Consider the following 1153433-nt stretch of genomic DNA (forward strand, 5'->3'; position numbering starts at 1 on the left):
CCATCCTTGCCTTTGCTAAGCGTTCTGTATTCTGTGGTGCTGAGTAAGACAAGAAAGGAGATTCTCTATAACATCTATTCATCCTAAAAGACCGCTTAGCATTTCAAAGGAGTTCTTCAGAGGTACTCATAGCCTGTCTATGTCTTTCAAGTTTTTTTTTAAAACTTCAGTGTTAACCTAACTTATCTTCCCAAACAAAAATGTTTCTAGAAGTATTTTTTGTCTGTTACACACATGATTATCTTCATCCCCTCATTTTGTACTTTTGTTGCTTTCACTGTGTTTTCCTTCCTTCCTTCCTTCCTCCCTCCCTCCCTTCCTCTCTTTCTTTCTTTCTTTCTTGTTTCCTTTCATTTTTTCAGACAGAGTCTCCCTGTGTCACCCTAGGTAGAGTGCCATGGCTTCACAGCTCACAGCAACCTCAAACTTTTGGGTTTAAGCAATTCTCTTGCCTCAGCCTTCCAAGTGGCTGGGGCAACAGGCACCTGCCACAACACCTGGCCTATTTTTTTGTTGTTGCAGTTGTCATTGTTGTTTTAGTAGGCCCAGGCCAAGTTCAAACCCACCAGCCTCAGTGTATGTGGCTGGCACCCTACCCACTGAGCCTTTAAAAATTTAAAAAAAAAAATTTTTTTTTATTGTTTGGGATTCATTAAGGGTACAAAGAATTAGGTTATACTGATTGTATTTGTTAGATAAAGTCCCTCTTATAATTGTGTCCCGCCCCCAAGAGGTGTGTCCTCCCCTCTCCTCACGTGCTCATTCCCCTACCCACCCTTGTATTAGCTCATCTCCTGCTTTCATCTTACAATTGTGTACATTGGATTCTTGCTTCTCCATTCTTGTGATGCTTTACTAAGAAGAATGTGTTGCACCTCCATCCAGGTTAATACAAAAGATGTAAAGTCTCCATCCTTTTTAGTGGCTGAATAGTATTGTATGGTATACATAGACCACAGCTTGTTAATCTATTCCTGGGTTGGTGGGCATTTAGGCTCCTTCCACATTTTGGTGATTGTATAGTCTTATGATAAAAGAATTTTTTTCTTCTGGGTAGATGCATAGTAATGGGATTGCAGGATCCAATGGGAGGTCTAATTTGAGTTCTTTGAGGATTCTTGATACTTCCTTCCAAAATGGTTGTATTAGTTTACAGTCCCACCAGCATTGTAAAAGTGTTCCCTTCTCTCCATACCCATGCCAGCATCTGCAGCTTTGAGACTTTTTGACGTGGGCCATTCTCACTGGGGTTAGGTGACATCTCAGGGTAGTTTTGATTTGCATTTCTCTGATTAGGGACAATGAGCATTTTTTCATATGTTTGTTAGCCATCTGTCTGTCTTCTTTAGAGAAGGTTCTATTCATGTCTCTTGCCCGGTAATATATGGAATTGTTGGGTCTTTTCTGTTGATTAATTTGAGTTCTCTAAAGATCCTAGTTATCAAGTTTTTGTTCGATTCATAATATGAAAACTTTATTCTCTAGCACTGAAGTTTTTTTCTTCTCCATGGTCTGACCTATTTTTAATACTATCTACTGCCTGTTTACATTCCCTGATTGTCTTCTTCATTTCCTTAAGCTCTGCCATATCCTTTCTATATTCTGTGTATCTCTCCTCTAAATTCTGGTTCTGTGTTTTCATTTTCTCACCTATTCCTTTTATTGTATTTATCATCCATATTTTAAGTTCCCTTTCTGTCAAGTCCATTAATTCTTTATAAGTGGAGTCTTCTGCAGTAGTTGCCTCATGGTCCCTTGGAGGAGTTCTAAGGGAACTGTTTTGGTTTTACGTGTTGCCTGAGTTTTTCTGTTGGTCCCTCCTCATGTGTTCTTTTTCCTTGTTCATCTCCTTGCCCTCCTTTTTCCTTCTCACTCCACCTTTATTTCAAACAGAAGTCCTTGCTCTTGATGGCCATATGTTGCAATATGTCTCTGGGATACCAGGTGGCGATGTGGTTTTGGTAAGAGACAGAGCACACAGCCAGCAATTGTCTATGGTCCTTCTTCCCAACTTAGTTGCCTTTGGTGATTGCCTGATTGTTTCCTCAGCTTTCAGACCCTTCCAGGTTGGGATCTTAAAGCTCACAAGAATCCTTCGCAGGCAGGTTTCACAGTGCCCCTGATTCCAGTTCCCATGGGGTGCATGAGTCCCTCAGCCTGTCTCAAGAGTAGAGTTCTGATCCCAGCAGGTGGAATTAAGATGGAGTGCTTTGGGCCTATGCTAAGACCTCTTGATGTACCCACTAAGGCAGCCCCCTGGCTGCCAAGACCTTCTCAGTATGGCTGCCTCACCAGTTACCAAACCTATGGCAAATCCACTCCAACCAGCATTCAAATCTGGCTGCTGCATACTGTTCGAGTATGCCCACTCTTCCAAGCTTTGCCCTCAATGCACAGCTTCCCCCAACAACTATAAACTCCAGAAAGGCTTCCTCCTATCCTGTACCTTTGTGGAGAACCAGCCAATCCAGGCTGGTCTCTATCACTTGCATTATTCATCAGATTTCCATGGATCATACACTGTATCCAGCTCACCACCTCCTTTCTGTGCTCCCTGAGCTTGACTCTGGGTAAAGTCCTCATGCCAGGTATGGTTAGGTTCTCTCTTTTTCCCCACTTGTTCTAGGAGAGCTCAGCTGAGTGGTCCTTATAGTCTGCCACCTTGCTCCACCACCTCACTGTATATTTTTTGAGTGTGATTGACCACAACTTTAAGTAGTATTCCAAGCATAGACACCCATAGTTTGTATGTGGAGTAGGAGTATATTTTTTATTTATTTTAGTTCATCACTATTCCAAGCATAATGTCATACAGTCTTTGGCCTCAGGGACATAGGAGGTGTCCTACTTCTGGCGATGACCAGAAGTATCTCAGAGCCTAATGTCTTCCTTGTGTGTTTGGATAATTTTATTCCCTTTGAAATTCACAGATCACCTTTTCTAGCTCATTTTGGTTCAGGAAATCTTTACTGAGTTTTCTGGACCTGGAGTTTCACTGCTTAGGAAATTTTAATGTCGTGGGTAAAATTTGTGATGCTGTTTATTCTGGATTCTAAATCACAGTTGTGCTTAAATAAGGTAGGTCTGGTTCCAAGTCCTTGGAGGACCCATGGTTTTTATTTATTTCGTCCTGGGTTTCTTATATCTAAATAGAGTCTCTGTCCTGGAACCCGATGAAATTACCTTTCAAAAATTCTGAGTAAATCACATGTACAGATTCAATCTTGTCCATGTGTTATTGTCCCCACAAAGGAACCAAGAAGATACACTAGGGATGATTTCCTAAGCCAGAAATAATGGTGCCTCATGCTCCCCTTCTGGACCTCTGATTTATATATTTACAGAAGTCCATTGCTGTGGTATGAATGCATGTGTCACCCCTAAATTTATAGTTTTAAATCTTAACTCCCAAGGTGATGCTATTAGGAGGGTGGGCCTTTCAGAAGTGGTTAGGAAGCAATTAGAAAGGGATTTGGAAAGTGAGATGGCACCACCTATAAACTGGAAAGCAACCCTTATAGGACACAAAATCTGCCAGCACCTTGATCTTGGACTTTCCAGCTTTCAGAACTGTTAGAAATAACTAATTGTTGTATATAAGCTTCCTAGTCCATGGCATTTTGTTACAGCAGCTCGTACAAACCGAGAACATCTGTGGTCTCACCTTTTATTGTCATTTCCACCAGTTCTCCTGGGATGGAGGTAGGATTTACTGCCTGCTTGTTTGCGTGGTCTTGTACGTGCACGCCTCTCCCCCCTCACCTCCACTCCCTTCCCCTTTCTCTCTTTCTCCTCCCTCCCTCCCTTCCTTCCTTCCTTTACTTTTACTGCTTGCTATAGTCTTTTAGAGAAAAGCACTCCGCCATCTAGCCACATTGGATTTTTGTTTCAGAATATGACCTTTGGATTTAGGATGTACCTCTCACATTTGTTTTGTGTTTCTAACAAGGTGTTTCAAAACTCTAGAGATTTCCTGCAAGTTATTTGCTGTTTTTAAAGACTGCTTTCTTCATTGTCAGGGCTTTCTTGTATCTTTCTGGTGGGAGACACTGGTTGGCTCTCTTCCTCGGTTCACAAAATTTCACTGTCTCAGGACTACTGCTACTCAGAACCTTGCTACTCTATTGCTTTAACTGTTCAGTGAACAGCTCAATATATGTTTGTACCTTATGAGCTCTAAAATGATGTGTTCCTACCTCAAACCTCATCTATACCTGATCTAGATGAGGCATTCTGCTCTAGCTGTTCTCTACCAGGTCATTGAGAGGCCATTGGCTGTGCGTGATGGAAGTTTTCCTTTATTTTTAACTGACCTAATTTGACACTTCTGGGGCTGTTAGCTGGCCCCAGTGAGTCTCCAGACTGTGCTGCTAGGCATGACATTACCCCTGGAGTGCTTCTCTCTCCCTGTCCCTGTGTCCCCTCTCCAGTCCTGCCAACTCTCCATGCTGAATGGAAGAACACACATGTCCTTGACATGCACCACCTGTTCCTCCCTCCAAATGGCACCCCCATTCCACAGAGGTCATTCATTCACTTGAACACTCCCTTGTTCCTTCTTTCAATCATTGGGCCCTGGGGCATCTCAAATGAAAAACATCACTCCCAACAACCCATTGGCCTTTCAGGGTTATTTATTATTGGCTTTCTAACATGGTTCTGCATGTTCTAATTATGAGAACTGAGAAAGTGTGAGCTCTGTTCTCTCCTCTCACTATATTAATGATGCTACTATTTCAATTTTTTTTTTTTTGCACCTCTCATGGCCATCTGCCAACTATTCCTGCTGTGACATCTTCCTTGGTCTGCTCAGACCTAGTTGCCTGGTTTTTCTGCTACCTGAGGCCTATAGCCCTCTATTTTCTATATTTTTTTCTTTAAAAAAACCAAACTTTTAACTTCCACATTTCTTAGACTGTTGCTTTAGGTCTTTCATCTTTCTCTCCTATTTTCTAGCTTCATCTTTTTATTTTACTTCTAAGAAATCTCAACTACTTTACCTTACAGCACCTCTATTGAAATTTTTCTTTTGGGAAACATTTTGGATTTCTAAGGCCCGTTCCTTGTTTTCCTAGCATTCCTTTTGGGTAGGTCCCTGTTCTTGTTTTATGGGCGCAATATCTTGGCACTGCTGTGATGATGTTCATCATTGTTGGCACCATTATTTGGTTTTATCGTACACCCACCCACGGTTTTCTCTGTTTCTTGAGGCCGTTCTTTCTGTTTATCTTAGTTTCTCTTTTTCATGTTAGTGGCCTTCCTGAGATACTTACTTATTCCCAGCTTTATATTCTTATTTGGAATATAATCTTATTTGGTATAATGTAAGTTAGGAGTCAAGGTCTAGCTTCTCTAACACAGGAGTCCTCAAACTACCATTGCCTAAATCAAACAGAAGTTTGCTTCTCCCTCTGACAGGCGGACTGGAGGGGAGTGGTCCCTGTAGTGGGACAGCCGTCCTCTACCAGGTCATTAGTAGGCCAGCAAAAGATGACTGTGGCACTGAGGATTGTGGTGGGGGCGGGGAGCACAGTGGAAGCAGAAGATAGAAAATGTAGTGAGTAAAGATACAACAAGAAGTTCTAATAAAAGACAGAGGGAAAATGAGCAGGACTGGGGGCAACTGAAAGCACAAGGAGGGAAATAATCTGCAAAATCCAGTGGCTTGCTGCCTATAGCTCGAACCCGGAGGTGGCGGGTTTGAATCCAGCCTGGGCCTGCCAAACAACAATGACAACTACAACCAAAAAATAGCCAGGCATTGTGGTGGGTTCCTATAGTCCAAGCTACTGGGGAGACTGAGGCAAGAGAATTGCTTAAGCTCAACAGTTGGAGGTTGCTGTGAGCTGTGATGCCACAGCACTCTATAGAGGGGGACACAGTGAGACTCTGTTTAAAAAAATAAATAAATAATCCTGCAGCTGGCAGCTCCAAGACAGAGTTCCCCAGGCTGGAGTGGAGAGGTACAATCTCTATCTAGAGATGTGGATGTCAGAACGATCTAGAACTTCAGAGCTTGGGTTGAACTCCAGACTGTGTGGACACGGTACATCTCGTCTTAGGCTCAGATTGATTCAGGGAACCTGGAGGCATATGTATGGTTTCCCAAATAACGGGCTTTTTGTTATTATTGCTGGTAGTTGCCTGCCTTGGAATGAATGCATGGAAACAAGAGAGTTTTTTTTTTAAACTAAAGATTTCTTAGACTGAACAGATTAAGGTTGAGAAGGAAATACTTACATGCATTTTAAGGATGTGTAAATTGAATTAGGAGGAACTAAAAAAGAAATGAAACATGAAACTAGAGCAGAGGTATTGAACATTTTTACATGTACTTGATTAAGAACAAAATAGTAATTTCCATATCTGGAAAAGGAGGCAAATATACAATGAAAACTAATTGACTAAGCAGAACACTTTCTGGGACATGGAGTATAAAAGTCACAGGAATGAAAGTGGGGCAGTATACTAGCAAAAACATAAAAAATGCTGAAAATTAGTAGATCAAGTGAGACAATGAAAAGTTTATAAAGAAAATAGAAGAAGACTAAATGTTTTAGTAATAAGATATATAAATAGAAGTGTTTTTTCTTATTAGGTAGACATAGAAATCTGATTTTAAATAATGCCTACAGGGTAGGGACACTTAAAACTATCCATCCATCCTTCTAAATATACATAGACATCACTATGTAGTTTTATTTTAGAGATACAAATTGAATTTAAACTAAGGAAAACTTGAGAGGAAAAATCTGAGTCATTTGTAGCCACAGATTTTGATTTCTTACCATGTTAAGTACTGAGCAAGCATTGGTTCCATTTTAGAGAATTTGTGGAGAGTTTGGGTATTAACAAAAATAATAAGTTCCATATTTAGAAAAATGATAACCCAGAAGTCTTCAGACTAATAAGTATAACCTTCATAACAGGAAAGAAACTGGAAGAAAATAATTGTGAAACTATTTTACAAATATTTTTAAAAGAAAGGGAACAAGTAGGGTGGCTTAGTAAAGGGCAATTCCTGCCAGTCCGCCATAATCTCCTGTGACAGAATGACAAGTTGGCGGGATCGTGAGAGGGGTGACAGAAAGTCGCTGTTCAGACTTTACCATTTCTTCTTGGGAAGCAAGTAAATGAGACAATTTCGGGTAGTGGAGAGGAGTTGAGAAGGGAAAAAAGCAAGGTAATTAGGAGGAAAGTGACGCGTGAAGGCTGATGCCTTTGAAATGGTGAGCAGGGGGTGGCATCTGTGGCTCAAAGGCTCAAAGGAGTAGGGCACTGGCCCCATATACTGGAGGTGGTGGGTTCAAACCCAGCCGTGGCCAAAAACTGCAAGAAAAAAAAAGAAAGAAAACAAATAAATAAATAAATAAATATAAATAAATAAATGGTGAGTGGGAAGCCCTCCTGGCAGCATGCTTGAGCTGGGGCCTAAATATCAACAAGGAAGCAGCCATGTGACAATCCCAAGGATAGGCCCCACAGAAAAGGCTCAGAGTGGGCGACCTTGGCCAGTGTAGTTGAAGTACAATGAACAAAGGGGGCAGATCTGGGATGATGGGGGGAAAGGACAGAGAATGTAGGTCCTTGTTGGGGTTTGATCAGTGCATGGATCTTATTCAAGGGCAAAGAGAGGAGTTGCCGGGTGAACTAGATGGGACAGAGAAAGCAGAGCAGAGGGTGAGGAGTTAGATTAGGGCACTGGCAGCAAGAGTTGGAACAGAGAGGTAGGACTTGACAAAGGGTTAGATGTGGGTAGTGAGGAAAGAGGTTAATCCAAGTAGGATGCCTGGGTTTTTGTCTTGGTAACTAGCTTTGTGAACTGAGATGGGATAGACTTAAGAATGAGAGATTCGAGGAAGAGATTTGGGAGTCAGGAATCCTGTCCAGGAAATGTCATATTTCAGCTGCCTGCTGTCCATCCTCAGGGAGGGGCTGAGTAGATAGATGGATATAATTCTGGAGCTTAGGGAAGAAAGTTGCCTTAGAGACAAACTATTTAGAAGTCACAGCATAGAGATGATATTTGGATGGTCGCATTTGGATTCTCACAATTCCTCTGTGAGGTAGTTATGAACAGCAGCAGGTGAGTGGAAGGCACATGGTCCTCCACGGGTGACCAGGTGTGTCCGTAGAGTCCAAGTCCAGGAAGAAGATCAACAAGGAAGACAGTTTGGATCAGCAGCAGGGGTTCCAGGGCCATGTCTACCCCTCCAGCCTTATCAGATTGAACAAACACAAAACATATTTATGCTAAAAAATTATTCATTGTTTATGTGGAATTCAGATTTAACAGGGTGTCCTGTATTTTACTTCAACACGTAGCGTTTCTCCTCTCTCATCCCGTGTGTCCAATTTTTAGCCTGCTGTGATAGAATTGCTTTACACTTTTTTCCCCCATTAGACGTTGTGAGCTTCTCAAAGGCAAATCTTGTGTGTTACACACGTTCGTGTAACTGTTAGGTTGAAAGACTAGAGTTTCAACAGGGATACACGGAAAGTAACTTCATTCTTTTCTATTGCTGTTCCTTTAAAACCATTTAGGGCCTGGTTTTGACCCGCAGCACACTCCTGTCACTTTTACTTGCAAGATGAGTCTTGGGGCCAGGTGTGGTGGCTCACGCCAGTAACCCCAGCACTTTGGGAGGCCGAGGCAGTTGGATTGAGGCCAGGGGTTGGAGGCCAGACCGGGAAACATAGTGAGATCCCATCTCTACAAAAAATACAAAAAAATTATTTGGGTGGGGTGGGCTGTGCCTGTAGTCCAGCTACTTGGGAGGATGAAGCAGGTGGAGGCCTAGAGCCCAGGAGCTGGCGGTTATAGTGAGCTGTGATGGAACCCCAACCTAGGTGGCAGAGCAAGATCCTGTGTTAAAAAAAAAAAAAGTCTTGTTCCATATTGGAATGTTTAGTCCCATTTCATTACCATGAAGTTAAACTTCATATAAAAAGTTTCTCCCCTCCCAAAGCTTGAGATCATCTGGCTGAGAAGCCCCGCAGTGGGGATATTGACTGTGAGGTCAGCTTTTTTCTCTTCTGGCTGTGTCCCCCTCCTCTGGGGCGGAAGCGGGTGTCTGAGAGTCAGGAGAATGGAGGAGGAATGTTCTAGAGTTACCCACACTGAGAAGATCCTTAAAGGTGGTTCTTTCTTTTATAGTGTTTTTAGGGGTCAGAGGGCCCACCCCTCCCCTCTTCAGCTCCCTACAAGAGGTGATGGCTCCCTCACCTCACCTCTCCCCTTGCCCCCAGCTTACTGGCTTGAGGTGGGGGAGGGCACGGGTATGCACCCTCTTTTTTCCTCTTCTCTCTTCCCCCAAGAGGGGGTGGGTGGGTTCAACATTCCAACTTTCTCTAAAGAAATTGTCTCTTAGTCACTTCAACAACCGCTACCCTAAGCTTCAAAATCAGTTTCTAGAACCTTCTCTGCAAGTCCTATATCAGTGTTTTATAATTTCTCTTTAGAGCATGGAAGTCTTTGCCACTTATTTTGTTGTTTTTGACCTTCTGGTATCTCAGCTGAGACTGAGACAAGAGAGTATCATCTTGCCGTTTGTAACAATGTAGTTTTAGCACCTGGCTACCAGTGCCTAGTACACAGTAGGTGCTCAATAACTGCCATTGTTTTTTGAACAAATTAATCATTAACAATAAGCTACAGTAAGTAAAGGAGGTTGACAACACCCAGTCCAGACAATCCATTAGTGTAGCCCAGGAAATATATTTCCATGGGCTCTGAGATTACACAATTGAAGCCAGATGAGACTTCAGGGAACGCAGAATGTCTGCTAAATCCATGGCTCCCCTAAGCACGATAAAACAATTTTTAAAAATCAGCGATGGACTTTTATGTGATGCTCTGGGCCATCTCGGTTCCAGTGGAGATGTACGCCACCATTTCTCTGCTTCTTGGGTTCATCTCTGAGCTCTCTCCCTCGGTCCTGCCCATGTTCTTTAGCTCCAGGGACCACTGCAGTTCCTGGGCCTGCCCTTCCCCACATCTGAATAGTGTTCCTTCCTACCATTCAGCTTCCAAGTCACTTGGTTAAAGAGCATTCCCTTATGGCTCTCATTGGCCCATCCTCTGGTCCCCACATCCTAGGGACCTGTTACAGCACTTACCTTCCTGTACTGGTCACCCCAGAAGCACCAGGAAGCAGGTATTGTCTTGTTCACTCAAGAAGACAGCAGAGTCAGGCAGGAACAATGCCGCATGAATGAGGGGATTGGAAGCTCTCCTAGGAGGGCTTCAGGGTGGGACCGAAGCGCATCTGCCTTCCGCTCTCATTAGAGTACAACGCGTGTCCAGGAGAAGGCCTAGGAGCGGCCAACCGCATCCTTCATGGCTGAGTTAAGCTCGGTGCACCTGCTACCTGAGGTGTAGGTACAGAACCCGGCCCGTGTCGGAGCACAGAGGCTGATCGATCGTGTCAATGTCCAGGTTTACGGCTCCTTTCTCCCTCTCACTTTCCTTAGTCCTTCCCTTTAGACATTTCACTGTGATCATGACATCCAATGACAAATTAAAAAGCCTAATTCTGTTTATATCATAACACCGTTACCCAATTTGGATGCAACTAAGCACTGTAGAAGTCAGTGTCAGCATTCTCCTGGATTTTATACCCTTCCAAAGCGCCACAGTATCAGGGTGGGGTGTGTGCAACCCACTCCGTCCCCTGTGTCGCCTCTACCCCAGGCATGTGACTCTCCTGTAGTAAAATCAAGCCGAAGCTAGAATATGGGGGGGCCTTATGGTTAAAAAACCCAAACCAATATACTGTATGTAGAAATGTTCAGGGTGGCACCTGTGGCTCAAGGAGTGGGGTGCCAGCCCCATATACCGGAGGTGGCGAGTTCAAAACCTGACCCCGGCCAAAAATTGCAAAAAAAAAAAAAAAAGAAATATTCAATATGTGTGACAGGAACATTTGATTAAAATGGAAGATGAAAATAAAGAAGGCTATTTTAGTAAATTATGTAATTAGTGTTTTGATTTTTTTTCGTAGACTTTTGAGGAATACCTAAAGTATTTCCATTTGGGGATCAAATGACACAAAAGGGTATCTCTTTTCTTACGGGGTGGCAGATGTTCTAAAGACCACTTCTTAACTATAAAATCATAACACATTATGTACATATAGCATACGAAAAGACAGTTATAAGAAAACTGAGGCCAAATCTGTTTGGTTTCTACCTTCCTCTTTTTTTCTTGCCTAATTTTTTCGAGGGTAGCAAAGCAGCTGGCTAAAACCTACATATTCATAGCCTCTCTCACATTTATAAAAATAGGTGACTAAATTCTGGCCAATGAGATAGAAGTGAAAATTATTGGTGAGACTACCAAGAAAACTTCTTTTTTTTTTCTTGTAGTTTTTGACCAGGGCTGGGTTTGAACCCGCCACCTCTGGCATATGAGGCTGGCGCCTACTCCTCTGAGCCACAGGCGCTGCAAGAAAACTTCTTAAATGGTTGGCTAACTCATATATATGAAATACTCCCTTAGACCTCCTGATCCTATGTGGAATTTGGATCTGATGGCTGCTGCTGCAGCAGCCATTCTGTAACAGGCTTCATTCTATGAACTAAATATGATAGAACTGAAAGATTGAAGGAGGAGAGCGTGGAGCCTTGGTATCAGTTTTGGACTGCCTAGTTTTAGACTTAATGTTACATGAGAGAAATAATACCTTCCATTGTTTAACCCTCTGTTTTGTTAGGTCTTTATTATTTATAGCCAAAAAAGAAAAATTTGAAAAGATAGTGGGGTTTTTATGGGAATGTGAACATGTTTGTGTCCTAGCTGAGAACTCACCAAAGAAACTCTTTTTGTATTAATAATGACAATGGAAGCAATAGAAAAATCTGTATTTTAAAAGTTGTTGCACTGAACATACCTTCTGGTTAATTTTATTTTTGATTGTATAAAAATTTAAGTTCTAAATTTTACAGGAGCCACACATAATCACACACACACATGCATGCACCATCTAATGAACGTTCCCATATTTCAAGGCAGCAAGTTACATGCATCATCTCATTAACTGTCCACAGCAACTTTGTGAAGTGCTTGTATTATCCCAGCGGTTCTCAACCTTCCCAATGCCGCAATGTAATTTCATTGTTAAAAAGGGGTTGTGACCCACAGGTTGAGAACCCCTGTATTATCTTCATCTTATACACAGAGAAACAGAGGTCTGGACAGATAAGTAACGTGCCAGTAAGTGGCAAAGAAGGGATTGAAGCTAAGACCTTTTGACTTCACAGTCCATACTTACAACCATTGCCTTGTCCTGATTCTGGAGCAGATAAACATGGGCTTATTTTTAGCCATTTTTCAAGTGGATGGCAGGGCTGATGGAATGTAGGGTGTCTCACATTAAATAAGTATAACCCACCAAGTTGAACCTCTTAGCAAAATTCAGCAGGTAAGGAGAATTTATATTCAGATGGAAGATTTGTAATATCCAGGAATTAGAAATGCCCAGAGCATAGCGATTCAGCTTAGATGGTAAAATGTGGAGCCCCTGACCGCATTTAAACCAGACTGAACATTCCAGATTCTTTGCAATGGATGTGTTTGCTGTCATCCTGATCTCCCTCCCTTCACCACACACACTGCGCTCCCCTGTCCTTCTCGCTGTCCTTCGGACATGTCATGCACGCTCTCATCTCAAAGCCTTTGCGTGTACCAGCCCCTCTGCTAGCACGCTCATGACCTCACTTGCTCCACTGTTGCCCTGTGACTTCGTCAGAGGTGCCCTTCCTGACCATTTGATCCACAAAACACCCCTTCTATTATCCTCTCTTCTCTTACCCTGCTTTATATTTCTTTAATTTTTTTTTTTTTAGAGACAAGGTCTTGCTATATTGCCCAGGCTGGACTCAAACTCCTGGGCTCAAGCAATTTTCCCACCTTAACTTCCCCAATAGCTGAGACTACAGGTGCCGGCCCCTGCACCCAGCTTCTGCTTTATATATCTTGATGGCCCTCAGTGCCCCTGACCTTCATTTTGATTTGCTTCTATCTATCTTTGCTACTAGAACAGGCACCATGAGTGTAACACCTGTGCTTTGTTCATCATGACAGAGTCTAGTACACAGGGGGTGCTCAATAAATGCTCTTTAAATGAATGAACAAAGGAAGAGTGAGTTCAAAGAACATGCTCATGTCCCATGTTATTCTGGGAAAGCCTGGAAGACTTTGGAGAGAGACTGGTCCCATCCTGGCATAGACGCTAAGCACACAAAAGCTTTTGGGATGGGGCAGTGCCTGTGGCTCAGGGAATGGGGTGCCGTCCAAAAACTGCAAAAAACAAAATAAATAAATAAAAGCTTTTGGGATGCTTTTGTGTTGTGAACACATCCTTGCAGTTAAGGAATGAGCTCTATGTAGAGAGAGTGATAGAAAGGAGAAAGGGATATCAAAATGCATTTTTTTTTTTTTATTGAGACAGTCTCACTTGTCACCCTCGGTAGAGTGTTGTAGTATCATAGGTCACAGAAACCTCAAACTCTTGGGCTCAAGTGATTCTCTTGTCTCAGCCTCCGAAGTAGCTGGGATTACAGGCACCCACCACAATGCCCAGCTACTTTTAGAGACTGGGTCTCAGACTTGCTCAGGCTGGCCTTGAACCTGTGAGCTCAGGCAATTCACCCACTTTGGCCTCCCAGAGTGCTAGGATTACAGGCGTGAGCCAAAATGCAATTTTCTTAAAGGGAAAACAAAACTGGAAAGCTATGGACAAAATGGTATGCTAGCAGTCTGTGACCACTGAGGGAAAATATTCTTTTTATTTATTTATTTTTTGTTGAGAGAGAGTTTCATTGTCGCCCTGGGTAGACTGCTATGGCGTCATTTATAGCTCACAGCAACCTTAGTCTCTTGGGCTCAAGAGATGCTGTTGCAGCAACCACCTGAGGACTGTAGGCACAATGCCCTGCTAGTTTTTCTATTTTTGATAGAGACGGGATCTCGCTCTTTCTCAGGCTGGTGTTGAACTCCTGAGCTCAAACGATCCACCCACGTCGGCCTCCCAGAGTGCTAGAATTAGTCACTATGCCCAGCCGAGAGAAAAGATTCTTAATTACTACCTATGAAGAATGAATATAATAAAAAGTAGACACATTATCTCTGTCTCTGGGAGGCTGCTAGTGTATTTGAGGGACACTACCCTTGAACAAGTAACTACAATCCCTGGCAATATAGGACACAGGGCTGTGGTTCACAGGAGGGGTTTGCTAAACAATCTGGGCCCAGACTAATCAAATCCCAGAAATAGCCTCTGAAATAGTCATTGAAGGATGGAGCAGATTTTGATAGAATTTTGTGGCCTTGGGTGGCCAATGAAACAGCAAAGGAAGAGGCATAGTGAATAATGCACATTTTTTATGCGAAGAACAGTAGTTTGGTTGGAATCCAAAACAGAACTACTTGGAAATAAATATTGAAAAGGTAAGTGGAAGGCTGTGTCATGGAGCCTCCATTGCTGGACTGAGGGATGTGGAGGTAACCAGGTGGGCGTCTCAGAGCCGCCCTTCAAAGGCTCCAATTCTTATCTGGCAGGAAACTGACAGGGTGATAATGGCCTAGGAGATTATTCTAGTGGGAGTCGGGGAGATGACTCACCCTGGAATAGGACAAGAAACAGGAGGATTAGTTACGAAATTAGTGAAATAATCCAGGACATAAAAGCAAGAATGTCTTTTTACTCATAAAAAGACACTGATGTTCAACAGGGAAGGTGAGGAGGAATCCAAGGTGGTGATCAGATAGAGCCGAGCTGTAGCCCAGTAGAAACAGGCAAACCGGAAGGAAAATCTGCCTTCAGGACATGTGACAGTCATGACGCCTGTCACTGTGAAACCACTAGGTGATCTGAGTTGGGGATGTCCCTGGGGAACCCGCACCTCCTCCAGGACCCACACCTCCTCTGGTGTCCAGGTAAAATAAGGGTGGCTTGAATATAAGCCCTGTGACACAGGACAGTTGATCTGATCATTGAAACAGCTACTGACTAATGGTGGAGCTCACAGACTCATGGGTATGCCGGACAACGAAGTGATTTATGTCCTTGGTGGGGTGGAGCGAGATGGCCTGAGATTTCATCACACCACTCAGACTGCTGAACCATTGAGAAGTTAAGAATTGTTTATTTCTGGAATTTTCCATTTCATATTTTTGAACTGTGAGTAACTGGAACTGAAAAAGGTCAAGCCATAGATAAGAGGGGGATTGCTGTAATTAGCAAACTTTTGGTCACATAGGTTACCCTCTTTGTGATGTTGGTGCTCCTCTGACTCCAAGAGGTAGAGCGTGTTTTCTCTCGTATATGTAGCTCCGTCCTGACCCTAGAAACCAGAATATGAATCTTAGTTTGGGGCTTCCTAATTTTAAAGGAACCAATTAGGATGGTAATGAATAACCTTCAAGTCTTAACAAGCTAATTTCCCCTAAGAATACAAACTGTGGAGAAAGGCATACGTTGGATTTTATTTTTGAGCACATAGTAATCCCTGTCTCTTTCCAGAACTTGGCATTCCAAGAGCTAACAGGACCGCGTTTGGCCTGAAACCAGGGACAGATCTCCTGGGGCTGCTAGAGCCTTTTATAGTTTGTGTCAGTCTAGACTCTTTTTTTCTGCTTTCCACTCTGGGACAGGGGAAGGGTAGGAGCCTAAAATAGAGATAAAGAGCTCAGGCCAAGAGTCTTCGACCCCCTGCCTCACCACTCAGCAGCTGTGTAATCGGTCAAGTTGCTGTTTGTTTTGTTGTTCATTTGTTTATTTTGTGAGATAGGGTCTTGCTCTGTCATCCAGGCTGGAGTGCAGTGGCACAATCATAACTCATTGCAACCTTGAATTCATGGGCTCAAGTGATCCTCTTACCTCAGCTTCCTGAGTAGCTTGGACCAAAGGCACATGCCACTTTGCCCACCTAATTTTTAAACTTTTTTTTGGTACAGACAAGGTCGTGCTATGTTGTCCAGGCTGATCTTAAACTCCTGGCCTCAAGTAACCTTTCTACCCTGGCCTACCAAAGTGTGCTGAGCTACAGGCATTAACCACCATGCTTGGCCAGATTACTTCTTTAAGCCTTGGTTGCTGTCCAGATGAAAAGAAACCAATGAAAATGAAGTGCCTGAAGCACAGGAAATGCTCAATACACGTCTTCATCACCACCAGCAGCATTTGTAATGCCATTTCTGGCCACCTTGTATTGATGCTGACCCAGAGATTCAGGCCATGCTAGTGGAGGACCAGCTTGCAGTGAGTTCCCCAGGGACTTATTTCTAGGGCAGGTGCACATCAGAATTGTAATATTTTAGAATACATATAATAAAGATGTAAGTAAAACAGAAATTTTCTAAAATCTAAGTTTGTTGAGTTCTAAAATAGGGTCAGAAGAATGTATGAAATGCTCCTTAGGGATTTTGAAGCTGGAAATCTGAGTTGACAAGATATGGGTTAAATCTCAGGATGGCAGGGCCTCTCCAATCCTAATTTTGTAATGGCCCAATGACAAGATCAGAGGCTTTTATGTCAGTGATAAGATCTTTAATTTATGTGATCTTAAGTGAAAGAAGCGGAATGAATTTAAACGGTCACACCGAGTATATTAGCTGACTTTCTGTAGAAACCAGGAGGAAGAGGTTAATTTTTTAAGCTCATGTACATCACTGGGGAGCTTAGTAAGTCAGACTGAAAAATCTTACATTTGTCCTAATTTTTTTTTCTTTGAGGATGTCTCGAGTCCCGTCAAGTGAATAGTGGGCTCTGCTGGCTCATTCTTAATTAGATGACTACAGAGAAACTCAATTAAAAAAAAAGGAAATATATTTTTTCCCTCTCTTGCAGGATCTATAATTAGTTACAAAGGAAAACACTTCCCAAATTTGGACTAAGAACATAGAAATGTCATCCTTTAATCTTTTTTATATTAATAAGTATAGATCTAAAAAGGAGGGTTATCTATTGACTATGAAAATTTCAGTAAAGTAACATTAAAATTACAAATCTTAATAGCAAAAGCAAAATAAACTTTTATATATAGCATGCATTTAGAAAACAAATGTTTTTATAAAAAAAAAACAAAACACATAGATATCAAGTATTGGATGCTAATGAAAATTTTAAATAAAACATATTTTTTTCTGTTTAATGAACTGCGGTTTTGTGCCTGAGAAAATATCTACTTTTTAATTCCTTTTAGTGAAAGTCCACAATAAAGATTAATGATACTGAACATAAACTTTAACCTGTATCCAAATTACACTTCTTGCTTTCAATTTGAATTATATTAAAAATTACATTTAAAATTGAGGTTAGTTCTTATCCTATGATCTCTCCACTGAAAAACAAATGTTCGTACTATGATGGTTCACTAGAAGAAAAAACTAGGGAATAATAACTAAATTGAACTTCTCCAAACAGTTAAATTAAAATATATATATATATATTGTTAAGAAGTTTCCATAGCTTTCAGTGGAGTAGTTTTCTTATAAATTATCTCTAGTTTTAGGGGCGAGGGGAGGATGGGTGGAGGGAGGGTAATTGGTGGGACCACACCTACGGTGCATCTTACAAGGGTACACGTGAAATTTACTAAATGTAGAATATATATGTCTTAACACAATAACTAAGAAAATGCTGTGAAGGCTATGTTAACTAGTTTGATGAAAATATTTCAAATTGTATATAAAACTAGCACTTTGTACCCCATGATTGCATTAATGTACACAGCTATGATTTAATAAAAAAAGAAAAAATTATCTCTAGTTTTATAATTATGAAATCTATCAGAATATCAGAGTACCAAAAATAACATCACACCATACACCTGGCACTCACGTTAAACTACGTGTCCTATTTCCCCCAATTCTCTTTCTAAAAATAAATAAACATTATATATTCTTCTCAAACATGTTTTTATGTATGTTTGTTCTATAAACCTTATGTGTGTTTTAATGTCCACATAAACAGAATGTTTTATAAACATCTTCTGCTCTATTTGCTGTTGAAGACTGTATATAGTGAATAATAATTTAGCATTTAGGCTGAGAGGGGTGGTTCATGCCTGTAATCCTAGCACTGTGGGAGGCCGAGGTGGTGAATGCTTGAGTTCAGAAGTTGGAGACTAGAGCAAGACTTTGAGACCCCATCTCTACTTTAAAAAAAAAAAAAAGGAAAAATTAGCTGGGTATTGTGGTCTGCACCTGTAGTCCCAGCTACTTGAGAGGCTGAGGCAGGAGAATTGCTTGAGTCCAGAAGTTTGAGGTTGCTGTGAACTTGGCTGAGTTTGGTTAAAAAAAAAAAAATAGCATTTAGTATTATTCCACTTAAGTTTGAGAGAATTAAAGAAATAATAAATATAACTCTTGCTAGGAAAGTTTACAGCCTAGTTAAAATGCCAAAATGAAAAACTAGTAAGAGTTTTTTATATTTATTTTTATTTTTTGTAGAGGCAGGGTCTCATTTTATCACCCTTGGTAGAGTGCTGTGGCATCACAGCTCACAGCAACCTCCAGCTCCTGGGTTTAGGCGATTCTCTTGCCTCCGCCTCTGAGTAGCTGGGACTATAGGCGCCCAGCACATGCCCAGCTATTTTTTGTTGCAGTTTGGCTGGGGCTGGGTTTGACTACCCTCTGTATATGGGGCCTGTGCCCTACTCACTCAGCCACAGGTGGCACCCAAGAGTTTTTATATTATATTATTTTACCTACTGTATGGGCTGAATGGAGTAATTAAGAAACCTGTCTGTGCATAGTTCCCTGAATACCACACTTACAAAGGTCAATTTGGCTGGACTTGATGGCTCATGCCTGTATATCTGAACACTCTGGAAGGCCCAGGTGGGTGGATGGCTTGAACTCGGGAGTTCAAGATCAGCCTGAGCAAGAGCCAGATCCCATCTCCCCCACTCTACAAAAACAGAAAAATTAGCCAATGTTGTGGTGCAGCCTGTAGTCCCAACTACTCAGAAGGCAGAGGCAAGAGGATTGCTGAGCCCGGGAGTTTGATGTTGCTGTGAACTAGGCTGAGGACGCCAGGGTACTCTAGCTTGGGTAACAGAATGAGACTGTCTCAAAAATAAACCAAAAAAAGGGTATTTGGTGGGATCTCACTTAATGTACACAATGCAAGGGTACATTTCAAAACAACTAAGAGTATATTATAAATGTCTTACCACAAAAATAAGTGAGGCGATGGTTATGTTAATTAGTTTGATTTAAGCATTCCACATTGCATATCAAATCACCACATTGTACCCCATAAATGTATAGTTATGATTTAATAAAAATTAAGTTAAAAAGAAGACATTTCAAATAAAGATATAGATGTACAAAGAAAAAAGTCAATTCTGTATGTTGTAAATTTGAAAGATCAAATTATTTAACATTAAATCATGAGCCAATTTTGGAATATAGTTAGTTGCTCACTCAGGACTTTTTACCTCATTTTTGTGCTTTCACTGATTAGTCATTTAGATATTCCTAAGAGTAAAAAGTCATATAAATAATACTATTTAAGACTTGGTTAGCCCTCAAGGATGTAAGAATACGTTAAGGCCAGTTGCAGTGGCTCCCCCCTGTAATCCCAGGACTTTGGGAGGCCAAAGCGGAGGATCCTTGAGGCCGGTAGTCAAGACCAGCACGAGCAACATAGTGTGATCCCTGTCTCCAGAAAAAATTTTGCAAGATGAAAGTATTTTTTTTTTAAGAGTAAGTCAATGACTAATACAATTCCATAAAATAGGGCAGAAGATTACTAGTTCCATCACGGAGGGAGAGCATTTATAGGCATGTTGTTTATGGTATTCACTCTCCTGGAAATACAAAAAACCTAGCCCAGTAAATACAAAGTTAAACTTGCTAACATTAAAATGCAAGCTGCAGAGAACTTATCAGCAGATTATAGTGATGGGTTAAATGCTGCAGAATGTAATGAAGGTAAACTGATGGAAATCTTTCCTTTCTGTATCTTTGTAGGATTGACATTTGAAAACTTTACTTTGCATACAATGCTTTTTTTTATATGCTTCTTTTAAGTATCATAAATTAAAGAGCTGTGCATTAGGAGTAAGAGAGAAATGCTTTCTTGTCCAAACCGCCTCAGACTCTGCATTTCTTAGTCCCAGCTGCGTGTTAAGTGGGGCTTGGGGGGCTGTTGTCTGGATTGAGAAAGCGCCCGCTGTTATCTGCGGAGGAAAGCTCGAATTTCTTTCAGAATAATGGGCACCATAGTCTGCGTTTAGATCTATCCAGTGATTCAAACTTACAGATTCTATCCTACACTTCACTGCAATTTCTTGTTGAATTGAGTCTTGCCTTTTTATATAAATCCCGTATCTGTTCGTGTACCACATTGTTCGGCATAGGTGCTCACTATATATTTGTTGAATGAACATGTTCAAGATCCGTGCACCACAACCGTGCACTCTATAAATTGTATGTGAAAAGCATGGTACACCAAAAGTAGACATTGAAGAATTCTCTTGCGGATCGTGAATAGAGGTAATACGAGTTTAAAATACCATGTGTTGTATAGCCTGTACTTGGAGATTAACCAGTCCGTACGTTCGTCTGAAAAATTCTTTCCTGAGATCCGCAGGGCTGTGGAAATCATTGCCGAAGCCCAGTCCTGGAGGAAGAAGCGCAGTGCATAGGTTTAAGGTCACAAGGAGCAAGTGAATGAGCCCGGGGACCCCAGCTGGGCGCGAGCCGCGCGCTCGCTGGGTGCGCTCGGGCCCGATTCCCAGCGCAGCCAGTGAGTGGCGCTGGGCCTCGGGTTTGGCGGCCCGGAGCAGCGGGCTGCGGATCACCTGCAGCAGCGGGGAGCCGGCTAGCTCCTCCCCGCCCGCCCGCCCCCGCTCCCCACCCCCACCGCGGCACTAACCCCGGCTCCGCGGGCTCCCCCGGCTCCGCGCACTCGCTTGGAGAAGCCTGGGCTGAGCGCACCGCCGGCTGCAGGCAGCGAGCGCTGCTGGGCTGCCGGGCCGCCTCCCGCCTCCTCCGAGCCCGGGCCGCCCTCCTCCCGCACAGTGCGGCGCGGGGAGGCCCCGCGCCTGGGCCGCCCCCGCCCGCCCACGTCCCCGCGCCGCCTCCTCAGCTGTGCTGGCGGGGACCGCCTGGCGCTCGGCACCCAGCCGCGCGGCCCCCTCCCGCCCCCGGCTCCCGACAGCAGAAGCAGCGGACAGCTCCAGGGGCCACCGCCGCCGGGCTCCGCGGGGCTCAGGAGCCGGCCCAGGCGAGGAGGCGCGGAGCCATGGCCGATGGGGGCGAGGGCGAGGACGAGATCCAGTTCCTGCGAACTGTAAGCGCCGCGCGTCGCGTGTTCTCCCGGGGGAAGGGGGCGCCAGGGCAGCTACCAGCGGGGTCCGGGCAGAGTGACTGGGGGACACGCGGGCGGGGCGAGGGATGTCCACTGGGGATGCAGGAGGAACCGGCATCACCAAGTGTGTGCAGGGGTGCGTGTTGGGGCGAGGGAAGAGCAGGGAGCGTGTCTGTGCGCGCGTGTGTAAAGCAAGGGGATAGAGCGCCGCGAGCCGGTAGAGGAGCCCGGCTTGGTCCCGGGGCACCGGGGACCGGAGCCTCGGCGCAGCGGGAGCCGAGGGAGGAGGGGACGGCCGGTCTGGCCTGCCCTGTGTCTGGGCTTGGACCTTCCGTGCCACCGGGTGAGGGTGCAGAGCAGGGCAGCCGGTGGGGCGTGCGGGCCGGCGGGGACTCGGGCTGTCGCTGGGAACACTGCCGCCGCGCAGTTTCTCGGGCTTTCGGGCGGAACCCGCGCGCCGTCACGGAGCGGAGACGTGGATTCGCTTACTCCGGGTAGCGTGCGTGGGTCGCAGCTGGCCGGGGCCAGATGGTGCAAGACTGTCCGGAGATTTCCCCCAAGTCTCCTCCGAGGTCCCCGGGGCTGGTGGCGTGGTGGTGCTGTGACCGCTTGCAGAGGGGCACGGGGAGCGAGTGTGTGCGCGCGTGTGCGCGCGCGCGCTGCTGGGGACATCGTGAACGTGTCGTTCTCTAAATGCTCGTTGGTTGAATGCCAAGTGCAGCAAAGTGTGTGTGTGCGCGCGCGCGTGTTTGTGTAAGGGCAGGTGGCTGCCCAGCATTTCCACACTGGTGACAGGCAGGGAAAGGTTGGCTCCACACGAATACACTATTTTCTTCTTAAGTACCTCTTGGCACTGCTCCTTCCTCCCCCTGATTTGTTCAAACACTGCAGATACTTCCCCAGCTGAGGTAATGCACACCTCGAAGCTGGGGCTGGCGAGCCTCTCCACGGAAGAAAATGCCCTAACTTCGTGTTAGGTATAACCTAGTTAGCGTCCTTCCAGCAGCAGCGTTTAAGTGGTTGCTCCTCTGCTTCTGTCCTTCTTACCCAAGGTTGTTCCCCTACAGGATTCCCCAGACTTGCCGAGGACTGCAGCTTCCGCTGTTACTTCTTCCTTCAACCGTGAAAAAGATACCAGTTCCTGAATGTTGAAATATTAACCAGTCAGGAACTTTTAGGTGTGAATATCGTCTTGATGATGCATTTGGAACAAGTGAAAACAGTGTATTTGTACAGAGACATTGTACATGACTGGGTTTTTCCTCCTTTGCTTTAATTTCTTTTCTTTTTCTTGTTTATTTCCTTTTTTGTTTTGCGGGGAGAGAGCAGTCATTTGGGCCTTAACGGAGGCGAGAGAGAGCTTTGGAAAAGATAAAGTCTAGGGTGAGCGCAGATGGTGAATGGTCTAACCTGATTGCTGCCTGCGTGCGCTGTTGAGATACCTGGGCTCTGAAGAGCCTGTTAATACCTACTAACACCTTGCTCATAGGGAATCTTAAACCTGTTAGGAATACAGGTTATTATTTTTTTAGTGGAAAATTTGTCTAAGATTTTTAAAAAATGTAAAGTCACAATAGACTTTTCTCAAAACTCAGGAGTCTTTTATTCGGGTGGATAAAATATTTAGTTGCAGTGTAATTTTCAACTCAATTTTTATCACACTCCACGGGGTTAAAATTAGCCAGGAAATTTCGGTAGGCTTCATGCACTCAAGGGCTTCCTGCAGGCTGAACTGTTAAGCTGAGCTCATGGAGGTGGTGTTATCAGAATGCTTAATAGAGACCCAAGAATGTGCTTACTGATGGAGTTCTGCACATATAAAGTAATGTTTGTTTCATGCCCCTGGACAGCTGCCTGTCAGGGGAGCAACACCTTTGATAAGTGGGTCCTGGGTAGAGATCTGGCAGGCCTAGGCTGGGATTTTTCTTTTAATAAAACATCCATAGGTGGTTGTGCTGCTGCTAAGTGACCTTGAAGAAGGTAGCACAATGGAGTAGGGGTGTATTTTTGGTGTAGCATTAACATTGGAGAGGAAACCATTCCTTTTTCTCAACATTTTGAAATTTCATGTGGAAATTCTCAAATCCTTTATTAGCTTCTCTATTATTTATCCTCTCCATTTTTTCCTCTTAAGCCAATAATGTCGATGGTTCAGAAGTGTTAAATGTTAATAATGGAGAGGATATATTTTCTACATTGCATTTATCTCTTTTATTTTCTGGGGCACTTATTTTTCTGTTGTATGCAGGCTTGTCAACAGGAATTAATTCTTCTTTTTTAGAGAAAATAGCCCAAGGAGTATTAGGAATACTGTACATGTTGATAAAATGGTTGTAAATGAAAGACTTCTTGGTAGTGATAAGTGACGCTGTTGTGCAGAAAAAAAGAAAATAAGACACCATATTTGTGAAGTTGGCCAGAGTTTTGTATGTTCTGATTGGAACATCCTAATAATTATCTTGAGCAGATCATTGTTTATTGATTTATATTCAGCACTCCGGCACATCGAAGCATCTGTCTGTCCTCTGAAAGCCTTTTTTCTTTTCTTTTTCTAGAAGAAATTTGAGATCAATGTTAAGGGAAGTAGAGGTGAAATCTTTAATGGACTGTAGCCATGAGTTATGTCTGCTGCTGTAAATTAATTCTTTACTTGTGAAAGGTTTTTGTCACTGTTGAGCCCTGCACTGGTCCCTCTCTGATCTCTTTTTCATTATGTCATCTGCTAACATTCCTTCCAGATGATTAGGATAATGGATGAACTATTATCTTTTTCAATTCAGTGGCACCCCCATCAGTTGGAAATATGCCCACTCTGATCTGTTTTTCTTTGAAAGAGATTGAGAATATGTTTGTGGAAACTTTGGTTGTGCCAGGACACTCATTTTATGGTAGAAGAATCCTATCCTACAGTAAGCCTTAAGCTCTTTATGGCTTTATTCATTGTTATATCTAAACATATCCGCAATTTGGGATATGTGGTTTACTTTAAAAATTTTATTAATTTACCCATGTAGCAGTGAGTTGTAATTTGATAGTTAGCAACATGGATCTTTTTGGTGACACTCCTCTTTTTCTTTAAGCAATTTTATAGAATCTGATAGAAGATATTCCCCTGACTTTTGTAAACCATGGCATAAAATGACCTTACTGAAAGGTTAATTTTTTTCTGAGTGCTTTGCTTTCTTTCATTTGTGAAAGCACAGCTGAGTTACTTTTGGGGTGTACCATGTTATATGTATAGTTTTGTATTTCCATGTTCAGTCTTTAAACTTAGTCCTGACTGTGAAAATTATTCTGCTAGGAAAGCTTAGAGCTTAGAGCTTTCCTCCGATCTTCCTTTGCAGAGTGAAATAGTCGAGTTCTTCTTAGTACTTACACATCTTGCTCCACAACCACAAAAAGCTTCTTAGAAAGTAGTTAGCAATTAATCATGACAATTATACAGTGTGCAACGCTGTGAAATTGGCTGGGCAGGAGTGGTTAGCTCTGGTTTGTAAAGGTCCATGGTATGACGTCTGGGCTCAGCAGTGCGGAAGTAGGACTAAAAGCCAAACATGAGGTTAATCATCTTCTTCCCAGGAGAGAAAGGCTGCTTTATTCACTCTGCTCAAGTACGTTTTAAGTTATAGCAAACAGGATACGCACTGTTCTCAACTATGGGAATGTCAGAGAACACAGATGAAAAGCCTGTGTGTGCAGTGGAAATTTGCCCCTTTTGCTACTTTGGCAATGAACCCATTAGGAGATTTAGATAGATATGCACCATAGTATTTTCTGAGGGAAATGATGGAACAGGAATGCCTACCCAGGCTTGCATTATGCATTTTAATGTATATGCATTATATAAATAATATAATATGCATATATTATATAAATAATATATAATGCATATAATACATATGCATATATAAATAAATATTTATTTGCACACACACATAGCTTAATTTTTTTTTTACTTTGAAGCTGGTGTGCACGTACTGGCAGGAAGGGTAGGCTCTACAACCCTTAGGGTGCAAATTAATGTGACAGTCAATCTTACCTGTACTTTGGCTTTAGATAAGTATTTTTATCACAGCCGCAAACTCAAGGAGGGATTCCAACAGCGCTGGTGACTATGCCTGTGTAGATAGAGAGAGGAAAAATGATAAAGCACATATTTATCTCCTGAAACTCTGACATTGTGGGAATTTCATTAGTTCAGAAAAACATAGTTGAATGCCTTGCGTATATATGGCACATCTTAGGTGTGAAGGAAGCATTCAAAATAAGTAGGGACTGCAACTAATTGCAAAGAAGAGATTTAGAGGATGGCATGGGACAATTAGAAGGGAAAAACACATGCATAAATTCTAAAACCTTAGAGAGGTAAAACATTACCCAGTCCACCCGTCTCTGATTTTGCAGATAAGGAAACTAAGCTCAGAAAGGCAAAATAACTTGGCCTAGTGCCACACTCCAAGTTAGTGGCGGAGAGTAATGCCGAGTGTATGAAAATCTCTGAAGAGCTGCCGGAATGGGAGTTTAGCAGCACATCATTCTTCACAGAGAAGATTTAAATGCACTTGTCTCATTCTTTTTATACTTACCTTGACCTTCACAGGGTTCTCTGTCCGCACCTGGCTTCTTGTCCTTCCAGCCATGGAAAAGGAGGTTTCTTTTGTCCTTTCTAAATTTACAGTTCTTCGTGTGACTGATCCTGGTCTTGGACCCAGGGTCTCACTCTGTTTCCAGGCTGGAGTGCAGTGGTGTCATCATCATAGCTTACCGAGATCTCAGACTCCCGGGCTCCAGTGATCCTCCTGCCTCAGCCTTCAGCTGGGACTACAGGCTTGCAACATGCCCAGCTCATTTTTTCTATTTTTTTTTTTTTGTATAGATGGAGTCTTGCTCTTGCTTAGGGTGGTCTTGAACTCCTGGGCTCAAGTGATCCTCTCACCTGGGCCTCTGAGAGTACTAGGATTTAAGCATGAGCCACTGTGCATTGATTGATTGATTGATTGATTGATTGTCTGTGTCCTTCTCCGTTATTCCTTCTGGTTTTTCTTGCAGGATACTAATTTCTCCATCTTTCAATTTCTTTGGTTGCCCCTGATACCTTATTTAGCCGTTTGTTCCTCCAAATGTGATCTCTGCCCTGCTGCCTGTCTCTACACTCTCGCTGTAAGAATCTAGCTTCGCTTCCTGAACCACTTTCCTGGAGATGTTACCAGTACCCTCCCCCCGCCCCCTTGGCAAATCTCAATGTGCCTCTCCGTCCCTATTCCCTCAGACCCCTTCTCAAACTCTGTTACCCTGACCCTCCTCTTTGAAAGCTGTTCTGTTTGGCTTTGGAGACCTGGCACATTCTGGGTAACTTTTTTCCATTTCTGATCATGCTTTTTGGGGGTGGTTTCACTCCCTCTACTCCAAGTCAGTGGTGCTCCCAGATGATTCTGTCTTGTTTCCTGTTTTGTCCCTTTGGCCTCATTATCTTATCTATGTCACAAAATCTGGGATCTTTGGAATAAAAGACCTTGAAAAGCCTTGACAATGACTTCATCCAGCTCCAAGAGCCAGGGAGATGAAAGGAACTTTCTCAAAGCCATTTTTTCCTGTATAAGAAACCTACTACACACCTGACAGCCCTGAGTGCTCATGTCCAGCTCCCGGCAGAAGCCTCTGTTCAGACTTCCCCCTGCCTCTCGGACTCTGGACCTGCCAGCCTGAGTTCATGGCCTGTTTGGTTCCTGGAATGACTCTTCTTCCTATTGGCTTTGTTGATTGATAGGTGGCACCCCCATTTCTGGGGTTGTCTTAGAAACACTAGTGTGATCCTAGCTGTCTAAAGACCTTATGGTGGAGTAGGGATTGGGTCTGCAGTACCTAGCTTCATGGACTTAAGATTTCTTTAATTTCTCTTGTAATATAAAGATATTATTACACATCTCAGAGGGATTCTTGAAGATGACATGGTAGAACTTTATGTGAAAACCTGGTACAGTGCCTGGCCCATGGGTGGGGGTGGGGTGCTTAATGTATTCATTTAATTCTGTTTTCTCTCCTGACATCTAAGTTCCCATCCTGTCACATCCAGTTCACCTTCTCTACTTGGCTATTGACCTTTTATAATCTGCCCTCGGTTAGGTTCTCCATCCTACACGGAGCTTTCTTGGGTTCCTCCAACCAATTCTGATTTTATCTGTCTCTGACCATCTCTTGAACTTCCAAGTCTGTTCTATCCCTTGTTTAAGGTCAGCCCCCTAATTCTCTGTGGGATGGTGAGGACCACGTTGGGGTTTTTCATTTTCCATGATGCTTAGGACCGGGGCAGGTTTAAGAGCAATGTTACCACAAGTCAAAGATCATGACAGGAGAAAAGATCACTCCCCTCCCTCCACTTAAAAGTGAAGATCAGTTGAATGTATCCAAATGCAGAAAGAAGGAATCTGTTATGAAGGAAGGAGGCAAAGATAGTGAGGGTGTGAGAATGGAATAGGGATCCTTCTAGAGGCAGAAGGGGAGGAGAATTGGTGGTGAAATTCTGAGATGAGGACAGAGGAGGTGTGTAGGGGGAGGGATGAGGTGACGATTCCTGCATTGGGAAGCCACCGAAGCTCCTGGACCAGTGGGAGAGAACACCCAGTCTCAGGCTTGGGAGGGAAATTAGAGAGAAGGAAGTTGTAGTCACTGAAGCAAGAGCACTAAGAACAGTGAGGGAGTGAATTGAGTCTGCGTGAAAGCAGCTGCCCAGAGAAATACAGTAGAACCTCCGTAGTTGATCACTGCCCTGCACTGACCACCTGCTTATGTTGGCCTATGTAGACCAGACATGCCCCCCATGTACTCAATGGAAGTTCCTTATGTTGACCACATCCGTATGTTGATCAATTTGTTCTAGTTCCTCGGATGGTCAACTTACAGAGGTTCTACTCTACTAGGTTCTAGTTAGAACTTGTGTTTCATGGGATCCACTCCGTATGGTATGGTGAGGCGACTTCAGGGGGCATTTGCTGGAACATCCAGCAGAGCGGTGTAATTCCCTGCTTCCATCTTCATAGTCATGGGACTCGCTGGCATGGTGACCCTGCTAATAGTGGCTGTGTGACTGGGGACTGGAAGGATCCTATCGAGTTCCCCTCAGGAGAGGTTAAAATAAGCAGTTAGTTATCGCTAGTGGACTCTCTGAGCTCATTTCCAATTGTGCTCATAGTCCTGGGGTCAGACAGACTCAAACCATTCAGAAGCATGAGTGTTAACAAAATCTTGCCCTTGGACTTGAAGTAGGTACTTTGAATGATGCTGGGGTCTCTGGCAGTCCTCATCCCTGGTGGACCCTAGGGTCAGTAATCAAACTGCTAGTGATGTTGTATGCACATTTTCTGTACTGTCTGAGCTATAAAGTGCTTACCCGTCTTCCTATTACTACCTTCTCCCTGGGTGGTGAAGCAGCGGCCCAGGTTTCTGTGGTTTCCCTAAATTGTTACAGTTGGCCTCAAAGCATAGGAGGAAGATAGATCTCTTAGTTCCTATGGCCCATTAAAAGTTCTGTGGTGATATTGCTGCAATGAAATGGAAATCCAAGGCCTTCCTCTTCGTAACTTGAAGTGTTCAGAGGACCTGCACATAATCGCCCCGTTCTCTTCACCCAAACAGAGCTCTCACTAGAGGGGGGGACATACAGAGCTGGAGCCATGGACACATGAGGACATTCCACGGGATGGGGCCCAGAAACTTACCATCCACCAACCTATGATTAGTACCTGCCAGTTTACTAGAAGAAAGCCTTAAATCTACCTGGGGAAGCAAGTCAGGTGCAGGGCAAAGTGACAGGAACAGCAGGAAGTGCGATGGGAGCTCAGAGGCTAGCAGGAACGCTGAGAAGGGCTGAGGCAGCAGTGGCCACACTTGTCCACTGGGACACATGGTTCCTACTGTGCTGGGGAGACAGGCTCTTACTTCTCATCTCTGTGGAGGAAAGAACAACTCGATGTGGCCAATTTACTTTTTCTCTTATGGCAAGTACCTTCTTTTCCTTTCAACATTGTGAGAATTTGAAAAGAGTTTTGCACACTTCTTGCCCTTCCGAGGAAATTTTAATTGTCTTATTTCCTTCAGAGTTTAGAATCGGTTTCATAATGTGCATTTGAACCCATGAGTTTCACTCATATTTAGTACATAACTAAAGATATAAAATACAAAAATGTATTTTCAGAGGATCAAGAAAGAAAAAGAAGAAAGGAAAATTGCAGGAAGAATCCATCCCTTAGTCTTGAGTAAATGGATATTGTTAAAATGAATGCTGAGAATCACACTGGGTTTATAGCCATGGAAAATGGTATTCTCTTAATTTCCATAGCAGGTTTCTAGTTATCAAAATAAAAGGAATTATGATTTAAAATTCATTTAGGTTTTGCTGGAATTTATATTTATTTCATATTGAAAGAAATTTTCTTGAGGAAGGTTTAGTCACACATACACGTGCATGAATGAATGAAAAGTTAACCAAACTTTGACTTCACAGTGAGATTTAGTTACATCGGTTCATGAGTAACTGAATTGTTGGTGTCTGTTGCTTCTTCCAATGCATTGGGGTTTTTGTCTGTGTTGATGGGTTTTTTGGGGGGTGAGGGGTGAGGGGTGGGCTACAGGGCTCATGAGTGAGTTGGTTATAAGAGACGCCATTGTAATAGTGTCAAGGCTGGAGACAAACTTTCACCATCTCAGTGTTTGGGGAAAATGGTGTCCACATGTCTTTTCAAGGTTCTTGGAGACATTCTTAGGGCACATTGGAGTAGGCCTAGAAGTTGAGAAAAGTTCCTCAGATCTCAAATACATGTTAGCCTTGAGGAGTAACCATCTCCCTGGTATGAGGCTGGGTCAGAACGGGGCTGTGTTATGTAGTGACCTACCTGCTGTTGTCGGTGACTGTGTGTCTGTAGGGTTCCTTGATACGCACTGTCTAGGATGTCTGCTCTAAGCATCTCATGTACCTTTTCTTATGAAATCCTTGCAAAATCCCTCAGAGGTAGGTACAGAGAAGTCAAGTCAGCAGCCCCAAGTTTTCAGATACAAGTGGTAGAGCTCTGGTCTCAGACCCTGGCAGGCCAACTCTAGAACCTGCCTTGGCCTTGGGGACCGTAGAGGCCCTTTTTGCTGGAGATGAAGGCATTTTAAAACAAGAGGGAAACTTGATGCCCTTCTTCTCCCTTCAGGAAGGTGCTTTATAATAGTGAATGTGAATTCCTATGCTACAGTGCCTCCCAGGACACCTGCCACGTCATAGGCCTGTGTTTAACGTTTGTGGAATTGAATGGAACGGATGACCCAAGATAGTATTTTAGGTAATAAATACAGAACAGGGCAATTATATGCAACGTTTACTGGGTAACCTTGACCCAGGTGTATGAATGGGGCAGCTGCTTTGTTTTGCAGCATTATTCCAGTACGGAGGTGAGACTGTGGAGGGAGAAGAGGACATGTTCCCGTGGAGTCGAGACGCCCAAACACATCAGCTTGGGAACAGTAAGCTTACGCTCCTGTGGGGTTTGTGCTTCACATAAACTCAAGGGTGCAAAGGTGAAGAGGTGATGGACGTGCCTGACATGTGAGGCTCCGATACTTCCCTCTACAAGGTGGAATAAATGGTAGTAAAAGCAGAGTTTGCATTTCATACGGAATGTGAAGACCCCCAGGGAAGGCAGAATCTACCATGCAGAGCAGCATGCCCAAGAGGGGCTGAAGTCTCAGTAACGTTCCACGGTGGTCTCTGAAAGGGCTCCCGTATTCATTTTGAGAAGTTTCTGAAAATTTTGATTCATTTTAAGTTTGGAACAGTTGACATTTATTTAGGGGAGTGGGTTTAGGGATGAAAACAAGAAAGAGCCTTTTTAAAAAGGAACAGTGTTTTCAAGAACTGTCTTTCAGGGGATGTCACAGTGATGAACTTGTGGTGAAGAACATAGTCTTTACCTTCCTTTCTGGGAAGAACGATGTGTTGAAGGATGATTGAGAAACTTGAGAATTGTAGCAGACACACACACACACACACACGCGCGCGCGCACGAGTCAATCCCTCAATTCCCTTTACACAAACGCGCGCGCACAAGTCAATCCCTCAATTCCCTTTACACAAACGCGCGCGCACGAGTCAATCCCTCAATTCCCTTTACCTATCTTACCTTATTTTTCTGGGACATCCCCTCAGGTCCCTTCAGTCCAGGACGCACATCTGTCACAATGTGCGTTCAGGGACAGAGCTCCCAGTTGGGACTTAGGATCAGGTTACACGCCCCGGCTTGTAAGTTTAGCACCACAGCAGGAGAACGTTTCTTCTTGAATCCCAGACACACAAAAAGCTGTGATGCGATGTTTTTGATTGATGACTGTCAGAGAAGCTTAGAGAACTCAGTTTCACTGTCATCCTCTTTGTGACAGTCCAGGGACCTTCATCTCCTAAAGATGGGGTGTCATTATTAAGTGTAAACATCTTGCTCCTGCCACAAAGAGCCGTATCACACGGGGCAGCCTGCCCAGGTGGCCCGACATGAGTCCAACTCCACAAGAGAGGACGTAGAAGTGGGTGGAGGAGAGGAGAGGGCTGTGGTGTGGGCCCTTCCGGCGCCATTGCCGGGTATCTTTGTTTAGCTCACTCTAAAATGTTCATTGACTGCCTACGTGTGCCCCGTAGGGCTGGGACTTACACCTGACCTGGGTCCTCTCCTCAGGAGGTTTATTCTCTACTGGAGGTGGGATGGGAAGTAAGGAAAAAGCAAATGTTCCACCGCAGAGGGGACAAAGCGATCAGATGACTCTCAGGGGAAAGGGTGTTGAGCAGGGAGGGTCTGAGTCCCAGCAGGATGACTTTCCTGGACCTCCTGGAGGAGCCAGCGTTCACTGTCACGCAGCATTCACACTGAAAGGGAAGTGCAAGGATCACGGGCTAACCTCAGGATTGTGAGGCAAGTGAAGGAAAATGGAAGGCTGAGCATTTTGGCTGCCATTATTCAGCTCAGACAAGATACCTGCAATTCATTTGATTCCCGGAATGATCCATTTCGTCTAGAAAGCAGTTAATTAATTGCATTTGTAAGATCAGGAAACTGAGCTGCCCAGAGGTGAAGCAGCAGTAAATGATGCTGCTGGAGAGCCCAGGGTCGTCCAGATGCCATAGCCCTTCTCTCTGCTTCCTTCCGCCTTTCCATCTCTCCATCCGTCCACGGTCAGGAAAAGTCGTGATACACTGAGAACCAGGTGATGAAGAGAACTGTGTGGCCATCCTGCCCCCCATGTTAATCCGTCTAGGTGATCTCTGCCTGTCCTTTGCCTTTGAGCTATTTCAAAGTTCTGTTAAGTTGTAGAAAACTGATAGCCGTGATTCCTGAACCTTCGATTCTTGATTGTAGGAAATGAACATTGTGTCAGGTGGAATGCGGTGTAGACCGGGAATAGTGTGGGATTCAGCAGAACCTCATCTCAGATCCGATGAGGCCGATCCGTTCCCCTGTCCTGTGGTGTCGCCTTTGAACCTGCTGTGAGATCACGCTGGCTCTTTAACTAAGGGAATCAATAAAATCTTTGACATGTGTTCAATTTCTGTTTAAGAGTCATATTTTTACTTTAAAAAGTGATCTGTCACATCACTTACTATGCCTCCCAAAGTAAAAGTGGGTGGGGTTTTGATGAATTTGGGGAAAGAGGGTAGAAAGACGGGGCAGATGGAAAGGGGAATGTGAGTCAGGCAATGTGCCTGCCCCTCTGCCCAGCTCTACATCCAGGAGGCTCCTTCACTGGCCTGGTGCTGGCGACACTGTTTCCTCTCCGTGTAGTCTCAGATGGAGGGCTGGGCACAACTTCCCTCTGTTGCTGCTCCCAAGATGTCCCGTCCACCGTGGGGCCCTGTCACACTCTTGCCCACTCCTTGGCAAGTGACCCCTTCATTAGCTTCTTTTCAATTAAACCCTCAAGAAAGGTTTTTCCTTCCTTGACAGGACCCTGATAGAAATAAGCAGAAAACACATGGGTGCATGTTTGGGACAGAAATGACGTGAGAGTTTGGGCTGGGATAATCCTGGGAGGGTTGGGGAGCCTTGAGGTCAGGATCAGGGACGGGACTGACACTTAATTCCTAAGGTCAGAGGGGAACTTTGAAGTTACTCTTATTTTTTCCCTCTCTAGAGAGGGAAATGGGTCAGAGCTGTCCATTAGGAAGATGAACGTGGCAGCAATTTATAAGATAAATTGGGATATGGAAAGATCAGAACGAGACTGGAAGGAACTCAGAAGCCTATTAAGAGACAGTCAGCATGGAGTTGGTGCAGGGTCATTCGGGCCTGAATTGGGGTGGTAGCCGTGGGAATGCAAAAAAGCGGGGAGGTTTAAGGGATGTTGCGCAGGAGGGTTCATGGGGTCAGTAACTGGTGAGGTGTAAGGAGAGGAAAAAGACACAGATAAGCTTAGGAGGTTTAAAGAAATGGAGTAGTGTTAATTTGGAAATCAGGAGGCAGAGAAAATTTTAGGGGGAGGCCACGAGGTTTGTTTTGGATGTATTTATTTCGAGATATGTGATGGACTGAACTGTGTCCTCCCTAAAAAGATATATCGACGTCTCTATCCTTAGGACTTCAGAATGTGACCTTCTTTGGAAATATGTCTTCACAGAGGTCATCAAGGTAAAGAGGTCTAATGACCATCACGGGAGGCCTCTTCTCCCGTGTGACTGGTGTCCAGATACACCCAGATGGAACGTTAGGAAGAACCCCTGTGATGTCTGGAGACCCCGAAGGCTGCCGGAGGCCAGGGAGGGGGCCCGGGACAGCTTCTCCTTCCCACCCTCGGAAGGAACCAACCCAGCCTGAGCCTTGAGCTCAGATTTCTGGCCTGCTGTGAGACACATTCTGTTGCTTTAAGCCACCCAGTCTGATGAGCCCTAGGAAACAAATTCCAGGTGAAAAGCTTCAAGTGTGGAGGTGGATTGGACACTTCTGATGTGGGATGAGAAGATCTCAGAGACGGAGAAGGGAGAGAACTTAGCAATAAAGGCTGAGAGGGAGGTGATGGAGGACAGCTCCGACGGGCCCGTCAGAGAGGAGGAAGTGGAAGGAGACACCGGACTGCAGGAGACCCAGACGTGAGAGCGTGGCAGTGAGCAGAGGCATATGACGTAGATGATCTTTGCACCCCATGTGCTGAGGAAGAAGAGAGAAGAGGTGGAAGCTTGAGAGGGAAGGAAGAATAAAAGAAAGTTATGGATTCTTTTTTTTTTTTGTCATGGAGAGACCGTAATGTAAAGTTGTAGGAGATGAGGGGTGATTGACGTAGCCAGGTCCTAGGTACAAAATGGGCTAAAGACCCCTTCCCATTCATGCTACCATTATTGGGCGCATGTAATTAATGCGTCCCCTCCTTTAGCAGATGCCTACTCCTTACCCCTTTACATAATCTGAGAGCACACACTGTTTTCATTTGACTTTGGTTTAGCTTTGCATAATTTCATTTTCTGCTGGGGACTTTTTGATAAGTAATTAAAATTAGAGCTCTCTAGAGCTTCATAGGTTCTAAGCTGGGCGTGTTTTGTTTGGTTGTTGCTGGTGCTAGTGATTAAATAATCCAGCTAGTCTTAAAGCAGGCGTATCTCATTAGGACAAGTGTGAGAAGTTCATATTGCTGGTGGCTTTTTTTTTTCATAGCTGATAACTTAAAAGACCCCAGGTCTTATATAGGTAATTATAAATAATTTTTGGCAAAGGATCAACATAGAAATAGAGTGATTTTCTGAAAGCTTGGGTCAGGGGAAAACATTGAAATATCTTAGGAAACAGTAATTCAGCTGATAGAGGCCACTCTTGGCTTTCCTATTATGATGAGTAGCTGGCTAAGAAAATTTCAGTGATTTTTTAGAAAATTAGCAAGTTATATTTTTGGAGTTCCCCCCACATTTTTATGTAATTGGCACTATCTTGCATATATAATTTGTAGCTTGTACAGGACTGTTTAAAAACAGTTCTCAACAATATCTATGTTGCATTTAAGTGTGTAAATTCCACATTTATTTCATACTTAAAGCCAGTGATTTAAAAGTAAAAGCTTTCAACAGATATCTGCACTTAACAGCAAAGCACATATCTTAATCTCTGTAGTGTTCTGAATCAGTGCCTGCAGTTTCTTAAACGGAATCTGCCTTTGAGATGATGATTATTATAGGATCTGCTCGAAACTAGCCAGGCCACATGCTTCCACGCATCGAGAAAATAATTAAGGCAAAAATATGTCACCTTTTGCCCTAACAAATTAAATACAGTCCATCTTTTGCCTACATAATACATGTTATGTACCCTGTTTCCCCGAAAATAAAAGTGTCTTATTTTAAGGTGTGCTCCCAAAGATGTGCTAGGTCTTATTTTCAGGGCACGTCTTATCTTTCCTGTAAGTAGGTCTTATTTTTGGAGGATGTCTTATTTTCGGGGAAACAGGGTATATATGTATATAAGGATATGCCAAATGTCAAAGCTATATATTCTTTAGCTTTTTAAAAACTTCCTTCAGCCAGTAATGTGCTGGGCGAAGTGTTCATCATCCTTCTGCATGGTCTTGCCCAGCGTGCCCAGAGCTGCCTGAGCACCTCGCTGGACATGCAGAGGGCTTCACGGTGTGAAGGTCAAAGTCTCTAGGTGTCACAGTAAAGTTTAGAACCAGCCCGGACTCCAGTGTAGCAATCCAAGCATATCTAGATCTCCCTTCTTAGAAAATGAAATCACTCTTGTGCAAATGTGAAAGAGGATTTGGGGGTTGGAAGGAAGGCAGGGGTTGAACCCAGTGATTTGGAGGCCTCTCTCTCCTCGGGGCTCCACTGTCTTTTCACCTGGGCGGGCTGTTTGTGGAGCCGGTCTGGAGAAGGGGACCTGAGTGGGAGGAGAACACTGCAGTGCAAATTGGCCGTTGGGGAGATAGCTACTCAACTTCTTTATATGAAGCATTAAGGAACTGCCTTATTTACTGCTGGTAAAACATTTCCTAGTTTTGATCCTGCGGGAGACATTTTTCTATAGAACAGAATTTTGAAAATTGCATGTCATTAGCAAGAAACATAGTTCATGTTACAATAAAAATATTGTTCTGCACAGCTAAGGCAGGGCCTGAATGTCAGTAGAGAATGATACGGACGGTTCCACACACCAGTTTCGTGCAGCCACACTGTAGAGATGGAACAGAAAGATCATTTCTTGGGCAAACTGGAGCCGAGAGTTTTGTAAGAGGGGCTGTGTATACGAGTAACTCAGATGACTTATTAGGGCAGAGGAATGGACTTTTAAAACCCCATGTAACCATGATAATGCCATTGCTCTCTAACACAAATAATGAAATCTGACCAAAACAGAACCTGGTAAATAAATCAAGGAGAAGGACTCGCATAGCTTTGCATAAGGGAGAAAAATGAACAATGGCACGTCTTTTCCTTGTTGTTCAGACAGTCAGGGGCAAGAACTTTGAATAATGTAGCAGTACGACTTGTAAGAAGAGCCCCGATACTGTAGATAAATGGAGTCTATTTTTAAGGTTAGATAAATTCAGACTATTTTTATGGGCAGGGAAAAATGATTGCTGAAATGTTTTTGATAAGATCCTTTTTATGCCATAAACTGAAATACTGGGAGCAGAACAATTTTTCACATGAGTGAGGTGGAGAGAAGAAAAGCTGCTATAAGTTGTAGGAGACCGAGGGTATGTTTTTATTTGAGTATTGTATTAATAAGTGAAGCATTTTTTTTTCTTTAAAGAGACAGGGTTTCTCCGGCTTTTTGTGCTATTGTGTTCACGTATTTTATTCTGCATACACATATAGGCATTGAAACTCTATATCAGGGGTTCTCAACCTTCCTAATGCCGCAACCTTTAATACAGTCTAAAGGGGTCGCAACCCACAGGTTGAGAACCTCTGCTCTATATGACATCCTTTTTCTTCTTCTCTTTATTCCTCCTTCCTTCTCTTCCTCTTCTTCTTTTTTTTTCTTTGTTGCAGTTTGGCTGGGGCTGGGTTTGAACCTGCCACCCTCTGTATATGGGGCTGGCATTCTACTCACTGAGCCACAGGCGCCGTCCCTCTTCTTCTTGTTCTGTATCCCAGGCTGGAGTTCAATGGCATGATTGTAGCTTGCTGTAACCAGGAACTCCTGGGCTCAAGCCCTCTGCCTTCCATGTAACTGTGGGAGGACAGGTGTGTGCCACCACGCCCCACTAATAGTTTAAAATATTTTTATAGAGACAAGTCTCACTGTGTTGCCCAGGCTGGACTTGAGCTCCAGGCCTTAAGTGATCTTCCTCCCTGGGCCTCCCAAGGCCAGGCATGAGCCACTGTGCCTGGTAGGTTACTGCTCTTTTAAGAGTCAGTATTCATTGGTTTGCCTGGGTGTTATATGCCGTTTATTCCTTCCTGTGTTGCTGTGCTTACATCTGGGATAATTTTTCTGCTCTGTGAAGAACTTCCTTAGGATTTCTTTTATCATGGGGTTATTGACAGTTTTGTGAGTATTTGTATGAAAACATCTGTATTTTTCCTTATCTGCACGTGGAATTGCCAGTTGGTACTGTAAGTCTTACTGTTTTCATTTAGAGGTGATGTTTTCTTTTTCTTGATCCTGTTTGGGGTTTGCAGAGTATCTTGAAGCTGTGTTTTGATATTCTTCATGCATTTTGGAAAATTACTGGGGCGGCACCTATGGCTCAGTGAGTAGGGTGCTGGCCCCATATGCCGAGGGTGGTGGGTTCAAACTCGGCCCCAACCAAACTGCAACAAAAGATAGCAGGGTGTTGTGGCGGGTGCCTGTGTTCCCAGCTACTCGGGAGGCTGAGGCAAAAGAATTGGCTAAGCCCAAGAGTTGGAGGTTGCTGTGAGCTGTGACAGCACGGCACTCTACCAAGGGCAACAAAATGATGCTCTGTCTCTTAAAAAAAAAAAAGGAAAATTATTGGTCAGTTTATCTTCAAACATTACTTCCGCCTCATTTTTTCTCTTCCTTTGTTTTGGGATTCCAGTTGTATACATTTTGTTCCTGTTCCTGATGTCTCTTTTATGTTCTTTTTAGTATTTTTATTGTTTTTTTTCTTCTAGTACTTCAATCTTGGTATTTCCCACTGACCTTTCTACCGGTTCTACCCTTTTCCTTGGTCTAGTCAGCTTGGATTTCTTAAATTTGCAGTTATTTTTTAATAATAGGATTTGCATTTGATTCTTTTTCCAGATTCAAATTCTCTTGTGATATTCTTCCTCGAGGTTTGTTTCTGTTGCCGTTTTTTTCTCTAGGTTTTCAGATGTTTGGTCTTATTTGCTGCCATGTGAGACATCACTGTCATCAGCCCGCACCCCGGCAACTCTGTTCTCTCTCTCTACATTTTGTCATTTTGAGAATGTTACGTAAATAGAATGGTACAGTCTATGACCTTTGAGATTGCTGTTAACAGCCGTTCCATGCAATTAAGGTACCGTATTCTGTTTAAGCAACCAAGGTGGCAGGACATTTTTCTTGTTTTCAGTTTTCATTATTGTAATTAAAACTGTGATGAATAATCTTATACAGACATTTATGTATCTGGGATAAATCCCTAGGAACCATGTTTTATGGGTTATAAGGTAAGTATATGTTTCATTTTTAAAGAACTGCTGGACTGTTTTCCAGAGCGGCTGCCCTATTTTACATCACTGCCAGCAATGCACTTTCTCCACATCCTTGCCAACATTTGGTATTGCCGCTGTTTTTCAGTTTTAGCTATTTTGCTACGTTTGTAGTGATAGCTAATCAAGGTATTAATTTATATTTCCCTAGTAGTCAGAAATGTTGAACATCTTTTCATAGGCTTATTTGCCATCAGTGTAAATATTTTTAGTCAAATCTCTTAGTTTTTTTGCCCATCTTCTAAATAAATTTTTTTTTTTTTTTACTGTTGTTTTGAAAATTCTTTATCAAAGAATTAGGAGTCCTTTCTCAGATGGGTAGTTTGCAAATGTTTTTCTCCCAGGATGTAGCTTGTCTTTTTTCTCTCTTTTTTTTATTTTTTTTATTTTTTTTTTTTATTAAATCATAACTGTATACAATGATATGATTATGGGGCATCATACACTCACTTCATAAACCATTTGACACATTTTTATCACAGTGGTTAACATAGCCTTTCCGGAGTTATCTCAGTTACTGTGCCAAAACATTTACATTCTACATTTACCAAGTTTCGCAAATACCCCTGTAATATGCACCACAGGTGTGATCCCACCGATTCCCCTCCCTCTACCCACCCCCCCCTTTCCCACTTCCCCCTATTGTTAAGTTGTAGCTGGGTTATAGCTTTCATGTGAGAGTCCCAAATTAGTTTCATAGTAGGGCTGTGTACATTGGGTATTTTTTCTTCCATTCTTGGGATACTTTACTAAGAAGAATATGTTCCAGCTCCATCCATGTAAACATGAAAGAGGTAAAGTCTCCATCTTTCTTTAAGGCTGCATAGCATTCCATGGTATACATATACCACAATTTATTAATCCATTCGTGGATCGATGGGCACTTGGGCTTTTTCCATGACTTAGCTATTATGAATTGGGCTGCAATAAACATTCTGGTACAAATATCTTTGTTATGTTGCGATTTTTGGTCTTCTGGGTATATGCCCAGCAGAGGAATTACAGGATTGAATGGCAGATCTATTTTTAGATCTCTGAGTGTTCTCCATATATCTTTCCAAAAGGAATGTATTAATTTGCATTCCCACCAGCAGTGCAGAAGTGTTCCCTTTTCTCCGCATCCACGCCAACATCTCTGGTCTTGAGATTTTGTGATATAGGCTAGTCTCATTGGAGTTAGATGATATCTCAAAGTAGTTTTGATTTGCATTTCTCTGATGATTAAAGATGATGAGCATTTTTTCATATGTCTGAAGGCCGTGTGCCTGTCTTCTTCAGAGAAGTTTCTCTTCAAATCCCTTGCCCAGCCTGCGATGGGATCCCTTGTTTTTTTCTTGCTGATGCGTTTGAGTTCTCTATGGATTCTGGTTATTAAACCTTTGTCAGAGTTATACCCTGCAAATATCTTCTCCCATTCTGAGGGCTGTCTGCTTGCTCTGCTTACTGTGTTCTTAGCTGTGCAGAAGCTTTTTAGTTTGATCAAGTCCCAGTAGTGTATTTTTGAAGCTGCTTCAATTGCCCGGGGGGTTCTCCTCATGAAATACTCACCCAGACCAATTTCTTCAAGGGTTTTCCCTGCATTCTCCTCTAGTATTTTTATAGTTTCATGTCTTAAGTTTAAATCTTTAATCCAATGAGAGTCTATCTTAGTTAATGGTGAAAGGTGTGGGTCCAATTTCAGTCTTCTGCAGGTTGCCAGCCAGTTCACCCAGCACCATTTGTTAAATAGGGAATCTTTTCCCCACTGAATGTTTTTAATTGGCTTGTCAAAAATCAAATAGCGGTAAGTAGCTGGATTCATCTCTTGGTTCTCTATTCTATTCCAGATATCTACTTCTCTGTTTTTGTGCCAATACCATGCTGTTTTGATCACTATCGATTTGTAGTAAAGTCTGAGGTCTGGTAGTGTGATTCCTCCTGTTTTGTTTTTATTTCTGAGTAATGTCTTGGCTATTCGAGGTTTTTTCTGATTCCATATAAAACGAAGTAATGTTTTTTCAAGATCTTTAAAATATGACAGTGGAGCTTTAATAGGGAGTGCGTTGAAATTATATATTGCTTTGGGTAGTATGGACATTTTAATAATGTTGATTCTTCCTAGCCATGAGCATGGTATGTTTTTCCATTTGTTAACATTTTCAGCTATTTCTTTTCTTAGAGTTTCATAGTTCTCTTTATAGAGATCTTTCACGTCTTTTGTTAGGTAAATTCCCAAATATTTCATCTTCTTTGGCACTACTGTGAATGGGATAGAGTCCTTAACTGCTTTTTCAATTTGACTGTTGTTGGTGTATATAAAGGCTACCGACTTATGAATGTTGATTTTGTAACCTGAGACACTGCTGTATTCCTTTATCACTTCTAGGAGTTTTGTAGTAGAGTCCCTAGTGTTTTCCAGATACACAATCATATCATCTGCGAAGAGCGAGAGTTTGATCTCTTCTGACCCTATATGGATACCCTTGATCGCCTTTTCTTCCCTAATTGCGGTGGCTAAAACTTCCATTACAATGTTGAAAAGCAATGGAGACAATGGGCAGCCTTGTCTGGTTCCTGATCTGAGTGGAAATGATTCCAATTTAACTCCATTCAATATGATATTGGCTGTGGGTTTGCTGTAGATAGCCTCTATCAGTTTAAGAAAAGTCCCTTCTAGACCAATTTTCTTGAGTGTTCTGATCATGAAGGGATGCTGGATATTATCAAAAGCTTTTTCTGCATCAATTGAGAGAATCATATGGTCTTTGTTTTTTAATTTCTTTATGTGCTGAATTACATTTATAGATTTACGTATATTGAACCAGCCTTGACACCCTGGGATAAAACCAACTTGGTCATGATGTATAATTTGTTTGATGTGTTGCTGGATTCTGTTTGTTAGGATCTTGTTGAATATTTTTGCATCTATATTCATTAGTGATATTGGTCTATAATTTTCTTTTCTTGTTGGGTCTTTTCCTGGTTTGGGGATCAGGGTGATGTTTGCTTCATAGAACGTGTTGGGTAGTCTTCCTTCTTTTTCTACATTTTGGAACAGGTTGAGTAATATAGGTACTAATTCCTCTTTAAAGGTTTGGTAGAATTCTGACGTGAAACCATCTGGTCCCGGGCTTTTCTTTTTAGGGAGGTTTTGTATAGTTGATGCTATTTCTGAACTTGATATGGGTCTGTTCAACATTTCCACTTGATTCTGGTTAAGTCTTGGAAGGTGGCGTGCTTCTAAGTATCGGTCTATTTCCTTCAGATTTTCATATTTCTGAGAATAAAGTTTCTTGTAATATTCATTAAGGATTTTTTGGATTTCTGATGAGTCTGTGGTTATTTCGTCTTTGTTGTTTCTGATTGATGATATTAGGGATTTTACTCTTTTTTTCCTGATTAGGTTGGCCAGAGGTTTATCTATTTTATTGACCTTTTCAAAAAACCAGCTTTTTGATTTATTGATCTGTTGTATTATTCTTTTGTTTTCAATTTCATTTAATTCTGCTCTAATTTTGGTTATTTCTTTTCTTCTACTGGGTTTGGGGTTGGAATGTTCTTCCTTTTCCAGTTGCGTGAGATGTCCCATTAAGTTGTTAACTTCCTCTCTTTCCGTTCTCTTGAGGAAGGCTTGCAGTGCTATAAATTTCCCTCTTAGAACTGCCTTTGCAGTGTCCCAGAGGTTCTGATAGTTTGTGTCTTCATTGTCATTTTGTTCCAAAAAATTGGTGATTTCTTTCTTAATCTCATCTCTGACCCAGCTATCATTCAGCATAAGGTTATTTAACTTCCATGTTTTTGTATGGGTATGCAGATTCCTGTTGTTACTCAATTCAAGTTTTATTCCATGATGGTCCGAGAAGATGCATGGAATAATTTCTATTCCTTTAAATTTACTGAGGTTAGACTTGTGACCTAAAATGTGATCAATTTTGGAGTAAGTTCCGTGGGCTGATGAGAAGTATGTGTATTCAGTTTTTTGGGGATGAAATGTTCTGTAGATGTCTGCTAAATCTAAATATTGGATGGTTAGGTTTAAATCTAAGATTTCTTTGCTCAGCTTCTTTCTGGAGGATCGATCCAACACTGCCAAGGGAGTGTTGAAATCTCCAACGATTATGGAGCTGGAGGAAATCAAGTTACTCATGTCTGTTAGAGTTTCTCTTATAAATTGAGGTGCATTCTGGTTCGGTGCATAGATATTAATAATTGAGATCTCGTCATATTGAGTATTACCCTTAACAAATATGAAGTGACCATTCTTGTCCTTCCTTACTTTTGATGGTTTAAAGCCTACTGTATCTGCAAATAAAATTGCAACACCTGCTTTTTTCTGATTACCATTTGCCTGAAATATGGATGACCATCCTTTCACCCTGAGTCTGTATTTGTCTTTTAAGTTGAGATGTGACTCTTGTATGCAACAAATATCTGGCTTGAGTTTTTGTATCCAGTCAGCTAACCTATGCCTCTTTAGAGGACAGTTTAAGCCATTCACATTGATGGAGAGTATTGATAAGTCTGGTGGAATTTTGGGTATCGAGTTTTTCAAAGGTCCAGTGGACGTTTTTAATCCTTTCGCCAGTGTGGAAGTTGGAGTTTGATCCGAAGTTTCTGAGTGAGTTTACTTTTGTGGTATAGGATTGGGTTGGTCATTGTGGAGGATAGGTCTGAGAACATCCTGAAGAGCTGGTTTACTTATGGCAAATTTTTTCAACATATGAATGTCATTGAAGTATTTAATTTCTCCATCATAGATGAAACTCAGTTTAGCTGGATACAAGATCCTGGGTTGAAAGTTTTTTTGCTTTAAGAGATTAAAAGTTGATGACCAGGCTCTTCTTGCTTGAAAAGTTTCAGCAGACAGATCTGCAGTTATTCTAATGTTCTTACCTTTGTACGTTATAGTTTTCTTTCGCTGGGCTGCTTTGAGAATCTTCTCTTTCATGTTAATTTTAGTGAAGCTAATTATGATATGTCTGGGAGATGGCTTATTGGGGTTGAATCGTGTTGGGGTTCTGAAGCTGTCTGCTATCTGAATTTCAGATTCTCTAGGCATGTCTGGAAAATTTTCTTTCATAATTTCATGTAGAAGGGCCTCCGTGCCCTTGGCAGCTACTTCATCGTTCTCCGAAATTCCTATAACCCTTATGTTGTTTTTTTTCAAATTATCTGAGAGTTCTCTGAGTGAGTGATCCGTTTTTGCTCTCCATTTCTCTTCCTCTTTGAGAGATTGGGAGCGTTCGAAGACTTTATCTTCAATGTCAGAAATCCTTTCTTCTGCTTGCTCCATTCTGTTACTGAGGGATTCTACTGTATTTTTCATATCTTTGAGGGCTGTAAGTTCTTGTTTCAGTGTGTCTAAGTCTTTGATGGTTTTGTCTTTAAATTCGTTAAATTCTTGAGACAATTTTTGAATTTCTCCTCGAATTCCTAATTCCATTTTATTAATCTTGTCTGCAAACCAAATTCTGAATTCGACTTCTGACATCTCAGCCAGTTGTTTATGAATGGGATCTTCAATCACATCTGCCGTATCTTTTCTTGGGGGGGTTGATCTATTCTGGTTATTCATGTTACCAGAGTTTTTCCGCTGATTCCGCCCCATGGTTTACTCCCTTTGGTTTTTCCCCTGGGGTTTTATCGAGGGCCCATACAGTGTTGTGGCCTGAGAAACTGGGGCCCTGTCTGGTGTGGTGGAGCAAAGTGGTTCTGTCTTGTTTTCAGCTGGTTTCTGTTCGATCCTATTGCAACTTCTACTCTGGCTTGAGGTCTCAGCTGTGTGGAAAAATCAGCAATTAAGTCACCCCACCTGCCCACCTCTGGCCCCAGTTGGAAAAGGAGAATCAAACCTTCCTACAATCGCACACCCAGGGCACCGCCTGTAAAGTCCTCAGTCTATTAGCCCAGTTCAAAAGGTCCGAATCAACTGTCTCAATCGGCACTTGTCTCGGGTGGAAGGGTTCAAGAGGTCTCTGGGAACTGGATCACAGGGGCCTGGTGACTCCTCTGACACAGCTCACCCCAGTGCAGCGTGGAGTCAGGAGGAGCCACCCAGCAAACAGAGCAGTCTGGGAAGGTTGACGTCTCCTTCCCCACTTTGCCCCTCCGTCAGACCCAGTCACTGGTATCTCTGCAGATGGCTAACTCAGTTGCCTGCAGTGAACAGACACTCCAGGGGTTTCACCTGCCTGAATCGCAAGGAAGTCTGCCAGGCCCCCGCAGACTGCCGCTATCTAGCAGGAGGAGATGGGGCCTGACATCTTTGAGTGTTTGATGCAGGTGATGGGAAGGAGGTGTTCACTCAGGCTTAGCCCCGTCCCTGATGGATGCTGCTAACAGAACAGAACAGAACAGACAACTTTGTGAGGTTCTGTCTCTGTTCCTGTCGTCGCCTACAGAAGACGGGCTGTTTTGAGTTCAAATGTCTTTGCTGCTGGAGAATTGCGTCTGAACACCTCTCTGGGTCGGCCCCGCCCTGGAAGCTTCCCGGGTTTGTGAGCCGTCACTGGTGGCCTCCTCTGGTTGCCCAGGGAGACAGGGGGTGTGGCCTCAGAATATCCAGAAGTGAGCGTTCTGCCGTTAAAGAAAAAACGGCTGTTGATCTACCTCCAGGGAACTGCTGCTCTGGTGTGGGCACTCATGCGACCCTTTTCTCCTCTGTCCCGCGCCCCAGAGTCAGGACTGAGCGGCCGCAGTTTGTGCTGGGTCCACACCCCTTAAGAGATCCCCCAAGAATCAGAACTCTTGGGGGATGGGCCCCCAGACCCCGATTGGGAGTGGGGGGGGAAGCTAGAGTTTCATTCAGTTTTATGCAATACTACGGTCCGGGGAGGGCTCCTGCACTGCACCGCAGGGAAGTGTCGCCAAGGCTTGATTTCCCCTCAGCAGAGTGCCCTCTCCTCGCTCACGTATCCCAGAGTCAGCGATGACCTGACGCAGCTCAGGCACTGTGCACTCCCCTCGAGAAATCACCCAAGGAGCCGAACTCCTGGGGGATAGGCCCTCAGACCCCGAGTGAGAGTAGGGGTTCTCAGCTCTCAGCGGGGAGGCCAGAGTCTTATTCAGTCTTGTGCCCGGGGAGGGCTCCTGCACTGCACCGCAGGGAAGTGTCGCCAAGGCTTGATTTCCCCTCAGCAGAGTGCCCTCTCCTCGCTCACGTATCCCAGAGTCAGCGCTGACCTGACGCAGCTCAGGCACTGTGCACTCCCCTCGAGAAATCACCCAAGGAGCCGAACTCTGGGGGGATAGGCACTCAGACCCCGAGTGAGAGTAGGGGCTCTCAGCTCTCAGCGGGGAGGGCAGAGTCTTATTCAGTCTTGTGCCCGGGGAGGGTTGGTGCACTGCACCGCAGGGAAGTGCCGCGAGGCGTGACTCCCCCTCAGCCCGGTGCCCTCTCCTCACTCGCGCTCCTCAGAGTCAATGCTGACCAGTCGCAACTCGGGGACTGTCCACTCCCCTTGAGAAATCACCCAAGGATCCGAAGTCCTGGGGGACAGGCCTCCAGACCTCAGTGGGCGGGAGGGGAGCGCCGGGGATTCAGGGTTGCCGGCAAAGGATTCCCAAAGTTTTATTCAGCCCTATGTCCGGCAGGAGAACGCCACGGCACCCCAGTAGGGGAGGTAGGTCCAGTTTTTAGAAGGTCTCTCCCGTGGAGTGGAGTGGGAGGGCCTTTAATTTCTGCCCGCTTGTTCAATTGTGGGGCTCATGAGCCAGTCTCATGGGGGAGGGGGACTCCCGTCCGCTTGGTGGTGGATTTTGTACCTTTTGTTTGCGTCCTTGTGATCACAACTTGCCTCAGCGGTGTTGATGTGCGTTCTTCAGCCTTCTCTCTTGGTGAGGCTCAAGTCCACCAGGATACTTACTATTCCTGTCCCTTAACTCTCCTTCTGGACGGGAGCCTTTGTTGAAAGCTGGCTTCAGTCTGCCATCTTGTCTCCTCTTTTTTCTCTCTTAAGAGAATGTTTTGTGTGGATGGTGCCTGGGGCTCAGTGAGTAGGGCGCCGGCTCCATATACTGAAGGTGACATATTCGAACCCAGCCCTGGCCAAACTGCAAAAAAAAAAAAAAGAGAATGTTTTGTGAAACAAAAGTTTTAAATTTTGGTATAGTACAATTTATTGATAATTTCCTTTTATGGGTTGTGCTTCTGATACCATGCCTAAGAACTCTTTGCTAAGCTCTTGGTCTTCAATATTTTCTCCTGCACTTTATTCTCAATGTTTTATAGCTTTATGTTTTCCGTTTCTGATCTAGTTTAATTTTTTTTTTTTAAAAGGCCTTTTTTTTTTTTTTTTTAGAGACAGAGTCTCACTTTATGGCCCTTGGTAGAGTGCCGTGGCCTCACACAGCTCACAGCAACCTCCAGCTCCTGGGCTTAAGCGATTCTCTTGCCTCAGCCTCCCGAGCAGCTGGGACTACAGGCGCCCGCCACAACACCCGGCTATTTTTTTGTTGCAGTTTGGCTGGGGCTGCGCGGCATATGGGGCTGGCGCCCTACTCACTGAGCCACAGGTGCCACCCTTTTTTTTTTTTATTGTTGGGGATTCATTGAGGGTACAATAAGCCAGGTTACACTGATTGCAATTGTTAGGTAAAGTCCCTCTTGCAATCTAGTTTAATTTTTATATAACATGTGAGACTTCGGCGGGGACTTTATGTCTTGCCTGTCAGTCTCCAATTATACCATCAGCATTTGCTGGAAAGACTTTCCATGTACCATTCCTTCATTTGCTTTTGAACTTTTGTAAAAAGTCATTTGGCTGATGTGTGCAGGGCTGTTTCTGGGTTCTCTATGCTATTTCATACATTGGGGTGTCTATCCGCGTAGCCCAGCTGGATGTTCCCTGCTTCCCTGGTTCCCAGTGTCAAGAATCAGTATTGGTTTTGAGTGGAGCTGATGATGAAGTGGTCTCAATTACAAATCAATCACATATGTACACAGTTATGCAGAAGGAAAGTAAAGCCCAGGGAGAGCAGGTTGGTGCATAAAGTCTGAGCACACACTGTCTTCTACTAGGCTCACTAGTGCATCCTGCTTTTCCCTGGTAGGACTGGCTGCCGTTTCCTGCCCTTTGGGGTGATTGACAGGTTGAGATTACACAACCTTCTTATTATGCATGTAGTGAAGAGCCCACAGGGTTGAAATCTGTAATGTTAATCCTATGGGAATGAGCCCCAGGTCAGTTTAAGGTCACTGGGGTTCCTCACCAGGTGTCCCAGGAGAAGTCCCTAGCCACCATTTTGCTTCCTAGCTGCAGATTTGGTTCTCATTGTCCACACTTCCTGGCCCCCTGTTTTCCTTCCACCCGACCTATTTGTCTACCAGCACCACACAGTTTTGAGAATGGTACCTGTATATGTCTTGAAATTGAGTAGAGTGTTCTTTCCCATTTTATTCCTCTTTTTCACAGTTATCTTACAGTTGCCTTTGTCTTTCCATACAAATTTTAAAATATGCTTATCTCAATCTAAAAAAATTCAAGCTGGGTGCAGTGGCTCCCACCTGTAATCCTGGCACTTTGGGAGGCCGAGGCAGGTGGATTGCCAGACCTCAGGGGTTGGCGACCAGCCTGAACAAGAGCAAGACCCTGTCTCTAAAAAAAGTAGCCAGGAGTTGTGGTGGGCAACTGTAGTCCTAGCTACTTGGGAGGCTGAGGCAATAGAATCCTTTGAGCCCAAGAGTTTGAGGTTGCTGTGAGCTGTGATGCTACAGCACTCTATCAAGGGCAACAAAGTTAGACTCTGTCTCAAGAAAAAAATTCACTAGGATCTTGATAAGAATTGCAGTAAACATGTTATGTCAATTTGAGGTGAGTTGGCATCTTTATTATAGTAAGTCATCCAGTCCACAGACAGGGTAGCAGGTGTTTTTGATTTGGCTTCCTGTGCACTGAACTTTCTTCTTAATATCCTGTGCTTTATTCCTGGTATCCTATTTCCTGATTTCCTTTAGATGATTTTTTTTTTTTTTTTGGTGTAGAGACAGAGTCTCACTGTACCGCCCTTGGGTAGAGTGCTGTGGCGTCACATGGCTCACAGCAACCTCCAGCTCTTGGGCTTACGCGATTCTCTTGCCTCAGCCTCCCGAGCAGCTGGGACTACAGGCGCCCGCCATAAGGCCCGGCTATTTTTTTGTTGCAGTTTGGCCGGGGCTGGGTTTGAACCCGCCACCCTCAGTATATGGGGCCAGCGCCCTACTCACTGAGCCACAGGCGCCGCCTAGATGATTTTTTTTTAATTAAATCATAGCTGTGTACATTAATGCGATCATGGGGCACCAAACACTGGTTTTATAGACCGTTTGACACATTTTTAGATGAGTTTTTTTTTTAACCTGCAAACGTATTAATGTCACATCATTTCTCCTTGATAATGACAATGGACCTTCAGTGCATCGTGCTATGTAATAGACTTTGTGGTGTAATTAATGATGCCATAACAGGCAAGTCACTGATAAATTCAACATTGCATGTCTTGATTTACCCAAAACTTTGAATTTTTATTGGCTAAGAACTATACCTATTTTTAGGATTCTTCGCCTTTTCATCGGGTTAATCTCAGTCAATAGGTAGCATTAATACTTGGCTTTCTTTCAAGGGCTGTTTTTCACAGAGAAACCAAGTTACATTAAAGCCACACTGAATGCAGAGACTGGGCAGGTCTCACTTACCCAATAGGAAGAATTCATGCCTGGCAAAAATAATAGTTTTAGGTCATGAATGTTTGGCTTGGTTCAAGAACCGGTGAAATTTCTGTGTTGCACAAAATTGGTGGAAACACTTATTATGTTAGATCAGGTTCTGGGGGCTGCCCTTGCCGCTGTGGCCGCTTGTGTGAACACGTTCCCTGTTTCAGCCTGCATTTGACCTTGTCATTGGTGGGTAGATGGTCTCTATTTTGGGAATTAAAAAAAAATTCTTGTTTGTTCACTTAGTTTCACATGTGACTTCTTTAGGGATTTAATAATTTTAATATCATCTATATCTGGCAAAAATCCTTGACTTTTGCACTAATGGGAATGGGTTTGGGTATGAAAATTTCTCTAAGAAAGTCCTGACTCCAGGGATTGTCAACTGGTGTGCTGATCACAGGTGTGCCATGAACATTTTTAGAGACCATTCATTAAATTATTTTCAAAAGAAGTTCAACGCACAAGTATATTCTTTTTTTGATCAGCATAATTCAAGTGTGCCCTGGAAGTTTAGCTACAGGTTCAAGTGGGCCATGAGAAAATGTTGAAAAACACTGCCCTGCTCTGTCATGACTGAAGCAAATATGTAAATTAATTCTCGTTCACCACAATTCATTTTTACTTTGAGGTTTAAGTGGTTTCACTGCCTTTATTTTCTGGCTTTTGATGTATAAACGAATTTCTATTACTGTTTTTAGATCTCTGTGTCCTATGGCCTTTAAGTGACATTTTCTTCCAAACATGCTCCTAGGTGAGCTACTTGAGAAAAATATGTGCAGTGGAGACATTGTACTGGGGTAAAATCTCCCGTGTTTCTTAACATTTGACATAATTGCAGCAACTCCAGGAGAACCCCCTTTTTTCAGAAAAGAGGTTATCAAAGGAAGAAAAGTCTAATGATGGGGAGAGGAGAATAGTTCATTAGGACATTATGAACTTTTGAGCTGCTAACTTTTAAAAAATAGAATTAAAATCTGCTCTTCATAGGTTATTCTGGAGGAGTGTTGATGAATATATTCTAGGCCCTAGAAAAATCTGTATAGTAAATTATTTTTACTATTATTAAATCATAGCTGTGTACATTAATGCGATCATGGGGCACCATACACTGATTTTATAGACCGTTTGACACCTTTTCATCACACTGGTTAACATAGCCTTCCTGGAATTTTCTTAGTTATTGTGTTAAGACATTTATATTCTACATTTACTAACTTTCACATGTACTCTTGTAAGATGCGCCGCAGGTGTAATCCCACCAATCACCCTCCCTCTGCCCATCCTCCCCCCTCCCTCCCCTCCCTCTCCCTCTTCCCCCTATTCTTAGGTTATAACTGGGTTATAGCTTTCATATGAAAGCCGTAAATTAGTTTCATAGTAGGGCTGAGTACATTGGATACTTTTCTTCCATTTTTGAGATACTTTACTAAGAAGAATAAGTTCTAGCTCCATCCATGTAAACATGTAAAGAGGTTAAGTCTCCATCTTTCTTTAAGGCTGCATAATATTCCATGGTGTACATATACCACAATTTATTAATTCATTCGTGGATTTATGGGCACTTAGGCTTTTTCCATGACTTAGCAATTATGAATTGGGCTGCAATAAACATTCTGGTACAAATATCTTTGTTATGATGTGATTTTTGGTCTTCTGGGTAGATACCTAGTAGAGGAATTACAGGATTGAATGGCAGGTCTATTTTTAGATCCCTAAGTGCTCTCCAAACATCTTTCCAAAAGGGACGTTTTAGTTGCATTCCCACCAGCAGTGTAGAAGTGTGCCCTTTTCTCCACATCCGGGCCAACATCTCTGGTCTTGGGATTTTGTGATATGGGCTAATCTTACTGGAGTTAGCTGATATCTCAAAGTAGTTTTGATGTATTTTGTGATGATAAGAGAAAGTGGGGAAGACTAAGGGTAACCCCTAAAAGGTTTAGCACCACAACTTAAAGGGAGAGGTTTCAAAAGGGCCATTTAAACATGTTTACTGATGCATAAATTGACTTCCTTAGGGATTTAATAATTTTAGTATAAGTGATACATTTCAAAATAGCAAAGCAAGTTGGACATTTATAGCTTGTACAATGGGTACAGAGAGGACTTTCATGCTGGAATTAATAATTAATGCCTGTCATCCAGATGACTAAAAGTAGTTCGTGAAAATCAGGAATGTTTATATAACATTTAACTTAAGAGAGAAATAGTTCCTGAGGAAAATGCTTGATGATTTTTTTAAAAATTTATTTATTTTTTAATTTTATTTGATGATTTTTTTTTAAATCAGTTAATGCTATTGGCTTTCACAATTTTTACAAACCTAAGTGAAATACTGAATTATTAGGACTGAACAATTTCCTTCAATATTTGGGTAATGTCCTTTTTAAATTTTTTTCCTTCTAAACAGTATCAGGCAAGAGTTTGTACTTCTTTTTTCATGATGTTTTATTTACAAAGTTATTTACATCACCTTATTTTGATTAGGCTGTTTCTCAAAAAGTAGGTTTTACTTTCTTGTTTTTCACTTTAATTCTGATTTTCATAGGCATTGCATTTTATTGGGAAGTTTTTCTTTCTTTTTTTTTTTTTTTTATAGTTTTTGGCCGGGGCTGGGTTTGAACCTGCCACCTACGGCATATGGGACCGGCGTCCTACTCCTTGAGCCACAGGCGCCGCCCTATTGGGAAGTTTTTCTTAAAAACGTAATGTGTGAAATGAAATGCAGTTGGGGTGTGCCCTGATGTCAGTAAACACTTTCCTTTATTCTTCTCACTCTCAGTTTTCAGTTGTTCTTTCTTGCTCATCATATTGCCATAAAACTCCCCACGTGGTCTAGTTCAGCTGTTGGGGGATGGTTTGATAGGTGTGGTTTGTTTACTGGTTTACCTTTCCATTTTTTATGTATTTCTCTGATGACTTGAAGCAGAATTGGCGGCATGTTCTGTTCACCCATCAGTCAACAGCAAGTCACCCTCGTGAGTTAGAAGCAGGAGGAGAGAGTCCTGGCCTGCAAGGATATTTATTAAGATTCAGGAGCAGAGAAAGCTGCCTCCCTGATAATGTTAATTTGGAGTGCGATGGATTGATGGCAGAAGGTTGTGCAGCTTTTGAGGCCAGTTGGAGTTGTGCAAATTGCACATTCCAGGGCTCACTATGGATTCACAAGCCGTCAGTGGAAGGGCAGAAAAGATAAAAGAGAGAAAGGTGAGGGAAACACTCCTAGCAAAGGAGCCAAAACCAGGAGACATGAGCTGGGCCGAGAAGCCAGGATTTCTCAGGGGTTTTTATCAATGTGCGCCAACCAGTAAGAGGGGAGTGAATGTCCAAAGGATCCGTAGGAGGCTTTCTGGAGTGTCAGTTTTAGAGCTGCTTTCTGGAAGCAAAAGAATGTACTTGGAGAATTGTATTTAATCTTAAAAAAAAAATGGTAAGGTGTCCCAACCCGCGGGACAGCAACGGGGGACGCAGGAACCATCTAAAGGAGAAAAACAAACAAGGGGCGTGAGAAAGGGAGACAAGACAGTTTTCTGATCAAGTCTCAAACTTTATTGAAAAACCTGTGCCTTATAAGCATTATGGGGAAGGAGGGTGTGTCTTGTTGGGAGGTTCAGAGGAGTTGTTAACTGGGGATTGGCTAGAGTAAGCAAGATGGGGCATAAGGTGATTGGTTGGCTAGTTGCCGGGTAAAGTTACCGGGAAAAGGTGAAACTGTTTTTTACTTAAAGAGGAAGTAAGACCGAGCTGTACCTTATATGGCTTCCGACAGTAAGGGTTTTGACCTTTTCTTTCAGTGTGTGTCAGAGCATTTTAACCTAGAAATATTTAAAAAATACTCACCAGTTAGCCTAACTGGTGCTCCAGAAGATGCAGCATATCTAAGCTCATTTTCCTTATGTCTTGTTTCTGCTCTCACCCCGCTACACTGGCGGCCTAGAGCAGAGGCCCTATGAAGAGCATCTTTATGAAGAAAAGCTAAACCTGAATGTCATTTTAAGGAATTTGGGTTTTGTTCTGTCCTCTTGAGTTGATTAGCGATTTACTAAACATTCCCTGAATGCCCTGAATGCCTGTCTTGTGGTTGGTGTTGAGAATACAAATGGGGCTCGTGCTTTGGGTGGGTCCTTCCTTTGAGCAGGCAGGTCAGATTGTGTCAGGAACATGGGGAGCCCGGCCAGAAGACAGGACCAAGTACCAGGTGATTGCCCTGGTCTGTATTTGCAATTAGCACTGTTTCCAGTCTTGCTGTTCGATATGGTAGCCACTGGCCATGTGTGGCCGTTAACCACTTGAAACGTGGCTCTTGCGAGTTGAGATGTGCTGTCTGGATAAATCACACCAGATTTCCAAGACCCAGCATGGCAAAAAGAATGTAAAATATCTCAATGATTTTTTGATATTGATTACATGTTGAGATGATAATATTTTGAACATACTAGATTATACAAAATATATGGGTTAGCATGAATTTCCCCTTTTTATTTTTACCTTTTTTACATGTGACCGTGAGAAGATGTAAACATTTACGTGTGGCTTTCGTGGTAGTCCATTGGACAGCACTTAGTCGTGCTGGCTGTGGGAAGGGAAAGGACAGGATGGTGCCCTGGCAGGAGACTGATGGAGGCTGCATGACACCACTGAGACGGAGGTTATTTGCATTCACCCAAAGTCACCTGCTTTTGCCTTTTTGCATAAACTGTTTCAAGTGTTCTTCCCTTGCCATAACCTCCCCCAGACCAGACATGTGTATGATGTTATTTCATGATTAGTCACTGGCCATTGGTAGAATGCGCCTTACTGTGCCGGGTCAGCCGGGACATGCATAAATCCAAGGCAGATGGTGGGTTTGGCCTTTTCTTTGCCCTGTGATAGGGTCTGGCCCAGGTGTGGATACCGAGGTTCAGGGGAGACCAGTCTGTCAGAGATGACCCAAGAGCTTTCACATTTATGTGACGGGAACTATTGTTAGATTATTATTATTATTTTTTTTTTTTGTGGTTTTTGGCCTGGGCTGGGTTTGAACCCGCCACCTCCGGCATATGGGACCGGTGCCCTACTCCTTGAGCTACAGGCGCCGCCCTATTGTTAGATTATTAACAGATAGAGGGACATCCCTGTGAAGACATGATTTGTGGGTTAGGATGACGAGCATTGGTTTTGATGATATGTAAGTAGAGAAATTAAATATGCAGTTGGCATTGTGAGGCTAGAAGAGGGGCCAGGGCTGGTCCCACATATTTGGGAGCAATACTCTTAGCGAGAACGAAGTATGAGAATCATGTTCTTTTAGGAGGGCAGAGACCCCAGGATTGAACCCACTCAAGGTTGGGTTCTCTGCTTGGATGTCAGTGCTGGGAATTTAAAAATCTAAGGCTATGTTAATCAGTTCGATGAAAATATTGCAAATTGTGTATAAAACCAGCACATTGTACCCCATGATTGCTAAATTAATGTACAAAGCTATGATTTAATAAAAAAAAGAAAAGAAAAATCTAAGGCTCGAAGCAAAATTTTGGAAAGCCTGTTTCATAATTCTGCTTGCGCAAGATTTTCCACCTTTCTTGCCCCTGTATTTTCCCCCCTACATTGAGAAGAGAAAAAACGTGAGAAGAAAGTTTGTGAGAAAGAATGTTAACAAAGGTTTGAGGCGCAGACTTGGCTGTGACGGAATTTGCTTCGGTTTGAGTCCCCAGGCTTGGGCTCCCCGTCCCCTGGTGTGGACATCTGCCCTTCAGGGAGGGCCAGACAGCATGTGCCAAAGGAACAGCTGAGTCTAGGAGAGGCCCCTGTCTTGCTTTATATGTGGTACACATGTACATGCGTGGACTTACATAAATATGCCCCCGACATACATGTGTGTATATAAATATGTGAAATTGCTCGTGAATTTATGTTCCAGATGCATGTTACACACACGGTACATTACCCTCCCCTACCATCTTTATGTCCCACTCCCGGGGCGAGTCCAGATTGAAAGATAGTTTTATTGGATTCGAATCCAGAAACTCACACTTCCCAGAAGACTTCCCTGGTTTATGCGGGTAGGAGGCAGCTGTCTGAGGTCTCAAACTACAGAGCTTTTACTTCTGAACAGCCTTCAGTTTCTGCGCCCTCCCGCCCCTCGAACTCTCCCTTCCTTCCTTTCACCAGGCAGGACTTGGAGGTGACCCTGGAGAGCAGGTGATATTGGCACCTTCATGAAGGGGAAAGTGGATGGCCCAAGACTACTGAACTTCTCATGGGGGAGAAAGACAGGGGGCCAAAGACTTCTTTAGAGGCGAAGCTTCCAGTCGTGGGGACATGCTGTTTGCAGAGGTCCCTGCCAGGAATGCTGGTTTGCCGTGATCAGGGGCTGATAAGCATTAACTGACTGAACTAGTATCTGACACTACTGAGCAATTACTAAGGGCCAGGTCCCATTGTCAGCGGTTTTCCTGTGTTAACCCACTGACTCCTCCCAAGACCACGGGAGGTATATATTAGTGCTATTATCTCCATTTTAACTGAGGCACAGCTTGTCATTTTGAGGCAGGACTCAAAACCTGTGTCGGACAGAGCCTGTGCGCTGTCACCCTATACTGACATAAAGATGTAGGTCATTAGGCTTGGTGCCTGTAGCTCAGTGGTGAGGGCGCCGGCCACATACACAGGGGCTGGCAGGTTCAAACCCGGTCTGGGCCTGCCAAACAACAATGACAACTACAATAAAAAAATAGCTGGGCACTATGACGAGTGCCTGAAGTCCCAGCTACTTGGGAGGCTGAGGCAAGAGAATCGCTTAAGCCCAAGAGTTGGAGGTTGCTGTGAGCTGTGACACCACGGCACTCTACCGAGGGTGACACAGTGAGACTCTGTCTCAAAACAAACAAACAAACAAAAAAAAACCCAGTAGGTCCTTTGTAGGAAACCATTGATGAACTAAGATGCTAAATATTTCTTGTGGTCCAGATGTAAAGTGTTAAAACTGTTTTTGCCAATGCACCTTTGTGTTGATTTATTGATGCTGCCAAGACATTAGTACCGCCTCACTGTCTTTGTGGAATTAACACCCCTATATTATGCTGCTTCAATGAGGAAAAAAAATTACACACACGTATATATGTTATCTGAAAGAGAGAACTGCTTCTGATAGCCAGCCGCCCCTTCTGCAATCCTATAGTTGCCAAGTTCCGAGTACCAGAAGGTTAGCCTGCCAAGTGCTTGATGGAGCAGATGTGTGTGGGCAGAGAGCTTGGTAGTTACTCTGCGCCTTTCTTCTCTATGGAACAAGTGTTAAATTGGACTCTGCTACTGTTAAGGTTCTTTATTTGAGGAATTTAACAGGGAAAGTTTACAAGTTATGCAGTTTACATGTGAAACACATTTTGAGCCACACCTGCAGCTCAGGGTGATGTTAATAACTCTGTCACCTCTTTGTTATTTTTGTAAAATACTAGAGTAATCACAAAAGCTTGAGTAATGTCTAGTTTTTATGAAATGAAGATTTGGACGTTTTCAACAATTTTCCAGGTGACTTACCTTCTGGAAGCTCCCGCATACTTTCCTTTTTTTGAAAGTTTATAGTGACTTTGGGCCATTCTGAATGATAGCCAGGCCCTGTAGGTGACACGCAGGAGGGCCCACTGTTGCCACGAGTCCTCATCCAGAAGTTTCAGATAGTCATCAATGGTTACCCTTTAACAAATTCATTTATTTTGGAACTGGAGAGTGGGTGGGAGGAAATAAAAACCAAAAAGCTCCCTGGAGGTTTGGTGCATAGTTTGAAGTTAGTAATAAAATTCCTCCTAACCATGTAGAAATTTCCTGTGGGATCTCACTGTATTGCCCAGGCTGGTATTGAACTCCTTGGCCTTAAGCAATTCTCCTATCTCACCCTCCCAAATAGCTAGGACTGCAGGCTCCAGCCACCATGTCTGGCTTTCCATGTGATAAAATTCTTAACTTGGTCAATATGTGCTAATTTCCTGTGTGCTATCTCTGGAAACTAGCAGAGGAGAAGGAAAGACGTGAGAAGGACCGGACGTCTGAAGCCACAGGGCGTACAACAGCTGAGAGTTTGTACTAGTATAGTTATGTGTGTCCATATGTTTAATCAGATTGCTTTCCTAATACTGAGAACCAAGCACATTTGGGGTGAAACGCCCTATTACTTGATATCAGTTGGGGGTGCCATATGAGGAGCCTGGGCTCCTGGGAACTCGAGGTGAGGGGACAGCAGAGGAAGCCAAGCCGTGGGGACAGGGGCAGGAAGATCAGGGAGGCACCTGCTTCTGATGTTTTAACCGAAGGTTTGCTCCGTGCCTGCCGCATTTGTTTGCCTGGGCTGCCATAACAAAGTGCCACAGAATAATTGGCTTAGACAACCGACATTTATTTGCATATAATTCTGGGGACTGACTCCAAGATCAAGGTATGGGCTGGGTTGGTTTCTTCTGAGGCCTCTCCCGTGGCTGCCGATGGCCTTCCTCTCCCTGTATCCTCGCATGGTCTTGCCCATGTGTGCATCTATGTCCTAATCTCCTATTCTGATAAGGATAACGGGCAGATTGGATTAGGGCTCACTCTCACACCATCAGTTTACCTTAATTATAATATATATATATTTGAGATAGTGTCTTGCTGTGTTGCCCAGGCCAGAAGGTAGAGGTGTGATCATGGCTGACTTCAGCCTCACACTCCTGGGCTCAAGCGATCCTCCTGTCTTGGCCTCCAGAGTAACTGGACGATGGGCATGCACTGCTGTGTCCAGGTAATTTTTCTATTTTTGGTAGAGATGGGGTCTTGCTGTGTTGCTCAGGAGATCTTGCACTCTTGACCTCAAATGATTCCTCCTCTTTGGCCTCCCAAAGAACTAGGGTTATAAGTGTGAGCCACCACACCTGGCCTTTAATTACCTCTTTAAGACCCTCTCTCACAATGCAGTCGCATTCTGGGTACTAGGGGTTAGGGCTTCAACATATGAATTTTGGATGGGGGTGAGGGCTTGGGGGTAGGGGCAGTGCACAATTCAGTCTATAACCCTTCCCATCTCACTGGTCAAGAGTTTTGAAGAGTATTTTCTAGGCTACTGGCCTCGAGAAAACAATTCTCAACTTGTACATGTGAAAGATATAGGGGAACCCTTTCACATTGAAGCTGTGATTCCCTGAAGGAGGCTCCGATTTAGGGATTGTTGAATCAACTTTCCCGATTGTTGAATCTCTCTTCTTTCCTTACTAGTTGCTGTTGCTTCCAGATGGCACGTGAACCAGCATCCGGGCCAGGAGAACAGTGTCCTGACTATTCTTCATTCACTGGGCTTGGTTTTTATTGTGGATATTTGTAGCAACTCTTGTCACGTTTTGTTCTGTTTCCAAGTTCAGGTTTAAGACATACTGCTCATTTCAATTTTTTCTTTGCTGTTGCTTCTTTTTCTCCTCCTTCTTGTTTACTTTTTGCTAACCTGGTTACCTACCAGTGATGAATCATCTGACATTTTATAGTCTAGCAAAGTCAGGATAAAAAAGTGTAAATGTTTTTATTTCAATGGAGATGCAAAATGTGAGAAGTGTGATGAATAATGATTCTCTCTTCAAGCACCATTTGTGGAGGTAGATTTATTCCTAATACCAGATGCACCGAGACACATTTTTTCTTCTTTTCAGCCCACAGAGATGTTGATAAGCAGAAAATGGCCTTCACACGTCTTGTTAGGAGCCAGGTGCATGGAAGGTGAACTTACTGGATCTTACCGTGTTCTCAAAGTGGAGATGTGGGCAGAACTGATGTCCCCACGTCCAGGGGCCATCCGGGCTTTTTCTTCCCACGTTCCTCCTTCCACATGGGCTTGGAAGCGTTTTCAAAATGAGTCTTTATAAAAATCTGAGAACGTCTCCATTTAGGTTTATGAATTTTTCATCTCAGAAAGTCATTATTTAGAATGGAAAACACATTCTAGATCACTTTAAAAAGACAGTCTTCACTCTTATTTCTCTGCGGATGCTGGGTTAAGTCAGGTATTTGTGCCACCAACTTGGCATCTTCCGGTACCAGCTGATAACCAGGCCCGGTAATACCTTCGATTTAGAAGTGAAATGATGGCTGCACTTACCCTGTCTGCCTTTCAGAGAATATTGGAAATTAATGTAAATAGATGAGAGAGGAAATAACTGAATTTACTTCTTTCCCAATGCTGCGGTGCTTGGGACTAGCCTTCCGTAAAGGTATGGCTGGCCCACACCCTTGGCGTGCTTGCGTTTGTGGACTGGCAGGCTTGGTGTGTACGCAGGGTGCAGATGATTAGTGATGTCCTGGCCATGACCACCCTCCCTGAATCTCAGTGCCTGCTCAGGAGGGAGGGGAAGCCAGTTTTCTTCCTTTCTGTACTTGCCTTGCGAGACTGCACCACATTTACACTTCCTCCAACCACTGTGTAAATGGGCATTGGATGCCTCTTGGAAGTCAGGCCCTGGGATAAATGCTTTTCACCTATCCCCTCCAACTCCTGTGATATAAAACAAAACAAAATAAGAAACAAAAGCTGCGGGCGCTGGTTATGCATGACTTTTCTGAGGCTGCTTATGCATGATTTCTCACCCTTTTCTGTTTCTGGATTCATTACTTGGCAAAAGATTAAACTAGGCCATTAGCCTGCATTGGTTTTATGTTGTTGAAAATATTTGAGGGTTAAGGTTTTACCCATGAAGTTCATTCTTTCCAGCCTGCTTCTGTGGTAGATAGTGCTTTGCCCCCCACTTGCACATGTTGAGATTAAGCTGTCAGGTGAAGGATACGAGATCCGACTCATAATATCTTGCCTTCAAAAGTGGTTACAGGACAGTGTTCTGAGAGACAGCATTTTATTGAATTTCAGTTGAGTGTCTTCCTAGGACTTACACATCCCAAATAACCCTTTCTTGCCTGAGTTTCCGCTGTAACAGGAAAAGCCTTTTCTAGTAACACACCAGACCTGTATGAGTCCCATGAATTAAATGATCCTTAGATTTTAAAAAGCCCCAAACTCATGGAGAGGCACCCTGTGGCTTTCTGCCCTTTACACCTGCTGACTCTTACCTTTGAAGTATCTCAGAGCTCTCAGGAGCTCTGTGTTAATTACATTCATTTCATCCGCCTCCAACTTAATTCCTTCCCAGCAGAGGGTAACTGTATTCCATCCTTCTCAGATTAGTTTTTCTTAGATGTAAATGAAGAGAGCTAACATCCAGATAGGCATGTTTGAGAATAAGCAAAGCCTTTCCTTCCCATTCCTTTAACTCATATTTGAAAATGTATTTCCAACTCAGATAGGGTGGAAGAAAGAATAGCCATTTATTTCCAGATACTGTTTCATGCCTTTGGAGTACGCGTATTATTATTGGAAATCCTTTTTTGTTCAGCCTGGTACTAGTTCACATGTGTCGCTAAGAGGTAGTGAGTCAGTGAGAAGTGACCAGAAAACCACACAAGTTTTAAGACATCAGCTACTAAGAATGAATTGAACTGAAACGGAGGCTTATCTGTGACTTCACGTTTTATCTTCAACATCCCTCAGGAGTACAGGGAAATCCACACTTACTTTTAGCAAATAGAATTACATGCTGTCTTGTTAAGAAATGGGAAAAATTAAGCAGTCTAAGCTAGTTTAGAAAATTAATTCACATTCTTTTGAGCTAATCCCAGTGTATTCCATCTGATGTTGAAATGCATAATGCAAATGTAAAACTTCAGCTGATACGACTGTGTAATGAATTTTCGAGTAATCTCTGGTATTTCAGAAGGTTGTTATTAGTCACATAGATGGGAGATGAGTTTCTAAGGTTGGTGTGGCAGACACAGTAATGGCCTCTCAATGATGTCTGTGTCCTAATCCCTGGAACCTGGGAATATGTTACCTTAAGTGGCAGATGGAGATGTGAGGATCTTAAGATACGAAGATTATCCTGAATTATATGGTGGGCCCATTGTACTCACAAGGGTCTTTATATGAGGGAAGCAGCATGTTCAGGGTCAGAGGAAATGTGACGATGGAAGCAGAAGTCACGGAGAGAGAGTTGAAGATGCCGTGGTGCTTGAGGACGTCCAGGAACCAACAGAGTTTGCCTCACGGTCTCCAGAAGGAAGACAGCCCTGCAGACCCATTTTAGACTTCTGATGTTGGAAATTATAAGATAGTAAATCTGCCTTTATGTTTGTAGTCATTATAGAAAATAAGTGCAATTGGCTATGGGAAAACCATATTTTTGACGCGCATATTTAGTGCAGTCTGTTTTATTGGTTTCAGGCTTGGTTTACCCTTGGTTATAAATGACCGAATGTCCTCCTGATCTCCAAGTGAAGTATAGTCCAGGATTGGAGTTTTGAGGGTGAAAATTCAATTGCAGAAAACTCATGGAGAGACTTTTTTTACTTGGCCAAATGTTTCAAGGGGAAGTTTCAGTTTTGATAAAGGGCAGTGTGAAAATTAAAGGTTTTCTTTAATTTTCTTCAGGAGCTCCTGCGTCCCAGTTACAATGGACTTGAGAGCATTGCGTTACCAAATTTAGTATTTTATAGTAAGTTAAACCAGTTAAATGAAGATTGTGTACTGGTGTTTAATCTCAGGATTTATTTTTGGGAAAACCTTCACATAACGTTTATAGACAGTAAGAGTTTGGAGAAGCAGCATTGTTATTCTGGAGGAAGTCAACAATATGAGATTGAATTAAATTGTTAACTTTGAAAATACGGCTTGGGAAATACACTGAATAGAAACCGTCTGGAATCAAATACCTGTGTTAACTATGGGGACACTGTGAACATCTAGAAAAACAGTTGGCAGCTATTGTAGTATGAACTTCACCATCAGGCATGTTGTTTCTGGATTCAGACGGAGGGATGGGAACCTTCTCTTGTATAGTGTCCAGTGGGGTTAAGCCCCTCTAGGAGACAGCTCACCCTTAGGAGGGTGCTAGTCTCAAATCCCTGGTGATCTGGACTCAAAAACGTACCCCAGGGACTGTTCTCAGACCTGTTCTTTAAATCCTAAAACCATGGCTAACCCGGAGCTCCTACTTTTCCTTCTTCTGAGTCTTATACTTGTCTGTTAAGTTTTAAGCACTGGCCTGTGCTGCCCCATGTGGTAGCCACTAGACAGAGTGTTGCTAAGCCAAAGGGGCCCTGGAAAGCAGAAAGCACAGCTTTTGATGCCAGGATTCTTGGTTATGGACTATGGAGAGAAGAGCAGAGAGTCAACAGGAGATGCATTAAAAATAGAGGTATGTTTTGATGGCCATATATTCTTTTCTTTCTTTTGTTCTGTTTCTCTCTTAGCTCTTTTTGGTCTTGCTCTGACATATCGTTACAGCTGGAATGACAATTACCTGATCAGAATATACTGGAGCACCTTTATAACAACCGATTTGAGGGGAATGGAGTCTTTGCAGAAAAGAGGCACCATCAGATTTGTTGCGTAACGAGCTGTGGTCTGTCCTTCCTGGGTTAATAATGGGTTGGCGTTAACCTGGTGGGAGTGTGGAGTGTTGGTAAGGTCACATAACAGAATGTAAAAGTGAGTCAGAATATCCTTAGGCAGAATCCAAATGGCCTTTTAATATTTCCTTAGTAAAGAATGTTTGTTTCCTTGAGCAAGAACTTGCACCATCTTCTCAGCCTTTGCACGCCCTCCCTAGCGTCCGCATACGCTGTCCTGACATATGAAACGCCACCCCTTTGAAACCGTATTATTTTAAAATATATGTAAAAATTCTTCAAAGAACACTATATAGATAAAAGTCTTAATCATGATTTCAAAAACCTAGTTCAAATCTTGCTTCCTTCTAAACAATATCTTGGTTGAATCCTGCTGTGGCAAACTTCCCCTCTCCCCTCTGCTTGCAGAACCTTCTTTGCTTTGCTCAGAGCAACAGTGCAGGGGTGTGTTTGGGCGCCCTGTGATGCGCTGTCCACAGAACTCCCTGTGCAGATGGGAGTGTCTTATATTTGCACCATCCCAGACTGTGAGGGATATGTAGCTATTAAGTGCTTGAAATGTGGTTAGCTTCACCAAGGAGCTGAATTTTAATTAACTTAAATATTTATTTATTTATTTATTTATTCAGATGCAGACTCCCATTCTGTCTCCCAGGCTGGTCTTGAGCTTCTGGCCTTCTAGGGATCCTCCCACCTCAGCTTTCCAAGTAGCTGGGAATTCAGGCATGAGCCGCTGAGCCTGGCAATGGAAACAGTCAGCTGAGGCTGATGGTGCCATGTTGGGCAGAGGACAGTCCTGCTCTGTAAGATCACTTGAACAGAGCAGAGAACCAGAGCTGACGACCCGAGGGGAGACCCCCGGAGAGATGTGTAATGTCTTTGGATTGGACATAACCTCAGGAGCTAGTAGTGATGGGGGTGGGGGTGGGGGAAGAGCTAAGAAGAGAGGGAGACTTTCAGAAAAACTTCAGAATGTAAACTAGAGAGCGTGGGCTTCATTCATGACATGGAGCGGCCCGGGCAGTCACCTGGGAGAGAAATGACAGTGTGAGAGATGAAGGCCAGGCTATGTGCGGTGGTTCATGCCTGTAATCCCAGCACCAAGAATTTGAGAACAGCCTGGGCAACATAGACCTTGTCTCAAAAAAAAAAAGAAAAAGAAAAAGACAGCCCAGAGAGACAAGGATGTGAGCAATAGTCCCAGGGGGTTTCCTTAGGTCCGTGTTGACCCAACACTGGCCACAGGTGGTGGGGAGAGAGCAGTTTTGTCCCTGAGGACTTAGGGTTTGTTTCCTGAGGACCATAGGCTCTGGGGAAAGTGCTCCGCCTTGGCTTGGGGATGGAAGAGGAAATAAGGGTGTGTGTGGGGTTAGGAGAGGTGGAGGGACTAGAAGTTGGACCCTAATGAGCAGCCCAGCCTAGGCAATAGTGAGACCCTATCTCTACAAAAAAAGTTAAAAATTAGCCGGGCCTAGTGCACACTCCTGTATGTAGTTCCACTTACTCGGGGGGCTGAGGCAAGAGGATCACTTGAGCCCAGGAGCTGGAGGCTGCAGTGAGCTGTGATGATGCCACTGCATTCCAGCGTGAGCAGCAGAGCAAAAGGAAAGGAAAAAAAAGGAAAGGCAAAAATAAAAGAGCAGCCAGAGCTTTGGCAGGCGTGGGATCCCAGTGGCCAGAGAGAGTTATCGATTCTTTTGTCCAGGGAAGTTAGCAGCGACAGTTGTCCTGTAACTGAGATATAACCCGTGTGTGGCCTGTGTTTCCTGGGGTTCTTCTCAGGCCACCTGGTTCTTCTCAGGCCACCTAGCTGACTGAGCGAGGCAAACCACAGCCGGAGTGGTGCAGCAGCTGGGTGTGGGTAGAGCAGCCACCGGGGAGCAGTAGTCCTGCGTGTTTGGAGGGTGGATTCTCGGGACTTCAAGTGGTGGCAGCAGATGGCGGGGCCGCCCGGAGTATAGGCCAAGGGAGCCTCTCCTTAGAAAGGCCGGGGGGCAGGAGGCAGCCAGTCTGCCCTGCTTCCCTAATTCCTCCATGTCCACCTCTGTACAGATACGCCTTTTCAGATGGGGTGTTCTGAAAAGGGAAATCCACTGAAGGGAGGAAATCAACATACAGCCTAAATGTACTTAGTTTGCTGTATAGAGCAACCCACTGGAAAATTCTTTTGTTATTGCAAATAGTTGCCACCTAATTTATCGGTTCTGTGGGGGCTCAGTTGTACTCTGATCATACTTCTCTCTTTAGGATCTGTAAATGCTGTTTAACTGCGTACCACTGGAGCACTCACTTCCACGACAGAGGCTTTGGTGGCAGAGCTGTGTGGCATTGTTCTGACATAGGCAGTCTGGAAGTTTCTGGGAGACTGTGTTCCCATGCACTTACGGAAAGTATAGCAATTCACTGGGACCATGCCTTAAAGTACCTCTGAATGTGAAAGGATTATTTATCATAATTTTAGCAGACTGCAGCAGGAGTGTAGAAAGCTCTTTCTCACTCAAGGGAATTGCCCGCGAGAGGCAAGTGACAGAGCATCTGCCTGTCCTCCCCAGGCTGTGACTGGAGATCAAGGGGCTACTTAGCGTTCCATCTGTGGGGAACACTTTGCACCTGTGAGGCTTTGGGAACTGCTACCAGCCAGCCGTCTCTGTTTCTGTGGGGTACAGGCAGCTGGGGAGAAGTCATAGCCAAGGAGACCAATCAGAAAACAAGGTGGCAGGAATAGCGTGTGATAAGCTCTCATTTTATGGCTCAGTATTGCTCGGTCAACAGCTCAGGCAAGAGGAATCTGCAGAGAGAGAGAGATACCAGCTGGGAGTAGATGTGTGGTTGACCTTGAAGTCTGGGCCTTCCAGGGAGGGGGGACAGCACAAACCCTGAGACAGCTAGGTCCTACTGGAATAGTTTTCCTTTCACATGCAGAGATCGGAGTCTCCAAATAAATTATTTTGAAGAACTGGATTTATAAACTATCATAAGAAGATGGTAAAGCTCATGGCCCCTGGGATCCTGAAAATTATTTGGTGTTTTCAAAGACTTTCACAGTCCTGGATTTATGGGAAGGAGGACTAAAAACCGTATTTGACAGTCTCTTCCTTCAACAGAAAGGAGCTGATGTTAAGCAGTGCCCTGTTTCAAATACTTTCCACTGAAGAAAGCGTGCCCTTCGGAGTCCAATTGCCAGCCTGGGAAATCTCGCCCTGGGCTTGTTTTGTTTTGGGATTGAATCATGTGGAACTCATTTTTTTTTTTTTTTAGTTTTTGTTATTATACTCAAGATATTCTTTCTTCCTTATTTTTAAATTGTGAATTTTTTTTTTTTGGTTTTCTTTTAAACAGAAATTTATACTTCTCATTTATTGTTCCTGTGAAAGTACTTTCTTTTTTCTTTCTTTCTTTTTTTTTTTTTTTGTAGAGGCAGAATCTCACTCTATCGCCCTCAGTAGAGTGCTGTGACATCACAGCTCACAGTAACCTCCAGCTCTTAGGCCTAGGCCATTCTCTGCCTCAGCCTCCCGAGCAGCTGGGACTACAGGCGCCTACCACAATGCCCGGCTATTTTTTTTTTGTGGCAGTTTGGCTGGGGCTGGGTTTGAACCCGCCACCCTTGGTATATGGGGCCGGCGCCCTACTCACTGAGCCATACCGCCGAAAGTACTTTCTTTATAGCAATATGTGGAGGATAACAAGACTTGAAACTTCAAACGGAGACCGCATTGTTTTGAGTTCTAACTTTCCTGAGGAGCTTTGCCTCTGGCTATGGAATATACATTGGTATCTTGTTTTCCTGACCCAGTAATGGTATCTCCAATAGTGTTGACTTTTATGCTGGTCATTCCACCATCTGTAACCTAATTCAGGAAAACAAAAAAATTCAAAGATACTTAATTATAAAATAAAGGCTGCTCAAGAGTTTACCACTTGAACAAAAGATGAACGTTCCCCAAGAGTACAAACTGAGCTCCCCTGACATAAACCTGTCTTCCGTGACATAGTTGCTGGAGGTCAGTAACTCGTGCCCACTTTAAATCTGCGGAGATATATTCAAGGCCTTTCTCCTAAACTATATTGAATTACAAGTCCCCATTCCCTGAAGGAAGTGGCATGGAAGCCCACATCTTCTGTTGCACTTGTGAGTTTAGTTTATTTTAGTCTTGCCTGTTTGTTCAAAACCTTACTAAAATTGGGCTTGACTAATGGCCTTTTTAAAATTGGGTTGATTTTAGCTTGACTGTGTGTGTGTGTGTGTTTTTTCTTAACCTCTGGCTCATACTCCAACTAGTATGATTCAAGTATTCCAGAGCAGTGAGGGATCCAAACTGTGTCCCGTAGGTAGATAAATAAATAGAGAGTGGAATTCTTTAGAGCTGCCAGACTGACCTTTTCCATCAGCCACTAAACACTCTTAAAAATGGTACAGAGATCTCAGGCCTTGAGTGAAGAGGGGGAAAAACCGAGATATTTCAGTTAAAAGATACAGGAGCCTAGATCTTGTTTGTTCATTCTTGTGTGTTAATTTTTAATAAGGAAGTGAACCCCAGATGACAGAACTGATTTTCTTTTATTAGGTGACTGTTGACATCTCTTCCATTACTTAAATCGGGTTAAATAAAAAAGAATGATGCTCTATAAGTCTGACCTCTGAATCTCTGGTGTGTTTACAAATATTTCTACTTAATACCTATTTCTGTTTCTCTGACATCCTCATGACACCATTTTCCAGCATCAAAGGCAAATATATAATGCAATGAAGGCAACTTTAAATTTGTTTTTGGGGGGGACAGGGAGGATATAGGCTTAAGTAAAGGAATCCATTTCACCTTTTCTGGGAATTTATTTTTTAAGACAAAGTATAATTATATTCCATGCCCATCCCATACCAGTGATATTAGCTGTCCCCATCAGTATCACCCACAGGGATCGGGTGGGGGAAGAAATCAGCCCTTACATCCTGTGATCTCTTGATGACCCACCCCCCTGACCCAAACTCCTCCCACAAGGCCCCACCTCCAATGCTGGGGATCGAATTTCAGCCAGTCCATACACCCTGTCCAAGAGAATGTCCCCAATCCTGCTGGCCTTTGTGCCACAGTAGTTTTCTTGGTGCACATTTGTAGATAAATATGTTAGGTCTTGATTTGAATTTCAAATTGAATTTCCTTTACCATTTTGTTTATGAAAATGTATACCTTAAAATTTTTATGCCTGAAGACAGATATCAAGATTGACTCTGATAATCTCTTTTACTCCCTGCTCATTTCCCATAGGAATGGTAAAAATTTATTTATTCACATGTGAAAATGGTAACTGAGACCTTGAACATGGAGAAAATGTAGAAAGTTACACAGTGCAGGGGCCAGTGATCCAATATTTATTGGTTGATTTGTTGATTTCAATTTCTTCTCCAGCTTTATTGAGGTATAATTGACGTGTTAGTTTGTTTTGCATAGCTGTAAAGGAAATATCAGAGGCTGGGTAGTTTGTAAGGAATATAAGTTCGTTTGGCTCACAGTTCTGCAGACTGTGAGCCTGGTGCCTGGTGCCAGCAGCGTCTGCTTCTAGTGAGGGTTTCAGGGAGCTTCCAGTCAAGGTGGAAGGCAAAGTGGGAGCAGGTGTGACACATGCTGAGCAAGGCATCTAGAGAGGGAGGAGGCGGTGCCAGGCTCTTTGAAATAACTGGCTCTCCTGTGCACTGCCAAAGTGTGAGAATTCAGACATTCTGGCGGGGGGGGGCACCAAAACATTCTCTAGGGATCCGCCCCCATGACTCGAACTCCTCCCCCAGGCCCTGCCTCCAGCATCAGATTTCAACATGAGGTTTGGAGAGGGCAAAAATACCGTATCAATTGAAAAATAAATGTAAATATTCAAAGTGTTCATGTGATATTTTGATATTGTGAAATGATTACCACACTCAAGCTAATTAATATCCATCACCTCACATAGTTACCTTTTTTTTTTTTTGGTATGTGGGTGGTGAGAACACTTAAGATCACCCATCTTAGCAGATTTTGAGTGTACAATCCAATTTTATTAACATGTTATATTATTCACAATAGGCAAGATACGGAAAGAAGCTGAGCAACTAACGATGGCTGAGTGGATAAAGAAAATGTGGTACGCACACAGAATGGAATACTACTCAGCCTTAACAGAGAAGGACGTCTTGTTACTTGTGATGACGTGGATAAACTTGGAGGGCATGATGCTAACTGAAACCAGCCAGGCACAGAAAGACAAATACTGCATGATCTTACTTACATGCAGAATCTGAAAAAAGTCAAAGTCACAGTAGCAGAGAGTAGAATGGTGGTTTGCCAGGGGTTGGGGAGATGTTGTTCGAAGGGTACAAAGTTTCAGTTGTTACAGGAGGAATAAATTCTGGAGATCTAATGATTCTGTTTGGACTGAGAGAAAATAATTTGGCCAGGACCTGAGACAACCTCTCCCCATGGGCCCATCTCAGCCATCTCTGCCCCTGAGTCACAGGGTAGGTGACCCATTGTGGGTAATGGGAGCTGAAAACCACCACACTGCTCCTCTGCACGGCTGTGTGGCCATGTCACCCCTTACCTCCAATGAATTAATGGGCTTAACAATCATCTTTTAACAATGAGAAAGTAGGGAGAACATAAAAAAAAATCCAGGAATGCCAATATGAATATAACTAAAATATTTAGCCCGGTTGGTCTTCAGAAGTGGACATCATCTTGGTGTTGTGGGACTGCAGAGGGCATGCCAGCCTTGGTGGCTTCCTTTACGGCTCTTTGCCAGGCATGCCAGCCTTGGTGGCTTCCTTTACGGCTCTTTGCCATTGGTTGCAAGAAAAATCCTAGGAGAGAACATAAATATATTGAAGATAAAGTAAACATGAAAAATCATATGCTCTACCAGGAAATTAGTATCACATGCCCTAGGGTGGAGCAAAATAAACTTTTTTTGTTCTGAAAAACTACACTTTGAAACAAAAATTTAGCTGGTTATTGTGGAGGGGAAAGGAAGGAAGAGGTGAGTATTGAATTCCGGACACTATTCTAAGTATTTACTCACTTAAATCTTCCCCCAAACAATATCAAGGTGGAGTGGCCCTGGAGCATGCTCTCAAGCTCCACAGAATTCTAGCTCCTGTCAAGGTCAAGGTCAAGGTCAAGGTCACCGTCCCACTCTACTCTACCTGGGCCCTTCCCGCTGCCCTTGCAAACTCAGGTGAGAAATGAGTTATTTTGCATTTTTTTTTAAAAGTCTTCTTTGGGGGTACGCTTGAAGCTTTTTAAAAACACATAATAAAGAATAAGAGAGCTGGAAGATGGTATAAAAATAATAAAAAAGAAAGTGGGGAAGGAAATAGAAGAGTCTTTCCTTTCATCCATACATTATTTGTTGAGTCCTGTGCGCATGGGCCTGGGCCTTCATGGAGTTCCTGATCTGGAATTTATATTTAAATTTTGTGTGTTTTTTTTTTTTTTTTTTTCCTGTGCCTAGGCTGAGTGCAGTGGTGTGCTCACAGCTCACTGCAGTCTTGAACTCCTGGGCTCAGAGAACCTCCCACCTTAGTTTCCCAGGTAGCTGGGACAACAGGCACATGCTGTCATGTCTGGCTAACTTTTTAATTTTTTTTTTGTAGAGACAAGGGTCTTGCTGTGTTGCCCAGACTGGTCTTGAACTCCTAGCCCCAAGCAGTCCTCTCAGCTTGGCCTCTCAAAGCCACTGGGACTACTCTACACTTTGAATTCTGGTGCGCAGACTGAGACTGCGTTTGGTGTCTGATCAGAGCGGCAGTGACTTAGTGCTCAGAGCCAGTGACTTAGTGCTTCGTGTGCTTGGGATTCCTGGGGTTTTCCAGAGTCAGCCATGGATTCTTATCTTTTTGTACCAGTTCCGAGGGGTTTCTCTGAAGTTATCCTGGCCCCAGAGATACTCACTCATGCCACCTTTTCTTCCCTGGTCTCTTTTATTCTATCTGTAGCTGCCCCACAGTCTGTCCTCGGCCCGGTTTGATCCTCCCTGTCCTGCCTGGCTGGTCATGACGTGATTGTGAGGATAGCTTGTCTTTGCTGCCTCGCTTCGTAAGCTGACAGATGCATCTGCTGGGGGCCTTCAGCTGCAGGGCTGTGTCATGGGCCAGTCTTTTGGGGTCTGAAGGCTTCTCTGTCTGGCCTGCCTCCTGCCTCGTGATGGCTCTGCTGTCTGTCTGAGGGACACCCCGCCTTTTTAGCTTATTGGCAGAGCCGGGATGAGTTAGAGGTCCTGGCTCTGCTGTTAAGCAAGTTCAGACACTTGACTCTGGCCATTTTGTTCTCTTAGATTGAGCCTTTGCCTTGGATGCCTCCAGGGAAATTAGCTGCCGCATTTCAGCTGCTGCTTTTTGTAAGTTAAAAAAAAACCTCACAAGCAAAACCTTTTGTTTTTGGTACAGGCACAATAGTACTCAATCTCACCTTCAGTAAGGGGAGCAATCTCCTTAGATCAGCAGATTTTTGTTTTTATGGTGCAGGGAACACTCTTCATCAGTATTGGTTTCTGCTCTTCATCCTGTAAGTTAATCAGCCAATTAAATGATATGTATTGGAGATATACCAGTTTCTAGAGATGGTTGGAAGCAAACCCATGCACATATTTTTGCTTTTGCTCTTGTGAGAGTAAGACCTTCTTCTTCTGCACGTGTTTTGAGTTTGTTTAAAGCACACGCACAACAGAAGAGGTTAATTAATAGTATAAGGCAGAACCTGTTAAGTGCCACATGGGTGGCAGACAGTTTTACAAGCATCACCCAAACCTTTATTGGTACAAAAGCAAAAGCAGGCAACCTCGTTGTTAGGTGAGGAGTTATTGCCCCACAACGCAGGAAAGTCTTTCAAAAAATCATACAGAAATGAATGCACTTTTCATCTCTATTTCCGTTTTGTACTTTCTAAGCCAATCAGCTACTTAATATTTAAGTATTTCTTCATCCTAATCCAAAGTAGGAGAAGAAAAGAGATCATTCCTTTGTTTATGATTTCAATTTTGTTTAAAGTGTATACATAAAAGATGGGTTAAGAAAATAGGGGATATTAAATGGGTACCTGAGGGATAGAGGGTGTTATAGGAATCCTGAGGGCTGCAGTAGTGCGAGAAGGCTTTGCAGTAGATTGGGGCTGAAATGGCCCCTAAAGATGGCCAGAATTTAGGTAGGAAGACGTGAGACAGGACAGACGGGTGGTGGGGAATGCCCAAAGGGAACAGGGTAGATCATTGTACCTGGAGGTGAGGGTTTGTTTAGGGGAGAGGGGAGATCAAAAATGTATCTCTGCCACCACCTGCTACCCTGTGCGCATACACATATAAAATTTACCATCATAACCATTTTTAGTATACAGTTCAGTAGTGCTAAGTTTATTTTTTATTTATTTATTTTTTTTAGAGACAGAGTCTGACTCTGTTGCCCTTGGTAGAGTGCTGTGGCATCACAGCTCACAGCAACCTCCAGTTCTTGGGCTTAGGTGATTCTCTTGCCTCAGCCTCCTGAGTAGCTGGGACTACAGGTGCCTGCCACAACGCCCGGCTATTTTTTGTTGCAATTCTCATTGCTCTTCTCTCTGAGAGCTTCTATGACTCTCCAGGCTGTCACTGGGCCCTGGTCAGTGGCCATTGTTTCAGCTGGCCAGGCTGGGTCAAACCCGCCACCCTTGTTATATGGGGCTGGCGCCTACTCAGTGAGCCACAGGCTGCCCAACAGATCTCCAGAACTTTTTCATCTTGTAAAACTGAAACTCTGTATCCATTAAACAATGGAAACAATTGGTGTTTTTTTTGGAGCACAGAGGTACTTTCTAGGGCAGTAGAACCAGGACCCCAAGCTTGGATATTGTAGGACCTTGTAGCTGGGATTGTGGATGCAGGTGGGAGCTGAGAGGCTCCAAGATAAATGTATCCATTGGAAATTGTGCTTAAAGTTAGTAGACATTATTTTGTAAAAAATGTATTTTGGACATGCAGGGCCTGAACTGTGCCCTATGTTTGGAGACCTCACTGTGGTGTGCAAACCTCCTACAGCAGCAGCTTTCAAGGTCAGTACCTGCTTTCCCTGCTCCCTGCTGCCCAGGGCACCCAGCCTGACCTTAGCACAAATAATCCTACTATGGCCTGGCACTTTGAACCTGGACTAGGCAATGTGAGGAACAGGGGACAGGGTAGAGCTAATGCGGGTATTGGGGCTGTGTCATCCTAACTGCTCGCATTTGTACCTGGGCCGTGGGCATTCTGGCCACCAGCTTCCAGGCTACATTCTCCCATCTTCCTATCAGAACGCTGTGAGTACCTGTCAGTGTTCCTGCTCAGCTGGTTTCTGTTGCTTGCAACCAGGGACTCTGACTGGCTCTTTCGTCTGGTGTCCCTCTGTGGTCACTGTGCCTTCATTAGCATCATCCCACGATGAGGGTCCTGGGGGGATTCTTGGTCTCTTTGGCCATAACCTCACCTTCACTGCAGATGCGTTATTTGGGCGCCTTGTCATTTTCCCCCAAGACGAGTTAGGGGCTTCTCTCTCCAGCCTATCTCCCGCCATGTTGGTTGTTACAGGCCCAGAGGAAGGAGCAATAATCTATCATCCCTGGAAGGTGCTTGACTTTGGCTTGGACTCGTGGGAATTGCCTGGCATTCCCACTGGAGCACCTTTGGTGCTGGGAAGCAAGCATCCCTCAGTAGTGAGCAGATCCAGCAGTCCCTTTCATTGGTGCCCTGGCAGTGAGGTTTCCTCCCTCCAGCACCTCCTCCCGCCCGCCCCAGCTGCCATCTTCCTAAACATCCACTCTGCTCTCAGCCCCTGCTGCCCTCCCATCTACAGGACAAAGCCAGCTCAGCATTTCCCCTGCACCTTCACCTTGTCCTGCTCCTGCCCAGTTGAGTTACCAACCCCATTGCTTAGATGTGCTGTGCCTCTTACAGTGTTGTGGCTTTGTAAGTTCTGTTCCCTTTCTTTCTTTGTCTCACAAATTCTGCTGGTTCATGAGCCATCTCTCCTCTCTGAGAGCTTCTGTGACTCTCCAAGCTGTCACTGGGCCCTGGTTAGTGGCCATCAAAGGGCTACTTTACTGCAAACCTTACTGCAGGTTTGGCTGCATGTTAGCAGGGAAAGAATCACATCTTAATCTACAGGCCAGGCTTTCGGCACAGGGCCTGTGTGTGGCAGGCCCTCAACACGTGTGTGCTATCGTGGGATGGACATTCAAGCAGAGTGATTTGTGCCTGGATGATAATGGCCGTGAAAGGTTCACCACATTTCCTTCTCCCCAGAGGCCTCCTCCAAAGGTCTAGCTCATGCTGGGAATTTGAGGCATTCCTGCAGCCTTTCGGGAGAAATTTCAGTGCAGAAGGGCCTTCTGGACCCTCACAAATAAGGGCTGTTGCTCATAGCTTGTGACTTGTTCCTCTGCCTGACATACGATTCTCAGTTCTGGCAAACACAGTTCGGTGAACCCTGACCTAGCCCAGCTGCCTTCTTCTCCTTGTGTTTGGGGAAGATTCAGTGGGTGTTGGGCACTTGCTGTGTTCCAAGCACTATTCTAGGTGGCTGAGATCCACTGTGAAATAAACATAGCTCATGGGGCTGAGACTCTGGCGGGGTGGACCTGATCAAAAACAAACATTTATTGAATTGCACTGCGTGTTGGCAGGTCCTACGGACTGTGGGTGGGGGGCGAGGATAGAACCGGACAAGGGAGTTGAAGGAGGGAAGGAGTGGTGGTTTTAAATGTAGGAATCAGAGTGGGTTTTCTCTAGGTGGTGGCAGTTGAGACGTGATGGAGGCGTGAGAGTGAGTTCAGGGGCTTCTGTGCTGAGGGAGCAGCCTGTGTGAACACCTCGTGAGGAGCATGCCTGCAGACTCAGTTCAGGACAGAGGGCAGGGAGTCCAGAAGGGCAGCTGGAGGGCTGGCCCTGTGGAGCAGGCCTTGAACTCTACTGATAGGACCAGGCTCTTGCTGTTAGCCCTGGGGAGTCATCTTAGGGCTGTGAGTTGAGGGGTAATTAGTTCTGATTTTCATTTTAAAAGGACGAGTCTGGGCACTGAACTGAGAATAGATGGTGCCAGGTAAGGAGGTGGGCAAGGAGGCCAGTTGCCCTGTGCCTTCTCTGGCTGTGCTGCAGGTAGCACCCAGTTGGCTTGCAAGGCCCTTGATGTATTATGGACACAGAGCCAGCAGGATTTCCTCATGAGGGAAAAGAAGGTGACAAATATCATCCCAAGGTTTCTGGCAGGTAGATGGCGTGTCCATCAATGAAGATGGATCAGACCTGGTGAGAGTGAGGATTAGGAGTTCGATTTTGGAAATGTGGAGGTTTTTGACATCAGGTGGAGACGTTGGGAGGTGGTTAGGATGGGATTCCAGGAGAGGCAGAAACTTGTACGTGAGGAAGAGGATTTGTCAATGTGTTATGTATACACAGAACATACATAGGGTGCATAATGCCTTAGACTGGGTGGCTTGTCAACAACAGACATTTCTTTCTCACAGTTCAGGGGGCTGGGCGGTCCAAGATCAAGGAGCTGGCGGATTTGGCATCTGGGGAGGGCCTGCCTGTGGGTTCCTAGATGGCTATCTTCTAGCTGTGTGGTCACAAGGTTGAAGAGACAGAGGAGATCTCTGAACCCTTTAGAGGGACACTAACCCCATTCATGACCTGATCCCCTCCCAAAGGCCTCACCTTCTCCTGGCATCACACTGGCAGTTAAGATTTCAACCCCCAGTTGGGTTTTTTTTGGTGGAGAGGGTACACCCACATCAGTCTGTAGCACATAGGGAGGTTAATTTGGACTAAGGAATCTAAGATCATATGGAGGAAGTGAAAGTTTCGAGGACTGAAGATGGATGAATCAATGAAAGCCGTGTAAGCATTATTATGTTTAATAAAGTAACAGACCAGCACATCAGATAATAGCATCAAAATATCAATGACAGCATGTTGTGTACATTAACTTAGAAGTTATGGATGCTATGTTAGGAACCCCGCTTGTGATTCCTTGCTCATTGGAACATATTGTAGGATCTCACTTCCTTGCTGTTTTCGTTTTTCTGAGATGCATATATGCTAACCATACTCTGTTTCAGGTAACCAATGTCAACTGCTTCCAAATTCTGGCTCAGAGACCATGACTTCCATTTCCAATATATTGCCCTGGAGTTCACACAGGCTCTGGTGTGGCTGCAGAGGTAGAGGAAATCTGGGTACTTGAGGTGGGTGATGCTGTGGGAAGTCCCCGTCCCCAGTCCCAGTGCTGTGCGGTCTCAGTTCTGCCAAGGCCCCCCTGCAGGGCATGGCACCTCCCTCCTTCCGGGCTTCCCCAGGGCTTTACCCTCCTTAATCTTCCTTTATCGTTCTAGTGGCATTATTGAAAGACCTCTATTCCTTTGCAGGGTCTGCTTTATCTCTGGGTAAAAAGGTTCCAGTCTTGAGCTCAAGGTTTTTCTAATTTTCCCCTGTGGGAGTAATTAGAACTAAACCTCTGACGGTGCTGGAAACCTCTGTGGAAGGTGGTTCATCTCTACTCCAACTTTGCATAATAGAGAACTCTAGACTAGAATATTCTTTGGGGCAGTGTTGCACACATTTTCCTGGTGGTAAGAATCTCTTGGGCTCCTTGCCTGAGCGACAGGTACTGATTTAGACTTACTGACCCAGAACCTCCAGAAGGAGCCTGGACTTGAGGGTGGTTAGACCACATCTGTTGGAGTTATCTGTGGGGGCCTGGTATGTGATACGTCTGTTTCCTGCTCAGTTCTGAATGAGCAGAGAAAAAACAATGACTAGGACAAATGGGAGGTCAAAATGTCCTAATTGAGGCTTGGCTGGAGGATGACGTGTGAAGTCAGTTAGCCCAGGAGGCCTGCTAATTGAATTCCTGGAATGAGGCTCAGGTGCTGACGGAAGCCTCCCTGGGAGCAGGGCCTCTGGGGCAGCTGCAGAACCTCTCAGCCTGCCCTGCGGGAGCTTTTAACTAAAACGGAGAAGGCAGAGCTGAGCTGAGCAGTGTCCTGGGATTCTTCCAAATCTGTTGGTCAGACAAGGTGCTTTGGGAGGAGAGAGGCTGAGAGAAGGCAGGTGGGTGGGGGAATCTCTCCTCCCAGTAATAAGGAGTGAGGAATAGCGCCCCCCTTTATACACCCCAGGCGATGTTGTGCATGATTAGGAAAATCTGGGCAGTAGGTCTTAGGGAGGTCTTACTAGATCTTAGGAAGCCTACGGTATCGTCTCCTTGAGATTCTTACCCATGCTTTGCCTTTTCACGGTCTGTGTCCCCGAGCTAGCTGAGTTGCTGCATTTCAGGGAACTGGCTCCTAAGAATGGCTGTGGGTGTGGTTAGATGAGGATCCAGCTGATTCCCATCTTGGAGGGTGCTGCGCTGTAAGAACAAGGGCAAGTGGATTTGATTCCACCATCGAGGCTTGTGATTCCTGCCTCTCTCTGTGTGTACAAGTGTGTTTCACAGGATAACCAGGGAAGACCTAACCGTAACTGTGCTTATAGATGTATGTATGTATGAAATATATCTGCTTACCTTTTATTTTGAAATCATTATAGATTCTTAGGAGGCTGTAAAGAAATGTACAGGGAAGTCCCATATGCCCCTTTAATTTACATTTTTTTGAAATTGAGAAGTATAATTTTAGGAGATGGAAAGCCTTTTTTTGATGATGAAAAGGGACTTTTAATTTCTCTACAATGCTGCAAGGTTTCTTAAAATTTCATGTTAATACGAGGGTACAGATGTTTAGGTTATATGCCTTTCTTTTTAAGTTGGCAAAGAACATGTGGTTAAATTCAGGCATGGAGTTACTCAGAGAGAAAATTGCCTTGAGAAGGAAGATTTTCTGCATTGATTTTTGCCTGTGATGTTAGCTGTATGTTTTGGAAAATCTAAAAGCAGTATCTGGCTATCTGTGCCTCACGTTCCTGAAACTACCAGCATGTGGGGCTGTTGATTCTGCAGTGGGCCTCTGTGATGGGCCTGGGTCATGGGAGGCACCTGTGGGCTGAGGATGGTGCTTGGGCAGTGTCTCCTCCTGGCAGTGCCTGGCAGCAGGGGTGCAAAACGACTGATTTGAGAAATTAAAAAAAAATATATATGTGCTAGGATAATTAAGGGAAATGGAGAAAGTTAGGGGATTGGCAGCCCAGCTACTCAGGTTTTTCAGGGAAGATAACCTCTGCGAGGGCTTTTTTTTGCTTTAAATGTTGTCTTCAGCAATGTTTTTTTGAGTACGTGACCCGGCTTTGAGCACTGAGAGACTTGCCTAAAATAACAGGTGTCAGAGCTTGGTCACAAGACAGACACGCAGGCCAGTAAGATGTTGTCAGCTGCACCTCTTTATGCTAAGACATTCCAACCCCCCATACCCCCCCGCCCTCTTTTCAGTGGTAGAAATGTTGGATTGTGCTATAGCCTATATTATACTATTTTCCTTGTACAGTGATAGGGCCGATACACAAGACGTCTTGCCTTTCTAACCTTGACTCCCCTAACTTGACTCAAGTTTAGTTCTCAAACTTGAGTGAGCATCAGAGTCTGCTAGAGGGCTTGTTAGGATGCAGCTTGCTGGGCCCTGGCTTCAGAGTTTCTGATGGGTGGGCCTGAGGTGGGGCCTGTGGATGGGCGTTTCTGATTGGTGGGCCTGAGGCGTGCGGGGGTGGGGGGGGGTCGGGGGGGGGTCTGCAGATGGGAGTTTCTGATTGGTGGGCCAGAGGCAGGGCCTGCGGACGGGCGTTTCTGATTGGTGAGCCTGAGGCGGGGCCTGCGGATGGGCGTTTCTGCCGAGTTGAAGGGTGAGGCTGATGCTACCCAGCCAGGAACCAGGCTGTGAGAACTGCTGTTCTAGGCAAAGCCGGCAGATTTGTCTCCGGTAGGCGCACACCTGCCACCTTCCCAGGTAACAGTGTTCCTTTACTGCTACGCTGTGTCTTCCCAGCTTCGTTGCTCCCTCAGGGAGCCAATGCCCTGGACCGGTTGTGGACGAAAACATTCAGTTCCATTAATTCGAGCTGCGCCGTCTGATTCCGCATCAACTAACCTTTGCATATTTCTGGTGTACCAGCCACTGTGCTTCAAGGCGCTCGAACTTATTTAATCTTCACTGCCACCTTGCGAGGTCAATTTTGACGTCCCCTTTTATTGAGACTCAAGAGTTCAATGACATTTATCAATGTCAAACATGATGCTGGGTCTCAAATTCACGGCTCCTGGTGCTGGGCCCACTGTTCTTCCCTCTAGATTGAGAATCCTTCTCAAGAGCATTGTTGGGTCCTATGTGAGGATGCTTGGGGGTTCAACTGAATGAATGAATGAATGTTTGGCAAAATTTTTGACAATGCTATATCAGCCTGCTAGAAAAGAGGACAGATTTTTCTGATAGGGGGATGGTCATACCACCGTGGTGAGTCATTTGTAGATTGCCTCTTCCACCTGTTATATTTTGCTCTTTCTGTCAGATGTAGTAGAGGGTGGAGACGTTTTTGCATTTGTTTCTGAGAGCAAGTGATTGTAATGCATTCCTTCTCCCTTCTGACTTCCCACAATGCCCTTGGTGGGTGGCTGAGAATTGAAAGGTCAAGGGTACCGGGCATTACATGGAGGATGTGGCCGGTGGGGAGATTTGAGGAGACGTGCACATTTGAAGTCCTGAGCATGAAGCGTGCTGGGATGGGAAATGGAAAAGGAAAATATCAGAGGGAACACTCTGCTGTCCTTGGATTGCCTTTAGTTTTTGTTCAGTTTTTTGCCTATACTGTTAGAGTAACAGAAAGCTCTGGAATCTGGAGGGCAGATGAACCTGGCTGGCTCACGTTCTGTTCTGCCTCCAGAGAGCTCTAGTGTAGAAAGGACCATGGGCCGGTTGTAGGATTGGATCTTTCTGAGTCTAGAAAACTGTCAGAGGAATGAAATGCAATTAATAAATTATATGGAGTACTGTGGTGAGCTCCACAAAATCGGGGACCTTGTCTGTTTGGAACCCTCTGGCATCCTGCGCCCCACCCAGCATCGGTCAGACACCCAGTCAGGGGGTGGGTGAGTGGACCCCAGAGGGTGGTTGGAGGAGTAAATGAGATGACATGTGAAAAGAGGCAAGTAAGAAAGTGCCCCTTATGACACTCAATATTTTGCTCCTTCCCCCCTTTTTATCTATTTTTAAAGTTTGATTTGCCTTATAGTTCCCATTTTTGTTTACCTTTTCCATTAAAGAAACTTTTTCCCAGCCTATACCTTAGGCTGGGAGGAGAGCTCCTACCTTATCTCTTTTTGCTAAGCTGCAACATGAAACAAACAAAATTATCTATTGGTTCTCTCCTTTCAGACAAATTTCTGTCTGGAACAGAATAGAGAACCAAGAGATGAATCCAGCTACTTACCGTTATTTAATCTTTGACAAGCCAATTAAAAACATTCAGTGGGGAAAAGATTCCCTATTTAACAAATGGTGCTGGGTGAACTGGCTGGCAACCTGTAGAAGACTGAAACTGGACCCACACCTCTCACCATTAACCAAGATAGACTCTCACTGGATTAAAGATTTAAACCTAAGACATGAAACTATAAAAATACTAGAAGAGAGTGTAGGGAAAACCCTTGAAGAAATTGGGTTGGGCGAGTTTTTTATGAGAAGGACCCCCCGGGCAATTGAAGCAGCTTCAAAAATACACTATTGGGACTTGATCAAACTAAAAAGCTTCTGCACAGCCAAGAACACAGTAAGTAAAGCAAGCAAACAGCCCTCAGAATGGGAGAAGATATTTGCAGGTTATGTCTCCGACAAAGGTTTAATAACCAGAATCCACAGAGAACTCAAACGCATTAGCAAGAAAAAAACAAGGGATCCCATCGCAGGCTGGGCAAGGGACTTGAAGAGAAACTTCTCTGAAGAAGACAGGCGCATGGCCTTCAGACATATGAAAAAATGCTCATCATCTTTAATCATCAGAGAAATGCAAATCAAAACTACTTTGAGATATCATCTAACTCCAGTGAGACTAGCCTATATCACAAAATCCCAAGACCAGAGATGTTGGCGTAGATGTGGAGAAAAGGGAACACTTTTGCACTGCTGGTGGGAATGCAAATTAATACATTCCTTTTGGAAAGAGATATGGAGAACACTTAGAGATCTAAAGATAGATCTGCCATTCAATCCTGTAATCCCCCTACTGGGCATATACCCAGAAGACCAAAAATCACACCATAACAAAGATATCTGTATCAGAATATTTACTGCAGCCCTATTCATAATTGCTAAGTCATGGAAAAAGCCCAAGTGCCCATCGATCCACGAATGGATTAATAAATTGTGGTATATGTACACCATGGAATATTATGCAGCCTTAAAGAAAGATGGAGACTTTACCTCTTTCATGTTCACATGGATGGAGCTGGAACATATTCTTCTTATAAAGTGTCTCAAGAATGGAAGAAAAAGTACCCTATGTACTCACCCTTATTATGAAACTAATGTAGGACCTTCACATGAAAGCTATAACCCAGTTACAACCTAAGAATAGAGAGAAAGGGGAAAGGGAGGGGAGGGAGGAGGGATGGAGGGGGAAGGAGGGAGATTAATGGGATTACACCTGTGGTGCATCTTACAAGGGTATATGTGAATCCTAGTAAATGTGGAATGTAAAGGTCTTAGCAAAATAACTAAGAAAATGCTAAAAAAGCTATGTTAACTAATATGATGAAAATGTGTCAAACGATCTATGAACCAAGTGTATGGTGCCCCACGATCATACTAATGTACACAGCTATAATAAAAATAAAATAAAATAAAAATGACTTAACGTTCTCTTCCTCTGATACAGTGCCCACCTTTCCAGCCCACATATAGTAATAATAATAGTTTTATGTTTGTGGGGATCCACATTTGTTTGATTTATCTCCCCATGAGGCTGTAAGCCTCTAGGAATGGGGATTATGATTCTTCTTGACTTTTAAAATAACAACTGAGTTTCTGGCTCATATTTAGTTTATGTTCCATTGTGTAATTTGCTGTCGGCCTTGTGTTTAGCTGGTTTATCCTTAATCCTGTATCTTGGTTGTTTGCTTTTTTATCCCTAAGTGCCCTACCTTGCAGAGCCTCAGTGTTATACAAATATTTATTAAATAAGTTTCACAGAATCTCACCAGGGGCTCTGTTCACATGTCCCAACAGTATACTCTTCCTTCCCCCTTTCTGCATTCTAGACGTGATTCTGAGGAAGAATGGAGAACAATCCCCTGCTCTGTAGCTACAAATGATTCATTTATTATAAGCTCTGGAAGTGGGCTTTCCCCTTCTATCTCACCATAGGGTATTTTTAGCCTCCCTGTTATAGGACTCTGTCCTGTGGTCCTTTAAGTGTGTGCCTGATCTCTGGAGGTCAGAATCATGTTGTATTCATTTGTGCAACCCACAGCCCCTTGCCCAGTTCGCAGCCTGGAGTGGGCATTTCATAAATGTGTGTGGAGTGGAATAATGGAATTTGGATTGCCATGGGATAGTGTAGAGCATCCACATAGCCACTGTGGGAGAAGAGACAACCAGAATTTTGCAGCAAAGGGGCTCAGAGAGCAGAAGGTGGAATTCAGTAGGTTCAACCTACTGACTAGGAGAGAGATGAATTTCAATCACATTTAAAAAAAAACACTTCAGATTGTATTATTTTAAAAGGTCATATGAGAATACAAGTCTTGTGTTGCTCTGCTAGTTAAATGCTCTTTCATTATTGAAGCGAGGGAAATGAAGAACGCAGTGAGGCTGTCGACTTAGGCAGAACAGGTGGCCTTGGCATGACCCTGCTCCCAGTGTGCACACAACTCGCCTCTTCCCTTTTAGCTGTTTGCCCAAATGGCACATGGTAAACTGGATATTTCTTTATAAAGGGGGCAGATACTTTTATTTCATAAAAATACCGGTGTCACTGGGAAAAATAATGATCCAAGTGATATAAATTTACATCAAATAGTATGGAAGTCATTTGTTTTGCCTTTTGGTTAGATATTTTCATGGGGATTAGAGAGTGGACAAAGGTAAAAAAGTCAGATATTCCCCAGGACAGACCAAACCCGGTCATTATTACTAGGACTGACCCAGATGCTACCAATTCTTTTCCATATTACCTATAAAAACTCTGTTAAATTTAATATATGAAATACCTTTTCTCTAAGATTTTTAGGTATGGCAAATAATTTTAGATAGAAAGGTCTTTGATTAATAAGACATTCTACCACATTTAAAGCTTTCAAAAGTGATGAAATAGAAATGACACCTTCACTTTTAGCAAATGATACTGAATTAGAGAAGTCTATTTTGCAGAATGTCATAGTACAGAGTGAAATGTTTGCATTTGGACACATTATAACTTGGGCATTGTTAGAAACTTGGAAATAGACTTAAAGCTGCTTCTTTTCCATTCACATCATTCTGGGAAGTTCTTCTAGAATTTGTATTCTTGAGGGAAAGCCTAAGGTGGATAGAACATTACTCCCTTGAGAAATGTATGTTTAGGAAAATAATGAGGTAAGGGGCAGTAGCCCAGAGGCCACAATCGGACTGTCTGGCTCCAAATAACAGTCCCACCACCTTTTAACTAGCAGAGTGACTTCAGGCAAGCCACCCAACATTTCTGAGCGTTGGTTGCTTCTTCATCTGTAAAATGGGACTGGGAGTAGTATCTGCTCTGTAGGGTTACTGAGAAGATTGCTTGAGTCCGTATAGGTGAAGACCTATGTCATAAGCAGAATATGATGACTAATCCTGTAATTAACTGTGGACTCCATTGTTGGAGAGAGAATCCAGGAAATTGGGAGGGGCCAGGTAGTTACTACCAAGAATATGACTTGAGGGAGCCTCCCAGACTTTGAGATCCAAATTCAAAGGAGGAGGGCCAGGGAACAGTCAGAAGGGAAGTGAAGTGAGGACATCATTTTCCTCTACCCCAGGTTGTCCTATGAGCTCCGTTGGGAAAGGCAGCAGTTGGATTCTGGAGACCACATCCTCCTTGAGAGTACACCATCCTAGAGAACACGCCTTCTGGGAGACCCCTCCCTCCTTGAGGCCATGCCCCTGGAGACCACACCCTCCCTGAGCCACACCCTCCTAGAGACTGCTCCCTTTTTGTGACCCCACCCTCCTAGAGACCCCACCCTCCTAGAGACCCAGCTTTCCTGGAGACCACACCCCCAGAGACCACACCTTCCAGGAGACAGTGCTTCCTTCCAGGGGTCTTGCCCTCCTGGAAGCCACCCCTTGTTCTGGGGTCGGTTGGCAGCCCCTGCTCGTGAGGGTGGGCTCCTTCTTCCCTGACACCATCCATTCCCCTGGAAGTATGGGTCTTTGACAGGCTTGGAGGAAGATCCCTCTTCCCTCTCCACAAGTCTCATTCCTGGAAACCCTCAGGAACCCCAGCTCAGCTTGACTCCAACACAAAGGAATACCCCAGGGGGTTTGAAAAGAAACTATAGGTGGTGTTTTGTGAAGCCTTTTTTTTTTTAGAACGTGTGATAGAAGTTTTTTCTTGTGAGAAACAGAGTGCTCTCCTTGGAAATGACCTCTATTTGATTTTTGTGGTAATTACTGCTAAAGACAGAGGTTCATTTTCACACAGAAAATGTGAAGACCTCAGCTTTGATTTCAAAAATGAGGCGTGAGGATCTTGTATCTCTGGTGAGAACAATCTTATTGGCCTTAGTGCTTTTATGGGTGTGAAGTGTTACTCTTCAAAAACTGCAACATTAACTGAATAAAATCTGAAACTTTGCTCCAAAGTTTTCATTTTTTAACCAAGTTTACTTACTCTGGATAGGAAGATGGAGCGCAATGTTGATGTTAACACATTGCCCTATTTGGTTTGAGTGCATCTTTGATTCCTTGTGTTTTCTCGTCCCTGGCTGAAGTATGAAAGAATGTGTGGACCCATAGGAAAGAGGAGAACACTATGAGGGGCCTTAATAGAGTCTAAAGGGGATTTTGGGTGACATTATGATATCAAATTTCTAAAGTAGCTTCTGTTTAGGAATTATAATTCTATTCGAGTGAGTTTGCCAGCCTTCTCTGTTGATCTTCACCAATCTCTGCAGGGAAGGGAAAGCGGGTGTCATCCTGTCCTTGTGCAGAAGAAGGGGATCCAGGCTGGAGGACTTGTTCAATCACTTACCCACCTTGCATGGACTTTTGTCACCCAAGGGGAGCAGAGACACATAGGTGGGCGATTTCTTCTTGCCCTTTCATGAGGGACTTACTCTGTGCCAGAAACTGTGTTCAGACATTGGCAAGTCACTGCTGGCCAAGATCCGTTGCCTGCCCTCCAGGAGGTTCTGGTCTCATGGAGGAGGTAGACATAAAAGGAGGCAGATGCTCTAGTTAAGTTAAGGTTCTCCAGGGAAACAGAACCAATATAACATATGTAATACCCTGTTTCCCCGAAAATAAGACAGCGTCTTATTTTAAGGTGTGCTCCCAAAGATGCGCTAGGTCTTATTTTCAGGGGACGTCTTATCTTTCCTGTGAGTAGGTCTTATTTTCGGGGAAACAGGGTATGTAATTTATGATTTGTTATATTTATAAATATTACGAATAATTGGCTTATGTGATTATAGAGGTGGAGAAGTCTCATGATCTATCCTTTTGAAAGCTGGAGACCTAAGAAACCTGGTGGTATAATTCAATTTGAGCATGCAGGCCTGAGGACCAGGGGAGCTGATGGTATCAATCCTAGTCCAAGAGCAGATGTCCCAGCAAGGAAAAGAAAAAGGGACAAATTTCTCCTCCTGCATTTTGTTCTACTGAGACCCACCCACATGATGGAGGGCAGTGTACCGAGTATAACAATCTAGAGCAGTGTTTTTCAACCTTATTTTAATCTCACAGCACATTTGAACTAATAGTTAAACTTCCACAGCACACTTAAAATTGTTGATCCAAAAAAAAAGAGTTAAAAAATATACTTACTGTGCTTTGAACTTCTTTTGAAAATAATTTAATTAATAATCTTTAAAAATTTTCAAGGCACTCTGCCTATAGGGAGACTTTGTCCACCCTTTCTTTGTGTTTCCACGAGGCAGGCTGCCTTCTAGACAACTTATAACATTGCATTCTGCTGAGTGTCTGCTTATCTGTAACTCTGACCCTTTAGAGTGGGAGCTCCTTGAAGCCATGGACTATTTTATCAATTTCTCTGTCTCTTCAGTGCCTCCACATGTAAAGTCTCACTTCAAAATAAATAAGAACATGATTAACAAGAAAAAAAAAATTTCAAGGCACACCTAAAATCCTCTTGCTGCACGCGGGTTGGAAATCACTGATCTAGAGGCTGATTTCATGTGGAAACACCCTCACAGACAGACACACCCAGCAATGTTTAATCTGGGCACCCCAGAACCCAGTCCCGTTGACATGTAGAATTAACTGTTACACTGGTGAGCAAATGGACAGACCAGTGAGGGCTAACCTGGGCGTGTGCGAATTAAGGAAGGCTTGCATCACAGGAAGCTGTGTCTCAAAGGGCAAGTAGAAGTTTCTCAAATAAGGTGGTGAAGAGAAGGAAGAAAGACTAGCAAGTGCGAGAGTGGAGAGAGTAAATTAGGAGAAAATTTTAGAAAACAGTGAAAAGTCTAGGCCAGTTTAGTAAGAACATGTACTGTTTGGGTGTGTTGGGGAGATGGCGAGAGTGGGATTAGGGCTAAATCACAGAAGAGTCTACTGCTATGAGAGGTTCCGACCCAATTCTCTAGGCAGTGGAGGTCAGTGGAGGTTTGTAAACAGGGAGGAAACATCATGGTGTATTAGGAGAATGGTAAATATGGTAGCAGCGTGCAAGGTGGATGAGGTAGGTGGAAACATTCATTTCTTTTCTCTTTGATTCTCTACCTACATTGGGTATTTCTGATTCCTGCCATGAGGGTGAGTAGAGGCCCATGCCCTGGCCTGGGATGTTGGCTGTCCTTAAGGGTCTGTGATTGATTGACTTGTTTTAATCAGTTTTCAACCTTCGTGGTTTTGTAACATGCACATAAATACTTGTAAATACTCTTCCTCGCACTTTGAAAGAACTTAGAGGAATATACACACGTGTAGGTACATTTAACATTGAAATTTATTTATTAATATATATTTTTTGAGAATTAGGTTTTTTCAATCTGAAACTTGATCTGGGAACGACCACCATGGAGCAGGACAGTTCTCCTGCTGACCTGTTAGAAAGTGCTTGTCTACATCTTGGGCGATACTGTAGTCATGATGGCAGCCACAGGCATTTGTTAGATAACGTAAAGCCGCTGCAGTTTGCATCTTGCCTCAGCTGTGTATGCGATTCTGTGTTTGGCTCTGGGGAAAAAAATAAGATTATTTATGCTCGTTACCTTCAAGGTGCAAGACCATTGGCTATTCAGAAACACTCCATCTTTCAATTTGGAGACAAAAAGTAGAATGGGGGGTCAACGGAACCCTGGGGTGGGGAGTTACTGGTTAGTGGGTATGGGGTTTGTTTTGCAAGATGAGACTTCCTGGAGGTGGATAGTGGTGATGGTTGTACAACAGCGTGAATGCACTTAATGCCACTGGCCTAGACACTTAACGTGGCTAAATGGGCATTTTATCACAATTAAAAGTAAAAAAAAAAGTACTCTGTGCATGTATGTGTGCAGGTAACTTTATTATTATTTTTTTAAGCTTTTTTTTTTTTTTTTTGTAGAGACAGAATCTCACTTTATTGCCTTCGGTGGAGTGCCATGGTGTCACAGCTCACAGCAACCTCCAACTCCTGGGCTTAGGCGATTCTCTTGCCTTAGCTTCCCAAGTAGCTGGGACTACAGGTGCCCGCCACAATGCCCGGCTATTTTTTTGTTGTAGTTTGGCTGGGGCTGAGTTTGAACCTGCCACCCTTGGTTTACGGGGCCGGCACCCTACCTACTAAGCAACAGGTGCCATCCGTAACTTCATTATCTTTAAAGTCTGTTTTGAGAACCTTTTCTGTAAGTACTTCAGTAGGTCTTTCTACCTTTTCATCATAGGTGAGGAAACTGAGGCAGAGATTCAGCACACCTGGGTCAAGAGCACATGGCTGTAAAGAGAGAGAAGTTTTCTATCTGTTTTTCTCTTTATTGAAAAAAACTGAAAATGCCAACCAATGCTATATCATCTTTGAGATAAGTTTGGCGTGTATCCTTATGCCTTTATGTATGAATTTGTTTTATTTAAAAATTGGCATCATTTTAATTCAGTGTTTCATGACCCACCTTTTAATTTTTAATTAATAATGTGTTGTGAGCATTTTCTAAGTCATAAACATTTCTCTACTGCATGATCTTGGATGACTGTTTAAGACATTATAATAAAATTTATTGAATCAGTCCTTTAAATGGTGAACATTTGGGAAGTTTCTAAAGTTTCCTAATATAAAGCAAAATGTGATGAATTTCTATTTATTTATTAATTTAGACAGAGTCTCACTTCGTCTCCCTTGGTAGAGTGCCATGGTATCATAGCTCACAGCAACCTCCAACTTGGGTTCAAGTGATCCTCTTGCCTCAGTTTTTCTATTTTTTTTTTTTTTGTAGAGACAGAGTCTCACTTTATGGCCCTCGGTAGAGTGCCATGGCCTCACACAGCTCACAGCAACCTCCAACTCCAGGGCTTAAGCGATTCTCTTGCCTCAGCCTCCCGAGTAGCTGGGACTACAGGCGCCCGCCACAATGCCCGGCTATTAGTTTTTCTATTTTTAATAGAGATGGGGTCTCACTTTTTGCTCAGGCTGGTCTCTAACCTGTGATCTCAGGCATTCCACCTGCCTCAGTCTCCCGGAGTGCTGGGATTACAGGTGTGAGTCACTGTGCCTGGTCTCTGAATTTCCTTTTATATAAATAGTCAACAATAAATCTATATGAGTGGAATGTGTCAGTGGGATTAAATCTTTTAGGAGGATTTTCCTTGTAATTAACAACATTCAAGTAGTTGTGGTTAGATATTTAAAGGAGCCTGAATTTATTAGCCTTTTTTCCTTCTTAGACCTAATTCACATAAAAAAAAAAGTCCTTATGCAAAAAATGGATTTAGACTTAAATCTTACTGGTTGTAAAGACTTTATTTCTAATGTGGGCATTATGGGTTGAATTGTGTCCTCTCAAAATTCACCTTTAGTCCCTCAGGGTGTGCCCTTAATTGGAAATAGGATCTTTGACGAGGTGATTGAGGTAAAACAAGGTCATTTGGTTGGGCCCTAACCAGTAGGACTGGTGTCCTTAAGAGAAGGGGCCGCAGCAGTGAACGCTCAGAGAAAAGGCCACGTTTGGACACAGGGAGAAGATGCCATCTGCACACAGGGAGGGGTCTGCAGGAGCCCGGCCTGCTGACACCGTGGTGTGCTGCGTCCAGCCTCCAGGACTGTGAGATAGGACAGGACATTCCTGTTGTGTCCGTCACCTCGTCTGCGGTGATCTGCAGTTGTGTGTGTGTGCACGCGTGCTTGCATTCATCCTCGTCTCCATGGACCTGTGCCAGCATCCGAATGCTGCGGCTGGTCCTGGCACACTGGGCTCCCAGGTGTCCAGATACAGACGTCCAGGTGCGAAGTCAGATGGGCTTTTCAGGTTCTGTGGGTTCCTCTCTCTTTGGATGGTCAGTTTGTTTGGAAGATCCTCATCCGATGAACAGAGGGAAAGGCTGGTTGGCCTTGTGGCCATGGCATCATCCTGAATTCATGTTTTATGGATTGAAGTCAGAGCCAGAGAAACAGACTGAGCTGAAGTCAGGCCTGGCTGGCATTGCCCTTCATTTCCAGGGAGACCTGGAGGAAGCCGTCCGCCTGGGTGCCTCGGTCTGGCCATGGTGCCACGTCTCTGTCTTGACTTGCAATCACTAGATCTCACCTGTGATCACTTTTCCCGACAGTTTTGGGCTTTTTTCACAACATATATGCTATTAAGTGATACATTAATTACTTCTTGACTTCTTAAATTAAAAGACAGAACATTCACTTTTCTCTCAGAGAGTACTGGCAAATGTGTTTTGACTAAATAATTCACATGCTTGTTCTAAAAAGGAGAGGTAGAATAATACCCTGTTTCCCCGAAAATAAGACATCCTCCGAAAATAAGACCTACTTACAGGAAAAATAAGATGTCCCCTGAAAATAAGACCTAGCGCATCTTTGGGAGCACGCCTTAAAATAAGACACTGTCTTATTTTTGGGGAAACAGGGTAGTTATTTTTACGGTCTGAAGAGGGAGACCACTGTGTTTTGACTCCTTTTCAGTTTTCTTTGTATTGTTCAGCAAATTTATCAACTTCTCTTAGTAGTTTCATCATCTGTCAAATGGCTTAGTAATCATTTTTTCATTATAGATGGTATTGAGAAGATTAATGAGGCAATTTTGATGTGGTTTTTGCCACATTGCCTGACCCATGGTAAATGCCTGGTAAATGTTAGCACCTGGTACTGTATGATTCTGTGTCCCATCAAACTGTACCTTAGGAATTATAGTGGCTGAGAAATGCAGTTTAAAGTCCATCAACTCTTACTAGTTAAGCTCTACTTAAATGTGTATGAAAAATACAGTAAATTTGATGTAGCTGGCTCATCTTCACGCAAAGTTGCTCTGACTCTGAAAAGGGACAGTGCATGGACCGTGATTCATATGGGCATGGAATCTTCTAAGCGATCAACAAATGATGGCTTTAAAATATGCAGAGGCAAAATTGGTTTGAGTCCAGCTTTTCTGCTAAGTAGCTTTGTGACCTTAGGTAAGTCTATGAAGGTCGTCACGCCTCAGCTTCCTCATTGATAAAGTGTCCACAAGAGTAGAACCTACCTGCTCTCTCGGGGTTGCTGGGAGGCTTTCAGGGTGCTTCCCTGAGCTTTGTACAGCATTGTATTGTTGTTTTGTCCAATATAGCTCTCTGAAATATATAATGACAAATGAGGGCTAAGGGCTTTTCAAAATGGAATTCTGAGTAGCTGTGGAACAGTCTGCGCGGTGCACCTGTGTTCCCGCTAGCTGCCAGGTGTCTGGAGACTTGGATGCCACCTCTCCCCCATGTCATTTGCATACCTCCTGAGGCTGTGGGCTGAGTCCAAGAGAATGACCTTCTTAGATAGAGGAGGGCAGCTCTCCAGGGAAGCATAAAGGAGGGACTTCCTTCTTCTGCAAGAAACCACAACTACAGGTTTAAAATGTGTGTGTGTGCACCTATGTGCATAGTGATACCACGGCAGGTGTCCCTGGCTGCTATATAGGAGGCATGTTGCTGACTGGGTACTGTGGTGACAGGGAGGGTAAATATCCCATAGAGGTGAGGCTTATGCAATTTGCAAATTGCAAATAAACTAGCAAACGCCATCTTTTTTAGTTATATTTAGGTCAAGGAGAAAAATGAGCGAGGCTTACTTTGGCTCCTACTGAAACAGGGAAAGGAAAACAAATGTTTTTTGAGTACATCTTCGTCCTGAGCACTGTGGCTGGCATTAAAAGAAAACTCTCATTTGGATAGAAAGGGTGACTATTCGGCTCCTATTTTGTTTCTCTTTTCTTGATTAGGGAGGAGCCTGTTTAGAGTAAAATCATATTTTTAAGAGAATTCTACCCCAGGAGAACTAAGGAAACCGTGAACTCCAAATGAGTTGGTTTCCTGATTCAGACAATTGCTTACTGGGATTTTTCTTGTAAATAGCATCACTATACTGGAAGCATTAGCAGAGTGGTGTAGATATGGGGTGTATAGATTCAGATATGGTGTATTGGGTAAGGTCTCTCTTGGTTTCCTTGTGGAAAGTAAAGAGTGAAATACAGGAAAATGGGTGATGGATGATGGGTCTTTGATGGGAGACCAGAGTTCAAAGGCTCTTTCCTCAGAGTGTTGGCTGGTGGGCTGAGAGTTGAGATCTCTCCCAATGGATGCCCGTCTCACCTCTTTTGGGTTCAGTATTTTTTATCAGAGCCTCGTATGAGGACTTAGATGATAGGCTTATAGCCTTTGTGGAAAATTTAGAGTTAGTTAAATGTTAGTTGCCAGAACATTGGGGTTGCAGTTGGAGGTCAGGGGTGCTGCAGGGAATGATCCAGTGAAGAGGGAGGTAATCCAGAGGCCTGGGCCGCTTGAGCAGCAAAATCTCTCCGCAGAAACTGCTTGAAGATTTGAATTGAGAAATGGGTTCCTCGGTAAGGAAAGACTTACGAGAATTACGGTTTTTCTTTCTTAAAAGAAGAATGCTAAAGGAGAACGTGCATGAAAAGGGTAGCATTTGTAGGCTGAATAAAGAGTTAGCAAATTCTGGAATCTCACTGAAAGATGAAAGAAGTAGTTAGCTAATTCTTTTGGGCATGCTGTCTGATTTTTATTGGATACTCCCAAAGTACTAATTTTTATGGTGGCAGACACATGTAAACTGTTTGTAAACATGCCATCACTTTCTCAAAATTTTTTTGTTATTTATTTTTCTGGAGACAGAATCTCACTGTCAACCTGGGTAGAGTGTCATGGCATCGGTATAGCTCATAGCAACCTCAAACTCTTGGGCTCAAATGATCCTCTGCCTTAGCCAGCTGAGTAGCTGGGACTACAGGCACCACCGCAACGTCTGGCTAGTTTTTCTATTTTTAGTAGACATGAGGTCTCACTCACGCTCAAGTTGGTCTTGAACGCCTGAGCTCAAGGGATCCACCCACCTGCCTTGGACTCCTCCAGTGCTAGATTTATAGCGTGAGCCTCTGCATCTGGCCTGAATTTTTTATTGAAAGTATATTCTCTTTAGAAAAAAAATTTTACTGAAAACCTTTATGTATTTGAGGGCTGTAAAAAAATTTCCATGGACTCTGAGATGAAAAGACATTTGTTTCTTCCTTGAAGTCACCGTGAGTACGTGTATAATGATTGTGTGTACAGTTCTTAAACGCTGTCTTGTAAATTGTGTGTGTATCTTTCAGATTGTGTGTTCCTATCCTCTCTAGTTCAGGGACTTTCAAACTTTCTGAGCTTGAGGCCCACAATGAGAACTCCATTTTGCCTGGTGATCCAGGGCTGCATGTGGCACGCGCGCACACACACACGTGCACACACCTTACATACAGAACTGCAGCGAAGAACTCATGAAATACTTCTCATCCTGGCTCTGATGTTTTCTCATATTTTCTGCTTTATTCTGTTATTTAAAAATACCGATGAGGACCTCCTCCTTTTGATTTTATCATTCACTATGTTGAAAGCACTGGTCTGGCAGAGCCTTAATTCTGAGTGTCTCTTGTAATGCTTTAGAGTTCTCCAAAACATCTTCAGAAATGCTATAGCTGTCCTTTTCTTTCAAGGAGAAACTCTTTTTACATTATCATCTCATATTACATCATTATAAATGATATCACCTGAACTACCTCTAGACAGAAAGGACTTTCTGTGCACAGATGGAGGGCAGAGTTACAGTGAGTGTCTCACAGTCAGGAAACAAGCTGGCATCTGCCCGTTGGTTTATGGACTATTTGCAATGACTAGCCCCAAACCTGTCAGCCATCACACATCCAAAATTAGGAGAAAATACTTCCTTACCGACTCTTAGAGTAGGGGGGAGGTGTAGGGGTCCCCTATTCCTCATTCTCAGCCAGTGCAGGGGGCACGTCTGTGGTCTCCTCACAGCTGAGCAGTCAGTGTCTGCTTTATTACGTTCAGAAGCAGGGAGCTCACTGCATTATTTTTACTGCTGCTGTAACATGATCACACATTTACTGGCTGAAGACAACATCAATTTGTTATCTGACAGTTTTTGAGTTCAGAAGTCTGTCACGTGTCTCATGAGCTAAAATGAAGGTGTTGGCAGGGCTGTGTTCCTTTCTGATTATTCCAGGAGAAAATCTGTTCTCATACCTTCTTCAGTTTCCAGAGGCTTCCAGCATCCTTTGCTCCCATTCTGTTTCTGAAACCAGCAACAGCCATTCGAGTCTTCTCTCACCCCCACATCACTCTCACCACCCATCTTCCGCTTTGTGTCTCTGTGATCTCAAAGCTCCTGTGTCAGATAAGGTGACATTGGCAGGTTCTGGGGATTATGATTCAGGCATTTTGGGGGAGGGTGGTCACTATAGTCACCACAGTTCCCACCTTCTGAGCTAGCCCATCCTACTTTCTGGTGGCTCAAATTTTGGAAAACACACGTGTTGGTTTATGACAATGACCTCTATTCCTGCAACAGGTGACATTTTTAAAGTAAAATCAGGAAATCTGGAGATTTTAAAATTTGAGAAAACCAGCAGTATTGAAGGCTGAGACCGAGAGGAAACTGGTGGAAACTAACCATAGGAAGGAAGGTCTCCCTCTCCTGGGTGTAAAGTTAACATATGCATTTTGCAGAGAGTTTTACTTGATATTTGCCAGAAAGAGGGGAAACATGAGTCTTGAATCAAAAGCCCAGAAGAATCTGTATGGCATTGGGCTGGTTAATGTCTTAGTTGTTTTGTGCTTGGTTATTGGGCTGGTTAATGTCTTAGTTGTTTTGTGCTTGGTTACAGTTGGTTGGGAAGGTATTTTAAGGTGGTTGTGAGTAGGCCCTGGAGGTTCGGTGGACTATGATTGATTATAGGGAATCTTTAGACAGTTCTGATTTTACTAGAGATTCTAATCTGCCGAGTTTGATAGCCTGTCCATGGCTCTTAGCTATAGAAGGGAAATAAGTAAGCAAAGATTGACTTGACAAAAGTTGTTTTGTTAATAAAACAAAACAATAACTTATAGATTCTGTGCCTTCCTGCTTCATCCTTTTAACCCTGAAATTGTGGGCTGGGTGCAGTGGTGCCAGTAGACCCAGCACTTTGGGAGGTTCAGGTGGGAGGATCACTTGAGGCCAGGAGTTTGAGACCAGTTTGGGCAATGTAGCAAGACCCCATCTCTACAAAATATAATAAAAAAATTAGCCATGTGTGGTAATGCTTCCCTGTAGCCCTAGGTCATCTGGAGGACCTCAAGGATGAGCTCTTGAGCCCAGGAGTTCAAAGCTATGGTAAGCTATGATCGTGCCACTGTACCCCAGCCTGGGCAACAGAGCATAAACCTATTTCTTAAAGAAAGAGAGAAAGGAAGCAATAAAAGAAAGAAATTGTCATAGTTGAGTAACCCTTTAATGTACTTTACTATTAATGAGAATGCCTTTGTTTTCGGAGAGATTAAAATTTATTTCTGGATTGAAAACATGTTTTAAGGAATTACATAAAAATATTAGCAATATTGTTTTTATACTAAGTTCAAGTGTGTTTGGAATATCATCTATTAGACTGAATGAAAATATCTGCGTGGACACAGTTTTTCAAATTAAGGTCCTTTGTGAAAAGCAAAATAAACATGTATCAGAACATGACTTTTATTTTTTCCATTGGTGGCTATTTTGCTTTTAATGTAGCACGGGCAAGAAGAGATCTTTGTTGTTCATAGATGAAAATATCCATTTTCAAAATGTACAAAACTGAGTAAATGCTGATAAAAAGTGTGGTGGCCTCTGCGGTGTGCCACTCAGCTGCTGCGAGGGTCATTGGTGACAGTCTTTTGGCTGTGGAGTTCCTGCTGCACCCACGCCAATGACTGAGTGTGGTGGGGTGGGGGCTGCAGCGGGCCCTCCTTCCCTGCATGGGACCCTGGTGCTGGGCAGCTGTCCCTCCCACCCCTCATCCACCTCACCAAGACTTGCCCAGCGATGAAGTTGAAGTTCTCCGTCTCAGCCCTCCTTTCTTCCCTCTTCCTTCTGTGCCCATCAGACCCACACCTGGGTCTGCGGCCTCTCTCTGCCTCCTCCTGTTCCTTCCCCGCTTTCATCCTTCATGCGAGTTTCCCCCAGGAACCTCCTACAGGTCTGATTCTGCCTTGGAGTCAGCTCCTTGGAGGAACCTGAATTGGTACACATCTAAAGAATCATAGAATTAACTTGGAGATCCCAAGGAAGTTGTTCCGTTTTCCTCCTGCCTGTGATAGCAGAAAGGCAGCTGAGATGGAGCGGAGTGAGAAAGGAAATGAGTGGTAGGAGTTGAGATTAGAGAGAAAACTTCTGCTTCAGCTGTTGACGGACCAGGGAGTTTGGACCCATACCCCTGTTGAGGACAACTAACAAACCTGGAAAGGTCTTTAAAAAAATCTTAAAGAGGTTCAGCACTTGTAGCTCAGCGGCTAGGGCGCCAGCCACATACACCGGGGCTGGAGGGTTCGAACCTAGCCGGGGCCTGCCAAACAACAATGACAGCTACAACAACAACAGCAGAAATAGCCGGGTGTTGTGTTGGGTGCCTATAGTCCCAGCTACTTGGGAAGCTGAGGCAAGAGAATCTCTTAAGCCCAAGAGTTTGAGGTTGCTGTGAGCTGTGATGCCACAGCACTGTACTGACACAGTGAGATTGTGTCTGAAAAAAAAAAATCTTCTTAAAGACTTGGGAGAGCATGGCAGTCTGGAGAGCAGAGTCTGGCATTTGGAGCTACGTATTTCTGGGCCTCTGCACTTAGTGTAGAGAAGATTGCTGAGAGACCTAGAAGCAATTTGGACAGATTTAATAGTATAGGTCTCCCTTTCACAGTAGTGAAGATGTGCGTCAAGCTAACAGTCTGCCAGGGGATGAATGGGGGACACACACAGCAGAACACCGTTCAGCCTTAAAAGGGGAGGAAATCCTGTAATGTATTACAGTATGATTGAAGCTGGAGGACATTACGCTACATGAAATAAACCAGGCACTGAAAAACATACCACAGTATCTCACTTACATGTGGAATCCAAAAACATCATACTCACAGAAATGGGGAGTAGAATGGTGATTGCCGGGAGGTGGAGGGGGTTGGAGAAAGGGGCATGTGGGTTAACAAAAGCACAAAGTTCTATTAGACCATGTGAATGAGTTCTTACAGATCTGCTGTACAGCATGGTGATTATAGTTAATGTGTTCTTATAAATTGCTAAGGGGGTAGATTTTTAATATTGTCACCCCTAAAAAAAATAATAAATAGGTGAGGTGGTAGATATGTTAATTTGAGTTAATCATTTCACAATACATACATGCGTCCAGACATAACATTGTATACTGCAAATGTTTATGATTTTTGTCAATTATGCCTTTATAATGTCATGGAAATAAAAAGAATGAGAGTATGAGGACAAATTTGGAATTTGGGGCCCCGGTAAGGAGGTAGCCTCTCTGTTTGGGGCTGGTTTCCTGAAGAACTCTGCCATTAGGATAAGAATGACCAACACACTGGCTGTGACAGGGCCATAAACATCACTAAAGAACATCCAGGTTAAGGTGATCCCAGATTCTGACAAGGCATCCAGCAGAAGCAAATGTTCATTTTTTTCTGGAGAAAGGTAACATCATCATAAACCTCAAATTATTTATCCTAACAAATTTTCAGATGCAGGGACTTACAGAAATTTAAACTAGTCCAGCTTGTCACTGGCAGAACAGTGGAAAGGAAGTCTGAGAAAGTCTTACAGCAGAGGCAGGAACTCAAGGCTGTCTAAGACTTAGGCTGGAAGAAGAGAAATGAAAGACATTCCTGTGTCTACTCTGAGCTTCGCACCAGGTAAAAAGGAATAGCATTGTGCTGCTAGGACAGGGTCCAAAGCCGGAGAAGGATGGCCTCTGCCCAGGTGAGCAGGGCTTGCTGTAAGTGAAGGTGGAGCAGGAAAACCAAGAGAGAAGATGCTTCAGGCCTTACGCTAAGCACAGGTAATGACAGTTCTTCACTAAAGGAATCTAAAGTCTGTGGATCCTTGATAGTAGTGTCCTGTAGTTACAATACTCAAACCCAGTTTAACTATAGGCTAGATTAACTCAACTTCCCACATAAATGGCCTCATAGAAGAGGCATGCACAGTTCTGGTTATAAATATTATTTACTTCCTTTCTTTTAAACAGAATGTTTAGCACTCAGTAAAAAATTATGAGCTAAAGGAAAGAGCCAGTTGTAGAGAGGAGAGAAACAAGACCCATTGTCAAGATGTAAAAGAGTCAATAGAAACAGTCCAAGAGATGGTCCAGATATTGGAACTACTGGATAGGGTCTTAAAAAATAACTGTGATTCTTATGTTAAAGGATTTAATAGAAAAGATGAAAAGCACGAAGTGATGGGGAATCTTTGGAGAGAGGTGGATGCTATAAAGACAAACCAAGTAGGAATTCCAGGAATGACAAACACAGTATCAGAGATGAGGAATTCATTTGGCAGGACGGTAGCCTCCATGATGGCTCTGAATCATCCCTGCTTTGTAGTGTTCATAGCCTTGTGTATTGTCTTCACACCCTGAAGAGGGCTGGCCTGTGTAGCCAGCAGAATATTGTAGGATTACTGTGCAACTTCTGAACCAACATCATAAACTGTATTGTGGCTTTGCCTTGTTCACGGGTACCATGTCCTGAAGGAAGTCATTCACTGTGATGAGGACACTAAGTGATCTGTGGAAGGGCCGGGTGCAGAGGATCTGAGGCCTTCTGCCGACAAGTTCACTACACGAATGCGTCACGCTGGAGGGAGAGCCAACTCTAGATAATCTTTAAGATGATTGAAGCCCTGGATGACAGGTAGAGAGCAACATCAAGACAAATCATAGATCAGAGACAGAGGCTTAGGTGCTCTTGAATTCCTGATCCACAGAAACTGTGAAGTAATAAATGTTTATGGCTGTAAGCCACAAAAATTTCAGAATACTTCAGAGGCAGAATTGGTGAACTTGAAGAGAAGTCTATAAAAGTCGTACAAACCAAAACACAAAGAATGTGGAAAAATATCAAACTCACTAAACAAAATAGCAAATACATGCATTTGGGCTCAGAAGGAAGAGGGAGGGAAAGGGGCAGAATAATTGCCTATTTTTATGAATGGTAAGCATTTTCCAAAATGAATTAAAGACAGCAAATCAGAGAGCTAAGAAAAAGAGAACTGCAAGGAGGGTAATAAGTAAGAATGAGAATCTGGAAGATGTTGGAGTGTTAAGAAGAGAGGAAAAATGAAATACTGGGGGTGGTGTGAGAGTGAACCAGGAAAGGTCAAAGGGTTCCCACTGGTCCCCACGTGTCAGGTATATCTTTACAAAGCTGGTGTTTAGGTGGACTTGGGTTTTTACCAAGGGTGGATTTTTATCAAGCAAGGACGGGGATTGGGGATGCACGTGGGAGTGCTGGTGATGACGCATTGACTCGGGCCAGGTCATGAGGGGAGTGAGGACTCTGGAGGAGAGATGATGGGGTTGGGAGAAGGTGGGCTTGTCTCAGCATCAGAAATCGTAGGGTTCAGGGTCAGGCAAGTCTGAATGTGGGACTTCTGATGATGCAAGTGGGATGTTTGGAAGTGGGATTCTGCAGAGTCAGTTTGGAGAATGACCCTCCATACAAGGGAGGGAGATCTGGTTGAGAAGTAGATCATTGGAAGTGGACAAATTGAGAATTAAATAAGCTTGAAGCACCAACATGATAGTCTTTGAGATTTAGCTCATTGGTCTAGAATGCATTTCCCAGACTAATTTCCGCACCTGAGATTTGATAGGAGTAGGTAGGTAATTTTAGTTTCTGACAAAGACCTTTTGTATACCTCCTGCTAGAAGGAGATAGGGTTCAATTCTTTGTTGGAAGTTGAGAGGTCTAATATTCCTATCCATTTAGAATGTCTTTATTGTAATTAATGCACAAGAAGGAAATACATAGAGCAGCACGTATTCACACACTTTAATATTGTATATTCATTTAGGCATTCCCCCAGTTGTTCAGGAGTGGGAGGGGAGAGCACCTGGTGTAAGTGGAGTCATCCGTTGGTTAGCAAAGGTAAGAAAACCTGCACCCTGTTGGTTGTCCACATTTCTGCAGTTATCAGAGGGGCTTCCTTGGGTTTGAAGTACTGAGCCTACCGGAATAACTTCTGAATGATTCACTCGCTGAGCCAACTGAGCCAGCTCTTGAGATAAAGTAAGGGCATCGGGCTGTTTCTCAGACACCACCTGCAGGAATCCCAGGAAGTTCCTGGCATAGAACACTACTCTGTAACCATCGCTGCTCTCCCTGGCTTGGGCACTCTGAGGCAATCCATCCCTGCCTTTGGTTCCTCCCTTAGAAATAGCAATAACTAGTTTTTTGGTGTTCAGTTATTTTTAAAAAATTTTTTCTGATGCTCTGTTTATATGTAAAGATGTTCAGGGTGAAATAGAATTTAATAGTTTCTTTCAAAGCAAGTGATCAAAGGAACCATCAAAATACTTGACCCTAATATTGACATCATAATAAACACTTAGCTATAGGAAGTGCCGGGGCTGTTGTAAGCACTCTACGTTTATTAACTTCTTTAATTTCCCAAACACTCTGTGATGGTTTTTTATTATCCCTGTTTTACAGATGGGGAAGTTGAGTCATAGAGCAAGTAAGTTGCAGGGCTGTGCTTCAAACCCAGGCACGTGGGTTGCAAATTCTTTGCTGTAATCATTAACGCTATATGTGGCGTCTTACTGTGTTAGGAAAAATTGAACTGGAGCCCAACCATGCTGGGAACTTGAAAGTGGAGGCAGAGACCAGACAATATAAAACTTAGATCCATTTCAGTTAACAAGTAAGCTGTTTGCAGCATATTTAGTATGCGAGTCCTCTGTTGTAGATGACTCATGCTTCCAATGCCTTATGTAAAGTTATTCAGATACATTACATTTATTTTCAGGTATCTTCAGGAAATCTTAGCAACAGCAACCAAGGAGGCTATAGTATCACTTTTCGATTATCTTTGTGATACAATACCACGAAGCAAGTAAAAAAAAAAATCCCTGTAATAGAATTTCAACAGAGGTTTACAAATTCTGCACTCACTTGTCCAGCCTCCCCTGGTGGGTTTTTACTGCGTGTATAGGTCTGTCTTTCATACGGCATGCACTTTCACACCTGGGGTTTATGTGGATACCCCTGTAGAGGCCGAATGTAGTCTTAGGTGTGGGTGAAATGCAGCCAACGGAAAGAGCAGAGCTTCCACCCTGGAGGTGGGGTGTGCAGGTGTGTTGGTCTCTGGCCGCCCCTCCCCTTGGCTATGGGATCCCTAGGGGGTGCCAGGGCTGCCCTGGCCTGAGGGGGGCAGCAGAGACCCCAGTCAGTTCCGTGCTGTTGTGCAAAAGGACAGTTTTGCAAATCTGCACAGGGGGCGGACTCCATGCGTAGATCGACTTACCAATGTAACTCATGTGTCCGTGACAAGTGACTCTCCTATGCCTCTCCTGAACCAGCTTCGTGGTTTGAGTTTTATGCTATTTGATGCAGGAATAAAGTGGAAGCAGTGCTGTGCTGCACACCTAGCGTGGAGTTGTCCTGTAAAGGGAAAGTAATATTGAGTGAGGTTGCCATGATGAAGGTGTTCATGGAAAACTCTTGAATGCAAGGCAGAGTTGGGTAAGGGGCTAACTAACTGTGATTGATTCCTCAGCTCCTTTTTATAATTACCCTATAAAGTGTGATGGGTATGTATGCTGGGCAGAGGGCGTCTGAGAGCTCCAGGTGACACAGAGACAGAGCAAAGAGCCTTTTCCCTGCTGGATTGGGTGGGGGGGGGCCTGGAGATCCCAACCCAGCATGTGGAGAGCACCCTTTGCTCCCAGCGACAGGTCCCGGACAGGCCTTCCCATCTTGCTTGGTGGTGCTTGTGTAGGAGATGTGCAGACATTTTGTTTGCATCTTTCTAGACCAGGCTGTGTGTAGGAGGGAGAAACAGAGGGGAGGGAGAGGGCTCGCCTATTCACATGCACCGCAGTATGAAAGCAAAGTTGTGTTTCTTAGTAGTTCATCAACAGTTATAGGTTGGTGGTTAAAAAAGGGTGCTGAATAGAATATTCCAGATCTCTCTAGGCAGTGACCTCTACCATATTGCAGAATTTTACTTGCAAAAATCACCCAATAACATAATGTTTGCGTGTATTGTAACCATAACTCTCATTTCCCTTTGGAGCAATTCTTGTGGTGGTGGTAGGAGCCTGGAGAGGGGGGAGCATCACTTGTTGACCTCTAGTTCCCCAGATTTAAAATAGTTTACTAGAGAGTTTAAAGTTTACGTACCAATGTAAACTTTAAAGCTTTTAGTAGCAAGCATGAGACATCCTTTCTGCTGCTCATAATTTCTTGGTGTGGAGAGACAACAGATGTGACCTGGAGGGTTGTTCCTGCCTTAGGGTTGATAAGAATGTCAAGGATTTCATGATCTTGCCATCAATGTAATTGTCACTAAATTGACATCCAGTGATATTTATGGAAGAGGAGTCCCTTAGAAGAAGCAATGCTTCTGTTTATCTTTATAAAATAAAATAAGACGTGCATTGTGGCCTCAATTTGAATAAGCATGAAGGATCAAAGGAAGATAATGCAGTTTTTTTTTTTTCATTGTCAGCACTGGATGTATTTTTAAGTAATTCCTTTTGTAAAGCAAAATGTCCCATCTAATTACTAATAAATTTGGATGGGCAAAAATTTGTTTTTAAATGTTTTTCATTGTGAAATATGAAATTCATACAACATCTAGAAACAGTTAAATAACTAAGAAGTGAAACTTGGCTAAGAATGGTGGCTCACGCCTTTAATCCCAGCACTTTTAAGGGGCTGAGGTGGGCAGATTACTTGAGGACAGAAGTTTGAAACTATCCTGGGAAACATAGCAAGACCCCAGCTTTTAAATAAAAAAAAAAAACAATTAGCTTGGTGTGATGGCTTATACTGGTATTTCTAGCTCCCTGGGAGGCTGAGGCAGGAGGATTGCTTGGGCTCAGGAATTCTAGGATGCAGTGAGCTATGATTACACCACTGCACTCTAGCCTGGGCGACAGAGCAAGACATTGTTTCTTAAAAAAACAAAAAAAAGAAGTAGGCGGTGCCTGTGGCTCAAAGGAGTAGGGCGCTGGCCCCATATGCCGAAGGTGGCGGGTTCAAACCCAGCCCCGGCCAAAAACTGCAAAAAAAAAAAAAAAAAGTAGTAGTAAATACTTGTTCAATCACTATCTGAAATAGAACATTATAAGCCTGAGAAGCTCTCAAGTATGCCTGTCCCTTTCCCTGATAGCCGCCCTCCTGACTTGTGATAATCATTCGTTTGCTTTACTTTCTAGTTTTTATCACTTTTGTACTTGACATGTTTTAAAATATATCCCCCAAATGATTTTTCATTATTTTTTTTGTTGTTCATTTAGTTCTGATAGAAATGATCATAATCTGGGAGACAAGAGACTGTTATTATTTCTCTCGCCCAATCTAGTTTTATCATTGAAAGTTTCTGAGCTTATTACAGATGGCCAAACAGAAATGAGAAATTTGATTAGATTAGCAGTTTCATAATTGTTTTTAAAATTCAAACGAAGTTGTTTAGGAAACCCCAATATGAAAAACAAAAGAAATTAGTATTTTCTCAGTTCAGATTTATAAAATTAACTCGTCATGAAGTTAATACATGAGAATACCTTAGTACACGGGCAGTATGCAGTGTGTTAAAATTGGGAATCTGGAAGTCCCCTAATTTGAACGTAGTTCTTCTTTTCAGCCATGTGAATGTTCAATGTCCAGAAGCCAAAAGGGCATGAAAAGATGTTCAACTTTGTGAGTTATTAGGGAAATGCAAATCTAAAGCACAGTGAGATTTACATTCACTAGAGCAACTATAGTAAAAAAAAGACGTGTTGTTGAAGCTGTTGAGAAATTGGACATTATACTGTTGGGAACAATGTAAAGTGGTGCAGCTGCTGTGGAAAACAGCTAGACTTCCTCAAAAGGTTAAATATAGAGTTACCCTGTGACCCAGCAATTCCACTGAGTATATACCCCAAAGAAATGAAAACATATCCACCCCAAAACTTGTTCACGAATGTTCATAGCATTATTCACAATGGCCGAGAAGTGGAAACTACCCAGATGTCCATTTGCTGAGTGGATGAACAAAACATGATGTATCTATACAATGGAGTATTTGGCTATAAACCAGGAATGAAGTGCTGATGTATACTACGGCATGAGACGTCATGCTGAGTGTAAGATGCCGGTCACCAAGGGCCACACGAGTGTTACTCCATTTATGTTCAGCATGGCAAATTGATGAAGGCAGAAAATAGATTAGTGGCTGCCAGGGCTAAGGGGAATGGGATAATGGCCTGGGGTTGGTGGTGCAGGTGGCTGAGGGGTACAGAGTTTCTTTGTGGGGAGATAAAAACATCCTTAATTTGATCGTGGTGATGTTTGCAAAAGTCTGTGAATATATTAAAAACTACTCAATTGTGTTCCTTTAAAAGAGTGGATTATATGGTATGTGGATTAAATTTCAATAAAACTGTTAAGAAAAAGTTGAATGTATAAAAGCAAGGTAATAATCTTGCATGATATATGTGATATATTATATATACATATGTATATATTTTTTGAGGCAGCAGGCATGCTCTGTTGCCCAGGCTAGAGGTCAGTGGCATCATCATAGCTCACAGCAACCTTAGACTGCTGGGCTCAGGTGATCCTCCTCCTGCCTGGATCCTCCCAAGTAGCTGGGACTACAGGCACCCACCACAATGCTCGGCTAATTATTTTCTATTTTTGGTGGAGACAGGCTCTTGCTCTTGTTCAGACTGGTCTTGTACTTCTGAACTCCTGCCTCAGCCTCCCAGAGTGCTAGGATTACAGGCATGAGCCCCAGTGTGCGCAGCCACAGTCTTGCATGATATTAGGCAGAGAGAGGGAGTTAGAGAGGAAGGACCCTGTGCCTGAGAAAAAAATACCCTGATAAAATCTCTGCACAGAATACCTGATATCTCTGCAGCAGGCTCCTTATTCACTTAGTCACTTAGTGACTCCTTAGTCATTTCTTTGGGCATACTTACAGCCTAATGACTGTCTGTGTCTCTGTTATGTCTAGGATTTGCATTTTCAGAGTATTTCTCTTTATATTCTTTATTACTATGTCACAAGAACAAAGTGCACCAATAGGTTCAAGTAATTTCATGAACACCAGTGTGAATACGCGGCAGCGTGGACAGAGTTGAATCGCTGGGCGGTGGGCAGCAGCGCGTGCTGGTGGGGTAGCTCACCCTGTGTGCAGAGATGTAGGCAGGTAACACTCAGCCATGAGTAGGCGATGCCTCAAAAGCTAAACACAGAAAAGCTGATGACTGCCAGACTGGAACACATTTGGATGGACGTGTTTTGATCAGTTTGAAACCTACTAGGAAAAGAAATCAGCCTGAGACAGTCCAAGCCCCGCTTTCTCTTATTTCTTGTGCTCTGGTGCAGGCTAGTTGGCCAGGGGTTTGTATGAAACTAAAGTGCTAGAGTCTCCTATTTATGGACACAAAGGGAAATGCTGTGTTTTGGGTAATATTTAATGTCCTAATGCCCTGGTGGCTCTCAAGGAAAGTCAGACAAGGCTAGAAGCTGAAGCCATGACTTAAGAAAATGACCTCATTTTCCATTTATTTTAGGTATATTTGAGGAAAATATCTGAGTCTGGGCCCCAAGGATGGACGGGAATATGGCAGGATTAAGAAAAACACTCTGTAATCTGGGGTGTATACCACCCAGGAATCCAGGAAAAGGGAGGTCAATAACCAGACTGCTGTGGGCCCTGCCAGGATTGCTGCCACCTGCCCCTGTGATGGGGGCTTTTCCATGGTGGGGCACATGGGAAGGGTGGGAAGGGCACAGAGATTTCCCACCCTGTGGGCTTTGCCCTCGGCGGCTCTGTGAGCTCCAGGTCACATACATAGAGGGGCTCTGATCCCGGAGTGCCCTCGGCTACTCTGTGAGCTCCAGTCACATACACAGAGGGGCTCTGATCCCGGAGTGCCTTCGGCTACTCTGTGAGCTCCAGTCACATACACAGAGGGGCTCTGATCCCGGAGTGCCCTCGGCTACTCTGTGAGCTCCAGTCACATACACAGAGGGGCTCTGATCCTGGAGTGCCCTCGGCTACTCTGTGAGCTCCAGGTCACATATACAGAGGGGCTCTGATCCCGGAGTGCCCTCGGCTACTCTGTGAGCTCCAGTCACACACACAGAATGGCCCTGATCCCGGGGGGCAGCGCATTCCTGCTCAGCGCCAGTTTATTTTAGATCAGCCTCTTGTTTCTCTTGAAGCTAAGCTGGGGGAAAGAATTTAGTGATGTCATCACCCCTGACTTGACTCTAATACAGATGGAAACCAGAGCTGCAGGTAATTTCTGGGGCCTCTGGGTGGCCCTGGCTTCATGCTGGGAGAGACATCCTCAGCTCCCTGCCTGGAAAACTGGCCAGCTCTCCAGCAGATTTAAATCATCCTTCATATTCCTTCTTCCTTTAAAAGATAAGGTTCCTTTAAGAACCCCAAGACTTGATTGCAAGAGGGACTTTACCTAACAAATGCAATCAGTGTAACCTGGCTTATTGTACCCTCAGTGAATCCCTGCCCCCCAAAAGAAGAACCCCCAGTCATTCCTTGGGGATTCTTTCATCATTTGTCCTGTGAGTAACCTTTAAGGAAGGTCCATGACAAGAAATTTACAGATTTGCTGAGGCCCCAGAGTGCCCTGATTTCTCCACTGCATTGCTGTTCTGAGTTGATGGTGCAGAAATGTAAATCAGTGTAAATCATTATGTAAAACATGAATCCAGTCATTCCTTTAAAGTCCTTTAGTGAATTCCCACTGCATTTAGGCTAAAACCCAAGCTTCTTTACATGAGCTAAAGTCCCCGTAGCATCAGGGTCCTGCCTGTGTCTCTGATCTCGGTCCATCTGGCTGGCTCACTGCCTTTTTTATAACTGTCACCCCTTCTCAACATGGAGAGCTTTGCTTTCCCAGTGCAGCCCACGCCGCTCATCAGTGCAGGTTGTCCCTCCAGACCCTGTAGCTCTCTGGCTGCAGCAGCCATGCCTGTGAGCTTATGTCCTTGGCTGCAACCTAAGGCCATGAAAACTGGCCAGGTTGGAGGCGTGAAAGCCCAGATCCTTTCTGAGGCAGAACCTCCACTCTGGAGTGCCCCGCGGGACCAGAGACGTCGGCCTGCCGTGGCCCCTGGCGTTCCTTCCTCCCCATTCCTGCCTTGCTACCTCTTACCAGCCTAGAGGGAGCATGTCCTCACTAAGCCTCTTCTTGGGGTCTGCTCCTTGGGAATCCAGCCTAAGATACATCACCCAATTAATGTACCCCTTCTCCAACCACTGTTGGGGAAAAATAACTAAAACCTAAATCGCTTCCCAGCTCAGGAAACCACTCCACAAAGGTGTAGAGAAAGAAAGGTATTATTAAACTAGCAGGTGGCACACATCATGGGCAATCCATCAAGGGCCTGCCAGGGTGGGGAGAAAAGAAACCTCACCCTTTTACATAGCCGGGCAGACACACCGTTACACACATGTTCTCAAGTAAGAGGATTTGACGGCACCATTTATCACACAAGTTCATCCTAAATTCACCTGATAGTTGGGGGGGCCATCCAGGTTAATTAATAACTATTGTTATGACAGGAGGCAGTTTTGGACCTTGGAGCCGGGTGCCCACTGCTGCTGTCTTCTGTTGGAGTCTGAGAGAGAGAGTCCCTGTCTCCCTTGGATGTTTACATTCCAAGGAGATGGTTCTCAGGTCCTTAATGTACATAATACAATGATACATTTCTATACTATTAAGAATAGAGCATGAATGTTTTTGCCACAACAAATAAGTAAGTGGAGATGGTTATGGTAATCAGTTAGATGCAAGCATTCCACATTGTATATCAAACCAGTACGTTGTACCCCATAAATGCATTAATGCACACAGTTATGATTTAATAAAGAATTAAAAAAAAGGAAAAGACATTTCTGGATCACAGAGTTGACAGAAGCCTTATTTAGCTTTTAAAAGAATTTCCATACATTTCAAAGAGACAAGAAAGAACTTAGAACTTTTCTATAGTAAATGCTCTAAAAGGAAGGAGGCAGATACCTCTTCCCTCATTTTTTTTTTCTTCTTTATCTGTGAGGATTAAGCCTCTTATTTTTAACTTGTATTTGTCCTTACCCTGTGCTTTAGGCCTGACTTCCCTAGAGACTCTATCATACCCCCGTGGTATTTTCTTCGGAGCCAATTGAATGTAATATCTGGTACATACACAATAGTATAGATAGCACATACCTAAGTTGTGAAGTCTGGTAATGAAGTAAATGCCAGGGCACAGGGCACCCAGATTGACAGCCAGACAGTGCAGATCTCTGTTCCACCCACAGAGGTCCCCTAATGTGAATTTGTGTTAAATATTTCCTTGCTTGCACCACACACACACATACTTCCGTAATCAGTAGTACTAAATTAAACCTATAGTTTATCTCTGCTTAGTTTTGAACTTGGAGGAAAAACATTTACTGTAGGGACTTTTGGGATTAGTCTTTTTCAGTTGGGATGGTGCCTGAGATTCCCAAGTTGTTGCCTGTAGCTGTACATGCTCGTTTTTTTACACTCTAATGCTCCTTTATGTAAATATAGAAGCGTTGATCCCTTGTCCTGTCACAGACAGCTGGGCTGTTTCCTGTTCTGTGATACGGGGCATAGTACTTCTGTGAACATTCCTCCTGGGTTTCCTGGCATCATTTGCAAGAGCGTCTCTAAAGTATATCCCAGGAATGGCATTGCTGAGCTCTCTGTTGGCTTTTCCTGATAGCTTGTATGCTTCTGAAAATTCTTGTTCATTGGTTCATTTCCTTGTTCACTGTTTTCTGACCTGTCAGGGCACGCCTTTGTCTCATTGTCAGCACGTGCTGGGACTAGACCTACCGCACACAGGAACACGAATGTGATGGTCTGATTTTCTAAACTCCAGAGGGCACTGACTTTCCATTCTGATGATAGCAGCAAAGAAAAGATGTCAGGGTTCCTAGGAAACTGATAGTCGTTAGCTTGAAAATAGAAGTTTTAAGGGAGAAATGATATGCCTCGTCTGAGTTTTTAAACGTGGGGGTTTCTGACTACCAGAATCTATTATTAGTTAAAGTTGAAAGGGTTTTTCCTTTGCAGCTGCTACCATGTTTGGGTAAACAGAAATCACATTTAAGTCTTCAAAGTGTCAGTAAACAGGGTAATCTCAGGATTAATCAGAATGTTAGAGCAGCATTTTCCAAGAGACAAAATGCTGGGAATATAATAGGTATTGGCTGCAGGCAGATTGAAAATTAACACCATTTGTATAACACATTTGAGATGTGGTGCTGTCTTTGGTACGACGAAAACAAAAAAAAAAAATGGTTGAATTTCTTTGAAAAAGCTATCTCTTCAGAAGAGGTGGGAAGAGTTGATCAGATGGCAGGGTTTAGAAATTTGGGGAGATATCTAAGTATAATGTAAAACCTATTTCTTTGATTTTGATAGTTTTAATCTCACATTTTCACTTAGCCGTGTCTCTAGGCTGGAAGTAAGCTGTCTAACGAACACAGCCCTCTAGGACAGGGGCACTGCCAAAGTTAGTGTGTGGTTTATGTCTCGGGGAAAGTTGTCCTGTGGACTTGGAGAGGAATGTGCGGGGATGTGGTTCCAAGAATCACTGACCCGGCTCCTGGGAACCCATTTCAAATATGCAGATAACTTCAGGGTCAGCATTCCTGGAGTACGCAGCTCCCACGTAAGCATTTGCTACTTCTCATGGCACTTTGCTCTCCTGCCTGTTTTCCTTGACATTTGTGGTGATTTAAACACCTTTATAATTTGTGTATTTTTACCAGTTTCTGTTCATTAGTAAAAATTTCTTCTTGGCTCCACTGAGAGTTGGGCTTTTTTAAAATTGTCATTTTGCCAGTTTTCTTTCACTTGGAGAATGTGTTTGTCTATTTCCAGAGCGCGTTTTAAACATTACCCTAATCTCGTCTAGTAGTTTAGTTTTTTTGAAATTGGAATTACAGATTTATCATCCTATTTAGTCTTTACAAAAAGAGATTATAGTTTGGAGACGCATCTTCTTTGGGAATTTATTTTTCTTAAAACCTAAAACAATTGCTTATTTATAATTAGCTTAGCATCAGACATGATACTTTTTAAAATTTAAATTTGCCTTTGGTTTGTGCCAACTTTAAAGTTTGAGGAGTTGTAGACGCCCAATTTTCTTGTGGGGGGAAGGTCATTAAGGCCCAGATAAAACGCTTTGTTTGAATTCTTGGGGGTCAACCAGATGCTGGCTATTTCACTATCAGTATCTATTGCAAATAAAGACTTGAAATCCCAGGAAACTCTTTTTACCTAAAAATACTGAGTGCCAGGTAAGATCACGGATGCCATGCTGAATTACATATTTATATAAGAAATCATTCTCTTTGATTGAAAGATAAAAAATATTTTAAAAGCATTTTTAGTTTACCCTAATTAAACAATTGGGAACCTTGTTAATCTTGCTAATTTTGATTAATGTCCCTGTTTCTATTACTATATAAGAAGAAAGGGGTCTGCAGCTGTTCTGCGAACACTAACAGATAAAATATTATGAGGGTCTGAAGGGAGGGGAAAGATGCTCAAGTATTATCTGTAGGGTAGGTTTTTTTTTTTTCCCCTTTTTGTCTATGCTTGAGCCCTTCATAAAATCCATCTTCCTTCTGTTCAAACAAGACCATTTTATACCTTCAACTTGAGTTTGGGGGCAATTATGCAATTTTGAGATTTCATTGGGGATCATGTTTTGAAATTTATTATGAGCAGCTTTTCACTGAGAGGTGGCTGCCAACCCCATGGTGAATACGGAACATAAAGTAAACTCCTTGAGAAGAGGGGCCGTTTGTTAGCACACACACTCTGCTTGTAGTATATCTGGCACATAGTCCTTGTGCCTTGAATATTTGTTGCACTGAATTTTTTGGAATCCTGGAGCACTGTGGCTAACTGGGAGTCACAGAGTTTAAACTGGATATAACAAAGATCAAACATGTGGTTAGTTGCTACAAAAGCTTCGTATGTCAATATGTTAATAACGGGATATTGGCCAATTTCAAAATAGCGCTTTATTAAAAAGACTTCCACTCATCCCCCGGGCTTGGCCTTGGCATTCTCAGGGCACCTCATCTAGTTTTATTCAGGCCAGAGCTAATTATAGCTAGGAAGTCATATTGTTGGATCATCTGAAAATTTTACATGATATAGTTATTTCCTAAAACAGGCTCCAGCCCAAGTAGCGTCACACACATTTTAGAGGGGAGATGACCTGGGCTTGCCAATGAGCTTTCGTTAACATGTTCAGGTCTAATGAAAGTCGGATGGTAGGGTAAATAAAATATTCAATAATTGAAAAACCCAGATTCTTTTTCACTTCCCTTTTTCAGGAGATTGAGTTTTGTTCACATCTGTGTGTGTGGTGTTCTTTGTTGGAAAAGAAGTTTGTTGGAAAGGGCAGTATGGAGTAATGGAAAGAATTTGGGTTTTGAAACCATGTGGGCTGGTGTTTGAGTCCTAATAATATCTGTGTGGGTCTTAGACAAGTCAGTCCGGGCCTCTATTCTCTTCTCATAAAAACGGTGATAATTACTGACTTTGTAGGTCTGTCATGAACTTGAGAGATGATGAGTTGTAATGCAAAGTGTCTGGTACACAAGACATACCCAGGGCTAGTACCTGTGCTGTTTTATTGTCATTGGAATGGTAATGCTCTTCCAGATCTGGATAAGACCGCCTTTGCTGGCTCACCCTATAATCCTAACACTCTGGAAGGTGGAGGTGGGAAGGTCAAGACCAGTGTGAGCAAGAGTGGGAAGCTGTCTTTAATAACAATAGAAAAATTAGCCGATGGTGCAGCAGATTCCTGTAGTCCTAGGTACTTGGGAGGCTGAGGCAAGAGGATGGCTTGAACCCAGGAGTTTGAAGTTGCTGTGAGCGAGGCTGACTCCACGGGCCTTTAGCCTGGGCAATACAGTCAGACTCTATCTTAAAAACCAAAAGAAAAAGATTGCCTTTGATCCCATTTTTCAGATTTTGGAAAATCCAGGCCCTTAACCCCAAATATTATGAATTCTTCAGGCTCATACCTTTTTGTGTTCACTTCTATTCCCAAACTCTAGATTCCTCTAGATTAAATTTCCCTTTCGAATGAGCCAATCAAATAGGAGAAATTGTTCAAAGCATTGCTGGAGTGTTCAGAGTTGAAAAATGTCGGTAGTAACTGATATCATAATTGATATATAACTATGGCTAGTTAGCTTACCAGAATGTTTTTGTGAGATTCAGCAGGTAGGTCCCCCAAACATACTTGTAAGCCATGTACCCAAAATAAAATAATGGATTCATTAAATAACATCAACCATAGGTAGCATTCCTCTGAGGGGAAGATCCAAGTAGCAGAATAATTATTGTCAGAGCCCATTGAGAGTGGAATGAGGGCTTTTTAAAGTGTGATGAAGTTCACTCTTTGAAGTGTGATGAAGTTCTACCCCCTTCACCTGTTACAGAGTACCATAATATATTCTATTTAAGTTTTATTTTGACTTCTTTGTTAATTTCATTCGGACTTTGGAGTGATAACTGGTCCTTGACTACCATGTTACTTTGTTTTTGTGTGAAATGAAGGCCAAGCTACTTCAGTGAGATCTTGAAATGACTCCCCCACCCCCGGGCATTTTTATACAAAGAAGATAGACACCAATAATTTCAAGTATGTGAGACATTGCCATGATGATTTACACACACTGGCCCCTGTTCTCTCCAAGAAAGCTCATTAGCGGGGCTTTGTGTTGTGTAAAGTTGTGTAAAGGTTTGGAAGGCTCAATTTTGCAGGGTAAGTGCTGCTGCCCTCACTGTCCGACCATGTCAACAAGAAGCCTCTGCTGAGAACTTAGACTTGGCAGCTCTTGTGCCAAGTTCTCTGTGTCTTCTCACTTATAACGGCGTTTTGAGGTAGGTTCTTTCATTATTTTCCTTTGCTCCTTACTTCCCTGAGGTTTAGAAACGTTACAAAGCTTTGCCAAGGACGTGCAAGTCTAAGTAGCAGAGTTGGACCTGGCACACCTCTCTGACCTCACACTCGTTCTCTTTAGTGTTGCTGTACGCCTCTCCTGCTGTGAGCCTCTGCCTCTGGAACAGGTGCTTCCTGAGATGTAGAAATTAAAAAGCCTGCAAATGGCATTTAGTTACAGGTTGGACCCCCACTTGGCCTTCAGACTATTGATATTATTGATGGGCTGAGGTCACAGGATGGAAGGTTCTTAGGAAACAAGTTTCTGGGTGGGATGGGCCCACTCCTTTGCCATTTTTGTGTCTCCAACCAGAGACTTTTGTAGGATCAGCATTAGGGTTGTAACTTTTTTGTTTGTTTTTAATAGATAGGATAGTCTACACAGCCATGAAAAATACAAATCAAAACCACCCTGAAATGCCACCTACCCCCAGTGAGAATGGCCCAGGTCACAAAACCGAAAGCTCAAATGCTGGTGTGGCTGTGGAGAGAAGGGGACACTTTTGCACTGCTGGTGGGACTGCAAACTAATACAGCCTTTGTGGAAAGAAGTATGGAGAATCCTCAAAGAGCTAAAAGTCGACCTTCCATTTGATCCCTCAGTCCCATCCCTAGGTGTCTACCCAGAAGAAAGAAAATCATTCTGTCACAAGGACATTTGTACTAGATTGTTGCAGCTTGGTTCACAATTACCAAGATGTGGAAGCAAGTGCTCATCAGTCAGGAATGGATTGAGTATGGGTGTATGTACACCAGGGAGCACTATTCAGCCATAAAACGATGGAGACTTTACATCTTTTGTGTTTATCTGAATGGAGTTGAAAGAAAGTCATGAGAATGGAAATCCAGGTATCCAGTATAGTTAATACTAATATGAAACCTCGAAAAACAACTACATACTCACATGGGGGGAAAAAGACAAGGATATTCAGGTAGGGGGTGAGTGGGGAAGATGGAAAAGGGAAGGAAGGAAGGAAAATGGTGAACGCTCCCCTAATGGGCACAATGGAAGGGGGTCCAGCGCACCCTCTGGGTGAAGGGCTCAACTCCAACTTCAACTTTACCTTAGAAACACAAGCAACGTAACCTACTGATTTGTACCCTCAAATAATCTGAAGTTAAAAAAAAAAAAGAGGTAGGAAGTAGGCTAACAGAAATATCGAGCCTATGGTGCATTTCCCAGAGATTCAGTAATAGATTTGGGGGAATTGAAAATGCAAAGGTGAAGCTCTTGAGTGTTTTAGCTGGAGGGTTCTGGAAATCCCCCTGGAGTTCATGTCTGAAGGAATTAAGAGAAAAATCCTACAGATTTTGGCTTTAAAGGCTTTAATTTTGCTTTTGATTGTCAGGGGTCTCCTTAATTCCTGGTTCTCCTGGAAGAAGAGAATGCTAATTTGCTCATGTGAGGTTCAAGTATTTAAATCAGTATTTTTAGTTTTACTTCATAAACCTTTTCCCTTTCAGATCTTGGGGTCATGATGTTGAAAGTGAGATTAAACAAATAAGTAGGAATCACGGGAGAAAGTAGGTTGGACTGATTAATTTTTATCTAGATTAAAAAATTTATGATTAATTTTAGATCTAGGAATAATGTGCTGTTAGGAAAATAGTTTTGGGGGCTATTTAATTTTGCATTAGGGTTGTAACTGTGCCTGAGTTTTAATTTAAGCTTAGGATCAAGAAATTAGTATTCAGATGCAGCTCTGCCTTTGCCAGAACCGTGCAGAGACCAAGCCTTGCTTCCCCTGAAGGGCATTATTACTTTCTTAAAACAAAAACTGGGTATGTGCCTGCTCAGTAATGGATATGTCAGAGCAGAATTATCCAACAGAGGCACCCACCCCAAATTTTTGTGTTTTGACTCTGGAGAAGAGGACTTTTAGTAATGCAGAGGGCACGCCTTAAAATGCCCGTTGAATGGTAAGTTATGCTATTTAGCAGTGACTTAAATTAAATGATGTTTCTTGTTGTAACTGGGCTCTTTTTTTTTTTTTTTTTTTTCTCCCTGAGACAGGGTCTTGCTCTGTTGCTCAGGCTGGAGTACAGTGATGTGATCATAGCCCAGTGCAGCTTCAAACTTTTGGGCCTAATAAATCCTCCTGCCTTAGCGTTCTCAGTAGCTGGGGCTATAGGCATGCGCTACTACATCTGGCTAACTTTTAAATAATTTTTTTGTAGAGATAGGGTCTTGCTAGGCCACTCTTGAACTCCTGGCTTTCTTCTTCTTCTTTTTTTTTTTTTGTAGAGACAGAGTCTCACTTTATGGCCCTCAGTAGAGTGCTATAGCATCACACAGCTCACAGCAACCTCCCAACTCCTGGGCTTAAGCGATCCTCTTGCCTCAGCCTCCCAAGTAGCTGGGACTACAGGCGCCCGCCATAACGCCCGGCTATTTTTTTTTTTGGTTGCAGTTCAGCCGGGGCCGGGTTTGAACCCGCCACCCTCGGTATATGGGGCCGGCACCTTACCGACTGAGCCACAGGCGCCTCCCACTCCTGGCCTTCTGAAGTGTTAAGATTGCAAGTGTGAACCCCCACACCTATGCTTTAGTTCAGATAATGATATGATTATAGAGCTCAGTCAGAAAGAGCTACATTCAAGTTTTCCTACTTGGAATCTGTTTTTCCTCATAAAAACTTCAGTTCTCGCTTCAGCTAGGTAAGGCTGTATGTACTTTAAAAGGTAGATGGTATGTGTGTAGGACTATTCTTGTGTGTAAGGATGCTGTTATTATCATGGCTGCTAATGGAGCAGACAGTACCCTCCTAATCAATGGGTGCCCTTTAGGAGATGGTGGGGGCTGAGAATAGAGTCGAAAGTTGTTAAGCAGGAGAACGTGACATGGCCATTTATCCAACAGATGTTTACCGACGACTTTTATAACCATCATCATGTTGATTGCTGGGTCAGAATTGTGTTTTAAAATGGCGAGTCAGGATTTACGTAGAAAGCTTGGAAATAAGGAGAATACTTGGGATGCTCTTGGCACGGTGGGGTACAATGTAGATATGAACAAAGAGGAAATAGATGCAGGGGACAATTTGGAGCAGGAATGGACAGACAGAACAGGAGTGGTGAAGGGTGAATTGGGGAGCTGTTGGGGGAGGGGAAGGAATGAATCATGAAAGAATTAAAAGTTTCTCTTCTTGGCAGTTGAGTAAATTATGTATTTATTAACAAACACAGTACATATTTTTTTTAAAAGGAGTAAGTTGATAGGGGATTAGAAAAGAGACACTTTCTTCCTAGGAAATCTTTAATTGAAACTTAAATTGTTCTGTGTTATTTTTAAAGTCAAGATGGGCCTTTATTAACTATCATTATCCTGACAGTTCAAATTGGTGATAATATTTCCATGAAGTAATTCTGGCACATTGATGCAATATGTTTGGAATAATGAATGTAATGTTGAGTTGAGCTGGCACGGCACAGTTATATATAGCATGGGGGATGTCTATACCTAGCATTTTTTTTGGTAGCTCTTGAAGGATATAAACCATAACTCAATAAATACTTTTGATTTTCCCAGTAAGTCTGCGCACAACCTGCAAAAAATCATTTTTTTTAGGCCATGGGTAGGAAATGAACATCATAAATTCAGATGGTGCTTGTCTGAGTTCTTTGCATGTATTTTTCATTTGAGTCACCCCAAGCCTACGTTTGTATTGGAAATAAGTCGTTTTCTATTGTAGAAATTCTGTTTCACCACTGGGCAAAGAGTGTTTCTTGATTCTGAAAAAACAGATTGCAATAATTATAGGTCTTTTAAAATGTTCTGGGTTGGTATTCGTTAGTTTCAAAACTTTTTATTCTAAAGGATAGCAGATTTAAAGGGCAGATGACCTTGGGCAGCAGCTTTGTCATGAATTGATAAATGCAATTTAAGAGGAAGATGAGTAAGGATAAAAACAGCAAGTTGGAAGAGGTGCTCTGGGCTGCAGTGCAGTCACAAGATGAAGTTGCTAACCTGTTACTATACCTAGTAATGAAGGGACCCAACACAGGAGTTGTAGATGCGGACTGTGAGTTATTCAGTCTTCTGTGTAACTAAGATTCTGGGCTCTCCTGGAGATTTAGATTTACATTTCTTAACACTCCTGGAGGGACTGGTTTGGGGCTCCATTGTTACTTTATGATGACAGCAATAAGAGATTCTATCCTGGGAATATGGGTGATTCATTGCTGTTCTGAAGAGCCTGGGAGCCAAGTCTGCCATGCAGGCAGCCCGGGATCTGCAGCCAGTCAGTGACAGAGTTGTCCCTGGCAGGACTGACTGCTGGCTAAGGAAAGTCAGCCGCAGTCCCCCTGCAGGGTGTGACTGGTCAGTGAAGCACTCCTACTGAACTGCTTACCTGGCTGTCTAAAAATAATGCAGATTTTCACTGGGGGGTGTTGGTGCACCTGTGAGCTCAGCTACTTGGGAGGCTGTGGTGGGAGGATTCCTTGGGTCCAGGAGTTTGAGACCAGCTTGGGTAACATAGTCAGAACCCCATCTTGGAAAAAATGTGGATTTTGAACTAAAGAATTCAACAATTACATGTACAGATTTGGACCTCATTCCTGTTGCTGGAGAGAAGTTTTGTAGATTGCAGTATATACAAACATACATTGTATAGACTGCATACTATCCTTGCATACGTTTTTTTCTTGCTTTCTTCTTGTTGGTTTTAAGGATGAAACAGGGTTTTTTTTTTTAAAGAGATTTTGTAAGTTCCTCTCTGGAGAACTGCTATTCTTGTCAGTGATAAAGATGAATGCCCTATTACTGAGAAAAAAGGGAGAATTCTTCTTTATGTCTTATTCTTTTCTATTGCTTTTACTAACTCTCTGAAGGCACTGGGGCCAGTTGTATTCCAACCCTCAGGGATTCTTTGAGGACATTTGTCTCTTTGTGGTCTCAAACTCCCCCGCTAAAAGTGGAGAAGTGAAATAAATTAATACATGGAACCAAGAATATGATCGGACAGTGGCATGTTAAAGTAGCAAAAGGGAAGGTTCTAGTTCAGAATTTTATTTAGGGGAAAGAGTAGATGGTTTGACTTGAAACTGAGGATGAATGTTTTCAGTTACGGATTGGAAGGAAGGGTATCAGTTCTCACTAACTAGTACTGATGTTCATGTCCATGTTCTCATGATTTGTTTCCAAATGGTTTTGCAGTGTGCTCATGGCCCACTGTTCAGTGCTCCCCTCTGCAGTTGACGTATCTCATGGGGATAGCTAGGGCTATTGCTGTTCCTTCCTTCCCAGAAGAGAAGCTGACTTTTGGATCTCCAGAAGTTGTTAAAGTTTGCCATCACCATGGTGTTGAGAAAGATAACAGAGGCATAATCTCATTCAGACCTCCCCACTGCTTTCCCCGCTGTTTGCGGCTATGTGTAGCGGCACCTGTCTGAGAGCCGGGAAGTATTTTTCATAGCCCTGAACATGAGCTGTTGACATCGGGTCTTCCTGAACTTGAGCTGTTGACATTGGGTCTTTCCCTGCTTTCCCTCTTTCAGGCTCACACCCGTCTTCTCCAGCTAACTCTTGACCTGCAGGTGTCTGGTTAGACATTCGGGTCTCTCTGTTGGAGACTTGCCCTTGTCCTTCTGTAGTGACTGGGTTCCCGTAACCCTGACCATCCTGTCAAACATTCCTCAAAAGGTGTATGTTCTGTGGGCCCAACACAGGTGCTATTCTCCTCAACATCTGTCATCAGAAAGTTCTGGTGAGAGGATTGCACCACATTGTTTATGCACTTAATGCCACTGAATTTAAATAAATGCTGAGTTTTATGTTTTTTTTTTTTTAATTAGAGTTTATTTATTTTATAGTATGAGAAAATGAGTAATATTTTCATTATGTTTAGGAAGTTTAGGAAATCCCTTAAGATCTCAGAAAAAAGGAGAGAAACTAAGAATGTAAACATATTAAATGAAAAGTGATATAGAGACATTGCCAGCAGCAAAAAAGTTGTATAAAAATAATAATAACCTGATCGATGTAAATTTTGAAGAATATTCATAACAGAAAACAGTGGGCAAAGTTAGGGGTGTCTAAGTTCAATGGAATTAGAAACAATTAACATAATCTTAGACATAAAAAGTTGTAACCATATATGCTTTGTAGCCATGAGACTTCTAGAATAATTTACTTGCAATACATCTGAAATAATAAGCAACTTGAATAAAAAATGACATCAAGGAAAATAAATCAGTAGTATAGTATGTTATTTTCTCCCTTGATATTAAGAGAAGTAGACATTAAAAGAATGGTAACCATAAATGCGTGGTAAAGAAGAAGAAAATCAATGTCTAATGCCATTAGCAGTGAAGGTGTCTTTATCCATGTGTGAAGCCTAGACCTCTAGCATCAGAAATAACCTGGAACATTTGACCCTGATCACCATGTCAAACTCTCTGGAGTTACATTCCAAGGAACCAACTTTTTGCCCAAGGTACTTGCGGACCTTTGTGTGAGTTATGAACGAAAACCCATCAAAGATTAGCAAAGTGGTAGATTTCACACTTCTTTTTTAACTAAGAGCTTCTTTATTTAGCTGAAAATTAGTTTAAATTGTAAACTTCCTAGTGGGAGAATGAGCTAATGTACCACAAAAGGCCCATGAATTTATAATGCTGTGTTTGTGCCTTTTGGACTCTTTTGTGTTACTGTAACTGGAATACCACAGATGGGTAATTTACATGAGAAAAGAAACGTATTTTTTCACAGTTCTAGAGACTAGTCCAATTTCAAGGTGCTTCAGCATCTGGCGAAGGCCTTCCTGCTGCTCCATCCCCTGGAGTAGAAGAGAGAGTGTGAGGCAAGAGATTGAAGTAGAAGCCTCAACCCCTTTTATAATTGGCATTAATCCATCCTGGGGGTGGAGCCTTCATGACCTAACCACCTCCCATCAGGACTCACCTACCAACACTGTTGCAATGGGAATTAAGTTTCCGACATGTGCTTTTGGGGGTCACAGTCAAACCATAGCAGCTGTAATAAACTTTCTAAGATATGCCTCTAGGCCATTTTTATTCAAATTGTTTATATATTCTGAATTAATATATGAACTGGGAAAACCTTAAAAATGCCTTGTTCTCATTTGCATAATTGATAGAAATAAAATATTCTTTTTTTTTAGAGTTTGTTCTTTTGTAATTAATTCATTTCATTGAGCATAAGGTCTTTAAAGTTCATCTTCATTGTGGTCTGTGTCAGAATTTCCTTCCTTTTTTAAAAAAATTTATTTTTTTTATTGTTAAATCATAGCTGTGTACATTTGTGCAATCAAGGGGTACAATGTGCTGGTTTCATATACAATCTGAAATATTCTCATCAAACTGTTTAATGTAGCCTTCATGGAATTTTCTTAGTTATTGGATGTAGACATTTGTATTCTGCATTTAGTAGGTTTCGCCTGTACCCATTCTAAGATGCACTGTAGGTGTGGCCCCACCCATTACCTTCCTCCACCCTAACTTCCCCTCTCCCTTCCCCTTCCTTGGCTCTTTCCTCGTAGTCTTGTGCTATAGTTGGGTTATAGCCTTCATATGAAAGCTATAAATTAGCTTCATAGTAGGGCTGAGTACATTGGATACTTTTTCTTCCATTCCTGAGATACTTTGCTAAGAAAAATATGTTCCAGCTCCATCTATGTAAACATGAAAGAGGTAAAGTCTCCATCTTTCTTTAAGGCTGCATAATATTCTATGGTATACATGTACCACAATTTGCTAGTCCATTCGTGGGTCAGTGGGCACTTGGGCTTCTTCCATGATTTAGCAATTATGAATTGGGCTGCAATAAACATTCTGGTACAGATGTCTTTGTTATATTGTGACTTTTGGTCTTCTGGGTATATACCTAGTAAAGGAATTATAGGATTGAATGGCAGGTCTAATTTTTAGATCTCTAAGTATTCTCCAAACATCCTCCCAAAATGAACGTATTAATGTGCATTCCCACCAGCAGTGTAGAAGTGTGCCCTTTCCTCCACATCCACGCCAACATCTCTGGCTTTGGGATTTTGTTATGTGGGTTACTCTTACTGGGATTAGGTGATATCTCAAAGTAGTTTTGATTTGCATTTCTCTGATGATTAAGGATGATGAGCTTTTTTTCATGTGTCTATAGATTGTGCATCTGTCTTCTTTAGAGAAGTTTCTCTTCAAGTCCTTTGCCCACCCTGAGATGGGATCACTTGTTCTTTTCTTGCTAATACGTTTGAGTTCTCTGTGGATTCTGGTTATTAAACCTTTATTGGAGCTATAACCTGCAAATATTTTCTCCCATTCTGAGGGCTGTCTGCTTGCTTTACTTACTATGTTCTTGGCTGTGCAGAAGCTTTTTAGTTTGATCAGGTCCCAGTAATGTATTTTTGATACTGCTTCAATTGCCTGGGGAGTCCTCCTCATAAAATATTCACCCAGGCCGATTCCTTCAAGAGTTTTCCCTGCACTTTCTTCAAGTATTTTTATAGTTTCATGTCTTAAGTTTAAATCTTTTATCCAGTGAGAGTCTATCTTAGTTAATGGTGAAAGGTGTGGGTCCAGTTTCAGTCTTCTACAGGTTGCCAGCTAGTTCACCCAGCACCATTTGTTAAATAAGGAATTTTTTCCCCACTGACTGTTTTTAATTGTCAGAGATCAAGTAACGGTAAGTAGCTGGATTCATCTCTTGGTTCTCTATTCTGTTCCAGACATCTACTTCTCTGCTTTTGTGCCAGTACCATGCTGTTTTGATCACTATCGATTTATAGTACAGTCTCAGGTCTGGTAGCGTGATTCCTCCTGCTTTGTTTTTATTGCTGAGTAATGTTTTGGCTATTCGAGTTTTTTTCTGATTCCATATAAAAGGAAGTATTATTTTTTCAAGGTCTTTAAAATATGACAATGGAGCTTTGATAGGAATTGCATTAAAATTATATATTGCTTTGGGTAGTATAGACATTTTAATATGATGTTCATTCTTCCCAGCCATGAGCATGGTATGTTTTTCCATTTATTAACATCTTCAGCTATTTCTTTTCTTAAAGTTTCATAGTTCTCTTTATGGAGATCTTTCACATCCTTTGTTAGGTATACTCCCAAATATTTCATCTTCTTTGGCACTACTGTGAAAGGAATAGAGTCCTTCACTGTTTTTTCAGCTTGGCTGTTGTTGGTATATATAAAGGCTATGGATTTATGGGTGTTGATTTTGTAACCTGAGACGCTGCTGCATTCCTTGATCACTTCTAAAAGTTTTATAGTAGAATCCCTAGTGTTTTCCAGGTATATGATCATATCATTTGCGAAGAGTGAAAGTTTGATCTCTTCTGACCCTATATGGATACCCTTTATCGCCTTTTCTTCCCTAATTGCAATGGCTAAAACTTCCATTACAATGTTAAAGAGCAATGGAGACAATGGGCAACTTTGCCTGGTTCCTTATCTAAGTGGAAATGATTTCAATTTAACTCCCTTCAATACGATGTTGGCTGTGGGTTTGCTGTAGATGGCCTTTATGAGTTTAAGAAATGTCCCTTCTATACCAATTTTCTTAAGTGTTCTGATCATGAAGGGATGCTGGATATTATCAAAAGCTTTTTCTGGGTGGCACCTGTGGCTCAAGGAGTAGGGCGCTGGTCCCATATGCCAGAGGTGGCGGGTTCAAACCTAGACCCGGCAAAAAAAAAAAAAAGCTTTTTCTGCATCAATTGAGAGAATCATATGGTCTTTATTTTTTAGTTCGTTTATGTGCTGAATTACATTTATAGATTTATGTATATTGAACCAGCCTTGAGACCCTGGGATAAATCCCACTTGGTCAAGGTGAATAATTTTTTTGATGTGTTGTTGGATTCTGTTTGTTAGGATCTCATTGAATATTTTTGCATCACTGTTCATTAGTGATATTGGTCTATGATTTTCTTTTCCTTTTGGGTCTTTCCCTGGTTTAGGGATCAAGGTGATGTTTACTTCGTAGAATGTGTTGGGTAGTATTCCTTCTTTTTCTATATTTTGGAAGAGGTTTAGTAATATAGGTACTAGTTCTTCTTTAAATGTTTGGTAGAATTCTGACTTAAAGCCATCTGGTCCTGGGCTTTTCTTTTTAGGGAGATTTTGTATAGTTGATGCTATTTCAGAACTTGATATAGGCCTGTTCAACATTTCCACTTCGTTCTGGCTAAGTCTTGGTAGGTGGTGTATTTCCAAGTATTGGTTGATTTCTTTCAGATTTTCATATTTCTGAGAGTAAAGTTTCTTGTAATGTTCGTTAAGGGTTTTTTGAATTTCTGAGGGGTCTGTTGTTATTTCATCTTTACCATTTCTGATTGATGAAATTAGAGATTTTACTCTCTTTTTTCCTGGTTAGGTTGGCCAAAGGTTTATCTATTTTATTGATCTTTTCAAAAAACAAGCTTTTGGATTTATTGATCTGTTGTATAATTTTTTTTGTTTTCAATTTCATTTAATTCTGTTCTGATTTTGGTTACTTCTTTTCTTCTGCTGTGTTTGGGGTTGGAGTGTTCTTCCTTCTCTAGTTGCTTGAGATGTCCCATTATGTTACTAACTTCCTCTCTTTCCATTTTCTTGAGGAAGGCTTGCAGTGCTATAAATTTGCCTGCTAGGACTGCCTTTGCAGTATCCCAGAGGTTCTGATAATTCGTGTCTTCATCGTTGTTTCGTTCCAAAAATTTGGTGATTTCCTTCTTAATCTCATCTATAACCCATCTATCCTTCAGCATAAGGTTGTTTAGCTTCCATGTTTTTGTATGGGTATGCAGATTCCTGTTGTTATTGAGTTCAACTTTTATTCCATGATGGTCTGACAAGATGCAAGGGATAATTCCTAGTTTTTAAAATTTGCTGAGGTTAGATTTGTGGCCCAGGATGTGGTCAATTTTGAAGTATGTTCCATGGGCTGATGAGAAGAATGTGTATTCAGTTTTGTTGGGATGAAAAGTTCTGTAGATGTCTGTTAAGTCCAGGTGTTGAATGGTGAAGTTTAAATCTAAGATTTCTTTGCTTAGCTTCTTTTTGGAGGATCTATCCAGCACTGCTAAAGGGTTGATAAAATCTACAACTACTATGGAAGTGGAGGAAATCAAGTTGCTCATGTCTGTTAAAGTTTCTCTTATAAATTGAGGTGCGTTCTGGTTGGGTGCATAAATATTAATAATTGAAATCTCATCATATTGAGTATTACCTTTAACAAATATGGAGTGTCCATCCTTATCCTTCCTTATTTCAGTTGGTTTAAAGCCTATTGAGACTGCGAATAGGATTGCAAGGCCTGCTTTTTTCTGCTTTCCATTTGCCTGTGGTATAGATGACCATCCCTTCACCTTGAGTCTAAATTTGTCTTTTAATGTAAGATGAGATTCTTGTATGCAGAAGATATCTGGCTCGAGTTTTTGTATCCGGTCAGCCAACCTGTGCCTCTTTAGAGGAGAATTTAAACCATTCACATTAATTGAGAATATTGATAAGCCTTTCGAGACTCCGGTGGACATTTTTAATCCTTTTGCAACTGTGGAAGTTGGAATTTGATCAAAAATTTCTCGGTGGGCTTACTTTTGTGGTGGAAGATTATGCTGGTCTTTATAGAGGATAGGTCTGAGAATATCCTGGAGAGCTGGTTTAGTTATGGCAAATTTCTTCAATATGTGAATGTCGTTAAAGTGTTTAGTTTCTCCATCATAAATGAAACTCAGTTTAGCTGGGTACAGGATCCTGGGTTGAAAGTTATTTTGTTTTAGGAGATTAAAAATCGATGACCATCCTCTTCTAGCTTGAAAGGTTTCAGCAGAGAGATCCGCAGTTACTAATATTCTTCCCCTTGTAGGTGATGGTTTTCTTTCGCCTGGCTGCTTTCAGAATTTTCTCCTTCATATTAACTTTAGTGAAATTGAGTATGATGTGACTGGGAGATGTCTTATTCGGGTTGAGTCATGCTGGAATTCTGAAACTTTCAGCTATCTGAATTTCAAAATCTCTTGGCATGTCTGGAAAGTTCTCATTCCTAATCTCATGGAGATGATACTCTGTGCCTCGTGAAGCCATTTCATCACTTTCAGGGATTCCTATAAGATGAATATTGTTTTTCTTTAAATTATCCCAGAGCTCTCTGAGATAGTGATCTGTTTTTGCCCTCTATTTCTCTTCCTTTCTGAAAGTTTGGGAGTGTTCGAAAGCTTTGTCTTCAGTGTCAGAAATCCTTTCTTTTGCTTGCTCCATTATGTTACCTAGGGATTCTACTGTGTTTCTGAGATCTTTGAGGGCTGCAACTTCTTGTCTCAATGTGTTGAAATCTTTGGTCATTTTGTCTTTGAATTCGTTGAATTCTTGAGACATCTTTTGGGTTACTGCTTGGAATTCTAATTCTATCTCATTTGCTATCCAGATTCTGAATTCGATTTCTGACATCTCAGCTATTTGTTTGTGCATGGGATCTTGTGCTGTGTCTGCCCTATTGTTCCTTGGGGGAGTTGATCCACTCTGATTATTCATATTGCCAGAGTATTTCCTTTGATTTCATCTCATGATTCTTTTTCACCATTGCTTCTGTCGGTCCTCAGTGTTTGGGTGATGTCTCTCTGAGTTGAGACCCAGGGGGATCACTCTATTGTTGCTGGATCTTTGTAGGGAATGACCCTGTGTAGTTCCTCTGGGGCTGTCCCAGACAGGGAGTTCTGATTGTGGAAGCAGCTCTGGAGTTTGACACACCAGGATCCAGCATCAGGGTGGGAGGTGGTGCGCATGGTTCTGGGAGCGCCTGGCACCCAGTGACTTTGGCACAGAGAGCCCAAGGCTCCAGCAGTCTCTGGCCAGGAGAAGGGCTCTGCGCAGAGGCAGGGAGGGCTCTGGAGGGCATGCGGCTACCAAGAGTCCCTGGTCAGATGAGCGGGCCGGTGTGGAGGCAGGGAGGTACAGGAGGGAGGATGCGGGGTTGCGTGGCTCCCGCATCTCCTGATCAGGGCGTGCGGAGGCCCGTCGGGTGTGAGTCGTGGGTCGGGGGTTCCGGGTTGGGGGTTCTGGGGCAGCTCTTAGCGAGGTCCAGGGAGGTGCCGATCATGGTCACAGCACAGCTCTTTTGGAGGGCCGGTGGGTGCAGCCGTTCTTCTGGCATCTTGAGCCACTGGAGCTATGGCCTTTCTGGCTCTGGTGTCCTGTAGCTGTGGCTGTGTGCCTCCAGCCTCTGCCTTTAGGTACCATGCCTTATTACAGGAGTGACCAATAGGACATATTCCTGGCATCATTTTAGGTGATTCCTGAAGTCTCTAACAATCAGTACTTGATAAACATACCATATAAACAGTGGAATCTTTCGATTAATTGATTTAGTATTGAAGAAGAATACTTTATGTTCCCATAAAACAGTTCACTTTGTAAAACAAGTTTATATACGTTATTCATAGTAATTTCAGTAGGATCTGGAACATTCACATTAATGATAAATTTTGGAAACAAAAGATTGTCAGTGTTTAGAGTAAATGCTTTTTGGTGATACTGGTATGGTTCAACAATTTTATTATTGTCTTTAATTATATTTTCTTCCTTATTTCTTTAATATTGCTTCTAAATTCCTTAAGTCTACTGATCAATAATACCAGGTGTTATTCTTTTCTATTAGATTATCTAGATATTTGTCATCCTGAAAGATAATTAGATTTCATTATCTTTATTTTTTGGTCTGATTTTCAAGTCTATATTTATTTTTTGTCTGATTTTCAAGTCCCTGCTTTGGACTTAGAACAAAAGTCTTCTGTTTTTGTTCTTTAAGTGGAAGGGCAGTTACTGCTGTAGCATTGGGTGTCTGAGTTGGTCATCCTCAGTGAGTCATCCTGCTAAATTTCCATTTTACTAACGTCTACTACAGCCTCTCATTGTTCCTTGTCCTTCTTTCTTGTGAAGGTGAGTTTTACAGGCTTAAGGTGATTGGCTTAAACTTGGACTTTTATCTTTCTAATAATAGTGGAGGGAAAAACCAAACAAGCTCAAAAGAACCAAGAAACTACAAACTGATTCTGAAAACTGATAAAAGAAAGAACTGTTCTTTGTAACTTACTTCTAAACCATTATGATGTAGATTTCATTATTAGTTATTTACACATATAGAAATAGAACAAGGTTTTACAAAGGCTTTTCACATTCCTGGATGGTAGACTTAGGATGGGATTTTGTCTAGTTGGAGTTTCTGGCTCAGGGCAATTGTTTTCTTTATAAGCATGTAAAAAATAATAAGATTTAAACTTGATTAAGATAAAACTAAATGATTCATTAAATGGCACAATAAGGAGATTTCTGGTATATTTATAGATTAGGAATTATTTCTTTGAAGGGTGGACTATGCATGCAACTATTATGGGTAAAATATACTTGAGTATTTTGAAAACAACCTGTGACCAGATGTTAATTTAGTTGACAAAATTTTTGAAAAACAAAAGCAAAAGAAGCGTTATGCACAGAAATTTGATGATGAGTTTAAATATAACTGAAGGAAATACTTTATTATATCAGCCAGCAGTTTTTTAAGTTTATTAATCAAAACAATAGCTGTGATTAAAACATTTTGACTCTAGCAGTGCCATCTATTTGAATTGAATTATACTAAGGAATGTATACTTTGTTAGATGACTTTTTCATGTAAATATCCACGTGTCTATTTCAAATTGAGAAATTACAAATGGATCTTTCTCTATGCCTCCTAGAGGTGAATGGTTGTTTTGGAAGACTTTAATTTTTTCCATATGCTTCTCTCTTCACTCATTCGTTGATACATGCAAATATTCTTTTTAAGGAGATTCTTTTTAGGCCTGACGCAGTGGCTCACATCTGTAATCCTAGCACTCTGGGAGGCCGAGGCAGGAGGATTGGTTGAGCTCAGGAATTCAGACACCAGCCTGAGCAAGAACGAGACCCACCTCTACTAAAAATAAATAAAAAAAAAAACAAAACTAGCTGGTGGGAGCCTATAGTCCAAGCTGCTCAGAAAGCTGAGTCAAGAGAATTTCTTGAGCCCAAGACTTTGAGGTTGCCGTGAACCATCATACCATGGCAGTCTACCCAGGGCAACAGAGTGAGACTCTGTCTCAAAAAAGAAAAAAGAAAGGAGATTCTTTTTAAAACGAAATAGAGACAGTAGGTACTGATGCTACAGTGATGAAAAAAGACTTGACACCTATCCTAAACAGGCTCCCATTTGGGTAGAAATATGCAAAACAATAACATGAAGCATAGAAGCTCATAAAACGACTAAGTAGGTGTCAAATAAAAGTCTACTGGTTCCATAACCCGCCCTCTTTCCACTACAGCAAAGGAGGCAAATCTTTGTTCATTTGTGTAACAAACATTTGTTTAACATCTGTTATGTCTTAGGAATAGGTATTTTTTGGTTTGTTTGTTTTTGTGCTGTTCAATATGGAAGGCTCTAGCTACATGTGGGCATTTAAATTTAAATGAATTAACACAAAATAAAAATTCTAAAGCAGGTGCTGGTGACACTAGCCACCTTTCAAATGCTCAGTAGCCACACGTGGCTATAAGGTCTGCATTGGACAGGGTGGACACAGTTCACCACCGTCCCAGAGAGTTGAACTGGACAGCTCTGCTCTAGGTTCTGGGGTTACAGCAACAGGGGGACACAATTTCTTGTCTTTGTGGAGCATACTTCTAGTACCAGAAGACAGGTGAACATCTTTGTTGTGTCCTGTGGTGGTTAAGTGCTAAGGAAAACAGTAACTCAGGGAAGGGGAATTTGGAGTGATGCTAGGGGAGGGGATGCCATTGTAAAGAGTATGGAAAGTACCAGTGATGGGGAACCACTTGACCCTTTCATCTTCACAGGAATGAAAGTCTGGAGGATGTGGGATGTGATCTGGAAGTTCTGGGCTCCTTTTGGAGACTGATTAATAAATAGGGATCTAAGGAATTATAGTTGATAAAGGGAGGGAGGGAGATGATAATATTATGATTGCATTTATAGATGGGAGTTTTTATATTATCTTTTAGGGATATCGACCAAAGCATTCACAGATTAAATGATATGGCCTGGATTTGTTTAGGATAATCCTGGGGTAGAAGCAAGATTGGATGGTAGGTATATGGGAGTAACATTGAACAATTCACTTTGTATATTTGAGATTTTCCATAAAAATGTAGAGAGCCTAATAAAATTAGTCCTGATGGCTTCAGGTGGTGGCAGTGAGGCTGTGAGTTTAGGTGAAGGGGGTCAGATGTCTTGCCAAGAATTCAGGGCTCTCAGGCACTCTCCTGGGAGCTGGCTGTTACCTAATGTGCTAGTTCCAGGCCCCTGGTAGGGACCTTCTGGAATATTCTTCTAGAGAATATTTTCTTTTTGGGAAAAAAGTCCAAGATCACATAGGGATATCTACATGAGGGGAGGAATGGGGACCTTGGCCAACCCATTTGCCATCCCTGAAGTATGCGGTTTCTTCTTCTTTTGTTTTTCTTTTTGAGAAGGTTTTTTTTCTCTATATCCTTGGCTAGAGTGCGGTGGTGTCATCATAGTTCACATGGTCCTCCTGGCTCAGCCTTTGGAGTAGCTGGGACTACGGGAACATGCCACTACACCTGGCTGATTGTTTATATTTTTGTAAAGACAGAGTCTTGCTTTTGCTCAGGCTGCTCTCGAACACCTGAGCTCAAGCAATCCTAATCTCTGCCTTGGTCTCCCAAAGTGCTAAGATCATGGGCTTTGTTTCTTCCATGACAGTTGAAGGATAATGGGTTTCTAACGATGGAAGAGGGAGAGGACCAGGCTCCGCTTGCCTCCTGTTTTCTCCTCCTGCCTCCTGTGGCAGTGCAGCAGCAATGGCATCACCTGAGCAGTGGGGGAGCTGGGAATGTTTTGTTAATCTTCTGCATCATAAAAGTTGGGTGTTTACTGTGTTTGGATTGGTTTGCTGAACTGGGACATTTGTTGTCAAAACCCAAGGGGGTTTTGGTCTATGTTCACTTGTTTATAACACAAAGTTCCAGTTATTGGGACAACAAAGATTGCCGAGGAAGAAAGGAATTTTTAATATGACAGATGTCAGGAGAAGTTGTCTCAAGTCTGTCTCTCTGATTAAGGGAGATCATGGGCTTTCAAAGGAGGGACCATGTGCCTTGGGGCAAGTCATGGTATAATTAACAAGGGGCTACATGGAGGGGAGGTGTCAAGGTTGGGGGCACTTGTGGGGGATGGAGAATGTTGGCATCAAGAAGTCTCCCCAGGGGACTTCAGAATCTTAGCTCTTTTGTCTTACAGAAAATCTATCATTTGTGGGATTGGTACAGGAGTCACTGAAATTTATTTGATGGGGCGCTGGTTACAGTTACCTTTGTAACAGGGGGGTTGGAATAGGTTACCCTGCTTAACTCTTCGTGTGGATCATTTATGAGTCAGGCAGGTATAGGTTTGTATAGCATGTGAATATTGAATAATCATGCTGTCACATAATTTATTCAACAAATCTTATTTGGCCTTCTCTCTGTCAGGAAACCCCTCATGAATAACTTTAGTCTCTATCCTCAAGGTGCTTAAAAATGTCAAGTAGAGATAATTAGGAATGCACTGACCAAAAGCTGCTTTAAATTTAATAGTCATAAATAATTTGGACTTAAATATTTGATAAAATGCAGGGGAGGGGAAAACAGTTTCCTCTGCTCTTCTAGACTGTTTGGCCAGGCTACAGATTAAATTGACATAAGGCAAGTAACAGTAGAATAACCATTTTAATTATGTCTATGTGCATTGGAGTCTCACAAAAATAGGAGACTCAAAGAAAGACCAGATGATTGAGCCTTACATAGCATCCTGAGCTACAGAAAGGAATAGAAACTTGGGGCTTGCGGGTGGGGGTGTTGTGAAGATAAAACCATGGAAGAGTCAGGGGAGGAAATGTGTGATGAATAAAAGGTTTAATCTCTCAAGTGAGGGAAGTTGTCTTGGAGCAGCTTTCTTCATGATCTGGATGCCTTTGCTAAAAAAATTTTTTTTGGATATAGATTTCTCTTTATTAAAAGGGCAGATTTTGAGAGCTACTCCTGTGTCTGCAGTTTCTCAAAATAACCAGCTTGAAATAATCAATATGCCAAAGAAATGTATTTTGAGGTTGCACATTCTGGTCTCCTGCAGTCGTATTTTGGTGTGGCGTGTCCTGGGCACCAAAGTGTGGGTGAATTAAATGGACACTAACCAGTAGTTCCTGACTGTAAGTTGCCAATGCAGTGTTTGGATTGTAAACACACAAACAAATCAATAAATTGTTGTATAGTAGAATATTGATAGGGAATAAAAAGTTGTAGGAAAATGATAAAATAATCATTACTTAACTTTTGACATTATCAAGAAGTCCCACAATGCACTATTATCTGAGTGTTCTAGTGATCTGAGGAATGTATGTGAAAGACCTACCTACCAGAGACAGATAAATTAATGACCTACCTACCAGAGACAGATAAATTATCCAACAGAAGGTAAGAGAAGTAAACTTACAGGACATAATTGCCCCTTTGAAGAAAAACTCATAGCACAACTGCCCTTTGTTTTGTTTTGATTAAACACCTGGGGCTCAAGTCATTGTCTTTAAGCTTAACTTGGTGTCTCTAAGAGTTTGTATTCACAGCCTGGAAGTACCCTAAGCTGATCACAGGGGTGTAATTCTTCAGTCCCTGCCAGACCAGATTTCAAAGAGCTTTGAAAAACAGAGAAAAGAAAAAATAAAAAAACATATGGAGCAGTTTCACATTCTTTTTTACTGTTCGTTGGCTGCAATAACTCTTTTTCTTCTTTTCCCCCAAATCAAAACCCCGCTTTCCATATCCTCTGAGTGCTGACATTTCTTTCTCTCGTGTACTGCCCATCCTACCTTTGGGAAATAAAATAGACTTTCTTTATTTTATTATTATTTTTTAAATACATCATCTCATTTACTTAATTACTGTGTGAAGGTGGCACCTGTAGCTCAGTGGGCAGGGCACCGGCCCCATATACCGAGGGTGGTGGGTTCGAACCCGGCCTCGGCCAACCTGCAACAAAAAATAGCCAGGCGTTGTGGCGGGCACCTGTAGTCCCAGCTGCTGGGGAGGCTGAGGCAGGAGAATCGCTTAAGCCCGGGAGTTGGAGGTTGCTGCGAGCTGTGATGCCATGGCACTCTACTGAGGGCAACAGAGTGAAACTCTGTCTAAAAAAAAAAACAACAAACTTTCTTTCTTTAAAACTATTCTAATCTTTAAGCTAAAATAAACTTACTGCTTACTGTTCTAATTTTTGTGTGAGAAATCTTTCTCAGTCCATGGACAGATTCACACCCAAACAATATAACAGGGATGATTCCTTATTTTTAGTATTTAAATAAATCGTTTCCCCAGTTGCCTTTGTTGCAGAATGACAGTTGCCCCAGCCTTGACTTTTAAGCTAGGTTTTGTGTTTAAGTATGGTATGAAAGTCACTTTGCTTATACCTGTAATGCTAGCATTCTGGGATGCCAAGGCAGGAGGATCATTTGAGCTCAGGAGTTCAAGACCAGCGTGAATAAGAGCTAGACCTACCTCATCCCTACTAAAAATATAAAAATTAGCTGGTCATCATGGCAGGCTCTTGTAGTCCCAGCTACTAGAGAGGCTGAGGCAGGAGGATAACTTGAGCTGAGGAGTTCAGGTTGCTGTGAGCTACGGTGATGGCAGAGCACTGTAGCCTTGGCCACAGAGTGAGACTCTGTTTTAAAAAACAAAAAAGTTACTTTGCTATTTCAAAAACACATAACTTTACGAAGAAAGCTATTAGTGAAATGATGTAAGGTTTTTCTTTTAGTATTAAAAAAGAAGAAAGATGAGAACGAAGAAAGGAACTAACATTTGATGGCTCTCTGTTTTGGGAACACACTATAAACGGTACAGGGGAGAGAAAGTGGTGTCTTTTCCTCACCCTTGGGTTGTGGCTGTCAGCCCTACAACAAAGACATCTGGACAAGAGAGAAGTACAACACATTTATTTAATATAAGTTTTACATGACATGGGAGCCTTCAGAAATGAAAGACCCAAGGACTCGGAAAACTCTGTAGTTGTATGCTTAGTCTGGTGGAAGAAGTGGACGGTCGTAGAGTAACATGATTGGACTAAAGGGGTATGATGTAATGGTAAGCAACTGGGGGGAGCACCTGTTTGCACGATTCTTCTCGGTGTCTCTGTTGGTTAGGATAGCAGTGGGGTATAAAGCACCTTTTTGCACGATTCTTTTCGGTGTCTCTGTTGGTTAGGATGGCAGGGGGCATAAAGCACCTGTTTGCACGATTCTTCTCGGTGTCTCTGTTGGTTACGATAGCAGTGGGGCATAATGAATTGAATCCATTTGCTTTAATAAGCTTTCAGGTAGCACAGGCTAGAATTCAGAACACCTCTTTTATTCACTTACCTAGCAACAGGGAGTTCTGTGCTTAGTGTGTCTCTAGGGCTTTTAAATGAGAAAAAGAGATGGTAAGGCAGACAAGTACTTACCCTGTTACTACTGAGGAACAGCATTCCCTGGGGTAGTGCTATGCCAGCTGGAAAGACAAACTGCAACCCATGTCTCATGGTCCAAACACCTTCTGTATACAGATATACTGTTTTCCCCCGGAATCTATTCTGGATGTTATGAAAGTGTGGCTACCAAATAGTTGTAGACTATCCTAGGGAAAGGGACTTCATCTCTGCCAAAGAAGGTTTTTATTTCTACAGCTGCTGCTTCTGCAGAGATGAGAGTTAGTGTAGAAATGCTCTGTCCACTTTATCCAGTGGTCAATGGGTATTCAATATTAGTTACTATGTACACTGAATAGAGATGGGTTGAATTCATCTGAAACCTCCTATAAGTTCCTCCTTTAGCACTTACTATTGAGTTGAAATACACAACCACCCTGTCCAAGCTCTCTACCAGTTGCTAATTTGGGGAATCTGCAATGACCTCTAAAATCCCCATACATACACATAGTGGTAACTAGTGGCTCCTCCTTCTTTTTTAAAATCTTCCTGAGGACCATGTCATACCATATTCCCATCTTTCCATGACAAGTTACAGATTGCAGAAATCACCCAGGTGTTTTCTGGGCCTAGGATCTGGGCCTCAGGCTCGCCCTGGAGAATTGATACAAACATTGATTGGTTCATCTGTGGGTCTCCTAGCTGTGTTTTTCTTATATGGAATCACCCTATAAGAAAACATCTGCTTAGGTTAAAGTGAAATAGTTCCTTGAAGATTATTCCTTTGATTTCTTTTTATAAGTTGGATTTATTAGGTGTAGAACACAAATGTCTTAATGCAGTAATTGGGTAAATGAGGTGAAAGCTATGTTGATTAGTAGGATGTAGGCACTCCAATTTGTACAAATAATCAACACATCAAATCCCATAATGGCATAAATGTCTTTATGATCTATGTACAAATGACTTAATAAAAAAAAATAAAGACAATACATTCTCAAAAAAAAAAATGCTGTTTACTTCGGGACACTTAATTCTCTAAGTATATTTTAGCGGTGGTTGTAGAATTGGTCTTTCCCCCTAAGAACAAGAGACAAGAGGGGGAGCTTGGAGGACACATCGGTTTTTTGTTAGTTTCTCAGCTCCAGAGTGTCAGTTTCACTGCAAAGATTTTTTTGATCAACAGTCAAGAAGTCTAGAATTAAGACGTCAAACATGACCTTTCAAACATGACCTGTCCGTGTGCACAGAGAAACCCGGAGGAGGTCAGCTCAGGGACCCGGCACGTCTCCGAGTGCCCAGCTGCTGGCCCAGGCTGCTGACAGGTCAAAGTCTGGCTCTGCCTCTTGCAGGATCAGAATAGTAATTTCATTAGTGTCCTGGAGTTAATGAGACTTCTGCCTCAAATTTGCAAAGCTCTTAAAATGCTGAGGAATAACATCAGAATGCTGATTTGCTCACTGACCCAGAGACATGTTACTGTTGGCTGGACTGGACTTCTGCAAGTGGCCGGCCATCCATCGGTCTGGTGAGCCGTGTTGCTATTAGTTTGTTCATCTCACAAGTCAGTAGCAAGGTCTAGGCTCCTTCAGTGTGGTGTGAACAAGGTATCCATTCAAGGTGGGCTGAGAGGGAGCTGGAGCATGAATAGAGACAGGTAACAAATGAATAAGAGGAAAAACTCACAACGCTGAGTGCTGTGCAGGGGCTGAGAGTGGGGAGCTGTGGCAGAGAGCGGCTGATGGCTGAGTTCTGTGGACTGGACAGTGAGGCTTCTGGACACTTTAGCCAAAGGGCACTTGGTGAAAAGACCCCCACTGACTTCCCGCGGTTTTGGGCAGACCCAGGCTTTTTTACTTGTGTTTATAAGTATGATCCAGTTCAGGCCAAAGCTGTGCAAGTTGGTTTTGTGTATCTTTGTTTTCAATTTTGTTTCTGTTGCTTTACATGCTTAACTCTCAAAGGGAAAACTCTCTCCTCTTTTACCCCCCACATTCGCTGGGTCTGGCTCCTGTACATATTGTATGTACCTGTTCTGACGTCTGATACATCTAAAATCATGAAATAATCAGGCCCTGTGGAGGAATATATTTCAGAGAAGTATTAATATTTGCAATGTCAGTGATGGCAGATCTCACGTATTTATTCATTTTATTTTATTTGTTATTCTTGGAATGGGAGAACAGATATAGCAGGTGGGGCGACGAGGTGAAGTGGTGGATGTCCTGGAGATGATTAAAAATCAGTAACACTGGGCCTGAAATGAACCTTATTTCCAGAGCCAATGTCTTACTGACAAATTCATGAGCAAATTCTTGCTGAACTAATAGACTTGAAAATTTTAAAATGGACCCAAATCGCTTTTCTTTTGGCTTGCTTCATTTGAAAGCAAAATCTAGAGACAGATTTGTGAATTAGAAATTTTTGACACTGTTAAAAATTGGGCCTGGGGCTTTCTTTAAAGTGGAAACAGTTATGGTCTGCCTATCCCCAAATGATGCAATGCTGTTTAATACATTTTAAATAATGGTTTTTCATTTATTACTCAGACTTCAAAGTGAAAAAGTATGTGAAGGTGATCTAAATGCCCCGCCCTACTGAGAGTTCGCTTAGGGCCCCACTGGTTGTTCATCAGTTGTGTTTCTAGGGGGCTAATTCCACTGGGCCAAGTTCAGCCTGGTCATTAAACCAGTCATTGAACCAGAACATCTGAGTACTTTGCCAGCTTCCACCAGCTTCTCTGATACTGTTTGTCAGCAGCCTTTTGAAAGTGATATTAAACAGCACCCACAGCAAAACAGATACTTTTCTAAACGAACGTGTATGGGGGCCGAAAGATGAACTGATTAGCATTCTGCTTTCTGATGCATATGAAACGCTTGAACATATGGACGATCGTTTTGAATTTTGCGATTTTTCTAGTCCTAACAGGGAAACTTAAAGTTTTTCAGGGCTGGAGCCTAGATTTTAAAATTGTTTAGATTTTTTTTGTTTAGTGTGAAACTCTGTATCGAGTAAAATTAGCCATCTATTTTAAAATGCATGAATGTAACAGTTCACCATTGAAAAGCAGGTGAAATCTAACATGGATGTTATTCCTGGACATGTCACAGCGTTGAGTCATGTCCTGAGTATTTAAGAAGACAAAACGATTCACTGGAACACCTGAATTCCACGTTGGCCGTGGGGCAGAACAGAGCATCTGCAATTCTAGTTACAAATTGTACTGCAGTGCAGAAGGTCTCATGGAGCTTACAGCATTTGATGCTTTGCATATTGACCTAGAGGTGAGATAATAACGACACCAGCGTGTGCCTGCTGGGTTCTGGGGTTTCGTCTCAGCCGTACAAACCTCTGCACAGAAAAGATTTAACAAGAAAATCAGTAGTCACCGGAGATTATGCGTGGCATTAAATTACACAAGATGAAGTTAAAATGCTTCTATTTGGGTTTGAACAGAAATATGCTAACAAATAATGAAGCGACCAAGAAACTAACAAAACCAACCTCTTCACTGCAGAATGGCAATTAACATTTCACATTCCAGGATCATCCCCAAAAGCTGTACCCAAAGCTCTTTTATTTGATTTTGAAAGCCATGCTTTGTTGAATATTTGATGACACCAACTGCAGATATCTGCAGTGGCGTGCTTGGTGGATCTCTTCTGGCAGCTCCAGGAGTCTGTCCTTTTGGAGATTTCCAAGGGCTGACTTGCATTCTGGGGAAGAGAGGAAAGAAGCACGATAATTACAGTCCAATGAGTAGGCACCGGAATGATACGGAGTGCTCAGAATTTTCTACCTTCCTTTAAAAATTCTGCATACCAGTTAGAGCCGCGGTCCTCCAGTTAAACAGAGCAGAGGTCCAGCTTTCCACAGAGGGCCACGCACTGTCCAGCAGTTGGCTTCAGGGAGGGCTGTTTTGCTGAGTAGTATCTCTGGAGATGGTGAGAATATCCTTTTGTTTGCGGAAACTCGGGCTTGATTCATGTGATAAATCTGACCTTGCTTGTTGGTAGGGCCCTGAGAGAAGCAAAGCAGTGTCCAGAAGGAGTGGGCTCTCACTTAGGGAATTAGTGCAGTTCTCTGATGTCAGTTGGGAGAAGAAAGTTGTTTTTTTCTTTGCAGTTTTTGGCCGGGGCTGGGTTTGAACCTGCCACCTCTGGTATATGGGGCCAGCACCCTACTCCTTTGAGCCACAGGCGCCGTCTTGGAGAAGAAAGTTTTTAAAAAGCACACAGGAGCCGAATAGCAGCAATTCCTCCTTTCCTTGGTTACCCACCTGGCCAAAGGGAAACCGATTTATTGGGATACCGATTTATTGGGATGCCGATCTCAGGAATTCTGGGTGAGGGGAGGTTGGAACTTCTGGCTATCACAGTGTGATTTGGAAATGTCACACATAATTCAGCTGTAATTGGAATTGGTGTGCCTGGCCTGCTGCACACTGGAGTGTGAATGTTAGTCTCATTTTTTGGCAGTATGTCCCTCTCGGATTCCTGGGCATTAATTGTTAAATGTTGTTAGGAGGGCATTAATTGTTAAATGTTGTTAGGAGTCGGGTGGCACCTGTGGCTCAGTGAGAAGGGCGCCGGCCGCATATACCAAAGGTAGCGAGTTCAAACCCAGCCTCGGCCAAACTGCAACCAAAAAATAGCCAGGCATTGTGTGGGCGCCTGTAGTCCCAGCTGCTCCGGAGGCTGAGGCAAGAGAATCGGTAAGCCCAAAAGCTGGAGGTTGCTGTGAGCCGTGTGACGTCATGGCACTCTACCAAGGGCGGTAAAGTGAGACTCTGTCTCTACCAAAAAAAAAAAAAAAAAAAAGTAAAAAAACAATGTTGTTAGGAGTCTGGCAGCACCTGTGGCTTAAAGGAGTAGAGGGCTGGCCCCATATGCCAGAGGTGGCGGGTTCAAACCCAGCCCTGGCCAAAACTGCAAAAAAAAAAAAAGTGTTGTTAGGAGTGAGAAGAAAAGTTTTTTTTTTTTTTTTTCAGACAGAGTCTCACTTTCTTGCCGTTGGTAGAGTACAGTGAAATCACAGCTCATAGCAACTTCCAACTCTTAGGCTCAAGTGATCCTCTTGCCTCAGCCTCCCAAGTAGCTGGGACTCTAGGCACCCCCAAGAACGCCCAGCTATTTTTTAGAGATGGGGTCTCCGCTCTTGCTCAGGCTGATCTCAAACTCATGAGCTCAATCAATTCACCTACCACGGCCTCCCAGAGTGCTGGGATTATAGGCTTGAGCCACTGTGCCTGGCTGGGAATGAAGTTTTAAGAAAAACAAAATGAAGTATGAACTTCATTAAGCTGGAGATTGGTGGGGAAAGGAGAGACTGGTTTCAAAAGTTTATATTCAAGTTTTTAATGCCATATTTTCCTTTGGGTTATTTATTTGATGGCTATAAACTTGATCTTCTGATAAGTCTGCCCATTGAAGGTCGAATTTGTTATTGCTTAAGAGGACTGATTATCAGGTTGTAGATTCCCCAGCCTCTAGGGGAATCTAGGTTTCCTGAGGATGGAGGTGAAAAAAAATGTCTATCTCATAATACTTGGATTATAATTTTGGTGAGAAACATTTTGAGGGGAAAGCACAGAAATTAAACACTTTTAGATTTCACTTTTCTCTGTTCCTAGTAGTTTCATATTCCATTGTGAAGAACAGAGCTCATGGCCATCAGTTATGCCTTGCCTTTTTTTTTTTTTTTTAGTGCTCTATGTTGGTTGTAGATTTAATTTGATGACCAAATGTAGTTTTACCTTTTGATATTTTAGGCATTGATTTAAATCCACCAGGAATATTTCATTCTATCCGAGTCTTTTCTCCCCTGGGCTTCATGCCATTTGAAACAAAATGGTTATTGGTTCTCACTTTCTGTTTTATTCTTCTGAGTCAACCAGAAAGCACAGAGTTGATGAAATGTTTCATTTGGGATATTTTATTCCATGACAGCTGTTTTGATCTTTGGGTCTTCTAAAATCAGAAACTTTAAATATTTTGACTGTGTCACAGTGATTCTCTTTTCTTTTGATAGTGACAGTATGAGATGTCTATGATTACATACAATATTAATTTTTTTTCTTTTTTATTAAATCATAGCTGTGCACATTAATGTAATCATGGGGTACAATGTGCTGGTTCCAGACACAATTTGAAATATTTTCATCAAACTGGTTAACACAGCCTTCGCGGCATTTTCTTAGCTATTCCTGATGTTAGGACATTCGTACTCTGCACCTAGTAAATTTCACTTGTACCCTTGTAAGATGCACTGCAGGTGTGGTCCCACCGTTACTCTCCCTCCACCCATTCCCCCTCCCTCCCTCCCCTCTCCACTTTCCCCTTCTTCTTGGGCTATAATTGGGTTATAGCTTTCATATGAAAGGGATGGGTTATAGCTTTCACAGTAGGGCTGAATACATTGGATACTTTTTCTTCCATTCTTGAGATACTTTGCTAAGAAGAATATGTTCCAGCTCCATCCATGTAAATATGTAAGAGGTAAAGTCTCCATCTTTCTTTAAGGCTGCATAATATTCCATGGTGTACATGTACCATAATTTATTAATCCATTTGTGGGTCGATGGGCACTTAGGCTTCTTCCATGACTTAGCAATTATGAATTGGGCTGTAATAAACATTCTGGTACAAATATCTTTGTTATAATGCAATTTTTTGTCTTCTGTATATATACCTAGTAGAGGAATTGCAGGTCTGTTTTTACATTTCTAAGTGTTCTCCAAACATCTTTCCAAAAGGAATGTATTAGTTTGCATTCCCACCAGCAGTGTAGAAGTGTGCCCTTTACTCCACATCCACGCCAACATCTCTGGTTTTGGGATTTTGTGAGAAACCCTGTCTTTAAAAAAAATTCTCTAAAATGACCTCTTTTTTATTAATGTAGCTATAGCTTCCCCTCACCCCCATTCATTTCTTGAGTGCTTATCCCAGAAAGTCATTTTAGGTTCTTGGGGCTATTGGTGAACAGAATAGATAAAATCCTTTCTCTTTTGAAGCTTACCTAGGAATATGGGGGATTCTGACAACAGGATAATCAAACAGGATAATTGCAGGGAGGATCTTGTTTTTAAGAAAAAATACCATAGTGATGGGAAAGATAGCAACATAGAATTTGGGGGTATGAAGGAGGATATTTTTGGCAGGTTGATCTGATCATTCTTTTCTATGGATGTACCATTTGTATTGAGTTATGTGTGATAAAAATGGGCCAGCCCTGGAAAGGTTTAAGAGCTTTGAAACAGGCAAGTAACAAGTGCCAAGCTCTCAGGCAGCAGGAGGCCTGGCAGAGTGTGCATCTGCAGTGGGAAGGTGGAGGGGAAGAGGGTGAGGTTCAGGATGAGGATTCGAACCATTATGACACTTAGCCGTAGGAACTCCTCAGTCTGAGCCAGGTAGGCTGGGTACTGCTGATGCTACCAGAAGATCAGCTGACTAATTATAAAATGCGAGTAAAGAGTAACAGCTTTGTAGTTGATAAAAGTACATATTTCATTTCACTTTGCCCTCCTAATAAGCATTTGCATCATTAATTTGTTTTAAATGTTTGCAATAAATGTTTGGTAAAGTGACTTGTGAGGACACAAGGGAGATTTAGAAACAAGAGAGGTTTTTATGCTACATATAGAGAAAATCTTGGATGAAAGTGTTGAGGAGGAAGGGAGGTCTGACTTTGGATAGTAAGCAACTGCATTGTGGAGCTGGAGGAAAACACAGCTGATGCTTAATAGTGGTTCTGAGAAACAGAATATGTGTAGGGGTAGGTGTACAAGCAGGTGTAGGTGTAGAAGCTGGTGTAAATGTGTATGTAGGTGTAGGTGTAGAAGCTGGTGTGGGTGTAGAAGCTGGTGTAGATAGAGGTGTAGAATCAGGTGTAAATGTATATGTAGGTGTAGGTGTAGAAGTAGGTGTAGGTAGGTGTAGGTGTTGAAACCAGTGTAGGTGTAGAAGCAGGTGTGGGTATAGAAATAGATGTAGGTGTAGAGACAGGTGAGGTGGAGAAGCAGGTGTGGGTGTAGAAGCCAGTGTCAGTGTAGAAGCAGGTGTGGGTGTAGAAGCCAGTGTCAGTGTAGAAGAAGGTGTGGGTGTAGAAGTGGTGTAGAAGCGGGTGTAGCTGTGGGTATAGGTGTAGATGTGTGGGTGTAGATGAGGTGTGGAAGCAGGTGTAGCTGTGGGTGTAGAAGCAGATGAGGTGTAGCAGCAGGTGTAGCTGTGGGTGTAGAAGCAGGTGTGGGTGTAGAAGCAGGTGAGGTGTAGCAGCAGGTGTAACTGTGGGTGTAGAAGCAGGTGAGGTATAGCAGCAGATGAGGTGTAGCAGCAGGTGTAGCTGTGGGTGTAGAAGCAGGTGTGGGTGTAGAAGCAGATGAGGTGTAGCAGCAGGTGTAGCTGTGGGTGTAGAAGCAGGTGACGTGTAGCAGCAGGTGTAGCTGTGGGTGTAGCAGCAGATGAGGTGTAGCAGCAGGTGTAGCTGTGGGTGTAGAAGCAGGTGTGGGTGTAGAAGCAGGTGAGGTGTAGCAGCAGGTGTAGCTCTAGGTATGTGCCTGACAACATTGACTTTCCCTCTGTGTTGGAGTAGTTCTAGTTTTCGGAGGTCCCAGCAGGGATGTTGGTTATGATGAAGAGGAATGCAAGGCCAGATGGTTAGGGTCTTGAAAGCAGATCCTCCAACTAAGAAAAAAAAGATTTTAAAATACTCTGCTTTAAAATGTCAGTAGTAACGTGAATTTTGGTGTGTAATATAACAACTCCCAAATGATTAATACAGATACTAATATTTTTGGAGGTCGAGGCCATTCTCATTTTAAGCCCAGTTTGCCACACATGTGTAACATACCGAGCCTGTTCTCTTGGTGATCATCTCCAGAGAAAATGTGGGAGTTAATATCTGGATCACAGTGCTGTGATTTATTTTATTTCACTTTCATATACTCATTTCCTACTGTGTGTTAGAAAACGTGGCAGCTCAGTGTCCCAGGTAAACTGCCTGTTGAAATTGTGGCTATTCGCCACTTGTACTATCAAAATATGATCTAGGTACAAACAAAAATCTCCTATTCAAAACCCGAGTTCACTGGGCCTCTCTAACTATGCCTGTGTGGTTAAGAAAAAGACGGTAGGCGTACATCTGCCATTTGCCTCCTTGTTTCAGATTTTTCCATCACACAGAGAGCAGTGATGTGCTTTTGCTTTTCAGATAGGTTGGAGTTTATGAACCATCATGCAAACCTAAGTAGTTGCTTGGCTGGAATGTAAGTGCCTTCATTCATGGGTTTCCCTGCTTTGCTCCCAAGAGCTTTTTAAAGCCCTTTTCTTTCTTGCCCACTATGTGCTTCCTGAATGTCGGCCCTGGTGCCTTAACATCACATGGCTCCTAAGTGGGAAATCAGCTCCGCTATGTCTTTAAAAATATGCAGATCTTTTGAGAAGAGAAAAGAAAATTAATCCCTAGCTTAAATGGTCTCCATTCTCCCCAGTACTATTGGAGCATAATTAAATCATGATTAAATTCTTTTCTATTAGGGAGATCTTATTCCTTTTTAACCAAGTTCTTAATGGTCATAAAAGGTGAATTTAATCTGTGGGCTCTTTCATTAGACTTTGAATTTTGTTTGCTGTTAGGTAGGTAAATCTTATTTTGCTTCCCAGCCTTGGATGCAGACAACTTTCTGTCATTAACCTAGTTTTACATTAGGGGAACATTGTGCAAACTGGTTACTGCCTGTGAGAAGCATTATTTAAGAGGTCAGAGGTGAGGTCTTAGAAAATTAATATCACCTTGCTTGTTCGCAGGCCGTCGAACAGAAGAAACTAAAGAGCACATAATTTAAAAACTGTTGTCTTTCATATTAAATACCTGCTTTAATTATTTTTTTTAAAGAGGAAAGTCAGTGCTCCCATGAGTAGGACAGAGGCAGGTCACAGGCAGGTGACAAAATAGACTATGTCCATTAGGAGGGGTAAAAAGAGATGCAAAAAGCAAGAAAGTACTTTTAGAAATTTACCAAATTTTCTTTTGCTCTAGGAAGATGCTTCTGGCAAAACTAGAGTTTTATTGATTTCTTTTCTTTTTTTTTTAATTTTATTTTATTTATTACATATACATGTGTTCATTAGGTTTCCGTTTTTTTGCCTTCACAAAATTAAAAAGGCTTAAAATTTAATAACAATAAGAATGTTTAAGATAAGGACTAGAAACAAAAACCTCAAAGAAAGAATGAACATAAATACAGTTAGAAAAGTAATCAGACAACTGCTACATCGAAATATTAAGCAATGATAATGATAATGCAAAGAAAGTAGCATTCACGTTGTCAAATAAGAGTATGTCTATTATAGAATGCTTTGACTCTGAGATTCAGTATGGAGTCATCAGTCCACTTCTTTTTATTTATTTTTTTATGTCTTAAAAAATAGAAACTAATATTTATAAATAAAAGTAAAAGATAATTTCAAAAAGCAGATCATGCCAAATCTTACGGACAATAAAAAAGAAGAAATACTTCTTTGATTTATTTTCTTTAAGCTCTCATTGTGAGTAGAATGTTGGAGCATTAGGAATTGTCGAGTTCTGAATGTGACTGGAGGGCTCGGGGGAGGATCCTGAGGTTCTGGCTGGTGGTAGCGTCACAGTGAGGAATGGAGGCCTTCCCCGTTTTTGGAACAGTGGATTATGTTCAGCCATGCTGGAGGCACAGAAGGGCGGGTGGCTTGGTGTCCTGGGTTAGGACAGTGAGGAGGCTGCTGGTGTGAGCTGCTGGCTGAGTGTTGAACTTTAGGGTGATCAGATAGCCCATTCAATCTGCATGGTAATTCTGTTAAGGTTATTGTTGTTATCAATATGGTAAGGCGGTGTGGACTTGAACTTTCAAATCAGGAAAAGAGGCTCAGAAAGATGAATTTGAAACCCAGGTGATAGACATGCTGTAGATACAACTAACTTCTCTGTCACGTAGCAGCTTGGTTCATCCAGACAGGGTTAGAAAGGGCAGCGTCCTGTGTTTGGGCGTCTTCCTTTCTGGCTAGCTACTTCTGCTGGAGTTTGAACGAAAGACAACTGGTCTGAGTCCTGCTGCTACTTACTGGCGGTGTGCCTTGGTTAAACTACTTACCTTTCAAAATCTTAATTTCCTCATTTATAAACTGGAGACAATGATTGAATAGAACCCATTTCCCTGAGCTGTGGAGAGCACTGCAGGAGAAACTCGTAAGGTGTCGGAAAAGGCACCTGTGCCTGTGGTCTGCTCTCTGGTTGTGCGCTAGTGATATTATTACAACTACTGTGAGAAGACACTCTGATCATTCATTTGGGGGAGTAAACATCCACTCTGTACTTAACTAGTTTCACCTTGGCTTATACCGCTTTATATGATCTGGTTTCTTGCTTTACTCTAAGGGGCATCGTTGCCAGTCACGTCCTCCTAAATGAGGCTCTCTTCAAGCTGAACTTAGATTTCAAACGTTAACCTTTTTGCATTTATGACTCTTCCTCTGTCACTGTCACTGACTGCCCTTGACCTCTGGCCTCACTTTTCTTTCTTCCTTTTTCTTTTCTTTTTGATCTGTCACCATGGGTAGAGTGCTATGCCATCATAGCTCACAGCAACCTCAAACTCTTGGGCTCAAGAGATCCTCCTGTCTCAGCCTCCTGAGTAGCTGGGGCTACAGGCATCCACCATGGCACTAGGCTAGCTCTTAGTAGAGACAGGGTCTCGCTCTTGCTCAGGTTGGTCTTGAACTCTGGAAGAACTCCTTCAGCAGTCTACCTGCCTCACTTATAGGCATGAGCCACTGTGCCCGGCCGGCCTTGGCCTCACTTTTCATCTCATTACCTTCTATTTGCAGATGTTTGGCTTGGCCATGACTTGGTCCAGGCAGTGTCCGCTGACCTCAGGGCCCTGTTTGAGTTCAACCTCCTTCTCTGCAGCACCTTCCTGAGGCAACACCCAGTAGAGAGTTGCAACAGCCTGCTTAGTTCTCTGATTTCCCTTATACCTAATGTGAGATTTGCCAATCTCATACTTTTTCTAATGTCCCCACTGTTTTTCAAATAACAGCAGCGCCTAGGGACTTCATTTTCATTTGTGCTAAATATTTAGGGTCACATTCATAATGGGGCTTTTGGGAACCTGCTGTTATAAATAGTCCCAACATTGACACAGGATGGGGGGTAAGTAGTGTTGGTAAAGCATGTTTATTACTGGTGAGGGAAATGTGATCTCTGAGATAGTTCCACATTTAAAAAAACAATTCCCTTATTTATGAAAGCTCATCAATGAAGGTTAAAAAACACCAGTTAACTAAGGTTTACTGTTGGTGCTGTTTTTGAACAAATATTTTTCTCCAGATTTAAAGTGTATTATCGTGAATCAGCCTTTATGATTGCAAAACCTTCCTCTCATTAATAATGTATAACTTCCAAATGAATCATACAATTACGCATTGCACTTGAATGTGCAAATTTTGTAATACTTATAATCTGAAGGCTCATATTTTCCTGTTTATTTAAAAAAAGTGAAGTCTCATTTGCATTCTGTTTTATAGGTGTATTATGGACCTTATAATCTCTGCAAATCACATTCAGTATGGATAGTGCCCCCTTAGGACACCTTAATTATATGCTGTAGGTCTTGAATTCTTTTATGTGTTTTTTAGAAATAATTTCTCCTCCTTATTTTCCTTATGGGGTATCTTAAAATAGCACAAATGGTTGCTCTGGAACTTCATGTTATAGATGCCAGTCTTCTGAAAGTGTTTCCAGATTTCTTTTTTCCTGTTATGACCTTTAGAACATTAATTATTAATTTAGAGTTCTGTAACCCCTGGATGATTTTGTTTCAGTATATGTCTGAGAATATGGACCTACATACTTACTTGCTTGACTGTATACATACATGCTTGCGTGCATATGTGCATTGATGGTAGATTTGAAAAATGGTTGAGTTGCAGTTGTTTTAGTAGAGAACCCCAGGCAGGTCAACGTCTACTGGGATCCAGGTTGACCCTGCCCTTGACTCATCTTCCTTGTTTACAGGGTGTGTTACAGGTCTCTTCCCTGGGCTGACAGGGCAGGTTTTCACTTTCATACCCTGTACCATCAGCACTGAAGATGTTTTACACATGGTAGATGTGATAGGTTGGGAAGTTAATTTAAAAATTTTATTTCCCGTTAACTCCAACAGACAGTGAATGTTATTTATCTTACATTCACGTTGTAGAATTTTCTTAGATACCTTTGTCTAGTTGTAACTGATAGTTATTCCTAATTTACTTTTAAATTCACTATTCTACATAAACACGTATGGTTTTCTTCTTGGGAAAATCAGGAAAATGGCCAAAAGATCAATTTACTGTATTTTATCACTTGGTTGTACTGGACATCCTTTGAAATATGTGAACTCTTGGTTTTAACTTGAAAGTCTTGCTATTAAAAAAATTAATATCATAGGTCTTGTTATAATAATAGATGAACTTTAATAATTCTCTTGGCTTTTCTAGACTCGCAATCAAACTGTCAGTACTTTCTCTACTTTGGCAACTCTGTGCTTTTTAAAAAGTGAAAGTATTTAACACTGCAGGTGTTAACATTTTGCTTGATATCACAGTGAAAATATTGATACTTTAGTAAGCGCTGGTAGCAGATCCTTAATCTTCATTGTAGTGCTGTGTGTCTGGTGAAGTGTTCTCCAGTTTGTATGAAAGCATGGAGTTGAAGATTCAAGAACAGGCAATATTTAAACAAAAAATACTGAAACAAGCCAAATGCTGGGAAGAGACAGGTGTGTCAGATGCTCAATTATGGAGGAGGAAAATCTATCTTGCTATTTACTGAGATTACCAGTGCCTTTGCAAACATACAACTAGATCTTTTTGTAAATAAGAAGAAAGATTTTATTATATGTCCTTGAAAACATGACCTCCTTATCAGCCTTGCAAAGCATGGAACCTGCTATGGTGACCATTGAAGACTATTCTGCTGCCTTCCTGCTGGCAGGATCTTTGTGCAGCTCCTTCTGATCGGATACTGCACTTGTCTAGTTTGGAGTCACAATATTATTTAGGACATGATGTGCCAGAAAATTTAATTTTGAAGTATTTTTGAAAATATTAAACTTCATTTTTTTTTTATTGTTGGGGAATCATCGAGGGTACAGTGAGCTAGGTTACACTGCTTGTGTTCTGGATGAAGTCCCGCTATTAATAGTGTCTCACCCCCCAGAGGTGCGTCACCCCACACCGTGAACCCTCCTCCCCTTCCTCATCACTTTCCTCTCTCCACTACCTCATTCCCCCTTACCTGGCATGTACTGGCATCAATTGTCCTCAAATCAGAATTGAATACACTGGATTCTTGCTTCTCCATTCTTGTGATGCTTTACTAAGAAGAATGTATTTCTTTTTTTTTTTTTTGAGAGTTTAATTTTTTTTTTTTTTTTTTTAAGAGAGACAGAGTCTCCCTTTGTCACCCTTGGTAGAGTGCCCTGGCATCACAGCTCACAGCAACCTCCAGCTCTTGGGCTTAGGTGATTCTCTTGCCTCAGTCTCCCGAGTACCTGGGACTACAGATGCCCTCCACAAGGCCCGGCTACTTTTTTGTCTTGTTGCAGTTTGGTGGCCGGGGCGGGTTCGAAACCGCCACCCTCAGTATATGGGGCCGGCACCCTACTCACTGAGCCACAGGTGCCACCCCAGAAGAACGTATTTCAACTGCATCCAAATTAATACAAAAGATGTAAAGTCTCCATCCTTTTTAGTGGTTGTATAGTATTCCATGGTGTATACATACCACAGCTTGTTAATCCATTCCTGGGTTGGTGGGCATTTAGGTTCACATTTTGGTGTTTATAAATTGAGCTGCAATAAATAGTGTAGTGCAGATGTCCTCATGACATTTTTTTTTTCTTCTTCTGAGTAGTAATGGGATTGCAGGATCAAATGGGAGGTCTAGTTTGAGTTCTTTGAGGGTTCTCCATACTTCCTTCCCCAAAAGGTTTGTATTAGTTTGCAGTCCCTCCAGCAGTGTAAAAGTGTTCACTTCTCTCCACATCTGTGCCAGCATCTGCAGCTTTGAGACTTTGTGATGTGGGCTTTCTCACTGGGTTTGGTGATATCTCAGGGTGGTTTTGATTTGCATTTCTCTGATAAACTTTAACTATTTAAAATAGTGTACAGATAAGTAAACAAAAAAAGCTAATAATAAATTGAACATGTGTGAGCACACTGCGATTTAAGGAGCATTACCAACTTCCCTGTGATCATTTTTCTGATTGTCATTCCTGCTTCCCAATTGATAGTCCCTGTCCTGATTTTTTTCCCCTCATTCTCTTGCTTTCTGATTTTTTAAAAACCCACATATGTGTGTTAAGTTCTTGTTTCTGAACTTTGAAATGATTTCACATATTATATATGCCTTCTGTTGCAACGTGATATTTTTACATAACATTATGTTGCTTCGATTGATCCACATTGATGTTTGTAGTTATAGATCATTTACTTTCACAAGTATATTGTGTTCCATTTTTAAAATATGCAACCATTTATTTATGCAAACTACTGTTGATGGTCATTAGATTGTTTTTCTTTGTTTTTGAGACAGAATATCACTCTGTTGCTCAGGCTAGAGTGCCATGTCCTCAGCCTTGTTCACAGCAACCTTGAACTCCGGCCTTCAAGTGCTCCTCCTGTGTGAGCTCCTGAGCAGCTGGGACTTCAGGTGTGGGCCACAGGACCTGGCTAGTTTTTCTGTTTTTAGTAGGATGGGTGTCTTGCTTTGCTCAGGCTGGTCTCAAACTCCTGAGCTCAAGTAATCCTCCCAACTTGGCTTCCCAGAGTGCTGGGATCACAGGTGTGAGCCATCACCCCTGGCCCCTTAGATTGTTTCTTTTAAAAACATCAGTATGAACAATGTTGTCTATGTCTTCTGACGTTCATGTGCAAGAATGTATCCAGGATTTGTGTCTAGAAGGGAAGTTCCTGGGCTGTAAGATATGGACGTGGTCTGGTTTACAAGATAATACCAAATTGTTTTCCAGAGTTTTTAAAGAAACATGTAAAATTCTTATATATGGAAAAAAATGTATGTTTTTTATGCTAACAAATATGCATCATAAGATAATGCCAAATTGTTTTCCAGTGTATGCTTGTATCAGCTAAGAATTCTGGTTGTTTTCCATAATTAGTATTTTCAGGTTTAATTTCTGCTTTTATGATGGGTATAAAGCAAACTCTTGTGGTTTTCACTTCCGTTTTCCTGATTCCTAGTGAACTTTTCTTTTGGTTCTTGGTTATTTTTCTTTCTTCTTCTGGAAATACTCCTTATTTAACTCTTTTGTGGTCATTTCCCACTTTTTCTTTCTGTATTCTTGATGCCAGTTCTTTGTCAATGATACGTGCCAAAAATATCTGTTTTTCTCCAATTTCTGGATCGTCCTTTCCGCTTTCTGAAGTTCTTTGGTGAACAGGTGTTTTTAATTTTTACAGTAGGCAAAGTTGTCCATTGTTTTTCTTTATAGTTAGGGCTTTTCTCTCATGGGTTTCTTTCTTTCCTCCAAGATCATAGGGGTATTTTTAAATTTTTCTTTTTAAAAACGTCAAGGTTTTGCTTTCAGCCTTTAGGTTTTTAATACACAAAAAACATTCATTTATGTATACTGTATGGTGTGAGGTAGATCTCTAATACTACTTAAAAAAAATATAAACTATTGTCCTTGTAGTATGGTTTGAATAGACTATCTTTGCCTATGACTGCCTTTTTTAATGTGCGTCCTTGAACTTAAAATTGCTTTTTTCTGTGCCAATACCATCCTGCCTGAATTATAATAGCTATCATACTAAATGTGATACATTTTAGGGCAATCCTAGCTCTTCTTCAAGAGCATTCTGATTAGCAAGTTTTATTCCTGCCATATGGCTGGTGCCAGAGAAACAGAATTGGAACTGGGACTTCCACGTTGCTTCTGCTTCTCTTCAGAAATATTTCAGCTCTTTAGAGATGTACTCTCAGAGCCTGCTGGACAAAAATTCATCAAATCTCCTATCGGCTAAGCCACATTGTGTTGAACTCAGTCTTTCTTACTATATTTTTTATAGGCAAGCTTGAAGATCTAGAGAGAAATTCAGAAGCTGGTATTAGATTCTACTTGTGATCCCTCCAGGATACTAGGAATACCTTCCTAAGTCCTTGGGATGGTCCTGCAGAAGCTGAGGGTGGGGGGTTGGGGGGAGGAGAAGGCAGAGAAGAACTCACATTTATTGGCATCTGTGAATACCAACTACTCTACTAAACCCTTTACCTGCTTTATGTTATTTAACTTCCCAGTATCTCTGGAGGGATTCTTCTTGTCCTGTAGCTGAAGGCTGATGTGGGCTACTTAACCCATCTGCCATCTATGTCCATAGAGCACATTCTCCCAGTGTCACACTGGCCGTGCCAGCAACAGTGTTGCTGATGGGACACGGGGACTAGCCTGCCGGGGCTGGGCAGAAGGGATAAGGCGACCCTCCAGGGAGTGGCCACTGGTAACAGCCAGCAGATGATGCCCCAGAGGAAATGTCAGGCACCTGCTTGGCTGTTTCTGAGGAGCCTTGACCGCAGACAGGATTCCCATTATCCTTGTGGAGTTCTGTTCCACACTCGATTCTGCTTGGTTGACCAAGGAAAAGCAAAGAGACGGTCAGCATGCCAAGGGCAGAGCAAGCCCCACGGTGGCATTTCAGGTCTGAAATGCAGCAAATGACAAGGTGTTGACTCTGGGCGTGTGGCAGATGGGCGGCCTGGCTTACAGAGTCATTCCCTTGTCATCCACTTTTGCAGGGCAGCTCAGAGTCCCCAGCAGGGAGGACTGGATGGGAGATAGAGGCCTGGGTAGTGGCCTGACGGGAAATGTTGCGTTTTTATCGTCAGGGCAGGAGACCAGGCTCTCGTGGGGCTGGCTGGTGGCTGGAAGAGGGTGAGCACAGTTCGGAGAGGTTGGCAAGGTGACGCCAAGCTGCCCACCGCAGCTCTCAGCTTTCATTTGTTCTCTCCTCTCAGTCGTGGGCCCTGGCTGCTCCGTGCAGCCTGTGTTTCACATGGTTCCAGTCTTTTGGGCCTTGATTTCTCTCTGGTAATGGACTGTCTGGCACCTTCATTTCTTTCTTTCATTTTTTTGGCTGGGGCTGGGTTTGAACCCTCCATTTCTGGCATATGGGGCCGGTGCCCTACTCCTTTGAGCCACAGGTGCCGCCCAAGCACCTTCATTTCTGATATATAACTTGGCTTTATGTCCCTTGGAAACTTTCTCTACTTTTGATATTTCAGTGAAACTCCTGTTTTTCTATTTTGTTTTCTGGACAGATCAGATAATAATAATAATTAAAAATAATAAACATAAATCTACATACATATGTATTATAATATTAAATATCAATATGTTAATATTATATTAACATCAACATATCCATAATTATTATATAATTAGACTTAAGTATATAATTAAGTATCAATATTAATTTTTATATGTTTGCATATTTATATTAAATATGTTTAATTATATAATTATAATGATATTGTATTTATTATATAATGATGTGACCACAGGGTGGCCACAAAGTTTGTGTACAATTTAAATAATCGTACCTATGTAAATAAAATTATTATAATGTATTGGCTAATAATAATAATAGTAATTGCTAACCCTCATTAGGAAGATTCAGCCTGTGCTCTAGGCATTAATTCATACATTCACATGCCTAATCCTTATGGTAGTCCAGGAGAGAGGTTCCTGTGATTACTCCCATTTGAAGGCACCAAAGGTTAAGTTCTTTAATCAAAGTCAAGCTGCTAGTGAGTGGTGGACCCAGGATTTGAATCCAGGCTGGGAGCTCCAGAGAGGAGCATGGTCCGTACTGTCCATCAGGCACCAACCAGCAGATGTCACAGCTGCCCAGAGGGTGTCATGGGGGGATGTTTGAGATGCTCTATCGAGGCTGGGGACCGCAGGGACTCCTGAAGGTGTAGTTGGCCCTGATGTTCCTCTAGCAGTAAGAGAGTAGTACTAAGGATACAAAATCAGCCAACCTAGCAACCTCAGTGCTGAATGAGTGCAAGGAGGTTCAGTGCGCAAAGGGTTACGAGGCTGGATGACAGAGTTTTGATAGAGTTTAAAGAGAAGGATTAGTGATGACAAGCTTTTTTCAAATCTATAATTCTTGTAACAGCTGATTGTTATGTGGCGGTTAATCCAGAAGGCCTAGAGTGAGGATCTGGCCACCAAAAAGCAGTGACTCACCATGAGCAGAGCCAGTGTGCTAAAATGTACTGCAGTCTGGATGTAGGCTGCTATGGCATGGCACAGCAAACATGGTCTTAAATTTATTTTCACATTACACAACATTTGGTACCTACAAAAGAATCCATATTGTGAGGTTGAAACAGAAAATGGAGCTTCCTGGAGCTTCTTCCTGATCCCATCCCCGTTTCCCCGCCCTCGCCTGCAAGTTGTCCCCAGCTAGCTCCTGCCTGATTCTGCTTCACTTTATTTTTCTTAATATATTTCTAGATTTGCTTGCTCTTGAAATTTTATCAACATGATATCACATACTATATATATTCTTTGGTTATCTGATATTTCTAAGATATGTCCATTCATATCTGTGGCTGTAGATTATTTATTTTCCCAGTGGTCAGTAGGCTATTTCATTGTGTCGACATACACAATGGACAAATATCTAATTTTCCTATTGTTGAAGTTTGGAGCCAGGTGGGCTTATTTGTGGGACCCACCAAGAAGGCCAGAAGACTTGAAAGGTAGGCAAAGGATTACTGGATGGAGAGGGTCTGGCTGCCCGTGACTGTCAGCCAAGATGCAGAGATGGGAATGGGTCTGCCAAACTTTGTCAGAAGACAGCCATTCTGGAGAACAATGAGAGTAGCCTCTCTAAGACTATTCTATTCTTCCACTTCCAAAATTTTATATATGAAAGTTCAAAGTAAATATATGTTAATCTTTATCTTAAGCATAACCCATGACCCAAAATAGACAACAATCAGTGTAATCCATGACCCAAAACAACATTCCAGTTCAAAAGGTAATTTTCTAAAGCAATCCTCCTCAGCTACTCAAGATGGGCATCTTTCCGGTGGGAGCTAAATCTCACAAAACACTAAGAATGGGAGACAGGAGGTGGAGGTCACGTAGGATCCAAACTGACCAGATCGGCTGTGTCACGTCTGCCCCAGCCGGACTGACTCCATCTTACTCTCACTGTCAAGGGGCCAGATGTTTAGGCATTTCAAGCTAGCATAGGAAGCACAGACTTTATTCTAAATCCAGTGAGACACTGTTAAGGAGTTCTTCATAGAGACCTGTTAAAATTGACTTTGTAATGATTTACTTTTTATCTTCCCACTTATCTAAGGAAACAGCCATGAGAACAGGTAATTCCTGTGTAGCATGATAAGTAAAGGCATTCATCGGTCAGACCACAGTCCAATTTAATGTGCACTCACTTTCTTTGCTGGCAGGATCCTGACCTGAGCCATTTTGGATCAAGCATCATATAACCAGTTGTCTGTTGCAGGATTTACAGATTGTAATAAAGTTGTAAGTCACCAGGAATCTTCCTCTTTTTCAAAATATGTCATCCCAACTTCTTAACTATTTTCATGCAGAACCTACTTTGCATTAATTTACTGTATTTATTAGTGGAATCCTAGGGCAAGCCCTTCATTAAGAATTTGGTGAAGTGGCTCAGCGAGTAGGGCGCCAGCCACATACACTGAGGCTAGTGGGTTCGAGCTCGGCTCCGGTCTGCTCAACAACAATGACAATTGCAACAACAACAACAAAAACAGCCGGGTGTTGTGGTGGGCACCTGTAGTCCCAGCTACTTGGGAGGCTGAGGCAAGAGAATTGCTTAAGCCAAAGAGTTTGAGGTTGCTGTGAGCTGTGATGCTACGGGATTCTACCCAGGGCGACATAGTGAGACTCTGTCTCAAAAAAAAAAAAAAAAAAAAAATTTGGTGGAAGGATCTGTGAAGTTTAGCAAAAATTAGAGCCAAAGGACTAGAACCAGGAGAGAGGATTTACCAGGAAATGGACTCAGTGTACAAAGAAGGCAATGATCAGCAGGACCAAATGAAGCCCACGGGTTTGAGAAATGCAGATAGTCCTTGGGATTCAGCAGGTGGGAGGCCATGGGTGACCTATAGGGAAGATGTGGGTGTGGAGGTGCAGAGGACTTAATAAAGGAAAGTGCATTTAAATGTTAATGCGACATATTCAGCTCAGGAGAAAGAGAATTTCCAGGTAGTAAAGGTGAGGAATACGGATGGAAACAAGTTGTGGGTGACTCTTTGAAGGTAAGCTTAGAAAGAAAGTAAAATGTCACAGTGGAGATTTAGCCTAATCGAGAAACAGGGAGATGACGAGGTGACCTTCAAGAATGTTGACACAATGTTGTAGCTCATCCTTTGTTCCACTTAGAGACTCACTTTTGCTAAAATACCAGTGACAAGAGAAGACAGGCCTTTTCTTCTTAAATGAGGGCAGCTGATACTGGTCGATTTTGCACGAACGCTTTGAGTTTATCTGATGAGTGAAGATACAACTTCATATTGCATCCGAATTCTGGGCAAGTCAACATTGAGAGCTCTGAAACTGCAGCTGCTCGAGGGAAGGAAAGTCCAAACACTGTGAGATCTAGCCATTAAATTAATCAGGATTGATGATACAATCCTTTCCCCATAAGATGGGGAGAACCTGTCCTAGTGTTGATTGACGTGTAACCCTTGGTGGGAGTGTGCTGAGCGTCACTGCTGGCAGGTGTACTGGCCTGCCGTGGCAGAGGAGGTGGCTCTGAGTGCCCCTAGCTTACATTCTGAGCAAGACTTGGTGTGGCTGCAAAGGCGGACGTAGGTGGTGGAGGAGCAGAGGACAGGGTAGGTGTGAGGAGGTAGCTACAGAGTGATTCATCTCACTGCTGTTTTGAGAGGACCCATGGTCCTTATCTTTCTCCCAATTAGGAGGCAAGAAGATGCTGACTCAGGTTTCTCTGCCCTACATGATGTAAGTTTTAAGTTTTCTGAAATTATGGGATACAATTCGCAAGAGAAGAACTACTTTCCAGGAGCCATAAATAACCTTTATTAAAGCTTAATTTAATCAACAATTTTTTTTTTTCCAGAGACTTACATAATTTATTTTCTATGAAATAATAGGCACAGTTGCATGACTCCTAATGTCCTTGGCAGGATAAATAGTCTTTGATAAAAGTAATGCTTACGCAGTCTGTTTTTATTTAAAAATTAGATAATGAATATTAGCTATTATTAAAATGCCACTTGGGGTACAAGGGTGACTTACAAATAATCTAGGAAGTCCACAGATTTGTGTTTGTACATTGACACATGATGATATGATATCATATCATATGATAATGCTTATAGTTTTCCAGTGTGCTAAGTTTATTTGTAGTTTTTGATTTGTTTATTTTTTAGTTAAAAATACATAGAACTTCCTGAGGTCTCACTGAAAGTGCTACTAATTTCTTCTTTTGTTATGTTGAAGGACCTTAATCCTTACTGAAGAGGTCTTTACACTAAAAAATACCTGAGCATCCCTATTATACAGGAGTAGCTAACATCACATAATTGCAACACATGGGGTATGACAATTAAGTTTGTGAACTTGCCACCTTATGTTGGATATAGGTGGGGGAGCACTGTATAAACAACTCGGTAAGACTTTGTAACCTTGGTATATGAGTGTTTGTGTTGATGGTGATGGTGTTTGGCTGAGTGATGTTTGCTGCTATTGTGTGTTTTTGTGTGTTGTATGATGACAGCTGTAATGGCCATTCCAGAAAAAGAGTTTCAAAGTCCCTTTGAAGGGTGGACTACATGCTGGCATCAGTGCACAGCTTCCCAAGAGAGTCCTTGGAAGGTGATTGTAGTGCGGTAGGTAGCACTTTTGCTAGGATGGGTTTGGGAACTTAATTTCCTAACCTTGGGTTCAGGTCTTGGCATGTTTTTCAGAACTGACCTTGGTCAGGTTTTGTGCCCCATGACAGAGCTCGCTCCTCCTTCCTCACCATGCTACTTTACCTCACAGAACCTTGCTTCCAGTATCTTCACCCCTGGGGGTCTTTAGGTTGATGCCCCTTGGGTTCAAGAGAAGTGTCTCCGGCTGCTTGTCCGTGCTCTTGTTGTTACTCAGATAACGAGCAGAAGCCTCTGGATGCTTGTCATGTGCAGTGGGGATGTGAGTACATGGCGGGTAAGAGCTCATTCCTCACAACATCCTGTTCTGATTGGTGCATGGCTGTGTACGCTCAGGGTAAAGTGAGTGGCTTTGACTGGCACCATGGAAGTTCCCAGGGCTTGGTGTCTCTGGGACCGTAGACTTTTGGCGGTGCAGACAGCGAGGGAATCTAAAGCAAGTGGAAGCCGAGCAAGCACAGACATTGGCTCTTCTTCTGCGGCGTTGGTGCGCTGCCTGTCGGCCTGCAGCTCGGCGGTGTCTGGACGGCTGTGCCACGCCATCTCCATGTGTGCCTGTTCACAGCACTCCGGCTCCCCTCCTGGCCACAGTTGTATTCACGCAAGTCTATCTCTGGGTCTCACATCTGTGATTTCTTCAGTTTTAGTGCTGGGACTCCAGGCCCTCAAGGGCCTGCAAGGTGGGAGCTGATTTCCCCCTTGAAACTCTAAGCGCCCTTGTGGCTAAATGCCACCATCTGCTTCATGAAAGATGAGAGCTCATCTTCCAGGGCTTTGTTGTTGGGAATTATGAAAATGTTCTTTTTCCCCTCTCTCTTTCTCTTCTGTGTTCCATTCCCAGACGTAATTATTCTTTGTGGCAAAGGCTTTCCACGAGTGCAGGCAATGCATTTAGAACTGTTTTAACACAAGCACGGCGGTTACATTTGCCTCTTTTATAACGCACTTTTGCATATGTAAAAACAAATACGAGGTCCTGTGAGATCCATAGTAGAACAAGCAGCTCAGATTCCACTGTCAGTCTGTTGCAGGGACATCCAGTCAGTGTGACAAACACCCAGAGCCCAGAATTGAAGGGATTTGATTTTTCTGACTTTGAAGGTGCCAGTGATCCCAAGTTTGTGGCCAGATGCTTTGATTTACATTTGTGTTTTTCCAACTTGATTACCAAGATTGAATGATGTGTTTGAGATGATTATTCTGGGCATTCTTCCTAGTTAAATAACAGAAACAGAATGAGATTCATTTGCATGATAGGCCCCTTCACTGTCAGGTACAGGGTGACCTTTCCCTCATGTCCCCAGAAATCGCATCTTCTTGATTTACTGTTAAAAACAGAGAGAAAAGCATTTAAAAAATAATTATTTGCATCTCCCCATGGCTATGAGCATAGTCGAAGCCTGCAGTAAGTTTTCAGCATCTGGATGGAGTTGTGTCAAATGGCTGCAGAGCTAATAGGCTGCGGAGGATGCAGCCAGCGTCGAGTGGCCTCCAGAGAGCCAGGCTTTGCTGGCCTCCAGCCTCCTTCCACTGCGGCATTGTGAGGAGGAGAAGCAGGCCTGAGAGCAGTGCCCGATGCAGGGTCCTGTAGATGGAGGTCTGCTTTCTGCCAGCTCCAAAAGTCAGAGTGAATCAAGGGGAAGGTCAGCATCCCCACCTCCCAAATTCAGATTAGAATTGCAATAAAAAATACAATAGTAAGAATGTCACATAGACTTTTAGATCTTGAAATTGCTCTCAACAAAAAGCAGATGGCAGAGTCATAGTCTTCTGTGGCCCCCGGAGACTTTAGGGATCATTTTAAGCATGCAAAGCCCTCTCCAAATCACATCTTGTAAAACAGGGACTTCTTCTGTCTGAAGTTTTAATTGTATTGTCTTGTGAAAAACCTTCAGTCTCTTTACTGTCTGTCACATTATGCGGACTCCTATGTGATCTCATCTTTTCATACTTCCATTTAACTTATCCTTCTCTGTGTCCAGATCCCTAAAGCACCAGGACTCAGCTGGCAGAATTAGCATTTTCATCGTTCCCAGGCCTGGAGCAGCTAGTTTGAAAAACTGAAATTGATGTGATCTCATTGACTGCTGTTCTTAGTGAAGGAATATAATAATATCTGCCCACAGCAATTCTGCGTGGAAGGCTGGTGAATGAAGATGCTTCAGCTGTAAATCTCTTTCTCTAAAGAGGGTTTTCTAGCATTTATTTATACATTTATGTCAGAAAGGAAGGAGAGGTGTCAGGGGCTCCTTATGGTGGGTAGATATTATAGGCTGTCTGTAATACAAGTGGGACATTGACCTTGTGTGCTTTGATTTGGTTCTTTTTCTAAAATTCAGCCCTGTTATTTTTGGCTAGTCATTTTTTGTTTAATTAAGAAAATGTGGGTCCAGTTTCAGTCTTCTACAAGTTGCCAGCCAATTCACCCAGCACCATTGGTTAAATAGGGAATCTTTCCTTTAATTTATATTTTTCAATGGGCTTATCAAAGATCAAATGATGATAAGTGTCTGGGTTCATCTCTTGGTTCTCAATTTTGTTCCATACATCTACCTCTCTATTTTTGTGTCAGTACCATGCTGTTTTGATCACTATAGATTTATAGTATAGTTGGAAGTCAGGTAGTGTGATTCCTCCTGATTTGTTTTTATTACTGAGTAATGTCTTGGCTATTCGAGATTTTTTTCTGTTTGCATATAAAACAAAGTACTGTTTTTTTCCAGATCTTTAAAGTATGATGGTGGTGCTTTGATAGAGATTGCATTAAATTTGTAAATTGCTTTGGGTAATATGGACATTTTAACAATGTTGATTCTTCCCAGCCTTGAGCATGGTATGTTATGTTTTTCCATTTGTTAATATCTTCAGCTATTTCTTTTCTCAGAGTTTCATGGTGCTGGGAGAATTGGCTGGTGACTTGTAGAAGACTGAAACTGGATCCACACCTTTTACCATTAACAAGAATTGACTCTCACTGGATAAAAGATTTAAACTTAAGACATGAAACTATAAAGATTCTTGGAGAGAGTGCAGGAGAAACATTTGAAGAAATTGGCCTGGGAGAATACTTTATGAGGAGGACCCCCCCATCCTTAAGGGTGGAATTTAACCATGTTAACTGTATTCACATTGTTGTGAAACTGATCTGTAGGACTTTTCCATCTCAAATCTCCAGAACTGTTGAACACTGCCTTCCCCTTCTCCTTCCTCTCCCGCTAGCCCTTGGCAAGCCACCCATCTACTTTTTTGTTTCTGTGATTTTGGTTACCGTGGATACTTTAAAACAAGTGGAATCGTGTGATATTTGCCCTTCTGTGACTGGCTTATTTTGCTTAGCACAAAATGTCCTCCTGGTTCATCCTGGCTGTGGCATGTGGCAGGATTTTCTTCTTTTCTAAGGCTTCCAATATTCTGTCCTGTGTATATACCACATGTTCTTTATCTGTCAGTGGACATTGAGTTGCTTCCACCTCTTGGCTACTGTGAATAATGTGATGGTGAACTTGGTGTGCAAATATCTCTTTGCGATCCTGTATCCTACGTGTATCTTTTGGACATATACCTGTGTTAGGGACTGGATGTATCCACCCCCAAATTTATGTGCTGACATTCAGTTTCTAATATGATGGTATGTGGAGGTGACACCTTTGGGAGGCGATTAGGTCTTGATGGTGGAGGTCTCATGATTGGGATTAGTATCTTTATGAAAGGGACCACAGACAGTGACCTTGGTCTCTTTCTATCAGATGAGAACATAGCTAGAAGGCACCATCTGCAGTCTAGAAAAGGGCCGTCACTAGAGCTTGACTGTTCTAGCACCTCAATCACAGACTTCCACTCTCCAGAAGTGTGAGAAATAAATGTCTGCTGTTTATAAGCCATCTGATCTATGGCCCTTTGTTACAGCAGCAAAGATTGACCAAGGCAGCTTAGAATTGAGATTGTTGGATTGTGTGGAAGTTCTGTTTTTAATTGCTTGGGATTCATTGAGGGTACAAAGGATTAGGTTACACTGATTGCATTTGTTTAAGTCCCTCTTATATTTGAGTCCCACCCCTAAGAAGTGTGCCATAGACCATGTCCCCCAGCCTCCTCCCTCCTCCCCTCTCTCTGCTCCCTCATTCCCCACCTCTCCCTTGTATTAGCTCATCCACTGCCTTCATGTTAGAATTCAGTATACTGGATTCTTGCTTCTCCATTCTTGTGATGCTTTACTACGAAGAATGTGTTCCACCTCCATCCAGGTTAATACAAAAGATGTAAAGTCTCCATTGTTTTTAGAGGCTGAACAGTAGTCCATATACGTATACCACAGCTTGTTAATCCATTCCTGGGTTGGTGGGCATTTAGGCTGCTTCCATATTTTGGCGATTGTAAATTGGCCTGCAATAAACAGTCTAGTGCAAGTGTCTTTATGATAAAAGGATTTTTTTTTTTTTTTAATTCTGGGTAGATGCCTAGTACTGGAATTGCAGGATCAAATGGGAGGTCTAGTTTGAGTTCTTCGAGGATTCTCCATATTTCCTTCCAAAAAGATTGCACTAGTTTGCAGTCCCACCAACAGTGTAAAAGTGTTCCATTCTCTCCACATCCACGCCAGCATCTGCAGCTTTGAGATTTTATGATGTGGGCTGTTCTTACTGGGGTTAGATGGTATCTCAGGGTGGTTTTGATTTGCATTTCTCTGATGATTAGGGACAATGAGCATTTTTTCATATGTTTATTAGACATTCGTCTGTCTTCTATACAGAAGGTTCTATTCATGTCTCTTGCCCATTGATATGTGGGATTGTTTTGTCTTTTTTTGTTGATTAATTTGAGTTCTCTGTGGTTCCTACTTACCAAGCTTTTGTTCGATTCATAGTATGGAAACATCTTTTCCCATTCTGAAGGTTGTCTGTTTGCTGTGGTTGTTGTTTCCTTAGCTGTACAGAAGCTTTTCAGTTAATTAAGTCCCATTTGTTTATTTTTGTTATTGTTAAACTTATCACAGAAGTTTTCTTCATTAAGTCTTTCCGCAGGCAGTTTTTAATTTTTGAGGAAACCCCTATGCCCTATTTCATAATGGCTGCACCATTTTGTATCCCACCAGCAGATGTGAGGCTCTGTGTCCTCTGCGGCCCTGGCCGCACTTATCTTCTGTTCCTTTGACCTTGGCCACCTTCATGGGTGTGAGAAGGGATTTCTGTTGAGATTTCGATTTGCATTTCTCTTACGATTAGAGGTATTGAGCATATTTTCATATAATTATTCACTATTCCTGTATCTTCTTTAGAAAATTGTCTATTCAGTTCCTTTACCCATTTTAAAGTCACGTTATTTGTGTTTCGGTTGTTGAGTTATAGAAGTTTCTTATGCATTTTGGATATTAACTCCTTAGCAGACACAGTTGGCTCTCCAGATCTGGGAAGATGGTTCCTCATCTTTAGATTCAACCAACTGCCGATAGGCAATGTTTGGTAAAAAATAAAAAAGTAAAAAATATAAATTAAAAAATACAGCATAACAACTATATAGTATTTATATTGTATTAGGTATTATAAGTTATCTAGAGATTATTTAAAGTACTTGGGAGGATGTGTGTAGGTTCTATGCAGGTACTATGCTATTTTATAGAAGGAACTTGAGCATCTATGTATTTTGCTATCCATGGGATGGGGAGAATCCTGGAACCAATCCCCTGAGGATACTGAAGGAAGATTGTATATGTTTTATGAATATTTTCCCGCATTACATAAGCTGCTTTTTTACTATGTTGATTGTCTTTTGATTTGAACTGAGTTCTTAAGTTCGATGCAATCCTGTTTGTCAATTTTGTCTTTCAGATCCAGACGATCATTGTCAGATCCAGTGTCTGGAAGCTTTCCCCTATGATTTCTTATAGGAGTTTTATAGTTTTAGGAATTGCATTTAAGTCTTTGATGCATTTTGAATTATTTTTTATTTTATTTTATTTTCTTGCAGTTTTTGGCTGGGGCCGGGTTTGAACCCACCACCTCCGGTACATGGGGCTGGCACCCTACTCCTTTGAGCCACAGGCGCCGCCCTTGAGTTAATTTTTGTATATGCCATAAGAGAAGAGTCCAGCTTTGTTATTTTATATGTGGATATCCAGTTTCCTAAGCACCATTTTGATGAAGAGACTATATTTTCTTCATTGTATATTGTTAGTGCTCTGTCAAAAATCATTTGGCCACATATGCAGGGATTTATTTCTGGGCTCTATTCTGTTCTGTTGACCTGTATATGCCTTATATATAAGGCATCCTGATTAGTGCTGCTTTCTGGTATGTTTTAAAATCTTAGTGAAAGGCCTCCAACTTTGTTCTTTTCCCAGGTTTTTTTTTTTTTTTGGCTGTTTGGGGGGGTCCCTTGAGATTCCATATCAGTGTTATGATTTTTAAGAAATTTCTGCAAAGAGTATCATTGGGATTTCAATAGTGATTACCTTGAGTCTTGCCAGCCTTAGATTTTATTAGGGAAAAAAAAAATAGTTCACCAGTCTTAACAAGAAATGTGAGCTGTTGCCTGTAAAACGTTTTTTTGCTCTAGAGAGGCCTGTGATGCCAAGTGTGTGTTCTGATTAAGGGTAGATTTAAAAAAAACCCCACACAGTCAGAGAGTGCAGTCTGTGGACAAATTGTCTCTTGCTGTATGTAAATGGTGAAAAGTATATTTTAACAATTTTGGATTTGATCTGATGATCGAATTTATTATTTCTATTTTTATTATTCTTGCTGACAAACACCAGTTTTATGTGAAAAACCCTCAATTAACAATTTAAGATATCAAATGACTACTGGAAATTTTTTCCCCCGAGGGTTTTTCCTTGTTGTTGCTGTTGTTACTTGCTGAATAATGTTTGCTACATTTTTGGGTCAGATCTCTCAGGTGAGAATAAGTGGGCTTTGTGTATTTCAGTTCCTAATTAACCAGTGAAGGTTATGGCAATGAAGGAGGCAGATAAGGAGTTTTGGGAAAATGTTCAGTATGAAGCGACTGAGCTTAGAGGAGTCAGGGGATTTGTTGAAGGCCCCGTAGCTTCCAGGGACAGAGCCAAGACTTAATCCCAGGCTTCATGATCCTGTAGACTGTCTATCTCCAGAACAAAATCATTTTAGACAGCCTTTAATAAATTTGGTAATTGGTAATGCCAAATTCTGTGAACTAACTTACATGTAATAAGAGAAGCCATGCTTTCAACTCCTAGACCAGTTAATTAACCTTTGGGCAGTGTCTTTACACAAGAGTCAAAAGATCATGGGGCACGTTAATCATCTTAAAATTCAAGAAAAGGAGGAAGGCACAGAGCATTTGTTTTCAGCTAAGGCGTTTAGAACAGAGACGTGTGACTTAAATATAACTTACAAAGAACCAATTTATTTGATTTTTATTTTACTCCACTTGAATATGCTTCTTCAAGTTGATAACAATAAATACTCATTAATATACATTCCCTGTGACAGTATTATATGTATCATGTATAGTTAAATTATTTGATGTTATTTAGAATTTAATCATAATGACAGAGACACATTGTTCAGTATTCTTTTAAATCTCAAACCCAAGGGGCAAAAATCATTATAGAATTTCTCTGAAAGTTACCTTTCTTTGTCTTTTAATGACAGTGAGACCCCGACTCATGAAAAAAATGGAAAAACCCAGCCGGGCGCCGCGGCGAGCGCCGGTAATCCCAGTGGCTTCTGGAGGCTGAGGCAGCTGGGTGCCCGCAGCCCGAGTCTGAGGTTGCAGTGAGCTACCACGCCCACTGCACTCTGCTCAGGGCATAGGGTGGGACCCTGTCTCAACAACAACAAAAAAAAATCTTGAATGTTTTTGAGTGACTCCTAACTTGTCACAATGAAGATGTTCACTGATTAAAATAATGAATCTGGGAGGATTTCATTGCATTTAAGAAATCAGTACCTTCGCTTCCCTTAGCACTAAGCACCAAGTAATGCTTTTTGGGGAAAAAGCTGTTGTGCATGGCAGATGGATTGGGATCTCATTTTTATGTAAGTCACATGTCTTATTTTCCCCAAATTCTGGAAATGAGCTGCATGTTTTCTTTCCACTGATATCAAAACTGACAAGTCCTTAAAAACAGCAACAAATATAAGTTATAAAACACCAAAAAACAACATCAGAAGCATCAGAACGTTGACCAAGAATGTTTCTTTACATCTTTGTCACAATTTTTTTCTCACTATACTTCTAATAGTGTAATAAAAAACCTCTAATAAAGAGACTGCCTTGTGTTGAGCCAAACTTTCTCTTAACAGCCATTTCATCTTTAACTTTTGTCTTTTCTTCTGAGGTTTGAGGAAGCAGAGCCCTTTTGATGTCTTTGAGTGCTTGCCATTGATTAGAGCACGCGGAAAGGGAGTTAGGCTTGGAAGTGCTTTTGCTCTGAATTATAAATATTTCCTTTGCATAAATGAATTTAATTTCTCCTTTTTTTGACCTTGACGTCGTTGCTGGCAGAGCACAGATAGGATTGTAGAGTTTCTTGGCTCCTACTTTGTTATCCAGGATACCTGCAGGGCTGGCTCGGAAGGACCTGGGTTAGAAATCTAGAGAAGAAAAGAGATCTTTTGTGGCTGTCACAGTTCTGTCAGGGACACAGTCAAGACCATAGATAAATTCATTCTTCCTAAGGCCTTTGGTGAGCACTACTATGTTCTATATGTGAATGAGGCACAGCCGGTCAGGTGCTAGTAGTCGAGTCTTTGAGGTTACTGTGCAGCAGATGGAGGTCTGGGAATATGGAATAGTTATGGGGAGTCCAGGAGGAGAAGGGGCAGTGGTGGCTTCAGTGGTTGGCTGAGACCAGAAGGCATCGACAGGGTCCAGTGCATGTGCTGAGTGAGGGGAGGAATCCCTGTAGCCCAGCCATTGTAGAAAATCAGGTCAAACCCAGCAAGCCCACTCCCTAGACTCCTGGAGTGCCTCAAGGCAGAGTTCCTCGAAACGCCCTACCCATATCCTGGCCAGTACTAAGGCTATGCCTATGAATCCTCGCCCTAAGGATACCCCATAATCCTGACCCCCACTGGAGAAGAGCCCCGGGCGTACTCCAGGCTCACTGCCCCAGCTCTACCGAGAAGGGTAATAAAAGCCTTTGCAGCTGTAGGAGCTGAGTTGACGGACACCTGGTCAGTCTCCGTTCTTCTTTTCCCCTCTGTGCAAGTCTTTCCTTGTCCCTGGACCGGCCTCCTCCCCTTTCTTGTGGACCCTTACCCAGCGCTATGCCAGAACCTCTCACTGAGGTCAAAGAATTAAGGAAATCAATACTGACCACCGATACAGACACTGACCACCAGCGTAGACCCAAGCCTAGAGGGAGGCCTGCATTGGTCTTCTGTACTAAAGTTGGGGAGAAAGAGCAGGGCCCACACAGCTGTTCTGGCTGGAGAGAAGGGAGGCAAAGCATCTTTGCTCCTCCTTGAGCCTGACCAAAAAAAAAAAAAAAAAAAAAGCCACGAGTTTGAAGAGGTTCTAGCCGCTGGTTTCCAAACATCATGTTGTCCATAGTGGAAGCTTTCTTTGGTATCTTAGAAAGGTGGCTGAGGGGGAGTAGGAGGATTACTGGGGTAGAATCCCATTTGATCTGGGAATCCTCTGCTGCCCACTTTCTTTGTAGGCAACGTGGGATCTTCTTGGCAATCATGTAATAAGATGACATTTGCTCAAGTGTCTCATGCAGTGCCTGGCACCTGTTAGGTGATCACTGAATGTTTATCTGTTCTGATCTGTGAATGGATATTTTAAAATTTCTCCAAACCCTTTTAGCTCTTTTAAGTTATTACTCAAGTTGTTAGGTTTATGCATATAAACATGTTGTTGTAAGTTTCTTTCTTTCTTTCTTAATTTATTTATTTTATTAAATCATAGCTGTGTACATTGGTATGATCATGGGGCACCATACACTTGGTTCATAGACTGTTTGACACATTTTCATCACACTAGTTAACATAGCTTTTGTGGCATTGTCTTAGTTATTTTACTAAGACCTTTACATTCCACTTTCACTAGGATTCACATATTCCCTTGTAAGATGCACCACAGGTGTAATCCCATTAATCCCCCTCCCTCTACCTCCCTCCCCCCTCCCTCCCCTCCCTTTCCCCCTTCTCCCTATTCTTAGGTTGTATCTGGGTTATAGCTTTCATGTGAAGGTCCTACATTAGTTTCATAATAAGGGTGAGTACATTGGGTACTTTTTCTTCCATTCTTGAGACACTTTACTAAGAAGAGTATGTTCCAGCTCCATCCATGTAAACATGAAAGAGGTAAAGTTTCCATCTTTTTTTAAGGCTGCATAATATTCCATGGTGTACATATACCACAATTTATTAATCCATTCGTGAATCGATGGGCACGTGGGCTTTTTCCATGACTTAGCAATTATGAATAGGGCTGCAGTAAATATTCTAATACAAATATCTTTGTTATGATGTGATTTTTGGTCTTCTGGGTATATGCCCAGTAGAGGGATTACAGGATTGAATGGCAGCTCTATTTTTAGATCTCTAAGTGTTCTCTATATCTCTCTCCAAAAGGAATGTATTAATTTGCATTCCCACCAGCAGTGCAAAAGTTCCCTTTTCTCCACATCCACGCCAACATCTCTGGTCTTGGGATTTTGTGATGTAGGCTAGTCTCACTGGAGTTAGATATCTCAAAGTAGTTTTGATTTGCATTTCTCTGATGATTAAAGATGATGAGCATTTTTTCATATGTCTGAAGGCTGCGCGCCTGTCTTCTTCAGAGAAGTTTCTCTTCAAGTCCTTTGCCCAGCCTGCGATGGGATCCCTTGTTCTTTTCTTGCTAATGCGTTTTGAGTTCTCTGTGGATTCTGGTTATTAAACCTTTGTTGGAGACATAACCTGCAAATATCTTTTCCCATTCTGAGGGCTGTTTGCTTGCTTTATTTACTGTGTTCTTGCTGTGAAGAAGCTTTTTAGTTTGATCAAGTCCCAATAGTGTATTTATGAAGCAGCTTCAATTGCCCGGGGGGTCCTTCTCATGAAAATCTCGCCCAACCCAATTTCTTCAAGGGTTTTCCCTGCACTCTCTTCTAGTATTTTTATAGTTTCATGTCTTAGGTTTAAATCTTTAATCCAGTGAGAGTCTATCTTGGTTAATGGTGAGAGGTGTGGGTCCAGTTTCAGTCTTCTACAGGTTGTCAGCCAGTTCACCCAGCACCATTTGTTAAATAGAGAATCTTTTCCCCATTGAATGTTTTTAATTGGCTTGTCAAAGATTAAATAACGGTAAGTAGCTGGATTCATCTCTTGGTTCTCTATTCTGTTCCAGACGTCTACTTCTCTGTTTTTGTGCCAGTACCATGCTGTTTTGATCACTATTGATTTGTAGTATAGTCTGAGGTCTGGTAGCGTGATTACTCCTGCTTTGTTTTTATTTTTGAGTAATGTCTTGGCTATTCGAGGTTTTTTCTGATTCCATATAAAATGAAGTATGTTTTTTCAAGATCTTTAAAGTATGACAGTGGAGCTTTAATGGGGATTGCGTTGAAATTATATATTGCTTTGGGTAGTAGGGACATTTTAACAATGTTGATTCTTCCCAACCATGAGCATGGTATATTTTTCCATTTGTTAACATTCTCAGCTATCTCTTTTCTTAGAGTTTCATAGTTCTCTTTATATAGATGTTTCACGTCCTTTGTTAGATAAACTCCCTAGTATTTCATTTTCTTTGGCACTACTGTAAATGGGATAGAGTCCTTAATTGTTTTTTCAACTTGACTATTGTTGGTATATATAAAGGCTACCGATTTATGAATGTTGATTTTGTAACCTGAGACACTGCTGTATTCCTTGATCACTTCTAAGAGTTTTGTAGTAGAGCCCCTAGTATTTTCCAGATATACAATCATATCATCTGCAAAGAGCGAAAGTTTGATCTCTTCTGACCCTATGTGGATACCCTTGATCGCCTTTTCTTCCCTAATTGCGGTGGTTAAAACTTCCATTACAATGTTAAAGAGCAATGGAGACAATGGGCAGCCTTGTCTGGTTCCAGATCTGAGTGGAAATGATTCCAGTTTAACTCCATTCAATATGATATTGGCTGTGGGTTTGCTGTAGATAGCCTCTATCAGTTTAAGAAATGTCCCTTCTATACCAATTTTCTTAAGTGTTCTGATCATGAAGGGATGTTGGATGTTATCAAAAGCTTTTTCTGCATCAATTGAGAAAATCACATGGTCTTTGTTTTTTAATTTGTTTATGTGCTGAATTACATTTATAGATTTACGTATATTGAACCAGTCTTGAGACCCTGGGATAAAACCGACTTGGTCATGATGTATGATTTGTTTGATATGTTGCTGGATTCTGTTTGTTAGAATCTTGTTGAACATTTTTGCATCTATATTCATTAGTGATATTGGTCTATAATTTTCTTTTCTTGTGGGGTCTTTTCCTGCTTTGGGGATCAGGGTGATGTTTGCTTCATAGAACGTGTTGGGTAGTCTTCCTTCTTTTTCTGCCTTTTGGAACAGGTTGAGTATATAGGTACTAATTCCTCTTTAAAGGTTTGGTAGAATTCTGACGTAAAACCATCTGGTCCCAGGCTTTTCTTTTTGGGGAGATTTTTTATGGTTGATGTTATTTCCGAACTTGATAAGGGCCTGTTCAATATTTCCACTTGATTTTGGTTAAGTCTTGGAAGGTGACGTGCTTCCAAGTAAAGGTCAATTTCCTTCAGATTTTCGTATTTCTGAAAATAAAGTTTCTTGTAATATTCATTAAGGATTTTTTGGATTTCTGAGGGGTCTGTTGTTATTTAGTCTTTGTTATTTCTGATTGATGAGATTAGAGATTTTACCCTTTTTTTCCTGATTAGGTTGGCCAACGGTTTATTTTGGTGACCTTTTCAAAAAACCAGCTTTTTGATTTATTGATCTGTTGTATTATTCTTTTGTTTTCAATTTCATTTAATTCTGCTCTGATTTTGGTTATTTCTTTTCTTCTACTGGGTTTGGGGTTGGAGTGTTCTTCCATTTCCAGTCTCTTGAGATGTCCCTTTAAGTTGCTTATTTCCTCTCTTTCCGTTCTCCTGAGGAAGGCTTGCAGTGCTATAAATTTCCCTCTTAGAACTGCCTTTGCGGTGTCCCAGAGGTTCAGATAGTTTGTGTCTTCATTGTCCTTTTGTTCCAGAAATTTGGCAATTTCCTTCTTGATCTCATCTCTGACCCAGCTATCATTCAGCATAAGGTTATTTAACTTCCATGTCTTTGTATGAGTATGCAGATTCCTGTTGTTACTCATCTCAAGTTTTATTCCATGTTGGTCCGAGAAGATGCATGGAATAATTTCTGTTCCTTTAAATGTACTGAGGTTAGACTTGTGACCTAAGATGTGATCGATTTTGGAGTAAGTTCCGTGTGCTGATGAGAAGTGTGTGTATTCAGTTTTGTTGGGATGAAATGTTCTGTAGATGTCTGCTAAATCTAAATGCTGGATGGTTAGATTTAAATCTAGAATTTCTTTACTCAGCTTTTTGTTGGAGGATCAATCCATCACTGCCAAAGGAGTGTTAAAATCTCCGACTATTATAGAGTTGGAGGAAATCAAGTTGCTCATGTCTGTTAGAGTTTCTCTTATAAATTCAGGTGCATTCTGGTTGGGTGCATAGATGTTAATAATTGAAATCTCATCATATTGAGTCTTACCCTTATTAAATATGAAGTGACCATTCTTGTCCTTCCTTACTTTTGTTGGTTTAAAGCCTATTGTATCCGCAAATAAAATTGCAACACCTGCTTTTTTCTGGTTACCATTTGCCTGAAATATGGATGACCATCCTTTCACCCTGAGTCTGTATTTGTGTTTTAAGTTAAGTCATCTAACCTATTAAACTGCCCTCTTTAGAGGGCAGTTTAAGCCATTCACATTAATGGGGAGTATTGATAAGTTCGGTGAAATTTTGGGTATTGAGTTTTTCGAAAGTCCAGTGGGCATTTTTAATCCTTTTGCCATTGTGGAAGTTGGAGTTTGATCAGAAGTTTCTGAGTGAGTTTACTTTTGTAGTAGAGGATTGGTTTGGTTATTATGGAGGATAGATCTGAGAATATCCTGAAGAGCTGGTTTGGTTATCGCAGATTTCTTTAGCATATAAATGTCATTAAAGTATTTAATTTCTCCATCATAAATGAAACTCAGTTTAGCTGGGTACAAGATCCGGGGTTGAAAGTTATTTTGCTTGAGTAGATTAAACGTTGATGACCACCCTCTTCTGGCTTGAAAAGTTTCAGCAGAGAGATCTGCAGTCATTCTAATGTTCTTCCCTTTGAAGGTAATAGTTTTCTTTCGCCTGGCTGCTTTGAGAATTTTCTCCTTCATATTAACTTTAGTGAAGTTAATTATGATATGCCTGGGGGATGTCTTATTGGGGTTGAGTCGTGCTGGGGTTCTGAAGCTATCTGCTATCTGAATTTCAGATTCTCTAGGCATGTCTGGAAAATTCTCTTTCATAATTTCATGCAGAAGGGCCTTTGCGCCCAGTGAGGCCACTTCATCTGTTTCAGGAATTCCTATGAGTCGGATATTTGCCTTCTTCGAGTTATGCCAGAGCTCTCTGAGAGAGTGATCCATTTTTACTCTCCATTTCTCTTCCTCTTTGAGAGTTTGGGAGAGTTCAAAGGCTTTATCTTCGATGTCGGAGATCCTTTCTTCTGCTTGGTCCATTCTGTTGCTAAGGGATTCTACTGTATTTTTCATATCTTTGAGGGCTGCAAATTCTTGCTTCAGTGTGTCTAAGTCTTTGGTGGTTTTGTCTTTAAATTCGTTAAATTCTAGAGACAGCTTTTGAATTTCTCCACGAATTCCTAGTTCCATTTTGTTAATCTTGTTTGCTATCCAAATTCTGAATTCGATTTCTGACATCTCAGCCAGTTGTTTGTGAATGGGATCTTCAATTACATCTGCTGTATCTTTCCTTGGGAGGGTCGATCTATTCTGGTTATTCATGTTACCAGAGTTTTTCTGCTGATTCCGCCCCATGATTGTTTTACTCCCTTTGATTTCTCCCCTGGTGTTTTGTCGAGGACCTGTGCAGTGCTGTGGCCTGAGAAACTGGGGCCCTGTTTGGTGTAGAGGGGCTAAGTGGTTCTGTCTTGTTTTCAGCTGGTTTCTATTTGACCCTATTGAAACAGTTACTCTAGGTTGAAGTCTCAGCTGTGGAGAAATACCAGCAATTAAGTCACCCCACCCACCACAGGCAACAAATGGAAAAGGAAAATCAAACCTTCCTACAACCACACACCCAGGGCACCATCTGGATAGTCCCCAGGTGAGTGGCTCAGTTCAAAAGGTCCAAATCAATTGTCTCAGTCAGCAGCTGCCTCGGGTGGGAGAGTTCAAGAGGTACCTGGGAACTGGATCACAGGGGTCTGGTGACTGCTCTAATATGGCTTGCTCCAGTGCTGTGCAGAGTCAGAAAGAGCCACCCAGTAAATAGATCAGTCTGGGAAGATTGATGCCTCCTTCCCCACCTTGCAGCTCTGTCACACCCAGTCGCTGCTAGCCCCACAGGGCTGTGACCCAGTCAGTTGTGTGCAGTAAGCAGATACTCCAGGGGTTTGCACCTGCCTAAGTCACAGGGTAGTCTGTGTCTGCTCGACTAGGCTGCTATTCTCTGTCTTTATCCAGCAGGGGGTGGTGTGGCCTGTCAACCTCAGGCACTTGATGGAGGCTGGAGGTGTTCAGTCAGTTCCAGCCCCACCTTTAGGTTATGTTACTGGGTGAACGCAACAACCCTGTGGGAGTTTGTTTCTGACCCTGCTAGATTCTTCTGCAGAGGAGAGGCTGATTTGAGTTCCCAGAACCTGTGCCTCAGGCTCTGTCTTTAGTCCTGTGGGTTTGTATTCGCAGCACTATCAGTTGTCGGCTGCAGCCTCTTGGCCTTCTTTGTCTATAAGCTGGTGATCCCCTGAGGGCCAGGTGCGTCTTAGGCTCAGTCAAGCGGTCCTCTGGATCAGCCCCACCTTGGGAGTTTCCCGGCTCTGTGGGTGTGTTTTCTAATCCCCATGTTCCACCCAGGTCAGTGCCGCCTCAGGAAAACCCTTTATTCATGGGGCCTGTGTTTCAGTCCCAGGTCTCTTCCATGGTGGTTGCCATCTGAGAAGATGCTCGGCCTCATCTGGTTGCCCAGGAAGATAGGAGGAGAGGCTATGGGTTATCTGGGGGTGGGCCTTGTTATTGCTGAAGACGGCTGTTGCTCTGCACCTCGGGGCACCACCGCTCCAGTGTAGTTCCCTCTTAGCTGACCATCGTCTTCTTGCTCCTTTGCTACAGAGTCAGCACTGGCCAGCTGCAGTCCAGGTCCTGTCTGCACCTCTTGAGAGTTCACCCAAGAATCTGGACTCCTGGGGGGGCAGGTCTCCAGATCATGGAGTGAGAGTGGAGGGGAGTGTTAGGAGCTCAGAGTTGCAGGTCGTAACACCAAGCTCATTGAGACCAAATGAACAAATAAACAGATACAAAGGTTACCAGGCACACGGGCCCATAGATACAGAGACAGACGGAAACACATAGACATACAGGCAACAGCCACGACAACAGCAATATAAGAACAACTGCAATAAAAATAGTGATAATCATAAAATAATTGAAAGAAAGGAAAAAAATAGAGAGAAAAAAGTGGTGTTATTAGGAATGTTAAATGAGAAGAAAGAAGAAATTAAAATTAGAAGACATAGAAATAAAAAATATATTTATATAAAAAACAATAATAATGAATTATCGAAATCTCCTCTAAGAGGAAAAAACAGACAAAAACAGAACAGACAAACAAAACCACGAAAACCAAAAAAAAAAAAATAATAAAAGCCACCAACTACAAAAATATTCTTGCGTGTAGAAATATACCTATATATATATCTATATGTCTGCTGTAGGGATCAACTTTCGTAGGAATATATTCATACTGCAATATACTTTCTGGACACCAGGTGGCGCTGTGAGTGGTTCCGAGGCTTATACCTGATTTACAGTTTATACTGTTACCATGGTAACCACCTTCCATGGCCGATCGCCATTTTGGAATTTCTGCAAAAGTTTGTCGCCTAAGAATTGTGTAACCTCGGCTGTTCTTTTCCAGACAGCACTTGTGACTGACCTTCCCACTCAGTGCAGGTGTCCATGCTTCTCAAGTCTTTCCACTCTTTCTCCTGCAAACTGGCGACTGCAATCGGCTGTAGGGGGAGTGGTGCTGAGTTCACATGGTTGTTGGCGGGCTTGGGTTTATCTGTTGTAGCTGGCTCCCGGGGCTGAAGCCAAGTTCGCGGCCTCAGCAGCCAAAGCCGGTCCACGGCTTCAGTAGCTTCCTGGCTTTAGCAGCCAAAGCCGGGTCCGCAGCTTCAAGCCGGTCCCGGGATTGGAGCGTTCAGGGGACTTATTTTGGGTTTTATGGTTCAGAGTTTCTCTTTTGGATTGGCGTCCGCCAGTTCGCCGTGCAGCCTAAACCGCCAGCCCCCTCCAACGCCTGGGGGAAAGGTGCCTGCCCTTTTGGGTAGTTCAAAATGTCTGTTTCCTGGGCAGGATCCCTTCCCTTCAATTGTCCAACAGTTTGCCCAGCTCCCCGTGGTTTTGAGTGGCTCTCCTTTCGGATGCCTCCCTCAGTTCAGGAATAATTATTTGTCAATTGGGTTTTGTCAGCATTTACAAGCTGCTGACCTCCGTAGGGGAGGGGCCTGCTGGCTGGCACGGCCGGGCAGGGAAGAATCTCTACAACAGAGTCTGTGATTTTAAATTACCCCTCATATATAGCAATCCGCCAGTTCGCTGGGCGTCTCCAGCTGTCTGTCCACTCCAGTAATCCACACACAGGGAAGGTCCAGACCGCCTTTCCTCTCACCTAGTGGCTTGGGAGAGGTGGGCTACACGTCCGTCCTGTCCGCCATCATGCTCCGCCCCCTGTTGTTGTAAGTTTCCCAGTTTATTGACTTTTTCTATGAAAGTTGATCATGCTCATTGTATATATTTTATAAAATATAAAATATAGAAAATGTAGAAAGATAAATTTCAGTTCTTTAATTTAAAGTGAACATTAATCACCCAACATTATGGCAGTTAGAAACCACCAGTGCTAGAATTTGTTAAGTCGCCTGCATTCTGCTCTGTACACTGATTGGGGGGTGTATTCTATTCTGCCTTTTGCATCAGTGTATTTATAAGTTGGAGGAGTGGGGAGTAATGGTTAAAAGTCCCATATTTGGCTTGGCACCTGTGGCTCAAGTGGCTAAGGCACCAGCCATATACACCTAAGCTGGCGGGTTCAAATCCAGCCTGGGCCCACCAAACAACAATGACAGCTGCAACCAAAAAATAGCTGGGCCTCGTGGCAGGCGCCTGTAGTCCCAGCTACTTGAGAGGTGGAGGCAGGAGAATCGCTTGAGCCCAGGAGCTGGAGGTTGCTGTGAGCTGTGATGCTATGGCAGTCTACCCAGGGTGACAGCTTGAGGCTATGTCTCAAAAAAAATAAAAAAAATTAAAGTACCAGATTTGGTGCCTGATAAGCCATTGCATCCTTTGCATATTGCATAATGTTGGGTTAGCTTATTGACTTTATGGCTGTGTCTTCTGTATGGATCTATGGAGTAAATGAGATAATACCTTACATGCCTGGGCTTAATATACATGTAATATCTGTGGAAGGATCCCTCAACAAATGTCATCTATGCTTATTCTTATTGAATTGCAATTGAATTGAATTAATATCATTGTGGATATTATTGATAAAATACAAACAATTCATTGAGAGAAGTTCTTTATAATTTCATCCTTCAAATATCCAGTTTTCTTAGTACCTCTGATCTGTCAAGCTGTTAAAATTGCTGAGATCAGTAACCCTGAAGAGTGACTGAAAGGCGTCCACGTCCTGACCTTCCAAGGACGTCATAGCCGTGGTTCCACACATTCTTCTCAGTATAGAGTCACAAGAATGGAAAAGCAAGTATCCAGTGTACTCAACACTTAATATGAAGCCGTGGACGATCTAATTCACGCCCACATAGGAGAAAAACTCATTTCAATTCAAGTTGGGGGGAGGGGGGAACAGGAGGAGGTAAAGGGGGGTGCTCCCACTTCATGGGCACAATGTAGGGGTGTTGGGCACACCTTTTGGGTGCAGGACACCCATAAGGAGGGGGTCTACCTAACAAAGTCAAATATTGTGACCCGGTTTGTACCCTCACATTAACCTGAAATTAAAAAAAAAGAAATCATTAATTGCAGGTGTCAGATGAAATGGCAACTTAAAGGACAACTGAATATACTATGATCTGAGAATACTCGGGGAAGCCAGGGTGCCTGGTGCTCTCAGAGCGTTTCCCTCCTCATTACCTTTTCAGATTCTCCGCACAGTTCTAATAACCAAAACTGTCTCTCTCTCTCTTAGAGTTTCCCTCCCATGTCTTCTCCTGCAAGTTTCTAGGTTTTGCTTTTATTGAATCGATCTTAATTTACATGCTAAGGCAGAGACTTTTCCAGATGAAAAGGATTTAACCATTTTTATCACCATGAGGAGAAGGACCAATATGATGAATGGAGTCTATTTCTGAAAGATGCATTTGTGCGGATGTGGTGATGGGAAGAAAGGGAGTTGAGGGAAGGGAAGGCGACCTCATGTTGTAGGAATGAGCGTGGGAAGGAGTGAATGAGGGGCTTGAAGTGCTGAAGGTTGAACTGTAGCTGAGGGAATAGGAACTTAGGGAGTTGGTTTTAAAAAGTAGTGGGATGGGGGGTGCTGTTCGAGGAAAGAGGAATAGATCTGATGAATATGGATACATGTTTGCTAATGAGGCAATGAGAAAGATGGAAAAAGGTGGTGATCAGTTGGGGGAATTAGGTGATAACGTTTCAGAGAAACGTGTTTTAGTCATGCATTTCAGGGTTTTTGACAGGGAGATTTATACAAAGTACGTAGATCAGTCAGTGCTGGCCAAATAGCCTGAAAATGAAACGAGCCACACGTTCTCATCTGTAACAAATACACTTTCATTACTGTTGGACCATTTGGTTTACGTGTTCTGTCTGTGGAAGTGTTCGAGCTGGTTATTCCGTCCTTATACCAATGTTTTACCATCTGAGCTATGCTTCATTTTCATGAAACGTGGTATGCGCTGTTTAATCCTTGCATTTTAAAATTTGATTTTTAATACTCTTTATTAAAGTGTCCAAATGTAGTGTTTTCTTGTTTTTTTGTGTGTGCGGGGTGTGTGTGTGTGTATTTTTCTTTTCATTCCTTATGCTCCTTTGTGTCCCTTTGACATTTATACGTTAAGGGTGGAAAATCTTTTGTTTCCTCGGGCAGTCTTTTACCCTGAGAAGTGTTGAACAATATGAACGAATAGGTTTTCAGTCTGGAGGATTGATTTGCTTATTCCTGGTGATCTGGAATGAACTTGGCTGTTGTTAGGAGAGACTATAGCAGTGGTTTTCAACCTTCCTAACGCCGTGACTTATTTTCATTGTTACAAAGGTGTCGCGACCCACAGGTTGAGATCCGCTGCTCTGTAGTAAGTAGTAAATTATCTTTCCATTGGATCCAACAAGGGTTGGAATCTGAATATCCACACTTTTTTCTTTTTTTTTGTTTTTTTTGGGACAGTCTCACTCAGTTGCTTTTGCTAGAGTGCTGTGGCGTCTTAGCTCATAGCAACCTCAAACTCTTGGGCTCAAGCGATCCTCTTGCCTCAGTCTTCCTGAGTAGCTGGGATTACATGCACCGGCCACAACACCTGGCTACTTTTTTTTTTAAGTAGCGACGGGGGTCTCACTCTTGCTTAGGCAGGTCTTGAACGTGTGACCTCACGGGATCCTCCCACCTCAGCCTCCCATTGTGGTAGGATTACAGTTGCGAGCCACTGCGTGCCTGGCCCAGACTTAATTTTGAAATCCACTATTTTTATGGTCTTGAAATACTTGGAAAGGATTCAGAAAGTCACTACGGCAGACAGATTTGTTTTGGACATTTACATTTCTCCTCTCTCTATTTTTTCCTGGAGAAATGATAACCCCCGTATGATTAAAGAAAGGTTTTCAACAACTTGAAGGATTATAGTTAAACCACCTGGCCCAGGTTTTCATCATTTTCACTAAGAATTTAGCAAACGTATTTAAATGCAGGTCAATGCTGTCAAAGTTACTGCTAGGCTGATCCAGCTGAGATCAACTTGGTAAGTGGCAACTTTGTGGGTCATACTTTGCAGGGTCCTGTGCAGTTTATGGAATGAAAGTTAAAGTGGTTTTTGTCCCTGTGGAAATTTTACTTTCAGGATGAGGTAAGAAATTCATGGATGAAAAATTAATAATCTGGAACAGGATAATTGCCGGGATTATTTCTACTCTGGATGAAAATTAATTTTATGCCTGAAAACATCTGTGATACATGGTAAAACCTGGATTAAAGTTTTCTACTGAAAATTAAATGTGTCAAATCTCCATTTATATTAAATACCAGATTGTGCTAAGCCTGCTTTATTTTGTAAGTTTTTGTTAACGAGCTAGTTTTTGTTTATTGTAATAAATATTTCTGTAGAAGTTGCTGTATGCCTGTACTAAGTTCTTTACAGCTGATAACTCTTTTACCCTGTCATAGGAACTTGGTGAAATAGGTTTGTTATCATTCTTTTAAAGATAAGGCAGCCAGAGAGGTTAAATATTGTAATTACTTAAACTCACCTGGCTAATGTGTGGTAAGACCAGGATTAGAATTTCCGCAGTCTGCCTTCACAGAGCGATGCTGCCTCTTGACTTTCAGTATTTTTCTTTACCGTTTCTTCTCAACTTTGTCTTTTAAGCCCCCCCCCCATTTTTTTTTTTTGCAGTTTCTGGCTGGGGCCGGGTTTGAACCTGCCACCTCCAGTATATGGGGCCAGCGCCCCACTCCTTTGAGCCACATTCATTTAATGAATGAAGTGGAAGTAGATACTGGCCAGAAATAAATGGAAAATTTGCAGATTTTTTGAGATTACTTTTGCTATTCTGGAGCGTATTTTTAATAATTATAAATAAATTGATAACTTTGGATTTAGACCCCTTTTATCGTACCCCCCCCAAATAGCCTAGTACATTTTCAAAAAATAGTGTCATTTTCAGTCCTTATTTCTTTGAATTTGGTTTAAAGGAATCTCAATTTTCCCATTCATTGCCAACGTTATACATCCTATGGATTGTTTCTTTTAGTTTGCCCTTAGTTGATTGTTTAAGGATCTCTCATAGGATGGAACGTAGTAATGGGGCTGGGATATCAATCATTTAGCAATATGGCCCTATCCGTATGCCAGTAATGTAAGAGTAATCTTGTTAGGAGTAAGGTAGGGTTCCTAAATCTTCCCTCCCTCCCTCTTTCCCTTTCCCCTTCCCTTGTCTTTCTCTGCCACTTTCTCTCTCTCTTTCTTCCTCCTCCTTTCCTTTTCTTTCTTTTTTTTTTCTTTTTGGAGACAGGCTGGAGTACACTGGCGGTTCACAGGTACAGCACCGTACCCTTGATACCAGCCTCAAGCGATGCTTTCCTCATGTCCTCCTGAGTAGCTGGGGGACTACAGGTGCTCACCGCTGTACCCAGCCCCCAAATCAGCTATTTCTGTTCTTTCTGCAAGGCCTTCAACATGGTTATTAATGATGCAGGATGACATTTGTGGAAAGATAGTAATTTCATGATAAGAAACATCAGAGCATTATTTTCTTGAATTCTGATTTTAATATAAGTCTCTTTTAGCCAAGAATCAAAACTGGCTAGACCAAAACACGTTCACCTGTGCCTTGGGGCTTACTCGCTACTAACTGAAGGGAAAAATTCAGCCAGACTCCATGCCCGTTTACTTCTGAAGTCTGTTATTATCGTCACTTTGAGGTCCTGGCCCTGCCCTTATTATTGTTCAAGGTCTTGTTTTACTTAAGGAACTTGGTCTTGACAGCTGTCTGTTGCCCGCCGCATCCCCCAGGAGTTCTGGATAGGCACGTTGACTTGTAACATCCGATGAGACGTTCATTTGTCAGTTCCGATGCCAGTAGCTTGGGGAGTCTTGTGTGAAATCTCATTTGTGTTTTTCTGGCCATTAGAGGGAAATTACAAGCAGACCTGAGGGGCGTGTTCTTTTTTTAAAAGCTGGATGCATTAGAAAAGAAGTTAATTGTTAGTCCCTGCATTCAATAATTACAATAGTTTAGGGAAGCCCCTTTCTACAGAACAGGCATTCACATCCTCATCACCTCCCCTGTCACCTTTATTGTCGTCATCACTGAGGTTTCCACAGGAAATCCTCTGGGACGACAGTCTCTCCAGGCTGCTGATGTCTCACTCCTGTGGCTGTGTGATGACCCTAGCCCTGGACTGGTGGGGAAGGTTGATGATAGTTGCATTACAGGCTAACATTATCTGTCAGAGGATGGGTGGAAAGATAGTGTGTGTTCAGGGTTAGTTTGATAAAGGACCATTTCCTTTGGTCTGAGTTATTTCATCATATCTACAGATTAGTCCAATTACCTGTCAGCTGACTGAAAGATAGGCTGTCACATTATGCTTGGATTTTCTCAGAGAGGGCAGCTCTGGGTAAATGTGTGTGCAAAATATAACACATTGTTAGTAGAGAAGTTGGAGAAGTCAGGCTGGGATAGGCAAAATCTTCAATGTAGGGTGCAGAAGATGCTTTGGTTATTATCAATGTTATTATATTAATTTATCGGATAATATTTTTATTCTAACATCATCAAAATTCTATATTCATATAAATGTTGCATGAGCATTTTCCTCCAGGTAGACACGTGTGTCTGATACAGCTGATGGCATGTTTTTGAGTCTTTTAATACTCTGCTCTTCTCTTACTTTTAATTGCAATCCCCTCTCGTACTCACTTCTAATTGCAATCCCCTCTCCTACTTCTTTTTGAGTGTGATAGAAGTTGATCTTGACAGAATAAATTCAGTGATCACTTAGCATAATCTACATTTCCCCAAGCCCATATTCTTTACAACTGATCATGTAGTTTTCTTGAAAAAATATCTTTTTAAATGAAGAAAAAGAAAGAGAGAAAGAGGGAGAGGGAGGGAGGGAGGAAGGGAGGGAGGGAAGGGGAAGGAAAGGGAAGGAAAATAAATACCTTAGTTCTTCTCCAAATGTCTGCCAACATTTCTCCCATCTTGTATTTGAACAAGTGATTTTGTTAAACCTCCATAATCCAGTATTTTACCCTGATCCAAGTGTATTTCCATGCACTATGGATATATGTATATCTAGGCTCTATATGGGATCCCAATTGTGGAAAAACGATGAACTATGTTATGTGATATATTATGTGTATTTCATGTAGTCTATATATTTTGCAAATTATGTGTGAGGTATAATACCTATGCCCACATACACACATTATCCTAAATAAAAAAAAAAAAATCTTTTTATCTGAAAGTTTGTTCCAAACAGTTTTCATCCAGGAATTCTGAAGATGGCCATCTGTATTTTTTGAGTGTTGGTCTTACTGAGAAGTTTCCTCTGGGCTTTGATCTTTTAGCTCCGTGGTGGTGGAGTACAGGGAAGGAAGGAGAGTGTCTAGTGTCAAGGAGGGCAATATTGTGAATGTTAAATGCTTCTAAACAAAATATCCAAAATATCCACAGCAGGAGCAACTGTATCAAGTAACACAAGGACGATGTTTTTAAAAGATATAAGTTTTTCACAGTTATTTCACCTTAACAATTCAACTACTTGGATTTGCATGTGTGTTGAATTATAGTTCATATGTATAAATAATGTAGACAATTGTCATCTGTTAGCTGATACACTTAGCATTGTGTCATACTTCACATTCATACCATAATTAAAATGTTAAATAATAGCATATCAAGCATATCAAGTCCTCTAATTTAAAAACATTGTCCCTTGTGAACTATTTAGGTCTTGTTCATTTTTTGGCTACTGCAAATGATGCACATTCGTTTATTTATTCGGAAAACCCTTATTCTGGCACTCACCAATCCGCTATTGGATACTGTCCTGGGAGTTTGCGTTTTTATCGAAGAAGCAAATGTTTGACCAGGGATAATGAGTTCCATGGGACTAGCTATTACAGAAAAATTAGTTTTTCTGAAATATTTATTAGTTTACCTAACTCCATATAATATCTGTCCTTCCCAGATATTCCTAACATGAGCTATAGGGAAACAAATCTATTTGTTATGTGTGGCCTTTAAAATTCAGGTGTTTCCAAAGTGATGTATTAGAAGGTGGGGCCTTTGAGAGGTGATTAGGTTAGAGGGCTCCTCCCACATTAAAGGGATGAAGGCAGTGGTTCTCAACCTTCCTAATGCTGTGACCCTTTAGTATAGTTCCTCATGTTGTGACCCCCAACCATAAAATCATTTTCATTGCTACTTCATAACTGTCATGTTGCTACTATTTTGTTTTTTTTTTAAACTTCTTCAATTTTTTTTTTTTTATTAAATCATAGCTGTGTACATTAGTATGATCATGGGGCACCATATACTTGGTTCATAGACCGTTTGACACATTTTCATCACACTAGTTAACATAGCCTTCCTGGCATTTTCTTAGTTATTTTGCTAAGACCTTTACATTCCACATTTACTAAGATTCACATATAACCTTGTAAGGTGCACCGCAGGTGTAATCCCACCAATCCCCCTCCCTCCACCTACCTCCCCCCTCCCTCCCCTCCCTTTCCCCCTTCTCCCTATTCTTAGGTTGTAACTGGGTTATAGCTTTCATGTGAAGGTCCTACATTAGTTTCATAATAAGGGTGAGTACATTGGGTACTTTTTCTTTCATTCTTGAGATACTTTGCTAAGAAGAATATGTTCCAGCTCCATCCATGTAAACATGAAAGAGGTAAAGTCTCCATCTTTCTTTAAGGCTGCATAGTATTCCATGGTATACATATACCACAATTTATTAATCCATTCGTGGATCGATGGGCACTTGGGCTTTTTCCATGACTTAGCAATTATGAATAGGGCTGCAATAAACATTCTGGTACAAATAATCTTTGTTATGATGTGATTTTTGGTCTTCTGGGTATATGCCCAGTAGAGGGATTACAGGATTGAATGGCAGATCTATTTTTGCTACTATTATGAATTGTAATGTAAATATCTGATATGCAGGATGGTCTTAGGTGACCCCTGTGAAAGGGTCATTTGAACTCCCAGGGGGTCGTGACCCACAGGTTGAGAACCGCTGAATTAAGGCCTTCAAAAGAGGTTTCATCCAGCATCCTCCTCTCTGGCCTTTCCACCTTCTGACATGTGCTGATGTGGTAAAAAGGCTCAAGATGCCAGCACCTTGATCAGCCTCTGCCATTGTGACGAAGCAGATTTTTGTTCTTTATAAATTATCCGGTCTCAGCTATTTTGGTATAGGAGCACAAAACAGACTAAGATGTCACTAGCTGGATACCTATACGTTAGCACTATTATCCATCATTTCCACCTTTGCACATGATCACCAAACTATGGTATCCTATTAATGTTTTATTGTTTTTCATCTTAGATCAGGTCTTTGAAAATCGTTGAGGAATATTTTGTTTCAGAGAGATTATAAAGCTTCACATTTGCTTCAGGGGAGGCTCATGTGGCTCTCGCCAGTTCTTACTCCCGGGATGAGCTGGTGTTAGGCTGAGGCGTGAGAGTCATGGAGAAAGCTCCTGGGTTAGGGACACGTTTTCTTTGTTGGCACCAGCACGCCGTACGCCTGCATTGTGGAATTATTTTCATCTAAGTGGATTAAGACGTGTGAAGTAGCTAATCATTTCAAAATTGTCTCTGGTAACAGAGATAACAACAGGTGCCACCATTATGGAGTTCGCTGATTCTGGGGTTTACTGACAATAGTGACAAGTTTGAATGTCCGAGACTCAATGCTAATGTGGCTTGCTGAGTGATTTCCTTCTGTGAGAGTGTATGTGTGTGTTTTTCTTGATTGGAACATTCTGTAATCTGTTACATAAAATAAACTGTCAAGATGCATATGTAATGTGATTTCTTTTGAAAAATGCTTAAATAATACAGTGGCTGAACTAGAAGTGCTGAGCAGTATGTGCTTTTTGGGATGCTGTATGTGGCATGTGGTTAGATGAACGTGACTTTGGAAATGTCATGACCTTACGATTTTTGTCTGCTTTGTGGAGGTGTAATTGATACACATTGTATACATTCCGGGTATACAATGTGATGTTTGGACATACCTGTATATTATAAATGATGACCACAATCAAACTAATTAACATATTCGTTACCTTGCAGAGCTGCCATTGGTTTTGTTTGTTTGATTTTGTGAGTGGTGAAACACTTAAGATCTCTTAGCAAATTTGAAGACTTTATTTATTTTTTTTGTCCAGGGCTGGGTTTGAACCCATCACCTTTGGCATATGGGGCCAGTGCCCTATTCCTTTGAGCCACAGGCACGGCCAAATTTGAAGACTTTAGTTTGATATTATTAACTATAGTGACCATGCTGTACATCATTTCTCCAGAGCTTATTCTTTTTATAACTGCAAGTGCAGACCCTGTGACTGACAACTCCCCATCTCCCCTCCCCCAGCCCTGGTAACCACCCTCCTACTCTGCTTCTGTTCTGACTTTTAGGAAGTTTGCCTTTGTAAGATTCCACATATAAGGGGAATGCAGTATTGATCTTTCTGTACCTGGGTTACTTCAGATACAGAATCTTTGCCTAACGTCCTCCAGTTTCAATCATGTTGTTACAAATGGCAGGATTTCCTTCTCTTTTAAGCCGAATAATATTCTGTTGCATATATAGACTGTGTTTTCTTTATCCCTTATCCATCAGCAGATAAATGATATAATAGGTCCTTGGAAGCGACACATAATATATATGTATGTATGTTTTATTTCTGCATCGTAAAGCCTTGTTCTGAGATGGCAGTTTTGCTGTGGTGTGAAGTCAGCTTATATATGTATTTTTCCTTTTGGAAATATGAGTCTGGGTGAATTAAAAATGCCAGCGAGGCATGTGTGCCATGTTTGAAACATATTTAGGATTCTGGAGAAATTGTGCGTCTTTTCCTTGTATCAATTCATAATGGTATTTTTAATGAGAAAAATGACATAGAAAATTCGGAACAAAGAAAACTATATGTACGTAAGAAAATGAAAATTCCTTATGATCCTGCCACCCAGGCAGAAAGTGCTGTCAATATTTAGTGTCCGTTATTTATTCTTCTTTCTGCATGTTTGTCTTCTTTCCTTTTATTTTTAAAAATAAATTTGGAATCCTGTTTTATTTTTTACTTTCCATATCATTAGCATTTACATCAATAAACCCTTCATAAGAATTTTTAACATGTGGACGTATCATATTCCAGTTATAGTAAATTTTCCTTCTGAAAAATTTGGGGTTCTTTATTTTAGGTTCGATAGTCTTTCCTGTGCAACTATCCTCGTAATAAGAGTCTGAACTAACAAAGGTTTATCTGTTTCAGAGCCCCTAAAGCCTCTGCTTGGATCTAGAGGTGAAATTCATAAGCCAAATCCTGGCCAACTTCTGATGGCTCATTTCCCATGCCATGTGGACCTGGCTCTGGAGTAGACCTTGGACTGGGTCAGGTTTTCTCTTGCATCTCTTGTGAAGGTGTGCTTCTGCTTTTCCTGTCTCTGCCCTTGTATTCTGCTGGTCTTACCTTCTAGGGCACCTGGACCCACCAGTCTTGGTTTCCCTTGACAGTTTCCCTCACTGGGTACAGGGGTCTTACGACAGTCTGCAATGCAGCTCTCCTGCCAGCTGGGTGCTATTGGAGGTGGTGTGAGGAGCCTTCTTCCAATATCTGGGAAGCAGTCAGGCTTAGTACTTAACGGAGTCAGCACCGAGGCCAAAATTGGGTATGATTCGTCAGCAGCTGATAATTACTTAATTGATATTTTTAATTTTCATTGCTGCTATACCTTTGCAATTTTTATATGTTGTCATGAATATTTCTGTTGGAAGATGTGGGAGGGCAAATGGAGCTTAGCAAGTTAGTTGTCATTGCAGCAGAGAAGTCTTGCCCAGATTTGTTAAAGAGGATGATCAGGGGCGATGCCTGTGGCTAGTGAGTAGGACGCTGGCCCCATATACCGAGGGTGGCGGGTTCAAAGCTGGCCCTTGCCAAACTACAAAAAAAAGAAAAAAAAAAAAGGATGATCAGGCTAATTTAGTTCTGTGTTTAGTCTCAGCCTGCACCTGGGTGTTGCTGAGCCTGTTGGACAGCGTTACTGTACGAAGACATAGATGGGGGCACGTTTGTGCTTTTCTCCCCTGCTGGGAGAGGGCGGAGAAATGGTAGACCGTATCTGTTCCACAGCATCACACAGTTCGAGGCACACCAAGTACAATACCAGACCGTGGCAAAAATTGAGGAAGCTTGTTCTGGAACATGCCAGCCCTTGGCTTTGACTGTGGCCTACGGTGTTGCGAAGCTTGGTTATGCACTTCACAAGACGTCCTTCTTAGCATGGTAATCATGCTAATCATCCTGAATCATCCTCTGATATTTTTTTCTGTTAGTACTCTTTCAGGTGAGGAAATGAAGCTGCAGATAGACAGGCTTGCTGGAGTTCTTCTAGCCAGTAGTAGACTGGGTGAGAACTGAGTTTTCTGTATATCAAGTCAAGTACGTTTTGTATCGTTGCACCGATTCTGAAACCAAACCATCTACCTTCCACGGTGCAATTTCATTGTCCTGGATTTATTGTTCTGTCCTTCATCATTTATTCATAACAAGTCTCTGAACCATGGTTGCTCCACTTTTAAAACTATAAAAATACTAGAAGAGAGTGCAGGGAAAATCGGCCTGGGCCAGTATTTAATGAGGATGACCCCCCCGGCAATTGAAGCAGCTTCAAAAATACACTATGGGACCTGATCAAACCAAAAAGCTTCTGCACAGCCAAGAACACGGTAAGTAAAGCAAGCAGACAGCCCTCAGAGTGGGAGAAGATATTTGCAAGTTATGTCTCCGACAAAGGTTTAATAACCGGAATCCACAGAGAACTCAAATGTATAAGCAAGAAAAGAATAAGTGATCCCATCGCAGGCTGGACAAGGGACTTGAAGAGAAACTTCTCTGAAGAAGACAGGCGCATGGCCTACAGACATATGAAAAAATGCTCATTATCCTTAATCATCAGAGAAATGCAAATCAAAACTACTTTGAGATATCATCTAACTCCAGTAAGATTAGCCCAGATAATCTTGGGATTATCACAAAATTCCAAGACCAGAGCTGTTGGCGTGGATGTGGAGAAAAGGGAACACTTCTATACTGCTGGTGGGAATGCAAATTAATACATTCCTTTTGGAAAGATTTGGAGAACACTTAGAGATCTAAAAATAGATCTGCCATTCAATCCTATAATTCCTCTACTAGGTATATACCCAGAAGTCCAAAAATCACAACATAACAAAGATATTTGTACCAGAATGTTTATTGCAGCCCAATTCATAATTGCTAAGTCATGGAAAAAGCTCAAGTGACCTTTGTTCCACGAATGGATTAATAAATTGTGGTATATGTACACCAGGGAATATTATGCAGCCTGCAAGAAAGATGGAGACTTTACCTCTTTCATGTTTACATGGGTGGAGCTGGAACATATTCTTCTTAGTAAAGTATCTCAAGAATGGAAGAAAAAGTATCCAATGTACTCAGCCCTACTATGAAACTAATTTATGGCTTTCACATGAAAGCTATAACCCAGTTACCTAAGAATAGGGGGAAGGGAGAAAAGGAAGGGAGGGAGGGAGGAGGATGGGTGGAGGGAGGTTGATTGGTGCGATTACACCTGTGGTGCATCTTACAAGGGTACATGTGAAACTTAGTAAATGTAGAATATAAATGTCTTAACACAATAACTAAGAAAATGCCAGGAAGGCTATGTTAACCAGTGTGATGAAAATGTGTCAAACGGTCTGTCAAACCAGCATATGGTGCCCCATGATCGCATTAATGTACACAGCTATGATTTAATAAAAATAAATAAAAAGAAATATCAACAATGCCACTCTTGATTTACCTAAATGCCGAAGTGCTTTCAATCTGTATAGAATAATTGTGAGGTCTTAGCGACCTTTAATTCACTTCAGATAGCATGCTATATTATTCCTGGGGATGGTGGGTAAGTAGGACACCCACTTGAGGGAAGTATCACCTTTATTGTGGGACATATTCACACTTAGGATAAAATTGATGATTGAAACGCATGAAGTTAATTAGGTGGGGGAAATTAAAATAGATGAAGAAAATACTGAAGTCAGATTTGTACTGAAAAACAGATATTTGCGAAGTTTGTGACAGTACCATCTAAGTCTGTTTGGCAGATGACTCAGCATTATAAATAATTGCAGACATCTGCTTTGTATTCAAGGTTTTGCAGTGTTTTTGTCTGTTTTGTTATTATTTACAAAGAATGTTTTTTGAAAAAACTTCAGAAAATACTAAAAACCATACAGAAGAAAATTAGGTTTACCCTTAGTCCTATCTTCTATGTAAATACCCCCATACTTTTTTTTTTTTTAATATTGATCTTCTTTTATCATTAGTAGCTGTACTGTGAACGGATTTTGTGAACATTAATAAATCTAGTTGCCCAGGAATATTTTTAATGGCTTCACACTATTCTATTATATTCACCCCTCATTTGTGAAGTTATTCCCATTGTTTTTAGCATTATAAATAATGTTATAAGGAATATCCTTATACATGTACCTTTGAGAACTTGTTAGTTTTTTTTCAGATTATTTTTTAAGAAAAATTTCTAGAAATAACATTGCTGGATCAAATGCATATACCTTTGAAAGTCTTTAGAAATGTTTTGATGAAAAAGGTAACGCTAATGTGCATCCCCAGCCATGTAAAGTAAGGCCTACTTCCCGTGTTAACCACTATTGGTTACTCTTGATCTTTTCTGTTTGACATTCCATTTTTCTAGTTTTGTATTTTGTGATGAGGTTGAACTTTTTTCCATGGTTAAGTGCATTCTTTCTTTTGTGAGTTTGATATGTTCTTAATATTGATATTCTTTGCCTGTTTTCCTAACAAGAGCTCCTCTTTTTCTCCTCAATATGTGAGAGCTGTTCATATAAGATTACTTATCCTCAGTGAATCACAGACGATTGCGTTCCCTAGTTTTGTAACTTAACCTTTAACAGGGATTTTGGTGTGTAGCTTTTACATTTTCATATAGTCTTACATGTTTATTTCTTAATATGTTTTATTACAGTATTATATATTTTTGTCTAATTTTAATACTTAAATATTCAATTTATCTGAAATTTATTGTAGCAAAGCATAAGGGAGAGCTTTATTTTTCCCCAAATTGTCAGTTGATTATCCTAATTCATTTATCTCATTGATTTTTTTTTAGCTGTTTTATTTATTAGCATATGGTTCCTATTTCTTTTTTTTTTTTGCAGTTTTTTTTTGGCCAGGGCTGGGTTTGAACCCACCACCTCCAGTATATGGGGCCGGCGCCCTACTCCTTTGAGCCACAGGTGCCACCCTGGTTCCTATTTCTTTAATTACTCTAATTTATATTCCATTTCAATATGTAGTAGGTGTGGCTTCATTTAATGCACTTCCTTTTTGCGGTATTTGGTTTCTCATGAATTTATTCTTCCAGTTGAACTTTAAGAATAAAAATATTCATCAGATGTATTTGTAAAATCAATGTGAGAAATATACTTGGAATTAGACTGTGTTCTCCTAGCACAGGCATCTCGAAGCACATATATATAATCTATGAATTTGAAATAGAAATATTGCAAATACTTATAGTTCTTGAGCGTGAGAAAGAAAATGGCTGAAGGAGTGTGTTCTCACATCAGATGAGTCAACTCGGAGAAGGTGAGGGTCTTTGTGGTTTAAGTTCATTCTGTTCTATGATCAAGAACTGGCGACTTGGCCAGGAGCGATGGCTCATGCCTGTAATCCCAGCACTCTGGGAGGCCGAGGCAGGTGGATCGTCTGAGCTCATGAGTTCGAGATCAGCCTGAGCAAGCACAAGACCCCGTCTCCACTAAAAATGACAAACTGAGGCAAGAGAATAGCCTGAGCTCAAGAGTTTGAGATTTCTGTGAGCTATGATGCCACAGCACTCCATCAAGGACTACAGAGTAATACTGTCTCACAAAAAAAAAACTTAAATACAATAAAAAGAACTGGCAACTTAATTTTGGCACTCTATGTACATTTATTTGGTCCAAGAATTGAGCCTGAAATCCCTGGATAAAGAAAGCAGTCATAAATTTAGTTTTTCTAGAATCATTTAAAAAACTTTCCAGGACGGAAATCAGTAGCATAGCAAGATCCTCATGAGATGCAGTAGTTCCCCCTTATTTTGGAGGGGATGTAGTCCACGCCCCTCACTGGGTGCCTGGAACTGTGGGTAGTGGCCAACCCTAGGCTTACTATGGTTTGGTTTTTTTTGCATTTGCCTGCAGTTGCTACATAGTACTAGAGTTAATCTCCTTCTAAATTTTATGCCCTGATAAATTCTCTGTATCACTGCCCTTATGCTTTGTTTTGGTGTCATTATTAAGTAAAATAAGGGTGACTCGAACACAAGCCCTGCTTTACTGCTACAGTGGACTTGACCACCTGAGAACCGGGATGGATACTAAACGGCTGATGGGGGCTGGGGAGTAGACAGCGTGCACTTGACAAGGGTAGAATTCCCGTCCCAGCCAGACAGGACCAGAGGTGCAAGACTTCACCATGGTGCTTGAAGGCGCTTAGAGTCCCCAAACAAGAGGTGCTGGCTGGGACTCGGAGAGAAAGGAGCTCATCCACACTGTTGGTCGGACTGCCCACCAGTGAGCCTGTATGGGAAAATGTCTGGAGAGACCTCAAAGAACCTACAGCAATCCCACTGCTGGGTGTGCACCCAAAGGAAAAAAGTCATTTTATGAAAAGGACATTTGCATTCGCATGTTCACGGCAGCACAATTCACAATCAGGAGATGGGCAGCAACCCAAGTGCCCACCGGAACACGAATGGGTTAATAAACAGTGGTATGTGCACGCTGGAGAGCACTGCTCAGCCCTGGAGAAATGGCAGTCCACTATCGCTCTGCAGCCTGGATGGAACTGGGGCCATTCCTCTAAGTGAAACATCACGGGAATGGAGAAACAAATGTGTGTACTCAATACAACACTTCAGTGCACACGTGGACGTCAATCTCAATGAAATTCAAGCTGGGGGAGGGGGAGGCAGGAAGGGGTAAATTCACAGCTCTTGGGTCCAGTGCACACTGTCTGGGTGAAGGCCACACTTACGTGTCTAACTCCAACTCGGTCTGCACGAAAGCAAAGCGTGTAAACAAAACATCAGTACCCCCTAACATTCTGAAATTAAAAAAAGAACTTATTGTTCATTTCTGTAACTCTCCAGGCAATATATTCAGGCTGTTGTTGACCACAGGTAACAACGTGGAGCACAGGGGGTCTGCTGTGCTCTGTTCTCCAAGTTAAAGCAACAGGTGAAAACGACAGCTCCCCCTCTTCATCAAGCTTTGAGATCTGATTGATTTCCTAGGTACCCTTAACTCCGTGCTTCAGCAAGAACATCACTCTTCTAACACGGTTTACTAACTAAAATTAAACTAGCATCTCTAGTCTGTTACCATCTCCGCAGGTCTTTAACCTGGTTTAGGTCCCTGTTGGTCAAGTCATTATCCATCCATTTCCCTTAGAAACTCTTCACTACAGTTAGTTGCCTTTTCTAACAGTATTTAACATTTTTAGTTTTCAAATATCCTATAGGTTCTATTTTCATTGCTTGTGTAAAAAACTTAAGTAGAAGTTAAAGGGTTAGAGCAATAGGTAGCATTTCCCATTGGCATTCTTTTTCTTTTAGAATGACCATACTGTTGCCATGTAAATATTTTTTCAGATAAATTAAAAGCTGAATAGGCTTCAGATACAGAAAATAATGTTACATGTTAAATGTGGAAAGTGAAATAGCCAATGCTCAGCTCACCCCTAACCCCATAATAATATTTAATAATATTCGAGTCTACAACTCAGAAGAAGCAGAACGTATTTTAGAGCCTTGCAGAATATTCTAAGCCCCTTAAACACTGGTTAATATCGCTACAACTCACTACTTTGTCGTGTTAACTCTGTTTTCAGAGGCATGATACTTTTTATTTACCCTTGTTCTAGTCTAGAACAAACTTAGACATCTCCTCAGCTACTTGTCCTTGGACTACATGGGTTTCTTTAAAGTGTCTTTATGCTTCCTTTTATTACTTCTTATTTCTTTGTCTGTATTTCTTCTAAGTGGCTGTCTTAGCTCTATAGTAATCATTATGAATGTATTAAAATAATTTTTATTGTGTTCATATACAAATGAAGAGAGAAAGCAGACTGGGTTTTAAAGACTAGCATGTACAGATTCACAGTCTTGTGATATGGGGAAATTACTATATCCTCATCTTTGGGGGTTACACAGCATGATACCCACTTATTCTCAGTTCCCGGGACACCGTAGTGCTTTATGACAACTAACAAGTTTCCCTACAAATTCATGACAAAAACCAAAATAATTTGGAGGATCAATGTTGTTTACTGTAGTCCCATGTTGCCAAGCTTCATATTTTAATGGTTTAATACTTTAGTAGACATACAGACTGCACTTTGCAGACTGTTGAAAGTCTTCCAAGTATTTTCTACTATATTCAAGTGATTGCATGATTGAGGTTCTGTTAGGTCACCAAGTTCAAGGAATTAAAAGCAGGGAACTGTCACAGTGTCATTTCATCCCTGTATTGATTGCACTGTAGTTTGTGCTAGTAAATAAGTCAGTATTTGCAGATTTAGATAAATATAAATTTAAAATATTTAAGGAAAGAATGCATGATAGCATCATCAATAGGAATCCTGTAACTGTATTAGATTGTATATTAGGGCCTTCAGTTTGACTTTCATTTTCTGATTCATAGATGAAGTTTAGGTTCCATATTACATCTGTGTCTTCTCCACCTAGTCCCGACAGGTATATTGAATTCAATGTTTAGCCTTGAATATTGAGTCTGAAAACAAAAGTGTCTCTGATTAAAAAACATCACTAGCTGTTTCAGGAATTTAGGATAAAACAGAAAAGTGAAGATTTTAAAGCTTAAGTTGGATGTTATATTGATTTTATCTTTTAAAAACTATAATGTGCTTAGGTACATTATTTAGTATTGCAATTTGAAGCATTTGCCGCAGGGCCCAGGATAGCAAATACTCCATAGCACAGTGCGATTTCAGTGAATACTTGTGAAAATGAAGGATGCCCCTGAAATCTCTATAGCCCTCCAGGGCTAGGAAGTCCTGTGACTGGACATTATGGTCTTTAGTCTCTAATAGGAAGCAGGATTCTTACAAACCAGGAGCAGGTGCGATGGCAAGAGACTTTCTGGATTCCTCATTCTCCCAAGGAGGCTGCTTTTCTAGGGGAGGTTTCCCGCCACGGGGAACTGGACCGCAGGACACTGGACATCCTGGCAGAGAAGGAGCCTCCCATAGAGAAGTAGGCTTGGTTCCCCTGCCAGTCACAGCTGTGCAGGGGGATGTACTTGGTTTTCCTTTTGGAGCAATCTCTGATGGTCACTGTTTTGCTCTCATTCTCTGATCTGTGCAGTACTTCTGGTGATGTTATTATAAGAGAACCTTTTCTCCTTGGTGCCTTAGGGATTTAGGCTGCAGATAGTTTGTGTGCCTGACTTGTTGATCTGCTTGCCTTTTTGATGTTAGAGTCTAAGAGAGGTTAAAACAAAACAAAACTGTGGATGTACCTAAAGTGGCCATAGGACTATTTGGGAAAGTTTAGTTTTGGATATCAGCTAGGCGTTACCAGGATGCCTTGGCTAGTGGCTGAGTGTCAGTGTGCTGGCTTTGAACCCTGGCAGCACAGCCTACCAGCCGTGTGCACCTGTGTGGGCTTGCTCCTTCTTTGGGCCTTGGTTTCCTCCTCTGTCAGGTATGGATAATAATAGCGCAGAGTTCACAGGATAGCCAAGAATTCAAGTAGTGTGTGGTGTGTAGTAAGCTTAAACTCAGTACATTTTACTGGTAGTGGCAATGAGAATATATGTGCACATGCCAAGGCACAGTAGGAAGTTTTGTTTTGTTTTATCTTTTGAGACAGAATCTCACTCTGTTGCCCTGGGCAGAGTGCTGCGGCATCACAGCTCACAGCAACCTCAATCTCTAGGGCCCAAATGATCCTCTTACCTCAGCCTTCCAAGTAGATGGGACTTCAGGTATGCACTACAGCATCAGCTAGTTTTTCTATTTTTGGTGGAGACGGGGTCTTACTCGAACTCCTGAGCTCAAGCAATCCACCTGCCTTGGCCTCCCAGAGTGCTGGGATTACAGGATGAGGTATTACTAGGTGTGTCCCAGGGACAGCTGTGATAACTGCTGGCTCCCTTGCCCTTGTGCCGAGCAGAAGAGACCTCATGTGTTTCTGTCTGATGCACCCTGAGTCCACACCCAGAGAGCAGCTTGTGTCTGCATACAGAAGCTTTGCTGTATTTGTTTTGCTGAATGAACTTACAGCTATGGTGTTCAGACTGTGAAATAATAGTCAATGGAGACAAGGGGATTAAGAGCAGAATTTAAAATCATTTACCGACTAATAACTTAGTGGCTTATAAAATCTGTACCTTGCTATGCAGGGTGGCTATTCTATTAAGATTTCTGAGCTGTTTAAACCTCAGTTGGATGCGTTTTGGTACACACTCATTTTTCATCTGTGCGCTTCCATTCAGGAAACATCAATAGAATTTAATAATTCCCTGTCACTTCTGGAAAGATAAATAAGATTAAAGGTTATTAAGGGTTATTTTTCATTTTGATGGCAGATAAACATTAAAAGAAATCCTTGCTGTATGAAAATTGTAACTTATTGATTATGATCCCAGGATTAATGTGAAACCACTGAAATATCTCAGTGTGCGTAGATTCTTTTCTAGTGTTATTGTAGATTTAGAAATACTATTAACTGATTAATTATTGAGCACCCACTGTGTACTGTACTGATAATATGACTTTTATTCATTACCTCTGATTTTGACATTAGCTTCTCAGAGTAGTTATTTTACAGTTGAGAAAATATAGGCAAGGTTTTACAATTGACCCAGGATGATAAAGGTTTCAACTTCTTACCTCATTTTCTTTCTAAAATATGCTTTTTATGTAACTTAATGGCTTTTTATATAATTTACTTCTCCTTAAAAGTTTTTTTTTCCAACTTCAGTAAAATCTGGCCTTCTGTAGAAGACCGTTCTTTATGGGAATCTGAATCTTGGAGTCAAATGCTGGTTCATGAGGATTAAATTACGTTATGTACAGGGGAGCTGTCACAAAGCCCACTGTTTTCCCTTCACCCCATCCTCTGGTTTGGGCATGGGCTTCCACTGGATTAGTGGAAGGCATCAATCTGAAATCAAACTGGGGATTCAGAACTGAGCCTGAATATGGCTCAGCACCCATAGCTCAGTGGTTAGGGTGCCGGCCACATACACTGGAGCTGGTGGGTTCGAACCTGGCCTGGGCCTGCCAAACAACAATGACAACTACAACAACAAAATAGCTGGGCATTGCGGTGGGTACCTGTAGTCCCAGCTACTTGGGAGGCTGAGGCAAGAGAATCTCTGAAGCCCAAGAATTTGAGGTTGCTGTGAACTGTGACTCCATGGTACTCTACTGAGGGTGACATAGTGAGACTTTGTCTCAAAAAAAAAAAAAAAAAAAAAAAAAAAGAACTGAGCTCAAATATGGCACTTTCTAACTTGGGTCACTACATCTCTGATCTCCAAATGCCTCATATGAAAGACTGTTTGTTAACCAAAGTCCAGAGGCAGGGCCAGTCCAGTGGCAGCTGACCCAAGGCCTTGATGTTGGTCCACCCATCATCTCAGGGATCCCACCTGTGTGTCTGGAGGAAGAAGAAAGACTGTCTTCTTGTGGTCTTTTCTTAGAAGAGAGGAAAATTTTGTCTAGAACTCTTTTCCCAGGAGACTTATACGTATGTCTCATTAACCAGAGTTTGGTCAAATGCCCGTCCCTGAAATAATTACTAGCAAAGTAAAAATAGCCCTGCAGCTTGGTGTGGGATGGCTCCCTCTACAGCACAGGCTTTGTGGGGGAAAACCTGAGATCCTGTTAGAAAGAAGGGAAGAGGTGTTAATCTGTTGCCTAAAACTTAATTTCCTCGTGGATAAATGGGAGAATTGAACACTCCCCTCACGTGGTTGTCCGAAGTCCAGCCCCTGAGCAGGGCTTACGATGAAGGGCCCAGGGCAGGTGCCACAGTCCTTGCTCTACTTGTACTTAGATAAATTTAAGCCGTGCAGTTTGAAGCAGTGTTGGAGTCACCTGTTTTCATCTACTTGATAGCTCTCTTTTTTGAATGCCTGCCACGTGGTGGGCACTGTGCTAGGACTCAGATTCAGAACATACCGATGTGTGTACGAATGTAAGGGTATTAACAATGTCCGTGTCTGTGCCGTGTATTTGGTTGCATGTTGATTAGTGAACACCTATTTTGCTGGCCAATTTTAGGTGTTCACTTGACTGGATTGAGGGATGCCTAGACGGCTGGTGAGGCGTTGTTCTGGGTGTGTCCGTGACGGTGTTTCCAGAGGACATGGATGTGTGAGTCAGTGGACTCACAGAAGACAACCTGGCATCCATGTGTGTGGCACCATCCAATTGGCTGTGGTGCTGGACAATGGGGCAGAGAAGGGGGGTTCATTCTCTCTGTGTCTGGGGGGCTGGGTAAAGGGGCAGAGAAGGGGGGTTCATTCTCTCTGTGTCCGGGGGGCTGAGTAAAGGGGCAGAGAAGGGGGGTTCATTCTCTCTGTATCCGGGGGGCTGGGTAAAGGGGCAGAGAAGGGGGGTTCATTCTCTCTGTATCCGGGGTACAGAGCAAAGGGACAGAGAAGGGGGTTCATTCTCTCTGTATCCGGGGTACAGGATAAAGGGGCAGAGAAGGGGGGTTCTTTCTCTCTGGTGCATTTTCCCTTTCGGAGTAGGACATGTTCTATTAACCTCCTGCCTTTGGACATCAGACTCCAAGGTCTTCGTTTTTTGGACCCTGGGACTTGCTACCTGTGGCCTTGGGGCCTTCTGGGGGCTCTTGGGCCTGACGTAGGTGATGCACGGTCATCCCAGGTTCCCTGGGTCTGAGGTTCCCTGATGTAGACTGAGTCACACATCCAGCTTCTCTGGTTCTCGGCTTGCACACGGTCTGGAGGGACTTCTCCGCCTCTGTGGTCACGGGAGCCAGTTCCTCCTAATAAATCCCCCTCCACATACCTACTGGTTCTGTATCTCTGGGGAACTTGACTGAACACCTGCTGTGTTCAACGCTGCGCCCTTTATCTTATATCGTTATCTGTGATCCTCACAAGACCTTCTTGGAGTGGGCATTTTACAGTTGAGAAAATGCAAGTATGTATGACCATCACAAAGTGGTGCTTATGGGAAACCACCTCAGAATTCAAAACTACTCTCATTATTTTGAAGGAGTTCAGCAAGCCACAGACTGCTTGTGTCTTTCATGAATAAATGTTGCAGATATATTTGTTTGCCTTAAAAGTGGGTAACCAAAGTATCTCACACATTCATATTTTTAAAAATCCATTATTTTTCTGGAAAATATTAATTTATTAATATTTTGATGAGGAAAAGACTTCCATGGAAATCACTGATTGGATGAAACAGCAAAACAGCTAAACCTCACTCCCTCTTGTTTAAGATATCAAACTGTTTAAAAGTCAGTTGGGGCCTGGTGCGGGGGCTGGCGCCTGTAATGCTGACACTCTGGGAGGCCAAGGTGGGAGGATCGGCTTAAGTGTAAGAGTTCAAGACCAGCGTAAATAAGAGCAAGACATGCCCTTTTAAGAAAAATTAGCCAGATGGGGTGATACTCACTGACAGTATCCCAGATGCTCAGGGGGCTGGGTTCAAGGTTGCAGTGAGCTATGATGACACCATTGCTCTCTCGCCTGGGAAACAGTGAGACCCTGTCTCAAAAACAACAACAATAAAAACAAACAACCCCCCCCAGAGTGACATGAAAAACATCTGGAAATTATTTCAGGACATCTCAGACATTTTGGTGATAACACCTGCATGTTCCCATAAGCCCTATTAGCTGCATGTTCAGAATTAGAGTTAGTAGCTGGGTTCAGACCTATTTCTTTATTTAAAGCGCATATAAAGTACCTATGTGATTTAGTAAGAAAGAAGGTGGTTCTATCCTTTTATCAAGGGCTCACTGAAGGAGTATTTTCCAGGGTGGTTAGCACAGAGCTTCCTTTCCGGGTCAGAGGGGCCGTTAGCCCTTTCAGCCTGACCCTGGGGAAGGTTGTTTTGGCATTTTCCATTTTTGTAAATCATGTCGTAGTCTTTCAGAAGAATGTCTAGTGACTTCCTCTGTTTTTTTTTTTTTTAAACAGAAATATGTAAAATTTAAGGAATAGCTTTCTTGACTGCAGATGGTGTGGCAGGTTGTGCAGGACTTTTGGAAGGAACTGTGGAGAGGAGGAGCCGTGGGAACTCGCACACGTGTTTTTATCCTGCACATACCACACCTTTGGCGTGCTTATTAAAAAAAAGACCTTTATGCTTTTTATGCTTTTAATTTTGTTTTCCATATCAGTACAACAAAAAAGGTGGAGTAGGGAAACAAATTTTGTCCTCTGGCTAACCAGATTACATTTTAATTGAGCCACTGTGCCTACAGCAAAACTACTAACTACAGGAAGAGAGTCAGGTTGTCAGAGATCGAGACTGATTTTTGCCTTTGACTTAGTACTATGGTCCCTCCAAACTTCACGTGTTGCCAATGCGATAGTATTTAGTGGTGGGGTCTTTAAGGCGAATGGGCCATGCAGGCGCCTCTCTCTTGAATAGGGTCAAGGTCCTTACAAAAGAGGCTCCCTGCAGCGGCATGGCGGGATCTCGTGGCTTCTGCCTTCTACATGTCAGGGCAGGTGAGAAGGCCCACACCAGACACCAGCGCCTTGATCTTGGGCTTCCCAGCCCCTAGAACTGTGAGGAAAGAGATGTCTGTTCTTTCCCTTAAGTGGTCCATTACAGCAGTGCAGAACGAACCAAGACACTTCGCATTACTCAGTAACACAAGCACCTGTTCACCTATCACAGCGCCACACAGAGAACTCAAACAGTTAATATGAAGGAGAAACACAGTCTGGGATGGAAAGTGTTGCTGCTACTGAGCTAATTCAGAGACCTATTTCTCCCTCTTTAAAAGCAGAGCCTGTGTCTGCTACCTAGAATGCAGGTATTATCCAAACCTTAAATAAAGGTGGAAACCTTCAAGGAAGAAGACATTTCTTTCCAGTGTACTATCAAAAAAGTGGGAAAATAAAGAATCTATTTATATGCATTTTTTTCAATATGTTAGAAAATATTTTAGAGATATGCAATCTCTTTTAAAAATTCACAGATGAACCACATAGCCTAGATATATTGAAAAAATTATGAAAAAGTAGGTGGCACCAGTGGCTTAAAGGAGTAGGGTGCCGGCCCCATACACTGGAGGTGGTGGATTCAAACCCAGCCTTGGCCAAAAACTGCAACAACAACAACAACAACAAAAAATGATGAAATGTATATCATGAATGCATGAAATGTATGTATCTTGTACTAGTCTATGTGTTAATTGACTGTTTATGTTGACCATTTAAGGCTTCTTGTCACTAGTAGGCTACTAGTTAACTTTTGGGAAAGTCAAAAGTTATATTGGGGTTTTCAACTGCATGGGGGTTCGCACCCCTAACCCTTGTCATTCGGGTCAACTATGTTAGTAATAGCTAATATTTAGGCATGAGCCAGCAAGCCCAGCCTATAATCCCAGCACTCTGGGAGGCCCAGGCAGGTAGATTGTCTGACCTCAGGTGTTCCAGACCACCCTGAGCCAGAGCAAGACCTCGCCTCTAAAAATAGCTGGATGTTGTGTTGGGCACCTACAGTCCCAGCTACTTAGGAGGCTGAGGCAAGAGGATCACTTGAGCCCAAGAGTTTGAGGTTGCTGTGAGCTATGATGCCAGGGTACTCTCTGCCACAAAGTGAGACTCTGTCTTAAAAAAAAAAAAAAGATAAGAAAAGCTAACATTTATTTAGCTTACTATGTCCAGATACTGTCGTATTTATTATTAATATATATTAATAATACTATTATTAATATAATATAATAATAATAATATATATTATTAATATATATTAATAATACTATTAATAATATTAATACTATCATATATTAATACTATTAATACTATTATTTTCTTTACTTTATAGGTAAGGAAACTGAGATCGGGAAGGTTAGAAGATTTTCCCACAGTTCTATAGTTAGCGAGAGCAATCTGAATATTACATTCTGGTTTGATGAGATTTTGTACTCTTAACCACTATGGTGTATTTCCCAGGATTCTGAAACAGTATTTAGAACACTTATTCATTCTCTAGTGCAGAACCATGATGGCTTGGTTTCAGGAATCCTCTCTGGCGAAGTTAGTGTTTTGAACTCTCTGAGCAGGCTGATTTAACAGCATCTATTTTCTTGCCCAGGTTTTGAAGAACTTGGGAAATAAAACTAAGGCAGATGAGAGATTAAAATGTCATGTATCACATTTCTGACTGATAGGGTGACTTGTTCTTGTGGGCAGTGTGCTCCCAAGAGGAAGAGACCTCTGAGCTGACCTGAGGATGCTTGATTGTTTCCAAATGTACCGATTGGCAATGTTAGGCCACTTTGTGGGGGTGGAGGGAATGGGTGGTTAGAGGGAATCCTTCTTAATGGAGACCAGGAGTGAGCTTGGAGGGATCCCCTATAACATTAGCATCATCATTATTATAGCATTATTACAGAATTGATTAAATCTGGAATCCAGTAAAGGTTAGCATTACTGTTAGAATAGGAACGGAGAGGTTGCTTTGATGGTCAGTGATAGTTTGTGGTTCAGTGGGAAAATTGCACATTGGCAGAAATACAGTTCAGTCCTCTCTTAAGTTTGTATTGAAGTTTTGCATATTTTACCTCTCACTGATTTCTGGAATTTAAAAAGTACGTTCTTCTGGACCAAGGTACTTGTGTTTTCTTTCTGTGTCTTCAGAGTGCTTTGGGGGCCCTCAGTTGTCAGTGGCATGGCTCACATATTTTTATTACCAACACGGTGGTTGGTTATTCTGCTTCAGACAGCGTTGTTGTCTTTGAGAACATTACACGATGTGAGTAATGCTTGTTTTTATTTAGGAAAACACCTTAGATCTTAAAGCGATTAAGAGAGCTCAGAAAGCAGTTCTAAATTATAATGTATTAAATTATTCCTGAGAGATAATTTGGTACATCTTCAGGGCCCTGCGTGTTCCTGACTACAGTAGCCCTTGAAGGGAGTGCGTAACACTGGGACGTTCCTGCTGCCAGGTAGACGAGTGGTTAGTGGTGAAATTTGTGATACTTACAAATGATAACGGGGTAGGAGGACAGATTTTAATTTTTAGAGGTGTCATCTAGAATGAGTGAGAGAGGCATATTTGTCACATAATGATTAATAACAATTATGTGTAGAGATGGGAGATGTTGTTCAAAGGGTACAAAGTTTGAGTTAGGATAAGTCCTGGGGATTTGTTATACAGCATGTTGACTGTGGTTGATAATAATATATCTTATCCCTGAAAATTGCTAAGAGAGTAGATCTTAAATGTTCTCACCATACAAAAAGATAAAGATATGCTGATCAGCTCAATTTGATCGTTTCACAGTGTATATATGTGAAACTATCATACTGTACCCGATAAGTATCTACAATTTTAATTTTTCAGTTATGTCTTTATTGGGCCAGGAATGGAAAAATATGTGTAATAATACATTAAAAGAGAAAACTAAAGGGGAAAAGAGAGAGCAAGGTACGTAGTCCCAGCTCATTGGGAGGGTGAGGCATTTAATCACTTAAGGCCAAGAGTTAAGAATCCAGCCTGGGCAGCGTAGCAAGACCCCATCTCAATCGATCAGTCAGTCAGTAAGTAGAAAAACTAAGGATGGGTGTGACTGTGTTTGGATAACCCTCTATTTATAAAAATGAGGGGAGGGGCTTGACCCAGTTTTTTGATGTCTCAAATCAAGTAAGGTACAACAGGTCCTCGAATAACAATTGTTTTGTTCACTGTTGTTTCTTTATAATAATGATGAGAGAAAAGCAATCAATTCCCATGCTGTGCTGTTACTGCCTGGGTGGGGCTCACACATTCTGCTGGGGTCTGGGGGGTGTTCTCCAGCTCCTTCAGTTTCCTCCCACATCGTGAAGCTGTGCTTGTTCAGTTAAGTTGTGTGGCTACCTGGCTGCAGTGAGAGTGAGGGGTGTGTGTGTGAGCGCCCTGCTCTCCATGGCCCAGTGAGAGTGAGCAGGGTGTGTGTGAGTGTCCCCCGTGGAATGGCTCTTCCTGTCCATGGCGCCTCCACTTGGCATCCTGGGCTCTGGGAGAGGCTCCGGCTACCCTTGACCCTGCACTGAAATAGGTCGGTTGGAGAATAAATGAATGAATCAATACAAATGAGTGCAAAATAAAAATTCAAGCCTGTGATAATCGTAGAAATGTGTGGCATTAACTGTTGTGATATGGCATCGCTCATCCAGCTGTCACATTTGGGGTTGTTGGTTTTGCCGCATGGCCCTCCCGACAGTTTTGTCTGCACAAGTGTTTATTTGATTGAACCCACCACTGTGACACTCACTGCTTCACCCAGAATTGGGTAGATAATCATCCTACTTATTTTTATTAATCTTTATGAAATGTATGGATAGCTCACATTTATTTAAATCGTTATTATTAGAAAGGTTTTGCTTTTTTATTTAGAAGTTTGCTGGTGTTTTCCGGCTATAAATATGCTGTAGTAGCTTAACTCTTGTTTATATCAATTAGCCTATGGAAAAATTTGTTTCATTTTACTGGTCATTTCACTTAAAGTTGCAGTTTGCATAACCTGTCGATGGCATTAAGTGAGAACTTACTGTGTATTTGATAAACAGCATAGCATGCTGAGTAAGAATGTGGTCTGTGCTGGCTTGGTGCCTGTAGCTTACTGATTACGGCACCAGCCACATACACCAGGGCTGGTGGCTTTAAACCCAGCGTGGGCCTGCTAAACAACAATGACAACTACAATAATAATAAAAAAAATAGCCAGGGGTTGGGGTGGGCACCTGTAGTCCCAGCTACTTGGGAGGCTGAGGCAAGAGAATCCCTTAAGCCCAAGACTTTGATGTTGCGGTGAGCTGTGGTACCACGGCACTCTACCAAGGGCGACATAGTGAGATTCTGTCTCAAAAAAAAAAAAAAAAAAAATAGGTAGGTGGTCTGTGAAGTTAGACTACCTGGCTTGAGTCTCTGTCTGCAGCTTTCTTCCTGTATGAACTTGAGCAAATTATTTACCCTTTCTGTGCTGCATCTTTCCCATCTGTAAGATGGAAATAATAAACCTTTATTATAGGGAGAAAGAAGTGTCGATAGAAAGGACTCGTCAAAAGTTTACATCAAGTGTTACCAGAGGCACGTTGCCAAATTCTCCTCCTTTTCATGGTTTTTGGAGTCCATTTGCTGTGTACCTTGAGCTAGAAGATTTGGTGACACAAAGGGAATATTTAAAAAGAACAGTGATAACCAACATTTTTAATGCATTTATTGTGACCAAGAACTGTGTCAACCACTTTACAGCACTGCATTGTTAGACGCCGGGAGGTATTGATCATTGTGCAGAGAAGGCTTCAGAGGTGACCTTCCTTTCCCTTGTCCCACCCCTGTGGGTGGCCAGCGGGGAGGCCAGCCCCATTGACAAGCTGTCACGTCCACTGTTGGAGGGGACAGAGGTTTTATACCCTCTGCTTGAGGGTATAAAACTGAGAAAGTACTTAAACACTCACATCTTAACAGATGAAAAATAATAAATATTCTACGTGAGGAGTGCAGTGCTTTGCGGACTTTGGTGCATGCTGGGGATGGTGGGTCAATGTTCGTCCTTTTGTGTCTTTGACTTTCTGTGCTGCAGTGGGACTTGTCTTTTTTTTTAACCTCTTTTTAATTTAATTTAATTTAATTTTTTATTAAATCATAGCTGTGTACATTAATGCCATCATGGGGTACAATGTGCTGGTTTTATATACAGTCTGAATTATTTTCATCAAGCTGGTTGACATAGACTTCCCAGCACTCTCTCAGTTATTGTGTTGAGACATTTATACTGTACATTTAGTAAATTTCGCGTGTACCCTTGTCAGATGTCTTTTCATAGTACTCCGTGAAGGACTTGGAAGAAGGCCTGTGCCCATAGGCTGGTTTCCTGCTGCTCCAGCACAGCTCCTGGTGACTGTGGAGGAAGCTGAAAGGCTGTAAGCGCCAAGCTTTTGTTCCTCCTCACGGTGAATCTCTAGCTCTCCTGGTGCCCAGCAGACTGTGCCTAAAATGGTCACCGGGGCCTAGGTGGGGAGGTGGCATTTTCTGCCAGCTTCTTGAGATTCACGTGTTGAGTGTACTCAATACTAATATGAAGCAGAGGATCTAATACACACCCACACAAGAGAAAGACCATTCAATTCAAGTTAGGGGGAAGGGGAGAGGGGAGGAGGGTGAGAATTGGTGAGCTCCCATGTAATGGGCACAGTGTAAGAGTATGTGGCACACCTCCTGGGTGAGTGACACAATTGCAAAAAGACCTTACCCAGCAAGGGCAGACACTGTAACCTAATCATTTGCGGCCTCATTGTAATCTGAAATAAAAAAAAAATATTCATGTGCTGACAGGTTTGGGTTATATTTTGATGACCAAACACAATGAAATGAACACCAGGGGGCTCTGGACTAAGGTTTTATTGTGTGTCCACTGTACATTCAAGTGCGCAGTACCTCTGTGGGTTCTAAAAGTGAGATCTCCCACTGTCTCTGCGTCCCCTAGACTAGGGCGTGTGATACTCTCGAGGGGACTGAGAGGCTGTTTCCTGGTCAGTGCCGTCAGACCTAAGAATGGCAGCCTAGGAAGGTGATCTTCCTTTTCTATAGAGCGTTGCTATTTCCCTCCAAAATACAATCTAGATGATTTCTTTAGTATCATAGTATTTGTTATTAATTTTAAAGGTGAATAAAATTTGAAATATTATATTGGCTTAAGAAGAATAACTACACTCTGGGAGGCCAAGGTGGGTGCATTGCTTGAGCTCAAAAATTCCAGACTAGCCTGAGCCAGAGCAAGACCCCATCTCTAAAACTAGCTGGGCGATGTGGTGGGCACCTGTCATCCCAGCTACTCAGGAGGCTGAGGAAAGAGAATCGCTTAAGCCCAAGAGTTTGAGGTTGCTGTGAGCTGTGATGCCACAGCACTCTACCAAGGGCAACAAAGTGAGAATTTGTCTCAAAAAAAAAAAGAGAAAGAAAAGAAAAATAGTTAAAATTAATGATGAAAAGCAACTATTTTTTATATGTATTGAGAGAAATACAGCCGTGAAAACATAAAAAGGCCTCAAAAAGCAGCTAGGATAGAGAGAAAAATGTATCTATAATGATAGATTCAATATCTTCAAAAATAAATGTTACTAATATTATCCCTAATGTTATTTGATTTGTTAAAAAGAGAATGTTGTCTTAAATCTCCCCTTTATATTTAAAGCTATAGTAATTTTAGGTTTGTTATCACATCACTGAGTGGAAAATAGCTTTAAAAAAAAGACAAGGGGGGAGAGACAAGATGGCGGACTGAAGCCAGCTTTCCACAGAGGCTCCCGTCCAGAAGGAGAGTTAAGGGACAGGAATTTAGTAAGTATCCTGGTGGATTTGAGCCGCACCAAGAGAGAAGGTTGAAGAACGCACATCAACACCGCTGAGGCAAGCTGTGATCACAAGGACGCAAACAAAAGCAAAACGGCTCACTTCTGGATATTCTGAAGCCACACCCCCTGTCTCCCTGAGTAACCAGAGGAGGCCCCAGTGAGCAAAGGATTTGCCTGACGCTGCTCACAAACCCGGGAAGCTTCCAGGGCAGGGCCGACTCAGAGAGGTAATGGGACACAAACCTCCAGCAGCAAAGACGTTTGAACTCAGAACAGCCCGTCTTCTGTAGGCGATTTTAGCAGAAACAGAGACAGAACCCCGCCAAGTTGTCTGTTCTGTTCTGTTCTGTTAGCAACATCAATCAGGGATGGGGCTAAGCCTGAGTGAACACCTCCCTCCCACCACCTGCATCAAGCACTCAAAGATGTCAGGCCCCATCTCTTCCTGCTAGATAGCGGCAGACTGCAGGGGCCTGGCAGACTTCCTTGCAACTCAGGCAGGTGCAAACCCCTGGAGTATCTGTTCACTACAGGCAACTGGGTTAGCCACTGCAGAGATACCAGTGACTGGGTCTGATGGAGGGGCAAAGTGGGGAAGGAGACATCAAACTTCCCAGACTGATCTATTTGCTAGGTGGCTCCTCCTGACTCCACGCAGCACTGGAGTAAGCCATATCAGAGGAGTCACCAGACCCCTGTGATCCAGTTCCCAGAGACCTCTTGAACTCTCCCACCCGAGACAGGTGCCGATTGAGACAATTGATTTGGACCTTTTGAACTGAACTAATAGACTGAGGACTTTTCAGGTGGTGCCCTGGGTATGCGGTTGTAGAAAGGTTTGATTTCCTTTTCCTTTTCAAATTGGTGCCAGAGGTGGGCAAGTGGGGTGACTTAATTGCTGGTTTTTCCACACAGCTGAGACTTCAAGCCAGAGTAAATGTTACAATAGGATCGAACAGAAACCAACTGAAAACAAGACAGAACCACTTCGCCCCACCACACAAGACAGGGCCCCAGTTTCTCAGGCCACAACACTGTACGGGCCCTTGATAAAGCCCCAGGGGAAAAAATCAAAGGGAGTAAAATAACCATGGGGCGGAATCAGGGGAAAAACTCTGGTAACATGAATAACCAGAATAGATCAACCCCCCCAAGAAAAGATATGGCAGATGTGATTGAAGATCCCATTCATAAACAACTGGCTGAGATGTCAGAAATCGAATTCAGAATTTGGATTGCAGACAAGATTAATAAAATGGAATTAGGAATTCAAGGAGAAATTCAAAAGTTGTCTCAGGAATTTAGCAAATTTAAAGACAAAACCACCAAAGACTTAGACACACTGAAGCAAGAATTTACAGCCCTTAAAGATATGAAAAATACAGTAGAATCCCTCAGCAACAGAATGGAGCAAGCAGAAGAAAGGATTTCTGACATTGAAGATAAAGTCTTCGAACGCTCCCAATATCTCAAAGAGGAAGAGAAATGGAGAGCAAAAATGGATCATTTACTCAGAGAACTCTTGGATAATTGGAAGAAAAGCAATATACGAATAATGGGGATTTCGGAGAATGATGAAGTGGCCTCGAAGGGCACAGAGGCCCTTCTGCATGAAATTATGAAAGAAAATTTTCCAGACATGCCTAGAGAATCTGAAATTCAGAGAGCAGACAGCTTCAGAACCCCAGCACGATTCAACCCCAATAAGTCATCTCCCAGGCATATCATAATTAGCTTCACTAAAGTTGAAAAAGAAGATTCTCTAGGCAGCCCGGCGAAAGAAAACCATTACGTACAAAGGAAAGAATATTAGAATAACTGCAGATCTGTCTGCTGAAACTTTTCAAGCCAGAAGAGGGTGGTCATCGACTTTTAATCTCCTAAAGCAAAATAACTTTCAACCCAGGATCTTGTATCCAGCTAAACTGAGTTTCATTTATGATGGAGAAATTAAATACTTAAATGACATTCATATGTTGAAAAAATTAGCCGTAAGTAAACCAGCTCTTCAGGATATTCTCAGGCCTATCCTCCACAATGACCAACCCAATCCTATACCACGAAAGTAAACTCACTCAGAAACTTCGGATCAAACTCCAACTTCCACACTGGCGAAAGGATTAAAAATGTCCACTGGACCTTTGAAAAACTCGATACCCAAAATTCCACCAGACTTATCAATACCCTCCATTAATGTGAATGGCTTAAACTGTCCTCTAAAGAGGCACAGGTTAGCTGACTGGATACAAAAACTCAAGCCAGATATTTGTTGCATACAAGAGTCACATCTTAACTTAAAAGACAAATACAGACTCAGGGTGAAAGGATGGTCATCCATATTTCAGGCAAATGGTAATCAGAAAAAAGCAGGTGTTGCAATTTTATTTGCAGATACAGTAGGCTTTAAACCATTAAAAGTAAGGAAGGAAAAGAATGGTCACTTCATATTTGTTAAGGGTAATACTCAATATGATGAGATCTCAATTATTAATATCTATGCACCCAACCAGAATGCACCTCAATTTATAAGAGAAACTCTAACAGACATGAGTAACTTGATTTCCTCCAGCTCCATAATCGTTGCAGATTTCAACACTCCTTTGGCAGTGTTGGATCGATCCTCCAGCAAGAAGCTGAGCAAAGAAATCTTAGATTTAAACCTAACCATCCAATATTTAGATTTAGCAGACATCTACAGAACATTTCATCCCAACAAAACTGAGTACACATACTTCTCATCAGCCCGTGGAACTTACTCCAAAATTGATCACATCTTAGGTCACAAGTCTAACCTCAGTAAATTTAAAGGAGTAGAAATTATTCCTTGCATCTTCTCGGACCATCATGGAATAAAACTTGAATTGAGTAACAACAAGAATCTGCATACTCATACAAAAACATGGAAGTTAAATAACCTTATGCTGAATGATAGCTGCGTCAGAGATGAAATTAAGAAAGAAATCGCCAATTTTTTGGAACAAAACAACAATGAATACAAACTATCAGAACCTCTGGGACACTGCAAAGGCAGTTCTAAGAGGGAAATTTATAGCACTGCAAGCCTTCCTCAAGAGAACGGAAAGAGAGGAAGTTAACAACTTAATGGGACATCTCAAGCAACTGGAAAAGGAAGAACATTCCAACCCCAAACCCAGTAGAAGAAAAGAAATAACCAAAATTAGAGCAGAATTAAATGAAATTTAAAACAAAAGAATAATACAACAGATCAATAAATCAAAAAGCTGGTTTTCTGAAAAGGTCAATAAAATACATAAACCTCTGGCCAACCGAATCAGAAAAAAAAGAGTAAAATCTCTAATATCATCAATCAGAAACAACAAAGACGAAATAACAACAGACTCGTCAGAAATCCAAAAAATCCTTAATGAATATTACAAGAAACTTTACTCTCAGAAATACGAAAATGTGAAGGAAATTGACCGTTACTTGGAAGCACGTCACCTTCCAAGACTTAATCAAAATCAAGTGGAAATGTTGAACAGGCCCATATCAAGTTCGGAAATAACATCAACCATACAGAATCTCCCCAAAAAGAAAAGCCCGGGACGAGATGGCTTCACGTCAGAATTCTATCAAACCTTTAAAGAGGAATTAGTACCTATATTATTCAACCTGTTCCAAAAGGTAGAAAAAGAAGGAAGACTACCCAACATGTTCTATGAAGCAAACATCACCCTGATCCCCAAACCAGGAAAAGACCCAACAAGAAAAGAAAATTATAGACCAATATCACTAATGAATATAGATGCAAAAATATTCAACAAGATCCTAACAAACAGAATCCAGCAACACATCAAACAAATTATACATCATGACCAAGTTGGTTTTATCCCAGGGTGTCAAGGCTGGTTCAATATACGTAAATCTATAAATGTAATTCAGCACATAAACAAATTGAAAAACAAAGACCATGTGATTCTCTCAATGGATGCAGAAAAAGCTTTTGATAATATCCAGCATCCCTTCATGATCAGAACACTCAAGAAAATTGGTCTAGAAGGGACTTTTCTTAAACTGATAGAGGCCATCTACAGCAAACCCACAGCCAATATCATATTGAATGGAGTTAAATTGGAATCATTTCCACTCAGATCAGGAACCAGACAAGGCTGCCCATTGTCTCCATTGCTTTTCAACATTGTAATGGAAGTTTTAGCCAACGCAATTAGGGAAGAAAAGGCGATCAAGGGTATCCATATAGGGTCAGAAGAGATCAAACTCTCGCTCTTTGCAGATGATATGATTGTGTATGTGGAAAACACTAGGGACTCTACTACAAAACTCCTAGAAGTGATCAAGGAATACAGCAGTGTCTCAGGTTACAAAATTAACATCCAGAAATCGGTAGCCTTTATATACACCAACAACAGTCAAGTTGAAAAAGCAGTTAAGGACTCTATCCCATTCACAGTAGTGCCAAAGAAGATGAAATATTTGGGAATTTACCTAACAAAAGATGTGAAAGATCTCTATAAAGAGAACTATGAAACTCTAAGAAAAGAAATAGCTGAAAATGTTAACAAATGGAAAAACATACCATGGTCATGGCTGGGAAGAATCAACATTATCAAAATGTCTATACTACCCAAAGCAATATATAATTTCAACGCACTCCCTATTAAAGCTCCACTGTCATATTTTAAAGATCTTGAAAAAACAATACTTTGTTTTATATGGAATCAGAAAAAAACCTCGAATAGCCAAGACATTACTCAGAAATAAAAACAAAACAGGAGTAATCACACTACCAGACCTCAGACTTTACTACAAATTGATAGTGATCAAAACAGCATGGTATTGGCACAACAACAGAGAAGTAGATATCTGGAACAGAATAGAGAACCAAGAGATGAATCCAGCTACTTACCATTATTTGATCTTTGACAAGCCAATTAAAAACATTCAGTGGGGAAAAGATTCCCTATTTAACAAATGGTGCTGGGTGAACTGGCTGGCAACCTGCAGAAGACTGAAATTGGACCCACACCTTTCACCATTAACTAAGATAGACTCTCATTGGATTAAAGATTTAAACTTAAGACATGAAACTATAAAAATACTAGAGGAGAATGCAGGGAAAACCCTTGAAGAAATTGGTCTGGGTGAGTATTTATGAGGAGGACCCCCCCCGGGCAATTGAAGCAGCTTCAAAAATACACTACTGGGACTTGATCAAACTAAAAAGCTTCTGCACAGCCAAGAACACAGTAAGTAAAGTAAGCAAACAGCCCTCAGAATGGGAGAAGATATTTGCAGGATATATCTCCGACAAAGGTTTAATAACCAGAATCCACAGAGAACTCAAACGCATCAGCAAGAAAAAAACAAGGGATCCCATTGCAGGCTGGGCAAGAGATTTGAAGAGAAACTTCTCTGAAGAAGAGAGGCGCACGGCCTTCAGACATATGAAAAAATGCTCATCATCTTTAATCATCGGAGAAATGCAAATCAAAACTACTTTGAGATATCATCTAACTCCAGTGAGACTAGCCTATATCACAAAATCTCAAGACCAGAGATGTTGGCGTGGATGTGGAGAAAAGGGAACACTTCTGCACTGCTGGTGGGAATGCAAATTAATACATTCCTTTTGGAACGATATATGGAGAACACTCAGAGATCTAAATATAGATCTACCATTCAATCCTGTAATTCCTCTACTGGACATATACCCAGAAGACCAAAAATCACAACATAACAAAGATATTTGTACCAGAATGTTTATTGCAGCCCAATTCATAATTGCTAAGTCATGGAAAAAGACCAAGTGCCCATCGATCCACGAATGGATTAATAAATTGTGGTATATGTACACCATGGAATATTATGCAGCCTTAAAGAAAGATGGAGACTTTACCTCTTTCATGTTTACATGGATGGAGCTGGAACATATTCTTCTTAGTAAAGTATCTCGAGAGTGGAAGAAAAAGTACCCAATGTACTCAGCCCTACTATGAAACTAATTTGGGGCTCTCACATGAAAGCTATAACCCAGTTACAACCTAACAATAGGGGGAAGTGGGAAAGGGAGGGGAGGGAGGGGGGTGGTGGGTAGAGGGAGGGGGGTCAGTGGGATCATACCTGTGGTGCATCTTACAGGGGTATTTGCGAAACTTGGTAAATGTAGAATGTAAATGTTTTGGCACAGTAACTGAGATAATGCCAGGAAGGCTATGTTAACCATTGTGATGAAAATGTGTTAAATGGTCTATGAAGGATGCCCCATGATCATATCAATGTATACAGTTATGATTTAATAAAAAAAATTAAAAAAAGACAAATAGAAGCAGCACAGTGAAATCGCTTTAAGTATAAAATTATACTAATTTTGTTTTTAAATTGACTTTTTTTTTTTTAAAAAAGGAATTAGCGTTGTTAATAGAGACAGTTTTTAGTTTGTCTTTTTACCAGATGTAGATTTATTCCTGTACCTGATAGTTGGCTTAATAGGAGTCACTTGTATCCTGGGATAATTTATTTTTAAAATGATGCTCCTTAAATTATGACTACTTATAATTTGGAATATGTTTGCTTTTTCTAGTGCACAAGTTAAATCTCTGGTAATTTTAGAAAGAATATGATCTGAGCATGATAAGTGATGACTATAAAATTTGTATATACAGCTGATTGAATTGTTATTGAAGGTTTGACACTTGCCCGTGAGGTGATTGGGACCTGGTTTGGTTTCACACATTTCAGGGAGATAGGAATCACAGGTAAAGTCATAAATCAGTGCACGGAAGGTGTTTATATTGGTGGAGGTGGGTGGGCTTACAGGTTATAGATGAGTTCAGAGATTCTTTAATTTATAATTACTTAAAAAGATAAAGCTTTGCCTAAAGGCTTGGAATCAGTAGAAGAGGATGTTTTAAGGTTGAGGAGTCAGCTAATCATAGAGCAAGCCACACAAGACTGATTCAAAGTGATCTCTTAAGTACGTGGATGGCCTGCGGGGTGATGTAACCTGTACCCTGTAAGGCCTTACATCTTGTTTGCAATTATCCTAAACTCCTAAATGGACGGGGTATAATAAGACCAGCTAAAGTTCTCTTCTCTGCATGGCTAGGAACTCAGTTTAAAGGGGTTTTTTTTTTTGAGATTCTCTTGGCCAAGAGGGTCAGCAGGAAAGGAGGGATATTAGGATTTTATTTTTAGTTTACATATTACTGATTCCGTATTCTTTTTTTTTTTTTTTGTAGAGACAGAGTCTCACTGTACGGCCCTCGGGTAGAGTGCCGTGGCGTCACATGGTTCACAGCAACCTCTAACTCTTGGGCTTACGTGATTCTCTTGCCTCAGCCTCCCAAGCAGCTGGGACTACAGGCACCCGCCACAACGCCCGGCTATTTTTCTGTTGCAGCTTGGCCGGGGCTGGGTCCGAACCCGCTACCCTCGGCATATGGGGCCGGCGCCCTACTCACTGAGCCACAGGCGCCGCCCGATTCTGTATTCTTTAGCTTGTCTGTAATAAATTAATTTTAGGTAGCAACAACGTTACTCTACATGACAAAGTGTGAATAGAGGTATGACCATTGTAAAATTTATATTTGCTCTTCAAAATCTGTTCTCCTGATTTCTTGGCATACGTCCCTTAAAATCCTTACAAGTTCCACAGGGATATCTTCTTGCATGTGAACGAGCTGACCGATGGCCGGTACCTATAGATGCTTCAGGATGGGGCTGGCCACTGGAAAGACCAAGCCATGATTAGAGGGAGAGGAGTCGGGATGAGGCTAAGTTGATCACCAGGCCAAAATTTTAATCAACCATGCCTGCATAAAGAAGCCTTCATAAAACCCCAAAGGACAGGATTCGGAAGTATCCAGACAGATGAATGTGTGAGATGGGAAGTTTGGGGTACCTGGGAAGGTGGTGGCCACTCCATGCCCCTTTTCCCCGGACCTCGCCCTATGCATCTGTTCATCTGTGTCTGTTGTCAGGTCCTTAATTATAAACCAGTAAACGTGTTTCTTTTAGTTCTGCAAGCTGCTCGAGCAATTTAATCAAAGAGAGAGTCATGGGAACCAACTTGAAGGTGGTTGGTCAGAAGTTCCAAAATCCCAGACTTGCAACCAGTGGGAAAGGAGGGCATTCTTGAGGGACTAAGCCCCCAACCTGGGTGATGTGACGCCATCTCCAGGTAGACAGTGTGTAGCCTCTGAACTCAATTGGAAGACACCCAGCTGGTGTCAGCTGCAGAGCTGGTCCACAGAAGGCTTCTCGGTGGTTGATGGTTGTGGTGTGAGAACAGAGGAAGAACAGTTTGAGTTTTTCTACTTTAAGAAGGAGAGAAAGTTTTCGAGTGCTGGATGATTAGGAAGTTATGCTTGGCTGTACTTCACCACTGTAGGCATTTTTGTTTGTGGCACCCTTCATGGGATGTTTGGGGTAAGCCACACATAAGTGATATTTTTATCAGCTTTGCACAGAAGGATGGGATATAGAAGGGAAAGAGCGTGAAGACTGAAGAAACACCGCCTTGTCTCAGGCAGGGGACATTTGTCAAGAGGAAGTCCCCTGCGATGATTCCTGTGTTCTGATGAATGCTGTGAATTAGTGTTTGGTAAGTATCTGTGTTCCAATTCATTGCAATGGCTAAAAAGTATTTATACTGCAAGAACATTTTACTAAGTTGGAACTTTGGCTATTTTTAGAAGTTTATAGATTGCTTTTCCTTTCTTGAAATACCTTCTTTTGCAAGCTTAACTCCATTAGTTGAACAAAATGTTGTGTTATTTTGGGGAGAGGAGGAGACATTTATGATGTAAATGATCATTTTAGATCGCTGGCTTTTCCTTTTCCTCTTGATCTTATCCAGTGATTTTAGTTATTGATGGACCTTTTTTGAATTTCTGGTTAGTATTTACTGCATTTTTATGCATATTACCTGGCTAGAACTTAACAGCTATCAGTCTTGCTATTCCCAGTTGTAGTCTTATACTTACTTTTAAAAATTTATACATGATTCCTTAGAGTGTTTCTTAGGAGTTATATTATTTTTCATGTGACTTGATTAGATATTTTGTAACCCTAACCTTGAATTTAAATGTAACTCTGTCAACCATGAATGATGTCAGTTGTGTCTGTGTATGTAGACAGACATCTTATCTGCCAGTGAAACAGGACTGGATGGCAGAGGTGTCGGTGACACCTGATGGCCCCCTAGGCCTTTGCTTTAGCCCCTGAGCTGGAAACCTGGATTATGCAGCTCACTGGACAGCTCCGTGCTCTCTCACTTTGATAATTAGTGGCAAAGTACCAAACACTGAAAAACTTTTAGAAGCTTCTATTAGAAGTTCTAGGCAAGCTGTGTGATATTTATAGAAATCACTCTCAGGGTCTCTGAGCCTTTTCAGCTTCCTGGAGGAAGATTCACTCGTAGGAAAGCTCATTGAATACCACTTTCTTTTAGCAAGATACACCTCTAGTGATCTAGAGGTGTATCAACTAGAGGATCTAGCTGATCCTCTAGTTCCCCTAAACCTTAGGACTTCTTCAGCCATCAAATAATCGAAGTCCTACCACTGGGAGCAAAGAGAACAATCTAAAGTTTAATAAAAATTATTCCAATTTTTTCTTAGTTACTACAGGATACACTTGAACTCTGCCTGCTTTTGTTATTTTGTATGCAAAAGATTTGGTATTGATTATGGATATACTTTACAAATTACTGCGTTTGTTGAGAGTGACAATGTTGTGAGTTTAGTCTAGGACTTAGTTTTTGTGGATCTGCAAAATTCTGGGCCTCTTGGCCAGTGCTAGAGACTTACATGTGAAATATTGCATACCCTACCTCAGGGAGCTCCCCAGGAATGCCCTGAGAATGGGTTCTTCTTAACTACTAGAGCTGTTGATATTGGGTTTCTTGAATATCCTTAAGCAAGAATCAAGTCTCCCCCTGCCAATGTGCTTTTTTTCCTAATAGATACAAATTCTTAAATAATAAGGTCATAGACTCCTAAGAACTGGATAGAACCTTGGAAATGAAGATTTGAATCTTCTCTCTTCATGCTCATCCCTCCTCCGTCAACTTTTTGGTTATGTCTAGATGGAATTCATAGCATTTTCCAGAATGTGGTTTTGGGTATTAGTAAATTATGGCATTCAATTCCTTTCCACACAGAACTTATGAAATATGGAGGAGTTTACATCTGAAATATCTGTTCGGGGGGAGTTGGCCTGTCGTTGAATCTCGAGTGTTGAAATACCTTTTTATATCCTCCATATTGGAATGATCTTGGGTTTCTTAACTTAGGGGGATGAATTGAAATATGTAAATTGAAATGCTGCAAGTATGCTTGTAAGTGTGAATTAACTTTCTTTTTGCTATGACTATTAAACAGGTGGCAGAGTCAAGGATAATATTCTGGACACTAGAAAATATTTCTAGATCTTTCTTAGATATGTAGAACTTAAGGTTTCATACTTCCATCATTCTTTAATTCAGCAACATTTTGTGGTTCTTCCAAACATTACCGAAAATGTAGGGATTCAAAGTTGATGTACCTGGCACCTGTCATCAAGAAGTTCACAGTTCTGTGATTTTTATTTTAATGCCCAAGAATCTAGTTGATTTTTAAAGTAACTTATGGGTGCAGTGAAAAATATATCCTCTACTCTTAAAGACAGAGGTGTTTAAAAGCACTGATGTTGTTACCCCCACCACCACCTTTTAGTTTGGGGTCTACTTGGTGACCCTTTGAAGGGTCATGATTCAGAAGCCCAGGCATCCTCTGCCCATTTTTGAGTGATTATTGAAGGATCGAGTTTTACTGTTCCATCTCTTTTTTTGTCACTCTAATTCATAGGTATTGACTTTTCCTCTTTGTATAGTATTTGCAAAAGAGAAGGAACCATTCCAAAGAGCTGTCATTTCACAGGAGGAACTTGGCTGCTTTCAGCTGAGGACCTTCTCCGTGTGGGCAGGTCCCATCTGGGCCCTCCCAGCTCGCCCTCCCTGCTAGATGGCACACAGCTGTTCTTCACTTGGCTTCCAGCCTCTTGAGAGCCTCCTGGAAAGTGAAACGTGTGCTGGTGTTCAGCTGACACCATCTTGTGGCATCCGTGTAAGCGCCCAGGCTGCCGTTACCAGTCAGCTTTAGTCCTGTTTAGTTTTACGGTTTCCATAAACAGCAGGGCAGCTTCTCGAGATGGTTCCTGGATATTAGCCTCGTTGAGTTTGAATTTGTGGCACAGTCCTATTCACCAGCAAGCACAGTTGGGGATGGTGGATTGAACTCTTCTTTGTCTGCTTTGTGTTTCAAACAATTAGCAAAGTTGGTGTTGGGGTATCGCAATTGCAGCATGATTTGGCAACCCCAACAGATGTGACAATAAAGGTAGACAGACTTACATCATCACAGTAAAAGGGGTCTAAGGCCGTGAGGGCTGCCTTTTCTTTATCTCCTATGGAGATGCTATCACCTTATTCTCCAAGGCTAGGAACCTTGTTATTAAAATAGTTTACAGGGCAAAATGTAGGGCATAGATGTGCCTTTGTTTAAGTGGACAAATGCTCGCTTTTTGTGTGTTGTATGTATGTATGTTCAAGGTAACATTTGAAGCAAGCCTTCATGCTTAACACATGCTCAACTTTATTGCGTGATAAGGATTTTCTCAACCTCTAGTCCTCTCGTCATATTCTGAGGGACTGTGTGGCCTCCATGGGCACCTATTTCCCCTTTCTCCCCAGTGGCCTGTCACCCATCAATTTTTCCAAAGCTACAGCAATGACAATACCCAAACACCTCCCTTAAAGATCGGAGAGCGGCCAGGTGCAGTGGCTCACACCTGTCACCCTAGCACTCTGGTAGGCCGAGACAGGTGGATTGCTGGAGCTCACAAGTTCAAGACCAGCTTCAGTAAAAGCAAGACCTGTCTCTGTGAAAAATAGAAAAACTGAGGGAAGAGGGTGCCTTGAACCTGAATTGGAGGCTGCTGTGAACTATACCGCCATGGCACTTGACCCAGGGCAACAGCTTGAGACTCTGTCTCCAAAAAAAAAAAAAAAAAAAAAGATTGGAGAGCAAATTTATTACCCTTGATAGAGGGAGAAAAAGAAAGGGTGCCCCTGCCAAGTTGCAGATACTCGCTGGTTGCTGTAATGACTCCCCTCCCTTCACCTATCACCTCTTGTTGGGTGAGAGCATATCAGTGAATAGTACGGAGCTCGCCTTGCTTTGGGTTAGTTTTACTTGCAGTTTTCTCACTAATTTTTTTTTCCCCTGGGAAAGTGCCAGGGAAGGATAAGAAATTCAGGAAAAATGTACATGGGGATAGGCATATGTTTAAAAAGTTGGAACAGGGGTTGGCGCCTGTGGCTTAAAGGAGTAGGGTGCCGGCCCCATATGCTGGAGATGGCGGGTTCAAACCCAGTCCCGGCCAAAAACTGCAAAAAAAAAAAATTAGAACAAGAACTGAGAAATTGTAACCACCTGAAGTTCTGGAATAAACACTGACTTAATTAAAGCCTTAAGAATTTATAAATGTTTCCTGACATTTTATTTTGTAGATGAGGAAATTTAGTTCCAGAAAAATTAAATGATTTGTCCAAGGTTACAGAGATTGTTATTGGTAGAGAAAGAAAATCTAAATCTGTTTTCAGCATTAGAAAATAAATACAGAAAGGCTGAGCATGGTGGCTCTCACCTGTAATTTTAATACTCTGGGAAGTCAAGGCAGGAAGATCACTTCAGGTCAGGAATTTGAGACCAGGTTGAACAAAAAGCAAGACCCATCTCTACTAAAAATATAAAAATTGCCAGGAGATGGGGTGGACCCAGCTACTGGGGAGGCTGAGGCAGGAGGATCACTTGGGCCCAGGAATCTGAGGTTGCTGTGAGCTGTGATGATGCCAGTACATTCCAGCCACATTTATTGAAACAGAAGAACCTGTTTCAATAAATAAATAAACAAATGAAGGAATGGATAAAAGAACAAATAAATACTGAAGCAAGCAGGCAGCAAATTCTATCCTTTGAGCCACCAGCAAGAGAAAATGAACTTGAATTTAAGCAGTCTAAAATATATACTTAGATAGTAGAAGCGCTTAATGAATGAATTATCTGCAATATAAGATGTTTTTAGTACAGTCTTTCCCCTTAAAGATGGAAGGGGAATGGATGAAGGCTCTGTTGGTGTTCTTGGAGTATGAACTCTGGTGTTCTGTGAAGATCCTGTAGGTCAGAGAGGGAAAGTCTAGATGCCGAGTATGGATAATCCGACCTCTTCCTTGACCCTGGTCTTGTCTGCCTCCTCCACTGTGAAGAACCCTGATGAGGACCCTGGCACCAGCGGCCAGACTGTCGGTACTGAGGTTCTCTTCTATTTCTCTGTGGCTACCAGGTACAGCAGTCCTCAACCTGTGGATCGCGACCCTTTTTAACCGTGAAAATACATTGTGGCATTAGGAGGGTTGAGAACCACTGACCTAGTACATTCAGATAAATAATAGACCTGAAATTTACCTCAGATACGTAATAACTTTATAATTGACCTTTGCAGTTAATGGCCCGACTTTGTTTTGATTTGGGTAATGAAATATTCTCTAACATATTTGCTAGCATTTTGGTAAGTAGATCATTTGTGAAAAAATGGCAATAAAAGGTTCGGAAAAGCCCAATTGGGATACTTTGGAAGCATCCAGGCAAATGATTGTGCCGTACCCGTCAGCCTCAGCCTAGCGCATTCTCCCCAGCCAGGTTGCTCATCCTTCTCTTCCACATAGATGTGTAGGGGATCAGGCTTCAAAGTAGCAGATTTTCTCATAAAATTATGTATCTTTAGATAATATAAGCAAAAAAACATGATGCAAAAGATAGAGTGAACGTTTGCCCATCTACAGATATGGGGTATGTGGGTTTTGTTGTTGTTCCTTTGGAGAGTGTGACGCTGTGCAGGTGGAGGGCCCAGCCTGTGAGGGTCGCCCAGCGGTACCCTTGAACTAGGCACTTCCTTGCCTCTTCTGAGCAGTGGCTGTGCCGTGTAGTAGACGCACCAAGACAGCATCTCGCTTTCTCATCAACCGTTTTCTCTGCAAGATTGCAAGGACTCTCAGGAATAATTAAAATTTAAATATTCCCAGAAGGAAGAGAGGGAGTTTAGAGAAAAGAATATCTCTTCTCCTCTCTCTTAGGATTTTGTCATTATGAAAGATCATTTGGCTTAATCATCAAAGCTGCCATTAGTGCTTCAGCACAAGAGACATACGCTTTCCCCACGGATAGACTGTTGTTTTCACCTTGTTGTTTTTTTACCCAGTATCGTAAAAGTATGTGAATCCCGGATGTTTTCAGATGTTGAGGGGTTCTGCTGATGTGAGGTCACCGGTGTCAAAGCAAACTGGTGCCTCTCTCCCTTTTTTGCTGAGAACGTTCTAAGTATTAGGGATATTTATAGTTCATCTTGTGCAGTTTTTCAACCCCAATTATAAGGGCACAGAATTCTGGAAAGCGCTCTTGACATCCTATAATTTCTCAAAAAGGTGAATCTAAATATAATAATAATTGTGGCCCTTGGTGTATATGGGTCCGACACACCTGCTTCTTTTTATAGACAGGATTTCTCTCTGTCACCTCCGTTGGAGTGCGGAGATGTAATCACAGTTCATTACAGTCTTGAACTTCTGGCCTCAAGCAATCCTCCTGTCTTGGCCTCCCAAAGTGCTAGGATTATAAGCATGAGCCACTGTACCCACCTGAATGCCTTTTTTTTTTTGGAATACTTTTTTCAATTTTTATGATGGAAATTTGCAAACATATACAAAAGTATAGAGAGGATATAATGACTTCTCAAATATCCATCACATAGCTTCAACAATGATCAATTCACAGCCAGTCTTGTTTTTTCTGTGCATTCACATACCCCATCTTGGGTTATTTTGAAGCAAATACCAGTAGAATATCATTTCTTCTGTAAAATTTTCAGCACATTTCTTAAAGATAAGAATTTTTTTAAAGCATAACCAAAGTATCATATCACTCCTAAAAAATCCATGAGTTTGGAAGATACGTTTTTATTTCAAATTACATAAGATTTAGGAGCACAATCAATACATTTCACTGGTGCCATGAAGATGGGTGTGACACTAAAATGGGAGTCCAAACTGTTTCTGATGTAAATGCCTTATAATGCAAAAAAAAAAAAAAAAAAGAAAAGAGAGCCAAGTGTCATATTAAAGCCACCTTGGGCACTTTGTCAGGAGCTGGGGAAGAGTGCCGACATCACATACCCCAAGGAGAAACTCCATAAAATTTCCTCTAAACATCTTTGTCCTTCTTTAAAGTTGTTCTCCGGGAGGCAGGAGAACACCTTCTCTTTTTAAATTCTTCACTTAGTGTTCTGATCCTATAGCAACCTCTTTCCCAAATGCCTTTTCTAAATGACAACAATTTGGCTCTCAGTCCTCTGCATTCTCACATGCAGAAACCAGGCGGGACGGGGAGCTAGGAGCGTGGCCTGGAAGAGGGATGAAAACCGTGGCCATCCGAATCTATGATAGAGGCTGGAGAAACCCAAGCAGACTAAGTGCCGCAATTAACACTAAAAACCACCTATAGTGCAGGGTTGGTTGGGTCTGGTATCTAGTAATACAGAATGTTAAACCTAAAAGGGGAAGAACAGTGTTTTCCTCAGATGTTCAGATGACATGTAAGCAGCAGTTAGAGAACTGCAAACACCAATTTTTTATTTCAAAGTTTATTTTCATAAAAACTCATTGTTACATTGAGTTCTTTGAATTTATTTTTACAATGACCTTTATAGTAAGCAGTTATTTTTTCACTAAAATTTTAAGCAAACGATCAACAGTACAAAAAACACTAAAGTAGTTATGAATGCCTTTTTAATAAAGAAATTTACTGAAGCTATTTTATTAAATTTTATTTATTTTATTCTATTTTACTAAAGTAGAAAAATGAAGGTGATGAGTTCTGAAACTCATGTACTGTTCTCGGTTTTGTAACTGCTTTGGTGTCCTTGGGTACTACACTAAAGCAGGCTCTAGTTTCCTTAGTGGTAAAATGAGAGAGTTCTATTGGATAAGCCTGTAAGTTCCTCTTTGGATCTAAAATTATGATTAACTATTTCTTATTTTCAATTAAAATAAAGCGAAGTGTTTTATTGCCCTCTCCATAAAATCCCAAATCCAAATTATTAAACAGAATGCATTAGATACTATATAGAGGATGTTCATATTAATTGATAAGTTGGGCTAATGGCCTCTAAGATTCCTTATAACGCCAAGATTTCATGTTAAAGATACTTTCCTTACTTAAATTGTATTATCGGTTTCAACAGGTTGGCTGCTTAGGATAGAAAAACATACTGCATCTTGTATGTAAGGGAGCAAATGAAAACAGCAAGGCTGCTTCTAACGTTAGCACCATCTTAAGATGCTGCCACTTTTTATATTTTAAAGAATATTCACAGATATTATCATTTTAGATCAAATGGAAATGGGATGAAGGAGTAGCATATGCTGAGCCTTAATGGTTAGATTCAGGGCTAATGGCATTTTAGGAAGAAGGAAAACCTCTTTAATTAGAAACCTGTGCTGCTATGCACAGCCAGCGATAAAGAGGGAGTCACGTGGATTGTTGTCTGTTGGAGGACAGAGCTTGAGCCTGGTATTCTTGTGTGTAGAACATTGTGTCACACTATGCCAAGGCTCTGGGCTCAGGCTAATTGCATGTCAGCATATCCATGCTGCAATCCATTTGTGAAGACTCCGTAGGTTGAACATGTTGAGATGTGAAAAAAATGTCTTGGAATGAATGAAATACGATATATCCCTAGAGCTGATTTTGGAAGCCGATGGGCAGCTGTTTAGAGTTTGAATGAGTCTTGGTCAGTCCAAGTGCTTCACTTGAAATACAGTTGGTCAGAAGCACAGGCACCCAAAGCACCAGTGGACCAGGGATCATATCACGTTGAAAAGCTTTAGCAGCAAAGGAAGCAGTCACCGAAGGGAAGAGACAGCCAGGGAACTGGAGAAGACATTTGTAAGCTACCCATTTGACAAGGGATTAATCACCAGTCTTTATGAGGAGCTCAACTGACTCAGTAGAAATAAAAAACCAGCGAGCCAATTAAAAAATGGACAAAAGATCTGAGTAGACATTTCTCCAGGCATACAAAGTTCAACAGGGGTATGAAAAAATACTCAACATCATTAATCATCAGAGGAATGCAAATTAAATGTATATGGAGATCTCATGTCACCCTCATTAAGGCGGCTTTTATCCAAAAGATAGGCAATGACGAATGTTGGCAAGGCCGTGGAGAAAGGGGGACCCTTGTACGCTGTTCATGAGAATATGAATTAGTGCAGCCAGTATGGAGAACGGTGGGGAGGCTCCTCAAAAACTTCCATATGACCAAGCAGCCCCACTACTGGGTATACAGTAGAACCTCTGTGGGTTGTTCACTCAAGGGAATGTAGCAAACTGGTCAACAAATGGAGGGGGTCAGCATAAGGCACTAGGCCTGCTGCACTGATACCACGTGTGGTGGGTGTCTGGTCCATGGAGACGAGGTCCCCTTCAGAGGGGGTCAGTGTAGGGAGGGAGTCAACTGCAGAGGTTCTACTGAGTATGCAGAAGAGAGAAAATCACTACATCCAAGAGATCTCTGCAGTCCCATGTTTAATGCAGCACTGTTCACAACAGCCAGGATGGGGAATCATTCTAAGTGCCCATGGCTAGATGAATGGATAAAGAAAATTGGCATTTACACACAATGGAATATTATTCAGTCACAAAAATAATGAAATACTGTCCTTTGCAACAACTTGTTTGGAAATGGAGGACATTATGTTAAATGAAATAAGCCAGGCATAGAAATAGAAATATTGCACGTTGCCACTAATATGGGGGTGGGAGCTAAAAAGTAAAACTGAATGGTGGTTAGCAGAGACTGAGCAGAGGGTGGTGAGGAGGGGCCAGGGAGGGGATGGTAGACGGACGCAACTCAGAGAGTAGAATGGTGGTTAGCAGAGACTGAGCAGAGGGTGGTGAGGAGGGGCCAGGGAGGGGATGGTAGACGGACGCAACTCAGAGAGTAGAATGGTGGTTAGCAGAGACTGAGCAGAGGGTGGTGAGGAGGGGCCAGGGAGGGGATGGTAGACAGACATAAAAATTCTGTTAGAAGGAATTGGCTCTAGTGCTCTGTAGCACAATAGGGTGGCTATAGTAAACCGTAATTTATTGTATATTTCAAAATAACTAAAAGGAGAATTGGAATGTTCTGAACACAAATGATAAATACTCGAGGCAATGGCTACTCCAGTTATTCTGATTTGATCATCACACATTGCTTGTATCAAAGTATCACATGTACCCCATAAATATGTATAACTATCACGTATCCATAATAATAAAAAAAAAGGTCCCTGGGGGAAAATAAATGTGGTTGGTCCCTGGATTTGATTAACTAACTCTAAGAGAAGGATGAGATACAGAGATAAATAGATTCCTATTGGGAGCCCTCAAAAATGGTTGGAAAAATAGATGATAAATGGGCATAATTTTCTTTTTGACTATTTTAAGGATATGAACTCTTGAGAGAAGCAACGGACAAGAGGAAAATGACTATCAACTACTAGGTGTTTTGTGATGAATGAAAAAAAATTTTTCCCCTGGGGGGGTTACTCATGAGGACAGAATCACAACATACAGGTGGGTGGTTGGTGACGTGGTCATGTCTTTCTCTGTTGAGAGCTACATTTTTCTATCATTTAAGTTTTTATTTCATGATGCCCAAACTCTTTATCATCAATTTTTGCCAAGTTTTAGATGACAAGAAACCATATGTGAATCCTCAGAGAGTTTTAAGAACTAGAAAAGACTTTAGAAATCTAATCCATCTTCTTCATGTTCCTAAATAGTAAACTAAGATTCAGGGAAATAACTGCCGTGGACAGAGTCTTACTCCCAAATGGTTGGCAAAGCTGGGGCTAGGACCTCTTATCTTCTGGACCGGGACAATTTTAGGATAAGTAAATACAAGGACAGTAGAAAGCAGAAAGAGGATTTTAAAAAATTCTTCTGAACTTCCAGTCCTGTGGGTGAGTCGATACTTTTGAGCCATAGATACGGCGCTGGTCCCATATGCCGGAGGTGGCAGGTTCAAACCCAGCCCCAGCCAAAAACTGCAAAAAAAAAAAAAAAAAAAAAAGATACTATGTGACCTAGGAGAACATGGAGTGCAGTAATATCAACTCAGAAGAGTTTAACACTCAGGACATACATTTTAGCATGTAGATTTTTTATGTGTTACTGTGAAGTAAGGGATTGAAAAAATGTATAACATGAATATTCTACCAGAGGAGCAGCCTTCGCCTGAGTTCACAGGTGAAAGTGAAATTGCCCATAGAAAATTACCTGCTTTCACTGAAAAGGGTTTAAGTTTGAGATTGTGTGAATTGAAAGTTCTAATGTGGTCAATGCTATATTGATTCACGTGAGTTATTGATGATACCAGCCTTTAGGAGTATTGGAATTCTTCTGGATATATGTACACAAATCCAACTGAAACTGGTTTAAGCCAAAATACAGAAGGGGGTGAAAAGGCCAGGGGTCTCACTTGAAGCACGACTCTTCTAGGGTTTGGAACTATCCATTGCCTCTGGTGCCGCTGTTTCTAGGCCACATTTCCTTTGGTGTTGGCTTCATTTGCAGGCAGGTTTCCCTGTGACATGGCAAGACGGTCACCAGCAGCTCCAGGCCCACATTCTGTGAGCCGTGAGCCAGACAGAGAGAGCTTCTCCCTGGAGCTTCTCCCTCCTCCCCGTTTCATTCCTGCCATTGAGTTGGGTGATCTTTAGGAGGAGACAAGGTATATCAAGATGTCTCATTGGAAGTCCCCCTGGGCTGTCCAAACAATGGCCTTTCCTTCACTTAAATGGCACCAGACATGTGTGTCCATGTACAGGTGATATTTTGAAACTTAGAAAAAAAATTATCTTTTCACTTTTAGGGCTTCTTTGCTTCCACTCTGGTTCACTAGTCCCACTGGAGGCCCCGTTGTCAAAGCCATTTATAGCCAGGCTTTGTGAGTATGTTTGTTTCATGAAGACCCAGGGATTTATTGTTTTATTTTAAAAATAACATTTAAGCTAGTGCAGTGGCTCAGGCCTATAATCTTAGCACTCTGGGAGGCCAAGGTGGGTGGATTGCCTGTGCTCAGGAGTTCAAGACTGAGTTGAGCAAGAGGGAGACCCCATCTCTACTAAAAATAGAAACATCAGCTGTGAGTTGTGGTAGGTGCCTGTAGTCCCAGCTACTTGGGAGGCTGAGGCAGGAGCATCGCTTGAGTCTTAGAGTTGGAGATTGCTGTGACCTTACAGCACTGTACCCAGGGTGACAGAGAGAGACTCTGTCTCAAATAACAAAAACAAAAAAACAACCACATTTAATCACTCACTGTTTTTATGCTTTATCAGCACTTGTGAAGGATAACTTGTATTTGTATCATGGCCAGCCTCTTTTGTAGCTACTGTGGTTCTGTCTGAATGGCTGTCTTTGGAGCTTGGGCAGGGCATAGCCTACCACCCAAATCAATGAGCCTGAGACAGTTTCTCCCCAGGCTTCTACTTGGAAACATGCACCTGTTAATGTAGAAATAAAATTCAGCTTTATTTCCACATTAGTTGGGGTCCAGGAACAGTAAGGATGTAGGGTAGAAAAGTTCATTTCCATGAAAACATATCAAGAGAAGGGGGTCAGCACTGTCAAAGCAAACCTTCCACAAATTTAGACTCAGGTTCGGTATAAATTGAGGAATTTTAAACAGTGTGTCCATGTGGGAGGAAAAGCCCGACAAAGATAATGTGAAAGGAAGGTGTTGATTAAGTAGGAGTTTTAGACTGATTTTGACTTAGGCAATCTCTGTTCTGTGTCTCAACACTTGTCGAACATTTTCTTTAATTCTGGAAGCAGCTTTAGTCTGAAGTCACTTAATGCTCAGAGTGTTTTAATCTATTTTCTTTATTTTTCCTATTATTTTATTACTCAATTTGACCGCATCTCTGCCAGCAGTGTTACCAGATTACCTGGGTTTATTGCAGTCTTGTCTTTTCTTCTCTCTCTCCGCTCCTCCCTCTCTTCCTCCCCTCCCCCTTTCTTCTCTCTCTCTCTTTCTCTCTCCTCCCCTTCTTCCTTCTTCTTTCTCTCTCTCTCCTTTCTTTTTCTTTCTCCCTTTCTTTCTGAGACGGGGTCTTGCTGCATTACTCAGGCAGGCCCTAAATGCTCGACTTCAAGTGCCTCTTTGGCCTCAGCTGTCTGAGTAGCTGGCACTACAGGCGTGCCCCCACGTGTCCAACTTTGGACTATTTCTTTTTTTCAGGAAGTGTATTCTTCACCTTTTTTGGACACCAACCTGTTGTTAGTGAAGCATTTGTATTCTCACATAACACTGGTGACTTCGTACTCTTTTAAAAAGTAATTGAACCTTCTTCTCTATTCATGAGTTTTTGACTTGACTGTGACTTTTGCTTTCTTATTATATTTGATTTGGGTTTTGCTCCAAAATAAGATTTCATATCATGAGTTTTTTTTTTTTTTTTTTTCAGATTGGTATGATTGATACAAATGTTTAGTTAAAGTTGTAGATGAGTCCTTTACCCGGGGTGTTGCTGAACACCTTCACATTATGCACATTAGGTCAGATTCCCACTGATCACCCATGAATTTTACTTTAAAACACTGTTTTGGGGTGGTTTGATTATTCCATATATGATTAGATAAATTAATGATCACTAGTGTAATTTATAAATTCAGCTGCAAAATGGAGAATTTAAAGCATAAGATTGTTAGTAGAAGATGAATGAAAATTTTTGTTTTAATTAAAGTCCTATTTCTTATGGTTCTGTATAATTTTTTGCAAGTAATTATTGTATTAGCTGAAAGATAATCTTTGTGAATTTGATTTTATTTAATACTAGCATTGGTATAAATCTTGCTCACATCTACTTTTTATTTTTTTTTTTGTAGAGACTGAGTCTCACTTTATCACCCTCAGTAGAGTGCTGTGGTGTCACAGCTCACAGCAACCTCCAACTCCTGGGCTTAGGTGATTCTCTTGCCTCAGCCTCCCGAGTAGCTGGGACCACAGGCACCATATCTACTTTTCATTTTAATTTTGAAAGAAAAGGTCTTTCAGTGATTCATGCTTTATCATGAATAGTTGTCTAATTTTCTTTCCTAATTTTTCTATGAGATTGCTCAGAAGAATGGGAAAGAAAAAAGCTCTCAAAACTGTTAAATAGTCCTGGAAACATAAGCACTCGAGCTCATGAAAAACTAATTGTTTTTCAAAATCTGCTTTGCAGTTACAGCCACACTTTTCTTGTCATTTCCTTTTGCTATCAAGTTTTAAATTACACAGACTTGCCTAGGGAGCGTGCCCACTCTCCCTCTCCCATCCATTTATAGTGGAAGGATTCCTGTGAGGGGTAATCTTCAATGAGACAGGTATTTACAGTAACCACAGGGTGAAGGAAATGTTGAAAAATGAGCCCACTCATATGTCAGGGACCTGCAAGATGCTTGTGGGTTGGAAGGCTCATTATGTTCAGCGGCCAAAAAACTTCCTCTTTGTAGAACTGATTAGGAAAAGGGACTCAGATGGCAGGTTAATAGCTGCCCCTTTGCTGGCTCAGTCAGAAGTCTGCCCAAGCCAGGGAAGAACACACAAAAGGGAAATATTTTGCAGAACAAAGACCACTCTGGGGTGTTCAGGTAATACTTGCAGGAGAAAGGTAGGATAGAACCTAGTGGCAGTGAAGGGGAGAGAAAGGTCATCGTTTTGAGAAGGAAACTGGCCACTGGTTCTGAAAGATTAGTCTAGGGTATCATGGGTGGGTTTTAACATTGAAAAGTTATGCTGAAATTGACAAAAGGGAGAGGTTGAGCAAAGATCCAGAGATTGCCGTTTTCGTCTTGATACCTCAGCTATAAATCATGATGCTTAAGATTTTCTAGAATGTGAGTGGAAGTTATATAAAGATGAGGCGTAATTAGGAAAAGTCCATGGATTTCAGAGCAGTATGCGTCTGTCTCTGGCTAAGTCATCTTTTGCTGAGATATCTCTAACATTAACTGCGGAGATATTTCCTTAGTTTTTACTTTTCCTCATCAGTCATCATCCAGAGGTTTCCATGCCAGAAATGCCTTCTTTCTTTATTCATATGAAATTTAGTTTTTTTTTTTTTTCCTATAATAGAGACTTCATGCCTTTTCCTTGTTAGAAAAGGCTGTTCTAATGGCAGTGGGTATTTGCTCCAGGAGACATATGAAGCAATGAAGGAAGGAACCCAGTTTTCATAAAGAGACTTAGAAAAATGGAGCTGTGACTTTAACCCTGAGAAATTTCTGAGAATTCCAGTTGGGATTCTTAAAAGACATATAACTATGGCTAGACATTGAATGTCCTCTTAGACAACGTCTTAGTCTAAAGATTAAACATTTGTTGAATTGAACATCTTTGATTGGACATTGGTATCAGTCAAGTTTAAAGGACTTATTTCCATCTAGATGAAATTTGGATGACAACTTTTGGGAAGGTAGTAATTTTTGGCTTAATAATAGGGTTTTCAGAATACTCATATGAATGACTTTGTACATTTTCCTTTAACCTTTATCTTAATGCCACTTTCTGCCTTTCATAGGTCGTATTAATCCCGGGCAAGGGCCTTGTGGATGATCAGGTTTTACCAATATCTATTTTTCATGCTGCTGAAACTGCTTATGACCTTGTTCCTGTTCTCTGGTGCTAGTTCAAGTTATTAGTTATGTGGGAGTTAATAATAACTAACTACTGTATGGTTAATTCACAGTTTACAAAGGGCTTTCATGTATTTTATTTAATTTTATCTTTATGGTAATTACTTGGTATAGGTGAGGGGTAAGGGTAGCTTTTAATGTTATTTTTTGGGGGGGGTACAATGTGCTGGTTTTATATAAAATTCGAAATATTTTCATCAAACTGGTTAACATAGCCTTCACAGCATTTTCTTAGTTATTGTGTTAAGACATTTATATTCTACACTTAGTAAATTTCACATGTACCCTTGTAAGATGCACTGTAGGTGTGGTCCCACCAATTCCCCTCCCTCCCCTCCCTCTCTCTCTTCCCCATATTTTTAGGCTATAATTGGGTTATAGCTTTCATATGAAAGCTATAAATTAGTTTCATAGTAGGCCTAAGTACATTGGCTACTTTTTCTTCCATTCTTGAGATACTTTGCTGAGAAGAATATGTTCCAGCTCCATCCATGTAAACATGAAAGAGGTAAAGTCTCCATCTTTAGCTTTTAAAGTTTTAACGAATGAGATAATTGAACCGCACTGCAGTGGATTATTGCAAGATTTACTAGATAAAAAAGATAAAGACTTAAAATGTTAACTCATGTGTTTTGACTCCCAGTTCAGAGTTCTTTCCACTCTAGCATCTGCCCCCAAATATCATCAAATCCTAAGAAATTCTGTTAGTGGCATCCTCTTTATTTTTGAGCTTTAGCTAGAATTTTATTGATTTTTAATTTTTTATTTGTAGCTCCTTGCCTGTTCATTCATCAAACGTTTATTCAACATCTGTTATATTCCAGGGATGATGACTATAATGCAGGTGACCTTTGTCCTTGATGAGTTAGTCTGAGGACGGGAGAGCTGTAAGCAGGATAGGCCTGCAGCCACCTGCCCCAAGTTGTTCAGAGTCATTTACGTTTAGCCCTGGGGGCATACATTTTTTTTAGGCAGCTACAACAGCCTTTCCTGATACCCTCAAGTAGTATGGGATGAGTTAACCTGAGTGAAGCTACATTGGATAGCAGACTGTGACTAGCTGTGTAGAAGCTAGTTACATTCAAAAGATGGACACATCACAAAGTCCCAAAGCTGCAGATGCTGGTGTGGATGTGGAGAGAGAGGAACACTTTTACACTGCTGGTGGGACTGCAAAGGAATACAGCTTCTTTGGAAAGAAGTGTAGAGAATCCTTAAAGAACTCTAATTAGATCTTCCATTTGACTCTGCAATCTCACTCCTAGGCATCTATCAGAAGAAAAAAAATTAAATTCTTTTATCACAAGGACATTTGCATTAGATTGTTTATCACAGCTCAATTTATAATCGCCAAAATGTGCAAACAGCCTAAATGCCCATCAAGTCAGAAATGAATCAACAAGCTGTGGTCTATGTCTGCCATGGAATACTGTTCAGCCCCAAAACAAGCTGTGGTCTATGTATGCCATGGATTACTATTCAGCCCCAAAAGTGGTTGTGTATACCTCACTTTAACCTGAAATAAATTTATTGTGGCTCAAAGGAGTAGGGTGCTGGCCCCATATACCGGAGGTGGTGGGTTCAAGCCTGGCCCCAACCAAAAACTGCAAAAAAAAAAAGTAAAAAAAATAAATGAGATCTGGACAGAGGCATGGATGGCACTGACACCGTCACCACGCTGCTGTCTCGCTCACACCCTGATCTGTTTTGCCTCCTGGTTCTGTGTTGCAGACTACGCTGTTACAGTCCGTTCCTCCTGTTCTCTCTGCCTGGTGTCTAAGTGCTTTGAGGAGACACGTTGCCAACATTCTCAGAACGCTTGAGTCGGCACGTCCAGCTGGCTCACACACGACTACTGCGTTTAATCTTCTCGGCCATTCTTCCTTCCTCCCTTCTCTTCTATCGCACCACCTATTTCCGTAGTATTCTTTCTTTTAAAAAAGTTTCTGTTTGCGTACACTCGTGGAGTCCAAGAGCAGTTTTGTTGCATGAAGTTGAAGGCGGGGCTCCACGGTAGTGTTTCACTGAGAAAACAGACGCGGGAGAGAGAGAATTTTCATAACCTACCAGCACTAATTCAGGCAGCCTCCCAGGAACCCCACCTTTGCTCCTCTCTGAGGCCTCCTCCTCTGCTCTGATCCTAGGTGGAGTTGCACCTCTCCCATCACTTGCCTGAGTCACCACCTTTTTCTCCTTATTGGATCTTTTCTGGATTATTCCATCAGTATGTAAGCATGCAATAACATCACCTTGCTATTTCTTAAGCATATCAAGAACACTTTTTCTGGAACCTTCTCCTACATAGCTTATAATTTGCTAATTCTTATTTCATCCAGACAATTGTTTTCTTATCAGAGATCTTCCCTATAAGGCCAATTTAAAACATCAACTCCCAGTGGGGTGCTAGCATTTTAGGAGGCTGAGGCAGGAGGATCGCTTGAGCCCAGGAGTTTGAGATCGCAGAGAACTATGTTTACACCTCTGCACTCCACTCCAGGAGAGAGACTCTGTTTCTCTCCACACACAGAAGTCAGCTGTTGTGAGTCCCATCAATCAATTCTATCCAGCTAATTTGAGTGTGATGCCATCATTCTCAAAGTTAGTGAAACTTTTATTGTATTCTCCAATTAATGGTCCTATAACAGCTGTGTATTCTTCCGACTATTTGCATATATCATCCTGCTCAGCAGTGATGTTTGCTGACGGGGGAAAATGTTCATCCCAAATTTCCCTTTGAAGAAGTATTTTGAAAAAAGATAGCTTTTTGGGAAATACTTGGATTTTTTTTTTTTTTTTTTGCCACATATCATACATAGTTCCTTCCTTTCAAAGAAATATTTAAGCCATTTTGATTTGACACTGTGTCATGCAAAAATGTTGATATAGAAATCTTTCAATAATTCACATTGCTGATTCTGTTCTTCATAAAATTTAACTATTTGTTCTTGAAGAGAGAAAATTATGGCTAACACCTGTCCCTACGATAGCCAAGGCACTTCAGAAAGATAAGGCAAATCTATCCTGAATATGTCATCATTCAACTTTAGCATGTGGGGAAACTGATGGTGCCATGTTGATATGTTTGCGTGAGGATAGTTAACTAGACTCATGGCTGGTTGCAAAGTATCACTTAAAACAGAGATTTTGCTGATGCAAGATGTATTGAAAAGGAATGAGCACATCTGGATCTGTTACTTTTCTTTTGTTAGTGCAATAAGCCCTTTATGTTTTCCTGTAGACTTTCTGTACATATGCTCACTACATTTACCAGATGCAGTCCAACTTCAGGATGTTGATCTTGAAAGCTGTTGAAGACATGCAATCCAGTGTTTGGTCCGTGAGATGCCCAAAGCCAATAACTCTTCATAGCAAAAAAAATCTGTTGTGACCTAAAAAGTATAAAACCTGTGCTGAGTAGTTGTCAGCTGATCCATCCAGAGCAGTTGAATAATCCATACTTTCCTGTTGAAGTGTTGCATGGAGTTGTTCTGTTAAGTTGAAGTCTAATTCGTGCTGCTGATCAGTTATGGTTCTCCTTAAAAGAGGAAGTTGGTTGTACTTTGAAATGTTGTCATGGTCTAAAGCACCCTACACCTTTGACAGTGCATTTCTTTCACAGTTTGTGCATAGCAGAATGGCTTCCCTTTTCCCCCCTTGTACATAACCTACTTTATAAGTTGCTTCAGTGGCATTATTTCAAGGTCTTATTGCTGATTGGAGGAATTGTCTTTGCTTTTGCTTTTCATCTTTTAGTTTCTGCAGTACGACCTTTCATGCTTTTCCCTCTAATTTAAAATGTTTGTGGTTCTTATGGGTGTTAGAATGCTGATGAGCATTGAATTTCTGTGGTGTTGATATTGCAGTATCACAAAGCAAGCAGGTCATCTTTAGCAGAAAGAAGATAATATTGTAATTCCCAATCTTCCTTAAAATGTCATTTTTCTTCCATACGCATTCTCTTGGTCTTCTTTGGGCTGTTGAGAACACAGAATTTACAAATATCAAGCTGTGCAACTATTCACGAATTCCACTTCATACAGAAACACAGTGCACCACTGTTAAAGCTGGCAACAGACTGGCTTACTCACCCCCCCACAAACTCTCCAACCAGCCTCCCGTGATAGTGGCACCAGTCAGGTGGGGATGTCAGAAGTAAATCATGAGCATAGTAGCTGTCAATTTGGCCCTTCTGGCTAACTAATGTTCTAACTGTGCTGGTCAACCAGGGAGGATTATTTCATTGAACCTTATTTTATTCTTTCGTATTTTAAATACATTCATTTGAAAAATAAAATATAAATATAAAAGAAGAACAAAAAAGTAGTAATAAAAATAAAATAATTTGCTCTGTAAAATTTGGATTTAGTCAAAAAGCCACAGTTACGGTCCTGGAAGTCCACAGATTTTCCACCCTTGTGCTATACTACTCCTGTGCCCACACTGATAACAATTCAGGAGCTGTCTCCAAGTGCCACACCCCCTTTCCACCTGCTCTCTCTTAAATCCCCTTTGTCTCCATTTCATCATCTTCAGTAGTCGGCTGAAATGGCACTTGGCCAGGCCACCAAAAAATACTATGTTGACACTAATGGCAATTCTAAGCCACCTTCTCAGGCAACTCGTGAGTGGCACTCTATGTGGTGGTTTCTTTTCTTTTCTTTTTTCCTTTGTGACTTGTCTCACTTGACTCCTGATTTTCCTTCTACCCTACAGATCATTCATTCCTTCTGTGTTGAATTCTTCTCCTTAACTCAATCTCCCATTGTTGGTGTGCACCAGGGTTCAGGTTCACTTTTAGATCTTCCTGTGTGCAGCTATCCATTCATTCCCTTAGCCATCTCAGCTACTATCGTGTCTTCAAACACATTCTTCACACTGGTGACTCTTACATGTTTTTCTTCAGCCATGACATTTTTTCTGAATTTCAGATTCGCACACCCAGCTGCTACTTGATATCTCACTTGAATGAAGGTCGCCACCCGAGCATCCTGAATGGCTTCACCTCCTCCTGCTCACACAACTGCTTCCCCTCCGTGTTCTGCATTTTGGTACACAGTACCATGATTTGCCCAAGTGTTCAGGCTTACACCCTTGGAGTCCTTCCTTCTCCTTTCTCCGTTCCTTATCAGAAAACCTTGTCAGTTCTACTTTTAAATTATATCCAAATTCTGACCTCTTCCCAACACTTCCACAGGTAATGCCCTAAGAGAGGCCGTCGTCATCTTTTGCTTGGGCTACACAATAACCTCTCACACTACTAGCGTGGCAGGAGTTAGCAAGAAAGTAAGAGAACTTAATAGGTTAGCCAGTCGTTAGTTTGGTACTGTGTAGCTAAGTGCAGAACACCGAGGGAAAGGCCGAAATAAATTGGAGGCTGAAATTGCAAATTTATTTTTCACTGATTTTCTTTAGTATTATTATTTTTTATTAAATCATAGCTGTGTACATTATTGTAATCATGGGGGACCGTGAGCTGGTTTTATATACAATTCAAAATATTTTCATCACACTGGTTAACATAGCCTTCCTGGCATTTTCTTAGTTATTGTGTTAAGACATTTACACTCTACACTTAGTAAGTTTCACATGTACCCTTGTAAGATGCACTGCAGGTGTGGTTTTATTTTTCTTTTTATACTCTATTTTTTTGTTTTTTTTTTACTCTTTAAAAATTGTTTTGGGTTCATTGAGGGTACAAAGAATTAGGTGACACTGTTTGCATTTGTTAGGTAAAGTCTCTTTTATAGTATGTCCTGCTCCCAAGAAGTGTGCCACATACCCTGATCCCCATTCCCCTCCTCCCCTCCCCACTCCTTCATTCACTGTGACTTTCAAAAGCAAATCTATGAATTGATAGATAAATATTTTATGTCTATACAGATAGAGTTATGAAACCCTTCTGTCAACATGAAAGTGGGGAGGTACACGCCAGCTCATACCCCAGAGACAAGATTAAAATTATTTCTATGAATAATACTGTGCCGTGCTCCCTGTTTTTGCTGAATACTCATCGGTATTTGTTCTCCTACAGTGACACCATGTATGTTTCCAGATTACTGTTATACGTTTTCACTTAGTCTTGAGTATTTGTCCTTGTGTAATACCCAAAAAGGCAGTGTCCTCAGAAGTCTGACATTGCCTTAGCTTGAAATAATGGGTTTGGATATACAGATTCAGATCTTGAAAATTGCTTCTAAAATTACCTTTCCATCTTTTCTTGTATAATATCGAAATACTTGCAGCTCATGCAACGAGCCAGTCTTTTAGGTATCCTTCCTTGAAATGCAGTATTTTCAGTATCTGTAGTTAAAAGTACGCAGTGGTTTACTTTTCAGGATTTTAATGTGGTTCTATACAGTCTGAGTCTTGTAGGGGTCGTTGGAATTTCTACCTCTTGCTCCCCGTAGTCTCTCATTCTTCAGAGAGGCGGAGGAATGTTCTCAGCATTCTCAAAGACGCACATAACCGCAGCTAATGTACTATGTATACGGTATAGATATATTTACACTGATACATGGATTTCGTCTGCTCTGCTCACATACTCAATATTATTGATCATATGAATAAATGTTTTTAATTCATGTAGAAGGGTAATATCATACACACTGTAGAACAGGCAATGTTGTCTGGTGTACTTGCCAGGATGGACCCTGGAGGACCAGACTGTCTGGCTCTGGTTTTGGCCTCTTAATACTGTGTACTTGAGCTTGACCAGGTGACAAGGAGATATTAAATTACTGAATACTAGGGCGACACCTGTGGCTCAAAGGAGTAGGGTACCGGCCCCATATGCTGGAGGTGGCGGATTCAAACCCAGTCCTGGCCAAAAACTGCAAAAAAAAAAAAAAATTACTAAATACTAAATTAGCAAATTACTCTGCTTGCCCCCATGTTTGATTTTAATACTTTATGTGCTAATAGGAATATTCATTTTCTTTAACAGCCATTTCTTTGGCGAGGTGTGAGAGGCTCAGAATAACTGTCATATTTAACGTGTATATTACGTTGCATTTTAACAGGAGTTTTGTTAAGTGAGGCGGTCTTCAGTGTCAACTGGAAAATTCAGATCCTTCAGTGCCAGGAACGTAGGCATAGATTTTATTCATGCAGTGTTTTAAGTGGAAAGAGAAACAGATCCGTTTTGTTGACGTGTTTGGTGGATGTATTTGTCAATGTTAATCTCCAGCTCTCACGAAACAGACATCGAGTTTCAGTATCTGAACTATGTTCCCAGTCCTGTTAGACCTGACTTTTTTATCTGCATGCCGTCTTTCTTATGATAAAGATCAAATTAAATGCTTAATTTTTATAAGCTGCATCCATTTTTATGTTTAGGTGACATGTATTATTCAAGCCATTTTAGGCATTTCAATTCTCCTTACCATTTTCTTCTGCCAAGTTTTTGTTTTAACATAGATGTTAAAATATTTCAGAAACTTATTTTCAGGGATTTCTAACATAGGAAGAATGAAAATTTCTTTGCCCCACAGTTTCTGAAAATCTTCGCTTTGTGTCTGTCAAGAAGTAGAGTTCGCCGTCTGTAAATCTTAGGTAGTATTTATAAACCAGTTTCAATTTTTTCCCCATATTTTGAGATCACATTTCGTAGAGGAGAGAGTGGATACTAAAATGGATTTTTCATGTGGTCTTAAGGGCACATCAGTCTTGACCTCCCGCAGGTTGTCTGTGGTTGCTGCTGCTGGGTGGATTTCAGGATTCCATCTGCACCCACAGAATGTGTGATATTCTCACTGTGCTGTTTATTATACCAGTGTGTGTGGGGGGTGTGCACACGTGTGTGTATGGTTAGCTTTTCTTTAGTCATTTTATAGCTTTAACATTCAGTGGCCTCGCATGTGGCAGGAGGGTAAGTGGAGGAGAGAGCAGGCAGCCAGTGGGGTTCTGGTTTATTCACTGACAGTCTTTAAAGGCTGATGCCTGGTGATTTTTTTTTTTTTAGCTGGGGCTGGATTTGAACCTGCCACCTCCGGTATATGGGACCGGCGCCCTACTTCTTTGAACCACAGGCGCTGCCTGATGCCTGGTGATTCTAACCAAGCAGACCAGCTTTCCATCAGTGTATTACTGTTCTAAAGCTCCTAAAGCAGAGTCACCACCTTCTTGCCTGCATCCGGGACCTACAGTGCCCTTGACTCCTCCACCTCCCTTGGTTTTCTGCTTCTGTTATTATTCCATTTCCTGGGTTTTAGGGTAACGGGGAAACTTGTGAAGGCGGTAGTAATTGAAGAGGAAGACACTGCTGAATTCTAAGCTAGTAACTTAGTTTTATCAAGTTCATTAATGAATTCCAAAGGATGTCACAGATGCTAATGCGTTCATTCTTCCTACAACAGCCCAGAAGAGTAGGCTTCAGTCTCGTGTTTTTCTGTCTCTAAAATGAAAGGCGAAAAAGGTCACTTTCTCCTATTCTGTTTAATTACCTGCTGATGGTGTATCTATATTCTCTTCTCTCCTCTCCACTGGCTGCAGTCCTCCCTTCAAATGAATTCACTTGGTATTTTCTGTATGTTTGTTTTTATATGGTTTTGGGGTCATTGACACAATTGTAGTCTGCAAACAATCTATAATCTATTCATTTTTAAGAAATTATTTCCTGCAAAAACTAGGAAACCTGCTAGACAAATTCTGAAAGAACTATGACATGGTCATCTATTCCCGTCAGCTGCAGCCACCATCAAAACACGTTTGATAAAAGGAAATCGCAGGGTCACACTTTGCCTTTTCATGCAGTGATTTTGTATCCCTCTAAGAGGTGGAAGGTCCTAGAGGTTAGAAGCATGCATTTTGGAGTTGAGTGGACCTAGATGTACGTCCTGGTCAGCCACGGCCAGCTGTGTATCCATGGGCAATGACTTTTACTCTCTTGGTATGTCTTTTATTTTTCATCTGTCTCGTAATCATAATAGTAGTAATGACACTTCACTCGCAGAACTCTTCATTTCTCATCCATCGACTGTCTATTCTGTGCCACACACAGTTCTGTAAGATGGGTATACATTGATACATGAACTAACAAGGGTATTCCTTGGATAACATCACTGAGATTAGGTGTAGTTCCTGGGACACAAATGCTTACTGATTAGCGGCTACCCCCAGGGAGGAGGTGGTTCTGTTTTTTTGCTCTTCAAGTAGATTGATTGTCTACTACTTTCGGGGAACTAGGGCTGCTGTATGAAGAAAGTCGGCTGGTCCTTCATGCAGTGTTTACACTCGTGGCAGAAGACAGTCAGCAAGGAAACAGTTAAATAAACAGGGTGGTTACAGCATGTGATCCGATCCTTCTACAAAGCAACTGGAGAGAGAAGAGGGGGGCAGCCCGGTGAGGCCAGGAGAGGCCTCCAGAAAGGAACAGAGTAGGTTTTGCAAACATTTGGAGGAGGATGTTTCTGGCAAAGGGGAAGAACAAGCAAAGCCCTTGAGGCAGCAAAGGGTTGTAGGGAGCAGAGTGGAAAGGAAATAGAGGCCGCCCGTGGAAGGACATACTAAGAATGAGTTAATGAATGCGTTCATAAGAATGTCTGGCATTAATTACTATTTGCTTGGCTTGGCCACTTACTGAGATAAGAAACGATGGGGGATAGAAAATTGGTGAAACTAAGGAAATTTGGGCATGTTAAAATAAATTCCAAGGAGAAAATAGAACCGTAAAATGGGGTCATTATTGGTGCTTATTCACAACATAAAGGCTTACCTGTATTTTCTAGTATGTTCCAATTTGTTTCTGTGACATTTAAGGACGACATTCAAGACCTTCTCTGTAGGTGTCTCAATGTTTTATTTTTGCTGAGTCTTAGGTGGTGGGAAGCTAAAACTTCCAGTCACTACAGTTTGTGGAAGAGCAGCAGAGACTCCAGCTCGGTTGACAGCAGTTGAACCGTCCTTAGATGCTAAGGAGTTTACTTAGATTTTATTGGTGTGGTAAATTTGCTCAGTGTTGAAGGATTTCTTGATTTAGTGTTTTAAAGATGGAAAAACAGAGTTCCTTTCTGATAGAAGTGTTTATTTCTACTAAACTAGGAATAGAAAGGCGTTGATGACATGTTTATATATTCAGAGGCACATTATGCTCTCTGCCTTGTGCCTGGCCAGCCGCCACCTGACTGTTGGAAATTAAGCAGGGGGTCTGATATCTGGATCGAGACTGATATTTGGGCATTTCTGTCTGGCTCCTCTTCGGCTGACATTACCCAGGCACAATGTTAATAATGACCTCATGGCCCATAATCTCTTAACATGCCATTTTGTTTATAACTTTTGTGTAAAAGTCATCAGCAGAACAGCAGGTTGCTTCTGCAGCTATGTTATTTTTGAGATAAAAGACACCACTATCACCTTACGTAAAACCACTTGTACAACGCGACTACTGAAGTCTACTAATGAAATACCCTATTGTTTCCTCTGTTTAACAAAAGGCCAGATTTAGGCTCTACAATAAACGTGGAAAAGGCTTGCATCGTTTCTCCCACCGAATTTGCACAAGCAAGGAATTCTCTTTCCTACTTTTGCCTTTTCACAGAACCATAAAATGTGAGTGAGGCTGGGTATGGTGGCTCATGCCTCTAATCCCAGCACTTTGGGAGGGCGATGTGGGAGGCTCACTTGAGGCCAAGAGTTTGAGACCAGTCTGAGCAGCATAATGAGATCCTGTCTCTGTACCAAAATAGAAAAATGAGCTGGGCATGGTCATGTGTACTTATGTCCCAGCTATATAGGAGGATTATTGAAACTCAAGAATTCAAGTCTACAGCGAGCACTCCAGCCTGGGTAACAGAGCCAGACCCCATCTCTAAAAAAATTTAAAAAACCCTGTGAGTGTAGGCCAGGTCCTTGGAAGATATTTGGTTCATCTGCTGGTGGAGAACTGAGGACTAGATAGTCACACGGCCCTTCCAATGGGATCATATACTGCAGATAAGCCTATACCCCTAAGGGGAAGCCTAGAATATTTTCTGTAACATCATAACACTGAGCATATGAATCATTACCTAATAATAGATGTGCATTCTGATTAGTGACCAGACATGACAATAATCTGTGCATCAGTCATTCAGCTCATGCGCGGACAGCAAAGTGCGTAGCTGTGCTACCTCCTTGTCTCCCAGTGGTTAGTGCAGATAATATTTCTCAAAACCGGATAAGTGGAAATTGGCCCACATAGATGAAAGTGCATCAAAGAAACCAAAAGTGATAACCCTGGAGTTGAAATTGCAATTGAACATAAAAGGAATGGTATAAAGATTATCTGGCTATGGAATCTGGGCAGTCTCACCCTTTACAAGACTAGATTCACAGCCAGAAGAAGCTAGTGAAGGTGAGCTTAGTGAATGAGGAAAATGGCTGTGACCAAAACGCGGAAGATGTCCCAGAGGAAATGACACGGGGTGAAAAATTTCACATTAATGGATGTCCCAGAAATATTTCACCACGTGGAAAGTCTGGAGGAGAAAATGCTGGAGGCTGATCCAAACGGAGAAGGGTGACAATTTGCCAAGACACAGAAAAGATGCTCTTACCAAATGAGGATACATCATAACAGGCGGATCATAAATGTTTCACAAAGAAATTAAGTGCTCTCATCTCCAGAGTTTCTAGTGTTCTAAATTATAGTGCATCAAATACATTTTAATTGTTTTGTTCTTTTCATTTTTCTGTACATTTATAAATCATAGAGAATTTTTAACGTTTAGACAAAAATTTTCAAAGGTTATGGAACAATCATAAACAATCATAATTTTCTCCCAAATCATCTAAAGACAGTCATTTTTATGGTCCTGTACTAATGTGGAAAGAGAAACGCCTGTATTTTTGTAATAAGTGAATAAATATAGACTGGGCAAAAGTCTAAAAAATATTTGCTTTTTTTTTTTTTTTTAAATTATCTCATTCTGTTAACTACTTATTCGCTTTAAGGGAAAAAAATAGGCTTGGCACTGTGGCTTATACTTGTAATCCTAGCTTTTTGGGAGGCAAAGGAGGGAGGACAGGAGTTTGAGACTAGCCTGAGCTACTAAAAAATAGAAAAATGAGCCATGTTTGGTGGCATGTGCCTGCAGTCCCAGCTACTTGGGAGGCTGAGAATCACTTAAGCCTGGGAGTTTGAGGTTGCCATGAGCTATCATGATGCCGCTGTACTCTAACTTGGGCAACAAAGTAAGACCCTGTCTCAAAAACAACGACAAAGAATACTAGGTCACATTTGGCCATATGCCAGAGTCAAAAGCAATGATGGGATACACAAGATAAACCTGTAAGGTTTGTCACAAACCTGCCATGGGAATTGGCACTTGATAAATGCAACTTAATCTGGATTTTGATCCCTTTCTCCTTTCACTGCTACCACCTTACCCTGAGTCACCATCTCTCCCCTTGAATGGTTTCAGGAACCCCCCGTAGGTCTGTTTCTTTCTTGCCTCTCTGCGGTCTGTTTTTAGTACATAACCCCATGCTCCCTTTCTCCCTCAGTAAAATCCAAAGATCTTAAGCAGACCTCGGAGTCTTTCATGCTCTGGTTCCATTGCTGGGCTGCAGGGGCTTCCTGCCTATTCCTGTGGGATGCTGAGACCATGCTCTCCTGCCTGAGGCCTTTCTCCAGCCTCCCCGCACCTGGATCGTCCCTCTTCTGCACACAGTCACTTGGCTAATTCCCCTTTCCTCCTCCAAGTCTTTGCTCAAAAGCTACCTGTTTTTGGAACCCCTGACAATTCTGGCAAAAAATATTTGAATCTCCCCCACACCAGCAGCACTTCTGATCTTCTTACCCTGATTTCTGTGGCTTTCCCGTAGACCTTTTTACCTTCTAAGATAATTAATCGTACAAATTCAAAATGTTTTTAAATGGCACACGTCCCTTGCTCGAATGCAAGTTTAATGCCTTTAGAGATCCTTGGTTAGTTAGGCTATTTCGCTCTCAGATTTCCTAGCCTCTATTGCATCCTGAATAAGTATCTGTTAAATGATGAGTGAATAATTGAATGAAGCTGTTGATCTTGTTGTTTGAGAATTATTTTCCATGTTGTACTATTCCAACAGACTTGTTGTAGAAATCGTATCTTATTTACTCATCCCAAAATTCCCTGGAGTACAGTATTCTAGTTTTGGCCTTTCTTCCCGTAAATATTAGATCTGTGTTCTAGAGAGTTTTAAAATCACAGGAAATATACAAGAGAATGCAACAAAAAAGATCTCAATCCAACATTAATTTATTGAGCACTTTCTGTGTGTAGTTATCTAAAATGGGTGGCGAGTGACGGTATGATTGCCTTGTGTTTTAGCTAGGACATTTATTTTCACTGGGCACCTGTTTTTCATGGGATGTAAGCTGACCTGCTAGACTAAATAGCAGCAGGGTAAGGAAAACATGGTAAGCTTTTTGAGTTAAAGCTAATTTTGGAAAAATTGGGGGACTTTCGTCTGGGGGAGAACCAGTCACACAAAGTCCAAAGCTGGTTAAATCTCTCGCAAGACAGGTACATTAAGAGTTGAAGGAAAGTCTTTGGATTTTTTAATGGACCAGCGTTATTAACAGCCGGGCTTGAGTTCTCCACAGTACGATATGATTGATTTGCTTAGATTATGTATGGGGAGAGCATTGTGGTAATAAAAATTTTATTATGTTTATGTGGAAATAGCTTGAAAATACGGGACTGCAGTGCTTTTTTCTAGTGATGCAGTTAGGTTTTACATTGATGCTGTGGATGCTTATGGTACATTAAAATTTGTCACAGCTGTAATGGACAGGATCAGTAATTTTCCTCCAATATTGCCCTATTTCCCGGCTGTGTGAAACCATAAAACCACTTAATGGGATCATGTATTACTAGCTTTAATTGGAAATTAAATAGAATCTTACCTTGGCAAACCTCAGAACAGGCTGCATCCTTCACCACGGCAGCACATGCTCAGGAAGGATCTGAAGGTGGGTTGACCAGCAGTTGTTCATCGAGTTCATTGTAACTGCAGGTTACGATGTTAGATAGTCGGGATACGCTGGTGAGCAAAACGGGTCTTGTCTCTGCTTTCCCATCGCTCCTGATTCCGCGGGAACCCATGCGAAATGGACAGAATTTGGTCTATGTAACTGGAAGGAAGGGATTTCTGTCTGCAAGTAGCTTACTGCTATCATGACTTATAAATTCGGTCCCATAACAATTTGATGTGGAAGTACGATGGGGAGGTACTAAGGAAAATGTTAGGCTCATCCTTTAAGATGTTCATGTTGAAGGAATCATGTATTTTTGTCCGACACTTACATGTTATGATAAAAAAGCAGAAACTTGTTTAAACTCTACCCCACGTGTGGCTGGAATGTGATTCAAGGTCATTTATTGACCCATCCATGCATTCAACAGATACTTCTTGATCCAGTGTTTCCTGTGAGGTGGCGTTCTCGTGGCCTCTGTGATAACCATTAGTAACTACGACAAAGTCCTTTCCTTCTAGAACTTGTGTTCTAGTAGGGGAGGAAGGCTCAGATACTTTTTAAACAAAGCAAATAGCCATCTATTTTAATTCCAGGTAATGATAATGTGTGGGGGAGGGTGGGGGAGAAGGAAGAATAAATGGATTTAGGGTGATAGGAGCTGCTATTTTAAATTAGATGCCCATGGAATTCGTTTCTCCACGTGTGTTTATCTTCACGAGTGTGTGAGCCACAGTCAAGCTGGCTTTGCTCAGAATGACTGAACCAGCTCTCTCTCCCCCTGATGATTTTTCCCTCAGTGTTTTCTCTCTCTGTTATGTCTTCCGCCCCCATCACATTACTCCTGCACCAGTAAGTGGATGTTCCTGGCTGTGATTTTGGGCAACTTCCTCTTTCACCTGCTTTCTTATTACCTTTATCTCTAGTTCCCCGGACTACGTAACATCTCCTGATTCTTTCAAGGTTTTCTATTTTCCTTCTATTGTTCTGAGACTGGCTGGTGTATTGTCCAGCCCTAGGCATTCCTGAATAAATGTCTCGTCTACTTTATTTGTTAAGGCCTGTGTTTGTTTGCGTTGTAACTAATTTTCTCACGTGGCTGATCTTCCATGTAGCTCCAGTGATGTGGGGAAGGCAGGATTCCTTCGATATTGAGAAGAAGATGTCATGTTGAACTTGGTTCTTGAACTGCAGTGTACAAACTGAGCATTTCAATCAAAGGGTAGTGCTAATTTAGCAGTGTTAACTTATTTTAAGTTTTGGGTACGGTTTGTTCTTTTATTTATTTATTCAGCTACCATTGACTAAGGCCATCCAATACCATGTATATCTCACATGGTGCTAGATATGAGGGCTATAATTCTAAGTAATAATAGGCTCAGTTTAATAATTAGACATTATTCTAATAATTACACAAATGACAACCGAAGAAACTAAAGGAAAGGATGTAATGTTAAAGGGGCACAAAGCAGAGGAATTGGTGTACACTTGGTGGGTCATGGAAGGCTCACCTCTGTGAAGTTGCCCGAGTTGAGGTTTCAAGAGGAGGAAAGGGTTTAATAGCATGTGCAAAAGTCCCGTAGGAGGACAGGCATGAAGGAAGATTGGTTGGAGAAAATGTTTATGTGCAGGGCCTTCTAGGGTAAAGGAATTTTTGTTCTTTATCCTTAGCTCAGTGGGAAGCCAGGGAAGGGTTTTAAGTGAGGACAAAGTACAGTCCAGGTTGATGGTGTGAACCCAAGGTGAAGGTCCACTGGAAAGGGGTTTTCAGTGTGGGGAACTATTCATTGGATTTGGAAGATTTCTAAATAAGAGATGCTGGTAGTTTAAACAAAGGTGGGGACCAATTGATGGATTTGAAAAGTCTTGTAGAATTACTAGGACTTGGTGACTGTTAACTGCATGTCACCCTTACTAAAGTGCTGCTGATTAGTTAGCTGTTCCTGAGTTTTCTTCTAAAAGATTTTTTTTATAATTTATTATTTCATCTGGAATTTATATAAAGAAGGATTGGTAAATTAGTTTTTTCAAGTTTGTTTTACAAAATGGGCAATCAGTATAGTTTCATTTATTTTCAGGCACAGCAAGGTACTAATACCTTGTAATCATGCTGGTCATTTATGGTTAATTAACATGTTTTGAAGTTTGTGAGAATGAAATAACAGAACATAAGTGAATCCATTTTGTAGCATTTTGGTAATGGAATGTGATTTCTTCTGAATTGAATCTAAACGTGTTGTCTTAGCGAGGTCCTAAGGCATAAGATGTGGGAACTCAAAACAGTATAGTCCACTGTGAATATTTAAGGGTGCTTTCAGTTTTTTTTCTTTTCTTTCTTTTCTTTTTTTTAAGACAGTCTCATTATGTCACCCTCAGTAGAGTGCTGTGGCCTCACACAGCTCACAGCAACCTCCAGCTCTTGGGCTTAGGCGATTTTCTTGCCTCAGCCACCCGAGTAACTGGGACTACAGGTGCCCACCACAACGTCCGACTATTTCTTTTTTGTTGTTGCAGTTTGGCCGGGGCCAGGTTCGAACCTGTCACCCTTGGTATATGGGGCCGGAGCCCTACCCACTAAACCACAGATGCTGCCCAGTGCTTTTAGTTTTTATGTGCCAAGGTCAGATAGATGATGGTCACTGTGCACCTGTGAACACTCAGACGTGCCCCTGACACACACAGCCAAGGTGAGAGAGCAAGAAATTGGGAATCTGCACCTCAGGGGCTGGGCAGCAAAGACTGAGTCCGGAGAGGCCTTATGACCCCAAAAGACACACATTAAATATATCTTTATTGTTCTGATAGCTGAGCACTGTTATCCCTCTGGATTCCATCCAGGTCAGGCAATGTTAATCTTTATTCTTGGAATAGGAAATAGATTGTGTGTGTGCTCACATGTGCCTGGGTGTGTGCACAACTGTGTCCTCATATACACATCATATATATGTTAACAATACCCAGATTTATTACACATGGGAAACAATAAGGAGAAAATTAAGCTACGTATCTAACCTCTCAAATGCAAAGTCTGCACGCTCTCTCAGACCAAGCTGATACTGGAGAGAAAGTGCTTCGAGACGGATGGTGGGTTTTTTAAAGACAACTTGCAGGTGGTTTGTGAATTGGGGTTTGGTCCATCAAACATTTGGTATATTTTAATTTCTGATGAAAAGGAACCTGTTGCTTAGTGGAAAGTAACATAAAAACAGCTCCTGGGTAATCTGGGAAAATCTTTTATGAGCTTGTTAGGTAGGGAGCTAGCATTTGAAGTGGAACGTGTTGGAGAGTTGTCGGAGGCGTAGCAGGGCTCTCCTGAATGTGGTGTGGCTTCCTTGCTGGTTACACCATCACACAATGATAAGGCATTAGATCCGAGAGGAACCGCCTACGTGTGTTGGTTTTATATCTGTGACAGGGTGGTTTAGTGAGTCATTTAAATTCATTCCTTTTCCTTCTGTAATTGCTGAATTCCATGTATTAATGGCATCTCCATATGAGCTGTTTTAATATTCACTTATTACCGATGGTCTCCAAACTCCTGTGGGACACTCTGTGTATCCTTTTTAAGATCTGTAGCCTTTCTGGGTCCCATTGTTAATCCCAGATCCTCAGAGCATGGTTCTTAAAGTTGACACCTTGTTAAAAAATGCAGAATCAGCCCCACTTAAGACCTACAGAATCAGAATCTGTAAGATCCACGAGTGAAAGGATGCGCTTTAAAGATCGGGAAGCACTTTTTAGATAATATAGTAGGTAAAATCAGCTCAGTCTCTGGAACAGGGGTTCTCAACCTGTGGGTAGCGACTCCTTTGTAACAATGAAAATACATCACGGCATTAGGAAGGTTGAGAACCACTGCTGTAGAAGCAGTGTGGGGCTGAGGCCTTTAGATTCAGATGAATTAAGCTTAATGATCAATTCTTGGAAATACACGTAATAAGCCCTCTGTGAGTATTGGGTGACTCTGCTCCTCATCTGTGTATGTGTGAATAAGCTTCATGTCACAGGGGTAGAGTGAGGATTAGAAAAGCGAGTGTCCAGGATGGGCAGGGACTGTCCTTGTGATAAATGCAGTGTCTTCTTCCCACTGAGTGGCCCTTGCCCCCTGTGCCTGTGGTCAGCCTCCACCCACCTCCCCTCCTATCTCACTGTCTCTGTCTTTCTTTCTCTCATCAATTATTCTCATCCCCAAACTGTCTGTAGTTACAACATTAATGTAATTACTTACTAAATTCTATTTCGATAGCCTCCAGGGGCCAAAAGAGCCGGTCTCACCCAAGAGTGTAGTTTGTGTGTTAGAGTTAGTTCCGTAGGGTATGTGAGATGCAGTGGGGGAAGACCCTGGGGAGGGATTTGGTAAGACATTCAGCACAGAAGCTCAATCCTCAGTTCTTTATTGGAGCACAATGTTACATGTTTAGGATGCAACATTTCTTTGACCTTAAAGAAAAACTATAGAAGTACTTCATGATTTTTTACGCTAGCCAGGTTGAGCATGAATTTATATTCATATATATATATATATACTCACCATATTAAAAAATGCTACTTTTTAAGTAAATGACTGTTTAAATAAAACACTTGAATATTCACTGTAAATCGGTGAGCACCAAAAGGGGCAGTTAGGAGTGTTATGTATTGATGCTGCCGTAGAAGGAAGAGCATTACGAAGGTCTTAAGTACAAATCAGAGGCGTACTTTTATAAATTATGTAACTTATTGTTTAGGTTAGCTACAAAAACTTGTTTTCTGCTTTCGAAGATTTGTCATATTCATGACCTCTGCTCTGTCGTTCTACCTTGGCGAAGGGCTTCTAGGGAATACTTGTGTGTCCTTTTTCATTCTGAGTCTATTAAAAGGGTTGATGAACACATTTGTTTGTTCACTACCCTGTTGTGTGTTCTTCTGTTTCTTTGAGGTTGAAATGTTAAAATGTCAATGGTTAGATATTTTTGAGATATGCCTTGTACAGCCAAAGTGAGATGTTTGTTAAAAACTGGTAACTGTATGGTCTGTTACTGAGTGTCTGTTTAGTGCCTGGTGTATGGTAGTCATCACGTAAGGTGCTTTGTCTGAAGTGCTTCATCATTTTACAGATTCACTACTTTGCCAAATCTCCCATCACCGAGGGCATGGCAGAGCTGGGATGGGAAGCCAGGTCTTACTCATTCTAAAGTCCATGCTGCCTAAGCTGAGTCACCTTGTTTATCATCTTTTCACATATAATCCTGCTTAATTAATTGATTGGAAGCCAGTTGCATTTCAGAGGCTTGAACTAACACATTGTCTATCCATACATTTTTAAGCAACTCAGAATCATTTGAAATATGATCACGCAGCCAGTATGTGGTTGAACTAAGAATGACTTTTATGGTCAGTCTGACCCAGCAGTTCTGTTATTGACCTGTTTTCCTGAGTGAGTTTTGGAATGACATGTGAGTCTACTATTAGAATCTGTTCTATTCTTGATACTTGATGTCCTAGGAATGTGTCAGACAATTTTTTTTGTTAATTCTGATGATTAAAACGGTACGTCAGAGGGTTGATGTGACAATTCTGCGTTTTATTGTTACCCATACAGGTTGGAGATCAGTAATGACCGTGAGAAAACAATTTCCTTCAGTGACTATAGTCCCTCCCTGCTCCCTCACCTAGTTAACATCTTGCAAATAAAAAGTACTTTAGGAATTGATTTTGTAGGGTTTTTTTTTTTTTTTTGGACATAGTTTTTACATTTGACTCAGATTTTTAAATGGCACTAAAATTACGTTCTTTTTGATTGGATTTAGACTGTATAGTCATGTTAAATCTCACTTTGGTCTTTCCTTTTCTTCTCTCCCTTTGCAGGATGATGAAGTGGTTCTGCAGTGCACCGCAACCATCCACAAAGAACAGCAGAAACTATGTTTGGCAGCAGAAGGATTTGGCAACAGACTTTGTTTCTTGGAGTCCACTTCCAATTCCAAGGTAGGATAAAACCTTTCAAGTCTATTCAAATATTAAAGTTTCACGAGTGGCATTGAAGTGATCTATGCGCACTCTACTGTTTTTCGTGGAACACATAATGTATTAACTAAAGGGAGTATAAAAATTGTTTCACTCTTCATTAAGCATTTTTTTTTAATTGAACCTCTACTGGATGCAAAGAACTGGGATGCAGTTGTTCATAAAAACGGACAAAGTTTTTGTTCCGTGAGTAAGTAATATAATTTGTGAATTGATATAAGCTTGAAGAATTTAATGGATTATTAAGTTTGAAAGGGTACCAGTTAGTCTTAGGCTAATTGTATTTTTTATAAGCGAGGCTTTCAATTTTCTGTAACAAAGAAGTCAAAACTCTAGATGTTAGTTCATGTTTAAAATATGTAAACCTAAGTATAGACGTATTTCACACAGATCTGGATTTGACTTTTATGGGTCAAAAATGGGATATGGACTTTTTTCCTTCTAATTGGTATTCTCCTGCATCGATTGTAAAATTGGGGCGAACAGATTGATCGTTGGCAGTAAGTAGTCAGACACTGTGAAATTGTACATGCGCTCCTGGAAGTGATCCCAGAGATATCTTAAGCTATAGAATGTTTTAATCAAAGGCAGAACTTACTTTTCGAGAAGACTGGGTTTCATGCTCCTAGGATATTTATTCAAGTTGATATTTGCCTGGAAGATAATCATTCATAATTTCAGTGTAGATTTTTGTACACCAATGTAAACATTTAAATCTGACAGTATGTTTTGACTAGTTATTTTAAATTTATAATTATAGCTATTTGCCATATATTCTTTCTATGAATATATTTTCATTTTTATTTGTATATTGTAGATTTGAGAATTTGGGTGTTTGTTTTTAGGAACTAGTTACTTTGAGGTAGAGTCACCTGTTATTATTAAAAAATTGGGGAGGAATGAGAAGTTATCAGAAAGAGAATTTTTTTAACGTCTTTGAATCTCCACAAATATACCAATAGAGCTATGAGCGGTAAAACCCCAAACCCACAGATAATGTATCTAAAACAAAGTGACAAGTTATCTCTACATGTGGCATCAGTAAGTGAACAGGAGGAAGTGGAAGAAAGACAGTGTGATTTCTGTGGTCTCTGAAAACGAGTAGTAAGTTCTCACTGGAAAGCGTGGAGGACCAGACTCACCAGAGGAAGAAGGGTGAGTCTGTACATTTCTGGAGCAACCTTGGCCTGTGGACTTCTATAACTAACCAAATAAAGAAAGCTCCTTTGGATCAAAGCCCTGGTCTTCCGCTCTGAGGAATAGAATATGGATTGAGCAGGGATAATGGAGGCAAAGGAGAAAAAAAAGAGTAACCAAAAGTGGGGAAGCCAATAGACCTCATAAAACAAGAGGCCATGAACCCCAGGGGAAAACCACAGAGTGAGGAACTCTAGAGCCAGGAAGCTGTAATAAGCTAAGCCCCCACTTCCCTAAGAGTATAAGAAAAAGCATTTCCATTTTTTATCTGGTTATTTACTGTCCTTTTACTCTCTGTAGACATTACAATTTTATAATACAAATGTAATTACATGTAATTGTTTATAATTTATATAAATACATAAATAAAGTAATTGATATATTTATTTATGCAATTATAGCTTCTTTTGTATATGATTTATATATTTATATATAATTTTATATGTAAAAGAGAGAAAAAGAACCAGAATAATGTCTGTAGGTAATAAAGGCCCATCAGATAAGTAAGCTTATAATTCTTTCAAAGTGAACTAAAAGAAATTAAAAAAAATAAGAGGCACTGTGGAAGAATAGCATAAATTATAAACTTGCAAGGTAAGTGGAGAGATTTGTAAAGATAGCTGAAGAATAATGGGTGAGAATCTTAAATGAAAGAAAAGATCATTCTGGGAACGGAGACTAAACCACAAGTAACAACAGGGCACGGGGAAACAGAAGGTGGAAAAGTGAAAACCTTTAACAATCCACAGCACAGGAAGTATGAGATGAAAAAGACACCAGAGAAGTAGGAGATTGGAAGAAAATCTAATATACTTACAAATGAAGGCCCAAGGAGGGGGGAAAAAAACATAGTGAAAGAAGAAATATTTAAAACTGTAGCTCAAGAAATCTTGCCTGAAACTCCACGTTGAAAAGGTATTTGCTCATACTCAGCGAATCAACTTCTCAGGTAGCCAAGGCAGATATTCTACCCTGTTTCCCCGAAAATAATCTTATTTTAAGGTGTGTTCCCAAAGATGCGCTAGGTCTTATTTTCAGGGCACGTCTTATGTTTCCTGTAAGTAGGTCTTATTTTCAGAGATGTCTTATTTTTGGGGAAACAGGGTAGTAAAGTGATTTAAGTTTAAAAGGAAAAAGTTGAATCTAGGCAAAAAGACCAAGTCACTGTTAAAGGAAAGAGAGTCAGATTGTCACCAGATTTTTTTCTTTTCTTAAACAACTGTGCTTTCTGCCAAAAGAACGTGGGGTAATACATTTAAGAAGATCAAGGAAAGAAAATGTGGATCAAGGATTCTGGCCAAACTGACTTTGGGTATAAGGATCGTAAACTATCGTGAATGTGGAAAAATTTAGAGCTGTTGTTTCTATGAGTCTGTCCTTAGGAACTTATTGGAGAATGAGCTACAGCCGGCCAAATCCCAGTAGAGACTCTGGTACAAGGAATGATGGTGAGCATTCAAAGACACACGTACGAGGAAGTGAGACCACATGATGGTTTAGGGGACAGAGTATCTCATGGGTGGCTCTGTGCTCAGGCAGTGTAGAGGCGGTAGAACTACAAAAAAATGGGAGAAGAAGGGGCAGTTTATAAAAATTATATTCAACTTTTTTATTGCTTTATTGGTATGGTCTGAATGTAAACAATGTAACTTGGGAAAGAAGGGTGAAAAAGGAGGTGTTAGCTATTTGCAGTAGTAGGTAGTCACCAAAAAAAAAAGACGAAGAGACTTAAGGGTATTTTAAAGATATTATTAACGCATCTGAAACTTCCTAAACAAAAGATAAATGTATGTATTTTATGAAAATAGTATCTATGTAATATATATGGTACATGTGTCATACGTCTATTTATAGTCACGTGTTGCTCAATGACGCTTTGGTCAACCATGGGCCTCACGTGTGCTGTCCTATAAAATTATAACGGAGCTGAAAGTTTTTTTTTTTTTTTTTTTTATTGTTGGGGATTCATTGAGGGTACAATAAGCCAGTTACACTGATTGCAATTGTTAGGTAAAGTCCCTCTTGCAATCATGTCTTGCCCCCATAAAGTGTGACACACACTAAGGCCCCACCCTCCTCCCTCCATCCCTCTTTCTGCTTCCCCTCCCCATAAACTTAATTGTCATTAATTGTCCTCATATCAAGATTGAGTACATAGGATTCATGCTTCTCCATTTTTGTGATGCTTTACTAAGAATAATGTCTTCCACTTCCATCCAGGTTAATACGAAGGATGTAAAGTCTCCATTTTTTTTAATGGCTGAATAGTATTCCATGGTATACATATACCACAGCTTGTTAATCCATTCCTGGGTTGGTGGGCATTTAGGCTGTTTCCACATTTTGGCAATGGTAAATTGAGCTGCAATAAACAGTCTAGTACAAGTGTCCTTATGATAAAAGGATTTTTTTCCTTCTGGGTAGATGCCCAGTAATGGGATTGCAGGATCGAATGGGAGGTCTAGGTTGAGTGCTTTGAGGTTTCTCCATACTTCCTTCCAGAAAGGTTGTACCAGTTTGCAGTCCCACTAGCAGTGTAAAAGTGTTCCCTTCTCTCCACATCCACGCCAGCATCTGCAGTTTTGAGATTTTGTGATGTGGGCCATTGTCACTGGGGTTAGATGATATCTCAGGGTTGTTTTGATTTGCATTTCTCTAATATATAGAGATGATGAACATTTTTTCATGTGTTTGTTAGCCATTCGTCTGTCATCTTTAGAGAAAGTTCTATTCATGTCTCTTGCCCATTGATATAAGGGATTATTGGCTTTTTTCATGTGGATTAATTTGAGTTCTCTATAGATCCTGGTTATCAAGCTTTTGTCTGATTGAAAATATGCAAATATCCTTTCCCATTGTGTAGGTTGTCTCTTTGCTTTGGTTATTGTGTCCTTAGCTGTACAGAAGCTTTTCAGTTTAATGAAGTCCCATTTGTTTATTTTTGTTGTTGTTGCAATTGCCATGGCAGTCTTCTTCATGAAGTCTTCCCCCAGGCCAATATCTTCCAGTGTTTTTCCTATGCTTTCTTTGAGGATTTTTATTGTTTCATGCCTTAAATTTAAGTCCTTTATCCATTTTGAATCAATTTTTGTGAGTGGGGAAAGGTGTGGGTCCAGTTTCAGTCTTTTACATGTAGACATCCAGTTCTCCCAACACCATTTATTGAATAGGGAGTCTTTCCCCCAAGGTAAGTTCTTGTTTGGTTTATCAAAGATTAGGTGGTTGTAAGATGTTAGTTTCATTTCTTGGTGTTCAATTCTATTCCAAGTGTCTATGTCTCTGTTTTTGTGCCAGTACCATGCTGTCTTCACCACTATGGCTTTGTAGTACAGACTAAAATCTGGTATGCTGATGCCCCCAGCTTTATTTTTATTACTAAGAACTGCCTTACCTATACGGGGTTTTTTCCGGTTCCATACAAAACGCAGAATCATTTTTTCCAAATCTTGAAAGTACGATGTAGGTACTTTGATAGGAATGGCATTGAATAGGTAGATAGCTTTGGGAAGTATAGACATTTTAACAATGTTGATTCTGCCCAGCCATGAGCATGCTATGTTCTTCCATTTGTTAATATCCTCTGCTATTTCCTTTCTGAGGATTTCATAATTTTCTTTATAGAGGTCCTTCACCTCCTTCGTTAGGTATATTCCTAGGTATTTCATTTTCTTTGAAACTATGGTGAAGGGAGTTGTGTCCTTAATTAGCTTCTCATCTTGACTGTTATTGGTGTATACAAAGGCTACTGACTTGTGGACATTGATTTTATATCCTGAAACATTACTGTATTTTTGGATGACTTCTAGGAGTCTTGTGGTTGAGTCTTTGGGGTTCTCTAAGTATAAGATCATGTCATCAGCAAAGAGGGAGAGTTTGACCTCCTCTGCTCCCATTTGGATTCCCTTTATTTCCTTGTCTTGCCTAATTGTATTGGCTAGAACTTCCAGCACTATGTTGAATAGTAAAGGTGACAGAGGACAACCTTGTCTGGTTCCAGTTCTAAGAGGAAAAGCTTTCAGTTTTACTCCATTCAGTAAAATATTGGCTGTGGGTTTGTCATAGATAGCTTCAATCAGTTTTAGAAATGTGCCACCTATGCCTATACTCTTCAGTGTTCTAATTAGAAAAGGATGCTGGATTTTATCAAATGCTTTTTCTGCATCTATTGAGAGGATCATGTGATCTTTATTTTTGCCTCTGTTAATATGGTGGATAACGTTTATGGACTTGCGTATGTTAAACCAGCCTTGCATCCCTGGGATGAAGCCTACTTGATCATGATGAATGACTTTTTTGATGATAAGCTGTAATCTATTGGCTAGGATTTTGTTGAGAATTTTTCCATCTATATTCATGAGTGAGATTGGTCTGAAATTTTCCTTTTTGTTTGGGTCTTTTCCTGGTTTTGGTATCAGGGTGATGTTTGCTTCGTAGAATGTGTTGGGGAAGATTCCTTCTTCCTCAGTTTTTGGGAATGATTTCTGCAGTACAGGAATAAGCTCTTCCTTGAAGGTTTGATAGAATTCTGGAGTGAAGCCATCTGGACCAGGGCATTTTTTAGTTGGAAGCTTTTTTATTGTTTCTTTGATCTCAGTGCTTGAAATTGGTCTATTCAGTAGGTCTATTTCATCCTGGCTAAGTCTAGGGAGAGGGTGTGATTCCAAATATTGATCTATTTCCTTCACATTGTCAAATTTCTGGGCATAGAGTTTCTGGTAGTATTCAGAGATGATCTCTTGTATCTCTGTGGGATCAGTTGTTATTTCCCCTTTATCGTTTCTGATTGAGGTTATTAGAGATTTTACTTTTCTATTTCTAGTTAGTCTGGCCAATGGTTTATCTATTTTATTTATTTTTTCAAAAAACCAACTCCTTGTTTCATTAATTTTCTGAATGATTCTTTTATTTTCAATTTCATTGATCTCTGATTTGATTTTGGATATTTCTTTTCTTCTACTGAGTTTAGGCTTAGATTGTTCTTCTTTTTCCAATTCCATAAGATCTCTTGTGAGATTGTTGATGTGCTCTCTTTCTGTTTTTCGAATGTAGGCATCTAAAGCGATGAATTTTCCTCTCAAAACTGCTTTTGCAGTATCCCACAGGTTTTGGTAGCTTGTGTCTTCATTGTTGTTATGCTCAAGGAAGTTAATGATTTCCTGTTTTATTTCTTCCTTCACCCATCTGTTATTCAACAGAAGATTGTTTAATTTCCATGCCTTTGGGTGGGGTCGAGCATTTTTGTTAGAGTTGAATTCCACCTTTAGTGCCTTATGGTCTGAAAAGATACAAGGTAAAATTTCAATTCTTTTGATTCTGTTGATATTTGTTTTGTGTCCCAGGATATGATCAATTTTGGAGAATGTTCCATGGGGTGATGAGAAGAATGTATATTCTTTATCTTTGGGGTGGAGTGTTCTATATGCGTCTATCAAGCATAGTTGTTCTAGGGTCTCATTTAAATCTCTTACATCTTTGTTTAATTTCTGTTTAGAGGATCTGTCCAGCTCTGTAAGAGGTGTGTTAAAGTCCCCTGTTATGATGGTATTATCAGATATCATATTGCTCAGACTGAGTAAGGTCTGCTTCAAGAAACTGGGAGCATTTAAATTGGGTGCATAAATATTTAGAATTGAAATGTCTTCTTGTTGTAGTTTTCCCTTGACCAATGTAAAGTGACCATCTTTGTCTTTTTTGACTTTAGTTGCTTTAAATCCACATGTATCTGAAAATAAGATTGCAACTCCTCTTTTCTTCTGAATTCCATTCGCCTGAAAAATTGTCTTCCAACCCTTGACTCGGAGCTTTAATTTGTCTTTTGAAGCCAGGTGTGTTTCTTGCAGACAGCAAATTGATGGCTTGTGTTTTTTAATCCAGTCAACCAATCTATGTCTCTTCAGTGGGGAATTCAAGCCATTAACATTTACTGAGATAATTGATAAGTGTGGTAGTATTCTATTCGTCTTATTTGGTGAGAGTCCATTGGTTAGTTTTATCTTTTGCATCAGTGTGGAGGTTAGGTTCTGTCCTTTGATTTCTGAGTTCTTACTTTGCTGCTGATCCATTGTGGTGGTCAGTGTGCAGAACAGGTTGAAGTATTTCCTGTAGAGCTGGTCTTGTTGTGGCAAATTTCCTCAATGTTTGTATATCCGTAAATGATTTGATTTCTCCGTCAATTTTGAAGCTTAGCTTAGCAGGGTACAGAATTCTGGGCTGAAAATTGTTCTGTTTAAGTAGATTAAAGGTAGATGACCATTGTCTTCTTGCTTGGAAAGTTTCATTAGAGAAGTCTGCGGTCACTCTGATGGATTTGCCCCTGTAGGTCAACTGGCGCTTACTCCTGGCAGCTTGCAGAATCTTTTCTTTTGTCTTGACTTTGGACAGGTTCATCACAATGTGTCTTGGAGAAGCTCGGTTAGAGTTGAGGCGACCCGGGGTCCGATATCCCTCTGAAAGCAGTGTGTCAGACTCTTTGGTGATGTTTGGGAAATTTTCTTTTATAATATTCTCTAGTATGGCTTCCATTCCTCTGGGGCATTCTTCTTCCCCTTCTGGAATTCCTATAACTCGTATATTGGAACGCTTCATAAAGTCCCATAATTCTGACAGTGAACGTTCTGCTTTCTCTCTCTCCTTTTCTGCCTCTTTTACTGTCTGAGTTATCTCAAGAACTTTGTCTTCTACCTCTGAAATTCTTTCTTCTGCATGGTCTAACCTGTTGCTGATACTTTCCATTGTATCTTTAAGTTCCCTAATTGACTGTTTCAGTTCCTTCAGGTCTGCTATATCCTTTTTATATTCTTCATATCGTTCATCTCTTATTTGATTCTGTTTTTGGATTTCCTTTTGGTTATTTTCCACTTTATTAGCAGTTTCCTTCATTGTTTCCATCATTTCTTTCATTGTTTTCAACATGTGTATTCTAAATTCCCTTTCTGTCATTCCTAACATTTCTATACTGGTGGAATCATCTGCAGTAGCTACCTCATGGTCCCTTGGTGGGGTTGTTCTTGACTGGTTCTTCATGTTGCCTGGAGTTTTCTGCTGATTCTTCCTCATGAGTGATTTCTTTTATCTGTTTCCTTGCCCTAATTTTCCTTTCACTTCCTCTTGCTCTTTAAGTTCTTGTGCCTGTGGACTAAGGGTTACAGGACCAGAAGGGTGAGAAGGTTGAAGAGCAAAAAAAAGGGGATGAAAGAAAGGAGGACCGAGTGATAAGAATAAAAGAAAGATAGAGAAAGGAGAGGGGGTGGGTATAAGGAATATTGACAAAAAGAAGAGAGGCACAGAAAGAGGGAGACAGGGCAATATAGGTGTACAGTAGGGTACTTTGACACAACCTTAAAAATCCCCACCTTCTGGGGGTGCCCAGTTGCGTGGTTCCCTTGAGTTCTTTGCTAACCTGATCAGACACAGTACCCCACCTCCGCCAAGTAGAGAGGAAAGACAAAAATGCTATAAATCAAACCAAAAGAAGCGAACAGAAAACTTTACCGGGATAAAATTGGGTGAATAACCAAATTATATCGGTAGAAACACTAGCAAAAATGAAGTTGAAGTTATTAAAAAAGGCAGCAATGGGAAATTATAATTAAACTAGGAAAATTGAGAAAGAAAAAGGGATCTGTGTGGAAAAGGTTGAAATTAAAAAAACAAAAGAACATCAGCAACGTCAAAATAAACAAACAAAAAAAACAACCAAACAAAAAAAAAAAAGAAAAAAATACACAACCAAAACCAAAGCAGTTTGTATATGTTATTGAATATTGTCTGGGCAACACGTGGTCTTCTGGGGTATGAGATGTTAGTCACAGTTCTGATACGACTGGAGGCTGCTGATTTCTCAAACCTCAGCAGGTAGACACCCTAAATCTCTCTTCAGCCTACTTAAAAGGCACTTTGAACTTGTAAACTTGCTGAGCGGAAGCTTTCCCAGCTTTCTCGCTGGAATCGCTGCTGAAGTGGCTATCCACTTACCCAGTGTGCCAAAACGGTCTCACTTTGCCCCTGAGGGTTATGGCTGCAAGGCGGCTCAAACCCCACCCTTAGGCTACTTGGTTGCTGGGTTACCAGCTCCCACCCGTTTCTAGCTCTGCGACCCTGAGGGCGGAGCTTGCCGGGGCAGATCACTGACAATGGATCCGTGTGACCCACCGCCAAACACTATTAGCTCCGTCTGGCTCAGCGGCTCAGACTGGGGCCCTAGACAACGGCCAGAGTTCTCCGCACTCCCGCTCAGGCCTTCCCCAAGGCAGTTCAACTCAGTGCCAAGTCCAAGGACATCAAAACAGTTCACAGGTAAGGCCTTTCTGGTTTGCAGTCTTGCTGCTACTGAACTTACAGTTGTGGGCGGGTTTAGACGGATTGAACACACGCGACCACTTGCCGGTTTTCCACTGTTTTAGTCCTCCTCTTGGGGTCCAGAAGTCTCTCGCTGACTCCCTGTATCTTCATAGGAGTGATGATAGGCAGTTCCCACCAGCCAGAGATGCCTGGAGTCCTATCTCCCCAGACTCACGGTGCCCAGATGCAAGGAAGCTGTTACTCGGCTGCCATCTTGCTCCAGGAGGAGCTGAAAGTTTTATATTACCTGGCGACATGTTGGTGATCCTAACCCTGGGTAGGCCTAGGCTAATGTGTGCTTTCGAGTCTTCGTTTTTAACAATAACAACAAAAATAGAAGCTTATAGAGCAAGATAAGAAGAAAAATTATTTTTGTATAGCTGTAAATGTGTGTCTTAAGCGAAGTTTTATTTAAAAAAGTCAACAACCAAGTTTATAGAATAAAAAAGTCAAAGTAAGCGAAGGTTATTTATTATTGAAGAAATAATATTCTTTGATAAATTTAGTGTAGCCTAAATATAGAGCATTTTTAAACTCTATGGTAGTAAGTAGATATCCTAGGAATTCGCATTTACTCAACACTTACTCATCAACTCACTCCGAGTGAGCTCAATTCATAGTAAGTTTTATGTAGCTGTAACATTTTGAATCTTTCATAGTGTATTTTTAACCATACCTTTGCTATGTTTAATTATGTTTAGATACACACATACTCCCCATTGTATCATAGTTGCCTACAGTATTCAAAAGGAGCATGCCGTACAGGTGTACAGCCCAGGGGCAATGGCTATGTCATACAGCCTAGGTGTGCGGTGGGCTGTACCATTCAGGTTTATGTGAGCGTTCTCGATGATGTTCACACAATGACAAAATCACCTAACAACACATTTCTCAGAAGATATCCTCATTGTGAAGTGATATACGACTATATGTATGATCTGTGGGTGAGCTATACACATATAATATGCATATAAAATGTTTTACATAAAAGGACAAAATTCATTATGGATAAAAATGAAATTACATATCTGTAGTCTTATAATAAAAATATGCTATATTTTAATCTAAGAGAATTGAGGCCTAAACAGATCGATTATTTAAATAATTGAAAGTAGACTTGACTTACCTATTAAAATAATAACTGAAGGTTTTAGGATTGACTAACACAGCCAAATAGGAAACTCTGTTAAATAAAAAGAGGTAAAAATAAAAGGATAGATAAGTATATACCAAGAATTGCAACTGAACATAAAGCAGGTACCTCCGTGTCGTTATTTGACAAGGTGTAATTTAGACTAAAAAAATTTAAGAACAATAAGGAAGCATATTTTATAATGCCAAAGGGCACACTTCTTAATGAGGGTTAAGTAGGTGTATGCCTCCAACAATAGAAACCATTTTATAAAGAAGAAGCCATGGGATTTGCAAGGAAAAACAGAGAAACTCACTAATAATAGATATATAACACACTTCACTCAGGAAAAATAAGTAAAATGCTTATACTTACTGAGATTGACCATATAGAGATATGTCAGAATAAGAACCTCAAAAATAGAGCACACGTTTCTTAAAAGTTCACATATAACATCATGAAATATTGGCCATATTTAAGCCACACACACAAAAAAACACTTAGTAAATTCCAAAGAGTAGCCATAATATAAATATAATTATAAAGGAATAAAATTATAAATTAATTTTTAAAGAGCCAGCCCCTCCATAACAAACAGTCATAAAGCAGAAGACCTTTCCACCTGAAAATTATAAAGTATACTATTGAATAATCTTGGGTAAAAAGAGAAATATAAAGTCAAAGTGAAGAGTTTCTTGCACATCATAGCAATGAATGTATAATGCTTTAGAACATGTGGGATACAGCCAAAGAAATTATCAGAATAACATTTATAGACTTGTATGCATGTATTGTTAAAAGTGGAAAAAAAGTTACTAGGTAAAAAACTCAGAAAAGGATAAAAAAGTGAACAAACGAAATGAGATGGAATTATAAAGATAAAAAGGGAATGGATGAGTTAATTAAAAAAATTTTTTTGTGAAATCTTGGACAAACCACTGATTAATCAAGGAAAAGATGGAGCACAAGTATTCAACTATTAGGAGATATTTACGGGTCAGAGGGAGATAATGCCTCTTCCCCAAATCCAGGAAATTAAACCACTGTGTTCCATTTGCCTATTTGTACACAAATGAATTTAAAAATCTTCATGAAATGGATCATTTTTCAGAAAAAATAAATTTACCTCTGAAAGTCCAAACAGACCAATTGTCACAAAATAAACAATGTGGTGACCGTGTGCTGTGTCACAAGACATGCAATGGGGACAGATAAATTTCTACCAACATGTGCTATTTAGATTATTCTAAACATTACAAAGGAAGAAAAACTCTCAGATTTATTTTACCAAGTGACTATGACGTGAATTCCAAATCTTGAAATATTATTTTGCAAAGAAGATTTATAGATCAATTTCATTTTGATACAGAAATCAGGGAAAAAGTAGTTTCAAAGAAGAAACCAATGTTGCATTAAAACTTGTACCATGACCAGTGAGCTTTATTCTAGGAATCTCAGAGTGACTCAGTACCATCAATTCATTAATATAATTTTTTATATTATTAAAGTTAAGGAGAAAAATCCTGTGAAGTTTTCCATATATAGGGAAAAAGCACTGGATAAATTCAAATTATATGTATGTTTAAAAAATAATAAAATAGGAATTGCTAGATACGCCCTTAACATTACGTTACAAGCACACACATACTTTAGTTGAAAAGTCAGGACCTTCTTTAAGTGAAACACTGGTGGGTAAAGTCAGATTTAAGTTAATGATGGATTCTGATCTGCCTTTGGTTGTCTATGTGTATGTTGGAGGGATGAGGCAATTCATTGCACATAGATTAGTTGAAGATTGGATATGAAGAAGTAAACTATTTCTAGTTGCAGTTGATTTGATTATATATGAAAGAATCCCGAAAGAATCAATGGACAAAGTACTACAAAAACAGGGTTTTGAGAGAAATACATACGGCTTCTGGTTATCAATGTAACAAAATCTTTTTTTTTTTTTTTTGATCACCCTGTCGTCCTCGGTAGAGTGCTGTGGTGTCACAGCTCACAGAAACCTCCAGCTCTTGGGCTTAGGCAATTCTCTTGCCTCAGCCTCCTAAGTAGCTGGGACTACAGGTGCCCACCACAACGCCCGGCTATTTTTTTGTTGCAGTTTGGCTGGGGCCAAGTTCGAACCCACCACCCTTGGTATATGGAGCCGGTGTCCTACACTCTGAGCCACAGGTGCTGCCCCCAAATCACTCTTGTGTATAGACAGACACCAGGTAGAAGTTTATTGGAACATAGACATATGTGAAATTCTACTTGGCACACTCACATGTGCACGGAAGCTCACGCTGTAGTTTAAGTTAGAAAGAGGACCAGTGATAGTCTTAGGCCAATTAGAAAGAGGACCCGTGATAGTCTTAGGCCAATTAGAAAGAGGACCCGTGATAGTCTTAGGCCAATTAGAAAGAGGACCCGTGATAGTCTTAGGCCAATTAGAAAGAGGACCCGTGATAGTCTTAGGCCAATTAGAAAGAGGACCCGTGATAGTCTTAGGCCAATTTGAAAGAGGACCAGTGATAGTCTTAGGCCAGTTAGAAAGAGGACCAGTGATAGTCTTAGGCCGATCATTTGCTGATATAAAGTATTAAATGCTGTTCATCTTTAGTCAGTATTTTTGATACTATTATTAATGTGTTAATTATGTTTATGTCATGTGTGCATTTGCTAATCAGTTAATTTCCTATATGTGTGTTGCCCTGATAAATGTATGAGGCTTGCAGAAGTGCTGTTCCTTTTTTTCTTTGTGTTATTTTTAAAAAGGTCAAATTGGATCAGAAGGGTGATGTGAAGATACTTGTCTAAAATATGGAAGAGAAGATGTATTTAGTCCTAGGAAACTTTGCTCTTAAAATATAAAATATAATTCTATCTTATTTATATTGTTTAAATTAATACTCTTTAAGATTCGATTCACTCTGCGTGAAGTAGACCATTTCAATAACTGAGTATAATTTGTATTCTTAAAGATGGATTTTAGATTTTTGCAGCCCAATTTTGCAGCTAGGCTTACTTTTTCAAAAAACAAACATCTACTTTCTGTGCTAATTGGATTCTACTGTGGATAATGTAGACTCAAGCACTGAACAGTCGGAGTTGGCTTTGCTTTGTAGCTAACCAGCCATTGTAGTGGAAAACTATACTCCTGGGCATAGCGGCACTGTAATAAGAGCCCGTGGAAAACATACTATGGAATTGCTCTTCCTTTCTCCTTCTCTTATAATCACTTTACAATCAGTAAAGTGTTTGATTAAGTGGAATAATTGCCAGTAAGGCTAATGTTCCTTTGATAGTATTTGGATTATTCTAAGGTTTTAACTTGCATTAAACCAAGAAACAATTCATATTTGGTGTTCAGTAGTTCTAATCTGACATATTTAATATACCCACGTATGGGCAGATTTTAGGTCAATGTTACCTGTTTTTTAATAGACATAGAATAACTCAATCAACTCAAATGGACCAGACTGGTTTGAGCTCTCTCTTCAAGGGGAGGTTAGTTTAAACAGTGATCAACAGAAGAGTGGGTTAAACAAAATGCCTCTGCAGTCTGTGAAGAATTGACAGAGTGTGCGTCTGGACAGTTCCACTGGGGACTCATGTATTTTATTTGGCTTTTCATATTCATGACAAGGTGCAGGTTATAATAATAAGGAAAGGTTAATGCTGATCGTTTCATAAGATGATCTATACAAGCTGATTCTTAACTTGTTCAGATAGCCTAAAACTCATGACAATAAACACTTAAAAAAAAAATTCAATATCTAATTTGGTGCCTAATTAAATCCTGAGTTCTACTGGATTACTGTACTAAATGGTATTAAACAGTGGTAGTCTTTAAATGTTTGAGAATTGTAGGAATTTAAAATTGAGGAAAACATTGCCAAACTGAAAACTTTTAGCATCCTTATACAAAGATGAATCTCATGGAACAATGAGGTTCCCCAGGAGCCCAGTCTGAGGACTATTGTTTTATACAGACATGACAATTGAACCAGCAGTTGTGCAGTGCTCCTCCCCAAATAAGGAAGTTCAAATAAAAGGCCATTCTTATTGAATTATCTTGCTGCTGCAAGTATAGTTTTCGGGTATTTTGTTTCTCCCTTCCACTCTTCTCCATCCCCTGGATAGACACTGAAAGAAGACTGTTAAGATTTGTTTCAGCCCAACGTGTCAGTGATTCTCTGTGTCTAAGACGGGTCCATATCCACAGCATGTGAAAACAACATTGTTGGTTTTTATCAGGCTGCCCAAAAGGAAGCCAAGCCTTGTAGACACACTATCAAGAGCTCTTTGGTTTCTTGTAATTGCTATGGCATCACTTTAATTAAAAGTATTTCTTCCCATAATGGAACACAGTAGAGCAATATTTTATCTTCAGTGACTTCTCATTTCAGGATATTATTCACCACCATAAATGATGCATTAAGATATTAATGATGCATAATAGTTGTGATATTCCACTTGAACTGCTCTTCTTATTCAAGTGAGTTTTTGAATAATAAAAATGTCAGTATGAGATAAATGCTAGATGATGTAAGAAAGATCCACTTTAAAACTAAAGTTGAGGAAGCATCTTAAACAATAGACACTTGTTTCTCTGTATGTTCCCCCCTAAACATTAATTGAGATAATAATACATAATTGTTTTTTTTTTTTGAGACATAGTCTCACTATGTCACCCTCAGTAGAGTGTGTGGCATCACAGTTCACAGCAACCTCAAAACTCTTGGGCTTAAGCAATTCTCTTGTCTCAGCCTTCCAACTTCAAACTCTTGGGCTTAAGCAATTCTCTTGCCTCAGCCTTCCAAGTAGTAGTACAGGTGCCCACCACAGTGCCCGGCTATTTTTTTTATTGTCATTGTCATTGTTGTTCAGCAGGCCCTGGCCAGGTTCGAACCCTCCAGCCCCGGTGCATGTGGCCGGCGCCCTAACCACTGAGCTACCGAGGCCGAGCTGATAATACATTATTTTAAGAAAATAAATTAACATTATTGCTTTATTCTTCTCTTTTTATTCATTTTAACTTCCACAGAAATTTGTGCAAAAGGGAGGCAAAAGAAAAATGAATGTGTTTGGAAAGAAAGTAAATGACCAATAATTCTATTTCTCTATATCCTTGCGTTTTAGTTACACAATTATTTCTTTGCCAACATTTTAAGAGGAAAACGAAGTAGATGGTATGTGTGGCAGAAAAGGAACCTTCTAATGTTATGTGACTATCCAGAGTAAGTGGTCACATATTTAAATGGAGTTCTGATAGAACAAAAGAATGAAAATATCTAAGTATATTTCAGCGGGTTATTACATGGGGTCAGAATGGAACTGCTTGTTAAGTTGTAATTTATAAATTTTGTGGAAATAATTCTTGGTATTTTAAACATGCATTTTTGCTGCTATTCAGTTAGGAAAGAGCAGTGTTGCAAAAATGATCAAGTAAAAAGGACCTGATTGAAATTCCCAGAATAGGAAGCATTTAATGGATTACTTGAATAATACAACATCAGTATGTTGCTGTGTGAGCTAAAGACTCGTTCTGGGAAATTTTTAAAGATTTAAAGAATAATTGGAGTCAAAGATGAGCTCCTGATCTGTTATGTTTCTCGTAAGATCTAGAAAGGGAAGTGAAATGAAAGCTTAAAAAAATGCTGAAGTCTAAGACTGAGAAACTGTCTAATAATTATAAAGCAGATGGAACCAGTTTTAAAACTCCTCCCTGGAGTTCACCTTCTGCTGCGTACACAGGTTCACCTTGAATGCTGACAAAAGGTTGGCAGACGTTTTAATCCACCTAACCTGTTTGCTTTAGTGGACCGATGGGGGCTATGCCAACAAGCAGGAATAAACAGCCAACTTCCCTTTCCTCCTTCTGTTCCTCTCTATCCCCTCAGTTCAGACTCCCCCCCAGATGGTGTGGGCATTGGTGATAGGCAGGCAGCTGATGATTGATGGTCCATCCTGGTCTGGAAGCTTTAGTCCTCTGAATAAAATGCTAAATTACAGATGCAAATAGGAACATCCCTGGTAGGACGAGAGGCTAGGGACTGTGACTTTAATTATGCTGTATCTGTTGTAGTGGCAGAGAACAGAACCAAGAGGAGGGGAGAGAGAAGGTGTTAGTTTTGAGGATCTGAGCTGAGTTAAGGTGAATGCCTCTGAAGCACTGAAGCTCGCAGTAGGGTCTTTAACACCACCCTCCTTTCTGGGCCTCAGAGCACGACTTCACCATTAGTGGAAGGAACACACTGGGTCTTTTACACCACCCTCCTTTCTGGGCCTCAGAGCACGACTTCGCCATTAGTGGAAGGAACACACTGCAGCAAATGAAGCTGCAATATAAGGGTTAGCACAGATCTCTTGACAGGGAGACCAAGGGTATGGGCTAGGCCAAAGAAGGGGATCAAATTCCTGGAAAGTTTGCCATGGACCTTAGGAACTTGTTTTCATGGATGAAGCAATTTATGAGGCAGCACAGGTAACCAGGTTTAAGGAAAAGACTCCTCATGCAAGTTCCTACTGTGCTTGTATATGACATTCAGTCAGATAATGGCCAGAGGTTTCTTCTAAGAGCCAGTTCTTAGAAGAAGCTTTGCCGAAACCACCCAGACTGTTCATTGCTGTGAAACTGGAAGACAGAAGTGTGGTGGGGGTGTGGGGTGTAGGGTTTGTCAGCTCTCAGCTCCCTGTCCTGGGGCAGGTTATTGAGAATGACTGAACCTTGGATTTCATGTCTGTAAAGTGGAAAGTGCTGTCTCACAGGATGGGTATGAGAATCAAAAATAAATGTCAAGTGTGTTGCAAGCTCAGCTACCCAGAGCAAATATGCATTTGGTCAGAGGTTATGGTGTGGTCACATGTTTCTAAGCAGTCTGCAGGGATTTCCGGAGCCCTGTGCTGTGCCCTGTCCTATCCCCAGCCTCAGAAGGGACTGGGATGAAGCCGAGATGGGGGCCATCTCATCCTGACAGGATGCAGGAATGTCATTCAAGGGCGTATAATGCCCAGCCAAGATTTTTTTCACTACCCAGAGATCTGGGGTAGTGGAAGAATTTGAGGCCGGAAGATTGCCTGAGCCTTGGTGTTCCAACCTGGGTGGCAAATAAAGCCAGATGGACTATATATATATATATATAAAAAAGGAACCAGATAGTAAATATTTAGGTTTTGTGGGTCACCCGTTTTCTATTCAACTCAGACATTGTGTAAGGAATCAGATAGTAAATATTTAGGTTTTATGGGTCACCCATTTTCTATTCAACTCAGACATTGTAGCGTGAAAGCAGTCACAGTCCTTAAGTAAACAAACGAGCACAGCTGTATTCCAAAAATCCCTGTACTTACGAGCACTGAAATTTACATTTCCTGTTCATGTCTAAAACCTTATTTATTTTTCTTGCAATTTATTTTCAATCATTGAAAAATGTAAGAGCCATTCGTAGTTCATGGGCTGTCCACAACAGGTAGTGGGCCAGATGTGGCCTGTGGCCATAGATCTGTTCCCGATCTCCTGGGTAGTAAGCATTATATTGCTAAAGGAGAAATGCATTGGGAGCAAAAAACAAAAGATACAGTAGAAGAAAAAGTTTTCTGCCTGCAGGTTGGATTACTCGTCCTGTCTTAAAGCTGGGGAAGAGCATGAAGGAAGAAGCATGGTGTTTGGGCCTCCTTGACATATGGTACTTAATAAGTTAAGGAACGTTTTTAAACTTTGAAAGATTGACAGAATAAAGAGATAAAATATGAATATAGGTAAATAGAGTGTGGGATGGAAGGAATCATTTCATAAGGAAGAATAAGAACAAAGGCGTATAGAGAGAAGCATGTGTCAGTGACTGTGAACTCCCCAGGGTTCTGTTGAGAGATGAGAAGGTGCTTTGAATGCCATGAACCAGCACAAGTTTGTTTGAAAGACAAAAGGAGCTGCTGAAGCCTTTGAACAGTGATTGCAATATTTGATGGGCTGCTATTTACCAAAATGTACATTCAGACATGCGTAAACTTCCCTAAAGGTATTATTAAAAGTGTAGTCTGATTTTACTGGAAGATGGTGTGTCTTTAAATAAGCTCTGTTCTCTCTCTTTCTGGAAAATCCTTGCACACTCTTGCCTGGAGGGAGCCTATGAATCTCTTTTTGTAAGGCTTTCCTGCATTTGTGGTGCACCCACCTCCTTTCTGAAAAAGTAATTCATTTCCCTTCCTGCCTGCCTTCCTCTCTCTTTCTCTTTCTCTCTCTCTCTTTCTTGCTTGCTGTCTCTTTGTGTCTTTCTTGCGTTCTCTCTCTGCCCCCTCATTCTGTCTCTCTGTGAAGCAAAATGAATTCCTTCTGCTGTGGTGCCACTTGCTGCTAAGTCACAGGTTGTTTCTATAATTTGGCAATTGTAAATTGAGCTGTGATAATCAGTCTAGTGCAAATGTCCTTATGATAAAAAGATTTTTTTTCTTCTGGGTAGATGCCCAGTAATGGGATTATAGGATCAGATGGTAGGTCTAGCTTGAGTTCTTTGAGGGTTCTCCATACTTCCTTCCAAAAAGGTTGTATTAGTTTGCACACTGATGCTTATAGCAGCTTTGTTCATAGTTGCCAAGATGTGCTTCAGTGGGTGAAGATAAACAAACTGTGGTGCATCCAGTGAAGTATTATTCAGTGCTAAAAAAAAATGAATTGAGTCTGTGAAAAGATATGAAGGAACCTTAAATGCATACTACTGAGTGAAAGAATCCAACCTGAAAAAGGCTATTGACTATGTGACATTCTGGAAAAGGCAGATGGTCAAGAGATCAGAGGTTGCTTGGGCTCTGGGGGGAAGAAGGGCTGGACAGGCAGAGCACAGGGAATTTTCAGAGCAGTGAAACCACTTCGTATGCTACTGCAGTGGTGGATACCTGTCATTACAAATTTGTCAAAACCCTACGAATATCCAACACACAGAGTCAACACTAATGTAAACTGTGGATTTTGTTGATAATGATATCTCCAGTAAGTTCTTAAGTTGTTACCACTTGGGGGAAGGACGTTCCTACTGGGAAGCTGCGCATGTGCAGGGCAGGAAGTGTACAGGAACCTCAGCTATTTGAAGTACAAAGCAACCAACCAATAAGAGATCTCTAAATGTTCATCAGTAAAGAAACTGATAATTAAATCACAGTGCATTCCAAGCAATGTATGCAGTGAAAATATAGCAATAATAATCCCATGAAGATAATATTATGCAGAAATAAAATTACAGATGGACACGTACGTTTATATCCCATTCAAATAGGTAAAATAATTCTGTATAAAATATTAGAGAAAAGTGCACGTTATTGACAAACATTAAATTCAGCAGAATGGTTACGACTTCGGGAGAACAGGCCAAATGAAGTTAGGGCTGGGCCTTAAGATTTAGTTTCAACTGTGTATGTAATGATTTATTTTTTAGCTGAGTGTTGGAACATGGATGTTTATTATAGCATTTTAATGCATTTTGTGTTTCTGAGTACTTCATTAGAAAACAGCAATGGAAAACGATGCTTGATTTGCAGCCAGAATATTTTTAAAATGAGCAGTAAACAGTCAAGTAATTAGTCTGGAAGTTTGATGCTGTGAATAATATTTTTTTGTCTTGTTAGATTTACATCTTCAAGGTTATACCTTAAAAGAGTACAGTAGAAATTGCTTTACTGAAATTTCATTGTAATCAAGGTTTAGTGTTGGGATAAGATAGTCCATTGGTGAAAAGGAATATGGAAATAGGAGCTGAGGATATTTGCACTAGAGACCTAACCGGCCACTATTAGTCATCCTGGGTAAGACTTGCAGTGATTGCTCTGGTCTCTAGTCAATAAAGTTTGCCATCAGTCTTTGTTTTAAGCCTCAATTTGCATAACACCTATGGCCAAAGTTAGAGTACCAGAGTTTTTTTCTTTTATTAAATCATAAACACATAGATCATGTATACATTAATGCATTTATGGGGTACAATGTGCTGATTTCCTATAGAATTAGGAATGCTTACATCACGCTGGTTAATATGGACCTCATCTCTTTTACTTAGTTATTGGGTTAAGGCATTTATACTCTGTACTAATAGATCTGACATGTACCCTTGCATTATGCACCATTGGTGTGATCCCACATTCACCCTCCCTCGATCTGACCTCCCCTCTCCCTCCTTCATCTTGGGCCATAGTTGTGATCTATTCTTCATATGAAAGTGTGAGTAATTGTAAATTGGTTTCATAATAGTACTGAGTACATGAGATATTTTTTTTTCCATTCTTGAGAGACTTTACTAAGAAGGATATGTTCTAGCTCCATCTTTTCTAAGGCTGCATAATATTCCATGGTATACATATACCACCATTTATTAATCCATTCATGGGTCCGTGGGCACTTGGGCTTCTTCCATGACTTGGCTATTATGAATTGAGCTGCAGTGAACAATCTGGCGCAAATATTTTTGTTATAAAGTGGTTTTTGGTCTTTTGGATATACACCTAGTAGAGGAATTGCAGGATCAAATGGCAGGTCTACTTTTAGATCCCTGAGTATTCTCCATATTTCTTTCCAAAAGGGACGTATTACCTTGCACTCCAGAGTACCAGAGTTTTGATGAAAAAAAAAAAAACAACACTTTTTTTTTTTTTTTTTCTCTTTACTCAACACAGTGCAAAACTTCTGGAGGCAGGAAGTAAATACTTATCTACACATTGTGAGTGCTGTCCGGGGTTCAGTACAGAGTACTAACTAATGGAACTCATAGGAAGGTCACCTTCCTCATCCTCAGGCCTGTGGAGTCAAGACCTAGAGAAGGAGTGAGCTTATTTGTTGGGAGGACCTAGAAATTAGTAGACCATGGCTATAGAGAAAGCATTTGTATTAGACTGCAGGTTAGTCCTTCAGAAGGGCATGAAGCTTACATGTGTTTGGGTTATTTTAGGGCATATTCTTTTGGGCAAACACAGAAACAGTAATAGGTTTGCTCTTCATAGGTACTGAGCTTACCTACTATGTGAGATGCACTTTCAAGGTTTAAATCAATTTTCTAAGGGTCATTGAACACATTTGGAAGGACTTTGAATGGAATCACATTTTGAGACATAACTTTCACAATGTTGACTTGTTATATCCATTCAATATGCTACATTTCATTGTTATTTACTGAAGGAGTTGACTGTGTGCATTCAATGTTTGCTATTTTTATTTCTGATGAATAAAAAGTGGTATTGGTTATAAGTTAATAAGCAATAAGTTTTAAAGTTAAAATCATTAAGTTAATAAATTTACTAATGTGATTTGATGCTGTCTCTCCTGATAGATATGAACACAAGAAATGAGGAGGTTTACACTCTAAAAAAATTGAATTTGAACTTGTGTTTACATTTTTTATTGTTCATTTCTGGTTTAGAGATACTTCAGAAATTTTTCATCAATGCTAATAAGAATAGTGCAGTCAAACCTCTGTAAGTTGGCCACCCAGGGGACTGTAACAAACTGGTCAACATACAGAGGTAGTCAACCTAAGGAACCAGGCCTGCTGTACTGATATGTACATGTGGTGCCTGTCCAGTCTGTGAAAATAAGCTTAAGGAAGTGGTCAGTGTAGGGGGGACTATGGAGGTTCTACGGTATTAGTAATTTCCAGACCTAAATAAGAAAAGGCTTTTAGGGATACCATTAACACTTTTTTCTTAGTGGTTCAAATAACATTGGATGAGTGAAAAGGAGTGGATTAAAATATAAAAGTAATTTAGTTGGATGAAATTGTTGATGGTCTATGAATGTCTAAAAGGTGTTATGGGTTGAAAATCAGAAAAAACCCGAGTTTATTAAGGGAGACTCCTAAAGCCATATATGACAGCGTTGGCTTTGGATGGGCAGGCATAGGAGCTGGTAGTGTAGTGTTTGAGTTGAGTTCAATTAATGAAGGACAACTTAACAGAAGCTCTTGAAACATGGAGCCTCCTTTTTTTATTTCAGAGTAATAGGAGGATAGTAATGTTTAGGTTACTGTTGAGGTTTTCATTTCTAAGGTAAATGAAAATACTGTAACCTAAAAATTTCATTTCAAATTGTAGTGGAGCCCTTCATGTGCTGAACACCCTCACATGTCAAAAAACTTTTAGGCCTCTAACATCATAGCAGTTGTGTATTTGGTATCTATTGAGAAAGTAGACAATGACTCAACTGGTGCTAGGAATTCAGAAATACTACTTACATATTTAAATAAAATGTTTTATTAGTCAAATATATTTTAAAAATTATATATACAATCGCAAATATATGTTTATGTGTACACATGCATCCATGCAGACACACACATACATATTACGTATACATACATTTTCAAAATAAAAAGAATAATCAGTACACAGATAATGCTTTCAGAATGTGTGGTGGTATCACTGATTCCTTTTTATAACTTCTGATCTCTTGGTCCACAGCCTGGCAGCCACTGAATTATGTGTTAGGGATTGCAAGAAGAGTTGTTTAACTAGAGAACAAAATTTTTATGAAGGGAGTTAGTGAAATAGTATTAATAAATGTGCTTTTTTTGTGGGGGGAGATTAGGAAATAATCTAAAATACAATGATGTTTTATAAATCGAACTTAATGTATTTGGAATAAAATAGAGTGAGGAAAGCCAGAGGAAAGGAGGGAATGTTATTTCTTGCAATAATATTCAATGCAATGAAAAATCTGATTGGGATTAATACCAAAGGGAAAGGGCCTAGAGAGTTTGGAGATGAAGCCATAGCAGGTGTTGGTGACATATTTCACATTGCTGATAAAGTTCAGTTAATAGTCCTTACACTTGGAGAAAAATACGGTACTTTAAGTAAGTAAAAAAGACATTGAAGTATGAGCTATCTGCAGTTCTATTAGTGAAAATTCAGTAATTTAAAATGTATAATTAATCCATGAGGGATCTATAGGTACTATAAACTTCAAGAATACTTTAAACATTATAACATGATCTTTACTTATTCTTACTGGCTAAAGTTTCTATGAAAAGAAACCAAAATAAATAGTGTCTGAAATAAATAAATTTAATTGAGATCTTGTATATATGATAATTTTTTTATAAAAAGAAAACACATTGCTATAAAATACATAGTTTAGTTTGTGTTTAAAATAAGTTCATTATATTTGCTCATATAATAAGCACTCCATTGAGTGTTTTTCTTTTCTTTCTTTCTTTTTTTTTTTTGAGACATAGTCTTGCTCTACTGGGCCAGAATGCAGTATGTCATAATAGCTCACAGTGACTTCAAGTTCTTTGGGCTCAGGTGATCCTCCTGCCTCACCCTCCTGAGTAGCTGGGACATGCCACCACATCCAGATGATTTTCTTTCTCTAAGAGATGGAGTCTCACTCTTGTTCAAGTTAGTCTCAACTCAAACTCTTGACCTCAAGCAATCTCCCTGCCCTGGCTTCCTGGAGCGCTGGGACTACAGGTGGGAGCCACCCTGGTGGCCTCTATTGAGTGTTGACTGTGTGCTAAGCAATGTCCAGAGTTATGGGGACAGAGTAGTGACTGCAATATAGTCATGGGTATTTCATTCCACTGGACAAAGACATATACAAATAACTTAGCTAACAATCAGCTTAAAATAAGTAGGCTGGTAATAAAATGGAAGGTAGCTCTGTTGGGGTGGATTGTTGTAGAAGCCTCGTGGGTTACTGGATAGCCAAAAGGAGGCAGCCGTTGGATGTTTAGAGGAAGGAGCATTCTATACACATTGAAAGGAGTGCAAACACTGTGGTGAGAATGAGCATGGACTGTTCAGAAGGAGGCTGGGGTGTCTGAGTCCAGCTGGCAAAGAAGATTGGTGAAATGGGATGCAGTCATAGAGGGGCGAGGGCTGATCGTCAGAAGCTTCTCTTTGAAATTTCAGATTCATGTAAGGGTACAAACCATTTGGTTGCAATGTTTGCATTTGTTGGGTAAAGTCCCTGTTGTAGTTGTGCCCCACTCCCAGGAGGTGTGCCATACACAGTTACACTGTGCCCATTAAGTGGGAACACATCGTTCCCTGTTCCCCCCTCCAACCTGAATTAAATTGAGTTTATCTCTTCTATGAGCAGGGATTAGATTGTCTGCTGGCTTCATATTAGTATTGAGTGCATTGGATACCTCCTCTTCCATTCTTGTGATACTTTACTAAACAGAAAGTTCTCTGACTCTGTCCAGGTTAATACAAAAGATGTAAAGTCTCCATCTTCATAGAGCTGAATAGTACATACAGGGTGGTACATACACCACAGTTCATTAACCCATTCCTGGGTCGATGGGCACTTGGGTTGATTCCACATCTTGGCGATTATAAATTGAGCTTGCGATAAACAATCCATTGCAAATGCCCTTAGCTTATCAGAAGCTTTGATAGCTAGAATAAGTTGTTTGGTTTTTATTTTATCTCAGCGAGAAGCTATTTGACGTGGTGCAATATATGACCTGATTTATCCTTTTCAATGATTTTACTGCATGGAGAGGGGATTGGAGAAGACAGGAGATACCAGGGGCTCCAGAAGTAATGGTGGTAAAGGCAGCAGAAGCATGTAACTGGACTTCGTATTGTTGTCAGTTGTGTTTGAGCGGTAAAGGGCAAAGAGGAATCTAAGACTTTGGGATTTGAGTCCATTACTGGGATGAGGATGGTGGAAGGCATAGGGGAAGGAAGACTTACTGATACCGAGTTCTGAGTGTGTTTGGTTTGTGACATCCAAGTGAAGATTCCATCTAAACAGCTTGAGCTTAGCCTGGAGGTCTAAGGAGCGGTCAGGGCTGGAGACAGAGGTATGTCATTGGGCGTTTATGGCATTTAAAACCACAGGCTTGAGTGAGATCATCTGGGGGAATATGTGGTTGCACAAGACGGGGGGGTCAGGTCAGGCATCTCCACCATTTAGAGGCTAATCAGAGGAGAACAATCCAGCAAAGAAGGGACTTTTTTGTTGTTGTTGAGTCTTCTGAAAATGTAAGAGTCTTTCTCAGAATCCTTCTTGTCTAAATAAAGCTAAACAACGGGCTGTCCATTGAATCATGCACAGAGCCATTGGGGGCTAAAATGTAAATCCTGTGTGCAGTTTAGTTTTAAAATTTGCTGCAGTAACAGTTGAAACACACATGATGAACACAAAAAAATCACGCTTTAGGAAATGATTTCACAGATGAATATATTTGGAATGAAACAGAAAGGCAAAGGGAACAAAACAGTTATCAAAAAAATAAATGGTAAAAGTACGTGTGTAATTATAGCTACATTTCCTATGTGGGAGAAGAAGAAAAGATCAAACTAATAGAAGACTCCGTTACAGAACTAGAAATACTTGAGCGGGAGAAGATTGATTTATAAAGAAAAGGAGGGAAAGAATAAAAGAAGATGAAGCTGTGAAGCTGAGCTATGAATTTAAATATTTAGAGGGAGGGGAAATCTGTGTGCTGTGCTACAACAGTGGGAACAGATGGGGCGTAGACTGTCCATGGGGTTTAACCCAGAGTGATGACTTCTATAAAAGTTAAACTTACCATCTGCCATTTGTATAATACCCTACCTTCAGAAAAGAAAGGTCAAGGTGGGTGTCAGACTTAAAGATCTCAATGCACTTCTAAAATTCAGGAATAATGACTGTTTCAAACAATTTAAAAACATTTTTCGTGATTTCACTTCAATTGCAAGTATAATGTGATGGTCTGATTCAGAATATGTTGGAAGCAATATAGCTGCCCTTAAATATGTATTAATAGTAATCTAGGCTTTGGCATTTCTTAGATTTTTAAGAAAAAGTATTCTGGAAATCATATTGAGTTCCACTGTGAAAGCATATTCCTAATATATCAGGTCCTGATGTTTTTTATATACATATTACAGTGATCCTACGGATGAATTAGACTAATTTGGTTTTTTCAGGTGCAAGTTACACTGTTCTCTAAGCCAACCAAATTATTCTTTATGACAGTCATTCATGCATCTCTGGAGCTCGGGGATACGTTCTTGTTCATCCTCTGTCCCGTCCCCTGGATGCAGGCACTGTGCCTGGTACTGGCACAGAAGGTGAAGAAGAAGCAGTTCCTGACCTTAGGAGGGCAGCGCCACCTGCATGGACTGTCCTCCAAGGACAGCCCACAAGGGTGCACAGTCTTCTACAGTTATATTCCAAATTATGGAAACCGTATGTTCATTTGTAAAATTAGATTAATAATGAGGTATATGGCCAGGTTTTTAAAAAACAGACAAAGAATCTGGGTGTGGTGGCTCACGCCTGTAATCCTAGCAACTCTGGGAGGCTGAAGCAGGTGGATTGCTTGAGCTTGGGAGTTCAAGACCAGCCTGAGTAAGAGCAAGACGAGTCTCTACTAAAAATAGAAAAATTAGCCCTGTGCTGTGGTGGATGCCTATAGTCTCAGCTACTCAGGAGAATGAGGCAAGAGAATTACTCGAACTTAACACTTTGAAGTGGCTGTGAGCTATGACACTACGGCACTCTACTGAGGGTCACAGAGTGAAACTCTGTCTCAAAAAAAAGACAAAGAATCACTGATGGAGACTTTACTGATATAATACGTGACCAGAAGACAGAACTTTGTTCTTATTTATAGTCTTCTCAGGGGATCAGAATCCTCAACCTTGGCTTCATTAACTTCATTCTGGTTTGCATGGGCTTCCTTCCATCACCAACAGGAGACCAGCACTGCCGCGGCACTGTAACGAAGAGCGAGGCTCATTTCTTCTATATGAAAGGGAAAATAATTCATTAAATATTTATCATCTCGCTTTTGTATCATATTTGTGCCTCTGTTACATAATTCAACACATAGATAGATATGCTCTGGGGTATTTTTCTTGGTCAGAATTATAAATAGTACATTTGTTTTCATTTCTAAGTCTCCATATGTGGTAAACTCAGAGTTAATCGTAGCTGAAATTCTTAAAATGCCATGGACTTTCTTTTTCCTCCTTTTTATTCTGCTGGTAGAACTAAGAAATATCATTGACCAGCGTGTTTTTACCTTATGTGGGGGGTAAATTTTCTCCTCCCAGATGGTGACTTTCTGCTACAGAGAAAGAGCTGGAGACGAAACTTACCCTATTTTTTTTTTTTTTATTAAATCATTGCTGTGTACATTAGTATGATCATGGGGCACCATACACTTGGTTCATAAATCGTTTGACACATTTTCATCACACTAGTTAACATAGCTTTCGTAGCATTTTCTTAGTTATTTTGCTAAGACCTTTACATTCCACATTTACTAGGATTCACATATTCCCTTGTAAGATGCACCGCAGGTATAATCCCATTAATCCCCCTCCCTCCACCTACCTCCCCCCTCCCTCCCCTCCCTTTCCCCCTTCTCCCTATTCTTAGATTGTAACTGGGTTATAGCTTTCATGTGAAGGTCCTACATTAGTTTCATAATAAGGGTGAGTACATTGGGTACTTTTTCTTCCATTCTTGAGACACTTTACTAAGAAGAATATGTTCCAGCTCCATCCATGTAAACATGAAAGAGGTAAAGTCTCCATCTTTCTTTAAGGCTGCATAATATTCCATGGTGTGCATATACCACAATTTATTAATCCATTCGTGGATCGATGGGCACTTGGGCTTTTTCCATGACTTAGCAATTATGAACTTACCCTATTTGAATACAGAAGAATGAAATTATAAAGTCGAGTCATGTAGTGGGTAAGATTAGGAAAATACAAAGTAATACAATATGATTAGGAGGGTCATTGAACATGAAAATGTTCTGAAAACCCTGAAATTCTCATAGAGAATTCTGTTTTCAATTTTAATTTTAATTTTTACATATACATGTGTTAATTAGGTTTCAATTTTTTTTTTGCCTTCACAAAATTAAAAAGACTTAAAAAAATATAATGATAACAATGTTTAAGATAAGGATTAGAAATAAAAGCCTTGTAAAGAACGGATGAACATAAATACATTCAGAAAAGAAATCAGACAATTGCTACATTGAAATATTAAACAATAATAATAATAATCATGCAAAGAAAGTAACATTCACATTGTCAAATAAGAGTATGTCTATTATAGAATGCTTTGACTCAGATTCAGTATGGAGTCATCAGTTAATTTATTTTTTTTTTATTAAGTATCAAAGTATTACTTAAACATTAATTTTTAACTCAACATGTTAATATGTTTAGGGTATTGTATCCTCATTTATAAGTGATATATGTTTGTAATTTCTCCTTGATAATAATTTATTTTCTCCAACTTCAATATCAAGTGTACCCAGATCAAGTAGAATGATTTGAATGTATTTCTTCTTTTTCTATTGTCTATAAGATTTAGCATGATCTGTTTTTTGAAATTATCTTTTACTTTTATTTATAAATATTAGTTGTCTATTTTTTGATACTCAGAGAGAATTCTTAATACCATAATGAGATTTTTGGCATGCTGGACTTTGGGACCTGAATAGCTTTTCTGAAACATCCAAGGTGAGTTTTTTCACCTTCATTAGCTCAAACTTACAACATAAGAGAGGCTGGCTCTAATATGGGGTCCCTGAGTGGTGAGTTACACTGCTGGCTAATAAAAAATTTTATACTTTGACATGTTCCGCTAAGATTTTATTGTGGATTGTGAATATTTAATGTTCTCCTAGGGGCTTTTAGGAGAATATGTTTTCATGGCACGCGTGGTGAAAACACACCTTGTATTCTGAACCAAACTAATGGGCTTTAATTATGCTGAGGGCTGTGGATTCTGGGGCTGCTGACAAATTCATAACGTGTTTTAAATTGCTGGATGGAAAGTACAGATCAAAGGTTTAGCCTGGACTAGGGTTTGGAAAATAATTTCCTCTGCTAAGATGCCATCTGTCATTTTAATTTCTCAAGTTGAAGAATGTGCTTGAGTCCTCCCTGAGTCTGGTGTGACACTCCTGTCTGGACCAGGGAGCAGACAAAATGCTGAGCTTGACTCTGGGAAACCCACTCTGGAGGTCAGGCTTTGCCTTAGTTTCTGTTTGAATTTGCACAAGTTGCTTGATCTTAAACACTTCATTGGCTTTGGGTATACGTAGGGGAAAGCTATAACATGGGAAAGCTCACTTAGGGTTATTAAGAGAATACAGTGTCCCAAAGGTCGCCCATAAAGTTGCCATATGTAGAGAAGATGGGAAATGGCAGCTAAATGTACCTTTATTAACAAAATATTCATTATAAAATTTTACATTTATTTATAAAAATTCATCACAAAATTTTATAAAGAGGCAGCTGATCGTAGAGAATAATATGCAAAATTTTGTGATTTTGCAAATTACCTTGTCTCCAAAAAATTAATTAGCTAGGTGTGCCTGTAGTCTCAGTTCCTTGGGAGACTGAGGTGGGAGGATCCCTGAGCCCAGAAGTTCACAGTTGCAGTGAGCTGTGATTTCACCATTGCACTCCAGCCTGGGCGACAGAGTGAGACTCTACCCTCCCACCCCCAAAAAGACATATATGGCTTTACACATATGCTGACTTTGCAGTGCCCTGTCAAGTGCCGTGTACTCTTTAAATACTGACAAATTGAATCTATTAATGAATTAATGGACTTTAAAAGTCACAATCTTATAATTAAAATGCTATTGGAGACTGAAGAAACTCTTAGGCCAATCTCTGTACTCACCTGAGATCTTCTATAGTTGAACACACGCTTCTCAGATCAAAGCTCAAGATTTCAAATATTTAGCCTTAGAATAGTTTATTGTGTGTCCATGAGGGTTATAAATATCACTTGTAGCCTGCTAGTATTTAAGGAAGTGAAGATAAAAGGTAGTGATGAGCATATTTGGAACTCAGTGTAACATGAGTGTTAGAAAGAGCATTACTATTCATTGTAGGGCAGAGTCTGTAATCTTTAAGCTCTGTCATTGCAGAGTTTTCCACGTACCATAGTTGATATGTGTTGCGACAGAAACTGAGAAAACTTCCCTGGAAACTGAGCCTCCTGTTACGAGTATAAATTTTCTTCTTTAGGACTTTTCTCCTGTTATTATTAGGCAGCACGGATTTTTTAGCAATGAATTTGATCAGGCATTGGCTGGTCTGATGACAACTTTTGTTGTCTTCCTGATGGTCGAAGACAAAAGTGATCTAATCATGACTTTAGATACTTTGTATTTCAAGATAAATAATGGCATCATCTATTAAGGCCCGTCCATCTAAAGAAAATCTCAGTTGCAGTATAATTTTCTGATTGTTGCTAATATTGTCACCAAATTCTTCAAATTTTTTTTTTTTTTTTTTTTACAGCTAACTCTGGCTCATACCACTCAGACTAGGGATAATTTAATTAGAATGTGAATGTTATAAATATATTATTGCAATGTTTGCTTTCACTTAATTTATGAAATTTAGTGATAGGATATTAACATGTCTTTAAAAATACCAAATCTGAAGTTTTTCTTCCACACTGAATTAAACTGGAAACTTGTATATATTTGACTTCCTTTTACCACAAATTTAATAGCTTAATGTAACTTTTTTAGTATGAGAGGAAATACACCAGTGTGACTTATAGTAATGGTAAGAAAATACAAAAAGATATACTGCTTTAGTTTAAGAACTCCAGGAATTTGTGCGAAAGATTCAATTGTTACAGTAAGAGATTCTAGGAGAGTCATGACAAACCTTTCTGTATTTGCAACGTTTACTCCTAAACTATTCCTTGAACAGGTTAACTATTGGTTAGCAAGTGTCCCTGAATTGTATAGGATATTTCTCTCATTACAGAGTGAGTTAAATATATCCGTCAGAATTTCTTTGCATTTTAAGTATCTCAAGAATGGAAGAAAAAGTATCCAATGTACTCAGCCCTACTGTGAAACCAATTTATAGCTTCCATGTGAAAGCTACAACCCAACTATAGCCCAAGAAGAAGGGGAAAGAGGAGAGGGAGGGGAGGGGAGGGAGGAGAATCGGTGGAGGGAGGGTAATTGGTGGGACCACAACTATGGTGCATCTAACAAGGGTACATGTTAAATTTACTAAGTGTAGAATATAAATGTCTTAACACAATTATCTAAGAAGGTTATTGTTAACAGTGAAGGCTATGTTAACCAGTTTGATGAAAATATTTCAAATTGTATATAAAACCAGCACATTGTACCCCGTGGTTGCATTAATGTAACAGCTATGATTTAATAATTATAAAAAAAAGAATTCATTTGCATTTTATGTTGCTTGTTACAGGTCTAGGAAAGTTGCTAGGCTTAGAGGATTGAATCTAAATTCGTCAGAGAATTGAATCTAAATCTCTCAGACCCTAAAACCAGAATGCCTTCAGTTAAAATCCCAGTTTGTCATTTATGTATTTGTTGATTTTCCATTTTTTCTATTGTAAACAACACTATGGTGAATATTCACATACAATCATCTCTGCGCACTGCTCAATATTTCCTTAGAATAACTTTCTAGAAATGGGATTTCCAAGTTAGAGGCATGTACTTTTTAAGGCTTTTGATATTTACTGCCATATTGCCCTGTGGAATAATTTATATTCCCACGTCCATCTATTTTCCCATTTCCACATCTGCACTGGATGTTAAAATAAGAAAACTCCTGTGAATCTGAAAGGCAAAAGGTCTCTGTTTTGAAAGAATCGTATTCTCTGACTAAGGGTGTGGCTGACCATTTCTCATATTTACTGTGTTTGTCTAAATTCCCTGTTAATATCCTTTGCCTATTTTTCTATTTGAGTTTGGCTCTTTTTGGTGTTTAGGTGCCATTTATATGTGTGCGCACACACGGTTGTATGTATATAAAAATTCCAGTTTTCTTTTTCAGACACTGATTGCTTTTACCCTGTTTCCCCGAAAATAAGACAGTGTCTTATATTACGTTTTGCTCCCAAAGATGCCCTAGGTCTTACTTTCAGGGGATGTCTTATCTTTCCTGTAAGGAATCAGTATTAAAGTTTTCTTTACTGAAATTTAGATAATGTGTTTAGGAAAAGGTATTGATTTTGTTTTTTATATTTCTGCCTTTCGAAAGGTCTTTTATATTCCATAATTATAAAAACATTCTATCAATACTTTCTTCTAGTACTTTCGTAGTTTTCTTATGCTTTGTCGCCCTCGGTAGAGTGCTGTGGCATCACAGCTCACAGCAACCTCCAACTCCTGGGCTTAAGGTGATTCTCTTGCTTCGGCGTCCCGAGTAGCTGGGACGACAGGCACAGGTTGCAGTTTGGCTGGGCTGGGTTTGAACCTGCCACCCTTGGTGCTGCCCATGTTTTTAATCTTTATGGAATCAATTTTCATATAATAAGATAGGAGTTTTGAATTGTAGTTTTTGAATGGATGATATATTTACATTTATGTATCTTGTACAAAATTCAAAAGGGTACAATGGGAGCCTTGCTCCCACCCCTAACTAATGTATCACTTATATTGAAGTTCCAAAGAGTGTATGTGTTAATAATTAAACAATCTCATACATATTTATATGCAAATGGCTTTGTGGGTGTCCTTTTAAATTTCACATTAAAAAAGTTATTTATATTACCTAAAAACTATATAAATTTATGATAGTAAATGTACATTTGTGCCTTTTCCTTATTTTCCTGCCAGTTATATGAATTAATGATTTTTTTTTTTTTTTTTTTTTGCAGTTTTTGGCCTGGGCTGAGTTTGAACCCTCCACCTCTGGCATATGCATATGGGGCTGGCACCCTACTCCTTTGAGCCACAGGCGCAGCCCAATTAATGATAGTTTTTGCATTCATGTTGAGTACAGAGGTTTTCTCCAGGTTTTAATATTTGCTTCAATAATGATTCAAATATATTTGGAGTATATCTGCTTCAGTTATCATACCATTTGAAAACACAAACTTATGAGGCAGATACCAGCAAGTACCTTTTGTCCAAGTACATATTCCTAGTTATCAGATCATTCCATGATTCCAACCACTACAGCTATGTTTTACTTTTTTTGCGTAAATCTTCAATGAGAGCAAAGAGATGTTGAGGGTAAATCTTGACTTAGTAAAGAATGAATTGTGCGGAGGCCCACGATGACCCTATTATAATTCCTTCTCAGCATGAATTGTGTGGAGGCCCACGATGACCCTATTATAATTCCTTCTCAGCAGCCCATGGGCCTGGCTTTTCAGTGGAATGATTTCTGAGTGTGATATGATTGTTTATTAAAGACAGAGTCTCACTCTGTAGCCCTGGGTGGAGTGCAATGGCATGATTATAACTCACAGCAAACTCAAACTCTTGGACTTAAGCTATTCTCTTGCCTCAGTCTTCCAAGTAGCTAGGGCTACAGGCACCCACCACAGTTTTTTTCTATTTTTAGTAGAGACGGGGTCTTGCACTTGCACTCCTGAGCTTCCAGGGATCCATGTGCTTTGGCCTCCCGGAATACTAGTATTACAGCATTACAGTGATCCACTGTGCCCGGCTCATATGGTCCTTCAGTCAGAAGTAGTTACAAGCTGACTACACAGATGATTCAGAAAATGGCATCTCCCTTGCTTTGGTAGGATTCATTCCTTACCTCGGAAGGCAATCTTATTTTGTTTTTAATGCAATCATGGGGTACAATGTGCTGGTTTTATATACCATCTGAAATATTTTCATTAAACTGGTTAACACAGCCTTCACCGCATGGCAGTCTGATTCTGAGGAAGGTGTACCCGACCAAAGGTCTGGAGACCTGGACTTGGCTCTAAAGCTTATTCCATTTTGGGCAAGTCCATTATTATTTTGTATTGCTAATTTTGAAGTGACAATAATGATCCATTTCTTTATCTGTTATAATTGAACATTATATAAAATATGCAAAGTACAATAAAAATGCAGAAAGTGCTACACAAATAAAAATTGCTGTTAAGAGGAAAATCCCCACCAGGTTACTCCGAATCACGTGTGTATGTGTGCAATGTTCCTCTTTCTTGGAGTCGCAGCTTTCCTCAGTGGCGATAATGTGCATGTGTCTCTCTTCTTTCTTAGCTCAGCTCCCCACCTTGGGCTTCACCGAGTCCACTGCTGTCCAGTGTCTCTCCCTCTGGATGGGAGCCTCTGGCGGAAGCTGCCTCCGGTTGGCCATTTTCCTTCCTCCTCCCCACCCCTCTTTGACTCTGTCACATGGCTTTAGTTTTCAGGATGTAGATTGTGTCTGTGGCTTGATAACCCTTCCATTTCCATTCCATCATACCCTCCAACTGTTATTTATTTTGGGTGAGAAAGAGGGTGGTGAATTACTTGTAATTATCCTACAGTTGTAAAAGAGAAAGACATAAATATGAATCATAAATAAAATATGATTTTATCTATTTTGGGTCATATAAAATAATTAGCACATTTTTTTTGATGATTTTTTTGAGTGTGAGACTTCTTGAAGCCATTTCCAGGGTGGAGTCCAGGCTTCCTCCTGGCACGTCTCACAGTGGCAAATGGTTTCTCTCCTTCCACCTTTCCCACTTCTTCCACTGCAAACCATGTGGTCCTTTGATTTTTTTTCATTTTGCATTATGACGTGCATCTCCCCGTTAGCCTTCCCCAGTGTCAGAAGATGACGGTCTCCCCTCTCTCTTGAATTTCTGATCCTCACATTGCTCACAGCTGAGTGATGAGATTTCTCCTGTAAGAAAGGGGTGTCTACATTTTTCCTATACTCTCCTTCTCATCTGATGAGTAAAGGATGTAGCTGTTCACAGCTGCAACTTCTATGAGCCAGAAGAATAATTTCTTACCATTCATAGGTTCTCCTTGTAAATCTGTAACATCCACGGTGCTGATCGGCTCTGTCCATTCTTCCCATAATCCTATGTGTTCTAAAATAAGTATTGGCTCTTTAGAGGACAGTTTAAGCCGTTCACATTAATGGAGAATATTGATAAGTCTGGTAAAATTTTGGATATCGAATTTTTCAAAAGTCCAGAGAACATTTTTAATCCTTTTGCCAGTGTGGAAGTTGGAGTTTGATCAAAAGTTTCTGAGTGAGTTTACTTTTGTGGTAGAGGATTGGGTTGGTCATTATGGAGGATAGGTCTGAGAATATCCTGAAGAGCTGGTTTGATTATGGCACATTTCTTCAACATATGAATGTCATTAAAGTATTTAATTTCTCCATCATAAATGAAACTCAGTTTAGCTGGATACAGGATCCGGGGTTGAAAGTTATTTTGCTTTAGGAGGTTAAAAGTCGATGACCACCCTCTTCTGGCTTGAAAAGTTTCAGCAGGGAGATCTGCAGTCATTCTAATATTCTTCCCTTTGTAAGTAATGGCTTTCTTCTGTCTGGCTGCTTTGAGAATTTTCTCCTTCATATTAACTTTAGTGAAGTTAATTATGATATGCCTGGGGGATGTTTTATTGGGGTTGAGTCATGCTGGGGTTCTGAAGCTGTCTGCAATCTGAATTTCAGAATCTTTAGGCATGTCTGGAAAATTCTCTTCCATAATTTCATGGAGAAGGGCCTCTGTGCCTAGCGAGGCCACTTCATCGGTTTCAGGTATTCCAATGATTCGGATATTGATTTTCTTCGAATTATCCCAGAGCTCTCTGAGAGAATGATCTGTTTTTGCTCTCCATTTCTCTATTTAACAAATGGTGCTGGGTGAACGGGCTGGCAACCTGCAGAAGACTGAAACTTGACCCACACCGTTCACCATTAACTAAGATAGACTCTCACTGGATTAAAGATTTAAACTTAAGACATTAAACTATAAAAATACTAGAAGAGAGTGCAGGGAAAACCCTTGAAGAAAACGGCCTGGGCGAGTATTTTATGAGGAGGACCCCCTGGGGAATTGAAGCAGCTTCAAAAATACACTACTGGGACCTGATCAAACTAAAAAGCTTCTGCACAGCCAAGAACACAGTAAATAAAGCAAGCAGACAGCCCTCTGAATGGGAGAAGATATTTGCAGGTTATGTCTCCAACAAAAGTTTAATAACCAGAATCCACAGAGAACTCAAACGTATAAGCAAGAAAAGAACAAGGGATCCCATTGCAGGCTGGGCAAGGGATTTGAAGAGAAACTTCTCTGAAGAAGACAGGCGCACGGCCTTCAGACATATGAAAAAATGCTCATCATCTTTAATCATCAGAGAAATGCAAATCAAAACTACTTTGAGATATATCATCTAACTCCAGTGAGACTAGCCTATATTACAAAATCCCAAGACCAGTGATGTTGGCGTGGATGTGGAGAAAAGGGAACACTTCTACACTGCTGGTGGGAATGCAAATTAATACATTCCTTTTGGAAAGATGTATGGAGAACACTTAGAGATCTAAAAATAGATCTGCCATTCAATCCTATAATTCCTCTACTTGGCATATACCCAGAAGACCAAAAATCACATCACAACAAAGATATTTGTACCAGAATGTTTATTGCAGCCCTATTCATAATTGCTAAGTCATGGAAAAAGCCCAAGTGCCCATCGATCCACAAATGGATTAATAAATTGTGGTATATGTATACCATGGAATATTATGCAGCCTTAAAGAAAAATGGAGATTTTACCTTTTTCATGTTTATATTGATGGAGCTGGAACATATTCTTCTTAGAAAAGTATCCCAAGAATGGAAGGAAAAGTATGAAATGTACTCAGCCCTACTATGAAACTAATTTATGGCTTTCACATGAAAGCTATAACCCAGTTATAATCTAAGAATAGGGGAAAGGGGGAAAGGGAGGGGAGGGAGGGAGGAGGTAGGCAGAGGGAGGAGGATTGGTGGGATTACACCTGCGGTGCATCTTACAAGGGTATGTGTGAAACTTAGTAAATGTGGAATGTAAATGTCTTAGCACAATAACTAAGAAAATGCCAGGAAGGTTACGTTAACCAGTGTGATGAAAATCTGTCAAACGGTCTATGAAACTAGTGTGTGGTACCCCATGATCACATTAATGTACACAGCTATGATTTAATAAAAATAAATAAATAAAATACGTATTGGTTTTTTGGATTGAACAGGCTGTGTCTTCCTATGACTAGTCATCAACTGTGTTTGAGGACAATGTCCTCAGCGTTGTCACTAACCTCTTGTCATGGAGTGAGAGTCACATTTTCATAGCACATTGATAGGCACATAATCAATATTCCTGAAATTTCTTTTTCCAGATCACTGGGAAAACCTTTCCTAGAATCCATACCTGTTTCTCTTATATGTATTTTTATTATTATTTTTTTTTTTTGTGGTTTTTGGCCGGGGCTGGGTTTGAACCCGTCACCTCTGGCATATGGGACTGGCGCCCTACTCCTTTGAGCCACAGGCGCCACCTGTATTTTCATTTTATGTAATTACTGTACAAGTTGAGGCCTTGTGTAGAACTCAGTTAAAAAAAAAATATGTTGGACATCTTCTGACATCGGAGTGGAACAGGAAAATCATTATGTTAGACGAGGTCACCATGGGATTGGAAAGTGCCACAAACTCTGTCAAGGATGTGCCCAAATCAGAGAAGACTTTAGAAATGATTTTAGCTCCTCTGCTTGCTTCCTCTTGAGGAAATTGGGCCTTTGAAGGTTAAATAACTGAAGTTAGTCTTTTTGCTGGTAGAATGAAGTCTTTGGGTATTCTCAGTCTCAGCACATCATTTCTCTTGTATCCCTTCTGCCCTGAGATGATGACTTATTGTAACACATACATCCTACTTAATTAGTGGAAATGTCATTGTAACCCTTATGGATGCCTAGTAAATACTTTCAGTCACTTGTACCTACGAAAATTAATTGCAATACCTTGAGTCACGTTCAGCTTATTTTCTCTATTATATATCCCCGTTGTAAGATTCCATTTATCTGCTGTACTTCAGCTAATATTCTCTTTTTTGCCTAAAAGCTCTGAAACACTCACATCATTACCAGTTTTTACATGTACCTGTGTCTGAGAGACTCTGCTAGGCATTATGAATGCATTCTTCAGCCATCCTTTACATCATAAGGAAGAATCTAAAGTTCGAGGGTTTAGGTGATTTACTCCAGATCGCACAGCTCAGCAGCAGAGGCCGGATTCTGACCTAGTTCTGACCACGTGGCAAATTGTCTGTAGCATGAACTAAGCATTCGGAGTGAATTCACAGATGTTCTTAAACTGAAAAGGAGCAAAGAATTGCTGATCTAGATTTTCAGAGTGTAATGATCAGAAAGTCACGTGGGGTGAAAGTAGAATTTTTGTAGTAATTCTGCAATTCCTTTCCTTAATATGTTCAGTATGATTTTAGTTAGCTTCCCATGTCTTCATTGACAAAATTGAATTTTGTCATTTGTTTTATTGAATAAGCTTATTTGAATTTTGCTATTTTTTAATACTTGTTACCATTCTGTTAAATTTCATGGCTCCTGATATATTCAGTATATTAGCCCTTAGAATCTATTCCATTCCTAATGATATTTATATAGATCCAGAAAACTGTTGCTCCCAAGCCTAAACCTAGTTTAATACTTTATATTATTATAAGTTATGTTTGGGCTATTAATAGGTACCTTGTACATATTGGCCTTCAGTTAGTTGTCTATCTGCTCAATATTATTATCATTATGTTATAATAATAACCACTAATAATATCTACAGTAGTTGCCCCCAAAGTGTTGCCTTTACCACTTTGGTGGATATAAGGCAATTTAGTGGGGTGTGAGAAAAAAGCATTGTAACATCTTCATACATTATTTTTATCCAAAAACAGTTAAGAAAGAATAAAAAATTTGTTAATATTTACTGCACAGTTTGACTTTTTACCTTGGTCGGGCTCAATAGCATGTGCTTACGCCTCACTGTAATTTGTTGTGTAAGGTATTTCCTTAGGGAGCAGGAGTTTCACAAATAGCCCTTCCTTGAATTTTAGTCTTCAGAACCAAAATGTTAGTTTAGTAAATATCTATTCTGTATTAGTTTATAGGTAAATTGAGTTAACAAATGATCAAGTGCTTAGATCAGTAATAAGCAGAATAGACCATCATTGAGAGTTAGTGTTATCATTATGTGTTACATTATAATTAAATATTCTGTTTTTGTCTAAATTTGCTCAAAGAATAAATAGCTAGTTTTGAGATACTCTGTAGAGATGCAGAGTATTGTGAACTCTACTAGTACAGTAACCACACATGAAAAAGAAGTAAGCAAAGCTGGTATTTCTGTTTTCTAGCACAGACTCCTTGCCAGCTACATTTGAGGTCAAAACCATGACAGTAATTAGGCCTGACATTGAAACTGGCCCAAAACGTTGATGTGTGTCAGGAAGATATATGTAAGTGTATATTATTGTTAATTATGATTCTTATCCTGCGGGTTTTATTGTGCCTTGGGATATAAGCTAATGAGAGTGTGACGTTATCACAGTGAGACATTTAAAAACGAAACATTTAGAACATGAAGTTTGAGTAGGACTTGCTCTGTCTCTGAAAAATATTTAGAAGCCTCTTTTGTGTCCTCCTTAATAGCAGAAGACAAAAATGCCATGGTTCTTCCTCTCAGCGTCATGCAACTTATCGAAATAACACTAGGAAACCATATTACCATACGCTAAAATGCATTCCTGCTCCAGAAAACGTTCTTGGAAGATGCTGCAGTGTATGTGAAAGCAGTATGTTAGGAAACTTATGCAGCACTGGGAGATTGTCGATAGAATTGCATCGATCCTGCTTAAACCATGAGAACCATGATGAGCTGCTTTTTTGTGAGACTCTAAAAGGAGACCTCTTGGGAAAGATATATTGTCAGTAGTGAGCAAATTCTTTGATAAAAGCAAGTATTTGGGGGAAGTGAACATGAATGGTGTTCATGAAGGCAAACAGGGAAATATAACCATTAATGGAGTTGGCTGCTTGACTGGAAATAAGAATCCTTATGTGGAATTTATCATAGGCAAGCCGTTGCAGCAAACAGGTATCCAATGTACTCAATACTAATAAATTTGCAAAATAACCATGTATAGAGGGTAATTTTGCAAATTTTAAGTGTTCCAACCTTGCAGTGCTAATCTTGAGCTTTTCACAGCACACTTCTTCAGAGTTATTTTCAAGGTGAAGATGACATGATTAACAGTGAGAAAATACCTACTTTCTAGGTAACTTTACTGTGCAGAGAATATTTTGAAATGGGTATGTGGATATGTTTTCTCACTATGTGAGTGTTTTTGAACATGGTATAAATGTACCACATATAAAAACCCTTGACATAGGCAGACTTTCCAAACTTGAACTCAGACTTTTCTAATCATCCAAAGAGGCTAAGGGAGATTTGAAATCACTTATTAGAAATGCAAAAATGAAATATTGAGTGATTAGTTTGTAAGAACTTATTGACAGTAAGTTTTCCCTGTTGACAATAGGGAAAATAGATACAACCGGAATTGTAACAAATATTACAATTGGTGGAGTAGAATAAAGAATGAGAATCATTTTCCATTTGTATCTGTGCATGTTTGTGGTGTTTCTGTTTTCAGCCTTGAAAACTGTTAAAACAAAATACTGAGTTAATCTGAACTTGAAGCCAGTCTTTCATATTTTTGAACTACAAAGTTTTCGTCTAAGATAATAAAAATAACGAAGCATATTCAGTCACATAGCATTCACAACTCAAGCAAAACATCTGTCCTGTTAAAATATAATGAAACAAAACTTATATAAAATATTGTTTATTTATATATTTTCTAAATTAAATCATAGCCGTGTACATTAATGCAATTGTGGGGTACAATGTGCTGGTTTTATACACAGTTTGAAATATTTTCATCACACTGGTTAACATAGCCTTCACGGAATTTTCTTAGCTATTGTGTTGAGACGTTTATATTCTACATCTTACCCTTGTAAGATGCACTGTAGGCGTGGTCCCACCAATTACCCTCCCTCCACCCATCTTCCCCCTCCCTATTTATCTTTTTTAATTTTAATTTTAAAATAACATGCATATTAGCATTGAATTACACATATGTGTTAAAATAATTTATTAATATGCTCTTTTTGGTAAATGTATGTTCATAATATTTGCTCTTGGTATATGTGGTAAGCTGAATTACCTCCAGAGATATCCAGGTTATAATCCTGGTAACCTGTGCATGTTGCTTTATATATGACTAAAGGGACTTTACAGATGTGATTAAGGATGTTAAGATGGGGACATTTTCCTGGATGATCTGAATGAGTTTCAAATGTAATCACAGGTGTCTCTGTAAGAGGGAAGCAGAGAAAGAGATTTGACTACCGAAGAGGGGAAAGGGATGTGCTGGCCCAAGAAGAGGCTGGAGGGTGGTGCCGTGAGGGTGGAGGAAGGGGCCACAGCCAAGGGCTAGAAGATGATCCCGCCAAGGAAACAGATTGTCCCTGAGAACCTTCGGAAAAGGCTGACCGTGGTTATACCTCGACTTAGCCCAGTGATACTGATTTCAGACTTCCAGAGTCTGGATTCACAGAGATTTGTTATAGCTTCATTAGGAAAGCAATCCTGGGTGGGCAGGGAAAGGAGTTTGAAAGCCATTAACTCCTCTAGTTTCCAACGTGATGAAACGCTCCTGCTAGAAGTGACTGAAATTAACCACAAGTGCTTTATAGCACCTTGTTATTTATTTAATTTTTCTATTCATTCATTTCCCACATCATAGTGCTAATTTCTATCTGTTTCTGGGCCCAGATCTAGCTTTCCACTTCAAATAAAAATTTCAGAAGTTGTTTGGAAAGACTATCTGAATAACTTATTAGGAAAATCCAATTTAGAAATTTGACTATTCAGCAAAATGGCATTTTGTGTTTCAGTTTGAGTTTACAAAGCCAAAAATACTTTCGCACATGCCAGTTAGGGAAGCCTTGAAAATAAAACTTTACTTAAGAAAGCTCTTCTTTTAAAATATGTTTATAGATAAAGGTTTAAAGTAACATAAAAAGCAGGCTTGGCTATCGAGGGGTCCAGCTGCTCATGTGAACTTGAGGATGCTATGAGAAATACATCGTTAGTTTTATTGAGCATCTATCAATCCACAGAGCTGTTTACATTGATTACAGTTGTATTATAAAGTGAGAAAGGTTGAGCAGTTTAATGATTAAAGATGAGCAGCGACTGTGGCTCAGTGAGTAGGGCGCCGGCCCCATATGCCGAGGGTGGCAGGTTCAAACCCAGCCCCGGCCAAACTGCAACAAAAAAATAGCCGGGTGCTATGGTGGGCACCTGTAGTCCCAGCTACTTGGGAGGCTGAGGCAAGAGAATCACTTAAGCCCAGGAGCTGGAGGTTGCTGTGAGCTGTGTGATGTCACGGCACTCTACCCAGGGCAATAAAGTGAAACTCTGTCTCTACAAAAAAAAAAAAAAAAAAAAAAAAAAACGATGAGAGGGCCCTGCTGAACAGAGAGGAGCCTTTCCTGAAGTTTCTGATACATTGTCTGGCTTACTCTTCACCTGTCTTTATGGCCTGGTGCCAAAGAAATTGAACTTGGTTTCTCCAGGAAATGACATTGGTTTTGTTAAAGATGCATTTCAGTAGGTGCCAGATGCTTACCAGACCATTCATTCTTTAACCTTTATTACCACAGACATAAACTGCAGTATAATGAAATTAATATAAACTGGGATTGGCTCGGAGAAAACAGAAGGATGGTTATTTTAATGGGGGCTTATGTTATTAAATCTCTTTATTAGGACTAACACCAGCATAAACTATTAGATTCTATTATGATACTTTCCAATAAGATTTTAGATGTGTGTGATTTTATCACCAAAAAAATTTACTTCTGTAAAGATTCAATCAACCTTTCAGGTCAGTAGCCTACAGGTGAATGAATTAGCTGGGTACATGTGTATTTTGTTATCTTTGTCCAGTTTCTCCCCATCCAACCTCGTACCTACATGGCCAAGGATAAGGTGTGTTTATTCTGTATTGAAGGATCCTGAAATAATGCAAATAAATTCTCTGCAGATAATTTTGATTTTTTTAATGCTTGACTTTGTGAAGATACTATGGTCTTATTTCAAAATGAGTATATATCAGAATGTTTAGATCATTATAAAAATTATAATTTTTATATTACTTTAACGTGTCTACCTTTGGAAAAAATCACATCTACCTCATTTAAATATTAATATGGTTAAATAATTCAGTTTCAAAATATTTCTTAGGGTTCATTTACGGATTTTTTTCAGCAGTCCATTTGTAATGAGATGATTAGTGTGTCCTGTTACAAAAAAAAAATTATTTTTCTCTAGTGGACTTTGAACATTAAGCACAGGCAACAATGAAGAATGTTTAATAAAATGTATAGCAAGTGGGTACTATGGAGTGTAAGCAAGTCTCAGAAGCTTAAAAATCAGTGTGAGAGGTATCTGGTACGTGTTACATGTCATGCGAAGCAGTTTGAGTCCTCTTGAAATATTTGTGGGTGAGGTAGTGAGTTTAGAATTGAGAGACAGTAGAAATTGGACAAAAGATAAAGATTGGGAAAAGAAATATGTTTCTGAAAAGTAAAGTTACCTAACTTAACTCAGTAGTAGAAGGTATAAGCATGGGCTAGAAAATTAAGTTGGAAACAGAATCTGGATACTAGATAAGGGCCTTGAACTCTAATTTATAAGCTGTGGGATTTTTGAGTAAGTCCTGACAGGTCTGAAGTAACGTTGTGGGAAGTCTAATTGGGTAGTGATGAGTATTAACAGAATGGACTGGAGAAGAAGAGACCGTGGGCCAGAGGGAAACGATAGAGAATATTCTGGCTTGAAAAGTAGGAATGTTGGCAAGTGAAAAAAAATTAAACAATTTTAAAAATTGAATTAAAAAATGAATCTAAAATTTTTTTATAGGAGAGTTTAAAGGTTTTTTGCTTGATTTCTAGTTTCAGTTATGGATATTATAGCTCTTGTTGTTTTTAGGACATTGATGATTTAATTAAAAGTACATATTTAATATATAATAGTATATTAATGACACTTTACATTTCCTGCGTTTTATATGTTATACGAGGTAGTTATGATCCAGAAGGTCAAATCTTTTATATCACTTTCCAAGTAGATTCACCCCCCCATTACTTGTATTAACGCTGTTTTCTTAATCTTCCCTAGTGATATCTTAGTCATCAGATCCAAAGGCTCTGACTCGCTCACCCTCTTTGACCTACATTCTGCTGTCAAGCCCTCAGCAGAATGTGTTACCTGCCTGTTCACATTGGCTTCTCCTGCTGTGTTCTCCAGTTAAGGGCGGCGCCATCTGTGCAGTATTTCTGGTTTAAAACTAAGGATTAATCTCTAGTTTCTGCTTTCCCCTCTGTGTCCAATAAGATGTCAAATCCAATTTTCTCTCCCCTTAACACTCTACCTGAAATTCTATTTCTCACCCTGGTGTTGGTTTTTCTTGGTTTGATTAATCTGGTTTTTAAAACTGTTTATTTATTTACTTCTTCCCTGGGAACATTATTATAAGGGACAAGATCATCTTGTCTCTCTATTCTTTCTGCACCTTGGTCAGGGGTCCTCAAACTACGGCCCACGGGCCTCATGTGGCGGTGTGATTGTGACCCCAGCCCACGGGCCTCATGCGGCGGTGTGATTGTGACCCCAGCCCACGGGCCACATGCGGTGGTGTGATTGTGACCCCAGCCCACGGGCCACATGCGGTGGTGTGATTGTGACCCCAGCCCACGGGCCTCATGCGGCGGTGTGATTGTATTTGTTCCCATTTTGCCTTTTTACTTCAAAATAAGATATGTGCAGTGTGCATAGGAATTTGTTCATAGTCTTTTTTTTTTTAAACTATAGTTGGGCCCTCCAATGGTCTGAGGGACAGGGAACTGGCCCACTGTTTAAAAAGTTTGAGGACCCCTGGATGGACATCGTGGATGGCCAACGGCCTTTAACCAGTTCTCTGGGCCTGAGAGAAGGTGCAGTCACAGTCACACAGGATAGAGTGAGTGGGCTTCCACCTCGGGTTACAGAAGGGGTGACCCCTAAATTTACATCGCGTCTGTGGCTATTAGCAAGACACCTACACACACAGACATACACATACACACAGCCTATGAACGTGCTTCAGAGTAAATGACAGTGAACTGAGGAGTAGTTGTGTGTTTATTTTTGAGCTGAAATCGGTCTTGTCCATTTCCTTTACAGTGTGGAAATTCCTTACCACAGAAGCACTACACGTGGGCATGACAGGTTAAACCACATACTGCTGTTAGCCGATGAGGCTAGTCAAAGCAAAACTAAATGAGCTTCCTTAGAAGTGTTTTATTTAATGTTAAAATCTTGCCAAAGGCCCAACTACAGGGATGTTATTAGTTATGTATTCTTTTTGAGTTTTAGGCAAAAACTTTGACCATTCTGATTGGGCAATGATAAATTAAAAAGTTGAAGCATAGGTGCAGATATTTAATTTCTTGATGAGTTAAAGACAATTTGTATTCTTACTGATGCTATTGTGAATGGCATAGTTTTCCGAATTCTACTTGCAGGATTTTTACTAGTATATAGAAAAAGTTGATTTTTGTATTGATCTGTATCTTACAATCTTGCAACACTCATTTATTAGGACTAGTAGTTTTATTTTTATGTGCATTACACAGGATTTCTAATGTACATAATCATGGTATTTGGGAGTACAGTTGTACTTCTTTTCCAATTTGGATGCTTCTCCTCCCTTCCTCCCACCCACCTCCGTTCCCTTCCTTCCCTTCCCTTCTCCTCCCTCACCCCTTCCCTTCCCTCTCCCTCCCACCCCTTCCCCTTCCCCTTCCCTTCGTTGTTCCCAGGAGTTCCACCAAGACCACTGCCAAATAAGCTGAATTTACAGCAGAGTCCCTTTATTGAAGAGCCTACCAGAGACTGCCTCAGTGTCCCAACATGGGGTTTCTGAGAGCGGCCCCAAGTGCTTAAGGGGTCGGGTTTTTAAGGCCTGGTCTGCATCCCGGTTGGCACACTGGCTGTCCAGGTGCATCCCGGTGGGGCAGAGAGCAAGCAAACATCGTACAGAGCAGAATTTTGCGGTTAGTTAGCCATACGTCATGCATCTTTGTTTTAATATTTTCCCATGCATCTTAGTTCCAGTCCTTTTCCTCCATGTATCTTTGTCTCAGTATTCTCTCCACCTGGGATTTCTAAAGGGTAGTCCGGTTCATTTCCCAGGCCCAGGAGTTAGTCAAGCAAGAAGTTAGTGACTACTTTCCCATCTATCTTGGGAGTGAACCAGACTTAGTCCATTTTGTTGAGGGCTTGCAGCCCAGGAATTTGTCAGGAGTTAACTGGTATTTTTCTACTTTAGCCTAGGCCTGACACCTCCCCTTTCTCTTCCTCTTCCCTTTTGAGACTGGGCATTGCTCTGTTGTCTAGGCTGGAGTGCAGGGGCCGGATTACAGCTCATTGTAACATTGAACTCCTGGGCTCAAGCGGTCTTCTTACCTAAGTCTTCCATGCATACTCTCATGCCTGGCTAAGTTTTGTTTTTATTTTTTGGAGAGAAGAAGTCTTGCTATGCTGTCCAAAATGGTCTCCAATTCCTGGCCTCAAACAATCCTCCTGCCTCTGCTTCTCAATGTTCTGGGACTTTAGGCATGAGCCACCACAGCTGGCCCTTTTCATATTTCTTATAAGACAAATATACTAGAAACAAATTCTGTCTTTGTGTATTTAGAAATGTCTTTATTTTGCCTTCATTTTTTTCTTTTTTTTTTATTAAGTCATTTGTACATAGATCATAAATACATTTAAGACATTGTGGGATTCAATGTGTTGATTATTTGTACAAATTGGAGTGCTTACATCCTACTGATCAGCATAGCTTTCACCTCATTTACCCAGTTACAGCATTAAGACATTTGTGTTCTACACCTGATAGATCCAACTTGTACTTGCAGTGTGCTCCATAGGTGTGGTCCCCCTACTAATCCTCCCTGTATCGATCCACGCCCCGCCCCTCCCCTTCCCTCCCCACCCTTTTCCCTCCCCTTCCCTCCTTCATCCTAGGGTATAATTGTGTTTCATTCTTCACATATCCAGTGTACTCAGTACTACTGTGAAACCAATTTAGAATCACTCACACTTGCCTTAGTTTTTTGAAAGATACTTTAGCTGGCATTAAGATTCTTGGTGGACAATATTTTTTTCTTTCAGTTCTTTGAATATGTATCATCCATTGCCTTCTTTTATTTATTTATTTATATATTTATTTATTTTGTAGAGACAGAGTCTCACTTTACTGCCCTCGGTAGAGTGCCATGACGTCACACAGCTCACAGCAACCTCCAGCTTTTGGGCTTATGCGATTCTGTTGTCTCAGCCTCCCGAGCAGCTGGGACTACAGGTGCCCACCACAACGCCCGGCTATTTTTTGGTTACAGTTTGGCTGAGGTCGGGTTTGAACCCGCCACCCTCGGTACATGGGGCCGGCGCCCTACTCACTGAGCCACAGGCGCCACCCCATTGCCTTCTTTACTCCCTTCGTTCAAATGAAAAGTCAGCCATCACTCATACTGATGTTCCATTTTATGCAATGAGTGTATTTTCCTTCTTGCTGCTTTAAGTGTTTTATTTTTATTTATTTTTATTTTTTAAATTTTTTTGTCTTTGACTCTTAACAGGTTTACGTGTCTAGGTGTGAATCTGTATTTATCCTATAAACATTTTATTGTGCTACTTAGGTGTGTAAACTAATGTTTTTCATTAATTTGGGGGAGTTTATTTATTGAAATACGTTTTCTGACCCTTTCTTTCCTGTTCTGGAGCTACCATTACATATATATTGATGCATTTGATATTTTCCCCCAGATTCTGAAGCCCAATCTTACTTTTTTCCCTGTATAGTTCATATTGAATAATTTCTGTTGATCTATCTCTGATACTTCTCAAATCTGTATATTTAGTATAGTATATTTATCATTTTAGTATTGTACTCAAATAGAGTTTCCACTTGATTTTCTTTTTGTAATTTCTTTATCTTTGTTAATAATTTTTATTTGTTGGTTCATTGTTGTCATACTTTCCTTTAATTGTTTAACCATGTTTTCCTATAGTAGCTGCTTTGAAGTCTTTACTCCAATGCCTTTGTTGAGTTACTCAGAAATAGTTTCTTTTGCCTGTTTTTTTTTTTCCTCTCAATATGGGTTATACTTTTCTGTGTTTTATTTTTGCCAGTGTCTTTTTATTTTTTTTTTGTTAAAACTGGACATTTATTTTATTTTTTTGAGACAGAGTCTCAAGCTGTTGCCCTGGGTAGAGTGCCGTGGCGTCGCAGCTCACAGCAAACTCAAACTTTTTTTGGGCTTAAGCGATTCTCTTGCCTCAGCCTCCCAAGTAGCTGGGACTACAGGCGCTCGTCACAATGCTTGGCTATTTTTTTGGTTGTAGTTGTCATTGTTGTTTGGCAAGCCCAGACGGGATTCAAACCTGCCAGCTCTGGTGTATGTGGCTGGTGCCCTAGCTGCTTGAGCTACAGGTGCCGAGCCATAACTGGACATTTTAGATACCGTAATAGCTCTGAATTCTGATAGTTTCCTACTGAAGGTTGTTGCTGGCTTGTACTTTATTTTTTCTTTGTTTATTAAATTGTCCTGGATAAATCTGTGAAATATGTATGTCTCTCCTTGATGTGTGGCCACTAATGTCATTACTGAATTGTTCTTTTTCCTTTAACTCCTATTTTTTATTTTAAGACTAACTTCCTAGAGGTTACCCTGTTTCTGCATAAGTTGGAGTTCAGGCAGTGCTTGTACAGAGGTTGTACTGAGACCCCTGGAGCGGTAAGACTTTCATCTTCTACCATACGTCTCTGTGTGGATAGCAAAGTGGATAAGAGGTTAAGATGATTTTCAGGTCTGCTGTAGACTTACTTTCTGCTGGGTCCTATGTGTTGTTCCTCTGCAAGTGAAAGTTCAGTCCAGAATGTGATCAGATAGCATATGTGTTAAGCCTCCTTGGCATGCATCCCTTTGATTGGCAATGCAGTGTCCACAGCCTCTGCTCCAAGTCAAATAAGCCTCCTTCGACAAGATGGCGTGGCTCATGGTCCTCACAGCCTCATACATACGTGTCCTGAAGAGCCTGCTTGTTAGCTAAGCTGGGAGGAAGATGAGAGTAGTTCTGGCCTAGAATACCAGAAACTTACTCAAAGTTCAGCATTTTTTGAGCATAAAAGTTTCTCATAATTTTGCATGCCTTTAGTTAATCCTCACAACTCTGAAAGTGTTCATTTTTGTCAATTTTATACGGTGTTTTTTTAAGGCGGTGATTTGCCAACCTCACTCGGTCATATGGGAAGTGCCCATCATTTCTTTAAAGAAAGAAATAATAAATAAATTATTAATAAATCTGTTAATAAATCTTTTTATCTGCCTGAATTGACTCTTGAACATAAAAGAAGTCTCATCATCGCTGTATTTTATCGGGTACCCGGCTTCTAGAATTATCTTCCTAAAATATTTTCTGATTTTCTCGTATTACCTATAAACTCCTTTTGAGCCAAATTAGGTGTTTGGTGAGATGAAGTTTTTGTGTTCTGTTAACTTCTGCTATGGATCTATAGTTCACATGGATCAACAGGACTCTGGTGTATGTCCAGATCACTCAGTGTTAAGGAAGGATCTAGTTTTGATTCCACATAACATTTCTGGGCCTCCTATCCTAAGGTGTGTATCCTGACCTAGTTCTGCAGTCAGACTACAGCATGTGTCAGAAGTTGCCCCTGAAGTCTCTGTACATAAGGAAATGGGAAATTGTACCTAAATGTACTTTTATTTACAAAATATTCATTACAAAATTTTACAAAGAGATGGCCAACATGTACAGGATATTTTGCAAAATTTTGTTTTGCCTATTATGTAAATAAAGGTACAGTTAGCTACAATTTCCCATTTTCTCTACATACAGCATCTTCAGGGGCAACTTTCGGAACACACTGTATACAGAGGGTGCCAAAAAGTGGATACACATTTTAAGAAAGGAAAAAAAAATTGTATTTAATCTGTAATGCTCAGATGTTTGACTTCCGCAATTACAGAAGGAGCTCAATGTGACTCGTATTCATCTTCTGTTATCGGTGTATATTGTTACAATTTTACTACAGTTTTTTCATTTCCTGAAATGTGCATACATTTTTTGGGACCCTCTGTACATAACTCTATCATCAACCAGAAAATATCGTACCTCCCATTGAAGTGGTGACTCACATCTGCAGCCAGCAAGAGAAAGATCCTGCGTCCAGCTATACCCACAACACATCTGTCCCGAGAGGATCACATATTAATGCCTTTTCCCTAGACTTTTGCTCCTGCTAATACATTCCCAGAGGGGCGCATATGAGGTTATGCGCATCTGAAATGCCCCTTAAGCCAAAGTGAGGCCCATTCTGCATGTGTGCTTTTTTTTTTTTTTTTAGAGCAGGCTCACTGTCAATTTAAGTTTGTTTCATTAATCATAAATTATCACAAATGGACAGGACAGTAAAAAGTAGGAAAACACCGGAGGGCCAGGCTGATAAGACCTGAGCGGACACAGTATGGTACGGGTTTTAGGCTAAGCAGATAGGCCTTTTAATAGTTTCTGGCTTAGGGCATGTTATTCACTTTTCTGAATCTCTTGTTACTGATTTTTGATATAGGGATATTAATATTTATTTCACAATGAGAATTAGGATCTAGCATAAAGAGCACCCTTTACAAGTGATTCAGCTGTTATATTTGCATAATTATGTCTTTGTGGATATTTTTTACATCCTTAAAACTACACAGACATTCTATGCTAGTCTGATTTCTAGCAAGAATTCCAAAGTATTGAGCGTCTCAGTTTGATTCTGCTCCTTCGGTTTCTAGTTTCTACTCCCTAACTCTTTAAGTAGTGGGTATCCCCACTTAGAGCCCAGCTTCCCGGAACATCATTCTAACCCAGGCCTAGAAATTATATTATTTCAAGCACAACTTGGGTAAGTAAGTCAAATTATGTAACTGAGTTGATTTCAGCTTGATTTGTTTGGAATGATCCTGATCATTTAGCTCTTGCCATTTCAAATTAATTTAGAGGAAAGGAATCCAGCACATTTTCATGGAGTGAGACTTCTGTGAAGAGTGAGATGGTTGGTGTTGTATGGTTATGCTGAGTAAATCTGCACGGTGTTACATACCTAATTAAACTAAAGATATCACCTTACCACTGAATTAATTAAATTTGGAAGCCATCATTCTTGTTTTCACCTTTTCTTCTCCTTTTGACTTTTTGTGAACAAAAAAACTCAAAATAACCTTTTTGATAAAGAGTGAAACTTTATTCCAAAGTAAGTTTCAGCTGCTTGAACTATAGCAGTGGTATTAAATATTTTCATTGATTTATTTGTTTTTGTGGTTAATTTATTCATATATTTATCCAAACATCTCTAAAACTCTCTGAATTTAATAGTTAAGATGACATAGCTTTCTTTTTTTTTTTTTTTTGAGACAGTCTTACTATGTTGCCCTCAGTAGAGTGCTGTGGTGTCACAGCTCACAGCAATCTCAAACTCTTGGGCTTGAGAGATTTTCTTGCCTCAGCCTCCTACGTAGCTAGCACTACAGATGCCTGCTACAGCACCCAGATATTTTTTTGTTGTAGTTATCATTGTTGTTTAGCAGGCCCAGGCTAGGTTTGAACCCACTAGCCTTGGTGTATGTGGTCAGTGCCCTAACCACTGAGCTATGGGCGTCGAGCCGGACATAGCTTTTTTTAATAGTGGATTTCTCAGCTTAGAGCTCATCTTTCCAAAATACCATTCTGATACACTTATGATTAGGAATTATGTGTTTTAAATGCACCTCAGGTTAGGAAGCCATTACCTAGAGTCTGGAAAGTTGGTATGTGGAGCTTTTATTGCGATTATGACAGATATTTGTTATCATGAATAATAAGACAGACATCATTCTGTCTGAGATGGGTTTGACCTGGCAATGCTTAGAAGCAGGAGATACCATGAGATGAACCATTAGGTTGCTTATGCAACTTTTTTTTTTTTATTAAATCATAGCTGTGTACATCAATATGATCATGGGGCACCATACACTTGGTTCATAGAATATTTGACACATTTTCATCTCATTAGTTGACATAGCCCTCCTGGCATTTTCTTAGTTACTTTGCCAAGACATTGCAACTTTTACGATAACTTCATCTTATCCCGAGGCTCAACTCAAAGCCGCAGAAGTCTCTTCCTTGGTTTCACTTTGAGAATTTTGCTTGATGTATGTGAACAGATTTGACTCGAGGCAGTATTCCTGCTGTGATGGTAGCATGACAGCGTTATTATGGGGGTGGTTCACCAAACTAGTGTACTTACAGTTTTGCATTGGCACATTTGAGTCATTTGAATTTTAAAATAATTGTTCTGATCAGACAGATTGGCTGTTTGCACTTGATGCTAGATTGAAAGGGTGCTGCATTACAAAAGCTGGTGTCAGGGGGCAAAATGAACGCTGAGCAAGCCGAATGGAAGCTCCCGGTTCACCAGGGCTCTCACAGTGAACTGCTAACCTGGTACAGCTGTGGCTCTTCCTGTGACTAAGTACTGCTATTTACTGCTCATTTAAACCACTATTCTATCTTCTCCCACCTGGACCCTACTGTTGTCAAGAATGCCAAGTGAGAAGGCTTGAGTTTTTCTGAAGATTCAAAGGATTTAGGGCTGGGAAACCCTAGTTACATCACCTTCATTTGTGAACATCACCGTCACCTTCTCTTTAAAAAAAAGCTGATCTAAAAGGATTAATTGACATAGGAAAAATCTTTCCTTCTCCAAGGCAATCATGTTAACCTTTGGTGCAAAGTGAGATGAAGGGGAAAAGAATATATACACCAATTTATAGCTTTCTTATGAAGCTATAACCTAATTATAGCCCAAGAAGGAGGGGGAGGGGAGGGGACAGGAGAGAATGGGTAGAGGGAGGGTGATCGGTGGGACCACACCTACAGTCATCTTACAAGGGTACATGGGAAACTTACTAAATGTAGAATATAAATGTCTTAACACAATAACTAAGAAAATGCTGTGAAGGCTATGTTAACCAGTTTGATGAAAACAGTTCAAATTGTATATAAAACCAGCACATTGTACCCCATGATTGCATTAATGTACACAGCTATGATTTAATAAAAAAAAAAAAAAAAAGAACGTGACAAGAAACCTACCCAGAAGTGGAACACCCAAACGTGTGAAGCTCTGGAAATAGCGTTTCCAGACTGGGAACAGGGTGAAATGTTAGGATTGGAGTTTTGAAGAAATACGAAGAGAAAAAAGCGAACTAGTATTTTTTTGCATCTTGTGTGACATTTCTTTTCCACAGTATTTCATACGAGTCTCAATGGGTGATGCCACCATAGTTTTATTGTCACTGGAGACTGTGTAAACATGTTAAAGGGTATTATTCTCCATCTGGTAGGTGAAATTTTGCCTGGCTCATGTCTTCAGTTGGTAAGTTGAAACAACATCTTCTCTTGTGGAGAAGATGGAGTTTGATATCTTTATAATTCAGGGAGAAGTTGACCCTCAACAGTTACAGTGCCTTGTCAAAGGGCGCCCTCACCAGATGGGTGGCTGAGCCCAAACCAACCTGCCTCAACGCCACACCATCTGCTACATTTTCAAGTATTCTGTCTTCACATTTCTTAGTAGAAGAACAGCTTTTCTCTTAATTTATATCTCTGTGATTCTGAGTTCTCCATCTGATTTAGAATTTTCTTAAATTAGGCAGATAAAATTATATCTTATTGGCTTTGTTCCATTGATAATGCATTCATTTTCTTCTTTGAATCTCTTAGAATTAGGAAAGTATTTTTCTACTTCAAAGTCACGGCCTCTCAGCACGACCCCTCCAAGGTCCCTTGACTAGTTTGCCCATCAAATTCCATGTCCCTGGTGTGCTATGATTTATCCCTTTCTCTGTGTTGTCAAGCTATCAAGATTTAATACATCATTAATTTTCAGAATACATTTTGAGATACCTCTGTGTTATCTCAAAGGTCACTTGGAGGACAATTGCAAGGCAGTGCTGAAACTTAAATTAACTTACTTGTTTTTGTATCAGAAAACTAGCATTACCAAAACAATCAACTAGATCTTTAATTAGGGTTCTATTTACCTATAACCTTACACAGTACATACATTTGTTTAATGTTCTAGAAACAGATGGAATCATAGTTTGAAGCTAATTCATCAAACCCAGACCACTCTGTGTAAGTCACTGCAACAGACTTGTAATCCTGGTGGTGGGGAGGAGCAGGGAGCCGACGTTTAGTAACAGAGCTGCGTGGCTGACCACCAGGATTAATCTTGAGCAGGAATACAGCACAGCTAGATGGGGTACTGGCCGTGCTGATGGAGTAAACATTTATTGACTGACAGTGATCTCCAGGATATACTAGTAAATTAAAAAAATTGTAATTTGTACAGAGTAAGTCCATTAACGGGAAGGGCCCATCTTTATTTTTCTATATGAGCACATATATGTGTGTAAATGCATAGAAAAAAATCTGGAAATATACACACCAACAAGCTAAGAGTGATCACTCCTGGAAGGGAGAACAAATATAATTAAAGTTGGGAAGAAATAATTTTCAATTTTTCAGTATTGAAAAATACTGAAAAAAAATTGACTTCTCTATGAGAAAATGTTTTTGTATGTGATTTTATTTGATTTGTATAGATGAAGACTGGAAGATGGATATTTCAGGTTGAGGGAGGAAAAAATAGGAGCAGAGGCATTAGGATGCTAATTAAAATGGTTATTAGGCAAGTTTTACATGGTAATACTGAGAAGGAGGGTTTACTGTGGCTTATATAGTTCTAAATTACTGGTTGCCATTCAGTTAAGGTAAAGGCATGTTGCGCTAGGTTTTGAGTGAGTCAGGCAAATACATCTGTGGAAGGCAAGTGGTTAGACAGAAATATTTTGGTTAACTTAAGTTGGAAACCTAATTGGTTTTACAGATCCTGCTTTGTGGTTATTCCTGAGAATTTTCTCCCTTTAGATTACGTAATGCTTGCCAGGCAGAGGGGAAAAGCGACCAGTTTGTACTTTAAAAAGATGAAAAGGCACAGAGCCATGTCGCCAGCTTTAAGTTTGTTATCTTGACCCAAGTATAAATACCCTAATAAAATTGGTGTTGTCTCCACATATAAAAGCATTATTAACCTCCTGTCTGCTTGCTTTGGGCACTGTTCTGAGTAGCCCCAATAGACATGTAGCCAGACGAAATAAATTTCCCCAATTTAATTTTTCATGATGAGTAAATGTCATATGTAATATGTAAGAGGCAGGCAGGTGACCCTGCGAAGCTGCAGTTTTAGTTTTATGTACACGCAAAGAAATGGCAAGCAAAGTTCTTTCAAGTTGAAGCTCTAAAAAGTAAGTTTCTCAGTAATAAGACTTAAGCAAAAACAAGTTAAGGCAAAGGAAAGGATGATAATTTTCAAATGCTCATGAATTGGCATTTGTACGACGTGTTTATGGAATGTTAAACCTTGTCTGCTATGCCTGATGTTAGGAGTCATTTGATTTGAGGCCGTTCACTAGATCTTTGATTAATGAATGAGACCTTTTATTTTCTGGTGATAATTTATTGAAAATAAAGGCTTGGCATAAATGCTATAGTGGCTATAACTATAAAAACCTCAATGTTATTTGAAGAAATATACATCTCCATTAAGAAATACTTTTAATGGCCATTTATCTTTTTCTTTTTAATTTCAGATTGATATAAGGTTACAAGCCATTAGCTTATGTTGTTTGCATTAGTTAGGTAAATCCAAGTTGTAGTTGAGCCCTTCACCCAGGAGGTATTACATATGCCCCTAAATTGTGCACTAAATCCTGGGCAGCTTAACAGTTCTTCTCTCTTTCCCCCATTTAAATTAAGTTACATTTTCCTCTTACGTGGGTGTGTAGTTGTTCATCTGTTTCAAATTAGTATTGAGTACATTGGATGCTTGTTTTTCCATTCTTGTGACACTTAAGAGGTTGTTCTCCAAAGCCATCCAGGTAAATACAAAAGATGTGAAACTAAACAGACTGCACTACAAAGCTCTGATTTGTATTGTTTCAAATTTCCCTGAAAAGGGCAATCAATGGTTTTTACTGTCTCCAGCCTTTCTGTTACATTGATGCACGGCGGGGGGGAAGTGGGGTGCAGAGAGAGAGAGCACGGCAGGGGAAGTGGGGTGCAGAGAGAGTGCGAGTAAGCACATGATAAAGATGAGTCAGAAGAAAATGGTGAGTCTGTGAGAAGCAAGAATTGCCTTTGAGGACTGCTGGCGTGTTTCTTCCTGCTAACTCCCACAAGCTAGAAAAAATATCTGTAGCAGGCCTGTTGTTCTGTGCAAAACTGAATTTCACTTGACAGGATTAATTTATTTCAAACCTATGTGGTTTTCAAGGATCTTTAAAAAATGTGAGCGATTATAGCAATCCATACTGTAACAATTTCATCAAAGGTAGGCATGAAACAATTTAGATACACCTGTGATGTCAGCTTTCAAATGTTATTGTAAAGGGCCTTTTCTTGACAACACTAGAACATTTTTGATGTTGTGAGCAGGTGCATAATTACAGGTGTGTGTTTCCAAATACTGTTTGTCTAAAGTAGAATCCAAGCAAGAACCAGCGTTAAGAAATGAGTGGTGCTTCATAAATGCCACATATGGAGAGAAATTATAATATGCAAGATGACAGTGGCTCACTTATTTTGAACTCTTGCTATATTCTTGACACTGTGAGAAGCTCTTTGCACACATTATCTCATTTATTTTTCTCAACAACCTTATGAGAAAGGTATAATTATTATTCCATTTTTCAGGGAAGAAAACCAAAGACTAGAAAAGTTAATCACTAGTAAGAAACGAGGCCAGGATTTTTGTTTAGGTGGTCTATTTATAGAATCCATGCTTTATTAGGATATGCTGATTCTAAAGCAATTAGTTAACATTCATCTGATATTGGTTCAACAGTATGCTGGAAATGGTTCTTACCGATTGCTGAGAGTTGATTGTCAAATAGTTTAGAATTTTGTGAGCTGATTTGTAAACGTTGATACTTTGAAATCGGCAGTGATTGGAGTATTTACAGCACAGAAATGGACAAAGGCTACAAATCAAGGCATTTTGTAAAAGTCAGTTCATTAGTTCACCCTTATAAAACAGTATCCTCTCAGCACTATCTCTTTTTCAAAGTGTACCTGACAAGTCTTCACATTTTAAGTGGGTATGAATGAAATAAACATTTGCATGAACAGATTTTTTTTTCAGTAGCATTTGGATTAATCTCAAGAGGCGAAGCTATACTTATTATACTTAGAAGTTAGAAAATTAAATTCAAAACCATGCATTCTTAAATTTCATTCTGGGAGAGAGTCCCTTTCCTATCTTCCAGTCTTTTATCTGAGTAGTTTAGAAAGAAAGCCTTTGGGGCGGCACCTGTGGCTCAGTCGGTAAGGCGTCGGCCCCATATACTGAGGGTGATGGGTTCAAACCCGGCCCCGGCCAAACTGCAACCAAAAAAAAAAATAGCCGGGCGTTGTGGCGGGCGCCTGTAGTCCCAGCTACTTGGGAGGCTGAGGCAAGAGAATCGCTTAAGCCCAGGAGTTGGAGGTTGCTGTGAGCTGTGTGAGGCCACGGCACTCTACCGAGGGCCATAAAGTGAGATTCTGTCTCTTAAAAAAAAAAAAAAAAAAAGAAAGAAAGCCTTTGTGGGGCCATCTGCAGGTGTAATAGCAATTAATTGGGCTCAGCTGTGGCAGGACCCCTTGACTACTGGCTGGGATTGTCTGAGGGGGAATGGAAAGTAATTGATTGGGAAGCACAGACACCCATGATAGTAGAACGGAGGGATCCAAGGAAGGAAAGTTGATTAAAAAACAAAACAAAACAAAACATGGGTGGCAGAAGAGTTTGTGAGGGGTAAGTAAGCTTGTGGCCTGATTCTAGGCTTTGTTTATCCATGAAACAATTTTAATTTTAATTCTGAAACTCTAGGACATAATTTTTGCTTTAAACCATCAATTTAGGCGGATGGTGAAAAGTATTCCATTGGTAGTGGTTCAATTTCATAAATCCTTAAAACAGAATAAATTGTAATTTGAGTGCATTGCATCAGCTTATCAAATTTATGCTCCTAATTTTTTTAATGAATAAATTGCTTACATTATGTGTTTAATGCATTTATAATGTTCTTCAGTTATGAATATCCTCCTCTAAGCATTCCCCCATAACTAGTTGGATTACATAATTGATTCTCCTTATCTCAAGCAAAAGCACACGTAATTGATAACATGGACTTCTCTGTAGCTTGCTGATCAATTCTTACTCCCTACCCTCCTTGGTAGTTATTTCCGAGATTTTCAGAATTAATGGGGCATTGATTAGAGTAGAAGTTTGGGGGAAAGAAAAAATGATGAGAAGGAAAACCGTATATACACAGAAAAGGAGTCAAATGACCATATTCCAAGTTAGAGGCAAAATGAGCCATCCACCTTGAATAACACGAAGTAATTGTTATCTTTGTGGATAAAGAGCAGCCCGTGGAAAGGACTATTTTATACCAATTCAATTTTATATTTACTTAACTATAATATTAATTTGAAGCAAGTATTATTTTTCTTTCTTTTAAATTTTTTCCAGTTTTTGGCTGATGCTGAGTTTGAACTCAACCACCTCCGGCATATGGGACTGGCGTCCTACTCCTTTGAGCCACAGGCACCAGGCCACTTGGTGGGTTAGAAATGAATGCTTGAGAGTCAGAGAAATCTCAGTTTTAATCCTGGCTTAAAAATTTTCCAACTCTGGTGCAGGTCAGCGGGGAAGGAAGCGTGGTGTGGACCCCGCGGCCGCCGCAGAGCCCGGGACCCGCGCTGCCGCTCCTCAGGGGCTCCTAGGGGGGTGCACCCGGCTCCGGGATGGAGGACCCCGCGGCCGCCGCAGAGCCCGGGACCCGCGCTGCCGCTCCTCAGGGGCTCCTAGGGGGGTGCACCCGGCTCCGGGATGGAGGAACCCGCGGTCACCGCAGAGCCCGGGACCCGCGCTGCCGCTCCTCGGGGGCTCCTAGGGGGGCGCACCCGGCTCCGGGATGGAGGAACCCGCGGCTGCCGCAGAGCCCGGGACCCGCGCTGCCGCTCCAGGACGGAGGAGCCTGTGGCTACTGCAGAGCCCGGGACCTGCGCTGCCGCTCCTCGGGGCATCCTGGGGGGGCGCACCCGGCTCCGGGACGGAGGAACCCGCGGTCACCGCAGAGCCCGGGACCCGCGCTGCCGCTCCTCGGGGGCTCCTAGGGGGGCGCACCCGGCTCCGGGATGGAGGAACCCGCGGCTGCCGCAGAGCCCGGGACCCGCGCTGCCACTCCTCGGGGCATCCTGGGGGGGCGCACCCGGCTCCGGGATGGAGGAACCCGCGGCTGCCGCAGAGCCCGGGACCCGCGCTGCCGCTCCAGGACGGAGGAGCCTGTGGCTACTGCAGAGCCCGGGACCTGCGCTGCCGCTCCTCGGGGGCTCCTAGGGGGGCGCACCTGGCTCCGGGATGGAGGACCCCGTGGCCGCCGCAGAGCCCGGGACCTGCGCTGCCACTCCTCGGGGCATCCTGGGGGGGCGCACCCGGCTCCGGGATGGAGGACCCCGTGGCCGCCGCAGAGCCCGGGACCTGCGCTGCCACTCCTCGGGGCATCCTGGGGGGGCGCACCCGGCTCCGGGATGGAGGAACCCGCAGCCACCGCAGAGCCCGGGACCCGCGCTGCCGCTCCTCGGGGGCTCCTAGGGGGGCGCACCCGGCTCCGGGATGGAGGAACCCGCGGCTGCCGCAGAGCCCGGGACCCGCGCTGCCGCTCCAGGACGGAGGAGCCTGTGGCTACTGCAGAGCCCGGGACCTGCGCTGCCGCTCCTCGGGGCATCCTGGGGGGGCGCACCCGGCTCCGGGATGGAGGAACCCGCGGCCACCGCAGAGCCCGGGACCTGTGCGGCTGCCCAGGGCGTCCCGAGGGCTCCTCGAGCCGGCGCCCGGCTCTGGGACCAAGGAGCCCGCTATCGCAGCGGAGTCCGGACCCGCGGCTGCTCAGGGCGTCCCCGGGGGCTCCTGGGGGTGGGGCGCCCGGCCGAGACCCAGGAACCCGGGGCTGCGGAAGGCCCTGCTCCTGCGGTCCTGCTGCCCCTGCTGGCCGCCGGGGTCAGGGTCAAGGCCAGGAGCAGGCCCAGACCCCTGACTGGAGGGCCACCCTGAAGACCATCCCGAGCGGCGTCCACCTGCTTGAACGCGGCGGTGACCTCCTAGGAGGCGACCCCGGCTCTGCCAGTGTAATAAGCCCCGTGATGGATCTAAACCTTCCCCTCGTGGTGGTTACAAACCCACCTGCTGAATGGCTGTGGCTCTCCACTGTTCTGTGTTCATCTTGACCTTGGCGTTCCTTCCAGGACAAAGTGCAGCAACCAACATGACAGATGCTACGAGATCCAGGGCAAAAGTAAAAAAGGCTGTGCCGAGGGTTCCAGCATTGCCTCTCCAAGATCCGCCGAAATGTGCAGAAAACCCCAGGACTAGCTCAGCACGTTCAGGCCGGGAAACGACCCTGGAGGACCATGGAGCTCTTGTTTGTCATTCAGGCTGTAAACCGACCTGGGCAGTCACCCAGCTGCTGCGTGCAAAAGTCGTTATGAAGTTAAAAAACGCATCTTTAAAGAAGATGCTGACAGCTGGTGACAGCTGAGGATGGAAGAACTTAACCTTTGACCAAGAACACATGTTTTTACAGCATAAAACTGTCTTACTTTGTGAACAGATTCTTTTAAGACCTTACGAAAGTTTGTGTTTTGACATTAAATCCTCACCGTAAAATGCACTGGGGGAGGTTGTGAGGAGGCCTACTTGCCTTCTCAGGAATCTCCCTGGGGGTTTTGCCTTACTGTGCCAGATGTCTCGACCAGTGTGTATTAAGGGCAGAATCTTTGCAAAGAAGAATTTTTACTTGATTTTTGCAACCATATTTACCCCCCCCCCCAAATGAGATCAAATACAAAATTCATTATAAGGGCTATTCAACATTATTATTATTATTATTTTGGAGCTATGGGAAATCCTTCACTTAGAAGTATTATTTGTTTACTAGGAAATTTTAAATACATATTTATGCCTGAAAGAAACCGAATTTATGCTTTCTCTATTTTAATTACACGTAATATGTTGTTTCTCTGTAGTCCATTGAGCCTATAAATAAGTCACACTTCTATGAGGACTAGTTATAGGACAGGGTTTCCAAGTCTGTTTCTCTTGTAAGTGTCACCATCAGCTGATTACCTCTCAGGGAGCAAACCCAGGGGGGTTCTAAGCATTATGTAATATGCCTAGAAGGTGATGTGAACAAGATTCAGAAGCATAGCTACTTCCCTTTTATGGACCACTCATAACACAAAAGTCTAAATTGGCGTAAAGGTGGATTTAATGAAACAAATGAAAAGTTATTCAGCAAACACATTAGTGCACTATTTACTGTTATACTTTCGCGTTTATTTCCTAGCCCTTGTTCCTTGTGGTAGATGCTGGGATATTTTTAAAAGACTATAACCTTGTGCTAATTGTGGTCTTAATAAAAGTTGTTCTTGAAAAAAAATTTTTTTTCCCAACTCTGACATTGGAAAAGTAGACTGAATTCTTTATTTTCTTTTTTATACTTTTTTTTTTTATTTTGTGGATTTAGGGGGGTACAAATGGTTTTTTGATACACAGGTGAATTATATAGTGGTGAAGTCAGGGCTTTTAGTGTATATATTACCTGAACAGTATACATTGTACCTGATAAGCAATTTTTCAGCTCCTCCCATTATCCCCCTTCTGAAACTCCACAGTCCATTACACCACCCATCATTTAGCTCCCAGTTCCATCCAGGTTGCTGCAAAAGACATTATTTCATTCTTTTTTATATAGAGTAGTAGTCCATGTTGAGTGTGTGCACATGTGTGTCTACACATATACATATATATAAACATATACCGCATTTTCTTTATCCACTCATGAATTATGGGCACTTAAGTTGATTCCATATCTTTGCAATTGTGAATTGTGCTGTGATAAACATGTAAGTGCTTGTGTCTTTTTGATCCAATGACTTTTCCTCTGGCTAAATATGCAGTAGTGAGATTGCTGTACTGAATGGTAGGTCTACTTTTAGTTTTTGGAGCAATCTCCATGTTATTTTCCAACCAACAGTGTGTAAGTGTTCTCTTTTCACAGCATCTCCAACAATATTTTTTTTTTTTGAATTTTAAAGTATGGACATTCTGATTGTGATAAGGTGGTAACTCATTGTGGCTTTTTCTGATGATTAGAGATATTGAACCTTTTTTCCTATGTCTGTTGGTTATTTGTTTGTCTTCTTTTGAAGAATGTCCATTCATGTCTTTTGCCCACATTTTCATGGCGTTATGTGTTTTTTTCTTGTTGATTAGTTGAGTTCCTTGTCGATTCTAAATATTAGTCATTTGTCATATGTATATCATGTGAACATTTTCTCCCATTTTGTAGGTTGTCTGTTTACACTTTTGATTATTTCTTTTGCTGTGAAGAAACTTTTTAGTTTAAGTCCACTATTTATTTATTTTTGTTTTTCTTGTATTTGCTTTGAGGGTTTCAGTTATAAATTCTTTGCCTAAGCCAATATCCAGAAGAGTTTTCCTAGGTTTGCTTCTAACATATTTATGGTTACTAGTTTTATATTTAATTTTTAATCCATCACGAGGTAATTTTTATGTATGGTGAGAATTAGGGATCCAGTTTAATTTGTCTGCATGTGGCTTTCCAATCTTCCCACCACCATTTGACAATTTGTACCTCCTTCCTCTGTGTGTGTTTTTATCTGCTTTGTTGAAGTTCAGTTGGCTGTAGGTATATGGTTTATTCCTAGGTTCTCTATTCTGTTATTTTATTATTTTTTTTTTTTGTAGAGACAGAGTCTCACTGTACCGCCCTGGGGTAGAGTGCCGTGGCATCACACGACTCACAGCAACCTCTAACTCTTGGGCTTACGCGATTCTCTTGCCTCAGCCTCCCGAGCAGCTGGGACTACAGGCGCGCGCCACAATGCCCGGCTATTTTTCTGTTGCAGTTTGGCTGGGGCTGGGTCCGAACCCGCCACCCTTGGCATATGGGGCCGGCGCCCTACTCACTGAGCCACAGGCGCTGCCCTCTATTCTGTTATGTTGATCTGTGTATCTGCTTGTATACTTACATCATGTTATTTTGATTACTATAACCTTGTAGTGTAATTTGAAGTCAGGTAATATGATGCCTCCAGATTTATTCATTTTGCTTAGGATCGTTTTGACTATTTGGGCTCTTTGTTGCTTCCATTTGAACTGTAGGATTATTTTTTTCTAATTCTGTAAAAAACGATGTCGTTACTTTGGGCATTTTATTAAATAAGTCATTTGGGAAGTATGGACATCTTAACATTTCTGAATGCTCTGGCTAGGGCTTCCAATACTATGTTGAATAGAAGTGGTTGAATTGAGCATCTTTGTCTTATACCAGTTCTTTGGGGGAATGCTTTTAACTTTCCCTCTGTGGGTTTGTCACATACAGCTTTTGTTATTTTGGGGTTTGTTCTTCTGTGTCTAATTTGTTAAGGTTTTTATTTTTTGTCATGATGGCTGCTAATTTTATTGAATGTTTTCCTACTGAGATGATCATATGGTTTTTGCTTTTAATTATGTGGTGAGCCAGACGATTTGTGTATGTTGAACCATCTTTGCATTTCTAGGGTGAAACCCATTTGTTCATGATAAAAAAAAAACTTTTTTTGATGTGATTGAATTCATTTTGGTAGTAGTTTGTCGAAGATTTGACATTTGTGTTCATGGGGAGGATTGGTCTGCAGTTTTCCATTTTTGTTACATCCTTTCCTGGTTGGTATCAGGGTGATACTGTCATTATTAAATGAGCTAGGGAGGATTATTCCTTCTTGATGTTATGGAACAGTTTCAGTAAGATAGTTGCCTTTCTTTCTTTCTTCTTTTTTTTTTTTTTAGGTTTGGTATAATTCAGGTGTGAATCCTCTGGTTCTGGGCGTTAGTTGTTGGGAGTTTTTTTTATTACTGTTTCAGTCTTATTATTATTATTCTGTTCAGGATTTTTTCCTTATTTAAGCTTGGGAGAGGGTGTGTTTCCAAACATCTATCTATTTCCTCCCGATTTTTGAGGTTTTTGTGTGAAAGAGTGTTCGTTGTGGTCTTTGATCGTTTATATTTCTGGGGTATCAGTTGTAACGTCTCCATTTCATTTCTGATTGAGCTTGTTTGAACCTCTGTCTTCTTTTCTTGGTTAATCTAGGTAGTGGTCATAGATTTTGTTTATCTTTTCAGAGAACCAGCTTTCCGTTTCATCGATCCTATGTATTGGTTTTTGGTTTCAATTTTGCTTAGTTCTTTGATCTTTTCCTTGCTAGCACTACTTTTCTTGTATCCCAGAGATTTTGGTAGCTTGTGTAACCATTATGATTCAGTTACTTTTTCATGAACTTTTTATCTTAATTTCTTCATTGGCCCAAGATTGTCCCACAGTACATTGTTTCATTTCCACATACATTGTTTCATTTCCATGTATGCATATATTTTTGCATGTTATCAAACTTTATTCCACTATAATTTGAGAATATACATGATATGATTTTGAGTTTTTAAAATTTGCTGAGACTTGTTTTGTGGTCCCACTTATGGTCTACCTTGGAAAATGTTCAATGTGCCGATGAGAAGGATGTCTGTTCTGCAATTTGGGGGTAGAATTTTCTGTAAATATCTGTTAGGTCTCCCCTCCCTGGCCAGGGCAGGGAGAAGGAGGCAAAGGCCCCGAATAGTGGGCAGCTGGTGCCCTGTTCCCCTTTGTCCTGTGGGGCCCCTCTGAAGTGCTGCACTCTTTTCTTGGCTGGAAGTGGCACATTATGCCTAGGCTCCAGGACACCACAGTTTCCTCAGAACCCACCAGTCCATCAAGGCTGCTACAGTCTGACTGGGTGCTGGGGAGTGCTGGCTGTGGATTCAATGATATCAAGACCCAAGGGCTGAGATTCCCAGGTTGAGGCAGCTTCAAAAACACTGCTTGTGGGTGAAGGGAGGGCAATGGGTGGCACTTTCTACAGGCATAGTAGGCAGAGTACTATTGTGGGTGTCTCCCCTGCTTGTGCTTGAGAGCAGAAGTTGTTATGTCTACAGTGTTGTGTGGCTGGATGAGGGGAGGGTTCTTTCTCCATCACCCTTTCTAGACTTCCTATCTTTCAACTTCCAAACTGGTCTATGCCCAGAGAGGGTGAGAACCCTTCTGGGCACACCATGTGTCTGTAATGCCTGGAGAGTGCCGTCTGCTCACAACTCAGCCCCACAGCAGTCCGTAGCAGGATGGTGGGAATTGTCCTAAGTGCATATAGAAGGGCTTGGACCCCACTGTCTATCCAGAGCCTGAGTTCAGCGTGAGGGTGAGGTGCTGCATGGCTTCCAACTCCCAGCATAGCACCCTGGGCCTGTGATCAGAGAGGTTGGGGCCTTCTCATGCAGGATGTGCTGGCTGGAAGCCATAGGAAATGCAGTTTGCTTGAGACGTGGTCCTATAGCAGCTGCAGGACGGTGGGCACGGTCCAGATGTATGCTGGAAAGCCTGGTTTCCTTGCACCTGTGCAGCCAGGTGTGGTGGGGTGGTGACAGCCTCATCAAGCCCAAACTCATTCTGAGAATGGGGCACTGCCCAGTATCAAATTCTTAAAATGGCACCTTGCATTATGACCTGAAAAGGTGGGTCCTCACGTGGGCAGGCTGCACAGGTGAGGAACTGTGGGAAATATTGTCTGCTCATGGGTCAGTCTCAACAGTAGCCCACAGCAAGGCAGGGGGGACTTTCCCTGGAGCGCATGGCAGTACCTGCTCTTCTTCATCCCTCCTCGGAGCTGTGCAGGCACGCCCTGGCCTTTCAGTCTCAGAATGACGCCTGGCTCAAGCTGCTCTTGGCTTGGATGCGCTGGGGTCTAAGTGAGTTCCCTTTCTGGAACAATGTCTGTGTGCAGTGACCGAGTAGCTCCCTCTAATTAGGCTTGAGACCTGCATGGATTGAGAGGTTCTCTTATAACCAAGACTGTAAAAGCTTGTCTTGCAGAGTGGACAGACTTGGAGATCCTCTGGGGGCGTCTCTTTCGCTTTTGCTGAGCCCAGGAGTTTCTCCTAGCTGTTCGCCAGCCCCTGGCCACAGAAGATGCCCTGAGCCCTCTCCTTATCCACTTTGGCTGCCTCCTGTTGCTTTCCTGGTGGCTCTTAGTGTCTCTCCTGTTCAAAACATGAGGATCTGCTTACTTCTCTTGTTCTTCTCCATGGAGGAGGCACATGCTACCTGTGCCCAGTCAACCAGCTTGATCCAACTTGTCTGTTTTCTTGTTCACCCAGTCTTTTAAAAGTAATAAATTTGTTTATTGAAAAATGTCACTAAAAGAGTAAAAATGCAAGCTGCAGACTGGAAGAATATTTGTAATATTTGCATTAATCATAGGCAGAATTTTTTTTATTGTTGGCACATAGAATTGTGTTACAATGTTTGCATTTGTCAGGTAAAGCCTCTCTCATAACTATGTCCCACCCCTCAGGAGGTGTGCATTGATCCTAACACTACGCCCCGTTAGTGGGAACACCCCCATCCACCTCCCTCCTCCCCACACCCTCATTCCTGTACCTCCCACCTTTAATTGATTTGAGTTTTTTCCTTATGTGGGTGTGTATTAGATCATCTACTGGCTTCATGTTAGAATTGAGTGCATTGGATTCTTGCTTCTCCATTCTTGTGATAATTTACAAAGAAGAATGTGTTCTAAGGTTAATACAAAAAGTGTAATGTCTCCATCTTTTTATGGCTGAATAATATTCCATGGTATACATATATCACAGCTTGTTAATCCATTCCTGGGTTGGTGGGCATTTAGGTTGTTTCCACATTTTGGCGATTGTAAATTGAGCTGCGATAAATGGTCTAGTGCTAGTGTCCTTATGATAAAAGGATTTTTTTTTTCTTCCTGGGTGGATGCCTAGTAATGGGATTGCAGGATCAAATGGGAGATCTAATTTGAGGTCTTTGAGGATTCTCCATACTTCCTTCCAAAAAGGTTTGTATTAGTTTGCAGTCCCACCAGCAGTGTAAAAATGTTCCCTTCTCTCCACATCCACGCCAGCATCTGCAGCTTTGAGACTTTGTGATGTGGGCTGTTCTCACTGGGGTAAGGTGATATCTCAGGGTAGTTTTGATTTGCATTTCTCTGATGATTAGGAACAATGAGCATTTTTAAAAATGTTTGTGAGCCATTCTTCTGTCTTCATCAGAGAAGTTTCAGTTCATATCTCTTGCCCAGTGCACAGTCTTAGTAATAATCCTTGCTGTAGGTGACCATAGGAGTTACAGATAAAGTTCCCAGTGTAATGTACATGAGAGTAAGCATTCAGGTGTTTTTTTTTGTAGAGACAGAGTCTCACTTTATCACCCTCAGTAAAGTGCTGTAGCGTCACAGCTCACAGCAACCTCTAACTCCTGGGCTTAGGCGATTCTCTTGCCTCAGCCTCCCGAGTAGCTGGGACTACAGGTGCCCGCCACAATGCTTGGCTATTTTTTGTTGCAGTTTGACCGGGCCCCACCATCCTCAGTATATGGGGCTGGAGCACTACTCACTGAGCCACAGGTGCCACCCAGCACTCAGTTGTTTTTATCTGTGATTTAAAAAGTGTAATAAATGTGAGCAGTAATGACAGCGTATCTTGATGATTTAGCAGCTCATGCTAGAAAGTTGATAAATATACCCATTTTTATGAAGTAAATCAAAGTCTACTGAGGTAAACTGTGTCTGGGTGCTGGATGATGATACATTACTAATGGGTTTCTCTCTTTCTGTGCAGAATGTCCCCCCAGACCTCTCCATCTGTACCTTTGTGCTGGAACAGTCCCTCTCTGTCCGGGCCCTGCAGGAGATGCTGGCTAACACCATGGAGAAATCGGAAGGGGCAAGTACTCAGTTTGTGTAGACGTGCCGTATTTTCATGAATTTAGCCACTGTCTGAACCATTTCTTTCATAGGTATTGGACTTTGATTTGCTGAAGGATGTCACTGCCTTTTACTGGTGATTTCCTTAGGTTTGTCTTTCCGCTTTATCCCGCAGATCTGTGATGTCTTAAAAACTTTATAAAACTACCCAACCTTCAAATGATCGGTATCACCAAGCCTCATGCATGTGTCTGTGGTTTCAAACAGACCTTTCTCTGAGCATTTGTGTGTCTCCTTACATTTTTAGATCTGTTATGTTACTATTTTCACTAACTGCTTTATGCATGGCTATTTGTCATTAACATTTATTTTATTTTCAAATGCTTATAACCACGTGACTATGTTCTAAGCTTCCTTATGGCAAGTAAAATTTCATGGCACTGTTACGTATTTTAAGTATCAAAATTATGGTGATGTGGATTTAGTCAATTTCAACTTTGCAAACAGCTAATCATTTTCTTCTGAAAATTGAAATTCTTATGCTGTCTTCTAATGCAGATATTTTTCTTTGACAGCCTGTTGTATATTTTAATTATTTTCTGGGAGACTTGCTATGACTGATTTCTGGTCTGTTACCCATTCTTAACCAATTCATTAATGTTTAGAATAAAGCAGGAGGATGTAAGGTCAAATTTTTGTTTTCCGGTGGGTTTCTTTCTTTTTTGTATTATGGTTATTGCATTATATGCTTTAATACACTATAGCATTTCTAGAACTGAAACTGAAAATTTTATTTTTCTGTTATTTGTCTATAGATTCCCATTTTTGTTAATCACTGTCCCAGTCTAGATAAGTCAAGAGATTAAAAAATGATAATACATGAAAAAGTATCCATAGAAATGATGTAACATTATTTTCATCAGTCTTGTAGTTTTTTTAGATTTTAGCGTCATGCAGTTTAGGACTTTAATTGGTTTGTGCATTAATTCTAAATAAATTTAATTTTTAGCAGTATACTATAAACTATAGAGGAGAAACTTCAGTGATTTTTATTTGATGTTATACCAAAAGCTTATTTTACAAAAGTTTCAAATATGTATATTATTTTTTCAAGGTTATTTATTATTAAATCATAGCTGTGTACGTTAATGCAATCATGGGGCAGCATACATTGGTTTTATAGACCATTTGACATATTTTCATCACACTGGTTAACATAGCCTTCCTGGCATTTTCTTAGTTATTGTGTTAAGACATTTATATTCTACATTTACTAAGTTTCACATGTACCCTTGTAAGATGCACCGCAGGTGTAATCCCACCAATCACCCTCCCTCCGCCCCCCTCCTCTTTCCCCTCCCACTACAAGATCATTTTTGATTATATAAAAGTTTAAAATTCCTATATTCAAACATATGAAGTTTCTTTTAAAATTTCTATTCTTTCACACAAAGTGTTTAGGGTAGGCTTAAATTAAGGAAGAGTAAAAAATTCTCAACTCAGCAAATTTAGTTTCCACCTGAAATAACTTCTGATTTTTCAACTTCACTGAGTCATATCAACTTTGAAATGCAAATCTATCTTTACAAAGAAAAGTCTTTTTCTTTTGCATTAGTGTTGAGAAAAGTGTACATTGCTATTTCCCCTTTGTAAATACCATCTTAGAACTGTATTGTCATAAATTTAATTTTTATATTGCTAACCTGCTTTTTAAATTTTTCTTCTTTTTTTTTTTATTGTTAAATCATAGCTTTGTACATGAGTGAAATCACCTGTACCCATTTTAAGATGCACCATAGATGTGGCCCACGAAAACCTCCCACCACCCTTCCCCTTCCTTGGCCCTTTCCCCATAGTCTTGTGCTATAGTTGGGTTATAGTCTTCACGTGAAAGCTATAATTTAGCTTCATAGTAGGGCTGAGTACATTGGATACTTTTTCTTCCATTCCTGAGATACTTTGCTAAGAAGAATATGTTCCAGCTCCATCCATGTAAACATGAAAGAGGTAAAGTCTCCATCTTTCTTTAAGGCTGCATAGTATTCCATGGTATACATGTACTACAATTTGCTAGTCCATTTGTGGGTGGAAGGGCACTTGGGCTTCTTCCATGACTTAGCAATTATGAATGGGGCTGCAATAAACATTCTGGTACAGATGTCTCTGTTATATTGTGACTTTTGGTCTTCTGGGTATAAACCTAGTAAAGGAATTATAGGATTGAATGGCAGGTCTATTTTTAGGTCTCTAAGTATTCTCCAAACATCCTTCCAGAAGGAACGTATTAGTGGGCATTCCCATCAGCAGTGTAGAAGTGTGCCCTTTCCTCCACATCCACGCCAACATTTCTGGTTTTGGGATTTTGTTATGTGGGCTACTCTTACTGGGATTAGGTGATATCTCAGAGTAGTTTTAATTTGCATTTCTCTGATGATTAAGGATGATGAGCTTTTTTTCATCTGTGTTTATAGACTGTGCGTCGGTCTTCTTTAGAGAAGTTTCTCTTCAAGTCCCTTGCCCACCCTGAGATGGGGTCATGTGTTCTTTTCTTGTTAATACGTTTGAGTTCTCTGTGGATTCTTTTTATTAGACCTTTATTGGAGGTATAACCTGCAAATATTTTCTCCCATTCTGAGGGCTGTCTGCTTGCTTTACTTACTATGTTCTTGGCTGTGCAGAAGCTTTTTAGTTTGATCAGGTCCCAGTAGTGTATTTTTGATACTGCTTCAAATTCCTGGGGAGTCTTCCTCATAAAATATTCACCCAGGCCGATTCCTTCAAGAGTTTTCCCTGCCCTTTCTTCAAGTATCTTTATAGTTTCATGTCTTAAGTTTAAATCTTTTATGCAGTGAGAGTCTATCTTAGTTAAGGTGAAAGGTGTGGGTCCAGTTTCAGTCTTCTACAGGTTGCCAGCCAGTTTACCCAGCACCATTTGTTAAATAGGGAATCTTTTCCCCACTGGATGTTTTTAATTGGCTTGTCAAAGATCAAATAACGGTAAGTAGCTGGATCCATCTCTTGGTTCTCTATTCTGTTCCAGACATCTACTTCTCTGCTTTTGTGCCAGTACCATGCTGTTTTGATCACTATGGATTTATAGTACAGTCTCAGGTCTGGTAGCATGATTCCTCCTGCTTTGTTTTTATTGCTCAGTGATGTTTTGGCTATTCGAGGTTTTTTCTGATTCCATATAAAATGAAGTATTATTTTTTCAAGATCTTTAAAGTATGAAAATGGAGCTTTAATAGGAATTGCATTAAAATTATATATTGCTGGGCGGTGCCTGTGGCTCAGTGTGTAGGGCGCTGGCCCCATATGCCGAGGGTGGCGGGTTCAAACCCAGCCCGAGCCAAACTGCAACAAAAAATTAGCTGGGTGCTGTGGCGGGTGCCTGTAGTCCCAGGTGCTCGGGAGGCTGAGGCAAGAGAATCACTTAGGCCCAGGAGCTAGAGGTTGCTGTGAGCTGTGTGAGGCCACAGCACTCTACCGAGGGCCATAACGTGAGACTCTGTCTCTACCAAAAAAAAAAAAAAAATTATTTATTGCTTTGGGCAGTATGGACATTTTAACAATGTTGATTCTTCCCAGCCATGAGCATGGTATGTTTTTCCATCTGTTAACATCTTCGGCTATTTCTTTTCTTAGAGTTTCATAGTTCTCTTTGTAGAGATCTTTCACGTCCTTTGTTAGGTATACTCCCAAATATTTCATCTTCTTTGGCACTACTATGAAAGGAATAGAGTCCTTGACTGTTTGTTCGGCTTGGTTATTGTTGGTATATATAAAGGCTACAGATTTATGGGTGTTGGGTCTATATTCCTTGATCACTTCTAAAAGTTTTGTAGTAGAATCCCTAGTGTTTTCCAGATCATATCATCTGCGAAGAGTGAAAGTTTGATCTCTTCTGACCCTATGTGGATACCCTTGATCACCTTTTCTTCCCTAATTGCAATGGCTAAAACTTCCATTACAATGTTAAAGAGCAATGGAGACAATGGGCAACCTTGCCTGGTTCCTGATCTAAGTGGAAATGATTTCAATTTAACTCCATTCAATATGATATTGGCTGTGGGTTTGCTGTAGATGGCCTCTATTAGTTTAAGAAATGTCCCTTCTATACCAATTTTCTTAAGTGCTCTGATCATGAAGGGATCCTGGATATTATCAAAAGCTTTTTCTGCATCAATTGAAAGAATCATATGGTCTTTATTACTAAGTTTGTTTATGTGTTGAATTACATTTATAGATTTACATATGTTGAACCAGCCTCGAGACCCTGGGATAAATCCATCTTGGTCCTGGTGTATAATTTTTTTGATGTGTTGTTGGATTCTGTTTGTTAGGATCTTATTGAGTATTTTAGCATTGATATTCATTAGTGATATTGGTCTATAATTTTCTTTTCTTGTTGGGTCTTTCCCTGGTTTGGGGATCAAGGTGATGTTTGCTTCGTAGAATGTGCTGGGTAATATTCCTTCTTTTTCTATATGTTGGAAGAGGTTTAGTAGTATAGGTACTATTTCTTCTTTAAATGTTTGGTAGAATTCTGACGTAAAGCCATCTGGTCCTGGGCTTTTCTTTTTAGGGAGATTTTGTATAGTTGATGCTATTTCAGAATGTGATATAGGCCTGTTCAACATTTCCACTTCATTCTGGCTGAGCATTGGTAGGTGGCATGCTTCCAGGTATTGGTCGATTTCTTTCAGATTTTCATATTTGTGAGAGTAGAGTTTCTTATAGTATTCGTTAAGGATTTTTTGAATTTCTGAGGGGTCTGTTGTTATTTCATCATTACCATTTCTGATTGATGAAATTAGAGATTTTTTTCCTGGTTAGGTTGGCCAAAGGTTTATCTATTTTATTGATCCTTTCAAAAAACCAGCTTTTGGATTTATTGATTTGTTGTATAATTCTTTTGTTTTCAATTTCATTTAATTCTGCTCTGATTTTGGTTATTTCTTTTCTTCTGCTGAGTTTGGGGTTGAAGTGTTCTTTTTTCTCCAGTTGCTTGAGATGTTCCATTAAGTTATTGACTTTCTCTCTTTCCATTTTCTTGAGGAAGACTTGCAGTGCTATAAATTTCCCTCTTAGGACTGCCTTTGCAGTATCCCAGAGGTTCTGGTAATTCGTGTCTTGATTGTTGTTTTGTTCCAAAAATATGGTGATTTCCTTCTTAATCTCGTCTATAACCCATCTATTCTTCAGCATAAGGTGGTTTAGCTTCCATGTTTTTGTATGGGTATGCAGGTTCCTGTTGTTATTTAGTTCCACTTTTATTCCATGATGGTCCAAGAAGATGCAAGGAATAAGTTCTATTTTTTTTAAATTTGCTGAGGTTAGATTTGTGGCCTGGGATGTGGTCGATATTGGAGTATGTTCCGTGGGCTGATGAGAAGAATGTGTATTCAGTTTTGTTGGGATGAAATGTTCTGTAGATGTCTGTTAAGTCCAGATGTTGAATGGTTGAGTTTAAATCTAAAATTTCTTTGCTTAGCTTCTTTTTGGAGGATCTATCCAGGACTGCTAGAGGGGTGTTAAAATCTCCAACTACTATGGAAGTGGAGGAAATCGAGTTGCTCATGTCTGTTAGAGTTTCTCTTATAAATTGAGGTGCATTGTGGTTGGGTGCATAAATATTAATAATTGAGATCTCATCATATTGAGTATTACCTTTAACAAATATGAAGTGTCCATCCTTATCCTTAATTATTTTGGATGGTTTAAAGCCTATTGCGTCTGTGAACAGGATTACAATGCCTGCTTTTTTCTGCTTTCCATTTGCCTGGAATATAGATGACCATCCCTTCCCCTTGAGTCTACATCTGTCTTTTAATGTAAGATGCGATTCATGGATGCAGCAGATACCTGGCTTGAGTTTTTTATCCAGTTGGCCAACCTATGCCTCTTTAGAGGACAATTTAAACCATTCACATTAATTGAGAGTATTGATAAGCCTTTCGAGAGACCAGTGGACATTTTTAATCCTTTTGCGACTGTGAAAGTTGGAATTTGATCAAAAATTTTTTGGGTGGGTTTACTTTTGTGGTGGAGAATTATGCTGGTCTTTATGGAGGATAGGTCTAAGAATGTCCTGGAGAGCTGGTTTAGTTGTGGCAAATTTCTTCAACATGTGAATGTTGTTGAAGTATTTAATTTCTCCGTCATAAATGAAGCTCAGTTTAGCTGGGTACAGGGTCCTGGGTTGAAAGTTATTTTGTTTTAGGAGATTAAAAGTCGATGACCATCCTCTTCTAGCTTGAAAGGTTTCAGCAGAGAGATCTGCAGTTATTCTGATATTCTTCCCCTTGTAGGTAATGATTTTCTTTCGTCTGGCAGTTTTTAGAATTTTCTCCTTCATATTAACTTTAGTGAAATTGATTATGATGTGTCTGTGGGATGTCTTATTTTGGTTGAGTCGTGCTGGAGTTCTGAAACTGTCTGCTATCTGAATTTCGGAATCTTTTGGCATGTCTGGAAAGTTCTCCTTCATAATCTCATGGAGAAGAGACTCTGTGCCTTGTCAAGCCACTTCGTCACTTTCGGGGATCCCTATCAGAAGAATAGGTTTTCTTCATATTACCCGAGAGCTCTCTGAGAGAGTGGTCTGTTTTTGCTCTCCATTTCTCTTCTTCTTTGAGGGTTTAGGAGCGTTCGAAAGCTTTGTCTTCAATGTCAGAAATCCTTTCTTCTGCTTGCTCCATTCTGTTACTGAGGGATTCTACTGTGTTTCTCAGATCTGTGAGGGATGCAACTTCTTATTTCAATGTGTCGAAGTCGTTGGTCATTTGGTCTTTGAATCCGTTGAATTCTTGGGATAACTTTTGGAATTCTAATTCGATCTTATTTGCTATCCAGATCCTGAATTCAATTTCTGACATCTCAGCTATTTGTTTGTGCATGGGGTCTTGTGCTGTTTCTGCCCCATTGATCCTTGGGGGAGTTGATCTACTCTGGTTATTCATATTACCAGAGTTTTTCTTTTGATTTCGCCTCATGATTGTTTTTCACCGTCCTGTGTAGTTCCGCTGGGACTGCTCTAGCTAGGGAGTTCTGGTTGTGGAAGCAGGTCCGGTTTGTGACACACTCCGATCCAGCAACAGGGCTGGGGGTGGTACGCACAGTTCTGGGAGTGCCAGGCGCCCAATGTCTTTGGCACAGAGAGCCCAAGGATCCAGCAGTCTCTGGCCAGAAGAAGAGCTCTGCACAGAGGCAGGGAGGGCTCCAAAGGGCACGCAGCTACCAGAGTCCCTGTCCAGATGAACAGGCTAGTGTGAAAGCTGGGAGGACACAGGAGGGAGGACGCAGGGTTGCGTGCCTCCCGCAGTTCCTGGTCAGGGAATGTGGAGGCCTGGTGGGTGCGGATCACTGGTCGGGGTCGCTGCACAGCTCTTATGGAGGTCTGGGCGGCGCCAAGCCCAGGAGTTTGAGGTTGCTATGAGCTGTGACCTCACGGCTCTCTACCTAGGGCCACAGCCCAAGGCTCCAGTGTGACAAAACTGTCTCACTGTACCCCTAAGGATTAAGGCTGTAAGATAGCTCAGTCCCTGCCTTTAGGCTGCTCAGTGAGTAGGTTACTTTGACCCACCCAATCCTTGCTCTGAGACCCTGCGGGCAAGCTTGCCGGGGCAGTTCTTTTGTAATGGCTTCCTGCACCCAGCTCAGTGGCTCAGTCTGGGGCCCCTGACAATGCCCAAAGTTCTCCACACTCCTGCTTGAGCTCTCCCCAAGGCAGTTCAACTGAGGGCCAAGTCCAAGAACACGGAAACAGTTCACAGGTAAGGCCTTTCCAGTTTGCAGTCTCACTGCTGCTTGTACTTACGGTTGTGGGCCTGGTTAGGTTGATCGAACACACGCAACCTCTTGCCAGTTTTCCACTGTTTTTGTCCTCCTCTTGGGGTCCAGAAGTCCCTTGCTGGCTCCCTGTATCCTCAAAGGGATGATTGTAGGCAGATCCCACCGGCCAGAGATGCCTGGAGTCTTGTCTCCCCAGACTCGCTGTTCCCAGTTGCAGGGAAGCTGTTACTCGGCCGCCATCTTTAATCTCTCTCCTGAATTTTTTATTAAATCATAAACACATAGATCATGTATACATTAATGCATTTATGGAGTACAATGTGCTGATTTCATATAGAATTAGGAATGCTTACATCGCACTGGTTCATACATACCTCGTCTTGTTTACTTATTGTGTTAAGACATTTATACTCTATACTAATAGATCCGACAAGTACCCTTTGCATTATGCACCATAGGTGTGATCCCACCGTTCACCCTCCCTCGATCTGACCTCCCCCCTGCCCTCTCATCCACCCTCCTCCCTCTTCATCTTGGACCATAGCTGTGATCTTTTGTTCATATGAAAGTGTAAGTGATTATAAATTGGTTTCATAATAGTACTGAGTACGTGGGATATTTTTTTCTTAACCTGCTTTTTTTCTAAATGTCACAGCTTTGGAAAGATCTTTGTCTCCCTCTAACTGCGAAGTTAGACTAGGCAAATTCTAAAGTTGCTGTGCATACAGGAAGTAATTTGAAACACTGTTTTAGGGTTTATATTTTTAAGATACTTATTAGGTAGACATTCTGGACCCCTTAAATATTTTTATTTAATTGAATTGAGTTTCCAATTATCCTCTTTCTAGAAATTTTCCATCAGAAATAAAGTAATAATTTATACGACATGTGAAACAGTATTTTATAAAGTCAAGCATAGCCACCCTAAGACATTAAGTAGGAAATGTAACTTTAAAAGAATCTGGTACAGGAAAGAAATAAATTTCATGAAGCTGAATCTCACTTTGAGCTACTAGTAACTTTTAGAAGGAAACCACTGTCAAATAGTTCAACAGGGTACTGTATTTTGGAGGAAAAGGAAAGGTTCTCTATTAGACTGGTGAGTAGTTTTGATTATACCTAGGAGTGATATTCAAATTATTTAACAGTTAGTTTGGCTCAGGTACAAGTTAATCAGAGTAGCACCTAGCCATGGTGCTGGGGGAAGGTTCCTGAAGATCTCTGTTACATTTATATATTTGGGGGTGGCCTACATAACTCCAGGGGTATCCTGGAGGATCCCTGGGACAGTTAGGGAGCATTCTGGTGACCTGGAGCAACCAGCGCTTACCAAGAAGGATAGATGTTTTCCACCCGCATGACCATTTTGGTCATAAAGCGTGTGTGCTCACTAAATATGTTCTGAGGATACGTGATCAGTGCTTGTTGCTGACACTTGTAGGAATCAAGTCTTCTGGACTCCAAGTGTCTCCACAGCTGTTTTCTAGTATCTTATAATATCTCCTTTAAACTCATTATGGAACTGTAATGGCACATCCTTTCGTCAAACAAATCGTCACCTCCAGCTTACTAAATCATACTCAGTAGATTTACTTAAATAAAGATCTGCTTTCCCCAGGATGCAGGGTGTCAGGAAGGTAATGCTAGTTTTTGTGAAAGCATTTCTTTCTTCTCTAGTTAACAATGTATCAAAAAGCACAGTGTGTAGACAATTCCCTGCTCTTTCATTGTCAACTTTCTTTACAAAGCCTTGTTCTTTTTAAAAGAATTCTTCCTGAATTCCTTATGTAAATTCCTTCAGTAAATTGAATAATACCGGTGCTAGTTAACGTCCAACATGCTATTGTATGCTCGTAGCAACCCAAGCACACTTGATGATACGGAAAAGTTTTCCATTTAAAAGCATGCCTTTGGGGCGGCGCCTGTGGCTCAGTGAGTAGGGCACCGGCCCCATATGCCAAGGGTGGCGGGTTCAAACCCAGCCCCAGCCAAACTGCAACAAAAAATAGCTGGGCGTTGTGGCAGGCGCCTGTAGTCCCAGCTGCTCGGGAGGCTGAGGCAACAGAATCGCGTAAGCCCAAGAGTTAGAGGTTGCTGTGAGCCGTGTGACGCCACGGCACTCTACCCGAGGGTGGTACAGTGAGACTCTGTCTCTACAAAAAAAAAGAAATAAAAAAAAAAAAAAGCATGCCTTTGGTTTGGTATGGACCATTTTGCTCATTTTCTTGAGTTTATGAGTAAATGCCTGGTTTTCCTAAAGGTGAAGGAAATCTCCAGGAAATCCCCAACATTATTTATGACAAAGTTATGAAAATTATTGATAGCAAAAGGAGAAGAGGTACCTAAGCTGAAACAGGAAAAATATTACCTAATTTTAAGTTTTAGCTCCCCAAAGAGTTTCTTATTGTGACTATTAATAAAATAACTCAGACTTTTGTGGCACCAAAAGCATTCTGAAGGATTTCACATAAAGAGATTTTTTAAAATATCTGTTTAGGCTCAGTGCCTGTAGCTCAAGCAGCTAGGGCACCAGCCATATACACCAGAGCTGGCGGGTTCAAATCCCAGCTCGGGCCTGCCAAACAACAATAATAGCTTCAACCAAAAATGGCCGGGCATTGTGGCGTGCTCCTGTAGTCCCAGCTACTTGGGAGGCTAAGGCGAGAGAATCACTTAAGTGCAATAGTTGGAGGTTGCTGTGAGCTGTGATGTCACAGCACTCTACCCATGGCGACAGCTTGAGGTTCTTTCTCAAATAAGTGAATAAATAATAAAATCTGTTTTATAAAAAATAAATAAGTGGTAGGTAGGAGAGAAATCTGATATCTATATAATTGCATTGAATGTCATTTAGCTTTATTCTTAGTCAAAGCAGGTTGGTAGGAAACGTGCCAATGTGTGTGTTTATTTTAGTAGCTTCTCGCACAACGTTTACTTGAGGATGGGACAATATACAAGTGGCAGAAAGGGGAAAACAGGATTTGGAATAGTGCCCAGGTCCTCGGCCCAGTCGTGTTTGAACTTCGGTGTTTGCACATCGCTGCCCCTGTTCCTCCTTCTGCTCTACCCCTGGTTTTTATGTGTTCACAGATAACTTGTCTACGTCTGAGTCTATTTGGCACACTGCCATGTAGTGTAGGGTTAAAAGCAGGGCCTTTGTTGATTTAGAGCTGTTTGCGAATGCCAGTTCTGCCGTGAATGAGCTCCATGGCTTTGGCTCAGGTAAATCTTGGTCACTGGATTATAATGATTAGTAATTTATGATGTGTGTAGACAATTTAGCAGTGCAAGTGCATGTTCTATAGTGGTGATTATTGTTTTATGTTTATTCTTTTTCTTATCCCTGTATATTGCCTTGGTTGGGCTGTTACTAATTCCCGGCTGCCTTCTGTCTGGCCTTGATGGCTTCCGTCTAGTCCGATTCCCTTTCCCTCCCCTTGTTCTCTCAGCTAGTTCTAGCTCATGAAGTTTGCCAGTTCAGTCATGACACGAATATGTTACAATAGAGAGTCCATAATAGCATTTGGTTATTTCCATGTGTTTTGTGGTTAATAAAGTTTAGTAACTTAAGCAGCCTTATGCTTTTGCCTCTTTATTTTACCTTAGTTAATCTGCAGAACATTTTGTTTTATTTTATTATTATTGTTATTGTTTTATTGTTGAATCATAGCTGTGTACATTAGTGCAATCAAGCGGTACAAATGTGCTGGTTTCATATACAATCTGAAATATTCTCATCAAACTGTTCAACGTAGCCTTCATGGCATTTTCTTAGTTCTTGTATGTCGACATTTGTATTCTGCCTTTAGTAAGTTTCTCCTGTACCCATTCTAAGATGCACTGTGGGTGTGGCCCCACCCATTACCCTCCCTCCACCCTGACCTCCCCCCTCCCTTCCCCTTCCTTGGCCCTTTTCCTCATAGTCTTGTGCTATAGTTGGGTTATAGCCTTCATATGAAAGCTATAATTTAGCTTCATAGTAGGGCTGAGTACATTGGATACTTTTTCTTCCATTCCTGAGATACTTTGCTAAGAAGAATATGTTCCAGCTCCATCCATGTAAACATGAAAGAGGTAAAGTCTCCATCTTTCTTTAAGGCTGCATCATATTCCATGGTATACATGTACCACAATTTGCTAGTCCATTCATGGGTCGAAGGGCACTTGGGCTTCTTCCATGACTTAGCAATTATGAATGGAGCTGCAATAAACATTCTGGTACAGATGTCTTTGTTATATTGTGACTTTTGGTCTTCTGGGTATAAACCTAGTAAAGGAATTATAGGATCGAAAGGCAGGTCTATTTTTAGGTCTCTAAGTATTCTCCAAACATCCTTCCAGAAGGAACGTATTAGTGTGCATTCCCATCAGCAGTGTAGAAGTGTGCCCTTTTCTCCACATCCAAGCCAACATCTCTGGTTTGGGGATTTTGTTATGTGGGCTACTCTTACTGGGGTTAGGTGATATCTCAGAGTAGTTTTGATTTGCATTTCTCTGATGATTAAGGATGAAGAGGTTTTTTCCATGTGTTTGTACATCGTGCGTCTGTATTCTTTAGAGAAGTTTCTCTTCAAGTCCCTTGCCCACCCTGAGATGGGATCACGTGTTCTTTTCTTGCTAATACGTTTGAGTTGTCTGTGGATTCTGGTTATTAAACCTTTATCGGAGGTATAACCTGCAAATATTTTCTCCCATTCTGAGGGCTGTCTGCTTGCTTCACTTACTATGTTCTTGGCTGTGCAGAAGCTTTTTAGTTTGATCAGGTCCCAGTAGTGTATTTTTGATACTGCTTCAATTTCCTGGGGGAGTCTTCCTCATAAAATATTCACCGAGGCTGATTCCTTCCAGAGTTTTCCCTGCCCTTTCTTCAAGTATTTTTATAGTTTCATGTCTTAAGTTCAAATCTTTAATCCAGTGAGAGTCTATCTTAGTTAATGGTGAAAGGTATGGGTCTAGTTTCAATCTTCTACAGGTTGCCTGCCAGTGTACCCAGCACCATTTGTTAAATAGGGAATCTTTTCCCCAGTGAATGTTTTTAATTGGCTTGTCAAAGATCAAATAATGGTAAGTAGCTGGATTCATCTCTTGGTTCTCTATTCTGTTCCAGACATCTACTTCTCTGTTTTTGTTCCAATACCATGCTGTTTTGATCACTATCGATTTGTAGTACAGTCTCAGGTCTGGTAGTGTGATTCCTCCTGTTTTGTTTTTATTTCTGAGTAATGTTTTGGCTATTTGAGTTTTTTTCTGATTCCATATAAAACAAAGTATTATTTTTTCAAGATCTTTAAAATATGACAATGGAGCTTTAATAGGAATTGCATTAAAATTGTATATTGCTTTGGGTAGTATAGACATTTTAACTATGTTGATTCTTCCCAGCCATGAGCAAGGTATGTTTTTCTATTTGTTAACATCTTCAGCTATTTCTTTTCTTAAAGTTTCATAGTTCTCTTTGTAGAGATCTTTCACGTCCTTTGTTAGGTATACTCCCAAATATTTCATCTTCTTTGGCACTACTGTGAAAGGAATAGAGTTCTTGTCTGTTTTTTCGGCTTGGTTATTGTTGGTATATATATAAAGGCTACAGATTTATGGGTGTTGATTTTGTAGCCTGAGACATCGCTGTATTCCTTGGTCACTTCTAGAAGTTTTGTAGTAGAATCCCTAGTGTTTTCCAGATATACGATCATATCATCTGCGAAGAGTGAAAGTTTGATCTCTTCTGACCCTATGTGGATACTCTTGATCGCCTTTTCTTCCCTAATTGCAATGGCTAATACTTCCATTACAATGTTAAAGAGCTATGGAGACAATGGGCAACCTTGTCTGGTACCTGATCTAAGTGGAAAGGATTTCAATTGAACTCCATTCAATATGATATTGGCTGTGGGTTTGCTGTAGATGGCTTCTGTTAGTTTAAGAAATGTCCCTTGTATACCAATTTTCTCAAGTGCTCTGATCATGAAGCGATGCTGGATATTATGAAAAGCTTTTTCTGCATCAATTGAAAAAATCATATGGTCCTTATTTTTTAGTTTGTTTATGTGCTGAATGACATTTATATATTTACGTATATTAAACATATATTGAGCATTATTTTGTTTTAGGAGATTAAAATAGTTGATGTCATTTGAGAACTTGATAGGCCTGTTCAACATTTCCACTTCATTCTGGCTAAGTGTTGGTAGGTGGTGTCCTTCCAGGTATTGGTCGATTTCTTTCAGATTTTTTATATTTCTGACAGTAGAGTTTCTTATAGTATTCATTAATTTTTTTTTGAATTTCTGAGGGGTCTGTTGTTATTTCATCATTGCCATTTCTAATTGATGAAATTAGAGATTTTACTCTTTTTTTTTTCCTGATTAGGTTCGCCAAAGCTTTATCTATTTTATTGATCTTTTCAAAAAACAAACTTTTGGATTTATTGATCTGTTGTATAATTCTTTTTTTCATTTTCATTTAATTCTGCTCTGATTTTGGTTATTTCTTTTCTTCTGCTGCGTTTGGGGTTGGAGTGTTATTTCTTCTCTGGTTGCTTGAGATGTCCCATTAAGTTATTAACTTCCTCTCTTTCCGTTTTCTTGAGGAAGGCTTGCAGTCCTATAAATTTGCCTGTTAGGACTGCTTTTGCAGTATCCCAAAGGTTCTGGTAATTAGTGTCTTGATTGTTGTTTTGTTCCAAAAATTTGTTGATTTCCTTCTTAATCTCATCTATAACCCATCTATCCTTTAGCATAAGGTTGTTTAGCTTCCATGTTTTTGTATGAGTATGCAGGTTCCTGTTGTTATTGAGTTCAACTTTTATTCCATAATGGTCTGAGAAGATGCAAGGAATAATTTCAGTTTTTTGAAATTTGCTGAGGTTAGATTTGTGGCCTAGGATGTGGTCAATTTTGGAGTATGTTCTGTGGGCTGCTGGGAAGAATGTGTATTCAGTTTTTTGGGGATGAAATGTTTTGTAGATGTCTGTTCAGTCCAGATGTTGAATGGGTAAGTTTAGATCTAAAATTTCTTTGCTTAGCTTCTTCTTGGAGGATGTATCCAGCACTGCTAAAGGGGTTTAAAATCTCCAACTACTATGGAACTGGAGGAAATCAAGTTGCTCATGTCTGTTAGAGTTTCTCTTATAAATTGAGGTGTGCTCTGGTTGGGTGCATAAATATTCATAATTGAAATGTCATCATATTGAGTGTTACCTTTAACAAATATGAAGTGTCCATCCTTATCCTTCCTTATTTTGGTTGGTTTAAAGCCTATTGTGTCTGTGAATAGCATTGCAACACCTGCCTTTTTCTGCTTTCCATTTTCCTGGAGTATAGATGACCATCCCTTCACCTTGAGTCTATATTTTTCTTTTAATGTAAAATGCAATTCTTGTAAACAGCAGATATCTGGCTTGAGTTTTTGTATCCAGTCAGCCAGTTTGTGCCTCTTTAGAGGACAATTTAAACCATTCACATTAATTGAGAATATTGATAAGCCTTTTGAGAGTCTGGTGGACATTTTTAATCCTTTGGCACTGTGGAAGTTGGAATTTGATCTAAATTTTCTAGGTGGATTTACTTATATGGTGGAGGATTACGCTGGTCTTTATGGAGGATGGGTCTGAGAATATCCTGGAGAGCTGGTTTAGTTATGGAAAATTTCTTCAACATGTGAATGTCATTAAAGTATTTAATTTTTTCATCATAAATGAAGCTCAGTTTAGCTGGGTTGAAAGTTATTTTGTTTTAGGAGATTAAAAGTCAATGACCATCTTCTTCTAGCTTGAAAGGTTTCAGCAGAGAGATCTGCAGTTATTTTAATATTCTTCCACTTGCAGGTTATTGGGTTATTGTTTTCTTTCATCTGGCTGCTTTCAGAATTTTCTCCTTCATATTAACTTTAGTGAAATTGATTATGATGTGTCTGGGGGATGTCTTATTTGGGTTGAGTCATGCTGGATTTCTGAAACTGTCTGCTGTCTGAATTTTAGAATCTCTTGGCATGTCTGGAAAGTTCTCCTTCATAATCTCATGGAGAAGAGACTCTGTGCCTTTTGAAGCCACTTCGTTGCTTTTGGGGATCCCTATAAGACAAATATTGGTTTTCTTCGAATTATCCCAGAGCTCTCTGAGAGAGTGATCTGTTTTTGCCCTTCATTTCTTTTCCTTCTCTGAGAGTTTGGGAGCGTTCAAAAGCTTTGTCCTCAATGTCAGAAATCCTTTCTTCTGCTTACTCCATTCTGTTACTGAGGGGTTCTGCTGTGTTTCTCAGATCTTTGAGGGCTGCAACTCCTTGTCTCAATGTGTCAAAATCTTTGGTCATTTTGTCTTTGAATTCATTGAATTCTTGAGATATCTTTTGGGTTACTGCTTGGAATTCTAATTCAATTTTATTTGCTATCGAGATTCTTAATTCGATTTCTGACATCTCAGTTATTAGTTTGTGCTTGGGATCTTGTGCTCTGTCTGCCCCATTGATCCTTGGGGGAGTTGATCTACTCCGATTATTCATATTGCCAGAGTTTTTCTGTTGATTTTGCCTCATGATTGTTTTTCACCATTGCCGCTGGCCATCCTCAGAGTTGGGGAGGTGTCTCTCCAAGATTAGAGCCCAGCGGGATCACTCTATTGTTGCTGGATCTTTGTAGGGAGTGACCCTGTGTAGTTCCTCTGTGGCTGCCCCAGCCAGGGAGTTCTGTTTGTGAAAGCAGCTCCGGAGTGTGACACACCCAGATCCAGCAACAGGGTGGGAGATGGTGTGCACGTTTCTTTGTGTGCCCGGTCCACACTGACTTTGGCACAGAGAGCCCAAGGCTCCAGCATTCTCTGGCCAGGAGAAGGGCTCTGTGTAGGGGCAGGGAGGTCTCCGGAGGGCATGCAGCTACCAGAGTCCCTGGCCAAATGAGTGGGCCCGTATGGAGGCAGGGAGGATACAGGAGGGAGGATGCAGGGTTGTGCGGCTCCTGCAGTTCCTGGGCAGGGCATGCAGAGGCCCGGCGGTTACGGGTTGGGGGTCGCAGCGCAGCTCTTATGGCGGTCCGGGTGACATGTAGCCTAGGAGTTTGAGGTTGCTATGGGCTGTGACGCTTTGGCACTCTACCCAGGGCAATAGCCGGAAGCTCCAGTGTGCCAAAACCGGTCTCACTCTGCCCCTGAGGGTTAAGGCTGTAAGGCAGCTCAGTTTCCGCCTTTAGGCTGCTCAGTCACTAGGTTACTAGCTGCTGCCCGATCTTTGGTCTGGGAGACTGAGGGCAGAGCTTCCCGAGGAAGTTCTCTCACAGTGTCTCCCTGTAGACACAGCCGAACACTATTAGCTCTGTCTGGCCCAGCAGCTCAGTCTGGGGCCCTGGACAATGCCCAGAGTTCTCCGAACTCCTGCTCAAGCTCTCCCCAAAGGCAGTTCAACTGAATGCCAAGTCCAAAAACACCGAAATAGTTCACAGGTAACGCCTTTCTGGTTTGCAGTCTCAGTGCTGCTTGTACTTATGGTTGCGGTGGGATTAGGTCGATCAAACACACGTAACCAATTGTCAGTTTTCCACTGTTTTTGTCCTCCTCTTGGGGTGCAGTGGTCCCTTGCTGACTCCCTGTATCCTCAAACGGCTGATTATAGGCAGATCCCACCAGCCAGAGATCCCTGGAGTCTTATCTCAGCAGACTCACCGTGCCCAGTTGCAGGGAAGCTGTTACTCTTCTGCCATCTTGCTCCACCTCTCAAACTGCAGAACATTTTGATGAATGCTTTCCTTCATATAACTTTAATTTTTAATATATAGTGAATTTAAGTATTACATTTTATATGAACACAGATATCAAGCGAGAGGTGACAAAGTACACTTTGATGCTCAATGACAAAGTGAAAAGAGCTTAGGTTTAAAGTCCATGAAATTTATTGAAAATAATTACTTTTTCAAATAGCATTTATAATTAGTTATTTTTATTGAATAGGAATTGCTTTCGTTTCATGCCGTGAGTGCGAAACATGGCTTATATAGTATTCTATTTAAGAAAGTATATTTTAAAAATACAACCTTGACTTTCCCTGTTTTTTGGTTCAGTTGTTGCTGGAAGGTATGTTGGACTGGGTCCCTTTCAACTTCGGCTTCTTGTCTCTTGATTATTGGCCCCTTTGTTGTTAGAGTATTGTAGTTTGGACCAGGAAAAACAAAATAAAATTAACCAGTACTTGCTCCTTACATCCTTCTCATTGATGGGAATATAGATCGAAATTTATAGTTTAATGATTATGATTAATATCATTCATTTATTTCAATTTATGTCCTATATATTCCTCATTGTTATGGGCATTTGTAGGTTAGTATAATGAAAGTTGTGAATAATACTTTTAAAATTTCTGAAATTCAGAATGTAATATGCATATTATAAATATTATAAATAAATTTTATTGATTTGAATATTGAATAAATTTGATTTTAAGCATTTATTTAGATTAACCTACTGTATATAATGTAATGATACAGTTCTGATCTATTAAGAATAGAGTATGAATGTCTGACCACAACAAATAAGTAAGGGAGAAGATGGTTATGTTAATCAGTTAGATGTAAGCATCCACGTTGTATATCAAATCAGCACATTGTACCCCATAAATGCATTCATGTGCACAGTTATGATTTAATAAAGAAAAAAACCCATGATTTTTTTGTCATGTGGGTATGTACCAATACATACACTCACCTATGGTGCATATTGCAAGGGTACATGTCAACTCTGTTAAGAGTAGAGTGTAAATGTCGTAACACAATAATTTGTGAGGTGAAGGCTATGGTAACCAGTTTGATGTAAGCATTCCAAATTGTATATAAAATCAGCACAATGTATCCCATAATGTACACAGCTGTGATTTAATAAAAAAAGAAAAAACAAATAGAAAAAAAAATCATTTATTTAATGCAAGCTTTTTGAACATTTATAAGAAAACTTATAAAGGCTCTGCAGCTAGAAAGAAAATATTGTCACATGTGAGTTTTGTCATCAGTGAGTTTGTGACGACAGGGATAGAAAAACCATTGTAGCACATTTTCATATTTGTTATCACAGAAGTGTATGTATTTATAATGTTAGCACGAAGAAGGAATTAGGTGATTCCTTGAAATTATTTTTGGAATTTTTAAGAATCATTTCCAAAATTAATATTCATATGAAAACTAATATAAAAATCATTTCAATTTTTTTCCAAGGAACACTTGATCTCATTATACTATTTTAAAAAATTCTAGTGGAAAACAATACTGGCCAGAAGACAATGCACATGTCAAATTTCCAGAGACGCTCTTAGAATGACTTTCACGTTTCATTTTACTACAGTAGTTTATTATTTTATGTGATACTGAAGAATGTTTCCTATTTCTAGATTCTATCCTATGTTTTCATTAAGAGTATAAATTACTAAAGAATGTTAAAAGAGTTATGTATCAGTCAGACCAAGATGTGTCCAGTTTTTACAGAACGTGAAGCTGTAGCTTGTGGAATGTTGTTAAAACACTTGTGTCCTTCCTCTTCCAAAATCCTGGTCTCTTTAAGGCATGTACTCTGAGAGAATTCAAAAATTCATCAAGAAGCAACTAAATTTACTTCGAGATGAATTTTGTAAAAATACATTTTTAAACACTGAAGAGCCACTAAAGGGTTTTTTTATAAGTACATTCATCAAACATCAAAGCACCAATTTCAGACAAGTAATTGCATCTCAGATCATTTTATATAAATGCAGGAACAAAAGATGAAGTTGAAGGTCTGTGGTATCCCGCAGAGCTTAAGCACTTAGATTTTAGGGCAAATTCCCAGAATTCAGTTTCTGACAATGTAAGTTATCAAACTTTCTGTGCCTCAGTTCTCTCATTTAAAAAGGGGGGGAAATAAAAGCCTCTCCCTCTTAAAATTGTTGTGAGAGTCAAGTAATTTAATATAAGTATGATGTCATTATTATTAAGATTTCTGTGTTGATAATGCCTGAATAAGCTCCCACCAGATCTGACTCTTTTGGAGAAAACAGCTATAATTAACTCTGAACCAAATATAAAAACAAAACAACCAACCAGCGACCACCACCACAAATCCCCCAGTTTCCTGAAGGTTTTAGCTGTAGTTTCCTATGGCTGTTTGTAATAAGCTATAACCAGTTTTGTGTTGTGGCTTAAAACAACATAAAATTGTTATTTTGCAGTTTTGGAGGTCTCAAGTCTACACTCAGTCTCCCAAGGTGTCCTCAGGGCTGAATTCCTCCCAGGGCCCCCAGGGAAAATCCTTGACTTTCATAGCTGTGTTCTGGCTTGGTCAGCTGTGGTCCATCCACTGTCTGCAAAGCCAGCAGTGTAACTTCCTGTAACACGTTCACAGGTTCTAGGAATCAAGACGCAGACGTCTCCTGGCCACTAGTACTGGACTTAACACATCACAGAAGTACCAAGCTTGAGTAACCTGTTGATAAGATTGAATGAAAGTCCAAGCAATCTAATTGAGTAATGACTAGAAAGTATATTTTGATTTGACAGGAGCCTGATTTTCCCGAAAACCAATCAATATTAATTTCAGTCTGTCTTATTATGTACATACCAATTCATAGATTCAAAACAGTTTGTCTTTAAAAGATTTTATTCACTGAAGATTTTCTGAGTTTTCAGTATTTAATCATAGTTCCAAAAGTAGATCTTAATGTTTCTTTAATGCCCTATTCTTCTGGTATTTTGGAATCCGTGATATCTTTTTTCTTTTTTTGGCCTAGGGCTGGGTTTGAACCCATCACCTTTGGTATATGGGGCCGGCGCCCTACTCCTTTGAGCCACAGGCGCCACCCAGAATCTGTGATATCTTAAAGACTAACTTGTTCAAGCTCCTGGGAAGACAGGCAGGGAATCAAAACCTAAGAGCCTTGATGTTGTGCTCAACCTGATTGTGTTTTAGATTGATGTTTTCTATCCATTCACTTTTTCTTCATTAAAGCACATTGGGGTAGTGTGGAAGAAAAAGGAAGGATTGACGTATCTTATGGTTCATGTGATATGGATTGAATGCTGTACATCATTAAAAATAAGTTTCTTGGGTGGCTGGACTAATGACTGCAAAAAAAAAGAAGTTTCCTTTAATACTTAATATTGTTCATCCATTTTCAAACATGCTCCATTCATCATAAGTCTCAGGTAAAATACAGAATCAAACTCCATTAAAATACAGAATTAGGATGTAAGACAATGATCACGCTTTTAAATACTTTAAGTGTAGCCGATACCTGCCTCTGAACAGACCACAGCCCAAAGACTGGACCAGGTTGCTATTAACAATGGTAGGACCTCCATGATTGTAAGAGGGACTTTACCTAACAATTGCAATCAGTGTAACCTGGCTTATTGTACCCTCAATGAATCCCCAACAATAAAAAAAAAAAAACAATAGTAGGACCTCAGTGAATTGCCTTACATAGATCCTCATTCGTTTATTTATTTTTTTTGGTTAATGTTATCGCTAAAAGTAATTAGTGTCTAAATGCATTCAATATGAAAATATATTTAAATTTCAATATACAGTTCAGTTATAGAATCATTTAGATAAGTGGTTCTTAACCTGTGGGTCACAAGCCATAGGAACTGTATTAAAGGGCCGCAGCATTAGGAAGGTTGCGACCCCTGATTTAGATCTTGTACTCGTATAACAGTCACATAGAAGAGTATAAAATAAAAATACCCTCCTCATAATCCTTCTGTACCCCATCTCCCTACAACCACAATACCACTGCTAAAAGATTAGCCATATATCCACCTAGGAATTTGTGCATAAAAATAATTTTACCTAAATAAAATTATATTGTGAAGCGTGCTATCGTTGTGCATTCTTTAATCATTTGTGGTTAAAAAAAAATAAGGAAGCAGAAAGTCCAAAGGAAGAGAGGATTCAGGTTAAGTCTATTGGGGCTTCGGCTCAGACTTCCGTAGTTCTCTTTCCCTCTTCTCTCCGTGTTTGCTTGGTTCATAGGTTCACACTTCCAGGATTACGGGATGGCTGCGGCAGTTTCATTTTGGATGGTATCCAAATCCATCTTCATCCATGTGCACAATAAGGAGATGACTTTAACATTAAAGGCACTTTGTCCAGAAACTTCCTGGTAGAACTCCCCTCCTGTCCATTGTCACATCCCCGTGGCTAATTCATTTACTGGCAAGAGAAGGTGCGGTCAGCATGACTGGCTTTGGCCATGGAGATGCCAAGGGGAAGGGTAGTGCTAAAAGGAGGGTTCTTGTTTTTATTGGGAGAAAGAGGAGGGTCGTGTGTGTAAAGGAAGGTTGGATAATTTCTAACATCTGGACAGTGCACAGCAGACACAGAGTTACTATCCTGATATCCTTAATCGGTTATAGGTGTGTTTAGGATTCCCCTTGACCCAAACCGGGACTGGCAAGGTGAATCCTTATCTAGGAAAAGAAATCAATATCTGTGCTCGGGTGTCTCCATGGCTGGGAATTAGAAACCCAAGTCATTACTCTCTGCCTGACTGATTCAGGCACTGTTCATTCCACCAAAAATGTATTGAGTTGCTTTTGTGAATTCTGGGGCTGGGGACAGAGGGATGAGTGAGATTATATCCTTGCTCTTGAGCAACTGAACCTAATAGGAAAGAGAGAAGATAAATCATGTGGTGTCTCATGCTTTGGTGGTGAATAGTTCAATGAGAAAGCAGAGGAGAGATTTAATTACTTACTCAACCCCCTGTATATCCTCAAAGCTATAAAATTCTTAATGGATGAATGTGTTTACATGAGGTTGGACAGTTAAGTTCATGAACTCATCCTAGAAAAAGTGCTGCAAAGTTCACTGCTCAGTATCACTACAGTCACCTTCAAGGTACTCTCCCCTTGGGAAGCTCTGTACCCACGCCAGCACCTAGTCCACGCTACAAAGCAATTTTGGAATACTTTTTCCAGAAGGGCCATCAGCCCTGTTATTAGATGGCCAAGCACTTCGACAGTGACTGCAAGGATACTCAGCAATGAGGATGCAGCACTTTTTCCAGGATGAGTCCACGAACTTGTCTGACCTTGTATGGTAGACAATATGGCTCCACTGGCTATTTTCATCTGAAACTGTAATTCCCAAATAGCTAGTATAACTTAATGTATTATTCCAAGAGGCTGTGTTCTGTTTACCTTTCTGTTCAGGAACATCCCCAGTACAGCACAAATGCAGCTTCAGGAATGAGTCTATGCTACCAATAAATCGACAGATTTACTAATGGAGGTGATATTTAGCCTGCATCTTGTTGCCTCTGTACGAAAATATGTACCTGCCCTTCATATGCAAAATTGGTGTAGCGATTCGAAGGTGAATGTAGTTATATGTATTCATGAGCAACAATGATCTATTGCTTACAGGGACATTATAGGGACATTTGTCTTTGGTTAAAGTAAGTATGCTCTATGTGAAGACACTTTTGTTTTGCTGTCTGTTTCTAGAAAGACAACTTTCTACTCAGTAGCTAAGGATCCTGCACATTTCCATGTATTTGAATGACGTGGTTTCCAGAGACTCTAGCATCAAACTCAATAAGGAGGGCAATTTAATCAGTATGTAATTCAATCACAGGGGCACAGTTAGGCACTGTTTTAGATTATGAATCTTGAATGTATAGATTATTTTATTTGATTAGTTTTATTCAATTTGGACATTATCCTCAGACTTTTTCATGTGTTTATAATAGGAAGAAAATATTTTTCATGTGTAAGTATTTGATAGCAAATAGATGAGATGGTAAAATTCTGATTTAATATTTAGAAACTATTCCAAAATTTACCTGTGATTTAAAGATACACAGAACTTACTAAGTCAGATGTCCTCTAATTTTTATTATCTTAAAGTTCTTATTTTATTTTTTTTTTAAATTTCTTAAAGATCTAAATTTGGGGGGGGAAACAAAATTTTAGTCTAGTTTGATGGAATCTTTCTTTCCCCATTCTTTATCAAATAACACTGCCCATTACTCTCCCTCCTCAAAGAAACCCAAACGAACAAACAAACAAAAAATCCCAGCAACACACTTCTTACCTTGTTTGAGCTTTGTTTTCTCCCTCTAACATGCTCATATTTCAGGTCTGTTAGTGACTGCCCGTTGGAGGGTAAATCTCAGCAGAGCATGGCTTCAGACTGTTGCCCTCACTTGCTGTACAACTAGCACCTTTAACAATGCACGTTAAGTGCTGGATATTCAGTAAATATTTGCTGTTTGGAGGGACTGCAAGATAGAATTCATACACCAAAAATTAAGAAGCTGATAAGTGCCAAAAGTTCAGTTTCTACCACTGTAGCAACAGTTTTGAACATATGGTAGAGTTTTTATCCATTATGTCCAGCTCTTTTTGCCCCCTATCTTGCCTCTGTTGTGGGAGAAAAGGAATGTTTTTGGACAAAAACCCATTTCACTGTCTAAAGAGCCCCGGTCTGGATGAGAAATTGGTCATACCTGCTGATGGTGCCTTTGTGAATCAGATACAAATTACAGATCCTCTTCACAGAGCAGAAATGCAGATAATGGGCAGCATACCGAATCCTGCATGTGGTTTCCGATCTGCAGATTTTAAAGGAGCACGTTCAGCTTGTTTAGTGACTGCTGCAGCCACACGTTCTAAGAAGCCAACTTTTTGGCACACAGTCTCAGAGCCGTGGGAGGAAGGCCAAGCCCAGTGGGTTCTACATTACTTGGGGGTTAGAGATGCCAAAGGAATATTGTGATAATTAGGATGGGGTCAGTTTTGAGGGTACATGGGGATTATTATCATATGGCAAGATGATTAACCCTGAGGCCACATGGAGCTGCAAAGTGCTCTTTACTGGAAAAGGAAACCTTGGAACTGTTCTTAGACCATTGACACACCAAGGGCACACAGAACGGGCTTGCTCTAGTGCACTGAACTGGAGTCCTGGAAAAAGTGAGCCTGGTACAAGATCAGAATACATTGAAAGTATCGCATTGTCTGACAAAAGGGAAAAGTACCCCAAATCTCACACAACAAGGAGATTGGGCGGTGCAACGATGGAGATAAATGAAGGGCAAATAATAGCAGAAACCGCAGAAGAAAAAAGTTAAACCGGTAACATTTAATTAATACTTTATAAGCTGGAATTAATTGCATTTGTTCACTTTACTGATGTATGATGAGTAGCTATGGTCTAGGTTACGACCCACAGGAACTATATTAAAGGGGTGCGGCATTAGGAAGGTTGAGAACCACTGGTCTAGGCTCTGTCTGGAGTAAATGGTGAGAGTCTGAGGAGCTAGGGCTGCTTCTTCCAGAATGGGACATCGTGGGAAATACAAGCACTCAATAAATGCTTATTTGGATAAAGGATAAAAACAAGACACCAGGCCTAAGCATAAAACCTGAGATTGTCTTTACGTGCTTATGGCCTATAGATTTTGTTTGGTTTTCTTTCTAATAGTTTCCAGAATAGACGTTATAGAGTGTATAACAATATATAATACTATATTACATGTAAGGCGATTAGTCATGTCATTTATATTCACTCATGAGGTTAGGGTCTAAACCTCCAGGATGGATTTGAACTGTATGATATTAATAACATAGATATTTAGATTTAGTAGATTTGTATGTGATTTCCCCACGAAGGGTTCGTTTAGTTGCTCTGGAAACTCCATTCAGGAATTGGTTAGAAAGAAATATGTGCACCTGGATGGATCCAGCCAGTAATTGAATCACTTTCTGGGTGTTCTGTCAAAGGCTGTCTTGATTATGTCTTCTTGGGTCTTTAACTTGCCCATCAGTGTTGGAAATTGTCCCTTGAGGAGATTGTTCTTAATTTAATCGTTTTCATGTGATCTCTATTCTTAGGAAAAAATTAAAGCTTTGGTCTTTCTCTCTTTCTAGGTTTGCTTAGTTTCCATACTATCCATTCTCCATCCAAACTGGACTCACTCCCCAAATACGCTCCATTTCCTCCAGGGCTATCTTCTTATATTCTTGTATAATATAATATATTCTTATATTCTTGCTAATTCCTCACCCAGAATTCTGAGCCTTTTAATAGTTCACTCTATCCTTTCCTGCACATGTTCACGAGGTACCTTCCTTGAATCCTTTCATGAGCCTCTCAGCCAGAAGTAATATTTTCTTCTTGTTTTTTTTTGCAGTTTTGGCTGGGGCTGGGTTTGAACCTGCCACCCCTGGTATATGGGCTGGCGCCCTACTCCAGAAGTAATATTTTCTACTCATGGAATCCATTATCACTTGGCTTTTAAATCTGCTTAGGTTTATTTCATTTTATATTATTATACATAATTATTGTTTGGTATAATATGTATGTATTAATACATATTGCCTTTATGTTGGAATATTTTTTCAACGTCTGAAAATGTTTTTATTTCATTCATGTTTTTAAAGCAGTTTTAGGTTTATAGGAAATTGTTTGGAAAGTAGAGAGAGTTCCCATAAACCCTCCCTACAACTCTAGCTTCTCCTATTATTAACATCTTGCATCTTGTTTTTTCATGGGTTAATAGCTCATTTCTTTTTAATAATGTTTCATTGTGTGGATGCATCACAATTGGTCCATTCACGTATTGAAGGACCTCTTGGTTGCCTATTACCAAGTTTTGGTGATTAAGAATGAAGCTGCTTTAAACTCTTGTGCAAGTGTCTGTGTAGGCATAAATTTTCAACTCCTTCAGTTAACCAAGAGCGTGAACACATGGTGGATCACATAGTAAGAGACTGTTCAGTTTTGTGAGACACTGTCAAACTATATTAGAAATTGGCCGTACCATGTTGCATTCTAGCCAGCAGCGAGTGAAAGTTCCTGTGTTCTATATTCTCACCAGCATTTGCTGTCATCACTGTTACTGATTTTGGCTATTGTGACGGGTGTATCTGGGTATCTCATTGTTGTTTTAACTTGCAATGTCCTGATGACATATGATAGAGCATCTTTTCATGTGCTTATTTGCCTTCTGTATATCTTTGGTGAGATGTCTCTTCTGATCTGTAGCCTAGTTTTTAATTGGGTTGTTTGTTTCCTCGTTGTTGAGTTTCAGGAGTTTTTTTTTTTTTTGCATTTGGGATAACTATTTTTTTTTTTTTTATTGTTGGGGATTCATCGAGGGTACAATAAGCCAGGTTACACTGATTGCAATTGTTAGGTAAAGTCCCTCTTGCAGTCATGTCTTGCCCCCATAAAGGAGTTCTTTGTATATTCTGTATACTAGTCCTTTATCAAATACTGTATGTGTTTTGAAAAGATTTTCCTTCCAGTGATAGCTTATTTTTTTATTCAGTTAAAAGCATCTTTCAGAGAGAGGTTTTTAATTTTAACAAGGGACGATTTATGTTAGTCTTTTATGGATCACGGCTGTGGTGTTCTATCTAAAAAGTCATTGTGAACCCAAGGTTGCCTAGATTTTCTCCTATGTTATGTTTTAGAGGTTTTATAGTTTTGTCTGCTACATTTAGGTCTAAATTAAATTTGGGGAAGGGTTTAAGGTCTGTATCTAGTTTCACTTTTTATTTTTTATTTTTTGCCTGAAGGTATGCAGACGTTCCAGCACTATTTATTGAAAAGACTGTTCCTCTTTCGTGGTATTGATCTTTTATCAAAGATCAGTTGACTGTGTTTATGGAGGTCTGTTTCTGGGCCCTCTGTGCTCTTGCCCTGATTTCTTTCTCTGTTCTCTAACCAACACCACACTGTCCTGCTTAGTGTTGCTCCACAGTAAGTGGTGAAGTTAGAGTATGTCAGTCCTCGGACTTGGTTTTTCTCCAATATTGTGTTAATTATTCTAGGTCTTTTGCCTTCTTAACTATAATCCATAAACTAGCTTGCTGGGATTTTTATTGGGATTGTATTGAATTGTTAGAATTTTAAAAATATACAAATCCGTTTTCTTCTCTGCATCTCCTGATTTTCCAAAGCAAATACATCTAAAATTTATTGAATACTTTATTTCTATATGGGGTTTATTGTTATTTGTAGTAAATCTGTCTGGAGTTTATTTAAGATTAGCATTGAAGTTGATTTTTTTTTTTAAATCTAAGCAAAAGTTCCAACATTATCTATCCATGACTGGTGATTCCCTTCCTTATATTTATCATCTGACTTTTTATCGTACATTAAATTGATACACATTCCTGGATCTGGTGCTCTGACCTAAATATTCTGAAGTAAAGTCTGTTTGATTTATAACAACAGTTATTTAATCATTATATTTTAGAAATTAGTGATTTTTTTTGTAAAATCACAAATTTTAATATTGAATAAGGCTTGCCTGACCTCACTGATTCTTCCTTCCCTAAATTGTTCATTTATCTCTTGACTATTCTCCCCAGTGAAATTACTAGTGGTATTTAATTTAACTTAGTAATTCTTAGCCTCCATGGAATAGATCTATCCACTTGTTTATTTAGCACCTACCAAGTTGCATTTGTTAATATTTAGTTTTATACAAGAGCTATTTAAACATATTCTGTGCTTAGAGAAAGCAGGTAGGGGTAATTTTGGGTTAGAAATTGCACATGTTTTGGCACTGCCCATAGCTCAGTGGCTAGGGTGCCAGCCACATGCACCAGGGCTGGACAGTTCAAACCCAGCTGGGGCCTTGTAAACAACAATGACAACTACAACAACAAAATAGCTGGGCATTGTGGCGGGAGCCTACAGTCCCAGCTACTTGGGAGGCTGAGGCATGAGAATAGTTTAAGCACAAGAGTCTGAGGTTGCTGTGAGCTGTGATGCCACGGTACTCTTCGAAGGGCAACATACTGACATTCTGTCTCAGAAAAAAAAAAAGAAAGAAAGAAAGAAGAAAAGAAATTGCACGTATCTTGAGGAGTTGAACAAATTCAGAAAGCATTTAAGTAGTATTACAGGAATTATCGCTTCTAGAGTAGGAATAATTTAGGAGGCAATAGATCTTAGTTCTTTATTGCCTAGTGCAAATTTTTAAATAATTTAAACTTATGAATAAAAACTCTAAACCCTTTCTTTGATTTAAATATGTGTGTTAGTGTGTGAGGTTGCTAAGCTTACTGTAGTAAGTCTGCTTCATTGTTTGACAGATCTGAAAAATGGGAGAGTGCTGCTCAATTAATATAAAACCAGAGTAAACTAGGAAATTGAGCTAAAGTGCGAGGTATAATTCAGTGAATTCCTGGATTTTTTTTTTTTTTTAGTTCATTTGCTTAATTAAATTTATGGCAAATTTCTTTCTCAAACTGATGGTAAGAAAAGACTTTGCAATCTCAGGCAGTTAAAGTGCAAATTGCATACAATATTGCAGAATGGAGGAATGTTTTTATTTATAATTTCCTCAACATTAGTGTCATTTGTCCTAATTTAGTACTTGTATTTTCCATTTTAAAATGACTCGATCTGCTTTTGGAAGCATTTAGGTAGATGCCTCAGTTTGAGGTTTTATGGAATCTGATTACACATGCATATTACTTGTAAACATATATCAAAATGAAAAGAAGAGAGAAAGAAACAATTGTTGCTAATTAAGGAAGCTAAAGTTTTAGGAAACAAAGAAAATGAAATAGTACCTTGTACAATACTTATGGTAGTAGGTTCTCAATAAGTATTAGTTTCTTTTCCTTTCCAATTTCAAGGGATAAACTCATTGTTTGTCAAAATTGACCAATCTAAATGCTAATGTTTTAATAAAAGTATATAATGTGGATTTCATTTAATTCTTTGTTAATGGCAGTTTGGCCACATGTGTTAGAAATCGCAATAGGCAGGGCGGCACCTGTGGCTCAAGGAGTAGGGCGCCGGTCCCATATGCCGGAGGTGGCGGGTTCAAACCTAGCCCCAGCCAAAAACCAAAAAAAAAAAACAAAAAACGGGCGGCTCCTGTGGCTCAGTGAGTAGGGCGCCGGCCCCATATGCTGAGGGTGGCAGGTTCAAACCCAGCCCTGGCCAAACTGCAACAAAAAAATAGCCAGGCGTTGTGGTGGGCGCCTGTAGTCCCAGCTGCTCGGGAGGCTGAGGCAAGAGAATCGCGTAAGCCCAAGAGTTAGAGGTTGCTGTGAGCCGTGTGACGCCACGGCACTCTACCCAAGGGCGGTACAGTGAGACTCTGTCTCTACAAAAAAAAAAAAAAAAAAAAGAAAAAAGAAATCGCAATAGGCACCAAGGAATCTATGATACTTTTTTTTTTTTTTTTTACAGTTTTGACCAGGGCTGGGTTTGAACCCGCCACCTCTGGCATATGGGGCCAGTGCCCTACTCCTTTGAGCCACAGGTGCTGCCTGATACATATTGTTCTTGTTGGGAAGAGCACATCTAAGTAAAAAATAATGTTCTGAGTCTTTCATTGATTGGATCAGACCTTGTTTGAAAAATTTAGTGAAAAAATTTAATGAACTGAAAAGTTCCATTTTCAGGTTGAAGTAGACTAATACACTAACTGTAGGAAGAATAAAAACAAATAAAACCCCCCAACTTCCCCCAAACTAGAAAAGATTTAAAAGGATTTAATCAAGAGGATTTAATTAAAAGGTATTAACTCACAGAAGAAATCTGTTTGAGGGAACTGGAAACTTCTTAGTGGTCTAGGACTTAAAGGTACCAAAACCCCAGAAGTGAGAGAAGTGAGTTGAGGTGGCTCTCACATTCTCTACACCAGTTTTCCCTTCAGGCGTTTGCTGAGTATTAATCTGGGAACAGATTAAGGCAGAAAAGACTGAAAAATGAGGTTATCTTAGGCATGCCAAGGTAGTCAGAATTTAAAGATGTAAGATCTTGAAGGGAAAAGAAACGTAGAAATAAGATTTAGACTCCAAAAATGTTTTTCTTCTCAGGGGGAACACTTTTCTCCTTTTAAACTATGTTGGAAAACAACATGAGAAGCTTAGTAGAATGTGGATGAAAATCTCATCAGTGTAATATGTGTCTAAATATTGATTATATGAAACAATACGAATAATGTATTCTGACTCTAATCTGTGCTAAGGAGGCAAAAAATACATATTTCAGTGGTTATTAGTAGAGGACTCAGAATTATTTTAAGCTCTCAGTTGGGACTCCTGGAAATTTTACCCAGTAGCAGAGGGGATAAACTAGAGGTAGAGTAGGTCTTACTAAGTCTGAAATCTCGCCTGCAGTTACTCGGCCCAAACTGGACTGAAGTGATCTGCCCATTATTTAACTGTAAGCTGTAGTAGGTATATCCTTTCTGGAGGAAGAAATGTCATCCAGCTTGTATACAGATTTAATATATAATATAGAGAGCATAGTTTAGAATGTTATTATGCATATGCAGAATCAGAACCAAGAGAATAATATCCTGCCAATAGAAATATACCAGTAAGTGAGGCTGTCGTTGAGATTATTGCAGACCTTAAATTGTAGATTAAACAATGAAAAATACAATGAAAAATTGAATAATGAAAAATACAGTAATAGTAAGAACTCAATAGATGAGTTGAACACCAGCTAAGACATAGTTGAAGAAAAGATTCATGAATTGGAAAACAGATCAGTAGAAAATATTCAGAGAGAAGAACATGGAGAAGAAAAAAAATCATAAGATATACCTTATGTGTAGTAATAACATTTAAAAATATATTTAAATATATAATAAATATATAAATATATTTAAAGATATATTTTAAACATATCTTTATTAAATATATTTAATATAAAATATAAATATATTTTATATACACATATTTTTAATATTTTAATATTAATATATTTAATATTTAATATATTAAATAAATATATTTTTAATGTATTTAGAAATATAATAGTGCATAATTTTCCAAAATGAATGAAACACATTTATTTACAGAGTCAAGGAACACAATCCTATAGAAGATTATGAATTATAAAACTACACTCTGGTGTGTACCGTACTAAGACTACTAAATATCAGAAAAGGAAAAAATCTTAAAAGCAATAGGAGAAGATAAAAAAACAAAAAAGCCATAATCAGACTAAAATCTGATGATGCAACAAAAAAAGTGTGAGCTAGATGACCAAGACATAGTATCTTTAATGTTGTGGAGAAAAATAATCACTAACCCTCTATTCTAACCAGATAAAATATCCTTCAAAAGTGAATGTGAAATAAAGACAGTTCCAGACTAACAAAAAATTGAGATAATTTAGAGATAGGAAACAGAAGTCTCCAGGCAGCAGGGAGATGATTCCAGGCTGAAAATAGAAAATGCAGGAAGGAATGAAGACCAAGAGTCACACGCAGCCAAGTGTAAATGAATGCTGCCTGTTCAGAATAAGTATGTTATTGCCATATGGGGTTTAAAGTACATGTGCAATTAAAATCCATGATGATGATAACACAAAAGATGGAAGAGTATAAAATTTTTAAACATGTTGTCAGGTCCTAACTTTTTTGGAACGTGGTAAAGCCACTAATGTGCATTGTATTATTAAAGGTCATAGATGCATATGTAATCTCTAGGATACCAACTGAAATAATACTAAAGTATAATCTCAACCTTACAGAGGGAAGATGGAATATCAAAGTATTTGGTTAATTTAAAAGAAGCAAGAAAGGAGAGAAATGAAAAAAAAAAAAACATACAGGACTGAAACGTTCTCAGATTAGGTTATCATGATGGGTCACAGCTCTGTAAATATGGTAAAAAAAGATGAACGTTATGAAACGTAAATTATATTTCCATACAGTTATGTAAAAAGACCATGAGATCAATAGAATAAAAATAATGAGATGGTTAATATAAACTCATATTTTAGTAGTGAAGGTAAATGTAAATGGACTAAATACTCCAGTTAAAATTATGTATTGTCAGACTTGATTAAACAACAATAGCAATTGTTGCTGTTTATAAGAAACATACTTTAAAACTATTACAATTAGCAGAATAACCTTCACATTTAAAGCAAAAGAAACTGTAAATTGAATTAATCTACATATTAATACCTGTGATGTTAAAAACTCGAATTAGTGACAATCCATATTTTCTATATAAAAAGACTGTTATAAAAAGGATAAAAATTACATGGCAGCAGAGTTATATATATGGCAAAGCTGAATCACCGGAAAGCTGGCGTAACTTTTAATATCTGAGAAAGAATTTGGGGCAAAAAGTTTTGCTAGACAAAGATTTATATTTAATTATGATGAAAGGGTTAGTTTATAAGAGAGTTGGAATAGAATTAGAATTTCAAATGTACAAAGACAAAAAAATGGCAAAACTATGAAGAGAAATCAACCAAACTTATAGTCAGTTTATAAGACCACATCTCTTGGTAACTGCTACAATAAAATCAAAAAAGGCAAAAAAAATCAATGAGGATGTAGAAATCTTAATAGCAGGATTAGTTCACATACATAAAATCATATATAGAATACTGCAGATGCTGGGGAAGTCCACATTTATTTCAAATGCAAATGGAGATTTACTGAAACTGATTATGGAGCAAATATAAACAAAATTCAAAGATTTGAAATAATTTGAGTGTATTCTTTGATCATCATAGAATTAGCTATAAATCAATAAAAAAATTTATATGTTTATGAAAAAATATTAATTACAGAGGAAAATTATAAAATATTTTAAATTGGATAGGAATAGGGGAAAAAGGACATATCTGAAGCTAAGGATACAGTTTTAACTCTTTATAGGGAAGTTTTTGGCCTTAAATACATAAAGACTAAGCAGTCACTTACCTAAATATCTCAAGAAGATAACAAAAAGAAAATATTAAACTGAAAAATGTAGAAAGAAGACATAGTAAAGAACCGCATTTATAAACTAGAAAGAAACAAATTAGCAAAGCCAACAGTTTTTTAGAAAATACTAATAAAGTCGATAAATCTTTAGCAAAACTGACCTGACCAAGAAGCAAAAGAGAATGTAAAAGTAACAATATTAGGAATGAAAATAGGAAATCCCTGCAGAATCTCCAATTAAAATACAGTAAGAGTATATGGACAATAAATTTTATTGCAATGAATTTGAAATTTCCTAGAAAAATACAATTTACTGATGCTAACATGAAGTGGGAAATACCAGCCTGTCTTTTATCTACTAAAGAAAATGAACTTGTAATTAAAAGCCTTACCATCTTGAAGTCCAGGCCCAGACAGCCTCACTGGTCAATTCTACCAAACATTTAAGGAAACACTAATACCAGTTTCAAACTTTTTCAGAGTACTTCTCAACTGATTTTCTGAGGCTAACATAACCTTAATGTAAACAATGACAAAGATCCTGAAAAAAAAAAAAAAAGAAAAAACCTAAACAGTAATCTCTACCATGGCCATAGATGTAAAAGCCCTCTACAAAATATTAGCAAATAGAATCCTCACCCTGACCCTGACCCTGACCCTAACCCTGACTCTAACCCAAATTGATAGTCTATTGTGACCAAGTTGGGATTCAAAAACCAATTAATATATTTCAGCATATTAAGAGAAGGAAAAATTATATATTTACCTTAGCAGATACCATGAAAACATTTTTTTAAAAATTAAACGTGCATTCATTATGATATTTGTTAGTAACATCAGGAAAGTTACTTAAATTGACAAAAGCTGTCTATAAAATACAAACCTGAAGAAATCTTGAAATCTTCAAGGACAATGTTTAGTAACAGTGATAAAATGGGTACTTTTGGAATTAAAGTAAGAATTTAACAAATCACTGCTCAATATAAATTATTCAATTACACTTTTATATACTAGTAAAAATCAATCATAAAACAAAAATTTATAAATAAGTCCACTTATATTAGTGTAATAAAATATATACCTGTGAGTATTCTAATGGAAAATGTGCAGCTCTTTACACAGAAAATTGGAAAACACTTTGAGAGAATGTTGCGTGACTGGAGACGCGAACGAGCAGCAGCTTTGCTGTAGGTGTAAACTCGCTCCTGTAATTTATTAAGTCAAGAAACAGACTATACACCGTGGGATGGCATATAGTAAAATTCTTTATTCCAAGTTTTAGTTTTATACTCTTCCAGTCACGTACACACCTAATCCATTATCTATTAGTTTCATCATCTTATCTTCCTTTTTACATATCTGTAATTTAACTTGAAAGGAAATATTTATCATTATCAATGCAATCACTTGTGTAGTAAATCTCTTAAACAGTGACTAGGTTTTGAGCAGGTATCTAAAAGGAGATCACAAAGACGAAAGTAGCCACGGGGGAATTGAATATCTTCAAGCATTCACTCAGTTTACTCAGTATGAAGTAATGACTGTGACCTTCCTTCAGGGCAGAGCACCTATAGACCTCTGACAATATGTTGTTAACATATGTCAACCCTCTGGCCCGGATCTCTGAGGAAGGGTGGCATGCCCTTGGATCTCAGGCTTCACGGGGTGTACTGCTTCAGAGAAGAGGCCTAAGAAATTCCTAACTCCAAAAGCCTAACTCTGTGAGTAACCCAGGGGGGGTCCAAGCCTCTTAAGCCTCTGGAAGAAAAGCATGTTATTTTAAACTCACACTGAATTTACTTTGTGTGCTTGATGTAGGATAAGTTTATTTCTAAATATTATCCTACAGAGAAATAAAGATGAGTTAAGAAAAAAAAAGAAATAGACAATGTTCATCTCTCTGGAGTCTCTGATGGTACAAAGATGGCTGTCGATCAGTGCACTCTCAATCAGAATCCCAGCAGGATTTCTTTCTGAGTGTGTGGAAGTTGACAAAGGTGATTCTAAACGGTACGGGAAATGAAGAAGGGCAAAAGGAGCAAGTAGAGTTTTGAAGAAAATAACTAAGTTGGAGTCTTTGGTTACCAGATGCCAAGAATTATTTTAATGTTATAATATATGATAGTTTGGTATTAACACAGAGATAGAAAAATAGGCCAGAATATTAATGGATTTCATACATTACTCACATAACACATTAGCAGGTGACAATGCCGCACATTGGGGAACGGATTGTCTGTTTATAAATGGCACTGGGTACAGTGGGTCACTATATTGGGGGGATATTTTCTCCATCCCCACCATCCTATTCAAAAATCAATACCAGGTGGGTTGTAGCTGTCAGGTGAAAGGTAAAATGATAAGTTTTCTAGAAAATAATGCAGGAATATCTCTTCATGGCAAAAAGCAACACAATCATGAAGTACAAAATTGATAAGTTGTACTACAATTAAGATGGTCCTTGTTCATCAAAGTTGCCATTTGGACACTGAGATAGGGAGCAGATATTTGCAATGTGTATGTATGACAAAGGACCTCACACTTAAAAAATGGGGAGAACTCTGACAGGTATAGAAGAAAAAAAGACAACCTAATAAGTGAAAAATGGGTAAAAGACTTGAGGAAATATTTCATAACAGTGAGTATTCAGATGTGCGAAAGTGTATGAAAAAATGCCTCTCAGGAGGCATCAGAGAAATGCAGGTTGAAACTGCAGTGAGATGCTGCTATACACCTGCCAGAACAGCTATAATTAAAAAGACTAGTTATATCAAGTGTTGGTGAGTATGTAAAGCACGTGAAATGTGCACACTGCTGATCAGAGTGTAAATTTAAACAACCATTTTGCAAACTATTTGGCCCCATCTACTGTAACTAAACATTTACACATCTATGACCTGGTAATTCCACTCTTGGTGGTTATATTATTCACCATAAAGATGTACAAGAATGTTTATCACAAAATCATTTTTAATAGCCCCAAATTGGAGTCAACTCAAACATTCACTAATTTAAATGGATAAATTGCGATATATTTGTACAGTGGGTTATTGTAAGGAGTGAGATTTAGTTAATTACTGCTACACGCACAGCATGGCGAATCTTACCAATTATGTTGACTAAACTTTATACAAAGGAGAACATACTCTTTATCCAGAATCAGAAAAGGTGGGACTAATCAATGGTGATAAAACGATGGTTACTGGGACGATGTGAAGGCAGCCTCTAGGTCATAGGTACTGTGTATTTTTAAATCTATATGCTGATTACGTGGGTTTGTTTACTTAGTAAAATTTTAGCAAGTCATGTTTTCATGACTTACATCTTTCTATCTTATAGTCAATAAAAATATGGCATTTTCAAATCATAATTTCATTTATACAATCTAAGTGACTTCATTATATTTCAAGTTCTGGAACACAGTGTATAAATTTTTCTTTTTTTTTGTCGAGACCGTCTCACTTTATAGCCCTCGGGTAGAGTGCCGTGGCGTCACACGGGTCACAGCAACCTCCAACTCCTGGGCTTCAGCGATTCTCTTGCCTCAGCCTCCCGAGTAGCTGGGACTACAGGCACCCGCCACAACGCCTGGCTATTTTTTGGTTGCAGTTCAGCCGGGGCCGGGTTTGAACCCACCACCCTCGGTATATGGGGCCGACGCCTTACCAACTGAGCCACAGGCACCACCCACAGTGTATAAATTTTTCAAGTCTCTTTCTCCTAATGTTAATAATAAACAGGGTGTATGGTGAAGAATTATTAAGGTAGAGTAGTTTTTTGTTTTTCATTTTATTACTTTAAAAAATGTAACAGTAGGGTAATGGATTGTAGCATGTTTATCCATGGGTTAAATATTTTAATTATTTTTCTTGTATTATACCTTAATATTAAACCTTTAAACTTTTGACAGATGTCTTATTATTGTAGTATAATTACCTATAAAAATGTCTATGCAAAAAAACCAGGCATGATATCCGAATAACCAAAACTCAATAATATATTTGATGTTGTAACAGTCTCTAGGTACTTTTTCTATGTTCTTATCTTTACGTTATCTTGTTAACATGTCCTATTAGGTGGTACTGATCATATGAAGACAGGATATTGAGCCGTTCCAAATTAATTGCAGATTAAAAATCTGAAACAAAAGAGAAAAGGATGGTATATCTTGCATTTGGTATTGAGTAAGAGACACAATTTCAAGGTCTGGTTCCATTGTTCAGTAGCTCTGTTGACATTTTGTTGTTTTTGTTGAAGATTTGTGATACCCTTATATGTCGTTTGTTTTCTTATATGTAATATGCAGACAAGACTATATGTAAACAGTGTAGCTTAAATACTGGCACACAGTAACTACTTAATATGTGACCTATAGATTTAATAATAATAGACTTCTTCATCTTGAAACAGTAAAACAAAGTTAAGCAATATGAAACAAGCAACCAAACCTTTTCTGTGGTTATGGAACACTTCATGTTTTTGTGCCCTACATTTATAATTACAATATGCTTATAAAAATAGAGAGGTCATATGAATTACCCACTTTTCATATGATGATAGAATTAATAACTTTTGTACCAGACTCTTACATCCTCTCTGCTAAATCAAACCGGCATTTAAAAGAGTGTTATTTCTTCTAAGAGAAACTTGTTTTTATTTTAAAAATGAATTTGCCATTTGCCCTTTTTTTGTTAGTATTGTTATAGTGCAGTGCTTAATGTGTTTTCCTAAAGATAATAAAATATTTTTTCTCTAAAGTAATGGAATCACTTCTCTAAAATCTCAAACACTTAGATAAATTATTGGGAAACATGTTCATTTGTCTTATGTTTTATGGATGCGGTAATTGTTTAAGTCCTAAAATTGGTCAACTTCATTACGAATTTTATATTTCTCTCCCTTCATTAGCTCCCTACAAATCATTCTTCTCTTCACTTTTGCAGTTCAAATAAATGATCGGTGTTAACATTAATAAGAGACGTGTCATGAAATCGTTCGGCATTGCTTGTGCGTAATTACAGTTTTGTTGTACCTTAGTCTGTGAACTCTGTGGACCATTTGTCTTGTGTTGTGTGTCAAGCTGATAACTCACCCCAGCACGTGCCATTGCTATGCCTTCCCTTAGGTGTTCGGATGTTCAGTCTGTAACATTATTGCTACTAATTCTTGCTACTTGAGGAATTGCGTTTCTTTACTGTAATATAGATTCCTAAAGAGCTTCTTTTATGGACCCTAAAAAGTCTGAGTCTTAATTATAAGTTCTTTATTCTGGAAAAATCCCACAGTATTTTATCTTTGAATTGATGTGTGTGTGTGTGTGAGAGAGAGAGAATGTTTATGTTTAGAAGTGAATATGATGATGCAATAATATAATGTCTTGATAATTATCAATATCACTAAAATACGGCATGTTGTTTTTCTAATGAATTGGAAAGAGATAATTTCACGTGTTCTGGAATTATTATTCTTAGAAATGAATTTGTATGAGAGTTTGTCCTTTTGAAGGTGGAAAAGTGTGTGATAATTGCACCATACAGGACCTGCTTCTTTAGCTTCCATTTTCCCCAGAATCTAAAGAAATGGGTCCATCACTCCAGTAAGATGAAATGAAAAAGTGAACTTTATGGAATAGGGAAATATCCTGAAAAGTTTACAGTGAAAACAGGTCTTTCCATTCAGTAACATATACTTTCTAAAATAACAATAGTTATTAAAATGCAAAGGAGAGGGGCTAGGCTTTGAAGAGATTTTTCTGAAGGCTAAAAAATTCAGAAAGAAGCCAAAATGTTCTTTACCAGGGCTTCAGAAAATTTGGCCTATCCTTTTAGGTTGACATTTTTGGTATCACTTTATAACATTTTAAAAATAATTATTTTGTAAGTTGCATTTTTTTTGCATATTCCCTTCTGAGCCTACTATATGGCATTGAGCTCCTTAGCTACAGCCCAGGATTTTTACCTGTATATCATTAGCTTCTTACCTGACTATTGAATTTTCTAAAGAAGAAAATTACAAATTAACTTAAATACAGGCAGGGCCTGAAGCAAAACGTTAACTCTTACAGGAAGCACTATAGATGGGAGGTGAGTTAGGGGAACCTACCTTTGAGACAGAGTATGTCGCTCAGTGTTGAAATTTTTATCTGATTAATTTCATAGTAATCTTGGAAAACTGTAAAAGATAGTTTTTGTTGTCTTATGGCTTTTTTGTTTGTCCTGTTTACAATGGAGATACAGTTACTTTTTAAAGAGTCACATACTTTCAATTAATTGGATTGCCATATAACTTCAGAACTATTTGTCAAGACATGCCCTTTTTTTATACTGTGAAATTTTATGAAATGCTAGAAAGGTTGAGGGACGATACATTTTAAGTATCATGAGAAAAATTATAGTTAGATACTATTTCTCTAAATTGGTCTTTTTAGTTAAATATTTTTTATAGTTTGAGGAGAATAGTAATTTCATAATCAGGCGGCCAATTATGTTTGAGAATTAGGTAAATGTTTGCTTTTGAATGTATTATCATTATTTCGTGTCCTTGGTGCAATTGCAGCCTAATGAGTTTTGAAGTTCCAATTACTAAATTAATTGAAATCTTTTGTTTATTTGCTGAGATTAAATGTTACTAATTAAACGTTTGAATACTGTTTCTTATCTTTTAGAAATGGGAGTAGTTATTGGTGCGAGGATTACATTTTAATCGATTTAAATGACAGTAATTGAAACATTGCTAGGTACTTATGTGTTTGTTTGTTATTTATTTTGGCTTTTTCTTTCCACAGCAAGTTGATGTGGAAAAATGGGTATGTGTCTCCATGTGTTTGCAAAGAAATTGTGATCTAAAAGTGCATGTCTGCTCTTGCCTCTAACCTTTTTATTTTGCTTCCTAGTGTGGCTTGTATTGTTAGTATTCAAACTAACTGCTCTGTTGTAATGAACAAGTATTTTCTAGGTTTCTAATTAGAATCTTGTGTATTTGGTGTTGCTTCATCTGTAATAGGGGCATATTAATAGTCTCTAAACCCAGAACCATGTAGTTTTTAAATAACTGGCTTTGTAATTATGACATACTTCAGGAAAACTTTTATTATTAATATTGTGTATCTTTTGCCCCCAAACTTCTCTATCTAACCTCAAAATCCCACTGCATATACTTATATTTTCCCATGTACCATAGAAAAGGCAGTTGGACTTGTTCACATAATCTGAAAAAGTAAAGGTGAATAAGTTCATCATGTAGAAAGACGAGGTTACAGGATTTTGGAGGGTAAGTCTGAAGGCCAACATTGACACAAGTTGTGTAACGTGAACAAGTTAAGTGGCTAACCTTGGTCTAAGTTTGCTCATTGTTAGGGGACAAAGAGAGTGAGGGAAAGCCCCCTTTCAATTTTTAATACTACAAGATTCTAGATGGAAATTAAAGTCTCTCCAAGACTGATAGCCTCACTCCACGTTTTTCCCTCACTCCACTTTTTCCCCCCAAGAGTGTTAAACAGGGAAGCTTTCGTTGTTGAAGTGTTTTGTTTTTATTTCCTCTGTTTTTGTATGATAAAACATTTAAGATTGACTTCTCTGATGGCTTCATTTCATCTTCATGAGTTTTCCTGGTCTTGGGATCCAATTTTCTCAATGCAGTCTTTTGAGAATTTTTCCATCTTTTCAGTAGCTTTTCAGGCCCTTTCTAGAAGTGTCTCCTAAACAACTGTGTGCCCACCTGGCTTTTTGTGACTTTGTTCTTTACTTCCTTTCAGCCCTTGATATACAAGGAATTGTTCTTTAAATTTACCATTTCCAGGATGATGAAACCCATATTGATCGTTGAGAACTACCCCTTTTGTATTATATTCCTGGGAATAATTGAAGTTCATTATCGATCCTTTGTAACTAAATACCTACTATTTTTTCCAACTACTTACTTTTGAAGTTCCCTGCCCTTCTCTGTGCATATAGTTGAAATTCTGATCTAATCTTCACATTTCTCTCGTCTTGGTAAGGGAAGCCTGTTTGTCACCTGTCCCCTAATGTCAGCATCTTAAAACTCACTCCTCTGTTATTTTCCATCTTTATATTCCTCTATTTCCATGGCCATATTTCTGTGCCATCTCCAGGTTGGTGTTTCCGGACCAAACACTCAAAGTGCTTCTAATTCTTTTGGAAACAGAGAACGTGTCAGGAAATGAAGTCCCTTTTCACCATTGTCTAAAAGTGTCCCCTTTCTTCTCTGTGTATTTGGTGATTTTGAATCCACCTCTCTGTGTTACTTTTTTATTTCCACAATAATTTCTTACCTCAAAACTTATTTTTATTAAGTTTATTTATAAATCTTTCCAATAGAGGTTACTTTCTGGTTCTGATAAAATATCCCACATAATTTCTGAGCTGAAAATCATGAGACTTCACTTGGCCAACGATGAACTTTGACATCTTATGCAGGCTCTTGGTGGCCCATGATCCATCTCCTTGTGTATAGGATAAGAATCTGGAATGTTCCTTTCTTATTCTTAAATATTACTATTATTATGGTAATGACGACATATTTGGTGCCAAAATACAAGGGCTGTCCAGAAAGTGTGCAGCCATGTACTATGATAGTACTGATGGCGGCTGGTGCTTTCTGGACGGCCCTCATACATGTTCAGTTAGAAATCTTGGAACGAGAAGATTCTGCTGGTTTGTTTTAGGAACGAGAAGATCCTGCTGGTTTGTTTTAGGACACATGCCCATTATGTATATATGCCTCAGTAAAGTTTAGACTTGAGGTATTTCTTTCTCTGGAGACCTGTACAGTGCAAATCTTATCCTTTGGCCCTCAGAAGTTTGACATTCTACTTTAACAGGTACACCTTGAAGGGCAACAGAAAAGAACTAAACCCCTGTCCTTGTATCCCAGCATCTGCTCTGTGGGGCTTTATTTCCTCTGCCCAGGAGGTTAAATTACAATGGGTCCCATGACCTTTCTTGTTTTCAGAGAGTGAAGCACCCCTGAGTCATTTCAAGTCATACAAATCTCATATCAGTAATGAAAATGCCCAGGCCTGTGTAATCAGTGAACTTGAATTTAATTCAAGTGAACTTGTCTGGGCTGGCTCAGGCCCCTCTGTGCAGCAGCACTGCAGGGAAGGGCATGTGGGAAGCTGCTTCCCAGTTGAGCCTGCTGAGTTCCTCATCCCTGCCTGGGGCCCAGAGCGTCTACCCTCTCGGGTGCTGTGGGAAGGAGGAAGGAAAGGTTGACAGGAAAGATCTTTTATCATAGTGTCATTCCTCAGGCTTGTCAGGTGTAGAAAGCTCATTTTCCTTCTGGGCACTCAGTAAGTGTTTTTTGGGGGACCTCCATCCCCTGAGTTCTCCGACCTGTGGTTCTCTTGCTGCAGCCTCCCGCCCGTCTGTGGTGTGACCCCTTCCACTGTCCTGTGAGCTCTCGGCTGCCTCTGAGACAGTCCCAGTCTGGTGTGGCCCCTCCAGCTTGTTGGCAGGGCAGCCACTCCCTCGTTGCAGCCGTGGGGGTTATAGCCAGCTCTTCAGGCATAGGTGTAGGCAGACCCCACAGTCCCAGCTCCTGGGCAAAGAGGTCTCCCTGAAGCCGTCCTCACTATGTTTCAAGGGAGGGTAAGCTTGGGAGGGAGGGGAGACTCCAGGCCTGCCCACACCTCTCCCCAAGAGACTGCCTCTTTGCTCCCTGTTATTTGCTTCAATAATGACTAAGAACATTTGAAATGATTTTGTATTTTAATGATTACAGTGGCATCAACGTATTTTTTAAAAGGAGGAAGTACTTGTATAAGACATCATCGGGTCTGCAGATGGCCGTGCACAGATGGCAGTTTCACCTGCTCCCCCCGCTGTTGTCCCCACCTTCATCCAGTCCCTCAATCCTAGGCCCCCATGTTGGAAATCAAGGCTCTAGGTTAGTGGGGGGCTGGAGATGAAGTACATGAAAATAATAATTACACTTTAGCCAAGACTCAGAAATGGCATTCGCTTTTAAAATATGAAGAGCAGCATCTCATGACCCAGTGGGTGATGATTAAACCAGTGCAGAGAGATTCAAAAAGGCTCTGATGAGTGGAGAAAGGGAAAGAGAAGAGGAAGAACGGATACAAGGAGGCAGAGGAGAGAAGTGAGGGGGAAAGAAAGAGAAAGATGGGGGCTGGGGAGAGAGAGAGGAAAAAAAAGAGAGCTGGACCTCTGATGAATCCATCCAGAATTGTGTTATCAGAAAATGTATAAAGAAGCCATTTTTATTTCTATGTCTATCAAGTTTTCTTGGCTCCTAACAGCCCTGTTGTTAAATGCTCTCTAGACAAGCACGTGTGATCCATGTTACAACAGGACGCCTAGCTAAGAACAAAACAATGGCAAGCACAGATGGTCCCCAACCTAAGATGCTTTGACTTTGGACTTTCCAACTTTCCAATGTCTGACTTACTATTAAATAGGCTTTATGTTAGATAGTTTTGAGCCATGATGTTGAGTAGGTTTTACATGCATTAAATGCCTTTCAACTGGTATTTTCCACTTCTGGTCGGTTTCAGGAGATAGAACTGGTTGTAAGTGGAGGAGGGCTACATTAGTGTACTCCGCTGTCACGTAACCCAAGCAGGGATGCCAAAGGAGGAGGTGGCAAACCAGCACACTGCCCTTAGACCACCCATCTCAGCCTGTCCAAAGACTGAGTCTGTCTTAGTCATTATTGAAGCAAATTATGCATTTTCACACATTGCTACTATTATGTGAGTGTTTGTGAAATGCTATCAGGTGTTTGAAATGGTTTTAAAAATACATATAGAATATTCTGTTTTCTGCTCCAGGCAATTTTTGTGTGTGTAGGCAGTACTCCGAATATAGGACAAGGCTTTATGTGTCTTCAGGTCACGATTTTCCATATGTCCTCTATAGAGATCAGTTTGTTGGTTTTTGGTTTAGAGAAATTCTTTATCAAGATGAACTTGGAAAAGAAGAACACCCTAGACAGCTGTTCCTCTTCATGCTTTAGACATTCATGAAATTCTGTGCTTTAAAAGCATGTGCCACATCGAGATAAAATGTTAGGACTTATAGCAACTTATAAGAATCATTTATTTTCCTTCTGAAGAAGAACTAGAGAGTACGTAAGAAGGCTGGCTGGACAGTATCCAGCCATTGGTAATGTAATAAATGTCTCTATTTTTCGGAGTACATGGCTGGATACTATCTGGACAGCCCTCACGTGTGCCTAGTGTACATCAAATCCATTATTCTCAAAAGACAAGGCATCCCTTGGCTAGCGCAGTGGCTCACACCTGTAATCCCAGCACGCTGGGAGGCCGAGGCTGGTGGTTTGCTTGAGCTCAGGAGTTTGAGACCAGCCTGAGCAAGAGTGAGACCTTGTCTCTACTAAAAATAGAAAAACTAGTGGGGTGTTGTGATGAGCACCTATAGTACCAGCTCCTCGGAAGACCGAGGGAAAGGGATGGCCTGAACCCAAGAGTTATAGGTTGCTGTGAGCCATCACGGTGCCACGGCACTCTAGCCTGGACACAGAGTGAGATTCTGTCTCCGAAAAAAAAAAAAAAAAAGAGAAAGAGAGAGAGAAGCATCCCTTTTAAATACTGTCTGTATGGAGTTGTTGACAGGTTGAAAGAAACACCAATTGCTACAAATCTGCCTAAAGAAAAAGTAAAGTGAATTCTTTGTAAACATATATTTATGTTCAAATAACTGGATGACAGTGTTAGTCCTTAACATGAGTGATGTGAGAACATTTCTATGAGACGTGTCCTTACGTGTATAGTTACTCTTTCATAGCAGTACAGGAGCCTCTTTTCAGAGGCTTTGTAGTCCTACAATCCACGTCTGTTTCAGCAGCGAAACCCTAAAAAGTGAAGCATTTCCGCAGGATATTTTGATTCAACAAATGATAGTTGAGGCTTTTTCACAAAATGCTTCACTATCAGAATGCTGTTAGATAGTATATGTTGATACCTGCTTGGAACTCAAAACTCTTAATGTTCTATTCCCACTGTCTTCTAGAAATTGCCGGGTGCACCCTTCATTAAGCATAGCTACCTACGAGTCCACGTCATTGGTGGTGTAATAAATTTTCCTCTTCTGCACTAATGAAGTCTGCTAGATAATTCCTCACAAAGGAGAGGTTACCAGTTGGATGAGTATGGAGAATCTTCACATCTTGATATATAGAAAATATGGCAAGAGGCTTCAATTTAATGGAAATTTTATAAGCAGAGTAGAATATTTTCCTTCCTGAATGGAAACTTTATGCTAGAAGGACTTCTGAGCCTAAAATTTACCCTATTCTCCAAGATCGTTGCCTTGGATAATTCTTTTTAATGTCAAACCCCAAATGTTGCTTTGTTGCTGATTCCTTATCTCTAAAATTTTTGAGGAGACATTCCAATAAAAGTTATTTTAAAAGTCCTAAGAGAGGTCATTGGGAGTGTTAATTTTTAGAATTAGTTTATATTTCACTAAACTGAAATAACAATTTAAAAAATCAAAGTTGAAATGAAAAGACATAATTAGGGTATAGGAGCTCTTCTGTGTCACCTGAATTAGTGTTTCTTTCTTTGCACCAATAGCAGATAAAATATAGTTAGGAATTCTCTTGATTTCCAATGTTGGTTAACATTTTTCTGAATGAGGTATTGCTATTTGATTTTTTTTCCTACTCATAATCATTTGCACTTGCTGATAAAACAATCCCAGAGTTATTTCAGATTTACTTTATTAAGTGACTCATGCTTTGGACCAAAGAGTTTTGTTTCCTTTTGTTTCCTTTTGTCATCCATTTGACACCCGGAACCATCTATGTATTAAAACATACCCATAGCAATTTCTTTTCTTGGTTTTCATGTTAATGTAACATCATTATATTTGGAGCTGATTTGACCTCTCCATTCTGAAATAATCTAACACTGAGTTACTTCCACTTGCAAATTTTACCATAAACAACTAAAATTCCCCCTTTGTGTTTTTGTGCAAATTGATCATCATCCAAAAAAGTTTTTCTTAGACAGAAAGCAGGTTGAATCTATGCTTCTACCTGTGCTGGAATTGCCCTTGCTGTCATCCCTTATTCTGTTTTGTTGAATGAAATTTTAGCTCTTGTCTGATGAAATTTGTATGAGTGAAAGAAATCATTAATTTGTTAAAATCATTTTAAGCAAAATATTATATCCTCCGCACCCAAAGAGTCTGTTTCCTTCAGTATTTATCCTTGTTTGTGAGTTTCTTTTTTTCTTTTCACTCATGTCAACGTTTGAAGGGTCTTCGTTGTTGTTCTTTTTCTGTTTGTTACTTTTGATCAGACCTAAGTAGGGTTTACACTGAGATTAAAATGATACATTCATCCTTTTTGTTCTACTGTATTTTGCTTTCTTCTTTGCCCTTCAGTGATCTCTCCTGAATATCTCATGATGGCATAACTTTGGTAATATCTAGCGCTTCCGCGAAATTGAATAAAAGTGATTTGTAAACAAAAGTTATTATCAACAATGCCACGAATATCACAAACGATCACTCACGTTCTTGATTATCTTTTGAAATGACATGCGTCTGTTACATCTCATCTTCTTTCTCATTCTACGGATGGATGTTTTATTATTTGCTGATTTGCAGTATTCCTTCTATTTTATTGTATATAGAGATGACGTTTTTCCCTGGTCTGGCCCTTCCTGTAGTCAGACAAAACTTGAAATCTGAATAGCAGAGCTTGGTAACTCTACTGAGCACCCTTTTTTCTGTCGATTACAATTTTAAAGCAGTTCAACTTTGATGAATGTCAAAATCACCCTGAGAACATTTTTTAAAGAAATATCCCTAAAACCTAGCTCAAAAAAAAAAAAAAAAAACTTCATAAAGAAAGTATCTGTTATAAACTGTGTGCTACAGAAAAATGTTAGATTCTTATGTTTCTCTGAATTAAAGCTGAAAAGTGATTTTGCCTAATTCTTCATGTGGTGACATCTCTGTCGTTAGTGTGATCGGTCAGTTTCAACATGGAAAATGTTTTCTGATATCATTTACCATTAACATGTTATAAAAATGTGACTAAACAGCCTATATTTTCCCGGCCAAAAACGAAAATGTTCTTTACAATTTTCCCTTAAAATTAATCATCTCAAAAGTGAAAAAAAAAAAAAATAGTCTGAATGGAATTTCTCAATGTGAGTATGTTTAGGGAAAAGCTGAAATATTTACAATTATCCATATTAGAAAACTTTCCTTTAAAACTAACGTGTCTATACCTATCTTTTCTCTGTAGCGCTTAGACACGCCTATTGATAACTAAACTCAGCCCTAAGTTTGGAAATACATTTTTTTCTTCTTTTTCATCTGTGTAAGAATAAGAAATCTAAAGAAAAATGAAGGAATACACACATGCAGATATTGCCATTATGATTTAGAGAAGAATAAATGAATGATTGTAACTCATGAAAAGACTGTCATTTAAGAGAAAATGTTTTATGATTTTTCTCTGAAATTCACCTCTCACAATATGTAATGTCTAAGAAACTGCTTCCTGTTACTTTGCATGAAATATGAGCAGCTTATTGCAGCTTATTAATTTAGAATCTCCCTGTTTCTAATCTGCTGTTTTTACTAAAATTCGCTAGGTTGCTGTTTATAACACTGCATTGTTATGCAGAATAGGAAATGAAAGGTTTTTTTTTTTTAATAAAAAGTATTTTCAGAGGTTAGATTTATGGTTATATCTTTTGTTTATGCTTGGGTATGTTGCAAATTAAATCACACATGAAAGCAGCGTGTTTTCACAGAATAAGGAAGAACTAATGTAAAGACATTTTAAGAAAGAGTTTCGCTTGCTACAGCTTTTCTCTAGCATGTAGTTGGAATTCAGTTTTGTTGCAACAGCATAGTGAATGCGTTTTTTATGTTTATTGTTTATATAGCTCCACTTAAAGTAATGGAGTATTTATAAATAAGAGGTATTTTTAAATGTCTTTGAAATGATTTCTGTTTAATATTTTCTCTCTTTTCCTTTATACCCTTACAGAAATTCATGATGAAGGTAAGGCCTTGGTTCATCTGTTCTATTTCTAAAACTCTGTATGTTTTAATTATGGTTTTATGTATCAGGTATATGTTTTTGAGTTCATGCCACTTTTCTTTACATTTTAAAGTTTTTAAAAAATTAAATCAAACATTGAAACTTTTAAATTTAAATAAATAAAATCACATGTTTAGACTTAACAAACAACATTTGATATCTCTGGGAAACATTGTAACGTTAAGTTTAATTAATCAACTCTTGGAATTTTTTCTTATTAAAGTGAATTTTTTCTGTAGCTCTTTATTTGGAACCTTCCCTCTTGGAATTATATTGTCTATTTTGTGTTGAAGCTCTCTTGCATGAAGACAATGGGAGATTCTTATGCTAGGAAATCAGGAGAGGCAGCAAGAAACTAAGTTTCCCAACTCTAGAAGAAGTGAAAGTAATTCAGCCTCTTTTCATTTCTCAACTAACTCAGAAAAACAAAAAGATAAAAGTAAAACACGTGGCCCTATCAGTTTGAAAGAATATGTAGAGGATCAGAAGATCAGAATATAATTATTTTGGGATATACAGCAGAAATTTTGTTTCATTTTTACATACCTACCACATTTCTCCTGTAACATTCATGAAATTTAATTTTTGGTCTTAAAAGCTGAGAAACATCAGAAAATTTATCTGTATACATTAATAAAGGCTTAATTTAGTTTTGAAAGAATGTCATTTCAAATGTATAAACTCTGAGAAGTATGAAATCATGATTTTGGATGGATTTATGAGGAGGTGCAGTGGCTCATGCTTATAATCCCAGCACTTCAGAAAGTCAAGGCAGAAGGCACATTTGAGGCTAAGATTTCTAGAGCAGCCAGGGAAACAAGAGTGAGACACTGTCTGTGCAAAAATTTTTTAAAAAGTTAACCAACCAGGTGGCTGGGCACGGTGGCTCACGCCTTTCATCTTAGCACTCTGGGAGGCTGAGGGGAATGGATTGCCTGAGCTCAGGAGTTGGAGACCAGCTTGAGCCAGAGTGAGATTCCAGCTTTACCAAAAAAAAAAAAAAAAAAAAAAGTCAAGAGAATTGCTTAAGTACAAGGGTTTGAGGTTGCTGTGAGCTATGACTTTACAGCACTCTACTGAGGGCAACAAAGTGAGACTTTGTCTCATAAAAAAGAAAACATTAAGCAGGTGTGGTGACATGCCTGTACTCCCAGCTTCTTAGGAGGCTGAGACTGATGGTTTGAATCCAAGTGTTCAAAGCTGTAGTAAGCTGTGATCATGCAAAGCCAGACCCTGTCTCTTTAAAACAACAACAACAAAAAAAGAAAGAAGTAAAAAAAGAAAACCACTTTGGATGTAGATTGAAAGGTTGCTTTGAAGAAAGGGAAGCTTACTCTTGTCAGTGTATTCAATTACTTAGGTGTATCATTCATTTGTATCTTATGAAACGTTAAACCAGGTACCAGGAGAGCAGCCCAAACTGGACTTATTCACTACACAATAACAGTTTGGCAGTTTGGATGGGATGACAGAAGAAAGCATTTCTTTTTTTTTTTTTTTTTTTTTGAGACAGAGTCTCACTGGATAGAGTGCTATGGTGTCATAGCTCACAGCAACCTCAAATTCTTAGGCTCAAGCAATTCTCTTTCCTCAGCCTCCCATGTAGCTGGGACTATAGGCGCCCGCCACAGCACGTGGATGTTTTTAGAGACAGGGTCTCACTCTTGCTTAGACTGGTCTCGAACTCCTCATCTCCAGCAATCCACTCACCTTGGCCTCCCAGAGTGCTAGGATTACAGGCATGAGCCACTGCTCCCAGCCCAGGAAGCATTTCTTTGAAGCCATCTATCAACAATGACATAGAACATCTTCCAAAATGTCAAATAACTCTACCTCTGAGTTTTCAGTAGAAAATATGATTATATTGTGAAATGAGATCATTAACTGTTAAATTAGATCATGAAACAGGGGTTTGCCTGGGAAAATAAGTATTATAAACAGCAGAAAAACATGAATATTTCCTCTCCCTGTAAATATTAATGAATAGCTAAGGAGATTCAGTTTGAAAAAGTTCAGTTTTTCCTAGCTAAATCTGCATTTCTTGTGTCCATTTTATTAACTTACCCTTACTCCATACAGTGATATTTGCAAATAAAAATGTGGATATGGCATTGGATGGGAATGCCATCCACTTGGGGAAGTGGGAGGAAATATTTACCTGAAACGAATATCTCAAGCCCTTTTGTAAGAGCAGATTCATATAAAAACCAGTGCAGATAGAAAGATCAGTTACAACTAGGTGGTGTGCTTAAATAATGTCATTAGTCTCTGGTTTTTATTTAACTGTCAGGCCGAAGGCTAATGGCTAGTCACATGCCTGCGCTGGGTGATCTGGGAGGATTGGCATTTTAGAGACAGATGGATGCTTTCTTGTTTCAGAAGCCCATTCCTGCTTGTTGGTGTTGGATATTGATGACTTAGTATTGTCCTCGGCCCGATCTGTTCCCTCAGGAGACTTTTGGGGAAGTCACTATCACAAGTTAAGCCATCCAGCGTCACGTAGCTGTCTTGACATTGTTCAGCTGGCTTTGTCAGGCACATTCTGAACTGAAGCCAACATTCTCATGGATTATTACAACCATCTGGGACCCTCTTTTTTTTTATTGTTGGGGATTCATTGAGGGTACAATAAACCAGATTACAGTGATTGCATTTGTTAGGCAAAGACCCTCTTTTTTTTTCTTATTGTTAAATCATAGCTGTGTACACTTGTGCAATTGCCTGTACCCATTCTAAGATGCACCATAGATGTGGCCCCACCCATTACCCTCCCTCCACCAAAACCTCCCCCCTCCCTTCCCCTCCCTTGGCCCTTTCTCCATAGTCTTGTGCTATAGTTGGGTTATAGTCTTCATGTGAAAGCTATAAAGGGGGCAGGACCATTTGAAAAGGTCCTGGTGGTAGGGACCCACAGGGGGACGGGAATGCCAGCCCAGCACCTGTATTGTTGCTGTGTATCTCGTGCTGTTGCAATTTCTGTTCATAAGTCATTCTCAGACGATTTTATTCTTCTCCCTGAAGCAACTGACATTTTTTATTTGCAAATATCACTATTTGTATTTGAAGGTAAAATTAAAAACTTCTCAACGCAGAGATCCAAGCACTAGGAAAGAGGTTCTTTTAACATGGATTTCTTTCTGTTGCCTACGATATTTTAAATTAGGATGCCATTCAGTATTGCTTGAAGTAATAAAGTCCTTTTAACTTCTAAAATCACATATTATCACAGTCAAGGGATATAGAAAAATTCTCCTGTAGAGTCCAGTTTATTTTTTTAAAGTCTCTTGCATAATAAGGGCCTAGAGTTATAACAAATGTCCTATGTTGATTAATACAGCAGTTTTGTACAGAAAAAAATGACTGGGAAAGCAAAACACCTTAAAATATTTAGGTCTTATATAGTTAGTAAATTAATTAGCTTTAATCAATAATAGGTGTACATAAAATGCTAATAAGGAAATACATAGTTGTCTATTAGACAACTATTTTAAATTACACACAAACTTTATGGGCACCCTGTATATTGCAAACGTATACAGTCATCCCTCTATATCCATGAGGGATTGATTCTAGGACTGCTCATGGGAACCAAAGTACATGGATGCTCAAGTCTCTTGTATGAAATAGTGTGGTATTGGCATGCAACCTACACACATCACCTGTATGCTTTAAATTAGTTCTAAATGACTTATGATACCTAACGTAATATAAATGCTATATAAATGTTATCCTCTATTATTTTAAAATTGTACTATTTTAATTATGGCATTGTATTGTTTTCCTGAATATTTTCCATCCTAAGTTGGTTGAAGCCATGGATGCAAAATCTGCAGATATGGAGGGTTCATTGTTTTTTAAAAAGATCCAAAACAGGCGGCACCCGCTTTTGCTCAGTGGTGTATGGCGCCGGCCACATACACATATGGCGCTGGTGAGTTTGAGCCCAGCTCGGGCCTGCTAAACAACAATGACAACTACAACCAAAAAATAACTGAGTGTTGTGGCGGGCACTTGTATTCCCAGCTACTTGGGAGGCTGAGGCAAGAGAATCGCTTAAGCCCAAGAGTTTGAGGTTGCTGTGAGCTATGATGCCACAGCACTCTACCAAGGGCAACATAGTGAGACTCTGTCTCCAAAAAAAATCCAAAACAAATAAACAGCCAAAAAAAATCAAGCCAGTAATTTTCGTGTGTGTATAAACCTCCTTAGTTATAGACAGGTGTGTGTGGATGTGCACATGCACACTTGTATTTCCAGAAAGTATCCAGCCATTGTTAATACTGTTTTTCATATTACGTGGCTAGATATGTACTAATAAAATGTGGAGGGAAAACTTTACTATGAAAGGAGAGATTTTTGCTTAAATTCAGGCCTTGTCTTTCACTTTAAAAATTATTTTGATTGGTTTGATTGTTAAGTGTTATTAGAGTTCAGCTGGATTTTGTAGCTTTGGAACTTGAACCTATTGTGAAAAGGTGAGCTTCTATCACAGTAATTCAGACCAGACAAAGTAAACAAAATTGTTCTTGGCCACAATACATCAAATATAGTATAGAAAACTAAGGACTCTAAAGAGTGCCTCGTTCTGTGAAGAAATATAACTTTTCAAAGTGGGTTTTTCCCTTTTCTCAGCATGTGAAAAGAAGTGATTTTTAAAAAAGTTTTTCTTTCCTTATTTATTTATTTATTTATTTACTTATTTTTTATTGAGACAGAGTCTTACCTTGTCACCCTTGGTACAGTGCCATGGCATCATAGTTCATAGGAACCTTTCTTGGGCTCAAGCAATAAAAAAGTTTTTGGAAAAAGAGTATAATACTTTTGGATATTAAAGACTTTTCTTCTGCACTTAAGATATAGGTCAGTGTCATTACTCTTATCCTTAAGATTTTTAAAGACCTCCTTTTCCTGTAAAAGGAAATATGAGCTGCTTTGCCAGGTACCAGCACCAACAGCTCTATGGGTTCCCTCCCAGTGGTTTCATCGAAGTGTGGGGATGAAGAAAATTCAAGAGACAAAGAGAAAGTTTAAGAGTTTAGCTGGGTCAGGAGGCTTCATGCCTTTCTTCTCTGCGAGGCTTAAAACATGTGCAGCATCTCGCCCCAGGCTATCTCTGTTTTTAGTTCATATGTCATTGTTTGAATCATAAATCTCATGGGGGAAAGGCAAACAGTTTTGATATGGTTCTTGCTGTGCTTACATTTTTCTAACCAAATTATTTCTTTAACTACATTAATTAGATGGATTTACTTTTTACTTTTATTGCTCTAAGGTATTTATGATCTTTAACACAGAGTATGGGAGAGTGAAAAAGAGTCTGCGAGCAGGGCTTTGGAGAAGACCCCAAAGAAGCCACCCACACAAATCACACAAGTGACAGTTAATACTTGAGAAGCTTGTTGCTCAGACAGACAGATGCTTGTGGTCATACCAAGATGACAGAAGAAAAAGATGCTTTATCTCCTTATCTAGATATGTCTGGGGCATATCTTGCCTTCTTTAACAAAGTTGAAGCATTCAGCAATCTAACTTTATGAGAAAGCACTCCCTCTTCACAGAACGAATAGCCCATCTGCCTATACGGGCAAGTCTTGCCTGTTTAGCAACCTCTGAGGAGTCTGTGAGGCTGCAGAATTGCACTGGGGTAGGGGTGAAATTCCAGCAAGTCAATTATGCGGTTTTAAAGGCACCAGGCCTCTAGTAGCACGTTGTGCTGGGTTCAGGATTCTTCTGAATCCACTTCTTTCCTGTTTCTGTTTTCGTTTGCCCATCCTCTGCAATCATTTTCTTAATTCAACTCTTACCTTACTTATAACTAATACTTGTATATTGGTTTCAAGCTAATGAAATCATTATTACTAGCAATGCAAGCACATTAAGATCTGACTCTTCCCTTAAGCGCTCCCACATGCACCTGTACTCCTTGGCACAACATTCTGTACCTTTCATGATCTGTCCTTGATCTGTTTTATAATTCCTGTCAGCTTTCTCTGTACAGCCCAACACTACAATTCCATGGTCCCTTCTTTGTTCTCAAATACTTTACAATTATATCTCATGATGCTTTCATGCGTACTACTCACCAGACCGGAATTGGACTCTCCTGTCCAGTTTTTTTTCAACGAATGTTTATTGAATGCTTACTGGGTCTGATGTTGTGCTCACAGCGGAGTTGAAGTGATAATAGGACAAAGTCATTGTCCTGGAGGAGTTCTTAGTCTGGCCAAGGAGAGAAAGGTTCTTACATGGGAGAGTGAAAAGGCCAACATGCAGGTGCATACTTGGGGCTGTAGGAGGACAGCTTTAAACAGACTTGATGAGGCTTCATAGAGGAGGCAGCCTTTTACCTCAGTTTTAAAACATAGTTTTTAAGGCAGGGAAGACTATAGAGTCAGGGAACATCATGCTCCAAGACAAGGCTGCATGACACTGGGGTGACATACTCAGGGAAGGGAAAGCATGTGGGTTTGTCTGGAGCATAGCGTGATGGGAGATGAGGCTAGAAAGGACTGAGACTAAATGTCTCTGTTCTAATACTTCTCAAAGTGTGGTCCCTGGACCAACAGCATCAGCATCACCTGGGGAATTTTCTTTTTTTATTGTTGGGGATTCATTGAGGGTACAATAAGCCAGTTACACTGATTGCAATTGTTAGGTAAAGTCCCTCTTGCAATCATGTCTTGCCCCCATAAAGTGTGACACCTGGGGAATTTTCTAAATGAAAATTCCTCGTATCTACCGCAGACTCACTGAACCAGAATCTCAGCAGTAAGGCCCAGGAATCTGTGTTGTGACAAGTTCCCCAGGTGATTTATAAACATGCTAAATGGTGATAATTCTTTGCTGCAATCAAGTTTATTCTCTTAAGAACCAGATCATATGGTAACCCCACCGTGGAGGTTTTCTTGAGAGTTTTATTCTGATTTAAGCATTAATTTCCACAGCACTTGTCTGCAGTAGCTCTGACTGTGGGTATACTTTCCTGCTGGACTTCCTGGAGGGCAAGGGAACATTTTATTGACTTAAGTTACTCATTGGTGTTTTTCTTTTCTCTCCCCTCTGTTCCCTTCTCCATGCAGACTGCTCAAGGTGGAGGCCACCGAACGCTCCTCTATGGACACGCCATACTGTTGCGTCATTCCTACAGCGGCATGGTGAGCAGGTGTTCTGATCCCCTCTCCTGCAGTTGGGCTGATGAGTAGGAACACTACTCAGTGGGGAAATGTTGGTACTATCTCAGCAATGTTTTAATGAGGTCGGATGTGATATGTATGTACTCTGTTTAGTTTTCCCATTTAAAAGATGAAGGTTAGCTTAGATGACCTGTAAGGTCCTTCAGGTCTTATATTTACACACTCCTATATTAAATATCTTACTATATTGATAGAGTTGCTATAGGAAGGGAGATGCATAAGTCCAATAGGGATTATTTCTCTTTTGATTTTTTAAATGTTTCATCTATTAGAGAATTAAAGTGTCTTTACTAAAAGTTAAGATTTAAAAATCTACCTGTGAACACCAATGTCAGTTCTGCTCATTAACTTCTTTTCTTTTTGGAGAGAGAGAGAGAGAAATAGTCTGACTCTTCGCTTTGTTTGCATTTGTTGGCCAGGGCTGGGTTTGAACCCCCCACCTCCTGCATGTGGGGCTGGCGCCCTACTCCTTTGAGCCACAGGCGCCGCCCAACTTCTTTTCTTTCTAATGAGGTATTCTGTGTCTCCACTTCAGCTCCTTCTTTTACCCAGTTAAACACTGGACTTGCCTCAGGCATCATTTTCTACCTCCTATATATTTTTTAAAAAAAACCCTCATATATATATATGTTTTTACATGTCTCATAAATACTTTAACATACCTTTCCATATCATATATGCCATTGATCCTTGAACAATGTGGGAGTTAGGGATGCTAACTCCCCACCCAGTCAAAGATCTATGTATAACTTTTAACTTACCCCAAGCTTAGCTGCTAATAGCCTTCTGTTGACTAGAAGTCTTGCTGATTACACAGATTAGTACATATTTTGTAATTTATATGGACCATAAACTGTGTTACAATGCGTTAAACTAGAGAAAATAAAATTTTAAGAAAATCACAGGGACAGAATATGTATTTCTGATCCCTGAGAGGGTCATCATAAAGATCTTCATCCTTGTTGTCTTTATACTTTGTAGACTGAAGGGGGTGGGAGGAGGAGGGGCTGGTCTCACTGTCTCTGGGCAGCACAGACAGAAGAAAATCTGTATAGTTGGACCCAGGTAGTTAAAAACCATTGTGCTTCAGGGTCAACTGTATATAAACTGTGTAAAAATATGGAATAGTTTTCATTCTATTCTTTTAAAAACTTTATTAAATTACAAAAGCAAAACATATTTATTCTAAGATGTGTGGATGTAAAATAATAAAAAATTATTTGACTACACTAATAAGAGCTGTTAGGACCTTAAGAAAAGAAATTTAATTATTCTCGGTTCTTAATTTTTTTAACTAACTGAGATCTTAGTATGCAATCTGATTTAAATCCTGATTTTCAAAATATAAGCATTTTTCATGTTATTTAAACAGTTCATCAACATAATTTCAGTTTGCTATACAATAGTCCAGTATCTGGAAGTATAATTATAATTGTTCATTTTCAAAAGTGTAGGAAGAGAAGGATAAGAAAAGTATAAGCATGATTTTAATCACGATTTAATAATATCACTTCTTGTAGTATATTCTATCACATAAATAGGTCAAATAAGAAAGATTGTGATAATACTGGGTAGAACTAAGTATTGATGATTATTTTCTTCATAATAAAGTATATCAATGTCATAGTTGGGCGTTGTGGCAGGCGCCTGTAGTCCCAGCTACTTGGGAAGCTGAGGCAAGAGAATCGCTTAAGCCCAAGAGTTTGAGGTTGCTGTGAGCCGTGTGACGCCACAACACTCTACTGAGGGTGACATAGTGAGACTTTGTCTCAAAAAAAAAAAAAAAATAATAATAATAATAATAATAAGGAATACCAATGTCACATCAGTAGCCAATATCATAATTGTGCAATATTGAGCCATTCCTGATAAAATAACTAAACTAAAAAATAGATAAACAAATATAAAAATATGTTTGTTCTACTGTTGCTATCTAACATAGTTCTAGGAATTTTGACATGGCAAAATATGAAATAAAGCAGTTTAATAAAGTTGCTGGATACGGGACAAATACGTAAAAATGTATTTGTATAGAAAAACACACAATCAAATTTCATGAATAGAATTCATTTTCCATAGCAATCAAAACACATAAACTGTATGTACTGATTAACATGAGGTTCTGTTTTAAGAAAAGCACCCTCTATTCTTTTTATTTTAATTAAGTCATTTGTACATAAATCATAAATACATTTATGCCCTTATGGGATTCGATGTGTTGATTATTTGTACAAATTGGAGTGCTTACATCCTACTAATCAACATAGCTTTCACCTCATTTACCCAATTACTGCATTAAGACATTTGTGTTCTACACCTGATAGATCCAACTTGTACTTGCAATGTGCTCCATCGGTGTGGTCCCCCTACTAATCCTCCCCCATCAACCCATCTCTTCCCCTCCACTCCCCTCTCCCTTCCCTTCCCTCCTTCATTTTAGGCTATAGTTGTGTTTCATTTTTCATATGCAAGTGTGAGTGATTATAAATTGTTTTCACAGTAGTACTGAGTACATTGGATATGTATTTTTCCATTCCTGAGATACTTTACTAAGAAGAATATTTTCCAGCTCCTGTGGCTCGAAGAAGTAGGGCGCTGGCCCCATATACTGGAGGTGCCAGGTTCAATCCCGGCCCTGGCCCAAAACCACCCTCTATTCTTAATAGATGGGTTAAGAGCTTGAACTTGATTGCTAGATCTGGGCTCAGTCTCACTTTGCCACATGATGAGATACTTTGCTGAGCTTCTTTAAGCTTCTAATTGCATGTGAAAATTTCCTCCGTTCATTCAGTAATGTTATTTGGCATCTGCTGTGTGCTGTGCCGTTTTCGACATGCTGCATGTGGGACTGAGTTGTTGCCCTCATGCAGCTTAATTAACAGTTAGTGGAATAATTACAGTATCTGCCAAAGAGTTGCCGTGAACATTAAAGGGGAAAGCATATGTTAATAGTTGTAGTGCCTAGCATTGTAAATGATTGAGAAATATTACAGAAGACTTTAACAGGAATCACCTTATGTTTTTGCCTGAGAATCTGGGTGTTACAAAAGTTACTGCTTTTTCCCAAATCAAGGTAGACATTTAACGTAGTTTAGATATAAAATCTATAAACCTCAGGAGCCATCATAGGCTGTCTGCACTGGCTAAAAGCAGGTTTGGGGACCCTTGCAGCGTCTTTCCTGTAACCTTGGGAGCCAGTGCTTAGCCAGGAGACTGAATCCGAGTCTCCAGGTCAATTTGATTTCACACCCCCAGGGGGCTGATTCGGTGTTTGCCAGCACATTAGCCCCAATTGGTTTATCTCCTGTGTTTTCACACTCACGGACACCCACTTATCTAGATGGGCCCTATGCTAAAATAAGAAAATTCTGCCCTTGGCATTACTTGTGATTCTGGGCTGGTACTCTTTGCACTGTTCTGCTGTTCCCAGCAGTGCACTTGCTTGGGGGAGGTGTATTTTGAGCACATGTATCTTTGTATTTTCATTCTTACAGCACTGAGGAAAGTTTTTGAAGTTGGGTTGAGGATAAGGGAATTGGCCTGAAAAAATAATTCTAAGCTTTAGGTCCAAAAAAATATATAGTTAGGAAAGCCCAAATGTGGGAAGCGTGTGACTGCCCTGATGCTGTGGTAAGAGTTTGTTAGGGAAATGCACCCATGATCAAACTTGAAGAGGTGACGTGTTGCACACCAAAGTCAATTCTGGATGGACGTTAAGGAGTTAAAAATTTTAAAGTGAGAACAAGACTGGAAGATAAAAGTGATGAGTTTTCCAATTTCTGTTTGGGAGAAAGATCTCTAACTGTCAGATTGCGTTGTACTTTTTCTGATGATCATGAACATCGCATGAAGTGAGAAATGTGCCAACATATCCCTGGTTGCTGGCCTCCTTGTCCTGACAGCACATTTCCTTTAGAACGTTGCTTTTAATTCATGCTGTGCAAATGCTGTTCTGCTGCAGGGGCTGGGCTTTTCACAGAGACATCCAGGGTTTTAAGAACAGACTCAGACAGCATACCAAATAACGTGTTAGAATCAGCCACTGTCGCCCTGGGAAGTGTTCAGTGACGGCTGCTGGTGTGTGTTTTATAGTATCTGTGCTGCCTGTCCACTTCCCGGTCTTCCACGGATAAGCTGGCTTTCGATGTGGGCTTGCAAGAGGACACCACAGGTGAGCCCCTGAGCTGTGACGGAGAAAGCCTCACGGGAATTGGGTTGGAAGAAGTCATGAGATGTAATACCCACGCTGGATGTCCTCATGCATGGAGTCAGGAAAGAAATGCATGACTTTCTAGTGAACGTCTTTAGTAAAAGGAGGAAGTGTCTGTTGTCACCATTGCTCATCCCCACGTAATTAGTTGGGAGCGTAAACGAGGCCTCAAACCTTATTCTTCCTGTGGGTTTGGATGGAGCAACAGCCCTTACGTAACACGATTTGCTGGGCGTTGACCACAGTCACGTGTGCTGATTGGCTTATGAAGTGCTTCTCCATGTATCTTTCATCTTAAAACTATTTTTAAATCTGAAGTATAACATGCTCAGTGTCAACGGTCAAATAAAAAGGCCAAAAGGAAAGTCTCCTTCATTTCTCTGCCCTTGGGACATTGTGTTCTGTATCTGTCCAAATACATTTCCGTAGTTTTGAAACAGAAAATATATAAACGTATATACAGTAGTAGGACCTCTGTAAGTTGTCCATCTAATGGACCATAACAGACTGGCCAGCAGACAGAGGTGGTCAACGTAAGAAACTTGGCCTGCTGTACTGATAAGCACGTGGGGTGCACATCTGGTCTATGAAAATTAGGTCAGCTTAAGGAGGTGGTCAGTATGGACAGTTGGTCAGCTGTGGAGGTTCTCCTGTATTCACACATTTTCCTTTTAGAGAATCATAAAAGGGGAATGCAGGCTTTATTTTTATTCTTAATGCTCAGAGGGACTTTATATACCTCTGCACAGTTGTGCTGTTTTTATTGTAAACGATAAAAATGCATGACTTTTGGATTAAAAAAGTAAACAAAAGACCCAGTATGCCACACCTTCTGGGGGCAAGACATGACTGCAAGAGGGACTTTACCTAACAAATGCAATCAGTGTAACCTGGCTTATTGTACCCTCAATGAATCCCCAACAACAAAAAAAAAGAATGGAAGGAAATAGTTTGACTTTTCTTTGGTCGGGTTTTTTAGGGCTAGAGAATAAGGTGTCCTCTCACCCTCTTCCCTGTTTAAAATACTTTTTATGGAAAATAAATGTAGAGATTATGATCTCTACAATTTTCATGATCAACATATTAATAAAAATAAAGCTATATTTATCAATCTAAATAATTTTTTAATAGGCTGGGCGTGGTGGCTCATGCCTGTAATCCTAGCACTCTGGGAGACCAAGGCAGTAGATTGCCTGAGCTCAGGTGTTCAAGACCAGTCAAAGCAAGAGTGAGATCCCATCTCTACTAAAAGTAGTAAAACTAGCCTGGCATTGTGGCAGGTGCCTGTAGTCCCACCTACTTGGAAGGCTGAAGCAAGAGGATCACTAGACCCCAAGAGTTTGAAGTTGCTGTGAACTGTGATGCCACCGCACTCTACTATGGGCAACAAAATAAGACTGTCTCAAAAAAAAAAAAAAAAAGTGTTGTAGAAAAGTAAGAAAGCTGAGTAAAAGAAAAGCATGATAAATATTCGATGACAGATAGAACTAAAACAATTAGTCTCATTTTTTGACAGCAGTTACATTTAGGTTTTATGAGGGACTATGAACAGATAGAAGAATTGTTTCCTTAAGCTTATGTCTTAGGTAAGGGGACTGAAAAAGGAAGAATAGATACACAGGCCCTGAGGTTTATGCTTGACTTGTCCTAGAAGGAATTCTTTGATTTAACATATCCACAAACCTTTTATAACGGATCCTTCTGTAGTTGGATTGTCCAGGACCTTGCCCTCAGACTAATAGAAACCACCGTATTTGGTTATCATTTTGTCCCTTCTTTGCCTTGTTACAGCATAAAACAAGGCAAAGAAGGGACAAAATGATAAAATTTTAGAGGACAACACTTTGTATCCTTTTTTAAAAGCCAACATCCAAAAAAAGTACTGAGAATTTTTTTCTTAATTTTTTAAGAGATGAGGTTTCCCTCCGTTGCTGAGGCTGGTGTCCTAGGTGTGACCACAGTAGTAAAACTAACTGGTCCTAGGTGTGACCACAGCTTTCTGCAGTAGTGTCCTCTGGTCCTGAAGTGGTTCTTCTGCTTCAGCCGTCCAAGTAGTTGGGACCACAGGTGCACACCACAACGCCTAAGTGTTGAGATTTTTATGGGGACACGGCCTTGCTATGTTGAGCTCCTGACATCAAACAATCCTCCCTCCTTGGCCTCCCAAAGATTACAGCATGAGCCACGGCACCCTGGTCGTATTTTTAAAAACAATTGTTACAATTCAATTGTCACATCACAAAACCCCAAGTCCTTTTGAAAATTAAGTGGCAAAAACCTAGGTATTTTTGCAGAGACCAATGTGAACAGTGTACTAACGTGATTGTATAAAGAATGAAATCAAATCAGTGTGAGTAGTGAATTTAGTTTTATGTGAATATAAATACATATCCTTTTTATGTCTAAGCACTTCTTTATTGGGGAAAATGTTACCTTTCCAAAATGTCATACCCAGTTTCTGTGAGAAGAATTTTTGCCTTTCAGTCTGTCTTCTCCTAAGTTGACAGGGCTTAATTCTTTGGATTTTCATGGTGTAAAAGATAAATTGGTATTAAATTGGATGTTTCGGAAAGTCGTGAAGTCAATTTTGACTAAAAGACACTGTCCTGCGTACCTGTCCCGACTCTGCAGGCGAGGCTTGCTGGTGGACGATACATCCTGCCTCCAAGCAGCGATCAGAAGGAGAGAAAGTGCGTGTCGGAGATGACCTCATCTTAGTTAGCGTGTCCTCGGAAAGGTACTTGGTAAGTGCGGAAAGCAAGATTGTGCACTTGGTGGTCTGATCAATGACAAGTCAAGGACATGGTCTCTTCAAGATTTATATTGCAAATTATCCATGAAAATTGCTTATAAACAAGCCTGCATCTCTATTAGATGACTTATAAATAAGTTCCTTAATAGAAGAAGAATGTGACCTGAGTGGGAATACGGCTTCCCAGGCTGATTCATGCAGGCCTCCCTGTGACCTTGAAACGTGTAGTTCATGGTCTCGTCTGTTAAGTGGAGTGCCTGGTGTCACAAAGCTGTGAGGAGGCCTGCTCACCAGGCACTATCAATTATTTTATTAATAGCCTATAAATGTGATCTAATCAGGAATTCAGACTTCCATGGCCTTTATCTTGTGCCTGATGAAAGGCTTTAATAATGAGGTTGTGAGGATTTTGATAATTATGAAAGCAAATTATTATGTAAGAAACATTTGCCATGTTAAGATGGGAGAGTTAAACAAAAATATTAAAAAAGCAGTTTAGTTCTATCATTGACACTCAGTTATTTCAAAGGGTAATGGAATGGGAGAAGGAAGAAAGACATTTACTTTTAATCATGGAATGTATTTCATTACTTTTGTGGTTGGGCCAATATTTACTTAATTTAACGTATTTAATAAGTTGCAGTTTTGATAAAGAATAACCCTATATAGAAAGTTGGAGATTGAAATCAATAAAGGTATAAAGGATTCCCGGACAAAATATGCTTTGAATTTTAAGGTTCAAATAGTAATTAAACAAATATAAAGTATTCTTAGTAAAGCATCACAAGAATGGAGAAGCATGAATCCAATGTACTCCATTCTAATATGAAGGCAGTAGGTGATCTAAGGTGGGGGCAGGGGAGGGAGGGAGCGGGGAGAGGGGACGCAGGTGGGGGCTGGGGGTACCTTGTACGGCACATGGTTTGGGAGCAGGACACAGTTATAAGAGGGCCTTTACCTAACAAATGCAATTAGTATAACCAAATTCTTTGTACCCTCAATGAATCCCAAGCATTAAAAAAGAAAAAAAAATAAAAATGGTATAAAATGGAAAATTATAAATTATATTTGACTACCCACGTAAAAAATTTCAGGCATTGTAGTGGATGATGATTGAAACAAAAATCAGAAATACAGCATGTGGCAGGTAAGCACATATTGCACTATAGTAAGATTATTAGCATTGCCATGAATCAAGATGGTATTTGTACATAACTGGGTTAGGATTAAGTACATGTTGGTACCCCCTTGTTCTATAAATATAAAACAGGATAAATTTGTCGATGTTGAAGAAAGTCAGTTTTGGAGGCCGGGCGTGGTGGCTCATGCCTGTAATCCCAGCACTCTGAGAGACCAAGGCAGGTCATTGCTTGAGCTGAGGAGTTGGAGACCAGCCTGAGCAAAATCGAGACCTGTCTCTACTAAAAATAGAAAAACTAGCAGGGTGTTGTGGCAGGTGCCTAAGGTTCCAGCCGCTCGGGAGGCTGAGGCAAGAGGATGTCTTGAGCCCAAAAGTTTGAGGTGGCTCTGAGTTATGACTCAAGGTCGCTCTACACACGGTGAGAGAGCTACTGTCTCAAAAAAAAAAAAAAAAAAAAAAAAGTCAGTTTTGGTTCAACAATACATTTAATTCCAGATGGAAAATATGTCCAGGAAGAGTGATTTGTTTGACTTGCTTTGGGAAAAGAGCTAGTGATGAAGATAGTACAATGGTGTAAGGGTGTCTCGTGTAACTGAGAGGAACTACGAGATTCAACTGAGGGCCTGGTGTCAGGCAGCTGGGAGGAGGCGGCTGCATTTTGTTGCTTTTGTCCCTTAACCTATGTAGGTAGAAATAGTCACCATGCAGATTTCCAGGGTAGTACAGTTGGGTAGCTGATAAAATAAACATTTATTAAGCCCTTGCTATGTGTGTGTGCTGTGTGTTATAGTGATGTATTTTGATCTGGAGACGCACATTCTGAATCGCAGTTGCAAACCAAACCAATAGCACTAGAAATAACTGGTGCACACTCTTCAAAATATAAATTCTACACATATGTTATTTGGATCTTGACATGACTGTACATTTTGCTGTTGCTTGTAGCTTGTACTTTCCACTCTGCATCAGTTTGTTTCACAGGATGGCATCATTATGCACCAGAGGAATAGAAAATTCAGACCTCCCAAAGCCCCGCGTTCTCATATCAAGTGTACAGTTAACTCCCCGAGCAAGTCATGTAATTCTCTGAACTTTGGCTTTCTCATTTGTCATATGAGGTTGATGTTAATAATAACATGTAGCGCCAAGGTTATGGCGCGGAAGGGATGAGATAATGAATTTGAATATACTTTGAATTAAAAAACACTACCCAGACAAAAACAACAAGAATAATGATGCTTGAGGTTAACCTTCTATGGAAGGAAATAAATCTCATGATTAATTAAAATTCACAGATAACTTCCAAGCCACCCTGTAGCCAATTATTGAAGTTCTCTTACCTGGTAACCTTCTATGGGAAGTTATCAAAAGGTTCTATATAACCAGGTTGTTAAAAATGTCGCTTTCAACCACAACTTGAACTATACCTAGGAAATGCGAACATTGTAACATAATCATCACATCAACCTGAGATTTAAAAAATTCACTTTTATTTGGTAATGAACTCACCTTTTATTGTTCGTATCTGTAGAACCAATGAGTAGTAGAGACAGCAGGAAAGACCAAGGATCCGTGACACATGGTTTCTGCCCTCAAAGGGGTAGTGGAAAAAACAAACCAAACCCATACAGGGCAGTATGAGAATGCCATGAGGTGGTGAATCGTGCTCCAGTAGGGGTTAGAGATATTGTGGGTTATAGAGACGGTTAGTTACTGCCTCACATTCCCACCACGGTTGATGAGTAGTGGGTATAGAGAGTATTGTGATATGGGTTCAAGGACTTCCATAGTGGACTAGGTAAAAAGAATCTAGATGAAGAAGTAAGGGAGTAAAAGGACTTTGGAATAGACAAAGGCAGCCGGAATAATCTACACATTCAATTCTGAGTGACTACATACGGATTATACTAATATTCATTCATTAGTACCTAGCCTGGCAAGCCTGAGCTTGGGCTTGTAGGTAAGCTTGGGAATCCTGGGTGTCTGCCTTTGCAGTGGGGGTGGTGGGTAGTAAGGATCTTAACTCATAGGAGTGTTCCGGGGATTAACTTTTTGTATCCAACAAGGCTCTTAACTTCTGCAAACAGCACAGAAAGGTCACTTAGTAGTAATTACCATCATTATTTACCTGGGAGAGCTGTGCCTGTGAATAATGGTTGAACAGATATTTAACCAAAAGAAGAGGAACCAATGGAACAAAAAAGAGTGAGGGGAATATTATTGGTGATCTTAAATAAAGATCTATCATTTGAAAGCAAGGTTTGTGTTCTGAGAAGACACTGGTTTGGGTAAAAAACAAATAAAACGTGTGTCTGAAAACAAATTAGATAAAACCAACCACTAAAAATAAACATTTCTAATCATTGACTTTATAGCTCCTCAGTCTTTGGTGTCTGTTGACCAGTGAGCTATTTTTCCTTCATTAACAGTGGTGGTTAATCCAAGGTTAAACCGTCCAGTTGAGCATTGGGTATACTAATAATAGTTTACAGGTACTGGAATGCCAAGTTGTTAAAACAGATTTAAAGGGCTGACCTTCGTCCTGTCCTCTGAGGGATGCTTCGTGTGGTGGCCAATACCTGGTGCCCAGGCTCCATCTGGGACCACTCCCCCATGTCTGCTCTGCGTTAGACTTTGGAGCCCAATTTCCAAGGAATAAAGCATTTTATCTCTCAAAATGGTCATAAACTCCCCATGCCAATAATACTATTTTTCATTTTTACTGTTTTATATTCTAATATATAAGGACATCGTAATCCTCTTTTCAGGATATCCCAAAGGGAAGACGTTTCTTTGCCCATGTATTTCATTTTCATTTAAAGAAGGCTTTAGCAAAGCAGCTTCAGTATCAGAGCAATGCACAATTTAAAAATAGAAAAAACATGGCCAATGAGATATTACTGACTTGAATTCATTTCAAACTAAATGAAGTAAAACACACAAAACTCCTTTTCACGTGTGTGAATTGTTAAATCATTCTGTTATGCACAAACCCTTTCCATCCACGGATCAGACTGTGTGCACTGGACTTGTTGATTTCCAACTCTTGATTAGGTCGCCTAAAGAAACAGATGAAAATTAAAAAATCTCTGGACACATCACCAAACAACTGATTGAGAATAAATTAGGAAAAGCAGAGCCCTTCTGTCTAAAGAGTGATAACAAATGCTAAAAAGAAAGCCATCAGAGGGTTCAAAAAATTTACTGTATTTTTTAACTATTCACCTGTAAGTTTCTGATAAGGAATATTATACAGCGGCATTTTGATTGCATAATAAATTGCTGACTTGCTTCAAGTGGCATAAAAATCATGATAAATGAGTGATCATAAATATTATTGAATGATTTATTATATCTAGCAACTCATTTTTGATTAATTTCCCTTGATCCTTTTTTTCCTTTCTGTGGCTCAGGTGATGGAATCATAGAATGATATTACATTTGGAAAGAGCATCTATTTCTATGCCCCTCATTTATTTTATTTTTTCAGAAGAAAACCCTGCAGCCCGAGGAGTGATATGACATGTTTACTTGTCTTCCCTGTCTCTGGATGATAATTTATTCAGAATGTTGGTTCCCCAGGGATTAGTCTTTGACAATTTAATAAGAGATAAATGAGCAAAGAGTTACATTAGAGAAGGTTGAATTCTGGGATTCTTAAAAGTTTTTATGCCACTGATTCCCCCTGTAGTCTGAAAAAGCTTATTGACTTCATCAAAATAATGTTTTTAAATGCATACAATAAATACATAGGATTACAAAGGGAAGGAAAGGCTTCATCTGTGCATTCCAGGTTAAGATCTTCTGGGAGGTGATCTGTAAGGACCCTTCTATTTCAGAGACTTTGTTCCTCCGTTATTCAATGTCTTGTTACTCAAACCACAGTCCTTACACCTCTGTCTTGTGGACAGCTCCCCCCACCCCCACACACATATTCCTTTTGACTTCAAGTGTACAGTTTTTTTTTGTTCGTTTGTTTTTTGATGAAATCCTCAGATGATTCCTGTGCATTTTAGAGCCCCCCAAATCACTGATGTCAGGATCCGGTAAGACCAGGGAGCAGGTTGGTGTCCAGAGGTGGACGCTACCCTGTCACTGTGTAAATTCCGTTGTGGTTCCATGCTGCAGCCCAAGGCCCTCTTTGCTTTCAATCTCTGCCAGCATCTCTTTGCTGGGTGAGGACAACTCATCATAGTTTCAGTAATTGGAACTGTTGTTGCATTCTGAACCTTTAATACCACCAGCCTGACTTGATGTCATTATTACTCAGATTTCCCTTGGCTGTTTGATCAGAAACATTAAATAGAAGCCCTCAAAGTATATTTTCATTGGAAGAGTGGATCTCATTTAGACGACATCATATGACTGTAATATGATTTTAAAGACATATTTAGAACTTTCTTCCACAGACAAATTTTCATGTTCTTATTTCTCTTATATTTATCATTTATTGTTAGGATTAGATATAATTTGAAGATTGCCTCTTTTAACTGTTCCACCCCTCCATTATTTTTTCACTATAGTAAGTCCTCACTGCCTAAAATAGAAGGTCTGGTGTGGTCTGGCCCAGCTGGTCTGCAGGCCTGTCGCTCACCCTGCCCGTGAGTCCGTGTGCTGCCAGCCCGCTCCCTCAGCGGTGCTCTCTGGGCCTGTGTTACTGCCCCTTTCTGCCCCTTTGTTGCTTTTTCTCTTTCTCATGGATCTTCATTATCAGAATTTTTAAAGAAGGCCAGAAGGCTGAGCCCACGTTTTTTTTTTTTCAATTTTTGGCTGGGGCCGGGGCCAGGTTTGAACCCGCCACCTCCAGTATATGGGGCCAGTGCCCTACTCCTTTGAGCCACAGGCACCGCCCCAAGCCCACTTCTAATGATAGGATGTCTCCCTAAACTTGCTTACAAAAATTGTGATGTGTTTTAATATTTATACTTAATCACATTAACATTATTGGGGCAAACCCCAATTCCAGTGTATGTGTAAACTTGTTTGGAAGATAAGTTTAGAAGTTTGGAAGACAGATACATATGTGTAGTAATAGGTGTGTACGTGTGTACTCTTTTTCACAAAGTCATTGAAATATAGAGTAACTTAAAATGGCTTTTTTTTCTTTTTTTAAGTTTATGCTACTTCGATTTTAAAGTTTTGGTTGGCTTCTCTCCATTCATGTTTATTGAATAAAACCGCTGGATGCTAGGAATATAGTTAAGAACCTCTGTCAGATAGCTTCCAAGAGGGAGAAAGAAAAATAAGCTCCCAAATTATATTGCGTGATTATTATTATGAAGGAAACTATATTTTGCTTATTTGTTGAAGCAGATGGGATTTGATTTATTGGCAAACAACTAAAGTTTAACGTATTGGAGAAGAAATTAACTCAATGAAGGAATCTCAACTGGGAGTGTGTATAAGAATGAAAGACTAAGTTAGGTACAGAAGAGGCACAGAGAACTGGCTCAAAAGTAGCCAATGGAGATTGAGGAGAAGGGTCAGAGCAAATTATTGCTAAATCGGACATATTAACTGGTAAACTGATACATTTTATTTTTTGAAAAAATTATGGACAAGATCTGAAATTGTTTACTATGTGAATTTTGGAAGAAACTTTTTATCCTGCTTTTAGATTGCTCTCAGGGAATATCACTATCGAACAGCTATTCTATCTGACGTTAGGTAACAGTTCCTAAAGGACTCTGTAAAGTGAAGACCCCATAAAAGTGGTCTAATAGGTTTCACCTACTCAATTGCCAAAAAACTGTCAGCATGTGACATATAGAAAACTTAATTATAATTTTATGTACCAACCTTCTGTACTATTTCATCACAGTATAATCTTTAAAACAAAAATAGACTCTTCTCTACAAACGGACTTTTTGGTATAATCTTTTGTGGATTTTCTGATTACTGGCATAAGTTAATAACTCCTAGAATGAAGCTGAAAAATCCCTAAGGTAAAATAGGAATCAATCTTCCTCCCCTCCCCTCCCCTCCCCTCCCCTCCCTCCCTCCCTCCGTTCCTTCCTTCCTTCCTTCCTTTTTGTTCTTTATAAGCATTTCCAAATCCACAATGTTAAGTTTGCTTTGCTAGAAGCACTTACATGTTGAGACCTAGTAGAGCCTGAAGCAACACCTCCTTCTGCCTTTCCCTGCAGCACTTGTCCTACGGCAACGGCAGCTTACACGTGGACGCCGCCTTCCAGCAGACTCTCTGGAGCGTGGCCCCAATCAGCTCAGGAAGTGAAGCAGCCCAAGGTAACAACCCCACTTCCGTTCCAGGGCTTATCCTTGATGCAGAGTGGACAATCATCTTGGGAATTGTGATGATGAGCTGATTGTTACTTAGAGCTTTTATTGGGTCAGGATATTCTGTAAGGCAGATCCACGATGTTTAAGAATCAGGTTTAAGTCACTATTGAGAAGTGAAACTTGTGTTAAGATTTATGTTTCTTATTACTATTAGGCTGTTGTCTGATGTTGCTTATTTGTGCCTGCTTTCTAGGGGTTGTTTCCTCTGATTTTTTTAAAGTTTTTATTTATTTATTTATTTTCTTTCTTTTTTTTTTTTTGTTTCCTCTGATTTTTTTGGTCAGGGAGTGTTGCTCAATCAGGTGAATGTACATATTTCTCATTTTCTGGGGTCGTGTCTGGATCACCCTATTCAGAAGGGTTTTTCAGCATAAGTATCTGGGTATATTCTGGTTGGTCTCACACAGTTCACATCTGATCCAAATCTGATCTTTTACATATTTATATGTTTAATGAAGGATTTTATGAGGTTGAGGTTATATACTGTCATAGGGATACCCTTAACTAGGGGACCCAAGAGCTTGGGACTCCGAGGGGCTGCAGGCACCATCCATCTCTGTGACCTTGGCAAGGTACTTAGGCCTCATAGACTTGGGTTTCTCTGTAGAACTTTGGACCAGTGATCTGCCTGGCTGCCGACACTTGCTCAGTGAAGTCCAAACATGAATGATTCTTTATTCTTTGCAGGGTATCTGATCGGTGGGGATGTCCTCAGGTTGCTACATGGGCACATGGACGAATGTCTCACCGTCCCTTCAGGAGAACATGGTGAAGAGCAGCGGAGGTTGGTACCTCAGTCCAGCCTGTTGACACTTGCTTATTGTCATTTTTTTTTTTTTAAATTAAACAGGTATCTTTTCAGGTCATTAGCATAATATAAGATGGGCCACTGATGCTTTTTCTCATGTTATATTTTTTATTACCTATCAATAGAAAAGCTCAAATTTTTTTTTAAAGTGCATTAAGAAGGATTGAACAAAATAATTGAAGGGGGAGGCGTGAACACATTACATTAAACCACTTAAGACTTCATTAAATATTAATTAGGTTTTGATTACTTTTCTTTCTAGAATGTTTAATCTCAAATTCCGTTTCATTGTCAGAGTTCTCAAATTGTGCAAAATTTCAGGACCCTCTTCTGTCACCTCTCATGTATTAACATAGATAAAACCATTGACCACTTTCCTTATGTTTTATGTGATATACATGAAACATGGTAATTTATCTGGCATTGGGACAGGATTAAAGTCGTCTGGATCCACTGGGAAAAGTACACAAGTATTACGAAACCATAAAAATGTTTAGAAAGATGTAATTGTTGTTGTTTTGCCTCATGAATTAATCAATGAATATAGAAAATGAATGCATAAATAAGAGATTACAGGGATAGAAGGCATTGGATGGTTAGTGGTCATTTCTCATAATAACATGGACACCTAGGTAACTATTATTTAATACATATTATTGTAATTTAATAAAAAGACATAGGGAACATTTAGAAAATTAATGATCATTTAAGTAGCTGTATAACCCAGGAAAAATCCCTCTGAGCCCTGGGCTCTGGATCTGTTACTAGGCAGGTCTGTACTGTGATGCAGAGTAGCAGACACGTGCCAGAAACACTCCCCAAGCTAAAAATGCTGCTCTAATAGTTAGGCAGAGGATGTTGATGGTGTTCCTAGGGTTTATGCAAAACATAAGGGAGATTTTAAGGGTAGTTGGCTCAGGGATCTAGTTTCAAACAGAAGGGTAAACATAAGAGCCAGAGGGATGACAGGATATTCTGAGAACAGCAGTTATTCCAGGGTGGTGAGGAGCAAAATGGAGGAAGTGACAGTAATTTGTTCAGCTTTTGAAGGGTCCTCAGCGTCCTTCTTGCAGGCTGGCTTTTCTGCTGAGGTGGTTTGGAAGGGATGGGGGATGCAAGCGAAATGTGCAGATCTCCGTTAGAAGAATAACTCTGATAGGTAAGAGGCATTTCCATTAGAGGTGGGGAGGGCCTGAGTCAGGGAAACCAATGATTGTAATTCATGTGACAAAAGATGAGACTCTCAATCCAGAAAGTACCATCCGAACGGACAGGAGGACTGGAACCAGAAACATGCAAGGTGAAATTTGAGAGTTTAGGCGCCAACTGGATGTGATCTGTGAGAGAATGCATCCCATCCAGAGCAGTCCGATGCTTCTGGCGGGGCTGGGGTGGGGATGGCTGGTGCTCAGGATGGCAGGAGTTGGTGAGTGCTTGGTATTAAAGATGGAGTTAAACTTCAGGTTCACATGAGTACAGAGCATCTGTGAAGCAAGCAGGAAATTGGGATTTCTGAGTCTTTAACTTTCAAAAAAGCTTGGATTGCTTATAAATTACAAGCGCATGGGGGATAGTCTTTCAAGGAATGGGGACCCATCATGTTCACTCAGATGGAGGGAGAGGAGCTGTGATGAGAGGGATGTGTTTTATCCATTTGGGCATCACTTGAAAAAGGCTGTGAAGCCTTGCAGTAGACTAGCCAGATGGCTGAGAGTGGATTCCTACAGGCTGCTAATACTTAGGATGGAAGCAGAGGATGGAGAGTCAGATGCTAGTTCAGTGGGGAACCAAGGAGTTAGTGACGGAAGCCAAAGGTTTGGGGTGTGCGTGTGTTAAATGCTATGATATAGTCATATGGCATTAGGGGTTGTAGGAGACCAGGCCAGAATCTCTGGGGTTTTCAGTTCCTGATTTGTTAAATGGAAGGCATAGGCCACGTGATTCCAGAGCTCTTTCAGCTCTTCTACAGACGTTGTAGGGATTGGTAATTAAGAGGCTCCAGAACGAGGCAGACCTGGGTGGGGGCTCTGCTCTGCCATTTAGTTGTGTAACTCATTCTGCTGACATAATTTCTTTAAGAATGGGTTTTCCCTTTTGAAAGATGCAGCTTAAATATTATCTCCTATGTCACAAGGCTGGTATAAAGTCTAAATAAGAAAATGCGTGTAAAATACTTGACAGTACTAAGAGATCAATATATTTATTTATTTATTATTATTATTATTATTATTTGGCCACATAGGAGAGAGACGTTTAAGGGACCCCGGGCATGTGGATGACAGTTTGGTAGAGCGTAAACTTTGCAGGAGAAAGGCAAAACTAGATCAAAGAAGATCCTTTAGAGCAGTGGTTCTCAACCTTCCTAATACTGTGGCCCTTTAATACAGTTCCTGTGCGTTGCGACCCACAGGTTGAGAACCACTGCTTTAGAGAGCTGGTTATTATTCTGAGAAAACTAGGGGAAATTTCAAAGATATCTAGATATCATTCTGGACCCACTTCTTTACTATGTGTGTGTTGAAGCCTGCCTCTCCTTTCCAAGTTCTAGTCTCGATTTAATGTTGGTAATTTCTATATCAATTTAACCTCGGTATGTATGCAGATTTCTACATCAGGACCTAACGATGGCAGTAAGAACACATCTGTTTGTATTTTTATAGCCAGTTTACGCAGATGAAATGAGGTTAAACTGGATGTCAGAGCTTTACTTGAGGGAGGTAATGAGTCAGAGATATGAACATTGAGGCTGGGGGTGTTGCTTAAGAGAGAAGGGTTATGTTTGTTTTAATTGTAGTGGGATTAACCAGTTATTTGCATATGATAAAAATAATTTCTTCATTTTGAAGTTCACAGAGCACTTTATTATTTCAAATCTTGTGAGTATCATTGTGTTGAAATTCTTTCAGCCTCCCTCTGTCCTTTCCCTAAGTCACTGCTGGTGCCTTAGGGAGCCAGGGTATGCCAGCACAGCTCAACTTGGGGGCAGACTTTCTTTATTTGGTATAAATCTACATTGGGGTAGAAAGGCGTAATGATGACCCCTGATATTTTTATTTAAACTCATTAAAAAAGAAGTAAAACTTAATTTGATTTTTGGACACCGATTTGAAAGCTGGTGAAAATCCAGGGAAATATGCCAAATTTTCTGTGACCTCATAGTTCTTTGCTGTAATTATGATCTGGCTGTACTCATTAATTATACGTGTGTCTTGTTTTTAAAGTTGAGTGACTGAAGTCAAATCTGCTTTGTTATAAGAAATGGTAGAAATGATTAAGGATATGCCCAGAAGGGACATTTACTTTTGAGTAATTGAGGAATATTTTGGTCATAAATGCTGTGTTCCTAGAAGGATTTGTCCATTACATCAGCAGGTATTGAAAATACATAACTATAACCGTAGCTATTGAAAATTCGGTTTACTGATGGACTCTCTAATTCTGCATAGCAAAAGGGTTATCTTTAACTTCCTATTTACAGACAGGTAAGTTTGTATATGTGGTTACCTACTCATTCTCAAAAAGAATATTGATAAAACTCTTAGATTGAAGAACATACGGGAGAGCTATTTAATTAAGTAAAGCTAAATTGAAAAATGAAGTTTATCAAAGTTAAGTTAAATATACATATTTTATCATACATTTTACTTTCAAGTATTGAATTAGGATATATTCATGAAATATAGCATCACTATTGTGTTAAGTTGCTTGATATTTTTCCAGGAAGACATACAAATCTCAAGTGATTGGTGTACAGCCTAAGGACCAATATAAATAACTAACATATCTGTACTAGCTGTGAGCAGTCAGGTACAAGGCAGAGCTCTCCTGAGGATTAATTGTAGTGTCATAATCTTTTAGTTATTAAGCTCTTCACATGGTGAGATAGATGAGTTAAGGAGATACAGGTTCTGGCAGTTGGCAAGGGATTTTTCAGGTGCATCACTGTGTTTTTGTTGTTGTCTTAAGATAAACTTTCATTCTGGAAGCTTGAAATTTGACTACCAGATTTTATTTCAAGCTTGAATTATTTTACGTGGAGAGTGTCTTTTGGTTTTCGATGTTTGTCTCTGGATTGCACCTCATTCACGTTTATAATTTTATTATCAGGCACTTACTTTACGTACATGCACACTCTTTTTGCACTAAATCTGTGCTATGTGAATTAAGTATGTCACGCTTTTGCATGAATGAATTTTGAAATAGATAAGTTAGAAGAATATCATTTGCGATTTCTGATTTGAAAACCAACATCAAGGGAACATTGTTTGAAAGGCATTATTTGTATGTTAAAAACAGGTTTGCCATATCACAGGAAGTTTTATTCACTCAATAAAAATTTGTGGAAAGGCCATTATATTCTGGGTATCTGGCTTTACTAGTATATATAAAAGATATGAAGTCTCTTTGCTCAAGAGGTTTACGTTCTAGTGGGGGTGTGTGAAATAAAAACATAACCATTTTGGTGGAGCCTGTAGCTCAAGGAGTAGGGTGCTGGTCCATATGCCGGAGGTGGCGGGTTCAAACCCAGCCCTGGCCAAAAACCACAAAAAACAAACAAACAAACAAAAAAAATAACCATTTTATGTATAAATGCACACACGTGCTCATACATGCAGAGATAAAATGCATTAGGTGATGATGGAGAAAAATAAAGCAAGGAAAAGAATGTAGATGTGTGTTCTACATGGCGTGTGTGTGCGTGTGAGGCAGAGAGTAAGGAGGACTAGGTCGAGGGATTGGGGGAAGAAAGGGGTTCTTCTCTCACGTTAGCAGACATTATTCATGGCACGTATTTGTCTTGGTATCTTCAACTACACGGCAATTCAGTCACAGTTTTTGGCAATATCTGGGAAAAAAAAATGAAGAATTTGCTTTCTAGAATGTAACTCAGCAGGCAAAAGCTGTGCTGTGTGTAATATTTTTACCTTTATCCTTTTAATTTTATGCTGATTTAAAAGGCTTTAGTTGTAAATAATTAACACAGCACGAGGTCGATTTGATATAATGAATTAAATGACTCTGTCTGGCTCAGAGAGATGTATGGTTCTATCTGTGTATGTACATATGCCGTTGGGTGACTAAAATCCTCGTGAGGATATTTGTACGCCTTCCATCAGTACCTAGGGGGAAGCTTTTTTCTTTCTTTCTTTTTTTTTGAGACACAGTATCTCACTTGATCACCCGCGGTAGAGTGCTGTAGCGTCATAGCTCACAGCAACCTCCAACTCTTGGGCTCAAGCGATCCTCTTGTCTAAGCCTTTCTAGTAGCTGGGAGTACAGGCAACTGCCACAATACCAGGCTATTTTTAGAGACAGGGTCTCCTTCTGGCTCAGGTTGGTCTAGAACGCCTGAGCCCAAGCAATCCACCTGCCTCAGCCTCCCAGAGTGCTAGGATTAAAGGTATGAGCCCCTGCTCCCGGCCTAGGGGGAAACTTTTTTTTTTCTTTCTCTCCTTTTTATTTTTATTTTATTTTTTTTATTGTTAAATCATAGCTGTGTACATTAGCGCAATCAAGGGGTACAATGTGCGGGTTTCATATACAATCTGAAATATTCTCATCAAACTGTTCAACGTAGCCTTCATGGCATTTTAGTTATTGTATGTAGACATTTGTATTCTGCCTTTAGTAAGTTTCGCCTGTACCCATTCTAAAATGCACTGTAGATGTGGCCCCACCCATTACCCTCCCTCCACTCTAACCTCCCCCCTCCCTTCCCCTTCCTTGGTCCTTTCCTCATAGTCTTGTGCTGTAGTTGGGTTGTAGCCTTCACGTGAAAGCTATAATTTAGCTTCATAGTAGGGCTGAGTACATTGGATACTTTTTCTTCCATTCCTGAGATACTTTGCTAAGAAGAATATGTTCCAGCTCCATCCATGTAAACATGAAAGAGGTAAAGTCTCCATCTTTCTTTAAGGCTGCATAGTATTCCATGGTGTACATGTACCTGCTCTGTTGTGCTCCAAAATAGCGAAGGATGAAGTCACAGCAAAAGGACTTTTATTCCTTCTGTCCTTCTTCATGTTCTATGCGTGTCTGTTCAGCCTGGTCTTGGGAGTAAGGTGAATTTGCTAAGCAGTTTTGATGGAAGAGTCACTGGTTAAGAAGAGCTGTTTTCTACTCTTTGCCTCTTCTCCCTTGGGAGAGATTCACTCTTTCCCCCAAACTTAAGACTCCTTGCCAACTGCAGAAAGCCAGGCGGCTTCTCTTCCCCTGTCATGTTCTAGAAGCCTCACTGGTTACGGGGCCGCTCTCAATGACTAGCCAGTGTCGGATGACTTCACAAGGATATGCTTTTACAGCAAAGAATTAAAAACATTCATAGGAATTCGAGCTGTTGGGTTTCAGTAAACATTTAAAAAACAGGCAATTGAGGCATTTGATTGACTTACAATACGTGAATTGAAAAAGAGACAATTGATTAAACTCAGCATTAAACAAAAACTAAACCTCCCAGTTATTTTCTCAATTAAAATTTAAGCCCATGACTTGTTCATATTTGGTTTATTAAGCTTAATCTCGATGGAAGCAATTATCTCTCAGAAAAAAAGAAAGCATCTTTCTAATTTCCAGATGCATTTGTGGTTATACTGTATCTTGGATGGGCTGAAAAGTAAAAAACAACAGCATGTATTTGGTTGTTTTTTGCTCTCGTCCTAGTTTCAGGACTCTTTCAATGATGACTCAGTGTGTAAGGATATTCTTGTTTTATTTTATTTTATTTTTTTTGTTGTTGTTGCAGTTTGTCCGGGGCCGGGTTCGAACCCACCACCCTTGGTATATGGGGCCTGTGCCCTGCCCACTGAGCCACAGGCGCCGCCATCCACGCTGATTCATTTCCATTTTATACAGTGGTGTCATCTGAAAACATACTTATTTTCCCAAGTTGTGCAATGATTTGAATGGAACTATTGTCACAAACTCAGCTACTGAATAAATAATGCTTCTTGAGATGCTGGTTAGGCACATACTAGGTTTCTGTTACTATGAAGAGAGTCTTGGCAGCTTCTTTAGCACCTGCCTAATGGCTCAGCTGCTCAGCCCCTCAGCCAAATACTCCCAAAGGTACCAGCACCAGAATTTCTACTATGAAGATGAGTAAACTGAAATACTTGTGATTTCACTGTGAAATACCTTATAATCCTGGGTCTGCTTTTCAGTCGCTTTAACTCAATTCCCTTAATGCTTCCAGAGGGATTTGTACAACCCAAGCATTTTTTGGTGTGTTCTGGGTATAAAAAAATGACAATTCATGACTAAGACCTCACAAGCACTGCAACAAAACCAAAAATAGACAAATGGAACTTAATTAAACTAAAAAGTTTCTGCGCAGAAAAATCATCTGAGTGCACAGCTAACTTGCGGAACATGGAGAAAATATTTGAAAACCATACATCAAACAGGGAATGGACACCCAGCATTTACAGGGAACTCAAACAATTCAGCAACAATAAAAATCCAAATCCCATTGAAAAGTGGACAAAAAACATGAGTAGACATTTTTCAAAAGATGACATACAAATAGCCAACAAGCGTATGAAAAAATGTTCAATATCACTAATCATCAGAGAAATGCAAATTAAAACTACAGTGAGATATCATTTTATACCTGTTAGGATGGCTGTTATTAAGGCCAAAAAGTAACAGATGTTAGCAGAGATGCAAAGAAAAGGAATTATTACACACTGTTGGTGAGAGTGTAAACTAGTACAACCTCCGTGGAAGACGATATGGAGATTTCTCAAACAACTGAAAAGTAGCACTACCATTCAGTCCGGCATTCCCACTACTGGGTACTTAACCAGAGGAAAAGAAACGATTAAAAAGATGCCTGCACTCATATGTTTGTCACAGTACTGTGCACAATAGCAAAGATTTAGAATCAACCTGAGGGTCCATCAGTGGATGGCTGGATAACGAAAATGGTGCGTATACAACTCAGCCATAAAAAGGATAAGATTTTTTTTCAGCAAAATGGATGGAACTGGAAGCCATTCAGTCAAACAACTCAGAAACAGAAAATCAAATACGACATGTTCTCGCTGTGGACGTAGAGTGTGGGATAATAAACATTATAGACTCAGAAGGGAGGATGGAAGGGGATGAGGGTGAGAAATTACTTAATAGGTCCAGCATAGCCTCATTATTTGGACGATGGTTACACTAAGAGCTCAGACTTCACGGTAATCCAGCCATGCAACAGAAATGCACTCACACCCCTTAGACTTATGAGAAAAATAAATGAACGAGACCCGTCCTTTAAGAACTCAGGAGCACTGTATGCATGATGATGCGAATGTTAATCCAGGGAGAAGCCATTCATTCACAATGTTTTCAAAACTTAGATGGCAGGAAACATATTTTACCGTTTGAGGGAGGATCAGGTAAAGTAGAAATCTCTGTTGATCAGTGATTTTGAGATGATACTTTTGTCAACCTACAAGAGTTAGCTTTCTTCCTAGTAGTTAATTAGTTCGAACTTGCTGCTCTGTGCCAACCCGAAATGGAAATTGTGGATGAGTAATAGTTGTGTGACCCTAATTCCTTATCAGACGATTCATAGGTGAATTTTTAGTATCTAGGGTCTGAATCAAACTTGGGGAGGACATGCCACTGTGGGGACTGTCTGCCCCCACTCAGATACCAACCACAAGTGAGGTTCTCAGACAACTTGTACTTCTGACCACCTGGCTATAAATTCAGGGGTTCCCACAACCCCCATAGATTTGCTAACACACTAGAATCACTCATGGAACTCATGCTGACAGTTTAAGCGTGAGGGAGTCAAATCAGAGCAGGCAAATGCAGCGATGCCTTGGACGAGGTCTGGGAAGGTCCCAGGTGCAGAGCTGCCCTTTCCCTGTGGAATCTGGATACGTCTTAGCTCTCGGCCCATCAGTGTGTCCAGCATCCAGGATATTCTGTTAAGCTCCAGTGCCCAGAGTTTCTGCATTAGGCTTTTATTATGTAGAAATGATTGATTCCATTGTTTGCTACGTGATTGATCACCATCTCCAGCTTCCCTCTTATCCCCAGAGGCTGACCTGGATCAAACCTCTACCACTTTAATCATGTGTTTGATCTTTCCAGCATAGCTGTCCCCCATGTTGTTGAACTGTTAGGAGCTCACTGTGAAGCACCTCATTAGCATGAACTGAGGTGTGAGTCAAGGGGCTTATGATAAGCCCCTTCTAGTCACTCTGCAATTCCGAAGATACACCGTCTTCCAGGGATGTAGGACAAAGACCAGCTCACTGCTTTAGTATAGATCACAAACACATCAGAAGACAGTACATCAAGAGTGTATCCAAATCAGAGAAAGCCACACAGGTCTTGGACACAGACATCATGGAGTTATCAGCAGTAGAATTTAAAATACTTATGAAGATTATGTTCTAAGAATTAAAAACTTAGAAAGATTTCTCGAGTCCAGGAGTTCAGGGTGGCAGTGAGCTATGATCATTCAAGTAGAATGATTTTGAAGTATTTCTTCTTTTTCTATTGTCTATAATATTTGTCATGATCTGTTTTTCAAAATTATCTTTTATTTATAAATATTATTATCTATTTTTTGATGCTTAAAAAAATAATAAGTTAACGGATGACTCCACACTGAATCTCAGAGTCAAAGCATTCTATAATAGACATACTCTTATTTGACAATGTGAATGTTACTTTCTTTGATTGTTATTATTATTATTATTGCTTAATATTTTGATGTAGCAGTTGTCTGATTCCTTTTCTGAATGTATTTATGTTCGCTCGTTCTTTACGAGGTTTTTGTTTCTAGTCCTTATCTTAAACATTGTTATTGTTATTAAATTTTAAGCCTTTCTAATTTTGTGAAGGCAAAAGAAATGGAAACCTAATAAACAAGTGTATGTAAAAAAAATTAGATGAGAAAACTTAGTAGAGTACTGGAATCAATTAAACGGGATCATACAGACATTGTAAAACTAAAAATTAAAATAACTGGACTTAACTCAATGGATAGATGTAATATCAGTTTAGAAATAGCTGAAAAGAGACTTAGTCAACTGTTATTAGGTCAGAAGAGTAGTCTAGCTGAAACAATTGATGTTTGAAAGATTGGAAAATATAGAAAAGAATAAAAAGTGACATAGAAAATTATGCTCTATCATACATGCATGTAATTGGAGTCTCAAAATAAAAGGACAAGGGAAGGAGGATAATAGTGGACCAAGGAGTGAGGTGGGAAGGGATGGAAGGAGACGAAACTTGCAAGTCCACGAGGCAGATGCAGTATTTAGTACAGTTGTGTGAGAATTCTCACAAATTGGCTGTATTTATTAAGCCACAGATCCAAGAAGAACTACGAGCCCCCAGTAAGACAAAGAAAAAGAAAATCACAGGTAAACACAACACAGAAAAACTGCTGAAAAGTAAACACGTGATAAAACTCTTAAAAATAGACAGGGCAAGACAGGAGGATTACTTGAGGCTAGGAGTTCAAGACCAGCCTGAGCAACATAGCAAGATCCTGTCTGTACAAAAAATTTTAAGAATTAGGTGGGGTGATGCATACTGATAGCCCTAGATACCTTGGGGGGGGGGGGCTGAGACAGGAAGATCACTTGAGTCCAGGAGTTCAGGGTGGCAGTTAGCTATGATCATGCCTCTGTCCTTCCAGCCTGGGTGACAGACTAAGACCATGGCTCCCCAAATAAAAAGCCTGAAAAAGGGATAATTTCTTAGAAACAACAGTGGTAAGATTTACAGTTGTCTTTAGTTGACTTCAACTCAGGAACAATTGGATACATTGCATGTAAGCTTAAAAGTGCTTAAGGAAAATTACTGGCAGCCTAAAATTTTATACCCAGTAAGACAGTGGTACTTTTAGACAGGGAAGACTGAGAGGATTCATTAATACCAAATTGATAGTAAAGAAAATACCAAAGTTGGGCGGCGCCTGTGGCTCAGTGAGTGGGGCACTGGCCCCATATACCGAGGGTGGTGGGTTCAAGTCCAGCCCCGGCCAAACTGCAACAAAAAAATAGCTGGGTGTTGTGGTGGACACCTATAGTCCCAGCTACTTGGAAGGCTTAGGCAAGAGAATCACTTAAGCCCAGGAGTTTGAGGTTGTTGTGAGCTGTGATGCCACAGTACTCTACCGAGAGCAATGAAGTGAGACTCTGTCTCAAAAAAAAAAAAAAAGAAAGAAAATACCAAAGTTTTTCTTTGAGCATGAGAAACTAACTCAGAATAACTTTGGGGATAATAAAGGGGTGGGGGGAAACTGAGCATGGTGAGTATGAGGGCAAATAAAAAAAGATATTGAGGAAATAGTGATGATGATTATGACAGTGGTAATGGCAACAACATCTTGGATTAAAAACTATAGAGAACAATGCATTACATTACTGGCACATGACTCATGAAGAGAGCAAACTGAAGTAAGTGGTCGTTCTTGCAATTCCTGGAAAGTGGTAAAACTAGTGATTAGATTATGTTTTAATAAGTCATGAATATTTTTCTATTATCTGCAATCACTGAAAACATAGTAATGTAATTAAAGGAGAAATATAAAAACATAATTCATGAGAGACCAGGAAATGAAAATAAGGAACTTAGGAATAAGACTGAATTCTGATGGGCTTCCACAATTCCCGGCCCCTGACATACATATCCTGTATAATACCTTCTCTTTTTTGTGTAGGGGGACTGGGAATATGATAAACTTCTCTCCTGTGATTAGCCATCTTATCTGACAAAGCTGAAAGGCTACTGCTAATGTAGTTAAACTCCCCGATCAGTTGACTTTGAGATAATCAAAAGGGAGACTTTCCTGGTTGGTGGACCTGAAGTCATAGATTCAGAGGGTAAGAGATTTTTCTGACAGGTTTGATGGCGTGAGCTGCTGGGTTGTGAAAGGGTCTATGGAGGGGGCCTTGTGGCAAGGATCTGAGGGTGTTCTCTGTTTGCTGAGAGCCTTCTCCAGCTGTATAAGTCATGCAGCTGCAAGGAACCTGATTCTGCCAACTGCTGGTGAGCTTGGGAGAGGGCCCTGACCTCCATATGAGAACCCAGCCTTAACCTTGATTTTGAACTGTGAGATCCTGACAGAGAACTCAGCTATGCCATTCCCAGACTTCCAACCTAGGTAATAGACTATTAACAACTTCTGTGTGACTTCACCTAGGGAATGAGCATATGCAGGAAAGAGAAGGACTTGCCCTGCGTTGAAGAGATGAGGAGTAGCTAGCTAAGGATCCTGACAGGTTATGTAGGAGGAACACTTAGAAAGAGTCACATCCTGGAGCTCAAAGTACAGGAGGATCCACAAAAGGGAAGGCCTGATCAGCTGTGTCAAATGCAGAACTGTCCTCAAATTTACCCACAAATGGACGCCCTTAAAACATGCATCTTCATTATTTTCTTTTCCCTGATAATTTCATCTGTGAATTTTGTCACTTGCTCCCAAGTCTAAAGTTTCTTCCCCATACTCATTCTCCTGAGCTCCTGTCTTAAATGATCAAGTTTTTACCGCATGCCTGTGCGCGGATTTCCTTTGGGACTGCAATTCAAATGTACCAACCTTTAATTCTATCAGAGATGCTTTCCTTCTTTAGTCTGTACTTGGTTATGGATACCAGTCTTCTGTGCTCAAAACTTTGCCTTGATCCTTTTTCATTTTTTTTTTTTTTCAAATTAAATACGACTTGGTCTTCAACTCTTATTGATCTTAACATTGAAAACTTTTTTTCCTATTAGACTCTAGCTAGGAGTCCTACGTGTATTAGTGAGACGCCATTGCGGTTGCCAGTTTTAAGTGTACACTCTTCTGTTTACTGTGCTTTGAGGACTCTGTTACTTTCACATTGACATCCAAACTCCTATCCTTATCTCCTTATCCTTGTGGCTTTTTGTGATTCCCATTCAGAAAAACAGGTGAGAAAACTTTTAACTTCCTCTCTTCATTTCATCCATCTGCCACCCAGAGCTCTTCTTGCCCTTTGAACACAGCAGCAATGCTACTTCAAAGCTCGACCTTTCTACTCTTAGTGCCATTTTTTGGGACATATCCTTGGTCTTTTCTTTGCTGTTGAATTTCTACTCAGCCTCAAGGGTGAGCCCAAATATTATATCCCTCCTGAAATCTTTCAGAGCTTTTCTTGATAATTAACCAACCTTCCTTCCTTCCTTCCTTCCATCCCTCCCTCCTTCCCTCCCTCTATCTCTCCCTCCCTCCCTCCCTCCCTCCCTTCCTCCCTCCCTCCCTCCCTCTGTCTCTCCCTCCCTCCCTCCCTCCCTCTCTCCCTCCTTCCTTCCCTCCCTTCCTTTCTCTTTGTCTCCCTTGCCCTTTCCCTCCCCACTTCATGGTTTCAGGAACCTTGGTGTTTCATATTTCCTTTTCCTAAAATCTCTACTCAAGTGTCTAGAACAGTAATTTCCAACTGGTGTGACATGAGATGAGCTTATGGGTGCCATGAAAAAATTTAAAGATCATTAATTAAATTATTTCCAAAAAACTTTCACAGCACAGTAAGTATATTCTTTTTTTTTTTACTCTTTTTTTTTTGAGCAACATAATTTAAGTGTGCTCCAGAAGTTTAACTATAGGTTCAAGTATGCCATGAGATAAAAAAGGTTGAAAAACATTGCTCTAGAACAGTGGTTCTCAACCTTCCTAATGCCATGAGCCTTTAATACAGTTCCTGTGGGTCATGACCCATAGGTTGAGAACCACTGCTCTAGAATATATATGAATGATAAGCAATTAGTATTTGTTTTTAGCCAAAAAAAAAAAAAAATTGTACTTCTAATTCACTTTTGTTTAGGTGAAAGAATAAATAGTACTTCTTCATATTATTTACTTTTGCCAAATTTTCACATACAAATTTTTATCCCTCCATCATTCTCTCTTCAAGAGAAGCCCCCATACTTGTATGGGTTGGTATTATTTTGTGTCATTCTAGAGAAAGAAAAACATAAAAAAGTCATCTATTTTTTCATCTTTATATATTTTCTCTTACTATATTAAAATTTGTTGAGTCTGGCATTACATAATTGTTTTAATTAAGAGACTTTATTTTAAAGTTTTACATTTACAGAAAAGTGAGCAGAAAGTATAGAGTTTGGATATATTCCTTCACCAGTTGCCTTGTTACTAACGTTTTGTATTAGCGTGGTACACTCGTTACAAGTGATAAACCAGCGCTGACACGTTATTCTTAACTGAAGTTCATAGTTTGCAGTAGGGGGTCCTCTTAATGTTGTAAATTCTGTGAGTTTGGAATAGTAACATGTATCCACAATTGCAGCATCAAACACATTAGTTTCTTAAAAATCCCCTGTTCTTCCATGAGTTCATCCATTCTGTGGGACCTCTCACAACAACAGATCTTTTTACTATTTCCTTAGTTTTGCCTTTCTCAGAATGTCCTGAAGTTGGAATCACAGAGTACATAGTAAGTGCCTTTTCAAACAGGCTCTTTGCACTTAGCAATATGCTTGTAAGTTTTCTCTATGTATTTTATGAGTTAATAACTTCTTTTTTTTTTTTAAGAATATTTTATTATTTATTTATTTATTTATTTTTCTCAGTTTTCGGCCGGGGCTGGGTTTGAACCTGCCATCTCTGGTATATGGGGCCGGTGCCCTACTCCTTTGAGCCACAGGCGGCACCCAACTTATTTCTTTATATCATTGACCAATATCCTACTGTATGGCTGTATCACAGTTTGTTTATCCATTCACATATTGGGGGACACCTGGGTTGATTCCAAATTGCTGTAATTATGAATAAATATGAATATAAATATGAATATTCATATTGAATATTGACAGGCTTTTGTGTGGACCAAAGTTTTTAACTCATTTGGGTAATTACCAAGGAGCACAACATCTAGATCTTTTGGTAAGAATATGTTTAGATTTGTAAGAAACTGCAAACTATCTTCCCAAGTGGCTATACCATTTTATACTTCTACCATCAATGAATGAGCATCCTTGCCAATATTTGGTGTTTCAGTATTATGTTTTGACTATTCTACTACATGAGAGAAGATAAGCTCATTTTAATTTACATTTCTCTGACAGCACCTGACATTGAACATGTTTTCACATGCTCATTTGTTGTCAGAATATCTTTGGTGCAGTATCTGTTTAGCTCTATTGCCCATTTTTAATATTTTTGTTTTTTAATTATTGAATTTTAATAGTTATTTGCATATGTGGTATGCCAGGGCTTTATCAGTTATGCACTTGAAAATATTTTCTCTCTGTCTGTGGCTTGTCTTTTCATTCTCTTAATAATATCTTTAGCAGAGCAGAGGTTTTTATTTATTTATTTATTTATTTATTTATTTTTTTGTAGAGACAGAGTCTCGCTTTATGGCCCTCAGTAGAGTGCCGTGGCATCACACAGCTCACAGCAACCTCCAACTCCTGGGCTTAAGCGATTCTCTTGCCTCAGCCTCCCAAGTAGCTGGGACTACAGGCGCCCGCCACAATGCCTAGCTATTTCTTTTTGGTTGCAGTTCAGCAGGGGCCAGGTTTGAACCCGCCACCCTTGGTATATGGGGCCGGCGCCCCACCAACTGAGCCACAGGTGCCGCCCAGCAGAGCAGAGGTTTTTAATTTTAATGAAGTCCATCTCAAAATTCTTTATTTTATTTTGGCCTTGGCACTTGAAAAGTCATTAGCAAATGCAAGGTCACGTCAACTTTGTCTCATTTTATTTTCTAGTAGTTTCATAATTTTGTGTTACATTTAGGTCTGTGGTCCAGTTTGAGTTAAATTTAGTGGAAGGTATAAGGTATGTTCTAGATTCATTGTTTTACTTGTGAATGTCCAGTTGTTCTAACACTATTTTTTGAAAAGACTATCTCTCTGCTATATTAGGTCTGTGATCCATTTTGAGGTTTTCTTTGAAGGATGTAGGTCTGTGTCTAGCATGTGTGTGTGTTTTGTATGTGATGTCCAATTGCTCTAGCACCATTTGTCGAAAGATGACCTTTTTTTTTAATTGAATTACCTTTGTTCCTTTGTCAGAAATCTGTTGACTATATTTGTGTGGATTTATTTTCTGGGACTTTTATTCTTTTCCATTATTTTAATTGTCCGTTTCTTCATCAGCATCACACTTTCTTGATTACTGTAATTTTATATAGTAATCCTTAAAGTCTGTTAGTGCCCAAGCTTTGAGACATTGTGATATGGGCCATTCTCACTGGGGTTAGGTGCTATCTCAGGGTGGTTATGATTTGCATTTCTTTAATAGTTAGGGACAATGCACATTTTTTCATATATTTGTTAGTCATTCATCTGTCTTCTTTAGAGTAGGTTCTGTTCATGTCTCTTGTCCAGTGGGATTGTTGTGGGATTGTTGCAAGTTCTTTATAAATCCTAGTTATCAAGCTTTTGTCTGATTCATAATAAGCAAATATCTTTTCCCATTCTGATGGTTGTCTATTTGCTTTGGTTGTTGTTTTCTTAGTCTTACAGAAACTTTTCAGTTTAAGAATGTTGTCCTTCTTCGTAAATGTTCGTCTTTCTCCTCACCATAAACTTTACTTAGGACCAGTTTGCTGACATCTACAAAATGACTTGCTGAGAATTTTATTGTGGTTGTCCTGAAATTATGGATCAAGCTGGAAAGAGATGACTTCTCATCAGTATTGAGTCTTCCTATTCATGAGCATGGACCATCTCTCCATTTATTTAGATCTTTGATTTCTTTCATCCGAGTTTTGTTTCTTCCTTACCAGTCTGTCTACTTTTATTTTATTTTTCTTATATTACTGCATAATTTAGAACTTTCAGTACAATCTCAAATAGTTAGAGTAAAAGGAGGCATACTTGCCTTGTTCCTCATCTTAAAGTATTGAGTTTCTCACCTTTAAGTTTGATGGTAGTTTTTACAATGTTCTTTATCAAATTGAAGAAGTTACTCTCTGTTTCTCTTTTTGGAAGTTACTCTCCATTCTTTCTTTCTTTTTTTTTGCAGTTTTTGGCTGGTGCTGGGTTTGAACCCGCCACCTCTGACATCTGGGGCTGGCACCCTACTCCTTTGAGCCACAGGTGCCACCCCATTTTTTCTCTCTTTTCAATTTAATTTTTTTTATTGTTTTGGAGTCACTGAAGGTACAAAGAATTAGGTTTCACTGATTGCATTTGTGAGATAAAGTCCCTCTTATAATTGTGTCCTGCCCCCAAGAGGTGTGCCGTACACCGTGACTCCCCTTCCCCTCCCTCCTCCCTTTTTCCCACTTCCTCATTCCCCTTCCACCTCCCTTGTATTAGTTCATCTACTGCCTTCATATTAGAATTGAGCATATTGCCTTCTTGCTCTTCCATTCTTGTGATACTTTATTAAGAAGAGTGTGTTCCTTCTCCATCCAGGTTAATATAAAAAATGTAAAGTCTCTATCTTTTTTGGAGACTAAATAGTATTCCATGGTATACCTGTACCACAGCTTGTTAATCCACTCCTGGGTTGGTGGGCCTTTTGGCGACTGTACACTGAGCTGTAATAAACAATTTAGTGCACATGTCCTTATGATAAAAGGATTTTTTTCCTTCTGGGTAGATGCTCACTAATGGGATTACAGGATCAAATGGGAGGTCTAGCTTGAGTGCTTTGAGGTTTCTCCATACTTCATTCCAAAAAGGTTGTATTAGTTTGGAGTCCCACTAGCAGTGTAAAAGTGTTCCCTTCTCTCCACATCCACACCAGCATCTGAAGCATTGAGACATTGTGATGTGGGCCATTCTCACTGGGGTTAGGTGCTATCTCAGGGTGGTTATGATTTGCATTTCTCTAATAATTAGGGACAATGCACATTTTTTCATGTATTTGTTAGTCATTCATCTGTCTTCTTTAGAGTAGGTTCTGTTCATGTCTCTTGTCCAGTGGGATTGTTGTGGGATTGTTGCAAGTTCTTTATAAATCCTAGTTATCAAGCTTTTGTCTGATCCATAATATGCAAATATCTTTTCTCATTCTGATGGTTGTCTATTTGCTTCGGTGGTTGTTTTCTTAGTCTTACAGAAGCTTTTCAATTTAATTAAGTCCCATTTTTGTTGTTGCAATTGCCATGGAAGTCGTCTTCATAAAATATTTACCCAGGCTGTCTTCTACACCTATTTGGATGCACTTTATTGCATTCTCTTGCTTGATTGTATTGGCTAGAACTTCCAGCACTATGTTGAATAGTAGTGGTGATAGAGGACAACCTTGTCTTCTTCCAGTTCTGAGTGGAAAAGCTTTTAGTTTTACTTCATTCAGTGAAATATTACCTGTGAGTTGGTCATAGATGGCTTCACTCAGTTTAAGAAATGTGCCACCTATGCTTAAATTCTTAAGTGTTCTAATTACAAAAGGATGCTGAATTTTATCAAATGCCTTTTCTGCATCAATTGAGAGGATAATATGGCCCTTGTTTTTGCTTATGTTTATATGGTGAATTATGTTTATGGACTTGTGTATGTTAAACCAGCCTTGCATCCTGTGATGAACCCTACTTGATCATAATGAATGATTTTTTAAAATTGTAGCTGTAATCTTTTAGCTAGGATGTTATTGAGAATTTTTGCATTCATATTCTTTAGTAAAATTGGTCTGAAGTTCTCCTTTTTAGTTGGGGTCTTTTCCTGGTTTTGGTATCAGGGTGATGTCTGCTTTATAGGACATGTTGGGGGAATATTCCTTCTCAGTTTTGGGGAATAGTTTCTGTAGAATGGCTATAAGTTCTTTGATAGAATTCTGGTGTGAAACCATCTGTGGGACTTTTTTTGTTGTAAGATTTTTTTATTGTTTCTTCCATCTCAGTTCTTGAAATCAGTCTGTTCAAGTGATCTATTTCTTCTTGATTAAGTCCAGGGAGAGGGTGTGATTTCAGGAAGTGATGTATTTCCTCCACATTGTCAAATTTCTGGGCATAGAGTTCCTTGTAGTAGTCAAAGATGATCTCCTGTACTTCTGTGGCATCTGTTGTTATTTCCCCTTTATCATTTCTGATTGAGGGTATTAGAGATATTACTTTTCTATTTCTAGTTAATCTGGTCAAAGGTTTATCAATTTTATTTATTTTTTTAAAAATCCAAAATTTTGTTTTGTCAATTTTCTGAATCATTTTTTTTGTTTTCAGTTTCGTTCATCTGTGATTTAACGTTGGTTATTTCTTATCTTCTGCTATGTTTGGGATTAGATTGTTCTTTTTTTTCCAATTCCATAAAATGGTTCATGAGTTTGTTGATGTGTTCTTTTTTTTTCTAATGTAGGCATCTAATGCAGTAAATTTCCCTCTTAAGAGTGCTTTTGCTGTATCTCACAGATTTTGGTAACTTGTGTCATCATTGTTGTTATGTTGGAGAAATTTTATGAATTCCTCTTTTATCTCTTCCTGAATCCCACTAACAGTCAGCAGAATGTTGTTTAATTTCCAAGCCTTTGTGTGGGGATGAACTTTTGGTTGGAGTTGAATTCCACCTTTATTGGCTTGTTGTGTGAGAAGGGACAAGGTATCATTTATATTTTAATTTTGTTAAGTTTTGATTTGTATCCTAGGATGTTATCTATTTTGGAGTACGTACCATGGGCTAATGAGAAAAATGTATGTCCTTTAGCTTTGGGATGGTGTGTTCTGTATGTCTATTAATCCCATTTGTTCTAGGGTCATGTTTAAGTCCTTTATATCTTTATTTAGTTTCTGTTTAGAGGATCTTTCCATTTGTGTCAGAGGGGTGTTAAATTTCCCAACTATTATGTTGTTATGGGATATCATATTGCTCAGACCCATCAAGGTATGTTTCATAAATCTGGGAGCATTTATATTGGGTGCATATATATTTAAAATTAAAATGTCTTGTTGTTGTATTGTGCCTTTGACCAGTCTAAAGTGTCCATCTTTGTCTTTCTTAACTCTAGTTCCTTTAAATCTGCTTATGTCTGAAAATAAGATTGCAAGCACTCCTTTCTTCTAATTTCCATTTGCTTGAAATACTGTTTTTTATCTTTTAACCCTGAATCTTGATTTGTCCTTCAAGGCTAGGGTGTGTCTCCTGGAGACAGCACATGGATGGCTTGTGCTTTTTTACATAGTCGGCCAGCCTGTGCCTCTTCAGTGGGGAATTCAGTCCATTGACATTTATTGAGAGAATTGATAAGTGTGGTGGAGTTCTACTCATCTTATTTTGTGAAAGTCCATTGTGTAGTTTTATTCTTGAAGTAGTAGTTTTTCTTGAAGCTAAGTTTTGACCTTTATTGTTGGAAGCTAAGTTTTGACCTTTAGCTTCTGGGTGTTTACTTTGCTGGTGGCCCATTGTGGTGGTCAGGGTTGAGAATAGGTCTAAGTATTTCCTATAGAGGTAGTCTTGTGGCAAATTTCCTCAGTGCTTGTATATCTGCAAAAGATTTGATTTGTCTATCAATTTTGAAACTTTGTTTAATAGGATACAGAATTCTGGGCAGAAAATTGTTTTGTTTGAGAACATTGAGTGTAGCTTGGAAGTTTTCAGTTGAAAAGTCTGCTGTCATGCTAATGGCTCTGGCTCTGTAGGTCAGTTGGCGCTTACTCCTGGCTGCTTGCAGAATTTTTTCTTTCATCTTGAGTTTGGACAGGTTCGTTACAATGTGTCTTGGAGAGGGTCTATTTGAATTGAGATGATCTGGGGTTTGATATTTATTTGAAAGGAGTGTGTCGGGATCTTTAGTAAAATTTGGGAAGTTTTCATTTATGATAGTCTCCACTAGGACTTCCATTCCTTTGGGATGGTTTTCTTCCCCTTCAGGAATCTCTATTATTCATAGTTTGAACACTTCATGGAGTCTTGTAGTTCTCTAAATGCCTGTTCTGCTTTCTTCTTCTTCTTTTCTGCCTCTTTAACTACCTGGGTTAACGCGAAAACTTTATCTTCTACCTTTGAGGTTCTTTCTTCTCCATGGTCTAACCTATTTTTGATATTTTCTACTGTACCTTTACATTCCTTGACTGTCTCCTTCATTTCCTTAAGCTCTGCCATATCCTTTCTATATTCTTCATATCTCTCGTCTGACTTTTGGTTTTGTCTTTCCATTTTCTCGTCCATTGCTTTTATTGTCTTTATCATCTATATTTTAAATTCCGTTTCAGTCAAGTCCATTAATTCTTTCTAGGTGGAGTCTTCTATAGTAGTTGCCTTATGGTCTTTGGGGGAGTTCCTCTGTTTTGGTTTTTCATGTTGCCCCAATTTTTCTGTTGGCACCTCCTCATGTGTTCTTTCTTCTTGTTCACCTCCTCGTCCTCCTTCTTTCTACTCACTGCCTTCTTTGCTTCAAATTACCTTATCTGAGAGCTTAGGTATTGGAGTGGCCTCACCAGGTAGCTCTGTGTGTGTGTGTGTTTTTTTTTTTTTTTTTGAGACAGAGAACACAGCCAGCAACATCTGTGGTCCTTATTCCAAACTTAGTTGCCTTCAGTAATCACCTGATTGTTTCCTAAGCATTCAGATCCCACCAGGTTGGGATCTTAAAGCTCACAAGAATCATTCAGGGGAAGGTCTCACAGTGCCCTCTGAATCCAGTTCCTGTGGAGTGCAGGAGTGCCTCAGCCTGTCCCAAGTTCTGGAGTTCTGATCCCAGCAGGCAGAATTAAGATGGTTGTACTTTAGGCCCCTGCTAAGACCTTTTCACGACCTTCCCGCAATGGCAGCTCCCTGTTCGCCTAGACCTTCTCAATTTGACTACCTCACCAAACACCAAACCTATGGCAAATCTACCCCAACTGGCATTCAAATCTGGTTGCTATATACTGTTTGAGCCTTTCCACTCTTCCAAGCTTTCCACTCATTGTACAGCTTCCCCCTACAACTAAAAACTCCAGAAAGGCTTCCTCTCATCCTAGATCTCTGGGGGAGGAAGGGGGATGATCCCAGCTGGCTGCAATCACTTGCCTAATTCATGAGACTTCCACTGCTCAGGATCATATGCTGTATCCAGTTTACCATCTCTTTGCTATGCTACAACTCTGGGTAAGGTCTCCATGCCAAGTGTGACTGGATTCCCTCTTTTTCCCCAGTGATTCTAGGAGAGCTCAGGTGAAAAATCTTTTTCATCTTCCATCATGCTCCATCGCCTCTCTATTCTTAGTTGACTGAAAGTTTTTAGCTGGAACGGATATTGAATTTTGTCAATTGCTTATTCTGCATCTACAAAAATGATTATACATTTTCTTTAACATGTTGATGTGATGGATTATATTGCTGTTTGATGATATTTTAAATTAATTATCTATGTATACAAATGGAGAAGAAGTCATTTTTGGTACCACATTTGTATTCAAGCAATACATTCCCTTCATGAAATAAAAAAAATAGCTATAATTTAATACCTATTAAGACATTTAAAATCTATTCATTTAGGATCATTAAATAACTACTGATTTTCAAAGGAAAAATGAATTCTGAGGTGCATGTGCATTTATTGAAAATTAGGTATAGGGCGGCGCCTCTGGCTCAGTGAGTAGGGTGCTGGCCCCATATACCAAGGGTGGTGGGTTCGAGCCTGGCCCTGGCAAAACTGCAAAAAAAAAAAAATAGCCGGGCATTGTGGTGGGTGCCTGTGGTCCCAGCTACTCGGGAGGCTCAGGAGAATTGCCTAAGCCCAAGAGCTGGAGGTTGCTGTGAGCTGTGACGCCATGGCACTCTACTGAGGGTGATGAAATGAGATCCTATCTCTTAAAAAAAGAAAAGAAAAGAAAATTAGGTTTAGATAAATGATAAAGTCTAGATTATTTCACTTGTCTGCATGGCAGTAACTGCAATACATCAAAATGCTCTCTCTTTGTTATGATTGCTTTCTATGCAAATGTGTAGTGATGGTGCCAATTGGCAAGGGAATCTTTGGAGGCTGATAATCTATTCTTTCATTTTTCATTTGTGTAATAGATTCATTATCAGTATTTGATCTGATTGATTAACTTGCCTTTTATTATTATTGTTTTCTCTTTTGGCGTTCACATATTTGTTATACAATCTAGCCTCTCTCTTGACAAAAATGAAACCAGAATATGTATACATTCAGAACGTAGGGCTCTTGACTAACTTCATTTCATAGCCCCATTACTTTAACATCATAAGGTAAATGTAAAAAAGTTTTGTTGGGACACACCTGTGCTGTATTCTTGGATAATATTTTTGTATTACAACAATAGATGTTGAATAATGTAACAGAGACCATTAGGACTAGAAAGTTTAAAATTTCTACTGTCTCTTTACAGAAAAAGTGAGCCCATTCCTGCTTTAGAACACCATTTCATGGTACCAGAAAGTCAGGGTGGGTGTCAGTATAACAGTACTGGAGACACAAGGATCCCTGTGTCAAGAGCCCAGGGAAGGCTAACAAAGCAGGTGATTTCAGAGGTAGATTTTAAGAGAGATAAGGTAGTTAGGAAAGGAAGTATCCTGTAAATCTCTGTAATGTATACAGTCTTAGAGACTCAGACTTTTTTATAGTGTTTTTTACTATCAAAGCATATCACAATATATTCAAAATAAAATACTTTATACCCTAAAAGAACTAAAGAAATCCTGTCATTTGCAACAACATGCATGAACTTGGAAGACGTTATGTTAAGTGATATAAGCCGGACACAAAAAGACAAACCCCACATGACCTCACTTAGATGTAGAATATAAAAAAGCTGAATTCACAAAAGCGGAGATTAGAATGATGGTTGTAAGTGGTTGGGGAGATGTTGGCCAAAGGGTACAAAATTTCAGTTAGATAGGAGGAACTAGAGCAGGTGAGCTATTGTACAAGGGAATAGATTGTTAAGGGAATAGGTACGTTTTCTCACCACTGAAAAATAATGAGAGATGACACATCTGTTAATTAGCTTGATTTAGTTACGTCATGTGGTACACTGTTAAGTGTATACAGTTTTTACTTGTCAGTAAATAAAGTGTTTTGTAGCAGATGCCAAAAAAGGCCTATTGATTTGTACGTGAATTTTAAGACTGCAGAGATATTCAGAGTCATTTTATTTGATGCATAGAACTGCTAGAAGCAAAAGGAATATGCAGACATGGCTGAAAGGGAATGCTGACATGCAAATGGGTACGTGGGCTCTACTGGATGGAGAGTCCCCAGCTTTGATTAGATATCAGTGATCATGTCATCCCCTACAGGTCAAGAACCACAGCCGCAGGGAAGAATGTGTTGGCATCATGGGGCCGGCAGGCAGGGGAGGTGGAAGGATAAGGACCTGCCTTGTCTTGAAAATACTTTATATTTTCAAGTATAGAAAGAACCTTATAGTGAGAGGCTGAAGCCAGCAGCCAGGTGATTGAACCATCTCTTCAGGCAGTTCTAACTTTAGATGGCTGCAGTCTTAGCCAACATCTTGATTACAACCTTGCAAAAGACCCAAGACAAATCTCAAGCCAGAAGTTCCCAAGCAAACGATTCTGGATTCCTGACCCACCGAAACAGTGTGAAGTAATAATTGTTTATTAAAAAAAAAAATATATATATATATATTTTTTTTTTTAAAGAATGCTGAGATCCTATTGCTACACAGGCCATTGGGCTGCAGAAGGAGATTGCCACTGAGATGACTGATTTATAATAAAAAATGAAATAGCTTTTATTTCCTACTTGTCATCCTGAGTGATTTTATAATTTAGGACTTACAGTTTTGAATACTAACAAGGATATATATTACTGATTTGGTAACAGTTATTTCACGTCAGGCAAATATTATTGAGTCCTTAACTCCCTGTACGAAAGGATTGGATATATCATCACCATCACCGTTGTCATCATCTGCAGCCTCAGAGCTAACATTTGTCACTCAAAGACTTTTCCAAGTGTTCTACATGGGTTATATCCTTCCTTCCTTCCTTACAGTAACCCAGTGAAAATCATGCCCATTTTCTACTCATGCAAGGAAGTGACATCTCCAGAAAGTTAGTAACGATCAAAGTGAGTCATCAGTTTCTTGGTGCCCTGCAAAAAATCAAACTGCTAACTGTGCTACCATCTAGTTAAGATGCCATTTGGCCATGCTCACAGTGAAAGATAGCAGTTTCCGTGCAGGGGTGGAGGCAGCTCTGTATCGTGTCAAATCTTTTATTAGTTATGTGCTTTATGATTCTGCACTAAAGTCCTCTAATTAGAATTGTGCATCCTATAAAATTTTATTATAAATATATGCCAGACTGTCAGGCTGTGAAGAGCTTGTAAGGATTTGTGCTTTATTAATATGCTAATGCTGGTCTTTTCTGGGCCTCAGATTCTGAAGATGAACTATCCTGGCTGTCAGAGGGCCTGCTTTTTACTGAGAAACAAGTGGTTTGACAACTGAGACAAGACCAGAATTGTGTTTTATAGCCAAAAATACAGAAATAGCTAACTACTTTTGTTTTGGTGGACATTATATGTGTAGTTATGAGTGGAGTGGATGAAATATTAGGAAGAATTTATACTTAGAATAACCGTAAAGGGCCTCTCCAGGCAGTTTGATGTGATCAGGTTGAAATATGAGGTTTTTGATGAAATTTACTGTATTGGTGGATAATGTGTTATGTTGATGGCATTTAGATTGTTTCCATATCTTGCTGATTATAAATTGAGCTCGATAAACAATCTAGTGCAAATGTCTTTATGATAAAATGATTTTTTTTTCTTCTGAGTAGATGCCCAGTAGTGGCATTGTGGTGTCAGGTGGGAGGTCTAATTCAATTCTTTGAGGATTCTCGTACTACTTTTTCAAACGCTTTATTGCTTATTGACATGTATAATTTTACAAAAACATTATTTATGCTATTTGTATCTCAGAGATATAAATTTTTTAGTTTTCAAGCGGAATTCTTCTATACCTTTTATGTCATTAATATTAATAGTTGGTTCTTTAGTCACATCTTTTTCATAGAGATGTACGTCTGCCTATCCACATATATATTACAGTTTTATTTGAGACAGGGTCTCACTCTGTTGCCCAAGCTGGAGTACTGTGGCATCATCAGAACTCACTGTCACCTCAGATTCCTGGGCTCAGGGATTCCTCCTGCCTCAGTCTCCCAAGTAGCTGGAACTACAGGTGCACACCACCATGCTTGGCTCATTATTGTTTTTTATTTTTTGTAGAAATGGGGATTTTTTTTATGTTGCCCAGGCTGGTCTCAAACTCCTGGTGTCAAGTGATCCTTCTTCATCAGCCTCCCAATGTGCTAGGATTTCAAGACTGAACCACCATACCTGGCCTGATGTGATAAATTTATAGAGATATGTGGTTTTATAGAAAATGCACATTATTTACACTCCTGCATCTTATTTTTGTTACTTGACAGTGCATCACGGAGTCTCTTCCTCTATTTTCTGTTGGTTTATTTTGTTCTTTATTTTGTCTCTTCTGACAACTCATTAGTTTCTTTATTTTCATGGTTTTTTTTTTTACTCTAATAATTAAGAGCTTGAGGGCTAAATATTTTCAGTTTGCCTGTGAATCACAGATTTGTAATAAAGTGATTTTCCCTTCATCATATTCAAGATAGAGTATGATTTTGATTCTCTCTTTGGTCCATGAATTACTTAGGAGAGTGTCTTAACATTCCAAATGAATATTTTTTTCATTTTTTAGTATTTGTTTCTTAATCTTAGCATTTATGATGAGAAAGCTCTTCAGATGATTAATGTACACAGCCAAGAAAGAAAATCACTGCTGTGGACACTGGCTGTTGACGTATCTAAACTCTTAGGTAATTCTGGGTGATCATTTGTGAGACACTATGGGAAATTTGAACACTGACGAGATATTTTATAATATCCAATCATGTTTTAGAGTTGTACGTGGAGGGGTAACTGAGGTTATAAGTAAGGCAATATCATTTGTTAATCATTGCTATAGCTGTGTGCTGGGCGTGTGGGGGCCTATTTTAATATTCTCTTTTGCATATATTTGAAAATTTCCACAATAAAAATAGAATGAGAAGAAATACCTGAACAGCTACAAGGAAAAGCAGAAGAGAACAGTGTTAGAAAAACTGTCAAGGCAGTAAGAGTTTCCACAGTGTTGACAAAGAATCACTGGATTTGGTAACCTGAAGATCATCTGATGACCTGAGCGGGTCTGGCTCAGCCGAGTGTGGGTCTGGAAGCGGGTTTGGGTGCACCAGGAACTGACAGAAACAACTGTGAGTCAGAAAAGAGAGGAGAACGTGGCCATGCCTGGTATTAGGACGTTTGAGACAGGACAGGTTTGCGTGTACTTAAAAGATGAGACGGAGAGGGAAGTAGTGAACGCTTGGGAAGGAAAATAGGGATGCGCATCAGCTTTGGTTCCCTAGAACAATCTCAAAGGGTTAGCGTGGAGATCAACGTGGATAACATATTCCTAGCATCGTGTACAGCGTATTAACAAATTATTATTGTAAGAGGTTCCGAATTTGGGTGTGTGTGATTATGCATCCAAATAAATTCCTTCAGTGTGACTCTTCCGAATGTTTACATTTTGATGTAAGTTACAGATTTCTGTGTTAAAATATTAAGAATTGGTCTTCGTACGTTTCTTTAAATGTTTTTCAAATCTAAAACAAAATTTAGAATGGCCAATAATTATGTACATGTGTTGAAAATAATAATATATTAAATTTATAACTGAGTACTTTCCCAGACCTAAGTTAGAAGAGTAACTTCAATCTATTTGCTGGGAGGGAACAAAACAGAGTGAGGGAGGGAGAGAGAGACAAGTAAATGAATGAATTTAAAGGGGGAAAGTGACAAGAGAAAATATGTTTAAATCAATTAAATCAGTGTTTGTTCCGGACAAACTTACATTGATCACTGTTATTGTCATTTTGTTATTTTTATTTCCAGCTACATTGTCTCCTGCCAAAAAGTATGAATTTTTTATCCACGTGTTTTCCCGTTTGTTTTTCTCTTAACTTGAAAAATAAGAATCTAAAGAAAGAAATGTGTTAAACTTAAAAGGGCTTTGTTTTGTTTGTTGAAACAGAACTGTTCATTTCGAAGGCGGTGCTATATCCGTTCACGCACGTTCCCTTTGGAGACTAGAGACGCTGAGAGTTGCGTAAGTAGAACTTCTGGACACTGCCTGGCTTTCCAGGTGTACGTGGTAGCTCCTCGCCCTTGACCTCTGTGCCTGTGTCAGCCATGTTGGCGACTCAAGCAAACAAATGAATAAACAGCACACTAGAAAAGGGCTGGAGAGTCTCTCTTCCTCCGACCATTATTTATCTTGCCTTAGCCTAAGAATACCCCGCTGGCAAACCTAAAAAATAAGCAATGATTTTGTACATTCTGCTTTTGTCTTTAGCCTCATTTGTTTTTTGTAACATCGTCTAACCCCAAACCATGCATCTCTTGGCAAAAAGGGTTCCTAGGAGAGTGATGAGCAGTTCAGAGAGAGGACAAGTTCTTCTCATGCATTTCAGATCTGAGAGATTCTGGGTTTAACCTTAATCTAAGGGTACATTTAAGACAGAGGAAACTTGAACCATGGGATGAGAGTCCTGGTAACCACGATGTTTACTTAAAAATAGCTTGATAGCTGAGTATAAATCCAGATTGTAATAAAAGTCACTATGTAAACATTGTAGTAATAAGGATTTTTATTTTATATATGTACACACACATTCAAGGTGCCAAAAATGTATAGCCATTTTAAGAAAGGAAAAAACTGGGTGGCACCTGTGGCTCAAAGGAATAGGGCGCCAGCCCCATATACTGGAGGTGGCAGGTTCAAACTCAGCCCTGGCCCCCCCAAAAGAAACTGTAAAAAAAAAAAAGAAAGAAAGGCAAAAACTATATTACATTTGTGATACTAAAATCCCATGTTTGACTTGTACAATTACAAGAGGTGCTCAACATAATTTGTATTCACCTTTTGTTATCAGTATTATTGAGTATTTATTAAAATACTAATTTTTTTTCCTTTCTTAAAGTGTATCTGTATATTGTTAATATCCTCTGTATTTTTGTTTTTTTCCTGGTGATTTCAAATAGCCATCTGGAGATTGCCTTTTAGTTCCTTTAAATAAATACAATATTGATTACAAAGGTGTCATTTCGAGCTATTTTAAATAGAATCAAAATGTCAGATTTTTTTAAAGAATTGAAAGGTAAGTCCTTTGCCTAAAAACAATAAATTTTCAAAGTATTTGTTTTCTATTGTATTGGGCTTTAAGGAAATTATTTATTTCATATTATTTTACTTTAAAGTAGCTTTTTTATAGACTTTATTTTGAGATTGTTGTCTATCTAATGATGAGTAAAACAGTTTAGTAGTCTAAAGTTGCTTTTGCTCACATGTTACATACTGTAATTTTGAAAAACGTTGTACCTCCTTGAACAATGTAAGGTTGACATGGACATTATTTTGTTTTTAGCTTAAATATATGCATACTTCCAATGTATTTTAAGTAGTGACATGTTAAAATAAAATGGTAACACCAGTCTGTTCAAATTTAGTACCACTTTGATTAATTTAAAATATACTTGACCCGACCATGCACTTATGGTCCCAGCTACTTGGGAGCCTGAGGCAGGAAGATTGCTTGAGCCCAGGAGTTCAAGATCAGCCTGGGACATAACAAGACCCCCATTTTTAAAATAATTAATTAATTAATTAATTAAACAAGTAAAAAATTAAATAAAAATACTTGAACACAGTCTTCTTTAATAGTAAACATTTTATATTATATCGCTCATTGAAAATGTAATTTCTGTTATGACTTGTGTACTTCATACTCCTATGAAACAAAAATATTTATATAAATTAAATTTATATTTTCCGTTTCTTACCTTAGTAAGTCTGTAACTTTAAAAAAATTCTGTAATAATACCATTAATTGGTATAATTAAATTTCTTTAATATAAATATGCTGTTGATCACATCCAACCAAATGTTACAACTTTTGATAAATAGAGTAAAATTTTATTAGAAATGCACCTTAATGAGATGAAAGAAGAGACCAACTTACAAGGCAAAAATGGAAAGATTCATAGCTTTTAAATAGTTTGTAATTATTCAGAGAATTTAGGGAAAGGGATTTTAAGTATACGCCTATGTACACATTTCCTTTACCTTGTGTATTATAAAAATGACTGATTAAAGAAATGACACATATTATGACATATTAACCATATACACAATAATTAGACATAATTTGTCAATATATTAAGTAAGATCAGTTTAGACAGGCTCTGTTGCCTTTATAAAACCGATTCCAAATGTGTTTTCAAAATTTATAGACACAGTTCATGACTATGTGCTTAAAGAAATGAATTCTTTTTTAAGCCAAGGCCTTCAATCTGTCTCAATTTGGCTTTTAAAAAAGAATGAAAGCTTCTTTTCAGAACCTGAAAGGACTTCATTTTTACTGTGAGTAATAAGATCCATGGGCCATCACTACGCAAATTCAGACGGCTCTGCGAACCTCTGCACGCCTTCCCAGAGGCTCTTGATATGTTTCTCCATTGCGGCTTATGTTTGTATTTTTAAATAGAAAGTTAGGAGTTTGTTTTCAATTTGATTATGGATGATGGATCTATAGAAGGATAAGGTTTTATGATCAGCTACAGGGCTAAGGGGACATTAAATTGCCCCCCAGAATCCAGGTGTCCTGGAGGTGAGTACCCCAGCAGAAGGCAAGGCAGGTAGTATTTTTTTTTTTAAACAATTTATCAGATTAAAGAGAATCTGTATTCTCTTCAGAGAGAATACAATATTTTGCTGTATTCTGTGACTTTTGATTAATACCACTTTGCCTTCTTATCTAAAATAGGAAAGTAGGAGGTATATATGTAAAGAATATAATTATTTTAAGGCTTTTTTTTTCAGATTACATTGACCCTTTAAGCTACTTTGGCTTTTTTGTAAATATACAAATTAAACTGCATTCATTAATCATGGCCACATTATTACTAATTTACTAATTTTCTTTGTACTTAGGAAATTATACTAAAAGATCCTGCTTATGTTTGTGATAGAAATATATTACCTAATGCCAATATTTATATTCAATATTTGGGAAGCTCTGTGTTTTTTTTTCACCAGTGAGATCCCAAACTATATATTTGTTATAGTTTGTTTAGCTCAGTCATTATGTATTTTATATTACACACTTTTACAAATAAAATTAATACTGTCAAAACTTTTCCAATATAAGATCATTGTCATAAATGATCTTAATGTAGGAAGTTAAATTTAATGGAAAACACTGTTCTGTATTTTATCCAAATACTTAGTTATAAGACTATGATAAGTGAGATCTATGTTTGTTCTTACAGTAGAAATAATCATTGAAATGAAACATACGTATGTATAGTTCAAATTTCCTTTTTGTACAGTGTTACAAATAAAATTTAAAGATGATGTATCATCAAGAGTTACTCAATACTCCACCACTTCCTTTGAGATTTTTTCAGGTGATATGAGTAATACATAGGAACAGTTTTTTTGATGTGTTAGCATAGGAAAAGGCTTTATATAACTTCATTACTATTATTCATTTCAGTTTTTGCTGCATATTTTTTTTTTGCCTCTTTATGGGCTTGCCCTCTTTTTTGGAGGTGACCAGGGCATATGAGACCAAGCTAATCTGGGTGCCTATGAGATAAAGAAAACAGGCTTAGACTTCACAGTGTTTCTGCCCCAAACTGGCCATATTCAATCCTTTTCTACCAGAATTTCCTTAGTGATTTGAAAGGAGCAGTAGTACACATGAGTGTTATTAAATAGATTTGAGCATAGTATCTAGAATAGCTGCTAGTATTTCTAGTAAAAAAGTTTATGTATATGGTCAAATTTTGGATAATTTTGAAAGTAAAGATTAAGATAATTTATTTTTTTATTGTTAAATCATAGCTGTGTACGTTAATGCAATCAAGGGGTACAATGTGCGGGTTTCATATACAATCTGAAATATTCTCATCAAACTGTTCACCGTAGCCTTCATGGCATTTTCTTAGTTATTGTATGCAGACATTTGTATTTTGCCTTTAGTAAGATGAATAATTTTTTATTTCAAAAGTTTGTATTTTTAAGAGATATCATTATTGGTGAAAATATTTTATTATTGACTTTTTCAAATAACGGAAACAAATATGAAAAGTTAAGTGTGGATATTATGATATTTACAAGCAACGTATTTAATTCTACAAGAGGATACTGAAAAAAAATCTCATTTATTACCAAACTAGAGGTGCTTTCGCATGCTGTTATTGGTGGACAAACTTTTATTTCACTTTTAAGATAACACTGCATTATTATCAGAGTTTATTGGTAAATGGTTATTAATTTAGTTGGAGACTTTTCCAAATTAATTGTCTGCATAAATAAAATGCACAATGAACTTGTTATAATATTCTGTTGTTAATTTCCTCTGCCATTATCTCCAGTCAGAAATCCAGGTTAGGAAAACAACATTGCTCATAGTTGACTGAGATTGCTGGCTTTGAAAAAAAATTCTCAATTTTTAGGATATGAAAGTTTTTAATGAGTGTATATAAAACCAAATTTATTAATTAATAAGATGACTTTGAATTCCTCCATGTATTTCCTTTTGTCAGTTTGATTCACTGCATTTTAATGAACTCATCCATTATCAATATCTCTTAAAAAATTATTTTTTGTTTCATTTTCTGTTATGGCTATGTGAAGCTTCACAATGTATGTTCTTTTTAGACTACTTTTCTTTTATAAAATACCTGGCTGTATTCTTTTCATGATTTTTGTCCTTGAATTTGAATTTGTGTAATAGCAAATTTGCCATCTTTCCCTTTGACACTCACTTGCATCTTAGTTCTTTCCCACTCACTTATTTTTAATTTTTTGAATGATTTGATTATTAGCAACCTACGCTGTCCTCTCTTTGCGGAATACCATGTTAAGGAAAAGTTGTGCATGTGACAACTGTGTTTTTACTCTGCCCCTTAGCAAGGACAGAGTTCCTAAGTGCACAACTTTCTGTTGACAAAGTACCGTGCAAAGCACAGATAGCCTATATCATGATTTTTTTTTTTTTTTTTTTTACCTATCTAAAGCCATTTATTTTAAAATTTTTTTCTTTTTTAAAAAAATTTTTTTGAGACAGTCTCACTCTGTTGCCTAGGCTAGAGTGCCATGGCCTCACCCTGGCTCACAGCAACCTCAAACTTTTGGGCTCAAGTGATTCCCCTGCCTCAGTCTCCTGAGTAGCTGCAAAGCCTCGCTAATTTCTCTATTTTTAATAGAGACAGGGTCTCACTCTTGCTCAGGCTGGTCTTGGTTGAACTCCTGAGCTTATGCGATCCTCCGACCATGGCCTCCCAGAGTGCTAGGACTACAGGCCTGAACTATCACCTGTGCCCCCCTAAAAGTCATTCTTTTTTAAAAAGAGATTTTTTAAAATGATCATAACTTTACTTTTTATCTTTTTTCTGAAACCTTAGTCTATATTTTCTGGTTTTTATGCTTTTTTTTTCTTTTCTTTTTTCCTCTTGACCTTTCATAGAATTTTCATTTTCTTGGTTTTTCTGTTTTTGTTTATTGGCTTTTAATAATATCATTGTTCTACAATATTAATATTTAAAGCATTAGCATAATTTCTTTTGTCAAGTAACTATAGTCTCAATTACATACCTCAGTGTGTGGGTACTGGGTATTGATGTGTGTTTATATGTATCTGGATATATATGAAAGTTCCATTTAATCATACTTAGACATTGGCAAGCATATCACTATTTTTTTAAGTCTGTGCAAATATAACAACTAGTAAATGCTGTAATATCACTTGAAGTCATACTTTCTATATCTGTGACTAGTGATTAGAGGTTGAGTGGAGAATAAGTTTTTAGTTATCTTTGTGTAGAGTCGTGTACCAATGAGAACAGTACAGCATTTGATCTACCCCTGGAGTTAAATTTCACTTCTGCTTACTATCAGCTTTGTGACACGGGATATTGCTTATTCATTTTGAATAACCATTTTGCTGCTTTTGAAATGAAATCGCCATCACCAACATCAGACGATTTTTGATTTCAACAAGTCACTGCATGCCAAGCACCCTTGTTCATTGTCTGCCACGTGTTTTAATGGCTACTTCTCACGTGATTTTGGATCCTGTTTGATCAAGTCCTAAATGTTTTTGTTAGGTGGAGTGGAAGCCACATAAGATGGGGCCAGCCATTCCGACTACGCCACGTCACTACAGGAAAATACCTGAGTCTCATGGAAGACAAAACCCTTCTTCTCATGGACAAAGAGAAAGCTGATGTGAAATCAACCGCATTTACCTTCCGGTCTTCCAAGGTAAGACAGAAATACTAGTTTGGATTTCTCGTAAGTATATCTCCAACACATTTCCTTTGATGGGGATAACTCCTTGGATGTTAGAAACACAAAAAGAGATGAGGGGAGCATATTTTGTATGTATTCCTAAATTCCCAGTTTCTCTCCCATCCCTTCCTGTCCCGAAAAACCAATTTCCTAAACCACTAAAACCTGCCCAGGTGTTTCACTTGACTCATTGTTCTTTGGTTATTTACACACAGCACATCCATTCAGCTCCTGTTTTCTTAGGCATTGGCAGCGTACGGTTTGTACAGACCTTGTGATATTGTTGCTAACAGAATGAGGTGAAAGCATACCCGAATACTTTCTGTCAAAGATACATTTGCATATCTACTCTTGCATGCAGACCTTTCTTCTTAGCCTGAATAATTTTTATGATAATTGTACATATTTTTTTCATAATTGAATGAAGATGTGTGAAACTTGGGCATGATGAAGTAATTGTACTGAACTACTGACCAGCTTCTGTCTTAGAAAGGCAAAACTTTTTGTTCCTGTTACACATGTGTAAGAGGTAAAGGTTTGACTTGATTTGCATTTCTGAGATCAGTACGTACTAATCTGGGGGTAAGCATCTTCAGAGTGTTATTCAGCCTCCCAGATATTGTATATGTCTTAAATATACATGTATACACCATATGTATATTCTTCATATATACCGTAAATGAGCTGTAGTCATAACTTATGGACAAAAATAAGATTAATAATAACAACGTGTTTCACTAGGGGACCTCTGCACTGACTAGCAAAATACATTCAAAAACTAGGCATATATTTATGGAAATGGAAAAAAATTCTATTTTTTAGTGAGTCGATGTGTTGTAGAGAGACACTGTTATCTGGGAACTAGAAAAGAAGAAATGGGGATTTTTTATGCCTGTGTCCATACTCTTGAAATTCTGCTTGTCATATTTTGAGCTCTCTCTAATCATGGTTAGTATTTTTCCAATTATCCCGTTGCTGGATATTATGAGTTAAGAATTTAAAAAATGGCTTCTGGTTACAACAGTGTGTGGCTTTGAAGACTACTCTTGGCCAGGGGTGGTGGCTCACACCTGTCATTCCAGTGCTCATGGATTGCTTGAGCTCAGGAGGTCAATACCAGCCTGAGCAAGAACAAGACTCTGTTTCTATAGAAAACAGGAAAAATTAGTCCGGTATGGTGGTGTGTGCCTGTACTCCCAGCAACTGGGGAGGCTGAGGCAAGAGGATCGCTCGAACCCAGGAGTTTGAGGTTGCTGTGAGGTCTGAGGCCCTGGCACTCACCTAGGGCAACAGAGTAAGATTCTCTCTCTTTCTCTCTCAAAAAAAGAAAAGACTAGTCTTTAGAGCTGGTGACTCAGATTCTCATTTTGTTGGTCAAAAGTAGAGTAGTAACATTTTTTTCTTCCATTTTTAATAATTGCAATAATAATGATAATCCTTCTTAAAGCAAATGAATGCTTCTTGTAACTTAGTCTGTTCAGAATGCGTAGTACTTTCTCTACTATATTTTTTCCTGCTATATTTTAAGTTTTTTAGTTTTTATGTTCTTGATTTGCAGAACTTTGTAAATAACCAGTAACTTTGCAAGGACAGTAGAACTGTAATTTAAATTAAAAATACCTGCTAAGGTTGAGGTGGGTGGATGGCTTGAGCTGACAGGTTTGTAACCAGCCCAAGCAAGAATAACACCCCATCTCTACTAAACATAGAAAAACTAGACAGGTGGCTATTGTCGTGGGCACCTGTAGTCTCAGCTACTTGGGAGGTTGAGGCAAGAGGGTCACTTGAGCCCAAGAGACTGAGGTTGCAGTGAGCTATGATGACACCCTGGAAGTCTACCCAGGGCGACAGAGTCAGACACAGTCTTTAACAGAAAGAAAAGTCTGCTAATTAAAATGTTTAGTGGTGTTTTGTATGAGTTATCTTAGAGAAAAGAATAAATCAGAGTGTTATTCTTTTGTAATGTTTAATGGTTATGGTTTTTTTTTTTTTAAATTATTGAGATCGTCTCACTTTGTCAACCTTAGTAGAGTGCTGTGGCGTCATAGCTCACAGCAACCTCAAACTTTTGGGCTCAAGCAATTCTCTTGCCTGAGAATTGAGGTTGCTGGGACTACAAGCACCCACCACAATGGCCAGCTATTTTTGTTTGTTTGTTTAGCAGGCCCGGGCTGGGTTTGAACCCCCCATCCCCCAGCATGTGGCCTGTGCTCTAGCCACTGAACTATGGGCGCCCCCTGATGGTTATGGTTTTGATGGTTAAAAATACATTCTGAAATAGAAGATGTCTGTGATATTAGAAAAGTAGTTAAAATTTAACTGTAAGGTCTTGGAAAAAGTGCTGGAATTCAGACATCATAATTTGATATCTTTGTTTTATTTAAAATAATTTATAAAGTACAAATGTGTATCCTAGGAAAAATAAATGACACAAAATAAAGCAAATTTATATTCTTGATGAAAAATTAGACTTTTCTAAAGTTAGGTGAAAATACCAACTTTTATCTTGGGTTTGGGGTATGATTTTTTTTTTTTTTTTTTTTTGAGACAGAGTCTCAAGCTGTTGCCCTGGGTAGAGTGCCATGGCGTCACAGCTCAGCAACCTCCAACTCTTGGGTTTACGTGATTCTCTTGCCTCAGCCTCCCAAGCAGCTGGGACCACAGGCTCCCACCACAATGCCCAGCCACCCTTTTTTTTTTTTCTGCAGTTTTTGGCTGGGGCTGGATTTGAACCTGCCACCTCCGGCATATGGGGCTGGCACCCTACTCCTTTGAGCTACAGGCGCCGCCCCCTTTTCTTTCTTTGTTTCTATTTTTTTTTTTGTGTGTGTGTGTGTGTGTGTGTGTGTTGTTGTTGCAGGTGTCATTACTGTCCTAGCTGGCCCAGGCTGGGTTCAAACCCACCAGCTTCAGTGTATGTGGCTGGTGTCCTACCCACTGAGCCACGGGCTCTGCCCTGGGGTATGACTTTTTAAAATGCCAAAATAAAAATGAACTCTCACAAACTCTTGCATTTACATTAGCAGTTCCTTATCTCTGTGTGAGAACTCTTTAAAAGTCTAAGTACATCCTTAAAATTTTATAAATCATCAAGATCATTCTGACCTAAGATTCATTAGTGAGACTGTCTTTAAAATCTCATATTACTACTTGACATAAGAGCCTTTTCCTTGATTGTCACTGGGCTGCCCTTGGCACTAATGTGAATGTCAGTAGCTAATCTCAAATTTAGGATTCGATGGAATAATTGACAATTGCTGACAGCCCTATGTGTCTAAATAAAATAGGAAATAGTTTATAAATATAATCTATGTTGATTCTGTCTTAAGGAAAATATTCTACATAATGAAAGTTGGAATTGGATTAAGTGAAGATTTTCTTAGACATATTCTTTATTTTCTATAGTTTGAAACTTTTAACTATCTCTTTCAAGTATATCGAAATGTCAGTTTCAGTCAGAAGGTAAATCTTGCCATTCATGTATGTATTATAACCCCCACTACCACCGATGAACATTTTTCTAACTTAGGAAGCCACTAAAACAATTTTTTAGGTGATTCCTTCCGTTTTCCCTCCCTCGTACACCAGGAATAGAAATTTTTTGCTATTGAAATGATGGAGTAGCAGCCTCAAATAAACAAATGGCAAAAAATAGAACAGGCCATTTTTAGGATATATTTTACTATATTATTTTATTTGGGTTTTTATTCTCATTTCAGAAAATATTTAAGATCTTTAAAAACATACATTTTTGTACAATGACAATAAGCATAATGACCAACAAGTTATTACGTGCCCCACAATGTGCTAAGCATTTTCTGTGTTATCTCAGGTAACTGGTACAACCCTGGGAAGTTTAGGTACAATTTTTGATTTTTATTATACAGTTGAGGAAACTGAGGCTTAGGTAAGTTATGTGGCAGATCCAGATTTTGAACCTAAGTAGTAGAACTGAAGCCCTCTTTAGTAAACACAAATGCTTTAATAATACTAACAAATTATGTAGATCTGTTGCTCCTCATCATTATCTGACTATTACAGTTGTTCAGTGATGAAGTATCTTTTAAAAATAACTTGTCGTGCTTTTTTCTTATCAAAATAGTTATACAGAGTTATCAGTGGAGATTAATTTTGTACTTGATTGGGATCAAGTTTGAAAGAAGTTTTTGAAGTAACCTTATCTCAAGGGCCATCAATAATATAATAGAAAGTAATGCCAATTATAGTTTTATAGAAAATGTAGAGATCATATAGTTTCTGTGCTGATCTTTTTAATGGAAGTAAGCATGAGAGTGAACCCACTGAAACCTTCTGTGATTACTAACAGGTGTATCGGTCAGGGTTCAGCCAGAGAAGCAGAGCTAGCAGGAGATATGTGTATATATTAAGGGATTTACTACATGGATTTGCTTTGTGAGACTGTAGGGGCTGGAAAAGTAAGTCTGACACCCCTAGTGGTCTGTCACAGATGGTTACGGGCAGCTGGAATTCTTGGGCATGGGCTGAAGCTGTTGTCCACAGGCAGTCAGGGAAGGGATATAGAGAGCAGGATGGAACCCCAGGGGCACTATCTGTTTATAGCTAGCTGTGTGCTCAGGGAAGGCCTAAACCCTTTTAAATGGATCATCTGGTTAAATATGAGCCACTCAGGATAACCTGCCATTTGATTTACTCAGAATTGTCTAATTAGGACCCTTAATTAATCTGCAGGATCCTTTGACCTTTGCCATATACATGTAATACAACCTAATCACAGAAGTGGTAATCCATCATATTGATTTGCCCGGCTCACGTTCAGGAAAGGTATCCAACGTACGAGGTGTGGGGGGCTTCTCCTTAGACTCTGTGACCTTGCTTCACCACTGCTATGAAAGCCCCTCAAAGACCCTTTCCACATGAGAAATTTTTGAATTCCTTCTTTTCACAAACTTGCTCGCCAGAGTATCTCCTCCTGAGATTTCTGAACCCCAGGGATAAAGAGAGCTATCATTTTTTTGTTGAATCTCTACCCTGGAAGAGCTAAGCGGGTCAGTCCCAGTAATTTCTCTTACCCTGTAACATGTTTAGACTTATATTTCATAGTGACCAACTATTATGTGCTACAATGTAGCCCTGTAAAGGAGCAAGTTTTTAAAAATTTCTTTTTAATTTTTCATTTTTTTCTAACTTTCATCATTATTTACCTTAAGGATATCTAACTATTAAAAAATAAATAAAACATTCTCATCTAAGAATAAGGTCTTTTTTCCTACCTATTAGTCAGATGAAAGAATAGTTTTGATAGATTTGATGATTTTAACTAATGCTAGTGGAATCCTTCTGAACTACCTGGTCTATTCATTAAGAAATGCCTGTGGCTCAGTCAGTAGGGTGCCGGCCCCATATGCCGAGGGTGGCGGGTTCGGACCCAGCCCCGGCCAAACTGCAACCAGAAAATAGCCGGGCGTTGTGGCGGGCGCCTGTAGTCCCAGCTACTCGGGAGGCTGAGGCAAGAGAATCGCTTAAGCCCAGGAGTTGGAGGTTGCTGTGAGCTGTGTGAGGCCACGGCACTCTACCAAGGGCCATAAAGTGAGACTCTGTCTCTACAAAAAAAAAAAAGGAATACACCTTCAGGACTTGTTTTAGCTTCCTAATGAGTCTGAATTGATATATCTAACGTATATATGCCACTTGATAAGTCCACAGTCCTTCAGAAATAGCTTTTTATTAAGTCATAGCTGTATACATTAATGCAATCATGGGGTACCATGCCCTGGTTTTATATACAACTGGAAATATTTTCATCATACTCGTTAACATAGCCTTTCTGGCTTTTTCTTAGTTATTGTGTTAAAACATTTATATTCTACATTTAGTAAGTTTCACATGTACCCTCGTCAGAAATAGTTTTGACTTCATAATGAACCAGTTTTCTATATCTGGTGCCAAAATATAACTTAATATTTTTCAGGCCAATTTTTCTAACTTCTGCAACCATTTTGATATACATTTGAAAATTAGATTTTTTTCAAGTATTCATGAATAGGATTATTTGAATGCTCATATAGGGAGTGGTTTGCTAACTCATTTTCTATGGGATATCTGGAAGGATGTATGAGAGAATGAATTTATCTTTAGAAATTCATTCATTTATTCAAAAATTTTCATCAAATACCTGACATTTGCAGGTTCTATTCTGGTCCTAAGGATATGGTGGGTCAGGGTAGAGGAATCCAGCATATTATTCCTGCTCTCCAAAAGCTGAATAATAGTCAAAATTAGTGTAAAGAAGGCAGTAAGGAATAAAATTTCAATTAAGTGCCAACATGGACCTATTAGTGGAAGTACAATGTACTACAAGAATACAAGAGAGAAAATATTTATCCAAAATACCTATGTTAGAGTGCTTTTCATGGCAATCTGATCTTCAGATTGGAAAATTTCTATTGATTTACTTTCTACTTAATTGACTCTTTTTCATACAAATTCAACTGAAACTTAAGCTGATCCAGGTTAGTTTGTATTTCAGTTATTGTTTTTATCTTTTCATTGCATTTTATTTTCATATAATTAACATTTTTGCTCCATCTGTTTATTCATTATGCATATATTTTCCTTTATATCTTTGTACATATTTTATATTTGTAATAGTTGCTTTAAAGTTCTTACCTTTTAAATTGTATTAATAAGATCCAGATTATCTTTATATTGATTTGTATTGCCTATATAGTATATAGCTCACATTTTAAAATTTTTTCTGCATCTACTTAATTTCAACATTATATTGGATATTAGAAGTGGTATGTTGTAAAGACTCTGAATTTTGTCAAGTTTTTTTCTAAAGAGTGACTTTGGTTTTTCATGTTGTTAACCTGGTTGGATTGAAACCCCAGTTTCTCTCTCTTTTGCAGTGAGCAGTGTCTTACGGTTTTTCTCAGTTCTTTCAGCTTCCATCAGCTGTCATATACTATTGTGCCTCTCCCAAGAAGGCATAGTTTAGTGGTCAGCAAGAATTTGGATGAATTATATAAGATTTTATGGATCTCTCTTTATTCCAAGATTTAGCTTATGTTATTTTCTGGCTATTTGTGAGTCCCTACCTCAATCCAGGAAGGCAGAGGCCTTCTCCTGCCACTGTTAAAAGGCAGACCGGATACACAACAATGATGGCTGCAACCAAACAACTCTAGAATTTAATAATAAAAAGAGAAATAACCTAATTTAAAAATACGGAAAGGGATTTGATATATTTTTAAGGAAGATATAAAAATGACCAGTAAGTACATAAAAGGATGCTCAATATCACTAGTTATCAGGAAAATGCAAATCAGAAGCACAGTGCAATACCACTTCAGACTCACCAGGATGGCTATGATAAAAGTGATTGGAAAAGCAAGTGTTGGCAAGCTTGGTCCAATGTGAAGAAATTGGCAACCCCAGTCGTTGCTGATGCGAGTGTATTTTATCACAGTACTGCTTCTGTGGAAAATAGTTTAGTCGTTCCTCAAAAAATTAAACATATATGACCTAGCAATTCCACACCTAGGTATATACCCAAGAGGACTGAACACATATCTTCATGCAAAAAGTTGTGCTATGAAGGTTCATATTACTATTATTCATAGTAGCCAGAAAAGTAGAAATAACCCAATGCCTGTCCACTGATGAAGAGATAAATAAAACATGGCCCATCCATACAATTAAATATTATTCAGCCATAAATAAGAATGGAGTGCTAATGCAGGTTATAACATAGATGAACCTTGAAAACTTGTTCAGTGGAAGAAAACACAAAAAGCCACATGTTATTTGATTCTACTTACGTGAAAGGAATGTTGAAAATAGATAAATTCATAGGGACAGAAACTAGATTCCTGGTTGCCAGGGGCTGGGGAAAAGGAGAATAGGGAGTGACTGCTAATGAGTACAGACAATGGCCGATGAAAATGCTCTGGAATTAGATGGTGGTGATGATCATATAACCTTGTGACTTTACACTAACGAATGAGTTTTATGGCTTGTGAATTATACTTCAATTTAAAAAAATGTTAAGAGTCCACCTAAACATCCATCAGTAGAGAATGTTAAATAAACAATGGTAGATTGTACTATGAAAAAAAAAAAAGGCAGACTGGCAGGGTATACCCAAAATCTAACACTAGCAATTTACAAATCATCCTAGCTGCTATTTGCCCTTTGAGAGAAGACCATTCTTCAATTTCTCCCTGATTTTGATCCCTCTAAAAATGCCTTTAAATAGATTCTGATAAGCATTTTTTTTCCAAATTTTATAATAGTTATCCATGAGAAAATGGTTCAGCTAAACTACTACATCATTTCCCAAAGCAGAGCAAATGAAAAGAATAAAATCTAAAAGATTATGCCAAAATGAAAGGCCACTAATTTAGATGTAGTGCAGCTAATACGGGGTTTTGGTAAGATTATTGCTAACCTAATGTGGACACTTCATTTCTAGTAGTGCAGGCTAATTTTCTGTTAGATGCTTTTCCTAGGTGTTACATTTTCTGCTTATGATAGGCTTCAGCTTAAGTTCTTTCGAAGCATGTGGATTATTTTATCTGAAATACTCCTCAGCCTGAACTATAGAAAATGATATGAAACAAAAGAAGGAAAGAGATTAAAGATGGCGGCCGAGTAACAGCTTCCCTGCAACTGGGAATAGCGAGTCTTGGGAGACAAGACTCCAGGCATCTCTGGCCGGTGGGATCTGCCTATAATTATCCCTTTGAGGATACAGGGAGCCAGCAAGGGACTTCTGGACCCCAAGAGGAGGACAAAAACAGTGGAAAACTGGCAAGTGGTTGCATGTGTTCAATCGACCTAATCACGCCGGCAACTGTAAGTACAAGCAACAGTGAGACTGCAAACCGGAAAGGCCTTACCTGTGAACTGTTTCAGTGTTCTTCGACTGGGCACTCAGTTGAACTGCCTTGGGGAGAGCTTGAGCAGGAGTGTGGAGAACTTTGGGCATTGTCTGAGGCCCCAGACTGAGCCACTGAGCTGGGCGCAGGAAGCCATTGTGAAAGAGCTGCCCCGGCAAGCTCCGCCCTCAGGGTCTCAGAGCAAGGATTGGACAGGTCAAAGTAACCTACTGACTGAGCAGCCTAAAGGCGGGGGCTGAGCTGCCTTACAGCCTTAATCCTTAGGGGCAGAGTGAGACGGTTTTGGCACACTGGAGCCTTGGGCTGTTGCCCTGGGTAGAGTGCCCGTGAGGTCACAGCTCATAGCAACCTCAAACTCCTGGGCTTGGCACCGCCCAGACCTCCATAAGAGCTGTGCAGCGACCCCCGACTGGTGACCCCCACCCACCGGGCCTCCATATTCCCTGACCAGGAACTGCGGGAGCCACGCAACCCTGTGTCCTCCCTCCTGTGTCCTCCCAGCTTCCACACTAGCCCGTTCATCTGGACAGGGACTCTGGTAGCTGCATGCCCTTTGGAGCCCTCCCTGCCTCTGCACAGAGCTCTTCTCCTGGTCAGAGACTGCTGGAGCATTGGGCTCTCTGTGCCAAAGTCACTGGGCGCCTGGCACTCCCAGAACCGTGCATACCACCCCCAGCCCTGTTGCTGGATCCGGGTGTGTCACAAACCGGAGCTGCTTACACAACCAGAACTCCCTAGCTAGAGCAGCCCCAGAGGAACTACACAGGGTCACTCCCTACAAAGATCCAGCAACAATGGAGTGATCCTCCTGGGATCTAATCTTGGAGTGACACCTCCCCAACTCTGAGGACAGCCGGAGGCAATGGTGAAAAACAATCATGAGGTGAAATCAACAGAAAAACTCTGGCAATATGAATAATCAGAGTAGATCAACTCCCCCAAGTATCAATGGGGCAGAAACAGCACAAGACCCCATACCCAAACAAATAGCTGAGACGTCAGAAATTGAATTCAGGATCTTGATAGCAAATAAGATCGAATTAGAATTCCAAAAGTTATCTCAAGAATTCAACGGATTCAAAGACCAAATGACCAAAGAATTCGACACATTGAGACAAGAAGTTGCATCCCTCAAAGATCTGAGAAACACAGTAGAATCCCTCAGTAACAGAATGGAGCAAGCAGAAGAAAGGATTTCTGACATGGAAGACAAAGCTTTCGAACACTCCCAAACCCTCAAACAAGAAGAGAACTGGAGAGCAAAAATAGACCACTCTCTCAGAGAGCTCTCGGATAATTTGAAGAAAACCAATATTCATCTTATAGGGATCCCTGAAAGTGATGAAGTGGCTTCACAAAGCACAGAGTCTCTTCTCCATGAGATTATGAAGGAGAACTTTCCAGACATGCCAAGAGATTCCAAAATTCAGATAGCAGACAGTTTCAGAACTCCAGCACGACTCAAACCAAATAAGACATCCCCCAGAAACATCATAATCAATTTCACTAAAGTTAATATGAAGGAGAAAATTCTGAAAGCTGCCAGACGAATTAAAACCATTACCTACAAGGGGAAGAAGATCAGAATAACTGCAGATCTCTCTGCTGAAACCTTTCAAGCTAGAAGAGGATGGTCATCGACTTTTAATCTGCTAAAACAAAATAACTTTCAATCCAGGATCCTGTAACCAGCTAAACTGAGCTTCATTTATGATGGAGAAATTAAATACTTCAACGACATTCACATGTTGAAGAAATTTGCCACAACTAAACCAGCTCTCCAGGACATTCTTAGACCTATCCTCCATAAAGACCAGCGTAATTCTCCACCACAAAAGTAAACCCACCCAAAAAATTTTTGATCAAATTCCAACTTCCACAGTCTCTAAAGAATTAAAAATGTGCACCGGTCTCTCGAAAGGCTTATCAATACTCTCAATTAATGTGAGTGGTTTAAATTGTCCTCTAAAGAGGCATAGGTTGGCAGACTGGATACAAAAACTCAAGCCAGATATCTGTTGCATCCAAGAATCGCATCTTACATTAAAAAACAGATATAGACTCAAGGTGAAGGGATGGTCATCTATATTCCAGGCAAATGGAAAGCAGAAAAAAGCAGGCATTGCAATCCTGTTCGCAGACGCAATAGGCTTTAAACCAACCAAAATAAAGGATAAGGATGGACACTTCATATTTGTTAAAGGTAATACTCAATATGATCAGATCTCAATTATTAATATTTATGCACCCAACCACAACGCACCTTAATTTTTAAGAGAAACTCTTAACAGACATGAGCAACTCCATTTCCTCCACTTCCATAGTAGTTGGAGATTTTAACACCGCTTTAGCAGTCCTGGATAGATCCTCCAAAAAGAAGCTAAGCAAAGAAATTTTAGATTTAAACTGAACCATTCAACATCTGGACTTAACAGACATCTACAGAACATTTCATCCCCAAAAAACTGAATACACATTCTTCTCATCAGCCCATGGAACATACTCCAAAATCGACCACATCCTAGGCCACAAATCTAACCTCAGCAAATTTCAAAAAATAGAAATTATTCCTTGCATCTTCTCAGACCATCATGGAATAAAAGTTGAACTAAAAAACAACAGGAACCTGTATACCCATACAAAAACATGGAAGCTAAACAACCTTATGCTGAAGGATACATGGGTTATAGACGAGATTAAGGAGGAAATCACCATATTTTTGGAACAAAACAACAATCAAGACATGAATTACCAGAACCTCTGGCATACTGCAAAGGCAGTCCTAAGAGGGAAATTTATAGCACTGCAAGCCTTCCTCAAGAAAACAGAAAGAGAGGAAGTTAATAACTTAATGGGACATCTCAAGCAACTGGAGAAAGAAGAACACTTCAACCCCAAACGCAGCAGAAGAAAAGAAATAACCAAAATCAGAGCAGAATTAAATGAAATTGAAAACAAAAGAATTATACAACAGATCAGTAGATCCAAAAGCTGGTTTTTTGAAAAGATCAATAAAATAGATAAACCTTTGGCCAACCTAACCAGGAAGAAAAGAGTAAAATCTCTAATTTCATCAATCAGAAATGGTAATGATGAAATAACAACAGACCCCTCACAAATTCAAAAAATCCTTAACAAATACTACAAGAAACTCTACTCTCACAAATATGAAAATCTGAAAGAAGTCGACCAGTACCTGGAAGTACACCACCTACGAAAACTTAGCCAGAACGAAGTGGAAATGTTGAACAGGCCTATATCAAATTCTGAAATAGCATCAACTATACAAAATCTCCCTAAAAAGGAAAGCCCAGGACCAGATGGCTTTACGTCAGAATTCTACCAAATATTTAAAGAAGAACTAGTACCTATACTACTTAACCTCTTCCAAAATATAGAAAAAGAAGGAATATTACCCAGCACATTCTATGAAACAAACATCACCTTGATCCCCAAACCAGGGAAAGACCCAACAAGAAAAGAAAATTATAGACCAATATCACTAATGAATATAGATGCTAAAATACTCAATAAGATCCTAACAAACAGAATCCAACAACACATCAAAAAAATTATACACCAGGACCAAGTGGGATTTATCCCAGGGTCTCAAGGCTGGTTCAATATACGTAAATCTATAAATGTAATTCAACACATAAACAAACTTAAAAATAAAGACCATATGATTCTTTCAATTGATGCAGAAAAAGCTTTTGATAATATCCAGCATCCCTTCATGATCAGAGCACTTAAGAAAATTGGTATAGAAGGCACATTTCTTAAACTAATAGAGGCCATCTATAGCAAACCTACAATGAATGTCATATTGAATGGAGTTAAATTGAACTCATTTCCACTTAGATCAGGAACCAGGCAAGGTTGCCCATTGTCTCCATTCCTCTTTAACATTGTAATGGAAGTTTTAGTCATTGCAATTAGGGAAGAAAAGGCGATCAAGGGTATCCACATAGGGTCAGAAGAGATCAAACTTTCACTCTTCACAGATGATATGATGGTATATCTGGAAAACACTAGGGATTCTACTACAAAACTTTTAGAAGTGATCAAGGAATATAGCAATGTCTCAGGCTACAAAATCAATACTTATAAATCTGTAACCTTTATATATACCAACAATAGTTAAGCTGAAAAAACAGTTAAGGACTCTATTCCATTCATAGTAGTGCCAAAGAAGATGAAATATTTGGGAGTTTATCTAACAAAGGACGTGAAAGATTTCTATAAAAAGAACTATGAAACACTAAGAAAAGGAATAGCTGAAGATGTTAACAAATGGAAAAACTTACCATGCTCATGGCTGGGAAGAATCAACATTGTTAAAATGTCCATACTACCCAAAGCAATATGCAATTTTAATGCAATCCCTATTAAAGCTCCACTGTCATACTTTAAAGATCTTGAAAAAATAATACTTCATTTTATATGGAGTCAGAAAAAACCTTGAATAGCCAAGGCATTACTCAGAAATAAAAGCAAAGCAGGAGGAATCACACTACCAGACCTGAGACTGTACTATAAATTGATAGTGATCAAAACAGCATGTTACTGGCACAAAAACAGAGAAGTAGATGTCTGGAACAGAATAGAGAACCAAGAGATGGATCCAGCTACTTACTGTTGTTTGATCTTTGACAAGCCAGTTAAAAACTCTCAGTGGGGAAAAGATTCCCTATTTAACAAATGGTGCTGGGTGAACTGGCTGGCAACCTGTAGAAGATTGAAACTGGACCCACACCTTTCACCATTAACTAAGATAGACTCTCACTGGATAAAAGATTTAAACTTAAGACATGAAACTATAAAAATACTTGAAGAAAGGGCAGGGAAAACTCTTGAAGGAATCGGCCTGAATGAATATTTTATGAGGAGGACTCGCCAGGCAATTGAAGCAGTATCAAAAATATACTACTGGGACCTGATCAAACTAAAAAGCTTCTGCACAGCCAAGAACATAGTAAGTAAAGCAAGCAGACAGCCCTCAGAATGGGAGAAAATATTTTCAGGTTATACCTCCCATAAAGGTCTAATAACCAGAATCCACAGAGAACTCAAACGTATTAAGAAGAAAAGAACACATGACCCCATCTCAGAGTGGGCAAGGGACTTGAAGAAGTCCTCTAAAGAAGACCGACGCACAATCTACAAACACATGAAAAAAAGCTCATCATCCTTAATCATTGGAGAAATGCAAATCAAAACTACTCTGAGATATCACCTAACCCCAGTAAGAGTAGCCCACATAACAAAATCCCCAAACCAGAGATCTTGGCGTGGATGTGGAGGAAAGGGCACACTTCCACACTGCTGGTGGGAATGCCCACTAATACGTTCCTTCTGGAAGGATGTTTGGAGAATACTTAGAGACCTAAAAATAGACCTGCCATTCGATCCTATAATTCCTTTACTAGGTTTATACCCAGAAGACCAAAAGTCACAATATAACAAAGACATCTGTACCAGAATGTTTATTGCAGCCCAATTCATAATTGCTAAGTCATGGAAGAAGCCCAAGTGCCCATCGACCCACGGATGGACTAGCAAATTGTGGTACATGTATACCATGGAATATTATGCAGCCTTAAAGAAAGATGGAGACTTTACCTCTTTCATGTTTACATGGATGGAGCTGGAACATATTCTTCTTAGCAAAGTATCTCAGGAATGGAAGAATAAGTATCCAATGTACTCAGCCCTACTATGAAGCTAAATTATAGCTTTCATGTGAAGACTATAACCCAACTATAGCACAAGACTATGGGGAAAGGGCCAAGGAAGGGGAAGGGAGGGGGGAGGTTTCGGTGGAGGGAGGGTATTGGGTGGGGCCACATCTATGGTGCATCTTAGAATGGGTGGAGGTGATTGCACTAGTGTACACAGCTAAGATTTAAGAATTAAAAAAAAAGAAAAAGAAGGAAAGAACATGAATGGCCTTGGGTCATTTCATTGATAATTCTTTTTTTCTATTGTCACTCTACCAGTTCTTACCTGACTGCAGGGTCACGGTAATTGTGAAAATAGAATCATTGTGAAATTTCACCATTAAATCTTAATGTAGAGAGTGCTGGGAACCACTTCAGTGAAAAGCAAACAAAGCACAACTTAACCTCTACACACAACCCACAAGCCCATAAATAATTAAATGACATACTAATTTCCTTGGATAAAGGAAAAAAAAAAACAGAAAGAATCATAAAGATTCACTCTTTGCTCTATTCTGAAGAGATTATTACATTGTTATATTTCCCCCCAACAATTTAATTTTCCTGTTGACTGGGTTGCTGTAAGTAGATTAGTAGTTTGTCTTGTTTGATAGAATGAAATTACAAATGTTTATTATCTGTTTTATTTCAAATTCTTAGAATGAGATTTCAAGTTATGTGCATAATGATTAAATCAACTTTATTATTGTCTTTTTTTCTTAGATGACTTTGTCTGGTGTTGTCATTTTAGGGTTATTTATTATTAGTACAGTATGCAAATCGCAAGAAAAACCTGTCAAATTTGGGGTTGGGAATTGTTCCTTTAATATAGCAGACATAAATGTTTCACCAGCCTAATCTTCAAAAATATTTGTGCAACTATAACTAATTTCAAATAGAAGTGAAATAAACAAAGTTATGGAAGAAACTTAAAGCAAGAAAAGTAAACCAAGGATGAAAAAAAACATAAAAATAAGAAAGGAGGTGTTTTTAATTTTCTCTCTGTTTTTCTGTAGACTTCGCAGAATTTAAAGATATAGTGAGTTTCTGAAGATCAGATTTAAGCATGGGCGAAAAATTGAAAGGCTACATGTTGGAAGATGAAATGTGAAAATAAAGAGGGACTAGCAAGAAATATTTAGTAGGTCTGAGAGGATCGATTGCTTCTTCCTAATAGAGGAAGCTTTGTATAGTCGCTCTTTAAGAGTGAAAACACACTTTATGGGGGCAAGACATTATTGCAAGAGGGACTTTACCTAACAATTGCAATCAGTGTAACTGGCTTATTGTACCCTCAATGAATCCCCAACAATAAAAAAAAAAGAGTGAAAACTGGGTGGCACCTGTGGCTCAAAGGAGTAGGGCACCAGCCCCGTATGCCGGAGGTGGTGGGTTCAAACCCAGCCCCAGCCAAAAACTGCAAAATAAATAAATAAAAGTGAAAATCCTTATTGTCCAAGTGGGAAATAGCAGTATCAAAAATTGAATTATAGTTGTAATTAGTTTTTAAAAAATTATATCATTATCAGCCTCATTAACATCCTTATCACCATTATCATTTTTGAAATCATCAAAAATTTACTGAAGTGTTTATTTTATACCAGGCACTATTCTGAAAGCTACATACATTATCTCAATTTTTGATTTTTCAGGGAAGTATTTTTATTAGCTTTAGTTTTAGATGAGAAAACGGAAGCTTAAAATTTTTAATTAACTTGTTAAGTTGCAGAGTTTGGAACCAAAACTGAATATTTCTGTTGTGGAAACCTATGCTGTTCTTAACTACCAATAATGACAAAACAAAAACAAAAATAAAACAAAACAAAAAACCTCAAGAAGAATATTAAGCCTAAATTACTGTTTAATGTCTCTGATTTGGAGTTTTTCACTAAACAGTATAAATGTTTATGTTATGGCCAAAATAATTTTTTACTAATGTGAATGATTCAAGAATATGCTATTTGTTTTTTGCAATTTGCTGCTTTGATTTTCAGTGGAGGTTGAACTGTTAGAATATTTGACCACTGTTATTTCAAAGGACTTCAGAGGACTGAATTTTTCAAGAAACAGATTGACAACAAGGCCAAGTTTTATTGCCATACACTTGTATTTTTAAAATGCTTGCTAATCTTTTCCCACCCTTTCTCCATAGGAAAAATTGGATGTAGGGATAAGAAAAGAAGTTGATGGAATGGGAACATCGGAAATAAAATACGGTGACTCAGTGTGCTTCATACAACACGTCGACACGGGCCTGTGGCTCACTTACCAGTCTGTGGATGTGAAGTCCGTAAGAATGGGATCGATACAACGTAAGGTAAGCGTATAGAAAAGTACAATTTATACCAGTCATTTTTTATGAATGAAATACACAAGCACAAATTAAAATGGGTAACTAATTCAGCTACCTGCTGAAGTTCATAATTTTACATACCAAAGGTCAAATCCCACCATGATACACTCTTTGGTTGCATAAAGTGAACTTTGCTGGACATTACATCATAGATGTATGGGATTGTAGGACTGATGTATTTAAACCTTAAATGAAGAAATATACAGTAGTATCTTCAGGACTGTAGCTTATCTGCCTAATTACACTTTGTCCTCCCAGCTACTGACATCCCCTTGCTTACAAGACAAGGATCCCCCTTTTTGGTGGTGATGATATACTTCCTGGCCTGTGCCATTCTCCTATTCTTTTCCTAATTTCTAGGCATTGTCTTCAATTTCCCCAGCATATAACTTATAGTATACTCTTTGTAGCTCCACAAAACAAAACCACATGGCTTTTACATACCTGTGCCTTTGCACGGACTGTGTCTTCTATTTGGAAAACCTTTGAAAACATTTTTGTCTGCCTGACTCCTATAGATCATCCAAGAATTAAATTTAAAAATCATCTTAGAAATTATTCCTTTATTATCAGCTGCTTCCTCCTTTGTATTCTCATAATATTTGTATACAGCTTATTAAATGTTACATATACGCCTGTGCGGTTTTGCTTATGAGGCTGCATCACTCCTCTCTTTCTCTCTCCCTTTCTCCTCTCTCCGTCTCTCTCTACCACCCATAATTTGTGAGCTCTCTGAGGGAGTACGTGGTACTAGAATGTTTATAATTTTACACATGGCGTGCAGCACAGTGCACAGAAATAAATAACGAGATGTATTATTTTTGGAAATGTGAAACCATGAAAGGAAGGCTTTGGCAAGGCAGACATTTTTATTTTCAGTAGATGTATAAATCATAATCTATATGTGTGCTGATGTTAGTGAAGTCTGAGGCATTGATGAGATTTTGCCTGAATGCATCCTGTACTATCTTCCTCAGAGATTTGGATGGAGATCCTCAGAGAATTCTGTAAAACCTCTCCCATCTTTATAATGAGATGATCATTTGCCTTTTAGGTCTTTGATTTCGTCTCATAAATTTAAATGTATTTGTATATATTTGATATTCGTGAAGCAGTCCTTATTTCCTGCAACTCAATTTGGCATTTGAAAACTTGTTTATTATGGAGAATTCAAATGCACGCAAAACAAAATAATAAATAAAATAGTTTAATGGACCCCGTGTCTCTGAGTTCATGTTAAACACTTTCAGTGTTTTCCTATTCTTCTTTCATTTTCATGTCCAACTTCCTGCTGTGTTAAGCTGGATTATTACTGTTACTTATTTTCAAATTTTTGAGGTAAAATGTATGTACATTGACTTATAAACATGTAGCTGAAGAGTGTTGGTAAGTAGATACGCTTATCTCCATGTGGGACATGTCCGTTTCCCTATGACTGGCCCAGGTTTCTTTCCCAGGTTATCCCTGCTCCATTTTGCAGGGGCAGCTGCTCTTGTGATCTTTTCCCACCATAAGTTAGTCTTGCCTGATGTAGAACTTCACATAAATGAAATCATATGTGTCCTCTCCTGTATATGACATCTTTTGTCCATCAAAATATCTATAACCCTTATCTATATTGTTCTATGTTTGGCTCCAAATTGCTGCAGCTGCCTTTTAAGGTTCTTAGAAGCCAACAAGCCAGAAGTTAAACTAAATTCAGTTCTCAGCCTATGGGGGAGGGGCAGAAAGGAAAGAACAAGATAAAGATGTGTAACCGTGACTTACGCTGTTTCCATTCCTAGACTCTGAGCCAGGTCTTTTATTTCTGTATCTGTAGTATCTAGCAGAATGCTAGAACTATGTTAAGTGCTCAGTAGACTTTTCTAAATGAAAGCATGTATTTTCAAGGGTGTGGAGTTCCAGCTGAGTTGGTGAAATCGCCGCTTGCTAGCTTGGTCTCTAAGTGCATTAACATTGCAGAATTATGAGCCATGGTGAGCTGGGTTGGCATTTGCAAAGTGAATAGCTGCTGTACTCAAAATTGTACGAAAAGAGGTGGATTCAGCTTTAAAGCACATTTTAATTTTGATAATGATTTTTTGGCTATAGTTCTTCTACCCTAATTAGCATATTTATTTCTTCATTAGCATATTTATTTCTTTTCTTAGTATTTTATTTAGAAAAAATTTCAAATATGAGAAAAGTTAAAAGGCTAAGATTTAACAACTACTATAGTTAGGGAGATTTGCTTTCCTCCTATCATTTCTAGCTTTTTTTATTTTCTCACTTCCATAAACATCCACAGTGACATTATATTACTATTATGACAGTTCTTTTCCATCATCTCATATCCTGTTCATATTCATATTTTTATTATCCCGACGATGTCTTTTATAGTTCATTAAAATCAGGATGAAAAGTTGATGCAATTACTCATTTTTATACTTTTTCAGTCTTAGCCTCTCTCTCTCTCTGACACCCACCCACCAAGAAGTATTCAGTGTCTTAATCTAGAAAAGATCTTTAACTTATTCTTGCCCTGTGGCATTGAGGCTTATAAAAATCTAGCCCAGTTAAAGAATGCCTCATATTCTGGGTATGTGTGACATTTTTTTTTTTGATTGCACTGGCTCTTCATAATTTCCATGAAACTGAAGTTAGGTCTAGGGCTGTGCTGTCTACATCAGGAGATACTAGCTACATGGGCCTGTCTCCTGTGTGCATGTAGCTAGTGCTAGAGGAAGAACATCTTTAGTTTTAATTCAAATTAAATTTAAAACATACTTGATTAAGTTATTGGAAAATTCTTATGTATATTCAAAACAACTTAGATATATGAATATACTTTTTCAACTATAAATATGAATTCTAAAACCGAGTGTTTTTAGTAAAAATTTAGTGTTTGAATTAAGATATTCTGTAAGTGTAAATACATGCTAGGTTTTTAACATAAAATATGAAAATATAAGAAATGAAATCCTCATTGAAAGTTTTTTTATTTATTATATGATGAAAAATTTTTTTTATTGCCTGGGGCAAGGGCTCAATTACCCTGAAATGTTGATTTATTTACTTCCTTAATAACGTCTTTCTTTTTTTCTTTATTTTTTTTATTAAATCATAGCTGTGTACATTAATGCAATCATGAAATACAATATGCTGGTTTTATATTTGAAATATTTTCATCGAACTGGTTAACATATCCTTCATGGCATTTTCTTAGTTATTGTGTTCAGACATTTATATTCTGCATTTAGTAAGTTTCACCTGTACCCTTCTAAGTTGCACTGTAGGTGTGGTCCCACCATTTACCCTTCCTCCACCCATCCTCCCAAATATTTTTGACATATTAGGTTAAATCAGTTGTATTATTGATGTTAATTTTTAATACTTTTACAATGCAGGTTCTACAGAATTCTAAGGTCTGTATTTTAGAAACACCTTCCCATACCCTCACTTCTGGGCTGTGTCTCCTTCCAATCCAAACCACATTCAAGAATGAACACTACCATTGCTTGTGACAGTGGAGATGAGTTTTGTTGTTGGGCTTTTAATTTTTAATTGAGTGAGAGTAATTTTATTGGATTTTTCATGCTGCACTCTATGTTGTTAAATGTCAGTGTCCACCAGAAAGGTGAAATTTCAAAATAGATTTCACAGGAAGATGAAGGAGAAAATACTGCAAGCAGCTAGGAGTAAGTGCCAACTGACCTGCAAGGGCACAGCCATTAGGATGACAGCACACTTTTCAACTGAAACTTTCCAAGCCAGAAGAGCATGGTCATTCATCTTCAATAACCTTAAACAAAACAATTTTAATCCAGAATTCTGTATCCTGCTAAACTAAGCTGCAAAATTGATGGAGAAATCAAATCTTTCATGGATATACAAGCACTGAGGAAATTAGCTACAACAAGACTTGTGCTACAGGAAATATTTAGACCTATTCTCAACACTGACCATCACATTGGACCACTGGCAAAGTTAATGCCCAGAAGCTAAAGGCCAAAACTTAGCTTCCACAACGGCGCAGAGTAAAACTACCCAACAGATTTTCTCATAACAAGATGAATAAAATTCTACCACACTTACCAATGCTCTCAATAAATGTCAATGAATTGACTACATCACTGAAGAGCCACAGGTTGGCTGAATGGATAAAAAAACACAAGCCATCCAGATGCCGTCTCCAGGAGACACACCTACCCCTGAAATACAAATCTAAACTCAGGGTTAAGAGGGACAGAAAGTATTTCAAACAAATGGAAATCAGAAGAAAGGAGGGGATGCAATCTTATTCTCAAATGCAAGCGGATTCAAAGGGGCCAAAGTTAGGAAAGACAAAAATGGACATTTCATACTGGCTAAAGAAACAATACAACAAGAAGAAATCTCAATTTTAAGTATTTATGCACCAATTTAAATGCTTCCAGATTTATCAAACAGACCTGGAGGGGTCTGAGCAATATGATATCCTATTACACCATAAGAGCTGGGGACCTTAACACCCCTCCAACAGAACTGGACAGATCTTCTAAATGGAAAATAACAAAGAAACAAAGGACTTAAACGTGACCCTAGAACAAATGGGATTAATAGACATGTACAGAACACACCATCCCAAAGCAAAAGAATATACTATTTTCTTGTCAGCCCATGGCACATACTCCAAAATAGATCACATCCTAGGATACAAATCAAACATCAGCAAAATTAAAGGAAGATAAATTTTACCTTGTCTATTCTCAGACCACAATGTTATAAAGGTGGAACTCAACTCCAACAAAAAGGTTCATCCCCACACATAGGCATGGCAATTAAACAACCTTATACTGAATGATAGTTGGGTTCAGAAAAGATAAAAGAGAAAATTGTTAATTTCCTCAAACATAACATCCATGAAGACACAAGTTACCAAAACCTGTGGGATACAGCAAAAGCAGTCCAGACAGGAATATTTATTGCAGTAGATGCCTACATTTAAAAAACAGAAAGTGAGTGCATCAACATACTCGAAAACCATCTTGTGGAATTGGAAAAAGAAGAACAATCTAACCCTAAGCCAAACAGAAGAAAAGAAATGGCCAAAATTAATTACAGATTAATGAAATTGAAAAGAAACAAACAAAAAAAAATTCAGAAAATTAATGAAACAAAATGTTGGCTTTTTGAAAAAATAAATAAAATAGATGAACCTTTGGCCAGACTAATTAGAAACAGAAAAGTAAAGGGTCTAGTAACCTCCATCAGAAATGATAAAGGAGAAATAATAACAGATGCCACAGGTAAGAGATATCACTGAATACTACAAGAAACTTTATACCCAGAAATTTGATAATATGGAGGAAAGGGCTCAATACTTGGAATCATACCCACTTCCTAGAGTTAATCAAGAAGACACAGATCTCCTGAATAAACCAATTTCAAGCACTGAGATCAAAGAAACAATAAAAAATTTCACAACAAAAAATTTCCTGGTCCAGATGGCTTCCCACCAGAATTCTATGAAACCTTCAAGAAGCTTATACCCACTCTACAGAAACTATTCCAAAAAATTGAGAAGGAATCTTCCCCAACACGTTCTATGAAGCAAACATCACCCTGACCCCAAAACCAGGAAAATACCCAACTGAAAAGGAGAACTTCAGACCAGTTTTGCTAATGAATATGGATGCAAAAATTCTCAATAAAATCCTAGCAAAAAGATTATAGCTTATCATTAAAAAAGTCTTACATCACAATCAGCTGGTTTCATCCCAGGGATGAAAGGCTGGTTTAACGTACACAAGTCCATAAACATAATTCACCATATAAACAGAAGCAAAAACAAAGAACATATGGTCCCGCAATAGATGCAGAAAAAGCATTTGATAAAATTCAGCATCCTTTTCTAATTAGGACACTTAAGAATATAGGCATAGGTGGCACATTTCTTAAACTGATTAAAGCCATCTATGACAAACCCACAGCTAGTATTATACTGAATGAAGTAAAACTTGCGCTTTTCTACTCAGAACTGGAACCAGACAAGGTTGTCCTTTATTGCTACTACTATTCAACATAGTGCTGGAAGTTGTAGCCAATACAATCCAGCAAGAGAAGGAAATAAAGGGTATCCAGATGGGAGCAGAGGAGGTCAAACTCTCCCTCCTTGCCAACAATATGATCTTATACTTAGAGAACTCCAAAGACTCAATCCCAAGACTCCTGGAAGTCATCAAACGATACAGTAATGTCTCAGATATAAAATCAATGTCCACAAATCATTCTCCTTTGTATATGCCATTAACAGCCAAGATAAGAAACCAATCAAGGACACAATTTCCTTCATAGTAGCTTCAGAGAAAATGAAATACCTAGGAATATACCTAACAAAAGAGTAAAGGACTTCTATAAAGAAAATTACAAAACCCTAAGAAAAGAAGTAGCAGAAGATATTAATGAATGGAAGAATATACCACGTTCGTGGCTAGGAAGAATCAACATTGTCAAAATGTCTATAATTCCCAAAGCAAGATTCAAAACAATCCCCATTAAAATATCATACTTTCAAGATTTGGAAAAAATAATTCTTTGTTTTGTATGGAACCAGAAAAAACCATGTATAGCTAAGGCAATTCTTAGCAACAAACACAAGGCTGGGGGAATCAGCCTACCAGACTTTAGGCTGTACTACAAGGAAATAGTGATTAAAACAGTATGGTATTGGCACAAAAATAGGGACATAGATATCTGGAACCAAATAGAAAATCATGAGATGAAAAGAATATCTTATAGCCACCTGATCTTTGATAAACCAAACAAGAACATAAACTGGGGGAAAGAATCCCTGTTCACACAAATAATGCTGGGAGAACTGGATATCCACATGTAAAAGGCTGAAACTGGACCCACACCTTTCTCCACTCACTAAAATTGATTCAAGATAGATAAAAGATCTAAATCTAATGCATGGAACAATAAAAGTCCTCAAAGAAAATATGGGGAAAACACTTGAAGGTATTGGCCTGGGGAAAGATTTTATGAAGAAGACTCCAGTGGCAATTGCAACAACAACCAAAATAAACAAATGGGACTTAAACTTAATAGCTTCTGTACAGCTAAGGAGACAACAATAAAGCAAACAGACAACCAATAGAATAGGGAAATATATTTGCCTATTATGAATCAGACAAGAGCTTGATAACTAGGATCTATAGAGAACTCAAATTAAGCAATATAAGAAGAAACAACAATCCCCCATATCACTGGGCAAGAGACATGAATAGAACCTTCTCTAAAGAAGACAGAGGAATGGCTAACAACATGAAAAAATGCTCATCATCACTAATCATCAGAGAAATGCAAATCAAAACCACCCTGAGATATCACCTAACCCAGTGAGGATGGCCCACATCAGAAAATCTCAAAGCTGCAGATGCTGGTGTGGATGTGGAGAGAAGGGAACACTTTTACACTGCTGGTGGGACTGCAATCTACTACAGCCTTTTTGGAAGGATGGATGGAGAATCCTCAAAGAACTCAAACTAGACCTCCCATTTGATCTTGCAATCCCATTTCTGGGCATTTTATCATAAGGACATTTGCACTGGACTGTTTCACGAAAACGTAGAAACAGCCTAAATGCCCAGTGACCCAGGGATGGACTAACAATCTGTGGTGTACGTAAACCATCAAATATTACTCACCCGCTAAAAAAGGTAGAGACTTTACATCTTTTGTATTAACCTGGATGGAAGTGGAACACATTCTTCAAGTAGCCGCGCCTGGCCTTCTTGAATGAATTTTTAAAGCCACATTCTATATCACATACTTTTTCATTACAAGTTTAAATAGTTGGAAATAAAATGCTTTTTGGGGTACTGTAAACACTTGAACAGATTTTATATCCTATCTTTTAACTAGGTTGTATGGAACTAAGTATCAAGTGTCCACTGTTTTCTTGCTTTATTCTGCTGAATTCGTTAAAGCACTGAGTCCTGACAAATTTATCCTCTGACTGTACCTCATCTTAGGCCCCCCTGCTCCATCCTTACAAATCCAATCCAGTGTTTTATCGTCTGTGTGTGCACCGTTCCCAAAGCCCCCTTCTCAGCCTCTCCATCTTCAGCCTCACCTCTTCTGACTCCATTCTGACCTGCATTCAACCCTTCATGGCCGAGCCTTACCTCCTGTAATAATTCCAGGCTCCTTACCATGACAACCCAGGTCATTCCTCTTACCTCTGGCCACCCCATCTTCAGCCTGCTCCAGTAATGTCAGGGTTCCTAATCTTGTTCTGTGATCTTGTTCTTCAACCATGGATTAGAGTCAGAATGGGACTTACGTTCTCTATCACAGACAACCTAAAGCTTGCTTTCCTAGAATAGTTTGACAAGTATGAGTGAAAAACTAAACAGTCTTGCTTACGTTAGTGAAGTAGCGTGAAATCAACTTTACAGGCCATAAAAGAGATAAGCTAATTAATTCGAAGTTGTTCTCCTTCTTAATGTGAATCTTAATATTTTGCTGCAGAAACACAAATGTACTGATTATGGAGTAACAGCCTCTGGGGGTGTTCATTAGACACCATAGGACTTCAAAAAAAAAAAAAAAAGAAATCTGAAGACCTCTGAATTATGAAATGCAGCAGGAACCAAGGATTTTAATCAGCACACTTAGATGTTTTTAAAACTAAGCAAAGTATTGTTTGACCATGTTTTGTTTCTGTTTTCATGCTATTTTACTTTGCTAGTTTCTTACTCAGAGCAGGACTAGTTTCCCGCTATGCTGGGGGAGCCAGTCTCCTCCACATTGTTCTTATCTCTGACCTTTTCTCCACACTTTCCTTCTCAAGTGTCTGGCAGAGCACGCATTTTGTTTTCCTTGGTGGTGGTGTGTTCCTAAGCCATTTCAGTGCCTATGAATTTTATTTTTATTGCTTTTCTTCTTTTTTCTTTTTCTCTTGTATCTCACCCAGGTCCCCTTTTTGTCTCAGCCTGCTGTGTTTCATCTACACTGGTTGTCAGTTCAGCTCAGCCTATTTTCTGAAGCGAATTTTCTTCATGGAAATTATTTTCACATTTAAATAATCTGCTATTTCTACTTTGCTTAGCTTTTAAAAAATAGCAATGATTGCTGAATTTTATTAATTAAAGGAGAGAAAACTTATGTTTTCATGTCCTTTAATTTGTTAATAAAGTTAAGTTATCAGACATCCAATTATTGAAGAATCTTTAAATTCATAGAATACATCCTTTTTCACCATAGGGTATTATTCTTTTGACAATCTACTAGATATAATAAAAACAGTAGAACTTCCATACTTGAACGCCTCCTGACATTGGCCACCTCCTTAAGCTGACCTAATTGTCATAGCCTGGACACTCAGGACATGTTCTCAATGTACAGCAGGTCCGGGTCCTAATCTTGTCCAGTTGGTTACAGTCTCTTGGGTGGTCAACTTACAGAGGTTCTATTGTATTTTTTTTAAATTATTACATGCATATTCATAGGGGAATTCTCTTTATTTACAGATACCAAAATATGAATTTTATGCAGTTATCTTGTATGAATTTTCACATGTCATAAAATATCATTATTTTGGGTTATTTTTCAACTCATTAAAAACGTAAAAGAAACTCGTAGTTCATGGGCTATATAGAAACTGGTGATGACTCACACAGTTTGCCAACCCATAGTCTAGAATAGGCTACTGTTGAAAGTATCTGTTCTTTGAAGGTTTATCAACGCTTGTCTGTGAAACCATCTAGTCTTATGCCTTTTAAATATTGGATCTTAAATTATCTTTCCAATCTTTTCTAAAGCAACTGGTTTAATCACATTTTCTACTTTGTGGGGGGGGGGATTCCTTTTGATTATTTTTAGTTTGCTAGGAATCTATACTATTCCTCTGAAATACCCTATGTTGTTTGTTGTTGTTTGGTTTTTTTTTGTTTGTTTGTTTTCGCAAAAGAGTTGCACACATTATTAAATTATTATAATTTCTAATTATCTGTGTTTTTGCTTCCTCTCTATCTTTAGCCTAGTTTATGAGAGGTTTATTTTGTTCATTGTCTAAAATAATCAAATATTGGGTTGGGTTTATTCATCCTTTTTATTTGGCTTCTGGTTTATTAACTTCTCTTTATCTTCATCAGTTCCACTTTCAACTTGATTTGCTGTTCTTTTATTAGAGTCTTAAAATGAGTATAAGTTCATTTTCATTCATTTTTTCTTTATTAATGAAAGCATTTAAGGCTAGAATATTGCTTTTGAATAGAAACATCTACGTCTTATTGATTTTGGTATAAGAGTTCCACAATGCTTTCTAGGGAGTTTATAGTAATAGTTCCAGTTAATAAATGTAGTTCAGTACGCCTGAGCAGGTGTATTAAATCACTTTGCCATAAATGTTGAATGAAGAAAGCCAGGCTCAAATGGACTCAAATTGTTCTACTTATATGGAGTATTCCCCTGATCTACGTTGCTGAAAGTCTGCAAGAGGGTCAAAGTTGTGAAGGATAGAATAGGAAGGCAGCTCTAAGGGAGATCTTAAGTTGCCTGGAAATCTCTCTTTCCAGATCAAGATGTTGGTTACAGAGAGTGTTTAATTTGTGAAAATCACAGAGCTTTTCATTTAAGACTTTGACACTTCTCTCTCCTAATGTTATACTTTCATAGAAAATTCAAAAGCAAAACTCATAACAAAAGATGCCTTTGAATCATCTTTCAGTATTTATTGATTACCTGGTCTATACTCAGAGCTCCTGTGTTACAGGTGAGCCAGAATGATGTTTTCTTTGCTGTTTGGTACCAAGTTTGCTTAGGCTGGGGATTAGTCATTGAGCCTAGATACATAAAAGGCTCTGCTGTTTGTTTTGCTCAACTCAATACATTATTGAATCATTTTTTAAAAACAATAAATAAATGTATGGAATGTCTAATTTGTACAGGAACCATGCGTATTATTTATCTGAACAAAGCGGGTTCGCTCACCCCTGCACTGTCCTCTGATTCCATTTATGGCTCATGGGCTTCCGTGGGTCTCTCCTTAGCGCCAGTGTGGGAAGGAGATGTTGGAGTAATGGCATTGGTTTTGCTTTCTTACAGGCTATAATGCACCATGAAGGCCACATGGACGATGGCTTAAATTTATCTAGATCTCAGCACGAAGAGTCACGCACAGCTCGAGTCATCCGGAGCACAGTCTTCCTTTTCAATAGATTTATTAGGTACTTTTTCTCTTGTTGTTTTAGTTGGGTGGTATTTCATTTCTTCATTGGGTTTACAAATCCAAAAGAATACACTAGGAAGGGCTAGTCAGATGATTTTATGTCTTTCTTAATTGAAATGAACTTTAAAAAAATGGGGTTTTAGAAATTGGCTGCATGATTGTAATGGATAGCTATGGGTTAAGATTATTTTATAACTAGTCTTCCTGTGCCAGACCTATTTAATTTCCTTTTATGATGAGGGCAATGAAGTCCAGATACTTGGGGGTTTTGATTTGTATTTTTTTAAAAAAGGGATTCTTATAATAACAAAGTTTTTCCACCTAAGAACTGAAATAATTGTATGTCTCAAAACTAAATCAAACTTGTGGACAAACTCTTTCTGATAACATATCAATACTACAGATATACTGACCTTTGATAGATTTCATCTGTCTCTTTAAATTTTTCTAATTTAGTGGAGTGGAGAAAAATTTTTTCCATATTCCTTGATTTTGTGTGTGTGTCTTTTAACCTATTCGTTAATATTTGTAATAGGCTGTTATGAGCTTTTGTTATGTTAGAGATATTAATTTCCAGTTATATGTAAATTGCAAATATTTCCCTTAGTTTATTCGTTTAGAAAATAATTTTAAAGTCATTTTTAGTAGTTGAATAAATAAATCATACTTTGACTTTGTGGCATTAAAGAAAATCTCATTCAAATCCTCAGTATTTGTCTAATTTCTCTGCCTCATCTAAATCCTAAGCCTTGTCAGATAGAGTGAGGCTTAGAGATAAGTGTCAGATATTTATATTTTATTTATTTCTGATAATTACTTTTTGTTACTGTTTGTATTTATTCTTGTATCATTTATATATTTCTTGCAATAAATCAATTTATTATATTTTAATACAATATAAAATAAGTTATGTCAAGAAATTCTACGTAGAAATTATAACTTACAGCCAGGTACAGTGGCTCACACCTGTAATCCTAGCACTTTGAGGGGCTGAGCTGGATAGATTGCTTGAGCTCAGGAGCTCGAGACCAGCTAGAGCAAGAGTGAGACCTTGAAAATAGAAAAACTAGCCAGGGGTTGTGGTGAGAGCCTGTAGTCCCAGCTATTCGGGAGGCTGAGGCAGGAGGATTCCTCAAGCCTAGGAGTTTTGGACTGCTGTGCACAGCACTGCAGCCTGGTCAGAGTAAGACTCTGTCTCAAAAAAAAAAAAAAAAAAAAAAAGAAGAAGAATTATATTAACTCATATTTAACCATAAAAATATTCTCTGATTACCCACTGATTTTTCTGGTGTCCTTGAATTTATTATAATTTATTCTTTTTTGAGCTTCATAAGGTGAATGCTGAAATCATTAATTTGAGAAACTTCTCTTTTGATAAAAGTAGTTAAAGGTAAAATTTCTGTTTTTAGTAGCCCCTCAGACTTTTCGATATGTTGTTTTCCAGTTTCCTTTTTGATGATTTCTTTGGTGGATTATTTCGTTTCTAACTATTTGGGGATTTTCCTGAGATTTCTGTGTTATTTTTAATTTAATGTCATTATGGTCAGAGAGTATACTATGTATGATCGAATGCTTTAAATACTGTGAGACGTGTTTTATGGATCAGAATAGGTTCAATATTGGTCAATGTCCTGTCCATGTGCACTTGAAAAGAAATTGCCTTCTGCTCTTGTTAGGTGGAGTGTTCAAAGCTGTCAGTTTGATCTAGTTGGTTGGTGGTATTGTTTAGGTCTTTAATTTCCATTTTGTTTTTCAGTCTGTTTGTTCTATTAATTGCTGAAAGGTATTAAATATCTGACTATAATTATGGGCTTCCCTGTTTCTCTTTATTGTCTGTCACTTTTTTCCATGTATTTTGAAGCTCTGTTATTAGAAGCATAAATGTTTAAGATTATGTCCTTTGGATGAATTGATTTCTTTATCATTATGAAATTACTTTCTTTGTCTCTGCTATAGAGTTTGCTATGATGTCTACCTTGTATGATGTTAATATAGCCACTGTAGCTTTCTTTACTTTCTTTGGTATTAGCACTGTATGTCCTTTAATCTGTTTGTATACAAGTATCATTTGTGTATCGCCTATAAGTGCATTGCTTACAGGCAACATGTAATTAGATCTTGCTTTTTTATCCAATTAGCTGTTTTTAAATTGTATTTTTAGGCCAGACATGGTGACTCACACCTGAAATTCCAGGACTCTGGGAGGCTGAGGTGTGAGTATCACTTTAGCTCAGGAGCTTGAGACCAGCCTGAGCAAGAGTGAGACCCCGTCTTTACTAAAAATACAAAAATTAACTGGGTGTTGTGGCAGGTGCGTGTAGTCCCAGCTACTCATGAGGGAGGATTGCTTGAACTCAGAAATTTAAGGTTGTTGTTAGCTAGTCTGGTGTCAGGGCACTCTATCCTGGGAGACAGAGCAAGACTCCATCTTAAAATAAGTAAATGAATGAATAAAATTTAAAAAAATTTAAAAAATAGTGTTGTTTATTCCATTTCCATTAATATGATTAAATCTGTCATGTTGCTATTTGTTTCATATCTGTCCCATCTAGTCTTTATTCTCTTCTTTCTTTTTTATCTTCTTTGTGGTTTTTGGCCGGGGCTAGGTTTGAACCTGCCACCTCCGGCATATGGGACCAGAGCTGTACCCCTTTGAGTCATAGGCGCCGCCCTCTTTTATCTTCTTTTGGTTCTTTTCTTAGTGGTTGCTTAATATTTATGGCCTACATTTTAAAATTACGTCAGTCTACCTTCAAATGTTATATCACATTACAACAGCATACGTAAGAACATCACAGTACTGTACTTTCTCCCCCGTCTTTGTATAGTTTTTGTCATACATTTTACTTTTATAGATGTTATTAAACCTAATGCTACATTATCATTTTTACTTAAACAGTCAATTGGTCTTAAAGAGATTTCAATAGCAAAGACGTCCTATATATTTGCACACGTAGTTACCATTTTCAGTTTTTTTTTAGAGACAGAGTCTTACTATGTTGCCCTCCATAGGGTGCTGAGGCGTCACAGCTCACAGCAACCTCCAACTCTTGGGCTTACGCGATTATCTTGCCTCAGCCTCCCAAGTAGCTGGGACTGCAGGCACCTGCCACAACACCCCACTATTTTTCAGTTATAATTGTCATTGTTATTTGGTAGGCCTGGGCTGGGTTCGAACCCTCCAGCTCTGGTGTGTGAGGCTGGTGCCTTAGCCAGTGAGCTACAGGTGCCAAGCCCATGTGCAGTGTTCTTTATTCTTCGGTAAGCATTCATATTTCCTTTGCTGTTGTTTCGTTTGGGGAGTTCAGAAGAATTTCTTATACTGCAAGTCTGCTGAAGATGGACCCTTTTGTACAACTGAAAATGTTTTACATTTTAAATGATTTTTTTGCTGAGTGTGACTTTCTAGATTGGCAGTTTTAATTCTTTGGGTGGTTTGATGTTTCTTTTTACTGATGATTGTATTTTATATGCCTGCAAATTTTTCTTTAGTTGCCAGCCATTGTGAATTTTTTGGATGGTGGGTATTTTTACACGCCCTTAAATAATCTTGATCTTTTTATGGGGATAAAGTTACGGTTACTTGGAAATGATCTGATTCTTTTAGATCTTGCTTTTAGGGTTTTCTGGGTGGGCAGAGCAGGTTTTAGTCTACAGCTAATTGTTCCCCACTGCTGTATACTCCACCCAATGCCCCTTGATTATGCAGTTTCCCAGTCCTGCAAGTGGGGTGGGCACTGTTTCAGGTGGGGGTGTGGGCAGGGCTGCTGTTCCCTCTCATCCTTTCGGGCCCTTCTGTTTCCTGCCTTGAGCAGTTTTCTCATGTGATGTGCTGACCAGTCCTCTGCTGAATAGACCTCTGCAGACCTGCGGGTTCTCTCCAGTGCTGTGTCCTGTGAATGACCTTGGTCTCTCTGGACTCTTTAGCAACATCTCTTCACTGCAGGGAGCCCACCGTGCCGCAGGGGAGCTGCCACCTACTTTGTGGCCTGGAAACTCTCCTAGGCAGTAACCAAATTTAACACTCACCTGATTTGTTTCTCATCTCTCAGGAGTTCTTGTCCTTTTATTTCCTGATGTCATGGTATCAAGTACCTTGAAAGTGATTTTGTTTTTGTTTTCAGAATATTATGGGGGTACAAATGCTTTGGCTGCATGAATTGCTTTTGTACAGTTTGAGTCAAAGTTTAATGTTCCCATCACCTGGGTAGCATGCATTGTGCCCTTGAGGTGTGACATTAACCGTCCTCTCCTGCCCCCCTCACCTACTTGCGTTCCATTGAGTTTTACTACCATCTGTGTACGTGGTGTGGATGGATTAGCTCCACACCACGCTAAACAGCGAGTACGTGTGCTGTTTATCCATTCTTGCTATACTTGACTTAGAAAAATAGTCTCTAGTTCCATCCATGTTGTTACAAAAGCTATTAGTTTAGCATTGTTTTTAACACATACCGTGTTGCATTAATCCATTCATATACTGATGGGCACTTGGGTTGATTGCACATCTTTGTGATTGTGAACTGTGGTGCAGTTCACATTTGAGTGCATTTGCCTTTTTGACAAAAAGACTGATACCCAGTGGTGGGATTGGTGGGTTGACCGGTAGGTCTACTTTTAGTTGTTTGCGGTATCTCCATATGACTTTCCATAGAGGTTGTACTAGTTTGCAATCCCACCAACAGTGTATAAAGTTCCCTTCTCTCTGTATCCACTCCAGCATCTATTATTTGGAGATTTTTAATAAAAGCCATTCTCCCTGGAGTTAGGTGATATTTCACTGTGGTTTTGATTTGCATTTCTCTGATGATTAGACATGCCGAGAATTTTTTCATATGTTTATTGGCTATTAGTCTGTCTTCTTTTGAAGAGCTTCTGTTCATATCTTTTAACTGCTGTTTTATGAGGTTGTTTGATTTTTTTCCTTGCTGATTCGATTGAGTTCTGTTTAGATCCTGATTCTCAGCTCTTTATTGGATGTATGGCATATAGATTTTTCACCAATTCTGTAGGTCATCTGTCACTATTGATTGTTTCCTTAGCTGTGCAGACGCTTTTTAATTCAAACAGGTCCCATTTGTTAATTTTTGTTTTGTTTTTACCCCATGTTCTTTTTTTTTTTCGTTGTTTCAGTAGGGAGGGTAAATCCTATCCTTTTATTTGATCTTGGCCAAATGCAACTCAATTCCAATTGACACACACCATGTTTATTTCCAGGTGAGATGCCTGTTTCTCTTGGCAAATCTAGTCTGTCTTTGCTATTCTGCATTGGTATTTTTTTTCTTTTTCAGATTTCCTCCTTATTACAAACTCATCACAGATTAACCATATTTTCCTGAGTTATCTAGCATCAACTTTTAATAGTGTTTCCTTCCCTGCGATCCCCTGAGATGATGTGGATAAACAAATTGACCTTAATTTTATGTTGGTTTCTTTAACAATTAGTGGCCCAAAGGAGTAGGGCACTGGCCCAATATAGCAGAGATAGCAGGTTCAAACCTGGTCCTGATAAAAAAAAAAAAAAAATTAACATAAATTAATAAATAAAAATTAAATTTTGATTAAGCTTTAATTTTTCCCTCCTCTTTCCTACAATATTTATCCTTTCGTTATGTTATTTAACTCCAATACTCATGTTTACCTACTTGCATGTTTTACATAAATGTGCCTTAGTATTTATCTATTGGAAGCCCTGCGTTTATATTATTCTTCAGTATATTCGGAAACTTTGTAAAGTCTAAAATAGTTTTTGAACATTATAAAGAGCATCTTTTAAGTAAAATATTTTTCTCCTTCTGTCACATTCATGAACGTGCCAAAACTCTTAAACTTTCAATATCTTTATAATATTTGCACTCCTGTTTCAGAGTAAATTACTTTTTACTATTTAGTTTATTAATGCAAATTTATCTACTGCACATTGAGACTCATTTTTAAAAAATCTGTCCTCAAACTTCTTCTTTTTACCTTATGGTGTAAAAGTGAAGATGATTTGGTCATTTGTGATTTTCCGGTGTGTTTTTTTCCTGTAGTGGTGGTAGTGATGGGGTGCGCGTGTGTGCATGTGTGTAGGAAGAGGCGGTATGTGCATGAAAAGGGTCTTATTTTTTTGCCTGTTGGTGGTTCTATCCACCCTGGTGATTCTATCACCTTTGACTTTCTGAATTATTTGTATTCCTCATTTTTTCCTTGATAAATTAAGATGATCAGTGTCTTTGTATTAAATGACAGCTCTTAAATATAGCATAATTAATAATTTTAGAATTTTGGGTAGGATTTATTCTAACAAATAGCTTCTAGAAAGTAAGCAAATGGTTACATTCTATGGCAGATGTGTTTATTTCAAGTTAGTAACTTAAAAATGGACATTTACTGTATTTTTTCTTTAGATTTGAAAATGTAGATATTATACCTGAATCATTTTTCAATTTCATTTGCTTTTATGAGAGTTGAGTTTGAATCTGTTATATGTTCATTTACAATGTAACTAGAGTTCATGGGAAATTTAGAAAATACTTTTCATTCCATATGAATTTTCATTTTAAAGGAGGAGAAATAATTGCCTCTATAAAGTCACTTCTGTTGTTTTTTAGACGTAGAAAAATTAATAGAGATGATGAAATTAGTGAATAGATTGATATAATTGATAAAGAATTTCAGGTAAAAACATCAGAATAGTTACTCAGTTTTGCTCTATATAATTAACCGAAAGTCCATCATTATTAGAAATTTTTATGTGTCAATGATGATGCATTTTAAATAATATTTTGAACACTGTAAAGTTCAAAATTAAGCTAATTCTCTTCAATAGGGTATTTATTTTCTTTTAAATGTAAATTCCAATGTAGTAAGACAATCAACCAGAAACATTTTCTTGGGATAAAATATTGCCGTTTAGATTTGCTGATTCAGAAAGCAGCATTAGAAGTGTAATATTTTAAATGCATTAAAATTTTATCATGACCAATAAGAGTATTAACTATATCAAGTACAGGAGAGATATTCACCAATTCTTTTTATGGCATCTATTGTGTATTTTTTAGATCAACTTTTTATCTTGGAATAATTTTGATTTACAGACTTTATTTATTTATTTATTTAGAGACAAGAGTCTCACTGTATTTCCCCTGGCTAGCATGCCGTAGCATCATAGCTCACAGAAACCTCAAACTCCTGGGCTCAAATGACCTCTTGCCTCAGCCTGCAGAGTAGCTGGGACTACAGGCGCCCACTACCACACCCACCTATTTTTTCTATATTTAGTACAGATGGGGTCTTGCTCTTGCCTAGGCTGGCCTTGAACTCCTGAGCTCAGGCAATTGTCTACCCTGGCCTCCCAGATTTACTGGGATTACAAGTGTGAGCCACTGTGTCCGGCCAGACATCATGTTTTAAAGTTCTTTTCAGACACATTCAAAGCTATTAGTTATAAAGCTTAGAATCTGAGTAAGCTCAGCCTATTAACACATTTACATGACAGTTATATGTTTTTCTTCAAAGGCTAGTAAATACATCATGATGTTATTTCTTAATCTAATTTTTAATGCATTTCTTTCCAGTAAGCACATTTTTATTAATAAGCAAATTTTCCAGATATTTTTACAATATATTTTCCAAATGGTAAGATTTAAATTGAATGGCAAACTAGTGTCCATGATATCCAACTTAAGAATTTCTGTTTGTAAAATAAACAAACAAAAACCAACTTTCCATAATCCATCCAACTTTCCATGGATCTGCGAAGATGGAGGCTTACCCTTGAAGTATACAGTGCTTTTAAATGAAAATCAATCCGTTTCTAAATACTTAGACTACTGGTTTTGCAGATGTTGACCTTTTGGCCTTGGTTTTGCTCTGACTAAGCGACTCTTGATACTGGTTTTATAATATAATTGAACATGACACACTACACAATCTCTGATATGAAGCTCTTCATTACTGCTGCTTGAGGAAAAGGAGGACTCTTTGGTATGACCCTTTTACAGTGCTACAGGGAGAAGGGAGTAACGCTGTGAAATCATCTAGGAATGGGAAAATAATAAAATTGTGGATCACTGACGTAGAGAAATGTTTGCTCTTTATTTTAGGGGCCTTGACGCTCTCAGCAAGAAAGTGAAGCCCTCCACGGTAGACTTGCCCGTAGAGTCTGTGAGTCTCAGTCTGCGGGACCTCATCGGCTACTTCCACCCACCCGACGAGCATCTAGAACACGAAGGCAAGCAGAACCGACTACGAGCCTTGAAGAATCGGCAGAATCTGTTCCAGGAAGAGGTGACTTCCTAAACCCACGCTTCCTGCTGCTCTGTTGCTCTCTGGGGAAAACAGCTTCTTGGAGAGGGGTGGGGTTCTTCACCTATTTGAAATCTTTGCCTTTGGAGGTACAGAGGAGCAGGTGTACTACTGAACAGAGGAAACACAGCTTGCAGGAAGCTGGACATGAGTTCTCTATCCATGAATGTTAGTTTTATTTTTTTATTAATATTAAATCATAGCTGTGTACATTAATATGATCATGGGGCACCATACACTGGTTTTATAAACAGTTTGACACATTTTTATCACACTGGTTAACAATGCCTTCCTGGCATTTTCTTAGTTATTGTGTTAAGACAATTATATTCTACATTTACTAAGTTTCACATGTATCCTTGTAAGATGCACCGCAGGTGTAATCCCACCAATCACTCTCCTTCCTCCCATCCTCCTTCTTCCCTCCCCTCCCACTCCCCCTTCCTCCCCTCCTACTCCCCCTTTCCCCTATTCTTAGGTTATAACTGGGTTATAGCTTTCATGTGAAAGCCATGAATTAGTTTCATAGTAGGGCTGAGTACATTGGATACTTTTTCTTCCATTCTTGAGATACTTTACTAAGAAGAATATGTTCCAGCTCCATCCATGTAAACATGAAAGAGGTAAAGTCTCCATCTTTCTTTAAGGCTGCATAATATTCCATAGTGTACATATACCACAATTTATTAATCCATTCATGGATCTATTGAATGTTAGTTTTAAAGGATGAAGTTCACAGTTCCCTGGCAGGGGATGTCTACTGTCTGCTGTGCTCTCATCCGGGTCATTTGTAAGCAATATAATTTGCTTCATGTTGACTACATCAATACAGAATTGTTATTGAGACTGCAGGCGTTAGAAAGTGTCATGGTTTTCAAATGATTCATCAGGTTCTTGCAGGCTCCTGAGAGGGGGTGCAGCCCAGTCAGGTTCATTGCCCACTGGGGATGAGGAAGCCAGTACAGTGAGACAGCAGAGTTCCAGGAGCCAGGAGACTGGAAGAATTTCTCAAATCTGTCTCCCTGGAAATTTGGGAGAAAGGGTTTTTCAAGATAATTTGGTAGGCAAAGGGCTAGACAGTTGGGTCTGCTGATTGGCTAGGGATGAACTCATAGAATCGGGAAGCAGAAACTGTTGTTGTTTTTTTTTTCTGACTAATATAAGCGTACGTACAAGTAGTCCACATTGCTTGTATTTGTAAGGCAAAGTCTATGTCCCTCAGATAGGAAGTGTACCATATGCCTGCACATTATCCCCACTGCGAAAATACCCACCATCCTCTTGCCCTCTTCCCACTGCTTGGATTCAGTTGAGAGTTTTTCTCTCATATATATGAGCATGTTGTTTTTCATTAATCTACAAGTTTCAAATTAGTATTGATTACACGTGATGCCTATCTTTCTGTGGTGTGATACTTCACTTAGGAGACGGTTCTCCAAATCCATCCATGTTGTAACAAAAGAGACAAAATCTCCATCTTATAGTATTCCGTGGTGTACATATACCACAGTTCATTAATCCATTCATGTGTCAAAGGGCACTTGGGTTGTTCAATTATGAATTGGGCGGCTATATAAGCATTTTGAGTGCATATGTCCGTATGGGAAAATGACTTTTCCTTTTGAGTAGATCTTCAGTAATGGGATTACAGGATCAAACAATAGGTCCACTTTTAATTCTTTGCCGACTCTCCATATTGCTTTTCCATAAAGCCTGTGCTAGTTTGCATTCCCACCCACGGTGCGGGAGTGTTCTCTTCTCTCTGTACCCACACTGGCATCTGTTGTTTTGGGACCTTATGATGTGGGCCATTCTCATAGCGTGGGTTTAGGTGATATCTCAAAGTAGTTTTAATTTGCATTTCTCTGATAATCAGAGAAGATGAGTATTTTTTCATGAGTTTGTTGACCATTTGTCCTCATGAGAAAAGATTCTGTTCCTGTCTTTGCGCAAATTTTAATGGGGTTGTTTGCTCTTTTTTATTGATTGGCTCACGTTCTTTGTAATTCTAATTTTTAGCCCTTTGTCGGGTTTTTGGCATGCAAATATCTTCTCCTATTCTGAAGATTTTCTTTTTGCTTTACTGATTATGTCCTCAGCTGTGCAGAAACTTTCCTACTTGATCAGATCCCATTTATTTATTTTTGGTATTGCTGAAATTGCCTTTGGAGTGTTCTTATACAAATTTCTTTCCCAAGACTCTTGGGTCGCTAAGTGTCTTTCCCACACTTTCTTCCAGATTTTTTATAGTTTTGTGTCTTAGGTTTAAATCCTGTATCTATCATGAGTTAATTTTTGTAAGTGGCAAAAGGTATGGGTCCAGTTTCAGCCTTTCACAATGGGCGAACCAGTTCTTCCTCACCATTTATTAAATAGAGATTCTTTTCCCCAGTGGATACTTAAATTTACTTTATCAAAGATCAGATGGTGATCTGGGACTGGTTTTGTCTCTAGGGTCTCTGTAGCTCTCTGTTTTTTTTCCACAATACCGTGCTGTTTTGATCACTATTGACTTTGTAGTATAATCTAAAGTCTGGTAAAGTGATTCCTCCACATTTGTTCTGATTTCTTAATATTGTGTTGATTATTTGAAGTTTTTTCTGGTTCCATACAAAATGTTGAACTATTTTTTCGAGATTTTCTACATATGATATTGGTATATTAATGGGGATTGCATTGAGTCTGTAGATTATTTTGGATAGTACAGACATTTTAACAATGTTGATTCTTCCCAACCATGAGCCTGGTTTGTCCTTCCCTCTGTGAACATCCTCTCCTAGTTCTTTCCTCAATGTTTCATAATTGTCTTCTTGTGCTGAGCCAGTTCTCAGAACATAAGACCTATAGTGTTGATTCCTTGGGCCCAAGTGGCAGGGTTAGGTGGTCCACCAGAATGCAGGATCTGAAAGATATCTTGGCAACCATCCTTGGCATTTCACAAGGGTGGTGTTACCTATGGGAGGAATGAAGAACTCTGAGAATCTTTGTGACCATGAACTATGTGACTCCTGAGTAGTAAGCAATTCCAAGAAAGCTAGCTGAGGAACAAAGGCTGAAGATATATATACACACATACACACACATATATATATAAAACTATATATCTTAGTTATATATATGTGTATAACTATAGTTATATATATGTTTATATATTATTAGCATAGTTAACACATATATATTAACATATATGTATTATATATATAACATGTATATAAAGACTCTGCCTCTGTTCCCACCCTATGGCCTTTTTTTTTTTTCCCTTTTGTAATATTCTTTTTTTTTCTTTTTTTTTTTATTGTTAAATCATAGCTGTGTACAGTGCTCGCTTCGGCAGCACATATACTAAAATTGGAACGATACAGAGAAGATTAGCATGGCCCCTGCGCAAGGATGACACGCAAATTCGTGAAGCGTTCCATATTTAAAAAAAAAAAAAAAAATCATAGCTGTGTACATTAGTGCAATCGCCTGTACCCATTCTAAGATGCACCATAGATGTGGCCCCACCCATTACCCTCCCCCCCCAAAAACCTCCTCCCTCCCTTCCCCTTCCTTGGCCCTTTCCCCATAGTCTTGTGCTATAGTTGGGTTACAGTCTTCATGTGAAAGCTATAATTTAGCTTCATAGTAGGGCTGAGTACATTGGATACTTTTTCTTCCATTCCTGAGATACTCTGCTAAGAATATGTTCCAGCTCCATCTATGTAAACATGAAAGAGGTAAAGTCTCCATCTTTCTTTAAGGCTGCATAGTATTCCATGGTATACATGTACCACAATTTGCTATCCATTCACGGGTCGATGGGCACTTGGGCTTCTTCCATGACTTAGCAATTATGAATTGGGCTGCAATAAACATTCTGGTACAGATTTCTTTGTTATATTGTGACTTCCTATGGCCTTTTATTTACTGTATAAAGGGTGGTTTCAGAAATGTCTCAAGATGCACAGGGAGCTTTGAGTGGGGATGGAAGCTGCCCTAGAGGAAAGGACAGCCCTAGAGGATGAGCTCCAGGCACCTGCTTGGACACAGCATCTTCCCTTTTTCCATTTGCATGTATTACATTTCCATGTATAATTTTACTTCACCAAGGTCTCTGGTGCTAAAAAAAAAGAAAAGCTCAAGCGTCATAGTTGATAAACAGAGCAAATGAATGTGTCTAAGGTCTGAACGCTAGTGTTAGAACTGGTACCATGTATTCTGGAGTTTCAATGATGGCTATCAGGCAAGCTCAGCAAGGGTTCCTGTTCCTCTTCTGTATGAGGAATAATGAATTTTTCTGAGTTAAAATAACTTTGTTAAAGCATCTAACAAGAAATGTTAGAGGGAATTGCAGAGTCCCATAATCTCTAAATCTATGTTCCTTCCAGCCTGTTTTTTAATATTTCTTCAGAAGCCCTTAAAACTGATATTCATTTTTGAGGACTTTCCTACCGTGTGTACAAAGGAAATGACTTACCTGGCGAGCCTTATGGCACGAAAGGAAATATCAAAATGAAGCTAGAATGACAAGCAACATGGCGTAGTTTATTGAAAGCCTTTCTTTTCATGTAGGTCAAGTTGTTGGACTATTTGCTATATTGCAGTTATTTAATATCTGGAAGAAATAAAAACTAAATATCAGGCTGTAAATATCTAAAATATTACTATAGTTTTTAAAAAAATTTACATATAAAACATTCTGAATAGTGACAAAGAAGTGTTCTTAGGTCTAAAGCACCTTTTAAATTCCCTGTTGGCTGGTGATGTTGGCTCACGCCTGTCATCCTAGCACTTTGGGAGGCTGAAGTGAAAGGACTACTTGAACCCAGGACTTTGAGTGAGACCAAGCTGAGTAATAGCAAGACCTTGTCTCCACAAAAAAAAAAAAAAAAAAAAAAAAGAAAGAAACATTAGTTGAAAGTAGTGGTGGTTCCTATAATCCCAGCTACTTGGGAGGCTGAGGCAGGAGGATCCCTTGAGGCCAGGAGTTGGAGGCTGCAGTGAGCTGTGATGATGCCACTACACTCAAGCCTGAGCAACATAGCAAGACCTTATCTCAACAACAAAAAAAATTCTGTGTGAAGTGAGCTAATTTTATCAGTCAGTGGTTTATAGTTCTTCCTTTTATGTGTTTTGCCTTATTTTCACAACCTGGATCTAGGCAAGTAATGAAAAAAAGCATAATTTCAGATTTCGTCTGCATCTTACAAAGTTCTATAATGAAGGTTTTATTTCTGTAAAAAGTCTTCTAATGAGTTTTCTTTATTTAATTTACTTTATCCTTAATTTAGCAATCATAATGATAATGATGATGCCTCTCTGAGAATAAGGATGTTCTTATGCTCACTCACTATTAGAATACCCTAAGCAGGAAGTACTTTGTATTACTCTTCCCCTCCCGTTTGATAATGACACTGAGAATTTAAAATCCACTTGAACTATTTGAAGAACATTTCATTTCACATGCAAATGTGTTTTTTCCTGTCCTTTGAACAAGCACAATTTCCTTTATGATTAATAGACCTACTTTAAGCCACACTGTTTTTTTTAAATCGACTTAGCAGTTTCGGTCTGTGAGCAGAAGCGAAGTTTCTGACGATGATTTTTCCTTTTCTCAACTTTGCAGGGAATGATCAGCCTTGTGCTGGAGTGCATAGACCGTCTGCACGTCTACAGCAGTGCCGCACACTTTGCCGACGTGGCGGGGCGAGAGGCTGGGGAATCTTGGAAGTCCATTCTCAATTCTCTGTATGAGTTGCTGGGTAAGGAGTATGGTTGGGTTCAAGGCCACTGAGTTGTGTCTATTCAAAAGGATCACATAATAGTTACAGCAGTTGAATAATGTGCTTCCTCAGTAAGGCTTTTAATTTTTGATTTAGTTGGACTAAACCCAGGGATGTTTAGTACTGAAATCTATCTCTGAATGAGAACGGTAGCGAGACCAAAGGCAGCCAGAGCAGTGGTTTGCCTTTGGGTAAAGGAGAGAAAGCCATCCAGGGTCAGTATTTGCAGGTGAGGGACCTCTATGTGGATGGGTATTAAAGATTTCCTTTTTGGTTCTGGACTTATTTACATCCTCTCAAACTTCTCATCAGAGATCTCTTCCAGTCCTCTCTATCCTTTATGAGATCTGCATTGGACAATTTCTCCGTATGCTTGACACTGGTTAAGTGACAGTTATATTAAACAGCTCAACCAGGTTCCTTGCCTGCTGCTCTGAGGAAGCCAGCACACTGCGACAGCAGGGGTTACGAAGGAGGTTTCTTTTTTCTTTATTTTTGTTTTGAGACAGAGTCTCACTCTGTCACCCTGGGTAGAGTGCTATGGCGTCATAGCTCATAGCAACCTCAAACTCATGGGCTCAAGCTATCCTCATGTCTCAGCCTCCTGACCTGCTGGGGCTACAGGTGCCCACCACAATGCTTGGCTAGTTTTTCTATTTTCGTAGAGACGGTCTTGCTTTTGCTAATCTCGAACTCCTGAACGCAGGCAATCAACTCGCCTCGGCCTCCCCGAGTGTTAGGATTATAGGAGTGAGCTACCATGCCAGGTCTGGAGAAGGAGTTTCAAATCTGTGTCTGTGAGAATTTGGGGGAAAGGGTTTTTAAAGACAAATGGGTAAAGGGCTAGGCAGTTGGGTTCATGAGGTTGTGGGGTGGGGGTTCACAGGTCCTTGGTGGGGGTCACAAGATCAGTGAAGTCATTTCCTGCGTGTGGGTTGCTGGTCTGGGTGGATCACTTGGTCCACTGTAATGGGGGGCCTGGAAGATGACTAAAAAACTAGCGGCAGGTTTCACAATAGTGTTTTACCTGTAGGAGCAATGAAGAAAGCTAAGAATCTTCATGACCATCAGCTGTACTGTCCATCACTCCTGGGGATTAAGCAGTTACAGGAAAGCAAGCCAGGGAAAGATGTTTATTGCACACACACACACACACACACACACACACACACACACACACACACACACACACACACACACACGCCTATACCTTTGCAAAGCTCAGACCCTACCACCATTCTCACCTTCCAACCCTTTCTTTACTAGGTGTACAAAGGGCAGTTGCTGTTGCTTTGGTTTACACTGCATTCCTGTGGGCCCTGGGCAAACATAGGTCCTCATTATTTTTGGCCTACGGTAGCTTGTACTAGACAAAAACTGTGAACAGTCTGGGATTTTACCCTATTTGCAAGCTAATCAGTTAGCCTGCAAGTAGGTAAAGAGGTTGTTTATTACTTCATGCACCGGCTGTACTCAGGGTAAGAATATTTCTTCTGTCGTCAAATCCATGACCCCAAGCCTCACAGGACAATGTGAAGGGGGTAGATGACAGTTGGACCTGCAGGTGAGCAAGTTCCAGAAAAGGAGTATGGAGCTTAGAGAGCCTGAGTCAGTTACCCCGGGCAGGGAGCCTGCCTGCTCTTTGAAGCCATCTCCCTCTTCCAAGGTGACTTGCTGCAAACATCCTTGAAAGATTCCCCGAAACAAAGGCTTTCAGCGGCTCTTTGCAAAATGTGCAAAACAAAGAGGCCCATTCTGGCCCTCAACTCTAAAATCTCCGATTCATCCAATAATACACCGTAACTACACATCACCTCCCAGTTTAGAAACTTTGCATACTTCCCGTCAGTCTGGTGAGGCCAGCTCGCCTCACCTGGTGTGGGAGGCCCCAGCTAACCCTTCCAGCTCCAGGTCTTCCCATTTCCCTCCCCCCTTCTCCTTCATCTGCATCACATTTTGTGAACATACACGTTCACACTGCTGTGACATTCTTTTGCTGTCACCTTTTCTGAAATTCCTGTATATCCTTCCAGACCCGGTTCACAGGTCACTGTCATCTGAAGTTACTCTGACATTTCTCACAACTGTTAAGCAGATCCGACTTACTTCCCTGCTGCCGTGGCTCTTGGTGTCTACCTGTCCTGCAGAAGTCACCACATCTCTCATTCAGTTAGATCTGTGACTGATTCTAACGGCAAGAATAGCACTTCCCTGGGTTTTGTATCCCTGTCATTTATCTCAATGTCTGGCCCATAGTAGACACGTAAGAAATATGCATTCATTAAATAAATAAGTTCTGATAGAATAGGGAAATTTACCTACATACAGAAAAGAGAGAATGAAAACTGTGAAAAAAGGAAAGAGATGATATAGTTTTCATGTCGAAAATGAAAGTTAGTGAAACATTTGAAAATCCTTTATAATCTAATTGAACATCATTAAAATTTATGGAGTCATAATTTAGCAAGTGAAACTTCTGCCTATTCAAATCTTTATTTATTTTTTTATTAAATCATAGCTGTGTACATTAATGTGATCATGGGGCACCATACACTGGTTTTATAGACCGTTTGACACATTTTCATCACACTGGTTAACATAGCCTTCCTGGCATTTTCTTAGTTATTGTGTTAAGACATTTACATTCTACATTTACTAAGTTTCACATGTACCCTTGTAAGATGCACCGCAGGTGTAATCCCACCAATCCCCTTCCCTCTGCCCACCTCCCCTCTCCCTCCCGTCCCTTTCCCCCTTCCCCCTATTCTTAGGTTATAACTGGGTTACAGCTTTCATGTGAAAGCCATAAATTAGTTTCATAGTAGGGCTGAGTACATTGGATACTTTTTCTTCCATTCTTGAGATACTTTACTAAGAATATGTTCCAGCTCCATCACGTAAACATGAAAGAGGTAAAGTCTCCATCTTTCTTTAAGGCTGCATAATATTCCATGGTGTACATATACCACAATTTATTAATCCATTTCTGGATCGATGGGCACTTGGGCTTTTTCCATGATTTAGCAATTAATCTTTAATATGGTTTTATTACGTGGGCTCTTAGATATGCTATTAAAATTAAACTCATACAGTTTGATACTTTCAGACTAAGGGGTGATAGGTAGCCACCATTTCTGTGAACAGGATGGGGAACACTGAGGCTTGACAGGAATCTAGATTCATTATTTTACCCATAACAATTGTCAAGATAAGGGTGCTGAGATGCCAAAATTCAGAGAATTGCATTTACGTGGAAGTTACAGCACTGAATTTCCGAATATGGTAGACCCTGCAGTGTGGCAGCGTTTTGTTTTAACACCACCCTGTAACGTCTGTAACTTGGAGTGAGGTGGGGCAAATTCCTTGGAGAGCTCTGTGTTTGAGGGTAGGAAGGTTATGTGCAGAAAGAAAGTAGTTGTAGGTGAATCTAGATAAGATGTGTCGTATGCTTTCCACCCACCTCTCTGCTAGCTGGTCTCTTCTGTGCCTGTGTCTATGAGTAAGAAAGACCAACAGAGGGAATTATAATGATTTTTTATAATCATAGAAAAAGTCTGTTGCAACAGAGTTAATGCTTCAGCTTTAGCCTTCTGAGCTCCTTTTCCCTCAAGCCTACACCCCTTTTTACTCCTCAGAGTTATTTGTGAGATTAAATTTGATTATTTTGGAACCCAATGAAGTAGCATTAATATACTATATAAAATGCTGGGAACTTGGAGGGCATGAGCTCAGTTCCTCATTGTAATTAGTTTTGTGGTTTGGTTTTTTAGTGGAACATGGTTAGGGTTGCTACTTTACTGTGGTTTCCTATTCAAATAGGGAGGGGCCATTGCAAGTGGGAAGTGTTCAGTTAGAAAAAACAGAATACCAAACTCAAGCTGGCTTACACAACTCTGGGAGCAGGTTATTGGCTTGGCTTGAACAACTGGCAGTCTGCTGGTGGGTTTGGCTTGAAGGTTTGATCCTATCTCCAGAAGCAGTTTTTTCATGTCTTCTCTTTGGCTTCTATGGGGTCATCCTCCTCCAAAATTGGCTTCCCTTTATTGTCCCAGATGGCAGCTATCAGCTCCTAGAGCCACATCCATCCTATCTGACATGGAAAAAATGGAAGAGGGCTTCATTAAGAAGTTGTCTCTTGAGAAAGATGGGTTATTTCTTAAAACTTTGCAAACAGGGCGGCGCCTGTGGCTCAGCGGGTAGGGCGCCGGTCCCATATGCCGGAGGTGGCGGGTTCAAACCCAGCCCTGGCCAAATTAAAAAAAAAAAAAACTTTGCAAACAAACCATTCCTCACGTCCCATTCGCCCAATCTGTGTCTGTGGCCTGAACCAGTCCTTCTGGCAAGTGGAGGGGAGTTCTACCAACACTGGCTTTGACCAGTCAAGTGCCCACTCTGGAAACTGGGATCCACCCCGGAACTGCCTGTCTCTCCAAGAGGGAATGAGGCGACCTTCAGGAATCTTCACTAAGACAGTTTACTTATCAGTAGGGTTTTATGAACTGAATTCTAATCAGAAGGCATTTATTCCCTGCCTGGCACCATACTTAAACAGAGTATGCGCTCAGTAACTATTTGTTTGGATTATCTAATATATTACAGTGATCCCCACTGATTTTTCTATACCAGAATAAATTTAGCCATCAATTCATGTTATTAAAAACCAGTGGACCAGTTACTCCTCCTTGATTAGTTTTTTTCTTGAAATGCAAAAGCCTAACTTTTCATCTGTAGGCAGATGTAGCCTTTGAGAAAATGCCCCTCCCCATTCCTGCTGTGCGAGGCAGACAGACTGGTCCCTCTGTGGGCTCCCTAGATCCAGGGTGAAGTGAAGGCAGGCTGTTCCTGAGACTCGATCAGGAACAAGATGAAAGGAGCCTGAGGGTAAGGTCTTCAAGATTACCCCTGTGTGGAGAATCAGCAGGTGGTGGTCCAGCCCTCTAGACTCCTGATGGGCAGTTAGATTAGGAAAGCTTGTTTGTCTGTCCTGCAAACTTATTTTCCCCTCCCCCCTTCTGAGTGGGTTATCAGGCTTTGTTGACAATTTATTACCCTATACCCAGCCTTACTCTGTTTCTTCCTTTCCTTTCCTTTTCTTTCCCTTTCTCTTTCCATTTTTGAGCCAATCTCACTTTGTCACCCTTGGTAGAGTGTCTTGGCCTCACAGCTCATAGAAACCTCAAACTCTTGGGCTCAAGTGATTCTCAATCTCCTGAGTAGCTGGGACTATAGGAACCCACCACAACACCCAGCTATTTTTAGAGACAGGGTCTCATTCTTGCTCCGGCTGTTCTTGAACTTGTGAGCTCAAGCTATCCACCCACCGTGGACTCGCAGAGTGCTAGGATTACAGGCATGAGCCATTGTACCTGGCCAGCCTTATACTTCTACCCAACCTTCCAGGGGCTTGGGATTCTGTTTTTCCTATCTTTGAATTTTGAAACCTTTATATTTTTTCATAAATGCTTTGTCTTAGAGATGAATAAAAGGTTTCTGAGGAGTCAGAGGGCTGCTGCACTGCCTCAGTCTGCTACTTAGCATGTGAGTCAATGTATGCCTCTCCTGGCTACCCAGACTTTATACACTGAGTTGGTGTGAAGTCTCATTATTTACCCAGGGTCGTCTCCCCTGGCCACCTCTAACCCAGGTTGGAGTTTCTAGGGAACCGTGACAACCTGTAAAGTGAAAAAAATAGAAGTGCTTGCTTTTTAGGGTTATTATGCCAATTTCATGAGGTAATGTAAGGCACTTAGAAAAATGCATAGTGTTACCAACATTGTACCAACATTGTTACCAACATTCTCTGTAAAATGACAATAATCATTTCCCTCTAGGGTGTTGGGTGGCTTAAATGCAGTAATGCTTGACAAATGCTTAGCATTATCATAGTATTGTTCTTAGCATTTTTGCCTTTTCTTTTGAATCCTTGTTCTCATCATTTTCCTTGTTAACATAGTTTTTTTTCTTCAACGTCTGCTTTCATACTAGTTTTTCTTTTGACCTTTCAAATATGTGTTAGGAAAGAAACTTTACTTAGACTTGTTGGACATAACAAGGAAAGTTCTGGGTTGGCCAGCAGAAGACACAGGATCTTGATTATTGTAGATATTCACTGGCCTGTTGGTCTCCTCATTAGAAAATGGGGGGACTAAAGTTTTAATTATATTTATCCCCAGACTGAAAGCTTCATATCCCATTATTCTATGCATTCTCTGAGTACAATAGCATGCATCTGGATCCTTAGTGTCTGCCTTATAGCTGAATACTTAAATCTCCATGATATTTGGACCCTGTAAAATTTCTGTTAACTGTAAAATTTCTGGTTAATCTCTTTTCTTCCCCTCCTTCTTACCTCCAATCTTTGCTTCAGTCCTCAGGGAGCTCTCACTCACTCTCTCATTCATTTTCATCAATTCTCTGGTACCTTTTTTATTTTTATTTTTGGCAGGTTTTGCCTGGGGCTGGGTTTGAACCCGCCACCTCCCAGTATATGGGTCTGGCGCCCTACTCCTTTGAGCCACAGGTGCCACCCAACTCTCTGGTACCTTTTTCCTACCTTTCTTAGCCCAGCCTTCAGAGTTTTCCAGCTTGGTAATGGATGGCTCTGCTCTTTGTTTCCCTCTGCTCTAACTCACTCTGTCCCTAGACTCACTATGTTGCATTTTGCTAATCCCTTCCTCCTAGTCAAAACTATACTTCCAGAATGTCTAGAATTACTGTATGTCAAAGAGAATCGGATATATCTTAAGCGTGTGTGTGTCTATGATCTTAATTATTTTAACCCACTTGATTAAGAGAAGGTTGGGTAGAGATATTGACAACATTGTAATCCCCCACAACCACCTCTTAAAGGAAGATAGCAGTAAAATAATTAAATAGATAACTTAAGACCACAACAGTGTTTTCAGGCACATGATTACTTTGTAATGTTTGAACTAATCATTGCATGCAACAAGACAGGTAAATTCTAAATCTGTTTGCCCTTAACATGTCTTGATAAATACATTCTTTTTTTTTTTTTTTTTTTTTTTTGTAGAGACAGAGTCTCACTGTACCGCCCTCGGGTAGAGTGCTGTGGCGTCACACGGCTCACAGCAACCTCTAACTCTTGGGCTTACGCGATTCTCTTGCCTCAGCCTCCCGAGCAGCTGGGACTACAGGCGCCCGCCACAACGCCCGGCTATTTTTTGGTTGCAGTTTGGCCGGGGCTGGGTTTGAACCCGCCACCCTCGGCATATGGGGCTGGCGCCCTACTCACTGAGCCACAGGCGCCGCCCGGTAAATACATTCTTAAATGGTATGTTTACATATTGCTGTTCCTTTCTTTTTCTTTTTTTAATTTTGCTTTTAATTTCAACTGGCTTTCACTCATCTTAGTTTGAAGTTTTATTTTTATTTTTATTTTTTTCTTTTCTCCCTTTACTGATTCTCTTGTCCTTTCCCTCCCAAGCAGCTGGGATTATAGGCACTTGCCACAACACCCAGCTTTTTTTTTTTTTTTTTTTTTTTTATTTTCCCAGTAGAGACAGGGTCTCACTCTGGCTCACTCCGGCTCACGCTGGTCTCAAACTTCTGAGCTCAGGCAATGCACCGGCCTCGGCCTCCCACAGCCCTAGGACTACAGGCATGAGCCACCATGCCTGGCCTGCATATTGCTGTTCTTAAAGAAGGGTTCCTTAATCCTCCACATGGATTTCTTCCAGATATTTCTGAGCATTTGTTTATTTATCTACATGCTTCACCTGGCTTGGTGCCCATAGTACGGTGGTTACGGCGCCAGCCACATACACCGAGGCTGATGGGTTTGAAACCGGCCCAGGCCAGCTAAACAACAATGACAACTTCAACAAAAAAATAGCCAGCACTGTGGCAGCACTGTCCCAGCTACTTGGGAGGCTGAGGAAAGAGAATTGCTTAAGCCCAAGAGTTTGAGGTTGCTGTGTTTTGTGACACCATCGTACTCTACTGAGGGCGACATAGTGAGACTTTGTCTCAAAAAAAAAAAAAAAAATGCTTCACCTCAGGAAAGCTTCCTTTTGTCTGTTTCTCTGAAGCATCTTAATTCCTTCCATGGCCTCCTGGTGGGGTATTCTTGGGGTATCCTTTTCTAACAGAGACTGTCATTTGAGGAGAATGTGGACTTGGAGCCTGATGGATCCGTTTCAGTAGAAACCGTTTTATTCTATTCAGGTTGCAATAACAAAATACTAGAAATTAAGTGGCTTATAAAGACCAGGAATTTATTTCTTACACCTCTGGAGGTTGTCCAAGATCAAGGCTCTGGCAGATTTTATGTCTGGTGAGGGCTCAAGTTATTGATGGGATTTTCTCACTATATCCTCACATGGCAGATGGGGTCTCTTTGTGGTCTCCTTGAAGGGCACTAATTTCTTAAGATCTGCACCCACATGACCTAATTTCCTTCTGGTGCCCCGGCCTTCTAGTGCCATTGCATTGGGGGTTAAGATTTCAACATATGAATCACTGGGAACCCAAGTATTCAGGCCATGACAGAAACTTCATCCATTCACCAAAGATTAATTGATTGCCTGCTATGGGAGATGCCCCCATCTGGACAGCGAAGAACAGTGGTTGCCAGGATGTAGAGGCCTGCTCTCCTGAGCTTGTGGTTGAGTAAGAGAGGGAGACACCATGAGTAGCAAAGCTAGCCACCTTGCGCTGTGGTCACTCACTGCACAGCCTTGACCATCTTGATACAAGATGTCGTTAAATGATGTTAATAAGTAACAAAAGACTAATATAATTGACTATACAAAAATTAAAATTTTATGAGAAATGACATCATTACAAAATTAAAAGCAGGTGGAAGTTTGGTAAAATGTGCAATCTATAAGAAAAGAGAAAGGCCTACTTTCTATAATTCATAAAGTTTGCACAACAGGCCTAGTTTCTGTAATTTATGAGTTTTCATAAATTCATATGGGCTGTTTACAAAATAATAAATAAAATAGTGAAAGATTTTCAATGTGACAAAGAAAAATTAAAACATGAGGGTTATATTTCAGTTATTAGGTTAGTATAAGTCAATAATTTGATAATAACAGTCATTGGGGAAAATGTTAAGTAATTATTCTTGGAATGTAAATCGATGAAATTAAAAAAAATATAGTTATTCCGTGTCAATCATAAAAAACAGACAAAGCTTGGTTTGACAGTATGTATAGTACTTTGATTGTGAATAACCTTTTATTTTCAGAAGTTCTACTTTAATGAATATATTTTAGTGATATATTTGTACAAATGTGGAAAGCATGTCTACCGTGACATTATGAATACCATAAAATTGAAAACAATTTTTGTATCAATAGGGAATTGGTTATATATAGAATACTTAGATAATACTGTATAATCATTAAAAACTAAGATAAATCTATCATTTGGAAAATTATAGTACGGCGATAATTTTACTTCTATGAAATGTATCTATCTCACTGTTCTTCTTTACCCAGCTGTAAAAAAGATTTAGTTTAAATATCATCGACTCCAAATTCGTTAAGCCTCCTTGCATCTCCCAGACAGACAGAAGGTTCTCTCTTAAGGTCATGTGTGAGACAAGCTACTTTCATCTTTGGCTTTTCCTTTTTTTCCCTGCACTGTGTCTGTTTAGCATGGCAAGAAAGGGGAACAGGTGGGAATGGGAATCTATAACAAGTTAGCATTTGACACGGATATATTTAATAGGTGTTTTAGGTGGAAAATGCCAAAAGTAGATTTATGAGCCTGCCATCTGGAATACCCCAGGATCTTAGAGACACCAGTACTCATGGTTTCAAAGGTGTTACTGTGGACATATTCCTGCATCTGTTCTGACATGCACACAATTAATCTGTGGGAAGTTTACAAGCCTGGATGATTTTCTAAAGATGCCTGAGAAATGGATCTTTGGCACATTCCCTCTATGAATACTCATTTTCCCCCTCATATTATATTTATGCATTATTTCTGGAGAGCTACAAAAAAAAATCATACTCACACACACACAGGAGTACCCCCTGAATAGATCTCATTAGTCTTCGTCAATGTTTAGGGAAAGTCACATGAAATTGGAAAACTAAGAAAATTGGCTGGGCATGGAGTCTCATGCCTATAATCCTAGCACTCTGGGAAGCTGAGGTGGATGGATTGCTTGAGCTCAGGAGTTCGAGACCAGCCTGAGCAAGAGTAAGACCCCATCTCTACTAAAAATAGAAAAATTAGCAGGATATCATGGGGGTACCTGTAGTTCCAGTTACTCAGGAGGCTGAAGCAGGAGGATCACTTGAACTCAAGTATTTAAGGTTGCTGTCAGCTCCGATGATGCCACTGTCCTGTTTTCTTGGCAATAGAGTGAAACTCTGTTTCCAAAGAAGAAAATAAAAACATGAGAAAAATTTTGAAATGGCAAAACAATTCTCACCAATTTATTTTTTGACATTTTAGGAAATAATGTATATTATTCTCGCCTGAATGGATTCCAACACCAAAGATCACTATTTTATTTTATCTTCATTTTTATTTTTCATGTTTATTCTGTTTTATTTCTTAACCTATGCAATGGCTTTGCAATATTATCTATGCTTTTTTTAAATAGATTTTCAATACAGGTGGTTTTTGTTTTGTGGCTGAAGCGCATAGTGAAGTTGAGGCTTCTAATATACCTGTTACTTGATGTAATGTACATTATACCAAATAGGTAATTTTTTATCCCTCCTTCCCTCCCCCCTGAGTCAAGTCACTGATGACCACGTGTACCCATTGCTTCAATCCCGTGTCTAAGAGATAGCATGCTCAGAACATTCTCAGTTTTGAAGATTTAAAATATAAAACTAACAAGATAGATTGAGCATAGGAGAAGTGACCAATTTTGGGGTTTTTTTTTTGGCTGTTTGTTTTGGGATAGAATCTCTCACTGTGTCACCCTAGGTAGAGTGTCACAGCTCACAGCAACCTCAAACTCTTGGGCTCAAGTGATTCTCTTGCCTCAGCCTCATGAGTAGCTGGGACTCTAAGCACCCACCTTAACATCTGGCTATTTTTATTTGTTTGTTTGTTTGTTTGTTTTTGAGCAGAGTCTCACTATGTCACCCTGGGTAGAGTGCTGTGACATCACAGCTCACAGCAAGCTCAAACTCTTGGGCTCAAGTGATTATCTTGCCTCCACCTCCCAAGTAGCTGGGACTACAGACACCTGCCACAATGCCCGGCTATTTTTTTGTTGCAGTTGTCATTGTTGTTTAGCAGGCCTGGGTCAGGTTGAAACCTGCCAACCTCAGTGTATGTGGCTGGCACCCTAACCACTGAGCTATGGGTGCTGAACCATAAATTTTAAAAGTAAAGGCATTTTCTTGGACTATCTATACATCTAAATCCATTTGTGATTCTCAGATTCCATGTGTTTTTTGTAAAATGTTGAACCTACAAGTTGAAAGAAACTGAAGCGAGAAGCCCCAGGAGAGGTTATGATACTAATAAGAAAGACCAATGTTGTATGATTCACTCAAACGATGTATCTAAGACAGTTGAATTCACAGAGCCAGAGAGTGAAATGGTCACTGCCAGGGTGTCAGAGGTGGGGAATGGGACGTTACTAATCAAGGGGCATAAAGTTTCATTTAAGGAAGATGAATAAGTTCTTACCATGATGAAATTAAATTGTTGAAAAGTAAAGAATTGCAGAATTGTGCATTTTTCAAAAATGTTTTTTCAGGCATGGTGTACTGGCTCATCCTTGTAATCTTAGCCCTCTTGAAGGCCAAGGCAGGCAGATCACCTGGGCTCTGAGGTTCAAGATCAGCCTGAGCAAGAAGAGCCAGACCCCATCTCCACTAAAAATAGAAAAATTAGCCAGGCCTTGTGGCCATTGCCTGTAGTCTCAGCTACTCAGGAGGTGGAGACAGGAGGATTGCTTAAGCCCAATAAATAGAAAGAAAAAGAAAAGAAGGAGATTGAAAATGTGAAGAATGTCTTTAAGTTTAATTGCACACTCTAACTGGAGGGTCCCCTGTCTTTTGCTGGTAACGTGGAGGCAGAGAGACAGTAGCCTCAAGTGTCACTTCTGTGAACTGCTCCTTGGTGCTTCCAGGTTTTTTTTTTGTAATTTTTGGTCGGGGCTGGGTTTGAACCTGCCACCTCCGGCATATGGGCCCAGCACCCTACTCCGTTGAGCCACAGGCGCCACTCAGTGTTTCCAGATTTTAAACAATGATTTTTCTTGTGGAGACACCATTCCTCCTTTAAATATCATATTATTTTGAAAATTTTGCCCACTGTTACCTTGTACTTATACTATTTCTGAATGATATTTGGGGTGTTCAGAGTAGAATTGTGTGAAATATTTGGTTTGAAAGAACTGAATGATTTTGCAAAATTGAAAATTGAATGTATAAACGAGGTGGAAAGAGATCATCAAAGTTACCTAGGAATTTTATCAAAGATGGGCTTTTTAGTCAAAGAAGTATGAAAAATGCACGTCTACACAAAGTTAGAATAGATCTCTCTCCTGCAGGGTATTTCAGAGTGATTGATGTGTATTGTCAATCTCCAAAGGGGGTGAAGAGGTAGAAAAAAATATTTTCAAACATAGTAGCCCATTGGCCTCTCATCCTTTTTCCAATGTATCTTTAGATCCATGTATCTCTGTATACTCGTTAGAGTTATAATTACTAGATATTTAATAAATCTCCTAGTATGTTGTGATATATTTTTAGGAAAAATTGATGTGCTCTTAACATATTCATTATAGAAATGGGAAAATTGGGCTTGAGAGAGATAGAACAGTTTAATCTCCTGGCTAATTAAAAGCAATGGGTATTAGAGCCCAAGTGAGGAAACTCCTGGGACACCTGTTTTTCCATTACCCTTCATTAGTACCTCCCAGTGTGAAATGTTACTTTCTGAAATGATATTCCTTCTAATGAGGAGTGGTTTTATTAGTTCTCATTAATAAATATTAATTTGTCCTTTAATGGCTCAGTTTTGTATAGGGATGTGTTATGTGCTTGCGTAGGTTTCAGATGCAGCATGAGGATATTTTGTTCTTGATCTAGTATTTTAGGGCTACCCCTAGCTTACCTTCAGGTTTGAGCTGGAAAAATCACAAATGTGAAATCTGCTTCTTCCTTTGCAGCGGCTCTCATTAGAGGAAATCGTAAAAACTGTGCTCAATTCTCGGGTTCCCTCGACTGGTTGATCAGCAGATTGGAAAGACTGGAAGCTTCTTCTGGTAAGTTTCCCAGTTTTCTCCTTAGCGTAATATAGTATTCCTGTTTTCTTGTGTTGCATGTCCTCTAAGACATAAAAACATCCTCAGCCAGCCGTGGGGGCATGTGTCTATAATCCTCATTCTTTGGGAGGCCAAGATGGGAGGATCATTTGAGGCCAGGAGTTTAAAACCAGCCTGGACAACATAGTGAGACCCCATTTTTACAAAACTGAAAAAAGCATTAGCCGGGCGTGGTGACACATGCCTGTAGTCCCAGCTTCATGGGAGGGTAAGGCAGGAGGATTGCTTGAGCCAGGAATTTGAGGCTGTAACACGTCATGCTCACGCCTGTGAATAGCCACTGCTCTGCCGTCTGGGCCACACAGCAAGATTACATGTCTTGTGTCAAATGGTTTATGAAGTGAGTGTATGATGCCCCATAATCATATCATTGTATACACTTATGATTTAATAAAAAAATTAAAAAAAAAAAAAAAAAAAAAAAAGATTACATGTCTTAAAAGAAAATAAATAAAACCCTCTGACTCTGAAGATCAGTGGTGTAATACGTGGCTTCCTTTTAGTAGATTAAACTTTTATTTATTGATAAAATCTTAGGATTTTCATTAGTCATTTTTGAATAACAAACAGTACCCTGTCCATTTATACACATTTTAAAAATATCTAGTCGGAATTCCTGAAAACCCCTGAAGTGGTACAATTCTTACTCTTTTTCAGACTGGTTACTCTTAATGCATTCTACACACAGAAAGATCAGTTTGGAATTCTCATTTTTTCCCTCATGTTCAAAAGATTATTTGGACAGATTTAGTTTTGGAAAACTAAAATTAGTTTTCCAGATCAGATAGTGCAGTATTTTATTTAAAATAGATTTAGCAAATACTTGTCAATGGTCTGTATTGTGATAAGATGGTTATAAGACATGATACAGATGGTTATCCACGTCTCTAGCCAGTGTGCTAGTTTTATTTGGGGGATGTGGAGGAGATGTATTGGTGAATTGCAGGCCCTCCTGGACTCTTCAGCACCACGATCACCTCAGGACACCTAGACAGAGTTTACATTTCCTTCTCTATTTGCTCGTGATTTCACTCTTTGCCCTTTCACAGCATAGATAACGTCTATGTTACTTATCTTTCCTCTCAATCTCTTACACTAATAGTGAACTTCTTGAAGGTAGAGGCATGATTTCATTCATCTTTGCTGGTTCTACCATTCTGTCAGGCATTTAAAGGTATTTATTTAGTATCTGTCGAATGAATGAATGGGGATTTTAATTCACTTAAATAATGCTACTGTGTACACAAAATAATTCCACGACTTTTGAATGCAAAAGACCCACTGGGGGACAGTTTTGTTGGAACTGAATGAATAGAGACAGAAGGGACAGATGGTTGTGGTCAGAGAGGGTCATTTTAAGTCACAGAGCAAAATTTTGGAGTTGAAGATCGGAAGAGGAAAAATTTGAGTTACAGTGAGTTGTAATGCATTGCTAGATGATTGGGGGACAGAAATAAGAGAAAGCAGAGATGGAGATTTCAGTGATCAAAACGGCACCAAAATTGTGACCTGCAGGTATTAAGAGTATGTAATATGAATGTGATGTGATAACTGTGCATTAATTGTGGAATATATTGAAGAATGAAAAAAGTGAATAAGTAGTAAGAGAAAGAAGTGATCAAATAAATGGTAACAAGATAATGGCATAGATGACAAAAATGGATAAATTCTTGGGTCAAAGTGTCCAGAACCATTGGCAAATTGCAGGAGATATAAAAATACATAATGTATATGCTATTCTTATTACCTGCCCCTGTGAGTATCTGGACAGAGAGTGGCCGGGGCAGCCTTCAGCGCAGAATGTTAATACCGGATGACTCAACTGCACAGCAAAATGCTCAAATCAAAAAGGATGGAGCGAAGGAGAGAACAGAGCCAAGCATCCTTACAGCTCAGCCAAGGAGAGGCCAGTGTTGGAGAGTCAGCAGTGCGGCCAGTTACTGGCACAATTCCTTTGATTACAAGTTGTTATTTGCGATTATCTTTTTCCCATCGAGCTGTTTGCTGATTGCAGGCATTTGCTCAGAGATGGCGTAGTGAAAGTCAAGAGTAGGAGGGACCCTTAGCTTTAACTTCAGGGAAAGGAAATTGAGGCATAGAACATTTAAATGACTGATTTGAGATTCTGAAACTCAGAATGTAATGAGAATGTAATCAGCATATAACGTATTATCATTACAGCTAAGACTAAACCCCAGCACCTTAGCATCAGACTTAAAACATGTTCACTTTATCTTGTGGCCTCCTAGTTACTAAGTATCTAAAACGTATTTCACAGAACAATTTCCTCTACTGTAGTTACACTTAAGCATTTAACGAATTACTCTCTCCCCAGAGGAAGTCGGGTATTGCTTTGTTTTTAGAGATAGTAACAATAATGATATGCACCAGTACAGATTTATTTCAGTTGTGTTTTGTTGTTTACCAAGTGTTTACATATGTATTTTTAAAATTTTCTCCCCACAGTAATTCTGAGATTGCTGAACACACACTCACCTCAGCTTCGTAATGTCTCAGCTGTCAATTCAAACTGGGAAAGGTTGAGTGGAAAAGAAGGCAAAAGTGAGGCCTAATTTATCTTCCAGAAATCTAGAACATTCTAGTCTTTACTGCATTGGCAGGTCTCTGGTGCCTTCAGACAGGTGGGAGATATAGGGTGTGGGTGTGGTGTTTCTTGCCCCACATTTTTGGTTGTTTTTATTGAGGGTTGGTCTGTAAAACACCTGGTTTGCCATTGCTGGAAGAATAAAACACCTTGAATTCTTTTTAGAAATGAAACATTGGTTGGGTGACGCCTGTGGCTCATTGGGTAGGGTGCTGGCTCCATATACTGAAGGTGGGGGGGTTCAAACCTGGTCCCAGCCAAACTGCAACAACAAAAAAAATAGCTGGGCGTTGTGGCGGGCGCCTGTGGTCCCAGTTACTCGGGAGACTGAGGCAAGAGAATCGCCTAAGCCCAGGAGTTGGAGGTTGCTGTGAGCTGTGATGCCACAGCACTCCACCCAGGGTGATAAAGTGAGACTCTGTCTCTAAAAAAAAAAAGGAAAGAAAGAAATGAAATATTGGAAATGAAATGAAATGATGATCCAGAGGTGAATCGGTTTATAATATTACCAAAATATTTTAACATATATTGTAGATACTTAAAATAATTGTTTAGATCTATATCTGGAAACATATTTAGGACATCTTATTAACGGAAAATTCATTTGTAGAGTTGTGTGTGATGGAACATATATTTTGTAAAAAAAATTAAAGAGAAAGCACAAAAAGCCGGTGCAGGTAGACAAGCAGCAAGGAAAGAGGGAAAACCTGGGGGGTAGTCGAGGTGTCTCCACACTCAGACTATTCATGTTGTAACCAGAGAGTTGGAATCTGAAAGGAGGGGGGAGCTGTATGTCAAAACCTGTGATATAAATAAACCTGTGATGGAAATAGACACCTGGGAGCAGCTGATTAGGCCCCAAAAGGGAGGATGTCGGAGAGGGAGGAGTCTGATGACCGCTGACACCAATTTTGTTTTCCACTTTTCTGTTTCCACTTTGCTTTTTCGTCACAACTCTCTCTCTTTTTTTTTTTTTTTCTGAGAAAGAGTCTTACTTTGTCATCCCAGGTGATGGTGGCATCAGCATAGCTCACAGCAACCTCAAACTCCTGGGTTGGCTCGATCCTCCTGTGTCAGCCTCCCAAGTAGTTGGTACTACAGGCACCTGCCACAATGCCTGGCTCGGTTTTCTATTTTTAGTAGAGATGAGTTCTCACTCTTGCTCAGGCTGGTCTCAAACTCCTGAGCTCAGTCAAACCACCCACCTTGGCCTCCCAGAGTGCTGGGATCACAGGTGTGAGCCACTGTGCCCGGCCTCGCCATACATCTTGCCACTAAAATTAAACTGAGGGAGATATTGATGATAACAAGAATTACCTCTATATTTAAATGATCAAGACATTTCTTGTACTCAGTTAGAAATATGCTTTTCACAATGTCATGAATCCCATATCCAGTCATTTTTGTTGCCTACAGTGAGAAAGAAAAAAAAAAAAAAAGCTCCTGAATGGGGGAGATGTGTTAGGCAGAGACAGAGTGGAGGCACTCAGGGAGCTGAGGGGAACAGGTGGCTGAGCACGGTCGGCTGTGTCTGTGCACAGCGTGTGGGTGCAGAAGCCACAGGAGGATGTATATAACCTACCTGTTGGGCAAGGGGTTCAAAACAAACATATTTGGTTATCTAATAAGGTAGCAGGTTTTACCTAAAGCTTTTCCATTTCCTTTTTTTTTTTTTTTTGCAGTTTTGGGCTGAGGCTAGGTTTGAACCTACCACCTCTGGCATAAAGGGGCTGGTGCCCTACTCCTTTGAGCCACAGGTACCGCCCCCATTTCAATTTTTTATATGTTTCTGGGACCGCAATAAGTCTAAATCAAAACAGCAAGAATGTAATATTTGTGAGGAAGATTGTATTTATAGGCTAATTCAGCACCTTCAGACTAAATGCCCTTGTCTTCTTTACTTTTAGAAGCTGAAAAGCCAAATTCTTAAAATCTTAGTCTGACTTAGGACTGAGGGTGCCCTGTTGCCTCATTCTGGCCTGTGACACCAGGTGCGCCCCTGGGAGAGCTTTGCCTCCCACACAAAGCCTTTCCTCAGCCCTCTGCCTGGGTTAGAGATGTGGGGAGTCATGGTCAACATCCCTCTGGAAGGATGAAAGAGAAACTGCTCAGGAATAAAGGAGTCGGGAGCTGAAAACGGGAGGTATCTGAGTCACGGATGGGATGGAGCTGATAGTCCATTAACCTGATGCCCTTTCCTAGCTTCATACAGGGTCGTACGGCTTTTCTTTCCTTGTAGCTAAATACCAAGTTTATTAAAGGTCTCTTATGACAGTGTATCCTGCAAGGCCGCTTGCTAAGAATCTAACTGAAATTATTAGAGAAACAGATCTCATTGAATGGGCACTTATGCGCCAGGTAGTATTTTATGTGCTTTATGAATATTCATCTTTTAATCTTCTTAGCAAATGAAGCTTTGTCTAAGGCAGGGGTCCTCAAACTGCGGCCCGCGGGCCACATGAGACAGTGTGATTGTATTTGTTCTCGTTTTGTTTTTTACTTCAAAATAAGATATGTGCAGTGTGCATAGGAATTTGTTCATAATTTTTTTTTTTTTGAAACTGTAGTCTGGCCCTCCAACGGTCTGAGCCTATTTGCCTTTTTCTTAATCTGAAAGAAAATATATTCTGTATTTCAGCATTAATTATGCTATTTAGCTGTAGACTTTTCATAGGCACTCTTAAGTCACATTGAGGAAGTTCTCTTCTCTTAATTTTCTTGGAGTTTTTTAATAAGTAGATGGTAAATGTTGTCCAATGCCTTTTCCTCACATAGCATATTGTTTTCCTCTCTTATTCCATAATATCACGAATTACATTTAATTTTAAAGATTAAATTGCATTTCTAGGATGATATCTACTTGACCATGATATATCCTTTTTATATGTTGCTGATTTCAATTGGCTAGTATTTGCTACAGATTTCTGCATCTTTTTTGATAAGAGAACATGATCTGCATTTTTCTTTCCTCGTTTAATTTCATTTTAGTTTTCTTTCTTTTTAATATCTTTGTCTGATTTTAGGATCAGGATAATATTAGTCTCAAAAAAATAAGTTGGAATTTTCCCTCACCTCAGAGTCTTTGAATAAGTTTGTGGTGGATTTACATTATTTATTCCTTATAGCAGAATTCCTTTAAGCAGAATTCACCACTGAAGCTAGACAGACGTGGATTTTATTTTGCTTTATTTATTTGTTTTGGAGGGTGGGGAGAAAGACTTTAATTACTGAGTCTTATTTTTTGTGTAGTCTCTTCCCTGCACAGTTTTGCAGTGATGAAAGTGGCCTTTCTTCAGGATTCCTGCCAATTCTTTGTCACCTTAGTAAGTGCCAGTGAGTTCAGTCCCCTCTGGGTTTAAGTCAAGCCTTTGAGGGGGCTCCAGAGGCCACATCTTCATGCTCACGTGCATGTCCCTGGAAATAGGATAATTTAAAGCTTCCAGGGTTGTCACAGCTGTTCCTTGCAGCATGTAAGATCATCATTTTTCAAAGGTGAAAAAGCTGTCAGCTGCGGAATAATTGGTCCCAGAATCGCATGTGGCAGGAACTCCTCCTCCTTGACATTTTCTGAGGATAGCACAGTTGAGTTAGAGAGAGCAGAGCTCCCAGGATCTTGTTTGGGATCCACTGACATCAGAGCTATCAGATTTCAGGGACAGCAGCAATTCAGGCGCCACTGGTGACTCTCTCCAGAGTTTGATGGAAGTAGGATAGCAGCCACCTGTGCTTATTCCCCACTTTTTGCTGATTTTATTTCTCCATGTGCATAGCCCTCTAAGGTGGTAGTCCACAAATCCAGGTTACCCTGAGGAATAAAAGAGGAAATCTTGTCTCCAAAAAACACAGAATCCAGTAAGGGCTCATTTGAGAAAACCTGCTTATTAGAAAACCACATCACAAGCAGTGATTCCTGCTTTCCACCTGGCCTCTTTCTAGTCTCCTCTGGGTACTGAGCTTATGTTTCATTGTCACAGACAGACTATGGGCACTCCGGGTTTTAAGCTTTGCTACTGAGAGATGCCTGTTTATTGCTAGTGTCTGATTTGACTGGGTGTTGATCATGCCATTGTGGTCATTAAATATTTTTAGCATCCCCTTTGGTCAAGTAATTGCATTGTGTCACTTGCTTTCAGTCAAGCGTAAGTGTCCTTGACCTATCTGAGGTACGTTATCGTGACTTGAGGCATCTGTCTGGGGCTGAGTCTGTAGATGCTTCTCTGCATTAGTCCACTCTTCTCAAGCCAACTCATCTCTCGACAGTCCTTTCAGTACCTGTACTTTTTGAATGGGAGCATATTTGTTTAAATACGGTAGTCAAAAGAAGGATACCCATCTCTGCCATCCAAATCTTTCATCCTTAGGCAGGATGCACCACAGTCCAGACCCTCCCTTCAGGGTCAATGCCATGCAGCAAACATAGTCTGCGTAAACATTAGCTCAGCTGGTCTGGAGAGAGTTGCCAATGTTAGGTTTGAGGGTGGTGTCAGCCCCATAGGATATGATGTCCTAATTGTGGGCAGTTGAGCTTATCCCAAGTTCCTGGCCCTCTAAAAGTGTTTCCTACCATTTCATCCTGAAGAATAGGGTTCGTTGCTGCCTATAGTGACCCATCAAAAATAGCAGCTCATTTTGTAATCACTCTCCTCTACCTTCTTTTCTACCTTGTTAAGGAAAAGCAGAACGTACAGATTACAGGAATCTAGAGCTGGTTTGGCTAAGTTCCAGTTCCTGCTCCATCTTTTAGAGTTACATGACCTTGAACAAGTCACTTAGCTCCTCTGTGCCTCAGACTTTTCACCTGTAAAGGGGGCTGGTAAGGCTGCCTGCCTCAGCTCTTAGGGACACTAGATGTGTCTTCATCAAATTAATAAATAAAATACTACAATGTGAACCTAGCACATTTTTCTCTTATTAGTGGTTGATAGCTATAAGGTTAGTTTGATCTTACTCAAACCAAGCTTTTCCATGTTAACAGTGCTAGGGTGTGGTGTGGAGAATTTTAGATGGAAAAGCATGGTAATGGCAAACACTTGCGAAGGCCTTCCTTTGTGTTGGTCACTGTTCCAGTCTTTCCAAATACATTCATCATTTAATCTTCACAATAACTTTGTGAAGTTGTGTTAGTTCATTTTGTCTGGCTATGAAGGAAAACCTACAGCTATGTGATTATAAGGAAAAAAGGTGTTCGGCTCATGATTCTAATGTCTAGAAACGTTCAAAATTGGGCATTTGTACCTTCTGAGGGCCTCAGGCTGCTTCCACTCCAGGCAGAAGGCAAAGGGGAGCTGGTTGTGCAGAGATTCCTTGGGGAGAGAGGAAGCAAGTAAGAGAGAGGAGGTGCCAGGCTTCTGTCAACAACCAGCTCTTGTGGGAACCGGTGGAGTGAGAACTCACTTTCCCCAGGGAGGACCTTAATCTGTTCATAAGGGATCCCCCCTCATGACCCAGACACCTCGCACTGGGCCCCACCTCCAACTTTGGGGATCAAATTTCAACATAAGATTCGATATGAACAAACAAACCATACCCACACTACAGCAGAGATGAATATTTTTAGTATTGCCATTTCACTGAGAGGGGCTACGGCACAGTCCAGTTGTTATGGCAAGACCCCCTGAGGCATGTGAGCTGCCAGGGCAGGGCTCAAACTCCAGCCACATTGCCCTAAATTGCGTGTTCTTCCCTTCATGGTAGATGGTGCCTCTCAGGTGGGGTCCGTGGGGGGACCAAGGACTGAACTTGCTCTCTTATTATCCTCTTAACGTGATGAGGGAATAATATAACCCTCTAGTGTACATAGGCAAGCTCGACTGATGGAGATTCATAGAATTTCAGAGTCGAGGTGATTTCCGGAGGCTTCCTAACCCAGCTGGCCCCTCTCCTGGCCTCCCCCTCTGCGTCCCTCTCTTCTTTGCTCTCTTAAGCCACATGGCACAATGCAGGTTTAGTAACTGCCTGATTTAAAATACCGTTCTTCACAACATCCCAGAGTTTTAATGTTGTCTGGTAGTACTTTCTGATACTCTCTGGTTTGAAGCAATTTGCTTAGTTTTCTAAAAGTATATCCACTTGTAAATGCATTTTTAAGTTGTGTAATGCCTTTCCCTACGCATCCCGGTAGATCTCAGGGCTGGGAACTGTCCTGCCTGTCATACTGTACGTATACCAGACCCTGTCATCAGTCTGCCCCCCGCCTCCTCCTCTTCCTCTTCTTCCACACTTGCCAAGTATCCTAACGAGGTTATGCTATGCGCCTTCGTTTCCTTTGTAGTTACTGGAAAAAATGCCCTTGGTTTGTCTTCCTCCTGTGAGTGAACTTTTAAAATTGATATTAAGCTTTAGGCAGATGCTATGATCAGTTTACCTTGCTGCCCCAAACAATGAATTATTTTTGCATTGATGTTAAGTGTCTTTTTCAGGGACTGATAAGTGTTTTTCTGGAGGATCAAGTCTTGAAATGCTCCCATGGAGATGTCTTTAAGCATTTGTTTAAAAGGCTTTAGAGCAAATAATTACATTTGCCAGTGTTCCTACAGATACTGACCTTTCGTAGGTTAATGCATAGATGTTAGATCTTAGAATGTTATAAGGACTACATAGTTTTCCATTGTGTGACCAAGGAAATCTTCAATGAATTGAAGGCCCTGTGCTGAGAATGTCACACATGACACTTCCCTGGATTTTTAAACCTATGTTCTGAGATAGTTTCTGTTATAATTTCCATTTTATAGATGAAGAATCGGAGGCCGAGCAGCCTACAGGTCATGCTGTTAAGGTTGAAGGAAATTGATAGACTTAGGGTTGAACTTGTATGTTCTGTCAGCAGCGTGAGAGCAGTTTTGCTCTTCATCCTGGGGATCTGATATACATGAGAACACCCCATTTGATATACTCAGTGATGAATGAATGAAGAAATGAAACAGACCCCCCCCAACCATGAGGACCAACAGCAAGATAAGAATGTCTTGACATAGTAATGATTTCCTGTCTGGGATTCAGCACTTTATTAGCTTTTGCCCTACGACAATTTATGCAAATAAGTGTTTGTATAGAATAACATTTCTGACATCATTATATGATTGTCGTATCACGAACTGCCTTAGTCGATACTCTCTTTTCTTTTCTGTTCTTTTTTTTTTTTTTAACGGTATTTTATTTTTTTGCAGTTTTTGGCTGGGGCTGAGTTTGAACCCGCTACCTCCGGCATATGGGGCCAGGGCCCTACCCCTTTGAGCCACAGGCGCCACCCCTATTCTCTTTTCTTTTAAGTAGCCTTTAACTTCTCTAGTCTCTCAGTCTTTTATAAACCATGGTTCCCTGCATTGAAGGCAGCAATCCAGAAGGCCTAATGAAGGCTGCAGAGTACGTTACCATTACAGCACGCATTTGGGGTGCCTTATCTCAGCTAATTTACCCCAGGGAACTTTTGACTCATGTTCATCTTTTCTTCCAATGAAACACCCGAGGTCTCTGTATTTTGCTAGCATGATATTCCATCATTCCATGTATGAGTGATACTGCTGATATACCTTTATCTTCACTAACTTCCTTTTTTATTAATATTCTCTTTTTTCCCTACTTTTGCCAGACTGTGTTATATTTTAATCTTAACCTCTGTCACTTTTTCTCTTCTTTGCAGCTTGATGTGAGCTCAGGATTTAATTAGCTTATTTTCTGCTTTAGCCTCAAAACTACTATAAAAATTTTGAAGTATGCAATTGTGTTTTCCCAATTTGGCTTGAGACCACATCTCTTAAGATTGTTATCTTTAAGCCTTTGTGCATTTTAATATTAATACCAACTTACTCCATTTTTCTTTCTCTATTTGGGGGAGATATGGAAACCCTATTAAGCTTTATTTATTTCATGATTTAGTCCCCAGTTAACAGATAGAAAAAAAAATTACATTGCTTCTTTTTTTCTTTATTTTCTTTCTGATTATTTGTCCAAAAAAGTTAAAAAATTAGGTTAGCAGTTTATCTCATACTGAAACTCAATTTCTTTCTTTTTAATATTAAATCATAGCTGTGTACATTAATATGATCATGGGGCACCATACACTGGTTTTATAGACCGTTTGACACATTTTCATCACACTGGTTAACATAGCCTTCCTGGCATTTTCTTAGTTATTATGTTAAGACATTTACATTCTACATTTACTAAGTTTCACATGTACCCTTGTAAGATGCACCGCAGGTGTAATCCCACCAATCACCCTCCCTCTACCCCCCTCTCTCCCTTCCCTTTCCCCTTTCCCCCTATTCTTGGGTTATAACTGGGTTATAGCTTTCTTAATCATCAGAGAAATGCAAATAGAAACTCAATTTCTTGACTTCACATTTCTCCCTATTTTAAATAAAAGTATCCTTTCCTTGCCTATGGTTCCAACTGTGACATGCACAATTCACTGCAAACATTTTAAAAGATATGCTGTAATGAATTATGTTATATGTTGATTCATTGTTCAACCCTTGGTGTCTGTTCCAGGTGGACCCAGCCCCGCCTTGGGTAGGGAGAGGAGACTAAGCTCCCAGTCAGCTCAGATTAGAACTTTCTGCTCTCTCCATTTCTTCATTTTCCCTTGTAGACATGCCCACCCTTGAAAAGAAGATCCCTTGGGGGGAGTGCATGATGCACCACTGATTGGCAGTTTAATTTAAGTTAGTAGAACCTGGCACAGTGGCTCACACCTTTAATCCCAGCACTTTAGGAGGCAGAGACAGGAGGATCACTTGAACCTAGGAGTTTGAGAACAGCCTGAGCAAGAGCAAGACCCCATCTCTATAACAAACTTTTAAAAAGTAGCTGGGCTTAGTAGTAGACAACTGTATTCCTAGATACTTGGGAGGTGGAGGCAAGAGGATTGCTTGAGTCTAAGAGGTGGAGGTTGCAGTGAGATGTGGTTACACCACTGCTCAATAACTGGGCACCACAGCAAGCAAGGCCCAAAGTTAAATAAAACAGCAGAGTTGTGCCTTTACAGAACCCTCTCAAATGCACAGGCCAAGGCACAAAGTAGTGCCTTTGCCCCTAACTCAGATTCTTTCCCACATGGCCTCACCATTGCAGTGTAGCAGCAAAAAACAAACCAAAAACCAAAAATCAAAACAAAACAAAAAACCCCGCCTAAACTCCTTGGATCTTTCGCTAACACGGAACTTGCTGGACCCTGTCATCTGCTATCTCTAATTGCTGCTAACTTACTTGCATGTTTTGCTTATACTGTTAACGCCATGAGAAGGGGCTCCTGTCAATCAGGGGAGCTCTTGCTTTGTTTTAGCATTTTTCGAACCCTATGTCCACTTGGTTAAAATTCCACTGTATTTTTGGCTCGTTTCTTCTGTGTCTGGTATGCAGAGCCTTCTGCACTTCTGCCTATTTGCCCTCCTCTTTTTTTTTCTTTTATTAAATCATAACTGTGTACATTGATGCATTTATGGGATTCAGTGTACTGATCTGATATACAATGTGAAATGCTTACATTGAACTGATTAACACATCCATCCCAATTACACTCTTAATAGCTTTGAAATGTACCATTGCATCATGCACATTAGGTGAGGTCTCCCCAAATACCCTCCCTCCACCTAGTCTCCCCCTGCCCCTCCCCTCTCTCTCCTCTTCCCTTCTACTTTCTGGACTATAGTTAAGTTTTATCATTCATATGAATGTGTAGGTGATTATATATTGATTTCATAGTACTATTGAGTACATTGGATACTTTTTTTCTCCATTCTTGAGATACTTTACTGAGAATATGTTCCAGCTCCAGCCAGGTAAACATAAAAGATGTGACGTCTCCATCTTTTTTATGGCTGCATAGTATTCCATGGTGTACATATACCACAATTTGTTAATCCATTCATGGGTCGATGGGCATTTGGGCTGTTTCCATGTCTTGGCAATAATGATTTGGGCTGCAGTAAACATTCTGGTGCAAATGTCTTTGTTGTAAAATAATTTTCAATCATCTGGGTATATACCTAGTAGAGGAATTGCAGGATTGAATGGGAGGTCTACTTTTAGTTCCTTGAGTGTTCTCCAAACTTCTTTCCCAGAGGTCGTATTATCTTGCAGTCCCACCAGCAGTGCAGAAGCCTTCCCTTCTCTCTGCATCCACACCACCCTCCTCTCTTTGTCTGTGTCTCCTGTCTCTCTCAACAAGGTCTAACAGACTCACTTAATTTCTCTTGGATTCACTGACTTACCTTATTTTATTTGAATAACTAACTTTGATTTCCATCCTGTTGATCTGTAGATTTCTCCCCTGAATTTTCCCCTGATCAGTATTTTCTATTCAGCATTCCTTTATCTTTTACGTCTAATCATTAGTCTCTGCTTAGCAAGAAGAGTATCTGTAATTCTTCCCTGTTGATCTTTATCTCATTTGCCATTAGGTTATTTTGTTGTAACTTTGAAATAATAGCATGGCTGTGATCCAGGGCCTGTTCTAAGTGCCATACATACACATACACATGTATATGATTCTGTTGACTCCATCTGTATACATATTGCTTCTCACAACATTGCCCCTCCCCAGGTACCATTATTATGTCCATTTTACAGATGTGGACATTGGCGTACAGAGAGGTTAAGGAACTTGGGAAAAACTTGCTGAGATTCAACCCTCTGCATATTGGCTTGAGTCCATGCATTTCACCACCACACAGCAGAGTACTAGTGATACCCCTTATGATGGTGTTTCCCCGTTAAGCTTTGTAAGTACCAGGTCTACCAATCAGTCCTTTTGGGAGGATGACAATATGTTGGATACTGCATTCCAAATTTCTTTGAGCTGCTATAGATATTTGGCCTGTGGTTTTGTGTTCTCTGTGTTTTCCTATTCTTTCTTAGCCACTTACTAGTTTATTTTCCTCTGTCATTTAACTTATCATGTCACTTTGTTTAAAATTAATTACCCAAAACTAAAAGACACATCTCCTTATTTCCATTTGCCTTCAATGTAATTTGGGGATATTAATAAGAAGGTTCTGACCAAAGAGCTACAAAGAGTTTCAGTGCCCAGGTACTTGGGAAACCCTCTGGGACTTATAAATTTTCTTTTATTTTGGACGTGGGGGGGACTTACAAATTTTCAAACCACCGGTTGTTGAGAACAGGCCCAGTGGCTCAGAGCCATGCTGTACAGGCACCTGTAACTATCTTATGGTCTAAGTCACCATGTCTCTCCTTGTGACGGTCACTGATCCTGCCATGGGTGCCATCATGCTATTTGACTTGGGCTGAATTCCCAGCGTTTACTTCATGAGGAGGCAGTTGAATTCCCGCTGAACAGCACCTAGGCTGGAGCTTTCCTGTTGGCCTGTTTCTTGCTTGAACTGAAGGGTTTCCATGTCATCATTTTCATATGCAGCTTGTGCTCCTTGCAGAATAATCTGTTGGTCACTGTCATCTCTCCCACCTCAAACAGAGATGGAAGAGAGTTTTACCTTCTGCTAGTGCTGAATCACAGGAGACCTAGGTTCTATTTAAACCCATAGAGTTCTGGGATGATTTTGATTTTGTTTCATTTTTTAAAACAATTATAGCCATAGTAAGAAAGCAATACACTGTGGGGGTCTGGTATAGTCCTTGCCGAGTTTGTTGGTTTTCCTTGTTTTTTCTGTGATGATGACAGGAGTGCCAGAGTCTTGGTTTGCTATGTGTCCAGTCTGGCCCTCCATGCCTGGGTGGCTTCCAGGCTTGGTTCTGTTCACTCCATCTGTCCAACATGAGCTTTTGCCCCGTTGTTACAGGGCAGACTCCCCAGGCTAGGTTGATCCTGGCAGGATCGCACTTAACCCTCCTGCCCTATGTTCGCTGCCAGTTTTTTTTTCCATAGAGACTCTCAACAGATTTTGTTCAACCTTGGAAAGCCAGGTGTGATCTGGGAATAGACGTGGTTAACTTTGATCTCACAGTTTTAGAGGGCAAGTAACAAAAATGTAAAGTTTTTCAGGAAAAAGCATGAGGCCGTGGTACTTTGGTTCCAGAAAACATGTTGCTGAAAATACTATCCATCCCAGCAGCTGGCTGCTACCAACGCCACTAAATTACTCCCATTTTGTTACATCCTCTGAGATTTTTCTTTCTCATGAGAATATTAAAACTTAGAAAGGTTCATCCATAATAAGGAAGTAGCTGAAGTGGTGCCTGCCACCTTGATTCCACATTCTGTGCTCCACCATCACAGAGATTTGCCTAATTCACCGAGCGAAATTTGTTTTCAATGAAATTAAAACACAGGTAAGGAAATGGTAGCAGTGAGAAATATCAAGGCTCTATGTTATGTCCTCGGTCTTCTCTACCTTTAAAAAATAAATCAACTTTTTTAATATGAAAGTGTCCAGATATAAAATACCTCAAAGTAGTTATTCTACATATATTTCACAATAACACATTTTATTGCAAGTGAGTAAACAAATTGTGGATTTATTTTGTTTAAAGTGCAGATGAAGACTAACAGTCATTTGTACATATATACATATATACTCCCTTGTTCATTTGGCAAATGCAGATGGATCTCTGGGGGCCAGTGTGTGCTGGATGACAGGGAGGCCGGGTTAAATCATTCCCTGACCTCAGGGGCTCACTCTGCAATGGGAGATAGGAATGAAAGTAAATAATTTTTTTTTTTATAAAATTTATTTTTATTTATTTATTTTTTTTGGAGACAGAATCTCACTAAGTCACCCTTGGCAGAGTGCTGTGGCATCACAGCTCACAGCAACCTCAAACTCTTGGGCTTAAGTGATTCTCTTGCCTCAGCCTCCCAAGTAGCTGAGACTAGAGGCACCAGCCACAGCGCCCAGCTATTTTCTTGTTGTGGTTGTCATTGTTGTTTTGGCAGGCCCGGGTTCAAATCCCCCAGCCCTGGTGTATGTGGCCGGCACCCTAGCTGCTGAGCTACAGGCACCAAGCCCTTGTTAAATGTTTAAAAAATAATATTCATAGATACTGAATTTTGTCAAATCCCTTTTAGCATGTATGAGATGATCATACCGATTTTTTCCAGTTGGTTCTTAATGATGATAAATCTCATTAGTGGTTTGTGAACATGAGCCATCCTTCCATTTCTAGAATAAATCCCACTTGGTCATAATGTATTATTTTGTTCAATATACTATTGGGATAATAATTTTAATATAATGCCATCAATAGTACAAAAATAAAAAGGATCATTGATTCATTCCAGGGCATTGGTAAAGACTGGCCAGATGAGGTGACTTTCAGCCCTTGCAAGATGCTTGCGATTTTGCGGTCTCAGAACGGGGAAGTGTGTTTAAGCCTGAGAGTAGCATGGGCGAAGATTGAAGGAGGGAAAGTTTCTACAGGTTCCTATAGGGCTTTCCCTGCCTGGTCCACTGCTGATCCCCTTTGCTTAGAACAACACCTGGTAGGAACTCAATAAATATTTATGATCACTATTTAGGTAAAAGTACATATTAGTCATTGTTTGTAAGAGGAAGTAGTGGGAACTGAGTCTATGAAGGGAGGTGGAACTATCTAGGAAGGAACTGATAATACCCTATGCTGAGGGGATGGACTTTGACCTTGGAAAGTCCTGGAAGCCAGTGAAGATCTTAACCAAGGGGGTGGCATCATTCAGTGCGTGCTTTAGAGTAACAGCTGTGTAGAGTACGGAAGACCTCTGGGCAGGGGAGAGAGGCTGGAGGCCAGGAAGTAAGAGGCTAGTCAAAGAAAGTAAGGAATGAAGTTAGATAAATTAGGACACAGGGTTAATGAAATGTAATGACTACCTTTGGGAAAATGAGAACGTAAAAGAGGATTCAGAAATGACCTAAAACTTTTTGCTTGGGTATGTGGATGGGCCAGGAAAGCAATTTTGTATATACAAAAAGGGGTAACGCGTTTCATTTTGGGAAAGTCGAGCTGGGGGCAAGTCTCCTGAAGATAATTGGGAACTGGTATTAGAAATCAACCTGGAATAGTCAACCTAAGCTCTTGTTACGCTTCCTTACTACAGTATAGCATGTGGATTAAGTGCCCATTACCTTGAAAACAACCCTAGTTTGTTGCTATATGATGCTAGGTCCAAATGTAAATTCTGAGTAAATTCTAATTTTGTATTCTGTGTGTGGCAACAGGTGGGTTTTGTTTATGCTATGCCAAATGTACGGAATGAAAATAACTTCATGTAACTTAGGTGAAGTATAAGTTTAGACTTATACAGAATTGTTCTATAGATTGTAAGTTAATTACAATTGTGTACTGTGTATAGGAAAGGCAAGGAATGTTATCCATTTTGCTGTCACTCTAAACCAAGTTATATGAATTAATTAATCATTGAGATTTAGTCACAGAAATAAAGTGGAAATAGACATTTGAGTTATGGCTTTCTATTGTGTTATGGTTTTTTAAAAATAAATTTACTGTAAAAGTTGTACATGCTCATTTCAGAGAATTTTTGAAATATTGGAAGAGAAAGCATATCTACTAATCCAGCAATAACCAGAACTAACATTTCATGCATTAAGTTTCAGTCTTTTTTGGACATATATAAGTTATACAAATAAACATATTTTACATAGTTACAATTAAAATATGTATCCTATTTCGCATCCATTTTTAAAAAGTTATGTATTATATATTTCCATATTATTAAAAGTTTCATTCAAATCACTTCTATAAATTTATTGAAACTTCTAAAATCCAATTGCTTGGCTTTACTAGTTTTTGTGTTTGATTGGGATTTTATTTTTTGGACAGTTTGTAATGCAATCACATCCCTTTCATTCCAATAATACTGTTTTGATCTACCAAGCTTTTACATTTTCTTTGAGAATCTGAAGTAAGCCCTAAGAACTATTGCTTTTTCTAGGTCTTATTCAATGTTTTTAGTATTTAGTGGTCAAATCATTGGGTTTTTTTTGTTTGTTTGTTTTGTGAGACAGAGTTTTACTTTGTCACCCTAGGTAGAGTGCCTGGCATCATAGCTCACCACAACCTCAAACTCTTGGGCTTATGTGATTATCTTGCCTCAGCCTCCTTAGTAGCTGGGAATACAGGCACCTGCCACAATGCCTGGCTATTTTGTTTGTTTGTTTGTTTGTTTAGCAGGCCTGGGCCAGGTTCGAATCCACCAGCCCCCAGAGCATGTGGTGCAGGGCTGGCATTCTAACCACTGAGCTATGGCGTTCAGCCATGGTCAAGTCATCTTTAATCAAGTATTACCATTATAATCTTTACAAAGATTTTGCCCCATTTTTCATCCAAGAATTCAAGGCTTATATCAGTGTAATTTAAATATATACATAATGCAGTTCTTTATTTCTGTTGAAAATGAAAGGTACTTCCAATTTGTTTTCCTTCTAATAATATTCTACTACCAGAAAACATATGTTTGCAATGTATTTTAATAAAATTAAAAACAAAATTTATTTTTGTAAACCAGGGTTGTTCTCAAGTTGCCAGCCATTTAATAAATGCATATTCTAATTTGTTCCAACATAAAAATTATTTTCTTTGACATTTTATTGCCAGAAGTAGTAGAATTAGAGGCAATTTTTTTTTTCAACTAAATGTGTGCTTATTTGTTGGATTTGACCTGATAAGGTTGGGAAAAAAATGTTTTAATGTTCAACTCCAAATTCTGAAAGCCTTCTGTTACACTATGCTAACTATGAGAAAAATCATGGAAGGTTCTTAGACTGCCAATCTTGCATTTTGTGAGATGTTCAAATCTGGTCTTTTTTTTTTTTTTTTTTGATATATTGAGGCTTAGGCATGCTGTGGGGCTTCCTGAGCATTTATTCAACAAGAGAATTTATTGTTGTTGATCTTCTCTTTCTCCGTCTTTTTTCTTAATGTTTAAACTCTATACTAGGGATTGGCAAACATTGTCCGTAAGGCTCATGTCTTAGGACTGCTATAACAAAATATCATAAACTGGATGGTTAATGAACCACGGGAACTTATTTCTCGCAGTTCTAGTGACTAGGAAGCCCTAAGTTAAGGCTCTTGCAGATTTGGGGTCTGGTGAGAGCTGCTTTTTCATAGAAAGCTGATCCTCACATCGCCATAGGGAAGACAAGCCCTCCTGGGGGCTCCTTTATAAAGGCATGAATCCCATTCTTATGGGCTGTGCCCTGCTGAGCTAATCCCCTCCCAAGAGGACCCAGTTCCTAATACCATCACCTTGGGGGGGAGAATTTCAATTTACCAATTTTGGGGAGACACAAACATTCAGACCATAGCAGCCAGATAGTAAATATTGTTGGCTTTGTGGATTCCCAGGTCTTTTATGACCATTCCACTCTGCCTTTTTAGTGTGAAAGTAGCTATAGATAGTATGTAACAAATCTGCAAAAACAGGCAGCCATGTGTTCTATAGTAGTAAATAATGGGGAGGGAAAAAACACTTCAGGGTAACACCTAATCTATTAAGAATACTTTCCCATTTCCATTAGTTTACTTTTTTTGGTTTTTGGCCAGGGTCGGATTTGAACCCACCACCTCTGGTACATGGGGCCAGTGCCCTACTCCTTCAGCCACAGGCACTGCCCTTTTATCACTACATTTTAAATAATAGCAAAGGAAGTATTCACTATCAGTGTACTTACATAACCGTATTCCTTATGTATCACTCTCTTGTATTGTTATTTTCTCTTATCTTCAATTTTTAACTGTTGTGCTGGAACATAATAGATTTTGTACGGCACCAAAAATTAACTCAAGACCCTTTGGGGATGAATCATTAATGAAGAAATTAGCAGTATAGCCCTCCTCTTTTAATGGACTGGGCCTTGGATCAAGTATAAATTGTGAGCTCTATAGAGAATTATTTTTGTCTTCTATTGCGTCAACTTTGAACTTGAAAGTTGACATGTCTGATTCTTTCTGGGGGGTTCCTCTGGGGCCATACCAATACTATTTAACTCTCAGAGGGAGATCATGTTGTCTGTTTGTTGGGGCTAGTGGTTGTGAATGGCCTGCATTCTTGACAAGGCAAGCTTGCTGTGAAAAACTGAGTAAAAATGTACACGTTTCGCTTTTCAAGTTCACCTTAGAAAAAGCTGATAATGAATTGTTTTTTCTTCCTTTTTAAACTTTATCTTTTGTGATAGTGAATACTTAAAAATACCACCATCTTTAATCAGGTTCTGCACGTTGTTTTGCGCTATTTATTTTTGCATTGTACACGTCTCTCATTTTGCAAACTAAGAAATATTGTCTACTATAAGCCTCAAGGAGAATGTAATGATCTCCATCAATTGGGATGCATTGTTGCAGGATTATACGTTCAGTGCCAAGCAGCCTCGTAACTAACCCTAATTTACCTGTCCCTACCCTCCTTGCTCTGTACATTAGGTGACCAGGTATGCCCTCCATTCAAGACTTCCCCCAGGCATGTGCCGCTGCCTCTCATGGAAAGTCTGGAAATGGTCATGGAATGTAGCCTCCAAAGCCCCACCTCGCTGGTGCTCTCTTTTCTATCCCTGACAGGTAGAATTACCTGCTTCCTCAGCCAAACACTGTGTCTTGGTTATTTGCCTTTTGTCTCTCTCAACTGCGATTCTGCCACCTTTGGGTTATCCGTCCCCTCTCCCACACACCCCCGTCACCTATCACAGTGCCTCGTCACAGCCACATCGAACACAAATAATTACATGTGGAGATGAATGAACAACACATGGAGAAAAAGAAAGACACTGGTCATTGTAGAATGATTATATCTTCCCCTTTCTTTGTTTTACCTTTAGGTATTCTTGAAGTTTTACACTGTGTGTTAGTCGAAAGTCCAGAAGCTCTTAATATTATCAAGGAAGGGCATATTAAATCCATTATCTCACTTTTAGACAAGCATGGAAGAAATCACAAGGCAAGTAAACCGTTTTATTTTCATGAATGAATCCTGGAATCATTTAAAATGTATTTTTAAAATAAGACGTCTTTTAAAAGGTGTATCAAATTTTGTATTTTTCATCTCTTAATTACAATCAATTAATACTGTTTAGTATTTATTTGTAGCATAAGTGAGAGCATGACTAGCTCTCAACGTAGGTGTGAAGAAAAGTTGGGATTGGGCTCACACCTGTAATCCTAGCGCTCTGGGAGGCTGAGACAAGTAGAATGCTCGAGCTCAGGAGTTTGAGACTAGCCTGAGCAAATGTGAGACCCCGTCTCTACTAAAACTAGGAAAACTAGCTGGGCATGGTGGTACGTGCCTGTAGTCCCAGCTACCCAGGAGGCTGAGGCAAGAGGATCGCTTAAACCCTGGAGTTTAAGATTGCTGTGAGCTATGATGACGCCATGGCACTCTGCCCAGGGTGTAGAGCGAGACTGTATCAAAAAAAAAAAAAAAAAGAAAGAAAGAATAAAAGTGGAAAATCAGTGGGACACATACTATAATGCTTATACTACTGAGGGAATGGAACTGGAGGGAATGTGTTTGTTTTATGAAAAATGCCCCTGCTGCTTGATTCTGGAACAGGGATTGGCGTCAGCCGACAGTAATTTCTCTTTTCAGGTTCTGGATGTCCTGTGCTCCCTCTGCGTTTGCCATGGGGTGGCAGTGCGCTCTAACCAGCACCTCATCTGTGACAATCTCCTACCAGGAAGAGATCTGTTACTGCAGACCCGTCTTGTGAACCACGTCAGCAGGTGACTGCAGAGAGAGGAGGCCCCCAGACAGGCAGCACAGCGGGAGAGCTCACCTTCTCACCCTGTAGCTACAGCCCCGGGTTGCCAGTTCTCCACTAGGATCGTGCACAAATTCCCTGAGAATCACACAAGTCTTTTCTACCCATCAGAGGGGATGACAGTACATGAACCAAGGAAAATAATGGTCTTTCCGTACACATCTGCTTGGGAGATTTTGTTCCCATTCACATGCAGAAGGCTTAGGACATCCACAGGAGCTGGCTGACAATGATATAGAGATGAGGTTATAGAGAATTACGTTCTGCACCTTCTTAGGAAAGAACTAAAAATGCTATCCTTCAGTATGACTTAGAGTCACTATGTATAATAATGAAACAGAATGTCCAAAATATGATACATCCTACAAATAACTAACACAATTCCACAAATAACTGATAGATCTTCAGTTAGAACCATCTTCCAAGATACCGAACATTTATTACTTGCCACATGCCAACTACTTTTCTAGTGGCTTTACATGTATAGTATACACTCTGTGTTTGTAATTCCCTAGGTTCTACTGTTATCCACATTTTATAGAAAAAACTTGAACTAGAAATAAAACTTGGGTCTAACTCCAGAGACTGACTTTTTAACCACCATGCAACACTGCCTTTCTTATCCCCCCCCCCCACATAAACCCATAAATAAATAATAAGAAACACTGCTTCTAATCCACAAAATTCTGTGTGTGATCATAGTAATTTTGCTGCCCTCTACCTAGCAGCTGTCTGGAGATTTTCATTGCTATATCCTGTTTAAACAGAAATGCAGGGTTTGTTGTATATTTCTGTGTTGTGTTTTTTAAACAACATTGGTGGAAGACTTTGTCCCTGGTTGTTCATAGGATAGACCTGCTGTTAATGAATGGTGTTTCCTGAAGTCTTCACGAATTCCTAGTATTCCCGTAGGGTATACCGTTCCCTGCTGAATGGAATTAAAGACAACTTAATAAAAATGTTTCTGTTCATAGTGAGGCTGATGAACCACAAAACTGATTAGTTACCTTGGTTCCTTCAGAAACAGCATGGTCTGCTTCAGCCTCATACCCCCACGTGACACAAGGCTGGCTGGAGAATTAGTTTTCACTGTGTTTCCGGGGTTGTTTTAATAATTTTGTAGTATTAAGGCAATGTTAGTGGCATCTTAGGAAAGCAGGACTAATGTTCAAAATAGTGAGATGTGAATGAAAACAATGGTTGGTTTGCTGGTTTTTCTCATCTGTTCTTCCTATCTTTTTAAAGCATGAGACCCAATATTTTCCTGGGTGTCAGTGAAGGGTCTGCGCAGTATAAGAAGTGGTATTATGAGCTGATGGTGGACCACACGGAGCCCTTTGTGACAGCTGAAGCAACTCATCTAAGAGTGGGCTGGGCTTCCACCGAAGGGTACTCTCCCTACCCTGGAGGGGGCGAAGAGTGGGGTGGAAACGGCGTTGGAGATGACCTCTTCTCCTACGGATTTGACGGCCTTCATCTCTGGTCAGGTGAGTCCTATCCATTTTCTTTCATCATGTTTTAGAAGAAAATCTTTCCTTCTCAGAGTGCCTTTTTGAAAGCTGTTCATGCTGCTTCTGTGGGGTCCATTTACTATTCAGAAATTTAACATTGAGAATGGTGAGTAAAAGTATTGAGTAAAAAGCAGAATTTCACTGGTGGAAAAGAAAATGCTTATAATTATATTTCCAAGGGACTGTATTGCTTATGAACCATGTTATATATATTTAAACAGTGGAATTCCAGTGCATGAATGGACCTTGAATTACCTGTATGATTCCTACATACTTTAATTGGTATGTGCAATGCTTTAGCTTCCAATGTAAAAAGAAGAGAAAATGAAGCCCAGAATGTAATTGGAAGAAATAGACTAATTTTAACTTCCTAATAGAGAATGTAAGACAGGAATTGGTAATTTGGAAAGGGTAGTAGTAAAGTCCATTCTTAATCAAATGACCCCATCTTTCGGAAGTTTAGAATGGGTCAAAGACGAAGGTGTAGCTTATTTCACCACCTACCAACTCTCAGCTTTGATGATTGAGAATATATGAAAAATGAGTACTTTATAATAAAAATTCTTTTTCTCTGATTCATAAAGAGATATCATTTAGTTGTTTCAATTAAAAAGTGTAGTTCTTGATTATGTATGTTTTTTAGGTGTTAGAATTCATCTGAATTCTGCGGATATATGCTTGTGTTAATAAGACTACATTTAGAATACAGTCCTGTTATGACCTGGACATATTTTCTAATGCATTTAACATATACAAGGTACAGAATGTAAGCTTAAGTTATAAAAACCTAAACTTTTACCTCATATAGATCCCAAGTGATAGTCGATGTGAATGCTTTATAGGCTTAGATAGTTTATGAAATATTTTAATAATTAAATCAAATGAAATCTAAGAGTTTGTGGTAATGAGTTTGTAAATTAAAAGTACTTTATTAACAAGGTCTAACAGGGTGGAGCCTGTGGCTCAGTGGGTTAGGATGCCGGCCCCATATACTGAGGGTGGTGTGTTCAAACCCAGCCCCAGCCAAACTGCAACAAAAAAATAGCCGGCGCCTGTAGTCCCAGCTACTCGGGAGGCTGAGGCAAGAGACTCACCTAAGCCCAAGGATTTGGAGGTTGCTGTGAGCTGTGACACCACAGCACTCTACCGAGGGTTAATAAATGAGAGTCTGTCTCAAAATAAATAAATAAATAAAAACAAGGTCTAACAATTAAGTTTGTAAGCTCGTCCTAGAAAAAAGTGCTACATACCTCATTGCTGAGTATCGTTATGGTTACCTTTGAAGTATTCCCCTGGGGAAGCGATGGACTGACATCAGTGCTTGGTCCAGCCTTCAAAGCCATTTTGGAACCCTGGTTCTGGAATGGTCATCACAGTTGTCATTGTACTATCCTTGATGTCCTGAATGTTACCAAATGTCTTCCTTTCAATATTTCCTTTATCTTTGGGTAAAGAAAAGAGTCATTGGGGTCCAATCAGGTGAGTAGGGATGGAGTTACAATACAGTTATTTGTTTACTGGCTAAAAAGTCCTTCACAGACAGTGATGTGAGAGCTGGCACATTGTTGTGATGCAAGAGCCACGAGTTGTTGGCCAAGATTTTCAGTTATGACTTTTCTGTTTCTCTCTCAGTGTTTACTTGGCCTGCTATGCTTCTCTCCGTCAGAAATGATGTTAATGCACAATTTAACAGAAAACCTTTTAATCCATTTGTATACTGCCATTTTCTTCATGGCATTATCCCCACAATGTCCCTGATTTTGCCTCCAGTCTTGCCAACATTAACAAGAAATTTACAAATGTTTGCTTCTCTAATTCAGGCTCTGATATTCTCTCAACAGAACACAAACACACGTCATGAATGCTGTTCAACAAGACACTTTCACATGTAGACACTAACATAACTGTGAGACACCGATTGATACACCAAGGTTAGGGAACCTTACCAAGTTTTCTGTACAGTGCTATCAACGTAAGCCCATGGTGGCAAGTCCACAAACTTAATTGCCAGACCTCATAGTTGGATCTGTCACACTTATTGAAGTTTTCTTACATTCAGCGTCAGTAGCTCAGTTGTCTAAAAGAGATGAAGCTGTGTTTTGGATATTTCGTCTCCCCCCTAGGGCGTGTATTAATACTTTGAGTCCTTGCGGTGGTGTGTACTGCCTTGTATGCAGGTTCTGGTTATAATCACAGTGCCTGCTCTGCAGTACAATATTCCTATTGACGAACCACAGACAGAGAGCACTAACTTCAGAAGGCCCGTCAAATATGAAATAGGGCAAATATCTATTTTACAGTGCAATTTGGTGATAATCCTTTGGATATTACTATTCTTTCTCTGGCTCCTCTTGTGGCTTTGCAGGAAGTAGGGATACTCCATTGATCACATGAAACTTATTAACTTGTTTTCCCATTACACAGAGCCTAGGGGGAGAAGCGTTACTCGGAATAAGACAATGCCAAGTTGCTTGCAGTTTTTTTAGCCTTAACACATTTCACCATTTTTATGTTTCTATTCAATTTGAAGCTTTTTCTTTCAACCCATTAAAATTAACTAGTGGTTATGGAATTGACTTATGTGCAGTATATCTTTTATAACCAAGTGTCTATTAAACAGAATGATAAGAACAAATCAAATTTTAGTGACTATCTGGATGTGTCACAGAAGGGATGGTAGGTTGTGGAATTTCAGGAGAAAATCATCTTGAAATGTTATCCTTTTTTTTTTTTTAATGGATAAGAAAATATGTGCCACATCATGCCTGCATGTAAAGGTGTATTATCTCAGCCACTGGGGATCTGTGAAATGCTTTGCTTATTTTAGATTCATAGTCAGAAACAAATTATTTGGGCGCAGTACCTGTTGCTCAGTGGTTAGGGCACTGGCCACGTACACCAGGGCTGGTGGGCCTGAACCCGGCCCAGACCTGCTAAATAACAATAACAACAACAACAAGTAGCCAGGTGTTGTGGTGGGCACCTGTTGTCCCAGCTACTTGGGAGGCTGAGCCAAGAGAATCGCTCAAGCCCAAGAGTTTGAGGTTGCTGTGAGCCGTGACACCACAGCACTCTACCGAGGGTGACATAATGAGACTCTGTCTCAAAAAAACAAAAAGAAATTATTTGAAGCTTGACTAATTTCCAAGGTTAAGTTTATTTAGAAAATCTTTTTTTTTTTTTTTATTAAATCAGAGCTGTGTACATTGATATGATCATGGGGCATCATTCACTAGCTTCTTGGGGTCATTCTCCTATTTCTTTTCTTCTTATGGTCGATGCAGAATTTAAAGTGTTCAAATACTGGTGACTTGTAGGCTAGAACATACTCCCTACCACTGAACACATTGTAAGTAGAGAGTAGTAATGTTCCTTAGAACCAAGATTTTCAAATAAGCAAAAGTTTTGAGCTGTGTCTTAAATTTTTCAGTTTAAACTTCACACAGCGTTGCTCCATGTCCTCTCTGAATGAAGAATTGAATTTGGGGCATCCAAGTCCCAAATGCAAAAAGAACGAAAATGTCAAAAATCTTGGTGGTCTTAGAGAATTTAAATATAGAAGTATGGAGGAATGTTCTAGAACAATACCAGAAAGATGGTCCAGATTTCTAATGCAGGGTCTAGAAATCAGATGCTGCTGTCTTCTGTCTGGTGAATACAGAGAAGAGGAGGGTAGTTCTTACATGAACTTGACATAAGTTTACAAACATGTAACCTGAGGGCGGCGCCTGTGGCTCAAAGGAGTAGGGCACTGGCCCCATATACTGGAGGTGGTGGGTTCAAACCCGGCCCTGGCCAAAAACTGCAATAAATAAATAAATAAATACATATAAAAGTAAAATAAAATAATCACCTGAAAACACTACTAAGTGGATTCAGTCCTGTGAGCATCACTGAAGCCATGGACCTCAGGCTGTTCAATCTTGGTCTTTTCTTATCTGTTTGTTTCTGACCCTGCAGAGCAGTTTACCGCGTCGACTGGTAGTCATTAGCATTAGTGTCATACCCCTCAAACTGAGTCATGTATTTGGATTACAGTAAATACTTGTTTAATAACATTTTTATTGCCTATAGATCATGATGCAAACAAGAAAATAGACCTTTTTCTGTGAGTTGCATTGCTTTTATATGATTTCTTAACGAGCTGCTTTTATTATATTCACGGCATTGTAGAAGAACTATTTGACAGTGCGTTTATTACTTGCAGGTTTGAGTATTAGTAAAATAAAGTATCCACATTTTTAAAATAAACATTCTCTTCTACTGGCATCTCAGATATGTTCTTGGTAAAAAAAAAAACCCCTTGGTATACTAGAAATAAAAAGAAATGTTATAAAAATTCAAAGCATGTAACATGGAATCTATTTTTTGTCTTTGGTCAAATTGAGGGGTGTATTTGTGTTTGTGAGCACATGTTTGGGAGAACCTTTCTTTTCTTCCCGTTTGCAATGAGGAACAGATACCCTTGGTACTAATTAGGAAAGGAAATTTTATCTAATCAGGAATAGGCTTAGAGCACAGACTGGCCAGGGCAAGAAATGATATTTATCAGATTTCATTTTCACATCTCCAATTGTACCCTGCTTTACTTAAGAAGCCGACCAAGATCTTGTGTGAAATAAATTTTAAACCAAACCAAACCAATTGGCATATAGTCTTCTGCCAATAAACGATGAACTTCAGGAATAAAGGACCACAGTGTGCTTTCATTATCCTTATCTATTTTTATTTTGTATTTATAAAACAAAGGGGACTTAACTTTTGAAAAAGAAACTGACTTTGCGTTCTGATACGGTACCTGCTATGCCTGAGACCACTGTTACTTGTAAACATTTAATTCAATCATCGACTCTTCGAGAGAACTTACCTTTCTTCATGTTTTTCCCCTAACAGGTTGCATTGCTCGTACTGTGAGCTCGCCCAACCAGCATCTGCTGAGAACTGATGACGTCATCAGTTGCTGTCTAGATCTCAGTGCTCCAAGCATCTCATTCCGAATTAATGGACAACCTGTTCAAGGAATGTTTGAGAATTTCAACATCGATGGCCTCTTCTTTCCAGTTGTTAGTTTCTCAGCAGGAATAAAGTTAGTATGTCTGTTTTTGGTCTTTCTCATTCTCATACTCCACAGAAGACTCCTGATGACCACCATCCAGCCTTTGCTCCCCCTGGGCTCTATCCGCAGGGCATTTTCCCTTCCCTTAAAGGAAGAGGTGAGATTCACCCAAGAGAAGAATCTTGGGAGGCTGAATGCTTTGTCCACAGAGGCTGTTGTTTAGATATGGACAGTCTAGTTCATCTTTGCACGTATTTAACGAGGGGAAATGAATAATATGTTTTAAAAATACAGGTACATGTGAAATTTATTAAATGTAAAATATAAATGTCTTAACACAATAACTAAGAAAATGCCAGGAAGGCTATGTTAACCAGTGTGATGAAAATATGTGAAATTATATATAAAACCAGTGTATGGTGCCCCATGATGGCATTAATATACACAGCTATGATTTAATAAAAAAATAAAAGGATAGAGATACCATTTGTTTTCTCAAAATTATTTTCATTAATTTTCCTTTTTTTAAAAAACAGTTTCCCACCTTTCTCTAAAGCCTCTCATTTCTCCAGAAACAGAATTTTTATTTTTTTGTGGATAAGGTCCAGATGTCTCCTTTTGTGTCCCCTCTGCCTGGTACACTTGTAAATTCTCCACCTGTGATCAACTGAGCCATGACGGTGCCCTTTAGCTCCTTCCTTTTTTGATACTTACAGAGGAAAAAAGAAATTAAAATTATAGTTCATTGGAGTTTTACAAGGAAAACGTCAATAAATGATGGTCTGTTATAAGGGGCCACTCTGTCATCTAAGTATGTATAGACGACATCTAAATATATATGCATATATATTTACAAAATATTTTCTACATGTTCGCTGTAAAATTTGGTAATGAATATTCTGTAAAATTTGGTAATGAATATTTTGTATAATATCCCGTTTCCCTATGTATGGTGACTTTAGGGATGACTTTGGGACACCATGTATATTTTTGCCTAATGAGGGTGACTTTTTAATTTCTAAAGGTCATTCACTTATTCTGGTTTATCTTTTAATCGAAATTCTCCTCCCAGGAATAATTCCTCGTTCCAGAAGCACCATAGTGATGTCAGGACAGAGTGATCATGAAATGTTAACTATTCATGTACCAATTACCTTTTCTGATGGATTTATACCAATTATGTTTCTGTAGATCTCTGGATTGTTTTAAGGCATTTGTTTTTCTTCACGTTATGTGCTTTTTATTTTATTTTATTTGGCTTGTGATTCAAACAAAAATTAGAAAAAGAATTAGAAAGAAAATGAAATTTTTGAATTTATTTTTCTGAGCTAAGAGCCCCCAAGAAATTGGTATCATTTAACTATTTAAAAACATTTTTTTCCAGTGGAACTCAGATTATTTTTAATTAAATGTGTATGATGTATAAAAGATTTTAGTAAGTTGCTTTTTGTTATTGAAATAGATTAACAATAAGAAATAAGATTATCTGCTTTCTTTAGCAAGTGGAAGTGACATCTGAATTCCCTTTAAGGAGTTTCATTAAGAAATTGGGCCCTGAACAGTGACTGTTTTTTTCTCATACCTAGTTCAGCCCTATCATATTAAGCATATAGATGTTTAGATCATGTCTTTTCTTTTATCTGTTGATTACCTGGGCACCTCGGGACATTTAGTGACCACGTATTATGGGCACGTACTTGGCTCCCATTGTAATATGATACACGTACAATTAGTTATTTCCCCAGTAAGTAATTAAGTCTTCTCTGAGACTGAAGATCTAATCAGGTTTCTCTTTTGATCAATATGACACCCTCCTGTTTTAATTATTATAATCAGAGCCTCTTAGATTCTAAAGCGATGATGACATTGTGATGGTATTTAGTAAAAATATGTGGCTTCTGATAAAGTTAATTTTGTATAAATCATTTTTGAACAAAAATGTTTTGTTTGATTAGAAAACCTTAATGTTTTAGGGTACGCTTTCTGCTTGGGGGACGCCATGGAGAATTCAAATTCCTTCCTCCACCTGGATACGCTCCTTGTTACGAAGCTGTGCTGCCAAAAGAAAAGTTGAAAGTGGAACATAGTCGAGAGTACAAGCAAGAGAGGACGTACACACGGGACCTGCTGGGCCCCACGGTTTCCCTGACCCAAGCTGCCTTCACACCCATCCCTGTGGACACCAGCCAGGTATCGAGATCAATTGTCATGGTGACCGTTCTGCTAATCGGTGGTTTCTACACTGGGACTGCAACCCACAGGAGTGCATTTTGTAGTAAGGCAGTTGACATACAGGATTGAAACAAAACTTGTAAAATATTGCTCACCCCACCATGTCCACTTACTTTCTATTCTATTCTATTTTTCTTTCTTTTTTTTTTTTTTTTTGCAGTTTTTGGCCGGGGCTGGGTTTGAACCCACCACCTTCAGCATATGGGGCCAGCGCCCTACTCGTTTGAGCCACAGGTGCCGCCCTGTTCTATTCTATTTTTTAATAGTCATCCCAGCCTAAGAAATTGATTTTATGATGTACTAATGGGTCACAACCTGAAGTTTTAAAACTTTTCAGGGGTGTCTTTAGGTTTGACTAAAATAGTTAACATTGGAGTGAGGCAGGGTGGCCAGCACCTGTAATCCCAGCTACTTGAGGCAGAAAGATCACTTGAGCCCAGGAGTTTAAAACTAGCCTGAGCAACATACTTAATACCTCATTTCTCAAAACATGAAAATGCAAAAATTAGCTGGACCTGCACATGTCTGTAGTTCCAACTTGGGAGGCTTTGGCAGGAAGATTACTTGAGCCCAGAAGTTCAAGTCTGCGTGAGCTATTACTGCATCACGGTGCTCTAGCCTGGGTAACAGAAGGAGGCGCCATCACTTAAAAAAATAGTTAATACATATAGTGTATGAAGTGCATATTATACTTTTTAAAAAATAAGTAATAGTCGTAACAGGTGGAACTTGGTGACAAAATTATACACACAATTTTAAGGTGACAATGTTATGTTGATTTAATATCTGGGCTAATGTACTTCATGTAATATCATCTAGATGGAACATTTACTTATTTTAGAATGTTTATTTTCATGTAGAGTAAACATAGAGCTTTTATTGTCTTCTATCTAGAGGAATATATTATCTGGAAGATAATTAAATTACTTTATCTTACATAGAGATTCAGATCATGAACTGTAGTCAAAATGTCCTGGATCAAATGCCTACTCTGGAACCTTCTGGAAGTTATTCACCTTGTCAATTAAGATGATAAGAGTATTTTTGGTATAGTTTTTTTTCCCCTTTCTTTCTTTTTTTTTTTAATCCTGCTCAACCTCCCGAGTAGCTGCACTACAAGCACCCATTACAACATCTGGCTAATTTTTCTATTTTTAGTAGAAATGGGATCTTGCTTTGTTCAGGCTAGTCTCAAACTCATGCGGCTGGCATAAACACGCACACATCGTTCGTAACTAAAGTTCAGTTTGTGTTGTCACTGATGAAAGGCAACAGGGTCTATATAGGTCTGCCTGAGTTCAGTAGGAGACAGATTGGGAAGCCAGAAGCGGACAAGAGTCTGCAGTGGTAGCATGTGGAGGACTGTCTGAGATCTAGTTTTCTTTTTTCTTTTTTTTTTTTTTTTTTTGTGGTTTTTGGCCGGGGCTGGGTTTGAACCCGGCAACTCCCGCATATGGGACTGGCACCCTACTCCTTGAGCTACAGGCGCCGCCCACTGTCTGAGATCTAAACGGCCACTGCTGTCTCAGGGAAAGGAAGCGGGGCTGGCACCTCCTCCGGGGGCGTTATAGGTATTTGCCAGCTCGGTCCATTGAGGGACTAGCTGTGGGGGTCACACAAAAGTGCTTTATCAAGATGTGAAGAACCAGGGCGGCACCTGTGGCTCCCATGTGCTGGAGACAGTGGGTTCAAACCCAGCCCCGGCCAAAAACTGCAAAAAAAAAAAAAAACATGTAAAGAACCAGCCCCTCAGCTGTTTTTTAAAAATGATTATTTCACTTTCTCTTTTTAATGGAAACACGTAAAGATTTTTTTTTTTTTTTTTCCTTGAGGCTTGTGTTTGGAAACCACTAACAGTAACAGAGTAGAGTTGAGGGAAAACATGAATCATCGCTGCAATCAGACTTTTATAGGCTCAAAGAGCCAGTGAATTATACATTGAACACTGAATTTCCTTCACCCTGGCCATGGATGCTGGCCAGGTTGGTGTAAGAGCTTTGGGGTGATTCCTTATTTTAAATGATGCACACTTTGGTAGTTGTCCCATATCCATTAAACAGCTTTCTTCCTTTTTTTTTCTGAGACAGTCTCACTCTGTCACTCTGGATAGAGTGCTGTGGCATCATAATTCACAGCAACTTCAAACTCGTGGGCCCAGGTGATCCTCTTGCCTCAGCCTCCCAAGTAGCTGGGACTACCGGCGTGTGCCACCTTATCTGGCTCATTAAACATCTTTCTTTGCTGCTGCCAAATACTCCTTTATTTATTTATTTTTTTGTCCATAAACTCACTTGGAAACCTAAATGAAGGTCTCGATGTTTATCTTAAAGAATGTCGTGAAATAAAAAGTTAAGAACCTATTTATATTATTATATTTTAAGGAATTGTTGGACAGTTTTGTTTAGTGAGAATAGTCAGCACTGTTTGTTTCTGATGTATGTTTGTTTTCTTTTTTTAAATTTTAGATCGTGTTACCTCCTCATCTAGAGAGGATAAGAGAAAAACTGGCAGAGAATATCCATGAACTCTGGGTTATGAATAAAATTGAACTTGGCTGGCAGTATGGCCCGGTACATAATTTTGAAATCTATTTTCCAGATTCTGTTCATACATCTTTCTGAAAACGTAACTTTTTCTTCGTTATCCTCCTGTGGGGTGACATAAGTGAATTGGGTTGATCTTTCCCCCCATGTGTTAGTTTTTGGGCAGTTTTGCTTTACTGTGTCATTATAGTAAAGGGGCTGACTGCTGTCACTGGCAGATTCATTGAAAGTCTCCTTGCCTAAACAAGTGCAAGTTACTAGTCTTTGGGTTGAAAGTTACATATTCAAGCCAAGATTAACAGATACAGATATTGGACATTGATTTCTGAGATACTTAAAAAAAAAAAAAAAAAAAAAACCTCTGTAATTGATAGTGAAAAGTGAAAATGAAAAGAAATTGCCCTCACTGATGTTTTCTTTCTCTTAGTCCCAATTGTATGTAACAGCCAGGGACCTGTGGCCAAAAAGTTCATAGTTGATTTCACAGGTAGAAGACAGTCTGAAAAATCATAATTGCACATGTTTCCAAATGATGACTTGTTAAAGATCTTAGTTCACAATAGATTAAAATAAAACACCTAACTTTCTTTGTAACCCAGGTGTGTTATCATAGACTTGTTTTAGCATGATCCTGGCATTAGTGGATCTCCCAAGGCACAGATTGTTGCACTGAGTTCTGAATGAGGAGTATTTAGTGTGTCAATATCAGCAGTAATATATGTCTTTCCTCACTACTCAGTAGTGTTTATGTATTTGTTTAATGCAGTGATTCTCAATCTGTGAGTCGTGACCCACAGGAACTGTATTAAAGGGTTGAGCTGCGTTAGTTGAACTGCATTAGTAAGGTTGAGAACCACTGGTTTAATGCCTTACATTTTCACATACAGATTATTAGGTTAAATCGACATTGCATTTAACAGGGTTATGTGTTATTATTTCAGTTTTACTGGTTAGGAAGTAGCAGACAGTTTCCATAGAGTTGTTAGATGCCTTGGCAGAAGTCACAGAACTAGTTAAGTAGGGCTGGAATACAAGTTTGATAACTTCAAGTTTAGAACTGTTTTTCTTTTTTTTTTTTTTCTGTAAGAGTTGCTGAAGTGTGACCTGAAAATAAGATCCTTTCATTAAGTAAGGAATGATTAGACATTGGTTACATCAGCAACACTCAAGTGGCTAGTTTTGGGTGACCTTCATAGACTCTTAAAAATCAAGGACATCTATAAATGCTGGATAAAATATCGAACCACAATTAAAGTCAAGAAGAGGAGAGATATTATAGATGTGTCCTAGTCAATTGCAAGAGGAATTACATGCAAAATTCCCTAAAAGTTTCAAGACGAGGCTAAAAAGATTTAGAAAAACAGTTCATGGAAAAGAAGCAAAATGAAAAGCAAACAACAAAAAATTCATACAGCGACAGCAAATATTTTGCTGATCCTCCATTGTGATGGTCTCTTACTGCAAGCTCATAAGTTCACCTAAATGATCATGTTTTGCAGAGAAGTCTTAGTTCTGTTCCTTCTTTAAAACGTGAGGAAAATATAAAGTCTCCTTATTATTTATTCTCCCAGTTAAATTTAGTTCAGTTTAATACCATCCACCTTATTCCTGCTATGTGCAAAGTACTCTTTGAGTTTTCAAACGTGGTCGTAGCGATGTGGAGTGCAGAGCTTCGGAACCACCTTACCCACCACTGACTTAGGTCGCCTTTTGCTGGTTCTGAGGTGCATTGAAGCAACATTGAGCTTCCTGTATCTCCAGGGGTGACAGTGAGCCTGTGGTCGGCTTCTGTTGTGCTATCATCTGCACCGTTTCATCTAACGCACAACTGCTGCTTTTACAAAACCTTCCCTAAAACTCCTTTTAGTGAAGCATTTGTAATCTCTGACCTTTCAACCGCTATTATTCTAGGGGAAGGCATGTGCCTTTTACTAGGTTAATATCATAATTTTTTTTAACATTTTAAATAGTGTTTTGAAGTACTTATGTGTGTTTTCCTTTGGAGTAATTTATACTTAGCTACCCTGCATGTTGAATTTATTTATTTAGTTTTTGCCAAGAAGTTACAGTGTATGGGGGATAAATTTCACAGGAGCATCCCGCAAGGGCTGTATGTAATGGAATAACCTCATGCAGAATCATTCTGTCATTTATCTGTCACTTTAAAATTTATTGTATGCCTACTGTTTGCCTGGCTCTGCTTGGTACTGGGGACCCGGCGTTGTGTTTGCCTTTTAGGAATGTCCTGTTTTGTTGAGTAACGGACATGTAAACAATTATGGAGTGCAGAAGAAACATTTAGGTCTCACCCAGGAATCAGGGAAGGCTTCTAATATTTGATTTGAGGCTGAAGGATGAGTTCTGGCAATAAGAGAACAAGACCATAGTCTAGGCGGAGGACCTGGCAAGTGCAAAAATGAGGAGGCAGGAGGAACAGGACATTTGCAGTGACCATTCAGTAGTACAGTATTGTCATAGGGCAAAGAACAGGGTTCTTCCACGGTACAGAGGAATAGAATTGGGAAGGCCATGTAGGCAAGAGGTACATCCCCAAAGACCTTGGGCAGAACATGATTTTATTCATAGGGTCTAAGTTTTGAAAAATGCTTAGGAGGGAGGTGATACTTAGAAGCTCTGCTGTGAGTGGGACAGTGAGAGGGTCAGGGAGAGGGAACAGGTGCCCCAAGTGAGAAGTGCCGAGGCTGTGCCTGGCAGTCGGGATGGAGACTTGTGATTACAGGAGATGTTTCAGAGTTCAAATATGGGTGGTAGTATGAGAGGGAAGGAAATCTCAGCAGGTTTCTCGTTTTAGCTCAGACCCCCAGAGGATGGTGATGCTTGTAGAGAGTAGAAGGGAGGTGGAGATTACATCAAAGGGAAAGACAGTCTCTTAGGACTGAGACACGTTTGTCTTTACTTTTATGCTTAGTATTTAGTGTTAAAGATTTTGAGTTTAGAGTTAAATTTTATAAGTCGATTTCATTTCCAGAATTGTGCATTTAAATATACATGATACCTGCTTCTCTAAAAGTCCTGTTTTATGTGTCATGATCTCCAGAAATAATGGAATAAATAGATTTCTAACTTGGTGAATCCTGAGGACTAGTCTCACTCATGTTTTTGTACTTTCTATCTGGCATTTACAAAACCTCATCATTATTCCAGTAGAGTCACTTGCTCCCTGACAGCCTGTGGCTGTCATCGAGGTACTGCCCGGGAAGTAACGCCTCTGTAATTTAGGCCTCCTAGAAGATAACAAGCCTAATTACTGATGCAAGGATAGAGAACATCTTTCTCATGAATTTATTCCTAAGATCTTGACTTTAATGTGATTGCTGATATACACTTTCAAGGATTAATATGCAAAGCCGCCTATATTATGCTAACTGATTTTGTACAGGTCGTGGAGCAATTTGTAAGAGCAGGTCACTAACGGGGTGAAATGAACAGCCAGAATGCCCTCAAAGAGTCTTCCCATCAGTCAGTCATTAATCAGGGTCTCCAGTCAGTTTAATTCTACACAGAAAATCATTATAAAATAAGTCATCACCATACTCCTTCTTCCTGGAATTAATTTCAATTTCTAGAACATTGTTAAGTACCCACCACGTGACAGACATGTTCTAGGTGCTTCATTCATATCCAAGAATGAAGAGACCCAAATTTTTGCAGGGAGACAGAACAATAACCCAATGTCTATTGTTATTAATAAGGATCTAGTCTGTTAGAAGATGGTAAGTATTATGAAACAAAAAAAAGAAAAGAAAAGGATCGGAAGGTTGGGCAGGTTGCCCGATTAGGCAGGTGGGCAGGGTAAGCCTTCTGGAGAAGGCGAGATGGAAGCAAATGCTGGAGGGGGCTCAGGGAGAGAGCCCGTGGGTATTGGGGTCATATGGGCGTTTCTTCTTGCTGTCCCCCCCTACTTTGCCCCACAATTGAATGCCCATTGCTAGCGTCTGACCCAGGAGACTATTATTTGTCGATTTCCTGTCCTGCTGCAGGTGAGGGATGACAATAAGAGACAACACCCTTGTCTGGTGGAGTTCTCCAAGCTGCCTGAACAGGAACGCAATTACAACTTACAGATGTCGCTCGAGACCTTGAAGTGAGTTTCTTGACCTTTTCTATTTTCCAATCCGCTTTACCTGAAGGAAACCAGATAATGATGTTATTATACTCTAGTTCAGCTGCAAAGATGCTTTAATAGCAGGTAGAACTTAATAATGTGTAGGCAGATTGGATTAGAATTTTTGGGACTTAGACTTTGACCCTGTCTGTTACTTCATGGCGTTTTGCTCTATACCAGTATTTCCCAAGGGTATCAGACGGCTGTTCATAGACACGTGGAATATGTGGGTTCTGGGATTTGATGCAATAGTGGTCCACAGAGTGTAGAATGTAGTTTGAGGATGGGGTACAAATTAGCCCTGGTTTGTGGCAAGATAGGTAAAGATATTATGAGTAAGCGTTTAGAAACTCTTACACAAATTTAAGGGAGCAATTTTATATCTATTAAATGTTACAATTTCTTAAAATGTAAGGTTGTAACTTATATGTCTTAAAAAATTTAATTTCCTCTGACAGTTTTTTTATTAATATTAAATCATAGCTGTGTACATTAATGCGATGATGGGGCACCATACACTGGTTTTATAAACAGTTTGACACATTTTTATCACACTGGTTAACATAGCCTTCCTGGCATTTTCTTAGTTATTGGGTTAAGACAATTATATTCTACATTTACTAAGTTTCACATGTACCCGTGTAAGATGCACTGCAGGTGTAATCCTCTGACAGTTTTATTGTTAATTAGACTATCAGGCTACAATAGAATGGAAATTAAAGAAAATTAGTTCTTCGCCATCAATATTTTGAGAAGGACTGGTCTAAGGGAGTTAAAAGATGCTGAATTAAAGTAGCTAAATAGGGCCAGGTGCAATGGCTCATGCCTGTAATCCTATCACTCTGGGAGGCTGTGGTGAGTAGATTGCTTGAACTCAGGAGTTCAAGACCAGCCTGAGAAAGAGTGAGAGCTCTGTCTCTACTAAAAATAGAAAAACTAGCCGGGCATAGTGACACATTCCTGTACCCTAGCTACTTGAGAGGCTGAGGCAAGAAGATTGCTCAAACCCATGAGTTTGAGGTTACAGTGAGCTACGGTGATGCCACGGGACTCTAATTAGAGTGACAGAGTTAGAGTCTGTCTCAAAAACAAAATAACCACAAATAGTTAACTTACAGGACTTCTAAAATGTTAGTATGGTAAATCTCTAAAATGGGGAGGAGTCTGTTTATGGTGTTTCCTAAACTTACTTAAGCCTAGATCCTTTTTTCAAAGAGTACCTGTGGAGACCATTTATCTAAGCAACATATCTTTTTTTTTAAGAGACGGGGTCTTGCTACTTTGCCCAGGCTGGGGTACAGTGGCTATCCACAGGCACCATCATAGCTCGCTGCAGCCTCAAACTCCTGGGCTCAGGTGATCTTCCTGCTCAGCCTTCTGAGTAGTTGGGACACAGACACATGCTGCTGTCACTGGCCTGAGCAACATATTTTGAGTATTTTTTTAGACCATCTTATAAATGCACTTTGGCTTTTCAGAAACTTTTTGCTAATTGATCTCTTGAATTTGCTACTCAACTTTTGCAGATGGAAGAATGGGTCTAGAATAACATACAGGCAGGAATATAATTTCAAAATTTAATATAGAGAAGCGATATAGAGAAAATATTTTTTGAAAAACCTGTAACTTTTCTTTTGTCTCCTTCTCATTCTTGATGTCCTATAGAATTTGTTCAAAAAGTCACTTATCCTAACATATTTTTATATTAAGTGTGAAATGATACTTTAGTCCTTTTTTTGTTTCAGTTTTGTTAAGAGTTAAGGACTTATTGCCATTGACGTTTTTTTTTGTTTGTTTGTTTTTTTTACCAGAGACCCAGATCATAAATCTTAAACACTGTTTTCGATTCTAGACTCTGGGCTCAGGTACGCAGTCCTGTGTGTCACATTGACGTGTGAGATCACAGTGGACACATATATCATGGTGGTCTCATAAGATCATAATAGAACTGAAAAATTCCTGTTGTCTGGTGGCATCATAGGTGTCATAACATCATAGCACAATGACCTTGCCTATGTTTAGATACGCAAGCACCAGTGTGTTGCATTGACCTGCAATGTTCAGTAACGTGCTGTACAGGTGTGTGACCAAGGAGCAATAGGCCGACCATCTGGGTTTGTGTAAGCACACTCTGTGAGTTTGCATAGCAACAAAATCGCCCAACAAGTTTTCAGAATGTATTCCCAGTTTTAAGGGATATGTGACTGTATTTCTTCAAAGATACAGATGAAATGTCATGGAAATAAATTAGGCATGGTGTGGGTTCGGATTCTGCTAGTGACTTAAAATTGTGTATATGTGAATCAAGTACATTTAGAACTTTCTAAGGGTAAAACGTGACAAGGGTTTCCTGTCATAAGGAACACATAATAAGCTGCCGTGACCTGGGGACTTACATTCAGCGTTGGCATTCTTCTTTTGTGGTTATGACATGAGGTTTGTATGTTTACCTTAGTAATTCATGGCAGCTCATTATCCCCCCCTTTTTTTGTATAACACAACGCTTTATTAAAAGGTCATGGTCTAACATAACTTGTTAATAGTTAAATTTGCAATATGGTCTCTATTGTTTTAGCAATTGACAGCTAAGGCAGCTATTGCAAAGAGAAAATTCTGGAGTATAAAAATCTCCATATTGGTCAGCACCTGTGGCTCAGAGGGTTAGGGCGCTGGCCCCATATATTGGAGGTGGCGGGTTCAAACCTGGCCCCCGGCAAAAAAAAAAAAAAAAAAAAATCCCCATATTTGGATTTAGTACTCTGAGGCTTTGACTGCTATATATAATCCAGTCTCATTCCCAAAAACTGCTGGGAGCTGGTTTGACCATCAGACTGCATGTACTGTGGTGCTGTTCCTTATGGTGAATGCTAATGACCCTTTCCATGAGCTAGTGCTTAACATTTCTTCGTAGATTTTCTTGTACTTAAGCAGTATATATTTATATAGTTTTGTGATTAACCCATTTCTTTTTTTTATTGTTAGGGATTCATTGAGGGTACAATGAATTAGGTTACACTGATTGCAATTGTTAGGTAAAGTCCCTCTTAGAATTGTGTTGTACCCCCAAGAGGTGTGCTGTTCACAATTTCTTTATTTCTTTAACAATCAAATTAGAGGAAAAACACCTCACTTCTCCAAAACTCATGCTATGCCCAATTCCAGTGCTTTAGAGAAAGCACAGCGCTTTTTTTTTCTGTATTTCCTTTATTCACCTATTTAGTTGGTAGGCAAGAGTTAAGTAGGCTCTGGAGCTGGATGGTCTGAGTTCAAGGACTTATTGTTTCAAGGGAATCTTGCGGGAGCAGCTGTACTTTTTTGAACCTTAGATTTTCTTTTCCTTAGTAAATTGAGGATCCTAATGTCTTTACTTCAGAGAATTATTGTGAGGGCTAAAGATAGAATATTCAAGTATCTTAGGTCTAACAGGAGGCATACAGCCTAGGCTTTTTGTCTGTTTGTTTTATAACATGTCATGGGAGGGACTAACAACTTTGTGTAAATTCTGAGTGGTGCCAAATAACATATGGGCAAGAAATCATTCCAGAATATTACTTAATTTGGGATGGGAGATGATTTAATGTGAATGTGAATTTTTGATGCTCTTTCTGTGATTTTTGTGTCACATAAATTGTTTATAATGACAACTTATTTAGGCTGGAACCGTCATCTGTATCGTACAGTTCTGCAAACTTCTGACACTCTCTTGCAGAGAAGCATGACTTGGAAGACCTGCCTACCAGCTGGCCCGGCCTCCACACGTGATCAGTATTACTGACGGCTAAGTTTCTGGCTTAATTTTCAACCCATATACTATTTTCCAAATTCCAGACCTCAATTTATGAATAAATAAGTCATGTTTTGGAAATTAAAGATAGAAGGATTTTTAATGAACCCATAATGTCCTTTCGTAGAATTTATTTCTTTGGAAGTTAACAAAAATATAGGGAGACTGCAAGGATTTTTTTTCCTCCAGGCCAAGTATTTATTTTTAGGAAATGGTGTATTTTTGTACACAGAAGAGTGGGGAGAAATTGTAGGGACAAAGGAACCCAGATGAGAACAAGATGGGAGGGAAATAACACTTAAGCAAAGAGGTGTGGTGTTTGCCTAAAAGAGAAAGTTTTTTTTTGTACCTCCGTTCCTGGGACAATAGTCTTTCTGTTCTCTAAATGTTGGGAATCGATTTATTTAATCCTGGACCTTTCCTTCTCACTGTGCAGGCTCCCTGGAGGCTTAATCACCACACTTCCCAAATATCCATCTCTGCCTCCCCCCACACACATCTGCTCTGAGCGAGGGAAGTGTGCCTTCCACCCCCTCTGGAGAACTTTCCCGGATGCCTCAGAAGCCCAGAGAGCTAAGCCTCACTCAGCTCCCCTGGGAATAGCACCCCCTGCTGTTCATCTACTGGATAGGCCAGGAACCTGGAAATCATTCCTGATGCCTCCTTTTGTTTTATCCCTACATCCAACCCATTCGCGGGGCCTCTGAGTGTACCTCCACTCTGTCCCCTGTCTCTGTTTCCACAGCAGTCAGCCTGGACCAAGCCACCGTCATCTGCTACCACCATCACAGTTAGCAGTCTCCTAATGGTCCTTTCACTGCCCTGTTAATTCTGTACACAGCAGCCAAGTTCACACACACACACACCTGCACCCACACACGCACACACATTCATATGTGGCTTTTACCCTGCACAGTGCAGGGCCGGGATGATTTTGATCCGACGTCTCCTTTTTGACATACCTAACACAGCTCTTCCCCTTTTCCTTACATTCCAGCCCCCACAGTCTCTTCTCTCCTACGGGTTGAATTTTGTACCGTCTCTCTCATCCTATTTCCTTTGAATAAAAAGTTCTTTGCTTGACTCTTACGTTGGACCATCGTTATTCAGCCCTCAGGCCTCCACTTAAAACACTTCCTTGATAAGAATTTCCCCACCTCTTCCTTTCCCTCTTTTCTAACACCTGATGATAGTTGTATAGCTCTCAGCACAATTTGTAATATTACTTTCTAAGGTTATTTAATATTTGCCTTTCCTACTAGACCGTAAGCTCCATGAAGGCAGGAACCATGATTTTTTTTTTAAGACTTAAATTTTTTTAGAGTAGTTTTAGTTTCTCAGCAAAATTGAGAGGAAGGCGCAGAGTCTTCCCATGTTCCCCTAACTCCCTCCACACAAGCTTTCCCCGTTATCAACGTGCCCCACACGAGGTCTATCCATTTGTTACCATGGATAGACCTTCATGGACATATCATCCTCATCCAGACTTCACAGCGCGATTTTTTTCCTTTAATTCACCATCATGTAGCTAGTGTTAACCAATTATCTAGAACATGATGTGTTCTCAGATGACAGCTTGCTTGGATGTTACACACGTACCTCAAGTTCTGTGTTTTATCCCTTCCAGCGTCAGATGTCTTTTAATTTTTGTCTTTAATGCTGTCAAGTGTCCCCAAAGAACACAACCCAGATATCTAAGAGTCCTCCGGACTTCCCTTTCCCTCACCCATGGCTTTCTGATGCTCTTAACCCATCACTTCTTTAATTTTCTGCCATTGCTGGTGTCGTTGTCACCACCGTCCACTCTAATACCGTCACCTCCCAACAGCGCTCTAGTCTAAGCTACCATTGTTTCCCACCTGAAGCTGAAATAGCCTCTCTAGCTCCCCATGTTTCCATTCTGCATGTGTGGCCAGCGTGATCTTTTTCATTTAGGTAACCCCACCGTTCTCCATATTTAAAATCATCTGATGGCTTTTCATGGCTCTTAACTTAAAGACAGTGCCTTCATTTGCCAAAATGTGCCTAAGTGCCTGGCGTCTCCCCTTTCATTCTTGCTGGGGGTCACCCTAGCCTTTGCTCTTCCTGGCTGTTTGTATATTCCCTTCCACCACCTCCATGTGCTCTTGTTGGAAGGCTCCCTCGACTGCCTGCTTCTCATCCTTTAGATCCGAGGTCAGGATCCCTTCCTGCAGACACACCGGCTGAACTCCTCGACTCAGCAAAGCCGCCTTCTCTAGGCGTTCATGTCTATTCCACCCCTCAACCAAGAAATTTCCTAGGTGTGCAGGAATCACCACGTCACGGGGGCAGGCAGCAGGCTTCTCACTTGCTTTTAGTCAGACTTTACATTGAGCCCAGTAAATATTTGTTAAATACATGAATTAATAAATGAATGATAAAGCACAGTCCCTAGCTGGGTTTTACATGCCAAGTGGTTACCTACAGGTGTCCCTGTTAGCTTCCTGGAAGTCTGTTTACTGTGGCTCTGTAGTACCTGCTCTGACGACACATTACTGTTTCCTGCTGCTTTCATCTGGTAATAAATACGTACTGAATGGATGTGCAAAATGACACCAAAACCCCCGCCTGGCCAGTCTTTTCTTGCCTCTCAGCCTCTCTGCCAGCTTCTCAGTTACACTCTGTGCTCAGCTTTCTCTCCCCACCCTTCAGCAGACTTCAGGGTGTTTTTAAGTAAGTTAAGCAATGTTAAATCATCAAATAAAATGATTTTAATAAAGATAACACAGAGACCAAATGCTTTTCATTCAAACAGAGAATTCGCTGTGGCAACAGCATGATGAAATAGACTTTTTAATCATCTATTGCTCCTAGTTTAAAACCTCCTTGGATTACACTTTGTGCTTACAGATAATACTAAAAAGGTGATCTGTGTAAAAAAGCACAGCCAGTACTTGGATTTCATGAAAAGTCAATGTTTTTTATTTTTAGTTATTTATTTTTGAGACAGAAAATAAGGTGGCCCTGGGTAGAGTGCCAGGGAATCATAGCTCACAGCAAAGCGATCCTCCTGCCTCAGCCTCCCAAGTACTGGGCCTACAGGTCCCCATTGTAACACCTGGCTAGCTTTTACTACTTTAAGTAGGGCCAGGGTCTTGCTGTTGCTGAGGCTGGTCTCAGACTTTGGAGCTTAAGCAGTCTACCCGCCTCTGCCTCTCAAAGTGCTAGGATTATAGGCATGAGCCACCACACCTAGCCAAAAGTAAATACTTTTGTGCTTTAAAAGAAATTGTTAAGGAAATAAAGAAGTAGACTACCGATTGGGAGAAAATATCTGTAAATCATATGTTTGTATTTATAAAATTTATAGTACATAGTGCATCACACAAGTCCTGATAAAGAACTTGCCTCCAGAATATGTAAAGAATTCTGACAACACAGTAAAAATGTATACAACCTGACTGAAAAATGGGCAAGACACTTGAATATATGTTTTACCAAAGAAGAAACACAGATGGCTAATAAACCCATTAAAAGACTCTCAACCTCATTAAGAAAACACAGATTAAAACCTTGATGAGATAGTGCTATGCACATTAAAATGGCAGTAATCAAGAAAACAGACCAGTGTTGGCAAAGATGTAGGAAAACTGAAACCCACCTGTATTACTCGTAGTAATGCAAAAGGGTACCATCACTGTGGAAAATAGTTTGGAAGTTTCTTTTTTTTTTTTTTTGTAGAGACAGAGTCTCACTGTACCGCCCTCGGATAGAGTGCCGTGGCGTCACACGGCTCACAGCAACCTCCAACTCCTGGGCTTAAGCGATTCTCCTGCCTCAGCCTCCGGAGTAGCTGGGACTACAGGCGCCCGCCACAACGCCCGGCTATTTTTTTGTTGCAGTTTGGCCGGGGCTGAGGTTTGAACCTGCCACCCTCGGCATATGGGGCCGGTGCCCTACTCACTGAGCCACAGGCGCCGCCCAGTTTGGAAGTTTCTTAAAGGCTAAACATAAATTTACCAGACGACCCTAGCCCTTCTGCTCCTATAGCTACCCCAAAGGAAATAAAAGCAGGAGTCCATGCAGAGTGTTTATAGGAGCATTGCACATAAAGCCAAAACTCTGTAAATTCCAATCAGCTAATGAATGTTTAAATGGAATATAGGATTGGTGTACAGTGAGATATTATTCAGCAATAAAAGGAAATATACTACTGAACACATATCACAACATGGATAAATCTAGAAGATGTTATGCAAATTAAAGGTGCAGACACAAGGGACTCCGTGTTGTATGACTCTACTTAGGAAATGTCCAGAAGAGACACGTTGGTAGAGACAGCAGTCTGGTTTTGGGCTGCTGGGGGTGAAAGCAGGAACCGACTCCAGCAAGCATGAAGGACCCCGTGGTGGAAATGGTCTAACACTGGATTGTGGTGATAGTCACACAACTCTGTGAATTTACTAAAAGTGAAAATGATAATCAATAAGCCTTTAAAAAAATGCACATTTCCCCAACAATAAAAAAAAAAAAAGAAGGGTTTAGGAGTGGGAGGAAGTATTTGTAAAAAAAAAAAAAAAAATGCACATATCTGAGCTGACAGCTTCTGATTATGCCATTCTGCAACGCAGCCCTGAGTGGTTCCTGGTCCATATGCGTAAATGCAATTCCCTCAGTATGGCGTTTGAGGTTCTCCAGACAGATGGAACCAGCCGGATAAGTGTGTGTGTGTGTGTGTAGAGAGAGAGAGAGAGATTTGTTTTAATGACTTGACTCATACTATTATGAGGAGTTGGCCAAATGCAAAATCTTTTTTTTTTTTTTTTGAGACAGAGTCTCACTTTGTTGCCCTTGATAGAGTGCTTTTGGCATTCCTATGATGCCAAAGCACTCTATCAAAAAACTCACAAAAAACTCAAACTCTTGGGGCTCAAGCAATTCTCTTGCCTCAGCCTCCCAAGTAGCTGTAGCTGGGACTACAGGCACCCGCCACAACACCTGGCTATTTTTTTAGAGACAGGGTCTCGCTCTTGCTCGGGCTAGTCTTGAACCTGTGAGCTCAGGCAATCTACCCGCCTCAGCCTCCCAGAGTGCTAGGATTACAGGTGTGAGCCACTGCGCCCAGCCTCAAATGCGAAATCTTGATGGGGTGAGCCAGCAAGCTGGAGATCTGAGGGAGAGTCGCTGACCCCATCCAAATCTGACTGGTGGCAGCATTCCATGTTGCTCAGTGGAAGCCAGTCTTCTTGTTCTGTCCAGACCTTAACTTAATGGACAGTTAGGCACGGCCCACCCACATTATGGAGGGTAGTCTGCTTAACTTAAATGTCACCATTTTAAATGTTGGTATCACCCCAAAACAGCTTCACAGAAACCCATGGACTGATGTTTGGCCAGGTATCTTGGTACTGTGGCCCAACCAGGTTGATAGATAATTAGCCGTCATGCTTTCTAAATAAGAAATATTTACTGAGCATATTCTGCCCCCCAAGCTTGCCTGAGTGTTTCCTTTTACCCCACCCTACAGCTCGTGGGCAGGCCCTGTCCCTGCCACACAAACCCACGTCCTGCCACCTGTTGGTCCACGTGGTCCCCCAGCCTGGACCATGTACTGCCTCATCTCCTTATCTCTGATTTCCACATATCTTTGCCTTTGAAATATTAATTACCCTTCTTGGCATATCTTAAAATAACTTTTCCTAACTTCAAACTTTACTTGATTTTATTATAATTTTTTATCACTGTCTTCTTTCCCTCAGACTGCAAGCACTGTTCAACAGAAAAGTGTACACTAGCACCCTGAAAATCTTCAATGTAAAATTCTGTAAATAGTTTGTAAGTTTTGAATGGCATGCCATTCTGAGTAGCAGGAAGAAATCTCACGCTGTCACCCTCCACCCCATGTGGGACACGAATCCTCCCTTTGTCCAGGGTATCATGCCCTGTGACAGTCTGCACTCTCAGTTTACGTAGGGCAGGCTGGGTTATCCGGCATCACGGTGCCTGTGATCAGAGCACTCTTATTTTTACTTAAACATAGCCACACAGTAAAAGAGTAGTGATGCAGTTTGAACACACCAAAGATAAATGGTAGAGTGAGCTTCCTTTGAGTGAAAAGGTGAAAATTCTCAACTTAACAAAAGGAGAAAAAGATCCTGTGCTAAGGTTGCTCAGATCTGCAGTCAGAACAGGTCTGTCCATGAATCGTGAACAGTGCATTGTTACAATTGTTCTGTTATTAATTATTGTTGTTAATCTCTATTGGCCTAATTTATAAATTAAACTTTATCATAGTTGTGTATATATATTGGAAAAAACACAGAGTACATACAGGGCTTGGTACTATCCTTGGTTTCAGGCATCCACTGCATAAGGGGAGGCTACTTCAAGGTACCTTATAAGTAGAGGAAATTCAACAAATATTTATTGACCTGTGTTCTCTATCAAGTGTGGTATGTTATGTTCACTGTCCATGTGAGTTGAAGTTGTACTTTTCCCGGTAGTTTGCATTGAGAGGAAGATGATAGGCTGAATTAGTAAGTTCTGAGAAAAATCATAATATGGGAGGCAGAAAGTGCTGGCTATCTCTCAGAGCCTTTCAGGATGATATTAACTGGATTTCAATATGTGAGTTGAAGTTGTACTTTTCCCAGTAGTTTGCATTGAGAGGAAGATGATAGGCTGAATTAGTAAGTTCTGAGAAAAATCATAATATGGGAGGCAGAAAGTGCTGGCTATCTCTCAGAGCCTTTCAGGATGATATTAACTGGATTTCAATGGTTCAGGCTTACCTTTGATGTCAGCATGTCACGTGATTTTGTAGCGTCAATGTGGACTCACGTTAACTACATTGATGGAGGACAGCGCTGAAGCACTAATTTGCAGTGTTAATAACTATCTTACACACCAAAATATTCGTTTTGCTGCCCATTTTTATAGATCATATTGGGAAGAAACATTGCAATCGGATTTGTAGTGTGACAATTAAACACTCAAAGGTTTAATTGCCTGAATTTAAGATATACTTTCCCAGCCCTGTACAAATCTCATTGCGCTGAGGCACTGTTATAAATGTCTGTAGCACGAGGCCTGGCACTTGATGGTGTTCAATAGATACTAATCGAAAGGATAAATGAATGAATGGAGGGTAACGGTGTAGCACCTCCTCTCCCCTGGACGTTTGAATAAGTACAGCCTGTGTTCGTTCCTGTGCATCAATCTTCTATTCTTCTACCGCTGACCAACTCTACTTTAACTGGCAAATTCGTTACGTTCATCATTCTGCACCTCCAGTAAATTCTTGGTTGTCAAGAGTCTTGTAATTTGACACACAAGAAATGCACTTTCCAGGGATCATCTTAATTTTGCCGTATTTAAACTAAAATTTAACTTGATAAGTATATCTGTATATAGATGGATAGTTATTCATATGTAATAACTATATCTGGAGATCTATGTGGATAAATATTTATGTGGATAGTTTGTTTATATAGATGAGCTTATACATGTATGTGGCTATGTATCTATTTCTCTATGTATATATATGTGCATATCTCCTCACACATTTTGAAAATATTGTGGAGAGAAGTATAGATGGGTTTTAGATAATTCCCACATCCTTACCAGAACTGACCAGAAATTATATATTCCCCAAAAGATAGGCTGTTACCTCTTACTCATTCCAGACAGAATAAATCACTGACTGCCATGGATACTAAAAGCAAGTTATCTCAAAATGTATATTCCCATTTGTATAAAAGGTAAAAACAGCAACACAGACAAACACGTGCACACACACAGGGTCTACTTTGGTGTGTGCACCTGTCTCGAACAAGGTATATGAAAATCTGAAACGATCGATGGATGTCTTGGGGAAGGGAACAGACAGAGGAAGGGGTTGGGTTACTTTTCATTGTATTCTTTTTTGTGCCATTTCAATTTTCAGTGTCTTTTCCACTTCATAGGTAAATAATTTTAAAGTAAACAAATTTCCCTTTGGCTGTAAAAGCCAAAGACCTCTGCTGCGATTGCAAGGTGCTTTCAAGGTTCTACCCCATTCCCACTGCTATTGTGTCGGGTTATTCTGGACACAGAGAAGGAACGACTGTAGCTTATCTCTGGTTTTGTTTTCTAGAACTTTGCTGGCCTTAGGATGTCATGTGGGTATATCCGACGATCATGCTGAAGAAAAGGTGAAAAAAATGAAACTACCCAAGAAGTAAGTTGAACTTCTCAGTAATTATCAAATAATCCATGCCTGATTCAGTGCATCCACATGACCCTTCATGGACACCCAGACGTCTTGCTTACGCTTAGGTTACAAAATTCAGATTCTAAAATTTAAACTAGTTGAATTATACCCAGGATACATCAAGTCTCTGGTGAGACGGTTGTCATTATCCCATTGCCAAGAGATGAAACCAGCTTCAGAGAATACTTGGGGATGTGTTATAAAAGTGCGCTGTTTCTCCAGTGTGTATGTGAACATGTGTGTCCATCTCTCTAACTGATTATATATAACTTTCAACTCTCTGCCAAAAATTGTTAGTAATTTTATTTGCCTTTATGATGAGAATATATTTGAGGAATAATTATAAAGTCAATGTTATTATCCCCATTTTAGGATGAGAAAACTAAGGCAGACGCAAGCGGCTGTAGTTTGGCCTGCTAGTCTATGATCCTGTTTAAAAGCTCAACTTTCTCACCTGCTCAGGGGCATTAATAACACTTCATAGGGAAGTTTTAGGTAGTAAATGAGTGAGTGTTCAATAAGTGATGACTGTCTCCTGTTGTTACTTTAAACTCAAGAGTTTGAGCCACTTTTCTGAGGCTCATGGTTTGTAAACAGAAGTAGTATATCATGGGAAATAAAAACACAAATGTGGAATGTAAATGTCTTGACAAAGTAACTAGGATGATGCCAGGAGGGCTATGTCAACTAATGAGATGAAAATGTGTCAAATATTCTATGAAACAAGTGTATGATGCCCCATGATCATATTGATGTACACAGCTATGATTTAATAAAAAAAAAAACATTATAGTCACCCCGTAATCTTCCTCAGTGACCCCAGAGATCAAGTTACTCCAAATTACATAAAATCCAAGTAGAAATGTGCACTTACCATGCAGATGCAGATTCAAGCAAGTCTTCTAGTTGAACTGTTTATAAATAATTTTTACTCAATATAATACAAAAATTATATTGTTACCACATGTATTTTTAGGTTCTCTTTTTGTTTGTTTTGTTCTGTTTTGAGACAGAGTCTAACTCTGTTACCCTGCGTAGAGTGCCATGGCATCACAGCTCACAGCAGCCTCCAGCTCTTGGGCTCAAGCCATCCTCTTGCCTCAGCCCCCCGAGTAGCTGCAGGGACTGCAGGGAGCAGCTAGCTTTTCTATTTGTAGTAGAGATGAGGTTTTGCTCTTTCTCAGGCTGGTCTCCCAACTCCTGAGCTCAAGTAGTCCACCCATCTCAGCCTCCCAAAGTGCTAGAATTACAGGCGTGAGCCATGGAGCCCTATTTTTAGATTCTAAAATTTTTCTTTGAAAGTTTAAACAGTTCCAAAGGATATGATTTTATGGAACACTTCACATATTAACATTTTGAAATGACACTTTTTCATCAATGTTTAGTGTATCTAATGAAAGATTCACAATGATCATGTATCTACCATCATCTATTTGAAAACTACATAAAATTATTGTTGATGATAGGGAATTTTATATCATTTCATTTTTCTCTTTGAACTATTTCCAGTCCATTTCCTCCACAGTATTGTATGGTTAAACAATAGAAACATATTTGGCAGTCTTTGGTCATCCTTTCATACTGTATAACTTTATAACTAAGATGTATATCTAAACTGAATTTTTAATTGGTTTTATTTCTGTAATCATAATCATTAGGTATTATAATTTTTCTTCTGAGTTGTCATTATAATTATTTTTAGTGCTCAAAATAATTAGCATGCATTAATTTTTAATAAAAATTTCTGAAAAAATAATATTTTATTGGAAATAGCTCATAATAAGATAGAATGAGCTATTTTTATCCAGTTATATCAAGTAGGTATGTATTGAAAGAAACATATTTCAGGATCAGTTGTATTCTTTTCTCACATTAATAATTTTTGTTATAAAAAAAATTCAGTTCAGTGAACCAAATATCATAGTTATTTATCATGAAAAATCGTTGTAATGATTGACAGCTAAATTGTGTCCTTGTTCAGTTTTTTGAAAGAAAAATATTGGCAACCAACTAACTTGCAGAAGAATTAATCATCTTCTTATTAAAACTATTTGTGCGCTCAGTTTTTTGGAAAGCCTTCCAAAAAGGCATTGGTAAGGCTCTAAGTAAAAACAAAATCAAAAACACCTATCAAACTGATAACTAAACCTGTTACTCTTTCGCTTAGAAGGATAAGAAGGTGGAGAAGTCGATTTCACATTACCTTTGACTGCATAACATGTTTAATAAAGTCTTTTCATCATGTACTGTGTACCACATACGTGTGTGTGAGGTATGTGCATGTTTAGGTGTGTCTCATCAAAACGTTCAAGTACGAGGTTGGGTGCAGCGGCTCAACTGCTTGTAATCCTAGCACTTTGGGAGACCAATTGAGTCAATTGAGGTCAGGAGTTGGAAATCAGCCCGAAGGACATAGTGAGATCCTGTCTCTACAAAAACCAGAAAAATTAGCCAGGGTGTGGTAGCATACACCTGTAGTCCCAGCTCCTGGGAAGGCTGGGACAAAACTTCTTCAGCCAGGAGTTTGATGCTGCAGCTATGATGATGCCACTGCACTCTAGCCCTGGCAACAGACTGAGACCCGAGGCGCCTGTGGCTCAGTGAGTAGGGTGCCAGCCCCATATACCGAGGGTGGCAGGTTCAAACCTGGCCCCGAGGCTGAGGCAAGAGAATCACCTAAGCCCAAGAGCTGGAGGTTGCTGTGAGCTGTGATGCCACAGCACTCTACTAAGGGCGATAAAGTGAGACTCTGTCTCAACAAAAACAACCCCCCCCCCAAATATATATATATATATATATATAAACATATAAATAAATAAATAAGACAATGACCAACAGACCTTGGAGTATAATTTAACTTATTCCATTTATACAATTTTTTTTTTTTTAACCATAAAACCTAACTGGTAAACACAGTTTTCACTATCAAAACAGTCACCTAAAACAGAGTTACTTTTCATCACAACAAAGTCTGTCTTTTTCTGTTGAAACAAATGGGTTAATTCATTGTGACAGTCACCTCAATTCTAATTTCTAAAACGAAGGACGATGGTAGAGCTCAGGATTTACAATAAGGTTGCCTCATTGGGGTATCAATGTCCTCTGTTTTCAGTACTTTCTATTGAAGCTTTTTCTTCCTGTTATTCTCACAATGTAACACAACAATTATTTGAAAGTAGGTAGGTAAGGAAATGGAAAAGCTGCAGCTGTGAAATGAAACTGCACTTGTATTTGCTGACAGTTTATATACCATTCCTAAATTTGCAGTGAGATATCCTTTGATTCTTACTCTGACAGAAATCTTCATAGTAACAGACATTGATATGGATGCTTATCAGCACAAGCTTAAAAATGTAGCACGTTTTTTGTTTGTTTGTTTTTTGAGACAGATTCTGACTTTGTTGCCCTAGGCTAGAGTGGCATGGCTTTGGCCCAGCTCACAGCAACCTCAGACTCCTGGGCTCAAGTGATCCTCTTGCCCCAGCCTCCCAAGTAGCTAGGACAACAGTTATCCAACAAGTCACCAGCCAATTTTTAGTAGAAACGGGGTCTCTTCATTGTTGAATAAAACAAGTTTAATAAATTTGACTACATTGAAAAAAAGCTGTTTGTCAAGAACCTGTAAATGAAAAGAATCACAGAACAATGGAAAATGAGCAAATGAGATGACAGATAATTCACAAAAGAGAAAATCCAATAAACACATGAAAGATGCCCAACCTCCCTAATAATCAAGGAAATGTATATTAAAATCACAATAAGAAACGATCTCACCCCCATCAGGTTGGGGGTGCAATCTGAACGCTATGGAAAGATTGTAAATTTGGATAATTACGTGGGAGACCACTTTAGCCTAATCCTATCTTATAAAGTCGAAGATGATCCAGCTACTTCTTATCCAGGGATAAATCTTAGAGGAACTTCGCACACATGTACAAATCGGAAAAGAATAGGTATTGCAGCATAGATTGTAATAGCAATACATGTCCGCATTTTAAAAATGTGAAAATAATTTTTATAGATTCATGCAATGGGATGTTAAAGAATCCTTAAAATGAATTAACCATAGCTGAATGTATCCACAGGGCAAATCTCAAAAGCATCTTGAATAAAAACTGTAAAGTATGTTACCAAAAATTTGGGGTACGGTGAAGTATCATTTATAGTTGAGAAATTTGAAATATGACTGTACGTATTGTTTATAGGGCCAAATATATGTAGAAACAGTGTAAAAATTATGCCTGGGAATAGTCTACTTCCAATTCAGAGTAATAGTTCTTTCTGGGGAAGAGTAGGGGTTTGGAGCTGAGGGTGGAGCATAGGGAGAACATCACATGTATACATCGTTTTTGATACTTTTGCATAGGTCTGAAATATTCATGAAGATAACAAAGAGGTAGTTGCTAACCGAAACCAGATTTTAATCCACTAAAGAAAAAAAGGGAAAGAGAAGAAAGCAGACTGAATGTAACTAGGCTGTCAGGAGCCCAGTGAAGAGAGGGTACTAGTTTCAAAACAACAATGTCAAAAGAAACATTTTGACAAAGCCAAGGGCAGCAGCCCCTCACCTTTTTGGCACCGGTGACCCGTTTCATGGCAGACACTATTTCCATGCCCCAGGGCTGGGGGAGGATGGTTTCAGGATGATTCAAGTGTATTACATTATTATGCACTGTATTCTATTTCTATGATCATTATGTTGTAATATATAATGAAGTAATTGTAACTCGCCATAACGCAGAACCAGTGGGAGCCCTGGGCTTGTGACCGTGACACTGGCAGGGCGTTGCTTACGTCCAAGTTTACTCTGTAATCCTGTTTTGGTTGCTGTCACTGCAGAAAGCCCTGCTTCACAAAGATTCCATGTTGGAAACGGAAGCAGGTTTTCAGTACTTTGGCAATCTCAGCATATTCTGCCTTGACTTTAATCCGGAAGGTATGGAAATGTGCTGTTGTTTCAAACATACTTTTAAGGCCACTTGTGAATTGTGATCTCAAGCAGTTGGTCCTCTTCTAGAGGACAGAGTTGACTCATCCGGCTTATTCAGGTCTCCATTCCTTCCCCCGTCAGTGGTTTTTTGTGGTTAGAAAACGATGCTCAACCTCTTTTGAAAGCTGAGATGGGGATCATACACCAGCTGGAGAAAGAAGGCCAAAATCCCAGTGTTCATTCCATAAGTCCAGTTTGGCTTTGAATGCAGCCAGTTTATCTGCTGGCTTAATTGCAGTGTGGTTGTCCTGTCCCCTGAAGTGACAGATTGAGCTCGTTGAGCAGGTTGAATGTGTCACACAAGTAAGGAAGTTTTGCCATCAATTCTGTGTCACAGCCATGTGCTGCCAGTGGTGACCGCCAGCTCTGGAGGAGCTCTCACAACTTAGTGATCTGCTTTTAGAAAGCCACCTCACTTCTGTGTACAAGAGAAGACACGTGTGCTCCACGGCTGTCTCCTCAGAGAGCTGCAGGGACAGCCGTGCGTTAAGGGCAGGGACTTTAATGAGGTTGGGGATCACTTTAATCACATCCTACAAAACGCTGGTTAGTTCAGGTGATCTCCTTCAGTGAGCCAGCATTTCTCCATGGGTGACAGTGTGTAGACTCACATTCAAAGGTGACCTCCTTGCCCTGGGTAGCGTGGCAGCCGCCTGTCTGTGTACATACCCACACAAAACAACTAGTTCAGTTTTCCTGGTATGCAGTCATTAAAGTGCACATAACATATCCCCACGTACATCCTCCTGAAAAACATGTCAAACCAAAATAAGCATCGTTGCCTTGTTGTCAACAACAGTAGACTCGTCACCCTGGATGTGCACCTCGTGACTCACTAAGCCAGTCTAATGTCTGTGCTCAATGTCCTCTCTATATTGCATCAATTTGTCCAGTTATGGTGCTGGCTGAGAAAGGAACACGTCCCCCCTTTTGAGTTGCAACCTCTCCTCTATCCCCCCACATAGCATTTATATCTTCTAACATACTATTATATTACATGTTTATTTGGTTTACTACCTAATTCCCCATCAGAATCTTTATCTTTCTATAAAGATATAGATTTTTTTTTCCATATTGCCCAATATTGTATCCTTAGCTCCTAGAACAGTGCTTGGAATCATCTTACCACTGGATGAATATTTTTTGATAAAACTGAACACAAGGTTGACAAGCCTCTTACTCCCAGGGCTGCGTAGGCTGTGGGGCACTCTCCTACTAGGGAGGGAAGGCTCAGTTCTTGATTGTTCTCAGTTGAGTTTGCGGTCACTGACTGGGCTGTCTTCCTTCCTCTCTGCCGGCACTGGTATTCCTGTTTTCTAGACTGATCTTTGGTAATGGGGCATGTACTGGGTGCCCCCCTCATCTCTGTGAGTCACTGTCTCTTCCCCATGCTGCGTCTGTCTTCAGGGAGTACTGAAAACCTGAGAATGCTCTCTCTGGCTGCTTGGGGACTGTCGTCTATTGGAGGAGAGAGAGGAAGGTTTGCTTCAGCTCTGCCTACCTAGACATTGGCTTGTCACCATATTTGTACTGTTCAGGGGGTTAGTGCATGAAATTGTGGGACTGGGCTATTTTCCTGGGTATAATCCAGGAACCAAGATAGCAGGTCCCCTTGGCTCCAGGATCTATCCATCCCCCCACCCCCGCCCTCTGCACTGGGAAGGCACCTGGTGGGAAGCACTTACTTTCCCTGACTCTCCCTCCCGCTTTGCTCTGGAATCTTCAAGCAGGAGACTCAGTTCTTCATCAATTCTTTGTTTCTGTCCCAAAGTGTGACGGCTTTCTTTGTTCTTTGGGTATTCAGAAGCAGAGATTTTAATATCACAAGTCCCTTCTCTAAAGATCTTTGCCTCTGCCTTGAATTTTCAAAGATACTTTAAAACCCCAAAGCCAAAAATAGCATTTTCTCTTTCTTTCCTGAAATGATGTTTTCTCGAGAGGGTGGATACCTGAGGGCCTTGTTACTATAGCTTGAGGAGCAGAGGAAGGTCTGCAAGTAAAAAGGACTTTGGAGTGGAAGGACAGGGCACATCAGTATATTATGTTTACTTAAAAACAAGAAGAAGGCTCAAAGGAGTAGGGTGCCGGCCCCATATACCAGAGGTGGTGGGTTCAAACCCAGCCCCGGCCAAAAAAAAAAAGAATTGTCAAATAGTAAAAAACATATAACCCTTGTTTTTTTATCCTTCTCATTTCTAAATTGAATTTGATTCTTCTTCTATGTTTGTTTTGTGGAGAGTGATTTTTGAATATTCTTTGTCCCATTTTTGCAAGCCCAGTATTCATTTCTGCTTTCAGTAAACTTTGTTCTTAGTATCTCTGGTGTGCAGCCATCTGAGATTTTCCCATTTGTTCCAAGGTACTTCAAGGGCTGATTTGGTTTTGAAAATTACAGCTAACATCCACTGAACTTGGACATAATCTTTCATGTTTACCATGCATTATTCACAACATAAGGATTTCCAAGGTTCATTTACCTTGATTCAGACTAAGCCAGTAAGCCTGAGAGCTGGGGGTGGCTGGAAGCTACGTAATGCCTGCCACTTAGTATTAGTATTAGTGCCATGTTAGTATTCTGCCACGCTTTTGTTGCATCACTTCAACTGGCCCTTTAGTGATATTATGGCGAGTCCTTTTTCAAAGGCTCATTTAGAATATCCATTTAGGAAATAATGTGGGTCAGGTGGGAATGAGGCACAAAACCGAATTGTTACATAACCTGATAGTTCATTAGCGGAACCAAGTTCTGTCAATTCTTTGTTTATATCTTGGTAACTTGATGTACACGGAACTGGCGGTTTGCCAGCTTGTTCCCTTTACTTTTTTGTTTGTTTCCAGAAATCTTTTTTTTTTATTATTATTGTTAAATCATAGCTGTGTACATTAGTGCAATCAATGGGTACAATGTGCTGGTTTTATATACAATCTGAAATATGCTCATCAAACTGTTCAACGTAGCCTTCATGGCATTTTCTTAGTTATTGTATGTCAACATTTGTATTCTGCATTTAGTAGGTTTCACCTGTACCCATTCTAAGATGCACTGTAGGTGTGGCCCCACCCATCACCCTCCCTCCACCCCAACGTCCCCTCTCCCTTCTCCTCCCTTGGCCCTTTCCCCATAGTCTTGTGCTATAGTTGGGTTATAGCCTTCATATGAAAGCTATAAATTAGCTTCATAGTAGGGGTGAGTATATTGGATACTTTTTCTTTCATTCTTGAGATACTTTGCTAAGAAGAATATATTCCAGCTCCATCCATGTAAGCATGAAAGAGGTAAAGTCTCTTTCTTTAAGGCTGCATAATATTCCATGGTATACATGTACCACAATTTGGTAGTCCATTCGTGGGTCGATGGACACTTGGGCTTCTTCCATGACTTAGCAATTATGAATTGGGCTGCAATAAACATTCTGGTACAGATGTCTTTATTATATTGTGATTTTTGGTCTTCTGGGTATATACCTAGTAGAGGAATTATAGGATCGAATGGCAGGTCTATTTTGAGATCTCTAAGTATTTTCCAAACATCCTTCCAAAAGGAACGTATTAGTGTGCATTCCCACCAGCAGTGTAGAAGTGTGCCCTTTTCTCCACATCCTCGCCAACATCTCTGGCTTTGGGATTTTGTTATGTGGGCTACTCTTACTGTGGTTAGGTGATATCTCAAAGTAGTTTTGATTTGCATTTCTCTGATGATTAAGGATGATGAGCTTTTTTTATGTGTCTGTAGATCGTGCATCTGTCTTCTTTAGAGAAGTTTCTCTTCAAGTCCTTTGCCCACCCTGAGATGGGATCACGTGTTCTTTTCTTGCTAATACGTTTGAGTTCTCTGTGGATTCTGGTTATTAAACCTTTGTCATTGATATACCTTGCAAATATCTTCTCCCATTCTGAGGGCTGTTTGTTTGCTTTACTTACTGTGTTCTTGGCTGTGCAGAAGCTTTTTAGTTTGATCAAGTCCCAGTAGTGTATTTTTGAAGCTGCTTCAATTGCCTGGGGGGTTCTCCTCATAAAATACTCGCCCAGACCAATTTCTTCAAGGGTTTTCCCTGCACTCTCCTCTAGTATTTTTATAGTTTCATGTCTTAAGTTTAAATCTTTAATCCAATGAGAGTCTATCTTAGTTAATGGTGAAAAGTGTGGGTCCAGTTTCAATCTTCTACAGGTTGACAGCCAATTTACCCAGCACCATTTGTTAAATAGGGAATCTTTTCCCCACTGAATGTTTTTAATTGGCTTGTCAAAGATCAAATAATGGTAAGTAGCTGGATTCATTTCTTGGTTCTCTATTCTGTTCCAGACATCTAGTTCTCTGTTTTTGTGCCAGTACCATGCTGTTTTGATCATTATCGATTTATAGTACAGTCTCAGGTCTGGTAGCGTGATTCCTCCTGCTGTGTTTTTATTTCTGAGTAATGTTTTGGCTATTCGAGGTTTTTTCTGATTCCACATAAAACGAAGTATTATTTTTTCAAGATCTTTAAAAAATGACAATGGAGCTGTAATAGGAATTGCATTAAAATTATATATTGCTTTGGGTAGTATAGACATTTTAACAATGTTGATTCTTCCCAGCCATGAGCATGTTATGTTTTTCCATTTGTTAACCTTTTCAGCTAGTTCTTTTCTTAAAGTTTCATAGTTCTCTTTGTAGAGATCTTTCACGTCCTTTGTTAGGTATACTCCCAAATATTTCATCTTCTTTGGCACTACTGTGAAGGGAATAGGGTCCTTGACTCTTTTTTTGGCTTGGTTATTGTTGCTATACATAAAGGCTACTGATTTATGGGTGTTGATTTTGTAGCCTGAGACATTGCTGTATTCCTTGATCACTTCTAAAAGTTTTGTAGTAGAATCCCAAGTGTTTTCCAGATACACGATCATATCATCTGTGAAGAGTGAAAGTTTGATCTCTTCTGACCCTACGTGGATACCCTTGATCGCCTTTTCTTCCCTAATTGCAATGGCTAAAACTTCCATTACAATGTTAAAGATCAATGGAGACAGTGGGCAACCTGGCCTGGTTCCTGATCTAAGTGGAAATGATTTCAATTTAATTCCATTCAATACGATATTGGGTGTGGGTTTGATATAGATGGCCTCTATGAGTTTAAGAAATGTCCCTTCTGTACCAGTTTTCTTAAGTGTTCTGATCATGAAGGGAAGCTTTTTCTGCATCAATTGAGAGAATTATATGATCTTTATTTTTTAGTTTGTTTATGTGTTGAATTACATTCATAGATTAACGTATATTGAACCAGCCTTGAGACCCTGGGATAAATCCCACTTGGTCATGGTGTATAATTTTTTTGATGTGTTGTTGGATTCTGTTTGTTAGGATCTTATTGAGTATTTTAGCATCAATATTCATTAGTGATATTGGTCTATAATTTTCCTTTCTTGTTAGATCTTTCCCTGGTTTATGGATCACGGTGATGTTTGCTTCGTAGAATGTGTAGAAAGTATTCCTTCTTTTTCTATATTTTGGAAGAGGTTTAGTAATATAGGTACTAGTTCTTCTTTAAGGGTTTGATAGAATTCTGACGTAAAGCTATCTGGTTATGGGCTTTTCTTTTTAGGGAGATTTTGTATAGTTGATGCTATTTCAGAACCTGATATAGGCCTGTTCAACATTTCCACTTCATTCTGGCTAAGTCTTGATAGGTGGCGTACTTCCAAGTATTGGTCAATTTCCTTCATATTTTCATATTTCTGAGAGTAAAGTTTCTTATAATATTCATTAAGGATTTTTTTTAATTTCTGAGGGGTCTGTTGTTATTTCATCTTTACCATTTCTGATTGATGAAATTAGAGATTTTACTCTTATTTTTCCTGGTTAGGTTGGCTAAAGGTTTATCTATTTTATTGATCTTTTCATAAAACCAACTTTTGGATTTATTGATCTGTTGTATAATTCTTTTATTTTCAATTTCGTTGAATTCTGCTCTGATTTCGGTTATTTCTTTTCTTCTGCTGGGTTTGGGGTTGGAATGTTCTTCCTTCTCCAGTTGCTTGAGATGTCCCTTTAAGTTATTAACTTCCTCTCTTTTCGTTTTCTCAAGGAACGCTTGCAGTGCTATAAATTTCCCTCTTAGGACTGCCTTTGCAGTATCCCGGAGGTTCTGATAATTCTTGTCTTCATTATTGTTTTGTTCCAAAAATTTTGGGGTTTTCCTTCTTAAACTCGTCTATAACCCACCTATCCTTCAGCATAAGGTTATTTAGCTTCCATGTTTTTGTATGGGTATGCAGATTCCTATTGTTATTGAGTTCAACTTTTATTCCATGATTGTCTGAGTAGAAGCAAGGGATAATTTCTATTTTTTGAAATTTGCTGAGGTTAGATTTGTGGCCTAGGATGTGGTCGATTTTGGAGTATGTTCCATGGGCTGATGAGAAGAATGTGTATTCAGTTTCGTTGGGATGAAATGTTCTGTAGATGTCTGTTAAGTTCAGATGTTGAATGGTTAAGTTTAAATCTAAAATTTCTTTGCTTAGCTTCTTTTTGGAGGATCTATCCAGCCCTGCTAAAGGGTTGATAAAATCTCCAACTACTATGGAACTGGAGGAAATCAAGTTGCTCATGTCTGTTAGAGTTTCTCTTATAAATTGAGGTGCATTCTGGTTGAGTGTATAAATATTAATAATTGAAATCTCATCATATTGAGTATTACCTTTAACAAATTTGAAGTGTCCATCCTTATCCTTCCTTATGTTAGTTGGTTTACAGCCTATTGTATCTGCAAATAGGATTGCAACACCTGGTTTTCTCTGCTTTCCATTTGCCTGGAGTATAGATGACCATCCCTTCAGATCCCTTGAGTCTCTATTTGTCTTTTAACGTAAGATGCAATTCTTTTATGCAGCAGATTATCTGGCTTGAGTTTTTGTATCCAGTCAGCCGCCCTGTGCCTCTTTAGAGGACAATTTAAACCATTCACATTAATTGAGAATATTGATAAGCCTTTCGAGAGTCCAGTGGACATTTTTAATCCTTTTGTGAGTGTGGAAGTTGGAATTTGATCAAAAGTTTCTGGGTGGGTTTACTTTTGTGGTGGAGGATTATGCTGGTCTTTATGGAGGATAGGTCTGAGAATATCCTGGAGAGCTGGTTTAGTTATGACAATTTTTTTCAGCATGTGAATGTCATTAAAGTATTTAATTTCTCCATCATAAATGAAACTCAGTTTAGCTGGGTACAGGTTCTTTGGTTGAAAGCTATTTTGTTTTAGGAGATTAACAGTCCATGACCATCCTCTTCTGATTGAAAGGTTTCAGCAGAGAGATCTGCAGTTATTCTAATATTCTACCCCTTGCAGGTTATGGTTTTCTTTCGTCTGGCTGCTTGCAGAATTTTCTCCTTCATGTTAACTTTAGTGAAATTGATTACGATGTGTCTGGGGGATGTTTTATTCGGGGTGAGTCGTGCTGGAGTTCTGAAACTGTCTGCTATCTGAATTTCAGAATCTCTTGGCATGTCTGGAAAGTTCTCTTTCATAATCTCATGAAGAAGAGACTCTGTGCCTTGTGAAGCCACTTTGTCGCTTTCGGGGATTCCTATAAGACGAATATTGGTTTTCTTCGAATTATCCCAGAGCTCTCTGAGAGAGTGATCTGTTTTTGACCTCCATTTCTCTTCCTCTCTGAGAGTTTGGGTGCGTTCGAAAGCTTTGTCATCAATGTCAGAAATGCTGTCTTCTCTTGCTCCATTCTGTTACTGAGAGATTCTACTGTGTTTCTCAGATCTTTGAGGGCTGCAACTTCTTGTCTCAATGCATCAAAATCTTTGGTCATTTGATGTTTGAATTCGGCGAATTCTTGAGACATCTTTTGGGTTACTGCTTGGAATTCTAATTTGATCTTATTTGCTATCCAGATTCTGAATTCGATTCTGACATCTCAGCTATTTGTTTGTGGATGAGATCCTGTGCTGTGTCTGCCCCATTGTTCCTTGGGGGAGTTGATCTACTCTGATTATTCATATTGCCAGAGTTTTTCCTTTGATTTCATCTCATGATTGTTTTTCACCATTGCCTCTTGCCATCCTCAGAGTTGGAGTGGTGTCTCTCCGAGATTAGACCCGGGGGATCACTCTATTGTTGCTGGATCTTTGTGGGGAATGACCCTGTGTAGCTCCTCTGGGTCTACCCCGGCCAGGGAGTTCTGGTTCTGGGAGCAGCTCTGGAGTATGGCACACCCGGATCCAGCCGGGTGGGTTGTACACATGGTTCTGGCAGTGCATGGCGCCCAGTGACTTTGGCACAGAGGGCCCAAGGCTCCAGCAGTCTCTGGCCAGGAGAAGGGCTCAGTGCAGAGGCAGGGACATTTCAAAAGGGCACACGGCTATTAGTGTCCCTTGCCAGATAAGCGGGTGGTGTGGAGACAGCGAGGGTACGGGAGGGAGGATGCCGGGTTGCATGGCTCCTGGAGTTCCTGGTCAGGGCGTGCGGAGGCCCTGCGGGCACGTGTTCTGGGTCGCGGTGCAGCTCCTACGGAGGTTCAGTTGGCCACGGGTCACAGCACTGCCTGTATGGAAGTCCGGGCAGCCGCAGGGCGTGGGTCACGGCATGGGTCACACGGAGGTCCAGGCAGCCATGGGGTGCAGGGATGCTCGCACAAAGATCTGGGCAGCCGTGGGTCGTAGCACAGGTCGTATGGAGGTCTTGGGGGGAGCGTGCGAGGCTGCGCAGCTGCCCATGGAGATCCTGTTTGGAGGAGGCTCTGCACAGCCCTGGAGTATCTTGCTGGGGGTGGGGGGCGTGCTTGGCCTGGTAGACAGGGATGGGGGGCACTGCTGAGGAACCTCCTTCCTCAGTCTCAGGAGGGGTTAGGCTTCTGGTTCATTGGGAAGGGGAGAAGGGTGTACTGGAAGTTCAGAATGGCAGGGAAGATCTTAGTTCGATATTTCTGCCTGCCGCTTCCAGCGCGCCCACAGTCTCCTGCACACTCGTGTGGGAGAAGGATGCGTGGGAGCTCCGCTGCTCCTGGCAGGCCACGGACCCAGAAATCTTTTAAAAAGAAATTTTACTATAAAGAAACTGAAGCGCAGGTAGGTTGAAGTATTTCAGTACTTTCACTGTTGTTGTTTCATTTTGTTGCATTTAGTTTAGTTTTATTTTATTTTATATTTGCCAAAATAAAACTAAGAGCTACAATAGTATTTTGCTATCTTACAAAGTGAGCATGTTATATGAATTTGGTTAATTCCATGTATTTTCCTCATAAGCTAATTCTGCAGGATGACTGATGGGACAGTCACCTTACATATTCAAGAAGGGGAGTAAAAGCTCATACCTACTAAACAACTCAGTTGGAGGAGAGAGAAATATATTGGCTGATTTTAGCAGAATGTTCACAGAAAGTTCAATAACACATAGGATGTCCAGATATTGCCCTTGGAAGCCATCATACATAGGGAAAATGGGAACTTATAGCTAAATGTACGTTTATTTACAAAATTGTCATTACAAAATCTTATAAAATGTTTACAAAATAATCTGTGTGTTGGCCACCTCATTATAAAATTTTGTAATGATTATTTTGTAAATAAATGTACATTCAGTACAATTTCTCGTTTTCCCTATGTATGGCAGCTTAAGAGGCAACTTTTGGGACACCCTTTAGAATGGAATGCATAGATATTTTTGATATGAGCTATAGATATGTATTGTATTCATATAATTAGTAATGATACAACTTCATCCTATTTGGGAGTATTAACATTTTACTGCTCAAGAACTATTTTAGCATTCTTTCCTTTGTTGACTTTAAATTTCTAGAAATCAGTTGAAAATTTTGCTTGAAACTGGTTAGCTTCTAAGGTTCATGTCTGTTACATTTTATTCAAAAAGATTTGTACTTCTTCAACTACGGGAAGATAGTAATTCATATTAGCAGTTGATTGGCCTTTGTGTACTGGATTAAATTATATTAGTAAGATAAAAATGAATATTATTTATCAAAATACATTTATTTACTTTTAAAAAATTGTGTTTTGTTATAATGATTTTATTCTTAGTTTCTTTGCCAAGATGTACTACAATCAGAAAATCGGTTTGTAAGTTATTTTTGATACCTAATTAATTCATATTGGTGAAGCATTAATTATGTCATTAATTCTGTCAAATACAGTCAGTTGAAGTCTGTGAATTTCAGAGATAATTAAATTTATTTTTACTATATAAGACAGTGATTCTCAATCCTTTGGGGGTTGATGACCCTTTCACAGGGGTCGCCTAAATACATCCTGCATATCAGATATTTACATTATGATTCATAACAGTAGTAAAACTACACTTATGAAGTAGCAACAAAAATAATTTTATGGTTGGGGGTCACCACAACATGATGAACTATATTAAAGGGTTGCGGCATTAGGAGGGTGGAGAACCACTGGTACAAGATGATTTGAAGTACAACAGAGGTGGAAAATAAAAGTTCAGATGAAGTAGAACTTAATAACTTTAATGTGGGTGGGATTAGTAACCATTTAAAAGCACCACTTTACGTTCCAAGTCCTTTCTTGGCCAGGGTTGTAAGTAAAGTCAGTTGCATTCAACATCTGAAAATGAGTGTGACCTCATTTGTGCTACTTCAAATTGACAGGTGCAAAAGCTTCTCCTTGCATTTGGATTGGGATCACAGATTAAAGCAATTCTAGAAGAAATCCTATATATAAAGAAGAAAGTTTAGAAAATAAAGAGAAAGAATTATGTCATACACATTGAGTATGTAGAATACTACATGAGTAGAACTTGTGTCTATAATTTTTTATCTGCAAGGGCCTCCTTTCCGCTATCCACCTTTTGAAAACGCCTCCTCGTCCCAGGAGATATTGCTGAGAAGTCTTCCGTAAGAATTGGTTGTAAGGAAACGTCATTCCTCTTTGAGAATGGACGTATCCCTCAATAGACAGCATTGGTTTTAATTGATGATTCAGAGATTAATATTGGAACTTTATCATTGGTGTGTCCTTTGTAACACAGGTGGCTTCAAGGCTACTGGAATGTGAGTCAAGAAGGCTGTGTGTTGCCCTGTGCTGGATGCCTGTGAGCCAGTTGGGGGAAGGGGAAGTAGCCTTGTAGAGGTGGGAGGACAGAAGACTGAGCCCTTCATCATGACTCCTGAGGCTGCGTCCAGAAAACAGTGTGAAACTGGGAAATTACCCTGTGCTAGCTTGGTCACCTGTGGGTGCACTGGAAATGAATTAGAAGTCTTTTCATGAAGAAAATACTTTCCAAATGAGAGGTAGTATGCATGGCTGTGACTGTACTTTATAGATTTGCCTCTTAAATGTTCAGAAGTCTCTAAAGTACAGTGCTTCCGTATGAGTGGCCAAAAAAATCCCATATGGGTTCCTTATTAAGAAAGAAAATCAATCCTTAATTGCCTGTACATACAGAGTTCTTATGGAAATGGAACAAAATTTCATGTCTATACATTTAACTTAGGAATGTTAATTGAATGGCATAAGCCATAATTATTGCAATTAATCTACTCAAAACATTTCTAAAGCTTTTGTCTACTGATTAAATTACTTACAAAATATAGGGATGTTTAAAAATGAAATAGGGCTAATTAAGGTAAAGCCATCTTTTTTTAAACCTTCAAAATTATTTATTGCTATAATACCTTAATTCATTTAGCAAATTTTTACTGAACGCCCACCACGTGGCGGTCACTACTTTGGGTGCTGAGGATTGAACAAAGTGGATAGACTCCCTGCTCTCAAGGAGCTCGCCTTGTAATGATGCCAAATGTAGCCCAGAATGATAGCAAGAAAGATAATTTGTAGTTTTGTTTTAAAGAGCATTTTCTCACATGTTTTGATAATTAATTTTATGATATAACAGTTATCTAGTGAATTGATGCATGTATGTTTTATATATGTGTATGTGTATGTATGTATATAATCTAGGTTAATGTGAGGGAACGAGCAACTAGGTTATGATATTTGCATATGTTAGGTAGAGTCCCTCTTGTAGTTGTGTCCTGCACCCAAAAGGTATGTCAATACCCTTAGTTTGTGTCTACTAAGAGGGAGCATACCAGGGAGGTGCCTGTGGCTCAAAGGATTAGGGGGTCGGCCCCATATGCCGGAGGTGGCAGATTCAAACCCAGCACCGGCCAAAAACTGCAAAAAAAAAAAAAAAAAAAAAAAACACGAGGGAGCACACCAATCTTCCCTCCTCCGCCTCCTTCCTCCTTCACTCCCCCTTGCCCAAACTTGAATTGAGTTGACTTTTTCTCTTATATGGGCATGTGTTAGCTTGTCTGCTGGATTCATATTAGTATTGAGTACATTGGGTAGTGGCTTGTCCATTCTTGTGATACTTTAGTAAAAAGAATGTGTTTCAGCTCCATCTAGGTTAATACAAAAGATGTAAATCTATCTTTTTATGGCTGCATAGTATTCCATGGTATACACATACCACAGCTTGTTAATCCATTCCTGAGTTGATGGGCATTTAGGTTGTTTCCACATATTGGCAATTGTAAATTGAGCTGCAACAAAAAATCTAGTGCAGGTATCCTTGTGGTAAAGTGATTTTTTTTTTTCTTCTGGACAGATGCCTAGTAATGAGATTACAGATTCAAATGGGAGGTCTAATTTAAGATCTTTGAAGATTCTCTATGCTTCTTTCCATAGAGGCTGTATTAGTTTTTAGCCCTACCAACAGTGTCAAAGTGTTCCCCCTCTCTCCACATCCATGCCAGCATCTATAATTTTAGGACTTTGTAATGTGGGCCTTTCTCACCGGGGTTAGGTGATATCTTAGGATGGTTTTGATTTGCATTTCACTGATGATTAGGGATGATGAGCATTTTTTTTATGTTTGTTAGTCATTAATCTGTTCATGTCTCTTGGCCAGTGACAGATGGGATTGTTTGCTCTTTTTTATAGATTAATTTGAGTTCTCTATAAATGCTAGTTATCAAGCCTTTATCAGGTTCGTAACAGGCACATATCTTTTCCTATTCTGAAGGTTGTCTGTTTGTTATGTCTTTAGATGTACAAAAGCTTTTCAGCTTAATTAAGTCCCGTTTATTTTTGTTGTTGTTGTCATTGCCATGGAAGACGTCTTCATAAAATCTTTCCCCAGGCTGACACAGGATTTCTGTTGTTTGATGTGTCTTAGATTTAAATCTGGTATCTATCTTGAGTCAACTTTTGTGAGTGGTGAAAGATGTGGGTCCAGTTTCAGTCTTTTGTATGTGGTTATCCAGTTTTCCCAGGACCATTTATTGAGTAGAGATTCTTTTCCCCCACTGTATGCCTTTGGTTAATTTATCAAAGATGAGATAGCCATAAGAGATTGTTTTCATCTCTTGGTTTTCTATTTGGCTTCATATGTCTATGTCTGTATTTGTATGTTAGTACCATACTGTTTTGATTACTTTAGACTTGTAATGTAACCTAAAGTCTGGTAAAACGATGCCTCCACATTTTTTTTTATTACTAAGTATTACCTTGGCTATACAGGGTTTTTTCCTAGTTCCATACGAAATGAAAAACTATTTCTTTCTATTATTCAAAGTATGATGTTGGTATTTTAATGGGGATTGCATGTAATCCATAGATTGCTTTGGGAAGTATAGACATTTTAACAGTGTTGATTGTTAAACAACCAAAAGCATGGTATGTTCTTCCATTCGTTAATGTCTTCAGCTATTTCTTTTCTTAGAGTTTCATAATTCTCTTTGTAGAGGTCCTTCACCTCTTTTGTGAGGTATATTCCTACATATTTCATCTTTTTTGAAGCTACTGTGAGTGAATTGTGTCTTTGATATGCTTCTCAACTTGTGTGTTAATGGCATATACAAAGGCTACTGATTTGTGGACATTGATTTTATACCCTGAGACATTACTATTTTTCTTGATCACTTCCAGGAGTTTTGTGGTTGAGTCTCTGGGGTTTTCTAAGTGTAAGATCATATCATCAGCAAAGAGTGAGAGTTTGACCTCCTGTGCACCATTTGGATACTCTTTATATCCTTTCCTTGCCTGATCACATTGGGTAGAACTTCAAGAACTATATTGAATAGTAGTGGTGATAGAGAACATCTTTGTCTAGTTCTAGTTTTAAGTGGAAAAGCTTTCAGTTTTATTCTATTCAGCTGTGGGTTTGTCATAGATGACTTCAATCAGTTTAAGAAATGTGCCACCTATGCCTATATTCTTAAGTGATCTTGTTAGAAAAGGATGCTGAATTTTATCAAACAATTTTTATGCATCTATTTAGAGGATCACATAGTCTTTGTTTTGGCTCCTGTTGATGTGATGAATTATGTTTATGGATTTATGTATATTAAACCACACTTGCATCCCTGGGAGGAAGCCTACTTGATCATGATGTATAATTTTTTAAAATATGTAGCTGTATTATATTGGCTAAGATTTTGGTGAGTATTTTTCCACCAATATTTGTTAGAGAAATTGTTCTGTAGTTCTCCTTTTCAGTTGGATCCTTTCCTGGTTTTGGAATCAGGATGATGTTTGCTTCATAAAACATGTTGGGGAAGGTTCCTTCTTTCTCAATGTTTTGGAATAGGTTCTGAAATATAGGTAAAAGCTCTTCTTTGAAAATTTGATAGAATTCTGGTGTGAAGCCATCTGCTCCAGGGCTTTTTGTTGTTGTTTTGGAAAGTTTTGTATTGTTTCTTCAATGTCAGTGCTTAATATTGTTCAAGAGATATAGTCCAAGAGATCTAGTTCTTTCTGGTTAAGTGTAGGGAGATGGTGTCATTCTATGTATTTGTCCATTTCCTCCACATTGTCAAATTTCTGGGCATAGAGTTTCTTGTAGTGGTCAGAGATAATCTCTTGTATGTCTGTAGTATTGTTATTGTCCCTTTTTTGTTTCAGATTGAGGTTACTAGAGATTTTTACTTCTCCGTTTCTAATTCATCTGGCCAAATGTTTATCAATTTTATCTTTTTAAAGAACCAACATTTAGTTTTATTAATTTTCTGAATGATTCTTTTCAATTTTATTTCTTTTTTTATTATTACTAAATCATAGCTGTGTTTATTAATGCGATCATGGAGCACCATACGCTGGTTTTATAAACAGTTTGACGCATTTTCATTACACTGGTTACATAGCCTGCCTGGCATTTTCTTAGTTGTTTGCGTTAAGACATTTATATTCTACATTTACTAAGTTTCAGATCCAGACCCCCCCTTCTTCACACCTGATGACTTGGGAGAGGTGGGCTACACAGCTGTCGTCCGCCATCATGCTCCGCCTCCTCTCAATTTTATTTCTGATTTAATTTTGGTTGTTTCTTCTGCTTGGAATTGAATTGCTCTTCATTTTCATTTCCTTAAGATGATTCATTAAGTTGTTTATGTGCTCTCTTTCTGGTTTTTGGATATAGGTATCTATTGCAATAAATTTCCCTCTTAGGACTGCTTTTGCAGTATCCTACAGGATGTAGTAGCTTTCAGCTTCACGGTTGTTGTGTTGGAGGAATTTAATAATTTCCTCCTTTGGGGCAGCGCCTGTGGCTCAAGGAGTAGGGTCCCATATGCCGGAGGTGGCGGGTTCAAACCCATCCCTGGCCAAAAAAAAAAAAAAAAAAAAAAAAATTTCCTCCTTTATCTCTTTCTTGACCCAATGTCATTCAACATAAAGTTGTTTAATTTCCTGCCTTTGTGTGGGGCTGAAAATTTATGTTTATGTTGAGTTCCACCTTTATTGCCTTATGGTCTGAGAAATACACAGTATAATTTCAGTTACTTTAATTTTGTTGAAATTTCATTTGTGTCCTCGGACATGATCCATTTTGGAGTATGTTCCATGGGCTGAAGAGAATAATATCTATTTCTTTGCTATGGGATGGCCCATTCTGTATATGTCTATTAAGCCCATTTATTCCAAGATTGCTTTGTATCTTTGTTTAGTTCCTGTTTAGAGGATATGTTCAGTTCTTCCAGAGGGTGTTAAAGTCCCTAGATATTATGGTGTTACAGATATCATACTGCTCAAACCATTTGAGGTCTATTTCATGAATCTGGGGTCATTTAAGCTGGGTGCATAAATATTTAGAATTGAAATGTCCTCTTGTTCTGTGTTCCCTTGACCAGTATGAAGTGACCATCTTTATCTTTCTTAACGTTAATTGCTTTAAATACACTGGTATCTGAAAGTAAGATCACTACCCTTTCTTCTGGTTTCCATTCGCCTGAAATATTTTCTGTCCCTTCACCCTGAGTCTTGTTTTGTCCCTTGATGTTAGGTGTGTTGCCTGGGAACAACATATAAATGGTTTACTTTTGGCTAATTTTTTTATCCAGTTAGCCAGCCTGTGCTTCTTCAGTGGGGAAGTCATGCTATTAACATTGTTTGAGAGAATTGATAAGTGTGGTGGTATTCTGTTCATCTTATTTTGTGAAAGTCTGTTGGTTAGTTTTATCCTTTGCATTGTTGTGGAAGCTAGGTATTGTTCTTCAATTTTGGGGTGTTTACTTTGTGGGTGGTCCATTGTGATGGTCAGTGATGGGAATAGGTTTAAATATTTTCTGGAGAGCTGGTCTTGGGGTGAATTTCCTCACTGTTTGCATGTCAGTAAAAGATTTGATGTCTCCATCAACTTTAAAGCTTAGTTTGTGCCAAAATACAGAATTCTGCGTTGAAAATTGTTTTGTTTAAGAAAGTTAATGGTAGCTGACCCTTCTCTTCTGGCTTCAAAATTTCAGCTGAAAAGTCCAATGTCACCCTGAAGGATCTGCCTCTGTAGGTCAATTGGCACTTACTTCTGGCTGCTTGTAGAATTTTCTCATTCATCTTGACTTTATGATGTGTATTGGAGATGATCTATTCATGTTGAGATGACCCAGGGTTCAATATTGCTCTAATAGGAGTATTTCAGAATCTTTAGTAACACATGGGGGATTTTCATTTATGGTATCGTTCAGTAGGGCCTCTATTCCTTTCTGATGTTCTTCTTCTCCTTCAGGGATACCTATAGTTTGAATGCTTCCTAAAGTTCCATAATTCTTTTAGTGAATGTACTGCTTTGTTTCTCTATTCTTTTCTGCTTCTTTACCTGGGTTAGCTCAAGTGCTTTATCCTCAAGTTCTGGGATTCTTTCTTCTCCGTGGTCTAATCTGTTATTGATAGTTTCTATTGCATCTTTAAGTTCCCTGATTGACTCCTTCAATCCCTTAAGCTCTGCCATATCCTTTCTTTATTCTTCATCTCTTTCATCTGTTTTGGGGGTCTGTTTTTCCACTTTCTTACCAATTCCCTTTATTGCCGTTGCCATCCTTATTTTAAATCCCCTTTCTATCATTTCCATTAAATCTCGAGAGGTAGAATCCTCTGTCATGGCTACCTCATATTCTTTTGTGGGGGTTGCTCTGTTCTGGGTTTTAATGTTGACAGAATTTTTCTGCTGCTTCCTCTTCGTGTGTGTTTTCTTCTTGTTCACTTCCTTCCCCTACCTTTTCCTCTCACTGCCTCCTTATGTTTAAATTACCTTGTCTCTGAGCTTAGGTGTTGAAGTGGCCTTTAGTTAAGCATAAGGCCAAAAGGAAGAGAAGAGTAAAGAGTGCAAAGGCAGAAAGGATAGAAAATGATACAGAAAAATAGACAGAAGGAAGTGGATGAAAGTAATGAGTTGAGGAAAGGGAAAGAAGAAAGACAGAGATAGGGAAAGAGAGATAGGAGCAATGGTGATGTTCGGCAGGGTGCTTTGACCCACACTCACAACTGTAGGACTTTGGGGGCCAGGCTGGGTGGGTCCCTTGAGGTCAGGATCTCCTTACTAGCCTGGTAAAAACAAGACTCTATGTCTGCCAAACATAGGGAAAAAGCAGCATATGTCTACGTGGGGACCTACCAATACCATCTTTCAGAAAGCCAAAGCTAGAAGGACACCTTAGACTATGAGCTCATGACCTCCTTGAGCCAGACCAATGCCATGATCCCCCTCCCCAGCCAGACAAATGCTGTGATCTTCCGTCCTAAGAGAAAAGAAAATAATAAACATAGATAAAGAAAATTAAAAGTACAGTTATATAAACTGAAGGGAAAAACAAGGGATGTCTTAGTTGTTGTATGAGAAATGTATGTGGATAGGATGACAAAAATAGAAATGTCTCTACCAAAAGAGAGAAAATTGAGAGAAGTAAAAAAGAGATAAAGAATAAAAGGGGCTGAAAAAACATAACAAAATGGAGGAAGCTTCACTATTGAAGAAGGTAAAACTGAAGAAATAAAAATACACCTAAAGCAAACCAAACAAAACAAGAAAGAACAAGAGTAATAACAAAAGAAGAAAAAAAATAAGGAAAAACATTGGGGAAAAAAGCAAGATAAAAGGAGAAAAATTATATATGTGAGTATGTATGTATACACACACACACACACATTGCAATATGTTGCCTAGACACCAGGTGGTGCCATGGTGTTAGGAAACAGAGAACACACGCTGTTTTGCTATATAATATTGGGGGCTGGAAGCCGCTCTCCAGTTTCAGAGGAAACCCGAATCTGTCCTCTGACCTACTTGCCCCCTATCAGGGCCTAGTCGTCGCTTGGTAAGCATGCAGTCCCCACAGGTTTAGGATCCCAAAGCTTTCACCAGATCTCTCAGGTGGTACATCTTGACCTTTCAAACAGCACCCTCTGATAACAAAGTGAATTTCCTCAGGTGGCGGGGAGCTCAGCTGACCCCACAGATGGCTGCCGAGCTCAGCAGGCCTGGCAATGCTGGCTGTGCACCAGGACCTCCCAGACTGTTTCTCCCCAAAGGCTTTCCCACAATGGCAGCACACCTACAGCTGAGCTGATAGGAGCTTCATCCCACCCAGCTGCTGGACGCTGCTCAAGTTCCTTTGCTTGTCTAAGCCCCTCCAAGGCAGTCCAGGGAGCAGTCCAGTCCAAAAACAAAAACTGCAGAGTAGTCTTTTCCCACCTCCAGTCCTTCCTGGGAAGAGCACCAGCCAGCCTCTGACTGTACCCCAGCACCTGCCCTCGGTGCTGGTCTGCTCTGCTTCAGGCCTCCTTCTTGTTTCCTAGAGACTCTCAGTGCTTCACTGTACCCCTGAAGCAATGTTTCTGGATAGGTTCTCCCAGCCAGAGGTGGCCAAAATCTTCTGACCCCTGTCTCACCGTGAGCAGCTGGCAAAGACCTATCTCTAGTCTGCCACTAGATGGTTGCTCTGTACCACATCATGTATGTTTATATTAATTTTGTAAGTAAAATTAATTCTTTCAAAAACTGTCAAATAGTTCTATCTTCTGGGAACTGTTGTAAGAATAATGCCAGTGAGAAAAATTAATCAGAAACAGATCCTGACCTTAAGGTCGAGTTGATCATTGGGAATACAATAATGACAGAAGAATGAAAGAAAAATATTATGAACAACCTTCCTGCCCATCTCAGTATTAACTAGAACGAAGCAGCTATTTGTGTGTCTGTGTGGAACAGGGCAGTACCCTTGTCCTTATACTACATATGCGCATGTTGAAAATGGAATATTTTCAATTTTATATTTCTTTCCCAAAGATTGAAACTTTTCCCTGTTTTCATACCTTCTTTCTGCAGCTGAGATTATGAAAGTAGGTCTCTGGTAAGAGTTCCTTGAACTCTAGGGAAATAAAATGTAATATATTTTAGATGATTTTATAGCTGAGATTTTCCCTACTTCCTAGACTCCTTCTTACTTAGTGGCTTCCTAAATAATGTACCTGGGAATGACAATAGGGAAATAAATTACATATGCGTTAAAATTACCCTGTAGAATAAGGAACAGATAATATCTGAAAGGATGCACTGATTCAGGAAATAAATATTGCATTGATATCACATTTTTTAAAGTTGAAGAGAAATCAGGACTTAACAGGATGAGAAATGCATCAAATTTTTTAATAGTCAACCAGTATTTTGATTTAGACTGCACAAAAGCCTCAACTGAATGCAACAAGGCAAACAATGATAGGTTTCTTCTCATCTTTGAGGGTTAGATAGGTTGTCTCATTGCTGTTTTATCAGTATAAAAATGGAAACATAAAGATTGTGTGGCTTGTCTTCCTTATCGGTTACTGGCTGAAGTGAATGGGATCCAGGCTTGCTGACTTGTACTTTAGCCACAGTTACCAGTGTAGTTTATGGAACAACTAGAATTAGATGAGGCCATAAAATGACCATGATAGGATTTTTTTTTATTAAATCCTAACGGTATACATTTATGGGGCATACTGTGATGATTTGATATACAATGTGGAATGCTTAAATCAAACTGATTCACATAACCATCACTTGACTTATTTTTTGTGGTATGACATTTATAATTTACTCTTAGTTATTTTGATATGTACCCTTGCCTTGTGCACCTTGGGCAAGATCCCATCAAATGCCCTTCCCCCTCCCTCTACCAGTCTCTTCCCTCCTTTCTGGACTATATTTGTGTTTTATCATTCATATGAATATGTAATTGATTATATATTGGTTTCATAATAATATTGAGTAAATTGGATACCTCCCCCCCCCATTCTTGAGATACTTTATTAAGAGGAATATGTTCCAGCTCCATCCAGGTAAACATAAAAGACAAAGTCTTCATCTTTTTTATGGCTGCATAGTATTCCATAGTGTACATATGCTATAATTTGTTTATCCATTCATAGGTTGATGCATACCAGTGACAAACATTCATCAGAATTTGGGGGCATTTAGGCTTCTTCCACGACTTGGAAATTATGAATTGGGCTGCAGTAAGCATTCTGGTGTAAATATCTTTGTTATGAAATGATTTTTGTTCACCTGGGTAGATACCTAGTAATGGAATTGCAGGATCAAATAGTAGATCAGCTTTAGAGATTTTTATGAAAAGACCCAAAGCTGTACATACTTCTTTGTCTTTGCTTTGTAGTTACCAGCTGACAAGTGGATACAAGCCTGCCCCGATGGACCTGAGCTTTATAAAACTCACTCCATCTCAAGAAGCAATGGTGGACAAATTAGCAGAAAATGCCCACAACGTGTGGGCCCGGGATCGAATCCGACAGGGCTGGACATACGGCATCCAGCAGGTACATGGAAACCCAGCTTCATAACTGTGGCCTGAGACTGACTGAAATGGCAATTTGCATGATTTGTAACAGAAGGGATTCAATAATGACTGTTTTAAAACCTGTATCATGTAGATATCCTAATGAACCTGTGCATTTGCACTAAAGCACCTGTTCAATACTAGACACAAGAACTTAGATGTACTTAGCTCAGGATGTGATCGTGAAAGACACATAGTGGGTCCACAGAGAGTAACTACACTGGTGATTCAGGATTTTTGTGGCATGTCTCTGAGATGGTAGTTTAGAAGAAACTTTTGAAATATAAGAAAATTGGGACAAAATAATAATAAAACTGGTCCATAATTCCTTATCCACAACTCCTGGGGCCAGATGAATTTCAAAATTCAAAAAATTTGGGTAATATGGGAATATATTACATTTTAAAAAACAACCTCAGCAGAGCAGCAAACTTTAAGTGATTATTCACTCAGCGTAACGAAGGCATTATAATACCAAGAGGGGTCAGTAAAGACCTCAGACAACCTTGCATCAGTCAGATCGGGTTTCACCACCCAGTTATTGGTCAGCTAATTTTAATACAAGGTGTTAGTAGGCATTCAGGTATTCAGAGTTCAGGACAAATTTGCCAGAAACGGAGAAGAAAGAAGAGAGAAAATAATATTCCTTCTTTGTTTTATCAAAACTGCTGGCTACCTCCATACCTTTTTTCCCCCTTCCCTTCAGAATGTTCCCTTAGAAAATGTGGGAAAATTCATAGCCCCCCCCAATTCCTTTTTATATTAACATAAATTACAACTTAATTATGCTTCTTGAAATACGGAAATTCTGGCAGACACTGCCACAGAGTCTCAGTGAATGACTGGGAAGAAGTAATTTGCTAAGTGGCGGTACCCTACACAGGATCGCCACCCTCCCATGAAATTTTTGTACTTACTCTAAAACGAGGCGTCCTCTTGCCAGGATGGTTAAGATAGCCTGTTCTCTTTGTCAGCACACTTTAAGTGTGGGCCCTCTTTTATAATAGATAGGTTGTGAGCTGTGTCATCATTTCAGGACCCCTGGTGCTGTCTGGTTTCGCTGGTTGATGGAGTCCACCTAATGCACAGTTTTCAACCTATTTGAGTGACACAGAGTGGCAGTTTGTAACACATGGGGTTTCTTCTGAAGAAAGGAAAGCAGCCTCATGACTCAAAATCACTGAAGAGTGACCAGTACTAATTTGGTTATTCTTAGAACAAAAAAATAAAAAATAAAAACTTGCCAGTGAGCTGCTTTAGGGAATTATTTGTTTTCTAGGTTAGCCCTTTGCCTTGTGACCACAGCAGATGGACTAGAGATCATCAAAAGCTGTCTTTTGTTATTGTTGTCATTTTTTTTTCCATTCTCATAGAAAAGGCCCACTTTGTGGCTCAAAGGAGTAGGGCGCCGGCCCCATATACTGGAGGTGGCGGGTTCAAACCTGGCCCTGGCCAAAAACTGCAAAAAAATAAAAATAATAAATAAATTCATACATTTATTTATTTGATTGAATCTTTTATACTGGTAGCCTTTCAGTAACTTGTAGCCTTGGAAAACAAAGGGAATGTGGAAGGGGTGGGTTTTACCTCACAAGCTTTAAATTGTGATGTATGTGGAGTTGCCGCCTTACTTATTTTTATTAAATCATAGCTGTGGACATTAATGCAATCATGGGGTACAATGTGCTGGTTTTATATACAATTTGGAATATTTTCATCAAACTGGTTAACATAGCCTTCCTGGCATTTTCTTAGTTACTGTGTTAAGACATTTATATTCTACATTTAGTAATTTTCACATGTACCCTTGTAAGATGCACGTAGGTGTGTCCCACCGATTACTAGCCACCTTATTTTTAAAATCCCTTAGTGCTGCTTTGATGTGGGCACACTTATTCATACTTATTTTTTTCCCCGTAGGATGTAAAGAACAGGAGAAACCCTCGCCTAGTTCCCTACACTCTCCTGGATGACCGAACCAAGAAATCGAACAAGGACAGCCTCCGGGAGGCCGTGCGCACGCTGCTGGGGTACGGCTACCACCTGGAAGCACCAGACCAGGACCATGGTATTTTTGGTTTTACTTTGCTCCCTTTTGGTTGCAAAACCATGTTGTTATTCTTTAAAGCCAAATAAATGAGTAAATGGGAGCACCAGATGGAGCCTTCCAGTCTACGTGCATGGTTTAGGCCGGTGGATTTTTTCCCAGAAGGACATATGCGGGATGAGACCCGTCTCCCAGTGGGGGTGGCTCAGTACCCAGTGATCTGCAGGTGCAGGGAGTGAGTTTACCTTCCTGAAGGGTCTGAGTCGAGCACTTGTCTCTCCGAGTATGTCATTGGCCTCTTCCCCACCCCACCAACCTCCCCAAAGAGCTGGTTTTACTTGGTTACGGATATAAACCTCTAATGGCAGCTAGTGTTTTCCAAAATCTCGTCCTCATCATTTATACTCACACATAGGCAGTGTTTAATTAATTGATGTGATATTTTACTTTAAGGAAAGCACTTGAGGCACTCAGGCTCTTAGGCACTACAAAAAATAACATTCTTACTTTTCCTTTTACAAGTGTCAAGACTTTATAGCTTCTTGCTATAGTGAACTAGTAAAGAATTCAGACCACTGTTGAATACAAGTGATGAGAGAGGTTATCCTGAGGGGGAAAGTTTTACTATTTTATTATTCAGGTTGCTCCCTGCCATAGCTTTTCATAGATGTCTTTTAACACCTTGAAGAAATTCCCTTCCATTCCTAGTTTGTTGGGAGTTTTTATCATGAATCAGGTGTTGAATTTTGTCAAGTACTTTTTTTTTTTTTTTTGCCATTTGTTGAAAAGATTATATATTTTTCTCTATTCTGTTGATAGCATGAAAGGCATAGATTTTTCTTTTTTGTTAAGAGACAGTCTCACTTTGTCGCCCTTGGTAGAGTGCTGTGGCATCATAGCTGACAGCAACCTCCAGCTCTTAGGGTTAGGCAATTCTCTTGCCTCAGCCTCCCAAGGAGCTGGGACTACAGGCCCACAACACCTGGCTATTTTTTTGTTGCAGTTTGGCCAGAGCTGGGTTTGAACCCACCACTCTCGGTATATGGGTCTGGCGCCCTACTCACTGAGCCACAGGCGCCGCCCGAAAGGCATTGATTTTCAAATGGAAAATCAAGTTTACCTTTGCTTAGGCCCAATGTATATCCTTTTTTATGTATAGCTGCATTCTATTTCCTAATATTTTGCTTATGTTTTTCACATCTATGTTTATGAGGAATATATTTTAAATTTTAAAAAATAGCCTAATGACACTGTATGGAGAGTCATTAAGGTAGGAGATCACAGAGAAATGTGTGGGGTTGGTTCACATCAACCCTGTGAAAGGCTGTGCTTCATTGATTTCAACAGTGACACCTACAACAACAAGAATGGAGACCCATAAAATTGACAGGAAATACCTAAAAGAAATCTAAATAAAAGAAAAAAGGAAAACTATAAATCTGTGTTAAAGAAAACACATCTGAAAATTAAAGTTTGTAGCAGCCCAATTTACAATTGCAAAGATGCAGAAACAACCTGTGTACACTTCAGTACATGAATGGCTTAATAAATGTGGTATATGGACACCGTGGAATACTATTCAGACCTAAGAAGAGATTCTGTATCTTTTGTTACAACTTGGATAGATCTGAAGGTCACTCCCCTAAGTAAAGTATCACAAGAATGGAAAGACGGACATCACATGTACTTACTACTAACCTGAAGCTTATAGATTAACAACAACATGCTCACTGGAGAGAAAAACTCAGTTGAAGAAGGTCAAAGGGCTCTTCCTAGTGGGAATAGTGTGCGGGTGTCACTTTCTACACCTTAGAACTTGACCTTACAAATGCAAACAGGGTCGCCTGCTCGTCTACACCCTCATCCTCATCAGATATAACAAAAATCAAAGTGAAGAAAATCAAACAACTTCAGTCTTAGCTGACACAATAAAGAGAAAGCAGCTACAATACGAATTGCTTTTTAATTACACTATAGCTGCCAATTAACCAAGAATAGCAGCAGCCCACAGTAGGCAAGGGATTGTATACACTGACTCTCTGTATTACAAAAAGAATTTCTCTCCAGGTTCCAAAGCATTGTCATTATTTAGCATAGAAAACATTTTAATATTTTTGAAAACTCTGTTATAACTTTAAAAAATCTGTTTGGAATTAGTCCCTAGAATAATTCCCACCTAATTCCCACCTAATATATAGTCAGGCCATCCATCACCTGTTAAAAGGCAAAAAAGAAAAGTAATGGAAAAAATTTGTCAGATTTTGATGTCAGGGTAAAGCTGGCCTCACAATACAACTAAAATATTGGTCCGTTCTCTCCCTTTTCTGAAAGAATTTGTATTAATTTTGAATTGCTTTGTAAGTGTTTGATAAGATTTATCACTGTAGCAATCTGGGCTAGGAATTTCATCCTTTAGGAAAGGTATTTGGTTACGAATCACTTTGAGCCATTTAAATTTTCTCTTTATTGTGTCGGTTTGGGTAAATTATGTTTTTCAATAAAGCAATTCACTTAAGTTGCCATATACATCGGGATAGAGTTGTTCTAGTGACCACTGGTTATCTTTTTAATATCCGTGCAATCTACAGGGACATCCCTTTTTGCATTTATAATACTGATAGTTGTTTTCTCTCTTGACCGTCTTCTCAGAGTTTAATTGATTTTATAATTTTTTTTCAAGGAGTTAGTTGATTTCCCCTGCCTCCCCCAACTTGGTTTATCTGAAAAGAATTAATTGATCTGAAATGTACTTTTGGTTAAATTTTTGACATTTATATACTTACCCGTATCTCCCATCATGGATTGTTACATGTTAACTATCATGATTATATGTGACTGTGTTTTCCTTAGGAAACCTTAAGACCAGCTGTTCTCAACCTGTGGGTTGCCACCCCTTTGTAACAATGAAAATACATCCTGCCTATCAGATATTTACATTACCATTCATAACAGTAGCAAAATTATAGTTATGAAGTAGCAACGAAAATAATTTTATGGTTGGGGGTCACCACAACATGAGGAACTATATTAAAGGGTTGTGGCATTAGGAAGGTTGAAAACCCCTGCTTAAGACTATTGAGTGATTGTGGAGAATATCAGTCTTTATTTGTGATGTTAGGAGATCCTGGCTTCATAGCCCCACAAACAAAAAACAATCAATGATAGTTTTATTTTAAAGATGTCACTTAAGAGCATAAACTATATTCAGTTACATTGGATATGTTCACTTAGGGAGAACTTTATTCCAAGGTGTTGCTGGATAAGTAAGATGTTGTTCTGATGACATACAGTATTTTATACTATTTATAACCATTATAGAATTTCATCTCCCTAAAACCCTTCTGGATAATGTGTTGCAATGTTATGGGTACCTACTTTTTTCTGAATTATGTGAATTTTAAGAAGAAAAGGTACTTACATTTATAAAATCTTTTTTTTTTTTTTTTTTTTTTTGAGACAGAGTCTCACTATGTCACCCTTGGTAGAGTGCCATGGCCTCACAGCAACCTCCAACTCTTGGGCTTAAGCGATTCTCTTGCCTCAGCCTCCCAAGTAGCTGGAACTACAGGCGCCCACCACAATGCCTGGCTATTTCTTGTTGTAGTTGTCATTATTGTGTAGCTGGCCCGGGGCCAGGTTCAAACTGGCTACCCTCGGTGTATGTGGCTGGCGCCATAAACATTGTGCTACAGGCACTGAGCCACATTTATAAAACTTTTCTTAGATTTCATTTTACTTCCATACTTGAGATTTTCTTCCTTCCTATTTTATTTTAATATACAGATATTGGACATCTGCTGTGCCTAGTTCTGGAGATTAAAGGATGAACAAGACTTACTTTTTTTCACACCAGTAGCTTTCAGGGTGGCCAGGGAAGAGTCTAAACTGCCCGTTCTAGAGTCTGACGCAGGGTTAAGCCTGCGTGTCACAGCACAGAGGATTTAACTCAGTTTGGTGATGTGAGGGGAAGCTTCACAGAGGAGGCATATTACTATTTTCTATTACTGTGTAACAAATTATCCCCCAGACCTTACTGGCTGAAAACAGCAGACATTTGTTATCTTACAGTGTCTATTCTCAAACTCCATTGAGTTTCTCCATTTGAGAATACTTTACTTAGGTGGTTCTGAAGGTTTCTGTCAAGGTCACCAGGGCTTCAGTGATCTGGGGATTTCCCTAGAGCTGGAGGATTTGTTACTAAGGCAGCTCACTTGCATGACTGTTGGCTAAAGGACTCAGTTCCTCCCTGGCTGTTGGCTCCATAGGTGGATGGGCATAGCCTTGCCACGCAGACCCCTTCCGAGAACTACTTGAATGCCTTTATATGGCAGCCGACTTCCCCCAGCATAAACAATCTACAATGGAGTTCAAGGAGGAAGCTTCAGGGCTTACTACAATTACTTCTGTCTTATTCTATGTGTGTGTGTGTGTGTGTGTGTATATATATATATATAAATAGATAATATAATATATAATTAGAATTATATATAATATATTATATATTAATAATATAATATACATTAATTACATGATATATTATTTATAATTATGTATATATTATAATTATATTAGAATTATGTATTATTTATATTTAAATATACAATATATTTTATAAGTTTTAAACATATAAATATATAATTATATTTCCAATAATATTATAATATAATATTTATTATAATATAGTAATTATAATAAATATAATAATATAACTAATAAAATAATTATAATATTATAATATAATATTGGAAATATAATTATATATTTATATATTTAAAAATTATAAAATATATTGTATATATAATTATATAATATATATTATATTATAATGATATATAATATATGCAATATGTTTGGAAATATATATTATATACTATTATAATATAATTATAATTATAATACATATTATGTATATTATACAAAATAAGACAGGAGTAATTGTAGCAAGCACTGAAGCTTCCTCCTTGAACTCAATCGTATATGATATACATATACGTATATATACAATATAATATATAATTATATATATACACACACACGTGTGTGTGAGCTATGACACTCTACCCAGGGTGACAAAAAAATAAATAAGAGGGAGTCAGAGAGGCTTGGCCTGGACTAGAAGCCTTGAAGAGGGCAGTAAGGATTTGCTGGGTGGAGAACTGGCTGTTGATTTTCCTCTAGTCTCCACACGCGCCATCCTGCCGCCCTCAGGCCCCCAGGTATCTTAGCACACGCCATACGCATTTGAGGATCCCTCCACATGACGCATCTCGCTGTTTTCAGAATATTCTCTTTGAACAGTTTGATTAGGATGTGTCTAGTTTTAAATTCTTTGAGTTCATCCTTCTGGAAGTTTAATGCACTATTTGAGTACGTAAATGGTTATTTTTCATCCCATTTGGAAAGCAGCTGGCCATTATTCCCTCAAACACTGTTTCTCTCTTTTTCTCTCTCTCCTCCCATTCTGTGGCCTTCATCCTGTGTGTGCTGGTCTGGACAGTCACATCTCACAGGCCTCTGAAGTGCTGCTATTTTTTTCCATTCCCTTTTCTATGTTTTTCATGCTTGATAATCTCAATGAATTTACCTTCAAGTTCATTGATTGTTTCCTGAGCTCAAAGTTGTGTTGAGCTCCTTCACTGTTTTTTTAACCTTAGGAACATGTTGAGAGATTTTCACAGCCTGGTATGGACACCTCATTCCTCAGGTTTCCTTTTAAATTTTTTGGCCAGCTGTGGTTTGCCTCAACTATTACTGCTACTTTAAAAAGCTACAGTGTTAAAAAAAGTAAAAAAACTACTTCTGATGATTGATTTTCAACAAATGTCCCTGGGAAAAAGACCAGTGTCCCTGGAAAAAAGACCATAGCTTGTCCCTGTGTGCACAGGGCAGGCTCTCAAGTCAAGTGGGTAAAGATGAGTCTTGCAAATGGGATTTACCAAAGAAGTACCAGAAAGGTAAAATAATGACAGTTATCTGGGAACTGGGCTCTGGAGGAGCTCCAGTCCTGTTCTGCCTGCTCCAGAGTCTTTAGGTGGTTTGTTTGAACTGTGATTAAGGGGCTATTGGTTTTCAATATACTGGGTAACTGGGGGGTGGGATGGGACAGAAGGAAATTAAAACCCCACTAGGTTCGCTGTTCTTACAAACATTTGGACATTGTTATTAACAAATCACCCTTTGCATTGTCTCCAACAGTTAGTTAATTTCCAGAGCCATGAAAAGTTTGATGTGGACATTTTTACCAGTGTTCTCATTGATTTTATGGAGAAGAGGATTTTTGAGGTCTTTCCTCTGCCATTCCTGCTGATGTCATTTAACAATAAAGATTAGAAATTGCTGTTTTATGAGAAGGAACAGAGAGCAGACTACAAACAGATAAAAAGATTGCAGAGAAACATTGATGATCCAGTTGAGGCTGGAGATTATGTCTGTTCACCAGCAACCTCCGCACAGTAGGCGTAGATGTTGAGAATGAAGATGGTGAAGTTGAACAGGAATTGGGGTCAACAGAGCAAGTAGGGGAAAGGGAACTATGACAAGGTTTGGAAAGCTGCGTAAGTGAAGAAGGGAAGAAAGACGGAATTGAATGTTTGAACAGTGACTATTTTTATAGGGAAATGAGAAAATAGGGAGGAAAAAATGATTATCACAAAATGGCATAGTGTCTGAATGTTGAGAATTGAGAGATGGAGCAACTGAATGTTGTTTGACAAGGTTCAATTTTACTGAAGTTGCACGAGCAATGGACAGTGAAAATAGAGTTGTACATTCCACAGTAGAGGCTGAGGTCATTTTATTGTTCATCACTGTGACCTGGAATCCAACAGCATGCCTGCTTCACACATCCCTATCACAGTAGGGATGTGATTGATCTATAGGGAACACATATTAGAAAGATTAATTTTCCAAGGTGAGGAATCAATACAGGGAGAAAATGTCTTCTGAGATTAGATGTTGAAGAGGTCAGAATTTCAACACATAGAGATTAATGTCAGAAAGGACATTCTCATGGGAGGGAAGATACAGCTGATCTGATAAAGCAGAGGAAGAGTTGAGGAATGGTTAATAGTTTAATCAGGGGCGGCGCCTATGGCTCAAAGAGTAGGGCCCTGGCCCCATAGGCTAGAGGTGGTGGGTTCAAACCTGGCCCCCGCCAAACTGCAAAAAATAAAATAAAATAAAATTATTTCTGTTAAAAAAAATAGTTTAATCAGGCGAAAATATAGGGTATAAGTGGGGATAGAACAGTAGTGGATGAAGGTAGAAGGATTAGGAAAAAATATGGAGTATCTTTAAAACTCAGCTAAAGAAATAAGGATAAATTTGTACAAGGAGTACCAGTCCCAGGAAGTTTTAAGGCAAGAGCTTAATGTGTGATCACAGTATACAATAGCAGTGTAACTATGGCAATGGTGGGAAGGGACAGATTAGAGAGGGGAAGTGCTTAGAGATAGAGAGACCAGGGGGAGGCTTTGGGAAAATTGTGTTTTTCTGAACAAGGATGGTGGGAATGGAAAAAGATAATTGTGAGAGATTGTATTGTATATGAAAAAAAAATCAATCTGGTGATCTTTAAGATAAGATTAACTTATAATTGGTTTTCTATTGCTTTTGCTGACATTTTTAAAAGTTAAGAGCATGAAAAGTTTGATAAAATTGAATCAAACTCTGTAATTAATTGGTTTTAATTTATTTTCTGTTTATTGAGCAGAATGCTTACAGATTCCAGGTTTAATGTGAACTCAGTATTGAGCTGTTAATAGTGGAGTATTGTTCTTAATAATATTTTAAAACATTTGAAAATGGAATTTATTCTTTTCATTATAAAGTTTTAGCAAGGTTTGAATTGCTTTATCCAAAATAGTACTAGAAAGTTGAAAGGATGGCTGGTTAATACTAACAATTCTTTAAAGTATTGTATAATTAGACATAAGTTGGTGTTCCCAACCCCTAGGCCACTGACCAGTACTGGGGTTCGTGGCTTGTTAGAGAACCAGGCCACACAGCATCAGCACCTGAGCTCCAGATCGCCTGTCCCCTCCCTTAATCCTCCCTTCGCCTCCCTCCATAGGAAAAAATGTCTTCCACAAAACCTGTCCCTGGTGCCACAAAGGTCAGGGACCAATGACCTAAAGGATTCTAGATATTATAGTTTAGTGCAGATTTTAATACATAATTAGATCTTTACTGCCCTCTAGTGGTATATATCTGTTAAATGTAGCATTTGGAGAGCAGGGCACAGAGCATGCAAAAGGAATTTTTTACAGTTTGCATGGACATATTTTTTAAACTGTGAATCCAGATTTTACATTTTCCATTAGTATTTTAGATACAGAATGCTGAACTGTTGCTTATTTAAATGTTGGTTATAAGCTACCCTTTTAAAGTAATTTAATGGACTATGAGCTATGAATTACGTGGACATTTGGATGAAGATCCACAGAAGTTAAAAAAGAAGGAAAAAACTACATTACTGTGAAGTCCCTTGCATGATTTTGAATATGAACAGCATGTTCATTTCAAGTTCAGGTTGAGTGTTATCCATAAGAATGGTGCAGCATTAGGGTCAGGAAAAAGAACACCAGGACTGAAAAAATCTGTACGTTGTCTGTAGAGTACAGCCTTCCTCTTCATTCCCTGTACTGGTGGAGGGGATTAGTTATATGTCTTCATACCAAGAGGAATTTGGGGGGAGCTTTTTAGGAAAAATTTGTTACATTTTTATATCACATTTATCTTCCAAAATATTTGATTTAAGCTAATATTAAAATTACTTTGCATTCCTTGCGCATACTGTTTATATTTGTGAAGTTCTGACATCAGGACTGTTTTTTATTTAGAAAGTTTAATTTATTTGTGCATACTAAACTGTATGATTTTATTTGCACATATCTGTATAATTAAAAATAAAGACAACTGGCTCGGCGCTCGTAGTACAGTGGTTACGGCACCGGCCACATGGCACTGAGGCTTGTGGGTTTGAACCACCCCCTCTCCCCCAGGCCAGCTAAGCAACAATGACAACTGCAACAAAAAATAGCCAGGTGGTGTGGTGGGTGCTTATAATCCTAGCTACTTGGGAGGCTGAGGCAAGAGAATCACTTAAGCCCAAGAGTTTGAGGTTGCTGTGAGCTATGAGGCCACAGCATTCTACTGAGGGCAACACAGTGAGACTCTGTCTCAAAAAAATTAAAAAAAAAAATAATCATAACTGCATGGGAACTTCTTTCTTTCTTGAAAATAAAATCTCCAAATGTTTTAGTTCACAGTGTGGTATCTCTCAGGTTCACTTAGGAAGGGTTACAACCATGATTTAAGGAAGCTGAGGATCAGTAATTGTTTATTAAGGAAATATTGACTCTGAATGCAAATTTGACTTTTTCTACCTTTTTTTTTTTTTTAATTTGGCCAGGGCTGGGTTTGAATCCGCCAACTCTGGTATATGGGGCTGGTGCCCTACTCCTTGAGCCACGGGTGCCTCCCGACTTTTTCTACTTCATAAAAAATCTTGCAGCATTGAGAACTAGTTGCTTACTCGTAGCAACTACCTGTAAATATAATATCAGAAAATCTTATAGTATTTTTCCCTCAAAAGGTAGTTTACTATTCTGTCTTGCAAAACATGTTTAGTTACTGAGTAATAGACTTGAGAACATTTCCTCTTCACCACAGAGAGGTCTGTCTCTCGTATCCAGAGACTTAAACTAGCTTTGAAAGGCTGACTGGCAGATACAGTTCAACGATATATTCTGTGGTCACCACCGTCCTTACCAACAAGCAGTTATTGATGATTTCGTTAATTAAGCTATAATAGGAAGCCACCTCATGCTACAGCTGAGATCTTCTCACTGCTTTACTTTAACCTACTCTTAAATTGTTACATACAACCCCGCTGTGTGCTCCCCGGACACCTTTAAACTATTTGGATTATTTTTATATTTACAGTTCTAATTTGATCATACCAAGTCAGTGGTTAAGCAGCTATTAAATTTTTATTATGGACAAGGTCATTCCCAAATCTTCAAGTGAAAGAAAGAAGAATTAGTATGAATTGCAGACGAGTGGGGCGGGGCCGGGCATCTGCACACAGCCCACCCCTGCAGCCCCTGATTGTTGTGCAGCTGTTAACAGTGTCTGCTCCTCCCTGCCAGCGGCTGGGGGCAGAGTGGCAAGAACAGGGGCTGAGGCGTTTGGTGGCTCCTGAATTCTGCCTCTTACGAGTTGCATGACTGGTGAAGTCACTCAAGTTTCCTCTTCTGTTTCCTTCAAAGTATCAGTGTAGTGGACCCTGCCCCACCCCAGGGACTCTTCTTTCATGGTCGTCTGGGCCTCAGGTCCCTCCACCTGCGGCTCTGCCTTCCTGGTCTCTCAGTCTGGCCTGCATCTCATTTCCTGTAGATATTTTTCTTCTCCTTTGCTACCCCCTGGCCCTGAGGTTGGACTTTAACCCTTTTATTTTTCTTCCCCCAGATGGAAAAATGGTTACATAATATGGGTGAGTCCCTTGAGCATCCTAGAGGGACGTTTGTCATTGGATACTATTCTCTGCCGTTTATAGCGTTCCCTGTCTCCTGTCTATCTATCATCTGTCATCTAGTGTCCCTCTCTCTATCATCTATCTACACCTATCCATCATCTATTTGTAGCTATCAACTGTCTCTATCTGTCATCTGTTTATCACCTAGCATCTGTCCATGTCTGTCTGTCATCTAACGTGTCTATCTAGTAACAGCTATCTGTCTATCATCCATCTATCAATCGATCTATCTAACATCTGTCTATATCTATCATCTATGTCGATCACATATCATCTATTTATCTTATTTAGCTAGCTAGCTATTATCTATCTAATCTACCTATCTATCCATCCATCCATCCATCCTATCTGTCTGTCTGTCTGTCTATCTGTCTGTCTGTCTATCCATCTATCTATGTATCTATCTGTTCTTTCTATCTATTCCATCTATCTATTCTTTCTATTTATCTATCTATCCATCCATCCATCCATCCATACTATCTATCTATCCATCTATCTCTCTATTCCATCTATCTATCTATCCATCTATCTTTCTATCTATTCCAACTATCTACTATCTTTCTATCTATTCTATCTATGTATCTATCTATCTATTCTGTCTATCCATCCATCCATCCATCCATCCTATCTATCTACCTATCTGTCTTTCTATCAATCTATGTATTCTATCTATCTATCTATCTATCTATCTATCTATCTATCTATCATCCATCCATCCATCCATCCATCCATCCTGTGTGTCTGTCTATCTATCTATCAGTCATTCTCCTTTACCATCTTCTGTCTCCCTCTCCTCTCTCTCTTCCTCTCTTACCCCTAACCACCTGGCTCCTTCCTCCCTTTTCTCTGTCACCCTTAAGTCTACTTATTTTCCATGAAGAGCAGTTTAGAAGTAGAGATCTCTTGTAATATTTATCTTCTCTCCACCTCATCACAACCAAACCACCTCGCTACATGTGGGTTTTCACCTACAGAAAGATAGTTCCCCAGTGAAAAGGGGCTCACGGAGGAAACACCACCAGGCCCGACAGGGTCACTCAGATGTGAACCCTAGTGTGTCTGGCACAAGCCCTGGTGCCGTCCACAGCGCCAGGCTGGCTGGTCAGAGATCAGAAAAGACTTGGTGAAATGTGAAACTAGACACAAAGGTATCATTTCCATTATCACTGCAGGCCGAATTGCAAAACGGAGAGGGATGCTCCCTTCTCTTTCCGTTTCCCCTGCAATGACCACCAGAATCTCTTTAAATCCCACAGCTGCCAGAGCCGAAGTGTGCAGTGGCACCGGAGAGAGGTTCCGAATCTTCCGTGCTGAGAAGACCTATGCGGTGAAGGCAGGACGGTGGTATTTTGAGTTTGAGACGGTCACTGCTGGGGACATGAGGGTTGGCTGGAGCAGGCCGGGTTGTCAGCCGGATCAGGAGCTTGGCTCCGATGAACGTGCCTTTGCTTTCGACGGCTTCAAGGTGAGTGGACCTTGCTGTGTCCCAGGCTCGAGTCCCCTGCTGTTCTTTTTGGTGGTTTAGTAATAACCTGATATTTTCTGCAGCACAAACTCACAAAAATAATTTATAAGAAGCCTTTTGTTCCTGTAGTCTCAAAACCCTCTTCCACATTTATGAATACAGAGCTTCCTTACAGTTATCAAAAAACAAATTATCCTTGTTCATCAGAAGCGGTGAAGATACAAATACACAGGAAGAATGCATATGTTAACAAGGCGATTCTATATAAAGAATTTGTCTGGGGTGGCGCCTGTGCCTCAAAGGAGTAGGGCACCGGCCCCATATACCGGAGGTGGAGGGTTCAAACCTGGCCCTGGCCAAAAACTGCAAAAAAAAAAAAAAAAGAATTTTGAACATTAATAGTACATTCTGCTTCTTAAACTCGGTGGAAACTGATCAGATGTTTATTTTGTTAATATAGTATGTAAATGTTTTAAGGATTACTTTATAGGTATAAAATATTTTATGAAAAGTTATATGCTTATAGTCATAGTAAGATAATAGTTGCTTTTGGTTGATACTATTTTAGATTTTTTTTTATTTTCTTCAGAGGATTTGTATTCTTTTTCATATGAGAGAAAAAGCTATTTTTAATTTTAAAAAGAAAATTAGAATAAATAAGCAGTTGTGAAGAGATTGACATTTGGGGGTTTTATGTTTGTGATATCCTAGCTAGAGTAGCTAGGCTAGAAATTAGGACAAAGAAATTTTTGACACCTTTTCGCAGGTCAGTGTTAGCAAACTTTATTTAAAAGTCTACAAATAAAGTAATAGAGGGTGACTTCTGTAGCTCAGTGAGTAGGGAGCCAGCCCCATATACCAAGGGTGGCAGGTTCAAACCCTGTCCCCGGCCAAACTGCAACAAAAAAATAGCCGGGCGTTGTGGTGGACGCCTGTAGTCCCAGCTACTCGGGAGGCTGAGGCAAGAGAATTGCCTAAGCCCAAAAGCTGTATGTTGCTGTGAGTCGTGACTCCACGGCAGTCTACCGTGGGCGATAAAGCGAGACTCTGTTTCTAATTAAAAAATAAATAAAGTAATAGATAAAAGGCAAATTTAGCTTTATTATCCCTGAAGGTCAGATGTAATGAACAAGAGTAGGAACTTGTCCTTGAGAGTTAAAATAACCTTTACCCCTAATCAGATCATATGCAAGAAAAGATGCTCATTTGGGGCACAGGCATGTGGCCGGTAGGGAGGAAGGAGGTCACCACAGCCAGGTAAGTGGGTTGTGAATTTTATGCCTTTTGATAGTTGGTTAATTTTTTTTAAAAGTACAATGTGTTATATTGAGAAGAATTACCTTTTTTTTTTTTTTTTTTTTTTTGGATTGATGACTATATCTTGTTACATACCAAGTCACAATGACCATGGTGCCTAAGTGACAAGTTCAGAGATTTATCTGGAAAAATAATTATATAACTACAGTGGGACCTTTGTAAATTTACCACCAAAGGGACTATAATACATTGGTCAACATACAGAGGTGGTCAGATTAAGAAACTAGGCCTCCTGTACTGATACAGATGAGTGGTGCTTGTCTGGTGTATGAAATATTAGGTCAGCTTGAGAAAGTGGCCAATATAAGGAGGTTCTACTATAAATTAGTGGAATATAATTACAGATCCAAAAGTCACATTTTAGTAATACTATGTTACAGAAGAACTTATGAGATTTCACATATGTATATCAAAAAAAGGTTGGCATCTATTTCCAACTTTTGGCTTGTTATTTCAGTAGATATCTTAAGAATATTTGGGGGTTAGATCTGAAGCTTTTTAGTTTCAGCATGTAACCAAAATGCTTCTACATTTCTATTTTGTTGAAGTATCAGTGACACTGGTTCCAAGGAACAGAATTTTATTTTAAATAGATGAAAATTAGAATGTCATTTTCAGTGGTAAATTCCCAGCTTGATTCTCTAGCTCATAATCTTTGTATTTGCAGGAGTAGAGGAAAGCAAGTCATATCCTGAGAAATATTTATTGTAGTGAAAAAAATAATTCTAAAAGCATATAGGTTTTCTTTTTGTATCTTTTTGATAGAGGCTCACTTGGACACCTAGGCTGGAGTCTAAAGTGCTATAGCATCATCTTAACTCAATGAAACCTCAAATTCCTGGGCTCAAGCTAAGTCTAAGAGCTATTTAGTAACAGGGTCTCGTTCTTGCTCAGGCTAGCCTTGAATCCTGAACTCAAGGGCTTCTCCTGCCTCATCCTCCCTGAGTGCTAGGAATACAGGCATGAGCCATGGCTACATTTTTCTTTTAATGGAGAGTATGTGGGGATAGACTCAAAATCATGCAATAGCATTTGGGTTCTTCTTCAAGATTCAATAATAACCCATGTTGATATGAGGTGAGAGTTTAAAATTCCCAGACATCTCCATATTGCTTAGGATATCACAGTAGGCTGACGGGTGCCTGCTGGAGTTCACCCTACCACTGCATTAATAGCAGGGGGTGCTGGCTTACTCTATGACTAGAGACTGTCCTCTCTCCGCAGGCCCAGCGGTGGCACCAGGGCAACGAACACTACGGACGCTCTTGGCAGGCAGGCGATGTCGTGGGGTGTATGGTTGACATGAATGAACACACCATGATGTTCACACTGAACGGCGAAATCCTTCTCGATGATTCAGGTTCAGAACTGGCTTTCAAGGACTTTGATGTCGGTGATGGTAAGGGCACTACATTTTGGGTCTTTTTTTTTTTGAGTTTGCTGCACAATGAAGATGTTCATTGTAATGCTTCATAACTGGCACCTTTGTCTGAGGGTGAGGGAGCAGATGAGTTGCAGCTGTAAGTTGTAAGGGTTCCACGTGGCTGATTTGATCAGACATGCCCTGGAAATTGCTTTCGCAGAAACTCTGCCTCTCCAGCGTGGCTAGGATTTCGATAAGGCCAAAGGCGTTATGAGCGTGAATAAGAAAATTAATGACAGGCAAAAGGACAGCTCTTCATAATGGTTAAATTTTTATTGAGAACTTTTCCTGATCAATCAGCTGCTTATAGCCTTTTTCTGTTCATTCGTTTATTCATTTCACAAAAATGGGATGAGAACCCACATAGGTCAAGCGCTGTGCTGGAGATGACGAAGGTGAGTGAAACCCTGGCGTCTTTATGTACAGGTGGCCAGGAAGGCTCACACTAAGATAGTTTCTAAAATAACCAAATGCACGTGGAAACAATGCAGGGAGCATAGCCATGGGATGGGGGGGAGGTGGGCGGGTGGCTGTGCTGGCCTTGGAGCAAGAGTGTACAGAGAAGGTGGATTGTATCGGGGAAGGGAAGAGGCGTTTCATCTTTAGCCCTGCACTTCCAGTCTGGTGGTCAGCAGCCACATGGGGCTGTGTACATTTAAATTAATTTCAATTAAGTAAGGTTAAAAATAGAGTTTCTGGATATAAAATCTCAATTTAAAAATAATGAAGAGGGCTTCAAAAAACAAAACAAAAGTTCTAAAAAAACATAAATGGTTAATTATAGAGCTGATTAATTTTGGTAGACACGACATAGTATGATGCTCTAAATCGGTGATTTTCAACCAGTGTGCTGTGAAAAATTTTAAAGATCATTAATTAAATAATTTTTGAAAGAAGTTTAAAGCATAGTAAGTATATCCTTTCTTGTTGCTCTTTTCGTTTGATCAACGTAATTTAAGTGTGGTGTGAAAGTTTGTGTTGGAAATCTGTGTTTACTGATATCAAAATATTTTCCCGATACATTGTTGTTAGAAAAGTAGTTTAGCCTGTGTAGCACAGACGAATATTTTAAAATGCGTATTTGTTCCTTGGATAAATGTCTGGGTAAATATATGTCACAGAGGTAACAGTGGTTAGCCCTGAATGTTGGACAGAATTATGAGGGATAGATATTTTATTCTTTATGCTTTTATTTATGATATAACTTTAGTTTTAATTTAGAATAATACATTTACATTGCTTTGTGCTAAGAATATTTTCATTGGAAATAACCTAAGTGCACATCAACCCAGGAAGGGATTAATAAACTGTGGTATATGTACACCACGGAATAGTATTCAGCCGTAAGCAAAGATGGAGACTTTACATCTTTTGCATTAACTTGGCTGAAGTTGAAACACATTTTTCTTAGTAAAGTATCACAAGAATGGAAAAACAAGTATTCAGTGCATTCAGTACTAATATGAAGCTAGTGGGCAAAGTAGTATACAACCATGCAAGGGAAAAACTCAGTTCAATTCAGGGTGGGGCGGGGGGGGAGGGAGGAAGGAGAAAGGAGATCGAAGGAAGGCGGGGGATTGGTGTGCTCCCACTTAGTGGGCACAGTGTAAGGGCATATGGCCCAGCTCCTGGGGGCAGAGCATTACTACAACAGGGGCCTTACCTGAGAACTGGAACACTGTAAGCTAATCATGTGTACCCAAATATTAATCTGAAATAAAAAATAAATAAAAATTAAAAAAAAAGAATATTTTCACTTAAACGTTTTCCTTTAAAATGTGAAAAAAAAAAAAAATAGAGTTCCGTAGTAGCTACTATTTCAAATGTTTACTGCCCAGGGATCGCAGATGGTGTCTGTACTCGACATTTCAGATAGAAAACATTTCCATCACCACAGAAAGTTATATTGGATGGTATTGCTCTAAGAGCATAAAAACAAGGCAGTAGTTAATAAAGTATTATGTAATTATCTCATTTTAAAATGATCCTACACATTTTTTTTCCAAAATGGCTTCTGAATTACCTGATATATATGTATATATGCTTATATATGCAAATATATGCACACATAAATCTAAATGTTTGCATATTGTAGTATTAGATTTTACTATGTACCTCAATCGGGATTTTTATATTCCATAAACTTGTCACAGACCCCCCCCCAAACATTAACCAGCTCATTTTTTTGCATTTCATTTTATATTCATCCATTTAGCAAGCTTTTGAGTGGATTTGACCGTTATTTCCCAAACAGAGATTTGCAAAAATAATAGAAAATTTTCATTTCTATAATTTAATGTCTGTTTGAACCCTTGTGTCTCTGGATGGTGATATCAGCACTCTTGTCTCCTGTCCCCTTTCTCTGATTTGTCTTTAAGGTTGTCAAATTATCAGTAGAAAGGCGGGAGGGGGTCTTTTCCTTGGTGTTGTCTGTCTGCACTGGCTACAACTATGGATATGACCTGAAGCATTATTTTTAATTGGTTTCATTTAAAAGTACTTGACTATGGTGCTTCTTTGGAAGTTTAAAGTCATTAAATGGGTGTGTGAGTTCTGTTTGCAGAGTGTGTGTGTTACAGGATATACACAGATCCACAGAATGCTCACCCATACTATTTAGGTAAATAATAGCTGTTAATGTTACAACACTGTTGTGTGGCTCAATCACCACCGCAGTGATGAGATAGATATTGAAGTGAGTCTGAGTGGCACATTTGTGTAAGCAACTTTGTTTTTTAAATTTACACTTCACAGAATTTTTAAAATTTAAACAAACAACTTAAACCTCATATGGATACCTCTATCACAGCATTAATATAAAATTCTGATGAGTTGTCTGAGAATTTTATAGTTCACATTGCTGGGATTTTGTTAGAGATTTGGGGATTTGCTTTATGTAGCAATGATCATTAACTGTTAACTTGGCAAGGGTCAGTCCCAAATCTAAATTTGCTACCATAAAAAGGGCTTCAGAGTTTATCCATCATGCTCTTATGGTTTTCAAAGCTTTTTGGCAGCAGAATATCTCCCCCACACACTAAATTAACTTTATATAACTTCCTTTAAAAAGTTCTTTAATTTAGATTTGCATTTCTCTAATATATAGAGATGATGAACATTTTTTCATGTGTTTGTTAGCCATTCGTCTGTCATCTTTAGAGAAGGTTCTATTCATGTCTCTTGCCCATTGATATATGGGATTGTTGGCTTTTTTCATGTGGATTAATTTGAGTTCTCTATTGATCCTAGTTATCAAGCTTTTGTCTGACTGAAAATATGCAAATATCCTTTCCCATTGTGTAGGTTGTCTCTTTGCTTTGGTTGTTGTCTCCTTGGCTGTACAGAAGCTTTTCAGTTTAATGAAGTCCCATTTGTTTATTTTTGTTGTTGTTGCAATTGCCATGGCAGTCTTCTTCATGAAGTCTTTCCCCAGGCCAATATCTTCCAGTGTTTTTCCCTATGCTTTCTTTGAGGATTTTTATTGTTTCATGCCTTAAATTTAAGTCCTTTATTCATCTTGAATCAATTTTTGTGAGTGGGGAAAGGTGTGGGTCCAGTTTCAGTCTTTTACATGTAGACATCCAGTTCTCCCAACACCATTTATTGAATAGGGAGTCTTTCCCCCAAGATATGTTCTTGTTTGGTTTATAGAAGATTAGGTGGTTGTAAGATGTTAGTTTCAAACAACCCTGAGATATCATCTAACCCTGGTGAGAATGGCCCACATCACAAAATCTCAAAACTGCGGATGCTGGCGTGGATGTGGAGAGAAGGGAACACTTTTACACTGCTGGTGGGACTGCAAACTAGTACAACTTTTCTGGAAGGAAGTATGGAGAAACCTCAAAGCACTCAAGCTAGACCTCCCATTTGATCCTGCAATCCCATTACTGGGCATCTACCCAGAAGGGAAAAAAATCCTTTTATCGTAAGGACACTTGTACTAGACTGTTTATTGCAGCTCAATTTACAATCGCCAAAATGTGGAAACAGCCTAAATGCCCACCAACCCAGGAATGGATTAACAAGCTGTGGTATATGTATACCATGGAATACTATTCAGCCATTAAAAAAAATGGAGACTTTACATCCTTTGTATTAACCTGGATGGACGTGGAAGACATTATTCTTAGTAAAGCATCACAAGAATGGAGAAGCATGAATCCTATGTACTCAATTTTGATATGAGGACAATTAATGACAATTAAGGTTATGGGGGGAAGCAGAAAGAGGGATGGAGAGACGGGGGTGGGGCCTTGGTGTGTGTCACACTTTATGGGGGCAAGACATGATTGCAAGAGGAACTTTACCTAACAATTGCAATCAGTGTAACCTGGCTTATTGTACCCTCAATGAATCCCCAACAATAAAAAAAAAAAAAAAAAGTTCTTTAATTTACCTTTCAGTACTGAGAACTAGCCCTTGAAATATCTGGAACTCAAAGAATCAAGTTTGAAAAACTATTAATTTAGGGCAACAGATATTTTAGCACAGTAATATACTGTGGTTGCTATGTGGTAAAGTACTAAAAAAGTTTTATAAGTGCTGTATTTTCAAATTGTTCTTATACTTGGTCTGTTTTAAGGGCTGTGCTATGTTTAATTTGACATGTTTTGCCATCTTCATAATTCCTTCTTACCGCTACAGAGGCAGTCAGCTCAGACATTTACACACTGGCTATTAAGGCAATCAAAATAATTGCCGTGTCTACATCCCGCCTATTATGGACTGAATTGTGTCCCCCCAGATTCACATGCTAAAACTCTAACTCTCCAAACTATTGTATTTATAGATAGGGTTTTTAAAGATGTAACTTAGATTTAATGAGGTCATAGAGTGGGTGACTCATGTCCTTGTAAGAACAGGAGGAGATACCAGGAATGCCTATGCTCAAGAGAAGGCCACGGGAGGACACCAGGAGGCCCTTTATAGGCCAAGGAGAGGGGCCTCCGGAATCACTGAACCCACTGGCATCTTGGTCCTGTATTTTTAACCTCGTCTAGACTATGAGAAAATAAATTACTATTGTTTGAGCTGCCCTGTCTATGACACTACTGTAATACCATCCCCTCTACCCTTAGAGCCCCTACTAATCTAATACTAGTGTCAAGTTACTGTTATGAGCAGGGCCCTGGGCTGCCACTGGCTTGAAGAACTAATCATATCCTTAGTTTAAAACAAGAACCATTTAAAATCTTGTTGTATGGTTAAAGAATAATCATGTGTGCCTGGGGATCCTCACAGAGTCTGCTGAGGGTATCTGTCTTGTATTATGTAAATGCCTCATTTCACTGGAGCCCTTCCACTTGTCAGCTCTTTTGTAGCTAAAGGTCATCTGGGGCCTTCAGGTTCTACACCCATAACAACAATAAGCAAATCCACACACAATGCTTTTGATTTCATATCTGCCACCTGAAAGGATGGTGAGCAAAACTGAACTCCGGGTCCCCAAGACCTCATGAATGGCTTTCCATAGAAGAACAAAAGGATATATTTAGAATCAAATGAACTGTACGGCTGTAAACAGAAAAGAAAATGAAAAAGAAAAGGGTAACTTTCCGTTATTGATTTTTATCGTTGATGCAATTTGGGGAGAAAAGAATGAAACCAGATTATAGAAGTGCTCATACTTGCCTTGTTCTTTGTGCCCTTGGCTGAAATAGCATAGCATTAGATTATTTGCTGGATGTGTGTGGCTTATCCAGAGGAACAGTTCTCAACACAGTCTGAATTGAGATGAGAGGGTCTGCACTGTCTCAACACCCACCTGCCTAGCTTCATCAGACGCCTGGAATTCCCATCACCAGTGGCACGCAGTGCACCCTTCTGCCTACAGACCTCAGACAGTAACCTGTTACTGGGAATCTCCCTAATTAATTAAAAATCAGCACTTTTTAAATGAATGAAGAAGGCAGGACTTTGAATCCGGCTTCTACGATAAGGAAATCCAAGCAACACAATTCTGAGATAATTCTTTTGTGTGATGTTAGGCTCTTTGTTTTCATTTCCTTAAAATAAAGTACTAATTGCCTCTTTCAGTTCTGAAGATCCCAGAAATCTAAGGCAGATGTTTTGTATTTGTCCCACCCCCTCTCTCTGAATTCTTGATTCAAATCCTGGCATCCATTTTATTTATTTATTTACATAAACTTAAAGAGTGTGAGTGTGTAGTTTTGTTAAAGGACATACTGCTTAGTGGTGAAGTCTGGGCTTTTGGTGTAACCCTTATGCAAATAATATACATTGTCCCCTTAAGTCATTTCTCATTTCTCATCCTGCTTTCAAATTCCCACCCTTCTGAGTCTCCAGTATCTGTTATTCTCCATTCTTCGTCCATCTGTCCACATTATTTTGTTTCCACTTATCAATGAATGCATCTAGCATTTGACTTTCTGAGTTAACTCTTGGCGTCTAGTTCCTCCCATGTTGCTGCAAAACATATTATTTCATTCTTTTTTATGGCTGAATAGTATTCCATTCATCCCTTGATCTACATTTGGGTTGATTCCAAATCTTTGCTATTGTGAATGGCCCTACAATAAACATACGGTGATTTGATACCACGATTTCTCTTCTTTTGAGTAGATATCCAGTAGTTGGTGGACATACATTTGTTATTCCTTTCATAGCTATAGGAGTCTAGACAAATGACATAATATCTTAGTTGTTTCTTCATCTGGAAAAATTGAGTTAATAGTGAATAATACAGGTGAAGGTACATGTGTATTATCTGACATATACTAGTCCACAGCTGTTACCTTTTCTTTTGACTAAAGAAGCATATGATATATACACTCAGCAGTTTTAATATCAGCAGTTTTAATCTGCTTTTTGGCTATTTGGTTTGAGTTATACCCTTGGATTCTTATCTATGTTACAGACTGTTAGAATCTGAAATCATTTGTTCTTAGGAAAAGCTGATATACTTGAGATCTGCTTTATCTTCTTTTTATTGTAGCCCCAACCAGAAATTTCATGCCTATATGTCACCCCCACATCTTTGTAACTGGAAGCTCCTTGGCTGGACTTGCGGGCTCATCTGACACCCCTCTGCTCTAGAGCAGGGAGGCTCATCTACAGAGAAGGTTAAAATTTGCTGAAGCCATCTGTCTTTTGTTGGAAGAAGCAGCTTAGCCATAAGTTTAGCTACTGTTTTAACAGATTGGCAAATAGTTAGGGTGGGTTTGGCTCAGGCCCAGGTAACTGATTGGGCTCATGTGCACTAATTTAAGATCCACTGCCAGGATAAAAATCTTGTTTAGATATCATCAGCCTGTGTAATTTTCAGAGTGTCAATTGAGGTAACTGGAATAGAAGATCAAGAACAGAATGGACAGGAAGGTAGGTCCAAAATTTTATATGTGCTGGGGGTTGTGCATTTTTTTGTGGAAATCTGGTTGTTTTGTGTTGAAATATTGGTGTGTTGGGCGGCGCCTGTGGCTCAGTGAGTAGGGCGCCGGCCCCATATGCCGAGGGTGGCGGGTTCAAACCCAGCCCCGGCCAAACTGCAACAAAAAAATAGCCGGGCGTTGTGGCGGGCGCCTGTAGTCCCAGCTGCTCGGGAGGCTGAGGCAAGAGAATCGTGTAACCCCAGGAGTTGGAGGTTGCTGTGATCTGTGTGACGCCACGGCACTCTACCCGAGGGCGGTACAGTGAGACTCTGTCTCTAAAAAAAAAAAAGAAAAGAAATATTGGTGTGTTCTGCCTACCTCGTACTGATAAAGAATTAAACCCTAGTTATCATGGGTTTTTTTTTATGGAACAATGATTAAGAGTTATATCACTCATTTATGTCCAATTTATGCCTAACATTGAGTCAATCTTGATAGGATTTAGCATTTCCTGACACTATAGTGTGTATATTGGTAACTCTTTATTACACTTTGTCTTAGCCCAAAGGCAGAGAAGCAATGACTATGTATTTACCTGTTGTCTGTATTTTATGTTCTTTTTTATTCTGTTCACAGCTATATCTTCAGTGTGTAGAACAGTGTTAGCACATAGTGGATGTTATTATATACACGCTGTCCATAAAGTTCGTGTGCAGTTCACTGTGTTAAACTATCTTAAGTTGTACATGAACTTCATGTGCACCTGTATTTGACGTCATAAAAACAATTTTCCATTACTAACCCTTTTAACATGCCATAAATGTTGTCCAAAGGCACAAAAACACTTTAAACATGATTTAATTTTTTTAACAATAGTGTATTTTGAGAAAGAGCAGCCCTTCAGAGAAGGGAAGGCGTAACCCCTTGACTTGGAATTGTCAGCTGCTTTTATTTTACCATATTAGTTGTATCTCTGTCTGCGGTTTTATTCTGGTGAACTGCGCGTATTTAATTTTGTCTGTGTATCATAGTTAATCATAGATTATGTATGGATTAATTTTTTCTTGTCCTATTTGCCCCCCATTTTAAAGTGCTGCACGGACGCCCTTCACGCTGTGTGGTGACAATGTAGAACAGAAATTGGTAAAGTTTGACGGTCAAGTCCGGCCTGCCACCTGCTTTTGTAAAAAGAAGTTCCTATATATTTTCTAGGCACACAGCCACACCGATTTGTTTGTGTACTGTCTGTGGCTGCTCTTACACTACTGTTCAGAGTGCGGTAGTTACACAAGAGCCCATGTAGGCTGCACAACCTAAAATATCCACTCGCTGGTCATTTACAGGGATTGCTAAACCCTGGATTAAAGCGGGGGCCTCGGGATCCATAAGTTTTAGGTCTCTTTTTGGCCACTTTGTGACTGTGAAGCAAAGTGATTTAAGCTAAGATTTGTCTGCCTCATGTGGAAAATGAATGGTATTCATGATTCCTACCTCAATAGATGGTTGTGGGAGTTCACTGAGACAAAGCTTCAGGAAATATTAGCTATCTGTTTTATTAATACAATATAATATCTATTTTATTAATACAGAGCCCTGTGTGCTGGGTATTTCACTTACTGTCAGTGTCTTGATTATTCAGGACACTTTGCCTGGTACTGGACCGAGGCTGGCGCTATCCCTGTGTGGTGGCTGAGCAGTACCTGCAGTTTCTCTCTGCTCTGTCTTGTTTTACCCCATTAACCATCCAGTTGTTTCTGCTGTGTATGTGCTAATTTTAAAAAGTAAAAGGTGTCTTCCAGAAATATTTATTATGATAGCAGTTATTAAAACTGTGACTTCAGAAGGCAGAATATGATTTAATTTTTCACTAATTTCTATTTCATTTCAATTAGAATGAGAAAAAATATATGAATTTCTACTTATGAAGATACCTACATAAATATATTTCTTGAAAGGGGACCAAAACAATAAAGCAATACCATCAACCAGTATAATTACTGTAAACGAATGAAAAAAAAAACACATATCATTGTTTATATAAAAGTAATATATTCTTATTGAATATTTGGAAAGTTTCCAAAGGAGTATAATAGAAATGGTTCAGAGTTACAAATATGCCCACTACTCAGGGAGCAAATTGACTTTTAATACATTTCTCTCCCATTTAAAGATCTGAGATGACATGGTACAGATAATTTTTCATTATCCCCTTTTTAAAATGTTGTAAATGTTGCCCAAAGGCATAAAAATATTTTAAACATAACTTAAAAAATTTTAACAGCTTTTTATTTTTAGAAGTAGCAGTCCTTCAGGAAAGCAAAAGAGTAGCACACTAACACCTAAACACCTTTCACCTGAACCATCAGTTATTTTAATTTTGCCATATTAGTTTTACCTCTCTCTACTATTTTATTTTGGTGACTCCTGAAAATGATTTTAATGGCTGTACATATTTATTCTTGTCTGAGTATCATAGTTAACCTCACTCTTATTTTTTTTTTTTTTTTTTGTAGAGACAGAGTCTCACTTTATGGCCTTCAGTAGAGTGCCCTGGCCTCACACAGCTCACAGCAACCTCCAACTCCTGGGCTTAAGCGATTCTCTTGCCTCAGCCTCCCGAGTAGCTGGGACTACAGGCGCCCGCCACAACGCCCGGCTATTTTTTGGTTGCAGTTTGGCCGGGGCCGGGTTTGAACCCGCCACCTTCGGCATATGGGGCCGGCGCCTTACCGACTGAGCCACAGGCGCCGCCCAACCTCACTCTTATTATACAGCTATTATGCACAGATTATTGCTTCTTGTTCCTTCCCCCGATTGTCGATTGAGTTCAGTGAGCATTCGTGCTAAGCAGCTTACATGTAAGATCTCACTTTAATACTATAACCCTGTGGGGTAGGGGTTGCAGAAGGATTAAAGCTTAGAGAATTCAGATAACTTGCTGAAGGTCAAATAGCTAATATGTGGTAGAGCTCAGACTTGAATCCTGGTCTAAGTGAACTTCAAAGTCTGGGTTTTGAATCACATCCTACAACTGCCTATCTGCCATCTCCTTAGATGCTAACTCCTCTGTGAAACCTTCCTGAGTTCCATCTCGGCACCCTTCCTTTGCCCTTAGTGCGCTGTCTGCTTAGACAAGGAGTAGTTTATTTCTGTGTGACTTAGTTACTGGTCTTTCCACCTCATTACACTCTGAGGACATGTGGCTAGGATTTGTGTGTTAGTTACCCTTTATTTCTAGTTTCTGGCACACAATAGCATCTCAAATATTTATCAAGTAAAGAAATGAATGGTTGAAAATTTCTTTTTTTTTTTAAATTTCTTAATATTAACAAATTGCTCTGCCTAAATCTCGTTCTAGTTTAATTTGATTGGCAGGATTTCTGTTACTGAGCTCACCACCTGCCAATTGAGTGTTAGGACTCGGAGTTCATGGTGTTTGGGCCATTTTATCTCCACATCACGCTTATAAATTTCTTTATGAGAAAGAGGTAGGTATGTCCCACTTTAGTAAATGAGAAACTTTTAATGAAACCAATCACTTGTTTTCATAATAATGAAATATGTGTTTCTTGAAGAAAATTTGTTAAATTAAGATAATGAAAAAGATCAAAAAGGGTTAAAAATCTCACTACTCGGGGGCGGCGCCTGTGGCTCAGTCGGTAAGGCGCCAGCCCCATATACCGAGGGTGACGGGTTCAAACCCGGCCCCGGCCAAACTGCAACCAAAAAATAGCCGAGCGTTGTGGCGGGCGCCTATAGTCCCAGCTACTCGGGAGGCTGAGGCAAGAGAATCTCTTAAGCCCAGGAGTTGGAGGTTGCTGTGAGCTGTGTGATGCCACGGCACTTTACCGAGGGCCATAAAGTGAGACTCTGTCTCTACAAAAAAAAAAAAAAAAAAAAAATCTCACTACTCTGAAACTTTTTGATAAAAAAAACCTGTCAGTATTTTCTTATATAAAAATAAGTGGTATGTTATTTCTTTGTTTCTTTAAATAATATTTACTGTGAATATTTTTCTATATATGCATATTAATGAACCTTTGAAAACCAAACTTTCAAAGGCTAATATTCTGTCTCATGAAAATATCAAAATAATATTCTGGAATTGTAAACATAGCTATTTGCAAGCAATTTCACATATAAATCCTTTTATGTGTTACTAATCACTGTTTTAAATGAAAGTATTTCAAATATACAGAAAAGTTCAGGTAATAGTGTAACAAATACCAAAGGGTCCTACCGTGAGAGTATTTACAGGTATCTAGGAACCCCTACAAATGAAGGGATTAGAAGGAACTAGATGTTCACCCTCTGAGTAGATGTTTCTACCGTGGTATCCCCTATTTATGTCAAATGGATATTAGATTCGCCAATTTGTACGAATGCAATTCAAGCTGTGTCAGATCTATTGTATTTATTCAATCCTTTGATGCCTTTGGAGATACTTATTTAAAACAACTTTCCTTGACTACTGTTTCAAGAGCTATCACAGCTGCAGAAACAGCTTTTGTTTGTTTTTGTTTTTTTCTTTTTCTTTTTTGTTGTTAAATCATCGCTGTGTACATTAATGCAATCAGGGGGTACAATGTGCTGGTTTCGTACACAATCTGAAATATTCTCATCAAACTGTTCAGCGTAGCCTTCATGGCATTTTCTTAGTTATTGTATGTAGACATTTGTATTCTGCCTTTAGTAAGTTTCGCCTGTTCCCATTCTAAGATGCACCGTAGGTGTGGCCCCACCCATGACCCTCCCTCCACCCTGACTTCCCCCCCTCCCTTCCCCTTCCTTGGCCCTTTCCTCATAGTCTTGTGCTTTGTTTGTTTTGTTTTTTTGTTTTCTTAGTTTTAACTAGAGACTCGTCCTTCACCCTTCTTGAACACAGCTGGGTGTGTTCTTTCTCCCTGCTTGGTAGCTCTGTTATACAGTCACTCATTTGAATATACATCGATGGATACAAACTGTGTGAAATCGTTATGAATCACTGGATATCATTTTTATTGTCTTATGCTATTTGGGGATTTATATATTGCTTTCACTGCCCCTAATTTCAACAAGAAGTGTAAATCATAATGGTAGAAGTAACTGCAGTTCTTGTGTAAATCATTGGCTTATTCTAAGGTTCCACTGGTGGTTGGAGCTATAAAGTAGATCCTTTAATTTGTAGTCTGTGTTCCAATATGGACTTAGTTTATCGTGCTACTTGAACATTCATGTAAAACATTTTAGAAAGAAATGAATAGAGATGAAAGTAGACACTCCCAAAGAATATTATCTCACCCCCTTGCCAAAAAAAAAAAAAAAAAACAAAAAAACAGAAACTCATTATCTTGACAACTGATTCTAAAGAATTGAGAGGAACAATGAACAAAGTTAGTATAGTTTCTTCTTTTTCTTTTCTTCTATTTTATGCTCTGTCTATATATAGGTTATACTTTTGTGTTTTTATTTTTTAATTTTAAACTCAAATTTATAAACACAATTACACAGTGTTTACCATATGCTAGGTGGTTTTCGACGGCTCAGTACTTTACCGACGATTAATTCATTGAATCCCCATACCAATCCTATGAGGCATGTCCTGTTACCTTCAGTTTGCCAGATGGGGAATCCGAAACACAGAAAGGTTGCTGTTAATCTCGTAGTTTCAGATCAGTATTGAACACACGTGATGCTTGTTTTTCCAATCTTGCAATACTTTACTTAGGAAAATATTCTCCAAAACCATCCAGTTTGTTACAATGAATGGAAAATTCCTATCTTTTTTTAGGTGTGAGTAGTATTCCGTGTTATACATGTACCACAGTTTGTTAATCCATTTATGTGTTGATGGGCACTTGGGTTGTTTCCACATCTTTGCAGTTTTCAACTGAGCAGCCACGAGCTCTTTGCCCTTGCCTACAAGGTCAGTGAAGTTCGCGAATTCATCCTAGAAAAAGTGCTTTGCACTGCTTTGCACTGGCACTGGTTCACAGTTTCCCCAGGGGAGTACACTGACAGTAACTTTAGTGATATTCAGGAATGGGTTATGTAGCACTTTTTCTACAATGAGTTTGTGAACTCGATTGACCCTGTATAACATATATATGTAATTTATATGTAATATTTAAAATTGGTATATTATATAATTTGTGCATATATATATACATATTTCTCTTCATGCTTAGATCTACTTTATCCCAGAGAAAGAGGTAAAATGCTCTTCATTGATCAAAGCAGCTGTCAGTGGGTGGCAAATTTTAAATTTTTTGCCTGCAGTCCTTTTTTCCTTGAGTTATATATGAAGATACCTACACCTCAGACCTTGTCTGTTGTTGGTTCATGCCAAGCTTTTCAACTAGATGGAAGAGCAGGGCAGAGGGGCCGCCGCCTCTCAGCACTCAGTTCTTTCCTGTCTTCCCTGAATGGACGAGGAGCTGGTGCACACCCTGAGCCAGGAGGCTGTGGGACAGAATCTCCTTCTCCCAGGGGACACCCTAGAATCCCTGGAGAATCAGATGCTACTTAGCAGGCCCTCATCTTACAGAGTAAGCCCTAAGACTTATTTAGGTCCCACAACTAGTAAATTAGGACGCCGGTATTAAATCCTGGCCTCTCACCCTGACATTGAATACTTAGTGCTAGTGTCCTCTGTATAACACCATTGTTTTCACTCTGGCCCTCACAGAGAGTCTTAGAGCCGTATGTTTGGAAATTTCATACTAACAGGATCTCATAATAATGGTACCGAAGCTTTTGATATTTTTTTCCCTTCCCAGGATTCATACCTGTATGTAGCCTTGGAGTAGCTCAAGTGGGCAGGATGAACTTCGGAAAGGATGTCAGCACCTTGAAGTATTTCACCATCTGTGGCTTACAAGAGGGCTACGAACCATTTGCTGTTAATACAAACAGGGATATCACCATGTGGCTGAGCAAGAGGCTTCCTCAGTTTCTCCAAGTTCCATCAAACCACGAACATATTGAGGTTTGCTTTTTCTTTAAAAATCAGGCCATTTCCAAGAGCTAAAAGAGGATATCTTTATATATGAGAGTTTCTTAGACAGTTGCTGTAATTTAACTTAAAAAGGTGACACTGATGTGTTACATAGTGGTAGAGTCTAAGCAAAGAATTAACCTCTCATTTTATTAATAGGTACTTTACTAGTAGCTCATTTGACTAAGAATAGTGTCCTTTTTCATATAGCGTCAGGCTGAAACTGAGTGTGTACGGTTGTAACATGAATTTCCCAAACTGTCTTTAGAGTCAGAAGCAGAACGCTATGAATAGGTGTATGTGTCAGTAGTGTCCCTGTTTAAATGTCTCTTACAAAATGATGCCACATTGTGGACCATCTTGGGATTCTGAAAACGAGATGCTCGTTAGTCATCTTCAGAACGAGGACGTCAACAAGTAGAACGTGAACTCTCACTTCTTCCCTTTGCCAGGTGACCAGAATAGACGGCACCATAGACAGCTCCCCGTGCTTGAAGGTCACTCAGAAGTCATTTGGTTCTCAGAACAGCAGCAGCGACATCATGTTTTACCGCCTGAGCATGCCCATTGAGTGTGCAGAGGTCTTCTCCAAGACCGTGGCCGGAGGGCTCCCTGGTGCCGGCCTCTTTGGGCCCAAGAATGATTTGGAGGATTATGACGCGGACTCTGACTTTGAGGTTTTAATGAAGACAGCTCATGGCCATCTGGTGCCTGGTGTTGACAAAGACAAAGAAACCACAAAACCAGAGTTTAATAACCACAAAGATTATGCTCAGGAAAAGCCCTCTCGCCTGAAACAAAGGTTATTACTAGCTATAGTACGATTCTAAACATGTATGCTTATGCAGGGAGGATTACCTTGGAGGGCGAGGGGTGTCCTGGGATTAATTTATTCCTCCTTCTCTTTCCTCATTTTGTACAAAGGCTTCTAGAGGGGAAAATAAAGTAATCCATTGTCATATAATTTTTTATCATAGATATAATTTATCCCAAGTATTTTTTTAAGATGTCAATATTTACATTCTTGGTTGAAATTTAAAGAACATATTCTCTAAATAGAATTGTTACGGTGAAGAAGGCAAGTATCATGTGACCATGATATTTCTATTTATAGGAAAAATATAATCAAGCCATTAATGTCACTATCCTTTATGTTAACCGTACAAACCTGTAAAGAATCTAAGTATATTAAAAGGAAAAACATTATACAATTATTCAGCTAATACAACTAACAACTTGAGTCAACAAATGCTTAGCTGGCAGTACATCCATTTTTCAACCTCAGCCCTCTGTTGACACTTTAATTCAGGTAATTTTTGTTGTGGGACCTGTCCTCATCATTGAAGGACCTTAATCAGCTTCTACCCTCTGGATGCTGGTAGCCACCCTGTCATCTGTAAAAACCAAAGATGCCTCCAGAAAGTCCCAGGTGTACCCACCGGTGGTAGAATTGCCCTGCTTTAAGACCACTCAATTGATTATGTGTTCATACTTGAAGTAGGCAGAACATTTTAGTGCTGCTTATTCTTAGTCCTTTACTGTATTTCAGATTTCTGCTTAAAAGAACAAAGCCAGATTACAGCACAAGCCATTCTGCAAGACTCACGGAAGACGTGCTTGCAGATGATCGAGACGATTACGACTACTTGATGCAGACGTCCACGGTAGGAGGCTGCAGCTGCTGTCACTTCCATTTGTCATATTTTATGCTTTACCTCTCAAATAGTGCACTTCGATTTATCATATTTAACCATAGTATTTTTTGCATAATTATTTGCTTATGTTTTAAGATATATTGAGGACTAAAAACTTGATAAACGTATGTATTCTAATGTGTATTATGCAATAAGAAAGCTATTTTAGAAGCAGCCCCCTTAATGGCACTGATCATCTTGATATTTCTATCCTGTTTTTTGACAAAGTTCTAAATTGCACTTGAGTTTTCCAAGCACATATCATTTCCTTTGCCTTAGTGAATTTCCTAAAGAAGATCATTTATCGTTTTTTGTGAGAGGTTGAGGTTTGCTCTCTGCCATTTAAAATTTTCAAAACTGCTTCTCCTGAAATACCAGATGGAAAAGATAAATAGATGTGTCTATTGTACAGCGTTTCTGTTTTGAATTTGATGTTCAGGTTAGATCTGAACTATTCCAAAGTAATTTATTTTAAGGTGTCAAAATATTATATGTCAGAGATAGAAAAGGCCAAACATACATGCAAAGAGGTGGGTGACAGGTACAAAAACTAGCACAGATTAGTGTACCTGTACAGGCTTGAACTTGAAGTCTGCCTGCTGAGTGAATTGATGATTTTATCACATACTGTATGGAAATGTATGTATGTATGCATACTCACACATCCTGAACACATATGCATATAGGCTCAGGAGTATAAAATACCTTAAATTGTTTTGTGTATTTTTATTTTTCTCTCTTTCTCTTTATTTCTGATTTAATTCAGAATTTCTGTTATAAGACATTTCTTAGTTTCCAATGTCAGGCCTTTTGCCTATAACATTTTAATTCATCCAAATAAGTTTTAAAACAATAAATATGTTATTCGGGTTATTCAAAGTCTCAGACAACAGTTAGCATTGTAAGTCAAGGTTTTGTTTTGTTTTGCTGACCTTTGTATTTGCTGTCTTGACAGTACTATTACTCAGTGAGAATCTTCCCTGGACAAGAACCCGCTAATGTCTGGGTGGGTTGGATTACATCAGATTTCCATCAGTATGATACAGGCTTTGACTTGGACAGAGTTCGTACAGTAACAGTTACTCTGGGAGATGAAAAAGGGAAAGTGCACGAAAGGTTGGTTTTCCTCAATTTTTTATAAAAGTGCCATCAGGAAAAAAAAAAGTAAACCTAGATAATCTTTTTTCTTGGATTTTGTGACCATGATATTTCTATTTATAGGAAAAATATAATCAAGCCATTAATGTCACTATCCTTTTTGTTCCCCGTACAAACCTGTAAAGAATCTAAATATATTAAAAGGAAAAACATTATACAATAAGTTAGTACATCTTTTGGAAGAGTAATCATATATTTATTCAGCTAATACAACTAACAACTTGGGTTAATAAATGCTTAGCCGGCTCGGCGCCTGTAGTTCAGCAGCTAGAGCGCCAGCCACATATAGCAGGGCTGGTGGGTTTGAACCCTACCCAGGCCTTCCAAAACAACAATGACAACTACAACAAAAAAATAGCTGGGTGTTGTGGCTGACTCCCACCTACTTGGGAGGCTGAGGCAGGAGAATTGCTTAAGCCCAGGAGTTTGAGGTTGCTGTGAGCTGTGATGCCACAGCACTCTACCCAGGGCAACATTGTGAGACGCTGTCTCAAACAACAACAACAACAGCAACAACAAAAACTTCTTAGCCTTTCTTTTAGGGATTTGAAATGGGTGAACGTGAGACGTTTAACTTATGATCTGATATGTATCTTGGGAACTAGCCATGTGGTGGGGAGAGAAACGTGAAGACAAGGTGGGCTGGTAGTTTAGACCAGGGGACACACTTGAACTCAGACTGAGGAGCAGTGGGTTCTTTCCTCAGCTTTGCCATTGACTCGCTGTGTGGCTTTGGGTAAGTCAGTTACACTTTCTGTGCCATCCTTTTTCATTTGTAAAACAAACCAAACTCAAACCAAACCTTCAAAAAAGTGAAGAAGGGTATCTTCCTTGCAGAGTGAGACAAGAGAAGATCTGACCATTTGCTTCTACCTTTGTGCCCATGCGTCCTCTCTGATCTGCTGTGACAGGTCTCAGAAAGAGTCCTTTATAACGTTGCTTTCCTTCTCTACCTGCACCATCTCTTTGGCGGCTGGGAAACTCCCTTTCCTGCCCTCAGGCTGTAACATGTGAAATGTAATTGAGTTAGCACTTGAGATGTGGACCTAGCAAAATTCTTGAATGAAAAGCACTTTACATTAGTAGGGGACTCACGACCACGTGTCTCTAGGAATGTTCTCTGGTGCACACTTAATATTTAGAGATGGCAACAATATAAGAAAAGAACTTAATATGGGGATGGGATAAGTGAAAGATGATTTTGTTATAGGAAATAGACAATAGGGAAAGGTTATTGAATCTTATGTTCATAGTGTGAAGAAATGCATCCTACACTTGATTATTCAGAAAGCAACTTTATCCCAGCCTTTGTGTTCTTTTCCTTCTGCTTGCTTGGCTTTGGATTTTTTAATAGTCTTGTTAATATTTTCACTGTGTAGCATCAGAGAAAAGGGATGGAGATGAAGTTCAAATTACTTTGTTATCATCAATGTTTCAGGAAAGATAACTAGATGGGGTTTGTTGTTAATCACTGAATTTGTATATATTCTAGTTAAGTCTTTCTCTCATAACAGATCAACAGGAATTGTCCATAAGGGGACAGAATTTCACCCAAATTTTAAATGTAGTGAATCACTCATGGCTCATGTAGAATTTGCCTAAGGACTTCGATAGTGTTTGGAAACAAATGCTTCTCATTTCAGAATAAGTGGTTTAAAAAAAAAAAAAAGCCTTGAGATGAAAATTTAAAAAATTGGATGAATTTTAAATAGTTAAATTTTTTTGAACCTCAGAAAAAGGTCCAGTTTGGTTTGAGTTTTTGGAGAGGAGGTGCAGGTCAGTCTTACTTGGTCCAAACTTGTTGACCTGTCTCCATTAGGTGTGAAATTTAGAGACGTGTAAGACCTGAAATAGAATGTCCACTGCAGTCAATGGAGTTTTTCTCAGAATCACAGAATTGGGTCCATTGTGCACCTCTCCCATTACAGCATGAGCTTGTTGCTTGCGCAGCATAATTTAGTTAGTTTGCAAGATATACATGCTTTCTTTTTTTATCTGTGGTTGTGCAAAGATTAAAAAAAAATGTTTTTTTTTGAAATTCAGCATCAAACGCAGCAACTGCTATATGGTATGTGCGGGTGAGAACATGAGCCCTGGGCAAGGACGCAATAATAATGGACTGGAGATTGGCTGTGTGGTGGATGCTGCCAGTGGGCTGCTCACATTCATTGCCAATGGCAAGGAACTGAGCACATACTACCAGGTACGTGGTCAGTGATGATGTCATACTTTCTTCCCATTAAAAGAAAACTCATTTTGTGAGATCTAAAAGCAAATTAGACACATGTATGTGTGGTCCTGGTCTGAGAAACAGCCCAACAGGCCCATCCCTGACAAGCCTGCCCCACAGCTGTCTTAACCTTTGCAACCAATCTGGAGGCCCTTCCTGTGGCAAAGTGACCACCACAAACTCCTGCATTCTAAGCCACCATAGCACTTTCAAACATAGCTGACATGGATTATAGCTGAAGAATCTGCACAGATGCTGCACTACTTCATTCAGTCAGATACCAACATATCCTACCCAGCCAACAGCCTTAGGACTTTTCTATGGGAAAAAAATAAATCCCTATGAAAGCTACTCTATAGAATTGAAATAGGTAACTGTTCTACCAGGTGAGCAGATATCAGCAAAGTAAGGAAACATGAATTATCCAAAGGAACACAGTAATTCTCTAGTAATATACCCCAAAGAAAAGGAAATTTACAAAATGCCTAAAAAAGACTTCAAAATAATTATCTGAAAGGAACTCATCAAGATACAAGAGGATATAAATAAATGATTCAACAAAATAAGGAAAATAATTCATAATCTGAATGAGAAAGAGATACCATTGATAAGAACCAAAGAGAAAGCTTGAAACTGAACAAGTGAGGAAAATAAAACATATAATTGAGAGCGCAATAAAACTAGTTCAAGTAGAAGAAAAAATTTCTGAATTTGAAGATAGGTCTTTAGAAATGAACTACTCAGAGGGAATAAAAATGTATGAAAAAGAATAAAGAAAACCTACAGGACTTATGGGAACCATGAGGCAATAGAGAAAGGCATAGAAAACATATTTAATGAAATAATAACTAAAATTTTTCCAAGTCTTGGGGAGAGACATGGATATTCAGATCCAGGAAGCTGAGAGGATCCCAATAGATTCTACCCCAGAAAAGTAGAAGGCAAATTGTAATCAAACTATCAAAAAATCAAGAACAAAGAGAATTTTAAAATCAGAAAGGGAATGGCATCAAGTCACATATACTGGAATCTCCATTAGATTATCAACAGATTTCTCACAGAAACCTTGAAAGACAGGAGAGAATTGGATGCTACTTCCAAACTTTTGAAAGAAAAGACAATTACCTGTCAGCCAAGAACATTATATCAAGCAAAGCTATCCTTCAGAAATGAAAAAGAAATAAAATTACTTCCCAGATAAGCAAAATATGAGTGAATTTATCACTATTAGACCTGACATACAAGGCAGTGCTATAATTAGAAATAAAAGGACAATTACTACTATCATGAAAACATCTGAAATTATAAAAATCAGCAGTAGAAGTAATTTTATAATCAAAGTAAGAATACTGTAGTGCTGCAATAGTGCCATGTAAATCTTTCAACCCCCTACTATGAAGATTAAAAGTCAAAATGGTCAAAATAACTGCAGTTGCATGTATTTGTTAAGGAATATGCAATATATAAAGCAACAAAAATATAAATTGAGGAGTAGGGCAAAAGTCTAGAGTATTTTTATGCAACCAAAGTTCAGATGTTATCCCCTTAAAATAGTCCTTTATAACAACAATGTTGTTAGTCCAATGATGAGCACAAAGAAAGAAATTGCAAAGGACAAACAAATGAGAAAAAAAAGGAATTAAAGCTTAGTACCACAGGAAGCCATCACACCATAAAGGAAGACAATAAGGGAAAAAAGAAATAAAGGATCTATAAGACAACCCGAAAATAATTTTTAAAATGGCAGGAATAATTTCATACTTGTCAATAAGAATCTTGAATGAAAATGGATTAGATTTCCCAATTACAATAGAGTGGCTACATGGATTATAAACAAGATTATAGCCTTCAAGAGACTCACTTTACCTGTAAGGACACATGTAGACTGAAAGCGAAGGGATTAAAAAAAGATACTCCATGCAGCAAGGATGACATGCAAATTCGTGAAGCATTCCATATTTTTGGTTCAAGTCAGATGATAAAGGAATGAAAGCAGCAAAAAAAAAAAAAAAAGACAAAAGATACTCCATGCAAACAGAAACCAAAAGTGAGCAAGAGTAGCTCTACTTATAGCAGATAAAATAGACTTTTAGTCAAAAACTGTAAAAAGAGACAAAGTTATTATGTAAGAATAAAGGGATCAATTCAGTAATATATATGATACAAAATATAGGGAAATAGCAATTATAAGCATATATGCACCCAACATTACAACACCTAAACATATAGAGAAAATATTACTATACACAAAGGGAGAGCTTTCAATACAATAATAGTAGGGGACTTTAACACTGCACTTTCAGCAATGCGTAGATAATCTAGATAAAAATTCAATAAAGAAATAGATTTAATCTGCACTGTAGACCAAACGGACCTAATAGACATGTTCTTCTCAAGTGCACATGGAAAATTCTCTAGGATACATAATATATTAGGTCACAGAATAAATCTTAACAAGTTTAAGATGATAAAGATCATATCAAGGCTCTTCTGTGACTATACCAGTATAAAACTAGAACTTAGTAATGGGAGGAACTGAGGAAACTTTAGAAATACCTAGGAATTTTAACAACATACTTGTGAATAATCAATGAGTTAACAAAGAAAAGAAAAAAAGAGAAATGTTTAAATTTCTTGAGAGAAATGAAAATGAACACACAACATAGCAAAACCTACGATATAGAAAAAAATCAGTTCTAAGAGGGAAGTTTATAATAATAATGCCTATATCAAAAAAGTAGAAATATCTTAAATAAACAACCTAACATTGCACCTCAAGGAACTACAAGTACAAGAACATACTAAACCCAAAATTAGTAGGAGGAAATAAATAACAAACATCAGAGCCAATATATAATAGAGACCAAAAATAATACAAAAGATCAATGAGATGACAATTAGGTTTTTTTTTTTTTTAAGATAAATCAACAAACCTTTAGCTAGACTAAGAAAAAAAGAGATAAAATCAAAGATGAAAAAGGAAACATTACAAGAGATAACACAAGAAATGTGAAGGATCTTGAGAACATATTATGAATAATTATATGCTATCAAATTGGATAACTTAGGAAAAATGGATAAATTTCTGGATATATATACCCTACCAAGATTTGCTTGTGAAGAAGTAGAAAATCTGAACAGATCAATAATAAGTAGTGAAATTGAATTAGTAATAAAAAGTGTCTATCAAAGAAAAGACTACCTGATGACTTCTATTAAATATTGAAAGAGCTAAAATTAATTCTTCTCACTATTCCAGAAAATTGAAGAAGAGGGAATATTTCCAAACTCACCTATGAGGCTAACATTACCCTAATGCCAAAACCAAAAAACAACACAACACAATAGAAAATTACAGGCCAGTATCTCTGATGAAAGTAGATGTAAAAGTCTTCAACAAATTACTAATGAACGAAATTCAATAGCATATGAAAAAAGATCATTCACTGTGATCAACTGGAGTTTATCCCAGGGATGCAAGAATGGTTTAACATATTCAAACCAATAAATGTTGTATATCATATTAACAGAAAGAAGTACAAATACCATATGATTATTTTAATAGATAAAAAAAATCATTTGACATAATTCAACATCTCTTCATGATAAAAATTCTCAACGAAATAGGTATTGAAGGTACATGTCTCAATCCCGTGAGGCCATGTATGACAAACCAATAGCTAGTATCATACTAAATGGGAAAAAGATGAATAGCATGTCCTCATAGATCTGAAACAAGACAAAGATGCCCATGTACACCATTTCTATTCACCATAGAACTAGAAGTCTTAGCCAGTGCAATTGAACAAGAAATAGATATAAAAGGCATTCAAATGTGGGAGATGAAATGATCTTACACAGAGAAAACCTTTAAATGTTCACTACAAACCTGTTATAACTAATAAACGAATTCAGGAAATTTGCTGGATACAAAACATACAAAAATTAAAAGCATTTCTATATACTGGTAGTGAACTCTCTGAAAAAGAAATCAAGAAAATAATTTCATTTGCAATAGCTACAAAACAATAAGATATCTAGGAATAAACTTAACCAAGGAGGTAAAATCTCTACACTTTAAAAACTATAAAACCTTGGTGAAAGAAATTAAAGAGGACACAAGTAAATGGAAAAATACTTCCTGTTCTTGGACTGGAAGAATTAATATTGTTAAAATATCCATACTATGTTATCTACGTCTTCAGTGTAATCCATCCCAAAATACCAAAGAAATTACTCATGGAAATGGAAAAGAAAACCTAAATTTATATAGAACCACAAAAGACCCTGAATAGACAAAAATCAACAAAACACATAAACCAAAAAATAAAAAAAATCTTAAGGCATCATACTACCTGATTTCAAAATATACTGCACAGCTATAACAGCTACATCAGCATGGTATTTTGGCATAAAAACAGATACATGGAATACTGGAACAGGGGAGAGAACGCAGAAACACACACACACTAAATAGCAATTGATATTCAACTGAGGTGCCAAGAACACTCATTCAGGAAGAAAAGTCTCCTCAATAAATGTTGCTGGCAGGACATTTGCGCTAGACTGTTTATCGAGCTCAATTTACAATCACCAAAATGTGGAAACAGCCTAAATGCCCACCAACCTAGGAATGGATTAACAAGCTGTGGTATATGTATACCATGGAATACTATTCAGCCATTAAAAAATGGAGACTTTACGTCTTTTGTATTAACCTGGATGGAAGTGAAACACGTTATTCTTAGTAAAGCATCACAAGAATGGAGAAGCAAGAATCCTATGTACTCAATTCTGATAGGAGGACGATTGATGACCTAATACACTGTGGGGGGCGGGAAAGGGGAGTGTAGGGAGAAAGGAGGGAGGAGACTGGGGGGTCATGGGGTGTGACACACCTCTTGGGGATGGGACACAATTATAAGAAGGACTTTACCTAACAAATGCAATCAGTGTAACCTGGTTCTTTGTATACTCAATGAATCCCCAACAATAAAAATAAATAAATAAATGGTGCAGGGGAAGTTGGTTATCCACATGCACAAGAATGAAGCTAGACCTTTATCTTTCCTCATATATAAAAATTAAGTCAAAATTGTTTAAAGATTTAGAGCTAATACCTGTAAGTATGAAACTACTAGAAGAAAATGTAGGGAAACGTTTCATGACATTTTATTGGGCAAGGATTTTGGGGGTAAGACCTCAAAAGCACAAGCAGAAATTGAACAGAAATAGACAAGTGGGATTACACCAGATTAAAAGCTGGTGGACAGCAAAGGAAACCAACAATAGTGTGAAGAAGCCGTGTACAGAGTGGGAGAAAATATTTTCAAACTGTAACATCTGACAAGGGGTTAATATTCAGAATATAGAAGGAACACAATAGCAATAGAAAAAGGAAAAAAATCTTCAAATAATCTGATTTAAAAATGGGTAAAAGACCTTAGTAGGCATTTCTCAATAGAAAACATACAAATGGGCATATTTTAAAAATGCTCAATATCATTAATCACCAACAAAGTACAAATCAGAACTACCATGAGATGCCATCTCATTTCAATCAGAATGGCAACTATCAAAAAGAAAAAAGATGGCAAGTGTTGATGAGGATCTAGAGAAAAGGGAACCATCACACATGATTGGTGGGAATGTAAATTAAAATAGCCACTAATGGATAACAGTATGGAGGTTCCCTCCAAAAAATATAATTGTCATATGATCCAGCATTTCCAACACTGAGTATTCATCCAAAGGAAATGATAACAGTATTTTTAAGAGATTTCTGCACTTTAAGAAAATGTGGTATAATATATACAATGGAATATCATTCAGCCATAAGGAAGAATGAAATCCTGTTGTTTGTGAAAACGTGGATGAACCTGAAGGATTCTATTGAGTAAAATAAGCCCCAGGCACAGAAGGATTTAATACCACATTTTATCACTCACGTGGAATCTAAAAAAACATGATCTCATAGAAGCAGTGATTGGAACATTGGTGCCAGAGACTGGGCTAGATAGGAGGAGTGGTGGAGTGGAGAGGGGTGGTCAGTGCGTATAGAGAGTTACAGTTAGGAAGCATAAGATCTGCACAGTTGGGGTGGCTGTAGTCAACAATAAGGTATTGTAGATCTCAGAATCCCTGTGGGAGAGAACTTTTTTCTGTTTGTTTCTTTTTTTAATGTATAAAATAATTTTTTTTATTACTAAATCATAGCTGTGTACATCAATGCGATCATGGGGCACCATACACTGGTTTTATAGACCGCTTGACACATTTTCATCACACTGGTTAACATAGCCTTCCTGGCCTTTTCCTAGTTATTGTGTTAAGACATCTATACTCTACATTTACTAAGTTTCTCAAGAATGGAAGAAAAAGTATCCAATGTACTCAGCCCTATATGAAATTAATTTATGGCTTTCATATGAAAGCTGTAACCCAGTTACAATCTAAGAATATGGGGAAGGGGGAGAGAGAGGGGAGGATGGGCCGAGGGAGGGTGATTGATGGGATTACACCTGCAGTGCATCTTACAAGAGAGGACTTTTTCTGTTCCCACCATAAAGGAATGATAAATATTGAAGTGATAAATATGCTAATTACCCATATTTGCTCATTTACATAATGTATTTGTATATCAAAACATATGACATTTTACCCCATAAATATGTACAATTATTATGTCAGCTAAAAAATAGTAAATTAGAAGTTAAAAGAAAATAGAAAGAGAAATAAGTTAATTACTTCTGTTGAATACTGACAGTGCGATAAACCCTACAGAGTAAACAGTGAAATCCTCCAAAAATATTCACATAATAATGAAATATTCTTCATGCTAGAAAGGACTATCTGGTCTCCTTCTGTGAAGTCTTACTTAGTTGTTACAAAGAAAATGAGTGCATTTCTTTTATTGTCTTCTTTCTTTATTAATATTATTAAATTCGTTTGTTTATTTAAGGTGGAGCCAAGTACAAAATTATTTCCTGCAGTTTTTGCACAAGCTACAAGTCCCAATGTTTTCCAGTTTGAGCTGGGAAGAATAAAGGTAACAGAAACTCATTCCTGATATTATATTTGTATTATTTTCCTATCAGAGCATAGCATTGACTTATTCTGAAATTAATTCAGTATTATTGCTGACATGAATTAATTCTTTAAAGAAAAGTTAGCTGTGTTTGAAAAACTCTTTCAGGTCACTAGAGTAACATAACTAATTAGAAAGAGCTAATCTTTGGTCATCCTACACATGTTATTCAACAAAACTAGGCCTATACAGAGCAAAATATGCTAAATTATGCATAGTGCAGGAATCATTAAACTCACAGGTGAGCTAATGCATGTACTTAAATACCTGAAGCCGTGCCACCCAGAATAGTGGGATGTATAGCGTACTCTGGAGACATTAATGGAAGAAACCAAGTTGAACAGTTCAGATCAGGTAAAGTTGAAAGAAGTTATGACACTGATTGCTCACTGTTAAATAGGATCTGTTGGCGGCCTATTTTCAGATGAGGTTCTTCTAGACAGAGGATGAGAAAAAGAAAAAGTATACAATAATGAAAGTGCTGCAGGTTAAATAGTTCACCTTACTTAACAAAGGAGGCTTTCCAGACTATGGCTGGAGATTAATATGGACAAAAGTTGGACCAAGTCAAAGTTGAAAAGCCTTGTGTCCCATGCTAAGAAGTTCACACGTCTTACATAGATGGGGGCGAGCCTGGAAATCTGAAGAAGGGTATTGAGTACCTACTGAAATTTGTAATGAATGAATGAAATTTGAGTGCGTTATGAAATACATAATGAAACAATGAAATTTGTTTTGGAAAAATATGTCAGTATTAATGTGGAAGTGGAAAAGGTTGAAAATAGGCAGTACCAATAGGAGTGTTGACAATTGGGTACTGTCTACATGGGAAATGGTGAGTGCTGTGAAAAGAAGAATAGAAAGTGGTAAATGTGAAATGTTTTCTAGAAGAAATTAATAGAATTTGATAATGATTAGATGAATGGGACTTTTTGATGAATCGGATTCAGGTACTCAAGTAGAGTAAAATCAGTGACTAACTTAAATCTTTTGGTTTGGACAACTTGAGAAAGCAAAGGTAAAAGAGTTTAGTGAAATGCTGGAAAAGAGATTGAATTTAATTTTGCTAATATAAAATTGAATTTCCAGGCATCCATCAGGGTCCACATAAGTAGACACTTTTAACCAGGCTGGCTCGGTGACCTTGAACCTGTTCCTTAAACTGTATGAGCTCAGTTTCTGCCTTTGTAAAATGGAATTCACAGTATCTGTTTTATGGAGTTGATAACAATTAAAAATCTCTGCCCTGTATATAGTATCTGCTCAGTAAATGTATATTCTATGGGTAATATATATGCATAATACATTTATACATAAATGTTATAAATATTATATATTTATCCATAAATAATACATAAATGTATATTTATATAGTATACAATTACATATGCATAATTTATGTGTATATATACACATAAACATACATAATGCATACATATATACACGTATATATACACAAATATGCTAAAAAATGAGAGCCAGGTTGTAGGTTAGGATTTTGGTCATGAAGAAATGAACTGTAATTCGTCTTTGAGAATGGCTGAAATATCCGAGGATACACAGGGAGGGTGAGCAGAGAAGGTGTGGGAGGAGAGATCCTGGTGTCGAGTAAGAAAGAGGAACTTACGGGAAAAGCTTAGGATGAAACTGTCAGGAGTGCAGGGACGTAAAAGAGACATCTTACCAGAATCCAGGTGAAGAGGGAGTGTTCCCAATAGGAGTGGCTAACATCAGATAACAGACACCACAGATAGACCCTGACAGCTTGGATTAAAGGAATCTCTGGCTTTTGTTAATGAGGAGGTTTTTGGCCACCTTGCCAGAAGAATTTCAGCAAAATGCTGGGAGAAGCCAAGATACAATGAATTCAAGCTTGGATGTGAGAGAAAGGAGGCAGCAAGATCAAATGACTATTTTTTTCCTTTCTGTAACATTTGACAAAAAGTGGTAGTTTCTCAGAACCCTGGCTGGTGCAGTCAGCGGTCTGGTGACATTTCCACTTAGGTGGAGAACAGATACCCCAAATGGAATGTGTCCCCACGGGACTTCAGAGCATCACTCTTCCCTACCCCTAAATGTCTTGATCCGCTGTCTTCCCCATGTCAGATAACAGCAAATCCGCTCAAGCAAAAAACTTGAATTTGGAGTCACCCTTGACGTCTCCCCTTCACGTTCCACGCCCCAGGTGCATCCTGTGTGAGATCCTGCACATTCTGAGTTGACACTGCTGCTGCCCCTCACCACGCTGGTCTCTGCCATCCTTTCTCATCTAGTCCTGAGTGGGTTTTCATTAATTCAACTATGCCCATGTGTTCATTGTACAACAATCTGAGTGATTCTCAAAGTCAGTTCAGATCATTCACCTGTTTCCCTGAGAGTAAAAATCAATATCTTATCGTGATCCTTGAGTCCTTGAAAAGTTCTGGCCCCCGTGACCTCTGTGGCTTCCTATCCTCTGACTGGCCCTCCCTTACTGCCCTAAGGCACACTAGCCCCCAGCTCCTCCCCGGACTTGCCAAGCAAACTTCTTCTGAAGCATTTTTGCACTGATGATCTTCTCTGCATGGAAATTTCTTTCCCCCAGTATGCACATGGTTTTTTTCCATTTGGTCTTTCTTTAAATGTGACCTTCTCAATGCATCCAGCCTGACCACCCTATTCATAATTGCTTTCCTGAATTCTGGTTTCCTCATTCTGGTTTTCTGCCCTCCCCTCCCTGCCCCATGACATCTCTTCAAACACACTATTTAATGTACTTACTGATTTTATTTATTTTATGTCTTCAACAAGAAGAATGGAAGCTGGATGAGGCAGGGTTTTGCTTGTTTTGTTTATCAACATTTTCAGTGCCTGAAACTTTTTAGCAAAGCAAACTTTTTTTAGCAAAGGGGAATAGGGAAGCAGTTTGAGGATGAGGCATTCTAGAGAATGGCCAAGATTCTATAGGAGAAGGAGAGATGGAAGGCAATAAAGAAATATGAAATAATGATTTCCATATGGTTCCAGAAGAGGTAGGCAAGAAGACAGCAGTTGTGTTAAAATTATAAATGAATGAATGAGCTTTGAGCAAAGTAGAAAAGAACCTCTCTTTCCCTGAGATCAGCTAGAAAAAATTAAGATTGGCTGAAGATGATATTGGAGGAGAAATAAATTATATTAGTTAATGCCTAAGTAATCCTGTTTTCTTATTTAGTAGTCAGAGTTATCTGTTGAGCTGGGTAGAGGAAGTGGTGACAGGAGGCAGATGATGAAAGGGCTGAGGGGATGTGACTTCTCATTCAGGAAGTTTGGTGCTGAAAGTCCCTAAATGCTAGCCAGGTTTCCCCAAGGGCCCGATCTGGTAGAGAGATGTGAAGAAGGCTTTCTGGTTATGCTCAGCTGCACCTGCGTTCTTGGTATGCCATAGAGTAAATGCAAAAGAGCCCTCCTAAAACCTGTATGTGTGCCCTGAGGTTTTAGGTATTTTTTCTGATAATATTTTTTCTGATTTATCCTTTCAGAAGCTTTTCGGCTCAACTTGTATTATTTCTTGCATTGACTTTGCTTGACTCCTAGCGTGTCTTACTTCCACCGTCCTCTTTCCCGTGCAGAACTCTAGTCATCGCTTTATGAGCCACGAGGGATGTTATAAACCCATTCTCTTTTGCTTCCCTGTCCCCTAGAATGTGATGCCTCTCTCGGCGGGATTATTCAAGAGCGAGCACAAGAACCCAGTGCCACAGTGCCCCCCGCGGCTGCACGTGCAGTTTCTGTCACACGTCCTGTGGAGCAGGATGCCCAACCAGTTTTTGAAGGTAGATGTGTCTCGGATAAGTGAACGCCAAGGCTGGCTGGTGCAGTGCTTGGACCCTCTGCAGTTCATGTCTCTTCATATCCCTGAGGAAAACAGGTCAGCCCCGTGCATCCGTGTACCTTTGACTGACAGGGACGCATGGAATTAGGTGACAGCCCAGGGCTTCCTGGTGGGACCAGGGGAAACAAAATGAAATTTTAAAAGATCTCTTTTCCAGAAAATACTTGTCAGGTGTAAAATAAATAAATAATTAAAAGATCTTGTTTCTTTTGGCCATGGAGTCATTATAATCTATATTCCACATTTAAATCTGTTACTCAATGTATCTGCTTTGTTATTGGAAAAGAAAATTATACTGCAGTTAGAGCATAATGTGCCAGTGTGTGGTTTTTCTGTTCATGCTTGTTTACTTATGATGATACCAGCAAATGAAAATTCAGACAAATACAACTGTAACTTGGTTCACAAGGTGTGGTAATGTATTAAAGATAAAATTGTGAGATAGGAGAGGTGGAGTCATAGGAATCATTGAGCTCAACCCTTCATTTTATACGTGATAAAGAGATAGTAATAAAAGAAAATTATGGGGCAACGCCTGTGCCTCATATACTGGGGGTGGCAAGTTCAAGCCCCACCCTAGCCAAAACTGCAAAGAAAAAAAAGAAAGAAAATTTGAAAACACCAGGTGTCTTGCAAAATAATTTATTTGCTTTCCAGGCAGTAATAGTGATAACAAAGAATGATAAATACTGAAAGGTCACATTGTTTCTGAGTCTCAGCTTTATCATGTGATAGCCAATTAAACCACAGGATTTCATATAAACAGCTTTATTATCAATAAGGAGCTAACTTTCTAAGTTTTGAATCAACATTTCCCTCTTAAAATATGATAAAAAACGTTCAGTCGAGAACTAAGTGAAAACAGAGCATGTAAACCATGTGAAGACAAATTTGTATGTTTTGGTTAAGTCATTAATAGTAAGATAATTACAAGCGCTATGTCCATTTTTACACTTTCAGATATGTTTGGCATTCTCATTTGATTTTAATGCCTTTAACATGGAACCCATCCTTTGGAAAAGTCTGTCAGTTCCTCAAAAAATGGCATGATAATGTTACCAGGGGACATAGCAATCTTACTCCTCATGTACTCTGGGGAGAAATGAAGACAGGTCCTCACAAAAATTACTGCAAGAATGTCCGAAGAACCATTGCTCACAATAGTTTAAAAGTGGAAACCACTCAGATGCCAGTCACTGATGAATAAGTAAATGAAATCTGATACATCCAGACAATATCATTTGGCAATAAAAGAGACAAAGTGCCGAGACAAGCCACAAGGTGAACGGTCCTTGAAAACATTATATTAAATGAAAGAAGAAAATCACAAAAGACTACACATTCAGCATTCCATATACATGGAAATTCCATAACAGACAAATCTTTAGAGACAGAAAATTAAAATCCAGGCCAGTGCAAGACTATCAGTGGTTGGATTAGTGGCTTCTTAGGGCTGGGAGTGGAATGAGGAGTGACTGGAAATGGGTGTGGGGTTTCCTTTTGGGGTGATGAAAGCGTCCTGAGCTTAGTTTAAGGGCGTGGTAGCACAGCTCTACTACTATACAAAAGCCATTGAATAATGCGTATCAACCCTACTAATATACAAAAGTCATTGAATAATACATATCAACCCTAGTAATATACAAAAGTCATTGAATAATACATATCAACCCTAGTAATATACAAAAATCATTGAATAATACATATCAACCCTACTACTATACAAAAGTCATTTGCCTATGAACTCTACTAATATACAAAGGTCATTGAATAATACATAACAAATAAGTACATTGTATAGTTGGAAATTACATCTCAATAAAGATGTTTTAAAACAAAAGAAATTCAATGAAAAAATCTGTCAGGCAAAATTCTTTTAATGCATTAAACATTTATTTACCTATTTTTACATGAAATAATTAGAACGTTATCTTTCATAATCCACTCAAGATGATTAGGTTTTATTTTGATTTTTATGCTTTTTTTTATGAAAAACTTATCAACATTTTTTATCTGATCATTTTTTTTAAAAAAAATATTGAACAACAAAAAGAAACTTAACTTTTGGGAAGAAATTTCTCTTAGAGAGATTAAAGATGGCGGCCGAGTAACAGCTTCACTGCAACTGGGAACAGCGAGTCTGGGGAGACAAGACTCCAGGCATCTCTGGCCGGTGGGATCTGCCTATAATCATCCCTTTGAGGATACAGGGAGCCAGCAAGGGACTTCTGGACCCCAAGAGGAGGACAAGAACAGTGGAAAACTGGCAAGTGGTTGCATGTGTCCGATCGACCTAATCACGCCAGCAACTGTAAGTACAAGCAGCAGTGAGACTGCAAACTGGAAAGGCCTTACCTGTGAACTGGTTCGGTGTTCTTGGACTTGGCACTCAGTTGAACTGCCTTGGGGAGAGCTTGAGCAGGAGTGTGGAGAACTTTGGGCATTGTCTGGGGCCCCAGACTGAGCCACTGAGCTGGGCGCAGGAAGCCATTGTGAAAGAACTGCCCCAGCAAGCTCCGCCCTCAGGGTCTCAGAGCAAGGATTGGGCGGGTCAAAGAAACCTACTGACTGAGCAGCCTAAAGGCAGGGACTGAGCTGCCTTATAGCCTTAATCCTTAGGGGCAGAGTGAGATGGTTTTGGCACACTGGAGCCTTGGGCTGTTGCCCTGGGTAGAGTGCCCGTGACGTCACAGCTCATAGCAACCTCAAACTCCTGGGCTTGGCACCGCCCAGACCTCCATGAGAGCTGTGCATCGACCCCCGACCAGTGACCCACACCCACCGGGCCTCCATATTCTCTGACCAGGAACTGCGGGAGCCACACAACCCTGCATCCTCCCTCCTTTGTCCTCCCAGCTTCCATACTAGCTCATTCATCTGGACAGGGACTCTGGTAGCTGCATGCCCTTTGGAGCCCTCCCTGCCTCTGCGCAGAGCTCTTCTTCCGGCCAGAGACTGCTGGAGCCTTGGGCTCTCTGTGCCAAAGTCACTGGGCGCCTGGCACTCCCAGAACCGTGTGCACCACCCCCATCCTGTTGCTGGATCCGGGTGTGTCACAAACCAGAGATGCTTCCACAACCAGAACTCCCTAGCTAGAGCAGCCCCAGAGGAACTACACAGGGTCACTCCCTACAAAGATCCAGCAACAATAGAGTGATCCTGCTGGGGTCTAATCTTGGAGAGACACCTCCCCAACTCTGAGAACAGCCAGAGGCAACGGTGAAAAACAATCATGAGGTGAAATCAACAGAAAAACTCTGGCAATATGAATAATCGAGTAGATCAACTCCCTCAAGGATCAATGGGGCTGAAACAGCACAAGACCCCATGCACAAAAAAATAGCTGAGATGTCAAAAATTGAATTCAGGATCTGGATAGCAAATAAGATTGAATTAGAATTCCAAAAGTTATCTCAAGAATTCAATGGATTCAAAGACCAAATGACCAAAGATTTTGACACATTGAGACAAGAAATTGCATCCCTCAAAGAGCTGAGAAACACAGTAGAATCCCTCAGTAACAGAATGGAGCAAGCAGAAGAAAGGATTTCTGACATTGAAGACAAAGCTTTCAAACCCTCAAGGAAGAAGAGAAATGGAGAGCAAAAACAGACCACTGTCTCAGAGAGCTCTTGGATAACTTGAAGAAACCCAATATTCATCTTATAGGGATCCCTGAAAGTGATGAAGTGGCTTCACAAGGCACAGAGTCTCTTCTCCATGAGATTATGAAGGAGAACTTTCCAGACATGCCAAGAGATCCCGAAATTCAGATAGCAGACAGTTTCAGAACTCCAGCACGACTCAACCCAAATAAGACATCCCCCAGAAACATCATAATCAATTTCACTAAAGTTAATATGAAGGAGAAAATTCTGAAAGCTGCCAGATGAAAGAAAACCATTACCTACAAGGGGAAGAATATCAGAATAACTGCAGATCTCTCTGCTGAAACCTTTCAAGGTAGAAGAGGATGGTCATTGACTTTTAATCTCCTAAAACAAAATAACTTTCAACCCAGGATCCTGTACCCAGCTAAACTGAGCTTCATTTATGACGGAGAAATTAAATACTTCAACGACATTCACATGTTGAAGAAATTTGCCACAACTAAACCAGCTCTCCAGGACATTCTTAGACCTATCCTCCATAAAGACCAGCGTAATTCTCCACCACAAAAGTAAACCCACACAAAAAATTTTTGATCAAATTCCAACTTCCACAGTCGCAAAAGGATTAAAAATGTCCACCCGTCTCTCAAAAGGCTTATCAATACTCTCAATTAATGTGAATGGTTTAAATTGTCCTCTAAAGAGGCATAGGTTGGAGGACTGGATACAAAAACTCAAGCCAGATATCTGCTGCATCCAAGAATCGCATCTTACATTAAAAGACAGATATAGACTCACGATGAAGGGATTGTCATCTATATTCCAGGCAAATGGAAAGCAGAAAAAAGCAGGCATTGCAATCCTGTTCGCAGACGCAATAGGCTTTAAACCAACCAAAATAATTAGGGATAAGGATGGACACTTCATATTTGTTAAAGGTAATACTCAATATGATGAGATCTCAATTATTAACATTTATGCACCCAACCACAATGCACCTCAATTTATAAGAGAAACTCTAACAGACATGAGCAACTCGATTTCCTCCACTTCTAGTAGTTGGATTTTTAACACCCCTTTCACAGTCCTGGATAGATCCTCCAAAAAGAAGCTAAGCAAAGAAATTTTAGATTTAAACTCAACCATTCAACATCTGGACTTAACGACATCTACAGAACATTTCATCCCCAAAAAACTGAATACACATTCTTCTCATCAGCTCACAGAACATACTCCAAAATCGGCCACATCCTAGGCCACAAATCTAACCTCAGCAAATTTTAAAAAATAGAAATTATTCCTTGCATCTTCTCAGACCATCATGGAATAAAAGTTGAACTCAATAACAACAGGAACCTGCATACCCATACAAAAAAATGGAAGCTAAACAACCTTATGCTGAAGGATACATGGGTTATAGATGAGATTAAGAAGGACATCACCATATTTTTGGAACAAAACAACAATCAAGACACGAATTACCAGAACCTCTGGGATACTGCAAAGGCAGTCCTAAGAGGGAAATTTATAGCACTGCAAGCCTTGCTCAAGAAAACGGAAAGAGAGGAAGTCAATAACTTAATTGAACATCTCAAGCAACTGGAGAAAGAAGAACACTTCAACCCCAAATGCAGCAGAAGAAAAGAAATAACCAAAATCAAGCAGAATTAAATGAAATTGAAAACAAAAGAATTATACAACAGATCAATAAATCCAAAAGCTGTTTTTTTTAAAAGATAAGAAAATAGATAAACCTTTGGCCAACCTAACCAGGAAAAAAAGAGTAAAATCTCTAATTTCATCAATCAGAAATGGTAATGATGAAATAACAACAGACCCCTCAGAAATTCAAAAAATCCTTAACGAATACTACAAGAAACTCTACTCTCACAAATATGAAAATCTGAAAGAAATCGACCAATACCTGGAAGCACGCCACCTACCAAGACTCAGAACGAAGTGGAAATGTTGAACAGGCCTATATCACGTTCTGAAATAGCATCAACTATACAAAAATCTCCCTAAAAAGAAAAGCCCAGGACCAGATGGCTTTACGTCAGAATTCTACCAAACATTTAAAGAAGAACTAGTACCTATACTACTAAACCTCTTCCAAAATATAGAAAAAGAAGGAATATTACCCAGCACATTCTATGAAGCAAACATCACCTTGATCCCCAAACCAGGGAAAGACCCAACAAGAAAAAAAAATTATAGACCAGTATCACTAATGAATATAGATGCTAAAATACTCAATAAGATCCTAACAAACAGAATCCAACAACACATCAAAAAAACTATACACCATAACCAAGTGGGATTTATCCCAGGGTCTCAAGGCTGGTTCAATATACGTAAATCTATAAATGTAATTCAACACATAAACAAACTTAAAAATAAAGACCATATGATCTTTCAATTGATGCAGAAAAAGCTTTGATAATATCCAGCATCCCTTCATGATCAGAGCACTTAAGAAAATTGGTATAGAAGGGACATTTCTTAAACTAATAGAGGCCATCTACAGCAAACCCACAGCCAATATCATATTGAATGGAGTTAAATTGAAATCATTTCCACTCAGATCAGGAACCAGGCAAGGATGCCCATTGGCTCCATTGCTCTTTAACATTGTAATGAAAGTTTTAGCCATTGCAATTAGGGACGAAAAGGCGATCAAGGGTATCCACATAGGGTCAGAAGAGATCAAACTTTCACTCTTCGCAGATGGTATGATCGTATATGTGGAAAACACTAGGGATTCTACTACAAAACTTTTAGAAGTGATCAAGGAATATAGCAATGTCTCAGGCTACAAAATCAACACCCTTAAATCTGTAGCCTTTATATATACCAACAATAACCAAGCTGAACAAACAGTCAAGGACTCTATTTCTTTCACAGTAGTGCCAAAGAAGATGAAATATTTGGGAGTATACCTAACAAAGGACGTGAAAGATCTCTACAAAGAGAACTATGAAACTCTAAGAAAAGAAATAGCCGAAGATGTTAACAGATGGAAAAACATACCATGCTCATGGCTGGGAAGAATCAACATTGTTAAAATGTCCATACTGTCCAAAGCAATATATAATTTTAATGCAATTACTATTAAACTCCATTGTAATACTTTAAAGATCTTGAAAAAATAATACTTTGTTTTATATGGAATCAGAAAAAACCTTGAACAGCCAAAACATTACTGAGCAATAAAAACAAAGCAGAAGGAATTATGCTACCAGACCTGAGACTGTACTATAAATCCATAGTGATCAAAACAGCATGGTACTGGCACAAAAGCAGAGAAGTAGATGTCTGGAACAGAATAGAGAACCAAGAGATGGATCCAGCTACTTACCATTATTGGATCTATGACAAGCCAATTAAAAACATTCAGTGGGGAAAAGATTCTCTATTCAACAAATGGTGCTGGGTAAACTGGCTGGCAACCTGTAGAAGATTGAAACTTGGACCCACACCTTTCACCATTAACTAAGATAGACTCTCACTGGATAAAAGATTTAAACTTAAGACATGAAACTATAAAAATACTTGAAGAAAGTGCAGGGAAAATTCTTGATGGAATCGGCCTGGGTGAATATTTTATGAGGAGGACTCCCCAGGCAATTGAAGCAGTATCAAAAATACACTACTGGGACCTGATCAAACTAAAAGGCTTCTGCACAGCCAAGAACATAGTAAAGCAAGCAGACAGCCCTCAGAATGGGAGAAAATATTTGCAGGTTATACCTCCAATAAAGGTCTAATAACCAGAATCCACAGAGAACTCAAACGTATTAGCAAGAAAAGAACACATGACCCCATCTCAGGGCGGGCAAGGGACTTGAAGAGAAACTTCTCTAAAGAAGATCGATGCACAATCTACAAACACATGAAAAAAAAGGTCATCATCCTTAATCATCAGAGAAATGCAAATCAAAACTACTCTGAGATACCAACTAACCCCAGTGAGAGTAGCCCACATAACAAAATCCCAAAACCAGAAATGTTGGCGTGGATGTGGAGGAAAGGGCACACTTCTACACTGCTGGTGGGAATGCCCACTAATACGTTCCTTCTGGAAGGATGTTTAGAGAATACTTAGAGACCTAAAAATAGACCTGCCATTCGATCCTATAATTCCTTTACTAGGTATATACCCAGAAGACCAAAAGTCACAATATAACAAAGACATCTGTACCAGAATGTTTGTTGCAGCCCAGTTCATAATTGCTAAGTCATGGAAGAAGCCCAAGTGCTCATCGACCCACGAATGGACTAGCAAATTGTGGTACATGTATACCATGGAATACTATACAGCCTTAAAGAAAGATGGAGACTTTACCTCTTTTATGTTTACATGGATGGAGCTAGAACATATTCTTCTTAGCAAAGTATCTCAGGAATGGAAGAAAAAGTACCCAATGTACTCAGCCCTACTATGAAGCTAAATTATAGCTTTCACATGAAGACTATGACCCAACTATAGCACAAGACTATGGGGAAAGTGCCAAGGAAGGGGAAGGGAGGGGGTAGGTTTTGGTGGAGGGAGGGTAATGGGTGGGGCCACATCTATGGTACATCTTAGAATGGGTACAGGCGATTGCACTAATGTACACAGCTATGATTTAACAATAAAAAAAGAAGGAAAAAAAGAAAAGAAATTTATCTTTGCACTCTCTCTCTCTACTAAGAAAAGAATTTTAACTTTCTAATTTAATATTTTGGCATGCCATGATCAGAAACCCAATATAAACCCCTACCTGAGTAATTAATCATTTATATTAATTGCCTATGATAAATTTATATGAAAGTGAATGGAAAATTTAAACTCTTACTAAAGATCGTGAAAGATTTTCCAAAAAGAAATGAAACACAGATGCATAAAAAAAGTGTCATTGAAATCAGTTTGTAGAGAAGAGAGAAATAAAAAAACAAAGCCTGGGCTAAGAATTATGCAGAGATTTATGTGGATGGTAGACACAGGGCCCACATTCATGCTACCTAGCAGCCAAAGAAAAATGTGATAAAGTTTCAAAATCCAGATTCTAAAAGGAAAGTACCGACTAGTGGTTGAGAAGAATCTGATGCCCTAATAACATGGTGAAATATTATATTTTAAATTTTTGGATGGTGGTAGATGCATGTCAGTACATACTTTTTTTCTTCTTAAAACGTGTTAAAGTTTGTAATTTAATTTACACTGTTTTGGAAGGGAGCTAATTTCTCTTCTCAACTGAATAGTAAGTTCCCTGAGGTCAGGAATCACACGTCTAATATTTGTTGTCATATTATTAACACACAATGACACTCAGTGATATTTGATGAACAATTAAGTGATATTGAGATATAATAGAAATTTCTCCATTGGGGACTGTTAAAGAATATAATGGGTCATACTGGTCAGGTTTTTTGCAGTAACAATCCCCAAAGTCTTGGTTGCTTCCAAATAAACATTTTACTTACTGCTCATGTTACTTGAGGTCATTGGCTCCCTACATCTCTGCTTTAGGCTGGAGATGGATTGGGGATGAGGCCCACAAGCCTTCTCACCCTGACACTCAAGCTGATGGGGCAGCCTCAGCCTGCGAAACAAAGTTTTCATAGCCAAGAGTAGATGTGCAAAATGAGTCACAGAAACTTCCAGGCCTCTAAGAGTTTCTTTTTGGTTATAGCAAATGTTGTATCTGCTTAGTAAAGTTTATTAAGTTCATTTACATTGTTGTAGCCGAAACAAGTTATATGCTCAAGACCAAAATAAGGTAAAAATACTCCATCTGCAGGGAAGAAGGAAAACATTTGGGGACAGTATATAATCTAGCATCTGCTAGACAGGTAGTTGGGGGTATGCTTGGCATTGTCCTTAGATAAAATAACGAGTTATTTCTTTTGCTATCCCTGAGTTCAATCCATAGTTCATTAAAATATGAATAATTTAGCTGGGCACAGTGGCTCATGCCTGTAATCCTAGCACTCTGGGAGGCTGAGGCAGGTAGATAGCTTGAGCTAAGAGTTAGAGACCAGCCTGAGCAAGAGCGAGACCCCATTTCTACTAAAAAAAAAAAAAAAAAAAATAGAAAAACTAGCTGGTGTTGGTGGGAGCTTTTAGTCCCAGCTACTCAGTAGGCTGAGGTAAGAGGATGAGTTAAACCCAATAGTTTGAGGTTGCTGTGAGCTGTGATGCCACAACACTCTACCCAGGGCACAGAATGAGACTATCTCAGAAAATAAAATAAATAAAAAATAAAAACAATAAAGCAAAATATGAATAATTTTATAAGTGTGTGGGAAGGCAAACTAGTTTAATGCAAGTATATGCTTTGGGTTGCCTTGATCTAAAGGCAAAACTTAACAAGAGTTACAGAAAAATACAGACGGCCTCTCTTCAGAATTCTCTCATTCATTTATTTGCTCATTCCTCAACTTGTATTAGTGCCCACTGTGTTCCTGGCTCTGGGTGGAAAATGGTGTACAAGACAGATGTGATCTTGCCTGTAAGGACTTTATGCTTTAATAGGGAAGACAGATACTTCAGGGAAAAGAATGTGGTGTCATGATGTGAAGAGTATGAGGCGTGGCGAATGAATGGATTGGGCAAGGTACCCACATTGGAGACTGTAGTGTTGTTATGTGGTATTTCTAGCGGATAACATCTTGAGAAAAATGAGTACGCTAACTTAGGTTTAGCTTAGAGTACTAATTTTCTGTATTGCTGCAATGAACAGATCTATAATTTGACCATCAGCCAGACGGAGAGTGGGATTTTGATCCTACTGGACAAGGAAGAGCCCAGATAAGACTTGGGAATCATTGCACTCTAGACTTTAGGAGTGGGGGATTTGCACAATTATTTTTTCCTAAGAACTGGGTATTAGCAACTGGGCCCAGCAGTTGTGTGGTTTCCTAGAAGCTTAGGTGGCACTTGGGGTGAGTGATCATTTGATTTTAGTTGGTAATACGTGAGGCTTCTGGTTCTAAGCGTTGGGAGGTGGAACTATTGTGACTCCAGGCATAGTCTGGCCATATGTCTAAGTTTCCTGCGTTGAAAGGGCGTGATGTATGGCAGAATCAAAGTGACTCAAATGAACAGCCCCACATACACTCTGACTCAGATAGAAACCGACATCCCCTTTTGTTTTGCTGTGAATAGTCTTTTTGTTGTGTTTTGTGTTGTGGTACTGGATGGAACCCAGGTAGCTATGCCAGGAGATGTTTGGGTCTGTGAGGGACACATAATGGCAGTCACCTCAGGGTATGGACAAGGGCAGCCTAGCCTAAGGCAAAGCTTTCTGGTTTCTTGAACCAGAATAGCCAGTTGGAAGAAGGAGCTTTAGAATTTTCCAAAGGACGTTCAAATTCTGAAAAGAGGGGAGTCCCAGGCACAGGGTGAAACTGAAATATCTAAAAGAGGGCCAAGAGCCTTATTACAGTGGACGATGAAGAAAGTTCTAGAAGACTGTCAAATTCTATGTAGAGGAAAACTTGTAAAACATCTAAAAGTGATTTTTAAAAAAAATTATGGGTTAATATGAGGGTACATGGGATTAGGTTAGATGTTTGCGTTTGTAAGGTAAAGTCCAAAGTCAGAGTTTTATTGAGTCATTTACCCCTCCTTTGTCCCCAGTAGGTGAGAACTAACCGAACCCCTTTCACTCCTCCCGTGTTGAGTTTATTTTATTTTATTTTATTTTTTTATTAAATCATAGCTGTGTACATTGATATGATCATGGGGCATCATTCACTAGCTTCATAAACTGTTTGGCACATTTTCATCACACTGGTTGACATAGCCTTCCTGGCGTTTTTTAGTTATTGTGCTAAGACATTTACATTCTACATTTACTAAGTTTCACATATATCCTTGTAAGATGCATGAGTTTAATTGTATCTTTCTCTTCTGGGGGCCTGTGGTTATTCGTGCACTATTTTCAGATGAGTGCTGAGTACACGGGATGCTTGCTTTTCTATTCTTGAGCTCCTTTATAGGAGCCTATGCAACCATTAAACTTGAAACTGAAAATTAAAAGAAGACGATGCAGGTTGGGCATCCTAAATATGAAACTCTAAAATCCAAAATGCTCCAAAAATCTGAAACTTTTTGAGCGTGGATGTGCAGCTCACAGGAAGTGCTTACTGGAGTATTTCAAATTTCAGATTTTCACACTTGAAATGTTGAACCTGTAGATACAATGCAAACATTACAAAGTCTGAGAAAAATCCAGAAATCCCAAACACTTCTGTTCCCAAGCGTTCAGACGAGGGGTGTTCCGTCTGTAGCATCTATTCCTACCAGGCTTTCTGAAATGTACGGTGTACACAGATTCTTCTTCTGATTCAGATTGATTTGTTTATCGGCCCATTTCTGATCTTGGTGCTGCTCTCCTTGTCCCTTCTGCAGATCTGTGGACATCTTAGAGTTGACGGAGCAGGAGGAACTGCTCAAGTTCCACTATCATACTCTCCGGCTGTACTCAGCCGTCTGCGCTCTTGGGAACCACCGGGTGGCCCACGCCCTGTGCAGCCATGTGGACGAACCCCAGCTCCTCTACGCCATCGAGAACAAGTACATGCCAGGCTTGCTGCGTGCCGGCTACTATGACCTCTTGATCGATATCCACCTCAGCTCCTACGCCACCGCCAGGCTTATGATGAATAACGAGTTCATTGTCCCCATGACAGAGGAGACGAAGAGCATCACCCTTTTCCCAGATGAGAACAAAAAGCACGGCCTTCCAGGGATCGGCCTCAGCACCTCCCTCAGGCCACGGATGCAGTTCTCCTCCCCCAGCTTTGTAAGCATTAATAATGACTGTTACCAGTACAGTCCCGAGTTCCCACTGGACATCCTGAAGGCCAAGACCATACAGATGCTGACGGAAGCAGTGAAGGAGGGCGGCCTTCATGCCCGGGACCCGGTTGGGGGAACCACTGAATTCCTCTTCGTGCCTCTCATCAAGCTGTTCTACACCCTGCTGATCATGGGCGTCTTTCACAACGAGGACCTGAAGCACATCTTGCAGCTGATCGAGCCCAGTGTGTTTAAAGAAGCAGCCACCACGGAGGAGGAGAGCGACGCAGCTGAGAAAGAGCTCAGTGCCGAAGACTCAAAGCTGGAAGGGGCCGGTGAAGAAGAGGCCAAAGGGGGGAAGAGGCCCAAGGAGGGCCTCCTGCAAATGAAACTGCCAGAGCCAGTTAAATTGCAGGTAATCAGAAAGGAAGATTGGGGTTAATTTAAGAATTGCTCAGTATGAAGGTGCTTGAATTTGCTTTAGTCCCTGTGTGTGTGTGAGTGTGCGTGCATTTGTGTAATGGTAGTTTGTAGAATTATTAACCCCCATATTCTTTTCCCTTCTCTTCACTAGTAATTTCCTTGCATCTCTCCTATTTCTGCAGCTGCATTTCACCTTCCTTATGCTGGAATGCTTGAAATACAAGGCATTCAATGCCCATTTTTCTCTTCTAAGTCTACTGTTACCAACCTTTGAGCGCTTGTTCACCAGTAGAAGTGTGCATTTTCCCACACCAGGATATGACTTCCCCTCATATGTTTCTGAGGGATCGATGGCATTGCCTGGCTTAGTATTCATGGAGATGGACAAAGCGTCCTTTCTTCCTGCCTCTTCTGTCTGTCAAAGTCAGTTTGATATTTGCATCACTGACAGGTTTTGTACCCTTCATCCCATCAGTCAGCACCGACTGAAGTCTTACTTGGGGCCATACACGTGGTGCTGTGGGAAATAAATGCATGTGAGCCCTGCATCCGAGAAACTCGCTGTCTCCGGGGAAATAGACATAATTATGTATGCATTTCTTTTAAACCATCTGATTGTGAATTGTATTAAATACTCTGAATACTCTAAAGGAAAAGAATGGGTTACAGGAAGAAAGAAAATTTAAACTGTTAGAAAGGTTAGGGATGGCCCCTTGGAGATGGTGACTTTGTAGCTGATGTTGGACTGAGGAGTTGAGTTCAACAGGTATGAAGAAGAGAGACTGGGGCAGGGTGTTCTAGTCCCGTGAAGGTCTTCAGGTAGAAAGGCCAGTATGGCTGCTGTAAAGAAAATAGGTGAGGGTAGATGGGGGTGGGGGGAGGTCAGAGTCTGATTAGCCAAGAGGCTGGCATGCTGGTTCAGTCCCCAGAGGACTGTGCTCTCGCCAGGACAGGGCAAAGGCGATGGAGGAAGGGCATAGAGGCAGGGCTACTTCAGAGCTGCCCTGGACAGGAAAGGTTCTCAGGTGGATGGCACACACAGGGTTTTAAGTCTTCTTTGCATTTATGTCACAACTGGTATTGAGTGTATATAATCTTTTTTAAACTTGGCAGAGCATTCTCTTTTAGACGTGTTTCTACAAATGTGCTATCTCAGTCAAAAATCCCCTTGGCTTTCAGTAGGAGAATGCCCAGCTCACCGTTCAATGAATAAGCATTCACTGCTGCTTAGTTATCTTAAGTGTGGAGTTCTAGAATTGCTACCATAGCTCAATAATGTCCTCAGGAACCCACATCTTTGTATCTTTCTGGTCTGTGATCCTCAGCCTATGGCTTTCTTCCTAAGGAGTATCACCTTATTCTTCCTCTAGTGCTTATGTTATTACCCAGTTATACCCATTTTGGAAGGAGAGAATTCTGGTCTCTTATTAGTGCTGGGAAATCTTTCCCACAAGAGCCCAGGCAAACTTCATTTTATGTATCTCATTGGGCATACCACCTGTGGTTGAAAGGAAGTCCAGAAGGGCAAATGTCCACCAAGGGGACATGTGTTTTCCATTCTGGCCTAGACTAATCATGTTTCATCCCCAGGACACAGGGCATTAGAGCCTGCTCAAAGTCAAGATTCTGTTTATAAGGGAAAAGAGTAGGCAACCGTGTACCTTTATCACAGATTACGATTTCATATACATGAACTGTTAAAGGACTCAGAAATTAAATTTTGTGTCTTGTTAATCATTTTCTAGATGTGCCTACTGCTTCAATACCTCTGTGACTGCCAAGTCCGGCACCGGATAGAAGCCATCGTAGCCTTTTCTGATGACTTTGTAGCTAAGCTCCAAGACAATCAGCGCTTCCGGTATAACGAAGTGATGCAAGCCTTAAATATGTCAGCTGCACTCACAGCAAGGAAGACAAAGGAATTTAGATCCCCACCTCAAGAACAGGTAAAAACAAAATGAAAATTTCTTTTTATTTTGGGTTTTAGTTTACTCAGGATCTTTATATTGCAAAATCATATCATAAGTTACGCATTTTACCCCCCATACTGTTTAAACTAGTCAAGTAGATTTAGTTAGTGTTCTTACTTTTGCCAAAAGAATATACTTGGTTAGTTCAAACAAAACAGGGACTTGTTAAAAGGTATCAGGTATAACACAGACTCTTTCATAAGGCCAGTATCCTGGAGTATGGCGTTCTGCAAATAAGAACAATATTCAACCATGGATGGGTCTTCATCGCCCCTGCCAATAGAAACCTTTAACTCCTAGGACTCAATGCTAGAAGCTTTCTTTTTGAGCCTTCTGTAAAAGAACAAAATCTGTTTGTCACTTTGCTTGCTGCAAGATTGATCACCCTGTTACCTGTTCTTTCTTTCCCTACTTACTTCCAAATTCGGGTCTCCTTAGGGTATAGCAGAACCAAGGACATAAGCCTGAATCGGAGAGCGAGCTAGTCCAGGGATGTGAATTTTCTGGAATCTACCTAGGGTGGGACACAGAGTATGAGAAATTATCAAAGTATTAGGGGTGGTGGTTAAAAGATATAACTCACAGATATCTTCTTTGTTATCTTAACTCATATTTCTCTCTGTGTCCAAAGCAGCTCAGGATGAAAGTGTTCAGAGACAATTACAGAATTTATTCTTTCTTACCAGAATGTAATTTCTTTGAGGGAAGGGACGTGGGAATTTTTTCTATTACTACAAACAGCATTTTTTGAGCATGGAACAAGTCCGCTCTCCTCCAGATTAACTCTTTCTGTTAAACTACTATTGGGAGACTCCTGCTTCTGGAAAGATGGAGTACATGTACTTTTCCCTATTCTTCCTTCAAGTACAACTAAAACCCTGGACATTACATGTAAGACATCATAAGAAGATTCTGAAAGACAGAAGAAGGGAGGTTGGCTACAGAACTCAGGACCCAAGGAACGATGTGGTGGTGAGTGCTCTAGGTTTTCTTTTTGCCTCATCTATGTCAGATTTGAAGCTCAAGAAGCTAGCAAGCAGAACATGCCAACGGGCATAGACAAGAAAAACCACAACAAAAGCCTGCTCTCTAACTGAAGAACCAGGAAAGATCCAGCTTAGCATGACAGAACGGTTTTAGATAATAACTGCACTACTCAGCTGGGCCTAGTGGCTCACACCTGTAATCCTAGCACTTTGGGAATCTGAGGCGTATGGATTACTTGAGTTCAAGACCAGCTTGAGCCAAGAGCAAGACCTCATCTCTACCAAAAAAAGAAAAATTAGCCAGGTATTGTTTTAGGCACCTGTAGTCCCAGTTACTTGGGAGGCTGAGGCACAAGGATCACTTGAGCCCAGGAGTTTGAGATTTCTCTGTCTCAAAAACAAAACAAAACGAAACAAAAAAAATAACTGCTCTACTCCAGATAGAAAACACAGGAAAAACTGTGCCCTGCATCACTCAGCATGGGCGGAGTGGAGAACTTTGATGTCTGTCTATCCTTTCCAGGCCGTGGTGAGGTTCCCAGCAGAAGAGAGAGCTAAGACTTCCGTTGTCACTAGGTTTTTTGACAAGGCCTACCCCTGCCAAAGTGCCAGTAGGGGCCATGGAAGGAGAAGCAGCAAGGCACTCTTACCCTTTTTAGTAAAGGTTGTATAGTACAGGTCTAGTGGGGAACCAGAACTCCCACCCCTGCCTGAGACTCACAGGCTCCCCTCTCTCCTCGTGTCCAAGGAAGCTGAGTGGGGAAGTGACGTTCATTCTTACCTGGCAGTAATGAAGCACCAAGGCCCTTCTCCTGCTGGATGGTAACATAGAAAGCCAGCTAAAAAAAAAGGTTTAAATAATTGCTGGAGCTCATAACGTAATGCTCAGAATGTGATGATTTCAATTAAATGATCACTCAAACCAAGAACCAAGAAAAACTTGAATGAAAAAAGGCAATAAGTAAACATTAACACTGATGATAGAGACAGTAACAGTACCTGACAAAGCTTTGAAACAACCATCATATAATTGCTTCAAAATGGAAAAAAGAAATAAAACAACCCAGTTTCAACAAAGAAATGAAAGATGTAAAGAAGAAACAAATGGAAATTTTAGATCTGAAAAGCCTAATAACTAAGGAACACAGTTCTGTGAATGGGCTTAGTAGGAGAATGGAGAGGACAGAGGAAAGTGTTGGTGAACTGAAGAGGGAACATTGGAAGCGGCCCCATGTGGAATAAAAGAGAGAAAACAAGCTGAAGAAATAAACAGAGCCTCAGAAACCAGTGTGAATATAACAAAAAGATCTAACAGTTCTAACATTGGAATCTCAGAGGATAGGAAAAGAGGGAAATCTGAAAAACATAATGGAAGAAATCATGGCTGAAAACTTTTCAAATTCAGCAAAAGATATGAAGCCAGAGATTCAACAAGCTGAGTAAGTTTCACATAGTATAAAACCCAAAGAAATCTATACCACGACATGCTTTAGTCACATTTCTGAAAATTAAAAGCAAAGAGCACGTCTTGAAAGAAATGATGCTGTACCTATAGGGGGAAAACCTACCAGAATGACAGCAGATTTCTCATCAGAGAGCATGAAGGGCGGATGGAAGTAGCACAGCAATTTTTGTGTGGTGAAAGAAAAGAAGGGTCAACCCAGAGTTCTGTGTCATCAAAATGTTGTTAAGGAATGAAGGAGAAGTCAAGATATTCTTAGGTGATAGGAAGTTAACGGGAATGTGACTGCAGTGGGCCTACACTACAGGAAGATTATTAAACAGAAAGAAAATGACCAAAGAAGGAAATTTGGAAAATCAGGAAGGAGGGCAGCCCCTGTAGATCAAAGCGGTAGGGTGCCGAACCCATATGCCGGAGGTGGTGGGTTCAAACCCAGCCCCAGCCAAAAAAAAAAACTGCAAAAGAAAATCAGGAAGGAAGAACAAACAACAGAAAATATGGGTAAATTATGGGTAGATACAATGCACTTTTCTTTTTCTCTGCAGTTTTCTAAATTCTGTTTGATTATTTGAGCAAAAATTATGTTAACTGTCTGAAATGGTTCTAAGTGTATGTACAGGGCATATTCAAGATGATTGTCTATGTGGACATAGGTACAGACATAGATTAAAGGGACATAATGGAAAATAAAGATTAAGATAAAGAGTAAAGATTTCTTTACTTTGCTCAAACTGGTAAAATGTCAATGTTAGTGAACTATGTAAGTTATATATATAGTAATACCTAGAGCAACCACTAAAAATATCTATATACAAAGGTGTACACTGAGAAATACCATGGATAAATCAAAATGATCCTAGAATTTATTCAAGTAACCCATAACATGTCAAGAATAATAAATCAGAGGGAACAAACAAAGCCACAAATACAATCCCAGACTTAAGTGATAATATATTGATGATTACATAAATGTCAGTAATCGGAAGATACCAGTTAAAAGAAATTGGCAGGTGCATTTGAAAAACCCAATCCAACGATGTGCTATCCATGAGAAACTCACTTCAAATATAATGATCTAGATGGGCTAAATATATATATAAAATATATATAAATGTAAAATATACATATATAAATTATACACATCTTATATATTTTACATATATATTAAGTTTCACATAGTATAAAACTCAAAGAAATATGTACCACGACATGCTTCATTTTAATTTCTGAAAATTAAAAGCAAAGAGCATGTCTTGAAAGAAATGATACTGTACCTATAGGTGGAAAACCTACTGGAAAAAGTAAAAATGACTACATCCCCTAAAATAGACTTTAGAGCAGCAGTTCTCAACCTGTGGGTTGCAATCCCTTTGGGGGTCCCCTGCATATCAAATATTTAAATTACAATTCATAACAGTAGCAAAATTACAGTTGTGAAGTAGCAACAAAAATAATTTTATGGTTGGGGGTCATCACAACATGAGGAACTGTGTTAAAGGGTTCCCAGCATTAGGAAGATTGAGAACCCCTGATTTAGAGTAAAGAAAGTTACAGGAGGCACGAACAACATGTAACGATAAAGTAAACCCACCAAGAAGGCAGTGTGTATGCTCTAAATCGTAGAACTACAAAATATGTGAAGTTAGACCTGGTAGAACTGAAAGGAGAAACATGGGAGACTTCAAAACTCCTTTCTCACTAATTAATAAAACAGCCAACCAGGGCTCGGCACTCATAACATAGTCGTTATGCTGCCAGCCACATGCACCAAGGCCGGCAGGTTTGAATCTGGCCTAGGCCAGCTAAACAACAATGACAGCTGAAACAAACAAACAAGAAATGGCCGGGCGTTGTGGTGGGCGCCTGTAGTCCCAGCTACTTGGGAGGCTGAGGCAAGAGAATCACTTAAGCCCAAGAGTTCGAGGTTGCTGTGAGCTGTGACACCACAGCACTCTACCAAGGGTGACATAGTGAAACTCTGTGAAAAACAAACAAACAAACAGCTAACCAGAAAAATGAGCTAGGATATAGGAAAACTCAACATTATCATCAATTAATGAGTCTATCAACATTTATAAAATACTCCAGACAATAGAATACACATTCTTTTCAAGTGTCCATGAAACATTTGCAAAGGTGGGCCATGACCTCTGCCATAAAAAAACGTAAACACATTTTTAAATATGGAAATCATACTGAATTGTTTTATCGCATTGTAATCAAATTAGAAATAAATACCATAAAGGTAACAGGAAAATCTCTAAACTTTTAGAAAAAGAACATGCTGCTAAGTAATTTATGGTTTGAGAAAGAAGTCTCAAGGGAAATTTAAAAGGCATTAAGCCGAAAGAAAATGAACAAATTACATATGAAATTTGTGCCCCGGCCAAAGTAGTGCTGAGAGGGAAATTTATAACACTAAACACTTAAATTTCAAAAGAGGAAAACAACTCTTTTTGTTTGTTTGTTTTAAATAAACTACTTCCATCTCAAGAATTTAGATTACAAACCAAGCAGAAAGAAACCAAAGCAAGCAGAAAGAGGCACTAATATAGATAAGGGCAGAAATCAATGAAACAGAAAGCAGGGTAATAATAGCAAAAAATGTATCCACAGAGTAATAATAGAAAAAAAAATGAATCCCGAAGTGGGTTATTTTAAAAGATCAATAAAATTTGCAAACCTTTAAAAACACAAAGAGAAAAGACACACATTATTCACATCAGTATTGAAACGGGATATCACTACAGACACTGCTGATATCAAAAAAGTCACATTCAATGTTTTCACCAAAAAAAAAAAAAAAAAGAAAAGAAAAATAGATAGGTGAGGTGATGGATATGTTAATTAGCTTGATTTACTCTTTCTACAATGTATACACATATCTAAATATCACATTATGCCTCATAAATTTATACAGTTAATATTTTTCTTTTTTTTTCTATCTTCTTTTTTTCTTTTTTTTTTATTGTTGGGGATTCATTGAGGGTACAATAAGCCAGGTTACACTGATTGCAATAGTTAGGTAAAGTTCCTCTTCCAATCATGTCTTGCCCCCATAAAGTGTGACACACACCAAGGCCCCAACCCCCCTCCCTCCATCCCTCTTTCTGCTTTTCCTCCCCCCCATAACCTTAACTGTCATTAATTGTCCTCATATCAAAATTGAGTACGTAGGATTCATGCTTCTCCATTCTTGTGATGCTTTACTAAGAATAATGTCTTCCACGTCCATCCAGGTTAATACGAAGGATGTAAAGTCTCCATTTTGTTTAATAGCTGAATAGTATTCCATGTTATACATATACCACAGCTTGTTAATCCATTCCTGGTTTGGTGGGCATTTAGGCTGTTTCCACATTTTGGCAACGGTAAATTGAGCTGCAATAACAGTCTAGTACAAGTGTCCTTATGATAAAAGGATTTTTTTCCTTCTGGGTAGATGCCCAGTAATGGGATTGCAGGATCAAATGGGAGAGGTCTAGGTTGAGTGCTTTGAGGTTTCTCCATACTTCCTTCCAGAAAGGTTGTACTAGTTTGCAGTCCCACCAGCAGTGTAAAAGTGTTCCCTTCTCTCCACATCCACGCCAGCATCTGCAGTTTTGAGATTTTGTGATGTGGGCCATTCTCACTGGGGTTAGATGATATCTCAGGGTTGTTTTGATTTGCATTTCTCTAATATATAGAGATGATGAACATTTTTTCATATGTTTGTCAGCCATTCATCTGTCATCTTTAGAGAAAGTTCTATTCATGTCTCTTGCCCATTGATATATGGGACTGTTGCCTTTTTTCATGTGGATTAATTTGAGTTCTCTCTAGACCCTAGTTATCAAGCTTTTGTCTGACTGAAAATATGCAAATATCCTTTCCCATTGTGTAGGTTGTCTCTTTGCTTTGGTTGTTGTCTCCTTAGTTGTACAGAAGCTTTTCAGTTTAATGAAGTCCCATTTGTTTATTTTTGTTGTTGTTGCAATTGCCATGGCAGTCTTCTTCATGAAGTCTTTCCCCAGGCCAATATCTTCCAGTGTTTTTCCTATGCTTTCTTTGAGGATTTTTATTGTTTCATGCCTTAAATTTAAGTCTTTTATCCATCTTGAATCAATTTTTGTGAGTGGGGAAAGGTGTGAGTCCAGTTTCAGTCTTTTACATGTAGACATCCAGTTCTCCCAACACCATTTATTGAATAGGGAGTCTTTCCCCCAAGGTATGTTCTTGTTTGGTTTGTCGAAGATTAGGTGGTTGTAAGATGTTAGTTTCATTTCTTGGTTTTCAATTCGATTCCAAGTGTCTATGTCTCTATTTTTGTGCCAGTACCATGCTGTCTTGAGCACTATGGCTTTGTAGTACAGACTAAAATCTGGTATGCTGATGCCCCCAGCTTTATTTTTATTACTAAGAACTGCTTTAGCTATACGGGGTTTTTTCCGGTTCCATACAAAACGCAGAATCATTTTTTCCAAATCTTGAAAGTACGATGTAGGTACTTTGATAGGAATGGCATTGAATAGGTAGATTGCTTTGGGAAGTATAGACATTTTAACAATGTTGATTCTTCCCATCCATGAGCATGGTATGTTCTTCCATTTGTTAATGTCCTTTGCTATTTCCTTTCTGAGGATTTCATAATTTTCTTTATAGAGGTCCTTCACCTCCTTCGTTAGGTATATTCCTAGGTATTTCATTTTCTTTGAAACTATGGTGAAGGGAGTTGTGTCCTTAATTAGCTTCTCATCTTGACTGTTATTGGCGTACACAAAGGCTATTGACTTGTGGACATTGATTTTATATCCTGAAACATTACTGTATTTTTTGATGACTTCTAGGTGTCTTGTGGTTGAGTCTTTGGGGTTCTCTAAGTATAAGATCATGTCGTCGGCAAAGAGGGAGAGTTTGACCTCCTCTGCTCCCATTTGGATTCCCTTTATTTCCTTGTCTTGCCTAATTGTATTGGCTAGAACTTCCAGCACTATGTTGAATAGTAAAAGGGACAGAGGACAACCTTGTCTGGTTCCAGTTCTAAGAGGAAAAGCTTTCAGTTTTACTCCATTCAGTAAAATCTTGGCTGTGGGTTTGTCATAGATAGCTTCAATCAGTTTTAGAAATGTGCCACCTATGCCTATACTCTTCAGTGTTCTAATTAGAAAAGGATGCTGGATTTTATCAAATGCTTTTTCTGCATCTATTGAGAGGATCATATGATCTTTATTTTTGCCTCTGTTAATATGGTGGATAATGTTTATGGACTTGCGTATGTTAAACCAGCCTTGCATCCCTGGGATGAAGCCTACTTGATCATGATGAATGACTTTTTTGATGATAAGCTGTAATCTATTGGCTAGGATTTTGTTGAGAATTTTTGCATCTATATTCATGAGTGAGATTGGTCTGAAATTCTCCTTTTTGTTTGGGTCTTTTCCTGGTTTTGGTATCAGGGTTATGTTTGCTTCATAGAATGTGTTGGGGAAGATTCCTTCTTCCTCAATTTTTTGGAATAATTTCTGCAGTACAGGAATAAGCTCTTCCTTGTAGGTTTGATAGAATTCTGGCGTGAAGCCATCTGGACCAGCACATTTTTTGGTTGGAAGATTTTTTATTGTTTCTTTAATGTCAGTGTTTAAAATTGGTCTGTTCAGGAGGTCTGTTTCTTCCTGGCTAAGTCTAGGGAGAGAGTGTGATTCCAGATATTGATCCATTTCCTTCACGTTGTCAAATTTCTGGGCATAGAGTTTCTGGTAGTATTCAGAGATGATCTGTTGTATCTCTGTGGGATCAGTTGTTATTTCCCCTTTATCATTTCTGATTGAGGTTACTAGAGATTTTACTTTTCTATTTCTCGTTAGTCTGGCCAATGGTTTATCTATTTTATTTATTTTTTCAAAAAACCAACTCCTCGATTCATTAATTTTCTGAATGATTCTTTTGTTTTCAATTTCATTGATCTCTGATTTGATTTTGGATATTTCTTTTCTTCTACTGAGTTTAGGCTTAGATTGTTCTTCTTTTTCCAATTCCGTAAGATGGCTTGTGAGATTGTCGATGTGCTCTCTTTCTGTTTTTTGAATGTAGGCATCTAAAGCGATAAATTTTCCTCTCCAAACTGCTTTTGCAGTATCCCACAGGTTTTGGTAGCTTGTGTCTTCATTGTTGTTATGCTCAAGGAAGTTGATGATTTCCTGTTTTATTTCTTCCTGCACCCATCTGTTATTCAACAGAAGATTGTTTAATTTCCATGCCTTTGGGTGGGGTCGAGCATTTTTGTTAGAGTTGAGTTCCACCTTTAGTGCCTTGTTGTGGTCTGAGAAGATACAAGGTAAAATTTCAATTCTTTTGATTCTGTTGATATTTGTTTTGTGTCCCAGGATATGATCAATTTTGGAGAATGTTCCATGGGGTGATGAGAAGAATGTATATTCTTTATCTTTGGGATGGAGTGTTCTATATGCATCTATCAAGCACAGTTGTTCTAGGGTCTCATTTAAATCTCTTATATGTTTGTTTAATTTCTGTTTAGAGGATCTGTCCAGCTCTGTAAGAGGAGTGTTAAAGTCCCCTGTTATGATGGTATTATCAGATATCATATTGCTCAGACTGAGTAAGGTCTGTTTCAAGAATCTGGGAGCATTTAAATTGGGTGCATAAATATTTAGAATTGAAATGTCTTCTTGTTGTATTTTTCCCTTGACCAATATAAACTGACCATCTTTGTCTTTTTTGACTTTAGTTGCTTTAAATCCACATGTATCTGAAAATAAGATTGCAACTCCTCTTTTCTTCTGAATTCCATTTGCCTGAAAAATTGTCCTCCAACCCTTGACTCGGAGCTTTAATTTGTCTTTTGAAGCCTGGTGTGTTTCTTGCAGACAGCAGATGGATGGTTTGTGTTTTTTAATCCAGTCAGGCAATCTATGTCTCTTCAGTGGGGAATTCAAACCATTAACGTTTATTGAGATAACTGATAAGTGTGGTAGTATTCTATTCATCTTATTTTGTGAGAGTCCATTGCTTAGTTTTGTCTTTTGCATCAGTGTGGAGGTTAGGGTCTGTCCTTTAATATCTGAGTTCTTACTTTGCTGCTGATCCATTGTGATGGTCAGTGTGTAGAACACGTTGAAGTATTTCCTGTAGAGCCGGTCTTGTTGTGGCGAATTTCCTCAATGTTTGTATATCCGTAAATGATTTGATTTCTCCGTCAATTTTGAAGCTTAGCTTAGCAGGGTACAGAATTCTGGGCTGGAAATTGTTCTGTTTAAGTAGATTAAAGGTAGATGACCATTGTCTTCTTGCTTGGAAAGTTTCATTAGAGAAGTCTGCGGTCACTCTGATGGATTTCCCCCTGTAGGTCAACTGGCGCTTACTCCTGGCAGCTTGCAGAATCTTTTCTTTTGTCTTGACTTTGGACAGGTTCATCACAATGTGTCTTGGAGAAGCTCGGTTAGAGTTGAGGTGACCTGGGGTCCGATAGCCCTCTGAAAGCAGTGTGTCAGAATCTTTGGTGATATTTGGGAAATTTTCTTTTATAATATTCTCTAGTATGGCTTCCATTCCTCTGGGGCATTCTTCTTCCCCTTCTTGGATTCCTATAACTTGTATGTTGGAATGCTTCATAAAGTCCCATAATTCTGACAGTGAATGTTCTGCTTTCTCTCTCTTCTTTTCTGCCTGTTTTACTATCTGAGTTATCTCAAGAACTTTGTCTTCTACCTCTGAAATTCTTTGTTCTGCATGGTCTAACCTGTTGCTGATACTTTCTATTGCATCTTTAAGTTCCCTAATTGACTGTTTCAGTTCCTTCAGCTCTGCTATATCCTTTTTATATTCTTCATAGCGTTCATCTCTTATTTAATTCTGTTTTTGGATTTCCTTTTGGTTACTTTCCACTTTATTAGCAGTTTCCTTTATTGTTTCTATCATTTCTTTCATTGTTTTCGTCATGTGTATACTAAATTCCCTTTCTGTCATTCCTAACATTTCTTTATAGGTGGAATCCTCTGCAGTAGCTACCTCATGGTCCCTTGGCAGGGTTGTTCTGGACTGGTTCTTCATGTTGCCTGGAGTTTTCTGCTGATTCTTCCTCATGAGTGATTTCTTTTATCTGTTTCCTTGCCCTAATTTTCCTTTCACTTCCTCTTGCTCTTTAAGTTCTCATGCCTGTGGACTAAGGTTTTGATGGGTCCTTTTGGTACAGGACCAGAAGGATGAGAAGGTTGAAGAGCAAGAAAGGGATGAAAGAAAGGAGGAATGAGCGAAAAGAAAAAAAGGAGAGAAAGGAGAGGGGGTGAGTAAAAGGAATATTGACAAAAAGAAGAGAGGCACAGAAAGAGGGAGACAGAGCAATATAGGTGTACAGTAGGGTACTTTGACACAACCTTAAAAAACTCCACCTTCTGGGGGTGCCCATTTGGGTGGTTTCCTCGAGGTCAGCAGCTCTTTGCTAACCTGGTCAGACACAGTACCGCACCTTCACCAAGTAGAGAGGAAAGACAAAAATGCTATAAATCAAACGAAAACAAGCAAACAGAAAACTTTACAGGATAAAATTGGGTGAAAAACCAAATAATAGCAGTAGAAACACTAACAAAAATGAAGTTCTAGTTATTGAAAAAGGCAGCAATGGGAAATTATAATTATAGTAGAAAAATTGAGAAAGAAAAAATCTGTACGGAAAATGTTGAAATTAAAAAACAGAACAACATCAACAACATCAAAATAAACAGAAAAACAAACAAACCAAAAAAACAGAAAAAAAAAAAAACACAACCAAAAACAAAGCAGTATGTATATATTTTTGAATATTGTCTGAGCAACACGTGGTCTTCTGGGGTATGAGTGTTAATCACAGTGCTGCTACGACTGGAGGCTGCAGATTTCTCCAACCCCAGCAGGTAGACACCCTAAATCTCTTTTCAGCCCTCTTAAAAGGCACTGTGAACTTGTAAACTTGCTGAGTAGAAGCTTTCCCAGGAAAGTGCTTGTCGCTATAATCACTTCTGAAGTGGCTATCCACTTACCCAGTGTGCCAAAACCCCTCTCACTCTGCTCCTGAGGGTTCGGTCTATAAGGCGGCTCAGACCCTGCCCTTAGGCTACTCAGTCGCTGGGTTACTGCTCCCACCCGAATCTTGCTCTGCGACCCTGAGGGCAGAGCTTGCCGGGGCAGATCACTCACAATGACTCCCTGTGGCCCACAGCCAAACACTCTTAGCTCCGTCTGGCTCAGCAGCTCATACTGGGGCCCTAGACAATGGCCAAAGTCCTCCGCACTCCAACTCAGGCTCTCCCCAAGGCAGTTCAACTGAGTGCCAAGTCCAAAGACACCAAAACAGTTCACAGGTAAGGCCTTTCCGGTTTGCAGTCTCGCTGCTACTGTACTTACTTACAGTTGCTGGCGGGTTTAGACTGATTGAACACACGCAACCACTTGCCGGTTTTCCACTGTTTTAGTCCTCCTCTTGGGGTCCAGAAGTCTCTCGCTGACTCCCTGTATCCTCACAAGGATGATTATAGGCAGATCCCACCAGCCAGAGATGCCTGGAGTCCTATCTCCCCAGACTCACGGTGCCCAGATGCAAGGAAGCTGTTACTCCTCCGCCATCTTGCTCTCTCCTCCCAATTAATATTTTTCAAACAAATATATTTTAAATTATCATGCAAATACATGCACTCTATGTGATTCCACTTATATAACATTCTTTTTTTTTTTATTAAATCATAGCTATGTACATTAATGCAATTATGGGGTACGATATACTGGTTTCATATACAATTTGAAAAACTTTAATCAAACTGGTTAACATAGCCTTCACCACATTTTCTTAGTTATTGTGTTAAAATATTCATATTCTACTCTTAGTGGATTTAACATGTACCCTTGTAAGGTGCACCGTAGGTGTGGTCCCGCCAATTATCCTCCCTCCATCTCTCCTCCCCCCTCCCCTCTCCTTAAGTGATAAAAGCATAGAGATAGAAAACAGATTAGTGATTCCAGGAGTTAAGGGTGAGGAGCAAACGGGAGGGATGTATATGGTCATAAAAAGGGTAACGGGACCTGGCACCCTACTCCTTTGAGCCACAGGCACTGCCCCCATATGCTGGAGGTGGCGGGTTCAAACCCAGCCCCAGGCAAAAACTGCAAAAAAAAAAAAAACAACAACCCAAAACAAACAAACAAAAAAAGGTAAAGAAAACAAAAGGTAATGGGAGGATCTTTGAAGTAAAGGAATTACTCTGTTTAGACTACGTCAATATTGCTATCCTGGTTGTGCTATTGTATTACAGTTGCATAAAATGTCCCCTTTGGGGGAAATGGGTAAAGTGTACATGCGGCCTCTTTGTACTATTTCTTACAATAACATATGATGAATAATTACCTCCAAATAAATGTTTAGCCAAAAGAAAACCCAGAAAATCACATACAAATCTCCATAAAGAAAACCTAAAATTGTTTCTTAAAGGAAATTTATGACATAGCATCTTTCCTTTCTTCATTCAGAAATTTAATTCTACTATGTCTACAACTAAAACAATTGGAAGAAAGTTTTTCCAGTTCGTTTAACTGAACCATTAATGTTAGCAATAGCATATTTATTCATTATACAAATTGAGCAGATTGTCCAGAATTACCATTAGATTAGGTGTACTTGAGACGTAAATGAATTTTCTGTTTTTGCTTGGGTTCCTTTCCCAAGATATCTCATTATGTGAATGCAGATTCAGTCAGCCGTTAGTAGCCTTGGTTTTCTTATTCACGAATTCAGGCAACTATCAAAAATGTTCAGAGAAAAAAAATGTCCACAGAGTTCCCAGAAGGAAAACTTGAACTTGCTGTGTTCTGAGTACTATGTTAAATCCTTGAGAATGAAGTGATCTGTAGGCATTGATGTGTTAGGTATTATATGAACCTAGAGATGACTTAATGAATACGGGAGGATGTACATAGGTTATATGCAATTATTATGCCATTTTATGTAAAAGACCAGTGCATCCACAGGTTGGGGGAGCTGTTAGGCCAACCTCTCATGGATATCAAGGAACAACTGTACTGCAAAATTCAAAATAATTCAAAATATAAAACACTTCTGTTCCCAAGTATTTTAGATAAGGAATACTCAACCTGTGTTCTTTTTCAATTATGTGTAGATTTTTCTTCTTTATCACAGCTGTATCCTTCTCAAAAAGAGTCATTTTAGATATTTGATAAAGGATAGGCATTAGCTAGAAAAGAAGGGAGATTTAGGTTAAGCATATTAAAATACTTTTTAAAAATAGCATTTCTAAGTTTTAGTCAAGAATTGTAAAGGTATACAAGAGTCTCACTTTGTGGAATTGAGAATTAGGTGGCAACGTTGGATGACTGTTTTGTAGCTTGTTAAGCTGTAGGTGATTTGATTGATTTTGGGTAGTCGGACTGAGTGATAGACCCTGATTGGCCTCCTGTTGGCATAATTTATGAACTGTTGGAAATAGACTTTGAACATCTTTGCCTTTGTGATCTTTGCTTTGTCATTCTTGACTTCACCTGTCTTTTTTCCCTTGTTCTTCCTTCTTCTTGGTTTTTCAACTTTCAGATCAATATGCTTCTCAATTTTAAGGATGACAAAAGTGAATGTCCCTGTTCTGAAGAAATTCGTGACCAGCTGTTGGATTTCCACGAGGATTTGATGACACACTGTGGTAAGGTCTTCTTGATTAACAATTCCTATTAATTGTGTATTTGTAATCCCCATATACGGGTATAAAATTATGTATATATGCCCAGTACTATTTAGAGTTCATATAAAAATTTTTTTGTGGTGAGATGGTTAACTGCTCCTGTATAGAAAATCAGGAGGGTTAGAAAAATCAGAGCAGGGAGACTGAGCAGAAGATGATGGAAATCTCTTTTCCCTCTGTGGCAAGGGATGAAAAAAGGTGATGGGGACGTGTGACCAGGTGCATCTGGCAGGTTAAGTACTAGGTTGGTTTAGTCAAAGGTATGGAGTTTCACTTACACAGGATGAGTAAGTTCTAGAGAGGAGACAGTTGCCTTGTAGTTCATGACACTATATTGTGTTCTTAAGATTTCATTAAGGGGCAAAACTCATGATGAGTTTTTTTACAACAAACCAACCAAAAGCCAAAACTGAAAAAGCATTAGGAAACTTAGAGGTTTTGTTGGATGGGTTTATTGTCTATTCCTGATTGTGGTGAGGGTTTCATGGATATATGTTTAGACTCATCAAATTGTATAAATTAAATATGTACAGTTTTTGTCTATCAGTTATACCTCAAGACATTTTTTTTTGAAGTTAAGGAATTTGATGACAAACAGTTGTATTTAAACCAAGTGAGGGGCCACTTTGCAGGACACTGCTAAGAAATCCAGCCTGTACCTTTTGAAATTATTGAATGCCTAAGGACGTTTTGCATTCATTGATATGTCAGTCATCCGGATCTCTTAAGGGAAATTACCCTCCTTTTGTTCTAAAGCCTTTTAAAATGGAATTGATTGCGTTTCTTGATGTATAGTTATTTACTCCTGTGTGCAGTGATGTGGATTTTTATCTTACTTTAATGAAGAGAAAAAAAAAACACCACCTTGCGTATAATTTGGCTTGTGGATGAAGAATCAAATGACTGTCAGAAATCTGTACTCTCTCTACAGAGAGAGAGAGTAGAATAGAAAATGGTAGAATTATTACTTCAGATATTAAGCATCCTCTGGTACCTAATTATGTCTATTCTTTTTGTCTTTCAAGTTATCACAAAATACCACTGACATGTTTGGAGGCAAATAAAAGTCCGGGGGCATTTTTAAGTAGGGCAGGATGATAGGTGTAGGCAGATGTGTCCAAAGCCAGGGCTACCAGGCAGCACAAACAGCAGAATTGCTCTTCATTCTCAAGACAGTATTTTTGGTCTCTGCTCAAGTCTACATTTTGTCTTAGCTGTCAGTAACCCTGCGTGCACAGGAACAAGGGAACAAGAGAGAAGAGGGAAAGAGGCTGACAAGGGAACCTTCCTGATGAGTGCTGGTAGGCAAGGTCGCATCCCTAGTGAACCTTCCTGACGGGTGCCGGTAGGCAAGGTTGCAGCCCTAGTGAACCTGCCTGATGAGTGCTGGTAGGCAAGGTCACGTCCCTCAGTATTGTCAGTGTTGTCATGTTCCCAACAATGCCCTAAGGTAGAAACGCAAAAAGTTGCAAGGCCTGAGAATTACTTGCCCAAACGTATCTCTTGAAAATTTTTGTTTTCTTCTCTCTTTTAGGTATTGAGCTGGATGAAGATGGGTCCCTGGATGGAAATAGTGATTTAACGATCAGAGGGCGCCTGCTGTCCCTGGTAGAGAAGGTGACATACTTGAAGAAGAAACAAGCAGAAAAGCCAGTTGAGAGTGACGCCAAGAAGTCCTGTGAGTAGCCTTAGAGACCTTTGGCAAAATGACTCAACCACCGACACTTACTCGTCCTTTGAACGAGCACTGTACTTCTGCATAAGCCAGTGACATAACTGAGTTCGAAACTTCTGAGACTCAAATCCTTAAGTAGGTGCCTGTAGCTACCAGGTGTAGACAGTGTTATGCAGCCGGATTTATAGCACCAGGCTGAGAGGCAGCATGATAAGACCATGCCAGATGGTCTTTCTAGAGAACTCAGAATGTGGGCATTTAATCAGATACTATCAAGAGAAAGTATAAAGGGAATACTTTAGTCTTCATATTAAAATACTATGCAACAGAAACAAAAAAATAAGTAAATAAAATACTATGCAGTTGATTTTCAAATTTTATTGCATCAAATTTAACCTTTCTTTTAAAGTCAAAATAGATACTATCTATAACTATACCGTGGTTCTGGAGTATTTCCTAAAGTGTTATGCATTGCTGGTTTTCATCCGTACCGTACTTAACCAAGAATAACAGCTGCTACTCCTGGAAACAAAATAAGCACCCTTGGCAGTGAATCTCTTGGGCAAGGCACGTGGAGAAAGTCTGCAAGACCTGGCCTACTTATTCCTCATTTTCAAGGCTCAAGACTCTATTGATTTTTAAGATGCATTGCTGGTTTATTAACATCATTTTCTGAAAATAAATAAATAAAATAAACTCACTAAAAGATTTGCAGCTTTAAGAAGAAACTAACTTACATTGGAAAACCTTTATCCATGAAATAACTTCTAAATTAATTCTTCAGTGTCACAATCAGATTGAGTCAGGTTATCCTGAAAATCAGAGTTCACAGTTTCTTATGAATCACTTTTACTATCAAGTTTTTGATCTTGACCTACTAAAATGATAGCATAGTTTTGAGATATATATGGAGATAAATTGGCATGCTATTTGCATTTTGTAGTTAGTTAAAATTGGTAGTTTTTGTTTTTCCTTAAATAATTTCTAGGTGGTAGTAAAATTGCTTCTTTTGAAAATGAGCCATGGTATTAATGATAGCAATTAAGTGCCTTGCTGTGGATGAATTGGTCACAACAATCCCACTTAGTTTTGACATTTTTCCTATTTATTTTAAGAAGTGTAGAAGTTTCTGCTGCTTTTGAGTATGCTACATTGCATGTTACATTGCAAGACTATATATGAAATAACTTTTCACTTTAATTCAACTTCATGATCAAATTCTTTGGAGACATTTTAAGTGACAAATAGGGGCTCAAATTTAAGTAAATATATAACTACATGGTTCCTATTGCAAATGACTCAACTAAGGACAAACAGTTGGATAAATAGACATCTCCTTAAATTTCCATGACTAACCATTATAAGGAAATAAGATGTCAGACCATCTAGGAGGCATATAATGGAATAAAACAAAAGTAAGAGAAATCAGCACATCATGTTAATTTCCATCCTTTCAATTACCTACAGGTTGCAACAGTAATTTTGAACAAGTAGTACAACTTTGAAAAAGCTTAATTATAAGGATGTTTCTAAAGAAATGTTTGTATATATCATTTTATTTTCTCTATACATATACATGTGTTTATTTGGTTTCCATTTTTTACCTTCACAAAATTAGAAAGGCTTAAAATTTAATAACAATAACAATGTTTAAGATAAGGACTAGAAACAAAAGCCTTGTAAAGAACAAACAAAGATAAATACATTCAGAAAAGAAATCAGACAATTGCTGCAATGAAATATTGAGCAATAATAATAATAATAATGCAAATAAGAAGTAACATTCACATTGTCAGGTAAGAGTATGTCTATCATATAATGCTTCGACTCTGAGGTTCAGTATGGAGGCATCAATTAACTTCTTCTTATTTTTTTCCACAGTCTCAAAAAATAGACAACTAATATTTATAAATAGAAAATAAAAGATAATTTCAAAAACCAGATCATGCCAAATCTTATAGACAATAGAAAATGAAGAAATACTTCAAAATCATTCTACTTCATCTGGAAACACCTAATATTAAGTTTGGAGAAATTGTATTATTATAAACAGAAATTACAAACATATTTCACTTGTAAATGAGGATGCAATATCCTAAACAACATACTAACAAGTTGAATTAAAAATTGATGTTCAAGTAATGTACTTTGGTCAAAATTAAATCCAATTTATGTGAGAATTAGTCACTATATATTTTTCTTTTTTTTCTCTTTTTCTTTCCCTTACCACCTCCCTCCTTCTCTCTGTCTGCTCTCTGAAATGTTTTATATTTTTATCTTTGCATGACCATAACTGGTCTTTATGGAAATGTATGTACATAATGTTTCAATGAAGTTTATTTTCTTCAAAGACTATTTCTAGTCTTGTCAGTTTTGGTACAAATAGAGATACTAATTTGGGGTGGGATGTAGAGCTGAAATGTCTAACTGATTTGTCTTCTCTTATTTTCCTTTAAAAAAAAAATCCACAATGACTTTGCAGCCACTCTGCAGCAGTTGATTTCTGAGACCATGGTCCGATGGGCTCAGGAGTCCGTCATTGAGGACCCTGAGTTGGTGAGGGCCATGTTTGCGTTGCTCCATCGGCAGTACGACGGCATCGGGGGTCTGGTCCGGGCTCTGCCAAAGACCTACACCATCAATGGCGTCTCTGTGGAGGATACCATCAAGCTGCTGGCGTCTCTCGGGCAGATCCGCTCTCTGCTGAGTGTGAGAATGGGCAAAGAAGAAGAGCAGCTTATGATTCATGGATTAGGGTACATTATTTAAATGTTACGACCCTTAGTCTCGTAGACCTTTTCTTTCTAGTTTGCAATTCCAATAGTAAGTATAGCAGGGACATGAATGCAAATATACTGTCTGGATCACATGAACAATAGATGGCTGCTTTTCTAGAGATGATCTTTTAATGCTAAATAAGAAAGTTGATCGATAACAACACAATGACTAGATTTACAGCCAGATGCTAAGGCGGCATGACAACAGGCGATATTTTAGTGTCTTTTTTTAACCCTTTCGTAATGCGCCATCGTATAGAAAAACAGAGGCTAACAAAAATGCATTAAAAGCCCTGGTGGGTTGTGGGAAATAATAAGGAAGCTTGTCTGTATGTTTTGGGCCTTGGGAAAAGCAGGGAGAAAGAAACTTTTCTGAGGCTTCCACACCAGGACCTTGTGCTTCATGTGGATTTGGGTGTTAAAATTTATCCCCCAAATTCAAGAGTGAGCACAAAACAAAGATATTTCAGATTATTTGTTTATAGTCCTTCACTGACAGACCTTCTAAGGTTTTTATGCTGAAGGGTATACATTAAGGAAAAGAAAATGGAATTGAGAGGGAAAGGACGGAAAGCAGTTAAGTTTTACACACCAGTAGTATATATAGCACTAATAGTTTGAGGGCTGTCCGGAAAGTATCCAGCCATTGTTAGTCGTATTCTTTATATTACATGGCTGGATTCTTTCTGGACAGCCCTCACTCACTAAGAGTGTCTGTAATATAAATATAAGCAAATATTAATAAACTTGTGTAGGTTGTGGATGTGAAAATTTGACGAATCAAAATAATAGCAGATTAAAGTATGTATGTAAGCAATATGATATATATACATACACACACATATATATATATATGAAGCAATATGATGTTCGTAAGAAAAACACCAAAACATAAAAATGTAGAAATCTGGCATGTAGAGTGTTAAAAGTGATTGAAGACAAATTCTCATCCAAACAAGCTAATATACTTATATAAATAGTAAGCAAAACAAGAGGTAATAAAGATAACTGTCGCATGAAAAAAATAAAACACAAACAATAAAATTGATCAAATAAACCTAGGGTTGGTTCTTTGAAAAAAACTCACAAAATACCAAGCTTTTTCCTTTGGCAGAACTCACAATCCTGAAATGTATAGTGATCCAAATTTCTGGTATCATTTCTGTACGTTTTAAACTCAGAAAACAATATTTTCTATTGCTCATGGTCCTATTAGGTGTTTAAAATTATAAAAGTGGGTGGAGAGCTTTTTTTTTTTTTTATTGTTGGGGATTCATCGAGGGTACAATAAGCCAGGTTACACTGATTGCATTTGTTAGGTAAGGTCCCTCTTGCAATCGTGTCTTGCCCCCAGAAGGTGTGGCACACACGAAGGGGGTGGGGAGTTCTTAATCCACATTTATGGTAATCACACTGAAAATCAGTGTACTAAGGGTACAAAGAGGGGAAGCAGAAAAGCCGACAGGAAAAAGCGAATGTTACAGTCTTCACCTATGATTGTACGGGCAAGGGTCATATTTGAGTCCTAATATTTAAATCTGACCTGAGCAGGCCTTGATACAAAGTGTGAACTTCCTTAAACCAAAAGAAAAGAGCGCCTCCGGGAAATGGAGATCACTTACTTAAATGAACACACAACGGTAATATGTGCCATTCAAAAGTAAATCATTCACTAGTGATAAAACTCAAAATGATCCTAAAACACAAAATGCTACATTTTTTTGTAGCATTAGAAACATTTCACGCAGCAAACATGCTTGGTAAATCATATTCTGAACTACTGGGCGATAGAATTATAATCCATTTAATTTACCTAAAACTAAAAGCAAACAAGATTTTAAATTAAAGTTACTTCATTCAAAAAGATCTGAATTGATGAAAAAATGAAAAGGAAAAAGATGGCTTCGTTTATCTTAGTTTGTTCTTGCAAACTAAGGTAAACTAAGTCACACCTCTATTAGGGCTGGACCTCAAAGTGTTTTTCTGAGCTGTACTATCTAAAAGCTTCCTTTATTTAAACATGCACACAAGATTCATACTAGTCTATTTTTTTAATATAGCTGTGGTGACTAAAGTTGAGCATATGACTAAATGAATAGGTGAGTGATTCAAGTAATCAATTGGAAGAGAGCTTTCAATTTTCTTGTAAACTATGTTATTTTCTTACCATTGCTCTGACAAGAAAATGTTTTACAGAAAAGAGTCTTTGCATTGAGTTGATTCATGTTAAAATAGAAATCAGCGGAGCTCTTTATTTGCGATGAGTGATACTGTCTCCTGTATACGAAGACTCTTAGAAATACCTTGACACACGTGTTTCAGGAATACGTAATTCAGTGATGAGAACATGAAACATCGTAGGTACCATCTGCTTCTGTTGCTTTAAATTGAATCTCCATTTTAATGGCTGAATTGCCTGTGCCTGGATTTCACGTGTATTCAGTTTCTCTTGCAGAATGAATATGCATCCTTTACAGCATCTTGCTAGAATGGTAATATGAATATAACAGGAAGTACTACTGTTATTTTACATATTGAATGTGATTCTAAAAATGGCATATAGTGTATGAAAAGCAGAGATATTTATATATTGAGAATTTTCATGGGATTTTTTAAATAATAAGGACAGAATAACACTGATTCATATTTTTCTGCAGAAGGTTGGACTCATGGCTATATGCCCACAAATTTAGGAATGACGTGTCCAAAATATATTTCATGCAAACTGATGTTTACGTATTTAGTATATTTCACATAATTGAAAAGAGTGGACGCTGTATATCACTTTTGGTAGGCAATATTTTTGATGAAAACACGATTGCCTTCATTAACTTCTGTAGCTGACTTATGATTACTCTTACTTTTCAATTCACATAAATTATTTCTAAACGATTTATCACCATCTCAGATAAATCTTTAATTTTTTTCCGACCTCTGTGTTTTCCCTCACACCTCCACTGTTTTTTTCAGGGATATCATGAATAACAAGGTGTTTTACCAACACCCTAATCTCATGAGGGCCCTGGGGATGCACGAGACGGTGATGGAGGTCATGGTGAATGTCCTTGGAGGTGGAGAGTCCAAGGTAAAGGGGTGCTAGGTGGTGTTCTGTCCTGGAGTACATGGACTGCTAGTTCTGAATGAGAATTTCTCAATTCCTCTTAGGAGGACAATTTTATAAAGAACCTTTTTTTAAATTTATTTTTATTTCAGATTAATATGAGGGTACAAATGATTAGGCTACATTGTTTGTATTCCTTAGGTAAAGTTCAAGTTGTAGTTGAGCCCTTCACCCACTCAAGTGCCCATCAACCCATGAATGGCTTAACAAACTGTGGTATGTACCATGGAATACTATTTAGCCCTAAACAAGATGGAGACTTTACATCTTTTGTTCTGGATGGATTTGAAACACATTCTTCTTAGTAAAGTATCACAAGAATATAAAAGCAAGTATCCAGTGTACTCAATACAAATATGAAACCAATAAAGAACATTTGTGTGGGGAAAAAACATACAATCCCTAGAGAGTTGGACGTGCTACTATTTTTTTTTTCGCCATGATATTGATAAAAGTTTCTGCCTTGTGCTGCATACTTTGTTGTTTCCTAAATTATTCCCACTTAGGGGATATTTAGAACCTTTAAAACTGAGCTATACATAATATATATCAACTGATTTGAGTTATAAGTCAGTCCCCGTCACATCACAAGCCCATGACACAGCATGTTCCTCAGACTGAGCCATTCCTTATGATTTAGACGATGGTTGGTTTCACCAAATTTCTCATCAGCTCGAGATTTGATGATGAGACTCTGGAATGTATTTGTTGTAAGACTTCAAAGTGAACTTTTTTTTATTAAATCATAACTGTATACAATGATATGATTATGGGTAAAGTGAACTTTTAAGTGACTACAATTTAAACAAAATTCCTTGAAAGCTAAATTGTAGAATAATATATTAAACAATTTCATATAAATCAGTATAATTTCACAACCTCTGATATGTAAAATATATTAATATTTTTCTATTTTAAATCTCAAGATGCATTTGTCACAATACTGTGCGACCTGTCTGCAGTTAGACTTATAAAGGTATTTATAATATACAGTATTCTGCTAGGGAAGGATGTCAGGGAACATCTAGGGTATCCTGTGACAAGATCTGGCCCTTAAGGGAGATGTCCCTGTTGGGGCCATCAACCAGTTAGGGACCCATCTCCGCAGATGCAAATCAGAGCAGTGTAGATCCCTGAGCTCTCGATAATAATAATAATACTGATAAGAATACCCTCCTAGGTTGTGCCAAGTACTGAACTGTACATTTTTTGGAAATTATATCAATGAATCTTTCCACCCCCCTTTACCTAAAGTAAGTATTTTTATCCATATTCTAGAACAGAATGAAGGAGATTGCATAATTTCCCAAGGAAGCACAGGTAATAGCAATAGTCAGGAATTGCAACTGGGTCTGCCTGATTCCTAAACCAGGCGTATGCCAACCTTTAAATTAATTTATAGGGCTATAAATTAATTCCACATCTTACCCATTGATGGTAATGAGTTAGTTTCAGGCTTGATTTTCAGTGGTTCAAGGACAAGGGGAATCATAATCTACCCATTTGAAGGTCTTCGATATCTGAAGTTTGGCATGGTTGGACACGTGTGCATTGACAATGTGGTTGAGACCTCAATTTCTGAACTCAATTTTATAAAGATTATTTGCTTTCCTTAGCTAACTAAGTGCTCTTTACACAGGAAATCACATTTCCCAAGATGGTGGCCAACTGCTGCCGTTTTCTCTGTTACTTCTGTCGTATAAGTAGGCAGAATCAAAAAGCCATGTTTGATCATCTCAGTTATTTACTGGAAAACAGCAGTGTTGGTCTTGGTAAGTAAATATGACTTAAATAATTTTTAGATTAAAATAATACATATATACTGCATTTAAAAACTGAACTTTTAGTTAAAAAATTGGCAAAGGATATGAATAGACATTGCCCAAAAGAAGACATACAAATGGCCAACAGGTATATGAAAAAATGCTCAACATTAGTCATCAACCAAGTGCAACGGGAAACCACAGTGAGATATCACCTCACGCCTTTTAGAATTTCTATTATCAAAAATGCAAGAGGTCATGGTTGGCAAAGGTGTGGAGAAAAGAAAACCTTGCACACCATTGATGGGAGTGTAAATTAGTACAGCGATTTTGGAAAACAGTAAGGATGTTCCTTACTGTTAAAATTAAAAATTTTTAAAAATGTTAAAACTAAAAATTAAAAATAGAACTACCATATGATTCAACAATTTTACTTTTAGGTATATAAAGAAAGGAAATGAAATCAGCATGTCAAAGAGCTATCTACACGGCCATGTTGATGGTGGTAGTATTCACAATAGCTGTGATATTGAATTGCCAGAGAAAATGTGAAATATATGCACGAAAGGATACTATTCAGTCCTTATAAAGAAGGAAATCCTGTCATTTACAACGGATGAACCTAGAGGATATCATATTAACTGAAATGAGCCCTGCGTAGAAAGAAAAATACCACATAATCTCACTTTTTTTTCCTGTTTGACATTGTTAGCAGTGGGAAATTTATGAGATAACCTGTATCATAGATACCTCATCAGAGTTATACTCAAATCAATACATTGTAATATTTAAGTAAGGAAGAAACTTTCATGTCAAATAAAGGTTCCCCCCGCCAGACTAGAGTTTTATTCATAGAGTAAGGAGAAGCTTCAATCTGAATATGAGAACTTTACATTTTTAATAGACCATTTTTTAAAATTAAATCATAGCTGTGTACATTGATGTAATCATGGGATACAATGTGCTGTTTATATGAAGTCTAAAAACATTGAACTCATAGAAGCAGAGAATAGAATCCCAGGATTGGGAGGAGGGGGCTGGGGAGATATTGGTTCAAGGATATAAAATTTCAGTTAAGTAGGAGAAATAAGTGGTGATCACATTAGTAACAGCATCTTTTATTCTTAAAAATTGCAGAGACTAGATTTTGAGTGTTCTTACCACTAAAAACAAGAAGTATGTGATGTACTGTCTATTTTAATTAGCTCAGTTGAGGCGTTCCACAACTATACATATTTCAAAACATCATGTTGTATATGATAAATACATACAATTTTTGTCAATTAAAAAATGACTACTTTTTTGAAAAACTTAAACTTTAAATCAATTAAGATTTGTACAGTATGTATGATGTTTAGAAATTAAATTTAAAGAGTTAGTGTGTATTTATATGAAATCCTTGACTGCACCGCATAATCAAGGCCTTATTCCATCTTCATTTGAATTAACAGCCTCCCCAGCTATGAGAGGGTCAACACCACTGGATGTAGCCGCCGCCTCGGTGATGGATAACAATGAACTAGCCTTAGCTTTGCGTGAGCCAGATCTGGAAAAAGTGAGCAATGTTCCTGCCTTGTGTATTTGTGTGAATTATGCTTGTTCATAGTTCTTTCTCGAGCTTGTTTAAATATAAATAACTGTTTTACAGTGGTGTTAGAATTATAGTATATTAGAATTTTAATTGGCATTATGCATTATATAATATGTTATAAATGACATTATTTGCAATTCTACTATATACTATGTTATATTATAGTTAGAAGTTATAAATAACAAGAAATTTGAGATATGGTATTTCCTCTGATTAAAAGCATTTTCCCCCCCATGGAACAGAAATCAACCTACTGTATCTATATATATTCTTATGTGTTTTTGTCTTTTCATGATACCTGCTGTCATTTTTTTTTTATTTTTATTTATTTTTATTAAACCATAGCTGTGTACATTAGTATGATCGTGGGGCACCATACACTTGGTTCATAGATCGTTTGACACATTTTCATCACATTAGTTAACATAGCTTTTGTAGCATTTTCTTAGTTATTCTGCTAAGACCTTTACATTCCACATTTACTAGGATTCACATATACCCTTGTAAGATGCACCGCAGGTGTAATCCCATTAATCCCCCTCCTTCCCTCTCCCTCCCCCCTCCCTCCCCTCCCTTTCCCCTTTCTCCCTATTCTTAGGTTATAACTGGGTTATAGCTTTCATGTGAAGGTCCTACATTAGTTTCATAATAAGGGTGAGTACATTGGGTACTTTTTCTTCCATTCTTGAGACACTTTACTAAGAAGAATATGTTCCAGCTCCATCCATGTAAACATGAAAGAGGTAAAGTCTCCATCTTTCTTTAAGGCTGCATAATATTCCACGGTGTGGTACTGGCACAAAAACAGAGAAGTAGATGTCTGGAACACAATAGAGAACCAAGAGATGAATCCAGCTACTTACCGTTATTTAATCTTTGACAAGCCAATTAAAAACATTCAGTGGGGAAAAGATTCCCTATTTAACAAATGGTGCTGGGTGAACTGGCTGGCAACCTGTAGAAGACTGAAACTGGACCCACACCTCTCACCATTAACCAAGATAGACTCTCACTGGATTAAAGATTTAAACCTAAGACCTGCTGTCATTTTTGCTGTGATCATACAGTTTACATTTCTTAAAATGTTTTAACACTTCGTCCTAATATTTTATCATATATACCTTTATGTATTCCAGCACAAGGCCCTGCCCTTTAAGCATATAATCCAGTGTCTACACTGTTGATAACATTTGTATTCATCATAGCCCCAAACTGAAAGCACCTCAAATATCCATCAGCATAGGAAGTGATAAACAAAACTGTGGTACACCCATGTAGGTTGGAATGTTATTCTACCATAAAAAAGAAAACAAGTACTGACATAAGCTACCATACGAAAGAATCTCAAAACTCACTATACGAAGTGAAAGAGCCAGGCACGGAAAGCTGTGTGCTGCATGATAACATGTATAATTCTTCTAGAAAAGGCAAACTAATTATAGCGAGAGGCAACAGAGTGTCTGAAACTAGTGCATAGGGAGAAGGAGACAGCTAAGAGCACCGTAGAACTTTGAGGAGTGATAAAATGTTCTGCATCTTGATTTTGGTGCATTTTTACAGATGTGCACATCTCTCAAAGCTCATTGAAAACATTTGAAATAGATTACTTTGTTGTACATCAGGTATACCTCAATATAGTTGACATAAACTATTCTAGCTGTATTGCTTCTTTTTAAAACTCATGTAGCTTGAGCTGATGTAACTCAATCTGTTTGATAAGTTGTTCTTTTAACAGCTTTACCTTCATTGGTAAAACTTCTTTAGGGATTTCTTTTAAAACTGAATCTGTATGAAATAGTGTAGAGGATCAACGTTCTTATATAACAAAACCCTTTAAAAGGTAAAAGCTGCACAGAGATATAATGTAGCTTCACCAATGCTGAAAAGTGGGTAGTATTATCACAAATTTTCTAGACATTGAAACTTGGGTTCAAAAGTGTGAGTAACTTGTTCAAAATGATGTGTCCAGTAAGCGAAGCAGGTCTGATCGGAGCCAAACTGTTTGAATCTAAGCTTAGGTTTTTTTTCTTTTTCTATGTGTTTTCTCACACCTGCTTCCCCATTAAATTGATACCTCATTTTGGAAACAATTTACTTCTTAAAATATCTCTGCATCTCAAGGAGGGCAGTGGCTCATACTTATAATCCCAGCCCTTGGGGAGGCTAAAGCAGGAGGATCACTTGAGGCCAGGAGTCTGGGCAACATAGTAAAATCCTGTTTCTATAAAATATAACATAAGTTACCCAGACGTGGTGGTGTGCACTTGTAGTCCAAGATACTCAGGAGGCTGAGAGGAGGTTGACCCCAGGAGTTTGAGGCTGCATTGAGCTGTGATGATTCCACTGCACTCCAGCCTGGGTGACAGCAAGGCCCTGTCACAAAACAAAACAAACAAAAACCCAAAACAAAAAAAGCTTTCATCTTATATCAGATCCTTTAGTATTTACATTAGACTAGTGGTCATTAGTCATTTTTGAAGTTGATCAAATATTATGGTTTCTGTAAGTAAATGTCTCAAATTAAATGATGTAAATTTTAGGAATATTTTTCTTTCATAGAGTTCATAAATTTTAGGAATATTTCCTTTCATAGAGTTTATAAATTTTAGGAATATTTTTCTTTCATAGAGTTTATAAATTTTAGGAATATTTTTCTTTCATAGAGTTTATTCATAAACATAGCACTTATAATTAAATATATCTTAATATTTAAATATATATTTAAACAGCCTTAAATATATATTTATATATTATATATTTATTATATATTTGTATATATATTTGTTATATAGGTATATATATATATATATCTTAATTCAAAGGTTTTACTAAAATTAAAGTAGATAATCATGGATTAAAAAGAATTTGCAAAATTACATGTTGAGGACATTATCACTGCCGGCGTTCCGTATTTAATGACTTTTCATCTGAGGGATAACATTTTGCTAATCGTCTTGTTTGTAGGTTGTTCGTTATTTGGCTGGTTGTGGACTGCAGAGCTGCCAGATGCTGGTGTGTAAAGGCTACCCCGACATTGGGTGGAATCCAGTTGAAGGGGAGAGATACTTGGACTTCCTCAGATTTGCTGTCTTCTGTAATGGTAAATAGCACCTGATTCCTTGCGGTCTTTGGTTATTATTAAAACTGCATACAAAAAGATACATATAATAAGGGTTTATTCTAGTATTTTGATGAAGGAGGTAGTGGTAAAAAGAACTGTATATTTTTTAATCAATAGGACTTTTTCACTGTAATAATTTATTATACAATATTTGTTTTGATGGTACTTTTCTTATTTAAATTAAAATATTTAAGCCCATAGTCTCATGCATTTTTAAAATTGGAGTCTAGTAATATTTAGGACATTTCCACCATCACATTAATGAGAATGAGTAGTTTATATCTGCAGAATATTTTACTTTGAAAATTTTAAGTACAAGAAAATGTCACTGTATCTTACATACATAAAACTGTAATTTGGATTAAAAATTGGCTTTACTAGCATGTTCTTGGGTCTCGGTTAATTTTAAAATCAGAAATGATGAGTATAATATTTATTTGCTCAGAACTTCTGTATAATTCTTATTTGTTGCCTTATCCCCCCCCTCGGATTTTAGGGGAAAGTGTGGAAGAAAATGCAAATGTGGTGGTGAGGTTGCTGATTCGGAGGCCTGAGTGCTTTGGTCCTGCTTTGAGAGGGGAAGGTGGGAATGGTCTTCTCGCAGCCATGGAGGAAGCCATAAAAATAGCAGAGGATCCTTCCCGGGATGGCCCCTCACCAAACAGTGGATCCAGTAAAACACTGTAGGTCTAAGATACACACCCTCTTGAGTGGCTTACACTACCTGACTCGGAATTTTACAAAGTATATTTTGCTTTCTCGTAACTCTGATACAACTTGGGATACTAAAGATTTCTCCCCTTGAAAACAGAATATCTTAGACTTGAAAAAGTGGATGGAATTTGCTGCTGGAATAGGTTCAGTGAACAAAGAGAGATCTGAGGAAGATTATATAGATTTTGTAGAGAGGAATTTAGGTTGGAGGACATACAGTTTGTGGATTTTCCCAGGGGAGCTAGGGCAAAGTGGGTTGTTACAAATGATGGCAGGTGAACCTTTGGGCTTGGACTAGAGTTTAGCAGAAAGGTAATTAAAATGAATTTTTGTGATGATAGAGAGAAAAATTCATTAGCAAAAGAATGGAGGATGTAACTAAACTGGTACGTTGATAAAATCCAGAAAAGAAGATGTCTATGGGAGGAGTAAAATTCTTGCTTACAGTGTAGGAGACAGACAGGAGAAACCGTCACTGTCTAGCCTTCTCCATAGCATATGTTGTTCATTCTAGATTCCAGGAATGGACATAGTCATCATGCATATTGTTTATCTGTGCCTTCATGTTTCATTTTGTTTTTAATTTTTTAAAATCTGTTGAGGTGACCGTCCTCCAAGGGGGTTATGTACCCACACCTGCCAGTGCCTCTGGTAAAATGTGGAGCCTTTATTGGGGCAGATTTTTCAAGTACAAAGTAGCAGAGTTCATGCCGTCCTCCAAACCCTTGTTTTTTCGCATCCAGACAGGGTGATATTCTCTTAACACCATTGCCAGATTTCCAGACCAGGAGCCCCTAAGAGCGAAAGTAAGCACTGCCCATCATACACACACCACGTTGCCGTTCACGGGCAGCCGCTGGGACCAGGGAGCTCTGAGGTTCTCGCAGTCATAGAAAATATATCCAGAGATCTCTGTTTCAGGACCACACTAGCAGGTCTACACCCAAGGGGCCCTGGGAACAGCCTTGCATGCCCAGGAACGAGGTTGTCAGATAAGACCTTGGGGTCATTCTGCAGATGGCTGTGTCCAGCTGAGGCGGCTGTCTACCAAGTTACCAAGGAGGAAGGAAGTGAGCCTCTAGGGTTATCCAGATTTGTCACTAATCAGCAGGATAATAAATATGTATGTTTTTGTCATAGAGATGGAGAGGGAGCTGTGTTGAATTATTTGCTGGGGGGCGTAGGGGTGGGTACACTTGGTACAGAGGTAGGTGAGTAAGTGCAATAACATTTATGAAGTCTTATTCTGGGCAAAGCACGGTGTTGGGTGCCTGATGCATGCAATCCGAGATGACATCTTTGTCATCCTTTCTCTTTATGTGTGCTATTTAAAAAGTAGTCTAAATTTACACTCTCCTTCCATCAGTTAATTTTTTTTGTTCATACCCTCTCCGTTGGAAATGAGCAGAATCCGTCCAATTAGAAATTCCTCATTTTCCCCTTGGAAGGAATTTTAACACCGCATACTAGAATCTCACATCTGATCTTTAACCCTTTGTTATTTTTCTTTAAAAAGGTCAAGCCGTAAGTTTAAAACACATATGACAAATTATCAGGGGGGAAAGAATGTATTTCCTTGTGGTCCATTTCTCTTTTTTTCTGAAAGCTATATAACTATGAAATGTCAATTATTTGCTTTCTCTTTGTTTTGGAAAATTGATGAAAGTGACACAGAAGAGGAAGAAGATGACACTATCCACATGGGGAATGCGATCATGACCTTCTATGCAGCTCTGATTGACCTCTTAGGACGCTGTGCTCCTGAGATGCATGTGAGTGCTTTGGGGCTCAGGAGCTTTGTAGCTGGCAAGATCACAGCAGCATCCAAACCCAATGACCTTCATGCTCCATTAGAAATAATAGCTGCAATCTAATTGCTGAACAAATGTTTGTTTAGTTGGGAAAGTCTCTTTGATTGTAAAATTAGTAATGAGATTTCAGTGCAAGGCATTAATAGAATACTTAGTTATTCACATATCTCTAGAATTCAGACAGCCTCCCCTCATTTGGAGGAGAAGATAACATATTTTCTTTCCAATTTCCTCTTCTGTTACCACATGCAGAAAGCAACTGCTGTTACTGAGACTCATTTTCTTTTGTACAATATTGAACACTTTGTGTTTGCCACTAGTTTAGGGGAAAGTGAAGAGGCAAGTGGAGAGTTCATGGAGGTTAAGAGCTCTTCAGATGGTGTGAAATGGGGTTTTCTAAAACTTTTTAACCAAAATGAAATTGAAGTTTCATGGAATAATACTTTTTCTCTGCATTACATACTAAAATTTTTGTCTTCATTTTATTCTAGTTGGTGTTGTGTCCTATGATACGCATTTTGAAAATCCTAGCCAGGGCCCATACAATTAGTTTCAAGAGCTTTTAATAAACAAACCCAGACTTTGAACCATACAGACCAGTGCTAGTGTAGAAAGGTTAAAAACCACAAGTATTTTTCTAAACTGGAATGAGCGTGAAGCTGGAGGGCTTTGCTTTTACACAGCCCTTTTCTCGCTGCCCTTAGTTTACTATCTATGTTTGTTTTGGGGTTTAGGGTCTCTTTCTTTCATACCTATAAGTTAAAACTTACATGACCTACGCTTTTTCTTTTTAAACAGAGAGGAATTACAGGTAAAGAAATGCTAGAATGATAGAAAACTTAGAAACTGTGTTTTGAAAAAAACAGTTTTTGCTAATGAGACTTTTTATCTTCTTAAATGGGAACAGGTTATCAAAAATTTGTATGGTGGAAGTGATTGCAGATGAAAAGAAAGATGGCTTACAATATTCTTTTTTCCCATGTCAGTGAAAAGATAAAAAAAAAAGAGAGAAATTATACCAATAAATATAACTTTTTTTTTTTTTTTTGCAATTTTTGGCTGGGGCTGGGTTTGAACTCGCTACCTCCAGCATATTGGGCTGGCACCCTACTCCTTTGAGCCACACCCATAACTTTTTATTCTATTATATTAAGAGGAGAATTAAGTGAATTAATAAGGGATTAATCTTGGCACTTCTGAAATCTAGTCATCTTCGCAAGCATTACTTGAGGCCTCCTATGTGTCAGAAATTGTGGTTGAACTTCACACCCCAAAGGTGATGGAGGAAACAGGTGCCCAGGCTGGCTGTGGGAGCCTATAGTCTGTTCCAGAGAATCACCGAGATTTCCTGACTACATCTTGAACCACAGTTATCAAGGGTGCTTCGTTACCCTGTGTCAGTGTTAAAGAACTGTTAGGGTTTATGTTCACCATTTCTTCCACATTGTAAATCCAGCCTTTTGGGACAAATCAGGTGGAATATAGATGAATATGTGATTAATTCATTATCATAAAGAGAGAAAAAAGCTAGATCAATCATCAGTATTAGTATATGTTTAGACATAAAGATAATTATTTTTGCTTTGTATTACTGCTTGAGTTATGGATAGATATATATAATTTGGGAAGGGGTCTAAGCATTCATTAACTTATCAGATTATCAGTATATCTTAATACCCCCAAAGAGAATTAAAAACGGTTGTTTCCAATGGATGAACCACCTGGCCTAGATCGTAGTATGCATAATTTTGTGTAGGTTAAGTATGTGAAAACTGTGTGGGCAAGTAAATATCTTCAGATAAGCCTGAAACAACAGTTTCTGAGAGAGGTTTAACTTCATACTTAACAGAAAATTGTTCTGGGTTTGGATTCTGCACCTTAGATTTCCTAGACAGAATTCTGACGTGGATTTCACAATGTTATTCCTTTAACTTTCTTCCTGTGTAGCTGATTCACGCTGGTAAGGGAGAAGCCATCAGAATCAGGTCTATTCTGAGATCCCTGATCCCACTGGGAGATTTGGTGGGAGTTATCAGCATCCCTTTTCAGATGCCGACCGTAGCCAAAGGTAAGGCCAACTTCTGTTCTTCACAGGACAGTAGGATGTCGAATGACAATCAGTGTTTCCAATAAGGTCATCAATATTCAACGTCGCTCCCTCCTTGCTGCCTACAGTACGGCAATACCACTTAAATTTCTTATAAAAAAATAAAGCACTATGAAATATTTTATAAAGTATTTTTGATTTTCATTGTTTTTAAACAGCAGTCTCTGCCTTGAGACTTAAATTCTCTTTTATATGACATTGAGGTCAGTTTTGAGAGAAGGTGAAATAGGCCCCTCCATGGTCTCAGGTCATGTTCCTCCTGCATTCTGTGGCCCCCATTCTCCTCCGTCTTTCTTGACCTTAATTCTTTCATTCATGCATTTTGATAGTTTCATTGAAAACGAAAAGTAAAACTTCCTTGCAGTGCTTTTCTTTTCAAAGCCATGACTATAGCTTTCGACTTAGAGTTTTAAAAATTCAAAGCAATGATTAGCTTTTGACTTAGAGATTTAAAAACTCCTTGTGTGGTGAAAAAACATTGTCAAGACTAAACAGGAAATTTTTAAAACATTGAAGGACTTGTCAAAAACTACTAAAAGAGATGTTAGATCCCAAATTATACATCGTTTTTACTTTTTCAAATTTTTGTATTTTTCAGTTTTTTTATTATTTATTTATTTATTTATTTATTTTTGAGATGGAGTTTCACTTTGTTGCCCTCGGTAGAATGCCGTTGTGTCATAACTCACAGAAATCTCCAGCTCCTGGGCTCAAGTGATCCTCTTGCCTCAGCCTCCCAAGTAACTGGGACTACTGGCACCTGCCACAAATCCCGGCTTGTTTGTAGAGACAAGGTCTCGCTCTTAACTTAGGCTGGTCTCGAACTTCTGACCTCCAGCAATCTACCTGTCTTGGCCTCCCAGAGTACTAGGATTACAGGTGTGAGCCACCACACCCAGCCCTATTTCTCAGTTTTTAATACTTTATTAGATATTTATATCTAAATCACTTTTTATATAAACTTCTAATTTTAAGATAAAAACATAATAAGGTTAGGAAGTACATGCTCTACATAAATTTTATCTTTTATTAATCATGTCCTGGAGAAGGCTGGCTGTAAGAGCTCAAGTCTCCAGTGAAGGGGATCACCCCATACCTGAAGGGCGCTTACTCTGCTTAGCAGTGATATGATTATGAGAAAGTAAAGTCTCATGTGAGCTAACCTCAACCCCAAGTCCATAAGGTGACAAAACTACCACAATAGTTGAACACTCATTATGACATTAGGGAAAGCTGGAAATTAAAAATTGTCCCTTACCTATGTCCTCCACACCTGAGTCAGTTTCTCTTTTGTTTGTATCCAGAGCTTGTCATTATCTGTCTTCTTTGTAGCTCTCCTTAAACTCAAGTTCATTTACTTATGTAAAATATTTTGTCCTTTGCCTCCATTTTTTCTATGTTGATAACATGCTGTTGAATGATGTATCTTTTCTTCGATTTTCAAAACTTTTTATAATTATAGATAAATAATAGTTATTTCAGGGCAGGATAAGACTAGTACCAGTGACATACAGGTTAGGAAATAGGGAAGTGCTAAATTTTGGGGTAACGTCGGTAACAACCACGGATCAAGAACACAGACTAAGAATGCCCAGGCGTCCCTTCCTGAACTGGCCCCAGTATCTCCATCTGCCCCGCATTTCCTCCAGTCTCAGCCTTTATTAGCCTCCAGCTTTTCAAGTTGCTTTCTTTACTCTTCTATTGGGTCTTCCTTTAATAATATTATTTTATGATAGTTTTCTTCATAAATATGCAGTATATTATCCACATTGGCAGTTAAAGGTTTTTCTTTTTTGGTGAACTGTAACAGTCACAGTGAAAGTCCATTTTCTTTTAAAGGGAATCCATTTGTCATTGTTAAATTTCTGCATTTTTCTTTTACTGCCTTCCTTTTGTGGAAATGCAGAAGAAACTTTTCTTTTTTCTTTTTTGCAGTTTTTAGCTGGGGCTGGGTTTGAACCCGCCACCTCCGGCATATGGGGCCGGCACCCTACTCCTTTGAGCCACAGGCGCCCCCAACAGAAACTTTTATATGTTTTTATTACTGTGGCTAAACATTTAACTTTATTGTGGCTATGCATTCACTGCAGAAGTGAGGTATGTGCTATCAATATTTCTTCCTCTGCTTCAATGACGGTTAAGTTGGTCTGTAGACATTATGAAGCAGCAGGAATAACAGATATATGTTCTGTATTTAGCATGTGAGGTTTGACTCTAAAGACTGGTATTGTCCCCTCTCAGTCTTTGCTAAGGCCTTCCTCAAACATTTTTATCATATTAATTCTAGACTTAGAGTTTGCCCCAGAATAATAATGATAGAGGGAGTGATTCAGAAAACTTGAGGAGCAGCACTTAATCCTGCAACTCTTCACCCAGGGAGACTTAGACCTAAGCGTTGTCTGAGGCAGTAATTTCAGGTGAATGCATACAGCAGGTGCCACAGAGGAAACCCAGTGCTCTATTGGTCTCCAATGTGTTTAAAGAGATGGTAAAAATAAAATAGCAACGGGCAGCCAATCTGTGAGTCTTGAGCCACAAGCAGCTGTTGCTGCAGCATTCATTAAAATGAATGTCTTCTTGACTGAATGTTTAAAAACAAAGCTGACATCAGGACCTGTAAGTTGGCTTATCTTTTCCTTAGGCACAGCTATATGTTAAAATAGTAGAATCCAGCTGGGTGCAGTGGTTTACGCTTATAATCCTAGCACTTTTGGAGGCCTAGGCAGGAAGCTCAGTTGAGGCCAGGACTTCAACACCAGTCTGGGCAACATAGCAAGACCCTGCCTCTACAAAAGACAGAAAAGAGCCCAGCATGGTGGTGCACTCCTATGGTCCCAGCTCCTTGGGGTGCTGAGGCAGAAGGATTGCCTGAGTCCAGGAGTTTGAGGTTGCTGTGAGCCGATAATGCCCTTGCCTTCTAGCATTGGCAACAGAGTAAGACCCCGTCTCCAGAAAAAAGAAAAGAATCTAACAAATTTAAATTCCCTGTAATAAATGTTGTTTTTAGAAGAATTGAACTGGAATTGTATCTAGTTTTTAATTGAAAATTATAGCATACTGGCTGGGTATAGTTGCTCACGCCTGTAATCCTAATACTCTGGGAGGCTGAGGTGGGTAATTGCCTAAGCTCAGGAGTTTGAGACCAGCCTGAGCAAAGTGAGATCCCATCTCTACTAAAAATAGAAAAAACTAGCCAGACATTGTGCCAGGTACCTGTAATCCCAGCTACTCAGGATACTGAGATAAGAGGATCCCTTGAGCCCAAGAGTTTGAGGTTGCTGTGAGCTATGATGCCATGGTTCTCTACCTAGAGCAACTGAGTGAGGCTCTACTCAAAAAAAAAAAAAAAAAAAGAAAGAAAGAAAATTATAACATACTGTTAACATTAAGATTTAAATCAGCTTTGGTTGGATTTTAAATCAGATTTCAATTGGTGAAATACAGCTTTGCCAATTGCTAGGAGTGTGTCTTTGGACAAGTTTACTTAACCTACTTAAAGGTCAGTTTTCATTATCCATTAAATGAGAATTATAATATCAATTTCAGAGTTGGATTGTGTGTGAGATTGTGTCTGTCATATTCCTACTTCAGTTCCTGACAGCAGCGCATTAAAAGGCTATTATTCTTATAAGGAAAGTATAAGTTATGTTAGATATTATTATAATTATAGGGTGGAAGCTGGAAGCTGTTATTAACCTTGGATCTAGATTCTTTTAAATCATTATTTGTTTATTTTCATGATTCAAATATAAAATGTATTCACTGACTACAACTGAAAACAGAAAAGTTATAATTTTCTTCTTTCAGGATGATTATAGTCATGTATCATCTTTCTTAGGGTTTGTCTTTGACATTCCATCCATATTAAAAACTCTGTGAGGGCTCAGCACCCGTAGTACAGTGGTTACGGCACCGGCCACATATGCTGAGGGTAGTGGGTTTGATTCCATCTTGGGCCAGCTAAACAATGACAACTGCAACAAAAAAATAGCCAGGCGTTGTGCTGGGCGCCTGTAGTCCCAGCTACTTGGGAGGCTGAGGCAAGAGGATCCCTGAAGCCCCATACTTTGAGGTTGCTGTGAGCTGTGACGCCACAGTACTCTAATGAGGGCCACATAGTGAGACTCTGTCTCAAAAAAAAAAAAAAAAAAAAAAAAACAAAAAACTGTGGGCAGCACCTGTGACTCAGGAGTAGGGTGGTGGGTTCAGACCCAGCCCCAGCCCCAGCCAAAATCTGCAAAAAAAAAAAAAAAACTCTGTGAGATTTGTAAAATTTTACAGTGTTATCAATACCCATTTGGCATAATTATCATGTGGTCCCACAGAAAGGAAATCAGTTCTTCTGTATTTTAAATTGTCACGTAATCCCATGAATCTTCATATTAGTGGTCCTCAATTTGTGAACCTATGGACTATAAAGAATTCACTAATAGAGGCATCAGCATTGACTACTGATGGTGGTAATAATATGACTTTCAAGTATGTTTTTATATATATTATTTCAGAATATTATTGGAGTATACATGTTTTGGTTACATAATTTTAATTGTGTATATTTTAAGTCAAAATTTTGTATAAGTGTGCCCTTCAGATATGTTTTAAATGTTGTTGAATGCTATTTTGATTAATGAAAAATATTTACTGGTTTCCTCATTTGTTATTGTTCTAAACCATGAAAATATAAATGTATTAAGATTATCACATAGAGGCACATGAGCTTTATTAATGTTTCAAAGAGATTATCCTTTTTGAAAAGGGTAAAAATTCCTACTTGACATTTGAAGTGTTCATTCAGTCCTAGTTTTAGGGGTAAATTTTGAATATCTTGTTTCTTCTAAGTATCTGGTACAAGACTAACAAATGGATGCCCCAATACCATTTAAATAACCCTGGATTTTAATTGCATTACCATATTTCCCTAGCCAACTTCTGTACTCAGTTGAGGGTAATAGAAGAATAGGAAACCATTTCATTGATAATTTAATTTAAAAGATGAGAAGTTTGAGAAGAAGCCCTTTACAAGCCGTCCCACTTGTGGCATGGCCATTGACACCAACATTCACTTCTCTCTTTTAGATGGGAATGTGGTGGAACCTGACATGTCTGCGGGGTTTTGCCCAGATCACAAGGCAGCCATGGTTTTATTCCTTGACAGGGTCTATGGAATTGAGGTTCAAGATTTTCTCCTCCATCTTCTTGAGGTTGGCTTTCTGCCAGATCTCCGAGCTGCTGCTTCTTTAGATACGGTATGAATTGAGCAATTGATTCCTTCCACCTCTGTTGAGTCTTCTTTACCTATTGATAATTCATTCATGTTGACAACAAATGCTATTGGTACCTATAAGCATTTTCTGTGGGTAAACAGAAAACAAAATAAGACTATGTCCTCAAAGAATTTGTTGAATAGTTATACTGACAAGCTCAGGAAACTTCCTTCCTCGAGAATATGATAAGAATTCTGATAAAGTGCTATGGACATCAACAAGAGCTTCATATATTTCCAATGTTGGAGGTCACAGGGACTCCCATCAACCTTTGTTCAGTATTAACCTCTAAATTGGCTAAATAATTATACTTCTCAATAAAAGGAATTAAAGTATTAAGAAGGTTTAATGGAGTCATTAAACCAGATCAGTATCATCTGGTGTCTTCATTTATTAAGGTACAGAAAGGTCAAAGTCTATCCTATACATTGGGTGGCCCAAATGGAGAATCTGCCATTATCAGTGTAAATGTTCTGTTCTTTGAAACTTTGAGGAATAGCTGAAGTTCCAAATGTTATTAGAGTTATAGTAACATTTGCATTTATTTATTTATTTATTTATTTTATCAGTTAAATGGGCCTTGTTTAATTTCAGGAGAAATCAGGTCCTGAGCTGATGAGAGCCCTTTCATGAAGTCTGTGAGAACAGAATTATAAAAATGGAACAGAAATCTCTTGTTTGGTTGTTGGTTGGGTTCACTTGAAATTCTGAAACTAAATAGTATAGATGATAAGATAGTAATACAATCAACCTTTGATTATTGATGCTGATAGATGTGACCAGAAATATGAAATATAGATAGAGTTCAGGAAGAACTTATGGATATTTGATCTATTATGAGAATAGGCACCTGTCTCCTCCGTTAGCAAATGAAAGTACTCATATCTTTAATATCATTAATGTCCTTATCTTACATTGATGCTATCATTGATATTTTGTGATAGACCCAGACCTCTTGGGCTTTTTGAACAAATAGGTATCATTTCATTCACTTTTTAATCTATTTATTGACAATTGATAATTGATTGCTTTTAGTGAGAAAGCCTATGAACCTCATTTAAAGGTATAACTAAGGAATACAATCTCATTTTTCATATTTTTGTCATTTTCTAGATAGTGAAATTATATGTCAACATCCCTTTCAAAGTTGTCCACTCTCAAACATAAATGGCTTTCTTCTCTCTAATTCCTTTTTAGGCTGCTTTGAGTGCTACAGACATGGCCTTGGCCCTCAATCGGTACCTTTGCACAGCTGTCTTGCCTTTGTTAACTCGATGTGCTCCTCTGTTTGCTGGCACAGAGCACCATGCTTCCCTCATCGACTCATTACTCCATACCGTGTACAGACTTTCTAAGGGCTGCTCACTTACCAAAGCACAACGGGATTCCATAGAAGTTTGTTTACTCTCCATCTGTGGGTAAGTGGGCAACTGACTCTATGCCAACTTTCTTCTTCTTAGGAAAGGGAATTTGTGGCCAGGAACAGTAGCTCATGCTTGTAATCCTAGCATTCCAGGAAGCTGAGGCCAAAGGATTGCTTCAGCTCAGGAATTTGAGATTGCTGTGGAGCTAGGCTGAAAACACAGTACTCTGGCCTGGGCAACAGATTGAGACAAAGGAAGGAAGGGAGGGAAGGAGGGAGGAAAGAGGGAAGGAGGGAGGAAAGAAAGAAGGAAGGAAGGAGCAGGGGAGGAAGGAAGGGAGGGAGTATTTATGATAATTATGTGGTCTTTGACAAATTATTTTTGAATTTTGAAAACAATTTCTGTACCTTTTGACTGTTTTGACTGTGTGTGACGATTTTAATTCCTCTTCTAGAAAAAGAAAGAGAGAAGAAAAGGGTTTAATTAAATATAAATATATATATAATGTAATATCAAAGCATATTTATATGTGACAATGATGAAGGCTGAATATTTCCTCTAATCTGGAAAACCACATTCATAGGGGACGGTCTTAGGAGATAGTGGGGTCTGAAGTTTTAAGTTGGTTAGAAAGATGAGGAACAGAAGGGAAATAACTATCTCCTGTAGCAAAGGAGGGGTAGCTGTCAGATCAGAGGGATGGAGTTGAGTTGAGAAATGTAACTTCCATAAAATTAAATAACTCTTGACTAATCTTTGGACCAGGAACACCTAATTAATATTTAAAGGGAAATAAAGATACATGTTCTTGGCTTATATATGAATGCCTATTTAGATACATTTCTCTTCATTATTAAAATCGACCTTGTTCCCACAGCCAATTGAGACCTTCCATGATGCAGCACTTACTCAGAAGATTAGTATTTGATGTTCCATTATTGAATGAGCATGCAAAGATGCCCCTTAAGGTAAGTATAAGAAATGCTTGTAGGTATTTGATTACTGGTTCCTTTGACTTGATTTCCTGTAATCACATGCACATTTCTTAGATACATCGTGCTTGATGATTGATGGTGGAAAATTTCTCCCAATTATTGAAATGAGCGTATACATTATAGAACTGTGAATAGAAACTTGAGGTGAACAAGTAGTAAATGGCCATAGGAATCCTAAGGTTGATTTCCATGGAAATTAATGGAAATAGAAGTCAATGGGGAAAATAGACCACAAGGAAAAGATAAGCCAAGATATTATTAAGGTGGAAATAAGCCTAACTTAAAGTAGTAGTAGCAGCCTCAAGGGAAAAGAACCAAAAACAACAAATTCTGAGTAATCACATGACAACTTAGCAAATATCACTTTCTTGGGCTCAAATGCATTTGCAGTTGTCACATAATATGGAAAAGCCACTGATATTTTCTTTGTTCAGATTTACTATTCTGATTATGATAAAGTCCCATTCATACACTAATCATCCCTGGATATTCAGAAAAATTAATTTTTCTCTATGAGTATTGGTTTGGTTTACTATGTCTAGATAAATTATTGAATTAGGTAAAGTACATCCTTGCTTAAAATTTTTTTTACAGTTTCTATTATCTAGAATAGCTTTTGTCATATAAAATGTTCTTGTCTTGAAAATTCCTAAAAAATCTTATGTTCTTAATTTTATGCAATAAAAGTCTATTACATCATAGATATTTCAATGTTAAGCCAGGTGAATTAGAAATATTTCATTGTTTGAGGTTCCTAAGTTGTGTGCATGTGAGGATGTGTTCATGTTTTGTAACTAAAAGGAATAGTGAGATGAGATATTTAAATAGTAAGATATGTAACCAGCTTTAATAGCAATAATCCTCATAATTTATTTTCTTCCTTAGACACAGAAAAGAGTCCAAGTACTTATAGTTGATTCATACAGACCATTTTCTGAATTTGACAAATACAGTTCAGGAATAAATCATCCAAAGAGCTGCCTTGTCTTTGAACTTACAATTTAGTTCCAAACAAACAGATTTCATAGGTGAAAACCTAAGGAGCAGCCTAGATGCTCAGCAAGGTATTAAATTGCATCCATAACACCAAAGAAATACAGATAAAGAAATGATTCAAGGGGCGACATAAAAGAAAGACATTTAAAAGAAAGAAAAAAAGAAAAGCTAGCAGTTCTGGAGAACAGTGAGGTTCTCTCTTCAAAGAGCTGTTCTGCTCTCCTGTTCCTCTTTGTTACTTTTATACTCTCACAGTAAAAGGATCAGCAGTGTTATTAGTATCATAGTAGACATTAAACAGATTCCTCCTCATAGGTTCCAAGGTTGCACAATACCTGCCTATCTTAAAGTGGTTATAACTTTAAAGCACTTCTACTTTAGATTAAATTTATAGTTAGTCACTACTTTACTAAGTGCTGTTTGCACCCTGGGTTCTTGACTGGTCTTTGGAGCATCCAGTCTCTTAACTTTATGATAGAAGGCTTTGGACGTGAGTAAACAACTCCAGATGGCAGCATGTGGGCTCATGGGGCCCCCAGGGCCTGTCCAGCAGCACCCTGTCTGTAATGGTTATTTAGGATAATAGTGGCTGCCATCAGTCTCAGAAATATGCATTGAAAATACATTCTTTAGGGTGACTTTTTTGGGATATCCTTTTTTTTCATGGACACATGTGCTTGGTTTTTATGTAATTTCATTTGTCAATGTTACATGTATTTTAAAGCCCTGCTGTTTGGTGCATATATGTTTATAATTGTTATGTCATCTTGATGAATTGATCTTTTTATCAATAAAAAAATAAAAAAGGATTCAAGTAGAGCAGTTTTGCAGCGTAACTTGGAGAAGCAAGTTTTGAGGCAAATCATAAACTGTGATGGTTGAAGACAGACAAGGAGCAAAAACAATCACTCCCTGTGCCTCTAGGTCACTCTGACATCAATCCCTTTGTTTTACACATAGATTCTGAGATAACAATTGATAAAATTGTGAGTAACTGACAACAACTAAAGGAGAAATTGGGGATATATAGAGGGATATATAAACTACACCATAAAGAATGCTGCTCAAGATACGGCCATTTGTAAAATTGGACCTTTTGTCCTCATGTTGTGATCAGTGTTAAATTTAATATTTATTTACTTATTTATTTAGAAAAGTATATTTATTTTGGGCTATTATGAGGGTACAACCAACCAGGTCAAAATAGTGATTTTGTTCTGTAGAGTCCCTCTTGTGCTTATGCCCCCCCAAAAAAGTGTGCCCAGCACCCCGTCCCGTGCACATTCAGTGAGAGCACCCAGCCCCTTCCCCTCCCTTGTGACCCCTCCCTCCATTTTGAGTTGAAATGAGTTTTTCTTCTATGTGGGCATGCGTTAGATCATCTATATAATATATAAAGTAATAATATTCTCCGAAATAATTCACATGGGATTGAGCAGTTTCACTTCAGCTGATCTTACGACATAGCATTAGAATGCGACATGAGAGGAAATGGAAAAAAATGTATATAAAAATGTCCCATTACTCATTGCTTTTATAATTGTTTTCCCACACAGCTGTTGACAAATCACTATGAAAGATGCTGGAAATATTACTGCTTGCCTGGAGGGTGGGGAAATTTTGGTGCTGCCTCAGAAGAAGAACTTCATTTATCAAGAAAACTGTTCTGGGGCATTTTTGATGCCCTGTCTCAAAAGGTAATTTAATATTTTATGGATTTATTTGTATTGATAAAATAATAAAAAGTCCTAAGTTCTTGGTAAGGTACTATTCCACTAGGAATACTACCAAACTTACGTAGCTTTCCTCCCCCACCCCTTTTCTCAATAACAAATATTGAGAAAGCAGTTTATATTGATTTTTTCTTAATTATTATGGTGGCATTTTCTTTTTGATCATAGCACTCTTTGGGAATTGAAAATGCTAAGTAGTTCGGGAAAGTATGCCCAAGTTTAGCACAATTCTGGTGCATTTGGGCTTTTTTGGACTCAAACTTTCCCTGGCCACATCTGCAATCTTATAAAGCCTGAAGAAATTACATAGACTGTAAAAATATAAAATATTATAAAACTATAATATTCCAGTGACTTCTAACTTCTCTTGATTTGCTGCTATGGAGATTTAAATGCCTCTTTTCAGTATTGCTTTGTATTCCCTTGTAGCTGCCATATTTATATTAAATACTTCATACATTTCCAGATGACTGGAAAGTGGTAATTTCAAAGACAAATCTGAGGATTGTATTGTGTATGCTCAGGCCTAAGTTAATCAAAATCTGTTCAAATTCCCAGATAGATATTAGGATGAGTGGCGTAGTGTAACTTTAAGTTTGCTGCATAATAGGGGGAAATGTATCTGTGATTACATTTGGTGGCTACATTTTCTTGCTTTTACTTGCTGAATTTCTCTTGGTAAACAGAATCTTTTAAAAATAATGTGTAGATATTTTTAGAAGCATTGTAAAATTTACCTAAAATCAAACATTTCTAATGAGATAATTGAAACAGTTATTTTTTATTTTTAAGAAAATCTATAACCAAAAATTTAATTATGTAATTAACATACAAATACTTTTTCCTAGAAATTTTTACTATGTATACTTTCTATAGAATTTTTTCTCACTTCAGAATTTTGTTTTTTTTATACTTTGAAATACGACATGGATCAGTTAATATTTCTCACTCTCTGGAGTATTATCCTTTATGTATTTTTTGCATATAGTCATTATAATGTAGAACAGCAATAATCTATAACTAAGTGTTAGGAATATAGTCCTCATTGAAATTATGTTTGTGTTATAAAGGCATTTTATAAATTTCGAATATTCAAGTTGACATCATTTCAAATTCTATATTGAAGTGCCAAGATTTTATTTTCCTGAAGTTGTAACCATAGTAAATTGAGCTGTAGCTTCTATTATATTTGTTTTATGAGAACTCAGGCTCCATGTTCCATTTTCTGCAGAAAGAATCATTAGGGAGTTAAGTTAGCCCAGGGCAATTCAGACTTCCTTCTACAACATTGTATCAGCCGTGGTGATAACTTTTGACATATAATAAAATAGTTTTTTTTTTTTTTTTTTTTTTTTGGTCCTCCATTTGTTTCCCAGAAATATGAACAAGAACTTTTCAAACTGGCACTGCCTTGCCTGAGTGCAGTTGCGGGAGCTTTGCCTCCAGACTACATGGAGTCAAATTATGTCAGTATGATGGAAAAACAGTCATCAATGGATTCTGAAGGGAACTTTAACCCACAACCTGTTGATACCTCAAAGTATGGACTCTTTCTATTGCAGCAGATTTTTATTGTAAATGATGTGTGAAGTCTGAAATTGAATAAGGTACTAAAGTGAACTTTCTCTAATACATGCCCCCTTTGAATTGGTATCCTTTTAATAGGGGTCCCTTTAACTTATCAAATGATATGATAATAATAATGATTATACTAATACCAGAAATAGAAAAGATGTGCCTTCTAGGATCCTCTTAACATCATCAGGACTCTTTGTTCATAACTACATGGGAACATCTATCATAAGAATCAAGAATGTATATCAGTTATAGTTTTAGTTGAAAATGTACCCAGAATATTTATTTATACAAGCTCAATATAGCACGTAGGGTGGGTTGATCCCCGCAAGCTTTGCAAAGCTGTTTGTACAAGTAACAGGGAATCACTTCTCCCACCACTACCTCTCAGCAAGGTGCAGGGTGAACAGCTAATGTCCCACATCAGAAAGGACAGCGCAAGGTTGAAGGGAATAGCAAATGCGAATTTTCATGGAAAATTTAGCGTGCAGTTAGAATACAGTTTGACTAAAGCTAAAACAATATTATTCCACATTATGAAATTCCTCACATGTCCTTAGATGCATAGATTATTCTGCAAATAAAATGTGTGGGTACTTCAGGTGTTTGAAGTCTCAGCATTTTGTTGTTGTTACTGTCTTCAAATAGGACCACGAAAGCCACGTCTTCATGCCACCTTATCTTACTGATTCCGGGGTGACTCAGCAAGATCAGTTTTAGCAAGGTAGACAATTGGTAATGATTATCCACAGCTTCTGAATTTGCTTGGGAATTCCACTTTGAGGTTTCTGAACAGCCCCAGCTGGTTTAGCGTCCATAACCAACTCAGAATTTCAACCTGAGTGACACACCATGACTTTGATAATGCCTTAAATTTGCATGTTTGGTATTTGATAACAGTCCTGGAGAAAAGACTCCCCTTTAACTTCCCCTGCCCCAGTATTTGGCTTATCTGACTGATCTTTTGTATCTTTTTCAAAGTAAGTAAACCAAAAATCACACGTTCATATTCCTACGTGGGTAAGTGTGTGGCCTGTTGACATACAGTATAAATCCAGGATTTTAAATAACATCAGAACAGCGTCATGGTTTTGGTGTTAACTAATTAACTACAATTAATAACTATGGGCATGTGTATTAATTTACCTAGCCTTGCCTCTTCGGGGACTTCTTAACAGATGCAGATTTACATGGTGATATTATTAATTTCTACATGATTATAATTTTTATATATTGCTTCTTAATATGTCCTTTAATTCGATTACTAATAACATTCCTGGAAAAGAACAGTAAATCACCTTAGTATGCCAGGTTTTATTTAGCATTTTATTCTTAAAGTTAATTGCTTTAGTAAGTTATATTCATTAATGAATGGAACATTATAGATATATTTAATTTTCCATTCATAGAAAATACATAGATGTATTTGGTATCCCTAAGTCTTACATTTACCATTAGACTTGGTAATTAGTTGCATGCCTTTGACACTGGTTTAGGGATTCAATATTTATTGAAACATGAAAGAATTCAAGAGTAAATATTATCAAAATCATAAAGTGTGAGTTGGTTAACTACTTTTCCCTGTAGTCAACATTAATGACATTTAGAATATTATACATGGACTGTTAATATTTAAAATTATTCACACGTCACTAGCAGTATGAAATTAATTTAAAAGTTTGGTACATCTTAAAAATAGAGCAGATGCGTTTCAGCAGTCTTTCTTCCATTTATAATTGTTGTAGAAGAGACTTAAGTCACAGGAAGGACTTCTAAGAAGAGATGGGGACAGAAATGTGTCTTTAAGCTTATTGAGTCTAACCATATCTTGACGTAGGGTTTATTTTTCTCTTTTATATAATCTATTGTCCTCATCTTTTAATATATTTTAATTTAAATATTTATATAATAATTACATGTATCTAATTTTGTCGTTTAACAAATAATATATGACTCAGCATAAGATGGGCAGATAGAACATTATCTGCATGACTATTTTATATTCTGAAATATAAAAAAATGATAATTTGTTACAACTTTTTTAACAGTTATGCATTGAATGGGATCTAAGTATTCGTAAGCTGTGAGTAAATTATTAAAATGATATCCTATACATTGTGTGAAGATAGAGCTTTTTTTCTTTATTTTTTTCATAGCATTACAATTCCTGAGAAGCTGGAATACTTCATTAACAAATATGCAGAGCACTCCCACGACAAATGGTCGATGGACAAGGTAAGGTCAGATTGACGTCATGACTGGGCTCTGCTCAAGTATTTATGACCCTGACAGTTTCCCTTAAATTCTAAAGTGAGAGCTTTCTGTTAATTAGGAAAGAACATTTAATCACAATTTGCTAATATAACACTTAGCTACTTCTGCCATTAACACAAGTATGTACATGTACATATAAGGATATTTGTGTTCACAAAAATTATAATTTTAAGATTATGAGAGATCTGTTAATGAAATCATAATTGTATTTCCAGACACATTGTTCATGGGGGTAAAAAGTGACATTCTCTGGCAACTGCAGGAAGATGTGGTGATCCCAGCTTCAGAATTCACCTTTCAAGGAAACTTTGGTTTTATATGGGGTTTTATATTAGACAAAATCTTGAAAATTCATAATCAAGATTTAATGGTTTTCTTCCTTGTACTCTTCTGTTATTTCTTACCACCAAGTAGATCAGCAGTTCATTAAAGATAGATTACGTAGGCCAGGTGACATATTTTATTTGTGTTTCCAAGAAAAACAACTCAAATGAGAAACTAAAGTAGCCATATCTTTGAGATAATTCCCACATATGGTGAGATTTTCAAAAGTAGGCATTGTGCCTTGGTATTCACATGCAAGTTGAACCAATTTCAAATTTGACAGGATAGTTAAACTAGGTTTGTCAGAGAAATTGAGTTGAGATGGTTCAAGAATCTAAAATATGCACACACTAATTAGGGGAAGTAAAAATCCAACAGCAAACATTCTGAAGGACATTCGTGTTACACAACTCAGTATCTTCCTGCTAGAGCTGTCATGTTCAGTTTTAGACTTTGCCCTGGCCAGCCAGTTCCTTACGCCCTCTAAGAAACTCTTTTTTGTTTGTTTTGATAAATATGTGGTTCTTTGTCCAGTAATCAATTGATTTATTAGGTAAGCCAGTGAGGGTCTATTTTATATATATAGACTCCATTAAGTACCAAACAGGTGGACTCACGATGGAATCAGTGTCATTATCCAGATTCCATATGCAGACCTCAAATGACATGGAAATGGTGTTGTGTGGGCAGGACCAGAATAATGGAATGAACATGTGGGAGATCATTGGATGCAACAGTCGGCAAAACAAGTATCATTCTTTAGGGAAGCCTCTGAGATGAATACTCCAGTTCACCTGTTTAAAACAAGTGTTTCCCATGCAAGCTGCACAGGCAAGGTCCCACACGAGTCAGAACAAAGATCATCGGACCTTGTATCCCTGTGTCCTCCTCCTGGGGGCGTGCTTTTTAGCATAATCAGAGACCCGGGTCTGTTTAAGGTAGAAAGAGTACACCATAACTCAGGATAATAAAAAGACTTTTTTCCAGATGATTACTGACAATAACATTGATTAAGATAGAAATCTTTGTATTCACTTAGGCTGAATAAAATTTAAACCTGAATTCTTATGTTGGTTCATTTTAAGTTAACTTTATCAAACAACACAAACATATCCACACTTCCACTCTCTAAAATGAATACATATAAAACAATCTTTGATGTTTGTGTTTTCTTAGTTGGCAAATGGATGGATTTATGGAGAAATATATTCAGACTCCTCCAAGGTTCAACCATTAATGAAGCCATATAAACTATTATCTGAAAAGGTGAGGATTTTTTGTTTATAAGGTTTTAAGTTTTTTGGAAACTTTTTTCTTTGCTATACTTTTTTTATTAAAATGTCTTCTTTACTTTATATTTCCTATTTTTACCTTGCTCAAAGGTCCTTTTATTTATCTTATAATTTGTATTTTCTTTCCATTCTTATTTTCTGTCACTATTTCTGTGGTTGTTCTCATTTCTCCTTCTATTTTTCCTTTCCTTTTTTGGTTTTATACTTTGCTCATACTTTTAAGGACTTTAGAAAACATTTCTCATAATGCTTATCAGTTTCTATTTTAATTTATTTTAAAATAGAAAATTTTAAAATTTTATTTTATTTTATTTTATTTTTTTGAGACAGATTCTCAAGCTGTCACCCTGGGTGGAGTGCCATGGCGTCATAGCTCACAGCAACCTCCAACTCAGGCTCAAGTGATCCTTTTGCATCAGTTTTTCTACTTTTAGTAGAGACAGGGTCTTGCTTTTGCTCAGGCTGGTCTTGAACTTGTGAGCTCAAGCAATCTACCCACCTCAGCCTCCAAGAGTGCTAGGATTATAGGCATGAGCCACTGAGCCCGGTGCTTAACAGTTTCTTGATGGGTAATAAAGTAATGTTTTATGAATGTACTTATTTTGAGGCTGGGCTTGGTGGCTTATGCCTGTAATCCTGGCACTCTGGGAGACCAAGGCAGGTGGGTAGCCAGAGCTCAGGAGTTCGAGACCAGCCTGAACAAGAGCAAGACCCTGTCTCTACTAAAAATAGAAAAACTAGATAGGCATTGTGGGAGGCATCTGTAGTCCCAGTACTCGGGAGACTGAGGCAGGAGGATCACTTGAGCCCAAGAGTTTGAGGTCGCTGTGAGCTAGAAGGCCATGGTACTCTACCCAGGGCACAGAATGAGACTCTGTCTCAAACAACCAAACAAACAAAAAAGTACTTATTTTGATAAGTTTTTATATATTTTGCTTCTTTGGGGGGAAATGACTATCTTGACAAATTAAGTGAAAAGAATTTTACTGCCTTGTGAGTCACATGTGTATCACACAAGCTGGCACTTCTTCCTGATAGCATTTCCCCTTTTAAGTTTCTGTGTAAGGTCCCAGGAACTGAGAAGCTAAAGGAAATTGATTTCTATGCTATATCATAAGTGAGGCTCTGTGTCAGTAGCATTAGTAAAACTAGATCTCAACTCGCACTCTGCTTTGTAGAATTTTACTTTCCTTTTTGTATTTTTAAGTAAGCTATGCTAATCATTTTTTAAAAAGTGAAAGTGGTCTATTTTAGAACAAAGCATTAAATATTTTAAATTTTCATTTAGGTTCCTTATGTCCCTGTTCTTTGTTTTTTTCTTTTGTTTCTCTAGGAAAAGGAAATTTATCGTTGGCCAATCAAAGAGTCTTTGAAAACTATGCTGGCTTGGGGTTGGAGAATTGAAAGGACCCGGGAAGGAGACAGCATGGCCCTTTATAACCGGACTCGCCGGATTTCTCAGACAAGCCAGGTAAGAATTACTGTGGTGATCCAGTTATTTAGTTTAGTTACTAAATAATTTTCATTTTAATCTGATTGTTAGGTTTTTCTAAACAAATAATGCAAAGATTACGAAGACTAAGAAAATTTTAGAAGGGAGAGAAAAACATACTTTTCTTTAGTTTTAAGTAAGGTTCAATCAGGATTAAAGGTCCTGGGGTTTATATAGCAAGCCTTACTTTTACTGGCTAGTATAGAATAAAGTACCAAGTTAATTGTAAGGTCTTCAAGTTTTACCAACAAAGTTTCAATACAGTTAGGTTGTCTGGAGAGCTTTCTTGTCATTTCTAGTCAGGTCTGAGGGCTGATTGCTAGGGAACAATGGCGTGTTCAGACAGAGTCCATCCACATATGGAACCTGCAGGATGTACCATGTAAGTACCCTTCTAGAAGCACAGCAAAGATCTGTGACCAGACAGGCCAAGCAAGAGCACAGAGGACCTATTTGCAGGGGCTATGACAAGGGAGTCAGCTAACATAGCAAGACTGTAGCCAAAGAGCCTCAGTGCTCAAGATGGCAAAAGTAAGCATAGCTTTTCTTACCAAAAGCTCAGCATTTGTCCCCCAAGCTCCATCAGAAGAGCAGGCACATGGTTTCAGGAGAAAAGGAAGAGAAGTTTATTACATTGCTGGCAAAGGAAGAAAAATGAAGGACTCTTGTTCCAAAATACAAAATTTCCTATATATAAACAGAAACAGAACCTTTAAAAGCGAGTGCCTTTTGTTGTTTGACTACAGGCAATGATTCTAACTGTCCCATCTCTGCCAAGACAAACCCGTGAACTTCATCTACCTGGAAAGGGGGGTGCTCCATCCAGACAGTTCAGCTGCACCACTTTCTGTAAGCCAAGAACAAAAGATATCCCCTTGCCCCTCCCCGACCACAGCCTAGGCAGGGATGCAATTCTCAGTTTCCAAAAAGAGTGAGAGAAGTTTTAAACGGATGGAAAATTTTCAGCCATTTTTTTCAGGCCATCCCTCTGTTACATGTTCCTGCTCTCCTTTTTACACTTCCAGATCCACCAACAGTACTTGCTTTCAAAGAATGTCGTGGGGGTTCTGGTTGTGATGTTTATAAATTACTTATAAGGATGACTGGCCAATACAGTAGAACCTCTCTGGATGACCCTTCCCTACACTGACCACCTCCTCCAGTTGACCTAATTGTCCTAGACTGGACGTGCACCACACATACCTATCAGTACAGTAGGCCAAGTTCTTATGTGGACCAGCTCTGTTGTCACAGTCCCTTGGGTGGTCAAATTTCAGAGCTCTACTATACGGTAGCCATAACTTTCTCATTATAGGTTAGCCCTAATTTTCTCATTATTATTTTCATGCAAATCAATAGCGTTATCAATGTCCTTTGTTTACCATGAGCACCACAGGAAGACGTGAATGTTGATTTCAGGAGGATTACCACTCAGGGTTTTGTAATTTGCATATGTGAGATAAACCTAATGGCATGAATCAGTATCACCTTGATAGAACGTACCTGGAGTGTGTAAAGGCTGAGAGAATTAGAAGTTAGAAGAAGCTGGTAGACAGAAGTTAATGGGTCGACTTTGCTGCATTCCTTGGTAGTGATTAGGTACTAAAGTCAGCACCAAAGAGCATTTCTGGCAATCACAGGCACATCTCACAGGTTCTCAGCAGTTACCTCCTTAACCCCAATTTCCAATTCCTTGTTTTCTGTCTTATTTTTCAGTACTAGAAATGTAGGATCAAAATTTAAACAAATGAAAAAATAGACTTATAACCTGGGAATAAGAGAGAGATGGGAATGAAACATTTGGAATATGTTTGGAACATCTAGAACTAAAATAAGGGACAGAGTAATGGTTCGTTCATTCCTTTAATGGGTATTTATTGAGCACCTCTTGTGTTCTCTGCATTATTCTAAGGCAGGGGTTCTCAACCTGTGGGTCACGACCCCTTTGGACTGCATTAAAGGTTCATGGCATCAGGAAGGTTGAAAACCACCGTTCTAAGGTTTTCAGATTGGTGAACAAAATTGACAAAAATCTCTCTTCTCATGGAGTTTCAATTCTAACAGAGGATGTAAAAATAGATACAAAGTGAATTATGTACTCTTAGAATATGATAAATATTATGAAAAAGAGCATAAAAAGCAGTTGAAAGTATGGGCAGGGGGGTATTGTCAGGTGTTTGGAGGTGAGTTGCAATTTTAATGAGGAGTTTTCAGGTTAGATTTCAATGAGAAGGTAAATTGAATGAATTGAGAAAACATCTGAAAGAGTTGAGGAGTCATGTGTATTCTTTGGAGGAAGAATGCTCCAAGCAGTGCAGGCTCGCTAAAGTGGGAGAGTTAAGGGTGCGAAGCCAGTGAGGTTGGAGCTCAGGGAATGATATAAATGTACTGCCGTCTTGGCCAGGGCCTGTGAGACCTTGGGGACCATTTTAAGAACTTTAGTAAGTCCTTTGGAATTAGATTTAATTTCAAAATTCAATTCTGCTATCTCTGTGCCATATGACTTTTAAAATCATTTAATAACTTTTCTTGTGCCTCTATTTTTTCTAATTTTAAAATGGCAAAAAGCAACATCTACTCTTTAGAGTTGTTCTAAAGATTAAATGAGATAAATAATATATGACTGCTAACAAGGCTAGTGTTGTTGCTAAAGCTTCTTGGTCAAATATGGAGAATATTCCAAGTAACCTGAAATGATGTAAGACCTACCCAGTCTTCTGATTTCTGTCTGTGTGAAGAGGCAAAACAGGCCACAAAGAGCATAAAAATACTGTCACTGAATAAACAAGTATTTCATTACGTTCTTCAAACTGCCCTCGTGAACTTAATCTAAAGTGAAAGGGATGTAAATTTCAGTTATATAAGGAACATGGTCTCAGAGGAAATTAAATATTGGAAATTCTGTTTTGGCAACAAATAAAGTTACTGATACCAGCTCTGTTTTATTCATTTATTCAACAAAATAGAGTACATAGAATACCCTTTTTCATCAGTTTTGAGACATACACTTGCTATATTTTACTATGCAGGGGTCCTCAAACTGCGGCCCGCGGGCCACAGGAGGCTGTGTGATTGTATTTGTTCCCGTTTTGTTTTTTTACTTCAAAATAAGATATGTGCAGTGTGCGTAGGAATTTGTTCATAGTTTTTTTTTTTTTGTTTGTTTGTTTTTTAAACTATAGTCCAGACCTCCAACGGTCTGAGGGACAGTGAACTGGCCCCTTGTTCAGAAAGTTTGAGGACGCCTGATTAGGGATTGTTTTGCCATCAAAGATGGCGTGTGTTGTTGTGCCCGCAGGTTCCTGCTGCACCGTGGAAAAGCCTGTCACTCAGAGGAGAACAAAATAAGTGCACTGTATTTTTGGAGGTACAGTTCTGACAACAGAGTAGAGAATGAACCAGAGAAGGTTGAGATCAAGGCTGAAAGGCAAAATCCGTGGGAGGATCTTGTAAATAACCCAGAAGAACAAACAGAAAATGCTAAGAATCTCACTTAGAGCAGGGACAATGGAAGTGTGGGGAAGAGGATGTGTCCTAGTGGTATTTTTTGAAGTAGAATAGAAAGCGTTTTGTGATTAACTGACAGGTCATAATGGATGAAGAGGAGTGATCAGAGATTAATCCAGATCATGGATTCTGGCATTAGTTAGGTTAAAAGAAAAAGATGAGACCAATTAAATTTAACAGAGTTTAATTGAGTAAAGAACCTGGCAGCTCCTAGAACCTGGACAGGCTGGGTGAGACCTCAGGACTGCCATGTGGCCGGGTAACATTTATAAACAGAAGGCAAGGGAGGTACAGAGATGGCTGCTTCCATCTTGGCGTTTGCCTTCTTTGAACATGGTTTGGACAGTTGGCTGCCTGCGACTGAGTCAAGCTTGGCTGCTGTGTTTACTAAGACCCATCTTTTGTTACAAAGGCAAATTCCTAACTTAGATTTTTAGTTTATGTACTAAGTTAGGTTGCAGTTTATGATTGTAGAACTCTTACAGAGGAGGCATCTAATGGCCAATTTTACTTTCATCTAACAAGCCTCGTCCTCATTTAACAGATGGTGAACAGAATCTTAAAACAGGGAAGGTGTTGCTAAGACTGCCCTCATTGTACTTGGTTGGGTACATGGTTGGGTAGGGCATGAACTGGGCACTAAGTAGACCATAGCTGGACGTGGAATGGGGCAGAGGAAAGGAGTGACAGCTGTGACTCAATGGGTCATTTTAAAAGTGAAAGGTAATGGATTACAGGCAATTAATACCTATTTGATCTTTTTCCTTTTCTTTATTCACTGAAATAGGAAGTGTGGTTATCAGCTAAATACCATGAAAAGGAGAGGGTTTGAGAGCTAAAAAAAAAAATGAAGCAGATAATATTCATCACTCATAAGATATAAACCAATACAGGTAAACCAAAAAATACTATTGTAATGAGGATCCAATTAGAATGGAATTTGTAATTTTTATGCCTCTGTAAATATAATAGTCCAGGAGCAGCGTTAACCATCTCAACTAGATAACAAAAGCACTGCAGGCTCTTTAAAATGTAGGCATCCTTTTAAATTCACATTTTAGTGTTTTCAATTGAAATTTACATTTTAATCATATAAGCCCCTGTAATAAACTTAGCTAACGTAGGAATACACTTTTACATTGGACCACATGCTCGTGTGGGTCATGGAAAACCAAGCATGATTTTAATCTAGTGATTGTACGATGCGTGGTGAAGACACAGAAGCCAGGGAAAGTCGAAGCTGACCAGTAAGTTGAGGATTGCTTGTGAGACCATTATTAATAATAGTGTATTTCAGTCTCTGTTTTATTTTACAAGCACAAAGGATATATTTTTATTTTGCTATTAGTTCTGTGTTTACTCATTTCTAAAAAGAATATATACTAATATGAAATATTGCTATATCAAGATATAATTTTAGCTTTATAAGCAGGAAGCAGAGCTCATTTCTTTTTTTTTAAATTTATTTATTTTTATTGTTAAATCATAGCTGTGTACCTTAGTGCAACCAAGGGGTACAATGTGCGGGTTTCATATACAATCTGAAATATTCTCATCAAACTGTTCAACGTAGCCTTCATGGCATTTTCTTAGTTACTGTATGTAAGCATTTGCATTCTGCATTTAGTAAGTTTCGCCTGTACCCATTCTAAGATGCTCTGTAGGTGTGGCCCCACCTATTACCCTCCCTCCACCCTGACTTCCTCCCTCCCTTCCCCTTCCTTGGCCCTTTCCCCATAGTCTTGTGCTATAGTTGGGTTATAGCCATCATGTGAAAGCTATAATTTAGCTTCATAGTAGAGCTGAGTACATTGGATACTTTTTCTTCCATTCCTGAGATACTTTGCTAAGAAGAATATGTTCCAGCTCCATCCATGTAAATGTGAAAGAGGTGAAGTCTCCATCTTTCTTTAAGGCTGCATAGTATTCCATGGTATACATGTACCACAATTTGCTAGTCCATTCGTGGGTCGATGGGCACTTTTCTATAGTGAACGTTCATGTACTACACCATTGGGTATGTTAGAGGTGACAGTTCACCTCTGAGGCGTCCAGTGCACCTGGTTCCATTCGCCTACCAGACCTAGCAAGTTTGGCTGAGTCAATGAGGAGAGCAAGATTGGGGGAGTGGAAATGAGGCAGTGGGAACTCCACCATAGCAGAATAGGAGCAGAGTTTATTTAAAATGAAAAAAAGAAATAAAGGAGTATATTTTGTTTAAAGTAAAGCAGAAATAATCATAGACTTCTCCAGAGAGTGGAAAAAGGTCCCCCCCCTTGCAAGGGAGAGGAACCCCACACCAAGGCATTGCATCACTGTAAGTACTTTCATCCCAACTCCTCCCACATTTCTCTGTAAGGATTCCCACAGTTTCCTTAGGCCTTCAGATAGACTGGCCTGGTTTCATTAGTTGTGGGTTACCTGAGTTGTCCCATAAATCCAATTTTCTTTGCCCTGTATCTATAACTATTAACTCTTACTTTACTCACGATGATATGGCTTCTGGTAGTCTAATGACGCTTGTAGCAGTATGGTGTGTATTGTTCTGTGATAGGGATCCTCATCTTTGGGGGGGCTCATTCATGGGCTAGAGATCATGAGTTCACAGACCTAAAGTTATATTTTACAGGAGTAGCACCAACTTGGTTAACTAGGTCCCACCCACCCAAAATTCTTCATTTAGCTTCAAGCATCTTTCTAACTTTCTTATCCAGAAGGCCATAACTCTCTCCCACCTCCCTATTGCCCCTTTAACCTCCTTCCTTCTCTAATCAGGATGGAACAAGATAATGCCCAGGATGGTAATGAAGAACTTTCTTGAAATTGATGAGAAGATACCATTTATGTTTTAAAAGTCTGAATTAACAAATTAAAGAAGACTTCACTAATCATCAGGGATTTCCTTGTAAACCATTCAATACCATATGATACACTTTTATGACTAAAAAGTTGGCTATATTTTATCCTAACATTTGACCCACATTTGTGAATATTGACCTATCTGATTAACTATTACTTGCATGACAAAGAGTAAATCTCATTGTAGCCAGTGATTACAGAATTTGTAAGAAGCTCATGAATGTAATATGCTTCTTTGCAGGAAGGTTACGTTTCGGGATTTCGTATTCTGATTCATTGCATAATTTGTTGAATTCTTACCATTAACTCTTAGGATTGTTAGTAATTCTTATAATATTTGGATGTATTTCTCAAACAGAAATGATTTTTAGACACCCAAATGTAATTTAATTTGCTAATTGTGCTTGCAAAGTTATTTTGTGTAAGTAATTGCAGTTTAAGCTGAGAAAACATTGTATTTCTAAAGTTGTTAGAGCTAAAGATGCTGCAAAGACTAGACTGAGTAGAATTAATAGCAGAGATTTATGAAAACATCTGCAAGCAGATGAACAGTCCCTGGTTAGGGTGAGCGGTCTCTTTTTTTTTTGTATTTTTTTTTATTAAGTCGTATACACATAGATCATATATATAATAATGCATTTATGGGGTACAGTGTGCTAATTTTATATATAATTTGAAATGCTTACATCAAACTAGTTGATATAGCTTTCACCTCATTTACTTAATTATTGTGTTAAGACATTTATAGTCTATACTTAATAGATTTGACATGTACCCTTGCAATATGCACCATAGGTGTGGTCCCACCTTTTATCATCCCTCCATCAAATGTCTCCCCTCCTCCCTCCTCTTCCCTCCCTCATCCTGGGCTATAGTTGTGATTTATCTTTCATATGAAAGTGTGAGTGATTTTAAATTGGTTTCATAATAGTACTGAGTACATTGGATACTTTTTCTTTCATTCTTGGGACACTTTACTAAGAAGACTATGTTCCAGCTCCATCAATGTAAACATAAAAGAGGTAAAGTGTCCTTTTTTAAGGCTGCATAGTATTCCATGGTATACATATACCACAATTTATTTATCCATTCATGGGTCGATGGGCACTTGGGCTTCTTCCATGACTTGGCAATTATGAATTAAGCTGCAATGAACAATCTAGTGCAAATATCTTTGTTGTAAAGTGATTTTTGGTCTTTTGGATATATACCTAGTAGAGAAATTGCAGGATCAAACACCAGGTCTACTTTTAGATCCTTGACTGTTCTCCAAACTTTTTCCAAAAGGAATGTATTAGCTTGCATTCCCACCAGCAGTGCAGAAGTATTCCCTTTTCTCCACATCCATGCCAACATCTATAGTTTGGGGCTTTTGTTATGTGGGTTACTTACTGGTAGGGGCCTCTTTTTAAGCAATTCAAAGTGTGGCATAAGGGCATCTCAGCAGGTGGTGGGTGTGCCTGAGATCCTAAGGTCATCTGCTGGAGGCCTTGTAAAATGTCAGAGGGTCATCTGCTGGAGATCTTCTGTAACCTGGAAGGAATGTTTTTAACAGAGCCAGAAAAACAAGTAAACAAGTTCTATTCTTTGCTACTGGAGCCAGAGAAAAGACTAACAAAATCATCATTTAAATCTCTTTCCAGAGGGTTTTAACAAGACTGTATTTTGATCTAGGTTTCTGTAGATGCTGCCCATGGTTACAGCCCCCGGGCCATTGACATGAGCAATGTCACACTATCCAGAGACCTGCATGTAAGTACTATTAATTTTTAAAAATATCCTCCAAACGTCAGTTTTAAATGCATACTGTGACACTTTTCTGTATATATTTTACAGCATGAATTGTTTGAAAGTGGTTATCATGTAATGGGTCCATAGAGATTATGGATTATGTACCCTAACTTTTTGGTACTATCAAAGTTGATAAAACTTTCTAGGGTATTTCTTTCATATATTTTTCTTAAATATGATATCCATTAAAATCCTGCTGTAACACAGTTGTGTGTGGGAAGAGAATAAGTAAATATTTGACCGGATCACCTTAATTTTCAAGTTGTTTATTCAGGGAAATTAATGGCATTGTGCTTGCTCCATTCTCCTTTGTCACTGAGGAACCTAATTTGAAATGACAAATTCGAATGAAGATAAAACGTGTTGCTTTGTGCTTTCCCTAGGGGGAAAAATTTGTTGATTTGGAACAGAAGTTGACAGGTCAATGTGGTATTCGAACAATGATATTGATGTTGTTAGTAACTAAAGATGTAAATATAAGGTCGCCCTTTATTGTTGTTCCTTTACAAATGTATTAAAATGACATAGGAAACTGGAAAATCAAAAGTGAAAAGACTCTTAGGGGTAAAATCAAAATCCAGAAGGCCACAGAGAGATTAACGAAGCTGATCTGAGGTCTATCAGCTGATTTGGAAAGAGATTGATCAAGAAGCCAAGTTCTTGACTTGTTTATCTAATGTTCTTTGCTGGAGGTCTTCTGTAGGTTTCATAAGGTTTAGGTCATTTTTTAAAGCTTTGGAAATTAAAACTAGAACTTGTAAACACATACATTTATTTTTTGTTAAAGCCCATAGCTATCTTGAAGTTCCATTATTGAAATAATAAAACATATTGTTAAGCATTATAAATTAATAATGGCCATTCCTATAGAATCACCTCAGCTAGTTAATTACTGTATGATTTTGCAAATCATTACAATCTTTGGAATTCAAATTCCAAATAAAAAAGCTATGTTTGATTATCTTTTCAATGAATCTTAGCACTAATGCTCTATGATTTATTCATTTAAAGCATGTTTTGATGTTGTATATTAGAAAGCAATGCTGTCTTTTTTTTATTATTTATTGACGTGATAGCTCCCAAATATCTTGTTCATTTAAGGCTATGGCAGAAATGATGGCTGAAAATTACCATAATATATGGGCAAAGAAAAAGAAAATGGAGTTGGAGTCTAAAGGTAATATTGTTTAAAAGCCTTTATTAAAAAATAAGCAGAGTTCAGCTACATGAGTATTTCGATGGAATATTTAGTCTTTTAAGCACAAAAGGTCTTTACCTTTATTTTATTAGAGCGGTTCATCAAATGTCTCTGTAACATATTCAAGGTGAAAATTCTGTAATTTCTGGACTGCCAGTGTATATTTTCTTCCGTCTCAGAATTTTGATGGTTCTCTTTTGCCCATTTGAGCACGTAGGTATCTATAAGATCAGACAAGTTCACCAACAGAGCCTAGAAAAAGTGCTGCATGCCTCACTGCTAAACATCACTAGGGTCACCTTCACAGTCCTCTCCTTGGGAAGCTGTGCACCGACTCCAGTGCCTAGTACACCCTTCAGAGCACTTTTTCTAGGATGAATTCATGAACTTAATTGTCAGACATGTAACAACAACAGCTCTGATGGCCATTCCAGGAAAAGAATAACAAAATTGCGTTGAAGGGTGGAGTGGGTGCTGCATCAGAGCATGGCTTCCCAAAGGGAGTACCTGACATGTGACCGTAAGTTTGCAAACTTAACCGTCCAACCTCTTGTATTTATCATCCTCCTGTCAAGGGCCCTGCTAATTACTTAGACCTCCCTTCCTGACTGTCATTCCTGACTGAAGTATCTCTTGTCTTGTCTCTTTTTATTTCCCGTCTCAGGCTCTTTTGTCTAGTCCAGGAATATCACTGTCTCAGACGGGCTTTTGCTTCCTCTTCTCTCCTTTTGTTTCAAGTACTAAAAATGATCTGCTATTCATTTCAGCGTTTCTCGAGTCTTTTTTTATTTGCACAAATATTCATTTCCGGTATCCTGCTGACACACTCTTTCATCATTCTGCGTTTGTCCTTAGTCTAGACCGTGTTGTCTGAACTACATGATGTGTGTGCACACACTTTCTCTTCAATGACTTCCTTCTATATGGATTTCTTCCCACAATGGAAATCAATCTTTTATTTCTTTTGTGATCCTTATTGTACGGTTCTGACCCTAAGTAAACTTCTATTTATATTTCTTAATAGATAAAAATAGAGGGAACAGATTTTTGAAAGATGGCATGTTTTGTGGTGAGAGGGAAAGCTGTGCTCTGGTAGGATGGTATCAGTGATACGGGAATTTCACTCTTCAGTCGGTCCTTGGTCTTAGGGATTTGAGGAATGAACCCACAGACCACAGATCAGCGGAATTTTATTAGAAGTTAGAAAGGAGTACAAAAGAAGTAAAAGGCAGCAGAGCTTCCGGTGCGGGAAAAGAACTAACTAACTGGGGAGTCTTTACATGGGCTTTTTTTTTTTTTTGAACTTTATTACCTTTTTAATAAGAAGCTTTTGATAAAAATCATTTGAGACTATGTCAAAATACAAAGAGTCAATGAGTTTTTGCTTTTGGCAAAAAGTAACTTAGTTATTTTATTTTTTTATTAAAACATAGCTGTGTACATTAATGCGATCATGGGGCACCATACACTGGTTTTATAGACCATTTGACACATTACATGGGCTCTTTATCTAGGGGTATCAGGTCTTGAGAATTACACTTGGCCAGGACTTGGCAAATAGAAGCACATTTTCAACGTTAATGAGTGTTATTGACAAAAGAATGAATGCAGTCCTTCCAGCTCAGGGCACAAGGTAAATTTTTCCCTTCATGAACCTGCCCAAGCCTAGGAAAACCGGGGTCCTCCATCTAGCTTGGAATGGGAGAACCCTGTATCAATCCTAACTGCTGTTAGGGGAAAACGATGACGACTCAATCTGACTGCTTCCTGCTGGACTGGGCGATAACAGAAGGGGACAGTTAAGGTTTCTCCAGAGGGAGAGCAATCCAGGGGTCTGTAATAGAATCAGGACTTGGATTGCAACTATCTTTACTGTTTGTGGCCTGATGACATGGTCTCTGCGAGACAGAAATCTGGTTAGCATATTAAAAGGTAAAGGTAGATCTGTGAGGGGACGGGGTTCTGTGTTGGGAGCATTCAGAATTATTTCTTCTAGTTCTTTGAAAATACACAAAAAATTACTTTTAACTATACTGTCCTCATAAAGTATCATGGTTAAATTGATCTTTGATTAGGGCAGAAGTCATATTTGGTTTCCAGTACATTTAGTAAACATTTTCTATATCCTTTTTTGCTGTTCACAAAATGTTTGTTAAGACTGTCATCTGACAACTGTATTGTAGTTGATAGTACTGATGTCATACTAGGAAATAAAGGACACGTCCTCACCCTGTCCCTGTTTGTCAGCTTGGTGGGGCTTGACCGTTCCCTTCCCGTTTGTGATCGTATAGTGTCACCTACTGGTCAGCGGGTCACTGCATGCCTACATGGCACTACTGGACCCTGGGACAGCACTCGGCATCAGAGCCAGCTCTAGGAAAACAAGACACTTTCCCTTCGCATTTTCACCTGCTATTTTTTATTGTGCAGGGAAAATTCAACATTTAGGATTGTTTTTGTAGCTCTTGGCTAAACTGCATTGGAAACTGATTTAATAGGTTATGTGTTATTGTGATCATTCAAACAATATTTTATTTTCTGTTATTTTTCTCCCTGGAATTCCCAAAGCATTATACAAAGCAGTTGTATTTCAGGATGATCCAGTGCCCCACACATGTATTATCATACGTGTTTTATAAACTTTAAATTTGGGACATGCCATGACATTCACTTTGCTGCTGCTTTAATAAATACTCTTTCTGTCAGACCTTTAAATCTGAAATAAGAGCATTTTTTATATTTTCATGAATATTTTTTACAAAAATTTCTGTACAACTTACCATTTCATAACTTTTTCCTCATTAATTTTTTTTAAATTTAAATATTTTCTAGTATTCTCAAGTCTAAAGAATAGAATATTTGTGATATTTCTCACCAGAAAAGCATACTAGAAATCTAGACTCTTGCTAGAAGTTGCTCACCAAAATTCTTTAACCGGTAAAGTATTAGATACTGAAGAATGATCAAGTTTTATTTTATTTTATTTTATTTTTAGAGACAGAGTCTCACTTTATCACCCTTGGTAGGGTGCCATGACATCACAGCTCACAGCAACTTCCAACTCCTGGGTTTAGGCGATTCTCTTGCCTCATCCTCCCCAGTAGCTGGGACTTACAGGCGCCTGCCACAATGCCCGGCTATTTTTTTGTTGTTGTTGCAGTTTGGCAGGGGCTGGGTTTGAACCCACCACCATCGGTATATGGGGCCGGCGCCCTGCTCGCTGAGCCACGGGCGCCGCCTAGAGGGATGATCAAGTTTTAACTTAGCACTTCTCCCCATGGTTTTGGGTATCCATGTGCAACATGACTATAAAGTACTCTCAGATAGGATAGGTGTAATAAGTCTATATTTGAAGACATTTTTTCCTTCTCTGGTTGAAGCAGAAAACGCAGCGTAAGGCCTGAAACAGTTGACTCGCTGAGTATGTTTTAGGGTCTGTTTTGACTCGTAATTCCTTCGAAGAGAGAAGAGCAGAGGGCCGCTCCTCCTTTCATGGTTATTACAGATGTTATTGGCACTCAATACTGCAAGTGTGTGCACGTGTATGTTTTAATTGCCTCTTAGAAGGCATATGCAGTCTCTCTTTGACCAGTCTTCCTGAATTAATTGTAACATTAAAGACACCAGAGACAGAAGAGTCTTTTATTTTTTGAGATAGAGTCTCATTCTGTTGCCCTGTGTAGAGTGCTGTGATGTCGCAGCTCACAGCAACCTCAAACTCTTGGGCTTAAGCAATCCTCCTGCCTCAGCCTCCCAAGTAGCTGGGACTACAGGCACCCACCCCAATGCCCAGCTATTGTTTGTTCCATTTTTAGTAGAGATGGGGTCTTGCTCTTGCTCAGGCTGGTCTCAAACTCCTGAGCTCGAGCAATCCTCCCCTCCTCAGCCTCCCGGAGTGCCAGGATTACAGCCAGGAGCTGCCGTGCCCAGCTGAGGGAGAAGTCTTAATGAGTCTGACTGTGTGCTGTGTATCACTGAAGGGTGTGCAAAGTTTAGTCGTGTGGTCCTCTTATACATGTGGTGTGTCTTGTCTCGGATTACATTCAGATTACCATGCTGTGTTCTTATCCTGACCTAGGAGGTGGAAACCATCCCCTGCTGGTGCCCTACGATACCCTGACAGCCAAAGAGAAGGCCAAGGACAGGGAGAAAGCACAAGATATTCTCAAGTTCTTGCAGATCAATGGTTATGTTGTATCCAGGTAAAAGTACACCGACCCTAATGGCACATTCTTCTCAGAAGACTGAGTATTTCAATCTCTCCAGCAGATTAAAAGCTTAACATGAAGTCAGTGATCTGTTTAAACACAGTAGTTTAGTGTGTTCAAAATGCCACACATATTAGAAACATTAATGTGCTTAGCTGTTTGCCACATAACTGAGTTCCTTTCGCTGGTTGTATTAAATCACCTTCCATCACTTAGGCAAAAAAATCACACTCTGTTTTTGTAAAGGCAACATTTTATTGCATAGCCATCGAGCTTTTCGCTCCAGTTTCACGTTAGATAAAAGTATTCCTTATGAAGTAAATCTCATGTTTTTCCGCGAGCCACAAGAATATTTGACAAACTTCAAAACTTGTGTATTTATATATTTTCTTCTTTATAAAATTTTACCTTCTAAAAGACTTCATATAAAATGCTTTTCCTATTTCGTTTGTGTTATTCTAGAGGATTTAAGGACCTGGAATTGGACACACCTTCTATTGAGAAACGATTTGCTTACAGCTTCCTCCAACAACTCATTCGTTACGTGGATGAGGCCCATCAATACATCCTGGAGTTTGGTAGGTGCCATAATCCTATTGCTAAGGGCCCAGTTTTGTCTTTCTTAATGTTCACAACATCAGGATGTAGCGTGTTTTTCAACACTGACCTTAAGGCATACTTGAACCTATAGCTAAACTTCCATGGCACGCTTAAATGATGTTGACCCTCCACCCGCTAAAAAGGAATTAAATAAAAGAATGTATGTGCTGTGTTTTGAACTGATCTTGAAAAAAATTTAATTAATGGTCTTTAAAATTTTTCACAGCACATCTAAGATCCTCTTATCACACCAGAAAGTCACAGCACACAGTTGAAAATCACTGGAGTATGGAGAAGCCTGGACTACTGGGCTGTTGTAAACACGTCCTCTTTATCCTAGCACAGCGATTCTCAACCTGTGGGATGACCCACAGGAACTGTATTAAAGGGTCGCCGCATTAGGAATGTTGAGAACCACTGTCCTAGCACTAAGTAGAGTCCAGCAGTCAGCAGACAGCCATGTTCTTAGGGAGTGGGTAGTTTGTGACCCCTTTTAAAACTTCTACCATTTATTCTCAGGAGTTAGAGGTGGGAGGGTCAAACCCAAGAGTTTAAGACCATCCTACGCAACATAGTGAGACCTTATCTCAAACACCCCCCCAAATCTGACATTGTAATTCTTTTCTTCTTATGTTTATTGGCATTGATTTTTTTCCTTCTGAAACACATTGGAAGGACATCAAAATTTTAAGATAGAGTTAAATCTTTCCTGTGATATTAACTCATTTAAAAAAAAAACAACTCTAAAATTCTGTGGATTTGCAAAATTTCTAAACACTGTAAAAAAAGCCTTTAGTGCAGCTTTTGTAAGGATTTACATTTATGCTAGAGTAACAACAGGCAGAATACTTCATTATGCCCTCGGAGTGCAACTAGAGACCTTCTCCTCATCCAGCACAGGGCCACCTCAACACAAAAATAACTCATTACTTTTTATTTTTAGTTTAGAACAGACCATCAAGGCAGGCTCCTGTCACTCTGTTATTTCATGATCTTCCTCAGTATTGTTGAATTAAAATTTAACTTTTCTTTTCTTGATCTTAGCCAAAAGGTCGAGAAGCGATAACTTTTCTTTTCTTGAGACAGAATCTCACTCTACTGTTCGGCCTAACGTGTCCTGGCATCAGCCTTACTCACAGCAACCTCAGACTCCTGGGCTCAAGTGATCTAGAACTACAGGCACTTGCTACAGCCACCCACCTAATTTTTCTATTTTAGTAGAGATGGGGGTCTCACTCTTGTTCAGGCTGGTCTTGAACTGCTGAGCTCAAGGAATCCTTCTGCCTCCAGCTCCCAGGGTGCTAAGATTACAAGCCTGAGCCACTATGCCTGGCCTAAAATTCAATTTGTCAATGACTCACCTTTAAGTCAGATCATCTTCCAGGCACTGTAATGTAGTATAAGGAAGTACAATTTGTTCCCTTTTGAAAACAGCATGTTCTTCTGGTGGTTGTTCTTTTTTTTTCTTTTTCACGGTCGAGGTTTTCTTTTTGTTTTTAACTCTTACTCCTGTCTTTCACCACCTTTCCTCTGGGCCCATCATTCTGTATCCATTATTATTCTGTTTTGACTTAGACTTTAAACTTAGTTTCTGATACAGCATCAGAATAAAGTTTGTAAAAATTCAAGCTCCAGGATTTTCTTGTCTCTGACCTCCTATATCCTAAATGTGATTAACAATTTTCTAATTGACCCTCATCAGCATCTGCCCTTTCTTCCCACCTGACTCTTCATCTAAAGTTTGGTTGCTTTCTTCTTAATCACCTTTTTCATAAAAGCTAACTATACAAACTAATTTCTGATACATAATCACTGTGTAACTCATACAACTATAATTTTTAAAAATATGATTCCTGATTCCTTCTAACAAGTAGCCAAATTAGCCTGAACTCATGAAATTTGACCCAAGGAAAAAAAGGAAGCAGTGGTAAATTGTTGAAGTTCTCCTAACCAAAGCTAAATATTCCAATGTCTGATCTGCATTTGAATGGATCTGGTAGGGACAGCAACTCCAAGTCTTCTTTTTGTCATGGCAGAGAAGGAAAGGGGGAAAATGGGCAGTTGTTTGGAAAAAGGAACAAGAAAATCTTTTTGGTTTTGATTTTTTTTTTTTTTTACCATCACAGAACAGAAACACAAACTTGAAAGGTAGAAATGTATTTAGGTATTACTCAAGCTTTGTTCAGATTTCTGAATGAACTACTAGTCCATCCTTTGTGTGTGGGGAGAGATGAGACTCTTCCAGGACTCTTCCACCTTTCCCCACTTAGGCGATGCCATTCTTTCCCTAAGGGAGAGGGCCTTGTGAGCAGAACGCTGGGGAGAAAGTAGGTTACAGTGACAGAGCCCACAGACCAGCAGTGTGTACTGGTCCTGCTGTTGCATGTTCCTTTTTCAGATGTCTGTGCCAGAGCAAATTGTGTGTGACTCTAGGAGCAGAGAGAGGTGTGGTTGTCAACACCATCATTTATTTTAATTTCCATTTTTCATTGTTATGGCAAATAATAAGTTAAGGCATATTCCCTTCTCCATTTATTCTTCACATTACTATCTTGGCAACACATCTTTAATTTATTCATTCCCAGACCTAAGCTAATTGCAATAGTAAGAATATACATACACATTTTTCTAATTTTTGTATTATTCCATACATCACATTCTCTCCAAATCTTTTTGCATTTTACACATAGCATTTTTGTTAAAATGTGTCATAAAAGACAAGAGATTTCCTATTTCATTCCTTGAAATGTTAGCAGATTTGCCTGTGCACAACATTTTGCCTTGTCATACAGGCAGTCCCTGAGTTAAGAACATCCAGCTTACCCATAACTCACACTTACAAATGAAAGTTATTACAGGTAATAGGTAAATGTGCCTGTTCCAACTTCCATATAGATTCAACTTGAGAACAAACCTACGGAATCTGCCTTGTTTGTAATACGGGGACTGACTGTACTTTATATGAGAAAGTCCCTTATGAAGAATCTGGCCATTTGGCATAATGTGCTTAAAAGAGAGTAAACCACAAAATGATACAAAAATGAAATTTGCAAGTGTTAAAAAGCCATCATTTTCTTTTATCTGTTCATGGGGAGAGCATTGTTTTGGTGTTACAAAATATCTGAACTTCCTAAAAATTATCCTGAATTTTTGTCTGGAATTGATAAAATATTAACAAAATGATCTATCATTGATCAATCTATATTGATAAAGTATTAATAATCTATAATGATTGATCTATATTGATAAAGTATCCATAAATAATCTATAATGGTATATATTGATAAAGTATCAATAAATCTATAATTATTTCTATTTGCAAAAGACCTTTTCAAGCAAAGTCAGTTTGATTCTTATAAAATCTGGACGCTCTGCTTACAAAGTTTAATAAAACCTGATATGCAATTCTGAATTTGTTAGCTCTCCACTATGTCCTGCATATCACTGTGTTATCATAGTTCATTATTACCTCTTCTCCATGTAGGAAGCCTCTTCTGTATACACGAAGGAGATAAGAAAGGCTAAATGCATTAGGTTAATCAATTCTTAACCTTGAATTGTTTCCAAAACCGCGGAGGAAGACTAGGGTGTTTTTTGCTTTGCTTATGGAAATTATCTTTTGACATAGATCGACACTTCTTTAGCAGAATGCTAATTTTCCAACTTAATATTAAAACCATTACCTTCTTCCTCATTGCAGACCCGACTTCCTGCAGATTTTCAGTTTATGTATTAAAATTGGAATTTTAACTTTTCAGTTAAACTCATACATAACCGTCTTTATGAGAGGCCAGGGTTAAAACCTAACCAGTTATGTTTACTCACTTCCCTCTCCTCGTTGAGCGTCCTTCCTGAAAGAATACTGAGAACCTGGGATTTTTACTTTAGTCTGTTCCATTTCCCCCTACCTGTCAATAAGATCTCAAAACTACAAGGGTCCGTCTGTGCTCCTAGCCATAAATATGGGCTGTTCTTAAAAGCTTTTTTGTTTGGATTTATGTATTTTTAAAAATCTTTACTTAAAAATTACATTGCTGAAATTAGCCTTTATATTTCTGGTTGGGTTTTTCTATTCAGTTTAATGGGATACTATATTTAGCAATGCCTTTTAAACTTTGCGTTGAAACTTTTAATCCTTAAAGTGCAATGTGTACCTAAAACCTCTTCATGTCTACAGACGGTGGCAGCAGAGGCAGAGGAGAACATTTCCCGTATGAGCAAGAAATCAAGTTCTTTGCAAAAGTACAGTATACTATCTTTGTTGTTTTTGCTTTGATATGTTTGCTTGCAAAATATACTTGTTAGATGGTTCCCTTGTTTCCAGTTGAACTTGTCTAGATAAATGTGAATTTTACTTGGAAGTAAATATTCCATGGCATGAAAATAACTGCATGAATCATGCTCCTAGCACTTGGTCACACTCCAGCTGGCTCTGCTGTCCCTATTGTGGTTCTCAAATGACTTCATTCAAGCAGAGGTTTAATTCGAATTTCTAACTTTTGAACTTTACTGTATGAAGAAAAATATGTATTTCTTAACCTTTGAACATTGTTCTGACTTTAAATTTTTTGATGAGTATTTCCTGTATAATGGAAAGAAAGTATTAGTTCGCTGACAAATGGGTGCATTGCAGGAATCTGTAGTATAGAATCTTTATTGTGGGACCTTAGTCCTACTGATTTTATAGGGGTTCAGAGAGGATAAATTGTTTATATATGAAATATATCCGACTGCTGTTATTCATTCGATTTCATAAGGATTTACCAAGAATTTGCTATATTATTAGACAATTTATCACCTTTCAGCTACAAAGGGAAGGAGATAAAGATTTGCAAAGTTTCCGTATTGATTTAATTTGCTTTCTCACTATTTATGATGTGCCTTGCCTGTGTCAGGCCGGAGGTTATGGCCTGGGGATTGTCAGGAAGCATAATGCGCTTGGGGAAGCTTTCCTGTTCATAACACTTGGTAGTGACCCTGCAAACTGAATTACTGCTATCCATTTCCTTTCAAAGTCCATCCATTCAGTGATTATTATAGAAAATTTGCTATAATGCATCTTTGTATGGATTCTAAAATAACATGTTTTTGATTAATATATATTTCGTTTCTAGTATGTTTTCAGATTTCTGTCCTTTACTACAAAGGAGATTTCTTTTGACTTTTCTTTCCACTCAGTATAGTACTCAGAGTCTGTTCCAATCGTGTGAAGATCTAGAGTTTGTCCTGGGGTCCCCCATACTGTTAGCCACAGAGAGAACTGTGTCAACGTGTAGCCAGTTACCACAGTGCTGGGTTCATGACCATTGAAACAATCCACTTTTACGTTCCCTATATATTCAGCACTCATAGAGTTTCCCTATATATTCAGCACTCATAGAGACTTAGTTTACAGATGCTTGGTGTGACTTAATTTCTACTAAATCTGTATTAATTCATTCACCACTTAAATTGAGTGCCTTCTGTATGCTAATCAATAAATTCAGGCAGTGTCACAATTTTCAAGAAAGATCAATAAAAATCTGTGTATTCTTCCATTATATGTAACAGTGCTATGCCACGTGGTAGGAAAAAAAGTATATTTAGGTGGACTTGAGTTTGATTATTAGTAATGCCAATTATTAGTGTTTTGTTTTGTTTTGTTTTTACTGATGCATTCAACAATTATTTATCTGGGGCTTGCACTGGAAATTTACTGGTGAAAAAACAGACCAATTAGCAGTTCCTGGGGCCAGGAAAGGGTTATAAGGAGAAACAAACCCAGAAATATTTCTTGCTTTCACGTACCTTATAGGCTTCTAGAGGGAGAGAGACTTTGCTCCAAAATCACACATAGCAAACATAAAATTGTAAATGGTGTTATAATAGCAGAGAATATGGGATTTCATTCAGTTGAGGAGGTAAGCAAAGACTTATCTGATCAAGTCCCACTGAGGTGAGGTCTTGGGAGGAGTGAAGTGAACAGATTGTGGAGTGTGGAGGAGGCTTCAGATGGAGTGGGTGGCGTGTTTGAAGCCCTCTGGTATGAGGATTGTGGAGTGTGGAGGAGGCTTCAGATGGAGTGGGTGGCGTGTTTGAAGCCCTCTGGTATGAGGATTGTGGAGTGTGGAGGCTTCAGACGGAGGGGTGGCGTGTGTGATGCCCTCTGCCATGAGGATTGTGGAGTGTGGAGGCTTCAGATGGAGGGGATGGCGTGTGTGAAGCCCTCTGGTATGAGGATTGTGGAGTGTGGAGGAGGCTTGAGACGGAGTGGATGGCGTGTGTGAAGCCCTCTGGTATGAAGATTGTGGAGTGTGGAGGAGGCTTGAGATGGAGGAGATGGAGTGTGTGAGGCCCTCTGTTATGAGGATTGTGGAGTGTTGAGGCTTCCGATGGAGGGGGTGGCGTGTGTGAAGCCCTCTGGTATGAGGATTGTGGAGTGTGCTGTCTTCAGACGGAGGGGGTGGCATGTTTGAAGCCCTCTGGTGTGGGGATTGTGGAGTGTGGAGGCTTCAGACAGAGAAGATGGCGTGTGTGAAGCCCTCTGGTATGAAGATTGTGGAGTGTGGAGGCTTCAGAGGGAGGGGATGGCGTGTGTGAGGCCCTCTGGCATGAGGATTGTGGAGTGTGGAGGCTTCAGACGGAGGGGGTGGCGTGTGTGAAGCCCTCTGGTGTGAAGATTGTGGAGTGTGGAGGCTTCAGATAGAGGGGATGACATGTGTGAAGCCCTCTGGTATGAAGATTATGGAGTGTGAAGGAGGCTTAGGACGTAGGGGATGGTGTGTGTGAGGCCCTCTGGTATGAAGATTGTGGAGTGTGGAGGCTTCAGACGGAGGGGATGGCATGTGTGAAGCCCTCTGGTGTGAAGATTGTGGAGTGTGGAGGAGGCTTGAGACAGAGGGGATGGCGTGTGTGAAGCCCTCTGGTGTGAAGATTATGGAATGCGGAGGCTTCAGATGAAGGGGATGGTGTGTGTGAGGCCCTCTGGTATGAAGATTGTGGAGTGTGGACAAGGCTTGAGACAGAGGAGATGGAGTGTGTGAGGCCCTCTGTTATGAGGATTGTGGAGTGTTGAGGCTTCCGATGGAGGGGGTGGCGTGTGTGAAGCCCTCTGGTATGAGGATTGTGGAGTGTGCAGGCTTCAGACGGAGGGGGTGGCGTGTTTGAAGCCCTCTGGTGTGAGGATTGTGGAGTGTGGAGGCTTCAGATGGAGGGGTGTGTGTGAAGCCCTCGGGCATGAGCAGACAGAGTAAGCAGTGTGAAATGGCTCATGGCCAGTGGGATTAAACGTGCAGACAAATGGTAGGTGGGCTGTGAGAAAGGCCAGGTCAAAAGAGCATTGCGTAGGCCAGTAAGTTGCAGCGTGATTTGGGGTAAGTCACAGTCTGTGCCTGCATTTAATACCTGAAAACCAGAGGTGATGACATTTACCCTGCAGAGCAGTCACCGTAAATGACATGACACCATGTCAGCTGCAGTCCCCACACATCATAGAGGGTGATCCTGGATTACTTTATGAGTCTCTTGGGCACTGAACTATATTATATGAAAATATTGGAAATGGTGTCTTTTTAGACAATATTGAGAATCATTCCAAATTGTGACTATTTGCTCTGTTCCCCATAATCACATCCCACCATACTTCCCTCTGCTCGCCACCCCTGACACACACAGCCTGGAGACAGCAGATTGGGTATAAGGGAGGCGGGTTCTGAGGGGGACTCCCTGGCAGGGACATCAGGGACCTGGTGCATGTGTCAGAACTCCGACTGCCCCAACGCCTCAGCCCTCATTCCTCCTCCAAAAGGTTCTACTATGCAGATCTGTTTTCTTTTTCTTTCTTTCAGGTCGTTCTTCCTTTAATTGATCAATATTTCAAAAACCATCGTTTATACTTCTTGTCGGCAGCAAGCAGACCTCTCTGCTCTGGAGGACATGCATCAAACAAAGAGAAAGAAATGGTGACTAGGTAAACAGCTATGAAACTCAAATCTGTTGTTTGATGTAAGAGTATATGCATTTGTAAAAAGAAGCCGAGGACCTTGAAGAGGGGACATGTGGAGAGTGTCCTCCTATCTTCCCTGGTCTCCTCGGTCCTTCTGGAATCAAATACTCGATGGGGGGGGGTGTTTCTGCAAGGGAAGACACGCATTCTAGATTCTGAGTTTCCTTCTCTCTTGCTGCTGAGTGTAATGCTGAGTAGCAGGAATAGCATACCCAATACTGAATTGGCAAGCAGCAGAGATCAGAGAATATATCACTGTATTAGCATTTGTGATAGACGGTACTTTCAAAAATCATTTCTTTAGCATTTCTGCAAATCTAATACTTTGCCAACTTTTACTTTCAGGAAGGCAAAATTCCATATACACAAATAATTTAAAAAATAATGACCAATTATTTGTGTAGAGAAATAATTGAGAGAAAATGAATACAAATACATACTTTCTGAATGTTTCCCCTCATGCCACTCGAGTCAGCATCTTACCAATGTGTTATTTCTTTTTAAGCCCGAGTAGTCTTTGTACATTTATTTGTGTTTCTGCTGGGAATTTCAGGTCTTTTTCCTCAAAATTATATAGAACGTCATATACATGAGAATCATTTACTGAACAAATCTCCTATAATTATTACATTGCTCAAAAGTCCATACCAAGATTTTAAATTGTATCTGAACAGAATTTCTATAGCAATGAGTAAAGTGTATAAGACAGAACACTGAGGCTTTCCTTGGACTTGATTTCCATGCTCAATGACATTGTAGCAATATTATCAACATAGTGGACAGAGTCCGCTTACACTGAATACAGCCTGTCACCAGAGGGCAGAGAAGAAATAAGATTCCTGCATCGGGAAACTTTGGGAATGCAATTAAAATGGAATTTTCAGCTCACGACTTTAATTTATTGTCTGTTTCCCACCTGGTAAGTGGACAGTCATGTGATATAGGATTACAACAATAGCATAAAAAAATTTCCTCGTTTTCCCATGAAGTTGATAAAATTGATTATAAGTCAAATCACGGAGAAAATCTATTCCAGCAACATACTTCATTTCCACAAATAGTCACCAGTGGGAGGCAGTGCTTTGTAACTTTCTGACATGAATTTTTTTCCCCTTGCCATATGAGCCTGGTTTTTCTTCTGCCTGAGTCTCTAGAAGAGAGAGTGGCTGGTCCCTTATCATCTCATGAACCCGCTCATCCGCTTGTTTGAGCTTGTGGATTCTGAGTGCACACGGGAGCTAGGAAGGCCTGGGGCATCTGCTTACCCCTCAACATCATGAATCCGAGTCTCCTGCTCCTTCCTGGGTCCCATTAGCCTTTTTTTTTTTTGTAGTAGAAACTATATTCCCAGAGCATGTCATTAATTTAGATATCACTCAATTATATAAATCAGGAAATAATATGATCAGAGAAAAAAGAAGTACAAATAATTCAATGCAAATTCTCCTTTTTTCTCCTCTCTAATCTTGCGTTTATTACAGCCATTCAATTTCAGCATTGCCCTCAGAACTGTTCACCGACCACCAAATATCAAAAGATCAAGTTGTATTTCTTAAATATATACAAATATTGTTTGTTAGTTAGACCTGTAGATAGCCAAGGAAAAAAAAAATCATAGAACCAGGCACTAAAAAAGATCCTATTTGGCTTTAACAAACTGGACACAGTCAGGTTACACTGAATCCAGCCTATTTTATGCATCCCTCGTAGAATAAATCAGAACAACATCACTCTTCTGCCCTAGCCCCTGCTAATGTAGCTTGCGGCCCTAGACTAAGTCTAGGTTGCCTTTCTCTAATGACACTGCATGAGACTGTTTTTAATTAGAGTGTGTGTCGTACCACCATGTTTCAGTCAATGAGGGACCCCATATAGGACGGTCATCCTGTAAGATTAGAATACCATTATTTTTGCTACCTTTACAGATACGCTGAGATGTGCCAATACCCACCATTGTATTACATTTGCCCGCAGTATTTAGTGCCGAAATATATTATGCAGGTTGCAGCCGAGCAACCAGGGGCTTTGCCATGCGTGTAGCCGAGGTATACAGTAGGCTACACTATCTGGGTTTGTGCAGGTGCGTTGAGGGTTGGTCCCACAATGACAAAATCAACTAATGACACATTTCTCAAACCACATCCCTGTTGTTAAGAGATCCACGATTGTATTTTATCTTTAGTTTTTCTTTGCCTACTGGAAAAACACTGGTAAAATTTCCTTCTCCCATTAATATGTACCAAAAAAGGAGCATGTGCTGTTTAATAGAAAATGAGATAAATAATAAAAGTAAGTTATTTTTGTTACAGTAAGTTAATACTGAACACAGGTAGAATGTAACCTCAGAGAGAAAAATTCGTAGGGGAAAAAATGAATAAGGAAATAAATTACAGTTTGTGTGTGTGTGTATATATATATATGAAATGCTGGGCAAGTATTAAAATTATGATGAGTGTGAATATCTAATAACTTAGGAAAATAATCATGAAAAAAGAAATGTTGAAATAATATTAGCTCACCTTTAAAAAAAAATCTAAATTTGCATGTAAATACCAGTAGGAAATAAACTTAAACAGGTTTCCTCCCCCTCAGGTAGTGTATTGTTTAATTTTTTACTATTTTCATGTGTTTTTCAAATTTTTAGAATGAAAAGTCTTACTTTTTAATCAAACAAATATTAATAGGTTTTAAGGCAACCAGTAGTACCATCACAATAGCAAAAGCAACACGTTGAAATGGAATCACTGAAATTTACACATGTCTGATTTCTTACTAGAGATAAATATCACTTCAGTGAATAAAGTGGATTAAAAAGGATAAAATAGGTAAAATCTGATGGAGTGGGTAAAAAACTGGCCCTCCTGCTATGAAAAAACTACATATCTGTTCATCCGCACCGTAAATACTGCAGTGATGGTTTGAACTTGTATCTAACTGATCGGAGAAGAAATAGTTGTGTGGGTCTAAGTTAACTTAAGTTGAAAATTGATATTTCCATGAGATGTTTAGATGCTTCCTACCACTGGAAATTTACTGTATCTAAACTCAGTGCAATCATGTCTGGAAGGGACCTTGCAGTAGCTGAGTCCCTGAATATGAGCACAGCTCTAAGGAAGAAAGCTGAGCAGTGCTGTGCAATTCAATTAAACTAAGGCCACATTAGATGGATAGAGAGAGGCTGGAGATTGGTGGAAGTTGTGCCATTTCTAATCCAGTAGGTTGATCTTAAAGAATTTGTAGGTCAGAGATTAAGGAAGGGGAATATTTTCTAAATGCAAATAATTGCATAAATATAGTAGCTAGTAATTTAAGGGGGATGTAGGTTATATTGTAATAAATGTTCACACCAGAATAAGCAATCTTTCTTTCTTCTTTTTAAAATTTTAAAAGTGATGTTATTAAATTTTTTTTTTTTACTTAATTTATTAACACTGAGAAGTCATTGAGGCTTTTAACGTAAGAGAATGATCACCACTACCCTTTGGGAAGGACAGTCTGGCAGCAAAAGTAGGAAAGAGCAGGAGAGATAGGAGGCCACAGCAGGTGTCCTGAAGCCACAGCAGCAACCCAGGGTGTGTGCTGCCCAGATATTCCTGAACCTGGCTGGGTACAGTGCACTTTCTGAGATCTGAGGACAGACACCAACATACAACAACATAGTCCCTAACGTTAATGAACTTGGAAGTACAGCCGAGCAGACACATAACATACAGAGCTGGCACTACTAGAAGCTGTGATGTGAGTCAGTGGAGACAGCTAGTGAGTTCTGGGAATGGAGAAAGCATGTAAAAGTAGGATGTGGGGGGGGGCGGCGCCTGTGGCTCAGTGAGTAGGGCGCCAGCCCCATATGCCGAAAGTAGAGGGTTCGAACAGCCCCCGCCAAACTGCAACAAAAAAATAGCTGGGCGTTGTGGCGGGCGCCTATAGTCCCAGCTGCTCGGGAGGCTGAGGCAAGAGAATCACGTAAGCCCAAGAGTTAGAGGTTGCTGTGAGCCGTGTGATGCCACGGCACTCTACCGAGGGCGGTACAGTGAGACTCTGTCTCTACAGAAAAAAAAAAGTAGGATGTGGGAGGCACGGAAGAGAGAAGGTCCATGTGATTTGGCCATGACTAGTAGAAAGAAGGGGTCCCACATGGTTCTGACATTTTAACTCTGAGTAGTTGGAACATTGTTGGCAACACTAACAAAAGCAGCAGATTTCAGAAAAAGAACTGGTTTTAAAAAGAAGCTGTTACATTTGGGCAGGTATTTACTGAAGTGTAAATCCTGGCAAGTCATTCATCTGGCGAATCCAGCAGACAGCTGGAAATATGAACATTTGGGGCTGATGAGAGAATAAGGCAAGAAATAACATTTTTGGGGGGGGTATATGTATTTATGTAATGCTCAAATCCCTGAAGGTAGAGAGTGGAGAAAGAAGCCAAAAGTTCTGAATTACCAGCATTGGGAGAGTGATCACATTTGGAGGGTTTTCCAAAGGGGGTCTTTGAAGAACATAGACAACGATTAATTAGAGAGGGAAAAAATATCACTGCAAAATAAAATCTGGGGGTGGGATAGGTAAGAATTTCAAAGATTTAAGTAGTCACCAATGCCAAGTGCCACAAGGAGCTGTCTATAGACAGAAAAGTTATTAGATTTGTTGATTGGAGGCCTCAGTGAACTTCCAGGGATTGTCCCCATGCAAGGCAATGAATAAATGCTGCAGACTGGTAGGTGCGTGATAGGTTCTGAAGACTGTTGGTAATGACAGGAAACAGAAAAAGGAGGCTACGGTAATGGGAAATATTTTTTTAGAGAAAGTATAGGCCAAAGTTTATAATAATCAAACCTTATATTCCATATAGAAACTACACTCTGAAAGTGGCTTGCACAGGAGTGGAAAGATATATATATGATATGTGTTTTTTGAGGGCCTAGCTTTCTATACATATATTTTTCTTTCTGTGGTTAGGAAGCAAGAAAGTCATTTTCTCTGACGAATTCACAGGTATTTAATATAATCTGACAGAGTGGGATACAGAGCCAGTTCCATTTCCCTTCACAGCAAAACACCGTAGGTCTGGATTAATTGGGTTAGAACATAATCTTTGCATTGTAAGTTCAGCATCATCAAGAATATCCCAGAACGTTTCACTCTGAATACTAGAGAGGGGTAAGTGAAAGTAACACTTAAAATAGATGGGAGAACAGGGCTCTGAAATGTGTATAAGTTCTAAATGTGATCCCGTCTTTCTCAAAAGATAGTCCCCGTTTAGTGAGCAGGCACAATTTTCAACCATAAGACTCAGTAGAAGAGAGCACCTGAAATAAGCTGTTCGTATTTTATTGTCTTTATTTTTAAAAAATGATGTCTGTCCAATCATATATCTAACAGCTATTTGAATAGATCATGGTTTTAAAACTTTTCACTTTGGTAAGGTACTTCCCAAAACCTCCGATTCACTCAGACATTTGTGAGTATTTTCTTGGAAAAGCTATAGTATGCCCTCTATAATTAATTTCCATTGCTAAATTAATGCACATTGTTACAGAAGTGAGGTGCATTCACGTATGATGGCCAAAACTTACTGTATACGAGATTGACCTCACAAAGGTGGCAGCCTCTGTTCACCTTCCTCCAGCCATTGCCCTCATGTTACCCCGTAGCCAGTCTGTAACTCCAGAATGCGTGGTGAGCTGTACATGTGCGTCCTGCTGGTGATGGGAGAGCCCTACAAGGGGGCGTGGGCAGTGAGGATATAGACCCCCTTCTTATCACTGGGAAAGTCAAGCTGAGTGTGGGTGGTGCTGTACAAAGGAATCTTAAGGTTCTCATTTTGGTAAGTGTTGGATATGAAGAACCTGTGATCTCTGAGCGCTCAGAAGAGCACGGGTAGATGTGAAAATCAAGTCAGTTGTAGTCTGGGAAGTGAAGTACAAGGGTAGAGATTGGCAACAGTTGGGAGAAGACCTCTTCTGACTTAGGTTGGGAGTAGTACAGGAATGCTGGGGGTCAGAAAAGTCTCCTAGGAGTAAGCACAGCTGGAGCTGGATCCTGAGGGATGGGCAGCAGGCAGTTAGCATGGAGTGAGGAAAGGCTGCTCTGGAAAAAGGGACCTGCCAGGAGCCCACCTGACTGAGGCTTGGTGAAAAGACAGGGCAGTAAGTAGCAGGAACGTCCCAGGTTCTGGCTCTCATCTGAGAGTTGGTGCGTAACAGGGCCGTAATGCTGAGTGCAAGGTTATTGCAATCTGCTATTGCTAATTACCATGGGAGACACAAAGACCGAGGAACTTGCACTAGAGGAGATAAGAAGCATTAATATCCTTGCAAGTCATCACATCCGTAATGTTGTAGTCTTGAGCGACCATCAGTTCCTACTTCACTGTGTTTTCATTTACTGGGTGTTTGGTTATAAATAAGGAATGTGATCGAGGTTGGGGAAGAAGGGAATTGCAAATAATAAAACATACTAAAACTTAAAGTTAAAATGTGTGCCCAGAGTACCATACTTCTGTTATAATGTCCAGAATTTTTTGAAAAAAACAGAATTTGGGTGGTACCTTTGGGCAGATAAAATTAAATTTTTTTTCCTGTGGTTTTTCAGTAGTTATAGTCTTTGGGGGTTCATATAGATTGCTTTATATTAATTAGCTTTGCTTTCAATTTTTTTTGGTTTCTTATAATATGTGCTTTTTTAACCATGTTTGTTAAAGAGAGGCACTCGAAAACTCTTTCTTTAATACCTTTACTCCACATTCTGCTCAGAGAATCAATTCTTTCTGCGTGACATCATGTTGCTTTATTCTGGCTCATATATCAGCTGTTTTTTTTTTTCTTTTTTTCTTCTCTTTTTTTAATTTCTTTTTTTTTTTTTTTTAATTTCCCCCTGTCTTTTCTACCCTCCCATCCCCCTTCCCTTTTCTCTTTTGTTTTTCTTTTGTCTTCAGCCTATTCTGCAAACTTGGAGTTCTTGTCAGGCATAGGATTTCACTATTTGGTAAGGAGACCCTTGGTAAAAATACCAGCATGGCTATCACTTGGTTTTCTTTGCCATTTTTGCACTGTGTTGTGTGCTGCGACTTTGCATGAATGCATGTTTGCACGGCTGCATGCATGGTTACCACAGGCCAAGATAAGGTCCTCGAGGTCATTTATACTTGGCATTGTCTATGGTCAAATTGAGGACTGTATCCTTTTTTTGCTAGTCCAAAGTATAACTGAAAATGAATGATCATATTAATAAAGAGCAAATGAATGAAAATGGCAAGTTCTTCTCTATTTTATTTCAGGAGTAAAATAAAACCAGGCCCTTGGATTTGTGTTGGGTTATCTGTGCTAGATTTAATCATGAGCTGTTATAAATCAGAATTTTAAACTGCACTTTTTTTTTTTTTTTAATGCTCTTGACTACAGATTTGCATGTCTACTGCATTCCAAACACTGGAGCTTCCTAGTCAAGACACTGAAGCCAAGGAGCTTCGGAGCTTCACTTGGCAGAAGTGACTTTTCTAGCACCGCTCACCCCAGAGTCAGTGTCTGTCTGTCTCTGAGAATTCATATAGCTGAAGTCCATGTTCCTGAGCACCTGCTTCCGGACAGCCACGCAGGGTGGGCACTCACTTTCCGCAGATTTTCCCTGCTGTGGGGCTTTAGGGATCTGTAGCACTGGTAGCATTTACGGTTTACACTTTCTTGCATCTGATTTAATAAAGGGCCAGAGCAAAGTTGAGCCCTTTGCTCTCTAGGTTTTGAGACAGTGTTGGGGGAACTTCAGTGATAAAAAATTTAGTGTATCAGTGTCGATGTTACAGTACAATTCCATTTACAGGAAAATCTAAAGATTAAAAAAATGAAATCCTCTACTCGGGAGGCTGAGGCAAGAGAATCGCTTAAGCCCAGGAGCTGGAGGTTGCTGTGAGCTGTGTGAGGCCACGGCACTCTACCAAGGGCCATAAAGTGAGACTCTGTCCCTACAAAAAAAAAAAAAAAAATGAAATCCTTTCTACAAAGCCATGGTAAATAGACTGAGACGTAAGTGTATAGAAGAGGGCACCAACAAAAGTATACACATTTTAAGAAATATTGTGTATGTGTTACTTGCAGGTTGAATTGAAGGCACCATTACCAGTCAAGTGGGCCTTGACTTGCTGTGTACATCCATTTTACCTGCATTTCTTACACTTTTAGGGAATGATCGATTTTACTTCCAATAAGATCTCTTAAAATGTGCATGTATTTTGGCAGTCCTGGTGTGTGTGTGTGTGTGTGTATATATATATATACAAATACACCCACAGAAACACACAAAAACACACAATGTAACTTTTCAGTTCCTTATATTTTTTGAAAAATAATAGTTTCTGTCTATAACTAGTTAATGTTGTGTTTGGTTTCTAATATTATTATATAGTATTTGGTACTCTTAAATTTAGTAATTAAAAGGTACATTTCGTATAAATTGCCTGAGTTTTTGCATTAACGTTCCAGTTATTCAGAATCCATGGGGCAGTTATCTTCAGAATAATCTTCAATTGACTGACTTTTTGTTTAACTTCTCTTTAATGAGGAGTATCTCTAAATTCATAGCACTTGCAAGGAACTTATTTCAGGAGTATCTCTAAATTCGTAGCACTTGCAAGGAACTTATTTCAGGAGTATCTCTAAATTCGTAGCACTTGCAAGGAACTTATTTCTCAGTGGCAGTTTTTGCATTCTTATTCATGAATATAATATTTCTAACTTCCTACTTATTGTATATTCTTGTTTTCCTATATCACTTTCATTTCCTTTAAAAAATTTTTTTTGAGATATTTTAGAGATACAGTAAAACACACAGTCTTAAAACAACTTGATGAAATTTTACATACATATTTCATCATTGCTCTGGTCAAGATAGAGGATTTCCCACATCCTAGGAAGCCCTCCCTTCTGTCATTTTCTAAATTATAACCATCTCCAAAGTAATCATATGTCAACTTCCAGTCCGAGGATTAATTTTGCCTGTCTTAAACTTCCCCTTTGAATATATAATTTTAAGTTTGGTAATTAAAGGTAAATGTGTGATGTAATTTGTCCTACCTAGTAGAGAGGAAGAACTAGATTGTTAATTGCAGTGTTAACATTCATTCTGTCTCTGTGTGATCCTGATATTTCACTTAAACCTTGTGTTTTAAATCTCTTAGCCTTTAAATACTATGAGTTTTATTTTTAATGAGAATTAGAGACCCACTATGTGTTTATTGCTTTATTTTTTCACATTCTTTATATTATTGAAGTGTCGATTGTTACTGCTTCAGTTTGCTTTGGCACTTACCTTAAATATAAACTTTAAGAGCCTTCATTCATCCACATTATTGGAAGCTTTACATTGTAAGCATTTAAACTTTATACATTACAGTTATAGCCTGGCTTTGTACATTGATATGAAGTCCTGGAAAGAATAGTGGGCTTGGAATCAGAAAACCTAGATGTAAGACCTGTTTTTATAACTTCATCAGCTGAATAATTTGGACAATGGATTTAAATTTTCTGAACCTGTTACTTTTTTTTTCATTTTTTTAAAGTAGGGTAAGATAAATACTAATCCTGGAGGTCTACTGTATATCATCACTAATGTGAAATAATGAATGTTTCAGTTCTATATAAACTGTAACCATATAGCTTTCACGTGTAAGGCATTTCAAGTCTTCTTAGATGTATTAATTTTATATATTAATTTGATTAGCTTTTATTTAAATTATGCACAGACTAAATTATGAAGCCTTTATAATTCATGTATTGTAGATAAATCAGAAAAATTTTCACCTAAATATTTACTTTCTAATTTATTGGTTACGCCATTGTGGATTTTCCCGGAGATATCCAACAGTATATATGCAGTGATTATTTATATAGTCATATTCATTTCTTATTTTTTATTTTTACTCTTCCTGCATGCAGGCAGGAAATAAACTGAATATCAAAATGTATTTCCTGTATTGTCTTAAAAAATTGTTATGACATAATCTAAGAATAAATCAAGACAATCAATAGTTGAGGTTTACAAGGAAATACTTGAAATTTGTTATGATGACCGAAGGTAAAGATGTAGAGAAATACACATTAGCTTTAAATAGATGAGGAATTAGAGACAGGAGGGGAAAATTAATGGAAAAGAGACAAAATACTTGTCCTGGTGGAGATAATTGTCATGAGCAGGGCTCAGTGGTCATGGAATCTTTATTTTACATTAGCTGCCAAATTGTGGTTCTATCTCCAAACTCTACCTGTAGTTGAAAGATTTTTCTGACATACAAAGTCAGGATTCCCCAAAGTTGGACTTCGAGATTTGTAGGTATCTTTTGTTTACCTTAGGATTGTTTCCTCTATTTTGAACAACCCTATGCAAGAATTGAGACCAGTACTGTTTTTAGGCCCCATTTATTCTTTTTGAGGCATTTAAACTATTTCATTTTATGCATATTTTTTTAAAGGTAAGGTTTTTAAAAGGGAAATCAAGCTATATTCCCCCCACAGAATTCTGGTGCATCAATTGGAATGCTTCATGGGAAAATACTATTTTGTTTAAATATAGGCTTCACTTCTGGTATTTTGAAATGCTAGTGATTTTATGTTGGTGCACCCATGTATTCTGGAAATTCAGTTCAGGACATAAACAGGACCTAGGCAGGTTGACAAAGAGTCCCATTTGCCATATTTAAGGACCCCATGTTGACTAAAGAAATACTGCCTTTTATTTCCACCATTTTCCTTAACTTTGCTACCTGGAAATTCCGATAACTAATTTCAAGATGGAGGATACCTAAGCACCCCTACTATTTGGACCTTTCAGTCATTTTTAGAGGAAACAGAATCTGATAGCCAAGTAATAGTGATGGTGGCACACGTGTGTGCATGTCAGGGCTCCTGAAAGGCTGTATTTTTATGTGTGAGAAAAATCTAATCCCTTCATGACGTTCATCTCACACATTCATCGTGTGTTGGCCATGTGTGAGGCATTCTTTCAGGGAGTGAAGATCGAGAAATGAAGATTTCTTATTTCCACTACTGCACCAAGACTGGTCTGCAGACACCTCTCCCCTGTGCCCACCCCTCGCGCACACTGACTGCTCTCCCTGGACCCCTCACGCCCCCCATACCCTGCCCCATGTGGTCCCGCCATGCGATCCTGTTGTGTGCACCTTCACAAAACAATAGTCTCATCTCACACACCTGCACAGTCAGAAGTCCTGTTTCTTAGCTTACCCATGGTAGCGTTTCACCTTGTATTCCCTGTGTACCACCCCATCCTCATTTTCTAGCACGTTCTCTCTTGCTCACTCTGCTTCTGCAGCTGATGGCCGTCTCCCTGCTTCCTGAATGTCTTGTATTCCTTTCTACTCAGGGCCATTGCACGTGCTCCAAGTGCTTCCTGGACTGGATTCCCATATGTAACACTCATCTCAGTCCCTCATGCCCATAGTGTGAATGATCTATCCTTCAGATTTCAAATATTACCCTTTCAGAAAAAGCTTCCCTGGACCTCCAATTATATTCCTTCTTCCAACTGTTACAACATTCTTTAGCCCCATGTACCTTTCTTTCATGTCTCAGACAGCATGCTATCTGGATAAACATTTTTTCCTCCCAGAAAACTCTAAGCTCTGTGAAGACTTAATGTTGTATCCTTAGTGCCTACAAGAAAGTCTGGCACATGCTATGTATGAGGCATTTTATAAATATATGGTGAATAAATGAATGAATGAACCCATCAGGTCCTGCCTTCAAGAAGCTTACAGTCTAGGCTGGACGTGGTGGTTTATGTTTGTGGTTCTGGCACTTTGGGAGGCTGAGGCAGGTGAATTGCTTAAAGCCAGGAGATCAAGACCAGCCTGGGCAATGCAACCAGACCCTGTCTCTACACAAAACTAAAAAGTTAGCCAGGCATGGTGGTATGTACCTATAGTCCCAGTTACTAGCATGGCTGAGGCAAGAGGATCACTTGAGCCCAGGCATTCAAGGTTATAGTGATCACACAGTCCGGCTTGGATCACAAGAGTGAGACACTGTTTAAAAAAAGAAAGAAAGAGAAAGAAGGAAGGAAGGGAGGGAGGGACAGAGGGAAAAGCCCTACAGTCTAATAGGGAAGACAGATAAGTAAGAAGACACTTCTGACACTGAGACCACCGGCCGTGAATCTGGAAGTTTTCTTACATTTATGAATAACCCAACCTTGCTTTCTTTTTTTTTCTTCCTTTTTTCGTTTAAGAGATTATTACTAAAAATGTAGTATCTAATTATGCTACGGTTTATGAGAATCACATTTTCTTCATTCCTTAAGAGGTCCATGAAAACACTTAGGGCACTTACACTGAAAAGTAAGTAACACATAATTAATGACCCTGCAAATAACAAAGATCATTAAAATCAAGGCACAATGATCTTTTTAGTTCCAGGAACTATTTTAAAAGGCTGGTGCAAAATAGTGATCATTTGTAACATAGGCCTTTTGTACTTTCCAGTTTTCTGGTGAATTTTTAACTTCCTAATGAGATACTAAATCCTCCAGACACTCCCAAGAGTTACTGGAGAATTTCTGAATCAATGAGATAAGATTTCCAGGGTCCCTGCAACAAAGCCAACATTGTGTAGCGTAATCAGCATGATGCTCCAGTGTGTCTTCTGCTTTGACCCAGCACTCAATGTATCACATCATTCATACAACTTTAGCGTTAGTTAGAGGACCATCAAACAAGTATTACCACAGGTTTAATACGAAGTGGTAGCCATTGTTGAAATATTTATTTTTTTCAGGTGCATGAGTTTTAATATTATGTTTACAAGAGATTTAAAGGTAAATACTAAATAATGGAGTGAATCTTTATCAACTGATGTTTCTCCCTGATCATTATTTAGTGGATAATGTTGATACTTCTAATAGCTACTCCCAAAAGCCATTTATTTATTTTTTTAATTTTAGCAGTTTTTGGCCGGGGCCAGTTTGAACCTGCCACCTCTGGTATATGGGGCCAGTGCCCTACTCCTTTGAGCCACAGGTGCTGCCCAAAGCCATTTATTTATTTAAAAGATGGCTGCTGTCCTGTATCAGAAGATATTACAAAATTAATATGTTTGTCGTATCTCTATCAAGGCTCAGATCGTGCTAGCATTTACTGGGTAGGACACAATAAAATGAAAAGGAAATCATTTCAAGTGCTCAGAATCCCTGAGTATAAATTGAATGGTTCAGTCATGCACAATCTGCTACCAATGGCTGATCCTTGTTATTTGTAACTGAAGGATCATTAAGATCTTTCTCTCATTTAAAAATTCTATCGTTCTGGGCTGCGCCTGTGGCTCAGTCAGTAAGGCATTGGCCCCATATACCGAGGGTGGTGGGTTCAAAACCGGCCCCGGCCAAACTGCAACCAAAAAAAAAAAAAAAAAATAGCCGGGCGTTGTGGCGGGTGCCTGTAGTCCCAGCTGCTCGGGAGGCTGAGGCAAGAGAATCGCTTAAGCCCAGGAATTGGAGGTTGCTGTGAGCTGTGTGAGGCCACGGCACTCTACCGAGAGCCGTAAAGAGACTCTGTCTCTACAAAAAAAAAAAAAAAAAAAAATTATATTGTTCTTTGACTATATACATTGAAAGGACTAAAGTTTCCTAGGTTCAACTTGCTATGTTCACTATAAAAATCTATTTTTAACAGAGGAATAAGTGCATAAATATTGGAATCAGGCACCTATGATGATCAGATAGACTATTAGAGCAATGCAGATATTTAATCTTTCAATTAAACATAGGATTAGGGGAGAATTTCCTTACTTGGAGACAAAGGATTAGAAAACGTCATTATGCAAAGTGTGTTCTTGGTTTAACTGAAGCTTTGCATCAATTTAGGGAGTGGATAAGTCCACTCTTTTCAAAATTGCAGACTTTTAAAAGTAACAAAGTCATTAGCACCCTTCAATTTCTCTTCATTCCTTCAAAACAGAGAGAAATTTGGATCCTCTAGCATAATGCCATTTCACATTATTAATAAGGATTCTGCAAAGATTAATACGTTCTTCCATTAAGAAAGGAAGAACATCATTTCAAAAGCCATGTTAAAAAAAGTAGAGGAGAAACCCAGAGAGGATGAATGCTATTACTGTCTCCAGAGGAAAGTCAGCATTCCGACAATCCTCAGTCTGTCCGATGACAAGACAGAGTGGCACCTGATTTGTCAGATTGGAGAGAGCGTTGAGAATTTCTGACTTACAGAAACCTTTATTAAAAACCATTAAACAACTTGGGATCAAAGTCTAAACAAATCATTTATCTGTATAAATATTACATGTTAACTTTTCTCTTATTTAGAGAATTGTCTTATGAGTTTGTTTTTGTTATGAGAGTTAGGTTTTTTTAAATGCAATGTTTTCTATTATTAGAATCAGATGCAATCTGATATATATATCTGATAATTATGTATCCTTTATACTGACATACACGCACACACTGAAATATGCCCAATCTCAGGGACAATAAGCAATTTGTAATTGTTTCTCTGGGTATTTAGAGTTGATGAGAGATGTGTTTGAGGATAAGGAAGTAGCTGGAACCTTGGAACAATGTGAGTTGTAAAGTATCAAACTTCCTTTTTTTTTATAACACTCAGAACAATTAAGCAACTGCATAAATGTAGGCACATGAAAATTCCATCGCAATTTTAAAGTCTTGTTAGCCTAGCACAGTTCACCAGCCCTTCCTGATCTTACTAAGAGCATGATCGACTTGTCTGATTATGGCGATCTAAATAGCCTTAAGAAGGGCAATACTCATGTTCTTTTTCTTTTATTTAAAAGCCGTGCTCACTGCGTACTCTAACTCTTCAAGGGTAGCCATCATTTTAGGCTCCTCTACGTGTCAAGGGAATTGATGCTTTTGGTCTGCAAATTAAATTGTTGAAGACTCATTGCGTACTTTTTCTCAGAGTCCCTTTCCCACCAGTTTTTACACTGAGGAGTTTCCATTGAAAGTTGTGGTGCATCTAACATGGGGTATATCAACATGTGAAGACTCGTGGAGTTTACAGCTTGTTATTTTAACAGGCTCAGAAACCTCACTTTCCCAGTACATACTTCCATTTGACCCACAGAATTTGGCCACTCATCTTCCGCACGTCTCACAACCATTCTGTAAGACTTAATCAAGTGCCTCTGTACGCTACATGCTGTTCCAGGTGGGGCAACAAAGCAAACAAAAATCCCAGCCTCTTGAGCCCGCAGGATAGGAAGTACTCTGGCCACCCTACGGAGAAGGGCCCAGGCAAAATCAGTTCAAATGCTGGTCATCTGTGCTAAGTGGTGGGCGATCAGAAGAGAAAGGGACAGAGAAATTGTGTGTTCTAAAGGAGGACAGTCGGAGACCAGCCTCCCTGATTGGACCCCCAGTAACAGCTGCCTAAGACGCGCACACATCACGCTGTGTCCCTGCCTCTTCCTGGGCCATTCTTCCTTATTTTCTCTTTTTGCATCTACCTTGTTCTAGATACTTCTAAATGGTGGAGGCCCTGGCACTTTTTTTCCTTCGGTGCTTACACTCATGCTAGGTAATTTCATTCAGACCATGATTTTAAAAGTCATCTGTATGTTTCTGATGCCCAAATCTATAGCCCCATCTCTGGTCTCTTCCCTGCGCTGCAGAATTTTATATGAATTACCTGTTCCGCCTCTCTGCCTGAATCACTCATAGGCCTATCACATTTAACATGGGCAGGAGCCGCCATCCTCTCCTCCCCTTCCACAATGGGCTCCTCCTCCTCTTCTCCACACACTGTTAAAGGCTACCACCCTCCACCCATTCCCAGGTGAAAAATCTTAGCATTTTCCTTGACTCCACTCCCTCTCTCCTCACGTTCAATCCAAATGCAAATCCTTAGAAGACATCCTTCATTGCCTTATCCCTGGTATCCTAATCTGAATTCACAGTCATCAGTCAACTGCTTCAGCCCCTGCAGTAACTTCCCAGTTCACATCTGCTCTTGCTGTCCAGAAATGTTCATCTTGTTAATGCTCGTGTTGTCCCATGCTGCTCAAAACCTCAGAATGTCTCCCTGTTGCACTTAAAAAGGAAAAAGTCCAGTGTTGTTTCTGGTTTCCAGGCTCTGGAACCTGTCTTCTCTCCACCTCTCATCCTACCTTTTCCCCCTTAAAGTGCCAACGTGGCCACTTCGGAACACCTGAGGGCCTCAAGCCTTTGCATGAGACACTCCTCATGCCTGGGTCTTCCTCCCGGACAGGTGCACAGTTTGGTCATTAGAACCTTCCTTCATGTCATGGAAACTTCTACTCAGAGCCCACCTGGGAGAGAAACTTGTGAACACTTGCCCTTTCCCCTATCCAGTTGCCCTGATCCCACTTCTCTGCTCCTTATTTTTTCATTGTAATCTGACATATGCTGATTTTTTTTTTGTTTGTTTAATGGCTCATTGTCTATATCCCCTATTAAAATGCAAATAGCATGATGACTTGTTTATTACTGAAAGTTTGAGAGTGCTGGTGTTGAATATGTGTTTGTCGAGTGAGTGATTAAATGAGTAATACTCCTAAGGGCTACAGTAGAAAGACTGGGACCAGGACCTATTGGTAACCGAGGCAGAAACAAACGCTGTCTTCCTGCTTTTTTGGTCTTCGTTATTATCAGAAGTCCTGAGATGGTTCTATTAAGAACTCATTTTTTTCTTATGTATGAAAGAAAATTTATGTAAAAGTTTATGTATTATGTAAAGTTTTTTCTTATGTATATCATATTACTAAACTGGCTTGCCCATGTTCTAAGATGATTATTAATTTCCATCTATATTTAAGTTACTCATTTTAGGATGCATTTTTTATAAGGAGTATTACATATTCAAATGTCAGAAAAACTTACATTCAAATAGGAGTCGACAACCTGAGACTTGAGAGCTGACTCTGTGTGTGTGTGTGTCTGTGTGTGTAATGAAACTATAGAATGAGGAACTGCCAATGTCAAACTGCATTGTAAGTGCTTAAATCATTTCGGTACTTTGAATTTATCCTTTTATTTATTGGCTTTACTATAACCCTATCACAAAGAAAAATACACGTAGAACTTTTATCACTCCTACCTCTGTACTTCCTGATAAAATATGCCAATCCAAGTGAGTGAATGTCCTATCACTTTCAAGAACACTCCCACTTCAAATATCTCCCAGGCGTATTTTTTTTTTTTTTCACATTATGGTTTGGTGCTGCTTTTTTATTTTATTTACTTATTTTTTGCCAAAGACAAGCAGCATTCAGGCAAATTAATTTATCTTAATGCCATCGAATTCAGGCACATTCATTCATCTCAATGCAGTGGAATGAAATTTGAAACTAGAGACACTTGGAGTAATTAAAATGGAATTAAAACTGCAAGACTTTTAGCCTACCTCATTTCATAAAGGCTCTGAGCTAACTCTAGAAGTTTGCATACACTATGATTTAAAATAAAATCAGCGAGGAGGGGGAGGATAAGGATAATGTACTTGAAGAATTCAGTTAAATCTCCTTCAGCCTGATGCAGTGCTTTTGAATGCCTCTTGAGCATGTCAGCTATTTGATGAGACATGCTTTATTGCTTTTCTACCTATATTTGCATAACCACTTTTGAGGAGAAATACTGCATGATTTGAAACTCGATTATTAAAAACATTGTACATTATTATTGAGTTGTGCCATTGACTAATTTCTGCAACACAAATATTAAAAGAAGAACATTGAGAAATTCTTGGGGCAATTTATACACATTTTGTTTCCTCTCCAGGGAATGACGCAACATCTATCGTCAACTGTCTTCATATTTTGGGTCAGACTTTGGATGCAAGGTAAACAAAAGACGTTAATGATACACAGATAAGAAGGTTTAGATGGACTCAGCGTTTGATTTTATCGTTTGTATTTGGATTAAAGACTTTAGATGAAAAGAAAAACTCTTTGTAAATCACTAATATAATAGAATTTTTATGACCCGATAAAGGTTATTTAATTTCAAGTAATTTCAAGCAATTAGGAATACAACTAAGGGCTGAATTGTTAACATATCATGTGAGGACAAACGTGAAGTGATACCTTGGAGGTTTTATTAGCTTCCGGCATGGTATGTATGCTCAAAGTTTGTAATCACATTTGGCTTTGTAGGAAACACGAAAATTCTAGTCTCATTTTCCAAATGAGTCAAGGTTAAGATTGCGTAAGTGTGTAGGTAGACCAATTCCCAGGTCTGTGTGCTTTCTACTCTGCCCTGTTAGCAACTTGACCAGAAATCAGGCACGCTGAGCAAATACAAAATTAGTTAATTTAGCATGACCGATTCAGCATGTAAGCCATACATTTAGTTCATGTTGTATCCAGGATAAATCTAAATAAAAGTTTATAAATGTCTCCTAAAGAAAATACTCCATGATGCTCTTTGATTATTCTTGTGTTTAAGGTTTTATTTGAAGTGTTTTCTATAATAAACGCAGCAGGGGCCACCATTATACACCTTCGTTTCCCACTAGAATCAGCGGCTTTGGTGTTGTGAGCGCCATACAAACTTCAGCCTTCAGAGGCTTCCTTAGCAAAGACTTGATCACTGGCCCTGAAAGCACAAAGTATCTGTGATCATTTGGTGCATTGGTTTACCCGGCATTAAATGTTTCTCATACCATGGTTTCAGCAGATGAGCTGAACTGGCTTGGAAGCTGCGTTCTCTTCATCATAAAATAACTATTCTCAAGATCTGAGACGACTAATATACAACTTCAAGTATAGCGAAAAAAATTAGAGTTGATTTTAAAAACTTAGTTGATGAGGGGGTACTGTGATGGTGGAGTAAACATAAGGGAGAGTTGCTTTTTGTTTGTATTTCACTGGCTCCTGTTAGAAGGTGTGCGTTCTCGCTGGTGTACCCTCCAGGACTGTGATGAAGACCGGCCTGGAGACTGTGAAAAGTGCGCTCAGAGCTTTTTTGGACAATGCTGCTGAGGACCTGGAGCAGACCAGGGAAAATCTCAAGCAAGGCCAGTTCACCCACACCCGAAACCAACCCAAGGGGGCCACTCAGATTATCAATTACACCACGGTGGCCCTGTTACCAATGCTGTCGTCGTTATTTGAACATATTGGCCAGCATCAGTTCGGAGAGGACCTCATATGTATGTAAATTGATTACTTAGAATTGCATTACTGAAATACCTGGTAGTATAATCAGAAATTGTAAGGCCCACACCTGGCTTATACCTGGCTTACACATTAAAATGCTTTATTTTACAAAACATTCTAGGTTGCCATTTGATTAATAGAAACCATTCTTATAGACTTACAGAGAGGACCAGGAAGGTACCTGTTATGGACAATAACTTCCATGTTGTAAGGGTGGCACCTGTGGCTCAAAGGAGTGGGGCGCCGGCCCCATATGCTGGATGTGGCAGGTTCAAAACCAGCCCTGGCCAAAAACTGCAAAAAATAAATAAATAAATAAACAAATAACTTCCACATTGTTGGTATTTTTGTTTGTTTCTTTGTTTTTTGAGACAGAGTGTTACAGTGTCACCCTCCATGGAGTGCTATGGTGTCACAGCTCACAGCAACCTCAAACTCTTGGGCTTAAGCGATTCTCTTGCCTCAGCCTCCCAAGTAGCTAGGACTACAGGTGCCCACCACAACACTGGGCTATTTTTGGTTGCAGTTGTCATAGTTGTTTATCAGGCGTGGGCCGGGCTCGAACCTGGCAGCCTCGGGGTGTGTGGCCAGCGCCCTACTCACTGAGCTACGGCGCTGAGCCAACTTCCATGTTGTTAAAGTCCAGGTTCAAATTCTACTATTTCCACATTGCATCTTTCCATGTAAATTTTCTAATGCAGTTGGACCATATCACATAGAATATTAAATGTCTTCAGATTATTTTGGAGTTAATGTAGTTTTCTCTGCCTACCAATATGAACACAACTGAGACAAAGTCTGTGTCTAAATAATTGATCTATTAGGCTGGTTCAGATGCCTTGTTCAGTGATTTTTATGGAGGATATAGTCAGCAGGCTTTGGCTGGAATGCTGCAGTTATTAAACATATCTGCAGAGTGTCGAAGATTAGGAGGAAAAAATAACATGAGCTGTTCTGACCCCCACTGTCTTAATAGTAACGTAAGACCAGATGGGAGCCTTAGCCGAGCAGACCCATAGACTCAGATTCTCACTTCAAAGGGTCTGCAGGTCATAGGCAGCTCTGTGTGAGGGCCACTGAGTTTTTCAGTGGATGCCACTACTACTGATTGCAAAACCTTTATTTTAACCAGTAGGAGCATTGCTCGTGGCACCAGGTGTATGTAAAACCCGCCCTGAGGACAAGAGTTAATTTTCCACTCATGCAAATGGATGTCTACCGCAAATGGTAGCAGAGTTGCAATTTGAGGTTCTTAGATTTTTTTGCCTTTTAAATGTATCATTTTGGAGAACAGATTATCCATAAGACTTGGATTTTCTGTCTTCAACAACCACCAGAGTAACTGAAGTTATGCCTTGAATGTCAGGTCCTTTGAGAAGTAGCTACCAGACTGTTCCCCTCTAATTTTCTCATCATCATTCATTTGAGTTATGGTGAAAGATACAGTCCTCATGTGTCTTTGGAACACATGTCAAAATATACCTATATCCCTTCTACCTCCAGATAATTCTTAGGCTTAGTTTTATTCTTGGAGAGATTCTTTTTTCTTATTCCTAGAGAAAAATTATAAATAAATTGTTTTTGAGAGTTTTCTAAAATTTTCACTGCATGTTTTCTCATCTCCTTAAAGAAAAAGATTTTGAGACAAAGGTTTTACATTTCTTTTTATAAATGTTTGTTCTCATTTTGCTTTTTGCTTTTTAAGCTCTTTCTTAAGTTATTAGAGTGCCTTTCATATGGAATTTTGTTTTTAATGTGAACTTTCTCAAGACAATTTATAAATAGTTTTTGGGTTTGTTTTTTTAATTTGTTTCAAGTGAGATTCTCTTTTTTTTCCTTAGTGGAAGATGTCCAAGTCTCTTGTTACAGAATTCTGACTAGTTTATATGCTTTGGGAACCAGCAAGAGTATTTATGTGGAGAGGTAAGTTTTTTACAGTTTAATTTTGTAGTAATAGCTGTTTCAAGTTCTATGACTATTTATTTCGAGGGTATTTTATGACGTTTTCCTTCATTATAAACTAAGCCAGATTGACTTGTTAAACTCCTTGGGAGTAATTAGGCAATCTTCCAGCTAAATAAGAATTGATGTGATAAAAAAAAACCTGGAGTTATTCAAGAAAATAAAACAATAATGATAAAGCATACTTACTGTAACGTGTAAGTTTGGAGTGTTCATGAGTCTTAGGAAAGTGTCTGCTTGGTACAGTTTCTCATTACATATCAGAAAGACTAAATATGAAGGCGTTATTAAATCCCCATTTATTTTTTCATGTTCTCAAGTTCAAGGGGGAGAGTTTAACAGTTTCAAATGAAGTGGACAGATAAATTAGGAGACAGTGCTTCCACCTAAATTTAAAATGAGAGATCACTGGCAATCTCAGTAACAAATTTCAGTGGCTTAAAGAAGAAAAACAAGGCAGTTTTTTTAAAAGGGTACATTTCTAATACATACATATTAAATAGAAAATTTAATATTGAATAGGTATAATTTTTCCCCATGTTAATCTGTAATTAATTACAATTTCAAACTCTTACATTTCAGTGTGACAAAATAATTCAAAAGTTTACTTCAAAGAATAAACCTGTGAGACTAGCCAATAAAATTGGTGGAGGGTAATAAAAGAGTAATGAAAGGTTATTCATTTGGCTAACAAAACTTCAGCAGTTGGACAGCGCCTGTGGCTCAAAGGAGTAGGGTGCCAGCCCCATATGCTGGAGGTGGTGGGTTCAAACCCAGCCCCAGCCAAAAACCACACACACACAAAAAAAAAAAAACTTCAACAGTTGTACATAAATATAGGAAATTTGACCAGAGGAAAAGTATAATTGGGTTCACGATAAATATTTTAAAAATTTTACCTGCATTGTGACTAAACACTATTTTCATATGTTTTTTATGGTTATAAAATATTTTATACTAAGGAGATATTATAATGTATCAAATGCTTTATAATAGATTTTTGACACATGGGTGTTCTTACTTTCTCTGTAACTTAAGTAATATTAGATCTGTGTTCATAGATGACTGGGGATACTTACACATATTTTTGTTGGCTGGTTCCTCAGATTTGGGGATTCCAGGTTAAAGAGTCTGCATGCATTCAGAATTATGTTCACTTCCCCATCTTTTCAGAAAAGATCCAGTTTACATTCTTAAGTTCTATAATGCTAATTTTCTTATTTTCTCTCATGTTTTTTTTTTTTACTATTTGCAAATGTAATTGTTAAAAATTGGGTAACATTTTTATTTGTAAATGAATTTTCCTAATTACCAGTTACCTGTTATTTTTTTGTTTACTTTGCTTTGCTTCTTTGTGAATTGCCTTTCCTCACCTTTTGTCTATGTTGCAAGTAAGGTATTATCTTACTGACTTGTTACAACCTTTTTATTAAAATGATTAACCTCTGGCCTATTATTTCTTCTGTTCTTATGACTTTTAGCAGTTTTATATCTTTACAGTGCTTACATATAAAACACTATATCCAGATATCATTTACAACATGGGATTTTGAATTTTTATATAATGAAATTTTATATAATCTTTTATCATCAAATTTATCAATTATTTTATGCATGTTCACTCTCCTCAGTTTTATAAATTTAAAAATACTCTATTTTTAGCAGGTAAAAATTCAAATGTCTATTCCCCTAGGATTTTCATGTTTTCAGCTATTTAGATTTAGCTGTTTAATTCTGTTGTTCATTAAATAAATGTTTATCAAATTCCAGATGCTGGGATTCAACAGTGAACAAGATAGTTCCCTACCTCATATATTATATATCTGGTGGGGGAAAACCAAAACAAAACAAAGTACATTGATACAAGGAGTTTATAATAAGCCGAAATAACTTGTATTATTTTATAGTAATAAACCACTTAATATACCAAAAAAGCCTTGGATTAAACAGACACCTAAGGGAGAGAGAGAATTTATATCCATGACAAGGGAGCTTTGGGTCATGGCCTGCCCTAAAATCAACCTCCCTTCCTTTTAAAATGATAAATCAATTTTAAGGGTTACCAATAATTTTTAGTAGTATGTCTTAACATTTCATAGCTACCCTGAAATTACTCTTATATGGTAAATTTTCAAAAAAAAAATGTGTTTGTATGTTAGGGGTTCATTTTTTTTGTTTTCATATCATAAGCGTTCTTCTGTACTAGGTCATTTTATTTAAAAAACGAAGAAGAAGAAAAGGAAAGAAGGAAAAACAGAACTGAGGGAGGGAAGGGAAAAGCCAAAATAAAGGAATAAATGTTCAAATTTGTGGAGAAAGTGACAGGACTTTTCTCATTATTTTGGTCTGTACTGATAAACTTTTTTGCTAACAAACAATTTAGCTTTTTTTTCTCTTTCTTTCTTTCTTTTTTTTTTTTTTTTTTTTTACAGTTTTTGACCGGGGCTGGGGTTGAACCTGCCACCTCCAGCATATGGGGCTGGCACCCTACTCCTTTGTCGCCCTTTTTTTAATGGTGGAGATTGTGCTATTGAAAGCATATGATGTAGTGCAATACAGAGATTGAATTTGGGGTTTGATTTTATTAGGAGCAATATTTTCCAGTTTTGGACTGAACTTGCTAATTTTAATGTAACTTCTTCAGTTGTTCACTTGGAAGCCTTAACATGTAAGCATTTTCCACTTACAGGCAGCGCTCTGCCTTAGGAGAATGTCTGGCCGCCTTTGCCGGTGCCTTTCCAGTAGCATTTTTGGAAACTCATCTCGACAAACACAATATTTACTCCATCTACAACACGAAGTCTTCACGAGAGAGAGCAGGTAGCACCGAAGCATGTGCAGTGTTTGAGATATGAAGCTAAAACTTCATGACAGGATTCATTGCCTTTATTATTTATGGTGACAATTATCTATAGTGACTTTTAACGGGCTGTTTCAGCTTACTATGTCCACTACTTTTTGTTCGTAACTGTTGTTATTTGGTATCATTTGGGGATGCTGTATACTCTGCCTTTTCTGAAGAAAATTCTTTGAATTTCTTCTACGTTCGTGAGCCATAGACAAATCAACACCTTGAGATTTGGATCAAATTATCAGCAAATGTAGAGAAGTCGGTCAATCTGATTTCCAATTTGGTTCTCCAAAAGTTCATCAGCAAGACTGTGGCTTTCAAATTTGCCCAAATTATGGATTTGTGACCTTCATTATTCCTTATCCACCAAATAGGTCTATGTAATTGGAATAATTTTTTACCATGAGATTTTTTTGGTAGTTTGGTGCCATTTTTATCATTTATAAAAGTTAAAAAACATATAAATCTGAGATACTTAATCCAAAACCTTAATTTGAACCTGGCCCTAAATATGTATCCCTTTGACGTGCACGTTGGCTTGTATACTCCGAGTCCACACTTCCGGTTGTGTTCTATGTAGAAACTCTGATCATTTTCTGGGTAGACAGGTCCATGTTTTCACTGTTCCAGGGAAAAAGCTTTTACAACTATTGTTAACGATTTCCGTGATTGGCCTTCGAGAACCTATGAGCATTATCAGCTACAATTTGAATCGAGTGGGATAAACAAATATGAAAGTAGAAACTAGTTATTCTAATAAGCACTTTTAAGCATTCAAAGCACAGTTCTCAAAGATTACGCAGTTGCCCTCTCCTAGAATTGTTGTCTGTTTGATTTCCTCTAAGTCTGATAAAGTTTATCATATGTTAATTGTTTTCCAATAGCTCTAAAGAGACTTGGGTAAGGACTATTTGCTGTTCATAGACACACTCCTCTGTCAAAGAGCTCGTTTCTCTGTGTAACATGAGAGAAGCTTCTAGTTACACTCGTTTTATAGTGAATCTTCTCATAGAATGAGTGTTTTAATAACTTGAATAATCATTACTAATTGACTTTTATTATTCTGATTTCATATAAAAGATGAAGCTGAAGAAAATTAGGTTGAATGTCCCTAAGCAGTATTTTTTCCTACATTATTTCCACAATATAGTTGTAAGTAGTTCGTGAAAACAGTTACGTTTGAATTATTAACGTTCTGTGTCAACATAGAGTTGTTTTATTAAACAACTCTATGATTAGTTAATATTTTTGATTAGTTAAGATTTTTGCTGTGAACCAAGAAAGAAGCACATTTGTTATTTAATTACAGATAAGGAAATACACAACACGGATAATTTACCCGCTATGTTTCTGTAATATATCATTTACATAACAAGAAAAGACACTAGTTTAAAGATTTCATTCATTAGTCACTCAACAAATAATTTCTGGGGCTGTAGACTGTGGTGGATGGAGGTCTCGACACGGTACTACAATGAATAAGACTCGCTTCTTTCCATAAGGAGTTTTTAGATAAGAAAGAGAGAGAAAGATAACCATGTGATAGAATTCAGAATAGAGAACATTGGGTACCTGGAAAGCAGTTTTAACTGGGAACACGTGTAACGAACTCACATGGCTGATACAAGAGGAATTTTTAGAATGACTGAAACTCTGGTGCATTAGAGGAAACTTCCAGCATTTTGAGGTGGCTAGAGACAGCTTTTAGGAAAGAAAAGGTGAAAAATGTAACAAGAATGAAAAGCAAGAACGAAACTTTTATATCAGGTAAGGAGTGGGGACTACACCAGTGGCCCAGACAATTCTTTTACCAGCTTTAAAAAGAGAAGTGACGTGATTAAATTTTTAGAAATTCATTGTGACAGTGATATGGAACAAGAATGGCTGGGAGTTGGCAATTAGAAAATGATTGGGGTTGGGCGGCGTCTGTGGCTCAAAGGAGTAGGGCGCCGGCCTCATATGCCGGAGGGGGCGGGTTCAAACCCAGCCCTGGCCAAAAATGCAAAAAAAAAAAAGAAAGAAAAGAAAGAAAAAAAGAAAATGATTGGGGTTATTTGAGCAAAATGATTGGGCAAGGCCCACTGGATAGAGGCTACCAGGAATGGTTGAGGGCTCCTTGAGGTAGAGTCAGCTCAGGGGAGACTCCAGGGAACATCCTCGTAGCCTAGAAGTTCTCTCAGGTTGCTACCCGGGGTGACAGATTGGATAACGTTGTCCCCACCTCGCTGGTACATGCTTAAGAGATAAGTTGGAGGGGAAACCGGAGGTTCAAATTTAGACCCATTGTGTTTCAGTTACTTTTGAGATATCCAGGATTAGACAAAAAAAAAAAAAAGTGTTTTTAAAATTTGGGTTTGAAAGATATTACTTTTAAAGCCCACAGGAATGACAGAAGTTCTCTAAGCAGACATCTAAGCTGAAAAGGAGAAGCAATGTAAAGGTAGATCCTTAAGGAAAACCAATATTTAAAAGTTTAGCAAGGTGGCCAGGTACAGTGGCTCATACCTATAACCCTAGCACTCTGGAAAGCCAAGGCAGGTGGATCACTTGAGCTCAGGAGTTCGAGACCAGCCTGAGCAAGATCAAGACCCCATCTCTACCAAAAGTAGAAAAACTAGCCAAGTGTCATGGCAGGCGCCTGTAGTCCCAGCTACTTGGGAGGCTGAGGCAAGAGGATGGCTTGAGCCCAAGATTTGAGGTTGCTGTGAACTATGATGATGCCACGGCACTCTACTGAGGGCAACAATGAGACTGTCTCAAAAAAAAATAATTTTTTTTTTTTTTTCAGCAAGGAGAAGGGAGTCCGTAAAGAACACTGACAAAATTGAGAAGGGAGCCCAAAAGGCTAGAGGCATTGATGTTAAGGAAGAGAAGAATTTTAAAAGGAGATTTGGTCAGTGGTGGGAAATGCCTTTGCACAGGCAGGAAGAGAAGGGTTTTTAAGTGTGAGTTCAGTGAGCAACAGAAAGCAGGAGCTTCCTTCCTATGGACAGAGAAGGCCTGGAACGCTAAGCAATCCCGGAAAGATTTGGACATCTGCATCGGCTGCTGGGGAGGAGCCAATAGAGAGGAAGAGGGGGAAATAGGGCAGAGGCAAGGCGGCTGGTGTAGGGAGGACACCGGGAATGCAGGTGGAACAACAAACAGGGACGGGAAACTCCTTCCTCTGAAAGTGGCAAATGGAATGAGTGTGCGGCCAGGCACCACAGGCTTTCCAGGCTGTGGCGCTGAAGCTGGAGGAGGAGGCACTCAGTCATCTGCTGTGAAGTAGGAGGAATGCCCGTTTGCAGACTGTAAGGGAGTAGAGAGCAGCCTTAGGGTAAGAACTAGGGAAAGGAGAGAACCTTTGAAATGCCTGCCTTGGGAAAAGAGAGAAGGAGCCACTTGGAAGGTGTGCCATGTCTTTGCCGAGTTTTGAATCCCCCATATTAAATGGTTGCCTACGAAATGGAGTGTGTGTGACAGTCCCATGTTTATGTGTGCTTCTCCAGCTCTCAGTTTACCGGCCAGCGTGGAGGACGTGTGTCCAAACATCCCATCTCTGGAGAAACTCATGGAGGAAATCGTAGAATTGGCCGAGTCCGGCATCCGCTATACTCAGATGCCGCACGTCATGGAAGTCATTCTGCCCATGCTGTGCGGCTACATGTCTCGCTGGTGGGAGCACGGACCTGAGAACAACCCGGAAAGGGCTGAAATGTGCTGCACAGCTCTCAACTCGGAGCACATGAACACGCTGCTCGGGAACATACTGAAGATTATCTATAATAATCTGGGGATTGATGAGGGAGCCTGGATGAAGCGGTTGGCAGGTAAGTGCTGGGAAGAAAGAGACCCCTTCAATTGGCTGTATTTCTAACAGGACTTGAAGAATAGAAGACTAGAATTTTCCTATTGTTATCAATAGTTTCTTCTTTGCTTAAAAACATTCTTGATTATTACTGTTGTGCTTTTTCTTTTAAGATACATAACTATAAGCAGACACGGGGTTACTTCCCATGTAGTCACTCCTTTCAAATAAATATTTTCCTGGTTTGACAGTCTCTGTAAGGTTAATCAATAAGCATAGCAATAAAAACTAATGATTCTGCAGACAGACAAAAATAAAACAATGTTTAAAGAGCCGACTTTTAGCCATCTGTCTTATAGGGAGTGGTGGGGGGGGCGCTATAAATTAAAAAATGAAAATCAAATGCTAACAGCTATGTTGATTTATCATTGCATTTTTTTGTATTGAAAAACTGGAAGCAATGTAAGTACCCAGTGACTAGACTGTGACTAAGTTAAGTACATCCGTATACTAGAGTATCGTATCATCTTTAAACATCAAGGTTTCTACAGGGTTTTATACCTTGGAAATCGTAAAACATAATATCATGAAAGGTGAAAAGAAGAGTATTTGAAGCAATGAATTCAGAATTATATATATATAACATGTATGTTTATGAATTTATTGATGAAAATGATAAATATACTAATTTAGGTAGGTTGATTACAACTTGATTTCAATTTTTCTCTTTTGTACATTTCTCCAATGTATATGTATTACTTTTAGAGGGAATTTTCATTTTAAAAATGGCCTAATCATACAAGGGTACATGTGAAACTTACTAAATGTAGAACATAAATGTCTTAACACAATAACTAAGAAAATGCCAGAAAAGCTATGTTAACCAGTTTAATGAAAATATTCCAAATTGTATATAAAACCAGCGCATGGTACCCCATGATTGCATTAATGTACACAGCTATGATTGAATAAAAAAAATGGCCTAATCAAGGTTAGAAATATTGTTAAAGACTACAACTATTATTAAATAGGAGAGCCATGTTAAGCATAATTTGGCTCTTCCATTGGACCAAGGATAATCACCTAGTTACAATGAGAAAGCCGTATGTAATCTTGTACAGTAATAGGGAAATGTCTCTATTCTAACTTACAGGCCTGGGGAGCCTTTTCCACTGGAGACTTTACTTCTTTGTGTGAAAATAATTGATTTCAAAAATGAACTTTTTTTTTTTCTATTCCTAAATTAGCTGTTGATGTTTTTTAAAACCAAGGAAGTTCATTGATTGAATTAAAAAAAATTTTTTTTTTTTTTTTTTTTCAAATCAACTATGCAGTTAAAGTTTGGACTAGAACAGTGGCTAAGGCCCGAGCAAGGAACCCAGGTGCTGAGGCAGAGAGAGGCTTTAATAGTGCCACCATCGTAATCATAGTCCATCCTTGTTTGAATGCATGTCTCTGCAAGCAGAATACTAATGTCTGCCTCCAAACAGTGTTTTCCCAGCCTATTATAAATAAAGTGAAACCTCAGCTCTTGAAAACTCATTTCTTGCCATTGATGGAGAAACTCAAGAAGAAGGCGGCCCTGGTGGTGTCCGAGGAAGAGCATATGAAAGCTGAGGCCCGGGGGGACATGTCTGAGGCTGAGCTCCTCATCTTAGACGAATTCACCACGCTGGCCAGAGATCTCTATGCTTTCTACCCTCTCTTGATCAGATTTGTGGACTATAACAGGTATGATGTTCCCAAGTAATTTCATAATTGCCCTAATTCAATCATAACTTTTCTTGGCTCATATCTTTCTATTGAGTTGTTTCCTTTGGTATTTGGCCATGAACTTGTTCATGATTGTTACATACTTAAATGTTTATGAATATAATATAATTAAATGTTGATGGGTAAGTTAATTTTTTACCGAACATCTTAACTTGAAGTTGGAAATCACATTCTGAAGCAGTCTGCCTTTTGCATAAAGTTAACAGTTTGGCAGTTTTGATGTTTAAAGTTTTTTTTTTTTTTTTTTTTTTTTGGTTGTTCAACTGTTATATGTGCTGAAGACATTATGTGCTCTTGTGATCCCCACATTTAAATTTTGGACAATAATTTTTATTTTTCTTAATTGACTGTAAGGGGTAAATGAGAAACCACTTTGTTATGTGATCCAGGGCAAAGTGGCTGAAGGAGCCGAACCCGGAAGCAGAGGAACTCTTCCGGATGGTGGCCGAAGTGTTTATCTACTGGTCAAAATCCCATGTGAGTAGGAAAAGGCTGACCGAAAGTGCTCACTGCCTTTCACATGTTAATCAATTCTCCAGTTCCCCTTAGTAACCACCCAAGGTGATGTTTCTCAAACCTGTCTACTAGGTTTCATGTAACAGTTGAGGAGAGAGAATAGGGTTTCCCTGGAGAGTTTAGGGACTATAAACCCTCTTTTGAGTTTTATTAATTATCTTTTAAAAATTCACAGTAATTTTTCATTGCATCCACAAACATGTTTTAAATTTTCCCCTATCGTCATACTGACATTGCATAGAGCTATGCTGTTTTTACTATCCAGCTTTCCCCATCACTGAGCACTTTGCTCTCCAATGCCAGGAGTACTTAGGCCTTAGTTTGAGAAGTGCTGGATTAGACTGGTCATTTCCCATAATAAGGCACACCTGTTTTACTTGTAAAGGTACTATTTTCTTAAATTTATTTATATTCACACACTTTCACTTCTACAGGGATTTAGTGTGACTCAGATTTTAGAATCCATTGGCTTTTAAAATAAAGCTTCTGCAATAAAACTTTTACAAAGCAAAAAATAACATAAAGCTTTTGGCAAGAACCTTTGTGGACAGAATTTCTAAAGTATATATTTAATGAATTTTCACTATTTTATATGGTACTATATATTTTTAAGGGTGGAAAATATTTTAATCACAAAAATAATTTTACAGTATTCTATCATTCATTTCTAGTAACTGGCAGAACGTGGGTAAATGAGCATTTATTATAATCCCAAATTATTTCAAAAGCTTAGAATATTTATGTCAATTGTAATTCTGGGCCACTTTGTAAATGGGAGACTCTAAGAAAGTTAAATAAGAAGCTCAACCTTCATTTCAGCATCTAAATTTCCCTCCCAATTTACTTCATCACATTGATGGATAAGTTAAATTGCTTTAAACATGTAATATTTTTTTAAAAAATGAAATATTAAACCTGTGGGCGGTGCCAGTGGCTCAGTCGGTAGGGCGCTGGCCCCATATGCAGAGGGTGGCGGGTTCAAACCCAGCCCCGGCCAAACTGCAACCAAAAAATAGCCGGGCGTTGTGGCGGGCACCTGTAGTCCCAGCTACTCGGGAGGCTGAGGCAAGAGAATCGCTTAAGCCCAGGGGTTGGAGGTTTCTGTGAGCTGTGTGAGGCCACGGCACTCTACCGAGGGCCATAAAGTGAGACTCTCTACAAAAAAAAAAAAAAAAAGAAATATTAAACCTGTGTATGGTGCCCCATGATTGTATTAATGTACACAGCTATGATTTAATATTAATAAAAAAATAAAAAAATAAATATTCATATTTAGTGCTTAGGATAATAAATAGTATTTGTTACCTACATCTGAGGAGTCTTTCAAACTTAAGAACAAACTTTATGTAAATACAAACGTAAAACAACATTGAACCACACAGAAAAGATACAGGAAATTATGGCTTTTTCAACATGTAAATTTGTGTCTTCACATTAACATACATTATCTGTAATGTCATAGGAAATTATTTTAGATTCTTTATGTTTCTCTAGGTAAAAGCAAATGTTTTTTGTCTCATGTAACTCATACTGTGGAGATATATTAGATCATTCTGGGTTTTCTAAAGAAAAATTTAAAATCCAGAAAAGAATCAGTCCATCTTGAGTTGCCAAAGAGATGGATTTCCATGTTTTTCTTTGATTTTCCCTGTGGGGTTTCTCCACTGAGGATTCCTAATGGGCAAAAAGGAAGAGCCCAGGAATTAATCATTTAAGAAAACTAAAAGCTGCATATTTCTTCTTAAAGAACTGAGAATATTCAGCTTTATCAATCACTAAACTGACAAACCAGCTTCTTTAAATGTATAGACAAGACTAAAGTTTGGAATAAGAGTATTTATTATAATCAGTAAGTTTTTAGATGAATGTTATCTAAGGATGTTTTCAAGAATAAGAAAAATGTGATTATATGGTTTTGAATCTCATAGGCATATTTAACACAAATCTGTTCAGATATGCTATATTCTTCCTCAGCATATATTAAAGATGAATTGACTTTTCCTGCCCTTATATGTTTCTATATAGAAAGAAAATAAGTAATGTTATGGTATTTAAAAAGTAGAAGAAACATCTGTACGGTTCTGTGGAGAGTCTTTGTTGACCTTGGGAAGCAGTATATCCTTTTCACCATCTAACCTGAAGTTTGAGTCCACGTTCCACTCCTTGGTAGATTGTGATCCTGCAGTTAAATTCTCTAAACTGGAGTTTTCCCATCTTTTCAACCTACATCTAGTTCATAGAAGTATTGCTCCTAGCCAGGCACCCTCAATGGATACTCAGCAAATATTTGTCCCCTTTCTTGATAAGTCTTAAATATTAAATTAATACTTATCTCTCTAGAAACATTTGGGTTCTGTGTAACCTGTAATTACATGGGCTTTTTAATCTAAGTGGTTTTAACTGAAATTTCCTTTGCAACTTCTCAGAATTTCAAAAGAGAAGAGCAGAACTTCGTTGTACAGAATGAAATCAACAATATGTCTTTCCTTATTACTGATACCAAGTCAAAGATGTCAAAGGTATTACTATAAACTGTTTCACTGTTCTAGAAAATGTTTGAATATAACTTTCATGAATCAACTCTTTTTTTTAGATTTGTTCTGAAGATTTATAACTGGAATCTGCTAGATTTGGTAATGCTAGTCACTAATTTCAACACACCATACACAGCTTTTAGGGTACCTAGGATTTGTTTTAATGAGGAATGATAAGACATGCAGACATGAAAATGACTCTCGTGAATGAAGAAGTTTTTATTCACAGATCTCTAGAGCAAGGAAGCAGGACTCACCATATGGGGTCACGTGCAGAGGTGTCAGGAGAGGAAGCAGAGGGAGTGACGGGAAAATGTAGGCCCAGGCCTTTATTGTGGTTTCCACAGGAAGAAACAGGCAATACAGCTAAACGGGTTGATAACTGGCTCATGTGAATGCTTTCTGAGGGCTCTGCCTAACTGGGGCTGTGCTTAGTTGTTTGGTATCTGGCCCTGGGTTGATTAGGGCAGGTGAATAGTAGCTGAGAGAGCGTGAGCTTAGTAAGGAAGTGGGGTGTGGGTATGATTTGTATATGAAAGGTGAGCCCCTGCCACCTCCCACCCCCACCCCAGAGCAGAGGATTCATTTGCTTCTTTAGGAATTGCCCAGCCATAGGAAGGGCAGTCTCTCCAGGATCAGCAAGTCTCCAAGATGGTGAAGGAGGTGCATGATAGGGAAAGAGGCATCAGCCCCCTTGTTCCAACTCTTCTACTGGGCAGGCCTTTCTGACTCCACAGAGCACCGGAGCGAGCCACACTTGAGCTTCCAGTAGACCTTTACTATCTGGTTGCTGGATACATTTTGAATTCTCCTACTAGGGTGTTGGTGCTGACTGGGACAATTGGTTTGGAACTCTTTAACTAGGCAAATCACCTGAGGACCCTCCAAGGTGGTACCGGGATGGTTTGATTTTGCTCTTCCAGTTGTTGCCTGTAGGGGACAGGATGTCTTAGTTGCATGTATTTCTCCATAGCTGAGACTTCAACTCAGAGTCACTGATTCACTAGGATTGGACAGATATCACCTGAATACAAGACAGAGACACCTAGCCCAACCACACCAAGTAGATACCAGAGTCTCAAGCTGTAAGGGAAAAGCTGTAGTCACCAGTCTCAGCTCTTTGGCAAAGGGCTGCTTAATCACAACCACAAGAGCCCCCAATCCAATTTCACCTTACCTCCTCATCTGGACAAACGGTGAAAAACAGTCATGGGATAGAATCAGCGGAAAAACTCTGGCAACATGAATAATCAGAGTAGATCAACTCCCCCAAGGAACAACAAGGCAGACATACCAGAGATCCCATTCATAAACAAATGGCTGAGATGTCAGAAATCGAGTTCAGAATTTGGATGGCAAATAAAATTAACAGAATGGAAATAGAGTTGGAATTAGAAATTCTAGGAATAATTCAAAAGTTGTCTCAAGAATTCAATGAATTCAAAGACAAAATCACCAAAGATTTTGACACATTGAGAAAAGAAGTTGCATCCTTCCAAGATATGAGAAATACAGTAGAAACCCTCAGTAACAGAATGGATCAGGCAGAAGGAAGGATTTCTGACATTGAAGACAAAGCTTTTGAATGCTCCTAAATGCTCAAAGAGGAAGAGACGTGGAAAGCAAAAACGGATCATTCTCTCAGAGAGCTGTGGGATAATTCCAAAAAAGCAAACATTCGCCTTATAGGAATTCCTTAATTGATGAGGTTGCTTTGAAAGGCCCAGATGCTCTACTCCAAGAGATAATTGAAGATAACTTCCCAAACATGGCAAGAGAATCTGAAATTCAGGTAGCAGACAGTTTCAGAACCCCAGCATGACTCAATCCAAATAAACCATCTCCCAGACACGTTATAATTAACTTCACCAAAGTTAATATGAAGGAGAAAATATTGCAAACAGCCAACATAAGAAAACCATAACTTATAAGGGGAAGAATACTAGAATGACTGCAGATCTCTCTGCTGAAACTTTTCAAGCCAGAAAAGGATGGTCATCTACCTTCAACCTCCTAAAACAAAACAATTTTCAACTCAGGATCCTGTATCCAGCTAAACTGAGTTTCATTTATGATGGAGAAATTAAATATTTTAATGACATTTACATGTTGAAGAAATTTTCCATAATTAAACCAGCTTTCCAGGATATTCTCAGACCCATCCACCACAATGACCAGCACAATGCTCTACCACCAAGGTTTACTCATTCAGAAACTTTTGATCAAATCCCAACTTCCACAGTGGCAAAATGATTAAAAATGTCCACTGGACTTTCAAAAAACTCGACACCCAAAATACTACCAGGGTTATCAGTGCTCTCAATTAATGTCAATGGCTTGAATTGTCCTCTAAAGAGGCACAGGTTGGCTAACTGGATACAAAAACTCAGGCCAGATACCTGCTGCATACAAGAATCTCATCTTACCTTAAAAGATAAATATAGATTCAGGGTAAAGGTATAGGATGCCACCTATAATTCAGGCAATCAGAAAAAAGCAGGTGTTGCAATTTTATTCACAGATACAATAGGCTTTAAACCAACAAAGGTAAAGAAAGATAAGGATGGTCACCTCATATTTGTTAAGGGTAACACTCAACATGATGAGATTTCAATTATTAATATTTATACGCCCAACCAGAATGCTCCTCAACTTATAAGAGAAACTATAACTGACATGAGCAACTTGATTTCCTCCAGCACTGTAATAGTCGGGGATTTTAACACCCCTTTGTCAGTGTTGGATAGATCCTCCAATAAGAAATTAAGCAAAGAAATTTTATACTTAACCTTTTCCAAAACATAGAAAAACAATCGGATTTAACAGACTTCTACAGAACATTTCATCCTAACAAAATTGAATACACATTCTTCTCATCAGCCCACGCAACATCCTCCAAAATTGATCACATCTTAGGTCACAAGTCTAACCTTAGCAAATTTAAAAAAACAGAAATTATTCCTTGTATCTTCTCAGACCATCATGGAATAAAAGTCGAACTTAATAACAAGAGGAAACTGCAAACTCACACAAAGACATGGAAACTAAATAATCTTATGCTAAATGATAGCTGGGTCATAGATGAGATTAAGAAAGAAATTGTGAAATTTATGGAACAAAACGATAATGAAGACCTGAACTACCAGAACCTGTGGGATACCACAAAGGCAGTCCTAAAAGGGAAGTTTATAGCACTGCAAGCCTTCCCAATGAGAACAGAAAGAGATGAAATCAACAACTTAATGGGACATGTCAAGCAACTGGAAAAGGAAGAACATTCCAACCCCAAACCCAGCAGAAGAAAAGAAATAACCAAAATTAGAGCAGAATTAAATGAAGTTGAAAATAAAAGAATTATACAACAGATCAATGAATCAAAAAGTTGTTTTTTTGAAAAGGTCAATAAAATAGAAAAACCTTTGGCTAACCTAACTAGAAATAAGAGTAAAATCTCTAATTTCATCAATCAGAAATGACAGAGATGAGATAACCACTGACTCCTCAGAAATTCAAAAAATCCTTAATGAATATTACAAAGAATTCTGTTCTCAGAAATATGAAACTCTGAAGGAAATTTACCAATACTTGTAAGCACGCCACCTTCCTAGACTTAGCTACGAAGAAGTGGAAATGTTGAACAGGCCTATAACAAGTTCTGAAATAGCATCAGCTATACAAAAATCTCCCTACATCAGAATTCTACCAAACCTTTGAAGAGGCACTAGCACCCATATTACTTAACCTTTTCCAAAACATAGAAAAAGAAGGAATACTTCCCAACAGATTCTATGAAGCAAATATCACCCTGGTTCCCCAACCAGGAAGAGACCCAACAAGAAAAGAAAATTATAGACCAATATTTCTAATGAATAGTGATGCAAAAGTATTCAATAAGATCCTAGCAAACAGAATCCAACAACACATCAAACAAATTATATACCAAGCGGGTTTCATCTCAGGGTCTCAAGGCTGGTTTAATATACGTAAATCTATAAATGCATCGCATAAACAAATTATAAAACAAAGACCATGTGATTCTCTCAATTGATGCAGAAAAAGCTTTTGATAATATCCAGCATCCTTTCATGATCAGAACACTTAAGAAAATAAGTATAGAAGAGACATTTCTTCAACTGATAGAGGCCACCTACAGCAGACCCACAGCCAATATCATATTGAATTGAGTTACATGGAAAACATTTCCACTCAGATCAGGAACCAGGCAAGGTTTATGGAAGTCTTTGCCATTGCAGTCAGGCAAGAGAAGGCAATCAAGGGTGTCCACATAGGGTCAGAAGAGATGAAACTTTCACTCTTCACAGATGATATGATCATATACCTGGAAAGCCCCAGGAGTTCAGCTACAAAACTCTTAGAAGTGATCAAGGAATACAGCAGCATCTCAGGTTACAAAATCAACATTCATAAATTGGTAGCCTTTATATATACCAACAATAGTCAAGCTGAAAAAACAGTCAAGGACTCTATTCCATCCATAGTAGTGCCAAAGAAGATGAAATATTTGGGAGTATACCTAACAAAGGATGTGAAAGATCTCTGTAAAAAGAACTATGAAACTCTGAGAAAAGAAATAACTGAAGGTATTAACAAATGGAAAAACATACCATGCTCATGGCTGGGAAGAATCAACATTGTTAAAATGTCCATACCACCCAAAGCAATATACAATTTTAATGCAATTCCTATTAAAGCTCCACTGTCATACTTTAAAGATCTGGAAAAACTAGTACTTCATTTTATATGGAAACAGAAAAAAACCTCTAATAGCTAAGACATTACTCAGAAATAAAAGCAAATCACATGGCATCATGCTACCAGACTTCAGACTATACTATAAATCGATAGTGATCAAAACAGCATGGTACTGGCACAAAAATAGAGAGGTAGATGTATGGAACAGAATTGAAAACCAAGAGATGAACCCAGACACTTAATTGTCATTTGATCTTTGATAAGCCTGTCAAAAATACAAATTGGGGGAGAGACTCCCTATTTAACAAATGGTGCTGGGAGAATTGGCTGGCAACTTATAGAAGACTGAAACTGGACTCACACCTTTCACCTCTAACAAAAATTGACTCTCACTGCATAAAAGACTTAAACTTAAGACATGAAACTATAAAGATTCTTGGAGAGAGTGCAAGGGAAACACTTGAAGAAATTGGCTTGGGAGAAAACTTTATGAGGAAGACCCCCAAGGCAATTAAAACAGCACCAAAAATATATTACTGGGATCTGATCAAATTAAAAAGCTTTGCACTGCCAATAACACAGTAAGTAAAGCAAGTAGACAGCCCTCAGAATGAGAGAGGATATTTGCAGGTTACGTTCTGACAAAGGTCTGATAACGAGAATCCATAGAGAACTCAAACTTATTAATAAGAAAAGAACAAGTAATCCCATTTCATTGTGGGCAACAGACTTGAACAGAAGTTTCTCTGAAGAAGACAGGTGCATGGCCTACAGACACATGAAAAAATGTTCATTATCTTTAACCATCAGAGAAATGAAAATCAAAACCACTTTGAGATATCATTTAACTCCAGTAAGAGTAGCACACATCAAAAATCCCAAAACTACAGATGTTGGCGTGGATGTGGAGGAAAGGGAACACTTCTGCACTGCTGGTGGGAATGCAAGTTAATACATTCCTTTTGGAAAGAAGTTTGGAGAACACTCAGGGATCTAAAAATAGACCTGCCGTTTGATCCTGCAATTCCTCTACTAGGAGTATATCCAAAAGAGCAAAAACCACTTTGCAATAAGGGTATTTGTACCAGATTATTCATTGCAGCTCAATTCATAATTGCCAAGTCATGGAAGAAGCCCAAGTGCCCATCGACCCATGAATGGATTAACAAACTGTGGTATATGTATACCATGGAATACTATGCAGCCTTAAAAAAGATGGAGACTTTACCTCTTTCATGCTTACACAGATGGAGCTGGGACATATTGTCCTAAGTAAAGTATGTCAAGAATGGAAGAAAAAGTATCCAATATACTCAGTACTTTTATGAAACAAATTTATATTTACTCACACTTTCTTATGTAAGATAGAGCACAACTATAGCTCAGGATGAAGGAGAGAAATGGAGTGGGAAGGGAGGGGGACGGGATGTTTGACAGATAAGGGTAAATAGTGGGACTGCACCTATGCAGCATATTGGAAGGGTACAAGTCAAATCTATCAAGTATACAACATAAATGTCTTAACACAATCAAGTAGATGAGGCAAGAGCTATATTAATTAGTTTGATGTAAGCACTCCAAATTGTATTAAAAAAAAAACAACACATTGTACCCCACATATGAATAAATGTATTCATGATCTGTGTGTATATGACTTAATAAAAGGGAAAAAAATTTTTTTAAAGGTGAAAATTTTGGAAATTAGTGATTATACTTGCCATCCTTGTTTTATTTTTTTCATTTGTTGCATTTGGCTATGTACATGTTTGCAATTTCGTCACAAAAGTATCATAAACTTTCTTCCTAGAAGCAATGTTTCCAGTTCAAACAATGAAGTCAACACAAACACTAGATACTGTTTTATTAAAGGAAACATGATGTTCATGTGTGTCTTCACATGGACAAATTTGAGAGTGACTGTGTCACCCATGGACGCACAGAAATTGCCATTGTGTCAGAATCATGAGGGGCTGTGCTGAACCTGGAGGGCAGCAGTGGGTAGATCAACCTGCATCATCCTGAAGGAGAAAGCAGCTCATTTCAAGTACAGATTTAGACCAGATGCAAATACAAATGCAAACCAGAGGAGAAATGATCTTTAACATCCTCGCAGGGGATAATTATTGTTTATATGGAGTGGCAGCTCCAAAATTATAAGAGAATGAGAAATACATTGAGGTCAGCAGACCGGTTTTGAATATGATAATCAGGAGGGGAACCACATTTTGACTTAAAGCAAAATGCACGTAGCTCATGAGGCAGCGAGAGGCCAGTGCATATGCAATTGGCCACACTGCCGTAGAAGGAGAGTGACCACATGTGCGCAGTGTGGAAGTCCTGCTTTGCTTTTGTCAGGGACATGTTTAATCACAGTAATGACAATATCAAGTGGATATTAGTGTCTTGTAATCAAATTGTTAGTTCAGGCCAGACACGGTGGCTCACTCCTGTAATCCTAGCACTCTGGGAGGCTGAGGCGGGTGGATTGCTTGAGCTCAGGAGTTCGAGACCCGCCCTGAGCAAGATCTAGACCCTGGCTCTACTAAAAGTAGAAGAAATAGCCAGGCTTTGTGGCAGGTGCCTGTAGTCCCAGCTGGTTGGGAGGGTGAGGCAAGAGGATTGCTCGAGCCCAAAACTTTGAGGTCAAAATTGTGAGCTCTGATGATTCCATGGCACTCTACCAAGAGTGACAGAGTGAGAACAAAAAAATGAAAATTGTGAGTTTGCATGTGATGGACCTGAGTGCATCATGGCACTTTCTCTTCAGAGGATCTCTCTCTTCCCAACCCTCCCCGGTGCTCTCTTAGCCCTTGGCCAGTTCTAACTGGGCACTTGGCTATTGTTCGGTAGCCCGTGTGTGCGACTTCTTTAGACCGTCTGTTCTTCAAGGACAGGAAACTTATTTACTTGGTTACTCCAAAGCTCAAGATAGTACTGAGAGCAGAGATGCTACTCAGTTAATATGGATGAGTTAAATGATATCTTGACTTTAAGGAATTCAGAATTTGGTCATCAAATCAAGGCTCTGTTGTGTGTCTGGTTTTACTTTGCTTGTCCTGACCATGGCGGTGGCACAAAACATACAGTGTTGCTGCATTGTATGCTAGGATTACTGAAATGTTTGGTTTCATAACTTGTTCTAAAAACACACAGAGATGGCATTTATTACAGATTCTCTGTGTTTATTTATAGATGAGAAAAACAGAGTGGGTTTTTCCTGTTGCTTTATAGAATGGTACCTTTATTTTTTCTCAAGGTTTCATTTCTTATTGAAATGTAATCATTAGCCTTTGCCATTTAAAAGCTAGGATGATTTTTATAATTAGTATATCTAAAACATAAAAAAGAAAATCTTACTATTTTTTTTTTTTTTTTTGAGACAGAGTCTCACTGTGTCGCCCTGGGTAGAGTGCTGTGGCGTCTCAGCTCACAGCAACCTCCAACTCTTGGGCTTAAGCGATTCTCTTGCCTCAGCCTCCCAAGTAGCTGGGACCACAGGCGCCTCCCCCAATGCCCGGCTACTTTTTTTTGTTGTAGTTGTCATTGTTGATTACAAGGCCCAGTATGTGTGGTTGGTACCCTATTCACTGAGCTACAGGCGCTGACCGAGAAAATCTTTTCTTTTTTGAGGGTTTCTTTTTTGGTAGGCTATTTCAGAGTAGGAATATTAGAAATATTTTTGTAAATTTGTACTTAAAGTCCATGCGATAAACAGAAGAAATTAAAAACGTGCCCTGTTCATGGTGTGGTGTAAGAAAGAGCTCAGCTTTGAGAGGTAGACAGACCATGGGCTGGCTTGGCCATTTGTAACTATGATCCCTTCACTCATCCTAAACCCCATTGACCAGATAAGGAAAACGTCATGATGCCTGCCCTGGTGGATATTTGTAAAGATGAGAATAATGTGTATGTTGTACCTCATAGATCGTAAACAAACAATGAATTTTAACTAACGCCATTGTAGGAACAAACTTATAAAGTTCTCCCATCTTCCTCTCTCCCTCCCTGCCCTCTCTCTGTTCTCCCATCTTCCTCTCTCTCCCTCCCTGCCCTCTCTCTCCCTCCCATCTTCCTCTCTCTCCCTCCCTGCCCTCTCTCCCCCTTCCATCTTCCTCTCTCCCTCCCTGCCCTCTCTCTCCCTTCCATCTTCCTCTCTCTCCCTCCCTGCCCTCTCTCCCCCTTCCATCTTCCTCTCTCCCTCCCTGTCCTCTCTCTGTTCTCCCATCTTCCTCTCTCTCCCTCCCTGCCCTCTCTCTGTTCTCCCATCTTCCTCTCTCTCCCTCCCTGCCCTCTCTCCCCCTTCCATCTTCGTCTCTCCCTCCCTGTCCTCTCTCTGTTCTCCCATCTTCCTCTCTCTCCCTCCCTGCCCTCTCTCTGTTCTCCCATCTTCCTCTCTCTCCCTCCCTGCCCTCTCTCTGTTCTCCCATCTTCCTCTCTCTCCCTCCCTGCCCTCTCTCTGTTCTCCCATCTTCCTCTCTCTCCCTCCCTGCCCTCTCTCTGTTCTCCCATCTCCTCTCTCTGCCTCCCTGCCCTCTCTCTGTTCTCTCATCTTCCTCTCTCTCCCTCCCTGCCCTCTCTCTGTTCTACCATCTTCCTCTCTCTCCCTCCCTGCCCGCTGTCTGTTCTCCCATCTTCGTCTCTCCCTCCCTGTCCTCTCTCTGTTCTCCCATCTTCCTCTCTCTCCCTCCCTGTCCTCTCTCTGTTCTCCCATCTCCTCTCTCTCCCTCCCGTCCTCTCTCTGTTCTCCCATCTTCGTCTCTCCCTCCCTGTCCTCTCTCTGTTCTCCCATCTTCCTCTCTCTCCCTCCCTGTCCTCTCTCTGTTCTCCCATCTTCCTCTCTCTCCCTCCCTGCCCTCTCTCTCCCTTCCATCTTCCTCTCTCTCCCTCCCTGTCCTCTCTCTGTTCTCCCATCTCCTCTCTCTCCCTCCCGTCCTCTCTCTGTTCTCCCATCTTCGTCTCTCCCTCCCTGTCCTCTCTCTGTTCTCCCATCTTCCTCTCTCTCCCTCCCTGCCCTCTCTCTGTTCTCCCATCTTCCTCTCTCTCCCTCCCTGCCCTCTCTCTGTTCTCCCATCTTCCTCTCTCTCCCTCCCTGTCCTCTCTCTGTTCTCCCATCTCCTCTCTCTCCCTCCTGTCCTCTCTCTGTTCTCCCATCTTCGTCTCTCCCTCCCTGCCCTCTCTCTGTTCTCCCATCTTCCTCTCTCTCCCTCCCTGCCCTCTCTCTCCCTTCCATCTTCCTCTCTCTCCCTCCCTGCCCTCTCTCTGTTTTGTCTCTTTGCCATTTCTTTCCCTCACCTTCTCTTCTCTCTTTAATATAAATTAAATTTGTACTTTTACATCCTAAAAATATGATAAAATATAAAACACTGCTGACTATCTAACAATTACACACATGGCAAGGACTTGGAAAATTAATTAGAGGAATAAATGGCTAGGATAGCCAAAGATTTCCTGAAGAAGTGAGGATTTGAATTTAACATTGAAAGATGAGAGTTTCTTGATGGGTCATCAGGAAAGATTGAAGAAGCCAAGCTAATATCTCATTTCTTCTAGCCCTAGACTTTAGTTGAAGGCTAACAGGAACTATTAAGAATAAATAGTCTTCTTGAGGTTTTTCTTGCCTTTTTTATTGGTCCTCGATTAAATTAAAGCCTATTTTAGGTGAAACTGTCGATCATGTTTCTGGGTGTGAAGGGATAGATTGGGAAAGGGGTCAGTTGATTTCACTTTCCTTCTTACATATGCCCACGTATTAGCCATGTTATTACTTACTTATGTCTGATCCAAATGTTAGGGCACAGATGGAAATAGTGTGAAAATTCAGTAACTTTGACCATTCTGTTTACATTATTGGACAGCTCTTAGGAGCAAAGCTCAGTGCTAGGGTTTTTTTGTTGTTGTTTGTTTTGTTTTTTTTTTTTTAATTGCTGGGAATTCATTGAGGGTACACAGAAGCAGGTGACATGAATTGCTTTTGTTACATAAGGACCCTCTTATATTTGTGTCCCTCCCCCAAAAGGTGAACCCTATCTCTTGACCCCTCCTCCACACCCTCCCTCCTTCCCTTTCTCAGCTCTCCCCATCCCCTAATAATTAGAGAAATGCAAATCAAAAGCACCCTGAGATATCACCTAACCCCAGCAAGAATGGCCCACATCACATTGTCTCAAAACTGCAGATGCTGGCGTGGATGTGGAGAGAAGGGAATACTTTTACACTGCTGGTGGAACTGCAAACTATTACGAACCTTTTGCAAGGCAGTGTGGAGAATCCTCAAAAACTCAAATTAGACCTCCCATTTGATCCTGAAATCCCATTACTAGGCATCTACCCAGAAGAAAAAAAAAAGACTGTTATCATAAGGATACTTGCACTAGACTCTTCATTGCATCAATTTACAATCACCAAAATGCGGAAACAGCCTAAATGCCCACCAACTCAAAAGACGGAGACTTCACATCCTTTGTATTAACCTATGGATGGAGGTGGAACACATTATTCTTAGTAAAGCATCACAAGAATGGAGAAATAAGAACCCTATGTACCCAGTGCTAGGTTTTGAATAAGAAGGGACAAAACAAGTTTGGCCATGTCCTAATGGAGCTCCACAGTCTGCCAGAGGAAACAAATACCAAATAAACAAAAAGCTAATCAGTGTGTATGCAAGGAAAAGTGATTACTTGTAGGTTTCGTTTTTTCCTAGTAACAGAGATGTCGCACATAAATGTTAAAAGACTCACTGACTTCCCTTTCCAATTCTAGATTGCCTGTGGGATAGGGAGGGATTATTGTTTGTGCAAAAATACGAAGTCACGTGTCTAGAGTGTCTCAAAATTGAGCAATTTGAAGTTGCCTTTTGTGATTATTTGAACTATTTTTGTTAGAGTATCACTTAAATATTTATAAATATTGAAACCAGTAAAAGCTCCTTCTGCTTATACAAAGGTAGATACCAAAAGAACTTTACAAGTTAAAAATTAACGAAAACCCTAACACCAGCAAAATTTAGACGTTAGTATATTGGAAGGTCTTGTTTTGCTGAAACTAAATTACCAGTATTAGCTAGAGGTTATGTTTGCATAATTTGTATCAATTTGTTTCATTTTTAAGATGATGGGTTCTCATTTGGGTAATTATTTTTTTATCATTTTAATTACGTTTCCTTTTGAAAAAAGAGCTCATTTTAAACCATGGATCCATTATTTTCATGGATTAATCAATTTAATAGTATAGATAGTTATTCATCTATCCTGTCTTTTTCTAATGAACTTACTGAGAATAATCTCTTACATGTTGGTACATATAAAAATGGAATCCATGCAATAACATCTTTTTGGAAAATAAATACGATTCTTATCGCGATGGTTGAGAAAGTTATAGGGTAGATATATCAATATGTGATATATGTGATTATATATATTTTATGACATATTTTTAACATAATAGTAAGCTATCATTATTGTTGCTGAAACTCAACTGTGCTGAGAAGTTTGAACATCACACTGTAATACAGTTCACCTTTCAAATGAAGCCAATCTTATTTGTATATTAAATTCTGTTTCCCTTCTTTCCCAAGATGATTACAATATGTCATTATCATGAAATTACATTGCAAGTTTGAATTATTGCTACAAAATATTCAACGTGTACAAAATAGTGGCTATGTGACAATTATTTTAATTTCAAGCTTAGAACTTGCCCTCATAATAGAAAAGGAATCCTTATCACCCAGTGAAAATTAGACTCTGTCATCTGAGGTGACCCTGTGGCACCAGCATAAGCCTCAGAAACATCACAAGAGAGCCCTGAAGTAGCCTGGCAGTGTTCAGTTGTAAAGTAGTTATTTAGAGAGTCCTGAATATTTATGAGAATACTGATTAGTATATTATTTCTTTTTCTGCTAGAGAGGAATGAAGGCTCTGGAAAGATAAGTTGCAGATTATGTAAAAGAAAAATCTATTTTATAATTTTATGCATATTATTACATTTATATACAAATACATATATGTATACATGTAATATACATATATGTAATAATGTACAAAATTATTCTAAAATAGATTATATGTACATGTATATTACATGTATTATATACATATATTCATGTATCATATTACATATTATATATATATTTCAAAGCCAGCATTTGTCGAAAATAAAAATAAACCCTTGATTCTTAAATTTCTTTTTTATAAGCATTGAAAATTAGAAAGCATACAATATCTGAAATTACCATGGGATTTTTTGTATTTTTTTGCTTCCCTAGAATTGTACTGCTCATTGTCCTTCTAAAAATTACCTGGATGATTGCTTTCTTGGCCTTTTGGCTCAGATCAAATGTAGTATCTGTTCTTATCAGCTTCAGAGTTACATGGACATGCATAGCAGTGAATTATAATAACCTAGGAATCTAAAAAGTAGGGCTTAAAATTAGCAAAAGGTGCTAAAAGGAAGAAAAAATTATTCTCAGAACAGTGGGATTTTCAACAATAGGGACCCACAGAAGGGGGTCCAAGGAGGACCAAGCTACGGTCAAGTTAGAGAAGATTCCTAGTTGCAGCTGTGAGAAAATCAGGCACGATCCCAGCACTTCCTCTCTCTTCCACAGGCAGCGGTTTCTGATCAGGAAAGAAAGAAAATGAAGCGCAAAGGAGATCGGTATTCCATGCAGACCTCTCTGATCGTCGCAGCGCTGAAGCGGCTGCTGCCCATTGGGCTGAACATCTGCGCCCCTGGGGACCAGGAGCTCATTGCTCTGGCCAAAAATCGATTTAGTCTGGTAAGTCTCCTTGCATCCCGGTGGGGTTGATCATCCGACCTCCTGACAATCAGTTCTTTGTACCACTTCTTTGTCTCATTCCCCTGTGTCAATATTTCATTTGCATTAAATGTTTTACTAAGCAGTTTTTCTGCACAGGCCTCAGGACTCGGATTCAAAGACTGTTTTTTTTTTTTAAGACCATTTTTATTTCTTTCTAAGTTATGTTAATCGCTTCCAGGGCACGTTCAAGAACCAAACAGAAAAGACACAAACAAACCTCTGATAGTGGCAAAAAGTAGAATTCATATGAACTCCTATCTGAAATTTGTGATGAGACATATATTCAAATTTAAGAAGGGCGATTTTTCAATGTTAGAAGCGTAATCTATTGTGCCAATTGTGGTTACATAAGGTGTTGACTTTTAAATCAGCCACTGTTTTCCTCTGCAAGCTTCCAGATTTAAATTTTCAAGATTTCTTAGGTCCTTTGTTCTTTCCATTTTATAGCTGTGCAGATGAGGATTTCGGAAATCCAAGTTGGAATTACTGTTTTATCTTTGTGTAGACCGGAAGGTGTAGTCTCTCTATTCCCGTTCCACAGAGAATCACAGAAGCATCTCTTCTGATGTGCAGAGTTTGACACGTTAAGAGGAGTGAACTGAGGGGACATTGGGGGCTTTGGGTGGCCTTGATGCAGCTCTCCTGGCCACTCTGTAACACTTGGTTCCCACGTGTGTTTTCCTTCCTTACCAGATCGTGGAGAACACTGATAAGGGTTAAAATAACTTGGTGGAGATTTGGGAGAATGCTGAGATAACGCTTGCCTTTGAGCCCAAGGCAACTTGCTGTTTCCCCCTTTCTCATTAGGATTTTTTTGTTTTGTTTTGTTTTCTTGTTTGTTTTTGTTTTTGTTCTTTGAGACAGAGTCTCACTATGTCACGCTTGGTGGAGTGCCGTGGCATCACAGCTCACAGCAACCTCCAACTCTTGGGCTTAGGCGATTCTCTTGCCTCAGCCTCCCAAGTAGCTGGGACTACAGGCGCCTGCCAGAATGCCCGGCTATTTTTTGTTGCAATTGTCGTTGTTTAGCAGGCCTGGGCTGGGTTCGAACCCGCCAGCCTCAGTGTATATGACTGGCGCTGTAACCACTGTGCTACAGGTGCCGTTCCCCCCCGCCCTCCCTTTCTCGTTATGAAACGCAAACTTAATACCACTGAATTCTAAGGTACTTGCTGTGGAGCTAGCGTGGGTTGCTATGTTTCAGCAGTATCAAGAAGTCATCTGAAGGAGCATGTCCCAAATTGTGGCATGAACCACACATATGCTGTTTGGAAAGAGGTGTGTGTTGCTTCTGTTGACTTGTGACAGTCGGTCCCTTTAGATAACATATGTTTCTTGACAGAAAGATACGGAGGATGAAGTGCGAGATATAATCCGCAGTAATATTCATTTACAAGGCAAGGTAAGCCCACTTTTCATCTTAAAGCACATTTAGTCTCCATAATTTAGTTAATCCCTCTTTAGAATAATGCTACAGATGACGTTACTTTAGCCATTAAAGTAATGAAACTATATTATCTTAATCAGTCATTATCTCACTTGCAAAGCCTTTTGTATTAAAATCTCCCCAAAATGATAAATTACATATATATTTTTTTATATGAAAAATTAGTGTTTCATTTTTATTTCCAATACTTACACAAAAGTAAAAATCATATATCATTTATTCTGTATACATTATAATGTTTTTTTACAATACAAAACATTACTTAACATTTTTCCAATATGACTACGTTAAATTATTTAATTATTACTAAAGTATTATTTACAATATCAAGAAGTATAACTGTGCTATAAAAATGTCCTTCACAATGAATAATATAGGTGGGTTATATTGTCAGAACCAATATAACATCAATATTTTATATGTACCTTGCTTTAATGTTGTATTAGAAGCAAATTGGAATCTATGCCCCAATTTCATGTTTTGAATATTAACTGTAGAAACTTCATGGATTTTTCTTTCAGGAGTTTCCTACATCTCAAGTAATCATGATTAAATTCTAAAGGGTTAAAAATGCTTATTGAAAATTAGTATTCCATTAGGTCAATATAAGAAAGTAAAAATGCATGAAATTAAACTTTAGTTTTAGCCTCAAACTTAGAATCACGCTTTTCTGTTAGAGAATATTTTGGCTTTAATATAAATATTTTTGTTAGTAGGCAAGGGAGCCACATATTTGGTATTAAGTAATTCACATTTTTTTTGTTGTTGTTGTTGGCCGAGGCCAGGTTTGAACCCGCATATATTTTTAAAGAAGAGATAGTCAAAAGTGGGGGAGAGTGCCACCAGTGGAAATAAAGATGGGATATATTATTTGCATGGCTTGGTTTGAGGCTTGTCTAGACACAGAGCCAGGTGTCTCTGAGAAACTGAATTTTATACCAAATGCTCAGGAATTAAATACATATATTGAAAAGTCATTAGTATAAAGAGATATCAAGAATTGTGGCAACAGAGGTAAATAAGTTTACCCACAGAATGGGTATATATTAACAAAAAAATAGATAAAATGAGTAGAACCTCTACTTTTTAATGATGTGTGAAAGAACTGTAGTTTTCACAGTCCAGTGAGCATTAACTATTGTTTGGACAATTTTTCATTCATCTCAGAGAATAAGTAATTCATTGTTTATGGAAACTGTGGTGTAATTTAAGAGGTCAGGCTATTATTTTGATGCAGCTTATTTACTTCTATTATGGTGTCCCAAGAATTTTTTTTTTTAATTATGAAAATGTTCAAATGTCAAAAAGTAGTAACAACGTAATGAATTCGTGCCTTTCTGGGTATTAAAATGTTTCTCTCTAAAGAGGCAACCCATTTAGCACTTTGGAGTCTGGTATAAAGGCAAAACACGCTTTCACAATATTTATGGTGCATAAATATCTAGTGGAAATGTCGTGTGGACTTTAACATGTACTCACTCATACATCTGGCACTCCCTCTCTCAGTGGAGGAGATTAATTACTATTAGAGTATGATCTCTTTTCAGATAGCCAAAAGGTTTTGAACATTTTGTGAAATGTTCATAAAGCCTCCCATTGAACCTCAAGCCAAGAGTTTACACTACAAACATTTTTCCCCGTTGGGGAGAGGCACTAAGTGTTTTTACATACCTGGGTGTTTTAGGAGATTATGTATCCCCAGCCTCTGAAATCCACTCTCTTGGCAAAATTTCAATAGACTATACAGTATTATTAACTATAGTCACCATGGTATGTTAGTTTGAACTTCTGCCTCCTGCATAGAGATTTCTTTTTTTTTTTTTTTTTGATACAGATTTTCCCTCTGTTGCCCCAGCTAGAGTGCAGTGCAACCTAAAATGCCTGTGCTCAAGTGATCCCCCTGCCTCAGCCTCCTGAGTAGCTGTGACTACAGGCACAAGCCACCATACTCTGCTAATTTTTAACATTTTTTTGTAGACACGAGGTCTTGCGATGTTGCTCAGGCTGGTTCTGCATAGTGTTTTAACACTGTGATCCATTCAATAAAGAACAGTAGAGCCATTCTTCTCCTTTTCAGATGGCAACCTTGTATTTTACGTACAATTCTCTTTGTTCTGCAGTTGGAGGACCCCGCTATTAGATGGCAAATGGCTCTATACAAAGACTTACCGAACAGGACTGATGATACGGCAGACCCAGAGAAGACAGTAGAAAGAGTTCTGGATATAGCAAACGTGCTCTTTCATCTCGAACAGGTCAGATTTTATATTGATTTCACCATATTTTCCTTAGCCACATAAAAAAATTTAAAAAAACAGGATGTGTGTTAATTTATTAACTATAGGTCAGAAAACATATGTTCAGTATATTTGCCGTGAAGATACGTGAATCAGTTGTACTTAGTGTCCAATAAACACAAGGGCTTATAATTTTTGTAACAATATGTAATAATGAATTTTGGGAGATTAAGGCCATTGTCTTACTATCTTTTTCAAAATATTTCTAAAATTATCCAGATTACTTAATTCTAAATCATTCTAACAAAAAATTCAACAGTTATACCTGATTTCAAATATTTTATGCTGATACTATTTTTATTACTGTCCAGAGCAATGTGTTGGAGATATTCTCATTTACTGGTTTAATATTTGGTATTTATTAATTATTTATTATTAAACAAATTAATATTTGTTTTCTTTTTCGTCCCTTTGCTTCATCTTCCCTTTTACTAGAGATATTCTTTTTTTTTTGGCCGGGGCTGGGTTTGAACCCGCCACCTTCGGCATATGGGACCGGCGCTCTACCCCTTTGAGCCACAGGCGCCGCCCCACTAGAGATATTCTTAAGGTAATTTTGTTTGAGACCAGGAACAAATTACATTTGGAGAAAAGCAATGCCTTGATATTAAAATCACATGAGAAAAGTGTTTTTAGATTTTTTTTTCAGTTGTGTCTTTTGTTACGTTACAAAGCTCAGTGTGTGTTTAATTTTTCTTATTTGTGCAAGAATTTCCAAAACAGTAATATTGGAAACACCCTCTGGCTTAGGAAATTCCTACACCACAGAGACTTCTCATGAAGTGCGTTCAGCAAATGACACCAGCATGAAGGAGGTCCCTGTGACCCCAGTGCTGTGACCTGTCACTGGGCCCTTGTGAAAGTATCTGCCTGACCTGGTTATCTTATAGTGAACACGAAATAATATGATGCCCTGAGTCATCTCAGGAACTTTGCCACCTATGTGTTTTGAAACACATTTTTTAACTTGATATCTCTTGCAGCCATATTTGAACATATGAATATAGCCATAATAAACATTTTTCTTGGATTCCTATTTTATAGGATCTGTGCTCCTACCCCTGTCCTGGCTAGTTAAATAACATAAGGCCGTCATCTACTGTAGGATCTTTTAAATTTCCTTCTTGCTTACTCAAATGCTCCCTGTAAGGGTCCAGAATCTGTGGCCTCCAGATCCCCAGGTAAAGCCACTCAACCAAATTCAAACTGCACAGGGGAAAAAAAAATCCCTGTATTTGTATTGTACAATTTGGATTCGGTCCAAAGATGGGACTCCAGGATCCAGAAGACCACATACGGCCCCAGGCTGCAGATGCCTTGCCCTTATAATATTTTCAGGAAATATCAAATAAATGCAAGTTATCCTCAATCAGCAGGTGAATAGGCTTAAGGTAATGCCATTTTAAGTGATTTATATAAAGTCATAGAGTTGTGTTTCCAGAATTATATCCCTATGTAGATATTTAAGAAGATTATAGTTAATTAAATGGCTGCTAGATGGCTATTTCTGGAAGCATTCCTCTGTCCTAAGTTTCTAATTCTTCCTGGTCTCCATATGCATATCTAGATTTGCTGGAATGAATTTTAGATGAAGTAAGCTTTCAAAAACCTGACATTTTATTATATTCCTGTAGTATTATATGTATATTCATAAATCTAATGGATCGTGATGAATGATGACGTTTCTAGAATGAGGTTCATTTTACTGAGCACACCTTCCCTCCGTGTAATGCCACGCGTCGGCGTGATGCTCAGCAATTTCTGGAGACCAGGTGCTGTCCCTGAGTTCCTGTGTCAGGCCCTAATAGAACATGCAGACACATAAACAGATACATGTGTAGTCATGTGGATGTGCTAGCACATAACATGTGCTGACGAAGGCATAAAAGGAGCCCAACTTACGTAGGTGTGAAGTGGGTGATCCCTGTGTAAATCTTAAAGGAGACATGGGGGTATATAGAAAAAGTTAAAGGTAAGCGGAACAGATTTTAGTTGAGCCACATAGTCTTCCAAATGTTAAGGATATGACAGACTAGGTTTATCATGAGAGGAGGGTTTCTGAGTAAAAAGAAATTGTCAGCTATCCTAAACAGAAAACAGCAAGAGCTATCTGTGTATAGAATTCATGCCTTACATACGACTATTCTAATGTTAATTTGTAACTGAGCCACAGAATATTTTAACTTGCTTAGAGACAGAGCAAAAACAGTAGGAAATACTTGTTGATTTAATTTATCTCAACTATCAGCAACCTTTATTGATTGCTTGATTGAACCGGAGTCTCATTCTGTTGCCCTGGGTAGAGTGCCATGGTGTCATAGCTCACAGCAACCTCAAACTCCTGAGCTTATGTCTCAGCCTCCCAAGTAGCTGGGACTACAGGCACCTGCCACAACCCCCAGCTGGTTTTTCTATTTTTAGTAGAGACGGCGTCTTGTTCTTGCTTAGGCTGGTCTCGAACTCCTGAGTTCAAGCATTCTACCTGTCTCAGCCTCCCAGAGTTCTGGGATTACAGGTTTGAGCCACCGTGCCCAGCCTCAGCAACCTTTTTCTAGATGTGTATTTTACACTGCACATCTGGTAGTTTTTCTTGTGAGAATAGGGTGTATCCTTGGAATTTCCTATTACTGCAGCTATAGCCAAGCTACCATCAGCACATCAAGATGGTCAGGCAGTTTCAAGATACATCTTGGTGTTCACTTTCAGATCACAGATATTACAGATAACTATTTACTAGATTTATAGGAAAGTCCACTATATATGACCTTTAATGTATGATAAATGCCCTGCCAAGTAAGAAGCTTCATGATGGCAGGAACAATTCCTGCTGTGTTCTCTACTGTGCGTTCAGAGCCTGGGTGCTTCCTGTATGTTTATTGTCGCCTGTGTTGAGCAGAATGCTGCCTTCCCATAAAAAGTTCCCGTTTACAGATTCAGATCTCAAACTACAACTTTGGATTGAAATGTGTTGGGTCTAATTAAATAACACTATTATTCCGTTTTCATCTACCGTGTTGACACTTGATAATGAATTGTTGGTTTTTTTTCACTTAACACATTCATCAACAAGAAAACTGAAGTGGATAATTGTCCAAAATGTGTTTATTGATCCTCTGGGAAGAAAGGGGTCACAGATAGAAGTGCTTTTTGATTGAAAAATTTGTTAAAATTTCTAAACCACTGTAGTCCAAACACTGTTAGTATTTTCTTTGTCATTATTACATTCATATTTTGACCCTCTAGTGCTAAGAATAATAAATTTGGTTTTACTTTTTTAGCTAATGTAACATTTTTATTTCTTTCAGAAATCTAAATATACGAACTGGAGATATTACAATCTGGGAAGTACAGTGATCAATTGCCTAGAGATTACTAATTCATTTAGAATCATGTGTTGGGATGGTTTACTTTCTAATCCTTATTAATTAATCTCTTTATCTTCTAGGGTTCCAAATACCATTAGTGAAATATATACTTGCTTGCTTCTTTTATTACAACTTTTGAATTCTCATCCGTCGCTAACAAAATAGTGATATATGTTAACATTTTTGCAAAATTACATCCTCTTACTCCTAATACTATGTTCACAAGCCTTGTCATCTCTTCATCCTGTAATATTAAGGAATAGTAGATTTTTATTAGAATTTGGACTCTATTTGCGTTTATTGCTGTAGCTCTTATGATAAACTTGATTCGAAGGGATATGTAAATAAGAATCGGGTAATTTTTTCTGAATAGGCAGAAAAGATGTTTTAGAACCACAAGGAACCATAAAAAAACAAAGAGAAGGGGTGGCGCCTATGGCTCAAAGGAGTAGGGCGCTGGCCCCATATGCCAGAGGAGGCGGGTTCAAACCCAGCCCTGGCCAAAAACTGCAAAAAAAAATAAAAGAGAAGTTTGAGAGGAAGGGATCATGATTTTATATATAGAAGGGTTTATATCTCTTCAATTTTAGAGATGACATAGCTTCTGAAGTACACACTATTGGGGAAATATGATCTTTTTACTGAGGAAATTATGCAGCATTTAAAGCTATCTAAAATCTAGCTTTGGGTAACTTTTAGGATACAGATTTTTCCATAATGATTTTAAGGTATTTATGAAATCGGAATTCCAAACGGAAGTTAACTTAAAAAGGTACAGCTGTTGAATAGTATATTTTTGAGGGTTGATTGGGGTATAAATATTTATTTATTTGTGTCCTTCTATGTCAGGTGGAGCATCCTCAGAGGTCTAAAAAGGCTGTCTGGCACAAACTGCTCTCTAAACAGAGGAAGAGGGCAGTCGTGGCCTGCTTCCGAATGGCGCCCTTATATAATCTGCCAAGGTCAGAATGTTTATAATATTTATGATAGATTAAAGTTATTTTTCCCTAACAAGTGACAGGGTGCCTGGGATTTACATTACCATGAACGCAGTAGTCTAGGACGGGCGGAAGAGATCAGGGGGTTCTTCTGTGTGATTCTTGACTGATTTTATTGGGTATTTTCGGAGACCTGTGATCTGCAGGGTCATTGTTAAATGATTCATGTGCTGAGCAGTATCTGTCTGTTCACATCCACATGAGGCAACACAGAGTAATGAGGAATTCGTCTTTGACATCACACTTTCCTTAATTTGACTCCTGGCCTCTCACCTTCCCCACTCTATGACATAGGTCACATAACTTAGCTGACTTGGTTGCAGTTTTCTCATCCCTATTATTGATCATACCTGCCTCCTAGAGTTCAGATCATGTTCTGGATTGACGTACGTACGTATACAGAATGCTTGGAAGTGAGCTACTGTGTTGACATCCCAGTAACTGTTAGTGGTTGTTATTGTTTTCATAATTATTAGCATTTGGGGAAAGGGATTGTTATGTTATGGGACTGACTCTGGGGAATGATGTAGGTAAATTTGACAGGCCCTCGCTTTCTCTTAGAGATTCAGCACACAGACTTGTTGCAGTTTTTTTTTTTTTGGCCACGGCCAGGTTTGAGCCTGCCACCTCCGGCATATGGGGCTGGTGCCCTACTCCTTTGAGTCATAGGTGCTGCCCAGCACACAGACTTGTTAACAGAGAAGTGACCCTATACATTCAAGTCCAGCTGGATGGCCTGGGTACCACTTCAGCCTTCCTGCAGTTCTTCTAAGAAGATGTGCTCTTTCCCACTCTGAACTCCATACATGTTGCATCATTTCTGGGTCTGTCAATCAGGGCTCAGCTTAGCTGCATGTCTTTTGGGGGAACATTTCTGACCAAGCCACGCCCTTATACTCCTCGCAAGCTGAAGGCTTCCTCCTCCATTTCCAAGACACTTGTACATACCTATAATTGTAGCCATTTCCGATGGTGTTGGGGCAATCTCTCTGATTCAGACTTTGAGATTCTTCAGAGTTTCCTGTTTTATATTTTCAGCACTGAGAAAAGTGAGTGGCACACTGACATTCGGTGCATGTTGGAGTGAATGAATATAAGGCAGGGGAAAAAACAACCAGAAACCAGAGAGAACATCATGTTTTCTCTTTTGCTAAGACAGCTGTATTTCTTGCAATCCTGTCACACTTGTGGAGTCTTCAAACCATGTGCTCCTTCTAAATTCTCTGCATAACTGTGGTATCGCCATCTAGTCAAATAGAATATTAGCTCGAAATCATATTCTCATTCCTTTGCTGGTTACTCCTATACAGTCATTCTCCAGGGCTTATCCGTTTTCCTTTGAATGACATCACATCCCCATCCTTCCCTCCAAAGCCTTGTACCGAGTTGATGACTGTCGATTTGAAGGGCACATCTACAGGGTCACAGAGTTTTCTCTCTCTGGGCATCAGAGAGCATCCATTCTCTCTACTGTGCCATTTTCAAATGATGTTCCTTATTCTAGTGGTTCTCCAGCCCGGCACTTTTAAGAGATATGCTTAAATGCACTTAAAAAATAATCAGGCCTCAACTTACTGAATCAGAATTTCTACGAGAGCCCAGCATGTGTGCTGTTTAAAGCTGCACAGGGGCGTCTGGCCTGCCCAGAAGACTGAACCCATCCTTTGGCACGCCTTTTTCACGTACAGGAATTGATGGTGATTTCCAGCCATCCCAGCTACCTCGTCACTTCCTCCGCCTGGTTTTCCAGGCCCTTCCTGCACCTCTGTGTTAATGTCTCCTGAGTCCTCAGCCCACTTTTATTATTATTAAGCTTAGCTTCCCATCTTCAGTGGGATCTCTCGGATGTAAAAAGCACTGACTCCCATCTCACTCTGTCACGTTTGATACTGTTTTGTGATGTTCCCTTATTGCCATAACGTTCTTTTCTCTCTTATTCACATCTTTCATTAACTCCAGGATGAGTTTTACTGTTTCTTCTAGTCTTCACTGATCTTTTATTTCACAGCTGGCCATTTATGATTAGGGGTCTTGGGTTTAATCTTTGGCTATATACTCCCACGAGGATCGTTTAGAGCATTTTGTTTTGGGATCTTCAGGGCTGGTTTCTGATGGGAATCAGTGTTTTCTGGCACTTATGACATCCTCAGCAAGAGCCACTTGCTGGGATCATAGCCGCCCTTGGATGAACACCTATCCAACATACTTTTCATCCTTTATCTCATTTTAAGTCTTAAAAAACTGAGATGTAGATGAGGTTATCCTTGTTTTACAAATGAGAAAGATGAGACGTTGGGAAGCTGAGTAACTTGATCAGTGTTACAAAGCTTCGACATGGCTCGGCCAGGGTTTAAGTTTGAGCTGATGTGTTGAGAAAGCCCACTCTATTTGTTGCAAAGTATTGTCTCTTAGGAGGAAAATCAAGTTTATTTTATCTTTTTAGTATATAGATAATCCAGAACAAAGCACTACTCAATACCTTTTTATGCTTTTTAAACCCATTTTCTGAAATTCTGCTTATCTTTCAGGCATCGGGCTGTCAATCTCTTTCTTCAGGGATACGAAAAGTCTTGGATTGAGACAGAAGAACATTACTTTGAGGATAAGCTGATAGAAGATTTAGCAGTATGTTTTTAATGGGGTCATAAAATGGAAAAGGGTCTGCAGTGTTGATGTGAGCACTTGTCACAGAACTTTGAAGGAAGAGACATTGTTTTATTATGTTAGGAACCTTTTAAATCTCAGTTGTGACTACACTCAGTGCTTATAGAAAAACTCACTCTTCCTATTTCCAGATGTCATCAACATCAAGTAATTCAGAATTTAGAATGACTAACACACATTATTAGGTAAATGTGATTCAGTTATTCTTTTACATTCTTCCTCAAAGCATCTTTAAACAGCTTACAGGGGTCCTCAAATTTTTAAACAGGGGGCCAGTTCACTGTCGCTCAGAGTGTGGAGGGCCGGATTATAGTTAAAAAGAAAAAACTATTAACAAATTCCTATGCACACTGCACCTATCTTACTTTGAAGTAAAAAAACAAAATGGGAACAAATATAATCACACCGCCTCATGTGGCCCTCTGGGTTTTTTGAGGAACCCAGAAATTATAAACAGCTGAAATGTAAAGAAGTTACCCACCAAAGATAAGCTAAAACTTAACAAAAAGTTTCTGATTTAAAAAAAAAAAATAGGGCAAATAATGCTAGACTGGACACAGAAGAGGAAATCGCCATGGTGGATGAGAGGTAGGAATTTTGTCTGAGGAGTGCTGAAAAGGAGACTGTACTCCTGAGAGCACAGCACAGGGGGTCAATCCTGCAATCCGGTCTGAGTCAGGGCCCCATTTAAAAATCCGATAAGGGTGGCGCCTGTGGCTCAAAGGAGTAGGGCGCCAGCCCCATATGCTGGAGGTGGTGGGTTCAAACCCAGCCCCAGCCAAAAAACTGCAAAAAAAAAAATCTAATAAAAGCCATTTTCTCAAGGAAATTTGTAGTCATTCTCAAAACATTATAGGCTAGGCAGAGGTTTCATGATTCCCAAGTTAAAGGTCTCTTGTCTAAAAGTTATTTTTTACATTTACAGATTATTAGAGAATGTACTGGAGAAACTAACCCAGTTATTACATACCAACCTGAATGTCCCCATATTTTTTTTTTTTACATATACATGTGTTTATTAGGTTTCCATTTTTTTGCCTTCACAAAATTAAAAAGGCTTAAAATTTAATAACAATTACAATGTTTAGCTCGCCGCCCCTCCCGCGCGCGTCCACCGGCTCCCCGGCTCGCGCGGCTCCATGTAGCCCCGGCTCCCCGGGAGGCCGCGGAGGAGGGGGCGACCACAAGATGACGGACCTCTCGCTGCTCCAGGAGGACCTGCAGGAGGACGCGGACGGATCCCTGGACTTTGTCTCACAAGATGAAATGTTGACGCCACTGGGGAGATTGGACAAGTATGCTGCAAGTGAGAACGCTTTTAACAGACAAATGGTGGCCCGGAGTTTGCTGGACACATTGAGGGAAGTCTGTGATGATGAAAGGGATTGTGTTGCTGTTTTGGAAAGAATCAGCAGATTGGCTGAAGATTCAGAACCAACTGTGAGAGCGGAGCTGATGGAGCAAGTGCCTCATATTGCATTGTTTTGTCAAGAAAACAGGCCTTCAATACCATGTGCTTTTTCCAAATACTTATTACCTGTTGTGGTTAGATATCTTGCGGATCAGAATAATCAGTGAGGAAAACAAGTCAGGCAGCCTTGTTGGCTCTGCTGGAGCAGGAGCTAATTGAGCGATTTGACGTGGAGACCAAAGTGTGTCCCGTCCTCATAGAGCTGACCGCCCCAGATAGCAATGATGATGTGAAAACAGAAGCTGTGGCTATAATGTGCAAAATGGCTCCCATGGTTGGGAAGGATATTACAGAGCGTCTTATCCTTCCTAGGTTTTGTGAAATGTGCTGTGATTGCAGAATGTTTCATGTTCGAAAGGTCTGTGCTGCCAATTTTGGAGATATTTGTAGTGTAGTTGGCCAGCAAGCTACTGAGGAGATGTTGCTGCCTAGATTTTTCCAGCTTTGTTCTGATAATGTGTGGGGAGTCCGGAAAGCTTGTGCTGAATGCTTCATGGCGGTTTCATGTGCAACGTGTCAGGAAATCCGACGGACTAAATTATCAGCACTGTTTATTAATCTGATCAGTGATCCTTCACGTTGGGTTCGCCAAGCAGCTTTTCAGTCTCTGGGACCTTTCATATCTACTTTCGCTAATCCATCTAGCTCAGGCCAGTATTTTAAGGAAGAAAGCAAAAGTTCAGAAGATGCGTCAGTAGAAGACAGAAATAGGATCATTGGTCAAGAAGTCCCAGAGGATGTGCAGATCAGGCCAGAGGATGTTTCTTCCAATCTCACTGTTAGTAGTTCCACTGTTGAACTGGAGGACGCAGTGGAAGACCATGCTGCTGAAACACCCAGGGAATGTCCAGGTGTGGACAGCTCTTTACTGTGTACCATGTCCTCAGAATCTAATCAGGAAGCAGCTAATAATGAGAATGATAAAAATCCTGGGAACTACAAACCTACATTACAACCTGAGATTGGCACCAGTTCACAAGACTCAGCAGTCTTAGATCAGGAATTGTACAACTCCTTCCATTTCTGGAGGACTCCTCTTCCTGAAATAGATGTAGATACAGAGCTTGAACAGAACTCTGAGGAAGCGCTCAGCCCAGAGAGACCAGAGAAAACATCTGAAGTCCCCAGGCCAGGGTCTCCAAACATCACCATGGCTACCAGAAAGGAGCTTGAAGAAATGATAGAAAATCTAGAGCCCCACATTGATGATCCAGATGTTAAAGCACAAGTGGACGTGCTGTCTGCCGCGCTGCGTGCTTCTAGCCTGGATGCTGAGGAAGAGACCATCAGTACAGAAAAGAAAAGTGATTTGCAAGACGAACTGGGTATAAGTGAGCTACCAAATTGTAAAATAAATCAAGATGATTCTGTGCCTTTAATCAGCGATGCTGTTGAGAGTATGGACTCTGCTCTCTGCTATATTCACAATGATTCAGACTTGAGCACCAGCAGCAGTTTTAGCCCTGACGAAGAAAGGAGAACTAAAGTACAAGATGTTGTACCTCAGGCTTTATTAGATCAGTATTTGTCTATGACTGACCCCTCGCGTGCACAGACGGTTGACACTGAAATTGCTAAGCACTGTGCATACAGCCTTCCAGGTGTGGCCCTGACGCTTGGCAGACAAAACTGGCACTGCCTCCGAGAGACCTACGAGACTCTGGCATCAGACATGCAGTGGAAAGTTCGCAGAACTTTAGCCTTCTCCATCCACGAGCTTGCAGTTATTCTCGGAGATCAGTTGACAGCTGCGGATCTGGTTCCAATTTTTAATGGATTTTTAAAAGACCTTGATGAAGTCAGGATAGGTGTCCTTAAACACTTGCATGATTTTCTGAAGCTTCTTCATATTGACAAAAGAAGAGAATATCTTTATCAACTTCAAGAGTTTTTGGTGACAGATAATAGTAGAAATTGGTGCTTTCGAGCTGAACTGGCCGAACAGCTGATTTTACTTCTAGAGTTATATAGTCCCAGAGATGTTTATGACTATTTACGTCCCATTGCTCTGAATCTGTGTGCAGACAAAGTTTCTTCTGTTCGTTGGATTTCCTACAAGTTGGTCAGCGAGATGGTGAAGAAGCTGCACGCAGCCACGCCTCCGACGTTTGGGGTGGACCTCATCAATGAGCTGGTGGAGAATTTTGGCAGATGTCCCAAGTGGTCAGGCCGGCAGGCCTTTGTCTTTGTCTGCCAGACTGTCATTGAAGATGACTGTCTTCCCATGGACCAGTTCGCTGTGCATCTGATGCCACATCTGCTCACCTTAGCAAATGACAGGGTTCCAAATGTGAGAGTGCTGCTTGCAAAGACACTAAGGCAATCTCTACTGGAGAAAGAATATTTCTTAGCCTCAGCCAGCTGTCATCAGGAGGCCGTGGAACAGACCATCATGGCTCTTCAGATGGATCGTGACAGTGATGTCAAGTATTTTGCAAGCATCCACCCCGCCAGTACTAAAATCTCTGAAGATGCCATGAGCACAGCTTCCTCAACCTACTAAAAGGCTTGAGCCTCGATGTCTTTCCCGCCTCTCCGAGAGCCGAGGTTTGCCGAGTGATCTGCGGTGGCTTGTTGGGGAGGAAACCCCTTCCTCTCGCAGACTTAATGCAGGTGCAAGTTCCCTACACCCAATACCAGGGCTTTTAAGAGTCAAGAGAAAGTACAGCAAACATGATCTTACCTTGACTTTAAGGGAAAATAATTTCTCAGAGGATTCTAATTGTCACCGAAGCCTTAAATCCTTCTGTCTTCCTGATTGAGTGAAACTTGAATTGGCAGAGCATTTTCCTTATGGAAGGGACGAGATTCCCAGAGACCTGGATTGCTTTCTCCTGATTTTATTTAATGGCCGATAAATGAAATTCTTACAGCCAGAGGCAGATGTGCACCTGGACATGAAAGAGACCTTCAGTATTAGCCCTGACTGTTTCTCCCAGGCACAAAGACCTGTTGGGTTCTGTAGCCAGCTGCCCAGCCTGGCCCTCAGTGTGAATAGTTCCTGACATGTGTAAATGGGAAAGGAGATTTTTTGGATTTCTCCTCAGGGCTTGATGCTAACACTAAAGTAGACTCTGATTTTAACTCTTAAATGCAGCATATTGCTGTACACATTTACGGAACATTTGCTGAGTATCTATGTCCTGATTTTTTCATGCTGGTCGTGACCTGAAGGAAGTTTATTAGCACATGTACTGTATGTCAGGTGTCTTTAACTTGATCATGATCAGCTCTGAGGTGCAACTTTTTCTTCACATACTGTACATACCTGTGACCACTCTTGGGAGTGCTACAGTCTTTAATCATGCTGTTTAAAACTGTTGTGGCACAAGTTCTCTTGTCCAAATAAAATTTATTAATAAGATCTAAAAAAAAAAAAAAAAAACAATTACAATGTTTAAGATAAGGATTAGAAACAAAAACCTCATAAAGAACGAACGAACATAAACACATTCAGAGAAGGAATCAGACGATTGTTACATCGAAATATTAAGCAATAATAATAATAATGCAAAGAAAGTAACATTCACATTGTCAAATAAGAGTATGTCTATTATAGAATGCTTTGACTCAGATTCAGTATGGAGTCCTCAGTTAACTTCTTATTATTTTGATGTCCCCATATTTTTAAAATGAATTTTATTTTTCTTTAAAATCAAAACAAATATAGCATAGTTGGATGCCTTGAAGAAATTTGGTGGTGCCCACAACATTAAGTATTAATCTAGGAAAAAACACCATAGATAGAGAAAATCGGTCAGAATGAGTAAGTTGAATATATAAAACTCATTAAATCATGCAACAAAAATCAGGATTAATTAATTCTACCATCAGTACAAATGTTTAACAATGCTCCTCACTGTTAAAGTAGTGTTAAGTTTTAAAAGTATCTGAAAATGAAAACAAAAATGTATTAGTGGTTCAAGAATTGGCTCATTTAGTATTCTCTGCTTGTCATTCTTTGTGTAGACAAAAAGAATGTTCTACTTGTAAAGCAGTTTGCATTGTTATGTGGGCTAAATTTTTATACTTGGATGACAGCATTTTATTGCAAATATTTGTTAAATCGAGCCCTCCATAAAGCTAAAATTTGTGTAGCAAGTACACTCTGATAGTAACTACCTGAGAGTGTATTTGCTACACAAATTTTAGCTTTGTGGAGCTTATAAATTCTTATAATTCTGCTTGTAAGAATGATATTCAGGATTTTAAAATTGTTTAAGTTATTCTTGCCTATACGCTTTTTGGTCACATTATTAAATATCTGTTTTAAGCTGCATCGTTTTTCATTGGTAACGTAATAGGTATGTGGGGGTCATTACGAAAGTTTTGAGATACACAAAAATCAAGAAACATAAAATTTGCATGGATGGAAACAAAGGAAGTCCCTCCCAGCAACACCAGTAAGTCCAGCAAGTTGAAACTTGCAAGGATAAATCGAAAGGACTCTGGTGACTGTGCTTCCAGCTATAATGGACCAAAACTTCATAGTGAGCCATGTTAACACATATTACCTTCCTATTTGATATATTGCATTATCTATCTTATATACACACAACTCACATCCACACGCACATCCATACAAATACACATAGAGCTTGTATCGTGCGTGTCAAATCCACACACACACAACAACAGGAAATTGATCCTGAGTGAACATTTCTTTTAAATGTGCAATTTTACAAATTTGACTTTTTTCTAGAAACCTGGGGCTGAACCTCCAGAAGAAGATGAAGGCGCTAAGAGGGTGGATCCTCTGCATCAGCTGATCCTTCTGTTTAGCCGGACGGCTTTGACAGAGAAATGGTATGATTGGGCGGGTTCAGATGAGGGTGGGGGAGCAAAGACAGAAAGTCGTGTCTGAGTGTTCTGTGCTTCATGTACTCGTGTTCCAGTTTCATCTTGTTCTTGTTAGAGGAGACAGTTGTTCAAATATGACCTGTCTGCCCTGCACCCCTGGATGAACATTCGTCCAATTTTAGGCTTTCACACCTACCTAGGAGTTCTAGTTTTCCTTAACAAGTCTGCGACTAGCTGATTCAGTTGATTCTGGCTTTTCTTGTAAATGGTGTTTCACTCTAATCACAAACAGCCTTTATAAATAAAACCAAAAAAAGAAAAAGAAACCAAACTATTTTCCAGTGTTGGGAGTGCATGGACACTGACGGTGACCCAACGTTTCCTGGGCAGATGATATATCTATTGTCAGTGGGTCTTAAAGCACCGTTAGGAGCTGGGTGAGCCATCATTTCAACTTGGAAATATCTCTGATCTATTTTAAGGGCATTGCCCATTTCTTATTTATTTATTTATTTATTTGAGGCCTTCTGTAGTCATAGTCAGACAAATTTACCAAAGCCACAAAGGGGAGCCCTCTGTGGAGTTAAAGAAAGGCGCGTTTGGGTCCAATGATCAAAATGTGCTCAGCGTCTGCCCAGGGCAGGCGCACTGCCTGGGTTGGCTGTGTGGAGAGGACCTTGCAGAGCTTATAGCACATTGATCTGTCAGGTGAAAGAAAACCTGCTTTCCCCTGTGCCTCATCCGTTCTCTGCAGAACCTGGAAGATAATTTGACGTTCAACCAATATCTGCATAAATTTTCTCACCACTCCTGAAGAGTTCATTTGACCTCTTTGCATGCCATAATGATATACATTCCTCCCTCTTAGCAGTGTGAGCCATCCTTTCTCTCACTACTTCTCTCTTTCTCTCTTTCATTCTTTTTTAACTAACAAAGTCATCTCATCCCTAAGCATAAAGCAACTCTGTCTGGCATTCTCAGGTAATGAGGTTATTTCTCATAAGTGAATTTTTCTCATGGCTCAAGTTTAAAACTGCTAAAATAACTTTGAAAATTTTAGGTATTTTTTTATGCATTAAAGTTTCCATACCTGTGAAAAAGACAATAATAAACATATTCTGACCTTTCTTAATTTTTAAGGGTCATCATTGTGATCATCTTATTTTTTTAACTGTAATAATATTTGGGAAGTCTCTCCAATCACTTGTCAAATTTCACTCCTGATGTCAAAAGCCCCTACCTCATTAAAATGTGCTTGTTTCAAATTTTGTAGTCTGAAGAAAATTAAAGTTATTACATTTGTGTGTAAATCAAAAGACCATTTATTCTCTGAGAATTGAAGGCCCTTCTCTGAGGTAAGATGGGACGGCACTTTAGGAACCCCTATGTATTTGCTTTCTGCTTCTAGACTATTTCTGAATGATTACTATTGTCTCTGTTTTGTGTTCATTTAGTGTTTAAAAGGCATACTTGTTAGGAAAAAGATTATTTTATACATTGATGATCTTTTTACATATGATTATTCTTCTACTTAAAAACTGATGGTTGTTTACTTGCTTTCCATAGCAAACTGGAAGAAGATTTTTTATACATGGCTTATGCAGACATTATGGCAAAGGTAAATAAGTATCCTTTCTGATTTTAATGTTTAATTTTAATACTTTAAAAATCATTGTCATTTGAAAAAAGATAAGAATGTATGTATTTGTGGTTTAAAACTAAACATGGATGAATCTTAGAAACAAAAAGAGCATTAATATCAACTTTTCACTTGTTGCATGAATCTCTGCTCTAACTTCCTCAACAGGTAACCATTGTCCCCTACTTTAGATTTTTATTCATGGGGAGCTCGCTGATTTTCCAAACATTCATTCATTCAACAGATATTCACTGGACCTCAAGATACTGGAGATAACATGTGAATAGGAAAGAAGGCACACATCACGTCTTCTTGGAGTTTGTCCCCCCATAGGGAAGACAGAATTTAAGGAAATAATTATAGAAAAACTCTGATATGTTTAATGGTAGAGGAACTATCAGAGTATTAAGAACGGGTTGCATTGCATGGTCGGAAGGCCTGCTTAAGGAAGACTTTGAATGTTAAAACATGAATTGGCCATGCAAAGGCAGTAACAGCTGATATTACTGAATGTTTATTTCATTTGCTCCTCTCAACAAAAGAATGAACAAGGGAATTGGTATCAAAGAGGACGGAGGTTTAAGTGAGGTGTCTGACCTGGGTACCATATACTGAGCTGGGAGCACCAGAGTAATTACAGGCCTGGAGTGAAGAGGGAAGATGACAAAATAAATCTTCAACATTTTTTTTTTTTATTTTGAGACCGAGTCTCATTCTGTCACCCCGGGTAGAGTGCCATGGTATTGTAGCTTACAGCAACCTCAAAGTTGCTGGGCTCTGAGTGATCTTCTTGCCTCAGCCTCCTGAGTAGCTGGGACTACAGGTGCCAGCAATAAGGCTCGGCTATTTTCAGTAGTGATAGGGTCTGACTCATGCTCAGGCTGAACCCCTGAGCTCAAGGGATCCTCCCACCTTGGCCTCCCGGGGTGCTGGGATTACACGCGTGAGGCACCACACCCAAAAATTCTCGCACATTTTAAGGTTACCTGTGAGCCGTGTGACATCCGTGGGGATGTCAGACATGTGATGAGACATTCCTGTCTGACATTCAGTGTTCAGTATGTAATTGTCGAATGAATGAAAAAATATGATAAATCTTTAGAATGTATCATAGTGTGGGCAACAAGGATTTTGTACCCTTTATCCCACCCCTAGTTCATCTCCATGCCCAGAGGATGTGACTCTTCCAATTAAGTGTATTTTTCTGATTTGTAACTTCCATGTCATTATTTGCCTCCTACACCTCACTGATGGACTGAGTGCCTCCCAAGTGTTAAGAAATACTTAGATGGGATGGGGCAATCTAATTTTAAAAACTGTAGATTTCTTCTTTCTATAGATCATGATTAATAACCCTTTCTTCTGGTCACCATGATACTCCAAACCAATAATGGTAATAGAAGCTGAGATTTGATTAAGTTTATTATTTTTCAGATACTTTGTTCTAACTGGCAAATAATTTATATATATTAAATCATGAGCTCCTCTTGAGAACCCAGGCACTCTTTTATTTATCCCTTCTTAAATATGAAGAAATGGGAACACAGGGATGAAGGAACTTGCCCAAGACCGCTCACCTCCTAACTGACAGCACAGAAATCTGATCCAGGCCCTGTGCCTCTGGGGCCTATGTTACTAATCACCATTCCCTTCTTAGCCAGCAAAAATTTCAGCTTTGGGCTGGGTATAGCAGCAGCTCATGCCTGTGATCCTTGCACTCTGGGAGGCCAAGGCAGGAGGATCCCTTGAGCTCAGGAGTGGGAGACCAGCTTGAGCAAGAGTGAGACCCTGTCTCTATTAAAAATAGAAGAACTAGCCAAGTGTTGTGTTGGGTGTATATAGTCCCAGCTACTTGGAGGAGGCTTAGGCAGGAGGATCACCTGAAGCCTTGGAGTTTGATATTGCTGTGAGCTATGATGCCATCACACTCAAGCCTGGGCGACAGAGCCAGACTTGTTTATCTCAAAAAAAAAAAAAAAAAAACTTTTTTTTTTTTTTAATGCCTGTAATTCTAGCACTTTGGGAGGCCAAGGCTTGAGTTCAGGAGTTCGAGCACTGCCTGAGCAAGAGCAAGACCCCCATCTCTAAAAATGTGGGAGACTGAGGCAAGAGGATCTCTTGAGCCCAGGAGTTCGAGGTCGCTGTGAACTGTAATGCCATGGCACTGTATGAAGGGCAACAAAGTGAGATTCGGTCTCAAAAAAAAAAAAAAAAATCTGAGATACCTCAAAATAACAGAATAGTTACTTTTTCATTTTTATGTATAAAGAATAATACAGGATGTCCATAAAGTTCATGTGCCATTTTTTAAACTAATACAGGGTGTCCATAAAGTTCATGTGCCATTTTTAAAATGTGCCACAAACTATATGGACACCCTACACCTTGTATAAGTAGCAGTTAGAATTTCACTTTATTCCTTTGAGTCAAATACAAAAAAAATGAACTTAGAGGTGCAGCAGCTAGGGCACCAGCCACATACACTGGGGCTGGCAGGTTCAACCCCCGCCCACGCCTGCAAAACAGCAATGACAACTACAATACAAAATAGCTGGGTGTTGTGGTGGGCGCCTGTAATCCCAGCTACTTGGGAGGCTGAGGCAAGAGAATCACTTAAGCCCAAGAGTTGGAGGTTGCTGTGAGCTGTGATGTCACAGCACTCTACCAAGGGCTACATAGGGAGACTCCGTCTCAAAAAAAAAAAAAAAAAAAAAAGGGCAGTGCCTATAGCTCAAGGAGTAGGGTGCCAGCCCCATATGCTGAGAGTGGCTGGTTCAAACCCAGCCCCAGCCAAAAAACTGCAAAAAAAAAGAACTTAAAAAAATAAAAAGTTTATAAAAGTCACTTTAATTAATAGACACTGCTTTCCACTAATTTTAACTAATGGTTATTGTGTGTGCCTTTATTAGTGCCTTATAATGGCAGCATGAAAAAAAAGAAAATAAGACTCCTTTTCCTTAAGATTTGCACCTTGGTTGAGCAAGACAAATGCTTGACTAAGTGGAGTGTGTGGTGTGACGTGCACCTCATAATTTTCTCTCTGTTATTTGTGAATAGGTAACCTCATATTTTAATTTTGTAAAAGCACAATATATATAACTTTCTTTCTAGTTTGGATATGGTCATGAATTCATTGACGAGGTCATGTCAGTATTACGTGTAATATATATTTAAACATTATTGATGGCAAGTTAATACAAACGATTTGTGTTCAGTGTTCATTCTTCTGTACTTTCTGCCTCACTATATTCCTTTCCACTCTTTTTTTTTTTTTTTACACGTATCAGAGTTGTCACGATGAGGAGGAGGAGGATGGTGAAGAGGAAGTGAAGAGTTTTGAAGTAAGATGGATCTTTCTAGATTGTCTCTTTTCTACCGTGACACATGGTTTCATAGCTTATAACTGACATTTCCGTTTCTGGCTTCATGGCTTCCTGCAGCTTCTTGTGTCCAGGGACTGCATGTCAGAGCTGGGTGGACAAACCCAAGTCCTAACACTTGCTGAAGTTAAGACCAGAAAACAGAGAAAAGTTAGATGATGAAATGCAGCCCATATGTTCAGAATGAGTGTTCCTCGGAACTCCGGAGATGAGCTGGCTTTAGATGGCTCTCATCCCAGCGATGTTGTGGTCTGGAATTTCCAACAGACGTGTAAAGAAAGTATTCACTGAAGAGCAACATAACATTGAGTGTTTAATCAAACCCTGCGTTTGATGGGTTATCTCAACTGAAGTCTTAAAGATTCGGCCTCTTTTGACTTCTGCCCGATTCGGTCACTCATTCCGTGGACATATGTGAATGGTGGTCCCCGACGCAGTTTGCTTGCATGAGTTAGACGTGCCTCTATCCCTAGGACTAGATTGTGTTTTATGATGATTTTCTCAAAAATTCTCAGCTTTTAAATATCCGGTATAATTTGAAATGCTGCTTCATGTTAATTAGCTGGAAGGAAAGTTACTATTATTTTCCCTCTTTGCTTGTAGTGCCCTTTTGCTTTGTACAGGAGAAACTAGGTGTCGAAATGTATAAAGATATAATAGATAAAAATAATATATAAAAATATATAAAATATATATGATAAAATATAAAAACAATTTAATTTGAGGATAACCCATGACTCTTGCTGGCTGAGAAAAATGCCATGAGATTAATTTTTCTATGGCACTGTAGTCTTTTCTAATGTACGTGTGTTCTATTCTGAAATCCATCCTTATTGATAAGCAACTGAGGTAAATTAGAATGACCCATGAGCAGCAGCTGATACTGTTTTGCTGGAGTGCACGCCATTCATGGTCTACCAGTTGTCTTCAGAGCAGTTGTTTATTGCTATTTTGCTTCTTGTCCTCATCCTTCCTTAAGGTCACAGGATCCCAACGCAGCAAGGTAAAACTATATATGTGTGTGTATTTGTCTGGGTCTGAGTTTCAGTTTCTCGTGACATTTCCCTTTGTTAGACCCAACATCTTAGATTCTTTTGTAAGGTCTTGCAAATCTTTCTACGAGTTTGTTAACTCTGATGCAATTGGTCTCATCCCTGTCCTCTCCTTAACATGGGTTTATTCTTCTTAAAATCGAAATGACTCAGAATTTGCAATTTTATCCTCCGTGTTGACTTTGAGCTGCAAACTGTGCTGGGATGAAAGAGTCCACCCCTTTAGGTGATAAACTTTCAGCTTGGGACTTTTCATTTCAGCATAGCATCCCAACCTTATCCTTCCTGATTTTTTTTTTTTATACCAGTCTAATGACTTGAAAACAATCTTGATAAATGGCATTGGTGGTGAAACTGGAAAGCAGGCTGCTTTTCTACCATGCTATTGATACCTTCAATGAGGATGTAGAGACTATGTCCCATTATTTCAATGGGGATTTCATCATTGCATTAAAAGGAAGAATAGCTAAATACTTGGAAAGTTTGCTAAGAGAAAAAATTGTGATCTAAAATTATAAAACATTTTACTCTGAAATGGACCCTGCTAAGCTTATACATTTATGTTCATAAGGCTACTTACTAGGAAGATAGATCATAAACATTCCTGAAAGACAATATCAATAATTTTATTTTTAAAAGGAAAATCTTTTCAGTGGGTAAGTGTAAATTCTTCCCCTTTGCTTTCTGTAAAAAAAAAAAGAAGAGTATTTGCTAATAAAATGAATTTTTAGACTGTCCTGAAAAATCTATTTGGAAGAAAAAATTTGAAATATTTTTAATTTACTAAGGTCTTTGGAGGAATATACTGTTTTATATCATGATCTTTGTAAAACTTTATTTTTTTTTTTTCAGATTAATATAAGGGTATGTATGAGTAGGCTACACTGTTTGCATTTATTAGGAATCCCAGTTGTATTTGAGTCCTCCACCCAGGAGGTGTGCCATATACCCCTATATTGTAGTCGTTAGGTGGGAGATTACTGAAGCCCTTCCCCTTTCCCACCTCCCCGCTTCTTGATCTAATTGTGTTTTTCCTCCTGTGTGGGCCCACAGTTGTTCTTCTACTAGTTTCATGTTAGTACTGAGTACATGGGATTCTGGCTTTTCCATTCTTAAGATACTTTACTAAGGAGAACGTTCTTCAACTCCATCCAGGCTAACACAAACGATGTAAAGTGTCCATATTTTTTAGAGCTGAATAGTATTCCATAGTAGACATACACCGTGGTTTATTAATCCATTTATGGGTTGATACACTTGGATTGTTTTCACATCTTTGTGATTGTGAATTGAGCTGCTATAAACATTTGAGTGCAAGTGTTCTTATGGTGAAATGCTGTTTTTTCTTCTGGGTGGATACCTAGTAATAGAATTACAGGATCTAAGGAAGGACCACTTTTAGCTTTTTAAGTATTCTCCATACTTCTTTACAAAAAACTATAATAGTTTGTAGTCCCATCAATAGCGTATAAGTGTTCCCCTTCTCTATGCACCCTTGCCAGCATCTGCAGCTGTGGGACTTAAATCTGAGTTTGTGCATATACTATTATATATAACTCCAAAATGATGAAGATGGTAGCTCAAATCATGTGATGGAAATAACACTTGGTAATACATCACAGGCTTCGGTAAAATAATAGGTAGAACAGGTACAATAATAATTTGTAGATTTTGATTTTTTATCACTATTTATTGTAGATAAATCTTTCCTGTAAATTGCTGAGGGATGAAAACATGAAGAAACCTCCTAAATCAACCATAGATTTGATTTCCTAAAGACCACAAAAGCTAGCGCCCCAAGAATATATTGATAGCCGTGTGTTGATACTGCTGGGTGTATCGCTTGTCAAGGAAACCATTCGGCTTTGAAAGAGGAATGCATTTTCAGGGAGATACAAGAGCAAAAGCAGTTTGGTAAATAGGATTAAATTTAGTGACATTAGGAAGGTGTTCCTTATTCAGGAAAGAAGTCTAAAGGAGACTAACAGTACATCTTAGTATTTAGAGTCCAGGTTTTGGGTCAGGCCGAGAACAAGAAATCAAGTGAGGTATGGAGCCTGACCTGAGAGAAAGGGCTGTGTTGGGATAAAGAATGGCGGGCATGTTCACATGATGGTGAAACCTGGCAATTAATCCCAAAATAGGGGATGTAGACCCGCAGGGATGACAGTCCCAGCAAAAGACAGGTATGTAAATTGAGAATTTCCACCAGGTTCAGGGATTTTCACTTCATAATCAGTTGTTTTGCCAATCTTCATAGGATTTTGGAGTATAACTCAGTATTTACACCTAATTTATGTAACATGCTAGGCTTCACAAAATATACGCTTTGTGAGTGGTTGATATGAAATCAGCCTTGCAAAGTTGAGGAAACAGCTGTGCATAGTCAGCCATCTATGCAGATATGCTTCTCTGAGGTTGGTAATGTGCTACCAACGTAACCACTGAAAAGTTGAACCGGATAATCAGATCATTCCTTCATAATTTTAATTATCAGGCTGTTTGGCAGTTTAAACAATTTTATAACAATTTATAGCAAATAAATTTGGAAATAACATAAAGAGCATGATCATTGAGTTTTATTCCTAGAACTGGTTGGTTATTAATATTTGATATAGTTTCTACTTAAAATCTTTATCTGTGAAGTATTCAACAAAGACATTGAGAAGAGCAAAGAGGAGATATAGAGAAGAATACTAGCCAGGTGTGGTGGGTTATTCCTTAATCCCAGCCCTTCGGGAGGCTGAGGCAGGAGGATCTGTTGAGTCTAGTCTGGGAATCATAGCAAGACCCCATAGCTAAAAAAAATTTTTAAATAAAGGTAGGATATATTCTTTGTATAGCTTAGTTTGAGCATAGTATAGTATACCTTGAGTTTGAGGCTCCTTTGGACACAGAAACAGGTGTCTGTAAGAAACTGAATTTTAGAACTAGTGGTCAGAGATTAAATATGCATATTTAAAAGTCAGTATAAAGAGATATCGAGAATTGTGGCAGAAATAAGTGAGCTAGCCCAAGGAATGGATATATATTTAAGAAAAAAAGCATAAATAGAAACCAGTATAACACCTACTTTTTAATGGTGGGTGAAAGAATTGTTATCAGCACTTTTTGCAGGCTGGTGAGCATTTGCTATTATTTGAAATTTTTGTAGTTCATTTCAAAGAATAAATAATTCATTGTTTATAGACATGTTATATAATTTAAGAAGTCAAGTTATTATTTTGAGGCAGCTTGTTTGCCTGTATTGTGGTGTCACACACATGAAGTCCCAGCTACTCAGGAGGTTGAGGCAGGAGGATAACTTGAGCCCAGGAGTTTGAGGCTACAGTGAGCTGTGATTACACCATTGTATTCCAGCCTTGGCAATAGAGCAAGACCTCTACTCTTAAAAACAAAAAAGAAAATGGAATGTGCTATTATAAGAACATTTTCCATGAGGAATACAGTGAAACTCAAAAAAACACAGAAAACAGAAAATATGGAATGAAAAGTTAAGCACTTACCAGCTTTTTTTTCTTTTATCACCTGTATATTTTATTGATATTGATCCTATTAAAACTTGCCTCATTCAACTTGATAATTTAATTCCCTGTTTCATCTCTAGTATATGTAAATATATTTTTCTTACACCTGCATATTTAATAACTTTATTGTATATTTACCTAACTTTTTAGATTTGGGGCTACTTCAATAGGAAAATCGTAAAAGAAGACAGTTAAATCTTATACAGAGGCCAATATTAACTGAAAGGGAAGAAATATTTTATTGGTTACCTATAAAGTTCATTATTGTAGATGCATGCTTTTTTTAAGTTTTGAATTCTTCACAAGCCAAAGCAAATAAAAAAATAATAAATAATAATGTTTCAAGTCAAATAACTATTTTCTGAGCGTATTTTTCTCTCCCAGCTCAACAAAGAGCTTTGGGACCAGAGTAGACCACATTTTTGAACTGTATTTTGCAGAATACTTGGAAGTATTCTTTAGATTATTCCTTCTTCTCTAAAAGCTGAAGGTATGACACTGAATGATATTTCACTGAAAGCAATTATTATTCACTGAAAAACATTTTTAATGCCAATGGAGCTGAGGTAAATGAGAAGAATGAAGCATTAACTTGTCTCCTAGGCCATCTTTCTCCAATATTTGGCAAGCTGCGTCTTCCTTTGGCAAATGCCAATTTCTAATTCACAGATGACTTCTCTGATGAATCCCTGAGGTCCTGTTACTCTTTACTATGATTAAAGAGAATTTCTATACCTTAAATACTAAATACACCTGCAGCAGAATTGACATTCTGTGATAAATATTGAGGAGACTAGCAAATTCTCTTTCAGATGGACCTCAGACATAACTAAAATGACATCATACCTGCTAATGTAGTCATACCAACATCCAGCTCATATTTCAAAGTATGTACCATCATGTATGAAAGAGTCAATTTCATTCTAAAATGTCTTAAGGACATGTCTTAAGGACATTATGTAGCACTACCCCAATGATAAAGAATTTTTGTAGAGCCCTCCATGGATTTAATTTTAAATAGAATTTCTTTTTTTGGTAATTCTGAAAGAATGAATTGGCAATAAGATGTAACAAGCCCAAATAGCTGTGTAATTTGAACTTTGAGTAGGTTTATCTAGAGCTACTCCCAGGAAGACAGCAATTTAAACTAAAAAGCCTTACTGAATCTTAGCAAAGTGAATCCTCAAATCCATAAAAAATAAAGCTATAGCTATAAATATAAAATTGAAACCTTTATTCTTTTTATGAAAGAAATACAGTTTTTTTTTTTGTTTGTTTTCTTTTTGTAGAGACAGAGTCTTACTTTATCACCCTCGATAGAGGGCCGTGGCCTCACACAGCTCACAGCAACGTCCAACTCCTGGGTTTAGGCGATTCTCTTGCTTCAGCCTCCCGAGTAGCTGGGACAACAGGCGCCCGCCACAACGCCCGGCTACTTTCTGTTGTTGTTGTTGTTGTTGTTGCAGTTCGGCCGGGGCCAGGTTTGAACCCACCACCCTTGGGATATGGGGCCAGTGTCCTACTCACTGAGCCACAGGCGCTGCCCAGAAATACAGTTCTTTAGTTCCTACTGCAGAATCTAGGTAGCACTAAGTTGTTTTCTGTGGCAGTAATGATTCATGGAGGGGAAGAGGGCAGGGACTTGAATGGCCCGTGTTCTCCAGTGCTCACGCCTACTGCAGCAATCTGCCAGCTGCATTTTCATGTAATTATTGATCTCATATGATCAATAATTACATGATCTGATATGATCTGATATGATCTGATGTCTTAGCCCAAGTTTCCTAGAAAACAGAGGCAAAACTCTCATGTGCTGATACTTTTCCTGACAGTGTGGGTGTTACAATACCAGGGAAGAGTTAGAGGAACAGAGAACTGATAGGGGAAGGAGAGAGGTAGACAAAGGGGGCGACGGTTCTGACCTGCCCACAGCTGTTCGCAGTGCAGCTGGTTGCTCTTGTGTGGGCCCCATGTGCACACAAGGACACATGGGGAAAAGGGCAGGCTCTTTAACTGTAGGCTCCTTCTCATCTTCCATTACTCACTGGGTACAGGGAGTTAATGTCTTTATACTTCCTGTGGATAGTAACTGGATCTTCCAGGCAACTCCTGGGGAAGCCAGAGCTGCCTTGGATTCAGCCCATCTGGTGTCCAGGTACCACATTCCTTCTTTATCCATCAGCCTGGGTTCTCTGGGGTGACTGGCAGTGGTGGAGCAGCTGACTTTCACAAGCAGAGAAGGGCATCAGGCATTTCTGGCATCATTCTAGCTCAGGAGCAAGGCATGTGGCCAAAGCGTGGAGAGAAGACAGCTCCCTGGAGAGGTGGGGTACTGGCCCCGGGACAAGGGAAACTCCCAGAAAGCAAGTGCTTTCTATCATCTATGGTAACCGAGTATTCGAATGTGTGGACCTAGACAGCAGGCCGCATAGAAGACATGGGGTCACCCTCTGTGTCTGTGCTTTCCACGTCCCTGGATTCAACCACCGTGGATGGGAAATATCCAGAAAGCAAAAATGCATTGTACCCAACATGCTCAGTCTTTCCTTCTTGTCATTATTCCCTAAACAATACACCATAACAGGGTGGTGCTTGTCACTCAGTGACTAGGGCACTGGCCCCATATACCGAGGGTGGCAGGTTCAAACTCGGCCCCAGCCAAACTGCAACAACAACAACAAAAATAGCTGGGCATTGTGGTCCCAGCTACTCAGGAGACTGAGGCAAGAGAATCACCTAATCCCAAGAACTGGAGGTTGCTGTGAGCTGTGATGCCACCACACTCTACCAAGGGCGACAAAATGAAACTCTGTCTCTTAAAAAAAATTCACTGTAACAATTATTTACATGGAACTTATATCAGGTATTATAAATAATCTAGAAATGATTTAAAGTAGATAAGAAAATGTGCATGGGTGGTATGCAGAGACTATGCCATTTTATATTGGACACTTGAGAATCCCTGGATTTTGGTGTCTGTGGTCTGGAATGGTCTGGAACCAGCCCTCCATGGATACTGAGGAGTGTAGTTGTGCATTTTTCCTATGCACAATAAGTTGACTTTATATGCTGTCATTTTAAAAATATTCTAAGTTAAAGTTTGTAATTGGCCAGATTATGTACAATAAATGAGAGGCAGCTGCCATTATGAATACAGACACTCAGATCACTGCCTGTCTTTAAATCCAAGCTCTACCACCTAGTGAGCTTAAGCCTCAATTTTTCTGTCTACAAAATGGGGCTAACGATAGTATCTGCTTCATAGAGCTGTTATAAGGATTAAATTCACCAGCACATACATTTGTAAGACACTCAGAACATTGACTAACTCATAACAAACTCTATATATGTATTTTCAGTTCTGTATACTGAGTCAATTTTACTTTCTCTCTTAAAAACAAATCAGGAAAGCCCACATAGAAACAGTTACAGCATGGGAAACATAAAACTACTCAATTCCAGAGACCTGGATTCTCATCCGGTGCCATATGACCTTGAGCACACATTATACTTAACCACTCTGGGTCTTGGGTTCCTTTTCTTTGAACAAAGAGTTTTGGGCTAGATGTTCTCAGGGGTGAAACCAACCTGTAAACATTGTCTGGTTTTCTATCCATGTGTAAAATCTCTTTATTCATCAGGCCAATTTCACAATTCTTATAAATGCATAAATATTAACATAAATATGCAAGCTTTCATTGTTTTTCTTCTTACCTTTTGTGGAAGGTTGAAAAAGAAAATAAACTCCGTGTCTTTCAGAACAGGAATGTCACAGCAAAAAATGTTTTATAGAAACTATTGTCTGACTTCTACACAATGCATATACATCTCCACCTTTTCTTAGTGTGGTACTTAAAATATCACAGAGCTATACGTAACGCATTAAGTTAAAGGAAAAAAAGAGAGACATTGAAGGACGTAAAGTGAAGCTTTCCAAGAATGAAGTGAGTATATTCTAGAAGCTTTCTAGAAGCAAATAGGAAATTGCATAAATTTCATCATTTGTTATATTAATAAAATTTTCTTCTTTATTGGGAGAAATAAATTTCCTAAAGTTAAAATTCAATAGCATTTTTCCACCTGAGGACATTATCTGTTAAAATATCCTCAACAATTCAGGAAAAATAATCATTTGATGATTGATTCAATGAAATCCAGTTATACAGACACCATCTAAGTTTGGATTAGTGCAGAATGGGTACACACAGATGGAAGAACGAAAGAGATATGTGTGCTTAAGATAGACTCCCCAAAAATCCTCTTCCTAGCTAACAGGTAATTCCTTGGCAGGGAATTGGGGACTATATTAAATATTTAGAGTGCAGCTGTGTCCCAAGAGTTGACCTGAGGTAAGGTTAATAACCGCTGGTGAGGACTGAGAGTTACAGATACTAGCACTCTAGAGTTGTGAGTTCTCAAAATTAAGATGAGTTGTGATTTGTTCTGTGAACAAAGTTTTTCTAGCTTCTCACTTTCTGACTCGTCAATACAACATTCTGGCACCTTTATGATCTAACTGTAGCTTTGGATTATTAGTGGTCAACAGCTACCTTGTTGGTCTTTTCTTTTATCAAGCTATGTTGGGAGAGAAAGAGCTACATACCACTTCCCATCTGTATTCAAGGCACTGTCCTTGTTTTTAAGACTTAAACAAACAAATAGGTGAATGAAGGCTGATTTAAATCCAGTATTCTGTTTAGGAATAAGCTGAATTCTCTATAAGGAAAAGTCAAATTGTTAAGTTGATAATTTACGATTTCAGAATTACTTACTCTTCACTCTCAAAAATGTAAATTTTGTCAGTTGGACTCTGAAATAGAAAACTATTTCAACTCAGCTGAGTTTTATTGCTTCAGCATAGTTTTAAACTAGTTCTAAATATCCTGAATCCATGAGAAACAATATTCCACCCAAAATGATATTGGAAGAACTGACCACAAAGTCACATTCTGCAATAGATCTAAATTTCAGAACCTCTGGCACATTAAAGTGAAGTGTGTGTTTCTGGGTTGGTGTTTCTTTTGCCTTTATATATTAAAAAACTTTGATACCAATTTTAAAACGTTTGATTTGAATAAAGATTATTTTCTCTCATTCTTTTGCATTTGTTGTTAAAAAGTGCATTAGAAAGTATGCTTATCCTATTGAGAAGCAGAATTCTGGAAGTGTTTTTATTATACTACTTTAAAGTTCAGTAATAAATAGAATGGGTAATAATGAAAGGTAAAAACAAAAACTTTAAATGACCAGAAGCCCACAATTTGGTGTTTGGTATTTGTTTGTCCGTCTATAATTATAAAGAACTCTTTGACCATTGATGAAAGAAAACTAAGTAAACGTTTCATATTGTACTAATTTTATAGCTCTTCAAACAAAAAGATAACATTTGCAGTATTTGAGATCATGATCACAAACTGCATATCACATCATTTGGTTCTGTCATTTTTCATGCAGATTTTTTTGAATACCAATTAAGTACAGGGACAATGACAGACATATAGTACATGTGTATAGTATATGGAAAAAGTGAGGGCCCTATCTTTGTGGATCTTGTCTTCTAGGAAGCTCCATATATATTTAATTTTTTAAATTTGGAAATAATTTATTATTAAACAAAGTTACAATCTTATAAGCATTTTCCTACCAGTGTGAGTCAACTCTATAGAAATACAACTAGTCTATGCTTGTAGGAGCTGCAGTACAACAGAAGAAAATTAACTAAAGTGGAGAATGTGATTCTTATCCATGCTTTTTTTCCCCTAAGTTGGCATTTTCGTGTTGTAAACCAAATTGTATTAGTCTTATTTCACTCCCTTTCATCATTTTCCTGTAATCCAAATGAATCTCCTCCTTCTCAGTGCTTTTTCTTGTAGTAACATTAATATTCAACATCATCTTATAGGTTATAACTAGGTTTAGGATATCAAATAAGAATATTTCATGTCAACTTCTGACACTAATAAGTTATGAAAAATATGTTAGAAAAGAGTTCAGTTATTGGAAATTTCTATTCTTTATAACTTACTTTCACATGCACTTTTAGGGGAAAATATTATGAACACCATTGTTGAAGTCTTGGAAATGGAAAATAAAAAGAAAAGCAATGCTTATTTGGAGTGCTCCCCAGATGACAGGTGTGGTAGCCTCAGCCTGTGATATGTGCAGGTGCTGCCCACATCAGACATGAGGAATATCCTTCAGAAACAAGATGGATTTCTTTGCTTCTCTGGGTTAAAATATCTTTTCCTCTCCATTATGAAGGGCAATTATTTTCTCCACCAAGGAGCAAGCAAAGGGCAATTGTAATTTATTCTTCTTACTTCAACATTTTTTTTCCCACACAGTCAAGTTGTTACAGAACAAAGTGTAGTTGTTTTCTCCTTTGGGCCATTTACTTCCCCTTGCCTTCCCCACCAAGTGTTAAAACCTCAAGTAACTCTTAGGCAAAATAGAAGAATATGAGCAATTTTATCATAAAATTTAATTATGTCAAAAGAAAATCATAATGTTGAATATGTCCTATGCCAGTGATTTGGTCATGGGTCTGATTTTTATGACCACATTTGACCTTAAAAAGATTCATAATGGTCTCATTAGGATAGGAGCTGATAATTCTTAGGTACTCTTAACAATCAGAATGTTTTGCCCAGGGGAAAATTAAAATTGTAGAACTGCTTTTGTAACTGTACTCCTGTTGCTCCAAAAGCCAGACTCAAGAGACAAGTGTTGGTGATAAGACCAGCAGGTTTATTCAGTAGCTAGCAACCCGAGGAGAAGGTGGACTCATTATTAGGGTGGGGACTTGTAGTGCAGACTGAGAAAGAATTCTCGACATAAAGATTCGGACAGTTTTAAAGAAAAAAGGTTTATTTTACTTGCCAAAGGAGGAAAGGGCATGCCATAAAAGAAAGATGTGCTGGCTTCAAGGGTAAGGGGTTTGGAGTTTTATTGGGATAAAAGGAAAAAATACATATATATATAGTGAGAGTTATTATTGCAAAATGATAATAGGTGGTAACTATAAACCAATTGTGTTTTGTTTTTGTTTTTTTCCTATGCCAGGCTGGCTTTATCAGTCTCCCTGGAATGTGGTCTGGCAGGAATGGGGGAGTGTCATGCTCCTCCTATCTGCTCAAGTGCTGTAAGTTATTAGACATGATGAGTGAAGCCGTAGGTGACTAATCTTAGAGACAATGAGTTAACCAACAGGTGGTCAATAAACAAAGGGTCTGTTGTATGCTGTGATCATTCGCTTTTTGTTCTTTCCTTGATTAGATAGTTTATTTTTCTTCATTAGATAGTTTATTAGAAATGCTGTCCTGGAAATGATATTCTTATCAATGGACTTGAGACTGGAGTGTTTGGACAACGGTCTGTTCTTTTATAACTCTTCATTGCTGACTTGCGGTTGTAGAGTTGTTTCTAGTTGGAAGTCCAGTTGAGTGTCATTTAGGGGAAGTAGCTAAAATCTGACAGCCTTAAAAGCCAAAGTAGAGGCAGGATGGTGTTTTTGTTGGAGGGAAACAGTAAGGGCTTGAATTTGGTTATGTATGAATGTTATTAAATAGTGGGAAATATGGGATCAAAAATAAGTTCTAAAAGCAGAGCTATTAGGAGTTCTAAAGGAGGTGTTAACCTAGAAAATTATGGCCACATAGGAAGTATGAAATCACATCAGTCAAACCTGTCAGAAGTTCCCTGTTCATGAATGTATTTGCTCTTTTTAAAAATGTCTCGAAGGTTAGTCTGTATGAATAAGCATTTGAACCACGGAGAAAATAAGTTTTATTTGGGGGATGTCTACATATGTATAGATATATTGAAATAAGGTTTTCCATCATGTTTTATGTCTTCATAAGTAGAAGCTAAAATTATTCTGGCTAACAGAGGTAAACATGAGGCATATGTAGGTATAGTGGATGGTAATATACCCAAATGAAAAAAGGGATAGTAGGGTTATTATTAGGGTTTTCACTATGGGCAAAAAGGGAACCAGCCTGGTACATAAGCTGGGTTGTGGCAACATCCATAGAACAAGAAAAGTATTAGACTGGGCTGGGCACGGTGGCTGAGGCCTGTAATCCTAGCACTCTGGGAGGCTGAGGTGGGTGGATTGATTGAGCTCAGGAGTTCAAGACCAGCCTAAGCAAAAAGCAAGACCCTGTCTCTACTAAAATAGAAAAGCTGAGGCAAGAGGATTGCTTAAGCCCAAGAGTTGGGGATTGTTGTGAGCTGTGATACCACGGCACTCTACCCAGTGCAACAGCTTAAGTAAAAGAGAGAGAGAAGTATAAGGAGGAGGACAAAGGACAAAGTGAGTAGCCATGTGTATCATAGTATTTTATTGAAGCTCATGTTTTGAGGCTTCTGTTGCATAAATGGAAGCTTAGTATTGGTAATGGGCTGGCAGATATAGGCCAATGGATTTATGGTGGGTGAAGTATTTCTATGGAGGATCTGGGGGTTCAAGACAGGAGAGATTAATCCAGGATGAAATTCCCAAAAGCTTAGCTGCAGTGGGGGTAGTGAGAATTATTTGAAAAGGACCTTTTCACAAAGTTTGAAGGGGCCCAGTTTGTCCTGGGAATCCTTAAGTAAAACCCAGTCTCCAGACTATAAATGTTGAGGTCCCTTTAAATTAAGGAGTTGAGGAAGGTGAGCATCTGCATATTCCTAAAGGAGTGAGCTCCACGGCTGGAAAATAAGTGCCCAGCAGGGATAGGGAGATTGAGGTGAAAGATGAGAGGAGAACAGAACCCCACCATAAGTTCAAAGGGTTAAGAAATAAATCTTCCGTGGGGGAGATACGGAGTCCAAAGACCATAGGGAAGGAGGTTTATCCAGCTTTGTCTTAGTTCTAAGGAAAGCTTTGGGAGCTGTTGTTTAATTGTTGAGTGAGACTTTTCTATTTTTCTTGAGGCTTGGGATGATAGGCTGAGTTGTTTGTGGGCAGTGTTTGAAAGAAAAGGGCTCCTTGAGTAGCTGGAACATCTAAACTTTAATAACAATTTTGAACTAGTTTTATTTACAAAGGTTATCAAAGTCACATGAACAAAAAGATGTTTGAGTTCTTTCTTATGTTCTTCATAAATTATTAGATTTAAGTGCTTATTTTTGTCTTTAAACCGGTTAGAGCCCACTTACATATTTTGATGGGAAAAGGTGACATGCACGTGATGTATGTAAACATATAAACATATGGACAGACAGTAGATTTTTTGGTGAAGCAATGCAGGAAGTTTCTGTTTTGGAAGCATAAAGCTAAGACTTTAGGCCTAACTATCGTACTATCTTTTGTTTGTACCAAAGGAAGGAGAAAGCTTGTATATATAGTTCCAGTTAAACCTTTCCCAAAAGCCTGAGAAAGGAATTTGTCATTGTCAAAAGTAGAAAAGGAGTTGAGTGTCTAACTTCACCATAAGATCTTTTCCTGTGAGGGGGAGGTAATTGGGAAGTACTAGAAAGGAATGAGCAAGGACCTGATTGAGAGAAAAGGTGTTGAGGAGAACATAGTGGGTCTGTATTTCACCTCACACGCCAATAATGGAGATGAAAGAGGGAAGCAGAGGTCCCCCAAATTCATAAAGAGCATAATAAGTGGTTAAGTATCTCTGGTAGCATTAAAAATCTATCTGCTTAGCCACAACAGGGAAAGTTACCCTAGGCTCAGCCATTTTGATGTTAGGAAGTGGAGCTAGTTTCAAAGCCAGAGATCTATCGGTCAGAATGATGCAATCTCAGGAGATCCAAGGCCACAGGGAGGCTGCCTCAGGGGGGCCTGCCAGTTCCAGAGGCAAGTGCAGTCTCCTTTCTCCAGGAGAAGTCACCCCCACTTCCGGTGTCCCTCCCTTTTGCTGTGAGGGCACAGTCCCAACAGTGGCCTCCTGGGTTATTTTTACTTACCTAGAGTTGATTGTAGTTGAATCAGGGTTCAGTTCCTAGAGAAGGGTGTGGTCCTGGTGTATTCTTGTTTGGGCCTCTGGTGGAACTCTGTTTCTGCAATGCTAGCTTTATCAGTCTCCTTGGATTATGGTCTGGCAGGAACTTAGGGAAGGTCACACTCCTTTATTTGCTCATTGCTTTTCTTTTCTTTTCTTTTTTTGCAGTTTTTTTTTTTTTGTTGTTGTTTGTTTGTTTTTTTGCCGGGGCTGGGCTTGAACCTGCCACCTCCAGCATATGGGGCCTGCACCCTACTCCTTTGAGCCACAGGTGCCGCCCTGCTCATTGCTTTTCAAGTGCTCCTATAAAAACAAACTCTTAGAGACAGGGAGTTAAGGTGGTTAACAGGTGGTTAATCTTAAAGACAACAAGTTAAACAACAAATATTTAATCAAAGGGACAAGTGTGTGCTGTGATCATTCACTCTTTTTTTTCAGTCCTCTATTAGTCTATTTTTCTCCATTAGATAGTTTATTAGCAATGCAGCTCTTTCACTCATGTCATGAAGACTATCTCAGATTCCTCACGCTGGCTGAAGAGTTTTAAATGGGAACAAGTGTTGGCTCCAGATGCTCTGGGCCAGGCCCTGCCACTTTTGTCCCACAATCTGTGTGAAGTAACACAGTGAACTGGGCACATCACCACCATTTACCCTGGCTTGCTTCCAACGGTACCAGCTGCATCTGGCCTGGAAGATGGTTGTTGCTGGCAGCCCATGTCCCCCACAAGGTTGGGTGCTGGGCTGCAATCAGGCTGCATGAGATGGACGTTCAATCACCCAGCATACTCGGTCCACCCTCATCTGCCTGTCTCCCCCAGAATCCCCATGGAAGCTTTGTTTTCCAATGTATTGAATCCTCCCGAAAACTGGCGTCTTTCTGTAGTCAAGAGAAATGATGGAATGAAAACCACACAGATGAAAAGTAAAATAAATAAAATAAAATAAAGGGGAACAAGTCCTGGGAAACTAGATGCAGGAGCTCATTACTTCCAGGTCATCATAGATTGTCCCTGAGACTGTCTTAAGTATTGGCCATCAGGTGATCTGGTTGGCATTAGCTAGACCACAACAGAATTGAAGGTTAACTGTTTCGCATTGTTTCGCCCCAGGAGGGGTAGGGGGCTGGGGGAATCCTCCCATCTTGCTTTCAGGGTTAGTTTTTCAAGGTCAGTTGGTGGGGATTCTTAAGCACACAATTAGGTATTGTAAAAGAAAGAGCTAGTAATTAGCTTTAAGATGGAGTGACTGTTACACTTTTGTTTTCTTAACCTTGCTCTGTAACTTTGCGATAATTTTAACAACTAAACTGCAGGTTTAAGGTATAATGATATTTATGTAAGACCCTTAGACGATTTAAGTAGAATCTGGTGGTGGCAAGGTACCCCATTTTAAAAAGCAGCTTTCAAGATGCTATTTCTCTGAGAAAGCTACTTATAAAAGATATCTTTCAAGTTTGTTTAGAAAAACTAATATGCAGTAAATTTGAAGTGAAAAAAAATTTTCTTTCCACATAATCCATCATTTTATTGTCCAGAAACTTTCTGGTTTAGATTTCAAATTTTATTTTTTAGTGTGATAAAATTTCCCAATGACAAGAATAAATTACATGCCTATAAGCTGTTTTCTAATAGCAGAGTACCAGAGAGAAATATTTAAAGAGTTCTGAAAAGAGAACTTCCAATTCAGTCTAATGAAAAAGAAATTCAAGGGAGAGGTTAACCTGATCCCTTTTTATAAAATACAGTGTTTTCTACTTCTAGATCATCATAACTTTTTGGCTCCATTTTTTTAAAAAAATGAGTTTCATCATCTTTCTCAAAATATTTACTATTGTTGAAATGTACATATTATATAAAAAATATTATTTTGAAACAATGTAGTTTGATATCCCCTCTATTTCTTGGTCTTGCTAAGGTCATCCTGTGTGATTTCATTTACTGAAGAGATGACCAGGGACTTAGTCTATTGTGCTATTTGCTCTGGCAGGTCCTTCACCCAGTCTACCCACTTTTGGAGCACAGATGACAATTTGTTGTTTTGTTTTGTGTTGTTTTGTTTTTTCAAGAGTGTATGACTTGTGGCCATCTTTCATCTGTGAGTTTCCTGATGACTGTCTTTACATGTTTTATCGGGTCCACAGAAGAATCATTCTTTCTGACTCCCTTGCTACTTTAGTTGATGCAAATAATGGGGCAGTTCTGTAAGTCAATAATTTCTTATCATTTTGCAATATTTCTTTCACGAAATAAGTTCTTTAAGCTTTAAGTGAAAGTTTCATATATAGCTTTGGCAACGGGAGGAAAGTAAAAGATTGTTGGGTCTAAAAGGAAGAATCGAATTTTGCTCATTGATTTTAAATAAAGCCTGAAGAGCTGATGAAAGGGTCCTCTTTCAGTTTTTCTGAAACTGTGTTGTATTGACAATATGGTTTTGTTTGTCTGTGTGGTTTTGTTTTCGTTTTGTTTTTGACTTCACAGGAAGAGGTTTAAACATGAAGGCAACCCTTTTAGGTGTTAGCATGGCTACCTATAAAGCAAAGCTGCCTCTTTTTTTTTTTTTTTCCTTTTCTCTGCTTCCATTTAGGCCTATCACATAATTTAAGAAAAATTAAAACTTAACCACAGGAGCTCTAACTATAGTATGAAAAAAAACCCTGATCAATTTTGTTTTCGCAGCACGATATTATCAAAGATTTAAGAAACAAATTTGCCAGCCTCGGCGAGAACTCTCTGGTAACAGCATAAATGTCTGTGTTGGTTGCTTTTGATTTTAAAGGTTTCTTTATTCATTTGTTTGAGCCCATTTCTTTTCCCCCCTCCTTTTAGTTCACTTTATTTTTCATATTCTGTAACTAGCAAGCCTTCATTTTTTAAACCTCTTCCATCTTCCAGTGTCTATTTTCCGTACTTTGGATGGAAAGTTTATGGCAGCAAAGCTGTCACTCTGGCTACCTCTGCTGCGGCTCTTCCTGCTCTTAGGTCATATATGTTTTGGCCGTTGTGTTTATGGACATGATACTAATTGACTGTTTCATGTCCCATGGACTAAGCTTCTCTACCACGCCATGTGATGGACTCACTATCATAGGGCTCTATGCAACTTTCTGCAACTTATACTGCTTAGTTTCGTCTCAATTCTCCAGCGAACTGGATTGCTCAAGTGAATGGTCATACCAGTCTTGAACTTGCTGTGCCTTTATATTTTATTTTTATTTTCTCCTTTATGTTTTCAGTGGTAGCTTAAGTGCAAAAGAACAAACGCCAGCCATTGCTCCAGCAGCACCATGCCGTATCGTTTCTTACCACCAGAGAATACAAAATATAAAGGCACATTGCATCTCTTATCCTCGGGGGTACGACTGGGGAGATATGTATCATAAATCCACTACTTCGTTGAAGCCTACCTTTATGTCCATATCAGCTTTCAATTTTGCTTGAACTCCAAGACATCTCGGTCAATGTTTTTCTGTGATTCAGTGACACCTTGCAACCCAAGCCATTTGCTGAGCAGTATCAAGTTATGGCCATAACATGGGAGATTTATTAAAAACGTGACAAACTTATGCACGAATGTATAAATTCAAAACTGTGACCCAGGCTTTGGATGAATCAAATCATTCCAATTGAGAAAAATCCATTCTGATAAACCAGTACCAAAAGTATATCAAGAAAAGTATAAGGGGGGGAAGGGTTGAATATGTTAATATCATTTAATAACATTGTTGGTGTTGAAATGGTCCATAATGTTGTCATAGAGCCCATTCATGAAGAGATGACTGAAAATATGGTCTATAGAAAGCTGCTTTGCTTACTGATAGCATCAACATAAATGGTTGGGATTTGTGTTCAGGAAAAGGAAATGGAAAAGCAAAAGCTTCTATACCAGCAAGCCCGACTCCATGATCGTGGTGCAGCTGAGATGGTGTTGCAGACAATCAGTGCCAGCAAAGGTAAGGAAGGTTCCTGAGTGTGCTCTTCAGATTTCCTCTTCCTCCCTAGGTGCTTCCTTGTTTCAATCCCACTCGCTCCTTTAGTCCAAGAATTTCTGGTTCCTGACTATATCAGGTGACTGTTCCCAAATACATGTCCCAGCTCTCATCATTTATGGAGCACAGCGTTAGTTTTTTTCAGAGTTTTACTAAATTTATTTTATTTCTGTTTTTTAAGTTTTAGAAACTGTATTATGACTAAACTCTGGGAGATTAATCATATACAATGGGGGTCAGCAAGTTTTCTGTATAGGCCCAGAGAGTAAATATTTTTAGCTTCCAGGGCTATGCAGTCTTTGTTGCAACTCCTCAGATCTACCATAGTATCATGGAAGCAGCCAGAGATAGTAAGTAAGCAAATGGCGTGGCTGTGTTCCAATAAAACTTTATTTGTAAGCACAGGATGCAAGCTATATTTGGTCCTCAGGCCACAGCTTGCTGACCCTCCATGTAAATGTTGAAATTACTTAAGTGAGTCTTTTTATTTATTTATTTTGAGACAGAGTCTCACTCTGTTGCCCTGGGTAGAGTGCTATGGTGTCATTGTAGCTCACAGCAACCACAAACTCGGGTTTGAGCAATCAATACTATTGCCTCAGCCTCTAAGGTAGCTGGGACTATAGGCACCCACCACAATGCCCAGCTGGTTTTTCTATATTTAACAGAGACAGGGTCTCACTCTTGCTAAGGCTGGTTTTGAACTACTGAGCTCAAGTGATCCTCCTGCCTTGGCCTCCCAGAGTGCTGGGATTATAGGCATGAGCCAGCGCACCTGGCTTTTAAGTGAATCCCTTTTAACAATTAAAATACTGTTGTATATATCAGTAGCCAGCCATTGCAAGATGATTTTTTTATGCATTAATAGTATCTTATTTGTGAAAACATTGTAAATATATGGAATGGAAAGGTAATGGTGGTATACTTTGTTATAAAATACCCCCCAAATTATGAAGATTATTTCTATTTATAAAATAAGTAAAAGTTAATAATGAAAAATAAAATATAAGATGTTAAATAAAATTTGTAATTATTATATGAAGAACTTAAAATGGAGAATAGTGATCATAATAAACCAGACTACAACATATTAAGGTAAAAGTGTTGAACTGACAATAAAATTGTTGATACAATATTGTTGAGAGAAATTTTCCTTAAAGAAAGTTTGTAAGTAGGGCAACGCCTGTGGCTCATTGACTAGGGCGCTGGCCCCATATACTGAGGGTGGCGGGTTCAAACCTGGCCCTAGCCAAACTGCAACAAAAAATAGCTGGGCGTTGTGGTGGGCGCCTGTAGTCCCAGCTACTCGGGAGGCTGAGGCAAGAGAATCGCCTAAGCCCAAGAGCTGGAGGTTACTGTGAGCTGTGACACTACGGCACTCTACCGAGGGCAACAAAGTGAGACTCTGTCTCTAAAAAAAAAAAAAAAATTAAACTTGTTAGTAGCTCATATTTATTTTAGGAAGACTTAAAATACCTGATTAGTTTTGAATATTAATAATGTCAGCTCTCAGTATTTCAAAATTAATTGTTTCTTCCTATTCTTTTTTTACTCTACATCTTCATATCATTTCAATTCTTGGATGTATTACTCAGAACTTAATAAAAATGTTGATGTATTATTGTTTTAATGGTTTTGGCACATAGATCAATCTGCCTCTCTCCACAATTATTTGGGTAATTTTTAAAGTGCACCTTTTCAGATAAAATAAGTTAACATAGAAGGCGAGGTAATACAAGGAACACTATTGTTTATATTTTTAAGGTGAAACTGGACCAATGGTAGCTGCCACTTTGAAACTTGGAATTGCTATTTTAAATGGTGGGAATTCCACCGTACAGCAGGTAACATCTTTAAGTCATTCACATACTGCACTTTCAAACAAATGAACCATATCATATAGTAAAAGAACTATTTGTTGTAAATTTTTTTTATTTTCTATGTAAAATATGTCACTATTTTATTATAGTATACAAGAGAGAGGGGAAGGGAAGAAAGTAATTCTGTGTTAGTCTTATAAATCCAAACATAAATGCTGTCAGCAGGTCTGAAGACATTAATCTAAGTATGACCTTTGGCCCTGAGAAATGAACTCTTATACTGAGGCATGAGCCACTATCTTATCATCCCTATGTCAAATCTACCAGAAGGAACCAGCTCGTTCTAGTTCTGTAGTATGTGGCTAAATGATTTTTTTTTTTTTTAAGAAAAAAGGAAAATTCGAGAAAAGTCACCTAATATCTTCAAAATATATTATCAAAAAATAATTTATCTTGCTTATGTTTTACCTAAAGAGACCTTCATTGTATAGTATATATTCAAAAATCCTTTGGTCCAGAGGAAGTCCGGGAAGCTCTGTAATATATGTACTTGTTGTCTGTATATAGAGAAAAAAAGAACCTATCTTTTTTCTCTATAGCTTCAAATAGGTATTCCATCCTCTCTTGACTCTCTAAGTCATACTTCCCTGTTTTAAAAGACTAATGACTAATACACATTTCATTTTTTATTTGACTTGTAAGTGTCACACCCTCTATATATGGCTGTTGTCTTGAGTGTCTGTGTGTGTGTGTGTGTGTGTGTGTCCGTGAGTGCATGTTACATGTATACATGCTCACACACACTTATTATATGTGTCGATGTTTGTGTGTGTGCGCACATGCATTACGTGGGTCATTATGAAAGTTTTGAGATATGCAAAAATCAAGAAACATAAAATCTGTGGGGATGGAAAAAATGAAGCCCTTCCAGCAATACTTGATAAGCCAAGTAAGTTCAAATTTGCACTGGTGAATCAGAAAGGACACTTTCCTGTGTTTAAATGAAATAATGGACCACAACACAGTCTTTCTCCAAACTTTTGTCCCTACAAAAGTTTTGTAGTGTGTGTATTTTGTGTATCTTTACATATTTGTTTTATATTATCTTCAACATCTGAAAAAAAGTACTCCCCAAATTTTGGCCGTTGAACTGAGCCCTGTTTAGAAAATAGCACTGTAATAGGATTTATTCTGCTGTATTCAAGATTTGGAGAAAAGCAGTACATTCTTATTTTCTTGAAAACTTGAGTATGCTTTCATGATCCTGAATGTACTTATTTTTTTTTTTTTGGCAGTTATCTTTTAATATGACATGAATTTGTCAATTTCTCCATGCAGTTCTATTACTATTTGCTTTATATATTTTGAGGATATTTTATTGAGTGCATATGAGTTTAAAATTGTTATATCATTCTGAACAATTGAACATTTTATCATTACGTATTTACCTCAGATCTCTAATTATGCCTGTCTTTTTTTTTTAATTAAATCATAGCTGTGTACATTAGTGCAATCAAGGCGTACAATATGCTGGTTTCATATACAATCTGAAATATTTTCATCAAACTGTTTAATATAGCCTTCATGGCATTCTCTTAGTTATAGTATGAAGACATTTGTATTCTGCATTTAGTAAGTTTCGCCTGTACCCATTCTAAGATGCACCATAGGTGTGGCCTGAATGTACTTTTTAATTTGAAACTTCCAATACATTTTATACATGTCAGGAATAACTATCTCATTGTGTTGTGTAACAGTGAACTCCTGAGACAGAGCCATGCTTTGCTTTAGTAATTTTTACATTTATGTTTAGCCAAACTTTTGACTACAAATTCTGGAGATTATTCAGAGAACAGGAGGAAAATTTAATAGTCAAATCAATACCATTCTATAGATTTAGAGACCATGGTAGTGGAAACTGAGTTTTTGTCTATAGCGTTAGCATATATATGGCAGCCACAAGTCTCCGATTATAATACTGTTTAAGAAAATCACTTTTGCTTGGAAATCTGGGCATAGCAAACCCAGAACTTCCTCCAAGTTAATCTGAACTGAAGTACATGAATCTCCAAATATTTTAAGACTCCTCAGAAGCAAATTAAGAGCCATATTTCTCCTAAATATTTATGTTCCAAGTCATGTTTTTTGTTTGTTTGTTTTTTTAACTGCTGCAGGTAGAAATGTCCAACTTTCTTACTTTGACATGATTGTCACTATTTCATGATGACAGTAGCTATATTTCTATGCAGTGAATTTTTTATAAGTAGAAAGCCTTATTTTTTTCTTTATTTATTTAATAAAAAAACAAAGATTTGTGGGCGGCACCTGTGGCTCAAAGGAGTAGGGCGCCAGCCCCATATGCCAGAGGTGGCGGGTTCAAGCCCAGCCCTGGCCAAAAACAAACAAACAAAAAAAAAAACAAAGATTTGCATTCAGGACCATGTGAGTTTTGTATTTCCTGTAGAAAATGCTCGACTACCTCAAGGAGAAAAAGGACGTGGGCTTCTTTCAGAGCCTGGCTGGCCTGATGCAGTCATGTAGGTAAGACGTGCTTTCTTCTTTGGGTTCTACTCAGAGGTGGCATCTTTCAGAGTGTTTGTTTTCCATTGTTGAAAATAATTACACATGGAAGAATTTTTAGTGATTAAAGACACTTAAAATGGGAGCACATCAGTGTCTTTCTCTATCTTGCTTTATAGGATATTTCTAATATCTTAATTAATGACTTACTCAGTGTTAATAATGTCTTTAAATAATGTTCCCTGGGCTTAAATAGGGACTTTGGGGGAGCATTAATGTGTATTTTGCATACTTGAAAATGAATTGTATTTGTTCTTTACAAAGAGAAAAAAATAAGGTTCTGTTTCATTTTATTTGAGGGCTTGTAGGTCATTTCTCATTTTTTTTTCCTGACTAAATGATCCTTAATGAACTAAGTTGTGAAAATTATTTTCTATTTTTTACAGTACTTAAAATAGTTTAGGGCGGCGCCTGTGGCTCAGTGGGTAGGGTGCCAGCCCATATACCAAGAATGGCCCAGCCAAACTGCAACAAAAGATAGCCGGGCATTGTGGTGGGCACCTATAGTCCCAGCTACTCGGGAGGCTCAGGCAAGAGAATCACCTGAGCCTAGGGGTTGGAGGTTGCTGTGAGCTATGATAGCACAGCACTCTACCAAGGGCAATAACGTAAGAGTCTGTTTCTTAAAAAAATAAATAAATAAATAAATAAAATAGTTTAGACAGCATTTGACTAAGGGACATGACACACAATGTAATTAGCTATTCCAAATGCAAAACCATGATTTTATTCTATTTCTGCATGTCTGCTACCTTGGCAATGCACACTCTGAGTTGAAACCTCTGCGCCTTCCATATGGATCAGTTCAGCGTAGGCCCTGGGGAGAGGCTAGTCTGCTGCTTGGGAAATTTGGTGGATTAAGACATGCTTTCAGGGGATATTAACATTTGCTTCACATTTTAGGATCCACAGTGTTTAGACATTTGCTGTCCTACACAAGGACAAGGTTCTATTAGTCCTCTAAACACTTTTCTCCTTTTTATTGTAGTGTCCTCGACCTAAATGCGTTTGAGCGACAAAACAAAGCTGAGGGACTTGGAATGGTGACAGAGGAAGGATCAGGTATTAATCACTTATATTAAAGCATCCCCTAAGCCCCCCTTCCTCCCTGAAATGAGTCACTTATCAATTACCGTCTAAACAGAGATACAAAGGCATTTTAAAATGGATGAAATGCTTGTGTGATTCACCTGACAGTTCACCAGTTGACATTCACAGGGGTCATACCCCCAAACCAACCTTCCATGTCAGTCATTAACCCCTTCTGGTCCTAGCTCCTTTCTCAGCAGACTTTCCCATTGTAGGGTTTTTAATAAGGATAAAGATCTGATAAGGGATAGAAATCTGTTGTTAGAAAACTATATGTAAATCATAAAACATACAGATAAGCCAAATGTTTGATTTTCTTTGGCTACTGTGGCAAACTCTCAGGCATGCAGAAACTTTTCTCTCCTTAGGAGATAAATCTTTTCAGGCCCTTTAATCTGTCGCTGTCCCTATCGTCCCCACTCTTTTTGGCCAGTAATCTTTCTGTCTCACATAGCGATCTGTCTCTGCAAATCCAGATCAGTTGAAAGAGATTAAAGAGTAATTTTTGTGCTTGAACAATCCTGATCACTTTTATGTGCGCAAAAGTCACGATTCAAATGCGCTTAAAGTTTTTCTCTCTCTGAACAGATGTTGGTAATATAATTAGGAAGTTTATATCAGAAACTTAGCTGCCCATTCATTGTAGGAGTAATTTATTAAGAAAAAAACTTATCTTCAATATTTTTTGTTTTGATTTTTTGTTCTTTTATATTTGATTTTTAAGCTACTTCAGGTTTACTGAGGCCCTGTGTATTGATCTGTTTTTGTTTGTTTTATCTGGCTTGGACTTTACATCTTGTCAATTATTGGTTTTGGAACTTTGTTTTGTTTTGTTTTTTATTAAACTAATCTTATTTAAAAAAATAAATTTTCTCCCATTGGCCATTTGTAGTCTTTCCTTGTCTTTCTGAAATGTTGACTAATTTCTCTCTGTATTTTTTTTTTTTATTCTTGCAAATAGGAAAAAGAGCTGCATATTTCTTATTATGTCTGAAAATATCATTTATACACATTCTAAAGCCACTACTGCTCTGTGGATCCTGGGTTATTTTATTTTCTGCTTGACATTTTAATGTGTGTGTCCAGTCATCAAATATAAGCCACATGGTTCCTTAATTGAGTTAGCTACCTTCAAAAAAGTCGCTAGTACCACTTTAAACATGCTTTGGTTTTCTAGCCCGGGGTTCAGAAAGTTCTGAGGTTCTGGCCTGAGGTTGAGAAGGCCAGACTTTCAAGAAAAGTCACCAGCAGCCCTTGCAGCTTAAGTTCTCTGGCCCCATCTGGAGAACTTGGATCTAGTACACTCAGGGCACCACACCTGCCTGTCTTGAACACCTCTTGGAAGTCCTTGTGAATTATTATGTGAATGAATAAGTGACTGAATTATCTGTCCCAAGTCTGACTTTCCTGTCTTAGAATTAGAAATCAGTGTCATTTTTTTTCCCTGTAGTTATTACTTAGTGCTCCAAGGGCCCTGACCATAATTCCATTAATCCTTCTTAGTCAGTGGTCATATCAGCTCCCTCCAGGGAGTATCGGCCACACCGGTTTACTTCACTCCATCCCCCACGCAGGTTTACTTCACTCCATCCTTTGTCAACCAGACATGGATTGACATAATATTTTTGAGTCTCAAATCAGAAATAACTTTGAAAGTGCCCGTTCTGATGGGAGAATTATTCAGATCTCTCAAAATGAGGTTGGGTTCATTTAATTTGTGCTTCTTTTTCAACACACACACAATAATCACCCAAACTGTTTAACACATCTTGTATTTTATTTCCTTACAAAGAGCAAAACAAAAACCGCATCTCACCTTTTTTCTTTTTCCCCATTTCCTTTTCTATCGACTACTGTAAATGTACTATCCACCCTTCCTCAGTCATCACTCATGAGCGTGGTAATTATTAAAAATGAACTTTCATGTATTCACTCTTTCACCTTTTGTTAGCTTGGTGTTCGGACTTGGTAGTGACCATTCTTGTGCATTTTTTTTTTTTTTATATAGACTGTTTTCACAAGTAGGTTATTTAATTTCCATCATTCTGCATCCTATTATTTTTGAATTTATGTATTTAGCTTTTCTCTTTTTTTCTTCTTTCTATGAAGATGTAGTTATTAATACATTAGATATGAAGGGGCAAAAAGCTTTTTCAGTTATTTTTGTTTGTTTGTTTTGTTGTGTTTTGTTTATTTAAAAACGTTTCTGGTGGGTGCAGTGTTTGCAATTATTGTGTAAATGAATGAATCTTAGAATATGTGCTCTGTTCTCCCTGTAGCATTTCTGTCTTGAACATACTGTGGCTTTATGGCTGCACCGAGTGGTGCATAAAAAATCAGTAACAGATCCAAGATCAAATGTGACGAGCTGAGGCTCCCCTTGGCCAGTGTGCTGTGCCAATTGCCTCCTAAGTATTGGGAGGTCTGCAGACTTTTCTCTATTCCTTTGAAAATATCACAGATTAAAAATCATTGAGCATAAAATCTAATTTTTATTCTTGACACTAACTTCAAAGAGCAGTAGAAACAACAGCAACCATTTACTCTTCAGACTAATAGAGTAACAGAAAAAGCAATAGTCTTGTAAGTAGTTTCTAAAAGACGTTGCAGCCTGGTGCCGGGGTGCACAACTGTAGTCCCAGATCCTTGAGAGGCTAAGGAAGGAGGAATTCTTGATGCTGGGAGTTCAAGATCAGCCTGGATAACATAGCAAGACATTGTCTCTTAAAAACAAAAAAATCAACCCTTGCACTTTCGACTCTGAAAGACATTCTATACAATGGTAATAAAGAAGGGATAAGGTTTTAAATAGTACATAGTATAGCAACAAGGCTTCTGAAATTAAGTTGCGCTTTCCAAATACATACTATTGCCTTAATCAAGAGACCTATTAGGAGAATGTGCCAGGGAAACTCATTAGTTCTATCAATATTATACTGTTTTCCAGATAGTTTTAAAAACCCCAGTACTTATTCTCTTTTGGCATATTGTTAAAATGTCTTTTGTTTAAGATTCTCTGATAGTTAGGAAAAGCCCATACCCTCTTTGGAGAAGAAAAGACCATCTATCTTGGCAGGTCTAAAAAAGCCTGTAAAACCTAAACCTCTTAGTGATGCCATTGCTTCAAAACCCAAGTCTCAGATAGTGAAGGCTTAGCACTGAGAAAATAATCTTCTCTATCTAAATCTCCATCCTAACCCACTGTCTGTGTTAGGCTAAATCTCTTTCTGATGATGATACCATAACCATAGATTATGTAGCCACAGAAAATGTATTAACTTAAACACATGAACTTTTTTGACACAACCTTCCAAAGGGTACCTTGATTTTATAGATATGGAGACAAGGACAGAAAGGTCACTTAGCTTGTCCAAGGTCACACGGCTAAGTGACAGGGCCAAGAATGAAATGCAGGCACTTTGCCTCCCGGTGTATACTTTAAAGATTTCATGAGCTGAGTCCCTTCCCTACCATGTTTTCACATTCTACAGGTGCTTACGTCAGGTCCAGCTTTGACCTGGGTAGTAGTTCTTGTCCTTTTGCTTCTTGTTCTTGGCTTTTTCTGGAACACCAATCTATGGACAATGTTTACACGTATAGTCAAGTTTAGAGATCACTTTTGAACTTTTATGGTTACAAATGCTGTTCCTAATCTGGTACTGAGATGCCATTAGCAGCTGTGTGCTTCTGCAAGGTTTGTGTACAGATTTCACAGTCACTGTTTACACGTTTTTTATACCGTCATCACTGTCATGTAAGCTTTGCCCTGGGTCCCTGTCCCTTCTTCCTAAATTTTCCCCATTTCTACAAAGCCTGGACCTATCACTTGTTTAAAATAAAATTTTAAAAGGTCCCTCAGCAAATGTGTTCAACGTGGCCCTCTCTGTATTTTACACTCGTGTGTTTTCTTTCAATCAGATAATGAAGTTCAAAACCAGAAACCTATATATTTAAATTTTCATTCCATTCTTAGACTTTTAGTTTTTTTAATCAGAACCATTAACCTCATTATCAAATCATTGTGAGCTTGAAAGTGCATTTTTCCATTTCTGAAAACTCTTCTTGGAATAGAACAGAAGATATTACGTTTTATTTTTGAACATTGTGCAGTGGTCTTGGACTTCACAAAAGTAAGATGAAACTTAGAAGTTGATCTGATTCCTTAGAAAGTATTTGATTTAAAAAAATGTAAAATATTAAATACCAATTAACGAGATGAATGCCCCGATGTTCTTACTGACATATTTCTCTTGACCTCATCAAATTTATGTGATGTTGAAGCAATGAAGATTAATTTTTGATTAAGTAAGTGAAAAGATTAAAATTGGCTGGGCATGGGGGCTCACGCCTGTAATTCTAGCACTCTGGGAGGCTAAAGTGGGTGGATTATGACTGAGCTCACGAGTTTGAGAACAGCCTGAGCCAGAGTGAGACCCCATCTCTGAAAACAGCTGGGCGTTGTGGCAGGTGCCTGTAGACCCAGCTACTCGGAAGGCTGAGGCAAGAGAATTGCTTAGGCCCGCAAGTTTGAGGTTGCTGTGAGCTGTGACGCCACCGCACTTTACCCAGGACAACAGCTTGAGACTGTCTCAAAAAAAAAAAAGATTAAAATTGATCTTTGAATATTGGCTACCCTTATTTTTTGTTGCCATTTTTATTGCTTAATAATTTATTGGCCATTTCTCCATCAAGATTTTCAAAATACTTTTTGCATATGTCACAAAATGTTGACCCTGTACCTTCTGCAGACATAAAGCCGTCTTCCATCTCTGTTACTGGGCCCCTTATTCGCAGCATGGACAATGGCAGCATTTTAATCAGGCAGGAATGTGCTCATTAAGCAATAGCACCCTGGGTTACAACTGGTATCACATGACGATAAATGAAGGTTTGCCCCCTTCCCCTCCTCTCTCTCTCCCCATTGTTCTTCTGTATGCACTGTGTCCTTACGGAAGTGGAGTTACTCGTACCAGCTTTGGTGTACAATCAAGACAGTACTGTGCTTGCCAACAATGAACAAAACCTTATGTTATAAATCATTATACTTGCAGAGCAACTTTAGGTGCACAGTAGATTATATATTTATGTCAGCGTTAACTGTCCAGAATACATTCTAGTAAGAGTGAACCTATTCCACACTGAATACATGAACATTGAAAGTATGTACTTGGTTTGTTGATTTGATTTGGAGAGAAAAAAAGCATTGTAGATGGGCTTCCAGGAAAAAAAAAAAATCAGTAAGTCTATATAAGTAACTCATAATAATTTGACTCATATTCATTTGAAAAGACTCTTGTGATTAAAATGGCTCATGAAAATGATAGTGAGTCTCATCAATGAAGGGAGTTGAGTGTCTTTTAGCCTCAGCTGTCCCTTCCTTTCTCTCCTATCCTTCCATGAGCTTTAACACTGAGGAATGGACTTATCAGCCATGTATGGAACTTCAAAACAATGAGCCTTTCACACTTGAACTTGCCAGGTGTGATTTGTATACTGGCAATTTTAGCTTCATCGCCAAAGTTTTTATCTCGCGGGCTAACAGGGAAACGAGTACAGTGATTTTTATGTACGTTTTTTAATGTTTATATTAGTTTTCAAAATGGTTTTGCTTCCTAACCTTACCATTATGTGAAGCCTCTCACTTTGAAAGTCACAGACTACGGACTGGTAAGTCCATCAGCTCCCTGTCCTTATGATCATTCATAATTTGAGTTGAAGTAAACACACGATCATTGCATCGTTTTTCTTTCTCAGCCCAAAGTATTTCCAGTCTGTGAAAAGTTATTGTATTTTTTTACATACATGAGTACATCCATTCACTGGCTGCATTTTTAGGTCATTTTGCTTTCTAAACAAATTTAAATGCCAGAGCAGACGATCATAATGTTAATTTTTTTTTTTTTCCACCGACGCTTTATGTTTTTAAAATCCGCTTTTATTTGTGTGGTGCTGTTTCGTGTTTGTGTCCTTCCTTGTGTTTTTGTTTTCAAAGTTACTTGCATTGGAGAGACATTGAAACTAAAATACAGGTAAACTATCTGAACCCTTTAGGGCCCATCCTTGCCCCACAAATATTTTTCGTGTTTAGTGCTGCAGAGTAGCTTCATGACTAGGGTCTGTCCTTATCGTCACTCTTCTTCGTCAGGGTTACCTGTCATACATGAGCCCCCAAAGTCTTTTTTGGTCTGATATTTAGAGTTAAGTTTGTTTGCCATTCCTCCCCCCCTAGAAGTAAAGCTCCAGCCCATCAAGTCTCTGTTTTGGTTTCCAGAAGTCTTTCCCCTTTTTTGTAGTTAGTAGACAAGGTTAATTAAAACAAAGGAATGCATATTTTTCTAGTGATTTATAGTTTTTACAAAATCCTTTAATTCTTTTTTAATAAGAAAATGTCTGGCCCTGTTTTATGGACACATTGAATGCTTTCCCTTGAACCATTTGGCTGTATTCTAGGAACAAGGCACATTTTACTTTAACCTTTGAAGCGCTGCAGAGATCATGCCTGTGTATACCTCCCCCCAAAACAACAACAAAAGAAAGAAGAAAGAAAAGTCGAAGCCTTTAGGTTGTTTGTAAAATGTTGCCAAACCCATGCTGCTACTTTTAACAGAGAGAAATCTGAGTTTTAAAATTCAAATGTTCTTTTCTTACAAAGAAAAAGTACATCTATCTGCCAAGCGCATGATCTTATGAGCTTCAGATAGAAAAGTGGCTATGATTTGTGACTGTTTGGGGTTGAGAACCATGCTAGAGCAACATGCAAGTTGGACGGAGGCGGGTAGAGAGGGAGGGACAGGCGGGGGTGGTTGGCAAGGTCTGATCGCTGTGCCCTTCCTCCAGGAGAAAAGGTTCTGCAAGATGATGAATTCACCTGTGACCTCTTCCGATTCCTGCAACTACTCTGTGAGGGACACAGTTCAGGTTTGTGAGTCACCAGACCATCCTTGGTACCTTGATGGTACCAAGAAATAAATGTTTTCAAGACAGCAGTAGCAGGGTCTTCCTGTTGGTTTGAATTATGCATCCTCTGTTGAGTCAACAAACACTTGTAGAGTGTTGCTCCTTGTTGGGCGCTGTGACACTTAAGGTGCTCCTTGGCTGTTTTCAGAGTCCTTACCTACCAGTTTCACTTGAATCTTAGCAATTATTCTTATGTCAGAGAAGACTGGTGATGTATTTAAAAAGATGTAGATTCAGTAGGTATCCATGGAGTTACATAGAACTTTATTTCTTTTGCGTCACTTCTCTTTACCTTGAGCGTGTACATACTTCATTACTTAACATAATGTATTTGCATGAGTTGGTTATATAGCTGCCTCTCTACCACACTAAAGAAGGCAGAAACTTTATCGTAATTTTATTGTTATTTCCCCAGCACCTTGCCTGATACTGAGGAACAAATGATAATTGAGTGAACAATTTCATTACTATATCCTCAATATGGCAGCCATGTTCAGTCATTCACATGCTTGGAGTTATAGATCTAAACAGGTGTTAACAAGACAAAAATTGAATATTGATATTCTGTGGGGCATCTCAATATGTTTGGGAGACAATCACTCCACTCACTTTTTATGGAAAATATAAATTATTTCGCATTAAAACTGTCAGATAAAACACCCTTAGCCATACTTTTTCTGTAGATAATATTGTTTGTTTTGGAGTTATTGAACTCCCTCATTTTAAACTTTTGAGTGAGCTTTAATAACATTAATTTTTTTTGGTCTTATGTAGATTTTCAAAATTATCTGAGAACTCAGACTGGTAATAATACAACTGTCAACATCATCATCTCCACCGTAGACTACCTGCTCAGAGTTCAGGTGCGTTGCCTTCCATATTCATAACACATTAACGAGTCTAGTTAACTGAAATAAGATGGCAGAATTGTTAAACTGTCATGTTTTAATGTGCTCTGGTTTATGACAAGAATTTTCTGAGATATTTTTGTCTTTGACCACAACCTTTAGGCAGTTGGCAGAGCAGCACTGCCACTGTTGTCGCTACCTCTGGTCCTCACCTCTACTTTCCTCATTATTTTCTTTCTATAAGTGGAGAATTTTTTTCCCTTTACTTTTTACCCTGATGGTATTTTAAATTCATTTTCATCTTGTAAACCTCTTTTAAACTCTGCTGCTTCTTCTACAGTTGACAGATAAAGTTGGAAAGAATATTTGAAAGATTCTCAGAAACAGGGAGGACAGGTGTTCCAACTCATGAGCTACGACTACAGTACACTTCAATTTGAAGTAGCTTAAGGGTAGACCTTTGTTTTGGCAGCACCTGTGGCTCAATGGGTAGGACGCTGGCCCCATATACCAAGGGTGGTAGGTTCAAACCCGACCCCCGCCACATTGTAATAAAAAATAGCTAGGCGTTGTTGTGACAAAGTAAGACTCTGTGCCTCTTGTCTCTTTAAAAAAAAAAAGGTATACCTTTTTGGCTGTCCAAATATTTGCATTAATTTTACAATTGAGCTTAATATTAGTATTTGAAGTGTTAATTAAACTGAATTGAGGGTGTAGGCCTCTTAAGCAATAAGAGCCGTACACAACTCTTATTTCTTTCATTTTATTTTTCAGCCCAAAGTATTTCCTTAATCTTTGAATATGGAAAAGCATAACTTTTCTTTGTACTTAAAGCTTAGTGGGATGAGAAAAGTCCATTTTTAAGCATATATATTAAGAAGTGTTACTGAAAACGGATTTGTGATTTTTTTAAATCGTGTCTCAAACCAAAAGATAGTTCACTTACTGAACTAAAATGTATTCTTCATTTAGCCAACTATTACAAAATTCCTTTTAAATGTAAGTTATTACTGAAAACATTTTGTTTCAAAAGATTGATCTTAGCCAGGCATGGTGGCTCAAACCTATAATTGTAGCATTCTGAGTGGGTGAGGCAGGTGGATCGCTTGAGCACAGGAGTTGAAGACCAGCCCAAGCAAGAGGGAGAGCCCATCTCTACTAAAAATAGGAAAACTAGCTGGGTGGGTGGTGAGCACCTGTAGTCCCAGCTGCTTGAGAGGCTGAGGCAGGAGTATTGCTTGAACCCAGGAGTTTATGGTTGCTGTGAGCTATGTTGCCACAATATTCTACCCAGGATGACAAAGTGAGACTCTCAAAAAAAAAAAAAAAGATTGATCTTATTTAAATGTTTGAAATGTTTGTTTATAGCTGTTAGTATTTATTAGCAGTCCCACCCATTTCCTCACGGGCATCTACAAGAGTACATGGTGACTTTTCCACTGGTGAAATGTTGGGAAAAAAGGAAGCTAGATGTCTGTAATATAAAAAATGTTATTCTGTGATTTGTCTAATTTCTGTGCTCACGTAGGAGACATCTAACCTTGGTCACTGGATATTCTCTAGTTTTAATGAATCGTTGTGTTTATGAAGTTCATGGTCATCAAAGACGGAAATTAATTTTTAAAGCTGAGTTTTCTGCTTCTTTTCTTCTCTTCCGTTATTATTTATCTCGATGGAGAGAGCTGCCATATTCTATGTTTAGGAAAGTCATCAAAGAATGGTATTTACTTCATAGATGTTTTTGCGTGATACCATATCTATTATTCCAAATACTTTTCTAAGGCCGGGTGCAGTGGTTCACACCCGTAATCCCCTCTGACCCCCCTGACACTTTGAGAGGTCAACGTGGGAGGATTGCTTGAGGCTAGGAGTTCAAGACCAGACTGAGCAACACAGCAAGATCCCATCACTGTGAAAAGTTGTTTTAAAAAATTGTCCTGCCTACCTGGGAACCTTTGCATTTGAGGCTGCAGTGGGCTATGATGACAACAATTATACTGTTGCTGGTACCACAGAGCAAGAACCTGTCTACATAATAATAATAATAATGATAAATAATAAAATAATTTTCTAGTATAGAGTACAAGAGTGTATAGCCAGTGATAACTTCAGAATGTAACTTAATAATAGCTCTATTTTTCAGGAATCTATTAGTGACTTCTATTGGTATTACTCTGGGAAAGATGTTATTGATGAGCAAGGGCAACGCAATTTCTCCAAAGCTATCCAAGTCGCCAAACAAGTCTTTAACACTCTCACGGAGTATATTCAGGTAAAACGTTTGTCAACTGTTCTGCTATTTGAAGAAAGAAAAGTAAAAACAAGTGAACTGATCAGCATTGGATTCCATAGGAAAATACAAAACCCCTAAAGCATTTCACGTTTCCTATCAACTCATTTCCTTGTTTCTTTACCAATGACCACAATGAAACTACTAGATTGAGATGTAAATGTATAAGGAAGGAAACTGCTTCACCATTTGGCAGGTTGAGATACTATTAACTCCTTAGAGACATGAACATGATATTGGCTGTGTTGTATCTCCGGGGCCTGGAGTGCATTGTAAGCACTCCATAAATATTAAGGAAGGAAGGGAAAGAGGAGGCGGAACATTAAACCACTGAACCACTGTTTACAGCATTTCAAGAAAAGCAAGGAAGAAGTTTCACAGAAATTTAATAAGAAAGAGAAAAGCGTTTAAAAACTTCATTATGGGGGGAATGTATTATAGATAAAATTCCAAATATACTGGAGAATATTCCTTTTTTAAAATATTGATTTGTTTTATAGTCTCTTTAGGCTAAATTCCTAGGCTTAATCTCATATTTTTAAAGGATTTTATAAAATTCGGGCTTGTTTTCAATCAGAAAAACTTTCTTGTTTCCTAGCAGACCAGTTTTAGCTTTCCATTCTGTTTTCTGTCTCAGCAGCCCAGTATTGTTCTGAGTCAGTCGCTATGTGAGGACACAACAGAAGAGAAACCTACAGTTGGGTTTATTAGGCCAAACACAATCCTGTGGGGGGAAGAAAGGTTAAATACGTAACACAACAGCGGCAGCAGATTCTTTTCCCAGAGCCTCGCATAGTTATAGGTGTGAGTGACCCCTGGCCAAGGGAGGCTGACCGGTTGTGAACCTCTGCAGAGGTAGCAGGATCTTTGTTTATTTTCTGTCTGAGTGAGGAAGAGGATCCTCATTTCAGCATTTCAGGTTGAAGAATCCCCTATTGTTCTCACCCAGGCCTGGATACATCAGCACAACATTCATGTGTTCCATCCTGATTAAATAGCAGGATGGACTGGTGACGTTAGCCAGCTGGTGAATTGCGTAAAAACGGTTAATAAAAATTGTTTCCATATTCCAAATGAAACTTAAATGCTTTTGTAGGCAAGAGTGGGAATTTCTTTGTTCCTAAAATATGTAAGATTCTTTCATTTATCTTAAACTAGAAGCGTCTATCAAGCTCTTCATTTGTGCAGAACTCTTTCCTGGGTGTTTTTTCGGATTTCCAAATGAATGTGCAAAGGGTATCAGGGGAAGTCTTATGGCTTCTTGTGCTCTGTTCATTTTCATTTCTTTTCTTTATATGAATTTTTAGAATAATTATTTTTGTATTATGTATTTTAATAAATACATATTCTATTTTGGAAAATTTTTGGATATTCCGAAAGTTGTGAAGATAGTGCCAAAGGTTTCTGTATATGATTCACTCAGCTTTCCCTAATGTAGACATTTTATATAACCGTGGTACATGGTATTATAAGATATTAACATTGACACATCCTATTTACTAAATTAGAGGCTTTATTCTGATTTTACCAATTTTGCACTGATGTGTTTTTTTATTCCAGGATCCAATCCAGTTACCTCATTGCATTTAGTGAAATATATTTTAGAGAAGCCTGTCGTAATGTCATATTTACTAATAAATATTGATACCATGAATAAAATCTTATCTTTGAATGAGCTTTAGAGTGCCTTTTAGATTATAGCAATATATGTATTTCTTTTTTTTTTTTTTTTTTTTTGCAGTTTTTGGCCGGGGCTGGGTTTGAACCCACCACCTGTGGTATATGGGGCCAGCACCCTACTCCTTTGAGCCACAGGTGCCGCCCAATATATGTTGTTTTTTTATTCAAGATTTTGCTAACTGTAGAAAATATATATAAGGGGGAGATCCAAAACCATTGAAATAAAGGCAATTACCTATTAGATTGAAACGCCAATTTCAAGGAGGGAAGTGTTGGGGTTCCTTCGTGGTTGCTACTTGTCAGGGCCAGGGACTGGCCAGGTCTCCAGCCCCCTGTTTATCTAGCTATGTTCTAGACACACACCTCTATGCTGTTATCTCGCTTAGGGACAATTGCTCTTAGATGCCTGACTGCTATTTGCTTTAGCAGAAGGGAGAGAGAGAGATAGTCTTTGAGGGTGAAGCAGTCTTAGAAGAATAGATCTTAGAAAGACACCGTGATGACATTCTACAGACAGAGTAAGCGGTCCATGATAGACTACACATTCCCAACTGCCCACTCCTGCAGCCTAATATAGAGCTGATCTCATGACGCTTAACACCACAGGTGTAGAGACTGCCAATTCCCTAATGCTCTCATCTCAAGAGCTCTCATGCTTGTTAAGAGAGCTAAATCCCTCCCCATGCCCTTTTCACCAATGTGTTCCATGATTGAGCTATACAGGTATTACTTATAACTCTCACTCCTCCTAGCCATAGGCCATATGGGGAAGAAGAAGAATTGTTTGAATAAGAGGATGTTCTATGGCCAAGATTGCTAGAGAAAGACCAGGAGGTAATTTGTTTAAAAGCTTTATCTGTTCTCAACACAAGGTTGATCTGAAAGTGAGACCATCCTGCACACACATCACGAGAAGCAGGAAAGCCAGGCCATAGGCCAGGCCGGTGTGCCCTTCACATGAGCGTACAGCTCTCAGAAGCTGATTGCCTAAGGTTGAGAACGTCCTGGAAAGTATATTCAGGTTTAGGAGGAAGAATGGGTACTTTGACCTTGGGCTTACAACTCTGTCACATAAGGGTGGCCACAACAATTCTTGGTCACCTAGGGGTTGCAGAAGATCTTAACCCTTTAGAATACTTTAACATTGGATCAAAACCTTAAATATCACATGAATAGAATTATTTGTGACTTGAAGAAAAAGTAAGGTTATTTCTTTGAAGGCGCTCTACTGTTCATCTAACGCCTCTTGCACTTTCACTGTCCTGATGTTTGCACCACGCTGACACTGGGTATCAGCCACGGTGAAATCCCAAAGATCCCTTGCTTTGAAACCAGAATTGTGACAGCCAGACCAGACTAAAGGACAACCAGATATGAGGGAAACTGTAAAACTGCTGTATGTGGTGTGCTGAGTGAGCTGGATTTAAAAGTTCACAAATTAACCTGATTCCTCCTCACGGCAGTCCCTGTGCACTTGCTCTGTGGACCTCTCTTTACCACTCCTGGAATGAATCTTGTGCATCGGCCATGCTCAGAAAAATAAAATTCCTTCTGTCACTTGTTCATAAGAACTGTCTCCTAACAGCAGAGTGAGCTCATATCCGGGTGAGACGCTCCCCTCAGCCCCGTTCTGAGTTTATGCTGCAAAGCCTCAGGGTGAGGGAGAAGCAGAGTCCCCCTGTGGATCTGGAGGAGCACTGTCTGGACTCTTCACCCCCACAGGGTTCTTCTCTCCTCGTCCTCCCACTTAGCCTCAGGCTTCCACAGGGCGGCAGCTGTGGGAAGGCACCTGTAATCCCACATTGCACCGTGGAGCTGCCCTCTAGTCCCGCCTATTGTATTCTTTCTCTAATAAGGGTGTTTGGCCTTCTGGGTGCTCCAGTGCCAGTAACGTTACCCCCACAAACCTAGTCCATCTGCTGGGTCCCAACCACCTTAGAATTGCATGGCCATTTCACACAGTCGTGTTGGAACGCTCCATCCTGAGTAGCCCATAGCAGAAACACCATCTCTCTCTCTCTCTCTCTCTCTCTCTCTTTTTTTTGCTATTTGCTGTCTGTGCACACTTCGCATTCCAGGCCTTATGCTACAGAGGAGAGCTCACCCGATGGCTCTCCTGAAGCCCCTCCTCTCTCCCTTGGTGTTAGGGGAGGTGGACATAGCCCCCTCCCCATTGCAGGAGAGGTAAAGACGCTCAGCACTTGGAAAGCTCTCCCCAAAGTCTCTCCCCTTTCTGCTTGGACCCCTCATAGCCTCAGGGTGGAAAGACCTAGTGTTAGTCACCTCGCTTGCAGGTATTGAGTCTAGCACTTTGCTTTTGTCATATGGAGGTACTAAGCACTTACTGTCTCAGGCTCAGCTTTATGACCTCTCAGGGAGCTGAGACAGGACTGAGTTCCATTTCCACATTTTGTTAATATCTTCAATCCAGTGGTCTCTTTCAATGGCTTGTTTCTGGAGTAAAATCTGAAGTGTTTTAATGTGATTTCCAATTAAACTCATTAAGGAGTCATTTGTCTAAAGGAATGAATGAACTAGAAGTTTAGAATTGCCTTTTATGCAATATTTCGTTATTCTAAATAAAATCCCCATTATTTTTTTTCATGGTTGATGTGGGTGTGTTTTAAAAACTGAATGAAGATAGCACTTTTCCTTGGGGAGTAGAAATAGAAATTGTCTCCATCAAAACATTCTGCCTGCTACAACACGTACTTTTTTGTGTCATATCACCTCAGAAGCATAAGCTAAGAGAGCTAAGTGTGTTAAAAGATAAACTTTAGGCATATTAAAATTTTAACGAGTTTATTTGAACATTAAACTATTCGTAAATTTGGCAGCACCAGAAGGGTGGTTGGCTGTCCACCAGGGGGCAGGGAGGGGGGGTTTTGTAAGGTCTTCCTGGAAATGTGACCAAAAAAAAACACGGAAAGAAAAGAATTTGGTTAAAATGGAAATCCCCTAATTAGAGGCTCATTGGCAGTTTCTAACTAGAAAAGACTCTAGGCAGAAGTGAATTGGTGCTTCTGATTGGTGAAGCTTAAGTTTACATTGAGTTTGGATCTGCCTGTGGAGGAACCCAGCGGACCGAGCCATCTCAGCCAAAGGGCCTCCCAGTTAATTATTTTAACAGACTCCAGTTGCTTTGGATTTGGGATTCAAGAAATTAATAACCAAATATTATTCTTCTAAAAATCTTTGTGGTTTGTGCCATTTGTAAAACAGTTGTACAATTAAGACAACATTGGAGAGGGTGGCACCTGTGGCTCCGTGAGTAGGGCGCTGGCCCCGTATGCCGAGGGTGGCGGGCTCAAACCCAGCCCCGGCCAAACTGCAACAAAAAAATAGCCGGGCGTTGTAGCGGGCGCCTGTAGTCCCAGCTACTCGGGAGGCTGAGGCAAGAGAATTGCGTAAGCCCAAGAGTTAGAGGTTGCTGTGAGCCGTGTGACGCCACGGCACTCTACCCGAGTGCAGTACAGTGAGACTCTGTCTCTACAAAAAAAAAAAAAAAAAAAAATGTTGGAGAGGGTTGTTTTTGTTTATGTGGATGCTTTATTCAAATGATCTCGATTTAGGAGTAATGAGTAAATCGCTTCTCATCTTAAGCATGTTCTCAAGATTCTTTTCAAGACAAGATGGTGGCTACTAAGGGGTTCGGCTTCACGGCCTAAACATGTGCACCTTACTCTTGTCTTCCCAATGATAGAGATCAAAGCCAGACAAAAACAAAATGATTCACAGGACATAAAAATCTCTGAGAAATGTTTTCTGGGGATTTATTGAACATTTCAAGGAACATGCTTATCTCTTAAGAATACCCTTATCATCATGGTATCTCTTTCATTTACTTTTGGTAGATAGGCTGCTGACAGTGAGATATGTAAACACCAAGTTAGTTTTGTTCTTGTTACTGTAAAGTTTATTCTGGCAAATCAGTTATTTAGAATGATTACTATCTGTTTATGCTCCAGGGTCCTTGCACCGGGAACCAGCAAAGTCTGGCGCACAGCAGACTGTGGGATGCAGTGGTGGGTTTCCTTCATGTGTTTGCCCACATGCAGATGAAGCTGTCTCAGGTAAGTGAGCCACCTGCCATCATCCTCCACGGCAAACTGGACACGTCATCATCGGCACATTAAACATGCTTTCTTACGTCTGAACGTTATCCTTGGTAGATTGCTGTTTCATGCTTCTTTTACTCTACATTAAAAAAATAAATTTAAATAGAACTTCATACAAGCTGAAAATAGATGGGAGTTATTATTCAGATTTGAGAGCAACCAGATATTAAGAAATTAAATGTAAATGGCGACATAAAACATTAGAGTCCCCAAACATTGTACATTACACCATCCTTACAGATGTATTTCCCCAAAACTGATCACTGGAATTGAATAGGATTTTAGACCCATTGTAAATCTCTTGTTAAAGGGAGACAATTATTTTTTGGAGGGTCATAAATAAGCAGGTGTTCTCGGTAGGGTGATATGAAAATTTATAAGCATCAGCAAATGAAGACTACGATTTTCCACCATGTTTCGTGTTCACCTGAGAGTGCCTGTTGAAATCATCAGCTTGTTATTTTCTCACTGGGGTATCTATCTCATCTGAAACCAAAAGACCCATGCATAGAAAAGTTCTTCATACAGATCTTGAGTGTTTGATGTGGAGAATTTTGACGGTATATTGAGATCTGACTTATCTGTAAGGGCCTGGGTATTTGCTCAGCAGTCAGGGAGAAGGAAGAATGCTAGATTTAAAGACAGAGTTGTGCCTTTCCAATCCCGCGTTGTCCTCCCTTGCCCGTGATCTGGGCCGGTTCCCTCTCCTCTGAGGCCTTGTTTCCTCTGTAGTAAAGGGAGGACGTTCAAACATGTGCCCTGGACTGTGAGCAGGAGCATGTTGTCAAAGATAAACAAAGCTGGATGCTAATTACACTAAAGGACAGATTTTAATCAATATTAACTATTGCACCAGGAAAAAGAGTTAAGGTGAATGAACTCAACTTTGTACAGAGGTGACTGGGTATTTTAGAAGGAGAATGAAGCGAGGGGGTGAGGGAGTGGAGGGAATGGGGAGGAGGGCAGAGGGAGGGGGATTGGTGGGATTACACCTGCGGTGCATCTTACAAGGGTATATGTGAAACTTAGTAAATGTAGAATGTAAATGTCTTAACACAATAACTAAGAAAATGCCAGGAAGGCTATGTTAACCAGTGTGATGAAAATGTGTCGAATGGTCTATGAAACCAGTGTATGGTGCCCCATGATCGCATTAATGTACACAGCTATGATTTAATAATAATAAATAAATAAATAAGGAAAGAAAGGAAAAAAAAAGAAAGAAAGAAGGTGAGAAGGGCTCAGTAGAGTCTGGGCAGTGAAACATTACAAAGCTTTCATTGGTATAGGTGTGAGTGGGCCAGGTATGTCTGCTAACTGGTAGTTACCAGAGTCAGGGTCTATCCTCTAGAGCAGTGGTTCTCAACCTTCCTAATGCTGTGACCCTTTAACACAATTCCTCATGTTGTAGTGACCCCCTACCATAGAATTATTTTCGTTGCTACTTCATTTTAAACCAGCGGTTCTCAATCTGTCGGTCGCAACACCTTTGGGGGTCAAACGACCCTTTCACAGGGGTCACCTAAATATATCCTGCAATTCAGATATTTACGTGACGATTCATAACAGTAGCAAAATTACAGTTATGAAGTAGCGATGAAAATAATTTTATGGTTGGGGGTCACCACCACCTGAGGAACTGTGTTAAAGGGTCACGGCCTTAGGAAGGTTGGGATCCCCTGACCTAGAGACTGGGAGACGGAGGTCTTATTCTCAGTTATCATCTGAACAGTAAATCTGGGGGCAGCCTTGAGTTTTCCTGGTCAGGTATTTCAAGGCAGGGACTAAGGTCCTCTTAGGGACGCAGCCTTGAGCTGTTAGAAACTACATTAGCATCTGTTCAAGTCTTTGTAGGCCAAGATGGAGGCCAAGTTGTGAAGAGGGTTCAGAGGAGCTTGGCTAGAATTTGGTCAAGGAGAGAATGTTTGTCAGTATCTAGTTATTATTGGCATCAGCCAAATATGGGAATTGCATTATTCATGTATCTAATCACTACTGACATTTTAACAAAAAAAAAAAAAAAAAAAAACAGCCTGAACCAAACCTATACACTCACAAGAGTTCTCATTCTGAAATATATAATGATTGTATTAACACCAAGTGCGACCCAGCACTTATCCCTGGATTATAGACAGCACAGGGTAACAGCTACTTAGAAAGGAAAAGTTTCATCTTCCCAGCAGCTTAGAAATTTAGCTTCATATGAAAAAAAAAAAGGTACCTTGTATAATTTTTTATGAAAAGGGATAATTTAAATAAAAATAAAATATTTGATGAGATGTAGATTGTTCTGTAGATACGGATAAGATCCCTATTTCCAGGTCCTGGGTCTAACCATAGTGATATTTAGAATAAACATGTCTGCGAAAAAGAATTCTTTTTTCAGGTACAAAGTTAGAAGCAAAAAACAAACAAACCCAGAAAATTTTGGCCAGAGAAAAATTAGAACGCTTAGTGAAATTGATAATAAGTTTCCTTATGTAGCATTGGTCATACTTTTTAGTTAGGTTTACATAAGGTAAGTGTATCTCATATGTTAACTTATATGCCTATTTTTTTCTAGAATAAGTTGATTTGTACATGTATGGAGTTAGAAAAAAAGAAAAAATGCAAGTGACTGAGGCGTGTCAAGTGTGCAGAAGCCGAGTCTGCCTGGTCTGGAGACTCCCCCAGTGTGTCACCTCCTCCGTGTTCTTGCTAGATGTTTTCATGGCCGTTACAAACACTTTAATGAACAAGAGTGAAATAAATAGTAAATACTCTTTAATTCTGAATGGTATCTATTTTTAATAAGCTACATACTTATATTTGGCCTTCTGTTCTTAAATGCTTCAAAGTGCTTGCTACTGGCAGAGAAGTCGCTTTTTATGAGAATTAGTGTATTTACTGCATGGGTTTTTTTGTATTATCTCAAATGCAATATGTTCATATTTTCAGGATTCCAGTCAAATTGAGCTATTAAAAGAACTAATGGATCTCCAGAAGGACATGGTGGTCATGTTGCTGTCTATGTTGGAAGGTAGTTTCAATTTATACCTTCAAGTTCCTTTTGTTTATTTTTTTATTTCAGGGATCAGTGTGTGCTTGTTTATAGAGTTAGCATGCAGCAAAGAATAAAATAACACTAATGTATGATGAATACCTTGATTTATTGCTGGCTTTATTCTCTTTCTCAAGTTAGAATTTCTTTTTAAAGGGAAGCTGGGTGTAGTGACTTTTGCCTATTATACTAGCACTTTGGGAGGGTGAGGCAGGAGGATCACTTAAACCCAGGAATTCAAGACGAGCCTAAGCAATATAGCCAGATCCCATCTCTACAAAAAAAATTTTTTTTTTTTTTTTTTGTAGAGACAGAGTCTCACTTTATGGCCCTCGGTAGAGTGCCGTGGCCTCACACAGCTCACAGCAACCTCCAACTCCTGGGCTTAAGCGATTCTCTTGCCTCAGCCTCCCGAGTAGCTGGGACTACAGGCGCCTGCCACAACGCCCGGCTATTTTTTTGTTGCAGTTTGGCCGGGGCTGGGTTTGAACCCGCCACCCTCGGCATATGGGGCCGGCGCCCTACTCACTGAGCCACAGGCGCCGCCCCAAAAAAAATTTTTTAAGAAGTTGAGCATGGTAGTGGGTGGGTACCTGTCGTCCTAGCTACTTGGGAAGCTGAGGCAGGAAAATTGCTGAAGCCCAGGAGTTTGAGGTTGTTGTGAGCTATGATGACACCACTGTACTCTACCCCAGACAACAGAGCGAGACATTGTCTTTAAAAATTTTATATACATATATATATATGTATGTATATATAGATAAATAAATAGATAATAGCACTTGCCTTGTAGGCATCAAAACATTAAATAAGATATTGTCTGTAATAGTGATTTTTCAACCCTACAGCACTGGGAAAATGGATTTCAGCTTATGGCTGTTTGCCCCACTTTATCTAAAACATGTTGCTTCTTTGATCATATTGAAGAAAACAAAGTCAACTTTTGTTCAAATACTGTTTTATACGTATCGGTCTAATTGCTTTGTAAATATGGTTTACATGTGTTTGTGTAACCACTCTTTGAAACTATAGTTTACAAACAATTATCTGTCTTTTCCTGGGACTTCATTTATTGAAAGACAGACAAGGAGAAACTCTTGATTCAGACGTTATAAAAGATCTCTATTGTTATTTTCTCTGTGTCAAGCAGGGTTACTTTAAACAACTGCAATTGTTTTACCACCAGGTAATGTTGTTAATGGAACAATCGGCAAACAGATGGTCGATATGCTTGTGGAATCTTCCAACAATGTAGAAATGATTCTCAAATTTTTTGACATGTTTTTAAAACTAAAGGATCTGACATCTTCCGATACATTTAAAGAATACGACCCTGATGGCAAAGGAGTCATTTCCAAGAGGGACTTCCACAAGGCCATGGAGAGCCACAAGCACTACACGCAGTCAGAGACGGAGTTTCTTTTGTCTTGCACGGAGATGGATGAAAATGAAACCCTTGACTATGAAGAGTTTGTCAAACGGTTCCACGAACCTGCGAAGGACATCGGCTTCAACGTCGCCGTACTCCTGACCAATCTTTCCGAGCACATGCCCAATGACACCCGGCTGCAGACATTCCTAGAATTGGCAGAGAGTGTGCTGAATTACTTCCAGCCCTTTCTGGGCCGCATTGAGATCATGGGAAGTGCCAAACGCATCGAGAGGGTTTACTTTGAAATCAGTGAGTCCAGCCGAACCCAGTGGGAGAAGCCGCAGGTCAAGGAGTCTAAGAGACAGTTCATATTCGACGTGGTTAACGAAGGCGGCGAGAAGGAGAAGATGGAGCTCTTTGTTAACTTCTGCGAGGACACCATCTTCGAAATGCAGCTGGCAGCTCAGATCTCAGAGTCGGATTTGAACGAGAGGTCGGCCAATAAAGAAGAAAGTGAGAAGGAGAGGCCGGAAGAGCAGGGGCCCAGGATGGGTTTCTTCTCCATTCTGACCGTCAAGTCAGCCCTGCTGGCTCTCAGGTACAACGTCTTAACCCTCCTGCGAATGCTCAGTATCAAGAGCCTGAAGAAACAGATGAAAAAAATGAAAAAGATGACCGTGAAAGACATGGTCACGGCCTTCTTTTCATCCTACTGGAGTGTGTTTCTGACTCTCTTGCACTTCGTGGCCAGCGTTTTCAGAGGCTTTTTCCGGATTGTCTATAGCCTGCTGCTGGGAGCAAGCTTAGTAGAGGGTGCTAAGAAGATCAAAGTGGCTGAACTCTTAGCCAACATGCCGGACCCCACTCAGGATGAGGTCAGGGGCGATGGGGAGGAGGGAGAGAGGAAGCCCATGGAGGCCACCCTGCCTTCTGAAGACCTGGCCGACCTAAAGGAACTGACAGAGGAAAGCGACCTCCTTTCGGACATATTTGGCTTGGATCTGAAGCGGGAAGGGGGACAGTACAAATTAATCCCTCACAATCCTAACGCCGGCCTCAGCGACCTGATGAGCAACCCTGTCCCAATTCCCGAGGTACAAGAAAAATTTCAGGTAACTTTTAAGTCACAGCAGTGCTCTCTCTGTGGATGTCAGGTGGGAATCATAAATGAACTTGAGACCAGGTCACATGCTAGCACCAGAGAGGTATTAAATATATGACTCAAATTCCAAAAGAGAAATACAATTGGTTGACAAAGCTTGCCTTTTTAAGATTGTTTAGACATTATTAACTTCTCTTAAACTATAATGGGATAGCATAAGTACCCCACTCATGACTTTGTCAATGGAGCCATCATTCCCGCTACAAATATTTCTTTAGTATTTACCATGTATCTGGTGCCAGTAGACCATAAGGAATGAAAAGGTAAGATGTAATCCTTTGAATTGCTTTAAACAGCTTATTAGAGCGATAAAACTAACACGCGTGAAGAAATTAGGACTGGGGCGGAGCCTGTGGCTCAAGGAGTAGGGCACCGGCCCCATATACCAGTGGTGGCAGGTTCAAACCCAGCCCCGAACAAAAACTGCAAAAAAAATTAGGAATGATTAAATGCTAAATAGTATAGGCAGTACACAGTGGGGGTTGCTTAAATTGAGAAAATGGAAACTCTGGAATGGTTTAAAGTAGTTAGATGACAGGTGCGACCTAAATTGGCCTTGAAGGAAGAGTAAGATTTGGGTAGGTAGATAAGGTAAAGAAAGGTATGTCTAAAATGAGAAAACCAAGGGGGAGGGAGCCCAAAAGTCCATTGCTCCTGCTGGTGCAGAAGGTGAGTACACAGGAGAGGAAGATGTTTGGGCCCTTCTGTCTCAGTATGAGCAAAGGTTATGGTTTGACCCACGGCTGTGTGGCTGCCTAGACCCATCCAGAGGTGATGTGTAATCCTGCTTTTCTTTCCCCCCATTGACTCATTCAAGGAACAGAAGGCAAAAGACGAAGAAAAAGAAGAAAAAGAAGAAACCAAATCTGAACCCGAAAAAGCTGAGTATGTCTGATTTCATGTAATTTCGTGTTTTAGGAAGTCTTTTTTCCTTACACTCTGTCTTCAGGAGCTGTAAAGGAACCACAGGATGAAATCTGCCATCTGTCTGGGTGGGAGACCTCAGCCCTGGGCAGGGATGAATGTAGAGTCATTCTACATTTCAGACACTCCCACCCCTGCCGTTCTAGCCCTTCCCTCCTTGTTCCCTAAGGATTCCCTTTGTATGATGCTGTCAGCAGAAAAGACTCAACGATTCCAGGGAATACTCCCTGTAAGAGGACCTTTGGCCCCGGTTCTAGCCTTAAGTTATGCTTTCTTTCTTTTTTTTTTTTTAAACGTTATTATTATTATTTTTTTTTATTAAATCATAGCTGTGTACATTAATGTGATCATGGGGCACCACACACTGGTTTCATAGACCGTTTGACACATTTTCATCACTCTGGTTAACATAGCCTTCCTCGCATTTTCTTAGTTATTTTGTCCTTTTAAAGAAGAGAGAAAACAAGCATTCTAAGTGTCATTGCATAGAATCTTGTGGAGTTATGTTTTGAAAGCCTCATCCCAGGGCCAGGAGGGTTTGTAAAAATACAGACTCACCGCCCCCCCTTCCTCACCCCCCCAATAAGACATTCTGACTCAGCAGGTCTGCTGTGGGACCTAGGAGTCTTCACTTTCTCCAGCACTCCTGGTGCTGTGGGGCATAATTATAAATGCAACAATAAAAATAAAGAGTGAAACCTGCAGTTCCCTCATAATATTGGGTTTCTGTTAAGAATGGAAGCCTGTATCTTTCTCCATGGTTAGGTAGTTATGTACGCACAATTTGAAAAGTTGAAGAAAGAAATAAAAATTGGTAGGTGCCTTGGTGTTACAGTTCTCACAGAGCACTTTGCCTTTTCTCACCTATTCTGTTATTTTCCTCGGCCTGTTTTCATTGTGTGTCCTCTGGAGTCAGCACCATTCATTGTTACAGATCTGGCACTGCTGAGTCAGGTGTAAAAATGGCCCCACAAATGAATTCTAGGATAAAAAGGACAGGCCACAGCATGCATTTCACTGGTGCTTCTTTAGTGTTACAAATAATTAGATATATCTCATATGACTTAAGGTTAAGTGTAGCTTATTTATCACATGTGTGTTATGTGTATGGGACTTCACTTTAAGGACAGATTGACATTTGCATCTAGAGTATATCAAATGTCAGTGTTTCCATTTCCATTATTGTCTGGAATGCATGTAAGAGTAATACAGTTAATTATACTAAATTAATACATTTTATTTAATCAATAAAATAAATTAAAATTAAAACATGTCATTGTATATTGACATACATTATAGGTATGAACAACCAAGTGTGTAGGTGTCTAATTTTAAATCTTAATAACCAGACAGTGATGAAAACTAAACATTAAAATCATAATAATTTAGAAATAAGGTATGTCGGAAAGTCACAGCAAAAGAAGCTGCTCAGGTGTGGTGGCTCATGCCTATAATCCTAGCACCGTGGCAGGCCAAGGCAGGTGGATTGTTGAGCTCAGGAGTTCAAGACCAGCCTGAGTAAGAGCAAAACCCCATCTGTACTAAAAAAAAAAAAAATGGAAAAACTAGCCAGGTATGGTGGTACATACCTGTAGTTCTAGCTACTTGGGAGGTTGAGGCAAGAGAATCTTGTGTGCCCAAGAGTTTGAGGTTGCTGTGAGCTATGATGATGCCACAGCACTCTACCGAGAGCAACAAAGTGAGACTCTGTCTCCAAAGAAAGAGTTCATTGCTATTCTTTTTCAGTTAATGTTTTTATTGCACAATTGACAGGGAACCTGAAAAGTGTAGCTATAAAGATTCCTCAAGACTGTAAAATGTCCTCTAGATTAGAACTTCACAGAATTATCTGTCTACAGGGTACTATAAATGGCAGGAAATCCTACCTGATCCTAAATTTAGAATATTATCATTCATGGTACAGAAATTAGTCACCAATCATTTCTTTTTGTCTCTCTCTCTGTTTTTGTTTTTTTTTTGTTTTTTTTTTTTTGAGACATGGTCTTCCTCTCCGTAGAGTACCCTGGCATCCTAGCCCACAGCAACCTCAAACTCATGGGCTCAAGCGATCCCCTGACTCAGCCTCCAGAGTAGCTGCAACTACAGGCACCTACCACAACACCTGGCTAATTTTTCCATTTTTAATAGAGACAGGGTCTCATTTTTGCTAAGGCTGGACTTGAACTCCTGAGCTCAGGCAATCCACCTGCCTTGACCTCCCAGAATGCAAGGATTACAGGCATGAGCTACCATGACCCGCCAAGAAATCCGTTTTTAAACGGATTTGCTATGATCCAAAATATTTGTTCACTTACATGTTTTTATACAATGCCTGTTCTTTAGTTTCTGGATAGCTGATATGTCTTTCCTTTATTTTCACAGGGGAGAAGACGGAGAAAAAGAGAAGACCAGAGATGACAAGGCTAAACAGAAGCTGAGGCAGCTCCACACACACAGATACGGAGAACCAGAAGTCCCAGAGTCTGCATTCTGGAAGAAAATCATAGCGTATCAACAGAAACTTCTAGTAAGATGTTTTAGAATGCATAGCATTACTGATATGTTGTAAGACCATAATAATTCAGGCTCAGTAAACATTTATTGACCTCTGGGGTAGCAATAAGGGAACCAGTTCATGTGTGTAGAGCATTATATTTTACTTTTTCATCTAGGTGTGTTTATTTTTTTATAATGAAGGCCATTGGTCCCTAGCTCCCTATTGTCAAACCCTTAATCTCTACACACGTTCGCACTTGGAAACCCTTCAATTTAATGACTGCTACCCTGTTTTCCCAAAAATAAGACAGTGTCTTATTTTAAGGTGTGCTCCCAAAGATGCGCTAGGTCTTATGTTCAGGGAACGTCTTATCTTTCCTGTAAGTAGGTCTTATTTTTGGAGGATGTCTTATTTTCGGGGAAACAGGGTAGTATAGCACTACCAGTGGTTTCCCACAGAGACATTAGGACAGGTCAGTTAACCAGAGATTCTGTAATAGATGAGGGCAAAACATGCCTGATGGGGTGCAAGTAATTCTCACTAATGTTCCAGAACTGAATTAGTCATTATTTCTATACTATCACACTTTTATTTAAAAATCCAGTTATAGGGAGGCGCCTGTGGCTCAAAAGAGTAGGGCACCAGCCCCATGTGCCAAAGGTGGCAGGCAGGTTCAAACCCAGCCCTGGCCAAAAACTGCAAAAAAAAAATAAAATAAAATAATTAAAATCCAGTTATAAAAACATGAACTCAATGAGCCAACTTTACTTTTATGATAAGAAGGTCTGTTCAAAATTATCCTTCATATACAGACAAGTAAAAGAAAAATGAGAGAGTGAAGAGAGAGATGATGGGTAGCATCGGATATATTTTGTAGAAGTGTTCCCTAAATTAGTAAAACATAATTCATATCTTAAAAACAAGCAAAAATAGACAGTTATCTGTCTCTTTTAATTGGAATTTTGTGGGGCGAGATAAGTCTTTTAACCAGGCTGGTCTTGAACCCCTGGCTTTAAGTGAACCTCCTGCCTCAGCCTCCTTGGTAACTGGGATTACAGGTGTGAGACACTGCAGCCTGCCACACTGGAATTCTTAAAAATCTTATTGAAAAGGGCGGCGCCTGTGGCTCAAGGAGTAGGGCGCCGGTCCCATATGCCGGAGGTGGTGGGTTCAAACCCAGCCCCGGCCAAAAAAAAAAAAAATCTTATTGAAAGGCCTTTTGTAAACATATGTGCATATGTAATATATATATATAATTTTTTAAGGGAAGAAAAGGACAGGGGATGAGTGTGTAGAATGAATCTACAAGAGGAACTAAACAATAATATCAAACCTAAAAATTAGGAGCAAAAAGGCAAAGTCATATTTAGCACTTTATAGCTCTTAAGAAATCAAAAATAGACAATGAAAAAAATCAGTGTAGGCTCGGCACCTGTGACTCAAGCGGCTAAGGCGCCAGCCAAATACACCTGAGCTGGCAGGTTCGAATCCAGCCTGACCTGCTAAACAACAATGACGGCTGCAACCAAAGAATAGCCGGGCGTTGTGGCGGGCGCCTATAGTCCCAGCTACCTGGGAGGCGGAGGTAGGAGAATCACTTGAGCCCACGAGTTGGATTTTGCTGTGAGCTGTGATGCCACAGCACTCTACCCAGGGCGACAACTTCAGGCTCTGTCTCAAAAAAATAAAAAAAGAAAGAAAGAAAGAAAAAGAAACTCAGTGTACTATAGAAATTCATTCAACAAGGAACTGGATTGTCCTCAGTAATTACGTATTCTACATGCTTATTTATAAGCATGTAAATATGTTATGCATTTTACATAATTTATGCAAATGTACAGTAATTGATAGCTTTAACTATGTTTTCTTAAACCACCTCGTGTGTTTCCCATATTGGTAATGCAAAGCACACTGAACGTAAGCTGGGCGAGGTGGCACTTGCCTGTACTACTCTAGAGGCTGAGGTGGAAGGATCCCTTATGCCCAGGAGTTCAAGGTTGCATTAAACTATGATTGTGCCACTACACTAGCTCAGGCAACAGAACAAGACATTATCTTGAAAAAAAAAAAACAAAAACATCCAATCTTCGGTGGGGCATGGTGGGTCATGCCTGTAACCCCAGCGCACTGGGAGGCCTCAGTGGTGAGATGATTTGACCAGAGCAGCCTAAACAACGGTGAGACGTATGGTAGGTGCCTATAGTCTCAGCTACTTAGAAGGGTGAAGCAGGACGATTGCTTGAGCCCAGGAGTTTGAGATTGCAGTGGGTTGTGATGATGCCATTGTACTCCAGCCTGGGGTGACAAAGCAAGATTCTGTCTCCAAAAAGAAAAAAAAAAAAAAAAAGTGCACACTGAACGTAAGAGTTTTCTAGCTAACTCTGGGTAATTATTGATTCAATATGCCATGGTGATTTCCATGGCTGGCAGGATAGCTCTATTCTAGATCTTTTGAGGTTGAATGGGTTCCATCACAATACTCTGCAGTAACACTAGTGAATGTGTTTAGCCACAGTAAACCAACCAACTGAGGTTTTGCTGCCAGCTCCACGTCAGGGCTCACATTTTCTCTTGTCTCTGCACAGCCCCATGTTCCTGCTTCTCTTTGGAGCCTTTCCTGCCTTACCAGTTTGCATGCTTAAGACTAATCATGACCATATCAATCCAGCAAAGGTCTCTCGACCCCCAGGTCTCTGTGACCATTCAGCTCAGATAGCCAGGGTTAGCTAACTCAGCCTCTGTGACCCAGACTCACCTTCTAAGGAGAACCAACATGGCTGACCCAGTTAGGGTGTGGTGGCCACCCAGGATCCAGTGAGGTTTGGCCCTGTGTGCAGAAATTACACCAACACAGAGGTTTGTTTGTGAGGAGAATGCCATTTTGAGATGTTACTATTTTGATATGGCTTTGTGATACTAATACCCTAGGCATATCTACTTGAAATCCTTGTAAACATCTCCCACTTGATATTAACCCCAATTTGATTTCCATTGTTCCACCATAGTTTTATCTCATCCACCACTTCACCTCTAGGTAGTTTTTATAGTTCGTTAAATTGCACCAATCACTCACTTAGTTGTCCAAGCCCCCACATCCAGGAAGTTACCACCTTTGAGTCTTCTCTTTATTTTCCACCTCAAATATAACCCAACTATAATTCTTCTCACCTCTTCCTTCCAAATACACGCAGAGTATGCCCATTTCGTGCCATCTGTTTGCCTACCAGTGAATCCAAGCCACCACCATAAACTTCACCTCTTCTTGCCATCCCCAAAATAACCCTGTCACTGGACCCCTCGCATCCATTCTTGACCCTACTATGTATTTTCCACACAGTAGCTACAGTGATCTCTCCAAGTCACAATCTGACTGTATCCAACCCTCTGCAAGCCCTCTTGATCCTACATAGAATAAAATAATTGTCATATAATAATATAATGTTTATCGTAGATAAAATTATAATAGTTCATTGCAATAATAAAACTAATATCTAACTTTCTCTGTATTAACTGATTTAATCCTCAGTGCAAAATCAAGGTAAGTTCTGTTCACTTCAGAGGAGCAAAGTGATGCTACAGAAAAGTTAAGTCATTTGTGCACATTCCGCAGCTAGCAGGTGGTTGAGACAGGCCTCCTATCCAGGCAGTCACTGTAAAAGGCAACAGAGACTTTCACCAGAAGGCTGCAAACTCCTGCCTCTGCTCACCCATCTATGTGACCTCACGGTCTCACACAGCCCGGGCACCACCTCTCACTCTTCTGCTGTTCCTCAAACCACCACACATAACTTAGGGGCTCTGTCCTTGTTGCTTCTCTCTCTGACATACTCTGCCTTCCCCCACTGCCTTCCGGCTGCTTTGCTCAAATGCCACCTCCTAAGGTCACTTTTCCATGACTACCATCATGTAAAATCACACTCCCATTCCTAAGCTACGGATGTGTGGTTTTGTTTTAGTTTAGTTTTGTTTTTGAGACAGAGTCTCACTCTGTGCCCCTGGGCAGAGTGCTGTGGCATCACAGCTCACAGCAACCTCAAACTCTTGGGCTCAAGCATTTCTCTTAGCTCATCCTCCTGACTGAGTAGCTGGGACTACAGGCACCTGCCACAACGCCCGGCTATTTTTAGAGACGGGGTCTCACACTTGCTCAGGGTGGTCTTGAACTTCTGAGCTTACACAATCCACTTGCCTCAGCCTCCCAAAATGCTAGGATTAGAGGTCTGAGCCACCACCCCCGGCCTCCCTGATGTGTTTTTGTTTGTAGAATTTAGCATTCCCTGAAATTATACTTTTTATTGGTGGGTTTTCTTTTTTATTCTTTATCCCCTCCATAGTGGCCGAAATGTTCTTGTTGGCTATTAGGTTTATGGCATCAACAATGGTGCTTGATATGTAGCAGGCTTACAAGCCACGATCCACAGTCTGGGGTAAAAGGATGAATGGTTTATTTAAATTGTCTGTAAATTTCAAGTCTCTTGATTCAGTGACTTTGTCATCATTTTTTTCACCTTCAGAACTATTTTGCTCGCAACTTTTACAACATGAGAATGTTAGCCTTATTTGTCGCATTTGCAATCAATTTCATCTTGCTCTTTTATAAGGTATGTACATCTTTGTGCTTGATGACCAGTATAAAACTGAGATAGACTGAAATGAATGTAAAGATTTATAGATCGAGTGAACACATCTAAGCCTGTTGTAAAATACACCTTAATGAAAGAAAAAACCTGACCAGGCACCTCACTGTTACCAAGAAAGGCAGGATGGATTTGTTCCTCCTGCCACTTGAGAATTGCCTCAATTTAAGAGCTTTTGATGTAGCAGAGGCTTCACCTGCAGCATACCCAGCCTAACTTAGCTGAATACCTTACTTTTTTACTAGATCTGGGTGTTACATACCTATATTATGCTCAATTCTTTGGATAACTGAGAAGAGAGCTTAGCCATCTACTTTTTTCCTGCATGCACTGGAAATGCTCATAACTTTGGATGGATGAGAATGAATTTCGAAAGTATATTCACTTTGGTTTGGGGGTTTATCCTTTCATTATGCAATTACTTCACATCCAACTGATTGCTAAAAAGCCTGTCTTTCCGTTGTTTTTTGTGTGCAGTGAACCCTTAGGTGCAGCAAACTGACTGTACTTTTAATGTTTGGAATCAGGTCTCCACTTCTTCTGTGGTTGAAGGAAAGGAGCTCCTCACTCAAAGTTCCAGTGAGAATGCCAGAGTCACCAGCCTGGACAGCAGCTCCCCCAGAGTCATCGCTGTCCACTACATCCTGGAAGAGAGCAGCGGCTACATGGAGCCTACGCTGCGCATCTTGGCCATTCTGCACACCGTCATTTCTTTCTTCTGCATCATCGGATACTACTGCTTGAAAGTAAGATCGTGAGTCCCCCAGGTAGCCGTGTGCACCCGTGCGTGTGTCTGTTGCTGATTGACTTCCAAGGAAGCAGATACTGAGATGGAAGTTTGATGCATGAAGTTGATCAGGCATGCTGTGGGGCAGTGGAGGAAGCAGGATGGGGCGGAGGGGAAAGTGGGCTGTGGTGTAAATGCAGCAGGCACAGTCTCTGCAGCTGGGAGGCCCTTTCAGAGTCATCCTTGCCTGGGCATTGGAGCCTGCCAGTGACCAGACGTAGGCTGCAGGCTGGTAAAGGGCTGTGGCCTTAGGCCGCCTTCTTGTTCCTTTTTTTCACATTTGTTGATTGTTCACAGACTGGACAGTCTCACTATGTCTCAACTGCACAGAAGGGAGCTCTCCTGCCCACTGTGTCCGACAGTGATGCAGCGACGCTCCATTGTATCAGGACCTAACAGAAACGCATCGCACCCGACCGATGAGTCATTTCAATTGTTGTGTTGTTAGGAAGCGTCTTTTGCCATCCTCAGCAGAAATGCCTCACGATTTGTCACACTTCACCCAGAAAATAATACCGTTTTATCCCTTGAGGTCTGCCAGGGGAGCACTATAATTCAGTGACTACAATCAAGATAGTCTCTCTGAGTGCTCAGAGCTGCCCATTACCTGTGCAAACCTCTTTATCTTCTCCTAGTAAGATGCCTTTCTCTGTAATGCTTTTATTTCGCTGTCCTCCACCTCTGGTTATGAAGCTTCAGGGAAGGCACTTGAAAACCCAGGGCCCAGAGTAAAAGACTAAAATGTAAAGTGTTCTGAAACTCCTTTCCTATTTTTTATTCCCTTTTCTTATGTGGGTGAATATTCTTGAATACTTCCAGAATATCTGTATCTTTCCTCTATGCATGCCTTGTAGAAAGTCTGGCCGTATGAAAAAAGAATCAAGATGTTTGGGACACATTTTGGCAAAATGACAAAGATTTTTGCTGATGTTGAAATGAAAACTTATCTCAAAATAGCATGTGGGCAGCCTGGGCATGGAATTATTAAAGAGGCTTCTCAAATAAAACTAAATTGATAAGATTGCTCAATTTTATTTTATCCATTTATGCTAAGACACCTGTATGTATAAAAAGAAGACAATTTTGCATAATCATCTTTTTCTCTTTAGTATTGAAAAATGATTTCAGTAGTAAAATTTTCTGTAAACCTCTATGCATATAAATAATATTTATTATATCTTCTGTATTCTTTCTAGGTGCTTCTTTCTGCTTAAATGCAGCTGGCTCATATTCACTCCATTTTTTTATATATTTTTTTTATTGTTAAATCATAGCTGTGTACATTAGTGCAATCAAGGGGTACAATGTGCTGGTTTCATAGACAATCTGAAATATTCTCATCAAACTGTTCAACGTAGCCTTCATGGCATTTTCTTAGTTATTGTATGTAGACATTTGTATTCTACATTTAGTAAGTTTCACCAGTACCCATTCTAAGATGCACTGTAGGTGTGGCCCCACCCATTACCCTCCCTCCACCCTAACCTCCCGCCTCTCTTCCCCTCCCTTGGCCCTTTCCCCATATTCTTGTGCTATAGTTGGGTTATAGCCTTCATGTAAAAGCTATAAATAAGCTTCATATCAGAGTTGAGTACATTGGATACTTTTTCTTCCATTCCTGAGATACTTTGCTAAGAAGAATATGTTCCAATTCCATCCATGTAAACATGAAAGAGGTAAAGTCTCCATATTTCTTTAAGGCTGCATAATATTCCATGGTATACATGTAGCACAATTTGCTAGTCCATTTGTGGGTCGATGGACACTTGGGCTTCTTCCATGACTTAACGATTATGAATTGGGCTGCAATAAACATTTTGGTACAGATGTCTTTGTTATATTGTGACTTTTGGTCTTCTGGGTATAAACCTAGTAAAGGAATTATAGGATCGAATGTCAGGTCTATTTTTAGATCTCTAAGTGTTCTCCAAACATCCTTCCAAAAGGAACGTATTAGTGTGCATTCCCACCAGCAGTGTAGAAGTGTGCCCTTTTCTCCACATCCACGCCAACATCTCTGGTTTTGGGATTTTGTTATGTGGGCTACACTTACTGGGGTTAGATGATATCTCAAAGTAGTTTTGATTTGCATTTCTCTGATGATTAAGGATGATGAGCTTTTTTTCATGTGTCTGTAGTTCGTACGTCTGTCTTCTTTAGAGAAGTTTCTCTTCAAGTCCTTTGCCCACTCTGAGATGGGATCACTTGTTCTTTTCTTGCTAATACATTTGAGTTCTCTGTGGATTCTGGTTATTAAACCTTTATCAGAGGTATAAGCTGCAAATATTTTCTCCCATTCTGAGGGCTGTCTGCTTGCTTTACTGACTATGTTCTTGGCTGTGCAGAAGCTTTTTAGTTTGATCAGGTCCCAGTAGTGTATTTTTGATACTGCTTGAATTGCCTGGGGAGTCCTCCTCATAAAATATTTACTCAGGCCAATTCCTTCAAGAGTTTTCCCTGAGCTTTCTTCAAGTATTTTTCTAGTTTCATGTCTTAAGTTCAAATCTTTTATCCAGTGAGAATCTATCTTAGTTAATGGTGAAAGGTGTGGGTCCAGTTTCAGTCTTTTACATATCGCCAGCCAGTTCACCCAGCACCATTTGTTAAATAGGGAATATTTTCCCCCACTGAATGTTTTTAATTGGCTTGTCAAAGATCAAATAACAGTAAGTAGCTGGGTTCATCTCTTGGTTCTCTATTCTGTTCCAGACATCTACTTCTCTGTTTTTGTGCCAAAACCATGCTGTTTTGATCACTATCGATTTATAGTACAGTCTCAGGTCTGGTAGCATGATTCCTCCTGCTTTGTTTTTATTTCTGAGTAATGTTTTGGCTATTCGAGGTTTATTCTGATTCCATATAAAACAAAGTGTTATTTTTTCAGGATCTTTAAAGTATGACAATGGAGCTTTAATATGAATTGCATTAAAATTATATATTGCTTTGGGTAGTATAGACATTTTAACGATGTTGATTCTTCCCAGCCATGAGCATGTATGTTTTTCCATTTGTTAACATCTTCAGCTATTTCTTTTCTTAAAGTTTCATAGTTTTCTATATAGAGATCTTTCACAGTCTTTATTAGGTATACTCCTAAATATTTTATCTTCTTTGGCACTACTGTGAAAGGAATAGAGTCCTTGACTGTTTTTTTGGCTTGGTTATTGTTGGTATATATAAAGGCTACAGATTTATGGGTGTTGATTTTGTAGCCTGAGACATCGCTGTATTCCTTGATCACTTCTAAAAGTTTTGTAGTAGAATCTCTAGTGTTTTCCGGTTATACGATCATATCATCTGTGAAGAGTGAAAGTTTGATCTCTTCTGACCCTATGTGGATACCCTTGATCACCTTTTCTTCTCTGATTGCAATGGCTAAAACTTCCATTACAATGTTAAAGAGCTATGGAGACAATGGACAACCTGCCTGGTTCCTGTTCTAAGTGGAAATGATTTCAATTTAACTCCATTCAATACGATATTGGCTGTGGGTTTGCTGTAGATGGCCTCTATTAGTTTAAGAAATGTCCCTTCTATGCCAATTTTCTTAAGTGTTCTGATCATAAAGAGATGCTGGATATTGTCAAGAGCTTTTTCTGCATCAATTGAGAGAATCATATGATCTTTATTTTTTAGTTTAAGTGCTAAATTACATTTATAGATTTACGTATATTGAACCAGCCTTAAGACCCTGGGATAAATCCCACTTGGTCGTGGTGTATAATTTTTTTGATGTGTTCTTGGATTCTGTTTGTTAGGATCTTACTGAGTATTTTTGCATCAATATTCATTCGTGATGTTGGTCTATAATTTTCTTTTCTTGTTTGGTCTTTCCCTGGTTTAGGGAGCAAGGTGATGTTTGTTTTGTAGAATGTGTTGGGTAGTATTCCTTCTTTTTCTATATTTTGGAAGAGGTTTAGTAATATAGGTACTAGTTCTTCTTTAAAGGTTTGGTAGAATTCTGACGTGAAGCCATCTGGTCCTGGGCTTTTCTTTTCAGGGAGATTTTGTATAGTTGATGCTATTTCAGAACTTGATTTAGGCCTGTTCAACATTTCCACTTCATTCTGGCTAAGTCTTGGTAGGTGGTGTACTTCCAGGTATTGGTCGAGTTCCTTCAGATTTTCATATTTCTGAGAGTAAAGTTTCTTGTAATATTCATTAAGGATTTTTTGAATTTCTGAGGAGTCTGTTGTTATTTCATCGTTACCATTTCTGATTGATGAAACTAGAGATTTTACTCTTTTTTTCCTGGTTGGGTTGGCCAAAGGTTTATCTATTTTATTGATGTTTTCAAAAAACCAACTTTTGGATTTATAGATCTGTTGTATAATTCTTTTGTTTTCAATTTCATTTAATTCTGCTCTGATTTTGGTTATTTCTTTTCTTCTGCTGGGTTTGGGGTTGGAATGTTCTTCCTTCTCCAGTTGCTTGAGATGTCCCATTAAGTTATTAACTTCCTCTCTTTCCGTTTTCTTGAAGAAGGCTTGCAGTGCTATAAATTTCCCTCTTAGGACGGCCTTTGCAGTATCCCAGAGGTCCTGATAATTCGTGTCCTGATTGTTGTTTTGTTCCAAAAATTTGGTGATTTTCTTCTTAATCTCATCTATAACCCATCTATCCTTCAGCATAAGGTTATTTAGCTTTCATGTTCTTGTATGAGTATGCAGGTTCCTGTTGTTATTGAGTTCAACTTTTATTCCATGATGGTCTGAGAAGATGCAAGGAATAATTTCTATTTTTTAAAATTTGCTGAGGTTACATTTGTGGCCTAGGATATGGTTGATTTTGGAGTATGTTCCGTGGGCTGATGAGAAGAATGTGTATTCAGTTTTTTTGGGATGAAATGTTCTGTAGATATCTGTTAAGTCCAGATGTTGAATGGTTAAGTTTAAATCTAAAATTTCTTTGCTTAGCTTCTTTTCAGAGGATCTGTTCAGCACTGCTAAAGGGGTGTTAAAATCTGCAACTACTATGCAACTGGAGGAAATTGAGGTGCGTTTTGGTTGGGTGCATAAATATTAATAAATGAAATCTCATCATACTGAGTATTACCTTGAACAAATATGAAGTGTCCATCCTTATCCTTCCTTATTTTGGTTGGTTTAAAGCCTATTACATCTGCAAATAGGATTGCAATGCCTGTTCTTTTCTGCTTTCCATTTGCCTGGAGTATAGATGACCATCCCTTCACCTTGAGTCTATATTTGTCTTTTAATGTAAGAAGAGATTCTTGTATGCAGCAGATATCTGGCTTGAGTTTTTGTATCCAGTCAGCCAACCTGTGCCTCTTTAGTGGACAATTTAAACTATTCACATTAATTGAGAATATAGATAAGCCTTTTGAGAGTCCGGTGGACATTTTTAAAAATCCTTTTGCAACTGTGGAAGTTGGAATTTGATCAAAATTTTCTGGGCGGGTTTACTTTTGTGGTAGAGGATTATGCTGATCTTTATGGAGGATAGATCTGAGAATATCCTGGAGAGCTGGTTTAGTTACAGCTAATTTCTTCAACATGTGAATGTCATTGACGTATTTAATTTCTCCATCATAAATGAAACTCAGTTTAGCTGGGTACAGGATCCTGGGTTGAAAGTTATTTTGTTTTAGGAGATTAAAAGTTGATGACCATCCTCTTTTAGCTTGAAAGGTTTCAGCAGAGAGATCTGAAGTTATTCTGATATTCTTCCCCTTATAGGTATGGTTTTCTTTCATCTGGCTGCTTTCAGAATTTTCTCCTTCATATTAACTTCAGTGAAATTGATTATGATGTGTCTGGGAGATGTCTTATTTGGGTTGAGTCGTGCTGGAGTTCTGAAACTGTCTGCTATCTGAATTTCAGAATCTCTTGGCATGTCTGGAAAGTTCTCCTTCATAATCTCACGGAGAAGAGACTCTGCCTGTGAAGCCACTTCATCGCTTTTGGGGATCTCTGTAAGACAAATATTGATTTTCTTCAAATTATCCCAGAGCTCTCTGAGAGAGTGATCTGTTTTGCCCTCCATTTCTCTTTCTCTTTGAGAGTTTGGGAGCGTTCGAAAGCTTTGTCTTCATACCCTCAATGAATTCCCAACAATAAAAAGAAAAAAAAAATTATTAAACATAATACTTCAAGTAAAAAAAAAAAAAAAAAAAGAAAGCTTTGTCTTCATTGTCAGAAATCCTTTCTTCTGCTTGCTCCCTTCTGTTACTGAGGGGTTTTACTGTGTTTCTCAGATCTTTGAGGGCTACAACTTCTTGTGTCAATGTGTCAAAATCTTTGGTCATTTGGTCTTTGAATTCGTTGAATTCTTGAGATATCTTTTGGGTTACTGCTTGGGATTCTAATTTAATCTTATTTGCTATCCAGATTCTGAATTCGATTTCTGACATCTCAGCTATTTGTTTGTGCCTGAGATCTTATGCTGTGTCTGCCCCATTGATCCTTGGGGGAGTTGATCTACTCTGATTATTCATATTGCCAGAGTTTTTCCGTTGATTTTGCCTCATGATTGTTTTTTACCATTGCCTCTGGCCATTCTCAGAGTTGGGGAGGTGTCTCTCCAAGATTAGACCCCAGCGGGTTCACTCTGTTGTTGCTGGATCTTTGTAGGGAGTGACCCTGTGTAGCTCCTCTGGGGCTGCCCCAGCCAGGGAGTTCTGGTTGTGGGAGCAGCTCCGGACTGTGACACCCCTTGATCCAGTCACAGGGCGGTGGGTGGTGCACACGGTTCTGGGAGTGCCTGGCACCCAATGACTTTGGCACAGAGAGCCCAAGGCTCCAGCAGTCTCTGGCCAGGAGAAGGGCTCCACGCAGAGGCAGGGAGAGCTCCAGAGGGCACGCGGCTACCAGAGTCTGGCCAGATGAGCGGCCAGTGTGGAGGCAGGGAGGGTACGGGAGGGAGGATGCAGGGTTGCGCAGCTCCCAGAGATCCTGGTCAGGGCGTGCAGAGGCCCGGCAGGCATGGGTCCCGGGTCGCAGCGCAGCTCTTCCAGAGGTCCAGGCTGGCGGCAATCGTGGATCGTGGTGCAGCTCTTCCCTTAACCTTTGGTCTTAAAGAATCCTTCCTTGCAGGTCGCTGGCAGAGTGCGTGTCCGGCCCCACTCGCACTACCATATTCACTCCATTTTTACCTTCCTGGAAGTACATGGGAAATATTTTTTTCCAAAAGCTGTTTTGTAAAGATAGTGACCACAGGGGATACCAGTAAATTGAAACTAATTTTGCCATGTTTATTTTTCATCTCTAGGTCCCATTGGTTATTTTTAAGCGAGAAAAGGAAGTAGCTCGGAAATTGGAATTTGACGGGCTTTATATTACAGAACAGCCTTCGGAAGATGATATTAAAGGACAGTGGGACAGACTTGTGATCAACACGCAGTGAGTAAAGAATGACAGGAGACATTTCTGTGCTCATAAGTTTCAAGACATAAAAATACTTGGCTGGAGTTCCTGTAAATTTGCCCAAAGTTTAGCAGAGGAGAATAATAGTTATATATTCAGCCAAGAAAATCAAAAGACTAAGCACCCTCAGCCTCCTAATGGATGCCCTCCATTTTTACCCTCTGTCTTCGGAAGTCTTTAATCAGAAATGGCTTTGAGTTCATTTCCACAGAACGGAGGACTGTCACCTTCACTGCGCAGTGTTCAGGGGAGTGTGTGGCACTGAACCCACAGTGCAGGGTTGTCTCATGCAAAAGCAGAGGAAGCCAGAAATTATTTATTAAGGAAAGAGTTGTTGCATTAAAGGCAAAAATATTGAATTTCCCACTTTTTAATTCATCTGAGTTATAAACTTCCACTTGGTACCATCAAGCAGCCTCCCATAAAAGTAGCTGAATGTTACGACATGATATAAAATGTCAGACAGAGAAACAATTACATTTTCTATCTAATAGTCATTTACCTTGTGGCATCAAAACCCAGATAAGATATAAATCCATTACAAAGGTAAAATTTTCTACCATAAAAAGTTTTAATGATACAGAATTTTAAAAGAGTTTTTGTTTGCTACTGAAGAGTGAAATATTTTTTCTTACTGTCTTTAATTTTGCTTATTAAAAGATTATAATTTCTAATTGGTTCTGAATTTTCAAATGGAGATGATTTATTTATGCATTTTACACATTTACTCTAGATACTAGAATATCTAGTTCTGTTTTATTTAGCAATTCTACCCATTAATGCTAAGTCTAATCAAGTCATCCCTTCAAGTATAGAGATAATGTTGCTCAAACATAGAGATATGTTAGTCAAACTGACAGAATTGTGTTTGGGTGCCATACTCAAAGTTTCTTTGAAGATAATCTGATGAAGATTTTATCTTCATAGGAAAAAAAATACAGGTTTGTAGATACTTTAATTTTTACTTTTTTTTTCTTTCTTTTATTAAATCATAGCTGTATACATTGATATGATCATGGGGCATCATTCACTAGCTTCACAGACCATTTACCAAGTTTCACATATACCCTTGTAAGATGCACCGCTGGTGTAATCCCACCAATCCCCTTCCCTCTAGCCACCTCCCCCTTTCCTCCCCTCACCTTCCCCCTTCCCCGTATTCTTAGGTTGTAACTGGGTTATAGCTTTCATGTGAAAACCCTAAATTAATCTCATAGTAGGGCTGAGTACATTGGGTACTTTCTCTTCCATTCTTGAGATATTTTACTAAGAAGAATATGTTCCAGCTCCATCCATGTAAACATGAAAGAGGTAAAGTCTCCATCTTTCTTCAAGGCTGCATAATATTCCATGGTGTACATATGCCACAATTTATTAATCCATTCGTGGATCAATGGGCACCTGGGCTTCTTCCATGACTTAGCAATTATGAATTGGGCTGCAATAAACATTCTGGTACAAATATCTTTGTTATGACGTTATTTTTGGTCTTCTGGGTATATGCCCAGTAGAGGAATTACAGGATTGAATGGCAGACCTATTTTTAGATCTCTAAGTGTTCTCCATATCTTTTTCCAAAAGGAATGTATTAATTTGCATTCCCACCAGCAGTGCAAAAGTGTTCCCTTTTCTCCACATCTGCGCCAACATCTCTGGTCTTGGGATTTTGTGATATAGGCTAGTCTCACTGGAGTTAGATGGTATCTCACAGTAGTTTTGATTTGCATTTCTCTGATGATTAAAGATGATGAGCATTTTTTCATATGTCTGAAGGCCGCACGCCTGTCTTCTTCAGAGAAGTTTCTCTTCAAATCCCTTGCCGAGCCTGTGATAGGATCCCTTGTTCTATTCTTGCTAATGCGTTTGAGTTCTCTGTGGATTCTGGTTATTAAACCTTTGTCAGAGACATAACCTGCAAATATCTTCTCCCATTCTGAGGGCTGTTTGCTTGCTTTACTTACTGTGTTCTTGGCTGTGCAGAAGCTTTTTAGTTTGATCAAGTCCCAGTAGTCTATTTTTGAAGCTGCTTCAATTGCCCGGGGGGTCCTCCTCATAAAATACTCGCCCATCCCGATTTGTTCAATGGTTTTCCCTGTACTCTCCTCTAGTATTTTTATAATTTCATGTCTTAAGTTAAAATCTTTGATCCAGTGAGAGTCTATCTTAGTTAATGGTGAAAGATGTGGGTCCACTTTCAGTCTTTTACAGGTTGCCAGCCAGTTCACCCAGCACCATTTGTTAAATAGGGAATCTTTTCCCCACTGAATGTTTTTAATTGGCTTGTCAAAGATTAAATAACGGTAAGTAGCTGGATTCATCTCTTGATTCTCTATTCTGTTCCAGACATCTACCTCTCTGTTTTTGTGCCAATACCATGCTGTTTTGATCACTATTGATTTGTAGTATACTCTGAGGTCTGGTAGCGTAATTCCTCCTGCTTTGTTTTTATTTCTGAGTAATGTCTTGGCTATTCGAGGTTTTTTCTGATTCCATATAAAATGAAGTATTGTTTTTTCCAGATCTTTAAAGTATGACAGTGGAGCTTTAATAGGGATTACCTTGAAATTATATATTGCCTTGGGTAGTATAGACATTTTAACTATGTTGATTCTTCCCAGCCATGAGCATGGTATGTTTTTCCATTTGTTAATATTTTTAGCTATTTCTTTTCTTAGAGTTTCATAGTTCTCTTTATAGAGATCTTTCACGTCCTTTGTTAGATAAATTCCCAAATATTTCATCTTCGTTGGCACTACTGTGAATGGGATAGAGTCCTTAACTGTTTTTTCAACTCGACTGTTGTTGGTATATATAAAGGCTACCGATTTATGAATGTTGATTTTGTAACCTGAGACGCTGCTGTATTCCTTGATCACTTCTAAGAGTTTTGTAGTAGAGTCCCTAGTGTTTTCCAGATATACTATCATATCTTCCGTGAAGAGTGAAAGTTTGATCTCTTCTGACCCTATATGGATACCCTTGATCGCCTTTTCTTCCCTAATTGCAGTGGCTAAAACTTCCATTACAATGTTAAAAAGCAATGGAGACAATGGGCAGCCTTGTCTGGTTCCTGATCTGAGTGGAAATGATTCCAATTTAACTCCATTCAATATGATATTGGCTGTGGGTTTGCTGTAGATGGTCTCTATCAGTTTAAGAAATGTCCCTTCTATACCGATTTTCTTAAGTGTTCTGATCATGAAGGGATGCTGGATATTATCAAAAGCTTTTTCTGCATGGATTGAGAGAATCATATGGTCTTTGTTTTTTAATTTGTTTATGTGCTGGATTACATTTATAGATTTACGTATATTGAACCAGCCTTGAGATCCTGGGATAAAACCGACTTGGTCATGATGTACAATTTGTTTGATGTGTTGCTGGATTCTGTTTGTTAGGATCTTGTTGAATATTTTTGCATCTATATTCATTAGTAATATTGATCTATAATTTTCTTTTCTTGTTGGGTCTTTCCCTGGTTTGGGGATCAGAGTGATGTTTGCTTCATAGAACGTGTTGGGTAGTCTTAATTCTTTTTCTACCTTTTGGAACAGGTTAAGTAATATAGGTACTAATTCCTCTTTAAAGGTTTGGTAGAATTCATACGTGAAACCATCTGGTTCTGGGCTTTTCTTTTTAGGGAGGTTTTGTATGGTTGATTCTATTTCTGAACTTGATATGGGCCTGTTCAACATTTCCGCTTGATTCTGGCTAAGTCTTGGAAGGTGACGTGCTTCCAAGTACTGGTCAATTTCCTTCAGATTTTCATATTTCTGAGAATAAAGTTTCTTGTAATATTCATTAAGGATTTTTTGGATTTCTGAGGAGTCTGTTGTTGTTTCGTCTTTGTTGTTTCTGATTGATGAGATTAGAGATTTTACTCTTTTTTTCCTGATTAGGTTGGCAAAAGGTTTATCTATTTTATTGACCTTTTCGAAAAACCAGCTTTTTGATTTATTGATCTGTTGTATTATTCTTTTGTTTTCAATTTCATTTAATTCTGCTCTAATTTTGGTTATTTCTTTTCTTCTACTGGGTTCGGGGTTGGAATATTCTTCCTTTTCCAGTTGCTTGAGATGTCCCATTAAGTTGCTAACTTTTCTTTTTCTGTTCTCTTGAGGAAGGCTTGCAGTGCTATAAATTTCCCTCTTAGAACTGCCTTTGCGGTGTCCCAGAGGTTCTGATAGTTTGTGTCTTCATTGTTGTTTTGTTCCAAAAAATTGGCGATCTCTTTCTTAATCTCATCTCTGACCCAGCTATCATTCAGCATAAGGTTATTTAACTTCCATGTTTTTGTATGAGTATGCAGATTCCTGTTGTTACTCAGCTCAAGTTTTATTCCATGGTGGTCCAAGAAGATGCATGGAATAATTTCTATTCCTTTAAATTTACTGAGGTTAGACTTGTGACGTAAGATGTGATCGATTTTGGAGTAAGTTCCCTGGGCTGACGAGAAGTATGTGTATTCAGTTTTGTTGGGATGAAATGTTCTGTAGATGTCTGCTAAATCCAAATGTTGGATGGTTAGGTTGATGCTTTAATTTTTAAAGGCAATTGACAAACAAATCTAGGTATTGATTTTGTATAAACAAATGACAAATACAGGGTGGCCATAAAGTTTGTGACAACTATTTTAAATTGCACACAAACATTATGGCCATCCTACAAAACAATTCTACTTATTAATGTACTTATTCTCCAGTAAAGTATTAGCTTACAGTCTTTTTTGTATGATTTACTTGTGTATATATTCATGTATTAACATTTAAAATAATATTCAGTGTACTTATAATGTAGTAAAATTATGGGAGAAGATATCAACCAAATTTATTGTACTTTTATATGGATGACAGGATATATATTTTATATATTGTTAAGTATTTTGTAAATGTAAAATGCTATGTTATTACTTAGGGTTTTTAAAAAATACTGTTTTATTTCTCTGCTTTTCTATCTTTTAGGTCATTTCCCAACAACTACTGGGATAAATTTGTGAAAAGAAAGGTAATATTTTTTAGAAAGAATAAATTCTCTATATTTTTCTTCAAGTGCTCTTCAGATTTGAATTAAACGTGGTTTAGATGTAGAGTGAGGGAGACGTGGAGGTGTGCTCTGTCTACATGTTAATTTTATTTCAAACTCACAGCAGATTCAAGGTGAATTTCAAAAATAAACACGTAAGAAATCCACACTCCATAGCCTCCAAACGAATAGGCATTGCTTCATGGCCTGTCTTCACTCCACTCAGGAGGCAGTGCTCTTTCCATAACATAACAATGATCAGTAAACATTTTCTTTGAAAGTATTCGGATAACCTAAGCTGACTAAAGCTATTTCTGATAAGACAGCTGATCGATTGCTAGCACTTGTGTCCTTTTTTACATTAAAGAAATAAAGTTACGGGAGGCTGAAGCAGGAGAATCACCTGGGCCCAGGAGCTAGAGGTTGCTGTGAGCTGTGATGCCACGGCACTCTACCGAGGATGACAAAGTGAGACTCTGTCTCAAAAAAAAACAAGAAAGAAATAAAGTTGTTGGATGACAACAAAGAGGACTGAATTTTATTCCCTTTATGTAACTTTAAGGATTTTTTTTTTTAACAGAGCTTTATTCTTCTGTTGCTGATAGCATCAGGAGGCGACAGAAAGAACGGAGTGCACACTGTGAGGGGCTCAGTTCTTAGGAGCTTCTAACTGAGAGTCAAGAATCATTTCTGCCCTACTTACTACACAGAATTTTAATGTGGATCCCATTTTTCTTGAATGAAATAATATATGTTAACCGTCCTTGTAGATTGTAAAATGAAATAGTCGTTATTTTTGTAGCTCCTTAGTTATCCCTTGAATTGCTCTAATTGCCAGACTCACTCAAGCCAAGCACTGTTTCCTAATGAAACACTTGTTGTGCACCATTTAGAGGAATGCCCAGGCACATGTGCCAAACAAACAAATAAAGTAGACTTTGCTCCTTCAGTTCCGCCAGCTCTGAGCACAGATTCAGAACGTGCACTAAGAATGGAAATCAACTATATGGTTAAGCACATTGATTTTCTGTATATACATATGTATGTGTGCAGTGTATATGTCCATATCTCAGCACTTTTTAGTTGAAAGCAGCAGTATGTCTGTTGATTTTTTTTTATCTTGTCACAAAATTTTGTCCTCTTGTGACCTGGCAATCTTGAACAGAATTGCACTAGTACATCTGAGCATATCCAAATTAGGCAAAGGCTTTGAAAGAATAATTTATAAATAATTTTAAATAGATAATTTGAATGTTGATTGCTATTAATTGTCTAATGGAAGAAAGAGGACGCTTCTGAATTATTAAAGCAAAAATGTCTCTGAAAATGACATAGTTATGGTCATAAATAGATAAACTGATGGCAGCCAGGCCTGTTCCTGGCTCTCCTCCTGTGGCACCCAGGGTGTTGTGCAGGGAATGGAAGTGAGAACACAGACCACGGAGAACTCCCACGCAGATCAGCCCAGCCTATTTTTAGCAAATGTAAAACAAATCCTTTTAATAAACCTAATTATTTTATTAAGTCTAAATATAGCAGTACACGTTTGTAGGCTAACTACCATTGTTCTTTTATGATTCCTTCTAATGCATCTTGTATTTCTGCTATTTATTTCCTTCTTTTTCTTTATGTATTCCTTTCTTAATCTGCTCTTTTACTCTCACATCGTGTCAGCCACTTTTCCACTCTTTCTCGTTTCTTTCTTTTTTTTTTTTTTTTTTAGGGCAACCTTACTTGGTTGCCCTCGGTAGAGCGCTGTGGTGTCACAGCTCACAGCAACCTCCAGCTCTTGGGCTTAAGCAATTCTCTTGCCTCAGCCTCCCAAGTAGCTGGGACTACAGGCACCTGCCACAATGCCCAGCTATTTTTTGTTGCGGGTTGGCTGGGGCCGGGTTTAGAACTCGCCACCCTCAGTACATGGGCCCGGGGCCCTACGCACTGAGCCGCAGGCACCACCTTCTTTCTCATTTCTTGTTTCTCCTTTGCTTTCTGGCTCCCCTTTTCCTTTTTTACTACCAGCACTCTCTTCTCCTGCTTCTCTTTTGTGGCTTTTCAGTCACTGTGTGGGACTGGCCAGATGTGTGGAGTGCAGGAGCCGCTCTGCAGGTTGGACCTTCTCAGCTCAAAGGGGAGCTGTGAGCCATGGCCAAGCAGGGATCTAAAAACGCAACAAATAAGCAAAACCGGCAAATGCGACAGGAGGGTACACGGGCAGGGAAACCAAGGGGGCCCTTAGGAAGTGACTCTGATGATGGACACAGTATTTGTCCTAGATAAGAATTAAAATGGGAACAGGGACATGGTTGCAGGTCCAGGTGTTACTGAAGACTTGCTGAGGTCAGGATATGAAAGGGAGTGAGGTGGAAAGATGAGGACTGCGGCTGGAGCGTTGAACGGTGGAAATTGAGACCAGGGAGAGACGCCATCCCTGTGATGTCCAGCTGAGTGGCACGCAGAAATCACTGGCTGGGATGTCAACCATGAGTTAGCTACTTTCTGGCCCCATCTCTTGTGATCTTTATCAGCCTTGGGCACATTACATGAAGTTTTCTAAGACACAGTTTCTCCAAAGAGTGGGATGGTAACAATACGAAACTTACATATCGTGACTATCATGGGGAATAAAGTGTAATTCCCAGCAGAATGTGAATTTCGTGAAGGTCCCTGTCAATCTCTGTCCTCCCACTTCTTATGCTTCAGCTGATCCTCTCCCTTGCGTGTTTTATCTCCCTCATGAATGAGAAATCTCATCTTCAGATTGGTGTTCAACTATAAAGAGCTGTTTGTTTAGACCTTAAGTGGTGTGATCACAGAATATGAGCCATAAAATAGATTCACATGTGATCTTTAAAATAGAGTAAATACCATATACAGTAAGCAGAAAAATAATTAAATGGTTATATACACACAGAGAGATGATGTTACTTAAGGGTTGAAATCAACAAAATGCTTTTTCTCTTGACTGTCAGGTAATGGATAAATACGGAGAGTTCTATGGCCGGGACAGGATCAGTGAGTTACTTGGCATGGACAAAGCTGCCCTTGACTTCAGTGACGCCCGAGAGAAAAAGAAGCCAAAGAAAGACAGCTCCTTATCGGCCGTGTGAGTGTCCCTCTGCCCTGCCCTGCAGCGTTAAGTGGAAAGCAGAAACAATTAATGCGTTTCTGAACTTAAACTTCCTTTCCTTCAATGTTAGAAGATTAGACGGAATAGATGAGGAAAACAGAGAAAGTATAAAAAGTACTTTTACGCTTCTTGTATTTGGTGCTATGAAATGATTGAACTTTATTTATTTTTTGAGAGTCTCAAGCTGTCGCCCTCGGTAGAGTGCTGTGGCATCACAGCTCATAGCAACCTCAAACTCTTGGGTTTAAGCGATTCTCTTGCCTCAGCCTCCTAAGTGGCTGGGACTACAGGTGCCCACTATGGTGCCTGGCTATTTTTTGGTTATAGTTGTCATTGTGGTTTGGCATGGCCGGGCTGGATTCAAACCCGCCAGCTCCAGTGTATGTGTCTGGCGTCCTGGCTGCTGAGCTACAGGTGCCGAGCCTGATTGAACTTTTTGAAGGTGGCTTTTTTGTTATCTATAGAGGTGAAGAGAAAGGAAAGAATGTTCATGTTCTTGATTTGCCTTTCCTATTCTTAAATACCCCTTAAGTCAAATACATGCCAAAGCACAATATATTACTGTGTTTTCTGATGCTCCCTGTGTGAAAAGAAGTTCATATGTTTTGGAAAAGGGAACTGTGTGGCTCTGTTATCAAAAATGTTCAAAATTCATACCCTTTCACTATAGTTTTTATATTTTTTTTAAATAGTAAAGACACAAGGGCGGTGCCTGTAGCTCAAAGGAGTAGGGCGCCAGCCCCATATACCGGAAGTAGCGGGTTGAAACCCAGCCCTGGCCAAAAACTGCAAAAAAAAAAATAGCAAAGACATAGTGTGCCCAAAATACTATACCTTCATGCTATCACATGGAAAGTTTACTTCGAAATGAAGCATATTCAGATAGGGCTTTCACAGCATAATATATTATACATGTACTTAGAAAAATATAAAACAGTTGGACTGAATCCACCTGAGGTTGACTGTCACACACACACACATTTAGTAATGTCTAGTGTGAGTATATGTACTTTTGTCTTTACACAAGTTTAGAGATGAAGCCCTCTCAGCAACACCAATAAGTCAAGCAAGTTGGAACTTGCGCAGGTGAATCAGAAAGGACACTGTCCACTGTGGGTTTGGGAAGTGGAATAATGGACCACAGTATAGTCTGTCTCAAAACATTCCTAGTGACATATGTGTGTGTACATATATACATACTTGTGTATACACACACACACACACCCAGAGACATATATTATTTAACGAATTTGATCAGCTGAATTTCTGGAATGAAAGCAAAGCACCAATGTGAGTCTTTCACTGATGTGTGTATCTGCACACTCTTCTTTTTTTGTCATTCCAGACTGAACTCTATTGATGTGAAGTATCAGATGTGGAAGCTCGGAGTCGTTTTCACAGACAACGTAAGCCTATTGTATTAACACAAAAGAAAGTGCATGCTGAGTAGATGAGTGTGTGGGAGTTCCGCAGGTGGAAAGATGGCTGAGAAAGTTACTCAGATGTGCACTCACCTCATTCAGACCCTATCTGAGAGACCTATGGAAAGACTAACCAGCCCATCTTCCATTTCTTTCAATAGCTGAAAGAGTAAAGTGAATATTTCTTCACACAAGAATTTGAGATGCAAATTCATATGTATTTTCATTCAAGTTTCAAATGGGCATACTTAATAGTTTTATAGATGTTAAAAAGAATCGCCTAAATAAACATTTTCTAAAAAACATTACTGGGGCTACATTTACGTTTCCCTCAATTTAAATACATCAAATTATTGAGTTATTTTTCTTGATTGAGTCTTCTTTTACCAAAGAGCCTTGGAAACTGGACATAGGGCTTAAATGTATATCCAAATATAATGGGGGGGGGGTAATCACCTCTTCTTAAAAACATTAGCTCAAGATTTCAGTCTAATTTTAGCACTAACTTGTATAGTGAATATTAGTTCCATCCTGTGCAAAGGTCTTTGAGACCCACCTCCCCCAATTCTCCTGCCTCTATCTCCATGCCTGTGTCACCCAGCCATGGGCCCAGAACTCTGAGTATCTGAGAGAATCTTCCTAAGAACTCAAAATCATACGTGCTTAGAAACATACATATGTATCTTGCAACTACTTTCCCATCTAATAATGGAAACCACTCTCCTGAATAAAAAGAAGGCCACCTCAGCTCCCGGCCCAGTCGGTATTTCCATTTAAGTAGGCAGTCTATCGTGATTTTCCCACTAAGGGCCACCTTCCATGCCACGCTGCTTGTATAGCCCACTGTGTCCAGCTGCGGTCTTCATGATATTTACCTTGTTACAGAGTTCCTAGTCCTGTAAAGCATCAGGTTACAAGGGTACATGTGAAATTGACTAAGTGTAGAATATAAATGTCTTAACACAATAACTAAAAAAATGCCGTGAAGGCTATGTTAACCAGTTTGATGCAAACATTTCAAATTGTATATAAAACCAGCACATTGTACCCCATGACTGCGTTAATGTACACAGCTATGATTTAAGAAAAAAAGAATTGGGGCCTGGATAGACCTGGGGGAAGTGTGAGGAGCCTTCTTCAAGCATCTTTCTGAGTCCTTGTTAGGCCTTTTACCACCTGCAGTTGTGTGGCTTCTGTTTGGCCAATTACCTCTCCACGTGTATTCAGTCTTCTGTTGGATAGTTTTCTCTCAGAAACACAGCTGGGGTTGCCAGGTAAAATACAGAAGTCCTAGTGAAATCTAAATTTCAGAGAACCAAAAAGCAAAAAGTTTAGCATTATCATGTTCCTAAGACTGCATGGGACATACTTAGACTAAAACATATTTATTCTTCCTTTCTCCTTCTGATTTAACTGGGTGACATCGGTCTAGAATCTTCACACGCCCTTGACTCAGCCTGTTAATTCGGTACATTTCCTCATTCATTCTACGCTGGTCAATTTTCCTTTGTCCTCGGCCTTTGAATTTCTTTTTAGCCTGTTAGATGCCTCCTTCTGAATGTCCCATAACAAATTTATCCTCCTCGTTTTCCTTCATTCCTTCCCACCAAATCCAGTTCTGTGCTCACAACTATCCCTTTCTGTTAGAATTTTGTTCTTCTTGTTTCCCAGCTTAAATTATTAGCGTGGACTCGTTTTCCTCGTCCCTCCAATGCACGTATTTGATTTTTTGCCTAATATTGCTCCTGTTTCTGTCCCCTGTCATTCTCCCTTCAAGCTGTACCAACTTTGCTGCTCAGTGTGGCTCTGAGAACCTCACCCTGGGGCATGTCCAGTACTGTCCTAAATTGATGGCTCTGCCATGTATTAAGATTTTAAACAATAACTTAACCTGAGTGAGCTCACTTCTTCATTCGCAAATTGGGGCTAAAAATGCCTATTTGTTAGACTAAAATGAGAGACTTTGTATCCAAATATTTGACACAATGACTAGCACTTAATAGGTGCTGAAGAAATTTTCCTAAAATGCTATTTTTCAGGGTGACGCCCGTGGCTCAAAAGAGTAGAGTGCTGGCCCTATATGCCGGAGGTGGTGGGTTCAAACCCAGCCCTGGCAAAACAAACAAACAACAAAAAAAAACTGCTATTTTTCACAAACCGTTATCCTGCTCACCAGGTGCCAGTGGGTCCCAGTGCCTGTGGGTCACACTGAGGTCTTTGAACTTGCCCTCAAGGCCCTCCAGCTCCACTGTACTCTTCCAGCTTGATCTTCTGAAACAGGAACCCACTACTCAACCACTAAACTGTTCTTTCCAAGCAAACCCTGCATCATCTGATCTCAGAGTGCTTTATAAAAATGCTTCTTTCTTTCCTTCTGTTTAATCTCCAGCTACAGTCTTGTGTTGCCTGAGACATCTCTTGTACTACCTAAGCCCTGTCTTTCTTCTTGTAGTTTTGTGTTAAAGATTAAGCTATATTACAGTCAAAATTAAGGTTTCTACTCTTTCCCAAAATGGGTAGCTCCTGACTTCACTGGCCACACATGTCTTTTGCAGAAGAGACTTTAATACATAAAGTAGACCAGGCACAGTGACTTACACCTGTAATCCCAGCACTTTGAGAGACCAAGGAAGGAGGATTGTTTGAAACCTGGAGTTTGAGACCAACCTGAGCCACATAGCAAGACTATCGCTACAAAAAAATAGAAAACTTAGTCAGGCATGGTGGCACATGCCTATAGTCTCAGCTACTCCAAGGCAGGAGGACCAATGGAGCCCAGGAGTTTGAGTTTGCAGTGAGCTGTGATGATTCACAGCACTCTAGCCAGGGTTACAGAATGAGACTCTGTCTCAAGAAGAAAAAAAAAATCATTACGAAAAGGAGGAATGGGGTGACTCACACCTGTAATCCCAGCACTTTGGGAGGCCAAAATGGGAGGATAGCTTGAGCTCAGGAGTTCAATATAGCAAGAGCCCATCTCTACAAAAATAAAATAAATACATAAATAATCTTCAGATTGACAGCAATCACAGTGTTTTTATTCTGCCCCCTGCCAACGTATGTTTTCTGGGCCTGTATGAAACGAATCACATTAATTATAATCAAGGAGATTTCTGCAAATGCTATCAACTGTATTACCAGGTGTACTGTAGCTCTCAGTGATAATCAAATAGTACCTGGGTTTTTCCTAGACCTGTCCTTATTCAGGTGAAGTGAAATGCTTTGTTAATAAAACATTTCGTGTAATCTCCTCTAACTAGCAGATCTCAGCAAACACTGACTTCGTGAGTAAGTGAAAATCAAAGCAGGGCAGCAAAGAGAGGGGGGCAGTTAGTTGGTTCTTTGGCTGTAGAACAACGATTCTCCACCTGGGACAGTTCTGCCCACCAGGTGACATCAGGCAATGTCTGGAGCCACTTGTGGTTGTCATAGCCCGTGGGGAGGGCAGGGCCATGGCATCTAGTGAGTGCTACCAACTGCCCAGCAGTGGTCAGGATGGCCCTCACGGCAGAGAGTCATTCCTTCCAAAGTATCATTTGTTCCCAGGTTGAGAAACTCTGCTATCAAGTAGTAAGTCGGTAAATATCTCTCTGTGGGGGCTCAGTGCCTGTGGCTCAAGCAGCTAAGGTGCCAGCCACATACACCTCAGCTGGCAGGTTCGAATCCAGCCCGGGCCCGCCAAACAACAAGGACGGCTGCAACTAAAAAAATAGCCTGGTATTGTGGCAGGTACCTGTAGTCCCAGCTACTTGGGAGGCAGAGGCAGGAGAACCACTTGAGCCCAGGAGTTGGAGGTTGCTGTGTGCTGTAATGACATGGCACTTTACCCAGGGCGACAGCTTGAGGCTCTGTCTAAAAAAAAAAAAGAAAATATTTCTCTGTCGGAAGATAAACAGGGACAGTTACAGTTTTAAAGGAGAAAAATAACGCTGAACCTTTGGGAACAAACTAAGTAAAAATGAAATCCACAAAGGACAAGCTGATATAGTTAATTAGAATCATAAAAGCTTATGGTCTAAAAAGAGGAAGTCATTGGAGGGATTATAATAGAATGAAATCAGAGTTGGGTTTTTTTAATTAATTTTATAATTGACAAATACTAATTGCACATACTTGTGAAGTACATAGTGATTTTTCCACACATATAAGGAATAGTGATCAGATCAGAATGATTACCATGTCTGTTACCCTAAATACTTATCACTTCCTTGTGTTGGGAACATTCAGTATCTTTCCTAGCTATTTTTCTTTTATTTCAGAATATTAGGAAGTATACGTGTTTTGTTTATATACTTCGTTTTTTCACAGATCGAGTGAAAGTTATTCCTCCTAATGATTTAAAGCTATATATTATTGTTAACTATAGTCATCCTCCCGTGGTACAGACCCCTGAAACTTATTCCTTCTGTCTAGCTGTGATTTTGTATCTTTTAACAAATATTTCCTTATTCCTCCCTACCCCCTTCCCAGCCTGTTGTATTCTCTTTTCTACTTTTTACTTCTGTACAATCGACTTTTTTTAACTTCCACATAAGAGTCAGGACGTGTTCAACTTTCTATCCCTGGCATATTTAGGACAATAGGACAAAAGTCACGTGTTCTTTTTTCTGACATGTTTTCCCCTTGTTTTGTCTTGATAGTCCTTCCTCTACCTAGCCTGGTATATGACCATGTCCGTTCTTGGACATTATAACAACTTTTTTTTTGCTGCCCATCTTCTTGATATCGCTATGGGATTCAAGACGTTGAGAACCATCTTGTCCTCGGTCACCCACAACGGCAAGCAGGTAACAGTTTATCTTTTTGTTCTCCCTGGCAGAAACTAAAAAAGCAACAAATAAAGCCAACAAAATAAAACCAGCTAAGGTACAGTTTTAAAGACATTTATGAGGAGAGGGTCTGCACCTCTCCTAAACCACAGGCATTAGTAGTTTTAGAGACCCCCTTGACCTACACTCAAGTCTTATCATGACCTTGGTTAAATTAATGATTCTAAATCTCAGTTCCCTTGTTTCATAATAAAAGTACTTACCTTATCAAATTTTGTTTGGTTAAAAGTAAAAACCAATCTAGAGGTCCTCGCACAGCTCCAGCCACATGGTAAGCACATGATTATTTTTTTCGCAGCTCAGTATTCACTCCATTGGATATTACGGGGAACGGAATATGCCACAGCTTCCTTCCCCACTGCTTTATCAGCAGGACAACATGAGATGCTGTACTTGAACTTAATGTAATATTTTAAAACTGGATATTCATATACTTTTTTCTCTACTTCTAAATTGAACAAAAAAGAATAATGTTTCGTACTGGACAGGGTCATACTGACTTGGAGGAAAACAGGTCTAGGTCCAGGTAATCAACTTACGTTCTGCTGGAACCCATTGGTAATGTTAAAACCCTCCATTATGATGAAATGTCCTGCAGAAGCACGCGCTTACTGATTCATTCACTGTTTTTCAAATGTCCACTGGGTGGTAACGTTCTGTTTGGGTTAACAGAATCCTTCTTTTCCAGAATTTTATAGACCAGCACATTTCTAAATCAACATTGCTCAAGAAAAGCCTTGAACTACGTCCACAGTTAAATTTACAGTATCATGATCATTAGTTTTCTAAATTTCAGCATGATTCTTACACTTGTCACCATAGGTTGTGAATATGACTCTGACGTGCAGGCAAGCTGAGAGTTAGTGGATCAGAAGTCTGCTGTGTATATTCCTCAGTCAGTTGATAAATTGTGTTTGAGCTCCCAGGACATGTAATAGAATAGAGATGCAAAATTTATAGTGCATTTCAACATAAAATATCTGGCACTGCTTATAATCAATTTCTGAATTATTCCTTTTCTTTTTGAGGTATCAGATTTTCATTTGCATATATATTTGGAGCTTTATAGTCCTAACAGGTAAAAACACGCAGAAGTTTATAATAGCATTGTACTTCATTTATAGGAACGAACTAAACTCTCTATTAAGATAACATTTTTCTCCAGATAACTCTAGCATGACTTCATTAAGACTTAATCAGCATGTTCCAATGTCAAGAACATAATTAAAAAGAAAAAATCATTTGCAACTCCCCTTTTTGTTATCTATCATAACAAAACTGAGATGGCTTTCATTAGGAATATAAATTATTTATAAGGATGTGCTACAATCAGAGAAAGTATACATAAAGATAAGGTGTGTTCGTTTGTTCAGAATTTCTGTTAGGCAACCAAAAATCCATTTCCACAAACTTGGTGAAAGTCCCGTTTTTAACATATACATAGTTTACCAAATCTCTGAGAGAGAGAGAGAATTATACTTTAAAGTATAATTCGGAATTAACGAAAGATTACTTAGAACTGAAAAGAAGACCTTTCAAACTGAGATGTTTAATTATACATTGTGAAAACCAGCCTTCAGAATTTTGTTCGTCAACCCTGGTATTTTTTACTCTGATCATCGTTTTATCTTACAAAAGCAAGACTTCTCAGTTTAATTTTTTTGACTATTTATATTAAACAATATTACCAGTTATGTGTTCCCAGATTTCAAAAGCAATACAAATTCCTATTTAGTTCTAGGATATGATTAAAAAGAAAAAATAATTTACAACCCCTTTTACTGTCATAACAAAAATGAGGTGAGTTTCACTAGAAATGCAAATTATTTACAGAAAATAGACCTCGTAAAAAGGGAAGAATTGCTTTAGTGTCTACTACCAACTATTCACATGATAGAAAAATGGACATTGTAAGCTGCTTATTTATATTATTAAGTCAATTTGGATGTGAAATTAAATCATAATTTATTCATATTCTACCTATTTGTTAGCTAATTACATATTCAAATTTTTTTTTTTTTATTAAACCATAGCTGTGTACATTAGTATGATCGTGGGGCACCATACACTTGGTTCATATATCGTTTGACACATTTTCATCACATTAGTTAACATAGCTTTTGTAGCATTTTCTTAGTTATTTTGCTAAGACCTTTACATTCCACATTTACTAGGTTTCACATATACCCTTGTAAGATGCACCGCAGGTGTAATCCCATTAATCCCCCTTCTTCCCCCTCCCTCCCCCCTCCCTCCCCTCCCTTTCCCCTTTCTCCCTATTCTTAGGTTATAACTGGGTAATAGCTTTCATGTGAAGGTCCTACATTAGTTTCATAATAAGAGTGAGTACACTGGGTACTTTTTCTTCCATTCTTGAGACACTTTACTAAGAAGAATATGTTCCAGCTCCATCCATGTAAACATGAAAGAGGTAAAGTCTCCATCTTTCTTTAAGGTACATATTCAAATTTTGCAGAAATAGTCTGATAACTTGATAAACAGAACCTAAGAATATGTTTCTCCACTAGGAGGAGCTAAGTAGGGTAGGAAATAATAAAGTCATGGACCCCGTTAGCTTCTTTCTAGTCAGTGAATACAGCTGTGTTCTCACAGACGTCAAACATTTCAGTAACGTGTGCTGTATCTTTAATGCATGTTCAATGTCACTTTGCTTTCCAGCTCGTATTAACAGTCGGCTTATTAGCTGTTGTCGTATACCTGTATACTGTGGTGGCATTCAATTTTTTCAGAAAATTCTACAATAAAAGTGAAGATGGTGACACACCAGATATGAAGTGTGATGATATGTTAACGGTAAGTTCATGAACTTTGAACTCACATGAATGAAAAAAATGGCTTTTGCTTCTTCAATCTAAGAAATCGTGTAGTTATTCTTCAACAGTGCCAAATAGAAAATAGTCTACACAGTGAAAAAGTTGGATGGCTCTTTAAAGAATCGACAATTTTCATATTTAGTAGAACATGAAGGATCTTTTCTGTTGGTTTTGCACATCTGCTGCCCAGCCTGATAATTAGGGGAATTGCTGCGTAAGCGTAGTTAGAACTAGAAGGAGTCATGTCATCACTTTAGCAGGTCGTTCACATATTCCAGGACAGCAGTTGAAATTATTTCCTGCAGGAAATTTTAAAGACTTCTTTTTATGTTTGCCTTCCTGGCTTTAACTGAAGTTATTAAAGTCCACAAAATAAATCTCTTAATAGTACAACAAGTTTTTGCTTTTATACTGAGCATCTTGACTTACATTTCCTCCTTGGTCTTGATTTTTGAAGTCTACAGATTTAAATCTTTCTTATGGCCTGCCTCTCTGATAGGGGAAAATCAGAAATTACCAACATGAGATCTTAGATCAGGAAGGAAAATATTAGACAAAATATGTGTCGCCGGATAAAAAGAGATGGATCTGCCAATGAGCTCCTTGTGAAAATACCTACGTAATTTGGGCTTGGAGTGTCAATACAAAGGACTGACATATGGTACTAAAATTACTCTAGAAAAAATAAACAACCCAAGAGATTGATAAGAGAGGACTACCAGTATTACAAAGACTAATAATTAAGGGAGTTTCATACTAAAGAATGGTAAATATATGTAACAGAATAGAGTCTAAAAGCATGTGCAAATTAAAATATGTTAAAGGTGGCTTTTGAAATCACGAAATTAAAAAGTAATTCAGTAAGTGGTATTGATCACATTTAGGGGAACTTTTGGGGGGAACAGTAATAAAGGTAGATACCTACCTTGTTCTGTCTTCAAAGTAAACTCTGAATGGACAAAATATTTCAGTGCAAAAAAAAACCAGGAAAAATATAAAGCGCTTAGGAACGAATTTGACTCCTTAAAACAAGAATAGTAATTTTCAAATAGGGAAGGTCTTTCTGAGTATCATGTAAAACCCAGGATCCATGAAAACATAAAAAATACTTTTAAAAAGAACAACCATTGAGCAAAGTCGTAAAGACAAATGATAAAGTGAGAAAAATACATTCAACACCAGTAACAAATGGCCACTTTGATTCATTTACAAAGCTCTTATCACATTAATAAGAAGAAATAAATAAGCCAATAGAAAAGTGAACAAACGACATGACCAGACAGTTCACAGTAAAATAAATTCAGTGGGCTGATTAATAGGGAAAGATGTTCAGCCTCTATCTAATGTAAGAAATGCAATCAAAACAATGAAAACCCACTTTTTACCTATCAGATTCACAAAGTATTAAAGTTTACGGGAAGTATTAAATAACTATAGTTGGTGAGTTGATAGGAAAAGCATCACTTTCATGATTCTCGTCAGGAATTTGAATTAGCACAACAATTTGAGAAAAATTTTGCACTATCTATTCAATTGTTCGATATATCTATATATATTTATTTTAGTAATTTACCTAAAGGTTTACTAACAAATATACCTCTCTTTTTTCAAGGATATTAGCTACTCTCACAAATTAGGAATAATATAAAATTATCAATAAGACCAGGCTCACACCTCTAATCCTTGTACTCTGGGAGGCCAATGCAGGGGGACCCCTGAGCTCAGGAGTTCAAGACCAGCCTGAGCAAGAGTCAGACTTCATCTCTACTAAAAAAAGAAAAAAATTATCTGGGCTTTGTGCCAGGCACCTGTAGTCCCAGCTACTCCGGAGGCTGAGGCAGGAGAATTGCTTGATCCCAAGAGTTTGAGGTTGCTGTGAGCTATGATGCCACAGTGCTCTAGCCGGAACAACAGGTTCAAAAAAGATTCATTAAAAAATTATCAACAGAGTCCTGATTAAATCAATGATGATAAATTCATAACAATTACGCAGCTATTTAAAATGAGAGAAATCTGTATATGCTGATATAGCAAGACATACAAATTTACACTTAATTCGAAAAGAAAAAGCCAAGATCCTGATCAGTATTATGACAGGATCCTAATCATGTAAGATTACACACATACACACAGGAATATCTAACATAGATATGTTATGATGTGTGTGTCGTTGTCTGAGGCATTTATTCCTAAGAAACTGTTAACAGGGCAGCACCTGTGGCTCAAAGGAGTAGAGCGCCGGCCCCATATGCTGGAGGTGGCAGATTCAAACCCGGCCCCAGCCAAAAACTGCAAAAAAAAAAAAAAAAAAAATAAATAAATAAATAAAATAACTCTTCACCAGGATTCCTATGCGGAGGAGAACCACAGATCAGGGGAGAATTTTACCTACTTTTTATTATATATACTTTGCCTCTATCTAAATTTTTTTATCAGATGTATTTATTTATTTTTAAGAGCCTAAAACAGTGTTTTCCCCACCACGTTATAAAAGAGATCTTAATTTAGATCTTCTCAAAATTAGTACAACTATATAGGGGGACGACTTTATGTCAGGGAGGAGGGAACAGAACACTCAGCTGGCTGGGGACTTCACGGGACAGAAGCGGGGATAAGCCTCGATGTTCCATTCTCGGCCCACTGCCTAACTACTCTGACCCTGTTTTTCTTGTGTGTGTAAAAAAGTTTTGCCATATTTAAAAATAATTTCTCTATCGTAAGGGATCATTAACCTAGAACTGGCAATTCTTCCTCTTTTTTTAAAGAAAATATTTGCTCTTCTTATCATTAATTTAGAGATCTTCCAACAAGATTGTCATTGTCTAGGCTGTTGTGATTAGGAATTCTCGTTCTCTTCCTTTTTTAAAGAAGAAAAGAAAAGTCTCAAAAACAATAAATAATAACTCTTAAATAATTTGTAGGTTAAAAACTGGGGAAACAGGCTGGGCACAGGGCTCACACCTGAAATCCTAACTCTCTAGGAGACCAAGGCAGGTAGATCACTCGAACTCAGGAGTTCAAGACCAGCCTGAGCAAGAGCAAGACCCCATCTCTACTAAAAATAGAAAAACTAGCTGGGTATTATGGTGGGCACCAGTAGTCCCAGCTACTTGGGAGGCTGAAGCAAGAGGATTGCTTGAGCCCAAGAGTTTGATATTGGCGTGAGCTACAATGACACTGTGGTCCTCTATCCAGGGCAACAGAGTGAGACTCTGTCTCAACAAAAAAGAAATTGGGGATACATAATAGCTTGTGAACATGAAAATTAATACTCTTTTCCTAGGTCAAGGTTTTTTTGAAGGCCTGGAACAACAGGGATGTTTTAGGGAGGTAATGAAGAAAGAAAAAACAAAAGAATTTTCTAATCCGTAGGCCCATACATAAGTGGACAGCCAAGCAAATGTGTTCTTTGTATGGAAATCATTCATAATTTTCAATATTTCCTGTCATTATTGCCATTCTGAAGACATTTTACATGACTTTGTGATTTCCATGTGCTAGTCACCTATTTGGAAAAGCTAAAAGAATTGAGATGTTCACGGTCATTCATCCATAAATGTAACTCTCCAAATGGAAGAAAATACCATTCCAGTTCTAATTTCATAGTCTTGTAATTTAGATTAGTCATTTATTTATCAAGTACTTATATAGCACCTGCTATAAATGATATTTTGCTGGGTGTTGTCCCAAGCGCATTACAAATATGAACTCATTTAATCCTTAATAATCTCGTGCTTTAGGTAAGTACTGTGCTCATCCCCATTTCACAGAAGAGGAAATTGAGCTACCAGGAGTTCGAGTAACTTGTCATAATTTTCACACTCAGATTAGACTCTATCCCGTACTCTGCCCCAGGCTACCTCACAGGTAGTAATTCCATCCCATTGATGCTTATGCTATTAATTTTGGTAATATTTTTGTGCCAGGCACTTGTTGAGGATAAGACTTGAATAAGCACCGCCCCTGCCTTCAAGGAGTTTACGTATTAAACACCTTTCTAAAAACTCTCTTAAGCTTATTCTGAGATGAACTTCCAAGAAAAGAATAGTCCAGAATTTCCGTAAGTTTGGGGAAACTTGTAAATCAGTATTTCTCTCGCATACAGAACATTTAATGACATTAAACTTCACAAAAATAATTGAACATAATTCCCCAAACACTGCCATTAAAAAGTTACTTTAAATGGCTTGTGGTCAGGGAAATAAAAATAAGTTTAATGAAATGTCATACTGAAGAGCGGAAGGTATTGATATGGACATAGACTAAAATCCTTTAAATAATACTTTAGATTTATGTTATGTCATCATAAGTTGGAGTAACTGAGATGCAAGACTTCCTCTCTGATACTCTTGGTCTCTGATTAATTGTTGGACATACAGCCCATAGGCCCTGCCTGGCGTCCCTTCACTTGCCTGCCTCTTCAGCTCCCCCTGATCAGGGCCACCTGCTCCCTTCTTGTACCCACATCACATCACATCTGTCCTTTTGTTGCTCTTCTTACACAGCAGAGAAAAATTTATAAGGTGGGGTTTTCATTTGTTTGGGTCCTTTTTATTTTTCCTTTGTGTTTTCCTTCTAGCAACCATACAAAAATCGGATTCAACACAACAAGACACTAGTCACTGGTAATCGCTGTCCAGCAGAGTCATTAATTGTGATGCTGTCCTACAGCCTCTTTCTTCTCCTCTTCTCCAACCTACCCATTCCAGGACCAGGGCTGAGGATACCTCAGTGACCCTTCACCTTTTTTTCTCTGTGCCACCCTGAACATTCACCCTGCTTGGAGCCTCTCCACCCTGAAAACAGGGAGGGGAGCACAAGGCCAGGGAAGGCAGCAAGGCCCAGCAGAGCCAGGAGGTACTCACGGCAGGTGTGACGCGTACAGTGACTCCCAGGAAATTCACTTACACCCCAGAAGAAACACCTGAGAAAAAGTCGACTCAGGTCATTTATTCTTAGATGTCATGGTGGTCAGTGAATTGCTGAAGACTAATGGAAAGTAGGGATGATTCAGAGAGTAACTTTTCAATGGCAGTGTTTGAAGAGTGATGTTCAATCAATTATTTTTGTAAAGTTTAGTATTATTAAACATTCTGTGTATGACTGTGGGGACAGCATGCGACCCTAGATCTCCATCATGGGAAGACACCTGAAATATCCCAGTCTATCGGCAGCACGTGGTCAGCACAGCTGGCCTTGTGCAGTTGTAGTCACAGTATACTTAGACGACTGTTAGGACCTCAGTGCTTCCATTGCTTTTGTGTTAATTTTGTTTAGGAAGACAACTGCCTTCACCTGGTTGATTTTGTCCAGTTACACAGGACATAAATACAGAAAACAGATTTGCTTTGCATTCAGTTGAAGAAATGAGGCCTCTTGGTGTTTTGAACTGTGGACTTGCCTCCAGCCTAAACATCTTCAGTTTGAGGGATTTCTGTCCTTACAGCTGAGACTGTGACTAGCTGGGATGTAGGTTTTGTTTCTGTACACATTACTAGACTTATCTACCATCTTGACTGGGGTGACATGGGGTGATGTTCTCCTGCAAGAGAAAACTCTGTTCCAAGACAGCAGCCACGCTGCAGCTCCCAGCACACACACAGGATGCACCGCTGCCCGTCAGTGGAGCCGGACAGGAGTCCATGTGGCTCTGTGCAAGCTCACACCTTCCTGCTTGTCCTTACAAACTCTCACCTTGATTGGCAGCCATGGTACCTACAGTAACCTTAGTCTTTGAGAGTCCAACCCCCTCCTTTTAATTTGCTTTCTACTACCCTGTTTCCCCGAAAATAAGACAGTGTCTTATTTTAAGGCGTGCTCCCAAAGATGCACTAGGTCTTATTTTCAGGGGACGTCTTATCTTTCCTGTAAGTAGGTCTTATTTTCGGAGGATGTGTTATTTTCGGGGAAACAGGGTAGTACTTGTGCAAAGGCTTCCTTAAAAGGCCAACAAAATGTAAAGTGTAACTGATCACCTACAGCAGTGCTCTTTCAAAGTGGAGGCTTATGAAAACCAGCCAGGAACCAAGAAAAAGTATGGAATAGGGAACAGAAAGATGTATACTTCCTTGAGTTCTCAAAAGACAATCCCTTCTGAACGACAGTCTCTTTAGCATTTACTTTTCACAGGGGAAAGTCTGAATTCTCTCTTGAGACGAGTTTTCCTCATTCATTTCATATTTTGTCGGCTTCCTCCTGGATTCCCACTGCCTTTGTTGTTTCAGGCTGTTTGCCTGGAACAGAGCAAACAAACCTCTTTAGTTTCCCTACGTAGGCAGTTCACCCACCTGTTTGTCATAATTTACAGCAGGGGGCGCTGGAGCTGCAGTTTTATGGACTCCATAATTCACACAGAAGTTTTTGTTTTTTGTTTTTTTCCTCCCAGGATTATGGCGTTTTCAGCCTGAGAATCTAATTAAACCAGCAGTATCCTGCTAGAATTTGAACCTCCTCTACAAGAATGTGGGAGGAGAAAGTGAAAAATGATCTGAAGTCCAGAGTAAAAAGATGACGGTAGTTAGATAGCCAGGGAGACTGACTTATCTAAGAATGTTCCTCCAAAGGAAAAGTGGGCTCACCAGGGCAGCTCTTTACAAATCCACAGGGCTGAGACCCACGCTCCTCCTGAACCAGAGGCTGCAGGGGAGATATCAAGACCTTGCATTTTGCAGGAAAGCTTTTTGGAGGCTATAGACAGAAAGTACTCTCTTAGAGAAGTAAACCTGGTTAGGCAATTAGGGGATTGCTTCCCCTTAATTGTTCTCACTTATTTTACTCTCCCTTCCCAACAAATAATGTGTCTCTCTTTTTTCACCAAGATAAAGGTTTCATATACATCCTCACCCATCTACCAGAAACTGGTCTCAGTGTCCTCAAGGCAACATCATAATGATCAGCCCCAAAACTAATCCATGAAAGAGATGAATGAAGGGAGAAGCTGTAGGATATAAAATCTTAATAATTAACTGCCTAGTCTCAATGTTTTACTTGGATTCTCTGAATGAAGTATATCTGTTTTCCTGGCTGAATTATTCCTTTCCGTCTCCAACTCTTATTATCAGATACAAGCTGATTCTATCAGATGTACACTGATTCTGTGCAAAGGGAGGTAGATGAAAGGATTTGCATTTGCAGCAGGATAATTGGGTAGCTGAAAGCCCAGCAGCTGTGTGAATAGGTGTGCCCTGGCAGCCCCTGGTCCTCCACCACAGCCACCAGTGTGCAGTGACTGGGGCTGACCAGGTAACAAAGCAGGAAACTGGGAAAATCAGTGTCAAATCCCACAGGTGAACTGAGCATTTTATTCTTTTTAGATTTGGGTAATTTATTAAACCTAAATAATCAAATGCACAAGACTCTACTTATATTTTCAGCAGGGCCGTAAGTCTGCTATTGAACTCTGCGAGAAGTATTTCCCTTCAGAAAAAATGCTTGTAGAGGCTGGACACAGTGGCTCATGCCTAAAATCCTAGCCCTTTAAGAGGCTGAGGCAGGAGCATTGCAGAGGCCAGAAGTTTAACAACAGCTTGGTCAATATAGCAAGACTCTCACCTCCACAAAAAAGTTTTATATCAACAGGGTGCAGTCACTTGAACTTATAGTCCCAGCTACTTGGGAGGCTAAGGCAGGAAGATGGATTGAGCCCGGGAGTTTGAGGTTCCAGTGAGCACGATTGTGCCTCTGCACTCCAACCTGGGCAACAGAATGAGACCTTGGCTCAAAAGAAAAAAAATTTATATTTGCAAGATAGGGACATTGCCAAGAAAGACTGGTTAAATGGCTGACAAGAGAACTAAAAAGAAGACATTGTCTTTGGTAATTTAGCCTTATTGCATGTTTTTATCTTCAACTTTACGTATTTAACTCAAAGTGAATCATTTCTTTTGGAACAGACTCACATTGATAGGTATTATATACATCTGATGTATGATTCTCAGTGCCAGCTTATTAAGAATTGAAGCAACAAGTTGACACAAGTCAACACAGTCTCTTTGCTGGAGAAAAAACTCTGTATGGGAAGCCAGATTATAAAACAAAGTCAGTTAGCAGGAAACAGCAAGAGAAATTAGGTGAATGACCTTAGTCCCTCAGACAGTCAGGGCCGGAGAGCGAGGACCTTCCAGAATCTGGACCGGGCACTGTGTGATCACTTGTGCTCACTGTGGGTATTGGTACGGCGACCAAGGGACCAGAGCTGGACATGGAGAGGTACCAGGCATAGTGTCCAAATTAAGTTCCCAGAGGAATTCTCAGAGATTTCACACACAAAGCTACTTAAGGTGAAGCTTCACTGGGGTGATAGGAATCATGATGTGATTACCTTATTATCCCAGATGCTTTGGAGCCAAGATACTAGCAAGGGACTTTTTTTTTTGTCCAGATTGAGACAGAGGTGCCAAACAGAGTAGGCAGGATGCAGTTTTGTTTAAAACACAGTAGCAAGTGGGAACCAACTGTTTGCATGACAATTACAAATACTGGAGCCAAAGGAGGCCCCACAAAATGCAAACATTCTCATCACTTCCAGAGAGAGGAGCAGGTTTGTTAAGTATAAAAATGGGCCAAGTCTGTTGGGGTTCACTCTGGGCCCTGACCTGAGTTGGGGATCAACATGGGAGGGGACGCTGAGGGGAGATTTAGGAGAGTCTACACCAACTTAACTATGAAGTCTGGAAGCCTGGAGAGAGGTGTACATTGACTCACATGTCACGTGGCAGATTGCGACAGCGCCGCGACTCTGACTCCTCAGAAACCTTTCCTGATCTCTAACACAAAGCGTACATGCAAAATGCAAAGGTACCAAAATAGGATTGAAAGAATCCCCAGCCCCCAGGAAGATTGGGTGATGGGGAACATAGGGTAGTGAGTTGACAACGATGGCTGATAATGTATTTAGACAGGGGGAGGAGAAAACAAGTTTCGTCTCTGCAAGGCAGGCAAAACAGCTTCTCTATTTAACTGCTGCTCCAAGGGTTCAGCCCCACTACCTGCTGATTCTCAGGGCAGGCATGGTCCTAAGGACTTTGCCCTGTCTGGGGCGCCTCTGGGCTCCTTCCATCTTCCTTGGTCTTGATGAGCCCCCAGCGATGGTGTGTCTGAGCGCTTTGCCCTGGATTTAGGCGAGGCACCCCACAGAGAGATTGGTCCATCCGCCTGCCACACACGTCCCTCCAAGAAGTGGTACCATCTTCTTTTCCAGTGTTATATGTTCCACATGTACGTTGGGGTGCGTGCTGGAGGGGGCATCGGGGATGAGATTGAAGACCCAGCAGGAGACGAGTATGAGATCTACCGCATCATCTTTGACATCACTTTCTTCTTCTTCGTGATTGTCATTCTGTTGGCCATAATACAAGGTAAGCATCATCCTCACGCATGCTCATAAGCATCTGGCATTTGAGGGACATATTGTTGAAGCTAATATTCAAGGGACGCTAAGTATGTCAGTGGTATTCTGGGAAAGCCGAATGGAACTTTTCCCCTTCAGTATTTCTTCATTGTGAAATCTGTGGTGAGAGATGCAAAGCAGGCTGGGAGCCCCGTGTGGGGGGAGATGGGTATGGGTTTTCTTTTGTCTTCTTTCAAATAACACAATGGAAAGAGCGCCTTCCGTAGTCTGAATCACAGCCCTTGGATTCAGACTCCTGTTCCTGAGGCTTTATGGGTTTGGGTGGGTGAGTTTGGTTGGGTGAGCCATTTCCCCTCAGCGAGTCCATCAGATGGGAATCCTTTGAATCTCTAAGCCCTATGGTTGGTAAGAGGTTTTAAAAAATTATGTTCATTCAGGTACTTTAATGTAGTACCTGATGCATAACCAATTTCTGTAAATAATCATAGAGCTGTTATCATCGTTGAGCACCTACTGTGTGCCAAGAGCATGCATTGATTACCCCTTCACTAACCTTGTGAGAATGGTGCTATTGTGCACATTTACACACGAAATAATTAACTCAGCCACAGGAAACCTAAGTAATTTCACCAAAGTGCACAGCTACACAGTGCTGGGGCGGAAATCCGCCCACAGCCGGGCAGCCTGGATCCAGAGCACTCCGTGCTGTGCTAACCTGCTGTTAACCCTTTTACTTTAGGGCAACCTGCAGTGTGGTGGTTTCCTCGCTCAGAAAAATCACTTATGTTATCTCTTTCTGCTTAACGCATTGATTCTGCCTTGAATTAAATGTCTATAAATGTGGCAATATTCTCTAAGTTTCAGGGGCCTAGAATGATACTATTTTTTAGTAAAGTGCACGGACAAGCTTAAGGGACTCCTAATCCTTCTGTGGTGTCTTACTGAGTATAACCGTGGGGTGCTTTAAGAGAGGGCACAGCTGGAAAGCCCGTGGAGGAAGGTGGCAGCCCCCACGGCCCCGAGAAGGAGCCGAGGCCAAACCACTTAGGCAGTTTCTGATTGCATTGAATCATGAAATGACAGGAAGTTTCCTGGGGAGGAACTTGTGAAAACATTGCTTTGAGGGAAATTTCTCACACTTTAGATCAGTGGTTCTCAACCTTCCTAAGCCGTGAGCCTTTAATACAGTTCCTGTGGGTCGCGACCCCCAGGTTGAGAACCACTGCTTTAGATGGTCATCTTTTATTTTCAAAAGGGTCCCTGAAAATCTTAGGAGTAGCGTTTTTTGTACTTTACCACTGTGAATCTCAACTGCTCTTTTGCCGAAGAAAAAGCATGCTATCTGTATGTGCCTGGTTAGCAAAAGGGCTTTCTTGCTCTGTCATTTGATTTCAAGATACTCATTAGCGAGTGTCCTGGTCACTGTGTGAGAGAGACGGCCTCCCTCGTAGGGGCAGCAGTGAGCACTCACCGTCTCACCATGTTCTGAGCATTTACTTCCCAAGGTAGTTGTATATTTTCCCTTCCCTCAGAAGGCTTGGCCAAGGAGCTATGAATTTAATTCTCATTCCCTGGTTGATGAATGTCTTTATTCAACATTAGGTCTAATTATTGATGCTTTTGGAGAACTAAGAGACCAACAGGAACAGGTCAAAGAAGACATGGAGGTAAGCCTGTCCGCCTGTCACTCAGCTTCCTCACTGTTGTGGACACTTGTTTTCCAAACGCGTGAACATGGAAGAAAGAGGGGAAAGGACAGAATGCGTGGTTCCCTGGCCTGCTTTCTCTGTTCAAGCAGTCCACACAACTGGGCAGTAAGTGTGCTGGGCTAGAAGTGCAGTGAAGTCCAAGTCCACACCAACCACAGCAGGGCCCCATCCTGCCCCTCAGGGAGCAGGAGGGCCATTCACAGAAACTGAACAATTGTGCAGGAGCGGGTCAATGATTGCAAGGTAGGGTAGTCAGCCCTTCATGACAGTAAACCCTGCGCGCTGGGTCTCCAGGGCTGGTCTCGATCCCGCTCCTGGACAATCACTGAACTTCCCTAGCAGAAGGGATAGCCAGGCTAAGACCTGAAGACTGTAGAAATGTGGTTGCGATAGGGTCAGAGTGGAACAGGGTAGGCAACCCCCACCTGTCCCCTGCACCCCACACTGGGCCTGCCTCCAGGGCTACCATTAACCTTGGGTTCCAGGCGAAAGTCGCCACCCAAAATGGCACACCAAGACTCTGATTTTGGACAATTCGATAGGCAGGCTTTTTTCTTGGAAGCATAAGTGGTTCAAGATACAGCATTACATTCTAGTGAGGAGGCTGGAGAGGAAGGCCAAAGAATAAAGGGCCTAATCACTCATTTGAGGAATTTGCAGTTTCAGGTATGAGCTGTGGGAAACAAGAAAAAGGCTGGAAGTAGGGCAGCAAGGTGATCGGATTTGCATTTTTAAAAGAGAGCTAAGGTTTAAAACACAGGGACTACTCTAGCGACTGGCAGAACTGGGGCAGAGTAAGCCATCAGCACTTCCCCACAGAGATTATGAGACCTTTCCTAAATGTCTGAGGGTGCAGGAACGAGATGGATTCACTCGGGATTTGGGATGTGCAGTGAGAACTTGGTGATGGGACAGATGCAGAAGATGAAGAGGATGGAGCAAGCTTGGGGAAACCGGGGTTTCAGCCACGAACCCCCAGAAGGATGGCAGCACAGCTAGCTGACTCGGGGAACCCAGAGGAAGAGCAGGTTTGTGGACAAAGCTGATGAGCGTGGTTCAAACCTGGTCAGTGTAAGAGACGCCATCGACGGAGTGGTGTAAGGACCCGATTGTTCTCCCAAATGGCTGAGTTTGGCCTGTCTGCTTTCAGCAGCTGTTCATCAATAAGTCAGGAAGAATTTTGTAAATTACCTTAATCATCTGGACTGCAGTCCCTGGAATCCAGACATAAACATGCCTCCCTTGGTGTTAAACAGCTTCCCATCGGCAGGGAAAGATGAGCGTCTGAGCCATGCGAGGACAATAATTGTTTAATTCATTCGCGTTTACACACATGGAATTCTAATAATGAAACAGGCTCAGCTTCTCCTCGGGTTTTCTGGAATAGGCCGGCAGATGGCAGAACTAAGCAGGTCACTCTGTACAGGCTGCAGGGAGAGAGAGCTATGGTGGGGGGGTGCAGAGAGGAGGCACCAGTCTCCTAGAGTTGGAAGTTACTCCCAGTGCACATCCGCTGGCTAATTCTGTAGCTAGCACAGTGCCTGGACAGTGCAGTCCTTCCCTGCATCACTGATGGAACACCTCAGAGCTTGGGATTTGATTTTTCACTACCCTAAAGAAAGTATTCTGTACCTTTCCCCCCTTGGTCATGTGGGTGCTGAGTTTGCAGTTTAGTTGAGGACATAGTTGATCAGGTAACCTGAGGCCATGTAACAGCCAGAGTGACCATGACGCTGGGATGTTTCACCTAAGCTGGAGAAAATAAGGAAAAGACCTGGCCTTTCGGGCATTGCCAACCTGTACTTGCTCGGTACCTGTTGCTTCTTGCTGCTGGTACCTGCATCATTCCAGGGGTCCTCAAACATTTTAAACAGGGGGCCAATTCACTGTCCCTCAGACCAATGGAGAGCCGGACTATAGTTTAAAAAAAAAAAAAAAACTACCGAGGGTGGCGGGTTCAAACCCGGCCCCCGCCAAACTGCAACCAAAAAATAGCCGGGCGTTGTGGCGGGCGCCTGTAGTCCCAGCTACTCGGGAGGCTGAGGCAAGAGAATCGCTTAAGCCCAGGAGTTGGAGGCTGCTGTGAGCTGTGTGAGGCCACGGCACTCTACAGAGGGCCATAAAGTGAGACTCTATCTCTACAAAAAAAAAAAAAAGTCAATATAATGGGCGGCGCCTGTGGCTTAAGGAGTAGGGTGCCAGTCCTATATGCCGGAGGTGGCGGGTTCAAACCCAGCCCCGGCCAAAAACCACAAATAAATAAATAAATAAATAAATAAAAAACATAAAAAAAAAAAAAAAAAAAAAAAACTATGAACAAATTCCTAAGCACACTGCACATATCTTATTTTGAAGTAAAGAAACAAAACGGGAACAAATACAATCATACCGCCTCGTGTGGCCCGTGGGCCGCAGTTTGAGGACCCCTGAACCAACCACAAAATATCATTTGGCCAACAGTAAAATTTCTATTCGTGGACTTGGCGTGGCCTCCACGTGCTGAGCCTCCACACCCGGACACTGATGTCACACAGCCACCTGACACAGCAAGTGACATTGCTTTCTACACGCCCTGACATTTTCCTCTTTCTTTGTCTTCCAGACCAAATGCTTCATCTGTGGAATAGGCAATGATTACTTCGACACAGTGCCACACGGCTTTGAAACCCACACCTTACAGGAGCACAACTTGGCCAATTATCTGTGAGTGCACCTGTCCTGGGCTTCCCACCCCTCCCCAGAGCCCTGGTGTCCCCATACGGCAAGCTGGAGAAACAGGAGAGAGAGCTGCTTCTTGTTCTTCATAGTTGCTGCAGATTCTTTGAAAGAAAGTCACTCTCTTTTGCTCTGGAGTGGGCTTCCTTCAGAAGTTAAGTTGCTGTTCTTCAGGTGAATGCCATTTCTTTTTTTTGGGACCGAGTCTTACTCTGGCACCCTGGGCAGAGTACTGTGGCATCACAGCATCAGAGCTCACAGCAACCTTAAACTCCTGACAATCTTCCTGCCTTAGCCTCCCAGTCCCTGGGACTACAGGCTCTCGCCACAAGACCTGTCTTGATTTTCTATTTTTAGTAGAGAAAGGGTCTCACTCTTGCTCAGGCTGGTCTCTAACTCCTGAGTTCAAGCAGTCCACCACCTCAGGCTTCCAAAATGCTAGATTACAGGTGTGAGCCACCTTGTTCAGCATAGACGCCACTTTCTAAAACTTGACATTTCTAAAACTTAAAATACAAAGGTGGGCAGGGTGCAGCAGAGGCCCTTACGGGTAGGGGCCCATGTTGCTCCTTTCAAACAGAAGTCCTCTGGCTGTTTCAGAGATTGGCTGGTGAATCTGCATTTTTCTCTTTTGAGGACTTACAGATCTCTCCAGGCAATATTGTTAACCCAGTTAAAGGCTACTTTCCTTAATATGGAGAAATCTGGCCATTACTTGGGAGGAGCCGAAAGTATAATTTGGTAAAGGGTTATTCTTACTCCTTTTCTAATCTAATTTTAATACCAAACAGACGAGGTACAAAGAAGCAGCATGGGGGAAAAAAAATGCTTTCACTATGTTCAGTTGAACTTCCTCAGTAAATTAGAACTTGTTATTAAGCTAGTTGTCAATTAAAATCCATCAGTATTGATTCAATCCTGACAAAAATGTGTATATTGCTAACTTGAAGCTCAAGTGCCTCTAGGGTAAAATTGTGCATCAGATCAGCAAAGCCAAGTCAAAAAAATCTTTACCTCCTTCTGGTACCCTGTAATTAATTTTCCAGAAAATGTTTATGTGGAGGTTTCTCTGTATCTACCATAATTGAATGCAACACACACTGTATAAAAAGATGCCCTATTTACACTGATAGTGTCACGCACTGCGTTTCTGATCGGTCTCTCTGTATCTGTAGGTTTTTTCTGATGTATCTCATAAACAAAGATGAAACAGAACACACAGGACAGGTAGGTAAACAGTGTCTAAGTTGCATCCTTTTAATGAAATAGTAGAGAAGGCCTGAACGCTGGGACAGAGTGTGTGTATTAAACAGTCAGGGGTGGAATTATTTTCAGATATTAGTTGTGATATATTGATAAAAAAAAAATGCCTGTCATCTTGGATAAGGGTGAAAAAGATTGGCTTTGTTAAAAAAAGTAAAATTTCTAATTTCACATAAAACAAGCTTTTTTTAGCTGAAAATGCTGAGTTTGGGTTTTGAAATCTCTGTTACAAGAAAACTGAGTGGTCTTAATTATTGTTAATGTCCTTGATTGCTTAATCAGATAACAGGTGATCTCACATGAACTTCAAGGCAGAGTATTGGGTTGATATGAACTGCACGTTAAATATCTAAGGTTTTTAAGCTATTTGAAATTTTTCTTCCACAAGTGTTCCCATTAATATAGTTTGAATTAGAAGTATGCAATGATTATTAATAATAATAGTTTAAGAAAATCCTCAACAAACCTATATCATAAATATACTTTTGATCATTATTATATTATGGTCAGAATGAGGACTGATTATTTATTACTAGAAGTAAATAAGGTCCTACAATAAGGGACTGTCTAAATGAGTCAGGACTTCTCAAAGTACGTGTGCTCTACGGAACAACAAAGTTGAATTTTTACCCTGCATTTTGAGTTAGCGCACAAACTTAGGGGAAATGTTAACACATCTCCTTTACTTTTCCAGGAATCTTATGTCTGGAAGATGTATCAAGAAAGGTGCTGGGAATTCTTCCCAGCAGGGGATTGTTTCCGGAAACAGTATGAAGACCAGCTAAATTAAACTCCGATCCTGATCACCACTAAAAACCTCTCCTCTCTATCTCATTGTGCCCCTCTCTCAGCCTCTCTGCTCTCTTGGAAACATCTCACTGATTTTGTGAATTGCCAGCACCGTGTGCTCTATAGGAGCGTCATGGCTCTGTGTCTGAAGACCTGACCGAGTTTTCCCCCCACCGTGTGTATTTTCATTGAGACTAAAGACTGCAAAATAATCTAAATTCCTACACAGACAATATAGGAACTCTGGAAAGAAAACCATTTTGGACACTTTCTATCATATCACGCACTGACAGATTTTCCTTCTGAGACTCTTGTCTCACTGAGCTACAAAACCTTCACCAGAGAAGGTGGTAGCCACACTCACCCGGCCTCTTTTATTTCGCCATCCTGGAAGGGAGCTGTCTAAAGGTCGTCAAGCACTGTAGCACTTAACAGATTGCCGTGGACACCAGTTGCGAAGGGAAATAGTGCCTTACTATATGTGGGTTGAGCTATGCAGAAGAAATGTGCATGAAGAAACATCTTTATTTTCTTTATATCAACCTTTCTTTTCTTAGTTAGATTAATTTTGTGAGTTTTATTTATTTTTTTTTCTGTATTCTTTTCTTTGGTGGGGGAGGGTAAGAAAAGCAATTTGCACCTTTTTAAAAAGATGGTGGTGTGACTCAGGATGAAAGGAGGCTCTTCTCATTCAGCTAAATTCACCTTTGCCCTCCCCATGTGCTCCTGCTGTTATTTTGGTAATGCTCTGATGCAACGTTGCAACTCTATGAAATCTTTGTATGAAAACAAAAAGACTGCAAAAAATACACTTTCAAAAGAAATCGTTCATTGCATGTTTATTATGCAAGTTTAAATGAACACAGAAAACCTTCAGAAGCAAGTTGATCAACGTGAGAGAACTGTCATGATAATTCTATCCATAGTAATAAAGTGTCGTGGGCTTACTTGTGTATCTGGAGCCAGTGTCATCCACCAACAATGTGATACATTATGAACTTGACAGTAGTTTGGAGTTTTTCTCTTCCTTTGAGCCACCTTGTGATCAGTTGTTGATTAAGGACTTCTTGGCAGGCCATTTTTTTAATCTCAACGCTGAAGCAATATCCATTCAGGGATTTCATCAGTTGCATCATGAAACACGATGATCATATAAATCACTCCATTTTTTTTTTCCATTTTGAGTCCTTTTAAATGTAATGCCAATCTTTACAATTAAAAAGACAGATTCAGAATGGAAGCCAGATCATTTTGCAAACATTGGAGCTCTTTTATTACAAGTCTGCTTGTTAATTTTAGAACTGTAAAACTGCTCTGATTAAACTATTTAACTAACTTTCTCATCCTCTTCTTTCTCTATTTAACTTACACTACATAAGTGGGACGCATTGTAACACCTGGAGCTTTTAACCTGAGGTGGGTATAGTACAGTCCCAAACACTTCCCTGAGACCTTCTTCACTGCTCCATTCCATGTAGCTTAAGAAGTTTGCTGTATTCCTGATTGTGGATCCCCAGAGTCCCCAGGCACCTGGCTCACCCCATCATTTCCCTATTATCAGGGTCATCCCTCTAGTGACAGAAAAAAAAAAAAAATCACTGTCTCCCAGATTGTTTAATTTTTATAGACCTCTCACTTTAGAAAGCTCTTCCTTGCTCAGGGAAAATTCATTTTTCTATAATAATAGGAATCCATTTTCTGTCTTAATATGCAAGAGAATTAGCACATAGTAAGTGGTGACTAAACACTCAAATACTAACTGAACACGTGCCTTGGATTGCGCTGCGTACCTGTGTTATTTCATAGATTTCCCATTTGTATTTTGTTATCACTTTTATTTGGGGGAGAAAAACAGGCATACCATGGGAATTTTCAAGCCTGCTCAGGGAGGCGACCTGAGGCTCTGAGGAGTCTGAATGAAATAAATCAGGTCAGCGCCATAAAACACGTTGCCCTTTGCCATTAACACTGCAGAAGGAGCATCTAGCAGAGGGGTAAATATTTTTCCAGGACATGACATCCACCCATGGACTCAGGCCTTCTTTTTATAATGCTTAAATCAGAGTTGACATACAACAACAGTATAGGTGAGTGGGGAGGGAACAAATTCATAGTTGTCTCAAGATTTTACAGACTCTTGTAAGTTCTCCCAGCCTTAACATCCTCGGAGGTAGAAGAGAATGTCTGGGAGAAAGGGAGAGAGGCCGGAATTGGGGAAAGGAAGCTTCCCTTGGCTGGTGGGCTTCAGAGGCACATCAGTGTGGGAGAAAGAGGAAGGGCTCAGAGCTGGTCAACTGAGAAAGCCACACCTTTCCCGCCCTTATGGTCCATCAACAGAGGAGGCCACACCTTCCTTCCCTTCTCAAGGCCTCAGAGGCAGAAGCAGGAAGGGGCGGTCTCCAGGGGCTGAGGAATTCAGCCAGCTAGAGCAGTTCACCAGTTCTGCAGCCTTTTGTTCCTGTGGCCTGTGGCTACCCTGCTGGCTGAAACTAGCCCTGAACAGATGCTGGCAGCTTGCAGGTAACTCAAGTGAACTTCCCCCATTACCATGCTGAAGGCTCCACCTGGGGGGAGTCACAGCTTCAGTACCCTAATGTCACCTCCGTGCGGGCATGACAAAGTAACCATGCACGTGCAGTGGCAACCCTCTCCTACGTGCAATGACGCTTTTTTCTTTCTCTACTGCCCCCCCTCCCCAAAATCCCATGCCTCTTACCCTTGGGGGGACACTGCTTTAAAGAATATTCCTGGTCTTAGCACTCTGGGAAGCTAAAGCAGGTGGATTGCTTGAGCATAGGAGTTTGAGACCAGCCTGAGGAAGAGTGAGACTCAACCTCTACTAAAAATAGAAAAACTACCCAGGCATTGTGGTGGGCTCCTGTAGTCCCCAGATACTTGGGAGGCTGAGGCAGGAGGATCACTTGAGCCCAAGAGTTTGAGGTTGCTGTGAGCTATGATGATGCCATGACACTCTACCTAGAAAAACAAACAAGAAAAGAATACTCCTGGGATTCTTCTTACTTGCAAGTAATTAACAACTCCTGTGTAATTAACAGCTCCTGCTGATCAAGACCCACCTGTGTTCTTCCAAAGAGTCGTTTGTTACTTGCCAAATAAAAGAAACCAGACCTGAGGAGGTAACAGGAGGGAAGAGGGAGATTTTCTTTATCAGCATTAACGCCCCCAGGAAATGTGTTGGTGACTCTCCAACACAATTTGTCCACTTCCCTGATTCAGTTCAGGACTGCTTGACCCAAACTCAAGAAATGTAACTATTTTAGAAATTTTATACCAATATTCCAAATAAAGAGCATTGCAATGATTGCCCACATACCCCCATCTTGGCTTCAGCACTTAGAAATACCATTCTGCCCTTATTATTTCATCTATTCCTCTCCTCTTGTTTTTCCTGAAAATATCTTGTGAATCTACTCTAGAAGTTTAGATTCATCATTTAAGTTGAAGTTTTCCAAATGCACTCTGGTTATGAGTGTTTAAATGCTGCTCTTTGGATGGAAGCCATTCTTTTTCATGTGTAGGAAGCAGTTTGTTCTCAGCCCCACAAAAACTAATTTAATAATCATATCTTAATGAAAATATTTTATGCCTGATTGTAAAAATCTTATCTAGGAAAACTGGAATTTTCTTTAGGATCTTGCTTTATTGGGAAAAAATCTTCATGTTTTTCTTCAGCTCCCATGTTCTGGCTGGATTTTCCAGTAAGGCCCTCACTGCTGTAAGGTCTTTGAGTGCCTCATTCACTCTGGACACAGTAAAAGAAAAATTTTTTTTAATTATTATTTTGTTTTTGAAACAGAATCTCACTATATCACCCTTGACAGAGTGCTGTGGCATCATAGCTCACAGCAACCTCAAACTCTTGGGCTTAAGTGATTCTCTTGCCTCAGCCTCCCGAGGAGCTGGGACTACAGGTGCCCGCCACAATGCCTGGCTATTTTTTCTTTTTATTGTTGTTGTTATAGTTGCCATTGTTGTTTAGCAGGCCCGGTCTGGGTTCAAACCCGCCATCCCCGTTGTATGTGACTGGTGCCGTAACCACTAAGCTATGGGCACCAAGCCAATAATTTTTGAAAATTTTATCCAAGCATGAAGTTCACATAAACTTGACGTGAAAAAGGCTTGAACAGTTAGACATTCCCCAAATTATTTCATAATGTCTATTGTAGACAGAGAATGACCTCACTGTCACCTTACTGATAACATCTCTGCCTGGGACTCTGAAATGTCTGTGACCGAAGCCAGATAAAAATCATCTTGATCATGATACAAGTGCACGGATGGCACCTGGGTTTTTTAATTAGGCAGAAATATTGACAGCACACGTCTCTAACAGGACAAGATTTGGTATCATATCATCTAAGATTGTGTCAGACTTTAATTGTATAGCTAATGTAAATATAAAACAGGCAGCTAAATAAATCCTTTGAAGTTCCATTTTCCCACATCTCAGAGTATTTTTATAATGTCACACGTCAGTACAGAAACAACAAGAAGCAGGCAACACTGATTTCTTCATTTAGAGAACATTCTAGAACTCTTGAAAAGTTAGAGTGAGAAGAGATGTTAAAAATGCCTTTGCTGCTCTCTCTCCTTCTCTCTGTCTTCTTCTCCCTCCCTCTCTCTCCCCCCCCCTTCTTTTCTCTCCTCCTTGGTGCTGCTCTGCAGCATCCCTACCTCGCCAATAAAAACCTTTCGTACAAAAAAAAAAAAAAAAAAAAAATGCCTTTGCTGAATTCATAGTTCCAGGTAGTGAGAGACCTGGAGCTAGTCAAAGAAGTCAGGTTTTGTTTGTTGTTGTTATTATTAATCTTTTTTCTATTACAACCAGAATGATTCAAAAAATAACAAGTTCTTTATGACCTAAAAGAAATAAAATAGAATAGTTACAAAAGTTTTTAATGACATATTCATTGATATGTATTGATACTCTATATTCACTGAGACTGTGCTTCTGTGATAAGGGAAATTCTGTTAGGGATTAAATGAAATGAATGGCTGGCTTCAAAATGCAGCATTGAACATAGCTAATTCTGAATAAAGAAATCTAGTGTCGATTTTAGTGCAAGACAACAGGGAAAGCTTCAACTCGACATTTTGCTTCCGTATTGATCAACCTCATTGCTATATGGAGCTCTATAGAATGTTTCACTGTTTTTTCACAACTGTTTATAAGTTACTTTATCACGGTTAAAGAGATCCAGTTCCAGTTATAATATTCATCAAGATTAAAATAATTTTGGTTCATATTTTCCTTAAAGATTTTGGATACCATGAGTGAGGATAGCTTATAGGGCAGCAGTTCTCAACCTGTGGGTCGTGACCCACAGGAACTGTAGTAAAGGGCCATGGAATTAGGAAGGTTGAGAACCACTGTTCTAGGGGATCAAAGCATCCTACACATTAGTGTGCATCCTACACATGGTGTTTTAATGGCAAAGAAGCATCTCATTTTCCTGTCTGGCCCAGGTCAGGGAGGAAAAACTTTTCTTCTACCCTATTAAGTTTGGCATTTGGAGGTATGAAAATTAAACTGATGGCTCGGCGCCTTTGGCCCAAGTGGCAAAGGCGCCAGCCACATACACCTGAGCTGGCGGGTTCACATCCAGACCAGGCCTGCCAAACAACAATGACGGCTGCAACCAAAAAATAGCTAGGCATTGTGGCGGGCGCCTGTAGTCCCAGCTACTTGGGAGGCAGAGGCAGGAGAATCACTTGAGCCCAGGAGTTGGAGGTTGCTGTGAGCTGTGATGCCACGGCACTCTACCCAGGGCAACAGCTTGAGGCTCTGTCTCAAAAAAAAAGAAAGAAAATTAAACTGATGGATTAGCAAGAAATAAGATTTTTATTCACATAATGAATCAAAAGTTCACAGGAAAAATATGTTTCAAGGAGTCTGCACAAATCTGGGACCTAGTTACCATCTGAACAGAGGGGAGGATGGGACAGAGGGGCACCTCTGGATATAATTTCTTAGAAAGCAGAGAGAAAGGGCACTTACGGAAAATCAAATGACTTTTATTAAGATTAATGGGCTCTGAGGAGAATACATGGGGGGACGGTTTTGTGACAATGTCTGTATGGGTGTGGTGCCACCTCCTGTCTCTAAGCAGAGGGTAAGTTTTGCTCTTAGGAATGGGTTTGTGAAGATTGAGTTCTTCAGGGAGTCTCTGCTTTTAGGCAGATAAGGAATTTCAGGAACTCAAATGCCTTCAGCTCAAAATAGTTTTTATGCCACAGTGGCTTCTCCTAAGCTCTGTTCCTTACCAAGCCCACACACCCATAATACGTCCCAACTCCCTTCGTACATCATCGGTTTTAGGTGTATTTTCTTCCAAGAAATCTATGACCTTGATATATGTACACTCCACCTTCATTAAGTGTTGCTGAATAGCCTTTGCATTTTTGTTTCTAGAAAAAAGAATTTACCTTTTATAGACCTAATGTCATTATTGTAAAATGTAATGCTCTTAACATGAGCAGTAGTATAGTAACAGAAATTCCAGTTAATATTTTTAAAAGACCACCAAACCTGAAATTTGTTGCACATTGTAATTTGAATTATCTGCAGTTTTGAACTTCATGCTCATAAATGGATTAAAATTAGGTATACCAGCTATTTCATAGACAACTTCAGAAATCTAGATGTAGATAGACATAATATCAAGAATAAGAGTTAACAGATTACCTTGAGGCATTTATATTTGTTATTACCAGAAAGAAAAATTGGAACTATCTATTTAATCGTTCAGTATTATGACCAAACTATGAACCTCCTCCCTCCTACACAAAATAAAAATGAATGAAACAGAACCCTTGGCAAGATACTATGAGTTAATAAAAATTCATGCCCAGATGATTATCAGTTTATTCTTTCTTTCTTTATATACACATAGAAGAAGAACAATCATTTAAGTAGTTTTTTCTGTGTTTTAGTTGTGTGTGTGTATGTTTTTTTTGTTTGTTTTTTGCAGTTTTTGGCCAGGGCTGGGTTTGAACTCACCACCTCCGGCATATGGGGCCAGCGCCCTACTCCTTTGAGCCACAGGCATCACCCTGGTTTTGTTTTGTTTTTTTAACCTATGAGATAAACTGGCAGAAACTCTCATGGTTTTATTTAAAGAATATAAATCGTGAAATGACTGCCTACAAATAAAAATGTCATGAAAGCTAAGTTACAGAATAAGCCAAGGCTAAATGCTAGACACACAAAAATAAATAATTTATATTTCATACTTGGCATAACAAGAACGGAACTGTTTTATGTTTACCCTGGGGAATGCCTACCAGACGTCCTCCCAGCCAGGGTTCTCTTGACGCTCATCCCAGGTATACTTGGTGGGTGGGGGAGGCTGCCAGGACACCAGGTGCAGGAAAGCAGGCCCTGAGTAATCAAAAATGGGTGATAAGGAAGAAGAAGCTTCTCAGCTTGGAGAATACAGCAGAATGCTAACAGGTCGCAGAATAAGTTTGTCTTAGCGTCTACTTTATTTCCATTTTCTTCAACAAGGAGAATGGTAAAATTCATTAGTTGAATAAAAAACATACATGGCCTGCTCATCAAATTTTGGAAATACAAGTGCCTTAAGATGCCATAGGAGTAAAAAATTTCTGTTTTGTTCCACGAAATTAACAAGAGCCACTTGTTAGAAGAGATCAAAAGATGAATTTTGCTCAACTTTCCAGTGGTCTTTTAATATTTCTGCCAACAGGGGGCTATGCAACGTTGGAAAGTTGTGAGAAGAATTTAAGTAGAGGCTACATGGTAACTTTTCAGTATTCCTAGAGAACAGCTCCTCGGTATAGGTACATAAAAATCTGGGCATTTGCAAGTAATTCATACTCCTCAGACATATCCCCAAATATAGTAAGTCTTCAGCTAACGTCATCACTAAGTTCTTAGAAACTATGACTTTAAACAAAACAACATATAACAAAACCACTTTTGACACCTGAAAAAAGATGGCGGCCAGTAACAGCTTCTGTGCAACTGGGCCCAGTGAGAGTGGCGAGAGAAGACTCCAGGCATCTCTAGCCAGTGGGTTTTGCCCAGAGGCTTCCCTTTGGTGACACAGGAAGCTGGTGAGAGACTTCTGGACCCCACGAGGACAGAAGTGGCAGAAAACTGGCAAGTGGTAGGTGCGTTTGTTCGGTCGGAGGCCACCTGTGGCTGTACCCATAGCAAGTGATCCTGCAAGCAGGAAAAGCCTTACCCTTGGGCTGTTTTGGTTTTCTTGGACTTGAGCACTCGATTGAACTGCCTTGAGAGATCTTGGGCTGGTGTGTGCAGATGACTTTGGGGGTTGTCTGGGGCCCTGGTCTGAGCTGCTGAGCCGGAAAGGAGCTAATATTGTTCAGCTGTGGGCTGCCCGCACAGCTGCTGTGGGAGAGCTGCCTCTGCATGTTCCAGCTCGGAGATCAGCCAGGAGACCTTGGGAGAGCAATCTAGTGACTGAGCTACCCTAAGGAGGAGACTGAGACAGTGGGGAAGTGCAGAGATCTAAGTGTGGCAGATAAGCAGCCTTGGCCCTCAGGGCTATAGTGAGAGTCTGGACTTGGCCACTGGATAAGCAGGCAGCCACCACAAGAGAGATCCCAGGGTTAAGTGCTTTCCTTGGAAAAGTGCTTTCCCTTAGCAAAGCTAGACCCTGTCTCCACTAAAAATAGAAAAATTATCCAGGCATTGTGGCAGGTACCTGTAGTCCCAGCTACTCAGGAGGCTGAGACAGGAGGATTGCATCAACCCAGGAGTTGAAGGTTGCTGTGAGCTAGGCCGATGACACCAGGGCACTCTAGTCTAGGCAACAGAGCGAGACTCTGTCAATAAAATAAAATTAAAAATAAAATATAAAATAAAATAAAATAATAACATATCTGTTTTCCATCTACGCACAGGACTTGGTATAAGTGGTTCACAGATTATACTTTTTTTTTTTTTTTCTAGAGACAGAGTCACTTTATTGCTCTAGGTAGAGTGCCATGGTATCACACAGCTCACAGCAACCTCCAACTGCTAGGCTTAGGCAATTCTCCTGCCTCAGCCTCCAAAGTAGCTGGGAGTACAGTCACCCACCACAATGCCCGGCCATTTTTTTGTTGCAGTTTGGCTGGGCAGGGTTTGAACCTGCCACCCTCAGTATATGGGGCTGGCGCCCTACTGAGCCACGGGTGCTGCTCCACAGATTATACTCTAAGGAAACTTTTCATTGCATTAATGATTTTGAAACCTCTATGGTCCTATGGCTATTGGAGATTACATGATGCATTGGTCTTTGGGTATAGTGTATGTTAGGCTACTAATCTTGGAGTCATGTCTGGTGGCCTGCATTGTACCCATGGTACTTACTAGCAATATGACTTTGGTAAATTGATTTAATCTGTATTAGTGAATTCACTTACCCTAGCTAAAACTGAATTACCTTATTTGACACCTAATGGCAGAATTCTAAGGATCAAAAATTAAAAGATTAATGTTATTGACTAAAGGAACAGAATGAGATTTTGTGAGAGATAGTCAGCACTCCTAAACTTAACGTTTTTCTGAGACTAAGCTATAGCTTGGATGTTTATCCAAATCCCATGTTGAAATAAATGTAAAATTCAGTGCCTTCATTTCTTTAAAATGGTGTACTTTCTCTGTAATTCTGATAGTTTAATTTGTTTCTACTTTATTCTCTGTGGTTGTAAAAGAGAATATGTAGATTTTATGTTTGCCATCACATGAGAATTTTATGCTTAGTTATCCTAGAGTTCCTCTTGCTCCACTAAAGGACTACCAAAAAGAGCAAGTGGTATCAGCTGCTGAGGGCAACTGAGTCCATCCAGATTAAAGGTTCACAAAGAAGACAATCACTGCCCACTTGTTTTACATTTTATTTTTGGCTATAGTAATGGATAAAGGGATAGCTATAGAACAAGCAGTCAGCAAGGCCTTCGTTAAACATTTAATTTAGAGGAGAGGTAAGGAGATGGACTTATGAACCTCCTTTTTCTCAAGCCTGTTAAAAAATGAAAATCAGAAGGGAGAAACTAGTTAGGAACTAGAGAGCATGGACTGTGATTATAAGTACTTTGCAAAGTCCTTATGTTTATTATTAATGTTAGTCCCTTCTCCCTTTTTTGTCAATCAAAATAAAAGTTCTTAAAAGGAAAAAGAAAATTAGAAAACATTTTATAAAGAATATTTAAAATTGAGCATATTTAAATTTGTGGGATAGAGTTAAAGTAGAAAATAGAGGCAAATTTGTAGCTTAAAATGCCTATAGTAGTATAAAGAAAATGTTTAAATTCATTATGTAAGTTTCCATATTTAAAAGTTAGGATACAAAAGGAAATTAAACCCCAAGTAGAAGGCCATAATAAATATAAATAAAATTAATAAAGTCAGAAATTGGTTCTTTGAAGGAACTATTATAAATCTTTCAACAAATTATTGTTAAATCTTTGGCAAGACTAAACATAAAAAAAGAGAGAGAAAGAATAAGTTACCAATATCATGAATAAAACAAGGGAGATCCTTAGAGGTACTAACAGATATTAAATGTTCCTAACTAAATGTTATGAACAACTATATGGCAACAAATTTGACAACTTAAGAGTTTTTCTAAATCAAAATGAATAGATTCTTTGAAAAACTCTATAAAAAATTGACAAGATAAATTCAAAATATGAATAGCCCAATGCCTATTGAATGAATTGAATTTGTTTTTTAAAAAAATACTCATAAGCAGTTTCATTGGCAAATTCTATCAAACTTTGTTTCTTCCTTACTATTTCAAGTACCTTTTTGTTCTGATTCCAATTCACCTTGCATTACAAGAGCATTTTATATAGTTCAAAGGGGGTCAGTAAAGGAGAATCTTCAACCTTGTGATGTTAACAGGGTGGACAGTTGATTTAAGATGGTCCATCAGAAATAAGCTTCAGGCTTTGTGATAAGTATGGCATGTGGCATGATCTGTCCTTGCTATAGCTTGGATGTTTGTCCAAATCCCGTGTTGAAATTTTATACCTAATGTTGGAGGTGGGAGCCAATGGGAGGTATTTGGTTCTTGTTCTACTACCCTGCTTCCCCGAAAATAAGACAGTGTCTTATTTTAAGGTGTGCTCCCAAAGATGCTCTAGGTCTTATTTTCAGGGGACGTCTTATCTTTCCTGTAAGTAGGTCTTATTTTTGGAGGATGTCTTATTTTCGGGGAAACAGGGTAGTTCCTGGGAAAGCTGATTGTTTAAAAAAAAAAAAAAGCCTGCTACCTTCCTTCCTGCTCTTTTTTGCATCATAGCTCTTTAATTGACTCATCATTCTAGAGGTTAGAAGTTTGAACTCAAGAGGTTGGCAGTACTGTTCCTCCTCGAGCTGCGAGGGGGTCTGCTCCGTGCTTCTCCTGTCTGCTGGTAGTTCCCTGGCAATCTCTGGCATCCCTTGGCTTGTAGACCTCTGCCTTCATCTTCACATGGTGTTCCCCTGTGTCTGTGTCCATATTTTCCCTTGTTATAAGAACACCAGTCAAATTAGATTGGGGCCCACCCTAATGACCTCATTTTAACTTGATTACCTGTATAAAGACTCATCTCTAAATAAGGTCACATTCTGGGGTATTGAGAGTTAAGGCACCAACATACATTTTGTTAGAAGGACACAATTCACCCTACAACAGACCTGACATAACAATTTTTGAATGTTTTATACAGATAACTGCTTCTCAAAAATCTTTTTCAAATCTTTTCAAAGATATAATCTTTGGTGTCTATGAATTCTCTGTAAGAATTTTAATATTTAGATTAAAAATTGATTTAAATTGATTATCTGTGCTGGTTAGTTTCACTTACTTAGAGCAACAACAACAGCAAAAATATCTTGTCTGATTTAAGGAGACATTGCTAGGAGTCTGGGGAGGCCAAGATAGTTAGAGTTCTGCAGGAAAAGTACACAATCGAGAGCTGGGGGGTAGGTGGGGAGAGAGAGAGAATACAGTATTGGTGTGGACCACCACCCGTGCTGGCAGAGAAGGTTCCTCTCCTCTGAGCAGGCAGGAATTCAAGCACAAAGGCATGAATGAGAGAAAAGCATTCACTCACAAGATCTGAGGGAAAGGATAGAGGTTTATTGAAAGCAAAGTACACTCAAAGAGAAGAGCTGACTGATCCAGAGAGGAACAGTGCCACCTGCCTGTGGGGATTAGGGTCTGTCCTTCTGACTAATTCCTAATAATATGCTAAACTAGGGCAGAATATTCATGGATAATCTGGGAAGTGGTGGGGAGTTCCTACAACTGGAAATCCTCCCTTTTTTGACATTACAGGGTAACTTCCAGGAGTTAGTTGCCATGGCATTTGACACTGATGAGTGTGGTTTTTACTATGTTAAGGAGGGTAGTTCATTTAGGGACATTGTCAGCTCAACAGTGTGCATGTGCTGATTAAAAGAATGTCCTCTTTAACTTAGATAAAGATGTTATTAATAGGGTCGACCCCCCTGCACCACCACCAGGAAGAATCAAGTGTATGTCCCTCCCAGGAAGTGGTGGACAGACCACCCCTCTACATCCCTGTCTGCCTAGCCACATGTGGATTTCTTCTGAGTCAGGAATCTCACCCCACCTGCACCCAGCTGGACTAAAACCTCTTTTAATTGCACAGACTGAGACTCCACCTTCCTTTTGTCTGGCTCTCAGAATAATCTTTTGTCTTTGGGTCCGGACCTTTCAGTTATGGCTAATGTAAAATAACTAAAGGAGGGGCGGTGCCTGTGGCTCAAGGAGTAGGGCGACGGTCCCATATGCCAGAGGTGGCGGGTTCAAACCCAGCCCCGGCCAAAAAAAAAAAAAAAATAACTAAAGGATCTCTATTGGTTACATTTATCTTAGCTAACTAAGCACATTCACATTCTTGTGACTTTCTTATCCTGTTGCCTTTCCTTTCTGACTGTCTGCAGGTTATCTGCTTCCTGTCTCAAATCTACAATGGGCCTAGGGTCCCCCTCTAGTCTTCAGCTGAGCACTGACCAACAAAAGCATGCGTGGAAAATATGTGAAAGAACTTTCTCAGGCTGAGGAGAGAGAAGAAATGGGTCAGAAGAGGATATTAGAAATATTCAAAGTGTAAAAAGGACTGGCGCCACCTTGGTTGACTTTAAAGATGGAGGAAGGAAGGCAGGGGATGGGGAATGCAGGTGGCCTCAGGCAGCAAGGAAACAGAAACTTCCATCCTACAGTGGTGTGGGACTAAGTTCTGCCTACATGCTAAATGAGTGCAAGTGTGTACATCCCCAGATTCTCCAAAAATGAGCATGGCTCTGCTGATACTTTGAATTTAACCTTGTAAAACACAAAACATAGAATCAGGTAACACTGGGCCCAGACTTTTGACCAACAAGGTTATGAGACAGTAAATGAGTATTGTTTTAAGATGCTGAATTTATGGTACTTTGTATGATATCAGCAGAAAACTAAACTCGTTGAGACACAATAACAATACAGTGTCCGAGATGAAAAATAGATGAGACGGAATGAATGGAAATTTAGACTGCGTAAGAAAAGACTAACGAACTTGAAGAAATAGCAATAGAAACTATCCAAAATAAAACAGAAAGAAGAAGTGACTGAAAACAAGGCCTTTATTTAAAAAATGAACAGAGCAAACACACACACTGATCATCTCAATATATACATTAAAAATTAACAAAATCCAATGCCCTTTTATGATACAAAACTCAACAAACAATAGATAGAGAGGAATTTCCTCCATCTGATAACAGCATGGAACTGCTCCTAAAGTAGCATTGTACTTGATGGTGAAAGACTGAATATTTCCCCTAATATGAGCAATACAACAAAAATGTTTGTTCTACCAATTTGTGTTCAACTTTATACAAGCGCTCCTAGGCAAGGAAAAGAAATAAAATGTATCCAGACTAAAAAGGAAGAAGTGAACTGCAGTAGAATCTCTGTAATTTGACCAACCAAAGGAGTGTAACAAACTGGTCAATGTACAGAGGTATCACCATAAAGAACTGGGCCTACTGTGTTGATGTGTACGTGTGGGGAGTGGACAATGACAACAACAATTATGTTGACTTCAGGTGGTGGGCAGTGTAGGGAAGTGGTCAAATATAAGAGTTCTATGGTATGTCTACTCATAGTAGACAAACCTAGGGAATATGTATTTATACCACACACACACGCACACCTGTATTTATCTCTATTAAAAATCATGGATTCACAGTGATCCCTTTGACTCTAGTCTGACATTGCAGAGTTCCTTTTAGTTTCTCTGCTTTCAAGAGTTCCTTTTAGTTTCTCTGCTTTCATATCTCTAACCCCCTTCTCCTGGTTAAAAACCTGGATCCCTTTATCGTCCATAAATTTTAAAATGGGACTAATACTTCTTTGTGTAACCAGTCTTCCATAAACACTCATCCTCTATTTGAAAGCTCTCCTCACTTTACGCAGGCTCTGCCCCTACGCACACACTAGGCTCTTCTCCCCTAAGCAGCCACCCCATGGCCGGTCAAGGCTGCCACCATGCCCTGTCTACCCTGAGCACCTTCCTCTTCCTTCAGCAGCCTTCACTGGGCTGCCCACACTGATTCTTTCACTCCCCTACAAACATGCTTTCCTCACTCCTCTGGGATTTCTATATCCCACACTGAATAGCTACTACTATCCCCTCCTCATCTGGACAACCCACTTAGTGGTTTTTAGGCTGAATTATTAGGTCTCCAACTCCTGAGCTCAAACAATCCACCTGCCTCAGCCTCCCAAAGTGATAGGATTATAAGCATGAGCCACTGCACCTGGCCTGCACTGAATGATAGGAAGGAAGGAAGGGAGGGAGGGAGGGAGAGAAGGAAGGAAGGAAGCAAGGAAGAAAGGAAAGAATTTAGTCCTTGATTATTCCTTACTTGCCTTACTACTCCTTACATCAAGGGTTTTTATTTCTTATTTTATTTATTTATTTTTTATTAAATGATAGCTGTGTACACTGATATGATCATACATCAAGGGTTTTTAATTGTTCAATGTGGCAGTATCCATGAAAAGTAAAATTCCACTAGTAGATACATAGCCAAGAGTACATATGTGCACCAAAAGATACAAGCAATAATTTTCATAAGTGCAATATCCATGATAGCTAAACACTGCAGGAAAACATTCTTCAACAGTTTAGTAGGCAAGTAAATTCTATATTTATGTGTTAAATGCCTGTAAGGGAACGCTCTACACCAGGGGTGTCCAACCACACCCTGTGGGCTGCCTATGGCCCAGGATGGCTATGAATGCTATGAGTGTGAACTTTGTAGATGACAATGTCATGTTGCCATGTCACATAAAATAAGCACAAGTACACTCTTGTTTATGTATGTGTGGCTTCCAGCATGTTATCTTCCAGTGCAGACAGTTGAATTGACACCATCAGAAGTTACACGTGCTTGTAGTGACTTGGCGATGCAGCAATATCAATAATGTTTCACCCTACCATGGCAATGTTAGGCATTTAATGTCATTCAGAAGTCAGGTAAGCATCCTTACTTGATTATTAAGTAATAATAATAATAATAATCACCACCTCCACACCTTGGTGGTGCCTCACACATTGCACCACGCTTTACCATCAGCCTCCACCTGGACCTGCAAGGGCAGCTGACATGTGGAAGGGCCTGAACTTTGCTATCTATTTTCCTGTTAATTAATTTTCATAATAAAAGTAAATATAGTCCCTTATCTATCATTTTATTAATCCCAAAATGGCTTCTACCACATCTGAAAAGAAAAGAGAACCCCACAAAGAAAAATTACAGATGGGTGGTGCCTGTGGCTCAGAGGAGTAGCGCACCGGCCCCATATGCCAGAGGTGGCAGGTTCAAACCCAGCCCTGGCCAAAAACTGCAAAAAAGAAAAAAAAAAAGAAAAATTACAGATGAAGGAAGATTGTTCAGTAAAAAGTGGACAGATTACTACTTCATTTGTCCAGGCAAATAGTAAAGGGCTTTACTTCCCTTTTAGGGAATTTGCACAAGTTTTCAAAGAGTATAATTTGAAAAGGCATTATACGTAAAAAACATTCTGCCAAATTTGATATACACGTGAAGGATTGTGCCATAAGGATAAAATAAAATAAAAAGTCTGTCTTCTCAACCAAAAAATTTTTTGGAAGTTACTACTCAGATGGATTCCATTGTAAAAGCTAGTTATGTGGTACCATATTTAATAGCAAAACAAATCAAAACCATTTATTGATGGTGAGTTTATTAAGCAATATATGGAAAGCATGGCAGATATAATTTGCCCTGAAAAAAAAAAAGAGTATATTTTAAAGTTAGTTTGTCTCACTAGACTATAACCAGGTGAATTAATAGAGAAAGAGATTTCAAGAATAAAGCTACTAATTTTTAATTTTATGCTTTGGAGATGGATGACAGCGCTGATGCTACAGATAAAACTTGACTTGCCGTTTTTATTAGACGTAGTGAAAACAAATATAATGTCACCGAAGAACTGGCTTCTTTAGTGCCACTAAAAGACACAGCTAAATCAAGAGATGCTTATGGAACAGTAAAAAATATGTTAAAGTGATTTTCTTTGTCTGACATCAACATATCTGGTATAGTTAACTGATGGTGCCATGGTAATGGTGGGTAAAAGAGAAGGTATTGTAAAATTAATGTAAGATGATGCAATGCTGCCTTAAGCTCACATTTGATGAAGTTTCATTGCATAGTACATTAAGAAAAATTATGGGCAAAACTTTAAAAATGGATAATGTCATGCAAATTGTCAGCAAGACAGTGAATTTCCTAAGGGCTCAGGGATAGCATTGTCACCAATCCTAGGAATTCCTTTAAAGAACTGATGCTAACTATGATGATATAATTTGCTTTTTTTTTTTTTGAGACAGAGACTCACTATGTCACCCTCAGTAGAGTGCTGTGGCATCACAGATCACAGCAACCTCAAGCTCTTGGGCTTAAGCGATTCTCTTGACTCAGCCTCCCAAGTAGCTATCATTTGCTTTTTGGAAGTAAGATGGCTAAGTTGAGGCCAAATGTTGAAGCGATTTTCTGATTTGCAACATGCTATCAAGTTATTTATGGTATCAAAAACCAAATTTGTGCCAGAATTTGACAACGAGAACTGAGTTACAGGTTTAGCACTTTTAGTGAATTTAACCACTCATTTAAATGAGTTAAACATGCATCTTCGAGGTGAAAACCAACTTATCAATACATATTGCAAACCATAACAGCATTCCAATGAAACTGAAATTATAGCAAGCTCAAATTAGGGCAAACAATTTTATGCATTTAACACATTGGCTAAACACAGTCCTGCCCACAGTGAAAAATAGGCAGCCTTGCTCTTCAATTTGATAAAATACAGACTGAAAACAGACTTCAAGATTTCTAGGAAAATAATATTTTGGTGCGTTTGTGAGTCCATGTTCAGTTGCATAAACTGGTTACCTGCCAATTTTCCAATGGAAAGCGTAGCGTTGCAATCCGACATTCAACTGTAAGAAACATCTTATCATGTCTCTTTACTGGATTTTTATAGGTTTTATCTTATCTGAAGGCAAATATGCCTCACTTCGCAATCACACCCGATTCATACCATTGCTTTTGGCAGCACTTACATTGGTGAGCAACTATTCTCAAGGCTGAAACACAGTATGAGTAAAATCAGAAACAAAATACGTGATGAGCACCTTGAGAACTCACTGAGAATTGCAACGACTTCCATAGAAACAGATACTGATGCTTTGGTTTCTCAAATACAGTGTCAAACATCCCAATAGTTTTATGTTGCCCATTTTTACTTTTATAATAAAAAAATCCCAAAAAAGACCTTTCATCACTTAGATATGTACATTATCTGTATTAGTGAGTGCAAACTTGGGACCTGCTCCGGGATTTTAAAAGGCTCTCTGAACATAATTAGCATTATTATGTGAGTACTTGTTGCTTAACTGTGGTGGCAGATATCATGAAAATTATGCATGTGACTTCCTTTTTTTTCCCTTATCAGCTTTTGTTAATGTTTGTGTATTATTGTGTGGCCCAAGAGAACTCTTCCTCTACCAAAGTGGCCCAGAGAAACCAAAAGGTTGGGCACCCCTCTTCTATACCAGCTAAAACAAATGAATTACTACATATACAATAATGTATTTGAATCTCCCAGTTGAGTGAAACTCCTGGGCTCGAGTGATGTTCCGACTCTTGTGTAGCTGGTACCTGTCACTATGTCTGGCCATTTTTTTCTACTTTTCGTAGAGCTGGGATCTTGCTGTGTTGCTCGGGTTGGTCTCAAATTCCTGCTCCTGCCTCATCCTCCCAAAATACTGATAACAGGTATTAACCATCACACCTAGCTAGTTTTTACATTTTATTTAGTATTTTTATTTTTTTCTTTGGGAAGGATGGCCAGGGTCACTACCCCACGATACCATCAGAAATATACTCTTCTCATTATGTTTTGTGTGGATTTTAAAATATCACTTTACTGAAAACTTTACAAATTGATTGTTTTTTTATGAGAAGGTGACTCGAAAGGTGAGTGTTTCTGCTTTACTCTACTTTTATTTACTAGTGCTTACAATAATTTTCAGTAAGTTACAGATGCTCAAGTAATGCTTCTTAAATGAACAAAGGACTTTTGCCATTCAAGTTTGCGATATGAGTGGAATTTGCAAAAACGTTTTCTGGTTGACTTTGGTCTTTCACAAGGCACCACCAATTGGACTGGCCTTGGTTTAATCTGGATCAGGCTGTGGGTTAAGTGCTAGGCATCTTGGGATTTCTCCTTGTCACACACAACCATCCCAGTTGGGTCAAATTACTGGTGAGACTGTGTATCCTACCAAAATTGTTTCAGCTTTAGAAGTGAGGCTTTGCAACCCAATCGGCACACCTGGAGAAGTCCTAATCAGAGCCACAGAAAAGCAACTGAACAGAGCTAAAGATATGCCGCTTGCCTGAACACTAAGTTCCCTGCTAGTGAGCAGGAGACAGCAGTGAGCAGTGAGCCGTGAGCAGGACAGCATCTCTTACAGCCTGTTTGATGCTGCCTTGGCCTGTAGTTCTATCAGCACAGCACAGAATTATATCCAGTTGTGCTCTGAATATAATTATCACACAACTTTGTTGCCCCACATTAGTAATAAGCAATAGAGCACAGCCCTTAAGACTTGGCATGAGGCATTTCAGGAGTGACTCATGAAATGAGTTCATCAGTTCTTCATTCATTTGTTCACTCATTCATTCAGCAGTTACTAAATGCCTTTTTTGCCAGACACAGACACTGGGCGAGGTACTTTTTTTATTTTTATTTTTTAAGGAATCACACATATACATATTTATTGCAGAATGAAAGTAAAATACAGCAAAAATACTGCTCAAAGAGTGAGAAAGGTAGGTGCAAAGCCTCTGAAGTCTGAGCACACACCATCTTTTACATGTTTATTAGTTTGTCCTGCCTTTCCCCCAGCAAGATTGCCTCTCATTTCCCATCTTGGGGTGACAGACAGGTTGGGGTTACATAACAAATTCCTTAATACGCATGCATCTTCCTGGAACCTTCTTGAAGAATCCACAGGGGTTGAAATATGCAATGTTAATCCTATGGTAATGAGTCCCAGGTCAGTTTAAGGGCACTATAAACTTCTTTTTGTGTGTGTTCCCACCAAGGAAGAGTTCCTCGGCTAAGTACTTTGAACACAGGGGTAACAGAACAGATCCTGTCACACAACCTACCCCCACTTAGGTCTCAGTTTCCTCCTCTATAAAATCACAATAATATCTGACCTCATTGCACTGTCACGAGACTGAGATGAAGCTCCCAATATTACTGAACAATGTTCAATAATTTTTAGCCTTTGTCTTACTTATGAATAGTTTGTATCTATTGATTTTCCTTAAGTTTTTTTTTTTCTTAGTTATTTTAGTAGATTACTGCAAACTCCTATGTGGTTAGGGTTTGTGATGACATGACAGCCTTCTTCAGAATGGGTTGTAACAAATTGTGTGTGCCTTAAATTGACAATCGCCTTTGGCACTAAAATAAAGTTTATGGTCTCCGTTTACCATTTTATTTGCTTCCTGGAAGCTGATAACTTCTAAAAGCTTTTCTTTGTGTTCCTTAACTGGAATTTCTCTTCCGTATTATTTCATTTACCTAATGTGCCCAAATCAATTATAAAGCATTTCCTTACTTTTTAAAATCCCCTTATGAAGTGTGAAGAGGGAAGTGGATCACATTTACAAACATATTGGCTTGTTGTTTGCTTTTGTGGCTGCCTCCCAGAGTATCTTTTTGTCCCCAGCTTATTTTTCTTGTTTTTCTCAAGCTCAGTTGGAACTTTCTGCCACATTTTCAACTCCAGAACTGTAAAGGTTAAACTTCTGAGTCATTATTAGTTCCAGGAGTAAAGTCATGGCTTTTGTTTCTTATACTTTATCATTTTTATTGAACTGTAGCCAACTATATCCATAGCTAGCAGTAAATCCCTCATTCGTAGGAATCAGTACATTGCTCGCAGCCTCTAAAATAAACTTTGCACATCGCCTTTGTTTCTTAATGGCGCCACCCTGTCCATCCTTCATCAACACTTCATCATCTGCCTTTGCTTCCTGCGCTGTCTAAAGAGGATTAGTCTTACAAACATTCCTTTCTGGTCCTTGTCCTGCCTCCAACATGGCTTCTCCACACATACTCTGGGGCTTCATGGAATATTCTCGGGGATAACCCTCTGCTTTTCTCAGCCCCCCCCCTGCCCCAAACAGTGCACGGTGTCATCCAGCGTGTCAACTTCACTCAAATTTCCATTGCCTTGAATTAGAAAGAATGTAGACACTTGAAAGAGATATGGAGAACACTTAGAGATCTAAAAATAGATCTGCCATTCAATCCTGTAATCCCTCTACTGGGCATATAGCCAGAAGACCAAAAAGCACATCATAACAAAGATATTTGTACCAGAATGTTTATTGCAGCTCAATTCATAATTGCTAAGTCATGGAAGAAGCCCAAGTGCCCATCGATCCATGAATGGATTAATAAATTGTGGTACATGTACACCATGGAATATTATGCAGCCTTAAAGAAAGATGGAGACTTTACCTCTTTCATGTTTATATGGATGGAGCTGGAACATATTCTTCTTAGTAAAGTATCTCAAGAATGGAAGAAAAAGTACCCAATGTACTCAGCCCTACTATGAAACTAATTTAGGGTTTTCACATGAAAGCTATAACCCAGTTGCAACCTAAGAATAGGGGGAAGAGGGAAAGAGAGGGGAGGGAGGGGGGAAGTGGGTAGAAGGAAGGGAATTAGTGGGATTACACCAGCGGTGCATCTTACAAGGGTATATGTGAAACTTGGTAAACGGTCTGTAAAGCTAGTGAATGCTACCCCATGATCATATCAATGTACACAGCTATGATTTAATTTAAAAAAAAAAAAAAAAAAAGAAGGGCGGCGCCTGTGGCTCAAGGAGTAGGGCGCCGGTCCCATATGTCGGAGGTGGCGGGTTCAAACCCAGCCCCGGCCAAAAAAACCACAAAAAAAAAAAAAAAAAAAAAGAATATAGACACTTATCATCAAACTTATGCTCCTCCAGAAATTGTAACACTGGAAAGTTTTTTTAAGGTTGTCAACTAAATCTCTGGAGACTAATTTCCCACCACATTGTCCAATGTCACATGCCCTTCCTAAGATCATCCTCAGAGGTGGAGAAATCGCAACTGGTGAAAGCTACAAGCTCCCATCCACAGTCCACGTGGTAACCAGCCCGCATTTCTGGGGGCTAGAAGATCCTTGTTTTTACCTCAAGGCAAGGCACAGTACTCTTTCATTAGCTTAGATGGTAAGAGTCATGTTTTCTCTACAAATCTGAAAATAAACCTTCTCTTGTCAGTTATCATGGGTGAATTTTTTAACCCGGAGCCAAGTAACTGATTTCTGAAGACACCTGGCCTTTACATACCTGCCCGTCTCACTTAGTGTAATTTTCTCTCCCTCCTCAAGTAGGTGATTAGCTACAATGTGATAAGTATATAAATCAACTCCCTGCCCTCCAGGACTTTGTACATTTAAACTTAGCTGGAATTGCTTTTGTTATGCTAAAAGAATTTGAAAACTCTCCATTGGAATCACATTCAACCCATTCAGAAGCCTGCAACAATTTCCTCTATTGCCCTAGGAAATTATTTTCCCAATTTACAGACCCTTTAGTAAGGAGCCTCACCCCCACCCACTACCTCCATCCTCCAGAGTTTGAAGTCACCCTGTTCCCTACTGTAACTGCGATTCAGAGTCAGTGGCAGAAGATTTTTCAGGCAGTCACTTGCTTCCAAGGGACAGTGGCCAGAAGGGTATTGTAACTGAACTGCACTGAACTGAACTGGGTTCTTTCGCCACGTTCAACAGAAAGCCAAAGGCCAAAGCACTGATTGTTTCAGTGAGACAAGTCTATAGTCAGGCAGCCAATATGAGGAGACAAAAATCAGAGGGACTTAAATTTGTCTCCCTGAACTGCGAACTGGGGCAGATTTTATAGTCAGAGGGTAATGAGGTGTGATCTGATTGGATCTCGCAATGGGGCAATGTCAGGAAATGTGCTCTGATTGGGTCCTGCCAAGGGGTGATGTCTAGGGTGGATGTGATTGGATCCTGGGTCCTGCCCTGCGGCATCTACTTCCTGATTCAGTCCCAGCTTCTCCCTTCCAGCACTTAGTTGTGCCTGTGGTTGCACACTGAGTTTACGTGGGCATGCTCAGGTTATGTGACCTTCAACATAGGGGTCCAGGACTCTGGAGAAATAACTTACAACTTGTTTACGTGAAAACAGAGCCAGAGCAGTCTGATGCAGTTCCACCCCATAGGTACCCTTCTCATTGGCCAGTTTGAATCAAGTAGGAGATGCTATTCCAGCCCCTACAGAACCACAGGATTTCACAGAACTTGGAAATTTCCAAGTTCCAGGAAGTTAAGTTACGAATTCTCAAGAGCTGAGTCACCATGGAGAGGACCCTCCAGGGGTATCCTTGTGGTCTCCTTGAGAAGACCTATTCTCCTAGACCTCACCCTTCTCAAGTATCCTCTCTCATCAGGTTCAAGGGTCATCAAAATGTTACTAAGTTACAGTGTTGCTGGGCGCAGGTGTGGTTGCCTGTAACCAAACATGAGAGGTGGTTTATTCAAGTGTTGGCAGCCTGAGGAGATGGTGTACTATGGTCTCAGGGACCATCTCATTTTTCTCTGCTTACTGAACAACTTCCAAAGGGAAAGGGGGAAGGGGGTACATAGGAGAAAGAAGCTTTGTGCAAATTGTCATAACTCATTTGAAGGTTATTGGCAAACAATAGGTTTTCCTGTGGATCCTGTCATCAGCTGACACAGAGAGCCTTTTCCAGATTCTTGACCTATTTTTCTTCAAGGTCATTTTCTAATCTTGTGCCTGGCATCAGTGTAAGCAAAGAGCAGGTTAATTCTAAACTTTTAAGACAGAATAAGGCAGAAGCATACTGGATGCAGAGTGGCTTCCCCTTAGCTAGCCTAGCGATATAGTCTGAATGGCCCTAGGGGGTGTGCTTACAATAGGAGTTTTTTAGCTTCATGAAAATTTTATGGGACCACCATGGCTGACCCAGACATCAGTGTGTGATTGTACTTCTGCACAAGGCTCCTCCAGCTTCACACAGCTGCCACTCAACTGCTCTTAATCTGACATGTGCCATTCCCTATCTTGCTTCCTTCCTTGGGCTTCTCTAGTGCTGTAGAGTGAGATGCCTGAGTTATCCATCTGGAGTGCCACTTGCAAATGCAATCCCGGGAGTTGTGTCCTGTGAGGCATCCTTGAGCTGGGGGAGTACAATTCTGAGACACTCCTCAGAAAGCACCATGGAAGGCACAAACTTCTAGTTGTAAGATGAATACATTCTGGTTATCTAAAGTACAGAATGATAACTGTTAGAAGAAAAACCTCAGGCAAATTATACTGAACAGAGTTTAATTGAAGGAATGTACAATTCAAGACCTAGGCAGCCATCAAAATCAGAATAGGGTCAGAGAACTCCATTCTCCATCAGAAGCAGGCATTATTTCTGGACAGAAAAAGGCAGTGAGGCACAGAGATGCAATTAGTAGTCCCAGCCCAGCCCTGGCCTTACTGGAACATGGTATGATCAGCTGGCCACTTGCTATTGACTAAGGTGGGCTGCCTGATGGGCTAAGACTTAGCTACTTGTTATAAAAGTGTGCACCTAGGTTAGGCTTTCAGTGGATTCACATACTAAGTTAGGTTACTGCTCGTTATTTAGACTCAAAATATGGAGGCAGACTCAGCCCGAGTTTAGTTCAATTTAACATGACTGCAGTTAATGATTTTGTATTATACTTAAATGTCAGGGTTCTGCCCAGAGAGCGGCATTCGCTGAGACTTGTGGAAACTGGTGGCAATGGACTGAAGAAATATAGAGTTAGGAGTCACGGTAAAGAAAGATAAGAGACGTAGAGTAGAATTAAAAGTGGGGGCTCAGGGGTCCATTGCCCATTGTGGGATTCCAGCAATGGCCCGGAGTGTTTGTTCCACTCTAATTTTATTGAAGTCTATTTTCCCAGAGGGTAAGATGAGGGAGGGAACAAAGATGTCAGCAGTTTCTGGGATTGATCATATCAGCTCCTATTGTTATTATTATTAACCTTAAGGATCACCTTCAGTAATCTGAAATCTGAGCCTTGTATTGGGAGAGCCTCCTGCCTGAGGTCACACACACAGATTTCTAGGGAGGTGTTGAGCTCCGCTAGTTCTCTGTGGAGTAAAACGCCACCAGCGTTAATCTCCTCTGAGGGCTCGCGGGAGGGAGGCATTTTCCTCCCATCACCACCACAGATGATTTTCCTCTGCTATAAGGGATATAAGCTCCTCTGCTCATATCTGAGAGCTCGAGCTACTCCCTTGGTCTTTGCCCCAAGCAAATGCAAATCTCCACAATGGGTATCTGCTTTGCCTGTTTAATGGGCAGGAAATGCCCTAGAAGATGTATCTTTTCTTAGGACTTGTCATAGCCTCTTCTGTGACCATCATTCTCCTCAGAGTGCCCACAGACCCAGCAGGGTGTAAGCTATATCCCCAACAGGCCAGAATTTCAGAAAAGGCAAGAAGTTTGCTAACAATGACTAGTTTAAATGTAAAGTAGCTGACTTTTCTTTGTTCCGACTCACTCAGCTTACTTTTAGGTTTTCCTCTTTTTCTGGGGAGTGCTGTCCTTTGCCAAGAATGCGGTCTTCAGTCCCCATTCTCCCAGCACTTAAAAATTTGCAGAAAGAGTAAACTTTGAGTATTCTCACAATGACAACAAAAGGTGATGGATATGTTAATTAGCTTGATCATGATAATCATTTCACAATATGTATGTATCTTAAGTCAACCTTAAATATGTACGTTTTTTAAGCCAGTTATGCCTAAATAAAATTGGAGGGAAAAAGGAAATGAAAATGCCATGTCATTGTGGAATGGAGTGCCCATCCACGGCCACATCGGCTACTTGGCAACATGACCTTGAATTGTCTATCCCGCCTTCTCTGCCTCCCCCCTAATTTCTGTCCCTGGATATCCCCTATCAACATGCAAACTACTTAACTATTTTCCCAGAGCTCTTTGTCTCAGTCTCTGTTTTAGGGGGAATCCAGGCTAAGACACCAATTGTTTCACCAGTTCAAAAATTGCTCAATTACGCCAGCTGTCTAGGTTGGGCCTCTCTTACTACCAATTCTCTCCTATGGAGTGAGAAAGGGACGGGGCTGTGACAAGTATCTGGGCAGAAGAATTCCCAGGGCCAGCCAGCTGCATAGATATATTAGCAAAACAAAAGATTCACAAACTAATCATACTCTAATGAAGGAAAGGAAATCAGTAATTATGATAAAATCTCTGGTGGGGGGTGGGAGAAAGGAGGAGGGAAATGACTTTAGCAAATGCATATTTAATGACACAGCAAAATAAGATAATTGGGCACAGTCTACTGAGCTGTGGGTGGGGGTGGTGGTGGTGGTGGTGGGAAGATTGTCACAACTGTGAGATCAAAGCTCATTTATAAAGTAATTAAATCCCAAGGACTGTTGTTGCCCAAAGGAATTTAATTTAAAAAAAAATTTAATACTTGACTCAACTTTTTAGAAGCTGGTGATGGCTAAGCCTTACAGCCAGTTAAGAAATCTGGTTGGATTTGAGAGTTGATGCTACTCAGCATCAGGGGTTGTGTTCTCATCCTTGGGCCCTGTCTGCTCTGGCAAATGAGGTCAGTAAGGAAGAGAGAGGGACAGAGGGGCAGGCTCTCTGCCAAGTGCTTTCAATAAATGCCTTCCTCATTTAACCTCACAGTGACCTTTAGAAGCAGGCAACTCTGTTCCCATTTCACAAATAAAAGATGAAGGGCAGTTGAGTTACTTGAGCTCAAACTTTGAGGCTTGGATTCAGACACTGACAACAGCTCAACTTTAATTATTCTTTGCCTAAAGAGGAGAATATAAAGGAAGCACTGACATTTCTAGATTTCTTACACAAATGGCAGAGATAGTACATAGATTCAGTAAAATCCCTTTAAACCCCAGACCAAGCAATGATCATGATATTGAGTTTTCCTACGGGGAGAAAACAAATGCAATGTCAGGGTTATTTAAGCATCTTCTTCCCGTTGCCAATTATAGGTTTTGTGGAAAATTCGAGTTGCTGTCCTAGCTTACTCACCAGAGCTCTTGGAATTTGTTTTCTTTGAGTGCGGATTGATTCTAGAGAAATGAATCAAAAACAGGAACCAATGAAGTTTCTGAATCTACAAAGTTTGTGGATCTGAAAGTGGCGAATAGGGCGGTGCCTGTGGCTCAGAGGGGTAGGGCGCTGACCCCATATACAGAGGGTGGTGGGTTCAAACCCGGCCCCAGCCAAACTGCAATAAAAAAAATAGCCGGGCATTGTGGCAGGTGCCTGTAGTCCCAGCTACTTAGGAGGCTGAGGCAAGGGAATCACCTAAGCCCAGGAGTTGGAGGTTGCTGTGAGCTGTGACACCATGGCACTCTACCGATGGCAATGAAGTGAGACTCTATCTCTACAGAAAAAAAAAATAAATGAATAAAAGAAATTGGCAAATACCCCAGTTCTTTCCTTCTTCCAGGCTGCATTGCACCCTGTCACAGAAGCAGAGTGACTTAGTGTCTCTAGGTTTCATTAAAATAGCTGAATAACAACGTGAGCAAATCTCTATGGTAATAGATGGTGATGTTCTGACATAGCTGTAAATCATTTCAACCAACACCCTTGAGGAAATCATTGGTTCAAAAATTATTTCAGTGGCATCTACATGCTGGTGGCTAGGGGTACAGACTAAAGATTAATAATAATAAAGAAGAAGAATAGCTAACATTTATATAATACACATTGTATGCCAAGTAGTATTCTAAATACATATGTTAGCATGCGTGTGCATATATACACACACATATGTATGTGATCCATATGTATACACTCTTGTTCAAGTCTCATAATAACCCTATTATCTTCATTTTGTAGATGAAGAAACTGAAATAGAGGGATATGAAGTAACTCACTGGAGAGTAAAACATGCTGAAAGAGTTCCCTCTGATGAGGATCAGACACAGAGCAGCCCACCATGATGTGGTGATGCTAGTACAGAGAGTGTAAGAAGCCGGGGGACACCTCCTGGAGGACTTGGGATGGCTTCCTCAGGCAGGTGACATCTGGGCAGGTCCTGAAAAATGAAAAGTGGCTTTCAAAACGGGACAAAGAGGATACAATAGAAGCGGTCATCTGATCTATAGCAGCTATTTTCATAATTGTCCCATATCTCAAATAATGAAAGTGTCCTTCAGGAAGCAAACAGATAAACAAAGTGTGATACATCTCGACAATGGAATCTTACTCAGCAATAAAAATAAATGAGCTATCAGGCCATGAAATGCATGGAGGAACCTTAAACACATATTACTAAGTGGAAGAAGCTCATTCGAAAAGGCTATATATGATTATAACATTCTGGAAAGGACAAAACTGTAGACAGAGACAATTAAAAAGATCAGTAGTTGTCAGGGGCTGGGGTGACCAGGAGGAAGACATGAACAGGTGGAGGACACGGGATTTGGGGGACAGCGCACCTGCTCTATAGGATACTTATCCTGGTGGCTATGTGACAGGATGCATTTCTCAAAAGCCCATGGAAAATAACATACAAAGAGTGAAACTTCATGTAAACAATGGACTGCAGTTAATAAAAATGTATCAATTTTGGTTCACTGATTATAATGATGAATACATGAATAACATCACACTCATGCAAGATTAGTTAATAAGAGAAATGGGGGGAGGGAAGGAAGTATGTGGAATCTCTTTAAATTTCTGCTCCATTTTTCTGTAAACCTAACACTGCTCTAAAAAACAGAATAAAAAGAAGGAGAAAGGCAGGGAGAAAGGACAGCTTTCGAAATAGTACACACACAGCATTACAGAAAAAGGGCATCAAATCTTCAGAGTCCTTTCAAAAAATCTAAATTAACCTTGGAGTAAATGGATGAAACATTGAATCATGAGCAGATTTCGACTTAGTATAAATTCAATTATTAGCCTGTTTTCTTCCCTGTCATTAGTTGGCTTCAGATATGGAGAAGATGAAGATTCCTTTGGCAGCAAGTGAAATCCAACTCAGACTCCTTCAAGCAAAAGGAAACGTATTGGTTTTCACCATCTGAAAATCCAAGGGCGGTGCTTCCAACACAGGTAAGTCTGGAAGTACAAAGTCCCTTTAACTCTTTCCCCATCCTTCTCTTTCTCTCCCTACATTTTTCTCTGCTGTCCTCTGATTTGACGCAGTTCTTCTGGGTTCTCCCTACACAGCTGTTGTGGTCCCCCCAACCCCGCAGGCAGGCCCAGGCTCATGTGATTTTGAGCTCTCTTCTCTGTGTGTGAATCTCCATCAGTCATAGAAAAATGACGCTGGCCCTTCTGGGGTGAAATGAGCACCCCAAGTCAATCTGCACGCAGGAGCATGAGATAATTTCTTTTACAGAAGAGGTTGCATGCCCAGCCCTATCGTAGGAGGTAGGGGAATCATTTGATAGGAAAAGGGGGGTTCTTTGGGCACATGAATGGGGACGGATGACAAACAGGCTCAAAACAAACCAAAGCAATCCCCAAACTATTTAAAGAGCAGAATTAGAAACATATGTCAGCCATGGTTCTGACTTGCACACCCCATCAGTCTATCTTAAGCTTATCAATTTACTGGCAGGACCTCAGGTGTGCCTGGGAAAGACATGGGGCTGGAGAATCAGACAAGAGCCAAGGCAGGCCTCGGGGATGAGGAAGCAGGTGACAGAGCACTGGTCTAGAGGCCGTGCCATCCAACAGAACTCTCTCCAGTGACAGCGACTTTCTCTATTGGTGCTGTCCGATGAAGTAGCCACGCGTCACATGTGTCTGGCTACTGAGCATCTGAAATGTGGCTAACATGAATGAAGAACTGATTTTTAAATTAATTGGAATTTAAGTTCCACATGAGACTAGTGGTTGCCTTATTGGACAGCACAGGTCTATGGGGGGTAAGGCTTACCAAATCACATAGAAATTTTTATGTAGAAAATTTTCTGTTTTTATGGATTGCCAACTTAGTGAATGACCAGGAAAACGCCCACCAGAAGAACCAATGCTGGTACCCAAGGTGAGCTAACCCACACAGACATGATGAGGTTTCCCGTTAATGACCAAAGCCAGAAAGCCTGACTCTAAAGGGAAGCTGCTCTAATCATATTTCTCTGAACCCTGGGATTTGGAACTGGGAAATTGAGAGGGATTTGGCTATGAGAGCTGAGCTTAAAATTCATGGAGCATTGTCTAAAAGTATATCCAATTTAAAAAAAATCATGAAGCAGACTCAGGGCCTGGTTGGTCATTGTGGGCATTCTGGAGCAAGGAGAAGACCCAAGTTGTGTTAGGGGTTAGCAGGGAAAGCTGGCTGCTGAGACAGGGCAGGATGGTCAAATGTGCCTAGCAAAGGAGAAGTCGTGAGGGGTCCTCCTGGCTCAGGGGAGAGAGCTGGGGGGGCCACTTTAGATATTTTTTTCTTTGTGTTTTGGTTGTATTTCAGCTTGTGTTTATGGCTTCTCCCTAGATGCTCTTCCTTACTCCTTTCCTGGAAGTAAATTCCCTTAGTGTAAGCCAGAGTCAGTGGGATTCTGCTATCATCTAGACCACTTTTAATAAAATTATGACAATTCTAATATAAATTATAAAAGAACATTATAGAGAAAAACATCTTGTGCATTCTGGAAACAAATATTGCATTTCTGAGCTGGAAGGAAATTGAGGAATCATGGAATTTAATCTTATCATTGTAAAGGTAAGGAAAAGAAGGCCGAGCATGGGGGCTCATGTCTGTAGTCCTAGCACTTTGGCGGGCCAGGGCAGGTGGATGGCCTGAGCTCAGGAGTTGGGAGACCAGCTTGAGCAGGAGCCAGACACTGTCTCTAAAAAGTAGCCAAGTAGCTGGGTGTTGTGGTAGGCACCTGTAGTCCCAGCTACTTGGGAGGCTAAGGCAAGAGAATCACTTGAGCCCAAGAGCTGTGATGAAAGGTAGATGCCTCTGCACTCTACCAAGGGCGACAGAGTGAGACTCTGTCTAGAAAAAAAAGGAAAGAAAAGCCACGAAATGTTACCATCTGAAGTTGCACAGCTGACTTTGGAAAAGTTTCTCATGTGTTAATTTTCTTTCTGAAATTTTGTTTTAGAAAAACACAAAACAAACAGAATGAAACAAAAAAATCTATCACTGTTGATTCTGAGTGAGACAAAGATTAAAATTCGATAGTGGCTGGATAAATTCTTTTTAAGTATTATCCAACTTTTTTTTCCAGGGCTGACTAGCCCAGTGGAATTAGCCTGCATTTTGTTGGCGTTTGCCTTTATGTGAGTAATTCAGGACCTCGGTTTTCTGTGAAATATCATCCTCCCACCCAGTTTTTGGGGGAGCAGTGGAGTCCTCTGGGGTGGGGCTACAGTGGGCTTCCACAGAGGCTGTTCCTGCCCCAGCCAGGTGGGGGCGCTGCCCTACCACAGCCTGCACCAGTGTTTCTGGAAAGCGCCAACCTCAGGGCCCAGGTCACTGTGTCCCGGCCTGGGGCCAAGGCAGTGCCGGCCTCCCGGTGCCTCCTGATTAACCAAAGCCACATGAGCCCGTCATTAGAGCATTCAAGTGACAGGGCCGGCCGCTGCCTATGTGCGGACAGTTGATGGAGCAGCTTCAGCCATGGAGTCAGACAGAACCTCAAGGCTGGATTAGAAAGGTACATGTCACTCGGATAGCTCCATGGGAGCCGCGCCCCAGCGCACCTGAGTCCCTGACTGCCTCGGGACAGCTTCCCCTGCTTCCAGACCCTCTATGTTGTGCAAAACAGCTGCAGCACGGTCAGGCTGGGGGCAGCCAGGCCTGCTTCACTAGCTGCCCCCTCCGCCCTCCTCCCTCCCTTCTCGCCTTTCCTTCTCCCACAGAAGGCCGGACCGCAGTCCCTGGCCTTACACTTCCACCTAAAGCACTTTTAGGGGCCCACAGTCCTGACCTCTGCTCCCATCTCATGCTGCCTGGGGAGAAGGAGAGATTTACCAGATTGGCGAGTTTGAGAGAAGGAAAAGAACAGGCCAGGCCCAGCGCCCTTCCCTCGGTGGGGCTCCCCTGGCCGCAGAGAGGCCTCTGCTCCTGCCCTGCTGTCCCCGGAATTTCTTCCTCAGTAGATCCTTGGTTTCCAGGATTTGAAGAATGAACCCATGGACCACAGATCAGAGGTAAGGTAGGATTTTCATTAGACAGAAAGGAATACAGAAGTAAAAAGCACCAGAGCTTCTGGAAGGGGGAAAGAACTAACTGGGGAGTCTCTAAGTGGGTTGGGTATTAGGTCTTGAGAATCACACTTGGCCAGGACTTGGCAGGTGGAAAATCATCTTTTCAAAGTTAATGAATGCATGAACAAATGAATGGATGTAGTTCTTCCTCCACTAGGGCTATCAGGTCCTTTACAGTTTTTGTCTGTGAGAAGGGATTAGGGTGCGTGCTCCCTACTCAAGGTGGAACCACCCAAAAAACCATCTCAGGCTGCTTTGTTCATGATTTTGTTAGAGCCCAGAGGGTGCGTCCTGAAAAAGGCAGCCTTTTCCTGGCTGGAAATGGGGGCCTGATTTCTGAGCTCAACTGAGCCTAGAGAATTGGGGGTGGGGTGGAGGCGGGGAGAGGGGAGCTCTGTCCAGCCCTGAGTGGTGGAATCTTGTATCGGTACCACTGCCTTCAGCTGAGGAAGGAAGCTGTTCCTGTGCAATCCAGGTAGGACTGGGCAGTTCTCTGTCTCTACCTGAGAGTGTGTGGCAACATTTAATTATGGGAGGAAGGACTAATAAGGTCACCTAATTTCACAATCTCCTGTCAGCTAGGATGTGACTTGGCGGTCTCCATCTGTCTGAGTCCTGACTCTAGTCTCCCATTTGGTCCCAAACATGAGAAGTTATGAGGGGTGTTATTTACTGAGTCTCCACAAGTTAAAAATCACCCCTACATGTTTGGTGCTGTATTAAGGGTTGAGGATTCAGAGAATGCCAAGGGAACCCTTAAGAATCTCTCTGATGATGTTGTCTGAGAAGTAGGTTCAGGACGTGGTGCCACTAACCTAGACTGAGGACATCCAAGGGTCAGACCAAGTCAACCTTGGGATCTACTCATTTTTTTATTTTTATTTATTTTTTTATTAAATCATAAACACATAGATCAAGTATACATTAATGCATATGTGGGGTACAATGAGCTGATTTCATATACAATTAGGAATGCTTACATCACACGGGTTAATATGTACCTCATCTCGTTTACTTAATTATTGTGTTAAGACATTTATAATTTATACTTAATAGATCTGACATGTACCCTTGCAATATGCACCATAGGTGTGATCCCACCATTCACCCTCCCTCAATCTGATCTCCCCCCTCTCCTCTCATCCTTCCTCTCCTCCCTCCTTCATCCTGGGCCATAGTTGTGATCTATTTTTCATATGAAAGGGTGAGTGATTGTAAATTGGTTTCATAATAGTACTGAGTACATTGGATATTTTTTCTTCCATTCTTGAGATACTTTACTAAGCAGGATATGTTCCAGCTCCATCCATGTCAACGTAAAAGAGGTAAAGTCTCCATCTTTTTTAAGGCTGCATAATATTCCATGGTATACACATACCACAATTCATTAATCATTCATGGGTCAGTGGGCACTTGGGCTTCTTCCATGACTTGGCTATTATGAATTGAGCTGCAATGAACAGTCTGGTTCAAATATCTTTGTTATAAAGTGATTTTTGGTCTTTTGGATATACACCTAGTAGAGGAATTGCAAGATCAAATGGCAGGTCTACTTTTAGTATCTAATCATTTGTAGTTTTTTTCTCTTATTTTTTAAAAAAATTAATAGACACTTTTTTTTCTTTTGAGATAGAGTCTTGCTCTATTGCCCAGGCTAGAGTGCAATGGTGCAATGGTGCAATTATAGCTCACTGCAGGCTTGAACTCCTGGGCTCAAGCAATCCTTTAGCCTCAGCCTCCCAAGTAGTTTGGATCATAGGTGAATACCCACGTCCTTGCCTATTTTTAATTTTTTTAGTGATAAGGTGTCGCTGTGTTGCTCAGGCTGGTCTCAGACTCTTGGCCTCAAGTGATCCTCCCACCTCAGCCTCCTAGATTGCTGGGATTAGAGGCCTGAGCCACCATGACCAACTGGGGCCCATTTTTGAGTGAATTATAATTTTATACTGAAATTTTTGCCATCAGTTGAGATTGTTTTAATGATAGAATAGAATGATAGATTGTTTTAATGATAGAATTTAATGTGTTATTTTCTTTTACACAGAACGATGTGACTTCCAAGTATGAAAAAAATTAGATAGATAAATAGGAGAATTTTTTAATTAAAGGAGTAGAAACTTGAGTGTGATTTCATCCTATTATGTGGTACAATATTTCCTTCCAGTCTTTTGTTCCCTATGTGCAGGTTGATGTGCTTTTGTTCGAGGGCTTGTCTGATTTAATCTCAACTGTGGTAATGTTATAATTTTCTGTCCAGAGTTTGGCACTTAAGACTGTACCATGAGAATATTTTCATGGTATTACATGGCCTTCATAAAGATAAGCAAGAGGGCTGTGAGATATTCAACTAAGCAAATATACTCTAATTTATTTATTTCCCTGTATTTGGATAGTTCAGTATTTCACTTTTCCCTATTATGAAAGGCCTAAAGGAAAGAGCATTTGAAATTAGAAATAAATGGCTTTTACTTTATCATTGCTGCTAATAACCTGGGAACTTTGTACAAGTTCCTAGTATCCTTGAGTCTGTTTTCTGGTTTGTAAAATGGGAGTGTGTAATTCTTACGTCATACGTCGTTTTGAGAATTAAATAAATATTGTGAACATTAAATAAATATACTACCAATGGTTGTATCATTCTTGACATCCAGTGCATGTTTAATAAAAGTATTTACCTCCTACCTCCCTTTGCTAGGACATGAATACATAAATAAATTATGTGAGCTCTGATAGGCATAAGCTGGTAGCAACTGCAGACCATCAGGGGAATACAAGTACTTTCCTTTAAAGCACCAGCATTTTATAAAACAAACTGTGAAATTTTGTCCTTGGCCTAAAAGAGTTTACAACTTGAAGTTCGCAATTTTCCACCTCTTCTACAAACCAAGTGAAAGTCTAATTTAAAAAGGACTACCTTTGCATAGATTACCTTCTCCAGTTAAGCCAAATATGAGCTCTTAACTAAAGGAGATATCATTTTGGATAGAATTGCTTTTGTGAACTAAAATACATGGGTGGCTATGAAAATTTTGAGACAGACTGTGTGGTGGTCCACTGTTCCACAGCGTCCTTTCTGATTCACCTGTGCGAGTTTTAACATCCTTGGCTTCTTGGCGTTGCTGAAGGGTTTCATTTCTTTCTGTCTGCACAGATTTTATTTTCTTGATTTTTGCATATCTCAAAACTTTTGTAATGACCTATACATCTTAAGTCCCAAGCTGACTGAATGGATTCTCCTCTTGGCGAAGGGGACCACAGAAAAAACCTTAAAGCTGACTTAGTGGCCATGAGGGGAAGGGAGGTCAGACATCCTTCTGCCTTCTGGAGCCGCTGTCCATAACAGTAAGGCACTAAATCATTAACAAGCTTAATTCTGCATAAGACAAAGGTTAGTCACATCTGTCAGTGATCAGTTTACTTACGAGATCATTTCAATCTCAGTCGATGTCCTGTGTGCGTCTATTGGCTTGTCTCTCACTGATAGACTTCATTTTTTTTCTTTTTTGGACACGATCTCACTGTGTTGCCCAGCTGACAGTGCAGTGGCCTCATCATAGGTTACTAGAACCTCAAATTCCTAGGCTCAAGGGATCCTCCTGCCTTAGCCTCCTGAGTAGCTGGGACTACAGCACATGATACACATGTAACTAATTTTCCTATTTTTTATGGAGATGGCAGGGGAGCTCTCCCTTTTGCTCAGGTTGGTTTTTGGCCTCCCAACTTGCTAGGATTAAGATTACAGGGATGAGCCATTGGGCCCAGGCCAGACTTCCTTATTTTAGCTTAAAACATCCCAAGTCTTTAGACAAAGCTTCATTTCTTTCAACAATTGTAAATCCAAGAATCCTTAGACTCATCTCTAACCTGCAAGCCCCCACTTTGACATTTCTGCCTTTTCTGGCCAAACCAATGTACACTTTCCATGTATTATTGATTTTAGGTGTAATTCCTCCCAAAGGTATGAAACTCAACTACAATGGGACTAGTTGATGAGGCCTTCTTGGGAATGGCTCTCCGGGCTGTGGTCACATATATTGTTCTCAGAAGAAAATGAAGGAAAGTATTACCATAAGAATGTGACCACCTCTCGCCCCCTACCATAAGAATGTGACCACCTCTCTCCCCCTACCATAAGAACGTGACCACCTCTCGCCCCCTACCATGAGAATGTGACCTTTTGTAACTGTTCCAGGAGATAGCCCCGAGCTGAAGCAGATAAAAGGGCTAAGCAAATGTTTAACTGTTAATCTTGTCTTAAGACAGTTGAGTAATGAACCAGAGTTCTTCTTATCTAGAAAGCCCCTGCTATGTCTGCTACCCCTCCCTACTTTATGGTTAAAGCCCCTGCTATGTCTGCTACCCCTCCCTACTTTATGGTTAAAGCCCCTGCTATGTCTGCTACCCCTCCCTACTTTGTGGTTAAAGCCCCTGCTATGTCTGCTCCCCCTTCCTACTTTGTGGTTTTTGCCTTTATAAGCTTGTAAAACCTGCTGTTCGGGGCTTAACTCCTCTGCTCCTGAGAGAGTTACGAGCTAAGCCCCAGCATGCTGGAATAAAACCCTCTTGCTAATTGCATCAAGTGCCGTCTCTTGCGGTTGATTGGGGGGTCGTTGTGGTCCAGGACAGAGTGGGGGTCTTGTCCCAAGTCTTTCAAAATCTCTTTCAATTATTTTACAGACTTTAGGCTCTCTTCCACTGACGTGTTATTCCCTTCATGTTGCTATAAAGATAGATGTATGTATCTCTTATGTGTGTATTTGTTTATTTGGGCCTAGGCCTGTCCAGTAAGTCAGGAGGCTTCTTGAGGCATCTGCTGGGTTTTGACAAGACATCAGCCTTAACAAAGCGCTCATCTTCCTGTTTGCTGAGGGACGTGCTTATGGTTTGGAAGAATGCTGAAACAAATTACGAATAATTTTGATTAAAGATTGCCTGTTCTCTGCTGGGACTAGATCACTAGTGCAGATGAGCCTTCTCCTGTGTCATCTACTCATTCATCAAGTGAAGCTTTCTGAAGCACCTGCTGTGTCAAGAGCCTGCCCAGGAGACACAGGAGAGACGGCCAGCACCGTTTCTGTCACATGGGTCAGCAGGAAGAAGACATGGGGTAAAGATTTGCTGTGGGAGGAGCAGAGCAGTGTGCTGGTGATACAGAGTTCTCCCATACAGGGCTGGACAGGCAACCCCAGTTTCCTAGGCTTAGGCAATTTTATGTAAGCCTCACCATGCCTCTTGTGAAGTAGACACCCTACTTTTTGCCCTGAGCTGGAGGGAATGCATTCATTCCTTTGTTAATATGCTCATTAATATTGAAAAGGTTTATTCCTCTAGACAAAGGACCCACAAGGAGACTTCCCACTTGGGTCTTTTCCTTGGACAGAAACTCCAGTTCTTTATATTCCTTCTGTCTTCCTTTCCATCTAATAAATCCTATCTTACCACTGACCTGTGGTCTGCAGGTACATTCTTCAAACCCCCAACACCAAGAACCTACTGCAGAAAGAAAGTCCGTCAACAGTGGATGCTTATCAAGCATTCGTTCAGAGATCGGATGTCTGTTGAGTCCCGAGGACTGGCCAGACCCACATGGGAAGCTGAGGCTCCCGAGGTAATAAGAAAATGTTGGGTGGCGCCTGTGGCTCAACGGAGTAGGGCACCAGCCCCATATGCCAGAGTGGCAGGTTCAAACCCAACCCTGGCCAAAAAACTGCAAAAGAAAAAGAAAATGTTCTGGCTCCTGCCCTGGTTGGTACGTCCACCCTGTCTGGGGGTCACTGCAGTCTAGCACCGCTATAATTCTACTTCTTTCTCTCTCCTTTTCTCAGCAGAAATGAATTCAACCCACCAAGCAGTTTCCTAGCATCTTAAAATAGGACAAAGAATAAAATAAGCATTTGCCTCCCAGGAACACAGTCAAGGCTAAGGGATTTGACTCTTATCTCTTTGTGCCAGATCCTGCCTTGAGGTAACCTGAGGAGACTTGCTTTTCAAATCCTCTGTGTTTTTTGGCAGCTTGAAGTTTGTTTTTCTTTTGTTTTAAAATGGGGGAAAATTTATGTAAATTGGTCTCAGTCATGTAAAGAAGATTTAATTGGTGACTTAAGAGTATAATCTTTTCCCTCCATTGAAAAATTGGAATTAGATTGTTCTTGTCTGGAACTAAACTGTCTCTTCCCAGAAGTCCTGACTGGAGGGATGTGTAGCCCTTTTCTGGCTGGGAGGTCAGGGTTTGGGTCATCTCTAGTTGTGCTAACTTGCCCTCTGGAAGGAAGTTGGGGACAGAGAAAGGACTCAGGTTACAGTCCCCAATCCTTTTCTTGAGGACAAATGAAGAGGAAATTATAGGAGAGTATACTCCAGGGTATGAGGAATTTGTTGGTGTGGATGGCCTGTGCAATTGTAATCTAAAGCTGTAACTGTCAATTACAATTATAGCTGTTTCAGAGCTCACCTTAAACCATCATGCCTGTGGCCTGGGCCCTGAGACTACCTGGCAAATTGGTGGAATGTGATTTGGGTTTGAACTTTAAGATCCCACAGCAACATTTAAGATCATGAGATCCAGTAGCCTATCTGTCAGATACATCTTATCAGTAACATAAATAAGGTTAAGATAAGACACAACACTCTTGTCCATTCATCCCTGCTATAGCCTTGTAGATAGGTGCAAACTTATATTAATTGACAGAGTGTCCCTTCCTGGTGACCAAGCAGTGGTCACCTGATTGAAGAAACAGCAGGAATGAAGATAAGGATATAGGCTCCCCCTCTCCCCTGCCATTTAGCATTAAAGACCTTTTTATTCTCCCACTAAAAAAAAACAAAGAGCTGTCCAAAGAGACAGCTGTAATTGTAAGTGACACCCCCAATTAGCCTAATGACTCTACACCTCATCCCTACAGAAACAGGAACGGACTGAGTGGGTGTTAGGGTGGAGTTGGCAGGGAGTTCTAGTGAAACCAGGGAAGGGAGAACTCTGGCCACAAATTTACTAATTGGGAGTTGATAATCCTTTGGCACCTATTGAAACCACCCCTACAAATTAATGTAAGGCTGCAAGTTGATAACTAGAGTAAGGGTCCCTAGAACTCTGAAGGAGCAGGTTTACCTAAAATAATGAGAATAATCAGCCACCATCCCCTCTTTGTCTTGATAATAATCACTGTTCCCTCTATTTGCTTCTCTACCCTGGAGACATGCAAAGTTGTCCCTATAGGAGCATCACATGTTTGGAACCTAGGGGTAGTTTTTGAGATACCCTTTAGGTCCTTCATTCTAGTGATGGACTCACCCAGAGGGACTGACTCAAGTGGTCTTGGATCCTCCACCTGTATTCTGGTACCTGACCCACCTGGGCATTGGTCCACACTAAAGGACTGATGACTCCACCTGGAAACCAGCAGATTAGCAGACTTTGATTGTCTAATCTCCTGCCCACCAAATTGTCTTCTTTAAAAACCCTGTCCCCCCAATTCTTGGGGACGGCTCTCCAAGTAGCACTCTGTGGAATAAACCCTTTCTCTGATGTGAACCCTGCCATCTCTGGACTTTCTCTGGGGCAGTGGGCAGATGAACCTGGCTGGGCAGCAACACTTTTACTTTTCCTGTTTGAGGCTTCTTTTTGTTACCCTGGCCTTTAGTTTTGTAGTATGGCTTCTTTTGAAACCTTCAGCCAACTTTCTCATATACAGTAGAAGCTCTGTAGCTGACCACCTCCCTACTACACTGACCACCTCCTTATGTTGACCTAATTTTCATAGCCCAGACTCACACCACATGTCTGTATCAGTACAGCAGGCCTAGTTCCTTATGCTGACCACCTCCATATGTTGACTTGTTTGTTACAGTCCCTTGGGTGGTCACCTGACAGATGTTCTACTGTTTCATTTATTTAATTTTGGCAATTGGGCAATATTCTACCTAGCAATTTCACTTGGAGGAATTGATCTCAAAGAATGATTAGAAAAGTACACAAAAGAGTCTGTGTTAGGGTGTTCATCCCTAAATCTTTTATAATACTGTGAAAACTGGCCATGACATAAATGTTTACCTAATAAAGGTGGTTCAATAAAGCCTGGTGGAGTCATACAATGGAATTTCATGTAGCTATTTGCAATATCTATATTTGCTTAAAATATTTCACCATAGATAGTACGTTCATTTATATTATACCTGAAGTGTGGTCATTTATCCCCTCAGGAACTTAAACCTCATCGGGGTGGTCAGCTAACACTGCAGTCAGGAAGCTCCTAACCAGTGTGACCACTGCCAGGGGGCCTCTTCCCGATCCCTAAAATGTTATCCCTTAAACCAAACTGTAACCTAGCCACCGCCAGTCCATGTGCTCAAGGTTTCTTGGGCTTGGCTCTGAGCCCTGGTCCTCAAATTTGGGTCAGAATAAACTTTATTTTGCAGAGTTTGGGTTCTTTACCACTGGCACTACCATTCTCTACCAAAAAGAATTCAAGGCATATACACAGCCAGATTTCATAAGGTGGGTTGACCACCATTTAATGATGAAGCATATTTATATATTGATATTGAGATGTCTGTAATATAGTCACGTGTTTGTTATCTAACAGCAAATTACCCCCAAACTTAGTTGCTTAAAGCAATAATCATTTATTGTCTGTCCCAGCGTCTGTGGGTTGGAAGTTCAGAAGGCAGCATGGACACAGCTTATCTCTGTGCCACAATATCTGGGGTCTGGAAAGACTGGGGCTGGAATCATTGGAGGTACTGTTGTGCCCAGATCTTGAAATCCCCCACAAAGACCACCAGGGAGCCAAGTCCGATGCAAAAGCAAAAGGGCCATTTATTACAAGTTCGAACTTGGGCTCCCGGGGTCTCCGCTACAACGGATCCGAGCCAGGAACCCCGAGCTCTGGAGCAGGGGGTTTTTATGGTCCCATGCAGCAGGTGGGCATGCACAGCTTGAAACAAAGGGGGTGCTTCTGGATTGGTCAGGTGGGGCGGGTCCCTGATTGTTGGGCATGATTTGGGGGAATTGCCTGGGCTTGCCTGCAAAGTTAAACTTACTGAGTGAAATGGTGGGGGAGAGTGAAACGTAACTCCTAAGATGGCACTCGTCTAGTTCTTTCAGTACCTCCTTTCACATGTCCAGTGGGTGGGGCTGTCTACTGGGGAACGGGATGGGGTTGTCAGCAAAATAACTCTATGTAGATAGCCTTGTGACCAGCTCTGTACACACATTTCAATGACCCCTATATGCTTTTCTAAAATAATCCTCTCCTTTAACTTCTTTGAGTTGTTTCCCAGAAACAGTAGATTTCCTAAAAGACAAAGGAGCTGGGATAACGAAGGGCCATGGGCAGACTTCCTGCGGCCAAGACTCACCGCGCCCCACAACCTGCACCTACTGAATGTAGCCCCTTGTTAGTCCCACCACAAGGGGCCAGGTATGAGGCCCCTTCTTTAAAAGACCATGATCTCTGTTAGGGTGAAAGATAGTTAGAGGCAGCTTCTCCCATTCATATCTGTTGTATTAAGAAATTCCTTTCTTCTTTGGCAATCCTTATTATCTCAATAACTGGATCTTTGTGAGAGGAGCAACTGGACCTAGTAGCTGCCAAAACCTTGTGGTTTCAATAACAGCCTTTTGTGGGGGGTTGAAGGGACCACAAGTCAGATCCCCAGGTTCTTGGTTCCCAGAACTGAAGAATGGTTACTGGTACTGAATGGACAGAATGAATGAGCAGAGCAAACAGGGGCAAGTGGCCAAGTTCCAAAGTTTTATGATGGATTGAAGCATAGTTCATTCCACAAAGGAACAGGTCAGCCCTCCTGCAGAGAAGACACTGAGTTTGACAACATCTCCCTAATTTTATGTTACAGGCGAGGTGGAATATTCATGTTTTTTCTTGAAAAGAGTGAAGAATTATTAGAACTGGGATCCCCCTTTTCTATCCTTGTAAGGCAATTTCTGTGGGTTGCCATGATTTTTATAAACTGCCATGGCACTGTTGGATGTGATTTTTATTGTGTTAATGAGAGTAGGTCATTTTGGGACACTGTTACCTCAACTGTGCCCATGCTCCAAGACCCTCTATCAAGTCCATGACCATGTCTCTGCTTTGTGGTCTCTCTGCCTCTTTCTGATTAGTCAATCCTTGGAGACCCTCTTGACACCTCATCTGTTCTTTCTTATGAGCCCCTGCCTAGAGTCCTAATCAGGCTGTTCCCAAAACAACCCACGTCAGTATGACCACATCTGTCTGTCCATGTCAAAAAGTCCCTGGGACATTGAATTGCCTCTATCTCAAGGCAACACACTTGTAAGGTCTCAATTAACAATTAGCCCCATTCCCACAATAGCCCAGGTCAGCAGGACCCAAGCCAGTCCAAAATAGCCTAACTGCATCCTCCATCTACCCTGCTCATATCTAACTAAATGCCTAACCTATCACTTCCATCATGGCCCAGGTGTTGTCACAGCATGTAGCTGGGTTCCAAGGGCAGGTGTTGTGAGAGAGAGACAGAGGGGGAGAGACAGATGGAGTGAGTACCAGATGGAGCCACATCCCTTTTATGACCTAGCCTCAGCATTCACACATCACTCCTGACACCCTACTTTATTGGAAGCCACTCACTAAAATCAGTCCCACATTCAGGTAAGGGAAGTAAGAGTCCACCTCCAGAAGAGAGGGATGTCAAAGAACTTGCAGACATATTTTAAAACCACCATGATTGGTGATAAAAAGAAATCACATTACAAAAGAACATAGAGTGTGATCTTTCGTTAAAAAAATGATATAATGTATGAAAGTTTGGAAGGGCTTGAACCAAAGGGTAGGGTTTATCTTTTTACCTTCCTGTGCTTTCTAAGATGTTCAATGAAGGGGTATTACTTTCATAATTATTTTATTTTTTAATTTTTTTAACTTACTTTCATAATTCTTAAAGGCAACAAATGATTTCTATTGTCATTTAAACATTATAAATAACACATAAATATGGTTGCCATAAAAAATTCAAACAATATAGAGATGTGGGGAGTGAAAAGAGGCATACTTTATCATTTCTGCACTGATTTAGAACTGCTGCCATTTTTAGATACTAAATTCACCCGTACAAATGGTTCTCTCAGCTCTCTACTTTGTCCCATTGATACGTCTATCCCGTCTGGAACCATTGTCAGTGTTTACTGAATCTCGGGAGGCTGAGGTAAGAGAATCGTGTAAGCCCAAGAGCTAGAGGTTGCTGTGAGTCCTGTGACGTCCTGGCACTCTACTGAGGGTGGTAAAGTGAGACTCTTGTCTCTACCAAAAAAAAAAAAATCTGGTAAATCTATTCTAGTTTGGTATGAGTCACTCAGTGGATGTACTCGCAGCTCCTGTCTGTGCCAGGCCCTTTACCCTAGACAAGGACATGGGCATTGTTAGGAGGAAAGTTTGACTTCAGTAAGATCTGGGTGGCACAGCCATCCATGAGGGAACCTGGCACCCAGCTCGCCCAGCAGCCCCACCTCACCTGTCTCAGGGCCACTTCCTATGTGTGCACTTCCTCTCAGGGACAGAAGGGTGGCTGCTGGAAACATCTGTTTTCTTAACGTAAAAAATTTTTAATTGATAAAAATTGTATGTACTGATTATGCACATGTTTTGAATTATGCCTTCTGCACTAGCTAAACAAGCTAATTAATATCATATCTCATTTTTGTGTGTGGGTAGAACATTTCAATTCTCTTAGCAATTTTCAGGAAGACATTGTTATTGACTAGAGTCGCCATTTCCCAAACTTCTTCCTAACTGAGATTTTATATCCTTTGATATCATCACTCCGACTGCTCTTCATCTTCTGCTTTCTTTGGAAACTAATCTTGCAGGTATTTTTGATGCATTTAAAACAAATTTAATGTTCAGAGAGGGCTGTGCTTAAATACAGATGAGGGGATGCTATAATTCAAATATTTCTCTCTCCAAAATTCACATGGAGATTTAGTTGTCATTGTACCAGTAGTAAGAGGCGGGACCAGTGAAAGGTGATAAGGCCATGAGGGCTCAACGTTCCTGGGTAGGACTGGTGCCTTCATAAAGGACAAGTTCAGCCACTTTCTCTCCCCTCCTCTTGTCTTCTATAGTGAGATGACACAGTGAGAAGGGCCTCGCCCAGTGCTGGCCCTGTGACCTTGGGCTTCCCAGCCTCCTGATCTGTTCATTACAAATAACCCTGTTTCTGATATTCTATTATAGCAGCACAAAATGGGCTGAGATAAATTGATAGAGTACATAAGAACACTTGGAAAATATAAAATAGTTAAGTATTCTTTTTTTTTTTTTTTTTATATATTTCTTTTTTTTTTTTTTTAATTTTTTTATTAAATCATAAGTGTATACAATGATATGATTATGGGGCATCATACACTCACTTCATAAACCATTTGACACATTTTTATCCCAGTGGTTAACATAGCCTTTCCGGCGTTATCTCAGTTACTGTGCCAAAACATTTATATTCTACATTTACCAAGTTTCGCAAATACCCCTGTAATATGCACCACAGGTGTGATCCCACCGATTCCCCTCCCTCTACCCACCCCCCCCTTTCCCACTTCCCCCTATTGTTAAGTTGTAGCTGGGTTATAGCTTTCATGTGAGAGTCCCAAATTAGTTTCATAGTAGGGCTGTGTACATTGGGTATTTTTTCTTCCATTCTTGGGATACTTTACTAAGAAGAATATGTTCCAGCTCCATCCATGTAAACATGAAAGAGGTAAAGTCTCCATCTTTCTTTAAGGCTGCATAGTATTCCATGGTATACATATACCACAATTTATTAATCCATTCGTGGATCAATGGGCACTTCGGCTTTTTCCATGACTTAGCAATTATGAATTGGGCTGCAATAAACATTCTGGTACAAATATCTTTGTTATGTTGTGATTTTTGGTCTTCTGGGTATATGCCCAGCAGAGGAATTACAGGATTGAATGGCAGATCTATTTTTAGATCTCTGAGTGTTCTCCATATATCCCTCCAAAAGGAATGTATTAATTTGCATTCCCACCAGCAGTGCAGAAGTGTTCCCTTTTCTCCGCATCCACGCCAACATCTCTGGTCTTGAGATTTTGTGATATAGGCTAGTCTCATTGGAGTTAGATGATATCTCAAAGTAGTTTTGATTTGCATTTCTCTGATGATTAAAGATGATGAGCATTTTTTCATATGTCTGAAGGCCGTGCGCCTGTCTTCTTCAGAGAAGTTTCTCTTCAAATCCCTTGCCCAGCCTGCGATGGGATCCCTTGTATTTTTCTTGCTGATGCATTTGAGTTCTCTGTGGATTCTGGTTATTAAACCTTTATCAGAGTTATACCCTGCAAATATCTTCTCCCATTCTGAGGGCTGTCTGCTTGCTCTGCTTACTGTGTTCTTAGCTGTGCAGAAGCTTTTTAGTTTGATCAAGTCCCAGTAGTGTATTTTTGAAGCTGCTTCAATTGCCCGGGGGGTTCTCCTCATGAAATACTCACCCAGACCAATTTCTTCAAGGGTTTTCCCTGCATTCTCCTCTAGTATTTTTATAGTTTCATGTCTTAAGTTTAAATCTTTAATCCAATGAGAGTCTATCTTAGTTAATGGTGAAAGGTGTGGGTCCAATTTCAGTCTTCTGCAGGTTGCCAGCCAGTTCACCCAGCACCATTTGTTAAATAGGGAATCTTTTCCCCACTGAATGTTTTTAATTGGCTTGTCAAAAATCAAATAGCGGTAAGTAGCTGGATTCATCTCTTGGTTCTCTATTCTATTCCAGATATCTACTTCTCTGTTTTTGTGCCAATACCATGCTGTTTTGATCACTATCGATTTGTAGTAAAGTCTGAGGTCTGGTAGTGTGATTCCTCCAATAGTTAAGTATTCTAACCCAACCCTTTATTCCTTTTTTTTTTTTTGCCCAGGGCTGGATTTGAACCCACCACCTCTGGCGTATGGGGCCAGTACCCTACTCCTTTGAGCCACAGGCACTACCCCCTTTATTTCATTATTTACGACAAAATTTGACAGGTGACTTACGTTATGCACTGTGATTCAAGCCTACTCTTCATCAGCCTTTCACCAGCAGGCCTCTGATGCCTCCCTTCCCACCCGTTTCCCTTGAAATGGGGGGCTTTCCTTGATTTGGCCATTTCTTGCTACCTTATCAGATACTTGGGGGTGTTGGGGAAGGTGAGTTTTTCCCCCGTAGCAATGTCCATGTCCTTTTTCACATTAGTAAGAGTAGCACTTCTTGGGAAAAGTGGGAAGGGAGTGGTAAGTCACTACACAGCTGTCTGACCTCTGTTCTCTCTGGCCTGCAGATGTGACAGTAAAGCTTGCACCAACTTTTATTGAACAGTGGCCAGAATTTAACTCTCAGCGGGCAGAAATGTGCTATCGCACAAGACAAAAGCAGGTTGCCAGCTCACAGCATGAAAACAACCAGCAGTCAGGGGAGTAGCGTTTTCAAGGGATATCTGCAAATCAGGACCAATAGAAAATAACTCAAGGGGATTAAAAATAGTCTAAGAGCAAAAGGTTGAGAGCCAGCAAGCTAGAAATTTTAGAGGTGGGAAAGTTGAGTCCATAGAGATTCAGTGCTTTGCCGATAACGTGTGGCTGGTCTTCTGGTCTGAATACTCTGGGTGAAAAGGGTTATCAGGGGGTGTGACATTGTCTGTTAGAATGAGCTTCCCCCAAGTGGCTTCAGTGTCTGGTTTCCTATGTGTTTCCAGACAACATAAATGTGTTTCATGTTGGTTGTTGGAATATGGTACTTTAATGAATTAGTAATCAAGTAGTAATTTAATTAGTAATTTCATTTCCTAATACAGTAGAGAATTGACTTTGTCCAGTAGAAAGAGCCAATAAAACATTTCAGCATGTGGGACTGAAGTCCCCTCCAGTCATCTGCCAGCTGTCTTAGACTCACCTTCTAAGGTCACCCCAGGATAAAGAAAAGTGATCCAATGAAGGAATCTGATAACACTTCTTGAATTCCTTAGCTGTTGATCAACACATTTTCATCTTTCATTTGGCTCCAAAAATATTGTTTCTCAATCTTAGCTTTTATGAGCCATAGGTTATTTTATCAGCTTTATTTTAATGAATAAAAGTTATTTTGTATATATTTTGAAATATGTGGAATGACCAAATCAAGATAATTAACACGAATTACCTCACATAATTGCCATTTTGTAACGAGAACACTTAAAATCTTCTCTTAGCAATTATTAGCTAGAATCACCGTGTTACACAATAGTTCTCTTGAATTTATTCCTGCGATTTTTGTATTCTTTCACCAACATGTCTCCAGTTTGGCTCCCGCCACTTCTACCCTCTGCTTCTGTAAGTTTAAATTTTTAAGAGTCCACATATATCATTTGATACTTTTCCTGGGGCTGAGTTATTTTACTGAAGATCCTTCAAGTTCAACCATGTCATAAAAACAGGATTTCCTTTTAAGTCTGAGTAGTATCCCAGCGTGTATGTAGACATACATTTTTTTCTTTTTTCTTTTATTTGCAGTTTTGGCTAGGGCGGGGCTTGAACCCACCACTCCCATGCATGGGGCCAGCGCCCTTCTCCTTGAGCCACAGGCACAGCCCGATTTTTTCATTTCTTTAGTCTACTAATGGACACTTAGGTTGATTCCATCTCTTGGTGAGCAGGGGAGGATGAAGGCTATAGGATCTGCAGTTATGAACTCAACTGAAGACAGACGTGGCTATCTGTCAGATACACAGACAGGGTAAAGAGCTGACACTGGATTACAGGACTTGTCTCTAACAAGCAAGCCTGCCTATCTTCAAGGGATTTAGAGCAACTAAAATTTTTACAAGACCAGGTGTGTAAGATGAGGGAAGACAAGGCCGGGAAGTGCGAGGCTGATGCTCTGCAGCATCAGCGGGCCTGGATCGCAGCAGTCTGTGTTAGAGGAGGTGGGTAAGCCACTGCAAGCGCCCTACAAGTCAGGGACACAAAGCAACAAACAGGTAAAAACCCTAAGATATACAAGAATGAATACTATTCTGAACTGAGCTGAACAATCCTTTAGTCAGAGGAGAAAAAAATGTCAACTTAACTAGTTTTCACTAGATTATAAGGCATGAAGGTGAAGGAGAGTTTGGGTAGGCAATGTTAGGCTTCTATAGGAAGTTACCAGGTAAAAACTGTTTAAAACTGGAAAAAAAAAAACAAAACAGAAAATAGTGCAAGTTTAAGAACGAGGCCAGGAGTGTGTGCGGGAGATTAAGTTTCTAGTTTAGCTAAAGGACAATATATTAATAAGCTAATTAAGTTAATGGCTACAACTTCTCTTTCGAGCAGTTACTCAACTTCAAGCTAAGTAATTTTGGGGCAGAGACTATTGAATTCAGAGGTACATTTTTTTTCTATGCAACAATATTCCTTTCTCTGATCAGACTAAGTTCTGGTAAGGATTTTCTTGTTAGAAAACCAGAACACTGTATGTGAAGAATTAGTATAAAACGTTATACCTATAATATTCTCTAAAGATTGGTTCCATGGTAAAATATGGGAAATAAGTTTTAGCTCCCTCTTGAAACACATAGGATGTTAACAGTTGCAGAAGCCCTGCCAGAGAGAAGCATGGAGCTTCTAGGCTTGTTCTCCAACATACACGGCTGTTACCACCCTCCCAAAGGGCGTGCTGACCCTATGTAAATAACCTACACACCAGGTACTATGCTAGACTAGCCTTCCTGGTTGATGGAACTCAGGTTCATGACTTAGTTGCCTTTTTTTTGAGATAGTCTCACTCTATTGCCTTGGGTAGGGTGCCATGGCGTCATAGCTCACAGCAACCTCAAACTCCTAGGCTTAAGTGATCCTCTTGCTTCAGCCTCCTGAATAGCTGGGCTACAGGCATATGCTACAACACCTGTTTAGTTTTTCTATTTTTTTTTTTTTTTTTTGCCGGGGCCAGATTCGAACCTGGCTGCCCCCGGTATATGGGGCCAGTGCCCTACTCCTTGAGCCAGAGGTGCCCTCCTAATTTTTCTATTTTTAGTGGAGATGGGGTCTTGTTCTTGCTCAGGCAATCCACATGCCTCAGTCTCCCAGAGAGCTGGGATTACAGGTGTGAGCCACTATGCCTGGCCGAGTTAGTTGATTTAGAGGTCCTTATACACTTGCTTTGCTTTAAGGTGAGCAAAGAATTCATGACCATATTAGTTTATTTCTTGCAGAAGATTACGAGATGTGACTTGGAAATTCCCCTTTCCTAGTTATTCTTTACCCAACTTTTTATCACCTGACATTTATTTAGCCTGGTTGTTGGGGCAACTTTTCTGTTCCCTGCTTTATTCCCAATGCATAGTATGATGACAGTCTCACAGTTTGTGTAGTAACACACTTCAAGTGGGTTGACTTTAGGTTAATGCTGTAGCACTAGCTGAAGTAGCTCCTAGCCAGATGTTTCTGTTAGTATAAAAGCTTAGACTGGGCATGGTAGCTCACACCTATAATCCTAGCACTTGGGAGGCCAAGGTGGGTGGATTGCCTGAACTCACAGGTTCAAGACCAGCCTGAGCAAGAGCTAGACCTCCTGTCTCTAAAATAGCTGGGCGTTGTGGTGGGAGCCTATAGTCCCAGCTACACAGGAGTCTGAGGCAAGAGAATCGCTTGAGCCCAAGAGTTTGAAGTTGCTGTGAGCTATGATGCCATGGCAGTCTACTGAGGGTGACAAAATGAGACTGTCTCAGAAAACAAAACAAAAAACTTAGTTTTAGTTAACCCAAGATACATACTATGCAGCTGTTAGAAAATGAAACTGAATGTATACGTTTTCCCAACTGTGACTCTAATACCTAGAAGTACACAGTATTTCCAATTAGTGTTCAGCATGCAAATGAAGATGAGTATATATTGCTTTGAATATGGAAAATCTAATATTAAACACTCAAGGTTATCAGGTTAAATAAGATTATCTCTTTGTGATTGCTAAGGTGAATTCATTACACTTGAGTTGCTTAGTGACCAAGTTAAAGATCACCACTGCTGTAATCAGACCATTGCTCTTCCCCTCTAGAAGTCTCAGCCTTCAGCACAGAAGTCAGTAGACAAAGACCTTCATGTCTAGCATGGCTGTATCTCCAATGTTGGGGTCCTGCCCTGGGAACAGGGCTCACTAAGACCTGTAGAACTGGCATGACCAGCTGAAAAAAAGACATCAGTGGTTTCTTTGAGCTATCAGCTCCTATTAAGGATTTGAGCCGTTTTGGAGCATCTGACACTTGATCCTGGGTCGGGGAAGCCTCCGGTCTGGAGTCACACAGATTTCTAGGGAGGTGTGAAGCTCTGCTAGTTCACTGTGGAGTAAAACACCATTGGTGTGTTAATCTCCTCTGAGAAATTGGTGGGAGAGAGGCTTTTTCCTCTCCTCACCACTACAGAGGATTTTCCTCTGTGATAAGGGGTGCAAAGCCCTTTTCCCCTTATCTCAGGGCTCGAGCTATTCCCTTTGGTCTCTGCCCCCACATAATGCAAATCTCCACAATGGGTATCTGCTTTGTCTCATGAGCAGGAAATGACCTAGAAGGTCTATCTATTCCAGGTCTTGTCATAACCTCTTTTATGACCATTTACTTTCTCAGAGTGTACAGACTCAGCAGGGGATTGGTGTAAGCTGTACCCCCAATAGGAGTTTCAGGAAAGGCTGGAAACTTGTTCAGATAAGAAATTAAGCAATGGCTAGCTTAAAGGTAAACTATCTGACTTTTGACTGCTTCAGCTTTTTAATTTCCCTTTTTCTGGGGGTGCCCTCCCCTGTCAAGAATGGGGTCTTTGGTCCCCATTCTTCCTGCATCCAAGAACCAGGTGCTCAGGGCTAAGATATCCCTTCATCAAGCTGAACCTGTCCCTGCCACTGGAAACTGGTCTCTGAAGAACTGTTTCAGTACCTTAGAGTTAAAAGCACAAGTTTTGAAGCTATACTAAGGTTCAAGTTCTAGCTCTACCTTTAATTGGCCTGATTAGTTATTTAACCAGTCCTAGCTTCTAGACGTTGGGGATGAATGCTCAGATTGTCGTGAGGCTCGGGTGTTTTAAATATCAAGCATCTAGGATGGTTTGTCCTGTGACAAGCATGCAGCGTCCCCATCTGAGTAAGGGCAACATTCATTTCCTTGCGGAGCAGTTTAAGGGGGAGTTGTCTTGACTATAAAGATGTTCAAAGTAAAAGGTCCCACAGTTGGCTTTTGAAGGGGCAACCTAGCAGCTACTGCCTGAAGAGGGATTAAGTAGGGAAACTAACCAGGATTTCAAAGCTTCACTCCAGGAAGACTAGAGGTTATCATGGAATACGACCGACAGTAGCGGTTACAGAGACCTCATAACTGTTACAAGTTCAAGTACCTTGAATAGAACATTTGCCTTGAGAAGTGATTCATAGGAAATCCAGGAGGTTACAGTCTTAAAGACCATTAGATTAGTGTGGTCTGACTCCATGAAGCATCCTCTGATCAAGCTACTCCAGGTGACCAACTCACCAGATACCTCCCTTTAGTCATTATTCCACACCTGAGTTTTCGGAGTCTGATGCTTGGACTAGGAATATCAGCATCATCTGGGAAATGGTTAGAAATGTGGGTTTTTTCTAAGCCTCAGCCTATACCTACCAAATCAAACTCAGTAGGCCCAGAATTCTATTTCTACCAGCCTTTCTGTGACCTTGGTGCACACTAACATTCAATGAAACAGTGTTATAAGATTCATGAGCTACAGAGTCAGACTAGTGCTACCCTAATTAGGTTGCCCTCATCCGGGGGAGGGTTTTGCTTATATTATTGATCTTTTAAAACCTCTGCTAAGTCACGTGCTTACTGTATCAATTTTTTTATTCTCAGGTGAGATACCACCCCAAGCTTGAAAGAGGAGATGCCAAGAACAGATAGGCTAATTTTAGAGTGTTTTTACATTTCAAAAAAGCTTGGCAAAGACTGGTAGTGCAATCTGGGTTTATTGACACATTTTCTCATCTCCTTTTTCTAATAGCCAAGTAGAATACTAACAAGACTCCGGCGATTAAGGTCCCGGAAAGGCCTGCCACCCACAGAGCTTGTGAATCTTCAGGAATACCTGAAGGATAGAAAGATTAATATATGCTAAAAAAAGTGAGACTGGCAAGTCTTCCACTGGAGATGTTTCATTTGAAGAAAACATTAGTAAGGGCTAGGAAGTAGTAACTTTGGTTTGACTGGTGGTTTGGCTAAGGAGTTAGGCCTCCTACTCACTTGAAAATTTATGGAGCTTTTCAGAAGGGTCCTTAGTGGCTTGAAGTAGAATCATGGGGCCCTTGCTGGAGACACTAGCAGTACCGTTCTGAAGACGTATGTTAGCAGTTCTTCCTGTTGGGGAGATGAGTGCTAGTGATTTGTTAAGTTTTTGTTCATAGGGGGCAGGGTTAGGAGTGATATGGGACAAGTCCAGGTCCCTTGCTGTAAAGCTTTTCCATGCTTTACGGAGGCCTCACTTTAGTTAGCACAAACTTGAACAAGTCTGAGACTTTGTACCTAACACTTTAGTGTCACTGGGATCTAGGTATAGAGGTCATGTTAAAACCTATCCCCAATTGCCATCCTTTCTTCAGGAGAGCACTTTGAGAATAGCAAGGTTATCATAGGGAAGGGTTTCTAAATTATAGAGAGGCAACTGGTCAAACAGGAGAGTAGAATTGTAATCCTATTTGCCAGTTTTGGGACCTTGAAAAACTCAATCGAAGGTGGCTTACTTTATTAGGAGTAGGTATTATATGTGATTGGAGTCAGAAGTTAAAGTATTTGATGTCATGTTTTGTAGACTACCATTTAGTAACTGAATTTTGTTAGAAAAACTTCAAACTTCAAGGGTCACAGATCCCAGTTCATCCAGGGGCTAAATAGGTAGGTGCTGGTAGACTAGATGGAATATACCACCCCTACTACACACACCCCTTAGGAGTATCTGAGCAACTAGGTAATGTACTGAGCCCATGACTGTTCCATCTGGAGAGCCTTAGCCCATGTCAGATCTTCAAGCAGCTGTAGACATTTATATTTGTAAACTAGCCAGATGTGCTTTTGAACCATGTGCTTTATGTTAAAAAAAAAAAACTGATTTGGTTTGGTTCCTGGTCTAATCAAAATTTGGAAAGAAGTTGAAAGTCACCTGAGGATGTATCACTCATTTGTGTGTTTGACATATGCTTGTACTTATTTATCGTGATAGTGATGTCTTCTATAGAGATCTGATCAAGGTATTACGTCAGACATTTGATATTCTCTATTTGAGACCATGCATTGTTAATACATGGTCTGTAGGATGACTATAGTTAACTATGGTCATCCAAACTATGAACACTAAAACTTTTAAAGACATGGGATTCTGAGAAGCTTGTCATTTCTGTTCTATATTATAGTATCTCTTAGAAGCCTTATTAGGTGATTCTTCAGTTGATTTGGCCAGAGGGTAAGAAGGTTAAACACAGGACTCAGCGTTCATTCAAGTCTGTTTTCTTGTGTAGACAGTGTAGATACTCACGATTAGCAACAGGACAGGTCACCCTACAGGATGGCATCGCAGCAGGCTGGCAGACTGATGCACTGCAATGCAGATACACCTGGGAGTCAACAGAATTTGAGTGATGTAGTACCATCATCTTGTAAGTCTTCAAGCCTGCTTTGTCTCCCAAGCAAGAAGTTCAGAAATTTATCAGAAAATCCTGATAGCCCAAGCTACTTCACAATAGCCCTAAACAACTAGAATCTAGTTGACAGACCTTACTCATAATTGGTATCAAGGGCTGTCAGCATTAAAGGGGAGTGATGGGACATGGAAACAGTTCTAAGTTGGGAAGTTTCAGAGCTTGGCTGAGGTGAGGAGCAGGAAGGAAGTGTCCTACCGGTCCCCTGAGAGCTTGCTTTGCCATTGCAGGGTCCACAAAGCTGAAGGTAAAGATGCTGAAGCGCCAGTGGTGGGAGGGAAATGGCAGATTCAAGGCCTTCTGGACAGGGATCAGCTGGGTCTGGTAGTTGTCTCCAGTGTAGGGACATCTAAGCCAAGAGACCCAGAGGTCAAGACAGGTTCCTGAGGGACTCGGTGGATAACTGAAAGGACCACTTACCCATTCACGAGCACAGGCCACTGTGGCTGACTCAGGGGGTTTGTGGCAGGTGTGGCCCAACACTGATGTAGGAGCAGCCCTAGGTAAGGGTCTGTTCTGTGAAGGATGGAGACATCCACATAGATGGGATCTCGGAGCACCTTCACCACTGGATAGTCACTGGCTGTGTAGTAGGAGCTATAGTTTCCATCTGCAAGAGACCAAAATAAGGACTTGGCATTGTAAGAACAGTCGTTTGATGACTATCTTCCATGTAAACACCTCTGTGCTAGTATCTCATGGCCAAGTTAGGGTCCTTCATTTCCCAGGGCAGACAATTTAGATCGCAGGCCAGCTGCTCTAGCCAAAAGGGTCTTACCTTTGGCAATCTGAAGTTCCAGAGTGAGGGGTCCAGGTTGGAGCTCAGCAAGAGGAGGGGGAAGAGTGAAGACCTGGATATTAACCGGGAGAGAGCTGCTACTTACAGAGTAGCTACAGCTGACTCGGAGCCTGAAGAAAAAATAAGACTTTAGCCAGCCAGCTTGAGTGGCTTGGCTATATGCCCGTTTCATTTTAATTCTCATGGAGCCATTAAGTGTTAGGTGTCAGACAAATTTGTAAATATGGTAGATGTGGTTACTGCCTTTGTGGCAACTGTATTATAGTTGGAGAGATAAAAGTGTAAATAAGACCCGTGTTTGAATGAAGAAAAGAACCATCAGAAATAGATGTGGTACAATGAGAAGTATCTAATGTGGAGAGGAGTCAGGGAAGACCGTTCAGGTGACTTGATATGAAGAACGAAAACTATTGAGTTAGGAGCAACACCTGATATAAGAAAAGCATGGCACCAAGAAAGAGCTTGAAGACTTGAAAATTTGATAGGATTAGTCTGCAATTAAAGAGTGAGGGCCTGAGAATGTTAGAAGCCTTTAGGCTGGAGAGAATTAGGGACTATTTCTTGCAGGGTCCTGAAGGTCATGCTCATATTTGTCCTTCCATTCATTAAAGTCAAGAAACTTAAGTGTGTGACCTGCCTATGTGAGATTTTTCCTTTTAGCTGTAGCATGAAGGATGAGACCAAAATGAGAAACCAAATCCAGTTAAGTGGAATAGCAGAAATCCCAGGAAGCTTGGGGCTTAGATTAAGTTTGAGGCAGCAATGCAGGTGCTCTTGATCAAGTAGTGGTTACAAAATCAGCAAACCAAGGCAGCAGACAGGGTTGCTAGTCTTGAGTATTCTGTGGATTCAGGGTTTATCTTGGAATTCCTGCTTTATGCAGAATTTGAGTCATTCTGACTAAGCAGGGTCAGGCTAAGATTTTTACCTCAAGATGCTATCACGGGTGATAGAGCCACGACGCCAGTGTTTTATATTCCTGGTTGCAACCAGTTCATTCTCATATACTGCTTGGTCTCCAGTGACCTGCAGGAGTGGGTAAAGAGTAATGGTGGTCATTCCTGCCAGCCAGATCAAATACTCAGCTGTCCTACCCTGTTGTATATTTTTTCTGCTCCCTGAGCACAGAGGCAATAGCATATAACCCAGGAAGTTATCACTTGACTTGTTTCAGAACCAAGGGAAGAGGCAGCTGGGTTGTACCACCAAGGCCAGTAATCATCCCTGAGGGTTTCTCTAGAGCACTATAGTAAGAGGAACCTGCTCCTTGTTCTCTATAGCTTAAGATGACAGTCCCTTAGTTGATCACAGCTGGGATGGTCTTAGCTGACCCAGAGGAAGTTTCAGCTTTCTCAGTGATGAGGCCCTAGACCAGGCGTCCTCAAACTGCGGTCCATGGGCCAACATGAAGCAGTGTGAATTGTATTTGTTTCCATTTTGTTTTTTACTTCAAAATAAGATGTGCAGTGTGCATAGGAATTTGTTCATATTTTTTTAAACTCTAGTCCAGCTCTAACGGTCTGAGGCACAGTGAATTGGCCCCCTGTTTAAAAAGTTTGAGGACGCCTGCCCTAGACTATCCATCCTGAACACACAATAGTGAGGAGCATCCTTCATAGCTAAGATATTCCATTTCTCCCCCACTAGTCACCAGTGATTTTTAGAGCCAACAACAAGCCCAAGGGCAATTACTCTCACCTGTCTTGTAGTACCACAAGAAGTAAATGGAATCCGGAACAGGACGAAGGTGTGTGTTGTCATCACAGGGTTACATCCACTATCATTCCCAAAGGCCAAGTGCACAGAACCCATGAGCAGGGGGGGTGAGGTCACATTCCGAGACACAGCGATGGAGAAGTGGCCCTCTTGACTGCAGTGCAGGGTCACTGGAACACCAGAATGACTGCTAAAGGCAGGTCATCTTTCCTTTTAAGGAGCCAGGCAGGAGTCTAACTTACTTTTGATCCCTTCCCTCTGGTATTGGGAGGGACCTTCTGGAAGTTGGTATTGCCAGCTGATGGGCTTGGTGCAAAGCTCCGTTGTCCATGACCTCACCAAGACTCTGAATGAACACTTGGCTTTGAGTCTCACCACCACTTACATGGCCTCAGACAAGGCATTCACATCCCTGCTTCAGCTTCTTTATGTGATAGTATAGTAGCTCGTGCCTTGTTCGGCTTACCAGTTAAAATTCTTATCTCAGTGAGGCATAGACATGCTCCTTGAGAGTGACTTTGTCATATTAGAGAAACTTGGGGCATAACTTGGGACATGCGGAAAGTAGTGATCTTGATAGAAGGCTCATTGAACAGTCTCAGACCAGCCCAAGTGCCTATCCCTTGGACAAAGTTTCTATTGATCAGTAATTATTTGGCACATAGACCTAACTTGACTCATTGAGTGTTAATGGCTTTGCAGTGAATGCTGGGGCAATAGAAATTGGCAGGCTGTAGAAAGATCTATTGCTCAGGCTCCAAGTGTTCAAGGAGAAGAGTATAAGGCAGCCTTTGGTTGGTCACTTAGCGTTTGTCTTCTAAGCAAACCTTTCTCTCCACCCCCTCTGGCTTTTGTAAGTAATTAGCATTCTTCCTCAGCTGGCTCTGGAGAGTTAGTAACTTACCCATGTTTCCATAGTAGCAGGAATTCACCTCTGTGGAACTGTAACAGCAGCCTAGCTCCTCGCAGTCATCTTGAGAGATGGGTGAGGGTGCACATGGCAGCCTGTCTACCACTGGGATGGAGTCACACTGGTCAACACTGGGAGCATCCTGGGCTGGGTGTTGAAGGAAGAATAACTCAAGTTAGGTAGTAGAGAGGTTGGTCTTGATCATTGTTACAAGTCATTAACGTTAGATTCCTGTAAGTAGGTAAGTGATTGTAATAGTGTTGAATACTATAGCTTAAGTCTCAAAGTTAAGGGAGCTCTTGGGAGTACCCTGGTGTTAGTTCATTTTGAAAGGGAATACTGTAAGATTGGTAGAAGCAGTTGGGCACCTTACTGGCTCCAAGTAACAGAGGAACTTCTCAAGCTGTAATGCAGAAATAAGTTACCCGCGGGTCTTTTTGAAGTGTAAGTCTGGTTCAGTAGGTCTAGGGTGGGGTCTGCCATTCCTTGACCATGCTGCTCATACAAGTTAGGCAGGTGAGAGAAGTTATGAATTCAAAGCTGTTCTGACTGAGGTGGGGCTCTCAGATCACAAGGCTTTCTGAAATTGAGTGGCTGTCACATTTCCTGTTGATTTCAAGTGAAATCACAGCCCCCAGCTGAGGGCTTAGGAGACTTGGGTTCTAGACTCGGCAAATAGTTCCTTGGAGGGATTTCCCAAGTGCCCTCGTTAGTGTCGAGTCCCTTCCTCGCCCTTGGGAAGGGCGAGGAGGTCCTGTTTGCGGCTAGCTCCTACTTGACCCCTAGCTCTGCCTTTCTAGTGAGGGGCACGTGGGCAAGCTCCCTGCCAGGGCACAGCAATAGCATTCATAGCACTAAGTTAAGAGTAGGGGAGTTAGGTGGCGCCTGTGGCTCAAGGAGTAGGGCACTGGTCCCATATGCCGGAGGTGGCGGGTTCAACCCTAGCCCTGGTCAAAAAGAAAAAAAAAAAGTAAGGGAGGTAACTGCAAAGCCCTTTCCACAGTGCCCTGAGTAATTTTTTTTTGCTGTTTTTGGCCAGGGCTGGATTTGAACCCGCCACCTCTAGCATATTGGGCCAGTGCCCTACTCCTTTGAGCCACAGGCACTGCACCAATCTCTTAATTGGTAATTATCCAAGGACTACTTGTGGAGATCAGGAGGAAAAAAAAAAATTCTTTCTTCATTAATGTTTGTTGTCACTCTGGAGCCAGCAGGAGAGCACAAAGGCACCTTCCAGGCAGCTCTGCACCACCCGAACCTGAGCTCTTCCAACTTTTACCGAGAAGATCCATGGGACACTTGAGCAGATGACTCTTTGTAAACATCTCAGATCCAGCCCCATCTTCTCCTTCCACTCCAATTGGCATGACGTACTGGGAGTCCTGCGGAGACAGGCCATGGGCAGTCAGCCTGGACGGAGGCACGAGTGAGTCTCACTTGGTGTCCCTAACCATTGGCTATACTCACCCACTCACTGGCATAGCAGCCATTGTAGGTTGCCTCCAACAGCACAGAGCTGCCCGGGCCCTCCCTGACCCAGGTGCCACAGCCAGAGTCGTTCTGGAGCCTGTGTGGTAGTCCTTGGCTATCTGGAGGGTGGGGAGAGGTAAAAGGCCAAGGGGTCGGTCTCCATGTCACCAATACTGGGAAAGGACAGCCAGCCTCACCATTAGACCCTTAGGGGTAGCAGCCAGTAGGAATAAGAGGAAAATCAAATTAATCTCAGAAGTGCAGACTGTTCATTCTGCAGACAGGGTCCATTAAAGGGCCAAACTGTCAGGGCAAGGGAGTTAGAGAGTAGTTTGAGGAAGCAGAGGGGACATAGTGTGAGTCTTCAAACTTACCCCAAGCTATGAATACAGGGGGAGTCGCTGCCTCCTGGAGGGAAAGGCTTATGGTGAACTGGAAGCTCCGTGGCCCACAGTAGAGCATGCCAGCATCATCTGGGGCCTCAGGTTTATGCCGGCTCAAAGCCAGGGATAAAGAAAGACACAGCAAGAGGCCCTGCAGCAGCCACATGGTGCCACCAGGAGCCCCACCGGCCACAGACTCCCCCCTCCTCTCCAGAGAGTCAGGGGCTTGTGTGCGCCAGGAGATCCCTTTATACTCAGAGGCAGAATGGGTTTCCAGGTGCACATCTTCGCGACATGCAGGTGGGATGCCTTTGGAAAGGGTAATTCATTCAGCCGCATTTGCTGTGGGGCACAGTCTACAGGTGCGTCAGATTAAATGTCACAATCTACGCAGATTTCAGAGCCCAGGAAAAATGTGGTGCCTTTTAACTGGGAGGAGAGGGGGAAGGCTGGCTTGCTCAGTAGAACACTTACTCCAGCTTATTGACTTCAGAAGATCTTTCTCCAGAATTTTGCATATTGGGGTGGGTCTTAGCTCTGCCATCTATGAGATAGAGGACCTGGGTAAATTACTATCTTTCAGGATCTCAGTTTTCTCATCAGTAAAATGGGAAAGATACAGGGACAAGGATCTCTCTTGGGGACCTGCCTGGTTGTTAGTGGGGGATCCAGCATGAAAATAAAGGGAACTCTTGAGTCCTTTCCAGGGAAGCTCTGGGCACATGGCCGGCCCTGAAATGAAAAGATGGCTTCTGAACATATGTTCTTGAGTTGTTTTTCAAAAACCCCCATCAGATTAAAAATGCAGATAAAAGGGAATGGAAGAATTAAACTCAGCCTGCCATTCTTTGTTGTAAATGTCCCCCAGGGGCCTGTCATACACATCTTCTTAAATTTTTTTAGATAAATATGAGGGTACAGATGATATGGTTACATTGTTTGCATTTGTTAGGTAGAGTCCGAGTTGTAATTGAACCCTTCACCCAGGAGGTGTGCTATATACCCCTCCGTTTTCCTGTTAGGTGACAGCACACCAGCCCTCCCCCTTCCTCCCTCCTCTACACTTCCCACCTTCTCCTTTCTGCCCTACTCAGAGTTTAATTATATTTTTATCTTGTGTCACACACATATTAACGTTCCATCCCAACAATCAAAGAATCTCTGAATCTACCTATGTGCCCCCTTCAGAGCATCCCAGCTTTTGGGGTCAGGCCAATGTATAACCTCTGTGTACTGATTTACAGTTTTGCCTGTTGAAATGTGTCCCTGCCTTTAACAACAGTGGCTTGAAGCTGGGGGTTTGTGTCTTAAGCCTTAGCTGCCCATTCTTCTTGCCTGGTGCTCCGCAGGGAAGATGCCTCTTTCTCCTACTTAGCTCTTGGCTTCAGGGCTTAGCTTTGCTGTGCCAGGGGAGCAGACCCCAGTTCTATTCAGTAATGACAATACTATCTCCTATCAGCGGTGTTCTTTAGGAGTAAGTGAGAGATTCTATGCCAAGCGTCTGGCACAGTGCTTGGCCAAGAGGTGAGTGCTCAATCAACATCACAGGGGGAGAGTCAAGGCCTTCCAGGGCCCAGGTGACCTTCTCTACTCATTCTAAGCTTTCATGAGAAGGCGCTGTACAGTTGGAGTCTGGCTCGACATTCCAGAAGGATTTAAACTTGATTCCTGAGAAAAGTTGATTAGAACCTTTCCTTGGTCCCATGAGAAAATCTTCCCACAGCAGTCTGTTGACTAATTCTAAGGCTATTTTAGTTGCTTTGATTTTCTTACTGGGCTCCCTCCCAGGGTCTAGGCTGAAATGTGCATTGGGACTTGAATTCCCTAAACTAGTTTTACCTCTTATAGTTATTTTTAAATACCATCATTTACCCATGTTTCAGGCATATTTTTCATAAAGATATTGGAGTTTCTTATCTGCTAATTGTCCACATTGCTTTCTCCTTAAAAACTTCAATTTACATGCTTTGATTTTCTTTAGGTTAGAGTATCAGGCCCAGTTATAGAGGCACCCCTAAAAGAGTTAGGGGTAGATGAATACATTCCTGCCAGGGAAGGTGAGAACATGAAAACTGGCTTCTCCCGCCCACGTCCCCAATGGACTTTTGATTTATGAGGCTGATATTTATTATTTGAAAAATTCTCCCGAGTTGACTAAAAATCTTAGCCAAAGCACTCAGGGTGTATAATCAGGTAACTCCAATCTATCAACAAGTAGAAGAGGACCAGTAAGGATGTGTCTTCCTCTGGAAACTGGGCAACCTGTTTAACTACCTGGTAACAAGTGACATTGAGGAAACGCTGGATGCTGCCCTCAAAGCTGGGATATGACTTCCTAGCATCCTCTCCCTCCATTAGGTCCCTGCCACGTCCTGTCATCTGACTCACAGAATTTGCCACATTGGGCTGAAATCGCCTTTTCCTTACTCAGTTTTCCTAGGAGAGGCTCTTGAGGGCAGGGACTGAGTTTTCTGTGTCATTGCTTCCTGAGTGCCTTGGACAGTGTGTGCGCTCAGTTTTCTGAGTAAAGAATGAATCCATGAATGTGCTTTGTCGGTGCCTATATCCTAGGGCTAACCCTCCCCAGCAAGTAGTTTCCATATATCACCAGTACAGATTCATTTCTGTTAAGAATGACTCAAACTTGGCTCAGCACCTGAGCTAGCGCACCAGCCATGTACACCAGAGTTGGCAGGTTCGAATCCAGCCCTGGCCTGCCAAACAACAATGACAACCACAACCTAAAAAAAAAAAAAAAAAGACTCAAACTTCCAGCCCTTTGATATTTCCCTTTCAAGTAAATATCATGTAGTCATATGTACAAGAAAGAATATGAGGGTTAGACTTATGGAAGATGTCTTAGGAGTTAAGAGGTCAATCTTCCAATTAGACTTAAAAGTCAAGTAGAGTGACACCTTTTGCAAGGTGGTGGTAGACTATAGTAGGTTTGGAGACAGTGTCGTGTACTGGTTATATAGGTTTCGGCAGCGAATGAACCTGGGTATAAATTCTGACTCAGTCAATTACAAGATCAGTGACCCCTGTCAGCTTATCAACCTCTCTCTGAGTTACAGTTGTCACATGTATAAAATAAGAACAATAACACCTACCCCCCACGGGAGGTGTTACTACAACTATCAGGTTTTGTTAGATGAAGTAATGTGTGTACTAGAGCTCACAACAATGCTTGCTGAATTATAATTGTTACACTGTCACACGTCACTAACATCAACAAGCCTGGCCTGGGAGTTAAAGGTGAGCTGGGCAGCGAGAGAAAGTAGGTGTCTGGCAAGGTTCTCATTTGATCCGTATGGAGTCTGTGGAATACCCTGCGTTTGTGGGATCACATTTCCAACTGAAGTCTTGTATTTACTTTATGAAGTTTAAAAATCATAAAAGGCTGGGACTGTGCGGAGATGCCTGGAGGTCCACCCAGGATCACACCCCTCACTCCCATACTGCAGAGGGTCGAGGCTGGATCCCAAGATAAGCCCAGCGGGGCTGAGACAGGGTAATTGCATTCTTATTCCCACGCTAAGTCTTTCAAGAACATCATCACCCAATTTCAGGATAAGAAAAAGCCTTGACAGTGTGTGATCCACCTCGAGGAACCCCAGGCTTAACAGAAAAGACATCCTACCCACTGTTATTATCTCAAAATGAATGTGCTGTCCTTTGAATTTGGAAGAGCAAATGCTGTTCTCTATCTTCTCTTGTATTAGAATGACCTGGTCACTTAAAAATGATTTTAGTGGAATTACAAACAGAATACGAAGCACATAAATGCTTCATATTCATAACCGTGCAAAACCCCTATAATTATTATAGTCTTCATCTGATTCACATCTCATGAGCAGATTTAAGGATTCTCCTGTGTCACTTTCCAAACTACTTGGGAGTCCCATTCAGACTGCTGAACCGTCCAGTTGCCAATGTGGCCACTCAGGGCCCCTCGGAGAGGAGATAAAGGGAACAGGAAAGGTAAACTGATTTCCAAAATAACCTTGTTCAATCTGGGAGTATTCATATTTGAATGTCTCAATTTATATGAAACAAGGACATACCTACACAAAGTTTCCTAATGTACCCTTTACTGTTATTTCTGTAGAGACTGCTGGTGTTTTAATAGGATAGGAACACTGCTTCAGGGCTTTCTGGTCAGTGGATACAGACTCAGGGCTCTGTCATTTATGGTTGCCCTGCTGTGTGACTGAAGGGTCCTCCTAACAGGAGGGAGGGTGAGGTACTTGCTAAGCAAGTCCCTGGGAAACCCTCCTTAAGTGTGAAAAAGCAATAATCAAAATTACCCTTCTGGTAGGAAGGATGGATTAGACCATTGTTATGCTAATCATTGATTAGGGAGCAGTTGGGTTGGGGGCCTCCAGCTGTTATCCCCGCATGTGGTGGAAATTAGGACACTTCTCTTCCAAAGGAAAGTGTCAAACTTCATTTGCTGCAAGAACTTGCAGGGTTTTCCTTTTCAACAAGCAAGAATGCTGAAGTCAGCTGCAAGGTGATAAGTTCCACCTCCCTTTGGGTTTGTGGGCCGCTCCCCCTCTGCCCGTGGGGCAAACCCGTCTCTCAAGGGCTTCCTGCGCTGTTGGTGCGGGACCTGCTGTCTTCAGATTTTGTCTCACCCCTTCTCCATGTTTCTTTGCTGCCATAACCATCATAAATAGAAAATCTTCTTCCCTTTCACAGGCAGGAGGAGGCCCAGCTGAGTGTCCTTCTGGACTTAAAGAGAAATACCAACATGTTCAAGATGGATCCTTGAACAACATGGGCATTGAGTGCTGACCCCAGTGCAGTCAAATCTCTGCATTTAACTTCTAAGGCCCCCCAAACTTGGATGCTAATAATTGACCAGGAAAGCTTTATTGACAATGTAGTGTGCTACATGTATTATAGACTGTGTTCTTACAATAAAGGGAGTTGAAAGAAATGTTAAATCAGAAGGAGCATTAAATATGTTTACTTATTTTTATATATTTTTTATATTTATTTTTATATATTTTTTAACTACTCTTTAAGCCGAGGTAGATCATCATTAGGGTCTTCATGTTGTTGTCTTGGCACTGAGCGTCCTGAGGAAGGAGAGGGGTTGATCTCGCTGGGTTCCTTCTGTGTGTTCAAACCCCTATTGCTCCAGCGTCAAATGCATACAGCTCTTTCTTGAGCTGGAAGAAGAGATCAGGAGAGAAGCAGGTGAGTAAATTGCTACAGACAGACAAAGAGCTAAAATTAAGGACTTTTAGATGGGATTTTACAGACAAGATTGATGTGAGTCTTCTGGCCCGGGTAAGTTGTCTCTGTGGAAGTGCGTGACCTATCCCTCATGACGGGGGTACTTCAGGGTAAGTCACACCCCCTCCTCTCTAGACCATATGGATTGACAACGTTGCCTTTGCAGGGGAAGCTATAAACCAGTGGGGTCTCTTTCAACATCCCACTTCTGTCATCAAAACATATAATCATCACAGCCTCTAATTCTCACTTCTAAAATACTAACAGGAGGGGAAGACCCTGACTCTAGCAATCTCAGTTTGTTTTACTGTTTCTGCAGACACGGCAAGCTGGCACTCCAAGTGGCTCCTGTCCACTTATTAATTACGTGGGAAATTATTCCTTCACTCAAGAGCAAGACAAGGTGAGCAGAAAGAACAAACTTTCTGGCCAGTTTGGCAACTGAGCAGGCCTGAGATTGGCAGGTGCCACTCACACCATTGATTGACAGTTCATTGAGTGTAATAGTTACCATGTGGGTGCAACAGCTAATATTATACGTGTCATCCAAAGGATGGGGGAACCTAGGAGAAATATATCCTTGTTCTTTATTATTTGCTGAAACAATACAAATCTTTCCATGCAATTGTGATTTGAGAATGAAGCACATTGCCCTGTTGACAAAGGTCACTTACTAGGACAAACATGTGGATATACTATTTAAAATGGCAAGTGCTAAGATTTGTGTGGTATACGTGGTTGTACATCTGCATGTACGTAAAGAATTTGAATTTTCCTTCTGTGTTAATTTGCTAGGGCTGTCCTGACAAAGTACCACTGAATAGGTAACTCAGAACATCAGAAGTTTATTGTCTTGCAGTTCTGGAGGTCAGGAGTTTGAGGACAAGGCATCAGCAGGGCCATGCTTGTTCTTAAACCTATGCAGGAGAATCCTTCCTTGTCGTTTCCAGTTTCTAGTGGTTGACGTAACCTTTGACACTCCTTGGCTTATAGACGTGTCACTCTGATCCTCTGTTTCACACGTGTTCATACTGTCCGTGTGTTTGCACACAGTTCTCCCTTTGTGGCTGCCTAAATTTCCTTTTTCTTTTCTTTTTTTCATTCTGTCACCCACGCTGGAGTACAGCGGCACTATCATAGCTCACTACTTGCCTCAAACTTCTGGCTCAGGTGATCCTCCTGCCTCACCCTCCCAAAGTGTGGGGATTATAGGCAGGAGCTACTGCACCTGGCCCAAATTTCCTCTTTTTTGAGGACACCAGCAATATTGGATTAAGGCCTACCCTAATGATCTCATTTGGACCTGCTTCCCTCTATAAGATCCTATTGTCAAATAGCAGCCTTCTTGGCCTTAGATTAAATGTAGTCTTTTTTAATTTTTCTGAAACATAGTCTCACTCTGTTGACCAGCCTAGAGTGCCCTGGTATTATCAGCTTAACTTACAATAACCTCAAACTCCTGGGCTCAAGAGATCCTCTTGCCTCAACCTCCGAGTAGCTGGGACTACAGGTGCCTGCCACTATGCTGGCTAGTTTTTCTATTTTTAGTAGAGACAGGGCTGCACTCTTGCTCAGGCTTGTCTCATCTCAAACTCCTGAGCTCAAGCACTCCCAGAATGCTAGGATTACAGGCGTGAACCACTGTGCCAAGGAGAGTCCTTTTTAACCTCCCCAAAGTGATGCTAGTGAAATGATTTTTGCAGTAACATAGTTGTGTCCCTGTAACACAAAGGAAGGGTATAATTCAATCTGAAAGATCTTGCAGAAAAATTGCATCAGCCAACCTAATCTTTGTTTGGACTGGAGTATGTTTTTTTTTTAATGAAATGAAAACTGTATGCATTTACCTGTTAAAACTCCTTTCTACAATTCTCACCCTGACCCTAGCTAAGCTAATGGGATTTCATAATTCCCTTCCATTGAGAGGGAAGGAAGCTGTCGTGCTCTCCAGTGGCTGAGTTGCTTGGGACTCGTGGCTGTTTTAGTTGAGAAAGCAGGCAGACCTAGTTCAGAGGTAGGCAATGCATGGGGACAGGTGCAAAACACCTGGAAGCTATTCTCACTTCATACCTGATAGCCGTAGCACCGTTGCCCGTTGTTTAGAGTTGATGGGTAATTCACCAAGGTGGTTGCGTCTAAGGCTACTCTCCTACACTACCATACCCCAGTATCTACAGGGGATTGTTTTCAAGACCCCTGAGGATCCCCAAATCTGCACATTCAATTCTCAAGTCTCACAGTCAGCTCTACAGGACCCCCCATGGGGAAAGTCGACCTTCTGCATATGGTTGCAGATGGAGAACCCAGGAACACGGTCTGCTGGCTGTGTTTATTGGGAAACAATCAGTGTAAAGTGGAATTGCACATTTCAAACTCATGTTCAAGGATCAACTGTAGATTCATGTGCCTTACTTGCTACACCAAGTTCATTGCCACCAGGCTTTTGCCTTACGTTTCTAATTATGTGCCTTTATGTGCACAGTTTCCTCTCTGCAGGATTCCACAAGCTCATCTCTATTTGCCCAACTTCCTAACTTTCCCTTGGAGCACAGGTTCTGGAAATTTCACCCCTGGACAAGCATTATCGGCATGGCCTGAGGACTTGTTAGAAAGGCAAATTCTGGGGCCTGTGGTCCAGACCTACTGAATCAGAAAGTTGCCCAGGAGGATGGGTTAAATCCAGACCTACTGAATCAGAAAGTTGCCTGCAGGCTGGGTTAAGTGGCCTCTCAGGTGAGGCTGATACACTCAAGCTGGAGAAGGGCTGCCTGGGGTAAGGCCTTGCCAAGTCCTCTTCTCCAGGGAGCACTTCCTGATCCCCAGCGGAGGTAACTCCTTCCGGATTTGCCTTTCTAAGTGCTCTTTGTCTACTCTTCTTGGGGCAGTGACTACCCTGCACGCCACCTCCTCTTCTAGGAAGTTTGAAGGCCAGGCAAACTCTTGCATTCTCTACCGCTGCTTACTTCATGTGCTGTGACAGCGTTTGTTAAGTGGGTGAACTCCTGATTGTTTAAGCAGTCTGCATTCACGCTTTAGAGCGGAGTGGCCTTGTAAGCCCTACTTGGTGTTTGGTGCCCTTGGGTGTTTTTGTGCCAAGCTCAGCCCTGAGGACACGCTTGCTCTGTCCTCTGTCTACTTGCTTGGTTCCGCTTGGCTTATTTTTACTTATGTAATTTTATTCCTTTTTAAAAAATTTTCAGATGAATAATAGGGTGCAAACCATTAGATTATATAATTTATACATGAAAGGCTAAAGTCGGAGTTGTAGCTGTGTCCTGCACCCAGGGAGCGTGCCGTATAATCACATGTTGTATCCATTGGGTGGGAAGCTACTGAATCCCAGCCCTCCTCCCCCCAACTTTTTTTTTTGTTTTTTGAGAAAGAGTCTCACTATGTCGCCCTGGGTAGAGTGCTGCGGTGTCACAGCGCACAGCAACCTCAAACTTTTGGGCTTAAGAGATTCTCTTGCCTCAGCCTCCTGAGTAGCTGGGATTATAGGTACCTGCCACAATGCCTGGCTATTTTTGGTTGTTGTTGTTGTTGTCATTGTTGTTTGGCAGGCCCCAGCTGGGTTCAAACCCGCCAGCCCTGGTATATGTGGCTGGCACCCTAGCCACTGAGCTACAAGCGCCAAGCCCTCCCTCCTTCTTGAATTTGAGATTTTCTCTAATGTGAGTCTGTGATTGTTGATCTCCTGTTTTCAAACTGAGAAAAGAAATAGCAGAGCATGTTAACAGACGGAAGTACATATCACGCTCGTGGCTTGGAAAAATCAATAATATTAAAATGTTTGTATACCCAAAGCAATGTACACATGTAATTTTATTCTTTAAAGAATCTAATTCAGGCAATGTAGTGAACACCTCTCTAGAAACCCTTCCTTCTCCTTGAGCATTTAGGGCTTTCCTCTTATAGCCCTTTAAAGAGCATCTTTTTTTTTTTTTTTTTTGTTCTAATTTAGAGATAAAGTCTCGCTCTGACCCAGGCTGGAGTGCAGTGGCATGATCATAGCTCATTGTAACTTTGAACTCCTAGGCTGCTCAGGTGATCCTCCCACCTTAGCCTATTAAGTAGCCAGGACTATAGGTACATGCAGCCATGCGATCTCACCATGTTGCCCAAGCTAGTCTCAAACTCTCAGACTCAAGTAATCCTCCAATCCTGCTGCTTCAGCGTCCCTGAGTGCCAGGATCATTGGCTGCAGCCTCTGCGTCCAGCCTGCAGGCATCTCCATTGTTCTTTCCTCACTCTCCGTCCCTCATAGCCACAGTTCCTCTGAGTGCAGCGTCTGTCCCTTCTATCTCAAGGTCTTTAACATAGCAGGCACATGATACACGCTTATGCAGTGGGTGGATTATGTTCTGGGAACTCAGATGAAATGGGATAAAAAGGAACCCCAGAGCTGCCTCTTCGGATCTTCTGATTTCTGCCTTGCCTCCCACACGGGGCCAGCAGGCTTCTTGGCATTAGGTTAAACAGAATTGTTTTTTACCTTCTTTACAACCTTCCCTAGATGTGGGACTAGTTAACTGATTTTGCCAGAACATATTTGTGTACCCACAAAGATATATAATGAAGACAAGTAGCTGCTGACTGTATTCACTTCTCTCTAAACCAGTGTTTTTCAACCTTTTTTTTTTTTTTTTATCTCCTGGCACACTTGAACCTATAGTTAAACTTCTGCTCACAACACTCCAGTGTACCACAGCATGCCACTTAAAAATCACACTCTAAACAAGTATCATTAGAGCATAACATTGTTTTACTAAGATATTTTTATCCAGCCTAGGCACAAATGACTCAAGTCATACAATGCAATAAATGAGTCTGGGTGTGGTGACTCACACCTGTAATCCTAGCACTCTGGGAGGCTGAGGCCAGAGGATCACTTGCGCTCAGGAGTTTTGTTGGAGACCAGCCTGAGTGACAGTGAGACCCCGTCTCTACTAAAAATAGAAAAACTAGCCAGGCATCATGGTGGGTGCCTGTGCTTGGGAGACTAAGACAAGAGGATTCGTTGAGTTTAGGAGTTTGAGGGTACCGTGAGCTATGATGCCATGGCACGCTAGCTTGGGGCAACAGAGTGAGACTCTGTCTCAAAAACAAAACAATGTAGTGAACACACTAAATAAATCATGTTAATCCCACTATATCAGTGAACAACTAACATTCATCAAGCCTCTACTCTGGGTCAGATACTACATATTTTTCTAAGATGCTTAGATAGAACTTAGCTCTCTCCTGCCCTGATGTTCTTTCTCTCTCTTTTTCTCTGCCTCTTTCTCAATATCTTTTTCACTGGACGTGGTCTCTGCCACATACTGTGCTACGCTTGAGGATATAACAGTAAATAGGAGAGACTTGGTTTCACGGAGCTTACAGATAAGAGATTCTCCAAACAATAATCATCTATGCCTGGCCTAATATTTGGCAATGAATACTTATTAATGAATGAATAAATAAATGAAATCAGGGATAAACTAATTTCAAATATTTATGTACATTTCACTTAAGAACAGCCAGCAGCTCACGGATTTGCCCAACATGTGGTTTGGACTGGGTGCTGGGTATTCCAGAGAACCTGGCCAAATTTCTCCCCATCCATTCGCTTCTTACTCTCTTCTTTTTTCTTTCTTGGTTTTTTAGAATCAGAGCAAGAGAATCTATTCAACATTGCTTAAGAAAACAAAACAAAACTCCAAAGCTTCATTTTTGCAGAGGCCATCTGAATTAGTTTTGTGGTAAAACAAAGTAGGGTGTCTCTGAAATCAGCAGTAGCCTGTCAACAACTAGCTTTAAGGCTGATGTCTGTGACTGAGGGAGCCACAGGTTCAAAAGGCCATGGGGGGTTTCCCACCAGCGCTCTTTTCTGCAAGCTGATTGTGTTCTTTATCTAATATACTTTGGTGGAGAGCACATGACCCCTCCTTGTTCACTTACCTGCAAAACTAGACTGTTACCCCAAGTCTCCATAACTGATGAAAATGGTTGCAAGGACAAATTTAGGTAACAGCTGGAAGGAAAAACGGCTTGTGGATGAGAAATGCAAATTGGCCAGAGCATTGGGTAATGGATGGTTCCAATCTGTGTGGGAGAGTTGGGTCATGCTCATTACCGTCCCACACGTCAACACTCGTGAGAGCAGGACGTTGACAGGCATTTATCATGAAGTATATTAAAAATGTTATTAGTGAAAAATTAATATTACAAAACATTTTAGAAAGGCTGAAGCAATCATCTCACTTTAATAACAGAGGACAGTTCTCATAAATATCCTTTATTTTTTCTTCAACCAGAAAATGAGGAACATGCCAGAATGATCAGATCTTACTCTCTGTTTCCAAATTGCAAACTGAAACTGTTGATCATTTCAATTCTTTCTTCTTAAATTGGGTTGGGTTGTTGTGCCACAGGCTGTGCTTTTGTCTTTATTTAAGGAGACAGAAGACTTTGCCGTTTGGAGGTAAGGGAATTGGTTCTTCTTGGTTGAAAATTATAAGCTCTGATGACAGATTTTTTTTTTTTTCAGACATCTTTTTGCTTCCAATAAATATTGAGCTGCCTTTGTATCATCTTCTCCCATGTTTCAAGGATTTAAACAAAGACCTCTGATGCTCTTAGCTTAACAGAAGGTCCTAGGAGGTGAAGGGCACTCTCAAAGGCACTTGATTTTAACCCTTGGAATTCCGACCACTTCCATAAAGAGTTGCCAGAGAAACAATCTCACCAACCTCTGTCAGACTTCCTCCTGGATTAAGTATCTTTTCTTTTTTTTTTTTTTTTTTGGTTTTTGGCCAGGGCTGAGTTTGAACTCGCCACCTCCGGCATATGGGACCGGCGCCCTACTCCTTGAGCCACAGGTGCCGCCCCTGGATTAAGTATCTATAATATATTACACTTATGCTGGGAACTGAAAGAAGTAATAACAATAAAATGCAAAAAGAAAAATCTTTTTTTTTTTTTTTTTGGGCAGGCATCTTTTCCAATGCTGATCACACCTATAGTAAGTCAAGAGGACTAGAAATTACCAGGGTACAAGCTATTTTTCAGTTTTGTTTTTTTCAGACAGAGTCTCACAAAAAGAAAAATCTTAATTTCTAAACAGTAAATAAAATCTTTGACTTAGGGACTATGAGAACTAGAAATTATTGTACGGATTTCTTATATTTTAGATAAGAAAATGGAGCAGCACTGGTCTATTTGGGGATAGTTAAAAAAGATTTGGGGCAAGAAACTAGGACTTCTGAGTATTTAAAGCAGGAGTATAAGACTTAGATGAGTATCGAGGCAAACACCGTAAAACAATTCGGAAATAATGCACGCAGAAAATAATCCTGAACACCAGTGTGAATCCTTACCTAATCGAGGGAAAATGTGTGATACAAATAGAAAGTATTAGGATATCAGAACCAAGGGAGGCCAGTGTCATTAGAGGTGAAGCTATTTAGAGGTAGAATTCAAGTTTCTGTTGGTGGTGCTTGGGTGGGATAAGATGGTATGGAAGATGGCCAGTCTAGATTTGATGAATGATGAAAAACTAAGTGACTACAAAGATTAAAAATCACTTAGAATAAGGAATCTATGGAATGTTAAGTAGGAGACAGTACAGGGCCATGGCCAGTGGAGAAGCTGATCTTTGCTGGGAGATGAATGTCTGATGGACAATGTAGCATCAGCCCCTCTCCTGTGATAGGCACCAGGAGGGAAAGAACAGGCACGAGTAATTTAGATCTCTTGTCAGACCTGGACCAAGAACCTGGCTCTTCTAAATCCTAGCTTAAGGATTTTTCCATAGAAGCAAATAGCTTCTTTTTTTTTTTTTTTTTTTTTCAAATAGCTTCTTTATAGCCACTTCCTGTGGTGGTGGGTACACATGAATTTTCCTCTGAGCAGTTTAAGAACTTAGCTTTAGGCTTGCTAAATTAGATTAGTCTGGATTTCAGGCTTGCTAAATTAGATTAGTCTGGATTTCCGGTGGGAAGTCTTCAGTTAATTGTAGGCCAGGCAGGGTGGTTCACACCTGTAATCTCAGCATTTGGGGAGGCTGGAGCAGCGGGATCATTTGAGGTCATGAGTTTGAAGTTGTAGTGAGCTCTGATTAGGCCACTGCACTCCAGCCTGTGTGACAAAGTGAGACCCTGTCTCTAAAAGCAAACAAACAAAAGTTGTAAAAGTAAGCCAGTTGGCAGTGTTCTGGGTAGCCCACAGAGTCAGTGGTAGGGAGAAGATTAGAAGTAAATATACCTGAAATCAAAACCAAGACTGGCAAGGAGGGGTAGTTCTTCTGACTTCATACTGCATCTTCATGTTAATGCCTTCCTCCAAAATGGGAAGGCATTCACTTCGGTGAGAAATACTCAAGTTTCCCCCCAGATGATCAGACTCGTTGCTTATGCTTCCTCACATTCCATCTGGAGCTTTCTTCTCTCCTGCTAAATGATGCGGCAAATTGACATTTCTGCACTAGCACAGAAAAAAAACCCCTGACTTGTTTTTGATTGATGCACCGCATTTTCATGCTCTGGGGCATAGGTAATTTAGCAGTGGCTTTTAAAGCATTTAAAGTCATGTGGGGATTGGATAATGCCATTGAATTGAATGCTATTCGTATGACTTTGGAAATCATTAATTTCCCAAATCTTCTTTATTTTCAAACAGAGGTCATTAGTTTAAGTGGCTCCTTGATGGTTCGTGAAACTCTCAGGGTGTGGGTCGGGTGGGTGTTTACTCACACAACTAGGCATTAAATGGCATTCCACTTTGATGCCCTAAAGAGGATAGGGGCCCTTTCAATAGTTTTTCTGGGAAGCACAGACCTTTACCGTAGAACCAAGGTAACCTGGTCCTAGTTCCAACTTTGAAGACAGTGGACTCCTCTGGGTACAGTTTATTCACCCCTGGAATAAATAATTCACTTCAGGGCTGTCACACAAGTGTTGTCAACTATCGTGTTGCTGGATGGATGACTAGTTGTGTGATTTTGTGTATTTCTCTTTTTGGGTCTCAGTTTTCTCTTCTGTAAAATAAAAGCGTCCTCATTGGTCATTTTCAAAGTCCCCTTACTGCACTAAAATCTTATGACATAAGCCTTGTGTGATTTGGGTTTATTTCACTTAATTATCATTTTGCCTCATTTTCATCAAAATGTGGCTCGAGATGAATTGTAACAACTTCCCACGGATTCTGCTCATGGTGAACAGTCTGACTAAGGCTTTTCATATATGAATAGTTATGAGTTTATGTCTAAGAGACCATACGAACACCAATGAGATAAAAATGTTATTTAAAAAATGAATAGTTTGTGGTTAAATTTACGGGTTAGGACATACCTTGGGCCATTCAGCCTTATGTCTAATTTAAAAAATTAGCCCAAATGGGTGGTTTTACCACTATGCCTTAGTCAGGGAGATAAAGGTAATAAGAGGAAAGCTTTGTCTGACAAAAAGGCTTCAGAAATCTTGACTTGGTGAATGGGAGATGTGGGTTCAGTGTAATTTATTTTATTTCAATGTCTCCTCTATTAATGTATGGCATTCCCTTCTGGAGATTACATTTATCCTTTCAACTCCACTGAAAGAAGACCCAGAAATATGCCTAGGAATTTTGGGAGGGGACTGGCCATCTTAAAAAGATGGATGTTAGTGTTATTGGAATTGCTGATGGAACTTCTGGAGAAAGGGGAGAGCTGCTGGTTCCACCCATCCAAATGCGGGAGGCTGGAGGACAACCCTGTGTGAACAGAGACATTGCTGCTCCAGCAGCACCAAAACCCCTAGTATAATCAGATCCTTTGTGTTTTGTGTATTAAAAAAGGAAGGTTGTACTCATTTGTAGAAAGGCCAACAGTGCATAAACCTTCCTTTCTCTCCACATCCACCCCACCATTGATTGTTTTTTGATTTTTTTTTTCTTTTTTTTTGTAGAGACAGAGTCTCACTGTACCGCCCTCAGGTAGAGTGCCGTGGCGTCACAGGGCTCACAGCAACCTCTTAACTCTTGGGCTTACGTGATTCTCTTGCCTCAGCCTCCCGAGCAGCTGGGACTACAGGCGCCCGCCACAACGCCCGGCTATTTTTTGGTTGCAGTTTGGCCGGGGCTGGGTTTGAGCCCGCCACCCTTGGCATATGGGGCTGGCGCCCTACTCACTGAGCCACAGGCACCGCCCATGTTTTTTGATTTTTTAATAATGACTATTCTGATAGGGGGTAAGCTGGTAGCACATTGTAGTCTTCATTTGCAGTTTCCTGATGATTAGTGATGTTCAGCGTTTTTTTATATGTTGTTTAGCCACTTGTCTATCTTCTTTCACAAAACTTCTGTTCATGTCTTTTGCCCACTTTTTGATGGCTGTTTTTTCCATGCTGATTTGAGTTCTTTGTATATTCTAGTTGTTAGTTCTTTGTCAAATGTATAGTTTATGAATATTTTATCCTAGTCTATAGGTTGTATATTCATTCTGTTGATTATTTCCTATGCTGTGCAGAAGGTTTTTATTTCTTTTTATTTCTTTTATTTTTTATTAAGTCATAAATACATAAATCATATATACATTAATGCATGTATGGGGTACAATGTGCTGATTTTATATACAATTTGGAATGCTTCATCAAACTTGTTAATACAGCCTTCACCTCACTTAATTACTGTTTTAAGACATTTATGTTCTATCTGTAATAGATTTGACATGTACCCTTGCAAAATGCACCATAGGTGTGGTCCCACTGATTACCCTCCCTCCATCCAACCTACCCCCTTCCCCTCCCCTTCCTTCCTTCATCCTGGACTATAGTTGTGTTTTACCTTTCATATAGAAATGTGGGTGATTATATATTGGTTTTATAATAGTACTGAGTACATTGGATACTTTTTCTTCCATTTTTGAGATACTTCACTAGGAAGAATATGCTCCAGCTCCATCCATGTAAACATAAAAGAAGTAAAGTCTCCACCTTTTTTTAAGGCTGTACAATATTCCATGGTATACATATACCACAATTTATTAATCCATTCATGGGTCAATGGGCACTTGGGCTTCTTCTATGACTTGGCAATTATGAACTGGGCTGCAATAAACATTCTGATCTAAATACCTTTGTTGTAAATGGATTTTCCATCTTCTAGATATATACCCAGTAGAGGAATTGCAGGATTGAACAGCAGGTCTACTTTTAGATCCCTAAGTGTTCTCCAAACTTCTTTCCAAAAGGAACGTATTAGCTTGCATTCCCACTAGCAGTGTGGAGTGTTCCCTTTTCTCCACATCCACACCAACATCTGTAGTTTGGGGATTTTGTTATGTGGGCTACTTTTACTGGAGTTAGATGATATCTCAAAGTGGTTTTGATTTGCATTTCTCTGTTGATTAAAGATGATGAGCATTTTTTCATGTATCTGTAGACCATGTGCCTCTCTTCTTCAGAGAAGCTTCTGTTCAAATCTCTTGCCCACAATAAAATGGGATCACTTGTTCTTTTCTTGTTAATAAGTTTGAGTTCTCTGTGGATTCTGGTTATCAAATCTTTGTCAGAAACATAGCCTGCAGATATCTTCTCCCATTCTGAGGGCTGTCTGCTTGCTTTACTTACTGTGTTCTTGGCTGTGCAGAAGCTTTTTAGTTTGATCAGATCCCAGTAATATATTTTTGGTGTTGCTTCAATTGCCCAGGGGATCCTCCTCATAAAATATTCTCCGAGGCCAGTTTCTTCAAGTGTTTCCCCTGTACTCTCTCCAAGTATCTTTTTAGTTTCATGTCTTGAGTTTAAATCTTTTATCCAGTGAGAGTCATTTTTTGTTAATGGTGAAAGGTATGGGTCCAGTTTCAGTCTTCTAAGTCACCAGCCAATTCCCCCAGCACCATTTGTTAAATAGGGAATATTTCCCCCAATTTACATTTTTAATAGGCTTATCAAAGATCAAATGATGATAAGTGTCTGGATTCATCTCTTGGTTCTCTATTCTGTTTCATACATCTACCTCTCTATTTTTGTGCCAGTACCATGATAGCATGACTCATCCTGATTTCTTTTTATTTCTGAATAATGTCTTGGTTATTCTAGGATTTTTCTGATTCCATATAAAATGAAGTACTAGTTTTTCCAGATCTTTAAAGTATGACAGTGGTACTTTCATAGGGATTGCATTAAATTTATATATTGCTTTGGGTAGTATGGACATTTTAATAATGTTGATTCTTCCAAGCCATGAACATGGTATGTTTTTCCATTTGTTAACATCTTCAGCTATTTCTTTTCTCAGAGTTTCATAGTTCTCTTTACAGAGATCTTTCACGTCCTTTGTTAGGTAAATTCCCAAATATTTCATTTTCTTTGGCACTATTGTAAAAGGAATAGTGTCCTTGATTGTTTTTTTCAGATTGACTATTGTCGGTCATAGAAATATCAGGGTGATATTTGCTTCATTGAATTTGCTTCTTTTTCTATGTTTTCTATACATAAAAGCTACTGATTTGTGGGTATTGATTTTGTTTCCTGAGACGCTGCTGTATTCCTTGATCACTTCTAAGAGTTTTGTAGTTGCATCCCTCTGACCCTATTTGGATACCCTTGATTGCCTTCTGTTGGCTGATTGTGATGGCTAAAAATTCCATTACAATGTTAAAGAGCAGTGGAGACAATGGGCATCCTTGCCTGGTTCCTGATCTGAGTGGAAATGATTTCAATTTAACTCCATTCAATACGATATTGGCTATGGGTTTCCTGTTGATGGCCTCTACCAGTTTAAGAAATGTCCTTTCTATACCCATTTTCTTAATTGTTCTGATAATGAAAGGACCCTGGATATTAGCAAAATCTTTTTCTGCATCAACTGAGAGAATCATATGGTCTTTACTTTTTATTTTATGTGAGGTATTATATTTATAGATTTAAATATATTGAACTAACCTTGAGACCCTGGGATAAAACCAACTTGGTCATGGTGTATAATTTGTTTGATGTGTTGCTGGATTCTGTTTGTTAGGATCTTATTGAATATTTTTTCATCTATACTCATTAAAGATATTGGTCTATAATTTTCTTTCCTGTTGGGTCTTTTCCTGGTTTTGGAATCAGGGTGATATTTGCTTCATTGAATTTGCTTCTTTTTCTATGTTTTGGAAAAGGTTATGTAATATAGGTACTAGCTTCTCTTTAAAGGTTTATTAGAATTCTGATGTGAAGCCATGCAGAAGCTTTTTAATTCAATTAAGTCTCAATTATTTTTGTTGTTGTTCTCTTTGGGGTCTTAGTAATAAATCATTTGCCTAGGCCAATGTGTAAAAGAATTTTTTCTGTTTTCTCCTAGAATTTTTATGGTTTCATGCTTAGGAAGATTCCTTAAAGAACTAAAAGCAGACCTACCATTCAATCCAGGAAGCCCATTGCTACTCAAAGGAAATGAAGTCATTTTACCAAAAGGCACCTGTGCTCACTCCTTGTGGTTCCCCCATGCACATGGTATTTAAAAATTAACTTTTCTCTTGTTAATCTATGAGTTGATCTTTTCTGTGAACAAACGTAAGGGAAAAGGGCACGTTTCACTATGACACCTACAATTTGAGGTATTGGCAGGATCTCAGGCCAGTCTGTTCTGAAAGCCACAGCAGGCGGATTGGAACCCTGACACCAGCCGATTGGAACCGGTCCCACTCAAACCAAAGCAGAAAGAACCCTACACCATTCATCCAGAACACACCCACAGCATTGAAGATGAAAGAGATCCTCTCCTAGATCCATCACAGCAGGCTACAGAGAGCTGTGAGAAGCAAAAACACGTCTAGCTAGCCCTGCAAGATAACTTTTGAGATGGTCAACATGCCCTGCTCCAGCCACGTACTGGGAGCTGGATGATCAACTCATGGCTGAAGCCTGAGGAAATTCCTCACAGGACTTGTCTTAATTAGACTTTGGACTTTAGACTTTGGGAAAGGGGGAGGGGAAAAATGTAATCTGAACAGCCACACCACTAAGATAGAACTCTTTTACGAACTATTCCCAAGAAAACTGGTTTAATGTAGTGTAGGGAAATGTGCTTAAATCTGTTCTTTTATGCTTATTCATTCTCTTCCTAATTTATGTTCTTATAGCTCTTTTCAAACATCTTTTTACTAAATTACTAACCTGCTCTCTCTTTTCACACTTACCAACTCAGCTCTTAATGTGTGAAACTTCCAGGGACAATTATCTAGGGTCAACTGTTAGGCAGATACTCTTGTAGGTAAGAGACAGACAAGGCTTATAATTACTTCTGTTTCCCTTTGCTGATTACCTCCTATGTTAACATCATTTAGAATTTTATTTCAAGATTTATTCTTTCGTATTATATATTACACAATTTGCTGTAGTAGATAAAAAAGTATAAAACTCAAAAGAGAAAAAAGACACCTGAGCTCAAATGTTTATCACAACACAATTCACAGTTGCAAAGATATGGATTCAACCTAAATGCTCTTCAATTCATGAGCACATAAAGAACACGTGGTAGACATTTATATACCATGGAGTACTACCTACACAGAAAAAGAATGAAATGATGTCATTTGAGGAACTTGGATGGAACGCGAGACTATCATCCTAAGTGAAGTATCTCAGGAATGGAAAAACAAACACCATAATAAGTGAGAGCTAATACATGGGTACATGTGGGCACAAAGTGACATAAAGGGCATGAGAAATGAGAATGGGGGAGTGTGGGATGGTGGGTGTGGAATAAAAACTTACCTATTGGGTACAATGAACTATTCTGGTGATGGACCCACTGAAAGCTTTGATTTAAGCATTACATAAGATATTCACACAACAAAAACACTTGTATCCCTTTCATTAACATTTTAAAAGAAAAATAAGTAAATAAAAGTGAAAGGGAAGATTGCTAGACCTCTAAGGATGTGTTCCTGGTTAGGGAGAAGTTTGGGTTGTTCTGGCTAAGCAAGGGGGGTGGACACGTCAGAACCAGGCACACAAAGCCAGCTTGTCCCTGGGGTGGTAGCTGTTTGTGGCACTAGAAAGATAGGAGCCCTGGACTTTGTAGACTTAGGGGGCACATTGGATTATTTTAGCATTAAAGGAGTGGGTGAACTGTGTGATAGAGACCTATACTATGCAGGCTTGAGCAGGTAGGCTTTGGGAGAGGGTGCAGACATGCCCTCAACAAGACGGAAACTTCAGGAGGAAGAGACGGCGAGCAGCTTCCAGCACTGGCCCTGTCTCAGGAAAGATACCACTGCCCTCCTCACCCTCCACTACTTTTTAGATTACTAAAGTGCCCGAAAAATTCACGGTGTAAGAAGCATCTGGGAAGTAGATAACAGACTTACTGCTAGTAATGCAGATCAATAATGCTTGAACCATTCATTGAAAAATAGAAAAAAATATTAATAATTGTTTTTTCTTTTTTTATTAGGTCATATATACATAGATTATGAATACATTTATGCTTTTGTGGGATTCAATGTGTTGATTATTTGTATAAATTGGAGTGCTTATATCCTATTAATTATTATAGCTTTCACTTCATTTACTTAATCACAGTGTTAAGACATTTGTGTTCTATACTTGATAGATTTGACTTGTACCCTTGCAATATGCTCCATAGGGGAGGTCCCAAAGTTTTATTGCCTGAATGAAAACAATTCATACTGTTTTTACATGGAATATGGGCTCATTTAGAAAATGTGAAAAATGCAGAAAAATGGGATCATCCACCTTCTTAAACCCAATGGTGATGATCCCTGCTAGCATTTTGGTATCACTATCCTGCTAGGAAGAGAAGGTTCTTTTTTTTTTTTTATTGTTGGGGATTCATTGAGAGTACAACAAGCGAGGTTACACTGATTGCATTTGTTAGGTAAAGTCCCTTTTGCAATCATGTCTTGCCCCCAGAAGGTGTGGCACACACCAAGGCCCCACCCCTCTCCCTCCTTCCCTCTCTCTGTTTTTCCTTCCTCCTCATGACCTTAATTGTCATTAATTGTCCTCATATCAAAATTGAGTGCTTAGGATTCATGCTTCTCCATTCTTGTGATGCTTTACTAAGAATAATGTCTTCCACTTCCATCCAGGTTAATATGAAGGATGTAAAGTCTCCATTTTTTTTTAATAGCTGAATAGTATTCCATGGTATACATATACCACAGCTTGTTAATCCATTCCTGGGTTGGTGGGCATTTAGGCTGTTTCCACATTTTGGCGATTGTAAATTGAGCTGCAATAAACAGTCTAGTACAAGTGTCCTTATGATAAAAGGATTTTTTTCCTTCTGGGTAGATGCCCAGTAATGGGATTGCCGGATCAAATGGGAGGTCTAGCTTGAGTGCTTTGAGGTTTCTCCATACTTCCTTCCAAAAGGGTTGTACTGGTTTGCAGTCCCACCAGCAGTGTAAAAATGTTCCCTTCTCTCCACATACACACCAGCATCTGCAGTTTTGAGATTTTGTGATGTGGGCCATTCTCGCTGGGGTTAGATGGTATCTCAGAGTGGTTTTGATTTGCATTTCTCTAATAGATAGGGATGATGAACATTTTTTCATATGTTAGCCATTCATCTGTCTTCTTTAGAGAAGGTTCTATTCATATCTCTTGCCCATTGATATATGGGATTGTTGGCTTTTTTCATGTGGATTAATTTGAGTTCTCTATAGATCCTAGTTATCAAGCTTTTGTATGATTCAAAATATGCAAATATCTTTCCCATTGTGTAGGTTGTCTCTTTGCTTTGGTGGTTGTCTCCTTAGCTGTACAGAAGCTTTTCAGTTTAATGAAGTCCCTTTGTTTATTTTTGTTGTTGCGATTGCCATGGCAGTCTTCTTCATGAAGTCTTTCTCCAGGCCAATATCTTCCAGGGTTGGAGAAAAGAAGGTTTTAACAAGTAGCCTCCAAGTACATCTGCTGGTGGGGGGATACTTGGTGCAATAGGGCACTGGGACCACCTCTCAGGTGGTGCTGCACACCAGATTCCAGGAGCATCACGGTTCGGTTTTCATCCGGAATTGAAAGCTCCATCAGGGATTTTTGTCTTGTTCACCATTGAACTCTGACCCTGGAAGCTACAACAGTGACTGGCCCACAGTTGGCCCTCAAAAGATATTTGTTGAGTGAATTTATGAATGAACGTGTGGGTTTGGTTAGGGTTGCCAAATGTAGCAAATAAATAGGTAGCAAATAAATGTAGCACACCCACTTAAGTTTAATTTTTCAATAAACAATTTTTTCAGTGTCCAAACATTGTATGGATATACTTATATTAAAAAAGTACTTATAATAGTTACGTGATATTCAAATTTAAGTGGATAGTCTGTATTTTATGTGACATGCCTCTTCTGAGGTTCTTTATTCCGTCCTGTTTTCTTGTTTCTTGTTATTGGGGGGATGTAAGCTGCTCTTCCTAGAAGGGGGGAGATGGCTGATTGAAGTGCAACTTTGGAAAGCTGAGGGAGGCTTGTCAGAGCCGCTTCATCCAAATAGGTCTTTTTCCTGCAGTCCTACCAGTGCCTCAGAGTGCAGGCTTTGCAGCCTGCAGAGATGTGTCCTAGGACCTTTGCTGTTAATCCCTGAGGGAACCATGCCTTGGGAACCTAAGGAGAGAAACTCAACGACAGTTGCTTGTCCACGAAACAGGTGAAGTTGGTATTTATTTAGCCTCAAGCTATAAAGTGAGTTCTCTATAAGGAAAGGGTGAAAAAGCCGATCCTTTCCTGAAAGTTTTTATTCAGTTCTGTGACTATAATAGGAGAAATAATAAAACTGGGAAGAAATAACCAATGCTAAGGGAATGCCTTTCTGGAGATAAAGTTTCCATATTGGTTTAATCTGCTACGCACTTGCCTGGATCACATGTTCTTTCCGGGGGTTCTTGTCAATGTCAGCTTTTCTCTGCCTTCTTTTTTGACCATTCCAGGTTGGATCATCTATCCCATCATTTTAACTGATGACCAACTAATACAGGCATATCTAATTCAGACATTCATCCATTAGGTGTGTACAGAAGTAAGATGCTTTGGAACAAAATATACTTGTTACCAGCCCCGATTTGGGGAAAAGTCTTTTAGCAGAGAGAGAGAGAATCAAATACTCAATAGATATGTAAATATTGTGATAACTTCAATGAAGGAAAAATAGAAAGTGCTGGTAGGTTACAGGTGCTGGTGAAGAAGAAGAGCTTTCAGGACTGGCACTTCTGTTTCTGGTGGCACAGTGTGACAGTGTCAGTGTCACTCACTGAGCAATGGAAGGCTGGAGGGCAGGCAGGTGGAGGGGGGAAGATCCCAAGTTTGGTTTGGGACATCCTGAATTTCATGTGCCCTCAGAGCCTCATGCTAGGTACAGAGTTGCCTGTATTGGTACAGGATCTCAAAGAAAGGATCTGGGCTACATACTGAAATTGGAACTCATTGATACCTGCATGGTGTTTGAAACTATGAGCATGTCCAAAACAAGAGTGAAAAATAAAGATGTGCAGGGCTGTGTTTAGTTCCAGATGAGTCTCCTTACAAGATGGTGCAGACTGGGTGCAGTGGCTCATGCTTGTAATCCTAGCACTTTGGGAGGCTGAGGCAGGAGGATCACTTGCGGCCAGGAATGTGAGACCAGCCTGATCAACATAGAGAGACACTGTCTCTAAAAAATATAGAAAAAAATCAGGCATTACGGTGTGCAGTAGTCCCAGCTATGTGAGAGGTTGGAGCAGGGGGATCGCTTGAACCCAGGAGTTTGAGGCTGCTGTGAGCTGTGATGACAATGCCATACTCTAGCCTTGGAAACAGAGTGAGACTACGTCTCAAAGAAAAAAAGAAAATAGTAAAAGTTGCTGCAGAGAGGGATGAATTAACCAAGGAAACTGGGAAGTGAATCTGGAAAACGAATGGTGTGCATAGCCATCAGTGCCAGGAACTGAGAAGTAAGGTAGACAGTCTCCTGAAAGATTAAGAAGGGTCAGTGGCGGTGTGGGAAATGGCTAGATGTCATTCAGAGAGTACCAAGTTTCAGGTCTGGGGGATGAGAAAGTTCTAGAAGATCTGAAGCAGTGCATAGGAACTGTAGTTAATAACATTTTACCATATACTAGAGATTTGCTAAGCAAGTGGACCTTGAGGGTTCTCCCTGAAGACACACACAAATGTGCCTAGCAGTAAATTCATGACACACACATGCACGAAAGCATTACACTGTACACCTGAAATACAACTTCAATTACAAAATTAATAAATAATGTGGAGATGAAAACCCCAAATTTCCATTGCACACAGTCACTGAAAAGCCCTGCCAAATTATTTGAGTAGAGACAGGTCCACAGGTCAGATCAAAGAGGGTTGAATGTTGGGAGGTGAGGAAAAGAAGATAGTGAGTCAAGAAAACACAACGATTATTTTGAAAATGTTGTCTAAAGGAGAGGAGATAAAAAAGAAACTGGCAGCGTAGTGGCATTGAAGTGAGATCACTAAGCAGGGAGAGAAGAAATATACAGGCAGAGGAGAGTTATTTGATAGCAGAAAAAAGAATCCTGCGTAAGCAGGAAGAAATGGGCCTTCACGTAAGTTGAAGGACTGACCTGGGGTAGGAGAAGGGATGTTCTTTCCATAGTAACAGGAAGAAACAGAGGTGTTTCAGCTCCAAGAAATGTGTAGGTTTGATGTTAGAAAGTTAGGCTCTCCTGCTGGCTTCTGTTCTTGTGAAGTAAGAGGTGAGGTTATTCATCTACTGGGAGAAAAGGGAAGAGGGCAGTGCTGGCTCCTAAGTCAATCCACGAGAGTTTACCACGTGCACCCAGCCCCACGCTACACTGGAACACACGCTGCGCTAGAGTTATTCTGTGGGGTGGAGGGAGAGTTGAACCATGGCAGTGTAAAATTCTTTCCAAAAACTTTCAGACACAGTCACCATTAGTGTTTTATGCTCCTAATATTTCCTTACCCTGCAATTATCTATTTCTGCGGGCGGTATATCTGTATAATACAAAAAAACTGGAATTCACCTTGGTGATAATTAATTTTATGATCACAAAGCTCAAAAATCAGATTTGAAATGTTATTTCCGTTATGCAATGATAGTCTGAGAAATGAATGCAAATACTTAATTTTTATGCTGGAGGCTGATCAGCATTTATTGTTAACAACAACTTTTTTCTGAAACCACTGAATTGGGATTAACTGTACAATGGCAAATGTGGAGTCAAGAATAAATGCAATCAATGTCAATGAAAAAATATAACTCACTTTGGGTTTTCCCTTAAAACTACATCTTTCTTTTAAAAGGGTAAGGAGTTTGATGTCAGCACCCCAAATTGTATAAAAGAAAATCACACATTGTACCCCACATATGCCTAAATGTATTCATGATCTATGTGTATATGACTTAATAAAAGAAAAAAAAGACGGCGGTGCCTGTGGCTCAAGGAGTAGGACGCTGGCCCCATATACCAGAGGTGGTGGGTTCAAATCCAGCCCTGACAAAAAACTGAAAAAATAAATAAATAAATAAATAAATAAAAGAAAAAAAGGGTAAGGAAAAGTAATTAAATGTGAATACCAGTGTTTGGAGGAAAAGCTAAATTTGAGTTATTTATCGAATAAGGGTAAATAATCTGAGAAAGGTTAATTTTTCTTGGACCCTGAATTAAATGAAGCAGGAATTTTTTTTTTTTAGAGACAGAGTTTCACTATGTTGCTCTCGGTAGAGTGCTGTGGCATCACAGCTCACAGCAACCTCCAACTCCTGGGCTTAGGCAATTCTCTTGCCACAGCCTCCAAAGTAGCTCCCACCACAAAGCCCGACTATTTTTTTTGTTGTTGCATTTTGGCCCAGGCTGGGTTCAAACCCGCCACCCTCGGTATATGGGGCCAGTGCCCTACCCACGGAGCCACAGGTGCCACCAATGAAGCAGGAATTTTATCAGAATGCTTTTTCCTTCTCATTTAGCAATTTGCCATTCGTGCAGGATGTATATGTTTCTTAAACCTTAAAGAATATCATTTCCCAGTTGTCTTATTGAAAATTCCCTGAAGTTAAATTAGGGGTTGAAAAATCTTTTGTTAACCTTGTCCAAACTCGCATCAATCCTCGTGCCTTCGTACTGGTGCCTCATGAGAGGCTGAACCAAGGCCTTGGGCAGGAGAACGAACCCTTGAGAATAAGCCCATGAGAGTTTTGTCTCCACTTGCTGTGCCATCCCCACGTCAGAGCCCCAGTCTTTGGCTCTGATCTGGCTGGGATATCCGGGCACAGAGAACAGGCCACTTCTAGTGGCCTCCTCAGCAGCTCTGCCTGTGGCCTGGCTTCTTCCCTTCCCTGCCGGCCACCTGCCCGGGCTCAGCCATGGCCTGTGTGGAAGGAGGCCATTATTTCAGTGCTACACTCAATATTCTTATCTGTGTCATCAGACGAGCTCACTTCTTTGAAAAGTCCCCATGAGCATGCACGATCATAAAAGCGTATCTATAGTCCATAGAAATGTTTATCTTCTTTCTCTTTGGAACTGGAGCTCAGCTTCCCAGGCCAAAGTCCCCAGTGGCAGAGTATCCTGTGACCACGGCACATCCAGCCTTTTGTTGTCCACAAAGCTGCTCCTGTCGGTGAAAAGGTGCCAGCTCGGGCACCAGCTGATGTGGCAGAGCCATCCTGCTAGAACACACAGCCTCTGAAACTCCTAAACAATCATTTGTCTGGCAAAGAGGTGGCAGGATTAAGAAAAATACAGTTTTTTTTGAGACAGAGCCTCAAGCTGTCGCCCTGGGTAGAGTGCTGTGGCATCATAGCTCACAGCAACCTCAAACTCCTGGGTTCAAGTGATTCTCCTGCCGCTGCCTCCCAAGTAGCTGAGACTATAGGTGCCTGCCACAATGCCTGGCTATTTTTTTGGTTGCAGCCGTCATTGTTGTTTGGCGGGCCCAGGCTGGATTCCAACCCGCCAGCTCAGGTATATGTGGCTGGTGCCTTAGCCGCTTGAGCCACAGGCACCGAGCTAAGAAAAATATAATTTTTAATAACAATTTATAAGTAGCTGTTGAGGCAAAGAGGTCACCCTCTCATAATATTATTCATTGACTTTGAGATGTATGTCACTGGCCTGGGATGTCTCCCGGCATCTGTATGAAGACTCCAATGCTCATTCCTTGTTTCTCATATTATTTACTAGTCAGAGAAACCCAAAGTGGGAGCAGTTATAAGTTGTCCCCTTAAAGGCCTCATACAAGGGCTTTGCCATCAATTCAATGTCTGCGATCTAGGCTCCATTCCTAGGAACCCCAGATAAGTAGTCACAAATCTGTCCAATTGCAGATTTCACAAGTCCCCTGTTAGCTTTCATCAAACAGGGCAGGAGAGCACTTTCAACATCTTTAACATGGTCCAGCCACATGGTAAGGCCATCCCAGTCCCAGGATCCTTCTGTCATTCATGGTCATTTGTGCAATGTCATCAGTGGCACGTTGACACGGCCTCTATGTACACATCAGTATATGTAGACAGAGGGTGAAAAACATTGTCTACACATTCTACGGAAAGAAAAAAGTATATTAAAATAGCGACACTCAATATATATAATAATGTTTGTTATGTTGTATACTGTATCTTGTATCTCTTTTTTTTTTTTTGCAGCTTTTGGCCGGGGCTGGGCTTGAACCTACCACCTCCAGCATGTGGGGCCGGCGCCCTACTCCTTTGAGCCACAGGCGCCACCATTGTATCTCTTTTAATTGCAAAAGTTAAAAGTGACCCAAGTATTACAATGTCATACATTTTCTTGTCACCCTCTGCAAATATGACCCACACATATGGTTTTACTCATTTTCAGTAGCTTTCTTCTTGCAAATGCTGTAACAATATGCGGGCCTGTTGAGGCCTGAACTTTAAAGCACAATGGCTTGTGTACTTTTTTTTTTTTTTTTTTTTGTAGAGATAGAGTCTCACTTTATGGCCCTTGGTAGAGTGCCGTGGCATCACACAGCTCACAGCAACCTCCAGCTCCTGGGCTTAAGCGATTCTCTTGCCTCAGCCTCCCGAGCAGCTGGGACTACAGGCGCCCGCCACAGCACCTGGCTATTTTTTTGTTGCAGTTTGGCCGGGGCTGGGTTTGAACCCACCACCCTCGGCATATGGGGCCGGCGCCCTACTCACTGAGCCACAGGCGCTGCCCATGGCTTGTGTACTTTACCAGGCCAGGGTATGCAGAAGCTTGGGGGTGTCCCTCAGAGGCAAACCTCCAATGCCCCTAAAACAGCTGCAGTCACTTTTGCTGCTGACCCAGGTCCACTCCCTGGGCCTGCTGCGACAGCCACAGCCTTCCTAAGGCTGTGCAGCTACACCCCACCTGGCCCATAGCCCCCGCTTGGCTTGTACAGAGCTGCTATGGGGGCCAGGCTGGGCGATGGCTGAGGAAGGGCCTCCCCAGACTGCCTTCGTCCATGCAGTTGGCATCAACCTTCTCCCCACTCTTAATCTTTCCCAGGGCTCCTGTGGGGATAGTTGGAGGCAAGGGGGCTCTGGACCTTTCCTTCACCATCTGAGTCCTGGATTTCAGAGAAACATTCTTTTCTCTTTGGGGGGCTTCTTGCTACCTGGAGATTTGTATACCTTATGGGCAATCTTTTTCCAAGGTCCTTCCTTTTTACTGTAAACCCCCCCACACCATGAGGACGGTCAGTCTTTATAGTGAAATTATCAACTCATAGTTTTTTCTGTAAGGCCTAAAATCCATCTCTCTGCCTGCTTTCTTTCTCTTCCTGGCCCCCATCCCCCCACCCTTGTGGGTTTCTGTTTTCACAAACCGTTGAGCAACCCAACAGACCAAAAGGAAAGGTAAATTCTCTTTACATTTCCCCAGCTCTTTTGTCTTCTATAATTTGTTCCTTTAAGCCTCAAGTGATTCCTGAGTGTCCAGGATGGATGAACAATCAGGCCTCAGGATGAAAATATCTGTTTTCAACCACTCCTGGGAAGAGCGGAGGCAGCATTCCTACTCACAATACCACGTGAGTTTAGCGGCAATTCCTCTTTTCTATTTTTCCCCCTTAAATTCAGCTACCCTGGTGCCCGTATCACAGTGGTTACGATGCCAGCCACATACATGGAGGGTGGTGGCGGGTTCCAACCCAGCTCCGGCCAGCTAAACAACCATGACAACTGCAACAAAAAATAGCCAGGCGTTGTGGCGGGCGCCTGTAGTCCCAGCTACTTGGGAGGCTGAGGCAGGAGAATTGCTTGAGCCCAAAGAGTTTGAGGTTGCTGTGAGCTGTGACACTACAGCACTCTACTGAGAGTGACATAATGAGACTCTGCCTCAAAAAAAAAAAAAAATTCAGCTACCCTCTGGACTTCAGCACTGGCATTCTTCCTTTCTTTGGTATGCCACTCTCTCCTTTTCTCTCTCTCCCTCCCTTTCTCTTCCCTCTCTCTAATATAAAATAAACTTACGCTTTCATATTCTAGTCTTTGCATAGAGAAATTCTTTTCTCATCCTGTGTGCAGCACCAGCTGAGCAACTGAGCTTTTCCAGACTATCATTTTGCGCTCCTCACTAACTGTACATAAATTGTCCTCCTGTGATTTTGGCTGGGTCCTCTGGTCGAAATTAAGCTTTCTGCTGGGAGACAGACACCCTTTGAAACTGTGAGTCATACACTAGTGGGTGTGGGAGTCCCTCGCCCCTCTCCCCTCACAGGAGCAAAGTTGTCCTGGGCTATGCTATGCTATTGGGCTGTCTGCAAGCCTCAGATGGAGACCCGTATCAGCCCAATGCCATGGGCACTGCAGTCACACCCCTCCAACCCACGCACCTCCCTGCCCTGCTACAGGCACGATTGGGGTGGAGACAGTTGGGCAACAGGTGCCCGATTCCCAGCCCCCTTGCTGCTTGTTGCCTGGTAGTGCTCCTGGGCTTCCTATATTGCCTGGGGAATCTTGATGGGGCACAGGCCTGGTGCACAGCTTCCCAGGGAGAATATCTGGAAGGTGACAGCAGGGCTATTCAGCAATGAGGTATGTAGCACTTTTTCTAGGATGAGTTGGCAAAACTTGATTGTTCGACTTCCTATGTTTCCAGCTATAAGTTGACCATTCAGCTGAAATTTTTCCTAAGGGACTTTTAGATAGAACTTTTCTATGAGCTGCACCTGCTTCAGGGAGTCAGAGGCAGAGTCCCCGGAGCTAAAGCAGGCTCCTTGCTCTCTCACCTTGACAAGAAGCCCCTCCTGGCTGTGAAGGCAGAGCAGCTGCTCCTGGCTCTTTAGCAGGGGCTGCTCCGCCCTCTCAGGGACGCCGAAATTTGTTGCTGAAAGCTCAACCCCTTGTTCTAGTTCTTAATGTGGCCTTGGGAACAGGTGCCCACCTTGTGGTAACAAGGACATCTGCATAGTTGATGCTCGCTTCACTCCCTTCTCCTCTTCTAACATTTGGCTTATTTTATGTGAAATGTAGATTTCTTGAGTCTCAGCCCCTCCCTCTGCTCTGCCTTTTCCCTTCTCTCTGTGTTTCTTTTAAGTTTCCACCTTCCCCTTTGGAGAAAACAGACGCAGCTTGTCTTCTAGTTATCTCAGGTGAGTCCTCAACTTTCACTTGATAAATCTCCATTGATTGAGATGTTCGCCTCTGTCCTTGACGTGGGTTGGCAGAATCCATCTACCGTGGGAGTTTTAGGTCTAACATCCCTACCGTCATATGGGTCTACAACAGGGGTCCTCAAACTGCAGCCCGGGGGCCACATGAGGCAATGTGAATTGTATTAGTTCCCGTTTTGTTTTTTACTTCAAAATAAGATATGTGCAGTGTGCATAGGAATTTGTTCATAGTTTTTTTCTTTTTTTTTTTTTTAACTATAGTCCGGCCCTCCAACGGTCTGAGGGACAGTGAACTGGCCCCATGTTTAAAAATTTTGAGGACGCCTGGTCTACAAGCTTGATCTGCTCTCCCTTCCCCTGCCCCAAAGACTCACAATCAAAGGAGAAAAGGAGCCCCCAAACTATTACGGTAACCTGAATTTGAGTAAGGTTCTGTCAAGTGAGATCACATTAAAAGTCGGCCTGTGTTTGTTAGCCATTCGTCTGTCATCTTTAGAGAAAGTTCTATTCATGTCTCTTGCCCATTGATATAAGGGATTGTTGGCTTTTTTCATGTGGATTAATTTCAGTTCTCTATAGATCCTAGTTATCAAGCTTTTGTCTGATTGAAAATATGCAAATATCCTTTCCCATTGTGTAGGTTGTCTCTTTGCTTTGGTTATTGTGTCCTTAGCTGTACAGAAGCTTTTCAGTTTAATGAAGTCCCATTTGTTTATTTTTGTTGTTGTTGCAATTGCCATGGCAGTCTTCTTCATGAAGTCTTTCCCCAGGCCAATATCTTCCAGTGTTTTTCCTATGCTTTCTTGGAGGATTTTTATTGTTTCATGCCTTAAGTTTAAGTCCTTTATCCATCTTGAATCAATTTTTGTGAGTGGGGAAAGGTGTGGGTCCAGTTTCAGTCTTTTACATGTAGACATCCAGTTCTCCCAACACCATTTATTGAATAGGGAGTCTTTCCCCCAAGGTATGTTCTTGTTTGGTTTATCAAAGATTAGGTGGTTGTAAAATGTTAGTTTCATTTCTTGGTTTTCAATTCGATTCCAAGTGTCTATGTCTCTGTTTTTGTGCCAGTACCATGCTGTCTTGAGCACTATGGCTTTGTAGTACAGACTAAAATCTGGTATGCTCATGCCCCCAGCTTTATTTTTGTTACAGAGAATGTAACCTGGCTTATTGTACCCTCAATGAATCCCCAACAATAAAAAAAAATAAATAAATAAATAAAGATACTATGAAGAGACTTGAAAGATAAAGGTATCATAGAAGACAAAGACCAAAGATGAACAGAAGAAAATCTGTTATAAATCACTGGCTTTTTAGATTGATCATCAAGATGCACATATGAAAAAACGTTAAAATTTTCAACACAGCAATAAAGTTTCTTACGACTCTAAAAAAAAAAAAAAAGTCGGCCTGGCTGGGGTCTGTTGGAATCCCAGCTCCACCTCTTAGGACATGCAGCTTCCTAGTGTATCTGTATCGTGGTTTCCTTTGTAAAATTGGGACTCATAAAAACTTCATTCTGCAGAATATTGGGAGGAGTAAATGAGGAATTTCTGTAGAGTTCAGCGTCAGGACTTGCCACATAGTAAATTCTCAGAATATTAGATTTACTGTTTTTATTCGGTTGGAGTGCAGAAAAAATGCTCATGCATTTTGATGGGAGAAATACAGGCAGTTTTAGTTTTTTTTTTTATATTATTTTTTAAGCTGGGTGTGATAGGATGTTGATTAGTGGAGGGAATTGGATAGAAAAAGGAGGAGGAGGAGGAGAAAGAGAAGGGAGAGAGTGGGTGGGGCCTGTGGCTCAAAGGAGTAGGGCGCTGGCCCCATATGCCAGAGGTGGCGGGTTCAAACCCAGCCCTGGCCAAAAAAAAACAAAAAACAAACAAACAAACAAAAAGAGAGGGAAGGGGAGGGAAGGGGAGGGGAGGGGAGGGAAGGGAAGGGAAGGGAAGGGAAGAAAAAAAAAAAAATCCCAGGCAGAGGGAATGTCCCTGAATGGAGAGCACTTTGCTTGTTAAGAGAACAGCAACAGAAATACACACAGGGGAGAGACAGCAGGGTAGTCGGGCCGCGTACAGAGAGCGCCTTTGGTGTGTGCACGAGAGCCGCCTTCCTGCCCAAGGATTCAACTCCAGCAAAGGAGCTCTTTATGCTGGTCACAGGAAAGATGATATAACCTGTAATTATTTAAAATGTTCAAATGCAGTACCAGATCGTAGAACGTGGGTATAAATAAGCATAGATTAAATAAGAGGACATCAAATATTATAATGTACCAATTAGGCACAACCACCACACAGACAGAAGGAAAGCTAGTGATAACATTAACAAGGCTGTGATAAAGCTGTTTGCCACGTGGAATTTTGAAGCACTTTGCCAGGTATGATTTGTACATGTGTGTAAAAGTGACCTGTGGACAATCAGGCACGTGCCTTATTGATACATTATAATCTTTGTATAATTAATGCATATTTATACCCAGGGTAGGACACTTGGCACTGTATTTTAACATTTTAAATAATCACAGGTTTATGGTTGTCTCCTCTTTCCTTTGAATTAATAATCCTTCCTTTGATTTCAGACTTAATCCTCAAAGATGGGATCGCAGATCATTCGCTGCAAAAGTAGCCCCTGCAGAGTAGAATTGTTGGGTCATATGGAAATTTCATGTGACATTTCGAGTGTTTTTGAAAGTATCTGAACTATTTGACTCCTCCACTATTGACAGTATTAGGGTTCTAATATCTCTGCTTCTTTACCAATATTAGTCATTGTCTGTCTTTATTTTATTTATTTGTTTTTCTTAAATCATAGCTGTGTACATTAATGCAATCCTGGGGTACAATGTGCTGGTTTTATATACAATTTGAAATGTTTTCATCAAACTGCTGAACACAGCCTTCACAGCATTTTCTTAGTTGTTGTGTTAGGACATTTATATTCTACATTTAGTCAATTTTACATGTACCCTTGTAAGATATAGCTACCCGGGTAGGTGTGAAGTGTATCTGTGGCTTTGATTTGCATTTACCTAATGACCAAAGGTACTGAGCATGTTTTCATGCCCTACTGGTCATTTGTATATTTTCTTTGGAGGAATGTGTTTTCAAGTCATTTGTCCATTTTAAAATTGGGTCATTTTTTAGTGGTTGAGTTGTAAGTTTGTAGGTATTTTTAATGTATTGTGTATTAATTCCCTATGTGATATGGGATTTGCCAATATTTTCTCCCATTATGTGGGTTAGCCTTTTACTTTTTTGATGGTTGTACCCTTTGAAGCCAAGAAGTTTTTAATTTTGAAGATATTCATTGACTTACTTTTTGTTGTTTTGCTTGTTCCTTGGACTTTTGATGTCATGTCTAAAATATCCTTGCCTAATCCACAGTCATGAAATGGATTCTTGTTATCTTCAAAGGTTTTTTTATGGTTTTAGCTCTTATATTTAGGTCTACACATTTCAAGTTAATTTTTGTGTGTAGTGTGGGGTGGGATTCAACTTGATAATTTTTCGTGTGGCTATCCATTTTTCTAAAAGTCTGTTCTTTCCCTTCTTTGAATTGTCTTGGTACCTTTATCAAAAATCAATTTACCATAAATGTAAGGACTTATTGTTGGTCTCTCTATTTTAATCCCAAGATCTATACGTCTATCCTTATGCCAGTACCATAAGGTCTTGGTTACTGTGACTTTGTAGTAAGTTTTCAGATCAAAAGACATCACTCCTCCCACTTTGTTCTTCTTATTCGAGATATTTTGGCTACTAGAGTCCCTTTCATTTTCACATGAATTTTAAGATCAGCTTATCAATTTATGCAAAAAAGATCAATTTAGAGAGTTTTGCTGTGTTTTAATCCATGAATATGGGGAGTCTTTTCATTTATTTAGCTCTACTTTAAATTCTTTCAACAATGCTTTGTAGTTTTCAGTGTATAAATCTTGTATTTCTTTTAAATTTATTTTATTCTTTTGAATGCAATTGTAAATGGAATTATTTCCTTAAATTCATTTTTTTGAATCTTTTAATGTTATTATTTGTGAATATAATTTACTTTTTTATATTGATTTCATATCCTGCAATTGTGCTGATCTTTTTTTGTTGTTGTTGAGACAGTCTCACTGTATCACCCTGGGTACAGCAAACTCCTGGGCTTAAGTGATTCTCTTGCCTCAGCCTCCCAAGTAGCTTGGACTACAGGTGCCCGCCACAATGCCTGGCTATTATTTTGTTGTTGTTGCAGTTGTTTAGTTGGCCCAGGCTGGGTTCGAACCCACCACCCTTGGTGTATGTGGCTGGCACAGTAACCACTGTGCTACAGGCGCCAAGCCACTTGTGCTTATCTTATTAGTTCTAACAGCTTTTTAGTAGATTTCTAAGAACTATCTCTATTCAAGATCATGTCATTTGCAAGTAGAAATACAAGAACTTTACTTTTCCTTTCCAATTGGAATGTCTTTTTTTTTTTCAGTGATTGCCCTAGAAAGCACCAACTAGATGCAATTTTGACAATTATGTATATACATATAATATATGTATTTTGTTAAATATCAGTCTACTTGCAAACTTAGCATTTTGGGGTTTTTTTTGCAGTTTTTGGCTGGGGCTGGGTTTGAACCTGCTACCTCTGGCATATGAGGCCGGTGCCCTACTCCGTTGAGTCACAGGCACTGCCCAGCATTTTGTTTTATTTGACTTTCTCTTGACTGGTGGCTTTTCATATCTCATTGATTTGCATTAGTCATTCTGCAGTAAAGTTGCCCTGAGAGAGATTTCCCTGTAGCATCAGACTGGGACAAATGGAATGAATATTTGACCTCTACCACCCAATTCTACTTTAAATATTAGGTAAAAAAAAAAATAAAGAACAAGTAATGGTCACTAAATGCTTACTGTGTGCAAGGTACTAAGCTAAGAGCTTCTTACTGATTATCTTATTTAGCTCTTAGTATAAATCAATGGGGGAGATAATATCCATATTCCAATTTAATAAAGAAAATCATGTTCTTAGAGGTCAACCAATTGTCCCAAGTCACATGGCTTAAGATTATGGCTGGATGAATGGATGAATGATAGTTGAGGATGTTTGCCAGAGATAACAGTGACATTCCCTAAGAATAATCTTCAATCCTAGATTTTCCATGAGAAATATGAGGCCGTCTTCTCAGTATTTATGACCCATCTTTAAAGATTCATTCATAATATCATTATTATCAGATAGTGATGTCCTTAAAAATGCTGACTCCTGCAATATGAATTCTTAGTGAATTATGAGAAAATAAGCAAATGAAAGATGCCCTCTGATTTCTGTACAGTTCTTCAAAAGTTACTTTAACCACTTAAAGTATTTGATTTGATTTCATAAGTACAATGTTTATATTTTAGTTTTCATCACATAGATCTTATGCATATGTTGCTAGATATATTACTAAGTATTTTAATTTTGTTGCTAATTAAAATGGTTTTTGTGGTTTTTACATTATTCAAATTTACATTGTTCAATGCTGTTGCATAAAAGAAAGCAATCGACTTTTTTTTTTTTTTTTGGCAACAGAGTCAGACTCTGTTGCCTTGTGTAGAGTGCCATGGCATCATTATACCTCACAGCAACCTCGATCTCCTGGGGTCAGGTGATCCTCTTGCTTCTGTTTTCTATTTTTAGTAGAGACGGAGTCTCACTCTTGCTGAAGCTGGTCTTAAACTCCTGAACTAAACTAATCCACCTGCCTTAGGCTCCCAGAGTCTGAGGATTAGAGGTGTGACCCACAGCGAGTGGCAGCAATCATCTTTTGTATATTAATATTATATCCTGCAACTTTGCTAAAATCATTTATTAGCTCCAGGGGTAATTAGATCCAGTGTTGTTGCTGTTGGTTCTTGGACATTTTCTACATAGGCAATAGTATCATTTGAGAACAAAGAGAATTTTATTTCTTCCTCCTTGATCCATGTATCTTTTATTTCCTTTTATTGTTTTTTTCTATTAGAGGGGACTTGCAGAGCAATGCTGAATAGCAGAAGTAAGGAGGAAATGTTTTTGCATCTATTGATATTGCAATTTTTCTTCTTAGCCTTTTATGATGAATTGATTTTTGAACATCAAATTGGATTTATATACATATAATAAATACCATGTGTCCATAATTGTTTGTTTGTATTGTTCGATTTGTTTCCTACTTTTTGTAGGAGTTTTGCATCTGTGTTCATGAGAGATACTGTTCATGATACTGTTCATGAGAGATACTGTTCATGTGTTCATGAGAGATACTGACAGAGAAAACTGTCTACAGTTTTCCTTTCTCGTAGTATCTTTGACTTTCAGAATTAGGGTATATATATTAGGGTAAAGCTGGCCTCACAGAACAAATGAGGAAGTATGCCTTCTGCTTCTGTTTTCTGGAAGGAAGAGATTGTAGGGAATTGGTACCATTTTATTCTAAAATATTTGGTAGAATTCACAAGAGAAACCATCTAAGTTTGTTGCTTTCTGTTTTGGAAGGTTGATTTAAAATGCTGATAATTGAGCCAGTTGAGGTGGTTCATGCCTTTGATCCTAGCATTCTAGGAGGCTGAGGTAAAAGCCAGACCCCATCTTTACCAAAAAATAGAAAAACTAGCCGGGTGTGGTAGTGAGTACCTGTAATCCCCGCTACTCAGGAGGCTGAGGCAGGAGGATCTCTTGAGCCCAAGAGTTTGAGGTTGCTGTGAGCTATGATGGCACCATGGCAGTATACCCAGGGTGAAAGAGTGAGGCTCTGTCTCAAAAATAAATAAATAAACAAACAAATAAAAATAAATAAGTGGGTTTCAAAGAATTGACCTATTTCATTTAAGTAATCAAACTTGTAGGTATAGAGCTCTTCATAATATTTCTTCATTGTTCTTTTAATGTTCATGGGATCAGTAATGATGATTCTCTTCTATTTTATTTTAATGATAAAGGAGAAGACATAGCATAGGAGGGTTTTCCATTTTGAATATCAATAAAGCATCAGTCCTTCAATCAACAAACATTGATTGTGAATCTATGACATACCAGACACAGTTTTAGGAATAGCTGTGAACAAACACATGTCCCTGTCCTTGGTGAGCCTACTTCGTCCTACGGGGGGAGAGAGACAGTAAGAATTTTCAATCTATTCAATAAATAAAGTCTTATATAAACATCACATGCTCTCCAAACATCTCATTTCGAACTTAGGACACCTGTGAAGGATGCATATTAAACCTATCAGACGGATAATCAAATTAAACTCAGAGGAAAAGAGCACAGCTCTAAGTCTCAAAGCCACTAATTGGGAAAGCCAAAATTTTAACTCAGTCTGATCTCAGAGCTCTGACCTTGAAAGTTCTACTGTTTATATCAATTATTCAGATATTAACATTGGACCTTTTAAATCACAAAATGATGTTTTTCTGAGATAGGCCTCTTCAACTTTTCCTTATAAATTAGAAACTCTAAAGTCAGATTTTTCCAACAGAAAATACTTTGAACTTTCAAGAAGCTTTAATTTTGTCTAATAAGATATGAATTGATTGGATTTATTATTCTGAATGATTAGAGCCCTGGGAATACTCTCAGCAAATCCTTTGAAATTGATAAAAATATGTGCTCTAATCTGACAGGGATCATCAATTTGTTACATCACTCCAAAGTTCCCTGTTACTTTTGGTGACATTTCCCAAATCGTCTAGAGATTCAAGCTGTTATAACAGCTTCTTTTATCAGTCATCTCCAGAGGCTTATCAAACTAAGCATTTATATTTCTGTTTTGAATCCATGTGGCACTTGCCAAAGACCCTTTGCAAGATGATATTGTTGACTTGGTTAAGATCAACGGTTTCGTGGCATACGCTGAATAAATTGCCAGAAAAAGAATGTACACTTGCCTCTGATAGCTGAGGAGTCATTTCTTAGTGAGACTCAGTGTGGTTTTTAATGTAATTTATATGATTTATGGAAAAAAAATAAAATTCTTGAATGTTAAAAAAAAAAGATCAATGGTTTCTGGTGATTTTAATATTAACAAAAGCAGCTAGCTCAGTGTTAAACGTCTTTTCTTTAAAGAGCAAACAGAAGTAGAGTAACCATACTTGGGAGTGTTATCAACTGGTATACTTTAAATGTGAACATTTAATAATAGCTCTACTTTCAAAATTAATTTTATTCTTCAGATCCATTACCCAAATTTGTACTTTGTCATTGTATATTTATAATTTCATCTAACTTCACGTTGGTGTAGGTATTGTCATAAACATCCAATAGACAAACGGTTTAAAAATACTATGAGTATTTCTCCTGAAATTTTTTTCCCCTTTAGGTTTGCAAACAAATAACATTGCCTCTTCTTTACGGCACCTGTTGTTCTTTCTTAATTTTTAATTTGTATTTTTTTTAAATTTAGTCACATATGAAGCAGTGGGAGTGTATTTTTCTTTATGAGATGAATAAAAAAAACATTGTTAAAGAAAACCCAGTGAAAAATGTAGCTAACGACTTTTTGAAAACTCTCACTAATCCCCACTAATAAAATCCAGCCTGGTTAACTATGTCTCTGGTGATGCCAATATCTGGAAATAATACGATCATATTGGTGAGACCACAGTATTGATTTCTAGAGATATCCAGCTTGTAATGTTTTATATAACATCGTTGTCTCACCGTTTGTATGGGTTTGTGAAAACTGGGAAAGCATAATTACTTGTCTTCCAAACCCCTACTACATTTTTCCTGGCAAAATGGGAAGGTAGGCCAGATGTGTTTCTGAGAGGTGATACTTAATACCTGATAGTGGGTTGTGTTCTTCATTTATATTTGGAAAATCTCTTCCTTATCTTGTTACAGACCCGCAGCTAACAGCACGATTTGATGCCAGGCAGCCAGACAATCCCAGATGGGCCACCTGCAAGGTGCGTAATTTCAGGCAAGTTGCTTAACCTTTCTAGATTTCCTTACTGTTAAATGGGGGCTCACAGTAGTGCTCACATCTGACACCTAGGAGATATTCAACTAATATTAAAGTTTATTATTGACAATAGTATTTATACCCAACACATCCATAGAATTGCGTGTGTCTATGTTCCTGCTCCAGCTGATAGAAATTGTGTTTCTCCAGGATCACGTATTAGGTTGGGCCCATGGCTGTGACTTCCTCAATTAATATTTCTAAAGTCAGTGCATTGAAATGCTTCAGCGTTCAAGGTTGGACAACTAAGTTTGTGAGCTCGTCCTAGAAAAAATACTACAAACCTCATTGCTGCGATAAAATATTTGTAGAGTTCTACAATATGATTAAAAGTTAAAAAAAAAAAAAAGGCAATACTGGGCTTTTTGAAAACCAAGAACATATGAGAAAATTTTCTCTGCTCACTCAGGAAGGAACTTGCCAAGTTCAATTGTTTTTAGGGAGGGAATTTAAGCAGGGAGAACGTGATTTCTGCAAAGGAATTGTGCTCAGAATGAATAACTAGTACTTACAAAAAGTTCTGCAGAGGTCCTTAAACTTTTTAAACAGGGGGCCAGTTCACTGTCCCTCAGACCGTTGGAGGGCCGGACTATAGTTTAAAAAAAAATGAACAAATTCCTATGCACACTGCACATATCTTATTTTGAAGTAAAAAAACAAAACTGGAATAAATACAGTCACACTGCTTCATGTAGAGTTTGAGGACCCCTTTTCCAGGGGATCCATTTTGGATAGAGCCTCTTAGGAACCATGTGAAGTGAGTTTAGGAGATCAGAAAGTGTGGACTGAATTGCCTGATCTAACCTTTCACTCTCTTCGTGGCTGTGCAAGCACGAATTAGGAAAGCTTCATTATCCACTGAGGTAGACTCCATTCCAAGTGAGTGTTTGAGTGTTTATCTGTAGATGCTTCCAAAGGAAACATCTTTGTTTCCCTCTAGTTCTCCTTGGCTTGATTTATGCTTTTGGCACTTACAAAAGCATTCATGTTAAAAATCTCTCTTCCATAGCTGCTAGGGTAGAATGTGAAGTATGTGATATCTCCTCTTCCAGCCGTCAGAGCCTTTTCTACATAAATCATTACATTGGAGATAAGTATGTAGCACATGGTTTAGGAAAGGACTTTGATGATTTCTCTGCCTAGCAAGGCAAATTACGTGCTATGTGTGAAACTTTATTTTCTGCTTTGGCATGAGAAATACTGAAAAACAGTAGTATGAGAAGTTAAATACTAAAAATTTGGCCACTCCCTTTTATCTAGAGAAGGATAGCATTAGCTTTTCAAAAGGTTAAAGTCAGATGAAATAAGACTCAGGTAAGGGCAATGCCAACTAGATGTGTTCATTGGGTGTTTACTGTGTGAGCTGTGTGAGAGCCTTGGGATCAGTGATGAGTATAAGTAACACAGAATTTATTCTAGAAGGGAGCAGGTGGAACATTCTAAAGCAGGCATCCTCAAACTTTTTTTTTTTTTTTTTTTGTAGAGACAGAGTTTCACTTTACCACCCTCGGTAGAGTGCCATGACATCACACGGCTCACAGCAACCTCCAGCTTTGGGGCTTACGCGATTCTCCTGCCTCAGCCTCCTGAGCAGCTGGAACTACAGGTGCCCGCCACAATACCCGGCTATTTTTTGGTTGCAGTTTGGCCGAGGCTGGGTTTGAACCCACTACCCTCGGTATATGGGGCCGGTGCCCTACTCACTGAGCCACAGGCGCCACCCTATCCTCAAACTTTTTAAATAGGGGGCCAATTCACTGTCCCTCAAACCGTTGGAGGGCTGGACTATAGTTAAAAAAAACTATGAACAAATTCCTATGCACACTGCACATATCTTATTTTGAAGTAAAAAACAAAATGGGAACAAGTCAATTCACACCGCTTCATGTGGCCCACGGGCCGCAGTTTGAGGACGCCTGTTCTAAAGGAATGTAGGAATGTGGAAGGTGTTGGGGTAGGCGTCAATCTACCATTTAAACTTCACGGTAATCCCCCAGTATGACAGGTGATGGCACTAGAGGAGGGGTAAGACCCAAGTGCATTACCAATGAGCATTAAATAAGGACAAGAGGCAGGAAGGGCTACACACCTGGTGCCAATAACATCTAATTGGGGAGATGAACTTCAGGCTTCCCATCGCTGAGAAGATGGGGCTTTCTCTGGTTTCTGAGACTGCATACATTGAAAAAGGAGAGAGAGGGAAAATGAATAGAAGTTCCAGGGAGGGGGCAAAGAATAAAAGATTTTAGAGGTAGAACCACCTTTACTACATTCAGAAGATGTTGAGTGAAGAACTTAGCTGGACGCCTGGGTCGCTGTAGGTGAAAACCTGAAACCTGCAGGTGAGTCTTGTACCTGGATGGTTGAGGCCCTTGAAGAAACAAGCTTTTGGAAGGTTTTTCAGAGGGTAGCTTTGGGAGGTTATTTCTCAGGAAAGAAGTGAATTTGGGAGATTAGGAAGTGAGGATCCACATTGCCTGTACTCTGTAATCAGAGGAGCAGGTTAGCATTATTAACCTGTGTGCATGGTAGGTTAGGAATGGCACCAGAGGGGCCATGGTTACAAGTCTATGGTGTAAGTCCAGATGGGAAGAGGCAATGTTCTGAGCAAGGTTAACGTGGTGATGATAGCTCCTGCATGTACCCCTCTCCATTACCCCCTTCCCACATGGGGACAGACATCTGGTGTCCCACTGGGTGCACTTCCAACCTCCTTGCAGTTGGATGTGACAGGTGTGAACTTCCAGAAAGGGGTGAGACATTCTTTTTTATTCCCTTCCTTCTGGCTCAGAAGAACCATGGAATAGCAGAAGCTCCACCTACCATCCTGGACCACGAAGTGCCCCCAAAGATGCGTGAGGATGGTGACATGGAAGTGAAGGTAGGACGCAGTCCCTGTTCACTCCATGGGGCGGCCATGGCAGCTCTGGGCTCTGGAGGCCTAATTCAAGATTTTCTTTCTTTTTTAAATGAGGAAGAGAAAGAAACCTTTATCTTATGTAGGCCACTCATTTTTTTTTTTTTTATATTGTTGGGGATTCATTGAGGGTACAATAAGCCAGTTACACTGATTGCAATTGTTAGGTAAAGTCCCTCTTGCAATCATATCTTGCCCCCATAAAGTGTGACACACACTAAGGCCCCACCCTCCTCCCTCCATCCCTCTTTCTGCTTCCCCCCCCATAACCTTAATTGTCATTAATTGTCCTCATATCAAGATTGAGTACATAGGATTCATGCTTCTCCATTCTTGTGATGCTTTACTAAGAATAATGTCTTCCACTTCCATCCAGGTTAATACAAAGGATGTAAAGTCTCCATTTTTTTTAATGGCTGAATAGTATTCCATGGTATACATATACCACAGCTTGTTAATCCATTCCTGGGTTGGTGGGCATTTAGGCTGTTTCCACATTTTGGCGATTGTAAATTGAGCTGCAATAAACAGTCTAGTACAAGTGTCCTTATGATAAAAGGATTTTTTTCCTTCTGGGTAGATGCCCAGTAATGGGATTGCAGGATCAAATGGGAGGTCTAGCTTGAGTGCTTCGAGGTTTCTCCATACTTCCTTCCAGAAAGGTTGTACTAGTTTGCAGTCCCACCAGCAGTGTAAAAGTGTTCCCTTCTCTCCACATCCACGCCAGCATCTGCAGTTTTGAGATTTTGTGATGTGGGCCATTCTCACTGGGGTTAGATGATATCTCAGGGATGTTTTGATTTGCATTTCTCTAATATATAGAGATGATGAACATTTTTTCATGTGTTTGTTAGCCATTCGTCTGTCATCTTTAGAGAAAGTTCTATTCATGTCTCTTGCCCATTGATATAAAGGATTGTTGGCTTTTTTCATGTGGATTAATTTGAGTTCTCTATAGATCCTGGTTATCAAGCTTTTGTCTGATTGAAAATATGCAAATATCCTTTCCCATTGTGTGGGTTGTCTCTTTGCTTTGGTTATTGTGTCCTTAGCTGTACAGAAGCTTTTCAGTTTAATGAAGTCCCATTTGTTTATTTTTGTTGTTGTTGCAATTGCCGTGGCAGTCTTCTTCATGAAGTCTTCCCCCAAGCCAATATCTTCCAGTGTTTTTCCTATGCTTTCTTGGAGGATTTTTATTGTTTCATGCCTTAAATTTAAGTCCTTTATCCATCTTGAATCAATTTTTGTGAGTGGGGAAAGGTGTGGGTCCAGTTTCATTCTTTTACATGTAGACATCCAATTCTCCCAACACCATTTATTGAATAGGGAGTCTTTCCCCCAAGGTAAGTTCTTGTTTGGTTTATCGAAGATTAGGTGGTTGTAAGATGTTAGTTTCATTTCTTGGTGTTCAATTCGATTCCAAGTGTCTATGTCTCTGTTTTTGTGCCAGTACCATGCTGTCTTGACCACTATGGCTTTGTAGTACAGACTAAAATCTGGTATGCTGATGCCCCCAGCTTTATTTTTGTTACTAAGAACTGCCTTAGCTATACGGGGTTTTTTCCGGTTCCATACAAAACGCAGAATCATTTTTTCCAAATCTTGAAAGTACGATGTAGGTACTTTGATAGGAATGGCATTGAATAGGTAGATTGCTTTGGGAAGTATAGACATTTTAACAATGTTGATTCTTCCCATCCATGAGCATGGTATGTTCTTCCATTTGTTAATATCCTCTGCTATTTCCTTTCTGAGGAGTTCATAGTTTTCTTTATAGAGGTCCTTCACCTCCTTCGTTAGGTATATTCCTAGGTATTTCATTTTCTTTGAAACTATGGTGAAGGGAGTTGTGTCCTTAATTAGCTTCTCATCTTGACTGTTATTGGTGTATACAAAGGCTACTGACTTGTGGACATTGATTTTATATCCTGAAACATTACTGTATTTTTTGATGACTTCTAGGAGTCTTGTGGTTGAGTCTTTGGGGTTCTCTAAGTATAAGATCATGTCGTCGGCAAAGAGGGAGAGTTTGACCTCCTCTGCTCCCATTTGTATTCCCTTTATTTCCTTGTCTTGCCTAATTGTATTGGCTAGAACTTCCAGCACTATGTTGAATAGTAAAGGTGACAGAGAACAACCTTGTCTGGTTCCAGTTCTAAGAGGAAAAGCTTTCAGTTTTACTCCATTCAGTAAAATATTGGCTGTGGGTTTGTCATAGATAGCTTCAATCAGTTTTAGAAATGTGCCACCTATGCCTATACTCTTCAGTGTTCTAATTAGAAAAGGATGCTGGATTTTCTCGAATGCTTTTTCTGCATCTATTGAGAGGATCATGTGATCTTTATTTTTGCCTCTGTTAATATGGTGGATAACGTTTATGGACTTGTGTATGTTAAACCAGCCTTGCATCCCTTATGTAGGCCACTCTTATTTGGAGTTTTTCTATGTGAAGAAAACAGGCTTGACCCCAGCTAAGAAAATGGTAACTGAAGGAAAGGAAAAGGTAGATGCAAAAATTACTAAATAGCGTTAATTGGAGGAGTGACAGGTTGTTAAAGGCACGGCCTCCGCTGTGCTACCGTGGCCTGCTGGAGATGCCGAGAAGGCGGCTTCCACTTGTGCTCACACCATCTTAGAAAGCTGTGTTAAGCTTACATTGGTGAGTGCTTATGCTCAAGCGAAGAGTTGCTTTTCCAGATGTTTGTTTATATTCTCTATATGATATTTTTTTTCATTTCCCTCCCCATTCATAATACGTCCCTCTACTATAGTTACTCTCATGAATTTTTGACATCTGACATTTGGTTCTATAGATTAATACTACAGATTTCTAAATACCTCTTACATCTTGGCCCAGATTTATGTAAATCATATACGGCGAAGATAGATATAGAAGAAAAATGAGGCGTTTCTATTTTTTACAAAGTAAAGCCACTGGCCAGATCAAAGTCAACGGGGGTTACAAAACACCTCCTTTAAGGCTGCATAATATTCCATAGTATACATGCACCACAATTTGCTAGTCCATTCGTGGGTTGATGGGCACTTGGGCTTCTTCCATGACTTAGCAATTATGAATTGGGCTGCAATAAACATTCTGGTACAGATGTCTTTGTTATATTGTGATTTTTGGTCTTCTGGGTATACTTAGTAAAGGAATTATAAGATCGAATGGCAGGTCTATTTTTAGGAGACTTTACCTCTTTCATGTTTACATGAATGGAGCTGGAACATATTGTTCTTAGCAAAGTATCTCAGGAATGGAAGGAAAAGTATCCAGTGTACTCAGCCCTGCTATGAAGCTAAATTATAGCTTTCACATGAAGGCTATAACCCAACTATAGTACAAGACTATGAGGAAAGGGCCAAGGAAGGGGAAGGGAGGGGGAGGTTAAGGTGGAAGAAGGGTACTGGGTGGGGCCACACCTACGGTGCATCTTAGAATGGGAACAGGTAAAACTTACTAAAGGCAGAATACAAATGTCTACATACAATAACTAAGAAAATGCCATGAAGGCTACGTTGAACAGTTTGATGAGAATATTTCAGATTGTATATGAAACCAGCACATTGTACCCCTTGATTGCACCAATGTATACAGCTATGATTTAACAATAAAAAAAAAAAACACCTCCTGATGGTAGTCTACTTTGAAAAGTGAAAGATGTGGCAAAAAGCAATTTATCATAAAAGTTTTAATCTAGCTCCTAGATAAGGAGCTGTGACCAGAGCAGAGGTATTAACAGTATGAAAGAGCTGAACCACTGAACAAAAGATTTAACAAGGCGTGAGCAGCGAGTGACTCAGATTTTTGTTCTGTTAGCAGGAAGGGGAGCAGATTATACAAAGATACTGTTTGAATTAGTCATGTTAGATTTTAGATGATGACATTCTATCCATATGGAAATGTCTAGTGTAAATTACAGAACTAGACAATATAAGCAGTGAAAGAGACCAGGCCACCTGCGGGCAGCCCGTCCGTGCTGGAACACCTCACCTACCCACGCGAGAAGCTGAGAAACAGCTCGTCCCTTTACTTGGCTGGCTCCAATTAAACTGAAATCTGGAACAAAAGTCAGAGAAGTGGCCAAGACATATTTTACATGTTTTATCTTTTTTTCAATCCTCATAAAAACATAATGAGGAAGTTATTATCTTCATTTTACAAAGGAAAAACCAAAACTGTATGAAGACTAAATTTGAAAAGCTGTTAAGTGGCAGAGGTGAGATTCAGACCAAGGCCTCTGTGGGCTCACAGCCCTTGACTTTATCACAAAAGCTAATTTGAGAGTTTAAAAAGAAAAAATCCATGTGGGCTGCGTAACAAAGTGGGACATGTGAAATGCTTGTGTGTACATGTAGTTATAATATAGCATCAATTTTTTACACTAAACTGGTAATAAATTCCCTTTTAAAAAGTATTGTAAACAATAGACCATTTTGTATCAGTTTTATTGGATATAGTCAGTAAACATTACATGATAGTTTATGGTAGACATTTATCAAGATCTCAGAATATTCTTTGAATTAATACAATTAAAACAAAAATCATATTTAAGGAGAGTGACTGTGAAGCCACATCCCACTTTCTGGATTTCATAATTTCCTGCTGGAGTGTGTAACTTTGGGGTGTTTGACTTGACTTTGAGTTACTGCCTGTCTTCTTGTGGGGCGAGTTCTTCTCTTCCCTCCTGATCTGTAGAGTGGGCTTGGGGGGCTGTTTCTGCATCTTCTGGCCTGACTTCCCTGAATACAGTTACTGCAACCAGGTAAATACTGACCCGGACTGGGCTCCTTAGATTCTCAGGAATTTGGATTTGAGATGGAGGGGGCCGTATTCTACCCTGGGGACTGGGGTGAATCTGAAAACAAAAAGCAAAAAACCCAGTTTACCAAAAAAGAATGGAGACAGAAGCAAGAAGACAGAGACACAGGCATAAAATACTCTGAGAATTTGCCCTTTTTTATTTTTTTTGTATTTTTGTATTTTATTTTTTATTTATTTTTTGAGACAGAGTCTCACTATGACATCCTTGCTAGAGTGCCGTAGCATCACAGCTCACAGCAACCTCAAACTCCTGGGCTTAAGCGATTCTCCTGCCTCAGTCTCACAAGTAGCTGGGACTATGGGACTACAGGCGCCCAACACAAAGCCCAGCTATTTGTTGTTGTTGTCAAAGTTGTCATTGTTGTTTGGTAGGCCTGGGTTGGGTTTGAACCTGCCAGCCCTGGTGTATGTAGCAGGTATCCCACCCGCTGAGCTACAGGCGTTGAGCCAGAATTTTGCCCTTTTCCTCTCTTTCTTTCTTTTTGAGACCCAGTCTCACTCTGTGCCTGAGCAGAGTGTGTGGTGGCGTCACAGCTCACAGCAACCTGAAACTCTTGGGGTCAAGTGATTCTCTTGCCTCAGCCTCCCAAGGAGCTGAGACTACAGGTGCCTGCCACAACACCTGGCTGGTTTTTCTATTTTTAGTAGAGATACGGTCTCACTTTTTGCTCAGGCTGGTCTTGAACTCCTGAGCTCAAGGAATCCACCTGCCTCAGCCTCTCAGAGTGCTGGGATTACAGGCATGAGGCACTTTGCGATTTCTGCTTCCTGCACCTCCCTGGGGCATAGCAGCATTCTTCCTCTGTGGTTTCATGAAATAGGCCTCTTTTCTCACAATCAAACTTTTATTGCTTCAACTAGCTTGAATTGGTTTCACTTAATTCGCCGCCCAGTGGTCTTTACAAGGAGCACAGGTGGTATGAACAATCTTCAGGATTACAGTGGTCTGAGTACTGGCAGGGGCCACGAAGAGCCCTGGCTGGGACACAACGTCTGAGGAAATGTGGTGGCATTTTCTTTCGGGTTAGAAGGCTGAATCACTTGGGCAGCCAGGCCACACCTGTTCTCTTCACATGCCATGCTTAGCTCACTAACAAAAAGGGTGACACCAGACCGAAGGGAGCGTCGTGACAGACTGCTAAATGTGGGTAGGTTTTGATGTGATAACCTGGTACGTTGTTGTGACAAGTTACCAAATCAGAAAAGGGAGAGCACACACCGAGAGCAGGGAAACCAGGGAACAGTTAAATGACAGGATTCCCAAGGGGATGCAGTGGTATCTTCCTCATGTGTAGCAAATGGGTTCCAGGCACCTCGTGTGGCTCTTGAGGGCCGCTGCATACAGACAGCTGTGTTCTCCTCGGCATTGGAGATGCTAGTCTGGGCATAGACGTGTTTCCTTTTACAAATTTGGGAATGAGATATTAGCATACCAACAGGGAAGCAAACCATTTCTGTTTTTACAGTGACTTCAGTTTTGGTCTCTGCTTTCTGTATTACAATTAATGAAAAAAAATGTAAGGATGTTGAGACAGAGTTAAAATGTTTTGTGACTTGGGGCCAGGAGTTTGAGACTAGTTAGGGCAACATAGCAGATCCCCATTTCTACAAAAAAGACAAAAAAAATCTAGGTATGGTGGCAGGTAGGCTCAGCTACTCCGGAGGCTGAACCAGGAGGATCGCTTGAGCCCAGAAGTTGGAAGTTGCGGTGAGCTGCGATGATGCCACTGCACTCCAGCCTGGGTGACAGAGCAAGACCTTGTCTAAAAAAAAAGTTTTGTGATTTGCGATTCTTTCTGTGCTTAAGATGTAAGTTGGCAAATCAAAGTCTTTGAAGCACCCCTCCCTCCTCGTCCTATCCTCACCCCTCTCATTTCCCTAGGGGTGTAAGATGGAGGAGAATAATTCCCATCACTCACACAGGGAGCTGAATATATAAGGTGGTGCAGCCAGAAGCCAGGCAGTGGAATGTTTTAAGGTGAGAGCTGGAATTAAGATGTTTCCCTGGCCATTCATTATAAAAAATGGATGATTATTCTGCCAGAAGTGCACATTTAAAATTCTTCCATGTATAACAAATTGCTTGTCATGAAGTGTAAAGAACTCCAGGAAGGGTAAACATGTCAGTATTTCAGAAATTGAGTATGAATTCTGGACACCACTCTTGTTCACATGTTTAGACAAAAATGTGATGTTTCTTCACTTGCTATTAGCTTAGCTTGTGTGGAAAGAGATTAATGGTTATTTCTTCTTAAAAAAAAAAAGTGGAGTTTGTTCTGTTGGGTGTTGCCTAGAAGCCTCCAAGGACTACAGTAATAAAAGAGCTTTGTTTTGGATTGATTACTTCCTGGCCTGCTGCTGCTTTCTGCCTGGGAACATATTATTTTGCTTTAGATATTACCCATAAGATGTTTGGTTGGGGCTGAAAGAAAGGATATGGGAAGGGAAGGGATGGGGCCTTCACAGATGGTGGGCATGTAGGAGAGGGTGGCTTTTAGATATGTGAACACTCACATCCAACATCTAGTGCAAGTCTAGGCCAAAAAGTGGGCTGGCAGGTTTATTGTAGGTATTAAGCTGGCTGTTCATTGTCTGAAATGATTCAAGTTGTATAAGTACTAGAGTTTTGTGAATCGTCACAATTCTTAGCCAGGAGCTCATTCCTGTGCAAACTGGAACGGACCAGTGATAGGGGATTACTTGTTAGTAATTCAGGGACAGATCTTAAAAAAATTGTTAGCCATATATAACTACCTAAAGAAAAACTTTTAAAGTTAAAAAAGTCACATTTCATGGTTAAATTATACATTCAAAATCACCTGGAATGTACTAATTTTGCTCTCACTTCTTATTTCCTCTTTTCTCATTTGGGCAGTTTTGGTCGTAACATATATAATATATGATTTGCTGCCAAACAGTAGTAAACAAGTTTATGCAAATTTTCTAAAGTACAGTGAGATGCTCTGTGAAGGAAAATTCTATAGCTTAAGAACTTTGGGGCCTGGGGCAGTGGCTTACATCTATAATCCTAGCACTCTGGGAGGCTGAGGTGGAGGATAGCTTGGAGCTCAGAAGTTTTAGACCAGCCTCAGCAAGAGCGAGGTCCCATCTCTACTAAAAATAAATTAGGGGCAGCACCTGTGGCTCAGTGAGTAGGTGCTGGCCCCATATGCTGAGGGTGGTGGGTTCAAACCCAGCCCTAGCCAAACAGCAACAAAAAAATTGCTGGGTGTTGTGGCAGGTGCCTGTAGTCCCAGCTACTTAGGAGGCTGAGGTAAGACAATTGCCTAAGCCCAAGAGCTGGAGGTTGCTGTGAGCTGTGATGCCACGGCACTCTTCCGAGGGCGTACAGTAAGACTGTGTCTCTAAAATAATAATAATAAATAATAATAAATAAATTAGGCAGGTGTTTAGTTGGAGATTTCTCAAGCACAAAACCTTTCCTATTTACTCTTTGTTAACATCTAGAATGTTTTGGGAAATGCTGATGGAAGATGTGGTCAGCTCTAATGCTGAGGCCTCATGTAGAGGTTGAACTGGGGGCAGTGAAGCCATCCTGGTGATGAGTCCAAATGGAGATTGGTATTCTGATGTCCCAGTAGCTGGATTTTGCCTAAAGGTGTTTTCTGTTTGCTGCTGTTGATTTTCAGTTACTTCTTTAAAGTCCTAACACTAGGTCACTATTTACTTCTCTGTAACCAGGCCCTGACTAAAACCCCGGTCCTCCTAGGAAGGTGATTCTTTTCTCTGAACCCCTGTGCTCTTGGGACCAGCTCTCCGAGGTGTGCCTCTGGGCATACTGAGATTTCCCACTTGCTTGTCTGCACGTTGCTTGCCAGGTAGACCACCAATCACAGCCTGAAATCCCTTCTGTTTGTCTAGAATCCTGAACACTGGGTGTTATTCACTTAACAAATGTTCATTGGGTGCCTACTCTGTACCCCCAGAGTCTTCTAGATTTCTGGGTATAGCAGGGAACATGTCAGATAACTTCCTGGTTCCATTGGGGCTGACAGTGCGGAGATAGACAACACACACCCCACTGGTGAATAAACAACAATGCTATATTGGGTAAGAAGATGGAGAAATCCAGAGTAACAGAGCATGTGACTATTTTAGATGGTGGGGGTTAATAAAGATCTTCCACTGCCTGAGATTCTGAGCTTTAGCCCACCTGTCTAGATTGGTTTCTTCAGTACTCTGATAAGGGCAATCAGGTCAACTGTGTTACTATTTTTTTTTTTTAGACATTGGGTCTTGCTATGCTGCCCAGGCTGCACCTTACAGCCCTGGGTGCATAGCTTTCTATTTTTTTCTTTATTTTTTTTGAGATAGAGCCTCAAGCTGTCGCCACGGGTAGAGTGCTGTGGCATCACAGCTCACAGCAACCTCCAACTCCTGGGCTCAAGCAATTCTCGTGCCTCTGCCTCCCGAGTAGCTGGGACTACAGGTGCCTACCACAACACCTGGATATTTTTTCATTGTAGCCATCATTGTTGTTTGGCGGGCCCAGGCTGGATTCAAACCTGCCAGCTCAGGTGTATGTGGCTGGCGCCTTAGCTGCTTGAGCCACAGGCGCTGAGCCCCAACTGTGTTATTAAGCAAGTTTCCTTATGATAAAAAATGATGCCAAGTCAGTAAATTACATCTGAACCAGATGTCCTGCCAATAAACTCTAAGTATCTGATGAAGATGCCATGCTTTGGGCTCCTCTGAGTCCAGGGATCTTACGATGAGCATGTGGCTGTGGGGACCCTATGAATACGTCTATGGATTTACTGCGAGAGTTACTGATTCTGGTGGGGAGCTGGTGTTTAAGCCGGAGCCACTCCCGCACTGTCCAGTGGGGATCTCTTCTTGCCCGGTGTGAATTGTAGCATGTGAGTTGCTACAGGGATGCCCAAGGCTGTAGAGAAACACGGGAGGCTGTGGGTTTGGCAGGTTCAGTTTGTTCCTGTCAAATACTTTTTGAGTGAATTGTTGCCATTTGAGGCCCATGATTGTCTTCTGAGAATGCATGTTGGGTTTAACCCGAGCAGGGGAGCATAGCAGAAGCACAGAATCTTAATGACCGGAGAAGTAAGGGAGGCAGCCAGGGGAAGATGGTGCTAGGCAGGGGGGACTGTAGGCACAGAGGCCCCGACCGACCTGATCGAAGGTACCCAGGGAGGCTAGGGTGGTCCGAGCAAAAACTCTCAGGAATTTTGGCATCCATGATTTCACTCCCATGCCTACACTTTGGGAGAAGAGGTGTGCTAACGAGGGTGACACATGGAAGGGAGGGTTCCCACAGTGCTGGTGGGGGCGCCTTTTCTTTTCTTTTTGTGAAGTTGTCATTCAGGACGAGAATATTACACTTCGTGCTGTATTGAAACAACTAAACTGTGATTTATGTTTTACAATATACAGAACTGCTATTGTGGCCGGTATAGAACTACACATTTTTCCCCCTTCTGGGACACTGTTACCACCCTCCTCCTGCAGCCACGACTCCCAGTGTATTTTTATGTAAGTGACGCAAACTCATGCCAGTATGTCTTAAGCAGTGTGTCTGCAGTATTCAGACGCACAAGTTAAATGACAGGACTGGGTCTTCCACCATTTGTTTTTCTGTCGCCCTCCAGTGGTTGGGATTGTTCCACCTGGTTGAATGCCTTACAAAAGAGGGTCTACTCCAAGTCAGAGGAAGAATAACCTCTACTTTTTTCTACTTCTCTATTCCAAATCCAGTCTCTTCCTGTGTATCTGCAAGAGGGTTCCGGAGGAACTAAGATTGCCGGAATGTGATGGGGTTTGGCTGGAAGAGCTGAAATCTGGCTGAGACAGTTCACAGGTTTCTTGGCAACAACAGGGGGCAGCAGAGAGTTACTGCAGAGGGACGCTGTGTTGGGCTGAGAACTTGGGATGGTTGCTCCATCACACGCCTTTAAGTCAGCACTATCCAATAAAAATATAATGTGAGTCACAAATATGAGTCATGTATGTGCTTAAATTTTCTAGTAGCCGTACTACAAAAAAAAAAGAAACATATGAAATTAATTTTAACCATGTATTTTATTTGAATATAAATGGGTATCTAAAATATTAACCTGTATTAACACAAAGAATTATTAATGAGATACTATACAAAGAATTATTAATGAGACACTCTACCTTCTCTTCTTTTATGCAATAGCTTCAATATCTGTAGTGTATTTTTTTTTTTTTTTTTGCAGTTTTGGCCGATGCTGAGCCAAAATGTCCACTTTTTTTTTTTGCAGTTTTTTTTGGCCGGGGCTGGGTTTGAACCTGGCACCTCCGGCATATGGGGCCGGCACCCTACTCCTTTGAGCCACAGGCACCACCCTATCTGTGGTGAATTTTATACTTACAGCACTTCTCCTTTGGAACAAGCCACATTCCAGGTCTCAAGAGACAGAGCTGAGGGCGGCGCCTGTGGATCAGTGAGTAGGGTGCCGGCCCCATATACCGAGGGTGGCGGGTTCAAACCCAGCCCCGGCCAAACTGCAACAAAAAATGGCCGGGCGTTGTGGCGGGCGCCTGTAGTCCCAGCTGCTCGGGAGGCTGAGGCAAGAGAATCGCGTAAGCCCAAGAGTTAGAGGTTGCTGTGAGCCGTCTGACGCCACGGCACTCTACCCGAGGGCGGTACAGTGAGACTCTGTCTCTACAAAAAAAAAAAAAAAAGAGACAGAGCTGAGAGCATCTTGGACAGGGCAACTCTGAGATCATTCTGGGAAAGAGAAAGTGAAGGGGTCAAAGGGTCTTGGGGGAGGGTAATCAGAGAGGGAAGCTGGAGGCACAGACAGCCCTGACTGGTGTTTGTACCTATTTAACAACATGACAGCTTAAAGCTTCATTTTATAACCAGGACCATTTTTTTTCCTGTTGCCCAGGCTGGAGTGCAGTGGCCTCATTATATCTCACTGCAGCCTCCAACTCCTGGCCTCAAGTGATTGCCTGCCTCGGCCTCCCAAAGTGCTGGGTTTGCAGGCATGAGCCTCTGTGCCCAGCTCCCCTTTGAAAATTATCGAACCTGACTGGGCTCAGTTTCTTCATTTGAAAAATAGGACTAATTGTCCATGCTTTTCGGGATTGCTGTGGGTATCAAATAATAGACTTGCTAAGGGCCTAGCACATAGTTATCATTCTATAAATGTTGGTTTCCTTCTTTTCTGGTTGGCCGTTTGACCAATACTTGTTGAGGAACAAGTTTGTGGTCAGTTTTGTACTACATCGCGTAAGGGAATATGATATATAAAATTATCGCACATTTAATAGTGAGTGGCCTAGTGTAATATATATTTAAATGCCTTGTTGCAGATCAGAATGTGGGTTATTACTGTTGAAAGAAAAGATAAGGTGGCCAGGGAGGACTTTGAGAAGGATATAGATGTTGTGTTATATAGATATATAATTAATCACGATATTCACAAGAAACAGACCATTTTAGAGGACCAGGACTTGTAACTCTCAAATTAATTCCCAAAGTGAACTCATAAGCCTATCAGTTCAAGTCTTACCAATAGATAACCACATTTTTGATGTGTGGAGTATGCTAATGAGTTAGTGGAGTTCATAGGGTATTTTACAGCCAGCTATGGACATCATTATGTCTTGTTTATAAAAGTGCCAACTTTCAAAAGTCAACGCAGAAACTTTTTACTGTGCCCCCGAACCACGGATGCTTTGCAAAAGCAAAGCACTGGTTCTGAGGCAGATGGTCTCCTCTGATCATCTCCTCCTGCTGAAGTGTCTTAGAAGGCAGGAGGCTGTAGTCGAGCTGTAGTTTAAGCCATTTCCCATTTCACCTGCTTCAATTCCTTGGCCTTGAATTCCAAATCATTTTACTTCCTGCAGCCAAAATGAGTCTTTGAACTATGCAGTCTTTAATCAGGACATTCATTATTCCAGAAACATGCCTAGGTTTATGATGAAAATAAGTCAGGCTGCAGACTTTTCATTTTTCCTGTAGGAATCCAACAGCAGGCAGGAAGGAATCTGTCAAAGGTTTCCTTCTTTTAACAAATATGGAGGCCAGCCATTTCAAGCCCTGAAGCTGTTAGAGGAATTCTAGGCTTAATGAGTTGATATATTAAACATTTTTTTTTTTTTAGGTACTGATGGATTCTAGTGGAGCTTCAGAATCTTGCTGTTCTGAATGCTTCTCTGTCTAGATCAGTTGCTTTCAATTTTTAAGATGTGTTAAAATTTTAAAATTTTTACCTCATAACCCAACCCTTATAACCCAATACACAAATAACTAAAAGTAGTAGAATTTCATAGTCAAACCCCTGCATTTACTTCATGTTATATACTTGATATTTTTCTATTCCTTGCTTTTCTAATAGGTTCATTTAAAACATTAGATTGATTCTACAGTACAGCAAATGGTCGTGGCTTACAGTAAGAAAGGGCTGCTCCGGTTCAGTGCTTGCAGCTCAAGCAGCTAAGGCGCCAGCCACATACACCTGAGCTGGCGGGTTCGAATCCAGCCCGGCCCCGCCAAACAACAATGACGGCTGCAACCAAAAAATAGCCGGGTGTTATGGCAGGTGCCTGTAATCCCAGCTACTTGGGAGGCAGAGGCAGGAGAATTGCTTGAGCCTAGGAGTTGGAGGTTGCTGTGAGCTGTGATGTCATGGCACTCTATCCAGGACGACAGCTTGAGGCTCTGTCTCAAAAAAAAAAGAACAGAAAAGAAAAGAAAAGAAAGGGCTTCTCCGTGTGGACCCGCACAGTCCTTGTAGACATAAGGGTCATAGGGTGTTCTACAGACATATAGCCACTGTGCTCGACAGGAGAAACATGGGTTAAAAGTTGATGTTTCCCACTAGCTGCCAGCAAAGGAGGATCATAGCTTCCTACCACAAAGGCAGGTCTTTGGACAGAATGCAAAATCTCACACCTTTAACAGATTTAAGCTTTCCAAAGGTCAAGAAGAATTCTGTCAAGATGATATCTGTTTCGGATCACTTTATGTGATGTATTATTAGGCTTATTTAGAAGTTGTATTTCCTAAATCAGCTGATCTTTATGACCTATCACTAAGGGGGAAGAAAGCACATAACAAAACAGTATATATAGGGTGATCGTGTAGAAAAATAAATGTCGGCATAGAAAAGTAGATTTGTACATATGTATTAGGTTGGTAGAATATAGATTGTATTATTGCCCTTTTTCCTATTTTTTTATAATGAGAAAAAATATTAGTATTAAAACTGAAAATATTTATATATTACCCTAAATCATTGGTTTTTTGTTTTTTTTTTTTTATCTCCCAGCACACTTGAACCTATAGTTAAACTTCCGTGGCACACTTAAATTATGTTCATCAGAAAAAGAGTCAAAGAAAAAAGATTAAAAAAAAATAAAATAAAGAATCAAAGAATATACTTACTATGCTTTGAACTTATTTCAAAAAGAATTTTTAAAAAAGAATTAATAATCTTTGAAAACTTTTGTGGGGCATCTAAGATCCTCTCCCAGCACACTGGTTGAAAAATCACTGCTCTAACTCAGTAAGCTAGTAGAAACCTTCTGTGGGAAACACAAGAGAAGCCTAAATTGACGTAGGGGTGTTCAACCTTCTTTCTTTTGGCTGCACATTGGAAGAAGAGTTGTCCTGGGCCACATGGTAAATACACAAATACTAATGAAAGCAAGTAGGCAGAAAAAAAAAAAGTCTGTGAATATTTTTTGTGATATCCCATATCACAGACGAGCAAGGTGAATGATCAGCAATCTACATGTGGCGTGCAGACCACCGGTTGGCCACCCCTGGCTGGTGCTGTTTCTCTGCCTTCCATTGAGGATGCAACAAGGCTTAGCAGAAATGAGAGCTAAGATCCGGTCCTGGTTCTCCACCTACGTGGTTGTGAAGTGTTGGCTATATGGCTCACCCAATGCCTGTGCTTGTTGTTGGCAGGGGGAAGCTGTCTTGGCAAAAAGGACACCCAGGCTGGGCATTTGATTTTCAGTCATACACTTGGGACTAAGTGGCATGTGTGGAACCACATCTGGACCTTTGCCTCATTATCCCCTTGTACTACCAATGTGGGATTTATGAGCTCGGAGTATCAGGTCTGTGTACAAACTGGCGCAAATGACTGATCTTCACTTTGCTTACTCTAGTGTTAGAATCTTGGAAGGCTGTGCCGTGGGACCACTCCATTCAAAGTACCAAGAGGTCTGACAAGGTTATTAAAATCCGTAAACTAGGTTTAGTTGACACTTAACAAACCAAATCTACATTCCCCTCTAGCTTTTAATATGCAACCTCTTATAACATTAGCTTCAGATGATTGGCGCAGAAAACAACTGCTAATTTATTCTCGTCCTGTCACTGTCTATTTAGGGAGTCTTTAACACAGCTGTTTGACATAATACGAGTTACTGCCTCTGTTAAAGCCATTAGACTGTGACTCGACAGAGTGTATCCAGGGGATCTTTTAGGCCACGCTGCTGCTGTAATGTGCCATATTGATTCCTTGGGTATCGTCAGGGTTTATAATGCCAGTTTGTGTACAGGATCACACAACATACTGGTCCGTGTGAGTAGAGTCACAACAGGTACCGATGATTCCCTGGAACTTGAACGAGTGCAAGTAGTTGTTGTGTGAATAGGAAGCATTTAGGGAAGTGGGGTGTGTGGGGCTGGAATGGCCTTCTCCTTTTCCTGGCTGCCTTATGACGACAGGGGGGCTCATGAATCTCTGAGCCCATGTTCCTTCCGTGCTGTACATCTCCATATTAAGTTACTGTATGTCACTGCTTTTCTTGTATTTCTGCTAAGATGGCAACTGCTTCTTCAATAGTGTGGGGGTTCAGAAAGCAACACCCCAAAATGATGGACTCAGAAGCAGCCTCAGAAGCAAAAGTTTCTCTGTGACCTTCTCTTGCCCTTCTGTCTTGGGTAAGAATAGGCTAAGAATAGAGACTAGATTATCTCTTCCCCAAGGCAGGTGAGAGCAGCCAGAACCCTTTTCCCCCAAAGCGAGCCATGAAAGCTAAAAATATGGCTCCAACTTCCCCCCGGCCTTTCTATGTAAAAACCGGCCCCAGAGAAATTCTCGACTCCACACCCAGAGGGAAGGGCTGCAGCTCAGAGAGGCCAGGAAGAATCTAGACCGACTGGTCTTGCTGGTTTCCCCACTCAGTCTATTAGCATTAGGACGTACCCATTTTGTCCAATCATATTTCTACATGGCTGTCCTTGCTTTTTAGAACCTAACCGTAAGAATGGACAGTTTCCCTGTATCTTTGGGTCTTTGTTCTGAAGGCTCCTATGTCACATAAAACTATGACCACACAAATTTGTATGCCCTTTCTCCTATTAACCTGCCTTTTGTCAGTGATTATTCAGTAAACCTTCAGAAGATAAGGGGGAAGTTTTCACTTGGCCTCGATGGTGGCAGTGGCCTTCACAGGTTTATGGCAGTGCCCAGTAGCATGCTTTGCACAGACTTGAACTTACTTTAAGAGACTACTTGTGTTTCTTCCTGTCCTCTGGAGGGGGCATCTGGGCTTTGAATGTCCCCTCATCAGTACCCAATGGTAGGCTTCATTTCTGCCCCGTACCGTGTCATGGATGCTTCTACTTAAACATATATTTATTTATCTTTTTACTTTGGTGCACGTAAATGCTATAAAGCAAAAATATACTTAATATACTGAGAGGCCAGGCACGGTGGCTCATGCCTATAATCCTAGCATTCTGGGAGGCTGAAGCAAGTGGATTGCCTGAGCTCACGGGTTTGAGACCAGCCTGAGCCAGAGTGAGAGCTCATCTCAAAAAATAGCCAGGAATTGTGGCAGGTGCCTGTAGTCCCAGGTACTCGGGAGGCTGAAGCAAGAGGATCAGTTAAGCCCAAGAGTTTGAGGTTGCTGTGAGCTGTGATGCCACTGCACTCTACTGAGGGTGACAAAGTAAGAATCTGTCTCAAAAATAAATGAATAAATAAAATCAGAATGTATGAATTATAATGTAAATCTTATCATTAGAGAAATATAAGTTATAGTAGGAATTTAAAACTACGAGGATTATTTTCTTTTTCAGGAATCTCTAAGCCTTTAGGTTTGGAACTGCTGTAGGATCTAATAATATCTAGAGAGTCTCCTCTTGTGAAAACAATGCACAGGTGCACAGCAGTTGTTGCCTCCAATTTCAGGGGCTCCTTGGACCTCGGAGTCCAAGTGCGTGCCAGTAGATGTCTGCAGGATCCACGCTAAGATCCTCACTTAAGACTTTCTTCTATTTATAGGCTATTAGCTGAGATAAGAATCAAACTTGTCATACAGGATATATGTCTCACCGGGAACACTCCCTAGGAAGAGGAGATACTGGTATTAAGAAGACTGAACTTCCATGTTAAGATATACAAGCAGTGATGCAAACCTGCATCCAGGGCAAATACATTTTTGGCAAATATCTTAAGTACTGGATATGATGAGTTATTTGCTGAATTGACACAGTGGCACTTACTTCTGAACCACAGGAAAGAGAAGGGTGGATGAATGGCTGTCAAGGCCTGGACACTTACGAATACTGTAGTCTTCCTCCCTCCCTTAAGGCACATCATGGTTTAATTTCATATCCTCCAATATCTAATGTTTTCAGTTGAGGATAAGAGAATAAGCCTTTTTTCAGTGGAAGAAAGAGAAGCTATTTCCTGTTTTCTCCTCTTTTCCTTTTACATCAAAGTAGGGAAAGATTGGGGCTTGAATGCCGGACATTGGGGTTAACACTCAACCTTATCATGTACTAGCTGTGTGACCTTGGTCAATGTCATGGCACATCTTTGAACCTCCATTTCTTCATATAGTAGTTGAGACAGTATGAAATAATAATATGTGAGCAAATAGATCATTAGTGTTCAATATATAATAACTTCCAGCTGTCCTCTTTGAAGGCTTTTTGTCATTGTTTATTTGTTCATTCATTCATTCATTCATTCAATTCTGTGAACAGGCTTTGAATACTTATATTTCATGTGATTCTTCCCTGGATTTCCAAAGTTGGATCTGCCCATTAAGTACTTTCCCTTTGAGAGGTCCTCCCTACATTATATTGCTAAGGATTAAGAAATAGGAAGAAGAGTGGGTGGCACCTGTGGCTCAAAGGAGTAGGGCGCTGGCCCCATATGCCGGAGGTGGCGGGTTCAAACCCAGCCCTGGCCAAAAACTGCAAAAAAAAAAAAAAAAAATAGGAAGAAGAGAACTTTCCAGCTGTACCTCAGTACTCTTATGCAGAACAGGAAAAGGCACTTACAAATCCATAGTTTCCAGATTGGAAGGCTTGAGAGGCAAGAAGATGGCTGTCAACCTGGCTGAAACAGCCAACTCATTGATACAAAAGTCAGTTATTGGTTTAGCTTAATTATTTGTGGATCTAAATAATGATTGAGTTTGTATTATTTAGTCTTAAAGGCTACTTAACATCTTAAAAATGCAAACTTATGGTAAGAGTCCTTAATGAAAACAGTAAACATTAGTGACTTCTCAAACTTCTTTGAGTTTAAAAAAAGATATTCCTTTTGCTCAAGTGACTCACTGATAAGTGGAATATTAGTATATTATATTAGTATAGTATATATATATTAATATTAGTGGAATAACATTAACTTAAACCTTAGGGGTTCCCTTTAGTCTACGTTAGTTTCTTTACACATTTAACTTCAAAGAAATTATATATGTTCCAGAGACAATAGAAGATAGTACATTGTTTTCAAAGGCTTTAGTTGACAATAGATATATTTTCTTCTTAAAAAGATAGGTAATGGTAGCCGGGTGTTGTGGCAGGTGCCTGTAGTCCCAGCTACTTGGGAGGCTGAGGCAAGAGAATTGCTTAAGCCCAAGAGTTGGTGGTTGCTGTGAGCTGTCAGGCTACGACATTCTACCCAGGGTGACAGCTTGAGACTCTGTCTCTAAAAAACAACAACAACAAAAATGGGTAATAGTGTTCTATTTTCAATGTTAATTAGCTCAATTGATGTTCCATGCACTAAAAATCCTAAGGAGTTGCCCAGAAAACATTAAGTTTAAAATGTTAGTAGAAATTAATGAAGATGGTTTGATTTTAAATTGTAGTAATGCAAAAATATCTGGTATCTCAAAAAAAAATCAACCTAAAATAATTAAAAAGAAAGGAAATCCCTCTAGATTTCGAGTCCAGAGGCTTTGAGAGAAATTGAAAATGAAAAGAGCTTTGTCAGTTTTACTAAATGTTTTTGAAATGAAGAGCAAGCTCATCATTTTTTCTTCTAGGATATTCTTTTTTTTTTTTTTTTGCAGTTTTTGGCTGGGGCTGGGCTTGAACCCACCACCTCCAGCATATGGGGCCAGAGCCCTACTCCTCTGAGCCACAGGCACCGCCCATCTTAAAGGGGAGGGTTATAATGTCAGGGCAATCTATGCGTGTTGAGCTGTAAAATGGCTCTAACAAACATATCATCAGTTTTTTGTTATTGGATGTAGTGAAGAGGGAATAACAGAGAAAATTATACATTTAAGAATTTGTGACCATTTTTGAGTTCTGAAAAAAATGCTTTCCATCTTCCCACTTTAGTCCTCCTCCCCTCCTGCCACTGAACTCTGCTGTTTCCATTTCTTTAATGGCTCAGAGTTTGGTTATTGGAATTCTTTTCTTACACTCGATGGAGTTCTTATGTTCCTCCCAAGACTTTTTTTTTCTGTCTCAGATAATAGAATACTTTGCGATCTAGGAAAACGCATAATTTTCTGTTGCAAAAAGGACAGAACTTCTATACTTGGCAAGAGCAGGCAATTAAAAATTCTAAAACAATTTTGTCCTGATAAGGCCAATTTAAAGGGAGGACGTGTATACTAAATGTAAACAGTGACATTGCCAGCAAACATGATGCATGTATTCTGCTGGTATTTGCTGCTTTTGCTGTTTGAACAGAAGCTATTCTGACCTCAATCCATCTTCCCATTTAGCCAAAAAGACCCAATACCTAGGCGGTAGTTGAAGAGCCAAGCTAAAGAGGGTAATTTTGTCCCTTTAAGGAGGCCAAGTGTTTTATAGTAACTCCAACTAAAAGGGTTCCTAAATTCCTAAGGCAGCAAAGCATCTGGCTCTTTTTTGTCATTTGAATGAAAATTGTTCTCTATTTATCACCCGAGAACCCACCACAATATTCTTTCAAACTACCTTTCCAGCGTGAGTACATTTCTTTTTTTTTTTTTTTTTCAGTTTTGGCCGGGGCTGGACTTGAACCCACCACCCGTGGTACATGGGACCGGCACTGTACTCTTTGAGCCACAGGCGCTGCCCCTGCTTGAGTACACATCTCTGTATATATCTTCTGCTACTGCGTCTATGCTTCGTTCCAACAGAAGAACTGCACAAAAACTGCAGGTTTCCTGTGGATGAGGATGCTGTTGGCTTATTATTTTAAATTTCTTTGTGACACCTACCATAGTGTCTGGCATGTACCTATTCAAAACATACTCATTGAATTTAATAGAATGTTCTTTGAACCAGGAGTAGAATTTTGGCCATAGTTTACTAACACTTTGAGGTGGGATGTTAAAATTGGTTTAGGGTAGATATATCCCATTAGACCAAAGCTATGTACGTTATTGTAAAAAGAAAAATAAAATAGATATGAAAAAGTTTGACAACAGAGATGATGATTTTTAAGTTTGTTACTCTATAAAGTTTTTGCTGGGCATAGTGGCTCATGCCTGTAATCCTAGCACCCTGGGAGGTCAAGACAGGTAGATTGCCTGAGCTTAGGAGACCAACCTGAGCAAGAGTGAGACCACGTCTTTACTAAAAATAGAAAAAACTAGCTGGGTGTTAGGGTAGATGAGGCCGAAGCAAGAGAATTGCTTAAGTCTGAGAGTTTGAGGTTGCTGTTAGCTATGACAGCAGGGCACTCTACCCAGGGTGACAGAGTAAGAGTCCATCAAAAAAGAAAAAAATACACAAAATTTTACTTATAAAACAAAATAATCAAAAAACTTTACCTAATGCTTCAATCAGTATTCCGTAGAATATTTTTTAGGGAAGATTACTGTATATTGCATATATTATAGGAAATATATATATATAAAATATTTCACGATCTCTATTTCGCCTTTGATCTGGAGCTGTTGGCATAGTCTGTACTATGTAGACATTTGTTCCATTTTGTGTTTGGTATGTAAATCAGTGAAATGACTATCCCAGGTTGATCCCTTCTGAATGTTTTTTAAAGCAATGAAAAGCTTCTCACTTTTGGTTTCTTCCCTAGCATACCTATCACCCTAGTGAATTAAAATTATCTTCCGTATTATCCACAATACCCCTTCCTGAACCCTTTTCACTTGGCTGACATTTTCTTTCTGCAAATTACCACCCACTGTCCTTGCGTCTACGGGGTGTTGGATCCTGTGATTAATATCTGTTAACAAACTCATAAAGCCATTTACTGAACATTTATAGAGACGCAGTCAAGAATCCAGAGTCCTGGGTTTCATCCCTCCCCGTCCAACATGAATCCAACATACATGACCCCCTCCCTGTGATCTAGGCCACATCCCACCATCTGGTGAAGCTCTGCTCCTCTTCAACAACTTAGAGATAGTAATAACTCCTGACTGATTCACAACATCTCATGAGCAGCAAATAAAAAAATCTGTAGAAAGTGTTTTGTAACCTATAAGTTACTTTGTCAGCCCAAAAGCTTAAATGTTGAGTAGGTGAAGTAATAGTAGTACTCCTAACAGAAGCAGCAACATAAATAGTCAAGAGAACAAAATCTAGAATGCAAATGGAATTTCGATACACTCCAAAGATGAAAAAAAATAAATATAATGCAGTAGGGTAAAGGAGAAAATGCACACAGGTATTTATTTTATGGAAGAAACTACAGATGTTTGTAAAAACTCCCTGATGAGAACTTGGTGTGAAAAGGTGGGGGATCCAAAGGCACCTAGGTGTGTTTGAAATTGATCAGCCCGTGCCATGGGAGGCAGCTCTTTCGTTGCTTCAGAGAGGAAGGACGGGTGGTGAGAGAGAAGAGAAAGCTGGAGAGTAGGAAGCCAGAACAGTGGCAGACAGCTGACTTCATCCCTTTCTGAGAAATCTCACATCTTTGGAACATCCAGAACATTTCTCGTGGAACTGATGAAGTTGAACACGACCACTGGATGTGTGGGGCAAAGGTAGGATGGGGCAGAGGAATTCATAAAAATAGTAGGAGGCTGTGGGTGGTCACTGAGCATGACCTTGAACTTCAAGTCAACTCTCATCAGCCTTCTCAAGGGCAGCTGAGACCTGGCTCATGCTACAAACCAAACTTGCCATCTTCCCACCAACACTGGCTTCCATGTCTGCTGGTAGCACTACAACATTTCATGTCTCCTTCTCTTGACTCATATCTAGCCAGTGCCCAAACATTGACAAAATTTTCATTCAGCTATCGGCAAAAGGTTCACCTCGTATCTCCAAATCAGTCATTTCTAAACCTGACTTTTTTTTTTTTTTTAACCGACTTCAATTGGCTTCAGGGGAGCTTCAACTACATTTAATATTTAAAATTATTAAATACAGCCCAACAATGATCTTGCTGGCACCCCAGCTGTTTCAAAAATATCGTTGTCATTTCATGCAGAATTATAGATACCTTGTGCCCTATTTATTTAGGCCAGGCAGTCTCATTTTAATGGGGAGCCATTAGATTTGCCTTCAGGGAAGGTTTTAGTTTTATTTACACATGCTACTATGAGAAAAGATGAGCTTGTGCAGGTTAAGGGTGACTAGTGATAGCATTTCCAGGACACAGAGATTCCCAGTGGAATAATCTGAGTTCTGCATAGGAGTTTAATGTTGCCTCAAGGTTGCTTGTAGCTGAACAGTAACCCTGGCTTTTACCTGTTGTTGGTTATTTTAATGATTGTTTGTTTGCTTGCTTGCTCTGGTGGTGTATATTCTGCTTGTCATCAGGGCTTTGTTTGCCACTTTTATTTTAAATAAGGCTACCCAAGGAAAGGATTAGACAGGGGGATTCTGAGGCAGTGAGCTAACAACTGCACGTTCCATAGTTTCACACTAAGGCTGAACACGCAGTGCCATGGAACCAGTTCCCAGGATCGCTAGCAGGCAGGAGAGCCCTGCCATCTAGCCTTCCAAGTAACTTCCAAGGAATTGTCCTTGAGATGTGGATGTTTTCCCCATATCTTGTTATTTAGAAACCTGAAAGGTGTTCTGCTGCTTATCAAAATTATTATTTGTTCTCTTATAAACACATTCTAAGAAATGATTTTGATCAATATTGACCAATTCGGTTATTCTATCCCATTCATGTTGGGTTTATATTTTCTAATTTGGATATTTATAATAATTGAATTAGTTACCAGGTAGTAGAGATATTCAAAGAGGAGAAAACTGAGACTAGCTCATATCAAAAAGTTCCAAACAACAGATGCCAGTGTGGATGTGGAGAGAAAGGAACTCTGTTGGTGAGATTCTAAACTATCAATAGTTTAACCTCTATGGAAAACTGTACGGAGATACCTCAAAGAACTGAAAGTAGACCTACCATGTGATCCAGCAATCCCAGTCCTGGCTACGTATGCCCAAAGGAAGAAAGGTCATTTTACAAAAAGGGCACCTGCACGCAAATGTTTATAGCAGCGCAATTCACAATCACAAAGACATGGGAATAGCCCAAGTGCCCATCAAGGCATGAATGGATTAATAAAATGTGGTGTAGGTGTACCATTGAGCACTACTCAGTCATAAAGAGAAATGGCCATCTAGTATCTTTTGTGACAACCTGGATGGAACTGGAGAACACTCTTCTAAGTGAAACATCACAAGAATGGAGAAACAAACACTTGTAACTAGATACCAGGTTGGAACTAATCCATTGGTGCCAATGAGTGCACATACAGGAATAAATCTCAGTGTAAATCAAATGGGGCGGAGGGAGGCAGTGGTGGGTAAATTCACACCTACTGGGTGCACACTATCTGGGCGAAAGGCATACTTACAACTTTGACTCAATCTGTACAAAAACAAAGCATGTAAACAAAACACATGTATCCCCTAACAGTCTGAAATTTAAAAAATGCAACAGAAAAGAAGAGGGGAAATCAGTGCATTTGAGTGTGAACATAGTAAGAAGGGGAATAAATTATGGAGAGTACCAATCAGGGTGGACCATTGCATGCCCAAATCTATGCTGGCAGATAGTACTACCATGAGGCCTGATAGCACAGCAGGTGGAGGGCAAGCAGGAGGGTCAGCATCTTGAGAAGCCACAACTGCAGTTTCACAGAAACTATATCCAGCTTTACAGAGACAGTAGGCAGAGTCTCCAGCAAACAGGCAAACACCTGTTAATGAAGAAGTGATGTAGTGGAGATGGGGTCTTACTCTTGCTCAGGATGGTCTTTAACTCCTGATCTCAGGCAATCCTCCTGCCTCAGCCTTCCAGACTATTGGGATTATAGGTGTGAGTCTCTCTCTTTCTCTTTCTTTCTTTTTGGCTGGGACTGCATTTGAACCCACTACCTCCAGTATATGGGGCCGCTGCCCTATTCCTTTGAGCCACAGGTGCCACCCCTACAATTATTTTTTTGAAGTGATATCTCAGAGGAGATTAAAGAGCAGAAAGTATGATTATATGAAGTTTGGTTTTGTTACCTAACAATCCATCTCCAAATTTAGTGGTTTAAAGGAATAAGTGTTTATTATTTCCCAGGATCCTGTAGATTTGCCCATGTGTTCTTCTAGCCTAGGCTGGCTTAGCTGGGCCTGGATGGTGTACAGCGGCCTCCCCTAGATGTGTGGTATTCTCAGACGGGGAATAGTCTCAGGTGGGACAGCTCAGTGCTGTTCCTTGGAGCCTTTCCCCTCGCAGAAGAAGGCTTGCTTTCCCTTTTCATATGGTAATCTCAAGGGTTCCAAGTCTCTGCTTTTGCTGCTGTCCCACTGGCCAAGTCTAAATACTGATCAAGTCTGGATTTAAGAGAACAGTGGCGTCCATCCCTTGATGGGAGAAACTGCAAAAATAGCAGTATAAAGAGTGTACACATAGGGGTAAGGCTGCCTTCTGCAGTCCGCAGCTATAGTTTTCTAGATACTGTTTATGTTTAAGTTCTACAAGATTATAAAGAGAGAAGAGAAAAAAAGAGCAAAGCCTGAGAGATATTAAAGCAAAGGAAAGATTCTGTAGGAGGCAAATCAGTACTGTGAAAAGCCTTGTAGTAGACAGGCATGATTTTTAAATCTCGGTTTGCTAAGTACCATATTTTTTGTTAATCTGTGAACTATTTCTGTGAGTTTGGACAAATTAGTGTCTGCCATACCTTATCACTGTAGAATTCCTTTTACTTCTTGTCCATACTCTGTTCTTTAGAATTCTTATTTTATTTTATTTTATTTATTTTTTTATTGTTAAATCGTAGCTCTGTACATTAGTGCAATCAAGGGGTACAGTGTGCTGGTTTCATATACAATCTGAAATATTCTCATCAAACTGTTCAATGTAGCCTTCATGGCATTTTCTTAGTTATTGTATGTAGACATTCTTACATTCTGCCTTTAGTAAGTTTCGCCTGTACCCATTCTAAGATGCACTGTAGGTGTGGCCCCACCCATTACCTGCCCTTCATCCTAACCTCCCCCCTCCCTTCCCCTTACTTGGCCCTTTCCTCATAGTCTTGTGCTATAGTTGGGTTATAGCCTTCATGTGAAAGCTATAAATTAGCTTCATAGTAGAGCTGAGTACATTGGATACTTTTTCTTCCTGAGATACTTTGCTAAGAACAATATGTTCCAGCTCCATCCATGTAAACATGAAAGAGGTAAAGTCTCCATTTTTCTTTAAGGCTGCACAATATTCCATGGTATACATGTACCACAATTTGCTAGTCCATTCGTGGGTCGATGGGCACTTGGGCTTCTTTCATGACTTAGCAATTATGAATTGGGCTGCAACAAGCATTCTGGTACAGATGTCTTTGTTATGTTGTGATTTTTGCTCTTCTAGTAAAGGAATTATAGGATCGAATGGCAGGTCTACTTTTAGGTCTCTAAGTATTCTCCAAACATCCCTCCAGAAGGAACGTATTAGTGGGCATTCCCACCAGCAGTGTAGAAGTGTGCCCTTTTTTCCACATCCATGCCAACATCTCTGGTTTTGGGATTTTGTTATGTGGGCTACTCTTACTGGGGTTAGGTGATATTTCAAAGTAGTTTTTATTTGCATTTCTCTGATGATGAAGGATAATGAGTTTTTTTCATGTGTTTGTAGATCGTGCATCTGTCTTCTTTAGAGAAGTTTCTCTTCAAGTCCCGTGCCCACCCTGAGATGGGATCACTTGTTCTTTTCTTGCTTATACGTTTGAGTTCTCTGTGGATTCTGGTTATTAGACCTTTATCGGAGGTATAACCTGCAAATATTTTCTCCCATTCTGAGGGCTGTCTGCTTGCTTTACTTACTATGTTCTTGGCAGTGCAGAAGCTTTTTAGTTTGATCAGGTCCCAGTAATGTATTTTTGATACTGCTTCGATTGCCTGGGGAGTCCTCCTCATAAAATATTCACCCAGGCCGATTCCTTCAAGAGTTTTCCCTACAGTTTCTTCAAGTATTTTTATAGTTTCATGTCTCAAGTTTAAGTCTTTTATACAGTGAGAGTCTATCTTAGTTAATGGAGAAAGGTGTGGGTCCAGTTTCAGTCTTTTACAGATCACCAGCCAGTTCACCCAGCACCATTTGTTAAATAGGGAATCTTTTCCCCACTGAATGTTTTTAATTGGCTTGTCAAAGATCAAATAACGGTAAGTAGCTGGATCCATCTCTTGGTTCTCTATTCTGTTCCAGACATCTACTTCTCTGTTTTTGTGCCAAAACCATGCTGTTTTGATCACTATAGATTTATAGTACAGTCTCAGGTCTGGTAGCATGATTCCTCCTGCTTTCTTTTTGTTTCTGAGTAATGTTTTGGCTGTTCAAGGTTTTTTCTGATTCCATATAAAATGAACTATTATTTTTTCAAGATCTGTAAAATATAACAATGGAGCTTTAATAGGAATTGCATTAAAATTATATATTGCTTTGGGTAGTATAGACATTTTTATAATGTTGACTCTTCCAAGCCATGAGCATGGTATATTTTTCCGTTTGTTAACATCTTCGGCTATTTCTTTTCTTAAAGTCTCATAGTTCTCTTTATAGAGATCTTTCACATCCTTTGTTAGATAAACTCCCAAATATTTCATCTTCTTTGGCACTACTGTGAAAGGATAAGAGTCCTTGACTGTTTTTTCGGCTTGGCTTTTGTTGGTATATATAAAGGCTACAGATTTATGGGTGTTGATTTTGTAGCCTAAGACATTGCTGTATTCCTCAGTCACTTCTAGAGGTTTTGTAGTAGAATCCCTAGTGTTTTCCAGATACACGATCATGTCATCTGCGAAGAGTGAAAGTTTGATCTCTTCTGATCCTATGTGGATATCCTTGATTGCCTTTTCTTCCCTAATTGCAATAGCTAAAACTTCCATTACAATGTTAAAGATCAATGGAGACAATGGGCAACCTTGCCTAGTTCCTGATCTAAGCGGAAATAATTTCAATTTAACTCCATTCAATACGATATTGGCTGTGGGTTTGCCGTAGAAGGCCTCTATTAGTTTAAGAAATGTCCCTTCTATACCAATTTTCTTAAGTGCTCTGATCATGAAAGGATGCTGGATATTGTCAAAAGCTTTTTCAGCATCAATTGAGAGAATCATATGATCTTTATTTTTTAGTTTGTTTATGTGCTGAATTACATTTATAGATTTACATATATTGAACCAGACTTGAGACCCTGGGATAAATCCCACTTGGTCATGTTGTCTAATTTTTTTGATGTGTTGTTGGATTCTGTTTGTTAGGATCTTATTGAGTATTTTTGCATCAATATTCATTCGTGATATTGGTCTATAATTTTCTTTTCTTGTTGGGTCTTTCCCTGGTTTAGGGATCAAGGTAATGTTTGCTTTGTAGAATGTGTTGAGTAGTATTCCTTCTTTTTCTATATTTTGGAAGAGGTTGAGTAATATAGGTACTAGTTCTTCATTAAAAGTTTGGTAGAATTCTGACAGAAAGCCATCTGGTCCTGGGGTTTTCTTTTTAGAGAGATTTTGTATAGTTGATGCTATTTCAGAACTTCATGTAGGCCTGTTCAACATTTTCACTTCATTCTGACTTCAAGTTCAAATGAAGGTGGCATACTTCCAAGTATTGTAGGTGGCATACTTCCAAGTATTGATTGTTTTCTTTCAGATTTTCATATTTCTGAGAGTAAAGTTTCTTGAATATTCATTAAGGATTTTTTGAATTTCTGAGGGGACTGTTGTTATTTCATCTTTACCATTTCTGATTGATGAAATTAGAAATTTTACTCTTTTTTCGCTGGTCAGGTTGGGTAAAGGTTTATCTATTTTATTGATCTTTTTAAGAAAAAACAACTTTTAGATTTATTAATCTGTTGTATAATCCTTTTGTTTTCAATTTCATTTAATTCTGCTCTGATTTTGGTTATTTCTTTTCTTCTGCTGGGTTTGGGGTTGGAATGTTCTTCCTTCTCCAGTTGCTTGAGATGTCCCATTAAGTTATTAACTTCGTCTCTTTCTGTATTCTTGAGGAAGGCTTGCAGTGCTATAAATTTCCCTCTTAGGACTGCCTTTGCAGTATCCCAGAGATTCTGATAGTTCGTGTCTTCATTGTTGTTTTGTTCCAAAAATTTGGTGATTTCCTTCTTAATCTCATCTATAACCCATCTATCCTTCAGCAGGTTCCTGTTGTTATTGAGTTCAACTTTTATTCCATGATGGTCTGTGAAGATGCAAGGAATAATTTCTATTTTTTTAAATTTGCTGAGGTTAGATTTGTGGCCTAGGATGTGGTTGATTTTGGAGTATGTTCTGCGGGCTGATGAGAAGAACATGTATTCAGTTTTGTTGGATGAAATGTTCTGTAGATGTCTGTTAAGTCCAGATGTTGAATGGCTAAGTTTAAATCTAAAATTTCTTTGGTTAGCTTCTTTTTAGAGGATCTATCTAGCACTGCTAAAGGGGTGTTAAAATCTCCAACTACTATGGAACTGGAGGAAGTCAAGTTGCTCATGTCTGTTAGAGTTTCTTTTATAAATTGAGGTGCATTCTGGTTGGGTGCATAAATATTAATAATTGAAATCTCATCATATTGAGTATTATCTTTAACAAATATGAAGTGTCCATCCTTATCCTTCCTTATTTTGGTTGGTTTAAAGCCTATTGCATCTGCGAATAGGACTGCAATGCCTGCTTTTTTCTGCTTTCCATTTGCCTGGAGTATAGATGACCATCCCTTTACCTTGAGTCTATATTTGTCTTTTAATGTAATGTGAGATTCTGTATGCAACAGATATCTGGCTTGAGTTTTTGTATCCAGTCAGCCAACCTGTGCCTCTTTAGAGGACAATTTAAAACATTCACATTGATTGAGAATATTGATAAGCCTTTCGAGAGTCTGGTGGACATTTTTAATCCTTTTACGACTGTGGAAGTTGGAATTTGATCAAAATTTTCTGGGTGGGTTTACTTTTGTGGTGGAGGATTATGCTGGTCTTTATGGAGGACAGGTCTGAGAATATCCTGGAGAGCTGGTTTATTTATGGCTAATTTCTTCAACATGTGAATGTCATTAAAGTATTTAATTTCTCCATCATAAATGAAATTCAGTTTAGCTGGGTATAGGATCCTGGGTTGAAAGTTATTTTGTTTTAGGAGATTAAAAGTCAATGGACATCCTCTTCTAGCTTGAAAGGTTTCAGCAGAGAGATCTGCAGTTGTTCTAATATTCTTCCCCTTGTAGGTGATGGTTTTCTTTCGTCTGGCTACTTTCAGAATTCTCTTCTTCATATTAACTTCAGTGAAATTAATTATGATGTGTCTGGGGAATGTCTTAATTGGGGTGGGTTGTGCTGGAGTTCTGAAACTGTCTGCTATCTGAATTTCAGAATCTCTTGGCATGTCTGGAAAATTCTCTTTCATAATCTCATGGAGAAGAGACTCTCTGCCTTGTGAAACCACTTTGTCACTTTCGGGGATCCCTGTAAGACAAATATTGGTTTTCTTCTAATTATCCCAGAGCTCTCTGAGAGAGTGATCTGTTTTTGCCCTCCATTTCTCTTCCTCTTTGAGAGTTTGGAGCATTCCAAAGCTTTGTCTTCAATGTCAGAAATCCTTTCTTCTGTTTCCTTTATTCTGTTACTGAGGGATTCTACTGTGTTTCTCAGATCTTTGAGTGCTACAACTTCTTGTCTCAATGTGTCAAAATCTTTGGTCATTTGGTCTTTGAATTCATTGAATTCTTGAGACATCTTTTGGGTAACTGCTTGAAATTCTAATCTGATCTTATTTGCTATCCAGATTCTGATTTCGATTTCTGACATCTCAGTCATTTGTTTTTGCATGGGATCTTGTGGTGTGTCTGCCGCATTGTTTTTTGGAGGAGTTGATCTACTCTGATTATTCATATTGCCAGAGTATTTCCTTTGATTTCACCTCATGATTGTTTTTCACAACTGCCTCTGTCCGTCCTCAGAGTTGGGGAGGTGTCTCTCCAAGATTAGACTCCAGCAGGATCACACTATTGTTGCTGGATCTTTGTAGTGAGTGACCCTGTGTAGCTCCTCTGCCAGGGAGATCTGCTTGTGCGAAGAGCTCTGGAGTGTGACACACCCGGATCCAGCAACAGGGCGGGGGGTGATTCACACTGTTCTGTGAGTGCCTGGCACCCAGTGCCTTTGGCACAGAGGGCCCAAGGCTCCAGCAGTCTCTGGCTAGGAGAAGGGCTCCACGCAGAGGCAGGGCAGGCTCAGGAGGGCACGCGGCTACCAGGGTCCCTGGCCAGATATGCAGGCTGGTGTGGAAGCAGGGAGGGTACAGGAGGGAGGACGCGGGGTTGCGCAGCTTCTGGAGTTTCTGGGCAGGGTGTGTGGAGGCCCGGTTGGCACAGGTCACGGGTCTTGGCGTAGCTCTTACCGGGGTCCAGGCAGGTGCTGATGGTGGGTCTTGGGTCGTGGCACGGCTCTTTCTGAGGTCCGGGCAGGTGCCAGTCACGGGCATTGGCACAGTACTTCTGGAGGTCCAGGCAGGGGTCAATCATGGGTCACGGAGCAGCTCTTCTGGAGGTCTGGCAGATGCCGATCTTGGGTCACAGCTCTTCATAATGTTTTGGTCTAATTTGTTTCCTTGTATGCTCTTCCTTAGAGTTACAGTCTGCCAATCTTCTTACTTGGTTCAGCTCTCCGTCTTTGGCTTCATAGAGTCAGAATACATTCAGTTTTTCTTCCTCAGCTCAGGAGCCTCTGCCTAGGGTTGTTACCAGTCAGCCATCTTCCCAGAATTCCCACTTTTAGTTTTAACAAAACTACTTTTATATTTTTCACTGTTGAATATTTTTTACTTATTTCTACTTATTTTCTCTATTATTTTCCTGATTCTACATCATTTGATTTAATTTGCTATTTGTTTTATAGATTTTTAGGATGGGTTATTAGTGCATTGATTTTTTTTCAGTCTTTTTTTCTTTGCCCATATAGCGTATATATTTTTTTATTTTTATTTATTTATTTATTTTTACCAAATATGATCTGTTCTTTATTCAATAAATGTTTAAATAGTTTTATACTTTGAATTCACCTAAAGAGACAACATTTATCTAATACTTAGTTTTCTAGGAATTTTATAAAGTCTATGATTCATATATGTATGAATTAAGTAAAACTTAGTTGTTCAATAAATCTCAAAATATATTGCTAGAATAATTATCCCTTTTTGTTTTCCAATGTGGCATTGAGTTTTTACAGTAACAATCTTTATGTTTTTATTTTTATTTTTTTTATTAAATCATAGCTGTGTACATTAATGTGATCATGGGGCACCATACACTGGTTTTATAGACTGTTTGACACATTTTCATCATGCTGGTTAACATAGCCTTCCTGGTATCTTCTTAGTTATTGTGTTAAGACATTTACATTCTACATTTACTAAGTTTCACATATACCCTTGTAAGATGCACCACAGGTGTAATCCCACCAATCATCCTCCCTCTGTGCACACCCGCCTCCTCCCCTCCCTTTTCCCCTTCCCCCTATTCTTAGGTTATAACTGGGTTATAGCTTTCATGTGAAAGCCATAAATTAGTTTCATAGTAGGGCTGAGTACATTGGACACTTTTTCTTCCATTCTTGAGATACTTTACTAAGAAGACTATGTTCTAGCTCCATCCATGTAAACATTAAAGATGTAAAGTCTCTATATTTCTTTAAGGCTGCATAATATTCCATGGTGTACATATAACACAATTTATTAATCCATTCCTGGATCGATGGCACTTGGGCTTTTTCCATGACTTAGCAATTATGCATTGGGCTTCAATAAATATTCTGGTACAAATATCTTTGTTATGATGTGATTTTTGGTCTTCTAGGTATATGCCTAGTAGAGAAATTATAGGATTGAATGGCAGGTCTATTTTTAGATCTGTAAGTGTTCTCCAAACATGTTTCCAAAAGGAATGAATTAATTTGTATTCCCACCAACATTGTAGAAGTGTTCCCTTTTCTCCACATCCACGCCAACATCTCTGGTCTTGGGATTTTGTGATATGGGCTAATTTTTTTTTTTTTTGTAGAAACAGAGTCTCACTGTACTGCCCTTGGTAGAGTGCTGTGGCGTCACATGGCTCACAGCAACCACTTACTCTTGGGCTTATGCGATTCTCTTGCCTCAGCCTCCCAAGCAGCTGGGACTACAGGTGCCCGCCACAATGCCCGGCTATTTTTTTGTTGCAGTTTGGCTGGGGCTGGGTTTGAACCTGCCACCCTCGGCATATGGGGCCGGCGCCCTACTCACTGAGCCACAGGCGCCACCTGATATGAGCTAATCTTATTAGAGTTAGATGATATCTCAAAGTAGTTTAGATTGCATTTCTCCGATGATTAAAGATGATTAGCATTTTTTCATGTGTCTGTAGGCGTGCGCCTGTCTTCTTCAGAGAAGTTTCTCTTCAAGTCCCTTGCCCAGCCTGTGATGGGATCACTTGTTCTTTTCTTGCTTATATGTTTGAGTTCTCTGTGAATTCTTGTTATTAAACCTTTGTCAGAAACATAACCTGCAAATATCTTCTCCCATTCTGATAGCTGTTTGCTTGCTTTACTTACTATGTTCTTGGCTGTGCAGAAGCTTTTTAGTTTGATCAAGTCCCAGTAGTGTATTTTTGAAGCTGCTTCAGTTGCCCAGGGGTTCCTCCTCATAAAATACTCGCCCAGACTGATTTCTTTAAGGGTTTTCCCTGAACTCTCTTCTAGTATTTTTACAGTTTCATGTCTTAAGTTTAAATCTTTAATCCAGTGAGAGTCTATCTTAGTTAATGGTGAAAGGTGTGGGTCCAGTTTCAGTCTTCCACAGGTTGCCAGCCAGTTCACCAAGCACCGTTTATTAAATAGGGAATCTTTTCCCCACTGAATGTTTTTAATTGGCTTGTCAAAGATTAAATAATGGTAAGTAGCTGGATTCATCTCTTGCTTCTCTATTCTGTTCCAGACATCTACTTCTCTGTTTTTATGCCAGTACCATGCTGTTTTGATCACTATCTATTTGTAGTATAGCCTGAGGTCTGATGGCGTGATTCCTCCTGCTTGTTTTTATTTCTGAGTAATATCTTGGCTATTTGAGGTTTTTTCAGATTTCATATAAAACGAAGCATTATTTTTTCAAGATCTTTAAAGTATGACAGTGGAGCTTTAATATGGATTGCATTAAAATTTTATATTGCTTTTGGTATTATGGACATTTTAACAATGTTGATTCTTCCCAGCCTTGCACATGGTATGTTTTTCCATTTGTTAAAATTTTCAGCTACTTCTTTTCTTAGAGTTTCATAGTTCTCTTTATAGAGATCTTTCACGTCCTTTGTTAGATAAGCTCCCAAATATTTCATCTTCTTTGGCAGTACTGTATATGGAATAGAGTCCTTAACTGTTTTTTCAGCTTGACTAATATTGGTTTATCTAAAGGCTACTGATTTATGAATGTTGATTTTGTAACCTGAGACGCTGCTGTATTCCTTGATCACTTCTAAGAGTTTTGTAGTAGAATCTTTGGTGTTTTCCAGATATATAATCATATCATCTACGAAGAGCGAAAGTTTGATCTTTTCTGACCCTGTATAGATACCCTTGATCATCTTTTCTTCCCTAATTGTGATGGCTAAAACTTCCATTAAAATGTTAAAGAGTAATGGAGACAATGGTCTGCCTTGTCTGGTTCCTGATCTGAGTGGAAATGATTTCAATTTAACTGCATTCAATATGATATTGGCTGTGGGTTTGCTGTGGATGGCCTCTATCAGTTTATGAAATTTCCCTTCTATACCAATTTTCTTAAGTGTTCTGATCATGAAGAGATGCTGAATATTATCAAAAGCTTTTTGTGCATGAATTGAGAGAATCATATGATCTTTGTTTTTTAATTTGTTTATGTGGTTAATTATACTTAAAGATTTATGGATATTGTACCAGCCTTGAGACCCTGGAATAAAACTGACTTTGTCATGATGTATAATTTGTTTGATGTGTTGCTGGATTCTGTTTGTTAGGATCTTGTTGAATATTTTTGCATCTATATTTATTAGTGATATTGGTCTATAATTTTCTTTTCTTGTTGGGTCTTTTCCTGGTTCGGGGATCAGGGTGATGCTTGCTTCACAGAATGTTTTGGGCAGTCTTCCTTCTTTTTCTACATTTTGGAACAGGTTGAGTAATATAGGTACTAATTCCTCTTTAAAGGTTTGGTAGAATTCTGACGTGAAGCCATCTGGTCCCAGGCTTTTCTTTTTAGGGAGGTTTTGTATGTTTAATGCTATTTCAGAATTTGATATAGGCCTGTTCAACATTTCCACTTGATTCTGGCTAAGTCTTGGAAGGTGACGTGCTTCCAAGTATCGGTCAATTTCCTATAGATTTTCATATTTCTGAGAGTAAAGTTTCTTTTAATATTCATTAAGGATTTTTTAATTTCTGAGGAGTCTATTGTTATTTCGTCTTTGTTGTTTCTGATTGATGAGATTAGAGATTTTATTCTTTTTTTCTTGGTTAGGTTAGCCAAAGGTTTATCTATTTTACTGACCTTTTCAAAAAACAAACTTTTTGGTTTATTGATCCGTTGTATAATTCTTTTGTTTTCAATTTCATTTAATTCTGCTCTAATTTTGGTTATTTCTTTTCTTCTACTGAATTTGGGATTGGAATCTTCTTCCTTTTCTAGTTGCTTGAGATTCCCATTAAGTTGTTAACTTCCTCTCTTTCCAATCTCTTGAGGAAGGCTTGCAGTGCTATAAATTGCTCTCTTAGGACTGCATTTGCCGTATCCCAGAGGTTCTGATAATTTGTGTCTTCATTGTAGTTTTGTTCCAAAAATTTGGCAATTTCCTTCTTAATCTCATCTCTAATCCAGCTATCATTCAGCATAAGGTTATTTAACTTCCATGTTTTTGTATGAGTATGCAGATTCCTATTGTTACTGACCTCAACTTTTATTCCATGGTGGTCCGAGAAGATGCATGGAATAATTTCTATTCCTTTAAATTTACTGAGGTTAGACTTGTGACCTAAGATGTGATTGATTTTGGAGTATGTTCCGTGGGCTGATGAGAAGTATGTGTATTTAGTTTTGTGGGGATGAAATGTTCTGTTGATGTCTGCTAAATCCAAATGTTGGATGGGTAGGTTTAAATCTAAAATTTCTTTGCTCAGCTTTTTATTGGAGGATCGATCCAATACTGCCAAAGGAGTTTTGAAATCTCCAACTATTATGGAGCTGGAGAAAATCAAGTTGCTCATGTCTGTTAGAGTTTCTCTTATAAATTGAGTTGCACTCTTGTTGTGTGCATAGATATTAATAATTGAAATCTCATCATATTGGGTATTACCCTTAACAATTATGAAGTGACCATTCTTATCCTTCCTTACTTTTGTTGGTTTAAAGCCTATTGTGTCTGCAAATAAAATTGCAACACCTGCTTTTTTCTGATTACCATTTGCCTGAAATATGGATGACCATCCTTTCACCCTGAGTCTATATTTGTCTTTTAAGGTAAGTTGTTCCTCTTGTACACAGCAAATATCTGGCCTGAGTTTTTGTATCCAGTCAGCTAACCTGTGCCTCTTTAGAGGACAGTTTAAGCCATTCACATTAATGGAGAATATTGATAAGTCTGGTAAAATTTTGGGTATCAGGTTTTTCAAAAATCCAGTGGACATTTTTAATCCTTTTGCCACTGTGGAAGTTGGAGTTTGTTCAAAAGTTTCTGAGTGAGTTTACTTTTGTGGTAGAGGATTGCGCTGGTCATTATGGAGGATAGTTCTAAGAATATCTTGAAGAACTGGTTTGGTTATGGCAAATTTCTTCAACATATGAATGTCATTAAAGTATTTAACTTCTCCATCATAAAAGTAGCTCTGTTTAGCTGGATACAGGATCTGGGGTTCAAAGTTATTTTGCTTTAGGAGATTAAAAGTCAATGTCCATCCAATTCTGGCTTGAAAATTTTCAGGAGAGAGATCTGCAGTCATTCTAATATTCTTCACTTTGTAGGTAATGGATTTTTTTATATCTGGCTGCTTTCAGAATTCTCTCCTTCATATTTACTTTATTGAAGTTAATTATGATATGCCTGGGGGATGTCTTATTGGGGTTGAGTCATGCTGGGTTCTGAAACTGTCTTCTATCTGAATTTCAGAATTTCTTGGCATGTCTGGAAAATTCTCTTTCATAGTTTCATTGAAAAGGGCTTCTGTGCCTAGGGAGTCCACTTCATCACTTTCAGGCATTCCAATGAGGCAGATATTACCCTTCTTTGAATTATCCCATAGCTCTCTGAGAGAATGATCTGTTTTTGCTCTCCATTTCTCTTCTTCTTTGAGAGTTTGGGAGCGTTCAAAGGCTTTGTCTTCAATGTTAGAAATCCTTTCTTCTGTTTGGTCTACTCTGTTACTGAGGGATTCAACTGTATTTTTCATATCTTTGAGGGTTGCAAATTCTTGCTTCAGTGCATCAAAATCTTTGGTGGTTTTGTCTTTAAATTCATAAAATTCTTGAGACAACTTTTGAATTTCTCCTTGAATTTCTAATTCTGAGTTTTGAATTGCTGCTCGAATTTCTAATTCCATATTTTCCTCCATTTTATTAATCTTGTTTGCAATCCAAATTCTGAATTTTGTTTCTTACATCTCGGCCAGCTGTTTATGAATGGGATCTTCAGTTACATCTGCCATATCTTTTCTTGGGGGGTTGATCTATTATGGTTATTCATGTTACCAGAGTTTTTCCACTGATTCCGCCCCATGATTATTTTACACTGTTTGATTTTCCCCCTGGAGCTTTGTCGAGGACCTGTACAGTGCTATGGCCTGAGAAACTGGGGACCTGTTTGGTGTGGTGGGGCTAAGTGTTTCTGTCTTATTTTCAAGTGGTCTCTGTTCAACCCTCGTGAAACATTTACTCTGGGTTGAAGTCTCATCTGTGGAGATATACCAAGAATTAAGTTACCCCACCCCCCACAGGTAACAATTGGAAAAGGAAAATCAAACCTTCCTACAATTATACACCCAGGGCACCACCTGAATAGTCCTCGGGCAATTGGCTCAGTTCAAAAGGTCCAAATCAATTGTCTCAGTCAGCACCTGTCTTAGGTGGAAGAGTTTAAAAGGTCTCTGGCAACTGGATCACAGGGGTCTGGTGACTACTCTGATATGGCTTGCTCCAGTGCTCCCTGGAGTCAGGAGGACCCACCCAGCTAATAGATCAGTCTGGGCAGATTGATGCCTCCTTCCCCACCTTGGACCTCTGTCACACCCAGTCACTGATAGTCCCACAAGGCTTTGACCTAGTTGCCTGTAGTGAACAGATACTCCAGGGGTTTGCATCTGCCTGAATCGCAAGGAAATCTATTTCTGCTCAGCCAGGCCCCTGCACTCTGCCTCTGTCTAGCAGGGGGAGGTGAGGCCTGACAACCTTGGGTGCTTGATGGAGGCTGGGTGGTGTTCACTCAGTTCCAGCCCCGCCCGTGATTGTTGTTACTGACAGAACAGAACAGAACAACTTTGCAGGAATTTGTTTCTGTCCCTGCTAAATTCCCCTGCAGAAGAGAAGCTGTTTTGAGTTCCCAGAGCCTGCGCCTCAGGCCCTGTCTTTGCTCCTGCAGGTTTGTATTTGGTTACCAGTTAGTTCTAGCTTATTGCCTTCCTTTGTCTATAGGCTGACAATCCCCTGAGGGCCGTGTGCATCTTAGGCTCAGTAAAGCAGTCCTCTGAGTCAGCCCTGCCCTGGGAACTTCCTGGCTCTGTGCTTGTCTTTCTTGTCCCCACGCTTCACCCAGGCCAGTACCACCTCAGGCAAACCCTTTACTCATGGGGCCCGTGTTTCCATCCCAGATCTGTTCTGTGGTGTTTTCCACCTGAGTAGATGCCCGGCCTCCTCTGGTTGCCCAGGGAGACTGGGGGTGTGGCTTCAGAATGTCCGGGAGTGAGCCCTATTGTTGCTAAAAGACGGCTGCTGCTCTGTGCCTCAGGGCACTGCTGCTCTGGTGTGGTTCCCTCTCAGCCAACTGTCCTCTCCTCACTCCCGTGCTCCAGAGTTAGCACTGACCAGCTGCAGTTTAGGCCCTGTCCACACCCCATGAGAATTCACCCAAGAATCTGGACTCCTGGGCAACAGGCCTGAAGATCTCAGAGTGAGAGTGGAGGGGAGTGCTGGGAGCTCAGAGTTGCAGGTAGAGAATATATACAGTTTTGTACAGTTTTATGCCTGGCAGGAGGATGCTGTGGCACCCTAATAGGGGAGGTAGGTCCAGTTTTTAGAGGGTCCGTCCCATGGAGTGTTGTGGGAGGACCTGTGAACTCTGCTCATTTGTTTGTGGGGCACCCTGAGCCATTCTCATGGGGGAGGGGACTCCCGTCCACTTGGTGATGGATTTTGTACCTTTTGTTTGTATCCTTGGGGTCGCAGCTCACCTCAGCAGGGTTGATGTGCATTCTTCAACCTTCTCTCTTGGTGCAGCTCAAATCCACCAGGTTACTTGCTAAATTTCTGTCCTTTACCTCTCCTTCTGGACGGGAGCCTCTGTGGAAAGCTGGCTTCAGTCAGCCATCTTGTCTCTGTCCTAGTGTATATTTATTTATTCATCTTTCATTTGGTGAGTGCTCACATGATATATCTTCTGGGCTTTTTTTCTTTCAAACTTTATGTGCCTCTTTTTAAGCAGCATAAAGTAGAAATTAACAAAATTTCAGGTTCATAGGCTTTTAAAATGAAGAACTTAAAGTATGTGCTTTTGGTAAAGTACTATTGTATTTGGGTTTATATCTTCCTATTGCTATTATTCTCCATTTGTCTCATGTGTTCTTTGTTTATTTTTATTTTTTCTAGAATTTTTTAAAGATTAATCAAATTTCTTTCAATTATTCCATTTCCCCCTCCTTTTACCTTACAATTATACATGCTTTTACTATATTTCTGATGTTACCACAGACAGACATTAAAATACACATCTCCTAAATGAGTTTTAGTCCTGTGTTGGGACTTCTATGATATACTCATAAGCAGGTGATTATAATTTATTGTTCAAACCTGTAGCAAAAGAGGACTCAGTGAGTCTTTGAGAGTGAGGGAGACATTATCATATTCTGCTGTGGTAGTGGATGTAAACTTGGCCTGTCCTGGGCCAGTTTTCTCTAGATAAGGCACCAGTTGGTTGATGAGGTCACCATATATAAATTGGCTGGTCATTTATTTTAATCAAGAGGTTCTAGATGCTAAAGAGTCAAATAAGATATTGTTTCTCCAGTATTTCACATTATGGTTTTAAACCTTGAAGTCCATATATCTGGGTCTTTCCCTCATAGTGTCAGAAACAGCTGAACCAGAGCGGAAGGAGGCTAAGTCCAAGGATGAGAAAAGCCATGAATTAACACACACGATAGGCATTTAAAAATAAAAGATAGCAGGAAACACATTGAAGACAGGTAGTAAACGTTTTTATAAGCTAAGGGAAATCTTATCTGGGAGGCAAAAGGTAAGAAACTCAGGAGAGGGAGAAATACAGGAATCTACAGAGGGTGGGAAGGCTGGGAGGAGGGGTGAGAATAAAATCAGGATTCTTTGGGAGAAGACGGAGATAGGGACTAGACCTCTGAGAAAGCATCACAATCTGTTGAGACTGTGATTATGCTCCCCAGTTTGTGTGTGTGGGGGGTGACACACAGAAGGAATACTTTATATAGTTTTTGACACACTGTTTTTTCCCTCCAAATCATTATTAGAAAGTTGGTTATGCGAGATGCTTTATTCATTACTCTGGGGATATCAAATAAACAATATCAGTTTGTAAATCTCTTGTCTGCCTCAAGAAATAGAAAGTACTTGTGATCAATGTTGAGGGTAAACAGATTGGGAAGGAGGCCCTGAGCAATGGTGATATTTTTTCAGAGTTGTAAATTGTCAGTACGTTTTTAATGTATATGTGTGTGTAATCATGTGTTAGAATTTCTTACTTTTCCATTCCTTACATGTTCATGCCACTGAGGGATTCATAAAAACCTCAGTTTTTATTTGCATTTAATAAAATTATCGAATACTCTGTTAGCTAAATTAGATAAAACTCAAGTTATTAGCCTTCCATTGACACCTCAGACCCCACCTGTTACTAGCCAGGAAGCCAAGGACTACGATCCCTCCACGTGTCTGATAGTTTAGGAAGTTGCTTTCAACTTCTGGAGAAAATCCATTTTAAATCAGGGACAACTTAAGCTGGCTCTTCTTCTCCCCCTAAAGCCTTTGTCAGAAAAATGCAATAGCTTGTGTCAAATAAGATAGCTTGACTCTGAGTCAGTTCCTAGAGGATGTGTCTGCTGCTTCAATTCAGACCAATTTCAAATCACAACTTGGCAAGAGATAGAAGGAAAAATAAATCAGGCAGACCAGCGGTAATCTCACCTGACACCAGAGGCAGGGTGAGTGAGCCCAGCTAGAAGATTCTACTGTTGCAGGGCTGACACTCCCTTTGATTGTCCTGGAAGAGCTTTCCAGGAGAGGTTTGTACCAAGTTTCTCTCTCCATTCTGGTCAAAGCATTCCACTTTCCTTTCACCTGCATTAAAGTCACAGAAATCTTATGCATCTCAGAAACTCTACCACACAAAAAGGATGGAAAGAATCCCAGTTATCTGGGTTTTCCTCTTGTGTTTGTCTTTTGAGACAGCTAGTCTCCTGGAGTTGGGGATGTGGAAAATAGTAGCTATCTGGGTAGGGCAGATGGCCTGTCAAAGGATATGGATGCCAAGCTATAAAAATTGTAAAGCATATTTTTTTCATGACACCATTAATTTCTTGACAGAATCCATAAGCCTCGCATGTTGGCAGCTATGAAAGGGCCTGTGGGGCTTGTCACATGAGTGGCTGTTTGCAGGAAGGCCTCTTCTGACTGATGGATGCATAGTGGGTCTATTAAGTCACATGAGCATGACTTAAAAGAACAGTGTCCTTCTCTCCTTTGAAACTAACCCCTCCCACAAGACTTCTCAGCTAGGAAACAAGGCCTTGCTGAGTCTGGTACAGACTAAGCAAGTTCTACAATTTACTGTTTTTCTGAAATGATTTGGAAGTGACTAAAAGATTGGGATATGTGTATGTGTGTGTCTCTCTGTGCGTGTAACTGCACTTTGTGAATCCTCAAACAACATGAAGTGTATATGTATAGACAATTTAGTGATTAAGGAAAACCCTACAGTCAAATAAACACAAACAAATACATAAATAACTTGAGAATCCAGCTTTGAAATAGTTCACCATGTCCAACTTTCTGAGGGACCCATATTGATAACATCTGTGACAATATTACTTTGGGCAGGATTTATGTGGAAAGAAAAATTACACAGGTCTCTTTTCTAGAAAAAGAATTCCTTCTTGATGAGTTCATTTTTTTTTTTTTTTTGCTTGCCTGTGGCTGAATTGCCAGAAAAGTATGCTAAAAATTAAGCACTTATCACAAATATGGAAATCTCTGTGTACTGCAAGACCATTTGGAATGTTAACATTTTTAGTCTTCATAAAGTTAAGAACATTTTGGTTACAAATGATAAATCTCAACTGGAATGAGCTTTGACAAAGGGCTAAATCTACTACAGACACATATGGGTATTTTGTCTGTTTGAATGAGGAGCTAAACAACCAGATCACAAGAAGGATCAAGAGGGCAGGGCCTGTGGCTCGGTGGGTAGGCGCAGGGCCCATATACCGAGGGTGGCGGGTTTGGACCCGGCCCCGGCAGAACTGCAACAAAAAAATAGCCAGGTGTTGTGGCGGGCGCCTGTAGTCCCAGCTACTTGGGAGGCTGAGGCAAGAGAATCGCCTAAGCCCAGGAGTTGGAGGTTGCTGTGAGCTGTGACATCATAGCACTCTACTGAGGGTGATAAAGTAAGACTCTGTCTCAAAAAAAAAGAAAAAGAAAAAAAAAAAAAAAGGATCAAGAGATGAGTAGACTTTCAGAGCATCTGAAGCCCGAAGTTGAAGTTGAACACTTCTGAATGTTCTGTTACCTATTCTTATTTCTGTTTCTCTTAGTTCTCTTAACTCTGAACCAGTGAGCCAGCCTCCTACACAGGGTTGGGAAATGTGGCAACAATGGCTTCTAATGTTTATACCTTGTAGTTCCCACAGGCAGAGAAGACTGAAGAGATTGAAGAGTGTAAGACTTCCAGGAAAGAGATCCCACTGGTTCAGCTAGTACTGGAGGGGCCTGATTTGGGCAGTGCATATATGTGAATGTGGCTAGGAAATCAGAGGCCCAGGCAAGAACTAGGAAGCTGTAATGACCATAGAGGAAAGAAAAAAGGCTACTGTGAATGTTCTCTAAGGTCTCTTAGTGTTAGAAGCGGTTGAATGGTCCAGCTCTCATGGAAGGTAAGGGTCAAGTTCAAAGTGCAGCCTCTTGTCTTTGCCCTTCCTCATCAGACTTCATACTCTGCACACTATGTTGGTGTATGCATTGGGGAATTGATTATGTGAGTTGGAGTAATGTTGTCAAATCCATCTAAATTAGAGTTGAGTGACGGGGTAGGGGTGGGGGATTACCCACTCAGGGCATGGACACCTGCTCAGGAGTTATATGTCAAGCCAGCTGCCAAAATTACCTGTCGTAACTTTAAGACCCATTTTACCTTCATGTAGCAGCTGTTAAGAGGATTTACCTAGCAGCTGCAGAAGGGAACTGCTATGACTCTGAGTCTTACCTCCTGCTGTCATCCACCAAGCACTGTTTGCCATCTACCAAAAACTTTACTAGCGCCAGTAAGTTTTCTTTCAAAACAATATATAACGTTTCTCTCTTTAATAAACCCGCAGCTTTCTGTTCATTCTCCAGCCTTATGGAAGACCACCCCAGTCTTTCTAAAGACCACCCCAGGCTTTGTGTGTGTGTCCCATATTGTGGTTCTGTTTTTACCAAATACAACATTTTGTTTAATAATTTGTCTCTCCATCTTTATTTGACTTTGACATACATAGTGGGGATTCAAAGCAGACTCACCTTGCAGAGATTAATGGTCCCTGGAACTACTATGTGTGGCACCTCCGGTAGGTCCCCTTGAGTCCCCGGCTTCTGGCGTGGGTCGCTTTTTTCCCTCCCAGCGAGTCTCTCTCGGATCAAACTTTCATTTTAATTTTGGTTGAGTTCTTTACTTTTATTTGAGATTTGTTTAGGGAGAGTCTCCCCCATTCCTGTTTAAGAAGTATTTCCTCTCTCCTGGTTATCAGGCTGCCCATTTTTATGGGACTTTTTCCTTCCTTTTAAAGAGGGCTTGCTCCCTTCCTGGTGAGTAAACTTGATCTTTTAGTTCATTTGGGTACTTGGATTTTATTTTTGGCTTTTGGGTATTTGGCATTAGTCAGAATTACCTAGAAACATTTATTTACCTATGGGCTCTCTAAGTTCAAAGGCGTGCCAAGATGCCTCTATGCTTCTGGGACTCCAGCTGGTGACAGGTTTAAACATTATGGGGATTATTAAAATTGTTTTTCTTAGAAATAAACTAAAAGGCTGGGGCTACACATTCTAAATAGGATGCATTTGCCAAGGGTATCTTTAAGCTTCAAAATGCATTCAGGATTCAAAGATTACCTCCTTGACCAGTCCAATCTCAAAGCTAGAAGAGAATGTTTCCACTCCAGAATCCTCCCTCCCCTTCCTACACCTCCTCCTCTAAATCCTTCTCTAAGCTTAGCTCTCTTTTCCCCCCAAACTCCTCAGCTGACAATATCTGATTATTTAAATAAAGACACTTGAAACAGAGCACGCATGAAAGAAAACCCTGTTGACCTCTGTGCTTTTTCTTTAAAGCAAAAGACAAAATGTCCATGTAAATACATCCTCCTTATACCTAAAGGAAAAGCAACACTCTTACCTTCAGGATGAGGAACTGGGATTAAGAAAGTTAATTTTCACAATTGACTATTCTTTGCCCAAACTGGTACATTGATGATTGATTCCAACAACTCTATGCAAAATTTAGCTCAAGGCCTTCACAAGCTTACCTATTAGGGCAAATAAAAACTTTTAAAGTTTACCCTTGTCCCATTTTGTCAGAAATATAATTTAGATCCAACTAACGTCTTATAAACCAGTGAATTTATATTACTGTGTTTTACTCATGATGAAATTTTAAAATAAATACTGTAAGGTCTTTTATTTTGTTCTTCTATATGCTTTTATGTTTTTTGTAAAGTTTATATACCACAGGTATAAGCATACTTTGGAAATGCTGGGTTTGGTTCCCAGAGACCACAGCATAGTGAATATTGCAATAACAAAGTGAGCTGCATGAATTGTTTTGCTCTCCTGTACTTATATAAGTCATGTTTACTATTGCCTCATAAGTGCATAATAATATTTCGAAGAGAACCTTAATTCAAAAATGGTTTGTTGCTTAAATATGCTAACAATAATATGAACCTTCCGCTAACCTCATCTTGTTGCTGGTAAAGAGTCTTGTTTTGATGTTGGCTGCTGTCTGATCAGGGTGATGGTTGCTTGGAGTGATCATGGCAATTTCTTATCTTTCTTTCTTTCTTTTTTTTTTTTTTTTTGAGACAGAGTCTTATTATGTCACCCTCAGTAGAGTGCCATAGCATCACAGCTCACAGCAACCTCCAGCTCCTCCTGGGCTTAAGTGCTTCTCTTGCCTCGGCCTCCCAAGTAGCTTGGACTACAGGCGTCCACCACAACACCCAACTTTTTTTGGGTTGTAGTTGTGGTTGTTTGGCTAGCCTGGGCTGGATTCGAACCTGCCAGTTCTGGTGTATGTGACTGGTGCCCTAGCCCCTGAGCTACAGGCGCTGAAATTTCTTAAAATAAGATAACAATGGAGTTGATTGCATCAGTAGACTTTTTCTCTGATTAAGGATTTCTCTGAAGCATGTGATGCTGTTTGTCAACATTTTCCCCACTGTAGAACTTCTTTCAAAATTGAAAGCAAGTAGGGCTCCGGCCCCATATACCAGAGGTGGGTTCAAACCCAGCCCCAGCTAAAAACGGCAAAAAAAGAAAAAAAAAATTGAAAGCAATCTTCTCCAATCCTGCTTCTGCTTTATCAACTAAATTGATGTAATACTTTTAAATGCTTTATAGTCATTTCAACAATGTTTACAGACATTTCACCACAAGTAAATTTCATCCCAAGAAACGACTTCCTTTGCTCATCCATAAGAAGCAACTTACCATCCATTAAAGTTTTATCCTGAGACTGCTGAAATTCAATCAAACTTCAAGTTCCACTTGTAATTTTAGTTCTTTTGCCATTTCCACTATCTGTAGTTCCTTCTTCCACAAAAGTCAAGTACTTGTCAGAATCATCTATGAGGGTTGAAATCACTTTCTTCTAAATTCCTCTTAATGTTGATATTATAACCTCCTTCCTTGAATCACACGTGTTCTTAATGGCATCTTTAAAGGTGATTCTTTGACAGACCATCTGCCCTACCCAGATAGTTACTATTTTCCACATCCCCGACTCCAGGAGACCAACTGTCTCAAAAGACAAACACAAGAGGAGAACCCAGATAACTGGGATTTCTTTCCATCTTTTTTGTGTTGTAGAGTTTCTGAGATGCATAAGATTTCTGTGACTTTAATGCAGGTGAAAGGAAAGTGGAATGCTTTGACCAGAATGGAGAGAGAAACTTGGTAGAAACCTCTCCTGGAAAACTCTCCCAGGACCATCAAAGGGAGTGTCATACCTGCATAAAAACACGAATCTCCTTGTACCTTTACACCAGAGTTCTTGAGTGCCCAGGTACACTGTCAATAAACAGTAATATTCTGAAGTAGATCTTTTTTTCTGAGCAGTAGATCTCAAAAGTGGGCTTAAAATATTCAGCAAACTGGGTGGCGCCTGTTGCTCAGTGACTAGGGCGCCGGCCCCATATACTGAGGGTGGCGGGTTCAAACCCAGCCACTGCAATAAAAAAATAGCCAGGCGTTGTGGTGGGCGCCTGTAGTCCCAGCTGCTCAGGAGGCTGAGGCAGGAGAATCGCGGAAGCCCAAGAGCTGGAGGTTGCTATGAGTCCTGTGACATTATGGCACTCTACCGAGGGTGGTAAAGTGAGACTCTGTCTCTACCAAAAAAAAAATAAATAAAATAAAATAAAAAAAATATATATATATATTCAGCAAACCGTGCTACAAATAGATGTGTTGTTATCCAGGCTTTGTTGTTCCATTTACAGAGCAAAAGAAGAGAAGCTTTAGCATAATTCTTAATGTCCCTAGGATTTTCAGAATGCTAGATGAGCAGTGGCTTCAACTTAAAGTCACCAGCTGCATTTGCCCCTGATAAGAGCCAGCTAATGTCAAAGGACATTAACCTGTCCTTCAAAGTTTTGAAGCTGGGTAAGCTGATTTAATACTTGTTGATAAAACAAAAATAGAGATGTCTATCCAAATTGTCAGCATATACTTTTGCCTCGTTTTGCTGGTCAGACTATATTTATCTCTGCCAGATGTTTTAAATTCAAAGAACTATTAATCCTGCTTAAAAACAAAATGAGCTTTGTTTATGTAACTCTTTGATGACTAAAACTAGTCTAAAGTTGTTGGTTTAACAAAAACAGCTGTATTGTCTGAGTTACTGGTGAAATATTCACATATTTAAATTTGAACTTCTTACTTAGATGAACATCTGACATTCATCTGGTATAAAACTTAACAGAGGGCGGTGCCTGTGGCTCAAAGGAGTGGGGCGCCTGCCCGTATATCGGAGGTGGCAGGTTCAAACCCAGCCCTGGCCAAAACTGTAAAAATAAATAAATAAATAAATAAAAAGTAAAAAAGTTAACAGTGAGAGGGCAGCACCTGTGGCTCAAAGAGGTGGGTTCAAACCTGGCCCCAGCCAAAAACTGCAAAAAAAAAAAAAAAAAAGTTAACAGAAAGATAAGTTGAAATAATGACTAGCTCTGTCTAATGTGTGCGTTTTCATAAATAATGTAGGGATAATTGTGAAGCAGATTAGGTAATGTAAATAGCATAAATATTTATAAATAAACATTACATGTAATTTGAAATCTTAAAGTTATCTTAAATAATAGATAAACATAAAATAGCTGAGTCATTTCTAAATAAGAAAAAAAAAAAAAACCTGAAACATTAATTGCTGAACATGGATTCAAATTTATTTCCTTTTGGCTTTTTACATTTTATATAAAGACAAAAGATATCTGGGTCTATTGATAAACTGTCCTATTCCACATTAAAAGTTCTATAAAAATACATTTTTGAAGATTACAAACTATATCTTCATGAGATGTTAACATATAACAGTTCAAAATTATTTCCTGGGTTTTTATGAAAAATTAAGGTGACTAAAAATTAAAAGTTTTAATTTACATAGGTAATCCTGAATATCAAACAGAAAATGTTTGTTTGATAAAGAATTTCATGAGTTCTCAATGATAACCAAAAAGTAAATTTTTGTCCAGCATAAAAAAGAGGGAAATACAGGAGCAAAACTAGATGGTCTGAGTAAGTCATGACAGGTTTGTAAAGAATGGGTCTTTGGAAGGAGTTCTGTGTGTGATCAGATTGGTTGACACTGACTGTTCATAAGTTTTTCTGACAACTGAACATCTGTGTCAGGAAGACACTGGCGTAAGACATGCTCTGATCCTCTGTGCTTGGAACAGCACAGGTTTCTTAGAATGTTGATCTGCTCTTAGTAAAAGAATTGTGAGAAGCTTTGATTTGAATCCTAAAATATTTTTCTTTCAACTTTCAACCATCCTCTTAGCCTGTTTTCAAGTTGGAAGTGCTGTCCGCTTCATTTAAAATGATAATTTCATCTCTTGAGATAAAACTTCACTTGTAAAGCTTTTCAGATTCGGGCAATTTGCAAGTCACGCGTCACCCCGTTTGCTTCTCTTCGCTCCTTGCATCCTTGCAAGGGTACATCTTCTTACTTAGCTGAACTGGTGACTCCTTCCCTCAACGTTTTCATCATTCCCTGGTGCTTCCCCCTGCCCCCAGTTCTGACTATACTACGGCCTATTGCTGGGAAGGTTTATTTGTCTGAACTGGATTCTATATTGTTGACTTTTCTTGATTTGTCTAAATTATTCTAGGTAACTAGACAATTTCAAGTGCTTTTACTTTTTCTAAAAGCCATCATGCCCACCGATGTACTGGTTTTCTTGTTTACATTATTCTTCTCCAATAAGATATAAGCTCAATCTTGGAGACACACCCTGCCAGTGTCTAGGCAAATCTAAGTACCTTTTCATAAGTGTGAATTCCAGGTTATCCAAACAGGCTTCCTTGTAAGGAGAAGCAGTCATACTGTAGAAGGTTTTTCTTTACTTTTTCTTTTTTAAATTATTATTATTATTTTATCTTTTATTTGAGACAGAGCCTCACTCTGTTGCCCTGGGTAGAGTGCTGTGGCGTCATCATAGCACACAGCAACTTCAAACTCCCGGGCTTAACCAATCTATTCCCTCCCAAGTAACTGGCACTAGAGGCTCCTCCTGCAACGTCTGGTTAATTTTTTCTATTTTTAGTGGAGACTAGGGTGGTCGTGAACTCCTGAGCTCAAGCAATCTGCACGCTTGGGCCTCCCAGGGTGCTAAGATTATAGGCCTGAGTCACTGTACCCAGGCTTTCTTTACTTTCTAAGCAATCAACTTTAGAAACCAGAATTTTTGTGTTATGCTGTGGAAAACACCATCTTGTGCCTTCTGCTGTCTTCATTAGGCTTTTGACTAATTAAAAACCCAAAGTTATCTTTAATACAGGTCTAAGCTTTTTATTTTCTCTCGATTATGTACATCTTTTATATTTGCTTTTGAAGTCTTTTGATTATCACTCTGATTGAGCAAACGACTTTCATACTAAATGTCATGTAATTCTACTTTAATTAAATGTTTTAAACATCTTCGATAAACATCCTCAAAAGTAAATTCTAATTGAAGTCTTTTTAACCTAAAATTGACTTTGGGATTTCTCAGTTGGACCCCTGGAAAGCATCAAAGGATGTGTCTTTCATTCGGCTTATTTGATATGTTGGATTGTATGATAAACAATGTCAAATAATAAAATGATACTAAATCTTCTTAAAATTCTGTTCATATGAATATGATATTGGTGTGTTCTAAAATTATATATAATTTATAAATATCTAATGGTCCTGATGGATGCTGTCAGCCATGATTCTGGTTATCTGAAAATGCTGTGTATAATAAAAATACCTAAATTTCCTTGTCAGTTGCTGAACTTTCAACAGACTTTAACCATGACTATTCTGAGTTTTTATTCGGCAGTGTTTATTCTTCCTTAAAGGTATTTGCAATTAGATTCAGAAAAAAAAGACTCTCACAATTATACTTGATAAAGGTTTCAAATAACTTTAACATCAATGAACTAAATAAAAATTTCCGAAACCAATAAAATAACTGATGGGTTCATGAAACTGCTGTTCAAGATCAAGCCAAGCCAAAATTAATTTTAGATAAAATTCTGATTTTCATGACTTTTACTTGAAACACAGTTGGGTCCTTACTTAAATGTTTTGTTCTCAAAGTTTAAGGAAACTTTCTCTGTTAAGATACCCATAGCTTGTGGCAATTTGATCATGTACAGTTTTTTGAACAAAGGTAAAAACAGTTGCTCTTTCTTCTTACTTGATACCTCCAAAATACATAAACTATTTGTATTTTTTGTTTTATGACAGTATAGTTTTTACCTTAAATTAGAAAAAAATCTGTTTTTGTTATAAGGAGATGCAATTAAAAATGTTAATTATTTTGTCATGGTTTGATTAAAAGATCATATTTAATATATATATTTTTTAATTTAGAGACAGAGTTTCACTTTATCACCATTGTGTAGAGTGCTGAGGTGTCACAACTCACAGCAACCTCCAACTCTTGGACTTAAGCGATTCTCTTGCCTCAGCCTCCCGAGCAGCTGAGACCAGAGGCGCCTGCCACAACGCCCGGCTATTTTTTGTTGCAGTTTGGCGGGGGCTGGGTTCGAACCCGCCACCCTCAGTATATGGGGCCGGCACCCTACTCACTGAGCCACAGGCACCGCCCATATATTTAAAATTGTTTATAAGTACTACAGATAAAATCTGAAGTTTGCCTTGGGGGCAGGATATGAGCGAAGTTGTCTCTGTAGAGCAGGGAAGGAGAGGAGGAGAGGGAAGCACAGATTTTTTTTTTTTGTAGAGACAGAGTCTCACATACCACCCTCAGGTAGAGTGCCGTGGCATCACACAGCTCACAGCAACCTCTAACTCTTGAGCTTATGCTATTCTCTTGCCTCAGCCTCCCGAGCAGCTGGGACTACAGGCGCCTGCCACAACGCCCGGCTATTTTTTTGTTGCAATTTGGCCGGGGCTGGGTTTGAACCCGCCACCTTCGGCATATGGGGCCGGCACTCTACTCACTGAGCCACAGGGAAGCACAGATATTTTAAAAGTCCTACCTTACCAGTAGGGAGCACTGAATAAAGGTAAGTCGCAACACTAAACCTTAGTGAGGAAAATAGTACTTATTGGAAAGAAGTTAATTAATGATTTTCAAATAATAAGAGAGAGATGTATCTGATTGTAAGGTTTTTTTTTTTTTTTTTTTTTTGTGGTTTTTAGTTGGGGCTAGGTTTGAACCTGCCACCTCTGGCATATGGGACCAGTGCCCTACTCCTTGAGCCACAGGCGCCGCCCTGATTTTAAGTTCTAGAAAAGAAATCATTAATGGAATTCAGAGCTATGGCAGAAATGCTAAGTTAGCTGTGGATTACTGTCCTGATAATGCCAAATAACATTGTGGTAAATATGTCACATGAGTGCCCCCAGAGTCACCCCTACAGTCCCCAGACTTAGGGAAAATGGGAAATTGTAGCTAAATGTACAACATTTTACAATTTATTTACAAAATGTTCTCCATATGTTGGGGCCCCTTTCTGTAAAAATTTTTAACGAATATTTATACATAAAGGTACATTTACCTACAATTTCCCATTTTCCCCAAGTATGGTTACTGTAGGGGTGACATTGGGAACACCATGTATATTAACATGTCAGATAACAAAATAACAAAAAAATGGAAAAAGGAAAAGAAATAATAAACAAAAAGTAAGATGGAAATAAGTAGCTTGCATAAATAAGAATAAATGTGAGTTTTTTGGTGGAAGAACACATTGATTTGACTGTTGATATGAATTAAAGAAAATCCACCCCCTCTATAGTGGTTAGGGAAACCAAGCCTGTGGGTATATAGTGGAATCTCTGTAAGGTGACTACCGAAGGGACTGTGATAAACCGATTAACATATGAAGGTGTTCAACAAAAGGAAAATGGCCTATGTGCTGGTATGTACATGTGCTGCATGTCTGCTCTATGACAATCAGGTCAGTTTAAGGAGATGATCAGTCTAGGGAGGTGGTCAGCTAGGAGGGTTCTACTGTAGTTCTTTAGCAGACAGAAACTAGTTTAATAGCACATCATCACAAATATTCTCTGAGTCTAGAATGAATATTTGTAAATATTCATAGTCAATAGTCAATAATCACTTCTTTTCTTTTCCTGTTCGGTCTAAGAGAGTGCCGCTGAACTTGGGGTCTTATCTTTTTGTCTCTTTTGATTACTACCCATATCCCCTCAACCCTAACCCCAAGGGTCTTGGCTCCATCCTAGAGCCCCTTCCTCAACTCAGGACCAACTGCATGGTTTCTGGGATCTGGGGAAAACAAAAGCACATGGCCTTCTATTTAGAAATTCTTAAAAATTTCAAGATGGCAACAGAAGAGCCAAGTAATTACAGGGTCCCTGTGAGCATGGCATCCTGAGTGACCGCCCAGGCTCAGGCTCCTGAAGTTGCACCTGACTTCCTGAGCCCTCCACCTATTCCATCCTCAAAGAGCATCAGCAGGATCCCCCTGTGCCTTGGGTGGGAGATTTTAGGTCTCTGAGACCAACCCAGGTACGAGACAAGTCTTTCCCTTGCTAACGCTGACCACCTCTTCCAGGATAAGTAACTGGCATTGCTATAAACGGTATCTCCATACAAAAAGACCCCCTCCCCCCAGGATTCAGGGAGGAAGAAGAAGAGAAAGTGAAGTGGAATCATAATTTTTCTTTGCCACAAACTATGGTAAAGAGATTGAAGACTAAGTCACATAGGTTCCAAAGCCATACTTTTTTTTATTTCGTTCCCTTTTACAGAAGAAATAGAAGTAATTAACTGAGTTCTTAGAGGATTAGTCAAGAGTACTTTAAGGGTGATATGTTTGGGATTTTACTTGGATTTACCAGGTGATCACTGAGGTGAGGAAAGAGTACATGGGAGTTTACATCATAATTTTGTTAATTACCTTCTCACTGATTAGAAATATTGCAAAAAGCCAAGCACATCATCTGATTATATCATTTATCCTGTACTCACTCCTCACATGAAAAGTTCAGTTATTGAAACACGTGTTGGAAAAATTGCTGGCAACCTCTCCCAATAAATAACTGGCAATCAGAATCTAGGTTGACAGCGTCTAACAGTAGCTGTTTATGCAGCAATCAATGCCCTTCGGATACTTATTCTGGTTGATGAAGAAGCACTCAGAGGCGGGGCTGCTGTTTGCAGGTTGAATCCCCAAGCTTCACACTATTTTGCCCGTGGGGCCCCAGGCAATCGCCCTTCCCGGGGCTTCCTGCCATGCAGGCTGATTGTCTAGTGAACGTTACGTGCTAACAGGGGGGTTAATCTGGTGTCAGAGAGATTATTTACAGGCCAATCCCAGCAATAAAACTGTGGAATACAATGTAAAAGCATGAATTTTAGAGTCCAAAGAGATTAGCTCAACCAATGAACTTTCTCTTAAGAAATTAGGAACTTGGCCCCAAATCCAGATATTGTAACAAATGATAAAATATAAATCAGAATTTTCTAGCACCCACCTTCTCTTACTGCATGGAGATGACCATTCTTAACTATTTCTCGATTTAGTCCTGCTGATTACTTCTAGAACCCTGAGGAGTATTACTATACATTTAGGTATCCATTTGTCGGTTTGAAACATTGTTGATTACACTGCAAAGACAGCTACCCTCCTTTATTATTATGAGTTGTTATTACATCAGCTCAACTTGAAGCAGGCTACTGGCCCATGCAATGTGTTAATAACAATAGGAAACACCTTCCTTGCTTATAGAGTTGCAGGAATTAAATGAGAGCACAGCGTGTGTGTGAAAATGTCAGCCTTCATGAAAGTTCTGGGCCTGTTTGGCCTTAGCTCCATCCTGCTATGCGAGCAGGGCTGCCCGGCTGCACTTTCTGGCTCAGTTTGGCCAAAGGGAGGCACTGTTGGAGGACAGAAGCAAACAAGAGAAACTAGGGCGTTTACCCTCCTCCATTCCCGCATCAGTATTTCTGAGTTTTCCTTCTCTTTCCGTGTCTTCAGCTCCAAAGGTTATGCCCATCATAGTCCTGGATTCTTCTGGGCGACCCAGACTCCCAGGCTTCATCTTTTTGCAGGGCATGGTGGCTTCCGGGGGTGGCTAATTGTTAGCTGCCTCATTATTCCTTGGTTGGCTGCATAGTCTCCTGCGTCTGCTATGAAACCAAGATCCTGGATTGAATGCCCTGAGTAATTAAAGCCAAAGAACCAACCCAGAATGGCTTTGTATAAGGCATCAGGAGGAGCGACCTCCTCTGGTCTGGCTTTCTGTTTCTATTGTAGGGATGCTGATCAGAATAGCACTCCCTGTGGAATGTAAATGTCTTAACACAATAACTAAGAAAATGCCAGGAAGGCTATGTTAACCAGTGTGATGAAAATGTGTCAAATGGTCTATAAAACCAGTGTATGGTGCCCCATGATTGCATTAAGGTACACAGCTATGATTTAATAATAAAAAAAATGTTAAAAAAATTTATAGAATAACACTCCTGATTTCTTAGCCCATCATTCACGCCTGCCAAGGGCGAGCAATGACTAGCATGATGGGTGGGTTTGGCAGGAAGAACGTCACATGTCCTTTGCCCCTTCCTTTCTCTTCGTTCTCCCGGGGCCAGTCTGCATGGAGAGAGCATGCCTTTTGCTCTGCTCTCAGGCAGGAGGAGCCAGCCCTTGGTAGGAAGACTGCCTAGTGTGTGTGTGGGGGGGTGTTAGTGTGACACCTGTTGTTACTGCAGACCTAACTCAGGTCTTCCAGTTTAAAAAATGGTTTCTGTTAACAAAGCCGCTATTTTACTCTTTGTTGGATGAACTTCTTCCACTGTCGCGTTGGTCCATAATCGGGCAGAAACAGGAGTATCATTGATTTAGCCTGTACAATGTGCCTGATTTTAGCTGTTATTTTCTTAGAATGATGAGAATGAGGATGAGCCTGGTGATGACCCAGCGAGCCCTGTAATGGAGCTAATGGAGGATGCTGCCCTTCAGCACGCACAGGTGAGAAGCCGCAGGCAGGGGGCTCCTCCACCACGCCTGCCAAATGGCAGAGACAAGAGGAGCCCCCCACACACAACGGGAACTCACGCCTTCCCCTGGAAAATTGTTCAGTTACTTCAGAAAGCAGATTCTCGGGAGACGCTCATGACAAATGTCGTCCTGACCAGGTGGTTTGCACATATGGGAAGGGACGAGGTTTCTGCAGGCTGGCTAGAAAACTGTTCCCAGACTTCACCACAATGAGTCTCCTGGCTTTCTGTCATTTTTTCCAGCCCCCCCGCCCCACCTGAGCACGCAGAGTTAGCAGGTGACTTTGCAAGAGTCCTCGCTTCCTCTCTGTTTTATCCAGCCATGATTTTCTGAGAAATTCAGTAAATCTCTTATCCGTGGTTGCTAGTGTTCCTTCCCTCTCATTATCCTGTGGGCAAATTTATTCTCTTTTGTTCTTTGCCTTCATTCCAAAGGCTTTAGGAGTAGGGATGAAAGCCATAGGCATGTTCTTGTGCACAGTCTGAAACCCAAAGCCTTTATTTAATGTTTCAGAGCCCCAGATTCTCTTTTGACTTATGGGGACAATAATTCTGAATGGGTCCACGAGGGTGCCTTCTGCAAACGTAGGTCCCTACAAAACTTTTGAGACAGATGGCCCGATGGTCCATTATTTCACTTCCAAGAACCACAGTGTACAGCTTCGGCTTCCCCTGGGCAAGTTTCAGCTTGCTGGGCTTATTGGTGTTGTGGGTGGGGCTTTGTTTGTTTCTGTCTGCACAGATGTTACAGTTCTTGATTTTTGTGTATCTCAAAACTTTCATATTGACTCATGTATTAGGAGCTCATAAATGAACATTTTTGTTCTGACTATCTGTGTGATATAGTTAATGCTTTTGGTTACTTTGGTGACAAGAAAAGCAACATTCAAGAGGGTTTCATCACGTGGTGAAAGTCAGGGTTGTTGACAGACTGAGGTCCTCTGATTCTCTCTTCTGACCAGCTACGGTGGGACTGCACTGCCTCTCCCGGGCTGCAGGGTCCTGGTGTCTGGGAAATGCCCTTTAGTTAATGAAATGTGATTTTAAAATTTGTATGCTCATCCTGAAAAGGCACTTCAAGATCCAGTATATACTTTCCCAAGTTCTTTTAACTTTTGTCTCGGTGACAAGATATCCCCTATTTCAAGATAGGGGATGCTGGCCTGTTCTGATTCTTGGAAAGACAACTGACACCCAAGCTGATGCACATTGATGTGCAGTATTGGAAAGAAATAAATCTTTGTGGTTTTAAGCTCCTGAGTTTTGGGGTCATTACTCAGCATAACTTAGCCTGTACTAAATGTTGCATCAAATCCTTCCTCCCTATTTCTAACCTGCCTCTTCCATGCAAAAGTCCCTCTTCATCGTCATTGTTAAATTTCACTTCCTTATTGATGCCCTAGATTCAAGGTACAGCCTTGACAATTCATGCCACTTTATAGCTTCTGTACCAGGTTTTGAATATGGACACGATTAAAATTCTTATAATATCCAATACTTTAAACCATGATGGCTTGATACGAGTGATTTTTTTGGACACTTTTCTGCAATAGAAATAGACACACCGGAGTTTGACTCTCAGACATGGGAGCTTCTTTTTTTTTTATTTATTTTTAATTTTTTTTGTAGAGATAGTATCTTGCTGTGTTGTCCACGCTGTCCTTGAATTCCTAGCCTCAAGGAATCCTCCTGTATTGGACTCCAAAAGTGCTGGGGTTCACAGATATGAGCCACAACACCCAGTAACATGTTTCTTTCCTTTTGTTCTTTTTTTGAGATAGACTCTCACTATGTCACCCTTGGTAGAGTGCTGTGGCATCACAGCTCACAGCAACCTCAAACTCTTGGGCTTAAGGGATTCTCTTGCTTCAGCCTCCCAAGTGCTGGGACTATAGGCACCTGCCACAATGCCCGGCTATTTTTGTTTGTGTTGTATTTGTCATTGTTGTTTTTAGCAGGCCTGGATCAGGTTCAGACCCACCAGCCCTGGTGTATGTGGCCAGTGCCCTAACCATGGAGCTATGGGTGCCGAGCCCAGCCACATGTTTCTTAATGTTTCTAAAATTTCATTTTATCTTCTGAAAACATAAAGGTAAGAATGTCTAAACCTTTAAGAACTGGGCACTTTGCTTTGGAAAGCACAGCCTCTTCTCATTCGCATTGTGAACTAGCCTCTCCATCTATAATTGGTATTATCTCTGATCATCAGAGCGGGCAGGCACTAAACTCAAATAATACTTCAAAGAGCCTTGACCGAGGCTGTTCAGAAATCCCATCGGTTTAAGCAAGCTAGAGGCAGGTCATGTTCATAACATTTTTGAGAGCAGGGACAGTATTCTGAGATGTCCTGTATATACTCAGAGGACTTGATAATCTGGTCATTTGTTGTCAGGGTGTAGAGACAGTTATTATTTCCTCCTAGTGGGTGCCTAATGAGGCAAGAGAAGCAGCCTGTGCTACTCACCAATGGAGGTCAAACAAGAAAATGTGCTGTTACACTTGCCCCAGGAGCACAGGCTCTGCCTGCCTTGCCATTCAAGCCCTCACTGGCAGCATGCAGATCTGTCTGAGAGTGACTTGCTGCCACCTCCGTCTGGGTCAGTGGATCTTTGCTAAGGCTCTGTCCCCTTCTTGACGACTCTGGTCCTCCAGGGTTTGCATCAGGAAGTCTGCAGAATTTTCTAGAGCCCCAACTCCTGTGAGCCCCCAAATCTGATCTTTGTCTCATGAAAGTATTGAAAGCTACACTCTGCTCTTCAGAGAATTTTTGTCACCTCACTTTGCCCCCCAATATAGCCCATGACCTGGGGGAAACATAGTGTGTGAGTGAGGCTGCCCAGCTCTCCACTGATTCCTTGTTCCCTGACAGTAGCCCTTTGAAGGAAAGCCCTGATTTGCACCCTTCTGTCTGTACTCAGAACTGGCCATTGCTTTGTTGAGAAAGTAACTGCAGAATCAGCTCCGCCTGGTGTTCCTGTTTCGCCTCATTTCTCTCTGGCTCCTGGTGACCCAGGGCTCTTGTGCTGCCTTTAAACACCTCAGCTCTGCGTTTGATGTGTTTTCTTACTCGGCGTTTTATCTCCAGCTTCTCTAGTTCCTCTCAGTGGGAGTTTGGTTGGTCATGACTTACTTCTCCCATCAGAAAATTAATAGTTTTCTTTCTCCCTTTTTGTTTTGACATAAATGCTAACATTTTGCATGTCCAATCCTGCAAATTGTTTCTTTTCTTTCTTTTTCTTCTTCTTTTTTTTTTTTTTGCAAATCGTTTGTTACTTAGTAATAGTGATTTCTTGGTAATCTTTGAAAAGATTGGAATCTTTGGATCCATCATCCTTCCAATCTAAACAATAGAATCTTCAGGTTCCATTTCTAATCTTTTAAATATTTTTGATAATCTTTACCTACACACACATGCACACAGTATAGGTATGTGGTAATCTATCTATTCATCAATCACTATATATGATTCTTTCAGTCTGCAACATAGTATTCCACAGAACTAATGTTCTCTTTTTACAATAGCAAAAGTAAGTATAGACTCAGTGCCTGTAGCTCAGTGGTTATGGCACTGGCCACATATACTGAAGCTGGCAGGTTCGAGCCTGGCCCGGGCCTGCTAAACAACAATGACAACTGCAACCAAAAAATAGCCGGGCATTATGGTGGGCGCCTATAGTCCCAGCTACTTGGGAGGCTGAGGCAAGAGAATCGCTTAAGCCCAAGAGTTGGAGGTTGCTGTGAGCTGTGACATTACAGCACTCTATTGAGGGTGACATAGTGAGATTCTGTCTCAAAAAAAAAAAAAAAGTAAGTATAATTTGAAGGAATTTGAGGGGTGGAAATGATCAAATGATAGCCCTGTTCTCTTATTTCATCCCTTCTCTGTCCCTGTTGTCACTTATTTTCACAAGAGATATCCTTCTTGCCAGAAAGTATTTTTGTTAATACAAATGTATTGAGCCGACAGCAAAACTCAATTAACTTTATTTATATTGCTTTATTTCGATCCCTTTTCTTCTTTGACAATACTCACACAGAAGTCCTATAAAGGGTTCTCATAAAGGAGAACTAAGCTATTTGGTTTGAACTCTGGTAGTTACTGGAATACATGAGGTTTAGGAGAAGGAAAGCAGAGAAGTGGATGGCGGATAAAAAGAGGACAAGAGTATTTTGGTTTAAAAGAACAGCTGTGTCTTTCCTGCCTTCTTAAGCAACTGATGAAATCATCTCACAAATGCACCCACCCCAAGTAGTGAAGAGAATGAATGCTAAATTATAAATTTCTGGAAGGCAGAGAGGGAGGGAGGGAATCTTGCTGTTGGATAAAACAAAGCAAAGAAATAGCAGTCAAGGGCATGTAGGCTGGTGAACAGAAGAACAGAGGGAGCTGTTCCTTGGAACTGTGAAAGGCTCCGCTCTGCTGGGAGAGAAATGCAAGGGAGGTGCTAGGAGTGTGGGGTGAGGCTGCACTCCTTCAGCGGTGTGTTGCTGTGCAAAGGACTGGAAAAACTCAATTATCTTACTAAGTTTAATGACTCGCCTTGGGAAAACTAGGGCAGCTAAGGTCTGCGCAGCAACCTCGAACAAAATTCTTTCCATTCTGGCACCAGGAGCCCCTCGCAGAAGGAAATGATCTCTACTCAGGTGCATGGAGCTCTAAGCTGACATCCTGTTCAGGCAGAGACCTCAGCAGGGAAAACCAGACCTGTGCAGAAGGCAACAGAAGAGAAGCACACCAGTGCTTGGAAAAATACACCCGGCTCCCAACTCGCAATTATGTACAGATAATCAAAGAATACTGGACATGTTAAAAAAAAAAAAAGCATGAAAGAGCCCCAAATAAAGAGAATTAAATGACTCAGGAAGAAAAAGAAATTCAAGGAATACACAGCTCTCTAAAAAAATTACAATTACTACTATCATCAGAAAAATGATAAAAGGTTATGAAATTTATGAAACATCAGAGATTAAGGAAAGCTCTTTTGGAAATTTAGCACACAGTGAAATGAAAAGAGTAGAAAAATTGGAAGAGGGTTTGAGGGAGGAAAAAAGACAAAGGGCTCAGTTTGGAGATCAAATACATCGGTAATAATTTTAGAAAATTAAAACAGAAAATGGAGTAATTGTGAAAAGAGAAGAGGGAAAATTTTCCCAAAGCTGAGAGATTAAAAATCTTCGCACTAAAAAATGAATAAATTTTGGGCAGCGCCTGTGGCTCAGTTGGTAAGGCGCCGGCCCCATATACCAAGGGTGGCGGGTTCAAACCCAGCCCCAGCTGAACTGCAACCAAAAAATAGCTGGGCGTTGTGGCGGGCACCTATAGTCCCAGCTACTCGGGAGGCTGAGGCAAGAGAATCGCTTAAGCCCAGGAGTTGGAGGTTGCTGTGACCTGTGTGATGCCATGGTACTCTACCGAGGGCCGTAAAGTGAAACTCTGTCTCTACAAAAAAAAAAAAAAAATAATAAGAATAAATTTTAGAACAGCAAGGACAAACAGGTTGTTTAAGCTTCTAGTCTGGGTAAGGTGAGAGCTATGTAGGAATGAGAATTACAATTGTGTTAACTTTATTGTTAGCAACACTGGCTGCTAGAAGATGTCAAAAGACAAAATGACAACCAATTTAGCTAAAGAGCTAATTGGCTTTTATTTTCAATTCTAGAATTGGGTAGTATCTCGTTTTATAAAACAGAATGAGTGTTCTGATGAGCTGAGCAAAAAAGATTGGGTTTATAGCCCCAGAAAGGCCTGAATAAAGCAGAAAAGAGAACAGAAAGAAAAGTGGCATTTCAAAGTTACTTTCCTTACAGGATTAAAACACAGCAAACTTTTTTATTAAACTGACTTGGATTAACTGGAATTCTTGTTTTTTGGAAAACTGGCCCATTTCAAAGTTTCATTTGATTATATAGCTTTTAGCATAAGTAACTCCACTGTTGTTTGGTCCAACCTGCAGGGGCCTGGCTTAGGAGATATCCAGAAAAAAACAACAGCCTCCCATAAACTTTGTGTAAGGAAGACAACCTAAAAATAACGTTAAAATGTCTTGGAAACTTTCTCTAGGACCTTGAATTTTACAGTCAACAACTTATCAAATGGGAGCATAAAATAACAATGACAAACAATTGGATAATTTTTTTTTTTTCTGAGTTACTTAAGTATATACATACTCTGGTAAAACAAAGCTGAAAAAGAGAGAAACATACTAGGTATATATCCAGAAGACCAAAAATCACACTATAACAAAGGTATTTGTACCAGAATGTTTATTGCAGCCCGATTCATAATTGCTAAGTCATGGAAGAAGCTCAAGTACCCATTGACCCACGAATGGATCAATAAATTGTGGTATGTGTACACCATGGAATATTATGCAGCCTTAAAGAAAGATGGAGACTTTACCTCTTTCATGTTTACATGGATGGAGCTGGAACATATGCTTCTTAGCAAAGTATTTCAAGAATGAAAGAAAAAGTATCCAATGTACTCAGCCCCACTATGAAACTAATTTATAGCTTAAAGCTATAACCCAATTATAGCTCAAGAATATGGGGAAAGGGGAAAGGGAGGGAAGGGGCGGGGGGGAGCATGGGTGGGGAAAGGGTAATTGGTGGGACTACACCTACGGTGCATGTTACAAGGGTACATGTGAAACTTATTAAATGTCGAATATAAATATGTTAACACAGTAAGAAAATGCCGTGAAGGGTATGTTAATCAGTTGGATGAAAATATTTCAAATTGTGTATAAAACCAGCACATTGTACCCCATGACTGCATTAATGTACACAGCTATGCGCCAGCCCCATATACCGAGGGTGGCGGGTTCAAACCCAGCCCCAGCTGAACTGCAACCAAAAAATAGCCGGGCGTTGTGGCGGGCGCCTATAGTCCCAGCTGCTCGGTAGGCTGAGGCAGGAGAATCGCTGAAGCCCAAGAGCTACAGGTCACTGTGAGTCCTGTGACATCATGGCACTCTACTGAAGACGGTAAAGTGAGACTCTGTCTCTACCAAAAAAAAAAAAGGAGAGAGAAACAGACATGAAATACTAAAAATTGCCAATTGAACCCAGCAGTACATTTCAAAGAAATTCAGATGACAAATGCTTCAAACCTAATTTATGAAGCTTCATTGTAAGCAATAGATAGAGTGACCAGAGGTTTCAAAGATGAAACACACGTATCTTCTGTTAACGAGAAAAAGAAAGGCAATAAGAAACTGTCAGAAAAAATGGATATAAGCAAATTAAAATATGACATTATTTTAAGCCATAGATGGGCAGTGAGGAAATAGAAGCCTTTTGTCCTGGGCACTAGACGTGTTTTCCGTTAAGTGACATAGGAATTATGACCTTGGCCTTGGGGTGAGAGGATTGTGGTACACTACTGGTTCAGTGGTGAATGCTCTTCACATAATTATTACAATGGAAATTGTAGTCACAGAAATACACTGGGAGTGCTATTTATTGTTTTAAATATAATCAATTATGTATTAGGCAGGGTTCTTCAGAGAAACAGAGCCAGTAGGATGTGTTTATATATGTGCTACTGAGAGATTTATTTTAAGACATTGTCTCTCACATGATTGAGCAGGTGCGATAGTCTGAAATCTGCAGGGCAGCTGGACAGCTGGAGACCCAGGGCAGAGTTGATGTTGCTACTTGAGTCTGGAGGCAGAATTCCTCTTCTTAGGGGGCCTCAGTCTTTCCTCTTCAACCAGTGAGATGAGGCCCATGCACATAGTGTAGGGTAATCTTCCTTACTCAAAGTCTTCTTATTTAAATGTTAATCTCTTCTAAAAATACGCCTCCACAGTAACATCCAGAGTGGCCTTTGACTAAATCGCTGAGCTCTCTGGCCCAGCAAAGTTGACCTGTAGCGTTAGCTATCACCAGCCCATAGCACAACCATGGAAGATTTAGACACAGTCAGAGATAAGAAATAAATATTAACTTCAGTGACATAAAAATTAAAATCCAAGTGACTGAAACTGGAAGATGGAAGAGAGGAGGAGCCGTGGTGGGAGTTGTAACCTAACAGAGTAATGGTAAACTATATAAAGTTGATGAACCAAAACATAGAAGGTTAATAAATATAGAAAATTCATATAACAGCCTAAATTTAAAACAAAGGATGAGAGAGGAGTATGTAAATGTAAGTAAAAAATCCTGATTCTCTGGGCAGCACCTGTGGCTCAAGGAGTAGGGCACTGGTCCCATATATTGGAGGTTGTGGGTTCAAACCCAGCCCCGGCCAAAAACTGCAAAAAAAAAAAAAAAAAAAAAAATCCTGATTCTCTTCATAGTGGAAAGCATGGGTTTTATAATAGTGACATAAGTACATATATCATTTAGAATCAGGGTTACAAATTGGCTGTCTGTAGGGTAGATCTTTCAGATAAATGAGATTTAATTTTTTTCTTTTGCAGATTTTGGCTGGGGCCAGGTTTGAACCCACCACCTCCAGTATATGGGGCTGGTGCCCTACTCCTTTGAGCCACAGGCGCCGCCTGAGATTTAATTTTTGTGGACAGTGTATTTTTTGAAAAATATTTGACATGGGACAATGTATATACTCTCTATTTACTGTTTTCTGTTCTACTCCCTTGTTCTAGTCCACTCCAAAATTTACATTTCCTGCTGGAGCTCTGTAGGATTTATGGTGATAACCCTGATTCAGAATTAAAATGATGCTTATGTCCGAAGGTAAGAAATGATTAGGAATGGTTGCCTTTGAGGACTCGAACTGAAGGTGCGTGAGGCAGGGGATATTGTTTCCCATTATAAACTTTTCTATTCTTTTTTAAAAAACTATATGATTAAGTAACTGTGATTAAAAAAAATAAGTGGAATAAGGAACTAGACCCGTGATTTTCAACCTGTGGGTTGTGACCCTATTGAGGGTTGAACGACCCTTTCACAGGGGTCACCTAAATATATCCTGCGTATGAGATATTTATATTACAATTCATAACAGTAGCAAAATTACAGTTATGAAGTAGCAACAAAAATAATTTTAAGGTTGGGGTCACCACAACATGAGGAACTGTATTAAAGGGTCACGGCATTAGGAAGGTTGAGAACCACTGACCTAGAGCATAGTGAAAGAACAATGTCATGTACCTTAGAGAAAACAGAGGTGAAGTCATGGAGGAAAAAGAGAGAAACACAAGAAAGAGGAAATAGGGAAGGAATTGCGATTTGGGAGGGTCCTCTGAGTAGACCAGGGCTTTGCTACCCTCCGATTTCCCTTCCAGTTGTGTCCTGTCTCTGGTACTGGAGGCAGGGCCTTTAGAAGCTGGTCTGTCATTTGCTCTTTAAACCTGGCCCGAGTGCTTGGGTGCTCTTTAAATCATGAGCAAGAGTGCCCTGTGTCTTCTCCAGGGAAACACAACTGGTTGTTGGGCCTAGCACGTGATGGCCTACTTATAACTCAAGAGTGGATGGCACGTAACCGGATGATTTCCCAAGGTTGCACGGCATAACCATGTGAATTATTTTACTAGAAATTGAGACTTTTTTTTGTAATAATAGTTGCTGATTAGCATTTGTGAAGAATGGACAATGAGTCAAAAGACGCGAAATAACTCTGCCTTTAGCCTGAGGATAAATCTAATCAACCAATTTAAATGAACTTACCTAAGGAATAATGACAAGAAACTCTTAATGCTAAGCTAGTCACTGATATTGCCATTGGGGAAATTTTCTGAAAACTCTAACATGATGTAATAATGTCACTAATAGTACTGTGACAACACAGAATTAAGTGTGGTTAGGCAGTATGAGGTGAAATGTAAGTATTAGATTGATAATATAGTCATTAAGACATCACTGATGTGGTGTGGCGCATGTGGCTCAAAGGAGTAGGGCGCTGGCCCCATATGCCAGAGGTAGTGGGTTCAAACCCAGACCCGGCAAACAAAAAAAAAAAAAAAAGGCATCACTGATGTGATAGTAAATTTTTAAAGTTATTTTAAAGCATTTCTGAATATTAAATGCTTCTAATTCTCTGGAAATTGCTTTATCTAATATTTTCATAATCAGGCTAACATTTTGAAAATTATTAATTTGTTTTTTTTTTATTTTTGGTATTATTAGTGCAAGACCTTGGTAATAATTTCCTTCATATATAAATCTACCTGATGGACAGGTTGGTGAATGGGCAATTGGAAAAGTAATATTCACTTTCTGCTTTTATTTATTTATTTTTTAGAGACAGAGTTTCACTCCGTTGCCCTCCATAGAGTGCCTTACCATCACAGCTCACAGCAACCTCCAGCTCTTGGGCTTAGGCAATTCTCTTGCCTCAGCCTCCCAGTAGTTGGGACTATAGGCGCCTGCCCCAACACCTGGCTATTTTTTGTTGCAGTTTGGTTGGGGCCAGGTTTAAACCCGCCACCCTCAGTATATGGGGCCAGCGCCCTACCCACTGAGCCACAGGTGCCGCCCATTTTCTCCTTTAAATATAGAATCTGCAACAAGAAATAAAATTGAGGGACAAGCATTCCTGAGAGAATAGATTTCCCTACATTCCTTTGTCTCTCCGTTAGCTGCTCCCGGAGTCTTTCATAAGAGTTGTGTGCAGAATTGATTTTTTTATTCACACTATATTAAATATTACATAAAAATGGATGTAATTTATTCTGATGAGGTCACAGGGGTCCAATCACTGTTCAACAACAAAAGATGTCCTTGTTGTGGGTCTTTGCTACCACAACTAACAGTAGAACATCATCAACTTCTGTTGTCTCAAAAGACTAGAGACCTTTTCTAGATCCTCAGCATTGAGTTTCTACCTGTTGTCAAGATAAAGATGGTTAAAGGCAAAGTTTGACTTTGGAGCTTTTATTTAGAGAATACAATGGCTCCAAAAAAAAAAAAAAAGAAAAGAAAAACCTATATGGGGAAGATCTTAACCATATATGAGAACCTTATGTTAATTAACATACAAGGGAAGAGACAGCGCTGATTGTTTACATCTAAGTACTAACATGTAAGTATCCTCATAAAGGGAGCAGTTTCTCATTTTGTTCAGTGTTAACGGAATTCTCCTTCCTGGCTTAACTAAATCAGCGGCTGAACTCACTTTCTCTTTTCATCCTGTTCTTAGAATCACACTATGTGCCTATTTCCCACCAACCTTTCCCATCAATTTTTGTCTTTGTTAGTTATTTCATTAGGCTTTCAACAGGAACGGTATCGTTTCTTATCCTAGTGTTAACCAGCATTCTTCTGAAAGAGATTTTCCCAACAAGAGGGGTTATCTTAAAACGCAGTACCAATTTACTTCTTCAGTACCAATTTTCAGATTAAGAAGTAGGTTTAATAACCTCTTAACTAGTGAAAAAAATGAGCTTTTTCTGGCTTTATAAACGCCATTGTGGAGCCATGTATTTTCATAGACTCAATACATTATTCTCTTCCACAGTTGTTTTTCAAATTCCAGTTGTTATTTCAGTCACTGGGAGCCATGTCACTGTGTTCTTTGTCAGAGCATTAAAAGCTCTTTTGTTTTCTGGCCCATTAAGAGTATGATTTCTGGAGTATGAAATCAGCCATTTATCTAAGAAAGCTCATCGAGCTTGGTGCAGGGATGCTCACTGCTGGTGGGAGACATTTCATGGTAGAGTAAAAATGGTTTTACAAATCATGAGCTCATATTGATAATTTTCAATTTCCTTTTAACATTATAGAATTCTAATTTGCTTTGATTTCATAATTGTACCCTTTTTCTAATCTGAAAATCTTGATTTTTAACATGTAATAAAATTACTTATTTTGCTCTAAAACACACAATATAAAATAAATAGCATGAAAATGACAAATACTTTTCTGACTAACAATAACTCCAAATGTTGACTCTAATGAAACACTGGTGAAGTGTGAATTTTCCTTATATTATAATGGCTCATTTTAATCCAGGAGGATATCCCTCTAAATATGTATTAAAGGGCAAGAAAGTTGGTATTAACAATTTGACATATGGTTAGATGCATTTTTTTTTTAATTTGAAGGTTTTTTTTAAGGTAACTTTTATGTTAGTCAGTAGCCTCATAATGAACTTTCAGTTGGTGGTGGACCACGTATACGATAGAGGTCCCATATTATAATGGTATGTTTTTACTGTACCTTTTCTATGTTTCAGATATAGTTAGATACATGAATACTTACCTTTGTGTTACCTGTGTTGGTCTAGTAATATTGATGTATGGGTTTGTAGACTAGGAACAACAGACTATACCAAATAGCCCAGGTGTGTACTGGGCTATACTATCTGGGTTTGTGTAAGTGCGCTCTATAATGTTTGCATAAAAATAAAATTGCCAAGCAGCACAGTTCTCAGCAAGCATGCCCATTGTTAAGGGTGTACATGACTGTGTTTTGAAATAATTTTAGATTTACAAAAAGAATTTTGAAGTAGTACAAAGAATTGCCATATATCCTCCATCTAGATTTCTCAGAGTCAGATTTTATCACATTTGCTTTATTATTTTGTACTGTTTCTTTCTGGACACATAATTTAACCCCCCCCCACACACACACACACCTCTTCACAATGACACACTTCCATGTGAATGTCCTGAGAATAAGGACGTTCTCTTTCTGTGCAGGATCTAATTGTACATCACACATCATGTCTTAGTCACCTCCTTTAATTTGTGATAATCACCCAGTCTTCTCTTCCTTTTATGATCTTGACATTTTTGAAATATAGACTACTTATATTTTAGAATATCCATCACTTGGGTTCATCTGATATTTCCTCCTGATTTAATTCATGTTATGCATTTTATGAAAAAAAAAGGGGAGCACCATGGAAGTGATGTGGCCTTCCAGTGCATTATGTCATGAAGCATGTGACTTTTTTTTGTCTTAGTATAGGTGATGCCAACTTTATTATTTTTTTTATTTGTTCAATAAAGTTTTATTTTTCTAAATATACAGTTGTTGGACTCTGTTCCTGCATCTTCACCAGCAGCCGGGGCTTCTCCACCCTTGGTATTTCTTGTGTAAATTACTTGAGCTCTGTGCTTTGAAACCAGTTTGATAAGTCCTGTACTAAGGAGTTCCTGAAGGGCTGCCCTGGGCAGGGAACCTTGAATCTTCAGGCTCTCAGGGACCACAGCTGGGGTGATAAGCTTATAGGTGGGCACTTCCTTACAGAGTTTGTCATATGGAACTTTGTCAAGCAAGACTAGGTTGGTGAGCTTGTCCTGACCTTTGCCTTTGGACCACTTCTTCTTTTTGAACTTGCCCCCATATTTGTTTACTGGATTCTCATCTTTCTTGGCCGACTTTCCGCCATCTTTCTTCTTGTTGTCCTTGGGTGGCATTGCAGAGCTCAGAGAGGAGCTGCCACTAAAGCAGCCTAGCTAATATGTCCGTTAACTTTACTCCTTCATTTAAGTCTGCTGGATTCTACAGGTGCCCGCCACAATGCCCCACTAGTTTTTGTATTTTTAGCAGAGATGGAGTCTCACTCTTGCTTGGGCTGGTATTGAACTCCTGAGCTCAAGCAACCCACCCACCTTGGCCTCCCAGAGTGCTAGGATTACAGGTAGGCAACATGACACCCAGCTATGTGCTTTGAAATTAGACAGGAAAAGACTATTGAATAGAACTCAAAGGCCCATGACCTACAAGGTGATATTGAGCAGTGTCTAAAGCAACAATGACTTTTGCAAGGTCTTACCCTTTACTATCCAAAACATATTGGTTTTACCATATATAGTAAAAATTTTTTATACAGCTGTAAAACAAAAATAAGACTAACATCCATAATCTTCTGAACAGGATTTCATGATGCAATGCTTAAAAAATGGTGGAAAAGATAGAGACAAAATTAATGAATTAACATATGTTTAATTCTATTTCCGTCAATGTATTGAACTTCTAACTATTAAATAGGACTTCAGGGCACTGAAGGTCCCATCCAAAAACACACAAAAAATCCACATTAAGGGATGTAAGATTTTTAGTAAAACATTTCACCATGTGAAGAGGTTATCATCTAGTTCTCTGTGCATAGTTATACATCAGTTCAAGTTTATGTTCTATAAATTTCTGTTTCAGCCTAGAAACAGTTATAAATGCAGGACCAAATATTTTAGCTGACTTTCTACAAAGAAAAACAGCACAGAACCTCTGGCTACTGTCTGGCTATTGGTCAGGCCTATGAAAACAAGCTGGTAGGACTGTTTCAGTAAGTGGGAGAGCAAAGAAAAATCAAGCTCTGGGAAAGAAAGGAGCTTGGAAATTGTTTTGGGGAAAGAACAGAGACTTAGATTACCTGGCGAGAACTAGTTCTTCTGGCAATGACATTAGTGCTGTGATGGTTACCTACATTTAAGGAAATATGGGCAAGCAAACCTGTAAAATGTCTGGGTGGAAGCTAAAGTCAGGTGCCTTTATATTTATTATCCAGTAATTTCCCTCATCCATGGTTTTGCCTTCTGCGGTTTCAGTTACCTGTAGTCAGCTATAGTCAGAAAAATATTAATATTAAATGGAAAATTTCAGAAACAAGTAATTCATGCATTGTAAATAGAGCGCCGCGTGATGAGATATGGTGCAGTCCGACCCCATCCTGCCAGGGATGTGAGGCAGCTTGTTATGAACACCCATGCTGTGCGCTTCCTTCCCTTAGCCCTCAATGACCTTGCCAGTTGTCAGAATGGCTGTCATGGTTTCACAGAGCTTGTGTTCAAGTAACTCTTATTTTACTTAATAACAGAGCCCAAGTGCAAGTGCAATGATACTGGCAATTTGGATAGGCCCGAGAGCAGCCATCAAGTGCTTCCTTTAACTGAGAAGCTGACAGTTCTCAACTGAATAAGACAAGAAAAAAAAAAATTGCAAAGTTTGCTAAGATTTACAGTAAGAACAAATCTATCTGTATAGAAGTGAGTAGTCTATTGTTATAATTGTTCTATATTATTAGTTATTGTTAATCCCTTACTATGTCTAATATATAAATTAAATTTATTTTAATTTATAAATTTATAAATAAATCAGAGTGTGCGTGTATAGGGAAAAAACATAGTGTTTTTAGGGTTTGGAATTATCTAAGGTTTTAGGCAATCACTGGGGCCTTGGAACATATCCCTCATGGATAAGGAGGAACTACTGTATAGGCAAAATAAATTAGTATGATGGTAAAATGAATTGATTTTGTACTGTGCAGTAGACTCTCAGGAGACCCTCAGGGATGTCCAACTCCTGAGAGTTGGTATTGATACTCTTCTATGATTTCCTGCCCTTGAATGTGGATAGTGACTTGCTTCTAACCCATAGACATGGCAAAGATAATGCGGTATCATTTCCAGTATTATGTTATGTTAAAACTTTGTCTTGCTAGTCTACTTTGGAGACTCTCTCCTTTGCCAGGTTTGATGAAGCAATTGGCCATGTTGGGAGGGGGGCATGTGGTGAGGAATTTTGCATGGTCTCTAGGAGCTGAGAGTGGCCTAGGACAGTGAGCAATAAGCCAGAACCTTCAGTCCTACAGCTTCAAGGAAACAACATCCACCAACAACCTCCACAAAAAGTAAGTGGACTCTTCCCCAGTGGAGCTCCCATCTGGGAACCCAGCCCTGGATGACAGCTCAATTGCAGCCTTACAGAGAACCCACCTAAGTTTTCCCTGGACTCCTAACCCACAGAGGACTGTGATACAATAAATACATGTTATTTTAAGCTGCCAAATTTGTGGTAATTTGTTATGCAGCAATAGGTGACAGATACATGCTAACCTGGCTTGGAAAGCATTAAGAGCTGATGTGGTTTAGATGCTGAAAATTTCCAAATCAATTTGCTTACACCTTTTCTGCTGTTTATAACCTACACATCCATCACCTTCTATGTGACTCTCAGATCTGCTCTTCCACACTTCTCCACTTTCCTCCTGACCCTGAGGACTGACTCACATAGATTGCCCTCTGATGTAGCCAACAGGGGCACCAGCAAGAGACTGAGCCTGGGAGGGGACAGTGCTATTCCATTGATTGTCTCCCTGTGGGTCTTAGCAGGTTAGTTGTGAAGCCCTACTGCAGTTCAAAAATTCTTCAGGTGGCCCCTTTCCAAACAACTCTCTCTTATGAGTTGCATAACCACCCCTGCCCTGAGCCCCTTCAGGCCTATAGGGAATGACACCCTAACCCTCATTCTGAGCCCCACAGTCCTGTACCACACCTTGCCATCTTCCCTAAATGATGCTTACTCCTTTAAAAATAGTGTCCTTATTAAAGGGCCATCAAATTACCACAATTGAGTATGTCGTCTGTTTCCTAATAGATCATACAGAGTTCAACAATGTTTTCTGAATGACATGGTCTCGAATTAAAAGTGGGAAGTCTGTAAATACAAATTGTGAGTCTGGGGTCTATAAGGCAGGAAGATGAGGGGGAAACACTGTATTGTCATTGGTTGAGTGTCAGGCTTTCCAGCTGGCACAATGTGGCTTATCAAGGAGCTTACAGGAAATCCCTTCCCAGAAATCCCGTGTTGTGTTTGTAGGTCCACAGGGAAGAGTATAACCAGGCCTCCGCTACCTTTGAAGGCTGTATGGCGAACACACCATTCTCTCCTATTCCTGCCTGCTGTTTTCTAAAGAAAGAGAACATTGAACTTGAACTGACAAGGAGGAAGAAGGGAAACTGAAAGGCTTCCTTCTCCAGAGACTCTTAAAAACAGAAAGACAACCATCTGTCTGGACAGGCGGAGGCAGGGTGGTGCATAAAGGATTCTTTGATTCATTTCTTTTTTTGCAGAGGTTTGAAAGTGAATGTTAGCACAAAATTTTTGAATGCCGTGTATATCATTCTATTTCAAATGTGTGCGATTCACAAGATGATTCTGGGAACTCAGTGCGGTATTTAGATCTTAAAAGGATCTGACTTTTTCATAAATGTGCAGAAGATGGGAACAAGAGCAAGACTATCTTAAGGTCAATTTTCTGATGCTTTGGGAAGTTATTTCTCTAATGCAGCACAGCCGAGGGATTGGAATGAAGTGGGAGGAACGCTATGTGGACAGAATGAAATGTTTATGGAAGCAGATTGCTTAGGAAGGTGTATATGTCACCTCACTTCCCTCACCCTGGGGCTTCATCTTCATTATAATTATAGAGTATTCAAGCTGGGAGGGACTTAAGAGATTATCTAACACCATCTTCTTACTTTCCAATTGAGGAAACTAAGCCATTGAAAATTACATGGGTTTGCCTCAACTCCCATAATGTGTATATGAGTTTGATTAAGTCTAACTTTTCATTTCCAAGAAGTTTTTTTCTTTTCCTTCACATAAGTGGCCCCTTCCATAGAAGATGCATACTCAGAAGTTATGAATTAAATTCAGATTTGCTTTAGAGTCTCTGCCCATAAGTCCGTAAATCTACAAAGGAGGAAAGATGATCTTAGCTAATGAGGTGGGTAGAATGATTCAGTTGTCACCACCCCAGGCAGGGTATATGACCTACCCTGAGGGCACAGGAAGTGCCGAAGTGACATGTGGGGCTTTGAATAAACTAATGCCTTGCTGCTTCATGGAGGGAAGAGTAACTTCTGAGGCCAGGCCAGTCTCAATACCATTGTTTATCGCCAAAGAAGGGCAACTGGGCTCTATTTCGGGTTCATAGGAGAACTGTCTTGATTCTTCCTGAATGTGGCCTAACATTCAGAGGCCAGCTTCCCCGAGAAAGTAAATAAACTAGTAATTTTTATGTAAACTGCAAAATGCTTATGTTGCCTAATATTTCAAATGTTATTTATGTTTCTTCTAACACTGCTGAATTTTTATACTTACTGGAGCAAGTTTTATATTGAAGGACTAACTACCCCAATTCATTTTGAAGACCTAAGGAAAAAGATTTGTTACAAAATAGTGATTTTAGTTAAGGCCCAGACACTCTCCTTCCTTAAGTCATTTCAAAAGCATTTGTTCAAGACTGTCCACACACACTTGCCTGTCATGCACAGGCAAGCGTGCATAGAGACGGTCACTATGCACACGCGTAGCTGAACCGGGACTCTACTCCTACCCTTGAACATGTACACTGCCGCCCCTGTCTCAGTGAAATCCTCTTGCTCATACCTAAGAAATATGTCACTCAGCAAAATACTTTCTTCTTAGCCCAAACTATTCTCAGATAAGAATTGTTAGTTGCTCATCTCAGTTTACAACCTCCTCTATGTAAGAAGTAAGATGTTCTTAATTTTTAAAAATCAGTTCCATTTTTATTATGAGCTGCCATCTTGGCAGATGGTAGAACCTTCATCGCAGTCCCTCTGGGGGAAGCCTTTCCTGGGGGGCTGTCTCATTCCTGGGCATAGGGGAGTTCCCGCCTCATTTGCCTCATCTCTCTTCGCCTCACCCTCCCTTGCTCCTGGTTGCCTCTCTGTGTGCCCCTCTCCTGCCTGACATACGCCTTGTGGTGTGCAAGTCACAGCTCGGGAAACTCCAAGGGTGGTGGGATGCGCTGGCCCAGGACAGAGTGGGCCTAGGGGCTCACGGAATGACAGGGTTGTTGCTGTGCTCTAAGACCTAGATCGTCAGTAGTAACAGTAAAGAGAAGAGAGGGCTCCAAATATCTGCTAAGTAAAACATGAGCAGAACTGGGGAATTGAATGGATAAGGGTGAAGGAGAGGTAGGTTCGGGACCACTCCCAGTACACTGATCTGTGACACAGGCAAAGCATTTGACTGAGATAGCATCAGAAGAGGAGAAGCTGGTTGGGGGCATTGTGACAAGCTGTGGAGAGGGAACGGATTGTGTTCTAGGTGTCGGGGTGGCGGGAAATTGGATCTTCACACTATACAGATGTCAATGGAGCTCAATCAAGATCCCTTTACTGGGCTGCTCAAGCCATTCCGCAGCTGCTGTGGGAGAGAAAGCAAACAGTTCACACAGCATCTTTCTAGGTCCAAGTTGCTGCTTAGCTCCCTGGTTCCCAGACTTGTCTGCACAATAGAATCTCCAGGGAACTTTAAAAAATGTCAACATCCAAACCTCACCCCAAACCAATTAAAACATAACTTCTGGAGGCGGGACTTTGGCATCAGTAGTGTTCAAAGCTCTTCAAGCAATTCCACTGTGAGACAAGTAGATGCCCCCACCTGGGGAAGGGAGCCAGCTCCTGCAGATGCCTGTGCTCCGTTAGCCCATTTCTAGTTGTTTGTGACCAAAGGTCCCTTAGCCGATTTCTAGTTGTTTGTGACCAAAGGCTCAGTGACCATATGTGCGATGGGGGAGGTTGTATAAAAGCTCAGCCCCCTCGCCTCCAGGTGGGATGAGCTCCAGTGAAATTCTTTTCCCAGAATTCCCTTTAGGATCCAACTGAAATTAGACATCTGATCGCACATCCGTTTTTTTAATTATTTGTATGAATTTAAGGGATATAGTACAATTTTGTTAGATGAGTATATTTGGTAGTGAAGAACTTTTAGTATGTTCCTCACCTGAATACATTGGACCCATCAAGTGATTTTTCACACACCCCCCTTCCCAGGCTTCCGCCCCTCCGAGTCTCACTGTTTATCATTTTGTTCTCCACATCCACAGCCACACATTATTCAGCTCCCACTTATAATGAGAACACGCAGTATTTGGCTTTTGTTTCTGAGTTTTTTTATTTAAGATGACAGCATCCAGTTCCATGTTACTGCAATAGACGCAATTTCTTTCCTTTTTGTGGCTGAGTAGTATTTCATTGTATGTATATACCACATTTTCTTTATCCAGTCCTCCGATGATGGACACTTAGGTTGGTTGCGTATCTTTGCCACTGTGAATAGTACTTTGATAAACATACGAGCATAGCTGTCTTTTTGATACAGTGATTTCTTTTCCTTAGGTAGATGCTCAGTAGTGGGATTGCTGGATCAAGTGGTAGTTCTTTTAGTTCTTTGAGAAATCTCTATACTATTTTCCATATAGGTTCTTTTTCATCATGAAATCATTTTAATTCAGCACACAGTCTGTGAGTAATCTGTCGGGTGGCTCATTCATTACTGATTCACATTCATACATAGGGAAAACGATGTAACCAATATCATTTTTTAACAAATGAACAATAAAACATTTTTCCGTATACATTTTATCTTATGTTTGAATTCATTTAATATTTTAATAAGTGGCTTTTCTGTATAACTTCATAGCATGGTGTCATGAGAAAATGAAAGATTTTTAATGCCAAGAATCAATGAATTGTTAGGAAGCTATCTTTACAAAATAAAGGGAAAGCAGGAAATTAAAACGAATGCCAAGAACCCTTAAGAGCTGTGCTCTGTGCTAGTTGACCTTTTGGCTTTTTAACAAATTGCCAATACATAGTATGATAGCACATCTTTGCTCACCATTTCAAACCCCCTGCCCTGTCTTCCGCCTTCCTCTCTCTTGTAGGTTTCTTTCCAGAACACTCCCTCAATAAACCCCTTAGACGAGAATTCTCATCTCAAGGTCTGCTTCTAGGAACCCAGCTTGGACAGTGAGTGCAGGCACTTGGGCACCTTGTTAATTCTAACATTTAAAGCTTCAAAGAGACTTACGCCTACTTAGAAGCAGAAGACAGAGAACCAGAATAGAATTAATAAGACTAGAGGTAGAATTGGAATTAGTGAGGTGAGGCATTAATAAGAGGAAGTTTGGAGGAGACTATGAAACAGCGATTTTCACACTGGTGTGCTCCCCCAATTTTTAATGATCATTAAATTATTTTAGAAAAGAAGTTCAAAACACAGTAACTATATTCTTTTTTTTGCTCCTTTTTTTGATCAACATAATTATTTTTTGTTGTTCTTAAACAGCTTTATTGAGATATAATTCACTTGCCAGTTTATTCATTTAGTGTATACAACTCAATGAATTTTTTGCATATTCATGAAGTTGTGTAACTATCACCATAATCAATTTTAGAACACTTTCATCAACCCAAAAAGAGATTCCATACAGCAATAATTTCTTGCTCTACCTTCTTCCCTCACCCTAGATGACTAATAATCTTGATCAACATAATTTAAATGCACTGCAGAAGTTTAACTACAGGTTCAAGTGTGCCATGAGATAAAAAAGCTTGAAAAACACTTCTATAGAATGTCGCATGAAGAATCTGCTTTTCCTGTTCAGCTGGGTTGGTGTAGTCTTCCCAGTACCCGATTGGTCACACATTCATTTGTTAATTTATCAATCACCCATTTATGAAGTCTCTGTCGTATGTCTGATAGTATATTAGACACAAAATTTTTAAAAATAAAGGCCTTAATCTCATGGAAGCTTATAACTTAGTTATGAGACTTTTATAGGAGTCATGGACACAAAACCTATCCCACTGCAGTGGGATCTTTGCTGTCTCCTGGATCTCCTATCTCATCAAATCATTCATTCCTCCATTTATTTATTACACATGTAGAAGTACTTGTCATATATTTGATGCTATATCAGGCACAAAATTTAACAGATTTTCATCTCAGGTAGAGGTTCACGATTTAGTCATTAGACTTTAGAAGGAGCAGCAGACACACAAACCATCACAATGCGGTGTCACTGTTATATAAGCACAAAGGGGAAACAGCTAGTGCTGACATAGGATAAAATAGTTTACAGAAGCGATACGGTTGGCACTGTGAGGGAAAGGGTGAGTTTAGATGTGCTTTTGGCATGAAGAGGGGGTGACTGTATATGTGAACAGGGCCAAGGCCTTATGATTAATTAGTCTGCTGGAAAGTCAGCATTCCGTACGAGGCAAAGTGATTCATCTTTCTCCTTGATATCTCAAATTGCAAAATCTATCTGGATATGACTTTAAAAATGCTTCTTTTTCTAAAAAATTCTATAACTAATAACAGTGGGAAGAGGGAAAAGAAGGAGAAAAGGAGTAATTTTTCTCTGGGCAAACGATCTTACAGAATTTTTATCTTGGGCGAAGTAAGAAATCTCTGTTTACACTTTTGAGTAAGCTCACACCTTTGCATGCTGCCTTCAGTAAACAACAGGCAGGTCGATAAAATATTTAAGCGATTGACAGCCTTACTCGGGCATGCCTTCTCCAATCTTTTCTACCTGTGAAAATCTCACTCATGCTGAAAATCCTTGGTCAAGTTTCAAATTTACTCAAAAGGGCTCCCAGCAGCCTACAATTCCTGCCTCTCTTCTGCTGGTCTCAGAACTTTCCTCCACTGTTTCTTTTTAATATACTCATTAACTCAATATGCTTATGATTATATTCAGATATGTTTCTACAGTATTCATTAAATACGTGGACTGGCGCACTGGTAAGTTAGCTTGTGGGTTATAGCATCTTTTTATTTTATTTTTTTTGAGACAGAGTCTCACTTGGTTACCCTCAGTAGAGTGCCGTAGTGTCATAGCTCACAGCAACCTCAAACTCTTGGGCTTAAGCAATTCTCTTGCCTTGGCCTCCCGAGTAGCTGGGCTACAAGCACCCACCACAGTGCCCAGCTACCTTTTGGTTGCAGTTGTCACTGTTGTTTAGCTGGCCCGGGCCGGGCTCGAACCCGCCAGCTTTGTTGTATGTGGCTGGCACCCTACTCACTGAACTATGGGTGCTGAGCCTGGGTTATAGCATCTTAAAATATCAGTAGATAAGCATGTCATAATTACAGATTCCAGTGTTATTGATTTGAATATCAAATTGATATAGGGATCCCCTTTTCAGGGCTGGACAGGGTCCTCCATACTTTAGGCCTGACCCCCATCTGTAGGTACAAACAGGCCTTTTCCAGGCTAAATCCAAGAAAGATCAGGGAAAACAAACAAACAAACAACAGCAACAACAACAACAACAACAACAACAAAAACAGCCCGATCAGTATCTCATCTAGGTGGTTCTTCCTGGAGTAGGGAACACACACTCTAATGCCTTTCCTGGGGAAAGGACCACAAGGACCACGTTCCTGTGCTAATTTAGTATTATTTTCTGCCTGCAGGCAACTGGCCAGTTATGACAGGTTCCAGACATACATATCCCCAAAACCCCTAGCTGCAGGATAGGAAAAGCGTATAACGCCCTAGACAGCAGGCCAGCCTGGGCTGCACGGCCCCCTCTGCTGCCAGACATTCTCTTTCCCCTTTCTCTTTTATCTTTCTGTCCTTTTGCTTATTCATGTGATCTGTGATTTCATTCTTCAAACCCCGAGGACCCAACACAGAGAGAGAAAGTCTGGCTACAAAACTATAAACATTTCCTTTACAGTGATTCGATGCAATTTGATTCTGTTGCAAAAGAATCTCTGAATAAATAAGGGCATTGCACCCAAAGTCCATTTTTGCCTCTCGGTGTGTGTGTGAATCATTTCCTTGATGATTTATTTTCCCCAATCCCTGTGCTTTTTTGATTTTACTGAAGATTTACTGTCATCAGGTAGCAGATCAGAAGCATCAGTGTACTTAGGAAGCATGGAGCAGAGTACTATTCAGCCAGAAAAAGGATAAGTTACTGCCTTCTGCAGCAATTTGGATAGAACTGGACACCATTGTCCTCACTGAAGCAAGAATGAAAAAGCAAGCACCACATGTATTCTCTATTAAATTGGAACTAACCAAGGGGCACAAAAGTACATAGAGGGAAGTAAAATCGTTGGGAAATCAAGCAGGAGTACAAGGGAGGGGGGAAAACCTACCTAATGGGTGCAATGAACACCATGGAGTGATGAGCACGCTTGTAGCCCTAATTGAAGCATTATAAAAGCCATCCACATCTGTATGGTGGCTCACGCCTGCAATCCCAGCACTTGGGAGACTGAGGCGGGTAGATTGTCAGAGCTCACAGGTTCCAGATCAGCCTGAGCCAGTGCGAGACTCTATCTCTAAAAAATATCCATGTGTTGTGGCAGATGCTTGTGGTCCCAGCTACTTGGGAGGCTGAGGCAAGAGAATCACTTGAGCCCAAAAGTTTGAGGTTGCTGTGAGCTAAGAAGCCATGGCACTCTGCTGAGGGTGACCAAGTAAGACTGTCTAAAAAAAAAAAAAAAGGAAAGAAAGAAAAGAAAAGAAAAAGTGATCCATGTAACAAAAAACATTTGTATCCCCGCAATATTTTGGATTAAGAAACAAAAAAGGCTGAAATATGGAAAGGGAAGATAAGTATTCTAAGGCCTGGTTCAAATCCTTCTGACTCTTCATCTCTGATATGTTTGGTTCTCAAATCTTGTGGGCTTAGAAATCACCGAATGTGCATATTTACTGCAGAATCTTGGGTAAGACCCTTGGATGTTCTGATTCTTAATTCCGGAGGGAGGAAGTCCTTGGAGTCTGAATTTTTAGCAGAGTTTTCTCTCTTGTAACAGAGATGCAGTTCTGTTACAAGAAATAAAGTTCTGGAAAAAGACAAAATGTATTAAGAGTTATGTCTTTAAAATCCCCCACCCTTTTTGAGAATTGAAACCTGAATTCCCTCCGAAGGCCAGTAATCAAAGGGGCAGGAAAATGTTTTTTGTTCTTTGTTTTCTAGTATCTTATGCCACAGGAGGTGGCTCCACAGAATCTCAGGAGATCAGAGATCTTTACCAAAGACAAGGTTGATCAAAACCACCAACAGCAGGTAAACAACAATACCCCAAGGCCAGGACATGTGACGCTGGTCACAGAGACCTGAACTCAACCTTGAAAAGTCCCCTTTAAAAAGTCCTGTATTTCTGCGTAAGAGCCAGGTGGCAGTTTTCTGAGAAGCTCAACCACCATCCTCCTCATTTGCCAGCAGATTCATAAACTCTTTAGGTAACACTCTGATGTGTCTTATCTCTCTTGAAAGAAGCCTGGGGACTAAGAGACCATTTAGCTGTGTGCAGTGGATCTTGCTTCCAAAATGCATACATTTCATTCTTAAAATTTGAAAAAGAGGAGAATCCTAAATATAAATATCTCCTTTTCAAATCACTCACCAGGCCAGCAGTATTCTCCATATCTGCGGTAATATTTCCATCTCTAGCTCACAAGAAAAGAGTCTGAGGAGCCTTTGTTAAGAGGACGAGATAAACTGGGCTTGACAGTGGTTGTAAAAAGGAGGGCTGAAGAGGGACAGGCAAAGTTTTACTTGCTTTACTGAAAGTGCATTTAAAGAAATGCAAACTTATAGTTGGACAGGTAGATAGACTAACAAAATAACTATTAAAGAAAGTTTTGTAAAATGGAAATTGAAAGGCATACTTCTTGGAAATCATAATTTTTATCTCAAAATTATTTGTTTCATTGTGCGAGGTTATGTTGTCCTGGAATAACAAAAGTCATCTGTCATAGGAATCCATTTCTGATTAGTTGCCTTTACAAACAGAGATAATATTACTAGCTTTCTGAAATAGGTTCAAATGGATTTTACTGGCGAAAGGATATAGCGTAATTCTGAAAATCATTGGTGGCCATTCGCCGTCTTTTCTTTATGTTATGAATTTAAACATCATAGAGACTATTTTTCTTTTTCTTCAGTATTTTTCTCATGAGAAAGAAAGAAAAACTTAGCAGGCAAAATAGTGAGAAGTACAAATAATAAAGTGCACGTGGAATCAAGTGAAGAACTGGTAAGGTTTGTCATGAAAGAATTCTACCAGGTGGGGAAAGCTGGGGGCACAGACAGACAATCCACCAGCCTCGGCCTCGCCTCCCAGAGTGGAGGATGACAGGCAGGAGCCTCCGCACCCAGTACGTGAAAAGTACAGGGGCCTGAGTCTGCTTACAAGTGAAAACAGACCCGCGTGAAAGTGAAGCAGCTAAGAAAATTTCACCCCCAAATATGATTCCTTGGTATAAGGATTATTTTGAATTGAAGGCTATTCATAATCAGGAAACTTTGAATGAAGACTTTATTCTATCTACCTAAAGTCTTAAAGGGCTGCTAGACTCCTTATTATGTGCTAATAGTCCTGGCCCTAAGGTTATTTGAAGCACAATACCTGTCTCTCAGGTTAACTTGCTAGTCAATCTGTTTCGCCTCCATCTACCCATCCCCCCTTAGCAACCACGTAAACTTTCCAGTTTCTCTCCCCTCTCCCTTATAAAGGCGTCTTTTTTTTTTTCAATAGAAATAAAAAAAAAAATCCCTTTCCCTTCATCCCATTCTCTCTCTTTTTTAAAATTAATTTATTTTTATTGTTAAATCATAGCTGTGTACATTAGTGCAATCAAGGGGTACAATGTGCGGGTTTCATACACAATCTGAAATAATCTCATCAAACTGTTCAACGTAGCCTTCGTGGCATTTTCTTAGTTACTGTATGTAGGCATTTGTATTCTGCATTTAGTAAGTTTCGCCTGTACCCATTCTAAGATGCACCGTAGATGTGGCCCCACTCCATTACCCTCCCGCTGCCCTAACCTCCCCCATCCCTTCCCCTTCCTTGGCCCTTTCCTCATAGTCTTGTGCTCTAGTTGGGTTATAGCCATCATGTGAAAGCTATAATTTAGCTTCATAGTAGGGCTGAGTACATTGGATACTTTTTCTTCCGTTCTTGAGATACTTTACTAAGAAGAATATGTTCCAACTCCACCCATGTAAACATGAAAGAGGTAAAGTCTCCATCTTTCTTTAAGGCTGCATAATATTCCATGGTATACATGTACCACAATTTGCTAGTCCATTCGTGGGTCGATGGGCACTTGGGCTTCTTCCATGACCTAGCAATTATGAATTGGGCTGCAATAAACATTCTGGTACAGATGTCTTTGTTATATTGTGATTTTTGGTCTTCTGGGTATAAACCTAGTAAAGGGATTATAGGATTGAATGACCTATTTTTTGGTCTCTAAGTATTCTCCAAACATCCTTCCAGAAGGAACGTATTAGTGGACATTCCCACCAGCAGTGTAGAAGTGTGCCGTAAAGACGTCTTTAAAAGCCACTGACTATCACTGGGACTTTAGGAAGTCATCCTCGTGGTTTCCCCCATGCACATAGAATTTGGAAATAAATCTTTCTCTTACCAATCTACCATAACTGTGAGTTGATCTTTTCAGTGAACCAACCTAGGGGAAAAGGACAAGTTTCCCTGAAACCCCAATCTCAACCCCAAAAGCCAGGACCATCTTCCTGGGGAGGGTGTCTGAAAGGATATATGTTTATAGAAACTCAGAGGCAGCGTTTAGTTCTGTAGCATCATATTTAAAGAGATCATAGGGTGACCAAACAGAATTTCTGGAGCTCATGTAAAGAGATGTATTACAGATATGGGAGTTCCATAATCTCACAATGGGAGTTCCTCTGCCTGTGTGAGTCCCGAATTACTGAAAGATCTAAGGGAGTCATTAAAATGTGACTCCTTTTCATAAATCTAGCATCTGTTACCGTGATTAGACACAGGACATACTCAAGATTAGAAGGCCATTGCCAGAAAAACAGGCCTTTTGTTTTATTCACAATTGCTTCCTAGTACCTAGAACAGTGATTCTCAAAGGGGTCATGACCCCTTTGTAACAATGAAAATTCATCCTGCATATCAGATATTTACATTACCATTCACAACAGTAGCAAAATTACAGTTATGAAGTAGCAACGAAAATAATTTTATGGTTGGGGGTCACCACAATATGAGGAACTGTATTAAAGGGTTGCGGCCTTAGGAGACATTAGAAAGGTTGAGAACCACTGGCCTAGGTGTCTGGAATAGTCTAAAATCCCATAAGTATTTAAGTACTTGAATTAATTAGTGAACACTGAGCTATGTGTTGTGGAGGAAATAAGGAATCAGTAATCTATAGTTTTCTTTTTTAAATTATTAAGTAATACATAATGGCTGTTCATATTTATGGGGTACAGTGTGATATTTCCATTTGTACACACAATGTGGGTAAGTAGCAAGCCTGGATAATTAGCATATCTATCGCCTTAAACGCTTATCATTTCTATGTGTTAGGAACAATCAAAATTCTCTCTTCTAGCAATTTGAAAATATACAATACATGATGGTTACCTATACTCATCCCACACTGTGACAGGACATTAGAATTTATTCCTGCCATCTAGCTGTAATTTTGTTACATAGTTTTTTACTCCATAAAGCTTATTGCCCTTACATTTAGAAACTAAAGCCATTTAAGAGTGGATTATTTTTGAAAAGTGTGCTCATGATTTGAATGTAGCCAAAGCTGTTTTTTATGTGTTCTGAGCTTACCCATGAGGTAAGTTGGTTTCTCTTTCTCTGTCACTGAATAGCCCAGTAGCATCTATTCCTGGTTAACGTGGAATCACCAGAAATGAGATTAGGATCTCAACCGTATTAGCTGCTCAAGGAGCTTCTGCATATTTCTAAGCACAAATTTTCAAGTCTTATTAAATTCAAAAGTAAGAAGCAACTTTAGAAAATAATTCATACTAAACAAAAATTCCTTCTCTTCCCATAGACCATAATATGACCCGGTAGGCATTTATATTGGGTGAAACAATTTCTCTTCTCATAAAAAATCACAAGCTTACTTGTAAAATTAAGTAATGACATTTTGCTAGGCAAACGGCAATCTATGCAGCAAGCGTGCGCTATTCGTTAGAAGTACATCCATCACAATGTAGCCTGAGTGATCATGGTGGAATAATGAGGGCCCAAGTAAACACTCTTGACATTTGAATGCTAACTGTTATTATTGCTAAAGAGTAGACTATATTGAAGGTTATATTTAGAAAAGAATACATGTATTTTCCTTGTATGAAGTTTCTTGTTGGGCTTCCTGCCAGCTTTCATTAATCGTTATGTATTCGTAAGTGATGTGTTTGCCTTAAATAATGGAGGGAAGCTCAATGTGAGAGGAGAAATAGTTCTAACAAAATTAAATGTAGCCTCATCTTCCCTTCAGTTTGCAGCAAAAATTAATTGGCATTGGCAGAGGCAGGGCACATTGTATGGTTTAAACTGGGTAGAGGAATTTTAAAAAATTGTGGCAAAATATACATAATGTAGAATTTACCACCCTAACCATTTCTAAGGGCATTAAGTAAATTCAGTGGCATTAAGTAAATTCGCCTTATTGTGCAGCCATTACCATCATCCATTTCCAGAACTCTTCATCTTGTAAAACTGAATACTATACCCATTAAACAAGGACGTCCCATTCCCTGGCAACCACTACTACCCTACTGCCCATCTTGTCTTCATGAATCTGGCTGCTCTAGGGAGCTCATTTAAGCAAAGCTGATATAGGGTTCCCCCATTCAAGGCTGGACAGGGTACCCCAATTTCCTAGACCGGGGCAATTTCAAGGGAACTCCCTGACATTTTGCCTCAAGAGGAGGGGCTGCATTCATTCATTTGTTAATATGCTTGTTAACATTGAAAAGGTGTCTTCCACCTACCAAGTCCTAGCCAAAAGTAATTCTCAAGACTTTATACCGCTAGACAAAGAACCCACATGGAGACTTCCCATCTTCGGTCTCCCACTCTGCCAGAAGCTTGGTGCTTTTTAGCCCTTCTGTATTCCTTTCTGTCTAATAAATCCTATCTTACCACTGATCTGTGGTCCATGGGTTCATTTTTGATTCCCCAAGACCAAGGGCGTATTGCAGAAAGAAATTCTGGTAACAAAACTATTTAGCATTTGTTCTTTGGCTTATTTCGCTTAACATCATGTTCTCAAGGTTTATCCATGTTTTAAAATATCAGAATTTCCTTTCTTAACACAAGGCTGAATGATGTTACCTTCTATGTATACACCATATTTTGCTTATCTATTTGCTGGTGGACACTGGGTTTCTTCTACCCCTTGATTATTGTGAATAAGGCTGTCTTGAACCTGAGTGTCCAAATATCTGCCCAACTCTCAGTTTTCCTTTAGATATATACATGCAGTTGGGATTTCTGGATCACATGGCAGTTCTATTTTTAATTTTTGAGGAACTGCTATACTGTTTGTTTTTCCATACCAGCAGGAAGAGCTATTTTTGAGCTCTGGAGAAGCAGCTCTCCAGTTTCTCACTCTAGTCTTGGAAGGAGTCATGATTGGACCCTGTCTGGTACCCCTGGTGATGTTTCCATTGGTTTTGTTTGGATAACACCATCATACTTTTTTTTTCTATTTAATCATTCTATTACTTTTCAATTAAAAATTAAAGGTGACTTTGGGGGTCACTGCTAAAAGTGCTAATTTGAAGATAGTATCCTTGGAAAAAGAACAAAGAAAATGCATTAAGTTAAATTTTATGTATTGCCCTGATATCACACCACCTTTTATTAAAAGGCCTAATAATTATTGAATACTTGCTATGTACCAGGGACTTTATCAATGTAGAAAAATAAATATTTTGCATTGTTTTAAATATCTTTACTTTTATACTGTGTTTTAAATAGATTCACTTATTTTATTTTCATTTCTATAAACTTCTTGATTACAAATAATGTTCTACCTTAAAAAGAAAATACCAAGATATTATATTACAATATATTTTATCATAAGGTCATTCGAAGATCTTATTTTATGTTACAATAAGATCAATGAGACCACAATTAGCCGGGTAATTTTCAAGAGATATATGAGCAAATTCAAATTTTATGACTAAAAGGTAAATTTGATAACTATTCTAATTTCTTCTTTGAGCCCTAAGTTTAGGTGGGTACTTTTGATTTTTTTTGTAGTCTTTCATTATTGATTTTATCTTTATGTTGTTGTTTTCTAATTTAAATGCCTCTGACCAGACAAAATGAACTGTTAGACACTCATTATTTGCTGAGACTTGTTTTATGTCCCAAAACACTATTAAATTTTCAGTGGAGAGGGTTTTTGACTTTTCTTTGCTCTTCAGAGCTTATGTTGAGAGCAGTTGCTTGTTGTCTAGGCAAATAAGCTTTTTTTCTTATTCAGTGTTTCATTATAAGTGTAGCTATTGACAGCCCGAGATTTATATGGAGCTCTAATCTCCTGCTCTGAACATTTTATGTGGTTAAGATTTTGTCTTCTATTAGCAAATGTATGGTCGTTGAACCCCAACTGTGGGCTTCTAGTATTGTCAGCTATCCTGGAGCATGACAGCTTCAGAGCTAATTCATTACCCTATTTTTAGCTCCAACTTCATTTTTGGTCCCTGCGTATTGTTCATTTACATTTTTGGAATCTCAATTACACACTTAAGAATGTTTGTTGAAATATATAAATCTTTTGTAGCAGAAAATAAGATTCTGTTCTAAATATCTGTTCTACCATATTTCCAGAAAAGTAAGATTGCACCAGCATGGCAGTGTCTAGAGGTGTTTTTAGGCACGGGGCTATCATTTCAAGACACTGTCAAGTTGCTCAGAGAGATAAGCAACTGGTCTTGCCCAGGATTCTACATTCTGAGTGAGTATTCCCTGAAGTCTTCTACTTCTTTCTGATACGTACAGTTGAAAAGGCTTGGCGAGGTCAGAGATGTCTAGTATAGGGCTGCCTGCGGTTTTTCCTTTAGCTTCTTGAAGGTTGGTCTGATTTCTACTCAATTGGCCTTTTTCCCTCCTCCTTTGTGGCTTCATACAATTGTTTGGCCAGTCTGTATGTTCCACACAGTCTTTCATAGAAATCCCCATGACTTTCATCTGGCTTCTACACAACCTCAGCCACCTTGAATAAGTTTGTAGCTTTCTGGCTTTTCTACACTGACAGGGATAAAGTCAAGGTAGGGTCTACAGTAAGAAGATGAAACCATTTAGCAGTCACCTATAAACATCGACGAGTTCTGGGTTTCAAGGCTAAGGTTCACGCAATGAGAATATTGGTATTCTTATTTACAGTCTTAGCACAGTTCCTAAGATAATGCCTAGTCTTAAGAGTCCCTACAGAACTGATCCAATGTTCTGGGCAATTCAAGTGAATATTCAAGTTCCAATTTTTCCTAATGTATCTATATAGACACAGCAGATAGTGTTTAATACTATATAAATTTTTTCATGTAATCAACAGGTGACCTTTATTGAGCCTTAAGGCTTTAGAACAAATATAACTATTGTACATAATTCTATATTCTTTGGCCAATCTCTTAGTCCTGTTTAATAGTTCAGTTTAGGTAAACGGCTATGTCTCATTTTATGAGCTGACATTGCAGACGAGAGTGGAATCTAATACAATTGAGCCATGGTTTTCTTTTGAATCATTTTTCTCTCTCTAATTTCTCACTTTACTAAAAACAAATTATAGCAGAACTAATTTAATTGCCAAAAATAAACTGTACTTTCAGTATACTGGGTTTGATTATTTGCTTAAAGCACAGCAAGAATAATTATTAGCCATCTTGCTTTTCTTCCTTTTAAAATCAGCTTTGCTGGAACCTTTTATAAGGAATCTCAGGTTAGACTTGAAAGCTTTTCATGAGCCCAAGTTTCATCTGAGCCATTAGACACCTGTATGCATTGGGTAAATTCCTCTTTTCTTGAGGTCCCAAAGCAAACTGTGATTCCTGGACCTGTCAGAAAGTGACATTCTTCACTCACCGCAGATGAGGAAATGTTATTGGTGAGGTATCTGGCCAGTCTTTCTATGGGCTTTTTTATTAGCCTTGTAAAGTCAACCTTAATTTCTTAATACAGTCTGGACACCTCTGAAAATGCTATTTTAGTCAATGCCTTGGTAAAATAACCAGTGCCTTTCACTCTGTCTATAGAACAAAGCAGATTCTTATTGAATTTATGCAAACAACTGTATTGTCAAAAATTAAGAATACTTACAAATGGTTTTAAATTCTGGAGAAATCAAGGACAGAGAAAAAAATAAATGTTTCAAATTTTGTTCATAAGTACATATATTATTGAAAGCTACAAATAGCTTAAAAGATAGAAACAGCTTTCTTGACTTCTGGAAAATAGAACACAGAAAGTATCAGCAATGTTTCAAACAAAAAGTCACAACCAATCAGCTCGGTTCCATGTAACAGATTTGTGTTCTGTTTGAAGTTAGGTTAGCAATACACATGGAGGTGTTAGCTTTCTAGTTAAAATCCTGAAGTTTGCTTTTAGTTTAATGGTATTTAATCTCCAAAGTCATCAGAAATTTGAAATTGAGAGAACTTGCAAGCCTTTTCTACTACTTTCCTTGAAGGACAAACTTTGAATTTAGCCAGTTACAAAAACACTTTCTGAGATGAATTAAAATTATTAGTAACAACATACACTAAGACAGACCAAGATTTTGTAATATAGAACATATATAAACATAAGCCACAGCAAATCAACCACCATTTCATATTTGACAATATTTCCTATACGTTTTTAACATACTAAATAAGCTTAATATGTTGTTCTCAGACTTTCAGTGGTTTTAATATTTCAAAAAGACCAAATTTAGAGTTTTGATTTGGAAGGTTTGTCAAATATCAAAGGCTTATAACATTTGTTCAAACAGGATTATAAGCCAAAAGGTTATAAAGGCAATACAATTGAATCACTTGCAAATTCCTTCACAGATTTCCTTGTATGAGCCTTATTCAACCTGCACAGGCAATTTACAAACATTCTAAACCTTCTGGTTTACCAAGCCTTTCATTTTTTTAAACAACGATTCTGTTTCAGAACAAAATTTACTCCACAAGATCTTTTCTTACACAATGCCATTTTCCTTTCTAATTTTTCTGACTCTCAAAAAACTACTTTTCATAAAACAGAATCACAGTTTACTATGCAGTTAATTATTCACTTGGCTAAACTGATAATTAGAAGAATTAAAATGCAAGAATCTTATTCTTTGAGAAAGACTGTTTCCAAACAATACATTTTAGAGAGTGTTTAGAAGATGTATGGATGGAAAAGAGAAAGTAAGGTATAAAAACAGTTGGATTGGCCACAGCTCAGTATTTGCCATATATATATATATATTTTTTTTTTCTTTTTGACACAGAGTCTCACTATGTCACCCTTGGTACAGTGCTGTGACATCACAACTCACAGCAACCTCAAACTGTTGGGCTTAAGCGATTCTCTTGCCTCAGCCTCTTGAGTAGCTGGGACTACAGGCACCCACCACACGCCCGGCTATTTTGTTGTCATTGTTGTTTGGTAGGCCCAGGCAGGGTTTGAACCTGCCAGCCCCGGTGTATGTGGCTGCTGCTGAGCTACAGGCACCGAGCCAGTATTTGCCTTATTTAAATACAGTTTGAGTTGGATGCTGGGGCTCATGCCTGTAATCCCAGCACTGTGGGAGGCTGATGCAGGAGGATTGCTTGAGCTCAGGAGTTTGAGGCTTGTCTAAACGAGAGTGAGACACTGACTCATGAAAAAAATGGGAAAACCCAGCTGGGCACCATGGTGAGCTCCTGTAATCCCAGCGGCTTTGGAGGCTGAGGCAGCAGGATGCCCACAGCCCGAGTCTGAGGTTGCAGTGAGCTACGATGCCATTGCACTCTGCTCAGGGCATAGGGTAGAACTCTGTCTTGGCAAAAAAAAAAAAAAAAAACAAAACAAGGAAAAAATATAGTTTGAACAGCTAGCCATTTTTGATTGGCCAAAATTCTATGATTCACAGAGAGGAAAGAATAGAAAGGAGTAAAGATGAATGGAGAAAACTTTACTGAGGACAAACAGCTGAACTTTTATCTTGTAACTAAAACTAATAAGCTTTAACTAAGGTTATTATGTAAATAAAGATGCAAGAAGTATTTTAAGAGGTGGAGAAACTTTCTCATAAGATCTACAAATGTTATGAACAAGATGTAACATAATTTTGTTCAGTCATATTTTCTAGGGTGTCAGCTTTTCAGTTGATCAGCTATTCATAACTATTTAAAAATCTCATACATATCTATAGAATATAGGAAAGCAAAAGTTATGAATAGAAGGGAAAAGAACTAATGAATGGTATAAGTTATAAACATTAAATGAAAACAGGTTCATTCTCTGTTTAAGAATTGAACTAAGGCTGCTGGGATGAAAATATAGAATTTTAAACGTTAGACTATGAAACAAACTGACCCATCATTATTCTTACAGGGAAGTGTTCAAAAGCTTTCTGTTTTGTTTGTTTGTTTTAAATCAGATATTTGTTCGTTAATTTTGTCAGGAGACTTTTTACAGCTAGCCATTACATCATGTGTTTTTCTCTTAATCTAATTTCTGCATTAATATAATTTAATCATACATTTATAAGTCTTTCAATTTAAAGGATCCATCTTTGATCATAATCACAACGGTATATTTGTTCCTAAAGAGACTCAATCTAATGCTTCCTTATAAGGCCCAATGCCTCTTCATAGAAAAGATCATTTCCAAGATTCCCCAAAATTCATTCTCAGAAATAGACTTATGATAGAATAGACAATGCCCAAAACTCACACCTCAAATATTGACATGTTCAGTACACACAGTATGCTTCTTAGTATTTTACGTGTCCCACACTCCCAGTCTTTCCAGACCGGCCGCCTGACATATTCCTGACAAAACATGCCCCCTGGATGGCGGAGACTGAGGAGAAAATTCTCACTCAGTCAGAAAGTCAAAGCTCAGAGATGTAAAATAGGATGAGAAGGAAACCTCATTTTGTTTCAGGGACCCTCAACTAAGTTCATTTTAAGACACTGGATTAGTCAGAATCGTGTAACTGGCTACTATTCAGGGCTGATTTGAACGTAGGGCTGATGGGGAGGTAGGCCTGAGTTCCACCCTCTGGTATCCTCTTTAGACAAAACAATACAGAAAGACAAGTGACAAAGCAAAAACAAGCAATAATAATGACAGCGATTATAATCTATTTCTGAGAGGAGATGGAGAATATTCATCAAACAACATGAATATTCATACACCACAAAGTACCTAAAAATATACCAATACCAGAGTCACTTACAAGAATAGTCACCAACAAAAATGCTTCTCTCATTAATCTTAAATATAGAAAAGACAGAGATCTTTTACCATCTGCTCAACCAGAGCCCACAGACAGGAAGACCAGGAAACCAACTGGTAAGTAAAATATCTTACCAGGTGCCGGCTGGTATCAGGGTTCCAATCTTCCTGCTATGGCTTTCGAGAGAGAGAGTAGACTGGCTTTGAGATCTTGCTGACTACTAAACTGTAGGGATCATGGCAAAACCTGCCCTTTTCCCTTGGTTGGTTCACTAAAAGATCAACTCACAATTACGGTAGATTAATAAGAGAAAGGTTTATTTGCAAATACCATGCACATGGGGGGAACCACAAGAATGATTACCCAAAGTCTCAGTGATGGTCAGAGACCTTTATAAATGCCTTTTGGAATTGGGGGAGAGAATGTGGAAAGTATGTGTGCAGCAAGTTGTTGCTAGGGGGGATGTGTGTAGATGGGTGGAAACAGATTTGTGTGTAGATTAACCTGAGAGACAGGTCTCCTGCTTCAGTTATCCTTGGGGACAGGTCTATTAGCAAGTGATAAGGAAGTCTACAGCCACCTCTGATTCCTGGTCAGGCTACTCGGGTTTTATGTTGATAGAGGAAAGGCCTCTTCCAAGGCTTTCTGATCATGAATGACCTTTAATTCAAAATATTCTTTATACCAAGGAGTCATATTTTTGGGCAAAATTTCTTTAGCTCTTTCAATACTCTTAGTATGTTATTTCCTCCAGGAGTCCTATGATTTGGGGTGTTTGTTTTTTGAGTTACATTTTAATTTAATTTTTAAATGTTGCATTTGCTTATAAAATTAGATTGACATATTTCACACAACAAATGGTGGAAAAGTTGTAATCATTTGATTTTTTTTCTAATATAGATTTTAGTCTATCTTTGATGGTTTTCTAAAATTAGAAGAGAATATAGACCATTGAGTAGAATATAAAATATATCTGTGAACTTCAAGAGAGCTTTGGAAAATAATGTCTTAATAGACCAAGATGTCTGAGATTTTCTAAACCAGTGTAGCAACAATAAGATATTCATTAACTTCTTTGCCAATTATTACTATAGCTATAATGACAAGAGGCTATCAAACTCTTGATTAAGCAAGAGGTCTACAACTCTTTTTCTCCTTTATAAGTCACATCCGAGGCTATTACTGTCTTTTACAGATAAATATTAGTAAGGAAAACACAGACGCTCCAGTTTCCCATGTGGCAATATTTCTGTAGTTGATGTCCATTGTAATTAGAAATTTGTTTACATTTGGTAATCTAATGTCTAGTGGTATTAGTTGATTCTATGGAAGTATCTAACAGAGAGAGATGAGAGCCGAGATGGAACTCTGGGCAATGCCTCCTACTTATGAAAATGTAGAAGTGGATTCTGTGAAAAGATGGAGTAGTGGTCGTCAGATAGGAGGAAAATCAGGAACCGGAATCTTGCAAGCTTAAGGTGAAAGTTGTTGTCTACAGTGCCAAGGAAGAAGGTCAGTTTTGGGCAAGAAATGGTTAGCTTGTACCCAGAGGAGAAATGGGCTACAAGAAGATGCAGGTAAATTTGTTTATAGATATCAGGAGAAGGAAAAATATTGTTATTGAAGGAATGACTTAATGGTCCACAATTTAACATCTCCTAGAAAGAAAAGTCTTACAGGTTTCAATTTCCAAAGATTACCTTGCTTAATAGCACTTGAATTTGGAATGGAATTCAGATCCTAGGCACCACTAGGCATACTACCTAACACATGTCCCCATTCCTTATTTAATTTTGTTCTTATTTTACTTCAGTGGTTGCTAGAATTAACAGTATGTGTGTGTTTTATATAAATAGATTATAACCTGGGTGGAGTGCTACTTAACAACCTATTTTTCTTCAGCAACGTGAAAGCATATTTCTAAAAACAATTCCATATATTTGGGGAACCAAAAAATCATGTATTTTATAATCTTCAGGTTTTCCCCTACACATTGTGAAAATTAAATAAATTACGTTCTGTAGTTCTAATTTGCTTTCTATAACTTTCTGTACCTCTCTATTCTGTAGATATGGAAGGCAGAGATCTCAGCCCTTTAAGTGAATACTCATGCACACTTTCCATATTTTGCATACATTCTGAAAGAATCTTTCAGCTTACTCTTCCAGCTCACTCTTTCACCTTTGTCTAGGGAAGTTTTCTACTGAGCTCATTTGTTGCATTTAAAAAAATAATTCAACCATTGCATTTTTTTTTTTTTTTGCAGTTTTTGGCTGAGGCTGGGTTTGAACCCACCACATCCAGCATATGCGGCCGGCGCTCCTTTGAGCCACAGGCACTGCCCTGCATTTTTAATTCTAAAAATACTAAATACAGTGGAACCTCTATAAGTTGACCACTCAATGGACTGTAATAAACTGATCAACATACAGAGATGGCCAACATAAGGAACTAGGCTTATTGTCCTGATATGTACATACGGTGCATGTCCAGTTTAAGAAAATTAGGTCAACTTAAGGAGGTGGTCAACTATGGAGGTCCTATTATATATCTTTTTAGAGTTGTTTCCTCTAACTTTGAAAGTTTTCTTCTGCATATTCTATTAAACCTGACTCTTCAAGTTGTAATTCTCTATTTTGTTTGCTTTGGAGTCTCTCTTGTAGTTATAAGGTTTCCTCAAATATTTGGGCATATTTGATTGACCTCCCATTTCTTAGTGACAATCCTTGTTTGCCTATTGTTGAATGTAGATTCTGATGACAAGGGCTTTGACGGTTGAACAAAATGGGTTAGAGCTGTACTTCTTTTCCTTATGTACACAGTGCACCATCATAGAAAAGAGAAAAAGACTTGAGATGGGTTTGCAGAGATAGCCTAGTAATGCTTTTTCCTAGCAAACTAGACCAATATGACAAAAACCGGTCATTGAAGAGACGGGGCGGGATCCCTACCTTTTGTAGAATCTCATTCATGTTCTATGAATGTGCAAGAAATCTAGGAAAGATTTAGGTCCAAATGAATCTGAGGGGTCACTATTGACATTTTAAAGAGACATTGAAAAGAAGAAGTTACTCCTTGCCAAGGAAACACCTATGGAAATTTATCTCGGAAGTGGTATACTGTTACCTAAATGGATCAGACAAATTAAAGAGGGCTGGTGGAGCAATTTTAAGTACTAAATCTGCAAAGGATAAGAAAAACATATAATGCACTTAAAATCCCTGCTTTGAGCGTGAGTAGGTCCACAGATTAACTTGGGAGAGAATAAAATATTTCAAAAGTATAAATCAGGTGTCTTAGATCTGACTTAAATAAACTCATTTGATCTTGGCAGAACAGTGCTGCTGCTCAGGGGTTATGAGGACCAGCCCCAACAGTTGCATTTTCTTCTTAAACTTTGTATGATGAAATAATATTTGACTTGCAGAAGAAATGCAAGGATAGTGTTTGCGAATATCCCTTACCTGGCTTTCTTTTAATATAGCATTATACATAATTATGGCATATCTATCAAAACTCAGAAATTAGAAATGGTTCAATGCCGTCAACTAAACTACAGATTTTATTTAGGTTTTCCATTCCCCTCCCAATAATGTCTGGTTTCTCTTCCAGAATTCAATTCAGGATACCATGTTGCTTTTAGTTAATCTATCTTGTTGATCTCTTCCAATCTATGACAATTTCCTAGTCTTCCCTTGTCTTTTTTGACCTTGGCAATGCTGAGAGCAGGTCACATATTTTGTAGAATGTCATTCAACCTGAACATGCTGATGTTTTCTCATGTCTATGTTGAGGTTATAAACAGTTGTCTTTTAACAGCTCTTTTCCTCTTTTCTGCTAGCTACCTAGAAATGGGATATTTTCATTCTTCTTCTTGTGATTCTTAAAAATCCTAACTTTATTAAGTTACTTGTCTCATAGCTCTCATTTTATTTTCCTTTAATAATAAAATCAAGGAGAATATCTTCTCTGTGGTTGCAGAACACTAAATTTCAATGGTGTATAGGTTAGAAATAAAATGAATCAGTCATTAGGGGAAAGCCCACATTTCACTGACTGTCTGAAAAGGCTGATCTTCAAAAGCCACCATGAATTTTTATTGTCAGTGACTACTGGACAGTTATGACTGCAGGATGGGTAATTTATTATAAAGAAGTTGTTCTTCTTGCCTAGAAACGATTTTCCAAACCAAACTTTGAAAGTAGTCAATAAACCACTCGATAAATTGTTTCAAAGAATTTTCAATATCAAATACTAAGGATAATTTAAAGAGAAAATAACCATTAAATCCAAATGTCTCTCAGTCTGATAGACAATGTAGTTAATTTCTTTCCAGTGAAATAAATTGTTTTCCAGGACTCATGGTGTTTGATTCAGCATCTTGAATGCAAATGGTTTGTAGTGATTAAAGGGAAATAAAGCTAAAAGAGAGACACCAAATAGTTTTCCTTATAATCCTGAGAAGGAGTTAACATTGTTGACCCTTTGCCCTTGGACTTCTAACATCCAAAACTATAAGATAATACATTTTTGTTGTTTCAGCAACGGATTTTGTGTCACTTTATTACAACTGCTCTCATAAATTAATACAGTAAGTTTTTACAAGAAAATGTGTTTGATACCTTTTGTAATAGGACATCTGGATTAGTCTCAGTGGTGTGTTGAACCTGGCTCTCCCTACCTCTTAAGAGCTCATTGAGAAAAATTCTTCCCTGTTTTTTATTCAATAACATCACCCTGGTAGTATGGCTCATAATGGGAGTATTTATATCACAAGACAAGGCAAATGAAATGAATGAGAAAAATACAGGATTTTTTTTTTTTTTTCTGAGTGCTAGGTGTTTAACATTTACCAGAATATCACAGTTAGTACTTGGGTAGATCATCTCACAAAGACTTCAGTCAAGACTGTATATGATGATTTTGCCAGTTTCCTAGGCTTGCCAGTGAGCAGTATATAGAAAAACTCCTGTAATTGCTAGAGGTAAAGAATTCATAACCATGAAAACCAAGGGCAGTATATTATCACATTATCATTTTTTTAGATGATTGATGATAGTCATGTTTCTGAATAAAAATTAAAATGTGTGAACATTAAAAAAGTGGGAATAAGGCAATAAATTTAGATTTTTGAAGGAGACATAAACTATGTACAGACAGCTCAGGGAGGGATTCAAGACTGAATTTATTACTTTCCTACATGGAATCAAGGGGTGTGAGTTAAGTTTTGTTGTCAGCTCTCTTTTGCCTTGCAAATGTGACATTTTATTTTTGTATGTGATAGAGAAAAACAAACAAACAAATGCACAAGGGTGGAGCCTGTGGCTCAAAGGAGTAGGGCGCTGGCCCCATATACCAGAGGTGGTGGGTTCAAACTCAGCCCCAGCTGAAAACTGCAAAAAAACAAACAACAACAACAACAACAAAACCCTGCTATATAATGTAATCATAGTCCTAATAATGTTAGCTGAATAAACAATTTCCAGGGTGTGTGTTGAAGTAGGATAGGTCACTGGGATAATCAGATTCTGTCTTTATTTTTTTTCTCTAACATAATTATGGGACATGTTATTATATTGTGGGGAAGAACATGCAAGCCAATTTTGAATTCTTACTGGAACTCAATGGCAAACAGGAGATGGGGTAGGAGGACTTTATTAACTGCAAGAAACACAAAGTTTTCTCAGTCTTTGATCTCCACCAAATCCTGAAACAGGAACAAATATTTTCCTTGTTAGAGTTTGGAAGAGTGGGCTAGTGTCCATGCTCTGTTGTGGAGAGACCTCTAGCTCCTCTCTAGTGTTACTTAGATGAAGTTTTTGCACTTTGGGGGAAACATTACGATGAAAAGTTTGCTTAGTATAGATAGAGGCCAACCTCCCCTTTTAGGGGGAGGTAGACCTTTTAGGGAGGTGGACCTCTATCTATATACAGCAAATCTTTCATCATAATGTCTCCCCCAAAGTGCAAAATCTTCGTCTAAGTAACACAAAAATTGAATAGCAATTCATCAGAAAAAGGCAGACAGATACTCAAACTGCAAGAAGAGTTTTACTATGATGCCTGCATGTCAACTGTAGACTGTGGGAGCCTGAGAATTTTCCACAATCAGAATGGCCAAGATGTAGTCCCCTTAAGGCTGGAGTCCAAGTTGATGGCTTAAAGTAGAGAGAAATATGGCAACATTTCGTAGAACCTTCTATTGAATTAAAGTAGGGTATGTGCGTATGTGTATACTTAGGAGTGAAGAGTAAAAGTTCAATAATTGGCTATTTCTAAAGAGCTGGTTAAAGGGAAAGAAAAGTACATATCCAGGTCCAACGATACTAATCCCAACAGTTCTTGCTGTTAGGAAATTGTCAGAGTGCTCACTGTTATGTTTGGCAAACCAACATGGTTACTTTCTGGATGTTTTGTGGGCTGGGTGGCTCCTTACAAATACAGCTCAGAATTGGAAATAATTCCTGATGAGGGAAGCCAAGGCTGTAATCCAGAAAAGGAATAGAAGATGAAGAGGAGGAGGAGAAGGAGAGGAAAAAGAAGAAAAAATTGGCTGTAAAACCTTAGAAGGAAGTTATTCTTAGTAGCTTTCTAGATAACACGACTGTGCTAGTGTGTATCAGCAGTTAATTTCCTAGATCGTGGCCCTAAATTTTAAGCCTTTCCTGAGAGGGTATTAAAGGCCTGACTGTAAAGCAAAGGTCAGGATCTCAGGGGGAAAAAGATCATGTTATCTGACAAAGGGCAAGTTGAGATGAAGTCAGGCAATTTTAGACACAGGTTGTAAACAATGTGGGGTGCTGACCCTCACACCAGCAACTTATAAAAACTCTATTTCTTGCAGCCAATAAAATTTCTATTTCTTTAGCTCCACTTTTCTCACTTGGGTTGAAATTATTAGACATCACATATTAATTAATTTGGGGATCTTATTTGCTATCAACACAAACTATAATCACTATTTTTAAATTGTTTCTCAAAAATGTCATCCCTGGAGATGGCAAATTACTTTAGAAAATGGTTTTGAGATTTTCAGAAGCTTGCAATAGCAGAGGTTATTAAAGTACGTGTAGAAAGAAAAAAAAATGAAATTATATGAGGTGTAATTTATTTTCTTTCAAGTGTAATTTTTTTTGTCTTTACTCTTCATAAATTGATAACATTCAGATAATTAGAAAATATTAAGTGACTCATTTTACAAATATGAACAACAGTAGTAAACTGTGCAATGTTCTAGCAATAGAGCAGTGTGGGGGAACATGGTCTAATGGAAGACGCAGACAGGAAGGTAAATAGTTATAATGCAATGTAATAAATTAAAATGTCTTGGGAACTTAGAAGACAAACTAATGACCTCTTCTTTGGCAAATCAAAGAAGACTGTACAAGAGCAGGACCTTAAACCCTGAATGGGATTGTACTCATCACAGCAAAGTAGAAAGGGCATTTGAGGCAAAGAGGATGTGAGCTTTTTGGGGAAATGGCCCTGGGGTTGCTGTGGCAACACAAAAGTGGCATGAAGGGAACTGTGAGGCTGGCATGGAAGACAAGAGGTCTAGGGAGTTTGGACTTGATTCTGTAGATGGTGGGGGAGTGTGGCAATTATCCAGTCATTTTAGAAGATGGATTATAGAAAGGAAATATTAGAGGCAGGAAGACCAGCGAGGAGGTTGTTGTTAGAACATCTTTTAGAAACAATGGGGGCTTGAACCAGGGCAGCGATGGTGCACGTATAAGAAGAAATATCCAGTAGGTGGAAGGAGCAACTTAGGGAGGGGGAGTGAGGCGTAAGCAAGGAGAAGAGTAACGAAGTATGAGCTCTTTTCTTTTCTTTTTTTTTTTTTTTTTTGGTTTTTTTGGCCGGGGCTGGGTTTGAACCCGCCACCTCTGGCATATGGGACTGGCGCCCTACTCCTTGAGCCACAGGTGCCGCCCGGTATGAGCTCTTTTCTATTTACCTTTAGTGATTCAGTGAAATGAAAGAGAATATATTAAACATAGACTGATTTAGAATTCTCTCTCTCTCTCTTTCTCTGTCTCCAGTGAGTGAGCTAGACTCATGTCAATATCACAGAATGACCACAATAGTTGCATTTAGGGTGTAGAAGAGCTATGTCACTAACCTTTGCCATGCTCTGTAGTTTAGGTTTTTTTCCCCAATTACAAAGTTGCTGTTAATTTGCATGGATGTGATCGAACTGAGTGCATCCAAAGAATCAGTGGTCCAGGGCCAGCATGGTACTGCTCTGCCTCTGGCCACCTGCCTTCCCCTCTCCCCCTCTGCCATGGCTGTGGCACTGCCTTTTTTGTGCGTTGTATTTATAAGGCAGAATGGCAAAGAGAATGCAAACTCAACAGGTCCGCTTTCTCTACAGATTCACATAGCCTCAAACTTAGAATACTTTTCTCATCTATTAGAAGTCAGGGTAACTTCCAAGTATCTAACATGTCTCAAAGACACATTCCCAATTACCGTGTTTTCGCCGCCTTTTTCCCTGCTTATGCGGCACGTCATAATTGCATCCTGTGTACCATCCACACGCTATCTGTGCATGCAACAATTTTCACCTATTCTAAATAGACAAAGATGCAGGATCAGACTCTTGACATTTCTTTGCTTTACTCTTTAGTATTCCACTGCAACCTGTCAGTTTTTAAAACAGGCATCTAAAATTCTTGCAGTGGAAATGTAATGAATTCTGAAATAGAAACATCTCAAAATGTGAAGCCTTAACACATCCATGGCTCTGAAACTTCCATACAATGATACTTTGTACTACATTTAGTTTACTTGCTTTACTGATTGCATCAAGGTGTTTAAACCCAAAGACATTTATCATGGTTTTAATAATGTCCACAAAATGCAAGTGTGTTTGTGTGCGCGCACATGTTTGTAATAATTTTCCCTTCCCTTCCCTTCCTTTTCCTTTTTTTGGAGACAGAGTCTCACCTTGTCACCCTCAGTAGAGTGCTGTGGTGTCACACCTCACAGCAACCTCAAACTCTTGGGCTTAAGCGATTCTCTTGCCTCAGTCTCCCAGGTAGCTGGGACTATAGGTGCCCACCACAACACCTGGCTATTTTTTGTTGCAGTCGTCATAGTTGTTTTAGGTGGCCTGGGTCAGATTCTAACCTGGCTCCCTCGGTGTATGTGGCTGGTGCTGTAACCACTGTGCTACAGGTGCCAAGCCTGTACTTTATTTTCCATTTTGGACATGTTACCATATTTGTATTTTAATTAGCCTTGCCTGTTGCTGGTGAGCTGAGGTTAGAATCATGTCTATTTCTTTGTGCCTCTTGCTTCCGTTCAACTCCTTTCCTTCCTCTGATGAGGTGCTGCGGGTGAGGTGAAAAGCAGTGGACCTTCTAAGGTAGTCCAAGTTTTAAGTGGATGAGCAGGCTCCTCCCTGAACTAGGTAGTGGGGCTAAGCCAGAATGAAGGACTGACCATGACTGAATGTTCTAATCATGTGAAGTGACAACTAAGCAGAGTTAGACCATTTTTCATGAATGAGTGGATTCCTATGCTACATCATCATTAGATATGTAGAGGGAACCACTCAAATTAATGCCAGGGACTTTTATTTCCTTTCTATAACCCAACAGGTGAAATGAGCTTCCTCATGAGTTAGAATTTTTCTCCCTTCTTTATTTCCACCTCCTTTCTTGTCTTTTTCTCTTGTATGAAAACTTCCTGTTGTAAAGTGCTAAACATTTCCTCTTCTAGAAGGTAGACTGTAAGCTCTCTGGAAGCACGCACCCCTTCCCGTCCCTTCCCTTCCCTCCCCTTCCCTCCACTTCCCTTTCCTTCTTTTTTTCTTTCTTCTTTCCATTCCTTCTCTTCTGCTCTCCTTCTTCTCTCCTCTCCTCTCTTCTCCTTTTCTTTTCCCTTCTCCTTCCCCTCCTCCTCTCCTTTCCTTTTCTTTCTTTCTTTTCTTTTTTTTTTTTTTTTTGAGGCAACCCCCCCAGAGCCACTCCTGGTCACACACTGTACATAGATGTTGGAGCATCAGCTCTGGGTGTGGATGGTGCCAGGTCACTTTGTTTCTTCGTGTCTATCGACATGTGGAGCTTGGAGTTTGCTGGGGAGCAAATGGGCAAACAACAAAAAGAGCCCAGGGCTCTTCTGAGGATGATGCTATGAGAAACAGTTGGAGTTTAAGAGCATTGCTATGTGTTGAATAAACTGACATGGCTCTATCCAAAACTGGTTGTTAGAAAAGGACAAAATGGACATCGAAGGAAAAACTGGTTGAGCCAGAGAGGGTGGGGAGAGGCAGGGAGTGGGTGGTCTACTGATCATGTGCATTTGACGTGGTCTGGGCTGTTCATGTGAGCACTGGGTCTTGTTATTCTGCAGCCTGATCCTGGAATCCTCCTGAGTCAGAGTACACACCACAGACACGAATCTGGGAAAGTGATTGCTGCGTGTAACTAAAGATTTGTGCCATTAAAAATAGAATGGATGAACCCCAGGTCTCCTCTGGCTTGGAGCTTTCATCAGTGAGTAAAACTGGGGGGAAGAGGCATCTTTTTTCTTTAAACCCTGAGAACTTCCCGCAGGATCAGTGGCAGTGGTTTTGTACTTTGGTTCCTATGTTGCATCTTGTGTTAGTCAAGACCTCGCCCTGGGTCAACCCCCAATATTGGCAGCAGCAGCGTTTCCAACAGCAATGGACAATGTGACAGGGAGATTTCCTCTAACAGTTAAGATTTCCTGGCTTGGTCACTCATGGGTGAGGTGATGGATACCCAAACAAAGCTTTGAGCTAAATAAGCACTGGGATCCTTTGACTTAGCATGAGAGAGAGAGAAGGAAAGGAAGAATGTAATTCTTATCCAGAGTGGGAACAGTACAGACTTCCTTAAGCAGTATGGGGATATTGATGATGCTCTTGACCATGAGTGAAAGCCTGATGGGTATTTGGAGACTTGACCTGCAGAGCAGATTATTTTAATATTTCCAGTGACTCTATTTAAAAAGAGCAATGGATTTATGCAAGAATACATTAAGCACTTTTGCAATAACTTTCAAAAGTAAATGATATAACGTATAAAATTTTTGTAGGTTCCCATTCTGTGCTTTCATCTTGAGTGGAATAAATACTAAAAGAAATCTTAACAATTAAGTACAAGTTTATGTGACTTGAAAGCAGGGATTTCCCACCCCCTACCTAGCACAGACCTCTGAATGGGGCAGATGCCTATATGTTCATTATTCTGTTTCTCTAATATCCCTTCAAGAATTTCTAATTCTTCTTGTGACTTACTAGAGTGAAGACTCCAGAAATGGTGAGATTTTAATACTTTAATGAATGCATCATTCAAAGAGCCCAATTTGAGGAATGTTTCCTATCATGTGCCTGATTTTCTCATGGGGAATTCTCTCACTCCTGTTTTTATAATGTGAGTGGGTAATCCGTTCCCTTCCTCAAGTTCCAGACTGAATTTTTGATTGGCTTCAGCAGGTTGGACTATCCCAGTACCAAGACACAGCAGCTGACTGGGACATAGGCACACAATCCAGTCAGAGCCAGTGGTCTGAAGACACATTTCCTGGGACACCTCATTTGTCCCTGCACAATCTGTCAAAAGAGAGTCTCTCCCATGGCAAAGGGATAAGGAGAGATGGCCCAGAGACAACTGGCAGCCACCCCGGGGCCATGAGAAGAGAGTCACACTGACACCCAAAAGTGAACAGAAGTAACCTGGATAAATTCAATGTATGGCATAAGTACCAAAACACTGAAATATATTGGAGGTTCAGTGTTGGAAGGAAATCTGATAATACTTTCTACGGGATTACGAACAACATGTGTTCCTTGTTGCAGAGTCAATCTGTGGTTGTGTTTTCCAGAGCTAGCTCAGGTGAAAAATACTCTGAAAACCACGTTACCTTGATTATTGGAATTATAGGATCATAGATCAAAGTTATATGAATAATTCTGGTTTTAGGAACCATGGTATGATGAGGATAGTATGTCCTAAATAAAAATCAAAGCATTCTGGTCATTAAAAAGTGGTAAGTTCTATTACCAAATAACTTTTTACTTTGTGTACCATCCTGGGGGTACATTTTAGTTGATGTGGGCACTTAGTTCTTGGTTAATGAGTTCTTAAAGAAATATTAACAAAATCCAGTATGGTGAACTGAAAGGTAGGGATATGACATTAAAATATGGCACCCCAATAGCAAATACTTTTGTGACTGTGTTTAGGAATCAGGGTGTTTTTCAAAGGGAAGAATAAAAACATAAATGTGTCTCTTGGACAGAAGACAAATTATGACCTCACAGGCATGAACCCCTAATGTAAACTATAGTGGGTGTGATATGCAAATGTTGACTATTTCATTAAAGGTGCTTCAGAAGTTGAGCATGTGCGTCTCTTCAGAGGTCAGATGATGTATACAAAAAAAGTATAAAGTTACCTTTCTCTTTGGAAAACAAACAAGTTTGACATGATAAATGCTGGTTATAGATAAGTAATAAAAATTTTCAGCGCAAAAGTGCTTATCTAGAATCATATTCTCCTGTTCCAACTGTCACAGCACATCTCTCCGATATAATTTTAAAATTCATTAAAAGGATGTTTCCTTAGCTTAGGCATTACCACCTGGAATAAAGTTTGTTCTGGTATGGGATAAAAAGAAAACTTTTTATTATTGAAGAGTTACATCAAATATTTCTAACTCTAGAGTTTCATTCTTAAGAAAAAGCAAAAAAAAGGCTGGGTGCAGTGGCTCAGGCCTGTAATCTTAGCACTCTGGGAGGCCAAGGTGGGAGAATTTATTTTTATTTATTTATTTATTTTTATTTTTTTGTAGAGACAGAGTCTCACTGTACTGCCCTTGGTAGAGTGCCGTGGCGTCACACGGCTCACAGCAACCTCCAAGTCTTGGGCCTACGCAATTCTCCTGCCTCAGCCTCCCGAGCAGCTGGGACTACAGGCGCCCGCCACAACGCCCGGCCATTTTTCTGTTGCAGTTTGGCTGGGGCTGGGTTTGAACCCGCCACCCTCGGTATATGGGGCTGGCGCCCCACTCACTGAGCCACAGGCGCCGCCCTCGGTGGGAGAATTTCTTAAGCTTGGGAGTTTGAGACCAGCCGGAGGAAGAGCAAGGCCCCTTCTTACTAAAAATAGAAAAATTAGCCAGATGTCATGGCAAGTGCCTGTAGTCCCAGCTACGTGGGAGGTTGAGGCAGGAGGATCACTTGAACCCAGGAGTTTGAGGACGCAGTGAGCTAGGCTAATGCCAATGCACTCTAGCCTGGGCAAGAGAGTGCGATGTCTCAAAAAAAAAAAAAAAAAAAATTGAAGGTTAAAGATTTTTCTAATAAGGCAATTATTTTCAAGTCATAATTTAAAGACCTCAGTATAAACTTTATAATGTTCAATTTTATAATGAAAGTAGTACATGCATTTGTTGAAATTTCCTAAGCAGCAAGCACTCTCTGATAAGATACGTAAATATCCATGGAGGCAGAGAATTTCAAAACTACTCCCTACTCAGAAAACCTAGGGAAGGCTTTTCCAAGTGATGGTCATGAGGAACTTGAATCAGAATCATCTGTGGAGATTTCCATTTCTGGTCAGGGTATAGAAAGTCACAAGAGACATTTTCTTCTACCTTAATAATAACAAGTCAGACAGTCTATAAACTATAAAATCATAGTTTAAAATAATTCATCATGGAGCTAAGGATAGAAATAGACCTAGAGAAACTAAAAACTAGAAAGTGATGAGTCCTTCCTGGGAACTCAGAGATGCATTCCTCCTTTCATTCTGGCAGAGAGGTGGGGGGGTGGCAGGAAAACAATGTACATGGGTGTTGTAAGAAGCCAATAGAACTTTTAACATGCATATAATGACCATATTTGGGCAGATAAGATAAATTAAAATCTGAGATTCCCCAGCTACAAAGCGAGCCTACATACGCCCACTGCCCTCTCCTCATCCTTACATGGAGTGGGTGCGGATTGTATGCCAAGCACTCAGGATTGCTGAGATAAAGACCTTTCCTCTGGAAATATCACTATAGACACTTAAAAGAAAATGAGGGAATGTTGTTAACTTTATGTAATAAATTCAACAAATTAAATGAAATTGATCTAGTCTTTGGAAAACAAACAAACAAACAACAACAACAAAAAAAAAAAACCCCAAACAGAACATACCAAAATTGACAAAAGACAAAATAGGGTCTCTCTCACCTTTTCTCCTTCATGAGAGGAACCCACTTCCAACCCTCTTTGGAAGTGCTCTAAACTTTCTCTTTGTTCTTCCTAAATAAAATCTCTCTTTGTTACAATAAAAAAAAAGAAAAGACAAAATAGAAAATATAAATAGCCCTAAATATGTATCTATTAAAGACCTTGAAATTATTATCAAAAAGCTTCCCTAAAACAAACTCTAGGCCATCTTAAATGCTAACAAACATTTTAGAAAGAAGTATCACCAATATTTCATAAACTCAGAAAATAGAAGATAAAATACTTTTTAACTTGTTTAATATCCTTTATAATCCTGATGGCAAAACATGAAAGAGAATTGAAGAACATTGCAGATCTATTTCCCTCTTGAATAGAAATTAGCAATGTATGGTATATGAGGTCTGACAAATAAGTTTGTGAACTTGCCACCGTGCACTCACATTGGCAGCACAGGTAAAACAAAATGGCAAGGTTTCATAACATTCCTGTGTCAATATCTCACAACTGCGTTCATGCTGACATGCAGCAGTTCTTGCTGAGTTCATTATTGTTGTGTGTTTTTATGTGGCATCATGGGAATTTTGGAGGAGCTTGAGTTAAAGCAACAAACAAACATTAAATTTCTTGTTAAATGTGGCAGGAGTGGAAGTCAAATCAGGGACATGTTTCTCCAAATTGATGTGGGTAATGTCATAAAGAAAATGGCAGTGTACACATAGAGAAAATCTTTTTCTGTAGGGAGAGAAACCTTTGCTTATGAAGAGAAGTCAGGGTGGCCAGTAACGAGCAGAACTGACTGAAACATTGCAAAAATTCATTGAATTGTGCATCAGATCGTTAGCTGACTGTCAGAATCATAGCAGACCAGGTAAACATCAATAGAGAAACAGTTGAGAAAATCTTAACCGAAAATCTTAGCATGAGTAAGGTTGTATGGAAAAATGGTCTCGAAAGAGCTCACTAATGAACAAAAGCAAAGTCAATGTTGCCTAGACCTTTTGGAGAAGCAAGACAATGTTTTGGGCTGTGATATCACTGGTGATGAAATATGGCTGTACCAATATGGCCCTGAAACAAATGTCCAAGTGCATCAGCCAATTATCCAGAACCAAAAAATTCTGTTAGTCCAAATCAAGAGTCAAAATGACATTGTTAACCATTTTTGATATGAGAGGGATTATTCATTATGAATTTGCACCAAAATGAATGAATAGTTAACCAAGTTTAGTATTTGGAAGTGCTGAAAAAGCTGTGTGAAAAAGTTAGACAAAAATAACCTGAATTTTTCACCAAAAACTTGTGGTTCTTGCGTCAGCTTACATGGCGCTGTATGTAAGGGACATTTTAGCCACTGGACAAGTCACTGTATTGGAACACCCTCCTTACTCACCTGATTTTGACTTTTTTCTTTACCTGAAGATAAAAGAAATATTGAAAGGAAGACATTTTGATAACACTCAGGACATTAAGGTATTTACTCTGATGGCAGCATTGAGGGCCATTCCAGGAAAAGAATCAAAAAATTGCTTTGAAGGGTGGACTAGGCCCTAGGTGGTACAGCTTCCCAAGGGGAGTACTTTGAAGATGACCATAGTATATTCAGCAATGAGGTATGTAGCATTTTTTCTAGGATGAGTTCACAATCTTACTTGTCATACCTCATAATATGATTAAATGGAATTTATCCCCATAATATTGCAATATATTTTTAACATTCAAAATTCAAGCAGTGAAATTCACCACTACAAGACAATATAGGAGAAAAATTATAATTGTCTCAACAGATAGGGGCAGAACACTTGACAAAATTCAAGTCCATTCATGGGAAAAGAAGACCCTAGAAATTGAAAGGAGCACCCTGTACCTGATAAAGACCACAGACAAAAAAAGAGTGGCCAGATTTATACTTAATGTTAAACTCTTTAATGTTGCTCTCATCACTTCTATGAACATGATATTGTGATTCATACACAACAGGCAAGAAAAGTAAATAAATGACTTACAGTTTGAAAAAGAAAAAGTAAATATCTTGCACATTATATGGGTGTACCTATAAAACCCCATGGAATTGACACGCACACACACACAATTCTACTAAAAGTGATATGTAGTGATAAGTTCATAGGATGAAGGTTCAAAATACACATTAAGTTCCATTTCTATGCATTAACAATAAATAATTTGAAAATGCAAATAAAAAAATGCCATTTACAGGAGCATAGAAAACCAATACCTAGGAATAAAGCTGACAAAATATCTTTAAGATCTATCCCGTGGCTTCTGTGACAAAGTATCATAAATTGGGTAGCTTAAAACAATGGATATCGACAGTCTCAGTTCTGGAAGTTCAGAGGTCTGAAATCAGGATCACTGGGCCTAAATGAAGGAGTTAGCTGTTCCCTCTCTAGGAGTCCTGGGGGGAATCCATCCTTTGCCTCTTTCATCTTCTGGTGGCTCTGGCACTCCCTGGCTTACAGGTGCATCACTCCAATCTTAAATGCCAATATTTTTAAATCTATCTCTGCTCTGCCTTCACATCACCTTCTCTATGGATCTGTAGAATCTTCCTCTACCTCCCACTAACAAGGATATGTGTGATGCCTTTAGGGCTCACCTGAAAAATCTAGGATATAACTTTATCACATCCACGCTGTCCTTTTGCCCCCTTTACAATAAAAGGTAATAGTCACAGGTTCCAAAGAGTAAGATCTGACATCTTTGGGAGCCATTATTCAGCCTATGACACCCATGGACTCTACCGAAACACCTATTAGAAATAGTAAGTATTTGTAAGATCATGGGATACAAGGTCAAAAATACAAGAGTCAATTATATTTCCGAATACTAGTAATAAATAACTTGAAAATAGAAGTACCATTTTCAGCAGTTTCAAAAAATTCAATATCTAGGAATACGGCTAACAGAAAAACTATAAAATATTGCTGAGAAAAATTAATTATGACCTAAATGAATGGACAGATATATCATATTCAAGACTTACAAGATTCAGTATTATTAAGATGCAAATTCAATGCCATCTCAATGAAATTCTCAGCAAAACTTTTTAGGAAATTGTCAAGATGAGGCTAACATTTATAGGATATGCAAATGATCTACTGTAGTCAAACAATTAAAAATTATTTTTTTATTCTTTAAAAAAATTTTTTTTTTTTTTTTTTTTGTAGAGACCGAGTCTCACTGTACCGCCCTCAGGTAGAGTGCCGTGGCGTCACACGGCTCACAGCAACCTCTTAACTCTTGGGCTTACGCGATTCTCTTGCCTCAGCCTCCCGAGCAGCTGCAGCTGGGACTACAGGCGCCCGCCACAACGCCCGGCTATTTTTTGGTTGCAGTTTGGCCGGGGCCGGGTTTGAACCCGCCACCCTCGGCATATGGGGCTGGCGCCCTACTCACTGAGCCACAGGCGCCGCCCTAAAAAAATTTTTTTTAAATTATATCAAATTAATATGAGGGTACAATTCTTAGATTACGTTGTTCTCACTTCCATGGTAGGGTTCCATTTGTAGAAGAGTTCCTCACTGTCGTCAAACAATTTTGAAAAGGAAAAAAAATTAGAACATTAAAATGATCTAACTTCCTTTAAAGCTGAAGCAATCCACAAGCTGTGGAATTTGTATAAGCCTAGATAAATAGATTGATGGAATATCCTAACAAGTGGCTTTGACTTATGTCAAAAACCTTTACCCATGTCATTAAGTGATTGTCAATGAAGCTGTGAAGTCAATTAGAAAAGGAATATATTTTTATGAATGGTGCTGGGACAATGGGATATACATATGAAAAAAATTAGATTTTAATTCACCCAGTACACAAAAAGTGATTCAAGTTGAATCACAGATATAGATGCAAAAATTAATAACTTAAGCATCTTCAAGAAATCATAGAAGCATATGCTTGTGACTTTGGGATAGGTAAAGATTTATTAAAGAGAGAACACAAACTCAAATCATAAAATGATGTAATCTGAAGACATCATAAAAATCAGAAGTTTCTGCTCATCAGGGACTCTATTAAGAAATTTAATAGGCAGGTCCCAGATTGAGAAGAAATACTCACAATGTATATAAATGACATAGGAAGTGACTCGGGATCATATTTAGAACTCCTACACACGGACAGCAAAAAACCCAACAGAAAGATGGGTAAAGGCTTGAACAGACATATTCCAAAAGAAAATAATAGATGTACTCCAATCACACTCACCAGGAAATGCAAAATAAACCACAATAAATTACAAATTAATACTTACAATAGACAAAACACCAAGATTACTACTCCAAAATGTTGGGGGAATAGAGTAATTGGAACTCTCCTACGTGACTGTTTTTTTTCTTTTTTTTTTTTTTATTAAATCATAGCTGTGTACATTGATATGATCATGGGGCATCATTCACTAGCTTCACAGACTGTTTACCAAGTTTCACATATACCCTTGTAAGATGCACCACTGGTGTAATCCCACCAATCCCCTTCCCTCTGCCCACCTCCCCCCTCCCTCCCCTCCCTTTCCCCCTTCCCCCATTCTTAGGTTGTAACTGGGTTATAGCTTTCATGTGAAAACCCTAAATTAGTCTCATAGTAGGGCTGAGTACATTGGGTACTTTCTCTTCCATTCTTGAGATACTTTACTAAGAAGAATATGTTCCAGCTCCATCCATGTAAACATGAAAGAGGTAAAGTCTCCATCTTTCTTTAAGGCTGCATAATATTCCATGGTGTACATATACCACAATTTATTAATCCATTCATGGATCGATAAAAATACTAGAGGAGAGTGCAGGGAAAACCCTTGAAGAAATCGGGCTGGGCGAGTATTTTATGAGGAGGACCCCCCTGGGCAATTGAAACAGCTTCAAAAATACACTACTGGGACTTGATCAAACTAAAAAGCTTCTGCACAGCCAAGAACACAGCAAGTAAAACAAGCAAACAGCCCTCAGAATGGGAGAAGATATTTGCAGGTTATGTCTCCGACAAAGGTTTAATAACCAGACTCCACAGAGAACTCAAACGCATTAGCAAGAATAGAACAAGGGATCCCATCACAGACTGGGCAAGGGATTTGAAGAGAAACTTCTCCGAAGAAGACAGGCATGCGGCCTTCAGACATATGAAAAAATGCTCATCATCTTTAATCATCAGAGAAATGCAAATCAAAACTACTTTGAGATACCATCTAACTCCAGTGAGACTAGCCTATATCACAAAATCCCAAGACCAGAGATGTTGGCGCGGACGTGGAGAAAAGGGAACACTTTTGCACTGCTGGTGGGAATGCAAATTAATACATTCCTTTTGGAAAGAGATATGGAGAACACTTAGAGATCTAAAAATAGATCTGCCATTCAATCCTGTAATCCCTCTACTGGGCATATACCCAGAAGACCAAAAATCATATCATAACAAAGATATTTGTACCAGAATGTTTATTGCAGCCCAATTCATAATTGCTAAGTCATGGAAGAAGCCCAGGTGCCCATAGATCCACGAATGGATTAATAAATCGTGACTGTTGTTAGGGTAAAGTAATACAACTACTTTGGAGGGCCGTTTGGCAGCATAAAGTGAAAATTACATCCATCTCAGCAATTCTACTCCCAGGCAATTAAACAAATATAATGGAAATGTATGTGCACAAGAAGACTTTTGTACAAATGTTCTTAGGAGTCATATTCACAAGAGCCTCAAATTGTCCAGGAAATGTCCAAGAGCTGGAGAACGGATAAAAATGAGTATGCAAGGAAATGCTATTCGGCGCTATTCAGCTATAAAAAGTAACATACCAGTGATAAATGCTGTAACACGGATAAATCTCAAAATCATTGTGAATGATGGGAGCCAGACACCTGAGAGAGCATATTGCATTTCTGTGAAGTTATAAAGCAGTAAAAGCTAATCTACTGTAATGGCAATCGGAGAGTGCTGCTCATCAAGTGTGTGGGGAAACTGGATGGAGAAGACTATCAGGAAACCTGGGAGGGTGAAAATGTTCCCATCTTGCTTGAAGCGGGCAGTTACATGATGTAATCACTGTCAAAATGAATCAAATGGAACATTTAAGATCTAGGTATTTTATTCCATATAAATTATAATTGCAATTTATTTTTTAAAAAAGATCCCTTTAGAGAGTTTGTTTATAATGCAGATTCTTAGACCCCATTTCAGATAGACTAAATTAGAATCTTCAGGAATAATTATAATAAACATTAAAATCTGAAAAACTGCGAAAGATATTTGACAAAAAGAAAGGCTCCCGCTTAGGTGAATTAAAGGGGAAATGAAAAGGACTTTTTAAGTAAACATAGAAAGTGACTTATCTTTGCACAAAGGTGAAGAATAACAAGTAATAACTGTTCATGGTTATCTAACTCTTTCTCTCATGCTGAGAAAGAGATGGGAATATATTATGAAGAACTAAAGATCTCCTTCCTTAAGGGAAGGAGAATATGAAGGACTAGTGGTTTTGTGTGGCTGGAATGAATGAGGGGTTAGACGTAGCCACTCTCTGGGTTAAATCTTGTGGGCAGCCTGAGAACCTAATCAACATTTATCTTAATTGCTAGTTTGAGACAATGTATTCTGAGTTCCCAGTAATTGACTTAGAAATGAACTTGGGACACACTGCCAGCTTATAAATTCAGCACAGCCTGTACTAGGGGGAAAAAAATAATACCCTTTTTACGTGACAATTGAGAGAGAAAGAAGAATGTGGCAAAGAATATAGATGTGTGAACTGAAATCAATCAGTCTATTGCAAGTTTTGTATGCTAAATCCATCAGCAGCAGTAACAGAGTAGTCCCTGAACTAATACTCCATAAACTCTCCTTGTGAGTGCTCTTTACTCCTTCAGCAAGGGAGTAGAAGTATAAGAGTGGGTATTTTTTTTTTTTTTAATGCAGAATGGCAGTGTGCTGGACCAGCTCCTAAAACAATTACAATTTGATTTCATTGTCTTTTGGGGTATAAAATGGACAGGGGCAATGGGGGAGCAAGACTTTGGCCCAAGCTATAAGCAAAAATCCCTGCTGCTTGAGTTTTCTGTATGAGAAGGATTTATAGTCTTTGGTTCTCTTAGATAATTTCACACAGAAACTTTCACTGCCTAGTACAGTAGGATCATGAAGTTATGTTTAGGTCTCCGTGAGGCAAGCTTTGTGGAATAGGTAAGAAGGGAGACTTGGTGGGTGAATCATCAGAGGTGTGGTGTAGGCAAGATTGAGGCAGAGGGTGACTTACAGCAGTCTGTGGTTTCTGAGATGACCCCAAACTAAGAGAGGAACATGGGGATAGAAAACCCCAGCTATTCTCTTTCTTCTTTGAGAGGAAATGATTTGACTATGGCTGGCTGATCCTGTAGGCTCATGAACCTTCCAAGCCGTTCTCCATGCTCTGCCAGACGATGCTCCAAGACACAGTGAGAACATGTGACCCCTCTGACATCACTCACTGGTTAAGTACAGGCAGGCTTCTTAGAGGTTACATGTATGAGCTCTGAGAACAAGATGACAAGAGCAGGAGATACCAGCTGCTTTCCCTGACAAAAACCCAACAAGTAGACAGCTATTCATGAATGAAAATAAACCCCAGGAGGACTCAAGAGTCCAATTAAGAAGCTACAACAACACAGTGCAACAGAAAAAGCCAATAACTAAACAATGGATCACTGCAGAGACTGACTTGATAGAGACACCTGGCGATGGCTAGGAGCAAAGATGAAGGTGGGCATCTGTATTGGCCACATAGGGGTTGCAGTAGTCATACCCAGTGCTCTGTGGAGGACCCTGGCAGCCTTTGTCACTGGGGATCTCAACAACCTCTGGGAAAGCTGCAGTTAAGGACCCCTACTGAACCTAGTGGCCCATACATCAGTAGCTTTTGTCACTGAGGTAACCAGCAGTCATTGCCATGATAGACTCCCTGGAGAGGAAGATCTACTATGCCTGCCTCAGAAGGAGCACTGTTGTGTCCCCCTGGAACCAGCACTGTCACCCTCAGCCCCAATTTCACATAGTCTCTGGACCCCAAAGCTATGACTACTCTGTGTATGCCTCTACTTTAGATGCCAGGAAGCTAATCTGGATGTGTCCCTGTTCCAGATATTGCTCTGAGGCTGCTCTGTGTATGCTCACACCTCAGGTACTAGAGCCACTGCCATTGTAAGCTGCCCAGCACCCTGGACTCTGGAGTTGCTGTCATTTGGGGAGTACCTATGTTCTGTGGCTCTAGAGACACCTGAATATTAGACACCATGGTCACTACCCCTGTGAAGGTACCATAAGCTAGACTTTGTACCAAGTGGAATCCTGACAGTCATGACATCTCTGATGGGAGAAAAAGAGATCAGGAGTTTTCCAAAAGTTTTCTCCACTAAAAACCCCAATTCTCCTTGTTGTTGCTGTGAACAACAACAGCCTTGGCCATTGAGGATCCCTGCAACCTTCTCCAATGCTGACCTCAGATGATGGAGTTGCATAAAGACTACTCCACTAGGTGTTCCTCAGAACAGAAACTATCACACCCTCTGCAACTGGGCACTCTTGCATATAACCACAGATATCTGTCTTCACCAAAACCAGTTCATAAAGTCTGGAAGATATAACTGTTCCATCAAATGCTCACATATCAATGCAGGGCCATAAGAAACACACAAAAATCAAAGAAACGTTACACCATCAAAGGCGCAGAGTATTTTTCCAGTAACCATCCTCAAAGAAATGGAGATCTGTGATTTGCCAGGCAAAGAATTAAAATAATTGCTTTAAGGAAGCTCAGTGAGCAAGAAGAGAACACACACAGAAAAGTCCATGAGCAAAATTACAAATTCAACACAGAGAAAGAAGTTATAAAAAAAAAAATAAAATAAAATTTCTGGAGCTGATAAATACAGGGAAAGAAATGATAAATGCATTACAGAGCCTCAACAGCAGACTTAGCACAGAAAAAAGAAATCTATGAACATGAATACAGCTTATTTGAAATTATTCAGGCATAAGAGAAAAAAGGAAAAAAAATGAAAAAGAAAAAACTTATGTGAATTATGGAACATCATTAACACCATCAAGTGGAACAATTTTGCTTCATGATATTTGCAGAGAGAGTAAGAAATGGATGGAAAGCTTTTTAAAAGGAAAAAATTTCTGAAAGTTTCCCAAATCTGGGGAGAGATATGGATATCTAGGTACACGAAACTCTTAGATCCCTATACAGAATAAGCTATCCAAAGGAGAAATTGAATTAATCCCATTTAGAATAACATCAAAAACAATGAAATAGTTAAGAGTAAATTTAACCAAGGTGGTAAAAGATCTGTATACCAAAAACTGTAAAACATTGGTAAATGCAATTGAAGAAGGCACAAGAAAATGGAAGATATTCCATGTTCAGGTATTAGAAGTAGTACTCTTAAAATGTCCACATCACTCAAAGCAATCTATAAATTCAATGCAATCCCTGTGAAAAGGCAATAGTATTTTTAACAGAAATGGAAATAACATTCTTAAAATTTCTATGGAACCACAAAAGACCTTAAGTAACCAAAACTATTTTGAGAAAGAAGAATGAAGGTGGAAGCATTGCATTACTTGACTTTAAAATATATTATAAAGCTATAGTAATCAAAACAGCATGGTACTGGCATAAAAATGGATATATAGATCAATGGAACAGAATAGAGAACATAGAAATAAATCCATGCTTTCCAGTCAACTGATCTTCAACAAAGGTGCCAAGAACACACAATGGGGAAAGGATAATTGCTTCAACAAATAGTGTTGTAAACTGGATTATCACAAGCAAAAATGTGAAATCAGACTCCTATCTTACATAATTTACAAAAATTTAATAGAAATGAATTAAAGACATAAGATCAGAAACCATAAAACTCCTAGAAGAAAATTTAGGGAAAATCTTCTTGATATTGTTCTTATCGATGATTTGTTTGACATGACACCAACAGCACAGGCTGCAAAAGCTAAATAGGTAAGTGGGACCACATCAAAGTAAAAGTCTTCTTCTCAGGCCTCTTTCACCTTTTCTCCTTCATGAGAAGGACCCACTTCCCATTCTCTTTGGAAGTGCTCTGAACTTTCCCTTTGTTTTTCCTAAATAAAACCTCTCTTTGTTATGCTGGAAAAAAAATCTTCTTTATGGAAAAAAAACTTAAAAAACAAATAAATGAAAACAATCAAAACAAAATGAACCAAACAACAGTCACACTGAGAGACAAATCAAAGATACAAAACCCTTCACTGCAACATCAAAGAAAATTAAATACCTTCCAATATATTTAACAAAGGATGTGAGGTGTCTCTACAGAGAGAACTACAAAACTATAAAATACTGAGAAAATAAATAACAGGGGATGTTGACAGATGGAAGAACATATGCTCATGGCTTAGAAGAATCAACATTGTAAAATGTCTATACTTCACAAAGTGACCTACAGATTTAATTATATCCCCATTAAAAAACTGATGTCATACCTTGAAGATCTTGAAAAAATAGTTCTACATTTCATATGGAGCCAGAAAAAACCTGAATAACCAACACAATTCTACAAAATAAGAACAAATCTGGTGGCATCACTTTACCTGACTTTAGATTATATGCTGTAAGTTTATAGTGATCAAAACAGCATGGTATTGGCATTAAAGTAGAGACATACATTTATGGAACAGAGCAGAGAATCCAGAGATGAAACTAGCTTTATATGGCCGCCTGATCTTTGACAAATCAAACAAAAGCATACCTTGGGGAAAAGAATGTCTATTCAGTAAATGCTGCGGGGAGAACTGGTTAGCCGCACACAAAGGACTGAAGCTGGACTCTCACCTCTCACCACTTACAAAAATTAACTCACAATGGATAAAAGATTTAAATCTAAGACAGGAAACTATAAATACCTTGTAAGAAAGTTTTGGAAAAATTCTTACTTTCATTGGCTTAGGAAAAGAATTCATGAAGAAGACCCCACTGGCCATCGAGCAACAACTAAAATAAATAAATGGGTCCTGGTCAAGTTAAAAAGTTTCTGCACAGCTAAGGCTATGATCAACAAAGCAAAGAGACAACTTTCAGAATGGGAGAAAGTCTTTAGATGCTATTATTCAACAAAAAGCTTGCAGCCAGAATCTATGGAGAACTTAAGAAAATTAACAAGAAAAGAGCAAACAATTCCATTAAAAACTGGCAAGAGACATGAACAAAAACTTTCTCATGAGGGCAGAAAAATGTCCGGCAAACACTTGAAAAAAATGCTCAGTATCCCTAATCATCAGAGAAATGCAAATCAAAACCACTTTGTGATATTACCAACCTCCAATGAGAATGGCCCACATCACAATCTCCCAAAGCAACAGATGTTGGCAGGGGTGTGGAGAGAAGGGGACACTTATCTACTCTTGGTGGGACTAAAAACTAATTCAACCTCTATGGAAATAAATATGGAGTTTCCTCATAGAACTGAAAGTGGACCTTCCTCTTCATCCTGTAATCCCATTTGGGTATCTACCCAAAAGAAAAATTTCATTTTACCATAAGGACCTTTGCACTTGAATGTTTATAAAAGCATAGTTTATAGTCACAAAGATGCAGAAAAAACCCGTGTGCCCTTCAAAACAGAAATGGATTAATAAATTGTGGTATATGTATACCATGGAATACTTTCAGCTATAAAAAAAGAGATTTTGTACCTTACGCAATAATCGGGTGGCTTTGCAGGATATTCTCCTCAGCAAAGTATCACAGAAATACAAAAATTAGCATCCCGTGTACTCAGTTCTAATTTGAAACTAGAAGATTAACAAATGTGTGCTCACATGAGAGAAAAACAGAATTAAATTCAGATGGGGGCAGGGAAAGGAGTCAGGTGAGTTCCCACCCAGTGCGTATACTGCGTGGATGTATGGCACACTTCCGGGGTGGAGAACACAATGTGGACTTTAACCCGACAAAAGCAATTTTTATAACCTAATTGTACGTATTTGCATATTAACCTGAAACTTAAAAAAATAAACAAAATGAAAAGGCAAACTACGAGTGCAAAATAATTAAATATATTTGAGGAACAGATACAGTACAATAGAAAATGTGATTTGGTTAAAATTATGCAAAAGAACTAAATAGAGATTTTTCCCAAGAACATATACACATGATGACAGGTCTGTTAAAAGCTGCTCAACATCACTCGCTAATCATTAGGAAAATATGAACCCAAACCACAATGACACATCACTACCTCATAGTTGTAGGATGGGGGTTATCAAAAGACTTATGGTAACACGTGTTGACAAGGATGCGGAGAAAAGAGAACCCTGTACATTGTTGGTGGGGATGTAAACTGGTACAGCCACTACAGAAAACAGAATGAAAGTCCTTTAAAAAATTAAAAATAGAGCTGCCATAACTACTCTGTAATCTAGCGTTATCACTTTTGAGAGGTGTGTGTGTGTCCATAAAAAAGAAGGAATCCTGTGGCTCAGTGTCCATAGCTCAGTGGTTAGGGTGTCAGCCATGTACACCAAAGCTGGTGGGTTCAAGCCTGGTCTGAGCCTGCAAAACAACAATGACAAATGCAACCAAAAAATAGCTGGGCATTGTGGCGAGTGCCTGTAGTCCCAGCTACTTGGGAGGTAGAGACAGGAGAATCGCTTGAGCCCAGGAGTCTGAGGTTACTGTGAGCTGTGATGCCACAGCACTCTACCCAGGGCGACATGGTGAGACTCTGTCTCAAAAAAAAAAGAAGGAAATCCTGCCATTTGCAACAACGTGGAAGATCCTGGAGGGCGCTATGCTGAGTGAAATACCATGGTATTTGACACACAGATACCATGTGGTATGACTTGTATGTACAATCTTTAAAAACATAAAAATAAAAAGAGGTGAACCCACAGAAATAGAGCAGAATGGTGGTTTAAAGGGCCTGCGTTTGCATAGGGGCTGGGGAGGTGTTGGCTAATGGGTAGAAACTTAGATATAAGATCAGTAAATTCTGAGGATCTAATGTATACCATGGTGACTATAGTTAGCAATACTATAGTGTGTATTTAAAATTTGCTAAAAGAGTAGATATTAAGTGTTTGTAACTCTTTTACTAAAAAAAAAAAAAAAGGCTGGAAAAAGAACTATGTGAGGTGGCGCATGTTCTAATTTATTTGACTGCAGCCTTTGTTTCACAATATATAAATATGTGGAATCACCTCATTGTACACTTTAAATATATACCTTTTTTGTCAATTGTACCTCAATAAAGGTGGAAAAAGCTAATGAATAAGATGGGTAAAAATAAAAAGTATGAGTTGTGGGCTTACGCCCAGCACTATTATTTAGTAGTTTTGTAACTTTGTGGGTTATTATCTAACCACCTCCACCCGAGGTCTTATTATTCTCTTCTTAGAATTGATTCAATGATGGGTGGCGCCTGTGGCTCAAGGAGTAGGGTGCAGGTCCCATATGCCAGAGGTGGTGGGTTCAAACCCAGCCCTGGCCAAAAACCACAAAAAAAAAAAAAAAAAAAGAATTGATTCGATGCTGTGTGAAACCCAGGCTGTCCTAAAGATGAAGGATATGATGGGGACAGTAGCTTACATGTAGGAGCTGTAGCCCACTCCCTGCTCCACGTGGTGTTGACATACCTTCACTCGCCCGCCTTCCATCTTTAGCTCCAGCACTTGCACCATAGGTACGGGCCTGCGGATGAGGAATCGTTTCTGAATATCCCAAGTTGCTTCATAGCTCCAAGTCTCAGGTCTTGATTTCTTCCTGTGGGTCTTTCCAGAATCCCATGTAGACATTTTATTAGTGCTTGTTCATTTACCTCCTTGTGTGTCTGTAAGAGACTGTGAGCTTGGCAGGAGCACAGCCTCCGTCCCCCTTGTCTTTGTCCAAGTTTAGTCCTTGTATAATTTATTAGCAAAAGTAGGAGATATAGTCATCATGGTAGTATTATTACCCTTGGCATTATATGGTTATCCCTTGGCATTCATGAGAGATTGGTTCTAGGACTCCCTGTGGGATAACAAAATCCATCAGTCGCTGATATAAAATGGTATAAATTTGCATATAACCTACACACATCCTCTTGTGTACTTTAAATCATCTCTGAGTTACTTACAATACCTATTACACTGTAAATGCTATGTAAACAGTTGTTATTTTCTATTATTCAAGGAATAATGATAAAAAGACTCAGTACATGTTCAGTACAAATAATTTTGGTTTTGAGACAGCGTCTCACTCTGTCGCCCAGGTTAGAGTGCCATAGCATCAGCCTACTTCACAGCAACCTCAAACTCTTGGGCTCAGGCGATCCTCTTGGCTCGGCCTCCCAAGTAGCTGGGACTACAGGCACCTGCCACAGTGCCCAGCTAGTTTTAGAGATGGGGGTCTTGCTCTGGCTCAGGCTGGTCTCAAACTCCTGAGCTCAAGCAATCCACCTGTCTTAGCCTCCCAGAGTGCTAAGATTACAGGCGTGAGCTACTGCGCCTGCCCAGTACAAATGATTTTGTAAAAAAGTTAGTTTTCATCTGTTGTTCGTTGAATTCACAGTTGTAGAACCAAAGGTATGGGGAGGTGGACATAGCTGTAATGACGGTAGCAGAAATATTACATCATTCACACCAGCAATAATAGTGAATATTTATTGCTTCTGCCTAGAATTTTGCTTATACATGTCTGATCTGTAATCCTGACAACTCTATGATGTATTTATTATAATTATTGTCATTTTAAAAATGAGAAAATGAGACGTAGAAAAGTTGGGGATCTTGTGCAGTGTTGCATCTTGTGTGGATGGTGGCTCTAAGACTTGCCCTGGGCTCGCCCAGCACACAGGCTCTTAATTTTATAGCATAGTCCCTACTGCTCATCTGTGAGAAGAATGTTGGGAGGTTAGAGGGTCAAGCACGGGCCTACTGCCAAAAACCTTTTCCCTCAGAATTATGGAAATTAACTTTGGGAAAATTGCTAATTGCTGAGCTGTCTCTTCAGTTACATATTTTACGTGGATGTGAAACATATATTCGTAAACTATGACAACATCAATAATAATAATATTCGATTGCAGCCCCAAGCATAGATCATTAGTAGAGTTCATATCCGTGCGTAATGGTGGATGCCTTATGTTCACCAACAAACAATCGTGACATACAGATTCTCTTTGTCTCACAAATGAGCACATTGACAAAGCTGGACATTCATCTTGTCCTCTGTTAATGTCTGATTTTCTATCCCTCTGACGATTGGCAAGCTTGGAGCCATCTAGGACTCTTTCTGTTGGTCTTGGGAGGCTTCCTGGCCTCTGATGCCAAGTCTGCAGAGCCATCAACAGAAAAGCCCTGGACAGGCGTTAGTTACACTCATTTCTTAGCTTCTTGTCTCAGATCCTCTTATTGCAGGTTTAAGCTTAGCAGGCAACGAGGCTGTTATTCCATTCACTGATGAAAATTATGAAAAATTGACAGCAGACACATCGATCCTGGAGGAAATATTGAGAGAAAGTTTAGAGAAGGGAAATTTCCAAGACTCCCTAGTTGCTCAAGTTGGGACAGGGACTCCAGGCCTGGGCTGCTGATTGTTTGATGTGCAGGTCATTTCCACCACACACCCTGAAATATTTTGATCTTTTTATTCCTTCTCTGTTTTCTCTCTATAGATTGAATGTTTAATCAGCTACCTTTTAATTGCATCCCCTATATTTTGAAGTGCTGTCCAGCACTATTGATCTTTTGAGGGTCACCAACTTCTTTCAGACACTTAGGTGAATGGTGGACTCTGCCCTCCGTGCCCCTGAGAATGGTAACGCTTACACAGGAAGGTGGCTCAGAGTTCCATTTTGGCCAATAAATGGGTCATCTAGAGATCCATGGACCCCCAAGTTAAAAGCCTCCCTCAAAGTCACTATTAAGGTTACCTAAAAATTCTTTCATGGGGGAGGCATAGGGAGTGTTTGAGGAAGAAGCAATCGCCACTCGGATCTTTCCTACACCCACTTGTTCCCCCAGAGCCCACAGTCTAGTGAGCAAGATGGAGGCACAAAGGCAATTGTAACAAAGTTGAGACGTGCAGACGCAAGGCTGTGAAAGACAGAAGAACATCCAGCCACGGGTTAGGATTTCAGAATAAGGATAACTACTGGCCAATCATCTTATGATTCATTCATTGTGCTTTTATATACAAATAAAAGTACACTCAGATGGTTTACATGACACTAATGGTTTTGTAGCCAAAATATTTGAATTTTTCTCCTCTATTCATATACCTATTTCTTCTTATTTCTTATATTATTATTATTATTGTTGTTGTTATTGTTATTTTCTCTCTCTCTCTCTTCAGGGTCTCACTCACTGCTGCCCCTAGTGTGTAGTGACATTATTACAGTTCAGTGTAGCTTCAAACTTCCGGGCTCAAGCTATCCCACTGCCTCAGACTCTCAAGTAGGTGAGACTACAGGCACACCACCACATCTAGCTAATTTTTCTATTATTTTGTAGAGAAGAAGTCTCACTGGGTTGCTCAGGTTGTTTTTGATCCTGGCCTCAAATGATCCTCTAGACCAGTGGTTCTCAACCTTCCTAATATGCGACCCTTTAATACAGTTTCCTCATGTTGTGGTGACCCCCAACCATAAAATTATGTTCATTGCTACTTCATAACTGTAATTTTGCTACTGTTGTGAATCATAATGTAGATATCTGGTATGCAGGATGTATTTTCATTGGTTGTGACCCACAGGTTGAGAACCGCTGCTCTAGACTCAGCTTCCAAAAGTGCTAGGATTATAGGCGTGAGCCACCACATGGGCCTCTTCTTAATTTTCCCTTCGCTTCCTTCCCCTACACCCTCCTCTTCTCCTTCCTCTCCCCTTCCCTCTTCTCCTCTTTTTCTTTTCTTCCTTTTCTTTTTTCTCTTCCCTCCCTCTCTCCCACCCCCACCTTTCTTTCTTTTGACTTTAACCCTTTAGATATTAGAAGTCAGATACTTATTTCATAGAAGAGCTATCAAAGAGCCATGGAAAAAGTACTGTTTATGTTAGGAAAATGCAAGAAGACTCTCTTCATCCATCCAGACAGAATTCTTTTGGGTGGGAGTAACTCTTATATACCTTTTGGGGGATATATAATGTTCCTTTTTGCTGGTATACAGAGGATACCTCTCAAATGAGAGTCTCATTACTTGCTTTAGGGAAGAAGGGAAAGTGAGGGCGAACTTCTGGCTTTCGCTCTTTTCTTACATTCCCAGGTGCCATATTTTGGGGTAGCATGTTGTGAACCCCATCAACACCTCAGTGGCAGGAAAGGAGGGAAGAAGTGGGGACTAAGTACTCTGTGTCTCAGAGATATCAAAGCTGGCAGCAAGCAAGAATGATAGGTAGGCCCTGTCTGGGGGCAAAGCAGCTGGGGGAAAGTAGAACATGGTGAGGAAGGCTAAGCACAATACTTCAGAGATATTAGTCTTACTGAAATCACAGCAAATGCTTGGAGAGATAATCACACCAAGATAGACGCATACAGTGAATGAATTATTTTTATTTGCTGCATAAATGCTGGTGGGAATAGATTGCCATGTGGCCACTATGGAAAAAATGTCGTCCCCCCCACCCCCGTATATGGGGCATCTTGGCATCTGTGTTTTTAAATTACACTAACTCACAAGCTTTGCAACAGAACAGTTGGCGGTTAAATGAAAGTTGCCATACCAAAACATTATTAAATAATGCATAAAATTTATGATGAATACTTTCAAATATTACAGTAGCAGCCAAAGAAATTGAAGGAGGAAAAAAATTACACCATTTTTCTCCCTTGGAAAGAGTTCCCACATATTCTTCAAGACCAGTTTAAAACAAACAGCAATTACAGTTTATTTTTCAACTCACAGAGGGGCTCTTTGGATTGCCAGTCTTTCTGAGCTTGTTAAATTCCTTTGTTCAGCTTTAATTTGAGAATCAGCAGGATGCAATAGTGTGTGTCTGATGTAGGATCTTTGTCTTGTCATTTAACCTTTGGTGACTTAAACCTGTTTCCACATGAGTAAAAGAAGCAGTGGGTTTCTGTCTATGTAGCGTGTTATAATTTTGCCATATGTCGAGGGGGCCCTGTGAAGTCTTTGGGGTTGATATCTACATCACCCTAGTAGTTGTAGTTTTAAATGCCACAGGATAAACTCCAAAAGAAGTGTTTTAATCTCTCTGATTTGCTTTTACTATTTTAAGTAATTCTATGAGGACTAAGACAATCTTTATGAACACTACAGCAAAAGATGTTTACCTACAATCATAGGAGAAGGTGAGAAGAATTTGTCCCTTCCGTGTGCCCCTAGGAAAGACCCGAGGTTGTTTATTTTATTTCAACTAACTTATTGATAGTAATACTGTTTACTATTATCCAATGCAGTGAAACCAGAAGTAGTGTATTTCATTGAAAGTATTATTACTAAATTTTAATATAGTTATTCATTATAAAATCAAGATGCCAAGAAGCAGGAAACTAGTCTATAATTGCGCCGCAAAGCACAATGGATAACATTTAAGAGTATAAACTTCCAAATGTAGTTTTTTGTATATGTTTTAGAAGACTTTTCTATTTATAGGTACAAATGTGTTTGTGAAATACTGGCATGCTTTATGTCCTATTTGTGATACATTGCATTCAGCCAGCTGCATATTATGTCACAAACATTTTTTTCATGTCTTTGATTATGCTTCTAAAGCAATACTTTTAAAAGATTCTAGTATTTTAATTGTGCAGACACACCAAAACAGCAAGAAAATGTGATTGTTTTTCTTTGCTATGATTTCTTTCCAGTGCTACTATAAATATAATTTACAATTGAATATTTGTGTACATTCTTATTTGTTCCATTGGATAAATTCCTGGTAATTAAGTTAACACCTTTACCATCTGGTAATTCATGTATGTACATGTATATGTTGTTGTGAACTTTCTAATCTGTTATTTTGTTCTATCTATGCACCCTATGTGGTTCTTAACTCTCTTTACTGTTGGTGGTATGTTATTTTGAAAGATTATTTTCATTCAATATGCTATCAGATTCCTCAGCCTTCCCCCCAAATTAATCAATATCATAAACCCCATAGAATCAATGCTATTTATTTCTAGTGTTTAACCTATTTTGTTATGATTTTAATCATTCACTACGCCCCAGAATGCAGGTCATGGCTAACCACCAACCTCTGCCTACTGTTTCCCCTCATAAATTCCTTGTCTTTTTCCTTTCCCAAGGGTAATTTCCCAGGTATCTACATTTTGACTAATCTCTGGAGCTAATTTGTCACTAATTGTGCTTACAGGGATAGCATGTCCTATTTTCTGCTATCCACATCGCTGTTTCTCATTCCCATTGTCCATTCTCCTGTTTCTCTCTTCATGTTATATTATTGCATTTGTTTATTTCTCCTCACATACCATTTCTGCATTCCATTCTCTCTTTCCCTTGATTCTGCTCTTGGAGATGACTTTATCTTCCAGTCCACTACGTTTTTCTTGGCCATTTCTCAAGTGAGAGAAGGGAGATACTTAGCCACTAGGTATTTCAAAACAATATTGTGAAAATTATTTTGCTTCCAAACAGAGATCAACACACAGCAAATAAAGTACTCGTTTCTTAAGAAAGAAAGTAGAAAATAGGAATCTTTATGGAGTGGTGGAATGATAAGTAAAATTTTGCAAAGAATATTTCAGTGTTCACAGTAATCTATGATCATAAATAACATTCATGAAACAAAGGTTTGTAATCTGACTGTGCTTTCGGGGCGATCATTTTAGACTTAGGGAATAGAGGCAAAAAGAAGACACAGTCTCAGGAGGTGACATTTTAGAGGGGAGCAGCCTAGTAGAAAGAATGATGCGGAGTTGCCAGCTCTGCAAGGTGGGTATGAATGAGAGGAAGGCAGAAAGTCCCAGGAGCACACGTGGCTCTGGGTCCATGTGCACACGTGTGTATGTGAGAACTTGTGTGTTTGGCTGTGTGTTTGGGTGCTTTGGGGGGGACGTGTGGGGGTGTGTGGTGTGTATTTGATGTATGTGTGTGATGTACATGTGTGTGTGTGCAGTGGGGGTGAGTGCGATGTATGTAAGTGTGGTGTGTATTTGAGGCATGTTTGTGTTGTGTGTGGTGTGGGCTATGTCTATGATGTGTTGTGTGGTATTTGTGAATATTGTATGTGTTTGATGTATGTGTGTGGTATGTATCTGATGCATGTGTTTTGTGTGTGATGTGTGTATGATGCATGTGTTGTATGGTGTGTGTAGAGAGGGGTGTGTATGTGGTGGGTTTTATGGTGTATGTGAATATTGTTTTTGTTTGATGTATGTGTGTGGCGTCTGGGTGATGTATGTGTGTAGTATGTGCGGGGTGTGTGTGGTAGAGAAGTCAAGATTGGAAAATGCCTTGTGAGCACATGATAAATGAAACCCCAAGGAATTCATTTCAAGGAAATTCAGGGAAGTCATGTTGGGAAGAAAATGGAGAAAAAGAATGTTTAGTAGAGAAACTGACATGTGCTAAGACATGGAGTGAAAAAAGTGTTTCATAGAAAACCACAAGTAATAAGGCTTACGGAAAGTACATAGGATGTGGCCTGTAGAATTGCAGAGGGTTGGGTGTACAACAAAGAGACTTTCCCTTTGATTAAAAAAATCCCAGGACAGCGCCTGTGGCTCAAAGGAGTAGGGCTGCACTGGAGCCCTCCTATATGCTGGAGGTGGCGGGTTCAAACCCAACCCCGGCCAAAAACTGAAAAAAGAAAAAAAAAAATCCCATTTCTTGGAATCTCTCTCTACTGAAAATGACTAATGTACTCAACAATATTTATAATAGTACAAAACTGGAAATGATTCAAATGCCATTCAAAAGAAGATTGAATATAAAATGACATATCTATATAATTAAGAACTACACTACATAGAAAGTGATGAATAACTTAGATAAATATAACAATGTCCAGAGAAGTGTTTATAGTAGGCTTTCTTTTACACATGAAAGAAGGGGTATGAACACACACACACACACACACACACACACACACACACACACACACACACAAGTAGTTTAACCTAATGCTAATAAGGTTATGGGTATGGGTAAGGACCAGAAGAGAGGGAATCAGGTTGGAGACACTCATGTGCATGTACCTTGCTATATTGCTTTGACTTCGGAATTATGTGGAAGCTTTATATAATAAAAAAATCAAACATATAAATAAAAAAATTTAAAAAGGAATCCTTATTTCCAAATCGGGTCATGAAACAATGATAAGCTTAGTATGCAAACATTTATAAAAGTGGCTAGTGAAGCAACTGTTTGCAGGCTCTGAAACACAGAAAGGGTATGCTGTGATCCTTGCAGAGAAGGGAAACACAGGAGGTTAGAGGCTAAAAGCCTATATGCTCTGTGCCCAAGCGGCCTGAGAAAAGCAGTTTAGATTTCTCTCTGCCCTGGGTTTCGTGGTAGGCCTGGCGACCTCGGAATGTGGCTGTTAAACCTGGGGGCATTGGAGCCAAAGCTCCACTCCCAGAGATACCGCCCAGAGGCTGATGCATGCAAGTCCTATAATCAATACCCCGTATGGCCTCCGGACCATGGTTAAGCGAGATAACTAAGTTTCTGCCCCTCAGGTTGTTGTGAGTTTCCAGAGATTTTTAAGGAACAATCTACCCTTTCTTTATTGTGATCTTTTGGCTGATCGGCTCATGAGCAAAGCAGCCAATGTATGACTCATGTGATAGTTGTTTTGGGTTAGGAAAATGTATATTAGTTAATCAGTAGGCACCAAGAAAAAGTTAATCAGATTTTACCATATGTTTTGTAAAGCTATTGTGTGATTATAGATCAACAATGTATACATGACTAGCTGGCTATTTAAGCTGGCTGGAAATAAAGAATACCGCTACTTGCCGTCATGGACTTGTAGCTGTTTCTTGCTTTCATACCATTTCAGGAGTGGGCTTTATACCTGTGACGCCAGTCACTCCACGATCCCTTGTGCAACAGGAGGTGAGATCACATTCACTTTAGCTTTTTACCTGGGGAAGTTTCCATAACACAAAACTGAGAAGTAGAGCCTAAATAGGGATAAGTGGGTGTCACTGAATAGAGAAAATAAATAGATTGGAGCTCAAGGATTCTGAGGTTGCTAGAATCTGGGGGGCAGGATACAAGAGAAGAGAGAGCTACGCAGAGGAAACACTTCAAAAGTCTGCGTAAAAATCCCCTTGAATCTCTGGCTGAATGCTAAGTTTATTGGAAAGCGAAATTTCAAAGAGGTGGTCAGAGAATAGCTAAAGAAGGATAGTGAGCTAAAGAGGACATGAGTGGTCACCCATGCTGTGAAACATGAGAATTCAGGTTAGTCAGAGAGAAGAAGCCATATTTAACCTCCCAAACATTATTCACAACCATTGAAGGGTTGGTAAGGAATAGGATTGCTTAAGCCTTAGGGCTGTCTTGTCCAATATGGCAACCTCTAGCCATAGGTGACTTTTGGCTTTTTAAATTTAAACAAATGAAAATGAAATTTTAAATTATAGGTATTTGGTCACAATAGCTACATTTTATATGCTTCATAGCCAAATGTGGCTAATGGCTTGTGACATTAAAGAGTGAAGATAAAAACATTTCCATCATCATAGAAACTTCCATTGGATAGCAATGATTTAGAGTAAGTGCTATTCTGATACTGCCTTAACAAACTGCAAAACCGAGGCTGACACAAATAAACCGATCAATAATGAACTACCTTCCAAAAGAAAATACAATAGCCTTTAAAGGACAAAAGGTAAATTCATATTCTCAAAAATATAGCATTTACAACGTACAGCATGTAATAAAAAATATTAGGTTTACAAGAAGCAAAAAAATGACAATTATAAACAGAAGACCGTCAATTGAATTGGTTCAGGAATAGAGATTTTGAAATTAGTATGAAAAACATTAATATAGTTATTACAAATATATTCTAATATTTAAAGGAATACATGGACACATGAGTGTCCACCAACAGTCCACTATACACGTTATTGAAGTCCCAGAGAGAAAGAGAGGTAGAAATTGTGGCAGAAAAATCTATTTGAAGAAATAATGTCTGAAAAAATTTCTAAATTTGGTGAAAACTATAAACTCACATGCCTAGGAAGGTTAAAGCCAATTAAGATAAATAAAAATACTTTATTTATGTTCTATAAAGTATTAGGTACTTTAGGGCCAAATTTATAAAAACCAAAGGTAACGAAAATAACTTAAAATTATCTAGAGGAAAAGAGACATTATATACTGAAATAATTATGAGAAGGACAGTTCATATCTAATAAGAAAAATATAAAAGACAGAGAACATGGAATTGCACCTATGAAGAGAAAAAGACATAAAAATATCTATCTAAAATTCTATATCAAGCAAAAATATCCTTCAAATAGTTTAGTTTAATGTTTTTTTATATAAAGACCTTTTATAAAAGGGAATTTAGTGCCTTCTGAAGCAGCCTTTAGAATTACATTTTGCTTTTTAATTTTCTTATATTAAGAAATATCTTAATATAATGGTCCATATCTTAATATAAGGTGAATAGTTTTAACCTATTCTTTCATATTTGTCCTTAAAGATAATGAAATATCACCCCTCATCTTTACTTGTTCAAGCCAAGAAACTCAATGCCTTTGGTAGATCCTCATTTGACCTGATTTTAGAGCCTTCAGTATCCTGATTATTCTCTCCTGAGTGTACTTTCATTTGTTTATATCTTACTTAAAATGGATGCGATCCCAGAAATAGATGACATTTTTTTTTTTTTTTTGAGACAATCTCGCTCTGTCACCCTGGGTAGAGTGCTGTGGCATCATCATAGCTCACAGCAACCTCAAACTCTTGGGCTCACGTGATCTTCCTGCCTCAGCTTCTGGAGTAGCTGAGATTTTAGGTGCTTGACAGAAGCCTGGGCTCATTTTTCTATTTTTAGTAGAGATGGGATCTCACTCTTGCTTAAGTTAGTCTTGAACTCCTGAGTTCCAGAGATCCTCCCCTTTCTGGGCCTCCCAGAGTTACCTGAGTTACCTCTCATTACAGGTGTGAGCTACCATGCCCGGCCATGGCATTCTTTACGTATTATCTAACCACAGCAAAGTGTGAAGACTTTCCTCGCAAATTAATTTTTTTTAGAAATGCGTGTTACTGCAGCATTATGTAATTTTTACTGCAAATTATGTAATTTGTAAAAAAAAAATCAAACCCATATCTATTCATATACACATACATAACAACGTTATACTACTGTATGCTTATATAAACCCTCTTTGTCTTTTCGAGTGTAGTTTTGCTGAGACACTTTTGCTCTATTCAGTTTTACCTTTTATTTTTGATGTCCTAAGTGTTGACTCTGAAGCTGGCTTTTATATAATTTAATTTGATAAATTTTAGACTCAGTTTCTCCTCTGCATTTCTTTCTGAGAATTTGTGTTTGCCAGTGAATTTAAACTTTTAAGTTTGTTTTCTTCTTAATGTACAAGTTCTACTTTTCTACAGAAGTAATGTTTTTGTTTTTATTTTTTTAAAACAGTATATTAATGAATAATTTCATTTTTAAGATACATAGAACAGATTCTGGGGCAGTGCATAAGGCACTGGGGATTGTTCAAGGGGGCTCAGTCAATCCAATTCATGTGTGGAAAAACAAATTTACTTTAAGTGGTAACCAACACTATCAAAGTTGATCAATTTAAAGGCTTCAAAAACTCTGTCAGCTAGAGAGAGATCCAGGGTTTCACTTGAACACACACGAATGCATTAGAATGAAAATGTGGAAAGCAAAGAGCCAAAACATGTTTTTCCTGGGTCTATCTCCCTTGGTGATTCTACGCTGAGACTGTTAACTTGTGGCCATGGCTCTCCTTTGAATTCCTGTTGAAAGCATGCTTATTTGACAAAGACATTTTAGTATTCACTGCACAGATTTTTTTTTTCCCCTAAAATACAGAGTGACTTTTTTCTCCATGAGGTGGGAAGTAAAATCACAAAGGTTTTAGCAGTTACCACGTGCTGTGGTAGCCTGCATGGGAGCAGGCCTTTCAGTAACTTATTGTCAGGTTATCTCACACCTGACAGCTGACCACTTCTCCTCCAAGGCCACGGTCATTACTGAACCTGGTGTGGGGCCCTAGTTCTATCACTTCTCTGTGGGTGAGGAAAGAGACAGCTGCCTGGGTGTCTGGAGAGGTGGTGAAAGGAGCATCAGACATAGTTCCCTGATGGTACTCTTCTCTGAAAGGAGTGCCAGGGAGCAAGTGGGGTGCCTGAAAGAAGGAAATGGGAAAACAATAGACCCTGAGAGGATAAAAATCCCAGGCTACAAGCATTCCTTAGACAGCGTGGATTAGAGGTGCTATAGATACAGCCTACAATCCCTTGTATCCTGCAGGTGCTCCACCAACACCAGGAAGGGACTTAAAATGTCTTTTGTTTAAGACAAATTTACATATGGTGAAATGGACAGATTGTTTCTATTGTTAGAAATGTGTGAGGTTAACAATGCCTAATGTGAAATTCACCTTTTCAACCTTTCATAAAGCCCCATGACATTAAGTACATTCCCCTTGTTGGAAATGCACAGATCTTAAATGTACAATTTGATGAGTTTTGGCAAATGCATATACTTATGAAACTAATATCGCTTTTAAGATATTGAACATCGGAGGAGACAAGATGGCTGACTGAAGCCAGCTTTCCACAGAGGCTCCCGTCCAGAAGGAGAGTTAAAGGACAAAAATTCAGCAAGTAACCTGGTGGATTTGAGCTGCACTAAGAGAGAAGGTTGTAGAACGCACGTCAACCCCACTGAGACGAGCTGCGACCACAAGGATACAAACAAAAGGTACAAAATCCATCACCAAGCAGATGGGAGTCCCCTCCCCCATGAGAACAGCTCAGCGTGCCCCACAAACAACCGGTCAGAGTTCAAAGGTCCTCGCACTACACCCCACGGGAGAGACCCTCTAAAAACTGGACCTACTTCCCCTACTAGGATGCCCCGGTGTCCTCCTGCCAGGCATAAAACTGTATAAACTGTATATAGTCTATACCTGGAATTCTGAGCTCCCAGCGCTCCCCTTCGCTCACACTGGGGTCTGGAGGTCAGTCCTGGTCGGTCGGCAAAGAGGGGACTGCACCAGAGTGGCAGTTCCCTGAGGCACAGTGCGACAGCTGTCTTTTGGTGACAATACGGCCAGGCATAAAACTGTGTAAAGCTCTGTGTGTTCTCTGCCCGCGACCCCAGGCTCCCAGCACTCCCCACGCTCCCCTCTGCTCTCGCTCCAAGGTCTGGAGGCCTGTCCCCCAGGGGTCCAGACTCTTGGGTGATTGCTCGAGGGGTGTAGACAGTGCTGGGCTGCAGCCGGTCGGAACAGACTCTGGGGTATGGGAGCGGAGAGAGGACGGTTGGACGGAGGGGAGCTACACCGGAGCGGCCATTGCCTGAGCCATAAAGCAGCAGCCCTCTTTTGCTAGCAATAGGGCTCACTACCGAATATTCTGAAGCCACACCCCCTGTCTTCCTGGGCAACCAGAGACTCTGAGTTTGCCTGAGGCAACACCAACTTGCAAACCAGGGAAACTCCCAGGGCGGGGCTGACCCAGAGGTCCACTTTACTAAACCTAAGATGCACCTGGCCCTCAGGGGATCATCAGCCTATAGACAATACAAGAGCAAAGACAAGCTGATTTGGAGCTCAATACAGCTTCTCTTCTGCAGGGGAACCGCAGAGTTTTTCTGTTCTGTTCTGTCAGTAACATTAATCAGGGGAGAGACTGGACCTGAGTGAAAACCCCTCAACCTTCATCTAGCGCCCAAGGTTGTCAGGCCTCAGCCTCCTCCTGCTGGAGAGAGGCAGAGCACAGTGGCCTGGCAGACTTCCTTGTGATTCAGGCAGGTACAAACTCCTGGACTACAGATTCACTATAGGCAACTGGGTCAGCCAACTGCAGGGCTATCAGTGACTGGATGTGAAGTGGTCCAAGGTGGGGAAGGAGGCAGCAACCTTCCCAGACTGATTTATTGGCTGGGTTGCTTCTCCTGACTCCATGCAGCACTGGAGCAAGCCACACCAGAGTAGTCACCAGACCCCTGTGATCCTGTTCCCAGAGACCTCTTAAACTCTCTTACCCGAGACAGGTGCAGACTGAGACAATTGATTTGGACCTTTTTGAACTGAACCAATCGCCTGAGGACAAATCAGGTGGTGCCCTGGGTGCAGGGTGGTAGGAAGGTTTGATTTTTCTTTTCTAATTATTTTCCAGTGGGGGGCGGGGTGACTTAATTGCTGATATTTCTCCACAGCTGAGACTTCAATCCAAAGTATCTGTTTCACTAGGGTGGAACAGAAACCAGCTGAAAACAAGACAGAACCACTTAGCCCCACCACACCAGACAAGGCCCCAGTTTCTCAGGCCACAACACTGTACAGGCCCTCAACAAAGCCCCAGGGGAAAAAATCAGAGGGAGTAAAACAACCATGCGGCAGAATCAGCGGAAAAACTCTGGTAACATGAATAACCAGAATAGATCAACTCCCCCAAGGAAAGATATGGCAGATGCAATTGAAGATCCCATTCATAAACAACTGGCTGAGATGTCAGAAATCGAATTCAGAATTTGTATTGCAGACAAGATTAACAAAGTGGAATTAGGAATTCAAGGAGAAATTCAAAAGTTGTCTCAAGAATTTAACGAATTTAAAGACAAAACCACCAAAGACTTAGACACACTGAAGCAAGAATTTGCAGCCCTCAAAGATATGAAAAATACAGTAGAATCCCTTAGCAACAGAATGGAGCAAGCAGAAGAAATGATTTCTGACATCGAAGATAAAGCCTTTGAATGCTCCCAAACTCTCAAAGAGGAAGAGAAATGGAGAGCAAAAATGGATCACTCAGAGAGCTCTGGGATAATTCAAAGTAGGCGAATATCCAAATCATAGGAGTTCCAGAAACAGATGAAGTGGCCTCACTGGGCACAGAGGCCCTTCTGCATGAAATTATGAAAGAGAATTTTCCAGACATGCCTAGAGATTCTGAAATTCAGATAGCAGACAGCTTCAGAACCCCAGCACGACTCAACCCCAATAAGACATCCCCCAGGCATATCATAATTAACTTCACTAAAGTTAATATGAAGGAGAAAATCCTCAAAGCTGCCAGGAGAAAGAAAACCATTATTTTCAAAGGGAAGAATATTAGAATGACTGCAGATCTCTCTGCTGAAACTTTTCAAGCCAGAAGAGAGTGGTCACCGACTTTTAATCTCCTAAAGCAAAATAACTTTCAACCCCGGATCTTGTATCCAGCTAAACTGAGTTTCATTTATGATGGAGAAATTAAATACTTTAACGACATTCATATGTTGAAGAAATTTGCCATAACCAAACCAGCTCTTCAGGATATTCTCAGACCTATCCACCATAATGACCAACCCAATCCTATACCGCAAAAGTAAACTCACTCAGAAACTTCGGATCAAACTCCAATTTCCACACTGGAGAAAGGATTAAAAATGCCCGACTTTTGAAAAACTTGATACCCAAAACTTCACCAGACTTATCAATATTCTCCATTAATGTGAATGGCTTAAACTGTCCTCTAAAGAGGCATAGGTTAGCTGATTGGATACAAAAACTCAGGCCAGATATTTGTTGCATGCAAGAGTCAAATCTTAACTTCAAAGACAAATACAGACTCTGGGTGAAAGGATGGTTGTCCATATTTCAGGCAAATGGTAATCAGAAAAAAGCAGGTGTTGCAATTTTATTTGCAGATACAATAGGCTTTAAACCAACAAAAGTAAGGAAGGACAAGAATGGTCACTTCGTATTTGTTAAGGGTAATACTCAATATGATGAGATCTCAATTATTAATATCTATGCACCCAACCAGAATGCACCTCAATTTATAAGAGAAACTCTAACAGACATGAGCAACTTGATTTCCTCCAGCTCCATAATCGTTGGAGATTTCAACAATCCTTTGGCAGTGTTGGATCGATCCTCCAACAGGAAGCTGAGCAAAGAAATCTTAGATTTAAACCTAACCATCCAACATTTGGATTTAGCAGACATCTATAGAACATTTCATCCTAACAAAACTGAATACACATACTTCTCATCAGCCCATGGAACTTACTCCAAAATCGATCACATCTTAGGTCACAAGTCTACCTCAGTAAATTTAAAGGAATAGAAATTATTCCATGCATCTTCTTGGACCACTATGGAATGAAACTTGAGCTGAGTAACGATAGGAATCTGCATACTCATACAAAAACATGGAAGTTAAATAACCTTATGCTGAATGATAGCTGGGTCAGAGATGAGATTAAGAAAGAAATCGCTAATTTTTTGGAACAAAACAACAATGAAGACACGAACTATCAGAACCTCTGGGACACCGCAAAGGCAGTTCTAAGAGGGAAATTTATAGCACTGCAAGCCTTCCTCAAGAGAATGGAAAGACAGGAAGTTAACAACTTAATGGGACATCTCAAGCAACTGGAAAAGGAAGAACATTCCAACCCCAAACCCAGTAGAAGAAAAGAAATAACCAAAATTAGAGCAGAATTAAATGAAATTGAAAACAAAAGAATAATACAACAGATCAATACATCAAAAGCTGGTTTTTCAAAAAGGTCAATAAAATAGATAAACCTTTGGTCAACCTAATCAGGAAAAAAAGAGTAAAATCTCTAATCTCATCAATCAGAAACAACAAAGACGAAATAACAGACTCCTCAGAAATCCAAAATTCCTTAATGAATATTACAAGAAACTTTATTCTCAGAAATATGAAAATCTGAAGGAAATTGACCAATACTTGGAAGCACGTCACCTTCCAAGACTTAGCCAGAATCAAGTGGAAATGTTGAACAGGCCCATATCAAGTTCAGAAATAGCATCAACTATACAAAACCTCCCTAAAAAGAAAATCCCGGGACCAGTTGGTTTCACGTCAGAATTCTACCAAACCTTTAAAGAGGAATTAGTACCTGTATTACTCAACCTGTTCCAAAAGGTAGAAAAAGAAGGAAGACTACCCAACACATTCTATGAAGCAAACATCACCCTGATCCCCAAACCAGGAAAAGACCCAACAAGAAAAGAAAATTATAGACTGATATCACTAATGAATATAGATGCAAAAATATTCAACAAGATCCTAACAAATAGAATCCAGCAATACATCAAACAAATTATACGTCATGACCAAGTCGGTTTTATCCCAGGATCTCAAGGCTGGTTCAATATACGTAAATCTATAAATGTAATCCAGCACGTAAACAAATTAAAAAACAAAGACCATATGATTCTCTCAATCGATGCAGAAAAAGCTTTTGATAATGTCCAGCATCCTTCATGATCAGAACACTTAAGAAAATCGGTATAGGAGGCGCCTGTGTCTCAGTCGGTAAGGCGCCGGCCCCATATACCGAGGGTGGCGGGTTCAAACCCGGCCCTGGCCAAACTGCAACCAAAAAATAGCAGGGCATTGTGGCGAGTGCCTGTAGTCCCAGCTGCTCGGGAGGCTGAGGCAGGAGAATCGCTTAAGCCCAGGAGTTGGAGGTTGCTGTGAGCCGTGTGAGGCCACGGCACTCTACCAAGGGCCATAAAGTGAGACTCTGTTTCTACAAAAAAAAAAAAAAAGAAAAAGAAAATCGGTATAGAAGGGACATTTCTTAAACTGATAGAGGCCATCTACAGCAAACCCACAGCCAATATCATACTGAATGGAGTTAAATTGGAATCATTTCCACTCAGATCAGGAACCAGACAAGGCTGCCCATTGTCTCCATTGCCTTTTAACATTGTAATGGAAGTTTTAGCCACCGGAATTAGGCAAGAAAAGGCGATCAAGGGTATCCATACAGGGTCAGAGAGATCAAACTTTCACTCTTCGCGGATGATATGATAGTATATCTGGAAAACACTGGGGACTCTACTACAGAACTTTTAGAAGTGATCAAGGAATACAGCAGCATCTCAGGTTACAAAATCAACATTCAAAAATCGGTAGCCTTTATATATACCAACAACAGTCAAGTTGAAAAAACAGTTAAGGACTCTATCCCATTCACAGTAGTGCCAACGAAGATGAAATATTTGGGAATTTATCTAACAAATGACGTGAAAGATCTCTATAAAGAGAACTATGAAACTCTAAGCAAAGAAATAGCTGAAAATATTAACAAATGGAAAAACATACCATGCTCATGGCTGGGAAGAATCAATATTGTTAAAATGTCTGTACTACCCAAAGCAATATATAATTTCAATGCAATCCCTATTAAAGCTCCATTGTCATACTTTAAAGATCTTGAAGAAACAATACTTTGTTTTATATGGAATCAGAAAAAACCTCGAATAGCCAAGACATTACTCAGAAATAAAAACAAAGCAGGAGGAATTACGCTACCAGACCTGAGACTATACTACAAATCAATAGTGATCAAAACAGCATGGTATTGGCACAAAAAGAGAGAAGTAGATGTCTGGAACAGAATAGAGAACCAAGAGATGAATCCAGCTACTTGCTGTTATTTAATCTTTGACAAGCCAATTAAAAACATTCAGTGGGGAAAAGATGCCCTATTTAACAAATGGTGCTGGGTGAACTGGCTGGCAACCTGTAGAAGACTGAAACTGGACCCACACCTCTCACCATTAACTAAGATAGACTCTCACTGGATCCAAGATTTAAACTTAAGACATGAAGCTATAAAAATACTAGAGGAGAGTGCAGGGAAAACCCTTGAAGAAATCCGGCTGGGCGAGTATTTTATGAGGAGGATCCCCTGGGCAATTGAAGCAGCTTCAAAAATACACTACTGGGACTTGATCAAACTAAAAAGCTTCTGCACAGCCAAGAACACAGTAAGTAAAGCAAGCAAACAGCCCTCAGAATGGGAGAAGATATTTGCGGGTTATGTCTCTAACAAAGGTTTAATAACTAGAATCCACAGAGAACTCAAATGCATTAACAAGAATAGAACAAGGGATCCCATCGCAGGCTGGGCAAGGGATTTGAAGAGAAAATTCTCTGAAGAAGACAGGCGTGCGGCCTTCAGCCATATGAAAAAATGCTCATCATCTTTAATCATCAGAGAAATGCAAATCAAAACTACTTTGAGATACCATCTCCAGTGAGACTAGCCTACATCACAAAATCCCAAGACCAGAGATGGTGGCGCGGACGTGGAGAAAAGGGAACACTTTTGCACTGCTGGTGGGAATGCAAATTAATACATTCCTTTTGGAAAGAGATATGGAGAACACTTAGAGATCTAAAAATAGATCTGCCATTCAATCCTGTAATCCCTCTACTGGGCATATACCCAGAAGACCAAAAATCACATCATAACAAAGATATTTGTACCAGAATGTTTATTGCAGCTCAATTCATAATTGCTAAGTCATGGAAGAAGCCCAAGTGCCCATCAATCTACGAATGGATTAATAAATTGTAGTACATGTACACCATGGAATATTATGTAGCCTTAAAGAAAGATGGAGACTTTACCTCTTTCATGTTTACATGGATGGAGCTGGAACATATTCTTCTTAGTAAAGTATCTCAAGAATGGAAGAAAAAGTACCCAATGTACTCAGCCCTAGTATGAAACTAATTTAGGGTTTTTACATGAAAGCTATAACCCAGTTGCAACCTAAGAATAGGGGGAAGGGGGAAAGGGAGGGGAGGGAGGGGGCAGGTGGATAGAGGGAAGGGGATTGGTGGGATTACACCAGCGGTGCATCTTACAAGGGTATATGTGAAACTTGGTAAACGGTCTGTAAAGCTAGTGAATGATGCCCCATGATCATATCAATGTACACAGCTATGATTTAATAAAAAAAACAAAACAAAAAAGATATTGAACATTTTTATCACTCTGGAAAGTACCTTTATGTTCTTCTAGGGTAAAATTTAAATAATTACTTACTTTTCTCCACTCTATGGTCTATTTCATTAAAATAATCACTCACCAAGGTAATTCAGAGCCTATCCTAGTACGCTAAATCCTTAAGGAAGCCAATGATTTAAGCTGATAAATTTTAGACTTAGTTTCAGTGAGAAAAAGCAAGAAGTGCGCGCGCGCACACACACACACACAGAAGTAAAGGGGCTTTTATAACTGTAGTGCAGTTAGAAATTTTGTTTCATGGCAATCGGAGCATTTTCGAGGGCACTGTCCCACCCATTTCTCTTACTCAAGTTTAAAATAGTGCAGCATCAGCAAGCTCACACTCCCAGGCTTCTCTTACCTGGAAGATTTCTAAGACTGCCTGGGCTGCTGAGACCACCACCATTCAAATATATCCAAGAAAAAGAGGGTGGGCTAAGAGGATTCACAGCACCATTTCTTCCTAGTGAAAATAACCTTAACTGGGTCTGACCTGCTGTTCCTGATAATCCTGTGACCTGAAGGAGACTTTCTTGTTTTTTTGTTACTCTGGTGCAGATCTAGCTAGGCTTAGCATCATGACACCGGTGGAGAGCAGATCCTATGCCTTTAAAAAGTTGCCTTCTGAGGGATAAGGAGGAGCTATTTTAGTCATCTGGCTTTAGTAAGACAAATCCTATCATTGCAGGTGACCCCCTGGTTGCGTGTGCACTGTTGGGTTCATTGTAGGAGTAGACGGTCTAGGAAGTTAGACGCAGTGGCTGTTTACTCTTTTTAACATGAGGCCATATTTTCTGTGCAAGAGACTTCTGAGGGACTGTGAGACTGACACTGGCTTCTGATGCTGACGGAGGCCCCTGGTGCTGCAGGTTGGGCTGCTTCACAGGGCCCTTGGAAGAAGAGCTGTATAGACTGCAGGGCTAAGCAGATATGGTGCTGGCTGTGCCTGGAACCATTCTCAGCAGAGCTCATCTGCAGCAAGTACTCCTGATGAAATTTTTCTTGACATCGCATACAAGTGGCCATCCAGATGGTACATTTTCTGCTTCAGTGTTCCATAAACCCAGTTAATAGGTGATGTATATTAGGGCTGACAGAGGGTTAACAGGTGGCACGGAAGTGGCTGAGGGTACAGAGCGGGAACCAAATTGTTGCTAGGAACCAGATTGTAGCTAGGAACTGTTGTCTGGTGGGAACATATACAGCGAAGAGTTCCTAGTGACCTTTCACTGTCCTGGGTCTCATGACCTTCTAATTAGCATAGTATAGAATAGTAGGTGAAGTTTTCATGAAAAATTCTTGGTGGACTCATGTAGTAAGGAACCTGTTATATGTATATATAACCTAACCTATTATGTGACCTGTTATCAGACCTGTTAAATGTATAATCTGTTACATAACATCAACTTGTCAATCACCTCAAAGATAGAATCAGCCACCAATCCTGCCAGGAAAAAGGCTAGACACACTTGTGAGCCTATGAGAGACACTGTGTGCTCAGACTTGGGGGTCTTTCTGCACTCACAGAGAAGGACCTGTTTCTCCCTCTGAGACATACTTTCACTTTACAAAGAATTTTGTGTGTGATTACTGTGTATCTGTGGTCATACGTCATCGGCTGGACTTAGCGCCAGCCTCATCCTTGACGCTGGGAATGGGGGACCAGGGAACTTCAGGCAGACCCAACATAGTGCAGCAGAGTCATTTCCTTTGCCCGTGGCTGAGATGGTATCCTACAACTTACTGGTTCGTATCCTTCATTTCTAGGCATATAGGTCTCAGGAGGCAGCACCGGTCAGTAATGGGCACCTGGAATTCTTTGGCCTGAAATGATCTTGCTGGGCCACTTCTCCATGGACAAAATGAGCATCAAGATATTAGTCTACGTATAGACAAAGAGAGTGGGTGATGAAAGCTGTCTTTTCCTCAGTTGCTGCTTCCTTTGACAACTTTGAAAGATCCATTCTGAAAGCTTTGGCTTGGAGTTATATAGATATTTTTGGATGTACACTTGGCACTGGAACAGTTTCAGCAGAAAACAGGGGACATTCCAAAAACATGTAATGGTAGATGGAGAACACCAGAGAAATTTTCTCTGGGAAAAACTCTATTTCATTCATAAAAAGAAAAAAGAAAGAAAGCTTCTAAATTAAAAGACATTTTCCCGATGTATTTCTGAGAAACTGAGTGGGCAAATAGATTACCCTTACTATATCTTAGGGACAATCTTCAAAATGAAGAGACAGCATAGAACTCAGTGAAAAATACCGTGTTTTTTTTTATTTTTTATTTTTTATTTTTAGTTGTCACGGCCTCTTCTCTGGGGACCATGGGATTGACTGTTTCTTTGCCTGAGATAATGACAGATTCTGGGCAGAGTCCAAGGGTTACCAATAATTTATAGTCAGCCACCCTTTAGGGTCTTTGGGGAGAATCCTCTTGTGCTTCAGACTTGGGAAGTGAGGGGTGATGGCAGTGTGGGTAGGATCGTGATCAGTGTGGACTATTACTACAGTGCAATGTTAACAAGGGGTAGACTGTGATAATTTTTTTAAAGTGTATCAGTTTGGCTGGGTTGCATTCTCCAATTTTTCAATCAAACCCTAGATGGTGTTATGATGGGATTTTGCAGATGTAATTAAAGTAACTCATCAGTTGACTTTAAGTAAGGGAGATGACACTGGATAATCTGACTGGGCCTGACTTAATCATTTGCAAATGTTTAGAGGCAGGACAGAGGACTAAGCAGGACATGTAGCTCTACACTGTCTCCCTGGATTTCCACCCTGCTCTTCAGCTTCTCTTCCAGAACATCTGCTCGATAAATTTCAGCCTTGCTTAGACTGTCTCCAAATTATGTTAATTCCTATACAAAACCTCTTAATACACATATCTCTTCTGGGTTCTGTTTTTCCACTGTATATGTGTGTGTGTGTGTGCATACTGCTTTCAAGAGTTTCTCTACTCACTGGAATTGTTGTTTATTTCATCCTTGTCACTTCCACAGATCTCTGATGCCTCTAAAAATATGCTATTGCTATTTGTTGAATTTATTTTTCTAGATGTTGTAGAAGGAGTTTTGGTCTCCTTGTATGTACTATAGACTTTCCCAACAGAGATAGAGTAGAAAAGAAGGAAGGAAAAGTATCCTACTTAAAATATAGATCTGGCCTTATTTTTATATTAACAAGGTCTAAATATTTATATGCTGATATATGGCTATAATTAAATATGCCAAGTATTGTCTGTGGGTTGATTCTAAAATTTTAAATTTAATCTAAATAACATTTAGAGTTTTATGATGAGTTAAATATTGCCTATTGCAAAGTTAGGTAATGAGACTAGAGGCATAAAGAGAGAAATGTGACCCTGTGGAGCTGAACTTTTGACATGTGATGGGAGCACCCCATACACCAAGTGCCAATGCTTTCTATGCTCATGACTTTACAACTTCCATTTATTTCTTCAAGGTGAATTCTGTTGATGCTGCTTTTTGTCTCCCACTTTGTTCTCTCTTATATCTTAACTTTGGGGGAGGGATGCTTCTTAAATTATTTGTAAGGTTGTATGTGTGGCAAAGCTCCAAGCTCAGAGCTAACAAATAAATTCAAAGCACAGGAGCAGGATAGGGGCTATCAAACGAGCAGGTACCTAAAGAATCACAGTTAGAACCACTGGGAATGTAGAAGTGGGATCTTGAGAAAGAAGCAAGGCAGAGTCAGTGGTAATTAAATCTTCATAACAGACATAAAAGCAAAGAAGAAGAAAAGACAGGTTTGATTATGAAAGAATATGGGACACACCTCAGCTGCACAGGGTGCCCTAGGCTATGCATGGAGTTCATCGCACGTTCAGGGACATATGCATTTTCCCCACAGTTATCTGAGAACTCCTAGGACTCAATGTTCAGGTCTGTTCTTTGATTTCAGACCCTTGTATTCTCTCATCACCCATCTTCCATTCCCCCATCCTCATCCCCACCTCTGCCCCTTGTCTTTGCCTGAGACTTTGTCACAATGCGTCACACAAAGTAGGCAGAAACGCCCCCCCCGCCATCACTCAGTTCAGTTGACTATATTCTGCTAATTATACCTGAAAAAATTGTTTTACCTTTGAAAGAACAACTTAGCTTCTGTGAAATATTTTCATTTACAGAAATAAGCTCTTTGAAATACAATAGCAATGCTAAGCCTAACAATTACTCTTTCTGTATAAAGATAAAGCATTTATGGTTGATGTTTATAAGGATGCAAAATTTTAAAATATGCCAGGAACAAATTTTTACTTTTGACATAGTTTAAAACTTGATTTTCTTTTTTCACATTGGTGGTATCGCAATTATTACAGCTCATGAAGACAAGGAGAGGCCTTTAAGAGACTCTTCTTGCTGAAATAGTGATTCTAGGTAAATAAATAAGCAAATACACTTGAATTGATAACAAGGCTTTGAGCTATTCAGCTTAAAAATAGGCTTACTCCATTAAGATTATTAAACTCAGAGGCATAGTCTGAAAAGAGCTTTTGAAAATGGATTTCTTGCAAACTGACATCAAATATTCATAGATAAAATAATTGTGTGGGGAGATAAAAGGGTGATGGAAAATTGAAGGGGGCTGACAATAAAGGGAACTGGATTAGATGGTTATATGAACTTTTTGAGAGGGTGATTTTTCAGATGGGGTTAGAATGAAGCTTAGACTTGAAAATTTAAACATCTGCTTTGATAGATCCCTCATCATTCTTGCCCTGATGAATAAAGTATATGGAATGAGGATGAGCTTAGGTGACAATTAATTGACTGTGATGGCATTTAATTCCTTTATGGGTTTGTATTTGTCTCTGATGACTGCTTCGTAGCCTCTCTTTTCCTTACCATGAACATGAACAAGGGTATGTGGTATTTTTGCAGCCTTTATGATGTCTGACATAGTTGAGAATAAGTGTTACTGGACAATATAGGCTGCTGGCTGAGAAGAACACCGTATACTCAGAGTGTTATGTCCTTGCTCAAGGTCAACCCGTAAGACTTAATTATTATGGTCTTACAGCTAACCGGGACTGTGAAGACAGGGATTGGCAAATTTAACCAACTAAATTATTTTAAGAATGATAGTATGTAGGAAATCCATTGCCAAAAGAACTTTGTAGAAAGTTCCTCCTTGGTGAAGTTCTTGTTTATATTTTCTAGTGCTTTCTTTGATAGTAGTCAGAAATCCGTACTAGGTATCCGCCCTTTACCCTTACTTGTTAAATCTTTCCAGTTCTTGTGACTCTGCCTTTTGATGTAATTAAGCATCAGTGTGTGAACCAGACATCTCCCAACCTAAGCAGGCAATTTACATCCTATATTGACTTCTACACTGAATCGCCTAATGGGTTTCCAGCCTGCAGCACTCTGTGCTCTCTGAGTACAAACTCATCAGACACTGAAACAAATGCTTAAGTCAGGGCAGTTGGGGAGCAGAAATTTGTTTTCCAAATTGTCAAACATATCTAATAAGTTACAGAAATACATATTTATATTTTATAATATGTTTTATGAGGTACAGATATATAACTGTATGAAATATAAATGCCTTGTAAGGTATAAATCTATATACATAATTCAATATAAATAGCGGTAATTTTATACCAGTATTTGCTGTTTACTGGACAATCAACTACTGAATATATGAAGATACCTACATAAATATGCCTAAAATCCATTTACCATAAGAAGTGTGACTATGTTTAAAACAAAGAAAACCTCATAGCACTGATAACAAGATGCTTTGCGTGAAATTTTGCTTGATGTTACTAAAAAGACGAAGGGCTACAAAATGCTTCCCTTGATCGTTTGACAAGATAATAATATCATATATTTTGTATCTGTTAGGCATTGCCCTCAGTTCTAGGAATAAATTTATTTATTTATTTTTTGAGACAGAGTGTCACTATGTCACCCTCGGTAGAGTGCTATGGTGTCACAGCTCACAGCAAACTCCAACTTTAGGGCTTAAGCGATTCTCTTGCCGCAGCCTCCCAAGTAGTTGGGACTACAGGTGCCTGCCACAATGCCCGGCTATTTTTCGTTGTGGTTGTCATTGTTTTAGCTGGCTCAGGCTGGGTTCGAACCCACCAGCCTTGGTGCATGTGGCTGGCGCTGAGCTGGAATAAAATTTTTTAAAAGAATGTTTTTCTGACTAAGGCATACAAGGAAACTGATGGTGGCAGAGCCTTCAATGCTCCAGCATAGCAAGCCCAGCCTGCTGAGGGCAGTACTTGAAAGCTGCCTGGTGAAGATGGGGTCAGATGCCATCCAGCTGAGTAGATGTGTGAGCTAAGTCCATGTATCCTTTTCTTCCTAAACCATGAATGTGTTCAGGTCCGTTCCTACAGGATTCTGCTAAGCAACGCGGTCTTCACATTAAAGAGCAATGGGAGGTGTTAGTAGCTGGTGTTGGCTTTGTGAGCTTTCTCTTCTCACATTTGATAGGGACTAGAGACCTGCTAACTCCCAGAGTTAACACATTAATACCCGATGATGAACTTTCCGTTCCAGTAGTGCAGTGAATTAATTTGGGTAAAATGTGTTGTCTTAGCTCCTTCAAATCACAGATGCTATTTGCAGTTTCTTTTCTCTTTGGCTGCTATGTGCTTCCCTACTTTGGCTCCCAATACGTTTTAGGAAAATTCTAGGTTCTTAGCAAGAGCTCACAATCTCCTGAGCCCAGAAATCAATCAGAGTACAAAAGAGGGCATTAGCTGTTAACTGATTTATAAACCAGCTAATAGATCCAAGGAAATGAGTTTCAAAAATATATTTCTTATTTTTAAATAATTTATGATTGACAGGAGGGTTATCACCCTTTATCAAATTACCCCTAATGTTAATATCTTATGTCACCACAGTACAATGATCAAAGCCAAGAAATTAACATTGGTTCAGTAAACACAACTACAGACCTTATTTAAATCCAACCAACTTTTCCAAATATCCTTTTTCTGTTCCCATATCCAAAACGGATATCCAATTATATTTAGTTGTTATTTGTCCCGAGTTACCTCCAGTCTGATAGTTCCTCAGCCTTTCTGTGCCCTTCATAACTTTGACATTTTTGAAGATTACTTCAAGAGTTTCTTTGAAGAATGTCCCTCAACTTGGGCTTGTCTGCTTAGATTGAGGTTGGGCATATTTTTTTGCCAGCAATGTTGTACTATTAGTATATCACATCAGGGGAACATGGTGCTAACACGCCTTACCTCTGGTGACATTAACCTTGATCCTTTGATCCATGGCATATTTGCTGTATTCTTTATTGGGAAGTTTTCTTTTTCTCTTTGTAATGAAGCAAAGCTTCTTGGGGGAGATGCTTTGATACCATGAAAATACCCTGTTTCTCCTCAAACTGATACCTCTAATTCCAATCCCAAAGCACAAATTTTATTTCCCACCTTTCCTCACTCTTTGTTTGTAAGGTTCTCCAACTTTGTTCTCCAGCAAGGAGAAACTTATTTGTTCAATCCTATTATAAACATAAAATGGCCTCAGAATTGTTAAACCATACCCCTGTGAAAAACAAAGATGTAATTAGATTATAGTTTGGGGGCAGAGTTCTTTTTGTCTTTAGCCTTAAAATGTCTGATCAAAACCCTGTTTTCCAAAGGTTAGGTAACTGCGCTCTTAAATTTCTAGTTGATACTTTCTGTGTTGCCTTAAGCAAATGGGCAGATACATGTACAGTTTATTCTATCCCTTTTTTTCTTACATGAAGGGGAGCTTACTGTAATCTCTTGTCCTTTGCTTGACAGTACATCACAGAAATCCCTGTGTCAGTTCCTAGAGATTTTCCTCATTCTTTTTTATAGGTGTGTTGTGCTCCAGTATGTGAGGGTACCATAGTTCATTCAAATACTGTCCTGTGTATGGGCATTTAGGTTCTTTCTGCAATTATAAATAACACTGCAATGAATAAATCATTCATATTTTCGAATGGTTGGAGGTATATCCTCAGAAGCATGATTGCCAAGTTGAAATGTGACACCTGCTTTCTCACAGACTCTTCAACAAGGATATATTGTCACATGTTTTAATTTTTATCAGTTTGGTAGGTGAGATATGGCACCTTGATGTTGTTATAATGTGCATTTCTCTAATTGTAAGTGTTTGAACACTTACAAATACTTGATGGTCTGTTTTATCTTTTATTTTTTTTTGGTAAATTGTTTCTTCATATCTCTTCACAAATATGGTTATTTTTAACAGAGTAAACCAGCTGGGAAAGCAGATTAAGGAGAACTTCAGAGTTGTTTTGGATAAGTCTTTGCTATAGTCCCCTATGTAACATTGTCTAGTTCAAGAGGAAAAAAAATTCATTCGCCCAACAAGTCAATGGCTACTTTAACATTAAATTGTTAGGTGATAAATATATTCATATATGTAGGGATACAATGACAGTATTCTCCTTAGATAAGTGGGGTCCCTATTTTGGGTCTCATACTTTACAAGGCTCAGAACTGGTCCTTCTTCTGCCACATTTGTGTCTAATCTGTGGGGCCAAGAAGCCACACCACTCAGAGCTGGCAGACCTTTTAAGACTATACTCCTGGTAAGTGGAACACTGTAATTCTATGCCAAACTGGTCCTCAGTCAGCTTCCAGGGCCTGAATCCATCCTGTCAAGGAGAGTTCCTGGTAGACCCCATGGATAACAAAAGAATGGCTGTTTGAAAGGGAACGAGGTGGACCCAGCTTAAACGTATGGCAATAATGTACAAGCATACACAAAAGGATGGACTTTGGCTACTTGTATCTATTTCCAGGATTTGTAAATGTCAGGGGCAGTGCTATATGTTGAAATAGTCTTTAATAATGTATATGCTTTTTTTTTAATCTTTATTTAGGTTCTTGAGAAATTTGCTACTATAGGACCCCTCTAAGTCCTAAAGTATGAACCATGTGTAAGATCAAATAACAACCACTTGAAAAAGTAGCAGGAGAAATAGCACCTTACAAAGAGCCAGATTGTAATTAGAGCAAGAAGGGAATGTTGAGCAAAAAGGATGAGGATAAATGACTGACCGTGAATTCCAGTGGACACAGTGAAGGAGTTTCCAGGGAGGGAAACTCACAGGATTTTGTGTTAAAAGGTGAGTCAAGGGTAAGAAATGAATTATGGATGTGGGGTGCTGGACTTTCTAGGGAAATTTTTTAATAGCTTTATTGAGATATAATTCATTTATCTATTTAAAATATACAGGTCAATGGTTTATAATATATTCATAGAGTTGTACAATTAGCATAATGTAATTTTATTAAATTTTTCAAAAATTTTATAACATTTTAATCACTTCAGAAAGAAACCTGTTACCCATTAACAGTCATTTTCTGTTCTGCTCCTTTCTAGCCTCAGGCAAACACTAATCTATTTTCCTTCTCTGTGAATTTGTCTAGTTCGGAAAATTCATCTAAGTGGAATCATAGAACATGAAGTCTTTTGTGATTGGCTTCCATCACTTAGCATAATGTTTTCAAGATTCATCCATGATGTCACACTAATCAGTTTTTGTTATTGCTATTTGTTACTGCCAAATAATATTCTGTTATGGATATACCACATTTTGTTGCATTCATAAGTTCCTGGACTTTTAAGTTCACTTTTTGGCTATTATGAAAAATGCTGCAATGAGTATTTCTATACATATTTTAATGAGGGCATCTGTTTTCCTGTCTCTTGTATATATGTGTAGTAGTGGAATTGATAGGCATATAGTAAATGTTATATAAATGTACAAAAGATGGACTCTATGTAGAGTCTTATCTATGGTTATCAGATGTTAGGAACACTTTTCACATACTATGCAAAGTTGGAGAGCTCTAAACGGTTAAAATTATGCTTATTTGGACTATATAAAAAAAAAAAACTAGATGTGATTTTTGCACTAACGGGTACCAACTATTAGGAAGATTTAACTAACATAGAGCTCTCCAACTTTGCATAGCATGTGAAAGTGTTCCTAACATCTGATAACCATAGATAAGATAAGTTCTGGGCTATAAAAGATTCCAAATTGTCACTGCCCTGAGATTCTCTTACCCAGCAATTCCCTGCCTTGCTGCGGAAGGAAGTCATCTAGATCCGGGGTAGGGAGCTGTAATCATGAGGCCACAGGTACCCTTCTAGATCCCCAAGTGCAGACTTTCGGCTGAACCCAAATTTTATAGAATAAACGCTTTTAATAAAGGGCTAGATTCTAGACCAATAGCTTCCTCTTGATCTCTCTCTCCCCGGGATGGTCCTTCTTTCTCCTTCCCTTCTGGGGGATGGCTCCCAAGCCCTCGTATTTGGAAAATCTTATTGCTGTGAAGGACTTCCCTCACATGCAAACCTGTCAAAAGCACCACCTAAATAAAACGTGTACATGCTACTATCATCTTGTGGTTTTATCTTTCCTTATCATTGATCAGCCCCCAAATTGCTCGAACTGGGTACTGGAACTCTGTGCCAACATTTTGAGGAACTGTGAAACCATTTCCCACAACAACTGCACCATTTCACAATTCCACCAGCAACACATGAGGGTTTCAATTTCTCTACATTTTTGCCAAGACTTATTAATATCTTTTTAATTTTAGCCACCCTAGTGGGTGTGAAATGGTATCTTACTGTGATTTTGATTTGCATTTCTCTAATACTTAAGGATGTTCAGCATCTTTTTATGTGCTTATTGGATATTTATTCATCTTCTTGGAGAAATGTGTATTTAAATCTTTTGCCCATTTTTAAATTGGGTTATATATCTTTTATTATTAATTTGTAAGAGTTCTGTATATATTCTTTATACAAGTACTTAATTGGATATATATTTTGTAGCTGTTTTCTCTCATTCTGTGCTTTGTCTTTTTACTTTCTTGATCATGTCTTTTCAGCACAAGAAGTTTTAATTTACCTTTTCTTTTTCTCTTGCCCCTTTTTATATTGGTGTTTTATCTTGGAAACCATTGCCTAACTCAAGGTCATGATGGTTTACTCTAATGCCCTCTTCCCATAGCTTTATTTCTTTTTGTTTTTTTGTAGAGACAGAGTCTCACTGTACCGCCCTCGGGTAGAGTGCCCTGGCGTCACACGGCTCACAGCAACCTCTAACTCTTGGGCTTACGCGATTCTCTTGCCTCAGCCTCCAGAGCAGCTGGGACTACAGGCACCCGCCACAACGCCCGGCTATTTTTTTGTTGCAGTTTGGCCGGGGCTGGGTTTGAACCTGCCACCCACGGCATATGGGGCCGGTGCCCTACTCACTGAGCCACAGGCGCTGCCCTCCCATAGTTTTATTTCTTACAGTGAAGTGTGATACGCTTTTTCTTATAAATAATTTTGGGGTATCATGTAAGGGAAAGATCCAAACTCATTCTTCTCCATATGAATACCTAGTTGTCCAAATGTTACTTGTTGAAATGGCTATTCTTTCCTCCGTGAATTGTCTGGACAACTTTGTTGAAAGTAAGTTGATCATAAATGAGAAAGTTTATTTCTGGCTCTTGATATTATCTATTATTTTGTATGTACATGCTAATGCTATTACCACTCTGTTTTGACTACTGTATTTTTGTAGCAAATTTTTAAAGTAGAAAGCATGAGCCCTCTTTGTTCTTCTTTGGCTTTTCTGGTTTCCTTCAATTCCATATGGATTTTAGGATTATGTCTATGTCTACAAAGAAAAGGCAGGAGGGATTCTGAAAGCAATTGCTTTGAATCTGTAGATCAATTTGATGACTGTATGGGGTGATAGTCACAAGAACAAGGGGTTAGGACTTGGGAAGGCACAACTCAACACCTAAAAAGAACTGTTGCCATTCTACCAATATTATCCCACAAATATGAGATGTCTTTCTCTTTATTTAGATGTTCCTTTATTTCTTTTACCAATGTTTTGTGTTTTCTGTATACGTGTCTTCAGTTAAATTTATTCCTAAGCACTTCCTTCTTTTTGATGCTACTATAAATGGAACTTTCTTAGTTTAATTTTCAGATTGTTCTTTGCTATTGCATGGAGATGCAGTTTATTTTAGTATGTAGGTCATTATGAAAGTTTTGAGATACACAAAAATCAAGAAACATAAAATCCACACAGATGGAAACAAATGACACCTTCTTAGCAACCCTGGTAAGTCAAACAAGTTGACATGGGTAAATCACAAAGGATACCATTGACTGTATTTCTTGGAGGCAAAGTTAGGCACCATACTATAGTCTGTCTCAAAACTTTTGTAGACATATAGTTATCTTTTATTCTGCCACATTGCCCTACTCATTTATTAGTTCCAACAATTTTTTCAATGGGTTCTTTAGGATTTTCTATATGCAAAGTCGTATCACCTGCAAATGGAAATAGTTTTACCCACTTCCTTTCCGATCACATGAATTTTATTTATGTATTTTTTTCTGGCTTATGTGTCCTAGCTGGAACCTCAAATATAATGTTGAATAAAAGTAGCAACAGTAAGCTTTCACTAGTAAGTATCATGTTAGCCACAGGGGCTTTTTGTAGATGCTTTTTATCAAGGGAATTCACTTGGCATTAATTCTTTAAATGTTCTGGCTAATTCATCAATGAAGTCATCTAGAGCTGAACATTTCTTTATATAAATTTTTGAGATTATTAACACAATTCACAGGTTATTCTATTTTGATTATATATTTTTTTCTTGTGTCAGTTTCAGTATTTTGTGTCTTCTAGGAGTTTGTCTACTTCATCTAAATTACCTAATTGATTTATTGGGAACAATCATTCCTTGTATTCCTTTATAATCTTTTACAGTTCTTTAAGGAGGGAGTGATGTCCCTTCTTTCATTTCTGATTTGTGAAATTTGAGTCTTCCTTATTCTCTTGGTCTGTTTAAACCAGGGGCAGGAGAACATGTGGCCTTCTAGGTCCTTCAGTGCTGTCTTTTGAGTGAATCCTGATTTTATAGGACACAACCTTTTATTTTTATTAATACATTCATGTTCATCTTTTAAATTTTTATTTTATTTTTAAAATAAAGGTATTTAAAATACCAAAGAATAAAATAAGTTTCAACAAAATAATCCTTGCAGATTGGGGAAATTAAAATATCAGTAAGCCTTAAGGGCTGAATTGATGACTGCTACACTCATGATTTAGTTCTAACTTCCCCATGACTGGTACCACTACTCATGAAGCTGGTTGATGAGAGTTCATAAGGGTCTGTTTTCAACTTTTGATAGCCATATACTGAGTTTCTGTTTGAGGTGGAATTGGTGAAAAGTTGCACAATTCAACAGTTTTTTAAAATTCTGTCTGCTTAACTGCCCATGATTTTTTTTTTTTTTTTTTTTTTTTTTGAGACAGAGTCTCACTATGTTGCCCTGGGTAGAGTGCTGTGGCATTGCAGCTCACAGTGACCTCAAACTCTTAGGCTTAAGCAATTCTCTTGCCTCAGCCTTCCAAGTAGCTGGGAGTATAGGCGCCCACCACAATGCTCAGCTATTTTTTTGTTGCAGTTGTCATTGTTGCTTTAGCTGGCCTGACCCAGGTTCGAACCCACCAGACTCCAGCTTTGGTGTATGTGGCTGATGCCCTACCCACTGAGATATGGGTGCCACCAACAGCCCTTGATTTTGATATAAGATTCTCCCATTCAGGGCTGGACAGGAACCTCCATTTTCTAGGCCTGGGCAAACTGACTTTTTTCTTCCAAACTGCACTCTTTGGAAATAGGAAAGATAGGATAAAAGTAGTTGTCCCAGTATTTCACATAAGCTAGGCCTCTTCCAGAGTGGACTCCCTGCCACTTTTGCCTGGAGCTGGAAAGACTACATTCATTCGTTAATATATTCATTCATTTGCTGATCAATACTGAATCTGTCAAGTCCTGGCCAAGGGTAATTTTCAAGACCTTCCTATTTACAAACTATATATAACCCCCTCGATAAAAGACCTGTGTGATGGGACTTCCCACTTGGGTCTCCCCACTCTGCCAGAGGTTCAGGTGCCTTTCATTTCTTCTGTATTCCTTTCTATCTAATAAATCTTATCTTATCACTGATCTGTGTTGTCCATGGGCTCCATTCTTTGAATCTCTGAGGCTAAGGACCTCCTGAAGAAAGAAATTCCATCAAAAGAATGCTGAAGAAGAAAACAAATTTTTTAATGAGAATTGTGTATTGTAATGTTGTCTTGTTTCTGCTAAAGATAAGATGATTTGCTTGCTTTGTGACATTGCAGTATTAACATTAAAGAAATTAAATGCTCATTGGCATCATAAGAACTACAAATACTTTAAATTAGAGGGAGAGATGCAAAAGGTTGTATTGCAGAAATTAAAAGATGAAGAGCAAAGGTAATTCTTTCAAGCAACAAAAGACCTGGAAATACTGTCACTGAAGCAACTTATAAAGTAGCTGATATACTCAGGAAAAAAGGGAAACCATTCAGTCATGACCAAATTGTGAAATAATGCATTGCCAAAGTTGTAGTATGCTTAGATCCCAATAATGTTTCAAAGTGCAAATTAATACAGGCGAAACTTACTAAAGGCAGAATACAAATGTCTACATACAATAACTAAGAAAATGCCATGAAGGCTACGTTGAACAGTTTGATGAGAATATTTCAGATTGTATATGAAACCAGCACATTGTACCCCTTGATTGCACTAATGTACACAGCTATGATTTAACAATAAAAAACAAATAATAAAAAATAAAAACAAAGTGCAAATTAACTGCCCTTTTCAAGGAGAACCACAGCTATCAGCAGCATGAATTAGCCTTCAACTTAATAGAACAACTTTATGCTGTAACTCAAATGGAAAATATATTATTATACAATTGCTTTGGCTGAACCAACAGATACTACTAACTTGACATAGATTTTATACTTTATTAGAGTCATAACAAGATTTTCTTCGCTACCAAGAGTTACTTGCTTTGGGCACTCTTATGAACAGAATACAGAGAACATATATCTTCAACAACTTTAAAGATAAACGTTGTGACTGTGGATTGAATTTAGTTAACTCAGATATACAGATGGTCCACCTGCCGTGATAAGAAAGCAGGGTTTATTGCACAGATACAAAAAAAATAAATAAATAAAAGGTATAAAAAGATCCAGATGCTCTCATTGCTTTTTATTATAGCTTGCATCAGCAATATATCTACTATGCTAAAGCTACTATTTTTAGTGACACTTTGCAACAAGTTTTAAGTATTATTAACTATTTATGAAAATGAAGCATGGCACAGTAATACTGAAGAATGAGAATGAGGTGTTCAGTGTGGATTTACCGTGTCATTCTGAAGTGCAGGGACAGTTGTTAGCCAAAATTTTATCTCTGCATGGACAGATAGTTAAATTTTATGAAGAATAGACCAGCAATGTGAATTATGGAAAAAGGATTTCTGTAGTTATGCAGCATTTCTTCATGATATCTTGTCAAATAAAAATGACTTGAATATTTCTTTGCGAGATAAAACTAAGTCTATGTATGATATGTGTCAAAAAATCTAAGCATTTGAAACAATCCTTCCAGCATGAAAAGTTTCCCCACTCTTTATCTTAGTTCAAGACATATCTATTTTATTGATCTTTTCAGTGACCAATGTTTGGATTCATTGATTTTCTCAATTTTTTAAAAAAGCAAACAAACAACCTCATCTCTATTCCATTTGTTTCAGCTCTAATCTTTCCTTTTTTCTGCTTGCTTCGAATTTACTTGCTCTTCTTTTTCTAGTTTAATAAGGAGGAAAGTCAGACTATCAATTTGAGATCTTATTCCTTTTTGATGTCTGCATTTATAGCTATGTATTTCCCCTCAAAGCACTGCTTTAGCCATGGATGCCTTTCTAATGCCTTTCTAATTTCAGTTTGGTCTGTGGCTTTGTTTAGTGTTCAGATTTTTGAAATAGTTAATTTTAACTGTTTAAAGCATTTCATTGTTCTTGCAAGAGGCTGGTCCACCAAGATTTTTGCTCTCCCATTCTGGAAGAGCTGGTCCTTTCTAGGGTAATTAATATAAGCAGACAAAACTGGCATGTTCAATTAGTCCTGATAATCTCAAGACACAACAAAACAAAGAGAAATGTTAGAGAAGCTAGTGTCAAGGGGAAGGGAGAAGAACTTTTCAGAGTGAGAAAGACTTCTGGGCCCTCCAGACTTCAGCTTTTGAGGATATGAGTTTTGCCAGATGAAATTATTTCTGAGATGCCTAGCAGAGGAGGAATGGTAGTTATTTACATGGTTTAGGGGTCCAGAGCTGGGGAAGAACTTTCTAGGTTAATATATCATATTTCAATCTGGGGTGGCAGTGGTATGAAATAGATGCCTGCAGTGTCCTACTCAGTATAACCCTCCTCTGGTATTTAGTATATTAGGATCTTGGTACATGAGCAGAGAAATTGCCCTCTGAAGGAGATTGGTGTTACTGATTAATTGTAGACCTTCTCTGTTATGATCTTTAGTCACAAGTGTGAACAAAGTTGATGGTAGAGATTATATTTGGGATCTAGAAACTGTTAGCTAAGAATACTTTTTTCCTGATAGGGAACCTGTATTAGGAAGAATTGATTGCAGTTAATTATATTTTGTGTTGGTGGAATCTTACATGGAAAAGTCAGATGTCTGCCTTAGGGACAGGGAAGCCCCTTTTAAAATTTAGGAAGTGGGTATACGAGATTGGACATTTAAGTTCCTGAACTCATCCTAGAAAAAATGCTATATATCTCATTGCTGAATACCACTATGGTCACATTCAAAGCACTTTCCTTGGGAAGCTATGCACTGATGCCAGTGCATAGTTCACCCCTTAAAGCAATTTTGGAATTCTTTTTCTGGACTGGCTGTCAGACCTGAGAACTTAATGAGGTCTGACAATTAAGTTCTCAATTCATCCTAAATATATATATATATATATATATACACACACACACATATATTATATATGCATATATTATTATATATACATATATTATTTATATATATACTCATATATAAAATATACATACACATATAAGTTAATATATATTTACTTATACACACACATAAGTATAATATATATGTATATATATATATAGTGATATAGTGATATGATATAGTGATATTCAGCAATGAAGTATAATATATATATATATTGCATATCACTATGGCCACCTCCAAAGTACTTGCCATGTGGGGCTATGCCCACTGATGCTAATTCCTAGTTTACCCTCAAGTACTTTTTTCCTTGGGATAAGTTAGTGAACTCAATTGTTAGACCTTCACATGGCAGCCCTGTCATGGTTATTCCAGAAAAAGAGTTCCAAAATTGGAACTATGTGTGGTATAAAGTTCATCACAGTGGTATACAATATTTTATCAAAGCACAGATAATGAAAAACTGGAGGCTTTATTCTACCAGACATTTTTCATCTTCTTGGGAAAGGCTCAATAAAATTATTATAAAATTAAAGGCCAATGAGATTAAAAAGCCATGTAGCTGGGTCAGCTTTGCTCTTAAAATCAAATTTGCTCCTAGGCAGAAGGAAAATTTACAGTTAAAATTTGAAAAGGCCTCAGAGTTTGACATAAGAAAATGTCTTTACAAGGGAACAGACTCTCAGAAACAAAGGGCATCTTACTCTTGCGGACAGTTCAGGAATGGCAAGAAACAGAAAAGGAAGAATGGCATGCCAATAAGAGAAATAACCTTTCTTTTAGTGGAGGATCTAAGTTATATCTTCTTAAAAGATACAAGATAGAGGTAAATTAAATACCATATATACTTCCTGTGAATAGAGGGAAAAAATAGTAGCAATATATGCTTGAGCAGAACAAAAATGCCTTGGGTAGAATTCTGGTTGAAATATAAACACAGAGAAGAGAGCTAGACTATATGAAATACAAATTTCATATACAAATACACTTTACACAAAAGTTTTGGGGTCCTCTTCTCTCAATAGATCTTCTGAGTGACCACTGGGCCATCTCACTTTATAGTGCCGGGAACTCAGGGAGGTCAAAGTGAAATAGAAACGAAAATAATTTAAGTATCTAAAATGATACTTTAGCATTTAGCATGAACACATAATCAATTTGGTAATAGTAAGTTCTGCCATTTAACATTTGTATTTGTATTTCAGAAGTCAGAAGTACTTTAAATGCCATTTTCTGATGGAGGAACCAAATATTGGTGGATATTGTATCCCCAATATTTTATATCCCCTAAGGATATAAAATAACACAGTATTATCATTAACCTCTTGATGAGAGCTTTCTTGTTTGGAGTTTAAATGTAATAGTTGTAGACCAAACATTAATATATTGATTGGTATCTTATAAATTGTTATGCAAGAGTAAATTTTTCTTTTCTCCTTCTTTACTTGCTTTGTATTCTTCCATATAACACTAAATTTTTGCTATAGCGTTTTACCTAGCAGCAATAAATATCTAGATTATAAGGTGTATTGGTTTATCAGTTAGGGTGATTTTCACTAGGAGTAACAGAAGACCACAACTCAACATAACTTATTCAATAAGAAATATAAATTTTATGATGAAAAACAATTCTGTACTTCTGGTTCTAAAATGTTGGCACAGAAGCAATCAATGCCAGAAAACCAAAAACAAATGTACATCTTTAAGCTTATTGTAAGTAGTAGTTCAGAACACAAATATGAGGTAAACCAGTTTCTGGGACACAGAGAAGTGAAAAAACTCTGAACAAATGTTAAGAGACTCAAAAGAACTTTCATAGCTATAATCCCTCTCTCATCAATCTGCCTGACACCAAGTGCATAGAAAATTTCCCTTTGACTCATGGTTTCTACACTGAAAAATGTGAGATCAAAGTGGACAAAAAGCTTCCCCACCATCTTGAGTTGCCTAGCAGGAAACTTACCTCTGGCTCAACCTGCAGGAAGCATTGAGAGTGTCTGGAGGACAACTATATCCTTGACAAAAGCTTGAGGTAAAGGAGGGAGGCAGGACTAACATTACAACCTCTGGAAACTCTACTCTGTAACTTGGCAAAAGGAGATGTCTAATCAGAAAAATCAAACAGAAATCTTGGAACTGAGGCATACATTTGCTGAACTGAAAAATTCATTAGAGGCTCTTAACAACCAAATGAAGCAAGCAGAAGAAAAATATCAATGAGCTCAAAGACAAACTACTTGAAAACACACAGTCAAAAGAGAAAAAATAAAAAAAAAATGAAAAGGAGTGAAAATTGGCTGTAATCTGGATACCTAAAAAAAGATTGCCTAAAAGATATAGAAAATTACCTAAAAAAATTAAATATAAAAATTATTGGTGTTCATGAGGGACTTGAACAAGAGAAAGGGGTAAAAAAAACTTACTCAAATAACTAATAACAGAGAGCTTTCCAGAACTTGAGAAAGACAATGGTCCAGATACAGGAAGATTAAATAATACCAAACAGATTTGGCTCAAATAAGACTACTTAAAGGAATACAATAATCAAACCCTTAAAGGTCAAGGTCAAGGAAAAACAGAGGATCCTACAAACAGAAAAAGAAAAGAAGCAAGTAACATAAAGGAGCTCCAATTCATCTGGCAAAAGAATTCTCAACAGAGGACATCTTCAAAGTGCTGAAAGAAAAGCTTTCATCCAAGAATACTGTATCTAGCAAAACTATCCTCCAAATATTCTAGAGAGTGATCATCAATCTAAAAGAAAAAAATGCATATAAGTGATAAAGAAAATATTTGAAGATAAAAAGTCTACTGGTAAAATTAAGTACCCACAACAAGCCAGAATACTCTGGTAGTATAATTGTGGTGTGCAATTCACTCATTAGTAGGAAGCCCAAAATACAAATTTGTCAAAATCAATAATACTTAATAACACTATGCTAAGTGATAGACAAAATTAAAATATGTCGGGCAGCGCCTGTGGCTCAGTGAGTAGGGCGCCGGCCCCATATGCCAAGGGCGGAGGGTTCAAACCCAGCCCTGGCCAAACTGCAACAAAAAATAGCCGGGTGCTATGGCGGGTGCCTGTAGTCCCAGCTGCTCGGGAGGCTGAGGCAAGAGAATCGCTCAAGCCCAGGATCTGGAGGTTGCTATGAGCTGTGTGAGGCCACGGCACTCTACCGAGGGCCATAAAGTGAGACTCTGTCTCTACAAAAAAATAAATAAATAAATAAATAAAGAAAAAAAATTAAAATATGTAAATTGAATCACATAAAGTTAAAATTAGGGGCATGAAATTAAAGTTAGACTTGTTTTTCATTTTGTTCTTTCTTTATGAACGAACATAAATTTTCATCTCTTTAAAATAATGTATCTATAAGATATTTTTATAAGTCTCACAGTAATCATAATGCCAAAGGTGATAATATTTGCACTAAAAATAAAAAGTAATGAATTAGAACATACTGCCAGAAAAAAATCACTTAATGATGAAGGAAAACAGTAAGAATGGAAAAATGGAAAAGAGGAGTTATAGAACAATCAGAAAACAAGCAACAAAATGTCAGTAGTAAATTTTTATTTATCAATAATAACCCTGAGTGGAAATGGTCTCAGTTCTCTAATTAAAAAGCATAGAGCATTCCTAATTCCATATGAAATCAGCACATTGTACCCCATAAAGGCATTAATGTATACATGATATATGTGTTTATGATTTAATAAAAAAAAAAAAAGATGAATATATGAGATATTAAAAAAAAAGCATAGAGTAGCTAAATGGATAAACAAACAGAATTAATTATATGCTACCAAAAAGAAACCTACTTCATCTACAAAAACACACATAGACTAAAAGTGAATGGATGAGAAAAGATATTCTATGCAACTGGAAACCAAAAAAGATCAAGAATGGCTGTGTTTACAGCAGACAAAAAAGATTACAAATCAAAGACTGTAAAAAGGAACAAATAAGGTCAGCATATAATGATAAAGGAATCAATGTAGCAAGAAGATACAAAAATTATAAATATTTATGCACCGAACACCACCAGACCTCCCAAGTATAAAAAGCAAAGTTAGTAGATCTGAAGGAAAAATGGACTGCAATACAATGATAGTAGAAAACTTCAACACCCCACTGTCAGTAATGGATGGGTCATCCTGGCAGAAAATCAACAAAGAGACAACTATACACTAGGCCAAATAGACCTAACTAACATTTACAAATTATTTCATCCAACCATTGCAGAACATACCTTATTTTCATAAACACATGGAACATTTTTGTGTATGGAATAGACCATACACAAAAAAGTCTTAACCAATTAAAAAAAAAACAAAAAAACTTATATTCCGTATCCTTTCGACCAGAGTGGAATAAAACTAGAAGTCAGTAGCATCAGACAGTACACCAGCATGTAGAAATTGAACATGCTTCTAAATAACCAATGGATCAATGAAGACATCAAGAAGAAAACCAAAACATTTATTGAAACAACTAGAAATGGAAATATAACATACCAAAAATCTATGGAATACAGCAAAAGAAATACTAAGAGTAAAGTTTATAACAATCAATGCCTAAATCAAAAAACAGAAAGACTTCAACTAAACAACCTAATAATACAACTCAAAGAAGGAGAAAAGCAAGAACATGCCAAAAACAAAATTAGTCAAAGAAAAGAATAATAAAGATTAGAGCAGAAATAAATGAAATTGAGACTAAAAAAATAAAGATCAGTGAAAGGAAAAGTTGAATGAAATGAAATCAACAAAACTTTAGCTAGACTAAGAAAAAGGAAAGAGGAGACCCAAATAAATAAGAAATAAAAAAGATATAACAACTGAGAACTCAGACATGCAAATATCATTGGAAATTATTATGAACAACTATATTCCAACAATTTGGAAAACATAGAAAGAATGAATAAACTCCTAGATACATATGACCTACCAAGATTTAACCATGAATAAAAAAAACCTGAACAAAACAATGATGACTAATGAGAGCAAAACAGTAATAAAAAGTCATTAAAGAAAACCCAAAGACCTGATGGTTTCACTGCTGGATTCTACCAGTCCCTGAAAGAACTTCTACCGATTCTTCTCAAACTCTTCAAAAGAATTGAAGAAGAGAGAAAATATTTGTAAGTTTATCTATGGGTCCAGAATTACTGCTATACTAAACCCAAGACAACAACAAAAAAAGAAAGCTACAGGCAATATTCCTGATGAATATTGATGTAAAAATCCTCAACAAATACCAGCAAACTGAATTCAACAACACATTAAAAAGATAATTCACCATAAATAAGTGGAATTCATCTCAGGGATACAGAATGGTTTAACACATAAAAATCAATAAACAAGGGCGGCGCCTGTGGCTCAGTCGGTAAGGCACCAGCCCCGTATACCGAGGGTGGCAGGTTCAAACCCTGCCCCAGACAAACTGCAACCAAAAAATAGCTGGACGTTGTGGCAGGCACCTACGTCCCAGCTACTCGGGAGGCTGAGGCAAGAGAATCGCTTAAGCCCAGGAGTTGGAGGTTGCTGTGAGCTGTGTGAGGCCATGGCATTCTACCCAGGGCCATAAAGTGAGACTTTGTCTCTACAAAAAAAAAAAAAAGAAAGAAAAAAAAATCAATAAACAAGATACACTGCATTAATAGAACTAAGAACAAAAACAAGGTGATCCTTTCAATAGTGATGAAAATAGATCAGATAAAATTTAGCATAATTTCATGATAAAAATCTCAACAAATTCTGTATATAGGAATAACATGCTTTGACATATTAAAGGTCATATATCACAAACACACAACTAACATTACATTGCATAAGGGAAAATTGAGAACATTTCCTATAAGATCTGGAACAAGGCAAAGATACCCACTTTTACCACTTTTATTAAAAATAATACCGGAGGTTCTGGCCAGAAAAATTAGTCAAGATAAAAAAATGAAGGGCATTCAAATTGGAAAAAAAAGAAGACAAATTAGCCTTGCTTGCAGATGTCATCATCTTATCCTTAAAAACACCTAAACACTTCACAATAACAAAGAAACAAAAAAACTGTTAGAACTGATCAATGAATTCAGTAAAGTTACAGGATGCAAAATCAACATACCAAAATCAGTAGCATTTATACATGCTGACAGTGAACAATCTAACAAAGAAATTGAGAAAGCAATTCTATTTATAATAAATAAAAAATATATAAAATATCTAGCAATCATTTTAACCAAAGAAGTGAGAGATCTATATAAGAACAACTATAAAACACTGATGAAAGAAATTGAAGAGGACACAAAAAAATGGACAGATGCTTATGTTTCAGAAGAATTACTATCATTAAAATGACAATTATACTCAAAGAAATTTACGGATTCAATGTAATCCCTATTGACATGCTAATGAACTTCTTCATGGAAATTGCAAAACAACCCTAAAATTTATTTGGAATTACAAAAGACTCCAAATAATCAAAGCAATCCTGAACAAAAAGAACAAAGCTGAAGACACCACACTACCTGACTTCAAAACGTACTAAATATACAAACTACACATACAAAACTATAGTAAGCAAATCAGTATGATATTGGAATTAAACAGATACTCGTATCAATGGAACAGAATATAGAACCCAGATATAAATCCACACATTTACAGCTAACTCACTTTTTAAAAGTTTTCGTGCATTTTATTTATTTGTTTATTTATTTATTGTTTGGGATTCATTGATGTACAAAGAATTAGGTTACACCCATTGCATTTGTTAGGTAAATTCCCTTTGATTGTGTCCTGAGCCAACCCGTTTTTGACAAAGGTGCCAAGAACATACCATGCAGAATGGATAGTCTCTTCACTAAATGGTGCTAGGAAAACTGAATAGACATACACAAAAGAACTAAACCAGTCCCTTATCTCTCACTGTATTTAAAAATCAAATGACAATGGATTAAAGACTAACATATAAGACCTGAAACTACTAGAAGCAAACATTGAGGAAATGATCTTAGGTCTGGACAAAGTTTTTTTGTATATGAGTTGAAACATACAAGCCAGTACAAAAATAAACAAGTGGGATTACATCAAATTAAAGTGCTTCTGTATAGCAAAGGAGAGAATCAACAAAGTGAAGAGACATTGAGAATGAGAGAAAATATTTGCAAACTATGCATCTGATGAGAGATTAATTACCAGAATATATAGGGAATTCAAAACAGTAGCAAAAAACCAAAACCAAAAGCAAAGCAGTGTATGATTAAAAACAGGGCAAATGATCTGAATAGATACACATTTGTCAAAAGAAGACATATAAGTGACCAATAGGTATATGAAAAAATGCTCAACATCACTAATCCTTTGAGGAATGCAAATCAAAACCATAATGAAATATCATCTCACCCCAGGTGGTAGGATAGCTTTTATAAAAAAGGCACAGGGAACAACTGACAATGATTAGTGTGTGGAAAAAGAGGAAGCCTCATACGCTGTTGGTAGGAAGAGAATAATTTGCATGGATAGCAACCTAAAAGACAAATATTCAGGATGATGGATATGTGAATCATACTGATTGAGTTTTACAAACTATATAAATGTATTAAATTATTATATATACTCAAACAAATAAAACAAATAAAATAAAGCTAAAATTTAAAAATGGATCTGAAGGTAAGATAGGCCTCCATGTTTGTTTATTTGCAAACTCATTCTCAAAACAGTGTCACACCTCATTGCTAAATTTTACTATGATCATCTTTGAAGTATTCCCCTTGGGAAGTTATGCACCAATGCCAGTGCCTAGTCCACTCTTAAAAGTAATTTTGGAACTGTTTTCTTGGAATGGCTATCAGAGCTGTCATCTTATTTCCCTTAATGTCATCAAAATACTTTTCTTTCAATATTTCCTTTATCTTCAGGTAAAGAAAAAAGAGTCACTGGGGGCCAGATCAGATGAGTAAGGAGGGTGTTCCAATACAGTTATTTTTCTACTGTCTAAACCCCCCTCACAGACAGTGCTGTGTAAGCTGGTGCATTGTCTGATGCAAGGGCCATGAGTTGTTGATGGTAAGTTCAGATCATCTTGGTCCTTTTCACTCAGCCTTTTTCAGCACTTCCAAATAGTTAGTTTGGTTAATTACAAAAGACTCCAGATAATCAATTGGTGCAAATCCATAATGAGTAATCCCTCTGGTATTAAAAAACGTTAGCAGAATTGACTCTTAATTTGGACTGGTGGAACATTTTTGGGTGTGGAGCATTGGCTGACTTCTGTTGTGTACTTTGACGTGTTGTTTCAGGGTGTATTGAAAGAGAGAAGAATACAAGTGGGTGCAATGAAGAACTAAGTCTAAGAAGAATGATAAATGCAGAGGAGAGGGATAGGAGTTAAAAGAGCTAAATTTGACAGGGGATATTTGCTGGAGGAGGGAGACAAAACTAGTTGGGGGAAGAGTGAATTCTAGAGTCCAAAGGCCAAATACAGAGTGAGAGAGACTTGGAGGGTGGTCAGGAGGAAGAAAGAGGAGGGGAGGAGGGCCTAGTGAAAGAGACCAAAACTAGTTGAGTCACAGAGACAGAAAAAATCAAAGACACACCAGTGATAACACGGTCCAAAACCTCACCTCGCCTCTCCAAAAGATCTTGGCAAATGTAGACTCTCCTTTCCTCTTATTCATTAGCGAGCTTCTTCAGGACCACTTTTGCACCTACCTTTCTCATGCCAAGATTTTAAGTTAAGATTTTCCTATTTCTCTATTGATATTTACTTGGTCTCTGATGCTTTACACAGTCGGCCAATGATTTGATGCACAATTTGATGAATTTTTGCTATATTTTGGTCAGTTCTGGCCCCCCGATCTCTCATCAGTGAGATTTTCTCTCCCTTCAGAAAATCGTTTGATCCATTTTTATGCTGCCATTTTCTTCCTGGCTGTATCCCCATAAATTTGGAGTAACATTGTCCCTGATTTCACTTCCACTCTTGCCAAGTTTAAAAAGAAATTTAATGTTTGCTCATTGCTCTAATTCAAGTTCTGACACTGTTGCAACAGCACATGTAAACACACAACAGTAATGAATGTCATTCAGCAGGACACTACCACTTGTCAACATGAACACAACTGTGAGACACTGATATACCAAGGCTATGAAATCTTGCCAAGCTGTTTGTACAGTGCTGCCAATGTAAGTGCATAGGGACAAGTTCACGAACATAATTGCCACAACTTCATAACCAAGAGCCCAAGTTCTTATTTCCTTCTTTCTATTCCAATACAACAATGGTGGATTTGTACTGTGATAACTTAGTGAAGCAGGAAGTATGTTTGTGAGAATTTCCTTTCCTCTATAGTCCTGGATTAGGGTACGTATATACCTCTTCATTTACATGAGATTTGGAAGTTAAGAAGTAAAGCAGCCCCCACTATGCTTGCAAGTTGCTACTGTTCTTCATGCACATTATCTCTGCTCTGCTGGCTCACATTATTGGCATGGAGCAGCAGATGGTTTCTCTAGCACTCGTGATAATCTCCTTCAGCTTTGCTTGTTTGCTTATTAACCTGGGATAGGTGTGTATGCATGTCTGGTGAAAAACACTACATGCACAACATTACGGTTGGGTGCTGTGAGAGACAGACGCAGGTTCCAGATTGTTTTTATGGATTCCAGTTTTATTGTAGCTTTTCTCACTTCACATGCAGCCTTTCTTCTTAACAGCCCACCCTGCTCACCTGCAGGACTTCATACCTACCACCAGATGCAGAGGCAACAGTCCTTCCATGGTCTCTTCACCAGCTCCCTTTCATGATCTCTAGTTGACTTCTTCTCTATGGTCCCCTAACCACCCACTTCTGGACGTTTATTTTTTCAGCTTCTCCGAGAATTACGGGGGGTATAATCCCTATACTACATTCTTTATCCTACATCTCTTGTACAGTTATTTCTTCTAATGAACCTTGACTGACACAGTCATCACCAAAGTGAGGGTCAGCTTCCTTTGTAGTTACACATTGGCTATGCCACATATAGATGTGATAATATATAGCAGGGGAAGTATGGCTGGGTTGAAGTTCACCTCCCCTAAAGCTCTTACTTTCAAAGAGAAGGTCAGATATTAGAATAAAATCAGAGGTCTGCCAATAAGAAGGAAGGAGTTTATGGTTGTTGGGGAGGCAACCAGTGATGGAATTGCTGCTGTTTTATAAAGTCTGTAAAAGTGGAAATTGTACTTGATAGTTCTGTGTCTTTTGGATGCTGAAATTTTGCTACCTAGGACACATGGCAAATTTGGAGTAGGATTCAGCACATCACCCAGGCATCTGAGCGGGATGTTTTGGTTTAAATGAAGAAAAAAATAGGAAATGGGTAGATTTTGGAATTTCAATTTCTTTGGGAATGTAATGTCCTAAGTAGGTAAAGCATTTTACTTAGGGATATCCCCCCCCCATTTGTAAAGAGAAAACAGGACTTCTATTTTTAGAATTATTATTTTAGGCTAATAGTTTCCTTATTTTAGGCAAACAGGTAATATTTACATACTCTTCCATTCATTGTAATCTTAGTTAACTATATTGGATAACAGAGCAAGGTATACTTTGAGATGGGAATAGATTATGGATTGAATTTTCTGCCTAGGGGATAGAGTGCCCTTCAAACTAAATTAATTATTATCCTTTCCTAACCGATATATAAAACTTTTCTTTTGTTTTTGAGACAGAGTCTTACCCTATCATCCTGGGTAGAGTGCTGTGGCATCATCATAGCTCACAGCAACCTCAGTCTCCGGGGTGTGAGCAATCCTCTTGCCTCAGCCTCATAAGTAGCTTGGGCTACAGGCATCTGCCACAATGCCAGCCTAGTTTTTCTATTTATTAGTAAAGACAGGGTCTAGCTCTTTCTCAGGCTGCTCTTGAACTCCTGAGCTCAGGTGATCCACCTGCCTCAGCCTCCCAAGTGCGAGGGTTACAGGCATGAGCCACCATGCTCACCCATATAAAACTTTTGTAGGGCAATACAACTCTCATCTCACTTATCCCAGGCAAAGTCAACCACCCAGAGGTCATGCAGGGCTCCATAGCTCCTCCTTTGAGGGCAGCCATTCCCACAGTTGGCCACAAGCTTGGCTCTTGTGCACCTCAGGATATGAGTCTGAATGTGGGGGATGCACAGGTATCTCTGCGTACTGCCCTTGCTCCACCCCTTCCTTCCAACAGAGGAGGATTTGGTAATAAGATTACTCAGATGCTGAGCCGTGTTTGCAGAGGGAAGTTCATCTTAGCACACCGACATTTTGGACTGAAAACCTATTTGTCATGGGAGCTACCTCGTGATGCACTGCGCAGCACACCTAGGCTAGTCCCACCGCCCCAGTCAGGAAGATGAAATACATCATGTCCCCTTGGGGGCAAAGTCATCCCTGTTTTTTTCCCACTAAGTTAAAGGAGCATGTGCCTCTGTGTATCTTTTGCTCTGTATGTTAATACCGTGGAGGTAATTCAAGAGGCCCTTGAAGCCTGGCCGTTTTTTTCCATGGCAGAGACTTGGAGTTGTCTATCTACTAACAGACATTCTCATCTTCCAGCCAGAACTCAAGTGTGAGAGATCATTTCCTGATTCCCTCGCTGATATGAGTAGCCAGTGAGATATAAACAGAAATTATTGGTCTGGGCTGCCAGGACAGGTCTTCAAAAGAAACAGTCACCTGCAGCAGGTGGTGTTTGGTCCTACTCCCTCTCCTCCTTCTTCCTCTTTGGACTGCAGATGGGGTGGCTAGACTTTCATCAAATGTCTTGTTATCCTGAGGCGCTCTGGAAGATCAAAGGTACATGCTATCAGTAACAAGGGCTACCCTAAGAGCCCTGGACTTATTACCGCTGGATCATATATGATGATAGCAAAAACAAAACCCATACTAGAGACACAGGTGATATATCAAGGAAAGAGCTCAGAGAATTGCACCAGAAGTTTTATGTCAAAGTTAAAAGTGTCATAAATAATTTCTGCCTTCATCTTATCAACCTGAATGGTTGTGTGGCTGCCCCTATCTGCAAGGGAGGATCTCACACAGCTACATAAGGAAGAAGAGGAAAGGAGTTTGATGAGTGTTTGATGAGTGTTATGGTTGAATTGTATCACTCCAAAAGATACCATATATGGAAATTCTAATCCTTAGTACCTTGGAATGTGACTGTAACTGGATATAGATGACTACAAATGTGATTAGTTGCAGTGAGGTCATACTGAGGTAGGATGAGTTCTTAATTGAAGAGGACTAATGTCCTCAAAAAAGAGGCGAGAAACATGGGCCTGTGATGACAGTCAGAGAGGATGACACATCTACAAGGAACTTTCAAGGATTTCTGGCAAACACCAGAAGCTGAAAGAAACAGGGAAGTGTTCTCTTTTACAGGTTTTAGAGGTGGTGTGGCCCTGGTTACATCTTGGCTTTCGGATTGTAGCTTCCAGAATAGATAGTCAATAAATTTCTATTATTGGGAATTAATAGGGATCATGGTTTGAAACTATAGGTTTCAAAAGAAACCAGCTCTTTTCCCTTGGTTGGTTCACTGAAAGATCAACTCACAATTATAGCAGATTAATAAGAGAAATATTTATTTCCAAATACCATGTGCCTGGGGGAATCACAAGAATGATTACCCGATGTCTCAATGATGGTCAGATATCTTTATAGATGCCTTTTTGAAGGAAGAGGGAGAAGATGGAGTATGGGCAACAGCAAGTGGTTGCTAGGGAGGATGAACAGGTAGGGGAAACAGGCTGACTTGTAAATCAACCTGAGAGACAGGTATTGTCTTTTAAATGGTTTGGGCCCCATCTGCCTTCAAGGGGAGGAAAGGAAGTCAATTGCCCCCTTTGACACCCTGATCAGGTCAGTCTGGTTTTATGCAGACAGAGGGACTGCCCCTTCCAATGCTTTCTTATTGTGAATGGCCATTAAAAATATTCTTTATGTTAAGTATGAAGGGGGGCACTCAACTGGCAAAGATCTCACAGACCACCAAGGCTTGCAGAAAAGGTTTTTATTGGCAAGGGAGGGATGTTGCAGAGCAGTGCCAAGGAGAGATAAGGAGAGAGAGGGAAGAAAAGAGAGAGAGAGGAAAGGGAGAGGGGTAGAGAGGAGAGACCGAGAGAGACAGGAAGAGAGAGGAGGGGAGAGAGAGAGAGCATGCGTGCGAGAGAGTTATATAGGTTCGGTTAGGGGAAGTCTTAGAATGGTGATAGGAGGGTAGAATAACCAATAAGGAGTTACTGTTCTGGCCGGAAGAGGTATTAGGAGCAGGCCATAAATTGGGAGGGGATTTCTCTGGGGCAATTACCTAACAAAGTAGTTGTATTTTGGGGTAAAATTTCTTTAGTTTTTTCATAAGCCACCTAGTTAGTGATAATTTTTTCAGAGCTTTAGGAAACTAGTACAATGAATACTTAGCTAATTTCTTTGACAATGTAGTGTTTTTTTGTTTTTTTTTTTTTTGAGACAGAGTCTCACTTTGTCACCCTCTTTAGAGTGTTGTGGTGTCATAGCTCACAGCAACTTCAAACTCTTGGGCTCAAGCAATCTTGTTGCCTACACTTCCCATGTAGCTGGGACTACAGGTGTGTACCACAAAGCTGGGCTAGTTTTGCTACTTTTAGTAGAGATGATATTTCACTTTTGCTCAGGCTGGTCTTGAACTCCTGAGCTCAAGCAGTCCACTCACCTGAGCCTTCCAGACTGTTAGGAGTACAGGAGTAAACCACTACGCCCCGTTGTATTTTGTTTTCTCTTTGTCAGTGTGTTCCAAGAAGTATTTGCACATAGGTGATGGGATGGATTGAATAGACCATGGAATTTTAAGATTGAGTTGGATGTAGATGAGCATTGGAGGGATCCTCACATCCCTCCTCCCATACAAATGCATGTCCCCTCTTCTGTGTTCTCACATAACATGCTGCTCCTTTAGGGGACTTGTGATACAAGTAATACTTGTCTGGGATATAACTACTCTCCAGGTTCACAGGCATACAGAATTCTGTGTATAGAATTTTAGAACCAACATTATAAGAACAGAGGTGGTAAACTTTGCATATATTAAGAAAATAAATAGTTAACAATAAAAACAATATTCTATCAGACCCTGTAATGTCCTCATGGGAGTCACTGTTCATGAGTTTCATAATAGTGAGCAAGACGCACATGATCCCTTTGCTCAGGGAGCTTGTTGTAGGAAAATATTGGAAACATAAATCCCTATTCAAATGGAAAGGATAATAATTAACCCAAACCATAACATTTCCTTAACCAAAATGAAAATTGCTTTTCTGAGAGAAGGAAACAGTGGATTCCTAATACACTTTATTTTTATTTGGAAACTTAAAACCTGAGGATTGCCTATTGAATGACTTATAGCCCCTTCCTAAAAATTAATTATAATGTGTGTGATTTTATAAATCAGAGACATCTCATAATGTCATTTCATGACTAATGAATATTGTTTTGTATTAACAAGGAATCATTTATGACTTGGAATTTTCTGAGAAATTCTTTTCAACAATGTGACTTTTCTGATAATGATGTTATTTTAGTTATACAAAATTCAGTGGCTTTATTGTCAAGAAACATTAGATTATTAGTGAAATGCATTTAACTCTTAAGTTATTATTACTGTTATTTTTTTTTTGTTATCCAACAGAGTCTTCCAAACAGAGAAGAAAAGTCACTTTTGGCCAGCCACAGTGGCTCATGCCTATAATCTTAGCACTTTGACAGGCTGAGGTAGGAGGATCACTTGAAACCAAAGCGTTCAAGATTAGCCTAAACTACATGGTTAAGACCCTTATCTCTACAAAAGGAAAAAGAAATTTAAGTCACTTTTATGTACCATTTCTTCATTTCCAAGAAGCCCTATGATCATTTCCTACAATTTATAAAATGGGGTCTAGTTTTAGTAGTAGAGGTATTGTAATGTTGGATTAATAAAGAAAAAAATAGAAAAACATACTTGCCTTTTTATTTTTATTTGAATTATACAGATGTGAGTTTGAATTCCTAATACTTCATTTGGAAGCTATAATAATTTCGGTAACTCAAGAATAGAAATGGGTGTACAGTAAATAATTTCAGAGGCCATTCTGTAACCTGAGTGGTTGCCTGGATATTTTGTGTCACAAAGACCCACTCAGGAGTCCAGTTCCTCTGGAGCAAATGTTGGTGTCCCTTGTACTTCCCATGGAGTTGTCATAGGTGATTAGATGCTGCTCTGTTCAATAGGCTTCATTTTTACTGGCACATAATGAAAATTCTTTACTCCTCCCCGTTCCTTCCTGAGAACTATTCTCTTCTTCAAAATCAAGGGAGTAATATTAAAGAACAGAAAAGGAAGTTGTCCAGGCGTGGTGCCATGTGACCGTTGCCCACCAGCTACTTGACAGGTTGAGGTGAAAGGATCTCTTGTGCCCAGAGAAACATCCTGTCCCTGAAAAAAAACAAAAGAAAAAAAAAGAAGAAGAAAGAAAAGAAAAGAAAGTGATTTGGAAGAATAGTGAAGAGGAAAAATTGGTCAGGAAAGGAGAACCACACATTATGTGTCTAATCCTGTCATTAATCCAGTAAGTTCCATTTGTTCAATGCTAAATACCCAATGCTATTAAAAAATTTTCTGCATGTTACATTACCTTTATGTAAGACAGATTTCTAATATAAAGATTTTGGTGTCAACCTTCTGGAGAAGTAAGCATATGCATGAATGTTTATGGAGTTGAACAATTAGCATTAAGTTCTAATACGATGTCTAGTTTATATTACTGCAAGAATACAGCATTTAATACATATAATATACACAGTATGTGTTACTAGACTGTTTATGTTATTGGTAGGGTTTCTGGTCAACTGAAGGCAATTAGTAGGTAAGGTTTTTTATTTTTATGTTTGTGTTTTTCAGAGAGAATCTCACTCTATCACCCTGGGCCATGTGGGTAGGGTGCCATGTCATAGCTCTCAGCAACCTCAAGCTCTTGAGCTCAAGTGATCCTCTTGCCTCAGCCTCCCAAGTACCTGGGACTACAGGTCTGTGCCAACCATGCCAAGCTAGTTATTTTATTTTTAATGGAGACAGGGTCTCACTCTTGTTCAGTCTGGTCTCGAACTGAGCTTAAGCAATCCACCCGCCCCTGTCTCCAAGAGTGCTGGGATTATAGGCATGAACGGTAGTTAAGTTTCTGTAGAATCAAAAGTGATATGCAGTTATATGTATTTTCAATTACACAGAGCATCAGCACCCCTAAGCCCAGCATAATGTCAAGGGTCACCTGTACATCTAAATTGGCTTATAATAGCTCATTCATATGCTTTCCTCTTAAAATGTTTACAGTTTAATTAAGTCTCATTAATTAAACTGAAAAGCTTCTGTACAGCTAAGGAGACAACAACCAAAGCAAAAAGACAACCTACACAATGGGAAAGGATATTTGCATATTTTGAATCAGACAAGAGCTTGATAACTAGGATTTACAGAGAACTGAAATTAATCCACATGAAAAAAGCCAACAATCCCATGTATCAATGGGCAAGAGACATGAATAGAACCTTCTCTAAAGAAGACAGATGAATGGCTAACAAACACATGAAAAAATGTTCATAATCTCTATATATTAGAGAAATGCAAATTGAAACAACCCTGAGATATCATCTAACCCCAGTGAGAATGGCCCACATCACAAAATCTCAAAACTGCAGATGCTGGCATGGATGTAGAGAGAGAGGGACACTTTTACACTGCTGGTGGGATGGCAAACTAATACAATCTTTTTGGAAAGAAGTATGGAGAACCCTCAAAGAACTCAGTCCAGACCTCCCATTTGATCCTGCAATCCCATTACTTGGCATCTATCTAGAAGGAAATAAATCCTTTTATCATAAGGACACTTGCACAAGACTGTTTATTGCAGCTCAATTTACAATTGCCAAAATGTGGAAACAGCTTAAATGCCCACCAACACAGGAATGGATTAACAAGCTGTGTTATATGTACACCATGGAATACTATGCAGCCATTAAAAAAAATGGAGATTTCACATCTTTTGTATTAACCTGGATGGAAGTGGAACACATTATTCTTAGTAAAGCATCACCAGAATGGAGAAGCATGAATCCTATGTACTCAATATTGATATGAGGATAATTAATGACAATTAATGACATGATGGATGTGGGGGAAGGGGAGAGCAGAGAGAGAAAGAAGGAGGGAGGGGTGGGGAAGGGATGAGCAGAGAGAGGGAAGGAGGGAAGGGGGTGGGGTCTTGGTGTGGGCCACAAGACATGATTGTAGGAGGGACTTTACCTAACAAACGCAATCAGTGTAACCTGGTTTATTGTAACCTCAATGAATCCCCAACAATAATAAAAAAAAATTTAAAGTTTATTTTGTCACTGAATTTTTTTCTACTTAGTTGTTCCTTCAAAGTGACTGAAAATATTCTGAGGAAACAGAAAGGGCTTTGTTTTCATTTCTGCAAAGCATTTAGCACAAAGTGTTCTGTGCAACAGTCTCCCAAATTCGTGCTGAATGAATGGTATGCTTGCCACCTAATAGGCTTTAAATAAATGATTTTTTGAATTGCCTCACAACTGTGCCAGGTTTTAGGTTCTATGGAAACAGGCTTATCTCCATCCTACTTTCTTGGTTGTGATATTGGCAGTGTAAACTACAAATATGTCCCTCTTATTAAAATCACAATGAACACTTTATTCTAGTCTTCACAACAGCAGGCAGGGAGAAAATACCTAATTATTCCTAACCTCTGGACTTTATTCTTTAGCCAAGCCATCTTCCATTATTTCATCACAGTTTAATAGTTTGAAGTACTTTCATCTATGCTCTTTATCATGAATAAAAATATTGTCAGGAATTTTTTTTCTTCCAGACTTAACTCTTTGAGTGATGCAAAATTTATTCATCTCCTCCAAGGTCCATGGAATGTTTCATTACATTACCTCAACCTGGAAAACTTGTTCTGTCTTTATAAGGGATAAAAAATCATGTAAGAAAAAATCAACTGTTCAATATGTCAGAATTCATTAACAATAATAGAGATTTTTCTCTAGTTCATAATGGAATTTTGTTCATGATAATAAGGAAGGGTACACCAGTCCTCATATGCATTGATTTATTTTTTGCTATTACAGAAAACAATACTCAGTACATGCTTATATAGGTCTTTCATAAGGAATTTTACGTATTCTGTACAAAGCATCCTGCCCAAATAGATTCCAAATATGAGCACTATGGAGCCCATATCACGAGAAAAACCTGTAAGAATTGTAAGCACTTATTACGCTTCTCTGGCTAGATGAGACCAAGTGGCATTACCGGACATAGCTAAACAATATTATATGGCACTTCTGCAACAGAACTAATGCATTAATAGAGACAAGCATTAATTATTTAGAAAGGTATAAAATTAGAGAATTTTTGAATTAGGCTATTCCCTGACATTCTTCCAGTTGAAGCTTCTTATTTCAGCAGATGGGGAAAGTATTGTTGAGTTCAAAATACTGTTCATGCATTCAGCCAGGGCTATCAACAAAGACAAGCCAGGCAGCAATGTGAGACAAAGCTTCAGCTTATGCTGAAGGAATAGATGCTTCCTTGGCTTTCTGCGGGAGGAGGAAGAGTTTTAAGGAAGATCCACGTAAAGTACCTCCCTAGAACCCGGAGTCTGGTGCTCCCAGGAGAAAAGGTATTGTGGAGATGCCAAAGCAGTGATTTAGAACTATCTTTCCCCACTTGGCCTGCATAATAAAATATAATCAACTGGGTAGTTTATAAACAAAAGACATTTATTCTCACAGTTTGGAGGCTGGGAAGTTCCAGATCTAGGTACCTACTGACTGGATGACCAGTGAGCCTGAGTGCCGGTTCATACAGTGTAGATGGGGCCTTTTTGCTGTGTCCTCCCATGGTAGGAGGGACAAATGAGCTCACTGGGGCCTCTTAACTGCACTAATCCCACATAGCTGGTCTCAATGTAGAGTGTATGCTGCGCTGTAAATGAGCAGCCCTAGATTTTAGATCTGTTTTAATTGCAAGTATTTTTAGATTTGAACTGAAGGCATTATTTGTGAAGCATATCTTGTGAGATCATAAGCAGGAAGTTCCCTCTGATGTATTTTGTGTTCTTTCAGAGCAGTGTACATGCCAGACTAAGACTATGTGGGTGCCTTGACCTAATAAATCATAATCATTCATATGAGTTGTTCAAAGTGGAGTAGTGTTGGCTTTGAACCATATGGAACCTGTAAAGGTAAGGAACTGTCTATAAGAGGCCATCTGGGCTTTTGCTTCCAGACTTCGGAAGCTGACAGAATCCCATTTTCTGTTAAAGTCTGAACCATCACCTTTGAACTGTCTAATCTAGGATGTGTGACCATTCTTCAGTCTCATATGGCTTGGTTCTTAAAGCTTTTTCAAACATAGTAAATATGATATAGTTCATCATCACAGCAAAAAAAGCAACATATGTAGAATATTAGCATATCAGAAAATGACAAAACTCACTTTTTTAGGGACCTAATAACCCTCCAAAGACTCCCCTCCTAACACCATCACATTAGGGGTTAGGTTCTAACATGTGAATTTGGGTGACACAAATATTCAGACCAAAGCAAGAACCAAAAGAAAAATACAACAAAACCTATAATGACAACAGAGTAGAGTGAAAAGGATGGTGGCTGCAGTTAAAAGAACAGAGAAGTCTTTTTTGCTGAGTATCTGAGGGAGACTAAAAGAAGTTTCAGATTCTTTCATAAGAAAGTGTGAGTAAATATAAGTAGGTTTCATAGAAGTACTGAGTACTTAGGATACCTTTTCCTCCATTCTGTAGCCCAGGATGAAGGAGAGAAATGGATTGGGAAGCGAGAGGAGGGGGAAGTTTGAGAGAGGGAGGGTAAAAGGCGGGACCACACCTATGCAGCATATGACAAGGGTACAAGTCAAATCTGTCAAGTGTAGAACATAAATGTCTTAGCACAATAATCAAGTAAATGAGGTGAAAGCTATGTTGATTGGTTTGATCTAACCACATCAGATTGCATAAAAAAAAATCAGCACATTGTACACCACATATGCATGAATGTATTCATGATCTATGTGTATTTGACTTAATAATAATAAAAAAGAAGTTTCAGATTCTAATACAGGGGGGTTTCCTGTTTGTCAACTACCCATGTGAAAGAAATGAAGGTATCTTAGTTAGGTTTGTGCTGATAAAACAGAATACTAGAAGTGTGGCCACTTATAAAAAGCAGAAATTCATTTCCTACAGTTTTGGAAGCTGGGAAGTCCAAGATCAAGGCTTTGGCAGACTTGATCTCTGATTCCAAGATGGTGCCTTATTGCTATGTGCACCAGAGAGGAGGCACCACTGGGTTCTCACATAGCACAAGAGCAGAGAGACTCCACTCCTGCAGCCCCTTTTCTAATGGCGTCAATCTATTCCTGAGGCACAGCCCTCATGACCTCTCCAAAAGCCCACCTTCCAACTTTACTGCTTTGGTGATTAAGTTTCCAATGCATGAATCTTGGGTGACTTATTCAGACCATAGCAAAAGGCAAATTGGGTATGGAAAATTAAATTCACCTTTAAGGGTAAAATCCCCCACTTTTAAGCAAAGTAAAAGAATTATCTATTAATCTACCTTTCTTTCAAAATGTCAGGCTCATATACTATGAGATCACAATTTTTTGAAGGTTTTCTTGCCTGACGTCTGTCTGTGTGTGTGTATTTTAGGTCTTAAAGTCTTGGCTGAAAGTGTGTGAAGGGCATGACCCGTCTGATAAATGAGCAGCCTATTACGTGCTGGAGGTGGCATACAATGGTTCAGCTGGGATAAAATATGCTGCAATGTTTTGATCCCACTTCTAGGTATATATTCCCAAGGCACTGGTCACATGTACTGATAAAGAAATACAGAAGAACCTCTGTAAGTTGACCACCCAGGGGACTGTCACAAACTGGTCAACATATGGAGGTGGTCAACATAAGGAACTGTATAGATAAGTACATGTGGTGCATGTCTGGTCTATGTAAGGAGGTGGTCAATGTAGGGAGGTGGTCAACTATAGAGTTCTATTGTACTTACAAATTGCAGAATTGTGTATGGTAGCAAAGAGGGAAGATTAGATCTCAGAAAATGGTGCTGAGTTAGAAATAAGTAAGAGAAACAGAATGAGCTTTGTCTTAGTTTGTTTTGTGTTGCTGTAACAGAATATCATGTCTGGGCAATTTGCAAATGGTAGGAATTTGACTTGGCTCATAGTTCTAAAGGCTGGGAAGTGTAAGAGCATAGCACCAACATTTGGTGAGGTCCTCTATGCTCCGTCATCCCTCCGTGGAAGGTAAAAGGTGGAAGAGAAAGAGGGGTGATAATAAGATAGCAAGAGTGAGCTGAACTCATGTTTATAACCCACTCTATGATAACTAACCCAGTCCTGTTAGGGCTTTAACTTATTGCTGAGGGCAGAGCCTTCATGACCTAATCACCTCGTATTTAGCCTCACCTTTCAACATTGTTGTATAAGGGATAAAGTTTCTGACACATGAGATTTGGGGGCACGTTCAAACCATAGCAAGAATTATGATAAAATTTGCATAAATCAAATATTCACACTGTGTATTTTACAAATTCAATTGTACATGTTGAATTTATTAACCATTTAACTCTTCCTGGGAGAGTTTGGGGGATACAAATGAGTTAGAAATAAATGAGCAAGTAAAAAAATATGTTCAAGGCAAGGAATGTGTTTGACAATAAAAAATGACGATTGCAATGAATTAAGGAATGCAATTTATTCTAACTTTTTTTTTTTTAGGCATGAATGAAACAAAGTTTATTGAGGAAAAGACAGACAGACTTACAGAGTAAGAAAGTTTCCAGAGCAGTATACATTTGCCATAGACAGTGAATGGGATTCCATTGCCAGGGCAAGTAGGCAAAGAGGCCAAATAATTTTTTTCTAACAGCATTAATTTCTAAAAATATAAATACAGAAACATATTTTCTAACACTCTACAAAATCTTTAAGAAAAAAGAAAACAGAACAATGGCAGAATCACTTTGAAGGATCTTATATTCTCCTAACACATCTGCTTTAAATTTTCTTTCTTTTTTCTTTGACTTCTTCTTTTTTTTTTATTATTAAATCATAGCTGGGTACATTAATGCGATCATGGGGCACCATACACTGGTTTGATAGACCGTTTGACACATTTTCATCACACTGGTTAACATAGCCTTCCTGGCATTTTCTTAGTTATTGTGTTAAGATATTTATATTCTATATTTGCTAAGTTTCACATGTACCCTTGTAAGATGCACTGCTGGTGTAATCCCACCAATCACCCTACCTCCACCTCCCCTCCCCTCCCTTTCCCCCTTCCCCCTATTCTTAGGTTGTAACTGGGTTATAGCTTTCATGTGAAAGCCATAAATTAGTTTCATAGTAGGGCTGAGTACATTGGATACTTTTTCTTCCATTCTTGAGATACTTTAAAAGAAGAATATGTTCTAGCTCCATCCATGTAAACATGAAAGAGGTAAAGTCTCCATCTTTCTTTAAGGCTGCATAATATTCCATGGTGTACATGTACCACAATTTATTAATCCATTCATGGATCAATGGGCACTTGGGCTTTTTCCATGACTTAGCAATTATGAATTGGGTTGCAATAAACATTCTGGTGCAAATACCATTGTTATAATGGGATTTTTGGTCTTCTGGGTCTATGCCTAGTAGAGGAATTATAGGATTGAATGACAGATCTATTTTTAGATCTCTAAGTGTTCTCCAAACATCTTTCCAAAAGGAATGTATTAATTTGCATTCCCACCAGCAGTGTAGAAGTGTTCCCTTTTCTCCACATCCAGGCCAATATCTCTGGTCTTGGGATTTTGCGATATGGGCTAATCTTACTGGAGTTAGATGATATCTCAAAGTAGTTTTGATTTGCATTTCTCTGATGATTAAAGATGGTGAGCATTTTTTCATATCTCTATAGGCCATGCGCCTGTCTTCTTCAGAGAAGTTTCTCTTCAAGTCCCTTGCCAAGCCTACGATGGGATCATTTGTTCTTTTCTTGCTTATACGTTTGAGTTCTCTGTGGATTCTGGTTATTAAAACTTTGTCGGAGACATAACCTGCAAATATCTTCTCCCATTCTGAGGGCTTTTTGCTTGCTTTACTTACTGTATTCTTGGCTGTGCAGAAGCTTTTTAGATTTATCAGGTCCCAGTAGTGTATTTTTGAAGCTGCTTTAATTGCCCAGGGTGGGGGGGTCCTCCTCATAAAATACTCGCACAGACCGATTTCTTCAAGGGTTTTCCCTGCACTCTTTTCTAGTATTTTTATAGTTTCATGTCTTAAGTTTAAATCTTTGATCCAGTGAGAGTCTATCTTAGTTAATGGTGAGAGGTGTGGGTCCAGTTTCAGTCTTCTACAGGTTGCCAGCCAGTTAACCCAGCACCATTTGTTAAATAGGGAATCTTTTCTCCACTGAATGTTTTTAATTGGCTTGTCAAAGATCAAATAATGGTAAGTAGCTGGATTCATCTCTTGGTTCCCTATTCTATTCCAGACATCTACTTCTTTGTTTTTGTGCCAGTACCATGCTGTTTTGATCACTACTGATTTATAGTATAGTCTGAGGTCTGGTAGTGTGATTCCTCCTGCTTTGTTTTTATTTCTGAGTAATGTCTTAGCTGTTCGAGGTTTTCTGTGATTCCACATAAAATGAAGTATTATTTTTTCAAGATCTTTAAAGTATGACAGTGGAGCTTTAATAGGAATTGCATTAAAATTGTACATTGCTTTGGGTAGTATGGACATTTTAACAATGTTGATTCTTCCCAGCCATGAGCATGGTATGTTTTTCCATTTATTAACATATTCAGCTATTTCTTTTCTTAGAGTTTCATAGTTCCAAAAATTTGTCCTTTGTTAGATAAACTCCCAAATAATTCATCTTCTTTAGCACTACTATTGTTAACATTTTCAGCTATTTCTTTTCTTAGAGTTTCATAGTTCTCTTTATAGAGATCTTTCTGTCATTTTGTTCCAAAAATTTGTCCTTTGTTAGGTAAACTCCCAAATAATTCATCTTCTTTAGCACTACTATGAATGGAATAGAGTCCTTAACTGTTTCTTCAGCTTGACTATTGTTGGTATATATAAAGGCTACCAATTTATGAATGTTGATTTTGTAACCTGAGATGCTGCTGTATTCCTTGATTGCTTCTAAGAGTTTTGTAGTAGAATCCCTGGTGTTTTCCAGATATATAATCATACCATCTGCGAAGAGTGAAACTTTGATCTCTTCTGACCCTATATGGATACCCTTGATCGCCTTTTCTTTCCTAATTGTGGTGGCTAAAACTTCCATTACAAGGTTAATGAGCAGTGGAAACAATGGGAAGCCTTGTCTGTTTCCTGATCTGAGTGGAAATGATTTCAAATTAACTCCATTCAATATGATATTGGCTGTGGGTTTGCTGTAGATGGCCTCTATCAGTTTAAGAAATGTCCCTTTTATACCAGTTTTCTTAAGTGTTTTGATCATGAAGGGATGTTGTATATTATCAACAGCTTTTTCTGCATCAATTGAGAGAATCATATGGTCTTTGATTTTTCATTTGTTTATGTACTAAATTATGCTTATATATTTACGGATATTGAACCAGCCTTGAGACCCTGGGATAAAACCAACTTGGTCATGATGTATAATTTGTTTGATGTGTTGCTGGATTCTGTTTGTTAGGATCTTGTTGAATATTCTTGCATCTATATTCATTAGTGATATTGGTCTATAATTTTCTTTTCTTGTTGGGTCTTTTCCTGGTTTGGTGATCAGGGTGATGTTTGCTTCATAGAACGTGTTGGGTAGTCTTCCTTCTTTTTCTACCTTTTGGAGCAGGTTGAGTAATATAGGTACTAGTTCTTCTTTAAAGGTTTTGTAGAATTCTGACATGTAGCCATCTGGTCCCAGGCTTTTCTTTTTAGGGAGATTTTGTATGTTTGATGCTATTTCAGAACTTGATGTTGGCCTGTTCAACATTTCCACTTGATTCTGGCTAAATCTTGGAAGGTGACGTGCTTCCAAGTATTGGTCAATTTCCTTCAGATTTTCATATTTCTGAGAATAAAGTTTCTTATAATATTCACTAAGGATTTTTGAATTTCTAAGGAGTCTGTTGTTATTTTGTCTTTGTCGTTTCTGATTGATGAAATTAGAGATTTTACTCTTTTTTCCTGGTTAAGTTAGCCAAAGGTTTATATATTTTATTGACTTTTTCAAAAAACCAACTTTTTGATTTATTGATCTGTTGTATAATTCTTTTGTTCTCAATTTCTTTTAATTCTGCTCTAATTTTGGTTATTTATTTTCTTCTACTGGGTTTGGGGTTGGAATATTCTTCCTTTTCCAGTTGCTTGAGATGTCCCATTAAGTTGTTAACTTCTTCTCTTTCTGCTCTCTTGAGGAAGGCTTGCAGTGCTATAAATTTCCCTCTTAGGACTGCCTTTGTGGTATCCCAGATGTTCTGATAATTTGTGTCTTCATCGTCGTTTTGTCCAAAAATTTGGCAATTTCTTTCTTAATCTCATCTCTGACCCAGCTATCATTCAGCATAAGGTTATTTAACTTCCATGTTTTTGTATGAATATAAATATTCCTGTTGTTATTGAGTTCAACTTTTAGTCCATGGTGGTCTGAGAAGATGCAAGGAATAATTTCTCTTCCTTTAAATTTACTGAGGTTAGACTTGTGACCTAAGATGTGAAAGATTTTGGAGTATGTTCCATGGGCTGACGAGAAGTATGTGTATTCAGTTTTGTTGAGATGAAATGTTCTGTAGATGTCTGCTAAATCCAAATGTTGGATGGTTAGGTTTAAATCTAAAATTTCTTTTCTCAACTTGTTCTTGGAGGATCCATCCAGCGCTGCCAAAATCGTGTTGAAATCTCTGACTATTATGGAGATGCAGGAGATCAAGTTGCTCATATCTGTTAGAGTTTCTCTTATAAATTGAGGTGCATTCTGGTTGGGCACATAGATATTAATAATTGAAATCTCATCATATTGAGTATTACCCTTAACAAATATGAAGTAAGTATTCTTATCCTTCCTTACTTTTGTTGGTTTAAAGCCTAATGTGTCTGCAAATAGAATTGCAACATCTGCTTTTTTCTGATTACCATTTGCATGAAATATGGATGACCATTTTTTCACCCTGACTCTATATTTATCTTTTAAGGTAAGATATGATTCTTATGTGCAGCAAATATCTGTCCTGTGTTTTTGTATCCAGTCAGCTAACCTGTGCCTCTTTAGAGGACAGTTCAAGCCGTTCACATTAATGAAGAATATTGATAAGTCTGGTAAAATTTTGGGTATCGAGTTTTTCAAATGTCCAGTGGACATTTTTAATCCTTTCATCACTGTGGAAGTTGGAGTTTGATCAAAAGTTTCTGAGTGAGTTTACTTTTGTGGTACGGGATTGGGCTGGTCATTATTGAGGATAGGTCTGAGAATATCCTGAAGAGCTGGTTTGCTTATGGCAAATTTCTTCAACATATGAATGTCATTAAAGTATTTAATTTCCCGCTTAGACTATTTCATTTATCCAGAAAAGAGACACTGACAGGTTGAACTGAGATTGTGATGCCTGGAATGACAAGAAAAAGACAGATTTGATAAATAATAATAACTCCCCCCTCTTTCTGTGTGTATTCTTCTTTCTAGGTTCTAAGTCCTTTGTACAACATTAATGCATTTATATCCTTCACAACTACCCTGCAAATTAGATGCTATTAGTATTCCAACTTAATGATTAGGAACTGGGCACAGCATGGTTAAGTAACATAGGTTACATCCCAGTCAATAAATGGGAAGATTGAAACTCAATCCCAGACAGTCTGGCCACAGAGTCACGGATGTTCTTTTTAACTATATTGTACTGTTTCAAGATGATTATTTGGTGTTATAATTACCTACTTACTTGCCTGACATCCTTTTTTAACTGGAAACTCTGAGAAGGCAAAGACTATGTCTTGATTTTTGTAATGTCCCTGGACATACAGCAATAAACTGGACAGACAAGAAAAAAAAAAAAAAAGTATTTAATTTCCCCATCATAAATGAAACTCAGTTTAGCTGTATACAAGATCCGGGATTGAAAGTTATTTTGCTTTAGGAGATTAAAAGTTGATGACCACCCTCTTCTGGCTTGAAAAGTTTCAGCAGAGAGATCTGCAGGCATTCTAATATTCTTCCCTTTGTAGGTAATGGATTTCTTACATCTGGCTGCTTTCAGAATTTTCTCCTTCATATTAATTTTAGTGAAGTCAATTATGATATGGCTGGGGGATGTCTTATTCGGATTGAATCGTGCTGGGATTCTGAAACTGTCTGCTATCTGAATTTCAGAATCTCTTGGCATGTCTGGAAAATTCTCTTTCATAATTTCATGGAGAAGGGCCTCTGTGTCTTGTGAGGCCCCTTCATCACTTTTAGGGGTTCCTATGAGGCAGATATTAGCCTTCTTCGATTTATCCCAGAGTTCTCTGAGAGAATGATCCATTTTTGCTCACTATTTCTATTCCTCTTTGAGAGTTTGGGAGCGTTCAAAGGCTCTGTCTTCAATGTCAGAAATCCTTTCTTCTGCTTGCTCCACTCTATGACTGAGGGATTCTACTGTATTTTTCAGATCTTTGAGGGCTGCAAATCTTGCTTCAGTGCATCAAAATCTTTGGTGGTTTCATCTTTAAAGTCGTTAAATTTTTGAGACACTTTCTCCGCAAAGTTCTAATTCCGACTTTTGAATTGCTCCTTGAGTTTCTAATTCCAAATTTTCCTCCATTCTATTAATTTTGTTTGCAATCCAAATTCTGAATTCAATTTCTGACATCTCAGCCAGCTGTTTATGAATGGGATCTTCAGTTACATCTGCTATATCTTTCCTTGGGGGGTTGATCTATTCTGGTTATTCATGTTACCAGAGTTTTTCTGCTTATTCCACCCTATGTTTATTTGACACTGTTTTATTTTTCCCCTGCAGCTTTGTCGCGGATCCGTATAGTGCTAAAGCCTGAGAAACTGGGGACCTGTTTGGTGTGGTGGTGCTAAGTGGTTCTGTCTTGTTTTCTGCTGGTCTCTGTCCGACCCTTGTGAAATAGTTACTCTGGGTTGAAGTCTCAGCTGTGGAGAAATACCAGGTATTAAGTCACCCCACCCCCCACAGACAACAATTGGAAAAGGAAAATCAAACCTTCCTACAACCACACACCCAGGGCATCACTTGAATAGTCCTCAGGCGATTGGCTCAGTTCAAAAGGTCCAAATCAATTGTCTCAGTCAGCACCTATCTCAGGTGGGAGAGTTTTAAAGATCTCTGGCAACTGGATCACAGGGGTCTGGTGACATCTCAGCTATGACTTGCTCCGATATTCCATGAAGTCAGAATGATCCAACCAGCAAATAGATTAGTCTGGGAAGGTTGATGCCTCCTTCCCCACCTTGCACTTCTGTCATACCCAGTTACTGATAGCCCTGCAGGGCTGTGACCCAGTTGCTTCCAGTGAGCAGATACTCCAGGGGTTTGCACCTGCCTGAATCACAAGGAAATCTATATCTGCTCAGCCAGGCTGCTGCTCTCTGCCTCTATCCAGCGGGAGGAGGTGAGGCCTGACAATCTCGGGCATTTGATGGAGGCTGGGGGGACGTTCACTCAGTTCCAGCCCCACCCCTGATTGATGTTACTGACAAAACAGAACAACTTTGTGGGAATTTGTTTCTGTCCCTGCTAAATTCCTGGGGCCTACGTTTCCATCCTGGATCTGTTCTGTGGTGGTTGCCACCTGAGAAGATGCCCAGCCTCCTCTGGTTGCCCAGGGAAACAGGAGGGTGTGGCTTCCGAATATCCGGGAGTTTGCCCTATTATTGCCCAAAACAGCTGCTGCTCTGCGCTTTGGGGCACCACTGCTCTGGCGTGATTCCCTCTCAGCCGACCGTCCTCTCCTCACCCCCTTGCTGCAGAATCAGCACTGACCAGCTGCAGTCTAGGCTCTGTCCACTCCCCTCGAGAAATCACCCAAGAATCTGGACTCCCAGGGGACAGGCCTCCAGACCTCAGAGTAAGAGTGGAGGGGAGTGCTCTCTAACTTTTGATTTTGAGGTCAAAAGTTGGAATGGAGAAAGAAAGAGAGAAGAAAGGAGTGAAGATAGGAAGAAAAAGGGAGAAAGATATAACACATTAATGAATCTGTGACTACAGAACAAGATGACCAGAAAGATGCTGCTCATGCCCCGTGGAATTTTACAGTTTACTGAACAGTTACTAAGAAGGTCATAACTATTCGTTGTCTTGCTCCCTCCCTCTTGCCTGCCTGTCCTCATAAAATAAACTATAAACAATCCTCTTCAATCATTATTGTGAGGGAAATGGAGGCATATAAAGGCGATACAGGAGTCTAAGGTTGAGTCTTTCCTTTAGGGGAAGCAGATGTTGCCATGTTCTGATAATGTTTTACATGTATGGCCACATTTTCCAATTTGCTAAAAACTTTGTTTAACATTTGTCATTGACGGTGTTTAAGGAGTGTGTTTACCTTATTAGGGAACATGGCCATGCATAGCTCTGAACTCAAATAACTGAAAAATAGACCTTGGCTTATTTAGAAAAATTTAAAACACAAGACTGTATACTTGCAAGTTCTGACCACACACAGTAAGTTATAGTTCAGGAAATTATTTGGAAACTCAAATGTGTTGAGTGAAGCGTCTGTTTTTTTCTCCTCTTAGGGTGAAGGTGCTTATTCCCCTGCAGCTGGCAGCTGGCAGTGCTGCAGCTGAGCCTTGCTGGGGCATTGCCTTGGCCCAAGGGAGCTGCCCCGCCCCACCCCTAACCAGGCTCCATCCACAAGTCTGGTTGTGTGAGGTCCTGTCCCAAGCCTTGGGGAACACCAACTCTGAGGAGCCATTACAGTTGACCTACTGAGGCTTTGTGAAGCCTTTCCAAAGCTTTATATTCTTAGGTCAATGTCTTCCGCTGCCAATCTCTCTCTCCCTGGTTGATCTGAAGAGCCTGCCCCAGGAAAGCTCCAACACAGTACTATGGACTTTGTTTCCACTGGAGGAACTGAAGCTGAAACAATAAGAAAATTTTCCAAAGAAGGAAAAGAAACCCTTGAAATGACTTGATGTCATGCCTCCAACACTGCTATGTGACTTCAGTTCTGTAAAAAAATAATGATCCCAGTAGTAACAATGACGTCACCCATAACAAAACACTGGCTTTGCATTAGATATTGTACTGAGCCTGGTCAGACATGGCCTAGGCAATCTCAGGATGAGTGAAATTTCTAGGCAATTATTTAACCACAAATTTTCTTTTATCTGGGAAGATATATCTTTGATGTGTCTGTTTATAGTCATAAAATTGAGACAGTCAGGAAATCTCTGGAACATAGATTAATACATGAGTAGGTTTTTCAGTCATCTTTTAACCTTGGAATCAGTGGAGAAGATAATAAAAAAATTCAGTTAGAGTAGATAATCCAGCTTTTATTTATTACCATTTTGTCAGCCATGATGTGCTTGCAAATTGCTTTTTGTTCAGTAAGCCTTCTTTTAGCTTAGGTTGCCAAGACACAGGAGCGATATTGCAGGGAGCAAAATATGTATCCGAGATGAACAATTCAGGGGAGATCAAGGATGACATATTTGTATCAGGTTTTCTTCCTAAAATTTTGTACCTTGTGTTGCATTCTATAAGCACAGAGAATTCCAGTGACTTTTTAAAGACTTTAGAGAGGATTTGTTAATGAAAGTACCTCTTGAGGAGATAAAGAAACAGAGCTTAAGGAATGTATATTCCAGTAGATGGAAAAGATCTCTAACCTAGATAAAACTGGATACAGTTTGAAAACAGTATGTAATCATTGTTATTATAGCTCTATATCAAAAGACATAGATCAAAAAGACACTTTATCAAAGACATACAGTTTCAAAAAAATAAAACCAAGTCAGGATATCAGCAGCATAGATAATAATTCAGTGAATCCCAGACACTTCTAGATGTGGGAAGGTTGGTCTTCATGCTGAATTTACAGACACGAAGGGGATGGTATGAGTGGCCGAGATGATGGATCTCACTGCTGAGAGGAAATGTGGGACCCAATGTGGGCAAGGAGGAGCCTCTCCAGTGCTAGAGGTGATCAGGGTGCCCCAGAGGACCCTGCTGTTCCACGATCTCTCTGATAACAAAGACATTGGCCCTGAAGAGTGGAAGTTTGGGTCACCACATCAGGCAAGGAATCACGACTAGCTGAAGTTCCTGCTGAGAATAAAAACACAGGCAAACAAGGAATTGGTAGAAGGAAACATAGCAACTTCATAAATACTGTGATCCAATTTTACAACATGTCCTGTTTTAAAAACAAGGTCTAGAGTAGTTATCAACAGTTATTCCTTCCTTTAATATGAATGTATTTGCATATTTGTATATATAAACCAATTCTTAGTCTTTTCCTCCCTTCCCTGTTTCCTTTTACCTAACACAAGATGTGTTAATGGGTATTTATTTCTGAGTACTTAAGACACAAGAGCTCAGAGACAGAGTGATAGGAATAGTAAACATCAATTGGGGATGGATAAAGTGCCTGTTTAGGCATCAGAATCAGCATTGGTTTGGTTACATATGAAGGGTGGCTGTATCATGTTAGGTGGAAGAACGATTTTGCTAGGGTCTTTATTTGGAAGATAAACATGGTTAAAGGAGGTGTTTGTGGATGTCACGTTGATGAGGAGGAGGCTTGCAGGATGGTGCTGGGTCACCTTAGCTAAAGCTGGTAAATGCTTTTTTTTTTTTCTTTCTTTTTTTGAGACAGAGTCTCATTTTGTCACGTTCAGTAGAGTGCTATGGCATCATAGCTCATGGCAGGCTCAAATTCTTGGGTTCAAGTTATTCTCAGGCCACAGCCTCCTAAGTAGCTGGGACTACAGGTGCCACCACAACGCCCAGCTATGTTTTAGAGACAGGGTCTTGCTCTGGCTCAAGCTGGTCTCAAACCTGTGAGCTCAGGCAATCCACCTGCCTCAGCCTCTGGGAACTACTTTTCATAGAATTCCCTGTGGTTTCTGGATCCGAGAGGCAGAAAGGAAGGGCAGATGCACCTGCTCCTGTTAGAAGGTGAATGTAGGCAGAGACACTGCTGGGCACATTCACCAAGGCTGGTGGACCCCAGCACCTTCCTCCATGCCCCACCGGCTTCCCGATTTTGTCCCTACTGACCATTGGCGACCCCTGGGCCACCACCAGGCACATGCCAGTAGGCCTCAGAGACAATGTCCACACAGGCTTGACAGCTTCTCCTAGAAATCAACGAGCTCTTCTTTCTTGTTCCTCCTGGGCAGACAGGCCTGGTATCCTATTTATTTATTTTTGAGTCAGAGTCTCACTCTGTCACCCTGAGTATAGTGCCGTGGTGTCATAGCTCACAGCAACCTGAGACTCTTGGACTCAAGAGATCCTCTTGTCTCAGCCTCCCATTGCTTGGCCTCCACATGCTCAGGCTGCTGTGACAAAATACCTGACAGGGTGAATGAGCAACAGACATTTATTTCCCATAGTCCTGGAGGTAAAGAAATCCAAGATCAAGAGCCAGTTGATTTGCTTCCTTGAAAGGGGCGGCTTCTTGGCTGTGAACGGTGGTTTTCTTGCTGAATCCTCTCATGGTAGAGAGACAAACAAAGAAGAATCCCTCTCCCCTCTTCATCTCTTATAAGGATACTGATCCCATCACGAAGGTTCCAATTACCTTGGAACCAATTACCTCCCAAAGGTCCCCCCTCCAACTACCATCACAGTGGAGGTTAGGGTTTTAGCATACAAATTTGGGGGGCATTCCTCAGTCTGTAACAGTCCCAGAATCTCCTGAAACCCAGATTACCATGTCACGCCAATACATCTGATGGGACCAGTTAGTGAAAATTACTCTGATTTCACACCTCCTCCTCTGGCATCAACTTGTCCAGCTCCTTTCACATTTGTGCAATCTCTCATTTCTGTGTGTCTAGTAAATCATCTTCCAAACATGCGCAGGGCCCCTGATTCCCAGACTGAAGCATAAGTGAAACAGGTGGGATGGGGAACAGCACAGCTATGTTTAGGACAGGCTGGAGGTGAGCTGGACAGGAGAACAGGCAGTGTGCTGGGAATGGGCAGAAATGCATTTGCATCCACCTGAGAGTGGGGCTGGATTAGGGAGAGCCCCCGAACAAAGCAGCAGAAATCAGACTTGGTGCCACAGGCAAATCGTAAACCACCACTGGCCTCTTAACAAAGGAAATAATGAGAGAATCTAGAGAGTTGTAAGCCAATGAACTTCTCTCCCACATTGGAAAAACTGGCAAAATGTATGATATAGTATAATAACAAAAATCATTGAGCTTTTGAAGAGAAATATAAAAAATACTTATATGTTAAATTAATATAGACATCACATTTTTTTTTGAAAAGTTCTCGCATTCAAGGTAAGATGCAATGTACCCTTTTTTCATATGGAATGTAAACGCTTAGAAACATGAAACCAAGACTTCATAAATAACCAATTTTTCCTAGATAAAGAAATGAAAGAGCTGTTTTTCTTAGGAATGAGGGCTAAAACAAGCTACTTTTCCTTTCTGTACACGATAATTAATAAGTTATGCGCAAATATGATACTGTAGCAGTGCCTGCCAGTGTGACACAGAATGTGTCCTGGGAGGGTCCATTTTTAATAAAAGGGTGTGTAGGCGAAAGATCTGCACTATATTCTACGTTTGGAAATTTACAATGCACATTATTGGATATTAGTGTACAGAACAGTGTTTTTCAACCTTTTTTTTTTTAATCTCAGGGCACACCTGTACCTCATAGTTAAGACGTCCGTGGGACACTTGAATCATGTGGATCAAAAAAAAAAAAAAAGAGTAAGAAAAAATAAAAAAGCATATGCTTACTGTACTTTGACTTCTTTTGAAAATAATTTAATTAATGGGGCAGCACCTGTGGCTCAGTGAGTAGGGCGCTGGCCCCATATACTGAGGGTGGTGGGTTCAAACCCAGCCCCAGACAAACTGCAACAAAAAATAGCCAGGCGTTGTGACGGGTGTCTATAGTCCCAGCTACTTGGGAGGCTGAGGCAAGAGAATCGTCCAAGCCCAAGAACTGGAGGTTGCTATGAGTTGTGACGCCACAGCAATCTAAGGGTGACAAAGTGAGACTCTGTCTCTAAAAATATATATATATATATATAATATATTTAATTAATCTTTCAAAAGTTTCGTGGCACACCTAAGATTCTCTCGGGATACAACTGTGCCATGGCACATGTGCTGAAAATCGCTGGTATAGAATATTATGAGAGGGAATAAAGTACCCTGTTATCCCGAAAATAAGACAGTGTCTTATTTTAAGGTGTGCTCCCAAAGATGCGCTAGGTCTTATTTTCAGGGGATGTCTTATCTTTCCTGTAAGTAGGTCTTATTTTCAGAGGATGTCTTATTTTCGGGGAAACAGGGTAATTTTGTCTAACCCAGTGGATTTTTTCTTAAAGTTTCAAAATGTCCACTTTATTCCATAAAACACTTAACCAGACGTCATTTACATCTGAGGAAGAGATGGCCCATCAAACTGATCTGTGCTAAAACATGTACTATCAGAAACACTGTCTGATTTTATACATTTAATACTTAAGTGCATCACCATTCAACCACTACATTTAGCATACCAGAAAGGGAAACTCAGGAAACTTCAGTAAGTAGTAAATATACCTGTCTCTTAAAATATAGGCATGCACGTTAATGGTATATTCTTGTTGAGACTGAATCTAAGTGGTCTAATGCAAGCATTCGTTCCTAACACTGAGACAACAATGCAAACAAAAATAACAAACACACTTCTACTAGGTATATATCCAAAAATCCAAAAATCACATTATAACAAAGATACTTGTACCAGAATATTTATTGCAGCCCAATTTATAATTGCTAAGTCATGAAAGAAGCTCAAGTGCCCATCGACCCACGAATGGATTAATAAATTGTGGTATATGTACACCAGGGAATATTATGCAGCCTTAAAGAAAGCTGGAGACTTTACCTCTTTCATGTTTACATGGATGAAGCTGGAACATATTCTTCTTAGCAAAGTATCTCAAGAATGGAAGAAAAAGTATCCAACATACTCAGCCCTACTATGAAACTAATTTATAGGCTTCATATGAAAGCTATAACCCAATTATAGCCTAAGAATATGGGGTAGGGGGAGAGGAAAGAGGGGGGGAGGATGGGTGGAGGGAGGGTAATTGGTGGGTCCACACCTACTGGTGCATCTTACAAGGGTACATGTGAAACTTAATTAAATGTAGAATATAAATGTCTTAACACCATAACTAAGAAAATGCCAGGAAGGCTATGTTAACCAGTGTGATGAAAATATTTCAAATCGTATATAAAACCACAGCATGGTACCCCATGATTGCATTAATGTACACAACTATGATTTAATAAAAAAAAATAAAAAAATTACGGACATACAATTGTTATAAAGACATAGTCAAGGTATTCTAATGTAAGTTTTATTTTATATTATTTTGCTGTTCTATAGGGCAGAACCTTTCTCAAGGCCTTGTTTGGACTACAGTCAATAATCACCAACACACGATGGTGGCCTCTCTTTCTCAGTGGCCTTCACTAGGTAAATTGAGTCCCTTCTCATCTGTGCACCATCGGCCCAGAAAAGCGCTCAAGATTTAGAGTTGGGCTTGTGCGTTTTAATTCCTTTTCCATTTCTAGTAGATTAGGAAATGATATGCACTTTAGTCTGCCAAAAGCAATGCTTGTATTTCTGGCAGCAACACATTACAGCTATTACATAGTAAAGTGGATCGCAGAGCTACAAAGGCAGGAGGTAAGCTGTGAACTTAAACAGTGGCAAATAAGGAGTAGATTAGAAAACTCTGCTGTTGTGACAGATGTCCACGACCTCCATAACATACATCACACAGGGGACATTTCAATTTGTGATCTCCAACCTCGCAGTGTCAAAGGCCTTCCAATTCATTCCAATAACTCTGGTTTCCTACTACAAAAGAATATATTAAGACTGTGGAAGAGCTGCTTACTGAAAGGAAACCCCTCGGAAAGAGTAGGAGAGGGGAGTGTAAAATTCAACAGTTATGTAGAACACACTTCAATTGTAAGGAACTATATTTCCATATCTTCAAAGTAACACAAAACACAGTCACTCCCAGAGCTGGTTCAGATTATTTACATGCCAAATGATTTTTAGTTTTCTATGTAAGTGTTAGGAAGTTACTTACGTTTATTTGAAATGAAGCTGTTAATATGGTTCTGCAGCAGTGACTGGAAACCCGATAGCCTAAGACAAACACAAATTCAGAAATGGGGTTTCTCAAGCTGCAGTGGGAACAGACTGTAAACAGTTGATTCCATACACATGAACAGATTTTTCTTATAGGAAATGCTAATGGGTAAGGATAGAGATGTATTTAAGGGTTCTTCGAGGAGAAGAAGGACATCCCCTGTATGCATTTATTTTTCTCTCCCTCTGAGATATCTTCTTCCTCATGGTCTGGCTTCCACAATGTTGGGTGTCTCTGAGCCCTGCATAATGAGCATGTTGTCTTCATTCAGTGTATCCACTTGTATGATAGCCACATTAACTTGTTTGATGAGGGTTGCAGCTCTTTCTTATTAATACCGATGCCTCTTGGTAAGCAAGCTTCTTAGGAATTATCTAGGAGATGTTTTCTATCTTTGCCACATGATACATGAAGAAGTAAATGGAAGTAATCTCCCTTCACTTTCAGCTTGAAGATCTCACTTTCCAGATCAGGAAACTGTCTATTAAATACCTACCTAGCAATTCCAGGAGGAGGACAGGTGTGCAGACAGATTTCAGGTTAGACTCCATTTTTTCTCAATAATCCTTAATCAGCTGCCATTTCTTGTCGGTTTTCTGTTTGATGTTGGAGATGACTTGTGGCACCATCTTCTGGATCAGTGGAATCTTCTCTGTGGGCAATGGCTGTGTGTCACAGTGGCCAGCACTGCCCCATGGACCTGGTTCTGTCCCAGAGCCCACTGGAGTCCCATCACTCTGATGCACTTTGGGCTTCAGAAGAAGATTTCCCTGGCTCTAACCTTATGTTCCTAAACATTTTGAAAATTCTCATTAGCATCTTCCAGATAATGAAAAACCAACCTAGAAGGATAGAGGATTAAAAAAGTTCATGAATGTGTATGAGAAAGTTATAAAATTTGTACATATATTTTACCGAGGCCCTGTTGAATGTGCTTGGGGATGAAAGTAAACTAATACACATATAATACACGTGAATATACATAGCTGATGATATAGGTCCAAATATAATCTACTTTGTGTATATGGTATACACATTGAACTATTACATGTGTATATGTACACACAGAGATATACAGTGCATTTGTACACCTGTTACATGCACACACAAAAAATAAAGGTTTCTGAACCACGACCCAGGAAAGATGTTTTAAGTTGTTTCCAGAAAATGTCATCTCAAAATGTGGAGCAAAAAAGCTGAAGAAAAATGTATGGTGCCCTTAGTAAGGCTGCTGAAAACAATGCATAACAGAATGATTTAATTCCGTTAGTAAAATTTGGAACATTCTGGAATGTTCTAGGTACTTATTATTAATTGAGCAAATACTACATGCCAAGCAGTCTTCTAGGTGGTTTGATAGAGCAGTAAACACAGTGGAACAAATTCCGCTCTCCCATGGTTCAGTGAAAAGAGAGAGGAGGCAGGCGAAGATCTGGTGTGTAGGGCGGGTATACTGTGCCAGAGGAGGCAGCAAAGATCTGGTGTATAGGGCGGGTATACTGTGCCAGGACAGCCTTGGTGTTGCCCTCGGCTTGATGGACTTTCACAGACTTCTTCCTGACTCTAGGTCCAACCTCTTTTTTCTAAAGCAATTACTTCTGAAAACTTATTTGATCTATAAATTCTTTATCTGCCTCTTTGAGATATAAATCTTCTTAAGTGTCTCTCTCCAGTTTCACAATGCAGGATTGCCTCTCTCAAGGTCCTGGGAGCTATCTCTGTGAAATGCAATCATCACGGAAGACAGCTTCCCTCTCTGCCAGACTCTGTGAGAAGGCAGGGGTCCAACCTCAACGCGGGAGCCTTGCTGCAAATTGTAAAACTACTGCCTGCCATGAGAATAGTGAAAGTTTATTTTCCTTTGGGTAAAGCCAATTAACAAACACAGGTGGCCTAAGTTCCCCCATCTTGGATCTCAATAATTTTCCCACCTTTTGTTTCAGCAGAGCTGAGTAGCCCCACCTGGTCTGTGCTGTCCCCCCATAGTTAGCAATAACAGTGGAATAAAACCAGCTCCTGTTTGCTCATCCAGTCCTGTGTGATTTTTCTTTAACAAACAAAGGTAAGGAGACTTTGATAGATCTGGGATGTGTGTTGTTTTATGAAATGTGATCAGAATAAGAACCTTTGATGCATGTCATATATAGATCTAAATGACGTGAGGTGTGAACTTATAGATCCTTAGCAGACGAGCATTTCATGCAGAGGGAATAGCTATCTGGGCTGAAGCAGGAAGGTAAAGGCAGCACAGAGGTGGAGACACCACTGGAGGATGGAGGGAAGAAGAAGACGTGGGGCAGTGGTCCCAGATGGCAGGGAGTCAATTCAGGTAACACCTTGTAAGCCATTACGAAGACTTTGGCTCACACCCTGAACGGGACGGGAAGCTCAGAGGAGGGTTTGGGGTAGAGGACTTAACTGATTTAACTTATGCTTGAAAACAGCTTCTGTTTTGAGGGGAACCATTTAGAGAAACGAGGGTAGCTCTGGGGGGACCAGTTTGTAGCTAAATACTATGACGTAGGCAGAGGGATGATGTGATCTTCGACTGGGGTGGTAGCTGTGGTGAAGATGGTGAGAAGTGGCAGTGCTAGACACATTTTGAAGGTTGAGACAGGATTTGCTGCAGAATTGGATGTGCAGTATGTGAAGGGCCTCTGAGTTGTTGGTCAGGGGTAATCAAGATGGGCCACCACAGAAAATAATCTTATGGTTGGGGTCGCCACAACATGAGGAACTGTATTAAAGAGTCGCGGCAGTAGGAAGGTTGAGACCTACTGTTAGAGCTTCTTGTTGATGACTGGTGTCTGGAGAATCTCCGGGCATAAAATGAAGGCACTCAGTACTGTGCTATGCCAAACACACATATACATGTCTATGCATATCTATGTATCACACACACATATATATGTGCACATATGTATATGAGCCTGTTAAGTACAGATGAGGGAGAAAGGGGAACAGGTTCTGTGTCTAGGAGTGTCCATGAGAAATAGATGATGCTACAAGATGCTTCGTCTACTAGGAGGAACAAATTGGCAGGGGGGGTGGGGACGCTCCCAAGAAAGAACAAATGACATGTCAACAGGGTCCCCAAAGACTGACCACGTGACAGTGTTTAGTCCACAGCAGAGGGTGTCCAAGGACTGACCAATCAGCCAGAGGCAGGGAAACTACCAAGTAGAGATATTATCAAGGCCTGGATAGGGGGTCTTTGGAGTATTACCAGAATTTCATTCTTCACTGGTTTCGAGATTTGAAGAATGAATCCATGGACCACAGATCAGTAGAAAGATAGGATTTTTTAGCCAGAAAAGAATACAGAAGGAGTGAAAAAGTACCAGAGTTCTGACATAGAGAAAGCCCTAAAAGGGAAACTATCCCCACCTGGGTCCTTTGTCTAGGGGTGTATACAGTGGCTTGGGTCCTTTGTGGTTACATTGGGCCAGGACATGGCAACAAATAAATGGATCTAGTACTTTCTGCTGGGGCAAGGTGAATGAGCCATTCCATTCTTGAAATAAACCAGGCCTAGGAAACTTACATGAAATAGCCCAGGTCTAGGAAATGGTGTGTGTGTGGGGGGAACTCTGCTCAGCTTCCAATGGGAGAACCTTGTAACAGAAGGCTGACAGATCTTCATGTGGGAATCAGCTGACAGCCCTGCAGGGGGCGGTCTTGGCATAGAAGAACTTGTCACACTCGATGGGCTTCCCCTTACCCATCAGTTGGCCTTCTAGCCAGGGAGAGGAGGCTGCCCTGAGTGTACCAGCCCCCCGTGCCCATTACGGCCTCTGGGAGTGCTGAGGGCAAGGCTTAGTAGAGAGTGGGAAACCCCATCAACCATGGCTGGGAGAGGAAGTGGGAACCCTGTATCAGGAGCATGTCCACAGCTGAGGTAACAGTGTCCCTACAGGACCTACCCTCATTTGACATAGTAAAAATTACATCCACCCTATACTTCCCAAAGCAATCTACCTATTCAATGCCATTCCTATTAAAATACCAACATCATACTTTCAAGATTTGGAAAAAATGATTCTGCATTTTGTATGGAACCAGAAAAAAATCCCATATAGCTAAGGCAGTTCTTAGTAATAAAAATAAAGCTGTGGGCATCAGCATACCAGATTTTAGGCTGTACTACAAAGCCACAGTGGTCAAGACAGCATGGTACTGGCACATAGAGACATAGACACTTGGAATCAAATAGAAAACCAGGAAATGAAACTAACATCTTACTACCACCTAATCTTTATTTTATTTTTTTTTTTTTTGTAGAGACAGAGTCTCACTGTACCGCCCTCGGGTAGAGTGCCGTGGCGTCACACGGCTCACAGCAACCTCTAACTCTTGGGCTTCCGCGATTCTCTTGCCTCAGCCTCCCAAGCAGCTGGGACTACAGGCACCCGCCACAACGCCCGGCTATTTTTTTGTTGCAGTTTGGCCGGGGCTGGGTTTGAACCCGCCACCCTTGGCATGTGGGGCCGGCGCCCTACTCACTGAGCCACAGGCGCCACCCACTACCACCTAATCTTTGATAAACCAAACAAGAACATATCTTGGGGGAAAGACTCCCTATTCAATAAATGGTGTTGGGAGAACTGGATGTCTACATGTAAAAGACTGAAACTGGACCCACACCTTTCTCCGCTCACAAAAATTGATTCAAGATGGATAAAGGACTTAAATTTAAGGCATGAAACAATACAAATCCTCAAAGAAAGTATAGGAAAAACACTGGAAGATATTGGCCTGGGGAAAGACTTTATGAAGAAGACTGCCATGGCAATTGCAACAACAACAAAAATAAACAAATGGGACTTCATTAAACTGAAAAGCTTCTGTACAGCTAAGGAGACAACAACCAAAGCAAAGAGACAACCTACACAATGGGAAAGGATATTTGCATATTTTCAATCAGACAAAAGCTTGATAACTAGGATCTATAGAGAACTCAAATTAATCCACATGAAAAAAGCCAACAATCCCATATATCAATGGGCAAGAGACATGAATAGAACCTTCTCTAAAGAAGACAGATGAATGGCTAACAAACATACGAAAAAATGTTCATCATCCCTATCTATTAGAGAAATGCAAATCAAAACCACTCTGAGATTCCATCTAACCCCAGCGAGAATGGCCCACATTCACAAAAATCTCAAAACTGCAGATGCTGGCGTGGATGTGGAGAGAAGGGAACACTTTGACACTTCTGGTGGGACTGCAAGCTAGTACCACCCTTTTGGAAGGAAGTATGGAGAAACCTCAAAGCACTCAAGCTAGACCTCCCATTTGATTCTGCAATCCCATTACTGAGCATCTACCCAGAAGGAAAAAATCCTTTTATCATAAGGACACTTGCATTAGACTGTTTATTGCAGCTCAATTTACAATCACCTAAATGCCCACCAATCCAGGAATGGATTAACAAGCTGTGGTATATGTACACCACGGAAAACTATTCAGCCATTAAAAAAAATGGAGACTTTACATCCTTCGTATTAACCTGGATGGAAGTGGAAGACATTATTCTTAGTAAAGCATCATAAGGATGGAGAAGCAGGAATCCTATGTACTTAATTTTGATATGAGGAAAATTAATGACAATTAAGGTCATGGTGGGTGTGGGGGAAGGGGAGAGCAGAGAGAGAAAGAAGGAGGGAGGAGCGGTGGAGAAAGGAAGAGCAGAGATAGGGAAAGAGGGAGGGGGTTGGGGCCTTGGTGTGTGCTACACCTTTTGGGGGGCAAGACACAATTGCAAGAGGGACTTTACCTAACAGATGAAATCAGTATAACCTGGCTTATTGTACCCTCAATGATCCCCAATGACAACTCAATGACTCAATGACAATTAAAAAAAAAATCACATCCACCATTAGTAAATCACACCCCTTTGCAAATACCATGGCAACCCCTAAAATTGCCTTATAAGAATACAGAAGGGGCAGGTTCCCAATTTTGGGAACTCTCAACCCCTTTCCAAAACAAACCATGAATATTCCACCCTCCCACTTAACAAGAAATTAGGGAATCAGCATAAAGGAGAAATCTTGTTAAACTCAGAGTCTCCTCCTCTCTCAGAGGCTGGCCTGTCCCTTCTCTGGGACGTTTGCAACCGCTATGCTTTAATCTTTAATAAAATCTGGCACTTGGCCTGCTTGCACCTGCCAGGCCTGGCTCTTCATTCTGTTCATTCAGTAACAATAACTATTCTTTGGTACAGAGAACCAAAGACCTGGGAACACGGGCACCTGACTTCTGACCCTAACCCTAACCCTAACCCTAACCCACACCCAACAAACCCACATTGCAACCCCAACGCCCTGGGTCTGAGGCTCTGTATCTGCCATAAACCTTTCCAGGGCTCATTTTCACCATTAGTCTCACCCTTCAAGCCTCTTTTCAGCTTCACCTTGTTCACAATTGAGTTGGAAGGAAGGGTTGAAGTGTTGTGAGTCTGGCTGGCGACGTTAACTCACCTGCAGGTGAGTTGCATTAACTGCTTTAACACTGACCCAACCAGAATACTGGGACTTGAGGGAGAGCATTGCAAACTTGGGGATCAAGATGGTGATATGGAGGAATGGCAGGTTAGAAACAACTCCCACAAGGGATGTGAGGTCCACTGTTCTGATTCTTGCTTACTGTGACCCACTTAGGTCACTCCTCAGCTGTGGGTCTCAGCTTTAACCAGTAAATGAGGGATTTAGGGCTTGCTTGGTGTGTATTCGGAAAAATGCACCTTTGTAGCAACAAAAGGAAAACTCCTTTTCAACAGAAATAGCATTTTGCTCTTCTGTGGGGTGCTGTGTTCCTGGGGAAACCCATGCACAATCATGCAAATTATCGCCCATTGATTCTGCAGGTTCACCTTGTTGAAACACAAAACTGTAATAGCTTCAGCTTCCTGTTTGTGAAAGTAACAAAAGCAATTGGTATGATGATAGAATTTTAAAATGCTGCTGCTGATTAGTATTTGGGGATGTACTTGCTTTCGTTGGAGCCAACATTTTGGCTTAAGAAAAAGCCTCAGGGCGGCGCCTGTGGCTCAGTCGGTGGGGCGCCGGCCCCATATGCCGAGGGTGGCGGGTTCAGACCCGCCCCGGCCAAACTGCAAAACCAAAAAAAATAGCCGGGCGTTGTGGCGGGCGCCTATAGTCCCAGCTACTCGGGAGGCTGAGGCAAGAGAATCGCTTAAGCCCAGGAGTTGGAGGTTGCTGTGAGCTGTGTGAGGCCACGGCACTCTACCGAGGGCCATAAAGTGAGACTCTGTCTCTACAAAAAAAAAAAAAAAAAAAAAAAGCCTCAAACCTTCAGCCAGGAAACAAGTACAGGAAAAAAATATATCCTTCTTCCTTCTCCCATCTTACTCAGCTATTTAATCCCTACAGTTCTGTGATTCTGAATGTTACTCTGTTTTATCAGGGACTAGAGGTCAGGATGGCAAACAGGACAATTTTTCATAGAGCTTGCAATGCCATTTTCTCATATCCTAGAGAAAACTGGAGCACGTTTACATAATATGACTTTTAGTATATTGGCATGATCATGATTATAATACATTATTTCTAGTGAACATTCTGTGCTAATACATTGTCATCACCCAAGCTGGTTAAATCTACAGGCTATCAAGTGTGAAATGCATTACAGTAAAAGCTTTGAGGAATGTTAATTTCTTCAGCTTAATTTCAAAAAGACAGCTCAGCTCGGACATTTACTTGACAGGAGAGATCACTAAATTCAGTCAACCAAGAAACAATTATGTATATTCGAAAATACAGAGGAAAGATGGATCAATTACCTCTTTGTTATTCCTCGAGGTTCTGCACTGAGTCCCATTTAGGATGCAGAAGTTAATTCCTCCTGCAGGCAGAGGGCATCATCTGTCCTTCTAATTGGTGCTGATGCCCTATTTCTTTTCCTGTTAAGACTTTGCATTGGAAACCCACTCAATAGGGCAGCCTGTCAGAGACAACATAAAATTGTAATTAACTGTTATGTATTAGTGGAAACCTGAAGGGAGAGAATACACATGTCTCTTAAAGTATTTGGATCTTTTAAAAGATGGGCAGTGTCTCTGGGAGGCCGAGGAGGGTGGATTGCTTGAACTCAGGAGTTGTGATCAGCCTGAGAAAGAGCAAGACCCCATCTCTACTAAAAATAGAAAAACAACAACAACAAAAACAAAACTAGCAGGGCTTTGTGGCGGGCACCTATAGTCCCAGCTACTCTGGAGGCTGAGGCAAGAGGATCACTTGAGCCCAGGAGTTTGAGGCTGCTGTGAGCTGTGACACCATGGCATTCTAGCCTGGAACAACAGATGGAGACTCTTGTTTCAAAAAGGTAAAAAAAAAAAAGGTAGGCAGGCAGTGTAATTTCCATCACAAAAATGGGGCAAGTGTGACCAGGGTGGTTTTTAGTCTCTGAAACTAAGGGTCACCTTGAAGAAGAGTAGGAAGGGACACCCTCTTTGGCCTTCAAATGTTTGGGGCAGAACCTAGTTTTCCCCCCAATAATCATAATAGTGGAAAGAAGTATTTTGGTAAAGGGTAAGATTGTACTGAATGTGAAATTTCTTTTTCTTTCTGAGGCAGATGGTGGCTGCATGAGAATGTGAATGTATTTAATGTCACTAAATTATGTACTTACCGAGGGTGACAAAGTGAGACTCTGTCTCAAAAAAAAAAACAAGAAAAAAAAAACAGCTAAATTTATTTGAAATATAGGAGAGAAATTTTTGTCTACTTAGACTTACAAACTACTAGTTAATTTAGAAAGTCTGAGTTTTATGTTTCTCACTTTTAATTTGTTTGTTTTATTTTTCGAGACAGCATCTCACTCTGTCACCCAGGCTGGAGTGCAGCAGTGTCATCATAGCTCACTCCGTCTCAAACTCCCAGGCTCAAGTGATCCTCCTGCCTACTAAGGAGCTGGGACTACAGTTTACCTCGGAAATGCCTGACAAGTTTTGCATTTTTAGTAGAGATGGGGTCTCATTCTTGCTCAAGTTAATCTCTAACTCCTGACCTCAAGTGATCCTCCTGCCTACTGAGGAGCTGGGACTACAGTTTACCTCCGAAATGCCTGACAAGTTTTGCCTTTTTAGTAGAGATGGGGTCTCATTCTTGCTCAAGCTAATCTCTAACTCCTGACCTCAAGTGATCCTCCTGCCTCAGTCTTCCAGAGTGCTAGGGTGACAGGCTTGAGCCACTGCACCCAGCCTTGTACCTCACTTTAATTGAGAATCAGTTTCCTTCCAATGTTGAGCTGTACCTTATTATAAAGACTAAACTCCAATTATTTTTTAGAGGAGCCTAAAGTGGCCCATCTTGTTTCTCGCAAAGAAACCAGGTGTGACCAGGATGGTTTTTAGTCTCTGAAACTAAGGAGACTCTTAGTCTCTTTGAAGAAGAGTAGGAAGGGACACCCTCTCTGGCCTTCAAATGTTTGGGGCAGAACCTAATTTTTCCCCTCAATAACTATATAGTGGGGAGAAGTATTTTTGTAAAGGGTAAAATTGTACTGAATGTGAAATTTCTTTCACAAAACCATTGAGAAACTTCTGCTTTTTCTAGTTCTTGTTACAAAGGAGAGGTACAGACTTTGGAGCTGGACAAAATAAACAGAGATTAAACTAACATTAGGCATGAGTGAAGGTGTCTATGGTTTAAGTAACTGGTTAAGTTGGCGAGGCTACCAGAAACATTCAGGAAGACCAAGGGTTATACACAGATTTGAAGATTTTCGTACTATTTTAAAATAATAGTAGTATGTTAGTATTTATAAGTATTGGTGTACAGGTAGCTCCCAGGTTGCAAATGAGACAGGTCCTGTAGGTTTGTTCTGAAGTTGAATTTTTATGTAAGTTGTCACAGGTAGATTTACCTATTACCCTTAATCGCCTCCATTCCTAAGTGCAAATCCAACATCAGTCAGATGTTTCAGACTTGGAGACTGCCTGTGTAGTTTTCAGTTGCTTAGAAGGAAAATACACAATGTTATTTGATAACATTAAAAATGTATTTCCCACGTTCATTTTCTTGGCGACCACCTTTTATTTCTAGGCTGAACATTCAAAGAAGAAATGTTTATAGTAGAGACAGCAAATTCTTTCCCTTAATTCCCAGAGTTAATTGTTACCACCACGAGTCCTATTGAATTCACAATGTAATTTGTGTTCTTTTATCTTTGAGGTTGGAGCGGACATCTGTTTTGTCTGCTCAGTCAGGACACTTTCTTCTCTTGGACATGTCCTCTGCTCTAGGAAATCTCTCTTCTCTCCAGTGTATTTGAGGGTTGCCAGCCTCTGATAAGCCTAAATTCCCGAACCACAGTGCCTTGGCCGCAGTGTGGACTCCTGCTCCAGTTTTGCCCATAGATCATTGGCTTATAGTGAGGAATTGACTCAGACTCTTTCTGTGGGATTAGAAGAGAGGCAAGTCTTCCAAGCAAGCGGGGGATATGACGGTGGTATTGGTGGAGGTGGAAAGCCAGATAATGCATTTGAGGACGTTTCCTTTG

The 1153433-nt window shown here is 39.7% G+C and overlaps 4 protein-coding genes, 3 non-coding genes and 1 pseudogene across 9 annotated transcripts; 5 read left to right on the forward strand and 3 right to left on the reverse strand.

Moving 5' to 3' along the window:
* The first annotated feature begins 20945 nt into the window (after positions 1 to 20945).
* On the forward strand, positions 20946 to 851510 carry RYR2 (ryanodine receptor 2). Of its 3 annotated transcripts, XM_053605591.1 has the most exons (104): positions 20946 to 21305; positions 248825 to 248944; positions 317483 to 317602; positions 373173 to 373247; positions 377379 to 377457; positions 380128 to 380240; positions 387536 to 387635; positions 388377 to 388473; positions 416454 to 416528; positions 422594 to 422750; positions 439532 to 439696; positions 450806 to 450927; positions 459017 to 459200; positions 464827 to 464962; positions 478107 to 478202; positions 498594 to 498712; positions 499361 to 499494; positions 500778 to 501019; positions 505937 to 506129; positions 508073 to 508289; positions 510797 to 510901; positions 514876 to 514979; positions 526880 to 526963; positions 552873 to 553032; positions 554973 to 555120; positions 566893 to 567101; positions 569643 to 569817; positions 583931 to 584139; positions 584601 to 584950; positions 585698 to 585812; positions 586798 to 586958; positions 589044 to 589203; positions 596192 to 596278; positions 599980 to 600206; positions 612180 to 612984; positions 614738 to 614938; positions 628977 to 629082; positions 630656 to 630799; positions 633279 to 633552; positions 636544 to 636658; positions 638334 to 638466; positions 639909 to 640012; positions 643013 to 643148; positions 643666 to 643852; positions 645550 to 645655; positions 647642 to 647762; positions 652878 to 653047; positions 654263 to 654483; positions 655307 to 655397; positions 657977 to 658117; positions 659530 to 659693; positions 661885 to 661963; positions 663503 to 663592; positions 664952 to 665089; positions 673151 to 673228; positions 674369 to 674444; positions 678544 to 678667; positions 679136 to 679251; positions 683451 to 683515; positions 687100 to 687221; positions 694192 to 694241; positions 705030 to 705090; positions 706163 to 706401; positions 708250 to 708331; positions 711060 to 711190; positions 714713 to 715033; positions 716502 to 716742; positions 717174 to 717261; positions 719727 to 719819; positions 733153 to 733323; positions 734708 to 734767; positions 736933 to 737067; positions 741324 to 741436; positions 744001 to 744097; positions 750310 to 750413; positions 751974 to 752025; positions 755334 to 755387; positions 756406 to 756429; positions 773795 to 773894; positions 775695 to 775774; positions 778215 to 778291; positions 779319 to 779392; positions 785054 to 785086; positions 786257 to 786337; positions 787151 to 787239; positions 789368 to 789496; positions 795163 to 795267; positions 798250 to 798331; positions 799539 to 800836; positions 801704 to 801771; positions 804193 to 804337; positions 808822 to 808908; positions 809472 to 809690; positions 816962 to 817092; positions 822078 to 822120; positions 825108 to 825241; positions 826611 to 826671; positions 831327 to 831473; positions 834195 to 834329; positions 843549 to 843705; positions 845301 to 845365; positions 848010 to 848110; positions 849298 to 849349; positions 850080 to 851510. In XM_053605591.1, exons 1-104 carry the CDS (start codon positions 21258 to 21260, stop codon positions 850173 to 850175), a joined length of 14898 nt encoding a protein of 4965 aa, XP_053461566.1. In that variant the 5' UTR covers positions 20946 to 21257; the 3' UTR covers positions 850176 to 851510. The 3 variants fall into 3 exon arrangements, with proteins under 3 accessions (XP_053461566.1, XP_053461567.1, XP_053461568.1); XM_053605592.1 differs by lacking the exon at positions 785054 to 785086; XM_053605593.1 differs by lacking the exons at positions 756406 to 756429; positions 785054 to 785086.
* On the reverse strand, positions 237644 to 237704 carry LOC128597941 (U7 small nuclear RNA). The gene has a single exon (XR_008383478.1). It is a non-coding gene; the product is annotated as a U7 small nuclear RNA (small nuclear RNA).
* On the forward strand, positions 462537 to 462643 carry LOC128597794 (U6 spliceosomal RNA). The gene has a single exon (XR_008383353.1). It is a non-coding gene; the product is annotated as a U6 spliceosomal RNA (small nuclear RNA).
* Positions 732851 to 733030, forward strand: LOC128597743 (uncharacterized; annotated as a pseudogene).
* Positions 745231 to 748971, forward strand: LOC128596143 (serine/threonine-protein phosphatase 4 regulatory subunit 1-like). The gene is given in 2 exon segments (XM_053605594.1): positions 745231 to 745709; positions 745712 to 748971. Coding segments are annotated over 2 exon segments (2784 nt in total). The 5' UTR covers positions 745231 to 745324; the 3' UTR covers positions 748111 to 748971.
* Positions 851511 to 902071: 50561 nt separating the features above from the next.
* ZP4 (zona pellucida glycoprotein 4) lies at positions 902072 to 909222 on the reverse strand. Its single transcript, XM_053607439.1, has 12 exons — positions 909048 to 909222; positions 908671 to 908792; positions 908483 to 908585; positions 907198 to 907350; positions 906276 to 906463; positions 905506 to 905603; positions 904557 to 904687; positions 904199 to 904388; positions 903977 to 904127; positions 903616 to 903694; positions 902331 to 902444; positions 902072 to 902175 (listed from the first exon to the last, which is right to left on the reverse strand). Exons 1-12 carry the CDS (start codon positions 909220 to 909222, stop codon positions 902072 to 902074), a joined length of 1608 nt encoding a protein of 535 aa, XP_053463414.1.
* A 97836-nt stretch (positions 909223 to 1007058) lies between these two features.
* Positions 1007059 to 1019951, reverse strand: LOC128596363 (40S ribosomal protein S25-like). Its single transcript, XM_053606028.1, has 2 exons — positions 1019561 to 1019951; positions 1007059 to 1007102 (listed from the first exon to the last, which is right to left on the reverse strand). The coding sequence occupies exons 1-2, from the start codon at positions 1019949 to 1019951 to the stop codon at positions 1007059 to 1007061; spliced, it is 435 nt and encodes a 144-aa protein (XP_053462003.1).
* A 121363-nt stretch (positions 1019952 to 1141314) lies between these two features.
* LOC128598006 (small nucleolar RNA SNORD70) lies at positions 1141315 to 1141399 on the forward strand. Its single transcript, XR_008383528.1, has one exon. It is a non-coding gene; the product is annotated as a small nucleolar RNA SNORD70 (small nucleolar RNA).
* The last annotated feature ends 12034 nt before the right edge of the window (positions 1141400 to 1153433 follow it).

This window comes from Nycticebus coucang, chromosome 10 (assembly GCF_027406575.1).
Source record: "Nycticebus coucang isolate mNycCou1 chromosome 10, mNycCou1.pri, whole genome shotgun sequence".
NCBI lineage: Eukaryota > Metazoa > Chordata > Mammalia > Primates > Lorisidae > Nycticebus > Nycticebus coucang.

Excerpts from the sequence above, each read along its gene's own strand:
- LOC128596363 (XM_053606028.1), bottom strand. The coding sequence starts at position 1,019,951 with ATGCCACCCAAGGACAACAAGAAGAAAGATGGCGGAAAGTCGGCCAAG. Across the intron at positions 1,007,103-1,019,560 it reads AGGAACAGAGTCCAACAACT|ACTGTGCACAAGAACATGCC; the intron begins GTATATTTAGAA and ends TTTGGGTTTCAG.
- ZP4 (XM_053607439.1), bottom strand. The coding sequence starts at position 909,222 with ATGTGGCTGCTGCAGGGCCTCTTGCTGTGTCTTTCTTTATCCCTGGCT. Across the intron at positions 904,128-904,198 it reads TGGCCTGTGCTCGTGAATGG|ATGTCCCTACACTGGAGACA; the intron begins GTAAGTGGTCCT and ends CTCTTGGCTTAG. Across the intron at positions 903,695-903,976 it reads AGCAAGCTCTCAGGGGACCG|GTGTATCTGCATTGCAGTGC; the intron begins GTAGGACACTTC and ends GTTGACTCCCAG.
- RYR2 (XM_053605591.1), top strand. The coding sequence starts at position 21,258 with ATGGCCGATGGGGGCGAGGGCGAGGACGAGATCCAGTTCCTGCGAACT. Across the intron at positions 498,713-499,360 it reads AGCATGGAAGAAATCACAAG|GTTCTGGATGTCCTGTGCTC; the intron begins GCAAGTAAACCG and ends TTCTCTTTTCAG. Across the intron at positions 508,290-510,796 it reads TCCCTGTGGACACCAGCCAG|ATCGTGTTACCTCCTCATCT; the intron begins GTATCGAGATCA and ends TTTAAATTTTAG.